Here is a 1,153,433-nt window from a genome sequence, read left to right as displayed (position 1 = left end):
TGTACATGTGTCTTCTTACTTTATTGTTGCCTACAGGACTCTTTTGACTTTAACACAGAACTCCTTTTACTATAATACAACACTCCTTTTACTATAATACAGGACTCCTTTAACTGTAATACAGGACTCCTTTTACTAAAATACAGCACTCCTTTTACTATAATACAGGACTCCTTTTACTATAATACAGGACTCCTTTTACTATAATACAGGACTCCTTTTACTATAATACAGGACTCCTTTTACTATAATACAGGGCTCGTTTTACTATAGTACAGAACTCCTTTTACTATAACACAGAACTCCTTTGACTATAATACAGAACTCCTTTTACTATAATACAGGACTCCTTTAACTGTAATACAGGACTCCTTTTACTATAGTACAGGACTCCTTTTACTATAATACAGGGCTCGTTTTACTATAGTACAGAACGCCTTTTGCTATAACACAGAACTCCTTTGACTATAATACAGAACTCCTTTTACTATAATACAGGACTCCTTTTACTATAGTACAGGACTCCTTTTACTATAATACAGAACTCCTTTGACTATAATACAGCACTCCTTTTGCTTTAATACAGGACTCCTTTTACTATAATAAAGAACTCAGTTGACTATAATACAGAACTCCTTTGACTATAATACAGAACTCCTTTGACTGTAATACAGAACTCCTTTTACTATAAAACAGGACTCCTTTTACTATAATACAGAACTCCTTTGACTATGATATAGAACTCCTTTTGCTATAATACAGAACTCCTTTTACTATAATACAGAACTCCTTTTACTATAACACAGGACTCCTTTTGCTATAATACTGCAGTCCTTTTACAATAATACAGGACTCATTTTACTATAATACAGGGCTCGTTTTACTATAGTACAGGACTCCTTTTACTATAATACAGAACTCCTTTGACTATAATACAGGACTCCTTTTACTATAATACAGGACTCCTTTTACTATAATACAGAACTCCTTTAACTGTAATACAGGACTCCTTTTACTATAATACAGGACTCCTTTTACTATAATACAGAACTCCTTTGACTATAATACAGAACTCCTTTTACTATAATACAGGACTCCTTTTACTATAGTACAGGACTCCTTTTACTATAATACAGAACTCCTTTGACTATAATACAGCACTCCTTTTGCTTTAATACAGGACTCCTTTTACTATAATAAAGAACTCAGTTGACTATAATACAGAACTCCTTTGACTATAATACAGAACTCCTTTGACTGTAATACAGAACTCCTTTTACTATAAAACAGGACTCCTTTTACTATAATACAGAACTCCTTTGACTATGATATAGAACTCCTTTTACTATAATACAGGACTCCTTTTGCTATAATACTGCAGTCCTTTTACAATAATACAGGACTCATTTTACTATAATACAGGGCTCGTTTTACTATAGTACAGGACTCCTTTTACTATAATACAGAACTCCTTTGACTATAATACAGGACTCCTTTTACTATAATACAGGACTCCTTTTACTATAATACAGAACTCCTTTAACTGTAATACAGGACTCCTTTTACTATAATACAGGACTCCTTTTACTATAGTACAGGACTCCTTTTACTATAATACAGAACTCCTTTGACTATAATACAGCACTCCTTTTGCTTTAATACAGGACTCCTTTTACTATAATAAAGAACTCAGTTGACTATAATACAGAACTCCTTTGACTATAATACAGCACTCCTTTTGCTTTAATACAGGACTCCTTTTACTATAATAAAGAACTCCTTTGACTATAATACAGAACTCCTTTGACTATAATACAGGACTCCTTTTGCTATAATACTGCAGTCCTTTTACAATAATACAGGACTCATTTTACTATAATACAGGGCTCGTTTTACTATAGTACAGGACTCCTTTTACTATAATACAGAACTCCTTTGACTATAATACAGGACTCCTTTTACTATAATACAGGACTCCTTTTACTATAATACAGAACTCCTTTAACTGTAATACAGGACTCCTTTTACTATAATACAGGACTCCTTTTACTATAGTACAGGACTCCTTTTACTATAATACAGAACTCCTTTGACTATAATACAGCACTCCTTTTGCTTTAATACAGGACTCCTTTTACTATAATAAAGAACTCCTTTGACTATAATACAGAACTCATTTGACTGTAATACAGGACTCCTTTTACTATAATACAGAACTCCTTTGACTATAATACAGCACTCCTTTTGCTTTAATACAGGACTCCTTTTACTATAATAAAGAACTCCTTTTACTATAATACAGGACTCCTTTTGCTATAATACTGCAGTCCTTTTACAATAATACAGGACTCCTTTTACTATAATACAGGGCTCGTTTTGCTATAATACAGGACTCCTTTGACTATAATACAGGACTCCTTTTACTATAATACTGGTCTTCAGGACTCCAGTACCCAATAGCCATTAACCAGCACAGATATTTTGTCAAGTCCCTGTTTTGTTCCCCCTGAAAACTTTAACAATTTCATCTCTCTACCATCTTGCAGGGGGTACGGCATTTGGATTATTCACTGCATCCCACACAGGGTCACAGCTTGTTAGATCAAGTTTTTTTCCATTTTGTCTTGTACTAAAAAAACCTCCAGTGGTAATTGGTAAATTAATTTACCTCTACATCAAACTATAGAAAGTATAGAAAATGTGGGTGCACCAGGATCTCAGAGATTAGGGCACCCACAATGTGGCTCAAATGAGCAGACTAGTAACAATTTAGGGGTCATTTTTTAAATTTTGGATTGGGGCCCAGAAGCCTCTGCTACCAGGGATCCGATATCATGAATATATTGGACTTAAAGGACCACCAGGATGAAGGATTGTAAACCACGCAAACTAACATACTGGTGTGTGTCCCCTCTGGCAGGATCTGCTCTCTGTTTAGCTTTTTATGTTCTTGTTTTATGTTTCAGGGAAAAAGGCTTTAAAAATTATGCAAATGGAGCTCAGGCTCATTTGCATAATTTGTTACGCCCTTTTTTTTCCCTGAAAAACAAGAACATAAAAAGTTAAACAATGAGCAGATCTTGTCAGAGCGGATGCACACCAGTATGTCAGTGTGCTTGGTTTACACTCCTTCATCCTGGTGGTAGATGCCCTTTAACATTACTTCTGCCTCTGAAATTGATTCTGTGTAAGGAATAAGCAAATACATTTTCAGGGATGGGAAAATGAAATCAATTTTCTTTAGTGTTACCTCTAATAAATCAACTTTGACTCAAGAATTCTGGTGACATTATATGGGATAATCGTAGAATTTCTTGAAAGTCACACAATGATGTATAGAGAGCTGGCTTCTTTAGGCATAGCTTTCCGTTTCTCACCCTTCAAAGCTGATTTGTATATTCCTTACCCAGAATCTCCAGGCATGTATTTTAAAGGGTATCAAAACCCATCCTGATAAACCAGGGCACTTATAGATCCAGGTGGTAATCTTCTTTTATTTGTTATCCATGGCCTCCTTCCTTCTCAAATCAAATTTTATAATTATGCTAAGTCTGAAGAGCTCTGGGGGGATTAAAAGAGACCCTCAATGGTGCATCTTCATAGCCTGTTACACTGTGTAGGAGCACTTCCACACTGCACTGTGTGCTGAAACTTTCTCTGCTGCAGTGAGATTACACCAGACAGAGAGAGGGGAGAAGTGCCTTGGGGGAGGGAGAGACAGTGTAACAGCCTGTGAAGCTGCAGAATGGAGAGATTCCGGTAACACCAATAGGCTTCTTAATTTTCACAGTTGATTTTAAAATGAAGGAGGCCATGGATAATAAATATAAGAAGATTACCACAGTCTCGGTGCCTGGATCTATGAGTAATGTCCCTGGTTTATCAGAATTGATTTGATGTTAGATTTCCGTTAAAATACATACTTGATTTTGATGGAAGACTTTTCTCCTGAACATGTGAACAATCTCCATAAGGAAAATGAATTCCCTTCTTGTCTGTATGTTTGGTTGAGTCATACATAGAAATAGAGAAATGGACAACAAGAGGGGACCCCTCTGCACATGGGGCGTTGTTCCAAGTTTTGCCATGTTGGAAAGATGACAGAAGATCACATGATTGATCGGGATAAGGTTAGAATTAACGTATAGATGTGATATCTGTCGTGCATCTGTGAAGTACGCTGGATTCTCACACATGGGCTGGATGTCAGCCGTCTTGTCACTGCCTTATGTACATTAATTAGATCAAGGGGGACAAAACGCTTCCATCATGTGAGCCGTGAAGCCGGCGGACAGCGCACAGAGAGCGCATTCACAATGACATGGCTTCTGTCTGCTCACGTACTGCAAACACTGGACGGATTCATCCTCACTTATGTCCCCTAATGCATAGCATGCGCCGCCACTTGTCCTGTTTGCAGGGCTTATCACGCTACATCTGCCCATAACCAAACTCACAGGTGCCATAGGCAGAGCACAGGTGCTATCGGTGGTCGTCTCTTCCAGTTACCCAATACAGGCTGTTATGAAGACTGCTCCTTCCCTACGACATAAAAAGGAAGAAACGTAAAAAACCCAAAGTCTAGCAAATAATCTGGGAGAAATAAAGGGACAATTTATTGTAATTTATTGTCCATTCACCATGGCAGTTGATAAAGTTAAAAATAATGTACATTTTCTATAAAATGTCACCAGGAGATAACACAGCTTAAAGGGGTTGGCCACTCTTTAACTTTAAGGGAACTAAACTATTCCCCTCAGAGATAGTGGATGAAAAGTCCTTTCTAGTATTCACTCTTTTTTGGGAAATCTCATCCGTTTACCTATCAAAAAGTCTCCCCTAAAGTCAGGCAAATATGACTCTTCTCATCCCAAATTCACATGAGATGAGTCAAATTTAGTGGTTGCAGGGGTAGTGTCACTTTAGAAGCCCCTATCTTCTGTTCTATAGCACCTAGAAGCACACTGTCATATTAAACATAAGAATTTCATCTTTCAGACCCCACCAGGCTTTCGGTTCTGTGGTCTACAGAACTGGACATACAGGCAGTTAAAAAATAGTCGGGACATTGATCTTTATCTGCAGCTCATGCATTTTAAACTATGTCTTCAGTTGCCTGTATCTCCAGTTCTTTAAAACACAGAATCATATCCCTTTATTATCTTTAATAGAACATAAAAATCATGTCTCCAGGTGTTATAGAACCAAAGCTTCTAAAATGACCCTCCCCTGCAACCACTAAACTTGACTCATCTCAAGTGAAAATGAGCTGAGAAGAGTCATATTTGCCTGAATTATGGGGAGACTTTTTTATCAGTAAACAGGGGAGATTTGACATAAAAAAGGGAGTTCTAGAAATTACATTTCATCCCCTACCTGAGGGGACTAGTAGTTTAGTGGGGTAAAACATTGTGACAGTTTCCCTTTAAGTTGCCCATGTGAATTTACTGCCTTAATAATAATCCCTGAATGTTCATCAAGTGATTCAGGAGTCTTGATACTTTCTTAAGTGCTGTCTGCAAACTCTCAGTGATTCTTCGTCTACATGTCTGAGCTGAGGTGAATAGGAGGAGCTGTAGTAGGAGATTGTGCTTTATCTTACTCACCCTCTTCTTGTGTCTCTTTTTAGGCCTATACATTTTTCTGCTTTGTCCTGAAGCAAATGGTTTGATAATTTGCTGACAATCTGTACAGTTTTAGTTAGGTAATGCCTGGAAGGAGGGGCTTATCTAATGGGCAGGGCTTACCAGTCCTAGGGCAAAGGCTCCTGCTACAGACAGTTGTCTTACAGTCAGACACAGAAGATTAAGGACAGGAACATGTGGGGGCCTTGGCTGATCTCCTGCGATATGAAGATTTCATTAAATATTTTTCAGCTGTAATAGGATTCAAATTATGATCAGGTAGTTCAGGATTGGCTAGGAAAAGAAGCTGGAATATTTTCGATGCCTTTTCCATGTTTAGTGTTCCTTTAAGCCTTGCTCATACATAACCTAGTGACATTTGAAGATAAATGTCATCTGTTAGCTGGAAACTGATTGGACTTCTGCGGTGGGACTGGGCCATAGATCATCCCATCGGGCTGCACATGTATATATTCTATATATTGTATGTGCAACATCCCCCACCGGGGCCTAGCCCTTGAGGTGAGGCCTGGAGACAGCCTGGGCCCGCGGTACCGGAGTGGCTGGCGGTTGCGGCCTAAGCACGCTATTGTCACGGTGCTTGGTACGGGGGAACCGGAGGGCTGTCCTACAGCCTGGCAGGTCTCCAGCAGGGTGGTGTTGGCAAGAAAAGATGAGGGAGAGGCTGCTATAGCGGATCTCCCTGGGGCAACCCCTTAATGTCCCGAGTGTGAGTCTCTGGGTGATGGACAGGGTGCCGGTGATGAAGGCAGCCGTATTAGCAGGGACCAGACGGAGACAGAAGTTGAAGAAAACAACTTACAGTTCTTTATTTGAACCGCAGGAACCGCAGCAAACGTGCCTTTAACAAGTAGATGGAGTGCCGAGATGTGAGTTGGAGGGAGCCTCAGGAGATAGTTCACCAGCCTGGATGTAGAGGGCAGGCTGGGAGGCAGCTGTGTCCTGGTAGGAAGCTTCAGCTTGTCCTGTAGGGCTTCAGGTATCACCTTTAAAGGTAAGATGATACCCCTTTTCCTCACTACACTAACTCTAGTCTGCTTGCTCCACTCTTCAGAGGCAGGGGCTAGGCTCTTCCTGCTCTGGTATGGGCCAGACTGAGATTACTCACTCACTCACTGATTCTCCTAGGATTCCACACTAGAATAATCATCCAGAACATTCCTGGCCAGGGGGTTTTATTACCTCCCTTTGGTCAGGTGGTGGCTGCTCCTCCAATCACATCTCAGCTTACAGAGCACAGGATGTAACACATATCATTGGATAACAGCATCTGGCATTATACAAAATACTTAACTCCTGCCTTGCCAGGCAGGATTCACCACTGCAATACCCCTATGTCCTATCAGGACCCTGTAGTGTAATGGGATTACATGCAGGTGGGACGTATTCGCAAACCCTACCTCGCCATTGCATCGGCGAGGGTGTTGCATACCCCGGGGGCAATTGAAAGAGCCGCCCACGGCTCGACTATAGATGTTTTGGGATACAGAGGGGGCTAAGGGCACTTCTAGGAAGTGCAGGCTATGTGAGGTGTAGGGACAAACCGCCCATGGTCCTGGAGACAGGCACCCGGGTTGGTGTCGGACTGAAGACAAACAAAAAACATGTAGCTGTATGACAGTTGGTCGCTGACGCCATTAAACCGAACTGTACAGTAGGAAAGGTGTGGTGTCATGTCCTGTAATCCACTCCTTGCACCAAGGCCTGTATATTTGTTTTATCAACGCTTCTTCCCTGGCGGCAATTATATAAGGTGTCTATCTGCATTGCGTTAGCATATGCGACACAAGTACCTCCTGACTGACAACCTTACCCATAGTATGGGTGGCATCCAGGTGCTATCTTTGTAACACCCCCGGTCCCCTAAAGACCCGCAGTTTACGGACTACCCCCAGTTTGAGGGATCAGGTAGCGGTCAGTGTTTTACACAAAAAGACGGTCCGACACAGCCACACTACAACCTGAAAAGCCTATGAAAGGGTTAATGCAGACTACTGGCATATATGACAGTGTGCAAACAGGTTAAGATCACATTGGCTTAGAAGCCCAATGGGTACACATCTTATAACATCACAACGTTACAGATAGATAGGCTACTCAGGGTAGCACGATAGCAAATGTCTCTTTTCCTGCAAAGAAAAAGGCATAAAAAGTGCAAGCAGAATGTCCATACCTAGAAAGGAAGGCATTAAGTGCAAAATGATAAGTCAATAGACATAGCAACTTTTCCCTGGTAGTATCTGGCAAAAGTCTCTCAGAAGGTCTCTACTGACAAAGTCCATCTTCTGGGTACAGCCCTTGATGTGGGGGAAAAGTGCAATGAAGAAGCAAAGGGTCTCCTCTATTTTTTTTTTTTGAGAGGGACAGAGTCCTTTGAAGAAATCTCTGCTGTGGCAGAGGAAGGGTGCTATCATAGCACATGACAGTATATAATCTTTTGACTGAGATAAATAGGGATAAGAGTCTCAGGAAGGTCTCTGGCTCTTTGGGGTAAGGACAGAAATATACAATATGTACATAGTACAGTACCTGAAGCGGGCTACAGCCCTTCAGGGGTTACTCTGCATCTTCGCTGGGTTCAGCAGGGACAGGATCCAAAGACAGTAGGGAATCCTGTGCATCCTCAGCGGGAGTAGGTGTCGGCTGGGGACACCCGGTGGCAGTAGCGGGTACTGCAGTTGCAGCAACATCCTCCGGACCTTCAGGGGGAGGAGCGCTGTCGCCCGGGGTGTCGGCTGTTCCAGCTGGGGGCTCAACTGAGCCAGGGACCACAGAGGGGTCCATGAAGAAATAGACAGAGCCCAGCGGCCGCGCCGCGGCTCCTTCCAGCTCCGGTTCTTCCGGGGCCGGGTCATCACCCCATTGGTAACCAGCCAGGGGAGATGTGGGCCTAGATGGAACCTCCGGACAAGGTTCGCTAGCCGGGATGTCTTCTCCCACAGAAGAGCCGCGGGACCTGGCAATGCTCCCGGCAGGGGAGCCGGTGGGGGTGGCGCCCTGGATCATGCCCGGCCCATGGATGGCAATGGGACCCGTACTCACGATTACCGTGGATGGGGCATTCACGTGGGTCACCGCCCGGGGACTTGCAGCCGAGGAAGAAGAGGTGTTCGGAGATTCCGGCCACTCGTCGTCCTCATACCAGTCGTCCTGCGGGAAGTAACGGTCCTCATCGGAGTCGGGGATCCGGATCACACCAGCCGCCCAGGGTCCTCGAGGTCCTTCCTGCAGGGAGAACTCGATACACTCTCCCGGCTTCAGGTTGTGCAGTCTCTCGGGCAGATCAGGCCTCTTGACTGACCGGCGGGGAATAAATACCTCCCGTCCGGTGTAGTCCTGGGTGGCAAAGCCATAGCCCTTCCGCTTGTCGAAGAACCGGACCATGCCGGTGGTGCGGTTCTTCTCGACCCAAGCTCCCGCTGTGGATCTGCCGGCCATATACCGCTGGGCCTCCTTCTCTCGGCGTCGCTGGTCTGAGACAGCGTCTCGGAGTCGCCGGCGGGTGGCCTCACCTCGGCCTTGAGGCTGCGGAGGTTACGGTGCTGGGGCTCGTGGCTCCGGTTCAGGCTCGGATCTCCTTGGGTGACAGGTAGGTGCCGGAACAGGAGCAGGAACCACCGGAGGATCAGGAACCACCACAGCGGGGCTAGCAGGCCGCGCAGCAGGAGTAGTAGGCCTCGGAGCAGGTGGAGCGGCAACACTAGGCCCAGGCGTTGGCTCGACAGGAGTCGGGGCCTCTCCACGTGGCGCCTCGACGTGGGCCCGCGGTACCGGGATGGTAGCCGGGATAGGGACGAGGAACCGCCCGGGTGGGATTTGGTACTGCGTCACCGTTTGGTAACATGTCCTGGTGACGAAGGCCCGAGTCAATCCTCGGTGCAGCCGATGTCCAGCGGAGGGTCTTCGGACGGGCTGCGCAGAGACCACCACCATAGTCTCTAGTACTTAGAACGTAGAATTCAGGACGCTCCACAGGAGGGAAGGGCGGAGGACCCCACATGGCGTTGTCCTCACTGTCCAAAATCCACTCAAGTTCTGGCGTTTCTCTGAGGCGGGGCAGGAAGTCCGCCTCTAGCCAGTAGGAGGAGTCCAAGTCCTTCCCGCCAAGAGCTGTGGCGGGCTCTAATTTTTCCTGCGCCACAGGAGGCGGGGTTCGCGGGTGGAGCTTGTTGCGTCATCTGGGTTTCCCGCCAGTGAAGGTTTTGGCGGGCTGGAATTATTTGCTGCGCCACAGTTTCTGAGGTAAAAATCTTCAGACGCGGCAGCGCCGGATGTAGCAGAGCTGGTACAGTTCTTGCCAGGATTAACCTCTGGAGTGCGGGATCGACGCTCGACAGCACGTGGCAGCAGTATAACACAGTTCATTCCAGAAACACACAAGCACTTGGGCCTAAACCCGGATGGCAGCAGGGTTAGGCAGCACAGTCTTTTTAATGAAGGAAAGTCTTTAATGCCGTAATAAGGCACAGAAGTCTATATCCTGTTCGTGACGCCACTTGCAACATCCCCCACCGGGGCCTAGCCCTTGAGGTGAGGCCTGGAGACAGCCTGGGCCCGCGGTACCGGAGTGGCTGGCGGTTGCGGCCTAAGCACGCTATTGTCACGGTGCTTGGTACGGGGGAACCGGAGGGCTGTCCTACAGCCTGGCAGGTCTCCAGCAGGGTGGTGTTGGCAATAAAAGATGAGGGAGAGGCTGCTATAGCGGATCTCCCTGGGGCAACCCCTTAATGTCCCGAGTGTGAGTCTCTGGGTGATGGACAGGGTGCCGGTGATGAAGGCAGCCGTATTAGCAGGGACCAGACGGAGACAGAAGTTGAAGAAAACAACTTACAGTTCTTTATTTGAACCGCAGGAACCGCAGCAAACGTGCCTTTAACAAGTAGATGGAGTGCCGAGATGTGAGTTGGAGGGAGCCTCAGGAGATAGTTCACCAGCCTGGATGTAGAGGGCAGGCTGGGAGGCAGCTGTGTCCTGGTAGGAAGCTTCAGCTTGTCCTGTAGGGCTTCAGGTATCACCTTTAAAGGTAAGATGATACCCCTTTTCCTCACTACACTAACTCTAGTCTGCTTGCTCCACTCTTCAGAGGCAGGGGCTAGGCTCTTCCTGCTCTGGTATGGGCCAGACTGAGATTACTCACTCACTCACTGATTCTCCTAGGATTCCACACTAGAATAATCATCCAGAACATTCCTGGCCAGGGGGTTTTATTACCTCCCTTTGGTCAGGTGGTGGCTGCTCCTCCAATCACATCTCAGCTTACAGAGCACAGGATGTAACACATATCATTGGATAACAGCATCTGGCATTATACAAAATACTTAACTCCTGCCTTGCCAGGCAGGATTCACCACTGCAATACCCCTATGTCCTATCAGGACCCTGTAGTGTAATGGGATTACATGCAGGTGGGACGTATTCGCAAACCCTACCTCGCCATTGCATCGGCGAGGGTGTTGCATATGACTGTAGGATGGAGATTGTATGACGTGGCATCTGAAGCCTTCGTGGTGCGATGCAGTTTGTCATTGTGTAGAGGGAGGTGTCACCTCGCTGCATTATTCTACGTGTAACTGGCTGTCATTGTGCTCGGTGGAGTGCGGTGCGGATCAGCACATACATTAGCGCCGAGTTGTTATATTTCTGCTCCTGTCATTTTTGCAGAATAATGGATGAATCGGGGTGTTGGCACGTACTGTACAGTGATGGGAATATTGTTGTCAAGCTTTCAGTTGCCAGAGGGGTAAATATTTCGGGAGCCAGATGATCCCTGGGCTAAGAATAGAAACGGCGACATCTCATTTGGATACAACTCGTACGGAGGTGGGGATTTTAGATCCAAATATTAAAAATTTGGGTTTCAATTTAACGGAGGTCATTTATCTTATCTCTGTTTGTTTTGGCTAGTTTTTGCCTGTCTTTTTCCCCATCTACTTCTTCGGTAATTTATCAATCTCACTTTTTCCTTGTGTTAAATGGGGGATTTTTTAAAGATCTTTTTGAGACATTTGCTACAAATGTCGCAAAAATGTCACACAAATGTCGCAAGTAACTTCTTTCCATTTTCTAAGTTTTCCTAAAGTATGGTTTAGTCTGGAGTTTTTTTGCGCCAAAAAAGGTCGCAAATTTTAGACAATTTGAAATGATAGATGTAATTTGCGACATTTAGCACATCGGGAATAGAAGATAAATGTGTCTCATTGACGTAAAATAAATGTCCGACGGAGAATGTCCCGAAAAAGGCGCAAAAATTGCAATGTGCCAAAAAAAAGTCTAAAAAACACCCCAAAACAGGAAGAAAAATAAAGATAAATGACCCGCAATGCGTATGTTTTCCTGTAAAATCTGTGTGTATTAGTCTATATCAGTGATGGTGAGACAAAAACTACATTTGCTACAAACTACAAACAAAATCCACTTACCGTGAAGTGCCAACATGGCATTTTAGCTAGTAACTTATTGCTACTTGTTCTTCCACATCTTTCAATCGTATCGAACCCCCTGAGGCAACCAATACAGTTGAAAGAAGAAGGGAAAGTTCAGACATTGTAGCTTCTCTCCAGGGTCTCTCTGTAGAGGAAGAATGGTGGGTCCAACAGGAGGACCTCCAGAGATAATGCAGTCCTGTCCACACCTTCTTACTTTTCCCACAGTTCCAAACTGCTTTAAAATAGCGCTGAGAGCAGCATCTCTTAAGTTGCATTGGACTGTAGGAAGATTTGGTGGATTTGGTTGTATTAGGTGAACTCTGTTCTGGGGCGATGGTCTGAGTGCCCACAGAAATGGCTCTGAGTGCCACCTCTGGCACCCGTGCCATAGGTTCCCCACCACTGGTCTATATGATCAGTCAAGAGGCACAGGGTTTTGATGTGTAGAACTGGACCCAGAAAACCCTATGATTGTGATGGATTAGAGATCCTACCACCCTGATGAGGTCAGTCATTGGGGAGGTTAATAACGGATGGCTTTGGAGGTTTTTAATTAAAGAGGAACACCTTTCTGACAATAGGGAGGTACTAGAAGATGGAGTTCATCAAAATGGAGGTTAATAGGCCACGTTTGTGTTTTTGCTCCCGACGTGGTGTTTTGGCAATGGTCCTATACTGGCAATGGATGACGCAACGTGCGTTGAGGTAAAATGGACTAAGATTCTTCTTGTCAAGAACGATGAGTCTAGTTCATGTTGTATGTTTCCTTATAGTGTCTGTAGAGAGAATAGGCGATGGTGCGGGAGCCACCATGATCTGGAAGACTGGAGGGTCATAGATGGAAGACTGGAGGTGTCTACTATCAGTTATACGCCATTGACTTCGTCTTGTGTTTCATCTGTGCTAAGATTATTTAATAGCGTCACAAGTTGGAGACCACTAGCTGACCTCTCTTAAAACTATGCAATTAAGGCTTATTCTAGACAGAAACAACAGTGGGTAGGTTGGTGAAGGCCCAATCACTTCTACTTCTACTGATCACTAGGAGACCTCATTTTCCCCAGGTCTGGGAACAAGAAGTCTTCATGAAGCAGCGGTGGTCCATGTACTAATGTGTATTGGTTTGAGAATGGAAAAAAGATTAAGTTTATTGATATTGTGATAATCTGAGAGTTTGATCAATGGAAAAACCTGCACTGCCAAGGTAGAATCAGGGAGGGAGCTTGCTTGACTTCTACAATTTTGTAATTTGCTATAGTATTTCTCTGGATAAGCATACAATGGATGTTATACATATACAAAATTGTCTCCTGTGACTCCCCCACCCCACCCCGTGACTCTACATTTTACTTTTCTTTACATGTTCCATTGATTCCTCTATCCATTGGATTAGAACCCTATTCTTCTAAAAGAGACATAAAAGACACCCCCTTCTAATTGACGCTGACACTGCTAGCCCTGCTGAATAGAATTCCTGAGGGAGGAGTGATGAGGGAGATGAGAGAGATGCAAAAGAGAATTCCTGAGAAAGGAGTGAATGAGGAGGTTGAGAGAGACAGTGGCTTGGTGTGACTTTGCTCAACTACATTTGTGGGACTTGTGAGAAATCAGCTCCTCACTTACCCCTCTCTTAGGAATTCTCTAAAGCAAATCACACAGCAATTGTCTCTCTCAACTCCATCATTCCTGAGGGGGTCCCAGTTAGCAGTGTCAGCCTCAGTTAGGAGGTGGGGTCGCTTGACTGTTTGCTGGAGCTCTCCCACCTCCATGACTGGATCTTTAGTAACAGAGGGTATCTATAAAAGTCTTTTTTAGAAGCACGGTTACTCCAATCTCATGGATAAAGGCATCAGTGAAACATATATAAGGACATATAAAAGAGTTAGAGACTGTCTTATAATACTTTATTGTAATAGGTTTTTAATCACTTACATAACCTCTCAGCCGCATTATCACATGGCATTGACAGGGATCACACCACCTGTTGCTGTTGACATTTGTAAGGCAGAGAACCAGAGACGATCATAAGATGGGTCTTAGGAAACGGTATCACTGCATAATATTAGGATTACTTTCCAAAATCTATGTACATTTTCAGAATTGGACAGTCATGTTAAGTCAATCATACCCTAGGACGGGAATCAAACCCTTATGATGGGATCCATAGATTTTGGATCCAATGGCCCAGTCCACCTAACTAGAGCACGTAATTTATGCAGTTTTATGATTTTAGATTATGTTTTATACCTTGAGTGTTTGAGTGACCGCCCTTTGATTTTAGTGGACACAGTGTAATGCTTTATTTCTCCTGTGGTGGCGCTGCACAGAAATTGAAGACAATTACCATTGACCCAGACGCGCTGATTACCAAAAACGTGACTTCTAATTGTTTAACCACAGCGGACATAGTACGATCTGACATTTTCATCAAAATTTACTTAACATTTTTATTTAAATTCATTATGTAAATTCATAACTCTGTTAAAATATGTTCAGCGATGCAAGAAATAGCCAAATTACAGCGCTCTGTTCTTTCCCGCTTTCTGTTATTTTTAATGGCACTTATTTTATTTGTTCTATAATATTTACCCAGAACAGAAAATTACTGGAATCTTGCACTTTTTTATCACATTTAAAACATTTTGAAAGAATTATTATTACCGCTGCACCATACAAACAATGCACCAGTCTGTGCCTCTGCGCCCCATAGTCATCGACAGAGCGGTATATTACAAGCCTTATTCTGCTTAGTAATCTTTTATAACTGAGTCATAGAGCAAGTCTGAAGCTGTGACTACTGTATTCAGGCTTGTGCCTACACTAGAAAGTTGTACAGTCCCCTACTTAAGAACACCCGACTTACAGACGACCCCTAGTTACAAACGGACCTCTGGATGTTGGTAACTTACTGTATTTTAGTCCTTGGCTACAATAATCAGTTATAACAGTTATCAAAGGCGTCTGTAATGAAGCTTTATTGTAAGAACCTATCCTGTATGTAACCCGGGGACTGCCTGTATATAGGGTTTAGTGCCCACACTTTACTTTTACTGGATTCCTAATAATCTCAATCGATCTCACTCTCGTTATCGCTAATAACCCCAATGATGAATGAGGATTGACTTTCATGGGAAAACCCGTTTAAAGAAGACCTGGCCCTAGAATTTTACCCTTCACACCAGTAATACCTGTTGATAAAGGGTTAAAAGCCCCTCCACATATCACCTAAAATTATCTGTCAATGAGACTCCGTTCCTTAATTACAGTCGTTTATATGCAAATGAGTCAACTTCTGAAGAGAAGAGTCAACTTTTCTCTCAGGCTGCCAGTGAATCCCACCTTTTAACTGACAGCTCTGTGTCTTTTCAAATCTTAACCTGTGCAGACAGGAAGTCCTCTCGCTGTCCATTTCCTGTCCTTACCAGAATACTGTCCCTCTCACTGCATGGTGTATTTAGTAGCAAGCACTGTGTGTGAAACTGCAGACCTTCTCACCATTTCACGCACCCTGTGGTGGGTGAGACCTAGTGTTAGTGGGCGGGGCCAACAGAGACAAAGGGAGAAAAAGTTTAGGGTAAGAGGAAGCAGATTTAAGTTGGGACGTCTGTCCTGCACTGGAATATAGACATAGATAACTATTCAATGTCTACGGCGTCAAACAGTGCTTCCTCTGACCCACCAGAATAGATGATTCAGAAAGTTCATTCTCCATCTCTACAGAACATCCTCCATCTACACACATCCTCTTATAATTGCATTGTAATCTTTGGAGCTATCATCATACACACAGGACATCATGAATAAGGTCTTATAGGTGATTGCTAAATGATTCCATGAGAAATAGTCTCCAGTTATCCATAGAGTCACTTCCGTTTGGATTTGTCTTCTCCAGAACTTTGGGGTCATTACTTTGTGTCAAAGCCTTGGTCACCATGGACAAGTCTCTACATGTAATCCTATAAAGATATATGCTTATACATCTTCTGAAATCTGTCACCCCTGGCTCCTCTGGTAATATGGATGAAATGTGGGAACCAACAATTTTCTGGGGATGGCAACAATTTAATAGGTTCAACATTCAATATGGTCAGTTTCCTCTCTAGAGCTCGGAAGACTTGAGTGGTCTTCTCGGAAAGTGTTGGGGTCCACAAATCTAATTTCTTTTGGCTGTCAACACCTTGTGGACAAGATAATGGGGTACATTTACTAAGGGTCCGTTGGACTAATTGCCGTCAGGTTTCCCGACTATTTCTGATTTGTCCTGAATTGTCCCGGGTTTTCGGCGCACTGGATCGGATTGTGGCGCATCGGCACGGGCTTTCATGCGACACAAATCGGGTGGTGTGGTCGTTAGACAACCCGACTAATTCGGACAAACCGCGGAATTTAGAATTCTAATTTTGTTGCAAGATCAGCACTCACATGCACGGGGAAGAAGATGGTGAACTCCAGCGGACCTCAGCGGGGGAAGCGACACATGCAGGAAATTGGACGCACGATCTGAGTGAATTGCGGCAGCTCCGAATCATCGCCGGGCATTCCAGATCGGGGATCACGTCAGGACAGGTCAGAAAATGTGCCCCACACACAGTAATGGGTTCTGTGTAAATGCAACATTCAGCTTGTAGACAGTTTTTCCACGGAACACTCTCAACCCCTCTTAGTCCTCCTAAAGATTAGATGAGAATGTCATCCAGCAATTCTATGAGAATAGGACTGATAGGTATGTTTTTCATGGAAGGATCGCCAGGAAAAGTCTCCTTCCTTAGAAAAACATATCCACATAGTATAGAGCATGGGTAGAACCAAAGACGTCACAAAGTTATCCTCTGGACAGACAAGAAGAAGCTGTTTCTTTCCATGAGCGGTAGCCAGCAGCTACTTCACCAGGCAGGATAAGGGTCGGTGACCCCTATGCTGGACAAAAGTGCAAGTTCCAGCAGTGGGACCAATATCATGCATACATTTTTAAGATGGTAATACCCCTGTAAGTTGATAAACTTGGGTTGGGTTCCCATTGGAACCTTCTTCTTGGTTGACCACAGCAGTAGGTCTTCTGCTTAGGTCTTCTATAACCACGACAGCACAGATACATACACGTATTCTCCAGCGTGGATTCAGTTTTTAGCAAAATATCACAAAGATTCAAGCTATGTGTTACTCTTATCCTAATTATCCACAGGGTCTCCTCTATCTTGAGCCTTGACAATGCAGAAAAAGATAATTGAGCTCTTCCTTTCTGAAGGAGACACTGAGTGAGTGCAGTGATTTGCAAGGTCAGCCGTCGTTCCCCTGGGATATCATTATTATTAGTGCTCCTGTAGTATTTTAAATGGAGATAATGTGACCTGTGACTAGCTAACCTCCATATTGTTTAGTGCCTAACAGTCCCCATAGACTTACTAACTGGAGCATTGGGGTGATTGAGGTTACACCTAATCTCTTATGAAGACCATACATTTTTTTTATTATATAATGTAATTAAACTAAAAGGATGTTGCACTGAAATTTAGTTTTCATTGTTTTCTTTGGTTCACACAGTACAACTTACAAGTTAGAGAATGCATAAAAAAATGCTTACTCAGCCTGTTTTCTGTGGTCCTTACTGGCTTAGATAAAAGCAAAAAAAAGTTAGAAGATATGCCCGTTCTACTACTTTCTCTGCAGATCCCGAACACAGAAGTGGAACAGTATTGGTGGTAGAGCGTTGATATTGGGAAATAGGACAGTGGAGGGTCCACCATACATCTTCTTCTCTTGTCCATGAAAGGGTGGTGAGACCCAATAATCATCTAGGACGTCTACAAGACGGAATTAATCCTTGAAGTTCTAATTTATACATGGAACAGTGTTATGTCCTAGTTGAGCGTTTTTTATCTGCATCCCAGGCCATGCTAGACAATATTGTAATGACATGTCTCATCTTATGGGTCTCTAAAAAACATGGTACATCACCCTCTATGCGGTACATCCATAGAGCCCCTATCCAGGGCCGGATTAAAGGAGGGGCTCATGGGGCTCGAGCCCCGGGGCCCCCATCACTTTCACTTTATAAGGGGCCCCCACCAGTTTCCGACAGTCAGCGACTCAGCTCAGCTGAGTCACTGACTGTCTCTGTGTGCAATGCGCAGCGGCCCGTGGCCGCCCGCAATGCACATATAGGTCTAGGATGACAGCTGTGTCAGTGAGACTGGGGGAGATCGCCGAGATCGCCATTTTCTACAGGGGACTAGTGGCTAAAGTCTACAGGGGGCTGGTGGCTATTTACTACAGGGGGCTGGTGGCTTTATACTACAGGGGGGCTGGCTGGCTATATACTACAGGGGTCTGGCAGGCTATATACTACAGGGGGCTGGTATGCTACATACTACAGGGGGCTGGGAGGCTATATACCTCCAAAAACCTTGTTGGAAGGGACCCCACCAGTTTGCGCCCAGGGTCCCCCACCACCCTTAATCCGGCCCTGCCCCTATCACTTCCAATCTCTGTCCACCATCTCCATTTGCAATTTTCCAGGATTGAATGAACAATCCTGTCAAACATCCAGTCAACTAACAAGACACCAATGTTCCAGCGTCGCAGCTCCATGGTGCCAGGTTTTTTTTTACATTTCCTGCCTCTGGCTAAATCTTTTTTGTCCCAGAAAACTTCTCATAACTTCATATTAGTAATGAGCTTTGAATGGATTTTGCTCATCTTCCATTATTTGCTGTGATTCTGTTGACAGCTTTGTGTGTCCTTTTAACGACTTTTTCGTGAGGACATCTCGATTTTTCCTCCCGTTTTCAGCAGGCTTCCCACTCTTAAGATTCACAAGCTGATGTTATTATTCCCTGAAACAATATTATCTTCTGTGAAATTCCCAAGTGTGTGGCAATGTTCCTAAAATGTCCAACCCTCTCATCAACCCTCCAAAATACACTCTGTAGGGTCCTCAAGTCTTTCCTGACAGGATATCCTACGCTGGCAGTCGCTGAGATTCGGAATCTTTTAATAATGTTCCTGAGTGAATAATGAATCAGAAACTAAATAACAGAGCCAGAAAACAGAGCAGATGTGTCGTCCCACTGTAGCCTTCTTCCCGACTTCTCTTGCAGTTTCCATTGGTGAGACAAGAGTTAGGCAGGATAGGCAGCTGCCTAGAGCACCATCAGGATGGGAGGGCGGAATATAAAAATGAAAAGAAAGGATTGACATTAGAAATTGAACCAGATACATAGTAGTTGGTGTAGTAGGGGGGGGGGGTTAGAGAAAATGCATTATAAGATAAGAATCATAGGGGCTGCTGGGTAAAAAATGAGACTATAGAAGGATATTAAAGAGTTTTCTGGGAATATGATGTTTTGGCACCGCTCCAGTAGGAGATGTGGGATTTAGACTGAGTTGCAGATTATGATAATTATGGGCCATGGGCTGTATAAAAATTATGGGTCACCCACAAATCTATCTTTTTTTTTGTTTGAACAATACTTCCAACATACAGTACCAGAACCAAGCTTCTTTGGAACGGAGGGGTTGGTGCATTCTATCCGCTTTCAGTTTTGCAGTTTGTAGACATTCAAAAGCTCTAGAAGGGATCTTGTATATTTCTAAAGAGGCTTCATGGATGGAAGTCCCTCTCGTTGTAGGATAGGTGACCATGGGCCAGACCCGGTCAAATTCTTCTCATCATGAAAGTTTGTTTCGGGGAGTGGACTCGCGCTGCCATTTTCCTGAGGATTGTCACACCCCGTGACATCATTGGGGGCCACAATCATAGAGTTACTGTCAGAGATTGTGCCGCCGGCATTTAGATGGCAGTGCACATTTAATGGTCAAGCTGAGTGTTGAACCGGAACGTCTTGCCGGTGGCCCGCTCATCACTACCCAAATTATAATCTGCTACTGGAACCAGGCCCAGCCACTATGAAATATATGGAGCTTTAACTGGTACACAGTGATGGGACTCTACATGCCCATCAATCAGCTGGTTCCAATGACTGTGCTCTGGACCCCCGATGAATGAGCTCTACGCATGGTGAAGCCAAGGACACTACATCTTGCTTCATTGGGCCCCAGCGGGCTCAAGTAACCAAATTCTCCACCTTCTTTACCCTCTGGAATCTCGAAACCATGGCCCCAGACACAAGTAAGGCTTTGGGAACCTAAACCCGAGCTGCATGAAGGTGTAGAGGTCCCCTCCTTTTATCATCAAGGAGTAAAGGGGGCTGATTCGGGAACCTCTGCCTTAGGCACCAGGAGAGCGCTCCCCTCCCTGACTATATCCATATTTCATATCTATTGATCTCTGGAGCTCTCTATACAGTAATTTGTTGGCATTGTTAATCTCATTTCTAGAGCGTCCTCCCACCTGCTAAGTGAACACTTGGAGAGAGGTTACAGAAACACAGAAACATTTCCTGAATTGTACTTCAAAAGATTTGCTCATCTCCCGTAGAATCCCTAATGGCTATTTCCAAGCATTCAGTGGATTATGCTGCCGCACTGCGAGCTGACAAGAGGAATAATCAGATTTTTGGAGACGAGCTTGTTTTGCTGGAGTAATTTGTTACAAAGGTTTTGCCCTTTACATGTTTGACATTTTTGATAATTTCTCACTCTGCCTTTATGGACGACTGAATATCAGATATCGGATTAACTCATTGGAGTATGTTGTATTAGAATAATAGAAATTATTAAAGGGAAATCGACAGAAATATAAATAAGTCATTTTTCTTCCAGAAATAGTGCCGCCGTTAATCATAGGCTGTGTCTGGTATTGCAGCTCACAGTTTCAGCACACAGTGGGAGGGCGAAGTGCTCCTGCACAGTGTAACTGCTTGTGAAGCTGCAGCACAGAGGGACTCCTCTTCTTCCTTAAATTATGCTAATGACCCTTAAGGGTGCTAGTGCCGTTACTAGAACCCCTCAGTGCTCTATCTTCACAGGCTGTTACAATGAGCTGAACATGTATCACCCAAACCCCTCCTGCTCTCTCACTCTGCCTGGGTAATCTAGCAGCAGCAGGAGTTGCAGGGAAGGGTGGAGACCTGTTCTGCTCATTGTAACAGCTTGTGTACCTACAGCACTGAGGGGCTCTGGAAACACCACATAGTGTCTTCATTAGCATAATTATAAAAGTAGATTTTAGAAGGAAGGAGTCCATAGATAACAGATATAAGAAGATTCCCACAGTCACAGTGCCTGGATCTATGAGTAATGTCCCTGGTTTACCAGGATGGATTTTCATGGTAGATTTCCTTTAAGATCATTCAGGTCAGTTGTATTTCTCCTATAGCTGCCTTATATTTCTTTAAGTCAGATTGTAAAATTGAATTTCTTGGAAATGCTTTGTAAGATTCCAGGCACAGCAAGGCTCCAGTAACCAGTGGACCAGGATAATTTGTTTTGCTGGGCCAGCAGGAGTTAAAGAGATTTAGTTCTACATTCTAATGAAGATAATTATAGTCTTATGAACGAGAGGGGGAAAAAAAGAGGAATCTGACAACAAGCTGCGGAAATAAAGCAAACAAGATCGGCTTTATTGCGTTTCAGTGTGTCAGTGAGCGGGGAGCGGCATTAGAAATAGTTCTCATTTCTTGGTTAAGTCCTGTGAAATCAAGTCATGGGGACGTCCAATTACTGTAACTTAATTGACCTACATGCTCCTGATTATAAGACTCAGATGTTACTATCGGTCTACTGCAGGCGCCCCACTGAGATGGTCTTAACTTTGACCTTTATTGAAGAATCTGAACATCAATTAGAAAAGGCCAAAAGATAGAACAGCGGAGAAGTCATAAACATATCCATTCTCTATACTGGGGAATCAGCTATTTGGTGACTATAAATGGGAACTTGTCGAACCTGAACCAATAGTTTTTGATAGATCCCCCCCATCCACGGACTATTAAGCTGATGGAAGGATGGAGACAAAGTTAATAGATCTTTCAAAACATTGTAAGGGTTTTTGTGTTGTGGTTCCATTTGCTGGATCCCTTATTTTTGCAACAATTTAGCAATTTTGCTGTAAACTTAAAGAACCTGTTGAGAGCATGTAGAGTAAATTATATATTTGATCAGGTTTTAATACAGCACATTTTCCATTATGAGCATGTTTTACATAAGGTGTATGCGCATACAATTACACATGTCTAGGATATAATGGTGCTTCGTTAGAGAGTAGCTAAGGCAGAGGGTTGAAAATACAGGTTTTACTCGAAATTTCATGATCACTTCATGTCCACAGCTATCTTTCATCACTGCATGACCACAGCTTATCTTCATTGCTGCACAACTACATCTCTACTTCATTGCTGCATATCCACAACCAGCATCAGTCCATGTCCCTTTAGACTTAAATAGGGTTATCTGCCAACAACTTAGCAGATCCACATGGATGTGAGCATAATATCACTTGGTATGATGTGGTTCCTGTGATTTATAAAATTCATTCATGTAATGACTATCAATATAGATAAATGCTGATTTATTGAGGTAATAAAAACTAAGACGTGGAAAGTACTAACATAAAACAACATGTTGGCTAACAAATTTGACTCTTTCTAAATGCCACTTTTTACCACTCCCTGCTTCATAGAGATAAGTGTTATGCTCTTGTAATTCATTATTTTGGAGTGCACACAATAGATTTACTGAAGTACAAATTGTGAAACAAGGCCATGCATGAATTAAATAAGCTTGGGTTATAGAGCATGATTTGCAGTATTGGAATAGGTTAGGCATAGCAGACATGTTGGCCATATTCAGGGCATCGGGAGCGCCCATCCTTTTGAAGAATATACTGGGGAACTTTTTTTTTTGGCAAGGAGCATTTGGAGTTTATGATATTCAGCCACTTATATTTGGTCTTAGATTCAATTAACTTCCAATTAACCTTATCTGACGACTTGAACTGTCTCGCTTTGGTGAGTTGTGTGGAGTTAGCTTTTTGGTGCTACTCACACAGTCGGCTGAGGAGCTGATACTTACATCAGGTGGTAAGTGAAGTCATGGGGCTCGCCACCAGTGTGTCGCGCTGGCAGGTGGGAGATTGACCAAAATTATTTTGAACAAGACCACATGACAGGGGGTCGATCCAATTATTTTTTACATTTGGAAACAACATTCAAAAGAGTAGATGGTGTGAACTGTGGTATATGCCAGAGTAGAGGAGATCTGATGGTGGCCGATACTTTTTTGAAGTAATTATATGAAATGATACCCACAACATTGTTACCGATCCTGCTGGACATAGTATAATAATATGGGCACTATTCTCTTTGGTTGACTGCCAAGCCAAAGGTAGTCTTCTCCATCACTTCGATCCTGGCCAAGACATGGGGGGACATACAATGTAGAACACACCAGCACCATAAACTGTTTACCTGGATCACAGAATGGATAAAAAAGCAGCACCTGTCCTGTTCCATTTGCCTCAGATATTCCTTTCAATCCGCAGTCACGGTTCCCGTCACTGTGATGGTTCCCTCCCCCAATCTTTTTGTTATTTTTTTTCCTTTGAAGTTGACTCTCACAGTTCCTATTAGTAATTTGGTAAGACTACAGGGACCATAGTCTATCGTGTTCTCTGGATTCCCACAATGGACAATGTGCTTTTCTATGTTGCTCGTGTAAAGGAGAGGTCTATGACCAAAGTGAAGGAATGATGGAGACAAAGGAACAATTTAATTAGAAATTTTGGAACGTTCTGTTTTAGGGAAACAGTATGGTATTATTATATGATGTTCTTTTTAATTGAAGCAGCTGGAGCATCCACAAGTATTTTCTGAGTCACTGTAAAGCTCTGGGGGGCTGAAGTTGTCTAATTCACATATGATGGTAGGTTCCATATCTCAAATTGGTTGTGCCATTAAAAATACTTGTCATGTATAAGTCAGACGCCCACCACCACCTTGATTGTGAGAATGGGAGACTGGAGGTGCCTTGAAGGGCCCCATAACATATGGAGTACAGGTGCCCATGCTCATTCTGTTCTAATTTACTTCTACGGAACCTCAGTGGTGACCTAAAGGACCGTTGTCCCAGAAGTCCCATAGAACATATAGGGGCTTTTTTTTTACTTAGGGTCACAGATCGCACTTTCGTCGAACTGTTCACGGTTTTCGAGATTTGTGCAGCCTTGACAGGTATTTAACAGGGGTTTGTGCTGGGAGTGTGTCGCATGCGATCGGATTGTGGCACAGCTGCGCCGGCTTCCATGCAACAGAAATTGGGGGACGAGCCATCGGACGATCTGACTGATTCGGACAGATCTCGGGATCGCAGGATTTAACTTTCAAATTGTGTCGCAAGACAATGCACTTACATGCGCCAGGAAGAAGAAGGTGAACTGGGGCAGACCTGAGCGGGGAAGCGACACATGCAGGATATCGGGCGCACGATCTTAGTGAATCGCGTTATTGTCGGACATGCATTTTCGTGAACTCCGCAGGACTGGGTAGGTAAATGTGCCCCATAGAGTGCTGGTGGTGTATGTGCATCTTGGTGAATCTAGGTTGAAGTTCTCCCAAACTCCTAGTCATACACTTGATTCATGCACCTGTCAAGTGTCTTTTATAGCACAACCCTTTAATTTATCTTGCATGTACTTTTTTTGACTGCGGAAAACTCCTAAATGACCAAAAATAATTGTGTATTTTAAGCATCTGTTAGTAGCCCTTTATTTCTTTTGGAGCAGCCATATTGTAGATGCATAATTGATAGAGTATGGGCCCAAGTGACCCTGTTCTAAAAGACTGGGTATGGCAGTGGATCTAGCAGACTTTAGCAGTCTGTCATTGTCACTGTCCTCTGCAGACTTGTTTCCAGTCTGCACAGCAAAGCATTTTCTACAGCAGGTGTTTATCCTTATACTACTTTAGCAGAGCAGTAATGTCATTGTCACTAACCTCTGCTGACTTTGTCCCTGTCTACTTTGTAGAGCCTTATCAGGATATGTATAATGTGACTATCCTGATGTATGTTCTCTGAAAACTCTGTCCTAGTCTGCAGAGCACAGCCATAAATGTGTGAGTATAGTGTGAATTTCCTGGTATATTTAGTACTTTAGTACAGGCGGTCCCCTACTTAAGAACACTCGACTTGCATATGAGCCCTAGTTTACCGTACTTTAGTCCTAGGCTACAATAGAAAGCTATAACAGTTATCACAGGTGTCTGTAATGAAGCTTTAGTGTTAATCCTGATTCTTATGACAACCCAACATTTTTAAAATCCAATTATCACAGAGACCTAAAAAAGTTCTGGCTGGGGTTACAATGATAAAATATACAGTTCCGACTTACATACAAATTCAACTTAAGAACAAACCTACAGACCCTATCTTGTATGTAACCCGGGGACCGCCTGTACAGCATTGTCTTTGTCACTTGTCCTCTACTGATGTGTCCCAGTCTACACAGCAAAGTGAACTACAGTAAGTTAGCCTATCAAAAACTTCCTATTGATACATTTTCCCTTTGCCCCAATGATGCCAGGTTTCCTTGTCTATTGTACTTACTCCTTGAGCAGCGACCAGTCTGGGCATATGCTGACAATTTGACTGTAACTCATCTATTTTGGTCGCTGCATTGCAGTGTAACAGATATCTTCCTGAGGATCCCACAGTGAATACTCCATTAATATTAATAATAATAAGACCCCGGCAGCAGGAGATAAATGTAGCGTCCTTGTGAGCGTATGTCACTAATTTAATATCTTCCTTGCATATCTTTATTAATCTGGTAATCTACTGACACCACGAGCCGTGACCTCGCTGTTACTGTTTATTCTGGAGCATTTATCACACTTAGCTGGAAATCCTCAGCCTGTCCTGTTAGGTATTTCAAGAATAAAAATGTGTTAGGGACAATTGAAATTTTAACCATTTGGTGGAAGAATATAACTCAAGGCATTGTATGAGGCAGGGCATAACAAATATTTATAACGACCCATAGCCAACTTGTCTGTGGGTTCCAGATGACAACCACCATCACCAGCACTGGAGTTTAAGAAATGCAAAAGTTGTGACCCCTTTTTTTCTCCTTTTTGTGATGATACAGGACTCTGTGATTTAACAGAAGAATCAAAGAAGTTATTTCTGCCAGGTGTCATGTTTTTTTTTTTTTTTTTTAGTTTCCATAGCCTTAAGGCCTAAATTAGGAGGCATCTTTAAGGGGTTAAAGGGTTGTCAACTATCCTTACAACCATTTAGGGTGCTGTTGTTCATGAGTTCCCCTTTAATTTAGAACAGGAAGTCTTGGAACTAGAACAGGAAATCTTGGAACTAGAACAGGAAGTCACAGAAAGGAAATCACTGAGCAAGAACAGGAAGTCACTGAACAGGAAGTCACTGAACTGGAACAGGAAGTCAGACCAGCAAATCACTGAACTAGAACAGGAAATTACTGAACTAGAACAGGAAGTTTTGGAACTAGAATAGAAAGTCAGAGAAAGGAAATCACTGAACAAAAACAGGAAGTCACAGAACTAAAACAGGAAGTCGGGACAGGATGTTACTGAACTGGAACAGGAAGTCACAGAACTGCAACAGGATGTCACAGAACAGGAACAGGAAGTTGCAGAACTAGAACAGGAAGTCACTAAACTAGAACAGAAAGGCAATTATCAAGTAGATAATTAAGTAATTATCAAGGATAAATTGTGAGTGGGAAAGTTATAAAGTGGGAAGAACTGAAAGAGATGGGGGAGAACTGAAGAAACTATATATGATACTGGGGTATTTTATACTATACAAGCAATAAAGGATAAAAAAAAGTAAAAGTTCTGGAGATGGACTTACCCTCTTTTGGATATGGTAACAAGAAAGTACTCTGAAGGTAAATTGCAATTAAAAACCTAATATTAAACTACGATGGTAATAATCTCAGACACTATGAATTTTAAAAGTGTAAGGAAATTGCGGACTCTGGTGGATGGATTAGATGAACAAAACTGGAGAAGAATATATGAAAAAACAAAAATATGCTCAATGAATTTCAATTATAAAATTATACAGTGCAACATTATTAAAAGAATATATTACTCTCCAGTATTGCTGAGTAAATGGGATAAAGCCAAACACTTGAGTTGTCCAAAATGTGGTATGGAGGGTGCAGATTTAGATCATTTATTGTGGTCTTGTATCATCATTAGAAAATATTGGACAGAAGTATTGGAAAGAATTAATAGGGAATCGGATTAAATATACAATTTTCTATTAAATTATGTATACTGGGAGATGTCCAAGAGGTAAAAGTAACTCACATAGACAAAGAGTTGATAAAAATAAGTTATTTATTGCTAAACTTTTGATAGTAAGGAATTGGATGAATGAGTGTATACCCAATGTCAAAGCCTGGGAAAAACATGTGGAAAAAATTGGAAAGTATGAAAGGATGTTTAACAAAGCATAAAGATGTGTTATTGATTATCGTTTAAATGGCAGTAAGTTAGATTTTGTTCTCACCAGGCAGGAGTGAAGAGGGTGGGGGTAGGAAAATATGTAATTTTTGAAAATGTAGCATCTCTTTTGCTGGTGGACATGCATGCAATACTACATTTCCCCTGGAGAAGTGAGCAGCCAAATAGCAGCTTATCCATATGGGTAATGTTTTCTAAGTCTTCTGTTTAAGGAAGGAAAATCCCTTTCATGTTGTCACTGTGCTTTCTCCTTTGTCTATAGACTGCCTCTGGAGATAGAGCGTCTTATCTGCTGGATCGGTAGCAGGTGCTATGCCTTCTACGCCGGTAGTCAGGCCCATGATCTTTGCACTTTAGAAGAGGCATTTCATTTTCTAGCTCCCCATATTTAGGCGGCATAGTAAACGACTCTCAGATATGTCAGTAAGGATAGGTATTTCCCAAATGTTAGCGTGGGAGTCTTCACACGAGCTGGAAGCCGCTAATTTTAGACGTGAGCGCCGACAACTTGGCTAAGTCTGTCCTTGTGTGTGGGAGATGATGGAGTCAAATAACCATCTGCTGTGAGGCAAGAACCAGCAGCTCAGCCTGTGTCACCTCACTAGTCTCCGAGCAGTGACCTTCCCAGTGACTCATCTAGTGCCCCATAGTACTCACCGGGTGCCGAGCATTGGCAAGTGCACATCCAGCAGCTTGCCAGCACTTACTGGGATTACAAACCCTCTGGGCCTGTCTGATGCCGGAAGATATAGGTACAGTTGTGTCTTCTGCATGCTTGTATGTGTCACATAACACCCATGGCTAGTCACGTGTGCCGTGTCCTGTGTGGGATATATTTACATATGACAGCACAAGTCTAGGCGTCTCTGTACAGCGCCACGGAATATGGCGGTGCTGAGTGAATTATTGGAGAAAATAATAGGGTGAAATAGCACTTTTATGAAAATTAGAACAGTCATACAATTAGGATATGTTCATTAATACCAGGATACTAATTGTTTGGATTGTTATTTTATGAAAGTATCCATGGAAGTCCGTGGAATTCTCATCAATGATATACATGAGGGTTCCATGTCTTCCTGTGATAGTCACCCACATGATTTGTTCAGCCCTTGTCATTCCCATAGACCAAATCAAACAGCAGATAAGAGACCCCTTTACTCCTGATCACCGGTGGTCCTCTCCTAAAAATAGGGGATTAGTGACGCAACACAATTTCAGTGAGATTGCAAAAATGTTAATGTTTTTGACTTGTCCATGTTACGTCCCCCAGTCATGCATGACTTTTTAGAAATGTCTTCCATTTGCCAAACATGTGACCCTACAGCTTAACCCTGTGGTGTCATCAGTTCTGCTCAGCCGACCGTGCATGTCACGTTAATAGCTGAGGATAAGCACCTGTCAGACCTACCTGCCGCCATTTATTGGAGGATAAGTTTATAATTTACGTATCTTCTCCAAATCTGTGCCATGTGGCTCCAGTATTTTGGCCTCTTTATTTTGTTTCTCATGTCTATTTAGTAAACTCTGTATCTTTATGCAGGGAATTTAGCACTTCTGGAATGTATACCCCCTCCTAGTCATTAAACAGTGGTGCTTAGGGCAAAGGTTAAAGGTCAGGTGCTCTTTAAAGCAAGTAAATCTGAATCACATGCAAACTCAGATGCAAATACGCTACGTCTTTTTTGTCTGAAAATTTACAGCTGATTTAATACAACATTGTCAAAATATGTAATGTTCCACTGACCACCCAGCTCCAGCTCCTCAGTATCTCAATAGACCGTAGTTAATAATAATAATAATTCTTTATTTATATAGCGCACACAGATTACGCAGCGCTGCACATCACAGACCCCAGCAGTGATATGTCACGTGTACAGAGGTCACCACTGAGGCTGGTAATACCTCTACAGCTGTGCCCTGACCTTTATATAGCTTGTCACAAGATTACTGCGGCCATTGGAGTGCCACTATAGTGCAGATAGGACACTATGGGGGTCATTTACTAAGGGTCCGATTCCCGTTTTTGCGACGGGTTAACCGAATATTTCCGTTTTGCGCCGATTTTCCCTGTATTGCCCGGGATTTCGGAGCACGCGACCGGATTGTGGCGCATCGGCGCCATGCACGCGACGGAAATCTGGGGGCGTAGCCGTACGAAAATCCAACGGATTCGGAAAACCCGACGCATTTTTTTTTTTAAAAAAGTGTCGCTTGACACGCCCTTACCTGCACTCGGCCCGGCTTGGTGACGATCAGTGCAATCCGATGAACTTCAGCGCAGCAGCGACACCTGATGGACGTCAGAGGAACTGCCTTAGTGGATCGCCGGAAGACCCAAATCCACCGCTGAGAACGTGCCGCTGGATCGCGAATGGACCGGGTAAGTAAATCTGCCCCTTTGTATGATCTGCTCATCTCCCGCTTCTCTATAACTTTCTGCCTGCAGATAGGACACTATCTACAATCCGCTCAGCTCCTCCTGATCTATAACATGCTACCTGCAAATAGGACACCATGTACTATCTGCTCAGCTCCTCCTGCTCTATAACATGCTGCCTACAGATAGGACACTATGTACAATCCGCTCAGCTCCTCCTACTCTATAACATGCTGCCTGCAGATAGGACACTATGTACAATCTGTTAAGCTCCTTCTGCTCTATAACATTCCGTCTGCAGATAAGACACCATGTACAATCTGTTCAGCTCCTCCTGCTCTATTACATGCAGCTGCAGATAGGACACTATGTACAATCTGCGCACCTCCTGCTCTATAACATGCAGCCTGCAGATAGGACACTGGGGCAGATTTACTTACCCAGTCCATTCGCGATCCAGCGGCGTGTTCTCTGCGTGGGATTCGGGTCTGGCCGGGATTTATTAAGGCAGTTACTCCGACGTCCACCAGGTGGCGCTGCTGCGCTGGAATACACCGAGCCGGGCTGAGTGAAGGTAAGTGCAAGCTCCGCGACACATTTTTTTTTAAAATGCAGCGTTTTTTCCGAATCTGTCGGGTTTTCGTTCGGCCACGCCCCCGATTTCTGTCGCGTGCACGCCGGGACCGATGCGCCAAAATCCGATCGCATGCGACAAAATCCCGGGGCAATTCAAGGGAAATCGGCGCAAATCGGAAATATTCGGGTAACCCGTCGGGAAAACGCGAATCGGCCTCTTAGTAAATGACCCCCACTATGTACAATCTGCTTTGCTCCTCCTGCTCTATAACATGCTGCCTGCAGATAGGACACTATGTACAATCTGCTCCTCTCCTCCTGCTCTATAACATGCTGCCTGCAGATAGGACACTATGTACAATCTGCTCCTCTCCTCCTGCTCTATAACATGCTGCCTGCAGATAGGACACTGTACAGAGCCTTAGCCCTTAACAAAGTATTGTATAAAATAAATGATATTCCTTGATTCTACCATTTTCCGAAGGAGAATCTGAAGGTTTCCTTTAGTGATAGATATTGTATAAATCTATCCTGAGGAGCGTAGACAGAGATGAACCTGGTGCAGTTCTGGCTGTATGACATAGCACTGGGAACATCAGTGTCTGTTACCATGGAGGGAGATTCTCCGCTAATGATGAATGTGAATGTTGTATAACTTTGGGAGCTACACAGGAGGAGTGCACAGAGCCGGCGCTGGAGCGTATGCTGAGACCCGAAATAGAACCGGACTACAATAAGCCAAATATTATACCACCGAGTGACTTGCATGTGCTGTGACCTGATCATCCTGTTATTAAGGGATACGTTTTTCATAGGGGTCAAAAAAAGAACAGTGATCTGGATTGAAGTTCTTTACTAAGGACTATGTTCTATTGTTGTATTTAGAGGGGGGTTGTAACCACCTTATTGTTGCTTTTTGTAAGACTTCAGTAACCACTAAGTTTGTTGCCTCTTGTTAAATGTGTGTGACCACCCAATTGTTGCTTCTTGCAAGACTTTGGGAACCACTAAGTTTGTTGCCTCTTGTTAGATGTTCGGTACCACCTACATATTGCTTCTTGTAAGACCCTGGTATCCCCTAAGTTTGTCATCCTCTTGTAAAATGTTTGGAACCACCTTACATACAGATCTAGGTCATGCTGTGTTGCCTTCCCCTTTTGGTGGACAAACCACTGGCAGATATATTTCTGCTTAACAGAATCTATTGAGGGTTTTTTGGGGGGTTGAACAAGGATTCGGATGTTGGTAGGTAGGAGTCATATGAGACTTTCATTGATGTCACTTTCCCAGTTGATGTCACCAGATCTTCGATATGTAACTTACAGGCTTGGTTTATATCCAAGGAATTTCTATGGATAGCTGAATCCGTGGAACATGTTAATTGTAACTGTTCGTTCGTTGTGACTTCCAGCCGGAGAACAGGCTGATGTGCTCCAGATCCAGATGGATCGGCGCCTGTTATTGGTTTATCTCCTTACAGATGACCCATAGTTACAGACGGACCCCTCTGCCCCCTGTGACCTCTGGTGAAGCTCTCTGGATGTTACTATAGTCCCAGACTGCAATGATCAGCTGTAAGGCGTCTGTAATGAAGCTTTATTGATAATCGTTGTACCCATTACAGCAAAAAAATTTAGAAAATCCAATTGTTACTGGGACTAAAAAACTTAGTCTGCGGTGGCAGCCAAGGTGAGGTACAGTGACGTTGAGCAGAATCGTAGTAGGGACAGGCAGGAGGTCAGGACGGGCAGCACGGGATCAGAGTCGGATGTAGCAACAGGTCAAGGCAGGCAGCATAGGAGCGTAGTCAGGAACAACGGGAAATCACAATATCAGCGCAAGGCATGAGACAGCTTTCCCTAAGGCATAAGGCACAAAGAACATGCAGGGTGTGCCGGGAGAGGTTGGTTTGTATAGATTTCTGGGAAATGGCCAGCACCAATTAACGGTGCGCTGGCCCTTTAAAGTTTCTGAAGCCGGCGCTTGCACCCGAGGAGACAGGGATGCGCTTGCACAGCCCAAGGACCGATGTCAGGAGCGGGGACAGATGAGAAGAGCGGGTGCCACGCCAGTGTATAGAGAGGGGCGCGGGTGAGCCCGCAACCCGACAGTCATGATCTGTTTGATCTCTTTAGCATATAGGTCCCTTTGAGACAAGACGTCATAACGCTCCAATGTTTGCTGTGTCTTTAATTGATTTATGAGGTCTACTCTGGGAGGAGAGGGAACTAGCCAAAGTTGTAGAAGACAAATATACCTTTTTTAATATTCTCTATGTGTACTAGCTTTTTTCTTTTGGTATACATATATATTTGGGAGCACTCAAGTTGTCCATATGGATATCTATATGGAATTATTTTATGTCTGTGGCAGCTTTTTTCTTCTTTTGGCTTGGTCAGATTATATTGAGGTTTCTCCTCGGGGGTTTGGCAAGGGGTGGGTCTTGTTATATCTTTGATGTTGGTAGGTAGGACACTTATATCAGACTTTCATGGATAATAATACGTCAGAATATCCCTTTAAATGTTTTTGCTGTTTAGACCTGAATGCACGTTCAGCATTAATGGATGTTTACATGATCCTTCATGTAATCGTACAGTATATATAGCAGCGGTTAAGTGTCCGGTCTATATGTCTCCTCCATGGTGAGGCATTTAGGGGGCCACTTACTGAGTGTACTTCCCTCGTTCTCCACAGATCAGAGGCTTTCCTCTCTTGGTAATGTCAGGATATGCACATACTGCGCTCAGTTACTACTGATCTTTTTCCATGATTAATTTATTCACACTTTCATGGTTTCTTAAGTTTTGCAAGCAAAGCACAAGACATCAATGATGTATCCTGGAAGATGACTTAATAAGCTCATCTGCTGGATTCACCATCTGTAGTCGTATTTGCAAGTCATACTTTTGTAGGGATAGAAAGAAGGGATTTTTTTTCATTTACTTAAAGGAACACTCCAATCACGACTGATTCATCTAATAATACATGGGGAGGGAGGAGCAGGACTCAGTTTCATTGTATTCCTAGACTTCGCTAAAACCTAGAGTCCTGCTTGTCCCTTCAGGCCGTGCACAAGGTATAATTTACTGAATCCGCTGTGACTGGACTATTCCTTTAACCATACCTCCCAACATTTGTGAAAAGGAAAGAGGGACAAAATGGCGGCACCCTAAGCCACACCCCCAATCACTCCCTGGCCACGCCCCAAATTTTAGCCATATTATAATAATAAAAATCATTTCAATAAAAAAAAAAAAAAAATCCTCATTGGGATTTGAACCCAAAACCTGCAGTGTCCACGTACAATAATGTCACAGCGCCTCAACCAACTGAGCTATAATCTCTGTGATTAGCAAGGTATAGAATTTTGGTAACTAAGAACTATGACTACTGTTACACTGTGACACAGATTTAATGCTTTGGTATATAGGGAGGGATCTTCTCAGAGATTTTTGTAATTATTGAGACTATTATTATTATTATGGAGATTATTATTATTATTGAGATGATTATTATTATTTTTACTATTATTAATAATCATCTCCATAATAATAAAAATAATACAATTTATAATAATTAAAAATAATAGTCTCGATAATTACACTAATAATCTCTGAGAAGATCCCTCTCTATGTATCAGTGCATTAGTCTGTGTCACAGTGTAACAGTGGCAGATAACACTTCTTAGTTACCAGAAATCCTATGATAAGTATCACTGGGCTTATAGCTCAGTTGGTTAAGGCTCCTGTCTACAGTGCAGAGGGTCCCAAGTTTGAAACTTTAATTTAATTAAATAAAGAGCTTGTGTCTGGGGAAGCCCTGGAGACCATATATGGACAGATACTGATCTGACCTGATGACGTGGTCCCTGCTCTCTCTGCTAAGCCGACACTTCTCTGAAAAGGATTCCCTGCCCGATGTCTGCTCTGGGGAACCCTAGGAGATGCAGTGACCATATATGGACAGATGCTGATCTGACCTGAAGACGTGGTCCCTGCTCTCTCCGCTAAGCCCGACACTTCTCTGAAAAGGATTCCCTCCCGATGTCTGTAGAAGCCATTCTGTACTGTGAGTTCAGGCTTTCAAAGTATTTACTATGCGGACACAGCGCCGGGACACAGCGGGACCTGGGGGGAAAAACCGTGACAATCTCATAGCTGCCCGTGACACGGGGCAGAGGTAAGAAAAACGGGACTTTCCCGGCAAAATCGGGACGGTTGGGAGCTATGCTTTAACCTGTAAGCCGATGCACAGAGCCCTCTCAATACACGGTAGGAGTTTACCTTAAAGCTGCTGCCATCTTGGCTTTGATTATCTATCCCTGCGATGTCATTGGGGAGCAGCGATCTGTCACCATGACAGCTCCGGGTCTTGCAAAGAGGATTTGTCATTTCACGCTCAGTGGTTAGCACTATAGCCTTGCAGCACTAGGGTCCAGGGTTCAAGTCCCATCCAGGTCAACATGTGCAAAGAGTTTGCATGTTCTCACCGTGTTTGCATTTCCTCCGGGTCCTCCGGTTTCCTCCCTCACTCCAAAACATACAGGTAGATTGATTAGATTGTGAGCCCCATTGGGGACAGGGACTGATATGACAAGCTCTGTGCAGCGCTGCATAATCTGTGTGCACTATATAAATAAAGAATTATTATTATCATAAGAAGATCTGTTATAATGTGCTGGTGGCAACATCACTTTCAATTTGTGAACTCTCACCCAATCGTTGAGTTTGCCAGTCATGTGCCGATCATTGCCAAGGAACCTGGACACAGGAACCTGTTTCTGTAGTCTTGGGGAGCCCTTCAGATGCACAGATTTTTTTTTAAGAAACTTTTTTTAAGTCCTTTTGAGAAAAGCAGAACACCCCTTTAAGTAATCTACACACAGACATGTTATACACTTCTAGCAGTTGCTGCTTTCTGGGATGTAGAGTTTTGGTGTACCGTCCAGATAAATTCTTACATGTTACATACCAGTATCCAGATATATCTATGGTGTGTTAGAAATGGAGATGGAGATAGGAAATGGAGATAGATTTTTGGTAAATTTGAAGTAGATTTGCCTAATTTTCGGTCCTTACCGATGTTGCTTCAGTTGTCATGGACATTGAGATATTACTGCTTTTAGTGTGATAAAACAGATTTTTATCTCATTTCGTAATTTTTGTTTTACAAATTTTTCATTTTTTTCTCCAACCTCCTTAAGCATTGGGATTAACGACAGCAGCATTTTACAGGATGGGTCCGAAGTGAATCTAAAAATATACACATTCAACTGGATGCTTGAAAAATATACTGGAGGTTATTTATCGTTGGTTTTGCTGGGCTTTTTTGGCGTAAAAGTTTAGTTGAGATTTTTTGGCACTTTTCACTGCTAAAAAGTCTCACAGGGCTATATCCGCCACTTCATTGATCTGGAGTTAACATAGAACTATTGCTAGTACAACACGCAGTGCAAAGCCACATTCTTGGGACTTTTGCAAAAAGTCTCAGTTACTCCAGTTCCCTTCTGGTTTATGTGCTGGGACTTTTTATGCATTTTGAGACTTTTTGGGGACATTTTGAAAAAAAAAAATCCCAGACAGAAAGTAGATCATAAGGACATTTATTAAAGGGCCAAAGTCACTTTAATGATTCTGATGGGCAACAGAGCTACAAAAACAGACATAGAACTGTCCCACTGAGCCGCCTAATGATAAATAACCCCCACTTAATATATGAACCTAATGAATGGATTTTCTCATTTCTACCCTTGGGGTTAGGGGTCACACATCTCTAATTGGGTAAATTCTACTCATTTTACTTTTGCAACCATTATTAAAGGACATCTACCACATGTATGCTGTGCTTCTAAACCAACCTTACTTATAAGCTGGCATGTGCCTCTTGAAACCAGATCCATCCTTCTTTTTGCTTCTAATAGCTCAGTTTATGAGAAAACCGTGCTTTAAAATTATGCAAATTAGCCCCAGGGGCTCCTGGCTCCATCACAGAAGCCCCTTCTGGCTAAGCCATCTGCTAATTATTTATGCTCTGTGCCTGCCTCCTCCCTCTCCTCTCCAACCAGAGAGCCAAATGGAGACATGAATAATTTGCAGTAGGCTGAGCCAGAAGCGGCTTCTGAGATAGAACCAGGGGCCCCTGAGGCTCATTTGCATGATTATAAAGGAATATTTTCTCAAAACTAAGCTATTAGAAACAAAAAGAAGAAGGAATCCTTGTTTAGCAGCATTCCATCCATGCAGTAGACAGACCATTTTCAACCTAAGCACACTTACATGTATCCTTGTGTCTGTTGTGCCTGAAAATTATCTTCATTGGACCTGAACTTGGTGGTATTTTATGTAATTTGAGTTTTAAAACATATACTCCACACATACCCCTTCCCCTTCCCCTTCCTGAGAACCAGTGAAAGCCGAATTCCGGCGCATGTGCGTTCTCTACAGGGCCGGCTTAAAACTGCCTTGGGCCCTGGGCTGTATGCATATTATAGTCCCTACAATTCTGTAATTCACCTCCGACATTTGGTACTAGAATCAGTTTCTTGGGAAATTAAGGATGTGTCCCTTCTGTCTGATTTCAATCTGGGGTTCCAGGACCTTTGGAGGACCTTTAAAGATCTGGAAATGGCTCTTGTGTACGTATGTATTGAGAGCAGGAACAGATGTATGAGGATTTCATGAGGAAGGTCCTTCTCAGTATTAAATTTGGTGCATGGTTTCATGGCCATCGACCCCTTAGAAGGTTTGACGCCCAAACCGCTTTTATTATAATCCACTACTGGTTTGCTCTCCATAGAGCCCAAGAGCTCATGAAGCTGTCGTGCAAGTGAAGAGGGAGGAGGAGCCTGCAAGAGACGTGAATAATTAGTGAAACAAAGTGCAAGAAGGGGCTACTGTGACGGAATCAGTAGCCCCTGAACCTAATTAGCATATTAAAAATGACCTCCGATTTCAGGGCTGATGAAGCTCCAGGATGAGCAGGCACACGGCTACATGTAAGTGCGCTTAGCTTGACAATTATTTCTACTGGTGGTAGATTTCCTTTAATTGTTTTTTTTTTTTTTACTAAAAGTTGCAGTAAATTATAAAAAAATAGAGAAGAATTCCGTGCCAGCGAGTAAGAGAAGCAGCGGAACCCCAGGTATCCATGGAAATGGACGATTCCCTTGACTCTGGGTATCCATTCTATGACAAATAACACGTAGAACAATAACATCTACATATGTGAGTCACTGTCTCTGCCAATCCTACTTACCACTGAGGATATTGGGCGAAAATCAACTAAATATATCCAGAGACACAAGATGGGAACACAGTGTATTATGTCTCCACATCACATAGATGCCACGTCTGGGGAAGACATTATCCTATTATAGTGTTTATACTGTAGAAGGGTCTTTTATGTTATTACTTTGCCCTTAAGGCATTGGGAAATAACATGGAACTTACATGAGGCCGGATTTCCTGTTTGTCTCTTCAGTGTAAAGTACAGAACTACATGAACCCTGTGGCCATGTCTGGTACAAGTAGGACCACACACAGCTTCTTGGATCACTAGGACCCCCCAGACCATAATGAAGCCCCTCCATTAAAGCATACCTTTCTGATATTCCAAATAAGACAGTTTCTGGTCATTATGTGACCAGTAATATTTATTACCCAAGACTTTGAAGTCTCTGTCTGAATTTGCAATCCGCCTTGAGATGGAGACCTAGCAGCTGTGACTCATTGCCCCCTCCCCTCTGCATAGACTTCTATGTCACCTGACATCTCAGTGACCTTTTGTTCATCTCTGTTTTGATATATTTTAGGCCCTGCAGATCTGTTTGATTCTTTTCTTTCATGGACTTAGAAACTATTTTGCAATAAGTATTCAATTCTATGTCCTTGTGACAATGATGTTCTGCTTTGGATTCTTTGGATTCCGTTTTTCCCAGGATCCATATAGAACTATTTATCCTTCAGATGCTGCTCTGTTGTGGATACAAAGCCTTATATGTCGGCTAAGTTGAAAAATTGATTTGATGGGGAATTTATGTCCGTCAGTTCTTCCATGGGGTGTCTGTGATGTGTGCGGGGTAGCACGCTAACACTTTTGGACTTTTGATATTTGCTCCAACCATTAATGAGCAGGCTAGCATTTGCTATTTCTGATTATAATTATCATGAAGATGGAAGGTGGGTTACATTATATAGCCATACGCCCCCTAGTGGTGGTTCCTGCATCTCCCGTTTCCTGGTCCGTTGTTGTCAGATGCTGTAGGCGCCGGTCACTACTGGAGCCAATCACTGACCTCAATTCTCTTGTCAAAGACATTACTATTATACGTTATAAAGACATTACCATTAACATTATATACATGTGGGGTGCATGTATTATTTTTGGAACTAGGTGTTGTTTTTTGGCACCCGATTTTAACGGTGTTTTGCACAACGTAAGATGAGCACCAGAAATAACACTCCACATTCATGAAGGAAATTAGAAGGTTGCTTTTCGTTGATCTTTTTATGCGCCAAAAATTGCACCAGAAAAGGTGTCTGGATTATAAAGCGGTGCCCAGATTGAATGAAGAAAAAAAATGTTTTGATGTCGACATGTAACAAATATGGCACACATGGCACAGCAGCAACAAAAAACGTGGATCCCAAAAACAGGCGTGAATGCAATAATAAATGCCCTCCCTTTGCGTCTCCTTTGAAAGAAAATCTATTTAAATTCATTCATTATGAAGCAAACATACCTTGAGACTGCTGTAGCTACAGTGATGCAGAAGCATATCTTGTTTAATGCCTGAACTGAGTGGTTTTGCTGAAAAACAATTATAAAATTATGATAATGAAGCTCTCTCGCTCCTTTGCCTGGATCAGTGCTTCTCCTCTCACATTAGTTATGCACTGCTCGAAAGGATGATGTAATCACTGTGTTATCCCTGAGAAGCAGAAGTAATCAATCGCTAAAGCATCCCCCAGCTGCTGTGTGATCCAGCTCAGGTTGATTAGTTCTGTCTGCACAGTTTAGAAAGCTCAGTGTAATGTGTTTATCTATGGCAGGAGGAAGCAATCCAGCTTTCCCAAGGTCCTGAATGTTATAATTATTCTTTCAGCAAAACCACTCAACTCGGGGATTAAACAAAATATGTTTGTGCATCAGTGTAGCTACAGCATTCTCAAGGTATGTTCGGTTCATAATGCATCAAATCAAATGGTAGTTTTCCTTTAAATGGCGGTCCTCTTGGTGTTCTTGAACAGTGGGAAGAAAATCTCTCCGGCTTGGTAGAATCCGCTAGGTTTTTCAACTTTTTTTTACATGTGATATAAGCATTTTTTAGGCCATGTCACATACCACAAATGTAACATATTTTACAATGTGTCAGAGATGTGTAGCTAAAGGAAAAACAAAGGAAGCAGACCCATCATCTCCGTGACAGGGTCAAAACTCTATTCCACACAGACATCGGTCTTCCACATGGGACGTGGTAGGAGGGGTTTAAGATTTGAGTTACACCTTTGGTTCCAATTTAATATACAGGAGAGATAAGCGAATCTGCACTTTGGCCAGGGATGAACCTAACTCTCTGCTACCTGAGGCAATCTATAGAATGGCACCTGACTCCATCCCATGCAGTAGAAATATATATATATATTTTTGGTAGGTGGGTACTTGATGTATTACACCCCTATTGAAATTTGATGTGAAGAGACACTGGGGCACATTTACTTAGGCTACATTCACACGATGTGTGCCTGCCGTACCGTCGTAAGGGGAGAGGAGGAGCGCTGCTCACCCTCGCCCCTCTCCATAGCGATATATGGCAGATAGTGCCGTATACCAAGGAAAGATAGAACATATCCTATCTTTCTCCCAGCTACGGAACGGTGCAGCACATGTGCGGCGCCGTGCGCCCTTTGCCGTCTATGGGGGACGTATATACAATGTATATATGCGACACTTCTTAAATACCTGTGCAAACAGTTTACACCTGTAAGAACGTGCAAAGTCCGACAGAAAACTGGTGCAAAGCCCTTAGTAAATGTGCCCCACTATTTTTAAGCGCCAGGACCTTCTTTGTACCAGGCGACTGCACCTCTGATGCTGCCCTGTACTTAACTGCAGGTGGAGCTGCCTGAGGGGAGAGGCTCAACTCGCCTCATGGCTGGTGCACCCCTGACTTCAGTTCATAGTTTGGATACAAATTTGGCATTTTTAAGGCACTGAAGTGAGTCTGAATGTTCTCTGCTTCACTTTGAAATAATCTTTCAAAATGACGGCTAATTCGGGAGGAACGAATTGCCGGGGGATAATTTTAAAAAAATTGTTAAAAATTACCAAAACTTTTTGTGAAAAATCTGTTGTTTAGAGCACTAGAAGGTAGAGATGAGCAGACCCAACTTTCAAGTTCGGGTTTGGTCGCCTGACCTGGACACCCCGGGCAATTATAGCCATGGCTAATTGTTGGGGGCATCCATTTGCCGGATTGGCTGTTCTGCCACCAATCCGGCAATTTGTTCAGGTCAGGTGGCCAAACCCGAAATCTGAACATCAGGTCCTCCCATCTCTACTAGGGAGGGTTACATACCAATTTCCAGGACAATTGGAACAACATCTGGTTGGAACAATTCGCTTAGGAACCAAACCAAATCTTTGGAAAAATGTCATGAAGCTTCAGGAAATCTTGGATGATTCGTTCATCTCTAGATACAGGGTTAATATTTTTCACGTCATTGATCATTATTTTTGATTTTTAGTTTTTTACATAGCAGCCTCACTCTCCAGGAGAGGTTTTAGCTGTGAGCAGGAGGCAGTGATAATAAGAGATATCTGTGTGTGGGTGAGTAAGAGTGGATCACTTAACTATCACTGTGGAAAACAACTTCACGCCGAGTGAGTCACGGAGGGAGGAAAAGCTGCAATTGTCACGACACACCTGTGCAGCGCCGCAACCACTCATTTTACTGCCGAGTAAAGTAACGGAGGGAAATCGCTTAAGAAAAGAGTAAAATAGACGATCAGCTGAGATTTGTCACTGACACTGCTAGTTCTGGCACAATAGCTGTCAAAAACTGTGTTCTGCCTGTGATGTGAGGTGTTATACAGTTATTTTAGGATAACGTAATTGCAGGGCTTCTCTGCATTTTGTAAGGAGTGTTTGCTTTTTTTTCCTGAAATGGCGCCCCTTATGTCTGTTTCTGGTATTGCCCCTCATTAAGGGAATGTAGGGTCTTCTCATGTTTCTTATAGTGACAAGTACCATTGGAGGAAATGGAGCTAAGCAGCACTAGCAGACAATGTCCCTCAGTATAATGCCCCACTCATTGCCCCCACACAGCATAATGTCCCACTCAATGCCCCCACACAGCATAATGTCCCACTCAGTTCCCCCACACAGCATAATGTCCCACACGGTGCCCCCACACAGCATAATTTTCCACTCATTGCCCCCACACAGCATAATGTCCCACACGGTGCCCCCACACAGCATAGTGTCCCACTCATTGCCCCCACACAGCATAATGTCCCACACGGTGCCCCCACACAGCATAATTTTCCACTCATTGCCCCCACACAGCATAATGTCCCACTCATTGCCCCCACACAGTATAATCCCCCCTCAGTGCCCCCACACAGCATAATGTCCCACTCATTACCCCCACACAGCCTAATGTCCCTACAGATAGTGATAACACCCCTGATGCCCCCATGTGGCACCCTCATTGTATAAAACTGTTTTGTACCCCTGACACAGTACAATGCTTCTTCGTGGCCTTACCCAGTGTATTATTTCTTTTGTGTCCTCACACTAATGTCCCAAACTCTAACAACCCCATTGAACCCTCATTGGCCTTCACCATGAAATTGTGCCCCATAGCAAAATTTGTCAATATACCCCCCGCCCATTCCTCTACACCCCCCATTGGGATGTGCAAATTATCCTAAATATACCGGCCACCAGGAGGTACAGTAACCCCTTAATTAAAGTATGTAGCCCCCATTTTTTGTTTCCCTTACTGTCCCCCTACACTTTATGCCCCTTTAGGTAGTTCCCCCCACACACATATATTTTTTTTACATGATGTAGCCCCCCAAAACAGCTGTGGGAAAATGAAAGCTGAGCTCTGATTGGTTGCAATGGACTAGAACAGTAGTGCTCTAAGAGACTTATGATAAATCTCCCCCCATGTTACCAGTTTATGATCTCAGGGGTACGACGCCACACCCTGTGTATATTATTCACGCCGCTATTTTACTTCATTTGTATTGGTAAATTACCCCCCTTGATCCTGCCTGGGACTGCACACGCCGCGATTGTACGAGTTATTTTACGTCTAGCGCAATGATTTCTCTGCCCTGACGTGAGGATTAATGAAGTGTTTTTAATCTGCTTCTCTGTCTGCAGTGCACGTCAGGGATGTATTATTCATTATAATTTTCCCAATTATTACTGGAACATTTCTACACTCGAAAACCCATCGCCGACAGCCATATTTCTTTTTGTGAAAACGTCTATTCGATTTGACGACAAGTTGAACGTCCGTAAAATGTTCACTTTATCATCCGTAGTCTCTTCTTCTACCCCTGCCGTGTGCTGTTCCTCTGTTATTCCTCCTGGAACTGTGTGTTTCCTTGATAGGTGGTGTCAGGCTGTGTAGGGGTACATCGTAGTGACAGGGGAGACACTCGGTGTGGCCAGGAATTGCTTTGATGGCCTATTTTCAGGATGAGCCATCAATAGTAAGCAACACCTACTCATTACTAAGGACCTTGCACCAGTTTTCTGTCTGACACTGCACGTCCTTCAGGCGCAAACTGCTTGCACGGGTATTTAAGAAGTGTCCGCAGCACATTTGTGTCGCACGTGACCCTTTTGTGGCGCAGCTGCACTAGTCATCATGCAGCACAAATTTCTGCACTGCAGGGGGCGTTCTGGTGCTCAGTTGGACTATGCACCAGATTTATCATGCAGAGTTGGACAGAAATGTGTCGCTCTGCCTTGGTTAAAAATCTACTTTTAGTAACTTGAAGGGCTCTGGGAGGGAGTTTTTCCATGCTGTAGCTTCACAAGCTGTTATACTGTGCAGGAACACTTCCACCCTCCTACTGTGCGCTGAAACTTCCTGTGCTCTGGTAACACCTCCAGGAGCATTCCAGGTTCATTAGCATAATTTTAAACATTGATTTTAGAAGGAAAGAGGCCATGGATAACTAATATAAGAAGATAACCACAGTCACGGTGCCTGGATCTATGAGTAGGGCCCCTTTCACACTTGCGTTCTTCAAGCGAGTGTTCTGCGCGTGCTTTTCATGTGCAAAACTTGCATTGCACTCTGACCCATTGTAATCAATGGGTTTTTTCAGACTTGCAATTTTTTTTAACGCACACATGGACGTTTTTTTTTAATGTGCGTTTAAATCTCGGCATGCTCTACTTTTGCAAGTCATGAGCTTTAAAAAACGACTATGGAGATGCATCAAAAACACATTGGGGCAGATTTACTTACCCGGTCCTGTCGTGATCCAGCGGCGCGTTCTCCGTCGAGGATTCGGTTCTTCCGGTGATTCACTAAAGTAATGCGCCAGATGTCCACCAGGTGTCGCTGCTGCGCTGAAGTCCGCCAGAGTTCGCCGAAGTTCACACTCCTATCTTGGGTGCAGGTAAGCACCTGTCAAGCGGCACATATAATTTTTTTTTTAATTCTGCGTTTTTTCCGAATCCGTCGATTCCGATGCGCCACAATCTGATCGCGTGTGCCAAAAACCCGGGGCAATTCAAGGAAAAACGGCCCAAATTAGTAATATTCGGGAAACCCGACGAAAAATAGCGATTCGGGCCCTTAGTAAATGACCCCCATTGCACTCTGAGACACATGCAAGTGCAATGCACTTCAATGATCAATTCACTGATCAATTGCCATAGAAAAGATAGAGCTCAGCCCTGAGTCCTTTTCACTTGCGTTATCTGCGCGTGAAAAACACATTGAAATTACTTTGAAAATGCATTGAAAATGGGCGTGAAAATCTGAGACACTGAACAAACTCTGATCGCACCCTGATCAAACTCTGACGTGATCTGCAACGCAAGTGTGGAAGGGGCCTTACTGTCCCTAGTTTATCAGGATGGATTCTGATTGTAAACTTTGCTAACATTGCTCATTTGTATCAATCAATCCTACACCCAATGTACTTGTTATATGTAAAAATGCAAATCCTAAATTTTCCCTGTTTTCCTTTTCTTTTGCCCCAGTTTCCCAGCACCAGGCTCTACAGAGCCACCTAGAGAAACCGGCTGGAAATGCAATTCTCTGCAACAACTGCAGCAGTCCTTGTAAAGGAGAGGTCCTCCGGGTCCAGAATAAATATTTCCACATCAAATGCTTCACATGTAAAGGTAGGAACCTCTACTGCATGTATATAAAGATTTCCATGCCCTGTAGGGCCACACTTGTACTGTTATGGCTGTAAAGATGTAGCAGGCTTCAAGTTGAATCACTTAGAGGTTTATAGAGCAATTCAGTGCTCAAGTCCAGCTACAATCCTGGAATATAAATCTATTTTCACAGCCCTGCTAGTAATAACAACAACATACACAAAGGTATGGCTAAAAAGAACTCCAGGGGCAATACATCACACTGTCTGCAACTATGTATGGTCATAACTGATAATGGTTTCCATTTAATATAGAGGGGAAGATTTATCAATCTATGTATTCCAGAATACTGGAGTATTTTGCACCTGAGATGACCTGCAAAACATTAAGGGGTATTCCAGGAATCAGCATAATTCATATACAAGTGGGTCATTAAAATATAAGCTAATATGTAATTAGTTGTTATTTAAAATGCCACTCCCTCAGCAGTACGTGCACGTGCCTGGGCAGATCATGTGATCACCATTATGTTTGGCTGTAGTGGGTTGGTTGCAGTGCATCCAGTATGACCAGTGTGGTGGTGAGATGTCATCTCAGCGAGGTAATGTGCAGTCATGGTAGATGCACATTATTATTATGGTAACAGAGCAGGACAGTCTGTTACATCATCACTGGGAGCAGAGCATAAGAGGGAGGAGAGGAGGAGTTACTGAGAACTGAGGGACCATGGGAGTTGTAGTCATAGCTGGCGGCCAGTTTGGTGATAACTCTGCATACTGTAGAAAGCTCAAAACATTTTCTGAATCATAAAAGCAAACTATTTAGGCTTTGTTTTGTGATTAATGACATTAAGATTTGTTGCATTGACTTATTTATAGCATTATGGATTTTTGTATTAGTCATATTCCTGAATACCCCATTGAAGATATTGAATATCAACATCTGAAAAAACCCATAATGCTATAAATAAATGAACGTAACTTTAATAGTTTGATTTTATGATTCACAAAATGTTATGGGTTTTCTAAAGTAGGCGGAGTTATCACCAAGATGCCCACCACTGCAAACTACAAGTCCCATGATCCTTTAGGTCTCAGTAACTCCTCCTCCCTCTCATACTTTGCTCCCAGTGATGATCTAACAGACTTTCTTGCTGTTAGTAATGATGTGTGTTACTGTCACCACAACACTGGCCATACTGGATGCACTGCAACCAACCGACTACAGCCTAACAAAGTGATGATCACATGACCCACTCAGGCAGGTGCATGACATGTGATGTGTACATGTGACCAGCGGCCATCTTCTGTCCCATGTCTACTCCACGTATACTGATTAAAGGGCCAGTAGCATTTTAATTCTCCATTACAGGGGAACAACATTTTAAAATAACAACTAATTACATATTAGCTTATATTTTAATGACCAATTTGTATATGAATTATGCATATTACTGGAATACACCTTTAAGGCTTCATTTTTGGCAGTTTTCTGACTTTTCCCAGAAAAGGGGTGTGGCATCTGGAAAAAGGTGGTGACCTATCATGTGTACCAGAATATACAGTCCCTATGTTGGAAATTCACTGGGTGCACCAGAAAATTTTGTCAGAAATTAGACCAACTAGTAGCTGGTATAAAATACAACTCCACAGTCCTAAACTACTCCATATACATCACTCATCATGATTTATCTGGCACAGAACACGGCTGTATAGTCTAGCTCTGCACTGGTCTATTCACAGACTCTATAAGAAATCTCGGCCAATATGTTCCAACATTGTCGATAATGGGTATTAACCTGATATTTTGGGGGTGGCGCATTCCAGATAACTAGTGCAGCTGCAGAGAAGTCTTGGAAAGAGGAGTGGAAGAGGTTTGGATTATAGAGATGGGTAGGGAGATGAGGAAGAAGAGTTATAGAGGTGTCTGCGCCTATTTTATGAGGATATATTTTGTTTTCCTTGATAAGAAACTTGATAAAATGTAAAAATAAAATAAAAAGGTAAAATGGAACTTTCCTATTGAATGGAATTAGTTGTTCCACACTTTGTAAGTCCATTACATGTCACTGCCGGGGCCTGGATGGAGAAAGAGGCAGGTCACTAAATCTCTCCAAAACAGGATCCATCTGTGTAGATCCAGAGCAGACGCCATGACCTTTCAGATGAAGCGAGGAATTGTACAGCGTGTGCAGCCCCGGACTATTATCTGTCCCCTCCTCTCACGGACTGGGTCATGTCATAGAACATTTCCAAGACAACGAGCCAAACGCATCCGAGTGATGACCAGGAATCACATATTGTCTCCCAATGTTACAAAATCTGCGAATGTAGTTGCTATGTGAACGTGTGTAATATTTACCCTGTGGTCAGGCGTAGGGAGGAGGGGCCGTTATCTCCCCTTATCTTCCACATAACTGTCCAACACTCACAAATCCAGAAAAACCTTATATTAGGAGAGAAGAGATTGTTTCCTCCCTTATAAAATTATTATAGCTTCCAGTTCTTTCGCAAACAAAATACGTTTTGGAACTTTGATTGAAGCTGAAACCTGAAAATTCTTTCAGAATCCCACATGCTACAATGTATCCAGTCCATGGAAATATTATGAAACATCAAACCTCCACTGATACATTGTAGCAGACCCTCAGCTAGGCAGACAAATCTGCCCTGGGAGATCCAGTATTTACGGTAATATACATACAGGGTCACATGAGATAGTAAAATCCAGTCCTAGCTCGGGGGACGCAGAGCATAAGGTGATTTAAGGAAAGCAGAAGGTGATAAATGTTCATATTTAGGGAGTGCCCTGGAGCCAGCGATGCAGCCGGGCATGAATATATTCTAGAGCTGTGAAAATACTGAATAGTAAAAGCTGAGACGTAATAAGAATGAAACAGTAATATTTTGGATTAGAATGTGGTTATGGATGATCTGTAGATTATGGTGCAGGATGGTTGTGGATGTAGCTGAAAAATTCTGCTGTGGGGAGTAAAAGGGGTTTTCATCAAATTTCTATTTCCTATCCAACGAATAATGGACACCAGTCTGATCAGAGGAAGTCCTGACGCTCCATTGAAAAGTGTCAGAAATTGCCGAGCACAGCGCCCATGTATCTCCAGCACTCCCATTCACTGTCTGTGAGAGTGTTGTGTGTTGCGATACCAGCACTCCTGTAATATTGAGTGGAGGGACAGCACACATGCCTGACATGCTGCTTTATGCAAAGTGTAAGGCCCCTTTTGGCTGGGTGCAGAAGAGGGGAGCAGTGAGCACCTCTCCCCTCTTCATAGAAATCAGAGCAGCTTCTACTGTAATATGGAAAACTATATAACATGTGACATGTCTTATATGAAACATGGCGGCCGCATGACTCAATCACAGTGTGAGAGACTGTGTGCTCACTGCACTGTGAGCTTTATGGGGGCTCCAAATCTGGCTTCAATTGTGCTGCTGTATCAAGGGGCCCCTATGGGGCCAACAGGAAATCTACAATCAAAATCCATCATGGCTAAACCACTTAATCATAGATCCAGGCACCGTACCCTATATCTTCTTATATTTGTTATCCATGGCCTCCTTCCTTCTAACATCTACTCTTTAAATTATGCTAATGAGCCTGCAGATACACAGTCTGTTACACTGTGCAAGGAGGACTTCCCCTCTCTCACTGTGTTCTCTCTGATGTCAAGATTACAGGAGACAGATGGAGGGGTGAAGTGCTGAGGGAGCAGGGGGGATGTTGGGACAGTGAACCAGCTTCCATTAGACATGTCTCTGCCTCCTTTGAGAGCTTCCTTGTTCTCACCATGCTGCCTTCGGCATATACACACAGCTTCCTTTCTCTTATTGCTCTGGGACGGCTTCATGGCGTCTCCCACTGTCTCTCTCTAACAGTCTGCCCTCACTAACAGAGACAGAAAAAGGGGAGGGGGAGGAAGCAAGATGAGTCATAACACTCCTCCTACAGCTTCTCCTATTCCTTAGTGCTCACACTTGTAAACAAAGAGTCACGGAGAGTCTGCACACTGGACAAATATAAGTAGCAGGACTGCGGAATCACTTGATGAAGATTCAGGGATAATTATAAAGGCAGTAAAGGCACATGGGCAGCTTATGTAAAAGAGTGGCCAACCCCTTCAACATAATGGTAAAACTTTATTTTAGAAGGAAGGAGGCCATTGATAACTAATATAAGAAGATTCCCATGGTGCCTGGGTCTATGAGTAATGTCCCTGGTTTATCTTGATGGACTTTGATGGTATTGCCGTATCCAGCACACGGAACCCCTTTGGTCTGTAATGGGGGCAGGGGGTGCACACATTACACAGGTTGGTAGCCAGGCCTTGAGGCTGAGCAGTGTTCTCCATTTGTAGTAACCACCTTTTCTCCTTCTTCTAGTCTGCAGCTGTGACCTTGCCCAGGGTGGATTTTTTGTACGGCAGGGAGATTACATATGTACTCTGGATTATCAGAAACTTTACGGAACCAGATGCTTCAGTTGTGATGAGTTTATAGAGGGGGAGGTGGTCTCTGCACTCGGAAAAACCTACCACCCCCGCTGCTTCGTGTGCGCTATATGCAAGTAAGTGAGTCTTTATGGTGCACCAGACTATGGGACCATCATTGTGGGGAGCAGGGAAAGGGTCAGCGCCAGGACATACCTCTATCACAGTCCATCACTAATGTATACACGTTCTGTGTTGTAGAAACCCATTCCCTCCTGGTGATCGTGTTACTTCAAACGGCAAGGAGTGCGTGTGCCAAAAATGTACTGTCTCCCCCACTGTTGGCAACAGCAATTTCTCAATCCAGTCTCTGAGAAGTAAGTTTGTTTGGTTCCTTGTCATGTTGTTGTCTTTACCCATAAATTGCTTATTATCTACATATTGTACAGTGCTATATGAAACTCTATATACTACAGAGCTGTATTCACAATTCTGCTGTCCATTTATTGTATGATCGGCTCGATCTGACATGTACTGAAATCAGAAGTGGAGATGGACCAGGCTCCTGCCTAACATCATTATCTGACCTCATACATGCTCTTCTGGATAGAGGGCAAACATTGCCATAACCCCCCCGCCCCCGCCCCCACCTATAATGTTCTAGAAAACCTTCACAAAATTGGAAGGAGGGACCCAAATCTATATGAATAACTTTGTATTCAGACTGGAAAGCCATAAAATCTCCTGTAGGTGTAATGTGTAGGAGTCCCGATACTTGTGTCCATTAGTATTTGTGTGTCCATGGTTACAGGATACAAGTAAGTAACTATGTAGTCATATCCTGCTGTCTTAAAGGGAACCTGTCACCAGGAGTGTCACTTTGAGCTGGTGACAGTTTCCAATAGCCTATGCTATGCTGATTTTAAAAATGCCTTTGCCAGCATTCTGAATCATTGCAGTACTTTATAAAAGTTTTTTTTTTCACATGTGGTGAGTCCCGCGGTAGGGGGGCATCTGCAGCCTAAAATATCACCCAAACAAAAACCACATGATAAGGTAGATCGGATAGTAGGTTACTAATATCTACCTCATTCTTATAGTGTCCCTGCCTATTCTAAAATTTATGCAAATGATCGGCAGAGGCTACTGGAGTGTGGGAGCAAAGACTACCTAACACCCCAGTAGCCTCTGCCGATTCTGCCTACCTGCACATGCTTGGCCTTCCATTCCACTTTCTGGTCCCGAAGCTGGAGATCTGCGCATGCTCTGTACATACATAGTCTCGTTCATAGCAGCGTTCCCTTAGACCCTGAATCCTGAGCTATTGTTCATGCACAGATCTCCGGCTTTTGGGTTAGATAGCAGAACGAAAGGAAGGAACGCTCCGAGCATGCGCTGGTAGGCGGGAATCGGCAGAGGCTACTCGGACGTGAAGGAGCCTCTGTCGATCATTTGCATAAATATGAGATTTTTCTTTGCTTCTGGCAGCTAAAAAGATTAGAGATTTTATAGGAATGAGGTAGATAGTAGCAACCTACCATCGGATCTACCTTATTATGTAGATCCTTCATAGTAGTTTTCCTTTAAGAGTTCCCGTTATTTTTTTGGACAGTGTACATTGGTACATAGCCTACTCCACACTGCTGCATTTGACAAACAAAGCTCTGCTACATCATACTAAAGCCACATGTAGCAGACTCGTTAGCTTGGTGAAGTTTTCAGAGCGTCTGTAAATGGATACAGGACACAAATGCCTGGTGCGTGTGCTGAGAAGCAGATGTGCAGCGAGCTGCGAGCACAGAGGGTGCTTTACAAAGTAAGTCATTAAATCTTCCATGCAGAGGGATGACTGCGAGGAAATATGTAACGTGTACAGGATGATGTGCACTGTACTCAGCGGGACATTGGGGCAGATTTACTTACCCGGTCCATTCGCGATACAGCGGTGCGTTCTCTGCGGTGGATTCGGGTCCGGCCGGGATTCACTAAGGTAGTTCCTCCGACGTCCACCAGGTGGCGCTGCTGTGCTGAAGTCCGCTGAAATGCACTCAAGTACACCGGCCTATTCCTAGTGAAGGTAAGTGCAAGCTCCGCGACACTTTTTGTTTTTTAAATGCAGCGGTTTTTCCGAATCTGTACGCCCCCCGATTTCCGTCGCGTGCATGCCAGCGCCGATGCGCCAAAATCCGATCGCGTGCGCCAAAATCCCGGGGCAATACAGGGAAAATCGGCGCAAATCGGAAATATTCGGGTAACACGTCGGGAAAACGCGAATCGGGCCCTTAGTAAATGACCCCCATTGTCTTCAGCAAGGTTTTTGGTTAAATTGCTAATCAGATGTATCTCAAATATCATTACCAACCTTTACACTGTATTTGAATTGTATTAATTATGGTGCTGATCCTGAGTTACTCCAAAGCTGCACTCACTATTCTGCTGCTGGTGCAGTCACTGTGTACATACATGACATTACTTATCCTGTACTGATCCTGAGTTACATCCTGTATTATACTCCAGAGCTGCACTCACTATTCTGCTGCTGGTGCAGTCACTGTGTACATACATGACATTACTTATCCTGTACTGATCCTGAGTTACATCCTGTATTATACTCCAGAGCTGCAATCACTATTCTGCTGCTGGTGCAGTCACTGTGTACATACATGACATTACTTATCCTGTACTGATCCTGAGTTACATCCTGTATTAAACTCCAGAGCTGCACTCACTATTCTGCTGCTGGTGCAGTCACTGTGTACATACATGACATTACTTATCCTGTACTGATCCTGAGTTACATCCTGTAGATCTTTTATTTTATATAAAAGTAAAAAAACATAACAATACAAACAAAACATAATATACAAAATATATACAATATCTTACCTGCTGGTCCAGCCCCATTCATACCTAGCAAAAACAATAACTTACAATACACCGAAATGATTAAACACCAAATACCACAACCCCCACCCAACCGATTATCACAACCTAAACCAAACCAATAAACAAAGACAAGCCACACCCACAATTAAACATAAATGACTATAAATATACATAAACCCACCCCACACCCTCTAATAACAAACCACCCCACACAGATCACATCCCACACCCATTTTTTTTTTTTTTTTAAATATATAATAACAAATACACACAACACTACACTAAACTAAATCCCTCGCCCACACCCTCCCCTTCCCCCCAGACACTGGTCTAACGTCCAAAGTTTGCGTTAAGTAGTCCAGACCAGTGCCCAGGGTCAGTTCATAAGTCCACCACTATCACCCCCCTCCCAACCTAACACTATGTCCCAAACCCCACTATATACAATATATACAATATATACACTAATTACAACATAACAAAGAAAACAGAATACAAATTAAACCTGAACAACATTAATCAAAACCACATAAAGCCCAGGTTCGGCGCCTGCAAGCCCAACATCACTACATGCTCAGATACAAAACAAAAATCTACAGTGCAGCATCAGCCCAACACCAGGAGAGGAGATGACAGACTAAGGGACACTAAAGGAGAACCCCCTCCAAAGGAGAGAGGCCCTCCCCGTGCCCAGCCTCTCATGCTCCAGAGAGCGCACCTTCACCAGGTCACCCAGAATGTTCCTAACCACCTCATCCACCGGGAGGATTTTACGCTGCGTCGATACTAAGCACCGTGCGTTCCACGTGTGGTACCTGACCACTAGGCTAACTAGGAATAACGTGCAGCGGTCCCGGCCACCCAGGCCTCTGAATGCTCCATAGGCCCACTCCGCATAGGAGAGACCGGCCAACCCGGGCCAATGGATGGAAGCGCCCACCCGGTTGTACACCTCTGTGTTAAAGGGGCACTGAAGCAGGAAGTGGTCCATGCTCTCCAGCAGACCACCGCACTCCTCCCGGGGACAACCCCTTTCCTCAGAGCTCCTACACTTCAGATTGTCCCTCACACACAGCTTTCCATGGAAGCAGCGCCAAGTCACGTCCCAAAACTTCAAGGGGATCCTGATGGAATTCAATAAACTCAAACCCACCCCAAGATCCCGACTTGGGCAATCCCTGAGGGCCAGAGGCTTCTGGAAATGGGTCAACAGAACCCTCTTGTCAAGGACTTTCCTCGACATGGTCCTGATCTCCCACATTCCCAGACCCCACCGGCGAATCACCTTCAGAACCGGGGTAGCGTAAGCCGGAAGATGCCCATGTGGTGTACGGAGATCCTTCACTCTCCCTCCTGTCTCCCATTCCTGGAAGAAAGGCCGAAACCATCCCCTGCAGGAGTATACCCACGGAGGAGCCCTCTCTTTCCAGAGGTTTGCTACATTGATCTTAAGAAAGGTATTCACTAGGAACACCACAGGGTTGACCATACACAACCCTCCTTGTCTCCTCGTGCGGTAAGTAACCTCCCTCTTGATAAGGTTCAGCCTATTCCCCCATAACAGCTGGAAGAACAGACTGTAAACCCGAGTCCAGAGGGGTTCTGGCAACATGCACACACTGCCCAGATATATCAGTAATGGGAGCAGGTAAGTTTTAATCAGGTTAATCCTTTCTCTGAGGGTCAAAGACCAACCCTTCCACTGGTCCACCTTCTGAGCGGCGATCTTAAGCCTGCCATCCCAGTTTTGCATGGGGTAATCCCCCTGGCCAAATTCGATGCCTAGAACTTTGGCAGAGTCCTGGGGCCCTGGAAGAGTGTCCGGGAGATCAAAGCCTGGATCCCCCTCTCCCAGCCAGAGACTCTCACACTTATCCCGGTTGATCTTGGACCCAGAAACCTCTGAGTAGCGGTCAACCTCTGACATCACCCACTGCGCCTCCCCTCCCGAGGACACGAAAACGGTGACATCATCAGCATACGCTACCACCCTTAGAGTGGCTTCCGGTGCTGCCCGATCCATCCCGACTCCCACCAACGGCCCACGATCAACCCTCCTAAGGAATGGGTCAATCGCGAACACGTATAAAAGTGGGCTCAGAGGACAACCCTGGCGAACACCAGACCCGACCTCAAAAGAGCGGCCAATCCAACCGTTCACAAGCGGGAAACTCTCTGCCCCTGCGTACAAAACTTTCAGCCAATTGACAAACCCACCCGGCAGGCCATACCTCAGAAGGACAGACCAGAGGTACTCGTGGTTAACCCGATCAAACGCTTTTGCCTGATCCAAGGACAGCAAGTACCCCTTCCAGTTACCAGCCCTGCCCTGCTCCACTGCCTCCCGGACACAAAGCACAGCACTAAATGTACTGCGGCCTGGAACAGAGCAGTGCTGGGTCCCCGAAAGGAGCCGGGGCGCAAACTGCACCAGCCGATTAAACAGCACCTTTGCCAAAACCTTTCTGTCCGTATTGAGAAGTGCTATGGGACGCCAGTTCTCAATACGAGATCGGTCCTTACCCTTTGACAGGATGATCAGGGCTGACCTCCTCATTGACTTCGGCAGAGCGCCCGAGGAAAGACACTCATTGAATACCTCAGTCAAGAGGGGAACCAAGGCGTCCTTAAAGGTCTTATAAAACTCAGATGTTAAGCCATCCGGGCCTGGCGATTTCTTGAGGGCGAGCCTTTCAATCGCCCGGCTGACTTCCTCTTCCCTGATCATCTCTGTCAAAACATCAAGAGAGGGGTCTACTCCTGGCTCAGGGACAGTTTCAGCCAGGAAAGCCGACATCACATCCCGATCTAGATCCTTCCTGCCCAAGAGGTGCGAGTAGAAGGATCTGACGACCTCCAGAATCCCTGATCTGGACCTTTTCAGGGATCCCGTACTGTCAACCAGTCCTGTGACAACTTTACCATTCACTGACATCTTGCAGTTTCTGTAAGGGTCGGGCGAGCGGTATTTCCCGTAATCCCTCTCAAAAACCAAAGATGCGTGTCTATCGTACTGACACCTCTTCAGCAAGGATTTCACTCTGGAGATGTCCTCACGACTACCCCCAGTCGAGACGAGATGCTCGAGTTTCCTCCTCAGGCCCTGATACAGGCGGTACCTGTCCAGGCTCCTGAGGCTCGAGAGCTGGCGGAAGAATCTCGCCACCCTTTTCTTGAGCATCTCCCACCACTCTGACTTACTGCTACAAAGGCCCAGCAATGGTACCTGGCTCTGAAGAAAGTCCTCAAAGGATTGTCTTATCTCTGCTTCTTCCAGGAGAGACGAATTGAGCTTCCAGTAGCCTCTTCCCATCCGGGGGGTCTCTGTAACATTCAGAGAAAACAAAATTAAACAGTGGTCGGAGAATTCCACCTCAACAACGGACACTGCTGAAGAAATGGCTTCCTCCTTTAAATAAAACCTGTCTATTCTAGACCTACAGCTACCCCTATAATAGGTGAACCCCGCGTGGCCTGGGGTGTGCCGGATGTGGACATCCACCAGGCGAGCCTCACTGGCTATGCTATTAAGAGCGACGCTATCATAAGTCAGCTTGTCTCTGGAACCTCCCCTATCCTGGGACCTCGTGACAGCATTGAAGTCCCCTCCAAAGACCACCTGCCGACTTGTAAAAAGGTAGGGCTTGATCCTCATAAAGAGACACTTCCTGTCCCACTTGGACTGGGGACCATAGATGTTAATTAGGCGAAGTTCTTGTCCCTTCATGAGGACATCCAGGATCAGGCACCTCCCCATTTCTAACTCAATAACTCGTCGGCATTCTACCGGTGCGGTAAAAAGGACCGCCACTCCGCTATACGGCTCGGCCGCAAGAGACCAATAGGAAGGCCCGTGTCTCCATTCCCTCTTAGCTTTAAACACGGCCGCCAAATCTGGCAGCCTGGTCTCCTGCAAAAATAAAATGTCGGCTTCAACGCGGCCGAGAAAATCAAAGGCCGCAAATCTAGCCGCATCAGACTTAATGCTGGCGACATTAATGGACGCCAGCGTCAACGGAGTGGGTGCCGCCATCATGAGTGATTGAGTTGGACGGCTTTCTTTTTACCCATCTTACCACCACCCTCGGGAAATGAACACCCCCTTTTTAGACATATTGTGGTGTCCATCTCCCGCACCTCTGATGCTTCAGGGGCAGATCCAGGACCTGCCCCCTCATCCTCGTCTCCAGACTCTGGGCCAGTCTCCCCTCCTGAGGACCCTGACTCCCCAGGGGGAGACTCGGCACCCCCTGCAGGCTCCGCCACCTCTGGCCCTTCACCCTCAGCCCCTCCATCGGCAGGAGAGGCTCCATCCAGGGCCAGGAATCGATTTGAAAGTTCGACCAGCGGGGGGTCGGTTGCACCTTCCTTGGGTACCTTAGTCAGGGAGGGAGAAGATCTTACACCTCCCTTCTTTTTACCCTTTTTCTTCTTTTTGGCGCCACGCTTACGCTTTTCCTCTAGCCACGCCCTATTATCCTCGTCCATACTCTCATAATGGGAGGAGTCTGAGGACGTGGCACCTTCCTCTCTCTCGATCCTCCTGACCTCCTCATCCAGTACATCATCCCCTGGGGCCTCAGCGACAGGTGAGGTCTCCAGGAGAGCGCCAGAGGTTGTCCCAGCAGCCCGAGACTCCCCCCGCTCTCTCTCCTGTTGACGCTTCTCTAGACGCCTTAGCTGGGCAGGCGTCTTTTTCCTGTCTTTCTTCCCTGGCCCCTCCATTCCTCTGCCTCTGCTAGTCCCCTCCCCAGCAGATTCAGCCTCATGGCTTTCATCCGCTGAGGTTGAGCCCGCATTAGCGAAGGAAAGAGGACAACGACTGTACGGGTGACCGAGATCACCACACAGGTTACACCTAATCTGCCCTGTACAGGATGCAGCGAGATGGCCGACACCCCCACACAACGCACACTTCTGCACGGTGCAGTTTGCGCTGAAATGTGTGGGGTCACCGCACCTGTGACACAGCTTAGGCTGCCCCCGGTAGAAGATCAGGATCCGATCCCTCCCTAGGAAGGCTGATGAAGGGATGTGGGCGACTGAGTTACCTGAACGCCTCAACTTCACCATGAAGGTCCAGGCCCCTGACCAGATACCAAACTCGTCTCGATTTTTCTCTGGTACTCCCAGTACCTCTCCATAACGATTCATCCAGGTCATGATGTCAAAGCAAGATAGTGATTCATTACGGGTAAGAACGGTCACTTTCTTGAGTTCGCTCTGGCGGGACACTGCTTGCACAGCAAAGTCCCGCCACTCGGGCTCGTTGTATCTCAGCTCATAGTTGGACCAGAAGAGCTCAAGCCCCTCCGGCCGAACAAAGCTGACATCAAACTCAGATGTACCATAGGGATGGATCAAGGCAAAGATGTCAGCCGCCTTGAAGTCCATCTTCAGCAGCAGCTCAACTACCCGTGCCCGAGGGGGACACACATCACTGCCACGCCACCGAAGACGGACCACATTCCTACGGTTAGCACCCGGCCCGGTTGTCGGGAGCGACCATGATGTCTCCCTGCCTCTTTGCTCTCGGAAGGCAGACAGGCCGTGCCTCTCTATCCAAAACGACAAATCAACCTCCTGCCCCGCTACATTGATCGTCCTTTCACCCTTCTGTAAGGCCTGCAGGAGGCGCCGTTGCAAAAAGCCGTCCCCAGAGCCCAGAGACGAGGATGATGGAACCCTACGTCCCCCAGCAGCGACACTGGCATAGCTCTTAATAGGGGCCGCCACTGGGGGAGCAACCGGACCAACCCCTGCACCCACCACATTAACACTACCCACCTCAGCCGCGCCACCCACACCACCAGTCACTCCATCACTCACCCCCAAAGCTGGAAAAGATTCAGCACCACTCACACCATTCACATTATCCACCACAACATTACTGACACCATTCACACTGGCTGGACCAGCACCAACATCAGGGGACATGACCACCTCCGCATCTTCAGGCACAAGGGACGGGGGTCCCCCCACAGCGCATCGCCCAGAGGGGACCCCAACTTGTGTCACACTTGTGCCCTCCGCATCATCGGTAGCAGATGTTATTTTACTTTTCTTAGGGGAAGGTAAGAGTCGCCGCTGATCTTTGGCCGGTGTGAGGCGCCGCTGATCCCCACCTTCCTCAGCACTCCTCTGCAGACTGTCTCCAACTCCTACGCAAAACAGGACTTTAGGTTTGGGAGGTTCGGAGCCCTCAGCCTCAGCAACCCCTCCACGCTGCCGCCGCCCCATAACCAAGTGATCAGCGGCAACAGCATGAAGAGGCGCCGAGGCACCGGAAGCTGCCACCAGTGCCGGGCTATCCCCCCCTCCCACTGGGGGACGCACCACAGCACTGGATTTCGATGGTATCGCCACTGCCGAGCCGCCCTTACTGTCCGGCCTTGCGGCCGATGTTTCCCCTGCTCCCCCACTGTTACCACAAACAGAGACGGAGCCCATCGCCACATCAGATGTCACACCTGTAATCTCCCCGCTCCCTGGCACTGAGTCCACTGCAGGACCCGTGCTGGGCTGGGTAACGGGGCTCGCACAGTGAGCTGACCCTGCGGCCGACTCGGGTTTTACGGGGAGGGGGCTGTAAACTAGACTCACCACTTCCACGGATTTGGTCTTCTTCTTTCGTGGTTTGCTGCCCCCCGGTGCATCCTCCGGCAGATCGTCTCCAAAAGTAAAGTCCTGGAGGTGCACAGGGGACTCGAGCCGTCGGATCTCCTCCATCAGCGCCCCTCCCTGGTGGCTGTCACTATCCTCACCCGGGCCGGCAGAACCGCAGCCAGATGACAAGGCCGCTTGTCCTGCAGGGGGCCCACTGTACGGTACCGGACTTTCCTCCTCCGTCTGACTCTCTGGCTGAAGCCCCATCAGCCGCCTCTGCTTCTCCTCCTCCATCTCCCGGAATCTCTCATCATTCAGGATCTTTTCTTTAAATGGTCCACTCCTCTCTAGCAGGTAAGCCTTCCTCTCCTCCAAGGCCTGGATGTTAGTCTGGAGCCTGGAAATCTCTGCCAGAATCTGCTCCTTCTTCCTCTTTGGGGCAGAGCTTGCCCTGGCATGGGCGCACCTGAGCTCCTCCCGCAGTCTCCTCACCGTCTTGCTGGCTTCTTCGTACTCAGAGAGGTGGCCCAGAGCCCGGGAGGCATAGCTGGAAATAGACTCCCGGGTCCTCAGCATTCCCCAGCCCTCTTCACTGAGGTCAGCCTCACCTCCCTGAGCACTCAGCTTTCCCGCAGTATCCAGCTTTTCCTTGGTACCCAGCTTTCCCGAGGTATCCAGCTTTCCTGGGGTTTTGGTGCTTTTTGAAGCCTTAGCTGGCCTGGGGGTACTTGGAGCAGCATTGCTGCTGTTCCTCGCAGATCTTCTTACCCCCAAGGCTTCCGCAGCGCTGGCCGGTTCCTGGCTACCCCTGCCTCCCGCCGGCCTGGACCGGGAAGCAGGAGCCTGGGACTTGCTACCCTGGCTCATGCCTGAAAACCCACTCCCTCCCTGGGAGAGGAGAGAGCAGGCCCCAGGTGGAGGTGGTTTTCCCTGGAGCTCAGGAGCAGCAGCAGCACACAGCCTCTCACAGCAACAGAGAGTTAACGAGCTGACGAGCAACACCAGAGATGCACTCACTATCTGCTGCTGGTGCAGTCACTGTGTACATACATGACATTACTTATCCTGTACTGATTCTGAGTTACATCCTGTATTATACTCCAGAGCTGCAATCACTATTCTGCTGCTGGTGCAGTCACTGTGTACATACATGACATTACTTATCCTGTACTGATCCTGAGTTACATCCTGTATTATACTCCAGAGCTGCACTCACTATTCTGCTGCTGGTGCAGTCACTGTGTACATACATGACATTACTTATCCTGTACTGATCCTGAGTTACATCCTGTATTATACCCCAGAGCTGCACTCACTTTTCTGCTGCTGGTGCAGTCACTGTGTACATACATGACATTACTTATCCTGTACTGATTCTGAGTTACATCCTGTATTATACTCCAGAGCTGCAATCACTATTCTGCTGCTGGTGCAGTCACTGTGTACATACATGACATTACTTATCCTGTACTGATCCTGAGTTACATCCTGTATTATACTCCAGAGCTGCACTCACTATTCTGCTGCTGGTGCAGTCACTGTGTACATACATGACATTACTTATCCTGTACTGATCCTGAGTTACATCCTGTATTATACCCCAGAGCTGCACTCACTATTCTGCTGCTGGTGCAGTCACTGTGTACATACATGACATTACTTATCCTGTACTGATCCTGAGTTACATCCTGTATTATACCCCAGAGCTGCACTCACTTTTCTGCTGCTGGTGCAGTCACTGTGTACATACATGACATTACTTATCCTGTACTGACCCTGAGTTACATCCTGTATTATACCCCAGAGCTGCACTCACTTTTCTGCTGCTGGTGCAGTCACTGTGTACTGTACATACATGACATTAATTATCCTGCACTGACCCTGAGTTACTCCAGAGCTCCACTCACTATTTTGCTGGTGCACTCACTATGTACATACATTACATTGTGTATCCAGCACTTATAATACTGCTATAGGATTAGGCTATAATGTGATATTTCTTTTTTTCTTTATATTTTATTCAAATCTTTATTAATATTTTATGCAATTCAATAAATATTAAGATACAAATATAAAATGCATCTATATAAGCAGAGTTTCATCAGCGCAGTATCCAACATAATGTGATATTTCTAATCGTCCACAGATTGCGGTGGCTGCGGATTGGAAATTAAGAATGGCCAATCATTGGTTGCCCTGGAAAAACACTGGCACTTGGACTGTTTTAAATGTAAGATCTGCGGGGTCCATTTGAAGGCAGAATATATTAGCAAGTAAGTGCCATCTATCCATACAATGGGGTACAATGATATCTGAGTGATATCCGGGTGATATAGACCTGTACGCGGATTGTATTGGCTATCACTACTCAAGGTTAACCCTTGACGTGTCTTGCAGAGATGGGATCCCCTATTGTGAAATGGACTACCACGCAAAGTTTGGCATAAAATGTGACCACTGCGAGAAGTTCATCACAGGTCGAGTGCTGGAGGTAAGTATGAGGTGGATGGGTAACGTCTACCCCTCTCTTTACGTTCTCTCCGTGGTATAACTTGGAATTCCTGACCACCAATGTATGTGATACCACCCATCATGTGTCTGTTATAAGACCACAATCTAGGAGAAGATAACCCATTCTGATGTTGAGTTTTCTGAGAAGGACCAACCAAAATCCAAATTCTGGTGCCATATCAAAGTCCTAGCCACAGCAGGTAACATGGGGACAACACCTTCTGATGCTGAGACCTACAGCAGGTTTCATGGGATACATGGGAAGATTACAAGAGGTTCTCACTAAAACCCCTATTAATGTTTGAATCCAATTAGTAGTGGAATTTACTGGTTCTGGACAAGTAGTGGTTCAGCCCAAAGTTACACAAAAAATAATAATTCTTGTTTATTTTGGAAACTTTGGGTTTAAATTACCATAGTTTTTGGACTATGAGACGCACCCCCCAGATTCAGTCATCCAAAAAAAAGTTCTGCTATTTCCATTTACACACACAGCTCTTCTTCATACACAGTCCTAGCTGCAGCTTCTCCTCTGACCCCCATCCCCTGGTAGTATGAAAAGGTTTTAATGGGTTGTCCACTAGACATTCACCCAAATAATTAATATTGTTTGAATATTGAAAAGTCATAACATTTTCCAATATACTTTCCCTATTAATTCTTTATGGTTTTCTAGATCTTTGCTTATCGGCTTCTTGCTGTCATGCAACAGGAAGCTTTATTGTTTACTTCCTGTAGATAAACAGCAGTCCCTGGTCATGTGATGTCACACAGGTGCACGGCTCATTATATCCCTGGTCATGTGATGTCACACAGGTGCACGGCTCCATATATCCCTGGTCATGTGATGTCACACAGGTGCACGGCTCGTTATATATCCCTGGTCATATGATGTCACACAGGTGCACGGCTCGTTATATATCCCTGGTCATGTGATGTCACACAGGTGCACGGCTTGTTATATCCCTTGTCATGTGATGTCACACAGGTGCACGGCTTGTTATACCCCTGGTCATGTGATGTCACACAGGTGCACAGCTCCTTATATTCCTGTTCATGTAATGTCACACAGATGCACGGCTCGTTATATATCCCTGGTCATGTGATGTCAACCAGGTGCATGGGTAATTATATCGCTGATCACGTGATGTCACAGAGGTGCATGGCTCGTTATAATACACAATGTAATCAAAGCTGTCTGCTATAATGTGCCGTGCGCCTGTGTGACATCACATTACCATGTTTATTTACAGGAAGTAAACAATAAAGCTGCCTATTGCATGACAGCAAAAAGACAGTAAGCAGAGATCTAGAAAACTATGGCGAACTGATAAAGAAAGTATGTTTGAAAATTTTTCGTTACACAAACAATATTAATTATTTACTGTAATGTGATTAAAATGGACAACCCCTTTAAGGACCTTGCAGTGATGCAGGAAGCATGTAATTAGTCAATAATCACTGTAGGTCCTGCAGTAATACTCATGCTGGGACAACAAGGAGAGGGAGAAGGCTGTGCTGAGGCTCTGCTCTCTTGGAGATTGGGTGAAGGGCTTTGTCAGTGCTGCACCCGATCTCTAGGTCAGAGGTCAGGATTCTCCAAGATTTGTAGATGTAAGGGATCCCCCGCTCTGACCATAGGCTGCAGAGCACGCGAAGGAAGAATGATTCACTGATGTCTCTCTAAGATGTGGTTACTGCGGTAAATGACGGGATCCCCTCCCTGAGCAGCTTGTTGCCTAATGAATTGTTTATGGTTGTATTTGGGATTTCGGAAACAGATTTTATTTTTTATTTAGCAAATTTAAAAATAAACAGAAAACAGATTTTTGTGTTAGGATTTGTCCCCACTGCCTTGTACCTCATGTGGAGCCAGGAAGTTTGTGAACCATTTGGAATTGGCAACTTTGGAGCAACTAAAACTTTAATCAAAGATTTATAGTAATTGTCAGTGTATCCCCCTCAGTGATAAATGAGTTTCCTCTATACGGTACAACATTGCTGGTACCTGAACTATGTACGCTGGTGCCTGAACCATGCATGCTGGCGCCTGAACCATGCATGCTGGCGCATGAACCATGTATGCTGGCGCCTGAACCATGTATGCTGGTGCCTGAACCATGTATGCAGGTGCCTGAACCATGTATGCTGGCGCCTGAACCATGTATGCTGGCGCATGAACCATGTATGCTGGTGCCTGATCTATGTATGCTGGCGCCTGAACCATGTATGCTGGCGCCTGAACCATGTATGCTGGCGCCTGAACCATGTATGCTGGCGCCTGAACCATGTATGCTGGCGCATGAACCATGTATGCTGGCGCCTGAACCATGTATGCTGGTGCCTGAACCATGTATGCTGGCGCCTGAACCATGTATGCTGGCGCATGAACCATGTATGCTGGCGCCTGAACCATGTATGCTGGCGCCTGAACCATGTATGCTGGCGCCTGAACCATGTATGCTGGCGCATGAACCATGAAAGCTGGCGCCTGAACCATGTATGCTGGTGCCTGAACCATGTATGCTGGCGCCTGAACCATGTATGCTGGTGCCTGAACCATGTATGCTGGCGCCTGAACCATGTATGCTGGCGCATGAACCATGTATGCTGGCGCCTGAACCATGTATGCTGGCGCCTGAACCATGTATGCTGGCGCCTGAACCATGAAAGCTGGCGCCTGAACCATGTATGCTGGTGCCTGAACCATGTATGCAGGCGCCTGAACCATGTATGCTGGTGCCTGAACCATGTATGCTGGTGCCTGAACCATGTATGCTGGCGCCTGAACCATGTATGCTGGTGCCTGAACCATGTATGCAGGCGCCTGAACCATGTATGCTGGCGCCTGAACCATGTATGCTGGCGCCTGAACCATGTATGCAGGTGCCTGAACCATGTATGCTGGCGCCTGAACCATGTATGCTGGCGCATGAACCATGTATGCTGGCGCCTGAACCATGTATGCTGGTGCCTGAACCATGTATGCAGGTGCCTGAACCATGTATGCTGGCGCCTGAACCATGTATGCTGGTGCCTGAACTATGTATGCTGGTGCCTGAATCATGTATGCTGGCACCTGAACCATGTATGCTGGCGCCTGAACCATGTATGCAGGCGCCTGAACTATGTATGCTGGTGCCTGAACCATGTATGCTGTGCCTGAACCATGTATGCTGGTGCCTGAACCATGTATGCAGGTGCCTGAACCATCCATCTGTTCATTCATTCCACTTGTACAATGCAATTTTCCCATGTGGGATCCATTTATTCTGGTGCCTGAACATAGTATCTGGTGCCGGAAGATTTTATACTTTATACATTGGCCCACATTTATCATAAACAGTGCAGTCTGCACTATGTGCAGTTTGCCTGTGTAGTGTGCAGGGTGCGCCAGATTCATGAATTGCTGTGCCTTCACTGCTCTGACAGAGTGCACCAATTTTTCTGTCAGACACTGCACGGTCCGACTCTGCACAGGAACGCCCCTTTCAGTGCAGAAATATGTTGGGTATAGTGCAACCACTACACATATGTGTCACAGACACTTTATAAATACCTGTGCAAGCAGTTTGCACTAAAAAGAACGTGCAAAGTTTGACAAAAAACTGGCTCTGGGGCTTTAATAAATCTGGGCCAATAAGTGATGGTGCATGAATGCTGTCCTAAATTTCTAAATCCTGGTGAAAAGAGGATTTGTCTGTTATCCATTTTAGTTGACACTTGTATTCTCCATCGAAATATGAATACATTGAAACCTGGGTGTTACCCTTCTCCTCAACAATAGTTGTACACTAGTTGTTCATTTTAGAAGAGATACATGTCATTGACCAGCAATGTTACTCCAATTAGAACCAGTTCTAACAAATCTCGTTTGTTCCATGTAGGCCGGAGAGAAACATTATCACCCAACCTGCGCACGATGTGTCCGCTGTAGCCAGATGTTTGCCGAAGGAGAGGAGATGTACCTGCAAGGTGAGCTTTCTGTATTCCATGTGCTGCTGTATTGTGTACAGTGTTTTTTTTTAGAAATATTTTTGGACAGTTTATATAACACCAGCACCAAGAGAAGATGCATTATCTTGATTTAAAAATAAGAACTTTATGATATGATTAAACTACATTAAAGCTTCTTCTACAGATTGTCCACTTACCTTCTGTAATGCATCGGGTGCATTGATAATCAATAGGTCAGGACCGGAGACATAGGGCAGGTAGCTTAGAGTTAACTATAGTAATACATGCGGATGTCAGGATAGACGTGGCAGGTTAAAAGTTGGTAAAAACACTGGTAAATGGGCAAATTATATATGGATACCCAGATGGCATCCACTGCAGCATGGTAGTGCCACACACATTGGTTAAATGCAGTCTCAACCGGGTGAGTTGTTATAAAAATAGCTTGTTTGTGAAATCTCATGTGCTAGTTATAGGAAACCAGAATATAGATGTGTTGTTGCTACCAAGCCTAGGATACAGGATGTGCATGTGCTGGGCCAGGAAGTCGGAGCACGTCTGCATAGCCAGAGTATGTCTGCGTGGCAAGAGGAAGAAAGGGGTAAGAGGAGCTAAGTGCCACCACCCATAAGCTACTGACAGAGTATGGCTATATAGGAAGCTTGATTCTGCCTATTTTCCCCTTGAGCTGAGTTGTCCAGTCTCTTCAGCTTTCCCCATGATGGTGCAGAGATGGTTCTTGACCATCACTGCATGGATAGCAAAAGAAAACAATAGTTCCTGACTACACAGGAGTCTGCTGCTTGTAGTCAGAGTCCAGTAGATAGCCACAGATACTGTTAGGCAAAGGAAAACTTCTACCAATAGTTCCTGACTACACAGGAGTCTGCTTGTATTCAAAGTCCACTAGATAAACCTCAAAAACTGGAAAGCAAAAGAAAACTTCTGCCATTAGACCCTGACAGGAGTCTGCTACTTGTAGTCAGAGTCCAGAAGATATCCACAATAACTGGAAAGTAAAGGAAAACTTCTACCAATAGTTCCTGACTACACATGAGACTGCTTGTAGTCAGAGTCCAGAAGATATCCACAATAACTGGAAAGTAAAGGAAAACTTCTACCAATAGTTCCTGACTACACATGAGACTGCTTGTAGTCAGAGTCCAGAAGATATCCACAATAACTGGAAAGTAAAGGAAAACTTCTGCAAATAGACCCTGACTACACAAGACACTGCTTGTAGTCAGAGTGCACTAGATAACCACAGAAACTGGAAAGCAAAGGAAAACTACTGCCAATAGACCCTGAGTACACAGGATACTCCTCGTAGTCAGAGTCCTCTAGATAAACCTCAGAAACTGGAAAGCAAAGGAAGACTTCTGCCCTTAGATCCTGACTACACAGGAGTCTGCTGCTTGTAGTCAGAGTCCAGTAGATAAACACAGAAAGTGGAAAGTAAAGGAAGACTTTTGCCAATACACCATGACTACACAGGAAACTGCTTATAGTCCATTCAAAAGTCTATACACTCACAAAAATGAGTGTATAAAGACGCTAAGAATGAATAAAGATACAGTATGAAATGATATATTTTAATACTTTATAGCTACTGACCCCAAAATCTGTGAATCTGGTTATACATTTCGGAGAAGGACAATGCTGGGAGTTGGCTCTGCCACATGCTGCCTATAAATAGTGACAGATCTCTATACAGCAGATGTGATTGTAAAGGACAGATGATATTTATAGACGCAGCCAGACATAACAGTGATGGTCCTGAATTACAAGACCAAGTCTTATTATATCCAAAAGGTCCGGACAGCAAAACCAGTGACGTGAAAGATACAGTAAAGCGTTTTAATAACGCTGCCCGGAAATTGAACTGCGCTGTCATATTCCCCACCACAATCATTTTATATATGACAGGTTGATTACTCGGACATAGAATCACTGGTTAAGGGATAGGGAAGATCATCCCAAGGAAACAACATGTCCAGCCCGGACCTGTTTAATGTGGAAAGTTAGCTTGATGTTATAGGGGAACATGTGGAAAATCAATCACATTGCGGGCAGGTTACATGCTTTTATTTAGTCACTGTATAGCTGATATATTTCAATGTTGCCATTTTGTGCTGTATAGAAAAGTGAATCAATCTGTGCTATTCCAGTAAAAAATAATGTCTAGCACAGAATAGGAAATGTGGGCCAATGGGTAACAGAGGGTGCTAAACTGGTCTCCGAATTAGTTTGACCAAATCCGCAGATATACATTGTATAACACAGTATGACAAGAACCATAGCAAGGAAAGTGCAGGGGGGAGTATCAGACTACACACAAGGTTTGCTTGTAGTCTGTATCCATGGAGACACATGGGCTTGCACAGAAGCCTCGGACACAAAACAGTAGTAGATCTTTATACAAGACAAAATAACTAACTCTGTTAAATTTACTATAATCGTCTGTAAATTATAGCTTAACTCCAGATTTCTTTCTTTCTGGTGCATCTGAAACTGACACAGAGAAAATCAAAACTGTCTTGGCAAATCTCCCTCATTGTCTTTCTGTTTCTACAATTAGGATCTCAGCTTGCTGTCAGTCTACTGACCTCATCCTATATCTTTCCATAGGGAATTCAATATGGCATCCAATTTGCAGACAAGCTGCCAAAACAGAAGAAAGAAACAAGGTAAATTGTTAACTAGCAACACTGATAAAAGGTAACAAAGTCACAAATCAACAGGCCACTTTTAATATAATATCTGTTTTTTCTAACAGAATCTTACTTGTGATGTCACAGCAGCTTTACATAGGCTTAGTTGTGATGTCACAGCAGCTTACCAGACAGAGGCTCAGTTGTGATGTCATAGTGGCTTATCAGACATAGATTCAGTTATGATGTCACAGCACCTTACCAGATAGAGGCTCATTTGTGATGTCACAGCAGCTTACCTGACAGAGGCTCATTTGTGATGTCACAGCAGCTTAACAGACAGAGGCTCAGTTGTGATTTCATAGCGGTTTATCAGACAGAGGCTCAGTTGTGATGTCATAGCGGTTTGTCAGACAGAGGCTCAGTTGTGATGTCACAGCAGCTTACCAGACAGAGGCTCAGTTGTGATGTCACAGCAGCTTACCAGACAGAGGCTCAGTTGTGATGTCACAGCAGCTCATCAGACAGAGGCTCATTTGTGATGTCACAGCAGCTTACCAGACAAAGGCTCAGTTGTGATGTCACAGCAGCTCATCAGACAGAGGCTCATTTGTGATGTCACAGCAGCTTACCAGACAAAGGCTCAGTTGTGATGTCACAGCAGCTCATCAGACAGAGGCTCAGTTGTGATGTCATAGTGGCTTATCAGACAGAGGCTCGGTTGTGATGTCACAGTAAACTTCTTTCTAATAATAATATTTACTTTTTAGGAAACAAGGACGTCTTCGGAAAGTATCATATCAGTTCCAACATCAAACACATCCGGATCTCCAAGCAGAGTCATATATGTGAGTTTATAGTGATGATATTATAAATCATAAATCTGTCTCGTATATATTTGCCTGCCTTGACTAAAGTGTGGAGAGTATTAAACTCTGCATAAGCTCATGTCCTGGAAATCAATATTTTATAGCACACTATATGGGTCTATCTGGTACCATTTTGAAGGATGGACAATTGACAATTTGTTTCTGTTGATTAAACCCTTTGCTTGGTCATTGTAATTTTTTGGTATTAAAGGAAACCTACCACTTCTGATGGTAGGTATTAGCTGTAAACACCGGGCACCAGCTCAGGGTGAGCTGGTGCCAGAGCTTACCTTTGCTAGTGTTTTAAACCGCTATATCGCGGTTTAAACACATTTTGATGAACAGACCCGAAGCAGCTTCGGCGCCTCCATAGGAAGTGCCGGGAGCGTCACGCGTGCATGGTCGCGCGCAGCGCCGAAGCTACCTCGGGTCTGTTCATCAAAATGTGTTTAAACCGCGATATAGCGGTTTAAAACACTAGCAAAGGTAGCTGAGCTGGTGCCCGGTGTTTACAGCTAATACCTACCATTAGCAGTGGTAGGTTTCCTTTAAGTGGAACCTGTCAGTAGGTTGGTAATGTCACCATGCTGCTGGGGTTTCAGGTCCCAAATTTGTTTCACTGATTGGTTGCCAGGACCTATGTGGTTAAGCCATGGTGGGTACACCTTGCTTTACTGTCCATGCACATGCGGGTAGTCTGCAGCGGACTCCAATTTCCGGATTACCTTTGCCTTTCCCCTCCCGTAATTTGGGAAGTGGCAACAGACGGCTGTCAGTTAAACAGGACCTAAACCATATATACATAATGGTATACAGTCTTAGTTGTAGGATGCAGTACCAGGCAGAGCCACAACTTACAATGGCGCCGTATGCATGTAAACAAAGCAAGGGATGCAGCGGTGGCAGAATAGCGGGGCTTTTGATGGGCCTTCTTCTACTTAAAAGATATTATTGGCCTATAGAAAAGGTCATCAGTAAAGCTCCCAAAAAATATTTGAATGTACTATTATTGATCACTTCTTTGGCCGTCTTACACTTAGTTGTGCATATTCTCTTTGCCTGCTCTTTATTTTCTACCAAGTGAATCCGTCAAAATAATTATGTTGCCTTGACTTGGAGCAGAATATGATAGAGAGAGAGAAGCTGAGCTCTATAATACAATGCTGTGTATGATGCAGGATTGGTGCAGGGTTCCTGATTAAATTCTGACTAGATTCACTAGAGGAGAGACTCATGAAAATCCTGATTACCCCACCCACACACAGTGATTGACAGTGAGAGTCCTGATTACCCCTCCCACACACAGTGATTGACAGTGAGAGTCCTGATTACCCCACCCACACACAGTGATTGACAATGAGAGTCCTGATTACCCCGCTCACACACAGTGATTGACAGTGAAAGTACAGATTACCCCGCCCACACACAGTGATTGAGAGGGAGAGTCCTGATTACCCCACCCACACATAATGATTGACAGTGAGAGTCCTGATTACCCCGCCCACACACAGTGATTGACAGTGAGAGTCCTGATAACCCCACCGACAGAGTGATGGACAGTGAGAGGCCTGATTACCCCGCTCACACACAGTGATTGACAGTGAGAGTCCTGATTACTCCGCCCACACACAGTGATTGACAGTGAGAGTCCTGATTACGCCATCCACACACAGTGATGGACAGTGAGAGTCCTGATTACCCCACCCACACACAGTGATTGACAGGGAGAGTCCTGATTACCCCTCCCACACACAGTGATTGACAGTGAGAGTCCTGATTACCCCGCTCACACACAGTGATTGACAGTGAGAGTCCTGATTGCTCCTCCCATACACAGTTATTGACAGTGAGAGTCCTGATTACACCGCCCACACACAGTGATTGACAGTGAGAGTCCTGATTACCCCACCCACACACAGTGATTGACAGTGAGAGTCCTGATTACCCCTCCCACACACAGTGATTGACAGGGAGAGTCCTGATTACCCCTCCCACACACAGTGATTGACAGGGAGAGTCCTGATTACCCCGCCCACACACAGTGATTGACAGTGACAGTCCTGATTACCCCACCCACACACAGTGATGGACAGTGAGAGTCCTGATTGCTCCTCCCACACACAGTGATTGACAGTGATAGTCCTGATTGCTCCTCCCACACACAGTGATTGACAGCGATAGTCCTGATTATACCACCCACACACAGTGATTGACAGTGAGAGTCCTGATTACCCCACCCACACACAGTGATTGACAGTGAGAGTCCTGATTACCCCACCCACACACAGTGATTGACAGTGAAAGTACAGATTACCCCGCCCACACACAGTGATTGAAAGGGAGAGTCCTGATTACCCCACCCACACATAATGATTGACAGTGAGAGTCCTGATTACCCCGCCCACACACAGTGATTGACAGTGAGAGTCCTGATAACCCCACCGACAGAGTGATGGACAGTGAGAGGCCTGATTACCCCGCTCACACACAGTGATTGACAGTGAGAGTCCTGATTACTCCGCCCACACACAGTGATTGACAGTGAGAGTCCTGATTACGCCATCCACACACAGTGATTGACAGTGAGAGTCCTGATTACCCCACCCACACACAGTGATTGACAGGGAGAGTCCTGATTACCCCGCTCACACACAGTGATTGACAGTGAGAGTCCTGATTGCTCCTCCCATACACAGTTATTGACAGTGAGAGTCCTGATTACACCGCCCACACACAGTGATTGACAGGGAGAGTCCTGATTACCCCACCCACACACAGTGATTGACAGTGAGAGTCCTGATTACCCCTCCCACACACAGTGATTGACAGGGAGAGTCCTGATTACCCCTCCCACACACAGTGATTGACAGTGAGAGTCCTGATTACGCCATCCACACACAGTGATTGACAATGAGAGTCCTGATTACCCCACCCACACACAGTGATTGACAGTGAGAGTCCTGATTACCCCGCTCACACACAGTGATTGACAGTGAGAGTCCTGATTGCTCCTCCCATACACAGTTATTGACAGTGAGAGTCCTGATTACACCGCCCACACACAGTGATTGACAGTGAGAGTCCTGATTACCCCACCCACACACAGTGATTGACAGTGAGAGTCCTGATTACCCCTCCCACACACAGTGATTGACAGGGAGAGTCCTGATTACCCCTCCCACACACAGTGATTGACAGGGAGAGTCCTGATTACCCCGCCCACACACAGTGATTGACAGTGACAGTCCTGATTACCCCACCCACACACAGTGATGGACAGTGAGAGTCCTGATTGCTCCTCCCACACACAGTGATTGACAGTGATAGTCCTGATTGCTCCTCCCACACACAGTGATTGACAGCGATAGTCCTGATTATACCACCCACACACAGTGATTGACAGTGAGAGTCCTGATTACCCCTCCCACACACAGTGATTGACAGTGAGAGTCCTGATTACTTCACCCACACACAGTGATTGACAGGGAGAGTCCTGATTACCCCTCCCACACACAGAGGTTGAGAGTGAGAGTCCTGATTACTCCACCCACACACACAGTGATTGATAGTGAGAGTCCTGATTACCCCGCTCACACACAGTGATTGACAGTGAGAGTCCTGATTGCTCCTCCCATACACAGTTATTGACAGTGAGAGTCCTGATTACTCCGCCCACACACAGTGATTGACAGTGAGAGTCCTGATTACCCCGCCCACACACAGTGATTGACAGTGAGAGTCCTGATTACCCCTCCCACACACAGTGATTGACAGGGAGAGTCCTGATTACCCCTGCCACACACAGTGATTGACAGGGAGAGTCCTGATTACCCCTCCCACACACAGTGATTGACAGTGATAGTCCTGATTATACCACCCACACATAGTGATTGACAGTGATAGTCCTGATTGCTCCTCCCACACACAGTGATTGACAGTGATAGTCCTGATTGCTCCTCCCACACACAGTGATTGACAGTGATAGTCCGGATTGCTCCTCCCACACACAGTGATTGACAGGGAGAGTCCTGATTATACCACCCACACATAGTGATTGACAGTCTCCTCCAGTGGATATAGTCCACCATTATTCTCTGAAATTTAGGTCCAAATCACATAAAGCTGTACATCCCAGAGCTCAGTTCCTCTTCCTCTATAATGTCCTGCACTCATATAGAGCAGCAGAAATTACTAGACAAATTCACAGTAAGTCATTCCCTGGCCTCTGTTTCACCGTTTTTTTCCTGCTCTGTTTTCTGCTCTTACCTGTCTTTCGTTTCTTTCTTATCTTTCTTTCTTAGGCAAAACTTGGAGATGAGATCATTGACTACAAGGATTTGGCGGCTCTTCCCAAAAGTAAAGCCATCTATAATATTGACCGTCCTGATATGATCTCCTACTCTCCCTACATCAGTTACTCATCAGACGACAGACATAGTTATGGGGAGGTACTGGAACCGGTTTATTTATATTGTATCATAACCAATGGATGATGGAGTTGGCAAAGTGTAGGTCCGAGATAACATCAGAACTTAAAGGGGCCATCCACTTTCAGCCAATATGTAATATTGTTTGTGTAATGAAAAGTTATACAATTCTCCAATATACTTTCTGTATCAATTCCTCACAGTTGTCTAGATCTCTGCTTGCTGACATTGTATAGGAAGCTTCTATGTGAACTTCCAGTAGATAGAAATCTGTCCTTGGTCATGTGATGTCACACAGGTGCACGGCTCGTTATATCACAAAGAATAATCACAGCTATGTGATATAACGAGCCGTGCACCTGTGTGACATCACATGACCGAGGATCGGTCTTTATCCTCAGGAAGTAGACAATGAAGCTTCCTTTTGAATGACAGCAAGCAGAGATCTAGAAAACCGTGAGTAATTGATACAGAAAGTATATTGGAAAATTCTTGATTACTTTTCACAACTTTTCATTACATAAACAATATCCATTATATGCTGAAAGTGGACAACTCCAGGGAAAGCTGATTCATTGAATACTACATGGTGCAGGGTCTGATGGGAGGAGCAGGACTCATTCTCATTGTATTCCTAGAGTCCTGCTCCTCCCTTCAGGTCCTGCACAAGGTATAATTCAATGAATAAGCTGTGACTGGATTGTTCCTTTAGGGTCTAATGAACATGACCCAATGAACCCCTATAGTCCCTACTACTGCCCCCACATAGCACTGTTTTATTTCCCCAAATAATTCCAGGTGAAAATATCTTTTCTTGGTAATAATTGTTAAATTATTCATTTAGTCAAAATAAAGAACAGCACAATACAGTAACTGTCACATACGTCACATTACAGAATATTCGTCCAATTTTGGAAAACTTTCCCAAATTTAATAAATGCCTACAGCTGATTGATCTTAAAGGGGTTTTCCCACCAAGGCACGTTAGGCCCTATCCACGGGATAGGGCCTAACTTGCTGATCAGTGGGGGTCTTAGTGCTGAGACCCCCGCAGATCGCGAAAAGGAGGGGTCAGACCATCCTCTCGCTGCGCATGACCGTTCTGCTCCATTAATCTCTATGGAGCTGACGGTCTGTGAGCGCTGCGCTCAGCAATTTCCGTCACATCCATAGAGATTAATGGAGCAGAACGCTCATGCGCGGCCGTCTGCTCCATTAGTCTGAGAAGGGGTCTCAGCACTGAGACTGCCACTGATCAGCAAGTTAGGCCCTATCCAGTGGATAGGGCCTAACGTGCCTTCGTGGGAAAAGCCCTTTAAATTATAATGTCCCTTGGTCCCTTAAAAAGATTAGCAGACCTGACGTTTGGGTTCAGTGTCGGCTGCTTGACCCGGACATATTGTCCCACCCAGGTCAACATCTGCAAAGAGTTTGTATGTTCTCTCTGTGTTTCCGTGGGTTTTCTCCTGGTCCTCCGGTTTCCTACCACCTTCCAAAACATACTGGTAGGTTGATTAGATTGTGAATCCCATGGCGATAGGGACTGATTTGGCAAGCTCTGTGCAGCGCTGCGTAATCTGTGTGTGCTATATACATAAAGAATTATTATTAATATTATTATTATTATTAATCTGGCAACGGACGTCCCTAGAAACTAGTCATGGCTACATTTGGCCATGGGTAACACGGGTCTGCTCATCTCTAGTCCCTAAGCATACTCATCTCATGAGCAGTAAAAATTTGAAAGAGTGCAATCTGGTGGGGGTGACTTTTTGTTACCAGCCCACACCCCTTTGTTCCTTGACCACACTAATATATGTAGTCTGACACGCCCACTTATAAATGGGGCCTTTACCATGAACTCCGGACCCTTTTTAGGGATATAAGCAAGAGATAAAGTGCCCTTGTCATCAATAAATTACCTTGATCCCTATTAGTTGCAGGGGATCGGTCTACTCTTCCAGAATCAGGAGAACACCCCTTCTTTTAGGCACCTCTCAGTGGTACTGGATGAGTTGCTCAATATTGTCTATATCAGTGGTGGCGAACCTATGGCACTGGTGCCAGAGATGGCACTCGGAGGCCTCTCTGTGGGCACACGGGCTGTCTCCCAAGCACAGAGTTTTCCAGACATGGCATCTTCTCAGGCAGTCCAAGTAGTGCTACTTTAAAGTGACCCATCCTGTGCTGTTTGGTCCTGTCCGAAGAGTGAAAAGGTGTGGACAGGGTCGGATTGGAGCTCAAAGATTCTGGTAGCAATAAGTTTGTTACTGCCTAAATTGCCATGTTGGCACTTTGGGAAAAGCTAGAGTTTTTTGGGTCTCATTTTGGGCACTCGATCTCTAAAAGGTTCACCATCACTGGTCTATATATATGGACCTTCTTATGTGGACTTGTATGTATTATTCCCACATATTTTGGAGATTGTTTGGCTTTATAAACGGATGTGATAGCCATGATTTATGGGCTTCTCGGTGCGTGGAGCCTGTAAGACCCGCAGTCAGCAACATTTATACAGTCATTTTGTGTTTTATCCCGTATAAATATTTGTTGTGAAAACAAAGAGTCGAACCACATCCTTTGTTGTAATATAAGTGTATAATAAGTAGCCAAATGTAATAATCTAAAAATGAACATTGGAGCTTTTCCAGCAGAAACTTCCCTCCCACCGCAGAAGGCATCAAACATCGCTATTTTCACCGTTTATCTTTCATTCCTTCCAGACCACCATTATTTCACATGCTGGAAACAAAATGCTTCAATAAAATGATGTATTCCCTGACACTGTTTTATAGGTGCAGCATTTTAGTTGTTTTCTAACTTGCGTCTTATTTGGATTAGTAACTAAGACACTATTTCCTTGTATGTAAAATTTAGAGCCCTGGGTGCATAGCCCCACTCCCAATGGCAGGGCAGGGAGTCTATTGCTCCCTGTTCTTCCATTGCATTACAATGTATTGACTTCATAAAGGAAACCTACCATTTGATTTGATGCATTATGAAGCAAACATACCTTGAGACTGCTGTAGCTGCACTGATGCAGGATCATATCTTGGTTAATCCCTGAGCTGAGTGGTTTTGCTGAAAAAAAAGATATAACATTCAGGACCTTGGGAAAGCTGGGTCAAACTGGCTGCCTCGATGAACACTCAGCTTGTAATTACAAATGGTGCTTAGTCAAGCATGACTAATCAACCTGAGCTGGATCACTCATACACAGCAGCTGGGGGATGGTGCAGCAATTGATTATTCTGTCTAGCAGGGAGAACAGTGATTGCATCATTGTCTCCTGCAGAGAAGAACTCTCTTTATCATTAAAACCACTCAGCTCAGGGATTAACCAAGATATGATCCTGCATCAGTGTAGCTACAGCATTCTCAAGGTATGTTTGCTTCATAATGCATCAAATCAAATGGTAGGTTTCGTTTAAGAAGCCCCAAGATCATTGTGACCCCAAGCTACTGCTTTGGTTTCTTAAAGGACATCTACCACCAGTATCCAGGATCCGCTCTTCTTGTAGCTTGTTATGCCCTTATTTTTAAGAAATAAAGGTTTTAAAAATTATGCAAATGAACCTGAGGGGCTCCAGGCTCCATTGACATCTATGGAGCACAGATCCCCTCAGGTTAATTTGCTTAATTTAAAAAAAAAACTTTTTTTTCAATAAAAATAAGGCCCTAAGAGGGTGAAAGAAAAGAAGATCCTACCAGAGGGGGGCACACACCAGTATTTCAGTGTGCTTGGTTTACAATCCTTCATCCTGGTGGTAGATGTCCTTTAAGAGTTAAATCCGCCTCTGTACATATGGGCAGCATGTGACAGCTGCCATATGACTGGCATCACATCTCCCATCACTGGTCAGCTGCAGCTGTCACACGTAGTGTCATTCCTCTGTTATTCCTTATGGAAATGTTTTAATAAATCAGCTGCAGACGTTGTTAGGTATTGTCCCTGGAGATCTGTGTAATCCTATCTTTGTGTATATTGTTATTTGTCACAGGACTGTGAAAGTGAAGTTAAAATCTAGTGCTGCAGCTTTTCCTTGGGCTTTGGGTGGATCTTTCAGCCTGAAGAGCTTTCTGCTCTCTGCCCTGTGCTGCTGCGCAGCCCCTCCCCTCTGCTAGGAGTTGCAACTGTATCTTGATTTTGGTTGGATACCCACAGCAGTCACTCAGAGCAGAGAGGAGGATCTATGGAACAGCTCTTTGCCGAGGAGAAAGCTCTTCGAGATGAAAGACCCGCCCAGAACACTTAATAGAGAGCTTAAAATCTTGATTAAAATTCACTTTTTAAAGCCCTGCTGCTACTTACTACATGCCCAATAGTATGACTACACAGATCTCCAGGGGCTATACCTAGCACTGTCTGCAGTTTATGATGGTGAGTCAATTTTACTTCCTTACATCCTTACATCCTATATTATTGCATCATATTTTACATATTGAATGCCTGTAGATATATGCATGCTAACAGCTCTTATTTCCATTGCATTGAACCCGCTCACTAATTTCCTTACTTTGTGTTGCTGTTTGCAGTCACCTCAGTTGTTCTCCCCTACACCCACAGAGGTAAATGGCCACTTTTTTTTTTAAATAGTATAATTTTTGAAAATATATTTTGTGTTATTTATTTGATGTTTTATTTCCATACATTTCATGACAAAGCTGTCATAAACCTAATTCCATGTAATTTTTTGGTGAAAAATAATAATCCATTGGACCCCAGATGAGAGACATGAAGATTTTAATATAAAGATCTATGTCTGGGGTATCACTTCCTCTTTGATCTGATATATATTACAGCTAATAGAGTAGGCTGTAGTTACTTTGTCCTTAAAGGGGTAGTCCAGAGATTGAAAAACATGGCTGCTTTCTTCCAAAAACAGCTCCCCTCCTGACCATGGGTAGTGTGTGGTATTGCAACTAAGTTCCATTCATTTCTCTAGAGCTGAGCTGCAATACCTGCACACACCATGGTCAGGTGTGGCGCTGTTTTTGGAAGACAAATGTTTTTCAATCTCTGGACAACCCCTTTAACTGGGATGCCCTCTAAATAGTCTAGTCAATGCTAGTTGGATAGCAGGACAACTAGATACGTACCCCTTGTTGGAAATTACAGTGACAGGGATGTTATCTTTGAGGGTCATCAACATACTTGAACTGATTTCATGGAAACTTCTCCTTAAGGCCAGTTTTCTTAAAGACGTTGTCTACCTTTGGACATTAAAGGGGTCTTCTGGTTATGCATTGAGCGTACATCCAGTAAATGGCTGCAGTTTATAGGGAAACCTATGAGTTTTTAGTTTTCCTGAAGTGCCCCCACAGGAGAAATGAGGTATGACACGTTGTCCATTTTAAACAATGGAAAGGGCAGGTCCTCCAGAGCAAAGGGCAGTTGCTCCAGAGCTTTGTTGCTACTCTAAACTTTGGCCAAATCGGGGCCATTAGGGTATATGAATATAATATTAATTATAATGATACTGATATAATATTATTTTATTAATAGTTTTGAATAGCCATATCAGAGAGTACTATATGCAAAATTTCATAAATGAATAGTGCAGATGATTATAGTAAACTTTGTAATATACTTTATTAAAGAAATCTGTTCCTGTGTCCGTCTTTTTCCACTGCCTTTCTTCGTTATTTAAGGAGTTTGTGTAAATAAGCTTTCTGTCCTGTATCCACTGACAGCTGAGAGATAAAGGAACCTGATAAAGTGTCTAATGACTTATCTCCTTACAGACTGTCCCCGAATAGATGAATCATCAAAGGAAATATTCTCTAGGTACAAACTTAGTGAATATTTAGAAATTGTATCTGTCTGAAGTGGATATAGAAGGCTTAGAAGGCTTTCAAATACACTTCTCGCTGCAGGAGAAAGAAGCATAAAAAAGTCAGAAACTTTTTTTTTAATGAAGTCTATTGCAAAGTTTACTATTATAACCACATTATTCATGACTGAAATTAAAAATAAGCTTCAAAGGATTAGTTACACTTTACTATACGAATATACATTGTCATGTAGTTTGTCCTTATGTCTGTCCAATGTACTTTTCTGTATTCTATTATTATATTATTAAACATGTTGCAATGAGGTGTGATGGATGATTTAGTAATAATCAACTCTTTTTTGATTTTAAGGGAGATCTGGATGATCGGTCATTAAAACACTACAGGGCGTCCAGTCCAAGCTCCACCGGGTCCGTTGGCTATGGACGGTACACACCAACATCTCACTCACCGCAGCATTACAGCCGGACAGGTAAATGGAACGACCTTTGACATTCTGTCTCCATCACTGTGCTAATATTTTCATTGTGATCACATTAGCTATTCTAGAACTAGTATCAAAGGATAATACGAAACAGTACATAAGTGTAATAGTCATAAAAACATAGTGGATGAAAGCAGATAGAAAGGGTCAGGTCTCCTCATCATCATCATTTTGTATATCAGGGTCCATTAAGAGGAGTTAAGTGGAGGTTAACCCCGCCCATGAGGATTGGGCTGAACTTGTAAAATCTGAAATTTGAAGACTATTTGTGTACGTAAACTTTTATGAACTAGCTGGATAAAATTTCTAAACTTGGTGCTGCCCATGAGGATGATATATATAGACACTTTCACAGTGTTAGCTTTTGCACTGGTCTTGGTGCACTATTTTATCTAATTCCTATTTTATTATGCATTGCTATATATTTACACTATTTTTTTATCACACCCTCATTTTCCACCATTTCCTGTCAACTTACACCTAAAAATAGAGGTCCCTGGTTTTGGTGATTGTAAGTGGTATTTTTTACTTGCTTTGGATTCTTCTGGTTGGATGACCACCGTTCTGAATTACAATTAAATTATTATTATTTTCTTTTTAGAGTTAGTTGTATATGGATTTTTGTATACAGTACTTGGTGTTCAGTAATAGGATCTTTTGCAGATGTAAACCGCAGGTGAAGGTTTTTATAGATTTTCATAAGAAGTATCATACACATCAACTACAATCAATGGAATGTACAATATGGTTAAGTTTTCTACATTTGCCATGAGTTGACCATGGACCACTTGTTGTTCTGTGGATAATTTGCAGCAGCGCTGTAAGGAAGGTTACCATGAAGAGTGTGGGTTATTATTTGGTGAGCTGAGGCTGGGGTAAGGTATAGGGTAGGAGGTCATCTCCTTGATGTCTTAGTGGAATGTTAGTTCACATTTTAGTTCTTGTGTGATTCATTTGAGAGCCACCAGGGCAAATATGTTGGATAAATAAGACTTGACCTCATAATGCTGAACACCAACTGTGGCTCAGACACTAAACCAGTGGATACCTGCAGGAAACAAAACAATTTATACACTAGATACTTAACATGAAATGCTAATAACCAGGTAATTGTATGTCCTGTTGATAGGACAAGGTCCTTTTTGGACTGAAACATAATAAACAAATAAATCTTCCAAATTGTCGCACCTTTTTTTTTAGATATTTAATATTTTTCCCCTTTGATATTAGCTCATGCCTATTGGAACATCTTGGTTGATTAGATGTTCCAAATTGTTCCACCTTGAGGTCACGTCAGAACTTCTAGAACGTTATGGATGATTAGATTTCCCAAAGTGTTCCACTTCTAATTTAGCTTAGTCCTATTTCAGTATAATAAATGGATAGATATTTCAAATTGTGCCCCTTCCAGAATAGTTCAAAATCATTGAATAATCAAGAGTGATTAGATGTTCAATATTATTCCACCACCATATCAGCTCACGACTAGTGAAACTTTAAGTATGAGTAGAAGTTCCACATTGTTATATCTCCAGAACAGCTCATAACTAGAGGAACATTAATGATGATTAGATATTCCAAACTGTTCCACTTCCAGATTGGCTCGAAACCATTGGATAACCAATGGATGATCAAATGTTCCAAATTTTTTCACCTCCAGATTAGCTCAGTCCTGTTGGAACATCATGGTTAATTAGATGTTCTAAATTGTTCCACATCCAAATCAGCTTCAAATTACTGTAATATCATGGAAGATTAGATGATTAGATTAGATACTAAAACATAATAGACTTTTAGTTGTTCCAAATTGTTCCACCTCCAGATTACCTCAAAACTTTATCATGGATGATTACACACTCCGGATTGATATACATTTCAAGGAAATTTTTTGTAATTTTTTTTAGATGTCCCAAATTGTTTCACATATATTAATGATTAGATGCTCCAGTTTTACAAGAGAATTTTGTGTCATTTTGTAAATTTACAAACAGAGGTCCTAGACACAAGGTAGTTTACTTTATGGTTCGGAACATTATGGACAATTTGACGTTCCAAATTGTTCCATCCCCGGATTATCTTGGATATATAGGATAGCATGTTCTATTTATGTAGGCTATGTGATGAATGTTGTAGGTTCTGTTAACCGATGAGTTTCCGGAGTGGGTAAGGAACCAGTCAATGTGTCCGTGGCCTTTACATCCATTGCTTGGTCTTTGAAGAAACTAAACAACATTCAGTTCCATTGAACGCATTGTATATCGAGCCAAGCAAATACTGGTGCATGAACTCATGCAACGGGAAATCTGCAAAAAAACATTTGCTTCTATTATTTTTGATGCTTAGCAATGTATCTTTGCTGTCGATTCTGCATGAGTTCCACCATGGAACTAAACCATTCTATTAATTTCCTTTTCTGTTGCCTTATCAGCTGGTACTGATCCTTTCGGTACCAGTAGCTGCATCTCCCTCTCCCAACATACAAGCCCCACATCTACATTCAGGCATCATTACATCCCTTTCTTCAAAGGTAAGGACAGGAATGCCTTTGTGATGTGATTCCTGTAGTCTGGGCGGCCATTTTGTTTTGTCTTGTTGGTGATGCATGACAAGGTACTTTAGTTTTCCTGTCTCTATTTGTGTTATTATCATTTTAACCATAAAATATCTTAAGTTCCATCTAAACCCACATCTCACGTGTTCCATCGTCTCTAATGACTAAACCCGGAAAGTCTCCATGTATATGTGACTAGCAAGAACTCACATTGGGTTAGTCATAGGAATTAGTCTTCTAGAACATCAAAGGGGTTTAGCCTCTTTGTTTTTTAGTTATTCCAAGGTTGTCCTACAGTAATGGGGCCATACCCGCTAATCCCTCTTTGCATCCACCTGTCTACCCTCCTTTCTTCTTCTCGCATAGTCACCAGCGCCTTACAAATCTCTTGCGTAAACAGCTGACAAATGTTTCTTTCCACCTCCATATATGTGTATAAAGACACTTTGGGCTCAACTGTTCCGAGTGAATATCCGTAGCCAGGAGGAAGCCTCTGTTATGCACTTAGGCAAGAGGTTTGAAAAGGGCAAGGCGACTACATGAGTTGATGGGAGGAGGGTAAACATTGAGATTCAAGGAGGGAGTCCAAAATTGGATGACTTGGTCAACCGCCCCCTGCATAATTAAGTGTCACTTAAGACATTTTTGATGAAAACATGTTTGCTTTGTGATAAGCTACAGATAAGGCTGGGTTCACTTCGCTTTTGTGTCCCTCCGCTGTAAGGATACATCAGGAGGATTTCCACCATGTTCTTAAAACAGAGGTACAGAAGATACATCCCACTGTATTCTCATACAGTTGGACACATCCTCCTGCTCCTCCACCTCCCCCCAGCCCACTGAAAGGTGATTGGCTGCTGCCGATGATCAGGGTGTTTACCCAGTGATGTCACTGCCCTTATATGGACAGTTTAATCACTGGGGACATCCCTGAGATTAAGAGCATTGGAGGAAAAATACTGCATCTGCCCCTCCCCCCCCCCCCATAGTCTATTATGGGCTATGCTAAGCATATAAATTGCTTAGCAGAAGGGGGCAGGATGGAAAAAGGTAGCCTGCTGTTTCGTTCCTACCACCACGGATCTACCTATTAAGGCAGGTTCTAATCTACTCTGTAGTAGGATAGCCCTAATGCTTTAGTCTCGTGTATCTTTTATAATTTTTAATTGCCCTAATATGCAAATTTACCAAAGAGGCTACCGGGGAGTGGAGTAGTTGGAGCTGAGGCTACACAGTGTGGGTACGCCAAACCCCAGTAGCCCCTTGTGATCCGCCTACAAAGCCATCTTCAGCGCACAGCTCCTCGGAGCTGTGCTCACCGTCAACGAAGTCGGGTTCTGAGCATGCGCAGATCCGCAGCTGCTTGTTCTTGCCTCCTAAGCTGGAGCTACTGCGCATGTGCGGAGCTCGGCTTTGCAGACGAGTGTGCGCAGCTACAAGGAGCTGCATGCTGAAGATGGCTTGGTAGGCGGATCGCAAGAGGCTACTGGGACATGGAGTAGCCTCTTTGGTAATTTAGCATATTAGTGCAATTAAAAATTATAAAAGATACAGGGTACTAAAGGATTAGCCTTAAAAAGGGTCATCCTACTATAGATTAAATGAACCTGCCACCGGATCTACCTTAAAGGAAACCTAACAACATGGGTCTACCTATTAAGTGCAGACAGAGGCAAAAAGGATGCACCCATGTACCAGTATATGGCTATGTATACTTTGGGAGCTTTCCTGAGATATATTTGCTGAATGTACTCACAAAACGAGCTTTGAATGTAGCCTGACCAGTCATTAGGTTACTAGGCTAAAATCTGATGACAGGTTCTCTTTAGTAGTTTTGGTGGGCTTGTGCATAGAGAGAGAAGCCAATCTGAACAAACAGAGTTTCAATGTAAACTGCAAAGTCAGCAAGAACTGGGTAAGGCAGGAGTTAAGACTTTTAGCTAATATTAAGAGATTGTTATTATATGTTGTTTTATAAAGTGTGCAGGATCTTCCCATCCTATATCGTTCTCTTCCATTGTTTCATTCGTCCTCTCTATTATCTTTAATAGGTTATTTTGTCACAATGTAGAGATTATAAATCAGTGTCAGGAGATAATGTATGTCTAGTCCAGGCTACTAGTTTAGTGCTACTGTTTGGGCACATATGTGGATGTCCATCACATTACTTTCATGAAATAGAAATGATGGAACGTCTTGTACCCTGAGACCCCCTGTCACTTTTATCTTGAATATAGAGGAGATTTGAGTATATGTATGTCCTGGGTAAAGGATAACCTAACTACATGTCTGTATAGAGCTCCCGGCCTCTGTCCGTAATATACATAGTATTCTCACAACTTCCACACTTATACATGATTCTTTCCAGTTCTTCCTGCTCAGGATTACCTATGTCTGAGTGGGTGCTGCCTAAGCTCTGCTCGATTGGGGGACAAGTGGAAGGAAATATAACTATAACTACAAGTTCAGACTACACAGGGTAGCTTTGTAGTCTGGTACCATGGAAACATATAAATTCAATCTAGTAAGATATTTATTCTCTGAATTGTCTTATTTTAGAACAATGAAGGTTTGTGTAAGAGGACCTTTCTGCTCATAGGGAATGTTTCCCTTGAATATAATTTAGTTTTTCCTAATTTAAATAATTAATTAATCAGTAATAATTAATTTTATTGTATATCTCCACTGCTGCCAAGGCTTTCTCATTTAGCTCTTCAAATTTACTGGATAGTGAATAAGTAAAAGGGATATTTCAGCAAATAATTGATATTGTTTGTGTTATACAGTTTTCCAATAAATACATCAATTCCTCACAGTTTTCTAGATCTCTGCTTGCTGTCATTTTATAGGAAGCTTCATTCTTTACTTCCTGTGGATAAAAAACAGTCCCTGGTCACACATGGTGCATGGTTCATTATATCCCTAGTCATGTGATGTCACACAGGTGCACTGCTCGTTATGTGCCTGGTCATGTGATGTCACACAGGTGCACAGCTCGTTATGTCCCTGGTCATGTGATGTCACACAGGTGCATGGTTTGATATATCTCTAGTCATGTGATGTCACATAGGTGTACGATTCGTTATATCCCTGATCATGTGATGTCACACGAGTGCATGGCTCGTTATGTCCATGGTCATGAGATGTCACACAGGTGCACAGCTCATTATGTCCCTGGTCATGTGATGTCACACATGGTGCATGGTTCGATATATCCCTAGTCATGTGATGTCACACAGGTGCACAGCTCATTATGTCCCTGGTCATGTGATGTCACAAGAATGCACGGCTCGTTATGTCCCTGGTCATGTGATATCACACAGGTGCACAGCTCATTATGTCCCTGGTCATGTGATGTCACACAGGTGCACAGCTCATTATGTCCCTGGTCATGTGATGTCACACAGGTGCACAGCTCATTATGTCCCTGGTCATGTGATGTCACACAGGTGCACAGCTCATTATGTCCCTGGTCATGTGATGTCACACGAGTGCACGGCTCGTTATGTCCCTGGTCATGTGATATCACACAGATGCAGGGCTCTTTAAAACTTACTTTGACTACATCAACATATATTTATTACTGCCACATGATGTTGTGATCGTTACTTTGAAATTTTTAAAGGAAAAATGGGTAACATTTCCAGATATGGGTCATAGATCTTGGGAATTCATTTAGAGTTTGGACAATAACCTTTAATTTATACACAACGTATTTGGGAGCCTCGTTATTTTGGAACCCCATGGTAGGTTGATGTAGGAGGATTTTTTGAGTGAAGTCTTTCTTTTTACATTTTGGCGGTAAAAATAGAAATCTGATACATAAACAAAAACAGTCTATCTTTTCGTGTTAGTTTGTGTTTGTCCTCAGTTCCCATCCATTCTGTGTCACAAAGAGAAGATCTGATCAATGATTTGACCAATTCTGGAACTTTGGTTTTATTTACTCTCTTTGCTTTTCCCATTGGAGGCAGTGAAAGTGGGCGGAGCACTCCAAGCTTATCCATGTGCTCAGACACCAAATCTACGTCATCTTCTTCTTATCAACAGGCGCCTAGACATTTCCATGTCCCAGGTAGGCACATGCTCAGGTCCACCATGTGACCACTAACAAGAAACTTAGATATGTGCACAGAACGTTCCTAAAACTACTACTGTTTATTCTGACAAGTTTTGATTGGTTGCAGGATGGATATAAAATCCTCAGGACCTCTAAAATGAAGGGGCTAAGGGCCTCAGTTAGGAACCATGTCCCTCAAATTGTGTATTTACTGACAGTGTTGGACTGACTCGACAGAGAAGCAGAGGACCCTACGGAGGGTCCAGGCTCTAAGCAAAGAATGGACATAGATACAGGAGAAGACAACCTGATTTGGAGGCTTGTAGGGTCTATTTATTAGGGGATGATATAAAGGGGGCCCTCAGGATAATTTTATCTAGTGGGTCCTGGCTCTAAGGTAATACTGGCCCCCAGGGGTGTAACTAGGAGAGGAGGGGCCCCATAGCAGACTTCTGAATGGGGCCCCCCTACCCCCTCTATATCATAATTGTATACTCACACATGTATACAGTTATGTACCGATATATACATTTACACACTTACACAGATCTGTCCCCGGGGCCCTCTAACACTGCGGGCCCCATAGCAGCTGCTATGGCTGCTACCGCTGTAGTTATGCCCCTGCTGGCCCCATAGATACAGAAGAAGATAACCAAATTTGGTTGGTGGGGTCTATTTTATAGGGGATGTTGAAGGATGGGCCACCAAAATAATTTTCCCTAGTGGTTCCAAGGAACCCCCCAGTCTGTTACTGTGTACAGCTGATACTAGGAGAGCCATGCAGAATGATATATGAGCTCACAGAAACCATATAAACCTGTGCACAACTAACCTCACCTGTATGACTGGTACCAAGGAAAACTGACCTTAGGGTGAGGTCCTTTGCCCCTCATTCCAGTGAAAGGTCAAGATCTCAGCACTTGAACCCTCAGCAATCAAAACTTCCGCCATATCACTGTGTAACAATAGTGACACTTTAAACTTCCAATTAATAATACTAAGTTAATTATCTGATATTTTTTCTTATTTCTGTTGTTTTTTTTTAAAATTATTTTAGTGATACTATTTTGTTGTTAGTTTTTACTATACATACAAGCAAACCGAGAGAATGTATAATTTGATATTTTCTTTTTTCCTCTATATGACCTTGTCTAACTAAGAAAAGCTATTATCAAAATAAATATATACACGGAATTGAACAATTGTGGTAACATTTCGGGAAAATGCTTTTTTTGTGAGGTCTCCTTCATAAACATAGAATTTTTACTATTATTTTAATATGTGTGTGATTATTGTTGATCCTTTTTGTTGTATTGATGTAAAAGTTAATAAAAATTTGTGACACTTCAGGAAAAAAAATATACATAGAGTTAGAGGGGTTTTCCCATGAAGTAAAGTTAGGCCCTACCCATGTGATAGGGCCTAAATTGCTGTTCAGTGGGGGTCTCAGTGCTGAGACCCCCACAGAACGTGAAAACGAGGGGTCCGTCAGATAATGGAACAGACGGCCGCGCATGTCAGTTTTGCTCCATTAATCTCTATGGAGCAGACGGAGATTGCTGAGTGCGGCGCTCACTGATCCCCGTCAGCTCCATAGAGATTGATGGAGCAGAACAGTCATGCGCGTCCGTCTGACGAGAGCGGTGAGGGATCCGACAGACCCCTCTTCTTCGTGATCTGTGGGGGTCTCAGCACTGAGACCTCCTCTGATCAGCAAGTTAGGCCCTATCCCGTGGATAGAGCCTAACTTTACTTTGTGGGAAAACCCCTTTAAAGCTTATAGGCTTCGTTGGCTGAATTATTTTTAAAGACTTAAAATAATTATAATAATTAAAGAGTCATATTCACCCTCCTAATTCCAAGATCACTGATCCCTAAGAATACATAACAAAATTATGACTGAAAAAGGTCACAATTTTGACCAGGAATTGGGTGGGTGGTCACTTTTTTTGTGTCCAGAGGGATCAGGGGGCTGATCAGTATAACTTTTTCAATTTTTAAGGCATTATTTTTTGAAAGTTACCTCAGGTTTATGAGGTAGAACTTACCACATTTTCTAAACAATCGACCATCGATCTCTGAATTGCAAATCCTTGCCATGTAAACAAGGTCTGAGAGGTCATTTAAACACATATATTGGATGCATTTTGATAATAGCTTTCTATACCGATATCTTTATTCCTGCTGCTCTTTCTTGACTTCTCATGCTTGCTTCATGTACTAACCTATTCCTAGAGCACATCTATCTCTAAAAATCAGCAGGGCGGCCATTTTCTTATGCAGCGGGCAGCATATCAATTCCCAGGAAACCAGTGACATATACATGTCATTGTATTCCTGTGATATTCTCCTATAGACTGTTCAGTCACACATGATGGCTGCTTGTGCTCTGCCTTCTAGACAGGTATACATTAAAGGGGGCTCCGTCTAAATTTAGAGGAGGCTTTCATCAATTTCCCACAAGTAGGCCAAAGCCTTGGTGACTGCTGAAAGGTCTAGTACTTCATTGAGCAATGTCCTCCCCTAGTGTTTGTGGGCCCTGTGGTAAACATAGGCCGTGTTTAGCCATGGACAGTAGACATTGGCTTCTGCCTCTTTATATGGGGAATTTGTGAAAGTTGTGAAAATTCCAAAAAAATTAAGTAAATTTTGGTGGATCGCCCCTTTAATATGAAATGTAGCATATGACTGATGTCATGCTTTCTTTTGTTAAATTAAAGGGGTTGTTCAGGATGAAAACATTAGGTTAAATTTATGAAACTAAGGGGAAAATATCTTTATTGTCCATAGTGACCAATCGGCACGCAGCTTTCATTTCACATTCAACTATTAAGAAATGGAAACTGTTCTGTCATTTTTCTATAGCAAAATTTAAAAATTGGGAATTCCCCCCCCCCCCCAAAAAAAAACAAAACAAAAAAAAACTTTCCTCTTGTACATGGGCTGTGTATTGCCATTCAAGTGAAAGGGGCGGAACTGTAATACCAGATCCATCCACTGGACAAGTGTGGCGCTGTTTTGGGAGAAAAAAAAAGAAGTATATTTTTTATTCTTTCCATCTGGACAATCCCTTTAAGAATTTTGATTTGCAGGCTGTGTCTTCTCATCCCTTTTATTCTTTCCTTTTCTCTTCTGTAGACTCTGGAGCTAAAGATAACATCTATAGGAAACCCCCTATCTACAGACAGCATGGTACAGTCTTGCGTTCAGCTTGCTGTTACTTTATGTATGTCTTTTGCATGATGACTAATCCTAATTATTTTTAGAGGTCATTAGTAATTTGTTATCTTTTCCCTGATTTTTGAATTCTAATGGTGTGTTTTCACCCTTAATAATAGGGTATGTTTAAGTCATTTCACCCATGTTTCTGGGTTAAAAATATTAATGACTTATTCTAAGGATAAGCCCTCAATATCCGATTGATGGGGGTCCAATACCCAGCGCACCCCACGGAACAGTGAACAAACAGAGAATGAAACAGAAAGTGGACAGCGCTGTTCTCAGTTCTGTGGCTGTACTAAGTCACTGCAGATGAGATCCTATTCATGTGAATGGGACATAACCTGCAACAACCTGGTCTGACTACTACACACAGAACAACGATGTTGCCTTCCGGTTCCATGTTCTGTTTATCAGCTGATTAAAGGGGGTGCTAGGTGTCGGACGCCCACCAAATCAATATTTAGAACACATTCTTTGGACGTGTTATCAATATTTGTAACCCTCAACTTTAATGTAAGTTTTTTTTCATTTCTCGGGTAACCCTTATGTTGGCAGCAATGTTTTTTGTTTGTTTGGTTTTTTTTTAACTTTGTAAGCACTTAAAGCCTGCTTTACAGTATTTATTCTATAGATCTGTTATGAGACTAATAGATAGCTAGAAAGACTGATAGATATGAGATAGATACATAGATGATACATTGATGATAGATAGATAGATAGATAGATAGATAGATAGATAGATAGATAGATAAATAGATAGATATGAGATAGATATGAGATAGATAGATAGATAGATATGAGATAGATATGAGATAGATAGATAGATATGAGATAGATAGATATGAGATAGATAGATATGAGATAGATAGATAGATAGATAGATAGATAGATAGATAGATAGATGATAGATAGAGAGAGAGAGAGAGAGATAGGTAGATAGGAGATAGATAGAGAGATAGATAGATAGATAGAGAGATAGATAGATAGGAGATAGATAGATAGGAGATAGATGGATAGATAGATAGATAGATAGATAGATAGGAGATAGATAGAGAGATAGATAGATAGGAGATAGATAGAGAGATAGATAGATAGATAGAGAGATAGATAGATAGGAGATAGATAGAGAGATAGATATGAGATAGAGAGATAGGAGATAGATAGAGAGATAGATAGATATGAGATAGAGAGATAGATAGATAGATAGATAGATAGATAGATGGATAGAAATTAGATAGATACAAATTGGAAGAAGCGAGCAGCACTCCAGAGGTAGAATTCAAAAGTTGGTGATCTTTATTAAAGCAATAAAGTGCTGCTCGCTTCTTCCAATTTGTATCTGCGTAAGGACCAAGCCAAGGACCAAGGAGTATCAAAAGTGGAATGAAAAGTGTTGGCTTTCGTACATGCCCATATAGATAGATATACATGAGATGGATAGATTGTCAGGATTCAGAGGTAGTGGACCCACTGAACCACCGCGGACAATGACGTAAGCTGACACCTGGGACCAGAGTCTAAGTGGCACCCAGTTTTCACCAGAGCCCGCCGCCGAGCAGATTGATCTAGCTGCAGCAGGATACCACCAGGTCGCTCCACAGGCGTGATTTTGCCACAGACTTGTGTCGGGGACAGGCAGCACGGGGTCAAGGTCAATGGCAGAGCAAAAGGTCAGGGCTGGCAGCAGAGTAGCAGAGTCAGGAATGGAACCAAGGTCACAACAGGAAATCAGGATAAATACATAGGGCAAGGAACACAGTTTTTTATGGAGATATTTATTTAGCGACATGCTGGCCCTTTAAATTTCACAAAGCTGGCGCGTGCCGGACTGCAGGCGTTGCCGCTGGATCGTGGAGAGGGGATTTAGCCCACAGGCGTGGAGGGGCACACAGAGCTGCATGGGCACGCCTGTGACCCGAGACATAGGTCTCAGGGGCACCTGTGACGTAGATACATAGATAGAAATAAAATAGATAGACATGAGATAAATAGGTAGATAGTTGCTCCAAAACCATGAAGAGAGAGAACGTAATTTTGCAAACACTTATCACACTGCAAAAATCATAGATGCAGACTAAATCTCATCTAGTACATCGCAAGCGTAGGCATGTCCAAGTGTAGGGTAGTCCAAGAAGTCAGTACAGTGTGAAAAGGTCCTCTAGCAGCGTCCTTTAGGTCCAGGCAAAGTATCCAGGACATACAAGTAGGAAATCTACTTGTAGGAAATCTACTGTAACATTGCCACTAGAGATGAGCGAGCACTAAAATGCTCGGGTGCTCGTTACTCGAGCCGAACATTTCCCGATGCTCGAGTGCTCGTTTCGAGTAACGAGCCCCATTGAAATCAATGGGAGACCCGAGCATTTTTCAGTAAAATTACAAACTGAACGAGCACAGTGAAAGAACACAGTGCAGAACAGATTGCAGATGTTCGGGAACATCTGCGATCTGTTCCGGAGACACGCGTGCAGAACGGTGTTCTCCGCAATAGTATTTGAAGAACAATATGTGTGAAGAACAACTTGCAGATGTTTGGAAACATCTGCAAGTTGTTCTTCACACAAATACTCGTCCCAGCAACAAGCCGGTCCGAGTATGCTAATACTCGACCGAGTATCAAGCTCGGACGAGTATACTCGCTCATCACTAATTGCCACACTTTGAATAAATCTCACCTTTATTTTCAAAGGGGATGTATTTATTTATTTATTTTTTAAATGGGATTTTATTTATTTATTTATTTTCAAATGGGATTTGGAACGGCAGTGCCCCCTGATGTCCTACTTGTAGATAGATAATATATTAGTACTGTACTTACTGCCATCTGCTGGTACCATACATTTTATATTACACCTCTGTGTCCCACATACCTTCCATTCACCACTAACTGTGTGTTGCATTCTTTTATGGAGGTTTTTTAAGCTTTTCTGTGTGGGCTGCTTATCTGCCTCCACTATAAAGATGATACTTATCTGTACTGAGTTTATCTTCTTTACTTGTCTACTACAGGTGAAAACATATTCATCAATAACGTTAAGAATCACTTTATAAGTGTAATTGTTATATATGATTTGTGGAGTTTTTAAAGCATTTTGGCTTTTAGATGCTTACACAGTGTATCCCCCAGAGAGGTGATATTTCTTTTAAATTTATTTGGAATATACATGCAAGTCCCCCTGCAGCATCGATTGTTACATCCCTTGTCATATGAACCATAGAGCCCTGTGTGATTCATGTATAAGGACCCCAAGGTTCATGAAGGGTGACACAAGAGCTTACAGTCTATGAGAATGAGGGGGTGACACAAGAGCTTACAGTGTATGAGGATGAGGGGGTGACACAAGAGCTTACAGTCTATGAGGATGAGGGGGTGACACAAGAGCTTACAGTCTATGAGGATGAGGGGGTGACACAAGAGCTTACAGTCTATGAGGATGAGGGGATGACACAAGAGCTTACAGTCTTTGTGGATGAGGGGATGACACAAGAGCTTACAGTCTATGAGCATGAGGGGGTGACACAAGAGCTTACAGTCTATGAGGATGAGGGGGTGACACAAGAGCTTACAGTCTATGAGGATGAAGGGTGACACAAGAGCTTACAGTCTATGAGGATGAAGGGTGACACAAGAGCTTACAGTCTATGAGGATGAGGGGTGATACAAGAGCTTACAGTCTATGAGGATGAGGGGTGACACAAGAGCTTACAGTCTATGAGCATGAGGGGGTGACACAAGAGCTTACAGTCTATGAGGATGAAGGATGACACAAGAGCTTACAGTCTATGAGGATGAGGGGTGATACAAGAGCTTACAGTCTATGAGGATGAGGGGTGACACAAGAGCTTACAGTCTATGAGGATGAGGGGTGATACAAGAGCTTACAGTCTATGAGGATGAGGGGTGATACAAGAGCTTACAGTCTATGAGGATGAGGGGGTGACAGAAGAGCTTACAGTCTATGAGGATGAGGGGGTGACACAAGAGCTTACAGTCTATGAGGATGAGGGGGTGACACAAGAGGTTACAGTCTATGAGGATGAGGGGGTGACACAAGAGCTTACAGTCTATGAGGATGAGGGGTGATAAAAGAGCTTACAGTCTATGGGGATGAGAGGGTGACATAAGAGCTTACAGTCTATGAGATATATAATTTTGCCTATATCTATGAGATTTCTGATGACAGGACGCGCGGCTCACCAGTGCCCCTACGTTCTGTATATTGATGAAAAGGTGGTGTGGATTCTTACAAACAGCCATATGGTACATTTATGGGCACTTCTCAGTAGTAGAACCTAATTCTTAGACTCCATTCGGGAAACATTCTCATCAGTCAGACACTTATGTCCAATCCTTCGGAAAAGCCTTGGATGTCTATATTACAGGGGATGTGACAGTGTATCAGCCCCTGTATCTCTCATCTGCACATCCATACATTGTACACACCACATATACCACAATGATCTGTACATTGAGTGGGATGTTTATGGAGGAGATGATTTATTCTCCTTTACAGATCACTGGGGGTGTTTGCCAGTAAATGCAGCTTTTTGTTATCCCACATGAAATACAAGGAGATACTTATGAATCACATAAAACAATGTGGGGATTTATCACAGTTTATATACCTGAAAACAGACTTTCAAGCTTTGATTTAGTTGCAATTCCTGACGCAGAGCTGGGAATTGTGACTACTCCGGTCTCTACTCCGGTAAGGAGCCTCTGGTATATAACGGGTTTTAAATTACCAATTGAATACACCTTTACCTTTGCAGCTGAACCTATGGAGACAATGAATTGTTCAATAAAATTAAAAAATAATCAGTCGCCCGGAGTGATGAGACAGTCAGGCGAGAAAAACTCTAATTTATCCGACACCCAGACCCACATTGATTAGACGCACTAATGTTAAACCGGTGGTAGAAGAAGAAGCTCTGTCTTTTGTATAGTGGTGGAGTTGAGGAACTGCAGCTCCTAAAGCCTTAAAAAAATCAAGCTGGTAAGGCCCACAAACAACTTGAAAATGGAAAATCTCTAGGGGGCCTGGGTAAAAAAAAAAGAACATACCCCCTTAAGAATATATTTCCTAAGTTGCTCCACTACTTACAGTTTTGGGTGCTGGGCCCAAACTGAAGTTTCAGAGGACCCGCTTCATACACCCAGAAGCATCTTCAAACCAGGGACCAACTGAGGTCCCCTGGAAAATGAAAGTGATGCCCCCTTGTCAGGATAAAGTGGGTCCCATGATCCCTATGGGGAGCAGGACCTAAAACTAGAAGTATCCTGGAGTGGGGTAAGTTTGTGTTCCTTTTTGTACTAACCCCAACCCCATTTTCATGGAAAATCCCTTTAAGGTAATAAATGGAAGCAGATTATTCAGTAAAAATACAGCAGTGACAGCAGCAGCACATGGTTGCTCTCTCCTGACATCACTTTACAGCCATAAAATATATTTGTTAAGGGAAGATTTATGATAGCTAGGTCACATGGAGTTGTAGAGGAGCCGTCGTCCATTGCAACCAATCATACTGCAGTTCACATTTTTGAAAGGGCTAAAAAGCAATAAGATCTAGAAGCTGATTGAGCGCTTTGGGTGACTGCTCCACATTTTTCTTTTGTGCTGCTTTTCATGAATCTCCCAATATGCTGCTCAGAAACCAAACCATGAAATAAAAATGGTGTCCCCGCAGCTCTCTTTGTGTTTTCTATTTTATATACAAAGCTTATGGCTTTCCATACATCACTGATGTCTCTCCCACATCTCATCTGTTGTAGCTGCTGCTCTACAAAGATACTTATGTAAAACTGCAATCAGGAATGTGATTTTTTTTTAGCTGGTAACAAGTTCTAATAGCCAACGCTATGCTGATTTTAAAAATACTTTTGCCAGCATTCTGAATTATTTCAATAATTTATATAAGTTTATTTCACATTACCTGGCTCCCTGCCAGCAGCGTGTGGTGAGTCCTGGAGGGCAGGGGGCACCTGCAGCCTGTGTGTGCCTGTGTCAGTCTTCTCTCCTCAAAACTGTCATGTGCATTGAACTTGCAGGGGAGGGAGGGGGACGGTGTGGAGTAGAGAAAGAATCCATAAGGAGACACAGGCACACACAGTAGTGATGGGAAGTTCAGTTCTTACTAGTGAACTGAGTCTAATGAGCCAGTTCACTAATAAGAGATGGCTCTTTTGGCTCCTTAACAGCTCCCTAGTAAATGTATAATAGGGAGCCTCAGATCAGTCAGTCACCCCTCTCCACACCACTTTTAATCAAAATTTTATCGGATTAAATGGGGGTGTGGCTCCCCAATTAGGGGCAGGGAGCCAACTCCCGTAATTCACATGAAAGAGGCTGGCTCGTACACAATCGACCCATCACTAACACACAGGCTACAGCTACCCCCTCCCACGGGACTCACCACATGCTGCTGGCAGGGAGCCAGATAATGTGAATTAAACTTATATAAACTACTGAAATGATTCAGAATGCTGATAAAGGCCTATTTAAAATCAACTAAAAAGGACAATCCTGTTGACAGGTTCCCTTTAAATTAAATTTACCATCAAAATTCAGCATTAATAAACCAGAGACACTTACTTATCATAGGTCCAGGTTCTGTGACTGTGGTAATATTCTTATATTTGTTATCCATGGCCTCCTTCCTTCTAAAATCAAGTTTTACAATTATGTTAATGAGCAGAAGGGCTGTGGGTGTGTTCTTGACAGTACAACAGCATCTTGTGAAACCAGAGCACAGAGGGGCTTCAGTAATATGCCTATATGCCTGGCTCATTTGCATAATTGTAACAGTTGATTTTAAAAGGCAGGAGGCCATGAATGACAAGATAGTTTATCATGATGGATTTTGATGAATGGGGTCCCATTCTTCAAATTGTTGGAGTTGACCGGCATGTGTCCAAACAGTGGAACCTTCAGCAACAATCTTGTTATCCCCTTTCCTGTGCATAGAGGAAAACTTGCCCACTTGATACAACTCCTTTAAGGTAGGTGATCTGTGCCTCATACCCTTGGGTTCCACTTTTTTTAAATGGTATGTGGAGCGCCATCTGTGAACATCTTTGGAACTGATGGAACCTACATTCCGACATTTGGGTAATCATTACTTATTCCCATCCCATTGCCTTGTAGAAAAATCCCATTTTAAAAAGCAGTTTTCGCTCTGGAGTCCATATAGTAAAATTTTTGGATTACCTACTGCTTTTAGCAATGGGCAGATCACTATTTTTACTTGAAGGGTTGGCAGACCTCCCTTACAATGATAGACTACTACATAAGGTCCTACCAGAAGAACCCAGTGCAAGATCTCAGAGATCCAAGAAAGTACAATACAAAACTATTAATTGTGATAGATTTACTACAGGTCCCACATGTGTGTCTGGGTCTTACATGGTAACATCCATATTTTTAATGCAAAAGGTTCCCACTGGAGGGATGACCACCATGACCACACGACCATGGCCTCTATCTGACCATGATACAGCACAAGGTTTTACAACAAATTGGTGTTTCCACTACAATTCACTGTCTGGAGCAGTTTGCTGCCTTAGCTGATGATTGGTGGCCTGGCCTATGGTGGCAAACAGCATCTTAAAGGAGTATATAGAGCAGTAATTAACAATGTATTATTATACTACCCTCTGTATAATCCTTTATAAGTAGAATTTTCCTATTGACGATCTCTTTTAGATTTATGGTTTAACTATCACCCTTATCCCTTTGTTTCAGCTTCAAGAAGATCCGTGGGGGAGGAACTGAACTTAGATCCAGACAGCAGGAAGGTAACAGAGGAGGAGACATTTGTATCTTCTAAAGTAAAGAATCGGAATTCCCAGTAATATACAATCAACATAATTGAATCATTTTTATATGCGGCAAGTAAAAGTAAGAATGTTCTTAGTTGCCCATGGAAATCAATTACAGCTCAGGTTTCATTTAACCAGTGCTCATGAATATTTTAAAAAGGGAGCTGTAATTGGTTGCCATTAGTGATAGGAATTCCGGCTCTTCTTAGTGAACTGACTCATTAGGCTCCGCTCATTAAGAAGAGCCGGCTCTTCTGGCTCCTGAAAGGCTCCCTATTAAAAATATAATTGGGAGCTGCAGGCCAGTCAGTTACCCCACTCCCGATTTTATCGGGTTAAAGGGGGCGTGGTGAGCCGTTTAGGGGTGGGGTTTACATCGCAGCTCACACCGTTCACGTGAATGAGCCGTCTCTTTGTGCCGATTCGTTCGCAAATGACCAATAACTAGTTGACATGGGCAATCGAGAACATTTTTAATTTTAGACAGTTTGATAATGGGGGCGTGGCCTGATGCCGGACTGAGAGGACGTGCGCCGCGGAGCTCCCGACACCCGACACCCCATCTCCCTCCTAAGGCAGCCATCCCTCACCTGTCCCCGTTCCCCTCTGCCCAGGGGTGCCCCACACACCTGCCGCTGTCCTCCGGTGCCGTTTTGGAGGCGGCTACGGACTCCGCGCCGCTCCTCCGTGCTTCCCCGCGGCCGGCCACGTGACCCGCGCGGCGGCCCGCTCCTAGCCGCCCGGTGCCGCTGTACCGATTGCCGGGGAGATCCTCCTCTCTCCTGCAGCCTGAGACGCCGCTCCCACCACCGGAGGCACCGTGACAGCGCTCCAGCCAGCCCTTCATCCTGCTGGAGGCGCCATCCTGTGGACTCCCCTGCGCTGCCTGAGGCCTAGGCGCGCAGGGTTAACCCTGACACTGCTGGACTGATCCAGGACCAGGTAGGGAAGTAATTCCCCTGCTGCTGCCCACCTCTGCCCTGGGGACCCCAAGTTATACAGCCCAGCACTGAGTCCCCCGTACTCCCAGTGATCCCCTGCTCCTGGGTTCTGTTTTATATTAACCCTTGCAGTGCCGCTGCAATACTCCACGTGGGTTTGGACTGTATCTCTGCTAACTACTGGGCGCTAGGCTTCCTGATTGTTTATCACTGGCCCCCCCTGCCCAGACGCCATGGGTAACCGGAGGAGAACGGCTAAAATGCTCAAAGCAGCGTCTGCGCCTCCATCGGATGATGAATCCGTCCATGAAGATCCTCCATTCCAGTCCCTGGAACCCCTGGATGCGCAGGAATGCTCCACATCCCAAGCTGTTCTGGAACAGATACAGTCAAACGCTGCCAAAAAGTTGGGGAGATTCTCCCGCACACAGCCCTGCTCTCCTCAGGGGTCCCCAAACTCCTCTCCCTCCCTCTTTGAAGGCTCCCAGAGCCCGCCACAGCTTGTAAGCTATGAAGAGGGTGTTGATCCGTCTGACGCGGCCACGGAGTTGGATCGGAAATTTGCAGAGGTGCTGGCGGCCATTAACGGATGCCAATCCAAACTGGTCACCAAGGTGGATGAGCTGCGACAGGACTTTGTTCTATTACGACATGATGTCCACAAAGCCAAAGAGCGAATTACTGAAACTGAACGCAGAATATCTGATGTGGAGGACGTCCAGAGGCCTATGCCGACACAGATCAGAGAGCTTCAGCGCCAAATGTCTGCATCCATCGACAGAGCTGATGACCTCGAAAACCGCCTGCGACGGAACAACGTCAGAGTGGTCGGCCTCCCCGAAAAAGTGGAAGGGTCTGACCCTGTATCCTTTTTTGAAAATTGGCTCAAAAATATGCTTCCTGCAGATACCTTCTCCCCGTTCTTCACAGTGGAAAGGGCCCATCGTGTGCCATCCCGCCCTGGCCCTCCAGGGGGCAATCCAAGACCCTTCCTGGCCCGGCTGCTGCACTTTAGGGACAGGGACTCTATCCTCAGGGCTGTCCGTACCAAGGGAGAAATTCTCTATGCCAACAGCAGAGTGTCCTTCTACCCTGATTTCTCTGCATCCATCAGGAAACAGCGAGCACAATTCACCGAGGTCCGTGCCCGTCTCCGTGACAAGGGGTATAAATACTCCATGATGTATCCTTCCAAGCTCCGAATTGTGGACGGCCAGAAGACTCGTTTCTTCACCTGCCCAACCGAAGCACTTCACTGGGCTGACGCAGCTCCACGGGCTCCAGCTGGAAGGCCCGCACCTCCTGAGTGACTGGACTCACATATCCTTTTTTCTGATATGCAATGACAGTGCTGGATTTGGTCCTGAATAGTTATCTAGGGGTCCCAAATCACTGTTACAGTTTTCTAACTTTTGTTTACACAATATGTGCCTCACAAATGTACCCTGTGATTGATTTGTGTTCTCTGTTTGGTCATATCGACCAGTGCGCCACTTATGGCACTTCATTCTCTCCCTTTCCCCCCCCCCCCCCCTCTCCCTATTCCCCCCCCCCCCTCTCCCTATTCCCCCCCCCCCTCTCCCTAGTCCCCCCCCCCCTTTCCCTAGTCCCCCCCTCCCTATTCCCCCCCTCCCTATTCCCCCCCCTCCTCTTCCCTCCCCCCTCCTCTCCCCTCCCCCCTCCTCTCCCCTCTCCCCCCTCCCTGTTACCATTACCTCCCTGCGCCTCCCTCCTTCCCCCCCCCATCCCCTATCTCCTCTTTGGTTCTCTCTAAATATGGCTGCCTAATAACCTCCTGATCACATATACATTAAGGGTTGAAGGTCCCGGGACAAATGGCGGAGGTTTGTCTTGAGTTAGGGACCACTGTTCTACTATTTGACTGTTAGTGGGTATAGGTCTACACTACTGCTGTTAGGGTGTTAGACAGGGGGTTTGTATTCTTGGGATTGTTAGTTCAGTTCTGTTATATTTGTTATGCTCACTGTTGTCTGTCTGTCTATGTCTTTGTGGTATGAAAGGATGAATGCTTGGTTGCTCACGTCTCCTTCCCCACACCCCTTTCCCTTCCGCTAATATGTCTTCACTTAAGGTAATGAGTTGGAATGTGAGGGGACTTAATTCTAAATTTAAGAGGGCCCTGATGTTAGATGTTATTAAGCGTCAGGCCCCCCATATTGTATGTATCCAAGAGACACACCTTACGGGTCAGAAGGTCCTCTCCCTGAAGCGGGCATGGGTGGCTAGAGGTTATCATTCCTCCTACTCTGTCTACTCTAGGGGAGTATCCATACTCATATCCAAAGCGCTTCCCATAGAAGTCATACAGGTAGCACCGGATCACTTTGGCCGTTTTGTGATCGTACATTGCGCCTTGTGGGGCTTTACCTTTACTATAGCGTCTATTTATGTCCCACCTCCCTTTGATCCAGCAGTATTGCACCTAATATCCAGTAAACTTGCTGCTATGCCTCCAAGCCCGTTACTCTGCATTGGTGACTTCAATGCAGTCCCTAATCCCTCCTTAGATCGCACAAGCGGCCTAGACACAGGCTCGGTCCGTCTGAACGAGTGGCTCACTTCTTTAGACCTCGCCGATGTTTGGCGTTGTAAGCACCCTCAAGAGAGAGAATATTCATTCTATTCCTCTGTTCATAAGAGCTTCTCTCGGATTGATCTGGCCTTTGTCTCCCCTGATATGTTGCCGCACGTTGATCAGGTATCCTATTGCCCGCGCAGTGCGTCGGACCACTCCGCCTTGCTCATTAGTCTCCTTTTAGGCCCCCCCAGCGACTCCCGCTTATGGCGCCTGCACCCGGCCTGGCTCCTATCCCCAGCGGTCCAGAGTACTGTTAGGGCAGCGCACAGCGAGTTCTGGGAAGTACACTCAAACCATCCTGATCCTCTTCTAGTCTGGGACTCGTACAAGTCCTCGGTGCGGGGAGCGTTCATGTCGGGGGTAGCTGGCCATAGGAAGTCTTTAAATGCGCAGGAGGAGAGGCTGACCGCCGCTCTGGTGACTGCAGAAAAGGAGTATCTAGAGAAACCCAATCCGGGGAATAAAAAGACTTGGGCTCAGGCGCAGAGGAACCATCTAGCTGTAGTGAAGGAGCGCACCAGCAAACGCCTGCTAGCCAGGGAAGCGTCCATCTTTGAATTCGGAGATAAAAATGGGAAGCTGCTGGCGTATTTATCGCGGGCTGAACGCCCCTGTGCTTCCGTTCCCTCTATCCTTAACAGTAGTGGAGCCATGATCACAGAACCCCGGGCCATAAACATGGTATTTCATGAATTCTATTCCTCTCTTTACAGCTCCAGATTGTCCGCCTCTTCCGTTGAGATCTCCGGATTCCTTGACAGTCTTCCACTTTGGAGGCTCACACAGGCACAGTCATCGGAGCTTGATGCCCCGCTCTCGGCGGAGGAGGTGGAACTGGCCATCCAATCGTTGCCCCCCGGTAAGACACCTGGACTTGATGGGCTGGGAGGTGAGTGGTATAGGGATAACTGTGAGACCCTGGTTCCCCATCTACTTAGCCTGTACTCCGATGCGCTCGACAGTGGTTCCCTCCCTGACTCCATGCGAGAGGCCCTTATTGTAGTTCTTCCTAAGCCTGGCAAGGACCCCCTGCTTCCCGACTCGTACCGCCCAATTTCCCTCCTAAACTCAGATGTTAAAATCCTAGCAAAAATTCTGGCAACAAGGCTTAATAAAGTAATATTATCCTGGGTTCACCCGGACCAGACAGGCTTTATGCCTGGGAGGGGAACTGACATAAATATACAAAGATTACACCTGAACATAGCAGAGGCAGAGAAGTCTTCAGACCCTGGGTTTATATTATCCTTAGACAATTGTAAGGCGTTTGACTCTGTGGAATGGACATATCTGTGGACCCTCTTGCCTAGAATGGGTTTTGGCCCTCGATTTACAGCATTAGTTAAACTACTGTATAACGATCCCAAGGCTAAGGTAAGGACCAATCTTAACATCTCACCTACTCTCCCTATGGCTAGGGGCACTAGACAGGGTTGCCCACTATCTCCCCTCCTCTTTGCACTTGCCATTGAGCCCCTTGCTGTGGCGATCCGTCACTCTGATAGCATTAAGGGTATTACTAGAGGTCCTATCATTGAAAAGGTATCTCTCTATGCTGATGATACACTTGTATATCTTGGGGATGTGGGCCCCTCTCTGGAATCCCTCCTGTCCCTGATAGAATGCTATGGGGGGTTCTCAGGTCTCCGGGTTAACTGGGACAAATCGGCCCTTTTTCCCTTATCTGATGTAGGGGTACACTCCCTCCCCGTCCCAGTCCAGGTGGTGTCCACCTTTAAATATCTGGGAGTCCAGGTGTCACGCAGGGTCCAGGCATATACGGAGTTAAACATTACACCCTTGATAGCTGCAACGGAATCGCGCCTAAAAGCCTGGTCCACTCTCCCCCTGTCTTTGTACGGGCGTATTAACATATTTAAAATGATCTTCCTCCCCAAATTTCTATACCTTTTCCATGCTTGTCCTATATTACTCCCTAAGAGCCTGTTTAAACGCATAGACGGCATTCTCAGGTCCTTCTACTGGCAGAGTAGTGCCCCGCGATTCAGCTTAGCGCTGCTTCAAGCTCCCAAGTCTAGGGGTGGACTGGCTGCCCCGGATCTGTATCTTTATTACCTGGCTTCCCAGCTAGTATATGCCCAGTGGTGGATAGATATAGACATGGGTAATGCAGCTACTGCACTGGCTGGTGCCCTGGTAGGTTCCTACGAGGCCCTTACAAACTTGCTGTACAGGTATAAGTCCCCATCTGATACCCCACTTCCCCTACGTACGGTAGCGGTGTGCTGGCGTAGGGCGCAATCCCTAGTAGAAACGAGCAGCTCTCCCCCTCTCTCGCCTAGGACTCCATTGTGGCTCAATCCGTGGCTTTCTCACTTCCTCTCCCTCCCAGGCTGGACAATGTGGGGGGCGGCGGGGGTGAAATTTGTAGGCCAGCTATTATCTCCGGAAGCAGAATTACTCAGCTTTAACGAGATAAGGGAGAGACATACTGTACCCAATATGGCCAGCTTCCATTACACGCAACTGCGACATGCATTCAAAGCCCAATTCGGCTCCTTCAGCCTGGCAGTGAAATTCTCCAAACTAGAGACTCTGATGAGTACCCCGGATCTCCCTAAGCCGCTCACTCAGTGCTATGCTCTCCTGCAAGAGCAAAAGTCCAGACCGTTTGATAGAGCCTGTGAACGCTGGAGACAGGATATCCCTGACCTGTCGGATGATGACTGGAGGGAGGTCGAACTGTCCTACTTCACATCTGTAGTGAGCGCGAGGGACTTCCTGATCCAATCTAAATTCCTCCATCGAGTATACTTCACCCCTGCTAGATTATTCCGCATGGGAGCAATGCCCAATGACCTTTGCTTTCGCTGTCAGGCTGAAGTCGGATCCTTCCTGCATTGTATCTGGTCCTGCCCTAGGGTTCATGTCTTCTGGTCCGAAGTGCTGGAGTTCCTAAATCTACACTTTGATTTCCCACGCTTACTGTCTCCCTCTGTGTGTCTCCTCGGCATCATAAATGAAGTTGTCAATGGCCACTATGACAAAATTTTCTTTAGGTTCGTCCTATACTACGCCCGAAAAGTGGTGGTGATGACCTGGAAGGACCAGGAGCCCCCTCCATTAAAAAGATGGATACTACTTATTAACAGTGTCATTCCCCACTACCGGTCCCTGTATGTCAACAGGAAGTGTCCCCAGAAGTTTGACCCCATCTGGTCCAGATGGTGCGCGACTCCCCATACTGCCTTATAATCCCATGTGATATATACTCCTCTCCATGATGAAGGAGACTGAGCGTGCTGGTGTGTGTGTGTGTGTGACTGATTGTCTATGTGTCAATAGTTATTTGTGTTGTATCAAGATGTCTGGCTGTAGTATCCTGCTGTTATCTACTGTGTAATATCCCTCAGGTAGTTTTGAAACACAGAAGAACCTGACTGTTACCATGGCTGTTGTATAATAATCCTGTAATGGGGGGAAGGAAATATGTGACAGACAATCTTGTTTTCTGGTTTTGTTTATTATAATTGTATAAAATTTCAAAAAATTGCAAAAATAAATACTTTTAAAAAAAAGACAGTTTGATAAATCTGCCCCCATAGGTCCAAAAGTCAGACAAGATTTAAATCATATGGAGGTGTCTTTCAGGCTTTATTCACAAGAACCAGAACCCATACTGGGCCTGGGTCCTCCCTTTTCAGGACAATTGTAAATTTAATGAGCATTTTTATTCTCCTTTGCTAAATTTGTGAGCATACGTATTTATCTATTATTAGGGGAGTCATCTGTCACTTACAGAATGACCCCCAATCACTCTCCATCCATCATCCATAGTCAGCACTAATGCTGCTTGTCAATAAGCGGAGATGAGTTCCCTTGATCACATTGGCCTATAGCAGCTGCTATTCTTTCGGATAGTTACACCGATGCTCCGGATGTTTTGTCAGTTTCTGATATTGAAGCCAAAATTTACATCAATATCTATGAGTGAATTCATCATTAAATCCTCCTTCTCATTGGCTTGTTGTCGTAGATTAAATCCAGCTGGCTGAACCTTAAAGGAGACATGGATGGTCACAGCCATTCACCGGAGACAGACACAAGATCACTTTGCCTAAATTCTGGAACCTACAGAGATTCTACACAGAGGAACACAGGGGAGTCTTACTCTCGTAAGTTGTCTTATGCTCTTCTAACATGACCTTGTATCCTTGACTTAAGATTTTCTTCCCTCCCTGGTTCAATGGGGCTAAGCATCTAATAGCCATGTGCAGACACATACAAGTGTTATAGTGTATTGTACATTTAAGGCTTGATATTTCCATAATGCTAAAGTATCCCATGTTTTTGTAAGGTGGAAACACAGATTTATTAGAGTTACACTCTATTATAATGTTGTTTTTCATGTAAAAAAGATGACTAAGTTTTGGTTGTCATACCACTTCTAGCCACAGGGTGTGGTGTTTATATTAAGAATGCCCACACACATTTAAAGGAAATCTTACTATTGTATCCACTTACTCGTGTATCCAGGCACCGTGACTGTGCTAATCTCATTATATTTCTAATACATGGCCTCCGTTTTAAAGAAATCAACCGCTTGCACCAGGGTCCACTGGTATGCAAATGAGCTCAGCTAAAAACCACTTTGTGCAAGGGGGTGTTTCTTTTAAATTATGCTAATAAGCCTGAAGGGCTCCTTGAGCAAGTGCTCCTCTGTGCTGCAGCTTCACAGGCTATTACACTATCTCCCCCTACCCTCTGTTCTGTACTTCTCCTTTCACTCTGCCTGATGTAATCTCACTGCAGCAGAGGAAGTTTCAGCACCCAGTGGGAGGGGGGGTAGTGCCCCTGGCACCGTAATAGCCTATAAACCCACAGCACAGAGGGGCTATGGTAACACATTAGCATGATTTTAAAAGTTGATGTTAGAAGAAAGGAGGCCACGGTGCCTGGATCTATGAGTAATGTCGCTGGTTTATCAGGATGGATTTTGATAGTAGATTTTTATTATAAATATGCAAATTAACCTAATGGGCTCCTGGGCTTGTTTTCAGAGCCCCTCTGTACTGTAGCTTTACAAGTTGTTACAATGAGCTTCACAGAACTTCCCTCCCCCTGCACTTCCTCCTGATGCTAGATTACACAGGCAGAGGAAGGAGGGAGAGAGCAAGGGGTAGGGTGAGACATGTTCTGCTCATTGTAACAACCTGGGAGGCTCTGGTAACACCCCAAGAGCCCTTCAGACTCTTTAACATGATTTTAAAGGAAGGGGGCCATGGATAATAAATATAACATGATAACCACAGTCACAGTGTAAGTGATTAAGTGTCCTTGGTTTATCATGATGGATTCGAATAGTACATTTCCTTTAGGGGCCCTTTAATTTAATCAATATAGCACAGTACTCTAAACTGCCACCTACTGGTTAGCATTATAATGAACACATGCTGTACAACATGTTCTTATGTATCAGAGAGATAACCTGGTTCCTTGTATCTTGCTGTATAGGGTTACCTTACTCCAAATCTGCATCCCTTCCTGGATATGGTAAAAACGGACTAAACCGAGTAAGTAAAATAGTAGAACACTCCATGTATTGTTCACACAGTAACGCCTGGTTGGCTAGGTTTATGATTCCTGACACGGCTGTCCTTCCTCTTCCGCATAGACCATGACTGTATTGTGACTATGTATCCGTATAAAACGGGTGGAGAATTTCCATAGGGAGTAGTCATCTCTAGGGTGTTATTCTGTAGCTCAGTTAGCAGAACAGAAACAGATGTAGCAGAGTTCAGATTTGCAATGAAACAAAGTAGAATCTGTTGGTTATACACATCTGCTATCTCTGTCTGTCTGTCTCTGTCTGTCTCCTGGGCACCTGTCCCTAGTAGGGAAAATTAGTAACATAGATGGAAAGTTTTATCCTCCATTCACACAAACACTGTTCCTTTTCACACCGGATTGGCGGATTCTCAGTCGCCAAAAATGTATCACTGTTGACAGGACTGTTCCTTTAGTCATTATTAGTGCTGCATTTCTATAGCTTGTTGGATATATAGGGGCACATTTACTAAGAGTGGTGCAAACAGCACTAAATTCGGCTTGCTTGTGTATAGTGCAGCGTGCGCCAGATTCATGAAAAACGTGCGCCAGAAATAATGAATCTGGCGCTCCCTGCACTGCCCCGGTTCACCAACTTTTTTATGGTGCACCTTTAACATAGGGCGTGAGACAGACTTTGCATTATAAATTTGACGCAGGGTCTGACTGAGCACCGGAACGCCCCTTAATTTGTGTTGCATGGTGGCTAGCGCAGCTGTGCCACAAAATGGTCACGTGTGGCACAAATGTGTTGCAGACACTTCTTAAAGGGGTTTTCCCACAAATCAAAGGATAGGGCCTTCCTTTCTGATCGGTGGGGGTCTTAGTGATGAGCCCCCCCCCCCCCCACAGATCATGAAAACTAGGGGTCCGATGGGGTCCCAGGTACATCAGTCGGACCCCTCGTCAGCTGCGCATGACTGTTCTGCTCCATTCATTTCTACGGAGCTGACTAAAAGAACGTGCATAGTCTGCCACAAAACTAACACAAAGCCCTTCGTAGATGTGCCCCATAATCTGACATTGTGTCTAGATAGGAAACGAATAGTAATAAAACAATTTCTTTACTGATGTTGTATCTGTGTTTCCAGGCTGCCAACTTTGGACAGTACCATATGGATGATGATACCAGCTGGGGCATGAAAGGTACAGCCACTTTATGTTATCTCTATGTATCTAAGGCTTGTCCAAGTTTGAATAGGAGGGAACTTACTCACAGGGGCAGATTTACTTACCCATCCAGTCGCAATCCTGCGGTGCGTTGTTCGACGTGGATTCGGGTCCGCCGCGATTCACTAAGTGTTCCCGGTGCATGTGAGTGCTTGATCTTGCGACACAAAACAATTTTTAAATTCCGCAGTTTGTCCGAATCCGTCGGGTTGTCTGGCGGCCACGCCCCACGATTTCTGTCACGTGCAAGCCGGCGCCAAAATCCTGGGGCAATTTGGGGCAAAACAGAAATATTCGGGAAACCCGACGAAAATGCGGCGTTCGGAGCCTTAGTAAATGAGCCCCACAGTGTTGGTATCACCACCGAGAATGAGTTTGTTTTACTCCCAAACGTACATAGCAGGTGGTAGCACATTGGCGCTGCTGCTCTATTCATCTCTATGTCACCGATTTAGTCAAGTCGACTATGTCCATCAGTGTCATAGATAGTACATAGAAGTGCAGCATGCATGACATAACTATCGCTCCTTATATGGTATAATGCACCCTGTTCTTGCAATGCCTGGAGGTCCCATAATTAGAACCCGCACCGATCAGAAAATTATCTGCATTAATATAATTCTGGAGGTGCTGGGTGTACCCCCACCGTTATGTTACTGATGCTCTATTATTTCCTGAAAACCCCTTTAAACACTGTCACTGTCATCCTAGTAGTTATGTCCATTCTTACAAATAAAACAATAGAGCTCCATTATTCTCCATTAATATTCTTGTGTTCTCTCTACAGAATACAAGGTAAGATGTGAAAGTCCGGAGCACATAGAGGTCACCCAGTCTCCTATCCCGCACAAGGTTATACTGTATATGCTTTTCTTATGACCTTACCCATGTTTGTGACATTATGGATTCAAGTATGTAAAGTCCACCTCACTTTACATCTAAAGCCCCCTAGACACACGTCTGAGTCCTCTCCTCTCTCTGTCCTAGATCTATCCCTATGAGATGCTGATTGTAACAAACCAGGTGCGGGTGAAGCTCCCCAAAGACGTAGACCGGACCAGACTGGAGGTAAATCTGTGCCTATATTGTTTCTATATCTGTAGATTTACTGTAAAGGTTTTTTGGTTTCCACAAATCAATAGCTCTTGGGATGTAAAACAACTTTGCTTATTATCTTTATTACCTATAGGGAGTAGTTTCCTCGCTATAGCCCTCAGATTAACTCATTGCTGCAATGGCTGCCTCCTCTCCATGTGCTAATAAACCCTGGAGTCCAACAGAGAAACAAAGTGTAAACAAACTAAGGGCTCTCATACAACCCCTTTAATGTCCCTTTAATTTTGTAATCAGCAATATTTCCAGCAACAGCTCCACTTTCACTCATTGGTGGTGCCTGGTATTGCATCTCATTTATTTTTTCTTATTCTAGAAATACCAAAACATAAGAATAGTGTTTGACATGTTAAGTGAAAATTGACAAACGTTCAAAGGGGTTTAGGGATTTATGTATATAAATATGTTCTAGTTACCCATGGAAACCAATCAAAACTCTACATGGGCTGTCATGGGCAACTAGAACAGTTCTGCTCTCTGACTCTTCTGATAAATCTCCCCCCAAGTCGAATAGAACCACAGCACAATTTAGAGGGTTTGTTCAGTTTGTGAAACCCTTATACTGTATTATCGAGGGGAGCCTTCTGTAAAGGATGCTCACCCCCCCCCCCCCCCCCTTGACTAAAGTGTAGAAAGTTTACAAATACTTTTTTTCCGGTTTGTAGCTCACAGAACGACAAGCCTATTTCAATCTGAAAGTTGGTATTCCTTTTTTTAATATAACAGAAAAGCTTGTTCCTAGGTGGTATAGAACAAACTAGAAGATAGGGGCATCTCAATTCATAACCCCCCCTGCAACCTCTAAACTTGACTCATCTCGGGCAAACTATGACTCTTCTCTGCTCATTTTCACATGACTTTGGAGGAGTTATTTTAAAAGGTTAATGGATGAGATTTTACATAAAAGAGGGAATTCTAGAAAGGAAATTTCATCCCCTCCCTGAGGGAGTAGTAGTTTAATGGAGTTGAATCTGGTGACAGGTTCCCTTTAAAGTACAATCACTCACATAAGACCTTGTTTGTTCAGATTGGTACATTTCCCTTAAACACTTCAATGTGTTCCTGTCCTGATTACTCAGCAAGCGATTTTTGCTTTCGCAGCCTCATTTCTTTTTTTAAGCTGAGATTATATAAAAGAAGACATCTCGCAAGTAAAGGGAATGTGAGAAAATCTTTTACATCTGGAATTCATGAATGGATATGTTTCATTATACGATAACAGGGGGTGAGGGGGCTTGTTGACAGCAGTCGGCCATGAAGGTTAAAAGCGCCCCTTTAATCAGACCTCATGTTTGGGGACATTTGGTTTGTTTTGGACAGATAAGAGACCCCCTTGGCTGGTCTTCTTAATAAGAAGTGCAGCTACTTGAGATCCCTTAGCTCCACTGATGTTTATTCAGTGCGGGTTTTAATCTACTTGTCTTGGAACAGGTGTGGCCTTGGCTTATGCCGTTCAGAAGAGATCAAAGACCCGAGGATGTCCTGGAGTTCAGAGGGATAAACAATACGACAGCCATGTGTGATGGGAGCGTTAATGCGGGGTATTTATGAGAGACACATCATAATGCTGGACACCTGAGTCAATACACAGTCCAAAGTACGACCAAAAATGGATCAAGGGTGACCTTGGAAAGATGGGACCTTCATGCTGAGCTTCTGCTTATCGTATGACCCACCTGGTGTAGAATTATGTCAGCATCTGTGAAATACCCTGCCAAGGGTGAATGGGCCATAGAGGTAGACATTGGATATTGGAGTAATGGTGGGGTCACATGGGGGCAAAGCAGGCAAAGCCAGAGAATTAAAACTCAAGGATCATTGATCCTATCCCCATTTATGGAGATGGCACAATCCCCTCTCCTCTAGGTGTAGAGGATGCCCCGTGTCTATGGTGATGGTAGAACCTCCTCTCCTCTAGGTGTAGAGCAGGGGTAGGGAACCTATGGCTCGGGAGCCAGATATGGCTCTTTTGTTGGCTGCATCTGGCTCTCAGACAGATCTTTAATAAATAGCGATGCTGTGTGTCTCTTAGACCGATCGCTGGACACAGCGATGTTGCCACTGCCTATGTCCTTTGTACGACCCAGGCGCCATTGCCGCCATCGTCTAAGCCTGAGTCAAAGAGAAGAGCGTGGGAGTCATGAGGAGTTGGCTGCAAGTGAATATTCTTTTTATTTTTTGCTGTGGCTACCTATCTACTGGCAGGCGTGTGCTGTGGCTAGCTGTCTAATGGGAGCGTGTGCTGTGGCTAGCTGTCTAATGGGAGCGTGTGCTGTGGCTAGCTGTCTAATGGGAGCGTGTGCTGTGGCTAGCTGTCTAATGGGAGCGTGTGCTGTGGCTAGCTGTCTAATGGGAGCGTGTGCTGTGGCTACCTGTCTACTTGGGGGCGTGTGCTGTGGCTAGCTGTCTACTTGGGGGCGTGTGCTGTGGCTAGCTGTCTACTTGGGGGCGTGTGCTGTGGCTACCTGTCTACTTGGGGGCATGTGCTGTGGCTACCTGTCTACTTGGGGGCGTGTGCTGTGGCTAGCTGTCTACTTGGGGGCGTGTGCTGTGGCTACCTGTCTACTTGGGGGCATGTGCTGTGGCTACCTGTCTACTTGGGGGCATGTGCTGTGGCTACCTGTCTACTTGGGGGCATGTGCTGGAATAATCCTTTCTACTGGGAGGCATGTGCATATGGTACGGCTCTTACAAAATAACATTTTAAAATATGTGGCGTTCATGGCTCTCTCAACCAAAAAGGTTCCTGACCCCTGGTGTAGAGGATGCTCCCTGTCTATGGTGATGGTAGAGCAGCCTCTCCTCTAGGTGTAGAGGATGCTCCCGATCTATGGTGATGGTAGAACCTCCTCTCCTCTAGGTGTAGAGGATGACCCCTGTCTATGGTGATGGTAGAACCTCCTCTCCTCTAGGTGTAGAGGATGGCCCCTGTCTATGGTGATGGTAGAACAGCCTCTCCTCTAGGTGTAGAGGATGCCCCCTGTCTATGGCGATGGTAGAACCTCCTCTCCTCTAGGTGTAGAGGATGTCCCCTGTCTATGGTGATGGTAGAACCTCCTCCCCTCTAGGAGTAGAGGATTCCCCCTGTCTATGGTGATGGTAGGACCCCCTCTCCTCTAGGAGTAGAGGATTCCCCCTGACTATTGTGGTGGTAGAACCTCCTCTCCTCTAGGTGTAGAGGATGCCCCCTGTCTATGACGATGGTAGAACCTCCTCCCCTCTAGGAGTAGAGGATTCCCCCTGTCTATGGTGATGGTAGGACCCCCTCTCCTCTAGGAGTAGAGGATTCCCCCTGACTATTGTGGTGGTAGAACCTCCTCTCCTCTAGGTGTAGAGGATGCCCCCTGTCTATGGTGATGGTAGAACCACCTCTCTTCTAGGTGTAGAGGATGCCACCTGTCTACGGTGATGGTAGAACCGCCTCTCCTCTAGGTGTAGAGGATGCCCCCTGTCTATGGTGATGGTAGAACCGCCTCTCCTCTAGGTGTAGAGGATGCCCCCTGTCTATGGTGATGGTAGAACCACCTCTCCTCTAGGTGTAGAGGATGTCCCCTGTCTATGGTGATGGTAGAACCACCTCTCCTCTAGGTGTAGAGGATGCCCCCTGTCTATGGTGATGGTAGAACCACCTCTCCTCTAGACATAGAGAATGCCCCTGTCTATGGTGATGGTAGAGCTGCCTCTCCTCTAGGTGTAGAGGATGCCCCCTGTCCATGGTGATGGTAGAACCACCTCTCCTCTAAGGTGTAGAGGATGCCCCCTGTCTATGGTGATGGTAGAACCACCTCTCCTCTAGACATAGAGAATGCCCCTGTCTATGGTGATGGTAGAGCTGCCTCTCCTCTAGGTGTAGAGGATGCCCCCTGTCCATGGTGATGGTAGAACCACCTCTCCTCTAAGGTGTAGAGGATGTCCCCTGTCTATGGCGATGGTAGAACCGCCTCTACTCTAGGTGTAGAGGATGCCCGCTGTCTATGGTGATGGTAGAACAACCTCTCCTCTAGGCATAGAGGATGTCCTCTGTCTATGGCGATGGTAGAACCGCCTCTCCTCTAGTTGTAGAGGATGCCCCCTGTCTATGGTGATGGTAGAACCACCTCTCCTCTAGGCATAGAGGATGTCCTCTGTCTATGACGATGGTAGAACCACCTCTCCTATAGGTGTAGAGGATGTCCCCTGTCTCTGGTGATGGTAGAACTGCCTCTCCTCTAGGTGTAGAGGATGCCCCTTGTCTATGGTGGTGGTAGAATCGCCTCTCCTCTAGGTGTAGAGGATGCCCCCTCTTTATGGTGATGGTAGAGCCACTACTCCTCTAAGGTGTAGAGGATGCCTCCTGTCTATGGTGATGGTAGAACCTCGTCTCCTCTAGGTGTAGAGGATGCCCCCTCTTTATTATGATGGTAGAGCCACCTCTCCTCTATGTGTTGAGGATGCCCCCTGTCTATGGTGATGGTAGAACCACCTCTCCTCTAGGTGTAGAGGATGCCCCCTGGCTATGGTGATGGTAGAACCACCTCTCCTCTAGACATAGAGGATGCTCCCTCTCTATGGCGATGGTAAAACTGCCTCTCCTCTAGGTGTAGAGGATGCCCCCTCTCTATTATGATGGTAGAGCCACCTCTCCTCTAGGTGTAGAGGATGCCCCCTGTCTATGGTGATGGTAGAACTGCCTCTTCTCTAGGTGTAGAGGATACCCCCTCTCTATGGTGATGGTAGCACCGCCTCTCCTCTGGGTGTAGAGGATGCCCCTGTCTATGGTGATGGTAGAACTGCCTCTCCTCTAGGTGTGGAGGATGCCCCCTGTCTATGGTGATGGTAGAACCTCCTCTCCTCTAGGTGTAGAGGACCCCCCCTGTCTATGGTGATGGTAGAAGCTCCTCACCTCTAGGTGTAGAGGATGCCCCCTGTTTATGGTGATGGTAGAACCGCCTCTCCTCTGGGTATAGAGGATGCCCCTGTCTATGGTGATGGTAGAACTGCCTCTCCTCTAGGTGTAGAGGATGCCCCCTGTCTATGGTGATGGCAGCACCGCCTCTCCTCTAGGTGTGGAGGATGCCCCCTGTCTATGGTGATGGTAGAACCACCTCTGCTCTAGACATAGAGGATGCCCCCTGTCTATGGTGATGGTAGCACCGCCTCTCCTCTAGGTGTAGAGGATGCCCCCTGTCTATGGCGATGGTAGAACTTCCTCTCGTCTAGGTGTAGAGGATGCCCTCTCTCTATTATGATGGTAGAACAGCCTCTCCTCTAGGTGTAGAGGATGCCCCCTGTCTATGGTGATGGTAGAACTGCCTCTCCTCTTGGTGTAGAGGATTCCCCCTGTCTATGGTGATGGTAGCTCCGCCTCTCCTCTGGGTGTAGAGGATGCCCCTGTCTATGGTGATGGTAGAACTGCCTCTCCTTTAGGTGTAGAGGATGCCCCCTGTCTATGGTGATGGTAGAACCTCCTCTTCTCTAGGTGTAGAGGATGCCCCCTCTCTATGGTGATGGTAGAACTGCCTCTCCTCTAGGTGTGTAGGATGCCCCCTGTCTATGGTGATGGTAGAACCTCCTCTCCTCTAGGTGTAGAGGACCCCCCCCCCCTGTCTATGGTGATGGTAGAACCGCCTCTCCTCTAGGTGTAGAGGATGCCTCCTGTCTATGGTGATGGTAGAACTGCCTCTCCTCTGGGTGAAGAGGATGCCCCCTGTCTATGGTGATGGTAGATTTGCTTCTCCTCTAGGCGTAGAGGATGCCCCCTGTCTATGGTGATGGTAGAACTGCCTCTCCTCTAGGTGTAGAGGATACCCCCTCTCTATGGTGATGGTAGCACCGCCTCTCCTCTGGGTGTAGAGGATGCCCCTGTCTATGGTGATGGTAGAACTGCCTCTCCTCTAGGTGTGGAGGATGCCCCCTGTCTATGGTGATGGTAGAACCTCCTCTCCCCTAGGTGTAGAAGATGCCCCCAGGTCTATGGTAATGGTAGAACTGCTTCTCATCTAGGTGTCGAGAATGTCCCTTGTTTATGCCGATAGTAGAACCGCCTCTCCTCTCGGACCCCCTCGAACTTATGGCTAAAGTGGATTGGACCCTTGGATATAGTACAGTCTAGAACGTGTCCCTTGGACCCAAAAAGTTGTATACCTGCTCTAAGATGTAGATTGGAAAACCAGTGCCTGTAGTAGTAGAAGCAAATTCTGACTATTTTTGTATATATTAGCATGGTCTTTTTTGCTATCCATTGTGGGAAAACTTTACAAGTCTCAGATATTTTATCTCCTGACATTCAGAATATTGGTGCAGTCTACAAGTAACTGTTTAACGAGAAAAGCGGGGAGGTCTCGAAACGCGTGTCTGCTCCCGAGGATGGCCGATTCGCTCCACGGGTTCCTATCACTAATAATGACTACTCTTCATCTAGGGACCAGGATACCCTGGAGAGAGACATCTTACATTTACCACAGTCCTAATTACTTTCCTGATTAAATTCCTTGATTCAGAATTGACCTAAACTCTCTTCATTTCACAGGATACAAGGAAAATTTGCCAAAGTTTTGTTTTAAAGGAAATAAAGACCATACGATGTGGTTACTTTTGCAAGTATGATCTCACCGCAGCAGCATTCCCCACATATTAATAGGTTTTACATGTTGAGTGAGTTTTCCATACAGTACTTGTTCTGGGTTACATTGCCAGTAAGGAGCGTCCAAATCCTCCCACGCGTTTTCAGGACACAATATCCACGAGCAAGTCTCTGGTTATATTATTGTGATGATCGGCCATCTTACATGTTGTATGTTTAGTCTAACAAGATAATGGGGCGGTATGATAAATTCTGACCTGTCCTGTTCCTAGAATTATTCCAGATTCCATAAAATTTGTGGATCCATATTAATGGGTTGGTTTAGATACATTATTAATAGAGATGAGCGAGCACTAAAATGCTCGGGTGCTCGTTATTCGAGACGAACTTTTCCAGATGCTCGAGTGCTCGTCTCGAATAACGAGCCCCATTGAAGTCAATGGGAGACCCGAGCATTTTTTTAATAAAACTGAACAGTAAAAGAACAGTGCAAAAAAAAAAATTCCAGGTGTTTGCAGATGTTTTACTTGTAAGAACACATTGAAATAACACTATTCTTCACTTTCCAGGTGTTCGCGCGTGTCTCCCGCTAAGTTAGGAGATGTGCACGAACATCTGGAATGTGAAGAATATTGTTCTTTCAATGTGTTCTGCACTTAAATGGTCCTGTATTCACAGTTTTTAATGTTTTAATTCTATTCTTCACATTGCAGGTGTGCGCGCGTGTCTCCCGATAGGTTCGGAGATACGCGCGCACAGCTGCAAAGTGAAGAATAGTGTTATATCAATGTGTTCTGCCCTTAAATGTTCGTGTTTTCACTGTTTTTAATGTTTTAATTCTATTCTTCACATTGCAGGTGTGCGCGCGTGTCTCCCGATAGGTTCGGAGATACGCGCGCACAGCTGCAAAGTGAAGAATAGAATTAAAACATTAAAAACAGTGAATACAGGACCATTTAAGTGCAGAACACATTGAAAGAACACTATTCTTCACATTCCAGATGTTCGTGCACATCTCCTAACTTAGCGGGAGACACGCGCGAACACCTGCAAAGTGAAGAATAGTGTTATTTCAATGTGTTCTTACAAGTAAAACATCAGGAAACATGTGTAATATTTTTTTTTTACAATAAAAATACTTTTATTCAATTTAATTGATTAATTTACTGCTCGATCTCGAGCCGGCGAGATACTCGTCCGAGTAACGAGCCGGTCCGAGTATGCTAATACTCGACCGAGCAGTATACTCGGACGAGTATACTCGCTCATCTCTAATTATTAACACCACAGAAACTAATGAGTTCTGCCATAGTGCACCTATTAGTACCAGACTTGTGTACTTTCCACTCAACCAATACCAACTACAGTGTCCATCATATATACCGCTATATTACCCACGTGTGTACTAATTACAGTATGACGATCAATGACCCTCGGATAGCCATGCCACAGTGGGGGTCATTTACTAAGGGCCCGATTCGCGTTTTCCCGACGTGTTACCCGAATATTTCCGATTTGCGCCGATTTCCCCTGTATTGCCCCGGGATTTTGGAGCACGCGATCAAATTGTGGCGCATCGGCGGCGGCATGCACGCGACGGAAATCGGGGGCGTGGCCGAGCGAAAACCCGACGGATTCGGAAAAACCGCTGCATTTAAAAAAAGAAATGTGTCGCTTGGGACGCGCTTACCTTCACTTGGTCCAGCCCGGTGAACTCGAGTGCGTTCAGATGCTTTTCAGCGCAGCAGCGCCACCTGGTGGACGGCGGAGGAACTACCTTGATGAATCCCGGCCGGACCCGAATCCAGCGCAGAGAACGCGCCGCTGGATCGCGAACGGACCGGGTAAGTAAATCTGCCCCAGTATCTTTTCATCTGCTTCCATCTCCAATGATTATCTTGTATTAAATGCAGTCACAAGTGAGGAGCCACTAGAGGGCGCTGTGATGTAGCTAATCACTCTTATACTGATCTCCGTGATCGCTGCACAATAGTGATGGCAATGTTGCCTCTTTTTAGTCAAGCTCGATCAATTTGCTCAACAAACTAAAAAAATAAAACTGGATCGTCTAGCTTTTGAATGCCTCAGTATGAAATTTTAGTATAAGGCGTCACGTTAAAGTAGGTTACGTCTCTCCACGCCACATTTTAATAGGATAAATATGAACCCTGGTCCCTTTATTAGAGGATTACCTGCACAAAATACTCACCAATACTACTGTCTCACCATACTGTTGGTCGAGAATGGGCATGGATCGAAGAGTTCATCTAAGAGCCAACGTGCCGACTCCTAACTGAATGCCAACAGTTACCATCAGGGTTGAATCCTTTTACAACCTTGGAGTTTGTTATCAATTTTCCTGTAGTGCCCCCACAGGAAGAATAAAGTATTACACATTGCTTTTTTTTAACCACTAAGACATTGTTGGTTAGAAGCCGACTCCTATGCTGTCTTCTCTATTAATGGTCGCCTTGATCCCGACAGTTAACGTAAGGTTTAAGTCCTATTACAACGTGGCAGTTTGTGTTCAATTTTCCTGCAGTGCCCCCACAGGAGACATGAAGTATGACACATTTCTGATTTCAACCAGTAGGACATTGTTTGTCCTCCAGAGTGAGATGCACTTTTTGTAGTTGATCATAATAATAATTCTTTATTTATATAGCACCTACAGATTACACAGTGCTGCACAAAGAATGACAAATCAGTCCCTGTCCCCAATGGGGCTGACAATCTAAACAACCTACCAGTATGTTTTGGAGTGTGGGAAGAAACCCCAGGACTCGGAGGAAACCCATGCAAAAACGGAGAGAACATACAAACTCTTTTGCAGATGTTGACCTGGGTGGGACTTGAACCCAGGACCCCAGCGCTGCAAGGCTGTAGTGCTAGCCACCGTGTTGCCGAATCACTTTTAACATTTTTTTTTGGGAATGGGGCTGAATATTGAATCACACTCAATTATGTTCATCCCTAACCAGACTCTTTATTTCTTCTATTTCATGTAACAACGAAGAGACACCTGTCGTTAGAGGAGTTCCAACACGTCTTTGGGATGACCATCGAGGAATTTGATCGCTTGGCGTTATGGAAGAGGAATGACATGAAGAAGAAGGCGCTGCTTTTCTAACCTGAACTGCCATCAGTAGTGTTACCGACTCTTCTCCTTGAAGAGCGAGGCAAGACGGTTCCTTGGGGCCAGAGAGTACTCTCATCATCCTCTAACATGTCAATGTCTGCCAATGTTGCTCTATTTACAATATTTTTAGCTGCCCTGAAACATTGTAACGCCGACTGCTGTATGTCAGAGGTACAACAGTATGTATAGCCCATGTATCTATAACTCTCATCAAAACCAAGTGACGCAGAGGCCAAAGACTGGCATGTAAGCCATGTTTGCATTCATTTCTATGTGGCGTATTAAGGAGATGAGAGCTTGACTAACCTGATAACATATCTTTTCATGTATTCCAAGATAAGCCTGTGCTTGCTACACCCACGTATTCACTAAGACTGGCATATTACGTTATTCTACTACCCAGGTTTCTTATAGAAGCTATCTCAGGCATCTTCACAGCCATAATTATTTATTTTATATGCTACGTGGCTTGGAAATCTGCTCAGTTATATCATTTTGACTGCTTATTTACTGTCAGATGTTTCACACAACCAGGTCTAATGTAAAACCTTCACCATGTATCAGCTCATCCATGGTTCAGTATTAGATCAGATGATGCATCATTCAAAACAGTCATCTGATCCTGGTGGGTGGGGCTTAGTAGGTGCGTGACTTTGCAAGAGACGGAAAAGGGAGGAGCTATGTATTGTCGGGAAAATTAAAAGAAAGAATTTTTTGAGTTTTTTGAGATCTTGGCTTATAGCAATTACATTAACTTTTTTGTACTCACGGCCACACACAATAAATATTGGGTTCAAAATTTATAAAACAAAAACCAGTTGTAAAAAAATTGCCGAACTTTGAAGTTTACAGAGACTTAGATAGTGTAGGGACAATAACCAGCTCTTCTTCCTGGGAAAAGTTTGCAAATTTGCTCTTCTTCAGATCTATTTAGTGCAATCTATTGGCAAGAGAATCAACTTCTGCCAATGAATCGAACTAGAATATTTTTGGATTCGATTAAGACAAAGGGGCAGATTTACTTACCCGGTCCATCCGCGATCTAGCAGTGCGTTCTCTGCGGAGGATTCGGGTTCTGCCAGGATTCAAGGTAGTTCCTCCGACGTCCACCAGGTGTCGCTGCTGCGCTGAAGTCCATTGGGGCTGTGTGCAGGTAAGCACGTGTCAAGCGTCACTTTTTTTTTTTTAAATGCGGCGGTTTTTCCGAATCCGTCGGGTTTTCGTACGGCCACGCCCCCCGATTTCCGTTGCGTGCATGCCGGTGCCGATGTGCCACAATCCGATCGCATGCGCCAAAATCCCGGGGCAATTCAGGGAAAATCTGCGCAAAACTGAAAAATTCGGGTAACCCGCTGTAAAACAGTGATTCAGGCCCTTAGTAAATGACCCCCAAAATGTTATTTCTCCAAATGTCTTAGGATATTGGCCTTTATTCCCCTCATCCTTCCTTTTCAGGCCATGTCAGAGAGCTGGTGACGTTATCTGGCTCTTTGCAATTTCCATGCATGTACGGCCAGCTCTTCATTGTGCAGCTGATTGCTCCACAGCGCAGCGCGGGAATTGCTGCGAGACGGGTAACATCACTGCCTCTGCCGAGTCGGAGGATGTAAGGGAATAAAGGTCACTGGGGGCGTGTATTAGTGTGAGCCGACACTTCCCAGAGGGGCTCTTGTGACACCCCCCCAGAGCCGCTCAGGCTTATTAGTTAAATGTAATTATAATTATTATAGTTAATTTTTACAAAAACAAAGCCATAAAAAGCATAAGTAAAAGCAGATGCTGGCAGAGGGTGCCCACTTGTAAATGACGATGCTTTATATTAGTTAATCCTGCTGGTAGTTTCCCTTTCCATTTTTTCTTTAAAGGACATATACAATTAGATTTACTGATGGAAGACTGCCGAAACTTACATGATCGCTATATCTGCCATAGGATGGCACTGTCTTTGTTATGTCAAGGAATGGCAATATCTAAAGAAGACATTGTAAAATGGAAATGAGCTGGACATAGGCCAAAGCTCCTATTGGCTCCACCATCTGATAATACCTGCACACCCCCACCCACTGTGTTCATTTTAACCTGGTCCTGTCCAGCGATCTTCACATCACTCCTCCAGCACATTTCCATATTTTTAGAATGTCTTGTTTAGAGGAATCCAGCTGTTCCCAGACATAAGAAAAATGGTGCCATCCCCTGGTAAACGATCTTGTAAGTTTGGGCAGTCTACCATCAGTAACTCTGATGGTAGATGTCCATTGAGGTTAGGTTTAATGTAAGAGTTAGGGCCTGGTATAATGTTGAGAAGTCCTGTTCTAGATCTTCTAGTGGTACAGTGGGATGAGAACAGTACAACTGGCTATAGAATTATATAATAAGCTTTCAGGTGAAGATGGAGATGTACTGGAGAGGTCTGCTCCTCCATTCGGATCCTTGGTTGGGCCTGTCTGTAGTAAGCTTTCAGGTGAAGATGGAGATGTACCGGAGAGGTCTGCTCCTCTTCTCAGATCCTTGGTTGTGCCTGTCTGTAGTAAGCTTTCAGGTGAAGATGGAGATGTACCAGAGCGATCTGCTCCTCTTCTTGGATCCTTGGCTGGGCCCATCTGTAGTAAGCTTTCAAGTGAAGATGGAGATGTACTGGAGAGGTCTGCTCCTCTCCTTGGATCCTTGGTTGTGCCGATCTGTAGTAAGCTTTCAGGTGAAGATGGAGATGTACCGGAGAGGTCTGCTCCTCTCCTTGGATCCTTGGTTGTGCCGATCTGTAGTAAGCTTTCAGGTGAAGATGGAGATGTACTGGAGAGGTCTGCTCCTCTCCTTGGATCCTTGGTTGTGCCGATCTGTAGTAAGCTTTCAGGTGAAGATGGAGATGTACCGGAGAGGTCTGCTCCTCTCCTCGGATCCTTGGTTGGGCCCATCAGTAGTAAGCTTTCAGGTGAAGATGGAGATGTACCGGAGTGCTCCTTGTCTCATGTTGCTTATGAATCCTTCTTGGAAGCTTATATAGAGAAATGATGTAAGGCTTAAGGTTTTTGATGAAACAGAGATATTATTTTTACGCAAAGAGTATCGACCACTAAGTTCCAAGGAGGATTCACAAGCAACATGAGACAAGCAGCGCTCTGGTACATCTCCATCTTCACCTTAAATCTTACTACAGACGGGCCCGATCAAGGATCCAAGGAGAGGAGCAGAACTTTAGTTGCAACAACCCTCCATCACACATACTCATTATAGTAGCTATGCCCTCAGGTGAGCAGTATTATTTTTGGACACATAATTGCCTATAGCAACAGTGTTACTCTATGAGCGCCTTTTCCCTGCTTTCCTCCTAGCCATCTAGATTGTGTGAGACACAGTTATGAATGCATTTCTTCAATATATCCTCTAGGGGGAGGTATATTTCTTGTATAAATCGGCTCCATTAAACCTAAGTCAGAGGATCTTCTGTTAGTTGTACAGAAATTGTCTTTAGCTATATGGTTGTCTGGGAAAGTTATTGTGCATCTTTGTGAATCTAGGAGCATATACGTTGCTCATAGGAACGAGAAACTGGCATCTATAAACATTATCTGATGGATGATGGATAATTTATAAATAATTTTAAAGCTGAAGGGAGAGTTTATCATTAAATTCATCTTTAAATTTATCAAATTATAGTATGAAGTTATATTTTATCATAGTGTAAACCTAAAATTCTGTATGCTTTCTACCCGTCCCATAGGCTGTGTCTCATTCACTGCAATAAAGTTGAGATGCAATACCAGACACGACCCATGGACAGGTGTGGCGCTGTTTGTTATGTTTTTCTATGGTATAAGGCCTTCAAGTAAAACTGCTGCTCTACTGCAGCTTCATAGGTAGAAACATGGTGCAACAATTGCCAAATTTATTAAAATGGCCATCATAGAGCTTAATATTAGATTCATAGAAAAACCAATGCCTAAAGCTGAAAGTAGTATAGCACAGTCCCTAATTTTCTCGTATCTCGTATAAAATTATATCATGGTCAGGTTATAACGTGACCATAGTTAAGCAGCCTCGACAATCCAAAATAATGTAAAAGTAACCAGTGCCATAAGACAGTATTATATATTGTTACGAGGAAGCTGCATCACTATTCTATAATATAATATATAATATTTATATCCAACAAATAGTCTAGAAAAATAAGTATATAAATCTTAATATATAAAATAAATGAATATATACGAATATATACATTCTATATATATAGAACTATACATAATAATTACACTTTATTGGTTAATATATATCATGGTTCAAAGTAAACTAATTTTAAAATAAAATATAGGAAAATATGTAAACAATTTATTATTTTATTTGTATTATTATTCTTTTTAATAATCATTCATATAAAGGCATAAAACTGTCCTCCGGTCGTCGCTGAATAAATCTTATAAGCTAACAAAACTCTATGCAGCTGTTTAGAATCGAATGACAGCACAAGATGTAGATAAACTGCATTTATGTGACGTCTATAGGACACACATACAGTACAGTGTGCTCATATGATGTCTATAGGATACACATACAGTACAATGCGTTCATATGACCTCTATAGGACACACATACAGTACAGTGTGCTCATATGATGTCTATAGGATACACATACAGTACAATGCGTTCATATGACCTCTATAGGATACACATACATTATAGTGCGCTCATATGACCTCTATAGGATACACATACAGTACAGTGTGATCATATGATGTCTATAGGATACACATACAGTACAGTGCGCTCATATGACTTCTATAGGTTACACATACATTATAGTGCGTTCATATGACCTCTATAGGATACACATACATTATAGTGCGCTCATATGACCTCTATAGGATACACATACAGTACAGTGTGCTCATATGATGTCTATAGGATACACATATAGTACAGTGTGTTCCTATGACTTCTATAGGTTACACATACATTATAGTGCATTCATATGACCTCTATAGGATACACATACAGTACAATGCGTTCATATGACCTCTATAGGACACACATACAGTACAGTGTGTTCATATGACCTCTATAGGATATACATACAGTACAGGGTGCTCATATGGCTTCTATAGGATATACATACATTACAGTGTATTTATATGACTTCTATAGGTTACACATACAGTACAGTGCGCTCATATGATGTCTATAGGATACACATACAGTACAGTGTGTTCCTATCACTTCTATAGGTTACACATACTGTACAGCACACTCATATGATGTCTATCGGATACACATACAGTACAGAGCATTTATATGAAGTATATAGGATACATATACAGTACAGTGCGTTCATATGGCTTCTATAGGATACACATACAGTACAGTGCTTTCATTTAAAGGTTGGACTTGATGGACTTGCGTCTTTTTCCGGCCTTATATACTATGATACTATGATATGGCTTCTATAGGATACACATACAGTAGAGTGTGTTCCTATGAAGTCTATAGGATACACATACATTACAGTGTGTTCATATGGCTTCTATAGGATACACATACAGTACATTGCATTCAAATGACCTCTATTAGATTAAATCTGACCATCAGCCCCCATTAAGATGCAAGTATGTAATTTGTATAATGCATATAAGCTGTGCAGTTGGGGCGTGGTTTTCCTTGTTCCATCGTAGAAAACTTATTTGCATATAAGGTTTAGTGAAACCTATATGATGTGAAGGTGTGTGCTACACTTTGCACATTTTTGAGTAAAAGGGAGGATCAGCACCTCAACATCATCATCTCTCGGCTCAGTGGGACAGTCTGGAGAACTGTCCTGCAATATATAGATCTGTTGATTAAAACGAAAATGTGCAATACTTTATTTCGCCTGAGGTGGCACTGCAGGAAAAATAAAAACTGTCTCTGTCATCTCCTCATCGCTGGTGGTTCCAGTCACTAGTCCCTTTATGATGTTCTGAACATGTATGATGTTCCTAAGATAAAGGTCCAGAGGCTGGAGCTTACCAAAAGTGTGCTGCCTTCAGTATCTAGGGTTGCAAATCAGGTTATCTGGTGGCAGGTCCAGGGTCATCTCTGGAGACTGGTCTCTGTAGTCTACCAACTATGAAGTTGGGAAGTATGTAAGTGGTAAACAAGGACAACCCCTTTTAAGATTCTTCCTGACTTCACCTAGAGCAAGAGAACATGGTGTGTAAAATGTTAAAGTGTCAGCCTTAAAAGCGATGGCCACTCTTTTACATAAATTGCCTATGTGCTTTTAATGCCATGTGGACAATCCCTGAATGTTCATCAAGTGATTCAGCAGTCCTGCTGCTTACTTTTGTGCTGTCTGAAGATTCTCCATGCTTCTTTGTTTACATGTCTGAGTTTTGATGAATAGGAAGAGCTGCAGCAGGAGATTATGACACATCCTGCTCCCTCCCTCCTCCTCTCTTTCTGTCTCTATTACTAAGGAACAGTGAGAAGAAAGGCACAGTGGGTGAAGCCATGAGTACGACAAAGAGCAGTGATTGAGGAAGCTGTGTATATATGTAGAGGACAGTGTGGTGAGAACAGGGACGGAAGCTTTCAAAGGAGGCAAAGACACAGGTATATATATATACATGCACAGACATGTCTAATGGAAGAGATTTATTGAAAAGTGGCCAACCCCTTTAATTCATATAAAGAAATATAACATAACTCCTTTAAGGATATTAATGAGATGGGCTACGGGATGAATCACATCTGGAGACAGTTAATCTGTTTTCTATGAAAGTGCTGAGAGGAAGTAATAATCATGTTACTGAGTGTTACCCAAAGAGCACAGGACCATCAGATACGGACAGAACTCTCTGAATGGCGTTAATTTGCCAATGGCGTCATGGGTTTTTTTTTAGTTTTTTTTTGCCTGCCTTAGCTAAATCTTTAAGAGGCCATGATACTTAATCACCCTCATAAGGAATCAATTAGGACGAAGATCCTTTACTTGTGATTCCCAGAACTGTCCTAATAAAATAGGGCCCAGTGTGCTCGAAACTTGTAGTAGAAGGACAGAAACTGGAAGGGCGATTAATAACAGATACAAATATGTAAGTAAATGTGTTTTAGAGGAAGGTTATATACCAGGACAGATACTAGAGGGGTCTTGGTGCAACCAACTTGAATTACTTTTGGGGTGATAACCCATTGGAGCTAGGATAGGGCTGATGGACACCAAGAAAACCCCATGTACAGACCTACATCTCAGGAGCCTATAGGTAAAGTTTTTCAGGTACCTTATGGTGGTCCTACACTTAAACCCAACTGTTTTCCATCCAGTATAGGAAAAAGTTTCACGTACACCCGTATCCCAATGATGGTGGAAGTTAGTTGCATGGAGTGCACACGTGGTTCTGGCTTGAAATTGCAGATACTTGCAGCGCGCGTGGGGAGAGGAGGAGGGGGAAAGCGCTGCTGACCCCCACCCCTCTCCATAGGGATACATGGCGCCATATGCCGTGAAAAAATAGGACATGTCCTATTTTTTCACGGGGTACGGAGCAGTATGGTGCCACACGTGTGCTGCACCGTACCACTCCCATAGGGCGCTGTGCGCCCATTGCCGTCAATGGGGGACGTATATCGGCTGTACATACATTGGCCGTATATACGTCCCCCTTGCGGCAGTGTGAATGAGACCTAAGAATGAAGAATAAAGTGTTTTAACTTCGTTGGATGTGCTACGATTTCTTCAATTTTTAAGTATCTGTTTTCCATTCAAGTGATTTCAATGTCCACCCAATTCTACAATGTTGGGAGACCAAGACCTCAGGTGGAAGCCCTAGGAATAAAGAGATTGATCATTCGTTCCCCATATTATGAGTAAGAAGTCCACCCCCAAACAGTAAATGGTTGATTGGTCCAAACAAAAAACAAAACTTATCTGCTAATTATGGCTACCTTCAGGTAAGCCAGACGTACGGACACGGATATTGACCTATAGGTTAATCTTGCAGAAATCATCATGGGAGGTAGGATAGAGCTGAATGACAGCATGTACAGACCTACATCTCAGGAACTTATGTACGAAGATTTTCTGGTGCCTTAAGGTGGTCATATACTTGAACCCAAGTGTTTTTAATGGGGTAACTAGTTCCCCTGAGAATTAAGGGCATTGAATGTCCATCTGATTTTACCCTAACATTTATATTGGGAGACCCAAACCTCAGGGGGAAACCATTGATCCTTTGTTCCATTTTGTTAGGTGTAAGGAGGCCCCCATGGATAGTAGATGGTTGGTTGGTCCCACCAAAATCGATAATTACGGCTATCTTAAGGTAAACAAGACGTATGACTGTGCCTATAGGCTACTCTTACCTAAATAATTGTGTATTATTATAGGTACCCTATAGTTAAGGTCCTCTTCAGGTTAGGTGAGGAGTTGTAGATCGGTGACCACACAAGGCAAAGTTGTCAGGACCGGGGTATGTATTAAGAAATCATGACCCTTAAAGATTTATTTTAGTCTTATGATAAATGTTTAAAATGATTAAGTTGAAATATAATCTTATTATCAGCCTCAAAGGGTCCTGTAAATATGAAAGAGAAGACAAAGCCAAATGAATACAGCGAGTAGATGGTTTCCAAAAAAACCCCCCTGAAATTTATATCATCTCAGCAATGTTTTGGAGGATCTGGAATAAGATCCATGATATTCTATGGAGGATTCCTGCTTGTGTGTCCTGAGTTTACCTTGGCTATAGGACTATCTGAAGAGCATTCCTCGCTCCAGACTTGTTGTTGTGAATTCCACTCATGCATGGAAGTAGCCGCTCTATAGAAGTTGTGAATTAAAGGGGGTTTACACTATTAACCAAACATGGCTGTTTTCTTTCAAAAACAGTGCCGCATCGGTCTATGGCAGTGGTGGCGAACCTATGGCACTGGTGCCAGAGATGGCACTCGGAGACCTCCCTGTGGGCACACGGGTTGTCTACCAGGCACAGAGTTTGCCTGACATGGCACCTTCCTGCAGTCTCAGGCAGTCCAATAATAGTTCCCTGCTATTTTAAAGTGACCCATCCTGTGCTGCTTGGTCCTGTCTGAAGAGTGAGAAGGTGTGGACAGGGTGGAATTGGAGCTCAAACATTCTGGTAGCAATAAGTTTGTTACTGCCTAAATTGCTCTGTTGGCACTTAGGGAAAAGCTAGTGTGTCTTGGGTCTAATTTTGGGTACTCGATCTCTAAAAGGTTCTCCATCACTGGTCTATGGGTTGACCAAAGGAGCAAAAGTAAAGCTGTTTTTGGAAATTGGCAGCCATTTTGTTTTATACAATCCTTTCCTCTTCGCCCATGAGAAACTCGTATTTTAGTTGACCACGCCCTTCCATCCGTCCACTTATGATAAGGCCCGGAAGAGTAGGGGAAATTTTATATTTTGAAATGTTATATCTGAAGCTGTTGTAGATTTTTTAGGGACTTCGACTTAGACTTATCATGACTCATTTGGGATTTGGTCATAGGAAGGGGGGGGGGGTATTGTCTGTTATTGTAGAAATGATCTCAAAGAAATTTTGTATTTAAAGATAAAGGGGAACTTTTTCTTTTTTAGCCTTAAATATTTTGTTATCCTGTCATATAAGGACTGGTAGGCACCAAAATTGGTCAAATCTAAAGTATAGCTGTGAGGTTGGCAAAGGACTCATCCTCCTATGGTTTTCTTTTGCCGCAGATACCTTTGGTAGTGTTATCCAGTTTTTGGTTTTGGAACATAAATGTACGGTTGTTTGAATGGGCCCTTAAGTTAAAGACGACGAGAAATTGAAGGCCCAAATTAGGACTCTTCGTTGTACCTAGAAGGAAATAGACATTGTTGGTTTTGGCAAGGTTTTCCATCGACACCAAAAGGTTCTGTATTTATTTTTAACACCTCTCCCAACTTTCTCAAAAGGAATTAAGGAGTCAGGTGACATTGTGTGCTCCTCAAATTAAGTAAGTACCAGACAGGACAACAGGTTCATACAAGTCATATGCCTAATATGTAGTAGACCCAACAACAACCAAGCAATCTAAATTTTTGTTTAATAAACCATGAAAAGCACAAAAAGGGACAAAACAAGGAATGAAATAAGAGAGAATCAGAAGTAAAGAAAGAAAGGATGAAAAGAGACTGGCAAGAGAGGGCGGAGGGTGAGGAGAAAGGGTGATCGGAAACCTGGATTGTCTTCAGTCAATTTTCTACAGTGTGCCACTCTCTATACAGGCAGTCCCCGGGTTATGTACAAGATCGGTTCTCTAGGTTTGCTTGTCGGAACTGTATACTTTATAATTGTAACCCCATCCAAATTTTTTTTGGTCTCTGTGACAATAGGATTTTAAAAATGTTGGATTCTCATTAGAACCAGGAGTAATAATAAATCTTCATTACAGACACCTGTGACATCTGTTATAGCTGTTTATTGTAGCCTGGGGCTAAAGTACAGTAACTTACCAACATCTAAAGGTCCGTTTGTAACTAAGGGTCGTCTGTAAGTGGGGTGTTCTTAACTAGGGGAACGCCTGCATTCTAATGAGGTTTCTAACTCCATCTTATAGTACCTGATTTTTCTATATCTAATTTCCCACCCAAATTTGCTGACAATGCATTTCCTCCAGAAATTCCAGGGGAATCCTCGACACTATCAACGACAAGGGTACAACCCCTTCTTTCCAATGGCTACTTAGCTGCTGTGTAGTTTACCTACAATGCCCTGTACATCCCAGGTAGCTGGAGAGAGTTGTCAATTTTGGGGGATTTTTGCCCCATACTAAAAAAAGTTGTAGTCAGAAGTATTGTTTCTCTGAACAAAAATACATGTGTAGTAGAAACCAGGCCAGTCAAGTATTTTTAATTGTAATATAATTTTAGTGAGTATCACCCGCTGTTAAATAGCCTTTCTGCATTTGCTAAAACACGACTCGGGGTTTTCCAGATGGAAGAGCAGATTTCCAAATCTTTTCATGTATTAAGCCTAGAAGAGAAATGTTGTGTCATCACCAAACGCCTGTAAAACTATTCATATGGTAATAGAAAAAGATGGCTAATTTCTTCTAAAAACAGCTTGAATCTTCCTTTTATCTTGCAATTGGCCTAAATTGCAATACCCGGAACAGCCTGCAGACAACGGTGGCTCTGTTTCTGATTTAGATATATTCCTTGTATTTTGGGCTATGAGTCTATTCTTGCCTGATTTCCTAGTTGCAGATGCAATCGTTTATGCTGAATGAAATGACTGAATTATGAGTAATATTACTCTGCCCAATATCATTTCTGACTTCACTGTGTTTTGGCTGTGGGTACATTTTGAGTTAATAGTAATTGATACTAATTCATGCTGTGGATGGGCATCGGTATATGAGTCACCTTCAGGATTACCGCTCTTAGAATCATTTCCTTTTGCTCTCTGATCACTTCCGTTAACACATGTAGTACCTCCTGCTTGTTCAGTTTCATTCCCTTCTCCGTAGGGACATGGGTGATTGTAGTAATGATATAAGACAAGGTTAGAAATGATAGCAAGGCCCGGTCATGGTTAGTTGGTAAGGGCATCAATTTGGTGGATTGGCTGTTAGGCCACCAATCCGGCAATGTGTCCAGGTCAGGTGGCCGAACCCACCCATCCGGTCTGCTCATCTCTCGTCTTAATCACATTTCTATGGGTTCTGTGTATACGGGAGGGCAGAGATTATGTTCACAACTACCCTAAATAAGCCTCGGGGGCTCATAAGGTGTCTCTTCCCAATACAAACATCCCAAAGATGGTGTTGCCCATCAGTTGAAAGTTGGCTGAATCCATTTATTATTTTGGCAGGACCCATTGATTATCTAAAGTGTTTGCATTCCTCTTGAAAGTAGTGAGGAACCCAAAAACTTTAGATGATCAATGGGTCATTACTAGAGATGAGCGAGTATACTCGTCCAAGCTTGATGCTCGTTCGAGTATTAGAGTACTCGAAACGGCTTGTTGCTCGGACGAGTATTTCCCCTGCTCGAGATTGAGCATTTACTTAAGAAAACACAGTGAAGAACAGTGAAGAATACAATGAAAAAAGTGAACACAGGATCATTTAAGTGAAGAACACATTGCAGATGTTTCCGTACATCTGCTAACTTATCCAAAGACACGTGTGCTGAACGGTGTTCTTCACAATAGTATGTGAAGAACAATATGTGTGAAGAACACGTGTCTTCGGATTAGTTAGCAGATGTACGGAACATCTGCAATGTGTTCTTCTTTCAATGTGTTCTTTCAGTGAAAAATGCTTGAGTCTTCCATTGCCTTCAATGGGGCTCGTTATTCGAGACGAGCACTCGGGCATCAGGAATAGTTCGACTCCAGTAACGAGCATCTCTAGTCATAATCAGTGGGTGCAACCACCTTACATCTAAAGAGTATCACCAATTTTGGGATAGACGAGCGTAAGGCTCTTGATAGGTGTCACAATCTCCTCCATTGTTTCCACCCATAAGTGGTTCTGCATCCCATCTTCTCCAAACCAACTCCGATGGGGAATGAAGAATTCATAGCTACATTTAGAGATCCCAAAACGTGGATGAATTACACTAAAAACACTGCTACGTTGTGTTTTAAGTCCAAGTTCCTGATTATTTATTGATTGTATTTGAAGATTTAGTTACCTGGTGATTTATGATTTTCATCCGCCTACGAACACCACTAGGGGGAGCCAAAGAGCTCCAAGCTTAACCCAAACCAGAAGTTTACAGAAGGGCAAACAATCCCATATTCCTGTCTTGGTTTAGAACTCCACAACATCCGCGCACATTGGTAACATTATCATTGTGTACAAAGAACATAAGCGACCCCTGGCATGCACAAGATAAAAGACTGAAGCTCCTTCCTTTTGCAATGCGATGCCGCTCGACCAGGTCCTACATACAGATTCCATACGGCACCACTCGGAAGCATGTAAAGAACATCTCACCTGAACTGTTCATTTGGCCTTGTCACGGTCCATTGTGAGATGGTTCCATTGAAATGAAGGAAATGTATATTTCTCGATACATTTTATTTTCTACTTTTCTCATTGAATGTACGCAGTCTGTTCTGTAGTCTCGTTCTGTGAGCATGGGCTCCACGACACAGAGCAGTGTGGCCGATCCACACCCACTATACAGTACATACAGTATAGCACTAATGGAGTCCACATGAGACTGCGGGCACCGTCCTACTATCCATACCACGTACGCAGCTTTGATTCTTTTCACTGTACAGATAAATCAGACAATACGGTTCTGCATTTGATATTTTGTTCTGTGATTTATTATTTTGCAGTGCAGATAATGACCATGTGCTACAAGAATAAAGATCTTTCATTCACTGCAGTGTCTTTGTGTTATTATGGAGCTGTATGCGGCACAGTGGCTTAGTGGTTAGCACTACAGCCTTGCAGCGCTGGGGTCCTGGGTGCGAATCCCATCCAGGTCAACATCTGCAAAGAGTTTGTATGTTCTCTCTGTGTTTGTGTGGGTTTCCTCCGGGTCCTCCGGTTTCCTCCCACACTCCAATACATACCGATAGGTTGATTAGATTGTGAGCCCCATGGGGACAGGGACTGATTTGGAAAGCTCTGTATGTATACAGCTGTATTCTTGCCTTTGTATTTTTAGTAGCAGCAAGAGAACAGCAGTGTGAGGACATGTCCACAATGCATGTGCAGAAGCTATAATCCTTGTACATGAAAAAATTCATAGCTCTGCTGCTACTGACAACACACACACAGGTTGGATTATTACTACCACTGTCAGCCGCTTTGCATGGTTACTTTAACAATACATTTTGGAGCTGTCCACTGCCTTGTTATAAATGAATTGTATTCTGGTCTTCTTTCCATACAGCATTAATCTCTAGGACACCCCACAATTAAGGTTGGCGCAGGGTAGTGCCATACATCATAGGAGGCTGCACGCTGATATATTACTATGACCTGCATGGCTATACTTTGCATTCCAGGCGTCAGTTTGTTAACTAGGTTATTGTGCAGTTTGAAGTGTGATCTCAAGCCAATAAAATTTTGGAAGCTTTCCTCAAGATGACTTGACAGAAAATCTTAGCACAGATCCTAAATCAATAATGGCTGAATGGCTCGGCTTTTAACTAGGGGGTCCTGGCATATACAAGTAATTTTTTGAAATTTAAAAAAGATGTGGTCATAAATGACCCATTTATTAAGGGTATTATATTTTATGTCATTTTTGGAAGGAGACACACCCTGTGTATAAAAATTGGGTGGGTCACCAGGACCTTCTTTCAGGGATGGTTAGGAGCTGGAGGCCAAGCAACCTTATTTTTATGATTGCAATTGCACCTTTATCAACTAAACCACCGCTAGTCATATTCATAGGGTAAGAACATATATAATATGTGTGAAGTCCAAACTAAGGACAGACACTACTTCACCTCTTTTCTGAATAATCTCCTAGGTTTGGATTAAAAAACTACCATACAAAAACCTAATAGACTATGTAACACAGTATATATGTAATAATATTACTGTTTTCATTATTGTAAGCCGCAATTCTTTAATAAAACTTTTAAAACTTAAAAAAAAAAACAAAAAAAAAAACCTTCTGAGTGACCAGTCTACTCACTTACGTAGTTAGACATCTGCAACATCCCCCACCGGGGCCTAGCCCTTGAGGTGAGGCCTGGAGACAGCCGGGGCCCGCGGTACCGGAGTGGCTGGCGGTTGCGGCCTAAGCACGCTATTGTCACGGTGCTTGGTACGGGGGAACCGGAGGGCTGTCCTACAGCCTGGCAGGTCTCCAGCAGGGTGGTGTTGGCAAGAGAAGATGAGGGAGAGGCTGCTATAGCGGATCTCCCTGGGGCAACCCCTTAATGTCCCGAGTGTGAGTCTCTGGGTGATGGACAGGGTGCCGGTGATGAAGGCAGCCGTATTAGCAGGGACCAGACGGAGACAGAAGTTGAAGAAAACAACTTACAGTTCTTTATTTGAACCGGCAGGAACCGCAGCAACGTGCCTTTAACAGGTAGATGGAGTGCTGAGATGTGAGTTGGAGGGAGCCTCAGGAGATAGTTCACCAGCCTGGATGTAGAGGGCAGGCTGGGAGGTAGCTGTGTCCTGGTAGGAAGCTTCAGCTTGTCCTGTAGGGCTTCAGGTATCACCTTTAAAGGTAAGATGATACCCCTTTTCCTCACTACACTAACTCTAATCTAATGCTCCACTCTTCAGAGGCAGGGGCTAGGCTCTTCCTGCTCTGGTATGGGCTAGACTGAGATTACTCACTCACTCACTCACTAGGATTCTCCTACACTGGAATCTCTCTCCACTGGAATCCCACTTAGAATCCTCCAGAACATTCCTGGCCAGAGGTTTTTATTACCTTCCTTTGGTCAGGTGGTGGCTGCTCCTCCAATCACATCTCAGCTTACAGAGCACAGGATGTAACACAGATCATTGGATGACAGAATCTTACATCATACAAAATACTTAACCTCTGCCTTGCCAGGCAGGATTCACCACTGCAATACCCCTATGCCCTATAAGGACCATATTGTGTAGTGTAATTACATGCAGGTGGGACGTATTCGCAAACACTACCTCGCCATTGCATCGGCGAGGGTGTTGCATACCCCGGGGGCAATTGAAAGAGCCGTCCTCGGCTCGACTACAGATGGTTTGGGGCACAGAGGGGGCTAAGGGCACTTCTGAGAAGTGCAGGCTATGTGAGGTGTAGGGACAAACCGCCCATGGTCCTGGAGACAGGCACCTGGGTTGGTGTCGGACTAAGACAAAAAAACATATAGCTGTATGACAGTTGGTCGCTGACGCCATTAAACCGAACTGTACAGTAGGAAAGGTGTGGTGTCATGTCCTGTAATCCACTCCTTGCACCAAGGCCTGTATATTTGTTTTATCAACGCTTCTTCCCTGGCGGCAATTATATAAGGTGTCTATCTGCATTGCGTTAGCATATGCGACACGAGTACCTCCTGACTGGTATCCTTACCCATGTATGGATGGCATCCAGGTGCTATCTTTGTAACACCCCCGGTCCCCTAAAGACCCGCAGTTTACGGACTACCCCCATGTGCAAACCTCGGTTTGAGGGATCAGGTAGCGGTCAGTGTTTTACATAAAAGACCGTCCTACACAGCCACACTACAAACTTAAAAGCCTATAAAAGGGTTAATGCAGACTACTGGCATATCTTCTGACAGTGTGCAAACATTTGACAAAATCACATTGGCTTAGGAGCCCAATGGGTACACATCTTGAACGTTACAAACGTTACATAGGTAGATAGGCTACTCAGGGTAGCACGGTAGCAAATGTCTCTTTTCCTGCAAAGAAAAGGCATGGAAAGTGCAAACAGAATGTCCATACCTGAAAAGGAAGGCATTAAGTGCAATATAAAAATAAATAAAGTAGCAACTTTTCCTTGAGGTTGGCAAAAGTCTCACAGAAGGTCTATAATGACAAAGTCCATCTTCTGGGTACAGCCCTTGATGTGGGGAAAAGTGCACTGAGAAGCAAAGGGTCTCCTCTTTGTGTAGAGGGACAGAGTCCTTTGGTAGGAATCTCTGCTGTGGCAGAGGAAGGGTGCTATCATAGCACATGACAATAATCAGTTCAAGGTATGTCTCTTGACTGAGATAAATAAGGGTAAGAGTCTCAGGAAAGTCTCTGGCTCTTTGGGGTAAGGACAGAAATATACAATATGTACAGTACCTGAAGTGGGCTACAGCCCTTCAGGGGTTACTCAGCATCTTCGCTGGGTTCAGCAGGGACAGGATCCAAAGTCAATGGGGAATCCTGTGCATCCTCAGCGGGAGTAGGTGCCGGCTGGGGACACCCGGTGGCAGTAGTGGGTACTGCAGGTGCAGCAACATCCTCCGGACCTTCAGGGGGAGGAGCGCTGTCGCCCGGGGTGTCGGCTGTTCCAGCCGGGGGCTCAACTGAGCCAGGGACCACGGAGGGGTCCAGGAAGAAATAAACAGGGGCCTGCGGCAGCGCCGCAGCTCCTTCCAGCTCCGGTTCTTCCGGGGCCAGGTCATCACCCCATTGGAAACCGGCAAGGGGAGATGTGGGCCTAGACGGAATCTCCGGACAAGGTTCGCTAGCCGGGATGTCTTCTCCCACAGAAGAGCCGCGGGATCTGGCAATGCTCCCGGCAGGGGAGACGGTGGGGGTGGCGCCCTGGATCATGCCCGGCCCTTGGATGGCAATGGGACCCGTACTCACGATTACCGTGGATGGGGCATTCACGTGGGTCACCGCCCGGGGACTCGCAGCCGAGGAAGAAGAGGTGTTCGGAGATTCCGGCCACTCGTCGTCCTCATACCAGTCGTCGTACGGGAGGTAGCGGTCCTCATCGGAGTCGGGGATCCGGATCACACCAGCCGCCCAGGGTCCTCGGGGCCCCTCTTGCAGGGAGAATTCAATGCACTCGCCTGGTTTCAGGTTGTGCTGGTTCTCCGGCAGATCAGGCCTCTTGACAGACCGGCGGGGTATAAATACTTCCCGTCCGGTGTAGTCCTGGGTGGAGAAGCCATAGCCACGCTGCTTATCGAAGAACCGGACCATGCCGGTGGTGCGGTTCTTTTCCACCCAGGCTCCAGCTGTAGACCGGCCGGCCATGTAGCGTTGGGCCTCCTTCTCGCGGCGTCGCTGCTCCGAGACAGCGTCCCGGAGTCGCTGGCGGGCGGCCTCACCTCGGCCTCGAGGCTGCGGAGGTGCTGGTGCTTGGGCTCGTGGCTCCGGTGCAGGCTCGGATCTCCGTGATGGTCGGGCAGGTGCCGGAACAGGAGCGGGAGCAGCCGGAGGATCAGGAACCGTCACAGCAGGGCTAGCAGGCCGAACAGCAGGGACAGAAGGCCTCGGAGCAGGTGGCACAGCAGCAGTAGGCCCAGGCGCTGGCTCAACAGGAGTCGCGGCCTCCCCACGTGGCGCCTCCACGTGGGCCTGCGGTACCGGAATGGTAACCGGGATAGGTACGAGGAACCGCCCGGGTGGAACTTCATACTCCGTCACCGTCTGGACATACCGCCGGGTGACGAATGCTCGGGTCAGTCCTCGATGCAGCCGGTGCCCAGCAAAGGGCCTCCGGACCGGCTGCGCAGAGACCACCACCATGGTCTCCAGCACTTCAAAGAACTCAGGACGCTCCACAGGAGGGAAGGGCGGAGGACCCCACATGATGCTGTCCTCACTGTCCAAAATCCACTCGAGTTCTGGCGCTTCTCTGAGGCGGGGCAGGAAGTCCGCCTCGAGCCAGTGGGAGGAGTCCAAGTCCTTCCCGCCAAGAGCTGTGGCGGGCTCTAATTTTTCCTGCGCCACAGGAGGCGGGGTTCGCGCCATTCGCGCGTGGGTGGAGCTTGATGCGTCATCTGGGTTTCCCGCCGGTGAAGGTTTTGGCGGGCTTGAATTATTTGCTGCGCCACAGTTTCTGAGGTAAAAATCTTCAGGCGCGGCAGCGCCGGATGTAGCAGAGCTGGTACAGTTCTTGCCAGGATTAACCTCTGGAGTGCTGGAGCGGCGCTCGACAGCACGTGGCAGCAGTATAACACAGTTCAGTCCAGAAACACACAAGCACTTGGGCCTAAACCCGGATGGCAGCAGGGTTAGGCAGCACAGTCTTTTTAATAAAGGAAAGTCTTTAATGCCGTAATAAGGCACAGAAGTATCAATCCTGTTCGTGACGCCACTTGCAACATCCCCCACCGGGGCCTAGCCCTTGAGGTGAGGCCTGGAGACAGCCGGGGCCCGCGGTACCGGAGTGGCTGGCGGTTGCGGCCTAAGCACGCTATTGTCACGGTGCTTGGTACGGGGGAACCGGAGGGCTGTCCTACAGCCTGGCAGGTCTCCAGCAGGGTGGTGTTGGCAAGAAATGATGAGGGAGAGGCTGCTATAGCGGATCTCCCTGGGGCAACCCCTTAATGTCCCGAGTGTGAGTCTCTGGGTGATGGACAGGGTGCCGGTGATGAAGGCAGCCGTATTAGCAGGGACCAGACGGAGACAGAAGTTGAAGAAAACAACTTACAGTTCTTTATTTGAACCGGCAGGAACCGCAGCAACGTGCCTTTAACAGGTAGATGGAGTGCTGAGATGTGAGTTGGAGGGAGCCTCAGGAGAAAGTTCACCAGCCTGGATGTAGAGGGCAGGCTGGGAAGGCAGCTGTATCCTGGTAGGAAGCTTCAGCTCGTCCTGTAGGGCTTCAGGTATCACCTTTAAAGGTAAGATGATACCCCTTTTCCTCACTACACTAACTCTAGTCTAATACTCCACTCTTTAGAGGCAGGGGCTAGGCTCTTCCTGCTCTGGTATGGGCTAGACTGAGATTACTCACTCACTCACTCACTAGGATTCTCCTACACTGGAATCTCTCTCCACTGGAATCCCACTTAGAATCCTCCAGAACATTCCTGGCCAGAGGTTTTTATTACCTTCCTTTGGTCAGGTGGTGGCTGCTCCTCCAATCACATCTCAGCTTACAGAGCACAGGATGTAACACAGATCATTGGATGACAGAATCTTACATCATACAAAATACTTAACCTCTGCCTTGCCAGGCAGGATTCACCACTGCAATACCCCTATGCCCTATAAGGACCATATTGTGTAGTGTAATTACATGCAGGTGGGACGTATTCGCAAACACTACCTCGCCATTGCATCGGCGAGGGTGTTGCACATCTCCTTCTCCGTCTCCTTTGGATTTTCACATAGATGAATATATTTTAAATTCAGGAATCTGGAAGCTCCATAAGACCCTCTGTAGGACCCATAATGGAGGCCATATTGACTTCTACCTGGCTACTCTTGGTAGATTTTAGTGTCATCCTAAATAAATATATTAGGAAGTTGATCAGTGCTCTTTTGCCTCCCTTGACATGGAGCTATCGTCATCTGCATGACGGGATGTACACCTCCATACAGGGTGCATTATTATCAGCAATTCCTGCCCTATTTACATGAACCTATTTGCTGTCGCTGATCAATGACCAAGAAGGATCATTCATACGAACAATTGGCCGTCCCATATTACAAATAATTCCCAATAAGTAAATATTTTCTCAGATTTTTGCCTTTTTTTCTAATCAAACTTGGTAATCCAAACTGACGAAGGCTCGAATCTCGAGCCGAAACGCGTTGCAATATTTGAATAAGGAACCTTTTGGAGAAGTCTGTATGCTTGAGCGCCAACAATTCCTGATACTTCCAAATGTTTGTGGGTCTTCTACTACATAGTCCAATAGTGCAGTTTGGGCGGTAAAATTTGGTGGGTAGTTTAGATGGCCCAAGGCCCCCTAGAAGGCTAAGGCCTAAAACACCCATCAAATTTTACACGCAGAAGGACCTTCACCCATGAAATCCTTGTACATCTGTTCCTGCTCTCAATACACATGTACACAAGAGCCATTTCAGGAACTTTAAAGGTCCTCCAGAGGTCCTGAAACCACAGATTGAACACAGGCAGAAGGGACACATCCTCCATTCCCCAAGAAGCTGATTCTAGTACCATATGTAGGAAGTGATTCCAGATTTGGCGGGGCTATAATATTCATACAGCCCAGGGCCCATGGCAGTCTTAGTTCGGCCCACAAGTTGTCGGCCTTGGACGGGCACCCAAAATGCCAATATTATTGTCTGCTTCTGAGTGTATGACGCCTGAGGTAGACAGGTCTGTACACTACAGTGGCTGTGTTGTGGAATTGCAGTTCATCTCCCCTACATTTGATTGGTGTGGGGCACGGAGGTCGGATTAAAGGGGTTATACAACTAGACAAGTTAAGCCCTAACTTTCTGATTGGTGGGGTCTCAGTGTTGAGACTCCCACAGATAATGAGAACGGGAGATCCGATGCACCCCATCGGACCACTCGTCCCCCCCCCCCCCCCCCCCCCGAGATGGAGCAGGCAGTCTCCATATTCGTCAATGTACGTCTGCTCATTCCGGAGAGTGACGAGGGGTCTGATGGGGTACATCAGACCCCATCAGTTCCCCTGCCATTCTTGTGATCTATGGGGGTCTCATCACTGAGACCTCAACCAATCAACAAGTTAGACCCTATGCCATGGACTTTTTAGTGAAAAACCCCTTTAATGACCCCTTTAAGGGTAGGCACTTGTTTCTGTCTTTGAGAACACTCTTAACGAATTGTTATTTGATGAGTAATAAAAGTATTTACTTACACAGACACATCAGAAGAGAAGAGGGTCCTAACTATGCCCTAAGCCCACCTTCCACATCAAAGCGGCAAGCGAAGGGCTATTCTTATCTTTTATAGGAACACGAACTAGATTTCACGAACTGGGGGTCATTTACTAAGGGCCCGATTCGCGTTTTCCCGACGTGTTACCCGAATATTTCCGATTTGCGCCGATTCTCCCTGTATTGCCCCGGGATTTTGGCGCACGCGATCGGATTGTGGCGCATCGGCGCTGGCATGCACGCGACGGAAATCGGGGGGAGTGGCCGAACTAAAACCCGACGGATTCGGAAAAACCGCCGCATTTCAAAAGCAAAAATGTGTCGCGAAGCTTGCGCTTACCTTCACTCAGCCGGCTTTGGTGTATTCAAGTGCGTTGCGGGGAACTTCAGCGCAGCAGCGCCACCTGGTGGACGTCGGAGGAACTGCCTTAATAAATCCCGGCCGGACCCGAATCCAGTGCAGAGAACGCGCCGCTGGATCGCGAATGGACCGGGTAAGTAAATCTGCCCCATTATCTCCTCTCTGCTCTGCTGGTTTGGAGCACCGAGATTTGCTTGAAGCATGTGATCAGCTAAAGACTACATAAGTAGGAGGGACATGTAGCAGAGCTGAGAGGAGATATTGATGATGACACCAGTGACTCCAAAATATATCAACACCAGTATACCATTCTACACGTATACAGTACCAATGTTGTTAATACATCAAGAGGGAACTGTCACAATCACAGGGAATAGTCCCTTAGGACTAAAGTCTTGTGGACTCCCTGGACCACCGCGGGAGATAAAGATGCCAGACGCAACCCGGGAGCGGAGTCCAAGCGGACTCCGTGTCTTTCGCCAGCGGGAGTACACTACCGCCACAGGATAACAGGACCGCTACAGGATAACAGGGCCGCCACAGGATAACAGAACACGGGAATCACCACAGGAACATGGGAATCACAGAATACACGGGATAGAAATTAACATGGAACTAATTGGGACTTTTGGAGACAAAACCAAAAACTCTAAGATACATCTGCAGCAGAAAAGCCAAGAAAAGTCCGAAAAACAGGCTGACAAAGACGGACTTATGATACATGTGCACCCTTGTATCATGTATCTCTATGTCCCTGTCGAGGCTTCTTATTTGTATATCACTATGAGACGCAGAGTCCTGTCCTGTCTGTTTTTCATGGACTGACCGCAGTTGTGTGCCGCGTATCTAAGATTGTTACTACTCTCTCCCCCCTAGGTGTACACACGACTGTATATGGGACCATGAAATAGCCACATGTGAATACGTCCCATCATGTAGCTTACTGTCTGTGTAGGGTCTAGTCAGCCCCACAGCATGTCACTACATCACACTACATAGTCCTTCCAGGACACAGGGGAACATTGCAGTGGTAGATCCTGCCTGGCAAGGCAGGAGTTAATTCTTTGATGTGATGTAAAATGTGTCATCCAATCACATGTACTATCCTAATGTATTGTAAGCTGAGATGTAATTGGAGGAGTAGCCACCACCTGACCAGTGGGGAGTAACAAAACCCCTGGCCAGGAATGTTCTAGTAGCTCAGTACTAGTCAGACCTAGGAGTCTGCAGAAGCAGACTGGAGTAACTCCAGTCTAAACTCTATACAGCTAACATACCAGACCAGAGCAGGAAGAGCCTAGCCCCTGCCTGAAGAGTGGAACTAATAGCTAGTATAGTGAGGAAAGGGGTATCATCCTACCTTTAAGGGTGATACCTGAAGCAACCCAGGACAAGCTGAAGCATCCTATTAGGACACAGCTACCAACCAGCCTGCCCTCTGCATCCAAGCTGGCGCTCTACATCCTGTGGCTCCCTCCAACTACATCTCAGCACTCCACTACTCTGTTAAAGGCACGTTGCTGCGGTTCCTGTCGGTTCCAATAAAGAACTGTAAGTTGTTTTTGTTCAACGTCTGCCTCCATCTGGTCCCTGCTACTACGGCTGTCACCATCACGGGCACCCTGTCCACCACACATAGACTTATACTCCAGACACCAAAGGGTTGCCCCAGGGAGATCCGCTATAGCAGCCTCTCCCTCATCATTTCTTGCCAACACCACCCTGCTGGAGACCTGCCAGGCTGTAGGACAGCCCTCCGGTTCCCCATACCAAGCACCGTGACACTAGCGTGCCTAGGCCGCAACCGCCAGCCACTCAGGTACTGCGGGCCCCAGCTGACTCCAGGCCCCAAGATAAGGCTAGGCCCCGGTGGGGGATGTTGCACCTGCATAGAAGTCTATAGGTCATGGTGCCATGAGCGCACAATGGGGCACATTTACTTACGCGGCCGCTGGAGTACACCGAAAGTTCATTGTCCAACGGAAAGCGTGATTCAGGTCTGCCTGAGTTCACCTTCTTCTTCCTGGTGCATGTAAGTGCTTTGTCTTGTGACACAATTTGAATGTTAAATCTCAGTCCGAATCATTCGGACCGTCCAATGCCCCCCCCCCCCATTTGTGTTGCATAAAAGCCACCGCACCTGCGCCAAAAACGGATTGCGTGAGTCACAATCCCAGCGCAGGCACTTGTTAAATACCTGTGCAAACCGTGCAATCCCTGAAAAAGGCGCACAGTCCAATGAAAGTAAACAGCTCGACCCTTAGTAAATGAGCCCCCATGTCTCACCGCACCGCGATCGAGCCGCGCAGGACTACTCTTGGAGGAAGGACGATCCCTGTAGAGAACGTGCAGCAGGTAATACTTGTAATTCAAATGTATTAATTGCTCCATGGTCATCTCCATCTGCATCCAGAGCAGCCACCTGGCCTTTCGGGCCCCTCTCTGTGCAGGCCCCATAGCAGACGCTACAATGTTAGTTCTGCCACTGCTGTGTAAGGATTACATTTGAATATCAACAGCAATAAGTTGATATACATGTTAAGTAGGAATCAAATCAAGTATGTTGGCCGCAGTGTGACTTTGCAGAAGACTCATGGTAGTTGTCCACTTTGCTTGTTCGTTGAACCACAAGTACATTTGTGCAGACATAGCGCTTATCATTATATGTTATCTGTAGCAGTGAGCTAAGAGCCAGAGGGCGTTCCACCTTAGCGCTTGGCCATATTCCCAGAATCCCAGCCAGGGCAAACAGCCGGGAGAGGTCATCCTCCCCCTCCACCTCCAGTCCTCAGCTGTTTCTTAATGCCCCCCATGTTGATAGTAGACCTCCTAACCCTGCAGCACAGACCTGACAGCAAGCCCTCTATAAATCAAGAGCCAACACAAAATGCTTAAAACAACTAGATGTTAAAGGGAACACAAATCCTGATACAGATCAATTGATTTGGTGTCATTAGACATCAGTTAACTGAGGATTGGTCATCAATAACAGAACAGGGAGGGGTTAACACTTGGGACCCCCAATGATCAGCCACCGGCCCCCAATTCTGTTCTTCATCCTTTGTTCTCTTTGAAGATTCCATTAAATTAGTGATCTGATGTTGAAGAGTGTGGAGAGGAGATTGACCAAGGGAATGGGTGGATTAAAGTACAAGGCCAGGTTTTGAAACCTTTAAGGGCCACACCATGCTTGTTTTTTTGTGTTTCTAGTTTTCAAATCCATAACTTTTTTACTTTTGCATTTACAGAGCTGTGTGATGGCTTTTTTTTCTGGTTAACAAGTTGTACTTCCTAGTTGCAGCATTTCATATTCCATGCCTCTACACCTAGAGGAGAGGAGGTTCTACCATCACCATAGACAGGGGACATCCTCTACACCTAGAGAATAGGAGGTTCTACCATCACCATATACAGGGGACATCCTCTACACCTAGAGGAGAGGAGGTTCTACCATCACCATATACAGGGGACATCCTCTACACCTAGAGGAGAGGAGGTTCTACCATTACCATAGACAGGGGACATCCTCTACACCTAGAGGAGAGGAGGTTCTACCATCACCATAGACAGGGGACATCCTCTACACCTAGAGAATAGGAGGTTCTACCATCACCATATACAGGGGACATCCTCTACACCTAGAGGAGAGGAGGTTCTACCATCACCATATACAGGGGACATCCTCTACACCTAGAGAATAGGAGGTTCTACCATCACCATATACAGGGGACATCCTCTACACCTAGAGGAGAGGAGGTTCTACCATTACCATAGACAGGGGACATCCTCTACACCTAGAGGAGAGGAGGTTCTACCATCACCATAGACAGGGGACATCCTCTACACCTAGAGGAGAGGAGGTTCTACCATCACCATAGACAGGGGACATCCTCTACACCTAGAGGAGAGGAGGTTCTACCATCACCATAGACAGGGGACATCCTCTACACCTAGAGGAGAGGAGGTTCTACCATCACCATAGACAGGGGACATCCTCTACACCTAGAGGAGAGGAGGTTCTACCATCACCATAGACAGGGGACATCCTCTACACCTAGAGGAGAGGAGGTTCTACCATCACCATAGACAGGGGACATCCTCTACACCTAGAGGAGAGGAGGTTCTACCATCACCATAGACAGGGGACATCTTCTACACCTAGAGGAGAGGAGGTTCTACCATCACCATAGACAGGGGACATCCTCTACACCTAGAGGAGAGGAGGTTCTACCATCACCATATACAGGGGACACCCTCTACACCTAGAGGAGAGGAGGTTCTACCATCACCATAGACAGGGGACATCCTCTACACCTAGAGTAGAGGAGGTTCTACCATCACCATAGACAGGGGACATCCTCAACACCTAGAGGAGAGGAGGTTCTAACCTCACCATAGACAGGGGGCATCCAATACACCTAGAAGAGACGTGGTTCGACCATCACCATAGACAGGAGGCATCCTCTACACCTAGAGGAGAGGAGGATCTACCATCAGTATAGACAGGGGTCATCCTCTACACCTAGAAGAGAGGAGGTTCTACCATCACCATAGACAGGGGGCATCCTCTACACCTAGAGGAGAGGAGGTTCTACCATCACCATAGACAGGGGACATCCTCTACACCTAGAGGAGAGGAGGTTCTACCATCACCATAGACAGGGGGCATCCTCTACACCTAGAGGAGAGGAGGTTCTACCATCACCATAGACAGGGGACATCCTCTACACCTAGAGGAGAGGAGGTTCTACCATCACCATAGATAGGGGGCATCCTCTACACCTAGAGGAGAGGAGGGTCTACCATCACCATATACAGGGGACATCCTCTACACCTAGAGGAGAGGCGGTTCTATCATCACCATAGTCACGGGGCATCCTCTACACCTGGAGGAAAGGCAGTTCTACCATCACCATAGACAGGGGGCATCCTCTACACCTAGAGGAGAGGTGGTTTAACCATCACCATAGACAGGGGGCATCCACTACACCTAGAGGAGATGAGGTTCTACCATCACCATAGACAGGGGACATCCTCTACACCTAGAGAAGAGGAGGGTCTACCATCACCATAGACAGGGCGCATCCTCTACACCTAGAGGAGAGGCAGTTCTACCATCACCATAAACAGGGGGCATCCAATACACCTAAAAGAGAAGTGGTTCGACCATCACCATAGACAGGAGGCATCCTCTACACCTAGAGGAGAGGAGGTTCTACCATCACCATAGACAGGGGGCATCCTCTACACCTAGAGGAGAGGAGGATCTACCATCAGTATAGACAGGGGGCATCCTCTACACCTAGAGGAGAGAAGGATCTACCATCAGTATAGACAGGGGTCATCCTCTACACCAAGAAGAGAGGAGGTTCTACCATCACCATAGACAGGGGGCATCCTCTACACCTAGAGGAGAGGAGGTTCTACCATCACCATAGACAGGGGGCATCCTCTACACCTAGAGGAGAGGAGGTTCTACCATCACCATAGACAGGGGACATCCTCTACACCTAGAGGGGAGGCGGTTCTACCATCACTATAGACAGGGGACATCCTCTACACCTAGAGGAGAGGAGGTTCTACCATCACCATAGACAGGGGGAATCCTCTACACCTAGAGGAGAGGCAGTTCTACCATCACCATAGACAGGGGATATCCTCTACACCTAGAGGAGAGGAGGTTCTACCATCACCATAGACAGGGGGCATCCTCTACACCTAGAGGAGAGGAGGTTCTACCATCACCATAGACAGGGGGCATCCTCTACACCTAGAGGAGAGGAGGTTCTGCCATCACCATAGACAGGGGGCATCCTCTACACCTAGAGGAGAGGCAGTTCTACCATCACCATAGACAGGGGGCATCCTCTACACCTAGAGGAGAGGCGGTTCTACCATCACCATAGACAGGGGGCATCCTCCACACCTAGAGGAAAGGTGGCTCTACCATCACCATAGGCAGGGGGCATCCTCTACACCTAGAGGAGAGGAGGTTCTACCATCACCATAGACAGGGGGCATCCTCTACACCTAGAGGGGAGGAGGTTCTACCATCCCCATAGACAGGGGGTATCCTCTACACCTAGAGGAGAGGCGGTTCTATCATCACCATAGTCACGGGGCATCCTCTACACCTGGAGGAAAGGCAGTTCTACCATCACCATAGACAGGGGGCATCCTCTACACCTAGAGGAGAGGTGGTTTTACCATCACCATAGACAGGGGGCATCCTCTACACCTAGAGGAGAGGAGGTTCTACCATCACCATAGACAGGAGGCATCCTCTACACCTAGAGAAGAGGAGGGTCTACCATCACCATAGACAGGGCGCATCCTCTACACCTAGAGGAGAGGCAGTTCTACCATCACCATAGACAGGAGACATCCTCTACACCTAGAGGAGAGGAGGTTCTCCAATCACCATAGACAGGGGACATCCTCAACACCTAGAGGAGAGGAGGTTCTAACCTCACCATAGACAGGGGGCATCCACTACACCTAGAGGAGATGAGGTTCTACCATCACCATAGACAGGAGGCATCCTCTACACCTAGAGAAGAGGAGGGTCTACCATCACCATAGACAGGGCGCATCCTCTACACCTAGAGGAGAGGCAGTTCTACCATCACCATAGACAGGAGACATCCTCTACACCTAGAGGAGAGGAGGTTCTCCAATCACCATAGACAGGGGGCATCCTCTACACCTAGAGGGGAGGCGGTTCTACCATCACTATAGACAGGGGACATCCTCTACACCTAGAGGAGAGGAGGTTCTACCATCACCATAGACAGGGGGAATCCTCTACACCTAGAGGAGAGGCAGTTCTACCATCACCATAGACAGGGGATATCCTCTACACCTAGAGGAGAGGAGGTTCTACCATCACCATAGACAGGGGGCATCCTCTACACCTAGAGGAGAGGAGGTTCTACCATCACCATAGACAGGGGGCATCCTCTACACCTAGAGGGAAGGAGGTTCTGCCATCACCATAGACAGGGGGCATCCTCTACACCTAGAGGAGAGGCAGTTCTACCATCACCATAGACAGGGGGCATCCTCTACACCTAGAGGAGAGGGGGTTCTACCATCACCATAGACAGGGGACATCCTCCACACCTAGAGGAAAGGTGGCTCTACCATCACCATAGGCAGGGGGCATCCTCTACACCTAGAGGAGAGGAGGTTCTACTATCACCATAGACAGGGGGCATCCTCTACACCTAGAGGGGAGGAGGTTCTACCATCCCCATAGACAGGGGGCATCCTCTACACCTAGAGGAGAGGCGGTTCTATCATCACCATAGTCACGGGGCATCCTCTACACCTGGAGGAAAGGCAGTTCTACCATCACCATAGACAGGGGGCATCCTCTACACCTAGAGGAGAGGTGGTTTTACCATCACCATAGACAGGGGGCATCCTCTACACCTAGAGGAGAGGAGGTTCTACCATCACCATAGACAGGAGGCATCCTCTACACCTAGAGAAGAGGAGGGTCTACCATCACCATAGACAGGGGGAATCCTCTACACCTAGAGGAGAGGCAGTTCTACCATCACCATAGACAGGGGATATCCTCTACACCTAGAGGAGAGGAGGTTCTACCATCACCATAGACAGGGGGCATCCTCTACACCTAGAGGAGAGGAGGTTCTACCATCACCATAGACAGGGGGCATCCTCTACACCTAGAGGGAAGGAGGTTCTGCCATCACCATAGACAGGGGGCATCCTCTACACCTAGAGGAGAGGCAGTTCTACCATCACCATAGACAGGGGGCATCCTCTACACCTAGAGGAGAGGGGGTTCTACCATCACCATAGACAGGGGACATCCTCCACACCTAGAGGAAAGGTGGCTCTACCATCACCATAGGCAGGGGGCATCCTCTACACCTAGAGGAGAGGAGGTTCTACTATCACCATAGACAGGGGGCATCCTCTACACCTAGAGGGGAGGAGGTTCTACCATCCCCATAGACAGGGGGCATCCTCTACACCTAGAGGAGAGGCGGTTCTATCATCACCATAGTCACGGGGCATCCTCTACACCTGGAGGAAAGGCAGTTCTACCATCACCATAGACAGGGGGCATCCTCTACACCTAGAGGAGAGGTGGTTTTACCATCACCATAGACAGGGGGCATCCTCTACACCTAGAGGAGAGGAGGTTCTACCATCACCATAGACAGGAGGCATCCTCTACACCTAGAGAAGAGGAGGGTCTACCATCACCATAGACAGGGCGCATCCTCTACACCTAGAGGGGAGGAGGTTCTACCATCCCCATAGACAGGGGGCATCCTCTACACCTAGAGGAGAGGCGGTTCTATCATCACCATAGTCACGGGGCATCCTCTACACCTGGAGGAAAGGCAGTTCTACCATCACCATAGACAGGGGGCATCCTCTACACCTAGAGGAGAGGTGGTTTTACCATCACCATAGACAGGGGGCATCCTCTACACCTAGAGGAGAGGCAGTTCTACCATCACCATAGACAGGAGACATCCTCTACACCTAGAGGAGAGGAGGTTCTCCAATCACCATAGACAGGGGACATCCTCAACACCTAGAGGAGAGGAGGTTCTAACCTCACCATAGACAGGGGGCATCCAATACACCTAGAAGAGACGTGGTTCGACCATCACCATAGACAGGAGGCATCCTCTACACCTAGAGGAGAGGAGGTTCTACCATCACCATAGACAGGGGGCATCCTCTACACCTAGAAGAGAGGAGGTTCTACCATCACCATAGACAGGGGGCATCCTCTACACCTAGAGGAGAGGAGGTTCTACCATCACCATAGACAGGGGACATCCTCTACACCTAGAGGAGAGGAGGTTCTACCATCACCATAGACAGGGTGCATCCTCTACACCTAGAGGAGAGGAGGTTCTACCATCACCATAGACAGGGGACATCCTCTACACCTAGAGGAGAGGCAGTTCTACCATCACCATAGACAGGAGACATCCTCTACACCTAGAGGAGAGGAGGTTCTACCATCACCATAGACAGGGGGCATCCTCTACACCTAGAGGGGAGGCGGTTCTACCATCACTATAGACAGGGGACATCCTCTACACCTAGAGGAGAGGAGGTTCTACCATCACCATAGACAGGGGGCATCCTCTACACCTAGAGGAGAGGAGGTTCTACCATCACCATAGACAGGGGGCATCCTCTACACCTAGAGGAGAGGAGGTTCTACCATCACCATAGACAGGGGAAATCCACTACACCTAGAGCAGATGAGGTTCTACCATCACCATAGACAGGGGGCATCCTCCATCACCATAGACAGGGGACATCCTCTACACCTAGAGGAGAGGAGGTTCTACCATCACCATAGAAAAGGGGCATCCTCTACACCTAGAGGAGAGGCGGTTCTACCATCACCATAGACAGGGGGCATCCTCTACACCTAGAGGAGAGGAGGTTCTACCATCACTATAGACAGGGGACATCCTCTACACCTAGAGGAGAGGAGGTTCTACCATCACCATAGACAGGGGACATCCTCTACACCTAGAGGAGAGGAGGTTCTACCATCACCATAGACAGGGTGCATCCTCTACACCTAGAGGAGAGGAGGTTCTACCATCACCATAGACAGGGGACATCCTCTACACCTAGAGGAAAGGAGGTTCTGCCATCACCATAGACAGGGGGCATTCTCTACACCTAGAGGAGAGGAGGTTCTACCATCACTATAGACAGGGGACATCCTCTACACCTAGAGGAGAGGAGGTTCTACCATCACCATAGACAGGGGGCATCCTCTACACCTAGAGGAGAGGAGGTTCTACCATCACCATAGACAGGGGGCATCCTCTACACCTAGAGGAGAGGAGGTTCTGCCATCACCATAGACAGGGGGCATCCTCTACACCTAGAGGAGAGGCAGTTCTACCATCACCATAGACAGGGGGCATCCTCTACACCTAGAGGAGAGGCAGTTCTACCATCACCATAGACAGGGGGCATCCTCCACACCTAGAGGAAAGGTGGCTCTACCATCACCATAGGCAGGGGGCATCCTCTACACCTAGAGGAGAGGAGGTTCTACCATCACCATAGACAGGGGGCATCCTCTACACCTAGAGGAGAGGCGGTTCTATCATCACCATAGTCACGGGGCATCCTCTACACCTGGAGGAAAGGCAGTTCTACCATCAACATAGACAGGGGGCATCCTCTACACCTAGAGGAGAGGTGGTTTTACCATCACCATAGACAGGGGGCATCCTCTACACCTAGAGGAGAGGAGGTTCTACCATCACCATAGACAGGAGGCATCCTCTACACCTAGAGAAGAGGAGGGTCTACTATCACCATAGACAGGGCGCATCCTCTACACCTAGAGGAGAGGCAGTTCTACCATCACCATAGACAGGAGACATCCTCTACACCTAGAGGAGAGGAGGTTCTCCAATCACCACAGACAGTGGACATCCTCAACACCTAGAGGAGAGGAGGTTCTAACCTCACCATAGACAGGGGGCATCCAATACACCTAGAAGAGACGTGGTTCGACCATCACCATAGACAGGAGGCATCCTCTACACCTAGAGGAGAGGAGGTTCTACCATCACCATAGACAGGGGGCATCCTCTACACCTAGAGGAGAGGAGGATCTACCATCAGTATAGACAGGAGACATCCTCTACACCTAGAGGAGAGGAGGTTCTACCATCACCATAGACAGGGTGCATCCTCTACACCTAGAGGAGAGGCAGTTCTACCATCACCATAGACAGGAGACATCCTCTACACCTAGAGGAGAGGAGGTTCTACCATCACCATAGACAGGGGGCATCCTCTACACCTAGAGGGGAGGCGGTTCTACCATCACTATAGACTGGGGACATCCTCTACACCTAGAGGAGAGGAGGTTCTACCATCACCATAGACAGGGGGCATCCTCTACACCTAGAGGAGAGGAGGTTCTACCATCACCATAGACAGGGGGCATCCTCTACACCTAGAGGAGAGGAGGTTCTACCATCACCATAGACTGGGGGAATCCACTACACCTAGAGCAGATGAGGTTCTACCATCACCATAGACAGGGGGCATCCTCCATCACCATAGACAGGGGACATCCTCTACACCTAGAGGAGAGGAGGTTCTACCATCACCATAGACAAGGGGCATCCTCTACACCTAGAGGAGAGGAGGTTCTACCATCACTATAGACAGGGGACATCCTCTACACCTAGAGGAGAGGAGGTTCTACCATCACCATAGACAAGGGGCATCCTCTACACCTAGAGGAGAGGCGGTTCTACCATCACCATAGACAGGGGGCATCCTCTACACCTAGAGGAGAGGAGGTTCTACCATCACCATAGACAGGGGGAATCCTCTACACCTAGAGGAGAGGCAGTTCTACCATCACCATAGACAGGGGATATCCTCTACACCTAGAGGAGAGGAGGTTCTACCATCACCATAGACAGGGGGCATCCTCTACACCTAGAGGAGAGGAGGTTCTACCATCACCATAGACAGGGGGCATCCTCTACACCTAGAGGAGAGGAGGTTCTGCCATCACCATAGACAGGGGGCATCATCTACACCTAGAGGAGAGGCAGTTCTACCATCACCATAGACAGGGGGCATCCTCTACACCTAGAGGAGAGGCGGTTCTACCATCACCATAGACAGGGGGCATCCTCCACACCTAGAGGAAAGGTGGCTCTACCATTACCATAGGCAGGGGGCATCCTCTACACCTAGAGGAGAGGAGGTTCTACCATCACCATAGACAGGGGGCATCCTCTACACCTAGAGGGGAGGAGGTTCTACCATCCCCATAGACAAGGGGCATCCTCTACACCTAGAGGAGAGGCGGTTCTATCATCACCATAGTCACAGGGCATCCTCTACACCTGGAGGAAAGGCAGTTCTACCATCACCATAGACAGGGGGCATCCTCTACACCTAGAGGAGAGGTGGTTTTACCATCACTATAGACAGGGGGCATCCACTACTCCTAGAGGAGATGAGGTTCTACCATCACCATAGACAGGAGGCATCCTCTACACCTAGAGAAGAGGAGGGTCTACCATCACCATAGACAGGGCGCATCCTCTACACCTAGAGAAGAGGAGGGTCTACCATCACCATAGACAGGGCGCATCCTCTACACCTAGAGGAGAGGCAGTTCTACCATCACCATAGACAGGAGACATCCTCTACACCTAGAGGAGAGGAGGTTCTCCAATCACCATAGACAGGGGGCATCCTCTACACCTAGAGGGGAGGCGGTTCTACCATCACTATAGACAGGGGACATCCTCTACACCTACAGGAGAGGAGGTTCTACCATCACCATAGACAGGGGGCATCCTCTACACCTAGAGGAGAGGAGGTTCTACCATCACCATAGACAGGGGGAATCCACTACACCTAGAGCAGATAAGGTTCTACCATCACCATAGACAGGGGGCATCCTCCATCAACATAGACAGGGGACATCCTCTACACCTAGAGGAGAGGAGGTTCTACCATCACCATAGACAAGGGGCATCCTCTACACCTAGAGGAGAGGCGGTTCTACCATCACCATAGACAGGGGGCATCCTCTACACCTAGAGGAGAGGAGGTTCTACCATCACTATAGACAGGGGACATCCTCTACACCTAGAGGAGAGGAGGTTCTACCATCACCATAGACAGGGGGCATCCTCTACACCTATAGGAGAGGAGGTTCTACCATCACTATAGACAGGGGACATCCTCTACACCTAGAGGAGAGGAGGTTCTACCATCACCATAGACAGGGGGAATCCTCTACACCTAGAGGAGAGGCAGTTCTACCATCACCATAGACAGGGGATATCCTCTACACCTAGAGGAGAGGAGGTTCTACCATCACCATAGACAGGGGGCATCCTCTACACCTAGAGGAGAGGAGGTTCTACCATCACCATAGACAGGGGGCATCCTCTACACCTAGAGGAGAGGAGGTTCTGCCATCACCATAGACAGGGGGCATCCTCTACACTTAGAGGAGAGGCAGTTCTACCATCACCATAGACAGGGGGCATCCTCTACACCTAGAGGAGAGGCGGTTCTACCATCACCATAGACAGGGGGCATCCTCCACACCTAGAGGAAAGGTGGCTCTACCATCACCATAGGCAGGGGGCATCCTCTACACCTAGAGGAGAGGAGGTTCTACCATCACCATAGACAGGAGGCATCCTCTACACCTAGAGGGGAGGAGGTTCTACCATCCCCATAGACAGGGGGCATCCTCTACACCTAGAGGAGAGGCAGTTCTATCATCACCATAGTCACGGGGCATCCTCTACACCTGGAGGAAAGGCAGTTCTACCATCACCATAGACAGGGGGCATCCTCTACACCTAGAGGAGAGGTGGTTTTACCATCACCATAGACAGGGGGCATCCTCTACACCTAGAGAAGAGGAGGGTCTACCATCACCATAGACAGGGCGCATCCTCTACACCTAGAGGAGAGGCAGTTCTACCATCACCATAGACAGGAGACATCCTCTACACCTAGAGGAGAGGAGGTTCTCCAATCACCATAGACAGGGGACATCCTCAACACCTAGAGGAGAGGAGGTTCTAACCTCACCTTAGACAGGGGGCATCCAATACACCTAGAAGAGACGTGGTTCGACCATCACCATAGACAGGAGGCATCCTCTACACCTAGAGGAGAGGAGGTTCTACCATCACCATAGACAGGGGGCATCCTCTACACCTAGAGGAGAGGAGGATCTACCATCAGTATAGACAGGGGTCATCCTCTACACCTAGAAGAGAGGAGGTTCTACCATCACCATAGACAGGGGGCATCCTCTACACCTAGAGGAGAGGAGGTTCTACCATCACCATAGACAGGGGACATCCTCTACACCTAGAGGAGAGGAGGTTCTACCATCACCATAGACAGGGTGCATCCTCTACACCTAGAGGAGAGGAGGTTCTACCATCACCATAGACAGGGGACATCCTCTACACCTAGAGGAGAGGCAGTTCTACCATCACCATAGACAGGAGACATCCTCTACACCTAGAGGAGAGGAGGTTCTACCATCACCATAGACAGGGGGCATCCTCTACACCTAGAGGGGAGGCGGTTCTACCATCACTATAGACAGGGGACATCCTCTACACCTAGAGGAGAGGAGGTTCTACCATCACCATAGACAGGGGGCATCCTCTACACCTAGAGGAGAGGAGGTTCTACCATCACCATAGACAGGGGGCATCCTCTACACCTAGAGGAGAGGATGTTCTACCATCACCATAGACAGGGGGAATCCACTACACCTAGAGCAGATGAGGTTCTACCATCACCATAGACAGGGGGCATCCTCCATCACCATAGACAGGGGACATCCTCTACACCTAGAGGAGAGGTGGTTTTACCATCACCATAGACAGGGGGCATCCTCTACACCTAGAGGAGAGGAGGTTCTACCATCACCATAGACAGGAGGCATCCTCTACACCTAGAGAAGAGGAGGGTCTACTATCACCATAGACAGGGCGCATCCTCTACACCTAGAGGAGAGGCAGTTCTACCATCACCATAGACAGGAGACATCCTCTACACCTAGAGGAGAGGAGGTTCTCCAATCACCACAGACAGTGGACATCCTCAACACCTAGAGAAGAGGAGGTTCTCCAATCACCATAGACAGGGGACATCCTCAACACCTAGAGGAGAGGAGGTTCTAACCTCACCATAGACAGGGGGCATCCAATACACCTAGAAGAGACGTGGTTCGACCATCACCATAGACAGGAGGCATCCTCTACACCTAGAGGAGAGGAGGTTCTACCATCACCATAGACAGGGGGCATCCTCTACACCTAGAGGAGAGGAGGATCTACCATCAGTATAGACAGGAGTCATCCTCTACACCTAGAAGAGAGGAGGTTCTACCATCACCATAGACAGGGGGCATCCTCTACACCTAGAGGAGAGGAGGTTCTACCATCACCATAGACAGGGGACATCCTCTACACCTAGAGGAGAGGAGGTTCTACCATCACCATAGACAGGGTGCATCCTCTACACCTAGAGGAGAGGAGGTTCTACCATCACCATAGACAGGGGACATCCTCTACACCTAGAGGAGAGGCAGTTCTACCATCACCATAGACAGGAGACATCCTCTACACCTAGAGGAGAGGAGGTTCTACCATCACCATAGACAGGGGGCATCCTCTACACCTAGAGGGGAGGCGGTTCTACCATCACTATAGACTGGGGACATCCTCTACACCTAGAGGAGAGGAGGTTCTACCATCACCATAGACAGGGGGCATCCTCTACACCTAGAGGAGAGGAGGTTCTACCATCACCATAGACAGGGTGCATCCTCTACACCTAGAGGAGAGGAGGTTCTACCATCACCATAGACTGGGGGAATCCACTACACCTAGAGCAGATGAGGTTCTACCATCACCATAGACAGGGGGCATCCTCCATCACCATAGACAGGGGACATCCTCTACACCTAGAGGAGAGGAGGTTCTACCATCACCATAGACAAGGGGCATCCTCTACACCTAGAGGAGAGGAGGTTCTACCATCACTATAGACAGGGGACATCCTCTACACCTAGAGGAGAGGAGGTTCTACCATCACCATAGACAAGGGGCATCCTCTACACCTAGAGGAGAGGCGGTTCTACCATCACCATAGACAGGGGGCATCCTCTACACCTAGAGGAGAGGAGGTTCTACCATCACCATAGACAGGGGGAATCCTCTACACCTAGAGGAGAGGCAGTTCTACCATCACCATAGACAGGGGATATCCTCTACACCTAGAGGAGAGGAGGTTCTACCATCACCATAGACAGGGGGCATCCTCTACACCTAGAGGAGAGGAGGTTCTACCATCACCATAGACAGGGGGCATCCTCTACACCTAGAGGAGAGGAGGTTCTGCCATCACCATAGACAGGGGGCATCATCTACACCTAGAGGAGAGGCAGTTCTACCATCACCATAGACAGGGGGCATCCTCTACACCTAGAGGAGAGGCGGTTCTACCATCACCATAGACAGGGGGCATCCTCCACACCTAGAGGAAAGGTGGCTCTACCATTACCATAGGCAGGGGGCATCCTCTACACCTAGAGGAGAGGAGGTTCTACCATCACCATAGACAGGGGGCATCCTCTACACCTAGAGGGGAGGAGGTTCTACCATCCCCATAGACAAGGGGCATCCTCTACACCTAGAGGAGAGGCGGTTCTATCATCACCATAGTCACAGGGCATCCTCTACACCTGGAGGAAAGGCAGTTCTACCATCACCATAGACAGGGGGCATCCTCTACACCTAGAGGAGAGGTGGTTTTACCATCACTATAGACAGGGGGCATCCACTACTCCTAGAGGAGATGAGGTTCTACCATCACCATAGACAGGAGGCATCCTCTACACCTAGAGAAGAGGAGGGTCTACCATCACCATAGACAGGGCGCATCCTCTACACCTAGAGAAGAGGAGGGTCTACCATCACCATAGACAGGGCGCATCCTCTACACCTAGAGGAGAGGCAGTTCTACCATCACCATAGACAGGAGACATCCTCTACACCTAGAGGAGAGGAGGTTCTCCAATCACCATAGACAGGGGGCATCCTCTACACCTAGAGGGGAGGCGGTTCTACCATCACTATAGACAGGGGACATCCTCTACACCTACAGGAGAGGAGGTTCTACCATCACCATAGACAGGGGGCATCCTCTACACCTAGAGGAGAGGAGGTTCTACCATCACCATAGACAGGGGGAATCCACTACACCTAGAGCAGATAAGGTTCTACCATCACCATAGACAGGGGGCATCCTCCATCAACATAGACAGGGGACATCCTCTACACCTAGAGGAGAGGAGGTTCTACCATCACCATAGACAAGGGGCATCCTCTACACCTAGAGGAGAGGCGGTTCTACCATCACCATAGACAGGGGGCATCCTCTACACCTAGAGGAGAGGAGGTTCTACCATCACTATAGACAGGGGACATCCTCTACACCTAGAGGAGAGGAGGTTCTACCATCACCATAGACAGGGGGCATCCTCTACACCTATAGGAGAGGAGGTTCTACCATCACTATAGACAGGGGACATCCTCTACACCTAGAGGAGAGGAGGTTCTACCATCACCATAGACAGGGGGAATCCTCTACACCTAGAGGAGAGGCAGTTCTACCATCACCATAGACAGGGGATATCCTCTACACCTAGAGGAGAGGAGGTTCTACCATCACCATAGACAGGGGGCATCCTCTACACCTAGAGGAGAGGAGGTTCTACCATCACCATAGACAGGGGGCATCCTCTACACCTAGAGGAGAGGAGGTTCTGCCATCACCATAGACAGGGGGCATCCTCTACACTTAGAGGAGAGGCAGTTCTACCATCACCATAGACAGGAGACATCCTCTACACCTAGAGGAGAGGAGGTTCTCCAATCACCATAGACAGGGGGCATCCTCTACACCTAGAGGGGAGGCGGTTCTACCATCACTATAGACAGGGGACATCCTCTACACCTACAGGAGAGGAGGTTCTACCATCACCATAGACAGGGGGCATCCTCTACACCTAGAGGAGAGGAGGTTCTACCATCACCATAGACAGGGGGAATCCACTACACCTAGAGCAGATAAGGTTCTACCATCACCATAGACAGGGGGCATCCTCCATCAACATAGACAGGGGACATCCTCTACACCTAGAGGAGAGGAGGTTCTACCATCACCATAGACAAGGGGCATCCTCTACACCTAGAGGAGAGGAGGTTCTACCATCACCATAGACAGGGGGCATCCTCTACACCTAGAGGAGAGGAGGTTCTACCATCACCATAGACAGGGGGCATCCTCTACACCTAGAGGAGAGGAGGTTCTGCCATCACCATAGACAGGGGGCATCCTCTACACTTAGAGGAGAGGCAGTTCTACCATCACCATAGACAGGGGGCATCCTCTACACCTAGAGGAGAGGCGGTTCTACCATCACCATAGACAGGGGGCATCCTCCACACCTAGAGGAAAGGTGGCTCTACCATCACCATAGGCAGGGGGCATCCTCTACACCTAGAGGAGAGGAGGTTCTACCATCACCATAGACAGGGGGCATCCTCTACACCTAGAGGGGAGGAGGTTCTACCATCCCCATAGACAGGGGGCATCCTCTACACCTAGAGGAGAGGCAGTTCTATCATCACCATAGTCACGGGGCATCCTCTACACCTGGAGGAAAGGCAGTTCTACCATCACCATAGACAGGGGGCATCCTCTACACCTAGAGGAGAGGTGGTTTTACCATCACCATAGACAGGGGGCATCCTCTACACCTAGAGGAGAGGAGGTTCTACCATCACCATAGACAGGAGGCATCCTCTACACCTAGAGAAGAGGAGGGTCTACCATCACCATAGACAGGGCGCATCCTCTACACCTAGAGGAGAGGCAGTTCTACCATCACCATAGACAGGAGACATCCTCTACACCTAGAGGAGAGGAGGTTCTCCAATCACCATAGACAGGGGACATCCTCAACACCTAGAGGAGAGGAGGTTCTAACCTCACCTTAGACAGGGGGCATCCAATACACCTAGAAGAGACGTGGTTCGACCATCACCATAGACAGGAGGCATCCTCTACACCTAGAGGAGAGGAGGTTCTACCATCACCATAGACAGGGGGCATCCTCTACACCTAGAGGAGAGGAGGATCTACCATCAGTATAGACAGGGGTCATCCTCTACACCTAGAAGAGAGGAGGTTCTACCATCACCATAGACAGGGGGCATCCTCTACACCTAGAGGAGAGGAGGTTCTACCATCACCATAGACAGGGGACATCCTCTACACCTAGAGGAGAGGAGGTTCTACCATCACCATAGACAGGGTGCATCCTCTACACCTAGAGGAGAGGAGGTTCTACCATCACCATAGACAGGGGACATCCTCTACACCTAGAGGAGAGGCAGTTCTACCATCACCATAGACAGGCGACATCCTCTACACCTAGAGGAGAGGAGGTTCTACCATCACCATAGACAGGGGGCATCCTCTACACCTAGAGGGGAGGCGGTTCTACCATCACTATAGACAGGGGACATCCTCTACACCTAGAGGAGAGGAGGTTCTACCATCACCATAGACAGGGGGCATCCTCTACACCTAGAGGAGAGGAGGTTCTACCATCACCATAGACAGGGGGCATCCTCTACACCTAGAGGAGAGGATGTTCTACCATCACCATAGACAGGGGGAATCCACTACACCTAGAGCAGATGAGGTTCTACCATCACCATAGACAGGGGGCATCCTCCATCACCATAGACAGGGGACATCCTCTACACCTAGAGGAGAGGTGGTTTTACCATCACCATAGACAGGGGGCATCCTCTACACCTAGAGGAGAGGAGGTTCTACCATCACCATAGACAGGAGGCATCCTCTACACCTAGAGAAGAGGAGGGTCTACTATCACCATAGACAGGGCGCATCCTCTACACCTAGAGGAGAGGCAGTTCTACCATCACCATAGACAGGAGACATCCTCTACACCTAGAGGAGAGGAGGTTCTCCAATCACCACAGACAGTGGACATCCTCAACACCTAGAGAAGAGGAGGTTCTCCAATCACCATAGACAGGGGACATCCTCAACACCTAGAGGAGAGGAGGTTCTAACCTCACCATAGACAGGGGGCATCCAATACACCTAGAAGAGACGTGGTTCGACCATCACCATAGACAGGAGGCATCCTCTACACCTAGAGGAGAGGAGGTTCTACCATCACCATAGACAGGGGGCATCCTCTACACCTAGAGGAGAGGAGGATCTACCATCAGTATAGACAGGAGTCATCCTCTACACCTAGAAGAGAGGAGGTTCTACCATCACCATAGACAGGGGGCATACTCTACACCTAGAGGAGAGGAGGTTCTACCATCACCATAGACAGGGGACATCCTCTACACCTAGAGGAGAGGAGGTTCTACCATCACCATAGACAGGGTGCATCCTCTACACCTAGAGGAGAGGAGGTTCTACCATCACCATAGACAGGGGACATCCTCTACACCTAGAGGAGAGGCAGTTCTACCATCACCATAGACAGGAGACATCCTCTACACCTAGAGGAGAGGAGGTTCTACCATCACCATAGACAGGGGGCATCCTCTACACCTATAGGGGAGGCGGTTCTACCATCACTATAGACTGGGGACATCCTCTACACCTAGAGGAGAGGAGGTTCTACCATCACCATAGACAGGGGGCATCCTCTACACCTAGAGGAGAGGAGGTTCTACCATCACCATAGACAGGGTGCATCCTCTACACCTAGAGGAGAGGAGGTTCTACCATCACCATAGACTGGGGGAATCCACTACACCTAGAGCAGATGAGGTTCTACCATCACCATAGACAGGGGGCATCCTCCATCACCATAGACAGGGGACATCCTCTACACCTAGAGGAGAGGAGGTTCTACCATCACCATAGACAAGGGGCATCCTCTACACCTAGAGGAGAGGAGGTTCTACCATCACTATAGACAGGGGACATCCTCTACACCTAGAGGAGAGGAGGTTCTACCATCACCATAGACAAGGGGCATCCTCTACACCTAGAGGAGAGGCGGTTCTACCATCACCATAGACAGGGGGCATCCTCTACACCTAGAGGAGAGGAGGTTCTACCATCACCATAGACAGGGGGAATCCTCTACACCTAGAGGAGAGGCAGTTCTACCATCACCATAGACAGGGGATATCCTCTACACCTAGAGGAGAGGAGGTTCTACCATCACCATAGACAGGGGGCATCCTCTACACCTAGAGGAGAGGAGGTTCTACCATCACCATAGACAGGGGGCATCCTCTACACCTAGAGGAGAGGAGGTTCTGCCATCACCATAGACAGGGGGCATCATCTACACCTAGAGGAGAGGCAGTTCTACCATCACCATAGACAGGGGGCATCCTCTACACCTAGAGGAGAGGCGGTTCTACCATCACCATAGACAGGGGGCATCCTCCACACCTAGAGGAAAGGTGGCTCTACCATTACCATAGGCAGGGGGCATCCTCTACACCTAGAGGAGAGGAGGTTCTACCATCACCATAGACAGGGGGCATCCTCTACACCTAGAGGGGAGGAGGTTCTACCATCCCCATAGACAAGGGGCATCCTCTACACCTAGAGGAGAGGCGGTTCTATCATCACCATAGTCACAGGGCATCCTCTACACCTGGAGGAAAGGCAGTTCTACCATCACCATAGACAGGGGGCATCCTCTACACCTAGAGGAGAGGTGGTTTTACCATCACTATAGACAGGGGGCATCCACTACTCCTAGAGGAGATGAGGTTCTACCATCACCATAGACAGGAGGCATCCTCTACACCTAGAGAAGAGGAGGGTCTACCATCACCATAGACAGGGCGCATCCTCTACACCTAGAGAAGAGGAGGGTCTACCATCACCATAGACAGGGCGCATCCTCTACACCTAGAGGAGAGGCAGTTCTACCATCACCATAGACAGGAGACATCCTCTACACCTAGAGGAGAGGAGGTTCTCCAATCACCATAGACAGGGGGCATCCTCTACACCTAGAGGGGAGGCGGTTCTACCATCACTATAGACAGGGGACATCCTCTACACCTACAGGAGAGGAGGTTCTACCATCACCATAGACAGGGGGCATCCTCTACACCTAGAGGAGAGGAGGTTCTACCATCACCATAGACAGGGGGAATCCACTACACCTAGAGCAGATAAGGTTCTACCATCACCATAGACAGGGGGCATCCTCCATCAACATAGACAGGGGACATCCTCTACACCTAGAGGAGAGGAGGTTCTACCATCACCATAGACAAGGGGCATCCTCTACACCTAGAGGAGAGGCGGTTCTACCATCACCATAGACAGGGGGCATCCTCTACACCTAGAGGAGAGGAGGTTCTACCATCACTATAGACAGGGGACATCCTCTACACCTAGAGGAGAGGAGGTTCTACCATCACCATAGACAGGGGGCATCCTCTACACCTATAGGAGAGGAGGTTCTACCATCACTATAGACAGGGGACATCCTCTACACCTAGAGGAGAGGAGGTTCTACCATCACCATAGACAGGGGGAATCCTCTACACCTAGAGGAGAGGCAGTTCTACCATCACCATAGACAGGGGATATCCTCTACACCTAGAGGAGAGGAGGTTCTACCATCACCATAGACAGGGGGCATCCTCTACACCTAGAGGAGAGGAGGTTCTACCATCACCATAGACAGGGGGCATCCTCTACACCTAGAGGAGAGGAGGTTCTGCCATCACCATAGACAGGGGGCATCCTCTACACTTAGAGGAGAGGCAGTTCTACCATCACCATAGACAGGGGGCATCCTCTACACCTAGAGGAGAGGCGGTTCTACCATCACCATAGACAGGGGGCATCCTCCACACCTAGAGGAAAGGTGGCTCTACCATCACCATAGGCAGGGGGCATCCTCTACACCTAGAGGAGAGGAGGTTCTACCATCACCATAGACAGGGGGCATCCTCTACACCTAGAGGGGAGGAGGTTCTACCATCCCCATAGACAGGGGGCATCCTCTACACCTAGAGGAGAGGCAGTTCTATCATCACCATAGTCACGGGGCATCCTCTACACCTGGAGGAAAGGCAGTTCTACCATCACCATAGACAGGGGGCATCCTCTACACCTAGAGGAGAGGTGGTTTTACCATCACCATAGACAGGGGGCATCCTCTACACCTAGAGGAGAGGAGGTTCTACCATCACCATAGACAGGAGGCATCCTCTACACCTAGAGAAGAGGAGGGTCTACCATCACCATAGACAGGGCGCATCCTCTACACCTAGAGGAGAGGCAGTTCTACCATCACCATAGACAGGAGACATCCTCTACACCTAGAGGAGAGGAGGTTCTCCAATCACCATAGACAGGGGACATCCTCAACACCTAGAGGAGAGGAGGTTCTACCATCACCATAGACAGGGGGCATCCAATACACCTAGAAGAGACGTGGTTCGACCATCACCATAGACAGGAGGCATCCTCTACACCTAGAGGAGAGGAGGTTCTACCATCACCATAGACAGGGGGCATCCTCTACACCTAGAGGAGAGGAGGATCTACCATCAGTATAGTCAGGGGTCATCCTCTACACCTAGAAGAGAGGAGGTTCTACCATCACCATAGACAGGGGGCATTCTCTACACCTAGAGGAGAGGAGGTTCTACCATCACCATAGACAGGGGACATCCTCTACACCTAGAGGAGAGGAGGTTCTACCATCACCATAGACAGGGTGCATCCTCTACACCTAGAGGAGAGGAAGTTCTACCATCACCATAGACAGGGGACATCCTCTACACCTAGAGGAGAGGCAGTTCTACCATCACCATAGACAGGAGACATCCTCTACACCTAGAGGAGAGGAGGTTCTACCATCACCATAGACAGGGGGCATCCTCTACACCTAGAGGGGAGGCGGTTCTACCATCACTATAGACAGGGGACATCCTCTACACCTAGAGGAGAGGATGTTCTACCATCACCATAGACAGGGGGAATCCACTACACCTAGAGCAGATGAGGTTCTACCATCACCATAGACAGGGGGCATCCTCCATCACCATAGACAGGGGACATCCTCTACACCTAGAGGAGAGGCAGTTCTACCATCACCATAGACAGGAGACATCCTCTACACCTAGAGGAGAGGAGGTTCTACCATCACCATAGACAGGGGGCATCCTCTACACCTAGAGGAGAGGAGGTTCTACCATCACCATAGACAGGGGGCATCCTCTACACCTAGAGGAGAGGATGTTCTACCATCACCATAGACAGGGGGAATCCACAACACCTAGAGCAGATGAGGTTCTACCATCACCATAGACAGGGGGCATCCTCCATCACCATAGACAGGGGACATCCTCTACACCTAGAGGAGAGGAGGTTCTACCATCACCATAGACAGGGGGCATCCTCTACACCTAGAGAAGAGGAGGGTCTACCATCACCATAGACAGGGCGCATCCTCTACACCTAGAGGAGAGGCAGTTCTACCATCACCATAGACAGGAGACATCCTCTACACCTAGAGGAGAGGAGGTTCTCCAATCACCATAGACAGGGGGCATCCTCTACACCTAGAGGGGAGGCGGTTCTACCATCACTATAGACAGGGGACATCCTCTACACCTACAGGAGAGGAGGTTCTACCATCACCATAGACAGGGGGCATCCTCTACACCTAGAGGAGAGGAGGTTCTACCATCACCATAGACAGGGGGAATCCACTACACCTAGAGCAGATAAGGTTCTACCATCACCATAGACAGGGGGCATCCTCCATCAACATAGACAGGGGACATCCTCTACACCTAGAGGAGAGGAGGTTCTACCATCACCATAGACAAGAGGCATCCTCTACACCTAGAGGAGAGGCGGTTCTACCATCACCATAGACAGGGGGCATCCTCTACACCTAGAGGAGAGGAGGTTCTACCATCACTATAGACAGGGGACATCCTCTACACCTAGAGGAGAGGAGGTTCTACCATCACCATAGACAGGGGGCATCCTCTACACCTATAGGAGAGGAGGTTCTACCATCACTATAGACAGGGGACATCCTCTACACCTAGAGGAGAGGAGGTTCTACCATCACCATAGACAGGGGGAATCCTCTACACCTAGAGGAGAGGCAGTTCTACCATCACCATAGACAGGGGATATCCTCTACACCTAGAGGAGAGGAGGTTCTACCATCACCATAGACAGGGGGCATCCTCTACACCTAGAGGAGAGGAGGTTCTACCATCACCATAGACAGGGGGCATCCTCTACACCTAGAGGAGAGGAGGTTCTGCCATCACCATAGACAGGGGGCATCCTCTACACTTAGAGGAGAGGCAGTTCTACCATCACCATAGACAGGGGGCATCTTCTACACCTAGAGGAGAGGCGGTTCTACCATCACCATAGACAGGGGGCATCCTCCACACCTAGAGGAAAGGTGGCTCTACCATCACCATAGGCAGGGGGCATCCTCTACACCTAGAGGAGAGGAGGTTCTACCATCACCATAGACAGGGGGCATCCTCTACACCTAGAGGGGAGGAGGTTCTACCATCCCCATAGACAGGGGGCATCCTCTACACCTAGAGGAGAGGCAGTTCTATCATCACCATAGTCACTGGGCATCCTCTACACCTGGAGGAAAGGCAGTTCTACCATCACCATAGACAGGGGGCATCCTCTACACCTAGAGGAGAGGTGGTTTTACCATCACCATAGACAGGGGGCATCCTCTACACCTAGAGGAGAGGAGGTTCTCCAATCACCATAGACAGGGGACATCCTCAACACCTAGAGGAGAGGAGGTTCTAACCTCACCTTAGACAGGGGGCATCCAATACACCTAGAAGAGACGTGGTTCGACCATCACCATAGACAGGAGGCATCCTCTACACCTAGAGGAGAGGAGGTTCTACCATCACCATAGACAGGGGGCATCCTCTACACCTAGAGGAGAGGAGGATCTACCATCAGTATAGACAGGGGTCATCCTCTACACCTAGAAGAGAGGAGGTTCTACCATCACCATAGACAGGGGGCATCCTCTACACCTAGAGGAGAGGAGGTTCTACCATCACCATAGACAGGGGACATCCTCTACACCTAGAGGAGAGGAGGTTCTACCATCACCATAGACAGGGTGCATCCTCTACACCTAGAGGAGAGGAGGTTCTACCATCACCATAGACAGGGGCATCCTCTACACCTAGAGGAGAGGTGATTCTACCATCACCATAGACAGGAGCATCCTCTACACCTAGAGGAGAGGCAGTTCTACCATCACCATAGACAGGAGACATCCTCTACACCTAGAGGAGAGGAGGTTCTACCATCACCATAGACAGGGGGCATCCTCTACACCTAGAGGGGAGGCGGTTCTACCATCACTATAGACAGGGGACATCCTCTACACCTAGAGGAGAGGAGGTTCTACCATCACCATGGACAGGGGGCATCCTCCATCACCATAGACAGGGGACATCCTCTACACCTAGAGGAGAGGAGGTTCTACCATCACCATAGACAAGGGGCTTCCTCTACACCTAGAGGAGAGGAGGTTCTACCATCACCATAGACAGGGGGCATCCTCTACACCTAGAGGAGAGGAGGTTCTACCATCACTATAGACAGGGGACATCCTCTACACCTAGAGGAGAGGAGGTTCTACCATCACCATAGACAGGGGGCATCCTCTACACCTAGAGGAGAGGAGGTTCTACCATCACTATAGACAGGGGACATCCTCTACACCTAGAGGAGAGGAGGTTCTACCATCACCATAGACAGGGGGAATCCTTTACACCTAGAGGAGAGGCAGTTCTACCATCACCATAGACAGGGGATATCCTCTACACCTAGAGGAGAGGAGGTTCTACCATCACCATAGACAGGGGGAATCCTCTACACCTGGAGGAGAGGCAGTTCTACCATCACCATAGACAGGGGATATCCTCTACACCTAGAGGAGAGGAGGTTCTACCATCACCATAGACAGTGGGCATCCTCTACACCTAGAGGAGAGGAGGTTCTACCATCACCATAGACAGGGGGCATCCTCTACACCTAGAGGAGAGGAGGTTCTGCCATCACCATAGACAGGGGGCATCCTCTACACCTAGAGGAGAGGCAGTTCTACCATCACCATAGACAGGGGGCATCCTCTACACCTAGAGAAGAGGCGGTTCTACCATCACCATAGACAGGGGGCATCCTCCACACCTAGAGGAAAGGTGGCTCTACCATCACCATAGGCAGGGGGCATCCTCTACACCTAGAGAAGAGGAGGTTCTACCATCTCCATAGAAAGGGGGCATCCTCTACACCTAGAGGGGAGGAGGTTCTACCATCCCCATAGACAAGGGGCATCCTCTACACCTAGAGGAGAGGCGGTTCTATCATCACCATAGTCACGGGGCATCCTCTACACCTGGAGGAAAGGCAGTTCTACCATCAACATAGACAGGGGGCATCCTCTATACCTAGAGGAGAGGTGGTTTTACCATCACCATAGACAGGGGGCATCCTCTACACCTAGAGGAGAGGAGGTTCTACCATCACCATAGACAGGAGGCATCCTCTACACCTAGAGAAGAGGAGGGTCTACCATCACCATAGACAGGGCGCATCCTCTACACCTAGAGGAGAGGCAGTTCTACCATCACCATAGACAGGAGACATCCTCTACACCTAGAGGAGAGGAGGTTCTCCAATCACCATAGACAGGGGACATCCTCAACACCTAGAGGAGAGGAGGTTCTAACCTCACCATAGACAGGGGGCATCCAATACACCTAGAAGAGACGTGGTTCGACCATCACCATAGACAGGGGGTATCCTCTACACCTAGAGGAGAGGAGGATCTACCATCAGTATAGACAGGGGTCATCCTCTACACCTAGAAGAGAGGAGGTTCTACCATCACCATAGACAGGGGGCATCCTCTACACCTAGAGGAGAGGAGGTTCTACCATCACCATAGACAGGGGACATCCTCTACACCTAGAGGAGAGGAGGTTCTACCATCACCATAGACAGGGTGCATCCTCTACACCTAGAGGAGAGGAGGTTCTACCATCACCATAGACAGGGGACATCCTCTACACCTAGAGGAGAGGAGGTTCTACCATCACCATAGATAGGGGGCATCCTCTACACCTAGAGGAGAGGAGGGTCTACCATCACCATATACAGAGGACATCCTCTACACCTAGAGGAGAGGCGGTTCTATCATCACCATAGTCACGGGGCATCCTCTACACCTGGAGGAAAGGCAGTTCTGCCATCACCATAGACAGGGGGCATCCTCTACACCTAGAGGAGAGGAGGTTTTACCATCACCATAGACAGGGGGCATCCACTACACCTAGAGGAGATGAGGTTTTACCATCACCATAGACAGGAGGCATCCTCTACACCTAGAGAAGAGGAGGTTCTACCATCACCATAGACAGGGGGCATCCTCTACACCTAGAGGGGAGGCGGTTCTACCATCACTATAGACAGGGGACATCCTCTACACCTAGAGGAGAGGAGGTTCTACCATCACCATAGACAGGGGGCATCCTCTACACCTAGAGGAGAGGAGGTTCTACCATCACCATAGACAGGGGGCATCCTCTACACCTAGAGGAGAGGAGGTTCTACCATCACCATAGACTGGGGAAATCCACTACACCTAGAGCAGATGAGGTTCTACCATCACCATAGACAGGGTGCATCCTCCATCACCATAGACAGGGGACATCCTCTACACCTAGAGGAGAGGAGGTTCTACCATCACCATAGACAAGGGGCATCCTCTACACCTAGGGGAGAGGCGGTTCTACCATCACCATAGACAGGGGGCATCCTCTACACCTAGAGGAGAGGAGGTTCTACCATCAATATAGACAGGGGACATCCTCTACACCTAGAGGAGAGGAGGTTCTACCATCACCATAGACAAGGGGCATCCTCTACACCTAGAGGAGAGGCGGTTCTACCATCACCATAGACAGGGGGCATCCTCTACACCTAGAGGAGAGGAGGTTCTACCATCACCATAGACAGGGGGAATCCTCTACACCTAGAGGAGAGGCAGTTCTACCATCACCATAGACAGGGGATATCCTCTACACCTAGAGGAGAGGAGGTTCTACCATCACCATAGACAGGGGGCATCCTCTACACCTAGAGGAGAGGAGGTTCTACCATCACCATAGACAGGGGGCATCCTCTACACCTAGAGGAGAGGAGGTTCTGCCATCACCATAGACAGGGGGCATCATCTACACCTAGAGGAGAGGCAGTTCTACCATCACCATAGACAGGGGGCATCCTCTACACCTAGAGGAGAGGCGGTTCTACCATCACCATAGACAGGGGGCATCCTCCATACCTAGAGGAAAGGTGGCTCTACCATTACCATAGGCAGGGGGCATCCTCTACACCTAGAGGAGAGGAGGTTCTACCATCACCATAGACAGGGGGCATCCTCTACACCTAGAGGGGAGGAGGTTCTACCATCCCCATAGACAGGGGGCCTCCTCTACACCTAGAGGAGAGGCGGTTCTATCATCACCATAGTCACGGGGCATCCTCTACACCTGGAGGAAAGGCAGTTCTACCATCACCATAGACAGGGGGCATCCTCTACACCTAGAGGAGAGGTGGTTTTACCATCACTATAGACAGGGGGCATCCACTACTCCTAGAGGAGATGAGGTTCTACCATCACCATAGACAGGAGGCATCCTCTACACCTAGAGAAGAGGAGGGTCTACCATCACCATAGACAGGGCGCATCCTCTACACCTAGAGAAGAGGCAGTTCTACCATCACCATAGACAGGAGACATCCTCTACACCTAGAGGAGAGGAGGTTCTCCAATCACCATAGACAGGGGGCATCCTCTACACCTAGAGGGGAGGCGGTTCTACCATCACTATAGACAGGGGACATCCTCTACACCTAGAGGAGAGGAGGTTCTACCATCACCATAGACAGGGGGCATCCTCTGCACCTAGAGGGGAGGCGGTTCTACCATCACTATAGACAGGGGACATCCTCTACACCTACAGGAGAGGAGGTTCTACCATCACCATAGACAGGGGGCATCCTCTACACCTAGAGGAGAGGAGGTTCTACCATCACCATAGACAGGGGGAATCCACTACACCTAGAGCAGATAAGGTTCTACCATCACCATAGACAGGGGGCATCCTCCATCAACATAGACAGGGGACATCCTCTACACCTAGAGGAGAGGAGGTTCTACCATCACCATAGACAAGGGGCATCCTCTACACCTAGAGGAGAGGCGGTTCTACCATCACCATAGACAGGGGGCATCCTCTACACCTAGAGGAGAGGAGGTTCTACCATCACTATAGACAGGGGACATCCTCTACACCTAGAGGAGAGGAGGTTCTACCATCACCATAGACAGGGGGCATCCTCTACACCTATAGGAGAGGAGGTTCTACCATCACTATAGACAGGGGACATCCTCTACACCTAGAGGAGAGGAGGTTCTACCATCACCATAGACAGGGGGAATCCTCTACACCTAGAGGAGAGGCAGTTCTACCATCACCATAGACAGGGGATATCCTCTACACCTAGAGGAGAGGAGCTTCTACCATCACCATAGACAGGGGGCATCCTCTACACCTAGAGGAGAGGTGGTTCTACCATCACCATAGACAGGGGGCATCCTCTACACTTAGAGGAGAGGCAGTTCTACCATCACCATAGACAGGGGGCATCCTCTACACCTAGAGGAGAGGCGGTTCTACCATCACCATAGACAGGGGGCATCCTCCACACCTAGAGGAAAGGTGGCTCTACCATCACCATAGGCAGGGGGCATCCTCTACACCTAGAGGAGAGGAGGTTCTACCATCACCATAGACAGGGGGCATCCTCTACACCTAGAGGGGAGGAGGTTCTACCATCCCCATAGACAGGGGGCATCCTCTACACCTAGAGGAGAGGCAGTTCTATCATCACCATAGTCACGGGGCATCCTCTACACCTGGAGGAAAGGCAGTTCTACCATCACCATAGACAGGGGGCATCCTCTACACCTAGAGGAGAGGTGGTTTTACCATCACCATAGACAGGGGGCATCCTCTACACCTAGAGGAGAGGAGGTTCTACCATCACCATAGACACGAGGCATCCTCTACACCTAGAGAAGAGGAGGGTCTACCATCACCATAGACAGGGCGCATTCTCTACACCTAGAGGAGAGGCAGTTCTACCATCACCATAGACAGGAGACATCCTCTACACCTAGAGGAGAGGAGGTTCTCCAATCACCATAGACAGGGGACATCCTCAACACCTAGAGGAGAGGAGGTTCTAACCTCACCTTAGACAGGGGGCATCCAATACACCTAGAAGAGACGTGGTTCGACCATCACCATAGACAGGAGGCATCCTCTACACCTAGAGGAGAGGAGGTTCTACCATCACCATAGACAGGGGGCATCCTCTACACCTAGATGAGAGGAGGTTCTACCATCACCATAGACAGGGGACATCCTCTACACCTAGAGGAGAGGAGGTTCTACCATCACCATAGACAGGGTGCATCCTCTACACCTAGAGGAGAGGAGGTTCTACCATCACCATAGACAGGGGACATCCTCTACACCTAGAGGAGAGGCAGTTCTACCATCACCATAGACAGGAGACATCCTCTACACCTAGAGGAGAGGAGGTTCTACCATCACCATAGACAGGGGGCATCCTCTACACCTAGAGGGGAGGCGGTTCTACCATCACTATAGACAGGGGACATCCTCTACACCTAGAGGAGAGGAGGTTCTACCATCACCATAGACAGGGGGCATCCTCTACACCTAGAGGAGAGGAGGTTCTACCATCACCATAGACAGGGGGCATCCTCTACACCTAGAGGAGAGGAGGTTCTACCATCACCATAGACAGGGGGAATCCACTACACCTAGAGCAGATGAGGTTCTACCATCACCATAGACAGGGGGCATCCTCCATCACCATAGACAGGGGACATCCTCTACACCTAGAGGAGAGGAGGTTCTACCATCACCATAGACAAGGGGCATCCTCTACACCTAGAGGAGAGGAGGTTCTACCATCACCATAGACAGGGGGCATCTTCTACACCTAGAGGAGAGGAGGTTCTACCATCACTATAGACAGGGGACATCCTCTACACCTAGAGGAGAGGAGGTTCTACCATCACCATAGACAGGGGGCATCCTCTACACCTAGAGGAGAGGAGGTTCTACCATCACTATAGACAGGGGACATCCTCTACACCTAGAGGAGAGGAGGTTCGACCATCACCATAGACAGGGGATATCCTCTACACCTAGAGGAGAGGAGGTTCTAACCATCACCATAGACAGGGGGCATCCTCTACTCCTAGAGGAGAGGAGGTTCTACCATCACCATAGACAGGGGGCATCCTCTACACCTAGAGGAGAGGAGGTTCTGCCATCACCATAGACAGGGGGCATCCTCTACACCTAGAGTAGAGGCAGTTCTACCATCACCATAGACAGGGGGCATCCTCTACACCTAGAGGAGAGGCGGTTCTACCATCACCATAGACAGGGGGCATCCTCCACACCTAGAGGAAAGGTGGCTCTACCATCACCATAGGCAGAGGGCATCCTCTACACCTAGAGGAGAGGAGGTTCTACCATCACCATAGACAGGGGGCATCCTCTACACCTAGAGGGGAGGAGGTTCTACCATCCCCATAGACAGGGGGCATCCTCTACACCTAGAGGAGAGGCGGTTCTATCATCACCATAGTCACGGGGCATCCTCTACACCTGGAGGAAAGGCAGTTCTACCATCACCATAGACAGGGGGCATCCTCTACACCTAGAGGAGAGGTGGTTTTACCATCACCATAGACAGGTGGCATCCTCTACACCTAGAGGAGAGGAGGTTCTACCATCACCATAGACAGGAGGCATCCTCTACACCTAGAGAAGAGGAGGGTCTACCATCACCATAGACAGGGCGCATCCTCTACACCTAGAGGAGAGGCAGTTCTACCATCACCATAGACAGGAGACATCCTCTACACCTAGAGGAGAGGAGGTTCTCCAATCACCATAGACAGGGGACATCCTCAACACCTAGGGAAGAGGAGGTTCTCCAATCACCATAGACAGGGGACATCCTCAACACCTAAAAGGAGAGGAGGTTCTAACCTCACCATAGACAGGGGGCATCCAATACACCTAGAAGAGACGTGGTTCGACCATCACCATAGACAGGGGGCATCCTCTACACCTAGAGGAGAGGAGGATCTACCATCAGTATAGACAGGGGTCATCCTCTACACCTAGAAGAGAGGAGGTTCTACCATCACCATAGACAGGGGGCATCCTCTACACCTAGAGGAGAGGAGGTTCTACCATCACCATAGACAGGGGACATCCTCTACACCTAGAGGAGAGGAGGTTCTACCATCACCATAGACAGGGTGCATCCTCTACACCTAGAGGAGAGGAGGTTCTACCATCACCATAGACAGGGGACATCGTCTACACCTAGAGGAGAGGAGGTTCTACCATCACCATAGATAGGGGGCATCCTCTACACCTAGAGGAGAGGAGGGTCTACCATCACCATATACAAAGGACATCCTCTACACCTAGAGGAGAGGCGGTTCTATCATCACCATAGTCACGGGGCATCCTCTACACCTGGAGGAAAGGCAGTTCTACCATCACCATAGACAGGGGGCATCCTCTACACCTAGAGGAGAGGAGGTTTTACCATCACCATAGACAGGGGGCATCCACTACACATAGAGGAGATGAGGTTCTACCATCACCATAGACAGGAGGCATCCTCTACACCTAGAGAAGAGGAGGGTCTACCATCACCATAGACAGGGCGCATCCTCTAAACCTAGAGGAGAGGCAGTTCTCACATCACCATAGACAGGAGACATCCTCTACACCTAGAGGAGAGGAGGTTCTCCAATCACCATAGACAGGGAGCATCCTCTACACCTAGAGGGGAGGCGGTTCTACCATCACTATAGACAGGGGACATCCTCTACACCTAGAGGAGAGGAGGTTCTACCATCACCATAGACAGGGGGCATCCTCTACACCTAGAGGAGAGGAGGTTCTACCATCACCATAGACAGGGGGCATCCTCTACACCTAGAGGAGAGGAGGTTCTACCATCACCATAGACAGGGGGAATCCACTACACCTAGAGGAGATGAGGTTCTACCATCACCATAGACAGGGGGCATCCTCTACACCTAGAGAAGAGGAGGTTCTACCATCACCATAGACAGGGGGCATCCTCTACACCTAGAGGAGAGGCATTTGTACCATCACCATAGACAGAGGGCATCCTCTACACCTAGAGGAGAGGCGGTTCTACCATCACCATAGACAGGGAATCCTCTACACCTAGAGGAGAGGCAGTTCTACCATCACCATAGACAGGGAGTATCCTCTACACCTAGAGGGGAGGAGGTTCTACCATCACCATAGACATGGGGCATCCTCTACACCTAGAGAAGAGGAGGTTCTACCATCACCATAGACAGGGGATATCCTCTACACCTAGAGGAGAGGCAGTTCTATCGTCACCATAGACAGGGGGCATCCTCTACACCTAGAGGAGAGGAGGTTCTACCATCACCATAGACAAGGGGCATCCTCTACACCTAGAGGAGAGGTGGTTCTACCATCACCATAGACAGGGGGCATCCTCTACACCTAGAGGAGAGGAGGTTCTACCATCACTATAGACAGGGGACATCCTCTACACCTAGAGGAGAGGAGGTTCTACCATCACCATAGACAGGGGGAATCCTCTACACCTAGAGGAGAGGCAGTTCTACCATCACCATAGACAGGGGATATCCTCTACACCTAGAGGAGAGGAGGTTCTACCATCACCATAGACAGGGGGCATCCTCTACACCTAGAGGAGAGGAGGTTCTACCATCATCATAGACAGGGGGCATCCTCTACACCTAGAGGAGAGGAGGTTCCACCATCACCATAGACAGGGGGCATCCTCTACACCTAGAGGAGAGGCGGTTCTATCATCACCATAGTCACGGGGCATCCTCTACACCTAGAGGAAAGGCAGTTCTACCATCACCATAGACAGGGGGCATCCTCTACACCTAGAGGAGAGGTGGTTTTACCATCACTATAGACAGGGGGCATCCGAGATGAGGAGGAGCATGTGAGCGGACGTGACGTCACGCCGCCCCGCGACTCCCGCCCGCATCCAGAGCACGCCGATGTCGGCGTTCCGGACAAGCTGAGTACTCTCCGCTGATGGTGCTTCTCTGCCGCTCTGCTACTCCTGCCCGCACCTGAGACTTGTTGGTACCGGCGTCTCGACTTGGCTGGGCGCCCTTCTTTTGCGGGAGTCTGCTGTGTTGTGGAGATTCGGAACTGTGGGCGCGTGTGGAGTGGTCTTGGAGCCGCGTGGAGAGAGAAGAGCAGCGGCGGCACCGAGCACGCAGGATGGAGCGGTACCCCGCGGTGGCATAAGCTTTAGGAGCCGGAGGAACCACATGACCTGGATGGTAATCTGCAAGCTGAGCAGAGGGAAGTTTCTTGAGAGGATCGTTCCTTGAGCAACAATGAGACTCCGGGGGATCGGTGGACACCTGACAGGCTAGCCATCATCTTCCTGAAGAGGAGGTTCGAGGGCTTAACCTGGGGGTCGGACTAGATCAGTCGGGGTCACTGAAGTGTACCAGAGCGGTCCTCGCTCCTAAACAGGTCGTATGAACCCTTACTTCTTTGCTTACAAGGCATGTTTTCATCGGAACTATACTAATGGTTACTAACCTTCTCCTGGCTTTGCTAACACAATAACTGCTCCAACTCTAACCTGCTATGTGGCTGCATCTTGATTGAAAGATAAAATTTCACAGCAAATCCATAGCAATCTCTATTCACCTATAGTATTGATTTTTAATCCTCCAATCTATGGGGAGGGTGCATGTTCATCTTTTTTGGCAAGGAGTGCGGAGATAAAATAGAAGATCTTTTCACCTCTGCAGTACATGGCTGATGGGAACTTTGACAGTTTGTTTGCTTAATGTGCTTACTCATACTGCAACACACTAACTAAAAATTGCTTTTGTGGAATACTGTCTTGAATCCGTATTACTACCAAAGAAGAAAATGTTTGCTTATTAACATATTGTAATTTTTCTTGGGCTTATTACTCGTGTCCAAGTCGGATTGCCGGTGGTAGCACCCAATATTCTGCATCTGTTCTTATTAACCTAGTACTGTACTGACTGCCAATGTATTTGTGCTAAGGTTTAGAAAGACAGCTGCAGTAATCCTTTGTCTGTTTATCTACTTTATGCGTTTAAATTGTTTTCTGTGGTTTATTATCAGTTTGCTAGCTCCACGACTGTGTATCAATCGGGTCAACCAGGGGTGTACAACAGCTTTGTTTATTGCTCAATCTAGGGTTGGGATATTCCCTACCCGTTATTTGTGTGGAAATACGCTCTTGTGTAAGACTAGTACATCTGTCTAGCTAAGATGACGCGTCCGAATGTAAAAAAAAAGGGTGCGAGTACTACGCCAGTTCCCTCCCCAATAAAAACTCCTAAAACACAGAATATAGTAGAAAAAGCAAGGGAAAATGCACTAAGGAAATTAGACAAATTTGCGTTATCCCCAAAAAGTGCTGGGAGCACACTATCAGTCTCAAAAAAGAACATTAAGGATGGGGAAGGAAGCGGTGAAGAGAGTTGTGACATAGACAATACTGGTCGAATAGAGCCCTCTTTACAAGAGGAAGCCCTAGGTTTGATGGAGGAAGACATTCCGGGAACGGATACGCACACACAGAAAGCATTAGAGGAGGGAAAAATGGGGCAGCTGCCAGGGGGCCAAGAAAATACGGGGGTTGGTGGGGATCCACCGGCCCCATCGCAGACTGAAATCTATGAGGCAATTATGCAGTGTAACAGAGCAATAAGGGTCCTAACAAAAGATGTGGGCCAGTTCCAAGAAGAGCTGGTCCGAATGGGGTCGGACATACGCAAGCACGAGGCAAGACTTGACCATGCAGAAACTAGAATTTCTGATCTAGAAGATGCGCAAAATATGATGAAAATGGAAATGCAAACATTAAAAACCAGGTGTGGAGAGCAAAAAAAGAAAATTATTGATTTGGAGAACCGCTCTCGTCGAGCAAATCTCAGATGTTTAGGATTCCCGGAAGGGGTAGAAGGGGAAGACCCTATTAAATTTATGCAAAACTGGTTTAATGAGGTATTAGGAGAGGGGTTCGCCACCTTCCCCACTTTTATTGAAAGGGCCCACAGAGTTCCTGGGAGAGTCCCAGTGGTGGGAGGTTTCCCCCGTCCAATACTACTTAAGTTGATAGTCTCAAAAGATAGGGACCTTATTTTGCGCAAACTAAGGAAGATAGAGAAATTAGAATTTAAGAACCATTTGGTAAAAATCTTCCCGGATTATGCCAGTGAGACCCAAAAATTGAGAAAAGGCTTCATGGAGATAAAAAATAAACTAAGACAGAAGAACATAGTGGGGGTCATTTATTAAGGGCCCGATTCGCGTTTTCCCGACGTGTTACCCGAATATTTCCGTTTTGCGCCGCTTGTACTTAAATTGCCCCGGGATTTTGGCGCACGCGATCGGATTGTGGCGCATCGGCGCTGGCATGCGCGCGACGGAAATCGGGGGGCGTGGCCGAACGAAAACCCGACGTATTCGGAAAAACCGCCGCATTTAAAAACCGAAAATGTGTCGCATAAGGACCGCTTACCTTCACCTGGTCCAGCTCGGTGCATTCCGGCGCGATGAGTTTACTTTCAGCGCAGCAGCGCCACCTGGTGGACGGCGGAAGAACTACCTTATTAAATCCCGGCCGGACCCGAATCCAGAGCGGAGAAGCCGCCGCTGGAACGCGAATGGACCGGGTAAGTAAATTTGCCCCAGTATATTCAGTGTTATTTCCAGCTAAACTCCGAATTATATGGAAAGAGAAGACGTTATTTTTTGACACACCAGATGAAGCTATGGACTGGTTTAATCATAACATCAGCTGAATTGTTTTTTTTTTTTTTTTCTTTTTCTTGCTCTGGATGGGGTGGGGAGGGGTTAAGGGATGCTTAGGTTGAGAGTCTCGGCTTTGCCCTGCTCCCTAGGAAGCAGAAGGCAGAGGAGACGGATTGTAGGGTATGGGGGGGTATTTGGGGGATTGTTTTTTTTTTTTTTTTTTTTTTTCTCTTTTCTCCGTCTCCTCCTCCTCCCCCTCGCTGTTGGTCCCCATTTGTTTACCCGGGTGGGATGGCCATACTCTGTTCGGTTTGCCCTACCTCCCCCCCTTAATCTTTCTTATGACGCACGGATTAGCAAATGCATAGGGAGTTGAAAATATTATCCTGGAATGTCAGAGGACTAGGATCCCCACAAAAACGGGTAGCAGTCTGGGATTTAATAAATTGTCATCGCCCCGATATAATAGCCCTCCAAGAAACACATCTTATACAGGATAAAGTCGATATAATAAAAAAAAGCTGTATAGGGAAAGGTTATCACTCGGTTTGTTCCGCCTACTCTAGAGGGGTATCACTGCTATTTCACAGGGATTGTCACTTTATTCATGAAAAGGTCACAATAGACACAGAAGGTAGATATATCTTTATTTATGGGACTTTGGAAGGGAGAAAATGGGCTATAGCAAATATATATATTCCCCCACCATATTCACCAAATATAATAACTAAATTTTATACTTTCTGTTCTGCATGGGAGAACCCATTTATCTTGATGATAGGGGATTTTAACACTGTTTTGGATTATCAATTAGATACACTTCAGCTCACACAAGGATCTAAGTCCTCACACAGGTATTCAACACTATCTGGGATGATGGAAAATTTTAATTGGATTGAGGTTTGGCGGGCACATAATCCTAATAAACGCGCATATTCTTGTTTTTCGGGATCGCACACGGTTTTTTCACGATTGGATATGGCCTTCCTAAATAGTAAGGCTGCACAGTTAGTTAAGAAAGTGGTGTACGGGAAAAGGGGGGTCTCTGACCACTCACCTTTAGTTATTACACTAGAGAAAAATAAATCACGAAGTTTCAGGACTATTAGGATATTACCCTTTTGGTTAAACTTACTAGGGAAACAGGAACAGTTTGGGAATGAAATAAAAAGGTTTTTTAGTTCTAATAAGGGCACAACTACGGAGGAGATGGTATGGGATACGGCTAAAGCCTTTATAAGAGGAGAATATAAATCCCAGGTGTGCTACTATAAATTAAAGGAGAACAAGGGGATGCGGGAGTTGGAAGCACAGGTAGAAAGATTGGAAAATTCATTCATCTCTAACCCCTCTGATGAGACTAGATGGACTTGGGAGGAGGCCCAGATGTGCTATAGGGACCTGATTAAACTACAGGCGGATCGAAGGGTCTCTGCGCAGGCCAGAAGAGGATACCTGGAAGCTAACGTATCGGGTAAGATGCTGGCTAAATTAATCAAAGCAGATAAGGAAAAAGAACTTATCACTATCATTGAAAAACCTGATGGGAGTTTGACGGATGACCCAGTACAGATTTTAGAACACTTCATAAAATATTATGAAGAATTGTACACTTCAAAAAGTAGCAATTCAAGGGCGGAATTGGAGAGTTATTTTGGGGATACGATAATTCCTAAGATCTCAGAGACAGGGAAAAACCTATTGGACCAGGAAATTTCGCGCTCGGAGGTGCTGGAGGTATTATCTCGAGCGGCGGGGGGCAGCGCACCGGGGCTGGATGGGATCCCGTTTGAATTCTATATGCTATACAAGGAGGAACTGCTGGACCACTTGATTGAGATTTGGAATCACTCCCTCCAAAGTGGATCCCTTCCTCCATCCATGAGGGAGGCATTGATAGTTTTAATTAAAAAACCAGATAAAGATAAGCAAAAAATAGACTCATACCGTCCCATTTCGTTAATTAATGTAGATAACAAACTGCTTGCCAAGGTGTTGGCAGAGAGACTCAAAAAAATAATTAGAGAGATTATACATCCGGACCAAAAAGGCTTTATGCCCGGTGGTTCGACTTTTGATAACTTACGGAGGTTATTTATAAATATGCAGATGGAACCATCCGGCCCTGGTCGCAGGTCTCTGTTGCTTTTGGATGCCTCCCGTGCTTTTGACACCCTCGAATGGTCCTTTCTCTGGCATACTTTGGAGAGAATGGGCTGTGGAGGTCAATTTATCTCCTGGGTAAAACTTTTGTATGAGGAGCCACTGGCACGGGTCTTAGTAAATGGAGAAATCTCAAGGCCATTTAGACTGGGAAGAGGTTCCAGACAGGGATGCCCGTTATCCCCCCTCCTATTCGCTATTGCTATGGAACCGTTGGCTTGCAAGATTAGACAGAATCAGAATGTTATAGGCTTTAGGTTGGGGGATACTCAGGAAAAAATTTCCTTATATGCGGACGACGTTCTTTTATATTTGGGAACCCATGGCTCAATTGATAAAGTATTTGAGATATTTGAGGAGTATGGGCGGTACTCTGGTCTGGGCATAAACTGGCATAAATCTGCTTGGCTTCCTATTGATCATCCAGGTTCCTTTGTGCCAAAGAACGTAGTAATCATCAATAAGGGGGAAAGTACCAGGTATCTAGGGATTAATATCTCAGAAAACATTATGGAATTTATAGATAATAATATCATCCCGATTATAGGTGAGATTAGGAAAAAAGTTCATTTGTGGAAAAGGTTACCAATTAATATGTTGGGGAGAATTGCGCTTATTAATATGATATTACTTCCGAAGTTACTTTATGTTTTAACAGCGTCTCCAATAACAGTTCCAGATAAGATCTTTAAAATAATAGAAAGTTTGTTTGCAGAGCTGGTTTGGAGGGGGAAACAGCCACGCTTAAAGATGGAAAGAATGACGATACCCACAGGAAAAGGGGGTTTTGGAGTTCCGGATATACGAGCCCATTATACAATAGCGCAGGTAAAATATCTTTCTACCTGGGATTCCAACCCGCATAGTATAGTGGGTAAAAAAACGAACTCATGCCTTAATTATGATATCTGGGAAATCCTAGAGGCGGAACACTGGGAACTACCTATAAGGGCTCCCCCCAAATACACTTATCAACTAATGCTTCAAGTCTGGAGGGAGCTCCAGAAGATAACAAAAATGAAGGGGTATAACCAGTATACTCCTTTGTGGGATAATAGGAAATGGCAGGTTCCGGTAGTCAACTACACAAAATGGATAGAAAAAGGTATTAAATACATGTATCAGATCTTGGATAGTGGACGGCTAAAAACATTTGGCGAGATACAGGAGCAATATGGGTTAGATGATTCATGCTTTTACACACACCTACAAATTCTCCACTGGTGGCAAACAGTAGAGACGTCCCAGAAAGTTATGCAGCCACTCCCTCCACTTCTAGTAGCGTTGAAGACAATGATGGGGTCTAAGTTTAAAAGTAAAAGCTTGCTTCGGTTCTGGCCAATACCCGAACAAAGAGATAATAAAAAGAGAATTATGTATAAATGGACAGAAGTGGTGGGGGCTCTGAGTGAACCTCAATGGAATGAAATCATAGGGGATGCAAATAAGTTACTCAAGATACCAGCCCAACGGTTATCCCACATATTTATATTGCATAGACTCTATCTTACCCCTAAAATACTATCTAAGTTCGGTTCAAAGGTGTACAGCTGTAATAAGTGTGGCATGCCAGAAACCGATGATACTCACATCCTCTGGTTCTGCACTCGGATATATAAGTACTGGGGCTTTGTTATTGATGAAATTAATAGATATATGGAGGTAGATCTTCCATTTTCCTTCCACAGTTGCATTCTGGGTATTTTGGAAGATGTTCCCATACACAATAAGGGATATGTTATAAAGAAATTGTTATCATTGGCAAGATTCTGTATTATCAAAAAGTGGATGTCAAAAGAACCTCCAAATGTTAGGTTATGGAAAAGAGTAGTTAATAATACGATTTTGGCAGAGGCACAAGTTAAAATGAAGGGAAATAAAAGAGCGTATGAAAAGTTTAAGTCTATATGGCACTCTTGGATTCATGAGAACTTTAGCAGGGAGGAAAAGGCAGTATTGAGATGAGAGGGTGAGAGAGGAGACGGATAAATTTTATTTATTTATTTATTTATTTATTTATTTATTTATTTTTTTTGGGAGGGGGGGGGGTAAGGTACTGCTATGTTATACATGATAAAATATGCTAACATACCAAAGACAGGTCTATAAGGTAATCCCCAAGAAATTGTTTGATTCACGTCTGATTTAATATGTTCTGTTAAACCTGTATATACATTGTCTGATTTTCATACATGGTAAGCCTATGAAATGGCAATTACCAATGAAGGCTATGATATGTAGTACTTTGGGGAAAGAAATGACAGAAAAAAAAAAAAAAAAAAAAAATTTTGTATGGATTATTTCTATGGTTATAATGTGTAAAAATTAATAAAATTCTTTAAAAAAAAAAAAAAAAAAAAAGACAGGGGGCATCCACTACTCCTAGAGGAGATGAGGTTCTACCATCACCATAGACAGGAGGCATCCTCTACACCTAGAGAAGAGGAGGGTCTACCATCACCATAGACAGGGCGCATCCTCTACACCTAGAGGAGAGGCAGTTCTACCATCACCATAGACAGGGGACATCCTCTACACCTAGAGGAGAGGAGGTTCTACCATCACCATAGACAGGGGGCATCCTCTACACCTAGAGGAGAGGCAGTTCTACCATCACCATAGACAGGGGATATCCTCTACACCTAGAGGAGAGGAGGTTCTACCATCACCATAGACAGGGGGCATCCTCTACACCTAGAGGAGAGGAGGTTCTACCATCACCATAGACAGGGGGCATCCTCTACACCTAGAGGAGAGGCGGTTCTACCATCACCATAGACAGGGGGCATCCTCCACACCTAGAGGAAAGGTGGCTCTACCATCACCATAGGCAGGGGGCATCCTCTACACCTAGAGGAGAGGCGGTTCTACCATCACCATAGACAGGGGGCATCCTCTACACCTAGAGGAGAGGAGGTTTTACCATCACCATAGACAGAGGACATCCTCTATGCCTAGAGGAGAGGAGGTTCTACCATCACCATAGACAGAGGACATCCTCTACACCTAGAGGAGAGGCAGTTCTACCATCACCATGGAGAGAGGGCATCCTCTACACCCAGAGGAGAGGCGGATCTACCATCACCATAGACAGGGGGCATCCTCTACACCTAGAGGAGAGGAGGTTCTACCATCACCACAGACAGGGGGCATCCTCTACACCAAGAGGAGAGGTGGTTCTACCATCACCATAGACAGGGGGCATCCTCTACACCTAGAGGAGAGGAGATTCTACCATCACCATAGACAGGGGACATACTCTACACCTAGAGGAGAGGAGGTTCTACCATCACCATAGACAGGGGGCATCCTCTACACCTAGAGGGGAGGAGGTTCTACCATCCCCATAGACAGGGGGCATCCTCTACACCTAGAGGAGAGGCGGTTCTATCATCACCATAGTCACGGGGCATCCTCTACACCTGGAGGAAAGGCAGTTCTACCATCACCATAGACAGGGGGCATCCTCTACACCTAGAGGAGAGGTGGTTTTACCATCACTATAGACAGGGGGCATCCACTACTCCTAGAGGAGATGAGGTTCTACCATCACCATAGACAGGAGGCATCCTCTACACCTAGAGAAGAGGAGGGTCTACCATCACCATAGACAGGGCGCATCCTCTACACCTAGAGGAGAGGCAGTTCTACCATCACCATAGACAGGAGACATCCTCTACACCTAGAGGAGAGGAGGTTCTCCAATCACCATAGACAGGGGGCATCCCCTACACCTAGAGAGGAGGCGGTTCTACCATCACTATAGACAGGGGACATCCTCTACACCTAGAGGAGAGGAGGTTCTACCATCACCATAGACAGGGGGCATCCTCTACACCTAGAGGAGAGGAGGTTCTACCATCACCATAGACAGGGGGCATCCTCTACACCTAGAGGAGAGGAGGTTCTACCATCACCATAGACAGGGGGAATCCACTACATCTAGAGGAGACTAGGTTCTACCATCACCATAGACAGGGGGCATCCTCTACACCTAGAGAAGAGGAGGTTCTACCATCACCATAGACAGGGGGCATCCTCTACACCTAGAGGAGAGGCATTTGTACCATCACCATAGACAGAGGGCATCCTCTACACCTAGAGGAGAGGCGGTTCTACCATCACCATAGACAGGGGGAATCCTCTACACCTAGAGGAGAGGCAGTTCTACCATCACCATAGACAGGGAGCATCCTCTACACCTAGAGGGGAGGAGGTTCTACCATCACCATAGACATGGGGCATCCTCTACACCTAGAGAAGAGGAGGTTCTACCATCACCATTGACAGGGGATATCCTCTACACCTAGAGGAGAGGCAGTTCTATCGTCACCATAGACAGGGGGCATCTTCTTCACCTAGAGGAGAGGAGGTTCTACCATCACCATAGACAAGGGGCATCCTCTACACCTAGAGGAGAGTCGGTTCTACCATCACAATAGACAGGGGGCATCCTCTACACCTAGAGAAGAGGAGGATCTACCATCACCATAGACAGAGGGCATCCTCTACACCTAGAGGAGAGGCGGTTCTATCATCACCATAGTCACGGGGCATCCTCTACACCTGGAGGAAAGGCAGTTCTACCATCACCATAGACAGGGGGCATCCTCTACACCTAGAGGAGAGGTGGTTTTACCATCACTATAGACAGGGGGCATCCACTACTCCTAGAGGAGATGAGGTTCTACCATCACCATAGACAGGAGGCATCCTCTACACCTAGAGAAGAGGAGGGTCTACCATCACCATAGACAGGGCGCATCCTCTACACCTAGAGGAGAGGCAGTTCTACCATCACCATAGACAGGAGACATCCTCTACACCTAGAGGAGAGGAGGTTCTCCAATCACCATAGACAGGGGGCATCCCCTACACCTAGAGAGGAGGCGGTTCTACCATCACTATAGACAGGGGACATCCTCTACACCTAGAGGAGAGGAGGTTCTACCATCACCATAGACAGGGGGCATCCTCTACACCTAGAGGAGAGGAGGTTCTACCATCACCATAGACAGGGGGCATCCTCTACACCTAGAGGAGAGGAGGTTCTACCATCACCATAGACAGGGGGAATCCACTACATCTAGAGGAGACTAGGTTCTACCATCACCATAGACAGGGGGCATCCTCTACACCTAGAGAAGAGGAGGTTCTACCATCACCATAGACAGGGGGCATCCTCTACACCTAGAGGAGAGGCATTTGTACCATCACCATAGACAGAGGGCATCCTCTACACCTAGAGGAGAGGCGGTTCTACCATCACCATAGACAGGGGGAATCCTCTACACCTAGAGGAGAGGCAGTTCTACCATCACCATAGACAGGGAGCATCCTCTACACCTAGAGGGGAGGAGGTTCTACCATCACCATAGACATGGGGCATCCTCTACACCTAGAGAAGAGGAGGTTCTACCATCACCATTGACAGGGGATATCCTCTACACCTAGAGGAGAGGCAGTTCTATCGTCACCATAGACAGGGGGCATCTTCTTCACCTAGAGGAGAGGAGGTTCTACCATCACCATAGACAAGGGGCATCCTCTACACCTAGAGGAGAGTCGGTTCTACCATCACAATAGACAGGGGGCATCCTCTACACCTAGAGAAGAGGAGGATCTACCATCACCATAGACAGAGGGCATCCTCTACACCTAGAGGAGAGGCGGTTCTACCATCACCATAGACAGGGGGAATCCTCTACACCTAGAGGAGAGGCAGTTCTACCATCACCATAGACAGGAGACATCCTCTACACCTAGAGGAGAGGAGGTTCTCCAATCACCATAGACAGGGGGCATCCCCTACACCTAGAGAGGAGGCGGTTCTACCATCACTATAGACAGGGGACATCCTCTACACCTAGAGGAGAGGAGGTTCTACCATCACCATAGACAGGGGGCATCCTCTACACCTAGAGGAGAGGAGGTTCTACCATCACCATAGACAGGGGGCATCCTCTACACCTAGAGGAGAGGAGGTTCTACCATCACCATAGACAGGGGGAATCCACTACATTTAGAGGAGATGAGGTTCTACCATCACCATAGACAGGGGGCATCCTCTACACCTAGAGAAGAGGAGGTTCTACCATCACCATAGACAGGGGGCATCCTCTACACCTAGAGGAGAGGCATTTGTACCAATCACCATAGACAGAGGGCATCCTCTACACCTAGAGGAGAGGCGGTTCTACCATCACCATAGACAGGGGGAATCCTCTACACCTAGAGGAGAGGCAGTTCTACCATCACCATAGACAGGGAGCATCCTCTACACCTAGAGGGGAGGAGGTTCTACCATCACCATAGACATGGGGCATCCTCTACACCTAGAGAAGAGGAGGTTCTACCATCACCATTGACAGGGGATATCCTCTACACCTAGAGGAGAGGCAGTTCTATCGTCACCATAGACAGGGGGCATCTTCTACACCTAGAGGAGAGGAGGTTCTACCATCACCATAGACAAGGGGCATCCTCTACACCTAGAGGAGAGTCGGTTCTACCATCACAATAGACAGGGGGCATCCTCTACACCTAGAGAAGAGGAGGATCTACCATCACCATAGACAGAGGGCATCCTCTACACCTAGAGGAGAGGCGGTTCTACCATCACCATAGACAGGGGGAATCCTCTACACCTAGAGGAGAGGCAGTTCTACCATCACCATAGACAGGGGGAATCCTCTACACCTAGAGGGGAGGAGGTTCTACCATCACCATAGACATGGGGCATCCTCTACACCTAGAGGAGAGGCGGTTCTACCATCACCATAGACAACGGGCATCCTCTACACCTAGAGGAGAGGAGGTTCTACCATCACTATAGACAGGGGACATCCTCTACACCTAGAGGAGAGGAGGTTCTACCATCACCATAGACAGGGGACATCCTCTACACCTAGAGGAGAGGAGGTTCTACCATCACCATAGACAGGGGGAATCCTCTACACCTAGAGGAGAGGCAGTTCTACCATCACCATAGACAGGGGATATCCTCTACACCTAGAGGAGAGGAGGTTCTACCATCACCATAGACAGGGGGCATCCTCTACACCTAGAGGAGAGGAGGTTCTACCATCACCATAGACAGGGGGCATCCTCTACACCTAGAGGAGAGGCGGTTCTACCATCACCATAGACAGGGGGCATCCTCCACACCTAGAGGAAAGGTGGCTCTACCATCACCATAGGCAGGGGGCATCCTCTACACCTAGAGGAGAGGCGGTTCTACCATCACCATAGACAGGGGGCATCCTCTACACCTAGAGGAGAGGAGGTTTTACCATCACCATAGACAGAGGACATCCTCTATGCCTAGAGGAGAGGAGGTTCTACCATCACCATAGACAGAGGACATCCTCTACACCTAGAGGAGAGGCAGTTCTACCATCACCATGGAGAGAGGGCATCCTCTACACCCAGAGGAGAGGCGGATCTACCATCACCATAGACAGGGGGCATCCTCTACACCTAGAGGAGAGGAGGTTCTACCATCACCACAGACAGGGGGCATCCTCTACACCAAGAGGAGAGGTGGTTCTACCATCACCATAGACAGGGGGCATCCTCTACACCTAGAGGAGAGGAGATTCTACCATCACCATAGACAGGGGACATACTCTACACCTAGAGGAGAGGAGGTTCTACCATCACCATAGACAGGGGGCATCCTCTACACCTAGAGGGGAGGAGGTTCTACCATCCCCATAGACAGGGGGCATCCTCTACACCTAGAGGAGAGGCGGTTCTATCATCACCATAGTCACGGGGCATCCTCTACACCTGGAGGAAAGGCAGTTCTACCATCACCATAGACAGGGGGCATCCTCTACACCTAGAGGAGAGGTGGTTTTACCATCACTATAGACAGGGGGCATCCACTACTCCTAGAGGAGATGAGGTTCTACCATCACCATAGACAGGAGGCATCCTCTACACCTAGAGAAGAGGAGGGTCTACCATCACCATAGACAGGGCGCATCCTCTACACCTAGAGGAGAGGCAGTTCTACCATCACCATAGACAGGAGACATCCTCTACACCTAGAGGAGAGGAGGTTCTCCAATCACCATAGACAGGGGGCATCCCCTACACCTAGAGAGGAGGCGGTTCTACCATCACTATAGACAGGGGACATCCTCTACACCTAGAGGAGAGGAGGTTCTACCATCACCATAGACAGGGGGCATCCTCTACACCTAGAGGAGAGGAGGTTCTACCATCACCATAGACAGGGGGCATCCTCTACACCTAGAGGAGAGGAGGTTCTACCATCACCATAGACAGGGGGAATCCACTACATCTAGAGGAGACTAGGTTCTACCATCACCATAGACAGGGGGCATCCTCTACACCTAGAGAAGAGGAGGTTCTACCATCACCATAGACAGGGGGCATCCTCTACACCTAGAGGAGAGGCATTTGTACCATCACCATAGACAGAGGGCATCCTCTACACCTAGAGGAGAGGCGGTTCTACCATCACCATAGACAGGGGGAATCCTCTACACCTAGAGGAGAGGCAGTTCTACCATCACCATAGACAGGGAGCATCCTCTACACCTAGAGGGGAGGAGGTTCTACCATCACCATAGACATGGGGCATCCTCTACACCTAGAGAAGAGGAGGTTCTACCATCACCATTGACAGGGGATATCCTCTACACCTAGAGGAGAGGCAGTTCTATCGTCACCATAGACAGGGGGCATCTTCTTCACCTAGAGGAGAGGAGGTTCTACCATCACCATAGACAAGGGGCATCCTCTACACCTAGAGGAGAGTCGGTTCTACCATCACAATAGACAGGGGGCATCCTCTACACCTAGAGAAGAGGAGGATCTACCATCACCATAGACAGAGGGCATCCTCTACACCTAGAGGAGAGGCGGTTCTACCATCACCATAGACAGGGGGAATCCTCTACACCTAGAGGAGAGGCAGTTCTACCATCACCATAGACAGGGGGAATCCTCTACACCTAGAGGGGAGGAGGTTCTACCATCACCATAGACATGGGGCATCCTCTATACCTAGAGGAGAGGCGGTTCTACCATCACCATAGACAAGGGGCATCCTCTACACCTAGAGGAGAGGAGGTTCTACCATCACTATAGACAGGGGACATCCTCTACACCTAGAGGAGAGGAGGTTCTACCATCACCATAGACAGGGGACATCCTCTACACCTAGAGGAGAGGAGGTTCTACCATCACCATAGACAGGGGGCATCCTCTACACCTAGAGGAGAGGAGGTTCTACCATCACCATAGACAGGGGGCATCCTCTACACCTAGAGGAGAGGAGGTTCTGCCATCACCATAGACAGGGGGCATCTTCTACACCTAGAGGAGAGGCAGTTCTACCATCACCATAGACAGGGGGCATCTTCTACACCTAGAGGAGAGGCAGTTCTACCATCACCATAGACAGGGGGCATCCTCTACACCTAGAGGAGTGGCGGTTCTACCATCACCATAGACAGGGGGCATCCTCCACACCTAGAGGAAAGGTGGCTCTACCATCACCATAGGCAGGGGGCATCCTCTACACCTAGAGGAGAGGCGGTTCTACCATCACCATAGACAGGGGGCATCCTCTACACCTAGAGGAGAGGAGGTTTTACCATCACCATAGACAGAGAACATCCTCTATGCCTAGAGGAGAGGAGGTTCTACCATCACCATAGACAGAGGACATCCTCTACACCTAGAGGAGAGGCAGTTCTACCATCACCATGGAGAGAGGGCATCCTCTACACCCAGAGGAGAGGCGGATCTACCATCACCATAGACAGGGGGCATCCTCTACACCTAGAGGAGAGGAGGTTCTACCATCACCACAGACAGGGGGCATCCTCTACACCAAGAGGAGAGGTGGTTCTACCATCACCATAGACAGGGGGCATCCTCTACACCTAGAGGAGAGGAGATTCTACCATCACCATAGACAGGGGGAATCCACTACACCTAGAGGAGAGGAGGTTCTACCATCACCACAGACAGGGGGCATCCTCTACACCAAGAGGAGAGGTGGTTCTACCATCACCATAGACAGGGGGCATCCTCTACACCTAGAGGAGAGGAGATTCTACCATCACCATAGACAGGGGGCATCCTCTACACCTAGAGGAGAGGAGGTTCTACCATCACCACAGACAGGGGGCAGCCTCTACACCAAGAGGAGAGGTGGTTCTACCATCACCATAGACAGGGGGCATCCTCTACACCTAGAGGAGAGGAGATTCTACCATCACCATAGACAGGGGACATACTCTACACCTAGAGGAGAGGAGGTTCTACCATCACCGTTGACAGGGGGCATCCTCTACATCACTATAGATTCTTTACTGTAAGAGCAGTGACACTATGGGACTCGGGAGGCTTGAGAGTTGGATGGCACTACTCCATGGTTATTGTATTCAGCGTGACCCATGAAAAACTGTAAGGTACAAATCTGACATCAAGGGCATGGTGGTGCTCTGGTTCCCTAAATGTGAATAAGTCCCAATGGTGTATACAGAAAACAGTGGAATCGGCACTCACCGGTATTGCTCCTTTTCAAATGCTGTTTATTGATGCATACTTACAAAAATCTTATAAAAAATGGTTGATCAAGGTGTGGGGGTGAGGGAGGACGTGGGTAGACTCATTAGGCAATCAAACACATGACAGCTGTTTTGCGCTCCCTGCGCTTCATCTGACTTGTTTGCTGAAACACTTGAGACACAATGGCCTTTTAAACTAAACATGATCCTCCCCTTCCTGTCGAGCATAGCTCCTATTGGTATATTAATTCTCAGCAGTAACATAGTAGAAATAACAATACCGACATTCACCATAATATCCTGTGTAAAACAAACCCTTTTATATGGCAGCAAAGCTGGCCTTATGTGTCCAGTGTCGCTTGTCTGGGGACCATCCCTAGTGGCTAGCGTCCCGGGGAGGCGTGTCGGGCCGCGGTGCCATCCCCAAGATGGCGACGGCGCACAGTGTGAGCTGCCGCGTCGCGCCAACCGTGGGACGGGCCGTGCCCGAGGCTCCGCCCCCTGTGGGCTGCTGCCAAGGGAGGTTACTCCCCGACGCTGCGATGTTCTGGACGCTATTCACACTGCATCGGCGTTTGCCGTGCGTGGGTCCTTGGAAACACAAGTGTAGGATTCAGGCGGTGAGTCTTGTTGTAATGTTGCTTGTAAGTAGTCTACATGCTGGTGTGGGAAGAAAGGAGGGGGGGGGGGCATGTCGCGTCTTATTGGCCAAAACATATAAACTGTTAAAATACTAATGCGTATAGTGTAACATTCAAATGGGAGAGGATATACCACATATGAGGTGATGTATACCTCTATGGCTATCCTTCCCATGGAACGCCTCTCAAATACAGTGCAATATAGGGAAAAGAGGATGTACTTGATGTATCATAAATGAAGTACCTAGTCTTGTATATGTCTGGTCCTATTGTCATGCGACTTATAGGAAAACACTCATATCTAGTTTATCATTAAGGCCTGCGGGTCCCAGGGCTCCTGTCTTTAGGATCCATCTACCCTCTTTTTGCAGAAGTGTGCGTTGTCTGTCCCCTCCTTTTTTAAAAACGGGGACACGTTCGATACCCGTGATTTTGAGTACTCGTGGGTCTGAATTATGATGCATCCTGACGTGTTCTATTAACCTCGGAGCACCGTTGCCTGTCTTTATTGACCTGAGGTGTTCACTAAATCGGGTATTCATTCTCCTTATGGTCTTCCCGATATAGAACCTTTCACATGTGCATGAAATCATATAGACCACAAAATCTGTTTTACAGGTGATAAGTTGCCTGACTTTAACCTCTTGTCCACCACACTGGACTTTCTTGGTTTTGACGAATTGAGCGCAATAACTACAATTCCCACAAGGGTAATTGCCTTTTGGGGCATTCTTCTCTAACCAATTATCGGTCTTCGGATCAAGACCGCTGGTGACTAACTCTGACTTGATCGTTCTGCTTCTACGAAAAGTGACAAGGGGGCCTCCCATTGCCATATCATTGAGCTCCCTTTCATTTTCTATAATATGCCAGTTGGATTTTATTGCTTTTTTGATTATTTCCGCTATGGGACTCACTGCCACTTGATTTTGTGCTGATGCATTGTATATGTTGTGCCTAGATGTCTTCCTTAAATGTAAAGAACTAGATTTTGAGAATGTTATATTGATCCAGGGATTTATTCTGACGGGCATATTTGTATATGGAAAGAAAAGTATTTCAGTCAATTAATCTCTGGTTGCTGCTCAGAATTATTAAAATGAGCTGCAATACCAGACACAGCCACTTTACAGTAAACACGCCCTCTCCCCCGATTTCTGTTGCATGAAAGCCAGTGCAGCCGCGCCTAAAATCCGATCGCGTGCAACAAAATCCCCAGTTACATACCTGTCACAGCGGAGCAAATCCCGAAAACGTCGGAAAATCCGACGAAAGTGCGATCCTCGGACCCTTAGTAAATAAGCCCCATTATGAGTAAAATAACTGTTTAAAAGAGGTTCTTCAGCAGCCGCATAATTCTTTACAACTGACGGCAAACATACAATTACACATCTTACAGATACAGGACAACCTGGTACAGAAAACTTGCCACAACCCATAAAAAAATATTCCTTGAAGTGGTAAAATACAACAAAAATGGAAACAAAAATAATAATTCCAGTGTGGGTGTAATTACAAGGATCTGTTGAGTGACTCAGCAGTGTAATCATAAAAATACTCCCGGGCCTCTTCTAATAGTGACTTCATGCTTTATAGACAGAAGAATAAAATTATAAACACATCATTGTATGTAAGAGAACCACAAATAGGGGGAATGATGCCGAAAACAGCAATAATACAAGTACATAATGTGACAGCAGGCGTTGGTCTTTGGTCATAGTTAGGAAATGTAACACTAAGATCTACGCTCCTGGCCACATTTTTATTTAAATACAGGTCTGAATCCCATTAGAACAAAAATTATACCTAATATTATACTGATTCTTGTCCCTGTGTCTACTTTAAATGAACCTGTCTCCAGATTTTACCCAACGAAGCTACAAGCCCCTTCTGAAATGTCCCTCACCCATTTACTGATTTTAAAAAAATGTGAAAATGAGCAGAAAAGAGTCATATTTTACTTGAGGCGAGTCAAGTTTAGAGGATGAAGAGGCAGTGTCACTTCAGACGCCTTTATCTTCAGTTCTATAGAACCTAGAAACATGTTGCTGGTCTCATATTACAGATAGGAATCTCATCTTTCACTAGTTCACTAAACTTCACTAGTTTTGATAAATGTGATTCCATGTTTCTAGGTTCTGTACAATGGAAGGTAGTGGTGTCTGAAGTGACACTCCTTCTGCAGCCTCCCTAAATTTGACTCATCTCAAGCAAAATATGACTCTTCCCTGCTCGTTTTAAAAATGACTTTACATGAGAATTTTTACTTGAAATTGGATGAGATTTAACATAAAAGAGGAAGGGAGTGCCCAATGCTAGGGGTATAACTAAAGACTCACAGGCTTCAGAGTAGAAGCAATCTTTCCTCATGCCTCTCAGTGACTTTCATGTAGCACTAGCAGCCCGGTACATTGCCAGGTTCATCGCCGGGGAAGAGGACCAACGATATTTTCCCCTCTTATCCCAAAGCATCTACAAGTATGACATGTTCATAAGATCTTAGCAATACAAGCTCTCTAACAAGGCAGCTTAGATACAGCAGCTGAGCTCATTTATACTGTTGAAAAAAGACACATGTCCATCAAGTTCAACCAAGACAGTTAAGATATAACATTAAAGCTCTATGTAAGGTAGATACCTGTGTAATGGCAGCTTAGATACAGCAGCTCAACTTTATGCAAGATGGATGCTTATATGATGGCAGCTCAGATACAGCAACTCATCTCCAGGTAAGGTGGAAGCCTATAAAATGGCAGCTTAGATACAACACCGCAGCTCTATGTAAAGTGGACGCCTATAAAATGGGTGCTTAGATACATCTCAGCTCTATGTAAGGTTAATAACTATACAATGACTGCTTAGATACAATGGGGGTCATTTACTAAGGGCCCGATTCACGTTTTCCCGACGTGTTACCCGAATTTTTCCGTTTTGCGCTGATTTTCCCTGAATTGCCCCGGGTTTTTGGCGCACGCGATCAGATTGTGTCACATCGGCGCCGGCATGCACGCGATGGAAATCGGGGGTGTGACTGAACGAAAACCCGACGGATTCAGGAAAACCGCCGCATTTAAAAAAAAAAAGTGTCGCTGAACAAACGCTTACCTTCACTCGGCCTGGCTTGGTGAACTTCAGTGCAATCAGCGCAACATCGACACCTGATGGACGTCGGAGGAACTGCCTTAGTGAATCGCGGGAAGACCCGAATCCACCTCAGAGAACGCGCCGCTGGATCGCGAATGGACTGGGTAAGTAAATCTGCCCCATTATTTCAAATCTCAAATTCTTAAAGTGTAACTCTGTTATAATGATATTTACCAAATTGTCATACATGATTTAAAAACAAACAGAAAAATGACCATATTGTGTTCCTGCCCTTTTCAGACTTATAGCATTTTCTATTCTGAAGCTACTTGTCACAAATGTTCCTCAGCAGCAGTGAATTGGGCAGAGACTAACCTCCTCTTGTATCTGCATTGAAGTTAAATTAAGTTTAGGATTCCCACAGTTCCCATGATGCCATGTGTTTTTTCATGAAGTAATAAAGAAGTAAAACCATAGAGTTTCTGACAAGTAAATCCACTGCATAGTGTACATACAGTAGGCATATAATGACTAGCTGGGCAGCTTTCATCACATGAAGGAGCATGAAGAATGTAATAGGTAGTAGAAACCAGCAGTGAAATAGTAACAAGATTATAGTCTGTACTGTGTGAGTACTAATAGTTAATAGCTTCCAACTAATGTGTCTAGAGAGCAGGAGGTGGGAGAGGAGGCTGCAGAAGTGTGACAGACCTTGAAGTGCAGAGAGAGAGTCAGTAAAAATCCCAGACTGGGATAGAGGGATTGATAGGGAAGAGGAGGAAAAATGTTATGCTATTCTGTGTAGGAGACTTCTGCACTCATACATCAACAAACACAGCTTTCCTACAGGGGCGTAACTAGGAGAGGCAGGGCCCCACAGCAGACTTCTGAATGGGGCCCCCCCTTCCCGCTGAAACATATACATATTACACTCATATATACTCACATTTATATACTTATATACATCACACACATACGCACACATAAAGAGCATATACACACATATACAGTGTCATATACAGACGTACAGCATGTATACACACATATAGTATATACACAGCATACACCATGGACAGTGGGCGGCTGCTGGTCCAAGAACCGGGCCTGTTAGTATCTCATTAGTACCGCAGTGTCTTACACACCCATGTAGTGGTCCCATGTGCGAGCTCTTATATTAATTTTTCATGAAAACTGGCAAAAATTTTGGAGAAATGATGACCTCTAGATCTGGAACGCAGTATAAAATATTTGCTGTAACAGAAATGTTATGGAAGTGCCAAAGAGGGTAGACCCTGCCTAGAAAGAGTTTACTGGTAGTGGTGTAACGCTGACTTTACTCCATTACTCTATTGTCACTAGAGGATACATCGCTGTAAATGAGAAATTGCTATAAAATATTGTGTCGAGATTTGCAGGCAACGGTAAATGGTCCTTTATTACAATAAACTTAGCAGAAACCTTGTGATGGATCTTACAAGAGACATGTCCATTCCTCCACTTATCAGGCTCCTTCACCTCCCCCCTAAACTGCTTACTCACACTGAATCCTCTGCTAAATCTATGTGACTTCCAGTTTGGCATTACATGCCCATAGGCTAATTATGTAAAGCATTCTAAGTATTTCTCAGAATAGTAGGGGCCATTAGTGTAATATACCGAAGGCGGTTTGGACGGTAGCCCAAGGCCCAAGACTTCTAGGGGGCCCAAGCCTTCTAGGGGGCCCATGGCCACCCAAACCACTCACTATTACCCATGAATTCCCTGTAATCTGTTCCTGCTCTCAATACACATGTACATAAGGGCCATTTCAGGGCCTTACAAGGTCTGCCAAAGGTCCTGAACCTACAGACTGAAAGCAGCAGAAGGGACACATCCTCCATTCCCCAAGAAGCACCATATGTAGAAAGTGATTCCAGACTTGTAGGGGCTATAATATTCATACAGCCCATGGCCTATGGCAGGCTTAATCCGCACTGAGCATGACATGTTCACGGGTATTCTAGGATTGTAGCTGCACAGTCCAGTCCAGCTACAATCTGGAAAATAACATATTTCAAGTTCCTGTTTCTACAAAGAACACACACAAAGCTATGGTTACACAGATCTCTACAGCCCACAACTAACATTGTCTGAAACTTTGTATGGTCAAAACTGCTGACAAATTCATTAATGGAAACACCATTCAAGAATGCAGGTATACAAAATGCCTTCTCAGAACATAGGAAGCTAAGAATGCTTCTTGCTCCGACACCATTCTGTGGGAGAAAGTTGCCTTACTAAATCAGGAGCTTGGTTACTCTAAAAAGCACCTTCAACACCTCACACGTCTGGGGATGAACATACCTTAATGTGAGGGATACTTCACAGATTCTGTAGAACTTAGAATTTTCTTTTTAGCCCCCACTCATGCTGAGATATAAGTCCCAGTATCTGACCATTATAATTCTCTCCACTGTCAGAGAGGAGAAGCTGGGCAGAGAAGGGGGCATGTGTTATGATACTCACTTACCCCTGAGGAAGTCACCAACACGGTGACGATACGCGTGGGGCTTGCTCCACTCCCCATCCAACTGACCTGCCTCCCTGGCTTTCATCCCAGTACTAGACACCACATGTCTCTTCTACAATTGGGTATTGTATGAGCAGGTTGAGGGTTTACCAGGTTTTACTCCACACTTTATTGTTTTGCACAGAGCACTTTACTGCATTGCCGCCATCTAGAGGTTTTTCTAGGACCGACTATGGTAATTTACCTATAAATAATTGTTTATCTGTGCGAATTACTGATTGTGGATGGGGAGTGTAAGGGACTACTACCCATGGAAACTTTATACACCCACTGGGTGTATGTTTTAAGTGTTTTTATATTTGTTGTCTTGCTATTATTACTGTTTGTATCAATAAATGGATTTTTTGGTTATGTGATTTCCTGTACGCATCCAACTTTTTTCTTGTACTGATTGTTATGATATTCCTCTCAGTGTCTCGGTGTTTATCATAACATACACCTCTACCTCTGCTCCAGCTCCTCTTCTTTGACAGCAGAGAGAATTACAATGTTCAGATACAGGGACTGATATCTCAGAAACCATGGGGGCTAGAAAATAAATATGAAGTGCATCTGAATCTGTATAGCAGCTGCTACATTATTGTATGTTCATCTACACTTATGTGAGGTGGTGAAGGGTCCTGTTTAAGAACAGCAAAAGCTAGTGTGCACCCTACAGGTAGATTATAGAAGTAAAGTGAGGGGTTGAATAATGTTCAAGTAAGAAAGGCACAAGCTACCAACACTACCACATTCATATATCGCCTTCAAGGACAGAAGCAGGTCCGTGAGCCGGGGTGTTGAACCGGATGACATATATCGTGTCCCAATACCGCGGTGCACGTCCAGTATAGCGATAAGCAGTAAAAGGCAACAAAAAGGAAAAAGACGTGCGGCACTCACCGGTCACAGGGGGAATGTTCACTTTATTGAGGGAAACAGTTCATGGCAGGGAGGATGCACGCCACGCCAAGGTGACGGGCCATTTCGCGCAATGTGCGCTTTCTCAAACCTCTGGCCCGAGGTTTGAGAAAGCGCACATTGCGCGAAACGGCCCGTCACCTTGGCGTGACGTGCATCCTCCCTGCCATGAACTGTTTCCCTCAATAAAGTGAGCATTCCCACTGTGACCGGAAAGTGAGGGGTTGGCATCATGGATCCATGGCTTACATTGTCTTCTTGTCACGGGTACCCCTGCGACCCATGTTCCGGTGCCCTCGGAGCTCGGCAGCATCGCTCACCTTGCCCCACTCCACCGATGATTTCCAAGCTCCAGCGCATGAGTCCCCGTTTCCTAGGGCGTACATGCGCCGGCCGTCTAAGATTTAAAGGGCCAGCACACCAATAATTGGTGTTGGCTGATCGCCTGACGGATCTTTGTGCTTCTATGCCCTTTGCGATTATCCTGATTTCCCATTGTGACCTCGATTCCGTTCCTTACTTCGCTCCTGTGCTGCCTGTCCTGACTTATCGCTATGTCCCCGACTCTGATCCTGTGCTGCCTGTCTCAACCTCCTGCCTGTCCCCGCCCACGCTTATGACTCTGTATCTGCCTTGGCTGCCACCAAGGACAATGTTGCGCCTGTGGAGCCACCTGGTGGTACCACGCTGCAGCAAATCAAACTTGCTTTGCGGATATCCCTGGTGAAAACCGGGTACCACTTAGACTCCGCTCTCAGGTGTCGGCTTCCGCCATTGTCCGCGGTGGTCCAGTGGGTCCACTACCCCTGGTGCCTGACACTTCTTCTTTTCTGTTAGAGAAACCCTAATTCTAAGATTGTAATAATATTGGGGGACATTTATCGGGTGCCAGTTTTCTGGTGTACAAGTCCTGAAATAAATCCAGTGCTTAGTGAACTGCCAGGCCTTGCAATAATTTTGCCCTTTTACACCACCTCCAAGCCAAGTAGGGGAAGGGGGTATGGATGACTGTGGAGAAGGCTTCTGCCAGCGACTGCCACTAATGTACACTCACAACTACCAGTGACCACTCAAGTCTGAACAGTCGCTAGCAATAGGGAATTGTACACCAGCTACCAAATACCTCAGAAAGCCGAAGTAGACACCATAGGGGCGTGGACTACATCGGCACTCGTGCAACAGCGCGTGATAGATATCTTCCTTTGTGTTTTCCTTGTTGAATTCATGGCAAAATCTATCTAAAATTCTTTTTGAACCAAATGGAAATATAAATTGGCCACCAAGATTCATGGGACATTCATTATAACACCAAACTCTTATGAAGTGGTGGGTGGCCTCCTGCTAACTTCTTACAACTGGACCCAATTGCAAATACAACTCAGGGGGGCAACTGCTCAGATATGAGTGATCTCCATTCATTTACATCTCTATGTCAGAAGTCATGTAAGACATGAAGTAATAATTTGCGGGGGGTCTCATTTTTCTTAAAATGTGCTGAATCTGTAACCCATCAGAGAGCGCCCCCTATTACTCTTCCTGCCGTCTCCGTGCTCTTGTGTAACGTTGGGTGAGCACATAGTGTAAGTGCTCCGCTCATCCATAACTGCTATGACTTTACCACCCGAAACATCTGGTCACATCTGCCTGCTCCCTCTTCTCGGGGGGCTCCTGATCACTCCCCACGCAGACAGGAAACTTAATCTGTGTCAGAAGAAAAAGCAGATTAATGAAGAATTATTTACAGTGGAGGGGAGCACTTGGCTCCGTGTTCTCCGCAGGCCGTTCTCCCAGGACACTTGTGTAGGAGGAGCGCAGGGTTATGATTCACAGATGTCATTATGTAAAATGTTCTCCATGTGCAGATACAGAATTCACAGGGGCCATAACTCTTATCTCCCCTAGAAGTGGATCCAGTTCAGGGTGTGGATACAGATTACTGTAATCCAATGTGATTATATTGTCCCAATGTGAAATCTATGGCCTCATACGTCATATGTACAGTAGATGCCATCCTATAGAGACCCAGACCATCCTTAAAGGGAATATGTGACAGTATAGACCATGCAAATCTGCAGACAGCATTAGTTATTGATCTTGGAGATCTGTGTAACCTTACCTTTATGTGTGTTGTTAGCAGCAGCAGCAGGACTGTGATAAAAATACATTTATATTCCAGGATTGTAGCTGTATTTGCGGTACTTAAGATATGCCCTCACACTGCTATACTCTTTCATCTCTACATTGAGCTGTCTCACAGCCCCTTACTTATGGTTGTTGAGCAGAGAGCTAAGAGCACAGCAGTGTGAGGACATGCCCCTTAGTGAATTTGATGAAGCTACAATCCTGGAATCCAGTCCTGCTACTACTAACGACATACACAAATGTATGATTACACAGAGCTCTAGGGCATTGGGGCAGATTTACTTACCCGGCCCATTCGCGATCCAGCGGCGCGTTCTCTGCCCAGGATTCGGGTCCGAACGGGATTTATGAAGGTAGTTCCTCCGCCGTCCACCAGGTGGCGCTGCTGCGCTGAAAAGCATCTGAACGCGCCGGAATACACCAGCTCGGACCAAGTGAAGGTAAGCGCTTCCCAAGCGACACTTTTTCGGTTTTTAAATGCGGCGGTTTTTCCGAATCTGTCGGGTTTTCGTTCGGCCACGCCCCCCGATTTCCGTTGCGCGCATGCCGGCGCCGATGCGCCACAATCCGATCGCCTGCGCCACAATCCCGGGGCAATTCAGGTACAATCGGCGCAAATCGGAAATATTCGGGTTACACGTCGGGAAAACGTGAATCGGGCCCTTAGTAAATGACCCCCATTGACTAGATCTTTGTATGGTCAAAACTACAGACAGATTCCCTTTAGATTCCAGTCTGATTGTTCAAGGTCTGATCGCTAAACCCTCCACAGTGATGATGGCAATGGGGGTCTATGAATCCCCCTAATGAATAGTGCAGCACTTGCCACTGATTGAGACAGTAGAGCAATTCTCTGTTGAATTGGAGGCTATGCTTGTATACTAAGACAAGGAACCCCCCCCTTAATTGTGATCGAACACTTATTCATGAAAAAAACAGGGTTATTCAACTTTACAAAATTAGACTAGAAATAGAAATGAGCACAGATCTCTCAGTTTCCACAGGGGTTCAGTGCTACCTATCTCCCAGTTCTCCCAGTCCCTGTTTATATGGCTATGGTATATTACCACCACTACAGCAGTCATGTAAGTCAATGGGGCAGATTTACTTCCCCGGTCCGTTCGCGATCCAGCGGCGCGTTCTCTGCGGTGGATTCGGGTCCGGCCGGGATTCACTAAGGTAGTTCCTCCGCCGCCCACCATGTGGCGCTGCTGCACTGAAGTTCCCGGAGGCGTGCTGGAATGCCCTGAAATTCACCGGCCTATACCTGGATGAAGGTAAGTGCAATTTTTGCAACACATTTTTTTTTTTAAATTCGGCGGTTTTTCCGAATCCGTCGGGTTTTCGTTCGGCCACGCCCCCCTCGCGTGCGCCAAAAACCCGGGGCAATACAGGCAAAATCGGCGCAAATCGGAAATATTCGGGTAACACGTCGGGAAAATGACCCCCAATGTCTATGGGAGTGCTAGAGACACTTGAGCGCTTTGCTCTGCAATTTCTGACACTACCATAGTATTGTATGGAGCAGTACAGCAGTGCTTGTCCTTCTCATTTAACAATTAATGAAAACCCTCATTCTTGTGATCAGTGGGGGTTCCAGCTGTTATTAAAAAACTTTGTACAACCCCCTTCAAAAAGTTGAAAAAGTGTCACTTTAAAGGAAATCTACCATCAAGTCAAGCATACTCATAGATCCGGGCACCGTGACTGTGGTAACTGTCTTTTATTTGTTATGCATGGCCTCCTCCCTTCTAAAATCAAATTTTAAAGTTATGCTTATGAGCCAGAAGAGCTCTGGGGAGATTTCCGAAGCCCCTCCCTGCTGCAGATACACTGGCTGTTACACTGTGCAATAGAACTCCCGCCTCCCACTGTGTGAGATTACAGCAGGCAGACGTAAGGGGGAATGGAGCGGGTGCAGTATAAAAGCCTATGAAGCTGTAGCACAGAGGGGCTCTGGTACTCCCCTAGGACCCATTCAGACTCATTAGCATCATTTTAAAAGTTGATTTCAGAAGCAAGGAGGCCATGGAGAAGAAATATAAGAGGATTACCGCAGCCACAGTGCCTGGATCTATGAGTAATGTCCCTGGTTTATCAGGATGGATTGTGATGGTAGGTTTCCTATAAGGAGTAGCTCTAACCCTGGTCCATTACTTTTAATGAGGAGACCATAGTGTGATGCTGTTTAACCCTTTTTATGATGTATTTATAGTGCAGGACTCTCTGGGGTTATTAGATGATGTTTATATGTTGTATGTGGATTGGTTTTGATGAACTTGATAAAAAGAATCTAATTTAACAAAATAAATATAGATTTTTTTGGAAGAGTAATGGAGCGGGAAGGGGATATAAAATATCTGTTTGTATTAGATTACATCTGCTACAACAACATTTATTACTGGCCTCAGACTTGTTTCTCCTACGTGTTCACTCGCACCCACGGGACACCGCGTGTAAACAGAGGATTTCATGCTGCAAACGAGTTTTACTTATCGTTATTCCACAGAACTGAATGTTGTGTCACAGAAATTGTCCCACAAACATAGAACGTGTCACAGAAGTGTAACTTGTGTGACGAAATCTGAAGAAGGTCCAGTGGGGGGAAACGTTGCTGTTATGTATTGGCATCTTAGAGGCTGCTTACCAATCACAATCACTCCAGAATTCAGGTATAACCTGCTTCGAAAAACAAACAATGCATTGCTACGCATTCATCAACCCCTTCCTGTTCAGTGCCATGCTAATTAAAGGGGTTGTCCCATGACAGTAACTTACTATATATATCCACTAGATAGAGGAAAAATACAGATCACTGGGGTCCAACCCCTGGGACCTTCTGTGATTCTAAGACCTGGGACTGACTAGCTATAGATTAAAGCAAATCTACCATCAAAACCCATCATGATAAACCAGGGACATTGCTCATAGATCCAGGCACCGTGACTGTAATCTTCTTATATTTGTTATCCATGGTCTCCTTCCTTTTAAAAGCAACTTAAAGTTAGAATTATGCTAATGAGTTAAAAGTGCTCTAGGGGGGTGTTACCAGAGCCCCCATGCTACAGCTTCATAGGCTGTTATACTACTCCCCACTCTGCTCCCTCAGCACTTCCCCCTCCCTCAGTGTGATGTACTCAGCCTGTGAGACTATGGCACGGAGAGGCTCTGGTAATGCCCTCCAGAGCCTTTCTGGCTCATTAACATAATTTAAAAAATTTATTTTAGAAGAAGGGGGCCATGGATAAGAAATATAAGAAGATTACCACAGTAACGGTGCCTGGATCTATGAGTAATGCCCCTGGTTTATCATACCTGATTTTGATGGTAGATTTCCTTTAACTTCTATAGGGTTGTGCAAGATAACCATCTAGAAGTCCCATAGATGACTGGATTGCTAGTCATACATACGCACCAATATTTATTTACTATAAGCCCTCCATTCTCCCAAACAATTGGGCATCTACAGGTTGAACTGGTAAGATGTTTCCCAAAAAGTTTGTATGTGCTTTCCGTTTGCGTGGGTTTCCTCTGGGTCCTCTGGTTTCCTCCCACACTCCAAAACATACTAGTAGGGTGATTAGATTGTGAGCCCCATTGGGGACAGGGACTCCTTTGTGCAGTGCTGTGTAATCTGTGTGCGCTATATAAATGAAGGAATTATTATTATTTATTTAATTGTTGATTAGTTACCTCCATGGGACAACCCCTTTAATTTTCAGTGCCATAATAAAATAGCACAATAAAAACATGAGATCAGGCCTTGTCTGCACCATTGTGTGACCTAGCTATTGTTACCGGAATTGAAGTAGACTCAGATTCTAGCTAAAGTAAAGTACTAAAAACTACTCAAGTTCTGAACATTTTTTGTTGAAAGTGTGTATTTTTTTTTTATGGATCCCATATGCCCTCCAAAAATGGTAGAGTTAAAAAATGCAGCTCTCCCAACTAAAAACAAGCCCCAATATCACTGGAAAAACTAGATGTCCTCAAGCAAATCGCACCAATGCGTAGAGAGTGGTAGAAGGAAGAGCCAATGCACAGTGATGGACTTGGCCTCCTTAGACCCAACAAGATAAAGTTGTTTTGGGGGCCACCCACTACCTACCCCCTAGTTTCTTTTAAATAATGCAGCTTTGTCGGCACCTTATTCCTGTATCCCCTGGATTATAGGATGATAATACCTGAGCAATGATGTAGCAGGAATTATATTTTTTATCCAAAATTGAATTACATTCATCATCTCCCAAACCAACGCCTGACCCTTGTGTAAGTTGACATATTACAGGCATTTGGCTTTGTCTTATGACCCACGTACTGTGCCCGTAGTAATGTCTGTGAGTATCAGACAATCAGACCATCAGAGGCTATAATACTATTAGCATCAGTGAACTTGTGATCAAATGTCTTTATGCCTGACACTTGGGGTCAGCTCTGATAACAGAAGGCTCAGCGCTGTTCCCATAGGCAGGGCCGGTTCTAGACAAAGTGGGGCCCTGGGCAAAACTAAAAGTGGGGCCCCAAAATAAAACTATTTTATGACCAGTCACAGTCAGCAAGAGGCTCCTTTAGTATGGTAAAGCAAACTGTAATATGGGAGAATTTTATAGGAGATAGATGATAGGGAGATTTATGGGCAGCATGGTGGCTCCGTGATTAGCACTACAGCCTTGCAGCGCTGGTCAACATCTGCAAAGATTTTGTATGTTCTCTCTGTGTCTGCGTGGGTTTCCTCCGGGTCCTCCGGTTTCCTCCCACACTCCAAAAAATTACTGGTAGGTTGATTAGACTGTGAGGCCCATTGGGGAGGGGGACCGATATTTTCTGAAAGCAGACACTTGCCCCATTTTCAAAATTGCATCAAAGATTTTATAGACATAGGCGCCTTCATGCAATTTTGATTCAAATTGAAACATTTTATTAAAAATACTTAAAATTTGACTTTGATGGCAAAAAATTTGATCCAGACAGACAATGTTTATCCTTCACATCTCCTAAATGTAATACATGGACATGTGTAGAGTTCACAAATGTGCACTATTGATATGTTCACATGAATAAATCCACATAATATCACTAAAACTGTAATAACTAGATATGTGCTTTTCAGCTAGACATTTTTAGACAGTCACAACCTGCAAAATATATCAATAAAACAGAATAAAAAGTAAAGGCGCCATAAAACCTATAGAATTTTGAAAGCAGACAACCAGGCCATGCATTTGGCAATTAACATTCAAAATTTCCTCTAAAATATGTACAAATCCAGATACTTATACAGGCGGTCCCCTACTTAAGGACACCCGACTTACAGACAACCCATAGTTACAGACGGACCCCTCTGCCCACTGTGACCTCTGGTGAAGCTCTCTGGATGCTTTAAAATAGTCCCAGATTGCAATAATCAGCTTAAAATTGTCTGCAATGAAGCTTTATTGATAATTCTTGGTCCTATTACAGCAAAAAAATTTGAAACTCCAATTGTCACTGGGGCAAAAAAAAAAATTGTCGGGAACTACAATAATAAAATATACAGTTTCGACTTACATACAAATTCAACTTAAGAACAAACCTACAGTCCCTATCTTGTATGTAACCCGGGGACTGCCTGTATACAGAAAATCACTTTCCTAAAAGAGTAAGATGTGAGGAGATCATACAGACCCCACACCAATATACAGTATTCACCGAAATATGCAGCAAATGGAACTGCAGAAAATTCACACAGATGTATCATTGTCTGTTCCTTACACAATGGTAACCCAAATAAATAACTATATATCCATAAACCGAGCTAATGAGATAATAGTCACTTTTAGATGTGCGCCATTGTATTATCACAATAACAGAACCCTCCGCGCTTCATAAGAATGAGAGTGAGAACATCATAACATAGGTGTAAGTAATGGAGGATGATGGGAAATAATAACTTTATACCAGGACATGTGTGTGTTTTTGGTGTTACATATAGCTTTATGGACATGTTCTGGTCGCGGTGTAGTCACATTAGGCGAAGAGGATTGAATGTTCATCGTATCAGTCAATTTTCCCAACAAAAAATAACTATCACAAAATAAAAGGGAATAAGAGAGAAAGGGCCACATTTATCACTTTTGTGCGCCTAGGTGTAGTAGTTGCGCCTAAATTCTGCGTACTGTTTTGCCAGAATTATCACAAGCTACAACCATCTGTGATAAGTATATTTCCTGCCTCTTATTAATCACTTTACTTTAACACAGTTTAGGCGCAATGTTAGATTTGGACATTTACATGTGATCCTGCTACAAGCTCCTCTCTGCTTCTCCCACAGCCCAGCATGAAGATAACCCTCACAGCAGCACCCAGGTGTGTGACACCCTGCACCCAGTGACCTCCTCAGCAGCACCCAGGTGTGTGACACCCAGCACCCAGTCACCTCCTCAGCAGGGGCTTCTCCTGGAGGGGATCCCCCAGTGCTGGTCTCCTGCTGCACCCCTGTAATTCTGCACAGTATCCCCCAGTACTATGTGCAACATTCTGCAAAGTTCTCTCCTCTCTTGCTTTGAGCTCAGGATTCTGCAGAATGTTTTGTAAATAGAAGGTGATGAACTGTAAATAGAGTCTGCAGCTCCTGTCTGCAGAGTATCTCATGTCTGTATTAAATGTTCTAGTGTCTGCAGAGCATCTCATGTCTGTATTATATGTTCTAGTGTCTGCAGAGCATCTCATGTCTGTATTATATGTTCTAGTGTCTGCAGAGTATCTCATGTCTGTATTATATGTACTAGTGTCTGCAGAGTATCTCATGTCTGTATTATATGTTCTAGTGTCTGCAGAGTATCTCATGTCTGTATTATCTGTTCTAGTGTCTGCAGTGTCTGGCTGAGCTTTGCTGCTAGAAATGAGCTGTTCTGCAAAGGGGCTCAGTGCTTTCTTCTCAGATAACGCCACCTTCGGGCTGGAGTGTTTTTGTGCCCGTTTTTGCGCCTAAATGAAAAGTCGCAAGTGATGAATATCATTAGGTGCATCAAAACATCTGGATTGCTAGGATAAATGAGGGAAAGCTGGGTATTTTTGCTGCGCAGCTAGCATTTAGTTGCATTTAGTCGCAAAAATGGCACAAAAAACGGTGCGCCTGAATGAAAAGGCGCAAAAACAACAGAAAAAAACGATTGATACATGTGGCCCAAAGTGTGTTCTTAGATTTGCATAGAGAAGGGTTAAAACCATGAATATTAGTTGACATTATCCCTTCTCAAAATGTAGTAACATATAAAGTGAATATTTCCATTATCTGTGAGGTGCAGCAGCTCCTGTGTGCAGCAAATTCTCCCTGTAGCCTGATGGCTAAGAATCTGGAGGGGGCTACACTACAGGGGGCTGTATCTCTGGCTCTGTGACACATAGAACCTCACTTCTTTTTTCCTATGAAAGAAGAGAATCTCCTATTTTATATGAATCTAAATTTGTGTTTCTAAAATGCAGAAAAACGGAGATATTAACTGTTAAACTGCCGTCGGAAGTGATATTTATATATAAAAATGGCACCTGATATTCTCACTTTAAACCTGAATATCTCTGGATCCCTGGCACCTAGAAACACAATTCAAGATTCATTTGAAAGAAGAGATTCTCCCCTTTCTCCCTGGGGGCCCTGGGTAATTGCCACCTTTGCCTACCCATAGCGCCGGCCCTGCCCATAGGACAGTGATGGCTAACTTATGGCACTGGTGCCAGAGGTGGCACTCAGAGCCCTTTCTGTGGGCACTCAGGCCATCACCAGAGATGACTCCAGGTATCTTCCTGCAGTCACAGACATCCCAGGACTTGCTGTGCACAGAGCTATTTTAAAGTGACAGCTCTAGGAGGGACTATTCTCTGCTTTATTGGTGTCCTCAGGTGCTGGTATCAATGAAAGATGTGACAGAGAAGGGAGCATAAATCACAAATTAAATTTCTGTGTTGGCACTTTGCGATAAATAAGCGGGTCTTTGTTGTAGTTTGGGCACTCAGTCTCTAAAAGGTTCGCCATCGCTGCCATAGGAAATCACTGCTGGAGAAGTCATAGTGATCAGATCTGTGACCTTGTCAGTGGTTGCCATGTGCCCCCTTCTAACCAGAACTCAATCTCATTTTACCTCAATACACACTGCCCCCATATCCACTGCTTCCATGTATACTGCCTCCATATACACTGCCCCCATATCCACTGCTTCCATGTACACTGCCTCCATATACACTGCCTCCTTATACACTGCCCCCATATACACTGCCTCCATATGCACTGCCTCCATATACACTGCCTCCATATACACTGCCTCCTTATACACTGCCTCCTTATACACTGCCTCCTTATACACTGCCCCCATATACACTGCCTCCATATGCACTGCCTCCATATACACTGGGGCACATTTACTAAGGGTCCGCAGCCGCGAATCAGTCGGGTTTTTCCCGAATATTTCCACTTTGCGCTGTATTTCACGGGATTGTGGCGCACGCGATTGATTTTTGGCGCAATCGCGCCGACTTTCGCGCGACAGAAATGGGGGGGCGTGGCATCCGGACAACCCGAAGGATTCGTAAAAACCGCGGAGTTTAAAAAGCCATTTGTGTCGCAAGATCAAGCACTCACATACACCAGAAAAAAGCAGGTGAACTTCGGCGGACCTCGGCGCAGCAGCGAAACATGGTGAATATCGGCGCACGGACCTTAGTGAATCGAGGCAGAACCCGAATCAGCGTCGGAGAACCCGCCGCTGGATCGCGACTGGACCGGGTAAGTAAATGTGCCCCACTGCCTCCTTATTCACTGCCTCCATATACACTGCCCCCTTATTCACTGCCTCCATATACACTGCCCCCACATACACTGCCCCCATATACACTGCCCCCATATACACTGCCCCCATATACACTGCCCCCATATGCACTGCCCCCATATGCACTGCCCCCATATGCACTGCCTCCATATACACTGCCTCCATATACACTGCCCCCACATACAGTGCCTCCATACACACTGGGGCACATTTACTAAGGGTCCGCAGCCGCGAATCAGTCGGGTTTTTCCCGAATATTTCCACTTTGCGCTGTATTTCACGGGATTGTGGCGCACGCGATCGATTTTTGGCGCAATCGCGCCGACTTTCGCGCAACAGAAATCGGGGGGGCGTGGCATCCGGACAACCCGAAGGATTCGGAAAAACCGCGGAGTTTAAAAAGCCATTTGTGTCGCAAGATCAAGCACTCACATACACCAGAAAAAAGCAGGTGAACTTCGGCGGACCTCGGCGCAGCAGCGACACCTGGTGAATATCGACGCACGGACCTTAGTGAATCGAGGCAGAACCCGAATCAGCGTCGGAGAACCCGCCGCTGGATCGCGACTGGACCGGGTAAGTAAATGTGCCCCACTGCCTCCATATACACTGCCCCCATATGCACTGCCTCCATATACACTGCCTCCTTATACACTGCCCCCACATACAGTGCCTCCATATAAACTGCCTCCATATACACTGCCCCCATATACACTGCCTCCATATAAACTGCCTCCATATACACTGCCCCCATATACACTGCCTCCATATACACTGCCTCCTTATACACTGCCCCCACATACAGTGCCTCCATATAAACTGCCTCCATATACACTGCCCCCATATACACTGCCTCCATATAAACTGCCTCCATATACACTGCCCCCATATACAGTGCCCCCATATACACTGCCCCCATATGCACTGCCCCAAAATACACTGCCCCCACATACAGTGCCTCCATATAAACTGCCTCCTTATTCACTGCCTCCATATACACTGGCCACTTTATTAGGTACACCATGCTAGTAACGGGTTGGACCCCCTTTTGCCTTCAGAACTGCCTCAATTCTTCGTGGCATAGATTCAACAAGGTGCTGGAAGCATTCCTCAGAGATTTTGGTCCATATTGACATGATGGCATCACACAGTTGCCGCAGATTTGTCGGCTGCACATCCATGATGCGAATCTCCCGTTCCACCACATCCCAAAGATGCTCTATTGGATTGAGATCTGGTGACTGTGGAGGCCATTTGAGTCCAGTGAACTCATTGTCATGTTCAAGAAACCAGTCTGAGATGATTCCAGCTTTATGACATGGCGCATTATCCTGCTGAAAGTAGCCATCAGATGTTACAGGGTACATTGTGCTCATAAAGGGATGGACATGGTCAGCAACAATACTCAGGTAGGCTGTGGCGTTGTACCAAGGGGCCCAAAGAGTGCCAAGAAAATATTCCCCACACCATGACACCACCACCACCAGCCTGAACCGTTGATACAAGGCAGGATGGATCCATGCTTTCATGTTGTTGATGCCAAATTCTGACCCTACCATCCGAATGTCGCAGCAGAAATCGAGACTCATCAGACCAGGCAACGTTTTTCCAATCTTCTACTGTCCAATTTCGATGAGCTTGTGCAAATTGTAGCCTCAGTTTCCTGTTCTTAGCTGAAAGGAGTGGCACCTGGTGTGGTCTTCTGCTGCTGTAGCCCATCTGCCTCAAAGTTCGACGTACTGTGCGTTCAGAGATGCTCTTCTGCCTACCTTGGTTGTAACGGGTGGCGATTTGAGTCACTGTTGCCTTTCTATCAGCTCGAACCAGTCTGCTCATTCTCCTCTGACCTCTGGCATCAACAAGGCATTTCCGCCCACAGAACTGCTGCTCACTGGATGTTTTTTCTTTTTCGGACCATTCTCTGTAAACCCTAGAGATGGTTGTGCGTGAAAATCCCAGTAGATCAGTTTCTGAAATACTCAGACCAGCCCTTCTGGCACCAACAACCATGCCACGTTCACAGGCCTCAAATCACCTTTCTTCCCCATACTGATGCTCGGTTTGAACTGCAGGAGATTGTCTTGACCATGTCTACATGTCTAAATGCACTGAGTTGCTGCCATGTGATTGGCTGATTAGAAATTAAGTGTTAACGAGCAGTTGGACAGGTGTACCTAATAAAGTGGCCGGTGAGTGTACACTGCCCCCACCTACGCAATAAAGGTCTTTATTTAGATGGGGGGGTCTGCATTTACCTCCCAAATGAGGTAAGGGGATGTGTTAAAAAAATACGCCCATAATGGTTTATCTGCCACTTTTCCTTAATTTTGGGATCTGTAGTTGTGGTGGAAGATGAAGATGCAGATGGTGGAGGATGCATTTCCAAATATTGACCTACATCTGCTATTAGTGTGCGGAGTGCACCTAGGCACGGTCTGCATTAATATGGCGCACCTTGCATGTGCCCGATAGAGTTCGGATTGAGTGCACCGGTCTTTTTCTGGTGCACTCGGTCTAATGGGTGCGTGTCGCAATTATATTGGACTTGCCGACATAAACGTGGTGTGCGATGTTTAGGTGCATCGGAGCGCCCCTTTAGGTGCATGGTATTGTGTTGCGATGTGCATAGTACAGTTTCGGCACAATACTGGAGGAAATACTTCATAGATACATGTGCAAGCAGCTCATACATGTATCTATGTGCAGTCTACGCCAGAATACTGGGGCAAAATGACTAGTAAATGTGCGCCATTGTGTCTGGATTTGTAACTCAGGACTGGCTGGACCAGTATTCCTTGTCACCACCATCAACCTCAGGACTATTACGTCTCCTTACAGTCCAGCACATGTTGGTGGGACCACTGATTGGACCCCAATCTTTCCAGAGAACCTCAGAGACATGTACTCAGTCAGACTAAGCTCAAGTCCCAGCTACAAATTTAAGCTAAAATCTCAACAAATATGTCTTGAGCATTCCAGAAAGTTTGGAAAAGTGGGTTTTTCTTGAGGGCGCCTTCCCAAGTCGCGTTTTCGTTGCGGCTTTTACAGCGAATCCGAAACTAAAGTGTTTCATTACAAACGTATATGTGTTTTGGACAAACCCCCTCCCACTTTCGTTTCGGATGCGTTTAAAAACGCAACGAAAACGCCATGTGGGAAGGCGCCCTAAGGGTGAAGACACACATGGCGTTTTTGGGCCATTTTTACTAAGTGCGTTTTCAGATCGTTAAAAACGCATGCGTTTTTGTCCGTTTTCCGAAATTGCGCAATGAAAAACGGACAAAAACGCACGCGTTTTTAACGATCTGAAAACGCACTTAGTAAAAACGCCCCAAAAACGCCATGTGTGTCTTCACCCTAAGATAGGGGGTTGGAGTTGGTTCTGAGCTGGAGATTTTACCAACCAAAAGTTGGTATTTGTGCAGGATGACAGTGTATAACCACAGTATCAGTAATGGTGATCATCAGTGACCTTTGTTTGTTGTTATGGCGGCGGGTCTTGTGCCCCCCATAGATGAAGACCAGCGAGCTATATAGTCAGCCATGAATGGAAATGGGGGTCTTGGGACCCCCAGCATTGTTGTGATTGGTGCATTTCCCCTTTTCATGAGAATCAACATAAAATGGCTTTTAATTGTTTTCTATTTTTACACACAAAACACATTTTTAGGGTAAAATTGCTCAAAATGGACAATTTTAATAAAAAAAATTGATAGCCAACCCTAGTAAAATGACATGGCACAATTTCTGAGCTCGTATGTAACGTGTATAATATGAGGGGCTGGTGTGTGCCCGGGTGACGGGGCAGCACAGGCTATGCCCCCGGGTGACGGGGCAGCGGGCGGGCTTTGTCCCCTCACACACGGCGCTGCGGCCGCTAGTCGGTGACGGGCTGTCAGGCCGTCTTCTTTGTTCCTGAGGCCCCGCCCCCGGCGCTAGCGCCCTCCCATTGGCTGCAGGACATGCTGGGCCGGCACTGCTAGTCACTGCTGCTCCGGGGCTCCGCCGCTCAGTGTTACCGGGAGCTCCCCCTCACCATGCCCGGGAGAGCCGCCATGTACAAGTCCTGCAGAGGTAAGAGCCCACCATGTGCGGGGGAGATGACCGCTGTATGGATGTACACAGAGGACGTATATAGTACAGTATATGCCTCATATGTTGTATCATACATGAGATACATTATAGACATATGCTGATGTACGGGCTGTATAGATAGAGATTGCAAAAGATGTGCATTGTACAGATGTTATGTACATAAAGGTTACAATATACATCATATATATGTGCATTATATACATAAGGAATATATTACATATTTGTTATTATATATTTATAGACTTAGAGGTGCAGTATATATGTGAAATGTATATACATATGAACATGAATCAGATGGTTCTCTGTCCATTATATACATAGGGAATGTATTATTGTGTGTATACTGTGTGCATTATGTACATAGGGAGTGTATTATTGTGCTTACACTGGGTGCATTATATACATAGGGAGTGTATTATTGTGCTTACACTGGGTGCAGTATATACTTTACATATGAGATGTATAGACATATGGATCAGATTTTGCTCTGCATTATATACATAGTGAATCTATAAGATAGTGGTCTGTTATTGTATAGACAAGGGGTGCATTGTACACGTATAGGATACAGAGACATAGGGAGACGGATTAGATAGTGCTGTGTATATTATATACATATCAGATATATATACATAGTAGTTGGATCAGATAGTGGTATGGTCATTATGTACATAGGGAGTATATTATGCATTATGCATATATATGCATTACATATGAGGTACAGAAATAGGAATATGTATCAGATAGTGGTGTGTGTATTCTATACATAGGGGAGTATAGTATCCTTTATAAGTGGTGGAGTGTATATAGGGGGTGCACCATATACATTATATATGACATGTATCAGCATGTGCTATGTGTGTTGTATACATAAACACTAAATAGACAGGATGATGTAACAGATATTGCTGTCTATACATATGGGGTGTGTATATTTACTGGAATTCATTGTATGTGTAATATGTGGATTTGTCCATATTTACCTTTGTGCTTTGTATGGATGTAGCTTCAATATATGGAGATGATATGTCAATGCATTTTGTAAATATTATAGTAATAGATGCTGTATTGTAGATACATATATTGTTATTATGGTGGATACATTTCTGTTATCATGTATCATTGTATGGGCATGGATGGAGTAGGGCACACACCTCGCCCCTGTGGCAGCTCATTGGGATTCAGAGCAGGTCCTTTCCTGCTTTCATTGTATTCACTGTCTATAGAGCTGCTGCAGAACCCTTGAGACAAAGTATCCCCTGTTATACATATCTCCGTGGATGTGATGTGTTGTATTTCCCATATCCGGTGTGAGCTGCGCCTCTGACGCCCACCCTGCCACCTTGTCCTTGCACACTTGGCACTGGCATGGACTGTGAATGGCATTTCTGGGCTGTGAGTGTATCTCCGTGTCCTGACAGTCCTATTTCCTGCACGGATGTGATTGGTGGACGTTCAGGCTTTGCTCACTAAGACGTATTTCAATTTCTTCCATTGGGAATCTCGTCTTCCTTTTACAGCGGGAGAAAGTAAAGTGAATGACTTCTCCACCCCTCCCCGGCCTGAGCGACATCCTGCAGCTGTGCCTAGCTTGGAAGGGGTTAAATGTAATGTCCCCATTGTAATGACATTAGCAGCCCCCTCATTTCATTACTTCCATCAGATGTGGCCAGTCGATTGCTGAGCGGAGGGGATCTCATTGCACTTTGATGAAGTGCTCCATCCTGTTTTCCTCGTGTTCCTGGAGTGAATTATTCTCCGCCATGATGTTACGTCACTTCTACTTAAAGATAAAGTCCTCTGCTTCGGAAAGCTGGGTGGCACTGACACCCATTGTGACCCTTATTTGTCTTTGGGAGCTGAGTGATGACTTCTAGAGGGGTAATTGGGGGTCCCATGGATGCTTATTCCTTCCTCCATGAATCATGCACCCCACATTTGGCGCCCAAATCTATGGATAGACAACCGGTCTTTAAGCAATGGCAATCCTTTTACGGTATCACTATGTAATTGTATTATATACAGTAATAAGGGGACATGATTAAAAAAGCCAAGTCCAGTCCTGGATACTATATACAACATTATAAGTCATCTAGTTCCCCTAGACAATAGGATATCCATGATAATAAACCATATTCCGTCCATTTCCCATAAACTGTGCCCCTCTTGTCTATAGGCAGAGTCTGGTATTGCACCTCGCTCCATCCAAGTGATCTACAATATCAGAGACGAGAATGATACCATTTTTGGACTAAAACTGTCATGTTGCTCTTGGTGAGGGACTGTCATCCCATAAATCATCTTCAATTTTGCCCTCATTATTAGACAGAATTATTGCTTTTTTGTTATTGCCTCCTTGGCTTAATAATGTTACTGTGATGTGCGGGAAGAGGGAGTAAGTCATTCATGTGCTCAGCATACAGCAATTTAGGAAGGGTCATTATTCACACAGGAACATATGTCATCCCAGGGGCTCAGCCAGAAGCTGTGATTGTTCTGTAGGGTGGGAGGAGAGGGGTGCGGAGTCATGGGGGTTGGGGGGTCTACTTGTCACATTAAATATTTAGTGTTTTTGTCTCATGTAAATTATCCAATTATATGGTGTTTCTTTTAAGAAGTCTATCGGCAGAGCTTTTTGTTGTAGTGGGACTACCAAAATTGGGGGCTGTCACCCAGCTTTGCAAGGCAAATCTTCCTTGATACATTCAGGGTGCGTTCACAGTTGGTGCCTACATTGCGTTTTGAGATGCAATACAACAACTGAGGAGAGGAGACAATGTTAACTGTGTGTTAACATTAGGTTAATATTGTATCAAAAAACACAAACGTTGACACAATGTTAAAGCATGGGTTAAAGGGAACCTGTCACCAGCTGCACAGCTGTTAAACCCCCAAACATACCTTATGGGGTGTAGTAAATTTTATCCAGGCATGTCCTTATAATAATTGTGTGCCGGCCTCACACTGAAATATCAACTTATATTCACAGGCAGCTAGTAGTCATGGGGGTGGGGTTCGGGGTAGAGCAGTCAAACGTTCACCAACCCTCCAGGCAACTTTGCCATGAAAACTCCTCCTGCAGCTCTCCATTGAGACGATTCCTGCTCTGCCTCCTGCGCCTTCCCGTCCTCTGCGCTCTTGTTTGAAATTTCGGACATGCTCAGTGCGTTTATTATCTCCTCTCCGGCCTTGCGCGTATCCGGAGGGAGAAATGCGCACTGTGCATGCGCCGATGATGTGCACAGTCATGATGGACCTGTCTGTAGGTTTAGTTTTCTGAGCAATTAAACCATTAAAGTGTACCTGATTTTACCCCATTAAACTACAACCCCCTCAGGTAGGGTATGAAATGTCCTTTCTAAAATTCCCTCTTTTATGTGACATCTCATCCGTATACCTATCTCTGTTTCTTAAGCTTCAAGTACCACAAGCCTGATGGTAGGTAAACCAAACCTCTGACTGGAGACTGCGGCTTCTGAAGTGACGCTTCCCCTCAGCCTCTAAAAGTGACTAATCTCAGGCACAAGATGACTCTTCTTTGATCATTTTCATGTAACTTTAAGGGGAATTTTTTGCTTCTAGGTAAACATTAATGTAGAAAGCGTAACTGTTTGATCAGAGCGTCTCTGATATCGGTAACATCTGACCAAAGCTGCAGTCATGGCCGATGATGTGTAAACAAATCTGGTGTCCATCTACACCATGTAAGTTAATTTCTTTCATAAGTTGAGTGGAAATGGCTTATATTGGCCCAGGCGCCCTTATATCATTAGATCCTATTGTCTGACCAAAGAATAGAAATCCACATTCATGGAGTAACGCGTCACCCTGAGACCCTCTAATGGCTGTCTGAGGGTATCGGGGATTTGGTTTCTGTAACTTGATGATACAAAGCTAATTTGTGCAGTACAGAAAGCTGAAAAGGATTTAACCTTCCACCCAGAGGAGAAATCACCTGCCCGAAGGCAAAAGTGGCGCCGAGGAACAATGCTGAGTGTTATTACTGCTGTGTGCGAGGCATGATAAACATCTTAATCCAAAAATGTGCCTACCACCGAAACAACCCAGGATCCCGTTATAGAGGAACAATTGATGTTACCACACCACAATCCACCTCCACAGCTTTTGTGGGAAATTATTTTGGGTAGAACCCATTACTGATCACATGCATTTCAGTTGAAATGTATATATGTGTTCAGGCTAAGCTCCTCCCCATTCTGGTTGATTGGCGCAGGTCAACCGGATCTCGTATGTTATATAAATCATACATGGGCGAGGTGAAGAGTAGCAAAAGATTGGATATGTCAGATCACCTACCTCCACATTGGTAGGATGATCTCTATGCCGGTCATCATATCCAACACAAACTGATCCAACATAATCTTGAGGTGACCGTCACCCCTAATGCTATAACCAGACATTCACAAAATGTATAAAATTAGAGGCAATGTCCAAGTACATTTTCCTCAAAAATCTTTTCTATTTGGACGCACAAATATCCAACATTCTGTCAACAGCACTCCTATGTTATAGTGAATAGGGCCCTCATATGCCTATGGTCTGAACTGGTTATTAAAAAAATTTTGGAGCAAAAAAAGCTCACACAGATGACCAAGCCTAGTTTGCATGTATATGAGGAATATTTCTTTAGTGGGTATGAGGGTAGCCCCTCAGGCTTATTAGCGTCATTTTAGAAGGATGGAGGCCATGGATAATAAATATAAGAAGATTACCACAGTCCTGGTGTCTGGGTCTATGAGTAATGTCCCTGGTTTATCAGGATTTTGATGGTAGATTTTTTTTTTAAAGAAAAAGAGCCAAGTCAAAGCTGATTCATGGAATTATACCGTGTGGGGCCTGAAGGCAGCATTGCCCCTCCATTCAGGCCCTGCACCTTGCGTTATTCAATGAATTAGCTTTGACTGGGCTGTTTCATGAAGGGTACGGGCCTCGGCCGGATTACATATGCGTTTCTATGAAAACACAAGTGATCGGTACCCAGAACACAATTTCATGAATTGTTTTAATGTAAGACACAGAGTTCTGGTTACTGATCGCATGCGTCTCTATAGAAACGCATATACTAGGTCGAGGCCTGGCCATGTACGCTACAAACGCAGCTCTAGCGGGACATGTGACCGTAACCCAAGTGTTTGATTGTTCTTACTAAAGGGGTAGTTGCGCAATAGGGGATAATATTCTGCTTGGTGGGACACCGTCTGCACTGACACCCTCTCTTTTAAATCACAAGAAAAGGGGTGCTTGTACCCCTAAATGTATGGAGCGGTTAGTTACATAGGCGTAGATTCTCTCTGAGGATGGTGGCTATATCTTTTTTTATGGTCCCTCAGAGATCACGATTAGCCACACATTCTTGTTCCATTCATTTGGAGGGTACAAAGGACTACTATACTTGTAAATTTATTAAATTACCCCTCTGATATATGATGTGTACATAGCTCTAAATAGCCTCTTCTATGCCAATATTTGCATATACACCTTCATACTCAGAATACGAGTCATTGATCCTGAGGTAAACGTCCTGAGGTAAACGTCTCCTGGCATCTCCTGTCAGTCAGACACAACACTCATCTCTCCATAAGAGACAGAGGATTGACAACAACCACCATTGTCATGGAAGAAGCTGCTCATTAGTTGCTTTTTATTGAACACAAAAGCCAGACAGACCCTAATCTTGTAAGACCCACCATCATTAAAGGAAACTTTCCCTTCTGCTGTCACTCATCCTGACACCCGTGTGACTAAATCCTCTTTGTTTGACATTGCAGCATGTTTTGTATTGCACCCAGTGCCAAAACAAGCCAAGTGCATTGTGTGATGCATGAAGCACTTACAGTAATTACGCTTATTGAGAAAACATCTGCAGAACCTCTTGTGTAAATTTGCACATTTGCAAATAACAGGAGGAGGGAAATTTTGCGATGAGATACATTGAAGATAAGAAGGTGCATTGCTAAGATCAATTAGCAGGGGGGCTCCAATTTTAGCTCTGTGGGTTTTATGACCCAGGATTGTAGAGCATGATGGTTGTATCCCCTACAAGTGCCCTTTAACACCTCCTTCTGACTCGTACAAGCTGACCATATTTGTTCTTAATATAGAGAAACCATTTGGTTACTAGCAGGCAACTTAGGACAGAAGGATTGGGCATGTTCACATCTAGTGTACTGTCCCTATTCCTTGCCATTTACCCTTAGGGTCTTTACATACCTTTACACATTAGAGTATTGCCCGATCCTACTAAATCTGATCAAACTGGCTGACAAATATCAACTGTGAGTGACCGCCTTAAACTAACAGCCCCCTCAGGTAGGGTATGAAATGTCCTCTCGAGAATTCTCTCTTTTATGTAAATGATCTGAGAAGAGTCACTTTTAGGTGGAGGGGAAGTATTACTTCACAAACCGCTGTTTTGAAGCAACCAGAGTTACAATGACACAGGGGTTTTGGTGCTATAGTAAAGACGAGAATCTCATCTTTCAAAATGCAACATGAATTTGATTCTGTGAGCTACAGAGCGGGAGATACTGGAAGTGAAAGACATAAGCAGCAATTTATTTGCAGCTCACATTTCCATCTATGAAACTGCCCATATTGCACAGAACCATAATCACAATGGGTTTTGAACAGATGAGATTGTGATCTTTACAATGACACCACAATCATGGTTCCAGCTGCTATAGAGCCTAACAATGGGTTCACATAAAAAGAGGGAATTCTAGCTAGGACATTCAATACCCTATGAAGGGTCTGGTTACTGGTTAATAGCTGGTGAACCGGGTCTGTTTTTTTTAGCTCCAAATGGACTATGTTTTACCCCACTGGGCAATAACAAACTTGCCAAAAACATCAGAAACAGGTTAGTATAGATAATATTAGTCACTTCATGTGTTGAGGCATATGGAGAATGTATAAGTTATTGTTGCTCACCAGTGATGTCCCAGGGAATGTTGACTTCACATTTTATGGTGAAGTAACTATAAATATATATGACTTGTACAAGGGAGTAATGACCCTTTATGATAACATATGTTTCCTAAAAATGAACACACAGCGTGGAAAATGTAAAAACAAGGATATGTAGCTATAGTCAACCACATACACTCAAAAGTGTTTTGGTCTTTGCATAATATTTTGTTTGTCGTAATAACACGGACATAAGAAGCTAAAAGAAGAGTGGATCCTGACAGCGGATAAGTGTTTACAATTCTTGATCCTGGTGGTAGGTTTCCTTTAAGGGACCAAACAATTGTTTTTCTTTTTTTATTCGGGAAGATGGAGGACCACCCATGGAATTCTTGATGTCCAGTATTTACATTGTTTTCCATGAAAGTGCTTATCTGGCATTCTGAGTAGCAGTTAGTGGTACTCGGGCCACCACGCTGGTCATATGAAGATTCTGCTCGATCTGCATGTCCGATACTAGACACAACAACCAGAGACCAATATGGTTTACCACGCAGTTTAGAAGCACTTCCTCTGGGATTTTTGGGGCCACAACTTCTTGCAGGTTGATTTTTCTTTTTAAAGGATTACCTGTCCACATTAAAGTGAGGCGTAACGCTGAGGGAAGCAGATCTACTTGGGGTAGACACGCTAATGTTCTTCTCCGACCTATGATTTTGGTCTTCCTAATTGAAAGTGCTTGAAAACCACACACAACCTGTCATTACTGGGAAAATAGTGCAATTTTTAGAGATTTATGTTTACTTTTACGTGACTATCCAAATTTGAAATTTGCTTTCATTTTTTAGAATGGTGGTAAAGTTCTTCTTCAAGTTATTGTTGACCCCATGGAGACTGGTCAAATTTTCTGAATGTTTGTTTATGCACGATTAGAGGTGCCTTCTATGTATTTGTTTAGGGTATATGGTCCTCTTAGATGGTGTCCTCTGCCTGGGGCATGTGTATATGAACACAGATGGAAACTCTTTCACTGGTCAACTCAAACCATCTATACATTAAAGGAAACCTACCACTTGAAGTGGCAGGTTTCCGATGGCAATACCGGGCACCAGCTCAGGGTGAGCTGGTGCCGGAGCTTATTTTTGTTAGTGTTTTAAACCGCGGTCTCGCGGTTTAAAACAATTTTTAAACTTTATAGCCGGCGCAGGCAGGTACGCGCTCGGCGCTAACCATGCGCGCGGCTCTCCTTCACTTCCTATGTAGCCGCGTGCACGGTAAGCGCCGAGCGCGTACCTGCCTGCGCCGGCTATAAAGTTTAAAAAGTGTTTTAAACCGCGATACCGCGGTTTAAAACACTAACTAAAATAAGCTCCGGCACCAGCTCACCCTGAGCTGGTGCCCGGTATTGCCTTCGGAAACCTGCCACTACAAGTGATAGGTTTCCTTTAAATGTATGACCCCTTAGAGTCGGCTCTTAACTTCTTGGGAATTGGTTGTCTGTGATGGTACAATACCTGCACAGGTACCCATTCCCTGAGGACATCTCTCCATCTGTTTTGGGAGTCCACTTGGTCTTTGTCATGCAAGGGAACATCAACCCAGATAATTGGTGCCTAAGAACAGCCACTTGTATCAGTCAGTAACTTTTGGAGAATTTTCTCATATCCATACCATTAAGAAAATCTATGATGGTATAAGGTCACTATATGGCTAACTACCACCAACATCATTTTGAGTAGGATGAAAATGACCTTTAAAGCCTCATCCACAGCCTACTCCACGAATATTTTATATTTGAATGTCCAGATATCAGTGACTCCATATTTACTCCTTCTGCCCTTCATGTATTGGATTTTTAGGCTTGTAATTTCCCTTCTGTACCACCTTCTTTCCATACCCCTTACCTCAAAACTTATTTTTTGTTTTACTTGGTTTCCTGAGTATGCAGAAATATAAAAGTAACAGGTATAATTTGGAAAATTCCTACACATTAGGTCCATACAGATGTTACTTGCCATCTTGAAACTCTGTGTAGCAAACCTGTACTCTTATTGGGCACCATATACCAAAAAACAGTTCAGTAATTTGGCACATTACAATATGATATAGGCAACCCTGCTGCAAAACTACAATATGGCTGACAAACCCTTAAACGTTCTTTAGAATTCACATTTGTTCCAAGAATTGCTTTCCGGGATTGAGGTGTGAGGTAGAATATCTCCGCATGGAATAAATGAGGAATATAAACACACTAGCCTCTTGGAACTGTGGAAATTCATGTCCGTGCCTATTCACTGCTGCGGGATCAGATTACAGAAGGAATCGGGGAGAAGAAAGCTTCTTTATTCCGACTTCCAAGATCTATTGGAAACTCGATCAGCAAACTAGCGGGAACAGATTAGTATGGCCCTGCAATGTATCACAAGGCTTTTCAAGGTACTCTGTCTAAGCTGATGTAGGGCAGGATCAGCAGGCATGAAGAAGGTTATCCCACTCTTCTAATGTGTTGGTCCGTGTACACATCTGAGAAACTTAATAAGAAAACAAGAAAAATAAAAAAAAGTTGTAACATCTGTGCCAGTGTCACCCACTGTGTGTGGAGTACGGCTGATTGTGTTACTATACTATGTCCACTTTGTGGGCAGTGTGAACACTAGTTTATACCATTTCGCCACCTTTATTGATTTGCACTACACCTTCCACTCACACTACTCCCTTGCTCCCTGTGACGGGGACTCTGACATCACACGGAGAGCTCTTTGCTTGCTATAGACGTAGTTCTTCGTAAACTTCTGGTATCCTGTTATTTCTGTATTCTGGTATTTTCCCCCTTTGCTTGTATTCCGACTATTCTTTTACCTTGTGATTTTGTACTGTGTTTTCGCTCTGAGTTGCCACCCAGTTCTGGTGATTAATCTTCTTTATTTGTATTGTCTGGTCTTCGTCTCCGTATTTTGCACTCTTTTTTGCTTTTTTTATATATTAGAAGACCATGAGCGATTTTTCTAAGTTGGTGTTTTTATGCGTGGAAGACACATTCCTTATATCCAAGTGACAAAGAGAATTGGAAGAGTTTGTTCAGAAGTAAGCAATTATGCTGAGCCGGGAATTCCACAAGGAGTTAGTTCTGGGTTACATCATTGCACACACATTTAGAGGACGATCATCTTTCATGATGCTCGACAGTTTCTGGATTACACAGTGACACTACAGTCAAAATCATCTTATCCGCCATTTAGTATATTAAGAATCCTGATTTATTACGTGCTATGTATATGCCACACTTTCTGCAATGGAGCTCACGATCAAACAGTCCTATCTCGAGCACAAAAAAACTATTGCCAGATACCATTTTAACAAATTTTGGTAAAATAAATCAGGATCTCCCATGCAAGACTCTCGACTATGAAGCAAATTTGAGTATTGCTCCAAAAAGTGATCATTCCGTTTAATGATCCAGCTCCACTGGTAGGATCTTAATCTGGTTGTAATTGATCACTGAGGGCACCATCATAGGGATCAACTTATCGGCAGGAGACCTTTGTAAAAAAAACAACTATGGTCAAGTTGGGCTGTGGAGTTGGCATGCCCAACGTCCGACTCCTCAATTTCTCTAACTCCACCAAAATGGTCACCGACTCCACAACGCTGGTATCCTGATCACTCTAGCAGTACTAACATGAGTCCAGGGATTGCTTCCCAGTGCCTGATCTGCCACTACTGAGCATGTGCAGCACACGTTCACCTCTACTAAAATCCTCGAAGAGGGATGCACAACAAACGGCTATCGGGACACATGCAGCTTATCAACCTTCGAGTTGCAGCCCACCCCATGCTGACAGTGTACAGTTTATTGAGAGCTTCCATAACTGATGGCCAAGTACAGAAGGCCAAGTGGTAGTGAGTGCAGCTGAGAAGTCCGCACTACTCATGAGTCCTCTCCTGTACTGACTCCTGATGCTGCTGTTGTATGCGGTGGCTTCAGGACCCAGAGCAGAGCAGAAGCAGGAGTGGTAAGTACTTGTCAGCTGTACTGTACCTCTCACCAGTCTCTTGGAGCAGCTCTTTGGGGTGGCATTTTGTGCTGTATTGTGGTTATTTGTGTATCTAGGGTGCTGGTTACTGATAGCCCCTTAAAGTTGAGTAGTACGACAATGTTCAACCCTTAGATCAAGAATAGAACCAGCATCTATAGGAATTTTCATAATTTTTGTTGATCAAATAATTGTGTTGTTCAAACTACCAATTTATTTTATATTTGTGGAGTCAGAGTCGGTCCATTTTATCACAACTCCGACTCCACAGCCCTGGTTGTAAGCGGTCAATAGGAATTCAGTTCATGTAGTCATGCCTTGGCAGTGTGGAATTGGAATTTATAAACCCCATATAGTCAGTGGTAGAAACTGCAAATCCTAAAATGTGAAATGTTGTTGGCTGGTTTCTATAGTTTGCTAAAAACTTACAGACCTCTATCTGTTTTCGGATTTGTTCCCAAGATATAAGCTTAATAAACCAATCATTACATGTATTTGACTAAATTAAAAATGGTTCCCCATTCCTACATCACTTGTCCCTATACCCGTTTATGGCATATGGACAGAATAGATAAGGTCTTCTCATTTGAGGTCAACCCAAGAGAATGTATGGCCAAATGAAGTCCACCTAGATCAGCCTCTCACCAGTCTGACTACTGTTAAAAATGAGTTATAATTTTCTCCTTTAAGGTCAGAAATATATACTCCCAATATGTAATTATAGAACCTCTCGAATTTCTAAGTTCCAGAAAATATCTTAAGCTCATGCTCGGAACGTTGGAAATCGTTGTCCTGTCATTTGATGATCTCCACTCTGTGGAGGGAGGTTTTGTTTCCTTGGCTTGTTATGTCTTCATTATCATATATTTTAGCTTCTCTTATAACTTACAAGGTCCTTTCACTGTGATCTGAAAGAAAAAAGGATTCCGAAGAGAAGAGTAAAGTGACCTGGCAAGAAGACATCTGTCCAAGGTTTAGACGCTCAGGAAGTTCCTTTATCTAAAGAAGATTCTCCCAGAAGGAACCTGTGATTATGATGTGTATATATAGTACGGAGACACTGAGATGTAGTGGTTATGCTGGGTGACAAGAGGACAATTGGACAGAAATAGCTAGTATTGTATTTTGGGACCTGTAGAATATGAAATAAAATCCTGAGTACAGTTTGAATGAGGTTTGATCAGGGGTAGTGGAATATTCCATTGGCAGACTCAAGCGGCAACAAACTTATCTCCCTCAAGAACGGACGATCAGCCTTGTGGAAATTTTATTCACCAAAGCTGAGGATTGTGGTAGGACCAGGAAACATCTTATGTGGGCAGCATTGTCCTCACTTCCTCAACAGCAGATGTCAACTGGAAGATGGAGCAATTGGGGGTCATTTACTAAGGGCCCGATTCGCGTTTTCCCGACGTGTTACCTGAATGTTTCCGATTTGCACCGATTTCCCCTGTATTGCCCCGGGATTTTGGCGCACGCGATCGGATTGTGGCGCATCGGCGCCGGCATGCACGGGACGGAAATCAGGGGGCGTGGCCGAGCGAAAACCCGACGGATTCGGAAAAACCGCCGCATTTAAAAAAAGAAATGTGTCGCTTGGGACGCGCTTACCTTAACTTGGACCGGCCCGGTGAACTCCAGCGCGTTCAGATGCTTTTCAGCGCAGCAGCGCCACCTGGTGGACGGCGGAGGAACTACCTTGATGAATCCCGGCCGGACCCGAATCCACCGCAGAGAACGCGCCGCTGGATTGCGAACGGACCAGGTAAGTAAATCTGCCCCATTATCTTGGATTTCAATATGGTCGGTGTCCATCACAAGATATAACCTTCCATTAAAGTTATGTATTAAGTATCTAACTAACTGAATTTAGGTGTCAACTTCTCGACACAAACACGTCCTACAAGCACTTGGACGGAGAGGGGAATAGTCCTGACACCTCTGACGGGAACTTTGGATAAGGTATTTGGAAAATCAATGGAGAAAGTTGGGTTATTGCTCCCCCATGGCTACTATAAACTAACTTGAGGAGTATAAAAATGATAATAATTCCTTTATTTAGCGCACACAGATTATGCAGCGCTGCATAGAACTTGCCAAATCAGTCCCAGTCCCAATGGGGCTCACAATCTAATCAACCTACCATTATGTTTTTGAATGTGGGGGGGAATCGGAGGACCCAGAGGAAACCCACACAAACATGTGAACCCAGGACCCCAGTGCTGCAAGGCTGTAGTGCTAACCACTGAGCCACCGTGCGGCCCACATGAAAATAGGGCTCAGGGACCAAAAAAGGTTCACCCCTGGCCTACATGTTTATATCAGGAATAGAACATCTAAAGGGAATTTCATAATTTTCCCAACTTCTTATGCAAAAAATATTCAGCCTATATATTATTTATCAATATTATTATATATTTGTGGAATCCAAGTCAGTCTATTTTATCACGACTCCGACTCCACAGAGAAAGTTGGATTACCCATGGCTATTATGGGCTAATTTGAAGATACATTTCTGGTGGCCAGAGCTTTCAAACAAGTGGCCAGATTCATTAAAATGAAGCAGTTGTTCAAAGGGGGCTCAACAAGAATCTGCTGGCTATAATGCAGTATGGTGGCTCAGTGGTTAGCATTACAGCCTTGTAGCGCTGGGGACCTGGGTTCTAGTCCCAGCTCCAGTCCCAGTTTGTATGTTCTCTCTGTGCTTGCATGGGTTTCCCCCGGGTCCTCCGGTTTCCTCCCACACTCCAAAAACAAATTGGTAGGTTGATTCGATTGTGATCCCCATTGGGGACTGGGACTGATTTGGCAAACTCTGTGCAGCGCTGCGTAATCTGTGTGCGCTATGTAATAAAGAAATAATTATTATTTTTAAAATGGAGAACCGAAGATTTAAAGCATTTATTAAAAATAATTGCTGAACAATCCCTTATAGAATCCACATGGTGTGACGCTATAGTTGTAATGTTATTACAGAGAATCCGGCTTGACTTGGTAATTGAAGGATCATGTGAAGACAGAAGTCCTGCATGTGATTGCCGAATCCATGTCAAATCTTTGTGCTGTGTGTATAATATGGGATGACAAAAATGAGCCGAAAAGGGAACAGCTGCCCCCGGGCGGTGTTAGGATGAGAGTCATGGGTTATTCGGGAGGCAGCTGCTAACACAACACGGTGTAGGGGGAGCTGGGGGAAGATTTATCTCGGAATGTGAGCGCTCGCTCTGTGATGTTTTTGTACGGTAGATCTGCCATGTGTACGGGCCAAATCAGATGATCTCATATTCTGGCTATGAAGATTATGCTATCTCACTTCTGCTTGGTTACAGACTTCTAGACTCTCTAGTTGTGGCATGTAGTAGGAGGAACTGAAGTTTTTTTTTCAAATTTTTTAATAACTTTTTGGGTAGTTTTGATTTGTTACCTGATGTATATTTTTCTTACATGGTTTGTCATACTGTTACATATATAACGTGTTATATCGAACCTCTACTTACATAATACAACATAACCCCATGTGAATTTCATGTCTTTGTTTTGTTTCGGGAGAGGGGTGTTCACTATTTTAGGCTCCAGATTTCCTGCATGTTGCAACTGTCTTGACTGTACCGTGCAGACTGTCCACAGGGGGCGCACAGTCCTCTCACAGAGACTGCTAATGATTGGATAGGCTGCCAGGACAGCCTCCATGACTGTAGACTACTAGATTTTTAGGAGAATAAAGATGGAGAATTGTGCTGTCTTCCTAGCTGGCAGAGATGACACTGGCTCTAGCTTCTTATATGATGCTGAGCTGAGGCATCATGGGATGAATAACAGAATAGAGAAAGAGAAATGCAGTGGTCAAGATGGTGTCTGATTAGAGGGAAATGAGTGTCTCTCACACAAAATGTTTAAAGGAATCAAAATCCATCATGATAAAGGGACATGTATTCTATGTCCGAGTTCTGGCCCAGGCAAGCATACATACATGTTAAAGGGGCTTTAAATGAAATCTACCATCAGGATCCATCCTGATAAACCATGGGTGATTGCTCATAGATCCAGGCAATGTGACTGTGGTTCATCTTATATTTGTTATCCATGGCCGTCTTTCTTCTAAAATCAACTTATAAAATTATGCCAATGAACCAGTTAGGCTCTGGGTGGAGTTACCAGAGCCCTTTGCGTGCTATAGCTTCACAGGCTGTTATATTGTTCAGGAGCACTTCTCCCTCCTGCTGCGTAGAGGGAGGGGGGAAGTGCTGAGGGAGAAATGGTGAAACAGTGCAAGAGCCTTTGAATCGGCAGCATGTAGTGGCTCTGATTACACCCCCAGAGCCCTTCTGGATCATGGGAATAATTGTAAAAGTTGATTTTAGAAGGAAGGTGGCCATGGATAATACATATAAGAAGATTCTCACAGTCACGGTGCCTGGATCTATGAGTAATGTCCCTGGTTTATCAGGATGGATTCTGATGGTAGATTTCCTTTGAGTTCTTGTCACTCATCGGAGTCAACCCCTTTCATAGTGCAACACTTCTTGGGATCCTTGGCAATAGGTTGCTTCAGCAGAATAGTTTCCCCTGTATTTGTTGGCTGATGTAATCTCATATGTGGATTTGTCGTAAGTCCTATATTCCTGTGTACAGAAAGCCATGCTGCTGGCAGTAATATAATAATAATAATAATAATTCTTTATTTATATAGCGCACACAGATTACGCAGTGCTGCACAAGGCATGTCAAATTGGTCCCTGTCCCCATGGGGCTCACAATCTAAACAACCTAACAGTATGTTTTGGAATGTGGGAGGAAACCGGAGTACCCGGAGGAAACCCACGCAAACACGGAGAGAACATACAAACTCTTTGCAGATGTTGACCTGGGTGGGATTCGAACCCAGGACCCCAGTGCTGCAAGGCAGAAGTGCTACTCACTCAGCCACCGTGCTGAGTGAGTAGCTAATATACCAGGTATACCAGCTAATATACCAGGTATCTGTGCGTTGCGATCACACGAATGATGGTTGTTTTACTTACTGGGAAGTAAAACGAAACCACTTGAGCATGCATTCCCTTTATAGCGTCATTTGATGCTTATTACCGGCAGAAAATTTGCAATCCATAAATGGTCCTTTTTGGTTAGTGGGGGTCTGAAAATAGGACCCCAGTTGTTGTGATTGATGATGGTCCAAGCAGTTTGATGCCCACTTATCGGATTCTTATAGGGGACAACAATAAAACTTTGGAACATCCCTTTTAAAGGTAAAGCTCTATGGGAGGAGCAGTGTAACAGCTGAATGCAGAGAGCACAGCAGTGTGAGGACATGCCCCCAGTACAATCCCAAAATATAAATCCGTGTTTCACTGTCCTGCTGCTGACAACATACAGAAACGTGTGATAAAACAGGTTTCCTGGGCTCCCGCCAATCAAAATTGCTGACAGATATCCTTTAAGCGTATACATTTTTTATGATTTATATAGTCTCTTAAAGACCATTTCCTTACAGATGGTAATCTTCATCTCTTTATGTGGAGAAATAGTCAAAATGTATTTTATATATCCCTTCTCCCCAATGGGAATCATATGATTAATAGATACGACTTTCATCATTTCTCAGATTTATGTTCCTCTATCCCATAATGCACTTTGAAAATCTGACTTCAATTAGTATTCAACCCACCTCCATAGAACATAGAGGAGATACAATGGAAGCTGTGTTCTTATCTCAGACGCTCACGTTGCATCTGTGTCGGGGGTCCCTGACCGGTTTTAGGTCTAGGCCTTCACCAAGGCAATGACAGCAAAATGAGTTCTCAACAACCCAAAAATCTTCTGGAAAACATTTACGAGGGTGTTGGAAAATTTTCTGTTGTTTGAGGGCCTCAGGGGGACTGAAATTATGTATGTCCATGGCATCCGGCCAAGTTACTGGGATGACTCCGTCACTGCACAGGCGCAAATGTTGTGAAAGTATAGATAAGATCTCTGGAAAACTGTATGATAAATAGACCGATGCGGAGAGATGAAAGATCTCTACGAGGATCCTGTGGAAACAAAGGCAATGGGCAGCTAATCTTCTGTGGTGCCTCGTCTGTGGCCCCTTTAATAGTTGGAATCATTTTATTTTTAGTGGCCAACTACTAAGCGATTGGACACTTTGTGGTTCCCTTTTACTTACCAACATAACCCTCGATAGAAAACTTTGTCCAGGGTAAGCTCCAGGGGTGAGCACCAGGAGTGAGCACGGTCCTTGGTGTGTCCACCTCATGGTGACATGTTCTGATCGAGTACACCTTTTAACTAAGGTGTAGTGGACTGTCAAACAGTGAGGACCCAAATAGGACTTCCACAAGTGGTGAAGCCACCAGAGATATTGCATAGATTATTTCTACAGCTTTGTCTTCTCAGAAATTTTATATGTTGTCAAATTAAAGAAAACTTTACTTCATTTCGATTACCCGTATAGACTCGAGTATAAGCCGAGGCCCCGAATTTTACCACAAAACCTTGGAAAACCTATTGACTCGAGTATAAGCCGAGGGTGGGAAATGCATTGGTCACAGCCTCCCCAGTATATAGCCTGCCAGCCCATATTCTCCAGTATATAGCCAGCCCCCTGCCCCAGTATATAGCCAGCAGCGGGGGGAGCCGGAAAGGTGAGTTATATATATATTTTTTTACTCGAGTATAAGCTGAGTCTGGCTTTTCAGCACATTTTTTTTGTGCTGAAAAACTAGGCTTATACTCGAGTATATATGACTTTTATAATGGTGTAATATAATATTACACAATACAAAAAGGAACATTTTTCACATCAAAACTCTTGATTCTAATTAAGTAACTGTTTCTGCTACCTCTTATTTCTCTGTGTTCCACACTTCTACGTTTCCTCCCTTTCTATGCCTCCATCTGTGTAGTATTTGCCTTCTTTCCCATAACTTTTTCTATTTCTCCCCCGGAAGCAGAGATGACATGGATTTCACGATTCTAGAAAAATTCAACGATTTGCCCCATAACAACATACACAATGGCAATTTCAACTTTCTGTGAAGATAGATAGAGCTTTTACCAGAGGTGGATTGTCCTCCCCTCATGACTTTACTTCACTGATGGTGCATTTCTAGGGGGAAGGGGCTTGGGTGGAATAGTTGTCAGTAGAACAAGTGTTCTGTCAACTGCTTCGGAAGAAATATGGTCCTCCTTGTGCTGAGGAAGTCTACAAGAGTCTACAACAAAAGTTGAGCTCCATGTTCTTTCAAACGTATCGGATCTTCATTATTATGGAAGCTACTTTAAAAGTGTTGTCTCAACCCACTGAACTCAGTGGGAATTGACCAGTTTATGTGTTCGGGGTCCTCTTACCGCTTTCCTAATTTCAGATATTGGGGTAGAAAAGGATTGGGCAGCTGGATTTTCACAAGCTTAACCTGTTGGTCTCAATGGAGATAACATCCTGAGTGGATGTCCTTTGTATATTAAGGGTCAATGGAGGACGCAGTTGTCTGACAGGTTTCTGCAGTGTCTACTAGGGATGAGTGGACCCGTTCGGGTATCCAAAGCGGAGCACTCATTTCCACTGGTAACACCCACATCATCGTTGGGGAGCGGGTGTTACCAGCAGGCTTAGGCCAAACCTGACCTTTAAACTGATGTCCGGGTTCGAATTCTGGGACCAGAACCTGTAATGCTTGGCAAGGACACTGAGGTCTGTTCAACCCTAGCAGCTAGTTTTCTATAAGTCAATGAATGTATAATTGTTGGGTAAGAGCTGCCGGTGGTAAAGTAGAGCAGTCTGTTCTCTTTAATACTGACGCAATTTTCATGACTTGCAGCTTTGTTCTTTTCTAAGGGGTTAATCTGGAATTCGAGACACAAGTGAGCACTCATGGATGTCTCTATTATAGAAATGGGTCCGATTTGACCTTTGCTCTAGACCCCACCGGCCTAACATAGATCAGTTATCAGTGACTAGTCCTAAGGAAAGGCCAGGGGTGCACCAGCAATGTGCCGAGTTGAGCCTATTGCCTCAGGCAGCACCACCTGCAGCAAGGTAGGTTGCAGCATCAGAGGTGCAGTCACCTGCTACAAAGCAGGTCCTGGCACTTAAAAGTAGACGCTATAAGACACTGCGTAGAGAACCCACTCCTAAAACAAAAACATGAAATATTTCAACTGCATGGGGGGAAGTGGGGCACTATCTATAGCTTGCCTCAGGCAACAGAGAGTTTAGGTTCACCCCTGGGTTAGGTATAAAATCCTAAGGTAACCTAATGGCCAGAAATTTGTGGTTCCTGCTCTCCTTTTTTTATAGATGTTTTATGCTAAATAACTTTGATGCCACATAGATGTCATAGAAGGACAGACATTGTTCCATCCAAATCAAGTCTGTGCAGCCTCTAGGCCGCAAGATTCATCTCTTGGTGAGTGTTCAGATTAATTTTTTTTTTTTTTTTTTTAAAGATTCATTGTAGAAAATGCCAGAACATTTTGTCAGAGGACATCTACCACCAGGATGAAGGTTTGTAAACCTAGCACACTGACATACTGGTGTGGGCCCCCTCTGGCAGAATCCGCTCTTCTTTTAGCTTCTTAAGCCCTTGTTAGCAAATTAGCCCGAGGAGCTCCAGGATCAATAGATGTCAATGAACCCTGGAGCCCCTCAGGCTCATTTGCATAATTCTAAAGTTTTTTTTTTTTAAACCAGGGCATAAGAAGCTAAAAATAAGAGCAAATAAGAGTGCCAGAGGGAGCACACACCAGTATGTCAGTGTGCTTGGTTTACAATCCTTCATCCTGGTGGTAGATGTACTTTATGACTGCTTCATATCCATTATGGAACTTTTTAATGGTATAAATATTCGAACTGAGTGTATTAAATATTGAGGAGAACATCGGGCTGTGAAGCTTTTATAGACAGGGAAGGATTGTTATGCGGGTAGAAGAAGTGCTCACTTCTTGTTTGGGTGCAGAGCATCAGGTGTCATGTTATAGCTAAAGCCCCATAGAGCTTGCAGTAGCCCGTGCACTTAGTCTGCAAAATATAATAATTTTTATTATTAAGGAGGACAATACAAGTTCTGGATGAAATCTGCCACTGGATCTACTTTGGTAAATTTAGTTCCTTTAAAGCAGTGGTTCTCAACCTTTCTAATGCTGTGACCCCGCAATACAGTTCCTCATGCTGTGGTGACCCCAAACCATGCAACTCGCAGTAAAAACACAGTAAAATTTCAGCTCCGATGGCTTTAGGCGACCCCCGGTTTTGGTCGTTCGACCCCCGTTGGGGTCCCGACCCACAGGTTGAGAACCACTGCTTTAAAGGGAGTATTCATGAAAACCTTCCTTTTTTATATACCCCTTTGGGTGTGCCCCCTTTTTGGGTTTAGCTTACATGGATTAGGGGCACACTTGGACACCCTTGTGGCCTTATTGTACATCTTAAAGGAAATCTACCATGAAAATCCTTCCTGATAAACCCGGGACACTTACTCATAGATCCAGGCACCGTGACTGTGGTATCTTCTTATATTTGTTATCCATGGCCTCCTTCCTTCTCAAATCAACTTTTAAAACGATGCTAATGTATTAGGGTGTTATCAGAGCCCCTCCAAACTACAGATTCACTGGCTGTTACACTGTTTCCCCTGCCCACTCTGCTACCTCAGCACTTTTTCCCCTCCTGTTGCCCTAATCTCATTGCAGCACAGTGGAAGAATAATGTCTTGGATGTTGGTCTTCGTAGACTCTGAGCTCCCATCAAGCTTATTTACTTCCTTTTCTTCTATAACCCCAGCACATTCTTCTCCGGACCACCTCATAGATGATCTCCTGCCAGGACTTGATTTCCCTTAATCAGCGTTCTCTATGTCTGCGACGTCCTTAATATCGAATCAAAGCGGCACGGCTTGTCTGTCGTCATTGTGCAAGACGAAAACCACAATGTGTGCTTTATTTCAGGGGGTCAGAATGTGGACGTCTCTACAAATCCGGTCTTACTGAAGGTCGTTGAGTTTAGTCAGAGTTTGGTTCTCCAGCGTTCCGGCCATCGGAGGGATTTGAGTCGTAGGTTACATTGTAACGTTCCCATTCATTATCTTCCATGGGTTTTAATTGTGAGCTCTGTGTCACATGATTATACAATGAATGGGCCGGGATGAGACTTTAGCTGTTTATTTCTCATGGGGGTTTTGCGGAGAGACCACCTAGGGTTGTGTCTAGCGTCTTGTTAGAGACATGTCTGATTCCTAGTTTATTTGGATGTATTGTACATTTATTTTATTTGCTGGTCTAGATAAGAGCTGTGTAAGCGTAGTCCTGTTTATGTTACAGTCAAGTTCCTTTAATTTGGCGTCCGCTTATTGGGAGAAGATCTTCTAGGAGGCCGATGTAATCCACATTCCAGCCTCCAATTATTTTTCCCTCCTTCCTGCCATTCAGCTGTCAATACATTAGACTCTTTTCTTGCTTGACACTTAGACTTGAGCCTTATCCTCAAAATCTGTGTGACCATTGTAGGCAGCTGTCTTTATCCACTTCCCCCTTGGTAGACTTAGCTGGACAATTCCTTGGGTGGGTGATGGTGGCGGTCTGTCTTCCTGTTCCAGTGAAGTGGCATCCACTACATCTTTCAGGACACTGCCTGCAGATAGGACACTATGTACAATCTGCTCCGCTCCTCCTGCTCTATTACATGCTGCCTGCAGATAGGACTCTATGTACAATCTGCTCCGCTCATCCTGCTCTATAACATGCTGCCTGCAGATAGGACTCTATGTACAATCTGCTCCGCTCATCCTGCTCTATAATATACTGCCTGCAGATAGGATGCTATGTAAGTTCAATCTGCTCCGCTCATCCTGCTCTATAACATGCTGCCTGCAGATAGGACACTATATACAATCTGCTCCGCTCCTCCTGCTCTATAACATGATCCCTGCAGATAGGACACTATGTACAATCTGCTCAGCTCTCCCTGCTCTATAACATGCTGACTGCAGATAGGATACTATGTACAATCCCCTCTGCTCATCCTGCTCTATAACATGCTGCCTGCAGATAGGACACTATATACAATCTGCTCCGCTCCTCCTGCTCTATAACATGATCCCTGCAGATAGGACACTTTGTACAATCTGCTCAGCTCTCCCTGCTCTATAACATGCTGACTGCAGATAGGATACTATGTACAATCCCCTCTGCTCATCCTGCTCTATAACATGCTGCCTGCAGATAGGACACTTTGTACTCCAGCTCTAAATCATGTTGTACACTTGAGTTGAGTGCTCAAGGAGCCATGTTAAGGTTTGTTAATAAGTAAATCTGTAGCTTGTAGGAGTCGGTTGCTCCCGATTGTTGGTATTACTTCAGGGATGGCACAAGGTGGGTCATTTCCCATGTGCAAAATGTTCTGTATAAAGTTTTTCTTTTCAACTAATTCATAAAATATGTAAAAAGACTAAAATATATAAAAGGAAAAGACAATCTTGGCTACACCTTAATAACATGTTCTACGATTTATACAAACCATTTATACAAACCACATGAAGCCGACATCATAATTGAAGACAAGTGACTACTGTACGTGGGACATGTGTGTCCAATCTGAAGAGATTTGGTCTAGTATTTCAGCAACTGAGGAGCACAGTACAGACTACATAAAAGAATAAAAGGGGCGCTTACATGGGAAATGATTCCGTATCTGAGGGAAAATTGGAATTTTACGGTTTGTTTTAAGCTTTGGACATGAGAAAAACATGAAACTTCCCTTTAACTTAAAGGAGTTCAACATTTTGGAAAATTGTTATGTTTATAATTAACCACAAACAAGTTGTCTAAAATACCCTCGAAATAAACAATTGATGTCCTTTAAGCAGAAGGAGCAGAAACGTAACCTTAAAATCTACCACCAGGATGAAGGATTGTAAACCAAGTACACTTACATGCTGGTGTGCGTCCCCTCTGGCAGGATCCGCTCTTCCTTTAGCTTCTAATGTCCTTGTTTTTTACAAAAAATATGCAAACTAACCTGATTGGCTCTGGACTCCATATGTGTTCATTTAGTCCGGAGCCCCTTAGGTTGATTTGCATAATTTTTGTATATAATAACAAGGGCACAATAAGCTAAAAGAAGAGCGGATCCTGCAGGAGAGGGCACACACCAGCATGAAAGTGTGCTTGGTGTACAATCCTTCATTGTGGTGGTAGATCATCACCCACCAGCATCCCTTTAACCACAATAGGCATTTTCATCCTCCACAGATCTTGCCGCTTTCTGTAGGCAGATCGGGCCTGAGATTTTGTATCCATAGGTTAGACTTTGACAATCTGGTCAGGAGAGGACTGATCACAGAAACCTCCATGATCCAGAAACTGGGGCTTCTGCTGTAAAGTGGTGTGCCGAGTGTTTTGAGGATTGCCAAGCCATGAAAATGAGTGACCGAGATACCCGAGTGCAGTGCCCAGCAATTTCCACCGCTCCTATAGTATTGAATAGATCTGTAGGACACTTGATCGATTTGCCACTCTATCAATGGCAAATCTATAGGAATGGGATTTGTCATTCTCGTGATCGGTAGGGGTTTTCATCGGCGGGAGTTCCCTGATCAAATTCGGTAAATAGAGGGTAACAGTGTAACAAGGTACAACCCCTTTAAATAATTATATAGCAAAAACACCAATATAATTACCATATATACTCTAGTATAAGTCGACTCGAGTATAAACCGGGGTACCTGGGAACGCATTTTCCCATGGATAACTGGGAAAACTTGTTGACTCGAGTATAAGCCTAGGGTGGGAAATGCATTGGTCACAGGCTCCTCCACTAATGGAATATCTCATGCAGCCATCATCCCCCTACTGATGAAACACCTCATGCAGACAGCTCCCCCTACTGATGATGAAATGCCAAACGCAGCCAGCCCCCTTCCCTGTTATGACATGCCCCATGCAGCCAGCCCCCCCCAATGATTAAATGCCCCATACAGTCAGCCACCCCAGTTATCAAATGCCCCATGCAGCAGCCCCCCTCCCCTCTTCTGATGAAATGCCCCCGGTAGCCCTTTGTCCTATAAAAAAAATAAATAAACTTGCATACTCGCCTTGCAGCGCTCCCTTTTCTCGGCTCGGCCTTTCGATGCTCCAGTTCCTGCGGCTCCTCTTCTCTCTGCTGTAACAGCGGGCAGAGGCGCATCCATGGCGCCTCTGCTGGCGCACACTAGGACGTCATTAGCCGCGCTGTTACAGCAGAGAGGAGAAGAGGAGCTGCGGGGACGGGAGCATTGGGGAGCCACGCCAAGCATCGGAAGCGCCGCAAGGTAAGTACAAGTATGTACGTTTATTTTTTTTATAGACTGGTGTATAAGCGGTGCTCGGCTTATACACGAGTATATACTGTATATGTTATCATTTTTAATTTATTATAGCTTAATTTTTCGCTCTTTCGTCTCATTCATGGTGAGTTATTAGTGAGCCTTGAACTTCTGAGCGGAAGATTTGTTGTGGGACTTTTTGGTTAACAGGACAATATTACTCTTATGTTTGTATTGCTGCCATCCTAATTCTACAAGATTATGAGCTTCCAGGCCAACCGTCTACTTTCCAGCCTATAAAAAGCACAGGGATACGATGCCAAATTGCAGCAATGTTTAAGCTAAAATAACAGCACTTGTCTCGGGGGTAGACAGCCCTCTGTTAGGGGCTGGCAAGGGGACCTGTGATCTTCAGACCTTGAAAGACTCATGTCTGTGGGCTGCGAGGAGAAAGCTCGATGGATACGGCTTTGGAACGTCTAATACATAATTAAAGGGGAAATAAAAGTAAAGATTGTTTAGCTACAACGACCTTGTGGCTTATTAAGTTGGCCCCTTTTTCCTGCTTTTTAATTTTTTTTTCTTGTGCCTCATTTCATGCTGACAGAATAGCGAGAGCTTGTTTGAACATTGTGCTGCGATCCCTTCTTACCATGCACAGCGCTGTATGTTATGTAGTGGCTGTTCTTGATATAGCAGCACATCCCCATAGGCTTGGATCAGACGAAGCTGCCAACAGGTAATGTAGTCGATGGATAGTGGAAGTGGATTTTACAGAAGAACTACTGATTCAAACTGGTGGTGGTGGGGAGGATCCGGTCCTCAGGATAAGTCATAAGTACCAGAATCCTGGTAAACCCCTTTTACCTTACCTCTACCCATTTGCCCTACTTTTGGAAGAGATGGGGACAGTAGTAATTTGATTTACCTTCTTTGTATCATTAGGCTCTTACCGAAATACCAAAACCCATATGGAAACCTTTTGGACCCAGTTGTAAGTTCTTGAAAAGATTGGGAGGTGCTAGAAACAGTACCTCGGGTTATAACACTTAGCACAGAACATTTGAGCAAACAGTAATTCTCCCTTTGTTACCCTCTTGGGTATCTGCATACATCAAATACAGCTGCTTGCCCGATAACCCATCTGAACAGTGGGAACATCTAACCAATGGAGAAGCCAAAAGACCAGGACCAATAGCAAATGCAGTCAAAGCCCATAAGAGCCCATAAAAGCCCATAAGAGCGTGGACTCAACTTATTTATTGATAAAAGATACAGTAATAAAAAAAGGATCCTGTCAGCAGAAATTACCCTAGTAAACCAATACCGGTATTATTGTGTATACCAACACCTTCTAGATTGTGTGTCTTTCATGGCCCAGTGTGTCAATCAACTTTGAAGTGAGATGCAAAGACCTGTAGAGCTCAGGTCTGAAGTCAAGCTCTCCAAACCTCAGAATTATTTTAGGAGAGCCTTGTATGGATCTTTCTGGAAGCAGGACTGTTAGTTACTGAGAAAAGGACAGTCCAAAGAAGAGGAGAACTGGACTTTAGTGCGGAGCTCCCGGTCTCCTTGCCTTTTTACAACCAATTTACATCTCCCTTCAAAGTTGAAACAGGATCTGGAAGGTGTAAAGCTGTATGACAACCTCCTGATAGGGGTTTATTAGGTCTATTTTGCTGACAGGTTCCCTTTAAATGCTTGCATGACACATTGCACCTTGTCTGTCTTCTGAAAAGTCTTTTGGCCTTTTGGATTTGCAAGTTTGCTGGATCCATCTAAATCCATTGGATTCCGAGATGAATGTCAGGAATATAGGATTTTCAGATGTCTTAATGCAGTGATGGCTAACCTATGGCACAGGTGCCAGAGGTGGCACTCAGAGCCCTTTCTGTGGGCACTCAGGCCATCACCAGAGATGACTCCAGGTATCTTCCTGCAGTCCCAGACAGCCCAGGACTTGCTGTGCACAGAGCCATTTTAAAGTGACAGCTCTACCTGGGACTATTTTCTGCTTTATTGGTGTCCTCAGGTGCTGGTATCAATGGAAACTGTGACAGAGAAGGGAGTATAAATCACAAATTACATTTCTGTGTTGGCACTTAGCGATAAATAAGCGGGTCTTTGTTGTAGTTTGGGCACTCGGCCTCTAAAAGGTTTGCCATCACTGTCTTAATGTGTTGGTGGTGGGCACAGCTGATCTATTGGAACATGGGTGATGTTCTGCAACTACAAGTTACAGCTATAGTGTCTACAAAGAGTCTGAGGTAGTCTAAGATGGTGTATCTTAGACTACCTCAGACTCTTTGTAGACACTATAGCTGTAACTTGTAGTTGCTGAACATCAACCATGTTCCAATAGATTTTGCCTTAGGCTACCCCCCCCTCCCCTTCCATTGCAGCTTTACCCCATCTGATTGGCTCCTGTATGTGAATTCAATACTTTCTTAGGTTCCACATATTACTAAACTATCAGCAAGGAAAATTAGGAGATAAGGTAATTGCCACTTGTGTTGTGAGGAGCCATAGTAAAGTACGGCCGGGCATGTTGCTTTTAGCAATGGTGTCCTGCCCAGACCTGATTGGTATGTGTGTGTGTATCTTCCACGTTTTCCGGTCACGCTCGGGTTACAACTATGGAATGGTAACTTGTAGTAGAGTACAAGCTGTGCCCCCACCGTCCGCACATCATTCCTCATCCTCTTCTTGCGGCTATGAAAACTCTCTGATTTATGTAGGGGAGGTGAAAACGGTGCACAAAAAGTTCTCCATTTACGGACGAGTCTGTACAAGCCCCAATATTCCATCAAACCTTCCCACATATTTCTACCTCATTGAAGATGTCTTCTAGCCTGAGGTCACAATGATGGACTTCATGCACTTCGTTCACACACAATTTATACTTTGCAATATTTTATTATTAATATTTTTTATTTTACACGTTATAAGACCCCAGTTATAGGGGGAAATAACCTCCTATGGCAGTGATGGCGAACCTTTTACAGACCGAGTGCCCAAGCGACAACTAAAATCCACTTATTTACCGTGAAGTGCCAACAGCAACGGCATTTTATTCAGTAACTTATTGCTACCTGTTTTTACACACCTTTCAATTGTATCGGCCCCCTGAGGCCACCAATACAGTTGAAATTCAGACTGTCATTGCAGCTTCTCTCCATGGTATCTCTGTACAGGAAGAATGGTGGGTCCAGCAGAAGGACCTCCAAATATAATGCAGTTCTGTCCAAACCTTTTCACTTTTCCTGCAGTTCCAAATGGCCAATGAAGTGTCGCTTTAAAATAGCGCTGAGAGCAGCATCTCTTAAGTTGTCTGGGACAGCAGGAAGAATGGGTGGATTTGTTCCTGTCTGGTGAACTCTGTCCTGGGGTGACAACCTGAGTGCCCACATAAATGGCTCTGAGTGCCACCTCTGGCACTGCCACTGCCTGCCAGCCAATGGGGCACTGCCGCTGCCTGCCAGCCAATGGGGCACTGCCGCTGCCTGCCAGCCAATGGGGCACTGCCGCTGCCTGCCAGCCAATGGGGCACTGCCGCTGCCTGCCAGCCAATGGGGCACTGCCGCTGCCTGCCAGCCAATGGGGCACTGCCGCTGCCTGCCAGCCAATGAGGCACTGCCACTACATACCAGCCAATGGGGCACTGCCACTACATACCAGCCAATGGGGCACTGCCACTACATACCAGCCAATAGGGAACTGCCACTACCTAGCACTGCATGGGGGCACTGCCGCTTGGCACCACATAGAGCACCACAGCTGTCTAGCCCCAGCTTGGGGCACTGCCACTACCTACCACGGAATGGGGCATTGCCGCTACCTACCACGGAATGGGGCATTGGCGCTACCTACCACCAATGGGGCCCTAACACTAGCTACCATTGAATGGGGCTACCACTGGATGGGTCCATACCGCTACCTGCCACCGGATGGAGCAATGCCACTATCTACCTCCGAATGGTGGTATTGATGCTACCTACATTCATTATATAGCGCTGATTCACGAACATAAAAACTGTAATAAACCACTTCTGTATGGTCCCCATGATCCCTATGGGCTTCTTATAGAGTGCTGGAGAGAAAGACTTAGTAATTGCACCTGCTGTTGAATGACAGCGGGCAGTCAAAATCCTCAGGAGTTCTAGTCACTCCATGTGCCGCCATATGGTGCATCTCCATGTGCCGCCATATGGTGCACCGCCCTTATTATACATCTTTACATGGAACATGGAATGTTTTTTCTTCCCGGATTCCACGTGAAGTCGGGCGCCTTTTATACTAATGAGTCGTTTTTTTCAGTACATGGGAATATCAGGGTAGATATCCTGTGCAATCTACTTACTGATTGATGTCATGGAAGTAGGAGATGACATTCGCTAAAGTCAATGCCCTTCCTGAATGTACGTGACATGGAAGTCAATTACTTGGAGGCACTTTGAAGAATATATAAAGAAAATACATAAGAAACAACCCTTTAGTGTAATGAATTGAAATGTGTCAGAGATATCTAAGACCTAAAGAAACCAATCACAGCACAGCTTTCATTTTTTTAAGAGCAGTTGACATGAATACAGCTTACGGGGAATCTGTCAGCAGTTTTTTGCATAAAAGCTGCAGACAGTGTTAAGTATTGTCCCTGTTGATTTGAGTAACCTTTGTATGTGGTGTTATTAGCAGCAGGACTGTGAAATATGTATTTATATTCCAGGATTGTAGCTGGACATTGAGCAATCTGGTGCTTTGGCTTAGAAATCATTTACTGAGATTTAGGTGCAATCATTTAACTAAACACCGCACAGTCTCTCCCTTCGGCTTTGAGTCACTGCTGTAGCGCCTTCTGTTTGAATACTACAGCAGATACTCCGGGGTAGAGCTTGTGATGTGCCCAGTAAAGAGATCTCACATACCAGTGCACCAGAGTGCTTCAAGTCCAGCTACAATCCTGGAATATAAATACGTAGCACACAGTTCTGCTGCTACTAACAACACACACAACAGCTTTCCAGGGCCAGTACCTGTCAGCAGCTTTGCACGATCCAAACTAGACAGATTCTCTTTAAGTGCTAAAAGACACACAGATGTGTTTATAGTTCTTGAATAATTTGCTGGAGTTTTTTTTTTATATATGGCTGTACAAAGGGCGGACAAGTCAACAAAATTAAGGGACTTTATGGTCTGAATGGCTGCAAACAATCATCAAGTTTTTGTGTCCTTTTACAAAAGTAGGGGATTGGGGAGATGGTCATTCCCGACAATTGCCCTTCAATGGGGTATCTTGTTTACCCACAACATTCTTGCTTGAGTCGTCCACACAAAAGGTACAAAACAACTTAAAAATGTCTTAAAAACTGGTGGATCACGAGGGTCGTATGTCGGAACTACTCTTATAAGACTTTGGGAGGCCTCGTCTGTTTTCGGGGATATCCTATATGTTCTGGTAGATGCCTACAATATTTTGGTGATTTGCCGAAAACCCCATACTCATCTCTGGTATTTCATACCCCATACTGAGGGTATACTTATCTCTTGAGCACGTCAGGGGTTGTTCTTCAGGGACTTGTCCCAAGGACACCCTGGATATAGCAAGTTGAAAACGTCTGGTCCTAGTAGGCACAGCTTTCACCATCAAGTGGGGGTAGGGGGCAGAATTAAACCTTTGCATCGGATTATACTACATGGATCAACTATATGGCCCTGTGACTGCAGACAAATGGTGTGAGAAGTTCTCTCTTATGTTCCCAATGTCTAGAGGAGATCTGCCCCAGTAATGGTGTAAAGGGTGGCAGGAGTGAGACCACCTCACGCTTGTGCTGTGTAGGGCATAGTATATCCGCTGTGCCAGATGCTGAAGGCTGCAGGATTTTCGGATCAGATCAGCTGCGGGGGGAAATAATGACCTCACCGCCGAACGTGCCGCAGCTGATGTAATGACCTGAAATGCTGAATTCCCACGTGTGCTGTCAGCCGAGCCGAGGAATATGACATCATCCGAGCACCATCCACTTCTTTTTAGAAGGTTTTTTTTAGTAAAAGGACGAGTTTCTTTACCGTTACCTTTAGAAACATCCATGAAAAACCTTGTAATTCTACAGATATTAATGAACCCCGTGCGCCACTTTTGATCAATCTGGAGCACCCTGCACACTGCCTGCACTACTTTTGATAGATGTGGCCCATTGAGTCATCTGTTGTCTCGAATTTATGCCGCAACTTTTGGATGCACCATAAACAATAGAATAATTATGCAAAATAGTATACAGTTTATCAATAGTGTTTTGACAATAATAATGGGGAAATTCTTTTGAAAAAACCAACAAGCACAGTGCCGTACATTGCATAGTGGGTGTGCTAGGTATTGCAGCTCAACTCCATTCACCTGAATTAACCAGAGCTTTGAACTGGCAACGTAACCAAAGGAAGTGACCTCACCGGTCAGTGAATAGGAAGTGCTTGGCGTCGATCTACTCAATTCATCTGACTTTGATCAACAAACTCCTTTAAAGTAGGGTAAAAGGGGTGAGTTGTCATTCTAGACACAACATTTGGACTATTTTTTGGAAGACATCAGCCTTGAATTTCCTTCTAATTCCTTGAAATATTTCTTCCGTGTCACATGTAATAAATGGTATTTAAATAAGAAATGAGGGAGGAAAGCCTGAGAATCTCTGAATGTGGATAATCCAGCAGCTCCCACCACATCTAATGCCTCACTTGTCAGTTTCCAGTACTTATCCTTGAAGATGTCTCCTTTTCTTCCTTTGGTGCAATTAGAAATCTAAAAGCATAAAGCCTCTAAGTAGAGGGTCGGGCTCAGCAGCCGGCTGGTGCCCCTCGTGAAATCAGCCTCCTGCTGACTCCATCATCCCAGATCCAGATTTATATGACACGGGTTAGAAGATATCAATGACCTGGCATAGACACTGCCTCCCCCTCCTCACCATCTGCTCACCCTTTGAGGGTTAGTAGGGTGGCTCTTGGATGTAGAAGCTAATTCAGCATCTGTTTTCTTTAAGTCACAGATAATTGTGATACACAATCTAGTTTGGGGCCAGAGCAGCATTTTTTATTATTTGATGGGAATATTTCATAAAATACTAAGTCAACCAAGTTAACTTTGTCCCATGCACAATATACACTCATTTTTATGTTTTTATATGTCCAGGGTCCAGGGCTACGTTGCTGCTCGAGTACCGGGGTCCAGTAAGACGGTGGCTCCCTAATCACTTATTTCATTGATGCCTCTTACCCTTGACCTTATAATAAGGTGCACAGAACTTGCCAAATCAGTCCCTGTCCCCAATGGGGCTCACAATGTAATCAACCTACCAGTATGTTTTGGAGTGTGGGAGGAAACCGGAGGAAACCCACTCAAACACAGAGAGAACATACAAACTCTTTGCAGATGTTGACCCTGGGAATCCAGGTCCCCAGCGCTGCAAGGCTGTAATGCTCGCCACTTAGCCACCGTGCTGACCTTCCAATAGACACATATGCTTGGTTTTGCTGCGTATGCATGCATAGGACGGACTAAGTGAGGACGGACTGAGACACAACAAGTAGCCACTTATCCACAGTAAAAATGAAGGCATATTGAATCTTAAGATACTTGATACTAACCCTGTACACTCTGGATTTTTGTTTGGACACCCTAAAAAAGGTAGGGTTGGCTAATTTTAACTATGCGTGACACTCAGTTGAAATGCATGGCCAGCTTATAGAGATTGTAGACTTTTGCTGAAAAGTGGAAGCATTTGGTGAGTATTAAAGAAAAACATTACACTTGCCCTTTGGAGGGCACCTCTGCAGTCAACCAAAGCTCAATAGGAATGGGAGAACCAGGAGATGGAGCCAGTGATGTCCTCTGGTGGGATTAGTATAACATTTCCATCTATTTCTTCCCACAAAAGTGAAAACCGCTATAAAAATTAACGGATTGACTCATAAGATGTGTGACTATGACATTTAATAAAGGACGAGGCCTGGATGCCTTTCTGGGGAGCAAAAATAAAAACTTTTTGTAAGTAGTTTTGGTTAATCTGGGGAGTTATTCTGACCACCAGGAAGGAATTTTCCCCTACATTGGGCCAATTCGCATCAGCTTACCTTCCTCTGGATCAACACTGTATAATGTAGAATTAATAGGACCAATGTCTTTTTCTACCCTTAGTTACTATTTACTTTGATCCGAACAAACACTTTTGGTTTTCTGATGGCAGCAAGAATGCCCAAAGCACTTCTGTGGTCCCGATTGTATTTGCTTGAGTTCTATGTGCCATAATTTTTTATAATTTTGCCGGTGGTATAATGTGTGCCACTCCTGGATATTCCTGGTGCTAAAAATATCCTAAACTCTTAGGAACATTCTTGTGGTTGGAAGAATCGTGGTGTCTAATTATACAGGGATGTCATCTGTGCATAGTGTATACGTACATATGGAGCATAGTATATACAGCGTATCGTTAGTTTATATAGAGGAGAGTCCTGACCGATTCTGTCCCGGAGTCAGGTTTACATTAGGACAGACGTTACCCAGCAGCAGATTTCTGTGATTATTTTCAGGTAGATTTATTATATGCTTTATTTACTATGTCTCTATATATGGCATACACTTGGTGGCTGCCCGCCAGAGTCCTGACGTGTTCCATGACGCCAGCTCCGTGCCAAGTTTACTATATGTGTATTCATTATACTATATTTAGCACCTGCAGGTTCCTCAGTGTTGTACAAGTTGTATATATTGAGGCCCTTTCTGCAAAATGATCTTCTACTAAAGTCATCATACTTGTTACTATGGGCCTCATTGAGTTTGAAGACACAAGATGTTGCGTTGCCACCTCTGAAGATCTGCACACCCTCGGGGCTTTGGGTTAGGTCTAGTTTTCTCTCCCTTCCCTTGTATATGCTATTGTAATGAAGCTGTTAATGGGACTTATTCCATATTTTCTTCAAACGTGACCAAAAAGTATTGAGGTGAACGGTTCCATGCCATTGGGAATGAATCAGAAAAGTTCTGCATAGTTACACAACTGTCTCGGTCCCCCATTCAGATCTAATAGAGCGTGACTGTCTTGTGACTGTCTTAAACAAAGTTACACAAGTCACATGTGAAGTGTAACATCATGTTTTTCTAATAGATGTCTCACGAGAAAGATATCTCCTCAATCTTGGCAAAATATTCTCTCTGTTTAGATTGTATCTAAGTATCGAGTACCCAAAGTTTCTTAATGTCTCCATTTTCTTCATGAGTTCAGTTGGAACTTGGAATTGGCCAAGAATTTCCATCGGAAGTATGTCATCAGCCAAATAATTACCATTGGTTGGTGACTGATGACATCACAGCACAAGAAGTACCGGTGATCTTGTGTGCATGACGTCACCATTGACTTTTGTTTGCCATATGATGTGTAGAGTTGTTCTTTATGTGATCATCTTTCCTTGTAGCCATGTGTTATCAGAATCGATTCCGTTAGCCACGGTAACCCAAATGTTGACCTACAGATCCCTCAACGTACACACTCTTCCCACCTGAAGTCCAAAAGTGGTAAATACCATCCATGGTCTATATGTAGTCCACATGACCAGCCTATATACATAAAGATAAAGCCACTGCTCATATCAGTTCACCTTGGGTTGAAGTCACTTACCCTTGTGGGGCGGAACAACCCGTTGTTTGCCCTGGCAAAGTACACTACTATTGTACGACTTTATCTTTTGTTCTATGCTCAGCTTCCAGGAGGTTTCTCATTGCAGTAATTTTAGCTGGAAACGTTCCCAGAATCCAACAGATGTGTCTAGCAGGTCCAGGTTCTCATGGCACAGTGAGAAGCTGAGCCAGCTCCAAGGAATGGTCAGGCTTGGGTTGGCACACATTGCTCTTGACTGAAGATGGAAGCCAAGACAGGAGGCCAAAGTAGGACACAGGGCAGACATCAGTGAATGAAGCAGTGTTTGCCCATGGTCCACAGATTTATGTGTAATCCTCCGCTGTGCATGTTATTGTAAGATAACTGGGCGAAATAGAACATTTCCAGGGCACAGCCCTAATCCAGATGCTGGTCTAGTGACTGCACAGCCACCGAGGTCTGTCTGGTCAAGGAAGTGTTGGCAGTTGATATTTCTTTTGTTGGGACTGAACGACTATATACTCTGTATTCCCCATTGAGTATACAGTGTATGAGCTGGTTGTATGGGCTAGCTATTAGTGCAAGCACTCAATATAAACTGTAACAGGGGGTTGTGAATCCACACTGCTGGTTTGGCTTTGGGCCATCACTATGGGCGTTATCCTTGGACCTCTTTGAGCCCCATATAGTTATCCGGTCCTTGCAAACACATATAAGCCCTTACCTCTTCTGGGGGTCCCAGTGTGTAATATTTGGCACAGTATCGGGCCAACTACACAAGCAAAGAAAATGGACAGTGTCGGGCCTGAATAAGGGCACGTAGCATAGAAACGATGTCGGGCAACACAAGCTGAGACAGCAGGGTAGAAGAGATCAGAGTTTCTCCAGGACCGTGTCGCAGCTGGATCTAACAACACAACCCAACTGAGTTGTGTCCAAGCCCGAAAATCGAAGTGAAGCGCAGTCCAAGTTTCATGCACTGCTCATTCATTAATTAATTAACCCCTCCTTCATTTTAACTGCCATATATATATATATATATATATATACACTGTACATGTGCTCATTAGTAGTAGGCTTGTTTTATTTCAGTCTCTACTTTGGTATACATAGTCCACCCCTCACAACATTTACAACCCCCGTCCACCTATAGCTTTTCATTGTAAAGAGTTTCCGCTAAAGAAAACAGGAAAAGTTACATGTTCTCAGTCGCTAAGAATTTTTCACACCGTATCTCCCATTTCATCCTATTCATTCAGCGGGCATTTCCATGTCTAAACACGCCTAAAATAGCACCTGTCGCCGAACCCTGTTCCTTGTCGTAGACTCTCACAACCGAGGCATTGTGTGCCAGAAAGTCAAACAATTGCACAGTAAAAAGGCCATTTTTTGGAGGAGGGTGTAGACTGCACTGAGGCCCCGTGTGTGTGTCTTAATTGACTGAAATTACCATTGACTACTGGTCCCCCGGGAGCGGCCTATAGCTGGCTGCCATCTGCTACCAGAGATCCCCGGCCTGAGGTCTATTACAGAGGAGGCTCTGTCCAGGAGCTGCACCTCATCCCAACCCCATGTAGTTTCCAAGAGGTAATTGCCGGCTTGTCACAGGACATTTGACTTCAGTCGGTGCGTGCGGCATGATGCCAGGCTCTCCGGAGGACCAAGGCCAAGGCATGAAGAGGAAGCCAATGATAAGGCACCATTGTTAAACCTATGGAGGTTCTGCAAGAGTGGATGTAAATGAAAGTTGGATTCATATCATCCGGAGCTAGGATTCCCTGTTTTTAGGGAAAAGGGACAGGAGATACATTTATCTTGTCTTTCACGGGTAAGTTAAGAGTCAGTATAGAATAACCTTACTACATATTAACTTTCATTACATCTGCATGTTCACAATTCAAGGGGAAGAAAAAAAAATCCTGCTAGCACATTTTCTTGTGTGAGCTTTTTGCACTTCTTTTTGTAGTGGACGTCTGGAAAAAATTATGTTTTTTTATCCCTTTTTGGATTTATTTTAATATCTGTTAAGATAATTCATCCCAGATTATTGCTGCTTGAGGAAATGGAGGGTGAAAAGCAATATCTGTGCTGTGTCAGGGTGTGGGGGGTCATATGAGGAGGTTAAAGGAGAAGATCCTGCAACATCTCTTAAAGGTATATATTTATGATGTAATGAGAAGCCCGGCCATTTTCTAATATACAGTGTGGCTCCGTTACTCTCTGTTATAAAGTGATGTCTATTTTCTGTCATGTCGCATCCATATGGTTGGGATCTAACGTGCCGTGAATGGGCCACATGCAATGTAACTTCAATGTAACGTGGTTCTCTACTTAAGGACACTTGACTTACAGACGACTTAATTGCCAAACTTTTGAGCCTCAGTTGGGGGGGACAGTAGTTACTGTAGGTCACGTCTTGTGGACCATTTCAATTACTCGTAACACATTGCTCGGTCATTTGTTGTCATCTGAACATGCTCCATGGGAGGAGGCCATTCGTTGACATAGGAGATGGTCTCCTAATGTTGTTTTTTTTTCCTTTAGTTTATGAGATTTGGTTGAATCTTGCTGTCCTGGTTCGTTAGTCAAGTGTATCATTACAAACAGCAGCTGTATCTGCAGGGTACAGATAAGAGCTCCATTAGATGGCCAGACGTAGATAAGATTTAAAGGGCTCTGCCACATTGCCGATGAGATGCATTTCGCAACGTCACATCACAGCTGTGATCAATGGCAGACACCATCTGCCTGGAGATTGTTTCTTCTACTATGTCTGATTTGTCACACATCATGAAATTAAAGGGGTTGGCCACTTTACCTCATGTTTTTTGTAATGTATGTGGGGGCAGGATGTTAGGTAATTTACCAATATACATCTAATAATAGTTCTGCTCCGCTTTCTTTATATATGTTTTCATGGGATCAGTGATCCAGTAACTTAGATTTTAGCCTCTTTAAGATTCTTCAGATTTATAGTAGTCATTATAAAAAGACTACTCTTGCAGGGGTGTAACTTGAGGGGGGTGCAGAGGGTGCGATCGCAACCCGGGCCCAGGAGGCTTAGGGGCCCATGAGGTGTCACTTTCCCATATGAGAAGACTATTACTATAAACCATACATTGTAGTCAGGGGCCCGGCACAGACTTTGCATTGGGGCCCTGCAGATTCAAGTTACACCACTGTACTCTTGTATAGGTGGGATGCGAAAGTCCATCTCTATTTGGAATCGGAGGGTGTGGGCTGGGGTTCAATGTTCTGTTTGTTATGGGCAACAAAAATTGTAAAAATTATTCAATAAAACTTTATTGATTTAAAAAAAAAAAGGCCACTCATCTCTAAGTCCTATCAGAGAGGGGGTTCCTCCAAGGACATTTCATACACCACCTGTGGACGCTGGGATCAAATCAGGTGCTGGTGTCACTTTAAAGATAGACCATCAATATTTTTTACCACCATTGACTCTGACTCTTTACATCCTGTCATAGATGGATAATTTGCAAGCCCTTGTTTCGGATTAAGTGGGAGGTATCAGACTGTCTCAGAACTGCCCAGTTGACACTGAAGGACCTATTTACCATTCTGGGTGCAAAATCTAACATCATTGATTGCTTGGGAATCGTTGGGTCTCGAGAAAAAGGCACCCACCTGAATCAGATTCTGAGTTGGTGGAGGTGGTAGTGAGTCCTCTTTAAGTACGGTAATTTAGAATTTGTATGTTCTCTCCGTGTTTGCGTGGGTTTCCTCCGGGTCCTCCGGTTTCCTCCCACACTCAAAAACATACTGTTAGGTTGTTTAGATTGTGAGCCCCATGGGGACAGGGACCAATTTGACATGCTTGTGCAGCGCTGCGTAATCTGTGTGCGCTATATAAATTAAGAATTATTATTATTAGGATAGTTGGGTGATATCTCCATGGATTAGGTAGTCAGTGGTCAAACAACTGAAGAAGTCAGAAGGAAAAAATGTCTACAATTGTAGACCATTTTGTCTTAAATTCTGTAGCCTTCAGTGTTGTGAAGGGTTGAATTTTTCTTAAGGTTTTTTTTTGTGTAATGTGTATCCTATCGGTGGTCAGTCATCCAGTAAAACTAAGAAAACTGCACAAGACTACTTGAGTAATTGTATATACTGGTGGCTATAACAATGTCATATATTGTCTTGATCTGCAGCCAACATGGACCTAGTAACAGCTGGTGCTCCTTGCATTCTCCTCGAGCTGCTGTGCTAACTCCTTGTGACATAAATCTCAGCCTATCTAGAGGAACATGTAAAGCCCCCGCAGTCCTTGTCCGGGTGGGATTTTATCCGAGCTGACTTGCTGCATTACATCTAGCAGGTCAGCTTCAATGATGTGTTACTGTACAGTAAAGGGATTTGGCCGGGGAGGACATGGAGGAAATCGGCCATACCACATAATTAATCTCTACAGAGAAGCAGACAGCGGAGAATGCTCAGATCTTGATGAACATGACATCAAAGCAGTAAAAAGAAATGATTGCAATGATTTATGGCACGCTGCAAAATAGAGAGATCTCTTCCACACTGTGTGGAAATTAGGACTGCCACTGGAAGCATGAGAATTAAGAAGAACCAACCATTCACGAATGTACAACCTAGGGACATGTACTAGACCATGACCTCTAAAGGGTAGTGGCACGGTCTACTCTACAATGTGGTGTTCACTGCCCGCACCTGTCCAATGGTTGCAACCAATTTTGAGCTCCTAGTATGTTTAGGTATGATATAGGAACCGTTTTATTCTCTTGGTTGGCTCATGGCCTCCATCCTAATAGCAGATGTAACACTGAGGATGGTAGTAGGTAGCAGGACTGAAGATCTGGGTTACTACAACTTTTTGTATTTTCTCAGTATTAAGACTATTAAACCTGTCACCAGAGTGGTATTTTTCACAGGTTACTATAGACACTATACAGTAGATAACAATGTGTTTTTAGGAAATCTTACTTTGTTCGTGAACTATGCAATATCAAACTTTAACTGGCTCCCTGCCAGCACCCAGTCAAGTCCCAGGGGTTGTGCATTACAAATTCTAACGTTCGCCTGTTTGTTTGCATAATGGTTCCAATCGGCGTCCCACTCATCTGTACGCAACCAAACCCCCTCCTACACCCTCCCTGTTTTGACCTTCCCCCTAATGAGGTTGGCTCTCTGCACAACCGTACCTTGCGCTTGCGTAGTGAGCCTTGTATCGCCGTCACGGTGTTCATGGCACTCCCAGCGCTTCCCTGCAGTTGCTAAGCAGTGAGGCACCAAAGGTACGAAAACCTTACGCCAAAGGTACGCACACATAGTGGGATGGAAATTAGCTGGGGGATGTTAGAATTTGAAATGTGCAACCCCCAGGACTTGACTGTGGGTGCTGGCAGGGAGCCAGCTAAAGTTTGATATTGCATATTTCACTGGCAAAGTAAGCCAGAAATTTGAAAAGAACAACAATTCTATCTAATGTATAGTGTCTATAGGAACCTGTCACTAGTGGAAAAAAATACCCCTTTAGTGACAGGTTCCCTTTAATAATGGATTTATATTCCAGAATTATAGCTCTTTGAAGTGCTGTAGGGCCGTGTCTTCACAATGCTGTGACCAAAGCTCTGTTTGTTAAGCTGCATCATAGTCCCTTCTCTTCATTGAGTATGAAACGTTAGCAAGCTTCTGGTTGAACACTACAGCAATCACTAGGAACAGAGGGGAAAGGGCTGTGGAGAACTTTACTGCAAAGAGCACAACAGTGTGAGACATGCCCCTTTGCACTTTCAAAAGCCACAACTAGTGATGAATGTGACCGAGTGGAGCCGGCCCAAAATGAACCCCCTATGCCGGTGTTTTAAAAATTTGACTACAGCCAAACACGGATTATGACTGGTTTGCTCATCACTAGACCCAACCATTTCAGATAAATAATTCTTCAATTATCCTACATCTATTAAACACAGAGCTATGGTTCCACTGCTCGCCTGAGCCCATACCTAACAATGTCCTCCAAAAAGTTAACAGATGTTAAATTCTAAAAAGGGACTGAACTTGTTAAATTTCAACATCCATTTACATCCATTTTGGGACAGGTATTCCTTTTGGCACATTCTTGTACCTGGGCTGTAGAAATAAATTATCATTTGATGTGATCAGTTGTAATCTATGTCACAACCCTTTAGAAAGTGTTCCCAGTTTTCTGCAGCACCCCTGCAGGCCAAGAAAAGTATTACACAGATTCCCAATAGCATCAGTAGGCATCTAGGATTTGCCGGGTCCTCCAGGATAAGATCATTTCTGAATCGCCAAACAAAAATGCGTTGGGATGATGATGGTTTCCTTGAACTATGGAGGCCAAATAATAATCTAGTCTTGGTCACCAGCTGATGTTTGCGTATAGACCTCTAACGTTTTGAGGGTTAATCTTGCACAGGGCGCACGTCTCGCCTGACATCATGAAGAGAAATGTTTCTTGTACATGCTGTGTATTTATTTTACCATGTGTAGTTACTAATCCATTAATACTGGTGCTGATCCCCCTTATGTAAAACATATGGACGGTGTAATTTGCATGCAGGATTTTCTGACACCTGGATAACATTATTACATCTGTGCCATATGGAAAATTGGATGCAGTCGTCTAGTGACGAAGGCTACGAGCTCCAATATTTTAGTGCTGTACGTTCAGATCCGGAGATGGTGAAATATGTATTGAAGGGGATGTCGTGTCCTGTTATATTATGCTTCCCTGACAACAAAGGGAGGGGGAGGTTAGGTTGCGGGAACTGGTGGCTTCCATTCATGACCAGCTGCTGGCTGGAGATCCTAAGGTATAAGGCCTCAACCACACGACCGTAAATGAGGGCCATGTAATAGCCACAAAATTGTCAACTAGCTTGTGGCCCCCATTGAGGTCTATTGTGCACGGGCACAGTACGGTAAGCATGGCTCTCTGCACCGTGATCGAGCCCAGCGCTCATTTCCTATGGAGATGGGAAGGGTGAGCTTGGCCACCGGGCCAAAAGTGGGGTAAAAAATGGTGGTGTGTATAAGGCACTGGGATATCTCCATGACCTAACCCAAGAAGAACTATGATGGCTAAGCCAGACTTCTGTGGAGCATTGTTGTGATACATTGTCTAACCTGTCTAGTCACTTAGGTGATTCTCCGAAGCCACTATGGAAGATAACTCATATTTGGTATCAATTTAGGGTTTTTATCCGTTGTTGATCTGCATCCCATTTAATATGGCTTGTTCTCTTACATTTTGCTTGTGGGAGAACAGGCAGTCCCTGACTTAACGGCACCCAACTTACAGACGACCACTAATTATATACAGACCTATCTGGATGTTACTTTAGTCCCAGGCTGTAATGTTCAGCTGTAGGGTCTCTGTAATGAAGTTTTGTTCCCAAAATGATACAAAATTTTGAAAATCCTATTAGCACTGTGACAAAAATCAAGGACTCCCAACTTCTCAGTTTTAGTAATAATTTTTGTAAATTTTCAAAATGCTTATGTTTCGTTCTTTATGATCTCCCACCCTGATGACTTTGTCTGAACTTGCCCTTATTCAGGAAGTAAGAGTTCTCCCTATGGAGTGTTTGCCAACTATGGCTGCCTTATAGGCGTGTGGAGACTTAAAGCCACTGATGCTCCCCCCTACATTGTAGACCATGCCACTGCCCAGTAAAGGTCATGGTCTGGTACGGGTCTCCGGTGCCCCTTGGTTGTACTTTTATGAATGGTTCCTGGGCGAGCGAGCACTCCTCACTTCTTCCCTCTCCATTGAAAGATGCGTAGTTGCTCCACAAATTTGGTCAAATATAGTATATCCTACACTTCACGGCAAGGCTGTCCGGCTTGGTCGTGTTGTGGTGTGTGCTCACCATGCCGCGACCGGGTGACATAGACCTCAATGGAGGCCATGATCTGGCCACATATTGTGCGGCTGTGTGAAAGATGCGGTCCCTGAGGCCTGTCAGCTGTTCGCCTCTCTGACAGAAGAGGTGTGGTAGATAAGATTGATCCTTCTAGGGGGGGGGGGGTTCATTTATTTGTAGACCTTTTCCAGTGGTGGTGTTGCCTACTAACATCTGTCTCTGTACTGAGTACCATGTGCGTTGGTCAATACATTGCCTCGTGGATGGTATTGATCTTTGTGGAGAATTGACTCCATGAACAAACCAGGAAGATGTTTCAGCTATTTTTTTGCTCTTTTATTGTGTTTTTCCTCTGTTTGTACCATCTACACCCCTATAGAAATAAGACCCATTGATAAATTGATTAAAATCGAGACGCGCTCCTCCGTTCTTCTGATCAGTGTTGACAATCACATTTCTTATTTCATCTTGTAGACATGGAGGAGCTGATCGTGGAGCTGCGCCTCTTCCTGCAACTACTGGACCACGAGTATCTTACCACGACGGTGAAAGAGAAAAAGACCGTCATAAGCAACATTTTGCAAAGGATACAGTCATCCAAAGGTCAGTGAGACGACTGCTGTCCAAGTCGAGCTGTCTCTGTGGTTAACCCAGCACGTCTTACTGCCTCGCGCCCCGCAGAGGATGGGAATGTCACAGTGATTCACCCGAGTTATGACATTATGATCCCTTCATTTATTACACAATGTCAAATGTGGGAAAAGAAAATGATTACAAATAATCTGTTTTTGTCTGAAGAAATAATGGAAGAAATACAATCAATGCATTTAACTCTTAATCCTACAATTGACAGATTCTACATTCTTAGACTGAAACATTCTGCGTGGTGGGGGGTTCTTTTGCAAAATATGATGAGAAAAACCTACCGCAGGGTTCCCCAAACTACGGCCCGCGGACCGTTTTGATCCGGCCCCCGACGCTTGCCGCGCCAATCCTGGGCCCCCACGGCGCTCCACAGTCGGGCAGGAGCCTCCGTCCGTCCGGACAGGAAGCTCCTGCCCGTCACTGTATAGTGCTCGGTGCGGCCGGAAACGGCCGCTCGAGCACTATAACTGGAGCGATGTGGCCGGAATACAACCCCGGCGCACATCGCTCCATGAACTAGGCTGCGCGGCCGCGTGATGACGTCATCACGCGACCGCGCACCCCTTCCTGCCCGGACGCGGCAACAAGTTAGGTGAGTGCAGGGTTTTTTATTTTTTTATCAAAAAGGGCAGTAAAAAGATTGTGGTGGCCGGTGCCAAAGGTAAGTTATGAGGGGCAGCTTAGAAAATAATTAATTATGAGGGGCAGCTTAGAAAATAATTAATTATGAGGGGCAGCATAGGAAATAATTAATTATGAGGGGCAGCATAGGAAATAATTAATTATGAGGGGCAGCATAGAAAATAATTAATTATGAGGGGCAGTATAGGGAATAATTAATTATGAGGGGCAGTATAGGAAATAATTAATTATGAGGGGCAGCATAGGAAATAATTAATTATGAGGGGCAGTATAGGGAATAATTAATTATGAGGGGCAGTATAGGAAATAATTAATTATGAGGGGCAGCATAGGAAATAATTAATTATGAGGGGCAGCATAGGAAATAATTAATTATGAGGGGCAGCATAGAAAATAATTAATTATGAGGGGCAGCTTAGAAAATGATTAATTATGAGGGGCAGCTAAGGAAATAATTAATTATGAGGGGCAGCACAGGAAATAATTAATTATGAGGGGCAGCACAGGAAATAATTAATTATGAGGGGGAGTATAGGAAATAATTAATTATGAGGGGGAGTATAGGAAATAATCATCAGGGGCAGCTAAGGAAATAATTAATTATGAGGGGGAGTATAGGAAATAATCATCAGGGGCAGCTAAGGAAATAATTAATTATGAGGGGGAGTATAGGAAATAATCATCAGGGGCAGCTAAGGAAATAATTAATTATGAGGGGGAGTATAGGAAATAATTAATTATGAGGGGCAGCATAGGAAATAATTAATTTTGAGGGGCAGCATAGGAAATAATTAATTATGAGGGGCAGCACAGGAAATAATTAATTATGAGGGGCAGCATAGGAAATAATTAATTTTGAGGGGCAGCATAGGAAATAATTAATTATGAGGGGCAGCACAGGAAATAATTAATTATGAGGGGCAGCATAGGAAATAATTAATTTTGAGGGGCAGCATAGGAAATAATTAATTATGAGGGGCAGCACAGGAAATAATTAATTATGAGAGGCAGTCTAGTAATTAATGGGGGGGGAGGCATATTCAATAATTAATGGAGAGGGATCCCAGTATATTTAATAATTAATTAGCCCAATTAATTAATTAATTGGGCCAATATATAAAATATTTAATATACTGCACCCCCTTGTGAACTAATTAATTGAGGGGGTACCAGTGTATTATGGATGCGGTCACATGTACCGCTATTTATTTTTAAACTTTAGTCCGGCCCTCCAACGGTCTGAGGGGGGAGTGAACGGCCCCCTATGTAAAAAGTTTGGGGACCCCTGACCTACCGTATATAGAAGAACAATAAAAATTTGGCAGTTCTTCCAGCAAACTACTGACTGTAGGAATAAATTAATTTGCCTACTACTTGTCCATTTTTGGGTCCAGACCACAGCCTACCATTTCCTACCATATCTGCTACTGCTTCTGTCTTCACATCTCAATTTATAATAATAATAATCCTTTATTTATATAGTGCACACAGATTACGCAGCGCTGCACAGGTCCCTGTCCCCAATGGGGCTCACAAATTAATCAACCTACCAGTATGTTTTTGGAGTGTGGGAGGAAACTGGAGGACCCTGAGGAAACCCACACAAACACGGAGAGAACATACAAACTCTTTGCAGATGTTGACCTTGGGACTTCAAGCCAGGACCCCAGCGCTGCAAGGCTGTAATGCTAACGGTTAAGCCACTGTGCCGCCCCCTATTTAAAAATTATTGACTATACATACAGTTTAATTATTTGACCTGTCCAGTGTCCTCCGTTTTGGTCTGAAAACCCCCTTGTTCACCTCTCGCATGGAATCTCTCCTAAAATGGATGCCGAGTTCTTCAGGGAAGCTGCATGTAAGTCACATACACCCATCTATACACACAATCTATCATCAAAACCCATCATGATAAACCGGCGACACTTACTCATAGATCCAGGCACTGTGACTGTGGTAACTTCTTATATTTGTTATCCATGACCTCCTTCTTCTGAAAATCAACTTTTAAAATTATGCCAAAGACCTTTTAGGGCTATTGGGTTGGTTCCCAGAGCCCCTCCGTGCTGTAGCTTCACAGGTTGTTCTACTATGCAGGAGCACTTCCTTCTCACATCGTGTGATATTAGATGAGGCAGAGGGGGGAAGTGCTGAGGAAGCAGGGGGGGAAGGCGTGTCAGTGTAAAATCCTTTGAACATACAGCAGTCCTTCAGATTCATTAGCATATTTTTAAAAGTCGATTTTAGAAGGAAGGAGACCATAGATCATAGTTCATGGTGCCTGGATCTATGATTAAGTATCCCTGGTTTCTCATGATGGATTTTGATGGTAGACTTCCTTTTAAGAGGTTTTACCACAAAACAAGTTAGGCGCTATTCTGAGGATAGGGTCTAACTTGCTGATTGGTGGGGGTCTCAGTTATGGAATCTGACAGATCACAAGAACATGGGGTCTGATGTTCTCCAGTCGGATCACCTTGTCGCTCCCCGTCCGCACACGTCCGGGCTGTCTGGTTCATCTCTATGGAGTTGACGGAGATGGCGCTCAACAATCTCTGGCTGCTTTGCTCATCTCTGGGAGCGACAAAGCGTTCGACTAAGGTACAACAGACCCCCTGTCCCCATCACTGAGACACCCCCACCAATCAGAAAGTTAGATAGGGATAGGATAGAGCCTATCTTGTTTAATGGGAAAACCCCTTAGAGGGGGGAAGTGTATATGTACATTTCCTTCAATGTGCCCAGTTCATGAAAGTGGAGGGGGCCATATCTGTGATTTAGCCCTCATGCACACAACAGTTGCCATATCTCATCTGTACCGAGAGTTGGCCCTTGTGTGTTCCCGTATTTTCATAAGATTCATTGGTCGTTCAATGGGTGAAATTGGTCCGGTAGTCTGATGCACAAAATAATATTCTATACTACTATATATACTACAGCCAGAGCTAGGAGAACAGAACTCCGTATGGAATGTATCGCCTATGATACATAGTTACACACAGCTGCCTTATGTCTGCACTCCTGTGTGTTGTAATATTACCAAGACGTTGCGACTGTGGTGTTGGAGGCGGCCGCCGGAGCAGTACTAATCTATATAATAATACAGAGGAGCCGTATTATATAAATATTTCCCCTTTTTATGTATTTCCGCAGCTGTTTTTCAGAGCTACTGGCTTGTGAAAGCTACACACACCCAGGGTTATAATGAGGTCTCTCCAACGCGTTCCCGACAATGAGAATTAGTGGCCAGTAGTAGAGCGGACTTATTAATACCCAGCAGGGGTAGGAGACACAGGAGGCGGTTGTTCTCCCCAAATCTGGCTAATTATTCATAGCACACTACATAAAAGCCACATACACAACTTAGACTTCAGATGACACATATTACCGCCCCTATACTAATAGACTGTAGCAATGCCTTCTGGATAATAGAGATAATATCTGCTGCTGACATAAAGTATTTGGCTTGTCAGCGATTGCCTGGATTGTAAACCATTGTAGCAAATTCTCAGCTGTGAAAAGTATTAGTATTTTTTTCTTTGACAAAGAATAAAGGTTTATTTCACCATCAGCCAAAATGATGAGAAATAAAGACCGAGGACATTACAAAGTTGCATAAGATTTCTTCTAAGTTCCCAGAATTCTCTGCTAATTAAAGGGAAAAGCAAACTAGGATATGGCATCGCTTTGTGATCAGTAGAGGTCCTACCTGTGGGACCCTCCCCCAATCTTTAGAAGAAAGGAGCTACCACATTGCATCCTCTTGACGATTGGGGTATTTCAGTATGTTTTGTGTCCTTACTATTTTTTAACAGACACAGCACTGTCCTTTTTGTGGTGGTGGTGCCTGGTATTGCATCTATGTTCAATGCACTTAAATGGGTCTGGGAAATTTGCAAATAGGTTTACCTAGTTGGGACATGGAAAACAACATCTCTTTTACAAAGCAAGCATGACTACATTATGTGGGATTAGAAGGAACAGATTCCCAGCTGTAGATAGCGCTGTTTCAACGTGGTTGCGTCTCTTCAGTACAGTGTAGGGAACTGGTTTAGCTGAGTGGAGCATCAATGGCTATAAGTCTTCACTAGCCTGCAAGGTGATCTTAATTGGCAAAGTCTCCGTAAGGAGAACTTTTACTCCCTGACCCTAGTCAAAACACTCTAACTCAGCCAAACCAACACTGTACTGAGGAGACCCAACCACGTCAAAACAGCACTGTCTACAGTTGGGAATCTGTTCCTTCTGGAATAGAAATACTGGTTTGAGTTTAATCCCACATCATGTCATTAGGCTTCCTGAAAGTCATGCTTGGTGATAAGGGGGCTGCCTTACAAGGTAGCAAAAGAGGTGTGGTTTTCCTTGTTCCACCTACTTGTATATTTCCCAGAATACCTGGCGGAGCATAAATGGCTATAAGTCTACTTACGCTCGCAAGGCGGGCTTAATTGGCACACTCTCTATAAGGAGAACTTTTACTCCTTAAGATGTAACACCAGGCACAAAATCTGGTTAACAGTCAAAGAGTTGCTGTACTCCCCTGTGCACAATTCCCCCTATCCCCTTCATTAAGCTTCTTGACATGGGTGTCAGGCTCAGACTCCCTTCAATCTGAAATATATGGTCCTTCCTTTGAAATATTTCAGTCTAGTAAAGGAGCATTCTGGGTAAATTGACCCAGATTCTGGTGTAATGCCTTTTGTGTTGTCTAGTGTCGGAGCATGACACATGGGTAAAAAGAGAACCTCCATATACTATTCTCCTCCAGCTCTACAGGCCCAGCACTAGACATACAACCAGCTCTACATCAACTATTTTACCCCTTTGAAAGATAATCCTTTTTTTTTGGATAGGTCTTTTGACTAACTTTTTGGGTAAAATGGTGGCCAAGGATCTGATGAGCATTTCCATTGTTGCTTACTTCCTATACTTCATACTTTCTATGACATGCATTCAATGGCTGACCACCTAAAAATACACCCTTTCTTCAACCTCAATAGGAAATGGTGGTAACAGTGAGTGGCTACCTAATCTTTTTTTCTTCCGCCAAGTCTCATAGTCTTTGTTCATAGTCTGGTGGAGACTATAAGATGTTCTACTGGAGAACCCCTTTACCTATGTATCACAAATCCCCAATGTCCTCATGCCGATATTCATATTGTTCTCCACAGAATTCGAGCTGAAGAATCACGTGCACAAAGCGGAAACATCAAGCAATGTACCTGCCCCTCCTCAAATGCCTCTCCCGGAAATACCCCAACAATGGCTGGTAAGACGTCTGTGTATCTATCGTACTACGTTCATTTAAGAATTTACTAGTGCACCTTATGCAAATAATCCCGGCACATTATAGCGGTAACCCAAGTCATACAATACCCACCGGATATATCAAGTGGAGACTGTAGCCCAGCAGATGTAATCACGTCAGCACTATCTCAATACACATCTCTGTCCTGTTCCTTTTTCTTGGAAAGCAGAAGTAGCCGGAACGCGTTCCAATACTCACTTAGTGCTGAGCCATTCAGAGGTGTCTGATGTTTTCAGAAAGGAGTGAGACAGCACAATGTTTTAGGAGCTGATATAATCTTGGGTAGGCATATAGACTTGGCAGATGGCTGCTTTTGTTTCCAGCTGTTGTTGGAGAGGGTCAGCACATTCATAGTATTTCCTTACCAGCACCCAAATTCTTAAAATGGCCATATCCAACTCAATCTTCAGCTAGTTATTGCAGTCAATGAGAATCTACCACCTCTTCTTCTGACCCCCTGACTAGTCTGTTTTAGTGAAAACTTGTAATCCCTGTTAAGGGTTTTTGTGCAAAATTGGGTGGAGTTTTTTCTTTACACCTTCGGAATCTTTTGTCCAAATGCTCATTAAGTTGACAGCTATTTCTTCTAACCCTCCCGTACACATGAGTGATTGGATTAATCATGTATGCATGCAGAGGTAGCATTAACGCCTGTAGAAGTGTCATGGATGCTTGCACAGACAGTTTAGATCCGTATAAATAGTCCGATGTGTATAATTAAAAATTCCAGGAATTCCAGGATGTGAGATGCAGCTTCTTCATTTGACTGCTACAGCCAGAGCCTTATTGAAGGTCATGTGACCGGAGCTCGGCCACTTCGTTACAGGGTCTAGTCACCTTCTACAACGGTCAGCCATAGTCTGGGGAGGTCGCCAGTGTCTGACATAATCTGGTGTAGGGGGGGTTGGCAGTGTCGGCTATAATGTACATAAAGATGGGGGCACAAGGTACAGAAATGGCCATGTCTCTTGCACAATGTGTACACGGAAACTGTTGTGCAATTGTCATTAATTGGGGATATGGGGTTGTACCTATATACCACCTATAACAGTGTCTATGTGCTCTATTTGCGCCAGAGTTCATCTTTTAAAAGTCCGATTATTGGCATATAGACAATGGGGCAGATTTACTTACCCGGTCCATTCGCGATCCAGCGGCGCGTTCTCTGCAGTGGATTCGGGTCCGGCCGGGATTCACTAAGGCAGTTCCTCCGACGTCCACCAGGTGGCGCTGCTGCGCTGAAGTTCCACGGAATGCACTGATCTTCACCAAGCCGGACCAAGTGAAGGTAAGCCCCCTGATTTCCGTTGTGTGCATGCCAGCGCCAATGCGCCACAATCCGATCGCGTGCGCCAAAATCCCGGGGAAATTCAGGGGAAATTGGCGCAAATCTGAAATATTCGGGTAACACGTCGGAAAAACGCGAATCGGGCCCTTAGTAAATGACCCCCATTGTTTTTTTATTCAGTTACCACATTTTCCACTTTAGACTCATGGTTGGCGAAAAAAAGAAAGTAAACTTATCCTGCTCAGGCTTCTGGTTCCCACATTGCTTTGGTACCTCCAGTCTTCCCAAACCACACCCAGCCAGAAGTCCCAGGGACACCCCACCCACTTCAGCCAATGAGTGGCCTCCTCGGACCACAGGATGTTACGTGTGGGTGGGACGTTTTGTGGTCAAAAAATATCACTCGTTGGTCGAAGCAGGTCTTGTGAACCCAAACAAACTCCAGCTGGGCACCATTTTCAATGATCGGTATTACTAAAGCAACACGGGAACCAGGAGGTGGTGCCGGGTAAGTACACTTTATTTCTTGTTTTGTCCCCTCTTCTCAGTCCCTCATTGGATTTTCTAGAACTTCTGCAAAAACCCTTTGACAAGGAGATATATTCCCACTCCTGACCGATGTCTTTGGTCTCCAGTTCCTTGCTCTGCCCTTTGCCCAAAAACTGTAGCAAGATTTGGCCTTTGTAGCAATAGTCATATCACATGACTTCCGGACAGTCCGACTTTGACGTGTAGGTAGCTCTCTTCCAAAAGATGCTGCTATAGGCAAATTTTTTCCTTACATCCAAAAAAAACTTACTTTTATTTCCTGTAATATTCCACCTCTTCCCTTGTAAAATCTGTTCTTTAATGTTAAGCTTTTATTTCTCCAGATCCACAGAACACTTAGTCATCATCTGGAGAAAATGGGTCCCTTTTCCATCAGTAGTTCTGTGAGGTCTCTGTAGGCCAGTGATGCTGTCTTCATTAAAAATGTAGCCAGAAGGAAAAAGTGTGATCCAGGGTTTCCCACAAGCCTCCTGGCAAGAAGCCTCCACCAGCCAAATGGGCCATAGTGTTGGGATGGAAGGTCAAAAATGTAGGATGTCGGCTGTGGGGAACGTATTCGGGATTTCACCTGACCTTTCAGTTCTTGAAGGGGGGAACCCTGAGGCGAATTATTTTTGGAATAGGCTGGATAGTATGTGGTTCATCTGTTTGTCTGATGCGGAGCCAGTTGGGCCGGTGCATAATTTTTCCCACACTTGCCTGGCTTTTATTTTTATGTATTCCTCCGTCGCGTCCATGGCTAGACTTCAATTGGTGAATAGTTTATTTAGCTATGGGCTCTGAGATAGGGTAATAAGAGGAAATTTATCCTGCCCCGAGGTGCAAGCAACTTGAACTTTCTGGTCGGTCATTATGTAGAAAAAAGTACATTTCATTCATTCCACATGGCTCAGATTCTAGGTATAAGTTAGCAGGATTTAACGATGACATTTCACCTAATATGACTCTTCTCACCTGATTTTCACATAATATGAGTTTGGTTTAGTGGTTGCAGGGATAGTATCAGTTCAAAAGCCCCTATCTCCTGTTCTAGACCTAGGACCTAGAAACAAGTATTATGTGTCATGTCAAAGATAAGCATTTCATCATTGAGATGACATCAGGTTTATGGCTTTGTGACCAACAGAAACAGAAATTCTCTATTTATAACTCTCCTGTATGTCCAGTTCTGTAGCTCACAGAACCTTAAGCTTAATGGGATCTGAAAGTTTGGCTTCTTATCTTTAATATGACACAACAAGCTAATTTCTAGGTGCTGTAGAACTAAAGACAGGGGCTTCTGAAGTGACACGTCACCTGCTTCCACTAAACTTGACTCATCTCGTGTGAAAATGCAGTGAGAGGAGTCATATTTACCTGACTTAAGGATAGATATTTTTTTATGGATAAACATGTGAGGGAATTCTAGAAAGGACATTTCATCCCCTACCTGAGGGGACTAGTAGTTTAGTGGGGTGACCTTTTAAGCTGGAACTTGGCCAATAGATGTAAATTAGTATACAAGATTTTGATTATGTTCATAGAGCTAGTAAATGAACGAGCAGTTTTTGGGTGAAGAACCAGGATTCATGTCTAAGGTATCCTGCATTAGGTACAGTATTCTTGGGTGAATACTTCCATTGTGGATCTGTCATTGACATCCAACCAAAACTCTGTCCATTGACATTGTTAAGGTGAGATCTCATTCTTCCAACCTTCCCACAAGCCCAAAAGCCCCACCGATCTCAAGCATCTCAATACTATAACTCTCTTTATGGTTCTCCGATTTGGACAATCTACATTTCAATGGGTCCCTTGACAATTAGTCGATCAAGAAGTCTCCGTCTCCCGTTGACCTCGAACGATTAGCTACCTTACGTGTGGACACCTAGGGGCACATTTACTTACCCGGTCCGTTCGCGATCCAGCGGCGCGTTCTCTGCGGTGGATTCGGGTCCGGCCGGGATTCATCAAGGTAGTACCTCCGCCGTCCACCAGGTGCCGCTGCTGCGCTGAAAAGCATCTGAACGCACTCAACTTCACCGAGCCGGACCAAGTGAAGGTAAGCGCGTCCCAAGCGACACTTTTGTTTGAAATGCGGCGGTTTTTCCGAATCCGTTGGGTTTTCGCTCGGCCACGCCCCACGATTTCCGTTGCGTGCATGCCAGCGCCGATGCACCAAAATCCGAACGCGTGCGTCCAAAATCCCGGGGCAATACAGGGAAAATCGTCGCAAATCGGAAATATTCGGGTAACACGTCGGGAAAACGCGAATCGGGCCCTTAGTAAATGACCCTCAATGTGTTATGTTCTCAATTTCCCTGCAGTGCCCCCCACAGGGGAAATCAAATATTTCACTGTTCCCTTTCAAATCTATAGGATGTGTAATGGGGTCCTCCAGAACGAGTGATGCTCTTCCATAGTCATGAAAAGCCTTAGTAGGGTATATGGAAATGGGCTCATCAAATCCAGTCTTATCAGTATGGGCTGTTTATCGTAGTCCCCCATCTTTCCTGTAAGGTTCATTATGTTTCAGATATGACACAATCTGGACTTTTCCATGACAGACCTTTCAGCAGAGAAACCTTTCTAGACCCGCTTGAAAGAACAACCAGTACAATCGTAAATTGATTCCATCTGTGTTGACATTGGCGAAAGAGCGCGGCTCGGCCCAGCCCTGTAGTAACCATCGGTGTAAAGGTATCTGACTCAGACATGAACCATTTGTGTTTCATTTCCTTCATTGCTAGAGTTCTCCATGGCTTCCGCATAGAAGAAAACAAGGGGAGATTTACTTAAAATATTGACTTACAAATTCATTATGAAATGGGGTGAGCGCTGTGTCTTAGGTTTTCTATGTAAGTAATCGTGTTATGGAAAGTGAAACCATAAGTCGGGGGTTGTTACCCTAAGAACGCATCTAGGGTCAGGAAACGCCACAATAATGTTAAATTCTGCATACTGGTGCTTTTAAGTAGTCAGTATGTGAACGGATACATTAAACATTAAGGTATGAGACACTGGTAATCTGAAGTATCTCAGAAAATTTTAATAGACTAAGCTGCAATACCAAACATAGCCACCGAACCAGAGTGGCGCTGTCTCAGACTCAGAATTTATTATGGTTTGCATTAGTAATAACAGACAATGAAGTTTTGCATACATTACAGTTTTTGTCTTTTATTCTTTGAGAGCAGGTCAAGGACTTTGGGGAATGGGTCCTTTTTTTGCAGTGAGAGAGTAGGACTGTGACTCCGGTGATACATTTGCTATCTGTTTAGCTATCACCTCTAAGGTTTATAACACAGACCAAACAGTGTGCTGGGGATGCGTCATATGATATGTGATTCAAGGAGTTTTGTTATCCGAACCAAACAGTAATCACATTTTCAGTAAAGCACTGCCTTTTCACAGGGAAGCAGGGACTCCTTGTATCACTATGATGCTCGGAGTCCCCTCCTTGGCACAGTGTTCAGTCTGTGGAATCTGACCACCACACAGTCCGGGATTCATGGACTGACCACAGTCGTTTGTTTTTAGTCTAAGAACGGATCTCTGGATTCTGCAGAGAAACTTAAACAAAAAGTTTCACAGAGTTTATATAGGTGCTTAAAGGGGTATTCCCATCTGGGCATTCACATGTCCTTTAATTCATCTGCCATATACATACATATTTTCAATTTGGATGTTACTAAAAAATATTTACTTGGGTGAAGATCATTCCCCACGTTGCCCCTTAGAAATGAGATAATTGTTCTTGGATACGACCCCCTCCACCCTCTTTCAGCAGTGGCCATACATGCACTATTGAGGCCTGACTGCTCACCTTGTTTCAGCGTTCATTACAACAGGACATATGTGGGACGTGCAGTAACTACCTGACATTTCATATGCAAAAACAATTTGCTTCTTTGTGCAATCACTGCAGCAGAGGTGGTCGTATCCAAAGACAACAATCTTGTTTTTAAAGGAACAACATGTCTACAATTTTTTTGGAAAAAAACATCCTATTGAAGCAATGTATATCTATGGCAGAGGAATTAAATTAAATGTGAATGTCCAGTTGGTAATACCCCTGTAACCACCACTCCGTAAGGGTGGTTTAGTGACCTTTATTGTCCTGACAGGTTCCCTTTTTTGTGTTAACATGAATTTGGGGCTGTGTGCCTAAAGTTCAGTGTTAGTTATTGGCAACAACCACCTCTTGTCTGTGTCTAATAGTCATCACAAGTTGTCCGTCATCCGTCTAAATAATGACTGCAGATTCATCCATTTTTCGGTGCTCCCCCTTGTGTTCCATATAGTCACCTCCTCTGCTTTCTAATACGCTTTCTGCATCAGGGTTCATGTCTATCTCCCAAACACACATGTGATTCATCCGAGATCATGTCAGGTTAAACGCTTCTCACTTTTTACACTTTCACTCGATATGACTTGTTTTATGAGAATATTTATGGTTCCAATAACTCTAAAATAATAAAACAAAGAAACTGGGCCGTACATCCTGATCCCCAAAACATAACTAAATCTTTCTACATTTCTTGATTCCTCCCATGTACCCCCCTTTTTGGTTATATACAGGCAGTCCCCGGGTTACGTACAAAATAGGTTTGTTCTTAAGTTGAGTTTGTATGTAAGTCGGAACTGTATAGTTTGTTTGTTTTTTTTTGCCCCAGTGACAATTGGATTTTCAAAATTTTTTGCTGTAATGGGACCAAGGATTATCAATTAAATGTCATTACAGACACCTTACAGCTGGTCATTGCAGTCTGGGACCATAGTAACATCCAGAGAGCTTCACCGGAGGTCACAGTGGGCAGAGGGGTCCGTCTGTAAGTCGGGTGTCCTGTATATATTAGCTATGAGAAAGGAACAGATGGAAACAAACGTGACCGCACAATATCTGACTACACAGTTTGTATGTTGTCTGTCATTATATAATCTGTGTACAAAGAAGTAAAATACTTTAACAAGATCCTATTGCAGAGTTGCAGATAGGCAATGAGATAATTTAAAGGACATCTACCATCAAAGTCAAGGATGGATGAACCAGGGACAAATCCAGGCACAACCAGGGACATTACTTATAGATCCAGGCACAGTGACTGTGGTAATCTTCTTATATTTGTTATCCATGGCCGCTGTCCTTCTCAAATCGACTTTTACAATTATGCTAATGAGCCAGAAGGGCTCCTGTGGGAGTTCACAGGCTGTTACACTGTGCAGAACCTTTCTCCCTCCCAATGTTTGAAATTACAGCAGACACAGGTGAGGGGTAAGTGCTGTGGGAGCAGAGGGGAGACAGTGTAACAGCCGTTGAAGCTACAGCATGGAGGAGCTCTGGCCTTTTTCTGGCTTATTAGCATAATTTTAAATTATTTTAGACAGAAGGGGCCACCGATAACGAATATAAGATTACCGCAGTCAGAGCCTGGATCTATGATGGATTATGATGGTAGATTTTCTTAGTGACAGGGACATACTGTATAGAATCTGTATTGGAATATTGTATATATTAGGTTAGGTTATTGCGTGTCCTGTGAGCTGTGATGTCACTAGACTCCTTGTGTATCATAGAACAATATTACTGCGATCATTGAGATATTTCTTAACGTCTTACACTTTTTGTCGTAACAGCCTCCGGACAATGGACCCCCGCCGTTGCCAACATCGTCCCTCCCAGAAGGCTACTATGAAGAAGCCGTGCCTCTAAGCCCTGGTAAAGCCCCTGAATACATAACTTCCAGTGAGTTATTAATTTATGTTGGTCCACAGCCATAGGTGTCCATGTACCTCTATTCTTTAACGTAGTGGTGGGCAATCGCGGACCCTAGTGTCCAATATTCACCTTTATGGACTACAGGAAGGCGTCTCATCTATGGAAATATGAAGACGGATGATCCCTCCACACGACTCCCATACCTCTGTTTCTTAAATGGTGGAGCCTAGGACGGAGCCTAGAACTACAACTGAGGGCCCATGATGGAATTCATTGACCACCACTATTTTAAAGCATATTACATGAGATCAGCATTTCATAGTTAAGATCTACAAAAAAAAGTTGAGTAACTTCGCAGGGCCTCTAAAAGTTTAAAGGAAATGGTAATGGCAGTGTGACTGTGGTAATCATCTTATATTTAATATCCATGGCCTACTTCCTTCTAAAATCAACTTTTAAAATTATGCTTATGAGCAAGAAGGGCTTATGTTTCCAGAGCACCTCCGTGCTGTAGCTTCACAGGATGTTACACTGCCACACCCACACCTCTTTTCCCCCTTCCTCTGCTGTAATCTCACACAGCAGGAGGGGAAGTGCTCCTTTACAGTGTATCAAAATCTGAAGTTACAGCACAAAGGGGCTCTAGTAAAAGCCTCCAGAGCCCTTCTTGCTCATTAGAATAATTTTAAAAGTTGATTTTAGAAGGAAGGAGGCCATGGATAACAAATATAAGAAGATTACCACAGTCACAGTGCCTGGATCTATGAGTAAGTGTCCTTGGCTTATGATGATGGATTCTGGTGCTAAATTTCCTTTAATGTGGACCAAATTTACATATATTAAATTACGTCTTTTAACAGTAGCTTTCCCCAACCTATAGAATGCAATATATATATAGATATAAATATTTATTTTATGTAATTTCTTTATTAATAATTTTTCCATAAATCATTACATATAACAAAAAATAATAATACTGTAATATTTGCAATCTTACTCAACTTTTTCTCTAGATTGATGATGAAATGTTTTTGAGAGCAGGGTGATTCTTTAGAGTAGCCAAATTAGTTGTACAATATACTACAATCTGCAACAGGGATTCATTTCTCCTATAAACATAGTTATTAAAGGGAACCTGTCTCTTTTACCCCATTGACCTACTAGCCCCCTCAGGTAGGGTATGAAATGTCCTTTCTAGAACTCCCTTTATGTGAAATCTCACCCGTTGACGTATAAATATTTACCTTCAAAGTCAGGCAATTATTCCTCTTTCCTCTTCGCACCTTATTTTCACATGAGACGAGTCAAATTTAGAGGTTTAAGTGGTAGTGTCACTTCAGTCGTCTCAATCTTCTGTTCTATAGCACTTAGAAACTTGCTTTTTGTGTCATAGTAAAGACAACAATCATATTTCAAATCGCATGAGGCTTGTGGCCTTGTGCGCTACAGAACTGGAGATACGAGCAGCTAAAGACATAGTTGGAAATGCAAACTGTAGACCCAGATAACTGCCTGGATGTTTAGTTATGTAGATTACAGAACAATAAGCCCGCTGCGATCTGAATATGAGATTCTTATCTTTAATATGACACCAGTGACATGTTTCTAGGTGCTATGGAACAGAAGATAGAGACTTTTTTTTAATTGACACTGCCCCTGCAACCACTAAACTTAACTCATCGGACATGACTGACGCGATAAGTTTTTATTTTTATAATCCAGTTATGTCAGATTTCACATATAACAGGAATTCTTAAGAGCACATTTCATCTCCTACCTGAGATGGGGGCTAGTAGATTAATGGGGTAAAACCTAGTGACAGGTTTCCTTAAAGGGAACCTACCACCCCGATTCTACTTATAAAGGTAGATTGGGTGGTAGGTGGATGGATGGGACGTGAGGATAGCCCTTTTTTTGGGCCAATCCTCATGTCCCGGGCGTCTTTTACAAAACTTTATTACATCTATATGCAAATTTTTTTATGAGGCTACTGGGGCTTGGAGTAGCCGGACATTAGGCGTTACTCCGCCTACCAGGAAATCTTCGGCGCGCAGCTACCAGGAGCCCTCGTCCGAGTCCCCCGGCTACTGCGCATGCGCAGTAGTTCCGGAGCCACGGCCGCGCAGCCAAAGGCGCATGCGCAGAACGCATTATCTGGTAGGCGGAGTAACGCGGCTACTGGGGTGTGGAGTAGCCGTGACTAGTAGCCTCATGTCCAGCTACTCCACGCCCCAGTAGCCGCATAAAAAAATTTGCATATAGATGTAATAAAGTTTTGTAAAAGACGCCCGGGACGTGAGGATTTGCCCAAAAAAGGGCTATCCTCACGTCCCATCCATCCACCTACCCACCCCTTCTACCTCTATAGGTAGAATCGGGGTGGTAGGTGCCCTTTAAATAATCAATGATAACGTGTAAGTATGATGAGGGCAACGTAATGCTAGATAGTGCGGTGACTCTGTAGCTCTTCCCACCTAATGTAACAACTGAAGTACATGAGAGACAATGCTTTATTGGTTGTTATTCTGCAGTATTTGTGCAGTATCTGCATGTTTTAATTTGCTACTCTGTTCTGTTATAAGCGGGGGCATGAATGATGGGAAGGGGCTTAGCCAGGGGCAGGGATTGACAGCGATGCCTCTGTGCAGCCAGTTGTCTTGCAGCCAGGAAAGTGAGGAGGAGGGTTACATGCCCGATACACATTGAAAAGATTTCTTTGTGTTCTTTATTTCTCAGTTTTAATTGCAATATAATACAAAATTACGATTAATATGAAGATAAATGGAAGCATTTTTTTTTTTGCCTTTTTATATGGTTAGTATTCTATTAATGGGGAAACATCAGAAATTATTTCAAATTACAGGAAGCAATGGATTGTAGCACAGAGACCAAGGAGTGGCAGAAAGCTGCATACAGGGCCATATCTTTGTATATGATGTCGAATATTGCTATGCTGTCTTATTTTAAACTTTTTACAAAATGTAACCAATATTGCAGATAACAGTAAACTTCATAGTAATTTTTAGCTAAGAGAAATGTACCTTTGTCCTATTTAGTAGCTGGTATGTAACAACCGATATATGAGGAGAAGCTGATAAAGTTTCTATGACTTACCATATAGATACTTGAGTAAAAGTTTTTCAGCACAAGAATTATGTCCATACGAGTCTATGAAAAAGTAAACTCAGTGCTCACATTTGCGACACCTCCTGCACGTCCTCTTCTTGATTTCTGTGCAACGGGTCTGTACGCGCTGGCCGCCTGCTGACATCATTGAGTGTGCACGGCCATCGCGCACAGGAATCTAGAAGAGGACCTGCAGGGGGTGTCGGAAGTGTGAGCACAGAGTATACTTTTTTTTTAATGTACTGGGCATACTGGGGGTAGGAGGCTGACTTTATACTGAGGGGCATGGGCAGGCTACATAATGGGGGCAGGGGCCTGCCAGGCTATATACTGGGGACAGGGGGATGTCTAGCTATATACTGGGGGCAGGGGGATGTTGGGCAGGCTGTGACCAATGCAATTCCCACCATAGGCTTATACTTGAGTCAATACGTTGTCCCAGTTTTTTGTGGTAAAATTAGGTGCCTCGGCTTATATCCGGGTCGGCTTATACTTGAGTATATAGGGTAACTTACAGACCGTCTCCAGTAGTCTAATTACGTTATAAAGCTGAACTATGAAGTGAAATATTCACTAGGTATATAACGAATTCATCTCTATCCTCCTTGACTCTTTTGTATCTGCTTTGTATTTGAGAAGGTTTTCAGAAACACTGCTCACGGCAGGAGAAGAAAGGAGCAAAAATGGGGCAGAGAAGCTGTTGTCATTAATAAAGCATATTAAAGAGTTATCATTCACTTCTGATATCCCCTTCTCTATATTAATAATACTTTTTATGAACAGCACTGTATGTTAGGTATATTTCCCTTGATTTTAGCAAAGAGTGCAGCTACCCCTGTGATCTGTTATTACTGGTGATATACTAGGTTAATCCTGGCAGCCATTGTTGCCCTTTTGACCCCTGTTCTTGACAGCGTTAATGCGCTCCAGGCTTTGGAAAGGCTATTCCCTTCTTGCTGTGATTTTCTTTGGCGACCTTCCTAATATTCCCCCGGGGGCCTAGGAGGAGGAACGTACACCCAGCTTGTTCTGCTGCAGCAGGGACTGACCCCCCCTCCCCCTCCTTCCCTGCCGAAATAAATGGAGGCCGTTCTGTGTTGTTGTTGTTGACGCAGTTACAAAACCACATACCCGCAAATGTAAGCAAAAATGTTTAGGAAAGTGAAATTATTGGGTTTTTGCGGTTTGAGGTTCTGCACGAGCCAAACGATTGGGTCATTCGCTGCAGAACGCAAATCAGGAAATGCGATTGTTTCTTTCTCTGCAGGGATAGAACATTCCTCACAGTTTGGTACCGGAGTGGATTTTATGTTTGATCTCCGGGGGTTAGTTATGGGCTGGAGCTGGAGGATGTCCATATTGTGATATTACTCGTTAGATCAACATGAAAATGATTTATTTACACAAGAAGCCAAGACCATCATCAGCTGAAGCCTTGGCTCGCTGCTTCGCCCTCATTTGACTGTTCTCTAACATGATAAAGAACATGGGAGCGCACATGGGGGTCTGTACGTGATCCAATGTGGGAATATCATTTACAGTTTTTAGACCCCCCAACGTTTTTATACATTGAAATTTAGATCTGGCCTTATAGATGAAGGAACTTCCATTATAAGTCTTTGTAAAATCTGTGGTCTGAATCTGATAATTATATGCCAATGAGCAGGAACACCATGGGTGTGACGACCAGGTACCTTCACTCAACATTGATCGATTGAGTGCCAAGCGTTCCCCGACAAACTTGGAAAGAGGGGGGGTCTCAGGTCTCATTCATACATCCTATAACAGGGGAAGTCTTCGGAACCAAACATGCCCAAACACTTTTAATAGCTGTTGGTTTAGTGCTTCTTTGGCTAAAAGCTTTTTGCGGACTACCCTACATACTTGCATGCTTGCTCAACTTGCATATATCTCTCGAGTCGGGGTAAGATGATTTTGGACACCTTTGTTGGCTGTTTACATCCACAACAAAACAAAAAAGTTGGACAATGCAATTCAAAATGTTATGCACCAGGGGCAGGGCGGTGGAGTTGTGGATGTGTTGTTGTGATTAAATGGACCGACACCAACTACGCATATACCCCCAAATACTCCATTCAGAGCAAACAATAATAGTGGAGAAACACCAGAGTAGAAAATAGTTAATACTGGAGACCACAGAGCGGTGAAATAATACTGAAGACCCCAGAGCAGACCAAAAAAATAATAATTTCCTTTCTCCTTCTATCCTCCCTGCTCCACACTGCAGCTTCTTCTCTCCTCCATGTACCACACTGCAGCTTTGTTTCTCCTCCATGTACCACACTGCAGCTTTGTTTCTCCTACAGGTGCCGCTATGCTGTGTGTCCCAAGCTGGTTGTATGCACCAGTATCGGGACCCAGGGCAAAGCTGTGCGACCGTGCAGGAGAGGACCTGGGAGCAGCACAGTACAATTACTTACCACTCCTGGGTCCTCTCCTGTTCCTATGGTCACTCTTCTATGTGTCCTAACACTGCATTATGCAGTGCATATGACCAACATCAGGACTCAGGACACAGAGCTGAGTAGTGAGGACACCAGAGAGTAGTGAGGACTTCTTAGCTGTACTCACCGCTACCTGACCTACCTGCACCAGTGAACACATCTATCAGTTATGGATGTGCTCTTAATACTTTGACTGTCAGTAGGGTCTGGGTGGCAACTCAAGGCTTGACTGGCCACATGTGGCCCATTGGCTGTAGCTCTTGCACCCTTTTTTTTTAAGGCTTTTATAGGAGATAATTGTGGCACTTTATGTACATGCTCAGTAGTGATGCTTCTCCACTACTGATCAAAGGAACAAGGCACCGAAAAGGAGCATTTATCTCAGCACTGCTCAACACTGGGGTGTGACTGTGGTGTCAGAGTTGGTGACCATTTTGGTGGTGGTGGAGTCAGAGAAAGGAAAATTGAAGAGTCAGAAGTTTGGCTTACCGACTCCACAGCTCTGATCAGGGGAGTGTCCGTTGGGCCCATCAGAGTTGGGGTTTTTGGACAACTGTTCTCTTGTGTATAGGACTTTTGGTCAGGACCATGTAATGCCACATTTTGTTTTTTTTTCATGAAGGCCATGATTGGTTGATTTGTTATTTGTCTGTGTATGTTCACCACACATCTTAGAAAGTTCATGCAGAGAGATTGTGAAGCCAAAGTTTCTTCTTGCGTTTAACTAATTTTCATGTTTTCTTATTAAGATTATGACTCGGATGCGATGAGCAGCTCGTATGAATCTTACGATGAAGAAGAGGAAGACGGAAAAGGACAGAAAAAGAGACTTCAATGGCCGTCGGAGGAAGCCTCTATGGACCTTGTCAAAGATGCCAAGATCTGTGCCTTTCTCCTGCGGAAGAAAAGATTTGGGCAGTGGACTAAACTTTTATGCGTCATTAAAGAAAACAAATTAATGGTAAGAGTTTGGATTATACAAAAATAAAATGTAACTCTTAAGTATATTCCAGAGATGATGAACTTTTTACAGTGTTCTTGAATTTTGGTTTAGCTTTGACTCTATATAGCAATCCTCTCTCCTGTCCTGAATTCCTGTACGGTTAAAGGAGTTCTCCAGTCTCAGTGATGAGACCCCCACAGATCTCGACCATTGAACCCCTATCGTAGCTCAAGATGAATAGAGCAGTTGGGTGCACATGCATCGGCTGCTCTATTCTCTATATGGCGCTGACGAAGATTACTGAGTACAGGTAGCCCCCGGGTTACGTACAAGATAGGTTCTGTAGGTTTGTTCCTAAGTTGAATTCTTATGTAAGTCGGAACTGTATACTTTATAATTGTAACTCCAGCCAAATTCTTTTTGGTCTCTGTGACAATTGGATTTTAAAAATGTTGGATTGTCACAAGAACCAGGAGTAACAATAAAGCTTCATTACAGACACCTGTGATAACTGTTACAGTTGATTATTGTAGCCACGGACTAAAGTACAGTAAATTACCAATATCCAGAGGTCCGTTTGTAACTAGGGGTCGGGTGTTCTTAAGTAGGGGACCACCTATACAATGATTTGCGATCTTTTTCAGGACCATAGAGATCAACTGAGCAGCTGGCGCATGCGTGACTGGTTGCTGCGGTCATCTCCAGTACAACAGGAGTACAGCGAACCTCCGTTCTCGAGATCCGTGGGGGTCCCATTACCGAGACACCCCACCGATCAGCATCCTGTGGATAAGGCCTAACTTGCTATGACTGGAGAACCCCTTTTAGGATTGTCTTCACACTGGCATTTTGCAGTGTTTTTTGTTTTTAAAGGAACCTTGGAAAATCCGATCTCTGTCAAATTAGGAGATTCAAATTTGCATTGTATATTTAAAGGAAATGGCAAAGTGTGATCATAGCTGATTCCATGCATTAAAGGGGTTGTATTATCAGAGACCCCCCCCCCCCTTTCATATAGCCACAACACAGAAGGAGGGGTCTCTAGCATCAGCCATATGACCTACTTGGACAGGGATTGTCTTCTTGTGATTCCAGATTGAGTGATAATTGAATCTTCTCTCTTTATTACCAGTGCTACAAATCCTCCAAGGACCAGCAACCACAGATGGAGTTACTCCTGAACGGCTGCTCCGTCTCCTATGTACCAAAGGATGGTAAAAAGAAAAAGCATGAACTGAAGATTACTCATCAGGGAACAGATGCTCTGGTTCTCGCTGTCCAAAGTGAGGAGCAGGCCGAGCAATGGCTGAAGGTAACCTGATCTGTTCTGTAGTCATCTGAGACTAGAATTCTCTGAGTCAATAATGTAGGATTACAGATGGACTTGTGTTTTTTTTAATATGTCTTATAGTGTAATGAACTTTTGGACATAGCCTGGGATTCTTTACTGTAAGAGCAGTGAGAAGTTGATGTAGTGATAACGTGTCTCATGGGAGAGGGTCTACAGGAGCTCGGGGATGGTGGGGTTAGCCATTGTCTGCACCAACGCTGGAGGATTATAAATTTAAAAAAATACTTGGGAAAATTAAAAAGCAATCCTAAGGCTTTTTGTTTTGAACCTTTTTTTGTCTAGGAGGATGAGGCAGAAGCGGCTTGTGGCTGATGATGTGGCGGAGGTGTTTGACCAGCTATACTGGTTGTGTGGGCAGTGGGACATGTATGAGAGGTCTTATGCCCGGGCACCACCATACCTTCAGTCAGCTCCTGCCCATCCTCTTCTTTGTTATAAATTATCCCTAATCCGGCTTAGAGCCACGACCATTGGTTGGGAAACCTTGTTTTTAACGATATTTTATTTTTCTATTATCTTCTCTCAAAATCTATGAATAATCTCAATTCCTCGGATCTGTACACATCCTACTGGCAATCCAGATGATGAAACTAAATAAGTTCACACTATCCAAGGAGTCAAACTGTGGATCAACGTGATCCGGGCCCCTTTCCTTAATGGGCCCCTTGGCAGCTGTCTAGACTTCTTCTATGACATGTACGCCTTTTAGGATTTTGGTAGACTTCTCCAGGGAATGTTGGAATTTTGGGTTATATACCATCTGCCTCCATACCCCAGTATTGTTCAGCTGTTCCTCTTGACCCTGCTACGTGATGATGGAGATAGCATTGCCGCAGCTGTTCCTGAATTCCAGTTGTCCTCATGTTTCTAGAAAGATTACAATTATCCCTATCACCTTCTCTGTTAGAATTCCTCTTTTACCCTTTTCATATGTTATGGAAAATTCCTCGGCAGCATCTGACTATTTTCTCTGTTCGGAGTCCCGGTTTCTGTTTCATGTAATAATTTCGAGTAACATTTCCAACTACAACACATTAATGTGTGAAATCTCCATCTGGAAGACGCCATACTTGAGATGTGTTACTTCGTAAACTGCAGCAGGTCCTCCAAACACAAAGTATTGCATTTTGTCTTTGGCGTGGGAAGCAGTTGAGCACCGGATTTCTTCTCTGGAGAAGGAGATTTTACTACTGTGATAATTATCGGCATCCTCCATGATGAAGTGTAAAAGCTTAGAGTACTACCTTCTGCTTGCGGAGCTCATCCAGAATGCAAAAAGTCTTTGAATTTTTTTTGCATCTTCACATGGTTTTGCATTATTAGAGCAGCAGTTAATGCTCCAGAGCTGCTCTTTATACTCGTCGAGGTGCAGGGTATGGGAACCACTTTTTAGTTGGCAGAACCAACTACCTTTTTCACCCTTACTTTTACCACAACAAAAACTGGGAAAAAATATTGACTTGGGGTGGGAAATGCAGCCAAGCAGAGCCCCCCTCAGTAATAAAATGTCCTCAGATCCCCCTCAGTAATACATTGTCCAACAGAGTCCCCCTTTAATGGTAAAATGTCCAGCAGAGTCCCCTTTAACCTTGCGATCTCCCGCCGGTGCACACTATGATGCGGCGGTGTCGCCACTCATGACGTCATCAGCGGCTACACTGGCGCATCTTAGTATGTGCCCGCCGGCAAATCGCATGGACGCGACTCTGCGGCTAGAAAAGAAAGAAGACAGGAGACGCCGGGAGCTTCCGTCATGGATAGGTAGCACCGGAGGGTGAGTATTGCATTTTTTTTCCGTGTTTAAGCCGAGGTGAGGTTCTTCAGCACAATTTTTGTGCTGAAAAACTCGGCTTATCCACGAGTATATACGGTACTCTTATAACCACCTTTGATCTGAAGGTGCACTACACCTGCAGCTGTGCCCCCCTTTAATACAAATATACACATAGCATCACTACCACTTGATACTACTTGTTTTTCAAATTATCTCCTCTATGGCTTGTGCTTTTCCTTGTCTGAGAACATGAGGAGCTTCTTCACATTCCTTATAAATAAGAGACATATGAGATATTTTCCTCCCTCGGGATATTTACGGATATAAGGATATTATTATAAATGAAAATGTACACTGCACTACAGGGGACCTGTACATGGGGCACATGGATAATCTCATGTTATGGGGCAATCCCACAATAAAAGAAAGCAAGTGGTAGTAAGGCTTTGAGTTGTTGACTGTTATCTCACAGCTATATCTGTTTTTGGGAAAGCTGGGTGAGGATATGGCTAATGTTACGGTACATTAGAAGGAGGAATTGTAATTGAGTTTTTAGCGGGTTGTTCCTTCTCTTACTGCTTCATATCATCCTGCTGATAGGAATTTACAAGGAAAAGAGCCCCCAATTCTTGTATATCCTGACTTTATGATCAGTGTCGGTCCAGATTTTGGGTCTGGGGTTCTGTGACCCTTTTAATGGGAACTTTGCTATCCGCTGTGCAGATGAAAATATGAAACTCTGCATTCAAGGGAATAAAAAATGATGAATGGGGTGTAGCATTACTCAGGGTTAGCAATCCATCAATGTTTCTTTAGATGAATTTTGAGCAATAATTAAAAATTGCCGAAAAATTATACAGCCACTTCAAAGGGTTTTTCTGCCTGAGATTTGTGGATATGCCATAAATGGGAGTAACCCTTTAAATGGCTGGAATACCCCTTTAATTGGATGTCATAGTATAACATTGAGTGATAGAAACTCAGACTGTAATCCACAGGACATGAAGGAGCTATATTCAGTAACAAATCAAAGGCCACATCTGAGGTAAATGCTTGTCTAGACAGCAAAACCACGCTAATGGCCTGAGGGCTGGGTATAAGGAAACGGCCCCCTTTATATTCCCTGTCATTTAAAGCCCTTCCTTAAGACGCAAGTACAATAACTATTAATTAGAATGAAGCTCTTTGACCAGGGAAAGGGTCATGACTCAGGATGAAAACAGACTGTCTGAGATCTCAGGCAAAATTTATTACATTGACTACTGGGGAGATATATGGAGCTTTCAAGGACACATCCCTGTCTTTGTTGTCTGTGGTAACTAATCACAGAGCAGCTTATATTTTTCAAGAGCAGGACAAGGAATGAAAGATGCTCTCTGATTGGTTGCTGTCAGGATGGGTGCAGGACTAGGGTGCACGACTCAGGACTAGGCCGCAAGTCCTCCAATAATAAATAAAAGAAAGTGAGCAGCACTCCAGTTGTAGTGGTAAACCAAGATGTGGTCTTCTTTATTCCATTCAAGTGACAATAGCGACGTTTTAGCTCAAGAAGAGCCTTTATCAAGAAATATATAATATATATAATTAGCGGGATAAAAAGCAGATTATGGGGCTTATTTACTAAGGTCCCGCGGCCGCATTTCCGTCGGGTTATCCAGCGTTTTTCGAGGTTCACGGCGAGGATTATGTCGCACGCGATCGGATTTTGGCACATCGGCACCGGCTTTCAAGCGACACGGGTGGCGGGCTTGGGGGCGACGGACGATCTGACAAATTTGGATTGAGTGTTGGATTTGACATGTCAAATGTGTCGCAAGACATGCACTCACATACACCGGAAGGAAGAAGGTGAACTCCGGCGGACCTCAGTGGGGAAGCGACACATGCAGGACATTGGGCGCACGATCTTAGTGAATCGCGCCGGACAGTCATCGGACCGGACGGATCGGGGATTGCGACAGGACCAGGTAAGTAAATGCGCGCCCCTATATATTTAGACCCAGGAGCTCCATTTACTCCTCTGTGTAATGGTCTATTCACACAGTGTATGTGTACTGTATGCTAAGGGGGAAATTACTATTATGGTTGTCACCTCGGAGTAACTCACCAGCAACGATTCCAAGTTGTCCAGCCCTGAGGTCAATGTCCATTTCACTAATGTTTGTTTTAGTATCATACAAACACATAGGGGGTCATTTACTAAGGGCCCGATTCGCGTTTTCCCGATGTGTTACCCGAATATTTCCGATTTGCGCCGATTTCCCCTGTATTGCCCCGGGATTTTGGCGCACGCGATCGGATTGTGTCGCATCGGCGCCAGCATGCACGCAACGGAAATCGGGGGGCGTGGCTGAAGGAAAACCCGACGGATTCGGAGAAACCGTCGCATTTAAAAAAAGAAATGTGCCGCTTGGGACGCGCTTACCTTCACTTGGTCCAGCCCGGTGAACTCCAGCGCGTTCAGATGCTTTTCAGCGCAGCAGCGCCACCTGGTGGACGGCGGAGGAACTACCTTGATGAATCCTGGCCGGACCCGAATCCAGCGCAGAGAACGCGCCACTGGATCACGAACGGACCGGGTAAGTAAATCTGCCCCATAGAAATGAATTTATCCTAGTGTTATCCATTGCATCACTGGATACCACATCAATTTTTGTGTGCGTGAGGGCTAAGGCCTAGTTCACACAGCAGATAGTCTGTCTTGATATCCTCGCAAAATCTGCCTTCCAATGAGTAGAAATAAGGTAACATGTGGGATAAGCCACATTGTGGCCTTTTTTGGATCAAGTTCTGAACCGGGAGATCACCTCAAGAATGTGGCTTTTTTCTCATGGGAAATTGACATGACCTGCAGATCTACAGCTTCAATGTAAATTTTCTGTTGCAGATCCAGTAGAATCTGCATATATTATTTGCAGATTCTCTGCAGAATTTTTTTAAATCCACACCCATTTGCAGTTGTCATAAGCAGTTGCCTAAAATTTCTTAATAGGGGTTGTTTTCTATTTTTTAATGTTCCTGAGCCGATATATATAAATGTATGTATGTATGTATATACGGTATATATATATATGTACAATTTTGAATTCTACCTCTGGAGTCCTGCTTGCTTTTTCCAATTTCTATCCAGGACCTTGGCGGGCTTTGCACCCCTCCTCCATAGGGGTTCCACAAAGCTGTGCGGACTTGAACTCATATATATAGTGTCACTCATGTGTTACTGCTGCATTCGGTGTATGCGCTATGCTGGCTAGTCAACTCTAGTGTTGGCTGCAAACAAAATTATTCTTAATTGTATACAGTATTTTTCGGACTATAAGGCGCACAAAAAAATCCTTTGAGTTTCTTAGAAAGGTGCGCCTTATAGTCTTGTGCGCCTTATATATGAACCATACAGCTGCCTTGAGCTGTGCACAGGTCTGCCACCTGCTGGTCATTCATCCTTATAATCAGGTGCGCCTTATAGTCCGGTGCGCCTTATATATGAACCTAGACGTTTTAGCAGACCTTTATTGATGGTGCGCCTTATAATCCGGTGCGCCTTATAGTCCAAAAAATACGGGTACTCATGTATAATAATTGAAGCCCTGTATTAGTCAATTACAAGCAGAGTCCCCCATCAAAGTTGATCAGATCTTTAGTTATTGGTAAGTTTTATTCTTGGGCCGTCTTCTCTTCAGACAGAAGCATGCGGCACAGTGTATCAGCTTACAATCTATAAGAAGCAGTAGTTTCTGGGCTGCACTGTTTGCACGTGTAGGAGTCGTGGGACTGATTTAATCAGACAAAAGCCTTTTAACATGAGTCTTTTCCTGGGGAGACTTCATGTATAGCCGGTCAGGGCAGAATGTGGTGAGCGCAGCAGTTTTTAGCCAGATATCGGATTTAGCATAAACATGTGTTTAATATGAGTCCGCACCTATATGTGCATGAGGTGTGACAGGGGGCCGACTGGATGGAGAGCACGAATTCTTCAATGCTACTTTGTGCACTTGCCAAAGCGCTTCCCAGTGTTTTGTCTGTAGCTTGCATTACACAAGGCGCTTGCCAAAATAACTTAATCAGCGCGAGGAGCCAAAAAAAGTCCACAATGAGTTCAAATGTCAAACAAGAGGTAAAAATAAAGTTCCAGGATGCTGAGTAATTGGATTCTTTTGTGCGAGGGAAGAGTGTGTCCTGTACATGGTTTAGCTGCTTTGTGATTCTTAGAGCTTTGTGTAGTCCGTGGTCATACGGCTTCATAGATTATATTTGTCCTCCTTCTTTTATTAGAAGATTCCTCAACAATAAATTGATAAAACTGTAGGTTGTCTTGGATCAATAACAATCATTTGTAATATTGTCAAGATCTTATCTGCATGTGTTGAGTTTTCCTGTAGCGCCTCAACAGGTCTAATGAGGCATTACACCAATGAAGGGTCTGTGCATGTAATGCATGTACTTATTGGGTCCTCCAAAGAAAGAGGACCCAATACACTTGTGATAGTCCTCTCTAGTGGACCTACTGTCAACACATAAGTCATAATTACATTTTTTAAAGCCAGGCAACTACTTGGGATGAATGTTCTGCAATATAAAACCCATTCAAAAATACTCAGTGAGTGTTTTTTGAGGGGTGTGTCACATATTCATATAGGCAGAGAGGTATATACAACTTCATAGAGAGACTTTGACTATAGAGAGGGCACCGCATGTTCATGCATTACACCAATGGCCTAAATTTATCATGTAATGCTTCATTTTTATCTGTGGGGGCGCTGCAGGCAACCTCAACACTTAAACTCTGATTAATCAAAGAGTCTACTAATTTGGAATTCTCCCAACTAGCCAGTACAGCATTACTGGCTAACAAAAATGACACAGCGCCAAACATGTCTAGAGGTTGTGCATGGTATTGCAGCCATGGCAAGTTCACTTTAATTTAGCCGCAATGCAAGGCGTGACCCGTGGACAGAGGAGGCGCTGTTTTAGGACAAAATCAGCCACATGTCTTTTAGTTTTGGAAGCTAAATCTTCCTGGAATCTGATGCACTTGTTTCAAAAAGTCACATAAAAAACATTAGGGTCCTGATTGATATTCATCGCCAGCCGCCCGGTGATTAGATCACAACCAGACCATTTATTTTTCTTTGCTAACTTGAACTCGAACCTGCATAGGGACTCGGGGGAAACTCGTGTTATTTTTGGGCTGCGGCCATGGAATGGCTTTTGATGTTGGTTCAGGCGATTGGTATAATCCACGACAATTATGTGGACTCCGCACCTGCAGATCTGCAAACCAGAGAGGTGTAGGGCTAACAGCTGCAGAATGACAATGACACGACTATAGGCTATATGACAAGGCTGCATAGGGACACATGTAGGGACAATGACTAGTCTATATAGGGGCACATGTAGGGACAATGACCAGTCTATATAGGGACACATGTAGGGACAATGACCAGTCTATATAGGGACACATGTAGGGACAATGACCAGTCTATATAGGGACACATGTAGGGACAATGACTAGTCTATATAGGGACACATGTAGGGACAATGACTAGTCTATATAGGGGCACATGTAGGGACAATGACCAGTCTATATAGGGACACATGTAGGGACAATGACTAGTCTATATAGGGGCACATGTAGGGACAATGACCAGTCTATATAGGGACACATGTAGGGACAATGACCAGTCTATATAGGGACACATGTAGGGACAATGACTAGTCTATATAGGGGCACATGTAGGGACAATGACCAGTCTATATAGGGACACATGTAGGGACAATGACCAGTCTATATAGGGACACATGTAGGGACAATGACTAGTCTATATAGGGACACATGTAGGGACAATGACTAGTCTATATAGGGACACATGTAGGGACAATGACTAGTCTATATAGGGACACATGTAGGGACAATGACTAGTCTATATAGGGACACATGTAGGGACAATGACCAGTCTATATAGGGACACATGTAGGGACAATGACCAGTCTATATAGGGACACATGTAGGGACAATGACTAGTCTATATAGGGACACATGTAGGGACAATGACTAGTCTATATAGGGACGCATGTAGGGACAATGACTAGTCTATATAGGGACGCATGTAGGGACAATGACTAGTCTATATAGGGACACATGTACAGAAAATGACAAGGTTATATAAGGAGGGACATGTAGAGATACTGACAAGGCTATACAAGGACAAATGTAGGGACAGTGACTAATCTATATAGGAACACATGTAGGGACAATGACGAGGCCACATAGGGATATATGTATCGACCATGATGAGGCTATATAGGGACAAATGTAGGGACTATGACAAGGCCTCTGGCCGTGATCCATTACTGATGTCATCTTCATAGAGAATTTTTCTAGAATTATACTATTGAATAGAAGCAGTATGCATCCAACTGTAATGAGCTCCCCCTACTGGTGGCTCCAGTCTGCCCCTAATTTATTGTTTGACAAAAAGGTGTTCATTTTTGATATCACATGATTTTATCTTTATGTATTTTTCTGGATGATAGGTTTGTAAAACTACATAATAAATAAGGCATCTTTTCTTTCCCTTTGTTGCAGGTGATTAAAGAAGTATGCAGTAGTTTTGGTGGGGCAGTGGACTCCGATGGACCCTCTTCAAGTTCTCCTGTGCCAAAGACTGAAATGGAAAGGGTAAAATTACTTTGTGTTTATTTTAAATGTTACATTTAAACTTTAGGCACAAAATTGCCATAGAATTAAAAAATTATAATATACCTTTTACTGGATGCTTGTAACCACCACTTTTTATTGAGGTTTTATTTTTTTCACACTCCCACCATATGTGAGAGTATGATCAGGTGTCTGACTCACATCTCCAGCAGGTGTGTCTGTAGAGTGCAGGGTGTTTTGTACCATCTCAATGGTGCAGATTTACTTACCCGGTCCATTCGCGTTCCAGCGGCGCGTTCTCTGCGCTCGATTCGGGTCCGGCCGGGATTTATTAAGGTAGTTCCTCCACCGTCCACCAGGTGGCGCTGCTGCGCACTGGAATACACCGAGCCGGGCTGAGTGAAGGTAAGTGCAATTTTCGCGACCCTTTTTTTTTTTTTTTTTTTTTTTTTTTTAAATGCAGCGTTTTTTTTCCGAATACGTCGGGTTTTCGTTCGCCCACGCCCCCGATTTCCGTTGCGTGCATGCCGGCGCCGATGCGCCACAATCCGATCGCGTGCGCCAAAATCCCAGGGCAATTCAGGGGAAATTGGCGCAAATCGGAAATATTTGGCTAACACGTCGGGAAAACGCGAATCGGGCCCTTAGTAAATGACCCCCAATGTGCGTTTAAAGTGTGTTTCTTGCATGGTGATGCATTTTGAGGGGCCACAACTGATTTTAAGAATATGTTCATTTTCTTCTGGTTCGAGATGTATCCGTAGCTCCTTTTCCCATGCCGCAATGTATTGTGGATTAGATGAGCTCTCTAGGTCTGTTAGTTTTTTTTGCAGATAGTGGATGTAAGTTTGGGGATCTGTGATAGTGTTGAGAAGTTCCTCATACCAGGTTAAGTTTCCCTTTTGATGACTTTGTATAAAATTTTTTATGTGTTGCAAAATGGTGAAAAAATAGTGTTTTGGACAATTTTATACTTTTATAGATAGGTTTTCTTATATCCCAAAAGTCCCCCAACATGTTTATGATTTAATTTTTATATCAGTTCTAAGTGAATATTTATATATATTTTTTACTATTTTTTTAGGCACCCTAGGGTACTTTATCCCTAGGGGGGTCTGATCACTCCTACATTATGCTGCAATACTACAGTATTGCAATAGGGTTTTTTTTTTTGCTATCTATAACATTGTGCCACTAGTGTATTTCGCTGGATGACAGGTCATGGAGTGCCCGGAAGGGATCGTCACTCCTCGATGACAACACAGGGTGCAGCGATCACAGCCACAATGGTGCCGCCGATTATGCATGTGGCATTTAACGATCGGTGCCTGCACCGATCGTGGTTGTTACCAGTGGCAAACCTGACAATTGGCTGCTAATACATAATTTGTTTTTTTTTTAAATTTTATTCAGAGAACATCAGAGAGGCTCAATTCAGACGGAGAATGTAACGCGGAGAATGGCACAACAATGGTCAACGGCAAGGAACCCGGTATGTATACATATACATTGGACAGTGCTGTCTGCAAATAAATAAGGGCACAGAGATAATTTAATCTTGTAACTAAATCTACCTGAATATAACCTGGATTGTGCACATTTAGGGTTTGGTCTTGTACCTGTTTCAGCTTACAGCAAATCACATCCTTGTTGGTTTCCAGTTCTTAACTGAAAATATGCAAAGTTGCATGAGGGTAAGATGACAGGAACACAGAAGGCCTCTTGTTGGATTATTGTTCCGATCCTTAAATTATTAAAATCAGATTGGAGGGTTCTGACTCCTGGCACCACTGTCTGTCAGCTGCTGCATTCTCTTCATTGTTTACCAGCCACAGCACCATTGTTTTAGTAGTGGTCGTGCCTGAGATTACAGCTCATTCCCATTGAAGGGAATAGGACTGAGTCATAATACCAAGCAAACCATAAAACTGGTCCCTGTCTCTTTAAGGGACACTTTCGCCATATATTACTTCGCTAAACCCTCAGTTAGAGGATGAACCACAAGTAGGACAGAACCACAAGTCTGATTAGATCTGAAAAATAAACTGCTTATCTTTAATAGTATATTTTTTAGCTATTATAGAACCAAAGCATCTTAAGTCTTTCTCCCCCTTTAGCCTCTGAGCTTGACTCCTCTGAGATAAAATATGACTCTTCTCTGCTTATTTTCACATGACTTTGTAGGAAATTCTTTTCATAGGTAAATGGGTGAGACTTCACATAAAAGAGGGAATTCTAGGAAGGATATTTTATACCTTACCTAAGGGGGGTCTTAGTTTAATGGGGTAAAATGTGGTGGCAGCTTCCCTTTAAACTCAAGCAGGTTATTACTCTGCATCCTCAGTGACTGTACTGTAAGCAGCACATGAAGATATTATATGATCCGCCAGTCACTGATGAGTCTGTGGAGCCAAGTCTTTAATTTGTGGCCCCACATCTTGGTCATAAATATAAATGAAGGCAGCTGGCGGTCGGCCGCCTGCTCCCAAGGTCATACTTCTGCCACTGACAACATATGGCCGTGCATTCGCCAGCCTGACAAGCAGCAGGATAACTTACAGCAGATAATCAATAGCAAGACCCAGCGGGATCTTCCTAATGTAACTGCAAGTGAACGGCTCAAGAGAGATGACACATTCAACGATCAGCTTAACCTCCTGGAAAAGATTGAGCCTTAACTTCTGATTCTTATCTCTGCTCTGTGTCCTGCAATCCAAAAGAGGTCCCAAAAATTTATAATAATTCTTTATTTATATAGCGCACACAGATTACGCAGCGCTGCACAGAGTTTGCCAAATCAGTCGCTGTCCCCAATGGGGCTCACAATCTAATCATCCTACCAGTGTGTTTGGGAGTGTGGGAGGAAACCGGAAGATCCAGAGGAAACCCAAGCAAACACAGAGAGAACATACAAACTCTTTTCAGATGTTGACCCCCGGCCCCCAGCACTTCAAGGCTGTAATGCTAATCATTAAGCCACCATTTATTCATGATTCAACATCATCAGTAATACGGAATAATATCCATCTGATAGACGGAATTTTCTTAAAGAGAACCGTGCTAATGACTTGTTAGAAATTTTTTTTCCAAATTCTAAAGGAATGCACAAGTTCCAAGGTTGATACCAAAGTCCCACTATGTATAACAACATAGCACCTGGACCTTTAGGGATCCTACCAAAAAAATGGGTCCTTTGCACCAGTACATACCGGTATATGGATTGTACTTTTAATTTACCCAGAAAAGTTGCAACTTTCTTTACTTCATTAGTGTGTTTTCTACATTACCCGTGACCTACCAGATAATATCTTACTATCTATGAGCAGTGATGGTGTCAAACCAGTATTTATGTAGTCCTGGGGGCAGAGGTCACACATACAGGAACCAAAGGGTCATACATGAGCTACCGAGAGGAAGTCATCTCTCCATGAAGATTTACACTAGAACAAAGTATACAGCTGTAGGGAAGTCGGGTGGTCTACACAGAGGAGACAAGAGGACGTCATTTTGTCTTAATGACAAAGGAGGTGAAGGAATCACTGCTGCTGGAGGTGGCTTAAAACTGGGGAAGTTTTGGACTATCCTTACATTGGCCATCAATACCAGACACCCAATATTGCACCATTCACATGACTCTCACATTGTTTGATTAGTCACCAGATTTTATCACATGACACTCACCCCCTCCGTTAGGGGATGAAATGCACTTTCTAAAATTCTCACTTTTTATGTGAAATCTCATCCTTGTACAAAAATCTCCTCCAAAGTCAAGTGAAAATGAGCAGAGAAGACTCGTATTTTGCGTTGAATTAGGTTTAGAGAGAGAGCCACTTCAGACGCCCCTTTTGGTGTCATATTAAAGATAAGATTCTCATCTTTCAAATCGCATCCGGCTTGTGATTCGGAGAGCTACAGAAATGGAGATACAGGCAGGTAAAAAAAAAGGCAAAAATTGGATCTTGTAGGGGATTCTTATCTATAATATGACACCAAATGTATCTTTTTGATACAATCTTTTGATATCACTTACAATGGATTTATGAGGAAACAAATATATGGAGACTGGAGGGACTGGATTGTATAAACCAGGACTGGATGGAGCATCTGAAGGCGCCTTTGTTGGGTTACTATAATTGGAGATATATCATTGTAAAAGCTAAAATCTTGGTTCCTAAGGTGCAAAGCGGTTACTTCTATTTTATGGTACAAAATGCATCCAGCCCTCCATTAATCACAATGAAAGTGACTGGTGTTTGGCTCTCCTTATATTCTGCTTTCATGGTAATACAGCGAGAGGCCAAGAAAAGCCGCTCACATGCATTCCTCCTCTCTGTGGCATTGCTGGAAGGGGTCATTGGCACACACTGTTGGCATGCCACCCTATAGGGATATAGGCTTAATCCGATCACCATGGGAAATGTCACCAGCAGTCCTGGCATTGCCTAATTTTATCAGGTTTCTCATCATTTATATGGACCGGGCAGTGACTTTCTTTGGCTCTGGCTTTGTTTGTCATGAGAAACCTTGTGTATGTGCTTATTATATGGATACAGTAACGCTATCAGTATTCCTGGCATCCTCATGTGATGAATACTGGCCCTTGGACATCTCCTCTGTTAGAACTTTCTTTTATCAACTAGGAAGAATGTGACCCCAATTCTTGGGATTAATAGGGGTCCCAGTGGTCTTTCAGTATATATAGAGTATATATTGTCTCTACACATAATTTACAGATTTTTTTGGAGAGAAAGATCAGGACTGCACACACTATACAATGATCTATTCCCGCGAAGAATTTGACCAAATCGCTTAAAGAGAACCTGTCTTCAGGTTATACCCACTAAACTGTCCCTGAGGTAGGGTATGAAATGTCCTTTCTCAATTTTATATGAAATCTCCCCCAAAGTAAGACAAATATGACTCTTCTCACCTCATTTTCACATGAGATGTGTCAAGTTTAGTGGTTGCAGAAACTTCAGAAACCCCTATATTATGTTGTATAGTACCTCGAAGTAAGATTTATGTGTTATATCAAAGATAATGGCTTATGGCTTTGTGATCTACAGAGATACAGGCAGTTAACGACATAGTTGGAAATGCAAGCTGCAGATAAAGATCCAGTTCCCACCTTGTCCATAAGCCTGATGTGATTTGAAAGATAAGATTCTTTTCTTTAATATGACACAAAAACGTTGTTTCTAGGTGCTATAGAACCCGAGATGGAGATTGGGGCTTCTGAAGTGACATTACCCCTTCAGGCACTAAACTTGAGACCCATGAGACCCATCTCATGTGAAAATGGGATGAAAAGAGTCATGTTTGCCTGACTTTGGGGGAGACTTTTTATATGTAAATAGATGAGAATTTACTTAAAAGAGAGACTTCTAAAAAGGACATTTCATCCCCTACCTGGGGGGGCTAGTGGTTTAGAGGGGTAATACCTGGTGACCGGTCTCCTTTAAACTCAATGACCTCTTCACAGTGAGTGGTGTTCACCGTTGCAATATGGCACCAGCAGTGACCAAGACCCAGCAGCCAACCAGAACCAATACTGACAGCCTAACCCCGCCATGGTGATCAGTCTGGGGTCCCCACAAAAACCGCACTACAGAAACAGCAGACTCACTACTACGTACGGGCTTAGACACTAACCAGTAGGCGGCAATCTTCAGATTTATGTTGTTTGCCAAATATATTAAATATGCCAAATATTTCTGAAAACACATTATATATATATATATATATATATATATATATATATATATATATATATATATTTTTTTTTTTTTCTTCCCCTTCTAGTGAAAAGAAAGAAAAGTGGCACAAAAGCCGAGCCGAAAGGAACTGTAACCAAAGTAACGGGGAAGAAAATAACAAAAATCATTGGTCTGGGGAAGAAGAAGCCAAGTACGGATGAGCAAACTTCATCAGCAGAAGAAGATGTCCCAACGTGTGGTAAGAAATCCATTATATATTTTTTATATTTACAAGGCGGTCCCCTACTTAAGGACACCTGACTTACAGACAAGTCCTAGTTACAGAGGGACCTCTCTGACCACTGTGACCTCTGGATGTTACTATAGTCCCAGACTGCAATGATCAGCTGTAAGGTGTCTGTAATGAAGCGTTATTGATAATCCTTGTACCCATGACAGCTCCAAATTTTGAAACTCCGATTCTCACATAAAAATTCAACTTACGAACAAACCTATGGACCCTATCTTGTATGTAACCCGGGGACTGCCTATACTAGGCAGAATATAAATTTGAGGATCTGAGTGACTTTGAGACTGTATGACTCGGTCACAGCATCTCCAGACGGTTAGATCTTGTGGGTGCTGTACGTAATAGCACCCACCAAAAGTGGTCAAAGAAAGGACAACTGGTCAACCAACAACAGGGCCTGGGGCTCTAATTCTCATTGATTGGAACATAAAGCAGAAGCGGCCCGTCTGGTCCGATCCCAGGGTGGTGCCACTGTAACATAGAAGGAGTTACAGGTGACTTTGGGATGGGATGGAGACCAGTCATGGTGCCCATCTGGACCACCGCTAACATGTACATTGGGTTGTGACTAGAGATGAGCGAGCACTAAAATGCTCGAGTGCTCGTTACTCCAGTCAAACTTTTCCCGATGCTCGAGTGCTCGTCTCGAATAATGAACCCCATTGAAGTCAATGGGAGACTCGAGTATTTTTCAAGGGGACCGATAAAATGTGTCATTTTATTGAGAAATAAGGAAGTCAGTCCTGTTTCTTCGTTTTTTTTATTCAATGGAATATTCGTAGAACTTCAAAAAGTGCAGAAAGGTAGTTCCTCCGCCGTCCACCAGGTGGCGCTGCTGCGGTGAAGTTCCCCGGAGGCGCGCTGGAATGCCCTGAAATTCACCGGCCTATACCTGGTGAAGGTAAGTGTAATTTTCGCGACACATTTTTTGTCTTAAATGCAGCGTTTTTTCCGAATCCGTCAGGTTTTCGTTTGTCCACGCCCCCCGATTTCCGTTGCGTGCATGCCAGCGCCGATGCGCCACAATCCGATCGCGTGCGCCAAATTCCCGGGGCAATTCAGGTACAATCGGCGCAAATCGGAAATATTCGGGTAACACGTCGGGAAAACACGAATCGGGCCCTTAGTAAATGACCCCCAATGTGTGTGAAGAACACCTTTCTGCACTCATGTCTTCTGATAAGTTAGCAGATGTATGGAAACATCTGCAATGTGTTCTTCACTGAAGAAAGCTCGTTCTCGAGCAGGCGAAATACTCGGACGAGTATGCTCGCTCATCTCTAGTTGTGACACTCATGTGGACGGTTCCTACAGTAGTTATAGATCCGTAACCATTTTATTGTTTCCTTTATTTAAGGTTACCTTAATGTCCTTAGCAACAAAAGTTGGAGGGAACGATGGTGCCGGGTCAAAGACCATAAACTCATCTTTCATAAAGACCGCACAGATCTTAAGACACACATCGCCTCCATACCTCTAAGAGGATGCGAAGTCATCCCAGGCCTGGACTCCAAGCATCCCCTGACCTTCCGACTACTCCGTAATGGGCAGGAGGTGGCCGTACTAGAGGTATGTCTGCTGTTACACATCCAAATGTCATAGAAATGTATCTATAGCCCGAAATATTAGCTGTGATAAAACAGAAGTCACCCTGAAACAATGTAAGTAGTTAGTAGAAGTTTTAAGAACTTCTAATGGGACTGTCTGTCCGACCATCTCATTTTGACCTTGTATTTCTATTAGGCGTCTTCATCAGAAAACATGGGCCGGTGGATAGGAATCTTACTGGCAGAAAGCGGCTCTTCTACCGATCCCGGAGCGCTGCACTATGACTACATTGATGTGGACACCACGGCCAACGTCATCCAGACCGCTAAGCAATCCTTTTGGTAAGAGGATTGTAAATACTAAAGTGCACAAGTGCACAGTGATGTCACGGTACAGGGATAATGCACACAGTGATGTCACAGTACAGGGGTAATACACACAGTGATGTCACAGTACAGGGATAATATACACAGTGATGTCACAGTACAGGAATAATACACACAGTGATGTCACAGTACAGGGATAATACACAAAGTGATATCACAGTACAGGGATAATACACACAGTGATGTCACAGTACAGGGATAATACACACAGTGATGTCACAGTACAGAGATAATACACACAGTGATGTCACAGTACAGGGATAATACACACAGTGATGTCACAGTACAGAGATAATACACACAGTGATGTCACAGTACAGAGATAATACACACAGTGATGTCACAGTACAGAGATAATACACACAGTGATGTCACAGTACAGGTATAATACACATAGTGATGTCACAGTACAGGGATAATACACAAAGTGATATCACAGTACAGGGATAATACACACAGTGATGTCACAGTACAGGGATAATGCACACAGTGATGTCACAGTACAGGGATAATACACAAAGTGATATCACAGTACAGGGATAATACACACAGTGATGTCACAGTACAGAGATAATACACACAGTGATGTCACAGTACAAGGATAATACACACAGTGATGTCACAGTACAAGGATAATACACACAGTGATGTCACAGTACAGGGATAATACACACAGTGATGTCACAGTACAGGGATAATACACACAGTGATGTCACAGTACAGGGATAATTCACACAGTGATGTCACAGTACAGAGATAATACACACAGTGATGTCACAGTACAGGTATAATATACACAGTGATGTCACAGTACAGGGATAATACACACAGTGATGTCACAGTACATGGATAATATACACAGTGATGTCACAGTACAGAGATAATACACACAGTGATGTCACAGTACAGGGATAATACACACAGTGATGTCACAGTACAGGGATAATACACACAGTGATGTCACAGTACAGGGATAATACACACAGTGATGTCACAGTACAGGGATAATACACACAGTGATGTCACAGTACAGGGATAATACACACAGTGATGTCACAGTACATGGATAATATACACAGTGATGTCACAGTACAGAGATAATACACACAGTGATGTCACAGTACAGAGATAATACACACAGTGATGTCACAGTACAGGGATAATACACACAGTGATGTCACAGTACAGGGATAATACACACAGTGATGTCACAGTACAGGGATAATATACACAGTGATGTCACAGTACAGGGATAATACACACAGTGATGTCACAGTACATGGATAATATACACAGTGATGTCACAGTACAGAGATAATACACACAGTGATGTCACAGTACAGAGATAATACACACAGTGATGTCACAGTACAGGGATAATACACACAGTGATGTCACAGTACAGGGATAATACACACAGTGATGTCACAGTACAGGGATAATATACACAGTGATGTCACAGTACAGGGATAATACACACAGTGATGTCACAGTACATGGATAATATACACAGTGATGTCACAGTACAGAGATAATACACACAGTGATGTCACAGTACAGGGATAATGAAATCAAGTACTTCTGCTGACAGAGTAATGTGATCGGTACTAGATCTTTATTAGTCCATGTATGTAGAATTGTTGTTATTTATGGGCAGGCAGCAGAGATCTTGGCCCCCGTACAGATCACGCTGTGCTTCATGGCTCACATTTTGTGCTGGTATCTCTTCACCTGAGATGCACTTCCATATGTAAAATCTCATAGTCATCGTCTTATGTCTTTATTTTGTGGAACGTTTGCCAAGTAAGAGCTTAATTATTCGTTTAGGAGCTCTTCTTGTCGGCTCCTATTACTTGTCAGGCGATATGTTTATGTGTTCGCCTCTTCAAATTAACTGTACTTCAGTCCATCGGGTCAAAACCACAATTTGGCCCATTTTCCGTGTCCACTCCCTCTGATTTCACTTAGAGAAAATAAAAAGTAAAATAAATGTGCTCGCCCTCTCCGGTTATGTTCATAAAAACCTGGATAGTTTGGTGCGGATCCCTTCTGCACGGCGCCACCTAGTGGTGGTCAGTGGGGCTGCAAACCTGGCAAAAAAAATTCTGGAAATTTTTTTGGTTGATTCAGCATGAAATCTCCACTCTTTTTGGAAAAACCTCTTGCTAATGGTATAAGGTTTAATAGTATTGGCACCAGGCATTACTGATGAGCACAATCCTTGCGGACCTCCCAGATACAATGTATGGGCTGGTTCCAAGGATGTCCTCACTCCCTGATACAGCTATGGAGATGACTAGGATCCTGGTTATCCTCTAGGAACACTGTGCTACAGGATGACCTGTTACACACTGCAGATATACTCCCAATATAACGTCATGTTGGGTCCTCTCCACATGTTCCACCCTCTTTTATAGCCCCAGGGATCCATCACAATCCTAAACTCTGACATTTCTGACCTCATTGTCTTCAGCTCCTCAAGAAACTTATCATCTATGGTTAAGCAATAATACGGATCACCAAGAGGGACAATAAAGTGTATGCTCCGATCCCCAACAGACGGGCGGGTACCCTATTATGGTGGCTATAGGCAGATTCACCAATAACTTCTCCAGGATAGTCATTTAGGCTTTCTTCATATCTGCATTGTGGCTTTCAATTGTTAACCCCTTCCCTCGATAACACTGATTCCCAGCTGCAGTCAAGTGTTGATGGCAGGGATCAGAGAAGCTTTGGATCCTGGCTGTTTTACCCTTCTTGTCCAGCAGGAGGCAGCATCACTGTGTGTCTCAACTAAATACAGAAAATTTTACAGGCAGTCCCCAGGTTACGTACAAGATAGGTTCCATAGGTTTGTTGAATTTGTATGTAAGTCAAAACTGTATATTTTATAATTGTAGATCCAGACAAAAATTTTTTTTTGCCCCAGTGAGAATTGGAGTTTAAACATTTTTTGGTGTAATTGGACCAAGGATTATCAATAAAGCTTCATTACAGACACCTTACAGCCGATCATTGCAGTCTGGGATTATAGTAACATCCAGAGAGCTTCACCAGAGGTCACAGGGGGTGGAGAGGTCCGTCTGTAACTAGGGGTCATCTGTAAGTTGGGTGTCCTTAAGTAGGGGACCGCCTGTACTTTGAAAGTTACTTGTTGAGGCTTTGTAGGATTGGACACCGGGATCCTCTCCATAAGACTGTGTCCTTTTTTTTCTTTCAGTTTCATGAACAGAAGAGTAATATCCACTAACCCGTATCGTGAAGCCCCCACTAATGGCTACTCCTGTCCCAGCGGAGTAGCTCTTCACTACGATGATGTCCCGTGCATCAATGGATTGGTAAGGACATCCATACTGAAACCCACTCGAAATGTGTCATTTTATTGGTGGCTTTTGGAAAATACCGTATATGCCGGCGTATAAGACGACTGGGCGTATAAGACGACCCCCAACTTCTGCCCTAAAAATATAGAATTTGGTATATACTCACTGTATAAGACTACCCCTCTCCCAAATGAAAAAAAGTCTGCTTAAAACTTTGCAAAACAAACAAGAGAGCAAGTGCCTGGTGATCATAACTGTAAGCTGCGATATTAATGAAGATCCGACATGCTTCTGTAAGTGCCGCCTGTGACCCCCAGCTCTGTGACGCCGACCGCTGTGACAGGGCGTCTGCATTAGCATACAGCGCGCCGCCCCGTCAGTCAGTACTAAGCCTCTTCTAATGACTGTGAGAGGCGGACTGGCGCGCATGCGCGGCGGTCCCAGGAAGCGGCTCTCTGCGTGCTGACGGGGGAAAAAAACCACCTCACACAGTGCGGCCCCCGTATATCCGGCGTATAAGACGACCCCCCACTGTAGCCATTATTTTAAGGGGTTAAAAAGTAGTCTTATACGCCAGTATATACAGTACGTTTGAATTTCCCAACACTAGGATTGTAGTTTTATAATTGTATCTATAGTGTATAGGCAAGATTAAAGGGGTTATCCGGTTATAAAAATTTACTTCGGGCCGGGCTGGGGAGGGCTATTTAAAAATAATAAAGGTGTACTTACCTCCTGCGGTGCCGCTGATGTCCAGCGCCTCGGTCCGTCTGATCCGTGCCCCTGTTTGTTTACAGGGGCACAGAAGCCGCACACCGGGAACTTCTGGTCCAGGATGTGTCCGACTCCTCCCATCCGACCCTATCTCTCAGCATTGTAAGCGCTGGGAGCTGGTGTCGGATGGGACATCAGCAGCGCCGGACGAGGTAAGTACACGTTTATTTGTTTTAAATAGCACGTCTCACTCCGGCCGTAAGTAAATTTTTATACCCGGATAACCCCTTTAAAGGAACTCTACCATCAAAATCCATCATGATAAACCAACTTACTCATAGCTCCAGGCACCATGCCTGTGGTATTCGTCTTATATTTGTTATCCATGGCCTCCCACCTTCTAAAATCACCATTTCTGATTATGCTTCTGAGCCTGAAGTACTATGGGGGGAGGGGGGAGGGGGTTGTTACCAGAGCCCCTCTGTGCTGCAGATACACTGGCAGTTATGCGGTGCGGGAGAGCTCCGCCCTCCCAGTTTGTCATATTACAGCAGGTAGAAGGAGGGCAAAGTGTGGAGGGGGGAATTAAAATTTGTTCCAAGCTCAGAACTTGCCCTCTATTTGCTATGACTACATATAGTGAATGTATCAGTGCCTGAGAGTGACCTCCTGGGGTTGTGGCTCTTGGATCTACCCGGCATGGTCACATATTTGGTCACACCAGGCCAGTGTCACCTCTTTTCTATCCTGTATTTCCTTGTGGATGCCATTCTCCTGGCTGTGGTGGGTTCAGGGGTCGGCCTTGGTGCACTGTTTGTCCCCCGTGCTTCCTTCCTTTTCCCCCCTTTGCCTTCTGTTTCTTCCTAATAGTAAAGCTGTGTGTGTATTTACAGTGGAGGCCGGACGAGGATTATAACAGGCGCCCGGGAGAAGAGGTGCTCTATGATGAGGCAGATGTGTACGATAACTTACCTTCTCCAAAAATCTTTGCCCGCAACCTGGCGACTGACAAAAAGCCCAATAGGTTCTCCTGTGAGATCCTTTCTCCTAACCACTACAAATCTCCTGTCTCATCCAGTCTGTCCTCTCAGTCTGTCACTAACATCTCTCCTACTCTGGGGAGGGCGTCTTCCGGCTCTTCTTCTCAGGTACTACCTGCTTCTTGTATCTTCTGCTCACTGCATGCTCAGGCACCACGGGGCTCCAGGGGAAGGGACATGAGCAATAGTGTCCAACTGGTATCTTATCAATCCCAGTATCTGCATAGTTTCTGGGTGTTTATATTATTATATATACATTTATTTAGCCTATTCATGGGGCCTATATATTGCCTAATCAACTGGTAATTGGTTGGCTAACTCTTTCCGTCATTCAGTAGAAATTCTTCCATGGATTCTTGTATAGTTGGCATTTTCAATTATTATTTTCCAGGCCCTTAGTGTCAGATGGGTGGAGCCAGGCTGTCTGCCACCCATCTGACTACAGAGAGCCTAATTTACATAGTTTCAGCTCCTAGTATGGTAATAAGGTTCTCTACTGTCAGATGGGCGGTCCTGGGCTGGGGTAGACAGTCTGGCTCCACCCATATGATGGTAGAAATCTGAAAATAATGAGACTCATTACTAGGGAACAGGTTAGAGAGAATATTCCAACTACACCTGTATTGTAGAAGTGGTACCTGATAAAGGATACAAGGGGTTTGAGTTGATGTACATAGTAAGAGGTCCTCTTGAAAGGAAACCTACCATCAGGGATCTACCTAATAAGGTAGATCCCATGGTAAGCTTCTGCCATAACATCCATCCCCAACGCTCTGCGTATGCGCTCTAACTGACTATGCAGAATGGCACAGCCTTGGCTCTGAAGCCGGAGCTTCTGCACATGCGCAGATCTCCAGCTTCACAGTCGAGTGTATGCAGGGGCCAGGGAAAGTGTTCCAAAGAGGAGCTGGTAGGTAATGTCGAAACTGGCTACTGGGATGCGGAATATCCTGTACTCCGGCTCCGAGGTGCGGCTACTCCTAGCCCTAGTAACCTCCGGCGTAATTTGCATAAAGATAACTAATCTAAGGGGTTACACTTTATTAAATGATTTACTATTATTAGGTTGATCCACGAAGGCAGGTTTCCTTAAAATTCGGTTTATCTCTTGGTATTTGGCCAATGCGGGCTGCAGGTCATACAGTTACCTTTAACGGGCGCTCCTTTTTAAGGTTACCATCCTTTGTTGAGAGTGACCGTCTCTTCAGGACCGGTCATGTCTTGCATTACACAGACAATACATTGATTTTGATAATAAATAAGAATAATTTTTTATTTATATAGCGCGCACAAATAACGCTGCACTGCACTGATTTTGCTAAATCAGTCCCTGTCCCCATGGGGCTCACAATGTAATCAACCTACCAGTATGTTTTTGGAGTGTGGGAGGAAACCGTAGGACCTGGAGGAAACCCCGCAAACACAGAGAGAACATACAAACTCTTTACAGATGTTGACCCTGGGACTTGAACCCAGGTCCCCAGCACTGCAAGGCTGTAGTGCTAACCACTAAGCCACCGTGCCGCCCCATTTTACTTGGCATTGTGTAATGCCTGAATTGACCTGTGGAGGTGCTCTTGGGACATCACAGGGCTATGGGTTCTTTGTGTCCAAGTACGGAAATCAAGTCAAATTAAAGGAAATTGTAATTTCTACCATCAACTTCATAAACATTGTGTTTCGGCAGTGTCTGTGTGTGCACCCACAGGGGTCACTGCTCATTATCCAAAATAATAAGAAAGCCGCACTGCAGCCCCTGATTAAAAATGTCTAATTAGATCCTCAGGAAAGTCATGTAATTTCCTCCATATCCCTTAATAACTTCCAATTCATTACTTGGTACATAAATTCATTAACGTCTTTCTAATTGAATGTCTTTTCTCTTCTGCATCTCTAATCTACCGCAGATTGATATTTCCTGCTTAACTTCATTATCCCCACTGGAGGTTATTAAACCATGTCCTGATATTCTTACTGCTCCGATAATAGAGTCACACCAGGCGGCCGGTCCTAACCCACGGCCTTCATACAACCCAGATCTGTCCTGATAGTAAATTATACATAACTTCTAATTAGACCATTCAGTAAAACAGCGCCACTCCTGACTGTGATTTGTACTGGTATTGCAGCTCAGCTGTGTAGAGATGAATTGAGCTAAGCTTTAACACCACTCTCAACCCATGGTCTGGCGTGCAGCTGTTTTTGGTATTCAGCATTCTGATTAAGTTCAGTACTTTATGAAACTTTATTTCACATTACCTGGCTCCCTGCCAGGAGTGTTTGGTGAGTCCCCGGGGAGGAGGAGCTGCAGCCTGTGTGTGCCTGTGTCAGTCTCCTCTCCTCCACACTCATTCAGCTCCCTCCCCACTTCCTGTCATGTGCACTGAACAGGTAGGAGAGGGAGGGGGATGGTGTGGAGTAGAGGAATAATATATTAGGGGACACAAGCCGCAGCTACCCCTCCCCAAGACTCGCCACACGCTGCTGGCAGAGAGCCAGATAATGGGAATCAAACTTTCATAAATTACTGAAAGGATGCAAAATGCTGACAAAGGTGTTTTTAAGATCAACATAGCATAGGCTATTGGAACCTGTCACCAGCTAGAAGTGACATTCTCGGTGACAAGTTTGCTTTAAGAGGATATACCATTTTTGGCCTTTCTTGCCAAAATTAAAGGATAGGTCATCAATGTGCCATAGATGTTCACCTCATCAGTAGAGCGGTGCATGCGCAGCTTTCCCTATTCACTTTTATTGGTTGTATTAGCTATATTTAAGGATACGTCATACATTTGCCATCGATGTTCAAAGCCCCTGTAGAATCCCCATCAGTAGTGAGGACATTTCTATTGGAGATTCCATTCACAGCGTTCTCCATTCATATCTATCACATATTCCAATTCTATATCTATGATATATATATATATATGTACATGGGATGTCTCTTCACCTCTGTAGGATATTCTATAAATGGGGCACCGATGTTTGTCTTGCCTGTAGACACCCCATCAGTAGAGAAGTGAATGTGCATGCGCAGGTTTCTCCGTTCTATACACATGATATGTAATTGAGGGATATCTCTTTGATTCTGTAGTAAAAGCCACAAACGGGCCATAGACATTGGCCCGGCTTTTGGAACACACATCAGTCATGTGACTATTGTTTTTTTGGGGGGGGAGACATGTCTGCGCATGCACACTTTATTCCATTCACTTCTATAGGACTTCTGAAAATTCTGACAATTATATCCTAGTATATTCGACAACCCTTTAAATCACCCTTAATACTAGGTCTCCATCATCTTAAGCGGACAGCAGACATCTCTGGGAGAGAATGAAATGTGTATTATCAAGTCTTATATGTTAATATTCTCACATGCTCTTGTGCTGAATGTTTGAAAAGTGAAGTTTTATTTAGGATTTTTGAACTATTTTTGTTTATTCTCTGCAGCTGAAGAGCAAGAAGCCACCGGCAGCGTCTAACGGGATTGCCTCGAAATCTAGAATAGCCGCCAACCAGCAACGGAAGCCGAGTCCGAGCGGCACTGTGAAGCGCACCGCCTCCAGTAAGGAATTGGGAATAAGAATTCTATGGAAAAATATCTATGACATATACTGTACATACATGACTTCATTATGCTGTTGCCGTTTCTGAATCATATGGGTCATGGTGGTCGTGGTGGTCATATGACCATATGGTGGTCCCCAGTACTGACACCTCTCTATCTGATGCCCAGATGCTGAGCAGTATAAATACGGGAAGAATCGAGTAGAGGCCGATGCTAAGAAACTACAACAGAAAGAGGAGGAACTACTGAAAAAGAAAGAAGCTCTGAGGAACCGACTGGCCCAGCTCCGAAAAGAGAAGCGGGATACTAAAGCGGCCATTGAAGCTAATGCAGGTACAATAGCTGGAATTAGGAATTTAGGAATTAACATTATAAGAAAGTTTTCTCCGTGGAGAGCAGGATCTATTCTATGATTCTAACATTTCTTTGTAAACTTCCTTTCTGCATTCACCACTAGAGGGAGCTCACTGCATAAGAATGTATACAGATATGATCCATGTACAGAGAGCTCCCCCTGGTGGTGACAGGAAGAGTTTTATTATATATTCTTTATTGCTCTAGGGAGGAAATCTCAGGCCATGCTGGAGGACAAGTTGAAAAAGCTTGAAGAAGAATGTAAGCTGAAGGAGGGCGAGCGGGTCAATCTGGAGCTGGAGCTGTCTGAGGTGAAAGAAAATCTGAAGAAAGCCATGTCTGGTGGAATCACTCTTGGTCTCGCCATAGAACCCAAGAATGGGACATCAAGACCACAGGTAAAAGACAAGTTGGGCCAGATTTGGGCCTGGGGTTTCATTAGGGGTCCCTCTTTTGTAACCTGGGCAAAGACGCAGATAATTCTGTTTTACTTAGTGATACGTGATATACAGGCTCCTCCCTCTGCTCCAGATATCCAATAACCAGGACTCTCTCCCCCCAGTCTCCAGTTCTCCGGCACCGGACGGTGGAGAACTCTCCCATCTCCAGTTGTGACACCAGTGACGCTGAGGGCTCTCTACCCGTGAACAGCGCCGCTGCCTTAAAGAGACAGGCACCTACACAAAACTCCCCAGTACGAGGCCATGTGCTAAGGAAGGCAAAGGTAAGGCTTCAGCTATGCAGTGACAAATGTCATCACCTCCCAAAATGTTCCCTCACATGGGATTGGCTTGCAAAGCCCAATATATAACATTTATATTACAAAATATAATGAAAATAGAGGCATCTGAAGAGACGCTTCTCCTGCAACCTCTAAACTTGACTCATCTTAGGTAAAATATGACTCTTCTCTGCTCATTCTCACTACTTTAGCAGAGATTTCTTTTTATTGTCAAATGGGTGAGATTTCCCATAAAAGAGTAAATTCTCAAAATCACATTTCACCCCCTACCTGGTAGTTTAATGTTGTAAAATCTAGTGACCGAGTCCCTTAAAGCATGCCCCGTCTTTTTTGATCTCATAGAAGATAAGTAGTCACCAAAAGAGCCTCTTTTTATTCCGCTTCACCTATTTATAAGTCATGCACATGGACAAACCTAATGGGATAAGGAGGAAGAGCTGTCCGTGGTGCGTAAAAATAAAACTGCGTTCCGCAATTACGATAGATCCGTGTTCACACCTTATATTAAGGATACTGTGTCACTGAGGTGGCTGCGGATATTCCGAGATAAAAAACACATTTGTTTCTGACCACCTTGAACTAGTTTTCCGTGTAGCGGTTCTTCTATATTTAGTTGCCCACCACGTTCCGGCCTGCGGCTGATGCAACATGGGAGCAATTTCATGTATAATGGGGGAATGATTGGACTGTTCTGTGCATAGAATCTGATAAGACAATTCACTGCTCCCTCTAGTGGTCGTGTCAGGTCATGCAAAAAAATTGTTCAATGGTCCATTTTTAAAAAAAAAATTTTTTTTGTAATTCTAGTAAGTAATAGATCATTTAGATTTCTATATATTTATGAGTATTAACTCTTTCATTTTTTTTTTTTTTTGCAGGAATGGGAACAGAAAAACGGCACATAAGCTGCGACAACTTCCGTGGTTTGTATTTCCGCCTTAAAGAGACAGAACCACACAGTATTTTTCTACAAGGGTCCGCGGCTCATTGTATAGAGGTCTCCCAGTCCAGCAGAGCCGCCACGAGGGGCTTTGTCTCAGAGGTCCAATTACTCTTGTCATGTGATGAGCGATGGACGGCTAGAGGACCACGGACTGAGGCGTCACAGGCCACGTCTCCCATATTTTATATGCACATAATACGCCATCAATCACATTCCAGTGTTCTCATTGCTGTCGCCTGCCCCCTGCTGTCTGACATGATGAATCACATGTCCGGCTCTTAAGTGACGTCCTGACAATTTCATACACGTGATTCTGCTGCACCTTTCACTCTAAATTGCACAAGATGGGTTTTATTGGCACACAATGGGTTACTTTTACTGTATACAGTGTATTTAATCACCTATCAAAATCCTCCACAGTTGAAAGATTTGGAAATGCCTTTTTTTTCTGATCACAGCGCCACTTGTGTCTACTGGTTGTCAGTGGTATTGCAGCTCTTCCCCTTACAGTAATAGAAGGCTGAGCTGCAATACCAGACACATCCAAGGGGCGGGGGAGGCGCTGTTTCTGTAAGGAAGGTGCCATAGTAATTTGTAAGAGGCAATGGAGACATTATAGGGAGAAGATACTAAGCGTGGGGCCGCGCAAAGCAGTAAACTGCTGCAAAATCCATGTGTCAAAGCAGCTTTTCCAATAGCGGAAGAAATCTGTCATCGATTGTCTTGTGGTTTTGCAAAATATCCAGAAATATGAAAAACCAAGATGTTTTGTTGCTTTCTGAGTTATAAATTCCTCCCCAAAACTGGTCATTTATTGATTCTGGCCCAATAATTGTTCACCAAAATTTCAGAAATACATCCACATCCGTATAATTAATGCCTCAACTAATATTAGACCATCAATATCCTGATCCTAAATGGGGGCAGGTCTGAAGGCCGCCCCCTGCATCACTGAGAGCAGCATAGCCTTTCACATGCCTTGATGGACATCTGCAGATTAAACAAAGGCTGTAGAAGAGGGGGATTCCATTAACCATTCTATAGGTGATCACCCTAATTACAATGGTAACACATCTACCTCCATGTACTATATAAACGTCACACCTATCCAAAAGACCACCTACTTTAGTATACCAACCTCCTCATCCAGAGCAGATTTTTACTCCCACCATACATTTTGCATACATCCCGCCATGCCTCTTCTATGAGAAGGCTACTCCCCCTAGAAAACACTAGATGTCACACTGTATAGGAAGATTTGTTCTCCATTCACACACGAAGAGCATAACTAATCCTTTATCAATAATAATAGATCAAGCAATTGATAATTGTAAACTTTGTAGTATACTTGATGAAGTAAAACAGCTTCTCTGTGCCTTTTTCCTGCTTCTTTCTCCTGTAGCGAGCAGTGTATCTTAAAGTTCCATCCACTTCAAATAGACTAGGAGGCTAATGATTAACTCTTACATACCTAGAACATATTTGCCTATATGATTTAGCTCTGTGTGGAGAATCTAGTGGCTGTCTGTAAGGAGATAAGTCATTAGACACTTTATCAGCTTCTCCTTATCTCTCAGCTGTCAGTGGATACATGACAGAAAGATGATTTACACAAAATCAGGATAAGGAAACAGATTTCTAAAATAAAATATGATCCAAAATTTACTATTATTCGCCAAATGTTATGCTTTTTTGCAGATTTTCCTTTACAATGTAATGAGTCGTTATAGGCCAATATCCTATGTTCTAGGAATAGAAGCCTGTGACTTTTATATATCCATCATACACTCATCACTCTCACGGTTACCCTTCAGCCTTACTCTTCTGAACATTTGAAATTCTACCAAAACTGTTAGAATTTTTTTAACAAATCTTTTTCTTACTATAAATGTTATTATTTATTTGTATATTTCAATTTGTATTGTTATTGATTTAATTTATACCTGTAAATAATTGTTTGGGGGGGGGGTTGAGGTAGGGCACTAACAGTGGGGCTTTTGGAAAACTGTATATTCGGAATTTATTTTTCAAAAAACAATGTTGTACATATCATTATTCTCCATCCGAGTCTTCACAAAGATTGTATGTGTTGAGGTCAAGGTTGTAAGCATTGGTCACCTTGTAAGGGAGGGGTGGGGTGGGCTGCAGTTTGGTGTACTTACCTCAGTGTAGGGGTATATGCATCCAAGGAAGCACAGAATCCACAGGAGATAGAACTATATGACTATATAAGATCCGAAGGAATAAGTAGAACCCAGCTCAGACCCCTCCCCTATCTCCTGACTACACTGACTACGTCAGTCTCTTCCAATATGACCGTTTTGTTGGCAACCTCCTAACCCTAGAGAAGTAAGGAATTCAGAAGCACATGTAACTTGTACTATATGTGGGGTATACACCATGGGTCATCATCCTCCATCATTGCTAATATGATATCTACATTGGGTGTACAGGCGGTCCCCTACTTAAGAACACTCGACTTACAGACGACCCCTAGTTACAAACGGACCTCTGGATATTGGTAATTTATTGTGCTTTAGTCCTAGGCTACAATAATCAGCTGTAACAGTTATCACAGGCGTCTGTAATGAAGATTTAGTGTTAATATTGATTCTTATGACAATCCAACATTTTTAAAATCCAATTGTCCCAGAGACCAAAAAAGTTCTGGCTGGGATTACAATGATAAAATATACAGTTTCGACTTACATACAGACTCAACTTAAGAACAAACAGACCCTATCTTGTATGTAACCCGGGGACTGCCTGTATATAGCTTTAATTCCGTTTTTATTTGCAGTTTATTTAGTTCATTGACATTGTGGGGCCGTTTATAATATCCGTTTTTTTTTTTAAAGGACATTTCAAAAAAAATGTATACCTTTTTTTTACCATCACTGATTCACACATGAATTTTGTGATGTTTATCTGTCACTTGTACACTGTAACAGAGACTGGTGCAGTATTGGGGCATAGAACGGCTCTTGTAAGTGCTATGAGTACTGTAGTGGGCTATTCAGAGTCCATCCTGAGCCTACTGTGCTTATGGTGTATGTCGCCCCTTGTGGTGCTGGAGGGTATGTGCAATTTTTTTTACACACCATATTTACATATCTCTAAGGTGCCCATACACATAAAAATAGAGTTAACTGACCCCGTCCCAGGTATATTGGGGTGTACTAATTTTAGGTGGGGAACTAATCCAACAATCAAATTGATCACATTTTCAATTATTATTGTAGGTTTCAGCATTTTTCTACTCAAAAAAAATCAGGAATATGTGGTTTCTAAAAGATCCATTTTTAGTAGGACACTTGGCCATAGACACTTTTTTTTTTACACCAACAGAATTCAAGAGTTTTTATTGTGTTTTTAATATATATTTTATTTTAAAATGAATTTTCTATGAATTTTTTTGTATTAATTTCTATTCAAGGACAGTCACATAAAATACAAAACATTGTAAAGGCCACTTTTAGGGTCGGGCTGAAGCCCAAGGGGGTTTTCCAGCAATTAAAAAAATATATATATATTTAACAAGACACATGATGGGACCTTAAAAACAAAATATTTTTCTCACCCATCCCAGCACTGGACTTCCTGTTGGCCTTAAATACAAAAAGGAAATGACTTCTCAGCCAATCAGTGACTGAGGCGGGCCAATGCTGTGAGTGGACACTGGTGGCACTGGACTTCCTGTTGGCTTCAAATACAAAAAGGAAATGCCTTCTCAACCAAACAGTGACTGAGGCGGGCCAATGCTGTGAGTGGAAACTGGTGGCACTGGACTTCCTGTTGGCTTCAAATACAAACAGGAAATGCCTTTTCAGCCAATCAGTGACTGAGCTAGGCCAATGCTGTGAGTGGAAACTGGTGGCACTGGACTTCCTGTTGGCTTCAAATACAAACAGGAAATGCCCTCTCAGCCAATCAGTGACTGAGGCAGGCCAATGCTGTGAGTGGACACTGATGGTTTCCTTGGTGTCTAGAGACCTCAACATTGGATCTAGTATCCAATCCATTGCGATTGGCGAGATATTGGGACCCCCATCATGAGCCATGTTAAAGATCATTTTGATCAGTATTTTTGGTATTTTACCATTAGTTTCTTCACCCTGTAATGCGATAATTTGAGTTTCCAGGTACAGCAGCACTTTGGAGCAGTTGTTACACATCAGTGTTCCTTTATATAATAATATATCTGGAATATAACCGAACCCCATGTCCTTATACACGGATCCTTCCATGAATGTATTATACTATGTTCATTTTTTATAAGTTGTTTTTAACTGTATTTTCTTATTGTTGCGGGGGAGGGGCAGTTATGTCGGCCTTATTGCAATAGAACAGACGGGTGCTGAGTATCCTGGTCCAACATTTGTGTAGTGTCTGTACATAGATCCATTTTATGGGACATATTTAATTTTAACAAATGCATATTTTATTTAAAGACTACGACGCGTCTACTTGTTACAAAAGTGGATTTCGATGGATTACTGTATTTTAGTCTATTCTAAACATTTCTCTACACTGTATTAATATGGACTTGCACTTGGGTTTCCAGTGCATATACAATTCTGTGCACTATTAATAAAGTTAATTTACAAGTACCTCCTGTTTTGGATGATAATTTATCTTCGATATACAATTTTTTTTTAGTATATTTGCATAAATGTGTTAGAATTCTTGTTACTTTTTTGGAAACCTCCAGTTTCTCACCTTCGCCCAATCACACATTCATTAGATTTCAAGGATCGGCCAAGTTATTGAGGCATATAAGGGTTAAGCGACTGTTTGACGTCTCGTGCTGCACCTGTGCTCTGGAATGCACTTCCCTCACAGAATCAGGGAAACTTCCACCATCACCTGGGAGATTGTGCGGCTTTTGTTTAATTTGTGTTCCTTTTGGTTTTGCACTGACAATGTTATTAGGGAATACTGCAGTCATAAAGGGGTGCACGTGCTTTGTACAGTCTTGTTCTGTCTACGAGGAAGGTACATGACAAAGCAGAGGGCGTCACTAAGAAAGGCTTGGACCTGAAGCTAAATTATGGTTGGGCCCATTCTACGTAGAGTTCACAGGTTGCTATTATCTTTCCAATTACACCACCTCCACACCAAGTGGGTATAAAGGGTGGCACGGAGTGGGCCGGCTTTACCCTACGATTGTTCACGCCTCAACGGTTGGCGGCAATAGCACAATGGCATAGAATTGTACGGCAGCAGAGATGGCAGCCAAATACATCAGGAGCCCGGATCCTCCTGGTGTATTCATTACAGATGGAGGGGCGAGGCATAAAGTGCCGGTGTGTGATAAATGCCCCCTATTGCCTCCTACTTATGGCCTAAGGTTGAACCTACACAGTACATCCTGGCAGTGGTAATTGCATGGAAAATATTACGCATTTCTAATGTTCCCGATTTTCAAGTTTGACCCGTAGTTAACAGACAGAGGGGGTCTACCTACTGCAACTTCCAAAAGTCATTTATTGCTTATCCTCCCTATTGTGGTGAACCCCTTTAAAGGAACCCTTAAGGCCTCTTGGCCACAAACAGTGTTGAAAACCGTATGAGTTTGGTCATAGTTTGACTAAACAATGGGGCACATTTCCTTATCCGGTCCCTCGGAGTTCCTGAAAGTGCATTGTCCGGTGATAATGCACTGTGCCTCTATTCACTAAGATCGTGCGCCCCATATATCCTGCATGTGTCGCTTCTCCGCTCAGGTCCAACAGAGTTCACCTTCTTCTTCCTGGTGCATGTAAGTGCATCGGATGCGAAACAATTTGAATCTTAAATCCCTCAAATAAGTCGGATCGTCAGATGGCCCGCCCTCCCGCCCCGATTTCCGTCGCATGAACGCTACGCCACAATCCCCTGCTAAATCCCTGTCACAGCGGCGTAAATTCCGAAAATGTTAGGAAGTCCGACGGAAATGCGATCCGCGGACCCTTAGTAAATAAGTCCCAATATGTCTGAACTAAACAATATACCAGACATGTGTCAGAGTTCCGTGTGAGTCCAATGTGAAGATGGATCACATTGGACTCACACAAGAAATAGACTCGTAGGTAAGATGCCTAAAGAAAACTTGATACTGTACTGATTTATACATTAGTGAATAAGCTTTTCCTAGAGTGTTCCTTTAACTGGATCCTAGGAATAAACTGGTCAGTATCTATATATCGTCTTAAACAAAGGTCTTACAATCACCCGGCATTGTCGCCCATTTCAGGTCACTCCCATAAATTCTAAGGGGGAGCCACCCTACACACAGCTGTCTCTTCATGGGGCTTCAAACTGGGAGCAGCTCCACAGCGGCTAATGATGTGTGACTGCTATGGGAGCGCTCCTTTCATACGCAATAACCTGTGTCATGGCTGGGGAGACTTCCAGTAATACGTCCAGGAGTCTTCCTCCCCAAGCCAAGAGCCTCTCTCTTATCTATCCTCTGCCAAGCACGTAACTCACATCATCTGTTTCTTATTTCAATAACTAAAGTGGAAACTAAATCTGCACCAATTCTGGCAATGCTGATGGATTATGAGGAATTATATCATGACAGAACAGGAATTACCTCCTCCCAAAAATTAGGTTTGCAATAAAACATATAGTTAGAATGATACTTTGTGTACACAGTAACAGGACCCAGAGCTAGAGCTGGATTCTCCCATAAAAAGTTTCCGGATCATGGGATGACCAGAGGGATTAGGGGAATGGGATAACATGGTGCTCGGCCGGGGTATTAAAGGGATAGATATCACCAGGACTATCCTGTTGTGTTACTGCATAAGGAAAGGGATACATTCCCGAATTAGCACCATTCATTCTTCTGATCATTGGGAACAAAGGACTAATTGGAAGCTACTGGACCCCAATGCAAATTCTGTACTGGGCCCCCAACTATGATACTGTGTATTGTTCAGGCAACTAGCCCTTTTTGTATGGGAGATAAAAATGGCTGCTGGATCCTGTTGTAATTGCACCGTCTGCAAGTCACACCCCTGGATGGACCCCCACCGAACCAATGATTATTATTATAATTATTAAACGAAGGATCATCACAGATGATCACAGAAAGTGCATTATCCGACCATAATGCTCTCTGCAGCAATTCACTAAGATCGTGCGCCCGATATCCTGCATGTGTCGCTTCCCCGCTCAGGTCCACCGGAGTTCACCTTCTTCTTCCCGGTGCATGTAAGTGCTTGATTTTGCGACACAATTTGAACGTTAATTCTGAATCAGTTGGATCGCCCCCCCCCCCCGATTTCTGTCGCATGGAAGCCAGCGCCGCTGTGCCAAAATCCAATCGCGTGTGACACAATCCCAACGCAAACCCCTGTTAAATAGCTGTCACAGCCGTGCAAATCCCGAAAACAGCGCTCACTCCGACTAAAGTGCGATCCACGAACCCTTAGTAAATGAGCCTCATTGTGTAATGGATGAGTGTTAGGGAAGTGAAATAAATTTTTACCCCAGGTGAAGGAAAGTCTGGATTTACCCTTTTATAAAATATGTGTAACAGAACGGCAGCAGGGAAATTGAAGGTGATCCCATAAAGTTCATGATGTACTGAACTGACTGAATATAGTATCAAAAAGCATCGCAAAAAAGAGACACAGAAGAACTCAGCATAATTTTAGAAGGAAGTTGATTTTAGAAGGAAGGAGACCATTGATAAGAAATATAAGAAGATTCCCACAGTCATGGTGCCTGGATCTAGGAGTAATGTCCCTGGTTTATTACTCTAAGTTTTCATTCAACTTTGTTACTCGACTTGAAGGGACATAAAATACTCCTATGCAGCATGGAGAGACTGTCTACAGTAGTGTAAAGCAGGTAGAACTCGTTGTGACAACTGAAAGAGCAGTGTTAGGGGGAACTAGTTGAAGAATCTACACTCACCAGCCACTTTATTAGGTACACCTGTCCAACTGCTCGTTAACACTTAATTTCTAATCAGCCAATCACATGGCGGCAACTCAGTGCATTTAGGCATGTAGACATGGTCAAGACAATCTCCTGCAGTTCAAACCGAGCATCAGTATGGGGAAGAAAGGTGATTTGGTGCCTTTGAACGTGGCATGGTTGTTGGTGCCAGAAGGGTTGGTCTGAGTATTTCAGAAACTGATCTACTGGGATTTTCACGCACAACCATCTCTAGGGTTTACAGAGAATGGTCCGAAAAAGAAAAAACATCCAGTGAGCTGCAGTTCTGTGGGCGGAAATGCCTTGTTGATGCCAGAGGACAGAGGAGAATGGGCAGACTGGTTCGAGCTGATAGAAAGGCAACAGTGACTCAAATCGCCACCCGTTACAACCAAGGTAGGCAGAAGAGCATCTCTGAACGCACAGTACGTCGAACTTTGAGGCAGATGGGCTACAGCAGCAGAAGACCACACCGGGTGCCACTCCTTTCAGCTAAGAACAGGAAACTGAGGCTACAATTTGCACAAGCTCATCGAAATTGGACAGTAGAAGATTGGAAAAACGTTGCCTGGTCTGATGAGTCTCGATTTCTGCTGCGACATTCGGATGGTAGGGTCAGAATTTGGCGTCAACAACATGAAAGCATGGATCCATCCTGCCTTGTATCAACGGTTCAGGCTGGTGGTGGTGGTGTCATGGTGTGGGGAATATTTTCTTGGCACTCTTTGGGCCCCTTGGTACCAATTGAGCATCGTTGCAACGCCACAGCCTACCTGAGTATTGTTGCTGACCATGTCCATCCCTTTATGACCACAATGTACCCAACATCTGATGGCTACTTTCAGCAGGATAATGCACCATGTCATAAAGCTGGAATCATCTCAGACTGGTTTCTTGAACATGACAATGAGGTCACTGGACACAAATGGCCTCCACAGTAACCAGATCTCAATCCAATAGAGCATCTTTGGGATGTGGTGGAACGGGAGATTCGCATCATGGATGTGCAGCCGACAAATCTGCGGCAACTGTGTGATGCCATCATGTCAATATGGACCAAAATCTCTGAGGAGCTTCCAGCACCTTGTTGTATCTATGCCACGAAGAATTGAGGCAGTTCTGAAGGCAAAAGGGGGTCCAACCCGTTACTAGCATGGTGTACCTAATAAAGTGGCCGGTGAGTGTATATTCTATGCTCTGGAGGTCGTCCCTTTCTTCAGTAAAAACTTCTTGGCACTTCTAGTACCAACGGGCCTTTGAATTGTTTACCCTCTTGAACGTGACATCATCAGCAGGGGAACCTTGAACCTGTCGGGACCCAAAATGTGCAAAGTGTAAAATGTGTGCCAGACCCCCAATGTATTGTTTATAGTATTAGTCTTCTCATATAGGAAAGGTACATCGTATGGGCCCCCTAGGCCTCTTAGGCCCGGTTGCAACCTTACACTCTGCACTCCCACAAGTTACGCCCCTGTAGAAGTAGCAGTGCCCCTTTAAGTGTAATATACGCAGAACCAGATCTAGAACAGTTCTGTCTCCTCAGCGATGTAGAAAGCTCCATCATTTCTCCATACACACTCCTCTCCCATCACATTCCAATAATCACCTCTTTTAGATGAATTTCTTTTTTTTAATTTTATTAATATTTTTTTTAAAGATACAAAAAATACCATTGCCCTGTGTTAATTTTGCAACGACTATACCGCAGTCTGGAATGTCTTACCATTTGGTGCAGAATCCCCGTTTTGTTAGGGAGAAGCTCCTCCTACTTTCCGGTTCGGTAGTGAAATAGTGCAGAGACTGATCCTATGTGCGGACATACTACGGACGTATTGTTACAGTATCATTATATAGGTCTTCTTTCCCAGAGCACATTGCCTTTATACAGAAACAAGGGAGGGAGAGGGGAAGAAAAAAATCCAATGGTGGGAATATTTGTTTTCTAAAGTAAACTTGAGTCTTCGAAGAGGGGAGAGAGGGAATAAAATCTAGATGAAAGGTAATAAAGTTTACACTTAATATGAATAGAACACAAAAATATGTTGGGGGGATGGGGGGGGGGGGTTACAAATTTGCTACCAGTTGTATATGAATTGTAACAATTCGTATGAAAACGAGTCCTTAAAACGTACAGGTCGATTGCTCTTCCATAGTAGCAGACGTTTTTTTTTTTTTTTTTCGGAACGGGTTAGAAACAAATTCTCCGGTTGCTCTTACAGTCTCATCATCCAGTCTGATGATTTTACCGGGGAGAAATATTACAAGATAGGGAAGAGTCTGTGACGATTGTCTCCATGGGTAAACATCAGCTAACCAGGTAGTTGTGCATTTCTCTGGAGTTAATACTTAAAACCACTCCTGAGTGATTACCTGCTGAAGAGAGAAGGAAAAAGTCAGAGGTTTCATCGCTCCGTGAATTGCAATTTTTTGGTTAAAAACTTCAAAATAAGGTCATTATACCACAATAATATAAAATAAAAAGGTGCAGTAAGAACAGAAATGAAAAATCACTGTGCTCTTATCCATGGTGGCTCATGGATGTTCTGGTGCGTCGGTGGGGGGGGGGTCACTTATCAGTGGCAAGGGGCATCGATTGTCCATTGGGCTTTAAAGTGTAACTCCACCTCAGAACATTGTTTGACAGATAAAACTGGACACAAATATTCATCTTGTAGAGATCTTGAAATTCCACAAGTCGTCTTCTCGCAATCGAACATTGAATTCTGCTGGTTGGGACTTGGAATCTGTCAACATAGCAATGACGGACACACCTTTCCTGCCCTAAACTGCCTCGAATCTTCCTCAGATGGATACGCAACGCAATGAACCAAAGAACGGCAGATGTACGATGCCCAATGAAGAACCCATTCCAGGTTGTTCCAACAAGTTCCGAAAGAAGAGAGGGAAATGCTCCCATGTGATAAGTCAAAACGATGCATCCAGTGACGTAAATTGAAGCTGATGGGCCCCAGTCTCTGCCAGCCCCCCCAACTATAATTTATGGTTTATAGTACTAGTCTTCTCATATGGGAAAGTGACATCTTATGGGCCCCCTAAGCCTCTTGGGCCCAGGTGCAACCACACCTTCTGCCCTCAAGTTACGCCTCTAGTTGCATCAAATTATCTGATTTATCTTTTTGTACTAGGGTTCCCTAACCTAAAGGTCTGCAGAAGAAAGATGAGGAAAGATGAGGCAAAAGGGGCATCTGACTAATGATGTAATGGTGCTTGGGGAAGCGGGAGGTGTGAGGAGCAAAAGTGCCGCCTCCTGCATCACTTCAGGTATCTCCAACCCCCATTACTCTCCTCCACCACAATTCCTTTTACCAAATTACTAGACCATTAGTAGTCCTTGGGGCAAAAAAATGTTGGGGAATACTGCTTCTTCTTTATTGTGTATGTCCAGAATGGGTCCATTGGAAGGAGCGTACCAGTTGGGAATCAACAGCATGTTGCAGAGTTTAAGGTAGGTTTTCCTTCTAGTGGGGCCAATATATAAGTATCAGGTGATTTTTTGGCACACGGCACCTCGGGGAGTTGTCTCACAAGCTCTAGTACCTCCCTCGAGGAGCGCCTACCAACCAGCAGAATACTCACTAGAGACCTCGAATGTGGTACTCAAGATCAATACAAGATAAAAAAAACATCATTAAATCTTCATGGACTAAAGTAAAACAATGTTATAAGACAGAGTTTCACTTTAAGAGTACAAATAATCTTGTGGGACAAAGGGTTGGGAGTAGACATCCACCTAGCATGCCACTGACCTGCGATTGAACACTGGCAGGCACCGACAATAAAGGGACCTTGTAGCTGCTCAAGAATCCTCCTCTCCCAGAAAGTGTCACTGCAAGGCAATGGTGTGGAGGAATCCCAAGGTTGGGCCGTAAAAAAACAAACAAACAAGCAAAAATAAAGTATATGGGAAAATGAAGCAGAGGATGAGTGAGAGCTTCTTGATGGATGCTCAATGGATGGATGCTCAGTGACATAAAGGGCCACTAAGGCGACTGAGTAGAAGATGTTTTCCTCAAAATAATCTTTAAGCGTACCGATCATTACTAAAAAAAAGTCCTAATTCCTCAGCTGAAGATGTTTTTTAAATTTAATTGGAGCATATTAGTTCCACCATCACACTGAAGAACCCCCACTTGTTGATGTGGTTTTTTATGTCTCGCCGCTTTTAACATTGTGAAAATGTGATGGCATTTTGGGATAATTACAACAAATTTTGGACCCATATATCTGCTATGGGTCCAAAATTTGTTGTAATTGTTGTAATTATCCAGCATCTAGTATCTAGTATCTCCACAGTAAACTGAGCAGCCGCAATGCAAAAATGGGCAGGAATAGGACCTGCTCCACCCCTTGCTGTGCCGGCGCATGGCTCAGTCACCATGTCGTAAAACCCACTGTTCTCACCATGCAACGGGGGGTTAGGAGGGATGCATCACAAGCTAAGGTTTAAGCCTTGATTTAGCCACAGTGCCCGACCTCTTTGCGGTCAGACAGGGAGGGGTCAGTGCCCGGCCATGCAGATTGAGGCTCAGGCTACAGTGCAGTTGTACGACAGGTCTAGATACATCCAGCAATTAATCTCATGCCATCAGATAAATCTGATAGATCCGGTGGGCACCGGGGTGGGTTTGAGTCATATGATAGGGCATCATGCACCAGCACGATAGATCTCTGTAGGGGCCATGAGCTCGCTGCTGTTTTTGAGGCTAGTTTCCAGGCGCCATGCACGGTCGTGAGCTAGCTGCACAAGCTGCGGCTAACTCGTCATACTTTAGCCTTCTATTGGGTATGATCAACGTGCAGTGTGCGGCCAGGAGTGTGCCGACTGCCCCCACCGCAAACGATAGGGTAGGTCCTATTCATTTCCACCTTTGCGGCCCGGGAAGTCACTTCCTACGGACATTCACACCTGCCAATGCCAGCCCGGCCGCAAGCAACGGCACACGACCCACTGCCAGTGGTCTGCAAGCTCCACACATTGGTCGGCCACCGCAAGCTCCTCCCTTCCTTCATCTCGGGCTTCTATTTCCTGTTTCACACTTGATACATTTTTGATAATTGAGGCGGAGGTAATTCTCACCATACGGACGGAGGTGCTTCTGAGTTATGCAAAAGTAAAATGATAGGTACGCTTAAAATATTTTGTGCATAATGGGTAACACAATTACAATTTTTCGCTATGTTATTTTTTATTTTTGTATATTTCTTGATATATAGCATGTTGATTTTTTTTTAAAAAAAACTTTTTTTTAGTGGTCCTTTACAAGCAAATAAAATCAAGCCTTGAACTGATGGTTATGTCAAAGATGTGCAAAGCATAAAAAATATTTCGCTGGAGTCACCGATACATTTTTGTTGGCCTCTTACTATTTGCAATTCGTAACAAGAAGTCTATAAATCTCGAGTGTCACAATAACAATTATAGAAAGAGATTATTAAGAGCGGCCTCCAAGATGACATAACGCGAACAAGCGAACACAAGCACAGTGGGGGTCATCTATCAAGTAATCTGCGCAAAAGCCAAAAATTTTAGTTGTTTGTATGGACTGATTGATCCATGCAATTTTTTGGCAGCAGTTTCTCTGAATTAGTCATTTTTTTGTTTCAGGCTGGAAAATTTTAAGACAATTTTAGACAGATTTAGCAAATTACATAAATTTAAAGGGTGTTCTGAGCAAAATTAGCCAGGGGAAGAGGCTACACCAAAAATAAAAGTGTATTTACCTCATCCAATGCTCCCAATATCCTCCGGGATCTGTTTGTTTATAGGGGCACCTCGGCCCCTTTATTTTTTTTGTGCACCCACGCCTCCCCCATCACCCCCCCCTATTTTTGCTAAATCGGACACCTGCTTTAATCAGATTTGTAACAAAACATTGTGAACAATTATCAATTTCAATACCCTTATCTTATGTTTGCTAAGTAACACATGACAAAAATACCAGAAATAAAAAAAAACAATAAAACTAATAAAGAAAGAAAAAACTGTAAATGATAAATGACCCCCAGTGAGCATAAAACACTCATAGCATCAGATAGGGCAACAGAAGAACCTTGAGGACATTGGGCAATGACTATGTGATCTTATGGCTCACAAGACTTTAAAAATCTCACTATATGATCAACTTGAATATAGCAATGAAGAACAATGATCCTTAGGAAAGCGGCGGTGGGGCGGGGAAAGACGGCTGAATCTGGTTTCAGGTTTGGGGACCTGGAAATTGCGGTTTGGGTACGCACATCCCTATTGTTTAGTTATAAGTAAATCTGTATCTGAGGGCTTACTTTTTGCAGGCTAAGCTGACATTTTTTATTGGTGACATTTTGAGGTGGGGTATATTTGGATTTTTGATTTGGATTCCGTATTTGAAAGCGAGATGCCAAAAATTGTAATTAATAGTTTTTTCTTTCTTTTTTTTTTTAGTGCACTGAATAAAAAATATAACAGTTTTATTGTACGAGTTCGTACAAGCCCTGGTATATGTGCAATTCCCAAAATACGGCCAGGAATTTCCAACGTTTAAGCCTCCTCTGAGCCAAGTGGTCATGGAGTGGTGTGAAAGGGGTGCGGGCGTGCACTGGGGTGGCATGGGATGTTTCTGCCCCGCTGCAATTCTCCACTAGTGGCCACTGTGGGAAATTACAGCCACTCACACCCATTTATCATTTATGAAAATCCTCAGTTACTCTCACTACTCCTACTACAGCATCTCTAGGCATGTGTAAAAGTATAAGTCTGGGTTAAGATCACATTAAACAACTGAGACAATATGGGTTTCTCATGTAGAGCAAAATTCGGCACGGTTCTCTAAGGAAGGAGAACGATGGAGCTCACCCCTGAAAAGATCTTAGATCAAGTCTCACTTAAGTTCAGACCTGTATCTTTAAGGTCACCTTAAGATGGGATGATGCTCCCCGGTACATCTTACTACCAGTTGTCCATTACCTCTGGCATGTCCTAGTGTTTGTGTGTCCATGTCATCATCAATGAACTCTTCTCCCTGGATAATATTTTGTGTGTCCTCGCTGTGATTCACAGGACTGGTCATCTCCTGCTCCTTCTCGTTGTGCATCTGAGCATAGACATTCCTGCCTGGCATTTTCCTGTGTCACACATAGAAACAACATTAAAGAATTGGAATCAAACCGGTGGAGTCCAGTACTGACCCCCTACGGAGTTACGTATGGGCCTACGCTCTCCATAATGTAGAACATTGAAAGAACTTCTAGATCTTCTACTTTCTAAGTAATTGTCACAGACTTGAGTATTCACAGGAAACCATTAATGAGGAAAAGGTAACGAGTTGCTTGGATTAATATCTGCCGCTTCTACGCAGTCCAGGGAGACATATGGCTAATGGTTTCCATTGGATAATATTTTTGTACTTTTTGTACAATTCTGGAGCATCTTTTCTCATCATTCTACGTTGTATCCATCCTCATTTGACAAATAAATGTTACTTGTTGCGGGTGCGTCTGACACTATCCAATCAGAGTTGACAATACGCGGTAAAGAGACACACCCCTTTGACAGTTGAAATGACAACACCTAGTTGCCAATTCATTCATTTATGTCTAAAAGTAATAACAATAAGAAAACATGCTCCAGGATTCTTGGAAATAATTAGCAGGAGACACGCCAGCGCCTGAGCCGGACATCTCCTTTAACATCTCCTTTCCATTTCTAATGGACTCAAGCCGATCCTTCTAAGATTTCCCGATAATTCCGTGATACACAAGATGGATGTAACTTGCCTCTTGAATTTATAGAGGATGAAAGCTCCGACCGCTACGAGACAGATGGCGAAGATAATGACTATAGCCCAATACCCTCCTGCTCCTCCAATGGTCCGCGACTCTGCAGGGAAGAGCACATTGTTAAAGATACTGAGCACCAAGGTATCGCAGTACAATGACACATAATAGGGCGCTGTTAGGAGGCAACCTTGATACTAATGATCAATGCTCAGGATAGTTCATCAGCATCAGCTTGAAAAATTGGAGGGTAATCCTTGAAACTTTCATTGATCACCTACTCTGGCGCCATCCACTGTATTGTGGTGGTCCTGGAGTACTGCAGCTCTGTTTCCAGTCAAGTGTTTAGGAGCAAAGCTGTAGCAGACTGGGAGCCATCATACAGATTACCGGAAACATCGGTCATTAGATGAGGGATGAGATATAATGTAGGCAAGTAATTTGGTAATTTCTACAGATCGCAAGACAAAGGAAATTGGAAGTTCCAATTCCCTGACATCGAATGAGATGTTAAAGGAAATCTACCATCAAAATCCATCATAGATCCAGGCACCGTGACTGTGGAAATATTCCTATATTTGTTATCCATGGCCTCCTGCCTTCTAAAATCAACTTTTAAAATCATGCTATTGAGCTATAAGACCTTTTGGCATGCTGTAGCTTCACAGGCTGTTACACTGTCTCTTCCTACCACACATAGACTTCCCCCACATTCTGTTGTAATCTTACACAGTGCTCCTGCACAGTGTAACGGCCTGTGAAGCTACATCAAGAAGAGGCTCTAGTAACACCCCGCAGAGCCCTTATTGCTCATTGGCATATTTTGATAAGTTCATATTAGAAGGAAGAAGGTCATGGACAACAAATATAATAAGATCACCACAGTCACGGGTCCTGGATCAATTAGTAAGTGTCCCTGGTTTATCAGGATGGATTGTGATTTCCTTTAAATATTGATATTGTAATAGATGGGGACATTGTAGAAGTTCTCAGTGTTGATCCAGAATAAGAGGCCAACATTGTCTCAATCACTGCAATAAAATAGAAAAATGAATAAAGAAAATATAGACGCATAGACTTATGTGTAAGAGTTACCTGATTCAGAATCACTTAACGTTACTAAAACCCAAAATCCGCCTCTGAGGAAGAAGGTGATGTTATGTGCATTCAAGGCCTGTTTTATCACGGATGTCCTCTAAAAGAAAGAAAGATATGGATGTCAAGTCCTGGGATAACATCCATTCATTTCTGTGACCTATAACATGTAAAATTGCTTAAAAGGAAATTAAAATAATAATAATGAAATAATATAGAGACATACATAAAAATCCCCCTCTGCGCAGCTAAGCACCCAAAGTTTGGAAATAAAAACCTGAAAACCAGCATAAAAGCCGTGACTAAGTCGAAAGTCCTGGAGTCAGAAATACGACTAATTCCCCCTCTGCACCACTTGGGGCGGGGAAGGGGGCGGTGCCGGGCTGTACAGTGGACCGCCGCTGGGGGCTTGCGCACTATCTATAGCGTGTACCAGATCTAAGCGTAGGCAACAGAAGACAGAACCTGTCGCCGAAATGTGTCAGGCACCGGAGCTTCTTGATATATCTGGTGCAGCCCAAGGGGCCCGGGGCCAGGGGTGTAACTAGGAGAGGCAAGGACCTATAGAAAGCTTTTGAACATGGCCCCCCTCCCTACTTAAAAAAATATACATATTTGATAATCACACATGCGATTTACATTCACACATTTATACACACATAGAAAGCATATACACACATACAGGCCCGTATACAAACTTAAAGCAGATGTACACACACATTATATATATACACACCATACACCATATACACATCACATTTATGTTATATACATATTATGCTGCATAATGTGCAGAATAATATGTACTGTATATTCCGGCGTATAAGACGACCTGGTGTATAAGACGACCCCCCTACTTTCCTGTTTAAAATACAGAGTTTAAGATATATTCGCCGTATAAGACTACCCCTTTTCCAACGCATACAAAACACCGGTAAAAATTTTAAAAAAACAGATTTGAATTTAACATGGTCCTTTTTTTAATGTAAATTCTTATGACATGCAGGTATATAGCAGGAAAATTGTCGCTCATAAACATAAGGCATACAACAACAACATTAGCATCGTCCATTTTACTGTAAATGTTACCATACTGTACCTTAAATTTTTATTTTATTAAATATTCCATGCCGTGTACTCAGAAGCGGGAAAAAAAATCCAAATGCAGTGAAAATGGTGAAAAAACGCATTTGCGCCATTTTCTTGTGGGCTTAGATATTACGTCTTTCACTGAGCACCCCAAATGACAGGTCTACTTTATTCTTTCGGTCGGTACGATTAAGGGGATACCAAATTTGTATAGGTTTTATAATGTTTTCATACATTTACAAAAATGAAAACCTCCTGTACAAAAATAATTTTTTTGATTATGCCAACTTCTGGCGCTAATAACTTTTTTTATACTTTGGTGTACGGAGCTGTGGGTGGTGTCATTTTTTCCGAAATTTGATAATATTTTCAATGATATCATTGTTAGGACTGTACGACCTTTTGATCACTTTTTATAGATATTCACTTTTTATATTTTTCAAAATGGCAAAAAAGTGCCATTTTCGACTTTGGGCGCTATTTTCCGTTACGGGGTTAAACACATTGAAAAACCGTTATCATATTTTGATAGATCGGGCATTTTCGGACGCGTCGATACCTGATGTGTTTATGATTTTTACTGTTTAATTATATTTATGTCAGTTCTAGGGAAAGGGGGGTGATTTGAAATTTTAGGTTTTTTTATTATAATTTTTTTTTTTTTACTTTTTTTTATTTTTATTTATACTAGTTTTCAGATTCCCTAGGGTACTTTAACCCTAGGTTGTCTGATCGATCCTATCATATACTGCCATACTACAGTATGGCAGTATATGGGGATTTTCCTCCTCATTCATTACTATGTGCTATCAGCACATTGTAATGAAGGGGTTAAAACGAAATAGCCTCGGGTCTTCGGAAGACCCGAGGCTACCATGGAGACGGATCGCCGCCCCCGATGACGCCACTGGGAGCGGCGATCCCAGGTAAGATGGCGGCGCCCATGCGCCGCTATCTTTTTGAGGCTGCCGGCAGCTTTGCCGCCAGCCATTGCTGTGAAAATACCCGCGATCGGTGCTAGAATACACGGCGGGCGGTCGGGATTACCGGCGTATAAGACGACCCCAGAGAAGACAAGATTTTTCTGTCTTCAAAAGTCGTCTTATACGCCGGAATATACGGTATATAATAGTGCACATCCTCCATTCTTTAGTCTCAGGTCAGATGCCAGGCCCCCTGACACTGCGGGCCCCATAGCAGCCGCTATGGCTGCTACCAGTGTAGTTACGCCCCTGGCCTGGGCCAACATCAAGTACTGGCACACACATGGGGGATTTATCATACACTATTTATCACCAATGTATGATATAATCCCTGCACCCCCGGAAGACTGTGGTTGCACCACCAGCATTTCTATGCAAAGATCCGATCCTGCGTAGAAGAGCATCTTAAATTGCACCAGTTTCTTATGGGTAGTGCATGGGCAGGGGACAGGAATCACGTTTCTTGAAAGTTCACAATGAATTTTAATTATTTCAGTCCTTGATAAAAATGTCGCCCTTTGACTCAACCTTTGAGCAAACACGAAACTCAAATTCCTATCATTTGAAACTGAAAAAAAAAAAATCAATTATCCCCCATTTTAATTAATTTATTTCTAGATTTTCTATGTTTACCCTTTCAACTTATACGGCATTGTAAAAAAAAAAAAAAAAATACAAAATTAAAAAAAATAAAACGTTAATAAGAACAGCAAGAAAATTACAAATGTATTTTATTCTTCATTCCGAAGTTGATTGATGATTGTATATAAATATTTATGAAAAAAAATTCCTGCTTAATTATTTAACATCTTTAATTAAATTTACAGTCAGACAATGGAAATAAAGATCAGAGGAATGAGGGGAGGGGGGAAGCGCTAATACATCCATTCATCTCTCTGCAGATAAGGAAATGATTACCTGAAACAATATCGCGGCGGCTCTGAATTATTAATGCTTTTAGCGAAGCAAATTATTTTGGCGGCATAGTTATACAATCAAAATATAATTACACTGGGATCGGAAAAAAAATATATATTCATCCCGCTATCGACAACAAGCCTTCAGCAACAAAAGATTGGAACCGGTACAGTCTACAAATGAGGGGGGCGCCGCGTGCACGGATTAATCGTAGGATAAATGGCTCGTGTCACCATTACATTTATCTGTCCGCTATAGGATACGCCAAGGGATACGTAAAATGTAGATTGGAAGAGTGAAAACAAAATTTGGGTGTCTTCTGAGTCCAGCTCTATCCATAGGGTCAAGTATACCATGTGTCAATGGGGCACATTTACTTACCCGGTCCTGTCGCAATCCCGCGGTGCATTGTCCGACGAGGATTCGAGTCCGGCGCGATTCACAAAGATCGTGCGTCCAATTTCCTGCAGGTGTCACTTCCGCGCTGAGGTCCGCTGGCAATCACCTTCTTCTTCCTGGTGTATGTAAGTGCGTGATCTTGCAACACATTTAGTTTTTTAAATTCCGCAGTTTGTCCGAATCTGTCAGGTTGTCTGTTGGCCACGCCCCCCGATTTCTGTCGCGTGCAAGCCGGCGCAGATGTGCCACAATCCGATCGCGCATGCCAAAAACTTTGGGCAATTCAGCGCAAAGCGGAAATATTCGGGAAAATCCGATGGAATCGTGGTCCGTGGACCCTTAGTAAATGTGCCCCAATGTGTGGCTTCTGGTGGGCCAGTCCAACATAGGATAAGTTGAAATTGTGGGAGGTCTTACTATGAGCTTACATAGTGATGTAAGGAGGAGCTCAGCCACCACACGACTTATGTCCTCCTGCTATGGCCACACTTGGGAGGGATGGAAATTGCTGGTTCCAGGGTCATTTGAATTGAATCCCCACTGCAGTAACTTATAGCTGTTACTATGTGCATACAACAGACCCATGACATGAATAACCCCTTTAATCTGAGGAAAAGTGCTGGATTTCTACAAAAACATGGCGATCCTGGAATGGACTATGTCCTCTGACGCTTCCCAAACAAAATGAAGGAAAATATACAACCAAGCGCCCAAAATACTCCCAAGCAAATATTAACAGTATTTTGAATTTGTATCACAGTATTTGGTTATTAAAGGGAACCTGTCAGGAGGATCTGGGAAACTAAACCGGCCACAGCTTCTTATGGACCATTGCTGTGTTAAAAAAAAATATATACTTGAGCCAAAACAAATCAATCTCTGGTACTCCCAGGACCTGCTTGTGGCATCAATGAAGTCATCGTAGTACATCTTTGCTTCATCTTCCGCACACTGGGCGGCCCATGCACAGTGAAGCCAGGGTGTTAGCCCTGATCAGAGGTGATTCAGGGTGATTTGAGACACTAATCCATAAGGACCTGTCGGTGGTTTAGTGTCTCAAACCCCCCTGATAGATTCCATTTAAGGTTGCCATCATCCATAAGAACCAAACCTTTTAGACTTAATCTTCACCCATACAGCACTCCAGGTTTCAGTAGGCCCCTGGGTGACAGCTCCTCAGTGGGCCCCTTTTCAGTGAACCCGTAGCGGCATTAAAAGTCCAGAAACTAAAACAGCCTTATGTAGGCCCCCCAACAGCCCTGGGCCCCCGGAAACTTGCCCAGGTATACCCAGTGCTAGCGCTGGCCCTGGGCTCATTTAAAGTCACAACGTTTGACGTCCCTTTTACTATCCTAACATAACATTCCCGTACTACATGTCTTGCCTTCTTTATGGCGGACAATTCAATTCCCGTGTCCTATTTACTATCTTTCCCTCCTGTTCGCCTCTTGATACACGAAAAACACGAATATGTAGTAGAACGCTGATTCCTATTTGCTCTCTGGTGATTTTAGGCTTTTGGCAGCATAGAAAGAGACAAAGTTAAATTTACAGCCCAGGAGATTTGTCGTAAAAGTGTTCATATAAGAAATTATGATATTCCCCTAAGGTCTGCTGTTGTAGACAGTAGAAGTCTCCAGGACTGTACCTTGTCAGCGGGAACGCTCCTTTTCCTCTTCGGCTGATTTGCAGGTGGTAGTAGGTATAGGTCAGCGGAGGTCGGTAATCCGGGTTTCACCACCGTCACCAGCGTTTGCTCAGGGATATTTGTTTCCTGCAAATATATAAAACTTATGGGTTATTTTTCCATATTTTGGAGACAAGATATATAGCATAAATCAGTATACTAATGGGTGCACACAATAATACTAATATTTTCCATCAAATTCCATCTCGAATCCTTTGTTTCCTTTGCTCTTGGAAAAAGACTTGGGATGAGCTGAACAGTTCAAGTTGGGGTTCGGAAACGCAAACCTGAAAGTTTGGTTTCGAGTTCAGATCTGGGTGCAGAACCCAAATAAACACCCACACGGGCGTGCCCTGCCATTTTCCTAAGGATCTTTGCTCCCTGTGGCATCATCGACGGCATTTAAAGTGCTAACACCCATGATTGGTGGCAGCACGGAATAGGGTCGGGTTAACCAAGTGCTCCACCAGAACTTCTGGCTGAAGTCCGTAAGTTCACCACTAACTGCCCCTTCCCTCTCCATAAACCTCAGTGTAATCGGCCTGGTCTCTTAGCTCCTACTAAGTAGACAGAATTCAGCAGAGATTTCAGAGTGAAAGTCAGTTTTTCGCGGGGTCGAAGGATAATGAAAGGAGCCAAGTAGCGGAGGAAGAAAGACTTTCCTCTGATAAGTACTGTAAATATGACATCATTTCTGATATTCACTTGTTCTTTTGATTAATGCAAGGATTGTTGAAAGGACAGTCAACTTCTAATCTTTTTGGTGAATTTTCCCCACTTTCAAGTCACGTTCCCTTTGCTCTCAGAAGATCCATCCAAGGCCAAGCTGAGGGCATCTCAGATACCAAAGCAGGTGGGCATTTTACAGAAGGGATCTAAGGGAACTAAGAAGAACTCAAAAATTTGTTGTGGGTCCACCCTTGATTCAGTGTGTACAGAACACATGGCACCCATGTCATGGGTCGGAAATATGATATATTATTATTTAGGTTCAACAGGATTTTTGTAATCGTCTAATAATTATTAGACCCTAATGAAGTGTCTCAAAAAACACCTGCAAATGAGGTTGTCTTCTTCTGGACTTTAAGTATGTCTTGTATATGTCCATGCATACACATTAACAATAACCTTTGCTGTGCATGCACTTGTCCTGAATGAGAAAGCGGCATTAAAGGGGTCGTCCACTTACAGCATATATACTGATATGCCGTATATACTCGAGTTTAAGCCGACCCAAGTATAAGGCGAGTCCCCTAATTTTACCACAAAAACCTGGTAAAACCTATATTTTTTGTACTCGAGTATGAGCCGAGTTTGGGTTTTCAGCACATTTTTTTTGTGCTGAAAAACTAGGCTTATACTTGAGTATATATGGTAATTCATATGGTTTGTGTAATGAAAAGTTCTACAATTTTCCAATATACTTCCTGTATCAATTCCACATAGTTTTCTAGATCTCTGCTTGCTGTCATTCTATAGAAAGCTTCTATGATGACTTCCAGTGGATAGAAATCTGTCCATGGTGATGTGATGTCACACAGGTGCATGAGCCATTAGTATTACATGCCTCTGATTACTCTCTGTGATACTGTTTGGGCATCTATGTGACATCACATGACCATGGACAGACCTCTAATCGACTGGAAGTAAACATAGAAGTTTCTATAGAATGACAGCAAGCAGAGATGTAGAAAACCGCAAAGAATGGATACAGAAAGTATATTGGAAAATTGTATAACTTTTCCTTACACAAAACATATCAATTATTTGCTAAATGTGGACAACCCCTTTAAGCCACTGAAGGACTCCTCTGGCATGTTGAGATCCAATTTTCCGATCCTTCTTTCTCTTAATATCTCCCATTGGGTAAGAGTTGGGAGAACATCACCCACATGAGGTGGTTGGCCGATCTGCCAAAGTATTGTTTCAAAAATAGGATATGATATCTGTGTTATAGCCAGCGCTCACTAGCGGATCATATTGTGGGCCATCCTGGTAGACACCATGCAGAATAACACAGGAGACACTGATCCTCTCTATATGTGGAGCCAACTTCCACTTCTGTGGCCAAAAGCCTTAAATTGTAGAAAAATGAAAAGCAATAAAATCACAATCCAAATATATAAGGACCATAAATTGACTTTTAATCAGACATCTGCCTAAGCGAACCCAAAATCTCAGCAAAGCCAAAATGTGGAGCACAATGATGTACAGTCTCCAGGATCCCTCCTGCGGCGGAGATCAGAGCTCTGGCCTGGATCTCGCTCTGTATATCTTCTGACAATAATAGAACACGACCTGGAACTCACATTTTGGAGAGAAGAATCGCACATTTTTTAATCAAATTTCCAAATAAACATTAGTCCAGCCAGTTTTGTGGCGCGGATCTGCCAAGGCTCCAAAATCTGCATATCAATCGTGTCGCTGTGTTGTTTTTGTAGTCTGGGGCACAAAACCAAATAATAAAGTCTCACATAATGAAACTTCCTCATCATCTGTCAATATGCAATCCAGCCCCCTGGAAAGAATATGAAAGCCAGGAAATCTGAGATCTGAGGATTGGGATGGATATTAGTCCTCTCTATGCTGCCATATGATTAGTTTATATTACTGAAAATTAAAAAAAAAGCTCATTCGGACTAAAGGATTTAATTAATAGCGATGTCTCCACAGCCGAACATTGGGGGTCATTTACTAAGGGGCCGATTCGCGTTTTCCCGACGTGTTACCCGAATATTTCTGATTTGCGCCGATTTTCCCTGAATTGCCCCGGGATTTTGGCACACGCGATCGGATTGTGGTGCACTGGCGCTGGCATGCACGCAACAGAAATCGGGCGGGCGTGGCCGAACGAAAACCCGACGGGTTCGGAAAAACCGCCGAATTTTTTTAAAAAAATGGGTCGCGGAGCTTGCACTTACCTTCACTAGGAATAGGCCGGTGAACTTGAGTGCGTTCCGATGCTCTTCAGCGCCTTAATAAATCCCGTCCGGACCCGAATCCACCGCAGAGAACACGCCGCTGGATCGCGAATGGACCGGGTAAGTAAATCTGCCCCATGGAGTCAATATAAAACTTAAAGGGAATGTTTCAGTGCTTTGAGTTGAAGAAAGTGTTAGGTATTAGCCCTGGAGATCTGTGTATTCATATCTTTATGTGTGCAGTTAGTAGCAGCAGGACTGTGAAATCTGATTTACTCCAAGGCTGCAGCTCTGGAAGTGCTGCATGAAAAGGTTCTTCTGCTTGAGAAAGGCTCAGTGGGTATAGTGCCGAAAACGTTGCTGCATGGGTAAATAAATCAAGAATTTTTCAAGAGCTACCTGTTCTCCACAATTAACTTCTTAGAAGCTCCTCCCCTCCGCTCTGGGTGACAGCTGTAGAATCTATCCAGGGGCCTGCTACAACTGTTATTAAAAACAAAGGGGCTGTGTAGAAGTTCAAGGCCAAGAGCTAAGAGCCTTTGAAGTAATGATTCTATAAATACATTTTTCACAGTCCTGCTGCTACTTACAACCCACAACAACACATTTTTCACAGTCCTGCTGCTACTTAAAACCCACAACAACACATTGGGGGAAGATGTAATATTGTTTCAGTCTCTAGACAAGTGCAGTTCTTTTCTGCGCCAGGATAATCCCTGCATCTGGTGCAGTATAAGACCGGCAACTTGTACTTTACACCTCCTATTACTTTCTCTACTTTGCTGGACCACAATATGGACTGCAATTTCAGCGCACGGGCTATTCCCTGATAAGCCACGCCCCATTTTTTTTTAAATAGATCACATGCCCCTGTTATGGACGAGTTGGAAAACTGCCTTAAATAGTCTAAAACCCTCAATAAATGTGGCGGATGGCATTTCAGGTGCAAATTACTCCAGTTTTCTGAAGTAGACAGATTGATACATCTCCCCCATTGGACTGAATAGTGACATAGTGACGCAGGGCCAGGAATTGGGACTATTCAGTCCTCTGCGCCACTTTGGGAGAGTGTGCCGGAGACATATCAAGGGGCCGGAACCTATAGATATATGTAGAGGCTCCAGGACAAGGGGCAGTGCATGTAGGGTCAGCACTTGATACATCTGCCCCATTGTCAGAGATCAGGCAGGAGATCAGACCTATGGAGCCCCCACTGGTTATAAGCAATGGCGGCCCTCAGTAACACCTCTTTTATGTGATGGCTTATTGCTAGGTTTTTGGTACCTGATATTGGTCCTGAAGTCTAATGAATTTATGATCCTTAGCGTAGGCCATTTATATCAGAGAGATCCAACTTTTACTGTCTGAAGGAGCGGCTCTGACTGTACAGGGAACTGCAGCATTATAACATTCACTGACAGCAAGCAGTGATCTATGAGATGGTAAGAACATACAGCACAATGTATATACGAAAGTTGTGTGTATTGTGTTTTCCTTCTGACCTTATTATCTTGACGGTTTTCCCCGTACGGTTACAGACAACTGAGTGAATTCTGGAAGCTCCTCTATTATAAGAGGCCGAAAATAGATTTATTACAGAAAGACCAGAGCACGGAGCCAAAACCTGGAAATGAGGCCTAGTGGTCTGGACCGGATATAACACCATGTCATTGCCTCGGCCTATCTCCCTGTATACCTTTGCGAGGAGTCGGGTTACTATTTGTCCAATGTCTTCCCTCCACTCCGGGATGTTGGGATTATACGTGTCCAGGTGTTTGCTGAATGTGAGAGGAACGACCTGGAATTCATCTGGAAGATATAACATACAGAGGAGCCATCAGTCACTTCACATAATGAGACAATATTCAGGTCAGAGAGAAGCAAAGGCAACGAAGACCAAAAAAAATCGAGATCTCGAGGTCTGTGATGTATGTCAGTTTCATATAGATGATACCTAATGTAAATTTATCAGCTGGGGGGTTTTACAGGTACTTTTAAAAAGGGTGGAAATAGGCAGATTTGCATTAAAATGGGTGTTTTAGCAGCGTTCCCAGCAGGGCCGGATTAAGGGTGGTGGGGGCCCCTGGGCGCAAACTGGTGGGGGCCCTTCCAACAATGATTTTGGAGGTTAGTAGCCTGCCAGCCCCCCTGTAGTATATAGCCTGCCAGCCCCCCTGTAGTATATAGCTTGACAGCCCCCCTGTACTATATAGCCTGACAGCCCCCTGTAGTATATAGCCTGACAGCCCCCTGTAGATTATAGCTGCCAGTCCCCTGTAGAAAATGGCGATCTCCCCCAGCGAAGGCAGCTGTGTCTCACTGACACAGCTGTCATCCTATACCCCTATGTGCATTGCGGGCGGCCACCGGCCACTGCGCATTGTGCACAGAGACACAGAGCTGAGCTAAGTCGCTGACTGTCCGAAACTGGTGGGGGCCCCTTAAAAAGTGAAAGTGGTGGGGGCCCTGTGGCTCGAGCCCCATGAGCCCCTCCTTTAATCTGGCCCTGGTTCCCAGGTATGGGCTAAAACGTTCTATGATAAGGGCATTAAAAGTTTGATTGTGATCCATTATCCAGGATCGGATTGGTAGGGTGCAACTGCTGGGACCGCTCCAGTTGGATTACGAGATTGGACCCTCTGAGATTAAGAGAATGGGGATCCTGGTCTCACTGATTAATGGAGTCGCAGGGAGAGCATAGAGCAATACTGTGGGAGCAGTGGAAATTGCTGAGCACTGCGCTCTGGCATCTCTAGCACAGTGGATAGGAGTGCTAGAGATATCCAAATGAAATTTCCAATTCTTCTTGTGATCAGTGGTGGTCCCAGCAGATCAGATCGACCCCCCACTGATCAGATTGTTACCCCCCCATACTGTGGATAGTTGTTCACAATCAAACTTCGTACAACCTTTTTACTTGTTTTGCATTTCCTTATTATTACTTATTCCTTATAGTTAGACAAGTGGGTGTTACCAGTTGGGGGGGGGGGGGGATGTGTCTACACAGTAATTCTCCGATCACAGCTGATACAATACCATTTGGCTTCATCGTCATCAATTTTCTAGAAGGGCTACACAACAAAGAATTGTACGATAAGACGCTACACATTTCTTACGAGACCCCAAGAGTAGGAATGAGCGGATCCAGTCAGGTTTGGCGAGTTCAGCCGAACCTTCTACAAGAGTTTGGTTCTGGTACCTGAAGCCGAATGCGAACGCTCTGCTAACACCTGTGATCGTTGTTGATATTGATAACGGTTTTAACACTTTAAATTTGCTGTTAGTATTTATAAGGACAAAACCAGTGATAGGTGGGTGTTTTGGCGATGGGTGTAAAAAGCCGGTTGATTGGCAGCTAAGCAGCCTATCAAACAGCCGGGTGATCCAAAACTTCTAGCTGAAGGTTCAGGGACGCCAGGGGACCAGAACATTGTGGTTCTGTTCTGCTCATCACTAGTACAAAGGTTTATGGCCTGAAATAATAGAAGTCCATTAGATTTTGTAAGATCCAAGTGCTTAATGGACCCACATGACATATTTTCTAGCTAAAGCGGATGGTGAATGGCATCGGATGCACAGGTCTCACTCTTCATTCTCCACGATCGGTAAGTACTGACCTGTTAAAAATGGGACATGACCTCTATATGTTATACATACAATATGAATAATTCTACAATAGGGATCACTGTGATGATATATTATCACACATGGTCAGTCATCACAATGGAGAATATACATAACATCCTGATCCTATACATCATTTTTATATACGTGGCCTCCATCTATGGACACAAAAGCAGTATCCACATAGGAAAACATATTGTGAACACATGACAATACTAGTAACCATGGCTACGTTATATGGATGGCAAAAACGGTTTCCATGGTAATAGAATGTTCATATATGACAGAATGTTTAATATTTCATCACATCAAGAATTAACTTCATATCTCAATGTCCTTGTTCGGAGGACATCGGTAGATTTATCCCCTAATACTAAACCTACTGTAGTCATGTGATGAAAAAATATTGCCACCCCAGGCTTAGAATGGCCCAGCAGAAAATGTCTACGTTTTTTAATCAGATTTTTTGATAATTTTAAAATAGTATTTCCCTGTATACAGTATATTCAAAGGAAATCCATCCTGATAAACCAGGGACATTACTCATAGATCCAGGCACCGTGACTGTGGTAATCCTCTTATATTTGTCATCCATAATTCCTTTATTTATATAGGGCACACAGTTTAGACAGCGCTACACAGAGCTTGCCAAATCAGTATGTACTCCTTTCTTCTAAAATCAACTTTTAAAATTATGCTAAGGCGTCAGAAAGGCTCTGGGGGGCATTAGCAGAGTGCTTCTGTGTTGTAGCTTCACAGGCTGTTACACTGTCTTCCCTCCCCCTTGTTCCCTCAGCACTTTCTCCTCCGTCCTAGTGTAATCTCTCACATTGGGAGGAGTGAAGTGCTCCTTGCACAGTGTAACAGCCTGCAATTCATTAGAATAGCTTCATAAGTTGATTAAAATTATGCTAATCAGTTTCTATGAGAAAGCTCCTCTGCTTTATCATATTTGGTTGATTTCCTTCAATAAAAAGTATAATATCCAGAAAGGTTTAAATTGCAGGTTTATGTCACACAAAGATTACCCCCCCCCCCTCCATTTGACCGTCTAGGATGGAAAATACTTCTATAATTATGATAATAAAGGCTTCTCACTGAACACTCTGACGACTTTGGAGTCTTGTAACATGGAGTTCCAGTATACGACCTGTACCGTCACCCGGAACTCTCCGGCCTCGCCAAACCTGGTCAAGAGGTAACTGTCCAACGTCAGGAACGGCTAAAAATAAAGCATAAAAATCAAAAAAAGACAAATAATTACAAAAATATTAACCCCCCTCACTTTAAAACTGTAACAGAATTTATTTTTACTATTTTATTTTTTCTACATTACAAGACAAAGCCGTCACTGTTCAATGAACATGCAGCACGCGTCTCCCAGCGATGACCTTCAGGATCAATCTGTGTTACAATACTGCGACACAAGTAGAAGCTGGTACCTGCGGGTTATTTCCGATCCACCAGTAGTAGACGGACAGGTTGGCGTTGCTTGGCTGTATAACCGCTGACAAATTCACTTCTTGGTTTCTGCCAACGACTGGCACTACTTCAAGATGTAAAGCCTGGAGAGGAGCTGAGAAGCAAATCACAATTTTTATTACAGCCTAGTAATGGAACATTACAAAATATCTGATAAAGAAGTCAGTGTAGTATCTAATCTGTATCTAATCTGCACTGGAACATTGCAATCATAATCTGCATGTAATCTATAGACATCTGGACAGATAAGAATCTATAGAACAGGTCATCAATATCAGACTGAAGGGAATCCGATGCCCAAAGATTTACTGTTGTCCATTAATAAACAGAGAATGTAGAAGGAAGTGGACAGCGCTGTTCATAGTGTAATGGCCAGACCAGGTTACTGCAGATTAGATTTGCTTAGGACCTAAACTGCAGTGACTCAACCAGTTCAATCCGCTGTAATGGGGACACTGGATTTAAGGACAACAGAATGGACAGCCCCAACAGCCTTGCCTACTTGCCTCTGCGTATCCTATGCGGTTCAGGACAACCACAAAGACAATCCCACCCTGCGCCACAGTGCAGGCACGACACAAGGCAAACAAACAGATAAACACAATAAGCAGTGGTAAACCGTCTGGGTCACAACTGAGATAGAATATATGGTAAAGAGTCAAATACACCAAAGAATAGTCACAGAACAAACCAAGAATCAGGTAACCAGGAATACAGAAGTAGCAAACAATTGCAGTGTGGATAATAGAGCAGGCAAAAATGTCATTTTGTAAAGGCTCATGTGGGCCCCCCTGGTAACTCTGGGCCCCGGCACTTGCCCGGGTATGCCCAGTGCCGGCTCCAGCCCTATTTGTAGCATTTGTTGTTGGGTAGAGGAAATCTTCAGATTTTCCCTTTATTTGAATGCTAACATTTCAATAAACTTTGCATAAATTAAAAAAAACTCAATCTCATCAGTCTCATTGTCTCATTGACTTGTTATCAGGCTCTTCCCCTCCTCCCACCTGCTGATTTTCATTCAGAAATACTTGCAGAACTCACTCATTTTTAAGATTACGCAAAAGTCTATGGAGAGGGGAGAAAGAGAACAAGCTGAGACAAATTCTACAGGAGCTATAGTAAGCTTCTATTTCACCCTAAAGGTTTTACCTCTTTATAATGTCCCATCCTACATGCCGATGTATAAAATAAATCAGTGCAGGGTTTTATAAGTGTTCAGGGTAAATACTACACAATGCTGCATAATATTTGATGGCCACTTTACTACTTGGATAGGCTAATCCAATGTTGGATTGGGGAATATCAGTTTTCTTTCTTCTTATCTCTTGATTTTATTTGACTTCCATTATGAATGAAATATGAAAATCCTCTAATCTCTCCAAGATTTATACAGTGCGTGTCCAGCCTTCCCCAGGTCCAGGCGGGGCTCATTAATGTGGTCTGGGATGATTCTGCATGTTCCAGCATTCAGCTACACTTAACTTAAACATTCCAAGAGCCGCAAGTGATTAAGAGCATCCAGTGATGTCATTGTAAGAGCGAAATCTATTATCATTTATCACAAACTCTTTCCATACGCTTTGTATGACCCTAGGAGACCAAAAAAATGGGTTAAAAGCAGTGATACTTACCTTACTGATCCCCCGATTTTGTATCGTATTAAACAGATTCTCTTCGCCACTACTTCCAGGTCCAACATGGCGCATAAGAAATGGCGGTCATCACTCATCGGCTGAACGGTCATTTTTTTGTATGTCAAGAGGAACCAGATATGGGTTTTTTTTAAACTAAATTGTTTCTAAAAAAAGTTATACTGATGATACAGCTGTGTAAGTGCTCTTTTTAAATACAGCACCCCTACAGGGAAAATAAAGAATTACATGGTCCCCAATTCAATCATTAGGGTTCTTGTATATGAACTGTATTGAATAGACTCCTTGGTCCTCCCAATCTGATTCTTGTAGTTAGGTAATAGATGTGGCCCTTATGATCTGGCGTGGCCTTAGTTTCATTGGATTGTAATGTTGTGATGTGCAGGAATGGCACCACTAGTGCTAACAGACAGTAGTGGATTATAATATAGTTGGTTTGGGGCGGGTATCCAGGGCCCAAGCCTATTAGGGGGCCTATGGACACCCAAACCACCCACCAAATGTTATACTAAGAAGGAACTTTCACCCATGAAATCCTTGTACATCTGTTCCTGCTCAATAAACATGTAAACAAGAACCATTTCAGGACCTTTGAAGGTCCTTCACAGTTTGAAGGCAGGCAGAAGAGACACATCCTTCATTACCCAGAAGCTGATTCTAGTACCAGATGTAGGAGGTGATTCCAGACTTGTAGGGGCTATAATATTCATACAGCCCAGGGCCTATGGCAGTCTTAATCCTCCCCCGCTCACAGAGGCAGGAGTGCTGGAGGTTCATGATGTAGTCTCCAGGGCTGAGGTGGCTCTGGCAGAACTGGTTTCTCACTCAGACCCATTGCAGGGAGGACTGCCGTCACAGTACTGATCCAACTACTACTATCTGTGCTACTAGGCTCCTTGTTGTCAGAATCTAACAGTCTGGCCAAGACTAGCAGAATAGTATGGCCGCCTACTGCTGTCCAGAGGAGTAACTAGACAGGATACAGAAGTTTCACCAAGGCCCTGGAGCCTTGGGGTGAATTAGCAGCAAATTGTCCATCAGAGTTTACATGCAGAAAATTTCTAATACCATACTTGGGAATGGAGAAACGCTTCTCAAAATTTTCATTAGAAGTGGCTTTACCATAGATATACTGCCCGACTGGGTACATATTGTGGGGAGCTAGCCTTAGGGGGTTCTACAAGTTCTCTCCTCCGTACAAAGGACCAGTACTAAAAACAATGCATTATAGATGGGGGCTGATACAGATTTTGTAATGAAGCTCAGAGGTGACAAATTACACTTCTGCGTCTGTACACTAGTTATGAAAATATCACCAGGACATAATCAGACCAGCAGGGATAACATTGCTACAACAATGTTAAAGCTCAGTACGGTAATGGTGATGTCCTGCATAATCTATCCAGGCTTCTAATTTTATATTACTGTATTAGGATAGATTACTCCGAGCCAACAATGAAAGGCCAACAAAAAATATGGAATATTACTGTTAACTAATCCCTAGAGATGTTATGAGACCACCAGGGATAACATCGCTACAACAATGTTAAAGCTCAGTACGGCAATTGTGATGTTCTGTGCAATCTATTCAGGCTTCTAATTTTATATTACTATATATCCCACTGTATCAGGTTAGATTACTCCGAGCCAACAATGAAAGGCCAACAAAAAATATGGAATATTACTGTAAACTAATCTCTAGAGTTGTTATTAGACCACCAGGGATAACATCGCTACAACAATGTTAAGGCTCAGTAGAGTAATGGTGGTGTCCTGTGCAATCTATCCAGAATTCTGTAATAACATAGCACTTTATATTACTGTATATCCCACTGTATTAGGATGGATCACTTCGAGCCTAGCAATGAAAGACAATAATCTCACTATCACGGCATCGCCCCAAAATAAAAAAAATGCAATTAAAATTGGTCACGAGCCGAAATATTTATTGAAGAATGTATTAGCATATGCTTTGATTTAATGTCCTTATGTGAGCCGCCTCGGATTAAATAACGGAGATGTTATTTGCTGGCAAAACTCGGATGCGAAGCAGCCAAAAAAAGATACGCACTCCCAATGATTTGGCCGCTTGCAGAATCTATTCGCCGGATTACTCAGGCGCTGTGAAGATGCTGATGATATTTTACATCCACATTGAGAATCATCTCATTTAAATATCTTCCTGTAACTTTGGGCTCCGGTAGACTCCTTGGGATTAAGCGTTAGCGCCATTTGTAAACACATATTTTGGGGTTGTTAAGCTCTATGGGGATTCATTTCTGCTGCTTTTAATAACCTCTATTAGACTCTGATTTTATAGTAGGGGGGAGGCAGAGATAAGATTTGACGTGGCGGTCTACCGGGGGACATGCAAATAATCTGCAGAAAATATTTTCCTGCTATTGGACTGGATAATTTCCTCGGGGTATCACAAAATATTATGTTTGTCTAGATAAAAAATTGTGATTTTATTTAGATTTTTCCTGCACAGAGGAAGATGAGAGTCAATGCTTTCTGTGTCCCGGTAAAATTGCCGTCATTTTCCATTGCGGGAAGAGTTTGGGCTTATTGTCGAAGAGTTTTACTCCAACTAACAAATGACTGATTCATGTATAAGAATCTTCCTGCGCTTGTCTGGCTCTTTATATCCCCAAATGGGAAGTAATTTATTGTTAGCACATTGCTGTCTAGTAAAAGATTTAAAGGGATTGTCTGCTTGTAGCACCTGAGCAGCAGCTGTAATCTTAAGAAACGTATATTGTTGGGTACAATTTCTCTCACAACACCAGGGAGACAACTACCGTATTTTTCAGACTATAAGGCGCACAAAAAAAATCCTTTGATTTTCTCAGAAATCAAAGGTGCGCCTTATAGTCCAGTGCGCCTTATATATGACCCATACTTACAGACAACAGCTGCCATGAACTGTGCACAGGTCTGCCACCTGCTGGTCATTCTTCCTTATAATCAGGTGCGCCTAATAATCCGGTGCGCCTTATATATGAAACTAGATGTTTTAGCAGGCATTTATTGATGGTGCGCCATATACTCCGGTGCGCCTTATCATCAGAAAAATATTGTATCTTAAAAGGATAAAACCTTTAAAAGGATATTCTGGTTGGATCTAAGTATCCTCTATGCACAGGTTAGGTGAGGATCTGCTCATTAGTGGGTGTCTGACTACTCGGACCCCTATTGATCACCTTGCACCCCTAAATGAATGCTTTGACTTGTTGTGGGTGCACAACAACATCATATCCTTCTATGGGATTGACGGAGACAGTGAAGTAGAGTACAGTACTAGGTTATAGCCAGTGTCGGACTGGCCCACCAGAGCATCAGTGAATCCTCTGGTGAACCGCAGGTTTCTAACACTTTATAATGAGCCTGATAGATCTCTATTTGGAAGTGAGTGGAGTTATCATTTGATATTATAGATCTATTTCATATAGGATGTTTCCAAATATTGTTGTTGATGATACATCACATCCTACATTAAACATTAATTTTTTATGGTATTTTATGGTTGAAGGTTGGATCCTCAAGATTACCACTTCTGCTAGGCCCAACATATGCCACGCAGCATTTCCACAGCTCCACATGTGTGACCAGCTGCTTCATATATTCAGGGGATTCCTGGTAATCTGTAGGGTTACAAGTAGTCAGACCCCAACCAATCAGCAAGTTGTCTCCTTCACATCCGCACCCCACATGAGGTACTTATCCTGCCTCATACTGATAATATTGTAAAGTGTATAAGAAGAGGTTTTTGATATAAGACGATCCTTCAAAGGTTACTTTATGATTTTAACCTTGAACCCCCATAGAATGAATTGACTGGTTGTTAATTATATATGACAATCCTTTTAATCATTAAATTACAATTTCCACTTTGTACCCCCAAAGAGTGGTCTGGCTGTATGCATTCACAGCCAAGTAATTTACTTCTATGTGAATGATGGAAAGAGCATTTCTACAGCTCCGCATTAGCTACAAACTGTTCCATTTATTCTGCTGTGCAGGGGGTCTATGGGTCCCATCACCAATAAGCTAGTTATCCCCTATCTACAGCCTCTATCAGCTGCCCAATCTGCCTTACAGAGAAGGAGGTATATACCAAATGTATGCCATATGCCAAAGTGGGTTGTATGTGTAAGCGGTTAATGCTATAATACAATCCCTTTAATGATTCTTTACTATAAACATATATACATAGAATCACAAGTTCCCCATGGTGCACCCGCTCAGCCTCTGCTCTCTTAGTCTCATATAAGTGAATAACAGGAGCCACCAATTTTCATGATCACTTGGGGCCCCATTGATAAAACCCTGGTGGTCAGATATTTATCCTCAATCATGAAAAGGTGAAAATGGAGACATGGCAATGACACCTAACCCTGTATGCCCTGGTGATGTGCTTCAGAGCTTCCTGCACAATGCAGGGGGTCATTTATTATGGCCATAATAAAAATTCTGCAAGAGTTTTCCCTTTCCCCCATAGGTACATGTGTTTCAAGTCTAACAAATCCAATAATCTGAGCCTTAAAGCCATAAATCCATAAATTACCCTTGGGGATATTTCTATAATTATTCAGAACACTATATATAATTATAATAAATGACCGTACTAATACAGAATATATAGAGTCTAACAATCTACCATATCACAGATCCAATAACCTGCATTTTATCCGCATAATTATATACATTAAGCTTCATTTTCTAGAGGTATTTATATAATTACCTGTGATATTATATATAATTACCATAAACAGTCACATTAAGGTAATGTATTCTGATATATAATAATCTTCACCTTTCACAGTATTTCACAGCTTGCACCTACGTAAAGTGTTAATTAACCTTGCGTCTACCTTTCATTACGTCTATTGTGCTAATTTCCTCCATTCACAGCCAGAGTTGCAGGCAACATCTGGTAACGTGCGCTAATTTGGTGTTATCCAAGCTGATAACTTAGCTCTGACTGTGTCAGTGTTATTTCAGTTGCAGCTTTGGATGTGATTAGAGAATATTTATGTTTAATAATCTGTGGCGTCACTTACTGATGACCTGCACGTAGATGATGGCTTCATCGTGCCCAGCAACGTTCTCAGCCTTGACGGATACCCTGTATATTCCGGGAGTCTCATAGCGGTGGCGGATGGGTTCACCCATCAATGTAAGGTTCACGTAAATGGCCTTGAATCCGTCTCCCAAATCCACTTGGTATTTAGTGTTTAAAATATCTCCCTGTAGAACAAATACAAAATTACATTAAATATGATTTAGGTTACGGCTACATAGAGATGCAGAAAAAAGGGGAAAGAAGTAAAGACATTGCTTTTTAAGTTGAATCACCAAACCATAGGTGCGGGCATGTACAATACTTCAACATCTGACAAGAAAATCATACACGTGACAGGCGGGTCACATTGAAAGCATAACTAAAACTATGGAGCATTTTTTGTTTCTTTCTTCTCCTGCAGTGAGCAGTGCTTCTGAAAGCAGATAGATAAGGAGAGGAGGCTAAAGAAACTACTTACATACCTACAGCAAATTAAAACCTGATCATTCTGCTGTGCAAGGAGATAAGACTATCCAGTGACTGTCCGTAAAGTTTGTTGCCCAAAGCTAGTTTGATCCGACAACCTCACTTTGTGCGCTCGCAGAATTTACGGGATCAAATTTAGAAGCAAGTCAGTAATTCTAGGTTAGTTCCGAAAACTTCTCTTGAGATACTTTAAGTCCCACAACTGCACAATAGTTTAAGTCTATCCTGCAACTCTTTGGGGGTCATTTACGAAGGGCCCGAATCGCGTTTTTATGGCAGGTTACCCGAATGTTTCCGTTTTGCGGTGATTTTCCCTGAATTGCCCCGGATTTTTGTGCGCCGGTGTGCACGCGACGGAAATGGGGGGGTGGTTGAATGAAAACCCGACAGATTCGGAAAAACAGCAGCATTTAAAAAAAAGAAGTGTTGCTGGACACGCGCTTACCTGCACCCAGCAACAGATCATGAACTCCGACGGACCTCGGCGGACTTCAGCGCAGCAGCGACACCTGGTGGACGTCGGAGGAACTACCTTGGTGAATCCCGAATCCACCGAAGAGAACACGGCCGCTGGATTGCGAATGGACCGGGTAAGTAAATCTGCCCCTTTGTCTTGAGAGGTGTGCAGTCTTGGCTTTACCTTGTTAAAGTTGTAAGTGGACCAGAAATCCAGTACTTTTTTGTGTCTGGAGGTCATGTTGTAGCCCCTATAAGTCACAACCCATTGACAACCATCAGGCGCAATGTCACAAGGCGACACATGAAGTCTGCAATGTGATATCTAATGATTGTCAATAATGATGCAATGTAACCTGCGACCTTATGCCCCACTGTCGGATCTTAGGTTGTAGGTATCATGCGGACCACATGTAACATGTCTGCCTTTTGTAGTTTCCTACTCCCAAACCACAGCCCTTTAACAGCAAGTCACACAAATATTTTCCTTCCCGTCTATACTAATTTACTCCGGCCATTTTCAGAAGTGTATAAAACTTTATACATTTACTTTGGCAGGGAAGCAATGTTTTTCCTGGGAAGCGAGTGGTTTGTTGCATAGTTTGCGCTGGATGAGACAACTTCCTACTATAATATTTTAATGACATGGGTTTTCGGAGAACGTGACAGAGTCTGACCTACTCATGTCTTGGTACCAATTCACAAGGTACAACTGTTTCTGTTTTTGTGGCATAACTGGGTATCCAATGCAAAATCTGGACCACAGCCCCATCTATAAAATATTATTTACAGCCCTGGTTCCAGTGTATGGGGACGAGACTCCGTTTTGGCCCAACCAAGGCTCGACCATACTCTTTGTTGGTGACCTCACTACTGATAAGCTGTAACTTAGGTATGGGCTCCATGGAAAGTTTTGACTTCTGAGAAATTATGCATTAATCTGACTGTCCATATATATGTATTATAATTACCAAATGGGCTACTATGGGCCAGAGACTATACTCTACCTCCAAGAAGCTACTTCCACATTTCATGCATTTCAATTTTCTGTTGTCGAAACGTGTGGCATCTAAGTCCTCACCCCCAACCCTTAGTAGGAACCTCATCCAAGTGTCGGAAAGGGGGGACCTGCTCATTCTGGAAACTGAAGAGGTTACCTGGTCCTGCCGTACGATGAACGTGATGTCTTCTCCTGGTTTTACAGCCATAGAGTCTCCTTTAATGGTGATACGTAAACCTTTTGGCGCTATTAAAGGACATTGAAAACGCGCCAGATTTTCTTGAAGATCGATGCCTCCTTCACAAACGTTGGATACAACTTTCCTATACCTGTAACATAACATACAGATGAGGGAGAACATAAATATATGTATATGCACTGACCTACATACAACCTACTGGCCCAGATCTATTATTCTGGTTTCACCAGTTTTCCGGCTGACTTTGTGCTGAAAAGCTTGAACGTGTATTTAAAAAGTGTCTGCGCTAGACAAGACAAAAAAAAAAGCAAAATAGGCATATCAGTGCAGGGGGCGCCAGATAATTGAGGAGCGTGCGCCAGTATTCAATAATCTGCTGCACCCTGCACCCATTTAGTTGAATCTGGGCCATTGTGCATTAATATTTCTTTAGCAACCCATTAAACTTAATGGGAAAAACGTAATACTTCAAGAGGTTCTGCACTTTAGACATTCTGGACATTGGGATGATCACAAATTGTCTCACTGCTTGGAGCCTTAACAATCAGCAGTGATAAAAATCTAGAAGTATTGATACAGTATCACCACAATTTAAGGGATTTTGGGTGGCAATAAAAGAAAGCCTACTTACCTTGCTTCAGGTCCCAATTGCCGCTTTGCTCTGCTACAGGTAGCCCCCAGGTACTTACAAGATAAATTCTTTAGGTTGGTTCTTAAGTTGAATGTGTCAGAACAGGTATATTTTATAATTGTGACTACAGACAATTTTTTTTTTGAGTCCCAGAGGATTTTCTAAATTCGGTTCTGTCATGGGATTCTGTCAAGGATTATCAATACAATTTGATTAAAGACACCTTACAGCCGATCATTGGGACTAAAGTAAAGCATCCATAGAGCTTCACCATAGGTCACTGTGGCCAGAGAGGTCCGTCTGCAACTAGGGGTCATTTGTAATCGTGGGAACCTGTCATCAGAAATTGACCTAATAAACCATTATGTTGTTGTGAAGGAAAACATGATGTTTCGGACCCCTGAAGGGTGCACAAGGTCAATCAATTATCCTTTTATAGACACTCCTAGAACACACCGGTTCTGAGAGGCGCAGGAAGTGATTTAGAGGGGTGTTCTGATAATATTAGCTGCTGACACACCCCTGCACACCCCCAGGAGGGCTCATAGGGCCCTATTAAGTCCAGAACCTTGGAGAAGTCATAGCTTTAGGTGAGAGGGTCAGGCTTCTGGTATCATTGGATCCGGGTGAATCCCTGGATCGCATTGATACCAAACCTGACCCATTTTCTATGGTCCCAATCCCAAGATATTTACTATATATCTTGGTGTCCAAGCATGCTAGAACCTAGGGAGTCAGGGCACAATGTTCCCCTGGCTACCCCTATTCCATAAATGTATTTGCCCTTCGGACCAAAACTCTATAACTGTCCCTAGCCAAAATATTGGTCTTAGATTTTATAATCCTTATGATTTAAAATTAGTCCTACTGCAGCCCTTGTAGTAGGAAGTTTCCAAGGTCTCATTAGCTATACAAGATAAGGCTAGGGGGCAGTAAGGGATATTAATGGGTTGATAAAACCTGGACAAAACCAGGACAAAACCTGGCATGTGAATCTCCCTTGTACAAGTATGTTCATCACAATGGGGGTCATTTACTAAGGGCCCGATTTGCGTTTTCCCGACGTGTTACCCGAATATTTCCGATTTGCACCGATTTTCCCTGTATTGCCCCGGGATTTTGGCGCACGCGATCGGATTGTGGCGCATCGGCGCCATCCTGACGGATTAGGAAAAACCGCCGCATTTAAAACAAAAAAAGGGTCGTTTGGGACGCACTTACCTTCACTTGGTCAGGCTCGGTGAATTCCAGTGCGTTCAGATGCTTTTCAGCGCAGCAGCGGCGGAGGAACTACCTTAGTGAATCCCGGCCGGACCCGAATCCACCGCAGAGAACGCGCCGCTGGATCGCGAACGGACCGGGTAAGTAAATCTGCCCCAATATCTGGCATGTGAATCCCCCTTGTTCATCACAGTTGTCAAGCAGCTGAGCACCTTCCAGATAATTTTTCATTCATGGTCCAGTGTGGTGGCATCATTCAGAAAAACAACTTTGAAGTGAGATATTAATTGGTCGTATCAAGTCAGGGAGGCGGAGAGTTCAGCCCTGAAGTCAAGCTCTCCCTCTTTCTGAACGCCTCCTCCCATGTGATTGACATCATGTGCCGGACTTCAGGAGATCTGGTCAGGATGTCCCAGGACGTAGGACTAGAATTACAGTGAAGGGCACTTTCTAAGGCAGGGAAAGCTTGACTTTAATGTTAAACTCGCCACCTCCATGACTTCATAAATCCAATTTACATCTCACCTTAAAGTTCACCTAAGCTGTTGAGCTTAGGTTTGAGGAGGCCACTCAATTGAGCTTTTTTGCACAGAATTATTTCAATCTGTGTTGATGATCAAATTCTGGTTTTGTGACAACTCTTTAAGGAGCAGTCCACCTTTATTTTACAAATTTTTCTCCTCTCTGCCGTAACCTCTTTAATGCAGTTTCATCTGTTTTTCAGTTCTTTTCCCACAAAGCCCTGCTAACAACTCTCATCAATAATGTAGCACATGTGTTGTGTCACAGAATGGCTTTTACTGTTCTGCATTAAATCCCTGGAAAGGCGAACACTGTAAATGTGACTTCCAAGTCTCTTAATCCTACATAACAACCACAAATGGCCCAGTAGCAGATCGTCTGAAAAGCTCAATGCGGGCAAGAGGCCGTTAAAGGCCGTCGTTGCACACAAGAAATACAAAGTGTCTTTCCAGATGAAGCGGAGATAACCCATCCATGGGCTGCGCTTTACTAAACAGCCTGGTGTTTGCAGTAAACCAAAATCCTTTTTAAATTGGATGGGCCTAAAATGTAAAGCAGGCAATTATTTTTCAAAGGGCCGGGCTGTTTATTCCAATGGAAGATGTGCTTTCCCCTCCGTTGGCTCGTATGCTCTAGGAATTTCATGGACGTCTGCTCGGTTGGAGAACACTAACACTGAATTTAATTAATAGTGCAGTTGATGCCGGGTGAATGAAGATGAGAGAGAAGAGACTGGGGAAGACTTAACGCAACACAACAATCCACCTAAATACAAGGGATTCAAAAGGGAGCCGGGTACTAAAACAATGGAAGACTGGACATAGGAAACATCCAGAACCGTAATGTTCCCGCAATTATCATGGAGCCATTTCCTTTTAATTCCAGGTCAAATTAATTGTCGGTTCGGTAGATTAAAATTTAGCATCATACTCAATTCAGATGACCTGATGTTCCCAATGTCAAGTCAAAAAACTTTTGAGGACTTTTTCTGGCACTGTACTTTAGGTGACCATGTCTGACCCTGCATTTGGGGAACATTGTCCGGCACTGTGTTTTGTGATACTGCGGTTTACACTGTACTCATGGGCATCGAGCATGGCACTGTATTAAGGGGCACTGAGTTTGGCACTGTATTCAGGGGCACTGAGGCTGGCATATTTTGACTGTATTTAGGGGCACTGAGCATGGCACTGTATTCAGGGGCACTGGGGCTGGCATTTTACCCCTGTTAAAAGGTTAAAATTCCTCCCCATATCACCTAATATTAGCGGCCACTGTAATACTGTACCTTGATTAAAGATGTTTTTATAATATGCAAATGAGTAGACATGAGTCAACTTCTGAGCAGAAGAGTCATGTTTTTTTCCAGGCTGCCAGTGAACCCCACCTCTTTTTTTTGATCGACAGCTCCATGTCTCTTCAAATCTTGACTTGAGCAGACAGGAAGTCTTCATCCTGCCCACTTCCTGTCCTTACCAGAATTTTGTTCCTCCCACTAGCACTGTGTGGTAAATTACAGATCTTGTAATCATCTCACACCCCCACAATGAGTGGTGTCACACTCATGTGGGCAGGGCCAGCATATCCAAAGGCAGAAAAAGATTGGGGACGGATTTCCCTGGTGGGGAGAGGCAGATTTAAGCTGGGACGCCTGCAATGCAGTTTTCAACAAAGACACAATGGGGCACATTTACTTATCCGGTCCTGTCGCGATCCCCGCTCACGATAATGCATTCTGCCACGATTTACTAAGATCGTGCGCCCGATATCCTGCATGTGTCGCTTCCCCGCTCAGGTCCGCCGGGGTTCACCTTCTTCTTTCCGGTGCATGTAAGTGCATTGTCTTGCGACACAATTTTAAAGTTAATTCCCACGCTCAGTCTGAATCCGTCAGATTGTCCGACGACTCACCCCCCCCATTTCTGTCGCATGAAAATCCAAGCGCCAAAATCAAATCGCGTGCGGCACAATCCCCTTCTAAATACCTGTCACAGCCGTGCGAAACCCGAAAATTTCTAAAAGCCGACAAAAGTGTGATCCGCGGGACCCTTCGTAAATAAGCCCCAGTGGGTAAGTGAGTAAGGACCACTCTATACTGCAGCAGAATATAATCACACATCTCCTCACTGAATCGTTGTGGGCACGCTGAGTAGACATGGTGTACCTGTGGGCCGCGCCACCGCTCAATACACCTAAGTGGCCATTCTTCATAAGCAGACATCTGATCCGTCCATTTATTACGGAGGCATTAGGGCAGGAGAAAATCAGGACGCGATGACTATTCATCAAGCTGCCCTTCAGGAACTAAGATGTTAGAAGGTACATTCAGCTTCATATGTCTTAGATTTCTTTTCTCCCGCAGGGTTATTTTTCATCGTGCTTCCTTGGGTGCTTGGGTGTTATATAGGTGGACTCTGCGCCTCTGTTTCAAATTTCATGCTTCAAGACCTCCAGTCCTAGAGAACGAAGGTGTAATCCATCCTGTTCTGATGGAGCAGCCATGTACTTCATAAAAGGGATAGAGCTGGGACCATTCTACTCTTTTACTTCCAAAAACAGTCTTATTTAAAGGGGGTTTCCTGTTATTTCAAGATATATCCTCCCCATAGCACATGTAAAAGTGATGCATATTGGGCCATATACCCAATACTATATATTCCATATATTAATAATGACTTTGTGGTAAATACCTTACAGCTTTGTGTATAAATAGCTCCTTCACATAGAGATCTACATGTCTCCATGGTAACAGACTACAAGCAAACCCTTTCGGTAGTCATATCCTGTTACACGCCCACATCTGACTATTCTATAGAGTAAATGAGGAGGCAGAGGAAGAAGAGGACCACACTACTTGTTTATACCCGATTACTATGGATACAAATGACTTTTTTTAGACTCCTTACCCGGTTGTACTGGTATAGGTTTGTCCCACTGTGCAATCGTCCGGTGGAGCTTCTGGGTTAAACCAAAAATCAGCAAAACATCTGCTGGTTTGTTTCTGAGTGACCTCCTGCTCAAATCCATAGTCACTGCAAATAAAGAACAGATAGGAATATTAGCCTTTTCCTCTGGGAGGACTGAAATTAGAGAGGATACAGAATGGATTCATGTCCTCCAATGTATATCTTTGTTATAAGTTTAAATTCTACAATTTTGTATAGAACAGTTCACTTTATTATATAAGCCAATGCTCAATTGTGGTGCTACCTACAGTGAATCCAGACTGTGATATCTCACGATAAAACTTTAGCGTAGAGGTCACCAAGTAACCTCCTGTTCTTTTCCAATCACTGATGGTTCCTCATGGGCGGGGTTTTAGTTTCCGCAGGGGAAGCACATCTGTAATTAAACCTGATGTTCAAGTGATCTTGTACCAACTTCTGATGAGGCTGGAATACTTAAAACACTTTTGATATCGATATATGTTATGTCAGAGGCATCACATGTACCTCCTGGACCCCAAACAGGAGCTTAACTAGGAGAGACTGGGCCCCATGCCAGACTTCTAAATGGGACCCCCTCCCCTTAAAAAAATAATAGGCAGTCTTCTTATCCCAGAGGGGTCTCACAACTCATGTAGCCCAGTAGCTGCAGATCACATTGGGGAAGTAGACCACAGGTAGTAGAGATGAGAGATTGTCCCTGCCAATCTGCTGTCCACTCCCCCAACATTTGTGATATGAACTGCCGGCTCAGCTGTGTAATGTGGATGATGTGCACTGTTATATACATATTATGATGTACAATGTGCAGCATAATATGTATTTAATAGTGCACCTCCTCCATTCTTTAGTGTGTCAGGTCGGGTGGCCGGGCCCCCCTGATACTGCGGGCCCCATAGCAGTTGCTATGTCTGGGGCCATGGCGTAACTACAGGGGTAGCAAACTATGCAACTAGTAGTGAGTACCATTGACAGAGACATTTGATCAGGCATCATGTTGTACCCTTTACATACCTGAATATAATTTATGCACCCACATGCAGCATGTGCTATAATTGGGTCTATTAGTATCACATATTACGTATATAACATACCACACATAGTCCGTGCTTTCACACTGGCATATTCTAGATGTAAGGGCCGAGGTAAAACTCTTGCCCTTAATGCACCATGATGATGTCTTTCTCTTACGGAAGCTCCTCTGCTGCCCCATAATACAGCGCTCGCCCTACAAATAAAGTAGATACAAATATAGTAAATACTTTCCAAACGGTTACAGGACCAGGGCTATGAGTGGATACCCATCAAATTGTTTGCAATTTTTGAATTTTCTTATGACATGATAAATAATGTTTCAAACTTTCTATCTATCTATATCTATCTATATCTATATCTATCTCATATCTATCTATCTATCTATCTATCTCAAATCTATCTATCTATCTCAAATCTATCTATCTATCTCAAATCTATCTATCTATCTCAAATCTATCTATCTATCTCAAATCTATCTATCTATCTCAAATCTATCTATCTATCTCAAATCTATCTATCTATCTCATATATACCTATCTATCTATCTATCTATCTATCTATCTATCTATCTATCTCATATCTATCTATCTATCTATCTATCTATCTCATATCTATCTATCTATCTCATATCTATCTATCTATCTCATATCTATCATCTATCTATCTCATATCTATCTATCTATCTATCTATCTATCTATCTATCTATCTATCTATCTATCTCATATCTATCTATCTCATATCTATCTCATATCTATCTATCTCATATCTATCTCATATCTATCTATCTATCTATCTCATATCTATCTATCTCATATCTATCTATCATCTATCTATCATCTATCTATCATCTATCTATCATCTATCTATCATCTATCCATCATCTATCCATCATCTATCTCTGCCTCTTTTCTGAACCACTTGGGGCTAAAACATGCAATTCTTCTATCAATATCAAAAGTCCTAATAGGAAGAGATTTAAAGGGATCCTGTCAGGCAGTTTTGGAGTCAACATGAGGCTGCGGCAGTTGAATCCAGGGGTAGTACACATCACTTCATTGTGCATGTACTAGACAACTGTTGAGTGAAGTGATGTGTAGCAGCCTCGGTGCACTGTGCATGTGCCAGTGGTTCATGTGGACCCATCTCAGTGGATCCATGGCTCATTTCCTGCACAGTGGCAAGGGGCAGAGGTAAGCTGAATATGTTTGGAACTCTAAACCCTAGCGGTTTACTGGTGCAAAACTGTCTGACGGGTTCCCTTAAAATATACAATGTATTTCATTGAACAAAATTATACTATGGTATGCAAAAAGGCTCTCTAGCTCCCTCTAGTGGTGGCAGCAGTAAATGTGTCCCACTGCACCGTAAATGTGTTGAGCAGCCGAATTCAGAATAGGAACACCGCCACTCATTTTCAACAGACCACATGCAACGGCGCAGGGCCCATTTCTTGCGACCCGGAAATTGCACACGCTCATTTGCGTGTGGCCTAACCTTGTCTGCAGACCCTGTCCATTATCATACAACACCTGTAAGTTGGAGAGATTCCAGGACTCGTAATCCTCCTCAGTGCACTCTCGGAAGAACGAGGGTCTAAAATCAACTTTTACTAGTTCCCATTCTGATCGGTAACTGATATGGCCGAAGACCCTGTAAGTAAAACATTGGTATTTTATGTTCCCACAGTTGATTTGTACTTCAGAACAGTATTCAGTATCTGATGGACACGGTCTACACAGACACGAGACGTGTCCTGCACCGATAAGCTCCAACTACTATTTTTCATCCGCAATATCTTTAACAAACCTAAGCACATTTTGCTGTGGTCAGCCAGGCATGGAAACCGCGCTGCTGGACGTAATAGGGAATTGCCATAAGGGAATATGACTTCTACCAACTGCAGTAAATAAAGCTACACTCTTTCCAATATATAGAGGTGTTATGGTGAGAGATTTCCTGGCTTAAAGGGTTTTAAGACGAGTTATTTAGTTCTTCATATAGAAACCACAATTAATATTATGTCTGTACATTGCGAGTCCCGTCTGTCTGTTTTAGCAGCTGTGGTGTAATACCTCATTTCATCTGTAGGAGTGCTGTAGAGAATTGAAACACTTACTGCAAGGTAGACCATCAAGATTTGTGGAGACCCCCTGTAATCTTCTAATACAATCCCATAAAGGCAAAAAGTCATATATCAAATATCAGATTTTTTGCTGCTGCTTATATAGCACCAACTCTGTAATAGAGACTGTGATCGCTGGAGTGGAGCTTACAATCTAAATTCCCTATCTCAGACACTCACTGGAACAAAATTCGTAGGATTCCAAATATTCTATCGGAACGGGAAGGTAATAGAAATACTTGAATGAAATTCATACAGCAAGGGAGACCATACAAATGGTCCAGGCATCTGGTCCCCCATTGTGTTAGAGGTACCCTGGTTCTGGTTCAGAGATCCAGCAATGCTACCTTGGGAAAATGTATGCAAATGATCTCTCCTTCAAAACTATTATAAAGCCCTGTAATATAACCAGCGATATATATTGATGATTTATCTGCTTTGGTTGAAATAATCAAGTTTCAAGGCTTCATAATGGGTCAGACATTGACTTGTAGGGAAGCTGCCTGTAGGTGACACTGAAAACAGTTTACTGTATGCTTATATCTGAATATATACTATATGTTTTGTAATATAAAAACTTTTCAATAAAAATGCAATTAAAAAAAAACTGTTAACTGGAAGAGAGTCCTTACTGAGTGTTATCTAATCTGTATACTATAGGTAAAATATAATACATTCTTATCAAATAAAGAGATGTTTATTCTAGCCAAACATCAATTATCAAAGTAGCACTTGCCTTCCTCTGGAAATGTCTGCCAGATAATGATAACATTTATGTAAATTTAAAACACTTTTGCAAATTTAATAAGGGTTTTTTTACCCTCTGGAACAGCGCCATTCTTGTCTGAAGGCCGTGTTTGGTAATGCACCTATTTATGATATTCTGAATGTTAAAGAAGACAAACAGAAAGACCCTTGTCCTGAATAAGGAATACACAGGACATTCTGTTGCCAAAATCATATTAATGATTATTATTTTTTTATTATTAATTACTGCATAAAAATAAGCGGTCCCCTACTTAAGGACACCCGACTTACACACGACCCCTAGTTACAGTCTGACCACTGTGACCTCTGGTGAAGCTCTCTGGATGTAACTTTGGGCCCAGACTGCAATGATCAGCTGTAAGGCGTCTGTAATCAAGTTTTATTGATAATCCTTGGTCCCATTACAGCAAAACATTTTGAAAATCAATTTTGATTTACAATGATAAAATGATACAATAATATCCTGTACGTAACCCGCGGACCGTCTGTATATACAATAGCGGCAAATAATAACAAAAGAGATGGAATCGTCCCATATTCCTTGCCCACTAGGTGGCAGTGTGACATCAGCCTTGCCGCTCGGCCTTCCACCCGCTGAGAAATCGCGAAGCTTTGAAGAATATTAAAAACTTGTGGTTACTTTGCAGAAATGCTCCAGATAAAATGCCGCGCTTGAAGCCCATCTGTTAGTCTTACAGGTAAGCACGATACATTTATCATCTAAATAAAAGTTGAGGCTCAGGGAATTGTCAAAGAGAATCCTCAGTGTATTTTCTCACTGCAGATATGAACTGCGCCAGTGAATGGATATCACTTCAAGCTTGTTAGAACGCTTCATTTACCGCGCTCTTCACATCCTTATTCCCAAACACTTCATTTACACCAGATGCAATGTATACACACAAGAATCCTTCGCCATTGGGTGCCATTCTGGGTCTGGGTGTGACCGCTACTTGGGTTACCCTTTATATCTACCACTTTGTATTTGGGGTCGGAAGGGGGTATTTCGATTTTTGGGAAAATCCATAACGAGTTATAAAAATTAAAAAAATACTTCTTTATGGGGCTTCCACCTCTCCAGTTATGGCTCCCTTTCGACAGCTTTTTTTACCCACTGAGCCGGGTCCCTGGTCTCAACAGCTTTTTTTACCCACTGAGCCGGTCCCTGGTCTTAGCGTGTTCTCTAAGACCAGGCATTGGCTTATTGTTCACACACACAAAGAAGCAACATCAGCGCATTCAGTCCAACTGCACCAGAAGCTCCGGAGATATGGAGCCGCCACTAGAGATATGTCCTAAGGCTACATTCACACAAATGTATGGGGGACGTATAAACGGCCGACATCCCCCATACACGGCAATGGGCGCACGGCGCCATACGGGAGCGGTTTGGTCCAGCACACGTGCAGCACCGCAGCGGAGAAAGATAGCACATGTCCTCCATTGATTTGTATGGGACTGTTAAAGCCGATCCCTAATTTTGTCAGGGAGCGAAGACAGGGACATGGGACTAGTGGGGGGTAAAAGCTTTTTGACTCGCACTGATGAATCGGCTGCAGCCTGTGTGTGCCTGTGTCAGTCTCCTCATGCATTCTTCATTTACTTCATTGTAGAAATTAGCATTTCATTAAAATATTAAAAACTAGTGTATCTAGTGTGAACGGCCACATCCAGGGATATGTCATATGTTTCTTATGTACTTAAAAGGGAAACAAATAGTACAATGTCATATGTGTCTCGAGTAGTAGCCATGGCAACCAAAAATAAAAACATCAATTTCCTACAGCGCTGGTTAGATTCGGAAATCTGGAAAATTGTACAATCTCCTTAAATCAAAAACAGTAGTCCAAAGCATCGAGTAACCTACGTCATCACCAAAGTCTCATCCCCGGGTTCACTGAGGAGGCCGTCCACAAACACGGACGTGCTGGTGAAATTATGGACGCTCCACGAGTAACCTTCATCAACGCTGAATCTAGCAAAAAACAATAAAAAAAATGGAGAAAATTTTTTTTTATTTATTTGACACAATATTATTTCTTATTTAAGAGGGGAATACTGAAATGTCTTGGCATAAAACCTTCTTGCATAGTATAAGGATTTAATAAATACAAGACATTTTAATTAATATTAATAATTAATAAGTTAATTATACAGAATATCAGAGTCCTATGGAAATGACCGACTTGGCGTAATTTGAGGTAAATAAAACATTGGAAAATTCATAAGACAAAACGACACTTATATAAGATTTATTACATCCTAAACTATAAAGCCAGGCATCCCTCTGCTGCCTATGAATTACGGATTTTATGTGGGCAGTACAACTGCGGGAGGCGTGGACTCCCAACATCTTAATGGGACACTATCACCCGGTTCCCACTAAACTAACAGCCCCCTCAGACAGAGGATGAAATGTCCTTTCTAGAATTCCTTCTTTTATGTGAAATCTCACTTGTTTATGCATAAAAAACTTCCAAAGTCATATGCAAATGAGCAGAGAAGAGTCATAAATCACTGGAGATGAGTCACTTTTAAAAGCTTCATTTCAGGCTTTGAATTTTTATCTGGAACTCACACCTCTAATTATGTATTTACAAGGGTTGTACTGGTTTAGTCAAAAACATATACCAGGAGGGGTAGATTCAGTGCTTTAGACGGTGACTAAATGTTATCGGGTCAGCGTGATGGGAGATGGCGCAGGACAACGGGACCACCGGCGAAGGTAAGTACTAACTCTTTCTTGTTTTCTTAACATCCACCAGGCCAGTCCCGAAAGTTCCGTGCCTCTGTTTGTTTACAGAGTTAGAGCACGCAGACCCGACAATTTCTGGTCACCTGCTACAGAATTGAATATACCTCTTCCGTCCAGGCCGGTTATATGTTTTTGAATAAACCCGTACAACCTCTTTAAAGGCAGAATTGGAGGTGTCAGTTTTTGATTAAACGTAGAAAACCCCTTCAACTTCCTGCATCTGTAGTTTTTTAGCTCATGTGATACGGAAGATAACATTATTATCTTTAATATGACACCAAAGCCATTTTCGCAGGTACTAAAGAGAACAAAATATAGCCATCTTAGAGGACGTAACCACTTCAGCCCCTAAAAGTAATGCTTTCCTGCTCATTTGCATATGACTTTGGAGGAGATTTTTAATAGGCAACAAGGCGTGGGACTTAGAAAGGATATTTCATAAACTACCTGAAGAGGCTGGTGGGTTGTCATAGTGGGTGCTAAATTTGCAATATAAAAGGTGAAAGCCACCACTTTCTGGGCAGGTTTTTTTTTTTACAATGGAATTCAGTGCCTGCAGCTCTTCAAGTGCTCCTTAGGGAAGGGTCTTACCCTGAAGATCTGCTCTCTACAATGAGATGCTTCACAATCTATCCTCTCCACTCTGTGACAGTTGTAGCAGGCTTCTGGTTGGATACTACAGCTGTATTAAGAGTGGGAGGAGGAATTAAAACACACCCCTCTACCTAAAAGCCACAATCACTAGATTGAATGGTGGAGATTTATCATGACTAGTGATTTCTATGCTTGGATCCATCAACAGCAACTTGTTACCTATACCAACAGGAGAAATAATCTTAAGACAAGGTATGAAGGATAACATAATAATACGTTACTTGAGTATTTTCAGAGGAATAGATGTATCCTTGATAGCCACAATGACCCCACCATGGTCCAGATATAGGATGTGGTGCTCCTCTTCAAACACCTGTAACCAAAATATGGGAGACTGTTAGATCTGTTATAATTCTGCAAATTACTGAAAGGGATTATTGTCTCATTTGTACAGAATGTGGCATATGAGAGAGTGATTGACCCAGATCTATCTATCTATCTTTCGATAAAAAAGTAAAGTCCAAAGTACACCTCACCTGCAAGGGGGGGGGGGGGGGGTGCAGAGGCCTCAGAGACCAGGGTGGGAACCCATGTATACATAAAATCCAAAAATCCAGATCCAAGCAGGTAAAAGCGAAGAAGAGTTTATTCCCAAACTGGCAATGTTTCGGTGTGTTACCACCTTTCTATCTTTCTATTTATCTTTCTATAATTTATCTACTATCACTTATCCATCTCATATGTATTTACACTCACGGCCACTTTATTAGGTACACCATGCTAGTAACGGGTTGGACCCCCTTTTGCCTTCAGAACTGCCTCAATTCTTCGTGGCATAGATTCAACAAGGTGCTGGAAGCTCCTCAGAGATTTTGGTCCATATTGACATGATGGCATCACACAGTTGCCGCAGATTTGTCGGCTGCACATCCATGATGCGAATCTCCCGTTCCACCACATCCCAAAGATGCTCTATTGGATTGAGATCTGGTGACTGTGGAGGCCATTTGAGTCCAGTGACCTCATTGTCATGTTCAAGAAACCAGTCTGAGATAATTCCAGCTTTATGACATGGCGCATTATCCTGCTGAAAGTAGCCATCAGATGTTACAGGGTACATTGTGCTCATAAAGGGATGGACATGGTCAGCAACAATACTCAGGTAGGCTGTGGCGTTGTACCACGGGGCCCAAAGAGTGCCAAGAAAATATTCCCCACACCATGACACCACCACCACCAGCCTGAACCGTTGATACAAGGCAGGATGGATCCATGCTTTCATGTTGTTGACGCCAAATTCTGACCCTACCATCCGAATGTCGCAGCATAAATCGAGACTCATCAGACCAGGCAACATTTTTCCAATCTTCTACTGTCCAATTTCGATGAGCTTGTGCAAATTGTAGCCTCAGTTTTCTGTTCTTAGCTGAAAGGAGTGGCACCCGGTGTGGTCTTCTGCTGCTGTAGCCCATCTGCCTCAAAGTTCGACGTACTGTGCATTCAGAGATGCTCTTCTGCCTACCTTGGTTGTAACGGGTGGCGATTTGAGTCACTGTTGCCTTTCTATCAGCTCGAACCAGTCTGCCCATTCTCCTCTGACCTCTGGCATCAACAAGGCATTTCCGCCCACAGAACTGCCGCTCACTGGATGTTTTTTCTTTTTCGGACCATTCTCTGTAAACCCTAGAGATGGTTGTGCGTGAAAATCCCAGTAGATCAGCAGTTTCTGAAATACTCAGACCAGCCCTTCTGGCACCAACAACCATGCCACGTTCTAAGGCCACAAATCACCTTTCTTCCCCATACTGATGCTCGGTTTGAACTGCAGGAGATTGTCTTGACCATGTCTACATGCCTGAATGCACTGAGTTGCCGCCATGTGATTGGCTGATTAGAAATTAAGTGTTAACGAGCAGTTGGACAGGTGTACCTAATAAAGTGGCCGGTGAGTGTACGTCCCCCATAGACACATGCTGCATCGTACCGTTCCGTAGACGGGAGAAGGATAGGACACGTCCTATCTTTCTCCGGAATGCAGCGCCATATATCACTTTGGAGAGGGGCGGGTGTGAGCAGCGCCCCGGCGCCTACGTACAGCGGGCACACGTTAGTGTGAATGTAGCCTAACTTTAATTCATAAAATACCTAAAACACCTCATCAGTGATTATAAAGTGTAGATCTGCTATAAATACATTATTCATGGATGTTTATTGTGCTGCTTTGGATCTCTTGTGGACTATCTGTCTAGAGCAGTTCTGCTCTCTTCTGATAAATCTCCCCCATGATGTTGATCTTATATAAAAGGGGAGATTTTTCAGACGTGTCTGAGAGCAGAACTGTTCTAGTTGCCCATGACAACAAATCAGAGCTTAGCTTTCATTTCCCCACAACTGTTTATAAAATGAAAGCTGAGCTCTGATTGGTTTCGATGGGCAACTAGAACAGTTTTACCTCTGATAAAACTCCCCCTATATACTGGCAGTCCCTGACTTAAGGACACCCGACTTACAGACAACCCTTAGTTAAAGACGGACCCCTCTGCCCACTGTGACCTCTGGTGAAGCTCTCTGGATGTTACTGTAGTCCCAGACTGCAATGATCAGCTGTAAGGTGTCTGTAATGAAGATTTATTGATAATCCTTGGTCCCATTACAGCAAAAAATTTTGAAACTTCAATTGTCACTGGGGCAAAAAAATTTTTGTCTGGACCTACAATTATAAAATATACAGTTTTGACTTACATACAAATTCAACTTAAGAACAAACCTATGGACCCTATCTTGTACTGCCTGTATATATTCCCTGTGACTGTATGCTCTATTTTATGACATTTTGATCTGTTTCTTAGATGATCTTTGCCCAGTGCTGAGAGTAACTGCTAATCCGTGTAAGGTGATCCTCCAGAGCTGCACTTCTTCTTGTGTGCAGTGTTATTTTATTCACTTGTTTGTTTTGGACGGATACTTAGTATGACAGCGATGTAACAGCTGCCACTATCCGCGGCTGTAAAGAGTGACAGATTAATACTCCGCAAGGTGATGACAATGGGCTCAATCTTCCCCAACTTACTCTACCAGTTCCTAAATCTTTCCTGCGCTCTCTCTCCCCGAGCGTCGGCTGCCAAGATAGAAATTCTTGTGGAAAGGAGGATTTCTTACTGTAATTTTGGATTGGAAGCCGCTATTTGGTGGCTGGCAGCGATTCTGCACTTGTTCATCATCTGCCTGAAATGATCTGTCAACTTTATTTAGCAGGACGAAACATGTCTCACAGCGCCAAAACAAAGCCTCATCTTTATGATTTTCTTAGATGTTTAGTCAATATATTGCTTTTCTGCATTGGTGCAGTAAAACTTATGCTCTTAAAGGGACAGTACAATTACAAAAAAGGAAGTTATCCACAAGATGTAACCACAAGGACAAACCATTACAATTCTGAATTGAACTGTAAATAATCCATCCGCATCATATAGGAAAGATCAAATCATTTATGCAATTTAAAGGGGAGTATACGGTCAGGAAGTCAGCAGAAACACCACTGGTTAGTGGCAGCTCTAGGAATGTGGACTATGATTTCATAATAATTTTAGATTTTTCCTTTCAGAACAAACAGAATGATACCCATATTGTGATTCTCATACATCTTTCCAGAATTATGACATTTTTTTGGTTCTGAAGCTACTTGTCAGAAATCCTCCTCAGCAGCAAGGAAGTGAGTGGAGACTATCCCTTTCTTGTACCTTTCCCTGAGCTAAGTCGATTTCATCCTACCCATATTTCCCATGTTACCTTATGTTCTCTTATGAAGGAGGTTTTTAAGCAAATCTAATTAAATTTCAACAAGTAAATACACTGAGCTCTGCATAGTGTGTTGAATAGAATCTATAGAATCTATAAAGTGACTAACATGAGTGCTTTCATCAGATGGAGAAGCATGGAGCATGAAATAAGTGATAGAAATCAGCAGTGAAATAGTTTCATGAAGCATAGTCTTTGCTGTGTAAGCACCAAGGTTTACAGCTTCCCTGCTGTGAAGTTACTATTCAGGGGCGGCGGGGGGGGGGGGGGGGAAGTGAAGAGTGTATGACACATCTTGAGGTGAATATAATGCACAATCAAAGACTTGGATGAAGGGACAGATAGTGAACAGAGCAACCCTTCTACCTTACTATTCTTTACATGAGAGTTCTGTACTGACAGATCTGCACAGACACAAGGCTCCTTTGCTAGCTACACAGAGCAGCATCACCTGGCCTTCCAGTCCTCCAGAGTGAGAAGACACCCCTTCCTCTAACAGTAAGAATCCATAACATTTCTTGTGTAAACAACCTACAGAGTCATAGAGATAAGCAACACAGGCAGAGGAGACAGCTACTGCAGGGACTGGCAATACTGAGAAGGATAGCAAAAAAAAACTGCTGGACATAACAAATATATATGTATATTTGGGTGCTTTAATACAATGCTACTGTCCCTTTTAATAGGACTGTGCTTTATGCCTTATATATCATCACTTACAGTATAAAAAACATGCATATTGAGGTCATTCTATATGTCGGGGTAACGCCTGACATCTGTGTGTATGTCAGATATAGGACCTGACTGGGGCAAATGACTGCCTCTGATACCAATGCAGTACTGGGATACATAGCAGAGCTCAGGCGTGGACAGCACGCTCATATATATCTGTAATAAGAAGGTCCAGTCATTAAATAACCGAATGACAACGTATGAAAGTGTCTCCGAGCCGAGGTCGCAGCTGTGAATCGTGCACAGATGATAGACTGTGTAGACTAATATTTGCCTTGGACACACACAATCTCTATAATTCTCCACATTAATTATAAAAGCCGAATGCCAGCCTTATACCAGCCTGTGTATGTAACCAGGGCTCTGCCATATACTCCTGATATTAGTGAGGATATCCTATAATAAAATAGGACCCAGTAATAGAATACTGGGGGTACGAGCCATAAGACCTCCAAAATGATCTGGCCGGGAAGAACTGAGAGGAGAGCCATATCTGGGCTAGCGGCCAGCTGTTTGCCCGAAATTCTGTGATACATTTCGAACACCTGGTTCCAAAAGGGCTTAAAGGGGTTATGCCACGAAACAATTGACTACAAAAAGCTGTCAAAGAGGTTAAAATATTTCAAAAATCTATTTGTAAAGGTTACCTGGAAGTAAAGATACCTCTCTATGTGTTATTATGATGCTTGTTCAGCCTCTATTCTGCTCCACACAGAAGCAGATGTGGGAGGGGCCAGGCACATGCACAGCACTGACAGCTGCAGTTATTGCACAACTCAGCGCTACAGAGCGCTCAGCCTTCAGAGTCTCCTTCCACCTGCTGTGCTCAAATAGTCCCTGCATTTACTGATCCAATATAAGTCCAATAGAAATGTGTCATACGCCCCATGTTAAAAGTGCACCAAAAAAGTTGGTGCAGTCTGTCAAAGCAGTGCAGGGGGCAACAGATTCATGAAGAACATGCGCCAGATATCCTGAATCTGGCGCCCCCCGCACACTACACAGGACACTGCACATAGTACACATGTACTATGTATTCTCACAGCATCATGGTGGTCAGGCTGACATGCATGGCGGAAGTCTAGGTGGTTGCAGGGGAGGCAAACCCGACATGTATCGTCACTCCAAAGTGCCACTTACCCCTGAGGAAGTCACTTTGAAGTGAGGATACGCATGGAGTTTGCCGTCCCTGCATTTTTCTAGACCTCCGACATATTTACACTTTACTGTCCGCCTGACCGACCATGATGCTGTGAGAATACATTGTTTTGCTCTACTTGTATGCATTGATTGTACAAAATTAGGTGCAATAGTTGTTTTTATGACTTTTACTAATAAACTTTTGTATTTTTGCATGTTGATTGAATCTCTTTCTGTGTATTTTGTAAGGAATTGCAACCAAATCACTAGATAAATAGATAGAGAGATAGATAGGAGATAGATAGATAGGAGATAGATAGATATGTGATAGATAGATAGATATGTGATAGATATGTGATAGATAGATAGAGAGATAGATAGATAGATGGATATGTGATAGATATGTGATAGATAGATGGATATGTGATAGATATGTGATAGATAGATGGATATGTGATAGATATGTGATAGATAGATGGATATGTGATAGATAGATAGAGAGATAGATAGATAGATAGATATGTGATAGATAGATAGATAGATAGATAGGAGATAGATAGATATGAGATAGATAGATAGATATGAGATAGATAGATGGATATGTGATAGATATGTGATAGATAGATAGATAGATATGTGATAGATAGATGGATATGTGATAGATAGATAGATAGATAGATAGGAGATAGATAGATAGATAGATAGATAGGAGATAGATAGATAGGAGATAGATAGGAGATAGATAGATAGATAGATAGATAGATGACAGCTTCTCACATGTTGCACAGTGCATGGAGGAGAGTACAGGAGGAGGACTGTATCAGGAGATGTCAGAGCTCAGCCTGTTACTTGTGTTATCTCTGCAGCCTCCTGTGTGACCTGACCAATGGTGGAGGGAGGAAAGGGCTGCTACATTGCTATGATCCATGTTAGGGGAGGACTCCTCTGAGCAGACATGTCTGGCTGCAGTTACCTTGTATCTGCTGCTGGAAGCTCCTGTGTAGCTGGTGAGCAGTGGCCATCACAGCACAATCTCTGCCCCTCCTCCTCTCTCACCTCCTATTGGCTGCAGTGTGTCAGGTGATCTCTCAGTGTGCAGAGGAGCTGTGAGCCCGTGGAGTGATCTGTAGTGGAGAACAGCTGACTGACTCCCTGTGCGCAGACTCGGCCAGATCAGCTGTTGCTCAGGACGGGACACAGCTACCACCGGGGGGCGCCAGCAACCAGAACAAAAGGAGTTATCTCAGTAAGCCTGCAGATTTTGTAATAAGTGTAAATGGTGAAAGTACTTTTAACAATGCATTGGACCCAATTACAGCAATGTGCAATGGCGACACAACCCCTTTAAGAGCCTCACAACTCCACCACACGTGCATGTAGTTCTCCACATCCATCCAGCTACGTGTACTGAGACAAAGTGACTAATAAAATGGGCAGGTCATAAATATTACTGTGTGATAACCTACTGAAATCGGAGGTTTCCGTACAAGTTTTAGCTTGATTAATCTAAATTTGCAGTAAATAGCATGATAGGTGCTGTGATAATGGTAGAGAGAGTCATATGGAAATTGCTATATCAGCAGCTTCCATCTGTACTATGCAGTCCTCTCAAGACTGCTGTTCCCCCTCCCCTTACCATAGAATTCTATATAAAGTGGTTCCAATTACAGGAAGTCTCTTGTTCTTAAAGGGGTATTTCGGGAATATGAAAGTCTGATACAAAAAACTCCAATAATGGTATAAATAAGTGAATACAACAAAACTCAGTGTCATTAATCACCAAACAGAGCTTTAATACGGTAGTTTGTTTTTAACAGTCACAAAATGTTATGGGCTTTCTAAAGTAGGCGGAGTTATCTTCCAGATGGCCGCCATCTACAACTACAACTCCCACGATCCCTCAGCTCTTAACTATAGCTCCTCCCTCTCATGCTTGGCTGATGATCTAACAGACTGTCCTGCTCTGTTACCATAGTAAGCTTGTTGTATTCATAGGATTCCATGTAAGACAGAGCAGGGTCTCTTTATGAGATGTATGTTGGGAACCTGGAGCCTCAGAATGGTTCCTCATGGGATTAAGGGCATCTATAAGATACCTGTGAGGTGTTTTGGCAGGAAGAAAGTATTCCCGCCTGATGCTGTTGTCACCCGGGATGAATTCTGCCCATCTGGCAACAGCAGCTGATTTGTCATCCCTGTGGGCCAGTAATTTCCTGTTGCTGGGCAGAGTCTGCTCTTCTCCCTAGGAGACAGGAACTCATTGGCTAGTGAAAGGCTGGTCACATGTCCAGGGTTTTTAAATAGTGGAAAAGTCCTTTGGTCTGGAGCAATTTTGAATCTGAAATCCCGGACGTTAAGGAATGTCAAACCTTCCCACACCCCGCACATTGTTAATCCGGGGAGACGCTCTGAAGACCGCAGCCTCAGCGGCCCAGACTTTAGTATCCAGGACCATTGTATTTGGAATAAAATTCATTAGAGGCCAACGATTAATAGTAACAGCTGGAAGCAAAGCGATGGATAAAAATATTTCTCCTCCTTCCCGGGATCCATCTTTAAGTCTGAAAACTTCATTTCACACAACAGCGGGGTACGGCGCAGAGCTAATTGATTACCTACATTATAGTGAATGAAAGGCAACCTACGCCGCTCCGTGCTGGAGGGAGGGGCACTTCAAGGGGAAAAAATGTAAAAATGTGATCTCCAAAAATGGGCGCCAGTTGCTGGAGTCTTTGGAGATGAGACTGAGCCTTGAGATCTGACATTTGTTATTCCCGTTTAGCCAACACTTAAATACTCTGCAGTGCTGTACACAACTTTTCATCAATCACATCAGACTTTTTTACATCTAGAACAAGACAGGGACCATTTAATGTATCAGTATGTCAACCCAGAATTTTCTCTGAACTTAAAGGACATCTACCACCAGGATGAATGATTGTAAACCCAACACACTGAATCTGTTCTTCTTTTAGCTTCTTATGCCCTGTTTTTTTTTTTAAAGGCTTTTAAAATTATGCAAATTAGCCTGAGGGGCTCCAGGCTCCATAGAAGTTAATGGAGCCTGGAGCTCTCAGGCTCATTTGCATAGTATTTAAAGCCATTTTTTTCTTAAAAACAAGGGCATAAAAAGCTAAAAGAACACCAGTATGTCTGCATCTTTGTTTTACAATCCTTGATCTGGTGATAGATGTCCTTTAATATAACTAAGCACGGAGATCCCTTACTCCTCATCTGCTTAATTACCTTCACTAGCAGTTTTGGCCATACAAAGCTGTAGACAATGTTAAGAATTGACCCTGGAAATCTGGGTTATCATACCTGTGTTTGTGGTGTTAGTAGCAGCAGGACTGTGAAAAATACAGTTGTACTGTATTAGCAGGTTGTAACTTCACTAAGTACAATGGGGGCGTGTCCTCACACTGCTGCGCTTCATGCTCCCTGAAGACACTGTTAGGTATTGTCCCTGGAGATCTGTGTAACCATTCCTTTGTGTATGTTATTAGTAGCAGCAGGATAAACATGATTATAGCTTCACTAAGTGTACTGGGTATGGTTCTCACACTGCTGTGCACTTAGCTCTCTGTAATGAAATCTCTTTATTGTATAGTGAATAATTAACAGGATATATAAGCCCCTTGCAATTATATATACAGGCGTTCCCCTACTTAAGAACACCCGACTTACAGACGAGCCCTAGTTACAAACAGACCTCTGGATATTGGTAATTTATTGTACTTTATCCTTAGGCTATAATAATCAGCTGTAACAGTTATCACAGGTGTCTGTAATGAAGCTTTATTGTTACTCCAGGTTCTTATGACAACCCAACATTTTTAAAATCCAATTGTCACAGAGGCCAAATTACAATGATAAAATATACAGTTCCGACTTACATACAAATTCAACTTAAGAACAAACCTGCAGACCCTATCTTGTATGTAACCCGGGGACTGCCTGTAATACTGAATATTATTGCATATTCTCTGCTGTACTTAGCTTGTTCTGATCTGTGTTATACTCCATTCACAGCCACGGAGCACGCTGCAGGCTGGGTGGAGTGTGGTCATAACAGGAAGGGCTGGGAAGGGTTAAGAAATGGGGCTGGACCTTGGGGAGGGGTTGGATGATGTAGTGGCAGGCTATAGGGGCTTTTGAATGAAGGGGGAGGGGTTTATAGGAGTATATATTAGTCTGCAGGGGAGGAACGCCATCTTTGGTAGAAAATATTGTCTCGCCCACCCTCCCTAGGCTAGTTGTTCTATGTATTAGTTTTTTACGCACATTCATTTTTTTTTAGGGAGGAGGGATACAAGTAGTTTTTCAAGTGTTGTTCAGGATGAGTTAATGTTAAGATTAATCTTGCATGGGGGCGAGTTCTTGGCAACAACAAAAATAGTATCAGATGGAGGAATAATTGGTAAGATGCGCTAATATTAACCCCTTAAAGACCTGGCCCTTTTTCGCTTTTGCGTTTAAATTTTTCACGCCCCACCTTCAAAAATCTATAACTTTTTTTAAATTTTTACACGTAAAGAGCTGTGTGACGGCTTATTTTCTGCGTAACAAATTGCACTTCACAGTGAAGGTATTTAATATTCTATGCTGTGTACTGGGAAGCAGGAAAAAAGTTCTGAATGCAGTGAAATTGGATGAAAAACACGCATTTATGCCATTTTCTTGAAGGATTGGATTTCAGGGCTTTTACTGTGCTCCCCATAAGACATGTCTACTTCATTCTTTTGGTCGGTACGATCACGCCGATAACAAATTTGTATAGGTTTTAGAATGTTTTCATACATTTAACAAAAATTAAAACCTCCTGCACAAAAAAAATGTCATTTTGCCATGTTCTGGCGCTAATAACCTTTTCATACTTCGTTGTACGGAGCTGTGGGTGGTGTCATATTTTTGCAACTTTTGATGACATTTTCATTGCTACCATTTTTAGGACTGCACAACCTTTTGATCACTTTTTATTTAATTTTTTATATTTTTCCAAATGGCATGTATTTTCTGTTACAGGGTTAAACACAGTGAAAAACTGTTATTATATTTTTATATATCGGGCATTTTGGACATGGCGATACCTAATGTGTTTATGATTTTTACTGTTTATTTATGTTTTTATGACTTCTAGAGAAAGGGGTGGGGGTGATTCGAATTTTTATTTTTTTAATACAGTTTTTTAAAACTTTTTTTTATTTTTACTATTTTTCAGACCCCCCCCCCCCATGTGTACTTTAACCCTAGGTTGTCTGACTGATCCTACCAAATACTGTCATACTACAGCATGGCAGTATATGGGGATTTTGCACATCATACGCACATCAAATAGCATGACAGCCTCAAGTCTTTGTGTGACCCAAGGCTGTCATGGCAAAGGATCTCCTCTCCCTGATGACGTCACGGGAAGAGCAACGATCCGAGCCAAGATGGCAGGGCCCAAGCACCGGCTCGTTAATCAAAGGGTCAAGGGATCAAGGGTCACTGGATCAAAGGGTTAACACCTGCTAACGCCGCATGTTTGCTTGATTGTAAAGCAAACACTCGATGAGTATGAATAGGGCTCAGCCCGTGAGCCCGCTTCATACTCCCCCTAACGCCACAAGACGTTCAGGAACATATTTTTGTGTTAAGGGGTTAAATATTGGCTTCCTTAAGGGGCGGACCCTGGGAAGCAAATGGATGATTGGTCACGCCTGGTTTGCGCCACTCAGCTAGGAGGGGTGCAGCGAGTGCTTTAGAGGTGTGGCCTGCAAGTTTTGTAATGTTGAAAATTTATTAAAAGTTATGAGAATTATATAGTTACCTCCCTAGGGATTTGGGTTATTGAGCAGCCAAGATGTTTTGATTGTTATTATTGAGTTGATGCTAATACAATTTCATATTTTTCAGATTGTATTTTGAACATTTTAAATAAAGCTGTGACCATCGCCATTCCAATAAAATATCTTGTGTCATTGTATTATTGTAGTTGGCGGTGGTGAAGCAGATTTTTCTTTCCCTTTCTGGCCCAAAAAAGCCTGACTCAGCCATTGGAGGATCATTTCTACTGTAAGATGAGGGGGTGCAGAAGAAGAGGCTGCACTGGTGCTTGAAGTGTCCCCACTTTCACATAAGTAGAAACTAATATTAGAAATTTCACATAATAGTCAGGCCCACAGATTTTCGAATGGAAATACAACCAATCTCCTCATACACGCACGGATCAGGACCTTCTCACCTGTCTCCATGTCTTCCCACAATCTGACGTAATGTACATTTCTTCCTTATACTCCACCAACTGTGAGCCCAGATTACCTGCAGATTACAAAAGACAGTTATTAGAATAAACAATAACATTACCGGGGGCTGTGTGGGGGCATTACTGGGGGGCTGTGTGGGGGACAATACTGGGGGGGCTGTGTGAGGACATTACTGTGGGGCTGTGTGGGGGACAATACTGGGAGGGCTGTGTGGAGTCATTACTGGGGGGCTGTGTGGAGACATTACTGGGGGCTGTGTGGAGACATTACTGGGGGGCTGTGTGGGGGACAATACTGGGGGGGCTGTGTGAGGACATTACTGTGGGGCTGTGTGGGGGACAATACTGGGGGGGCTGTGTGGAGTCATTACTGGGGGGCTGTGTGGAGACATTACTGGGGGCTGTGTGGAGACATTACTGGGGGGCTGTGTGGGGACATTACAGGGGGCTGTGTGGAGACATTACTGGGGGCTGTGTGGAGACATTACTGGAGGCTGTGTGGAGACATTACTGGGGGGCTGTGTGGGGACATTACTGGGGGCTGTGTGGAGACATTACTGGAGGCTGTGTGGAGACATTACTGGGGGGCTGTGTGGGGACATTACTGGGGGGCTGTGTGGGGACATTACTGGGGGCTGTGTGGGGACATTACAGGGGAGCTGTGTGGGGACATTACAGGGGGCTGTGTGAGGACATTTCTGTGCGGCTGTGTGGGGGACAATACTGGGGGGGCTGTGTGGAGTCATTACTGGGGAGCTGTGTGGAGACATTACTGGAGGCTGTGTGGAGACATTACTGGGGGGCTGTGTGGGGACATTACTGGGGGGCTGTTTGGGGACATTACTGGGGGGCTGTGTGGGGACATTACTGGGGGCTGTGTGAGGACATTTCTGTGGGGCTGTGTGGGGGACAATACTGGGGGGGCTGTGTGGAGTCATTACTGGGGGGCTGTGTGGAGACATTACTGGGGGCTGTGTGGAGACATTACTGGGGGGCTGTGTGGAGACATTACTGTGGGGCTGTGTGGGGACATTACGGGGGGCTGTGTGGGGACATTACTGGTGGGCTGTGTGGGGACATTACTGGGGGCTGTGTGGAGACATTACTGGGGGGCTGTGTGGAGACATTACTGTGGGGCTGTGTGGGGACATTACGGGGGGCTGTGTAGGGACATTACTGGTGGGCTGTGAGGGGACATTACTGGGGGCTGTGTGGAGACATTACTGGGGGGCTGTGTGGGGACATTACTGGGGGCTGTGTGAGGACATTACCGGGGGCTGTGTGGGGACATTACAGGGGGCTGTGTGGGACATTACGTGGGGCTGTGTGGAGACATTACTGTGGGGCTGTGTGGGGACATTACGGGGGGCTGTGTGGGGACATTACTGGGGACTGTGTGGGGACATTACTGGGGGCTGTGTGGGACATTACTGGGGGCTGTGTGGGGACATTACTGGGGGCTGTGTGGGACATTACAGGGGGCTGTGTGGGACATTACGGGGGGCTGTGTGAGAATATTACTAGGGGGCTGTGTGGGACATTACTGGGGGCTGTGTGAGAATATTACTAGGGGGCTGTGTGGGACATTACTGGGGACTGTGTGGAGACATTACTGGGGCTGTGGGGACATTGTTTAGTGTAGGTATTATGTTGGAGGGCAATATATGTCAGGTTCTTTATAAAGTTTGCGGACCATGTGCTGTTTGTGTATATATGGGTTTTATAGATTTTACAACATGTTATTCTAGGAAGCATTATTTTTACTTATTTGTATACACTCTTACGCACATACACTCATTTATATATGCATTTATACATGTACACAGATCTGTACCAGTAGCTGCGGACCACATGGGAGAAGTAATGGCAGGAATTAGAGATGAGAGATCCCTAGTCCTATTTCCCTCATGCACACATTTTTGATCTGAGCTGCTGGTCAGGTGTGTGCTGTGGATGATGTGCACTGTTATATACATTGTACAATGTGCTGCAAATATGTATATAACAGTGAACCTCCCTTCTTTAGTGTGGCAGATTGAATGGCAGGGCCCCCTGATACTGTAGGCCTCATAGCAGCTGCTACGGCTGCTATCCTTGTAGCTATGCACCTGATCGCTCCTCCTATTTGAGATGGTTTTCTTTTTCCACTGAAACTTTCTACAAAAACTTTTGAAGAAGTGTCTATCACTGAGCAAACAAGGCCTGAAACCACCTTCCCAAGAAAGCCTTACACGAAAATTATGCAGATAAACAACCATATAAAATACATAAGCCAAAAGGTTCCAAGATTCCCCAATGTGACCCGCACAATGACAAGGATGGTTTTCATGTGTGTCCCCATAGATAAACCCTACATGAAAAGCTTATTCTTGCAACTACAGTTGTGATAAAATGTAATATAAAAGACTTACCGGCTCCCATAATCAGGCCCGGGGCTGTGTCCTTGGTATGGACGGTTCCTGATACGTAAGGATTATCTGCCCAGCGGAGATGAAGGTGAAGGTGGCATTCAGGCTTTCAGGATAGAAGAGAGATCAAAACACAGATAATTATTCCATTAAACATAGTTCACTGCAGACGCTTGAGTTCTCCAGGAATCTAAAGTAAAACTTGTGTATCCAGAACAGTATCCTGAATGTAAATAGGGACTTATGTTGACCTCTACCAAAGCCTCAAATGCTTATCTATCGGGACGTCCTTCTTGTCCAAACAGGATACAAAACCCCTAAATTACACTGATTGGACCTGGAAATATAGATAGGTTTCTAAATAAAATATATAATTTTTTTTTTAATCGAACTTTAATTCAATCTTAATTAATGTTTAATTGAGTTTTTAAAGTTTTTGGTGGATTTTTTTTTAGATCATCCTGATGTGATCAGAAGAGCTGACTAAAGGCATCATGACAATTTTTGAAGAAAATTGTAAACAAACTAGATATTTTTGAAGAAATCTAAGTCTCTAAATTTTCGGGGGGCCTACAATTCCCACAATAGGAAAATAATGCAAAAATGTGTGGTCTAGAATGAAAAATATATTGTTATATTGGAGCAATGGGGGGAGGGGGTCCAAGAACTGGGAAGTCGCCCAGCCCCCGATATTCTGGTGTCATGTCTTCTGAGTTTTCTACAAATTCCCTCCAAAATCTACAAAAATGTACTGCTACCTCTAGGAACCCCCCAAAAAATAAGCTAAATGTAAATTTTATGAGTCTGGTGTATTCAGGAGCAGTGTAATCCACCTCCATCTGCCTGGCCATTGGGGTATTCAAAAATACATAGCAGCCTGTTATTCTGTATTGTGATTAAAAAGTTACTCAAGAAGTACTTAAAGATGAACTTACCCTACATTCAAGTTCAGGTTTTGCAGCCTGACCTGGGCATATTGCTTATGGTTGAATAGCCAGTCTGGAAAATGGATGCCCCAATCACAGCCATGGATTGTTTTTAGGGAAGTCAATTTGCCCCCCTGGCTGTTCAGCCGCCAATCCGGCAATATTGTGAGGTACCAAGAGGAAAAAAGTGTAGGAAGCTAACGTGGGGCACTAATAAGCCAATTCATATACCTCACGATATATACCGGCCTCACTTTGAGGTTTCCGGTGGTTTTGGAGCTGCTTGACTAAGCCAGCCCTCCACTTTGGTTAGAGAAAACCATTTTCCCGGACGATTGAGAACACATCCCCGGATTGGGCTACAAACCGCATCAGGTGGTCATCAGGTAAGAGGTTTTCTTCTCACTCACCACACCACGGCTCTAACAATATTACGCGCCGTCCTCTCCTGTTGTTTTTTTTTGTGTTCCTTCTACAATCTGGCAATATGTCTGAATAAGACGACTGAACACTGAACCCGAACTTGAATGCTGGGTCTGCTCATCTCTCCTCATAATTGCAAGTACAAGTAATTGAAGTAAAGAAACTGTTGATCTTTGGTCCCTTATGTTCATATCTCTCAAAAATCACAAATCATCCTGTAAAATAAGGTCCACTTTAACACAATCGCATCAGTGCCGACTACAGTCAGTGGACCCCCATTAGTGCCAATTATTCACACTGTTCTAACTGTTCTGATTGTTTTGCTCCCATAACGGTGGATAAAAATGCAGGCCCCAATACTAGTGTGGACATAGCCTTAAAGGAAACCTACCCCTTGAAGTGGCAGGTTTCAGAAGAAAACTCCGAGCACCAGCTCAGGGTGAGCTGGTGCCGGTGCTTATTTTTGTTAGTGTTTTAAACCGCGGTATCGCGGTTTAAAACACTTTTTAAACGTTATAGCCGGCGCAGGCAGGTACACGCTCGGCGCTTACCATGCGCGCGGCTACATAGGAAGTGAAGGAGAGCCGCGCGCATGGTAAGCGCCGAGCGCGTACCTCCCTGCGCCGGCTATACAGTTTAAAAAGTGTTTTAAACTGCGATACAGCGGTTTAAAACACTAACAAAAACAAGCTCCGGCACCAGCTCACCCTGAGCTGGTGCTCGGAGTTTTCTTCTGAAACCTGCCACTTCAAGTGGTAGGTTTCCTTTAATAGTTAATTTCCATCTCAAATCTAAGAACATATTTTGACAATTTTTTTTTACATTTTTAATTGGTGGAACATCAGTTGTTAACATTAAGGCAGCTGTTCTGTCTAGACAGTGTGTAGGTATAGAAACTTCTGCTACAGTAAATCGGCATCTGGAGGTACAGAAGAAAAACCTAAAATTAGCCGAGTGATTTACATCATGTATAGAATAGATATTATTGAAAATTACCGGTTTGCAGTTGGTTTGTTTCCCCGTCATGTCCACACTCGGTGGAGTCAGATAGTCCCAGTCACGGCCTTTGTTATAGGTTATAAGAGTTGTCACTTTACCATCTATTTTTTGATTGGCCAGAAAGACACCTTTGACTCCTCTGACCTAAAAAGGAAAAACACAGAGCCGGGTTATTTAAAAAACAGAAAAAATGGTGAATACTCTGTTTTCTTCCTCTTCTGGTAGTTCCTTGGGGGTTGAACAATCTCAACCTCATTCTTGGCTCTTATTATACTGATATGTCCATATTTTTACTATTGTTTTTTACCCCCCTCCATCATTCCTTCTTTATAAATCTCCTTTATAAATTTAAATTATTTAGTGTTCGATTTTGTCAGATTTATATAAATTTTGGTGCACACCCCCTTTCCTGTGAGCAGAGTCTGCTCCAGGGTTTAGTAGGCCCCTGGGTGACAGAGCCTCAGTGGGCCCCTTGGCAATAAACTCACATGGGGGCATTAAAAATTCAGAAACTAAAACAGTCTCCTGTTCCCTAAAATATTCCCTAGTTTATCATCCCAAACAGCCTCCTCATGGTTATTTTATATAAGCCCCCCTTACACCCTATGGATTCAATAGATACAGTCCCTCGCTCCCTCATGGATTCCTTATGTACAGCCTTATGTGGGCCCCCAGCAGTTCTGGCCCCGGCACTTTCGCAGCTATGCTCAGTGCTGACGCCGGCCTTGCTGTGAGGACATACCCCCTTTCACTATCCTCTCTTTAAGGTATGAGGACCTTTTTTGGGCAAATCCATAAAAATATAATGACAAATTTGCCCCAATGTCCGAGTCAGAAGACATACACAAGTATGCAGATCAGCCCTCAGCATCCCGATTTATTTCTATATGTATAACGGCCATATCATCTATCGTCAAACAATGTAATACAGGCGGTCCCCTACTTAAGGACACCCGATTTACAGACAACCCATAGTTACAGACAGACCCCTCTGACCTCTGGTGAAGCTCTCTGAATGCTTTACTTTAGTCCCAGGCTGTAATAATCAGCTGTAAAGTGTTTGTAATGAAGCTTTATTGATAATCCTTGGTCCCATTACAGCAAAAAATGTTAAAACTCCAATTGTCACTGGGGCCAAAAAATTTTTTGTCTGGATCTACAATTATAAAATATACAGTTTCGACTTACATACAAATTCAACTTAAAAACAAACCTCCGGACCCTATCTTGTATGTAACCTGGGAACTGCCTGTACATAGAAAAGACAGTTCTCTAAATTTAATAAGCCAACATTTTTTCGTATAAACATCCAGGTTTTTCTCGTCAGTCACTGGAAGCGAAATTATAGTTTAGATTTATAAAGATTGTAGGAGCTTAAAGTTCTGGAAGACAAAGATTTAAGACAATATTTCTCCTTCCAAGCAATAAACTATACGTTACAGCATCAGCGTGTGGAAATGGAAAATATGTTCACTTGAGAACCTCATGAAAAGAACATTATACGCGGATATAGGAATTTATGTGCTAGCGTTCATTGCCTTATAAATCTTCCGATGAGCCTGGGGTCATGTGTTTCCTAGAGGTTATACAACATATAATATTACTATAAGGGATGGATTATGGGGAAGTCTCCTGGAACGTGTGCCCCGGGGCCCCCACCACTTTCCTCTTAAAGAGGCCCCTAACCAATTGCGGATTATAATGTGGGCGCTTCAGATGGTCTCATGGCCGCCCAAACGTCCACTATACGTGCATAGATAGAATCCAGTTGGTAGTAAGAGACTGACCTTGATCCCCCCCCACATACTGGTTTATTTGGCAGAGCAGTATGCTCCCTGCTCTGCCATAGACTGAGGCGTGCAAAGGTCGTCGAGGTCCTGACGCAGGTGCCACAGTGACATCAGAAACTGTGAGGTCTAACTTCTGGAAGGAGGAAGGGGTTGTTCCAAGCACCAGGGGCAGTTTCGATGGCAATAATCCAAATGAATGTAGAAACTGTATGCTGGTCTTTCACATCTGTCTTGGTTATAGAATAGCATGCACTAGCAACAGTTGGTAGTAGATGACGGTGGCCCTTTAGGTCACAGTGGCACACTATGATGTCCTGAAACCACTTGGTTACCATAGTGGTCCCGAAGTCCACCAGCCACATACTGGGACAAAAATATTGCCAACTATGCTGGATGTTTTTTTTTTCTTACATGTCTCTCTACTTCAGAACTCTTTTTGGAATAATGTAGTGGGAATAACACAAAATAATTAACTCAAATTCCTGAGTGCTGATAGCTTCACGATAATCAGAGTTGGACTGGGATTCCATGGACTTGCCAGATAAAATTATTCTTCAGGCCCACTATTTGTCATCCATTAATAAATAGAACATTTGAGCCTTCCAATTAGGTTGTCTTCTGCTGTATCTGTTGGGTCCAGTAATAGGCTAGAGCCTGGGCCCACTGGAGGATCCTCTGGTGTTTTTATGGACCAACACTGGTGATAATGATGAAAAAGGGGTAAATTCACAAAGGTCGACTTGTAAAATAAAAAAGAATGACCACACACTTGTCTGTTCTGACAGGGACCCATCACTGCTTTTTGGGCTCTACATGACCACTGAGCCATCAGCAGTCGTCTGATATAATACAGGGGGTCCCCTACTTAAGGACTTACAGACGACCCCTAGTTACAAACGGACCTCTGGATGTTGGTCATTTCCTGTACTTTAGCCTTAGGCTACAATAATCAGCTATAACAGTTATCACAGGTGTCTGTAATGAAGCTTTAGTGTTAATCCTGGTTCTTATGACAACCCAACATTTTTAAAATCCAATTGTCACAGAGACAATGGCTGGGGTTACAATGATAAATTATACAGATCCGACTTACATACAAAATTCAACTTAAGAACAAACCTACAGAACCTATCTTGTACGTAACCTGAGGACTGCCTGTACTGCCATTTTAGCTCAATTATGGAAGTCAAGATGCCAGAAGTGACTACTGTGGCCACTAGATAGATGTAGGCAGAGACTATGAGGATCATCAAAAGCAACAGCAGATCCCCCATAAAGAAGTTATAGGTAAACTTTATTTTTACTATTTTAGGCAGGGATTTTAAAGAAATATAATAACTTGCTATCCAGTGTGTAAGCAGGTCAGCTGAGACTTCACATACATCTAGACAGACATAGTGAGGACCAATGACGGAGCAGTGCTCGACCATAGAGAAATGCACAGCAGAATATTTTTTTTTTTACAAATTCTAAGTTATTTGAAGGAGTTTTAAGAAAAAAAATTATAAATCTGGGCGATGGACAACCCCTTTGTGAGCTATCCAGTATGTAGGTTGATTGAAGCCTGACATTGGACGTCATTTACTAAGGGCCCGATTCGCGTTTTCCCCACGTGTTACCCGAATATTTCCGATTTGCACCGATTTTCCCTGAATTGCTCCGGGATTTTGGCGCACGCGATCGGATTTTGGCGCATCGGCGCCGGCATGCACGCACCGGAAATCGGGGGGGGGGGGGGTGGCCGAACGAAAACCCGACGGATTCGGAAAAACCGCCGCATTTAAAATAAAATGTGTCGCGAAAATTGCACTTACCTTCACTAGGAATAGGCCGGTGAATTTCAGGGCATTCCAGCGGACTTCCGCCACCTGGTGGGCGGCGGAGGAACTGCCTTAATAAATCCCGGCCGGACCCGAATCCACCGCACAGAACACGCCGCTGGATCGCGAATGGACCAGGTAAGTAAATCTGCCCCATTGACTCAAATACCTGAGACATGGAAATAGTTGGAGCCACTGATTTGCCATTTTTTTGGCTGCTTTTGCTAATGTTGGTCATTCTTTTAAGAGGGTTCACCCTAATCTTTAGTTCCAAATTTTTTCTATATAGATTCACATATCTGTTTACTTGCAAGCTCCGGAACATTCCCGGTTCTCAGCAGGATTATTAGGCGTTGTATCTCCTCCACCTGGCAGAAGACAATCATGAAAATAAACAGACCCTCATATCTTTCTATTCTTTCCGCTATTTGGGTACATATGTTCAGAGCAAATTAAAGCTGGAACTCATTAAGTGTCGATGGCCTATGTTGTGCATTGTCTGCTTGTATATCCCCGGCCCTGGGTTCTTCCTCTGCAAGGCATGAGATCACAAGAGGACAGGCCTGGCATCCATCCACATACTAAAACATGTTTTTTTTCAGCAATTTGTGGTTTTGGAATAAAAAAAAAAGAGAAGAGTAGAATTTTGATTATTTCGAAAATTAATGACTGCCTCACATGGAAGTCTGGCAGTGGTGGGGGAACTTCACTACTTACACCAAGGAAAAATAATCAAATATGATTTAGAGCGTCTTACATTGAAATATCCCTGGCTACTCTATTTTTTGAGATGTTCCTCCAAATGGAAAAATGAATTCTTAAAGGAAGACGGAGAGACACATTTATGGGTTTGTTCTCACCAGGCTTTGGAGTAAGTGGAAAAATGGCTTATGGAGGTTTTTTTAAAAAAGTGCCATCAAAGTCGTGGTTTATGGATTATTTTTATGGGATGCAGTAATGTTTATACCATACCTTATGAGCCATCTATGACAGGATGACTGCCTCCCACAAAATCAACACACTCCCCTCTTACTGTTTTGCAACTTTTTGGCAACATCGTTTTACCCTAGTGGTATTTCTAAGACTACATTCACACTGCCGTTGCCCGCCCGTACCGTAGCGGGCAACGGCAGTGTACGGGGAGAGGAGGAGGAGGTGAGCGCAGCTCACCCCCGCCCCTCTCCATAGCAACCTATGGCGCACGTCGCCGTATTACGGGAAAAGATAGGACAGGTCCTATCTTTTTCCCGGGGTACGGAGCGGTACGGTGCCGCACGTGTGCGGCACCGTACCGCTCCCGTAGGGTGCCGTGCGCCCATAGGAGTGTATGGGGGACGTATATCGGCCGTATATACGTCGGCCGTATATACGTCCCCCATACGTTAGTGTGAATGTAGCCTTACTCTATATGATTCTTACTACAGGTGTATGAATGACAAATCAGAAACTTCTTCATGTCTGAATTATGGTCAAGTCTGGTGTCCAAACCAGAGGACACAGTTTGGTGTCATACCCTCCATTTATATACAGGGCCGGAGCCAGCAGCCGCCATACCGGGGCAAGTGCCGGGACCCATAGCTATTTGGAGGGCCCATTTGAAGAAGAGGAGATGTGTCCTAGGGATTCAACTACCGGGTTATATTATTATTAATATATTGATATTGCCACTTTCTCTACGGCAAAATTTGGGAGGTATAGCAAAGAGGCCCACAGAGGCTCCATTACCCTGGGGATAGTTAGACCAAGTTAAACCTGGAGCCGACCCGGTTTATGTACACAAAAATTGGATCAAATAAGTTATCTATGAATCTTTCCATTAGACAAAGGCCTTAGAACAAGTCATTGGGGGAGATTTATCAAAAGAGTCTGAAAGCACAACTGGTCTCATGGCAACCAATCAGAGCTCAGCTTTCATTTTCCTACAGCAGTTTATAAAAGGAAACCTGAGCTGATTGGTTGCCATGAGTAACCAAAACTCTTTTGAGAAATGAGGCCATTGTCTTTCAAGTAATCTCCATATGGCCCATATATGTTTTCTACTGGAACTTTGGGACCAGCAGGCCAATCATAGTGGTTAGAGGCATTAATTGGCTGGATTGGCTGCTTGGCGGGAACGTGTCCGAACACTGAACCTAAACTTCGGGGTCCTCTCATCTCGAATCAAGGATCATCATTCCCCAATGACGTCATGTGGAGTGATTATCCTCAGGAAAATGGCTGTGGGCGCCAGCACCAATCACAGGTGTCACCGATGGTTGAGAATTCAGGTTTGGGAACTCAGCCGAACCCGAAATTGATTGGGTCTGCTCATTCATGGTCACCAATCATGGTATAACAATACTTACTAGAGGCAATAGGCTGGCAGTTACACTGTTCTTAGTTAAGGTAACTAGTGTATGTTCATAGTCTTCCCTCCCTCTAGGTTCCTCGAAATCACCTTGCTGGTTGGACAGTTTCGATGACAACAATCCAAATGAATGTAGACATTGTATCCAGGTCTTTTAACCTGGGTAACCTTATGGCCTCTGTCTGGGTGAACTCTCTCCTGAAGTCTCCAAGCCACATACTGTATGCATGTACACATAAAAATATATTTTTACCCTCATATCCTACAACAAATTGTTTGCTCTACTTTTCTGGATCATTCGGGATTCAAGAACACTCAAGGAACCTGGTTTCCATGCCCCGCCCCCCACAGATACTACACCAGGCGTAACACAATTGTATCAACTTTGTTCCACAGAGTTGGTCCATTGTGGTTGGTTCATTTTTGAAATTTTTCGATATGCTGCTGGTACCTCGATGACCGATCCATCATGTCCTAGGGCTTTCAAGGCTTAAACTTGGAAACCAAGCTATAACATACTTATTATACTTATTATTTCCCACTCCGGTGGTTCACCCTGTCTGTTTACCTTCCTGAGCAGGTAATGGAATTGAGATGGGGAGATGTGGCATATGATGGCAGCAGCCGGCTGCTCTAATATGATATTTATGGTAATCACAATTCTGCAATTCTCTTGACTTTGAAATAATCTACTGCAAATGTAACCTGGATTTTGAGTACTGAATAGCCGGCAGTGTCTACAAGACCTGAGACCCCGTATTACAGCTCAGCTGCCTGCTCATAGTTCACTCAATCGCGGTAACTGCAAAGCTATTACAGTAATTAGTGTAATTAAATGTATTTTTGCAAATGATACTTGACTGCTGTTATATATCCCCTAGTCCATTATGTCCTTTTCCGGTAATTTGCAGAACAAACTAAAAAAACAGATTTTTGCAAAGTGATAACTAATATACAAGAAACATCAATGAAAAATTATTTTTATTATGTTTAGGATTAGAAGAAAACACTATGGGGGTCATTTATCTGAGAATTTTATACTTTTTCCTTTTATTTATGTGACTTCTTGGGGCACATTTGAAATATTTGCACCTAAATTTGCGACTTTTCCACCCGCCTAGCAAACCTAGCCCCGCAAGAATTTGTCAGTGTTGTGTCTGATTTATCTTTATAATACAAAAGCGAATGTATGAAAAATTTTGGCACAAATCGAGGGTTAAAAAGTCACAAATTAACTTCAGTCCTGACCAGACGTAGGAAAAACTTTAGAAGAGTTTGAGACTTTTGTGTGCGATTTTTTAATAATAAAAAGTCACAAAAACATGAACATGGGGAACACTATTAAAGGAGCAAGCTGAGCTATTATTTCACTGGGGGGGGGGGGGGGGGGCATGGAGCCATCATCAAGTTCCCACCCAATTACTAACAAATATACTGTATATACTCGAGTATAAGACGGCCCAAGTATAAGCCAAGGCCCCTAATTTTACCACAAAAACCTGGTAAAACCTATATTTTTTTTTACTTGAGTATAAGCAGAGTTTGGTTTTTCAGCACATTTTGTGCTGAAAGACTAGGCTTATATTCGAGTATATATGGTAAATGAACTATACAATAGGTTCACATTTTAAAGGGAACCTTTCAACTCTACTAAAAGACTAAAGAATTCTTGTGTTTCCCATAAAACAGAAATTCGGGAGAATCGTTACTTGAAACTCCATGATATGTCAACTGAAAACGTCAGTGGGGGGATCCAAGATGGCGGCGCTGTGACTAAAGTTTAATGGTAAAGGGTTAAAACCTGCAAGTGTGATGTGTGGGTGCTGGCTGTATGAAGCAGATCCTGCCAGCCCTCTCCATACATTCTTAAGAGACATGTAAACATACGTCACATGTTGTAAAGGTGTTTAATGGCGCTGGCTTAGCCACTGTGATGTGAACGGGGATCAACGATCCGAGACTATATGGTGTGGAAGTGCAGCATGTAATGTGTTAATAAGAGATGATTACGATTACTTTTCAAGTTTGGTTCCGGGGTTTGGTGTGTCCCGCAAGACCCAGACATAGGGGCTTATTTACTAAGGGTCCACGGCCGCACTTTCGTCAGATTTTACGTCATTTTCGGGGATTGCACGGCTGTGACAGGTATTTAACAGAGGATTGTGTCACACGCAATCAGATTTTGGCGGAACTGCGCCGGCTTTCATGCAGCAGAAATGGGGGGGGGGGCGTGCCCTCAGACGATCCGACTGATTCAGACTGAGCGCGGGAATTAACATTCAAACTGCGTCACAAGCCCAGGCACTTACATGCACCAGGAGGAAGAAGGTGAACTCTGTCGGACCTGAGCGGGGAAGGGACACATGCAGGATATCGGGCGCATGATCTTAGTGAATCGCGGCACAGGGCATTATCGTCGGTAAGTAAATGTGCCCCATAATGTTCAGCTCTGCAGCCAATTGGGCAAATTGATGACCCTAGCATCTAACCGTGCCTTTGATTGGCCCAGGGTTTCCCTCGTTGCCAATCACAGCTATGGGTAGTGTAGTAGGGGCTGCACAGCTGCCAATCCAGAAATATATGCAGGTCGTGGTCGGGACGCACCAGAACCCCAGGTCCACTCATCTCTAGAGTTAACAATCGTGATCGGTGCTGTATTTACAGCATGGAGGGGGGGGGGCATTGAACCTGGATATCTAGCTGATGTCCAGAGACCAGAACTGTCAATGTTGGCGCCAACAGAACCAAACATTGCAGTTCTGGTCTGTTCTGTGTGCCTTCTGACAATATGATACTGGCAGAATTGATCGGATTGATCCGAGTACACATGGAACATGCCCCAAATTGATTATGGCCAATTATTAAAAAAATTCAAAGGGGAAGCAACATAGTAACTGCACAATGATATATAAAACAAGATGATGCATTATGGCCTTAGACAAGCCTAGTCTATCCATCTAACACGTATGCAGGACTCTATGGGTCTGCCCGATACCGAAACCCACGCAGCTGTTCCCGGAGCAGAGGCAGGTGACGCATAAAATCAACATATCATAGCTGTCGTTATTTTACATGTGGATTTCAATTATATTTATGGGCTGAGGTGTGAGCGGAGGGCAGCTGGGTTTTTATAGATGTTCTAGGTGTAATTACTGCGAGCAGCATGGAACGTGATACCTATTATAGGAGGCTGCTTTACACTACGTGCTATAAATCGCTTCCCACTAGGCCGCTCCTTCTTTATTTTGCTGTTTTTGACTAGTTTATTTTACTTTATGGCATATAAGATGGGGTCTGATAAGGATTCATTTTATTGTCATATTATTGGCCTCTCCAGTTTCCGGTTGATGTATCATAATGTCATCTTATTTAAAGGGCTGTTCCCCATCTGGATATTTTTTCTAAACATAAGACTTTCCTTTTTCTACATCCTGTTTTTTTTCTGTAGACTGATTTTTTGTTGGTAACACTCAAAAAGGTCCAACTTAATTTGGACCTATAGGAACAGGTTTTTTTCTAATTCTACATTTTTTTCACCATCGATATCCTAAGCCTATCATTTTTTCATTCCTCTCTAGGTAACGGGTTCTTTTTAGCAGGACCAGTTGCATTTTTGAATGGCACCATATTTGAGTTCCCTACTGAATAACTTGTGTCGGTAGATGGAAAAATGCTGCAGTTCTGGTTTTGCCTTTTTTATGCCGTGCTATTCACTGCATATTTAATGTCCCACAAGATTAACTCATCCCTAATTTAAGCTCCAGTTAGTTTCCTGGTCAGCTGGAGAGGATCTGCAAACTCTCCTATGCCACTATTAGGCCTCTTCCACAAAAGCATGCGCAGAACATGCGCGTGAAAAACGCTAGTGTGTAAGAGGCCTTAAACTTCCTTCACTGTCAAAGTAAATCTACCACCAGGATGAAGGATTGTAAACCAAACATACTTTCGTACTGGTGTGTACCCCCTCTGGCAGGATCTGCTCTTCTTTTAGTTTCTAATCCCGTGGTTTTTTTTTAAAGGCTTTTAAAGTTATGCAAATGAGCCTAAGGGACTCCAAGCTCCATAGGTATTAATGAAACCTGGAGCCCCTCAGGCTCATTTGCATAATTTTTAAACCCTTTTTATCTTAAAAACAATGGCATAAGGAGTTAAAAGAAAAGTGGATCCTGCCAGAGGGGGCACACACACCAGTCAATTTGCTTGGTTTACAATCCTTCATCCTGGTGCTAGATGTCCTTTGAAGTTGTTAAAGTAATAGATGCAATAGCTATCCTTTGCTGCCATCTACTGCTCAAATGTAGTGCCTACTACTGATGGCTTAAAATGTATGTTATGTTGCAACTTTTGTTATCTTACCTGCAGAATCCAAGGCTGTAATTGGTTGGGAGCTCAGCATGCTTTAGAATGAGCTCTGAAAGAATCTATAAATAGGGGATCATTCTAAGGTGCTGGTTCTCAGTATGGTTTGTCAGTGCCCGTAGCAGTTTTTTGTCTATTCCTTCAGAGACTTACGTCTCTGCATATAGATTGCTGCCCAAGCAGCAGAGCCAACATGGCCCTTTACCCCAGCTACTATATCAAGGCTGAGATACTCTTAAATTCCTACTCAAAAATGGGATCATCACCAACAAATCCACCACTTTGTGTTTGTGTCTGCAGGAAGGACCGTCTTCATCTTGTTACCTGTTGCCCTGTGGACTGTCTACCGTTAAATAAATTATTTCAAGATTTCCGTTGTTCAGTGTGATCCCTATCCTGCTGCTAACACCAGGGGCCTCCCTTTCACCATCTGCAAAGGGTTTCGTTACCACACAGCAGGAGTGCCGAAGAGATATCCCTCATCCATGTGGAGGCCTCCACCTCTTCTTGCATCGTCCTGCTGGCCCTTACGGGCATGACATATCTTGGCTCTAGGCTGCATTACAGACATCTACTCCAGTCCCAGGGAATCCAGCTGCCCCCACATGGTGGTCAGGTCCCGGTGGGGTAATGTTGCGCATGGAACAAGTTCATCCAGAACTAAGTCTATTTCCAGGTGCACTAAATCCCTGCTTACTTAGATGTTCAGTGACTGTTTACATGGATGGAAGGTGCTACATGGGCTTACGAAGAGTCATCTGGGGAAAAAAAATATCCTAACCTACAGTTCCAAAATATCAACTTCTTGGTTTAGACATCAGGTCATTGTCCCTGTGACATATTAGCTATTACACTAAGCCAGTTAGCCAACTCCTGACAAGCATGTCACCGACAGCTACAGGGGTGAAGGGGAGGAGGACACATCCAAGTATAAACCCCAGTATCGGAACTAGGCATGGAGCCAAGGTTCCGGAACAGAAGGCCTAATTATGGTAATTTTGTTTTCCCCAGGTGACCCCTTTAAGATTTCTCACATACATTTTTTTTCAAGAACTTGACTGCCTCATCCTGGTAAATCACAGTCTCAGTTGTGAGCGGCCACAATGAGCACTCATATAGGTTCAGCGAGGTTGGAAACAATTCAGCAAAGAAATTACATTCCTGTAACGTGACGCGTCTCGGCACCATAGGTCTCTTTCAGCACTTTTCCTGTGAACATTGTTTGTTATGAGCTGTAATCCACATTTACATTCTGATGCATTACTACGGTCTACCAGGCGTACAATGAACCATGAAATGATTTGGCATTTACGTAAGTCGTATTTATATAACCTACTAGACTAGCTGCTTGCCTGGAAACGTGTGAAGAAATCTTGATAGCTACTTACGGGTGAGAGACAGTGAAGATGGAACCAAAGCAGCTGCTCTGGGTTTTATCCAAACGTATGGCAATCATCAGGGCCCGTGGGCAAGTCTGTGCGTGAGCTCCCTATTTATGCCAAGGATAGGCACTGCCTCCCGTCCTGATGGACCTTCAGAAAAGAAGGCTTAAGGAAAAACTCACAAGATGTCGCAAGATATCTGAAATGGGCAACCACACTCCAAATCCAGATTGGAGAGGTAAGTTGTCCAAAGCCACCAGACTTGCCCCATAAATGCATTCGGTTACTGCCAGTCTAACGTTGTGGCACTGATCCCGGCCATTGTCACAAGGAGAGACCTGGAGCAAAAAGTAGATGCTTTCCATTTTTAATATCTGGATTGGGGTCTGAATTAAAGAATCATTAGCCGTTTCTTACTCTTCAAAGGGGTTTTACCAACTTTTCAAATTATCCCCTAACCATTGGAATATGAGATAACAAGATGGTCAGGAACCAGGCCCCCATCAGGGGTGGGTTTAGCGTGAGGTTGGGCAGGGGGCCCCAAGGATGAGAAGGGGCCCCAAGTCACAAAAAACCCTCCTCTCTTCCAGGGTGCAGGGAATTTACTGTGCACACAGGGCCGGATTATAATTCTGTAAGGAGTGGGGGCCCACAAAATTAGCCATTCAGGGGTGCCAAACTTTCTAGTGCCGATCTGGTGTCCCGTTCTCACTAAAGGGTGGAGCGGTTGGATAAGCGTGCCTACGGCTTCTCCTTTCAATAATACGTTACTGTTGTAAATTGCCGAGCACAATGCTCCGATATCTGCCAACACTCACACTCACACTCAGTGCCGTGCTTGGCATCTCCCAACACTTACATAGTATTGAACGGAGCGGCAGGACAAATAAATATTCTTCCTGTTCTCCGGGTTGCTGGGTTCCTGTTCTTATGATTAGCAGGGGGTCGAGGGGTCGGCTCCTCACCGATAAAAGTAGCAGAACCCATTTTAGCTCTCTTTAGTTGGGTCTGATAGGTGATCTTGTCTATGATCTTTTAGTGACCGTCTGATAATTACATGCATTTCTGTTGTCTCAAGTTCACCAGTTCAGGCGCCAGACTTCCCCTATAATGAAGCCTTGGCTAAACTGTTTCTACTCATGACATGACCAGTTGTACATCATGTATAAGATTATATAGCAGCTTCCCTGACTGTATACTTATGAAAATATAACTGCTTCCTTCCCCATTGACATTTCTCAACCTCTGAAGTTTATGGCTCCTTGACTTTAGTGGGTCTAAGTGCAGTCCAAGGCTAATCATTCAGACGAAGATTGCAAGACATCAGTTAAACTTGACAACACTGGGTCTGAATAAGCCTCAAGTCTGGAAAGCCAAAATTTACACCAGATGATGCCATGTTTCATGCATTTGGAAGAGGAAGCAAACTTAAAGGAAATCTACCATCTATAATCCATCATGACAAACCAGGGACATTACTCATAGATCCAGGCACCGTGATTGTGGTAATCTTCTTATATTTATTATCGATGGCCACACACCGTCCTTCTAAAATCAAGTTGTACAATTACGCTAATGAGTTTGCGGAGCTTTGTGCTGCAACTTCACACACTGTTACATTGTACAGGAGCACTTCCTCTCCCAATGTGAGAGATTACATCAGGTAGAGGGAGGGAAGAAGTGCTGAGGGAGCAGGGGAAGACAGTGTAACAGCCTGTGAAGCTACAGCATGGAGAGGCTCTAGTAACGTCCCCCCCCAGAACCCTTCAGATTCATTAGCATCATTTTACAAGTTGATGTTAGAAGAAAGGAGGCTTCGGATAACAAATATAAGAAGATTACCACAGTCACGGTGCCTGGATCTATGAGTAATGATGGTAGATTTCCTTTAAAGGGAACCTACCACCACGAATCTACCTATAAAGGTAGATCGGGTGGTAGGTGGATGTATGGGACGTGAGGATAGCCCTTTTTAGAGCTAATCCTCACGTCCCCACTAGCCGAGCATAAACTTTATTGGCCTAATATGTTAATTTAATTAAGCGGCTACCGGGGCGTGGAGTAGCCGGACACGAGGCTACACGGCGCGGCTACTCCACGCCCCAGTAGCTGCTTTCCCCCGCCTACCCTGTGATCTTGCGCGCGCATGCGCAGTAACTCCGGCCAAGATGCGCGATCTCGGGAACGAGGCCGGAGTTACTGCGCATGCGCAGAACTCCGGCTTCTCGGACGAGGGCGTGCAGCTGCCAGGAGCTGCGCGCCGAAGATCACAGGGTAGGCGGGGGAAAGCAGCTACTGGGGCGTGGAGTAGCCGCGCCGTGTAGCCTCGTGTCCGGCTACTCCACGCCCCGGTAGCCGCTTAATTAAATTAACATATTAGGCCAATAAAGTTTATGCTCGGCTAGTGGGGACGTGAGGATTAGCTCTAAAAAGGGCTATCCTCACGTCCCATACATCCACCTACCACCCGATCTACCTTTATAGGTAGATTCGTGGTGGTAGGTGCCCTTTAAGCAAAACTCATATAAATACAAGGAGAACTTCTATGTATTTAACAACCAAGTTGTGTTCAAATCCATAATTGATTTGAATCCAAGGCAACAACGCAAACCATAGGGTGACCTTGTCCCTGCAGTCCTTGACATAGTGTAAAGCAGGGGTAGGGAACCTATGGCTTGGGAGCCATATGTGGCTCTTTTGATGGCAGCATCTGGCTCTCAGACAAATCTAAGACACACACAGCGATGATCACTGGATGCAGGGAGGGATGTTACCACTGCCAGCGTCCTTTGTCTGACCAAGGTGCCATCGCCACCCCATTGCTTAGATGACAGCGCTTGTGTCATAGAGTAGAGAATCATCCACTCTTCCCTATGACCGAAGCAATGATGGCAGCGGCGCCTGGGTCAAAGAGAAGAGCGCAGGAGTGATGAGAAGCCACTTGAAGGGAGAGCAGATAGGTGAGTATTCCCTTTTTTTCTCTGACTAACTATCTACTGTGGGCATGTGCTAGAGCTACCTATCTACTGGGGCCTGGGGGCATGTGCTGTGACTACCGATCTAATGGGGGCATGTGCTATGATTACCTATCTACCTTAGGCATGTGCTGTGACTACCTAACTACTGGGGAGCATGTGCTGTGACTACCTATCTAATGGGGGCATGTGGCTACCTATTTACTAGCAGGCATGTGATGATGCTACCTATCTACTGGGGGGCATGTGCTGTGGCTACCTATCTACTGGGGGGCATGTGCTGTGGCTACCTATCTACTAGGGGGCATGTGCCGTGATTACCAATATACTGGGGGACCTGTTCTGTGGCTACCTATCTATTTGGGTGCATGTGCTGTGGCTACCTATTTACTGGGTGTCATGTGATGTGGCTACCTATCTACTGGGGGTGTGTACTGGGGCTACCCATCTACTGGGGGTATGAGCGGTGGCTACCTAGTTACTGGGAGCCATGTGATGTGGCTAGCTATCTACTGGGGCTACCTATTTATTGTCGGGCATGTGCTGTGGCTACATATTTACTGGGTTCCATGGGCTGGGGCTACCTATCTACTGGGGGACATGTGCTGTGGCTACTTATCTACTGGAAGGCATATGCATATGGTACGGCTCTCACAGAATTACATTTTAAAATATGTGGTGTTCATGGCTCTCTCAGCCAAAAAGGTTCCTGACCCCTGGTGTAAAGTGTAATAGCGCCCCCTATGGCATACAGCCTCATTGCTGATCTCTACATATTAGAAGGGCAATTGGTTTTACAGAAGACCCTTGCATAGAGCAGAACGATGATATCACTGGTGTAATATTTGCTTCCCTATATAACGATTGCAGTCATTTATCTTCATATTTCCAGCACCGAGTGCAATATTCCAGCCTCGTATATTATCCATGTTATTCCCTGAGAAGCTCTAGGATCTAGCCCTCCCTCCTGTTACGGCCCGAAATTAGCAGTCAGTTATCATCATCATATTAAGCAATTAGCCTTCATGTATATTATGAACATCTGTGCTCTGCAAAATTACGGGCAATGACAATTTGGCCAAAAATTCTCTACATACACAACATAACGAAATACAGGCCCCGGGATTTACTGCAGAGGAGATATTTACTCAGTGCAAATGTATAATCTCTAAATGGAAGAAATATCATCGGCAAAGAGCAGAAGATTAAAGGCTCCATGGAAACTCCCTGTATACAAGTGGGAATAATTAGTGGTGTATTATAGATGCGACAGGGACAAATAATAGTAAAGAAGTCATCGAAAGTAATAGCATAGAAGTAACTGTGCGAATATTCATGTATTACAGCAATGTGATTGCCCAGACTTGCATCTTACCTAAAACCAGAAGATTTAGGGGAATTTGATTAGGATTTAGAGTGACTATATTTTAGGGTGTAATAGGGCATTAATCTGTGTGGCAGCACCCCTCAAAACTCCCCGTGTCCTCGCGCCTGGTGATGACCCCTTTACGGTTCTACAATGACACAATTGGTACGATCCAAGCATTTTGCTTCTAACTTTGTGATTGTTCGTGTTTGGGGTTACTCTGCACACAGTAATGTCACAGTACAAGGATAATACATAAAGAAATGTCACAGTACAAGGATAATACATACAGTGATGTCACAGCACAGGAATAATACACACAGTGATGTCACAGTACAGGGATAATACACACAGTAATGTCACAGTACAAGGATAATACATACAGTGATATCACAGTACAGGGATAATACATACAGTGATGTCACAGTACAGGGATAATACACACAGTGATGTCACAGTACAGGGATAATACACACAGTAATGTCACAGTACAGGGATAATACACACAGTGATGTCACAGTACAGAGATAATACATACAGTGATGTCACAGTACAGGGATGCTACACAGTGATGTCACAGTACAGAAATAATACACACAGTGATGTCACAGTACAGGGATAATACATACAGTGATGTCACAGTACAGGGATAATACACACAGTGATGTCACAGTACAGGGATAATACACACAGTAATGTCACAGTACAGGGATAATACACACAGTGATGTCACAGTACAGGGATAATACACACAGTAATGTCACAGTACAGGGATAATACACACAGTGATGTCACAGTACAGAGATAATACACACAGTGATGTCAAAGTACAGACATAATACACACAGTGATGTCACAGTACAGACAATACACACAGTGATGTCACAGTACAGGGATAATACATACAGTGATGTCACAGTACAGGGATAATACACACAGTGATGTCACAGTACAGAGATAATACACATAGTGATGTCACAGTACAGGGATTATACACACAGTGATGTCACAGTACAGGGATAATACATACAGTGATGTCACAGTACAGAGATAATACACACAGTGATGTCACAGTACAGAGATAATACATACAGTGATGTCACAGTACAGGGATAATACACACAGTGATGTCACAGTACAGAGATAATATACACAGTGATGTCACAGTACAGGGATACACACAGTGATGTCACAGTACAGGGATACACACAGTGATGTCACAGTACAGGGATAACACACACAGTGATGTCATAGTACAGAGATAATACATACAGTGATGTCACAGTACAGGGATAATACACACAGTAATGTCACAGTACAGGGATAATACACACAGTGATGTCACAGTACAGAGATAATACACACAGTGATGTCACAGTACAGACATAATACACACAGTGATGTCACAGTACAGACATAATACACACAGTGATGTCACAGTACAGGGATAATACACACAGTGATGTCACAGTACAGGGATAATACACACAGTGATGTCACAGTACAGAGATAATACACACATTGATGTCACAGTACAGGGATAATACATACAGTAATGTCACAGTACAGGGATAATACACACAGTGATGTCACAGTACAGAGATAATACACATAGTGATGTCACAGTACAGGGATTATACACACAGTGATGTCACAGTACAGAGATAATACACACAGTGATGTCACAGTACAGGGATACACACAGTGATGTCACAGTACAGGGATACACACAGTGATGTCACAGTACAGGGATAATACACACAGTGATGTCACAGTACAGGGATAATACACACAGTGATGTCACAGTACAGGGATAATACACACAGTGATGTCACAGTACAACTGGCTTATCTGTATCACTACTGAGGCCAATAATTGGTAGCAGTGACATGACCACATGTGGCATCACCTCTGGTCCAGAAACGGGACTTGCTCCCTTAATCACTATTGACCTCTATGGATTCTGTGCTGTCATCGCAGGATGGTTGTTTGCATGAGCTCCAGTGATAAGATGTGATGACATGTTCTTCTTTAGCATCCTGTACACATGGTCAGTGGTGAGCTATAGCTATGATGTATATAGCTATGATGTATATAGTTATGATGTATATAGTTATGATGTATATAGTTATGATGTATATAGTTATGATGTATATAGTTATGATGATGTCTATAGCTATGATGTATATAGCTATGATGTCTATAGTTATGATGTCTATAGTTATGATGTATATAGTTATGATGTATATAGTTATGATGTATATAGCTATGATGTATATAGTTATGATGTATATAGTTATGATGTATATAGTTATGATGTATATAGTTATGATGATGTCTATAGCTATGATGTATATAGTTATGATGTCTATAGTTATGATGTATATAGTTATGATGTATATAGTTATGATGTATATAGCTATGATGTATATAGTTATGATGTCTATAGTTATGATGTATATAGTTATGATGTATATAGCTATGATGTATATAGTTATGATGTATATAGTTATGATGTCTATAGTTATGATGTATATAGTTATGATGTATATAGTTATGATGTATATAGTTATGATGTCTATAGCTATGATGTATATAGCTATGATGTATATAGCTATGATGTCTATAGTTATGATGTCTATAGTTATGATGTATATAGTTATGATGTATATAGTTATGATGTCGTCTTGCGTAGGTTGGGATTTTGCACGTATAAACAAGTCTGGAGTTTATCTCCTTTACTCCGGCTCTTTGCAGCTTTGCTGTTTTTCTTTGCGGGCCGGATCATTAATTTTATGACAAGTACTTCTCATAACTAGGATCACATGCTGCAGGATCAATAGGCGCTGCCATTGTAGGAGGGCTTCCATGCACAGATGCACATTATAATCCTTTTTTTACTGCTGAGTTATTTTATATAGTTGTTTGGCAAAGCAGTAATCCAAAGCTGAGCGAATTTCTACAAATGGCCAAACAGCTGTTTAATCCTTTTCTCTAGACAAAGGCCTATTTACCTTCCATTATTCCACCATGTGAAGCAAAGTTCACAAACACAATAATATTCTAGAATAAATGATATTGCAAGACAATAGCAGAGCAATAACCGGGCAATACAGAGCCTAAAATATCTGTTAATGGGTGGTGGGAGTAAGGAAGGGGGGGTGGACAGGGCTGGGATGAGGGGTAGGGGAGGGTAGGTGATTGCATAGGGTGCCACACTTCCCTCCCACCTTGGGGGGCACCGTCCTTAGCCTCAATAGTAATCAGAGGTATGTGTGTCTTTAAGACGCACATATCGCTGATTGCTGGATGAGGCAGCGCAGTGTTACTGCTGTTTCTGCCCTGTCTGGCGTTGACTCAGCAGCGATATCATTGGGTGAGCCTGGGTCATAGAAAGGACGTCAGCAGCAGTGTCATCACGTCCCATGTTAGAAGAATCACTGGAGTGATCACGATGTCGCAGAGAGCACTGGTAGGTGAGTATATATATTTTTTATTTTCTGCTGTGCTGGGCTACCTATATACTGGGGGCACATGCTGGGATAACTATTTACTGAGGGTATATGCTTGACAACCTATATACTAGGGGGCATGTGCTAGGCTACCTATTTACACAGGAAATGTTCTGGGCTACCTATGTACTGGGGCCATGTGCTAGGCTACCTATACACTGGGGGAACTTGCTGGGCTAGCTACATACTGGGGTCATGTGCTAAGCCCCCTATATACTTTGGGCACGTGCTGAGCTACCTATATACTGTGGGCATGTGCTAAGCTACCAATATAATGTGGGTATGTGCTGGACTACATATACCTTGTGGTCATGTTCTGGGATACCAATATACTGCGAGCATATGCTGAGCTACATTTATACTGGGGGCATGTGCTGAGCTACCAATATACTATGGGCATGTGCTGGACTACATATACACTGTGCCATGTGCTGGGCTGCCTATATACTTGGAAATGTGCTGGGCTACATATATACTGGGGTCATTTGCTAGGCTGTGGGCATGTGCTGAACTACCAATATTCTGTGGCCATGTGCTGGACTACATATACACTGTGGCAATGTTCTAAGCTACCTTTATGCTGTGGGCATGTGCTGGGCTACATATATACTCGGGTCACGTGCAGGGCTACCAATATACTGTGGACATATGCTGAGCTACCTATATGCATACTGTGGACATGTGGCCTGGGCTACCTATATACTGTGGGCATGTTCTGGACTACACATACACTGTGGGCATTATTTTCCCCATACTATTATTTCAATAAATATCAGCAGATTTTTACACCATAGACACCTTAGAATACAGCAATGTAGAAAATTATATTATTTTACTATTATGTTATAACTTTCTGTGATTTTTTTCCTACCTCTAGAATATCTACGAGGACGCTCTCTTCCGGCTGCTTAGTGCTCCTCACATTTTCCAAAACAATGGAGTAGTAAACTCCTTGTAGATCCGACTGGTACAGGTTGTAAGTGTCTGTTTGGTACCATTCCTGAACGGCAATGAAGACTTGGTTTTCATCTGTGCTGATGATTTGTAAATCCTAGTGGGAAAAGAAAACTTTTTTATTTTTACATAATTCATTTATATCAATTATATGTTCATTGTTCTACTCAGTTTTGTTTCCAACTCGTTAAACAATAACTATAATATGAGACAGAAGCAAATTGCTCGAGAATTATAATTATATTTCCCAGTACATATATACCGGTACCGTATATATAATTTTTTATTAAAAGTAGAAGATATCAACTAAAACTTTATATTTATGAAGACCATCAATAATTTTAGTGTAATGTGTGTAAACAATACATAAAGAATGTTTATTTGTGGTGAAGATGAGAGAATTCCCCCGTTTAGGTCTAAATTGTCATGAATGTTGATATATAAAACCCCCTCTTGTCCTCTAAAACACATAGGGGCAGATTTACTTACCTGGTCCATTCGCAATCCAGCGGCGCGTTCTCTGCGGTGGATTCGGGTCCGGCCGGGATTCTCTAAGGTAGTTCCTCCGACGTCCACCAGGTGGCGCTGTGCTGAAGTCCGCTGAAATGCACTCAAGTACACTGGCGTATTCCTGGTGAAGGTAAGTGCAAGCTCCGCAATGCGGCGTTTTTTCCGAATCCGTCGGGTTTTCGTTCGACCACGCCCCCCGATTTCCGTCGCGTGCATGCCAGCGCGGATGCGCCAAAATCCGATCCCGTGCGCCAAAATCCCGGGGCAATACAGGGAAAATCGGCGCAAATCGGAAATATTCGCGTAACGCGTCGGGAATGACCCCCATTCTTATCTTGTTTCATAAATTTTTCACAATTTTTTGAGTTTTACTAAATGATAACGGGACCCTAATGGACATGGCGCAAACGGACACCAACTGAAACCCTAAAAAATTCATTAAAACCAATGGAGATTTTAGAACGGATTTATTAGACTTCTGAGAATATTTTATTTCAAAAATCTGTCCAAAGTAAATCAGAAAATATTTGGATTCAGGTCGGTGAATGAAAATCGACGGATTTGTACTGAATCGATTCATGGATTTTGGCATCTCTAGGTTGTAGCTGACCAAAGAAGAGAAAGAGGTTATTATAGAGGGGGCACACATGGCGTCTAAGTCTACGTCTACATGCCGACATCTGCAAATTCATTAGAGCTGAATAGACTTAACACATCACAGATGCAGATGCCAATTAAGCTGTAAGATAGACATGAGAAAGTCTCACTTCCCTTTGGATTATACACGTGACATACAACAAATATTCCCTCTGGTAATACGAGTAAGTATGACTTCCTCTTCATCGGAGGCTTTACAGAGCCTCATACTGTGATATTAATTCTTCATGTCTGTCACTTGCAACTTTCTCTCTTCTATCCTCCTTTACAGTGATACACATCCCTTATAGACTAGTTGTATCTGAATTCATTGTACATCAAAGAGGTCTTTGGTAGTTAAAGAGGACCTGTCATAAGATTCCGATAAAGCTAACACTGCTAATACTGGGGTAACGCTAGGAGCTGCTTTCTTTAGTAAGCAGCTCCTAGAGTTCCTCTTTAAATAGGTTGTCTGGTTGCACAGATCTTTGTTCTGAACTTGAGTCATACCCCTTTTGCCCTGTGGAAACTGCACAGAAATAACTACTTGGATCAGGTTCTATCACAAAGTCTGACTGATTGTGACAAGTTGTAGGAATTGTCACCACCTATCACCACATTTTCCACAAATTTAGCTAGTTCTCATAGATCCCTATTAAGTAAATGCCACCCTTCTTTTAGTTTAAATTTTTTTCCTCACATCCCCATAAAATCAACTTTGTTATCGTACCAGGGATACAGCCAGATCCTCCCATCCTCACTTATTTATACTCTTCCCCAATTCATGTTATGTGACCAGAGTGATGTAATCGAAGGTCCCTAACATTTGCAAAATCTACCCCATGTATGTATCTGATCACATGAAATCACAGAAGCCTCCATGGACTTCTACTCCTCCCCATGCCTCCATGGAAGCATACTTTGATTTCATGTGATCAGACACATACATGGGGTAGATTTTGCAAATGTTAGTGGGTTAAGGACCTTAGTGTGATACTGTATAGAAATGGTAGGTGGTTATATAAAAAAAAATATGATAGGACTCTCACCTGATGTCAGGTGGATATCAGCCTTGATAAGTATAGTGGCAGCCAGCCCAAAAGAATCCAACTTTGACCGGGACCAGGAACCCAGGAAACGGAGATAAATCATGCAGAAACCCATAGAGGAAAGATGAGGGAGTGGACCGTGCTCAGATGTCCAATGGATCACTGATGACTCGTCTGTATTATGATGCTTTATAAAGGGTAAGTGATGCGTTTCAGCTCCAAACTGGAGCTTTCATCAGGCATCTGCATCTGTCTGATGAAAGCTCCGGTTCGGAGCTGAAACGCGTCACTTTCCGTTAATAAAGCATCATAATACAGATGAGTCTTCAGTGATCTATTGGACATCTGAGCACCGGTCTACTCCCTCATCTGGATTCCTCAGGATCCAAAAAGTTTATTTTTATTGGGAAAAGAAGGGGGGCATTTAGTTTAAAGGGCTCTATGGTAAAATGCCTCTAACTGAATTTGTGAAAAATTTTGTGACAGGTTCTGTTTAATTTACTGGACTTCAGGAAGTTCTCACAATATGGCAACTGATGACAAAGTATCAATCAAAAAAAGGGAATTGAGCATTTCCTATCAAATTAATGAGAAGATATATGGAGGTACTATGTGTAATAATATATGGACTATCCTTCCTAGATTTCTCTTGATTAATCGGACATATATATTCAATTGCTCGGAGCAATATTAAAACTTACCGTGCATGGCGGCTGTGGTTAAAAGGTTTCCTAATTCAGTGTCCTCTAGAAAGCAATTAGGTCAGCTTGCATAGCAATTTTCATGAAATATGAAGACTTAAGCAGCCGATTTTTTACCGTTATTAACTAATAAAATCCTCGGCAGCATTATTACTGAGGCCAATAACCAATCACAACAGATCTATGCAGCTTTATAGATGATTAATGGCTTTCCAGTGAGGAACCCAGACCATTTGGATCAATCTTTGACATATTGCATTCCTGACTTGGCCTCAGTATTCGCATGGTCTTCCAGGACCGCTGTGTGTGTTTTCAGTTTGTGGGGGAGTATTGTGAAGACCAGATGTGGATTAAGCGAATGGAGAGTATGTTATAGGCATGCACGACGTCATAGTTATGGACAGGGAAGTCTGGAGTAAAAATAGAATACTAAAAAAATGAAGGAAATTCTATGGTCTGTTTAACCAAAAATAAATCTTGTGTTAAAAATTTTACTGGAAATTCTGGAAATAAAAATAGGAAAACCCCAGGAATAGGTTAAGGCTGCATCTTTGGGATAGTAATAACCACAGTCCACGCTGGATAGTCAATAACAGGAGAAGGTGGAAGACTTTTCTCAAGGTGCACTGTTTCATTGTCCCATGTCTCGTATGGAGGGTCTCCAGGCCTCGATTCATAGGGTTCAGAGAATTGGTTCTATAATCAGAGTGTTTCTTTATCTTACTGCAATGTTCCTTAGTCTATGATGTCCATTTTGTCAGTGCCATGTATTGAGATGTAATGGGGCTCTTTGTTTCGATCAAACCCTACATAGGAAAAGCATCCGTTGACAATAAAAAGACAACATGTCTCCCTTATGGGCCACCACTGGGCAGATGTAAAAATTTGCTACAGCGCTACCATGGTGAAAATAAAAACTTTCTATGATATAAGTAAGATAGGACTTATTTGATAAATACTTTATTGAGCTGAGGAAACGGGAACTCCCAAATTCCCTAGTTGGGTCCAAGTGGTTTACCGTAGCCTATAATTTAGAAAATTTATTGCCAGTGGCCTGTCACAACTCCATGTTGTGAACAGTTTACCCAAATGTTTGAATCTGGGTTTCTTGTGGATAAGCTTCTGGTATCTAGTCCTGTCACCAGGAGAGCCATTTTTAGCACTCCCCCAGTCCCCACAGAGCATAGTACATACACTGCCAAAGTGTTTTTGTATAAAAAATTGGTTTTACAGAAAAAAATGATCTGTTATATTGTACCTTTCATTAGCATCTGCTGTGTGACTAGGCAGTTGCCAATTGGGAGGGGCTGGAAAGGAGCAGTCCCCCCCCCCCCACCCTTGGAAAACATGTGACCTTTTCAAATATATGAATAACTCCCAACACTCAGGAATGGCTGTAGAGGAGCAGGGGGCGTCGCTAAGCCCAGTGATGGTTGTTTTCATATATTTGAAAAGGTCACATGGAGAAGCTGTTTCCCAAGGGTGGGGGCGAACTGCTCCTTTCCAGCACCTCCCAATAGGCAACTGCCTAGTCACACAGCAGATGCTAATGAAAGGTACAATATAACATGTCTTTTTTTCTGAAAAGCCAATTTTTAATACAAAAACACACTGGCAGTGTATGTAATATGCTCTGTGGGGACTGGGGGAGTGCTAAAAATGGGTCTCCTGGTGACATATATTTTGTATTCTTAGTTTATCAAGTTTTTCGTAGCCCGGTTTCCCATTGCTTAACGTTAAGTAGTTTAGTATCCATGCCCCTAGTAATTTGTGGGTCAGAACCCTTGTCCATAGTTCCCACTTATCTGGTGCAAAAGCTCGGCTGTTCAGTCGTCTAATTCTTAACATTTCTGAGACTGTATGTACCGGTTGCTTTCCCACTGTTCCAGCCCATAGTTCAGAGACTTAGTCCATGATATCCTTTGATCTAACGAAACATCCTTGTAGTTCAATGCTCTTGTTGACCACAGACTTGGTTTCCCAATCCCATATCTACTGATCTTGAGGCTTATTGGCCCAGTGACTGTAGCCCATGGTTCGACACCAGTCAAGTGCTTCAGAGCCCTTGTCCTTCCAGGGCATGATTGCATAATCCTAATTTATGCTATTAACCACCTTGACACACAATCCCTGAGGTCCAGACATCTTTTCTGAGTATCCACAGAATATATAGTTTTATATTGTAACCCCTGAAAGAAACGGGTAACACTGGAACAGCTTGATCCACTCACACTATACTCCAATAGGAACGTTGGACCGTCCATTGAGGTTCCAGAAACACTTATGCAACAATAAGAAGCCGGAGTTGCTCAGCATTTTTCTCTCTAGAGACTAGAGAAAGCCCTTTGCAGCACTACGTCGGCATCCTGTATTACCTCTATGCACCAATAAAGTTTTGAAGCTCCGACGTTGAGTGCCGCATCTTGTTCTACAGCCCTGCATAGTCTTATATTGACCTAAGACTTGATGTACAAATCGCTTGCCCATCTTATTAGTGTCTATAGTCTCGGAGACCATCAGTACCTCATTACATACTGAATATTTAGAACTAAACTTTATATTATTCTTGTGTTTCCAATGATATATTAGTTTATTACGGTAGGTACCCCAACTGTGAATTGCAGCCTACGGCATGTGGGTGGAGGGGTTGTGGTTTTCTGGTATCCTATGTTGATAAATACAATGGGTAGGTAATACATTTGTTCTAGGTATACGTAAATGTATCCAATTATGACTAATTATGCTTAATTATAATCAATGCATTCATTCATGGGTCGTTGCATCCATCCAGCGACGAGGTGAGCGTTAAAAGCATAAAGAAATAAAGGAGCAGGAAACTGGATTCGTCACAGAAGTTTCTTTCAAAGTGACATAAACTTTGGATTAAACGACTTCTTTATTGAAGAAAACATCTTGGCTTCTCTTCTAATTCTGAGCGGTGAAGGCAGAACAAGCACAGTGTAAGCAGCTTTGGAATTTTAATGACGGCTTTAAGATGAACGTCAATGTGTGCGGGTTTTGATAGCAGTAAAATGTACTTAAGTTCTTCAGTCTATGACAATGTAATCTTAAAATTGCTGAATTCGAATAAAACTTCAAATTTTTAAATAAACCACAGTCCGTCCGCCGCCTTCAGCTGTGTCAGCTCTACGGCAACTGTAAACTTATTGATGGCCTACGGCTGAAATAATATTGTTTGCTGGAAGTGATTAAACTTTTGTTTAAGGTGGCAGCTGTTACTGCTTCTTGGGAATTATAACCCATCTTTCCTAGGTTCCTGTATACCCATCGTATTACAGCATGAGTAAAAGCATGTTGCCTATCATGGGAAACTTAGTGAGGACCTATGGCCGCAGGGCCGGCATCAGCACCAGGCATACCGGGCAAATGCCAGGGGCCCAGATCTGCTTTGGGCAAGAGGGGGCCGCATAGCCAAATTTAGCCACACCTGGTAAGGGTTGGGGGGGGTTTGTATATTATGAATCCATGGGGGGCTTCATATAACAGAACCATCATGGGGCTTTATACAGTTAAACTATGAGGAGGCTGTATATAAAATATCCATGACAGGGTTGTTTGGGAATGATAAACTAGGGAATATTTTAGGTAGTTTCTGAATTTTTTATGCCACCACATAAGTTCATTGCAAAGGGGCCCACTAAGGCTCTGTTGCCCAGGGGGGGGGGGCTACTGAAACCTGGAGTCGACCCTGTAAATGCGTGGAATATAATCTCAGTGGCCGATACAATTTATATGGAACAGCTTTGTAAACAACGTCCTAATATATGACGGTAGGTATCTGGTCAGATATTGGGGCTCATTTACTAAGGGTCCGCGGAGCGCATTTTCGTCGGGTTTCCAAATGTTTTCCGTTTTGCGCCAAATTGCCCTGGGTTTTTGGCACACGTGATCGGATTTTGGTGCATCGTTGCCAGCTTGCACACAACAGAAATCAGGGGGGGGGGGGCTGGCCGCCAGACAACCCGACAGATTCGGACAACGCGCAAGATTTAACAGCGACGGATGCAGGAACTCGGGCACACGATCTTCATGAATCGCGCCGGACTTCATCCTCGTCGGACCGTTCGAAACGGGGATCGCAACAGGACCAGGTAAGTAAATTTGCCCCATAAAGCCCATTGAGGCTTTTACCAGACCCTTCTGTGAGGTAGGATGGACTTGGATGAACCTAAATGCTAGGGGACCCAGGTTGTGTCTACATAATAAAGTTATTATAAATCAGGCCACAGGTGTGAACATGTAGGCAGATGACCGAATCAAAGAACCAAAGAAGAATAGTACAAAACTTAGGCCTTATTCACACAACCATAATGGGGGCCGTGATCTGGCTGCACAATTTGTGGTCAGTTCACAGCCTTCACTGAGGTGTATGTTACTCGGTTGACCCGGGCTGCCACACTGCAAAATATAGGGCAAGTCTTTAAATGGAGAAGGGAGGAGTGAGGAGTGCAGCTACCTCTCCCTTCTCCACCCAGACCTGTCCTCACTTGGATTCTGGTCCTGGTAAGCACATGGCCGTGAGAATGTAGTCTTAAGTCAAAACAGGAAATTATAGAATCATAACAAAATTCTAGTGGGAAGAGACAATTGAACCAAATTGCACGGGTACTGGACGGCCTTGAAAGTGGTTTGTGAAGGCGATGTAACAGAAATGTCAAAGAGTATGATTTGTTTTTTGAACTGGAAGATATGAATAAATCAATGCCGGACACCTCTATAACATGAATGATCCTTCTTTTCCCTGGATATCCATTTAATGGAAAAACTGGTGCCCTTTCAAGACCCATAAGATAAGACTGATTTTATACTTATTTGTATGGGCACCTTAAAGGAAACCTACCATGAGGAATCAGAAGTAGATGTGATGGTAGACTCCTCCTTCCTGTCTCCGCCCTAATCTGTGATATAATAATCCTGGAACCTAACTTGTTAAAAACTTTATTTTAGTAATATGTAAATTACCTGCAGAGGCTAATGGGGTGTGTACTAGACTTAGCTACCAGTGCCCGGCCAGGCTAGTACACGCCCCAGTAGCCCCTGCAGCTAATTTACTTATTATTAAAATAAAGTTGTTAACAAGTTAGGTTCCAGGATTATTAAGTTACAGATTAGGGAAGAGGCAGCAGGAGGAATCTACCATCACATCTACTTCTGGTTCCTCATGGTAGGTTTCTTTTAGAAGACATAGGAGATGTAGGAAGGAAGGGAGCACATGTCTCTCTGCTTTATGCTGTGAGAGGGGAGGAGGAGTAGACATCATAAAAACTTAAAGTTATACTAAGCATTTGTAGATTGTCTAGAGTGATCTTTGGGTTCATTGTCTTCTTTTTACTTTATATAGTTACTTTCAGTGGAATCCTACTGATATCTACAGATACAGAGCTATAAATCTTAACAAAACCTGTAACAAATCAAGAACGAAATTAAATCTACCATCAAAATCAATCCTGATAAACCACGGACATTACTCATAGATCAAGGCACCGGGACTGTGGTAATCTTCTTATATTTCTTATCCATGGCCTCCATCTTTCTAAAATCAACTTTTAAAATGATGCTAATGATTGAGGAGGGGCATTACCAGAGCCTCTCCGTGCTGTATCTTCACAGGCTTTTGTACCAGTAGCACTTCCCCCTCCCACTGTGTGCTGAAACTTTCTCTGCTGCACTGAGATTGTATCAGGCAGAAGGAAGGGTAATTTCTGAGATAGCAGAAGGGTAGGGTGAGGCAGTGTAACAGCCTGTGAAACCACAGCACAGAGGGGTACTGGTAGCACCCCCAAAGCCCTATTGGGCATATTAGCATAATTTTTAGGTTGATTTTAGAAGGAAATATAACAAATATAAGCAGATTACCACAGTCACGGTGCCTGGATCTATGAGTAAGTGTCCCTGGGATGTATTTCGATGGTAAATTTCCTTTAAAAAAACACAAATAATTTTTCCACAAACAGCACCCCCTTTTTTCACAGCCTGTTCTTAGTATTGCAAGTGAGACTCATTCAAATACAATACTAGACACAACCAATGGAGCAGACTGATGCCGTTCATTGGGAAAATAGTGAAAAAAATCTTGTTTCAACCAATATAAAAAAAACACTCATGCATAATTCAAACTTATGTAAATGAAAAAGAGATAGTAATCTTCAATTCTTTAGCTTCTATGGTAGGACATAACCCTCCTTGCTAATGGACAATACATCAAGTCTAACTTTTCCAGGGACAACCTATTTCCATTGGCGTTACATTAGTCTTATTCAGTATTTATCACCGGAAATTGGGTAAGACAAAATATGTGGCTCCGAAGGGCAGAAGCAGCGTCCTAGGAGTCGGCGCGGTCATATATTTTGCAAGCTGTTAATACATGTATAGTAAAGAGTCTATTACTATGGATGTATTTTCCCCGTGTCTGGACCGAGTAATTAACATAGCCTAATAAAACAGTGATGCCTATGCAAGCCGTATAACTTCCGCGTGATATATTACAGCGCGCTCCTCGCCGCGGCCTCCCACTTGTTCGGCAGGCGTTTACTTAATCAAAATTCGCACAAGTGAAAAATGGTCATTAGGCGCTGGGCGAGTATTGCATAAATATAAATGATAATTTAAAGGAATGTTCTTCTTCTAATGAAATGCGGAATAATTTACTTCATTTAGCCGTCGAATATACAGCGATATCAACGTCAATTTAGCAAAGTACTTAATTTAGGTAACCTCATGCATACTAACTAGCATCTGTTTTCATGACGCCAGATGCAGCCTGTAAATCCACCTTGCGCATGCTGTGAGAATGTTTACGGAATTAAAAGCGCCCAGTCTTTCCAAAATAAATCAAATATGGAACGTGCATATGTAATGTTGTTTACGATGTCGGCGTAACGGCATGACGTAGCACGTAGCACGTGCACGTCGCGCTGCACCGCCGTCCTCCCTACCCCCGCTCCCCACGCTGACCTGACTCGAGCCGCGGGTCCCGGTCCTGGTCCGAGGAGGAGAACGGAGGATTCGGGCGCAGGTCCGGGCACCCTATCCAGCGGCTGCAGCGGAGCCCCCGCTCACTGTGGAAGGAGGCCGGCCGTTTCAGGCGCATTTGTGGCGCAATTGTGGCGCAAGTGTGGCGCACGGGCGCTCAGGCGCTGAAAATTGTACTGTCCTGAGGTGAGCTGGCAACGTGATGAAGACGATCGGGGGATTAGACGATACGATGATGCCTGGTGCCGGAAACGCGCTGACCTGGAGGTGTGCATTCTGAGATCGCTGCCGAGGCGGCGGGGTTGGAGAGCTTTCCTGGATGACGGCGCGACCGGAGATAAAGGTTGTAAGCAGTTCATCGTGTTTGGTCCCTGGGCTGCAAGTCGGTGACGAATCCGTGTTGATGCAATTGCCGAGGATGGGTGAGATGTGCCTGTCCCTGGCCTGACTCGCCAGCTGCGCGTAGCGGTTCGTCAAGATGGGTGAGATGTACCTGGCCTTAATTTTCCTTACCCATGTACTAATTCATCTGCATATGGCGCTAACTCTGACTTATTGCTAATCGTGCTAACATCGGCTTGACATTTGCTTGCATACGCTACTAACTCTGTTTTGTTGCTAACTATATTAACATCCGCTTGACATCTGCCTGCTACTTGTTTGCGATCTGACCGTTCGACTTCAACTATCTGCTTCTATTACGTAACCGTTTGAACTTTGTTAGGGCAATTCGGATTTTTATAACCCGGTGTCCACGGGGACAACATATCCTCAAGATTATAGGAGAGCTACAACGGAATATTTGTGATATATTATCTCTGGACATAAAACCGTCTTACTTCCCTTAGGGTGATTGGTTCCGGTTCTGTCTATGTCTCTGTTTTAGTATCAGCCCTTTCGGTTTACAGAATAGTTTGCGGTTCTTGTGTCAATCCTCGACCTTTCCTCCTATTGTCTAAGTGATTTGTTTACTGTAATAAGTTAATATTGCTCACTGTCAATTGGGTAGCATATTTGGTCTGATTTATAGGCTCCTCAATTTGGGCACACGAATGTTTTCCTAGTTTTGTAACATTGTGACTTAGGGTATATTCACTGTAGCAGGGATGCCTCCTAAAAATGCTGCAAGGAAATCCTTGGGGACATCCTCCCCCAAGGAGAAAGAGAAAGGAGGGGCTAAAGGAGAGAACTCCGCAAAGTTGGATAAATTATGGAAATCCCCCCCAGTTAAAACACGGACAGGATTATCGATTCAGAAAAACTTGGAAAATGAAACTGTAGATCCCAAACTGCAGGGCTCGAGATCGGGCCCTGTAGAGGGGGAGGATCGGGACGGGGGTGAGGCAAACATGGGAGGTGAAAATGAAATGTTAAAAGAGATCTTAGACTCCATAAAAACCTGTAACTCAGCAATACTGGGGCTGACAGACCAGGTTGGGGCCTTGAGAGGAGATGTCTCCATTATGAGAGAAGAGCTGAACAGGCTAAGAGATAAGCAAAAAACGGCAGAAGATAAAATTACTAATATTGAGAAGGAGGTCTGCACCCTCAAAAAAGTCACCTCACGTTTGGAGGTAGAGAATAAGGCCCTGAAAGGGAAAATTGCGGATATGGAGGACCGCTCTAGAAGAGCGAATCTAAGATTAATAGGGGTCCCAGAAAAAGCTGAGGGGGATAACCCTGTAAGCTACATTAAAGAATGGTTTTTGAAGGAAATAGGGAAGGAGCATCTCTCCCCGTACTTTGATATTGAGCGGGCCCATAGAATTCCGGCAGGCCCCTATATTCCGGGGAATACTCCCCGTACCCTTATATGCAAAACATTACTCTCGAGAGATCGGGATATGATACTGAAACGAGCACGTGATCTAAAGGATCTTACAATACAAGGGGCTAAAGTAGCAATATACCCGGACTTTTCTAAGGACACTCTCCAGAGGAGGAAGAGTTTTCTGGAGGTAAAAAAAAGGTTGAGAGACAAGGGTATTATTTATTCGTTAATGTTTCCGGCCAAACTAAAAATTATCTTTCAAGGCCAGTCCCAGTTTTTCAGCACTCCAGAACAAGTTTCAGACTGGTTGGATCGAAAAGGTCTTTGAATATGAATATCTAGGCCATTATACCTATTTCGGGTCGGCAATGGGGGGTAGGTGGGGAGGGGGGGCGGGAAAGTGGCTGAAGTAGGAAGAGTTGTACTATGGTAGAACAGGTGGTGGGATTGGGGGGGGGTGGGATGAGCCGATGCTGGGGATGTTGTTTGGTTAGAGCATGTCGTTGTGTCTTTTTTCGTGTCTTTTGTCCAGATATAATAGATGGGTACTAGGTTTATAGTATGGAATATAAGAGGGCTTAAAGATCGCCTGAAACGCTGCATTATCTTTGATTACATTGTTAAACAACTTCCTGCGATTGTTATTTTATTGGAGACACATCTTGATAGGGAATCTTTGGCTCTTGTAGAAAGGAGGTGGGCCAGTCAGGTATACAACTCTGTTTTTTCATCATTCTCTAGAGGAGTCTCTATCTTGATTCACAGATCTGTTGCCTTTCAAGCCTTAGATGTAAGTTGTGACCCAGATGGAAGATATGTATTCCTGTCAGGTATACTAGATGGCAATAAATGCGTTCTTGCAGGAGTCTATATACCTCCCCCCTTTAGATACGAGGTCCTGATAAAGCTACTGCGGTTTATTGAAAGGGTGGGTGACTGCCCGGTTTTGATCCTGGGCGATTTTAATGCTGTAATGTCTGATGAGAAAGATCGCACAGGTGGGAAAAAAAACCCGGGAAGTATAGAAAAGGGAGACACCCCCTTTGCTAGGTTTTGCCAGGAAGTGGGCTGGAGAGATGTCTGGAGAAGTTTAAAGGGGGAACATCAGATTTTCTCATGCTACAACCGTTCCCATAACACTTTTTCCCGGATTGACCTAGTGTTGGCTAATGATTTGGCCATCGATTGGGTAGGGAAAATGCGGTATGATAACCGTTCTATCTCCGATCATTCCCCAATGGTTCTCGAGCTGTTCGGATCAAGGAATGCGCCCGTTAAGTTTTGGAAGCTCAATGCGCATTGGTTAGTGTTATTGTCAGATGAGGATAAAATCAAGGAAGAGCTTCATAGATTCATTGTGTCAAACAGAGCCGGGGTTAACCTTGGGCTAATGTGGGATGCCCTGAAATCCTTTCTTAGAGGGATATTAAATTCAGAAATCATTTATATGCGTAAGCAATGGGCTAGTAAGGAGAGGCTCTTAAATAGAGAGCTGAAAGAAAAAGAAAGAGCCTGTTTGGAGAGTGGTTCGAGGGAGCGGCGCAATAGCTTTATTGGGGCACAAGAGGAATATAATAGATTTATGGCAGAGAAGGCGACACAGAAATTATTTTTTTTGGACCAAAGGGCACATTGTGAGAGTGGTGTGCCTTCAAAGGGGCTCTTGCAGAAAGTTAAAAAACAACAAGAGGATAATAGAATAACAGCCATTAAAAACAACTTTGGGGATACAACTACTAATGCCGAGGAGATTAGAGATACCTTTTTAAAATTTTTTCAGGGCATATATACCTCAGATTTGGAGGTATCAATAGACGATATAAGATCCTTTTTAGGTAAGGTTCAAATACCCGCCATTTCGAGGGAAGGGGTAGAGGCGCTATCGCGCCCGATAACGATCGAAGAGCTTGAGGAGGCTCTTGCTTCCTCTAGACGTAAATCCGCTCCGGGTTTGGATGGGCTTCCTTTAGAAATTTATAGTAGATTTGGTGCTATTCTTTTACCCGTTTTGGTGGAGACCTGGGAATATTCGCAAAGGGAGGGCAGGCTGCCTGACTCGTGGTATGAAGCCAGCATAGTCTTGATTCGGAAAAAAAATAAAGACCCCTTGGAGGCGGAATCCTATAGGCCGATTTCGCTTATCAACGCAGATGCCAAGCTGATGGCCAAGTTAATTTCAAATAGACTCAAAGAATGTGCTCCACTACTGATACATGAAGACCAATGTGGTTTTCTGACTGGGCGACAGAGTAAGACTAATATAAGAAGGCTCTTTGCGGGTCTCCAGATGGGCCGGGGGGGGGTCTCGCTCCATCCTGTCTTTGGATGCCTCTAAGGCCTTTGACAGGGTGGAGTGGGACTTCCTCTGGGAGGTACTGTCTAGATTTGGGTTGGGCGACCTGTTTTTGAACTGGGTTAAACTTTTTTATAAATCCCCGAGGGTCTGCATCAGGGTTAATAGTGATTTCTCCCCTTTCTTTACATTGTCTAGAGGGACAAGGCAGGGTTGCCCCCTGTCCCCGCTCCTATTTGCGTTCTTTATAGAGCCCCTGGCAATAAAACTGAGGGCAGACAGTGTAATAGAGGGGGGAGGAATAGCTGGTGTTGAGGATAAGATAATGTTATATGCTGATGATGTCCTTCTCTTCCTCAAAGATTCTGATATATCGGCTCCAAAGGCCCTAAAGGTTATTCAGGAGTACGGTAGGTTTTCGGGTTTTGAGATAAATACCCATAAGTCGATCATGGTGCCTTTGGATGAGGACCCTCATCCTAATTATTCGCTGTTTGGACTTAAGATCTCCTCTTCATGTGAATATCTTGGCCTAAAGATCACGGCCAAGGTTGACGACTACATCACTTTGAATCTAGTGCCCTTATTAATAAAAATTAAAAATAAGGTGAATACTTGGAATACGCTACCATTAAATCGTGCTGAGAGAGTTATACTTATAAAGAGCGTTTTGCTTCCCCAAATTCTATATGTAATATCTAATGCTCCATGTTGGATAGGCAAGAAATGGTTTGGGTTTATTCGTGCTATTATAAACAAGTTACTGTGGGGGAGGAAAAGGGTTCGCATTAAGCAAGAAACTCTAATGCTTAATAAGGAAAGGGGCGGGCTGTCGCTTCCCTCCTTCTATCACTATTTTTTGGCAGCCCAGACCCAGTTTATTTTGGAAAATAGACAGTCTAATATATTTTTTGCGCTCACTTCGCTGGTGGAGCGTAGATTTGATTCAATGCTGGCACTATTAGAGTCAGGCCAACTGAAGCGTTTGAACGCTAAGAGATTCCCTCTGGCTCGGCTATTGCTGTATATCTGGAGAGATCTTAGGAGGTTATTTGGTATTACTGGAGGTTTTAAATTTACTCCGCTGTGGAGTAATCTCAACTTTTCGGAACTAGCTAAGATGGATGATGTTGGGTTCTGGGAAAGAAAGGGAATTACGTCCTTGGAACAGTTGGAAGAAGATGGGACCTTGCCCTCCTTTCAGGATTGGTGTCTGAGGGATACGCTTGAGGAAAGGGATTTTTTTAGGTACCGTCAAATCGAGCACGCTTATAGGAAAGAAGCACAGCACGAGAGGTTTAGGATACACATAGGGGGTAAATTTATGGATCTATTAGATTTAGATGGAACACGAATTAATTTATCAAATATTTATAGGCTTCTTAGGTATACTATAGACCAGAAGTTTAGTCACGTATCTCAATTGAAATGGGCAAACCAGGTCGGTTTTATCACTGGGGCACAGTGGCGTGATATTTATAAGAACGTGGTAAGAGCAACAATTAATTTAAATCACAGATGCACACAATTATACATTTTATATAGAATTTATTTTTCACCAGATCTAATGTTTAAAATTGGTTTAAGGGAAAATGCGAATTGTAGGAGGTGTAATTGTTCACAAGCAGATATTTTACATGTTCTATGGGATTGTCCTAAGATCAACCCTTATTGGGAGGAGATATTTATGAGATTAGAGGCCCAGCTCCAATGCTCTTTCCCGCGAGTTGCCACCTTTGGGCTCCTGGGCTTGATACCGATTTCTTTAGACGACAGATTAAAAAGTGATTTGGCCCTGAAGACCATTTTTCTCGCAAGATTAGTATTAGTTAGACATTGGCTTGATGAGAAGCCTCCAGATGTGAATGAATGGAGCAATTTAGTTAAGCGTATAAAAGCATACGAATGTGCGTTCGAGAAACGATATAGGAAGGGCAACAGACTTAAAGAGATTTGGAATCAGTGGAGGTTATAGAGGGTTCTCTGTAACCCACTGTGTATAGATTGTGTCCATTCAGCGTCTCCAGCATCGGTAGAGGGTGGGGAGGGAGGGGGGTTTGGGGCGGGATTAGCCGTATTAAGATTTGGACATTCTGTGTTTTGCAATAGGATGGTTGCTTCTTGTAGATGGAGTTTATGTATAGGATGTTATTAACAACATGACATGTAATGTTTTGATGTTTTATGGATTCTGTTGCAAACGATGTATTATTATAAAAAAAAAAAAAAAAAAAAAAAAATGTTGTTTACAGGTTGGAAGGCGGAGCCGGGCGGATGTCTATGCTATCATTATACAGTAAGGGATTGGCAATGTGGGAACTATTTTGACTTTGGAAAGACAAGTTCTTAATGCCTTTAGGCTTCCTTAAAGTCATGCTTGATGTTAAAGAGGCTGCCGTACAAAGTAGCTAAAGAGGTATAGTTTTTCTTATACCATCCTGGAAACTCTATTTGCATATGTCCTAGAAATCCCCCAGTGGAGGGGGATTAATGCTGTTAGGCTTCCCGGTAGTCATGCTTGATGGTAAAGGCGCCGCCGTACAAAGTAGCTAAAGAGGCATAGTTTTGCTTATGCCATCCTGGAAACTTTATTTGCATATGTCCTACAAATCCCCCAATGGAGGGGGATTAATGCCGTTAGGCTTCCTGGCAGTCATGCTTGATGTTAAGGGGGCTGCTGCACAAGCGCCCAGTCTTTCCAAAATGAATCGAATATGTAATGTGCATATGTAATGTTGTTTATAGGATGGAGGATGGAGCCGGGAAGATGTCTATGCTATCATTATACAGTAAAGGAACTTTTTGGACTTTGAAAAGACAAGTTCTTAATGCCAATAGGCTTCCTGAAGGTCATGCTTGATGTTAAGGGGGCCGCCGTACAAAGTAGCTAAAGAGGCATAGTTTTTCTTATCCCATCCTGGAAAACTTATTTACACATGTCCCAGAAAACCCCAGTGGAGCATCAACACACACCTGCAGGGCGGCCTTAATTTGCAAAGTCTCCGAAAAGAGACCTCTTACTTCCAGACCCTAATGTTTTCAAATGTAGAATCCTCCTCTTCAGCTACTGTATGTGTGGGAACTTTTTAACAATTAAACAAAGGTTCTTTCCATCTTCAGAAGCAGAACACTGGTTTTCTGCTGTAAATTTGGAAACTTTTTAAAAATTTACCGGACAGGTTATTTCCGCTTCAGAAGCAGCACACTCCTCTTCTGCTGTAATTTGGAAAAATGTTTTAAGATTTAAAGAGGAGGTTTTTCCAGCTTTAGAAGTAGCACTCTACTGCTGTAAATTTGGAAATGTTTTAAGATTTATAGAAGTTAGTTTTTTTTAGTTTTAGAAGTAGTGCACTCCTCTATAGCTGTAAATTTTGAAACCTTTTCAAAATCTATGGGACAGGTTATTTACAGCTTCAGAAGCAGTTACAAACCTCTTCTGCAGTAAATTAGGACATTTTTTAGCATTTAAAGAAGAGTTTTTTCCAGCTTTGAAGGCAGAAAACTTCTCTTTTGCTGTAAGTTTGCAAACTTTCTAAAAGTTTACAAGAAAAGTTCTTTCCAGCTTCAGAAGCAGGACACTCCACATCTGCTGCAAATTTGGAAACTTTTTAAAGATTTTTTAAGATTTGTTTTTTCCAGCTTCAGAGGCAGACTTTTTCTTTACTGTAAGGGCACATTCACATGGCCGTCTGCGGGGACGTACATGCGGCCGCATGTACGTCCCCATAGACGGCAATAGCGGTGCGGCGCAGATGCGGTGCCACACATGTGTGGCACCGATCCGGCCCGCACACCGCAAAAAGATAGAGCATGCTCTATCTTTTGGCGTGTGTGCGGCCGTGCGCCGCTATTCTCTATGGAGGGAGGAGGGGCTGCCTCCTCCTCCTCTCCAGCACACGGCGGTATGCCCGCTGTGCGGGCATACCGCTGTGTGAATGTACCCTAAGTTTGTAAACTTTTAAAAAGTTAACAGGACATGTTCTTTCCCGCTTCAGAAGCAGCACACTCTTCTTCTGCTATAAATTTTGAAAAATGTTTTAAGATTTGTTGTGGAGGTTTTTCCAGCTTTAGTAGTAACACTCTACAGCTGTAATTTTGGAAACTTCTGAAGTTATAGAAGGAGTTAATTTTTTTAGTTTTAGAAGAAGTGCACTCTTCTACGACTATAAATTTGGAAACTTTTTAAAGATTTATAGCACAAGTACTTTGTAGCTTCAGACAAAACTTTGAATTATAATAAATGCCTGCTAAAACGTGTAGGTTCATATATAAGACACACTGAATTATAAGGCGCACCTGATTATAAGGATGAATGACCAGCAGGTGGCAGACCTGTGCACAATTCAAGGCAGCTGTTGTCTGTAAGTACGGTTCATATATAAGGCGCACCAGATTATAAGGCGCACCTTTAATTTCTGAAAAAATCAAAGGATTTTTTTGTGCGCCTTATAGTCCGAAAAACACTGAAATTGTTTCTGTAGTGTAAGACAGGGCAGGTCCTCTATAGCAATAAGTCAAACAATGAGGGTCCTGAACAAAGGACCCCCCATTAATGTACATGACTATAAGTTTTTATAACTGCACAACCCTTTAAGTGACCCTGTACAGTATAAGTATGGGGTGTTTTGAGTACAGTAGAGGCAAAATGTTTCATTGCAGTCTTTCGGTATTGAAGTTTTCCATAAAAGCTGACTTCACTACGAAATTGCTGCTTCAATACAACACGGAACAATTGATGCCACTGTGAGAGCTAGATAAGTCTTTCCAAAATGAATGACCTGCTATTTCTATGTACTGCAAGGAATTGTATAGAACATCTCAGTGTAATGCTAAGAGTATCTTAATAATACATACAGCATGCAGAAAACATCAGAGAACATCATCTATTGTCAGTAGTGATGTAATGATGGGTCAGTGTTATCTATATAGAGGTCATTGTACAGGGAGGGGGAGGGGGATAAGCTGTGACATCATCTTTTGTCAGTAGTGATGTAATGATGGGTCAGTGTTATCTATATAGAGGACATTGTACAGGAAGGGGGAGGAGATAAGCTGTGACATCATCTATTGTCAGTAGTGATGTAATGATGGGTCAGTGTTATCTATATAGAGGTCATTGTACAGGGAGGAGGAGGAGATAAGCTGTGACATCATCTATTGTCAGTAGTGATGTAATGATGGGCCAGTGTTATCTATATAGAGGACATTGTACAGGGAGGGGGAGGAGATAAGCTGTGACATCATCTATTGTCAGTAGTGATGTAATGATGGGTCAGTATTATCTATATAGAGGACATTGTACAGGGAGGGGGAGGAGATAAGCTGTGACATCATCTATTGTCAGTAGTGATGTAATGATGGGTCAGTGATATCTATATAGAGGTCATTGTACAGGGAGGGGGAGGAGATAAGCTGTGACATCATCTATTGTCAGTAGTGATGTAATGATGGGTCAGTATTATCTATATAGAGGACATTGTACAGGGAGGGGGAGGAGATAAGCTGTGACATCATCTATTGTCAGTAGTGATGTAATGATGGGTCAGTGATATCTATATAGAGGTCATTGTACAGGGAGGGGGAGGAGATAAGCTGTGACATCATCTATTGTCAGTAGTGATGTAATGATGGGTCAGTGTTATCTATATAGAGGTCATTGTACAGGGAGGGGGAGGAGATAAGCTGTGACATCATCTATTGTCAGTAGTGATGTAATGATGGGTCAGTGTTATCTATATAGAGGACATTGTACAGGGAGGGGGAGGGGGATAAGCTGTGACATCATCTATTGTCAGTAGTGATGTAATGATGGGTCAGTGATATCTATATAGAGGTCATTGTACAAGGAGGGGGAGGGGATAAGCTGTGACATCATCTATTGTCAGTAGTGATGTAATGATGGGTCAGTGTTATCTATATAGAGGTCATTGTACAGGGAGGGGGAGGAGATAAGCTGTGACATCATCTATTGTCAGTAGTGATGTAATGATGGGTCAGTGTTATCTATACAGAGGTCATTGTACAAGGAGGGGGAGGAGATAAGCTGTGACATCATCTATTGATAGTAGTGATGTAATGATGGGTCAGTGTTATCTATATAGAGGTCATTGTACAGGGAGGGGGAGAGGGATAAGCTGTGACATCATCTATTGTCAGTAGTGATGTAATGATGGGTCAGTGATATCTATATAGAGGTCATTGTACAGGGAGGGGGAGGAGATAAGCTGTGACATCATCTATTGTCAGTAGTGATGTAATGATGGGTCAGTGTTATCTAAATAGAGGTCATTGTACAGGGAGGGGGAGGGGATAAGCTGTGACATCATCTATTGTCAGTAGTGATGTAATGATGGGTCAGTGTTATCTATACAGAGGTCATTGTACAAGGAGGGGGAGGAGATAAGCTGTGACATCATCTATTGATAGTAGTGATGTAATGATGGGTCAGTGTTATCTATATAGAGGTCATTGTACAGGGAGGGGGAGGGGGATAAGCTGTGACATCATCTATTGTCAGTAGTGATGTAATGATGGGTCAGTGTTATCTATATAGAGGTCATTGTACAGGGAGGAGGAGGAGATAAGCTGTGACATCACCTATTGTCAGTAGTGATGTAATGATGGGTCAGTGATATCTATATAGAGGTCATTGTACAGGGAGGGGGAGGAGATAAGCTGTGACATCATCTATTGTCAGTAGTGATGAAATGATGGGTCAGTGTTATCTATACAGAGGTCATTGTACAGGGAGGGGGAGGAGAAAAGCTGTGACATCATTTATTGATAGTAGTGATGTAATGATGGGTCAGTGTTATCTATACAGAGGTCATTGTACAGGGAGGGGGAGGAGATAAGCTGTGACATCATCTATTGTCAGTAGAGATGTAATGATGGGTCAGTGTTATCTATACAGAGGTCATTGTACAGGGAGGGGGAGGAGATAAGCTTTGACATCATTTATTGATAGTAGTGATGTAATGATGGGTCAGTGTTATCTATACAGAGGTCATTGTAAAGGGAGGGGGAGGAGATAAGCTGTGACATCATCTATTGTCGGTAATGATGTAATGATGGGTCAGTGTTATCTATACAGAGGTCATTGTACAGGGAGGGGGAGGAGATAAGCTGTGACATCATCTATTGTCAGTAATGATGTAATGATGGGTCAGTGTTATCTATATAGAGGTCATTGTACAGGGAGGGGGAGGAGATAAGCTGTGACATCATCTATTGTCAGTAATGATGTAATGATGGGTCAGTGTCATCTATATAGAGGTCATTGTACAGGGAGGAGGAGATAAGCTGTGCTATCATCTATTGTCAGTAGTGATGTAATGATGGGTCAGTGTTATCTATATAGAGGTCATTGTACAGGGAGGAGGAGGGATAAGCTGTGACATCATCTATTGTCAGTAGTGATGTAATGATGGGTCAGTGTTATCTATATAGAGGTCATTGTACAGGGAGGGGGAGGAGATAAGCTGTGACATCATCTATTGTCAGTAGTGATGTAATGATGGGTCAGTGTTATCTATATAGAGGTCATTGTACAGGGAGGAGGAGGGGTAAGCTGTGACATCATCTAATGTCAGTAGTGATGTAATGATGGGTCAGTGATATCTATATAGAGGTCATTGTACAGGGAGGGGGAGGAGATAAGCTGTGACATCATCTATTGTCAGTAGTGATGTAATGATGGGTCAGTGTTATCTATAGAGAGGCCATTGTATAGGAAGGGGGAGGAGATAAGCTTTGACATCATCTATTGTCAGTAATGATGTAATGATGGGTCAGTGTTATCTATACAGAGGTCATTGTAAAGGGAGGGGGAGGAGATAAGCTGTGACATCATCTATTGATAGTAGTGATGTAATGATGGGTCAGTGTTATCTATATAGAGGTCATTGTACAGGGAGGGGGAGGGGGATAAGCTGTGACATCATCTATTGTCAGTAGTGATGTAATGATGGGTCAGTGTTATCTATATAGAGGTCATTGTACAGGGAGGAGGAGGAGATAAGCTGTGACATCACCTATTGTCAGTAGTGATGTAATGATGGGTCAGTGATATCTATATAGAGGTCATTGTACAGGGAGGGGGAGGAGATAAGCTGTGACATCATCTATTGTCAGTAGTGATGAAATGATGGGTCAGTGTTATCTATACAGAGGTCATTGTACAGGGAGGGGGAGGAGAAAAGCTGTGACATCATTTATTGATAGTAGTGATGTAATGATGGGTCAGTGTTATCTATACAGAGGTCATTGTACAGGGAGGGGGAGGAGATAAGCTGTGACATCATCTATTGTCAGTAGAGATGTAATGATGGGTCAGTGTTATCTATACAGAGGTCATTGTACAGGGAGGGGGAGGAGATAAGCTTTGACATCATTTATTGATAGTAGTGATGTAATGATGGGTCAGTGTTATCTATACAGAGGTCATTGTAAAGGGAGGGGGAGGAGATAAGCTGTGACATCATCTATTGTCGGTAATGATGTAATGATGGGTCAGTGTTATCTATACAGAGGTCATTGTACAGGGAGGGGGAGGAGATAAGCTGTGACATCATCTATTGTCAGTAATGATGTAATGATGGGTCAGTGTTATCTATATAGAGGTCATTGTACAGGGAGGGGGAGGAGATAAGCTGTGACATCATCTATTGTCAGTAATGATGTAATGATGGGTCAGTGTCATCTATATAGAGGTCATTGTACAGGGAGGAGGAGATAAGCTGTGCTGTCATCTATTGTCAGTAGTGATGTAATGATGGGTCAGTGTTATCTATATAGAGGTCATTGTACAGGGAGGAGGAGGGATAAGCTGTGACATCATCTATTGTCAGTAGTGATGTAATGATGGGTCAGTGTTATCTATATAGAGGTCATTGTACAGGGAGGGGGAGGAGATAAGCTGTGACATCATCTATTGTCAGTAGTGATGTAATGATGGGTCAGTGTTATCTATATAGAGGTCATTGTACAGGGAGGAGGAGGGGTAAGCTGTGACATCATCTATTGTCAGTAGTGATGTAATGATGGGTCAGTGATATCTATATAGAGGTCATTGTACAGGGAGGGGGAGGAGATAAGCTGTGACATCATCTATTATCAGTAGTGATGTAATGATTGGTCAGTGTTATCTATATAGAGGTCAGTGTACAGGGAGGGGGAGGAGATAAGCTGTGACATCATCTATTGTCAGTAGTGATGTAATGATGGGTCAGTGTTATCTATAGAGAGGCCATTGTATAGGAAGGGGGAGGAGATAAGCTGTGACATCATCTATTGTCAGTAATGATGTAATGATGGGTCAGTGTTATCTATACAGAGGTCATTGTAAAGGGAGGGGGAGGAGATAAGCTGTGACATCATCTATTGATAGTAGTGATGTAATGATGGGTCAGTGTTATCTGTATAGAGGACATTGTACAGGAAGAAGGAGATAAGCTGTGACATCATCTTTTGTCACTAGTGATGTAATGATGGGTCAGTGTTATCTATAGAGAGGCCATTGTATAGGAAGGGGGAGGAGATAAGCTGTGACATCATCTTTTGTCAGTAATGATGTAATGATGGGTCAGTGTTATCTATATAGAGGTCATTGTACAGGGAGGGGTAGGAGATAAGCTGTGACATCATCTATTGATAGTAGTGATGTAATGATGGGTCAGTGTTATCTATATAGAGGTCATTGTACAGGGAGATGGGGTAAGCTGTGACATCATCTATTGTCAGTAGTGATGTAATGATGGGTCAGTGTTATCTATATAGAGGTCATTGTACAGGGAGGAGGAGGGGTAAGCTGTGACATCATCTATTGTCAGTAGTGATGTAATGATGGGTCAGTGTTATCTATATAGAGGTCATTGTACAGGGAGGGGGAGGAGATAAGCTGTGACATCATCTATTGTCAGTAGTGATGTAATGATGGGCCAGTGTTATCTATATAGAGGTCATTGTACAGGGAGGGGGAGGAGATAAGCTGTGACATCATCTATTGTCAGTAATGATGTAATGATGGGTCAGTGTTATCTATACAGAGGTCATTGTACAGGGAGGAGGAGGAGATAAGCTGTGACATCATCTATTGTCAGTAGTGATGTAATGATGGGTCAGTGTTATCTATATAGAGGTGATTGTACAGGGAGGGGGAGGGGGAGATAAGCTGTGACATCATCTATTGTCACTAGTGATGTAATGATGGGTCAGTGTTATCTATATAGAGGTCATTGTACAGGGAGGAGGAGGGGTAAGCTGTGACATCATCTATTGTCAGTAGTGATGTAATGATGGGTCAGTGTTATCTATATAGAGGTCACAGTACAGGGAGGGGGAGGAGATAATCTGTGACATCATCTATTGTCAGTAGTGATGTAATGATGGGTCAGTGTTATCTATATACAGGTCATTGTACAGGGTGGGGGAGGAGATAATCTGTGACATCATCTATTGTCAGTAGTGATGTAGTGATGGGTCAGTGTTATCTATATAGAGGTCATTGTACAGAGAGGAGGAGGAGATGAGCTGTGACATCATCTATTGTCAGTAGTGATGTAAGGATGGGTCAGTGTTATCTATATAGAGGTCACAGTACAGGGAGGGGGAGGAGATAATCTGTGACATCATCTATTGTCAGTAGTGATATAATGATGGGTCAGTGTTATGTATATAGAGGTCATTGTACAGGGAGGACGAGGAGATAAGCTGTGGGTGGCATCATCTATTGTCAGTAGTGATGTAATGATGGGTTAGTGTTATCTATTTAGAGGTCATTGTACAGGGAGGGGAGGAGATAAGCTGTGACATCATCTATTGTCAGTAGTGATGTAATGATGGGTCAGTGTTATCTATATAGAGGTCATTGTACAGGGAGGGGGAGGAGATAAGCTGTGACATCATCTATTGTCAGTAGTGATGTAATGATGGGTCAGTGTTATCTATATAGAGGTCATTGTACAGGGAGGGGGAGGGGGATATGCTGTGACATCATCTTTTGTCAGTAGTGATGTAATGATGGGTCAGTGTTATCTATATAGAGGACATTGTACAGGAAGGGGGAGGAGATAAGCTGTGACATCATCTATTGTCAGTAGTGATGTAATGATGGGTCAGTGTTATCTATATAGAGGTCATTGTACAGGGAGGAGGAGGAGATAAGCTGTGACATCATCTATTGTCAGTAGTGATGTAATGATGGGCCAGTGTTATCTATATAGAGGACATTGTACAGGGAGGGGGAGGAGATAAGCTGTGACATCATCTATTGTCAGTAGTGATGTAATGATGGGTCAGTATTATCTATATAGAGGACATTGTACAGGGAGGGGGAGGAGATAAGCTGTGACATCATCTATTGTCAGTAGTGATGTAATGATGGGTCAGTGATATCTATATAGAGGTCATTGTACAGGGAGGGGGAGGAGATAAGCTGTGACATCATCTATTGTCAGTAGTGATGTAATGATGGGTCAGTATTATCTATATAGAGGACATTGTACAGGGAGGGGGAGGAGATAAGCTGTGACATCATCTATTGTCAGTAGTGATGTAATGATGGGTCAGTGATATCTATATAGAGGTCATTGTACAGGGAGGGGGAGGAGATAAGCTGTGACATCATCTATTGTCAGTAGTGATGTAATGATGGGTCAGTGTTATCTATATAGAGGTCATTGTACAGGGAGGGGGAGGAGATAAGCTGTGACATCATCTATTGTCAGTAGTGATGTAATGATGGGTCAGTGTTATCTATATAGAGGACATTGTACAGGGAGGGGGAGGGGGATAAGCTGTGACATCATCTATTGTCAGTAGTGATGTAATGATGGGTCAGTGATATCTATATAGAGGTCATTGTACAAGGAGGGGGAGGGGATAAGCTGTGACATCATCTATTGTCAGTAGTGATGTAATGATGGGTCAGTGTTATCTATATAGAGGTCATTGTACAGGGAGGGGGAGGAGATAAGCTGTGACATCATCTATTGTCAGTAGTGATGTAATGATGGGTCAGTGTTATCTATACAGAGGTCATTGTACAAGGAGGGGGAGGAGATAAGCTGTGACATCATCTATTGATAGTAGTGATGTAATGATGGGTCAGTGTTATCTATATAGAGGTCATTGTACAGGGAGGGGGAGAGGGATAAGCTGTGACATCATCTATTGTCAGTAGTGATGTAATGATGGGTCAGTGATATCTATATAGAGGTCATTGTACAGGGAGGGGGAGGAGATAAGCTGTGACATCATCTATTGTCAGTAGTGATGTAATGATGGGTCAGTGTTATCTAAATAGAGGTCATTGTACAGGGAGGGGGAGGGGATAAGCTGTGACATCATCTATTGTCAGTAGTGATGTAATGATGGGTCAGTGTTATCTATACAGAGGTCATTGTACAAGGAGGGGGAGGAGATAAGCTGTGACATCATCTATTGATAGTAGTGATGTAATGATGGGTCAGTGTTATCTATATAGAGGTCATTGTACAGGGAGGGGGAGGGGGATAAGCTGTGACATCATCTATTGTCAGTAGTGATGTAATGATGGGTCAGTGTTATCTATATAGAGGTCATTGTACAGGGAGGAGGAGGAGATAAGCTGTGACATCACCTATTGTCAGTAGTGATGTAATGATGGGTCAGTGATATCTATATAGAGGTCATTGTACAGGGAGGGGGAGGAGATAAGCTGTGACATCATCTATTGTCAGTAGTGATGAAATGATGGGTCAGTGTTATCTATACAGAGGTCATTGTACAGGGAGGGGGAGGAGAAAAGCTGTGACATCATTTATTGATAGTAGTGATGTAATGATGGGTCAGTGTTATCTATACAGAGGTCATTGTACAGGGAGGGGGAGGAGATAAGCTGTGACATCATCTATTGTCAGTAGAGATGTAATGATGGGTCAGTGTTATCTATACAGAGGTCATTGTACAGGGAGGGGGAGGAGATAAGCTTTGACATCATTTATTGATAGTAGTGATGTAATGATGGGTCAGTGTTATCTATACAGAGGTCATTGTAAAGGGAGGGGGAGGAGATAAGCTGTGACATCATCTATTGTCGGTAATGATGTAATGATGGGTCAGTGTTATCTATACAGAGGTCATTGTACAGGGAGGGGGAGGAGATAAGCTGTGACATCATCTATTGTCAGTACTGATGTAATGATGGGTCAGTGTTATCTATATAGAGGTCATTGTACAGGGAGGGGGAGGAGATAAGCTGTGACATCATCTATTGTCAGTAATGATGTAATGATGGGTCAGTGTCATCTATATAGAGGTCATTGTACAGGGAGGAGGAGATAAGCTGTGCTATCATCTATTGTCAGTAGTGATGTAATGATGGGTCAGTGTTATCTATATAGAGGTCATTGTACAGGGAGGAGGAGGGATAAGCTGTGACATCATCTATTGTCAGTAGTGATGTAATGATGGGTCAGTGTTATCTATATAGAGGTCATTGTACAGGGAGGGGGAGGAGATAAGCTGTGACATCATCTATTGTCAGTAGTGATGTAATGATGGGTCAGTGTTATCTATATAGAGGTCATTGTACAGGGAGGAGGAGGGGTAAGCTGTGACATCATCTATTGTCAGTAGTGATGTAATGATGGGTCAGTGATATCTATATAGAGGTCATTGTACAGGGAGGGGGAGGAGATAAGCTGTGACATCATCTATTGTCAGTAGTGATGTAATGATGGGTCAGTGTTATCTATAGAGAGGCCATTGTATAGGAAGGGGGAGGAGATAAGCTTTGACATCATCTATTGTCAGTAATGATGTAATGATGGGTCAGTGTTATCTATACAGAGGTCATTGTAAAGGGAGGGGGAGGAGATAAGCTGTGACATCATCTATTGATAGTAGTGATGTAATGATGGGTCAGTGTTATCTATATAGAGGTCATTGTACAGGGAGGGGGAGGGGGATAAGCTGTGACATCATCTATTGTCAGTAGTGATGTAATGATGGGTCAGTGTTATCTATATAGAGGTCATTGTACAGGGAGGAGGAGGAGATAAGCTGTGACATCACCTATTGTCAGTAGTGATGTAATGATGGGTCAGTGATATCTATATAGAGGTCATTGTACAGGGAGGGGGAGGAGATAAGCTGTGACATCATCTATTGTCAGTAGTGATGAAATGATGGGTCAGTGTTATCTATACAGAGGTCATTGTACAGGGAGGGGGAGGAGAAAAGCTGTGACATCATTTATTGATAGTAGTGATGTAATGATGGGTCAGTGTTATCTATACAGAGGTCATTGTACAGGGAGGGGGAGGAGATAAGCTGTGACATCATCTATTGTCAGTAGAGATGTAATGATGGGTCAGTGTTATCTATACAGAGGTCATTGTACAGGGAGGGGGAGGAGATAAGCTTTGACATCATTTATTGATAGTAGTGATGTAATGATGGGTCAGTGTTATCTATACAGAGGTCATTGTAAAGGGAGGGGGAGGAGATAAGCTGTGACATCATCTATTGTCGGTAATGATGTAATGATGGGTCAGTGTTATCTATACAGAGGTCATTGTACAGGGAGGGGGAGGAGATAAGCTGTGACATCATCTATTGTCAGTAATGATGTAATGATGGGTCAGTGTTATCTATATAGAGGTCATTGTACAGGGAGGGGGAGGAGATAAGCTGTGACATCATCTATTGTCAGTAATGATGTAATGATGGGTCAGTGTCATCTATATAGAGGTCATTGTACAGGGAGGAGGAGATAAGCTGTGCTGTCATCTATTGTCAGTAGTGATGTAATGATGGGTCAGTGTTATCTATATAGAGGTCATTGTACAGGGAGGAGGAGGGATAAGCTGTGACATCATCTATTGTCAGTAGTGATGTAATGATGGGTCAGTGTTATCTATATAGAGGTCATTGTACAGGGAGGGGGAGGAGATAAGCTGTGACATCATCTATTGTCAGTAGTGATGTAATGATGGGTCAGTGTTATCTATATAGAGGTCATTGTACAGGGAGGAGGAGGGGTAAGCTGTGACATCATCTATTGTCAGTAGTGATGTAATGATGGGTCAGTGATATCTATATAGAGGTCATTGTACAGGGAGGGGGAGGAGATAAGCTGTGACATCATCTATTATCAGTAGTGATGTAATGATTGGTCAGTGTTATCTATATAGAGGTCAGTGTACAGGGAGGGGGAGGAGATAAGCTGTGACATCATCTATTGTCAGTAGTGATGTAATGATGGGTCAGTGTTATCTATAGAGAGGCCATTGTATAGGAAGGGGGAGGAGATAAGCTGTGACATCATCTATTGTCAGTAATGATGTAATGATGGGTCAGTGTTATCTATACAGAGGTCATTGTAAAGGGAGGGGGAGGAGATAAGCTGTGACATCATCTATTGATAGTAGTGATGTAATGATGGGTCAGTGTTATCTGTATAGAGGACATTGTACAGGAAGAAGGAGATAAGCTGTGACATCATCTTTTGTCACTAGTGATGTAATGATGGGTCAGTGTTATCTATAGAGAGGCCATTGTATAGGAAGGGGGAGGAGATAAGCTGTGACATCATCTTTTGTCAGTAATGATGTAATGATGGGTCAGTGTTATCTATATAGAGGTCATTGTACAGGGAGGGGTAGGAGATAAGCTGTGACATCATCTATTGATAGTAGTGATGTAATGATGGGTCAGTGTTATCTATATAGAGGTCATTGTACAGGGAGATGGGGTAAGCTGTGACATCATCTATTGTCAGTAGTGATGTAATGATGGGTCAGTGTTATCTATATAGAGGTCATTGTACAGGGAGGAGGAGGGGTAAGCTGTGACATCATCTATTGTCAGTAGTGATGTAATGATGGGTCAGTGTTATCTATATAGAGGTCATTGTACAGGGAGGGGGAGGAGATAAGCTGTGACATCATCTATTGTCAGTAGTGATGTAATGATGGGCCAGTGTTATCTATATAGAGGTCATTGTACAGGGAGGGGGAGGAGATAAGCTGTGACATCATCTATTGTCAGTAATGATGTAATGATGGGTCAGTGTTATCTATACAGAGGTCATTGTACAGGGAGGAGGAGGAGATAAGCTGTGACATCATCTATTGTCAGTAGTGATGTAATGATGGGTCAGTGTTATCTATATAGAGGTGATTGTACAGGGAGGGGGAGGGGGAGATAAGCTGTGACATCATCTATTGTCACTAGTGATGTAATGATGGGTCAGTGTTATCTATATAGAGGTCATTGTACAGGGAGGAGGAGGGGTAAGCTGTGACATCATCTATTGTCAGTAGTGATGTAATGATGGGTCAGTGTTATCTATATAGAGGTCACAGTACAGGGAGGGGGAGGAGATAATCTGTGACATCATCTATTGTCAGTAGTGATGTAATGATGGGTCAGTGTTATCTATATACAGGTCATTGTACAGGGTGGGGGAGGAGATAATCTGTGACATCATCTATTGTCAGTAGTGATGTAGTGATGGGTCAGTGTTATCTATATAGAGGTCATTGTACAGAGAGGAGGAGGAGATGAGCTGTGACATCATCTATTGTCAGTAGTGATGTAAGGATGGGTCAGTGTTATCTATATAGAGGTCACAGTACAGGGAGGGGGAGGAGATAATCTGTGACATCATCTATTGTCAGTAGTGATATAATGATGGGTCAGTGTTATGTATATAGAGGTCATTGTACAGGGAGGACGAGGAGATAAGCTGTGGGTGGCATCATCTATTGTCAGTAGTGATGTAATGATGGGTTAGTGTTATCTATATAGAGGTCATTGTACAGGGAGGGGAGGAGATAAGCTGTGACATCATCTATTGTCAGTAGTGATGTAATGATGGGTCAGTGTTATCTATATAGAGGTCATTGTACAGGGAGGGGGAGGAGATAAGCTGTGACATCATCTATTGTCAGTAGTGATGTAATGATGGGTCAGTGTTATCTATATAGAGGTCATTGTACAGGGAGGGGAGGAGATAAGCTGTGACATCATCTATTGTCAGTAGTAATGTAATGATGGGTCAGTGTTATCTATATAGAGGTCATTGTACAGGGAGGAGGAGGAGATAAGCTGTGACATCATCTATTGTCAGTAGTGATGTAATGATGGGTCAGTGTTATCTATACAGAGGTCATTGTACAGAGAGGAGGAGGAGATGAGCTGTGACATCATCTATTGTCAGTAGTGATGTAATAATGGGTCAGTGTTCTCTATATAGAGGTCATTGTACAGGGAGGAGGAGATAAACTGTGACATCATTTATGTGACATCATCCTTTATGACTAGTATTTGACTAATGCAAATTCAAAAAAGAGGGGATCTGGACTTTCAGAAAGGTGTAAGAATCTGCACACCCAAAATGCACATTACTCAAAGGAGTGTGCACACAGGTCCAAAAGTTCCAACTATACACATCTTTATTTCATATTCAAACCGTAGAAGAAAGACAATACATGTGGTAGCTAAAAACATTTAAAAGTACCATAGTACAAATATTCAAGCAAAAGTGTTGGGTGCAGTAATTGCCCCCCAATGAACATCCTCAGCCTACACAAATGAAGTGGGTCAGATTATGCCACAAAAACTACAAATCCTGCAGACGAGGAATCCCCAGAAAACATGGCAAAATGTAATCCGATGACAACAGTCCAAATAATCTAAGTAGACAGACAGGTGTTATAATGCAATCCCAGATAAGATCAGTATCAAAACAGGGTAAACGTATATAAAAGTGGATAAATCTGTAAAATCCCTTCATACCAAACATAATCCCTATTGTATATGACCAGGTACTGGCAAAACAAACAATTGCAAGTACTGAACGGCACAGCGGTGGAGGTGTGGTAAGACCCAGGACTGTGGTGGGAAGGCTTCCCGCACTTATCGTCACCTAAAGTGACTTCCTTAAGGTTATGTGGTTAATATAGGACTCCGAAATGACTGTAACATGTATGGTACATGACTCGTATATATGACTTGTGAAGCAATTACCCAAATTATATAATAGCGGAGAGAGGTCAGAGCAACTTTATTTCCAAAAGAGAGACCGAGAACATAGTGTGCCCAAGAGCAGTGATGGCTACCCAAACTACAGCCTAAACCCAATTATTTATAGTCAAGTGGCAAGATGGAAGTTTAAGGAGTAACTTACTGCTCCATGTTCTTCCACAACTTTCAATCATATCAGTGTCCTGAGGCCTCCTATGCAGTTGAACAAAGGAGGGCAAATTCGGACTATAATTGTAGCTTCTCTCCAGGGTCTCTCTGTCCATGAAGAACCATGAGACCAGCAGCAGGACCTCCAAAGATAATCTGGCCCTGTCCACACCTTCTCAATCTTCCTGTAGTCCTAAGCAGCCAAGGATGTGTTATTTTAAACCATCTCTTAAGTTACCTGGGACTGCAGGCCTGTGTGGTGAACTCTGTGCTTGGGTGATGGCCTGGGTGCCCCATGCCATTGGTTCTCCACCACTGCCCTAGAGAGACTATAAGAAATCTTGCCTTCAAGACCTTCAATAAACAAATGGAGCCTTTAAAAAGTGAGTACCAGAGAGACCGAGTGATATGGAGAGACCAAGAGAGATTATTTATTGCTTTACTGTATATACAGAGGATTTAAAGATTTATTTATTCTGGAAAAGAGATGACTATGAGGGGACATATTCATTTATATAAATATATGAATGGTCCATACAAAAAATATGGTGTTAAGTTGTTTTTAGATTAAATCAAATCAAAAGACAAGGGGGCACTGTCTCCGTCTGGAGAAAACAAGGTTCAATCACCAGAGGCGACAGGGCTTTTTACGATTTTTACAGTAAAAAATGAACTATTGCCGCTGTTGGTCCTGGTGGCTATTTGTATAAACATTTGAAAATACCATTGGAACTGGACCTTGCACCACAGCAGTAACAGACCTAAACATAAAACCGAAACCCATGAGAAAATTGTGTCAATGAAAAAACTAATCATGTAAAAAACAAGCCCCATGTATCTATGCTAATTGAAAAACATAAATTTTGGAAATTAAAAGAATATTTATTGTGTCAATCCCACGTAACAGGCATCAATTCAACAATGTACCCCGACATAACTTACTCACCTTAGGAAGTGCATATTTTGGAAGCTTCATCTGCACAAAGTCGTTCCGCCGGTACGATACGTAGTATTTACTTTGGTTTCCTGCCGTTGTCTGCAAAAATCAATAGCAGATTGTAAAATATTGGATCTATAGCAGATATCATTGTGATTTATAATAGTAGAGTAACCATGAAAGATACACAGCAAAAAATATTTCAGAATCTACATGATACCAACATCACAATGTACATACCACATAGAGAAAAAAGGTATTCTACATTGTTTAATTGTTGCAGAGGGGTCCTTGGACAGCAGGGCCCTGATCAATTTAGGGAATCCCAATAATTAGCAAAGTATCTCCTATCCTATAGATGGAGGATTATATTAAATCTTGGTAAAATCTCTTCTGGGGGCCAGGGCAATAGTAGCTTAAGTGTAGTTACCCTGCTCTGGCTCCTGTGTGACCACAGAATTTATGGTGTTGGTCTCTTGTGTCAGAAGGTCACAGGATCCATGACCTCCTCGGACCAAGAGACTTCACTTGCTTACATCAGAGGAAGTGACCCCCTATGATCGAGACGACCACAGATTGGCTGCAGTGGGTGCAAAGACCACCCAGTACTTTTGGTCAGACTCAGGTGCTGGAGACCAGAAGTTTGGGAACTAGGACCTGGAACAGGGCAACTACACCTTATTTTTTGGAATTCCTCAAAGAGAATTGACTGTTATTGATTACAACTAGCAGAATTTTAAATGCAGCTCTGGATTATAATGCAGAATTTTTATCTATCAAAAGAGAGTGTCATTTTTGAAAATGTTTTAATAGTAAATCATCACATTCTTCAGCACAGAGATGCATCTTAAAGTCTACCACCTCCCCAAGCATTATAATCTGCGGGCAACACGTATTAGAGAAAAGCAATGGAATTTCCAACGACAACCATGTGATTTCTGTCCAATATTCAATTATGGAGAACTTCCAGATTTATTCTGTATGCTAATGAGGCAGTTGGTGCACACAGATTGTGTCCTCAACACTTGGAGCAGTGCTGTACCTTGACCGCTACCCACTATACCAGAGGAGCATGGGACAACACTGGAAGAAGAGGGAAATGATTTAGTTGGGAATAACAGTGCTCTGGTTACTGGGGACACAGTAAATCATGGACACATGTTCTCCAACTGTCCTATTAGCATATGGATTAAAATAGGAATATATTGGAAATCTCAGTGCATTTCTCTAGAACATGCTGCCAGAAGATAGTAATGCTTAGAGGAAGTGGTAGACTCTCTTCGAAACATCCAAAATCGGTACCATGACCAATGTGATATACTGGTCTTTTCATTTTGGGAACCAACTGCCTATAGAAACCCTTTTAAATTGTTCCACCTATAAAGTTTATACTGATTGCACCAATATTTTCACTTTAGACCTTAAAGGGTTTCCCAGTATGAGATGTTCCTCGAAGTAGCAGTGATTGTAAATTCTCATGTTTCAGCAGAACCTATGTTTATCTTCCATTTTCATAAATCACTCGGCCTCACATCATATCTCGACAATGTGAGCTTCATAAAGGGAGAAGCCATTCATACCATCAATCACTGTCCCTCCTCATCACTGCTGCATGGCCATCAGACAAAATGAATTACCCCTATCTGCTGCCAGGAGCACTTCTCATGTAAATTCTTTATTTTGACACAAGCAAAAGATTCAGGAGGTAACAGTGAAGTGGCCGGACACCACGGAGAATTTAATTATATTACATAGATTTATGGATCAGAGAGGTTTTAGAAGACATCCTGCCATGTCAAGCGTCCTGATAATATATTGCAACGTAAACTGAAACGGTCCGCTCTCAGAGTAAGTTACATCAAGAATGTTTGATGGTCATTTTATTTGGGGAGAGGGCACAGCATTGAGGATTCTGGGAAGCTGGGGGTATTCCTCTGAGCTTTCTTGTAAGTAATACCCTCCCCTGTGGCTTCTAGTCCAGCAAGGGCACATCTGTACAGTAACTTCTTCTAGACAGGAGGTGTTCCTCAGAGGTTTCTCGTAAATTGGGAGAATACCCTTGAGACTTCTAGGCAGCAAAAATGCCTAGGTGACACGATCATGTAAACTTCTGTGACTCTCAAGGCTGATAAGGTTTCTTGTAACATGTTGTAAGCGTTGAAGAATAAGAATTCTTTCCAGGACTCCAATTATATTATAAAAAGTGGAAAAAATTTATTTAAACATGCAGATAGAATTGGTGCACATCCCAGAACATTAAGTAGGTAGACCTACGCGTTTCGAGCATTCACATTTTGCTCTTAGTCATGGCTAACCACCTATCATTTGGTTTAGAAATTTAAACACATATTACACCTGAATCTAATCAATGACATCACAGACATAATACTGAGGAGTATATTTATCATATGAGCGCCAGCGTATGATAGCCCTGCTGCTGCATCTTCACAGTGAGATACATCAAGAGGCTTCCATTATACAGGGTGTGCCGCAGAAAAAACACAACCGTCGATTTTTCGCATATGAAAAGTCACCGGCGGACAGAAACGCCCTGTGCTGGCTAATGGTCGGCCGTGACCCCCTCACATGGCAGAAAGGGCACAATAATTGCAAGTGCTAGCAATAAGCTGATATTTGCGAATATTTCAAGGCCTCTGCGCCACCGGCGCCCCTGAATATGCCCCTGAATGTTTATATATATATATATATATAACACGCCTCCTATCCGAACCAAAACACATCAGTACAAGACATCATATAAAACAAAACACATCAGTCAAAATCACATATATATGTACAAAAACTATAAATCAATATATAAACATTCAATCCGTTCAATAATTAAGACCCCCTTGGATGTTTCGTATCGAGGCTGAGAATCCAAAATCCCTCCCGATTTCATTTACAGTATTTTTCGCACAATAAGGCGCACCGGATTATAAGGCGCACCATCAATAAATGCCTGCTAAAACGTCTAGGTTCATATATAAAGCGCACTGGACTATAAGGCGCACCTGATTTTAAGGATGAATGACCAGCAGGTGGCAGACCTGTGCACAGTTCAAGGCAGCTGTTGTATGTAAGTACGGTTCATATATAAGGCGCACTGGACTATAAGGCGCACCTGATTTTAAGGATGAATGACCAGCAGGTGGCAGACCTGTGCACAGTTCAAGGCAGCTGTTGTTTGTAAGTATGGTTTATATATAAAGCGCACTGGACTATAAGGATTTTTTGTGGCCTTATAGTCCGAAAAATACGTTAATTTATATTTTTATCTCCAATTACAGGGGTATCCAATGCGTCCATGTTTCTCCCCCTTGCTAGCTCACCTTTACGTGGTGTGATGAACATGTCCTGTATGATTGTAAATATCTACGGCTAGTCTAGGTATATACAGTACATGTATACATATAAATACACATATTAGTACATTGTATTATCATTTCCCCAGAGCGCTGGTATCACAATAGAAGCCCCATGAATGGTCTATTTTACCAGCGACTCCATCTAAACCCTTTTAACCAATTATAGTCCCCGCTAGGATCTTAGTTTTGTAATAATGGAGATGGCGCTCTGATAGCTGAACCGCGAAACATGATTAACATAAGTGCGATGCCTATGGATTTCGGGAGGCGAGGATCTTCATTTTCTAACAGAAGCCATTTCTGATTAAAACTGGCAAGGTAGAAGTGAGAGTCTATGTAACCCTGCAGGAATCCATTAGGTTCTCCAGTCCTGCAGAAGACATTCTTATTGATTTTCTAGCACGGTCTATAGCTGTTAAATCGCTATTTGAATGAACCTTAACTCTATAGATGCCAGAACCAATAATCAATAAATTCATCAAAATATTTCTTATGTAGTTTGAATTTGAATTTATGTTTCTGCACTGATACAATGTTACAAAACTCTTTAGTTGGTTCTTTCGACAATTAGTAATGGTTGATTTCTTCCAGGAACAGTCCCAATTCTGACCATGGTATAAAAGAACTGCTTTATTAAAGTTAATAGGGATGGGCTGCAATACCACAAACAGCCTGTGGACAGGTGTGGTGCTGATTATGGAGGAAAGAAGAAATAATTTTTAAACCTAGACAAGTTCTCTTAAATACATGGTACAATGGTGACCCGCTCCACCAATGATGTGGCAAAGAAACAGGGGATCTGTCACCACCATGAGACTGATGAGACCAGAGAATTGCTACAACTGGCCCTGGGAAGTCGTGTAATCACTGTGTTTGGGGTTAGCAGTAGGAATATTAGAGTGGGTTAATCCTCACCCTGCTGTGCTCTAAGTCCACTGCACTGAATTGCTCCACAGTCCTCCTCATGTAATCAGCTTCTGGTTGAATACTACAGCAGTAACTCAGAGGGGAGGGGCTATGAAGCGGCTAAGGTCCACATTTATCGGGGCTTGTACACCTGAAATCTGGAATACAAGCCTGTGTGCCAGGAATTGTGCCTACGTTCCCTTTATGACACCACCATGGCAAGTGGGCATGGCGCGATGTGAAGGAGGGGCATATCAAGCAGAAAAGTGGGCCTGTAGCATGCACCTGAATGGGTGCAATTCAATGCCAGGTCAGAACGGAGACTCTTGATGGATACAGCGCATGCCGTGGCCACCATCACACACTGGCGCACTTAGCACTACTGTATGACAAATGTGCCCTTTCACATACTTTTTACAATTTTACAAAATATTATTTATAAAAACGATGTCATTTTAAAAATATTATAATTTAATTTAGAATTTATAAATTATAACATATTAACGGCTGTAATTCGCAAAACAACCACTAGTTGGCTGCATATAGACAGATAAAGAAATTGGGGGTCATTTACTAAGGGCCCGATTCGCGTTTTCCCGACGTGTTACCAGAATATTTCCGATTTGCTCCGAATGTACCTGAATTGCCCCGGGGGGCGTGGTCGAACGAAAACCCCACGGATTCGGAAAAACCGCTGCATTTAAAAACGGAAAATGTGTGGCTTGGGACGCGCTTACCTTCACTCAGCCGGCCTCGGTGAATTCCGGCGCGTTCAGATGCTTTTCAGCGCAGCAGCGCCACCTGGTGGACATCGGAGGAACTACCTTATTAAATCCCGCCCGGACCCGAATCCAGCACAGAGAACGCGCCGCTGGATCGCGAACGGACCGGGTAAGTAAATCTGCACCATTGTATTTGATTGAAAAGCTGCTCATCACTTGACACAGGTATGAGCCATGAGAAGAAGTAGGCAAGGACACATCTGTATGTTAAAATATAAGCATCCATGACTCCTCCGTGCATTGATCTGCTATCTACATCAGGCAGCTGGTATTCCCTTTGTGCTGCACTGACATCATTTAATAAGACATAATTCACACACTCACAGCTGTAAGCCAAAGCACGTACCTTAAGAAAGATGTAATCATCCTGTACGGTTAAAGAACCGCGATCGATGTCCCCATTGAAGTGAAATGCTAGCGTTTTGTCGGAGCAGTTTTGGATCTGGCAAGTCACATATCGATAACCTGCGGAGCGGAATCAATAGTGGAAACATTAAGTATCTGCGCGAGGCCGACCACGTGAAGAACGGCCATTTCCACAGGATAAATATTGACCACTTGTATTTGCAGCTCAGAGGAGATGAGGTGTAGAGAAGCCGGCAGCCGACCACTGTGAGACAAATGTATTATGATATGAACGCGGTTTATCTCCCAAAATCTCAGGAGGCAACTTCTACCGGAGAAGTGATTAGACACAGCCGGGACCATAAATCCCTAAATATGTGGAGGAGAGTAAATGGGTCTCACAGAAAAAAAGAAATACAAGCTAATATATCTGCTTCATTCAGGTGGCAAAATATTAGCTTCTTTATTCCAGACACATCAAAATTTTGACAAAATTTTTAGTATTTTTTTGTATCAGTATGGCTACATACATACCAACGTATGGAGGACGTATATACGGCTGGTATACGTCCCCGAAACATCGCTATGGCCTCACGGCGCCCAACGGGAGTGGTAGGCTGTCGCACATGTGTGGCACCGTACCGCTCCGTACCCCGTAGAAAGATGGGACATGTCCTACCTTTCTACGGAATACGGCGTCGTGTGCCATATATTCCTATGGAGAGGGGCGGGGGTGAGCGGCGCTCTCCCCCTCCTCCTCTCCCCCGGCACTGCCAAGTGCCTGCCGTGCTATGGTACAGCTGGCAACGGCATTGTGAATGTAGCCTTAATGTGAGCTATAGCACAAAGAACAGGTCCAAGAAAAGAGCAGTTTTCTGGGTTAAGAATATTGATAGTATATTAATATATCAATAAAATAGGTAATAAATAAAGGTCTGACCCAGTATCCACACTGATCATCTGTTCTTGGCAGAAGCAGAGGCAGTCAGCTCTATTCTCTGTGTAGTTTACTCTGCATTATATTATACACTGAAATCATAACCCGTATACAATAAGCTCCCTCTTGTGGTGACTACTGTTAACCGGAAACTGTTATAATAATTTATCCCTAAACATCTTGTGAAAGGTTCCTCCATCTACTTCTCACAGGTTCCCTATTTAATCTTTATCTATGCTTCCAAATTGTTTTAAAGGGGTTAGGGAATTAATTTCAGGCAGAAGGGGGTGATACAAAATAACAAACAAGCCTAAATGTAATTTTCCTATCTCTTTCACTCCAGCAATGCACCTCCAGTGACCATAGGTTTCAGAGACCTAAGTGCCGCTACGGTGGTCACTTGCCATTGATGCCATTGTTAAAGGGAGACCCTTAATCCCAGACAACCCCTTTAAGCTTATTTTAGGTGGAAGTTTTCCAGGCTTTCATATAACTCCTACAAACTATGGGGCAGATGTATCTTAGTCTTGTAATTTGCTAATTTTTTTTAGCAGTTTTGCTCTTTGATTTAGCTTTGGGCTCATTTCTTTTAGGTAAATTGTTCTCTTTTTTTGCAAATTCTTTGTACAATTTCTAAAAATTTGTGCAATTTTTGGGCAAACTGTTTCCTAAACCTGGTAGGGATTAAAATGTTTGTGCGCCAGTAAAATGTCATGCGCCAACATCTTCCACCAGGGCTAAGTTCAAAGATAAATTTGGCACAAAGAAGGAAAACCAATGCGCCATGAACTTCAGAGAATTCATGAAAAAAGTGTAAAAAAATTGTGCAAAAAAATGTGTAAATAAAAAGAAAACAAAAAAAAAGATACATCTGTCCCAATATTATATGCAAATGGCTATTTTTTTTTTAATAAACAAGCAATATTCCAGAGTATTTCATAAGCTAAAAGTGATCAGATCCCAGAGAAGTTAAGCCCCTTCCACACTGGCGTTTTTCACGCGCGAGTTCTGCGCGTGCATTTGACGCGCAGAACTTGCATTGCACTCTGTCCCATTGTATTCAATGGGTCTTTCTTCATTAGCGTTGTTTTTGACGCGCGTGCTTGCGTTCGTTTTCACGCGCGTCAAAATCGCAGCATGCTCTACTTTTACGTGTTACGCGCGTTTTTCACGCCCCATTCAAGTCTATGGAGATGCATCAAGAACGCATTGCACTCGCAATCATTGCAAGTGCAATGCGAGTGCAATGCGTTTTAAATGTAAGGGTTGCTAGGTGACCAGAATAACAGTATTTCCCCTGCTCGAGAACGATCATTTAATTAAAAAAACACAATGAAGAACAGTGAAGAATAGAATAAAAACAGTGAACACAGTGAACACAGGATCATTTAAGAGAAAAACACAGTGCAGAATACAGTGCAGAATAGATTACAGATGTTCGGCACATCTGCTTACTTGTCGGGAGATACGCGCGGAACGGTGCGCCCAAAATAGCATGTGAAGAACAATATATATGTGTGAAGAACACATTGCAGATGTCTTTAAACATCTGCAATTTGTTCTTCACACACATATATATTGTTCTTCACATGCTATTTTGTTCGCACCGTTCCGCGCGTATCTCCCGACAAGTAAGCAGATGTGCCGAACATCTGTAATCTATTCTGCACTGTGTTCTGCACTGTGTTTTTCTCTTAAATGATCCTGTGTTCACTGTGTTCACTGGTTTTATTCTATTCTTCACTGTTCTTCACATCTGCTAACTTGTCGGGAGATAATATACACGGGGAACAGTGAAGAATAGATCGCAGATGTTTGCAACTTATCAGAAGACATTATTTTTCAATTAAATAACACATTTTAATCCCAAACCATGGTCCCTTTGAAAAATGCTCGATTCTCCCATTGACTCGCGCGTGAAAAATGCGCCGAAAACGCAAAAAAAACGCTAACAAAGTGCGCGTGAAAAACGCAAAAACGCTAATTACTCCAAGGAAAAATGGAACAAAAACGCAGCCAAAAACGTCAGTTTTTCACGCATTGCACCCTGACGTGAAACGCAACGCTAGTGTGGAAGGGGCCTAAGACTTTCCCAGAACCCGGAGCCGTCAACCTAACTATGGCCTCATTGCTGGAGAATCCTTACCCTGTGCTTCCCCAGACCCCTAGGGGGCATCACAATGGAAAGTTAGTGCAAACGTCTTACATGATGTGTTGAATTTTACAGTAGATTTCCTTACCTCCATCTAAATCTTGTATTTCCATGTGGACCAGATCCGGATCTGTATCCACTCCGGCAACAGACCTGTAGACATAGAGAAAAGAGACAGGTAAGTCCTCACTAACCATATACATGATACAGGAAATACATATACGATAGATAGATAGATAGATATGAGATAGATAGATAGATAGATAGATAGATAGATATGAGATAGATATATAGATAGATAGATAGATATGAGATAGATAGATAGATAGATAGATAGATAGATAGATAGATAGATAGATATGAGATAGATAGATAGATAGATAGATGGATAGATAGATAGATAGGAGATAGATATGAGATAGATAGATAGATAGATAGATAGATAGATAGATATGAGATAGATATGAGATAGATAGATAGATAGATAGATAGATATGAGATAGATATGAGATAGATAGATAGATAGATAGATAGATAGATAGATAGATAGATATGAGATAGATAGATAGATAGATATGAGATAGATAGATAGGAGATAGATAGATAGATAGATAGATAGATAGATAGATAGATAGATAGATAGATAGATGGTAGTGCAGAGCCAGAGGGACCGTGGCATAGGATCCCAATAAATAAATCCAAAAATAGGCAGCGCTCCAGTTTTAAATAAAAAAAAAATCAAGGGTAATGGAATAAACTTCACCCTTGATTTTTTTTTACTTTAAAACTGGAGTGCTGCCTATTTTTGGATTTAGATAATAGATAGATAGATAGATAGGTAATATATAAGAGAGCAGCAGATTATAATAATAATTTTGATAATAATAATAGTCCGGATGGTTTCTCTCCCCAGTGTCCTGTATAATCCTCACACTGCCTGGCACTCTCTGCCCTCTTAGCTTTCAATTAAAACCCTCTTTATTAGTATTATTGCTGTATTTACATAATAACAGTAATAATGACATAATAAGCCTTCCCTACACCGAGACCCAATTTGTCCCGTGTTCATTTCATAGGGAAATACTCCAGTCCTGGAGATTACACATCCACTTAGAGCGGCGGAGCTGACGCTCATCCATAAGCGAGTGTTGTTTCCAGACTTCAAAGCTAGAAAAACACCAAACGCTCTTTCTTCAGAGGGAACAATCGCTGGTAAAGTCTCAGTAATAAGGCACAGCAGAAAGTAATTATTTTAATACCCGGCCTAGTGAAATGTATTCCACAATCTTCAGTTTCCTGTATTTTAAGCCAATTTATCAAGTCAAGAATACAAACCCATAGTGAGCCTAGAAGAAAGCCCAGCAATGTGTAATTAATGGCGCATAATGAATACGAGATTAGATCAGCAGCGCTACAAGAGACAGTCTCTCCCTCACAAAATGAAATAGGGGGGAAAAAAAACGCATTTATCTTCTGTATAAACATCGCCTGTACTAGTGATGAAAGAGACACAACTTAGAGGGGAATTGGAACCCTAACTAAAAAAGTTGGACTTAGGAGGAAACTACTACTAGACCCTATGGTCCTGTCACATGATGATCATAGTTATGGAACCATCTCATGTAGCCATAGTGCTCCTCCCATCATGATCGGAGTTGTAGTTCTAGAGATCTAGAGAAGTTCGAGATGAGACCCTAAGTCACCACAGACTCCCCCCTGGACTTTCTAACATAAAATGCTTCCATTTTCCCGATTAGTTTAATTAAAATTTCCAGGTAAAGGAGAAGTGACAGCCGGGAATCTGCTAACAATCAGCGCAAGACTTCAAGGGGCTCCTCACATCCAGCTGCATTGTTAAATATTTCATGCGCCTTCTCTTTGATGGCATCTCATTTTTTGTAGAGACTGTCACATTTTCTGCACCTTAAAAGACCCGGGTGCATATGTCTCCCATCAAAGGATTCATGAATTCTAGCGGCTCTATCCCCTGTGGATGATTCATGCCGCCATATGCAGCGCGGCCGTCTCCTGCAATCATACTGTACTCTGATAGTTCTAGATAAAGTACTGCGCCATGGAATAGGGCAGCCCCATAAGTAGAAGGCAAAGAGAACTGAAGGACATTTACTATAAATTCTTAACATATCAGATTTCCTACTATGACTTCAGCTCCTTAAAGAAAATCTACCATCAAAATCCATCCTGATAAACCAGGGACACATAGGCTATATTCACACTGCCGCATGGGGGATGTATATACGGCTGATATACACTCACCGGCCACTTTATTAGGTACACCATGCTAGTAACGGGTTGGACCCCCTTTTGCCTTCAGAACTGCCTCAATTCTTCGTGGCATAGATTCAACAAGGTGCTGGAAGCTCCTCAGAGATTTTGGTCCATATTGACATGATGGCATCACACAGTTGCCGCAGATTTGTCGGCTGCACATCCATGATGCGAATCTCCCGTTCCACCACATCCCAAAGATGCTCTATTGGATTGAGATCTGGTGACTGTGGAGGTCATTTGAGTCCAGTGACCTCATTGTCATGTTCAAGAAACCAGTCTGAGATGATTCCAGCTTTATGACATGGCGCATTATCCTGCTGAAAGTAGCCATCAGATGTTACAGGGTACATTGTGCTCATAAAGGGATGGACATGGTCAGCAACAATACTCAGGTAGGCTGTGGCATTGCAACGATGCTCAATTGGTACCAAGAGGCCCAAAGAGTGCCAAGAAAATATTCCCCACACCATGACACCACCACCACCAGCCTGAACCGTTGATACAAGGCAGGATGGATCCATGCTATCATGTTGTTGACGGCAAATTCTGACCCTACCATCCGAATGTCGCAGCAGAAATCGAGACTCATCAGACCAGGCAACGTTTTTCCAATCTTCTACTGTCCAATTTCGATGAGCTTGTGCAAATTGTAGCCTCAGTTTCCTGTTCTTAGCTGAAAGGAGTGGCACCCGGTGTGGTCTTCTGCTGCTGTAGCCCATCTGCCTCAAAGTTCGATGTACTGTATGTTCAGAGATGCTCTTCTGCCTACCTTGGTTGTAACGGGTGGCGATTTGAGTCACTGTTGCCTTTCTATCAGCTCGAACCAGTCTGCCCATTCTCCTGTGACCTCTGGCATCAACAAGGCATTTCCGCCCACAGAACTGCCGCTCACTGGATGTTTTTTCTTTTTCGGACCATTCTCTGTAAACCCTAGAGATGGTTGTGCATGAAAATCCCAGTAGATCAGCAGTTTCTGAAATACTCAGACCAGCCCTTCTGGCACCAACAACCATGCCACGTTCAAAGGCCTCAAATCACCTTTCTTCCCCATACTGATGCTCGGGAGAACTGCAGGAGATTGTCTTGACCATGTCTACATGTCTAAATGCACTGAGTTGCCGCCATGTGATTGGCTGATTAGAAATTAAGTGTTAACGAGCAATTGGACAGGTGTACCTAATAAAGTGGCCGGTGAGTGTACGTCCCCCATAGATGCCAATGGGCGCACGTCGCCCTATGGGAGCGGTGCATAGCAGCACGCGTGCGGCACCATACTGCTCCATGCCCCGTGAAAAGATAGGACATGTCTTATCTTTTCTCGGCATACGGCGCCTCCGTGTGCCTGCTGTGCTATGGTACGGCAGGCAACAGCAGTGTGAAAGCGCCCTTACTCATAGATCCAGGCACTGTGACTGTAGTAATCTTCTTGTTTGTTTCGATTTGTTATCCATGGCCTTCTTCCTTCTAAAATCAAGGTTTAAATTATGCTAATGAGTCAGAAGGGCGTTACTAGAGCACCATCCATGCTGTAGCTTCATAGGCTGTTACATTGTCTCCCTCTCCCCCTGCTCCCTCAGTACTTACCGCCACCTACTGAGATTACATCAGACAGAGGGAGGGGAAATGCTAAAGGAGTAGGAGATAAAGGGAGACCGTGTAACACCCTATGAAGCTACAGCACTGAGGGGCTCTGGCAATGCCGTCCAGAGCCCTTCTGTCTCACAACTCTAAACCCTGATTTTAGAAGGAAGGAGGCCATGGATAACAAATATAAGAAGATTACCACAGTCACAGTGCCTGGATCTATGAGTAATGTCCCTGGTTTATTTTTCTTTCCTTTCTTTTCTTTAATAAACAGTATTTTTCCATTTGTAAGAGCTCAGATTGCTGTCATTGATTGCAAAATATAAACTCAGAGACAGCACTGAAAGTTTGCCTCACTTGTATCTGGTGTGGGGAATTGCTCAGGTAGATGCCTGGTAGTAGTGCAGGAAGCAGGGACACATGCAGAGTTAAAGTCCAAATACAATGTTTTATTAACAATTCAGAAAACAACATAAATTCAGCCTTGGTTTTGGCACATATAAAGCAAAACAAAAATAAACCCTGCCCGGCTGGGCGCTGCCTAATACAATATCAGATCCTAGCTATACGGGTAGCAGGCTGCCTGGCACACGCTCTTGGCCAGCAGTAGTACAGGAGGCACTCAGTTACCTTTGCTGTGTAAACTCAGTCTTAGGGTGAAGACACACCGTTTTTGGGCCGTTTTTAGTTAGTGCGTTTTCAGATCGTTTTTTTTGAAAACGCATGCGTTATTGTCCTGTTTTCCGAATTTGCGCAATTAAAAAGTTTTTTTTTAACGCATGCGTTTTTAACGATCTGAAAACGCACTAACTAAAAATGGCCCAAAAACGGCCTAAAAATGCCACGTGTGTCTTCACCCTTAGGCCGGTGCCACACGCACCGCTTTGTCTGCGTTTGAAAACACAAACGCAGACAAAGCCGCGCCCGCCGGGGCGGGCCGCGGCCTGATTGCATCGGCGTTTCTATGGAAATGCCTGCGATCGGGAACGAGCCGCCGGTGTTTTGCGTTAATTTAATCCAAACCACCGGCGGCCCGTTCCCGATCGCAGGCGTTTCCATAGAAACGTAGATGTGATCGGGTAGGTGAAGACACACATAGGGGCAGATTTATCAAGCAGTCTGAAAGTCAGAATATTTCCAGTTGCCCATGGCAACCAATCACAGCTCAGCTTTCATTTCACCAGTGCTCCTGAATATTTCAAAGGGGAGCTGTGATTGGTTGCCATGGGCAATTGGAAATATTCTGACTTTCAGACTGCTTGATAAATCTGCCCCATAGCGTTTTTAGGCCGTTTTTGGTGCGTTTTCAGATCGTTAAAAAACACATGCATTTTTGACCAGTTTGAATTAAGATAATTGGTCAAACCTGTCAAAAACGCATGCGTTTTCAAAAAACGCATGCGTTTTTTACGATCTGAAAACACACTAAAAACGGTCCAAAAACGCCATGTGTGTCTTCACCCTTAGCCTTCAGCTCTCCAGGTAGGGCCTCTCCTACTGCTTCTGGCCTGCAGTCTAAATCAGGCTCTAACGAGGCCTGTGACCCGCACCTGTGGACTATACAAAAGCCCAGGACCGAAGCCCGGGTGGAGTAGGAGTCCCACTACCAGCCTACCCCTACTCCATAATAAGCAGGCCCAGTACGGACATTACCAATGTGTCTGTGCTAGCTAGGCCAACACAGACAAAACAGACTACTCCTGCTTATCATGTCTGCATTAACCCTTGGATTACTGCAGACAAATCCAGGGCTTTTATTACCTGAATTTTATCTGCCTGTAAGACACATAGCGGTTTTCCCACACAACACCTCTCACTTTCTCACACTAGTCTATGACATTTTTCTCCTATCCTGATTGGAATTTGCTACAATGTACCAGTGCATTTAAAATGTATCCGTTTACAGTGCAGGCTGTTAACTCTTCATTGCCAGGGTCATCCTTGGCTTTTATAAGATTGCTGAATAGAGACTTGTTTTTTGTTGGATAAGTGACATCTTTGATACCATATATTATGGCACCAATTTTAAATACATATAACTTATTTGTTCACCCCTTATTGCCAGGATCAGCTTCAACCATTACCGCACCTCGTCATTACTACCCAACAGCCATAACTTTTGTATGATTGTTTTACAGAGCCTTGTTTTTTGTGGGATGAGTTGTATTTTTATTGACACTGTTATGAGATACATATAACTTATTTGTTAGCCTTTATTAAAGGGTTTTTTTCTATCCTCGTGGCTGTTTTTTTAAATGTGGTGACTATCCTCAGGATAGCTCATCAGATTGGTGGTGCCATCAGTAGCTCCATCCTGTGTCTATTAGTGATATTAGAGAACTACTGTTCCTGATCACTTGAGGATAGGTTATAATTATCCGACATAGCCATGAGAACCAGAAAACCCCTTTAACTCTTTAATAAAATGAAAATGGAAAATTCCTTTAAGGGCTTAGTCATATCCAACTATGCACAGAGTATTTTTTATGTTTGGAGTAGCACAATGCAGACAGCACAGCAGTGTGAGGACGCGTCCCAAGTTTGTTTGGAGAAGCTACAATCCTGGAATATAAATAGATTTTTCACAGTCCTGCTGCTCCTTACACAAATATATGACTTCACAGATCTCCAGGGACAATATTTACCACTGTCTTCAGCTTTGTATGGTCAGAACTGCTAACATATTCCCTTTACTAGATCTGAGTTAAGGAGAAACACATCTGCATCTCTCTTCTTTTATGTATAATAATACAGAATTCAGAATTCTCCCAGTGACCTGAAACCTCCACATTCTAGAACCATCTAACATCAAGGGTTAAACTCCGCTGATAATCTAATATAATCCACTTGCTCTCCATGAATTGCAGTTTCCACCGGCCCATTACCTTGTTACGTTTGTTGTGGCCTATGGCAATTTCAATGTAAAGTGTGTAACCTAATATCATAATAAAGTCCCCATTGATGTCCTGCCCTGGCGCGATGGTCTGCGTTTGTATGTCGTTTGCTGTGCTCCAGGTGGAATAATCGTTCCCAGATGTATCCGATCCAAGACGGCTTTCTTTTCGTATGTGATTGAGTTCAAGGGTCTCCTGGTGTCTTTATTGGGTCCTGGAGCTAAGACGATTCATTATAGGTTGTTATATAGGGTTTCATACAGTCTGTGCTCCGGGTATGGACATGTGTGTCTACTGTAGGGTAAGGCAGACGTCGTGTTCCCAGACCGTGGAGGGATTAGAGGTGCAGAGGGGCCTTGTACCACGGATGGGTGCGTGGAAGTATTTATAGCCAAAGACTTCAAAGAAGCAATGGAGGAACGTAGAAAGATCTATGGGGAGAAGTATTAGAGGAAGAAAGAGCTGTAGGGTCGCCATAGATCACTGCTAAAGCCTCACCAGGAGCAATGGATTTGTATCTGAAGCCTAAGGCTCCCCGGAGAGGCTCCTCCACTAAATCTGTAACATGAAAAGGTTTGCGCCATCTCAGGTTATACAAGAGCGGAGAACAAAGAGTTTATGTAATCTGAATATTGTTAATGCCGAAAACTAGATGGAGATACGTAAATTCTGACCTCCTATCTGCTCCTGGGAAAGATGGATCAAAGCCAGGGGCTCCTTCCTTTATTTATATAGCGCACACAGATTACGCAGCGCTGCACAGAGCTTACCAAATCAGTGCCTGTCCCCAATGGGGCTCACAATCTAATCAACCTACCAGTATGTTTTCGAGTGTGGGAGGAAACCGGAGGACCTGGAGGTAAACCACGCAAACACGGAGAGAACATACAAACTCTTTGCAGATGTTGACTTGAACCCAGGACCCCAGTGCTGCAAGACTGTAGTGCTACCCACTGAGCCACCGTGCTGCCCCCTGTGGGCCATTAAAAGTCTATTTGTTTAATGGCATTTGCTTCCTTCATATGGTACTAGAATAAAGATACTTGGGAAAAGAGGGTGGCCCCTTCTGTTTACTTTTAGTTTTGCAGTTTGAGGACCTTCAAGGGTCCTGGAAGGACGCCTATATACATTGTGTTAAGAGCTTCATGGCTGGAGGCCCCTCTCTTTATTATCTCTAATGGGTAGATGAGGTCAGGCAGTCATGGACCCTCTAGAAGTCTTGGGCCCTGGACGGCCACCCAAACCGCCTATATTATAATCCACTCCCGATCACAGCTTATATGATGACCACTTATCGGGAGACCAGAGCTGCTTCTTGAGTGGATGTGAACCTGTGAAAGATATGGATAAGGGGCTGGATCCATTGCTTATGAACCCGCCTGAGAATCTACAAAGAATTCTCACTTCTGATCCACTAGTGATATTACAATTCTGATTGCGGCAATCAATTTATGAGACAATTCTAGTCTTTGATGCTACATGACCACCATTACATTGGAAAATCTTGCCCTTGATCCAATATGATCCATACGATGGCGGCCATGCTCCTGACATAGCCTAAAAGATAAGCCCCTCCACCATTACTTTCTGGAGTATCAGACAGGTCATTCCCCCTTTAATTTCTGAAATATGTCCTCTGACTTTATGCATTAACCTTTATTTTGCTTTGCAAGTTTTATTCATAGGATTTTAGTGAGATTTTTCTTAAAAAACTTACTATTCTGGTAATATGCAATGCAGCATCTACATACACAGTGGATGGGGCCCAGGGGCTCGTGCTCATGTGTGTGTGTAAATTCTTAATTTATCACTAAGGATATGGGTACTAAAGCATTTGCACCTTTTTTGCACCTTTTTTGCTCTCTGCACTTAACATTTAAAAAAAGAGGGTTGGGCATATGGAGAGGGGTGTGGCCTGCTGTAGTTGGTAGATTTACTTATTTTATGCAAAAACTTTGGAAAAAATAAACTAGCCTTAGGTTTGCTGTTCCTGAACGTGCCTAAAGATGTGAAAAATGTAATAAATAGATTTGTTTGACTTCAATCTATTATATGTGTAATATATCTTATTAGATTAAAATTCTTCTTTCTCCACTTACTTGCCCTTTTTCCTTCTTAATCTGCTTTTACCATTGACATCTCAGCCAGATGGACGGCTCAATGGACGGAAACTCACTGAAGCGTTCGCATTACACATAAGCTACGGAGAGGAGATATAGCTGCTGTGAGTCACAGCAGCATTATCTCCTCTCATTAGCACAGGGAGGACTGCAGAGATGAGTGAAACAATGTTACACTGGGGCGCTGAATCTGCCAAGTTGATTGAAAGCCTAGGCATGATGTAGGAATGGCATTTAAGGCGCCAATCTTAATAAACATCCCTATTTGCACACATCCTTATCTAAACCAACGACAGGACTAACAGCTTTAGGTGACGCGCCATCTCAGCAGACATTAGAAATGACATATTTTATTGTATAAAGGTTTTTATTGCCCTGTCACAGAGCAAAAAAAAAAAATCAATATATTTTACACCCGTCAGGCATAGTTTACACCGGGTAATAAAATAAGGTTCATAGAGCCATTTATTCAGTAATAAACTTAGGAGCTGGAGCAGGATAAACAGGTGAATGCAGCAAATACCCTGCAATAAAGATGACATGACAGATCATTTCATCCAGGGAGCTCAGTGCACACCTACAAATATAGCAGGAGACAAATCCATATTATATTCAGAGCACTTATTCCTTCATAAAAGGTAAAGAAAACTAATTCCAAAAAGCAATTTAAAGGGAACCTGCCATTCAAATTAACCGACCCAATATCAATACTTCATAGTATGATTAAAAAGCATTGCCCTTATCCCTAAATAGTGTGTAAACTTATATGCAACTCACCAGAGGTGAGTCCAATGATAATCATGCCCTGCCTCCCTAGTCCTGATTGACAGGTCACACTACTACAGTACTACCAGGGACCATCAGCCAATATTTAACTACAGACATATACAGCTTTGTAGGAAAAGTCCTATGTTACACAGTGCCTTGCTGTTACATCAATCAGCATGTCATGTGACCTGGGTGATGTCATCTAAGGTTTTTTTTTACACCCAAACATTTGCAAAATCTTCCCCATGAATGTATCTGATCACATGAAATCACAGTATGCCTCCGAATGCCTCCATAGCGGCATGGGGGAGAGTAGAAGTCCATCCAGGAATGTTGTGATTTCATGTGATCAGATACACACACGGGCCAGATTTTGTAAATGGGGAAAGTACCTTAGATGACATCACACTGGTCACATGACACGAGGTGCTAAATGGTAAGAAGGAGGCACAGTGCATGGGGAGGAGCCACTGGACTAGACCGAGGAAGGCAACTCCCCTCTGACTTTTTTTTTAGTTTTAGGCTAGATAAGAAACAAAGGGGTGAAAGTATAACATGTTTTAAGTCATTTAGTCATTGTAGACAAGGGGATCTGCCACCAGACTTTACCCCAATAAATAACCAACTCTCCTAGGCAGTGTATGAAATGTCTTTTTTTTTTCTTGAATTTCCTCTTTTATGTAAAATCTCTCTTGTATATGTCATGTGAAAATGAGCGGGGGTGGGGGGTGGGGGATCTGGGTGAAGGGATATGTACATATGCTTGTATGTATTTTATTTCTTGTGCTGTTCCAAAAAAACAAAAGTTTGAAAGTAGTTAATTTAAAAAAAGAATATGAACAGAGGGGAGTCACTTTTTGCCTGAGATGAGTCACTTTTAGAGGCTGAAGCTGGTGTTTTATAAGGGGTACAATGCTGATTATTGGGAGTCCATGTGCTGGGACCTTCAATAGGACAGCTGACTGAGCATGTGCAGCCTCTATGATGTTTGACAATAGAAAGTACATTGAGCTGCAAGGAAAATTCTGGACCTTTCAGTTGGGGGGAACAAAACCCATCTTCTCATGATCAAGTGTATAAAGGATAACATTTTGACTTCAGACAACTCTTTTGAAGGGGGTCTCTGAGACTAAAATGACCCATCATTAAGATATAAACTTCGCTGGGGTTGCTTGAAGCTGATGAAGCTAATGTCACATTCATCGGTCACATGTCCTCCATGCAGCTCTCACTCATGTGGATTGAGCTAAGCTGCAATACCAAGAACAGCCACTATATGCTGTACAGTGCTCTGCTTAATAAGCAGGGATATCAGCCACAAATAAATATGCGGCCAATCAAGCACCATGTCCAGGTTAGGTCCCCAGAACTGGCGAATGGAGGACACTGAACCTTAAATTCAGGTCTGCTCATCTCTAGCAAGCAATAAAAAATTAAATTGGACAAAACCTTTAAGTGGGTCAATTTGCAATACCAAGTCCATCCACCACTCAATGCATGGCGCTGTGCTCTATAAATCTGCTACAAATAAATAAACAGTAATGTAAATTTCTACCTATATATTGCATTACTGTTTTTCTCTACTTTGGAGTGCTCCTCCTTTTCTTGATAAATAGTTGCCCCCCCCTTTAGTTGCACCAAAATAGCGCCCCCTTTATACACAGGTCATGTCTGGTATTATGACTCAGTCCTATACAAGTAGATACCATATACAACCTGTATTGGGGAAAATTTGGATTTTATTTTTAAAGGGGGGCTGAGTCATAATACCAGACATGACATGTGTATAAAGGGGGCGCTATTTTGGTGCAAAGATTCTATACATGTATTATGTAATTCTACTTTTTCATCTTATAAAAGGTCCTTCCCATTTCAAGTGTTTATTACATCCTTTATGCACTGGGGCCTATGACTACTGATGTAACAAAACCTGGATAATATTCCGATAAGATCCTTGTAAATCTATTATGCCATTTATTCATTTCCATTTCATTTAAGTTCGAGAACAAAGAAGAAAAGTGCTATTGTTACCGAAATTTCCATTATTCGGAGGAGCTGGGGCCGCGTAATACTAGGGTCACTTTCTCTGGGTTAATTAAAGTCTCCCACTGGCTATTGTGTGCGGCGCTCCGAGAAGCTTCTCCGCAGAATAAAGCACAAATCACTACGGTGAAGCCGTTATAGTCCATCCACAGAAGTGCTGCGAACTGATACATTCTCAATTAGCTCCCTGCCAGACTCTGATCACAATGATGTTTTTTAGCAAAGGGATAAAAACAAAGGACCGGAGTGATCTGAAATGTTCTGCCAAATATTTGTCCTCTCAAACGCACAGCATTGACTCGAGAAACCAAGCCCGGCTTCAAAGAACTGCTGAAATGTGCTTTATACCGAGAGAAAACATAGACACTGCGGCGGGAAGGCGTCCAGCTTCACGAAGGGGACAAACTCTCTGGATACTTTTCACTAAATAGATAAAATGTATCAAGAAGAAGAATTGTGGAGATTGTATAATGAAGAGCACGAACCGGGATAGGCCTGATTTACCGATCCATGCAAGATACTTATGGCGGGGAACAGAGACCAATGACACAGAGACCATAAATGGTATGTGCCATTATAAATTGGGGTCCAGGAACTTACACCTTGGTCTAAGGGTATTGTGATGGTTAAAGGCCCTTTCCACAGGATAGGACCTGACTTGCTGATAGGTGGGGGTCTTCTTCAGCTCTAAAGAGATGAATGGGGCAGCACGGACATTAGCGGCCGACTGATCCGCTCAGCTCAAGGTAGGGAAGAGAGGTCTGACGGAGGTACCTCAGACCCCCCGTCCTTGTGGTCTGTTGTGGTCTCATCACTGAGACCCTCACACATCAGCAAGTTAGGCCTATCCTGTGGATTGGGACTAACTTGTTCCGTGGGAAAACCCATTTAAGGGTCAAATATTACCCCTGAACCGATGCTAAAACCAAACTCAAACATCCACCTCATAAGCATAATTTGGGGGGCCCCTAGCAACCTTATGACCTATTGGTGTGACACGGCACAACCCAATCACACTCTCTAATTCTAGACCGAATGTTAGTCCTAATGCTAGACTCCACCCAACTCTTTCTCTGCTCTCGATCTGCCCCATCGTGCTAGTACTAACTAGAGGGGATAGAAGTAGGAACACAATTGGGAGGGGCGTGTGGCCAGACTGGACTTCGTTGTATAAGGGGGTGGACAAGGAGGTTGTGGGTTCCCCTTAGCAGATACTATTTTTAGTAAACCTGTATCTCAATGATTTGTGAGCATGAGGCCCACTGGTCTACAAGGCAGTTGTGTGGGATGTGCGATGGGCAAGTCCTGCCCTACGAATGACATAGGATCAAGGATGTAGGGTTAGAGAATAATCTTTCACAATTTTATTTTTAGAATTGAAAAGTAAAAATTATTTTAGACAATTAGATGTACTTGTGGTGGTGGAAGTTAGAGTCATCTCCTAAGGGGCCTTAATCTTTGGCCAGAGTTAAAAAAAAAAAAAAGCTACTATGTCGTACTATACTCAATGTTTCCCTTCTCACTGTGCATTGTGAGCAGATAATTCCTTTAAGCTAAACCCTTTAAAAATAAAATTAGACATAAATGAGGCCAGTAAAATGATAAATAGTTACATACAGATACCTTCTCCCCCAAGGCTCCCAGTTTCTATGGCACTCAACTTCCAGGGAAACTCTCGACATCACAAGAAGCAATAGGTGAGGGCTAGTGATCTGTTGGGGTCCGTTCATTGACCGGTGAGATTCCCAGTAGTTGGACCCTTAGCTATCAGATGGACCCCCAGCTATCCCTATCCCCTGGATAGGGAATAACAACCATACCTGGTATAACCCCTTTAAGTTCAGTAGGGATTGAGAGCATTGGTAATGGAGCAGCAAGGGATTGGGAGGTGGAATGTATTATTTTAGTGGTCCATTGTTTAGTGTCCATGAGCTTCTTTACATATAGTTTTCATTTTTTAAATAACCCCTTTAATTCATTATATATCATCCCAAGATTGATGCATGATCGTTAGCACAATTTTTTTTAATCACATTTTTCACAAAACTCAAGTCAATGGGGCACATTTACTTACCCGGTTCCGTCGCGACCCAGCGGCGCGTTCCCCATTGTGGATGATGTCCACTAGGTGTCGCTGCTGCGCTGAAGTCCGCCGGAGTTCGCCAGAGTTCACTATCCTATCGTGGGTGCAGGTAAGCGCATATCAAGCGACAATTTTTTTTTTTTTTAAATTCCGCTGTTTTTCCGAATCAGTCGGGTTTTCCAATGGCCACACCCCCCGATTTCCGTCACATGCATGCCGGCACCAATGCGCCACAATCAGATCGCGTGCGCCAAAAACCCGGGGCAATTCAGGGAAAAATGGCGCAAATCGGTAATATTCGGGAAACCCAACGAAAAATAGCGATTCAGGCCCTTAGTAAATGACCCCCAATGGGTTAACAAATGTAAATTAGCTAAAACCAACCCAAAAAGGAATCTTCAAAAGCAGAAGGACATCTCTAGTGCGGGGTTGTGCGCCCTGTATTTAGCATTCTTGTGCCATCAGTTGAGCTATATCCTGTATAATGAGAGAATAATGAAGCATCTGAAAGTTCCAGGGAAGAAGACTTATGGCCCACGTGAGCGAGACCATCCATAATCTCTCAGTATGTGTCAGCCTTCCCCAAGTTCTCCAGTCCTAAATCAATGTTCAAAGTAAACTGCAGGGAAGTCAGTCACAGGGGAATGTTTGAAAAATGGGATGTTTGATCATGGTCATTTACAAAGCTGACAAAAGAAAAAGTTTTACAAAGTGTTTAAAAACATAAAGAGAGTAAAAACTCTAGTGAAAAGTCCTACAATGAAGATTCTAGAATCGATACTTGGGACTGGTATGACAGTTGGGAACAATTACGATTTACTAAGATAAATGTATCTGAATTCTGGCATAAAGGTTTTTTTTGGGGGGGGGGAGGGGGGTTAGCGGTTACCCTTCCATATTCAAGTCTCCTCTCACTGTCTTCTCTTGGCCAGTGGGGACCCTAAGACCACTGCAGCCTCAGGAGGAGCAACAATGGTGACATCACTGCTGAACGTCACTATTCTAGTAACTGCTGAGACCAGCGATTAGCCACAGTGATCGTGATCTCAACAATTCTGGGTCCCCCCCGCTGGAACAGTGATACAGAGAAGGGGGGCTATATCTTATTCCTTTCCCCCTGCCCCACCCTTCTTGGGGTTACTATTCTGGTAACCTTAGTAAAGCTTTTAATCTGTGCTAAGTGACACCCAGTAGCTGTGCACTGCATTAACTATGTATTTTAGCCACTTATTTCAACTGTATTTGACAAGGGGATGTGGCTTAATGGGAAAAGGGCGTAGCTTAAGTCGTGACAAAGTGCATCAGAATTGCACCAAAATTCTGGTGCAAAGTAAAGCAACTAATAAGTGGTGAGAACATAAGTCTAGGTGATCTAAACATGTATCATATTCAGGGGTGCATCATCCATGTGATGCGTTGAGCCTCTTGCCTCAGGCGGCACCAGCTACAGGAAGATGTGGGGCAACATCAGGAGTGCAGTCACATGCAATAAAGCAAGACCTCACACCTATAAATAGTGTCTCGTAACACCCGACGTCAGCATGAATGTGAGACACTGCATGAGGAACCCACTAATAACCTGATATATTACTTCCTGGGTGGGCACAGTTCTATAGCATATATATGGTATAATCTAGCATCAGACACTTTGTATGACCCAGTCTTGACACCGTCTAAATTTTAGGATAAGTAAAGCCTGTTTTCTTTTTTCCACACCCTTTATCCATTGGGGATTTCAATCATTTTGTAGTTGGGTGATACTGGGCTGGGTAGAAAGAAAAAATGGGTGCAGCAATAGTCTTGGCACCACCCCTGGTGCACTGACAAGCTCATTTGCATTAAGCTAAACATGTTTCCATAAAATGACAGATCATTAGGAATCTGGAAAACTTATCAAGTATCCTGCACAATGAGGTATTGAAAGAACACTTCCATACATCATATTAGGGTAGTAAATAGATGTTTAAGAATCCTCTGTTAAAGAGTCTTCCCTTGTGGCTACAGAGGAGAACAGATGGAAACAAGTTCCTTGTCCTGAAGGATCTGTGTCATCCTACAAACAGATAATGGTTTGATTTGATTTACATTCTGTAATACTAAATTTCCCCTGTGGTGGCGCTGCAGTTAAACCGAACACTTCCAGTTTTTTTCCATAGAGCATAACAGATCGCAGTGATCGGCTGCTCTGATGATCACCATAACGTCCAGAAGCCAGTAACAGCAATTCAGTCAGTGAAAATAAGATGGGAGAATGTGGTGCAAAAATTAATTTTTGGTTAATTAAAAAACAAAATTAAATAAAATCCTATTTAAAACCGAAATGAAATTCCAAGCAACGCATTCATCTGGACTGTATATTTGCATGAAATCTATAGAAGACGATTAAAAATAAACTATGCCTATGTGGTTTTCCCACAACATATGTTTAGAGCAGGCTGTAAAAGGACCGGATTGTTGTTTAAGCTTTTAAAAGGGTAAAATATTCTGCAGCGCCATAAAAATAGATGAGTTTTTTTTTTAATATGTATATTTATAAATATGATTTTGCAAACACAATGAATCAATTTAATGGCTGCAAATAACACCTGTAATTGGACAGATTGTAAAAACGCTAAAAATAGATTTTTAATTTTATCAGACTTGGATGCTAAAAATGAGACGGCTGCACGAAATAGCTTCATAACGCTCCAGAAAGAAAGGCTAAGTGATAGCAGATTGCCGGCAGATATTGTATATTATAACCGCATAGCTTGTGAGTAAATAGAAGGCTTTATGTATGTGGCAGGGTTACAATAGTTGTATGTGTGTGGCCCTGAGCCTAAAAGTGAAACACATAGGGGCTCATTTACTAAGGTTCCGAACGCCGCACTTTTGTCGGGTTTCCTGATTATTTCCGATTGTGCGCCAAATTGCTCCGGGATTTTGGTGCACCTGATCAGATTGTGTCGCATCGGCGCCGGCTTTCACGCGACAGAAGTTGGGGGGCATAGCTGTAGGATAACCCGACGGAATCGGAAAAACCCCGAAATTTAAAAAAGAATTTGTGTCGCAAGATCAGCACTTACAGGCACCGGGATGAAGAAGGTGAACTCCGGCGGACCTCAGCGCAGCAGCGACAACTGCTGGATATCGGGCGCACGGACCTTAGTGAATCCCGACAGACCCGAATCAGCGTTGAACAACGTCCCGCGGGATTGCGACTGGACCGGGTAAGTAAATGTGCCCCAGGGGTGGGGCTTGGAAGGGAGACGCCCATCAATAATACTGGGTGCAGACCTATTCAGGTGTGGGTTAAACCATCTTTGGCCGAACCTAAATGCTCAACCCACCTTCCGGTAATAAACCACATTCGGTACTGGCACCGATTGCTGGTGTTACCCTTTAAATGCCACATCACCATTTACCCAAGGATCACTGCTCAACGTGAAGTCATCAGAAAGCGACAATCCCAAATTGTGGTGCGCACACGCCACCGGCGTTTAAGTGGTGGCGCATGTTGAGAGCATTGTGGGTGTTACCGACCAGAAGTTAGCTGGAAAGCTGAACCCACACTCGGTTTGGGGACCCGTACAGTATATTGAAGGTTGTGTCTTCTCATAACTACAGCTTTGCCACTGACACCAACATCCACTGTATCCATAACTTACCAGAAAATTTATAGTATTCTAAGGATGTTTAAATGGGTTTTCCACATTACTAGAGAAAGAGGGTCAGGATGGGTAAAAAGAAAGCATACTTTGCTTCAGCTCCTAGTTCTTGTGCTACTCGGTACTTCCAGTTTTCAGGCCTGTGCTCAGTCTTATGTTTTGGGGGGTCAGGGGACCGGTTTCACACAATGAGTGACCATCTCGGACCAGGGGACAACAAAGGAAGTAAAAATAGAAGTGGTCCAAGGATATACTAGAACAACCCAAGAACCAGGAGCTGGAGCAGAGTAAATATTTTTTCGCTGGACATTATGTCCTACCCACTGAAACCTGTGCCGTGGTCTGAGGTTGGCTGAAGCTTGTCCCTCGTCCCCCAAGAATCTCTGGCTGGGGCTCATAAGCTTCTTCACATAAGAAGACATCAGTACTAAGGAAGGCCCAAGGAAAAACACAACCTAAGGCCTCCCGTACACGATTGTATGCTGTGTGTGGAACAGGCCGATATGTTGACCCAATCCTAAGGACAGCAAACCTTGTACAGAAGAAGAGTCATTGCATTATACCTAAATATGATGCAAGTGAGATCGGGCCAACATGCAGGTACATTTTCATGGGCAGCAAACGATATATGATACAAGGAGCCCCTGCTTCTCTGTGGAACAGGAGTAGTCATCTACAACACAGTGACCTAAGCTACAATAGAAACCGTATAGGAAGAAGAAGGCATGAAGACAAGCGCCAAATGCACACTCAAGATTCCCAAAAAGTGAGATGACAGACAGGACAGAGCTCACAATATATTCTCATTTGGAATTCAGATATGTAAATTTAGGATGAAGATGGGTGGGATGAAACAACTGTAGGTATGCCACAGGATGGGGGTAGGAGATCGGCATTCTTGGCAACCATCTAAGTGGAGACAGGCTTTAAATAGAGTCTCCTATTGTAATTATACATTAAGACTCTTTCAGACTCCCTAATGAATATACTTTTGGCAGCGTTTTATGTAAAGCCGCAGGCTGAATGTGTTTGGGTTGTTGTGTTCCATCAAAGGATGTGACCCATGGGGGACAACAAAGCATCTCAGTGCTCTGGCGGGGAGCCAGCCTTGTCACTCACATGGAAATGAACTGCTGCTAAGTGCATATTCCTCCCCCCCCCCCCCCCACTAGCATTTCCGATGGTGGCCAAGACCAGGCAGTGGGTCATGAATTTTTTGGGTGAGGGTACTTTTGTTTTTCTTCCAGAATTTCTCTCCAAGGAACAGATGGCAATAAAAAGAATCAATGAAAGATACCTTGATGGCTTCTTATGACTGCACAGTAACGAGGCAATGCTTCCTTTCGGTAATAACTTTTCTCATCGATTTTATTATTCACTAACATCCATACCTACGGTAATTATTCTATAATCTATGGTTAGTACCTCTCGGGCAAAGAAAAAATATGTCTTTCTTTGCCTCCTTTAGGTATCTACTCGATAGGACAATGTCCAACCCATCCACATGACATGAAACATGAGGTGGCATTACAACATCCATTTCTGGAGAAAATCTAATTTGCATACCCAGGAAAATCTAATTTGCATACCCAGGTAACATTGCCTATGGGAATCTCTGGTCCAAATGCATATCCACAAGGATAACCTCTTTCCCCTACCTAAAGAACTTATTAGGAATAATTAATCCCTGCTGGTTTGGGTTACAGAAGAAGAAAGGTTACAGAGATGTCCACCATCCACCATCCATGTGTGCTTTTAATTTCTTGTGATCTCTGTTTTCCTTGTATGCCCAGAAAATATCATCAGTGTGATCGAAGATGTAGATTAAAGTAGTAAGTGATTGCTCCAGATGCGGTATAGGGCCCACTATTGGCTTCACAAAGCTACGTATTGTCGAGCTGTAGGCCCTTCTTCTTCATATCGTTCCTCCAAAAGTAGTCTCCTCCTCCTTAATTTATAAAGGTAATTGTTACATACAATTGAAAATGGTGCAATACCAGGATCCCTAAGAAACCCCTAAGAAACAAAAATCCCTTTCTTATGCCGAGCTACAATATAGACATTGAAGGACTCAACAGTGATCCCAAGATATTTTTGTTATGATTCTATGATTCTGAATGGAGACTAAAATTATTATTATTATTATTATTATTATTATTATAACTAAAGATATTACAGGCAGTCCCCGGGTTACGTACAAGATAGGTTCTGTAGGTTTGTTCTTAAGTTGAATTTGTATGTAAGTCGGAATTGTATATTTTATCATTGTAGCTCCAGACAAATTTTTTTTTTTGCCCAAGTGACAATTGGAGTTAAAATTTTTTTGATGTAATTGGACCAAGGATTATCAATAAAGCTTCATTACAGACACCTTACAGCTGGACATTGCAGTCTGGGACTATAGTAAAGCCTCCAGAGAGCTTCACCAGAGGCCACAGTGGGCAGAGGGGTCCGTCTGTAACTATGAGTCGTCTGTAAGTCGGGTGTCCTTAAGTAGGGGACCGCCTGTACAAGTTTTTCCTACTATTGAAATGAATCCTCTTATTGTTTGACAGGGGTGCAAATACTAAAGATGAGATCTTGACGATGTGAATGGATCATTTATGTTCATACTGGACCACAGATCTGTTCACTTTTTTGAGACATCTGAAGGTAGGCTTTTTTTCATATCTTTTCTTAAGGTCAGTAGGGCGCCAGACATGTCATGAGGTTGGGGTTCAGCAGTGGATTATAATATAGGTGGTTTGGGCCTAAGCCTTCTATGGGGTCCATGGCCACCCAAACTGCCCAACAAATGTTGTACTCAGAAGGACCTTCACCCATGAAATACTCACACATCTGTTCCTTCTCTCAATACACATGTACACAAAAGCCATTTCAGGAACTCCAAAGGTCCTAAAACCACTGACTGAAACCAGGGAGAAGGGTCACATCATCCCTTCCCCAAGAACCTGATTCTAGTCCCATATGTAGGAAGTGATTCCAGACTTGTCGGAGCTATAATATTCATACAGCCCAGGGCCCATGGCAGTCTTAATCTGCCCCTGTTGGGGGTTCAATAGTGATGGTGGGATGACCCCTTTAAATCTCAAAAAATATATCAAAAATGCAATTATCCGTAAGGGAAAATTGAAACAATCATAACACTGTCAATGAAATGGTCCACCGTTCTCCCTATTTCCTTGCATCACTTCTATTCCTGACTCAATCTAGATATAACTTGGAACACAATGTGAAATTCTCCAGGGTGCCGTGCACAATATAACGCTATAATATAGCGAGTTTTCTGGCTAGTAAATAAGAAATCCTGAAAGAGCTGTCTATCGTCACGTAATTGATTGTATGGCGGCTCGTGGCAGAATAGCTGCTTTCTCCTCTTTATTCTGCGCCATCTGTTGACTATTAATTGAGAGGAGAACTCATCGATCACCATCCGGCAATGAAGACGACTCGATTCCCGCCGAAGCATTATGAGGTTATTTACAGCGCTATACATTAAGGGAACGGAGCGGATATTAAACGCCATACACAGAATTTGTCATACTAGACTCAACTTTTCCAAAAATTCTAAATGTATTTTTATATTTAAAAAAAACATGGTTTGGGTTTTGGCATCATAAAAAAAAAAATCACGACTTCTACGGATCGTAACATGAATTATCGTACAATACATGACCTTCCATAATATAGAGAGATGAATAGGAGGCCGTTCTTTGTATTGTTAATGCAACCGTGTTATTGTTAAAGTTGCAGGATGGTTCATAACTGGATGCAACAAAAAGGTCAGGACGGTAAAATATTTATTGAAATTCACTTCGGATTAAAAAACTAAAAATATATGTGTCAAATATTTTTCAAAAATCTATTCAATGATTACAAACTTGGCCTCCTACCCCCCTCTTCCTATTTTGCTTTCAGATACTTCTGATAAATCTCCCCCATGATGTTTGTAATTAAATGAAAACTTTGCTTTAGGTGCAATTAAGAAATGGAAATACCTAATTCTATGTTCCATGGGAATCTTTTTTGGGGCATATTCTCATTATTTTGTGAAAAGATAGAGAATTGCCATCTAATATTCCATTTTTATTGCTGCTGTATTCTGTTACGCTGTGAATTCTTGTTCTTTGAAGTTTCACCATCAGATAGGAGTGTTTAAGTGTTATTATGTATAAAGCCGCCGCTAACTGGTTAATTGTAGTCTGGGTTTTAGAAAAACTGAATTTTTACATATTTTATGAGGCTTAAGCTCATAAACACACGTGTAGCAGAGTGAGGTTTTTTTTTTTGCCTGGAAGGTCCCATTGTTATATTGGGACTTCCCATGAGCAGTATCTAGTGGTGAGGGGATTCATCAGTATTCGGGTCCAGCAAGTTTGCCAAACCCAAATCCGAAAGCGGATTTAAATTTTTCTGCTCACCGAGACAGGTAACACCCGGAATAGCTGGTGCCGATCAGGGGTCTTATCCTTTATATGTCAAGAGTATAGAGGCCTAGGACATGTAATTCCCACCATTTTGGTAGCCACCCCGATCCTCTTAAAAATAGTGGCAATTACATGCTACATGCGGCATATAAAGGATAACCAGCACAGATTGCAGGTGTTACCAGTGGAAAAGGGGGATGAACCAAACCCAGACTTCTGACTGAAGTCCTGTTCTGCAGTCCCCAACCCCCAATTTTGATACGAAGCCGCTCATTGTGGTTTGGGGAACCTGACAGACTGATTTTGGACACTAAACCACCCACAGGTCCTTATGGACGAGTAGATTGGTGTCTGAAATCACCCTGTATAATTTTTAATTAATAATTATAATTTTTAAAATTTAAAAGTGTATACTCATCTTGGTCCCTCGATCCCACGAATACTGTCCCAGCTTCACTTCCCTCATCGTCTGATGTGCCTCATTGGACTCACATCTAGGTATGTATTTACGGTAAGCCTCTTTTTTTTCATGTAAAATTTTTGATAAGATTAATATGGTACCCTAACCCCCAGGTCCATAAGTTAGTTGAAGGTCCAAAATTGACCCGACTTTTAAGAATTTTGTGAAAATGTTATAACTTTGGGCAATGTTTTGGATCAACTATAGTCCTTCTTCAGGCTTTATGGGGAATTGTGATATCTAATAGGAATTTAGAAATGCTCCTTACTAGAAGGAAGTCGACAATTCTAGCCTGAAGAAGGACCTAATTTAGTCCACAATGTTGTTATAAGTCATGATTGTTTTTTGCATTCCTGCATTTTTTTACCCATATTTTGTCTTGTACACTGTTTATGATTCCATTAGGACACATGGACATCATGTAGGGGGGTCCGTAAGAAGAATAGAGCAATTACAAAGTGTTGTATGGACCCAAAAAGATAACAAAGTAGAAAATTATCACATTTGTGATGGCTCAGAGCTCAGCTGACATGATCTGCCCCTTCAATTCAGCAATGGGTCAGGGTCTCAGCACCCAGACCTCCCCCAATCAATACTTCTGATATGTCATCATGTAACAATAGGTACACAGCACGGGCAGACATTAGTCACAAGGCAAATGAAGTAAAATGCAACATGGGTCGTGCTGTTTGCAACTTTTTAATGCCAAATTACTGCTGCAGAAGACTTTGTCATCCTATATCATCTACCCATGCCCTCCCAACTTCCTGGAAATGGAAAGAGTGAAAAAAGTTGGTGTTCCCATTTCCCAGCCCCTAACACCTTCCCTTAGGCTACACTCACAGGTAGCACGGTGGGCACAGAAGGAGGGGCTGTGTGCCCATTGCTGTCTATGGGGGGGGGGGGGCGTATATATGGTGTATATACGTTGCCCGTATATACGTCCCCCATACGGCCGTGTGACTATAGCCTTAGACAGTACAATACCCCTCTCCTTTAGTGGCCCCATAACATATAGCCCCTTCTGGTTGGCCAACACAGTATGATGGCCTTCTTAGTGGAATCCTTGGTATAATGGCTCAGTTCTTATGTTATAATATCCCACTTCCTGCACCCGCCCATTTGGTCATCCCAAGACCAAGACAAGCGTTGGCCACTGTGCTCTTAGGAACCTTGAGTGCTGCAGAAATTCTTTTGTAACCTTGGTCAGATCTGTGCCACAATTCTGTCTCTAAGCTCCTTGGGCAGTTCCTTAGACTTCATGATTCTCATGGGCTCTGACATGCACTGTGAGCTGTCAGATCTTATATAGACAGGTGTGTGCCTTTCCTAATCAAGTTCAAATATGAGTGTCTCAGTATTCAACAAAAGGTCTGAATACTTACGACCATGTGATATTTCAGCATTTCTTGTTTAATTAATTGGCAAAGATGTCTACATTTCTGTTTTTTTCCTGCCAAGATGAGGTGCAGAGTGTATACTAATGAGCTAAAAAAAGAACTTTTTTGATGTTACCAATTGGCTCCAATGAAAAAGTGAAAAATTGAAAGGGTTCTGAAGACTTTCCGTACCCACTTTACACGACATATATCAGAGGATAACAATCAGTTACATTGTTTCTGTGAGATGGGAATGTGAGGACTCACCAGAATATATGTTCTTTGGTGACTTGTTCTTGCAGTAGATCCCATTGTTTCCCAAGATTTACTGAGACATAAAGCTGTGGAAGGAAAATATAAAGACGATTATGCAGATGGAAGGGGGATGTGATAGACGGGAGAGTGAGAGCGGCGCAGCATTAGGTGGCAGCACGTGTAACCGGGACGAGATTCACAGTAAATCAGGTTGATGCTCCTGGCGATTTGTGGATTTTGTCAAGAAGGAGGGAAGTTATTTGTGTTATGTCTTACATGGCCTCCCATTACTATTGTACAAGTTATAGTGTGTTCAATAGGGAGGAGGCAACCTATGTGCAGAAATACTGCAAAATATTCATAAAAGACATAACCCGATATACCATCCTAAAAGTTGTATGATCCCATAAATGGAGTATTCATAATAGGGAAAACTTAGATAGGGATCTAAGTAATACTCAACTACTTCTTCTTGCTGCACAGACAATAGAGATTACCTGCACCACCACTAGGGGGAGATAACTGCAAACAAATGCATTTCACTCTGAATGAAGGGGGTTCCTCTGACTTTGTTAAGTGTAGGTCATATAAATCAGGTCCGATGGGGTCTAACATAGGGCAGCTTAAATGTCTTTTGGTGCTCTCAAAACTCTGACATTGGGGCAGATTTACTTACCCGGTCCATTCGCGATCCAGTGGCGCGTTCTCTGCGGTGGATTCGGGTCCGGCCGTGATTTATTAAGGTAGTTCCTCCGCCGTCCACCAGGTGGCGCAGCTGCGCTGAAAAGCATCGGAACGCACTGGAGTGCACCGAGCCGGGCTGAGTGAAGGTAAGTGCAAGCTCCACAACAGATTTTTTGTTTTAAATGCGGCGGTTTTTCCGAATCCGTCGGGTTTTCGTTTGGCCACGCCCCCCGATTTCCGTCGTGTGCATGCCAGCGCCGATGCGCCACAATCCGATCGCGTGCGGCAAAATCTCGGGGCAATTCAGGGGAAATCGGCGCAAATCGGAAATATTCGGGTAACACGTCGGGAAAACGCGAATCGGGCCCTTAGTAAATGGCCCCCATTGTATGGAGTCAGAAGCAGCAGACACCGTTGAAGGTGTAGTGGCCAAAGTGTGGTACAACATCCCAGCTCCTTTCAAGTGAACAAACCGTCTTCCATAACAACGTCCCAAAAAACCCTTTTGTGTTAATTAGCTGTATAAATCTATATACAGTTATCTCCTGAGGGACATCAAAGCCGCATCATTTAGCAAGTCAAAAATGTACTATTTTCAATTTTCTTTACAAATCTATGGGGCACATTCCATATTTTCATATGAGCAGTGTACAGTACTCCTTCTTTTATCATGCAGACATGGGCACAGCACAGTACTACTACTCCTATCCTGTATATATGGGCACAGCACAGTACTACTACTCCTATCCTGTATATATGATCACAGCACAGTATTACTACTCCTATCCTGAATATATGGGCACAACACAGTACTACTACTCCTATCCTGTATATATGGGCACAGCACAGTACTACTACTCCTATCCTGTATATATGGGCACAGCACAGTACTACTACTCCTATCCTGTATATATGATCACAGCACAGTACTACTACTCCTATCCTGAATATATGGGCACAACACAGTACTACTACTCCTATCCTGTATATATGGGCACAGCACAGTACTACTACTCCTATCCTGTATATATGGGCACAGCACAGTACTACTACTATCCTGTATATATGGGCACAGCACAGTACTACTACTATCCTGTACATATATGCACAGTGCAGTACTACTATTCCTGTCCTGTATATATGGGTACAGCACAGTACTACTGCTCCTATTCTGCATATATAGGCACATCACAGTACTACTACTCCTATCCTGTATGTATGGCCACAGCACAGTACTATTACTCTTATCCTCTATATATGGGCACAGAACAGTACTACTACTCTTATCCTGTATATATGGGCACAGTACTACTACTTCTACCCTGTATATATGGCCACAGCACAGTACTACTACTCCTATCCTGTATATATGGCCACAGCACAGTACTACTACTCCTATCCTGTATATATGGGCACAGCACAGTACTACTACTCCTATCCTGTATATATGGGCACAGCACAGTACTACTACTCCTATCCTGTATATATGGACACAGCACAGTACTACTACTCCTATCCTGTATATATGGGCACAGCACAGTACTATTACTCTTATCCTGTATATATGGGCACAGCACAGTACTATTACTCTTATCCTGTATATATGGGCACAGCACAGTACTACTACTCCTATCCTGTATATATGGGCACAGCACAGTACTATTACTCTTATCCTGTATATATGGGCACAGCACAGTACTACTACTATTATCCTGTATATATGGCCACAGCACAGTTCTACAACTCCTATCCTCTATATATGGGCACAGTTGAGTACTACTACTCCTATCCTGAATAGCTACTTCTATTCTGCATATAAGGGTACAGCACAGCACTACTACTCTCATCCTGTATATTTGGGCACCACACCCATGCTACTTCTCCTATCCTGTACATATGGACACACCAAAGTACTACCACTACTCTTATCCTGTATATGGGCACAGAACAGTAATACTCAAATCCTGTATATATGGGCCCAGCATAGTACTACTACTCCTCTTCTGTATATATGGCAAGGCACAGCAATACTTGCATTCTTTATAAATGGGCATAGCACAGTACTACTACCCCTATCCTGTATGTTTAGTAAGGCACAGTAATACTCGTATTCTGTATACACGGGTACATCACAGTAAAACTACTTTTACCATGTGTAAATGAGAACTGTACAGTATTACTGTAACCTGCAGCCCACTGTGTATGTACTTTTACATACCTGAGTATTTTACCATTCCTGAGTCCTCCCTGCAGAGGTTTCAATAGAAAGTTTTAAAAACTACTTTTTCTATCGAGTCGCACTTTTCGGATAACGACATCATTTCAATTTGATCACACGGCTGAAGATAGAAACAATACCTTGGCATCTCTGCTGTAAGCAAGTAACTTGTCCTCCTCTTTCGGATGAAAAATGAGGGTCTCCACCGAGAAGGTAATCACATATTTCTGAAAGGTCGCCCCTTCATCGCTGCTGGTGAAGAGGCATTGTTCAGAGACGGAGGAGCTGACAAGAATAATCTGTGAAGAGGAGAAGAAGGGAAGTAATTAATAGACCTGTGTATGGGAAAGAAATCTCAGCTTCTCACTGTTTTACAAGGAACAGACATTAGAATACTGTCAGGAATCTCGCTGTGTAGGTAAAATAGGGAAATAGTGGATATATAGAAATACTGTGTATATTACAATCCCGGCAGTACTAAGTACTGTCCACATGTGTCATTTCTAAAATTTTCCCCATGTCACACCCATTTAATAACATACATTGCCCTTCCTAGGAGTCGAGGCTGCATTGAAGATAAGGAGGTATTCTCAAAAACTTTAAAACCTTTTTGGTGTTGTGTTGGAGAAGCGAGCAGATATAAAGGTAACGAGGGAAGCAAAATAATGTTTACCTGCAGCCACCACTAGGGGGAGATCCATAAACTGCGTTTGTACAACGAATAAGAGCTGTATACATTTTTGGACACTGAGCTCCCTCTAGTGGCGGTTGCAGGTAGACAGTAAGAGTGATTTGCATCTGAGATCTAGCACAATACCGTATTTATTCTTAATGCTGATTTTGGGCTTGTGTAGATGAAATATCAGTATATTCCACTCATATGTGTCCTGTGGGTCATGCCATTAGCCTTGAGATCACCGATGACTCAAGCTTTAGGCTGAGTTCTCACTTTCTGCTTGGATTGCATTTCAAAACGCAATCCACCCAGAACTGGGAAGGGCTTCGCCCGGACGCTTATGTGTTTCAACTGGTAAAGAGCACCACCAGTTTTTCATCGTTTACATGCAAAACATGTGGTGCTTGCCACCAATCACATGGATTTTAGTGGAAACCTTGTAATCGGGCTATTGCAGGTAACAGGAAAGGCCCTACCCCTGGGCACTTGTGATCAAACCATTATAATGTAGCATTACAACCTTGCAGCGGGGATCTGGGTTCAAGTCCCAGGGTCAACATCTGCAAAGAGTTTGTATGTTCTCTCCGTGTTTGCGTGGGTTTCCTCTGGGTCCTCCTGTTTCCTCCCACACTCCAAAACATACTGGTAGGTGATTAGATTGTGAGTCCCATTGGGGACAGGGACTGATTTGGCAAACTCTGTGCTGTGCAGCGTAATCTGTGTGCACTATGTAAAAAATTATTATTATTATTATAGACTTGCACTGCTCTTTCTGCCCTCAGCATTTTAAAGGGGTCACCTGCTGACCGAACACCTTTAATAACATAACATATACAAGTCTACAGTATAGACGCCTCCTGAGAGACATCACAAAGCATCCGATTAATCAAGCTGATTACACGGCCGTCTACAAGGCCCTAATTGTAAAGTGGTCTCTAATTGAATGCTCCATCCCACTATCGGAGACCATTACGATGCAGTGCAGCCGCAGAGACGTAACGTGACAATCTATGTATTTGTGCCATGAAGCGGGGCTTTTTATTAGTAATAGTATGGATGGAGGCACACCTCTGATTTTAGTCACAGTTGGAGAAAAGCGTTGGAACATGATTACTTACTTCCCATAAAAATGAAGAATTACTACGTGACTGGAAGCCGAATGAAAAAACGCCTCGTTTTTTTGGAAAGCAGAAAATGTGAAGGTTTGCACATAGCTCGGCATCGAGAGCGATCGCTGGCTGCAGAAATATATACAACCTACTTGAAATTGTCCAGCAGACACTCCCAAATTGTCAAATAAATCCCATTTACAGTGAGACTACAAAGGCTTTTCCCCGAGAAGATTCATTATTCCGCTGATTGCGTCAGGCAGTGGTTAGATGAGACCCGGCCAACAGTAACAAACCCCGAAATAAAGTGGCCGTAATGTCGATTTAGCATCGGCCGCCGCGGCACAGATATGTGGAGACAAATGGAGAACCGTTCCACATAATTAAAAGAAAATTAAAAGCTCCCGACATATCTCCACCACAAAAATGCTCTCTTTGTCTTACTTTGAGGAAATTACGTGGAGAAAATGTGCGAATGAAGCAACGGGCAATTACCGAGACAAATGTGCGCTCCCAGGCGGCTGTGTGCTGGACTGATCTCTAATGCTACAGGAGAAGAGGAGACACAACATCTATCTATCATCTAGAAAATCTATCTATCTCATATCTATCTATCTATCTATCTATCTCATATCTATCTATCTATCTATCTAATATCTATCTATCTATCTATCTCATATCTATCTATCTATCTACAAAAAGAAAGTCCAAGCAGCACAAACCTTCAGAGAAAAAGAAAAAGAAAATTGGGTGCAGGCAACCTAGGACCGGGCCTCAGGTCCTCCAGTAATAGTATAAAGAAAGCGGGCAGCACTCCGTTGTAGATAAAAGTAAAAAAGTGTCTTTATTCCATAGTGAGCAACTGTGACAGCGACGTTTCGGCTCTGCAAGAGCCTTTCTCAAGCCATTCAAACAGTGAAATGGTGGCCATATTTAAATACAACAGGTGATCACATGACAAATTGGGATACTCCCACCATTTTTGTATAACTGTGATATAATGCATATTACATAGTCAAATTACATATCGTGAACATTAAACATAGTGCACAATGTAAAATACATGTATATGTATGTGATAGACATTAAAATTGTGTTATATATAACAAACAGCTTTATTAGTGACACAGATTAGTCCAGCCATTGGTCTTGTCTGTGTAAAGGTGCTCAAGTGCTTCTGTGTTGACAGCAATGCTTCCCAGTTGTTTCCACGTGTCGACCTTCCCTGATCAGCAACAATGTACTCCGATACATGTAAAAAAATTTCTTTGAAAAAATTTTTTTGAAAAAAGGAAAAAAGGAAGAAAAATGCTACATGGAACGCAAGCTGAGCGCCAAAATGTGCGCATAAAAAATATGTCGCACGGTGGGACACACACTATGCGCCTGGTTCTGCGCATGTGTATTATGCCCCAGCAAGAGCGTCTGGTGCTATGGAAACCAAAAATGAAAATTTATCAGATAAAACATAGATGATTCTGGAATGCAATATTCATGCAATTTACATAAAGGAAAAGTCCACGATGTGTCAGCCATAAATCAGGACCAATTGGCTGTGATAACAACCATGTTGGATGCACGTTGATATTGATTCACCAACGATTGTATAACTCGCAAATATAAGGGACGACCTTGCTGAATATACCCCTAATAATAAACGGGGCAGACGGCATCATCAATCCCCTAAGTTTTTGACTGTACTTGTATAAAAGACAGTATGGTCCCTGGCTAGACACACCAACCGTAACCTATGAAAGAACAACAATATACAAAATATAAGGGAATGGATGGAAATACGTTTACCATAGCACTTGACAATTTCATGAACGGCGCATCAATTTGCGCTCTTGAAGCACCAAATGACAAAAGAATATTTTGGGAGTTGTGTAGGGAGGCTTCCACGAGGAGACATCTGGGATAGGCTCATATTCTAAAAGAAAAAAAAGACATATAATGTCAAAATTATTATATCACAGAAAGTTACTCATTGCTACTCTGATGATGGACTATACAAAAGGAACTACAGCTGGATCAACAGGATCATAGGGACCAAAGTTTAAAATCCACATTGAGACCCTGTGGTCTCAGTGTGTCAAGGGTATAGATCCAATGTAACTCACGCTTTTTTAGAATAGCTACTCTATCACCACCACGTATAGGAGGTGGCACGTGATCAATGAGACGGAAACTGAGATGTTTCTCTAGATGTCCAGCTTCTGAAAAGTGTTTCGATATCGGGAGATCTTTGCGGTTGGATCGTATCGTATATCTGTGTTGGTTGAGGCGCGTCTTAAATTCAAGTGTCGTTTCTCCCACATATAATAGCCCACATCCATTTATTACGCTTGGTAAGTTCTTGTTCAGATTTGCCAGTTTTCACATGCGTCTGAACCGTAGCAAAAAAACGTTATATTCATCTGTGGTCAAAATCGACTTCAATTGTGTGTCCATCTCAGGAAGATTAGTTTCCAATGCAGTGATCTCCTTAATGTGATGAGATGCAACTGTAAGCTGGTGAGTCTTTTGGATTCATTTTCAAATTTACGTATGAGTTCAGCCGTTCCAGGCGTAGTGAGGAAAGTGGAATCACCTGTTAGGCCATGTAGAATCCTTTCGCCGTCCGCATCAGTGTAAGCAAAACTCTGGAATCCATAGCTGTGGGTAGACTGTTCCATTGTGATGAAACCGAAGAAAACAAAGAAAAAAGTTCTAGGGTGCACGCTTTTAGCAGCCAAAAAATACAAAAAGAAAGTCCAAGCAGCACAAACCTTCAGAGAAAAAGAAAAAGAAAATTGGGTGCAGGCAACCTAGGACCGGGCCTCAGGTCCTCCAGTAATAGTATAAAGAAAGCGGGCAGCACTCCGTTGTAGATAAAAGTAAAAAAGTGTCTTTATTCCATAGTGAGCAACTGTGACAGCGACGTTTCGGCTCTGCAAGAGCCTTTCTCAAGCCATTCAAACAGTGAAATGGTGGCCATATTTAAATACAACAGGTGATCACATGACAAATTGGGATACTCCCACCATTTTTGTATAACTGTGATATAATGCATATTACATAGTCAAATTACATATCGTGAACATTAAACATAGTGCACAATGTAAAATACATGTATATGTATGTGATAGACATTAAAATTGTGTTATATATAACAAACAGCTTTATTAGTGACACAGATTAGTCCAGCCATTGGTCTTGTCTGTGTAAAGGTGCTCAAGTGCTTCTGTGTTGACAGCAATGCTTCCCAGTTGTTTCCACGTGTCGACCTTCCCTGATCAGCAACAATGTACTCCGATACATGTAAAAAAATTTCTTTGAAAAAATTTTTTTGAAAAAAAATTTTTTTTGAAAAAAGGAAAAAAGGAAGAAAAATGCTACATGGAACGCAAGCTGAGCGCCAAAATGTGCGCATAAAAAATATGTCGCACGGTGGGACACACACTATGCGCCTGGTTCTGCGCATGTGTATTATGCCCCAGCAAGAGCGTCTGGTGCTATGGAAACCAAAAATGAAAATTTATCAGATAAAACATAGATGATTCTGGAATGCAATATTCATGCAATTTACATAAAGGAAAAGTCCACGATGTGTCAGCCATAAATCAGGACCAATTGGCTGTGATAACAACCATGTTGGATGCACGTTGATATTGATTCACCAACGATTGTATAACTCGCAAATATAAGGGACGACCTTGCTGAATATACCCCTAATAATAAACGGGGCAGACGGCATCATCAATCCCCTAAGTATTTGACTGTACTTGTATAAAAGACAGTGTGGTCCCTGGCTAGACACACCAACCGTAACCTATGAAAGAACAACAATATACAAAATATAAGGGAATGGATGGAAATACGTTTACCATAGCACTTGACAATTTCATGAACGGCGCATCAATTTGCGCTCTTGAAGCACCAAATGACAAAAGAATATTTTGGGAGTTGTGTAGGGAGGCTTCCACGAGGAGACATCTGGGATAGGCTCATATTCTAAAAGAAAAGTACAGTACAGTTTTTTACAAGTACAGTCAAAAACTTAGGGGATTGATGATGCCGTCTGCCCCGTTTATTATTAGGGGTATATTCAGCAAGGTCGTCCCTTATATTTGCGAGTTATACAATCGTTGGTGAATCAATATCAACGTGCATCCAACATGGTTGTTATCACAGCCAATTGGTCCTGATTTATGGCTGACACATCGTGGACTTTTCCTTTATGTAAATTGCATGAATATTGCATTCCAGAATCATCTATGTTTTATCTGATAAATTTTCATTTTTGGTTTCCATAGCACCAGACGCTCTTGCTGGGGCATAATACACATGCGCAGAACCAGGCGCATAGTGTGTGTCCCACCGTGCGACATATTTTTTATGCGCACATTTTGGCGCTCAGCTTGCGTTCCATGTAGCATTTTTCTTCCTTTTTTCCTTTTTTCAAAAAAATTTTTTCAAAGAAATTTTTTTACATGTATCGGAGTACATTGTTGCTGATCAGGGAAGGTCGACACGTGGAAACAACTGGGAAGCATTGCTGTCAACACAGAAGCACTTGAGCACCTTTACACAGACAAGACCAATGGCTGGACTAATCTGTGTCACTAATAAAGCTGTTTGTTATATATAACACAATTTTAATGTCTATCACATACATATACATGTATTTTACATTGTGCACTATGTTTAATGTTCACGATATGTAATTTGACTATGTAATATGCATTATATCACAGTTATACAAAAATGGTGGGAGTATCCCAATTTGTCATGTGATCACCTGTTGTATTTAAATATGGCCACCATTTCACTGTTTGAATGGCTTGAGAAAGGCTCTTGCAGAGCCGAAACGTCGCTGTCACAGTTGCTCACTATGGAATAAAGACACTTTTTTACTTTTATCTACAACGGAGTGCTGCCCGCTTTCTTTATACTATCTATCTATCTATCTATCTATCTATCATCTATCTCTCCATCTAACTATCTCATATCTATCTCTCCATCTAACTATCTCATATCTATCTATCTATCTATCCATCTGCAACACCCTCGCCGATGCAATGGCGAGGGAGGGTTTGCGAATACGTCCCACCTGCATGTATCCACATCACACTACATGGTCCTTATAGGACATAGGGGATATTGCAGTGGTGAATCCTGCCTGGCAAGGCAGAGGTTAAGTATTTTGTATGATGCAAGATGCTATTGTCCAATGATTTGTGTTACATCCTGTGCTCTGTAAGCTGAGATGTGATTGGAGGAGCAGCCACCACCTGACCAAAGGAAGGTAATAAAACCCCCTGGCCAGGAATGTTCTGGAGTTGGTCTTTCCAGAGATCTTTTCAGAGAGATTCAAGTGTAGGAGAATCCTAGAGTGAGTGAGTAATCTCTGTCTAGCCCATACCAGAGCAGGAAGAGCCTAGCCCCTGCCTCTGAAGAGTGGAGCATTAGACGAGAGTTAGTGTAGTGAGGAAAAGGGGTATCATCTTACCTTTAAAGGTGATACCTGAAGCCCTACAGGACAAGCTGAAGCTTCCTACCAGGACACAGCTGCCTCCCAGCCTGCCCTCTACATCCAGGCTGGTGAGGCTCCCTCCAACTCACATCTCAGCACCCTACCTACCTGTTAAAGGCACGTTTGCTGCGGTTCCTGCGGTTCAAATAAAGAACTGTAAGTTGTTTTCTTCAACTTCTGTCTCCGTCTGGTCCCTGCTAATACGGCTGCCTTCATCACCGGCACCCTGTCCATCACCCAGAGACTCACACTCGGGACATTAAGGGGTTGCCCCAGGGAGTTCCGTTATAGCAGCCGCTCCCTCATCATTTCTTGCCAACACCACCCTGCTGGAGACCTGCCAGGCTGTAGGACAGCCCCCCGGTTCCCCCGTACCAAGCACCGTGACAATAGCGTGCTTAGGCCGCAACCGCCAGCCACTCCGGTACCGCGGGCCCCGGCTGTCTCCAGGCCTCACCTCAAAGGCTAGGCCCCGGTGGGGGATGTTGCAAGTGGCGTCACGAACAGGATTGATACTTCTGTGCCTTATCACGGCATTAAAGACTTTCCTTTATTAAAGACTGTGCTGCCTAACCCTGCTGCCATCCGGGTTAGGCCCAAGTGATTGTGTGTTTCTGGATTGAACTGTGTTATACTGCTGCCACGTGCTGTCGAGCGCCGCTCCAGCACTCAAGAGGTTAATCCCTGCAAGAACTGTACCAGCTCTGCTACATCCGGCGCTGCCGCGCCTGAAGATTTTTACCTCACGAAACTGTGGCGCAGCAAGTAATTCCAGCCCAGAGACATCGCTAAGCTCCGCCCCCTGCGCGTATGGCGCGAATCCTGCCTCACCGCGCTGTGGCGCAGCAGAAAATTCAGCCCGCCACTGCTCCTGGCGGGAAAGACTCAAGCTCCGCCCTCTGGTGCGAAACTCTCCCGCGCTGCAACGCCAGTGAGAGCCCACGAGGTACCTCAGAGTCAGCGCAGCCGCCATCCAGCATCAAAGAGGTTAATCGGCCATCTTGGATTTCTCCACGTGCTGTCTCCTGTCCTGCAGACATGCCGCACAGCCCCTGAGATGAAGAACCAAGTGTCGCATGGCCTGCCCACGAGCCTCGGGCACCTTCATCTGCTGCACCGCTTACTGCTGTCTCCCGTACGCAGTCTCCAATGGCGGATTCTCCACAGCGGCTGCCTCCTCCGATTCCGGACCTCCTTAGGACCACCGTGGATGTGAGTACCGTGGCCCCCAGGGCCTATATCACAGTGACTGTTACTATATCTCCCTTAGCCCCGGCTACAAAAGGGACTCTCTTAAAGGGGCCTGACCCCTTATCTAATGCTGCTGATCGTCCTGCGGAGTATCCAGGACCACCTGCTAAGAGGCCCAGGCTGTCCGGTGAGAATGCCCTGCCAGCTACAGAGGTTACCACCGCCAGCGCAACAGCGCCCCCAAGAGCCGCAGGTCAGTCCAGGAACAACAATCCTTCAGCTGTCAGCAGTGAAGAAGTTACAGCTCCTGCGATCATCATCATGCGCTCCACAGCGCCCCCAGCTACAGAAGGTCAGTCAGAGAAGTGCCTGTCTCCTTCCTTTGCTGAGATGCCTGCCGTCGCAGATGACCTTCCTACTGTTCCAGCTCCAGCTTCTGGGTGTTCCATGTCAGCAGTTCCAGTGTCTACCACCAGATGTCTTCAGGTGACGGATTTCAACACTGCTTTCTTCACCCAGGCTGATGATGTCCCTGCTGCAGTTCCTGCTCCCATGCCTGCAGCCATTACTCTTGAGCAGCAAGATTAACCCCTGAAGGGCTGTAACCCACTTCAGGTACTGTACAATCTGTACATATTGTATATTTCTGTCCTTACCCCAAAGAGCCAGAGACTTTCCTGAGACTCTTACCCTTATTTATCTCAGTCAAGAGATTATACACTGTCATGTGCTATGATAGCACCCCTTCCTCTGCCACAGCAGAGATTTCTTCAAAGGACTCTGTCCCTCTACACATAGAGGAGACCCTTTGCTTCTCAGTGCACTTTTCCCCACATCAAGGGCTGTACCCAGAAGATGGACTTTGTCATTAGAGACCTTCTGTGAGACTTTTGCCAGATACTACCAGGAAAAGTTGCCACTTTATTTATTAGTATTTTGCACTTAATGCCTTCCTTTTTAGGTATGGACATTATGTTTGCACTTCCATGCCTTTTCTTTGCAGGAAAAGAGACATTTGCTACCGTGCTACCCTGAGTAGCCTATCTACCTCTGTAACTTGGTAACGTTCAAGATGTGTACCCATTGGGCTCCTAAGCCAATGTGAATTCATCACCTGTTTGCACACTGTCATATTTGCCAGTAGTCTGCATTAACCCTTTCATAGGCTTTTCAGGTTGTAGTGTGGCTGTGTCGGACCGTCTTTCTATGTAAAACACTGACCGCTACCTGATCCCTCAAACTGAGGTTTGCACGTGGGGGTAGTCCGTAAACTGCGGGTCTTTAGGGGACCGGGGGTGTTACAAAGATAGCACCTGGATGCCACCCATACATGGGTAAGGATGCCAGTCAGGAGGTACTTGTGTCGCATATGCTAACGCAATGCAGATAGACACACTATATAATTGCCGCCAGGGAAGAAGTGTTGACACAACAAATATACAGGCCTTGGTGCAAGGAGTGGATTACAGGACATGACACCACACCTTTCCTACTGTACAGTTCGGTTAATGGCGTCAGCGACCAACTGTCATACAGCTATATGTTTTTGTCTTAGTCCGACACCAACCCAGGTGCCTGTCTCCAGGACCATGGGCGGTTTGTCCTTACACCTCACATAGCCTGCACTTCCCAGAAGTGCCCTTAGCCCCCTCTGTGCCCCAAAACATCTATAGTCGAGCCGAGGGCGGCTCTTTCAATTGCCCCCGGGGTATGCAACACCCTCGCCGATGCAATGGCGAGGGAGGGTTTGCGAATATGTCCCACCTGCATGTATCCACATCACACTACATGGTCCTTATAGGACAGTGGTGGCGAACCTATGGCACGGGTGCCAGAGACGGCACTCTGAGCCCTTTCTGTGGGCACCCGGGCCATCGCCCCAGCATGAAGTTCACCAGACAGGACTCAAAGAGTCTTCCTACAGAACCTTCCTACAATGACAGGGGAATTTGCCCTCCTCCTTTCAACTGCGTTGGTGTCTTTAGGAGGCTGAACGATTGAAAGTTGTCAAAGAAAAATGAGAAATAAATTACTGCTTACATTGCTGTGCTGGCACTTTGCAATAAATAGGTGGCTTTTAGTTGAAGTTTGGGCACTCAGGCTCTAAAAGGTTCGCCATCACTGTTATAGGACATAGGGGATATTGCAGTGGTGAATCCTGCCTGGCAAGGCAGAGGTTAAGTATTTTGTATGATGCAAGATGCTATTGTCCAATGATTTGTGTTACATCCTGTGCTCTGTAAGCTGAGATGTGATTGGAGGAGCAGCCACCACCTGACCAAAGGAAGGTAATAAAACCCCCTGGCCAGGAATGTTCTGGAGTTGGTCTTTCCAGAGATCTTTTCAGAGAGATTCAAGTGTAGGAGAATCCTAGAGTGAGTGAGTAATCTCTGTCTAGCCCATACCAGAGCAGGAAGAGCCTAGCCCCTGCCTCTGAAGAGTGGAGCATTAGACGAGAGTTAGTGTAGTGAGGAAAAGGGGTATCATCTTACCTTTAAAGGTGATACCTGAAGCCCTACAGGACAAGCTGAAGCTTCCTACCAGGACACAGCTGCCTCCCAGCCTGCCCTCTACATCCAGGCTGGTGAGGCTCCCTCCAACTCACATCTCAGCACCCTACCTACCTGTTAAAGGCACGTTTGCTGCGGTTCCTGCGGTTCAAATAAAGAACTGTAAGTTGTTTTCTTCAACTTCTGTCTCCGTCTGGTCCCTGCTAATACGGCTGCCTTCATCACCGGCACCCTGTCCATCACCCAGAGACTCACACTCGGGACATTAAGGGGTTGCCCCAGGGAGTTCCACTATAGCAGCCGCTCCCTCATCATTTCTTGCCAACACCACCCTGCTGGAGACCTGCCAGGCTGTAGGACAGCCCCCCGGTTCCCCCGTACCAAGCACCGTGACAATAGGCCGCAACCGCCAGCCACTCCGGTACCGCGGGCCCCGGCTGTCTCCAGGCCTCACCTCAAAGGCTAGGCCCCGGTGGGGGATGTTGCACATCTCATATCTATCTATCTATCCATCTCATATCCATCTATCTATCTATCTATCTCATATCTATCTATCTATCTATCTCATATCTATCTATCTATTCATCTCATATCTATCTATCTCATATCCATCTATCTATTCATCTCATATCCATCTATCTATCTATCTATCTATCATATATCTATCTCATATCTATCTATCTATCTATCTATCATATATCTATCTCATATCTATCTATCTATCTATCTATCTATCTCATATCTATCTATCTATCTATCTCATATCTATCTATCTATTCATCTCATATCTATCTATCTCATATCCATCTATCTATTCATCTCATATCCATCTATCTATCTATCTATCTATCATATATCTATCTCATATCTATCTATCTATCATATATCTATCTCATATCTATCTATCTATCTATCTTCTATCTCATATCTATCTATCTTCTATCTATCTATCTCCTATATATCTCCTATCTATCTATCTCCTATCTATCTATCTATCTAATATCTATCTATCTATCTATCTATCTATCTATCTATCTATCTCATATCTATCTATCTTTCTATCCATCCATTATCTGTCTATTTTTCCATGTATCTCATATCTATCTGTCCATGTCATGCATATCTTATCGTTCTCTCCCATCTCTTTCTTTAAGACTGAGCTCCCAGTAGTAGATTTAAATAAAGCCACTCTTCGGGCACTCTTTCTTTAACCCGAAACTCTTTAGTAGCCCCCAAAAACAAAGCTGACATAAAGGACACCCCAATTCCTTTCCGAATCTTGGTACCCTATATATACAGTAATTGTCAAACCATAATAAACTAGACTAGAGGAGGCCCTCAAATTTTTACATCTGATGGTCCATGGTCCTCTTAATCCACCCCTGTCAGCACCCCCAGTCTGGCCATTGAATCTGGAAGCCTTCATACCCAGAGAGGGCAGGAGACCACTGAGGAACACTTACACATGGAGATTCTCTGACCTCTCCCCGAAATTATTCGAAATCTATCTACCATCAGTCATGTAGGGGTAAACCACCATTTACATGCTATTTACAAGGCTGCAAACAAACCCAATCCACCAATCATATTTCATCTTGTATCCATGTATGTATAGATATAGCTACTTATAGGGGCTCTGTTATAGATAGATCACATGTGGACTACTGGGGAATCCTTAGCCCCCACATTTTAGGACGCCTCGTGTAAAGCACAGGTATAATTGACAGCCGTCTCCGGAGAAGCTTATTACTTAGTGCCCGGCATACACCACACGCTCCACATCTCACCGATGACCTTTCATGTGTTCCGTGTTTCCTTGGGAGAACCTGGAGAATTATTAATGTGATTCACTTGGCTTATTTTAGGTTTGCCACCAATTTCTGTGACAACTGTTACTATGTGAAGACCTAGGTAACCGCATCACCATGTAAATATATATCCAAGTATTAGCTTCAGATGGCAAATGTAATAAAATCATAGCTGGGGCCAAGAACGTAAACGACTTTAGCCTCCGGAGAACTTCCCCTCCAAGGAGAAGAGCATGAAATTATTCACATTTACTGGAACTACAGCTTCAGGATTCGCCACTTTGCCGCAGAGATCAGAGGCCGGGAGAAGCGTCTCTATGGGCTTCACGTAAGATCCTCTCATATATAATGAGGCCGCGCTTTTACTAAGCTCTAGTTTAGAATGTAAAATGTAACTTCACAGTCAAATCATCAGTCTTATCAGTTGGAGACCTGATATACATTTAAAGGGGTCAGTCAATTATTACTAAATCTCCTCCACTAGACATGTCTCTGCGTCTTCCCTTTCCCTGTTCTCACCATGCTGACCTCTCTTTATATACACATCTGCCATTTCTGTCTCTACTCCAGGCCATCCCTGTGTCATTCTCCTCACAGTCTGACAGAGACAGGGAGGGAGAGTTTTGCTATGCAGCTACAGCTCCTCCTATTCAGCAGAGCTCAGAGTTGTAAAGAAAGAAGCATAGAGCATCTGCACACAGTACAAAAATAAATAGCAGGCACACCAAATCACTTGATGAACATTCAGGGTTCATCTACAAGGCATTAAAGGCACAACGCCATCTTAATGGAAGGAGTGGCCAACCTACTTAATCTGTCAATACGGGGTTCTCCACTTAGGACAATAGCTAATTGTCAGAAGAGTCTCTAGACTATACTATGGTCACATGATATTCCAATACTCAGATCTCCAGTGATCATCTGATCATACCCATTTTGTATGCCTACAGCACCACCACAGGTGAAATTGAGAATTACACATTCAAATCAACGGGTTGGTTATGTAATACATAACAGGATGCGTCCCCAAGAGTGAGAGATGTTCTTTGTAGCCATTCTTCCCACTCTGGCCAAGAGATAAAGATCCGATATACAGATCCCCTTCCTTTATTAAATGATAATTCGGTTAGGGTTCATTAAAATGGGTTTTATAACCTGGATAAGGCATTAAAAGGAGACAAAATGCTTAATGACTTCCCTCCTTTAATGCGTTTTTCAATTTGGTATTTGTATGTTTAAAAGGGTTTTCCTGGAATACCCTCCAGTTAGCCAGGTCATTGGTGGGAATCACCAGGAATCACCTGCTCCGGCTCCCGATTCCTCGTCCCACCATCACTCCAGACACTGCATCCAGCCAGAAGTTCTTGGGGTTCACCGACTTTCGAAAAACAACATGAAGTGACCTCCCATGGTCAACAGAGATGACACCCCACGATCCTATATGGCAACTTATTGGCCAAGGCAGGTCCAATAGCAGAGGAACAGCACAACACAGAGTTTTAATGGGCATCTACCACCAGAATGAAGGACTGTATGCAAATGAGCCTGAGGGGCTCCAGATTGCATAGTTGTTAATAGAGCCTGGAGCCCCTCGGGCTCATTTGCATACAGTCTATCATCCTGGTGGTGGATGTTCAAGTCCCAGGGTCAACAACTCCAAAGAGTTTGTATGTTTTCTCCATGTTTTCCTCCTGGTCCTCCGGTTTCCTCCCACATGCTAAAACATTCTGGTAGGTTGATTAGATTGTGAGCCCCATTGGGGACAGAGAGTGATGTGACAAGCTCTGTGCAGCGCTGCATAATCTGTGTGCGCTATGAAAATACAGGAATTAATTATTTATTATTATGTACATTTTATTATCATCCATTTATTATTGACTGCATTTTAAAACTTCAAACTCAATTTTTACCTTACTGACACTATTGTCCATCCTCTGATGGCAAAATAAAAGCATTGAATAAAAAAAATCACATGATTTCCCATTGCCAACAATCAGCCATGACCTATAATTGAATTGTTCAATTTCACTGTAGCGCCCCCCAGAGGGAAAGTGTTGTATTACATGGCACTAAGTGGAAATAATAAAATTAAAGAGATAGACACTCATTAGGGCAGATTTACTTACCCGGTCCAATCGCGATCCAGCGGCGCGTTCTCTGCGGTGGATTCGGGTCCGGCCGGGATTAACCAAGGTAGTTCCTTCGACGTCCACCAGGTGGCGCTGCTGCGCTGAAGTTCCCCGAGGCCCACCAGAATGTACTGAAGTTCACCGGCCTATACCTGGTGAAGGTAAGCGCGAGTCCCGCAACACTTTTTTTTTTTTTTAAATGCGGCGGTTTCTCCGAATCCGTTGGGTTTTCATTCGGCCACGCCCCCTGATTTCCGTCACGTGCATGCCAGCGCCAATGCGCCACAATCTGATCATGTGCGCCAAAATCCCGGGGCAATACAGGGAAAATCGGCGCAAATCGGAAATATTCGGGCAACACGTTGGGAAAACACGAATCGGGCCCTTAGTAAATGACCCCCATTGTATACATTGTATACAAGGGTAATAGGTTATTTTATGAATAGTTTTATGCACCAGACACCCCCACACCCTTTATCCATATCTAATTATATTCTACTTGACTGTGAACCAGGCAGAAAATGTCATCGGTGTCTCTCCTGACCTCCCCTTCAGAGGTGGTGAATTAGAATATTACAATGCATGTCATTGAACTATGTAAATGTCTTATCTCTCCGCTGGTCTCTGGTTACATTTTATTAATATTTATATCTATTCCTCCTTCTTTGTCCTCATGCATTTGGCATTTCTAATGTCACATAATATCTGAATTCCATTGTTGTGCCCGGACTCTGTTTTCTCGCCTATAAAACGTGTAGTAAAAATCGGATCAGCTGAATGGTCGCCAATTAACCGCAGAGCCCTGTAGGCGCTGGAACAATACACTTCAAGGCTTCTACAAACAATGGATAAAAGTAGCTTTTTTTTTTAGTCTTGTAAAAACTTTTTTTTTGTCTTTTTCTTATCTCTGCGGAAAGAATGCGGCCGATGATATTACTTTCTCTCCGCCTGAGTAATAGAGAAGCAATCTCAATCCTGACAATACTCGGACACAGTAAATCCCTTGTACGTGTGGTGACAAAACCCCATTTTATTTATATGAACTAAAATCGCGCTCCGACTTACAATAGAAATTCCAGTCCCGACCTCAATCTAAATAAAAATTTCTGCTGAGCAGATCCGGGTTTTTTTTTTTTATAATCTTCTATTAAAGGAACATTCTAGGCAATGGCATACAGTACCTAATATACAGTCCTAGGGGGCAGTGCACGATTCTAAGCTTATACCCATTGCCTAATGCAAGATTTGCTACATCGCAATCAATGGGGACCCACCCTGCGCATTTTTTACCGTATAAGGGGCCACATTTATCACTTTTGTGCGCCTAAGTGTAGTAGTTGCGCCTAAATTCGGGCGCACTGTTTTGCCAGAATTATCACAAGCTACAACCATCTGTGATAAGGTAATTTTCTGCCTCTCATTAATCACTTTACTTTAACACAGTTTAGGCGCAATTTAGGCGCAATGTTAGATTCCGGCACTTACATGTGATCCTGCTACAAGCTCCTCTCTGCTTCTCCCACAGCCCAGAATGAAGATAACACTCACAGCAGCACCCAGGTGTGTGACACCCTGCACCCAGTGACCTCCTCAGCAGGGGCTTCTCCTGGAGGGGATCCCCCAGTGCTGGTCTCCTGCTGCACCCCTGTAATTCTGCCCAGTATCCCCCTCAGACACTGTGCAGAATTACATGGGGGACACTTGTATGTAGTATCTGCAACATTCTGCAAACTTGTGCAAACTTCTCTCCTGTCTTGCTGTGAGCTCAGGATTCTGCAGAATGTTTTGTAAATAGAAGGTGATGAACTGTAAATAGAGTCTGCAGCTCCTGTCTGTAATGTATCTAATGTATCTATTATGTGTTCTAGTGTCTGGCTAAGCTTTGCTGCTAGAAATGAGCTCTTCTGCAAAGGGGCTCAGTGCTTTCTTCTCAGATAACGCCACCTTCGGGCTGGAGTGTTTTTGCGCCCGTTTTTGCGCCTAATTGCAAAAGTCGCACGTGATGAATATCATTAGGCGCAGCAAAACATCTGGAAATGAATGATAGATAAGGGAAAGGTGGTTATTTTAGCTGCGCGGCTAATTTGACGTTTAATCGCAAACAGGGCGCAAAAACGGTGCGCCTAAACGAAAAGTCGCAAAAACACAAGAAAATACAAGTGATAAATGTGGCCCATGGATTTTTTTTCTAAAGGGCAGGAAATATATTCGGGAGCGTAGTCTATTAGCCAAAGAGCAGTATAGCTTTGACTTTCTATATTTGTAAAATAATAATTTAATCTTCATGGTGTAATACTTTGGTTGCCAGCATAAGCGCTGCAGAGCACCTGGAAAGTGCATTAGTGATGGAAAAAAGACATCAAAATCCATCCTGATAAACCAGGGACATTAGTCATAGATCCAGGCACTGTGGCTGTGGGAATCTTCTTATATTCGTAATCAATGGCCTCCTTCCTTCTAAATTCTACTTTTAAAATTACGCCTATGGGGCTATGGGGGCTTTTACCAACGTCCCCCTTATTGTAGCTTCACAAACTGTCACACTGTTTCCCCACTGTTCCCCCTCTTCCTCTGCTCCCTTGGCACTTTACCCTCCCTCTACTTTTTATCTTACAGAGTGGTAGGAGGGAAGTGATGTGAAGCTACAAAGGCCCTTATAAATCCCACCATAGAGCCCATTCTATCCAGGGTTCTACTTGGACCAATTCTATGTATCTCATATCTATCTATCTATCTATCTCATATCTATCTATCTATCTTATATCTATCTATTATTGATCTATCCATCTATCTATCTATCCATCTATCTATCGATCTATCCATCTATCTATCTATCTATCTATCTATCCATCTATCTATCTATCTATCTCATATCTATCTATCTCATATCTATCTCATATCTATCTATTTATCTATCTATCTATCTATCTCATATCTATCTATCTATCTATCTCATATCTATCTATCTATCTATCTATCTATCTATCTCATAACTATCTATCCATCTATCTCATATCTATCTCATATCTATCTATTTATCTATCTATCTATCTCATAACTATCTATCTATCTATCTATCTATCTCATATCTATCTATCTTCTATCTATCTCACATCTATCTATCTATCTATCTATCTCATATCTATCTATCTTCTATCTATCTCATATCTATCTATCACATCTATCTATCTCATATCTATCTATCTCATATCTATCTATCTATCTATCTATCTTCTATCTATCTATCTATCTATCTATCTATCTATCTATCTATCTATCTATCTATCTATCTATCTATCTTCTATCTATCTCCTATCTATCTATCTATCTATCTATCTATCTATCTATCTATCTATCTATCTATCTCATATCTATCTATCTCATATCTATCTATCTCATATCTATCTATCTCATATCTATCTATCTATCTATCTATCTTCTATCTATCTATCTATCTCATATCTATCTATCTATCCATCCATCTATCTATCTATCCATCTATCTATCATCTATCTTTCTATCACTTTTTAACACAGTGATGTATGAATATCCATAGTCAGTATATGGTTAGTGTATCCATTCCTGTACCCCCCACTATTGTCAGGGTCCTTGATAATTAGCTCCTATATGTCGCTGTTGTAGGAGGGTTGGGGTCTTCTATCAATCCTAATCTCTCGCTGTGTCCTCCTATGGCCTTAATGATGAAGGATGAGTATTCTCTGCCCTCATTCACTTCAGAACTTTTCTCGATATTATAATTGATGGCCCTGAAATGCAACGTCTTAAAATGAACGATCCTTTCGTGTAATTCCAAATGTTCTTTGCGCGCTTCAATATCTAAATGAGCCTTTTATCTAATAGCTATCGATTAAGCAGTAGAGGCCGATCACTAATGCTGATATCGTCACCATCTGTCCTTGTTGATGGATGGGGGATCTATGGGGAGGTATTAGGTGCTGCACCCTCTATGCGTCCGCGCACAACTGCAGGACGCCACTTGTCCTTTAATAAAGGCGTCTCTGCTGACATGAATTATATTGGATTTTCTCTGCCAGGAAAAGAGGTTAAGAGTCTGTCTGCAAGTATTACTTCTATTACAGGGAAAGTTGAAATCTGAAGTCTGCTCGAGCAGCGATGCCTCCAGGGGCCGCCAAATAGATTTAAGGGTAAATTAAATTATTTAATCGACTAAGGACTCTGTATTGTAATGAGTAAACACCTCCTGGAGATAAATATTATACCGCAATCACCATGTCATATTAGAGGGCTGACGGGCCGGCGGCCAGACATTACAATGAGGCTTTACTGACTGCTGTCCTGGTCTGACCCAAAGTATGGAGGTATCCAGTAAAAAAATACTTATGAATGTTACATTTATCCCATAACATGGGGGAAATGGCTGGAAAAAAACAGTGCCCCACAGATCCAAAGGGTGTAGGTGGTATTGCCACTCAGCACCCAGTGGCCATGTGTGGGGCTGTCTCATTAAAAGTACATCTGTGTCCAAGAGTTGGGCCATTACAAATCCACACCTGGTGTTCCAAGCTTAAAGGAACCTAGTGAAACTCGTTGAACCTACAAAACATGTTGTAACATTCTTGTGGTATCTCAGGTTGTCATTGGCTGGTGCCTCTGAGATGTATGTATAAGCCAAGATAATATAAAAGCCTGGTCTGCAGCTCTGAGCCAGTCTAGTTAAGAGTTTTGAGTAAGTCATGAGTTTGTGGAGATGATATAGACACCATCCAGACATTGCTTTGCTGTTAATGCAGCAGAGCCAAACAGGCTCTCCAGCCTAATTGACTCATAGGTCCAAGGCTGTGGTATTAAAACATTCTTATAAATAAGGATTATTGCCTACACAGAAGCCAACTAACAGACAGGCATTCTAGCCACAGGAGAAACCAGCCTGCTGTTCCAACTGTTTCCCGGCATCAGAACTGTACGTTTTTAACACATTAGTGTCTGCAGTGGTGTATCCTTGGCCTGCTTTTAAAACCAAGGGCCTCCATAGTTCCAAACGCTCAGAATAAAACCTTTTTGTTATATTAAGGTTTCTTTATTGGTTTGGGTAAGACGCGTTTCAAGCCCGAACTGGGCTCTTCATCAGTTATATACAACATGTCTATCTATCTATCAATCTATCTACCTAATCTATCCATCTGTCTATTGTCTCATACAAATCTATTATCTATCTTTGTATATTTTACTAGATTACCTGGACATCTCTATCTCTACAGGTAGAAGTATTCCTTCCTGGAAAGCCAGCTTGTCGACTAACCCCAAAGTGTCAGAACAGTTGTCAGAAGATATGTGCTTCCTACATATGACAATTACTGTCACTCACTTGTAGGAGACATGACTTCTACAGAACTATAAATACAACATCTGAGAATGAGGAACCAAACACCTTCCAGATCAAGAGAGAAAGAGAAAAATAGCAAAAAGCTATAGAACAAAAAACCTAGAAACATAAAAAAACGATATCATTGTTTTGTTCTATGTATTGTGATGGGTTATGGGAGTGTGATTCTCTAATACAGATACCAGATACAGAGGTGGATATCCTCTGTATAGACATATTAATGGGCTGAGATAGTAGCACACAGCTGGTTTCTGTAAAGTCCATTAACTCCTTCAGGACTTATGAGAAGGTGTCCCCAACCTGCCCAGGGGTGCTCATATAATGAATGGGAAGAGTTTCAGAAAAAACTATTATTACTACTGCTCTCAGTAGTAGCACATGAAATACCTAGTGAAATTAGAAATATCTTCTAAGAAAGGATTTTTACTGTACGAGCAGTAAAGTTACCGGATTTTTCGGACTATAAGGCGCACAAAAAAATCCTTTGATTTTCTCAGAAATCAAAGGTGCGCCTTATAGTCCAGTGCGCCTTATATATGAACCGTGCTGACAGACAACAGCTGCCTTGAACTGTTCACAGGTCTGCTCCCTGCTGGTCATTCATCCTTATAATCTGGTGTGCCTTTTAATACGGTGCAACTTATATATGAACCTAGACGTTTTAGCAGGCATTTATTGATGCTGCGCCTTAGAATCCGGTGCGCCTTATAGTCCGAAAAATACTACCATAATCAAAGGATTCTTTAAGCGAAACATCCGTAACAGCTCTAGTAACACCCCCTGGAGCTCTTCGTGCTCATTAACATAATTTTAACAGTTGATTTAGAAGGAAGGAGGCCATGGATAACAAATATAAGAATATTACCACAGTCACGGTGCCTGGATCTATGAGTAATGTCCCTGGTTTATCAGGATGGATTTTGATGATAGGGGGTTGTCCCACGAAGCAAGATAGGACCTAACTTGCTGATTGGTGTGGGGGGGTCTCAATAATGGTACCCCCATGTCGGATGAACCCCCGTCAGACCCCTTTTCACACCCAGAGATGACCGGAGCAACCAGTCACGCATGCGTGGGCTGCCCCAGTACGGCACTCGGCAATCTATGTCAGTTCCATAGAGATGAACGGGACAGCCCACTCATGCTCAATCGGCTGCCCCGTTCATCTCGGAGTGCTTTGAGTTCTCCTATCCAGTTCTCTATCCATCTTTATCCAGTTCATATCCAGTTCTCCGGATATGTTGGGGGTCCCATCACTGAGACTCCTACCGATCAGTAAGTTAGGCCCTATCCTATAGATAAGGCCTAACATGCTTTTTTGAGACAACCCCTTTAAGTATACATAGTTTTCTTTTGTTTTACCCCTTTTATATGTTACAAAATATTGACATTTTTGAATAGGCTAAAGGTCGGTGCCCCTACATTGTGGGAAACGTCCATTCAGATTTCTCGGCATTGCCAGGGGATTAATTATTTTGCCGAGGATCTTGGTATGTACAGTGTGTAATTGGGAATGTAGGTCTTGCAGGGATCGTTATGTTTTTAGCGCTTGTCTGAAGACGATTCTTACAGACGACGGGATGCTTTAAATTCTTGGAATAAAATCTCTGCTAGACCATTAGGAATGCACTCAATCTCCCACCTTTCTGACTCCTTCATATTTTTAGAATTCCGGAACGTTTGATTATTTTCTGCAGTTTATAGTCACACTGAGAACCTCTCTGATCCTATGGCGAGAAGAAAGGCTTTGTATTATTTAAGACGTGTTATAAAAAGATCCTGTGATGGCCTTTGAAATGGGGAACGGATACAGTAACTTGTGATATCCGAGAGAATTTTTATAATGGGCTCCCCTGGAGTAATGTTTATTGTGAGGGGGAAAAAGTCAAAGCGTCCTATAGATTTTGAACATTTATCTATTGGCTGCTATCGAAGGAGATGTTCTAGTTCAACATGGAAAGCAAATATTACAAAAAATCTCCAGTTTTTGGGAAAGTTACGGATTTGTAGATTCAGAACAGATCATTTCACTTTTTATTATGGGAATTTACTGTAGTTTTTGCCGATAGGGTTTTACACAAACACAGGTTATAAGATCGCAGATGATTTTGGCCTTGCCTGATCTTAAGTTGGCTGGGGAAATAATCTAAAATAGTCTAAGAATCCAAACACAAACAACCATTTTCTTGTCTAGAGTTTCTTTTGAAACAGTTATCCAGGGAAATAAAAAGTTTCGGAATAAAAAAAAAAAATCGGATAACTTTTTAATACTGTATATTTTTGTTCCCAATTCAGGAACCTCCACTTTTTAGTCCATTTTGATACATCAAAAACATTCCTTCTCCCCCCATAGACAAGTATGAAGCCTAACTGACTTGCTTTTGATCAAATCCTATGCAGCCCCCTATTCTATAATACCCCCATACTGAAGTAAGATAAATAGGGAGGAGGGTGGATAAGACTGCCATGGGTCCTGGGCTGTATGAATATTATAGCCCCTACAAGTCTGGAATCACTTCCTACATATGTTACTAGAATCAGTTTCTTGGAGAATAAAGGATGTGTCCCTTCTGCTGCTTTCAATCCCTGGTTGTAGGACCTTCGGAGGACCTTCAAAGGTCCTCAAATGGCTCTTGTGTACATGTGTATTGAGAGGGGGAAAAGATGTACTAGGATTTGATGGGTGAAGGTCCTTCTCAGTATAAAATTTTATGGGTGGTTTGGGTGGCCACGGGCTATCAGCCCCAACTACCTATATTATAATGCATTACTGAAGGTAGAGCCAAAACTCCCCTGAACTTCAAACTTGATTGAGGTGCCAAGATCAAGACATCATTGGGGTAATATTCAGAATGAAAGTATAATAATAAGATTTATCAGTTGATTTATTTTAATTTTTGGCAAAAAACGAATTAATTCCCCAGACAAACTCTTCAATCATTGGTGGAAAAATGAAGTTAGGCGGAGTTTCATTTAAAGTTTAACAGTTGAGCAAGAAGAAGATATTAACATTTTTAACAGATCCCAACTCACTAACCAGGTAAGATTTGTATTTATATTAACCCCTTAACGACCTGGCCCTTTTTTGTTTTTTCATTTCCATTTTTTACTCCCCACCTTAAAAAAGCCATAACTGTTTTATTTTTACACATAAAGAGCTCTGGGTTTTCCGACAAAAGAAAATTCTCACATCTCAATCCCCTAGTGATGGTAACACAATAAAGATCATTTTAACCCGTTACTTTACAATTTACTCAGTTTTATTGCTGTTTTAGCTCCTATCACTCCCTAGGCTGCTCAGTGTAATATTCCAGAGTGTGGGCGGGGCCTCTCTAAGCAGACACATTACTGTATAATCCATCTTGTTCTGTGGGGTGACAATGTGGTTACATTATCAGGGTACAGGGTTTATATGCACTTTCCTCTGGCTTTTGTTCTAACACACTGACACATAGGGGCTCATTTACTAAGGGTCCGTCGGGTTTCCCAACTATTTCCGATTTGCTCCGCATTAAACACGCATTAAACTCCGCATTAGACATGCGACTGTCGGACAACCCGACTGATTTGGACTAAGCGCGGGATTTAAAATTCAAATTGTGTCACAAGACATGCCCTTACATACACCAGGAAGAAGAAGGTGAACTCCGGCGGACCTCAGCGGGAAGCGACACATGCAGGATATCAGGCGCACGATCTTAGTGAATCGTGCCGGACTTCATCCTCGTCAGGGAACGCACAGCATGGATTGCGACAGGACTGGGTAAGTAAATGTGTCCCATAAAGATGAGACAGAGCAGAGATGATGAGATGCCTATTGCACACACAGCTCTTCTACATCTCATAGATCATGAGATCCATTAAATGCCTATTACACACACAAGTCTGTTACATCTCACTGACATGTGCCTGCCTCTCCTTTCCCCTGGATCACTTATCTCCTCGTAGCTTGTGGTTTGCAGCCTCTCTCTCTGCTCACCTTCTGATCTAATCAGCGGGTGTCTCTGAGCTCCGGGCAGGGGGCGGGGCTACAGCCACACAGCAGAGAGACACAGAAATTCAGCTCCACGATCTCACACAGAAATCCAAGATGGCCGCCACCCAACCCTAAGTCAGAAGTTACAGGGTTGTGTCTAGGGAAAACTGAAATTGTGTACAGCAGGACTGATAGAGACAGGTTGGACTTATATCTGTGAAATGTTGTATTTTTGTTAATAACAGTGAATTAGAGAATGTGTTATTTTGTTGTCCTGAGTACATATAAGAAACGCGTCTTTGTGGGAATACCACTTTAAGGCTGGAAGTAATGTGGAAGCATCAGGTATGGCTGATCTTTAGCATAGACCATTAATATCTTTTTGGGAGTGGTTCATCTCCTGGCACCACCAACGACCAACTGTTTTATGGAACAAAGCTCCCAGGCCGCCACGTTCCAACTCGAAGGAACACTCCATTAGGTGGGGAATCTGTGAGCCAGATCTGATATTCCATTGATGATCTACCCTAAGAAAAGGTCATCAATATTAAAGCCCCGTTAAGGAAGCGCACCCCTTCCTTATAAGATCTGTTGAACAAATACTAGATTTGAAGTTCCTAAATGATATGGCCGATGAAAAAAATTTACCTTCACAATTTTCACAGCGGCGGATTTTGTTTTTCTTACAAGTGGTTTCATATTTGTTATATTTGTGTAAGTGCCTTTCAGATTAATTATAGATGGAAGTATAAAGGAAGAATCAGCAGAAGAATCTTTATTAGAGAAGACCCATAACAAATATCAGCCGGCGCCGTGTTGATACAATGTCCCCTGGCATTCACCGTGATCCAGAATGCTTCTTCTTTGGTTAAAAACTATGTATTTTTAATTTGTAGGTTCTGTAGTTACCATGGTAACCTCCGATACAGCGCAGTCGAAAGGGAGACATCCTCTTTCTACCCTCGGGCACATAATAATTCAATTTCTTAATGAATAAAGCATCAGATGTTACAAAATATAGAAAAGATCGCAGAGGCTGAAATGAGCTACTTTGCATGAAATGCTACAAAAACCTGATCCGACTCCCAGAAAGTCCCTCACTAATAAGACAGGGATCAAAAAAAAGAAAAACTAATAGCAAAACTACATAATTAAAAGTATGTTGTTGGTAACGGAGATAGAATAGGCACCAATTATAGTGGACACTTTTATAGTAAAGCAAATCTACCATCAAAATCCATCCTGATAAACCAAGGACATTACTCATAGATCCAGGCACCGGGACTGTGGTATCTTCTTATATTTCTTATCCATGGTCTCCTTCCTTCTGCAATCAACTTTTAAAATTATGCTAATGAGTTGTAGCTTAACAGGCTGTTACACAGTCTCTCCCTCCCCTGCTGCTCACTCAGCACTTCCCCATCCCTTTGTCTTCTCTAATTTCACACATTGCAGGGGGAAGTACTCCTTACAAAGTGTAACAGCCTATGAAGCTACAGCACTGAGTGGCTCTGGTAACGCTCCCAGAATCCTGGATCACAAATATAAGAAGATTACCACCGATTTTGGTTATTTGATTCGTTTTTTTTTATGGCAAACCTATTTTGAAAAGTGACCGAGGTGTCATAATACAGATCAATCGTTATAGTAAAAGTGTTCTTTACAGTAAGAGCAGCTATGCCCAGTTAATAAAGGTAATGGGGCTTATTTACTAAGTGTCGCACGTACGCTTTCGTTGGACTTTCCAAAAGTTTGGGGGATTGCATAGATGTGACAGGTATATAACAGGGGTCTGCGCTGCGATTGTGTCGCACCTGATCAGATTGTGGCGCAGGCTGCCCTGCTTCCATGCGGCAGAAATCGGGGGGCGGGCTGTCGGACGATCTGACTGATTCGGACTGAGCGCGGGATTTCAAACTTTCAAATTGTGTCGCAAGCCCAAGCACTTACATGCACCAGGAAGTAGAAGGTGAACTCCGGCGGACCTGAGCGGGGAAGCGACACATGAAGGATATTGGGCGCACGATCTTAGTGAATCGCGGCACAGTGCATTATCATCGGACAATGTACTTTCGGGAAACTCCGTCGGACATGTATGTAAATGTGCCCCAATGTTTCATTGGGACAAAAATAAAAAAGAAGACCCCGGTGCTACATTGCCCTGGACCAGAAGTGATAAGGCCCCTATGGCTATAATAGCCATCCGCTGGCCTCAGCAATCAAATCAAAATCACAGCAGAAGCACCCAGTGGGAGGGGGGAAGTTCTCAAGCACCTTTAAAGCTACAGCATGGAGGAGCTCTGGTAATGCCCCCACCCCCAAAGCCCTACAGTGTCATTAGCATCATTTTAAAGTAAATTTTATGCATGGAACTTATGAAATGCACAATATATGTCATATATTATCACTGGTTATATAGTCATAGTAAAATATCCATATACATTTTTTTCACCTTTTATCATGAAATGTCAGCTGAAGATATTATTGCAAGGCAAGGTGTGTTAGAAAGCAAGGGTTAATAGTCTTCAAGACGTATTTAGCATTTCTAAATCCTAAAACACGAATTTTCTTTTTTAGTATCTTTTATATTTTTAACTTGTTATCTCCTTATAGACCGGCAGCGTAAAACCTGAACCGGGAGCGTCAGGAAGGAATTTCTGAACAATGTGAAAATGATGTGTCAGGTTCTCTCTCCTTCACAGAGTGAAAGACAAAGCTTCCAGACAAAGTGGTGTTAATTGCTTCCAGTATTCCGAGTATGATTTATTCCCTGCCTACGGAAAGATATAGAATTGTACATTTCAGAGGAAATGTCTCCTAACCCCACCAAAAAAATGTATTTTTTTTTACCCCAAAACAGGGAAAGATTGAAGCTTTTAAAGTGTAATCAGTCATAAAAAAAAAGAATGGTGAGAAGTTTTTATGGATTCCCGGAATCTCATCCAATTGTAGAAAATATGGCTGCGCCTTTCATGTCTTGAGAAAAGCTTTCCATCCAAATCAAAGCAGTTTCTCCGTAAACATGAAGAAAATGAGCAATCAGCGCCGCCAAAATGTGGGATTCTCGAGTCGTTCTATTAAAATCAGCTTAAAGATGAATAGCAATGGATTCCTACAGGCAGCAAATGGTATTTATAACTCATCTCAGCTACAATGGATTCTCTGAACATCTCACAATTCTCACAATGTATTCATCTGTTATTTTATCATCTCCTTACAATTGCTTAGGGTGTTTGGGATTTTGCATTAAAGACAGTGGACAACTGAATGTTTTACTGTTCATTTTCTTCCTAAAAGTAACAGTTTGGAACTTTTAAAAAGTTCTCCCATGTTTCTGCTGTAGACTCTGTATAACTGCTTTACCTAGGTGGCTGTCCTGCTGAAATCAGACAATATACTGCTTCTGTGTGGTATCCCTCTACACTTCCCCTTGTATTTGGTGTTTGAGATATGGGTAGAGGAGTTACAGTATTTTTTGGACTATAAGGCGCACCGGAGTATAAGGCGCACCATCAATAAATGCCTGCTAAAATCTCTAGGTTCATATATAAGGCGCACTGGACTATAAGGCGCACCTGATTATAAGGATGAATGACCAGCAGGTGGCAGACCTGTGCACAGTTCAAGGCAGCTGTTGTCTGTAAGAACTGTTCATATGTAAGGCGCACTGGACTATAAGGCGCACCTTTGATTTCTGAGAAAATCAAAGGATTTTTTGTGCGCCTTATAGTCAGAAAAATACGGTATACGTGAAAACACAATGGGGTACATTATCATAGGCTTGCGCTAGTGTAGCGGCGTATGATTGTGCCCCTGACACGTGGTGGATCTATAGAGGGCTTTGACCTGGTGTAAATTTGCTCATGCTATAGGCCAGGACAGAAACTGTACCCTCCCCGCCCAACTAGCATAGAAGGCAGAATCATCAAATTTGACCCAAAAAGTGGGCAGAGAGGAGTTCATCCAGATTTTTACTTTTAAAATCTTTTTATTGGATTTGTTTGACTTTTTTTTATTGCACAAAAAAACACATTATACGTTTGTATACATTACAGTATGAAAAGTATTACATTCTCAATAGTTTAGATTAAAACATAGGTCCAATGCCTGAAGGTACAAAGCATTGGCATTAACAATCATCCAGATTTTTAAAAAGTATGGCGCGCATTCTTTATTCTGTCGTGTGTCAGTTTAGATGCCAGGGCCCCCTGACACTGCGGGCCCCACTGTAGCTACGCCCCAAAGATAAACCTTACATGGACACAAAGCTGGTGAATTACCTATTATGGATTCTGTACTAAGGACCAGCCTTACAACAAAATGTGCTATCTGATGTTCAGTGCATTTATTGCCCTTTATTTAGTTATGTATGATATATTCACTGCTGGTATATATTTAGGTGTATTGTATTTAGTGCTGACATATTTGCAGTATTTTTCAGGTATATGGCTATCATATAAAATGAATATATATGATTATGTGACTTTGTGTGATTTCAGTGGTGTATTTGTATAAATTTGTGTGCAGCATATTTATGGGTTTGGTTGGACATGGCGAAGGACCTTCACCCATGAAATCCTCATATATCTTTTCCTTCTCTCAATCCGCATGTACATAAGAGCCATTTCAGATTTTAATAGAATTTTTATAGAGGAAAGAGAGGGAGGAGAGCACCCATGGTTGGCATTGGAAGGAAGTGGAGAGGGAATAATGCATTGGAGTTTGAAAATGGGATAGAAATCCATCATGGGCTGTAAAATAGGTAATAAATAATAAAGCTGAACTTGTACATATAAACATATAAAAATATAGTGAAGGCAGTAGCACCCTATGGAGCATGTACATATCCTACATGTACTGAATAACTTTAGAACAGTAAAAAGTAGACCAGTTACAACTCGACCAAGCTCGGACTGGCCTACAGGTGAACAAGTAGATCCACCGGTGGGCCCTTGAGTTAGGTGGGCCCCCAGGCCCTGCATTGGTAGTGCTGGACATGGTACCCTCTCTCGTTTACACAAATATTTACCATAGAGCATCTCAGCTATCCTATGTATTTATCTGATTATATTAATAGATTATGTAACAAATTTGTTATATTGGGTCCCAGATCAGATTATACTTGTGCGCCCGGGATATCCCAATCCGACACTGACCTCGGCTGAGTAGGAATTTTAAAATACCTGTTTGCAAGGTTCTCAAGTAGTGTTGAGCGTTTCCAAACTGAACCGATTGAGGTTGTTAACATCGAAGAGGTGGGTTTTGGTTGAGCCAAACCCAAACCTGCAAAGTTCGGTTCAAGCCTAAACGTTTCAGGTGTTTCGGGTCCGCTCAACACTACTTGAGAACCATGTGAACGGAGCAACAACCGACGGAAACTGCAAGATTTTAACTCCAACTTTTAACTCTTTAACATCATGTCTACGGTTAAATTCAATCCAAAAGCCTCGGCCTGCACTCCTCTAAAAATATTTATGGTTATATTTACGTTCTGATCGAAGGAAGTTTTTAAATCCATTTAGTAAGAAAAGTAATAAAAAATGAAGCAGCCTAAGCAGTATATATCCGCCTTGTTTTTCCTTAGGCTATCTGGATGCAGGCCAACAGTGCAGACTGTGGTTATCTCAATACTTTGTTTTTTATGACGCTACCTGCTGTTTTTGTGTGGAGAGAAAAATACAGTACATTTTTTATAGTCAGGAATTGCTCAATGGAGGGATGTGGTGTGCAACATGTTTATTTTAACTGTATTGAAAAAAAGGTACTTTCAAGAAGAGTTGTCCCCCGACGCGTCTGGATCAGTAAATAATTGCATTGCCAATATAATAACGAGCATGAAAGGTCTTTTATTAGAAATATTAGCGCTCCTTGTCTTCCTCTAAATCTATTAGAGACTGAGTGACCAAACTGCAACCAAAACCCACTCATTTATCGGAAAGAGCAAACATGACAAGGGCTGGGGAGGGCTTTTAACAACGAAACTAAAAACTAAGGGGGACATTAATCATAGTCTGTTAGACTGTTTTGAGCATTTTTTTTGCGCAAAAATCTGGCGCACGGCAAAGTGGTTTTGAGTCCCTGCGCCTTATCTGACATAGTGAGAGCCTCCTATACAGATGTTTGCACGGCATCTATCACCTAAAAAGGCGCATAAAAAGGTGCAAAAATGCACCTACTCTGAGCAGGGGCACTTCCTTTTCTCAGTCTCCTTTTTGGTCACAAATGAGATCTATAATTTGAGCGCAAATTTAGGCGCAAATGAATCGGACATGCGACAATTCCAAAACGCATTTACTAAGGCAGAACTAGATCCATCATAGATCACAAGCCAAAAAAACCCCAAACCAGGCGCAAAAATAGGCGAACCTGAGACCCACTATGATTAATGTCCCCCTAAATGTGTACTTACCTCCTCCGTCGCTGCTGATGTTCCGCGCCAGGGTCCGTCTGATCCTTTTCCGGCTGGCCCGGCCACTCCTGTCCCTATCTCTCAGCACTGTAGGTGCTGGGATATGCACAGCAAACAAACAGGGGCATGGATCAGACAGATCGTTGCGGGGGACATCAGCAGCCACGGAGGAGGTAAGTACACATTTATTATTTTTTTTAAAAAAACCCTCCCCAGCCATCCCTAATTTATTGATACTCTCGGATAACCCCTTTAAGTAGAAACTTATTGTTCCCTTATCTGTCACAGTTTTCAATTGTATCAGCATCCTGAGGACACCAATACAGTTGGAAGAAGGAGGGTTTTATTAAGATTATCATTGCAGCTTCCCTCCAGGGCCCTCTGAAAAGGAAGAAGCAAGGAACCTGGAGCATGGGGGTCCAATGATGATTCAACCCTGTTCACCCCTGCTAACTCCTCCTACAGTCCCAGGAAGCCTATGATGTGTCGCTTTAAAATGGCGCTGAGCATGGCAAGTCCTGGGTTGCCAGGGACGTTGGACAGATGCTGTGAGTCCGTTCTGGTGACCTCTGTGCTTGGGTGAAGCCTGGGTGCCCACAGAATGGGCTCTGCATGCCCCCCGTGACGTAGGGTAACCACCTAAGACATTTATTAATTAACAGACAAATGGGCCTCAGCTTGACCCTTGTCATATTGGTGCCCCTGTAAAATCTTCCAGCACAATTATATAGAGGAGTAAGAATTATAGTAACCTGTGAGACTGTAATCAGATCCTGCTTATAGATTAACTAAAAGAAGCATAATTTACCAAGTTTATGCCCAGCAAAGAAGTCATGTCTTCAAAATTTAACCTATAATTACAGTTGTTTTTTGCATTTTACACACATATCTACTGCTATCCCTATATAATGGGGCCAATCTGACAATCATCTCTCCATTTTTACTGTACCGTATGGATAACGGAGCACTTAGAACCAGGCCGAAACAAATTAAAAAAAATCAGATGTTATCCTCTACACTCTGACTACATCAATTCCTGTTGAGTGCCAGACACCTCCAATGATCTATTCAAGGGTTTTCCCATTCAATTTGTCATTCAGCATTGATTGGGCAGTGTCAGTGTGATAGGACACACCCCCAACTGGCACCACCCAGGAGGAACAAGGGAGGAATTGTAGAGCGTAGTGTTATTAAAAACCTTTCCACAAAATTGTAATATTACAGGGAGTAAAATTCTAAAAACTAAAATATGGAGGGTCAGTAAAGGGGTTGCTCCTCTTTAAAAGGTTGAATCAGTAACATTTTAGGCTATAAACAGATTATACAGTGTTTTTTAATTTTCTATATCACAGGAGGTGAATCTATGCCTTAAGTATTTATTTGAGCTTTTTTAGATTGGATTTACAGGCAGTCCCCGGGTTACGTACAAGAAAGGGTCTGTAGGTTTGTTCTTAAGTTGAATTTGTATCTAAGTCGGAACTGTATATTTTATCATTGTAACCCCAGACAGAATTTTTGGATTGGGATTTTAGAAATGTTGGATTGTCATTAATTTCTTGTAATCTAGGGCTAAAGTACAGTAAATTACCAATTACAAGAGTTCCGTTTGTAACTAGGGGTTGTCTGTAAGTCGGGTGCTCTTAAAGGGAACCTACCACCCCAATTCTACCTATAAAGGTAGAAGGGGTGGTAGGTGGATGAATGGGACGTGAGGATAGCCCTTTTTGGGCTAATCCTCACGTCCCGGCTATCTTTTAGAAAAGTTTATTGCAGGCATATGCAAATTTATTTATGTGGCTACTGGGGCGTGGAGTAGCCGGACATGAGGCTACTAGTGGCGGCTACTCCACGCCACAGTAGCCACGTTGCTCCGCCTAGGACTGCCGGAGGACTAGGACGAGGCCGCGCAGCTAAAAGGAGCTGCGCGCCGAAGATTAAATGGTAGGCGGAATAATGTGGCTACTGGGGCGTGGAGTAGCCGCGACTAGTAGCCTCAAGTCTGGCTACTCCAAGCCCCAGTAGCCGCATAAATAAATTTGCATATGCCTGCAATAAACTTTTCTAAAAGACACCCGGGACGTGAGGATTAGCCCAAAAAGGGCTATCCTCACGTCCCATTCATCCACCTACCACCCGTTCTACCTTTATAGGTAGAATCGGGGTGGTAGGTGCCATTTAAGTATATATATTATATACTGTAAAATTTTACTTTACTATATGTCAAAAGCTTTTAAAGGTTCGCACTTTCCATCTGTCTAGAAAGATTACGATACATGAAATGATTGTGGCTTTGACTCGTGGACAGTTTACGGTGATCTACACGACTAGACACTGCCGTAACCTTTCCAAAGCCACAATCTTTGGGACAAACACAATAATAAGTAAAGTCGTCTCTATGGCACAGATGTGAGCGGCTGAGAACTCGTCCTGACCACAGCGCAACAATATAACTGCACTAAATACATTTATACAGCAATTTCCTTGAAGGACAGACTCCAGCCGCCGGCACCGCAAGGAACAGATTTATGAATTCAGAGCAAATTTCTGTAAATTATCTGAAAATGGAATAGACATTGTTTTCTGAGAACTAGTGTCTTCTCCAATAAGGTAATTATGAGTAAATATAATGTCCCTAACTGAACCTACCACTATAACACTGAAATTGGGTTATTTAGAAGTGTTCCTGTAGGAAAAGCCCCAAAGGCTCCGTGGTTATATCCTATTTACCTATCAATCATCTACTGTACCGAGGTTTATGGTGCCTCTTACGTTGCCGGTTATTAATATAGTAATGGCAGGATCATTGGCTTATTATGACATCGACCAGACACTGGGATTCACGCATATGGTTCAAATTACCCTTCTGTCCTATAATGTTTGTGTAATAAGTTGCTGTAAGGTAAATTATAAGAGTTCCTAGACAACAAGCAAATCCTAAAGTGCCCCCCTGTTTAGACCCTAAAGTTTAGCATTAATCTGTAGAAAACACAGCAGTAAGTATTTAGTTGCGCTGCCCCCGCAGGACAAATGAAGCATTACCATGCATGAATTATCATCTGTACTACATGGTACTGCATACTGTAGCACAGGCAGTGCAGGCTATGCTATATATCTGTCTGTCTGTCTGTCTGTCTGTCTATCTATCTATCTCTCCTATCTATCTATCTTATATCTATCTAGCTATCTATCTTATATCTATCTATCTCTTGCCTTACAAGAATATTTTTTCAGTCTAATGGGCCTACTTAACTGCAAATATCACATGGTTAATTTGCGCAGAGACCACAGTGTGATCCCAGCTGTCTAAAGGCAGCACCATTGCTCTGCAGTTCAGCTTGAGGCCAGTACACTGGTCTGAATAAACCACTGATAATATACTGACCGTCACAGTTCACTGAAACCTTCCCTAAAATATGAATTGAAAAAAAAATGGTATGGTCCATGCATAAAAAGTTGGTAAATGTCTTGATTCTTTCTGAATTGTTAGAAGTAAGTACTTGGAACTGTAAGAAGCGTGGAATTGTGTGACCCTCTTAAATGACATACAGGTCATTGATTGAGGATTGTTATTGGTCCAATGAAAAGCCAACAGAAAAAAATTTATGGTGCTATGGGATAACCTGTGAGACCTTATGATCTTAAGAATTGTCGCTACCAATAGTGTCATCAGAGAGTGACAATCCTCCTCAAAATGGCAGTGCCTTGTAGACCATGGCCACTGTGATTTAAATGCATTTAAAAAGTCAACAACTGTGACCAATGGCAGACACAATGGTTCATGAGGGGGAAACCTAGCCCCAAGCTTCTCATGGAGTTTTTGGTTGGGTTTGGAGGAGCCGAACCCACAAAGTTTGCCACAAACTCAAACTACCCAGTACCTCTCAGAGTCTCCAGAAGAAGTGAGCATGTCAGAAATATAAGCTCATGTTCTGGTTTCAAAAATTTCTCACATGGACCTGGTCTAAGATGTTACCAAATATGATGTGACCCCTTCAAGTTTTATATAAGTGGGGATCCCAAAATTTGGTTCTCTGTAGTCTGCTCACCCTCGCCACTCTCCACAGAAATTTATGGCGCACAGCGCCGTATACCGGGGAAAGAAAGGACAGTACGATGCCGCACGTGTGCTGCACCCTACCGCTCCCGTATGGCATTGTGCGTCCGTTGCCATCTATGGGGTCATTACCATCAATATACGTCCCCCATAAGGTCGTCTGAATGTAGCCTAACATTGACCTCTGCTGAAGTGTTAGTAGACGTTAAACTTTGTATCCGTGACTTGTAACGCAGATAGTTTAATATTGGTCCTTTGATAGACACAACTGTTTGGTTGCCATGGACCCTATTTAACGACTTATTCTGATGGTACCACGGCCGTGTCCTTGATGGGTCACCATGGTAACCGCAATGAGTGTGCGCTACAGTTAATTACAGTCATGATGGTAAATGAAGTGCTGGGGAATTCTGAGCCTGGCGGTGACTAATCAAATCTACGACGAGCCGGGATGATGTGTTTATGCGACGCACTTAATTGAGTGGCTCAGTTAATCGCTTCACTTTTATAGTCAGAAGGTGTGTATGGGCCTTGAAGGGTTAAGATCGTTATACCGCCTGATCAATAATACATCTATACCCAAGCATTTGTATATTGTGTGTGTTTGTCCAAGTCATATAATTTAATATATCTAAATGGATATTATATTATTTACATTTTTGCCATATATATTACCGTGATTTACGGAATTGTTTATGGAGCCGTATAATCTTTCCAGACATATCTTTCCTGTATTTTGTCTAACTGTAATTTTTTCGGACTATTCCATATTTATCTTTATGGGCATAAGTTTGTTGGTGCACAGGGGGCGGAGCAGTGCATTCTGGTTCACCTAATTTTAGATGTTAATAATTATAAAAATGTCAAACCCTTCCAATTTTTTTTTTAAATACACTTCTGGGGATTACTTCCCAGTGATCATAAAAATAATTTCCTAAAGCTCCCTAAAATTCTGGAGCAAAGGTGCACATGCTGTAATAAATACAATAGGACTCACAGTCCTGCCTTTATGTCCTTCAGGTCCAAGGTTCATGAAGTGTGTAGGTCCAGTATGCAATTCTGTACACTATTCACATTCTAATTTCCCCCCTTGTCCAGATTGATGGGGATCCAAACAGTCAGACCCCCCCCCAATATGCAGGACAAACAAATTCTAGCTGCTTGTGGCAACCACTAGGGGGTGCTGATGTCCACAGTTCATATAGTAATGGTGAATACATTACTTGAAGGTAACCTGTCAACAGGTTTTTAGAATTAACCCTAGTGACAGGTCACCACAGAAATCTTCTCCTTGTTCCCCAATCAGTTTTTTAATACAAAATCCAAATCTCAGAAATTTATTAAATCAATTTAAAAAAAAGTAGCTGCCACATTTCCAGGAGACTCGACAAGTTACAAGGGGTGTGTTTCCTCCTTTTTAATGTCCCCAGCAGCTCCCTTATTCCCCCCTACCTATGGGATGCGGGATGGGGAAATGAGGGAGTTGAGGGAGACGTTGACCGAGTCTCGAAAGAAATTCTTGAGGGACTGAGCGAACTGAGGGAGACATTTGAGAAGAGAAATTGAGTCCCCTGGCATTGTTTTAATAAAATTAATAATAAGCTGTGGATCTTTATGATAAAAACTGAATGGGAAACGGTAAAAAGACTTCTGTGGGAACGTGTCATTAGTTTTGGTGGTGAAAACCTGATGACGGATCCCCTTTAAGGTCAAGTACAATCCTCTAATACTGTCACCATAGTGTACCTACCCTGTTACACTTCTATTTGTACAGTCACGTTAACAGCCAGTAGCCACTTTCAGGACATCGAGTGACGTCCCATGTCCTGCGGCACTTCTGGGAAGTCAGAAGGCCAAGCTGTGACCTGCGCTGAACCTGAAAGGTTCCTGTGGATATCACTATCCCTCCATGGTGCAGATTCACAGGCTGTTACACTGTCTCACCCCCTTCTCCCTTCCCTATGTCTAATAGTATCACTGCAGCACAGAAAGTTTCATCACAAAGTGAGAGATGCTCAATGTATCCGCTTGTGAATCTGCAGCACAGAGGAGCTCTGGTAGTCCTTATCATCCCCTTGAAGTGTTAATCTCAGCTTGATGACGATGTTGCGGGAATGTGCCAAATAAAACCTAGCACGGGCGCTGGCACCAGTATATCACGGCTCAGTTATTACGCCGCTGAATAGAAATAACTCTAATTAACGTGATTTTTTTTTTAGCCTCACGAAGATGCTGAATCCATTTAGGACTTCACTTCCAGATTGCTAAAAAAGAAAGCGGATTTGTTCGTTGGACGCGTACACAAGTCTTTCAATTAGAGCAATTGCTTATAGCAATATCATCTCGGGTACGACTGGAGGTGGCTGTTGTGTGCGCTTTATGGCTTAATGGATTTGCATTTCTGATGTGTAACCTTGGAGCCATCATTCGCAGAAATTTCATTATGATTGTAAAGTGGTTTATGAAGAGAGAGTTTAAAAGTACTCAGTGCCTCTCAAGACCTGGTAGAGTACAATAGGGGGGAGAAGGAAGGGGATGTATTCATCTCCAGGCCTAGATATAACAGTGTTACATTATGTTATACAGAATACGCCCCAATATTTGGTTTGCGTTTTTCAATGTGTCACAGCCGAACTCATCTGACTGTAAGACAACTGGTAGCAGCAGGAGGTCTCCCCCACTAAAAATACTAAGCGCCACCCCAAGTACTAAGCTCTGTCCATAGGAATCAGAAGGAAATTCTAGATTTGAATAAATTCTGGGAATTTCGTGATCAGGGCCACCATCAGGGGGGGCTTTATGTGACTGTGTTCATGGGCCCTGAGGAGGAAAAGGGGCCCAAAGTCACAGAAATCTCTCCTTCCGTCCCAGGTGCAGGGAACTCACTGTGCACACAGGAACGGATTATAATTCTGTCTGAGTGGGGGGGGGGCATAAAATTTGTGTAAGAAGGAGCACCAGTTGGGGGCCCCTAATTTCCTAGTGGGGGCACCGTTTGTGTAAGAAGGAGCAGTATAGGTCTTTCCCGCATATTCACCATTCCTTCTTAACCCACTCCAGGTTATGGGCTCCAAATTTGTGCCAGAAAAAGCAACAAAAACTCTTCGGGGCACATGTATCATAGGTCCATCTTTTTCTGTCTGTTTTTTGGGACTATTCTTGGATTTCCTGCTGGTCAGATGCATCTTTGACATCTTTCCTTATTGATACATGTGGTGTTTGGTCTTTAGTGAATTTGGGACTTTTTAAAACAAAAGTATCCAAAAGTGGCAAGCAGCTTCAAGCTAATTTGTATGTCTGGTCAGGGGCAGCCGTAGATTAGCGCAAAAATTTTAAAAGTTTGAAAACTTTCACATCCTGTTTCAGGTGATAACTCAGGAACACTGCAGAAGACCAGAAAATGGCGAACTTTGAAGGGAGAAGGGGCAAAAAAGTTGATGAGCAAATGAGCATGAAGGAAAGTCTCAAAAATGCCCTTAGTCATTTACTAAGGGCCCGATTCGCGTTTTCCCGACGTGTTACCCGAATATTTCCGATTTGCGCCGATTGTACCTGAATTGCCCCGGGATTTTGGCGCACGCAATCGGATTGTGGCGCATCGGCGCTGGCATGCACACAACGGAAATCGGGGGGCGTGGCCGAACGAAAACCCGACGGATTCGGAAAAACCGCCGCATTTAAGAAAAAAAATGTGTTGCGAAAATTACACTTACCTTCACCAGGTATAGGCCCGTGAATTTCAGGGCATTCCAGCGCGCCTCCGGGGAACTTCAGCGCAGCAGCACCACCGGACCCGAATCCAGCGCAGAGAACGCGCCGCTGGATCGCGAACGGACCGGGTAAGTAAATCTGCCCCAATGTGTCTTCAGCCCAAAAGGGTTTCCTGGGTTCATGGCATCTCTACGGGGCACATTTTATTTATTTATTTATTTTAATGCACGCTGCCGCAATTCACTAATAGACCATTATTAAATACTAAAGCATGCCGTGCAATCCCCGAAAAAAAGCGAAGTCAGACGAAAGTGCGATACGCGTCCCTTAATAAATGAGCCCCTATCATTATTCTCCACAGATCAGCTGCTAAAGGAAATCTACCATCAAAATCCATCCTGATAAACCAGGGGCATTACTCATAGATCCAGGCACCGGGACTGTGGTAATCTTCTTATATTTGTAATCCATGGCCTCTTTCGTTCTAAAATCACATTTTAAAATATGCTAATGAAACAGAAGGGCTCTGGAGGGTGTTACCGGATTCCCTCCATGCTGTAACTTCACAGGCTGTTACACTGTGCAGGGGCACTTCCTTTCTCTCACTGTGTGCTGAAACTTCCTCTCTGCTGCAGTGAGATTACAACAAGCAGAGGGAGAGGGAACGTGCTGAGGGATCTCTGGTGACTCCCCTCCCAGGAGCCCCTCAGACTCAGCAGAATTTAAAAGTTGATTTTAGAAGGAAGGAGTGCTGAGAAGTGCTGAGGGAGAAGGAAGAGGGTAAGGAAAGTGTAACAGCTTGTGAAGCTTTAGAATGGAGGTGACATCCACAGGACCCTTTCACACTCATTAGTATAATTTTAAAACTTGATTTTAGAAGGAAGGGGGCTGTAGATAACAAATATAAGACGATTACCATAGTCCCAGTGCCTGGATCTATGAGTAATGTCCCTGGTTTATCAGGATGGATTTTGATGGTAGGTTTCCTTTAAGTGCTTTCTCTGACACCAGAAGCTGCATCCCAACTTTCTGTCCCCCTTACACCATTCCTCCTCCTCCACAGGTATGTGTGAGGCCAGCAGGCACCATGACGTTATGACATCACACTTGCCGAACTCTGCCACATAATTCCATGGCAGGGGCCGAATGTTGGGGCGGGGAGCAGACAGCTCCATGCATCACCATTACATTCAATTCTATGCCCCCCTCCACCCAGGTAAGTTGGTCATTCTCCAAAGTCTGGGACTATCCCAGCGGATCCAGGACAGTTGGAAAGAATGTTCATATCGACTTAATGTTGCAGCCATTTAAACCCCAGGCCTATTATTCATTCTTTCCCTCCCTATAATAGTCATGATTATGCACAATTCCCTTTTCCACAATGGAATCATCTTTCCAAGGTCTCCATAACAAGGTCAGGGTCTGCCTCTGTGGCCTGTATATCCTAGGCAGGGCCGGCACCAGCATTGGGCATACCTGGGCAAGTGCCAGGGCCCAGAGCTGTTGGGGGGCCCACATAATTCTGTACATAAGGAATCCATGGGGGTGAGGGGGGCTGTATCTAATGAATCCATAGGAGGTGAAGGGGGGCTTATATAAAATAACCATGAGCTGTTTGGTATTATAAACTAGGGAATATTTTAGGGAACAGGAGACTGTTTTAGTTTCTGAATTTTCAATGCCGTCACGTGAGTTCACTGCAAAGGGGCCTATTGAGGCTCTGTCGTCCAGGGGCCTACTGAAGCCCTGATCCTAGGTTTAACATGAACGTAGATAATGAACATGTACTGAGTTGCTGTCCACTTATGTAAATAAACACCATGTAATGCAACATTTGCCCTGTAGTGGCCACTGTAGGGAAACTGTGCAGCTGGTTTTGATATCAACTTGTTGGCAGTACTTTCAGAAACCGGATCGAGGCGATCAGATGATCAGTGGGGATGATTTTTAGAAGAAAGATGTTATTTATTTTGAGACAACCTCCTTTAAATGTTTGCAGCATAGAGGAAAATATTATCTTAAAAACATCTTTTATTTGAGCTCTCAAAGCATTTCATCTCCCACCACCACCACGTGTTCCTAAGCAGACAGATCTGTATGTGCTCGCTCCGGGTTTTGGAGGTCTTATATTCCCAGGAGGACAGGCAAAGTGCTGGCATTTCACAGCAAATTGGATTATGGATCCGGAGAGACACAGCGATCTGATTGACATTTTCTAAACTCATATCTCTCTCCTGGGTAATGAATTTGGCAAACAAGACACTTTTCTCTCTTTAACCTAACCAACTATTTCATCTAAATTGCTGATCTTATAGCGAGAGGGTAATTTACTATCAAAAAAGAAATTGACAAGTTAAGCAGCGCTGTTATTACATATTCATTCTCTAGTAAATCATACATGAAATCACATCCAGCTATTTCAGTATAACAGGATTATTTTACTAGAAATATTCCCCTTGAATTCTAAATATTTTGTGATTTGACTGATACGGGACCATAATTCTCCACTACAGCCATGAAACACTTGGTTTGGGTAAAAAAAATGCACTTTAGATCGATGGGCTGAGACGTCACTGAATATATGTTGGACTTCCAATGACCCTGTCACAGTGTTCCCCTGTCTATAACTATCTTCACGGAAGTAAAACATAATTACTAAAATTATGAAATCCCCAAGTAATTCCTGACATTTGCTTTGCTTTACCTGGTCTTGACACAGGTCCATCAAGTCCAACCTATAATTCTACAGTGGTGATCCAGGGGAAGGCAAAAAACCCCATAAGCCTGATGCCTTCCTGACTCCAAATATGGCAGCCAGAATAAATGCATTGATCAATGTCTCACAAATTTTAGCAACAGATTTGGTGAATATTTAATACTAGTGGAGTTGTTCCAAATTTGATAGCAAGAATACTAGGATCTTTAAAGTAGAGTATTAACGGGAGAAGTGGTCTACAGTAGGGTAAAGAGTTGGGTAAAGAAAGAGATAGGATCATTTGGGGGGGGGGGGGAGCGTAGTATCTCAATCCATGGAGACCAAGTGTCACGTCTGTGTCAGTGTCTTCCTCAAGTAGGTTGATTTTTTCTGTTCTTCACTCGTCCGCAGTCTGAACTGGGCTCTAGTTGGTGACTGATCTGATTTATGCCATAATCTCTCTCTGTACTCTGTCTTTCCCTAGTAAGTGTTATTGAAATTGCCTGTTCTGTTCATCTGGGGCAGGGACTATCCTCTCCATAAGTATCCACTCCACTCACTCCTTAGGCTGTTGGTAAAATTTCTGTCTGGCTTTATTCACACTTGCTCTGTTTGTTTATGCCGATTCTCCTCCGGTACCTGACCTTTGGCTTGAACTTCTTACGACCCTTTGGATTTCGATTTGTCATTTTTTGTTGCTGATCTGGTTTGTAATCTCCACCATATTGCGTTTTTTGTTTACTTGTCTTGTTCCTTGTGCACACGGAAGGGATAGGGAGGGATCATCTTCTATTTATCTACCCCATACTTAGGGGGCAGTGGGCAATAGAAAGGGGCAGCTGGAAAGCATGTTTAGCATCAGGACCCACTCTCTGTGTCATCAGTCTGTTCCCAGGACTTGACGTACACCAAGTGTTATGAAATTCGGAGTAATTGTGGTTGCAGAAGCACAGATCTCCTCAAGGTAACATAGTCGGGAGACTTTTTTGACCCAATGGACCAATGGGGGGGGGGGGGCAATTGAAGAATGTCAATTAAGTGGAACCATAGTTTTTGCTGCTAGGATCAGCTTATTGAGGGGATAACAATCCAATCTGTGGGCGGTCGCCTTCTGGGACGACCACTAATCATAGGAATGGGCACCCACTGACCATGAGAATGGGGGTCCTATTCTCATTAATTGATGGATTGGAGAGTAAAGAATGCGTCCTGCTGCTCCATTTACTGTCCAAGAGATTGTTAGAAATTACAGGGTGTTTGGCTTTCCCAAACACCCTCATAGACAGTGAATGAGAGCACGTCTCTGCAATTTCTGACACTCCCATAGTATTGAATGGAGTGGCAGGCCACATGCTTGACCTCCTGCTTCATCAATTAGGGAGAACGGGACCCCTGGTCCCCTGACTGGTTGGGGTGTCTTCCCGTGATCAGCAGTCAAACCCCCATGGATCACATATGTATCCACAATGCTAAGTATATGGAATGATTAAGTTGGTACAACACCTTAACTATTTTAAGGAACGTCTGGAAAACATACAGTGCCCTACGCAATGGTGGTAGTCTCTGTAGTCAAAGGCGGACATGACCCCATGGCTTCAATTCTGCCCAGTAAACTCTTAACCCCTCACCAATACTGATGACACGTCCCCATGTTGTACTGGAAGATAGATTCCTGATCACAGGCAGTAAGTGCACAGTCACTCAGTGGAAGCAATACAGACTCTTCTGTAGCTGTCAGTTCAAGCGTGAGTTATTTTCAGAAGAAAATCATGTCTGCAATGCCCAATTATTGTGAGCAGCGTCTCGGATAGCCTACACTGTTTGGCGTAATTAGTTTGACTCATAAATGCAAAAATAATTTTTATTTCCACAAAGCATCTGTTCATTTCCTGCTTTAGGCTCCATGGGGTGAATTTCCCTCGCTCTATGCTATATCTCATTAAGGTGCATTGCAGATTATATGATGATTTATGTTATTATGTCTGGGTTTTTATGGTGAGATAATGGATTAGTGGCTCCGGGAATGTTGACATTAGTTTGTTTAATAACTTTGACCACAGAGATGCTGACTTGACTCCTTATATACTGTAGAAAACAAAATGGTTTACACTAACCATTTTCATACTCTAAGCAACCAGTGATGTTGGCATTGACCACATTCAAGTCATAGAAATTCAGGTGTGTTTGCATTGACCCATTTAATTCCTAGACCAGGAGTGTTGCTATTGACCTCCATCATGCCCTAGACAACTAGAGGTGTTGCCATGGACTTCTATCATGCCCTAGACAACCAGGCGTGTTGCCATTGACCTCCAGCATGCTCTAGACAACCAGGAATTTACTGTTGACCTCTATCATGCCCTCGACAACATGAGGTGTTGTCATTGACCTCTATCATGCCCTAGACAGCCAGGAGTGTTGCCGTAGACCTCTATCATGCCATAGACAACAAGGAATGTTAAGATTGATCTCCATCATACCCTAGACAACCATGAGTGTTGCCATTGACCTCTATCATGTCCTATACAACCAGGATTGTTGCCATTGACCTCTAATCATGCCCTAGAGAACCAGTAGTGTTGCTGTAGACCTCTATTATGCCCTAGACAACAAAAAATGTTGCCATTGACCACTCTGATGCCCTAGAGAACCAGGAGTGTTGCCATAGACCTCTATCATACCCTAGACAACCAAGAGTGTTGCCATTAACCTCTATCATGCCCTTGACAACCAGCAGTGTAACCATTGACCTCTATCATGCCCTAGACAACCAGCTGTGTAACCATTGACCTCTATCATGCCCTGGACAACTAGTGGTGTTGCCATTAACCTCTATCATGCCCCAAACAACCAGGAGTGTTGCCATTAACCTGGATTATGCCCTAGACAACCAGGAATGTGAGCATTGACCTCTATCATGCCCCAGATAACCAGGGGCGTTGTCATTGGTCTATTTAATACTTTAGGCAATCAGAGAGGTAAACTGGCATTGACCTGTTTAATAAATGTGATCCTGTATTTACGTCACTCCCATAGAATGGCACAGAATAGAAGTCAGTGGACCCCCTTATTCTCTACATGGGATCCGCAGCAGTCAGCTAATTTTTGACATATTATGTGGATGTCATAAATATTAACCATGAAAAAGTAGTGTTGGGTACTGCAGCGTAAGTCTGTAGTAGTAACCAGACTATGTAATTTTCCCAAGTGCAATGAGGGCGTGTCCTTACACTGCTGTTCTCTTAGATCTCTGCATTCAGCAGCTCCACATTCCCTCTTTCCATCTTTGAAATAGAGCTCAGCAGTGTAGGTATATATGCCTATGAAGCAAGAGTCTGAAATAAGAAGATGTATGTTGGTAATAACATTCACAAAAATAGGATTAAACAAGACCCCCTATAGTTTTCCATAGACATCAGCTTTGACATATGTGACCGGCAATGCGGAGACACTTGTAAAGTTATAGATAATAATGTTCCACATCAGTAGTTTTACTCTTATTAATTTCCCATAGGTCAAAAAAAGGCTAAAGTCGCATGAAGGTGGAGACGTTCCTTTTAATTAAACCCGATTTTATACCTGTGCGGAGAAGAAGAGAAGACGACTGCTGCGGATAATGACAAGCAGAGGCTGTTGATGGACTGATGGAGCTGGGGTGTGCTTTCATAGCTGCATCTGATTGATATTGATCATGTGCCATCAGACATGGCAGGGCAAGGGAATTGAAGATTTAAATTAATTGGAATTCTTCTTTGAAGGCAAGTACAAGTCAAATACTCTGCTGCTTGAGATCCTGTCAAAAGTACTGAATCATCAATGCTCACTGGGAGAATCATTGCAGCCACACTCATCCGCGGCTCCTCCAAGCTCCCCTGTGCTGGAACGGTACGCAACGCTGGGACCTGTGCACCTGGCTGCACATCAAAGAAGGAACCGTGCGACCTTCACCATTTCATAGACAAGGCATTAGAATAAAATGCAAATGTTCATCACAGGTGTAGGAAAAATTGTGTCTTGATCTGTAGAGTGAAATGTTCCAAATATTATCCCATATGTTTCTAAATCTTAATCATAAATACGTCTTTTCCACGAATCGTTATAGTATGTAAATGTATAAAATATTTATATACAGAGTTATAGCATTAAATAGTAAATTCTAGATAAGGAAGAGCAGGATGATATGAGAGAAGGAGGAACGACATGGTAACAAGCTAAAATCTCACCCCAATTGCATGTTCGGGATTGTCATTGGATTTGTCATGGATTTCACTGTGAAATTTATGCCAAAGTCCTTGTCAAATCCAACGTGGATAAATGTGATTTTAAAGGAATAGGATTGGCATGGATCGCACAATGGATCTCTGAAATACAGATAGATTTGCTCATCTCTAGCTGGAATATGTATTTGTTGATTCGTCCAAATTTGCTAAGTTACTTCCACCGAACATAATCTGAACACGTCTTCAAATTATGTCCTCTAAAACACAGATTATAAAAAATGGTCATATCTCGTTTTGTTTATTTTCTATTAATCTTTTCATTAGGGTTAGGCCTCATGTGAATGGTCGTTTATGTTTTATGGTTTTGTGGCCGAAAGACACCTCAAAAACGGTGTGTGTGTCACCTGTACTTAACCCATATGCCACCGTAAACGAGCATAATAAAATAGGGTGGGCTGGCACCCATGTGACCTTGTCTAGTGAGCAACCCACTGCAAAAAACTGTGCCATATGCGGTGGACAACACCTCATGCAGGTGTTTTTTTTTTGCACTCTTATAGACTTCTAAGATCGTACCTTAAAACTCAAAAAATAGGACATGTTCTATTTGTTACATAACGGGCTGATGGCCAGTGCATGGTCAGAGAGAAATGGAGATAAAATGTAAACGCAACGGACATGCAACACACATGCCAGTGTGAATCCACCCTAAGGCTGACCCCAATGAAAAAAAATGGTAGAAATAGGACCTTTTTTCTTATTAAAAAAATCTGTATGTTATGGGACTGGAGGGGGCTAGATATCAATTTCCAGAAAAATTGGAGCAACATTGGTTCAGACTTGAAACTAAACTTTTGAAAAATTTGGCAAAATTTCAGCAAATCAAATCGGGAATGATTCACTCTTCTTTAATTCCAGTCAGTGACTGAAAAATACATGTAGAAATGATACCACCATATCAGGCCTTCCTAAATGACCTGGTCAGTAAAGACACTTATCCCCTACTATCTACAGGATAAGTGTCAGATTCTACAAAATATGTCATAAATACTCGAGAGATGCCGGTCCCACCATCTCGAGAATGGGTGTAAGATAACTCCTGTTCAACGGCTGAGCCAAATTGAGTAGGTCTATGAGGTTAGCAAAAATATTTTCAGCTGTTTTTGGTGCTCCCATAGACTAGATAGTAGCCGCACATTCCTAGACTTCTCTAGACAATGGACCCCCTGTACTTGAGATGAGTTTGGGCCACAGAGATGTGACCTGCACCTATAATGTATTTATGACATGACTACAGATATTGACAATACCCCTTTATGGATCCAACAAGTTGTAGTTGGCAGGAGTGGTGAAATATGACTTTTAAAAGGGTTGTACCAAGTTTCCACAGGATAGGGGATAAACAGTTGGTCAGTGAGGTTCTGAATTTTGGGACCCCTACTAATCACAAGAATGGGACCCCTAAAAAACCTGGAGAGAGGGAGTCCTGTTCTCACTAATGGTTGGAGGTTGAAGTTGAAGTGTCGTATGCATGGTATGAGAGTGTCTGGTGGAGTAAATATCAACACATTCCACTCCTTAGTGGACCAGGATAGGGGATAACATTATGATTGCTAGGGAGCCTAACCACTGGGATATCTACCAATCACAAGAACTGGGGTCTCATCCTTTATAATTGAACAAAGCGGCAGGTCAAGTAAATGCCTTACTACTCACTTTAACACTATGGGAGTGTCGGAAATTTCCTAGCAGGGACGGTGCCAGCAAAGGGAATAACTGGGCAAGTGCTGGGGCCCAGAGCTGCTGGGGGGGAGGGGGGCACATAAGGCTGTACATAAGGAATCCAGGCTTTAAATAAAATAACCATAAAGCAGGTGTATATAAAAAAACCATGAGGGTGCTGTTTTGATGCCTTTATTGCCTTTTAATGCCGTCACGTTAGTTCTATTCCAAGGGGCCCACTGAGGCTCTGCCGCCCAGGGGCCTACTGGAACCTGGAGCCGATCCCATTTCCTAGAACTACTCTTATAATAATAATAATAATAATCTTTATTTATATAGCGCCATCAAATTCCGTAGCGCTTTACAAATCAACTCTTCACTATCTCCGGTACTCCCATTCACTGCCCACGAGAGTGCAAATTCCTATTACAGTGTAGGTAGAAGCTCTGGCCAATCCATAAGGGTCATGACTGCAGGACTCCTCTATATGTTGCCTCCTTATACGATGTCTGAAAAGTCATTTTCTAAACCAGTCAATCGCTTTCATTCCTTTATGAAATTTCTCATTAATTCAAGACGCAGAGGGATCAGGTTACATACAGAGGAGCTGCCACCCATTACAGAATTACAGACTGCACATTGCTGACATGTGGATGTAGATCTGCTCCATGTTCTCAGTTTCTCTCTTCTGATATGAAAGGGTGAGCTCAGAGGAGGAAGATGTTGAACCAACTGAGGATTTGGCAGCTGTAGGACGTGAAGATGGCAACTAGTAAACTTCTGCCAAGCTTCAGGACAGTGACGGCGCATCCTCATCCTGACAACTTGTCACATCACACTCCATCCTTATTAACCTGAAATGGACGTGCAGGGTCAGCTAATAGGAGAATCTGCCGGCCAGGAAAATGCAGGGGATAAAAAACCTCATAAATAAGAGACAAGAACAATGCGGTAATGTGCGCCCTACCATAAAGCATTGTTTCCACAAGGATTATAGGCTTAGTGCAGCTACTGCTCGCAGTTATCTGAACACGGAGCAAGGATGAGGCTGATGAGACTTCTGTGCTGTGTGTATCATTCCCTACATGAGACGTAATAATTAAAGGGGTTGGTCAGGAATAAAAAACAGTTGCTTTTTTTAAAAAAACAGCACCACACCAGTCTTCAGGTTGTATGTGGTATTGCAGTAGATCTCACATAATGGAGAAGATTTTTCAATTTGTTTTTAACAGTAAGTTACAGCAAAAAAACTGCCTATCAAAGTTCTTGTCAATTTATAGAGACTTTTACAACTTGTACGATGTAAGGGGAAATGGATGTGCACCTAAAATTAAGTGTACAGGGTGTTGTACTATTTTTGAACAAAAACAGCCATGCTTTTTAAATTTTGGACAACCCATTTAAAAGAATTATCCAGTGCAAGCTCCACAGCGCCTTCTAGTGGTGGCTTTTAGCCGCTAGAATTTTTTTATTGAGCTTTATGGCTTTATAGATCTCTGATCAAATGTATTAGAATATTTATAAACCTGGAAATTCGGGCCATGTAATGATAAACAATGGATACTTCTATTCTAATTATGAATGTAATTCACGTAAAGAACTGTGCCCAAAATGATAACTAAATCCACAGCTACAGAATAGATTGTAAGTGTCTCACTGGTGGTATATTGACAACTTGTACCCCTATTAAAATTAAAAGAGTTCATTCACAAGTTATCCCCTATCCAGAGAGGACAACTTGCTCATGGGTGTGGATCCCAGCTGTGCTCTTTTCATCTAAGTGACATTGATGGAGGTAGCCGAGGGCAGAGCCATCAATGCCATGTCAATGTGCATACTTGGCCGATCTTCATTTGGTACAATGGACCTTTGCTGACATTTCTGACTTGTTTTGAGTGGATATCTCTATAGGACTTTAGTAGATGGTGGAACAAAGAAGACAGTCCGGATGGAGTGACAGATGGCATGTGCAATCATTGCTATACATAAGTTACCGTTTTCAAGATCAGTGAGGGTCCCAATGGTTAGACCTCTAACAATCTACAACTTATTATCTTTAAAGATAACCAACCATCTCTAAATAGGTAGATCCGGTGGTAGGTTCAGCTAATAAATGCCATCGTAGCCCTTTTTAGAGCTAATCTTTGCGTGGCCGCTTTTAAAACTTAAATTGCCCTAATATGCACGTTTGTGAAAGAGGCTACTGAGGCGTGGAGTAGCCGAAGCTGAAGCTATATATATGGTGTGGCTACTCCACGCCCCAGTAGCCTCAGCTCCTGGTGGACTCATCCGTGCTCTGCATAGACTATCTATGCAGAGCTGGCGGCTGTGCGTACTCGGCTCCTAAGCCAGAGCTACTGCGCATCCTCCTGAGGAGGATTGAAGGCTACTGGGGCGTGGAGTAGACGCTCCATGTAGCTTCAGCTCTGGGTACTCCACACCATAGTAGTCTCTTTCACAAATTTGCATATTGGGGCAATAAAAGTTTTCCAAACTCAGCGGCCAATAAAGGATTAGCCCTAAAAAGGGCTACGATGGCATTTATTAGCTGAACCTACCACCGGATCTAGCTTAATAGGTAGATACAAGATCGTAGGTTTCCTTTAAAGTGTGTATTTCATTTTAGGAACCACTCTTCCTGTAACAGAGGGTTTGTGATACAACATTATATGGGGACCTAAATCCTCTTATGTAGTACCCCTAGAGATGAAGGAAAAGATGTGTCACTCACCAACTGAAGTCCAAAATCTTTATTTCAAGCTGACGCACAACATGAGGACACTTGACACAGCACTGATACGACAGACCGTTTTGCACAACCACACCTTCTCAAGCCTGTGACCTATTAAAACACTAGTAGGTGGATGGGGCATTGGGTTTCTGTTCCCTGAATAGTGTTCCTGGTTGCTCATATAAAAGGTCCATCCTTCAGATGATCTCCCACTCTTATAAAATGGTAGTCTTTGTGAGACTACCCCTTTAAATGGAATATATACATCTGATTATTATCCAAGCTTCCTATAACCTTGTCAGTCTTTACCGCAATCCTGAGATTCCATTCATGAACCAGGAAGAATTATACAAAGTTGATGATCAGAATTCTTATATAAATCTTCTAAAAACTCAATGAAAACTGACCTGCGCTTTCAGGACGTGTACATGATGGACAGTATCCGGAATAGTTTCCTTCTTCATGGGATCTTAATCTGCTCTCCCTCAATAATGATAAAATGATTTCTATAAAGCCAAAATAGAACGACTCCTGGACGGTGGCGGCAGACGCCTATAATTCACCGGAGGACAGGAATTGCCAGTTTAAAATGTGAATAAGAAGCTTTAACACATGATTTAATACAATGGATTTTTTTCCCGAATGGACAATTTGTCATCCGCGGCGTAAACACCGGAATTATACCGAACAATTAAAATAACAATGTATCTGAATCACAGCAATCACAATTCATGTCGGAGCTGACACTGTAAATCAATGGCGCTGTACTGTAGCGGATTATGATATTTTCGGAATCGATGGTGTTACATATTATTCCATTTATCCTCGCTCTCTCCCCAACATGCAAAACACGGGATGCGAGATAACATTTATCAAGCTCTGGCACAAATCCCTTGCAGTTTGATTTCCGTTTTGGACGAGACGTTTCAGATCTTCCAGCGCCGGTATTGTAGCCCGTAGAGTCGAGGGAGCAGCTCTGTTCCTGTGTGTCAGATAAGGACGCACATAGTTTGGAAGGGATTTCACAGACCACTGCAAGTAAATGACTTTTTTGTAAAGCAGAGAAAGTCGAGCAGACAAGTTGTTGTGCACATCATTAGAGGCTCTTCTGGGATCTGACGTCTTCCGGACTGCTAGTTCTAGATATGGACTTCAGGGCCACCACCGGAGAGTTTGCCAGTGTCTGGCAAGGCTTGAAAACTTTATTTGCTCAGTCTTAAAGGAAATCTACCATTTGTTTTAATGTATCGTGAGCCAAACATACCTTGAGAATGCTGTAGCTACACTGATGCAGAAACATATCTTGTTTAATCCCTGAACTGAGCGGTTTTGCTTAAAAAACTATTATAAAATTCAGGACCTTGGGAAAGCTGGGTGCATCCTGGCTGCCATATATAAACACATACACAGGGACTACCAGAACTGTCCAGACAGGACTAATAAACCTGAGCTGGATGACTCATACACAGATGATGCAGCTATTGATTACTTCTGCCTGTCCGGGTCAACACAGTGATTACCTATTTTCGGCTTATGCTGGGCAGGACAAGGCTGGAGCAGTATATAATTAGGGTAAGAGGAGAGCCCTGGAGCAGCCACAGGAGTGATAGAGCCTCATTATCATAATTTTATCTTTTTTTTTTTAGCAAAACCACTCAACTCAGGTATTAAACAACGTGGGGGTCATTTACTAAGGGCCCGATTCGCGTTTTCCCGACGTGTTACCCGAATATTTCCGATTTGCTCCGATTGTACCTGAATTGCCCCGGGTTTTTGGCGCACGCGATCGGATTGTGGCGCATCGGCGCTGGCATGCGCGCGACGGAAATCGGGGGCGTGGCCGAACGAAAACCCGACGTATTCGGAAAAACCGCCGCATTTAAAAACCGAAAAAGTGTCGCTCGGGAAGCGCTTACCTTCACCTGGTCCGAGGTGGTGCATTCCGGCGCGTTGAGATGATTTTCAGCGCAGCAGCGCCACCTGATGGACGGCGGAGGAACTACCTTCACAAATCCCGGCCGGACCCGAATCCTGTGCAGAGAATGCGCCGCTGGATCGCGAACGGACCGGGTAAGTAAATGTGCCCCCATATGTTTCTGCATCACTGTAGCTACATCATTCTCAATGTATGTTTGGCATCTGTGTCTCTCTTTTCACTGTCCATACTTACTAATAGAAACTGGGAGGGGAGAGGGAGAAGCTCATCAGAGCTCAGACATGTAAATAAAGAAACACAGCAAGTCTGCACAAACCACAAGTAAGTAGCACGAATGCTGAATCACTTGATGACAATTAAGGGATTATTGTTGAGGCAGTAAAGACACATAGGGGGATATTTACTTACCCTGTGTTGCGATTCACTACTGCATGTGTCGCTTCCTTGCTCAGGTCCTCTGGAGTTCACCTTCTTCTTCCTGGTGCATGTAAGTGCATTGGATTGTGACACAATTTGAATGTTAAATCCCGCGCTCAGTCCGAATCAGTCTGATTGTCCAAAGGCACGCCCCCCTCCCGATTTCGGTCGAATGGAAGCCAGCACAGCTGCGCCACAATCCGATCGCGCGCAACACAATCCCCTGCTAAATGCCGGTCACTGCCGTGCAATCCCCGAAGATGTCAGAAAATCCGACTAAAGTGCGGCCGCGGACCGTTAGTAAATAAGCCCCATAATGTGGCTCATTGGACCACAAGCAGAATGTTGGAACGGGATTTAGGTAGAAGCGTAAGGTAATATCAGACTTTACAATAAACACCTTAATGTAAGGTTAATGTGGCATCCTGCTCCCTATATAGATTACGGTCTATCAATTTACACATGATAATGGATTCGTGTTCATACAGCTTTTCATGTTCTGTTTACCTAAAGTGATCGGAATAAAAATTGACCGCATCAGCACCATACGGCAGCTGGCAGCAGGCTGTGCCGTAGTCTCAGTATCACGATGTGTCACTGTCACTGACAGCTAATTAAACTCCACTTATCAATATCAGCATGTGTGACAGGAGGGGAAGGAGAGGGACGGGTGCCAGGGGATGTAGGTGCCAACAAAATATTGGAGAAGTTGCCTACAGCAGGAGACAGTAGACTGGATGCAGAATACCTTATACAAGAGAACATACAGGCTGTATAAAAAGTAGTGATCATCCAAAAGATCATCAATTGTATCAACCAAATGCAATGAGAACATGAAGATGGGTCGTACGTGATTTCCAAATCTGAAGAAGATTCGGAGATTCACCACTCAAAGGTCTGCAGAACTGTGCAGCGGGGCAAAATTGTGTAGCACCTGATTAGCATGACCTCGCTATGTCTGTGCTAAATGGAAGTTAAAGGAAACCTACCATGAGGAATCTATCATCAGAAGTTGATCTGATGGTAGATTAATCCTGTTTCTGTCCTAATCTGTAATATAATAATCCTGGAACCTAACTTGTTAAAAACTTTATTTTAGTAATATGTAAATTAACTGCAGAGGCTACAGGGGCTTGTACTAGCCTTAGATCCCAGTGCCCGGCCCAGTAGTACTCGCCCCAGTAGCCTCTGCAGTTAATTTTCATATTACTTAATTAAAGTTTTTAAAAAGTTAGGTTCCAGGATTATTAAATGACAGATTAGGGAAGAGGCAGCAGGAGGAATCCACCATCACATCTACTTCTGATTCCTCATGGTAGGTTTCCTTTAAGAGGACCAGTGTGAGATAGTGACTGTGTCCAGTATGATTGGTGGGACATAGCTGTGTCCTGTCTAGAGATACTAGATACCAGCCAATATCTTATAACTTGTAAATATTTGGAATTATTGCTTGCCTTATATACATGGTATTAATAACTTCATGGGGAGCCGAGCTGTCGTGGCAATGACAGGGCACCTTCTTCTTTTCTAACATTTTTCCACATATCAGCCGCACCTCCGGATAGCATCGGGCGCATAGTGACAATTCCATCAAAACAGAAAAAGCTGCCTTGACACGACGTTGACACAAAACACCGGGGTGTTAAAGTGGTTTCAACTTTATCTCTCCAAAGATACCGGCTGTCAGTCACAAGATGTGCTAAGCAGAGGGGAAGAGGCGCAGAGAATGTGGGAAATACTTTCCCATTTCGGAAAATGTATTTTATTTCAGTATTTATGACACAGGCAAAACAAAGTCATCGGTCATCAAAACTATCACCAACAATCACTACCGATCACCTGCTTGGCTGTTACACTTCTTTACAGAGGTACACTGCTTGGCTGTAACACTTCTCTACAGAGGTACACTGCTTGGCTGTAACACTTCTCTACAGAGGTACACTGCTTGGCTGTAACACTTCTCTACAGAGGTACACTGCTTGGCTGTAACACTTCTCTACAGAGGTACACTGCTTGGCTGTAACACTTCTCTACAGAGGTACACTGCTTGGCTGTAACACTTCTCTGCAGAGGTACACTGCTTGGCTGTAACACTTCTCTACAGAGGTACACTGCTTGGCTGTTACACTTCTCTACAGAGGTACACTGCTTGGGTGTAACACTTCTCTACAGAGGTACACTGCTTGGCTGTAACACTTCTCTACAGAGGTACACTGCTTGGCTGTAACACTTCTCTACAGAGGTACACTGCTTGGCTGTAACACTTCTCTACAGAGGTACACTGCTTGGCTGTAACACTTCTCTACAGAGGTATACTGCTTGGCTGTTACACTTCTCTACAGAGGTACACTGCTTGGCTGTAACACTTCTCTACAGAGGTACACTGCTTGGCTGTAACACTTCTCTACAGAGGTACACTGCTTGGCTGTAACACTTCTCTACAGAGGTACACTGCTTGGCTGTAACACTTCTCTACAGAGGTACACTGCTTGGCTGTAACACTTCTCTACAGAGGTACACTGCTTGGCTGTAACACTTCTCTACAGAGGTACACTGCTTGGCTGTAACACTTCTCTACAGCGGTACACTGCTTGGCTGTAACACTTCTCTACAGCGGTACACTGCTTGGCTGTAACACTTCTCTACAGCGGTACACTGCTTGGCTGTTACACTTCTCCACAGAGGTACACTGCTTGGCTGTAACACTTCTCCACAGAGGTACACTGCTTGGCTGTAACACTTCTCTACAGCGGTACACTGCTTGGCTGTTACACTTCTCCACAGAGGTACACTGCTTGGCTGTAACACTTCTCCACAGAGGTACACTGCTTGGCTGTAACACTTCTCCACAGAGGTACACTGCTTGGTTGTAACACTTCTCTACAGAGGTACACTGCTTGGCTGTAACTCTCCTCTACAGAGGTACACTGCTTGGGTGTTACACTTCTCTACAGAGGTACACTGCTTGGCTGTAACACTTCTCTACAGAGGTACACTGCTTGGCTGTAACACTTCTCTACAGAGGTACACTGCTTGGCTGTAACACTTCTTTACAGAGGTACACTGCTTGGCTGTAACACTTCTTTACAGAGGTAAACTGCTTGGCTGTAACGCTTCTCTACAGAGGTACACTGCTTGGCTGTAACTATTATTTACAAAGGTACACACCTTAGCTATAACACTTATTTTCGTAGGGCCATGGGGGAGATTTATCATACGTTGGTGCTTTGTGTTTGCCAGATACATTTCTTGTAAGAGTCATGATCAATGGATTGTGAGGGTCAGTCCTTATTTTGTTCCTCTTACCAATAGAAGATGGATCTACAAAGTATGCCACCATTCTTTGCACTACTACTTGACCCCCATCCATCCACCATTGGTTGAGGGGCACCATACCAAATTTGCAGTTGGTGAAGCAATATATAAGGGAGTGTGAAGGGTGGGCGTGGACGACTGGAAGTGGCCCAACGTGGGGAGTTATTTCTACACCAGGCAGAAATGGGCACTGCCCAGGCCCCTACCGGGTACAGCAAGGGGCTGGAGCCTTATGATATATCTGGCTGCACCGGACAAGCAGTAGAGATATCACATCCCGGCGCACAAGCCCACGTCTGGATAATCCTGCAGGAATAAACATAATACAGAGGACATATTCTTTAAGAGCAAGTTTTTTTGTTAATAAGGTTTATACACTGAACCTGCAGGAAATGTATGACGGATATGCTCATCCTCATTACCTCAGATGACCCTAACAGAGACAACAACTTCAGCCTTAAGTAAACAAGTAGATTAATCAGCTTTATAATCAGGCGCCACATTTCAGCGGAACAGAAACCATACTTCCATTAAAAACAGGATCACGAAATCCTAAATGCATAGAGAAAACAATTATACCTAACAAAGAAAATAGGTGGGAGATATTCTAAGACACAGGTATCAACAGGCGTGCACCATAACAGGTGGAAGAACCTGCAACAAAAAGAGGCGTCTAAATAAGAAAACCACCAGCGCAACGTTTAAAATAGTGACCGACCCAACTTATGGAGCTTGTAGAGTTTTCTTACTAGAATGGGTCCCTTAATTTTACCATGATAACTTATCATAAGTCTATAAAAAAGTCTATCCATCACTGAGGTCCTCGATGACCCTCTGAAGCTCTGTCAGGTCCATTACAAATCCCCTTGAGAACTAGACCAATATCTAGTTGGTCTTGCATTTCTTCCCAGTATTGACATTTTAACCCACAACCAATACATCAAATTTTTCTCTTAGTGGAACAGCCCTCAATGTTACACAGAGTAATAATAGGTACCTTAGGCAAAGCTGGAAGACCACTCAAACTTTTTTTTTTCCAATTGGTACCAAGCCTGTTTGGAACATCAAACATCGATCACACTTCGCATTGGCAACACTGTGTACATCTTCCTATCTGGACCAGGAATTTAAATGGAGCAAGGAGACACCTGGAGACAGGGAACACACCGGGGATTTTTCTTTCTGCTTATTTACTGAATGTTCATATTTTTAAAAATAAGACTTCTACATAGAAAATTTTTTGGAATAGAGAAGGTACTACAGATCAAAAAAAATTCAGGACGTTTTGGTCTTCTCAACCTTTATCAAGTATGATCTATGCCTGTGTGATTCAGTATGAGGAAGGCGTGGGTGAGGCAACTCGCAAACTAGTTATGTATGTTGTTTCGGGAGGACGGAAATGCTAGCTACCATGGATCTTCTTGTCTCTCAGATAACTTGTCTGCCTAATTAAAGAACCAGGCAACTTTCTGCTGTCCTGCTGTCTAAGTAGGTAAGAGTATAAGCGTGGATTTAAATGTAAAGCAACTTAAGCAATTGCTTGGGGCAGAAGATTCTGTGGATCCTCACATGGTGGTGTTATTCAGTAAACAGTTACTAAAATAAGTGGGGTGCTTACAGATATTCACCATTTACATTCACACTGGCCTCCACAGGACCCCAATACATCTTATAGCTATATGAAACACAATTTGCTGCCATTCAGGGCAGAACATTCCAAGTTTCGCCTCCTCCCAGTCATAACTTTTGTTTTAAGCTTCGGCACTGGTGGAACTAGTCCTGTGGCATCGATGGTGGTTACTACGGGTCTAAGTAAGGCCACTCCATGGCTGCCTATTCTGTCTGCGTCAGGAGAGATGACTGCAATGGTGGAGCAGGGAGTTACGTGCTTCCCACACAACCTTTGCGCCTCTGCTGTTGCTGGACGCCACGAGTTAAGTGATGGCTGCTTTTTTTTACACAAAGGGAAGGGGGTGCAGAAAAGAGGGATACGTTTGAGGAGCTACCAAAATACGGGCATGAGATGGTGGGGAGGGAGGTAAAGAAAGTACCGTATATACTCGAGTATAAGCCGACCCAAGTATAAGCCGAGGCCCCTAATTTTACCACAAAACCCGGTAAGACCTATATTTTTTTACTCGAGTATAAGCAGAGTTTGGGTTTTCAGCACATTTTTTGTGCTGAAAAACTAGGCTTATACTCGAGTATATATGGCCTGAGGTGGTGAACTCTGGGCTACGCCACTTTAGAGGGTATAATGAAAGTGGGGGGTATTATAAGTGGCAACTTAAGTAAGGGAATTACCATATATTATGTGCAGGCCACTAATTATACTTTTAGTGGAGTAAATTCATTTTAATGGAGGTGTAACCATAAGTTGTGATGACCGCCATATTTCCAGGTTGGGGAAGGGATAGGGTTTTAGTCAAAACTTTGCTATCAGGTACAATTATTTCTTTTTATGCCACAAAGCCCAAGTGTGGCAAACATGACTCTGGGATTACCCACTGTTTTTTTGGTTCCTGTATGTTTGTATTTGTTAACACTACATGGTGCCATTACTACTGCCCATGATAGTTTTGCTATATATGGTGATGGCATCATTGTACTAGATTCCCATTCAGGGAACACTATGTAAGTGTTATAAAGGCATTAATAGGCACCACTATATGGACACAATACTGAATAAGTAATGTACAGGCATCAGTATCATCTAACATTATACTGGACGATTTACAGTACAGGCAGTCTCCGGGTTCAACATAAGTTGAATTTGTATGCAAGTCAAAACTGCTATATTTTACAATTGTAGCTGAAGCCAAAAAATTTTTTTCCTTGTGAAAGTTGGATTTTCAAAATTTTGTGCTGTAGTTGGACCAAGGATTATCAATAAAGCTTCATTACAGACACCTTACAGCTGATCATTGCAGTCTGGGACTATAGTAACATCCAGAGAGCTTCACCAGAGGTCACAGTGGGAGAGAAGTCCTTCGGTATATAAGGGTTGTCTTTAAATCGGGTGTCCTTAAATAGGAGACCGCCTGTACTGGGGTACTAAAAGGTAACCAGATCAAGACCAATCAGGGACATAATAGATAATGCTAGATACCCTCTAAAGACATTTGTGTTCCTACTTCATAGAGCTTCACCAGAGGTCACAGGGGGCAGAGAGGTCCGTCTGTAACTAACGGTCATCTGTAAGATGAGTGTCCTTAAGTCGGGATCCGTCTGTATATAGCATGGAATCCAATACCTCTATAAGATAATGTACATTTAGCCTTGGAATTATCTAGTCACATCTATCCGGATGCACATTTAAAAATGCCAGCAGCGCTCTATCTCCGATCTACGAGACTGATGGCGACTGTTTATGGCGCCCTTTATTAGGCTGAAGAGCCCCAGACTATAGACTATTATATCATCACGATCGCTGGCTGCAGGCAGGGTTTGCATATCTCGCACTGATGAGGTTACTAAGCCTGAAAACAAGGTGATAAATGACTGTGGGATTTCTCCAGGAACTGATTAAATGCAAATGGACGATATCCTGTACTGTGCTCATTAATATACTGGGACAAATCCACAGCAAAGAGGATGAGGGACTGCCTACTGCTTATTATAATTCATGGGTCGGGTCATATATGATGATTTTACATAATAAAGTGAAACAATGAAGTCCACGTTTGTAACTTCTCCTTTTTGGTTCTTAAGTCTACAGAGAATCAACACAGAGATTCTTCACAGATTCTCTTGCAGGTTCATAATAAATTGATCTCTCAGCTCTGGGGCAGATTAACTTACCTGGTCCTGTCATGAAGATCGTGGGCCCAAGTTCCTGCATCCGTCGCTTCCCCGCCGACATTCGCCAGAGTTCACCTGCTTCTTCCCGGTGAATGTGAGTGCTTTACAATTGCGGTTTTAAATTCTGTGGTTTGTCCGAATTTGTCGGGTTGTTCGACGGCCACGCCCCCCCCCTCCCCATTTCTGTCACGTGCAAGCCAGCGTCGATGCGCCAAAATCTGATCCTGTGAGCCAAAATCCAGGGCAATTCGGCACAAAACGGAAATCGTCGGGAAACCCGATGAAAGTGCAGCTGACGGACCCTTAGTAAATGATCCCCTCTGTGTTCAGCACCTGGGACAACACATGTTATAGCCGTGCATCACAGGGCACATTCCTGGTTGTTGTTGCAACATTCTGGCCCACATTTACTAGGTGCAGTTTGCCTTACTATTGTGCAGTGGGTGACACATTCATTGGATGCCTTGATTCATGAAAACTTGCCAACATAACGCCCCTTTCTGTGTACAGGATTGTGTCACGATGTACATAGCGCAACCGCGACACAATAATAGGGCAGACACTTCATAAATACACGTGCAACTAGAATTGTGGAGTAGACTGCATAATAAATGTGGCCCCTCTGTGTTAACTTTTGAATCCCAAAGGATATTGAAAATCTGATGGTGGTAATTTGTTTCTGAGACATTTCTGGTCTTTAGTGATATGGTACATGACTGTCTTCCCATTGGAAAAATTTACCCTTGATCCAATATGGCGGCTTTTAAGATGGTTCCAGAAATGGTTTGAAAGACAAAGCCCCTCACCCATTACTTGTTGGGGCATCAGATATGTAATTTTCCCTTTTGTGTCTGAAATAAAATTTGTCTTGGACATTTTGACTCTTTGGATGCTCGGCCTGGTTGGGCACATTTGAGTGGAGTAAACTTCATGAGAAAACAATTCTAGCACTGATGTATTTTCTCTAGAAAATAAAGTCCCTCCTTTCCCCTACATCTTCTAACGATGGACATCCAGGTGTAACAGGCCAGACTATACCCCCAGACCAGACTATACCCAGGGTTATAGTGGCCTAGCCCAAAGTACAGCACCCCAGGCCAAAGTATACCCCCAGCCCAGACTATACCCGAGGCTATAGTGGCCTAGCCCAGAGTACACCACCTCAGGCCAAAGTATACCCCCAGCCCAGACTATACCCGAGGCTATAGTGGCCTAGCCCAGAGTACACCACCTCAGGCAAGAGTATACCCCCAGCCCAAACTATACCCGAGGCTATAGTGGCCTAGCCCAGAGTACACCACCTCAGGCCAGAGTATACCCCCAGCCTAAACTATAACCGAGGCTATAGTGGCCTAGCCCAGAGTACACCACCTCAGGCCAGAGTATACCCCCTTTAGGATAATTACTTATTTCTTCTACATTCTATCAGGGTTTCAGCTCTGGTAAGTTAAGTGAGAAACCTAAGTTTTTTCAAACACATAACTTTACTGTAAGGTTTCATTCCCACATTGAGGTTTTCTGATGCAGTTTTGTAGCAGGTGTGGATACGGGGGTATAATCTGGGTTAAAAGCAGATTTGAATCCAGCACTCTATGCCAAACACGGAGACGGTCCGATGTAGAAAAAATGTTCCTTTATTGAAGATAAAATCATGCGGACACACATAGCTGATTGTAAAGGATCAACGCGTTTCGGCAGAAGCTGCCTTAGTCATGATCTGATATACACAGTAGAACATGATGCTTTTAAAATACCCGCTTCATGACCTCACGAGTCAGGTGACCAATGTGGGAGGGGTTACACACGTCACAGAATCATGTGATGCGGTGTCAGACCTCATAAACCTGAAATCGAGAGGTAGAAGAAATCCGGTAATAAAAACACAATGTAAACATTGCAAGATGACAGAAGGGACTCAAATCATGGCATGACAAATAACATATTGGAAAGATACACAAATAGCATCTAAGGAGAAATATATGGACCTCTATAACAATCGCTCGGGGAGAAAAACGCACAGGTAAGTAAAAACAGGTCATTATTCACATTGTTAAATCATAGGTGTGCAAACAAGCGTAATGGTATAAAGTGCATCAAATAGCAACCACAAGTAAGTCTCTGTGATAATCCCTAAATAAGGTACATGTGAAATGTTGTGATGATATATCATGTACAAAGAGACTGCATAAACATAACACTTATAAAGTGCCAGGATGTAAACATACGGTAAGTTTCCGTGGAAATCAAAGAATGGATACACGTATCAAGACATCTATGCAGACATATAAACATTCGCTCGAGAAGAAAAACGCACAGGTAAGTAAAAACAGGTCATTATTCACATTGTTAAATCGTAGATGTGCAAACAAGCATAATAGTATAAAGTGCAATAAATAGCAACCACAGGTAAGTCTCTGTGATAATCCCTAAATAAGGTACATGTGAAATGTTGTGATGATATATCATGTACAAAGAGACTGCATAAACATAACACTTATAAAGTGCCAGGATGTAAACATACGGTAAGTTTCCGTGGAAATCAAAGAATGGATACACGTATCAAGACATCTATGCAGACATATAAACATTCGCTCGAGAAGAAAAACGCACAGGTAAGTAAAAACAGGTCATTATTCACATTGTTAAATCGTAGATGTGCAAACAAGCATAATAGTATAAAGTGCAATAAATAGCAACCACAGGTAAGTCTCTGTGATAATCCCTAAATGAGGTACATGTGAAATGTTTTGATAATATATCATGTACAAAGAGACTGCATAAACATAACACTTATAAAGTGCCAGGATGTAAACATACGGTAAGTTTCCGTGGAAATCAAAGAATGGATACACGTATCAAGACAACATTTCAGAGATTGCCATAATAAACGTACTGATGGCTTCTCTTGGACTGGTATAGAGAGAGTATACCAACCTATTAGAGGGGGAGATATTAAACGTAAGCTTCTCAATCGAGAGACTTTTTGGATGTTCACCCTAGCCAGTCGCCAACCAGAGGGCTTAAACAAAAGATCTGATATTATATTAACATATTAGTAATATCCTCTATCCCTCTAGGGGTACGTTTTTTACTCTGTTATCGGTTCATAAACATTCCCCTTTCTTCATTTGGTTCATGCTAGCACATCGTTCACGTATTATGCGTTACCCGTAAACAACTTATATCACTCTAACATTGTTTATATGTCTACATAGAGGTCTTGATACGTGTATTCATTCTTTGATCACCACGGAAACTTACCGTATGTTTACATTCCGGCACTTTATAAGTGTTACGTTTATGTAGTCTCTTTGTACATGATATATTATCAAAACATTTCACATGTACCTCATTTAGGGATTATCACAGAGACTTACCTGTGGTTGCTATTTATTGTACTTTTTACTATTATGCTTGTTTGCACATCTACGATTTAACAATGTGAATAATGACCTGTTTTTACTTACCTGTGCGTTTTTCTTCTCGAGCGAATGTTTATATGTCTGCATAGATGTCTTGATACGTGTATCCATTCTTTGATTTCCACGGAAACTTACCGTATGTTTACATCCTGGCACTTTATAAGTGTTATGTTTATGCAGTCTCTTTGTACATGATATATCATCACAACATTTCACATGTACCTTATTTAGGGATTATCACAGAGACTTACTTGTGGTTGCTATTTGATGCACTTTATACCATTACGCTTGTTTGCACACCTATGATTTAACAATGTGAATAATGACCTGTTTTTACTTACCTGTGCGTTTTTCTCCCCGAGCGATTGTTATAGAGGTCCATATATTTCTCCTTAGATGCTATTTGTGTATCTTTCCAATATGTTATTTGTCATGCCATGACTTGAGTCCCTTCTGTCATCTTGCAATGTTTACATTGTGTTTTTATTACCGGATTTCTTCTACCTCTCGATTTCAGGTTTATGAGGTCTGACACCGCATCACATGATTCTGTGACGTGTGTAACCCCTCCCACATTGGTCACCTGACTCGTGAGGTCATGAAGCGGGTATTTTAAAAGCATCATGTTCTACTGTGTATATCAGATCATGACTAAGGCAGCTTCTGCCGAAACGCGTTGATCCTTTACAATCAGCTATGTGTGTCCGCATGATTTTATCTTCAATAAAGGAACATTTTTTCTACATCGGACCGTCTCCGTGTTTGGCATAGAGTGCTGGATTCAAATCTGCTTTTTTCTCCACGTTTGTTGAGCCTGTGGACGGAGGCCAGTTTCCGAAGCACCTGCCGTGAATTGGAGTACGGATAAGTCATCTACACCGTTGGAACGGGTGAGCCGGCGTCTCTTCTTTTCTGTTTTATGCTATAATCTGGGTTAGCCCAGATTATACCTCAGGGCATAATCTGGGACGGGGTTATTCTGGTCAGTTACACTGGTATAACCTTAGGCTCTCAAGGCTTTGTTGAGAGTTGCCGTTTTGCTGTAGGTTGGAAATCACAGTTGTATCCCAGATCACAGCGCGAATACTAATAGACTATTCTTGATGGACTCTTCACCAATTTTGGAAGTGTCCCCAGTTACCTGCAACATTGATAAACTGTCTACATAGAGGTTGGTTTGGGCTCCTTTAAGTAAAATCTAAAGATGCCGCATCAGCAGGAACTTCTTGACTTAATTAAGGCCTATAAGGCATATATGATAAGTTCAATTTCACACTTGAAGAAGAGAATTTGTCTGGCTGAGTGGTTATGGGACATGGTTTCCTCCAGAAGCCCTCTGATAATATTCATGTAGAGCACCACGCAGCTGTTTACTGGTAATTAAAACCATGTTTACTCACTGAAATGTGACTATCCTAGGGAAACTCCATGCCTCTCGCCCCGCCGCCTCTACAGCCAAGACAGCTTTGCAGAAAATAATCTCTTAATTACGAAATTAGGTCATCCACTTTGGTAAATTACTTCACAGTAAAGACAATCAGTCAACTTTTCAACCAGGCGGAGGCTACAAGCTGTAGATAATGCTTAGAATTGTATACCCCGGGCATACAGCAAACAGGGGAAAAATTGGAAATTTGAATGCAAAAATCTTAATGGTGCACATTTTAACGACCCCTTCATTGGATTGATAATAGTTGGTCATTAGGGGTGGAACATCGAGGAGCTATGGGAACCCTTGGGAAACTGCTCCTCCATGCGTCCTTTTCAAATATATGAATAACTCCCCTCACTCAGGATTGGCTGTAGAGCAGCAGGGGGCGTCGCGAAGCCAAGTGATGGGTGTTTTCATATATTTGAAAAGGACACATGGAGGAGCTGTTTCCCAAGGGTGGGGGGGACTGCTCCTTTCCAGCCACTCCCAGTGGACAAGTGCATTGTCACACAGCAGATGCTAATGAAAGGCACAATATAACATATCTTTTTTTCTGTAAAACCAATTTTTAATACAAAAACACTTTGGCAGTGTATGTACTATGCTCTGTGGGGACTGGGGGAGTGCTAAAAATGGGTCTCCTGGTGACAGGTTCCCTTTAAGGCTGTTCATACACAGTAGACCAAAGTTGGTAGAGCACATGTTTGGCTGGCAGCTACCTCTCCTGACCCCTTCCCCTTTATTCTTAAAGGGTTCAGGGGAGTAAAAATTGGCCAAACTTGAAAATTTTTGATACATGCTGCTTTTGTACCAAAAATTGTGTTTTTTAAGTTTTGAAGCTAAAACCCTTTGTATTACAGATTAAATACTTTCCTCCATCCTTACCTCGCTCCTGCTGGTGCCCAATACTGGCCTCATCTGAACACTGATGAGACCAGTGATGAGCTGCAGCGTCTGTATACAAACAGAAACCAGCAGTAAATCATATTAAAGTCTATTAGTTAGGAAAATAAATCATACACAAAAATTGGAATAAATAATGCAGCACAACATGTGTTTTTTTATCTCTCCGATCTTTTGCTTTGTGGATTTGGAAAGTTTCCTGTCGGATCAGACGCTCTCTTTGATGTTCTGTAGCGGCAGATGGCAATGCTAGTTTTTGTTTGGATAGTTAATGCCTTAGAGGTGGTGGGATATCACTTTCTGTATAATAGGACCGGATTCCTTCAATACATAATGGATATAGGTAAGTAAGAGAGGTTGGGCCCCTTAGCACACATCTGCATGGGGCCCCCTTTTCCTTTAAAAAACAAATATATCTGTATATGCACACATGTTCATACAATTAAATACATTTATATACTCTTGTATACACAGATTAGTACACACCTAAACACTTCAGCACACTTATACACTCATATACATGTATATACTTATACATACAGTATATACACATCTTCGCAGTCTTCTCATCCCAAGTGGGTCAGAGGCCACCGATCTGACTTCACGCTGCACAGTTCTTGCTAATCACATAGGGCAGTGGTGGCGAACCTATGGCACGGGTGCCAGAGGTGGCACTCAGAGCCCTCTCTATGGGCACCCGCACTTGCAATCACAGGCAGCCCAGGACCCTAGAAGGAAGCTACAATGATAATACAAACTTCTTCTCCTTCTTTCTACTGTATTGGTGTCCTCAGGTGCCTATACAATTTAAACCTGTGAAAGACCAGGGAGTAATAAGTTTCTGCTTAAATTGTCGTATCGGCACTTTGCAAAAAATATGCAGGTTTTGGTTGTAGTTTGGGCACTCGGTCTCTAAAAGGTTTGCCATCACTGACATAGGGGAAGTAGATGGTAGGAAGTAGAGATGAAAGATTCCTGGTGCTACTGTCCTGTTATCCCCTACTGGACATTTCTGATCTGAGCTGCCGATTCAGGTGTATTGCGGAACATGTGCACTGTTCTATATATAATGGGGCTCATTTACTAAGGGTCTGCGGACCGCGCTTTTCCAACGTTTTCCAATTTGCAGGGGATTGTGCTGCACGCAATCGTATTTTGGCGCAGCGTATTTTGAACTCCGACAGACCTGAGCGGGAAGCGGTGCATGCAGGAAATCAGGCGCACGATCTACGTGAATTGTCGGACATTCCGGATCAGGGATCGCGACATGGACAGGTAAGTAAATGTGCCCCATTATGGTGTACAATGTGGTGATAATGGGGCTTATTTATTAAGGGTCCGCAAACCGCACTTTCACTCTCACGCTTTCAGGTTTCGCATGGCTGGGACAGGTATTTACAATTGGATTAAGTCGCACGTGATTGGATTTTGGCGCAATCGCGCCGGCAACAGAAATTGGTGGGCGGGCTGTTGGACGATCTGACGGATTCGGACTGAGCGCGGGATTTAACTTTAAAATTGTTAAATTGTTAAATCCTCCATTCTTTAGTGCGCCTGGTCTGATGCCAGGCCCCCTGTCACTGTGGGCCCAATAGCAGCTGCGTTGGCTGCTACCGCTGTATAGGCACCTATATCAGTGTATTAAAGTATATGCACATATATGCACCAAGTGTATATGAGTGTTTTGTTTGCACAGGGTTTAGTGTAATGTCATCATATTTCTCCATAACATAGAGTGTTTGCGTGGGTTTCCTCCGGTTTCCTCCCACACTCCCATTGGGGGCAGGGAGTGATTTGGCAAGTTCTGTTTAGCGCTGCGTAATCTGTGTTCGCTATATAAATAAAGGAATTATTATTATTATTATTATTATAGTATATCATTAGTGTATTTTAGTTTACCTTAGTTTAACTTGTGTTCATCTATACTGATCAAATCAGACATGGAACCGCATTGCTGGATATATGGTCTCTCATGTCCAATATTTATGCACAGAGCAATGAGTAATTTCTGTAAAACATTGTAGTCTAATCTAAGCTATGACATCAGATATGGCTATATCACCCCCAGCTTTCGTTCCATATACCCAAGGCAGCCTGGCTTGTTGGTACCTGATACCCAGCTGTCACCCAGCTTTAAGGACCTCCAGTATAAAGGTAGTAGCCTACAAACCTACCCTGATACCCTGTTTTAAGGACCTCCAGTATAGAGATAGTAGCCTATCAACCTACCCTGACACCCACCTTTAAAGACCTCCAGTATATAGGTAGTAGCCTACAAACCTACCCTGACACCCTGCTTTAAGTACCTCCAGTATATAGGTAGTAGCTTACAAACCTACCCTGACTTCCAGCTTTAAGGACCATCCCAATCTACTCTCCATGGCTAATCCATGGCACTAGTTGCTCCATTTCTTTGCTGTAAGCTCTTATATGATGGTTCCTGCTGCTCCTGACTCTCATATTGAATTTTGCTGAAGTATAATGTGTTTTCTTCTAGTTATCACAGCATGTTTTTCCTCAAATTATCCAAGACTAGATAAGACATTAGGGGGAATGCTATGCGTGAGGCGTATATACAGGCAATCACAAAGGCTTTACTATGGAAGGACCATCTGTACATTACACACAATATGAATTCTAAAACACAAACCCAAGAGAGGAACCACTGTTGCTTAGGATCTATAAAAAGTAAAACAAGATAATCCCAGCAAAACAAGGACGGGATCCATTCCCTGGAGAAGAGGCGCTGGTGAATAATAGATAGAACATCTGCTGGAGAACATTATCCATTTCCATGATTCATAAGTCAGCAGAACAAACAAGGACTTACCTGATGTAGCCACGCATAATAACACTCACCTCCCCATCCCGTATTCTGCCACTAAGGCGTAATCTCAGAAAATTACGGAGATTGGCTCTTATTGCATTTACAGTTTACATATATTTATTTCCATCCTTGACTATAGCCTATAAACAAGCGTGAAATTAACAAGCAATCTATAAATATGTATAAAGTATATACTGAATTATAAGCCAAATTGACTATAACCTAAGGCACCTAATTTTACCCCCCCAAAAAATGATTGACTCGAGTATAAGCCTATGGTGGGAAATGCATTTGTCACAGCCTCCCCTCACTGATAGGTTGCCTACCCCACTCATTAGATACCCTGCAGCCTACCCCCAGTGTAAAGGTTAGCCCGCCACACTGTTCCCAGTATATAGATAGCCCAGTATATAGCTCCAGTATATAGGTAGTACAGGGCACTGTCCCCAGTATATAGGTAGCTCAGCATACTGTCCCCAGTATATAGGTAGTACAGCACACTGTCCCCAGTATATAGGTGGCCTAGCACACTGTCCCCAGTATATAGGTAGCCCAGCACACGGTCCCCAGTACATAGGTAGCCCAGCACTCTGTGCTTAGTATATACTATAGGTAGTCCAGCATATACCTCCAGTACATAGGTAGTACAGCTCACTGTTCCAAGTGTATAGGTAGCCCAGCACACTGTCCCTAGTATAAATGTAGGCTAGCATATACCTCCAGTATATAGGTAGCTCAGCACACTGTCCCCAATATATAGGTAGCCCAGCACACTGTCCCCAGTATATAGGTATCCCAGCACACTCTCTCATGTAGGTAGTCCAGCACATGACTCCAGTATATAGGTAGCCCATTACATGCCTGCAGCATGTAGGTAGCCTAACCCATGCCCACAGTATATAGGTAGCCCAGCACACTGTTCCTAGTATATAGGTAGGGCAGCACCCTGTCCCCAATATATATGTAGCCCAGAACACTATTCCTAGTATATAGGAAGCCCAGCACATGCCTCGAGTATATATGTAAGCCCAGCACAGTTCATACAATGTACAAAATAGCTCTTTAACTGAAATGAAAGGTTTCTCTGTCTTTTTATACCTTGGTTGACCTCCATCAGGGTTCTGATCAGTCGGGGGTTAAGTATCAGCTCCATTATTTTGTGCTAATAGTGTGACATCATACACTATATTATGATTTATAACTAAGTAATACATCTGGTTGTGATGTAGGAGGTATGTTGTATGCTCTGAATCAGAGTTCTCCTCCCAGCACCCTCCAGATTCACTGAGAAAGAGTTTCTGCAGCTGCATAGCCCTCCTCCATGTCCTCGTTGATATTACTGTCTGTATATTTACAGAAAAAAATAACTGTACGATCAGAAGAGAAGATATTTAAGTTTTACTTATTCACATTTATTCACCTGACTTAGGCAAAAAGTTCTCACATTATGCAAATGTTAATAAATCAGTAAAGCAAAGAATAGTAAAAAAGTTCCCAACACATTCATCTTGTAGGGTAATACATGAGGCAGATCACCATTGTGTAAGTAGATGCTGTAAATAGTCATTTAAATGTAAATTATTTACTTGTTTTAGGTGTTGGATGTTTGTCGTAGATTGCTTACGGCTCCGGCTAGATACTCCGGCTAGATAGTGTACAAGGCGTGGAGGTGACATCGGTGCCATCCATACGTCGTTCTCGCCTTCGTTATGAAGTAAAGAGAAGACCCGACTTGTTTCTTTGCAAATTAGTATGTGTTTATACAAAATGTAGCCGACAAAGAGGAGATATTTCACATTGATGGGGGTAATAAAAAAGGCAAAATACAGCCGGTGCACTCCCAGGAAGTACCGGTTCTGTGCGGAGGACAAATTACCATTAAATTGTTCCATAATTGTACAATAAATTTGGTTAACGCTGTAGACTCATTACAATATTATGCATGGCTGGCTGAAAAGCAGATTACAGCTGAACTTGTACTTGCGGATGCTGAGCAGGGATATCGAGCTATTTCCTACACTACATTAGCATTTACCAAAAAAAAAAAAAAATTCTTAACGGGAAACACAGATTTATACAGGACTTGGAACCAGTAGCGATATCCATGCATAATGAGGAGGAATAATATTAAACGAGTGAGGAGTCTTATGAAGTTAACTTTGTGTTAACCTCTGAAAAGCTTTGCAATGAACTAAAATTTGGAGGGAGAAATTCATCAGAAAACCGTGGCCATAGTCATGGCACTGGGGAAAAAGATGGTAATGCTTAAAGGGAATCTGTCAGGGGTAGTAAAGATACTAAACCACCCACACAGGTCCTCATAGGATAATATCAGGATGGGTCATGTGTAGAGATGAGCGAACACTAAAATGCTCGGGTACTCGTTATTCGAGACAAACTTTTCCCGATGCTCGAGTGCTCGTCTCGAATAACGAGCCCCATTGAAGTCAATGGGAGACTCGAGCATTTTTCAAGGGGACCAAGGCTCTGCACAGGGAAGCTTGGCCAAACACCTGGGAACCTCAGAAAAGGATGGAAACACCACGGAAATGGACAGGAAACAGCAGGGGCAGCATGCATGGATGCCTCTGAGGCTGCTTAATCGCACCATTATGCCAAAATTATGGGCAACAGCATGGCCATGACAGAGTGACAGAATGAAGCTAGATAGCATGTAAAACATCCAATAATTGACCCTGACACTATAGGGGACGGCATGCAGAGGCAGAGGCAGCGGCAGCAGGCTAGAGAGTGGCATGGCGACATACCCTAATTGGACTCAGGCTTCAAACCAATGGGTGTCAGAGAGGAACCAAAGGAGGTGAGCAAGAAGCGCTCAAATAATATCGGTACATGATAAAAGTTTGCCAGTATATTTTGTGGATTACACAGCAGGGTGGCGACAAAGTTAACATGGAAGCCATGAAAACAACCCAAAATTCTGCCTGACACAGCTCGTTTGATAAGGGGACCATGTATGCTTACAGTTCATGCCAGTCGCTGCACTGGCTGCCAGTCTCCTTTCGAATACAGTTTAAAATAATAATAACCCTCATCCATAAAGCTCTGTATAATGCTGCACCCCCCTACCTCTCCTCTCTTATCTCAGTCTATCGCCCAACCCGTGCTCTTAGATCCGCCAGTGATCTTAGATTAACCTCTACCCTAGTGCGGACCTCCCACTCGCGTCTCCAAGACTTCTCTAGAGCTGCACCAATTCTATGGAATGCTCTGCCCCGGACTATCAGACTAATACCTAACCTCCAAAGTTTCAAACGTGCTCTTAAAACCCATTTCTTTAGGCAAGCCTATAACACTCATTAACTGCATGAAGTTTTAACTCTTCTACTAACCCGTCCTGTGTCGTCCTCCCATCTGTTATCCAGCAACCAACAGGCACCAGACTTCTCTGCAGTCCCATTCACCCTGGACCTGGTATATAAGATGACGGCTGAGTGGTTCAAGCGACAGCAATTTCATTTATTATATTTTTTTCTATTCCCTAAGAAGAATGGCTTGACCATTAAATATTCTTTTACCTCGTGTTACCCCATCATCTTCATAAACCGTAAGCTCTGGCGAGCAGGGACCTCACTCCTGTTGTTCCATACAAATGTTGTGCTCTGTTACATTACATTTGTATTTGTTTCCTATGATTTGTAAAGCGCTACAGAATATGATGACGCTATATAAATAAAGATTATTATTATTATTATTATGGAGGCAGTGAACTAGTAGTAGATTAAAGGTGCTGCAACTATGTTAGTTGGATCTTGGGATGGAGCTGGCGCTCTGCAGCCAGGCGAGCTTTTGCCAATCCAAGCCCCTGTCTCTAGGCTACTCCCCAAACAGCACTTCTAAGAACCTTTTGTATAAGATCAAGTGTAGTAGCGTTCTTATAAGTTTAGGATATGGCGGGTGAGGGGAATGTAAACAGATGCGCAAGAAGCGCTGAAATAATATCCCTAAATGGTAAAAGTTTGCAAGTATATTTTGTGGATTACACAGCAGGGTGGCGACAAAGTTAACAACTTTGATGTGGAATGTCCTGTAATAGCTCTTGGGCGGTGTGCCTTTTATCGCCTAGGCTCAGCAGTTTCAGCACCGCCTGCTGTCGCTTAGCGACGGCACTGCTGCTGTGCCTAGAGCTACCGACTGATGGCGCCATGCCCACGGATGGTAATTCGGAGGAGGAGGAGGTGGAGGAGGGGTGGGAGGAGGTATAGTAGGCCTTTGAGACCTGGACCGAGGTAGGCCCCGCAATTCTCTGCGTCGGCAGTATATGACCAGCCCCAGGGTCAGACTCGGTCCCAGCCTGCACCAAGTTAAGTGTAGTAGCGTTCTTATAAGTTTGGGATATGGCGGGTGAGGGGAATGTAAACAGATGCGCAAGAAGCGCATGATGCGCATGGAGCTGGCGCTCCGCTGCCAGGCGAGCTTTCGCCAATTCAAGCCCCTGTCTCTAGGCTACTCCCCAAACAGCACTTCTAAGAACCTTTTGTATAAGATCAAGTGTAGTAGCGTTCTTATAAGTTTAGGATATGCCGGGTGAGGGGAATGTAAACAGATGCGCAAGAAGCGCTGAAATAATATCCCTAAATGGTAAAAGTTTGCCAGTATATTTTGTGGATAACACAGCAGGGTGGCGACAAAGTTAACAACTTTGATGTGGAATCCATGAAAACAACCCAAATTTCTGCCTGACACACCTCGTTTGATAAAGGGACGATGTATGGAGGCAGCTATATGGACGACTTTTGGAGGTAGCAATGGAGACAACGTGTGGAGGCTGCTATGGAGACAATTTAATTTGGATAGTGCCTGTATGTGGCAGTCCCAAACATTTTTCAAACCAGAGGAGCAGGTAGGTGGCCCTGCAGTAAAATGGAATAGATTGAGTGCCTGTATGTGGCAGTCCCAAAAATGTTTCAAACCAGAGGAGCAGGTAGGTGGCCCTGCAGTAAAATGGAATAGATTGAGTGCCTGTATGTGGCAGTCCCAAAAATTTTTCAAACCAGAGGAGCAGGTAGGTGGCCCTCCAGTAAAATGGAATAGATTGAGTGCGTGTATGTGGCAGTCCCAAAAATGTTTCAAACCAGAGGAGCAGGTAGGTGGCCCTGCAGTAAAATGGAATAGATTGAGTGCCTGTATGTGGCAGTCCCAAAAATTTTTCAAACCAGAGGAGCAGGTAGGTGGCCCTCCAGTAAAATGGAATAGATTGAGTGCCTGTATGTGGCAGTCCCAAAAATGTTTCAAACCAGAGGAGCAGGTAGGTGGCCCTGCAGTAAAATGGAATAGATTGAGTGCCTGTATGTGGCAGTCCCAAAAATTTTTCAAACCAGAGGAGCAGGTAGGTGGCCCTCCAGTAAAATGGAATAGATTGAGTGCCTGTATGTGGCAGTCCCAAAAATGTTTCAAACCAGAGGAGCAGGTAGGTGGCCCTGCAGTAAAATGGAATAGATTGAGTGCCTGTATGTGGCAGTCCCAAAAATTTTTCAAACCAGAGGAGCAGGTAGGTGGCCCTCCAGTAAAATGGAATAGATTGAGTGCCTGTATGTGGCAGTCCCAAAAATGTTTCAAACCAGAGGAGCAGGTAGGTGGCCCTGCAGTAAAATGGAATAGATTGAGTGCCTGTATGTGGCACTCACAAAAATTGTTTCAAACAGAGGACCGGGTAGGTGGCCCTCCAGAAAAATTAAATGCATGAAGTACTATAGCAAGAGCCAGTGGGCCCTGTCAAAAAATAGCCATTTTCCTCTGCTTTACTGTACAAAGAGGAGGAGAAGGAGGAAAATGAGGAGGAGGAGGAGTGGATCAATTATTCAGGTTGAGCTTCCTTCACCTGGTGGAGATTGGAAATTCTGAGAAATCCAGCCTTTATTCATTTTAATAAGCGTCAGCCTGTCAGCGCTGTCAGTCGACAGGCGTGTACGCTTATCGGTGATGATGCCACCAGCTGCACTGAAAACCCGCTCGGACAAGACGCTAGCGGCAGGGCAGGCAAGAACCTCCAAGGCGTACAGCGCCAGTTCGTGCCACATGTCCAGCTTTGAAACCCAGTAGTTGTAGGGAGCTGTGTGATCATTTAGGACGATGGTATGGTCAGCTACGTACTCCCTCATCATCTTTCTGTAAAGATCAGCCCTACTCTGCCGAGACTGGGGACAGGTGACAGTGTCTTGCTGGGGTGACATAAAGCTGGCAAAAGCCTTGTAAAGCGTACCCTTGCCAGTGCTGGACAAGCTGCCTGCTCGCCTACTCTCCCTCGCTACTTGTCCCGCAGAACTACGCACTCTGCCGCTAGCGCTGTCAGAAGGGAAATACTGTTTCAGCTTGTGCACCAGGGCCTGCTGGTATTCATGCATTCTCACACTCCTTTCCTCTGCAGGGATGAGAGTGGAAAGATTTTGCTTGTACCGTGGGTCCAGGAGAGTGAACACCCAGTAATCGGTGCTGGAATAAATTCTTTGAACGCGAGGGTCACGGGATAGGCAGCCTAGCATGAAATCTGCCATATGCGCCAGAATACCAACGCGTAAGAATTCACTCCCCTCACTGGCCTGACTGTCCATTTCCTCCTCCTCCAACTCCTCCAACTCCTCTTCTTCTGCCCATACACGCTGAACAGTAAAGGACTCAACAATGGTCCCCTCTTGTGTCTCGCCAACATTCTCCTCCTCTTCCTCCTCATCCTCCTCCACCTCCACCTCCTCCGATATGCGCTGAGAAACAGACCTGAGGGTGCTTTGGCTATCAACAAGGGAATATTCTTCCCCTGTCTCTTGTGACGAGCGCAAAGCTTCCGACTTCATGCTGACCAGAGAGTTTTTCAACAGGCCAAGCAGCGGGATGGTGAGGCTGATGATGGCGGCATCGCCACTGACCATCTGTGTTGACTCCTCAAAGTTACTCAGCACCTGACAGATATCAGACATCCACGTCCACTCCTCATTGTAGACTTGAGGAAGCTGACTGACCTGACTACCAGTTCTGGTGGAAGTTGACATCTGGCAGTCTACAATCGCTCTGCGCTGCTGGTAAACTCTGGATAACATGGTCAGTGTTGAATTCCACCTCGTGGGCACGTCGCACAACAGTCGGTGAGCGGGCAGTTGGAGGCGGCGCTGCGCTGCCCTGAGAGTGGCAGCATCTGGGCTGGACTTCCTGAAATGCGCACAGATGCGGCGCACCTTCGTGAGCAAATCAGACAGATTGGGGTATGTCTTGAGGAAACGCTGAACTATCAGATTTAACACATGGGCCAGGCATGGCACATGTGTCAGTCTGCCGAGTTGCAGAGCCGCCACCAGGTTACGGCCGTTGTCACACACAACCATTCCCGGCTTGAGGTTCAGCGGTGCCAGCCACAGATCAGTCTGCGCCGTGATGCCCTGTAATAGCTCTTGGGCGGTGTGCCTTTTGTCGCCTAGGCTCAGCAGTTTGAGCACCGCCTGCTGTCGCTTAGCGACGGCACTGCTGCTGTGCCTAGAGCTACCGACTGATGGCGCCGTGCCCACGGATGGTAGTTCGGAGGAGGTGGTGGAGGAGGGGTGGGAGGAGGAGGAGGCATAGTAGGCCTGAAACACCTGGACCGAGGTAGGCCCCGCAATCCTCGGCGTCGGCAGTATATGAGCAGCCCCAGGGTCAGACTCGGTCCCAGCCTCCACCAAGTTAACCCAATGTGCCGTCAGCGATATATAGTGGCCCTGCCCGGCAGCACTCGTCCACGTGTCCGTGGTCAGGTGGACCTTGTCAGAAACGGCGTTGGTCAGGGCACGGATGATGTTGTCTGACACGTGCTGGTGCAGGGCTGGGACGGCACATCGGGAAAAGTAGTGGCGGCTGGGGACCGAATACCGAGGGGCGGCCGCCGCCATGAGGTTGCGAAAGGCCTCGGTCTCTACTAGCCTATAGGGCAGCATCTCCAGGCTAAGCAATCTGGAGATGTGCACATTAAGGGCTTGGGCGTGCGGGTGGGTTGCACTATATTTGCGTTTCCGCTCCAGCGTCTGGGGTATGGAGAGCTGAACGCTGGTGGATGCTGTGGAGGATCGTGGAGGCGACGATGGGGTTTTTGTGGCAGGGTCCTGGGCAGGGGACTGACTAGCAGCTGACACAGGGGAAGGAGCAGTGGTGTGCACGGCCGGAGGTGAACGGGCTTGTTGCCACTGAGTGGGGTGTTTAGCATTCATATGCCTGCGCATACTGGTGGTAGTTAAGCTAGTAGTGGTGGAACCCCTGCTGAGCCTGGTTTGGCAAATGTTGCACACCACAGTCCGTCGGTCATCCGGTGTTTCCTTAAAGAACCTCCAGACTTCTGAAGATCTAGCCCTCGCCGCAAGAGCCCTCGCCACGGGAGCTTCACTAGTTGACACATTTGGCGCTGATGCACCAGCTCTGGCCCTGCCTCTCCGTCTGGCCCCACCACTGCCTCTTCCAACCTGTTCTGGTCGAGGACTCTCCTCCGTCTCAGAAGCACTGTGTTCACCCGGCCTCTCAACCCAGCTTGGGTCTGTCACCTCATCATCCTCCGATCCCTCAGTCTGCTCCCCCCTCGGACTTCCTGCCCTGACAACAACTTCCCCACTGTCTGACAACCGTGTCTCCTCATCGTCGGACACCTCTTTACACACTTCCACTACGTCAAGAAGGTCATCATCACCCACAGACTGTGACTGGTGGAAAACCTGGGCATCGGAAAATTGCTCAGCAGCAACCGGACAAGTGGTTTGTGACTGTGGGAAGGGTCCAGAAAACAGTTCCTCAGAGTATGCCGGTTCAAATGCCAAATTTTCCTGGGAGGGGGCAGACTGGGGGGGAGGAGGCTGAGGTGCAGGAGCTGGAGGAGTGCCGATTTCGGTGACATGGGTGGACTGCGTGGAAGACTGACTGGTGGTGGACAAATTGCTCGAAGCATTGTCAGCAATCCACGACATCACCTGTTCGCACTGTTCTGGCCTCAACAGTGCTCTACCACGATTCCCAGTAACTTCAGACATGAACCTAGGGAGTGTAGCTCTGCGGCGTTCCCCTGCTCCCTCATCAGCAGGTGGTGTCTCACCCCGCCCAGGACCACGGCCTCTGACCCCTGCAGTAGTTGGACGCCCACGTCCCCGCCCTCGTCCTCTACCCCTAGCCCTCGGGTTAAACATTTTTAAAATGAGAGTTATAACTTTATTTTTTTTTTTACTTTTTTTTGTTTTTTTTTGTGTTTTTTGTTTTTTTTTGTGTTTTTTGTTTTTTTTTGAGTTTTTAAAACCAAACAATGCTATCCTATTGCTATGGCTATTTTCTAGCCAAGTATCAAAGCACACTACTATGCCAGATGAGATGACACTGAGTTAGTGCCTAATTGAAATCCAACCCCTACTAAATTTTCCCACTTCGGTCTTTGCTATGGATATGTGCGTCACTAAGCGCAGAACACAGCGGTCGCAAGTCTCACTACAAATTGCTCAGAATTGGCTAGTACATGCACTGCAGAAAGTACAGCCACCAGCAGATCAACCAGAAATCAAATATATAGAACGCTACTGTATGCGTAAGTAAGCTCTTTGTATTCTCCTATGGCTATTTTCTAGCCAAGTATCAAAGCACACTACTATGCCAGATGAGATGACACTGAGTTAGTGCCTAATTGAAATCCAACCCCTACTAAATTTTCCCACTTCGGTCTTTGCTATGGATATGTGCGTCACTAAGCGCAGAACACAGCGGTCGAAAGTCTCACTACAAATTGCTCAGAATTGGCTAGTACATGCACTGCAGAAAGTACAGCCACCAGCAGATCAACCAGAAATCAAATATATAGAACGCTACTGTATGCGTAAGTAAGCTCTTTGTATTCTCCTATGGCTATTTTCTAGCCAAGTATCAAAGCACAGTACTATGCCAGATGAGATGACACTGAGTTAGTGCCTAATTGAAATCCAACCCCTACTAAATTTTCCCACTTCGGTCTTTGCTATGGATATGTGTGCCACTAAGAGCTAAACACAACGGTAGCAAGTCCCCCTGCTAATTCCTCACAAAATGGTACTAGATGCAAATTAAAATAAAAAAAGTAGAACGTTATTGTAGCCCTAAGAAGGGCTGTTGGGTTCTTTGAGAATCACTCCTGCCTAACAGTAAGCTAATAGAACACCCTAACGCTTTCCCTGAGCAGCAGCAGCTCTCTCCCTAGCGGCATCCAGACACAGAATGATCCGAGCAGCGCGGCCAGCGGCTAGTCTATCCCAGGGTCACCTGATCTGGCCAGCCAACCACTGCTATCGACGTGTAAGGGTACCACGTCATGCTGGGTGGAGTGCAGAGTCTCCTGGCTTGTGATTGGCTCTGTTTCTGGCCGCCAAAAAGCAAAACGGCGGGAGCTGCCATTTTCTCGAGCGGGCGAAGTATTCGTCCGAGCAACGAGCAGTTTCGAGTACCCTAATGCTCGACCGAGCATCAAGCTCGGACGAGCATGTTCGCTCATCTCTAGTCATGTGACAACTACATGTTTAAAGGGGAGGTATCAGGGGTAGTAAAGATACTAAACCACTCACGCAGGTCCTCGTAGGATAATATCAGGATGGGTCATGTGACAACTACATGTTTAAAGGGGAGGTATCAGGGGTAGTAAAGATACTAAACCACTCACGCAGGTCCTCGTAGGATAATATCAGGATGGGTCATGTGACAACTACATGTTTAAAGGGAACCTGTCAGGGGTAGTAAAGATACTAAACCACCCACAGAGGCTTATTGTGCCAAATAGACTAATTCTGTCCCACATTTTTATACTTACCTAGAGATCTATCAATGGACTCATCTATGGTGCTCTCAGTACCTGCATGGGCAATGAAGTCTTGGTATGTAATCCCAACTTATGTGAAGATCTCTTCAGGTGCCAGGAGACCGCTCTATTTTAAAGTTTACAGAAGTTTCAAGTTATATATTACAAGTTGATTGATGAGGGTCCACAATGATCATAAGAACAAGACCTCAAGCAATCTGGAAATTGGGGATCCTGTTCTTACCAATGGGTGGAGTGGCAGGTAAGGCATGCATCCGGCCACTCTATTCAATGCATGTTGTAGATAGCCAATCGCTATGACCCGGTTGACCTGCTTTAAACAAAGATGTACCTAATTTTTTAAGAAATCTTTAATTGACCTTTAATTGACAGTATGTATACATGATAAACACCCCTATTTAACACTACTAGATTATAAAGTGTTTCCTCCACAAGCTCTATCTCTAACTCTCCCTGAGCTTATGGTAGCAGCATGCACTCAGCTCCTACTAAATCCTCCCCCTCTCCCCTCTCCTCCCCTTGCTAGAGACTTTGCACTAACTCCTCCCTTTTTGCTCTTGATAGACTTTTTACTCAGCACTAACTAAATCCTTCCCACCACCCTATATAGACATAACACTCAGCTCCTACAAACTCCTCCTCTCTATAGACATTGCACTCAGCTCTTACTAACTCCTCCTTCTCTATAGACATTGCACTCAGCTCCTACTAACTCCTCCCCTCCCTATAGACTTTTCACTCAGTTCCAACTAACTTCTCCCCCTTCTCTCTCTAAAGACTTCACACTCATCTCCAACGAAATCCTCCCCTTTATAGACTTCACATCTAGCTCCTCCTAAATCCTCCCACTCCCTCCCCTATAGACTTCACACTCAGCCCCTACTAACTCTGCCCACTCCCCTTTCTATAGACTTTACACTCAGTTCCAACTATCTCCTTCTCTCTCTATATACTTTGCACTCAGCTCCTATGAACTCCTCCCCCTCCTCTCTCTATATACTTTGCACTCAGCTCCTATGAACTCCTCCCCCTCCTCTCTCTATACCAGGGGTCAGGAACCTTTTTGGCTGAGAGAGCCATAAGCGCCACATATTTTAAAATATAATTCTGCGAGAGCCGTACAATGGGGCTTATTTACTGAGGGTCTCGCGGCCGCATTTTTGTCGGGGATCACGCCACCCGCCGCAGAACATTATTATACACCCGCCACCCGCCGCAGAACATTATAATACACACGCCACCCCCCGCAGAACATTATTATACACACGCCACCCCCCGCAGAACATTATTATACACACGCCACCCCCCGCAGAACATTATTATACACACGCCACCCCCCGCAGAACATTATTATACACACGCCACCCCCCGCAGAACATTATTATACACACGCCACCCCCCGCAGAACATTATAATACACACGCCACCCCCGCAGAACATTATTATACACACGCCACCCGCCGCAGAACATTATTATACACACGCCACCCGCCGCAGAACATTATTATACACCCGCCGCAGAACATTATTATATACCTGCCGCAGAACATTATTATACACCCGCCGCAGAACATTATTATACACACGCCACCCCCCGCAGAACATTATTATACACACGCCACCCGCCGCAGAACATTATTATACACACGCCACCCCCCACAGAACATTATTATACACACGCCACCCCCCACAGAACATTATTATACACACGCCACCCCCCGCAGAACATTATTATACACACGCCACCCCCCCGCAGAACATCCCAATACACACGCCACCCCCCGCAGAACGTTATAATACACACGCCACCCCCCGCAGAACATTATTATACACACGCCACCCCCCGCAGAACATTATTATACACCCGCCGCAGAACATTATTATACACCCGCCGCAGAACATTATTATACACCCGCCGCAGAACATTATTATACACCCCCCGCAGAACATTATAATACACACGCCACCCGCCGCAGAACATTATTATACACACGCCACCCCCCGCAGAACATTATTATACACACGCCACCCCCCGCAGAACATTATTATACACACGCCACCCCCCACAGAACATTATTATACACACGCCACCCCCCGCAGAACATTATTATACACACGCCACCCCCCCGCAGAACATCCCAATACACACGCCACCCCCCGCAGAACGTTATAATACACACGCCACCCCCCGCAGAACATTATTATACACACGCCACCCCCCGCAGAACATTATTATACACCCGCCGCAGAACATTATTATACACCCGCCGCAGAACATTATTATACACCCGCCGCAGAACATTATTATACACCCCCCGCAGAACATTATAATACACACGCCACCCGCCGCAGAACATTATTATACACACGCCACCCCCCGCAGAACATTATTATACACACGCCACCCCCCGCAGAACATTATTATACACACGCCACCCGCCGCAGAACATTATTATACACCCGCCGCAGAACATTATTATACACCCGCTGCAGAACATTATTATACACCCCCCGCAGAACATTATTATACACCCCCCGCAGAACATTATTATACACACGCCACCCACCGCAGAACATTATTATACACACGCCACCCCCCGCAGAACATTATTATACACACACCACCTCCCGCAGAACATTATTATACACACGCCACCCCCCGCAGAACATTATTATACACACACCACCTCCCGCAGAACATTATTATACACACGCCACCCCCCGCAGAACATTATTATACACACACCACCTCCCGCAGAACATTATTATACACACGCCACCCGCCGCAGAACATTATTATACACACGCCACCCCCCGCAGAACATTATAATACACACGCCACCCCCCGCAGAACATTATAATACACACGCCACCCCCCGCAGAACATCCCAATACACATTTGTTAAAGTGTTTACGCCAGTTTTATGTGGCGGCTGCTCTGTGTCCCACAAGACTGCTAGACTGCTGTTACTGCTAAGCCGGACCATGCGCCACATTTATTACTGACGTGCACCACAATTTTGTCTTAGGTCCTAGCTATTTTGTATCTCAGCTGCTGCAGAACCTCACATTAATGTAGAAATGCAGTGGTGGGGGAAGATATGAGGGGATGATGCAGAGGGGTCTGTAAGGGACACTTAGGAGCTTCACACACAGGACACTAAGGGGTTAGTGCAGAGTGTGAGGAGACACTGGGGGGAGGGAGCACTTATCTGTGGCTGATCCCCGGCTGCTGACTCCTTCTCCTCAGGTGCTGCATGTCTCCCGAGTATATGCAGTTCTCTCCTCTGTCTGAATCTCCCGCGCTGCTACATCCAGCGCTGGGATTGGCTGCAGGCAGACAGTCTCCTCCCCTCACTCTCTCACACATGGAGGAGACTGCTGCAGGAAGGAGACGTAGGTGCCGCCCCAGAATTAACCCCGCGGACCCTGCGCTGCTCTGCTGAATACATCCAGGGGCATTACTACAGCCAGGGGCACAACAGGAGCCAGGTAAGTGCCCCTGGTCTTGACAGGCAGCGCAGCAGATGCCACGGCTGTAGTAATGCCCCTGGATAGGAACCCTGGCTGCGAGCCAGATGCGGCCATCAAAAGAGCCATATCTGGCTCGCGAGCCATAGGTTCCCGACCCCTGCTCTATACACTTTGCACTCAGCTCCTATGAACTTCTCCCCCTCTTCTCTCTATAGACTTTGCACTGAGCTCCTATGAACTCCTCCCCCTCCTCTCTCTATAGACCTTGCACTCAGCTCCTATGAACTCCTCCCCCACGCTCTCTCTCTAAAGACTTTGAACTCAGCTTCTATGAACTCCTGTCCCTCTACTCTCTATAGACTTAGCACTCAGACCTAACTAAATCCTCGCCTCCCCTTTCTTTAGACTTCACACTCATCTCCTACTAACTCTCCACTCTCTATAGACTTTGCATTCAGCTCTTCCCCCTTCCCTCTTTAGAGACTTCTATGTAATTTGACACTTATGTGAGCTTCTTCTAAAATAATATTGATTTTGTTGAGATTTCTGGGATAAAACAACTTTAGGAGGGGAGAAAAAAAATACTTATTGGGGCTCATTTACTAAGGGTCCGCAGACCGCAATTCCGTCGGGTTTCCCGAATATTTCCATTTTGCGCCGAATTGCCACAGGTTTTTGGCGCATGCAATTGGATTGTTGCGCATCGGCGCCGGCTTGCATGCGACAGAAATCAGGGAGCGTGTTCTCAGACAACCCGACGGATTCGGACAAACTGTGGAATTTTAAAACGGAATTGTGTTGCAAGATCAAGCACTCACATGCACCAGGAATAAGAAGGTGAACTCCGGCGGACCTCAGCGCGGAAGCGACACATGCAGGAAATTGGATGCACGACCCTAGTGAATCGCGGAAGACTCGAATCCTCGTCGGACAACGCACCGCGGGATTGCGACAGGACCGGGTAAGTAAATCTGCCCCATTGTATAGTACAAAATGTGCTGTATTTTGTACTATTGACTTATACAACCTTTGATGCAAAGACCCTAATATAGTGTGATAGGGATGACAATACATGGTTGATTACTGGGTTGGTGAATGGAAAGGGGTTGATTTTTTGTGCTTTTTTTTTTTTTTAATCATTCCATTATAATGACCTTCCCATTATCCAGAATACGTCATAATTCCGCAGCGACCAAGATTTAGTATATTAATTAAAATTCTCATGCCAGATGATTTTCTTTTGAAACCATAAGAGACTCTGCGCTATATATGACATTGCAACCGAATGTTTTAATGGGAGAATCTGGCGCGGTGGTCCTCCTCCTCTACGCCTCTAATGATAGTTTATGCAGTTTAGCGGAATAAATGTAGGACAGCATATGCTTGATGGAGCCTATCTCATTGATGAGCCAGATTTTTAGCTATGTGCAAATTGGCAGCAACACATAAACTTGTCAACAATTTCAGGAAAGAAATTCAACAAAAAAATAACAAAAAGACAAAAAAAATCTCCAGCGTTCTCCTCTGTTGTCATATAATACATCAAACAGATGTCTGAGAAATGCACAAATGATCTGTTCCCTGCCAATGTATCTACCAATCTTACTAAAATAGCTTCTGTTACTAATGTTTCTGCGCAATGAATGACAATCATAGAAGAGTTTCTATCTTTTGGAAAAACACCAAAGCTCTTACGCAGGACCACTCAATGGCTACAGCTTCCTAATTTACTTTGATGCGTGAGAAGGACAACAAGTGTCAAAAAGTTGCATGAATACAAAGTTGTCACAGTCTTAAGAATGAATTGCCCTCAATCACTGTGCACTGACAATGGAAGGAAAACTGGTATGAAGGGCCGGCGTTACCCCATGGCAAGGTGGGCAAATGTCCAGGGGCCCCTACCCCACAAGGACTACCTGGCCATCTGAGGTATACACGGCTCTATGGTAGGGGCTTTCTATCCACCCAGAGGCTGTAATAGTACAGCCACTCTAGTAATATTACACTACAGCTAACACTCAGTGCGTGAGACACGGCCGGAAGCTTTCTCAGCACCCGCCGCACAATGACCTTGGATGTGCGACCACGCAAATCCTTCCCATCCGGTGGCACAAGGGGCAGAAGAAAGAAGAAAGGATGAGGCAGGTAGGTATAAGATTTATTTTTTTGCTTCTGCAACAAAATCTAGTTAAATTTAGTGGCACTTTTGAACATACTATTAGTCCTAAATAGTGGAACAAGTGTGTACATACATGACATTACTTATCCTCTAATGACCCTGAGTTTCCTGTATTATACTCCAGAACTGCACTCACTATTCTGCTGCTGGTGCAGTCACTGTGTACATACATGACATTACTTATCCTTTACTGATTTGGAGTTACATCCTGTATTATACCCCAGAGCTGCACTCACTATTCTACTGGTGGTGCAGTCACTGTGTACATACATGACATTACTTACCCTGTACTGATCCTGAGTTACATCCTGTATTATACCCCAGAGCTGCACTCACTATTCTGCTGTTGGTGCAGTCACTGTGTACATACATGACATTACTTATCCTGTACTGACCCCGAATTACATCCTGTATTATACCCCAGAGCTGCACTCACTATTCTGCTGCTGGTGCAGTCACTGTGTACATACATGATATTACTTATCCTGTACTGATCCTGAGTTACATCCTGTATTATACCCCAGAGCTGCACTCACTATTCACTATTCTGCTGCTGGTGCAGTCACTGTGTACATACATGACATTACTTATCCTGGACTGATCCTGAGTTACATCCTGTATTATACCCCAGAGCTGCACTCACTATTCTGCTGCTGGTGCAGTCACTGTGTACATACATGATATTACTTATCCTGTACTGATCCTGAGTTACATCCTGTATTATACCCCAGAGCTGCACTCACTATTCACTATTCTGCTGCTGGTGCAGTCACTGTGTACATACATGACATTACTTATCCTGGACTGATCCTGAGTTACATCCTGTATTATACTCCAGAGCTGCACTCACTATTCTGCTGGTGCAGTCACTGTGTACATACATGACATTACTTATCCTGGACTGATCCTGAGTTACATCCTGTATTATACTCCAGAGCTGCACTCACTATTCTGCTGGTGCAGTCACTGTGTACATACATGACATTACTTATCCTGTACTGATCCTGAGTTACATCCTGTATTATACTCCAGAGCTGCGCTCTCTATTCTGCTGGTGCAGTCACTGTGTACATACATGACATTACTTATCCTGTACTGATCCTGAGTTACATCCTGTATTATACTCCAGAGCTGCGCTCTCTATTCTGCTGGTGCAGTCACTGTGTACATACATGACATTACTTATCCTGTACTGATCCTGAGTTACATCCTGTATTATACTCCAGAGCTGCGCTCTCTATTCTGCTGGTGCAGTCACTGTGTACATACATGACATTACTTACCCTGTACTGATCCTGAGTTACATCCTGTATTATACTCCAGAGCTGCACTCACTATTCTGCTGGTGCAGTCACTGTGTACATACATGACATTACTTACCCTGTACTGATACAAAGTTACATCCTGTATTATTATTCAGAGCTCCACACACTGGTAACAACACTGTGAATATAAATTTCTTTACTTGTCCTGTTCTTATCCTGAATTCTTGGACTACATTGCATATTATACTTCAAAAGTCTACTCATTAATCTGATCCTGGAGCCAAATGTTATACATTATAAGTCAGAGCTGCATTCAGATTTCTCCAGGTTATCATTGGAACAACGTTGTTAGTTTTCCCTGTAAAACATTTTGTTATTGAGTCCCAAAGTGCAAATCGGGTGACAGGAGGTATTTAGGCATTGATCCAGTAATTAATGCTGAGAGAATGTATCTGCAGAATTGTGAATTCAGCTCTGGGGTATAATATGGACTGTAAATCAGGTTTACTTCAACATCAGAAAATCAATGTACTTACAAAGTTACTTAATCTGTCAAGATAAATATAATCATGGCCATTTGTTTTGGGAATATTCTAAAAGGAGATTTAGGTTTACATATCCAAAAATCAGGGAAATTAGTGTGACTTACATTACATAAAGGGGATATGTTGGCTCTTAGGTCACATATAAACTAAACACAGTGTAGAAACTGGGGTTCCTTGGGTCCACCAGATAAATTATGCTGGAGGCCCACCTTCTAGAAAAGAGACTCTAGAATCCTCCAAATTGGGTTGTCTTCTGCTGTATCTCTGGGGTCCAGTACTGGGTAAGAGCATGGGCCCACTGGAGGATCCTCTGGTACTCTGGTGGGCCAGTCCAACACTGACTAAACATATGACCTTGTAGGGGACAAATCCTTCATCAGGCTCATTGTTCTATAGAAAATGTATATTTTAAAAAAAAAATCTAAAAGTAAAAATTTTATTTGACTAAAAATGTAATTAAAAAATTTGCATCGCCAAACGACTAAAAGATGAAACCAAAGAAAAGAAAGTAATGTTTTAATTTCATTTGGCTCTTCTTGTAGGGGATAACTTGTCAACTCATAGATAAACTAAGCATAGGGTGGGCTGTCAATATTCCAGATATTTCAAGATGGTAATTTTTTTTTTTTTAATTTTTTTTTTATTATTATTTTATGCTGTCTCTTTAAACTCTCATTCTCTTGTATCCATCTCAATATCCGTGATTGTCAACATTTGTATGTCAGGTAGCAGCACTCCATCTATCAGATCACGCCTGTTACTCTTCCACTCGGCAAGAGCAGTAAAGCGAATTATTTCAAGAGGGGAAGCATGAATTCTAAAGGAGATTTATTACGCATTCACTTCAGAGACATTTACTTTCTGTGCAATTAAAGTTCCCTCACAGGTCACTGAATGCCTGAAGAGCTGAGAAGGACGGAGCTCTCAATTTCCTACTCTAAGTACTTAACCAAAAATTATTCCATGTACAGTTCATATATAACAGCCACGTGAAATTAAGCTCCAGCCAAATTCACTGGACAAATGAGTTTTCAAAATGTTAGGGCAGCTGAACCCTATGGAGTTTTTAGACTGATTAAAGACGGTGCCGAAAGCTAAAGACGGTCTTCTTCTCTGTCGATGTCATGAGCAAGTCGGGACATTGGCCACCGGGGAGAGTTTCTGCTCCAAAAGAGGAAGAACGAATTGAAACGAGATCAAGAACAGTGGGGAAGATTTTAATTGATGCACATCTGCATTGGCGAGCGACAGTACTGGCACTCGTAATATGGTAACATGAATGCTACCCGGTGGTCAGGAAATCCTGCTGTCTGGCAACGAAAGCAAAAATGATTCCAAAGTCTACAGTAATATGTATTTACAGCCATGTAGATCTCACTCTGACAAATACCACCTACCAAAACACTGTACAGAATACACACCATGAGTTCGAGAAGGTCATGATTGAGGCATGATTGGTCAATGAGTCTCCTTGGGCCACAGGACAACAAAAAAAAAATAACCTCCCATAGTGAAGACCTGTGGTTTCCGAGATCATTTATTTGTCAAAGCAGGTCCTGTGACCCCCTGAAACTTCTGGCCGGGCCCTGTGCCAAAAACTGGAAAAAAAGTCAACAGTAATATGGTATCTACGGTCAGGTGGGTCTTACTTAGACACATACCACCTACCTAAACACTGCAAAGGATACAGATAGAGATGAGCGAGCACTAAAATGCTCGGGTACTCGTTATTCGAGACGAACTTTTCCCGATGCTCGAGTGCTCGTTTCGAGTAACGAGCCCCATTGAAGTCAATGGGAGACTCGAGCATTTTTCAAGGGGACCAAGGCTCTGCACAGGGAAGCTTGGCCAAACACCTGGGAACCTCAGAAAAGGATGGAAACACCACGGAAATGGACAGGAAACAGCAGGGGCAGCATGCATGGATGCCTCTGAGGCTGCTTAATCGCACCATTATGCCAAAATTATGGGCAACAGCATGGCCATGACAGAGTGACAGAATGAAGCTAGATAGCATCTAAAACATCCAATAATTGACCCTGACACTATAGGGGACGGCATGCAGAGGCAGCGGCAGCAGCGGAAGGCTAGAGAGTGGCATGGCGACATACCCTAAATGGACTCAGGCTTCAAACCAATGGGTAGCAGAGAGGAACCAAAGAAGGTGAGCAAGAAGCGCTCAAATAATATTGGTACATGATAAAAGTTTGCCAGTATATTTTGTGGATTACACAGCAGGGTGGCGACAAAGTTAACATGGAAGCCATGAAAACAATCCAAAATTCTGCCTGACACAGCTCGTTTGATAAGGCGGCCATGTATGGAGGCAGTGAACTAGTAGTAGATTAAAGGTACTGCAGTTAAAACTATGTTAGTTGGTTCTTGGCATGGAGCTGGCGCTCCGCTGCCAGGCGAGCTTTCGCCAATCCAAGCCCCTGTCTCTAGGCTACTCCCCAAACAGCACTTCTAAGAACCTTTCGGATAAGATCAAGTGTAGTAGCGTTCTTATAAGTTTGGGATATGGCAGGTGAGGGGAATGTAAACATCTGCGCAAGAAGCGCTGAAATAATATCCGTAAATGAAAAAAGTTTTCCAGTATATTTTGTGGATTACACAGCAGGGTGGCGACAAAGTTAACAAGTTTGATGTGGAATGCCCTGCAATAGCTCTTGGGCGGTGTGCCTTTTATCACCTAGGCTCAGCAGTTTGAGCACCGCCTGCTGTCGCTTAGCAACGGCACTGCTGCTGTGCCTAGAGCTACCGACTGATGGCGCCATGCCCACGGATGGTAATTAGGGGAAGGAGGAGGAGGTGGAGGAGGGGTGGGAGGATTTGGAGGTATAGTAGGCCTTTGAGACCTGGACCGAGGTAGGCCCCACAATCCTCTGCGTCGGCAGTATATGACCAGCCCCAGGGTCAGACTCGGTCCCAGCCTGCACCAAGTTAAGTGTAGTAGCGTTCTTATAAGTTTGGGATATGGCGGGTGAGGGGAATGTAAACAGATGCGCAAGAAGCGCATGATGCGCATGGAGCTGGCGCTCCGCTGCTAGGCGAGCTTTCGCCAATCCAAGCCCCTGTCTCTAGGCTACTCCCCAAACAGCACTTCTAAGAACCTTTTGTATAAGATCAAGTGTAGTAGCGTTCTTATAAGTTTAGGATATGGCGGGTGAGGGGAATGTAAACAGATGCGCAAGAAGCGCATGATGCGCATGGAGCTGGCGCTCCGCTGCTAGGCGAGCTTTCGCCAATCCAAGCCCCTGTCTCTAGGCTACTCCCCAAACAGCACTTCTAAGAACCTTTTGTATAAGATCAAGTGTAGTAGCGTTCTTATAAGTTTAGGATATGGCGGGTGAGGGGAATGTAAACAGATGCGCAAGAAGCGCATGATGCGCATGGAGCTGGCGCTCCGCTGCTAGGCGAGCTTTCGCCAATCCAAGCCCCTGTCTCTAGGCTACTCCCCAAACAGCACTTCTAAGAACCTTTTGTATAAGATCAAGTGTAGTAGCGTTCTTATAAGTTTAGGATATGGCGGGTGAGGGGAATGTAAACAGATGCGCAAGAAGCGCTGAAATAATATCCGTAAATGGTAAAAGTTTGCCAGTGTATTTTGTGGATAACACAGCAGGGTGGCGACAAAGTTAACAACTTTGATGTGGAATCCATGAAAACAACCCAAATTTCGGCCTGACAAACCTCGTTTGATAAAGGGACGATGTATGGAGGCAGCTATATGGACGACTTTTGGAGGTAGCAATGGAGACAACGTGTGGAGGCTGCTATGGAGACAATTCAATTTGGATAGTGCCTGTATGTGGCAGTCCAAAAAATTTTTCAAACCAGAGGAGCAGGTAGGTGGCCCTCCAGAAAAATGGAATAGATTGAGTGCCTGTATGTGGCAGTCCAAAAAATTTTTCAAACCAGAGGAGCAGGTAGGTGGCCCTCCAGAAAAATGGAATAGATTGAGTGCCTGTATGTGGCACTCCCAAAAATTGTTTAAAACAGAGGACCGTGTCGGTGGCCCTCCAGAAAAATTAAATGCATAAAGTACTATACCTAGAGCCAGTGGGCCCTGTCAAAAAACAGCCAGTTTCCTCTGCTTTACTGTAGAAAGAGGAGGAGAAGGAGGAAAATGAGGAGGAGGAGGAGTGGATAAATTATTCAGGTTGAGCTTCCTTCACCTGCTGGAGATTTGAAATTAGGAGAAATCCATGCTTTATTCATCTTGATAAGCGTCAGCCTGTCAGCGCTGTCAGTCGACAGGCGTGTACGCTTATCGGTGATGATGCCACCAGCTGCACTGAAAACCCGCTCTGACAAGACGCTAGCGGCAGGGCAGGCAAGAACCTCCAAGGCGTAGAGCGCCAGTTCGTGCCACATGTCCAGCTTTGAAACCCAGTAGTTGTAGGGAGCTGTGTGATCATTTAGGACGATGGTATGGTCAGCTACGTACTCCCTCACCATCTTTCTGTAAAGATCAGCCCTACTCTGCCGAGACTGGGGACAGGTGACAGTGTCTTGCTGGGGTGACATAAAGCTGGCAAAAGCCTTGTAAAGCGTACCCTTGCCAGTGCTGGACAAGCTGCCTGCTCGCCTACTCTCCCTCGCTACTTGTCCCGCAGAACTACGCACTCTGCCGCTAGCGCTGTCAGAAGGGAAATACTGTTTCAGCTTGTGCACCAGGGCCTGCTGGTATTCATGCATTCTCACACTCCTTTCCTCTCCAGGGATGAGAGTGGAAAGATTTTGCTTGTACCGTGGGTCCAGGAGAGTGAACACCCAGTAATCGGTGCTGGAATAAATTCTTTGAACGCGAGGGTCACGGGATAGGCAGCCTAGCATGAAATCTGCCATATGCGCCAGAGTACCAACGCGTAAGAATTCACTCCCCTCACTGGCCTGACTGTCCATTTCCTCCTCCTCCAACTCCTCCAACTCCTCTTCTTCTGCCCATACACGCTCAACAGTGTAGGACTCAACAATGGTCCCCTCTTGTGTCTCGCCAACATTCTCCTCCTCTTCCTCCTCATCCTCCTCCACCTCCACCTCCTCCGATATGCGCTGAGAAACAGACCTAAGGGTGCTTTGGCTATCAACAAGGGAATCTTCTTCCCCTGTCTCTTGTGAGGAGCGCAAAGCTTCCGACTTCATGCTGACCAGAGAGTTTTTCAACAGGCCAAGCAGCGGGATGGTGAGGCTGATGATGGCGGCATCGCCACTGACCATCTGTGTTGACTCCTCAAAGTTACTCAGCACCTGACAGATATCAGACATCCATGTCCACTCCTCATTGTAGACTTGAGGAAGCTGACTGACCTGACTACCAGTTCTGGTGGAAGTTGACATCTGGCAGTCTACAATCGCTCGGCGCTGCTGGTAAACTCTGGATAACATGGTCAGTGTTGAATTCCACCTCGTGGGCACGTCGCACAACAGTCGGTGAGCGGGCAGTTGGAGGCGGCGCTGCGCTGCCCTGAGAGTGGCAGCATCTGTGCTGGACTTCCTGAAATGCGCACAGATGCGGCGCACCTTCGTGAGCAAATCAGACAGATTGGGGTATGTCTTGAGGAAACGCTGAACTATCAGATTTAACACATGGGCCAGGCATGGCACATGTGTCAGTCTGCCGAGTTGCAGAGCCGCCACCAGGTTACGGCCGTTGTCACACACAACCATGCCTGGCTTCAGGTTCAGCGGTGCCAGCCACAGATCAGTCTGCGCCGTGATGCCCTGTAATAGTTCTTGGGCGGTGTGCCTTTTATCGCCTAGGCTCAGCAGTTTGAGCACCGCCTGCTGTCGCTTAGCGACGGCACTGCTGCTGTGCCTAGAGCTACCGACTGATGGCGCCATGCCCACGGATGGCCGTTCGGAGGAGGAGGTGGAGGAGGGGTGGGAGGAGGAGGAGGCATAGTAGGCCTCAAACACCTGGACCGAGGTAGGCCCCGCAATCCTCGGCGTCGGCAGTATATGACCAGCCGCAGGGTCACACTCGGTCCCAGCCTCCACCAAGTTAACCCAATGTGCCGTCAGAGATATATAGTGGCCCTGCCCGGCAGCACTCGTCCACGTGTCCGTGGTCAGGTGGACCTTGTCAGAAACGGCGTTGGTCAGGGCACGGATTATGTTGTCTGACACGTGCTGGTGCAGGGCTGGGACGGCACATCGGGAAAAGTAGTGGCGGCTGGGGACCGAATACCGAGGGGCGGCCGCCGCCATGAGGCTGCGAAAGGCCTCGGTCTCTACTAGCCTATAGGGCAGCATCTCCAGGCTTAGCAATCTGGAAATGTGCACATTAAGGGCTTGGGCGTGCGGGTGGGTTGCACTATATTTGCGTTTCCGCTCCAGCGTCTGGGGTATGGAGAGCTGAACGCTGGTGGATGCTGTGGAGGATCGTGGAGGTGACGATGGGGTTTTTGTGGCAGGGTCCTGGGCAGGGGGCTGACTAGCAGCTGACACAGGGGAAGGAGCAGTGGTGTGCACGGCCGGAGGTGAACGCGCTTGTTGCCACTGAGTGGGGTGTTTAGCATTCATATGCCTGCGCATACTGGTGGTAGTTAAGCTAGTAGTGGTGGAACCCCTGCTGATCCTGGTTTGGCAAATGTGGCACACCACAGTCCGTCGGTCATCCGGTGTTTCCTTAAAGAACCTCCAGACTTCTGAAAATCTAGCCCTCGCCGCAGGAGCCCTCGCCACGGGAGCTTCACTAGTTGACACATTTGGCGCTGATGCACCAGCTCTGGCCCTGCCTCTCCGTCTGGCCCCACCACTGCCTCTTCCAACCTGTTCTGGTCGAGGACTCTCCTCCGTCTCAGAAGCACTGTGTTCACCCGGCCTCTCAACCCAGCTTGGGTCTGTCACCTCATCATCCTCCGATCCCTCAGTCTGCTCCCCCCTCGGACTTCCTGCCCTGACAACAACTTCCCCACTGTCTGACAACCGTGTCTCCTCATCGTCGGACACCTCTTTACACACTTCTTCCACTACGTCAACAAGGTCATCATCACCCACAGACTGCGACTGGTGGAAAACCTGGGCATCAGAAAATTGCTCATCAGCAACCGGACAAGTGGTTTGTGACTGTGGGAAGGGTCCAGAAAACAGTTCCTCAGAGTATGCCGGTTCAAATGGCAAATTTTGCTGGGAGGGGGCAGACTGGGGGGGAGGAGGCTGAGGTGCAGGAGCTGGAGGAGTGCCGATTTCGGTGACATGGGTGGACTGCGTGGAAGACTGACTGGTGGACAAATTGCTCGAAGCATTGTCGGCAATCCACGACATCACCTGTTCGCACTGTTCTGGCCTCAACAGTGCTCTACCACGAGTCCCAGTAACTTCAGACATGAACCTAGGGAGTGTAGCTCTGCGGCGTTCCCCTGCTCCCTCATAAGCAGGTGGTGTCTCACCCCGCCCAGGACCACGGCCTCTGACCCCTGCAGTAGTTGGACGCCCACGTCCCCGCCCTCGTCCTCTACCCCTAGCCCTCGGGTTAAACATTTTGAAAATGAGAGTTATAACTTGTATTTTTTTTTTAACTTTTTTTTTTTTTTTTTTTTTGTGTTTTTTAGTTTTTAAAACCAAACGATGCTATCCTATTGCTATGGCTATTTTCTAGCCAAGTATTACAGCACACTACTATGCCAGATGAGATGACGCTGAGTTATGAAAAAAATAAACGTAAAATAAAAAAGGAAATGGCAGACTGTGCCTAGTTGAAATACAACCCCGGGCCCTAATAAATTTTCCCACTTCGGTCTTTGCGATGGATATGTGCGTCACTAAAACACAGTGGTCGCAAGTCTGACTCCAAATTGCTCCCAATTTGATAGTAGATGCACTGCAGCAAGTACAGCCACCAGCAGATCAACCAGAAATCAAATATATATAACGCTACTGTAGGCGTAATTAAGACGTTTGTATTCTCCTATGGCTATTTTCTAGCCAAGTATTACAGCACACTACTATGCCAGATGAGATGACGCTGAGTTATGAAAAAAATAAACGTAAAATAAAAAAGGAAATGGCAGACTGTGCCTAGTTGAAATACAACCCCGGGCCCTAATAAATTTTCCCACTTCGGTCTTTGCGATGGATATGTGCGTCACTAAAACACAGTGGTCGCAAGTCTGACTCCAAATTGCTCCCAATTTGATAGTAGATGCACTGCAGCAAGTACAGCCACCAGCAGATCAACCAGAAATCAAATATATATAACGCTACTGTAGGCGTAATTAAGACGTTTGTATTCTCCTATGGCTATTTTCTAGCCAAGTATTACAGCACACTACTATGCCAGATGAGATGACGCTGAGTTATGAAAAAAATAAACGTAAAATAAAAAAGGAAATGGCAGACTGTGCCTAGTTGAAATACAACCCCGGGCCCTAATAAATTTTCCCACTTCGGTCTTTGCGATGGATATGTGCGTCACTAAAACACAGTGGTCGCAAGTCTGACTCCAAATTGCTCCTAATTTGATAGTAGATGCACTGCAGCAAGTACAGCCACCAGCAGATCAACCAGAAATCAAATATATATAACGCTACTGTAGGCGTAATTAAGACGTTTGTATTCTCCTATGGCTATTTTCTAGCCAAGTATTACAGCACACTACTATGCCAGATGAGATGACGCTGAGTTATGAAAAAAATAAACGTAAAATAAAAAAGGAAATGGCAGACTGTGCCTAGTTGAAATACAACCCCGGGCCCTAATAAATTTTCCCACTTCGGTCTTTGCGATGGATATGTGCGTCACTAAAACACAGTGGTCGCAAGTCTGACTCCAAATTGCTCCCAATTTGATAGTAGATGCACTGCAGCAAGTACAGCCACCAGCAGATCAACCAGAAATCAAATATATATAACGCTACTGTAGGCGTAATTAAGACGTTTGTATTCTCCTATGGCTATTTTCTAGCCAAGTATTACAGCACACTACTATGCCAGATGAGATGACGCTGAGTTATGAAAAAAATAAACGTAAAATAAAAAGAAACTGGCAGACTGTGCCTAATTGAAATACAACCCCGGGCCCTAATAAATTTTCCCACTTCGGTCTTTGCGATGGATATGTGCGTCACTAAAACACAGTGGTCGCAAGTCTGACTCCAAATTGCTCCCAATTTGATAGTAGATGCACTGCAGCAAGTACAGCCACCAGCAGATCAACCAGAAATCAAATATATATAACGCTACTGCAGGCGTAATTAAGACGTTTGTATTCTCCTATGGCTATTTTCTAGCCAAGTATTACAGCACACTACTATGCCAGATGAGATGACGCTGAGTTATGAAAAAAATAAACGTAAAATAAAAAGAAACTGGCAGACTGTGCCTAATTCTACTCAAACCCCTAATAAATTTTCCCACTTTGGTGTTTGAGGTGGATATGTGTGTCACTAAGAGCTAAACACAACGGTAGCAAGTCCCCCTGCTAATTCCTCACAATATGGTACTAGCTGCAAATAAAAAAAAAAAAAAATTATAACGTTATTGTAGCCCTAAGAAGGGCTGTTGGGTTCTTTAAGAATCACTCCTGCCTAACAGTAAGCTAATAGAACACCCTAACGCTTTCCCTGAGCAGCAGCAGCTCTCTCCCTAGCGGCATCCAGACAGAGAATGATCCGAGCAGCGCGGGCAGCGGCTAGTCTATCCCAGGGTCACCTGATCTGGCCAGCCAACCACTGCTATCTACGTGTAAGGGTACCACGTCATGCTGGGTGGAGTGCAGAGTCTCCTGGCTTGTGATTGGCTCTGTTTCTGGCCGCCAAAAAGCAAAACGGCGGGAGCTGCCATTTTCTCGAGCGGGCGAAATACTCGTCCGAGCAACGAGCAGTTACGAGTACGCTAATGCTCGATCGAGCATCAAGCTCGGACGAGTATGTTCGCTCATCTCTAGATACAGACCATTCATTGCTGTGTATTTACCTAAGGTTTAGGGAACATGGTAAAAAAAAGTTACCATGTATACTCGAGTATAAGCCGACCAGAGTACAAGCTGAGCTACCTAATTTTACCACAAAAAACTGAGAAAAGTATAAGCCTATGGTGGAAAACGCTCCAATTCAATTATTACATGTCCAACAGCAGAGACCCCTTAATAATTAAATGTCCAGCAGCCTAGCCCACCTTAATTATTAAATGTCCAGAAGCAGAGCCCCGCTTAATTGTCCAGTGTCCAGCAGCAGAGCCCCCTTAAGTATTAATTGTCCAGCAGCAGAACCTCTGGATTCCTGCTCATCTTCTCATCATGCAACTTCTCCCCACCACTTTGGCCTCGCGGCTGTGTGGACGAAGGAAGGTCCATGCACTCTACCCCCGCTCACACACTATGATGTAAACAGGTGGTGACACGCCGCGTCAAAGTGTGTGTGCGTGGACAAGTATAGACGCACCTCTACCAGCGCTGCCGGGAAGCCGGAGCTGCAGGGAGAAGACGAGTCGTGAGGAGAAGGGGTTGCCACTCCACTAGTTTTCTAGTGGAGGAAGCACATGAATCTCTGACCAGCATGCCACTTTCGGTGTGTAGGGGAAAGGAGCGGGCAGGGAGTTGGGTGGGCCGAGGTCGGGCTGGGAGTTGGGTGGGCCCGAGGTCAGGCAAGGACTTGAACACCCAGCCCACCACATTTTTTGTAGCCTTTGCCAGTAAATCGGAGGAGACTATTGCAAAGCACTGTGTCATTACCAATCTGGTCTACAGGTGGAACTGGCGGAGTTGGTGCCTGGAGCACCTTAGTGAATATGGGTGGAGGACCACCAGCGGGGGAATTTTAGGACTGGTATTCTAAAAGGCAAATTTAATGAATTCTCCCCATTGATTTGTTTATCTGTTCCAATTGTGTCTCAATCAACTCAATAGCTCTGGACATCAATACTAGACGTCATCCATGTAAAAGCATGGTGCAGTTTAAAACAAAAACAAAAAAAAAATACAATCCAAGACGACCCTTTAAGGAGAATGGACTATATCGATGTAAAATTAAAACCATGAGCCATTTTTCCTTTTCATAGGTCGATCTGTAAAAATGCTACAAAGAAAACCATTCCTTTTCCGGAGTTTCCAGAGCAGCAGCTCTCAGAGCGTGAATCCAGGTCAGTCATTAAGTAGCAATGGCTGAACATCATCGGAGGTGACACGGATACAATCTACATGCTGGGTTTATGTATGGATGCGGCCCGGCACTAATTCCTCCCTTGTACTGCTACACAAGCCTGGCTGCCCTGTGCCACGGAGGCTGTGGATACTGAGCACTAGAAGCCGCGGGGCATGACACTTCCTATAATACTACACAGAAGTGTACATCTCATTAGTTGTGCTCCTCTCAGTATAATGCTCTGGACAGATATTTCCCAGCATACATACCGTATATTTTCTCTATCTTGCTGTATACTACTCTTAATAAGTGTGTAACAGGGGGGTCTTCTTGTATATCTGATTCAGATATAATGTAAATGTGCTCAGCTGTATGTAATCAATTTACCTGCAGCGCCCCCGCAGGAGAAATTAAGTATTACAAGCTTTCTAAATAAATAGTGTTTGCTATCGGTGTAAGGCACATTCACGGCAGATTCAAAGCACATTCACAGCGAGACATGGCAGCCTGACCATGATTATTAAAAGTGAATGGAAGTCATCAGCTACCACCGATGCATCACAGCCCACAAAAAGTCCTGCACTCTCCCTACTATAGGGGACCTCATTTATTTATCAACATTTACAAATAATATTATTATTATTATTATTATTATTATTTGTTACAAAAAGTCTAAGACAATTTTTGTTCACAGACCCTAAGCTTAAATGTTAATGTATTAGACCCATAGACTATAGGACACTTATGGCCATGGGCCCTCGGGTAATGATCTAGAGGCGGCACCAAATGTGTCTTTTTTTTCTCTTAAACAAAAAATACCCATTTATTTTTGAACATGAAATCTATATTTTTTCAAATATAATCATGTCATCATCTTTTGGATCATTAGAACTCTCCAAACGCTGAATTCCATTGTGAATTTCTTGTGACTCTATTGCTGGTAGAAACATTGGACTCAATGGGGGTCATTTACTAAGGGCCCGTTTCGCGTTTTCCCGATGTGTTACCCGAATATTTCCGATTTGCGCCGATTTCCCCTGAATTGCCCCGGGATTTTGGCGCACGCGATCGGATTGTGGCGCATCGGCGCTGGCATGCACGCGACGGAAATCGGGGGGCGTGGCCGAAGGAAAACCCGACGGATTCGGAAAAACCACCGCATTTTAAAAAAAAATCTGTCGCGGAGCTTGCACTTACCTTCGCTCAGCCCGGCTCGGTGAACTCCAGCGCGTTCTGATGCTTTTCAACGCAGCAGCGCCACCTGGCGCACGGCGCACGGCGCCGTATTACGGGAAAAGATAGGCCATGTTCTATCTTTTTCCCGGGTATGGAGCGGTACGGTGCCGCACGTGTGCTGCACCGTACCGCTCCCGTAGGGCGCCGTGCGCCCATTGCCGTCTATGGAGGACGTATATCGGCCATATATACATCGGCCGTATATATACGTCCTCCATACAGTAGTCTGAATGTAGCCTTAGATGTACAGTTTTATTATTTTAAAGAAGATAATCTCTGTGCCACAGAAATAGCTAAACAGTTAAAGTTGCAGCCAGGTGGGAACTGTATGGGCAAAGATATTTCTGGTAATTAAAAGGACACCAAAACTTTGTTTCTAGGTGCCACAATTTAACTTTACCCCTTGCAACTGGGGTTTATTTTCAGAGTAAGGTTGAAATCTTAACCCTCCATCCATACATTTTTTAAGCTTTTATATTCTTTAGATTGCAGCTACACACAGAGCAGTACAATAAAAATAACATACAATACTTATAACCACGGGATATTAAACCCAGGATTTTAATATGTAGTCTGTATGGGGATATTTATTCTCATTTCCGAATTTTTTCTCGTCACAATCATATAAAGGTATAAAAACAAAAGTTAAATTGTGAGTTTGATGCATTATTTGCTCTCAGGGGTCGCTCTGGTCCCTGGATGTCGGCCAATGTAGGATATTATCAACCATCATGCGGGGTGAATTGCTAAAATATAGCCATAACAACCAGTGTAATGTCTCAATATGTTTACTACAGTTCTGTAAAATGAGGCATTGTGTAATAGTATTCAAATACAGATGTGTCCATTTTTACATTTGTTTTTGGGTTAATAGATTCTGAGATTTGGGAGAATGACCTTAAAGGGAACCTGTCACCGGTCACCTCATTTTCACCAAAGACAGGTTACACAAGCCCATTACACCTGCATTGTACATCTGCCTTTCTGCTTTCTCCAAGCATTTGCATTACAATATAATTGTGTGTTATAACTTACCTTGCACCTTGACAGAATCCTCTGTATAGTCCCAGGGGTTGGGCTTTTGTTTGGAAGCATTTCATAAAACGACGTGTGACTTATCTGTGCTGCAGACTGTTCAGCTCTCACAACCTGGTGAAATGACATCATTGGGAGAGGGAGGAGCTATACAAGGGCACAAAGGTGGGGGCCGAGAGCTGAGGAGTGAGCAGCACAGACAAGGCATGTGTTGTTTTTTAAATGCATCCGAACCAAAACCCAACCCTAGGGACTACACAGAGGGTTATGTCAAGGTGCACGGTACATTATAACACAAAATTATATTGTACAGCAAATGCTTAGAGAAAGCAGAAAAGAATTTGCAATACAGGTGTAATGGGCTTCTTTAGTTAAAATGAGGTCCCTGGTGACAGGTTCCCTTTAATAATACTAACAACGCAGTTAGCATGCGCAGTAAGTGCATGGGATGTAACCAAACTGATAGAAACAGACCAAACTAGCAGATAATAGAAATTACTGCAGCAGGACAAGAGAATATTGACACTGTTGGAGGCTGTGACCAATTTATTCTTATCCTTATTGTAAATACAGACAGAACTGAATAGGACAAGCCCCATCCCATAAAGTTTAACCAAATCTCCCACAGTAATTAGTAAATGATGGCAATGACCACAGCAGCAGCACAGTAGTGTGTTGATCTTGAGGAAGACAGTGACCTGCTAAGTAGATTGAAGATGACACATAGGAAAAAAAATGGACCTAACTTAAAACAGACCAAAAAACAAAACAAAACCTGGAGCTCCATGTTAGATTAAAGGATTCCTGTCATATACTTATGGTGTCTCCCTCTTCATCAGTAGGGATAAAGGATGAGTTTGGCCGAACCTGATCCTGAAAGTTACGTTTGGGTGCAATTTCGGAAACCCGAATGCTGCCCCCCACTGGTAACTCCTGTGATTGCTGCTGACACGAATCGCTGGAGTTAACCTGTACAAGGCGCCAGCATTTTCTTTAGGATCCTCTCACCTATGATGTCATCGGCAAACCTCCATCCTAGGAAATATGGTGGTGGCACAGCTGCTATGTACACACCACTGGCAGCTTTGCTGACATCTTTTAAACACCCAAGAACGTTGTTACTGGCAGACAGGGGCAGATTAACCCTGCCATGGGCGCTGGGCTGTATGAATATTATAGCCCCTAATAGTCACTTCCTACATATGGGACTAGAATCAGCTTCTTGGAGAAGCAACAGATGTACAATGATTTCATGGGTAAAGGCCCTTCTCAGTATAAAATTTGGTGGCCATGGGCCTGGGCTGCTGCCCAAACTGGCTATATTATAGTCCACTACTGCCAGCAGATGGTTGAGCCATAACACCAAACACGCAATATTCGGCACAGACCTGAACACTGCGGGTTCGGTCCGCTCATCCCTTGTAATCAATATCAGTTTGATGTGTGTATGACACCCAGCTCTCTACAGATCAGTTGTTCCCAGCACACAGAGGACAGAGATCTTCTCTGTGTCGAGTGGCCAGACCAGGAAACTGCAGCTGAGCTTGCTTCCAAGGCTCCCATGCCTCCTTCAACTGTAAAGAAGATGGGACCATATTAGAAAGTTTGCGCAACCCGCGGGCTGTTTAAGCCAGGGGGTTGCAGGACTGGCCGTGCTCTATAGCTTTAAGTGGAGCACGGCACGCCCCGCACACCTCCCACCCGGCACTACTTTGCCAGTGACTTCCGCTGGCCACACGGGGGGGGGGGGGGCGACGATGACAGTGTGTCCGTGGATATTTATTTCCGGGCGTGGAGCTTCCCGTCCTCTTTCAGGACTCCACGTCCTGCCCGCCCTCCCAATTTTTATGTTTTTTGTTAATTATGTTTTTGTTAATTTATTGTTAGCTACGGTTTTTGATTGTTATAATATTAATAATGTTGTTGGTTTTTGTTGGTAGTCACAGCTTTGGCCTATGGCGGAATCCTTGACCCTCTCTGGAGTTAGCACAAGATCACCGGAGGGATCAACTAGGACATGCCTTCGTGGAGGTGGGGCCTGGCATGCTAGGAGAAAGTAGGTAGGGTCTAAGGTTCCCCATTGGACCACCTAGTTTTTACTTTGTTAAAGATTAAAGATGTGGCCAACCCCCCACTTTTTCTCCCAACATACCGTATATTCCGGCGTATAAGACGACCTGGTGTATAAGACGACCCCCCTACTTTCCTGTTTAAAATATAGAGTTTAAGATATATTCGCGTATAAGACTACCCCTTTTCCAACGCATACAAAACACCGGTAAAAATTAAAATTATGCCCCCCTCCCAGAAGCCATAATTAATGTCCTGCCCCACCTCAGTAGCTATAATTAATGTCCTGCCCCCCCAGTAGCCATAATTAATGTCCTGCCCCCCCCTCCAGTAGCCATAATTAATGTCCTGCCCCCCCCAGTAGCTATAATTAATGTCCTGCCCCCCTGTAGCTACAATTAATGTCCTGCCCCCCAGTAGCTATAATTACTGTCCTGCACCCCCAGTAGCCATAAATAATGTCCCCCACCACCAAACAGGGCCCTATATATTTAAGCTAAATAAAAAACATAATTCTTACCTTATCCCGCTGCCTCTCATCAGGGGATCCGGCGCAGGCGACGGCTGATGACGCGTCTGCAGGTCAGGTGCCGGGTCATAGACCTCAGCAGACCCGGCGCAGGCAGCCTGCGTCAGCGATGGGGTCGATGGCGGGTAAGTAGTGTGAGGTGGGTGGGACGGGGGCGGATCGGGGGCCCGTTCTAATTTTGAATTATGACAGCTCCGGGCCCTCCTGATCCAGCGCACGGACCAGATGCACTTTCGAGATCTCCCGTCATGTACGGCGTCTTGTGATCTTCTGGCGGGTCAGGAGGCCTTGTGGCAGAAGGGAAAAGTTTACCAGTGCAAGTACAATATAGGTGACACTGTGAAGGTACTGTACTTACCTTGTTAAAATTTCTGTTATGTGGCCTACCCCTTTAAGGATATGAAAGTATAATCTTTCATGTGTTATATAGAAATTTTTTGCGGTGTGTGTTTCTGTACTTCTACTGTGATTTATGTAAAATCAAATATCTGCTACTGAGGACTGGATTTTGTACAATACAAAGAATAACCTAATGATAAGAGGAGAGATCAGACAAGGAAATACATTTTAAAGAGCCTGTAAAACTTTGGAGTGTTCTCTCCTTTTATACACAGCTGATCCCTACAGTTTTTTTCCCGTCAATTAACCCCTCAAAATGGGTAAAATCTAATTCAGATCTTGCAATCAAGGATGAGAGTGATATCATCTCCGCTGCCAAGAAGAAAGTGGCATAACCGAGGCAGAATGTGTTATTAATAATTGGAAGTGACACTGTGGCAAAGCAAATGAAAGATTCTATTTTGGAAAACAAGCAGTGTTCCAGCACAGGGACTATCAATCCCATGATACCTCGGTATTGTCAGTGTAAATACTTGTTCTCCTCGCTATAGCTTCATCTTTAGTGCCATGTTTGCTGTTATATGCCATGTATAGCGCTGAATACAAAACACAGCCTTTCAGATCTCTAAGTTTCTTATGATAATGGATCTTGACTACATTCAGATTTCATATTTCATTTGTCAACTGCAACTCTGCTGTAGATAAAATTGACTTATTGCCAGTGGAGTAGCTAAATGGGAACGGGGCGTAAGTTATTACATGGGCACTATTGTGTGGAAGTGGCCAAAGGTCTCTGTCTTATAAAAAGACATTAGTATTATATATTGTACATGATAATTGGGAGCTCTAATAGACCGAATATGACCTGTGATGATAAGAGGCAGAATTCCTTTTATCTTGTCAGGAAGATAAGAGGTTTATGACACTCACTTACTTCCCCATGGAGAGAACATGCACGCTCAGGTGAGCTGGACATGCCTTGTGTTTTAGTATAGATCCACATAGAATGAATGAACATTGAACCAACAGCAGGGACATAACTACAGTGGTAGCAGCCATAGCAGCTTCTATGGGGCCCGCAGTGTCAGGGGGCCCCGGAATCTGATCTGCACCACTAAAGAATAGAGGATGTGCACCTATATATAATTTTATACTGCACAATATCAAGCTCAGATAAAACATATCGGGGGAGAGGGAGTGAACAGCAGAACAGCAGGACTAGGGATCTCTCATCTCTAATTCCTGCCATGTACTTCCTTTCTGTGGTCAGCAGCTACTGGCACAGTAAATTTATATATCAGTGCATAAATGTGTTTGAATATGTATGTCTGTGTAAGTGTGTATAAATGAGTGTGTACAAATATATACATTTTTTTTGAGGGGGAAGGGGGCCCCATTCAGAAGTCTGGTATGGGGCCCTGCATATTCTAGTTACGCCCCTGACCAATATCTATGATACAACATCTAATTTTTCTCCTCTGTTGCAAGGATACGATTGGTGGACGCACTTACAGGGGAGTACGTCATCTTGCTCCTCCCCTTGTAAACGGGGGGAGGAGTGAACAGATAGAGGAGGAGGTCCACAGTGATGTCACTGTCCTTACGTGTACTGTGACATCACTGAACATCGGTAGTAACCAACCACTGCATGCTGCCGATATTCAGGGAGTTTCCCCCATTGTTGTCACTATCCTTATCACTAGGGACATAACTGAGTGCATGCTCAGCAGAGGCCAGGGGTGGATGCAACATTTCACATCCGTCCCCCACTTGGCATGGTCTCCACTAAGCCGATACCTCACTCAGGAGAAGGAATCAGGATGGAAAGATGTAGCTTTCGGCATCTTCCCAGACTGTGTTTCCAATAGTATGTGTCATATACTTTGCAGACAAAGGCAAAAAGAAGGTCTATGTCTATGGGTACACTGAGCTGATACAGCAGGAGCTTTCCTGGCATAAGCGCTGAACATATATATAGAATGAGAAGTGAATGTAGCCTTAGTCTACATGGTTAAACAATAGTAGATATATGGCAGTGCCTCCCAAAACATAAAATATTACATTTTTATGGTTTACAGTAAGGACTGGTCTGTTCCATCATCAACTTTTTCCTGGGAGCTGCCAGCACTGCGTATATCCAACCATTACAAGGTAGAACTAGGTTGAATTTATCAGCTTTGAGCTCGGGGGAAATGTGTTTTGACAGAGTTTACTTGCAGATGCATTAAATATTGAAAGACAGTTAAATGGAATTATTTAGAGTTTTCCATCCCACTGCAGATGGGCTTTATATATATTTAACGTTCTAGGTTTAACCATTGGAATGTTTGTTGGCATCAGAGAGCTGTCACTTAATTGCCATTTGAAACATATTGTAATATTTAAAGGACATCTACTACCAGGATGAAGGATTGTAAACCAAGCACACTGACATGCAGGTGTGAGTCCCCTCTGGCAGGATCTGCCCTTCTTTTAGCTTCTTATGCCCTCGTTTTCACAAAAAAAGCTTTAAAAAGTATGCAAATGAGCCTCAGGGGCTCTGGCCTCCATAGCTGGAAATCAAGCCTGGAGCCCCTCAGGCTCATTTCACGAAAAAAATGTTGAACTGGATTTGTTGTTTTCTATATTTTATAAAGTTAGTGTAATATTTAGTTTTAAGATATATGGAATTTTGAAGGGGTAAACAAATTTTTATAACATTTCTGTGAAATAGGTCTTCGTGGAGGTCCAAAATACTGCACCATCATAAATCTGATGTTCATAGCAGTGGATAGACTGAGAACTAGACTAGAGAATGGATAAGGAATTGGGCAGCGCCATTCTCTGTGTAGTGGTCAGACCATGTTACTGCAGATCGGGTCCCATTCATTTATATGGGAGCTGAGCAGCAGAGTCTCAGATCAGCCGCTCTACTTAGTCCTGACATCATCGTTCCTCTGGCAGTACGGATTGATGTCTTGCTGAAGTCTACAAGCCGGGTATGCATGTGAGATGCATCAGGGTCACTTCAATGGGAGGGTTCCATAGGATGAAGGATGGGATATAGATGGAGATGGAAGGAGTGGGGTGATACAGAGCAGCGCCCTGGCAGGGCGATGGTGATCAGCTATTTAATTTACATGGAAGTAATTTTTCCGGAAAACAAGCTTTAAATTCCTACCAATTAAAATTTGCTATTTTTCAGCTCGAGGGAGGTTCCATAATTAGTTACAGAGTGGCGAGAGGGAGTGGGGGTCAACTCCCTTTACATAGAAACAGAGGATCCCCCTAAACAGAGTACAGGCGGTCCCCTACTTAAGAACACTCCACTTACATACGACCCCTAGTTACAAACGCACCTCTGGATATTGGTAATTTATTAAACTTTAGTCCTAGGCTACAATCATCAGCTGTAACAGTTATCACAGGTGTCTGTAATGAAGCTTTATTGTTAGTCCTGATTCTTATGACAACCCAACATTTTTAAAATCCAATTGTCACAGAGACCAAAAAAGTTCTGGCTGGGATTACAATGATAAAATATACAGTTCCGACTTACATACAAATTCAACTTAAGAACAAACCTACAGACCCTATCTTGTATATAACCCGGGGACTGCCTGTACATTAAAATGTATCTTCTTCTGACCCAGGCAACCCTTAAGAAAAGTCAGTATCTATAATTAATTTGGGTAATAATATCATAATTTATTCGCCAACACACAGATCTTTTTTTAAAAAAAAAAATTGGCTAATTTGTATTTTACGCTGATTTTCTTCCGTTCTTAGAATTAGATGCGGCTATTATTATTGGATACATTCACACTATCTATCTGGCACCAGAATTCTTCCTCCGTTGCATTTTCGACTATTAATTCATCTTTAAAATCCATATTAAATGAGTAGATTTCACCCGTCGCGCAGAAGGATGGGGGATGACGCCTGAATGGTGGCCAGCTTTTAATTGCTATTAATAATGTATTCATAATCCTGTACGCTCATAAATTAACAACTCGAATAATGACTTAATCAAGCGAAAAGGTTATTTAAACTTTCCAAAATGTTAGCGGTAATTATTACGGAACATCTGAGCCATACACTATAGGTGTTATTATATGCCGAGTGCCACTGGTCCATGCAACTTCCTAATAATTACTGATCAAAAGGCAATTCCATTAATGAACCCACAACCTGAGGTTGTAGGCTCATCATTACCAGTAACCCCTGGTGTGTAGTGTATATCATTATGTTACTTGATTTTTCACACAGATACTCTCACATAGCTTGGAGCTTAAATTTATTGTTGGACTGGGCCACTGCAATTCAATATAATTTACATAGTTGAGTATGGACTGTGTACTCTAGTCCTATGTGTCCTACTCCTACGGTAAGTGTCGTTATAGTTGGTACAACAGGTAGAATCCACCCCTGGATCGCACCAGACTAGGCTACATTTCCCACTTTGGAAAGTGCCCATCAAGCAGAGGGAGGGCTTAGTGCTGAGAATGCAGGGGGAGTGGGAGACAGTGTAACAGCCTGTGAAGCTACAGCAAATAAGGGCTCTGTTAAATGTCCCCCAGAGCCCTTGAGGCTCATTAGTATAACTTTAATAGTTGATTTTAGAAGGAAGGGGGCCATGGATAACACGCGATCGGATTGTGGCACATCGGTGCTGGCATGCAGGCGACGGAAATCGGGGGCGTGGCCGAACGAAAACCCGACGGATTCGGAAAAACCGCCGCATTTAAAATAAAAAATCTGTCACGGAGCTTGCACTTACCTTCACACAGCCCGGCTCGGTGAACTCCAGTGCGTTCCGATGCTCTGAAGTGCAGCTGCGCCACCTGGTGGACGGCGGAGGAACTACCTTAATCCAGCGCAGAGAACGCACCACTGGATCGCGAATAGACCAGGTAAGTAAATCTGCCCCAGTGTTGGAAAGTGTATATGGAGGGGGCTTACAGTCACAGCTCTCTTCATTCAGGGTGGGTGGTCAGCAACCACTGTTAACGCTGGCAAAGCTGGGTGCTGCCATCTTGGATTGAATCTTCATCCCCCCCATGAGGTCATCCGGGAAGGAGGGGGGGGGGGTGGATCGGTTATGCTAGACTCCCAGACCCGTCATTCAGGCTGATCTCTAAGCAACTGCCTGCAGCAGACACTAAGAGATGACTAGCAAAACTGTCATATGGTAGAAGTAATCAGACCCCTATGGGTTAAAGTACCCTTGGGGGTCTAAAAAAAAATAGTAAAAAAAATGAAAAAGTTCAAAAAAAGTGGATAGAACATGTACTATGTCTTCCCAGTGTACGGTGCGTTAAGGTGTCACATGTGCTAAAAAACTACGGTCTGTGGGTTACTCTACCTTCTCCTCCCTCTCCCCTCTCAATAGACTGGAAAATTTTCTGTATGTTATGAGAAATAATAATAGCCTATTTTCTTTTTACAAATTCAGTATCTAGAAGTGAAATAATACATAATAAAATAATAAATACTAAAATGTGTAAGGGAAAAATATAAAATCCCAAAAATTACCAAACAGATAAATACCAAACAAATACAATGGGAATACAAAATACACATATATAAATGCTGTCATGTAGAAAAAAAAAATCACGGTTTTGACTAAAAATAAAATCCCCCTGCAGGAATTTTTGATGTCCCGCTGGACATTTGAGAGAGATGTTGTTTGGCCTTGTATACTACTTAAAATGCTGGAAGCATCTCATATGTGGCCTTCATATCTCAAATCGTTCTCAGCAGACAGCAGTATACAATATGTCAAACATCCCCGTGTTTGCAAGCACTTAACGATGAACTTTTCTCAAGAAAACCCAAGTCAGAATTTTTAAATAAGGTGAAAGATTTTCCTCTTTCCATAAATCACTGAGAAGTGAATGACAGAGAGCACATCCGACAGGGTGACTCAAATCTACTCAAACACATTTGGAGTGTTAGGTCTCCCCAGCATCTGCCAAAAATATATCCCAGGCTTTATGACGATGGAGAATGTGTCAGGCATATTTCATGGTAACATTGTGAGAAGTTGCAGCTAATGACCGCTCTGACATTTCAATCAGAAGAGGGTTTTTTTGGCTCGGAATCAAAAATAAATGTTTTTTTTTTCTCGATAGGAATTCTATTTACAGCAATGGCGTCTCCGCTGGTTCATGGAATGATGATGTATGACGTAAGCAATAAGAATATTTCCAAAGAGCTGGCAGTCAATGACAAATTGAATACTGCGTCAGGATATCTCATTGAAGTAGAACTTCACAGACCTCAAATTTAGTAACCTGACGTAGGTAGTAGACAAGGTTGGCATTTTCTAAGAAGGCGGGAGGTATGAAGCAAAGTCACCCAGATGTTTGTGTAGTTGTTCGAGAGAAGGTTGGAGGCATAAAGCAAAGTCACCTAGATGACCATGTAGTTGCTTGAGAGAAGGATGGAGGTATGAAGCAAAGTCACCTAGATGTTCGTGTAGTTTCTTGAGAGAAGGTTGGAGGTATGAAGCAAAGTCACCTAAATGTTAGTGTAGTTGCTCAAGAGAAGGTTGGAGGCATGAAGCATAGTCATCTAGATATTCGTGTAGTTTCTCGAGAGAAGGTTGGAAGTATGAAGCAAAGCCACCTAGATGTTCGTGTAGTTGTTCGAGAGAAGGTTGGAGGTATGAAGCAAAGTCACCTATATGTTTGTGTAGTAGCTCAAGAGAAGGTTGGAGGTATGAAGCAAAGCCGCCTAGATGTTCGCGTAGATGCTCGAGAGAAGGTTGGCGGTATGAAGCAAAGCCACCTAGATGTTCGTGTAGTTGCTCGAGAGAAGGTTGGAGGTATGAAGCAAAGTCACCTAGATGTTCGTGTAGTAGCTCGAGAGAAGGTTGGCGGTATGAAGCAAAGCCACCTAGATGTTCGTGTAGTTGCTCGAGAGAAGGTTGGAGGTATGAAGCAAAGTCACCTAGATGTTCGTGTAGTAGCTCGAGAGAAGGTTGGAGGTATGAAGCAAAGTCACCTAGATGTTCGTGTAGTTGCTCGAGAGAAGGCTGGAGGTATTAAGTGAAGTTACCTAGATGGTCGTGTGGTTACTTGAGAAACAGGAAGGCAGGAGGAAAGAGGCAAGCGCAGGTTGAAGTGGAGGTTCCGACATTAGAATACTTTATTTATCTCGGCAGGGAAATTATTTTGCACTATACAGCTGCTTTCATATTACTATTAATTTCAGATACAATAAACATCGAATATATATTTACAAAAATTTGGGAACAGGGAAGGGGGACTGTGGGTGGGGGACTAGGTCAGTGCGTTTTACAGGCCACAAGCTGGTTGTAAAGTTCAATAGTTTTTGGTATGAACAACTCATAAAATGTTAGTATCTTGCTGATTGTGGTTGCTTATTGGGCTTAGTCAAGTTTGTGTCACATAGAAATATGTCACATTTGGTCAGACATTTGTCCTGAAAAAAATTGTACAAAATTGAAGAACAGGTTTTTGCCAAACTTTGTCGGTTCAGGCCTCGATATCCCGACCCCAAACATCATTACAAGTTCAGGCCGGTGTTTGACACCCATTCCAGGTGTTTAGAATGCAGTATTTAGAACCCTGCGGCTACTAGTATGCCATTTTGGGGAGGACGTTGCCAGTGGTATTTTAACAGTCAACATCAGCAATCAGTGATAGCAGTTGCAGGTGGGGGTTCAGGTATGGTACACAGGCAGAGTTTGGGTCGAACCGATATTTAAGTGTGTCCACCAATCACTATTAATGCCCTATGCTAAGAATAGGTCATTAATGTCACTAAGCTGTAAAAAACCTATGTAGCTAAAAGACGGAAACAAAACAATCTGTTTTTGTTTTATTTTTAAATGGATACCTCTGTGTGAATAAGCCCTAAAGTGAAGGGTCACCAACTTTTCCCTTGGAGGAACAAATGTTGCAAAATCTTGCTTTTAAAGGGCATGAATTTTGGCTGCAATTTGAATCCTTTTCGACATCTATACACTCTGTGAATCTATTGACTGTAATGAGAAAATAAATAACTAATATTTTTACCCCTTTCTGCCTGAATCCAAGCAAATCTGAAATTACTTTTACCCCTTTAAAAATAAAATGTATGTATTGACAGAGTGTTTTTGGTCTGTCCCCAATTAGTAGATAATAGCTCGGCCGTATCTGGCGGCTGGAAATCTCACCGCCGGACCTTGTTAACATTCACTTCTCTTGACACTGAACAGGGCTTCCCACATCCTTCTCTTCACCTCCGCGCCGAGGGCCTTCAACAGGATTATCTAACGTGTTTGCAAATTAACGCTCTGACATGAAAAGAGGAAAATGGTTAATTGACAAGGCAGCCATGTGACACGTCTATAAATACACGGGCGCTTCAATGGCTGCCATCTTTGGTCATCTTGTTTACAACAGGCAGGACCATTGACGACTTCTCCTCATAGATTCTTGCTGCTCTTTCTAGAACAAGTCTCGGATTCTTGCCGGTCTTACAGCAGCGGGAGGCGGGCCAGCAGGCAGCCAGGATGTATTCTTCATCTGTCACTGCAAACACTGGGCAATTAGGAGCTTCCGCTAATAAAGAAAAGAACTTCCAAAGAAAAGGTCCTTCACAAGCTCAAGGCTGTGGGACCTGACTGTCTTGTCAACTTGAGAATTACTGTCTTTCTAATTTTTTTTTTTTCTCTTTTCAGTTTGATCATAAGAACTTCAACATTGGTTAATATCGAGCGGATGAAAGAAAGTCCACTGTTTTATTGAGGAGAAGAGAGAGCGGGACGAGCGCTGAAGTCATTAGCTGCCGGCGGTGGGCCTGATGGAACAGGGGCATGTGTGACAATGGAAAGAATAGGAGGTTAAAGGGAAGGCTTCTCGAAAGTGAAATCTTGTGTCTATTTAAACATCACATAAAATAATAATAGTAGGGGTTAAGGGCGGTAGAAAAAATAATTCCACACAACTCCTTTGGGGAGTGCGAGAGGACTACCCAACTTATCCCTTATCCACAGAATATGGGAAGAAGTATAGACAATTGATAGGAAATCTGTATGAGGCATGCTGCAGCTCTCTTCAACTCTATGGGTTGGCCAGAGGAGTTATATCTGTTGTAATGATGATAATGTTTAAAGGTAACATGTCACCACACTTTTCACAAATACAGCTAGTGACAGGTTCCCATAAAGCCCTATTAACTAGCTGACACCCATCTTTTAGCTAACTGTTGTATCCCTTACATCCCCATAAAATCAACTTTGTTATCTTAACTGGCATACAGCCAGATCTAGCAAGAGTCAGAGGGGGTGTGTCCTGCTTGGCAAAGTCCAGTGGCTCCTCCCTATACCTCTTCAGCATTTAGGACCGCATGTTATGTGACCAGGGTGATGTTATGTAATGTGGAGGTGTAGAAGTCCATGGAGACATGCTGTGAATTCATGTGATCAGATACATACATTGGGTAGATTTTGCAAATGTTAGTGGGTAAAGGACCTTAGGATGACATCACCCTGGTCACAAGATATGATGTGCTGAATGGTAAGATTGGGAATGGAGAGGAGCATGGGAGCTGAAGCAGGACACACCCCCTCTGACTCCTGTATGCCAGGTAAGATAACGAACTTTATTTTATGGGGATCTGAGGGAAACAAGTTTCAACTAAAAGAAAGTTGGAATTTAGTTAATAGGGCTCTATGGGAACTTGTCGCTAGCTGTTTTTGTGAAAAATGGGATAGGTTCCCTTTAAGAGGGGAGTGCTTCAGATAGGACATGAAATATCCTTTTAAATTTTCCCTTTTTCCTTTATATCCCCCTCAAAGTCATATGCAAATGATTTGAGAATAAGTACTTTTTGACTCAAATGACTTACTTTGAGAGACTGGAGGGGGAGTGTTAATTCAGACATCGCTATCTTGGGATTTATAGCATCCAGAACCATGATTCAGGTGTCATTGTAAAGGTGAGAATCTTATCTTTCAAATCACAACAGGATTGTGTTTCTGTGAGCTACTTTACAGTAGTCTGTGAGTTAAACACATGAAGGTGAGCTGTGGATAAAAAAAAAGCTAATTTCTGACTAATGTCTTTAAAAGATTGGGCTACTTTAAATAAACTTTACCAGGGTAAGTCCAATAGCCTAATAGGGTCACCCATATAATACTTATCCTGGTAAAGTTTGTATAAAGATGACTGGACTTTAATATTTTCATGCCCCCTTCGACCAGCTGGAATATAGCTAGGCACGCGATGTAACAGGAAGTTCTAAATAATGCTGCAAGTCCCATGGCTTATAGCAGCTTTACATAAACTTTTCCAGTACTCTACGGGTCCCTATTAGGGTCAACGTTTAGTGAAACTGTCCAACCCCTTTAACTGCCTTTATTTCTGGATCTATAGTTCAAAGGCTTACAATCTGATTAGATTTCCATCTTTAGAATGACTCCAGAACAATGGCTCTGGCTGCTATAAAGCCCAAAATAAGAGTGCCTAAACTATGTGATGACTGCACTCTAAAATTTACTCTTTTCACCTTTTTCTTATAATTTTGGAGGTGACTTTTAGAATAAAAATGAGTAAGATTTACAATAAAGGAAGGAATTCTAGAACTGATATTTAATACTCTACCTGAGGGGGCAATAAGTTTAGTGGGGTAAAATGTGGTGACAATTCCCCTTTAAATCTTAAAGTAATTGGGCCAGAAGAAGCCAGAATAGAAATAATTCCTAACTTGGACATCCTATGGCTAAATTGGCTCCACCCACAAGCCTTTTGTCATCCACATTCAGATTGCTATTGGACACAGACTCTAAAAAATTCATCACTTTCCCCCTCACACAAATAAGATGATAATGGCGTCTGTACCCCAATACAAGACATGGTCATTCTCTACATAGGAGCCAGTCAATGGTGTCAGGGGTGTAACTAGGAGAGGCAGGGCCCCATAGCAGACATCTGAATGGGGCCCCCTACCACCTCAGAAAATATACATATTTGTATACTCACACATTTATAAACTGTTAAATTCATATTCTGCTTTATAATGTGCAGTATAAAATGTATATAAGGGTGCTCATCCTCCATTCTTTATTGTGTCAGGTCAGAAGCCAGGGCCCCCTTATACTGTGGGCCCCATAGCAGCTGCTATGGCTGCTACCACTGTAATTACACCCCTGTTCGGTGTAATTTATACAATTATCGCAAAGTATCTCCGGACCTTTCCTTTCTAGAGTTATTGAAGAAGATTACAAGAGAAAGTAAATGTCTTTACCGATGAATGTCACCACCTCACAGGATTACTTAATCTACGACGAAGGTCAGGATATGGAGGCAGCGAGGCTATAAAATGTCGGGAGATGTTACCTTGGCAGACATTACATATTATATATCATCTCAGTGTCACGGCCAATCAGGCTCAAACTGGTGCCCAAAAACTTTAGATAAAGGGCATGAATTTTGGCTGCAATTTGAAGCTTTTTCGTCATCTATAGACTCTAAGAGTCTGTGAATAGAAATGAAAAAACATAAAACCAATAGATTACTTTCAGGCTCACATCAACACAACAATCAATAAGACATAAAGATTATGTCCAAGCTCATATTTTATTGATCTGCTCCGTGAAGCATTGTCGTGGACCCTGGGCACAGATGACCTTGGCTAGGATATGGGTGGCAATAAACAATAGCATTACCATGCAAGTTTTTTGTGTAAGACCTAATACGCATTTTTGTATCACCGGCCTAAATAATTAGCATATTGGGGCAGATTTACTTACCCGGTCCTGTCGCGATCCCCGAGGTGCGTTCTCTGATGAGGATAAAGTCCGGTGCGATTCACCAAGATCGTACATCCATTTTCCTGCATGTGTCGCTTCCCCGCTCAGGTCCGCCGGAGTTCACCTTCTTCTTCCTGGTGTATGTGAGTGCATTGTCTTGTGACACAATTTGAATTGTAAATCCCGCGCGTTGTACGAATTTGTCAGGTTGTCCGCCGGCCACGCCCTCCGATTTGTGTTGCACGCTAGTCAGCGCAATTGTGCCAAAATCCGAACAAGTGCGGCAAAAACCCCACTTAAATGCGGCGCAAATCGGAAATAGTCGGGAAACCCAACGAAAATGCGCCGTACGGACCCTTAGTAAATGTGCCCCATTGTATGGACTGTGGGTGAAATGGAGAGGTAAATAAATGTTAAAACTTTAATCCATATTAACATTAAAAATCATGAAAAACACATACAAATACAGGCGAATTTTGGATAGTACGCTGTCATGATGCATGAGGATGTGTTTTGGCCTTGCTTTACTTCTATATGTTTTCTGATCCCATATGTAGACACACTCAACGTAGACAGATTATTATTATATTATTTAGATTAGATTATTACTATTATTATTATTATTATTATTATTATTGCTATTATTATTTGATGGTGTCTAAGGCTCCACACTACAAAATAACTCAATGGGGGATTTATCAGAGGTGTCTGAGAGCCTAACCGTTCTAGTTACCCATGACAACCAATCAGAGCTCAGCTTTGTTTTTCCCACAGTTGTGTCCGGGATCTCATGGTGGTGGTTGTGGAAAAGTTTCTGTTCATCAGCTCTACCACAAGGTCCTACTGCACTGAAATTGGAATATAACAGTACACAATGTAGGGAGGGGTTAGTCCGCTCACATTTTTCATATATGTTACAGGGAAATGTCAGAATCCAACCTTTTACATCTCCTTAGTGGCATTGCTTGCCCCCGACCCCATGTATCTTCCTTTGGTAATGACCACCTTAACTTGTATCTACGTCCTACTCCTTCACCGGTGGCCTACCAACCAACACCATCTTTCCTGATATATCTGTAAATCCCATCGGGAGATGACAACTAATTCTCAGGGATACGTAACACATGATAAAAATTAGAATTGATTTGCTTCTGTATAAAAACATTCTTCGTTGTATTGGGAAGAAATTTACATGAAAGATCTGGGAGTGGTAAAGCCCTTTATGTGAAGACAGAGAAGAATTTCCACTCCATAGCTTTCCTGCCAGCGGCCTTGACTTCTGAAGAATAAAAAGAGTCTTCTGAGTTCTCGTATTCTGCAAATCATTCATCTTTCACTTCAATTTGCAAGCAAATACCAGCACGGAGAGCAGTAACACAAAGATGACTCTCTGGATGTTGAAAATCAATGGACGAAAATTAAAAATCAACAAAGCTCTTACATTCGTCAAAATGAAATGGCCCATGATCCAGTCAATCCTTGTTACAAGCAAAATACACTGTTCGTCGGCAATAAACTGCGTCTACGTGTTCCCACATCATCACTGTAAATAGCCATATAATGGGCCATGATGGGCAAAGCTTAATTAGAAATGACCTCATGGTCCAAGTTGGATGAGTAAACTTGGCTTGGGGAAAAAAAAAAGTTTGTATTAATGAGCGGGCCCTAAAGGATGCTAGCCTATTGACCCTTCTGGGGGCAAATCCTACCTTTCTGTATAAGAACTCCAAAAGTCTTCAGGTTGTATCAATACAACGTCCAATAAATACTACCTCTGCAGACAATAAACATTTCTTCTCAGCAGTACAAAAAGTTTCCAGACTTAGTTATAATGATGTAAAACATATACAGGCAGTCCCCGGGTTACATACAAGATAGGGTCTGCAGGTTTGTTCTTAAGTTGAATTTGTATGTAAGTCAGAACTGTATATTTTATTATTGTAACCCCAACCAAATTTTTATTTGGTCTCTGTGACAATTGGATTTTAAAAATGTTGGATTGTCATAAGAATCAGGATTAACAATAAATCTTAATTACAGACACATTTAATAAGGTTATAGCTGTTTATTGTAGCCTGGGACTAAAGTACAGTAAATTACCAATTACCAGAGGTCCGTTTGTAACTAGGGGTCGTCTGTAAGTCGGGTGTTCTTAAGTAGGGGACCGCCTGTACATCACTAATTTTTTGTTTGTGAAATAATGGCCACAATATCTAGTCGAAGTGTCTTAGTAGAGGGTATTAACCCTGCTCCGGTTAAGTTAATGACTGTCTCTAATGTGTAGCAAGTAGACAGTCGTTAGCAACAGTTGGTATATACAGTATCAGTATATGCCTTTCCCTTGTAGACTACATGACCATTATTAGTACCCCCACAATTCCGAGTCCTCAACGCGTCATATAATACAAAGTCTAGCCCTAGTAACTGAATGCCGTATAGATACCAGGCTACAAAAACTAGTTTGTACATGTTGTGCCAAGTCATTATACACAAACAAATTTGCCAATAGTCCCAGAAATTTTTTAGAATTCTGTAGACCATGTCCCAAAAAGAGGATCTTCTTCAAACTCATCCTTGAAGTGGGGCTTAAAGAGAACCCGTCATGCAAAATAACCCCCCTAAACTAAATATATTTTCATAAACTGCCATTAGAGCGCATTGCCTCTATCCCTTCATTGTCTCTCTACATGCCTGTAAACCTAAGCAATAAGGTCCTAAAGCTGTATGCAAATCACCTGTGAAATGTCCAATGAAGCATTAGCATATTCAAGCTGTCCAATCTATTCATGAGTGGGAGGTACAGCCACACCCCCAGTGCATGACTGACAGCCTGTATAATGGTGTGAGGCTGTATAATGATGCGCTTCCTGGTGCTGGTGGCCACGCCCCCTGCAGCCTGTGTGTGTGTATAGGAGAGATACAGCAGCTCCAGGCAGCCATGTTACAGCAGAACATGTCAGATTCATGTGTAGCTGATGTCTGTGTCTCTCACATGTGTATTAGGAGGATGCAGCATGTCAGCAGATGCAGCACACACACTAGCCATGCTTTACTATACATCACACACAGACATGAGCAGGGGGAGGAGAGGGGAGGGGTAACAGGGGGTGACATCACTGCCTCTGACCATGTGACCAGCCTCATTTACATGATAAAGAATAGATGATATTACAATGATTAATGTATGAAATAACTAGATAAAGGCTGGGATGGGATCCTTGTGAGCTGCTCCAACAGGTAGTAGTGACAGGAGAAGTGACACAGACCTGATGACAGGTGTCCTTTAATGAGTAGACTGGGAAAGGGCAGTACTGTTATAGTCCAATTTTACCAATAAAGCCCCTTCTTTGGCACAGTGCCGATCCCTCTTGCTCTTCGAGTTACATACGCTAGGTCATGGCTGTGTTAAATACCAATAATACTAAAAAAAAATTTATGAAATTTTTGAAAGTTGAAGAATCTTTATAGCCCATAGCATCTAAGCATCGCACAGCTTTTATTTTTAAGTACAAAATCCAAAACGAAAACTTAGTTATGATTGGTCACTACCTGCAACAAGGACATTTTTGTTCTTGAATCTTTTCACTTTTCACTCAAATGGCCCCTAAATCCAGAGTTGTAATTTAGCTTTTGAAAGAATTTTAGCAGGTGTAAAAAGTATTTGAAGAGCCATTCAAATTGGATTGGCGTAACATTCCCAAAAAAACATAACTTCAGCTGCTAATCTGCATATTACCCAAACCAAATATTGAGACAAAATCTCCCACTGGTGTAAGTAGTGTTATAATAATATAGTAGATGGTGATTTTAGATGTCTACATCCACCAGCTTAGTTTTCAGTCTCCATGGAATATGTTACTTAGCAACAACCAAGAAACAAAAGAATGATACATGAAGAAAAATCAAGGTGAACCGATAGAATGATATTTCAGAAGTCAGGTGAATTTTTCTTTGTCAAACACTGAGAGGAGGACAGACAGGAACACCGACAAGACAGTAAGTCCTAAATCTACACCCACCTATCTCACTCATCTTACTTCTTCAAAACCAGCCAACAATCCCTCCCTACACCAAAGTGCAAAATACATAGACAAGGACAAAACAATACGAACAGATAAGAATGGTCAACAACCCAGGTCACAACAGAGAGAGCAGACGAAGTAGAAAATTTCCAAATATGATAGAGAAGTCTGAAAACGAACCAAGGCTATGATAACAGGACCTTTGGATAACCAACACATTAGGAAGATTGAGTAGGACTCTTATGTGATCTCAAAAGTGATTGAGCCAGAGCTCGGAGATCCAAACAACACAGGGGGCACATGATTAGTGTGAGAACCTGTCATTCACAAGAGTTAACTAACGAAGAACCAAAGCTAATTCTGCACGAATCAGTCCAAACAAAATAGTCAACTAAACCCATGTTCACGGTGCAGTAGTTCAGAAAGACACAAAGATACAATCAGTGCTGCCACATATACATATACAAAAAAAACCCATAAAAAAACACTTGCGTGAACATACTCATAATGAGGTCAAATTTTTATTCCATCCACTAATTGACTTTGGTAAATAAGCACATAAGTGTGAACAGCAAAGGTTAACCTTGTGACATCACTGTATTTTATGATGTCACCAAACATCAAACATTGTTGACCATGGTATGAATTAGCACAGACAGCCCCCCTCAACTCAAAACACAGCCGCACACCTAATGACTCACGTGAAATCAGACTGTTTAATAGCTTTTTTTTGTTTAGTTTAGGCTTTTAACAAAAGTTTTATGTTTTGCTCCGAGCCTGGGTCCCTGTGGACTCATAAGCACCTGATTCTGAATACTTTGTGACACACAACTTCAAAGACTGCTGACAGGTCTCTTAGCCACCGCTGTCAAGTGCCATTGTGCATACAAAGAGGGAGAAGAAAATCAAAGTCAGGAAAGGCGTTACTAGTGCAGGTTTCATAGTGGCATTTTTATTTTGCGAGATTTTCACTTTCATGGGACTGCGTTTACAGTCTTTCTAGTCTTACAGTTCGGCGTAATTTAAGCTGTGTCTTTGCCAGAGTTTATTTGCAGTGTCACATTAAAAGGCAATTACCTTAAAAAAAAAACTGAATACGAGTCCTTGAGTTGTCCTCTTCTTAAAGGGGTCTCTAAGGGGGGAGGACAGGGGTGTTTAAAAAGAAAATAACTCTTATTCTGCCCCAGCATTGCTCCAAAATGCAGTTTTTTTTTGTCACCATATCCAGCTGGAAGATCCTTCCGAAAATGAGGGGCCTCCTTGAACCATGAGACGTCACTTCCATTGACCATGGAAGATCACTTTCTTTGTTGTCCTAGGTCAAAGAAGTCCATTCATTGGGTAAAGAAGGTCCCTGAAGTATCTAAGTCATGCGGGAATCGGGTACAGGTAAGTATGTGTTCTTTTTTCCCCAGCCCCTGTCATCCATAAGGTTTTTACTAGATTCCAAGAAATCCAAAATGTAGGAGGGTATCTGTCACTTACTCGCCGCTAGGCTCCTTGCACATGAACGTGGGGTTACAGCACGTGACCGAGTGCAGGAGCGAGAATGGGGGAATGCTCCTCACCCCTCTCCATAGGAAACCAAGTGCCCATTACTGTCAAACGGCAAAATATATACGACATGTCCCATATTTCACTTGGCAACCACCCAGATTGATCACGGTGTACTGAGACACATTGGAGCACATTAATTTATCCGGTCCTGCGCAGTTCACGAAAGTGCACTGTCCGACGATCATGCCCTGTGCTGCGATTCACTAAGATCGTGCACCTGATATCCTGCATGTGTCGCTTCCCCGCTCAGGTCCAGCAGAGTTCACCTTCTTCCCCCTGGTGCATGTAAGTGCTTGATCTTGCAACACAAATTGAGTCTTAAATCCTGCGCTCCGTCCGAATCAGTTGGATCATCCGACGGCACACCCCCCCATTTCTGTCACATGAAAGTCATGCCACAATCAGATCGAGTGCAACACAATCCCCAGTTAAATACCTGTCCCAGCGGCGCAAATTCCGGAAACGACGGAAAAAACGAAAAAAGTGCGGCCGTGGACCCTTAGTAAATAAGCCCCAGTCGCTGAACTGTGACTGGGTGTCATAGACCTCTATAGGGGCCGTGATCTGGCCACAAATTTTGCAGCCAGATCACAGCCCCCATAACAGTCATGTGCATGAATTTCAGAATTTCAAAAACCTTTTCTCCCACTTTGTGGAATCGTTACTTCTTTTTGTAACCATTACATCATGTGACTACATTGAAGCTTCTGTACTGAAGAGATCCAGCCCCTGAGTCACACTGAACTGCCCATGTAAATCTCTGTATGCCTACTAACTGCATGCAAAGTGTTAGAGAAGATGGAAGTGGCCTCATTTAATACAACAAAGATGAAAATCTGACAAGCAATCAACCAAAAAAAATAAGCTATATACTGACGGATACAAAAATAAGACAAAATGGATTGTGGTTCTATTACAATCCATAACCATCTAGTTACTAAAGTGACTGCTTTATCCATATACGTAGCATCTTTTTACTGAAATTATAAGTTACGTAAACAGGTCTAGGTCACATAAGTGATGGGAAAAAAAAAATTTCCTGTATTATTCAAAAACATATAATTATCCTAAAATATACATTATGCCTTTCAATAAAAGAGAGCCATGTCCAGTGAGTGATGGCTGCACAGACCCTGAATCATGTCTCTTAGTAAGGGGGAAGGAATGCCAGACTCATTTCAATACTCGGGATGCAATATACCACAGCAAATTAATCTTTCACCTTTGAGCTTCGCAGTGAAAACAAACCATAAATAAGACGAGTTATCCAGCGCTCACACTCCAGCAACTGAAGGGCATTGCAAGATCACGCCGCTTAAAGGGACAGCAGCCCCAGTTTTACATGTCACCACCATTGGAACATTGCACCAGTATATGAGGAGGGGAAGTGGGAATTGTTACTGGACTATGAAGAGGACAAAAAGCTAAACAATAGTCACCATAGAAGATATGAGTATTACAATTGGCACAGGATGCATTACATATTCATAGTATCATAGTAGATAAAGTTGCAAAAAGACGCAAATCTATCAAGTCCCTTAGTCCAACCCATAGGATATTATAAACAGACAGCCCCCGGGTTACAGACAAGACAGGTTTATTAGGTTTGTTCTTAAAGGAAATCTACCATTTGATTTGATGCATTATGAAGCAAACATAACTAGAGAATGCTGTAGCCACACTGATGCAGGATCATATCTTGTTTAATCCCTGAGCTGAGTGGTTTTGCTGGAAAAAACTATTATAAAATTATGATTATGAAGCGCTTTTGCTTCTGTGCTGGGGTTTGGCGCTTCTCTTCTCACATTATTTATGTGTTGTGCCTGACAGGCAGAGGTAATCAATTGCTGCACAATCCGCCAGCTGCTGTGTATGAGTCCTCCAGCTCAGGTTGATTAGTCTTATCTGGACAGTTCAGGAAGCTCTGTGTAACGTCCAGGCTGAAGGCAATCCAGCGTTTCCAAGATCCTGAATGTTATAATTGTGTTTTTCAGCAAAACCACTCAGCTCAGCGATTAAACAAGATATGTGTCAGCATTTAAAATGGTAGATTTCCTTTAAGTTGAATTTGTATGTAAGTCAGAACAGGTATATTTTATAATTGTGACTCCAGACAAATTTTTTTTGTCCCTGTGTCAATTGTTTTTTTTTTTTTTTTGGATGCCTTCATTAAAGGGTAGGTTTCTGCAATATGGCAATCCACCAAACTGTGGTGGTAATAGGCAAATTAATTTGCAGGTAAGACAAGGGTCCTGACAGTCCCAACTTTACCCGGCAACTTGTAACGATGAGGTCAATGGAGGTCTGCAGATAATGAACACTGAAATTATTCAGATGTACTAATGCCCAATTTTCCTAAATGAAGTCCCTCCAGGTCCCACGTGAAAAGACTTTGTTCTAATAATCAGTGAATAATGACATATATATATATATATATATATATATTTCTAATGAAGGAATAAGACGTATAATTCATCCCAAACATCAGTGTGGGGCCACTAGAGACTGGGGGCACACAATGGTGAGGGGTAAGTTTACTGGATCGCTTGCCCCAATAACAACCGATCAATGAAGACCTACACCCTCCATGTCCATCCCAGCTCAATGCCACTTTCCTCCTCCAAAACTAGTTTCAAGGGTAAGAAACTAGACTTAGAGGGTGAGAAGAGCATAGCTGGTGATGTGCCACATCACTCCAAGGGGGAGAGCTTGACCTTAGGGTGGGCCGCAAGGACATATACTTACTTGGGGCCCCCAAAATCCTGAATCCACCAGTAATGATCATCTGCAAACAACAGTGGCCACTACAGGGGAACTGCATCCAGTCACATGATAAGCTGCCCTTGTAATATACAGATGGACCAGACTGTTTATTGGATGCTCTCTGCTAGATTCATAATCAGACATAAAATACCCCTTTTCTTTCTGGGGAACATTGGAAGGAGTCAGGGGTGTAACTACAGCGGTAGCAGCCATAGCAGCCGCTATGGGGCCCGCAGTGTCAGGGGGCCCAGTCATCCGACCTGACACAATAAAGAATGGAGGATGTGCACCATTATATCTATATTGTACTAATGTACCTAATGTATATTGTATAACATATACTGTGATGTATATATGCAGTATCTGGGATGTGTATATGGTGTCTGTATACACTGTATGTGAGTATGGTGCATATGGCACTGTATGTATGTTCATATGCACATGAGTGTATTTTTAGGTGTGTAACTTGCATGTGTGAGTATACTAATATGTATATTTTTTAAGTGGGAAGGGGGGCCCCATGCAGTAGCCTGCTAGGGGGCCCTGTCTCTCCTAGTTACGCAACTGGAAGGAGTAGTTTATGTGAGAGAGATGTGTCATGTGATCTAATACAAATGTAATCAATGTCTGTTTCCTAATGAAGTTAATGTCGATGTGTCGGCCTCGATTATACCAAATGTAGACTAAGAATCTGTTAACGAGCGACACATTGGGAGAAACATTGACCTTTATCGTAAGGCGCAGATGTAACTTCCTCAACTTCTCTTCCCAGGCATGGAAATAGACAGATCAGCCGAGAGCCGGCAACACAACGACAATATTCTCGCAGCTGTTCTCCCGGCAGACTGACATTCCTGTGGTCTGTGTCCCCAGGCATTGCCCAGCTGCAGGCTACGTACCACCTACCTCCACCTACCACAATGGAGAAGTCATGAATATTCAGGAAATTGATTTTTAATATCGCTGACCACCAGTCGAGAACATCTGCACATCTGTCCCATCATCCCCCCTGGGAAAAATTTACATAAAATAACAGACTCTTTGTTCCTATGGCTGAGAATATGGAGTATCTTACACTATACATCCAGCCATAGGGGGACGTCTAGATCTTTTTTTTTTAGACTAATTTTAAGATTTCGAATGAGCCCGATAATAGGTCTGAGCCGCAGTGGACGGATTAATTGAATCGCAATGTTCATACTACTTTGCCGGAGCATAAAAAGATGAAGAGGTGATTAATTAAATTAGCATTCCTGCATTTACTCTCAAGTACAGCAACTGACCTACATATTCGGGATAAAGACAGATTTACATCACCAGCTCCCTGTGCCTGGTGCCAGGGCGCCATATACAGGTGTTTACATGAAACTTAAAGGATCACTAGATCTCCAGATTTTACCCCATTAAACTACTAGCCCCCTCAGGTATAGTATGAAATGTCCTTTCTAGAATTCCCTTCTTTATATGACATCACAGCTTATCACAAGTCATATGCAAATGATCAGAGAAGAGTCATTTTTTGACTGAGATGAGTCACTTTTGGAGGTGGCAGTCACCTATAATTATTTATTTATATAGCACCTACAGATTACACAGCGCTGCACAAAGCATGGCAAATCAGTCCCTGCCCCCATGGGGTTCACAATCTAAACAACCTACTAGTATGTTTTTGGAGTGTGGAAGGAAACCGGAGTACCCAGAGGAAACCCCTGCAAACACAAAGAGAACATACAAACTCTTTGCAGATGTTCACCTGAATGGGACTTGAACCCAGGACTCTAGCGCTGCAAGGCAGAAGTGCTACCCACTCAGCCACCGTGCTGCCCACTAAAACTAGACCCAATCTTTGTGTCATTTTAAAGATAAAAATCTCCTCTTTCAGACCACATAAGGATTGTAGTTCTTGTTACTATATATTCAGAGATACAGGCAGTCTGTAGCCCTTTCCCGCCAATGCCATTTTTTCATTTTTAGATTTCCCTTTTTTGCTTCCTATCTTCAAAAATCCATACCTTTTTTAAATTTTTCCATGTATGGAGATTTATAAGGGATCGTTTTCTGTGTTCCAAATTGTACTTCCTTTTGGCGGTATTTCATTTTCCATGCCGTGTACTAGGAAGTGGGGGAAAAAAAATTCCAAAGGAGTGAACTAGAAAAAAAACCTCCTTTGCGCCATTTTCTTGTGGACTCCCCCTTTATTCTTTCTACTCTTCTCAGTCAAATATGACTCATCTCTGCTCATTTGCATATGAATTTATAGGAGATTTTTTTTTTTTTATAGGTAAATGGGTGAGAATTCACATAAAAGAGGTCAGGATGGGCCACTAAATGTTTGATTTGTTGGGCTTAATAAAACAATATTAGTCCTATTTAAAGAGAATCATCCCTCACCCAACTATTTATACAGTTATGTAGGGCTTTTTTCACACTTTTCCACCAAAATGGAGGCATCTTATAGATCCCAAGTTCAATGGGAAAACAACCTACTATGGGGGCAGGTGTTATAGACAATCCCTAGTAGACCTATTGATCATATCATCATCTGGTCAACCCAAATTCAGCGGCAACCATTGCCTCCAATCACTGCCTTTAGAGTGGTTGATCAATGAGGAATATTTACCCCCTATACTGTTCGGCAGTCACACTTGTATTCAATGCCATTAGGTGTATTCTGCTCCAGGCACCTCTGCTTTAAGCCTGTAGGCAGTGAATGGAGCTGTAATGTGTGACTGCTGCTCCATTCAAATGTGAAATATAGGAGAATCCAGCCCACTCATCTGACTCCCAGTGATCATACATTTATCGGCTATATCGCCCCCTATGATGCGAGAGGGGACGGTGCAAGGCCGTGCAGTGGGCCCGCCAACAGTCTGCGCTGGTTCAGACGCAGGCTAGGGGGCAATTCTGCAGCAGGTCAGTCCTGGGGTAACCCCCGTAGATGCCCACAGGGATTTAGCACTTAGCACCAGCATAGGATAAATGCGTCCCATAGATTATTAATTTTGAGTAAATCATCACAGAATGGGCTGTTTTCCCCAAAACCATTTCTCTATTAAATCCTATTTTAGTGTATTGGGCCTAAGCTGTGATACTGGACACAGTCCTATATATATAACAATGACCTTTCTGTAGAAGGCAAATTGTTGGATGCTACTTATCCCAGAGGTTCCTCTTATATCAAGATCTGCTTTGTATAATAATTATAGCCCAGGAAGCATCGTAAAAGAACGCTGTCATTTTTGACACTTTCCCCAGGAATTGAACACCAAATGGATTACACGTAACATGTGATTTTCTTCTACTAATTGTCTCCTCACAGTTAGTATGCACACAAGGCGTCCCTACTAAACATATAACATACACAATGTATCATTTCCATTATGTTCTAGGCCGTCTATGAAGAGGCAATTCTCTTCCATACAGATGCTACTCTACCATCCCAATCCTAGCAAACGTATTTTTCATTTTTTAAAAACCCATGTAGTGACAGAGAGTGGGGTTCCTACTAAATCATTCTGGGTAATCCCTGTGGTGTTGGGGGAGAGGGCCTGATCTACCCATTTCTGCCTTGTCTGAGTCCATTAGTGATGGGTCGTTCGCAAACGAACCAACACAAAAAGCCGGCTCATTTGCGTGAACCACATAAGCCGGCTCACCTCAGTGAGCTGATAGCTCACTAAACCCTGCATCTAAATGGCTCACCACGCCCCATTTGACCCGATAATATCGGGTTAAAAGTGGAGTGGTGAGGGGCGCCTGACTGGCCTGTGGCTCCCTATTATATATTTAATAGGGAGCCGTTCAGGAGCCAGAAGAGCCGTCTATTCTTAGTGAGCAGAGCCTAATTAGCCAGCTCACTAAGAAGAGCCGGAATTCCCATCACTATGAGTAAGGTGGAGTCACTATCGCCACCTATTATAACCTATTACAACATTTTCTTATTCATTTTCACTGCTATTTATGTTATTCTGTCGCATGGTGGGCAGCCTGATATGCTGTCCATCCAGAACCTTCTAGAAGGGGGAACTTACCATTAATAAAAGGGGTGTGGGAAGTCAGAAGTGGTGTAAGGTAGAGTTGCAGAGTGTTAGTGCAGACTGTCATGAATTAAAATTTTTCTAAAAAAGTTCCTTAAGCTCCCTCTAACATTTTAACCATACACTTCTACTCAACTTCATTAACAAGAGGTCCTCAACAACATTTGCAATCAGACCCTACAGAATTGTCCAAAGTAGGAAAGTCCCTTTAAGAAATTATTCATTTGTACACAACATAAGCCAATAAGAACAACAGCTACTGTATATTGTTGCTTGAGGGAGGGGGGTGATCAGGAAATTCTCACCATATCATAGATTGCATAGAATATTAATGAGAATGACTGCTCTCAATGCTGGCATCTTGTAGTACTATCTGAAAATGTATCATCAATTCATCAGAATATTAGCATAAAATAATAGCATAATAATAGCGTAAAATAAACAGCAACACTTGTTGGGAATGTCAATCCTTGAACACAAATTTTACAAATATATTTTTAAAGAATTGTCATATAGTGATTGGTCATCAGTTTGTCTGACACATAGCTCTGAATTTCCTAAACTCAGATGATAAAATTCGGACTATCTACAGCCACCACTGGAGGGCACTCAAGAGCATATTCTATATCTCTATACAATGAATGAATTCCCACTAATGCCAACTTCTAGTTTCCAATTATACATTAAATATATATTGTATTATTCATACACAGGATTTTTACCCTGACCCATATATATATTATAGAAAAACACTTCCCAAATATCACCCACTTTTCAGAAAAGAGTCAAGGATGCTGAACAATGGAAGAAGGTAGGGTCTCTAGTAACTCCCCCCACAGCATAATGTTAAAAGTTGATTGTAGATGGAAGGAGGCCATTGATATCAAACACAAGAAGGCATGGCGCCAGGTAAGTGATGGTACATTTCCTTTAAATCGAATACTTGGTAGCTGTCCTCTGTCTAGTGACGCCCAGACCCATTATAAGTTCCTTTTCTTTGTTTGCTCAACATCTGGATACGGGTCTGTGTCTCGTCTGATAATACCAGACCGACAACTGACGCCTGTCTACCTCCCATCGCTTTCCCTCGCTTGCTCCTTATCTTTGCACAGTCATATCTATTGTCTTAAAGGGTTTCCTATCACTTTGTGCCTATATGTGAGACGGAGAAGAGGAAAGGTTCCCTCATTCCCATCCTAATGGACAGGTAGGGTGTCAGCTTCCTATCACGCGCTTATCTATCCATACAGCCCGGCGATCGTCAGAGGTGACTTCTATCTGACAGCCCGGCGCTCGCTGCAAGATAATGGCTTTTCAATGTGCATTTCTCTGCCTTCCTGAAAAATACAGCCTGTCAGCAGTTCAGACAGCAGCAGGTTACAAGGAAGAAAAAAAAAACATGTTAATGGTCTGAGCAAAAATACCCTACACATCTCATGGGAAAGGGATGAAGAAGCCGCGTGAATAATTCACTAAGGGGACGAGAGTTTTTTTGAATTGTGCCAGACCTGAGATCCATTATCACATCTGCCGGTTCTGTGACCGGGGAAATGAAAGTTGTGCTAAACCGGGGTCAAACCAAGTGCCAATTAACCTGCCGTACTCAACATACATAATAGATGATGTGTATTATAAAATACGGAACTTTACTCATAATGGGGTTCAGAAGAAGTTTTTATCTTTGGTTTGACTAACTTGGAAGAGTAACTAGATGAACTAGAAAGTCCCTACTGTTTCTTATCCCCGAATAGAATTAATCTGTTGGTTTTCCTAAATAACTGTATTCTCTCAAGTATACACTCAAGTATAAGCTGAGGTACCTAATTTTATCACAAAAAACTGGGAAAACTTATTGACTTGAGTATAAGTTTAGGGTGGGAAATGCAACAACTACACTTAAATGAAATGTCAAGCAGCAGAGCCCCCTAAATGCCCAGCAGCAGAGCCCCCTTTGTCCAGCAGCAGAACCCTCCTTAATGTCCAGCAGAGCCCCCCTGTCTTGTAGCAGAGCCCCCCTGTATAGCAGCAGAGCCCCCCTTAAAAATAATAAACTTAGTACTTTCCTGCAGTGCTCATCCCCTGCATCTTCTGCTCCCGGCTCGTCTCCCTCCAAGTCCGGCAGTGTGGGCCGAAACTTGGCTATGTTCTCTGCCCACTATGACGTAAACACACTATGACGTAAACAGGCGGCGACATGCTGCATCATAGTGTGTGCATGGGACAAGGGTATAGACATGCCTATGCCTGCACTGCTGGGAAGATGCAGGAAGAAGACGAGCCACAAGGAGAACAGAACGCCAAAGGGTAAGTATATACTTTTATTTTTTTATACACTATTCCTATAATAATACATCCATCATTATTTGACGGAAAACACATTGGAGAGATTTATTATGCATTCTCTGCAAGTTCTCACTTTTGGATCTTCGTGTCAGGGAGCAGGACAACAGGTGGACTTCCAGGGGCATGGACGCCCAGGCCCACTGCATTCACTAAACCAGTGGAGACTATAGCAGAAATCTTTGCTAGGTCAGACTTGGTCTAAACAGGTCTGATTTGGTGAAGATTTTGCCCTCATTACAAGGCTCTGGGTCTCCTCTGATAATTCCACTTTCTCCTTTTTGCCCAGGAAGCAAAACCAATCTGGGCTCCTACTAGCCAGCCCCTAACCATTGGACCAGGGGTGAGCTACACTCTACATTCTGGATCCACAGCCAACCAATTCCACCACCTTGTGTGTTTCTGCAGAGATTAATGTTCACGGCCTGTTTCCTGCTGCTTTGTTGGAGTCTGAGATTTCTGTCTCCATATATGATCCCTGGCTACTGCCGTCTAACACAACGGGCCCCCCTTTCACCATCTACCCAGGGATCTAACACTACACATAAATCTGGGGGATCCCTTCACTATACTACGAGCTCTTCCTCTTCTTGCATCTCCCCGTTGGCCCTGATGGGTATTGAAAATGCCTGTTCTTCTGGAAAAAGTCACCCATGATATAAGTTTGGCACTAGACCGCACTACGAGCCAGCCACTCAGGTCCCTGGGAATCCAGCTGCCCCAACACTGTGGTCTGGCATGGCAGGTGGGTAAATCTGCCCCTGATAAATGCTCTTCACCTGTATGGGAAACTTAGAACAACAATCCATCTTTAATCTGATCTCAAAGATGAAAATCTAAAAATACTACATCCAGCAGATATCCCACCTGACACCTTAGAGATCCTTCTGCTAAAAGCGTCTATAAACATTTTAATTATGAGATCAATAACTTTAGCGCAGTTCAGACCTTCTCGGCCTCATCTTGTTTGGCTCAATACGCACAGAGCATTAGCGGAGCACTTGACTTTTGCAGGATGAATATTACAGCTTTCCTATGACCTCACGTTCACCCTTAACATTGTGCCATGGATGTGGTTGTTGTGCCCTGTATATGGGACATCTGCATGCTGCAGGCTAGGATATTCTGCTGGTGCATGGTACTATAACATCACTTGTATGGAAAGTATTCAGACCTCTTACATTTTCCATTCTTTGTTTCATTGCATCCAATTAGTAAGATCAATAATGTTCTATTTTGCTCAATAATGTGAACTCTGCTCCTATCTCACCAGTGCCCCATAGTGGATATTCTTCTAGCCCTACTGGTGGTCCTGCACCTCAATTGTTCCTACCCAACCGGATAATTTACAAGGTTGTCCACTAGCAGCTCCCGGAGGAATACTATGCTCTACTCCTGCCCTGAGTGTAGTGGTGACTAAGGCACGGCCTAAATTAGGTGAGCAAGCACCTGAATGACCTATTACTACAAGGTTAAGGATCAAGCTAAGTGATGTCATCATTTCATAGAAGGTATAATGTACATAACAGCAAGATAAGTAGTGTCACAATTTCAGAAAAGCCATAGAGTATGTTACAGAAAGGTAAGTAAAATTCCAATTTCATAAAAGGTATAAAGTATATAGCAGTAAGGTAAGTAATATCCCACTTTCATAGAAGGCATACTGAATACAACAGCAAGGTAAGTAATATCCCACTTCCATGGAAGGTATACAGTATATAACAGCAGGGTAAATAATATCCCACTTCTATAGAAGGTATACAGTATATAACAGGAAGGTAAGTAATATCCCACTTCTATGGAAGGTATACAGTATATAACAGGAAGGTAAGTAATATCCCACTTCTATGGAAGGTATACAGTATATAACAGGAAGGTAAGTAATATCCCACTTCCATGGAAGGTATACAGTATATAACAGCAGGGTAAATAATATCCCACTTCTATAGAAGGTATACAGTATATAACAGGAAGGTAAGTAATATCCCACTTCTATGGAAGGTATACAGTATATAACAGGAAGGTAAGTAATATCCCACTTCCAAGGAAGGTATACTGTACATACCAGCAAGGTAAGTAATATCGCACTTCCATGGAAGGTATACAGTATATAACAGCAAAGTAAGTAATATTCCACTTCCATAAAAGGTATACAGTATATAACAGCAAGGTAAGTAATATCCCATATACTGTATACCACAGCAGGTCACATAATGTCACAACATTGTTCAATTACACAGTATACAAAGAGTCAACATGTATACTCAAGCACTGGGATAGAAATAATAATACCACATTGTATGCAAGGTTGCTTCATGTTGCGGCAACAATACATTATTATCAGAGGGTCGTAATCCACTTCAGTGCAGATAGCTCAGAGCACAGCAGTGTGAGGAGACACCTCCAGTGCACTTAAGGCAGTTACAAAGATCAATACTTTTTGTATCTTTAAGCTACTACTAACACAATAAAACTAAATACTAGTGATGGGCCTGACGAGTTCAAGTTTGGGTTTGTTTTGCCAAACCGCAAATATTTGTACCAACACCAATCGCGGGTGAGCCCAAACACGAACCCAAACTTCTGGCTGAAGTCTTGAACCTACAATGTTCTTAATGGACCTTGACATTGCAGTTTGGGTCCACTCATCCCTACTAAATACCTCCCCATGATTACTATCTAACAATAGCTTCCATTTCACAAGGTCCAACCTGTTCTCAAATACTCTTTAATTTTATTTCAATAGCTCTTTGTAGTATTCAAAGTGTCAATTTAAAGTTTGCCAAATCTTTTTTTATGTCACAAAAAGGAGTGCAAAAGCCATGAGGCGAGTTGAGTTTTTTGCCTCAGGCAGCACCACCTGCAGAAAGATGGGGGGCAACATCAGAAGGTGGGAGTGAGACACCACAACTAATTTACTAAAAAAAATAAACTTATATATTACTACTGGATGAGGAAGAGAAGGCACCAAACTATAGCTCTCCCCAGGCAGCAGAGAGGTTAGGTCTACCCCTGGTCACAACCTCCTACAATACCCACATGCTGTACTTATTATGCTCCACCCAAGGGAATAACACAACGTAAGGTAAGAGGGAGCAACACTACATCCCAACAATGAAGATGATGGAAGTTCTTACCTTCTTCTTGTTGGTGGGGCAGATGTAGAACTTGTCGATCACGGTGGTGACTCCCGGCTGCAGGTTTAGCTTTGTGTATGTAGTTCCATAATCCGAAGACCTGGTTACATCAAGTAATGAGATGTTGTCAGTTATTAAGATCTTATAATCAGTGAAAGACTTACAGATACAAAGTCATATACATATAACTACTAAGTGTAATAACAAGGAATATTATGGAGTTATAATATAAGACGCCTTGCACTACCGGGGGTCATTCTCTACCTCCTCATATCTATGATATGGCGACATTTCTTCAAGGATTTAATGCGTCTATAATACCTGTATAATAGTGTAATATAATGTAGGTGGCTTTAATAGGAACATAAACATAACCTTGTGACCACAAACTGATGAAGCAACTCAGAAATGTGTTCATCTTTTCTATGTAATCAGTGGACAATGCTGTCTTTTTAAGGGGGACAAACATTTTTGACCTTGACTTGCACCATCTGTAGGCAAACAAGGCAAATCGGGTCTGTGTACTTTTAATGGAGTATGTCTAGTATTTCTGACATAACCATAAGATGTATCAAAAATACACAATAGATGCAGGTCCCATCTCTAGTCCCGTCTATCTCATGCCAAATGGAAATTTGTCTACACAAGCAAAGGCACCCAAAAGTCAGGTCTATGTGGCCACCAAAAAACAGCTCTTTACTTTGCTAGATTATTTTTTAATAGAGAGTGGCTGCGCATACGTGGACAGCTTTCCATTAAGCCTGGCCACGGATGGGGGTGCTCAGACTCTCCTTTTTCGAGATATGTGCAACTCCCAAAGGGGATTTACATCTATCCATCTATACACAGAATAGGTCATAAATACGATACATGAGAAAGCCGCTTTAACGGAGTGGGTGACTACAACTATTGATTAAGAAAATACAACATTAAAAGTAATTCTACCATCAACATCAAATATGATAAAACGTTGGCACCAACTCATAGATCCAGGCACCGTGACTATGGTAATCTTCTTATATTTGTTATTCATGGCCTCCCTCCATCTAACATCAACTTTAAAAATGATGCTAATGAGCCCGAGGGGCTAACCTAGCTTTAAAGACTGATACACTGTCCCACCCTCCCCCTGACTCCCTCAGCACTTGTGCAGCCTGCTGTAATTTCAGTCCTGAGGGAGCAGGGTGGAGGGTAGGACAGTGTATCAGTCTGTAAAGCCAGATCAGAGCGGGCTAGGAGAGCCCCTCAGACTAATTAGCAACATTTTAAAAGTTGATTTTAGAAGGAAGGTGTCCCAGGATTCTTGATTCTGATGGTAGAATTCCTTTAAGTAAGGGAACAATCCAAATTTTTTTTTCCATCTGCAAAACAGAACTACCGATGTCCTTAAGCTTTATCTTGTATTATAGCTCATTCAATTAAATGATCCACAATCCCAGATTCAACCTATAGACAAAAGTGGTTCTGGAATAGAAATTAGAATTTATATACAAAGAGAGTGTGTATAGGCAATTATGTACAAAACTTTATTTCATCAAAAAATTCACCACACAATAGATTCCCAACATTAAAAACACCTAAAATGTGCCAACGTGTAGAGTTAGAAATAAGATTTTAGTCCTATCAGAGAATAGCCATTAACCTCTTAGGTGCCTTAAAGAGGTTTTGCCCACGGAACAAGTTAGGCCATATCCACAGGGTAAGGCCTAACTTGTTGATCGTTGGGGGTCTCAGTAATGAGACCCCCCCCCATATCACGAGAACGAGGGGGCTGATGGGGTCCCAGATACCTCAGTCGAACCCCTCGTCGCTCCTGGAAATTAATGGAGCAGACGGCCGCGCATGACCACTCGGCTTCATCACTGAGCCCCCCACTGATCAGCAAGGATAGGGCCTAACTTGTTTCGTTGGAAAACCCCTTTAATAATGAATTCCTCCAACTATACACAATCAGCTTAAGATGGACCATCCAAGCCCTGATATTTTATATCCCAACTATTATCCGGGGTGATATCTACAGTAACTTTATGCATAATTTACCGGCCCAGAGAGTTCACTCTAGCTCTAACTTTAATATTTGCGATATTGTTTTACATCTCCTCATGTTATTTTATATATGTGATATTATGTCTATGCTACATTGGCTTCCTCTCCTGCCCAAACCGCATGAAATTGTGGTGGCTTCGTAAACCGCCACCCATCATAGAGTAATTAGCGGTGCAGACAAGATGAAAAAAAACGCGATGTATGAGAAAACGGGGAAAATGTTATCCTATAGCGCAAAAAAACCTCCTACAAAAACAATATCGTGCCATGTGCTGAACCAAAAGAAAACATTATTTTTTAATATTCATACTTCCCAGAAAACATATTTTATCGGCACCGAAACCTGAGTCCCCTTGTTCACTCGGAGGCTTAGTTTTCCCACCGCTTGTATAATACTATATTTATTACTATGGCCTTCGCTCTCTTCGGTACAGTAGGTCACATTTCTTATATTAAATATTGATCCGTAAGAAAATGGGAAACACCGGCTGTAAAAATCTGATATGTTAGACGATTTTAACAATTCTCCGCTGGAAAAATGGTTCGAGGAATTTAACAATTCTCTGTTGGAAAAATAACATTAGTTTTATGAAAATGTAAAAAAAACTGCACCGTAACACAAGATCTTAGTTACCATGGAGGCCGAAAAAAGTCGTCGACACAAAGACTGTAGAATAAGTTGTATCTGAACTAAAGCAATGTATAGATATAGAAATAGTGTGGTCTAGCAGGAGTTATAAATTATTAAGTGTTGTAACTCTATGCTGTAAGAGTGTCAGGTGGCTTTAGTGCTGAAGATCACCATCACTCGTGGTGTTCAACATTTGGCAGGATTGCAGACCCAACTTCTCCGATCTCGGGATGAAGTCCTGGTTGCTCCTTCCTTCATCCCCAGAGTTTTCTGGGATTGCAGTGGGTTCCACCTGAGACCAGAGGTTGGCCACTCTTTTACATAAATTGACAATGTGCCTTTACTGCCTTAATAATAATTCCTGAATGGTCATCAAGTGATTCAGCAGTCCAGCTACTTACTTTAGTGCTGTCTGCAAACTCTATGTGGATATTTGATTATATATCTGAATACTGTTGAATAAGAGGAGCTGAAACAAGGGAGTTATGACTCCTCCTGCTCCCTCCCATCTCCCTGTGCCTGTCAATAAGATGGACTGTGAGAGAGGGAGACACAGTGGGTGATGCCATGGTGAGAACAGTGAAAGGCTGAAGTTCTCAAAGGAGGCAAAAGACACAGACACATGTACATTTCCACTCCATCACTTTTAGACCTCATGCACACAATTGATTTGTGCTCTCTGATTGCAAAGAACAGGACTGGAGAAAGGGGCGATAAGTGAGAAGGAGAGAAAGCTTGGAGAAGAGGTTTATGAGAGACTACAGGGTGGAGGAGACAGAGACTGAAGAATGATGTGGAGGTGAAACATACTAGAACAGTAAGCAATGGAGCGATTGTAGTATCGGGGGCAGATTAAGCCATAACCCATCCTACAAAACTGGGTATGGCCCAGTCCACTTGGACTGTTTGAGGAAGCACGGAAAAGTGCTTTGTTTCCTGCCTGAAGCCCCTTCTCTTCTTGAGACTTTGTTGAGTCTTGTTTCTCCCAAATCCAGATAGCTATGAAATCTTGACTGCTAGCCAGAGGGGAGGAAACTAGACTGAAGGGAGGAGAACAATAACTGGGCACCACAGCCCACCATGGATTTCGAATTAGTGGCCCCCAAGACAATAAGGATAAACATCTGTTGAAATCAAATGTGTGCAGAGAAATTTGGCTGGATTGTACCCCATATTCTATGGTTAAATCCCACATCAAAAAACATCAACATCTAACCATGGCAGGAAAATGAGGCTCAAAAATCTACAAGCTGTAATGTATTTTGCCCATGTGAACATATCCTTCTGAAGACAGTAGGGGAGATTTACTTACCCATCCGTGGAGTTCACCAAAAGTGCAATGTCCGTCTATAATGCACTGTGCCGTGACTCACTAAGATCGGGCGCCCGATCGAGAGTTCACCTTCTTCTTCCTGGTGCATGTAAGTGCTTGGGCTTGCAACACAATTTGAAAGTTAAATCCCGCGCTCTGTCCGAATCAGTCAGATCGTCCGATGGCCCACCCCCCGATTTCTGTTGCATGGAAGCAGCGCAGCTGCAACACAATCCCAGCGCAGACACGTGTTAAATACCTGTCCAAGCCAAGCAATCCCCGAAAATGGCAAATAGTCTGACGAAAATGTGTGATCCGAAACCATTAGTAAATAGGCCCCATTGTTCGTATTGTTCTTCTCCTCTTGGGTCCCATCTGTGGAGTCATGTGACGGCCCATAAAGTGGCTCTTTTCAATACCACTGCTATATGAAATACATTACATTTAGGGGCCCAGTACTGATTTGTAATTGGGGCCCAAATTACAACTCTGGATCTGATATTAAAAACTAAATTCAGTTTTAATTTACTTAGAACAGACTTTCCCATAAATCCAATTCATAAAATATCTACTAAAACAAAAAAGACCATAAAAAAAAGAAGAATGACAAATCCACAATCTTTTATAATAATTATCCTGTATATGAAGCAGAAAACCCAACAGATTTTTTCCTCCATTTTTAACCTAAAACATATCCCCCTCTATGTGATCAGAGGGACATTGCTATAGTCTGATGAAACTTAGATTTTTATCATCATTCCTTTCTCATGTAGACGAAGAACAGCGGGCGCTAATCCAGGATGACTGTTCTGTTGTTTTCCAGGGCTTTGAACTGTTCACATGCCATCTGGAGTTCCCAGACACTGATACTGGGACCAGAGTGGCCAAATCTTTGCTTAAAAGGGGCATTCTTTTGAGGGATGGCAAATTGCTAGGCTATGGTGTGACCTGTATATGGGCACAGCACAGTACTACTACTCCTATCCTGTATATATGGACACAGTGAAGTACTACTACTCCTATCCTGTATATATGGACACAGTGAAGTACTACTACTCCTATCCTGTATATATGGGCACAGTACGACTACTCATACCCTGTATATATGGGCACAGCACAGTACTACTACTCCTATCCTGTATATATGGGCACAGCACAGTACTACTACTCCTATCCTATATATACAGACCAAGCACAGTAGTACTACTCCTGTTCTGCATATATGGACACAGCACAGTACTACTACTCTTATTCTGTATATATAGACCCAGCAAAGTAGTACTACTCCTATCCTGTATATATGTGCAGAGCACAGCTCTACTTTTCTCATCCTGTATATATGGGCACAGCACAGCACTACGACTCCTATTCTGTATATATAGACACAGCACAGTACTACTACTCCTATCCTGTATATGTGGGCACAGCACAGTACTACTACTCCTATCCTGTATATATGGGCACAGCACAGTACTACTCCTCCTATCCTGTGTATATTGGCACAGCACAGTACTACTACTCCTATCCTGTATATATGGGAACAGCACAGTACTACTCCTCCTATCCTGTATATATAGGCACAGCACAGTACTACTACTCCTATCCTGTATATATGGGTGCTGTACAGTACTACTACTCCTATCCTGTATATATGGGTGCTGTACAGTACTACTACTCCTATCCTGTATATATGGTGCTGTACAGTACTATTACTCCTATCCTATATATATGGGCACAGCACAGTACTACTACTCCTATCCTGTATATATGGGCACAGCACAGTACTACTACTCCTATCCTGTATATATGGGTGCTGTACAGTACTACTACTCCTATCCTGTATATATGGGTGCTGTACAGTACTACTCCTCCTATCCTGTATATATAGGCACAGCACAGTACTACTACTCCTATCCTGTATATATGGGTGCTGTACAGTACTACTACTCCTATCCTGTATATATGGGTGCTGTACAGTACTACTACTCCTATCCTGTATATATGGGTGCTGTACAGTACTACTACTCCTATCCTATATATATGGGCACAGCACAGTACTACTACTCCTATCCTGTATATATGGGCACAGCACAGTACTACTACTCCTATCCTGTATATATGGGTGCTGTACAGTACTACTACTCCTATCCTGTATATATGGGTGCTATACAGTATTACTCCTCCTATCCTTCACATTCCATGAGAGGAGTAATGTTCAAAATAGTACAAGGGCACCACATACCTTCCACCAAACTAAGAGACATGAAAAAGACCCTGTGACCGTTCTTCATATTATCCAAAATTACAGACCTGTGTCACGCCGGCAGCAGGTTTTAGTACAGGAAGCTCTATGGGAATTAGTATATAGTGAGCATATAGCTGTCTTGTTATGGGGTTAGGAATTCAGTCGGTGGTCGTGGCCAGTATACAAGTACATATTTCATATACCTTATATACTCGAGTATAAGCCTAGCTTTTCAGCACAAAATTTGTGCTCAAAAACCCTAACTCGGCTTATACTCGAGTCAACTAAAACAAAAAGACAAAACTCACCTTTCAGACGTCACCCGTAGGTCTTCTTCTGTCTGAGACAGTCGAGGACCTACAGGGGACATTGGAAAGATGAGTACAGTGTTATTTTTTTTCCTACTACAGGGGCTGGGCAGGCTGTATGCTACAGGGGCTGGGCAGGCTGTATGCTACAGGGGCTGGGCAGGCTGTATGCTACAGGGGCAGGGCAGGCTGTATGCTACAGGGGCTGGGCAGGCTGTATGCTACAGGGGCTGGGCAGGCTGTATGCTACAGGGGCTGGGCAGGCTGTATGCTACAGGGGCAGGGCAGGCTGTATGCTACAGGGGCTGGGCAGGCTGTATGCTACAGGGGCTGGGCAGGCTGTATGCTACAGGGGCTGGGCAGGCTGTATGCTACAGGGGCTTGCAGACTATATACTGGGAGGCTGTAACCAATGCATTTCCCACCCACGGCTTATACTCGAGTCAATAGGTTTTCCCAGTTTTTTGTGTTGAAATAAGGGATCTCGGCTTATACTCGGGTCGGCTTATACTCGAGTATATACGGTATATATATGTACGTACATGTGTATGTGTGTGTGTTATAGAATTTCTCTTAAAGTTAATTTACGGTATAAAAAAAAAATAATTTTCTGCAAAATCGATAACCTGGTAAATCTCAGTCAAATTTCCTCATAGCAGTCCATATCATTATGTTACTCACGGCGCACCATTTGTATTATATTGGAGCCATATGTATTTCAGCTATGTAGTAGTTGGCAGTAAGTTGGAAATTTTCTGCTGTTGTGCGATACTATATAATTTTACAGGCAATAAAATGTCACTTAACCCCCTGACTTGTACTCGTGTTCATGCTCTCATTTCCCAGTCTGCTCCCTGCTCCTGCTACTGGCAACAAATAGCGATCACCCCTCTAAATGAGGTCAAACTGGAGGCGAAATTCTCTAATATCAGATAATAACAACTGCTAACCAGACACGAAGCTGTTCTATATATCGGCGGTAATTGTGCCTTCACCTCTAGGCTGGATTTAGCGTCATAATTCTTCTTATAAAATTACTAAACTTTCTGTGTATTGTCGCCGTACTGCTCGAAGTAAAAATCCTTGGAATAACTTGGATATGTTATCGCCATTTTAAAATATTCTTTTGCGGATCCAACTACAGGCGGTCCCCTACTTACAGACGACCCCTAGTTACAAACTGTTGATAACTTACTGTACTTTAGCCTTTGGCTACAATAAACAGCTATAACAGTTATCACAGGTGTCTGTAATGAAGCTTTAGTGTTAATCCTGGTTCTTATGAGAATCCAACATTTTAAAATTCCGATTGTCGCAAAAACCAAAAAATATTTGGCTGGGGTTACAATGATAAAATATACAGTTCTGACTTACAAATTCAACTTAAGAACAAACCTACAGAACCTATCCTGTACATAACCCGGGGACTGCCTGTATAGTTGCTATCAGATGAGAATGAGATGTGAGTGTGTGCATCCCATGAAGGTCAAGGGGTCAAAGTCATTAGAGCGATTGGCTTCCATTTCATTATGTGGGAGTGGGGTGCACACAATCCTAAAGTAAAAATATTACTCGTGTTGTTCTCACAGTTTCCTTAAAGGGAGACTGTCAGCAGAAATTATACTTATAAAACACCTTATAAAAAGGCATTAATTCCTTGAGGACCTGGCCCTTTTTTGTTTTTTCATTTCCATTTTTCACTCCCCACCTTTAAAAATCTATAACTTTTTTATTTTTACACGTAAAGAGCTTGTTTTCTGTGTAACAAATTGCACTTCATAGTAATGGTATTGAATATTCCATGCCGTGTACTGGGAAGCTGGAAAAACATTCTAAATGCAGTGAAAATGGTGAAAGAACGCATTTCGCCGTTTTCTTGTGGGCTTGGATTTTACGGTCCCCTAGGGTAATTTAACCCTAGGTTGTCTGATTGATCTTACCATATACGGCCATATTACAGTATGGCAGTATTTGGGGGATTTTCCTCCTCATTCATTACAATGTGCAATTAGCATATTGTAATGAATTGGTTAAACCAAAACAGCCTCAGGTCTTTGGAAGACCCGAGGCTGTCATGGCGACCAATTGCCGCTCCCCGATGACATCACGGGGAGCGACGATCGTCATAAAGATGGCGGCCCATGCACCTCCATCATTTTGCAGCTGCCGGTGGTGATCGACGGGATAACATCCGCGATCGGTGCTAAAACCTGCGACCGGTGTTACTGGTAAGTCTTTGCTGCAATGTGCAGCGAAGACTTACCGGCTATAGAGAGGGCTCAGCTGGAGCTGAGGCTACACGACACAAATACTCCAATCCCCAGTAGCCTCTTCGATCCTCCTACCCAGACATCTTCAGCATGCAGCTACAAGGAGCTACGCTCACTCGCCCACAAAGCTGCAGTTTTGCACATGCTCAAAATGCTGGTCAACAGCTCCGCGATCTCGGCTCCAAAGCCGGAGCTATTGCACATGTGCAGAACTGCGGCTTCGTGTATGAGTGTGCGCAACTCCTTGTAGCTGCGCGCTGATGATGTCTGGGTAAGAGGATCAAAGAGTCTACTGGGGTGTGGAGTAGCCGCGCGGCATAGCCTCAGCTCTGGCTACTCCACGCCCCAGTAGCCTTTTTAGAAAATTTGCATATTACCCTGATTAAAGATTAGCAAAGATAGATGGGAGTAAAGGGCGCTTCTTACATACGTTAGATGCACCTACCACCAGATCTACCTTAATAGGTGGATCTGTGGTGGTAGTTTTCCTTTAAAGGAGATCAGATATTTGTCCCCGCAGCCAGTGGAGGTGACATGTACTCTTCATAGAGACTGGAACGAGTCTTAATAATCCCTTTAAGGTAACCTGTACTGGGTATTAAAGGAAATCTACCACCAGGATGAAGGACTGTAAACCAAGCACACCTACATGCGGGTGTGTGCCCCCTCACTTTTTGCTTCTTAGGATGAAAAAAGGGTTTTACAAATCATGCAAATTAACCTGAGGGGTTCCGGCTCCATAGATTTCAATGGAGCCTGGAGCCCCCCAGGCTAATTTGCATAATTTTTAAAAACAAGGGTATAAGAATCTACAAGAAAATTGTTCCTGCCAGAAGGTGGACACACCAGTATGTCAGTGTGCTTGGTTTACAATCCTTCATCCTGGTGGTAGATTTCCTTTAAAAGAAAATATGTTGTTAGTAACTTTTTGAAACATAGAACCTTTCATTAAATTCTCAAAATATCATAGTCATGGTTCATTATCATGCCCAATCCCCTCCCCTACTTGCTTTAGCAATGTAATGCATTTGCTGTATCGGTAAGGTGAGAACATGGTGTCATACAGTCCATCCCAGTAACATTATCATTATTTCTAGAGATGCTTTTTGTAGCGGCTAAATATAATTTCATTTGTGCGGCCCCTGTCCATTTCCTCCACCATTACTGTACATTCAGCGCTATGTCTTTGTTGAGCGAAGTATAATTATATTGTAATTGGCTGTTCTTATACTTTCCGCTTTGTTCTGGATTTACTTTCAAGCTCTACCCTCATATGGCATCTCCTTTATTCTAAACTTTAAATCACAAAGATATTTTCAAGGATTCATTTGACGTCTTTTGGGCAAGACATGGAGTCAATTTACAAAACCAATGCCGAAAGTTTAGTCCTAGTTTACACAATTTTATTAGAAAGTTTACCCAGTTCTATAAACTTTTTCTAGAGCCAACATTTTTATTATATGGTCATTAAAGGGAATGTTTAAGAAAACCTCATTCAAAATTCCCTTTAAAGGATTTTTTGTAAACAAAGGTAGTCCCTAACCTAGGATTATCAGCTACTCATCAACTGCTACAAAAAGTTAAAACCTGGAGGCTTTCAATGGAGCATCATGTAGTGCTCTATTTGTCCTGCGGGGGCACTGTAGGGGTTTGGAATACTTTTTGCAAGGTTTCTTCATGATTTGCAGATTTTTCATGGATTTTTCATGGATATCTTGTAGACCACTTAGTACTAATTAACAAATTGCCATAGGTGCCAATTAATTATATTCTGATAGGTCATCAATATCAATGGTGGTTCCTAGTTCAGAAGCCCTTTTTATCTTACATTGACTTTAGTTAAAGGAGGTTGAAAAACATGGCCACTTTCTCCCAAAAAACAGCGTCAAACTTGACGCAACTCTGTGAAGAGATGAATGAAGCTTAGTTGCAATAAAATGCACAACCCAAGGACAGAAGAGGAGCTGTTTTGAAAGAAAGCAGCCATGTTTTTCAACCTTTGGACAACCCCTTGAAGAATTAAAGGAGTTTTCCATCCCAAAATAATGACTGACTTAACCATTGGAAAGCTCATTAATAGAGATGACTGAACCTTAATTATTGTAAGGCTGCGGTCACATGTTTGCCTTGCATTTAAACAATACAAGACATCACTGCTCGTTACCGATCGCATGCGTTTCACTGGAAACTCATATGCGATCAAACTGAGGCCCGTCCTAGTACCACACCCCAAGAAATTTCCTCACAAAGCCCCCCCCAGTAATGTCCCGCACACAGCTCCCAGAAATGTCCTCCACACTGCCCCCCAATAATGTCCCCCACACAGCCCCCCAGTAATGTGCCCACACAGCCCCCCAGTAATGTGCCCACACAGACCCCAGTAATGTCTTCATTCAGCCCCCTGACTTAACCATTGGAAAGCTCATTAATAGAGATCACTGAACCAATTAAAGTTATGGCTAGTAGCTATAGGCGTCGATTGTCTGCAGGACCACAAATCCAGCAATATGTCTGGGTCATGCGTGACACACCCGAACCCCGGACATGAACTTAATTACTTATTAATCCATTGGAAAGGTCACAAATAGAGCTGAGCAGACTTATCCATTGGAAAGGTCTTTAATAGACATAAGCTGACACAAAATTTAGATTTGGGTCCAGGTTTTGGGTGCGTCCCACACAATCCGAACATATTACTTGATTGCTGGCCATGCAGCCATACTAGACATACCCGTGATTGTTTAGGGGGACACCACTGGGCTATCACAGCTCTGATTAGTAGCTTGGGGCATTAATTTACCGGATTAGGTGCACAGCCCCCAATCCAGCAATATGTCCGAGTCGTTCAAGACGCACCCAAACCCCTCATCTCTAGTCATTAGTAGTTTATGTGTGGTGATGTGACACTGAGCACTCCCTCAATCCTACACATATCTTGATATCATAGGACAACATTGACTTGACAAACGGCTCATTTCACGACGCGCAGCCAAGAAGAAAGGTAAGGAGGAACACATTTGTAACTCTTGTTTATTGAACATTGACGGAAATTTTATCTGATGTCTACTTTTATCAATGAGTTATAGGGTTAGTTCTCCCCTAAGCCACCCGTTCCCATAGAATGAAGTTCTCCGAGTCTCATTTACAAATATTCCGAAGTGTCAATGTGACACTGACGCACTTGTGTAGAAATATACTAACTCCATAGACTCATGGATTCATAGTACAAAGTGGATGTGATTGTTATGCTGCAGAGCGTGTCTGTCAGATGGGACCAGATGACATTGGCAGGCTTAATCTGGAAAGTGCAGATTAAGCACACGAGAGCGGCCGGCTTTACAGCATCATTCCGACTGGCAGCGTGCAATTATTTATCTCAGATAAAGCGCTGGAGAGAGAGGGTGTCGCTCCGGCTTCTCACAAGACTTGGTGACTGACCGAATCAAAAATAAAATCAAAGTAATCAAAAATAATTTTTTGGGTCTATTTATGGAACTTTTGAGCATATTTAGTAAAAGTGATGGTCTGGTGTCTGTCGGTCACCATTGACAATTCTCAAAAAACTACAAACAAAAAAACAACAACATCAAAGGAATGAATACAGTGTCAGATCATAGTGAGGAAGGTGACTTGGGGCTACCATTACTAAGTGCCTCCAAGCTTTTCTAGACTCTATTACCGGATTTGGTTGACACTGCTATGATAACTAGACAAAATATGGGACGTATATTTAGATTTTGATTGAATAAAGATTCAACATAAATATCTTAATAAATATATATGTATACATTTTTTTTAAGACTTAAAGTTGACTTATTGATTGGGGTTGGGGCTGGGAGTTGGAATGAACCAGGAATGCTGGAACAGAAAAATAGGGGTTAGTGCTTCTTTATCAAACGAATTTTTTTAATTATTTTGCCTGTTTTGTTAAAAACTCCAGAACCCCAGCTACTGCAGCAGAGAGTACAGTGAGAGGTCCACCTTAAAAGTATTGACCACTCTTTTGCATAAATTTTCAATGTCCTTTAACACCTTAAAAATGTTACCTGAATGTTCATCAAGTGTTTCAGCAGTCCTGCTACTTAATATACTACCCAGAGGCTACAGGACCTGTGATGATGTTATGATCACATAACCTGCAAGGGAAAGCAGTGCACCACTGAGGTGAGGGGATAGGAGTGAATGGGAAGCGGGAGAACATAGGGGGCAACTGTGTGATGACAATACTAGGGGGCTGTGTGAGGACATCACTGGGGGATGTGTGGGGGATGCATGAAGACATTACTGGCGCCTGTGTGGGCACATTACTAGGGGGATGTGTGAGGCACATTACTGGGGGGCTGTGGGGAGAACATTACTGGGGGGATGTGTGGGAACATTACTGGGGGGCTGTGTTGGGCACATTACTGGGGGGTTATGTGGGGCACATTACAGGGGGGCTGCATGAAGACATTACTGGGGTCTGTGTGGGCACATTATTGGGGGGTTGTGTGGGGGACATTATTGGGGGGCTGTGTGGAGGACATTACTGGGAGCTGTGTGGGGGACACTACTGGGGGGCTGTGAGAACATTTCTTGGGGTGTGTTCACACGTAGCATTCGGATGGGCCGTGATTTGATCGCATGTGAGTTTCCATTGAAACTTATGTGATCGGTAACCAACACTGGTGTCTTGTATTGTTTTATTGTGACTGCAGCCTTACAATAATTGGGGAGGGTGCTAGGGGCAGCAGGATAGCACTGTCAGAGAACCAAGATGTCGGGACAATGAAGAACATAAGATGTCTGTGTGGTAAACTCCACATGGAGGACACGTGGCTGAAGAGGAAACGAGGTGATGCTGGGCCTAGTAGAGAAGATGGAGGACACGTCACCTGCAGTCACTGGATGTAAAACGTAGGGATTTCTCTGGTGTTTCTGTAGCTGTATATACCCTTTGTAAAGCTGTTATTGGCACAACCACATGTGAGGGGGTAATGTACAGGAGGGGGCGTTACTGTAAGCGTGATACACATGCATTGGGGCCCGTGCCGTGGATCTTTGGATCTTTTACCACCCTAGCAACTCCCCTGCAGTGGGAGATGCCATTAGGACGAACTGGAGGAGAGAGAAACAGGAAGTTGTGTATATATGCTGATGGCAGCATGGGGAGAACAGGGAAAACCCTTTAATGTCACAGCGTTCTTGATAAGGTTCTCACTTCCGGAGTCGTCATAACTTATACAGTGATGACTAGGATATCTTTATGATCCATGAAACTTCTCACTTATTATACAATGTTACGTATATGTAAGACCGAAATGGAAATGTTTTAATAAAATCGGATTTGGGTTGGCTCAGATGGGCTTATTTGGACTTTTTGTTGAATTGAAAGAGCAATTAGTTACTATAGTGATATCCGTATGTCGGGGATTTTTTAATAAGAACTGATTTAATGAAATTATAAATCTCTAACCATTTCTAAGCGTTGACCGGCTGCACGGAATTGGTATGAAGGGCGCAGGTTATCACCGCTTTGTGTCACAGGAATAAAACTCATATGACTCATTTTTATCAACACAAGTGATAAAATGTCAAATGAATTATGGATGTGTCATCTCTTATGTTACTGGACTCAATCCGTTGTGTACTGCAATGTCTATCCAAAACATCATTTCTATCCTATATGTGTCTATGTGTGGTCACCCAGTGGCTGTGATATGAATTGCAGGCTTGTTACTAACATGTTATTAAAGGAAATCTACCATCAAAATCCATCCTGATAAACCAGGGACATTACTCATAGATCCAGGCACCGCGACTGTGGTAATCTTCTTATAATTGTTATCCATGGCCTCCATCCTTCTAAAATAAACTTTAAAAACTATGCTAATGATTCAGAAACTATGCCAAAGAGCCAGAAGCCCCTTTGTACTGAAGCTTCATAGGCTGTTACCCTGTGCACTGTGCACTTCCCACTCTTAGTGTGTGAGATTACAGCAGCCAGCGGGATGGGGGAGGTACAGAGGTATCAGGGGGAGGGGGAGACAGTGTTACAGCCTGTGAAGCTAAAGGATGAGAGGGGGCTCTAGTAACATGTCCTATCTTTTCCCGGGCTACGAAGCGGTACGGTGCCGCACATGTACGATGCCGTCATCCCATAGAAGTGTATGGGAGACGTATATCGGCCGTATATACGTCGGCAGTATATACTTCCCCCATACATGTGTGTGAATGCAGCCAAAGGGTGAGATTTCACATAATAAATGTAAGGTTTGGAAGGACATTTCATGTCCTACCTGAGGCTGGTAGTTAGGCTACTTGCCCACTATCGTGTGCTCGCTGTGTGCCCACTATCTTTTCCCCTTGCATGGTACGATGCTACGCGTATATGGTCACCGTACTGGCGCCTATATGGGAATGTATATCCAGACGCAAACTTGTTGCCAGATATACGTCCCCAAACTGCAAGTGTAAAAAGGGCCTTAAAGGGAACCTGTCACCAAGGACCTCATTTTTACAAAAGACAGAAGCCCATCTTACTTGCATTGCAAATCTGCCTTTCTGTAAGCATTTGCATAACAATATAATTGTGTGTTATAACTCACTTTGCACCCTGACAGAATCCTCTGTGGAGATCCAGGGGTTGGGCTTTGGTTTGGATGCATTTCATCCCCCACTGATGTCAGCTCACCAGGCTGTGATCTCTATAGAAGCAAGAGGGAGGAGCTGTACAGGAGCACAAAGGTTGGGGCTGAAAGCTGAGCAGTCTGCAGCACAGACAAGCCACATGTTGTAATTTGAAATGCATCCAAACCAAAGCCCAACCCCTGGGACTACACAGAGGATTCTGTCAGGGTGCAAGATAAGTTATAACACACAATTATAATGTAATGCAAATGCTTAGAGAAAGCAGGAAGACATATTGGCACTGCAGGTGTAATAGGCTTCTGCAACCTGTCTTTAGTGAAAATTAGGTCCCTGGTGACAGATTCCCTTTAAGTCATGTAAAAGCTGGTAATAGTGTTCTTTTAATGACTGGGTGATATAATGTTTTATTGTTATGTCTAACCCCCATTATTTAATTTAGTTATTTCCAATCCATTCTGGTCACCTGCTTGATAGGAATTGGAGACTACTGTGAGATTTGTCAGAAATAACCCCCATAGTTTATGAATAAACAAGGAAAAGGAGACGAAATGGGTAAGAATAATGCTGATATCATAGCAGGTAAGTCCTCCTTTAGAAGTGGGTGCAGTTTCAGGTGTTGATATAGAGAAGGGTCAGAATGATAACAGAATCCTCAGTGGGGGCGATGGGTTCCTCCTTTGTTCTCACTAAGTTCCTCGGACGCCTTCTAGTATAATTTTTTAAAAAATGAAATGAAACGACAGGGAAATGCCTGAGGTAGGAAAGTCATTTCCACGGCTCCTCTGCCTGAATTGTCTAACAGTCCGATAGTGATTGCCTTATTTTCGCCGCCTTTCTGTGACTTGCCTGGAATATGTAATTAACTCAGTGCTACCTCTTATCCAGAGCCGCTGCCGTAACACCCGAGAAATCGCCCTCGCATGACTGGAATGTAAAGAGGAAGCAATTTGTGGGGAAAAAAAACATGACAGCACAGGCTCCACTAGTGTCTCGCATGAAATTATGGTGTGTAGCTTTTTAATATTTATTAAATTTAAGACATTGGGGGAGATCTATCAGAAGTGCCTGAGGTAAAACTGTTCTAGTTGCCCATGGAAACCAATCAGAGATCAGCTTTCATATTGTAAACAGCTGTGGGAAAGTGAAAGCTGAGCGCTGATTGGTTGCCATGGGAAACTGAAACAGTTCAGCACTCAGACACTTTTGATAAGTCTTCCCCATTGAGCCGAGGAAGCTAGTAGTCCCTACTTCAAATAAACTTATCCAAAATCCTATAATAATCGTGGATGGTCTATTCTTAGCTGAACTCGGCATTGTGTTTTTTACATCTTCTGTTGAGAGAGGCATTTTGCGCTAACAAAAAACCTGTAATCTCACTTTCTTCAAAAATACCCAAATACTGGGCTTTACCAGAACTAATGGCTAGTTTCACTAGAAGAAAAACCTGTCAGTGAAACCTCTGTTTTTTTGGGACAATGTGCAATGGTCTATTATTTCTTGATGCTACTATTTTTATCTTTTAAAAAAAAAAAAAAAGTCTGGGTACTACTGTGGAACAGTCACAATACACTCTTTTTCAGAGGTGTAACTACAGTGGTAGCAGCCATAGCAGCTGCTTTCGGGACCATATTGTCAGGGGGCCCCGGCATCCGTCCTGACACTCTATAGAGAGGACGATGTGCACCATTATATACATATTGGGGCTCATTTACTAAGGGTCCACGGACCACACTATTGTCGGATATTCCGCCGAGTTCTGATTTGCTCCGCATTTAGCAGGGGTTTTTGGCGCAAGCGATCAGATTTTGGCGTATCGGCGCCGGCTTTCATGCGACACCAATCAGGGAGGAGGGGGGGAGCGTGCCGTTGAGCGATCCTACTGATTCGGACTTAGCATGAGATTTAACATTTAAATTGTATTGCAAGCCAAGCACTCACATGCACCGGGAAGAAGATGGAAAACTCCGGCGGACCTGAGCGGGGAGCAACACATGCAGGATATCGGGCGTGCTATAGTAGTATAGTAGTATACATATATGAATTAATCCTGCCGGGTTACGGGGGCCCCATTCAGAAGTCTGCGACGGGTCCTAACTCTCCTAGCCACTCCCCTGCTCTTTTTGATCTCATTCTTCAGCTTTACTGTATAGACTGGAACAGTGGTGGTGAACCTTTTAGAGACCGAGTGCCCAAAATTAGACCCAAAACACACTAGCTTTTCCCAAAGTGCCAACACGGCAATTTCGGCAGTAACAAACTTATTGCTACCAGAAACTTTGAGCTCCAATCCGACCCTGTCCACACCTTCTCACTCTTCAGACAGGACCAAGCAGCACAGGATGGGTCACTTTAAAATAGCAGGTGACTACTTGGACTGCCTGAGACTGCAGGAAGATGCCATGTCTGGCAAACTCTGTGTAGGTTGCATCGTCCATAGAAAACCTGTATAGTGTCAAGGCCCCTTTAAAACAAAAAAAAAGCCTTCAACTAAGATGTTTATGTAATAAAATTGTTATCTTGATGTGTTCGGTCAACTGAGATTGACTGATATGTGAAAATGCAGATTGCTGCCGGTTCCCTTGTAAAACTTGGAAGGCAATGAATACTTAAACCAGGTGTCTTTTCGCTATTGATTGTTTCCTAGGATCCCGTCCAAAATGTTCAAGGGCAGATGAGTTTTACAACTTGCACAACAGCTATTAAAAGTAAAATGATACTACACGCATTTCCATCCATTTACACAGACGTGTCATTGCTGTGACTCACAAACACCAAAGAACATCAGTGTTTTGGCCAAAACATCGATGTGAGAAGAATAAACGTTCTCAAGTTATAATTCCAGTCATTAGATAGACTTGTAACACTTCCAACAAAAAGCCATTGACGAGTTTAAGGTTTTCTCTTCATCCGTTTAACTGTTTGATTATAGCGTAAAAGTATATGCACCCGCTGCCAATATTGTTACAGTAATCATAACTACAGATGGTTGGGGCTACCCAGTGAAAGCCGATGTACAACAGCTATTGGATGAAGAAGTGTTATAGGGGATTATGATGTCACTTTTGTTATTTATAATGTTTTTTGTATACTGCTCACCCCCGCCCCTCGCATTGTGATACATAGCGCACAGCACCATATTCCTGGGAAAGATAGGACATGTCCAATCTTTCTCCCAGCTATGGAACGGTATGGTGCCGCACGTGTTCTGGACCGTACCGCTCCCGTACGGCGCAGTGCGCCATTGCTGTCTATGGGGGACGTATATACGGCGTATACATGTTGGCCATATATACGTCTCCCATATGGCCGTGTGAATGTAGCCTAAGGCTGCTTTCACACATGCTCGGCTGGAGAGGTGGAGGGATGTATCTCCTCTCCATATACACATGTGTGCTCTCCATATTTTGCCATGTACCATGCATTTCTATGGCATCCGTATGCTAGCCGTCGTACGTATGGCTAGAATATAGCTGCCATATATAGTCGTTTAAAACCAGCCTAAGACTGCAATAGCCCTTGGGGTGAATGAAAATTGTGAGTCCCCAATAAGTCTATTTTATTAAGGGTTTCACATTTACTGCCTACACATGGTACAAGAACCAAGCATTTGGTGAAAGAATGATGGTGGTTCCTTCTATCCATACTCAGTTCTCTGGTTGAATGACCTTAAGAACCCTCAAATGCCCTAGAAGGCTTCTTACATACATGTGTGTGCGGGGTCAGACTAGAACATCATAATTCCAGAACATCCGCCAGTAGGCCCAGCAAGAGTCCTTATAGGCAATAGGTAACCTACTTTGATTTCTACAAGGGTGGGATGGGATGTGGAGGGTGGGCCTTAACAACAACCGCCTGACACCATGGGGGTTGAGATGTGTTACATATGAATGAGGATTACAAGGCTGGTGGTTCCTTTCTTTATCATCTCTACAGGGCAATATAAACTTGGTGAATACTTTGGTTGGCTATGGGCCCCCTTGGAGCTTTGGGTCCTGGGCAACCGGTGACACTTCCCTTCAACAAGGGACTTAAGAGCCAGGAACAAAAGTAAACACCTTTTTATCCCTCCATTTCAGGCATTCTTCAGGTAGCCATAGATGTCTTGTGACAGAGTATCCCAAAGTTGTGTCTTACGGGATCCATGTCAGGATATTTTGAGTCACAGCCATAACGTTTAAGTATCTGTTTGCAAATATTACAGGAGCACAATAATATCTGAAGCCATCTTTACCTAAGACTTCATGTGATGTGATTGCCACCTTGTTGCCGTAACTTAACGAAAATGGCTACTTTCATTTAAAGAGTTCCACCCACCCATAGAAGAAGACCTTAGTGTCAGTTCTGACTGTTGAGTAAAAGTCACAAATAGTCACAAAATGCCTTCTGGTAGCTACCGTTTACTGTGGCCTCATCTATTCTGATCTCAGCGAGTTGGCCCTCAGGCAGAGGGTAAGGACCCCATGTTGGCCTCTCTGCCTTCTCAGTGATATCGTGCTAGGAGACCACATCATTATTCCAGCTTTCTCCCAGAGATCAATCATGCTTTAGAAAGAAATAATCGCAACTTTGGCTTTTCAGTATTTGGGGCCTAAGGCACATGGGGAAGAAGTCGCTTGCCTATGATCCCTAGGAGCTGACACAAAGTCTCAAACCAGATTTTCCTCTGGAGCGGGAGCTTAAAAATGAATTAGCAATGAGGAATTGGATAACTTGCTTTAAGTGCATCGAAACCTCTCGAGGACTTGGAAGAACGGAGATGCAGAAATTCATGTTGGAAAATAAATTTGCAATGTAAATGAAGTTGGAGCTTGACATTAGAATATCTGAGCCTGCTGTATGTAAATGCCTGAGACGTTGGGAGTTTCAGGTTTCCGATTCAAGGAGGACACTCAAAAAACAAACTAGTACTAAAATGTTTATATAGATACTTATATAAATATGGACATGAAGGGAGATTAAACTCTGAGAACCACAAATGGCAGGACCAGAATTTATGGGGCATTAAAAAATGATAGTCCCCCCTCATAAATACTTCCCTTTACTGCACAATTATTACCATAATCGGATTCTGTTCTGTAAGTGTGAATATGAGAAAAAACAAGTAGTAAATTTTGCATTTTTAGTCAAATGTTATTCATTCTCATCTAAAGAGAAAACCAGAAAAGCTAATTTTACCCACCTGGGTCTCATGCAGTGCGTGGAGTGGCCCAACTGAGAACCAGGTGGCACAGTGATTCATACTATAGCCTTGCAGCGCTGGGGACCTGGGTTCAAGTCCTAGGGTCAACATCTGCAAAGAGTTTGCATGTTTTTTCCCTGTTTGAGTGGGTTTCCTCTGGGTCCTCCGGTTTCCTCCGACACACCAAAACATGTGAGTTCTATTGGGGACAGGGACCGATTTGGCAAGCTCTGTGCAGCGCGGTGTAATCTGTGTGCACTACATAACTAAACGAATTATAATTATTTACCAACCACTTGACCCCAGAAGTACATAAGAAGATGTATATCTAAAAAGTCGGCAATTATTCTCAAGTAATGCAAATTCAGAGGTTTTTATTAATATTGGTACAGCAATGGAAGAATATGCAACGTTTTGGGCCCTTCATCAGGCACGGATTGCCAGGGAGTAGAGTGGTAAAGTGTGCCACTAAGTAAGACGGCGAAAGGAAATGTGGCTTATCGCCGTGTAAGTGGAGGGTGCCCTCCACTTACATGGCAATCTGTACCTGATGAAGGACCCTTGGAGCCCGAAACATTGCATAATCTTGGCTTGCTGTACCATTATTATTAGAAACCTATGAATTTGCATAACTTCAGAATGAGTGCTGACGTTTTGGATATACATTAATGAGGGATGGTACCCTAGCCATGTACCATATCTACTCTAAGGAGTGATGCGTATTACTATACAATGAGTAAATAAGAAGACAACCCAATTCGGATGCTACTAGGGTCTATTTCCTAGGTGTTGGTGAAGTTTGGGCCCGCAGGATAATTTTAATCTGATAAAGCCGAGCAGAGTCCGACACTGTTCTCATGTAGATTTCAATAGTTGTAATACATGTAATTTTACATTGTGGGACTTAGAGGTTCACTTTATAAAAGGTGTCCACGTTTAGTGGAGGCTTACCGATTTTGGGATCAGGCCTGCTGATTTTTTTTTTAATTAGGTCCTCCGTTTCCTTAACAGACAATGGGGTCAATGGGGCTTATTTACTAAGGGTCCTGCGGCTGCATTTTCGTCAGATTTCCCGACTTTTTGGGGATCGCACTGGGGATTGTGTCGCACGCGATCGTATTGTGTCACAATCAGCAAAAATCGGGGACGGTGCCATCGGACGATCCGATGGATTCGGACTAAGCGCGGGATTCATCATTTAAATTTGTATCGCAAGACAATGCACTTACAAGCACTGGGAAGAAGCAGGTGAACTCTGGCGGACCTCAGGGCAGAAGTGACGAATGCAGGAAATTGGGCGCACAAGCTTAGTGAATTGCAAATCCTCGTCGGACAACACACTGCAGGATCACAACAGGACCAGGTAAGTAAATCTACCCCTATCTGTGTGACAGTCACATGGTCCCTAATTGTTTCGATCATTTGTGAACTCTGTCGGACCTGAGCGGGGAAGCCACACATGCAGGATATCTGGCGCACGATCTACGTGGATCGCGGCACAGTGCATCATCGTCGGAGAGTCCGGATCGGGGATCGCGACTCGAGCGGGTAAGTAAATGTGCCCCAATGTGTCAATGACTGCTCTTTGCAGTCAGATGGGTGATACCAGAAAAGGACCACTTACCTGTGCTGGGGTATGACAAAGGCTAGAAAAATATTTAATTGTGTCAGAATAATTTAAAAAAACCTGTAAAGCAGGCAAAAAGCTGGAGGAAGTGGAAGCGATGAAGTGAAATTTTCTTTTCAGAAAAGATAAATAGGTCATTTGGATGGGTGATCTAGGAGGATTCTGTTACATTGGTTTATTGGTTCGTTTTCTATATCAAATTAACTTTTTTGACTTTTTTGAATAGAAGATTAGTAGAGAATCCAAATAAAACTTTCATTCATCTGCTTGTCTGAAAGGCAGAGGAAATTTTATCCTCATGGGGTAATTCAAAAGGCAAAATAAAAACAATGGGGAAATCTATTAGAAGTGTCAGAGGTAAAACTGTTCTAGTTGCCTTTGGAAACCAATCAGAGCTCAGCTTTAATTTTATAAACAGATGTGGGAAAATGAAAGCTGAGCTCTGATTGGTTACCATGGGTAACTAGAACATAGAACAATAAATCTCCCCCGAATAAGTGGTGTTCTGCCTAAACTTATTTGGGAACAGCCCCCGCTCCCATGTGAACCAAATTCGAAATATATTCTTAAATGGCTTCTATTTTGTTCGCACTTCAGTCAATTTTCAATCTTCATAATTGACTTGGTTTGAGTCGCGACTCATTCCTCCGGGTGGTAATTACGGTACAACATACGGCCTTAACGGTAAAGTTTGTGGAAATAAAAATGATTTGTCAGAATATTACTTGAATCTGACATTTCTGTACTAATGTTTAGAAGAGATTTGCATAACAGTGACTTTACATCAGAAAGCCATAATCACAGCTGACAGAGCAGTATAACCTTGGTGTCGGAGCCATAGAACAATGACATGAAATAAACTGCGGAAAGCACATGAAGAGAACGGAACAAAAGCTGCCGTAGCTATAGGTAATAATGTAATTGTGACGTTCTATAAATAGTCATTATTGCCCATTTTACAGGATGAAAAACAAGAAAATACGTGGAACAAGAACACCGGGAGACATACTGGTAAAAGGTCACTACGTGGTAAAACGCTTCCATTGACCACCAGAATTGTGCATTTCATAAAATCTGTAATAATGAAAAGTTATCAAAATAATTAGGGACCATGTGACTGAAACATTTTGTCTGGGCCCCTTAGTAATCACTAAGGATGCTATGGCGGCAGCTCCACCAGTGAAGTCCCAGAAATCCTTTAATTTTCTATCGCCGGGTGATAATTTTCTCCGTCCTTTGAAACTTTACTCTACCTACTTTGGGTGGAAAGTTGGTACCTCTTTTGGAAAACGGCAGCTTATACAATGCCCTTTCAAGCTAAGATTCTACCTTGTCATGTAACTTATCCAAAACACAAAGGGGCTCATTTACTAAGGGTCCACGGTCCGCACTTTGTTGGAATACCCGACGATTTCCGATGTGCGCCGCATTTAGAAAGGGTTTATGGCGCACGTGATCGGATTTTGGTGCATCAGTGCCAGCTTTCACGCGACACAAATCGGGGGTGGGCCGTCGGACGGTCCGACAGATTCGGACAATGCGCAGGATTTAACAAAGCAATTTGTGTCGCAAGCCATGCACTTACATGCACCGGTAGGAAGATGGTGATCTCCGGCGGACCTGAGCGGGGAAGCGACACATGCAGGAAATAGGCCGTACAATCTTCATGAATCGCGGAAGATGTGGATTCCGGCGGACAACGCACCCCGGGGATCGCGCAGGGGCCAGGTAAGTAAATGTGCCCCATAGAGATCTGGAATTCTGTCACATTTAGCTTAGTAACTCTCCTCCCTAATTATTCAGGGGTTTACATGACTCTGAGTCACTATGGTCCAGTGAGGGGCTGTTGATTTTGTTGCCCAAACATCCTGGTGTCCAGTGCTTTATTGTCCATGGTAAGTGACCTAATTGCTGAATTCAGTAACACCTAGCACCTACCCATGGCTTCTAGTGGTTAAATGCCCTTATTTTCCCTATGATAGTCCCTATAATTTCCTTCTTATTACCTAATAGTTTTGATATTTTCAGAATCCATGGGTTTAACGACCATATCTGGTTCATAAAGCTTTAATGTCACTGTTGTCTTGTGATCAAGTAATGGCAGATGCTTGGTTTTTTAAGGCTTAAAGGGAACCTGTCATCAGGGACCTCATTTTCACTAAAGACAGGATGTAGAAGCTGCATTCTAAATATGTCTTTATGCCTTTTCTAAGCATTTTCACTACAATATAATTGTGTGTTATAACTTACCTTGCACACTGAAAGAATCCTCTGTGTAGTCCCAGGGGTTGGGCTTTGGTTTGGATGCATTACAAAAAACATGTGACTTGTCTGTTCTGAAGACTGCTCAGCTCTCAGTCCCTACCTTTGTGCCCCTGTGCAGCTCCTCCCTCTCCCACTGATGTCAGATCACTAGTTTGTGACCTCTGTGAAATAGCAGGAGTGAGGATCTGTACAGGAGAACAACGGTGGGGGCTGAGAGCAGAGGAGTCTGCAGCACAGACAAGTCACATGTTATTTTTTTGCAATGCATCCAAACCAAAGCCAACCCCTGGGACTACACAAAGGATTCTGTCAGGGTGCAAGGTAAGTTGTAACACAATTATATTGTAATGCAAATGCTTAGAAAAGGCAGAAAGGCATCTGTGCATTGCAAGTGTGATGGGCTTCTACAACCTGTCTTTAGTGAAAATGAGGTCCCTGGTGACAGGTTCCCTTTAAACTCAAAGTCACTGTTATCTACTGGTTGAATGATCCATTAATTGAATCTATTGATGTAATGCCCATTTTCTTGAGCCCATTACCTTTGGGTCCAGTGGTTTGATACCCACATCTCTGTTGTTTAGTCGTTGTGTAATTTGATCCATTTGTTTGGTGCCCCTATCTCAGGTCTCTAGTGTTTAGCTCTTCCATTCCTTGATGTGAAGCGCGTTGCTCCGATTACTATTGTCTACTGGTTTATCATCCCTATAAAAGTTTCCCACGGTCTCTTATTTACTAAGTTACTAAAAGTTGATAGGTACTTATATTGATTAGTGAAGGAAATAAAATCAAGAATATATAACATACTATAAAAATGTAGATAGCTATTGTTTGCTAGTCTTCATCAAATAAGGAAATGATTGTGTTGTGAAGAAGTGAACCTTTTCTTTCTGCGGAGGAAAATATGTCTTGAGGACCAGAGTAGGACACTGTTTTAGTAATGTTTCCATAACTCACATACGATGAATTTATCTATAACATTTAACCTTAAAGAGAACCTGTCACCAGGGACCTAATTTTCACTAAAGGCAGATTGTAAAAGCCCATGACACCTGCAGTGCAAATCTGCCTTTCTGCCTTTTCTAAGCATTTGCATTACAATATAATTGTGTGTTATAACTTACTCTTGCATCCTGACAAAATCCTGGGGTAGTCACATGGGTGGGACTTTGGTTTTCATGCATTTTAAAAAACAACATGTGACCTGTTTGAGCTGCAAGCTGTCTCCATGTTTGTGCTCCTGTACAGCTTGTTCCTCCCCCACTGATGTCAGGCTGACCAGGCTGTGACCTCTGAGAAGGAGCAGGAGGTGGAGCTGTACAGGAGCACAAAGGTGGGGCCAAGCTCTGAGGAGTGAGTAACACAGACAAGGCACATGTTGTTTTTTGAAATGCATCCAAACCAAAGTCCAGCCCCTGTGACTACCCCAGGATTTTGTCAGGGAGCAAGGTAAGTTATAACACACAATTATATTGTAATGCAAATGCTTAGAAAAGGAAGAAAGGCAGATTTACACTGCAGGTGTGAAGGGCTTCTGCAAGCTGGCTTTAGTGAAAATGAGGTCCCTGGTGACAGGTTCCCTTTAAGCTATTTTCTTGATCCCTTCATTGATTACATGCACATGCATGAGGGACCTCTACGGAAGTCGAAGGACGTTCCACCACCAGCACAGCTCGGAGCGATGGGACCTCAAAGTCAGAGTAAAGTAGGTACAATACATGGCAACCCATGAATCCCTCCAATACTAGAGCATATAAGTAGTTATTCCTATGCATTAACTATTCAGAACATCTTCCAGTATAGAAAGCCAACCATGTCATCCATGCAGAAGACCTCATTATTATTTCATAGATTGTCACAATTGTCACCAGGTCATTGCACTCTTCAGGAATCTGAATGCCGCATTCTACTACATTGTTACATTCCTACAATTAGCAGGGTGACATCATTTTAATTTATGCAAATGAGACAACTCCTACAGGTTGATTATTGTCACGGCGTCCCAGATGAACGCTCAGTGTTTACAATCAGCGGCTATTTATGTACTTGTTTGTTTCCAAGCTCCTTTAAGCCTTTGCTCCTCACATTTCATTAAGTAAAACCGTGTCGTAATTAAATGTCTAATAAGTGATTATTAGATTGTGCTAATATAGAAGGAAAAGAAAAGCACAATTATGCAAAGTAAAAAATTAGACACAGATTTATTTTCTTTCGATTTTTAGCAGAAACATAGAAACATATATCCGGAACACTAAAGACAGTGTGATGTATTGTGCAGGACCTCAGGGGTGGGGCATAATGCAAGGCTCAAAGGGGTTTTCTCATGTAGATGATTTATGACCATTTGGGCTCCATACCTATAACTGGAAAGGAGGTCCACGTACTCCCCTCCTACAGCCGCAAGTGCAACCACTCTCAGTTCAGATGTATCGGTGCAACAACAATAAGACTTGGTGTTCCCATAGAGTTTAATGCAAAGTGGCAAGGAAAAACCCTTTAAAGGCAGGTTGTTAGTTTGGGGCCATGAAACTTTTACACAACTGAGATCAAGGATCCGAAACATTTTTAGTTGACGCATGCTAACTTTGAACCATGAAGCTTAGGTCAGTGCACAAAGCTTCACTTCACATGTGCCCAAAATCCATGCACATTCCCAATGCATGTGCTGAGTAGTCCTTAGGCGGCGTACCACCAGGGGACCCCCATTGGTTCCTATATTTAATCCATATTGTAAAAGACAAGCAATCCAAAAATGATAGGTGGAAATCTGATATAGCCTTCGCTTAGACCTACCTTAGGTTATAGGTAATGTACATGGACTCTCCGCCTCACACCGATCCAGAAGGCGTAGAGGAGGAATTTGTCACAATTCCCAGCTCTGCGCCATGGCTAAATCACGCCGGTTTACTAACCCTCCTCCCTGCGTTTCCAATATACACAAAATTTTACTATGAGTCTGGGACCTCTAAACCACTAGCATCGCTTACACAACTGGGGATAAGGGGCTGAAAATATTTATCTCAACTCTGCCCTTTACCGTTTCGGAGCAAACATCAGGACAACAGTTGGAGTTGGTTCAGCAGGATGGCATGTTGTTCTTGAGGAAGCTGGGGGCAGTACACCTCCGTTCAATGTGCATGCTCAGCATCCTGGGTAACTGCACAGTCAGGTGTACGGTCCTTCGCTTCATCAGATGCTCTGCGCGTGCGCTTACAGAATTTTGGACACTGAATATAATCAGGGTTGGCTCCAGGTTTTAGTAGGCCCCTTTGCAGTGAACTCATGTGGCGGCAATAAAAATTCTAAAACTAAAACAGTCTCCTGTTTCCTAAAATATTCCCTAGTTTATAATCCCAAACATCTCCCCTCATGGTTATTTTACATAAAACCCCCCTCACCTCCATTAATTCCTTATGTAAAGCCTTATGTGGGCCCCCTCCAGCAGCCCTGGGCCCCCGACACGTGCTCGGGCATGCCTAGTGCTGGCGCCGGCCCTGAATATAAATATATTTATCTTGTGTCACACATGTTCACTTACATCCAGAGCCGAGACAAAAGGTAAGCAAGGACTTACCTGTTAGAAGTGATGGTGTACATTTTGCAATATTTGTGTTATAAAATAAAGATGTTATTTAGAGAATTCTGGTCAATCAATTTGGACTAATTCACTTATCTGCAGCCACTGATACCTCGTCTACATTACGGCTCATGACTTTACATTCGCCATTGTTTCGGAATAATTCTGCCCTATTGCTGTATATACGATATCCACCTCATTACTGACAGGAGACACGACACAATTAATACGGCTATCCCCACACATTTACATCTCAGACAGATAATGAGGGAGGTGTTCAGAAAGGGAACTGGGCTGTAAAATGTAATTTATAGGGATTCACAGCGATGCACAGCAGATGCTCAGAAAGGAATGATAAAAGATGAGGGGCTACGGAAAAATGAAGCAAAAGAAAATAAAAAACAGCTCATGCTGAATGAAGTGTCTGACAACAACGTCTCATCCCACGAGGACCGTAATGTAATCAATATGGGCTATACCTCCACTGTATTGTCACACCAGGGCACGGCAGGGAAACACAGCTATGGAAAGTTGGAATTATTAATAAAAAAAAACTCATTCAAAGCATTAAAAGGGAAACTGTAGTCAGGAGGGTCATTTTTACTTGAAGACTGAATCCAAAATGTCCTCTCCTCCGTCCCTTCAAAGTTCTGACTAAGACTGAAACCTGGTCACAGATGTGGGTTTGTTACAATGTTTTAGTCTAGGGAATGTTTAGTAAAGTAAACGCAAAGGGGCAGATTAATCATAGGCTGACGCTTAGTGCCCCCCCGGGCCGGGAATTGCAACTAAATCACAGCTTGAATAAGTCGTTATAGATAGATGATAGATAGATATAAGATAGATGACAGATAGATACCATATATACTCGAGTATAAGCCTAGTTTTTCAGCACAAAAAAATGTGCTGAAAACCCAAACTCAGCTTATACTTGAGTAAAAAAAAATATATCAAAACTCACCTTTCCGGCTTCCGCTGCTGCTGGCTATATACTGGGGCAGGGAGCTGGCTATATACTGGGGCAGGGAGCTGGCTATATACTGGGGCAGGGGGCTGGCTATATACTGGGGCAGGTGGGGCTGGCTATATGCTGTGGGATATGGGCTTGCAGGCTATATACTGGGGGGCAGGTGCTGGCTATATACTATGGGGCAGGGTCCGGCAGGCTATATAATGGGGAGGATGTGACCGATGTATTTCCCACCCTCGGCTTATACTCGAGTCAATTTGTGTTTTCCCAGGTTTTTGTGGTAAAATTAGGGTCCTCGGCTTATACTTGGGTCAGCTTATACTCGAGTATATAGGGGTAGATGGATAGATAGATATGAGATAGATAGATAGATAGATAGATAGATAGATATGAGATAGATAGATAGATAGATAGATAGATAGATAGATAGATAGATAGATAGATAGATAGGAGATAGATGGATAGATATGAGATAGATAGATATGAGATAGATAGATAGAGAGATAGATAGACAGATAGATATGAGATAGATAGATAGATAGATAGATAGAGAGATAGATAGACAGATAGATATGAGATAGATAGATGGATGGATATGAGATAGATAGATATGAGATAGATAGATATTAGATAGATAGATAGATAGATAGATATGAGATAGATAGATAGATAGATAGGAGACAGATAGATAGATGATAAATAATAGTTAGATACATAATAGATAGATAGATAGAAACGAGACAGATTCATGGATAGAAGTGAGACATTTCTACATGAAATAGTCAAAATTACAAAAAAAGAGACATTTGCACTTATTCCAGTTTTACATTTCAGAAGTCATCCATTATGCTGAATGTATGTACTCATCTATTATACTGATATATTTATTCTACCGCATGAAACACTTACATTTTATGAGAGCGCTGGAGAAAAATCCAAGAAAAATAAAGCACTGGGATTGAGAAAGATCCACAGCACTTTCTTATTTTGTGTTCTTTGGTTCCCGGCCCGCCATGATAAATGACTCAATATGAGAATTCGGACTAAGTGCTAAAGTAGCCTCCCATTACAATCCCATAAAGCAATTTTCCTGACGGGCTATTAGGGGGGCACTCTGCGCTGTGAGAGGGAGGGGGGAAGCGCTGAGATCCTCTCTATTTTCTGGAGTTAGTAGTGAGATGGTGACATAAACACTCTGCTCTATAGATGGATCACAGAGTGTAATTCATAGGGGGCTGCATGTAATATCTCCCATCTATAGCAGGTATTTGCTGTAATGTGCCTCCCCATTATTCACATTTATAGTGGGATACATCCTATAAAGTGGTTGTCAGACGCAATCCTGCTTCCACTATTATAGGGCAGGACATCACCGTGACCGTAGACCTTTCTAATGTCATCTTTATTACCTGGCCTCCGACAGTAAATGTCCTGTGTGCTATGATATGCGGCTACTCAATGCTTTCAGGAAAATATAAAACAACAGATATTAGCAAAGACACCACTAGGGTTCCCCTGCATGGAGGATTTCTCTAAAATGGGGTCACACTCACCTCTCTGTTCTGGTACATAGTACATGTCAGCCGGTGTCGGACTGGGGTTCCTCACACCACTAGACCACCGTTGATCATTCCCCAGGATAAAGACCCTACTAGGCTCCAAATAAAGAAATCTTATGTTGTACTTCTGAAGTCCAATACTATATTAGCGTCTGGACCCACCGGAGGATCCTCTGGTTATCCGGTGGGCCAGTCCGACACTGTTGCCACCGGTGACCCATCATTCAAGTGAGGATACTAGAGAAAAGGTGGATTGGTGGGTTGACTTTTTCAACTTTGTGAGGATTTACAGTCATATTTATCGATGTTCTATGCTCAGGATTAGTAAGAGGCTTGACAGACGCCTGATTTGTGCATATTCATCAGTTTTCCACAAAGAGTCAGAAGGAGTTGTCTCCATCTTCTTTCATGCAGTTACAGAGTAAGTGTGTCCATGATAACTCCTTGAAAACCCCTTTAAGTGCAAGCCAAAGGTTGTTCCCTTTAGTGACAGCTATGACTCTAGAGTTCACCAAGGCAAAGGGGCATTTATGTGTAATGGGAACGTGGACATCAACGTGTCAGGTAGTTTATTCTACCAATATTTTAGACACCGTAAACTTAATCGATGTAAGAAAATGTTACTTCCTTGCATTGCATTATAGGAGCTCAGCTGAGCAGAATTATGAATGCAGCTCTGGATCGTGATACAGGAAACAATTGGGGTCATTTCGGGAAAATGTATATATGAGGTTTTATGTAGATTAAATCTGTAGATATTGGGGCAGATTTACTTACCCGGTCCATTCGCGATCCAGTGGCGCGTTCTCTGTGGAGGATTCGGGTCTTCCGGCGATTCACTAAGGTAGTTCCCGACGTCCACCAGGTGTTGCTGCTGCGCTGAATTTCGTCGGAGTGCACTTAAGTTCACCAAGCCGGGCCGGGTGCAGGTAAGCGTGTGTCCAGCGACACACTTTTTTTTTTTAAATACGTTGGTTTCTCTGAATCCAACAGGTTTTCTTACAGCCACGCCCCCCCGATTTCCATTGCATGCATGCCGGCGCCAATGCGCCACAATCCGATCGCGTGCGCCAAAATCCCGGGGAAATTCAGGGAAAATCGGCACAAAACGGTAAAATTCGTGTAACCGGGCGTAAAAACTCGTTTCGGGCCCCCAATATGTCAAAATGGCTAAATTCTTTAAATTCCCTCTTTTCTGTGTCAGTTTCCACATTTTCCTTACATTTTTGAGACTATCATTTGGTAAAAACAACGTCTGCGGAGAAGATTTTAAAAATTCAGATGATTACAGAAAATGAATAATTTAATCTAATTGCTTGGACTGAGCTCCAGCGAGAACTCTTGAGGTGTTAACACTCCTAGTGCAATTTTAATTAATCTTATTTAATGCTCCTGTAATAAAATGATATTTATACCGGAATAATCATGGAGCTGGCACAGCGACTCCTACATATGTATGGGAAGCAGAGGTCTGCATGAAAAAATTCTAAGATACTATAATATGAACTTTTGTATCTCTAAATGCAGTGACGTAACTAGAAGCTGATGGGCCCCAGTGCAAAGTCTGTGCCAGGCCCCCGACTATAATGTATGGTTTATAGTAATAGTCTTCTCATATGGGAAAGTGACACCATAAGGGCCCCCTAAACCTCTTGGGCCCAGGTGCGATCACAACCTCTGCTCCCCCTAAAGTTACGCCGCTGTCTGAATGCAAAAGTTTTACAGCATCTTATATTTTGTTTATATAATTATATGAGTGTAGACCTACTGTAACACCAAAACAGGACTACAGGCTATTTCTGAAGTGGCTACTTGGTTTTCATTGGGTGGTGGACACTGTTACAGAGAAACCACCAGGTTGCTACCTCCTTGAGTAGTCCTGGTTTTATGGCCGAGCAGACAAAGAGAATACAACAAAACAAAATGCATAACTGGTACAGCCAATTCATGGAGTATTTTCCATGTAAATGTTGAGTGCTCCGAAAAATGCTGGACAAGTATGTGCATCACGGTAAAGGAATTAACGAAGATTCCAGCACATCGCTACATCCGATAAAATATTCTTCTATTATAGTGAATGCAGGATAAAATACATTGGGGGACATTGATCATAGTTTTGTACACTGTTTTTTTGCACAATAATCTGGCACAGTTCGTTAATTTGGCGCATTTCTGCAACATTTTCTGGCGCCGCGGCAAAGTCCGGCACTTAGTGGTTCTGAGTCCCTGCGCCTTATCTGACATAGTGAGAGGCTGCTATACAGATGTTTGCACGGGATGTATCACAAATTTGCGCCTAAAAAGTTGCAAAAAAGGTGCAAAAATGCACCTACTGTGAGCAAAAAAAAAAAATTGTGATGCAAATGCAGGGACTAAAAGTTACAGATATGTCGAAAAAAAAAAATCTTTTTTATTATAATGAACATGAAATGGAGTCTGATTATATTCTCAGATCTGTACAATAAGACAATAATCACTCCCAGAGATGATCCCATAGACCAGCGATGGCGAACCTTTTAGAGAACGAGTGCCCAAACTACAACCAAGACCCACTTATTTATCGCAAAGTGCCAACACCGAAATTTACTTAGCGATTTATACTCCGTGCTCTGTCACAGATTTCATTCATATCAGCACCTGAGGACACTAATAAAGCAGAAAATAGGAGAAATTTGGATAATCATTGTAGCTTCCCTCCAGGGTCCCGGAGCAGGAGCTGATAATACCGATCTGTCCACACCTTCCCACTCCTCCTGTAGTCACTTTAAAACAGCTCTGTGCAAAGCAAGAGTTGGGCTGCCTGGGACTGCAGGAAGATACCCGGAGTCCTGCCTGGTCATGGCCTGGGTGCCCACAGAAAGGGCTCCGAGTGCCACCTCTGGCACCAGTGCCATAGGTTCGCCATCACTGCCATAGACAATGATGAACTCGTTACTGGAGAAATTTTACATTTTAGAACTGCTACAAAGTATTTTCCATGTTGCATAGAGGGAATTTGTCATTTGGGAACCTAAAATGTATGTTTTTAATAATGAAAAGTGAAGTTATTTTGAAGTGCTTAAAAGTCTTACAGGACTATATACACCTCTTCATTATTCTGGCCTAAACATAGAACTACAGGCGGTCCCCTACTTAAGAACACTCGACTTACATACGACCCCTAGTTACAAACGGACCTCTGGATGTTGGTAATTTCCTGTACTTTAGTCCCAGGCTACAATAATCAGCTGTAACAGATATCACAGGCGTCTGTAATGAAGCTTTACTGTTAATATTAATTCTTATGACGATCCTATATTTTTAAAATCCAATTGTCACAGAGACCAAAAAAGTTCTGGCTGTGATTACAATGATAAAATATACAGTTCCGACTTACATACAAATTAAACTTAAGAACAAACCTACAGACCCTATCTTGTACATAACCCGGGGACTGCCTGTACTGCTAGTGCAACATCGTGCAAAGCCAGATTCATGACTTGAGACTTTTGAAAAAAGTCTCATAAAAAGTCTCAAACTTACTCCAGTCCCTGCTGCTCTATGTGCTGAGACTTTTTATGCATTTTGAGACTTTTTTGGGGCTTTTTGAAAAAAAAAAAAATAGACCGTAAGAACATTTATTAAAGGGCCAAAGACACTTTAATGAATCTGATGGGCAGCAGAGCTCCTACAATAGACATAGAACTGTCTCAAGGAGCTAAAGATAAATAACCCCCATAGACACTAGTATTGGTCAGGGCAGGTTGTATTTGTGACCAATTGAAAATCTAGACAGCTGGTTCAGACAACTTCTACAAATATGAGACATTGGTCAATCACTGGAAGTCTAGTGGACAGGAATATCTTACCAAAACTATGCCAATATGACTAAAACCCCAAATTGCTTAGAAACCTACAAGTGGATATGGTACCGTATACAGTATCAGAGACACATAACCTTGTGATGTACAGTAAGTGCTGAGCTGTGCCATGAGGCATCCTTTGGTAGAGTACAGCAGAAGAAGGAGGACAAAAAGGGCCAAAAACGAAATAAAACAGCAGCGCAAAGAGGACCAAGAGTAACCTGATTAACGTGACTTCCTAAAGAAGTGAGATATCAGTGTTCGGAGACCTCAAGTGTTATACAGTAGAAGTCTTGTCCTGTGGCCACCATTAGGGGGAGCTCATGAGCTTATCGCATACAAGCTAAGCATTTGATTCTTTAATAAAGCGGGATATCCATATATATTATGACTGTGCAGAATAACTATGGATAAGCAAACTAATAGTTTTTGAGAGCTAGATTTTCCAAAGCAGAAAATAACTAGGGGTAGGGAGAGCGTTATTTTAAGAGGGGGGTGATTACCAAGTACGACAAGTAAGATACTCATAGGACTTTAGGTGTATCCAAAGGTGTATAGCACTGGTGTCTTCATATGGACACAGGACACCTAACAGAACAGCTATGGCTCTTGGGTCTTGGTGTGATGCTCTGCGCCCCCGAAGTTGTGCCCCCTTGATGACACATTGGGGGTCATTTACTAAGGGCCCGATTCGCATTTTCCCGACATGTTACCCGAATATTTCCGACTTGCGCCGATTTTCCCTGTATTGCCCCGTGATTTTGGCGCACGCGAACGGATTGTGGCGCATCGGCGCTGGCATGCACGCAACAGAAATCGGGGGGCGTGGCCGAACGAAAACCCGACGGATTTGGAAAAACCGCCGCATTTAAAAAAAAAAGTGTTGCGGGACTCGCGCTTACCTTCACCAGGAATAGGCCGGTGAACTTCAGTGCATTCCAGGGAACTTCAGCGCAGCAGCGCCACCTGGTGGACGTCGGAGGAACTGCCTTAGTGAATTGCCCGGAAGACCCGAATCCACCGCAGAGAACGCGCCGCTGGATCGCGAATGGACCGGGTAAGTAAATCTCCCCCTGTGAGGCACTTGTTATGGACCAAGGGGACACAAAGAGACATCCCTTAGCAGAGGGATAAAGGACTGTAGTCCCCAATCTTTAATGAATCTAGAACTCCCAGTAGAGACCACTAATACGGGCCATGAACTGCACCCCCCTTTGCAAAGTAGTAAAGAACGGCCCCATAAATCAGCGTAATCTTCATTCTAATGTCTGAATTGTTCCCACAAATATGTTGCCGTTTGCAGCCTGATTGTTCTTCTTATGTCATAAAAGTCTGAGAATTACCATGAAAAATAAGAATATTTGTCTGGTGGAAGCAAATGACCCAAATGCACGGAGCGTTCCCCGCAGGATGTGATAAAATAATTAGAATATGAAGTCATGGAGGGAATTCATCTGCATGATAAATAGATGGAGACAGATCATTACATTCTGTACATTGCTGCAGTAATAGCTCCGCATGTCTGTATTAGTATCTCCACAATGGAGGGAAAGAATCAATTATTATTATTACCGGCTGAACGGGACTGCTTAATAATGTAGGATTGGATGTACCCAAAGTGAAGAACCTTATAGAAATTTGTGGATGGATTGAGTCTCTCACCTCGTACCTCAAATCTCCATTCAGTAGAGGTTTGGTACAACACATAGGTAATACACATAGTAATGTCACAGTACAGGGGTAATACACACAGTGATGTCACAGTACAGGGGTAATACACACAGTGATGTCACAGTACAGAGAAAATACACACAGTGATGTCACAGTACAGAGATAATACACACAGTGATGTCACAGTACAGGGATAATACACACAGTGATGTCACAGTACAGGGATAATACACACAAAGATGTCACAGTACAGGGATAATACACACAGTGAAGTCACAGTACAGAGATAATACACACAGTGATGTCACAGTACAGAGATAATACACACAGTGATGTCACAGTACAGGGATAATACACACAGTGATGTCACAGTACAGGGATAATACACACAGTGATGTCACAGTACAGGGATAATACACACAGTGATGTCACAGTACAGAGATAATACACACAGTGATGTCACAGTACAGGGATAATACACACAGTGATGTCACAGTACAGGCGTAATACACACAAAGATGTCACAGTACAGGGATAATACACACAGTGATGTCACAGTACAGGGATAATACACACAGTGATGTCACAGTACAGGGATAATACACACAGTGATGTCACAATACAGAGATAATACACACAGTGATGTCACAGTACAAAGATAATACACACAGTGAAGTCACAGTACAGGATAATACACACAGTGATGTCACAGTACAGGGATAATACACACAGTGATGTCACAGTACAGGGATAATACACACAGTGATGTCACAGTGCAGGGATAATACACACAGTGATGTCACAGTGCAGGGATAATACACACAGTGATGTCACAGTGCAGGGATAATACACACAGTGATGTCACAGTACAGGGAATAATACACACAGTGATGCCACAGTACAGAAATAATACACACAGTGATGCCACAGTACAGGAATAATACACACAGTGATGTCACAGTACAGGAATAATACACACAGTGATGTCACAGTACAGGGATAATATACACAGTGATGTCACAGTACAGGGATAATATACACAGTGATCTCACAGTACAGGGATAATACACACAGTGATGTCACAGTACAGGGATAATACACACAGTGATGTCACAGTACAGGGATAATACACACAGTGATGTCACAGTACAGGGATAATACAGTGATGTCACAGTACAGGGATAATACACACAGTGATGTCACAGTACAGAGATAATGCACACAGTGATGTCACAGTACAGGGATAATACACATAGTGATGTCACAGTATAAGGATAATACACACAGTGATGTCACAGTACAGGGATAATACAGTGATGTCACAGTACAGGGATAATACAATGATGTCACAGTACAGGGATAATACACACAGTGATGTCACAGTACAGGGATAATACACATAGTGATGTCACAGTATAAGGATAATACACACAATGATGTCACAGTACAGAGATAATACACACAGTGATGTCACAGTACAGGGATAATACACACAGTGATGTCACAGTATAAGGATAATACACACAGTGATGCCACAGCAAAGGGATAATACACACAGTGATGTCACAGTACAGGGATAATACACACAGTGATGTCACAGTGCAGGGGATAATACACACAGTGATGCCACAGCAAAGGGATAATACACACAGTGATGCCACAGTGTAAGGATAATACACACAGTGATGTCACAGTACAGGAATAATACACACAGTGATGTCAAAGTACAGAGATAATACACACAGTGAAGTCACAGTACAGGATAATACACACAGTGATGTCACAGTACAGGATAATACACACAGTGATGTCACAGTACAGGGATAATACAAACATTAATGTCACAGTACAGGGATAATACACACAGTGATGTCACAGTGCAGGGATAATACACACAGTGATGTCACAGTACAGGGGATAATACACACAGTGATGCCACAGCACAGGGATAATACACACAGTGATGCCACAGTGTAAGGATAATACACACAGTGATGTCACAGTGCAGAGATAATACACACAGTGATGTCACAGTACAGGAATAATACACACAGTGATGTCAAAGTACAGAGATAATACACACAGTGATGTCAAAGTACAGGGATAATACACACAGTGATGTCACAGTGCAGGGATAATACACACAGTGATGTCACAGTACAGGGGATAATACACACAGTGATGCCACAGTACAGAAATAATACACACAGTGATGTCACAGTACAGGAATAATACACACAGTGATGTCACAGTACAGAGATAATACACACAGTGATGTCACAGTACAGGGATAATACACACAGAGATGCCACAGGACAGGGATAATACACATAGTCATGTCACAGTATAAGGATAATACACACAGTGATTTCACAGTACAGAAATAATACACACAGTGATGTCACAGTACAGGGATAATACACACAGTGATGTCACAGTACAGGGGATAATACACACAGTGATGCCACAGCACAGGGAAAATACACACAGTGATGCCACAGTGTAAGGATAATACACACAGTGATGTCACAGTACAGAGATAATACACACAGTGATGTCACAGTACAGGAATAATACACACAGTGATGTCACAGTACAGAGATAATACACACAGTGAAGTCACAGTACAGGATAATACACACAGTGATGTCACAGTACAGGGATAATACACACAGTGATGTCACAGTACAGGGATAATACACACAGTGATGTCACAGTGCAGGGATAATACACACAGTGATGTCACAGTACAGGGATAATACACACAGTGATGTCACAGTACAGAGATAATACACACAGTGAAGTCACAGTACAGGATAATACACACAGTGATGTCACAGTACAGGGATAATACACACAGTGATGCCACAGTGTAAGGATAATACACACAGTGATGTCACAGTACAGGAATAATACACACAGTGATGTCACAGTACAGAGATAATACACATAGTGAAGTCACAGTACAGGATAATACACACAGTGATGTCACAGTACAGGGATAATACACACAGTGATGTCACAGTACAGGGGATAATACACACAGTGATGCCACAGCACAGGGAAAATACACACAGTGATGCTACAGTGTAAGGATAATACACACAGTGATGTCACAGTACAGAGATAATACACACAGTGATGTCACAGTACAGAGATAATACACACAGTGATGTCACAGTACAGGGGATAATACACACAGTGATGCCACAGCACAGGGATAATACACATAGTGATGTCACAGTACAGAGATAATACACACAGTGATGTCACAGTACAGGAATAATACACACAGTGATGTCACAGTACAGGGATAATACACACAGTGATGTCACAGTACAGGGATAATACACACAGTGATGTCACAGTACAGAAATAATACACACAGTGATGTCACAGTACAGGAATAATACACACAGTGATGTCACAGTACAGAGATAATACACAAAGTGATGTCGCAGTACAGGGGATAATACACACAGAGATGCCACAGGACAGGGATAATACACATAGTCATGTCACAGTATAAGGATAATACACACAGTGATTTCACAGTACAGAAATAATACACACAGTGATGTCACAGTACAGGGATAATACACACAGTGATGTCACAGTACAGGGGATAATACACACAGTGATGCCACAGCACAGGGAAAATACACACAGTGATGCCACAGTGTAAGGATAATACACACAGTGATGTCACAGTACAGAGATAATACACACAGTGATGTCACAGTACAGGAATAATACACACAGTGATGTCACAGTACAGAGATAATACACACAGTGAAGTCACAGTACAGGATAATACACAGAGTGATGTCACAGTACAGAGATAATACACACAGTGAAGTCACAGTACAGGATAATACACACAGTGATGTCACAGTACAGGGATAATACACACAGTGATGTCACAGTACAGGGATAATACACACAGTGATGTCACAGTGCAGGGATAATACACATAGTGATGTCACAGTACAGAGATAATACACACAGTGATGTCACAGTACAGGAATAATACACACAGTGATGTCAGAGTACAGGGATAATACACACAGTGATGTCACAGTACAGGGATAATACACACAGTGATGTCACAGTACAGAAATAATACACACAGTGATGTCACAGTACAGGAATAATACACACAGTGATGTCACAGTACAGAGATAATACACAAAGTGATGTCACAGTACAGGGGATAATACACACAGAGATGCCACAGGACAGGGATAATACACATAGTCATGTCACAGTATAAGGATAATACACACACAGTGATTTCACAGTACAGAAATAATACACACAGTGATGTCACAGTACAGGGATAATACACACAGTGATGTCACAGTACAGGGGATAATACACACAGTGATGCCACAGCACAGGGAAAATACACACAGTGATGCCACAGTGTAAGGATAATACACACAGTGATGTCACAGTACAGAGATAATACACACAGTGATGTCACAGTACAGGAATAATACACACAGTGATGTCACAGTACAGAGATAATACACACAGTGAAGTCACAGTACAGGATAATACACACAGTGATGTCACAGTACAGAGATAATACACACAGTGAAGTCACAGTACAGGATAATACACACAGTGATGTCACAGTACAGGGATAATACACACAGTGATGTCACAGTACAGGGATAATACACAAAGTGATGTCACAGTGCAGGGATAATACACACAGTGATGTCACAGTACAGGGATAATACACACAGTGATGTCACAGTACAGAGATAATACACAAAGTGATGTCACAGTACAGGGGATAATACACACAGAGATGCCACAGGACAGGGATAATACACATAGTCATGTCACAGTATAAGGATAATACACACAGTGATTTCACAGTACAGAAATAATACACACAGTGATGTCACAGTACAGGGATAATACACACAGTGATGTCACAGTACAGGGGATAATACACACAGTGATGCCACAGCACAGGGAAAATACACACAGTGATGCCACAGTGTAAGGATAATACACACAGTGATGTCACAGTACAGAGATAATACACACAGTGATGTCACAGTACAGGAATAATACACACAGTGATGTCACAGTACAGAGATAATACACACAGTGAAGTCACAGTACAGGATAATACACACAGTGATGTCACAGTACAGAGATAATACACACAGTGAAGTCACAGTACAGGATAATACACACAGTGATGTCACAGTACAGGGATAATACACACAGTGATGTCACAGTACAGGGATAATACACACAGTGATGTCACAGTGCAGGGATAATACACACAGTGATGTCACAGTACAGGGATAATACACACAGTGATGTCACAGTACAGAGATAATACACACAGTGAAGTCACAGTACAGGATAATACACACAGTGATGTCACAGTACAGGGATAATACACACAGTGATGCCACAGTGTAAGGATAATACACACAGTGATGTCACAGTACAGGAATAATACACACAGTGATGTCACAGTACAGAGATAATACACATAGTGAAGTCACAGTACAGGATAATACACACAGTGATGTCACAGTACAGGGATAATACACACAGTGATGTCACCGTACAGGGGATAATACACACAGTGATGCCACAGCACAGGGAAAATACACACAGTGATGCTACAGTGTAAGGATAATACACACAGTGATGTCACAGTACAGAGATAATACACAGTGATGTCACAGTACAGAGATAATACACACAGTGATGTCACAGTACAGGGGATAATACACACAGTGATGCCACAGCACAGGGATAATACACATAGTGATGTCACAGTACAGAGATAATACACACAGTGATGTCACAGTACAGGAATAATACACACAGTGATGTCACAGTACAGAGATAATACACACAGTGAAGTCACAGTACAGGATAATACACACAGTGATGTCACAGTACAGGGATAATACACACAGTGATGTCACAGTACAGGGATAATACACACAGTGATGTCACAGTGCAGGGATAATACACACAGTGATGTCACAGTACAGAAATAATACACACAGTGATGTCACAGTACAGGAATAATACACACAGTGATGCCACAGGACAGGGATAATACACATAGTCATGTCACAGTATAAGGATAATACACACAGTGATTTCACAGTACAGAAATAATACACACAGTGATGTCACAGTACAGGGATAATACACACAGTGATGTCACAGTACAGGGGATAATACACACAGTGATGCCACAGCACAGGGAAAATACACACAGTGATGCCACAGTGTAAGGATAATACACACAGTGATGTCACAGTACAGAGATAATACACACAGTGATGTCACAGTACAGGAATAATACACACAGTGATGTCACAGTACAGAGATAATACACACAGTGAAGTCACAGTACAGGATAATACACACAGTGATGTCACAGTACAGAGATAATACACACAGTGAAGTCACAGTACAGGATAATACACACAGTGATGTCACAGTACAGGGATAATACACACAGTGATGTCACAGTACAGGGATAATACACACAGTGATGTCACAGTGCAGGGATAATACACATAGTGATGTCACAGTACAGAGATAATACACACAGTGATGTCACAGTACAGGAATAATACACACAGTGATGTCAGAGTACAGGGATAATACACACAGTGATGTCACAGTACAGGGATAATACACACAGTGATGTCACAGTACAGAAATAATACACACAGTGATGTCACAGTACAGGAATAATACACACAGTGATGTCACAGTACAGAGATAATACACAAAGTGATGTCACAGTACAGGGGATAATACACACAGAGATGCCACAGGACAGGGATAATACACATAGTCATGTCACAGTATAAGGATAATACACACAGTGATTTCACAGTACAGAAATAATACACACAGTGATGTCACAGTACATGGATAATACACACAGTGATGTCACAGTACAGGGGATAATACACACAGTGATGCCACAGCACAGGGAAAATACACACAGTGATGCCACAGTGTAAGGATAATACACACAGTGATGTCACAGTACAGAGATAATACACACAGTGATGTCACAGTACAGGAATAATACACACAGTGATGTCACAGTACAGAGATAATACACACAGTGAAGTCACAGTACAGGATAATACACACAGTGATGTCACAGTACAGAGATAATACACACAGTGAAGTCACAGTACAGGATAATACACACAGTGATGTCACAGTACAGGGATAATACACACAGTGATGTCACAGTACAGGGATAATACACAAAGTGATGTCACAGTGCAGGGATAATACACACAGTGATGTCACAGTACAGGGATAATACACACAGTGATGTCACAGTACAGAGATAATACACAAAGTGATGTCACAGTACAGGGGATAATACACACAGAGATGCCACAGGACAGGGATAATACACATAGTCATGTCACAGTATAAGGATAATACACACAGTGATTTCACAGTACAGAAATAATACACACAGTGATGTCACAGTACAGGGATAATACACACAGTGATGTCACAGTACAGGGGATAATACACACAGTGATGCCACAGCACAGGGAAAATACACACAGTGATGCCACAGTGTAAGGATAATACACACAGTGATGTCACAGTACAGAGATAATACACACAGTGATGTCACAGTACAGGAATAATACACACAGTGATGTCACAGTACAGAGATAATACACACAGTGAAGTCACAGTACAGGATAATACACACAGTGATGTCACAGTACAGAGATAATACACACAGTGAAGTCACAGTACAGGATAATACACACAGTGATGTCACAGTACAGGGATAATACACACAGTGATGTCACAGTACAGGGATAATACACACAGTGATGTCACAGTGCAGGGATAATACACACAGTGATGTCACAGTACAGGGATAATACACACAGTGATGTCACAGTACAGAGATAATACACACAGTGAAGTCACAGTACAGGATAATACACACAGTGATGTCACAGTACAGGGATAATACACACAGTGATGCCACAGTGTAAGGATAATACACACAGTGATGTCACAGTACAGGAATAATACACACAGTGATGTCACAGTACAGAGATAATACACATAGTGAAGTCACAGTACAGGATAATACACACAGTGATGTCACAGTACAGGGATAATACACACAGTGATGTCACCGTACAGGGGATAATACACACAGTGATGCCACAGCACAGGGAAAATACACACAGTGATGCTACAGTGTAAGGATAATACACACAGTGATGTCACAGTACAGAGATAATACACAGTGATGTCACAGTACAGAGATAATACACACAGTGATGTCACAGTACAGGGGATAATACACACAGTGATGCCACAGCACAGGGATAATACACATAGTGATGTCACAGTACAGAGATAATACACACAGTGATGTCACAGTACAGGAATAATACACACAGTGATGTCACAGTACAGAGATAATACACACAGTGAAGTCACAGTACAGGATAATACACACAGTGATGTCACAGTACAGGGATAATACACACAGTGATGTCACAGTACAGGGATAATACACACAGTGATGTCACAGTGCAGGGATAATACACACAGTGATGTCACAGTACAGAAATAATACACACAGTGATGTCACAGTACAGGAATAATACACACAGTGATGTCACAGTACAGAGATAATACACACAGTGATGTCACAGTACATGGATAATACACACAGTGATGTCACAGTACAGGGATAATATACACAGTGATCTCACAGTACAGAGATAATACACATAGTGAAGTCACAGTACAGGATAATACACACAGTGATGTCACAGTACAGGGATAATACACACAGTGATGTCACAGTACAGGGGATAATACACACAGTGATGCCACAGCACAGGGAAAATACACACAGTGATGCTACAGTGTAAGGATAATACACACAGTGATGTCACAGTACAGAGATAATACACAGTGATGTCACAGTACAGAGATAATACACACAGTGATGTCACAGTACAGGGGATAATACACACAGTGATGCCACAGCACAGGGATAATACACATAGTGATGTCACAGTACAGAGATAATACACACAGTGATGTCACAGTGCAGGGATAATACACACAGTGATGTCACAGTACAGGGGATAATACACACAGTGATGCCACAGTACAGAAATAATACACACAGTGATGTCACAGTACAGGAATAATACACACAGTGATGTCACAGTACAGAGATAATACACACAGTGATGTCACAGTACAGGGATAATACACACAGTGATGTCACAGTACAGGGGTAATATACACAGTGATCTCACAGTACAGGGATAATACACACAGTGATGTCACAGTACATGGATAATACACACAGTGATGTCACAGTACAGGGATAATACAGTGATGTCACAGTACAGGGATAATACACACAGTGATGTCACAGTACAGAGATAATACACACAGTGATGTCACAGTACAGGGATAATACACACAGTGATGTCACAGTACAGGGGATAATACACACAGTGATGCCACAGCACAGGGATAATACACATAGTGATGTCACAGTATAAGGATAATACACACAGTTATGTCACAGTACAGAGATAATACACACAGTGATGTCACAGTACAGGGATAATACACACAGTGATGTCACAGTACAGGGGATAATACACACAGTGATGCCACAGCACAGGGATAATACACACAGTGATGCCACAGTGTAAGGATAATACACACAGTGATGTCACAGTACAGAGATAATACACACAGTGATGTCACAGTACAGGGATAATACACACAGTGATGTCACAGTACAGGGATAATACACACAGTGATGTCACAGTACAGAAATAATACACACAGTGATGTCACAGTACAGGAATAATACACACAGTGATGTCACAGTACAGAGATAATACACACAGTGATGTCACAGTACAGGGGATAATACACACAGTGATGCCACAGCACAGGGATAATACACATAGTGATGTCACAGTATAAGGATAATACACACAGTGATGTCACAGTACAGAGATAATACACACAGTGATGTCACAGTACAGGGATAATACACACAGTGATGTCACAGTACAGGGGATAATACACACAGTGATGCCACAGCACAGGGAAAATACACACAGTGATGTCACAGTGTAAGGATAATACACACAGTGATGTCACAGTACAGAGATAATACACACAGTGATGTCACAGTACATGGATAATACACACAGTGATGTCACAGTACAGGGATAATACACACAGTGATGTCACAGTACAGGGATAATACAGTGATGTCACAGTACAGGGAAAATACACACAGTGATATGACAGTACAGAGATAATACACACAGTGATGTTACAGTACAGGGATAATACACACAGTGATGTCACAGTACAGGGGATAACACACACAGTAATGTCACAGTGCAGGGATAATACACACAGTGATGTCACAGCACAGGGATAATATACACAGTGATCTCACAGTACAGGGATAATACACACAGTGATGTCACAGTACAGGGATAATACACACAGTGATGTCACAGTACAGGGGTAATATACACAGTGATCTCACAGTACAGGGATAATACACACAGTGATGTCACAGTACATGGATAATACACACAGTGATGTCACAGTACAGGGATAATACAGTGATGTCAGAGTACAGGGATAATACACACAGTGATGTCACAGTACAGAGATAATACACACAGTGATGTTACAGTACAGGGATAATACACACAGTGATGTCACAGTACAGGGGATAATACACACAGTGATGCCACAGCACAGGGATAATACACATAGTGATGTCACAGTATAAGGATAATACACACAGTGATGTCACAGTACAGAGATAATACACACAGTGATGTCACAGTACAGGGATAATACACACAGTGATGTCACAGTACAGGGGATAATACACACAGTGATGCCACAGCACAGGGATAATACACACAGTGATGCCACAGTGTAAGGATAATACACACAGTGATGTCACAGTACAGAGATAATACACACAGTGATGTCACAGTACAGGAATAATACACACAGTGATGTCACAGTACAGAGATAATACACACAGTGAAGTCACAGTACAGGGTAATACACACAGTGATGTCACAGTACAGGGATAATACACACAGTGATGTCACAGTACAGGGATAATACACACAGTGATGTCACAGTACAGAAATAATACACACAGTGATGTCACAGTACAGGAATAATACACACAGTGATGTCACAGTACAGAGATAATACACACAGTGATGTCACAGTACAGGGGATAATACACACAGTGATGCCACAGCACAGGGATAATACACATAGTGATGTCACAGTATAAGAATAATACACACAGTGATGTCACGGTACAGAGATAATACACACAGTGATGTCACAGTACAGGGATAATACACACAGTGATGTCACAGTACAGGGGATAATACACACAGTGATGCCACAGCACAGGGAAAATACACACAGTGATGCCACAATGTAAGGATAATACACACAGTGATGTCACAGTACAGAGATAATACACACAGTGATGTCACAGTACATGGATAATACACACAGTGATGTCACAGTACAGGGATAATACAGTGATGTCACAGTACAGGGATAATACACACAGTGATGTGACAGTACAGAGATAATACACACAGTGATGTCACAGTACAGGGATAACACACACAGTAATGTCACAGTGCAGGGATAATACACACAGTGATGTCACAGCACAGGGATAATATACACAGTGATCTCACAGTACAGGGATAATACACACAGTGATGTCACAGTACAGGGATAATACAGTGATGTCACAGTACAGAGATAATACACACAGTGATGTCACAGTACAGGGATAATACACACAGTGATGTCACAGTACAGGGGATAACACACACAGTGATGTCACAGTACAGGGATAATACACACAGTGATGTCACAGCACAGGGATAATACACACAGTGATCTCACAGTACAGGTATAATACACACAGTGATGTCACAGTACATGGATAATACACACAGTGATGTCACAGTACAGGGATAATACACACAGTGATGTCACAGTACAGGGATAATACAGTGATGTCACAGTACAGGGATAATACACACAGTGATGTCACAGTACAGAGATAATACACACAGTGATGTCACAGTACAGGGATAATACACACAGTGATGTCACAGCACAGGGATAGAACACACAGTGATGTCACAGTACAGCGGATAATACACACAGTGATGCCACAGCACAGGGATAGTACACACAGTGATGTCACAGTATAAGGATAATACACACAGTGATGTCACAGTACAGAGATAATACACACAGTGATGTCACAGTACAGGGATAATACACACAGTGATGTCACAGTACATGGGGTAATACACACAGTGATGCCACAGCACAGGGATAATACACACAGTGATGTCACAGTACAGAGATAATACACACAGTGATGTCACAGTACAGGGATAATACACACAGTGATGTCAAAGTACAGGGGATAATACACACAGTGATGCCACAGCACAGGGATAATACACACAGTGATGCCACAGTGTAAGGATAATACACACAGTGATGTCACAGTACAGAGATAATACACACAGTGATGTCACAGTACAAAGATAATACACACAGTGAAGTCACAGTACAGGATAATACACACAGTGATGTCACAGTACAGGATAATACACACAGTGATGTCACAGTACAGGGATAATACACACAGTGATGTCACAGTACAGGGATAATACACACAGTGATGTCACAGTGCAGGGATAATACACACAGTGATGTCACAGTACAGAGATAATACACACAGTGATGTCACAGTACAGGAATAATACACACAGTGATGTCACGGTACAGGGATAATACACACAGTGATGTCACAGTACAGGAATAATACACACAGTGATATCACAGTACAGAGATAATACACACAGTGATGTTACAGTACAGGGATAATACACACAGTGATGTCACAGTGCAGGGATAATACACACAGTGATGTCACAGTACAGGGATAATACACACAGTGATGTCACAGTACAGAGATAATACACACAGTAATTTCACAGTACAGGCATAATACGCACAGCGATGTCACAGTACAAGGATAATACACACAGTGATGTCACAGTACAGGGATAATACACACAGTGATGTCACAGTACAGGGATTATACACACAGTAATGTCACAGTACAGGGATTATACACACAGTGATGTCACAGTACGAGGATAATACACACAGTGATGTCACAGTACAGGCATAATACACACAGTGATGTCACAGTACAGGGATAATACACACAGTGATGTTACAGTACAGGGATAATACACACAGTTATGTCACAGTACAGGCATAATACACACAGTGATGTCACAGTACAGGGATAATACACACAGTGATGTCACAGTACAGGGATTATACACACAGTGATGTCACAGTACAGGGATTATACACACAGTAATGTCACAGTACAGGGATAATACACACAGTGATGTCACAGTACAGGGATTATACACACAGTGATGTCACAGTACAGGGATTATACACACAGTAATGTCACAGTACAGGGATTATACACACAGTGATGTCACAGTACAGGGATTATACACACAGTGATGTCACAACACATAGGTAATACACACAGTGATGTCATAATACATTTATCGGTACAATAATGTATTCTGACTTGCCTTGGTTTCTATGGTAGGTGTTAGTTTTAATATGGCCAATTAGATGTATGAAATAGATCAGACTAAGATGAGAGGACTATTTATGTAACATGATAAATATACAAAACATACAATTTGTTTTGTTCCTCGTTATATTTGTGGCCTCAAATTTGATGTTACATATATTTTACTATACATTATTTTGGGAATTTTTACGTGGATATTTTGGAATCATACCTAAATGGTAACTTCTGTTTTGGGCTGGACAATGTCTTTAAGTTCAGACAAGTCTGATTTCCCTTCTCCATTGAAGTCCTTCTTTTCTCCATAATAACTTTGAATTGAAGTAAAATCATAAGAATCTCACCCTAGGTTTGGCCAATTTCCATCTACAACCACAATTTTTGTTGCCGCTGGCTCAGATTCCTGTGTTGTAGGTTGAAGAACCTCGAGCCTAAGACTTATAAGCCTTATAATAAGGATTCCTGGATTGTGTAGGTCTAGTTTTTCTACCCATGGAGGTCACAGACTGGGAGGTTTTTTTTTTTTTTGAACATTTGTGGTTATAATGTGAATACAAATAGATATTTCTGGACATCAAACAATTTCCCTTAAATTAAACATTGTGTCAAGCAAATCAAGTAAATGCAAAGGTCTGATGGTATCAGCCACCACATCACGACGGGCTCGCCAGTATTGTCATAGCCAAACCTTATCCCCCAGAGGAACCTCTCTGTGAAAATAAACACTGGGTAGAAAGTACGATCCTGCTTATTACTTGAAGGAAACATGTTTTTGAGAAGAAAATGTAGTCATTGAGGTCCATGCCCCGGAGAAGGAACTTCTTAAAGTTTATGTATGTTGCTAAATTGATGGTTATCTGATGGTTTCCGATGATATCTGATGGTTTCATGGTCAGGATACGTGGACATTGGCTCGCTGACATGTCCTTGTTACTACGATATAAAATTATGTTGATGGTTCAAACTCCTGATACTCTTTCATTTATAACCATAAGGGCTTCACAAAGGTCCAAGGTCAACGACTAGACCTATGGACACGTCAGCTATACATTCAGCTGTGTGATGTTACGATGACTGTCCTAGTATTTTTAGTGGTTGATGAAGGAAAAAAAGAATTAGCTATTGGAATTCAATGGGGCTCATTTACTTACCCGGTCCAGTCGCGATCCCGTTGCGCGTTCTCCGACGAGGATTCGGGTTCTGCCGGGGTTCACTAACGGCCGTGCGCCCGATATCCAGCAGGTGTTGCTGCTGTGCCGAGGTCCGCCGGAGGTCACCTTCTTCTTCCTGGTGCATGTAAGTGCGCGATCTTGCGACACAAATCGTTTTTTAAAATCTGCGTTTTTCCCGAATCCGTCGGGTTGTCCGATGGCCACGCCCTCGATTTCTGTCGCGTGAAAAACGTCTAAAACGTTCACCCTCAATGCCCTAGTCCATTGGGTCTCATGGCTGGGTCAGAGCATTGGTATAGCCTTAGTTAGAATCTTTAGAAAATCCTATAGCATTACTGACCTGTGAAACATAACATGTCACAGATATTGCTCGTTGACTCTCAGAGTATAGCATTGCGTGGCTATTTTCTGGAAAACAACAGTAAGTACATAATGAGTTTTCGCTGTATTCACTTACTTATTTTTCGATGGACTTTGAAAGGATTTCAGCTGAAATGTCAAAGGAAAATAATTCAGGCAAATGGCTCGGTAAAGCAAAGTGAATAGACGAGGCTTCCTGATAAATCAGATTTTATTGCATGAACTCTGAAGATATGCAATTAGTTACACAGCTGGTAATATTAGAGGCCTGGAGACAACTCACACACTGACAGGCGGAACCCCGACCGAACCAAGCCAAATTACTGCAAAGAAAAACCATGAAATGCCGGATTCTGTTTTCTGTTTTGAAGCATGCAACAAGGTCTGAGAGGTTTCTTTTAAGTCCAAGATCAAGTAAGAAAAGGCAAAAGTGAAATGAAGGTGACACAGAAAGGAGAGAGATAGACATAGTCACTCAGCTATAGCAAAAGCCACCGAAAACGGATAGATTAGATTTGTATCATCAACGCAAAGATGAAGAGTTGGAAAAAATGCTGCAGCGTAAAACACGAATTCAGCAACACAAAGTAAAATACAAAAAAATAAACCGAATACACAAAAGCAAATGAAAAAAAAGAATTAAAAATGATACACTGTATATATGTACACATATACTGTAGTATATTAGACTACATACTAGTTATAGAAAATCAACTGAGCACAATTAACACTCACTATCGCCAAATAAGCGGTCATGACTCCTTTGTCCCAAAACCGACCAAAATGTTCAACTAATCAATCAGCACTCACAGAACAAAGACCGATACCCATCGCCAGGACCCACCCACTTGCTCCCCCCAATATCCACAAATGTTGACAGAATGGGGCTTATTTACTAAGGGTCCCGCGGATCGCACATTCGTCGGCTTTTAGAAATTTTCAGGATTTGCGCCACTGGGACAGGTATTTAGAAGGGGATTGTGTTGCACGCGATCGGATTTTAGCACAATCGCGCAGACTTTCATGCGACAGAAATCGGGGAAGCGGGCAGACGATCCCACGGATTCGGAGTGCGGGATTTAACTTTAAAATTGTGTCGCAAGACAATGCACTTACATGAACTCCGGCGGACCTGAGCGGAGAAGGGACACATGCAGGATATCGGGCGCACGATCGATGTGAATCGCGGCACAGTGCATGATCGTTGGACAACGCACAGCGGGGATCACGACAGGACCGGGTAAGTAAATGCTTACCCGTCCGAATGAGATCACAGAAAGTGCATTGTCCAACGATCATGCCCGGTGCCAGGATTCACTAAGATCGTGCGCCCGATATCCTGCATGTGTCGCTTCCCCGCTCAGCTCTGCCGGAGTTCACCTTCTTCTTCCTAGTGTATGTAAGTGCATGTCCTGCGACACAATTTGAGAGTTAAATCCCGCGCTCAGTCCGAAACCCCCGGATCGCCCGACGGTGCACCCCCGATTGCTGTCTCATGAAAGCAGCGCAGGTGCGCCACAATCTGATCGCGTGAGACACAATCCCTTATTACAGCCACAAAACCTGAAAACATCGGAAAGTCCGACGAAAGTGCATCCGCGGACCCTTAGTAAATAAGCCCCAATAGCTTATAGCTGAAAAGAATGAGTGAACTGCTTGCAGGGTGCAGGATGCACCAAATAATTGACGATAATTCAATAATCTGCTGCACCTTGCACATTAGCCAATGGGGGAGATTTATCAGCACTTCTATGCCAGTTTCTGGAGTAGAAATTGCGGTTATGATTGTGACTACGCCACCTACTAGCCATGTGGGTGAGGAGGGGTGCTGCCACTGGCGGTGTGGATGGGCACAAGGCGTTCCTGCCCTATGCCTACGTACTTTCTGAAAACCTGCAAACATTCCGATCACAGTTTTCCCTCAAACCTATACCAGGCCAGACCTGTCCTAGTTTTGCCGGGCAGTGTGGCCACCGGACAGGGGTGGGCGTGACCTCTATCATATTCGCTTGCGCACCGGCATATGATAAATCTTTCCTAATGTTCGCCTTTATGAAAAAATCAAAGCGACCTGAAAAGATAACATGTGGTCAGTGCTAAGAAATATCCCCAGAGACAAATAACTAGATAACTGACTGTAGAAGAGATAAAATCTGCCAATTCCACTATGACGATTGCTGAACAGATAAAAAGACAAAAATCTATGGGAACTTGTGTTGTGTTCATTGATTTTCCATAGAGGTGTCAGTTAAGTTGCCTTTAAATAAAAAAAATTACAAAAAATTACAAAAATAGTTAAAAAAAATGCATGGAAGCCAATCTGTCCGTCAGTATTTAGTCCCCACCTACTGACATGGTTATTTTTGTAGAAAACTTCTAATTTCCTCGGAAAAAAACCTCTAAAGTAAGTTATACCACATTCGCATATAATCAAATTTTTTTTTCCGTGATAGAAAAAGAAACATCCATTTGCCTGGAAAGCCACATTTAATCAATAGACACAGCTGCTCCATAGCCTGGAAAATAAGTGACCCAAAGGTGTCATCCGGAATAAAGCGAAGGGCGGTCAATATGCAATTGTGTTTGGCTGACATGTTTATAACACCCGGCACGCGCACAAGTTTCATTGCGCCCCATAAATATATCTGCATGGGACGATGCGCATTGTTTTACATGCGGCCGGGCATTAGGGTCACCCATATCACAAGTTGTATGTTCTACTACGTCCATTGTACTTAATCAAGACTCAAGGAAATCAATATCCACGTCCACGGGTAACAATTCCCTTGGTTCTTTAGCAGAAGATTCTTGTCTTGTGGATTCATCCTGAATTCAGAGCGAACATATTTTTTTTTTGTCTTTCCGCTGTAAGCCGGAATATAAATGAAGGGATCTGACCTTTATTTCTTCTCTGGTGTCTTGTGGGAGCGAAGTGAAATCTTCCGTCTTGCTTTATATTTCGCACAATGTTTTGACTATAGAACAATTGAACAATTAACTTATAGCTTCTCCTCGATTCTTATTTTTTAAGCTCTATCTAAAGTCGATCTATGATTTGAGTGCTTACAATCCTCCTTCTGCTAATATCTCATGCATAAATATTGTCTTATCTGCAGGCAGCATGTTATAGAGCAGGAAGAGCTGACAAGATTGTACATAGTGTCCTATCTGCAGGCAGCATGTTATAGAGCAGGATGAGCTAAGTAGTTTGTACATAGTGTCCTATCTGCAGGCAGGATGTTATAGAGCAGGATGAGCTAAGTAGTTTGTACATAGTGTCCTATCTGCAGGCAGCATGTTATAGAGCAGGATGAGCTAAGTAGTTTGTACATAGTGTCCTATCTGCAGGCAGCATGTTATAGAGCAGGATGAGCTAAGTAGTTTGTACATAGTGTCCTATCTGCAGGCAGCATGTTATGGAGCGGGAGAAGTTCAGTAGATTTTAAATAATGTCCTATCTGCAGGCAGCATGGTATAGAGCAGGAGGAGATGAGTAGATTGTACATAGTGTCCTATCTGCAGGCAGTAAATTATTGAGCACGAGGAGCTGAGAAGATTGTACATAGTGTCCTATATGCAGGCAGCATTTTATAGAGCAGGAGAGCTGAGCAGATTGTACATATTGTCCTATCTGCCGGCAGCATGTTATGGAGCAGGAGGAGCTGAGCAGATTGTACATAGTGTCCTATCTGCAGGCAGCATGTTATGGAGCAGGTGGAGCTGAGCAAATTGTACATAGTGTCCTATCTGCAGGCAGCATGTTATAGAGTAGGATGAGCTGAGCAGTTTGTATATAGTGTCTTATCTGCAGGCAGCCTGTTATAGAGCAGGAGGAAATGAGCAGATTGTACATACATTGTACAAGTCCTATCCCGGTCAACATCTGCAAAAAATTTGTATATTCTCTCCATTTTTGCGTGGATTTCCTCCGGGTCCTCCAATTTCCTCCCACACTCCATAACACACTGGTAGGTGATTAGATTGTGAGCCCTTTTGGGGACAGGGACTGATTTGGCATTTTCTGTGCAGCGCTGCGTAATCTATGTGTGCTCTGTATAAATAAAGAATTATTATTAGTTCAATTTTCACAGTTCAGCTGCTACTAACTACACAAAAGTATGGATACACCGCATTCTATGGGCTCTATATAATGTAGCACTGTGTGAATTTTTTTATCTTCAAAACTGATGATGGATTCCCTGTAACATTTTGGTGAAATGACTGAACTTCCTGTAGCGTTAAATAATAACATTTGTCAGAAAACTTTTGACTATGTTCTCATTATTTCACTGATTACAGAGGTAAAAGGCAAAAACTGCCTCATCACGGAGATGATTGGAAGGTTTTTGAGCATTTTTTGTTAGGGGCTTTGCAGCTCTCACGCCATTACGACACCTGATGGCAATTTATCTAACAGGTGCTTTTGTCATCAGCCATTAGACAAAGTGGTTATTGTTATAAATTAGCGCGGCCGCGGTTATTAGACAACATTTTTTGCAGCGTTCCTCCCGTCAGCTCAGCGTTACACAACATCATTAGTCTCATCCAACACCAGGAACATCTTGAAATACAATTTTCTAACTGGACCATATAAAATAATGATGATTTTTTTATTTCACTGCTCGTTTGTTCATCCTCCCAGGGAGCACGGACTCTCATTAATCCTGTGTACAGTCAGGAAATCCAACAATCGTCTCTTCAGTATAACAGGGGGATTAGATACATGTCAGCGAGTCTACGCCCCTGAATCTTAAGCAGTGACAAAGGTCAATTTCTTCCCTACAGACTAAATTCCTTAAAGGAAATCTACCACCAGGATAAAGGATTGTAAACCAAGCACCCTGACATACTAGTGTGCACCCCCTTCTGGCAGGATCCGCTCTTCTTTCAGCTTCTTATGCTCTGGTATTTACAAAAAATGGCTTTAAAAATTATGCAAATGAACTCGAGGGGCTCCGGGCTACGTAGGTATTAATGAAGCCTAGAGCCCCACCGGCTGATTTGTATAATTTTATAACCTTCTTCTTAAAAACAAAGGCATAGGATGCTTAAAGAAGAGCAGATCCTGTCAGAGGGGGCACACACCAGTATATCAGTGTGCTTGGTTTACAGTCCTCCATCCTGGTGGTAGATGTGCTTTAAAGGAAATCTTCCATCAGAATCAAGCTTCTGTTTGAATCGTTACTCAGGGGGGAGGGGCTATGTACGCACACCAGTGTACCACAGTGCCCGAAGTAAAGATACAATCCTGGAATATAAATGCAGTTTTTCACAACCATGCAACTATTAACAACACACAAAATTGTATGATTACAAAAATCTCCAGGGGGCAATACCTAACACTGCCTGTAGCTTTGTACGATCAAAACTGCTGATAGGTTCCCTTTAAATACCCGATAAAAAGTTGGCAACTTTGCTGATTAATATATTGCCTTAATATATGATACTAATGGTGCAGTGAGAGTGATTTAGTCCCCAGAGAATATGGCTTGTTTACTCTGGAAACAGTGCCACTCCTAGGCATGGACGTGTCTGGTATTGCAGCACAGAACTAAAGTAAATTGAAGTAAATGTTGCCTATCTTGTTTTTTAGCTGATGACAGGTTACAATAGCCTATGCTATGCTGATTTGAAAAATGCCTTTGAACCATTTTAGTAGTTTATAATAGTTTAAATGTATATTCATATTACCTGGCTCCCTGCCAGCAGCATGTGCTGAGTCCCGGGAAGGGGCAGCTGCAGCCTGTGTCTCCTAATGCCTTCTTCCTCTCCTCCTCACCATCCTTGAGTGTGGAGGAGAGGAGACAGGCACACACACACAGGCTGCAGCTTCCTCTTCCCGGGGACTCACCACGCACTGCTGGAAGGGAGCAGGTAATGTGAATTAAACTTATAGAAAGTACTGAAATGATTCAGAATGCCTACATTTTTAAAATAAGTAAAGCATGGGAAATTGGAACCTGTCACCAGCCACAAATTACATTACTGATGACAGGTTCCCTTCAAGTTACAAACTAATGTTTTTAGTACAGTGTAAAACGGGTTGGTTCTCTTTCTCCCCTATGGGCAATACCCTTTGCCCCACCACCCCTAGGGAATGCAGCAGTATAACCAATCTGTAGCTTATTATTCAGTTTTTTTTTTTGCTGCTCTTATAAATTATTCTATGTTGAGTCTTAAAATCTTTGCTGACACTTCCCATTAGAAAGAAGATGTTTTTGCTTTTACATTCATTAGTCTTGGTAATCCGAGGAACATATGTTTGATTATTTATACCGTCTTCTTATGACAGGTGTATGGGAGGAAAGTAACGTTGTACTGATGAGGAGTAAGTGCTGGGAAATTGCTGTTCCATATATATTCTGTTATGGGGGGAGATGTACACTGCAGGTGCACTCAGATGAGGAAAGATGGAAGTAGGAGGAATCTTATAAAAGTTTAATGCAATTTTCAGGTATTTGATAAAACTGTAAAAAGCATCAGCTGCAGACCCTTCATCTACATTGTAGAGATACTATACAAAACTGGATTGCATTGTGCAGCTCACTCTCAATCAATACCAAGTCCCGAATTTTTGCAATAACAGTAACCAATAAAATTGCTCCCCATTTTAGCCCCAAAATTCACATGAGAGTCAAAAGGAGGTGCTCAGCTAGGAAGACACCCCTAGGCACCAAGTTAGGTGTCCAATTTTCCTGTATCTTTGCTGCAAATTGTGCAAAAAATGCAAAGAAACCTGTGTGCAGAAAGCACATTGAATTATCCCTTAGGACCTGTGATGACATCATAACAGGTCCTACTCTCCTTTGGGATATATGTAATTTGTAATGTAACATCTGCAATTTCCATCCATGCAGAAAGACCTTCAATGATGCCATAACAAGTCATGGAGGATAAGTCAGGGTGCAGGCTCAAGCTGCCTGTGTAAGAGAAGGAAGACATCATGGAGCTGGCTGTGTAAGAGAAGGAAGACATCATGGAGCTGGCTGTGTAAGAGAAGGAAGACATCATGGAGCTGGCTGTGTAAGAGAAGGAAGACATCATGGAGCTGGCTGTGTAACAAAAAAAGGTGTGTTGAATGTACAAGTGGGGGTGTTGAATGTAGAAGGAAGAGTAAAATCTGAGGGCACTGGTTGTATGAGGAGGAGGGGGACAAAGGGTGCTGGGTGTGTACGGAGAAGGAGGACATTTTGGGGTTGGTTGTGTGAGTAGGAAGGGAACATGTTGGGGCTCATTTACTAAGGGTCCTGCGGCCGCACTTTGGTCGGATATTCCAACAATTTCTGATCCGCACTGCATTGCACCGGGGATTGTTGCACATGCGATCGGATTTTGGCGTATCGGCGTCGGCTTGCACGCAACACAAATCGGGGGGCGGGCCGTCCGACGGATTCGGACTACGCGCAGGATTTAACATTTCAAATTGTGTCGCTAGACAAGCACTTACAAGCACTGGGAAGAAGAAGGTGAACTCCGGTGGACCTCGGCAGGGAAGTGACAGATGCAGGAGCTACGTGAATCGCACTGATGAGAAGAAATCGGAGTTGCAAGGGGGAGGACCTGGGGATGCTGACTATGTGAGAAGAGGTAGGTGCTTACTACTGTGTGATCCTGTGTCAACGTGGGGAGGACATGGGGCTCCTAGGCATGTGAGGTGAGGGCTTGGTGAGTGAATAGGACAATGGGGAATTAGAAGTGCTGGCTGTGTGATAAGGAGGACGTGGTAGGACCAGCTCTTGTAGTTGACCTAGGTGTGTTGGCTATATAAGGAGAAGAATATGGGGGTTCCCTGTATTTATAGGGTGCAAAGTGATGAGGAAGAGTGGGACATGATGGTGTTGGCTGTGTGGGGATGAGGAGGACCTGGGGTTGTGGCTGTGAGAAGAAGAAGGCCATTGAGTTGCCGGCTGTGTGATAGCACAGGGAAATAGAGATGCTGGCTGTGTGATAGCACAGGGAAATAGAGATGCTGGCTGTGTGATAGCACAGGGAAATAGAGATGCTGGCTGTGTGAAGAGGAGGTGTTGACTTTGGGGTGGTAGCTTTGTAAGGAGGAGGGAAACATGTGGGTGCAGGCTGTGGTATAGAGGTAAGTTTAAATTGATGTACAGGTTGTACTTGTGTGGTCGGGAGCTCGTGATTAACAAGAATTCTGGTGGTAGAGGTGGAAACATTGGACACATGGGTTGGATGTAAAATAAAAAGTCCCATATTGACATACTCTTTTAAGAGATATACCCAGACTCGCCCCGGGGCCTACTGAAACCTGGAGGCGGCCCTGGGTGCAAGAACAACACGCGTAGATATCACAATGGAAACATTTTCTCCCTAAGCTTTTCCAACAACAAAATCAATTGTTTTCAGGCAGAGCGCCAGAGATATCAGCCAAGCTCCGACAGCTACATTGACTATCAGTCAGACGGCAAATTGAGATCAAAGTTCTGTACACAAAATAGAAGCCCACACATGCCCCAGCTCTCCAATACATTATGGAGTAGATTACAAGGGGTTACAGCCCTGGACCACACTCTTCTGGGCACAAGTGATTGGTCTATTCTCCACTTCCTAAATTATAGGGTTTTATCTCAACCCTTTCCTTACTGTTGAATACTTTTAGAAGTTGAATTCCTTCAAAAAATTCATACTTTTGTATTTTAGATAAACCCAAAGATAAATCATAGAGCAAAACTACTTAACAGAAAAAAAAACAGGAGCAAATTGCAAGACTAAAGATCTACATCTACATTAGATACATCTATTTAATTATGTTAAATTTTATAAGAAATATCATTACATAAAAAATATTAATATACTATAGCAACCTCCTATGTGCATTGAACTTTTTTAATCCACAAAAAAATATACAACCCATAGAGAGAAAAGGACATGGGGGCAGGAAAGGACTAGCATGAAAAACACATAAAAAATAAAATCTGTGTGTAATTACTTATAATCCTTCCCTACATTATAGACTTCAATCAAATTTGTATCAAAGCCGAATTTTTACATGTGATGAATAAAAAACATAGTTTTGAATAATAGTTGGACTGTATGTACTTTCAATCAATCATTTAAAGGGGTATTCCCATGAAGACAAAATTTTGAAATATACTCACGATGGCAAAAATAACACATTTAATGTTATAAACAAAAATACTGTAATTCACAAACTTTCTCTATCAGACGTGATGTTGTATATTTCGGTTGTTCTTGGATGCGACCATAAAGTCGGTAAGGGAGGTAAGGGAGGTCTTGTCAGGTCAGATTCTACTCACACAAACATGCGTCTCCTGTATTGCAGGAGGGGGAAGAGAGGCAGAGACTACTGGAGTCAGAGATACTTCTTGTCCAGTCGTGTGCAGAGCAGACCTGGCAGGATAAGCTCTTGTTTAAAAAGTAGGGGGTATTGCAGTGCTGAGTATGTGTTTTATTGTTTATGTGATATATCAGGTCTGAGTGTGTCATTGTCTTACATCCATCTCAGAACTCTGATCTGTCTTATCTTTCTTTTTCTATGTGTCAGTTATTGCTAAAATCTTCAGAAGCTAAATGAATGTGTAGATAAACCCTGTACCCTAATACTCTAAGCACACTGTCAGCACACAGCATAGCATAGCACAGAGGGATCATGAAATGTCAGCCCATCCAGAAAACTGCATCTTACACTGAGGAGCTAATGTATTGATAGAAAACAAAAGCAGCAATAAAACTGAGTAAAACTGCAAAGTGAGGGGCATAAAGAGCATCTACCACCAGGATGATGAACTGTATGCAAATGATCCGGAGGAGATCCAGGCTCCATAGGTTTTAATGGAGCCTGGAGCCCCTCAAGCTCATTTGCATACAGTCTTTCATCCTGGTGGTAGATGCCCTTTAAAGTTATCAAGTTAAAATCACTTTTGTTCATGGGAAAAAACACTTCAAGCTACGTGTAGTTTGAAGGGATCCCTTCGACAGTGGGTCATTCAGGTTCCTGAATTTTTTCAAAAACTACTTTTATTCCCACAGTAGTATTTAGGGTTTATTGCGTAGGTTACTGGTAACAGGTTCCCTTTAATAATGCCACATATGACATTCATCAAAACCCAGGGGGAGGGGCAAAGTTCTTTACTATCCAGATGCTATAATTTTGTAGCAAGGAAAGTATTGACATTAGAGATGAGCGAACATACTCGTCTGAGCTTGATGCTCGTTCGAGCATTAGCGTACTCGAAACTGCTCGTTGCTCAGACGAATACTTCGCCCGCTCGAGAAAATGGCAGCTCCCGCCGTTTTGCTTTTTGGCGGCCAGAAACAGAGCCAATCACAAGCCAGGAGACTCTGCACTCCACCCAGCATGACGTGGTACCCTTACACGTCGATAGCAGTGGTTGGCTGGCCAGATCAGGTGACCCTGGGATAGACTAGCCGCTGCCCGCGCTGCTCGGATCATTCTGTGTCTGGATGCCGCTAGGGAGAGAGCTGCTGCTGGTCAGGGAAAGCGTTAGGGTGTTCTATTAGAATAGTGTTAGGCAGGAGTGATTCTACAAGAACCCAACAGCCCTTCTTAGGGCTACAATAACGTTATACTTTTTTTTTTTTTGTTTGCTTGTGGCTGGGCTTGCTGGCACTAGTAGTGCAGCTAGTACCATATTGTGAGGAATTTGCAGGGGGACTTGCAACCGTTGTGTTTAGCTCTTAGTGACACACATATCCACCTCAAACACCAAAGTGGGAAAATTTATTAGGGGTTTGATTTCAATTAGGCACAGTCTGGCAGTTTCTTTTTATTTTACGTTTATTTTTTCATAACTCAGCGTCATCTCATCAGTGTGCTTTCATACTTGGCTAGAAAATAGCCAAAGGAGAATCCAAACGGCTTACTTACGCCTACAATAGCGTTATATATATTTTATTTCTGGTTGATCTGCTGGTGGCTGTCCTTGCTGCAGTGCATATACTAGCCAATTGTCAGGAATTTGGAGTGAGACTTGCGACCGCTGTGTTTAGCGCTTAGTGACGCACATATCCATCGCAAAGACCGAAGTGGGAAAATTTATTAGGGGTTTGATTTCAATTAGGCACAGTCTGCCATTTCCTTTTTATTTTACATTTTTTTTTTCATAACTCAGCATCATCTCATCTGGCATAGCAGTGTGCTTTCATACTTGGCTAGAAAATAGCCATAGCAATAGGATAGCATTGTTTGGCTTTAAAAACTAAAAAACACAAAAAAAACTAAAAAACACAAAAAAACACAAAAAAAAGTTAAAAAAAAATTAAAGTTATAACTTTCATTTTCAAAATGTTTAACCCGAGGGCTAGGGGTAGAGGACGAGGGCGGGGACGTGGGCGTCCAACTACTGCAGGGGTCAGAGGCCGTGGTCCTGGGCGGGGTGAGACACCACCTGCTGATGACGGAGCAGGGGAACGCCGCAGAGCTACACTCCCTAGGTTCATGTCTGAAGTTACTGGGACTCGTGGTAGAGCACTGTTGAGGCCAGAACAGTGCGAACAGGTGATGTCGTGGATTGCCGACAATGCTTCGAGCAATTTGTCCACCAGTCAGTCTTCCACGCAGTCCACCCATGTCACCGAAATCGGCACTCCTCCAGCTCCTGCACCTCAGCCTCCTCCCCCCCAGTCTGCCCCCTCCCAGGAAAATTTGGCATTTGAACTGGCATACTCTGAGGAACTGTTTTCTGGACCCTTCCCACAGTCACAAACCACTTGTCCGGTTGCTGCTGAGCAATTTTCCGATGCCCAGGTTTTCCACCAGTCGCAGTCTGTGGGTGATGATGACCTTCTTGACGTAGTGGAAGAAGTGTGTAAAGAGGTGTCCGACGATGAGGAGACACGGTTGTCAGACAGTGGTGAAGTTGTTGTCAGGGCAGGAAGTCCGAGGGGGGAGCAGACTGAGGGATCGGAGGATGATGAGGTGACAGACCCAAGCTGGGTTGAGAGGCCGGGTGAACACAGTGCTTCTGAGACGGAGGAGAGTCCTCGACCAGAACAGGTTGGAAGAGGCAGAGGTGGGGCCAGACGGAGAGGCAGGGCCAGAGCAGGTGCATCAGCGCCAAATGTGTCACGTAGTGAAGCTCCCGTGGCGAGGGCTCCCGCGGCGAGGGCTAGATTTTCAGAAGTCTGGAGGTTCTTTAAGGAAACACCGGATGACCGACGGACTGTGGTGTGCAACCTTTGCCAAACCAGGATCAGCAGGGGTTCCACCACTACTAGCTTAACTACCACCAGTATGCGCAGGCATATGAATGCTAAACACACCACTCAGTGGCACCAAGCCCGTTCACCTCCGGCCGTGCACACCACTGCTCCTTCCCCTGTTTCAGCTGATAGTCAGCCCCCTGCCCAGGACCCTGGCACAAAAACCCCATCGTCGCCTCCACGATCCTCCACAGCATCCACCAGCGTTCAGCTCTCCATACCCCAGACGCTGGAGCGGAAACGGAAATATAGTGCAACCCACCCGCACGCCCAAGCCCTTAATGTCCACATCTCCAGATTGCTTAGCCTGGAGATGCTGCCCTATAGGCTAGTAGAGACCGAGGCCTTTCGCAACCTCATGGCGGCGGCCGCCCCTCGGTATTCGGTCCCCAGCCGCCACTACTTTTCCCGATGTGCCGTCCCAGCCCTGCACCAGCACGTGTCAGACAACATCATCCGTGCCCTGACCAACGCCGTTTCTGACAAGGTCCACCTGACCACAGACACGTGGACGAGTGCTGCCGGGCAGGGCCACTATATATCGCTGACGGCACATTGGGTTAACTTGGTGGAGGCTGGGACCGAGTCTGACCCTGCGGCTGGTCATATACTGCCGACGCCGAGGATTGCGGGGCCTACCTCGGTCCAGGTCTTTCAGGCCTACTATGCCTCCTCCTCCTCCCACCCCTCCTCCACCTCCTCCTCCGAACTACCATCCGTGGGCATGCCGCCATCAGTCGGTAGCTCTAGGCACAGCAGCAGTGCCGTCGCTAAGCGACAGCAGGCGGTGCTCAAACTGCTGAGCCTAGGCGATAAAAGGCACACCGCCCAAGAGCTATTACAGGGCATTACGGCGCAGACTGATCTGTGGTTGGCACCGCTGAACCTGAAGCCAGGCATGGTTGTGTGTGACAACGGCCGTAACCTGGTGGCGGCTCTGCAACTCGGCAGACTGACACATGTGCCATGCCTGGCCCATGTGTTAAATCTCATAGTTCAGCGTTTCCTCAAGACATACCCCAATCTGTCTGATTTGCTCACGAAGGTGCGCCGCATCTGTGCGCATTTCAGGAAGTCCAGCACAGATGCTGCCACTCTCAGGGCAGCGCAGCGCCGCCTCCAACTGCCCGCTCACCGACTGTTGTGCGACGTGCCCACGAGGTGGAATTCAACATTAACCATGTTATCCAGAGTTTACCAGCAGCGCAGAGCGATTGTAGACTGCCAGATGTCAACTTCCACCAGAACTGGTAGTCAGGTCAGTCAGCTTCCTCAAGTCTACAATGAGGAGTGGACGTGGATGTCTGATATCTGTCAGGTGCTGAGTAACTTCGAGGAGTCAACACAGATGGTCAGTGGCGATGCCGCCATCATCAGCCTCACCATCCCGCTGCTTGGCCTGTTGAAAAACTCTCTGATCAGCATGAAGTCGGAAGCTTTGCGCTCGTCACAAGAGACAGGGGAAGAAGATTCCCTTGTTGATAGCCAAAGCACCCTTAGGTCTGTTTCTCAGCGCATATCGGAGGAGGTGGAGGTGGAGGAGGATGAGGAGGAAGAGGAGGAGAATGTTGGCGAGACACAAGAGGGGACCATTGTTGAGTCCTTCACTGTTCAGCGTGTATGGGCAGAAGAAGAGGAGTTGGAGGAGTTGGAGGAGGAGGAAATGGACAGTCAGGCCAGTGAGGTGAGTGAATTCTTACGCATTGGTACTCTGGCGCATATGGCAGATTTCATGCTAGGCTGCCTATCCCGTGACCCTCGCGTTCAAAGAATTTATTCCAGCACCGATTACTGGGTATTCACTCTCCTGGACCCACGGTACAAGCAAAATCTTTCCACTCTCATCCCTGGAGAGGAAAGGAGTGTGAGAATGCATGAATACCAGCAGGCCCTGGTGCACAAGCTGAAACAGTATTTCCCTTCTGACAGCGCTAGCGGCAGAGTGCGTAGTTCTGCGGGACAAGTAGCGAGGGAGAGTAGGCGAGCAGGCAGCTTGTCCAGCACTGGCAAGGGTACGCTTTACAAGGCTTTTGCCAGCTTTATGTCACCCCAGCAAGACACTGTCACCTGTCCCCAGTCTCGGCAGAGTAGGGCTGATCTTTACAGAAAGATGGTGAGGGAGTACGTAGCTGACCATACCATCGTCCTAAATGATCACACAGCTCCCTACAACTACTGGGTTTCAAAGCTGGACATGTGTCACGAACTGGCGCTGTACGCCTTGGAGGTTCTTGCCTGCCCTGCCGCTAGCGTGTTGTCCGAGCGGGTTTTCAGTGCAGCTGGTGGCATCATCACCGATAAGCGTACACGCCTGTCGACTGACAGCGCTGACAGGCTGACGCTTATTAAGATGAATAAAGCCTGGATTTCTCATAATTTCCAATCTCCACCAGGTGAAGGAAGCTCAACCTGAATAATTTATCCACTCCTCCTCCTCCTCATTTTCCTCCTTCTCCTCCTCTTTGTACACTAAAGCAGAGGAAACTGGCTATTTTTTGACAGGGCCCACTGGCTCTAGCTATAGTACTTTATGCATTTAATTTTTCTGGAGGGCCACCGACCCGGTCCTCTGTTTTAAACAATTTTTGGGAGTGCCACATACAGGCACTCAATCTATTTCATTTTTCTGGAGGGCCACCTACCTGCTCCTCTGGTTTGAAAACTTTTTTGGACTGCCACATACAGGCACTCAATCTATTTCATTTTTCTGGAGGGCCACCTACCTGCTCCTCTGGTTTGAAAACTTTTTTGGACTGCCACATACAGGCACTCAATCTATTTCATTTTTCTGGAGGGCCACCTACCTGCTCCTCTGGTTTGAAAACTTTTTTGGACTGCCACATACAGGCACTCAATCTATTTCATTTTTCTGGAGGGCCACCTACCTGCTCCTCTGGTTTGAAAACTTTTTTGGACTGCCACATACAGGCACTATCCAAATTAAATTGTCTCCATAGCAGCCTCCACACGTTGTCTCCATTGCTACCTCCAAAAGTCGTCCATATAGCTGCCTCCATACATCGTCCCCTTATCAAACGAGGTGTGTCAGGCAGAAATTTGGGTTGTTTTAATGGATTCCACATCAAAGTTGTTAACTTTGTCGCCACCCTACTGTGTTATCCACAAAATATACTGGCAAACTTTTATCATTTACCAATATTATTTCAGCGCTTCTTGCGCATCTGTTTACATTCCCCTCACCCGCCATATCCTAAACTTATAAGAACGCTACTACACTTGATCTTATACAAAAGGTTCTCTTAGAAGTGCTGTTTGGGGAGTAGCCTAGAGACAGGGGCTTGGATTGGCGAAAGCTCGCCTGGCAGCGGAGCGCCAGCTCCATGCGCATCATGCGCTTCTTGCGCATCTGTTTACATTCCCCTCACCCGCCATATCCCAAACTTATAAGAACGCTACTACACTTAACTTGGTGCAGGCTGGGACCGAGTCTGACCCTGGGGCTGGTCATATACTGCCGACGCAGAGGATTGCGGGGCCTACCTCGGTCCAGGTCTCAAAGGCCTAGTATACCTCCTCCTCCTCCCACCCCTCCTCCACCTCCTCCTCCTCCGAATTACCATCCGTGGGCATGGCGCCATCAGTCGGTAGCTCTAGGCACAGCAGCAGTGCCGTCGCTAAGCGACAGCAGGCGGTGCTCAAACTGCTGAGCCTAGGCGATAAAAGGCACACCGCCCAAGAGCTATTACAGGGCATTCCACATCAAACTTGTTAACTTTGTCGCCACCCAGCTGTGTAATCCACAAAATATACTGGCAAACTTTTATCATTTACCGATATTATTTCAGCGCTTCTTGCGCATCTGTTTACATTCCCCTCACCCGCCATATCCCAAACTTATAAGAACGCTACTACACTTGATCTTATACAAAAGGTTCTTAGAAGTGCTGTTTGGGGAGTAGCCTAGAGACAGGGGCTTGGATTGGCGAAAGCTCGCCTGGCAGCGGAGCGCCAGCTCCATGCCAAGATCCAACTAACATAGTTTTAACTGCAGCACCTTTAATCTACTACTAGTTCACTGCCTCCATACATGCCTCCATCAAACGAGCTGGGTCAGGCAGAATTTTGGGTTGTTTTCATGGCTTCCATGTTAACCTTGTCGCCACCCTGCTGTGTAATCCACAAAATTACCGATGTACCGATATTATTTGAGCGCTTCTTGCTCACCTCCTTTGGTTCCTCTCTGCCACCCATTGGTTTGAAGCCTGAGTCCATTTAGGGTATGTCGCCATGCCACTCTCTAGCCTGCTGCCGCTGCCTCTGCATGCCGTCCCCTATAGTGTCAGGGTCAATTATTGGATGTGTTAGATGCTATCTTGCTTCATTCTGTCACTCTGTCATGGCCATGCTGTTGCCCATAATTTTGGCATAATGGTGCGATTAAGCAGCCTCAGAGGCATCCATGCATGCTGCCCCTGCTGTTTCCTGTCCATTTCCGTGGTGTTTCCATCCTTTTCTGAGGTTCCCAGGTGTTTGGCCAAGCTTCCCTGTGCAGAGCCTTGGTCCCCTTGAAAAATGCTCGAGTCTCCCATTGACTTCAATGGGGCTCGTTATTCGAGACGAGCACTCGAGCATCGGGAAAAGTTCGTCTCGAATAACGAGTACCCGAGCATTTTAGTGCTCGCTCATCTCTAATTGACATCCGTCTTAGCCATGTGAGGTGCTTCACTTGTAGCAGAGTATCCATCTAGGTAATTCTACAGACTGTATCCGTCACATGACCAAAAACTCGAGCATTGTTCTAAATTTCTCGAAAATGAAACCTCAGAAGGATATGGAGTACAGAACCAATAAGCCAGACCAGAAGCACTTAATGCGCCCGGTGCTCCTGGTCTGAAGACAGAAAACTATTGTAAAAAATACCCTCAATACAGACAATAGATCCGAAGGCTCCTGCTTTGAATCAGCATGTGAGTAATATGTGGCCGCAATAAATGTAAAAGTTGGAATGGAATTACACTTTACTATCAAAATATAGAGTCTGCAGAATTTATCAAGTCCACAGTACAAGGAGAGAACATTACGTAACAGCACAGAAGGCATTTTATGGGTCTTTATCCTCAAAAACTGGATCTACAAAAAAAAAAAGATATAAAAGAAAACCTGCTAATTCCATTTTTGGCCAAGTAAATGACTTACTTCACTTACTAAAAACCTCGGCCAAATCATGTGCTGCAGCCTTGGCTTCCAGCACTCCGGACACAGGCTCCGCAAGTTTCTATTTTTTATTGAATGTTTCTATTAAAGGGGTTATCTGGGATTAGCCCTTATTTTACAGACCCCAGTTGGTGTAAAAATAACTAACATATAAAACTTACCTTGGCCCTTACCTCCAGGGCCGGATTAAGACTGGTGGAGGTCTCTAAAGGTGGCTGTCGGACATTACAGGTGGGGCCCCTCTGAAGAGTAAAGTGGTGGGGGCTCTATGACAGAGTACTCCCGCTGCACCCTGTGGATGTGACCTGTATGAGGCTGTAGTGGGTGCGCCCAGCCAACACAATGGGGCACATTTACTTACCTGGTCCTGTCGCGATAGAGGATTCGGGTCCGTTGCTTCTGCACCTGAGATCCGCCGGAGTTCAGCTGCTTCTTCCTGATGCATGTGAGTGCTTGATCTTGCGACACAAATCCTTTTCTAAATTCTGCGGTTTGTCCGAATCCGTCGGGTTGTCCGACAGCACGGCCCCCGATTTGTGTCGCATGCAAGCCGGCGCCAATGCGCCAAAATCTGTTTGTGTGCGCAAAAAAATCCCAGGGCAATTCGCCGCAAAACGGAAATCGCCGGGAAACCCGACGAAAATGCGCCCGACGGAGCCCCAATGTCACCACAGAGTCTCTGCGGCCAATGGTGACAGAAGGCATCACAGTGGACCGGAAATAATTACCAAGGTAAGTAGAATTTCTTTATTATTTTTGCCAAACTGGTGAAATTACCTATGGTATTTAAATTGATTATGCACATCCTGTGCCACCATTTTTTGGAGGATCGACGCTCCCATTGATATCATTTTGGCAAGGATCAGTGCTCCCCATGTTGCCGGTTAAACAGTTTACGCCCGAGATCTGTGCCAGCACCGATCTTGGCCGTTACTGGCAAATGGTTTGAGCTGGACCCGAACTGACAAATTTTTGCTCATCCCTAGTGGTCCCATTGTGGTCCTATTTTTGTCTTGAGGTGATCCCCTATAAAAATTGTAATCTGTTGCCGGTTAATCTGCAAAATGTTCAAATATCTATAGTGCCTCCAGAGGGAATATGAAGCATTACACTGTATTTATGGAGATCAACATACTAGGTCCTCCACAGACAATTTGCCTAATATATGATATCTGCAAACAGGAATCCCTCTCATATTAACTCATTATTAAATATTGGGGCACATTTACTTACCCGGTCCAGTCGCGATCCAGCGGCGGGTTCTCTGATGTTGATTCGGGTCGGGATTCACTAAGGTAGTGCGCCCGATGTCCACCAGGTGTCGCTGCTGCGCTGAAGTCCGCTGGAGTTCACCGGAGTTCACTATCCTATCCTGGGTGCAGGTAAGCGCGTGTCAAGCGACACATTTTTTTTTCCAAATCTGTAGGGTTTTCCGATGGCCACGCCCCCCCATTTCCGCCGCATGCATGCTGGCGCCGATGTGCCACAATCCGATCGCGTGCTCCAAAAACCCGGGGCAATTCTGGGAAAAATAGCGCAAATCAGTAATATTCGGGAAACCCGACGAAAAATAGCTATTCGGGCCCTTAGTAAATAACCCCCATTGTGTTTTCTGTTGCAAATAATCTCCTTAATGGGAAAACAGAAACTGAAAATTTTGGGCAGAACCATAAAAGTAGGTGAATGTGAAAAGTAAAAATAAACCATCCTCTTACAGACAGTTTATGTCAGGGCAGACTATTTCCGCCAGATTTGGGGATAGAGAGTAAATAATTACATTCTACCTTCTTCTTATGGCGCGGACTAAGACCCTGACAAGGAGGTGAGGCCCTTCCTTAGGACAATAAATATCTCACAGTGTAGGTGCGGTGCCACTGACACATTACAAGACTCCAAGGCTCCACATCTGCTTTCAATACCAGACACAGAACACGGTCGGATTGAAGTAAAATATGCATATTTCTACTTGCTTCTATTTATTTAGGGAAGCGATGGGCCAAGTCTTAAAAACCTGATAAAATACTATGTTTAATTGGCTCTACAGACTTTTCTTTCAGCCGATTTACTTACTGACCCAAATAATAGATCCGCTGAGCCAAACTAGAAGAGGTCATGATGGAAAGAAGAAAGAACGGCAGAATTACCGTTTACATTGTGTATTTTCTCTGGCCTTTCCCATCGCTATGTGCTTCCATGTTCTCTTAACTGGGGGGAAAAAAACTTTAAGATTTTAAGTGGTTTTATACACTCAGGAATAGAATGACAGAAATGCAGTGAGGACTGACACAGAAAGATAATAATGAACTATCACTGGTTCATAGAAGGGCGAAGTATCATGTTCCAGTGTATGATGGAGCCCCTAGATAGATAGATAGATAGATAGATAGATAGATAGATAGATAGATAGATAGATAGATAGATATGAGATAGATAGATATGAGATAGATAGATATGAGATAGATAGATAGATAGCTAGATAGATAGGAGATAGATATGAGATAGATAGATATATAGATATGAGATAGATAGATAGATAGATAGATACAGTGGCGTAACTACCGCCGTAGCAGCCGTAGCAGCTGCTACGGGGCCCTTGAGGTTCAGGGGCCCGGGGATGCACGGACCCTGTGTGCAGTGCTTTGCCAAGTGGTCCGTGAATACACTGCTGGGTGCCTGGCAGATGTGTCCCCGGGCCCCTCCTCTCGGTCCCGGCTTCCGCCCACCTGTCTCCTGGCCCACCCACCTCTCATGGATCACTGACCTGAAACTCCCATTTGCCACCTCCCTGACCCGCCCGCCTGCGTCCCACCAGCCGCCTCCCACCTCCCTTACCTGTCCGCCGGCACACGTGACCGCGGCCCGCCTACCCCCTGCATAGCGGCACAGCTGGCCGATTACACACGGCACAGTTGACAACCACCTGACCACGCCCCCCATCCTCCCGCCCGGTGAACAGCCCCTCTTCCCCTCCCGCCCGGGAAACGAACCCCCCCCCGGCCCGAGCGCCCCCCCCGCTCCCGCCCCCCCCCCCCCGGCCCGAGCGCCCCCCCCGCTCCCGTCGACCCCCCGGCCCGAGCGCACCCCCCCCCCTCCTGCCCGAACACCCGCCCGCACAACCAACGGAACACCCACCTGAAGACACAGCCGGGTGATCACCCAAACATCCTAAAAGGTAAGTATACACTTATGTATTTATCTGTGTATATGTATATACTGTATATATTGTGTATATATGTATATATTGTGTATATATGTATATACTGTGTATATTGTGTATATATGTATATACTGTGTATATATGTATATACTGTGTATATTGTGTATATATGTATATACTGTGTATATATGTATATACTGTGTATATATGTATATATGTATATGCTGTGTATATTGTGTATATATGTATATATTGTGTATATATGTATATACTGTGTATATTGTGTATATATGTATATACTGTGTATATATGTATATACTGTGTATATTGTGTATATATGTATATACTGTGTATATATGTATATACTGTGTATATATGTATATATGTATATACTGTGTATATTGTGTGTATATATGTGTATACTGTGTATATACTGTGTATATATGTGTATACTGTGTATATACTGTGTATATATGTATATACTGTGTATATTGTGTATATGTGTATATACTGTGTATATATGTATATACTATGTATATACTATGTATATTGTGTGTATATATGTGTATACTGTGTATATTGTGTGTATATATGTGTATACTGTGTATATTGTGTATATATGTATATACTGTGTATATTGTGTGTATATATGTATATACTGTGTATATTGTGTGTATATATGTATATACTGTGTATATTGTGTGTATATGTGTGTATATATGTATATACAGTGTATATATGTATATACAGTGTATATATGTATATACTGTGTATATTGTGTATATATGTATATGCTGTGTATATTGTGTATATATGTATATACTGTGTATATATGTATATACTGTGTATATTGTGTATATATGTATATACTGTGTATATATGTATATACTGTGTATATTGTGTATATATGTATATGCTGTGTATATTGTGTATATACTGTGTATATTGTGTATATATGTATATACTGTGTATATTGTGTGAATATGTAAATACTGTGTATATACTGTGTATATTGTGTATATATGTATATACTATGTATATATGTATATACTGTGTATATTGTGTATATATGTATATACTATGTATATTGTGTATATATGTATATACTGTGTATATATGTATATACTGTGTATATTGTGTATATATGTATATACTGTGTATATATGTATATACTGTGTATATTGTGTATATATGTATATACTGTGTATATTGTGTGAATATGTAAATACTGTGTATATATGTATATACTGTGTATATTGTGTATATATGTATATACTATGTATATATGTATATACTGTGTATATTGTGTATATATGTATATACTATGTATATTGTGTATATATGTGTTTACTGTGTATATATGTATATGCTGTGTATATTGTGTATATATGTATATTGTGTATACTGTGTATATATGTATATATATGTATATTGTGTATATATGTATATACTGTGTATATATGTATATATGTATATACTGTGTATACTGTGTATATATGTATATACTGTGTATATACTGTGTATATTGTGTGTATATATGTGTATACTGTGTATATATGTATATACTGTGTTTTTGTATACACTGTGCTTATAGTATGTATGTATATGCTCTATATACTGAATATAGTATACGAGTGTAGAACTTTATGTGTATATAAGTATATTAAGGTGTATATGTATCAGTATATAAATTTGTGTAATTGTATAAACATGTCTGTATAGGGGTACATTCACAAGAACATATGAGGGTCGTATATCTGACTGCAAATTTGCTGCCGGATATACTTCCACCATAGGCTTCTATACGCCTGGGCTCGGTACGGTGAGCACAACGAGTACTCACTGTTTCGAGCTGTGGCCGCAACAGAGAGAGTGCGTGCTCTATCTATGGCCATAAGAACGACCATGTGGCTCAATTCTCTATGGAGAGGGGAGGGGTGAGCCGCTATCGCCTCTCCTCCTCTCCAGCGTGCCAGACTTGTGCCTGCCAGGCTATAGCCGGGCGGGCACACGTTTATGTGAATGCAGCCTACATATGTATATTTTTTTAAGGGGAAGGGGGGCCCCATGCAGAAATCTGCTATGGGGCCCAGCCTCTCCTAGTTACGCCACTGGATAGATAGATAGATATGAGATAGATAGATAGATAGATAGATAGATAGATAGATAGATAGATAGATAGATAGATAGATAGATAGATATTAGATAGATGCTGAGCTATATAGAATAGATGAGTAGAGATATATAATAATCAGAACATGGCGGCTCTCCAAAAAATGTTTCAGTGAAGCAAGAACCACAACGGAGTGTTTTTTGCACACATATGGCAAAAAGAAGCAGCTTTTGCATCAATAAAATTATTTTGGAGTGCTGCCATCTTCTGCTTTCTGTGGTTTAATAGGGAAGCGGAGTTGGGGGTAGGTTTGTAGATAAATAGATAGATAGTAGTAAAGTCCAAGTCAGCACAGTTATAGCAAAAAAACTCCTCAAAAGGAGGGGTGCAGCACCCCCAGAGGTTCTTGCTTGTTCCTCTATAGATAATACTCCAGTTATACAATATCGAAAAATTTTATAACTTTTCATTACACAAAGAATATCAATGATTTGCTGAAGGTAGACAACCCCTTTAAGAGGTACACAAGAAATGAAGAAGCGGAGTGGCACTCACCAATAGTGAAAACAGTTTTCTTTATTCATGTGTTCATACAGTAAGTACACAGAGGGGCATGCAGTGCCTTTAAGAGGTAGTAGCGGGGTGATATTTCTATACGGAAATAGGGTGAAAACTAGGGAGGTTATTGACAAAATCAAACTAAAAAGTGGCTTAAAGGAGTATTCTCGTCTGGGCACTCACATTCTGTTTCATTAATCTGCCATATATAAACATTTCTTCAATTGGATGTTATAAAAAAAAATGTTCCTGTGTGAAGATAATTTCTCATAAATGTAGCCATATGGTCCAATAGAAACAAGTTCTTGGATACGACCACCTCTGCTGGAGGGATTGCACAAAGAAACAAAAGGTTTTTTGTATATGAAATGTCTGCAGGTCCCACAGACATCCTGTGGTAATGATCGCTGAATCCAGGAGGTCAGGCAGGACACAATAGTGCATGTCCGCTGCCAAAATGTGAGGTGGTCGTATCCGAGGAAGCCATCTCGTTTCTTAGGGACAACATAGCTACATTTATGAGATGGCTACATTTATTGAAGAAATGTTTACATGTGGCAAATGAATTAAATGTAAATGTCCAGATGGGAAAACCCCTTTAAGACAAGATTGGTTAAAAATCTGTTCTGAGAGGGAGACACAAGACACAAGCATAGAGCTGTAAACGATGGCTGATGTGTTATCGAGGATATGTTTCGCTGCACTGGAATGCTTTACTATGATGACTACATCATTGGGGATAGCACCGTTTTCTGTAGACTATATAATATAAATTTGTGAGTATGTGAACTGTGCCAAATGACACACACAACTCTGCTACATTCACCACCCTCAGCACTGCTACATCTTTCTATCTCATTAGCAGGAATTCTCATACATTAGCATTCAAGTAGAAATAAACAAACAAGACGAGACCTTAGTAACCACTAAGGCATTTGCTTCCATTCTCGGGAACCTTAAGAAAAGTTATCAAAGCTGGCATCTGATTGGTTGCCAGGGTCACCCCGCCTTTGTACCGTTTCCTTGTGTTATTAAACAAGTCTCAATGTGTCTTCAAGTAGGTCAGGCTTTGTATTATTTAGGAAGAAGGTGAACGTTTTCCCATTCATGCAGACACAAAGGGGTCTTAATTCAAACTTTACTTAAACTCCTTATACTCCCATTCTAGTCCGATTATAATTCATGGTGCGGGGGGACATCCCCGGAATAACAATTATCACGGCAGTGTTGTGCGACTCAGTATGCGCGGCGCATTGGCATCCTACTAAAAAATTAATTAGTGCCATTTGTATGCATCACTCAGCTTTTTGTAGCGAAGAACAAGACCCGTGGAGATACTTCTCGAATTCGGGCTCAACTTTTCTAAATTCAATCAGCGCAAATCACGGCTGATTTCTGCGGTTAATCAGATATGCGGCGTGCTCAGCCGTCTGTGTACACTTTCCCTGTTAACACAGATATCTGCTAATCAGGAATTGGACAACTATGGACACTGGAAGAATATTACAGAATGATAATGTACAAAAATGCATCATTTAGGGCTATGAAAACTATTACAAATTCGGATTCATTTGAGACTAAAACTTTGGTCAAGGATCAGGTGTCTGGGTACCGAACCTAAACACTGGACCCCACAAGTACCACTCACGATCAGTGTTGGCATCGATCGCGCCTTTAAATGGCACTCCAAAGTTAGTGCAGTGCATGTACCCAGCAGTGATCATGGATATTGACCTTTCAGTTCGGGTCCACTCAACACTACATTTTATCTATTCACACCAGTATTAAAACATACTGCAATTCAAAATATAATAATAATAATAATATTCTGTGGGAGATTTGGCCCAGTAGAGACCGTGGTAGCGGGGTGCTGTGATGCAGTTCAAGACAGTGACACCAAGGTTTAGTCCAAAACAGGTCTCGCCTGCGTTTATTGTAGCAGCAAAATAAAACAGCCTTTACATTCAGGCATTAAACAAACAAAAATCCTACCCGTCAGGGTGCTAACTAAACAGGTATTCCACTAACTCACTACTATACAAAATCACTTGGCTGCTCCAGGCACAGAGGTCAGGGCTGTGTGCTCTCCAGCCTCCTTCCAGAGAGAGACAACACTTCCAGCTCTGCTGAGCGGTTTAAAAAAAGAGACTGATTGGGCTGCTCCCATCACCTGTGTCCAAGGTGCTGGACACCCAACCGCAGCACTAAGGCCTTGCATAATAGGAAAACCTAGGGGAAACATACCGCCCATCCACAGTTAACCCCTTCAGTGTCTCACAATTCATAATGTTTATTTATATGGCGCCATCATATTCAGTAAAGCTTTACAAATCAATGCAGGTGGCCACACAAGGACACATACAGCAGATCACTTTATGGCAATATCACAAAACATTGTTGTCTTGAAAAGCTGCTCATCTCATGACATCTCCAGCCAAGCGGAGAGGTATCTGAATATCAGTGTTCCTCAGGTGATCTCTGACTACGTGTTCTAGACTACAGATAGGAGAAACAGACGGACCTTTCAGAGTTAGGCTACATTCACACTGCCGTAGCTCAGCGGGCACACCGCAGTGCCGGGGAGAGAAGGAGGGGGAGAGGGCCGCCATACTCCATCGAAAGATAGGACATGTCTGTGTGTGGCACCTATACGTCTCTCATACGTTCGTCTGAATGTAGACTAAAGGGAATAACGTGAGCTCTACGGCCTAAGCCTAGGGGAATCCATCCAGGCCAGGTCATAACTGACTTCATGCCAGGTCTACCTCAGCCTAGCTGACCACCAGATATGGAACCTGCTCTACCATTATAATGCAGTTTGTCCAGTCTTGAGAATAAAAGAACTGTAGGTTGCATCCAACTGTCTACTTGCTTGCCACTTCAGCATCATCAACCCAGGACCGTTGCCATCCGGGTCTCTACCAGCCTTGACTGGTAAGGGAAGTGAGTCATCTACCACGACTACGCAGATAGGCCTTCTCATTAATACCACTCGCTCCGTTCCATGTATTAATTATTAAAGGAAGTCCAGTTGCCCCGGCCATTTGTCTCCATATCAGAATTCCTTCTATTAAGTGTCTATAATAAAAAGTGCTTTTATGGTTTTTAGTTTCCAGAGTGTCCAAGTGTTCTGTATAAACAACTCTTCGGAATCTCATAAAGTGGAGGAGATTTATGTATTTTCTGGGTGACGCTGGAGTATTTATTGTGCACTGACTGGGAGCTGACGCTGCTCGGGGAAGGTTATTTCTGGTGCTTTAAGTTATTTATAGCAGAGAAGAAATATGAGGCTTTAAATAGAGGATCTGCTGACTAATGCTGTCATACAGGAGAACGTGTGGCTCTGGGTATGATATGAATACTCTATCCATTCATGTGCTGACCTCAGAACACCAGCGCTGCCTCGTCTTCTCCATCTGCTGTGAATGGAACAAAAAGTTTGCTAAAAAGTTGAAGTGAGGGAGTTGAAGGTCTGCAACATTAGTCTCGGAATTAATTTCCAGCATGGAGTGGGTGGGGAAGCAGGACTCACAGGCTTTCTCTATGAGTGGGTGGGGAAGAAGGACTCACAGGCTTTCTCTATGGGTTGTTGGGGGAAGCAGGAATCACAGGCTTTCTCTATGAGTGGGTGGCGAAGCAGGACTCACAGGCTTTTCTATGAGTGGGTGGGGAAGCAGGACTCACAGGCTTTCTCTATGAGTGGCTGGGGAAGCAGGACTCACAGGCTTTCTCTATGAGTGGGTGGCAAAACAGGACTCACAGGCTTTCTATATGAGTGGGTGGGGAAGCAGGACTCACAGGCTTTTTCTATGAGTGGGTGGTGAAGCAGGACTCAGGCTTTCTCTATGAGTGGTTGGGGAAGCAGGACTCACAGGCTTTCTCTATGAGTGAGTGGTGAAGCAGGACTCACAGGCTTTCTCTATGAGTGGGTGGGGAAGCAGGACTCACAGGCTTTCTGTATGAGTGGTCGGGGAAGCAGGATTCACAGGCTTTGTATATGAGTGGGTGGCGAAGCAGGACTCACAGGCTTTCTCTTTGATTGGATGGTGTAGAAGGACTCACAGACTAATAAGCTTCCTCTATGAGTGGGCAGGAAAGCATGATAAATTTAATAAAGCATGTCCCCCTGCCCAGCATCTTCCCCCACTCCTACACTCAGGCGGCATCATTACAGACTTGGAGCAGCAGCAGGACCCCCATGTGCAGCTATTCCGTGTATATGCGGTCTCATATGCCGCTAGCTTTCCCCATGTATCTTGTGGATTAATGAAAAGAGACACTTGCCGCACCTTCCTTATATTTAGTTTTATGATGACTGGTAATGAGCGTTAACAATGGAAGAAAACTCAGAAGGAAAGGTCATAGGTTTCTGCTTATTTCCCAAAATGGAGCCTTTCATGGATGAGCAGTTTAGACTCTGAATCAAAGTGTTGTCTCAACATTCCCGTTAATTTGTTTCCTGCGCGGTTTCCTGACTATCCGGATAGTTTCCGATGCAATTAGCAATTTTGTGTTGGTGTTTGAAGATCCTTGGGCACTTAGCACTAAGCGTTGGTGGGCGCCAGCTGGCAGGTGCCGAGGAGATACAGGAGATTGTTTCTTCATCTAGTGAAATTAGTAACTAAAGACATATGAGTGGTATGGATCCTGGATCATGGTGTAGCCGAGAGAGATGATGATCTGTGAAGTGTGATTGGTAGATATTCATGTATCTGGGGTATTGTCCGAGGTTGGATCTGCAAATTCATAGATTGATATAGATATTCCATTTAGTACTCTTTGCTGTTGACCTGGAGATTATAAAAGGTATGCTGCTATATGGAAACCATCAGCAAGTAGGTTATCTCTATTTATAGGTATACATGAAGATCACATGACTATCTAATACATGCAAAATTCAGCAAATATTTTATATTGTTTGCAAAGTTGTACAATTTTCCAATATACTTTCAGTATCAATTTCTCACAGTTTTCTAAATTACTGCTTATAGGAAGCTTCATTGTTTACTTCCTGTGGACAAAAAGCGACCTCTGGTTAAGTCATGTCACACAGGTGCACGGTTCGTTATATCACTGGTCATGTGATGTCACACAGGTGCATGGCTCATTATAGCCCTGGTCATGTGATGTCACATAGGTGCACGGCTCGTTATATCCCTAGTCATATGATGTATGATGTCAAACAGCTGCATGGCTGGTTATATCCCTGATCATGTCATGTCACACAGGTGCACGGCAGTTATGTCCCTGGTCATGTGATGTCACACAGGTGAATGGCTTGTTATATCCCTAGTCATGTGATGTTAAAAAGCTGCATGACTCATTATATCCCTGGTCATGTGACCTCAAACTGATGCACAGCTTGTTATATCCCTGGTCATGTGATGTCACACAGGTGCATGTCTCGTTATATATCCCTGGCCATGTGATATCACACAGCTGCACAGCAGCTATATCCCTGGTCATGTGATGTCACACAGGTACACGGCTCATTATATCCCTTGTCAGGTGATGTCAAACAGGCGCACGGCTCCTTATATATCTGGTCATGTGATGTCACACAGGTACATGGCTCATTATAACATACACAGCTCTAATCACTCTCTGTGATATAACAAACCAGGCACCTGTGTGATATCACATGACCAGGAATATAATGAGCCGTGCACCTGTGTGATATCACATGACCAGGAATATAACGAGCCGTGCACCTGTGTGATATCACATGACCAGGAATATAATGAGCCGTGCACCTGTGTGATATCACATGACCAGGAATATAATGAGCCGTGCACCTGTGTGACATCACACGACCAGGAGTATAACAAGCCGTGCACCCGTGTGACATCACATGATTAGGGATTGGTGTTTATCCACAGGAAGTAAACAATGAAGCTTCCTTTAGAATGACAGAAAGCGGAGATCTAGAAAACCAGAAGGAAACAATACATAAAGTATAAAACTTTTCATTACACAAAAATATCAATAATTTGCACAAAAAACCTTTTTGGTACACTGGATGCAAGCACCTAGGCTGAGTATATCCACATCAACTGTTACATAGAGACGATTTTCTAGAGGTAAATTACTCGGAGCCCATCTATGTGTCACTATTTGCAATGATAATCCAGCACATGTCTCCTGATTAAAGGACAGCAGGGTAATCTCCTGTGGCGAGTTATACAGAAAACATCCCGGGCCGCGTGTTCTTCCACCATAATACCCGTATACGGACTCGTAGCTTTGATCTGATTTCAGAATTGCTCGACTGTCATCTAAACACCACGGGAGCTGACTTCTTCATAATATAATCACATCCACAATGGATGAATGAACTTGGGATAAAAAGCCTCGGTGACAAATTGAGATGGACGGGCGCTTCTTTATCGTGGTAGGCTGCGAGAAGTTCTTTATCTAAATGTATTTTATCAATTTGAAGGATTGTAATGTAAGAAAACTACATACACGAGCCGTAAGATTGAGAACTGAATACAACAGAGGTTCCTTATCCAAAATGTAATAGTTTTTTTTACTGTGGTCATTGGGGTGCCACTATAATAGCATTGGAGCAGGATGGCATAGGCTCACATGAATACCAGTGCTCTAAGGAATATGCTGCTCTTCTATTACAGTGTGCCTCAGGCAGGCTGTATTAGTAATGCCATTTAAAAACCATAGCCCCTCGAGGCTCCTGGCTGTGACCCCTGTTAATGTGACTGACAGTAAGCCCTGACTACCGCTCCCACACAGTGATTGATATTGAGAGTCTGGTGGGCATGCAACATAATATCTTATGTAAAACACCCATTAGGGCACTTTAATAATTACAATAATAACACAAATGTCAGTAAACTCAAACATTTGGGATAGAATAACCCAATTTTCAGCTATGGAAGCTGTATACACAGCTGCACTCCTAGCTGGCAAGTCGGTCAACCGAGCAACCACCATCTCAAATAGTCAGTCATTTCTCCAGCTGTAACTTGAAATTAAATGCAAAAATATAATTCAACAAATATATAAAACATTACTAAAACATAACAACTCAATAACATAGGGAGGGAGGGATAGCTTGAGAGTTGCTTCAAAGCAGAAGAAGGGAAGAAAGAGCAACCATATTAAATCCCCACGTTCTGTGGGAGGGGAGGACGTTATGAGGTAAACAACAGAGGAGGGGTGAGAGCCCATCTTAAAGGCACAGCTCACCAACCCTATTAAAGTGCAATAGTGCCCACATTTTTAACCCCTTCATACCTAATAACATCAGCCCCCACACGAGGAGTTTTGATTACTTCACTCACACACAGTGATTGAGAATAAGAGTCCTGATTACCCCACCCATACATAGCAATTGACAGTGAGAATGTCTTAATTACTCCTCTCATATACAATGATTGACAGTGAGAGACCTGTTTACCCCGCCCAAACACTGTGATTGACAGTGAGAGTCCTAATTACTCCACCCACACACAATGATTGACAGTGAGAGTCATGATTACCCCGCCCACACACAGTAATAGAAAGTGAGAGTCCTGATTACCCCGCCCACACACAGTGGTTGAGAGTGAGAGTCCTGATTACTCTGCCCACACACAGTGGTTGAGAGTGAGAGTCCTGATTACTCTGCCCACACACAGTGATTGATAGTAAGAGTCCTGATTAGCCCACCCACACAAAGTGATTGACAGGGAGGGTCCTGATTACTCCACCCACACACAGAGATTGACAGGGAGGGTCCTGATTACCCCCCCCCCCACACACACACACACACACAGTGACTGGCAGTGAGAGTCCTGATTACTCCGCCCTCACAGTAATTGACAGTAAGAGTCCTGATTACCCAGCCCTCACACAGTGATTGACAGTGAGAGTCCTGATTAACCCGCCCACACACAGTGATTGACAGTAAGACACCTCATTACCACGCCCACACACAGTGATTGATGTGAAGGCTATTTGATGCTGTATACAGCTTGTGAATGACCCTAATGATTACAAAAAGTCAATGAAGAGTCTTGAACTGCAAACCAAAAATCTTGCATTGCTCATCTCATTCCTTGTCGCCTCTAAGTCTAATTTGTTGTGATCGTTAGTCATCCTCATTGTGATTATTCAAAGAATCAGCCCCAGCTAAGAAGCCTGTGCAGTACATCAGACCGAAAATAAGGTACACACAAATCAGCTTATGTAATGGGATGTTTGAAGACATTAACAGCGCACAAACAAACATGATTAAATAACAGCCCCGTTCCGTCTAGCGATCCCTTTATAGGAAGAAGCTGAGACGTCAATTTAGAGCAAACATCTCAATACACTCACGTCTTCGGTGAAAAGATCTTTTATGTTTCATAAATGCTGGTTAGAAATGATTATATAACAGGTTTGGCATAGAGAGTGACACACTTGTCTGCATATTGCCAGCTGTGAGCAATTAAAGGGATTTTCTGGGCTGGGGACAATTTTATATAAAAATGACCTATTCTCAGGAAAATTCATCAATAATGGATGAATTGTAGTGCTTCTGAAGTGATTTGAAGTTTACTGAAACTTCTACTCCTGGTTCCAATTCCCTATAGTGTAACTATAGGGGCGAGGGTTGCTGTACAACACTTTGACCTCTTTTAACAATATACAATTTAAGTATGGTAATATTATTTCAACCTTATTCTTTAGTTTATGACACAAGCTGCCGGTTGTATGCCCTTATTAACCATTTATTGTCAGAAGAAGAAGTAGGAAAACATATAGGAAGCTGTAGAGAAATATGCAGCTGCAAGGGTTACAGTGTTCTCTTTTTACTCACTAGATGCAGAGAAGAATGCATTATGATTCCATTGTACAGCTGCCATCTAAGCTTTATTATGGAGGTATCTAAAAACCAAAGAGTGGAGCTTATGTATCTAAGGGGCCTTGTTTGTATAGATGTAATAATGGTATTCTGTTTCCAGGAAGAAAAACATCTTTGGGCCTGTCCACCTAATTTTTAAGACTACTGTAAGGTACTGAGGCATGAGGAAAAGTTGCAAGGGAAGCTAAACTTTTGCATTTGTGGTGGGTTGTGCTCAGTCATTCGGATGTGAAAAGATATTAGGGGTCATTTACTAAGGACCCGATTTGCGTTTTCCCGACGTGTTACCCGAATATTTCCGATTTGCGCCGATTTTCCCTGAATTGCCCCGGGATTTTGGCGCACGGGATCGGATTCTGGCGCATTGGTGCTGGCATGCACGCGACGGAAATCGGGGGCGTGGCCGAGCGAAAACCCGACTGATTCGGAAAAACCGCCGCATTTAAAAAAAGAAATGTGTCGCTTGGGACGCGCTTTCCTTCACTTGGTCCGGCCCGGTGAACTCCAGCGCGTTCAGATGCTTTTCAGCGCAGCAGCGCCACCTGGTAGACGGCGGAGGAACTACCTAGATGAATCCCGGTCGGACCCGAATCCAGCGCAGAGAACGCGCCGCTGGATCGCGAACGGACCGGGTAAGTAAATCTGCCCCATTAAGTGGAGGCAAGAGGTTAATGCAGATCTATTGGTGTTGGTGCTATATGAACAGAAGACAGGAGGCTTTATGACCAGCATTGTAAATGATTACTCATGCCAACCTGTGATCAAGCAGTATTGTCCTGGGGTTTTAGGGGTCAACTGGTGACTGCACTGAGAACCTCATCATTTTAACCTTATATAAAAACATCCCACTTTCATTTCTCGAATAAAAAAAGAGAACAACAGGTTTGTTTTAATTCCTCAAATCTCCCCATCTAAAAGTTTCTAGTGCCGAGCCCCTGCCGTTTATCACCGGGACATGAAGGAGTTTGTGTTCACCTATAGTTGTGCTTGAAAAGCGGCAGCATGTGACAAACTACAGACTGTGGCACTTCAGCCCATCTGATAAAATCTACAAAGCTCTGAGAGGACTTCAAAGCGCCGTGGTTCCCGTTTTTTATGGCGTCCTGGTAGCGTGGCGGAGAAAGGATCTCAGTAGGTAGATGTATTTCCAGATGAATAGTTAATCTCTTTCGTTGTCATGATACTTTAGAAAGAGCTCATTGATGCGTCTGATGAAACAATGGTCTGTAGGACGTCATGATTTGATCGCCATCATTATGCTTTTGAAGGGCCATGAGCCCATTTAACCCAGAAACCCCCAAACTACACAGATAGAGGGGAAAACTGAAACGTGTGAATCTGTACCAGACCCCCAGCTATAATGTATTGTGCTGAGCTCCTTATATAGGACACATTTACCTTTTGGAACGATTGAGGTTCCTGTATCTGGATGTGGCTCCTGAACCCCCTCAAGTTCTGCCCCATAGACGGGACCCAACCCATGCCCCACAACATTGTGACCCCTACCTACAGTCGGGAGTTTTTTACGTTGGGACTTGATCGATTTGGTTTCTTCCATATTTCCCACATTTACTAGTGTAGATCATATGGCAAGGGCTCAGTCTCATGGTCCATGGTGGTCTTCCTTAAATAATGTTGGAAGAAAGCAGCATGGAATATTTGTTTTCATTTGGTACTTGTAGTAACATACAGATACCATAGGTCTCTACCTACCTTTTCTTGGCTAAAAAATATCTAGAGACGTGTGTTTTTTTGACAAACTTATAAAGGCAACGTGATTGAGTGATCTTCATTCAGAAGAAGTGACGGCTCTTCTACAAATTGACCTCTGTCTATTGCATCTATGGCAATTTGGACCCTTTTCCAGGCTTGCTTAGCGGATGGACATTAGGAGGCTTCGTTGTGATATCTCTGTGGATTTGATGGACATGATTTCTACATTTTCTCGAAGAAAATAACTACATTATGACAAAAAACACAACTATGAGAAAGTTACTGAGGCCACAAGATGCACCTGGCAAGGTTAATTCCTCAGGGTCCCCAGGCTGGTAATGTACGTAGACAGCAGGCAGGACCCAATGAGCTGGCAATGATTGGGTACAACATTCCCAGGAGCGACGTTCTTGATGATTGCATGCTCCGTCGACCATAGAAAAGACTCTTACTCCTACTCTTGTGGAAGTAGGATTTCTTCTTCTCCCACTTGCAAGTACCCTTTTTTCAAGTTACTGGAAGGTAGCAACTTATCTAAGACGTCCATGCACTCCCACATTTACTTACCCGTCCACTGCAATCCCCGAGGTGTGTTGTCCGGCGAGGATTTGGGTCTGTCGCGATTCACTAAGATTGTGCGTCCAATTTCCTGCATGTGTCGCTTCCCTGCTCAGGTCCTCCAGAGTTCACCTTCTTCTTCCTGGTGCATGTAAGTGCATGGCATGTGACACAATTTTGAATGATAAATTCTGTGCTTAGTCCGAATCAGTCGGGTTGTCCGAAGAACACGCTCCCCGATTTGTGTTGCATGAAAGTCGGCACGATTATGCCAAAATCCAATCGCGTGCACCAAAAACCCCAGTTAAATGCGGTGCAAAATGGAAAAAGTCAGGAAACCTGACGAAAATGCGTCCGACGGACCCTTAGTAAATGAGCCCCCATGTTTCTAATGAATTTAAACACCCAAGCCACTACCTATGACAGGGGGACATCTACACCTAGAGTAAAGTTGTTACAACATCATCATAGACTGGGATCACTGCAACACAGTGGAACTCACTGCCATATTGTATAAGAAGGAAAGGGAAGATATGACGTTAGGGGAATTAGATTTTTGTCCAGGGACGACTGAAGTCAGGAAGGAATTTTTTGCTTCTTTTTTGGGGATCCAAAATGTGGGATTATAAATTGAACTTTATAGATCTGTGTCAAAAGCCCGTTAAAGGATCTAGTTTGGGCTTGATTGACCTACTATGACACTATGGTGTAGATTCATTATGCCTTCTCTACCAGTTTTATGGTGGATAAAGCACATGAATCTCCCTCTCCCTGCCTTTTTTTTACTTTCTCCGACCTCAACGCCACTATGGGTGTGTAGGGGTGGAGAGCGGTTGGGAAGCAGGGGGCAAACAGAGAGGGGGCCGGGCATTCACACCTCCGCCTGTTCACATTTACGAGTCTATTCCGGCAGAGCCTATAGCAAAAAACTCCACAACTCCACATTTACTTAGAGTCCATCCATTCTTAGTGAAAATGGGTGCTGGACTGCCAGCAGGGTGAATTTTAAGTCTTATGGAATCCCCCCCTACATCTAAACGATATCATAGTAGGTCCATGAAGTGGTAATAGGTCCTTTAAAGGAAATCTAACATCGGGATCATGGATTATAAACCAAATACACTAACATGATGGTATGTGTTCCCTTTATCAGGATTTGCTCTTCTTTTCACTTCTTACACTCTAGATTTTTAAGTAAATATGCTTTAAAAGCTATGCAAATGAGCCTGAGGGGCTCCAGGCTCCATTAACTTCTATAACTTAACTTCTTAACTCCCACAGGCTCATTTTGAAGCCTTTTTTTCATAAAAAGAAAGGCATAAAAAGCTAAAAGAAGAGCGGATCCTGACAAAGGGGGCACACACAAGCATATCAGTATACTTGGTTTATAATCAATAATCCTGGTGGTAGATTTCCTTTAAGTGACACAAACACAAGCCTATGTTATGGCAGTACAAAAAGTTATGTTATAAGGGGAGGACACTATAGACAGTCTTATATTTTTTTACATCAAATCTTTTACATTTTTTTGTATCAAATTTTCTGCACCAATTTTGGCAAACTCAACTTGAATTGGCCCAAAAAGTGGTGGGATATGTAAAAACCCAGCGCTTCCACATCACTATACTTGAATCATCACATCATTGCAGCTAATCATGATCATGAATCATGGTCCTAGGAAGTAGTGACTTTACCAGCACTTGATAGCTGTGTGTCACATAAAATATGAATAAGGTTTATGGCTGTGATAATTTAAAGTTATGAAAAGTTTAAGGAGTGTGAATAATTCTGCAACCTCCTGTAGGTCAGATCAGTGTCAGATTGTGCCCCCCTAGTACGATAGGGATGGGTGTGTATAATACTCTACCAGGAGGAGGGAAGGGGGGGGGGGTATGAGTAATACTATATTTTAGAATAACACGTCAGAATAATCCCTCTATTTACTCTTGCAATTGATTGTTAATCCTGCAGTAAGATATCACATGTCATATACAAAGCACAGATTTGACTTTTAAGGCTTCTTTCAAGGCAGATGGAAGTCGTCTATGGGAGATTGTGTTACAGAAGTTTTGTCTTGCCGTCACTAAGAAATAAATGGGATGAAGATCTGTGCACCTCTAATGACCCTGCCCCAACTCCTCTGGGTCTGGCCATAGTCTCATGTGGTGTGCAAGTCACTTATGTATCTATACAACGACTTGTAGTATTATCACACCACAAGGGATAAAACCTATCCCAAAGGGAAAAAAATGGGTAAGCATAAGGGTTGTGGGGCAGGGGTGTAATTAGGAGAAGCTGGGCCCCATAGCAGACTGCTGAATGGGGCCTCCCTTCCCCTTAAAACATATACATATTTGAACACATGTGAGTTACAATCAGACACAGTATATACACAACATATATACATACATACAGTACCGACATATAGCATATACATATCACATATGCACACATACAGCAAACACACAGCTTCATACAATACCATATAGACATACAGCATATACATACAGTACCATATGGATTCATGCATTATATACACAGACATACAGCATATACACATCACACGTACACACGCATATAGAGCATATACACATCACATATACACACGCATATAGAGCATATACACATCACATATGCACACATACAGCAAACAAACAGCTTCATACAATACCATATAGACATACAGCATATACATACAGTACCATATGGATTCATGCATTGTATACACAGACATACAGCATATACACATCACATATACACACGCATAAAGCTAATATACAGAACATTCAATATTATACAGACATACAGCATATACACACATTTACTTACCCATCCGGAGGAGTTCACCGAAAGTGAATTGTCTGACGATAATGCACTGTGCCGCGATTCATTAAGATCGTCCACTCAGGTCCGACAGAGTTCACCTTCTTCTTCCCGGTGCATGTAAGTGCTTGGGCTTCCGACACAATTTAAAAGTTAAATCCGATGTCAACCCCCCTCCCCCCATTTCTGTCACATGAAAGCCGGCGCAGCTGCGCCACAATCCGATAGCTTGCAACACAATCCCCATTTAAATACCTGTCATAGCGACGCAAATCCTGAAAACGCCAGAAAGTTCAACAGAAGTGCAGTCACGGACCATTAGTAAAAAAAACCATTGTATATACACAGCACACACATACAGAAAATACATGAATACACACCATACAGACATACAGTATATACACAGCACACACATACAGAAAATACATGAATACACACCATACAGACTTACAGTATATACACAGCACACACATACAGAAAATACATGAATACACACCATACAGACATACAGTATATACACAGCACACACATACAGGAAATACATGAATACACACCATACAGACATACAGTATATACACAGCACACACATACAGAAAATACATGAATACACACCATACAGACATACAGTATATACACAGCACACACTTATATATACATATACACACCCATTACCACAGATACCGGGCCCCCTGCCACTCCGGGCCCAAAAGTAGGTGCTATGGTCCAATGCTGCTGAACTTGATTAAGTCAATGGGAAGACTGGTCCACTTTCTCTGTTTTACAGGTGTAATGTGACCTGCGGGACCGTACAAGGTGGGACAGGGAGCAACTCTATAGGCTCCTACATTGAACAGGGATCTGGGTTGGCCTCCTCTTTCTCAGGTCAGGAACAGGTTGAAATCTGACATTTTTATTTACTTGGATAACCCATTTAAAGGACATTTACCACCAGGATGAAGGATAGTAAATCAAGCACACTGACATACTGGCGTGCTGGACAGGATCCGCTCTTCTCTTAGCTTCTTATATCCTTGTTTTTACAGAAAAAAAAATACTTTACAAAATATTCCAAAAAAAAAGGGGTTGTCTGGAATTTGAAAAACAACATTCTTCCAAATAAAAAAGCGCCACACCTGACCATGGGCATTGCGTACAACTAAGGGCTTATTCACACGGCCGTCTGCGATAGCAATAGAGGCACGGCGCAGATCCGGGCCGAACATCCGGGCATACCGCGTGTGAATGTACCCTAAGCCCCATTCATTTCTATAGTTGAGCTGCAATACCGTCACAACCATGATCAGTTGAGTCTTCCAACCTGTGGACAACCCCTTTAATTTTTCACTATTTTAGTATGATTAACTTCTCAAAAATGTCTCTAAATTCTTTGAAAAAAATTAAAAAATGACCTAATGACGCGAATATTTTTCTGTTTCATCCCGTCCTCTGCCGCGTTCTGTAGTAAGTGGTCATCCAATTTATCTCTGGGAGAGCCCCGCCACCAACTCAATCATGTCATCTTCTTCACCCGATGTGTAGAGAGGCAGCGACTTGCTCAAGGTCACGAGCAAAAAAAGGTGAGAGCCGAATGAATGTAATTTAGATTTAACCCTCGAGCTCCAGGTTAATAGTCAACCTAATGGTCCTGGTGGGAGACGCATCCAAGTCTGGCTTTAAGAATGGCGCTCCTCTCCAGGCTTATTAGGAGCTGACAATACACGGGAGAAGACTCCGCGCCTCTGGAAGGAACGCCGGCAGCCGTTTAAAAAAAAAAATAAATACAATTATGTCTTATATCTATTGTTTACCTTCCTATTATGTTCATTTTTTGCTGCAATCACTTGCAAATAATAGCGCCATATATTCTGTGTCGCTCATAAAAACCGCCGTCACTGCCTCCGCCGCCGGTGAAAGGTTCATTGTTGTGAAATAACAGGAAACAGGGATTCGTTCGACTGCGAAGACTGGGTCGTCGCATATGATGGATTTTTCCCCATTGATTGACCATTTTGCAGAGTTTAGGTGAATTGATTTTCCTCTGAATAGATCTCCATGGCTCTATCCAATAAATGCTTCTCCCATAACATCAGGAAGTTCATGTTATTAAATGATTAACTCTTCCTGTACCTGAGCCATGTGCCCCCTTCCCCCGACAACTATTTTAAATGTAACTGTATATATGTATTTATAAGTATCATCAGGGGTTAAATTACCGTAATGAATATAATTATTTTTGTTATAATTATAATGTATTATTATTATTATATATTTTTTTTTTATTCATAATTTTGATTGGTATTTTATTTTTATTATTATATCATTATTTAATATTAGATTTTTTAATATCGTTATATTATTATTTATTTTTTTTTACTTTAATATTATTATTAATATTTTATACATTCTTTAAAATGTATTATCATTTTTATTTTATTTTCATTATTATTTTCAGGACTCTACTTTTTGAATCGGAATATTTACTACTACGCTTACAGTTTTTTTGTATATACCAAAAAAACAGAAGTCTAACAGATCCCTTAAAATGTCCCTGGTTTCTGTCATTGTTTGTTATTATCTTTTTATTTTTGAAAAAGCCCGCAAAAATTTACAAAACTATATCGGAATTTTTTTTTTTTTTAAAGTGTTTTAAGAGTGTGCTAATGAGCCAGAAGATCTCTGGGGGGTGTTACCAGAGCCCCTGCTTGACATAGCTTCAGGAGCTGTTACACTGTCTCCACCTGTTCTCTGAGCACCTCCCCCTCCCTCGGCCTGATGTCCAACATCCCTGCAAATACATAGGCAGGCTGGTAGTTGCGAATAGCGCCCTCTCCAGGTTAGGAGCTGACGGAGGGAGTGATGAACCCTCTATGAAGGTTCTAGAACCTGGTTATTATGTAATAGCAGCTGGAGATTCTGACTGAACAGGCAATAATTAAGTGGGTGTAAGTTTTTGACCAATGAGTTGGCTGTATTGTAAACTGTAGTGTGATTGGAGAGGTGATACCACCTGACCAGGAGAATAAAACCCCTGGGCAGGGAAAAGCAGAGGTCTTGTCTTGGAGCACCTGCTCTTTACAACAAAGTCCAGACCGCATGGTGTGTCTGCAGAGACAGAGTGACGAGAGAGACAGTGTCAGTACACCTTCAGTGCTGACACTTAACCTAATCGCAGGACCAGAGTCAGGACACTCAGATTCAGAGCTGCAGATTCCAGAATTTGGACACAGCTCCATCCCAGCCTGCCTCTACTACCAGGCTGGTGAGCTATTCCTGAGGACCACTCTCCATGACCACTCCAGTAATCCGGAATCTGCTGTTAACCGTTTAGGCCCGTTGCCTGCTACCTCTTCAATAAAGAACCATAAGTTAATTGGCACAACGTTGCCTCCGTCTGATCCCTGCTCACAAGATTCCACTGCCTATAATAGGATCCACGTGGCCTCTCATCAATTTGCACAGTAATTTTTTTGTCCTTGATTTTTTTTTTCAAGGAAAACTCCGAATCTGGAAATTCCTAACAAAACTTTTCAAATGTGAAATGTAAAAATGAGGCTATTGCCCGCCCCCATTGCACAGAGAAGCATAAATAAAACCACTGCTTTCTGAAAAAAACAGGTAAGATGTCTGCACAAGTTATCTCACTTGTGGAGATATTTGGGAGCTGGTGCACTCCCTTTAAGATGTAATGACAGCAGCATTAGCAGAAAGAATTCAGCTACATGACTACTACAAATGTATCCCAGCTACATCTGAAATCCGGCTCTGCTATATATTTATAGTCCAGTACTGTATAACACAATAGGCTGCCCCAGATTTACCACTAATCCAGACGTCTCAGCACTGCTACATCTGCACTACAACACCTCTGCGCCATGTGTCGCACCTCGATATATTACAACTGTTCTCTCTCTGCTACATCTGTACTGCATAACACATGGTGTGAGCATAAATGGTGCAGCTCTGCTACATATGTGCACCATGTGACGTCGCAGTTAATTGAGGTCGATTTTGTACATCTAAGAACTCAGCTCTGCTACATCTATAATGTAGAGCAGATTGAAATATCATAATAAGTAGAGACAAATATCCTTATATTAATTTGATAACTCAGCTCTGCTACATCTGTACTTTATAACACAATGTGACGTTGGGATGATTTAGAGCAGATATAGGAGATCTTATATCACAACCCCACCACATGTGTACTATAGCATAGTGTGATAACATATAGTGGTCCTGTAGATGCCTTGTTTCATCTAACTACTCAGCTCTGCTACATTTATAATGTATAACATACTGTAATATCACCATGAAACCAACATGGTTCTATACAATGGATAACTCGACTCTGCTACATGTGCGCTCTACAACAATATGATATTATGGATGGAGCCAAATATAACCCTGCATGAATTTACAACTCCGCACTACTACATCTGTGCTGTGTCATATGTTGTGAAGTCACAGTGATCTGAGCCAAAGGAAGCGTCATACATCTGACAACTCTGCTGGTCTCCATCTGTCTGGTATAAGATGCTGGGAAATTATAATGTTCTATCAGATGGGGTCAATCCATCACATGAGAATTCAGCTCTGCTACATCTGTATAACATGATATGATGTCACATTGAGGTAGATATCTCACGACTTAGCTCTGCAACATCTTTACCATGTAGCATACTGTAATGTCACAATGCGGTGTGATGAAGAAAGCTAAAGTATATATATATATATATATATATATATATGACTATTCAGATCTGCTACATACTTATAACACAATATGATGTCACAATGATACAAGGTTGATATGGTGCATCGGACAACTCAGCTCAGCTACATCTATACTCATTGAGGAAGATATAGGACCAGTGAAAACTCAACACTGCTACATCTGTATCATGTAGCATGCTGTAATGTCACAATGAACTAAGACAAGAAAGCTACACTACACATCTGACAACTCAGCTCTGATACAAAAAGGAGCATTACATACACTCACTGGCCACTTTATTAGGTACACCATGCTAGTAACGGGTTGGACCCCCTTTTGCCTACAGAACTGCCTCAATTCTTCGTGGCATAGATTCAACAAGGTGCTGGAAGCTCCTCAGAGATTTTGGTCCATATTGACATGATGGCATCACACAGTTGCCGCAGATTTGTCGGCTGCACATCCATGATGCGAATCTCCCGTTCCACCACATCCCAAAGATGCTCTATTGGGTTGAGATCTGGTGACTGTGGAGGCCATTTGTGTCCAGTGACCTCATTGTCATGTTCAAGAAACCAGTCTGAGATGATTCCAGCTTTATGACATGGCGCATTATCCTGCTGAAAGTAGCCATCAGATGTTACAGTGTACATTGTGCTCATAAAGGGATGGACATGGTCAGCAACAATACTCAGGTAGGCTGTGGCGTTGCAACGATGCTCAATTGGTACCAAGGGGCCCAAAGAGTGCCAAGAAAATATTCCCCACACCATGACACCACCACCACCAGCCTGAACCATTGATACAAGGCAGGATGGATCCATGCTTTCATGTTGTTGACGCCAAATTCTGACCCTACCATCCGAATGTCGCAGCAGAAATCGAGACTCATCAGACCAGGCAACGTTTTTCCAATCTTCTACTGTCCAATTTCGATGAGCTTGTGCAAATTGTAGCCTCAGTTTCCTGTTCTTAGCTGAAAGGAGTGGCACCCGGTGTGGTCTTCTGCTGCTGTAGCCCATCTGCCTCAAAGTTCGACGTACTGTGCGTTCAGAGATGCTCTTCTGCCTACCTTGGTTGTAACGGGTGGCGATTTGAGTCACTGTTGCCTTTCTATCAGCTCGAACCAGTCTGCCCATTCTCCTCTGACCTCTGGCATCAACAAGGCATTTCCGCCCACAGCACTGCCGCTTACTGGATGTTTTTTCTTTTTCGGACCATTCTCTGTAAACCCTAGAGATGGTTGTGCGTGAAAATCCCAGTAGATCAGCAGTTTCTGAAATACTCAGACCAGCCCTTCTGGCACCAACAACCATGCCACGTTCAAAGACATTCAAATCACCTTTCTTCCCCATACTGATGCTCGGTTTGAACTGCAGGAGATTGTCTTGACCATGTCTACATACCTAAATGCACTGAGTTGCCGCCATGTGATTGGCTGATTAGAAATTAAGTGTTAACGAGCAGTTGGACAGGTGTACCTAATAAAGTGGCCAGTGAGTGTATGTGATAAGAGGCACCATTGAGTTGCTACAATTGTATTATGTAAGATATTGTGATGTTATATGTAACAAATGGAGATGACAATTCAGAGTTCTGTATAACGCAGTGTGATATCACAACGAACCGAGCTAAAACTACCTTTCTAATTCAGCTCTGCTACACCTGTACTGCATAGCACATTGTAATTCTAGTTACAACATATACATCTGCCAACTCAGCTCTGCTACATTTTTTCTGTATAACATATTCACTCTTCTACACCTGTACTGTATAGCACATTGGAATTTTAGAGACAACTATATACATCTTACAACTCAGCACTACTACATCTGCATTGTATAATATAATCTAATGCCACCTTGGATTGAACCAGATAAAGCTACACCAGTACTGTATAACATTATGTAAGATCACTTTTATTTAACCCACTTTTATTTAACTATATTAAGTACATCTGTCAACTCAGCTCTGCTACACCGCTGTTGTATATTATATTTAAATAATAACAAAGTCAGCTCTGCTACATCTATACTATAATAAATATAATAATAGAATAAATGCTACCCTGAATTGAACCAGAGAGAAGACCTGATGGCCCTGATCTATGTACATCTGACAGCTCAGCTCTGCTACATCGGTACTGTGCGATGTTGCCACACGATGAGCCAGACACAGCTCTGTACATGACAACTTCTTGTTCTGTATAACCTATTAGCCGGCTCTACATGCCTGACAGCTCAGCTCTGCTACATCTATACTATAAGACTGTACATCACCCTCCAGCTCTGTAAGTGACTTGGAAATGAATCAGATTTTCCTGTATCTAGAATCTGGGCGATAAGGAGTTCACAGGAAGGTCAGAGGCGCAGATGTCAATGGCGAGCGGCAGACACATGTGGGTAAGAGGCCGCCGCACCAGCCGCCTCGCTCCCCACGGACCACAAATGGATTTGTTTAAGCTTCAGGTTACCAGCGAGGAACGGCAAGGAAAACATAAAGCAAAAAGAAAATGTATCAGCCAAAACTTATTAGATTTCACGTATGTTACACGTCCGGCACGTCTACGGGGAACGTTCTCCCACTACGACCTCCCTGCTGCACTCACAATCTGGATTCCTCTCCCGGGTGAACGGGCCGCAGACATTCCGAATATTTCGTTGAACGTTTTAATTGAAACATTATCGAGTGTCGTGTAATGAAAGCAACAAGTCGTGGCCCGCCGGGAACAGGGCTCCTAACCTCGGGCACAGCACCTGCCACATGTGCCAGCAATTCTCCCTAGGATTGTAGGGTTAATTAATTAGGAAAAAGACGCTCATGACTGTGAGGCCGCCATCACATGGACGTGGATGGACATTGTCTACTTGTATCCACTGACATATATAATGTTACAGTTTGGTGCTGCTTTTCTCTGGGGAATCTGGGACTCCTTACATCATACATCACTATGATACATGGAATCCCATCCCTTGCACTGTCATTGGTTCCTAATATCCAGTCAGTGCAGAGCCATATGCCTCCTCCATACTGTGATTGTTTGTGAAATTGGGGTGCACTGGCCTAGGTCCCCTTTAATGACTGGATTAAGACTTCCATCAACACTTATGAATTGTATCTCGCCTTAAAGGGAACCTGTCACCCCAAACATTGACACTAAGGGGGAGATTTATCATAACTTTTTAGAGCAGAACTGTTGTAGTTGCCCATGGCAGCCAATCAGAGCTCAGCTTTCATTTCCCCACAGCTGTTTATAAAATGAAAGCTGAGCTCTGATTGGTTTCCATGGGAAACTAGAACAGTTTTACCTCAGAAACTTGATGATAAATCTCACTCTAAGGCTACATTCACACGATGTATGCCTCCCGTACCATAGTAGAGCGGGCATACACAGTAACATATTCCGGCGAAAGATAGGACATGCTCCAGTAGGGCGCTGTGCGCCCATTGCAGTGTATACGTTGTATATACGTCCCCCATATGTTCGTGTGAATGTAGCCTAAGCCTCACAGACTGGTGTAGAGGCATTCCAATGTTTCTTAACCATTTTTTGTATGTTTCCGATGTTCTCTAACAATGGCTTTTATTCATCTTGCTTTCATTACTGTATGCAGTCAAGGAGGCGGGAGAGCTCCCAGCTCTAGTCAATCTGCTCCTCCTCTCTGACATCTTGCTAAAACCGTCACACAACGATCCTAAGAAAATTCCATTTAGGAAGGATGGCGGTGGCCCTAGAAGATGTGCCTCTGATTTACCCAAATGCAGGTGATCCCCTACTTAAGGACAACCGACTTACAGACAACCCCTAGTTACAGACGGACCCCTCTGCCCCCTGTGATCTCTGGTGAAGCTCTCTGGATGTTACTATAGTCCCAGACTGTAATGATCAGCTGTAAGGTGTCATGAAGCTTTATTGATAATCCTTGGTCCCATTACAGCAAAAAATTTTGAAACTCCGAGGCAAATAAAATTTTTGTCTGGATCTACAATTATAAAATATACAGTTTCGACTACAAATTCAATACAAATTCAACTTAAGAACAAACCTATGAACCCTATCTTGTATGTAACCCGGGGGCTGCCTGTAGTCTCCTGTAATATGTTTCATTTTATTTTACAAAATCCCTGCGCTGCTTTTCTCCTCCAGAAACACTGCACATTAGGCCGACTGAAAACAAAATCACAGCTTGTCCCGCGCTCCTGAGGAGTCCCAGAAATAGAACAGGAGCTTGTCTGAATCCAGGAGCTGGCGAGGTCTCTATTATACTAGTGGTGACATCCAGACATGGCCGCCCTCTAATAGCGGGCGTCACCTCCACCTCAGTCATCATTATAGGAAAATACCTACTTATTATATCAGCAGAAAACAGAGTGAGAAGTGAGGAGACAATCACAAAAGTTACCGCTGACTTTACTTTATGAACGTTTTTAATAATCACGAGAACAAGAGCTGATGTATCAGAGGGGAATATGTTATGTAGCAGAATTTAAAGGGATTGTCCTAATTGATGTGGACAAGGGATAACATTGTGATCAGTATGGGTCTGACCGCTGGGACCTGCACCGATCACAACCCCACTCTCCAAATTGCAGATGGTCCCATTGTTGTGACCAGTAGAGGTCTTAGAAGTCGGACCCTCACTGATCACCTTGTTGTCCCCTATCCACAGAATAAGGGATAACTTCCCACAATGGGATAACCGCTTCCACATTTTACTATTACACAGGACTTTAGGTATAACCTAAGGACAGAACTGGAATTATTCCTAAGGTAGCAACCTGGTGGTTTCCATATCCCACTACAGGGGTTAAAGGGGGGAAATAGGAGGATAACATGGACAATGCACTTAGTGACAGCAACAAATCAACTCAGTTTTATTCGATGACAGGACCACGTACACTATGTTACACTATGTCAGTTTTGATTTCTCTTCCTAAAATCAAAAAGTGTTTTCCAAGGATGCTAAGGATCATGATAACCTATCTTTAGGACAGTAAATAATATTAAAGGACATCTACCACCAGGATGAAGGATTGTAAACCAAGCACACTGACATACTGGTGTGCACCCCCTCTGGCAGGACCTGCTCTTATTTCAGCTTCTTATGCCATTGTTTTTAAGAAAAAAAAAGATGTAAAAAATTATTTAAATGAACCTGAGGAGCTCATTTGCATAATTTTAAAAGCTTTAAAAAAAAAAAAAAAAAAAACAGGGCATAAGAAGCGTGAAGAAGAGAAGAAACTACAAGAAGGGGCACACATTAGTATGTCAGTTTGCTTGGTCTACAATCCTGATCCTGGTGGTAGATAAGTTAGAGGGATCCAACACACAGAACCGTCACTGACAGCTCTGTTCTCAAGTAAATAGCAGCTGCTCTGCAGTAACCTAGCCTCACCACTACACAGTACATGGAGCTGTCTGCTTCCTGTTCCATTTGCAAAGTGCTAAGAGTAGTCAAATGTGGGGGTGCCAGGTGTAAGACACTGACCAATTTGATATTGATGACTATTGTAAAGATCAATATTTTCAGCACAGGATAAACCCTGTACTCCATTGCCATTACAGGCTGAGGTCTTTGTAAGACTTTATAAGGCTTGTCATTTCTGCAGATCTGTTACAGTGTGCCAGTGGCACATTATAACAAATTGTGCAAAAACACCATATTCTGCTATACAGTAGTATGGCCATATATGGTAGGATCTATCTGACCACCTAGGGTTAAAGTACCGTAGGTGGTATAAAAAAAATAGTAAAACATTTTTTTTTTAAATTTGAAAAAATTAAAAAAAAAAAAAAAAACCCTAAAAGTTCAAATCCCCTCCTTTCCCTAGAACTGATATAAACAAAAATTCTAACATGTTAGATATCACAATCCCAATCTTTAAATATTTCAAAATGGTTATTGTTGAACCATTTGAAATAGCGCCCAAATGTCCGAAACACCACTTTTTTGTCTTTTTGTAACACATAAAAAGGTCGTACAGTCCTAAAAATAGTAGCAATGAAAACATCAGTGCATGTCACAAAAATGACAACTTACACAGCTCCGTACACTGAAGTATTAAAAAGTTATTAGTGTCAGTAGATGGCGAAACGGAGAAATGAAAAAAAGGTAACACAAAATTAAAATAGAGCCAAGTCATTAAGAGGTTAAAAGCAACAGATCTTCTAAATCTGAAGAATTCTGAATAGTCATAACATCTATATAGGGGTCTATGACCACCCAGGTCAACATCTGCAAAGAGTTTGTATGTTCTCTCCGTGTTTGCGTGGGTTTCCTCCGGGTCCTCTGGTTTCCTCCCACACTCCAAAACATACTGGTTGGCTGATTAGATTGTGAGCGCCATTAGGGACAGGGACCGATTTGGCAAGCTCTGTGCAGCACTGCGGAATCTGTGTGCGCTATATAAATAAAGGAATTATTATTGTTATTATGACAACCTGGGAATAAATAAAGCAGTTCCACTATAGAAATGAGGAGGAAATTATTACAAGTTCATTTATTGTTCTGTTAACTGGTGAAGGTGGGTAGCACCAAGATTACAATATTCCCAGGGAACAAGAAGAGAGAATTTCACAGTGTGAACTGTCACAACTCATCTCATGTGATAGACAAGGATGGGTGGATATTTCCAGTCTCTGTACAGGCAGTCCCCGGGTTACATACAAGATAGGGTCTGGAGGTTTGTTCTTAAGTTGAATTTGTATGTAAGTCGAAACTGTATATTTTATAATGGAAGTTCTAGACAATTTTTTTTCTTTTGCCCCAGTGACAATTGGAGTTTCAAAATTTTTGGTGTAATTGGACCAAGAATTATCAATAAAGCTTCATTACAGACACCTTACAGCTGATCATTGCAGTCTGGGACTATAGTAAAGCATCCAGAGAGCTTCACCAGAGGTTACAGTGGGCAGAGGGGTCTGTCTGTAACTATGGGTTGTCTGTAAGTCGGGTGTCCTTAAGTAGGGGACCGCCTGTATTGTGATGCGCTGTAATTAGCACATGTATCTGTCATACAACCAGAGGGACGGGGGAACAAAAAGATGAATAATAATTAGAGATGAGCGAACATGCTCGTCCGAGCTTGATGCTCGGTCGAGCATTAGGGTACTCGAAACTGCTCGTTGCTCGGACGAATACTTCGCCCGCTCGAGAAAATGGCAGCTCCCGCCGTTTTGCTTTTTGGCGGCCAGAAACAGAGCCAATCACAAGCCAGGAGACTCTGCACTCCACCCAGCATGACGTGGTACCCTTACACGTCGATAGCAGTGGTTGGCTGGCCAGATCAGGTGACCCTGGGATAGACTAGCCGCTGGCCGCGCTGCTCGGATCATTCTGTGTCTGGATGCCGCTAGGGAGAGAGCTGCTGCTGGTCAGGGAAAGCGTTAGGGTGTTCTATTAGCTTACTGTTAGGCAGGAGTGATTCTCAAAGAACCCAACAGCCCTTCTTAGGGCTACAATAACGTTCTACTTTTTTTATTTTAATTTGCATCTAGTACCATTTTGTGAGGAATTAGCAGGGGGACTTGCTACCGTTGTGTTTAGCTCTTAGTGGCACACATATCCATAGCAAAGACCGAAGTGGGAAAATTTAGTAGGGGTTGGATTTCAATTAGGCACTAACTCAGTGTCATCTCATCTGGCATAGTAGTGTGCTTTGATACTTGGCTAGAAAATAGCCATAGGAGAATACAAAGAGCTTACTTACGCATACAGTAGCGTTCTATATATTTGATTTCTGGTTGATCTGCTGGTGGCTGTACTTTCTGCAGTGCATGTACTAGCCAATTCTGAGCAATTTGTAGTGAGACTGGCGACCGCTGTGTTCTGCGCTTAGTGACGCACATATCCATAGCAAAGACCGAAGTGGGAAAATTTAGTAGGGGTTGGATTTCAATTAGGCACTAACTCAGTGTCATCTCATCTGGCATAGTAGTGTGCTTTGATACTTGGCTAGAAAATAGCCATAGGAGAATACAAAGAGCTTACTTACGCATACAGTAGCGTTCTATATATTTGATTTCTGGTTGATCTGCTGGTGGCTGTAGTTTCTGCAGTGCATGTACTAGCCAATTCTGAGCAATTTGTAGTGAGACTTGCGACCGCTGTGTTCTGCGCTTAGTGACGCACATATCCATAGCAAAGACCGAAGTGGGAAAATTTAGTAGGGGTTGGATTTCAATTAGGCACTAACTCAGTGTCATCTCATCTGGCATAGTAGTGTGCTTTGATACTTGGCTAGAAAATAGCCATAGGAGAATACAAAGAGCTTACTTACGCATACAGTAGCGTTCTATATATTTGATTTCTGGTTGATCTGCTGGTGGCTGTACTTTCTGCAGTGCATGTACTAGCCAATTCTGAGCAATTTGTAGTGAGACTTGCGACCGCTGTGTTCTGCGCTTAGTGACGCACATATCCATAGCAAAGACCGAAGTGGGAAAATTTAGTAGGGGTTGGATTTCAATTAGGCACTAACTCAGTGTCATCTCATCTGGCATAGTAGTGTGCTTTGATACTTGGCTAGAAAATAGCCATAGGAGAATACAAAGAGCTTACTTACGCATACAGTAGCGTTCTATATATTTGATTTCTGGTTGATCTGCTGGTGGCTGTACTTTCTGCAGTGCATGTACTAGCCAATTCTGAGCAATTTGTAGTGAGACTTGCGACCGCTGTGTTCTGCGCTTAGTGACGCACATATCCATAGCAAAGACCGAAGTGGGAAAATTTAGTAGGGGTTGGATTTCAATTAGGCACTAACTCAGTGTCATCTCATCTGGCATAGTAGTGTGCTTTGATACTTGGCTAGAAAATAGCCATAGCAATAGGATAGCATTGTTTGGTTTTAAAAACTCAAAAAAAAACAAAAAACACAAAAAAAAAAAAAAAACACAAAAAAAAACAAAAAAAAGTAAAAAAAAAAATAAAGTTATAACTCTCATTTTAAAAATGTTTAACCCGAGGGCTAGGGGTAGAGGACGAGGGCGGGGACGTGGGCGTCCAACTACTGCAGGGGTCAGAGGCCGTGGTCCTGGGCGGGGTGAGACACCACCTGCTGATGAGGGAGCAGGGGAACGCCGCAGAGCTACACTCCCTAGGTTCATGTCTGAAGTTACTGGGACTCGTGGTAGAGCACTGTTGAGGCCAGAACAGTGCGAACAGGTGATGTCGTGGATTGCTGACAATGCTTCGAGCAATTTGTCCACCACCAGTCAGTCTTCCACGCAGTCCACCCATGTCACCGAAATCGCCACTCCTCCAGCTCCTGCACCTCAGCCTCCTCCCCCCCAGTCTGCCCCCTCCCAGGAAAATTTGGCATTTGAACCGGCATACTCTGAGGAACTGTTTTCTGGACCCTTCCCACAGTCACAAACCACTTGTCCGGTTGCTGCTGAGCAATTTTCCGATGCCCAGGTTTTCCAACAGTCACAGTCTGTGGGTGATGATGACCTTCTTGACGTAGTGGAAGTGTGTAAAGAGGTGTTCGACGATGAGGAGACACGGTTGTCAGACAGTGGGGAAGTTGTTGTCAGGGCAGGAAGTCCGAGGGGGGAGCAGACTGAGGGATCGGAGGATGATGAGGTGACAGACCCAAGCTGGGTTGAGAGGCCGGGTGAACACAGTGCTTCTGAGACGGAGGAGAGTCCTCGACCAGAACAGGTTGGAAGAGGCAGTGGTGGGGCCAGACGGAGAGGCAGGGCCAGAGCTGGTGCATCAGCGCCAAATGTGTCAACTAGTGAAGCTCCCGTGGCGAGGGCTCCTGCGGCGAGGGCTAGATCTTCAGAAGTCTGGAGGTTCTTTAAGGAAACACCGGATGACCGACGGACTGTGGTGTGCAACATTTGCCAAACCAGGCTCAGCAGGGGTTCCACCACTACTAGCTTAACTACCACCAGTATGCGCAGGCATATGAATGCTAAACACCCCACTCAGTGGCAACAAGCCCGTTCACCTCCGGCCGTGCACACCACTGCTCCTTCCCCTGTGTCAGCTGCTAGTCAGCCCCCTGCCCAGGACCCTGCCACAAAAACCCCATCGTCGCCTCCACGATCCTCCACAGCATCCACCAGCGTTCAGCTCTCCATACCCCAGACGCTGGAGCGGAAACGCAAATATAGTGCAACCCACCCGCACGCCCAAGCCCTTAATGTGCACATCTCCAGATTGCTTAGCCTGGAGATGCTGCCCTATAGGCTAGTAGAGACCGAGGCCTTTCGCAACCTCATGGCGGCGGCCGCCCCTCGGTATTCGGTCCCCAGCCGCCACTACTTTTCCCGATGTGCCGTCCCAGCCCTGCACCAGCACGTGTCAGACAACATCATCCGTGCCCTGACCAACGCCGTTTCTGACAAGGTCCACCTGACCACGGACACGTGGACGAGTGCTGCCGGGCAGGGCCACTATATATCGCTGACGGCACATTGGGTTAACTTGGTGGAGGCTGGGACCGAGTCTGACACTGGGGCTGCTCATATACTGCCGACGCCGAGGATTGCGGGGCCTACCTCGGTCCAGGTGTTTCAGGCCTACTATGCCTCCTCCTCCTCCCACCCCTCCTCCACCTCCTCCTCCGAACTACCATCCGTGGGCACGGCGCCATCAGTCGGTAGCTCTAGGCACAGCAGCAGTGCCGTCGCTAAGCGACAGCAGGCGGTGCTCAAACTGCTGAGCCTAGGCGACAAAAGGCACACCGCCCAAGAGCTATTACAGGGCATCACGGCGCAGACTGATCTGTGGCTGGCACCGCTGAACCTCAAGCCGGGAATGGTTGTGTGTGACAACGGCCGTAACCTGGTGGCGGCTCTGCAACTCGGCAGACTGACACATGTGCCATGCCTGGCCCATGTGTTAAATCTGATAGTTCAGCGTTTCCTCAAGACATACCCCAATCTGTCTGATTTGCTCACGAAGGTGCGCCGCATCTGTGCGCATTTCAGGAAGTCCAGCCCAGATGCTGCCACTCTCAGGGCAGCGCAGCGCCGCCTCCAACTGCCCGCTCACCGACTGTTGTGCGACGTGCCCACGAGGTGGAATTCAACACTGACCATGTTATCCAGAGTTTACCAGCAGCGCAGAGCGATTGTAGACTGCCAGATGTCAACTTCCACCAGAACTGGTAGTCAGGTCAGTCAGCTTCCTCAAGTCTACAATGAGGAGTGGACGTGGATGTCTGATATCTGTCAGGTGCTGAGTAACTTTGAGGAGTCAACACAGATGGTCAGTGGCGATGCCGCCATCATCAGCCTCACCATCCCGCTGCTTGGCCTGTTGAAAAACTCTCTGGTCAGCATGAAGTCGGAAGCTTTGCGCTCGTCACAAGAGACAGGGGAAGAATATTCCCTTGTTGATAGCCAAAGCACCCTCAGGTCTGTTTCTCAGCGCATATCGGAGGAGGTGGAGGTGGAGGAGGATGAGGAGGAAGAGGAGGAGAATGTTGGTGAGACACAAGAGGGGACCATTGTTGAGTCCTTTACTGTTCAGCGTGTATGGGCAGAAGAAGAGGAGTTGGAGGAGTTGGAGGAGGAGGAAATGGACAGTCAGGCCAGTGAGGGGAGTGAATTCTTACGCGTTGGTACTCTGGCGCATATGGCAGATTTCATGCTAGGCTGCCTATCCCGTGACCCTCGCGTTCAAAGAATTTATTCCAGCACCGATTACTGGGTATTCACTCTCCTGGACCCACGGTACAAGCAAAATCTTTCCACTCTCATCCCTGGAGAGGAAAGGAGTGTGAGAATGCATGAATACCAGCAGGCCCTGGTGCACAAGCTGAAACAGTATTTCCCTTCTGACAGCGCTAGCGGCAGAGTGCGTAGTTCTGCGGGACAAGTAGCGAGGGAGAGTAGGCGAGCAGGCAGCTTGTCCAGCACTGGCAAGGGTACGCTTTACAAGGCTTTTGCCAGCTTTATGTCACCCCAGCAAGACACTGTCACCTGTCCCCAGTCTCGGCAGAGTAGGGCTGATCTTTACAGAAAGATGGTGAGGGAGTACGTAGCTGACCATACCATCGTCCTAAATGATCACACAGCTCCCTACAACTACTGGGTTTCAAAGCTGGACATGTGGCACGAACTGGCGCTGTACGCCTTGGAGGTTCTTGCCTGCCCTGCCGCTAGCGTCTTGTCCGAGCGGGTTTTCAGTGCAGCTGGTGGCATCATCACCGATAAGCGTACACGCCTGTCGACTGACAGCGCTGACAGGCTGACGCTTATTAAAATGAATAAAGGCTGGATTTCTCAGAATTTCCAATCTCCACCAGGTGAAGGAAGCTCAACCTGAATAATTGATCCACTCCTCCTCCTCCTCATTTTCCTCCTTCTCCTCCTCTTTGTACAGTAAAGCAGAGGAAAATGGCTATTTTTTGACAGGGCCCACTGGCTCTTGCTATAGTACTTCATGCATTTAATTTTTCTGGAGGGCCACCTACCCGGTCCTCTGTTTGAAACAATTTTTGTGAGTGCCACATACAGGCACTCAATCTATTCCATTTTACTGCAGGGCCACCTACCTGCTCCTCTGGTTTGAAACATTTTTGGGACTGCCACATACAGGCACTCAATCTATTCCATTTTACTGGAGGGCCACCTACCTGCTCCTCTGGTTTGAAAAATTTTTGGGACTGCCACATACAGGCACTCAATCTATTCCATTTTACTGGAGGGCCACCTACCTGCTCCTCTGGTTTGAAAAATGTTTGGGACTGCCACATACAGGCACTATCCAAATTAAATTGTCTCCATAGCAGCCTCCACACGTTGTCTCCATTGCTACCTCCAAAAGTCGTCCATATAGCTGCCTCCATACATCGTCCCTTTATCAAACGAGGTGTGTCAGGCAGAAATTTGGGTTGTTTTCATGGATTCCACATCAAAGTTGTTAACTTTGTCGCCACCCTGCTGTGTTATCCACAAAATATACTGGCAAACTTTTACCATTTAGGGATATTATTTCAGCGCTTCTTGCGCATCTGTTTACATTCCCCTCACCCGGCATATCCTAAACTTATAAGAACGCTACTACACTTGATCTTATACAAAAGGTTCTTTGAAGTGCTGTTTGGGGAGTAGCCTAGAGACAGGGGCTTGAATTGGCGAAAGCTCGCCTGGCAGCGGAGCGCCAGCTCCATGCGCATCATGCGCTTCTTGCGCATCTGTTTACATTCCCCTCACCCGGCATATCCTAAACTTATAAGAACGCTACTACACTTGATCTTATACAAAAGGTTCTTAGAAGTGCTGTTTGGGGAGTAGCCTAGAGACAGGGGCTTGCATTGGCGAAAGCTCGCCTGGCAGCGGAGCGCCAGCTCCATGCGCATCATGCGCTTCTTGCGCATCTGTTTACATTCCCCTCACCCGGCATATCCTAAACTTATAAGAACGCTACTACACTTGATCTTATACAAAAGGTTCTTAGAAGTGCTGTTTGGGGAGTAGCCTAGAGACAGGGGCTTGAATTGGCGAAAGCTCGCCTGGCAGCGGAGCGCCAGCTCCATGCGCATCATGCGCTTCTTGCGCATCTGTTTACATTCCCCTCACCCGCCATATCCCAAACTTATAAGAACGCTACTACACTTAACTTGGTGCAGGCTGGGACCGAGTCTGACCCTGGGGCTGGTCATATACTGCCGACGCAGAGAATTGCGGGGCCTACCTCGGTCCAGGTCTCAAAGGCCTACTATACCTCCTCCCACCCCTCCTCCACCTCCTCCTCCTCCGAATTACCATCCGTGGGCATGGCGCCATCAGTCGGTAGCTCTAGGCACAGCAGCAGTGCCGTCGCTAAGCAAACCACTTGTCCGGTTGCTGCTGAGCAATTTTCCGATGCCCAGGTTTTCCAACAGTCACAGTCTGTGGGTGATGATGACCTTCTTGACGTAGTGGAAGTGTGTAAAGAGGTGTTCGACGATGAGGAGACACGGTTGTCAGACAGTGGGGAAGTTGTTGTCAGGGCAGGAAGTCCGAGGGGGGAGCAGACTGAGGGATCGGAGGATGATGAGGTGACAGACCCAAGCTGGGTTGAGAGGCCGGGTGAACACAGTGCTTCTGAGACGGAGGAGAGTCCTCGACCAGAACAGGTTGGAAGAGGCAGTGGTGGGGCCAGACGGAGAGGCAGGGCCAGAGCTGGTGCATCAGCGCCAAATGTGTCAACTAGTGAAGCTCCCGTGGCGAGGGCTCCTGCGGCGAGGGCTAGATCTTCAGAAGTCTGGAGGTTCTTTAAGGAAACACCGGATGACCGACGGACTGTGGTGTGCAACATTTGCCAAACCAGGCTCAGCAGGGGTTCCACCACTACTAGCTTAACTACCACCAGTATGCGCAGGCATATGAATGCTAAACACCCCACTCAGTGGCAACAAGCCCGTTCACCTCCGGCCGTGCACACCACTGCTCCTTCCCCTGTGTCAGCTGCTAGTCAGCCCCCTGCCCAGGACCCTGCCACAAAAACCCCATCGTCGCCTCCACGATCCTCCACAGCATCCACCAGCGTTCAGCTCTCCATACCCCAGACGCTGGAGCGGAAACGCAAATATAGTGCAACCCACCCGCACGCCCAAGCCCTTAATGTGCACATCTCCAGATTGCTTAGCCTGGAGATGCTGCCCTATAGGCTAGTAGAGACCGAGGCCTTTCGCAACCTCATGGCGGCGGCCGCCCCTCGGTATTCGGTCCCCAGCCGCCACTACTTTTCCCGATGTGCCGTCCCAGCCCTGCACCAGCACGTGTCAGACAACATCATCCGTGCCCTGACCAACGCCGTTTCTGACAAGGTCCACCTGACCACGGACACGTGGACGAGTGCTGCCGGGCAGGGCCACTATATATCGCTGACGGCACATTGGGTTAACTTGGTGGAGGCTGGGACCGAGTCTGACACTGGGGCTGCTCATATACTGCCGACGCCGAGGATTGCGGGGCCTACCTCGGTCCAGGTGTTTCAGGCCTACTATGCCTCCTCCTCCTCCCACCCCTCCTCCACCTCCTCCTCCGAACTACCATCCGTGGGCACGGCGCCATCAGTCGGTAGCTCTAGGCACAGCAGCAGTGCCGTCGCTAAGCGACAGCAGGCGGTGCTCAAACTGCTGAGCCTAGGCGACAAAAGGCACACCGCCCAAGAGCTATTACAGGGCATCACGGCGCAGACTGATCTGTGGCTGGCACCGCTGAACCTCAAGCCGGGAATGGTTGTGTGTGACAACGGCCGTAACCTGGTGGCGGCTCTGCAACTCGGCAGACTGACACATGTGCCATGCCTGGCCCATGTGTTAAATCTGATAGTTCAGCGTTTCCTCAAGACATACCCCAATCTGTCTGATTTGCTCACGAAGGTGCGCCGCATCTGTGCGCATTTCAGGAAGTCCAGCCCAGATGCTGCCACTCTCAGGGCAGCGCAGCGCCGCCTCCAACTGCCCGCTCACCGACTGTTGTGCGACGTGCCCACGAGGTGGAATTCAACACTGACCATGTTATCCAGAGTTTACCAGCAGCGCAGAGCGATTGTAGACTGCCAGATGTCAACTTCCACCAGAACTGGTAGTCAGGTCAGTCAGCTTCCTCAAGTCTACAATGAGGAGTGGACGTGGATGTCTGATATCTGTCAGGTGCTGAGTAACTTTGAGGAGTCAACACAGATGGTCAGTGGCGATGCCGCCATCATCAGCCTCACCATCCCGCTGCTTGGCCTGTTGAAAAACTCTCTGGTCAGCATGAAGTCGGAAGCTTTGCGCTCGTCACAAGAGACAGGGGAAGAATATTCCCTTGTTGATAGCCAAAGCACCCTCAGGTCTGTTTCTCAGCGCATATCGGAGGAGGTGGAGGTGGAGGAGGATGAGGAGGAAGAGGAGGAGAATGTTGGTGAGACACAAGAGGGGACCATTGTTGAGTCCTTTACTGTTCAGCGTGTATGGGCAGAAGAAGAGGAGTTGGAGGAGTTGGAGGAGGAGGAAATGGACAGTCAGGCCAGTGAGGGGAGTGAATTCTTACGCGTTGGTACTCTGGCGCATATGGCAGATTTCATGCTAGGCTGCCTATCCCGTGACCCTCGCGTTCAAAGAATTTATTCCAGCACCGATTACTGGGTATTCACTCTCCTGGACCCACGGTACAAGCAAAATCTTTCCACTCTCATCCCTGGAGAGGAAAGGAGTGTGAGAATGCATGAATACCAGCAGGCCCTGGTGCACAAGCTGAAACAGTATTTCCCTTCTGACAGCGCTAGCGGCAGAGTGCGTAGTTCTGCGGGACAAGTAGCGAGGGAGAGTAGGCGAGCAGGCAGCTTGTCCAGCACTGGCAAGGGTACGCTTTACAAGGCTTTTGCCAGCTTTATGTCACCCCAGCAAGACACTGTCACCTGTCCCCAGTCTCGGCAGAGTAGGGCTGATCTTTACAGAAAGATGGTGAGGGAGTACGTAGCTGACCATACCATCGTCCTAAATGATCACACAGCTCCCTACAACTACTGGGTTTCAAAGCTGGACATGTGGCACGAACTGGCGCTGTACGCCTTGGAGGTTCTTGCCTGCCCTGCCGCTAGCGTCTTGTCCGAGCGGGTTTTCAGTGCAGCTGGTGGCATCATCACCGATAAGCGTACACGCCTGTCGACTGACAGCGCTGACAGGCTGACGCTTATTAAAATGAATAAAGGCTGGATTTCTCAGAATTTCCAATCTCCACCAGGTGAAGGAAGCTCAACCTGAATAATTGATCCACTCCTCCTCCTCCTCATTTTCCTCCTTCTCCTCCTCTTTGTACAGTAAAGCAGAGGAAAATGGCTATTTTTTGACAGGGCCCACTGGCTCTTGCTATAGTACTTCATGCATTTAATTTTTCTGGAGGGCCACCTACCCGGTCCTCTGTTTGAAACAATTTTTGTGAGTGCCACATACAGGCACTCAATCTATTCCATTTTACTGCAGGGCCACCTACCTGCTCCTCTGGTTTGAAACATTTTTGGGACTGCCACATACAGGCACTCAATCTATTCCATTTTACTGGAGGGCCACCTACCTGCTCCTCTGGTTTGAAAAATTTTTGGGACTGCCACATACAGGCACTCAATCTATTCCATTTTACTGGAGGGCCACCTACCTGCTCCTCTGGTTTGAAAAATGTTTGGGACTGCCACATACAGGCACTATCCAAATTAAATTGTCTCCATAGCAGCCTCCACACGTTGTCTCCATTGCTACCTCCAAAAGTCGTCCATATAGCTGCCTCCATACATCGTCCCTTTATCAAACGAGGTGTGTCAGGCAGAAATTTGGGTTGTTTTCATGGATTCCACATCAAAGTTGTTAACTTTGTCGCCACCCTGCTGTGTTATCCACAAAATATACTGGCAAACTTTTACCATTTAGGGATATTATTTCAGCGCTTCTTGCGCATCTGTTTACATTCCCCTCACCCGGCATATCCTAAACTTATAAGAACGCTACTACACTTGATCTTATACAAAAGGTTCTTTGAAGTGCTGTTTGGGGAGTAGCCTAGAGACAGGGGCTTGAATTGGCGAAAGCTCGCCTGGCAGCGGAGCGCCAGCTCCATGCGCATCATGCGCTTCTTGCGCATCTGTTTACATTCCCCTCACCCGGCATATCCTAAACTTATAAGAACGCTACTACACTTGATCTTATACAAAAGGTTCTTAGAAGTGCTGTTTGGGGAGTAGCCTAGAGACAGGGGCTTGCATTGGCGAAAGCTCGCCTGGCAGCGGAGCGCCAGCTCCATGCGCATCATGCGCTTCTTGCGCATCTGTTTACATTCCCCTCACCCGGCATATCCTAAACTTATAAGAACGCTACTACACTTGATCTTATACAAAAGGTTCTTAGAAGTGCTGTTTGGGGAGTAGCCTAGAGACAGGGGCTTGAATTGGCGAAAGCTCGCCTGGCAGCGGAGCGCCAGCTCCATGCGCATCATGCGCTTCTTGCGCATCTGTTTACATTCCCCTCACCCGCCATATCCCAAACTTATAAGAACGCTACTACACTTAACTTGGTGCAGGCTGGGACCGAGTCTGACCCTGGGGCTGGTCATATACTGCCGACGCAGAGAATTGCGGGGCCTACCTCGGTCCAGGTCTCAAAGGCCTACTATACCTCCTCCCACCCCTCCTCCACCTCCTCCTCCTCCGAATTACCATCCGTGGGCATGGCGCCATCAGTCGGTAGCTCTAGGCACAGCAGCAGTGCCGTCGCTAAGCGACAGCAGGCGGTGCTGAAACTGCTGAGCCTAGGCGATAAAAGGCACACCGCCCAAGAGCTATTACAGGGCATTCCACATCAAAGTTGTTAACTTTGTCGCCACCCTGCTGTGTAATCCACAAAATATACTTGCAAACTTTTACCATTTAGGGATATTATTTCAGCGCTTCTTGCGCATCTGTTTACATTCCCCTCACCCGCCATATCCTAAACTTATAAGAACGCTACTACACTTGATCTTATACAAAAGGTTCTTAGAAGTGCTGTTTGGGGAGTAGCCTAGAGACAGGGGCTTGGATTGGCGAAAGCTCGCCTGGCTGCAGAGCGCCAGCTCCATCCCAAGATCCAACTAACATAGTTGCAGCACCTTTAATCTACTACTAGTTCACTGCCTCCATAATAATAATAATAATAATCTTTATTTATATAGCGTCATCATATTCTGTAGCGCTTTACAAATCATAGGAAACAAATACAAATGTAATGTAACAGAGCACAACATTTGTATGGAACAACAGGAGTGAGGTCCCTGCTCGCCAGAGCTTACGGTTTATGAAGATGATGGGGTAACACGAGGTAAAAGAATATTTAATGGTCAAGCCATTCTTCTTAGGGAATAGAAAAAAATATAATAAATGGAATTGCTGTCGCTTGAACCACTCAGCCGTCATCTTATATACCAGGTCCAGGGTGAATGGGACTGCAGAGAAGTCTGGTGCCTGTTGGTTGCTGGATAACAGATGGGAGGACGACACAGGACGGGTTAGTAGAAGAGTTAAAACTTCATGCAGTTAATGAGTGTTATAGGCTTGCCTAAAGAAATGGGTTTTAAGAGCACGTTTGAAACTTTGGAGGTTAGGTATTAGTCTGATAGTCCAGGGCAGAGCATTCCATAGAATTGGTGCAGCTCTAGAGAAGTCTTGGAGACGCGAGTGGGAGGTCCGCACTAGGGTAGAGGTTAATCTAAGATCACTGGCGGATCTAAGAGCACGGGTTGGGCGATAGACTGAGATAAGAGAGGAGAGGTAGGGGGGTGCAGCATTATACAGAGCTTTATGGATGAGGGTTATTATTATTTTAAACTGTATTCGAAAGGAGACTGGCAGCCAGTGCAGCGACTGGCATGAACTGTAAGCATACATGGTCCCCTTATCAAACGAGCTGTGTCAGGCAGAATTTTGGGTTGTTTTCATGGCTTCCATGTTAACTTTGTCGCCACCCTGCTGTGTAATCCACAAAATATACTGGCAAACTTTTATCATGTACCGATATTATTTGAGCGCTTCTTGCTCACCTCCTTTGGTTCCTCTCTGACACCCATTGGTTTGAAGCCTGAGTCCAATTAGGGTATGTCGCCATGCCACTCTCTAGCCTGCTGCCGCTGCCTCTGCCTCTGCATGCCGTCCCCTATAGTGTCAGGGTCAATTATTGGATGTTTTACATGCTATCTAGCTTCATTCTGTCACTCTGTCATGGCCATGCTGTTGCCCATAATTTTGGCATAATGGTGCGATTAAGCAGCCTCAGAGGCATCCATGCATGCTGCCCCTGCTGTTTCCTGTCCATTTCCGTGGTGTTTCCATCCTTTTCTGAGGTTCCCAGGTGTTTGGCCAAGCTTCCCTGTGCAGAGCCTTGGTCCCCTTGAAAAATGCTCGAGTCTCCCATTGACTTCAATGGGGTTCGTTATTCGAGACGAGCACTCGAGCATCGGGAAAAGTTCGTCTCGAATAACGAGTACCCGAGCATTTTAGTGTTCGCTCATCTCTAATAATAATGTAAAATTCACAACAGGCAATAAAACACATTTAGTTTGTTTAAATAGTGTAATTCAGTCTCAGTATTTTACTCCAGAGCTGCATTTATAATTCTGCTGGTTGTCAATAAGTCATATACAGACATGACTTTAGCTTTGTAGCTGATCTCCTATCATGTGCTGTGGTCTGTAGTAATATAATACTATGTACTGCCTGACCTACAGACTTCTATACCCAGAATGCACATCTCCATAATAAATTCTAGCAGAATTTTGTCTCAGCAGTATTTTTTTCAGTAGACACCTGTAATAAAGGTTATATAAAACTATGCAAACATTTTGTAAATTTCACTTACTTCACTTACTGCACTTATTGCCTGAGCAGGGCCCATGCTGCTATAATCACAGGACTTTTTAGCCTGAAATTTCTCTCTACAGACACCCATGCAGCTCTCAATTCCTCAATTCCTTAGTTGGGTATAGTCCGCTAGCCATTTCAGCTCTATTTCTTATTCTCTATCATTTTCAAAATTTCTCTCATACAGACAGATGACATCAGCAGGGAGGAAGTAAAGGACTGAAATATTTCAAGGTTCAATGAATCATTCTGAAGTAAAAAGAGTATACCAGAAAGCTAATGAACAGAACACAACATTGATCTAGTGTTATTAAGGGTCAAGGAATGGACTGGAGACACAGACCTGAAACTAAACCCTCTACCCATTGGTCTCTGCCTATTTGCCGGGCCTGTGCTAGGCAGTAGGTAGACAACTATCGGATGTTCCCTACCTGCAAACACGGAGACAAATACAAGACAATACAGAGAGGGATAATATCTAAATACTGGTCAAAACCAAGAGGACAATGCAGTACAAAATCACTAGGCAAACGGATAGTCAAGAATACAGGCAAATGGTCAAAGACAACCAGTACACAGAATGACAGAATTTCATAGCTTGCTTACTAGGTACAAGACTATAGCAGGCAAATGTTACTGCTCCACAAGCCCTTGTATGAGAATCCATATCCCCTGTCCAGAAGATTGGATCAGACAGGATGGCAATGGGAGTGGAGAGAACTTCTGTCAACCACGGCAGGCTAACTGCTAGTGAACCAGAGCAGAGTCTGCAGGAGACAGTCAGGTGGGATTCATGTCAATCAAGGCTGCACGGAAAGGAGTACACCAGTGTACGACACATCCTCATCCATAATCTACGGACAGAGGGGTGACGCAGGCACATATGTAATATTTAGTAACAAACTCTAAAGTGGAAATTGGAATTTTTACAAAAAAAACCCCTATAATTGGATGGAAAATTTCCTTTGGAATCTCTATCTTTGACTTTGTTTCCTTGTGTCCTGCTTTATATGTCATGACCTGCGCATTCAACAACAACGACCCGGGTCAGTAACACAACATGTCCTACTTTTCTCTCAGCGAGAGGCGACCTCTTTGTCAGAGCATTCAGTTACTTCAGAACCAAGCGCTTCCAATCTGCCCACAGGTAGAACCAATTAAGAGTAACGTATGTCTGAAAATGTTCCAGAATACTTCTCTGCCTCAATTTTACAGCTTTTTCTACAACCTCCAGGAAATCAGCTCTGGATGCCAGTTGCCTAAGAGGGCTCAACGTTTCATGTGTTCCATGGCCAAGTCTCCAGCAGAACAGAGCTATGAAAAATAGAAGCAGAATCGCTGAAACCTGCCAGAACCCAGCAAGGACGAGGCAGCAGAGCCGGCTGTCAAGGCATGAAGATGTATTGAACTGGAGTGAGGCTGACAGAAAGGAGCGCAGAGCAGGCTGTCATGGTATGGAGATGCCTAGGACTAGAACTGAAGATGCCAGATAATTTGGCTCAAAGTAGTGATGGGCTGGTGGGGTGGCATTACCTGATTCATAGCCTTAACCAATGGACAATCTATAGCACTGACAGCTCCAGGCAGAGGGGTCCAATGGTTCCCCTTTACTCCCAACACTTCAAGTGATACTTATAACCAGGGCTGTAATAAGGGTGGTGGTGGCCCCTTGGCGCAAACTGTATTTGTAATTAAAAAATAAAAAAGCAACCATGTTTCTCTAACTTGTGAGAGCCCTAAATGGTTTGGATTGCCTTACTGTGACTGGAAGTTCAGACTATGATTTTGTGTTCTGTTATCATGGAGATACATTGGTCTCACAGGAGCTATGAACTAAAATTTCACACATTTATCGGCTGTTTTGGTGGTCTCCCTTTTGGAGACCGATAAGAATAAGTTTAAGTGGCCAGACCCCTTGGCTATCAGATGATTTGTAGTCTGGTTTGACGAAATTGAAGTCATACAGTTTGTACATATGTTTTTTCAAGACCGCTACTTGTAGTCACTAAAGGGGTTGTCCCAAGTTTTTTTGTCATCCCCTATACAACTATCTGATTGGTGGTGTTCTGCCTGCTGGGACTCCTTTGATAAGCACAACTGGGGTCTTATGTTCACTAATTGAATACAGTGGCAAGTAGAGAATGCGCTCTTCTATTCCAATATTATGGGAGTGTCGAAAATTGCAGAGCACAGCATTTGGCTATATTTGGAATTCCCATTCATAGCCAAGTGCTGTTTTTGGCAATTTCCAACGTCACATAGTATGAATTCGAGGGGCAGGATGTATGCGCAACCTACCGCTTCATTCAATTAGCCAGAACTAGACACCTGTTCTAGTAATCAGCGGTGGTCCATTCTCGCACTCATTGGGTCTCGGCAGTCAGTGTTAGACAGGGGTTCCTTGGGCCCACTGGACAAATTGTTCTTGGGCCCAGCCTTCATCATCCCCTAGTTAAAAGACCCTACTAGCCTCCAAATTAGGGTTATTTTCTCCTTTATCTCTGGGCAACAGTATAAGGTAAGAACATTGGTCACATGAGGATCTATGAGGAGCAATGTAGAAGGAAACAAGACATGCAAAAAATCTATGCAGACCACATAACTACCAATGAATGAACAGTACCCCCATGCACACAACCGTTTATGGCAGTCGTAAGCTAGCCATACGAGGGGGAGCTAGCACATGACCCCCCATAGAAGTACATTGCACAAGGCAAGTTATGGAATATACTCTATCTTCTGCCATACATATGGCCCAACTACATGGCCCCCTATGGAGAAGGGAGAGGTGAGGAGTGCTCACCCCTCCCCTTCTCCAGCTTGACGGAGAATAGCATATGTTCCTGTGTAAGGGTCCTTAGATTAACATTACATGTGCCTTAGGTTGTACGCCCATTATGACACTCAACAAATATGGTGGAGCAGATATATATGATGGTGCCATTTCCACATTCTAAGCAGATACTCCATTGAAATCAACTTGCGAGGAGATTGGTTGTGTTTTACATCTCATTTACACACAGCCTTTCTACAGCCAATTAATTTGCTGGAATGAGGCCACTTTCAGGGCAAAGGTCAATCTTCCAGTCTTCTAGTCTCCAATTTGCATGCGCCTGTTACCTGCTTCCCGGTGGTTACTAGAGATGAGCGAGCACTAAAATGCTCGGGTACTCGTTATTCGAGACGAACTTTTCCCGATGCTCGAGTGCTCGTCTCGAATAACGAGCCCCATTGAAGTCAATGGGAGACTCGAGCATTTTTCAAGGGGACTAAGGCTCTGCACAGGGAAGCTTGGCCAAACACCTGGGAACCTCAGAAAAGGATGGAAACACCACGGAAATGGACAGGAAACAGCAGGGGCAGCATGCATGGATGCCTCTGAGGCTGCTTAATCGCACCATTATGCCAAAATTATGGGCAACAGCATGGCCATGACAGAGTGACAGAATGAAGCTAGATAGCATCTAAAACATCCAATAATTGACCCTGACACTATAGGGGACGGCATGCAGAGGCAGCGGCAGCAGCGGCACGCTAGAGAGTGGCATGGCGACATACCCTAAATGGACTCAGGCTTCAAACCAATGGGTGGCAGAGAGGAACCAAAGGAGGTGAGCAAGAAGCGCTCAAATAATATCGGTACATGATAAAAGTTTGCCAGTATATTTTGTGGATTACACAGCAGGGTGGCGACAAAGTTAACATGGAAGCCATGAAAACAACCCAAAATTCTGCCTGACACAGCTCGTTTGATAAGGGGACCATGTATGGAGGCAGTGAACTAGTAGTAGATTAAAGGTGCTGCAGTTAAAACTATGCTAGTTGGATCTTGGCATGGAGCTGGCGCTCCGCTGCCAGGCGAGCTTTCGCCAATCCAAGCCCCTGTCTCTAGGCTACTCCCCAAACAGCACTTCTAAGAACCTTTTGTATAAGATCAAGTGTAGTAGCGTTCTTATAAGTTTGGGATATGGCGGGTGAGGGGAATGTAAACAGATGCCTGTATGTGGCAGTCCAAAAAAGTTTTCAAATCAGAGGAGCAGGTAGGTGGCCCTCCAGAAAAATGAAATAGATTGAGTGCCTGTATGTGGCAGTCCAAAAAAGTTTTCAAACCAGAGGAGCAGGTAGGTGGCCCTCCAGAAAAATGAAATAGATTGAGTGCCTGTATGTGCCACCAGCTGCACTGAAAACCCGCTCGGACAACACGCTAGCGGCAGGGCAGGCAAGAACCTCCAAGGCGTACAGCGCCAGTTCGTGCCACATGTCCAGCTTTGAAACCCAGTAGTTGTAGGGAGCTGTGTGATCATTTAGGACGATGGTATGGTCAGCTACGTACTCCCTCACCATCTTTCTGTAAAGATCAGCCCTACTCTGCCGAGACTGGGGACAGGTGACAGTGTCTTGCTGGGGTGACATAAAGCTGGCAAAAGCCTTGTAAAGCGTACCCTTGCCAGTGCTGGACAAGCTGCCTGCTCGCCTACTCTCCCTCGCTACTTGTCCCGCAGAACTACGCACTCTGCCGCTGGCGCTGTCAGAAGGGAAATAGTGTTTCAGCTTGTGCACCAGGGCCTGCTGGTATTCATGCATTCTCACACTCCTTTCCTCTCCAGGGATGAGAGTGGAAAGATTTTGCTTGTACCGTGGGTCCAGGAGAGTGAATACCCAGTAATCGGTGCTGGAATAAATTCTTTGAACGCGAGGGTCACGGGATAGGCAGCCTAGCATGAAATCTGCCATATGCACCAGAGTACCAACGCGTAAGAATTCACTCCCCTCACTGGCCTGACTGTCCATTTCCTCCTCCTCCAACTCCTCCAACTCCTCTTCTTCTGCCCATACACGCTGAACAGTAAAGGACTCAACAATGGTCCCCTCTTGTGTCTCGCCAACATTCTCCTCCTCTTCCTCCTCATCCTCCTCCACCTCCACCTCCTCCGATATGCGCTGAGAAACAGACCTAAGGGTGCTTTGGCTATCAACAAGGGAATCTTCTTCCCCCGTCTCTTGTGACGAGCACAAAGCTTCCGACTTCATGCTGATCAGAGAGTTTTTCAACAGGCCAAGCAGCGGGATGGTGAGGCTGATGATGGCGGCATCGCCACTGACCATCTGTGTTGACTTCTCAAAGTTACTCAGCACCTGACAGATATCAGACATCCACGTCCACTCCTCATTGTAGACTTGAGGAAGCTGACTGACCTGACTACCAGTTCTGGTGGAAGTTGACATCTGGCAGTCTACAATCGCTCTGCGCTGCTGGTAAACTCTGGATAACATGGTTAATGTTGAATTCCACCTCGTGGGCATGTCGCACAACAGTCGGTGAGCGGGCAGTTGGAGGCGGCGCTGCGCTGCTCTAAGAGTGGCAGCATCTGTGCTGGACTTCCTGAAATGCGCACAGATGCGGCGCACCTTCGTGAGCAAATCAGACAGATTGGGGTATGTTTTGAGGAAACGCTGAACTATCAGATTTAACACATGGGCCAGGCATGGCACATGTGTCAGTCTGCCGAGTTGCAGAGCCGCCACCAGGTTACGGCCGTTGTCACACACAACCATGCCTGGCTTCAGGTTCAGCGGTGCCAGCCACAGATCAGTCTGCGCCGTGATGCCCTGTAATAGCTCTTGGGCGGTGTGCCTTTTATCGCCTAGGCTCAGCAGTTTGAGCACCGCCTGCTGTCGCTAGAGCTAGCGACTGATGGCGCCATGCCCACGGATGGTAGTTCGGAGGAGGGGTGGGAGGAGGAGGAGGCATAGTAGGCCTGAAAGACCTGGACCGAGGTAGGCCCCGCAATCCTCGGCGTCGGCAGTATATGACTAGCCGCAGGGTCAGACTCGGTCCCAGCCTCCACCAAGTTAACCCAATGTGCCGTCAGCGATATATAGTGGCCCTGCCCGGCAGCACTCGTCCACGTGTCCGTGGTCAGGTGGACCTTGTCAGAAACGGCGTTGGTCAGGGCACGGATGATGTTGTCTGACACGTGCTGGTGCAGGGCTGGGACGGCACATCGGGAAAAGTAGTGGCGGCTGGGGACCGAATACCGAGGGGCGGCCGCCGCCATGAGGTTGCGAAAGGCCTCGGTCTCTACTAGCCTATAGGGCAGCATCTCCAGGCTAAGCAATCTGGAGATGTGGACATTAAGGGCTTGGGCGTGCGGGTGGGTTGCACTATATTTCCGTTTCCGCTCCAGCGTCTGGGGTATGGAGAGCTGAACGCTGGTGGATGCTGTGGAGGATCATGGAGGCGACGATGGGGTTTTTGTGCCAGGGTCCTGGGCAGGGGGCTGACTATCAGCTGAAACAGGGGAAGGAGCAGTGGTGTGCACGGCCGGAGGTGAACGGGCTTGGTGCCACTGAGTGGGGTGTTTAGCATTCATATGCCTGCGCATACTGGTGGTAGTTAAGCTAGTAGTGGTGGAACCCCTGCTGATCCTGGTTTGGCAAAGGTTGCACACCACAGTCCGTCGGTCATCCGGTGTTTCCTTAAAGAACCTCCAGACTTCTGAAAATCTAGCCCTCGCCGCGGGAGCCCTCGCCACGGGAGCTTCACTACGTGACACATTTGGCGCTGATGCACCTGCTCTGGCCCTGCCTCTCCGTCTGGCCCCACCACTGCCTCTTCCAACCTGTTCTGGTCGAGGACTCTCCTCCGTCTCAGAAGCACTGTGTTCACCCGGCCTCTCAACCCAGCTTGGGTCTGTCACCTCATCATCCTCCGATCCCTCAGTCTGCTCTCCCCTCGGACTTCCTGCCCTGACAACAACTTCACCACTGTCTGACAACCGTGTCTCCTCATCGTCGGACACCTCTTTACACACTTCTTCCACTACGTCAAGAAGGTCATTATCACCCACAGACTGCGACTGGTGGAAAACCTGGGCATCGGAAAATTGCTCAGCAGCAACCGGACAAGTGGTTTGTGACTGTGGGAAGGGTCCAGAAAACAGTTCCTCAGAGTATGCCGGTTCAAATGCCAAATTTTCCTGGGAGGGGGCAGACTGGGGGGGAGGAGGCTGAGGTGCAGGAGCTGGAGGAGTGCCGATTTCGGTGACATGGGTGGACTGCGTGGAAGACTGACTGGTGGACAAATTGCTCGAAGCATTGTCGGCAATCCACGACATCACCTGTTCGCACTGTTCTGGCCTCAACAGTGCTCTACCACGAGTCCCAGTAACTTCAGACATGAACCTAGGGAGTGTAGCTCTGCGGCGTTCCCCTGCTCCCTCATCAGCAGGTGGTGTCTCACCCCGCCCAGGACCACGGCCTCTGACCCCTGCAGTAGTTGGACGCCCACGTCCCCGCCCTCGTCCTCTACCCCTAGCCCTCGGGTTAAACATTTTGAAAATGAAAGTTATAACTTTAATTTTTTTTTACGTTTTTTTTGTGGTTTTTTGTGTTTTTTTTTTTTTTTGCGTTTTTTCGTTTTTAAAACCAAACGATGCTATCCTATTGCTATGGCTATTTTCTAGCCAAGTATGAAAGCACACTGCTATGCCAGATGAGATGACGCTGAGTTATGAAAAAATAAACGTAAAATAAAAAGGAAATGGCAGACTGTGCCTAATTGAAATCAAACCCCTAATAAATTTTCCCACTTTGGTGTTTGAGGTGGATATGCGTGTCACTAAGAGCTAAACACAACGGTAGCAAGTCCCCCTGCTAATTCCTCACAATATGGTACTAGCTGCACTACTAGTGCCAGCAAGCCCAGCCACAAGCAAACAAAAAAAAAAAAGTATAACGTTATTGTAGCCCTAAGAAGGGCTGTTGGGTTGTTGTTGAATCACTCCTGCCTAACACTATTCTAATAGAACACCCTAACGCTTTCCCTGACCAGCAGCAGCTCTCTCCCTAGCGGCATCCAGACAGAGAATGACGCGAGCAGCGCGGGCAGGGGCTAGTCTATCCCAGGGTCACCTGATCTGGCCAGCCAACCACTGCTATCGACGTGTAAGGGTACCACGTCATGCTGGGTGGAGTGCAGAGTCTCCTGGCTTGTGATTGGCTCTGTTTCTGGCCGCCAAAAAGCAAAACGGCGGGAGATGCCATTTTCTCTAGCGGGCGAAGTATTCGTCCGAGCAACGAGCAGTTTCGAGTACTCTAATGCTCGAACGAGCATCAAGCTCGGACGAGTACGTTCGCTCATCTCTAGTTATTACCCATTTATATAGTAAGTCGTTCAATAACTTTAAAAATCATGACTTGTCTAACAATTACAGCTCTGCAGTCCGAGTCGTCCATTCTGGAGTTTTATACTAAAAGTTAGAACAGTAAATAACAAAGTTGCCAGAAGGCTCGTAAAAATAATATGGCTGGATGGTGCTAAAAAATGAATGCATGTGATATTTTTGAGCCTCTCTCACTTGTATGTTCAATCTGTTCCTCATTTGATTTCAACCAATAAAAAAAAACAATGTTGAATGAATTATTGGATGAATTATTTTTCCCATTAAATATTGAGATAGTAGGAAATAATTCATGGTCGTTTTTCACAATTAGTATTCCATGGTCACGAAATTGTGTGCTATCAAGCACATGGTGCAGATATACTTAAAGGAAATCTACCATTTGATTTGTAATGTGCTGATCGAGGCAGCCATGCTGACCCAGCTTTCCCAATGTCCTGAATGTTATAATAGTTTTTTTCAGCAAAAGCACTCAGCTCAGAGACTAACCAAGATATGATCCTGCATCAGTGTAGCTACAGCATTCTCAAGGTATGTTTGCTTCATAATGCATCAAATCAAATGGTAGGTTTTCTTTAAGGTTTCATATTTACAATTTATTTTTTAATTCTGCGTTGTCTAGAATGAAAAATGTTGCATACAGTCTTGTGTGTGTCCACATCTTCTATGTAGAACTAAGTGGTTCCATGGTAACAGACTACTAATAAAATTGATCCTACAGTCACATCCATCTGTTCCCTACGTGTTTCTAGCTCACCAAATGAATCTAAGACATAAGAAAATGTGACCGTGAGTTCGGACTACATTGGGTTTGTTTGTAGTCTGTTACCATAGAGATAGAACTGTAGATAACAATGGAGCTGTAGACTCACATTTCCAAAATGCAGCTTTAGTCTGAAGCTTTGGGGGAAAAAAAAACAAAACTCAAAAGACTGGGTCATGGGTCATCAATTTTTTTGAGAGTGCACTATGCAATTTTATACTACAACAATGGGGTGCAATATCTCTTTTCTGTTGACAGGGTTGTCTCTGAGCTTGGCGTGAACATCTAGTAACTTTTGACTCATACCCCCCTCCCTCTCAATAGACTAATATGTAATCTGACACCTCCGTGAGAACCTGTCTTGTTGGTAGCAAGACGGAATGTAGCAGAAATAACAGAGTGAAAAACTCAGGGGGGGGGGTAAAAAGCCAAAGTAAGTGGGGAAGGAAGAATTTTACTGTAATACTATATATTACAAGGTTTCTTCTATTTAGTGTGAGCAGCGTATTTGAAGCTCAGCATCTGAGACTCTACATCTCCAACCCCGAACCAGCAATAAATTTTGAACTTTCTCTTCTTACTCGATTATCAAGATTTCATCATGTTGACGTTCTTCAAGAGGGGATTCTAAGGAAGTGATCCTGGTTCTAGCAGATTTCCGGCTTCTGCAGTTCCTCTCTCTCTGCTTCACTTTCTGCCTCCAACCACTTGCGCAGAATTAGGGGACCATATGGTATTTTGACATTTACAGATTAATTAGCAAATGCTTACAAGGAGCCCACTTGCATATTTCTAGCATCAAGCTGAGTCGATGGAAATATTCAATGAGTGAATTAGAAGGGAGAAATAGAATGTTTTTGTAATTGTTAATGTAGACAGTTTGTGATAGAGACACAATGGGGCACATTTACTTACCCGGTCCATTCGCGTTCCAGCGGGGGCTTCTCCGCTCTGGATTCGGGTCCGGCCGGGATTTAATAAGGTAGTTCTTCCGCCGTCCACCAGGTGGCGCTGCTGCGCTGAAAGTAAACTCATCGCGCCGGAATGCACCGAGCTGGACCAGGTGAAGGTAAGCGGTCCTTATGCGACACAATTCGGTTTTTAAATTCAGGGGCTTGTCCGAATAATTCGGGTTGCTCGAAAACCACGCCCCCTATTTGTGGCGCACGGAAGCTGGTGCGCGCGCGACACAATCCAAACCCGTGCGCCACAATCCCGGGGCAATTCAAGGAAACTCGGCGCAAATCGGAAATATTCGGGTAACACATCGGGAAAACGCGATTCGGGCCCTTAGTAAATGACCCCCAATGGCGGCATTAAAGTAAGAAGATATTCATCATTATTTATTCAGATTTTGTGTCCAGATGGTGATAGGGCTACGCCAGTATGTCCACATTGGGTAACTGTTTTCACACAGTCTGTGACCTCTCATCCCAATAATCGGGACAACAGTAGAAAAAGATAAATTCTAGCTCCCAGGGTAAATCTGGGCCGTTATGTGAGCGTTTCTGATTTCAATTGTACTAATCATATTTGGAGGGTGAAAAGGTGAGCAGATTACATATCCGATTTAAGAAAAATCGCTCAGAGGTACTGACCATGTAAAACTGCAAAGTGAGGTATTGGCCCTGGAGATCTGTGTAATTATACCTTTGTGTATATTGTTAGTAGTGACAGGTCTATAAAAAGTGAAGTTCTAATCCATCTCTGCACCCCTTGTAAAGGGCTCTGGATCATTCAGCCTGAAGAGCTTTCTACTATGTTGTTAGTAGCAGCAGGACTGTGAAAAATACATTTATATTCCTGGTTTGTAGTTTCTGTTAATGGAGCTTAGGTTTTAATGGAACCTGGAGCCCCTCAGGCTCATTTGCATATTTTTTAAAGCCTTTTTTCTTTAAAACAAGGGCATAAGAAGCTAAATGAAGAGAGGATCCTGCCAGAGCGGGCAAACACAATGTCAGTGTGCTAGGTTTACAATCCTTCATTCTGGGGGTAGATGCCATTTAATGCAAAGACCGAAATCCATAGCAGTGAGAGGACATATCCCCCAATACACTGGGAGAAGCTATACGTCTGTAGATCTGGTCGGTTTTGACAGATACAGAACTATACAAAATCACTGTGGACACAGAAGTATCTAGTATTCAGCTGTCTTACTCGTATATGCAGCCTCATTATGATGACTGGATGATCATATTGATTGGGTCACCTTTATTATATTTACAGTCTGTGAAGTATTTCGGTGAGCTGACAGTCACGTGACCCCTGGACAGCAGGATTCAGGACTTCCTGTGTCCTGCTGTCTTCTGGTGGATGGAGGTTGCCAAGCACTTTTTAATGTTTGAACACCTCCTCTACCATAACTACTTCCACATCAGTGGTGGGAGAGGAGTGCGGAGGTCCTGCTACTGACATGGTGGAAGGTAATTAAAGAGAGGGCGTATATACAGTAATGACTTTACCGTCCCCTCCGTCTGATAGGACGTTACACAAAGCCTCTTGCCCTGCTGCCGATGGCTCATAAGACCTGCGGCTCCTGGTGGTTACCAACAAACCTGCCTAGTGTAAGTATAATATAAGAGACCCTATTAGCATCTCATACTTCCCTGAATAAGTGGTCAACCCCTTTAAGCACTAGCCAGGAAAATCATTTTTGTGTGAATTAGATGATATTTAGGTCTATATTAATTTTGTACCTTTCTCCAGCTCGGCATCTTTCCCCGTTGTACAAGGAATACAGAACGAGCCAGGAAGGCGGCCTTCGTCTTTAACAACAGAAAACAATGAAAGTTGACCGTTCTCCGCTAAATCTCTTCATTATAAAGGATTATAGCTCGCAGCGTATGAGTGCGTATCATTCATTTTAAGTTAATAGCTTGCATCGGTAATGGGGGAGAGGGCTTCTTATCTGTGTGTACGAAAGCCATACTTATATAAATTGCATTATGCATGACGGCGGCTCCTTACTGCTAAATATTCCACTACTATGTGCCTGGCATACAGACAGCATGGTGACTGCTGACTAATTCCCATCATCCTATTATAGTATGAAATCTGCAGGGGCATCGTGCTTCCTATACATGCAGTGAGGGGTGGGTATTAATTAAAGCAAATAAAGAAGTTTTCAGGGACCATAACCTGCATTGCCTGATATAGATATCAGATTGGTAGAGTTGAAAATCTTTGTGTTCCCTTCTGCTTTTACCTCATACCTTATGTAGTTGTTTTGCAGAGAGAAGAAAAGGGGACAAAGCTGTAATACCATGTATGACCACTATCAGACGTATGGCACTGTGCCTGGTAGTTAAAGAAAGGGAAGCATTGCTAAGAGCATCACTGCCCCAATAGTCAACTGGATTATGGGATTGACATAAAACAGATCTTTGAGCACTTTTGACCAGAATTAACTAAAAGAAGACCACAGAAGGGAGCAAAACCGGCCCCACACAAGTCCCAGTACAGTATATATATCATAACACGTAGGGGACATGGGTACACATGGCAGACACTATATCATACTTGGTAATTCATAGTCCACCCAAGCTACAGCCACTCTTTATATTCACCCATCAGCTTATGATATGGTAACCCTGCCCAGTTATATTGGTGCTTCCTGGTGCCATTGTGCCAATGTAGGTTCAGCTTTACAATTCCAAGGCCGGTCCTGGTAGAAATAGTTAAAAATCCTTATTCTTGCTTTAACCTAACTCTACTCAATGTATATATATACGTCATGGAGTGTTAAAAAATATGAAGAGGGGTCACGGAGTGACATGGGGTTTGCTGCATATTGCTAGCACCGATTGTGGGTTTTAACCCCATGATTGCATCTGGCAGCAGACAAAAGGCGGTGGCATATGGGAGGCGCCATCTTTATTTTGATCGTCACTCCCTGTGATATCATTGGGGAGCGAAGTTTCGTCATGACAGCCTGAGGTTTTTATAAAGCCTGAACCTGTCTCATTTCTTCAGATCTGTTACAAGGTGCAATTTGTAATAGAGCAAATCTACATATACTGCCATATTGTAGTATGGGTACCATAAAAAGTGATGTTGGCTGATATGATGGTTTTATACTAGGTTTTAATTTGGGAACATGTGGATACACTCCTGGGAAAAGCTAGGATGGTACTGGTTCAGTAGGTAAGTAGTGTTGGCTGATATGAAGGTTGTATCCTAGGTCTTATTTCATGGGGAGTGGGTTCTAGACCATAATATGGGGTACATTGACTATATAGATATATTCTTGGGAAAAAACGGGATGCCTGTGGTACCTTCTCTCATGCTGCTGGGTCAGTAGGTAAGTGGTGTTGGCTGATATGATGGTTGTATACTAGGTCTTAATTTAAAGGGAGAGGGATCTAGACCATAATATGAGGTACATTTACTATATAGATATATTCTTGGAAAAACCAGGATGCCTGTGGTACCTTCTCTCATGGTACTGGGTCAGTATGTAAGTGGTGTTAGCTGATATGATAGTTGTATACAAGGTTTTCAACCATAAAACCCTAATCTAAAAGCCCCAGTGAAATAAGACCAAACTAGAGAAATCAGAAAACACGTATGATGACATTTTCCAACCAGACAATGGTGTGTGTGTCTTGGATGACAATGGCGGTGGTCGAATACAGAAGATGTCTGTTGTCAACGACAAATAGATTAAAATCCAATCCATTCCTGTTCATCATATGTCTGTCCTGGCTGTAAACATATGTTGTAGTGTAGGAGGAAGAAGCGGTAGAGACAAGTTGTGACTCTTCTGTCGAGAAGTTGTGAACATTAAGGTTAAGAGCTGCGTGTACCGGCAAATATTGACATCTCCAGACCCCTAGTAGAGAACAAATCTCAGCAAAAGCACAAATCTCCCCCGAGAATCTTTAAAACAAATGGATTTTTAATCAATCTACAATTGCTTTAGTTTCGCCGGACGCCTGTTGACTAAACATTACAAGCTTAGAACGTGCGCCTCCGGTCCCGACCACATCTTCTTCCCAGCATGGACAGTTCTATCTTCCATTTTCTTCAGCTGCATGTTGGCCTGTGTGACCCCACAAGCCGGCTCCTTCCTTACAGCACTTTCCACGCTGTCGGAGTTGGACTTCATTCAAAGACGCTCTGGCCGGCAGCAAGAGGGACATTTTCCACTCAGCATGAATTATGTATATTTCTATCCTTTCTTCTCTCTACCAGGGCACAGGCCAGGATTATTTCTTGCCTCATCTCAAGGTTCGCCCCATTATCTCTGTAACCCCGATCCTTACACGGGGCTTTCTTTGTGTAAGTCTTTCCAGCAGCAGTCACTGAAGTGATAATCATACTCTCAGGATTTTACATTACCGAGGTCAAATTCTCAGGGTCATTCAGCTCTGAGCTGTCGTAGCCAGGTCCTTCACTGAATCTATACTGTATGTAGAACGCAAATGACAGTACAATACAATAAGCCTTGTTCACTCATTAGCAGTTTATTTACATTTGTCTGTGAGAATGGAGCAGGACCCTAATAAACCTCCCTCCACTGTATCATATCTCTCGTACCCTCCACTATATGTTGGAATCAGTACAATGTACTATCTTCAATGGAGGCTGACCATGAGATAAATAGCTATCATCCACAAACAGTAGGAACCTGATGAAAACTATTGACAGGTCCATACTTACAAAAATGGTATCTGCGTCTTAAAGACATGCATGCTATTGATTAGGAGAACGGCGCAGGTGGGAAAGCTCTCCATGGGCCTTTTGCATGGCAGAGGTGGCGCGATGATATCATTCCACAGTTTTTTTTAAATATTACTAAAATAAAGTTTTTAACAAGTTAGGTTCCAGGATTATTAAACTACAGATTAGGGCAGAGGCAGGAGGAATCTATCATCACATCTACTTCTGATGGTAGATTCCACATGGTAGGTTTCCTTTAATGGGGCACTGTATCTAAATTCATTAAAAGTAACACTATTTAAATGCAACAAGGGGACAATGTATCTGAATTTATTAAATGGGTTACTGTATCAAAATTTATTAGAGGGGGTACTGTATCTCAGTTCATTAAGGGGGCACTGTATCTAAATTCATTAAGGGGCACTTTATCTAAATTAATTACAAGGGGCACTGTAGATAAATTCATTAAGGGGCACTGTATGCAAATTCAATAAGAGAGGACTATATTGTTTAAGGTAGTGGGACCTGATTTGCCCCTGGGTAGTTTTTTGTCTGTCTACTAAAGTTGTCACTCTATTGTCTATTATTATCACTAAATTCAATAAGGGGGCACAGCTATTAAATTATAAATATCATCATAAGACGATACAGTACATATTGATCATTTGGAGCACACACCCCTGTAGGCAGGGTTCTATCCCAGTGCCCTCTCCCCTGATACCACCGTATTAGCAATGATGACATTAATGTTGAGCTATGAGGCCACACTGAATGACATTGATGCAGAGGTTCAGGACCACGGAGAGCAGCTAAAGTAATTGAGCCTGTGTTGAATGAATGTCATTCTATCTGTCACAGACAGTTTTTTAAAAAAACAGCACTAAAAATATTTTTGGGATTTGATTGATTGATTTTAGTTATTACAAATGTGATTTCTGTACTGTACTTTCCCCTTTTAGTGAACTTTTTAGGAGCATTTAGGTGCTTGTTGAACGGTGTTCACACATTCCAAATATCCCTATACTAACTATTTCTAGGACTACACTAAAAAGCCTTTATACCATATACACTTATCTCCTACTACCCCCGTCCCCCGTGCATATACTGATACCAGGACAGTACACCCTAGATTCACTGTGCATGCACTCGACCTCTGCCGCATGTGCCATGTACAGTACATCCCGATTTCAGTGAAACTTTCCATAAGTTCTGAGAGCAACAAAACTATATCTTATAAGCATCATGCTTGTACTTTCTATAGGATTTCTGACAGTCCTATATGATGTAATAACTTGTGAGATCATAAAGACTTGGACAAACTCAACTACTGGTTTCTAATCTATTATGACAAATTTGCTAAAGGTCAACCACATCTTAGTCTGCTTTACTTCAAAAGGATATGATAGTGGTGACTTCACTCCTGCATTACATCATATCAACTATAGACCATTGAGTGGTACATAATCATCTCAATGTGGCATCTTACCCAATTACCTCTTTGTATATGGATGTAGAGAGCTTAGTACCCCCCGAGGCCGGGGTGGCTCCACCTACTGATTCCACTTATCCACTACATCGGATTTGAGACAACTATGGGGCCGGATGAATAAATATGATACAGGAGTTGCAGATATATTACAGCACAGCAATCAAGTGTTTAATGACATTTTAGATGGAGAATCATTGTTTGTTTAATTTCATTTGATATCTTTGATAAATATTAATTTATTGCATTTAATTTACTGCTAATGACTCTAATCTTGCCAAACGAGACGCCATCCAAATGCGTCACCTATTCCAATACAGGGGGGGATTAGGATTCCACGGAGATGGTGGAGGTAACCATTTCGGCTCTCAAGCATCACGTCCCTTTGCGTAGCGATTGGTTAATTTTCTCGGGAATATGTATCGTCTTTTTATCATTTGGTTTTACGATGGTTTTATAGACTGAAAGCAGAAGATAAATAGGAAGCCGTGCTAATCATGCATACAGATTAGGCGTGCAATTAAAAAAAAATGGATCTGGATATAGAATGTGGAACAATAATTAGTGGCGATAAACTAAAACTGAAAGATGGAGAAAACTTTCCGCATAGAGATACTGGACCTATTAACTAATGTATTATTGCTCCCTATGTGGCATAAAAGGAAGTTTCATTTTAAGGCCAATTTTTTAGAAAAAACAAGTGGGTGTGGCTTAAATTAAAGGGTATCACTGTGTCACAGGGAAAATTCTGGTGCAGATTAGAGACCAGATTACACTATTCATTGGTTTGCAGAATCTGCCTTTTTGCTTTGGACAAATCTTGTAAAATACTGAATTAAGGTTATCCTGCATGTGCACCAACCCTACACTTGGGTAGGATCTCAGATACATCATTGATACCAATTATGGGCAAAGGGGTCGATGTTGTACAAGAAAACGTCTGGCGAAACCCAACCACTTATACTCTACAAAACTAACATAGGTATGAATGTAAAGATATAAATGTGCTTGTGTATTAATAATCTACACATCTAAAATAGAAGACTAAAGACGCTGGTCCATCAATCCAACCTACAATCCTACAGTACTGATCCAGAGGAAGGAAAAGAACCCTATAAGGCTGGTACCAGTTGGCCCTTAGGGGGATACATTTCCTTCCTAAACCCAAAAAGGGGCAACATATAAACTCCCTAGAGTAACGTCCCATCACAAAAATGTATTCAAAGCTAAATGCTCTCTTATGAGCGGATAAACATTGCACTAAGAAATAGATAACCCATTAACAAAGAGAATTATGGGTAATTTGCAATTCCTGGCTCTGAGGGCAGAGTGATGTCACCATTGTATGGAGTAATTTTATGTAAATTAGAAAAAGTTCAAAGTATGACATCTTTTCCGTCCTATCCTAAAGGAAATGATTATCTAATGGTCCATACAGAGATAGTAAGCCATGCACGGCCAATAGACCACCCTGTCATTAGCCTATGGGTTCACATATATTATACTGCTTTATTAAAGGCCGGGGATGGAGCGGGTTATACTCTTGTTCTTTGTCGTAGGCTACAAGGTAGCATGATCTTCCACTGTGTCGAAGTGAGGAGGCAGGGGCATGGTTTTATAGCCTGGAGGCTCCATCTCTGACTTATGAAGTGGGAAATGTTATTCCATTAGACATGGGAAGTTAAATATAAAAGCTAGATAGGAAGTCATCAGAGCAGAAGATAAAATGAGAGCATAATATAATAGAAGCTTTAAAGGGCATCTACCACCAGGATGAAGAATTGTATGCAAATGAGCCTGAGGGGCTACAGGCTCCATAGGTGTTAATGGAGTCTGGAGCCTCTCAGGCTCATTTGGATACAGTCTATCAGCCTGGTGGTGAATGCCCTTTAAAGTGAACTTGTCAACATACAAATGAAGAAAATGTAATCGATTCTGACTCCACAACTCTACATCCCTGATGTGAAAAGGGACTATATTTGGAAGGATGACATACTAGCGCAGTACACTGGGAAGGACAGTACTAGTCAGCTTGTTTTTGGTGGTGAGGATTGGCTGGTATTGGAAGAACAGGTGGTTATCGATACAATTTACTACACGGGAGTACATGGGGGACCCAAAAAAAGGAAGGGGGTTTTACTAGAAGGTCCACAATCATTTAGCTAATTTTTCCAACTTTGATCTGCATGCTGGAAAACCACATTTGGGAAAAAAGTTTACTGTCTCTCTAGTCGTGTTTTCATATTTTGATTCATACGCAGTTTTTTTGGACAGGAGAGGGGACATAAAGGGAAGCTATTATATAGAATCTACTTCTAACTTTTACCCCACCCCATTTTCCTAAAGTATATTATTTAAGTACCATAGTGAACAAAGGTTAAATAAAAATACAGGTCCTTACAGTCCAATTACAATCCTACAGTGTTGCCCCATGTGAAGGCCAAAACCATTGGGCAATGTCAAATGACAAACAACAGGAAAAGCAGGAAAAATAATTTCCCAACTGTGGCAGCCAGAAAAAAATCCAGAATCAAAATCCCATAAAATTATATTTTTGAATTCTAGTACGGCATCCAGGCACAACTTAAATGTGACTTAAAAGTGACTTAGCCATCACCCCCTCCATTGTCTAATTACCCTTAAAGTTAAAGGAAAGATACCATGAGGAATCTAGCATCAGAAGTAGATCTGATGGTAGATTCCTGCTGCTGCCTCTGCCCTAATCTGTAATTTAATAATCCAGAAACATAACCCAACTTTTTAAAAATTTTATTTTAGTAATATGTAAATTAACTGCAGAGGCTCCTGGGGCGGGGAGTAGCCTTAGCTCCCAGTGCCCGGCCAAGATAGTACACGCCCCAGTAGCCTTTACAGTTTATTTACATTTTACTAAAATACATTTCTAAGTTAGGTTCCAGGATTATTAAATTACAGATTAGAGCAGAGGCAGACAGGAGGAATCTACCATCACATCTACATCTGATAATACATTCCTCATGGTAGGTTTCCTTTACAGTAATTCCCGTCTCTTACCAAGGTGAAGTTATCTTTTCACCAATGCCAGATAAATGGAGAGAAACCACAATTGGCCCATTACAAATATTAGAAAATGTACAAAAAAATTTGCTTTATTTCTGTATTTATTCCCAAATAAGAATTTTTTACATTCCTGTAAAACCCTTTAAATTGGACATCAGTTATATATGACTGTTACAAGGACGATATCCCCCAAAATTAGCTCAGTAGATTATTCCGTCACTTTTGATTGCACTAAAACAATTTCTCAACTTTTTGCAATGAAACTTTTTTTTACAGAAAAGAAAACAATTTGCAATAAATCTTTGCTGCTTATATAAATGATTATTTCCCACGACGCGTCTTCTGTAATCTACAGGGAGAGCTTGTCTTTCCCACTTATAATTTATTTGATCTCGTTTACAGTTTCCGTGAGACGACTAAATTATTATAACTCCGAGGTTGAAGGGTCCGAGGCTAAATTATGTTATTGCTGGAAATCACACAATTCTCTCTGTCAGACGGAGTTAACATGAGCCGTATGTTGTATGTTCTCTGCTGACATGCCTTGTGCTGCTAATGTTCAGGGCTCATCAGGCCTCCTACCAGGGATGTCTCTACCGAAAGCTATTTTTATTCCATCACAAGTCTCACTTTAAGGCTCATCAGGCCATTCACTAATAAAAGTCATTGTGAAATACTTGTTGCCTAAGAAACAAAAAGATTTTAAAAAAAGGGCAGAAAAGAAAGCAGAAGCAGACAAAGAAAAGGTGAGATCTCCTAATACTAGAACATGATGTTCCATACTTTAGAAATAAAATCTAAAAGAAAATAAGGGATAGTCTTGATTTCGCTGTAGGATTTTCTGCAGTTTCCTGGAATATAAGTCTTTAAAAAATTCAGTATAAAGCAGAATACAACCTTGGAGACTCCTCGGGGGTGGAGCTTAGCAATGGGGCAGAGCTTAGGACTACTGATCTTATATTGCAGGTTAAGTCTCCTCCTACAAGGAAACAAGAAAAACCTTCAAACACTTAGAAAACATTAAAGGGATTTTCCAAGCTAAAAATATTAATAGGAATAGGACAACGATTAACTCGGAAACTCAAACCAGAGACCCTCTTTAATTATTGTGCACTGCTTGTTGTCAGTGAACGTTTTGCCTCTTCAGGTTTTTGAATGATTTTAAGGCATCTTTAATGTTGGATGGTGAAATCTTGCCATTTTCACTTTAACTGGCCACTCGCTGACATGTAGGTAACAAATGGTGGTAATATCCTCGGAGACTGTCTCTCAATATCAGAGAGAGTAGATATTATTCTATCACATTACAGTTATTGCACAAATCTGGAAATGTCACTTACTCTCAACTGCACCAGAATTAAAAGCATTCATCTGAGAACAGGTTTGGTTTCTTGATCTACAGAATCTGTCATATTGTGCGTTCACTGCTTTACCTGATTGTAAATCGCAGTGGAATATGTTGGTGAAACTGGACATTGTTTGGGCATCTCACTGCCAGATGCATTTTCAGTACTAAAAGCCTAAGAACCTTAATAGAGATCCCCCTTAATTATCACTATACAAGTGTTTTGGTTGTGTACAGGACAGGGAGGAAGTCATAACCACCTTGAAACACATTGTGTAGAATAAGATAAGAAAATAAAGATATTGATGCCCCATCTGTTGACATTATGGGGCACATTTACTTATCTGTCTGAGTCTCCATCCCCGAGGTGCGTTCCCCGACGATGATGAACTGTGCCGCGTTCCACGTAGATCCTGCGCCCGATATCCTGCATGTGTCGTTCCCCCCTCAATTCCACTGGAGTTCACCTTCTTCTTCCCGGTGCATGGTAGTTGCTTGGCTTGCGACACAAATTTGAATGTTAAATCCTGTGCTTAGTCCGAATCCGAAGGATCGTCCAATGGCCCTCCCCCCGATTTGTGTCGCGTAAAAACCGGTGCGATTGCGTCACAATACGAATGCATGCAACACAATCCCCGGCGCGATCCCTGAAAATGACGAAAATGCGGCCGCGGGACCCTTAGTAACTAAGGCCCTATGTGATGTGTACCCGACCCCATCTCTACTATACAGGTAAAACTAACTAAATTAGTCCCTTGTTTTATTATTCCAGCTCTCCATAGATGTCTATAAAAAGGGAAGGGGCGAGAAAGCAGGAAAGTGAGAGAATTAGAGCTACTAGTAAGTTTTATATCTGATCCCCAAGAAATTTATCCATACCAGCACTATCTAGTGGTCTAACTAATTTCATCCATAATATTTTTCACCGAATCCCACCAAATTTTCAGAAATCGGTAGCACATTGTGTGTACATGAGTAACAGTGATCTCTTGCAAATTTACATTCTGAGCTGGCGGGTGAGGACCTAGCTGCTGTGATTCACTCCTCTACACAGAGAGGTTCTATGTAATCTGACATACTGCAGCTCTTAGTAATAAGTTGGATCGTTTGGCTTTGTTCCCTAAAAAGAGCCAACTCTTCCAGCTCCCAAACAGCTGAAAATATTATTGATATATGTCCTCTGTAAACAGCTGTCCCCTCCAATAATCCACTATTTAACCTGATGGTGTTACCCAAGGCTGCTCTTACATCTCATAGAGCCACTTTGTTTGTGAACGACATCCTGCTAGAAAGATGGAATTCAGCAGAAAGCCAAATAGCTGAATAGCCAAAGTAAGTGGTGAAAAAAGTACTTACTTTTGATATTTATCTGGACTAAGGTAAATTATCTTAAATAGTTACAATTTAAAGAGCAGAATGTCTTGTTTTGTGCCTGTGCTGTACAATCACCATAGAAGCTTCTCTCCACCCACCAGCATCGAGGCATCTGGGAATCAGTGATGGAGCCTGCAGAGGGGAAAACTGCTAAAAACAAGTCATACAACAATCAGTCATGGAAAGCAATATGGTCTTACCCGGAATAAACTTTCTGATCAGTGGGACTCTCTTTGATGAGAGAAGGGGGGGTCTGATGGGGTCCGATGTACCCCTGGGCTGCCCCGGTATCGCTCTATGGAATTGACGGAGATTGCAGAGCGCCATACTCCAATCTCCATCACATCTATAGAGCTGAACAGGGCATCTATTGTGTGACCGGCAGCTCCGCTCATCTCGGGAACGACAAGGGGTCCGATGGCTTCGTTTCATCACTGTGGATAAGGCCTAACTTTGTTGTGGGAAAACCCCTTTAAGAAGTTTATTACTGCAGGAAGACGTCTGTCTGGTTCTAAGAGTCCTATAGAAGATACAGTTACAGGCTCCCATTCCAGCTCTTCCCCCACTGTAAGAAGCCAGAACTGTCCAAAGTCCCCTCTTCCGTGCCAAGTAAAATATACTTAGAGTAAGTGCTCACACAGAACAGTCGCCAAGATCAAGACATTTCATAAACATGTGAGTCCCAGTCCAGCGCCCCCTTTAGTAACCTCAATAAGACAGATAAAATAATTGGCAGAGGATGGGATCTGTTTCACTTACAGGATGCAGTAAATTACCGTATAATATATATCTGCCTGGTGACTTATTACAGTTATAGTTGTATACGTGTTTCTGTACTAGATCACAGACACAGCTGTATCTATGCTATTACATTCTTGCAGTTACTTTATCATAGACAATGCTATTTTACAGCATGCCACAAAGTGCTATCCTATATGTGTCTATGTGCGGCCACCCAGTGGTTGTGCTGTGGGGCGCAGCCTGGATTACATGAGAAACTAGAGACCATACCAATATGTGTGGAAAGTTAAAGATGGACACAACTGCAAGGCTGATGAGATATTGGGGGAAATGATGATATTAATAAATCTCTGTGTCATACAGATAAATTATATAGTCAAATCAGCAACTTTTTTGTGTGTGTACATTATACATCAAAGAAATAGGTCTTTTTCTTACAATGTATATATTTTGTACAGACTTCATCTAGATTCAAAGGTGCCCAATTTTTTAAACAAAGTTTGCCAAAATGTTCAAGCCTTGTGAGGCTGTGTTTACATGTGGCATTTACCGTATATTCTTAAAAAATATACACAAAAAACTGGGAAAACCTATTGACTTGAGTATAAGCCTATAAGCCTAAATGCATTGGTCACAGCCTCCAGCCAGTATATAGCCAGCCAGCCCCCTGTCCCCCAGTATACAGCCAGGCCCTGCCCCACAGTATATAGCCAGCCTCCTGCCCCACAGTATATGACCTGCTGTCCCATATCCCCCAGTATACAGCCTGCCAGCCCCTGCACCCCCCAGTATACAGCTAGCCCCAAATATACAGCTAGCCCCTGAGTATATAACCTGCCAGCCCCTGCCCCCAGTGTATAGCCAGCCAGCTCCTGCCCTCAGTAGATCACCAGCCCATCCCCCGCCCTCAGTATATAGCCAGCAGCCCCTGCCCCCCCAATATTTAGCCAGCCAGCTCCTGCCCTCAGTAGATCACCAGCCCATCCCCCGAGTATATAGCGGGGTCTTCTTCTATCTTTGGGTGCTCCAGCTCCATCTTCAGATTCCTCCGCCTCCTCTTCGGGTCGCAGCCGGCACACACAATGACATCAGCCGCTTGCCGACGTCATTGTGTGCGCCACCAGCATCGCATAGGGACCCAAAGAGGAGCCAGAGGAATTGGAAGAGGAGCCAGAGGACCCCAATCAAGAAGAGGACCTGAGCAGGGCGTCAGAAAAGTACAGAGTTTTTTTTATAGACTTGAGCATAAGCTGAGTTAGGGTTTTTTCGTGACCGAAAAGCTCGGCTTATACTTGAGTATATACGGTACATTGCATTTTTAAACGCAAAGCAGCACTACTTTATCTTTATATAGCGCCATCAAATTCTTTTGCTTTACAGATTCTGAGGAACATATACAAATAAAATAAGACATTACAGAGTAACAACAGTCATATGGAATGGGGGGCCAGCGAGGGCCCTTCTCGCAAGACCTTATAGTCCATGAGCATATGAAACGGGCAAAACACCAGGATAACCCAAAACCATCCACTTTTTGGTTGTTTTGACATAACCCACTCTTTTTTGTGGTTATTACAGCCTAAATGTGGGTGCCTGCCAGGACTTTGGTAAGGTGGTGCTAACCATGACTATGTATCAGTGTATTGGCGTGTATCCATGTGTACTCTCCCGAAATCACTGCCCATGTTACTAGATTTGCATTGTAATAAGATTGATTAGGTGGCAACAAGTATATATCTAGTACCTAGTAAACATCATTATCTCTTAATTGCATGCGTCAGGTAAGTGCACCTTCCGAGATGCCGGGTCACCCTTGGCGCTGTGGCCTCTCAGCTATATTTGCTTCCTCAGCTCTTGCAGTCGTGCACCTCTGTTACCTCTATACCACAAATTAAATTAGACTTCCATAAATGATTTATAGCCGCTGCTAATCACATCTAATGTTCAGACTCTAAGAGCTGAGAGAGTAAGCAGGATAATTGTTAGCAAAATAGAATTTTGCTCAAAGTACTTTTTGGGTGAAATTAAAGTAAATGTGAGTGTCGGGCCATAGCATTAAAGGAGGGCTTATTCTCTTTACAAAGGAAACATGGATATTGAAACGTTTTACCAAATTAATATGGGGGGGAGGAGCAGTCTTATTAGAAAATGTAAACTGAAATCTCTCTGACCTTCACAGATATATATTTATATATACACTCACTAGCTGTAGCTCTCGGCGTTACCCAAGATAGTAAATAACTGCTCTTAGCTATAACCAAATAGAATGGGTTAACAAAAATATTTTATATGTATCTATCTCTCTCTCTGACAGTCTGTGTGTCTCTCTGTCTTTGACTGTCTCTGACTATCTCCCACTGTCTCTGGGAACCCTTCTGTCTCTTACTGTCTCTGTCTCCAACAGTCTCTGTTACTGACAATCTCTGTCTTTGACTGTCTCTGGCGGTCACCGTCTTTAACTGTCTCTGCTGTCTCTGACTGTCTCTATCTCTGACTGTCTCTGTCTGTCACTGACTGACTCTGTCTGTCTCTGTCTGTCTCTGTCTGTCTCTGTCTGTCTCTGTCTGTCTCTGACTCCAGTTTTCATCCGTCTGTCTCTGACTCCGACTGTCTGTCTCTGACTAAGACAGTCTCTGACTGCTTCTATATTTCAATTCTTTGATTGTGACTCTGAGTCTCTGACTCGGCTTATAACAGAGTCTATGAGCGATTTCAGCTTCTGAAGTAACTCAGCATCAGTACAAGATGTTCAAGTTTTCATAAAGACTTGAGACTTAAACAATTTAATCTATAAGAACCAAAGTTTAAAAAAAAAAAAAAAAAAGACTCATAGTCAGGTGATTGGTGTCGGATCCCCACCGATCTGATCACCAAAATCACAAACCTGGATAATATATCCTCTACTGTATGAAGATAGATGTCATGGAAATTGCTAATTATTTTCAGATGTCTCTGACTTTTCATCTATCCCTTAAACTTATGCATAAGAAATGACTCTCCCCTGTTCCAGCCAAGACGGTAACATTCTATAGAAATCTATAATAACAATGGCGATTTATTAGCTAGGACAGGATCTGGGCATTTTGCTAAAAGCAGGAGAACTTGTAATAGAAGAATAATGGCTGTGTAGTCTCCTGCCATGGAGATAGACTACTACTGCCTTACTAATGGTCTGTCCGGGGGTAGATACCATCAGAGCTCCTGGCCAAAAAGATGGATGACCTCAGACTTAGCTATGTCCTCAGCCAGAAGAGTTATTAGGCTCTGTTCACATAACGTTACAGCCCTGGTGTATACTTCATACAAGTGCATGGGATGTTATACATCCATTTTTTATCCGTGGAAAATAAACACCAATTTTCTAGATCCAGTAAAAAAGTTGTGTGATATATGTATTTTTCTTTAGTTCAGCCTATGGGTAACATATGCTAAGGTCTGCTAAGGAGGCAAACTGAGCTTCTTGCCCCAGACAGCACCACATGCAAGAAAGGGCATAGTCCAGGCTACAGATTCTGGAGTATCTGCTCTGTTTATTATGTATACAATCTATAGTAGCAATGAATGCATTATGCATGTATTATATATATATAATTTAAGGTGACAGTAAGCAAATTATACATCTCCAGTATCTGCTCCTACCATGTACAATCTATGGTAGCAGTGAGTACATTATACATTACCATTATCTGCTACCTCTATCAGTGGATTTCTAGAATTAAGTGCAGAAAACAAATATGGGAAATGTCAGGTATATAGGCTACTAATATCATTTTTTGTCCCTTCCTATGGGCCCTACCTACCTTAAGAAGCAGGAGACAACTGGGTGACATTATTTTCCGTTATCAAAGTTCAAACACAGAGACAAAGACAGAAGCAATACAAACAGAGGCCTACAGTCACCAAATACTAGTCAGAACAAAGGCAAATGGATAATCAAAGATACATGAAGAAGGGTCAAAGATACCAGAAAGCAGATGACAGAGAAACCACAGCTAGCCACGCACAAGACTATAGCAGGCAAAGATCACTATTCCACAAAACCTATAGAAGACTCCAGAGTCTCGGTCCAGAAAATGATTGGATCAGTTCTCTGACATAGACAGGACAGAATTGAGAGATGGGAGAGATTGTGGTAATCACAGCAGATTAACTGTTAGTGAACCAGAGCAGAGTTCGCAGGAGACATATGGGTGTGGTAGAAATCAATCAATGCTGCTAGGAAAAGGAACATTGGTGTTCAGACTAGAGAATGACATGAAACATGAAACTGACCCTTATCAGTGCATCCTCCGTCATACCTTTTGGACACAAAATGCAAAGATAGAAGTAACAATGATATATCCTATGGGATAAAGCTTTTGAGTACACATCCATGCACACTGTTAAACAGTAGCAGTCATCTCTCCAGGTTTGCAGCTGTTTTAGCAAATATTTGTATTTTCCAAGAAATAACAATTGTGGCTGATATTTTCTTTGAACAAGGAACCACTGAGGCCAATGATTGGTTAAACCGTCCTGGCTGCCACTGGAACCTAAAGGGGGTTCTCTGGAGAGGTATGTTTTTTTAAATTTTTTGTGTACAAAAGCTAACTGGTGCACTGGAAAACCCCTTTATTAGTAAACCTGTCTACAGTATGCTACTTAGCTCCCCCTAGTGTCTGCAGTCACTCAAAGTTTTATCATGTGGCTTTTTGCAAGGTACTGGGAGTCTTACCTCCCAAATAATGTGCATTTTTTTTTACAAAATGAATTCTTCTTTCAAAGAAAAACCAAATAATGACCTATAAGTTGGCAGGACTTTATCACAATCAGCCACTCCTCCAAAAGTTGTGATGGAATTTTCATCTGGTTCATTCCCAGTGAGTTCTGCAGTTTGTTAACTTGCTGTAGAAATGATTGAACATGGATTAAATGCAGGAATCAGCTTGTAGAAATGAGGATAAATTACCTCTGTCTGGTCTAAGAGTTCAATGTTCTGCTCCGACACAAGAGTCTTTGTGCAAATTCAGCAAAATTTCTCTCTAATAAAATTCTTATTGTAGGTTTTCATGTATTGATTAATTCCTGGTTACACTCTTGGAAAACCTTTCATCAAAATTATATTAGCTTTGATCACAGTGAAGACTTCCAATTAATCAAGTTCTGGGGTTCCGGCACGAGACGCTGGACCTGGATATATTGGCGGATTGGCGGCCTTGTAGACAATCCTGCAAATTGATGGCCTTAGCTCTTAGCCATAGCTATGATTGATCAGGGGGATGACCGGCAAATTTGTTTGGCGCACCAAAACCCGGTTCGGTCCTCTCTACTTTTAGTTTGATGCGGAGTAAACATAGGTTAACATAGTGTAAACACAACTGTATTGCGTTTACAATGCATTACCAAATGTAATGTATGAAAGGACCCTTAATGTTCCCCCGTTTCTACTGAATGTTACATTGCTTTGGGCCTGACACCTGGCACTCCCACTGATAAAAGAGAAGTGATGTAGTCTCTTCACCACTTATCACAGTGCCATAAGTTATATAGTGTCTGGTATTGCAACGTAAATGTAACTTTAGGATTGAGTTGTAACAAAACCATCAAAATAATAATAAGAGTAGTTTATAAAGAGGATGCCATATACCAACCCTAATAGCTCATCAATATCTGAATACAGGTAAACCAATTAAATCTGCAATAAATACTTAAATGTTTTGGCAATAAACAATTTGGGGATTATTTATCATTGTTTTCCTGGGTTTTTTAGGCATAAAAAAGTCTTTAAAAAGGCGAATTGAGTTTTTTTGGGACATTTCACTGCTAAAAAGTCTTACAGAGGACTTTCACAACTTCATTAATCTGCTGTAAACATAGAAAAACTGATAGTACAACACAGATTCATAACTGGCTTCTGCAAAAAGTTCCATAAAAAGTCTAATGGTTACTCCAGTTCCCTGCCAATGTATGTACTTTTTATGCATTTTGAGACTTTTTTGGGACTTTAAAAAATCCATACAGAAAGTAGACCATAAGAACTTATATTAAAGGCCACTTCTTATGGGCAGCGGAGCACCAAAACTAGGCATAGTACTGTCCTGAGAAGCTGCCTAATAATAAATAACCCCCACAGGCTTGGTCCTTACCTTTGGTCCATCATATTGACTCCCATCACCACCGGCTTCTGTTGGTGTACAGAGGCTCAGTGGTAACATCACATCAGCAGCAATAGTGCTGCAGTAGCCCTATATAAGCTGTGGCCACTGGCTATAGCGCGTGCGCACTGTCGAATAGACATCGCCATTGATTGTCCAAGTACAAACCAAGGCTGGCGGTGATGGGAGATACCATGATGGAGCAGAGTTAAGGACCAGGGTTAGTATAGATTGTATCCTACTAAATCTAAACTATCCTAAATTCTGAACTAAGTGGTGAGGCTCCTGCGATTGCCGTGCCACTTTCTTGCCTCAGTGGTCACAGGACAAAGAATGGTGATGTTCTGGATTAATGTTGCCACTGTTGCTCCTCCCTGGCCTCATCGGTCTAAGGATCCTCAGTCTTAACAGACAGAAAAGGGACTCGATAACTCTTTTATTGCCCCAATATGCAAATATCTGAAAGAGGCTACTGGGGCATGGAGTAGCCGGAGCTGAAGCTACACGGTGTGGCTACTTACCCAAAAAACCTCTTTGGATCCTCCTACGAGATCTTCAGCACGCAGCTTCTGGCAGCTGCGCACCCTCATCTGCGATCGGCATAGACTATCTATGCAGAGCCTCGGCTGTGAAGCCAGAGTTATTAAGCATGCGCAGTAGCTCCGGCTTCTAAGCCGAGTACGCGCATCCGCCAGCTCTACATAGATAGTCTATGCAGAGGGCAGACAAGTGTGCGCAGCTGCCAGAAGCTGCACTCTGAAGATCTCGTAGTAGGAGGATCCAAAGAGGCTACTGGGTCGTGGAGTAGCCTTGTCGTGTAGCTTCATCTCCGACTACTCCACGCCCCAGTAGACTCTTTCAGATATTTGCATATTAGTGCAATAAAAGATTTATAAAGTTACAGGCCACTCAAGGATTAGCCCTATAAAGGGCTCCCATGTCATTCATTAGTTGAACCTGCCATTAGTTGATGGTAGGTTCCCTTTAAGACCCAGCCTTAAAGTAGCACAATTCCTTATACATGTAGATAGGCCCAGCATGTCTCCGTGTGTATCAATAAGGCTCTGCCTCACTTTTGAGCCTATTATGTAGTGACAGCCAGCTACAATAACACTACATTAGCTATCGATGCTCCGCCATAGCAATACAAAGGAAGCTCTTAATTTCTGATGCCGAGAGGAGATTCTTTTGATGTGATAAATCTTGCAATATTTTTATTTTATATTTTTTTCCCCAGAGAATGACCCCAGGGCTGCCAGAAATATCACAAAACACACGCCGCTTTTATCAGCTGCAATAGCGCACCACGCAGGACGTTCTCCTGGGGGTCACTGAGCTCGGCAAAGCCTCCCGCTTCCACCGCCATCAGCCAATTATATAAAAAAATAACCCCCCCCCAACTCCTCAAATCCCTTCTGCAATGTCCATGTTCCTTATCCTTTCCCTCAGATATTCTATGACTGTTCCTGACATATCAGATTCCGAGTTTTGATCCCGTCCAGACTGTGTAAGATTCCGTATAGAACTTTACATAAAAGACGTTCAGAGTTCGATGTTCAGGTTTGGACGCCTAACCTGTAAACCACTAGCCATGGCGATGATTAGCCAGGGGTGTCCGCCAGTCCAGCAATATTTCCGCACAAGCAGCCAAACCCAAACACCAAAGCCACCAAAATGACAGAATAGACTAATGTAAGAAAAACCCAGCATTTTCAGCGTGTACAGGAGAAAGCCTAGATTCTCGAAAACAAGATATTGGTTATTACAAATATCGGGCATGTTGAATTTTAGCAACCCTTTTGTTCTAAGGGGGTTCACTATAAGGGAAAGAGGACACGTTGAGGTTTTTGGATGAAGCTTTTGGATGAACCATTTTTTCTTAAAAGGTTTTAACTTCTAAAATTGCATCACAAAACTTAAACTTGTGTCTGTCCCATTATATGTCATTAGACAGTGGCTCAGTTCTTCTCTTTTTTTGTCCAGTTCACAGATTGTTTTATTGATACCGATACCAAATTGGTCACCTGTATTTGGATGGAGCCATTAGGTTCTGACAATAGTGGCAGTCCATTAAAACTTATCGGGATGGTGACCATGATGGTAATGAACATCTCCAATCTGATACTGATAACCTAATCACTAATGTAGAAAATAATCCCTTTAAGATTAGTAGTTCCGCCAACGATTTTGATAGATATTTGGGAGAGAAAATTTAAAAAAAAAAGAAAATTTCTAAATAAATCTACCCTCAATTACAAAAATAAATTATATCCCTTAAATTTCTGTACATTTTTGTAAATTACAATACAACTTTTTTTGTTTCCAGGGCCTCATCCTTTGGTACAATACAGTAAATTGAGTGAAGATGATCTGAGAAATACTTGAAAAACAGAAGAGTGTTACCATCTCTAAAGTTTTTAAGTGATATTTCGTGTTTGTTCAATTTAAAATTGCAGAGTACACGCTACCAAATTGGAAAAGCTATAATCTGTCCAAGCACCAACACGAGGTAAAATTATAGTATGTACCAAACTCTACTTCAGTCCTGACTCTACAGAGACGCGTCGTGATAAGAGGCTGCGCCGGGCTGATCGCTCTCCGCCATGTAATTTTGACAATCAGCTCCTGTGTTGATTCATTAAGTGCAGGATTTTATCATCTCCAGCTCTTCTCTTCTTCTTCTTCTCTCACAGCAGCTGTTACTGAAACATGTCCCCGTGTTATCTAAATGATCAGCCATAGAAACAATGTAACGCGAGGTCAGAAGGGGGGTCCCGGCATCACACAGATTGTATTGTGTTATGGAGTATTTTACTCCATTAGATCAGAGTTTTACATTCATCTCAATAGATAGTAAATAATTGGACAGATCTTACATATTTCTTTAGACAGATTTATCAAAAGGGTCTGACTGCTTAGTTTGCACCTTCTGCACATTATGTGACTTAGTTTATGCCAAAGAAATGCAGAAAAATTATGAATTTGCATTTTTCGTTAGATGCCATTTCCAATTAAGCCAATCTTTAATATATATTTCTGTCCCATATGATGTATAGAATGAAAGAGGGATGGATGGATGGATAGATAGATAGATAGATAGATAGATAGATATTTACTATCTATTTATCTCCTATGTATCTCCTATCTATTTATCTCCTATGTATCTCCTATCTATCTATCTATCTATCTATCTATCTCCTATCTATCTCCTATCTATCTATCCATCATCTATTCATCATCTATCTATATCATATCTATCTATCTATCTATCTATCTATCTATCTATCTATCTCCTATCTATCTATCTATCTATCTATCTATCTATATATCTATCGTCTATCAGTCTTATCTATCTATCTATGACATATATATTATCTATCTACCAATCTATCTCATATCTATCTATCTATCTATCTATCTATCCATCTATTGTCTATCTGTCTTATTTATCTATCTATTTATCTATCTATCTCCTATCTATCTATCTATCTATCTCCTATCTATCTCATATCTATCTATCTCCTATCTATCTATCTATCTATCATCTATCTATTTATCTATCCATCTATTGTCTATCTGTCTTATCTATCTTCCTCTCTGTATCATTCCTCTTCTATGTGGATGTTTCTCTGTATCTATGGTAAATACCAGACACTAATAAGTTGATGCTTCTCTCATGCAGAACCAGAACATGTTCTGCACCCTGTCCCATTACGCCTGTGATGTATCGCTGCTTCTGCGCTGTGGTTGTGTCTCTTTGTCACTGACACAAGCAAAAGGTCAACTTTAAGTGAAAAAAATAAATTGCAAGAGAAAGTCACAGAGCGGAGACATATTTATGTACAAAACTTGTCACCAGTAAAAGGCAAAATGGATTAAGAGTTAGGTCTGTGAAACCACAACTCATTAAAAAATGTCATATCCCGAGCTGCGAAAACCATTAGCAAGATCAAAAATCACCCACATGATAAAGTTCTGGAGCTGAGATGTTATGTCTTGTATCTGGATTATTTCCTAAGCCCACACAAATGTCTAATTTACAGGGGACATGGCACATCCTAAACAATCCAATATGCAGAAGTAACGGAATGGATTGTACATAATCAGCAGGCAGCATGTTATAGAGCAGGAAGAGCTGTACACATTGTACATAGTGTCCTATCTGCAGGCAGCATGTTATAGAACAGGAGGAGCTGAGCAGATTGAACATAGTGCCTGTCTGAAGGCAGCATGTTATAGAACAGGAGGAGCTGAGCAGATTGTACATAGTGTCCTATCTGCAGGCAGCATGTTAAAGAGCAGGAAGAGCTGTACACATTGTACATAGTGTCCTATCTTCAGGCAGCATGTTATAGAGCAGGAGGAGCTGAGCAGATTGTACATAGTGTCCTATCTGCAGGCAGCATGTTATAGAGCAGGAGGAGCTGAGCAGATTGTACATAGTGTCCTATCTGCAGGCAGCATGTTATAGAGCAGGAGGAGCTGAGCAGATTGTACATAGTGTCCTATCTGCACACAGCATGTTATAGAGCAGGAGGAGCTGAGCAGATTGTACATAGTGTCCTATCTGCACACAGCATGTTATAGAGCAGGAGGAGCTGAGCAGATTGTACATAGTGTCCTATCTGCAGGCAGTATGTTATAGAGCAGGAAGAGCTGTACACAAAATTTGGTGATTGTAAACACAATAGTGCAGATTTTTTTTTTTTGCGGACATACATACACTCAGCTTTATATATATTAGATTGTAATGCAGGTGTATAACACCCCTCCCAACGCAGTGTGTTACAGAATTATGCTCCCAATAGATATACAGTATGTATGCCACAAAGACTGATCATCTTTGTGAGCCCTTGGGTGTCTATAATCGGCAAATGCAATGTCTACAGTAGGCAGTGGGCATCAAAAATTTCATTTTTGGGTCCAGGATTTTAAAATATCTCCTCTGCCACCAGTCACATAGAGTAGAACCCACTGTTCATACAGACCATGCAGGATACGGCTGCCTTACACCATGGTGATGTACAGATGTAAAGTGTGGACTGGCTGAGAGGTTTCGTCCACTGACATTAGACTCTGTGTCATGCATTGGTGAGTTCTCATTATCTATTTCCACCTCTGCAGCGGTGAGAGGACTGACCTCAGGTCACATGGGGAAATTGACTCCAAAATAATCATTTGTGATGCAGACATGGGTCAGGTGTTGGTTTGTGCTACTATGGCTTTGTACATTATGCATAGATACATATGAGAAATATAAATGGATGGATACAGACACAATGTTAGATTCGGCACTTACATGTGATCCTCCTACAAAAACTCCTCTCTGCTTATTTCCCGCACCCCAGGATGAGAATGACCCCCACAGCAGAGCCCAGGTGTGTGACACCCTGCACCCAGTGATCTCCTCAGCAGGGGCTTCTCCTGGAGGGGATCCCCCAGTGCTGATCTTCTGCTGCCCCCCTGTAATTCTGGCCAGTATCCTCCTCAGACACCAGTGTAGTCTTCCTGCAACATGGGGACACTTCTCTGTAGTATCTGCAAAATCCTACAAACTTCTCTTCTATTCTGCTACATGGGTACACTTATCTGTACTGTCTGCAGCTCCTACTCACTATTCTTCTATCCTGCTACACGGAGACACTTCTCTGTCCTAACTGCAGCTCCTACTCACTTCTTTTCTCTCCGGCTTTGAGCTGAGGCTTTTGCAGATTGTTTGCAAATAAAAGATCATGAACTGTAAACAGAGGCTGCATGTAGTGTCTGCAGTGTTTGGCTGCTGGGGATAAGCTGCTCTGCATAAGAGCTCAGCACTTGCTTTTCAGTTTACGTCACTTTCAGGCTGGAGTCTTAAATGTGTCTTACTGTCGTAAAAAGAAAAAAGTCACATGTTCCATAAAACGGGCAAACAATGTCCCCGCAAAACTGTTCTACTTGCTCATGGCAACCAATCAGCGCTCAGCTTTGATTTTAAGAAACATCCCTGTAAAAATGAAAGCTGAGCTGTGATTGGTTGCCATGAACGGTTTTGTGACATGTGATAAATTTTCCTGAATTGATATTGTTAAATATTTAGATTTTTCTTTGTGGTCTCAGTTCTTCGTCAAATGCAAGGTTTTTTTGAGACTTTTTAGTCTTATACCATTTCTTTTCCTAGGCATGGGCAGGACTGGAGTGTTTTTGCTCAATTATTTGCACCATTTGAGGCACAAATCAATGTTAAATCAGGCACAAACATCTGGAAGCAGGAGAAATACAAAGACAAATTAGGCGCAAACCAGGAAACTGCTACACACACTGCTGGAAAAATCACACAAAATTGGGCAAACACCCCAATGTGCCCCAAAAGTCACAAAAATACAACCAAAAAGCAACCACAACAGACTAAGATACATCTGCCCTTACTTATCTTTAATCTCTTTATATGTTGTTATATTATGAGGGCTTAGACAACATTTTGGGTCACGAGAAGTGGATTTCACAACATTTCGACTGAAGCAGAAATAAGTAGCAAATTAAACTCCAATCGGCAGATGCAGCAATTTTGAGACACTTGAAAGACAGGAAAAAGTTATAGGCAGACACAATGGGGGTCATTTACTAAGGGCCCGTTTTCCCATTTCCGATTGTACCTGAATTGCCCCGGGATTTTGGCGCACGGATCGGATTGTGGCGCATCGGCGCCGGCATGCGCGCGACGGAAATGGGGGGGGGGTGGGGCGCGGGCGAACGAAAACCCGACGTATTCGGAAAAACCGCCGCATTTAAGAACGGAAAATGTGTCGCTCGGGACACGCTTACCTTCACTCAGCCCGAGCCGGTGAACTCCAGCGTGTTCAGATGCTTTTCAGTGCAGCAGCGCCACCTGGTGGACGGCGGAGGAACTACCTTATTAAATCCCGGCCGGACCCGAATCCAGCGCAGAGAATCCGCTGGATCGCGAATGGACCGGGTAAGTAAATCTGCCCCAATGTTTCAGTTCCGGTGAAACCCAGACATATTGTCAGATTGAGCAGCATGACGCACCCGGGCCATGTACCCAAACGCAATTTCGGGTCTACTCAACGGGAATCTGTAATCATTCACCGAATTCTACGAAAACCCTATTCTCCTCACAATATCCTTCCTGTTCCTTACATAATCCATATTGGGGCGCCGTGTAATTAGAGTCCTATAACCTCCTGGCTCTGCTCTGTGTATAGGGATCCTGGATCGGCAGGAGGTCATATACATAAGAAGAACTTGTTTCATTAACATTGAACCTGAAGAACTGGCTGTGGCTTCTCATTCAAGGCAGCTGCAAGATAAATAGCGCCATTTATTAATACGGGAGGTTTGGGAATGAATGATTTCGCCATCAGATAAGCTGAGATGAAGTAAAATAATCTTGCGGGCCCCTCTGTGGTCTCCGCTCTATGATTCCTCACTTAAGACAAGTATGTTTATTTAGAAGTGTTCTCCGGAGGGATGGCGGCGCGGCGTAATACTTCACTTTGAAGTGATTGTTCTGGTTTTCAGCAGTCCACAGTTGTCCCCTCAGTTTATATTAAGTGGATTCGTTTCAAAGAAGAAATTACTCCATTACTGAAAATCCCACTCCTGGAATTTGTTGCAAACACTTCTATGAATTATATTAAAGGGTTATATTATCCCTGAGTGGAGTGAGAACGAATCCTAGATGGAATTCCTATAGAATATCGGCTACTGGCATCTACCAGGCGTCCCTGGTAGATGCCAGTACCCGAGCAGTACATCCGGGCTCTTGGTAGATTCATTTTTTTTTTAAATAGATTTTTCTGTAAGTCTTGAAAAATTCTTGACATTTATATAGTTTCTCCTGCTCCCTCGATCAGCGGGTCAGATACAGCCAGAGAACCTAGGGATAAGGCAGAAGATACAGCAGGGAGACCCTAGGGAGAAGGCAGAAGATACAGCCAGAGACCCTAGGGAGAAGGCAGAAGATACAGCCAGAGACCTAGGGAGAAGTCAGAAGATACAGCCAGAGACCCGGGGGAGAAGACAGAAGATACAGCCAGAGACCCTAGAGAGAAGGCAGAAGATACAGCCAGAGAGCCTAAGGAGAAGGCAGAAGATACAGCCGGAGACCCTAGGGAGAAGGCAGAAGATGCAGCCAGAGACCTAGGGAGAAGTCAGAAGATACAGCTAGAGACCCGAGGGAGAAGGCAGAAGATACAGCCAGAGACCCTAGGGAGAAGGCAGAAGATGCAGCCAGAGACCCTAGGGAGAAGGCAGAAGATGCAGCCAGAGACCCTAGGGAGAAGGCAGAAGATGCAGCCAGAGACCCTAGGGAGAAGGCAAAAGATGCAGCCAGAGACCCTAGGGAGAAGGCAGAAGATGCAGCCAGAGACCCGAGGGAGAAAGCAGAAGATGCAGCCAGAGACCCTAGGGAGAAGGTAGAAGATACAGCCAGAGACCCTAGGAAGAAGGCAGAAGATAAAGCCAGATACCCTAGGGAGAAGGCAGGAGATGCAGCCAGAGAATCTAGGGATAAGGCAGAAGATACAGCCAGAGACCCGAGGGAGAAGGCAGAAGATACAGCCAGAGACCCTAGGGAGAAGGCAGGAGATGCAGCCAGAGACCCTAGGGAGAAGGCAGAAGATGCAGCCAGAGACCCTAGGGAGAAGGCAGAAGATGCAGCCAGAGACCCTAGGGAGAAGGCAGAAGATACAGCCAGAGACCCTAGGAAGAAGGCAGAAGATGCAGCCAGAGAACCTAGGGATAAGGCAGAAGATACAGCCAGAGACCCTAGGGAGAAGGCAGAAGATGCAGCCAGAGACCCTAGGGAGAAGGCAGAAGATGCAGCCAGAGACCCTAGGGAGAAGGCAAAAGATGCAGCCAGAGACCCTAGGGAGAAGGCAGAAGATGCAGCCAGAGACCCGAGGGAGAAGGCAGAAGATGCAGCCAGAGACCCTAGGGCAGTGATGGCGAACCTTTTAGCGGCCGAGTGCCCAAACTGAACCCCAAACCCCCCTTATTTATAGCGAGGTGCCAACTAAAAATTAAAGCAGTAACTTATTGCTCCCTGTTCAACAACTTTCAATCATATTGGCCTCCTGAGGACAGCAACACATTAGAAAGATGGAAAATTTACATCACTTCTTTCCAGTGTCCCTCTGTACACAGAGAATCATGGGGCCAGCAGGAGGTCCTCCAAAGATATGTCAGCCCTGTCTATTCATTCTCCCTCTTCCTGCTGTCCCAAGTAGCGAAGGAAGTATCAAAATATGAATGAAAGCAGCATCTTTTAGGTTGCTTGGAACTGCAGGAAGATTCTTTGAGTCCTGTCTGGTGTGCTGGGGCGATGGACCGGGTGCCCACAAAAAGGGCTCTGAATGCCGCCTCTGGCACCCGTGCCATAGGTTCGCCATCACTGCCCTAGGGAGAAGGCAGAAGATACAGCCAGAGACCCTAGGAAGAAGGCAGAAGATGCAGCCAGAGAACCTAGGGATAAGGCAGAAGATACAGCCAGAGACCCTCGGGAGAAGGCAGAAGATGCAGCCAGAGACCCTAGGGAGAAGGCAGAAGATGCAGCCAGAGACCCTAGGGAGAAGGCAAAAGATGCAGCCAGAGACCCTAGGGAGAAGGCAGAAGATGCAGCCAGAGACCCGAGGGAGAAGGCAGAAGATGCAGCCAGAGACCCTAGGGAGAAGGCAGAAGATACAGCCAGAGACCCTAGGAAGAAGGCAGAAGATAAAGCCAGAGACCCTAGGGAGAAGGCAGGAGATGCAGCCAGAGAACCTAGGGAGAAGGCAGGAGATGCAGCCAGAGACCCTAGGGAGAAGGCAGAAGATGCAGCCAGAGACCCTAGGGAGAAGGCAGAAGATACAGCCAGAGACCTAGGGAGAAGTCAGAAGATACAGCCAGAGACACTAGGGGGAAGGCAGAAGATACAGCCAGAGACCCTAGGGAGAAGGCAGAAGATACAGCCAGAGACCCTAGGATAAAGCCAGAGACCCTAGGGAGAAGGCAGAAGATACAGCCAGAGACCCTAGGGAGAAGGCAGAAGATACAGCCAGAGACCCTAGGGAGAAGGCAGAAGATACAGCCAGAGACCCTAGGGATAAGGCAGAAGATACAGCCAGAGATGCAGCCAGAGAAGATAAAGGCAGAAGATAAAGCCAGAGAACCTAGAAAGGAGGCAGAAGCGGTTTATTTCCACTTCTGCCTTCTCCTTCCTTCACTGCATAGAGCTCGAGTAGCGCTATGCAGTGAATAGCACTGCTGCAATCTCTATAGACCCAGAGGTCACATGATTGCTGGGTCTGCAGGGGTTAATAGGAGCTGCTCTCATCAGACATCTGCCCCCACAGGGGGTCGTTTCCCCCTGTAACTGGGGCTCTTATAGATGACACAGTTACAGGAGAAAACTTGAAAGAAATAAAAATGTCCCCCAGGGGTCTTTTATGACCTCATTGGGGAAATACAAAGTAAAAAATAAAACACAAACATCACATATGTCCAAATAAATATATGTAAATACACATAAAATATTTCCCAATAAAAAAAATCCCCCGCTACAATATAAAAACATGAAAAAAATACTATACATCACTAAAAAAGGCCTTTTGTTCCACTTTTTGTAACTTTAACCACCCTACAAACTACAAAAAAAAAAGCTTTAACATTTTTTAGCTTTTGACTAGCCCTTTGTGTCACAAAAAAACAGCTTAATTTTTAATGCTAACACACAAAAGAAAGAAGCTATGGCCCTTAGAACACTACATGCAAAAATTTGCCAAAAATGCACGGTCATTAAACCTTTTAAAGGCCTCATCATTAAGGGGTTAATGTGGAGTCTTCACCTCTGATAAAATCTTTATTTTAGCAAATCCCTGTTACAACCATGAAATTACAATACTTTTATCTTACAGGGATCTCTACAGTTGTTAATCACATTGATAAATTGATCTGAACATTCTAGGACACCTAGTGATCCGCTGTACCAACAGGAAGTGATCGTATTCCCTGCACTGCCTCCACAGGGGAAAGGGGGTATTACACTTTAACTATTATTATTAAAACTATTATATAATTTTATTTCGTCATATGGTTTCCAATCAATTGTAAATTCAAACAATATAATTACAGGCAGCCCCGGGGTTACGTACAAAATATTTTCCAAAGGTTTGTTCTTAAGTTGAATGTGTATGTAAGTCGAAACTGTATATATTATAATTGTAGGTCCAGACAAATTTATTTTTTTTTGCTCCAATGACAATTAAAGTTTCAACATTTTTGGCTGTAATTGGACCAAGGATTATCAATAAAGCTTCATTACAGACACCTTACAGCTGATCATTGCAGTCTGGGACTAAAGTAACATCCAGAGAGCTTCACCAGAGGTCACAGGGGGCAGAGAGGTCCATCTTTAACTAGGGGTTGTCTGTAAGTCAAGTGTCCTTAAGTAGGGGACTGCCTGTGTATGTATAACCCTAATAATAATGAATAATAATAATTCTTTATTATTACACAGCGCTGCGCAGAGTTTGCCAGATCAGTCCCTGTCCTCAATGGGACTCACAATCTAAACAACCTACCAGTATGTTTTGGAGTGTGGGAGGAAACCGGAGGACCCGGAGGAAACCCACGCAAACACGGAGAGAATATGGAGGACATTAATCATAGTGGGTCTCAGGTTCGCCTGTTTTTGCGCCTGGTTTGCTCTTCTTTTTGGCTCCTGATCTATGATGGATCTAGTTCTGCCTTAGTAAATGCACTTTGGAATTGTCTCAGGTCTGATTTATTTGCGCCCAAATTAGAGGCAAATTTGTCTCAAATTGTTAGATCTCATTTGTGAGCAATAATGAAAGGAGACTGAGAGAATGTGACAGAACGTTCAGGGCTTCATCTCTGCACATAAAGTATCATTGTGATGTAACTGCAGGGACTAAATGTTACAGAGATGTAAAAAATAAAAAAAAAATTCTTGCTGAAATGAATCTTTTCCTTTTTATTATAATGTACAGTAAATGGAGACTGATAATATTCTCAGATCTGTACAATAAGACAATAATCACTCCCAGAGATGATCCCATAGACAATGATGAAGTCGTCACTGGGGAAATTTTACATTTTAAAACTGCTCCGAAGTATTTTCCATGTTGCATAGAGGTGATTCTTCATTTGGGAAACTAAAATGTATGTTTTTAGTAATGAAAAGGGAAGTTTTTTGGAAGTGCACTTGCTCAGAGGAGGTGCATTTTCTGCGCCTATTTTGTGCCTTTTTAGGCACAAAATAGTGATAGATCCCGTGCAAACATCTGTATAGGACGCACTCACTATGTCAGATAAGGAGCAGGGACACAGAACCACTAACTTTGCCGTGCGCCAGAAAATGGCGCATAAATGCGCCTAATTAGCGAGATGCGCCAGATTTTTGCGCTAAAAGACGCTCAAAACAGTCTAACAGACTATGATTAATGTCCCCCTATGTATATGAATATGTATATGTATAAACTTAATAATAATAATTAATAATAATAATAACATTTATTTATATAGCGCACACAGATTACGCGGGGCTGCACAGAGTTTGCCAAATCGGTCTCTGTCCCCAATGGGGCTCACAATCTAATCACCTACCAGTATGTTTTGTAGTGTGGGAGGAAACTGGAGGTCTTGGAGGAAACCCACCCAAACACGGAGAAAACATACAAATAACCCAAAAACAAATGAAGTTGTCAAAATGTGGAATCCTCTCCCTATGTGAACTAATTCTTAAGCTGTTTTTCCATGGGTAATGTGTCACTGGTCCATTAGATAACAGCAGGATGTCCCCCATACATCCTAGCGCCGGCAGCCATGTTGTTCTGAGGCCATCGGAGCAGTGGTGCTGCACATGAGCGGCTGCGGCGCTCAGAACTCGGTGTGACTCTTCATTCCTTGCAGCTGTTCCTTTTGTGCCACTTCCAAGTTATGTCAAGATTCTAATCGGAGCGTTGCTTCGCCAGATGAAATTGTGTCATAGAAATTGATTTGGGAAGAAATTTAACAAAACAGGCATTACAGCATGTGGTACCGTGAGCGGATGAGGAGAAGAAAAAAATCCTAAATCACCCGTCCATGACAGTTCAGTCCGGATATCCACAAATAACTGAATATACTGAACCTCGGAAATATTAGTTTAAGGAGAAAGCGACTGAGAATCAATCACTGGTCTCTAACTTCTACATGTTTAATCATATTTTTTTGGTTATTTAAGGTTGACCTTATATTGACCTTTTCAACACCTGAGCTTCACCACAAAAATATATTATATCATCCTGCACAAAAGTGTCCTATTATTTCTCATTTCAAATGTTTTTATAGCGGAACAGTTACCATACACCGGCCCTGATAAATGTGCCCTATAGTTATTTTCACCATGTTTACTGGACTAGTAACGACTTCATATTTCTGAGTGGGATAATAATAATTCCTTTATTTATATAGCGCACACAGAACTTCCCAAACCACTCCCTGTCCCCAATAGGGCTCACAATCTAATCACCTACCAGTATGTTTTGGAGTGTGGGAGGAAACCGGAGGACCCAGAGGAAACCCACGCAAACAGAGAGAACAGACAAACTCTTTGCAGATGTTGACCCTGGGACTTAAACCCAAGACCCCAGCGCTGCAGGACTGTAATTCTAACCACTGAGTCACCGTGGTCGGTTATTGTCAATCTTAATGTGCAGATCTAAAAAAATCTCCTATCTATCTATCTATCTATCTCATCTCTATCTATCTATCTATCTATCTACCTATCTATCTATCTATCTATCTATCTATCTATCTATCTCATCTCATATCTATCTATCTATCTCATCTCATATCTATCTCCTATCTATCTATCTCCTATCTATCTATCTATCTCATCTATCTATCTATCTCATATCTATCTATCTATCTATCTATCTATCTATCTATCTCATCTCTATCTATCTATCTATCTATCTATCTATCTACCTATCTATCTATCTATCTATCTATCTATCTATCTATCTATCTATCTATCTATCTCATCTCATATCTATCTATCTATCTATCTATCTCCTATCTATCTCATCTATCTATCTCATCTATCTATCTATCTCATATCTATCTATCTCATATCTATCTATCTATCTATCTCATCTCTATCTATCTATCTATCTACCTATCTATCTATCTATCTATCTCATCTCATATCTATCTATCTCATCTCATATCTATCTCCTATCTATCTATCTCCTATCTATCTCATCTATCTATCTATCTATCTATCTATCTATCTATCTATCTATCTCATATCTATCTATCTATCTCATATCTATCTATCTATCTATCTATCTATCTATCTATCTATCTATCTCCTATCTATCTATCTATCTATCTATCTATCTATCTCCTATCTATCTATCTCCTATCTATCTCATCTATCTATCTATCTATCTATCTATCTCCTATCTATCTATCTCCTATCTATCTCATATCTATCTATCTCCTATCTATCTATCTATCTATCTAGAAGAATATGCCACTCCCCTGGTCGTTTCAGCCTTTCTATGCCTGCACATACTGTATAGTCACACTTGTGGCTCCTGTGCATTATGGATGAGTTGTATTTCCATGGCTTCAATGATTCACTGCACAGGCAATACAGGTACCAGAAATGAGACAAATGAGATGGTAAATGCAAAGGGTTTTCTATCCTACAATAGTGGTCCCGGATATAGTTTGCTCAGTGGTTAGCACTACAGCCTTGCAGCATTGTGGTCCTGGTTTCAGGTTCCATCCAGGTCAACACCTGCAAAGAGTTTGTATGCAGGTTTCCTCCGGGTCCTCCGGTTTCCTCCCACACTCCAAAACATACAGGTAGGTTGATTAGATTGTGTGCCCCATGGGGACAGGGACTGATTTGGCAAACTCTGTGCACTGCTGCGGAATCTGTGTGCGCTATATACATAAAGAATTATTATTATTATTGGTTGAGGGTCTCAAACAAAGTCTATTTTAGATGTTCTGGAAATAAAAAAAACAATAAAACATGGATGTGAAAGTCTTCATTCCCCGTAACGTCCAGACACCATTACTACTAATGTCTATATGTAAATACCGAGCTACAAGAATCTCCCAGATTGGGTGGATAGATGGGCTTGTTCTGCTGCATTGGCTCTGGGGCGATGATGTGGGCAGAGAAGAACCATCTGTAGTCACTTTATCTTGTGGTGCGCGCGGTATCGCAGCTAATTACCGCCACTTTGACTTGAAATCATTGAACTGTACGGCGGCAGTGAGCGGCTGCCATCTTGCAGGATAATTCCACACCGAGATTGATTTATTGCCGCGCTGCATATGTAGCAGGTCAACGGAAGAAACGCTGAAGGCCTAAAACACCAAGATCTTCCTCAATGTATCCGGCGGTGCGGAAAAGGAGACCACAAGCGGGAGATGTCATATGACAAACCCGGGCGTCTGCTCCTAAACAAATGTTTATCTCCATGGAAAATAATGACGGCAATTTATACGGAGGAAGGGGAGGGGCTGTTTACATCGGCTAAATGAAGCGGACGTTGCCAATGTTGACGGTAGCCAGGTGGCTAATGGCTTCTGTGATGACTATAGAGTGTAATGTGCAGATATCCATGATGTGCAGGCTCAGCATAAGAAATATCGGGCATATTATGAAGTTATTCTCACCAACGATACAATTTTTGGAGGTTATAGTTAGGAGACTTATAAATTTAAGGGGTGGTAATGCAATGTAAAGGTAAACTATAATGCATGCCCTATAGCAGTGATGGTGAACCTTTTAGAGGCCGAGTGCCCAAACTACAACCAAGACCCGCTTATTTATCGCAAAGTGCCAACACAGAAATGTAATTTGTGATTTATACTCCCTTCTCTATCACAGTTTTCATTGATACCAGCACCTGAGGACACCAATACAGCAGAAAATAGTCCCAGGTAGAGCTGTCACTATAAAATAGCTCTGTGCACAGCAAGTCCTGGGCTGTCTGGGACTGCAGGAAGATACCTGGAGTCATCTCTGGTGATGGCCTGAGTGCCCACAGAAAGGGCTCAGAGTGCCACCTCTGGCACCAGTGCCATAGGTTAGCCATCACTGCCCTATAGTTATAACCATATAGAGGAACTATACTATACAATGTAATTAAATATATTTAGATGGAACCCTTAACGACAAATATATTTGAAAAAACTTAAATTTGGAACCAATAAAATGCATCATTGACAAGCTGCAATTTACACTATTTCCACTAGTCGGCAGCACGTAGACATATTTAGGATATCACTTTGTGACACTGTTGCACAACTATCATGTCTTGAAAATGTACAGGTAAGGGTGAACCTAAACTTTCTGAGTTATGCTATAGAATGGCACCCAACTCCACCCCATGTAGTAGTGTGGGGCGCACACTTCCAGAGCAGTGCAGGGCGCACCAAATTAATGAAGACTGTGTGCCCGTTTTGATGAATCTGGCGCCCCCTGCACACTCCACAGACAACTGCACCCCTGATGCTGCCCCCTACTTTGCTGAAGGGGGTGCTCCCTGAGGCGAGAGGCTCAACTTGCCTCATGCCTTGTGGACCCCTGGACATAGGTATACAGAGATGTCCAAGAAAAAGTAAGGGGGCAACTTCTATATGTTGATATTTGATATTAAAGTCACATGTCCTTAACCTAAGATTTTTCAACGAATTAAAAAGAATATTTTCTGATATTTTTCTACTGTTTTAAAAATAAAATATCTCTGTTTTTATTATCTATTTTTTATCTTATCACCTAAGATTTTTCTACATATATAAAAGAATATTTTCTGATGCTTTTTTTTTTTACTCTTACTCTCTTTTAAAACCAAATATTTATGTTTTTATAACATAAATTTATCCTCAATTTTTAGTTTACATTTTTTCTATTCTATTTTTTACACTGTAGCTATGGGGGCAAATATCTTGTCGAGAGTTTTGCATCACACCGGTAACATGGTAAAGGAAGCTGCAGACTTCAATTCCTTTCTATGTCAGGTGTGTCAAAGTGCAAATCAAAAAGAAAAATAGAAAAAATCTAAATAATAAAATATTCACTTACAAAATCTTAAAATTTTATGTTCAACATTAAAGCTTGATTTAAACAAAGGTCATACGCTCCACCTCACCCTCTGTATCCATCCTTTCCACCACATTATTTTGCCTTCCACTATAAGTACAGACTCACTAATGTAAAACTTGGGAGATTATAATTGTTTTTGTAAACTGATTACATAAAATATTAACAAGCCTCATAGAAATTCCGAAAATTAACTTCGCTTATGTAAATGAGACAATCAGCCTGAAATAGTGAATAATGACTACAGCTCAGTATCAATAAGCGGCAGGAATCTGTAATACATATCCCGTAATAAGGTTCAGTGGAAGCCGGATGTGATCATGTGGAAGACTATATGACAATTTCAAGTTTGCAGGTAAATTTGCAGCTTTTACATCACTGTGTGTATTATCCCTGTACTGTGACATCGCTGTGTGTATTATCCCTGTACTGTGACATCACTGTGTGTATTATCCCTGTACTGTGACATCACTGTGTGTACTATCCCTGTACTGTGACATCACTGTGTGTATTATCTCTGTACTGTGACATCACTGTGTGTACTATCCCTGTACTGTGACATCGCTGTGTGTATTATCCCTGTACTGTGACATCACTGTGTGTATTATCCCTGTACTGTGACATCACTGTGTGTACTATCCCTGTACTGTGACATCACTGTGTGTATTATCCCTGTAATGTGACATCACTGTGAGTATTATCCCTGTACTGTGACATCACTGTGTGTATTATCCCTGTACTGTGACATCACTGTGTGTATTATCATGTACTGTGACATCACTGTGTGTATTATCCCTGTACTGTGACATCACTGTGTGTATTATCATGTACTGTGACATCACTGTGTGCACTATCCCTGTACTGTGACATCACTGTGTGTACTATCCCTGTACTGTGACATCACTGTGTGTATAATCCCTGTACTGTGACATCACTGTGTGTATTATCCCCTGTACTGTGACATCACTGTGTGTATTACCCCTGTACTGTGACATCACTGTGTGTATTATCCCTGTACTGTGACATCGCTGTGTGTATTATCCCTGTACTGTGACATCACTGTGTGTATTATCCCTGTACTGTGACATCACTGTGTGTATTATCCCTGTACTGTGACATCACTGTGTGTATTATCCCTGTACTGTGACATCACTGTGAGTATTATCCCTGTACTGTGACATCACTGTGTATATTATCTCTGTACTGTGACATCACTGTGTGTATTATCCCTGTACTGTGACATCACTGTGTGTATTATCCCTGTACTGTGACATCACTGTGTGTATTATCCCTGTACTGTGACATCACTGTGTGTATTATCCCTGTACTGTGACATCACTGTGTGTATTATCCCCTGTACTGTGACATCACTGTGTGTATTACCCCTGTACTGTGACATCACTGTGTGTATTATCCCTGTACTGTGACATCGCTGTGTGTATTATCCCTGTACTGTGACATCACTGTGTGTATTATCCCTGTACTGTGACACCACTGTGTGTATTATCCCTGTACTGTGACATCACTGTGTGTATTATCCCTGTACTGTGACATCACTGTGAGTATTATCCCTGTACTGTGACATCACTGTGTGTATTATCATGTACTGGTACTGTGACATCACTGTGTGTATTATCATGTACTGTGACATCACTGTGTGTATTATCTCGGTACTGTGACATCACTGTGTGTATTATCCCTGTACTGTGACATCACTATGTGTATTATCCCTGTACTGTGACATCACTGTGTGTACTATCCCTGTACTGTGACATCACTGTGTGTATTATCTCTGTACTGTGACATCACTGTGTGTATTATCTCTGTACTGTGACATCACTGTGTGTACTATCCCTGTACTGTGACATCACTGTGTGTATTATACCTGTACTGTGACATCACTGTGTGTATTATCTCTGTACTGTGACATCACTGTGTGTATTATACCTGTACTGTGACATCACTGTGTGTATTATCTCTGTACTGTGACATCACTGTGATGGAATATTCTCTTTGCAGGTAAATTTGCAGCTTTTACATCACTGTGTGTATTATCCCTGTACTGTGACATCACTGTGTGTATTATCTCTGTACTGTGACATCACTGTGTGTATTATCTCTGTACTGTGACATCACTGTGTGTACTATCCCTGTACTGTGACATCACTGTGTGTATTATCTCTGTACTGTGACATCACTGTGTGTATTATCTCTGTACTGTGACATCACTGTGTGTACTATCCCTGTACTGTGACATCACTGTGTGTATTATCCCTGTACTGTGACATCACTGTGTGTATTATCCCTGTACTGTGACATCACTGTGTGTATTTTCCCTGTATTGTGACATCACTGTGTGTATTATCCCTGTACTGTGACATCACTGTGTGTATTATCCTTGTACTGTGACATCACTGTGTGTATTATCCCTGTACTGTGACATCACTGTGTGTATTTTCCCTGTATTGTGACATCACTGTGTGTATTATCCCTGTACTGTGACATCACTGTGTGTATTATCCTTGTACTGTGACATCACTGTGTGTATTTTCCCTGTATTGTGACATCACTGTGTGTATTATCCCTGTACTGTGACATCACTGTGTGTATTATCCTTGTACTGTGACATCACTGTGTGTATTATCCCTGTACTGTGACATCACTGTGTGTATTATCCCTGTACTGTGGCATCACTGTATGTATTATCCCTGTACTGTGACATCACTGTGTGTATTATCTCTGTACTGTGACATCACTGTGTGTATTATACCTGTACTGTGACATCACTGTGTGTATTATCTCTGTACTGTGACTTCACTGTGATGGAATATTCTCTTTGCAGGTAAATTTGCAGCTTTTACATCACTGTGTGTATTATCTCTGTACTGTGACATCACTGTGTGTACTATCCCTGTACTGTGACATCACTGTGTGTATTATCTCTGTACTGTGACATCACTGTGTGTATTATCCCTGTACTGTGACATCACTGTGTGCATTATGTCTATACTGTGACATCACTGTGTGTATTATCGCTGTACTGTGACATTATTGTGTGTATTATCCCTGTACTGTGACATCACTGTGTGTATTATCTCTGTACTGTGACATCACTGTGTGTATTATCCTGTACTGTGACATCACTGTGTGTATTATCTCTGTACTGTGACATGACTGTGTGTATTATCCCTGTACTGGGACATCACTGTGTGTAGTATCCCTGTACTGTGACATCACTGTGTGTATTATCCCTGTACTGTGACATCACTGTGTGTATTATCTCTGTACTGTGACATCACTGTGTGTATTATCTCTGTACTGTGACATCACTGTGTGTATTATCCCTGTACTGTGACATCACTGTGTGTATTATCTCTGTACTGTGACATCACTGTGTGTATTATCCTGTACTGTGACATCACTGTGTGTATTATCCCTGTACTGTGACATCACTGTATGTATTATCCCTGTACTGTGACATGACTGTGTGTATTATCCCTGTACTGGGACATCACTGTGTGTAGTATCCCTGTACTGTGACATCACTGTATGTATTATCCCTGTACTGTGACATCACTGTGTGTATTATCTCTGTACTGTGACATCACTGTGTGTATTATCTCTGTACTGTGACATCACTGTGTGTATTATCTCTGTACTGTGACATCACTGTGTGTATTATCCCTGTATTGTGACATCACTGTGTGTATTATCCCTGTACTGTGACATCACTGTGTGTATTATCCTTGTACTGTGACATCACTGTGTGTATTATCCCTGTACTGTGACATCACTGTGTGTATTTTCCCTGTATTGTGACATCACTGTGTGTATTATCCCTGTACTGTGACATCACTGTGTGTATTATCCTTGTACTGTGACATCACTGTGTGTATTTTCCCTGTATTGTGACATCACTGTGTGTATTATCCCTGTACTGTGACATCACTGTGTGTATTATCCTTGTACTGTGACATCACTGTGTGTATTATCCCTGTACTGTGACATCACTGTGTGTATTATCCCTGTACTGTGGCATCACTGTATGTATTATCCCTGTACTGTGACATCACTGTGTGTATTATCTCTGTACTGTGACATCACTGTGTGTATTATACCTGTACTGTGACATCACTGTGTGTATTATCTCTGTACTGTGACTTCACTGTGATGGAATATTCTCTTTGCAGGTAAATTTGCAGCTTTTACATCACTGTGTGTATTATCTCTGTACTGTGACATCACTGTGTGTACTATCCCTGTACTGTGACATCACTGTGTGTATTATCCCTGTACTGTGACATCACTGTGTGTATTATCTCTGTACTGTGACATCACTGTGTGTATTATCCCTGTACTGTGACATCACTGTGTGCATTATGTCTATACTGTGACATCACTGTGTGTATTATCGCTGTACTGTGACATTATTGTGTGTATTATCCCTGTACTGTGACATCACTGTGTGTATTATCTCTGTACTGTGACATCACTGTGTGTATTATCCTGTACTGTGACATCACTGTGTGTATTATCTCTGTACTGTGACATGACTGTGTGTATTATCCCTGTACTGGGACATCACTGTGTGTAGTATCCCTGTACTGTGACATCACTGTGTGTATTATCCCTGTACTGTGACATCACTGTGTGTATTATCTCTGTACTGTGACATCACTGTGTGTATTATCTCTGTACTGTGACATCACTGTGTGTATTATCCCTGTACTGTGACATCACTGTGTGTATTATCTCTGTACTGTGACATCACTGTGTGTATTATCCTGTACTGTGACATCACTGTGTGTATTATCCCTGTACTGTGACATCACTGTATGTATTATCCCTGTACTGTGACATGACTGTGTGTATTATCCCTGTACTGGGACATCACTGTGTGTAGTATCCCTGTACTGTGACATCACTGTATGTATTATCCCTGTACTGTGACATCACTGTGTGTATTATCTCTGTACTGTGACATCACTGTGTGTATTATCTCTGTACTGTGACATCACTGTGTGTATTATCCCTGTATTGTGACATCACTGTGTGTATTATCCTGTACTGTGACATCACTGTGTGTATTATCCCTGTACTGTGACATCACTGTGTGTATTATCCCTGTATTGTGACATCACTGTGTGTATTATCCTGTACTGTGACATCACTGTGTGTATTATCTCTGTACTGTGACATCACTGTGATGGAATATTCTCTTTTAGGCGAAATAATACTTTAATTTTTTTTTCTCTATGCCAAAAACAATTGATGACTGTTCTAATCTTATGTAACCACAGAGCAGGAAGCAGAATTCTCTTCTCATTACATTATTTTTTCCTTAAAAGTGTAAGAAAACAAGTCTTCTGCAGAATATTTTTGTTGGCTTATATCCTAAATGTATTTCATTTTTCATCGTTCCCTATAATTGTACGAGGACGTCTCTTCCCTCTCACCCGCAGATACATCTGACTGCACACATTACATACACTCCAGTTTAGCAGAAGCTTTTAGCCCGTCGCCTGAAACCCCCGCACCGGCACTACATCACCAAGACACATCACAAGGAGCAATTAAACATTTAACTTCTGGTAAACTGAGCTCCAGATTGTCTGAGAACTCCTAGAAATGTGTGACGCCGGGGCCACCGGGTGCCTTCTCTCATCCAATGTGACTTACAAATACAATGTAACAGGAGGGTAAAAATGAGAAGGTCTGGATGAAAGCTTATGGGACATTAACAGTCAGGCTGTAATTAGACATGGAAGCAGACAGAAGCCTTAATTAAAGGGAAAGTCTCGCTTCAGAAAATTCTTTCCATATCCCTTTGTGTGGTGGAAGCCCCAAAGTCAAGGCGTAGGACCACTAATAACTGAGCCTGGAGGACCCAACTGAATGACCACATGCAATACCTCATTATTCCTGTAGTGGCCACTCTGGGAAAGTCATAGTAGTTAATGGCATCTCCTGCTGACAAAGTGAGACATTTTTCTCAGCCGCTTTCTATTGCAGGTCTATTTCTTATTCTTATGAGGCTGGTTAGGCCATTTTTTTCAATCAGATTTTGAGACATTTATCCGTCCCAGTGTCTGATCTAAAAATTCCCCCTTGTGTAAAATCCTTATAAAGTGGAAAATCCAACATAAAAAATGCTGTGTGAACATATCCTTACTCAAACAAATGTCATTTTTCCAAAAAGCAGCTAGTAAGGGGAGGGAAGGTTAATCAATGATTAATGGCAGATCTGTTCCCGTTTTCTAAAACTTAACAAAACACAACTCATAGGGGCTCATTTACTAGGGGCTCCATGGCCGCACTTTTGTCGGGTTTCCCAAATTTTTCCGTTCTGCACCAAATTCCGCCTGATTTTGGCACATGCGATTGGATTTTGGTGCAATCGGACCGGATTTCACACAGCAGAAATCGGGGGGCGTGGCAATCGGACAATCCGACATATTCGGAAAAATCATGGAATTTAAAAAACGAAAAGTCTCGCAAGATCAAGCACTTACATGCACCGGGAAGAAGCAGGTGAACTCCGGCGGACTTCGGCGCAGCAGCGACATCTACTGGAAGTTGAATCCCGGAAGAACCCGAATCCATGTAGGACAACACGTCGCGGGATCGCGTCAGGACCGGGTAAGTAAATAAGCCCCATAGTCTTTCCACCAACTTACACATTCCTCCCACCAGACCTAAGAAGCATAATTCATGGCTCCACACTCTCCCCGGTCCCTAAAGTCCTCTGCCTTGGAGTCATCTTTGACTCTGTGTTATCCTTTAAGCCTCACATCCTGACCCTTAGTACAACCTTCCATCTCCATCTCAAGAAAATCTATTGCATCCGAACCTTCCTCACCCCAGAGTCTATTCATCATCTTCCACTTTGACTGTAGCAATATTCTTCTCTGTGGTCTCCCAGCTAACTCTCTAACACCCCTCCAATCTATCCTAAATTCTGCTGCCCGGCTATTCCATCTGCCCCTCGCTTCTCCTCTGCCTCTCCACTCTCCTCCAGTCTCTCCAGTGGTTACACATTACATGGCAAAGTCAGTTCAAAATATTAACCAGACCACACCCTGTCCCCTCCATATATCTCTGGACTCATCCATCAACACCGCCCCACACGTAATCTCCGTCCCTCACAGGACCTTCAGATTTACTCTATTATAATCTGCCCTTCTCCTAACCGACTTATCCCGTGCATCCCCCGTTTTCGGAAAGTCTCCACCGAAATGTGTCAGACAGTCCACCAACTTCCAATCCTTCTCATGTAACTTACAAACTTCAGCTCTGTTTCTCCGTGTAGGCTTTTGCTATTGTTTCTCTATTGTTTATTCTGGTTTTGATCTTTGCTATTGATACCCTTGACTGTCCCTATTGACTCTGATTCTGTACTCTACCATCAGTGGTGTAACTAGAAGCTGATGGGCCCCAGTGCAAAGTCTGTGCCAGGCCCCGGACTATAATGTATGGTTTATAGTAATAGTCTTCTTATATGGGAAAGTGACACCATAAGGGCCCCCTAAACCTCTTGGTCCCAGGTGCCATCACAACCTCTGCTCCCCCTAAAGTTACGCCCCTGTCTACCAGCTATCTTGTTGTGACCCGGACCTCTTGTGATTCTTCTTTGTTATTTGTTCGTTTTGTCTTGTTCTGTGTTTGCACAGTGGCTTATGAAGGGACCGTTCTCGTGGTTGTCCAGTGCCACCTTTTAGGTCACGTGAGGCAAGTAGGTAGGTGACAGCTTTGGGGGGCTCAGCTTAGAGTCAAAGTCCTGTCTGTCCTCCCTTTGCCCCTTGCCACCCTCCCTTACACCCTTGTTCTTGTAATCCATTGGGACCCATCACTGAGACCCCCACCGATCAGCAATTTTTTTTACTATCACTGGTAAAACCCTTAGTGGGTCTGATCACTCATACTTTTGTAATACAATATATAGTATAACTACTCATCCCCGACCCGTGCTAAGATGATGGAGCAACATTTGCGGGTGTCAACTGCGCGTGTCTGCTCTATAATACAGCAGTCTCCCACCAGTGCATGTTAAAGGTAACCTACCACTATGGATCTACCTATTAAAGTAGATCTGGTGGTAGGTGTATCTAACGAATGTAAGAATACCCCTTTTTAGGGCTAATCCTTTACTTTTCTCTATCTTTTCTAATCAGGGTAATATTCTAAGAAGCTACTGGGGCGTGGAGTAGCTGGAGCTGAGGCTTCACGGTGCGGCTACTCCACGCCCCAGTAACCTCTTTAGAAAATGTGCATATTACCCTGATTAAAGATTAGAAAAGATAGAGGGGAGTAAAGGATTAGCCCTAAAAAGGTCTATCATACGTTAGATGCACTTAATAGGTAGATCCGTAGTGGTAGGTTTCCTTTAAAAACCTTGCACCCTTTGTGTGCTCCTCACATTGTTAAAAGGTAAAATCAACAACATGTAATTCAATGCATGTTCCAAAAATGCACAAAGGAGCAGCGGAAAAAAAAAACCCCTAACAGGCCGATTTACGTTCCGAAAATTACATGTCGCCTAATTGGTTTGGATTGCAATTAGACTTTCTGCAGGTTGGATATCTGTGACTTTCCGGCACAGTTTGTCAGACACACTGTAACATCCTTAAATTAACCAGCTCTTAGGAGAAATTCAATTAAAACTGTGATTTTTTTTTGCATTTTTCAGCGAGCGCCTTCATGCAATATTTTAATTTTAGAAAGTGTCTGGTGTCAGATTTAATAGCGAAGCCCACAATGTAACTTTAAGTACTTTTTATTATGAGACTCAAGTAATTAAATGCGTTAAAACACCTCCGTGCCATAGTCCCCTTGCCAAACGTAATCCGATATTGACTGGCCATTGTACCTCCGCATAATGAGAATTCTTTCAGCCCGTGGCCGCGCTCCAGGAGCACAAGGCGACGGCGAATATGGCGTTTTATCTTTTATTTATCTAATAATAGAAGTTAATTACATTCCCAGAAGAAGGGATGGACGCTGCCAACACAATGATGAGATGTGGAAACTTTTATTAGATATGTCTTGTATCGAAAATATATACATTTCTCCTCTCGTAAAACAAACATCTCAGTCATTACGGAGGGAATATTTATTATTGCGTCGTTTTATATACGCCGCCTCCCTGAGTTTAAAGCAGGAGTGCACTTAAGGGCTCAGAACTAAAAGGGGAGTTTTGACCTTGAAAAACTGAAGACTGAGTTATGTATCATCCCTGGAGATCTGTGTAACTATACCTGAGTGTGTGTGTCTTTCCTGCAGTATGAGCTTGGGTTCATTGGTGATTGACAGCTTCTCACACTACTTACCTCTCTGTGTTGTCTGGATCTCTAAGTTCTGGTCCAATCAGGCTAGAGTCCTGCTCATCCTTCCTAAGCTGCTGACTGTAGAGTTCTTCTTAGTTTGTTTTATCCTTTATGACTCTGATCATTACTTTCCTGGTAGCCTGACCTTTGTCTCTTGTTCAGACCACACTACTTTCTTGTGATTTTGTACTACTTTGACCTTTTTGTTGTGACTTGGCTCCAGCGACTACTCTTATCTGTTTGTACTGTTTTGTCATTGTCTCTGTGTTTTGTACTTTGGTACTGGACTGGTCTGTTTCTCCATGTAGGTATTTGCTACCGTTGACCATCCCTATTGAATCTGTACTCTACCAGATATCTTGTTGTGGCCCGGACCTCTCGTGTTATTTGTTAGTTTTGTCTTGTTCTGTGTTTGCACAGCGGCTTATGAAGGGACCGTCCTCTTGGTTGTCCAGTGCCACCTTTTAGGTCACGTGAGGCAAGTAGGTAGGTGACAGCTTTGGGGGGCTCAGCTTAGAGTCAAAGTCCTGTCTGTCCTCCCTTCGCCCCTTGCCACCCTCCCTTACACCATCGTTCTTGTGATGCGTTGGGACCCATCACTGAGACCCCCACCGATCAGCAATTTTCTTACTATCACTGGTAAAACCCTTAGTGGGTCTGATCGCTCATACTTTTGTATTACAATATATAGTATAACTGCTCATACCCAACCCGCGCTAAGATGACAGTGCAACATTTGCGGGTGACCTTGAAAAACTGAAGACTGAGTTCCTAGGGTGCTGACTGTAGAGCTCTTCTTAGTTAGTTTCATATTTTGTGACTCTGATCATTACTTTCCTGGTAGCCTGACCTTTGTCTCTTGTTTAGACTAAGCTACTTTCTTGTGATTTTGTACTACTTTGAGCTTTTTGTTGTGACTTGGCTCTGGCGACTAGTCTTTCTGTTTGTACTGTCTTGTCTTTGTCTCTGTGTTTTGTACTTTGGTGCAGGGAGGTATTGGCAACCAGTTAATAGCCACTAGAGTGGATCAAGTAGTTTGGTAGGTCAAGATTGATGGCTTCAGAATTAGGGTTCACCATTAGGGTTTTATCTCTTGAAAGTTAATTTGGTGTTTAGTGCCACCTCGCAGGTCCATACAAGAAACAAATTAATTTATTAGAGGAATTACTGCTGACAGGTTTCACATTTATGGATCTGGTTTGTCATTGGATTACACAGACCCTTCAATTTGAAGTGGCGTAGTACCTTATTTCACCTGTGGTGGTGCTGCAGGGAATTTATACACTTACTCCCAAGTGCACTTACAGATTGCCAAGGAGTCACAGAATCGGGAAACCCTATAATCAGATTGAAATATGGATATTGGAATGAGTGGCCTTCTCTAAAAGGTGAGACAATATTCATAGATTAGAAAAGAATTAAAAATCCATCAGCGTAGCTATGGGATAATCTTGTCAAATATATGTTTTTGGAGAATGCTTCCTGTATTTATGATGGGGTTCGGGTTAATGAGAAAAACTATGCAAATGATCCCTCTTCTAGATCTGCACATTAATATAATCGTCACAGCATTTGCATTGGTGCCCGGGGTCCAGAGATCTAACCTTCTAGATAACAATTGTATAAAGCCCACCCTAAACTATCTGACCCCCTTTTAAAGTGAATTGTAAAATATTTTTGATAGGTATCCATCCCCTTTAAGAGCTACAGCAACAAACAGGAAAATGGCCACTATATCTACATAGATTAATAATTAGCAGGAGTCAATGAAGAACAATTAAGGATGTTGGAAACAACCTCCTGGAAATGACTTAGAAATTCAATGATGGTGTTAAATGATCTGTTTTTCCGGATCTTCTCATGGAAGTTTGAGAGACCACAGAAAGGTCAATATTAATGGCAATATTAAATTAAATATTAATTAAGTAGAGAACTCAAGAGACTCCAACTGCACAGATCATTACATAATCATAAATCAGAGATGCAAAGAAGATCAGCTTCATATAAAATATATATAATGGGGGTCATTTATCTTATTTCCCCCTTCTCTGAGCTCTTATTGTGCCTTTTGTGAGTCTATTTTTTGCACCTGATTTGTCTTTGTGTTTTTGGGGGGCTTATCGCAAATTATTTTTTTTTTAATCCCACCATTCATTGCCTTTCCTAAGCATGGTCAGGACTGGCGTGTCATTGGGCAATTATTTGTCAATCAATCAATCAATGTTAAATAAGGCACAAACATCTGGAAGCAGGAGAAATACAAAGACAAATTAGGCACAAACCAGGAAACTGCTACACGACGAACTCCAAGGAACTGCTCAAAAATGGCGCAAAAATTTGTGCAAATGCCCAAATGAGCTCAAAATGTCACTAAAAAGGAGCATTAGACCACCCAATACCTACCTCATTCCAATCTATTTACATCTCTCAATCTCAATCAATCTTTCTTTCAATCTAACTCATAGCCAACTATCTACATCATATCTAACTTCTATGTATCCATCTATGTATCTATCATATTTCTACATCTATCTACCTCTTTCTGTAAATCCTGGGCTGATTTATCACACATGTGTGCCAGCAATTGCACCTATTTCCCCTTACACATGTCCAGCACAATTCTACAGCATGTCCGACCTGGATTAGAACTATTTAGCGGCGAAACCCCCACCGGGTAAACCAGGAGGCCATGCACCGTCACATGATAGATCCCCCCCCCCCCTCACAATATGTACTTGTTCTGTCTATCTCCCATTTCTGTTGGAGATTTATCAGAAGTGTCTGTAAGTAGAACTATTCTAGTTCCCATGGCAACCAATCAGACCTCAGCTTTGATTTTATAAACATGTGTGGGAAAATCAAAGCTGAGCTCTGATTGGTTGCTCTGGTTCTGCTCTCAGACACTACTGATGAATCTCCATTATATGTATATATGTCTATCAATCCTCTATCTGCCCATCCATCCATGGTGTACATTGTTGTGTTATTGAGGCAATGTATAACAGAATAGCAACATGGTTCATAAATAGTTGTGCAGAATTTAGTAAAGCAGCCATAGGAAATGTATGCTCAAACAATTTCAACACAATTTGGCATTTTTTAATATCCTATCTTTCTACTGACTATGGAACGGTACAGTGCCGCACCGTACCGCTCCAGCACCGCGCCGCAAGGCCATTGAAGTGTATGGGGGGCGTATATACTCAGTATATACATCTGCCATATATATGCCCCCCCATACGTTCGTGTGAATGTAGCCTTAGGCTACTTTCATAATGACGTATGTTCAGCCACCGGTAGCCCTGGTGAGCATACAGCTGTGCGCTGGAGAAAGGAGCAGAAGTGCTGCTCACCCCTCCCCTCTATATAGGGCGAAGTTCGGCAAAGCCATACTGTACGTACGGGGAAAAATAGAGCAAGCTGCATCCTATTCCCTGGTACCGTACAGTACGAGTAGCATACAACTGAAAAAAAGCCTCCATGTGAAAGTAACCTTAGATAAATTCTGCATGAAAATTCTGCATGAAAACCACACGTAGATGCAGATTTTCACTCTCCCATAGACTACATTGTAGAAAAGGGCATACAAAAATCCAGGAGGACGCACAAGAAAAGTAACGGGATCATTATTTCATTTTCCGCACTGAGTAACAATCACCGCACAGAAAAAAAACGTATCATTCATGTTACTTTTTCCAAATCACATCCATTTGAATTCTACTGTATTACCCAAAATCCACAACATGAATCCGCACGCAATCCGCAACATGTGCAGATAGCTTTCTTCTGAGCAGGATGAGTATAGATCATGTCGGTCTAAATCCACATCTTAAAGATGAGCTGTTTATATTTTTCTCTGAAAATCACAAAGATTATCTAATTAAAAATTGGCGATGGATAACAGTGAGCGAATATACAGGCAGTCACCGGGTTACATATAAGATAGGTTCCATAGGTTTGTTCTAAAGTTGAATTTGTATGTAAGTCGAAACTGTATATTTTATCATTGTAGTTCAGGACAATTTTTTTTTTTTTTGCCCCAGTGACAACTGGAGTTTCAAAATTTTTTGCTGTAATGGGACCAAGGATTATTAATAAAGCTTCGTTACAGACACCTTACAGCTCATCATTGCAGTCTAGGACTATAGTAAAGCATCAAGAGAGCCAGACTTCACAGTGGGCAGAGGGGTCCATCTGTAACTAGGGGTCGCCTGATATCGGGTATCCTTAAGTAAGGGACTGCCTGTACATCTATTTACTGTCCATCGTGGATTCCATGTTCTATAGACTTTCCTAGTTCTATAGATATGTGCATTTCCATTATTTTACATAGAATGCGCTACAAATAACCAATGTTACCTTCAATGTCATAACAAAGGTCACAATGCGGTCACCTATCAGCATTTCTAATATATTATCATGTGCAAAACAGATGGAAAATGTAGAACAGTCTCCATTAAGGTCTTTATGCGCATCATCTAAGATCAGAGCACTCAGTGCGGCTTTCCCATGTACAATTCTATGTACGAAGTCACGCATTCATCACATAGCAAGGATTTCCAGTTGTGTCGGACATGTGTTTGCCGTTGTCGTAATTTTCCGCACATATGAAAAGAATTGCTGCTATGAGTCAGTGGAGCAGCAGGATCACAAAGAGATGACTAGGTTATCAAGATCCGAAAATCTCAGCTCCTCGCATGCCAGCGTATACTCCCTATACATCTGCTTCTCCGAGCCGAACCCTTTGCCGGATTCCACAGCACGTGTATAGGTCAATGCATCTGCTGCTAATATTCTGCATGAAAGGCTGGAAAATACTCATGTCATGGAATAATGGGCAGCGCTAGAGGCAAAGGACCCAAAAATGTTCAGATATAAATCATAGCTTTCTTATGTTACGTCGAAAAATTTTACCGTGTGGAGTAAGAAGGTTGGAGGAACCTCTCAAAGAAATGTCTTGCATTATTTTGTTGACTTTATGACCATTTTACCTTTAGGCTCCGCACACACAGTGGCGATGTACCAGTCCATGTTCTGGTATCTGTTATCGGTTAAAGATGAGGGAATCTGTTGGTTTACAGATTCGGCATGAACCTGCCATTTTTTGGGGCACCGAATCAAATCTCAATATTTTTTTACTTCATTCATTCTAATGGTGGGAATGGGCGAATTTAAAAATTAATAAAAATGTACTGTACATAAAATGAAAAATCTGTGTTTTACAGGACTAGAGGGGGCTATATAGCAATCTCCAAGACTACTGGATTAACATCGTTTCACAGTGAATCTATTCGGACCCTAACCAAATTTTTTTTAAAAACTTGACAAAACTTCTACGAAATGTGCTGCCATATTTCATCAGTGTGCCATAGAGGTTAATACCTATCCTAATCTCTTCCAAAAACGCAGAAGTTATATGCGCCGTATTACAGGGTATAGTACAATCTTATATAAAAAGTCCAAATCTGGAACATTTGTCTAAGATATAAAAAAAAAACACACACACACATATATACATATATATATCCTTTTATAGATTCTGATAAGTGTTTACATCCACATGACCCCAAATACCAATCATTGATATATTGACCAAAGTAGATATTGCTGGTAAAACACCAAATCCAAATTCTAATATCCAATACCAACAATCAGATCTTATGCCAACAACTAGAATAGAGTAAACCCAAAGTTTAGGTCCAGCAGGAGTGACCACCAGTTGTCCATCTGGGGAATCGTATTCCATGCCTAGTTGCCTGGGATGTAAAGCTGCCTGGTTGGCTGCCCAACAAGCAACATGTCCAGGTTAGGCGGGGCTGGCTAAACCTAAAGTTCAAGTCTGCTCAACTTTACCAATAGCCATAAATATCCAGGTCACATTTCTATACATATCTTCCTTTTCACATAATCTGTTAACTTGTTTTTTTTTTTTTAAATCCATTCTTTCCATCCATTGCCTCAATGTCACATAGCATGAGCTAACATGAAAGTGCCTTAAAAATGACATTTCAACAAGATTAAAATGACGCATGACCGTCATGTGATTAGTGCTGAAATCCATCCATTCGTTCAAAAGATATGGCCACTAGATGTTTTTTAGTGAAATAGCCAAGGGGGCAGTTCAATTTTTAAATTTCTCTGGGGGTGTGTCTCTTTTTTATACTCCCCCTTTGGCTAGTAGAAGATAATTCACATATAAACATCTATGTGGGTGGACAGATTTAAAAAAAATTTAAAAAAAACACCAAATGATCAGGGTTACAGAGGCAATCTTATTACTCAGTATTTTGTACATGGCGACAGATCTTCTTCAGGAAACTGGGAAAAAAATGAAGTAATATGTCCTACCTCCATAGAGAGCTCTCAAGGACTTTTCCCATGTCCGCGTGGTAGTACTTAGTCAAAATGAGGATGACCTGTGGAAGAGATGGAGATATTGCATGGTCAGATTATGGAGAGCAACCAAAATGGACTACTTTATTAATGATTTGTATCTTATATACATAAAATAAATTAAAGGACTTAAAAGCATAGAAGGTTGACCCACTAAAGAACATTTTTAGGCCCAAATTTCAAAACTGTCATAAGCCTTGAAGGTCTAGCAGAAGACGACCAAATCTGCAAGATACTCTAGAGAGAACTACTAGACATTAAGGTAAATTTTACAAGTACACAATGTAATCATAAAGGAGGTGCAAATGATCTGTATCGAAAATTAGAATCTTTTCTTTTGGCAAGCCAGAAGTTAACTTTAGCATTAAAATTGCTTAAGTGGCCATGATATTGTGCTGACGTAAACACCACTTCAGTGTGACTAAGTGCCTGATATATAATCCTGACTCCATGAGTAATTAGCAGTGAGAAAGTTTTTCGTCTGGAGTCAACATATTTTCATTTGGTTCTGATCCAAGTGCAAAAATGTTCCGCAATCCTACAATAGTATCTGGAGCTGCCAGTAGCTATGGAGCTATATGTGGGCAAAGGGGCATGTCTGATCAGCAGGGGACTAACTTTTCGGGCCACGAATACAGTACTAGAACCTAGAAAAAATGCTACTAGAAACAATGCTTCAAAAATTGTCAAAATCTACCCATTTTACTGTATATGTAACAGTCATAGACAATGGACATCAATACATAAGTAATCAATCCAAGACATAGTAAGATACATGACCTCATGTCCCGATTTGTCATCCCGCTGAGAGGAACAAACTATTAATAAAAGTTTTTTTTTTTTATTGTGTTGGGGTTTTCAGCTTCTGTTTTGTTATATTCTTAACATAACTCAAGGATTAAAGATTCCCAAGTATTCTCATTGTTTGGCTTTTCAGAAATGGGGCATATGTCTTCTGATATAGACTCTACATGACAACGGAAATTTTTGAAAAAGTCAGGAAATATGGAAATGTGTGCCCTGCATTTGGGGCCTTAGTGGTATTAGTGGTTGGCGTTATTGGTGTGATGTCATCGATTTCTGTGCGTTTTTTAAAATAATACCTTCAAGATTTTTGTAATCGTTTTCTGAGGAACGCTGCAAAAACTTCCCAAAATGGAGTGTTTTAATGGCGGCATTTATACATCAAACATCATATTAAGACAAATTTACCCAAAGTTTTTAACTCTTACTCCTGAGTATAGTCCCTGACTCAGACTTTTGACTCTGATCCTTCATTTTGACATTTAACTTCTGTCTCTGACACCTGTAGAGTCAGGATTTAGAGACAAGAGTCAAAAGTCAGGTTAGGTTAGGTGTCTAAGTCAGGATCAGATGTCAGAGATAGAAAATTGGCTGAAATTTACATTAATAAGATGTTCAACTCTGATGATACTTTACTGCAGAAATTGCTGATGTCCTTCTAAATCTCTACAACCCCTTTAACCTCCTGGTCTGAAAAAAATGTTCAATTAGGTTGGTGCAGTTTATTGGAGTAGCAGTGTGAAGAAGAACCTGCTTTGTCTTCCAGAGACATCCAACATAAGACTAGAGACGAATGTAAAGTAACAAAGTCTCTCCAGGTTGTATTTCAAAGTCAAACTCAGGACCGTCTAGACGGAAAAGTTCCCAGTATTTGCTATTATGATTAGGCAAATTACACTGCTGAGCACAAAAAGGATAAAACTATTGAAAATGAAGTCGCATCATCTCAACTCAATCAATGAGCACAAGTCCATCAATGGTAGTGCAGTAGCTCAACCACAACTCTGCATAATTTATTTAGAAGGTAGAGAAGCCGAGAGAAGAGTAAGTTCAGGAGCAATCAGAAGGCTTCGAAGTTCTTGTCCCAAAATGAGGAAACTGGTTCTATAACAAAACATTATAATTGGGTATCCAGTACAGATGTTGCAACCAAGACTTAAAGTTCTGGTTATTGTTTGCATGGCCTTATAGACTGGATGATGTAGAAGACAGTGCTCTAAAGGTTCAAAATACTCATTGGGAAAGAAGATGGGACTACCCAATTTTGCCCCCCCCCTCTTTTCAAAGGTCATACTGCAGAGTGGTCTCTATGTTGCATATACCTTTGAACTTGTCACTGAATTCACAATAATAAATCAGAAAATGGAGTCAGTAAAATTAGATGCATTGGCCGTTGCTGCCTAATCCACGTATGCGATTAAATTGTCTATTTGTGGCCGGGAACACTGAGACATTAGCATATAAATAGATTTACAATTTAAAATGATGTGCTCCATTCTTCTTGTCTTTTAAGAAATAGAGATAACCATTCCCCGATTCTGCAAACGAGAGCATTCGGATAAATATACAGCCACTAATCAAAGGGAACTTTATTATCCTACCCGATGTGTTTGCATGCATTGAAATATGAAATTAGCTCTTGTTTGCCCTGGTAGACTGCGGAGAGGCTCGAATGACTTGGTCGAATTTCTTTGTTAACAAAAGTTGCAATGGTTTACTAAGCAGATGTCACAACATTTGGAGAGTTCAGAATGAGACAGATATGGTGGAAAAGGCCGAGAAACGGCACATGGAGGACACCTTATGAGTAATAATGCTAAATCCATATCTTGAGGTTTTTAGAGATATCAATAAAGAAGAAACTCAAAGAGGTCTACCCAAGACTGCAGGGTCTTCTAAATTTGTTTCTCAAAAAGCAGGTTATTACGTAAGGGGTTGTTATTGTATGTGGGCACCAATGTATAAATTAATTCGGACAATTTGTAAATCTTAGTCTCATTTACACATAGCAATCATTGTACTTATTTATAAATGTTGGGTTAAGGACCCAGACCAATTTGGCTTTTAGTTAATCACAAAGATGTAACCAAAAATTTTTTTGCAGTTTTGACCCTTTAAGGAATGTGGTCCTCACTACAACAGAAAAATAAGCCTTCTACTTCTCAAAGAAGTCCTGGTTCTAGTGGCTGCTAACCCAGACGGGGCAAAGGATGCTGGTACAAGGCACCAGTCATCAGGAAATAGTCATGGACAGACCAAGGTCATGGGGAAAAGATATGGTGGGGGGCTGTCTCTAGGAATTGGAATGCAGTACAGAGTCTACAACAAAGTCTAGATAAAGAATACACAGGTCAGAGCATAAATCAGCCAACTTCACAAGAAGCTAGTAACCTGTTCCTACAATGCGCTGGAGCCTTTATGTTGACGAGTATGTTTTTTTTATCATTAATTAGCATGAGGAATAGATGGGGAAACTTAAAGGGGATGTCAGGGATTTAAAATTTTTTATATATGGCTGAGGATGGGGGTTAAAACTAACGCTAAGTCATTGTTCTTGGGTTCCAAGGTTTACATCCAACTAAGGATAACATCAATATCGAATTTTTATGTTCTCACTGTGTAGATTTCCACAGTAGGAAGGCAGCGCGCCGAAAACGCACGTCGGGGTGTCAGTCATCAAGGTGGACGCCAGCGATCCTACTGACCGGTAAAAAATCACCAGTGTTTTGTTTCCCACCATGGTAACCCACTTCTTGATTGAATATGCTGAATTTGTGTTGGTGAGATAACTTTGTTCATACTCTGGACCACTGATGGCAAACCTTTTAGACGCTGAGTGCCCAAAAGTGCCAATGTGACAATTTAAGCAGTAACTTATTACCCCTGCTCTTTCACATGCTTAAATTGTATAGGCACCTGAGGACACCAATACAGTAGAAAGAAGGAGAAGAAGTTTGGGTTATCATTGTAGCTTCCTTCTAGGGTCCTGGGCTGGGAGTCCTGTCTAGCGAACTCTGCGGTGGGGTGATGGTGCGGGTGCCCATAGAGAGGGTTCTGAGTGCCACCTCTGGCACCCTCGTCATAGGTTCGCCACCACTGCCCTAGACTACTTATATGTTAAGCAGTTCCGTATATCTTTTTAAGAGATCTGAATAAAATTTATGTATTTTTGGATAAATTGAAGTTTGGCATATTTCTTTGTTTTGTAGGTTGTTTTTTGTGTCGATTTCCATTAGGGTTTTTTCCAAAAACAAATATACTGATCTCTTTCTCAGATTCTTGTAAAAGAGTATTCGATTAGATTGTTAGCCCCACTAAGTAAAGAATGGGTAATGTATGGCCAGAATTTCAGACCAGGAGTTTTTACATACTAGAGTCGATTGGATCAAAAGGTCCAACCGATAATCCTATATAGAGGAAGGCTAAACACCATCATAAGTTTGATGACAAAAAATTTAGTGGCTAAATAAATTAATTCCAAACTCCAAAAAGGGAAGTCAGAATAAATCTTTGAATGGATGTCCCATCCCAAGAATTCTTTGCCAATGAAATGTAAAGGAAATGTACAAAAACAATAGAAAAATGAACAACATGAAATAAAATAAAAAGTAACACTACATAAAAATTAAAAAATATGTGTAAAATAAAACAATAGAAACAGAAAAATTATGAATTACTCTCTGATCATGTGTTTTTGTCATTGAACTTTTGCCTTGTGCGTCTTGCTCCCCCTGGAATACAGCATAGAGCTGGAAGGGTCTCATGTGTTTTCCACATTACGGCTCATCTATGGAGTACAGATGCTCGTTTGCCGCATGTTTTGTGGTTGACTCGGAGGTTAGAGAAGAGCCGGTAGCAGACAGGAAGAGTCACTTGTTCTACAGATGGTTATGCTCCTACATAATCATAGGATTACATCTTGTGGCCATTTATTTATATGACGTGCACCAGAGATTATTTTCTTAACTTTATGAGGGTCATTTATCTTTTTTTTTCTTGCCGTTGGTGTTTTTGCGCCTTTTTGCTGCGTAATGGCTGTTTTGCACCTATTTTGTGCTTTTTTGGAATGTTTCGCCTTCTTTGTCATTACATTGCACCTCTTTACAGATGTTTGTGTCCGATTTATTATACTATTGCGTCTATATGGGCACAAAAATTGTGCAATAACACGGCAGTCCTGACCATGCTTAGGAAAGGCAATGGTATGATTTGCGCAACACATGGGGGGTCATTTACTAAGGGCCCGATTCGCGTTTTCCTGACGTGTTACCCGAATATTTCCGATTTGCGCCGATTCTCCCTGAATTGCCCCTGGATTTTGGCGCACGCGATCGGATCGTGGCGCATCGGCGCTGGCATGCACGCAACGGAAATCGGGGGGCGTGGCCGAACTAAAACGCCGCATTTAATACAAAAAATCTGTCGCGGAGCTTGCACTTACCTTCACTCAGCCCGAGCCGGTGAACTCCAGCACGTTCCGATGCTTTTCAGCGCAGCAGCGCCACCTGGTGGACGGCGGAGGAACTGCTTTAATAAATCCCGGCCCGAATCCAGCGCAGAAAACGCGCCGCTGGATCGCAAATGGACCGGGTAAGTAAATCTGCCCCATTGTGCCTAATAAGGCACAAAAAAACCTGCATAAGAGCAAAAACGACAAAAACAAATGAGGTGCAAAAAATAGACTCACAACAGGCGCAAAAAGAGTGTAGAGAAGGGGGAAATAAGATAAATGACCTCCTATGTGTCATTACTGGCAAAGAAAGTGACTTGGACTCAATTCAAGTTGGTGGCTTTCAAGATGGTAAAGGGGTAGAGTCATGGTGCACCCCTAGCATACCCAAATCCTAGGTTCCCAGCATTTCATGAATATTGATTTTTATCCATTGTCACGGATGTCATATTATCACATTGGGGTATGTATTTTAAAAAAGAAACATAGAGAGTAGGCAGAGGCACCACATGTAACCGTATAACAAGGGACAATCAGAGAATGGGTCCAAGTTATGTTCACCGTCTTGGGTTGTACAATCGGTACATGCATAGTAATTGTCTACGGTGCTTTAGGCCCTTTGGAGAGATACACAGAACACAACTCTGTCATACAAATGCTGAAATAACTGCAGTTGCCAGTGTATGGCCAGGAATTGCTCCTATTTTCCCCTTTATGGCACCTCCATGACATGTGGACGCTCCTGACCACTGTAGAACTGGCATAGAACCACCTGCAGTGCAAACCTTGCCGGATTTATCACAAGGCCGGAGCCTTCTGATAGATCCAGCGAGTGCCAGGGGGTGGATACTGCATCAAATGCTGGCGCACCATGTGGCAGTGTGTGATAAATCCCCCCTAATACGATAATGAGAGAGATACACAAGGAGATTTTTCTGGTCAACACTGGCGCCAATCATGCAATGTTCTACTAAAAGAACTTCACTTCTTTATTGATTATAATAAAATGCTTGTAAGACGCGTTTCAAGCCCGAAATAGGCTTAAAGGAAACCTACCACTCGAAGTGGTAGGTGTAAGATGGAAATACCGAGCACCAGCTCAGGGTGAGCTGGTGCCGGAGCTTATTTTTGTTAGTGTCATAAACCACTGTATCGCGGTTTAAAACACTTTTTAAACTTTATAGCCGAAGCTGCTTCGGCGTGCGGCTCTCCTTCACTTCCAATGTAGGCGCGCGCACGGTCGCGAGCATGGTGCGCCAAGCGCGTACCACCGTGCGCCGAAGCAGCTTTGGCTATAAAGTTTAAAAAGTGTCTTAAACCGCGATACAGCGGTTTATGACACTAACAAAAATAAGCTCCGGCACCAGCTCACCCTGAACTGGTGCTCGGTATTTCCATCTTACACCACTTCATGTGGTAGGTTTCCTTTAATATGTAACTGCCAAAAAGCCCAGTTTGGACTACAAATGCGTCTCACAAGATTTTATTCATAACCAATAAAGAAGTGAAGTTGTTTGAATACGACGATGTGTGATTGGCACTAGTGTCGAACAGAGGAATCTTCTTGTGCATCTCTCTCATTATCTCAATGGGGGGGATTAATCACACACTGCCGAGTAGTATACCCACGTTTGATGCATTTCCCAACCCCTGGCAGTTGACAGATCTATCAGAAGGCTCCAGCCTACTAATAAATCTGGCAAGGCTTGTGCCGTGGGTTGGTCTATGCCAGTTCTACACAGGGCAGGAGCGTTCACATGCCATGGACGTGCCATGAAGGGGGAAATAGGAGCAATTCCTGGCCATACACTGGGAACTGCGCCTATTTCATTCAGCATTTGTATACTAGAATTGTATTCCGTTTATCTCTCCAAATGGGTTCATCTCAACGGCAACACGTAGCACCTCCAGATGGGAATACCCACTGGGCATGGAGGTGGGGTAAACAGGGAAATACACCAGGAACTGCACCTATTTCTGGGGTTGCATTCACATGTATGGTTGGACGTATTGTCCATTGAAATGAATGTGGCTGTATGTAACCCCTAAAAAAATTGGTACAGTGCAGATAGCATACGGCCATTTTCATACAGTTGTGTGAATGCAGCCTAATTCTAATTCGGATTTTATGGTTGCATTTTAGTGACTTCTCAGGCATATTGTGGTTTTTGTCTATCTATCTGCCTATCCCTCCATCCACATACTCATCTGCTTGTTCTGCGGATCACGGTCCACTTGTTTTGTGTGCATTACATTCAGTGCTGAATTACAGCTCATGACAAATGACAATAATCAGATATGTTGCAGAACGGGGTCACAACGTTACAAGAAATTTCTTATCTTTTAAACCATAGTGGTCATTATTTTGGATAATATTTAGAGGAGATCATTAAAAATGTGAAGTCTCTCTGTCGCGCCTTGCGGATGAGCAATGTGCCAGTCACTGACTGCGGGGAAAACTTTCCACATTACAGAGAAAGTTCTCTAACTTTGTGAGGAGCCTGCAGGTGAGGTAATTGGATGTGGGAGACAATTGATGGAACGTATTGTTACTAGACCAAATGTCAAATCTGCGCAAAATGATGTCCTGCCAGAAACACTGTGTATTATATTATATATGTACAAGTGAGTGGCGGTAACTTCCACAGGATCTATAGAAGAATAGACTATACCCTGAGCATTGTGTAATGTAGAACATCTATAATACATCTCTGACAGGAAATTTCTGACAGGTCTATGATGGACCCTTACCAGATGGATCAAAGTGGAAGTCTCGCTTACCTAAATCGGAACCGTCAAGATTCCATTTTTTACTAGGTAGAATATGTTATGCGGCTTGTTAGAGGCAATGGAAAGCTGACAGAAAGCTGACAGATAAGAAGAGAAAACACGTCAACAGAGACTAACAGAACGGCCAAGAATTGACTGGATACGAAGCTATAATGTAGATGCTTGTATAGTGTAATGTACACAGTCTTATGAGGATTATATCTCCTGCATTGTGTAATGTATACGATCATATGAGGATGATATCTCCTGCATATGATAGAAGTGCCCCATATATGGATAGATAGGTTAAACAAATAAATAGATATAGATATCAGAGGAATGGAGAGCCATATAAGATGACGTAGATGCAAGACCCAGAACTTTGACTCAATCCATCCAACAATATTGCATATATCCACTGTAGGAGCTAAAATATTTTTATTAAATCTTTGTAATTGCAATTAGCCCCAGATTATAAGCAATATAAAAGCAATACAAATTAGAGAAAGTTAGAAAGAATACAGTATATTGATATGACATAGATGGAAAAATAGATATGAAATTGATGGATAAATGGTTAAATAGATAGATAAATATTAGACATTGAAAGAGATATAAAGAAAGATAGATAATTGGTAGATAGAAAGTAGATAGATATGTGATAGATGGATAGATAGATGTGTAAGGCTCCATGAGTAGTGGACCCACTGGACCACTGCGGATAATGACGTAAGCCGATACCGGGGACAGGAATCTAAGTGGCACCCGATTTTCACCAGAGCCCGCCGCAAAGCGGGTTGGACTTGCTGCGGCGTGGTGCCACCAGGTCTTTCCACGGGTGCGAATTAGTCCGTGGTGGGGGCCAAGGCGAGGTGCAGAAACAGAAGGCAGGTTCATGCTTAGGGACAGGCAGGAGGTCAGGACAGGCGGCACAGGATCAACATCAGAGGCAAAGCAGAAGGTCAGGGCTTGCAGCGGAGGAGGGTTAACACGAAACAGGTACAGGGCCACAACGGAAAATCAATACACGAGCGCAGGGCAACAATACCAGCTTTCTCAGAGGCATATAGCACAAATATCCGGCAGGGTGTGCAGGGAGAGGCCGGAATATAAGGGATTCTGGGAAGTGACCAGCGCCAATTAATGGCGCGCTGGCCCTTTAAATCTTCTGAAGCTGTCGCATTCGCACCCTAGGAGCCTGGGATGCGCACATGACCAGAAGCAGGAACGAGGATGGGTGAGTAGCGCAGGCACGATATAGGTCAAGGGAGCACCGGTGAAAGATGATAGATAGATAGATAGATATGAGATAGATAGATAGATAGATAGATATGAGATAGATAGATAGATAGATAGATAGATAGAAGATAGATAGATAGATATGAGATAGATAGATAGATAGATAGATATGAGATAGATAGATAGATATGAGATAGATAGATAGATAGATAGATAGATAGGGAGATAGATAGGGAGATATGTATAAGATAGATAGATGATAGATAGATAGATAGATAGATAGATAGATATGAGATAGATAGATGATAGATAGATAGATAGATAGATAGATAGATAGATAGATAGATAGATAGATATGAGATAGATAGATAGATATATATGAGATAGATAGATAGATAGATAGATAGATAGATAGATAGATAGATATGAGATAGATAGATAGATAGATAGATAGATAGATAGATAGATATGCAGAAAATAGATTATCTGAAGTTTTCTTGTATATGTTAGTTTATATTCGGTTTTGCTTTAGTTATTTTTCTGTGTATTTTTGTGTCTTTATTTTTCCCTGCCAAAGTTTGCATTGTCAACCTGTCGGTGGGAATAATAGGACTAAAATAAATTAGCGAAACTTTTAGAAGTGGTTGTCATTGTAACCATGAGTGTTATTTCGGGAACACAGCGTCCTGTCACGTCAGTTCGTGCCTTTGCTTTGTGCGCCATATGGACTATTTTGCGTAAACACAGAAAACAGAATCTAAAGATGAGAAAACGTTTTTTCTATTTTTTTGTTGTTATTATCTATACCACTTACAGTACAACAAATCTTCTGCCCAAGGAGGGAACGTCAAAGAAATGCCCATCCCTGTGAGCTCACCCCAAAAACCCCAAGGGGAACTTTTTTTTTTTTAGTAATACTTCACCTAACCTCACAAGTGTCTATGTATACATTACTAGCTAGCGCAGCAGTGTTGGGGGGTCTGTGACTTCTGCGTCCAGTCAGTTGCCTTTGTGGCCACAGGTGCAGGGACCATAACGTAGGGGTTAGGATAAGTATAATTTATTATGTTATATTCTCCCTGTTATATTCTCCCTATCCTGCCTCTGCTCTTTAGTCCATCCCACAAAATTTGATGGGAACTGCCCACTATGCTTTCTGATGAGTATGTTATCCCAATAAGGCACCCATATATGATATAGGGGGACAAAAATTGTTGGCCATATTGCATTTTACATAACTTTCCATTCTTACAAACTCTGGTTGCAGCTTCTGCTCCTTGTACATTAAAGGAAATGTACCATTTGTTTTTATGCATTATGAACCAAACATACCTTGAGAATGCTGTAGCTACACTGATGCAGAAACATATCTTGCTTAATCCGTGAACTGAGTGGTTTTGCTGAACAAATAATTATAAATTTATGATAATGAGGCTCTGTCGCTCCTGTGGCAGCCCCGGCGCTCTCCTCTTACCATAATTATGCACTGCTCCAACCTTGTCCTGTCAAGAAAAAGCCCAGAATACACTGTGTTGTCCCTGACAGGCAGAAGTAATCAATTGCTGCACCATCCCCCAGCTGCTGTGTATGAGTGATCCAGCTCAGGTTGATTAGTCCTGTCTGGACAGTTTAGGCAGCTCCTGTGTATGGGGAAGTAATGTGTTTATGTACAGCAGCCAGGGCACCCAGCTTTCCCAAGGTCCTGAATTTTATGATTGTTTTTTTGAGCAAAAACCACTGGGTTCAGGGATTAAACAAGATATGTTTCTGAATCAGTGTGGCTACAGCAGTTTCAAGGTATGTTTGGTTCACAATGCATAAAAACAAATGGTAGATTTCCTTTAAGGACACATGCACACTCAAGCTGAGCATGTGCGTGTATGGAGGAATCCAAAGGAATAGCCAATGAAGGATATGAGCACAAACTTAATAAAATCTAGGCTGTTTTTGCAGCCAGATATTTTCCCCTGTACAGGACCTGAACCCCTTGAACTCTAGACCCGCAATGCGACAAATATTCAAAGCCACATAATAAAAGTCTAATAACACACAACAAAAAGTCCTGTTAGACATAATAAATCGCTGCCTGTTGTTTCCCAGACACGTTTCTGCCTCCAGCTGCATGCTGAGACTTCTAGTTCCATAATTTATGGCGAGCCCCGTGAGACACACAACCCTCTCATGTACCAGCCCTCTAGTCCTACACGTCCTACTCCTGAATATCAAGTTAGACAAAACTCTCTTTTAACCCGCATTGTGAATAATGCATCATGTTGTGGAGCCCGAGAAGATAAAAACAACAAAAACATTGTAGATTCTATTTGATAATATGATAAATGCATCTGACGGTACAAGACCTGTCCGTATTCAGCAAATATCACATGGTCACATATCACAACGCTGCCAAATAATGACTCGCGGACAAGTTCTCGCGCTTGTACTGAGCGGACCTGATCGCTGTGTTGTCTCCCGATGCTCTATATGATAAATCTATCACTGAGATGACATAAGGCACCAGGATTACCCATAACATTGTGTTGTAAACCTAACATTGAGCGGCGTATATGACAAACCCAACTCTGCTGCATCAGCTACACATCACTACTGCTACATCTGTATGAGAATGGGGTTAACTTCTGCTAGATACAGATAGAAGAGATAACTTGTGAGTGGAAGCAATAGTCTTTGGGTCAGGAAATGATGAGCTGGGCTTGGCCCTTCTTTTCTCTTTGATGATTTATCGAAATGTTCTCCTTGGTTTCTATAACAACTGGACTTTCAGGGCAGAGTGTCTATTCTTCAGACTTCAGGCTGAACACATAAATGATCATGCTACGATAGCAAATTATACTGGTAACAATTGTGAAGGTAATAGTACTACCCTACTGGGGGGTACCCATATGTTTCATGGTGGTCAGTGGGGATTACCAGTTGTGTACAATGTAGGATTCTCTATGGTAAATGGATCAAAATATAAATAATAATATTCTGTAGCTTTTTCAATGCATTGGGGAAGTGTCCTCGCACTGCTGTGCTTTTAGCTCTCTGCATTGATCAGCCCCAGAAGTCCCTCCCTTGTGCTCTGATTGAAAGCTGTAGAAGGCTTCTGGTTAAATACAACAGCAATATATTGGAATAGAGGGGAGGAGCTATAGAACAGCGCACAGCAGTGTAAGGGGACTAAGCTACAGTAACTCGGCTCGCCACTACTCCGAGATTGGAGATGTTTTATGTTTCTGTTCTCTGTGTTGCATCTGTTGCTGACAGTCGATTGCGTGAATCCCAAATGTGACAACCCTCACAATATGATATTGTTAAGCTATGCATTATATAGGTCATCAATATACATAAGCTTGATAACTCCTGCATTGGGGAAGTGTCCTCGCACTGCTGTACCCTTAGCTCTCTGCATTGAACAGCCCCAGAAACCCCTCCCTTCTCCTCTGATTAAAAGCTGTAGAAGGCTTCTGGTTAAATACAACAGCAATCAATTATAGCAGAGGGGAGGAGCTATAGAACAGAGCGCAGCAGTGTATGGGGACTAAGCTACAGCAACCCGGCCTCGCCACTACTCCGAGATTGGGGCTGTTTTATGTTTCTGTTCTCTGTGTTGCATCTGTTGCTGACGGTTGATTGTGTGGATTGTGTGATACCCCTCACAATACAATATTGTTAACCTATGTATTAGATAGGTCATCAATATACATAACCTATAAAGGGAACCTGTCATCAGAAATTGGCCTTATAAACCACTACCAGTATGTTGTCAAGTAGCTTAGCAGTTTCCAGATCATGTTTCTTTCATGGTGTAGTGTGGTGACGTCATCCAGAAAATCAACTTTGAAGTGAGATTTTACTTGGTTTTATGAAGTCAAAGAGGTGGAGAGTTTAACACTGAAGTAAAGCTCTCCCTGTCTTAGAACACTCTCTTCACTGTAATTGTTGGTCCTGCATCCAGGGACATCATTGACCAGATCTCCTGGAGTCTGGCGCATGATGTCAATCACATAGGTGGAGATGTTCAGAGGCAGAGAAAGCTTGACTTCAGTGTTAAATTCTCCGCCTCCCTGACCTTATTCAACCAATTAACATCTCACTTCAAACTTGGATTTTCTGGATGATGCCACCACACTGGGCCATGAAACAAACATGATCTAGAAGCTGTTCAGCTGCTTGACAACATGATGGCAGTGGTTATTATGCCTATTTCCGATTACAGGTTTCCTGTAAGACTTTATATATTGTCCATGTCTCTTTAAATACTGCGATACAAGTAGTCGAGTCAAGATTGGTCATGTGATCCATGCGCTGTTGCCTAAATCCAAGGTGGATTAAGATGAACCGTATTGGTTTAAAGCTCCAGGGCTCTTGTCAATTATCTATAGTAGATATCCCAACCATCATTTGCCATTCATTAGTGAATTATAATATAGGTGGTTTGGGCGGTAGCCTGGTGCCAAAGCCTTCTAGGGGGCCCATGGCAGTCTTCTTCGACCCCTGATGCCATTTATAAAACTGCATCCAGTAAGACTATGGATCAGTCCATTATGGTACCTAAACCCTAGCATGAGGAGAACTTCTGCACCCCCTTTAGTGCTGCTGCTGCTGACTGACATTGAGCTTACAACAGAGTGCACAGTTTATAGAGGTTTTTCTTATATCTTTTATTCATTGGGCTGGGTTTCCAGGAAATCCACATTCCTCAGGGATGTTCCTCCCATTCTTCAGACAAGTGACCAAAAGTTGTAATGTTTTGCAAAATCATATTTGTTCTGTTTTTATACCAATTTCTCAAAACTCCACGTGCAGTAGGTAGTAATAAACCCGTATCCATACATTTTCCTCGTGATTGTTAGGACATGGTATTTTCCATTGGATTTTTCCCCCAATGCTTTTCTCTCTTTTTTTCTTACAGCTGATGTTAAAAATACAAATGTTTTTGAAGTGTGAAATTGTCCATTGTTTAGATTCGGTCTTCACATTATCTGAATAGTACTGCTCCCTCCAACTACTTAGATAATTATCCCATCAGGTAACATTTTATTTAATCTAGGACACCTAATGGAACAAGGCAATTATAGACTCGAGGCTGGAAATTTCCACAAGAGCAATAAATGTTCTTGTAGGAGTCAGTGGCGTTAAGTCACTTGCGATGTGTTCTTATACAACGTGTTCTGTGTATCAAGGAGGAATATATTTGGGTAATGGAAGACTTGTCCATCGCCTGTAATGTACATTACCCTAAATTTCAATAGAAGTTAACAAAATGTTCTTTGTTAAATGAGAATGCCCTTCATTATTCTCTAGGTAGGCATTCAGACTCCTGGACAGGGGTGCAGCTAAAGGGACACCTAGGTATCCAGGTTCTGCCTCTATTTTTAAATGAAATCCATTATGATAAACCAGGGACAATTACTCATAGATCCAGGCAACGTGACTGTGGTAATCTTCTTATATTTGTTATCCATGGCCTCCTTCCTTCTAAAATCAATTTTTAAAATTATGGTGTTGAGCCACAAGGGTTCTGGAGGGGGTGGTACCTGAGTTCCGGCTTCACAGGCTGTTACACTCTTCAGGAGCACTTCCCCCTCCCACTGTGTGCTGAAACTGCAACCTTTTTCGGTGGCTGGAGGAAGCCAGGGTCCTGATTATCGGAGTGGCCGGATAGTGCGGCCTTGTGCATGGTGATGATCAAGGGGATTGGTATCAGGAGCAGAGGCCTCGTCCACAGCCTGGCAGGTCTCCAGCAGGTGGTGTGTGCAAGAAAATGGAGGGAGAGGCTGAAGTACTTGTTTCTCCCTGGGGCAATCCTGGTGTGTAGTTAGGGATCCCAGGGGATGAAGGATTGGGCACCCATGATGGTGTATGGCCATGTCCAGGGATCATTCCATGGAGGCACGTTGGTGAAGTATAACTTACAGTTTTTTATTGGAACAGGCAACGGCCTAAACAGCAGCAAAACTTCAGTTGCCGCAAGGTAGCTGGTTGGAGTTCTGGTCCTCGGGAAGGTATGCTCTCAGCCTGGTAAATAGCTTCAGGCTGGGCTGGTAGGAACAGAACAGAGTCCTGATGTGGAGCTCTGCTCTGGGCCTAGTCCCCTCTGACTGGCCAAGGTGTCAGGCAGCTTGCCTGAGACACCTCTGCTTCCTGGACTTACTTCTCTCTCCTCTCACTACTAACTTACTTTATCTCTCGCTTCCCCTGGGCCCCCACCCACAAGGGGTTTTATGACCTCCCCATGTGAAGTAGCAAGCACTTGTCCAACCAGCTTACACCTTCCTTACAGCAAGTACAAAGCATTTAATTGGATTATGCATTTAACTCATGATCTCGCAGGCAGAATCTTACTGCTGCAATTACCAAGTTTCTCATGCTATAAACCTCCTAGTGAGCTGCTGCACGGGCTCACCAGAAAGCTCCTGACACTTTCCCAACACTCACCTACCCTATGCATTGGCTGGGGTGTTGCAAAACATGCAAAACGTGAGGGGGAAGTGCTGAGCTAGCAAAGGCGGGGGGGGGGGGTGACAAATGAACAACCTTTGAAGCCATAGCATCAGTGGGCTTTAGTAAAGCCCCCCAGAGCCATGGAAAGAGGCCATGGATTACAAATATAAGAAGATTACCACAGTCACGGTGCCTGGATCTATGAGTAATGTCCCTGGTTTATCATGATGGGTTTGGATGGCAGATTTCCTTTAAATTATATGGATTGAGATACTACTGCATTCCTATCTCTATAGTATTTTGAGAAAAGTGTAGAAATACCATAGAAGATTTTTTATTTTAGATTTCCTATCTCTATGAAAGAAATGCAAGCGCATCTAATATGATTTCTCTTCCTTTCCCTTTAGGCACAGGTAGGGAAAGAGACTAGAGATGAGCGAACATACTCGTCCGAGCTTGATGCTCGATCGAGCATTAGCGTACTCGTAACTGCTCGTTGCTCGGACGAGTATTTCGCCCGCTCGAGAAAATGGCAGCTCCCGCCGTTTTGCTTTTTGGCGGCCAGAAACAGAGCCAATCACAAGCCAGGAGACTCTGCACTCCACCCAGCATGACGTGGTACCCTTACGATAGCAGTGGTCGATAGCAGTGGTTGGCTGGCCAGATCAGGTGACCCTGGGATAGACTAGCCGCTGCCCGCGCTGCTCGGATCATTCTCTGTCTGGATGCCGCTAGGGAGAGAGCTGCTGCTGCTCAGGGAAAGCGTTAGGGTGTTCTATTAGCTTACTGTTAGGCAGGAGTGATTCTAAAAGAACCCAACAGCCCTTCTTAGGGCTACAATAACGTTATAATTTTTTTTTTTTTTTATTTGCAGCTAGTACCATATTGTGAGGAATTAGCAGGGGGACTTGCTACCGTTGTGTTTAGCTCTTAGTGACACACATATCCACCTCAAACACCAAAGTGGGAAAATTTATTAGGGGTTTGAGTAGAATTAGGCACAGTCTGCCAGTTTCTTTTTATTTTACGTTTATTTTTTTCATAACTCAGCGTCATCTCATCTGGCATAGTAGTGTGCTGTAATACTTGGCTAGAAAATAGCCATAGGAGAATACAAACGTCTTAATTACGCCTACAGTAGCGTTATATATATTTGATTTCTGGTTGATCTGCTGGTGGCTGTACTTGCTGCAGTGCATCTACTATCAAATTGGGAGCAATTTGGAGTCAGACTTGCGACCACTGTGTTTTAGTGACGCACATATCCATCGCAAAGACCGAAGTGGGAAAATTTATTAGGGCCCGGGGTTGTATTTCAATTAGGCACAGTCTGCCAGTTTCTTTTTATTTTACGTTTATTTTTTTCATAACTCAGCGTCATCTCATCTGGCATAGTAGTGTGCTGTAATACTTGGCTAGAAAATAGCCATAGCAATAGGATAGCATCGTTTGGTTTTAAAAACTAAAAAACACAAAAAAAAAACAAAAAAAAAAAAAAAGTTAAAAAAAAAATACAAGTTATAACTCTCATTTTCAAAATGTTTAACCCGAGGGCTAGGGGTAGAGGACGAGGGCGGGGACGTGGGCGTCCAACTACTGCAGGGGTCAGAGGCCGTGGTCCTGGGCGGGGTGAGACACCACCTGCTTATGAGGGAGCAGGGGAACGCCGCAGAGCTACACTCCCTAGGTTCATGTCTGAAGTTACTGGGAATCGTGGTAGAGCACTGTTGAGGCCAGAACAGTGCGAACAGGTGATGTCGTGGATTGCCGACAATGCTTCGAGCAATTTGTCCACCAGTCAGTCTTCCACGCAGTCCACCCATGTCACCGAAATCGGCACTCCTCCAGCTCTTGCACCTCAGCCTCCTCCCCCCCAGTCTACCCCCTCCCAGCAAAATTTGCCATTTGAACCGGCATACTCTGAGGAACTGTTTTCTGGACCCTTCCCACAGTCACAAACCACTTGTCCGGTTGCTGATGAGCAATTTTCCGATGCCCAGGTTTTCCACCAGTCGCAGTCTGTGGGTGATGATGACCTTGTTGACGTAGTGGAAGAAGTGTGTAAAGAGGTGTCCGACGATGAGGAGACACGGTTGTCAGACAGTGGGGAAGTTGTTGTCAGGGCAGGAAGTCCGAGGGGGGAGCAGACTGAGGGATCGGAGGATGATGAGGTGACAGACCCAAGCTGGGTTGAGAGGCCGGGTGAACACAGTGCTTCTGAGACGGAGGAGAGTCCTCGACCAGAACAGGTTGGAAGAGGCAGTGGTGGGGCCAGACGGAGAGGCAGGGCCAGAGCTGGTGCATCAGCGCCAAATGTGTCAACTAGTGAAGCTCCCGTGGCGAGGGCTCCTGCGGCGAGGGCTAGATTTTCAGAAGTCTGGAGGTTCTTTAAGGAAACACCGGATGACCGACGGACTGTGGTGTGCCACATTTGCCAAACCAGGATCAGCAGGGGTTCCACCACTACTAGCTTAACTACCACCAGTATGCGCAGGCATATGAATGCTAAACACCCCACTCAGTGGCAACAAGCGCGTTCACCTCCGGCCGTGCACACCACTGCTCCTTCCCCTGTGTCAGCTGATAGTCAGCCCCCTGCCCAGGACCCTGCCACAAAAACCCCATCGTCACCTCCACGATCCTCCACAGCATCCACCAGCGTTCAGCTCTCCATACCCCAGACGCTGGAGCGGAAACGCAAATATAGTGCAACCCACCCGCACGCCCAAGCCCTTAATGTGCACATCTCCAGATTGCTAAGCCTGGAGATGCTGCCCTATAGGCTAGTAGAGACCGAGGCCTTTCGCAGCCTCATGGCGGCGGCCGCCCCTCGGTATTCGGTCCCCAGCCGCCACTACTTTTCCCGATGTGCCGTCCCAGCCCTGCACCAGCACGTGTCAGACAACATAATCCGTGCCCTGACCAACGCCGTTTCTGACAAGGTCCACCTGACCACGGACACGTGGACGAGTGCTGCCGGGCAGGGCCACTATATATCTCTGACGGCACATTGGGTTAACTTGGTGGAGGCTGGGACCGAGTGTGACCCTGCGGCTGGTCATATACTGCCGACGCCGAGGATTGCGGGGCCTACCTCGGTCCAGGTGTTTGAGGCCTACTATGCCTCCTCCTCCTCCCACCCCTCCTCCACCTCCTCCTCCGAACGACCATCCGTGGGCATGGCGCCATCAGTCGGTAGCTCTAGGCACAGCAGCAGTGCCGTCGCTAAGCGACAGCAGGCGGTGCTCAAACTGCTGAGCCTAGGCGATAAAAGGCACACCGCCCAAGAACTATTACAGGGCATCACGGCGCAGACTGATCTGTGGCTGGCACCGCTGAACCTGAAGCCAGGCATGGTTGTGTGTGACAACGGCCGTAACCTGGTGGCGGCTCTGCAACTCGGCAGACTGACACATGTGCCATGCCTGGCCCATGTGTTAAATCTGATAGTTCAGCGTTTCCTCAAGACATACCCCAATCTGTCTGATTTGCTCACGAAGGTGCGCCGCATCTGTGCGCATTTCAGGAAGTCCAGCACAGATGCTGCCACTCTCAGGGCAGCGCAGCGCCGCCTCCAACTGCCCGCTCACCGACTGTTGTGCGACGTGCCCACGAGGTGGAATTCAACACTGACCATGTTATCCAGAGTTTACCAGCAGCGCCGAGCGATTGTAGACTGCCAGATGTCAACTTCCACCAGAACTGGTAGTCAGGTCAGTCAGCTTCCTCAAGTCTACAATGAGGAGTGGACGTGGATGTCTGATATCTGTCAGGTGCTGAGTAACTTTGAGGAGTCAACACAGATGGTCAGTGGCGATGCCGCCATCATCAGCCTCACCATCCCGCTGCTTGGCCTGTTGAAAAACTCTCTGGTCAGCATGAAGTCGGAAGCTTTGCGCTCCTCACAAGAGACAGGGGAAGAAGATTCCCTTGTTGATAGCCAAAGCACCCTTAGGTCTGTTTCTCAGCGCATATCGGAGGAGGTGGAGGTGGAGGAGGATGAGGAGGAAGAGGAGGAGAATGTTGGCGAGACACAAGAGGGGACCATTGTTGAGTCCTACACTGTTGAGCGTGTATGGGCAGAAGAAGAGGAGTTGGAGGAGTTGGAGGAGGAGGAAATGGACAGTCAGGCCAGTGAGGGGAGTGAATTCTTACGCGTTGGTACTCTGGCGCATATGGCAGATTTCATGCTAGGCTGCCTATCCCGTGACCCTCGCGTTCAAAGAATTTATTCCAGCACCGATTACTGGGTGTTCACTCTCCTGGACCCACGGTACAAGCAAAATCTTTCCACTCTCATCCCTGGAGAGGAAAGGAGTGTGAGAATGCATGAATACCAGCAGGCCCTGGTGCACAAGCTGAAACAGTATTTCCCTTCTGACAGCGCTAGCGGCAGAGTGCGTAGTTCTGCGGGACAAGTAGCGAGGGAGAGTAGGCGAGCAGGCAGCTTGTCCAGCACTGGCAAGGGTACGCTTTACAAGGCTTTTGCCAGCTTTATGTCACCCCAGCAAGACACTGTCACCTGTCCCCAGTCTCGGCAGAGTAGGGCTGATCTTTACAGAAAGATGGTGAGGGAGTACGTAGCTGACCATACCATCGTCCTAAATGATCACACAGCTCCCTACAACTACTGGGTTTCAAAGCTGGACATGTGGCACGAACTGGCGCTCTACGCCTTGGAGGTTCTTGCCTGCCCTGCCGCTAGCGTCTTGTCAGAGCGGGTTTTCAGTGCAGCTGGTGGCATCATCACCGATAAGCGTACACGCCTGTCGACTGACAGCGCTGACAGGCTGACGCTTATCAAGATGAATAAAGCATGGATTTCTCCTAATTTCAAATCTCCAGCAGGTGAAGGAAGCTCAACCTGAATAATTTATCCACTCCTCCTCCTCCTCATTTTCCTCCTTCTCCTCCTCTTTCTACAGTAAAGCAGAGGAAACTGGCTGTTTTTTGACAGGGCCCACTGGCTCTAGGTATAGTACTTTATGCATTTAATTTTTCTGGAGGGCCACCGACACGGTCCTCTGTTTTAAACAATTTTTGGGAGTGCCACATACAGGCACTCAATCTATTCAATTTTTCTGGAGGGCCACCTTTCCAGTCCTCTGTTTTAAACAATTTTTTGGGACTGCCACATACAGGCACTCAATCTATTCCATTTTTCTGGAGGGCCACCTACCTGCTCCTCTGGTTTGAAAAATTTTTTGGACTGCCACATACAGGCACTCAATCTATTCCATTTTTCTGGAGGGCCACCTACCTGCTCCTCTGGTTTAAAAACTTTTTTGGACTGCCACATACAGGCACTCAATCTATTCCATTTTTCTGGAGGGCCACCTACCTGCTCCTCTGGTTTGAAAAATTTTTTGGACTGCCACATACAGGCACTCAATCTATTCCATTTTTCTGGAGGGCCACCTACCTGCTCCTCTGGTTTGAAAAATTTTTTGGACTGCCACATACAGGCACTATCCAAATTGAATTGTCTCCATAGCAGCCTCCACACGTTGTCTCCATTGCTACCTCCAAAAGTCGTCCATATAGCTGCCTCCATACATCGTCCCTTTATCAAACGAGGTTTGTCAGGCCGAAATTTGGGTTGTTTTCATGGATTCCACATCAAAGTTGTTAACTTTGTCGCCACCCTGCTGTGTTATCCACAAAATACACTGGCAAACTTTTACCATTTACGGATATTATTTCAGCGCTTCTTGCGCATCTGTTTACATTCCCCTCACCCGCCATATCCTAAACTTATAAGAACGCTACTACACTTGATCTTATACAAAAGGTTCTTAGAAGTGCTGTTTGGGGAGTAGCCTAGAGACAGGGGCTTGGATTGGCGAAAGCTCGTCTAGCAGCGGAGCGCCAGCTCCATGCGCATCATGCGCTTCTTGCGCATCTGTTTACATTCCCCTCACCCGCCATATCCCAAACTTATAAGAACGCTACTACACTTAACTTGGTGCAGGCTGGGACCGAGTCTGACCCTGGGGCTGGTCATATACTGCCGACGCAGAGGATTGCGGGGCCTACCTCGGTCCAGGTCTCAAAGGCCTACTATACCTCCAAATCCTCCCACCCCTCCTCCACCTCCTCCTCCTCCGAATTACCATCCGTGGGCATGGCGCCATCAGTCGGTAGCTCTAGGCACAGCAGCAGTGCCGTTGCTAAGCGACAGCAGGCGGTGCTCAAACTGCTGAGCCTAGGTGATAAAAGGCACACCGCCCAAGAGCTATTGCAGGGCATTCCACATCAAACTTGTTAACTTTGTCGCCACCCTGCTGTGTAAGCCACAAAATATACTGGAAAACTTTTTTCATTTACGGATATTATTTCAGCGCTTCTTGCGCAGATGTTTACATTCCCCTCACCCGCCATATCCCAAACTTATAAGAACGCTACTACACTTGATCTTATCCGAAAGGTTCTTAGAAGTGCTGTTTGGGGAGTAGCCTAGAGACAGGGGCTTGGATTGGCGAAAGCTCGCCTGGCAGCGGAGCGCCAGCTCCATGCCAAGAACCAACTAACATAGTTTTAACTGCAGTACCTTTAATCTACTACTAGTTCACTGCCTCCATACATGGTCCCCTTATCAAACGAGCTGTGTCAGGCAGAATTTTGGATTGTTTTCATGGCTTCCATGTTAACTTTGTCGCCACCCTGCTGTGTAATCCACAAAATATACTGGCAAACTTTTATCATGTACCAATATTATTTGAGCGCTTCTTGCTCACCTTCTTTGGTTCCTCTCTGCTACCCATTGGTTTGAAGCCTGAGTCCATTTAGGGTATGTCGCCATGCCACTCTCTAGCCTGCCGCTGCTGCCGCTGCCTCTGCATGCCGTCCCCTATAGTGTCAGGGTCAATTATTGGATGTTTTACATGCTATCTAGCTTCATTCTGTCACTCTGTCATGGCCATGCTGTTGCCCATAATTTTGGCATAATGGTGCGATTAAGCAGCCTCAGAGGCATCCATGCATGCTGCCCCTGCTGTTTCCTGTCCATTTCCGTGGTGTTTCCATCCTTTTCTGAGGTTCCCAGGTGTTTGGCCAAGCTTCCCTGTGCAAAGCCTTGGTCCCCTTGAAAAATGCTCGAGTCTCCCATTGACTTCAATGGGGCTCGTTACTCGAAACGAGCACTCGAGCATCGGGAAAAGTTCGTCACGAATAACGAGTACCCGAGCATTTTAGTGCTCGCTCATCTCTAAAAGAGACGTATTACTATCTGAAAGTGATATAGAGACAGATTGTATTATCCCCCTGTTTTTTCCTGAGGAATCTTGTAACGTTAACAAACATTTTAAAAATATAAAGTATAGACCCAAATGTGTATAACACTGAATATTATTAGTCAGATCTATTTTATAGAACAATATGGTAACAAGCCCTTTGCCACTTATCTCTTATTAGTAGAGTCATCAAACGGCAGAGCAGAGAAGAATCTGGGGTCTGTTTTCTGCCTTCTCAGATGTTGTACATTATGTTCATAATGGAGTATATAATATGTATTAGCTCTAACTCATATGTATCCTGCAGCTATAGCTGTAAGTTGTCAGCCGGCCGTAGTATATAATGTACAGTGTAGTGTAATAAATTATCTCCTAAAGGGAGATTCTACAGAATGGAAACCAATGTCACCTCAATTGTATATGCAGTATATAGCTGTCTCCATGATCAATTACATTGAAAATGACCTTTAAAAAAAATAAAGACCGAAACTTAAATCTTTCTGTTGTTTGCTAAGAGAATTAATGATGAAAATTTGAAGAAAATTATAAAGGGGAAAGGTCAAAAGCAAAGAAGAAGATACAAAACACAGTAGAAGTGGTGGAAGAGAAGGAGAGAAGAAGGCAGGATAGAGGAGGAAGATAAGTAAGGGGGTGGGGAGAAGGAGAGGACCAAGAAGAGGAACAAAAGAAACACATCAATAGAGAAAGATGCAAAGAGAAGGAGGAAGATGGAAAATGTATTAAAAAAGAAGATAGAAAAGAAGAAAGGGGAGAAAAGAAAGCTATATAAACAGGAAGAAGAGAAAGAAGAAGGTGGGAAGGATAAAGAGATGGGGGGAAAGGAGGATGACAAACAATAAGAAGTACAGTAAATGGAACAAGAGGAGAAAGAGAAAGACAGGCAAATGGAAAGATTGTTATAAAGAAGTGGAACTAGAAGAAGAAAGGACAAAGCGCGAGGGAAAGAGAGAAAAACTGAAAAAAGAAGAGTAACTAAGGAAAGAGGAGGAAGGGCTGTAAGAAAGGGGAAAGAAAGCAGAAGGGGAGAATGTATTGAGGATGAAGAAGAGTGAAAGGAGGAGGAAGAGGATAAAGAAAGGTAATCGGAAGAATAAGAAAGGGAAGAGGAGGAAGAGGGAGAGGAAAAAGATAGCGGTGCATAAGAAGGACAAGAAGAGAGACAAATCAGACATGTAAGTAGATAGAGACATAGAATCAGAGGAAGACAAACAAATAAAAATAACTCATGAAGAGGTTATGAAAAAAAAGAGTGATAGGAGGATGGAGATGGAAGGCAGTAGAAGGAGGAAGAAGAGAGAAAGGTGGAAGACTAGAAAGACAGAGGAGTAGAAATATAAAGATGGAAAGGAAAACAATAAAGAAGGGGAACAAGAAGAAACTTTATTTTATAAATCCGATACATTATACACTGAAAAATGTATTGAAACTCCATGTCCTCGGTAACTCGGGACTCCATGTCCTCAGTAAGACTCTCCAGAGTTGGTGAGGCCATACATGGAGAACCTCTATGAATGGAGCCACCGCTATAATGAGTCCTGCTCTTTGTATATGGTTTATGCAGTAAAGTCAATGCAGCCCTAATAACAGCACTTGAAGGCAGAATCCCAGTGAAAGCCTCTTTATTTTTACACCATCTCTGCATGCTGTTTCCCCTCAATGACAATACAGCCGCATGCGGCCTGAGTGGAAATGATTCACGTTATCACATGGATAAATCGCTTCCATTTGGAGTGGAGAGGCAATTTTCTCCTCATAAACATGATTGCAGTTGTATAGGAGATTATATGCAGTTAACATCATTAATGAGAGTGTTCCCAGCTTTTAATAATAGGTATTTTCTTGCTGTCTTTTATAAGCAAATGTGAATGAAGAAAGCAGCCGGAGGAGCCGATTCATGTGGCCTCGGCTGTGCGCTCTGTGCGCTCTCCATGCTATAGCAGGGTCACTATACACTTCATATCATTCCAGAAGCAGGAAAAATAATTATAGTTCAAATAACTATTCCTCGTAGACAATACAATATGCCTTGACGACCTTGAAGATTACTCCATCCAAAACCTAAGACATTCACTTTGTATAGAGAGACATTTTCCAAAGCACGGACGGAGGATATTATCATCTTTCTCCTTGGCAGCCATATTGGCCAACTGGAGGCAACAGAGACTTGTTGTCTGTGTCTAATGTTCCTCTTCAAGGTCTTCCAGAGAAACGAGAAATGGGAAATTACGAAAACCTCCATTCTAATGAGTGTAAGATAGCTCTAATAGAGGATGTCCAACTGATCAACTCTACATCTAAGTCTACTTTAAATCTCACAAGATTCGTAGATACGTGCTATACAATAACACAAATGTTTGGACTCTACTTTATACAATAAGACCACCATTTATTGTTACTTGATGACTATGGATGCAGGATATATCATGACAGTTCTGTCTTGATCATGTGCTTGGTACATGTGTTCTCAAAGCATTGGAGGACCAGTGATATTCAACGCACGGCCAAAGCATTACGTAGGATATCAATTAATAGAGTCCTTATGAGTCTGACCAGGGTTGTACTGAACCCAATCCAGTCCAGCTAGCTAAACAGAGCTCAATGTGGTCCCATTCAGATAATAATAACAGCCTGGATATCAAAGAAAAGGCCACGGTCCACAACCAAATTAATCGGTTGCATTCTTCTGCCAATTTAATTGGTCCCTGTGAGCCGGACCCCATCAATCATACATTGATAATCAATCATAAGCATAGCCCATAAACTTAAAATCCCAGAAACCCCTTAGCTGAGCTGAATGATAACCCCAGGTCTTGTGTGTAGTAGTTGGGTGGTCCCAAAATATATAATGAACCCAATGCAATAGTGATCAGTGTCCCACAATGTGGATTTCATAGCTCATTCAGTAGAGTTTACACTTTTATATACATTTTGTTCAAACAGATTAAAAGATAATGAGATGTCCAAGAATTGTACTTGTATGGCCGTGATGAGCAGACCCAAACTGCAAAACACAGACATGGCTCATGCGTTCAACTATTTTCCAAATGACCATTGCTTCACTTCACTGCCAAAAAGGCATTGCACATGTCAGCACCATTCAATGGTTTTACCAGTGGGTGATTAGACCCATTTAAAGAGTTAACACTGGAAATTGGTGCAAGCAACGATCGTGGGTGTTCGTATTCGGGTCCGGGTCCTCGAAAACCTGTGGACCTGAATACTCATGGGTCCACTCATAACGCATCAACACAATGTATTATATTTAGATATCCATGTATTGTTAAAGGGTTCCATCTTCTTCCTGTTACTCCACTACAAAAATGCCATCAACTAGAGATGAACGGACCCAATAGTCGGGTTCAGTGTTCAGGTTTGGTCACCTGACCTGGTCATATTGCCAGATTGGCGGTTGAACAGCCAATCTTTGGAAACTGATGACCCTAGTAACTAGCCATGGCTTTGGTTGTCCAGAGGGACACCAAACGCTGAACCTGACCATTAGGTCTACTCACCTCTACCCTCAACCCTGTGGGCTCAAAGACAATCTATCGATGTTCATCCACTTTGACTTCTAATTTATAGTATTGGTTTCTCCTACTGTAGTATAAGGGACATAGATCTCCCTTTGGCCTCATACCTCACTCTGCTGTACCCTCTATTTTGGTCTTCTAGCCAAAATAGCTGATCACCAGTTGGAATGTTAAATTCCATTAACTCCCCGTAGCTCATATATTCTTGTTGGTATCAGACCAAAGTATCTTTAAACTTGTTTGTAGTTATTTTTAGTGGGTACAAATTAGCTGTTTTTGACATAATGCGGCCAAGATAAGTGATCATTATACTTATTGCTATCTAAACACAAGTAATTATTTCTGAGACAGGGAATCTTGGAGAACTGCCTTCTATAGATCCGCTGCTGAAAATGATATAGGGTGTTGTCATGTATTTCTTGCTCTACATGAAAGGATAGTATGTTTAATTCTGAGAGAAACTATAAGGAATTCACACTCATTATCTACCTAATGCTACAACCGGGAACAGTGTTCCGACCAGGGAGGCAACCTTCTACACCCATGGCCTCATTACCTTACGTGTACTTCAGTGTTTAGTATATTTACTGATTGCAGCACGTGTGTTAACGAATCTAACTAGTAAGTTACAGAGAGGAAGGACCTCAAACAACAGAACGGTGGAAGAATATAGTAATGGTAGCTCCCTAGACCTTATCTATGTATGGAAGGATTAAACTGGCCACCCAACCTTTTACACTGCTTTTCTTCCTAAAAGGTTGGGCACCAGTCCTCTTTATTTTAAGATCTAAGACTAAAAAGCATGTTTATCGTTTACTATGTGAGCTAGCGTATGATGGTGCCCCCGCCTTCTGCCACTTGCTGGATCTATCAGGAGGCTCCGGGCAACTGATAAATCAGCCAAACGGCAGCAGTGTTGACTACGGGTCTGACCTGGTGTACAATTAATTCATAACCCACGCCTGAACAAGTGCAGGCTATAGACACTGGGGCTCATTTACTTAGCCGGTGCTGTCGCGATCCAGCGGCGCATTCTCCGACGAGGATTTGGGTCTTCCGGCGATTCACCGAGGTCCGCCGAGGTCCGCCGGAGTTCACCTGCTTCTCCCCGGTGCATGTAAGTGCTTCATTTTATGACACATTTCGTTTTTTACATTTTGCGGGTTTTCCGAATCCGTCGGGTTTTCTGACCGTCACGCCCCCCGATTTCTGTCACATGAAAGCCGGCGTGATTGCACCGAAATCCGATAGCGCACGTCAAAATCCCGGTGGAATTCGGCACAAAACGGAAAAAGTCGGGAAACCTGACGAAAGTGCGGCCGCGGAGCCCTTAGTAAATGAGTCCCACTATGCCCTGCGATGCCCCACTCAACCCCAGCCACGCTTCCCATCACAACCCTCTATGCCCACTTGGCTTGGAGGTGGCGTAGTAGGGAAATAGCCACAATTCCTGGCCATACAGCAGGAATTACTCCTATTTCAGGGCCTGTACGCCAGATTATAGACCCTAATAATTCTAGCCCTAGTATCCTTTGCGAACATATAAAGCTGACCATTCAGTAAATACATTATTGCAGGAGTTACGATCCATCTTATCCAGTAATATCCGGAAGAAGCACTAAAGGAAATCTACCATATAAATTAAGCGTGATAAACCAGAGACACTAACTCATAGATCCAGGTACTGTAACTGTGGTAATCTTCTTATATTTGTTATACATGGACTTCTTCCTCATAAAATCATGTTTTATAATTATGGTAATGAGCCAGGATGTTACCAGAGGCCCTGGGCAGTGTAGCTTTGCCAACTGTTACACTGCGCAGGAGCACTTCCTCCTCCCACTGTGTGCCGAAACTTTCTCTGCTGCAGAGCCAGATTACATCAGGCAGAGAGAGGGCGGAAAGTACTGAATGCGCAGTGGGAGGATGAGACCTTGTAACAGCCTGTGAATCTGTAGTATGCAGCGGCTCACTAGATACGTATAAGCAAATCAGATATAGAATGTACTTTTTTCCATATTTATATATATAAATACACAAAATTTATATACAAACACAGAAGAGTTTTCCAATATTTGCCATTACTGTAATTGTACCAAGGTAACTGTTATTCCTCTGTAACAATATAAGCTCTTATACCAGGCGAATGCAGTAATGTAGAAAGCTCATTAGCGACGCTTAGTCAGTGACTTTGCATTTCTCAGCAATTAGATCACAGCCGCGCATGTAACGTTGCATTTCACTGACTTGCAAAATAAATACAGGAGTTGCTGAAAACTGCCTTGGATTGTGAGTACAATTAATAGATGTGTTCAGCAGAGCAGATCACTCGCCGAGGTCCAAAGTTATTGTGGTCAGAGATAATGAGATAAGTCTAGAGTCGCAACGAAAATTACTAGCGAAAACTACTCTGAGAAACGTAGCAGCGCTGCCCTATGTCCACAGACAGCTTGTGTTTAAAGATCTGTCCTCTATGTCTTGGAATAAACATTAAGAAACATTGCTGTGTAATACGGAGAGGCAGTCTCTTGTTTTGCACATAGAGAGAAACAATGCTATGTAATGCAGAGAAGCAGTCTCTTATACTGTAAATAGAGAGAACAGTGCTGTGTTACACAGAGGCAGTCTCTTATACTGTAAATAGAGAGAAACATTGCTGTGTTATACAGAGGCAGTTTCTTGTACTGCAAATAGACAGAAACATTGCTGTGTCATACAGAGAGGCAGTCTCCTGTATTGCAAATAGACAGAGAAACATTGCTGTGTAATATAGGGAGGCAGTCTCTTGTACTGCAAATAGACAGAGAAACATTGCTGTGTAATATAGGGAGGCAGTCTCTTGTACTGCAAATAGACAGAGAAACATTGCTGTGTAATATAGGGAGGCAGTCTCTTGTACTGCAAATAGACAGAAACATTGCTGTGTAATATAGGGAGGCAGTCTCTTGTACTGAAAATAGACAGAGAAACATTGCTGTGTAAAATAGGGAGGCAGTCTCTTGCACTGCAAATAGACAGACACATTGCTGTGTAATATAGGGAGGCAGTCTCTTGTACTGCAAATAGACAGAAACATAGCTGTGTAATATAGGGAGGCCGTCTCTTGCACTGCAAATAGACAGACACATTGCTGTGTAATATAGGGAGGCAGTCTCTTGTACTGCAAATAGACAGAAACATTGCTGTGTAATATAGGGAGGCAGTCTCTTGTACTGCAAATAGAAAGAGAAACATTGCTGTGTAATATAGGGAGGCAGTCTCTTGTACTGCAAATAGACAGAAACATTGCTGTGTAATATAGGGAGGCAGTCTCTTGTACTGCAAATAGACAGAAACATTGCTGTGTAATACAGAGAAGCATTGTCTTGTATTGCAAACAAAAATAAGCAATACTCTGCAATATAGGGAAGCAGTGTCTTGTACTGCAAATAGACTGAAATGTTGTGTAATATAAAGAAGCAGTCTCTTGCATTGCAAAAATAAAAAAAAAACATTGTGATATCAGTCTCTTTTAATGCAAATATAGAGAAATGAAGCTGTGCAATAAAAGGAAGCAGTCTCTTGTACTGCTAATATAAAGAAGCAAGGCTGTGCAATATAGTATCATAGTATATAAGGCTGGAAGGAGACTCAAGTCCATCAAGTCCAACCTTCAATATAGAGAAGCAGTGGGGCTTATTCACTAAGGGTCCGCGAGCGCACTTTCGTCTGACTTTCTGACGTTTACGGGTTTTGCGCGGCTGTGCCAGGGAATTGTGTCACACGCGATCGGATTCCATGCGACAGAAATCGGGGGATGTGCTGTCGGACAATCCAACTGATTCGGACTGAGCGCGGGATTTAACTTTCAAATTGTGTCGCAAGACAATGCACTTACATGCACCAGGAAGAAGAAGGTGAACTCCATGGGACCTGAGCAGCGAAGCGACACATGCAGGATATCGGGCGCACGATCTTAGGGAATCGCGGCAGAGTGCATGATCGTCGGAAGGGTAAGTAAATGTGCCCCAGTGTCTTGTATTGCAAATATAGAGAAATAAAGCTGTGCAATATAAGGAAGCAGTGTCTTGTATTGCAAATATAGAGAAATAAAGCTGTGCAATATAGAGAAGCAGTCCCTTGTATTGCAAATATAGAGATATAAAGTTGTGTAATGTAGGGAAGCAATATCTTGTATCGCAAATAGAGCTCCCTGTAACATTGTCAGTACATATGGTTCTCCGGTACTCCCAGATGGGTCAGAAGCTTTCCGGGACAGCCAATTGGCAGGCCCCTTTCATACTAACGCAGGCAACACCTTGGTTAATCATTTTTTCTCAGACTGTCAGGCCAACCATTCCTTATGATTTCCTCTAGTAAGTAATGGCCAATATAAACTTCTCCCTTTTCCATCTCAAATACTACTCCTTAACTCCAGGCATTGCTACACACAACAGGCAAAGAGACCTAAAGAGTAGGAACAAGCGAATGGAGAAATTTAATATGGGGTTTGAATTTTTGGATCTGGGGTCTTAATTAAAGGAACTTGTTCAAGTTTCAATCACATGGTCTGGTATGGAGTTTGCATTGAGGTCAACTCTGGGTTGGGAATATTAGGGTCTAGCATGGGGTCTGTATTATGAGTTCCAATATTAGAGTCTGATATGGGGTCTGTTTTGTAGGGGGTTGGGGGGACGGGCGAACTGAATGACATTGTTTGAAAATTGGGGGCTTGAAGGAAAAAGAAGGGAAAAGTCAATTCTGTAACTGCTCATGAGAACTTCTTGTTGGCCAGAATCGTCTCGACCAGTCGTAGAACAAGCTGTATTTCAGCTTTATTGCATCTCCCAAGGTTCCATAGAAATCGCACAATTCACAACCTAACAGGGTGGAAACCTGAATCCTTAGGCACAGGGCAGCACCTGAAACCCATAGATTCTATGATGCTATGTTATTTTTATGGAAAATTGGAATATGAAATAAAATTTACCGTATTTAAAGATTGGTCTATAACTGGTGCGGGATCCTTTCTTATGATTTGGTCTATAGTATTATCTGATCTATTCTGTCTATTCAAATCAAAATGATAGGGTCTGAATTAAGAGGGTTAGTAAGGGTTAACAGAAAGTGTAGTAGAAAATGAGATGACAAAAATTTAAAGACTTAAGATTCAAGCACCTGACTCGAAACAAGCCCCACCTTGAACAACCAATAAGAAGCCATCCCCAATACATCCTACATCTTGTCAAACTCAAATTGTTTAGCAATCTGACGTTGCCAACTGCGACTGAAATTCTGGACATCTAGATTGGAAGAGTAGTAGTTGCTAGGCAACCTACCGAAATGAAGCGGGACCTGCAGAAAAGAAAGGAACATGGATCCCTCAATCTTTTATATGTGAGCAAGGATAAAAGAAATCTTTACCCATCCTATAACTCATCTAACTCTAGGGCAGTGATGGCTAACCTATGGCACTGGTGCCAGAGGTGGCACTCAGAGCCCTGTCTGTGGGCACTCAGGCCATCACCAGAGATGACTCTAGGTATATACCTGCAGTCCCAGACAGCCCAGGACTTGCTGTGCACAGAGCTATTTTAAAGTGACAGCTGTACCTGGGACTATTTTCTGCTTTATTGGTGTCCTCAGGTGCTGGTAACAATGAAAACTGTGACACAGAAGGGAGTATAAATCACAAATTACATTTCTGTGCTGGCACTTTGTGATAAATAAGCGGGTCTTTGTTGTAGTTTGGGCACTCGGTCTCTAAAAGGTTCGCCATCACTGCTCTAGGATATTCGGAAACATTGGAGGGGCCTACAATAAGCCTTTAATTGCCGTAGCCCTTTATAGGTTTCCTTTTTATACTCCCCATTAGTGATGAGTGGATCCGAACCTCAATGTTTTGGTCCGTGCCGAACATTGCAAGTTTAGGTCCCCGAACCAGGACTTCTGCCACAAGTTCAGGGAGCGCTGATCTTAGGTGAAATGATGGGGCACATGGCAGCTGGCTGGCTTTTAAAAAAATAACACCCACGATCTGTACCAACACCCATAAATTAGTGTTAACAATGGGTGTTTGGGTACTTAAATCAAACTTTTCTCCAAAATTGGCAAACCCGGACCTGAACAGTTCCACTCATCATTACCTTTCAAAACTCCTCCTTTGTTCTATTTATGGAGCTTTATGAGTGCTTGTTTTTTGCGTGACATATTGGGGTAAATTTACTTACCTGGTCCTGTCGCGATCCCCGATCGGGATGGTTCGACGAAGATCAAGTCCGACGCGATTCACGTAGCTCATGTGCCCGAGTTTCTGCATCCGCCGCTTCCCCGCTTATGTGCACCGGAGTTCATCTTCTTCATCCTGGTGCTTGTAAGTGCGTGTCTTGCGACACAATTTGAAGTGTTAAATCCCACGCGTAGTCCGAATCCGTCGGGTTGTCCAACGGTCCATCCCCTGGGAAAATGCGCTCCGTGGACCGATAGTAAATGAACCCCATTGTATTTCAAAGGGGGATTATTAATATTCCATGCAATGTACTGGGAAGCAGGGGAGAAAAAATTCAAAAATAAGAAAAATTTAGTTGCTCAGTTTTATTATGGTTTTTGTTATTACAGCTTTTACTTTGGAATCCAAATGAACCATCCCCTTTATCTTTAATAATATTAAATAATAATAAATAATAATAATTATTATTTCTTTATTTATATAACACACACAGATTGCACTGCATAGAGTTTGCCAAATCTTTCCCTGTCCCCAGTGTGACTCACAATCTAATCAACCTACCAGTATGTTTTGGAGTGTGGAAGGAAACCGGAGGACCCGAAGGAAACCCACGCAAAAACGGAGAGAACATACAAACTCTTTTGACTGTATGACCCCAGTTGATCAGTGAGGGTCCAACGGCTGAGACTCACAGTAATGGCGAAGGGACACCGATTCTCTTTCTCACTAATGGGTTGAATGGCAGGTTGAGCATGTGTCCTGCTGCTCCACTGTCTGGAAGTTTTGGAAATCACAAAGCATCTTCAGCGCCCATTCTTTGTCCATGTATGTTCCGGAGATAGCCCATAAGTGAGAATAGGACCCCATCACTCTGGATTTCTGGGGTTCTCTTACTTGTGATTGGTCGTACCCTCACCAATCTTCTCGAAAACTTGGGACAACCCCTTTAAAGGCATTAGGATACTAGTCTGCTTTGGCCAAAGTATTTACATACAGGGTTAGTTCCAAAACAAATTTGCCCCAGAATAAGGACAGCCGGGGGTGTGATTATGGTCAAGGGAAAGTAAGTTTTTCCCCTTTGATTGACTTTATAAGGAGTAACACTGATGGTAAAAAACGACTTATGAAAGATTTGGATTAAACCCGACTCTGCACAAAGTGTCATTGTTCTTACGTTTCTTGACATTCAATGTCCAGAAACTATTTGGTAATGACGGCAAATGAAAATTCAATTTATAGCAGAGATTTCGACTTATGACAAATAATGAAAGCGGAGAGAGAACTGTCAGGACGCTGATGGGAAGCGGAATGTCTGGAGATGACACTTAGAGAAAGTTAAATTGTATTTGCTATAAATGTGACTGAAGCCGAACATTGCAGTGTAATAAGACAGATTATCTAATGTCCGTCTGACAGCAGTTACAGATAGTTTTATGAGCCTCGCTCCTTATTGAAGGACAGGTATAGATATTTGGGATATTTGACCACATAGGTGGCACTTTATTTATGGGGCTCACTTATATTACTCGAAAAGTAAAAGATGTGATTGAAGTTATGGTTAGGCTATACCTTCCCCAGAACAAAAGGGGACTAACGTTAATTTGTTCCCGGCTTTAGGTCACTAAGGATGCTCACCTTAAAGGGGTTGTCTACTTTCAGAAAATAATAGAAATGTTTTGTGTTATGCAAATTTTCAATACACTTACTGTATCTATTCGTCATGATTTTCTAGATCTCTGCTTGCTGTCATTCTATAGAAAGCATCTATGTTTACTTCCAGTGGATAGAAACCTGTTCTTGGTAACGTGATGTCACACAGGTGCACGGCTTGTTATATCCCCAGTCATGTGATGTCACACAGGTGCACGACTCATTATATCCCAGGTCATCTGATGTCACACAGGTGCACAGCTTGTTATATCCCTGGTCATGTGATGTCACAAGGGTGCACGGCTTGTTATATCCCTAGTCATGTGATGTCACACAGGTTCACAGCTCGTTATATTACTGGTCATGTGATGTCACAGAGGTGCACGGCTTGTTATATCCCCAGTCATGTGATGTCACACAGGTGCACGATTCATTATATCCCAGGTCATGTGATGTCACACAGATGCACAGCTCGTTATATCCCAGGTCATGGGATGTCAAACAGGTGCAAGGCTCTTTATATCCTTGGTGATGTGATGTAACACAGGTGCACGGCTCATTATATCCCTGGTCATGTGATGACACACAGGTGCACGGCTCTTTTTATCCCCAGTCATGTAATGTTACACAGGTGCAGGGCTCGTTATATCCCTGGTCATATGATGTCACACAGGTGCACAGCTTGTTATATCCCCAGTCATGTGATGTCACACAGGTGCACGGCTTGTTATATCCCCGGTCATGTGATGTTATGCAGGTGCATGGCTTGTTATATCCCCAGTCATGTGATGTTACGCAGGTGTACGGCTTGTTATATCCCCAGTCATGTGATGCCACACAGGTGCACGGCTTGTTACATCCCAGGTCATGTGTTGTCACTCAGGTGCACGGCTCGTTATATCCCCGGTCATGTGATGTCAAACCGGTGCATGGCTCTTTATATCCTTGGTGATATGATGTCACACAGGTGCACGGCTAGTTATAATGCAAGCTCTGATTACTCTCTGTGATATAACGATCTGTACACCTGTGGGACATCACATGACCAGGGATATAACAAGCCGTGCACCTGTTTGACATCACATGACCAGGGATATAACGAGCGGTGCACATGTTTGAGATCACATGACCAGGGATATAATGAGCCGTGCACCTGTGGGATATAATGAACCATGCACCTGTATGACATCACATGACCATAAAGAAGATAAAAACAAGGAGGCCACAGGTGGTATCGTCAGGAAAAATATGTCTGACCGATTCCGGATGTGTCCTTACAATGGAGGACTAAAACATATATACTCTGTGCTCATACAAGTTGTCCAGTTCCATCCCCTAAAAGAGGGAAGAGGGAACATAGACAGAAGCGAGTGATTGGTTACTGCCAATTTTTATGATGTCTGTGGACAGTGACATCACTAGGGACCCTCCTGAGTGTACGCTCAGTGGAGGCTGAGGGAGAGATGCAATATTTTGCATCCGCACCCCATAAACTCCAATGGCCTCTAGCAGGATAGAAGGAGGTTACAGGGCGATAAAGAGTTTTTGGGGAAAAATTACAATAGAAATGCTGTAAACAGATCATGGCCATGGCCAGTAGCAAGCAGCGCCAATTTGCCGGATTGGCCAGAAATACGTATGGGTTGCGTGGCCAAAACCCAAGCTGAAACTACTGCTCATCTCTTTCCAAAAAAGTATCTCCACCTAAATTCATCATATGATGATAGTTGCCTTACTATCTCAATTAAGAGCATTTTTCATAAACCGGTCCCCACATTTATATTTTCTACAACTGGGATTTCACTTTTCCTAAAATTGGAGCAAAAATGGTGCAAACGTAATTTAAAATGTTGGTTGTAAAAGAAAAGAATAAAAGGCGGAGAAGATATTTTTGGTGTCATCATAAAAAAAGCGCCTGTCAAAGGCTTCTATAATGTGAGAGATCGGAGAGCGGTTATAAAGCATCTACTGCTGAGACGCGCGTTCTTCCCTGTCATCTCTTATGATAGGCAATTTAAGTGAGAGTCAACAGCCATTAGGAAGGCAGTGGTTCTCAGTCATAGTTTATTTAATGTGCCATGACTATACCAGTCCTTCCGAGCGAATGCCCAGGGAATTAATGTCCTGCGCTGCGAGCCATGGAGCAGTCCACTATTAACAACATTAAAGTCAGGAGACTGGCAGGGCCGTTTTATTGGCACCCGAATAAGCAATTCTGATTTGGCAACTTCAGATACCAAATACTTTATAGGAGTTTTGAAAGATATAACAAAAATAAACTATGAGTACATGAAGATTCAATAGGTTTATCTAAGGTTCAATATAAGTCCAAATATATTTAGTCCGAACTGAAATTGCTTCACTATCACATTACATCATGATAAACCAGGGGCATTACTCATAGATCCAGGCTCCAAGAATGTGATAATTCTCTTATTTTTGTTATCTGTGGCCTCCTTCCTTCTAAATGAAAATTTGTAATTATGCTGGGGGTGTTACCAGAGCCCCTCCGTGCTGCAGCTTACACTGTGCACGGGTACTTACCCACTTCCCACTGTGTTGTGAAACTTTCTCTGCTGCTGTGAAATGACATCAGGCAGAGGGAGGGGGGAAGTGCTGAGGGAGCAGGTAGGAGACAATAGATGGTACAATATATGGTTAGATTGAGTAGATAGATATGAGATCAATAGATAATAGGTAGATAGATAAATAGATATGAGATATGGAGAGATAGATATAGTAGAGAGATAAATGGACCACATTGGGGGACATTTATCTTACTGTGTCCCAGGGTGCGGTCACACGTGCCGCTAGCCCTGCATTTACAAACGCAACACTAACATACGGGGGAAGGCCTGAGCCCGGTCACCTATGTGTTTCTATGGTAACACATGCAATGGGTTCCAGTGTCTTGCATTAAAACAATGGTGGGATTGATCAGGGCTTGTGCCTGGATGGATGGATAGATAGATAGATAGATAGATAGATAGATAGATAGATAGATAGATAGATATTAGATGGATAGATAGATAGATATGAGATAGATATGATAGATAGATAGATAGATATGAGATAGATATGATAGATAGATAGATATGAGATAGATATGATAGATATGAGATAGATAAGATAGATATGAGATAGATAGATATGAGATAGATAGATATGAGATACATAGATAGATAGATAGATAGATAGATAGATAGATAGATAGATAGATAGATAGATAGATATGAGATAGATATGATAGATAGATAGATATGAGATAGATATGATAGATAGATAGATATGAGATAGATATGATAGATATGAGATAGATAAGATAGATATGAGATAGATAGATATGAGATAGATAGATATGAGATACATAGATAGATAGATAGATAGACAGACAGACAGATAGATAGATAGATAGATAGATAGATAGATAGATAGATATGTGATAGATAGATAGATAGATAGATGGATATGAGATAGATAGATAGATAGATAGATAGATAGATGGATATGAGATAGATAGATAGATAGATAGATAGATAGATAGATATGAGATAGATAGATAGATAGATATGAGATAGATAGATAGATAGATAGATAGACAGACAGACAGATAGATAGATAGATATGTGATAGATAGATAGATAGATAGATAGATAGATAGATATGTGATAGATATGTGATAGATAGATAGATAGATAGATAAATAGATAGATAACATTTCAAAAAGACTGGAGATATTTCTCCGCTAGTGAGCTATAGACACAGCATTGGCGCTGTATACACAGCTTTATTAATATATTCATTTTCTTCTCTATTTACAGATTGAATTTGAACCACCGACCCCCATCGGCTGGATCAAATCCCCCCACAAGTCTCGAGCACATAGTGAACACAACTGTGTATTTTTACTCAATGGTGTGTATAGGTTTACGTTTTCCCAATCAATCTATCAGTCTATAGTGGCGACCCCCACTGGGAACCCTAGTTTTAGATACTATGAGGTTTTCTCCTCTGTGACTAGATCTCCGTTAGATCCGGGCAGGATAAGGGGAAAGTGGAACAGTTACCTGTGACACAACACCCTATTCCGGGCGTAGTGAAACCAACGGTGTTTCAACTGTTGGGATCACATACACGCACCCAGGACCTGGAGTCAAGAGTGGTCACGTTATATGGCCTTACCGGCCAACCAGTAGATACAGAACACATTAGGGGTTCCAAATATGATTTAGTGTGAGGTCTGCCCAAATTCAAGATGGCCGCCGGCACTTCGTACTTGAGTGCGCATGCGCCAACTCTCTGCACAGCCGGGTCGTCATGGCAACATGTCACTTCCGGTTTTACACGGAGCGGAACCATCACACACAGCTGACTTCCTCTACAAACAGTCGGAGGTTGGCGCCAGAACACAGCTGATCATACATCACATCAGGAACTTATGAATGGAGAGCCGAGACTGGGGGCGGTCCGAACGCCGATGGGGGGGGTACTTGTTTCTATTTACACATGTACACTTATATTTTATGCACGATCTGCTATAAATTTTCATTGTACTAGGATCTGATTGGGTCCTTCTTACCACTTATTCACATATACATTCTGTATACTTATGGAATGACTATTATATGTACAGACGGTCCCCTACTTAAGAACACTCGACTTACATACGACGCGTAGTTACAAACGGACCTCTGGATATTGGTAATTTATTGTACTTTATCCCTGGGCTACAATAATCAGCTATAACAGTTATCACAGGTGTCTGTAATGAAGCTTTAGTGTTAATCCTGATTCTTATGGCAACCCAACATTTTTAGAATCCAATTGTCACAGAGACAAAAAAGTTCTGACTGGGATTACAATGATAAAATTGTAAGTTCTGACTTACACACAAATTCAACTTAAGAACAAACCTAAAGACCCTATCTTGTATGTAACCCGGGGACTGCCTGTACTGTTTTTCACGGCCCTTGTATGGACCAATGAGATGTATCACTGGCCTTTATATGTTTGCATACCGATCTATGTATCATGCTTGACAAAGGCTCCCTGTGAGCTGAGACGTTGCACATGGAATAAAAGACACCCCGTCACTTTTTGATATCAACTTGGAGTGCTGCCAGTCTTTTTGAAATTTTACTACCGAGGCTCTCGTGGCAGAGAGAATCTGGACTTTGCACCCACTAGAATTGCGGTGCTGCTCCGAACTTTCATTTTTTGTTTTCATTTTTAGATAGATAGATAGGTTTGGGTTTTAGGAAGAAAGTAGTCTAGACATCCCCACTATAACCCAAATTATAATACATACAGCTTAGAAGGAAAGTCTAAGCTCCATCTCGGAGTACATTATAATTATGGCTGGAAGGCCTTAGGCTGACTCCTGTTCCTGCTCCACATGTCTAATGTCTACTCCTGGCAAAACACAGGGAAATCTCCGTGTCAGCTAAGAGAAGTACAACAAATGGTGTTTTCTGCCCGGAGCGGATGTGTGCATATTTAATTATGATACAAAAAGAAGGTCAGTGGGAAAAAAAAATAAATTACTTTGACACATTTCATCAAATAAGTAGAAAATAAGCAGCACGTAAATCCCCCTTTGTTCTCTGAGCTGCCAACATCCCAGCTCCATGGACAACCCTATCTAGATCAAAATATGTGAATCCTTAAAAAGGTCGTCCACTTTCAGCAAATAATTGATATTCATTGTGTAAAGAAAAGTTATACAATTTTCAAATGTACTTCCTGTATCAATTCCTCACGGTTTTCTAGATCTCTGCTTGCTGTCATTCTATAGGAAGCTTCTATGTTTCCTTTCAGTGGATAGAAATCTGTCCCTGGTCATGTGATGTCACACAGGTGCATGGCTCGTTATTTCTCTGGTCATGTGATGTCACACAAGTGCACGGCTCATTATATCCCTGGTCATGTGATGTCACACAGGTGCCCGGCTCATTATATCCCTGGTCATGTGATGCCACATAGGTGTATGGCTCATTATTTCCCTGGTCATGTGATGTCACACAGGTGCATGGCTCGTTATATCCCTGGTCGTGTGATGTCACACAGGTGCCCGGCTCATTATATCCCTGGTCATGTGATGTCCCACAGGTGCCCGGCTCATTATATCCCTGGTCATGTGATACCACACAGGTGCCCGGCTCATTATATCCCTGGTCATGTGATGTCACACAGGAGCCCGGCTCATTATATCCCTGGTCATGTGATGTCACACAGGTGCACAGCTCGTTATATCCCTGGTCATGTGATGTCACACAGGTGCACAGCTCATTATATCCCTGGTCATGTGATGTCACACAGGTGCCCGGCTCATTATATCCCTGGTCATGTGATGTCACACAGGTGCACTGGTGCACAAAACCAGAGGTGAATTCAAGAAAACTTAATGTATAAATGCATCAAGTGAGAATCTATTTCTGAACTCCTCTAACATTTACATATAGAATTGTCATCTAGTAGGAGATGAGCAGATGTTGGAGGCGGCTTGGTAGACACGACTTGTCATATGAGATCATTTGTTAAGCGAAGGCGGGTGAATCCCGGTTATATCGCTTCATATCTATAATACTCCCAATGGCTTAGAATTGGATTGTCAAAGCTAATAGGTGACAATGGGCGGATATACAACAATGTATAGATATATATTGTGTGACATGTATGTCTGACATTGATGAAGACCATAGGGGTCATTTATCTTATTATCTTATTTTTTTGTGCCTTTTGTGAGTCTATTTTTTGCAACTCATTTGTGTTTGTAGTTTTGGCTCTTTGTCAATTGAAGATTTTTTTTCAGGCGCAAATTTTTGCGAGGCTCATACCATTGCTTTTCCTATGCATGGTCGGGACTTTTAGGCCCAAATCAATGTTAAATACGGCTCAAACATCTGGAAGCAGGAGAAAGACAAAGACAATTTAGGGGCAAACCAGGATTTCTGCTACGTGGCGAACTGCGGCAACTTCCCAAATGCGCTCAAAAAGTCACTAAAACATGCATCAGACTGAGATACATCTGCCCCCATATGTTGTGATGGTCACTAATAGATCAGTAAACCAGCAATTTGAGTTGTTAAAGGTGTATTCCCATCTGTACATTTACATTTAATTTAATTAATTTGCCATATGTAAACATTTCTTCAATTGGATGTTATTAAAAAAAAATGTTCCTGTGTGAAGATAATTTCTCATAATTGTTGCCATGTTGTCCCTTGGAAACGAGATGGCTTCCTTGGATACGACCACCTCACATTTCGCCGGCGGCCAGACATGCGCTATTGAGTCCTGCCTGACCACATGGATTCAGCGATCATTACCACAGGACGGCAGTGCGACATGTAGTAACTCCCGAGACATTTCATATACAAAAACCTTTTATTTCTTTGTGCAATCCCTTCAGCAGAGGTGGTCGTATCCAAAGACACAGTCTTGTTTCTAAGCGACCATGTGACTACATTTATAAGAAAATTATCTTCACACGGGAACATTTTTTTAAATAACATCTAATCGAAGAATTGTTTATATATGGCAGATTAATGAAAAAATAAATGTGAATGCCCAGATGAGGACACCCCTTTAATAAACCAAATTAATTGCATGGTTGGGAAAATGTGTTGCATCTTTTATTTTGTAGGTCCACACTCAAGATAGTGGGGGTCAGGACACCTTCATGTGGCATTTGGGCTAAAACAATTTAAAAAAAAAGATTTTGTTAAAAAAAAATCAGAAACTCTTATTTTTTTTAAATACAAATGCCATTGAATTTGAAAAAGAGACTTCCATAGACGTGCCCTTTCGCCTCGGTGTTGCCATGTGCTGAGCAGATCGACATAAACCTCTATTTATTCTTCTAAATTTCTCTACAGCAGTTTCCTAAAACTACCAAAAGTATCGATCTCAAGATGAATGACTCCGCTAATATTTCTCTTGGGATTCTTCACGGAATTTGCCCTGGATGAAAGTTTTACGGATTAATAAATCCACTCAGTTATGTATTCAGGACGACAGTGGTTATAGATTTTATCAGAGGTGTTTTATACAACTGACCTTCTTCTACTCCGGACGACAAGTACCGCTCCCATCCTGACACCTCGTTCTTCTTGGGTCCAGACAAATTTATACTGGCCGCAGAGTCAAGTGTCGTCTGCACAGAGAGGGCGGCCATTGTACGGGGTAAAACAGGGTAAAGGCCTGATTTAATAACCACGCGAACTGTGATGGCCTCCTATAGTAGGTGCCCTAATTGAAGGCAGTTTCTAGATATTTGTGGTCAATCATGGAAAGATTGTGCCACCCAAGATTGTGCCATCATCCCCTTGCCATGACCATTATATGGTTGGCACTTTTGCCAATCAACTAAATCGATTTTCTGCCATATATGTAGAAGAAATGTACATTCTGCTCCTGAAATCTTTGTAGCTCTTTTCAGGTACCCTGAAGGATCCATCTGTAAATCGGGTAAATTGAGGAGAATAACTGTAGGACAAGGACATGCCCCTAGACTGTCCCGGAACAAGCAACTGTAGGGGCGTGGTGTGTCTGACACTTACAGAAAGCTTCCCTATAAAGAAGTCAGCTGCCATTTTGAGACGGATCAGACAAGCAATGAAGGATTCTAGATAGTTTGACTATAGATGCTTAATGTTTAGTCAACGTTTTCTTGGTCACTTGTGTAAGGAAATAGACCAGCACCCAAGTAGTGAAAAGGAATGTTCTTGTGCATGTTCTGGTTCTATGGTGTGAATGTTCTTGTGAATGTTCTGGTTCTATGGTGTGAATGTTCTTTTGAATGTTCTGGTTCTATGGTATGAATGTTCTTGTGGATGTTCTTGTATGGTGTGAATGTTCTGGTTCTATGGTGTGAATGTTCTGGTTCTATGGTGTGAATGTTTTTGTGAATGTTCGGGTTCTATGGTGTGAATGTTCTTTTGATTGTTCTGGTTCTATGGTGTGAATGTTCTTGTGGATGTTCTTGTATGGTGTGAATGTTCTTGTGGATGATCATGTTCTATGTTGTGAATGTTCTTGTGGATGATCATGTTCTATGCTGTGAATGTTCTTGTGAATGTTCTGGTTCTATGGTGTGAATGTTCTTGTGGATGTTCTGGTTCTATGGTGTGAATGTTCTTTTGAATGTTCTGGTTCTATGGTGTGAATGTTCTTGTGGATGTTCTGGTTCTATGGTATGAATGTTCTTGTGGATGTTCTTGTATGGTGTGAATGTTCTGGTTCTATGGTGTGAATGTTCTTGTGGATGATCAAGTTCTATGGTGTGAATGTTCTTGTGGATGTTCTGGTTCTATGGTGTAAATGTTCTTGAAATGAACCCGACTAATATCAGATTTTTTATATTATTTCTTACTCACAGGAAAATCCATAAAATGTGACCCTAAGATAAAAGGGATTTTGTACTCTTTAAACCTCATGGCCTAGAAAATATTTGATGTGTCACACATTCGGGAGCTTCATCAATATCTAGCCCATAGCTGCAATACCAAGTACAACCACTGGTATATATAAGGCGCTGTGCAATACAAAACAGACTAAAGAAATAATCAAGCAGCTGATGGACTAAAAGCTGGACCACCACATTGATATCAATTTTAATGAGTTGGATAATCCCTTTACAAAAAAAATTATGCTAATAATACTTATAATTGAGTCCCCTGCTTAGTATTCCTTTTACTGAAAATTTTCAATATTTTGCCACATTATTAAAAAATTTGGCTTTATTGGATGATTATTAAAATGTCAGTGTTATATACAAACATCTTCTTATACTACTGCTTCAAATAAGCCAAGAACCAGCTAATGAATTCATATTCTGGGAACCACATTGGCGCAGGATGAAGAGATGCTCTCAAGAATTACAATGCCACAGCACATCGTAGCCAGGGCTTGGCACAGAGTAATAAGTGTGAACAGACTGTAAGTGCTGCACAACCTGTCCATCGTACTAAACAATGGCGGCCATTCAGAGGTCATCTGAGGTTGTCGCTTGTGCCTTCTGCCAATATTGTGTGTATTTTTGAATTTCTTTTGCACCTGAACTTCTGATATCGTATTATTCTCCCGTTATGCCAAGATGACGGCGATGTTGGCAGTGCTGCAAGCGATTATTCAAATGAGGAAAAATGAGCTAATAATATATTCAGTGGGGGGGGATACGGTTTGGTGAGTTATTTTCATTCATCTGTAAATGAGCGTGGCTGAGATTGCTGTACAATATGGTTTGCTTTAATTAGGAAAATATTACTAAAAATTTAACTTTAGTTTACAGATACTGTACTTTGCTTATTAGTGTACGTTGAGTCATTAGAAGGCAAACCTTTAAATACATGGAGACACTCCAGGAATGAGGCTGAGGTTCCTTTAAGGGTACATTCACACGGCCATCTGGAGGGATGTATATGTGGCCACAAATGTGGGTCGCATATATGTCCCCATAGACGGCAATGTTGGTCCTGTAGCGGTATGGTGACACGCATGCGTGGCACTGTTCCGCGCCGTACACGGGGAAAAGGTAGAGCCGAGCGGCTCTGTTCTCTACGGAGGAGAGGTCACCCTTCCTCCTCTCCAGTGCACAGCGGTATGCGGCATACGGCTGTGTGAATGTACCCTAAGATTATACTGCCCAAACTACTTGATGCTCCAAGAGTGTAAGCTAAAGATACCCTGTAAACAGGGCTGGTGCCAGCACTGGGCACAACTGGGAAAGTGCAGGGACCCAGGACTGCCAGGGGGGGCCCACATATTTTTTATGATGCCACGTGAGCTCCCTGCAAAGGGGCTGACACCCAGGGGCCTACTGAAGCCTGGAGCCGACCCTGTCTGGTACTAAATAATGACCTAAAACCAGCTGGAGTACCCTCCGATCCCCAGGTTCCTTTAATGTTTTGTTCCCAGGTTCCGGTCACAAATGTCTCAAATGTCTCCATTTCAGTCTCATCTCCAAATACCAAAAGTTTTGTACTGTGTTATCCAGTTGAAGAAATTCCTGTTGCTTTTGATGGGTCAAGAAGGTTAATTTATTTGACCTATCAAAAGGAACAGATATATCCAAATATTTAAAGGGAACATACCACCACAAATCTACCTATAAAGGTAGATCGGGTGGTAGGTGGATCAATATGACGTGAGGATAGCCCTTTTAAGGACTAATCCTCACGTCCTCGCACTTTTTTGGAAACTTTTATTCTGCACATAAATTTGTAAATTTGTAAATTTTTTTTATGCGGCTACTGGGGCGTGGAGTAGCCGCATTTGAGGTTACACGAGGCGGCTACTCCACGCCCCGGTAGCCTCTTTTCTCCTCCTACTTACAATCTTCGGCGCGCAGCTGCCCGTAGCTGCGCGCCCTCGTCTGACGATCCTGCCGTCTGCGCATGCGCAGAACAGCAGGCCCGCGCCTGTGCAGCTCCGGCTTCGGAGCAGTGACCGCGCAGGCGCGGGCCTGCTGTTCTGCCAGAGGGCGCGCAGCTACGGGCAGCTGCGCGCCGAAGATTGTAAGTAGGAGGAGAAAAGAGGCTACCGGGGCGTGGAGTAGCCGCCTCGTGTAACCTTAGATGCGGCTACTCCACGCCCCAGTAGCCGCATAAAAAAATTTACATATGTGCAGAATAAAAGTTTCCAAAAAAGTGCGAGGACGTGAGGATTAGTCCATAAAAGGGCTATCCTCACGTCCCATTGATCCACCTACCACCCGATCTACCTTTATAGGTAGATTTGTGGTGGTAGGTTCCCTTTAACCCCAAAATATACTACTGAGGTTTGTTTTACAAGTGCATGTAATCCAAATCATGGATGCCCCCTGACACATTGTTCTAGAAGACTCCTTAAAAACTTGATACAAATGTCGATGCTTTTCACTACTCTCTTTACATATATGCATGTATGCAAGCAAACAGTAGAGGACTGAAAATTAGGGAGTGTTACTGCAGCATCAGACTACAGAAGATTTATTTGTAGTCTGTTACTATGGAGATCCATAGAACTATATCAGAGATATAGATAGAAGTAGATGAAGAATAAGCTATTATTTGTTTGGTCGGTGTCTGACCTGCGGCCCACCATTTTCAATTAGTACAATGAAGGTCTTCTTCACGCATACAGTGAATCGTTTGGAATCGTTTGGATGGATGCTGATACCTGTTCGCTGCTAATGTAGGATAGGAGACTGTTCCTGTGTAAGGAGTGAAGGCACAGCAGATTTCTTTCATAGTACAGATCACTAGAGGTCCCTGGGGTCTGCTACTGAATCCAACCATCAGTGGTGGAGAATGCTTTAAAAGTAGGAATAATCCCTAGTAGATACAATAAAATAAAAACTTCAGTCTGACTGTATTTCACTTTGATATAATTTTACAGATCTAAGTATAAAATCTGTGTAGGCCTTGTGGAAAGCCTTATGTACAGTAAAATGTACAGAGGCCACACAGGTCTATATTGTTCACCTATGCACCAATCCTATAACGATGGCTCTAACTCATTGATATCACCAGCCTCCGGAGAGCTCCGCTCACGTATTTATTGTATAATTCACTTTTTATGGCCAAACCAATTACATTTAAGAAGCCCATTATCTAGGATCATATATGAAGCCATTTCACCTAACGGCAGACGCGAAGCGGCGGTGAAAAATCTCATTGATGGTCCCGAGGCAAGGTATATAGCACAGAGAGCTGAGACTGATGATGTCATTCATATCAAATTGTAAAAAATAATTATAAAAAAACAAAACACTGTTCGGAAGATTTATTAAAAATAAGGCAAAGGATGAGTGGAGGAATTTCTGTGATTTCCTGTGATGAGGACATGTTCTTGGACATTCCCAATGGATGATCCAACAGTGATCAGCCATGAGAATCATAAGAGCAGTTATCCATAAGTACAAAAACATTAACATCTCATAAACTAGAGCTGCTAAATAAAAAATGGAAGGTATTTTCGGAATCAGCAGCAAAAAATTATCCTGGGGAGATAAGTTTTAAAACTAGAAAGCTGCACTCACCTCCTCCGTCACTCCTGGTGTCCGAGCCACCATCACGCTGGTCCGTCCCCTTCTTTGTTCACAGGGGCACGGAAATCCTCTGATTTCGGTTTCCAGCCCGCCGAGGTGGTCGGACACATCCCACCCATCCCCATAGCTCAGCGCTGGGAATAGGGACAGGTGGGCATGGCCGGAAGCCAATCTCAATGGGGCTTCCATGCCCCTGTGAACAAAGCTTTCTTTTTTTTTAAATTTACCTCCCCAGCACGCCATGATTTTCAAAAGAGTCGGACAACCCCTTTAATACAGTTGTCACACTAAGGCTTCCTGCACATCAATATTGCAACTCTGGAGCCATAGGGAAAGGGGGAACATGACAGTGGTAAGGGGGGGACCTATAACGCCTGAATTTTATGTGATAGAATTGATGTAATATTCAGGCAAGTTATTGGTGGACTAATTTAACTTATAGAGCATTAAAACCTCATGGTGGTGAACAGGCTGAGCTTTGGAAGTGGACAGCCTTAAGGGTCTGTAGATGGCCCAGGAACTTAAGACCAAGGGAGCCCACACCCCTGCCCTTACAGAAAGCACTAGTATTATTAGTAGCATATAGTATGGTGGGGCCCTGCTGTCTAGTGTCAAGAGACCTTTGATTTATTCATTTGGTTCCCGATGCTTTCCCCGTACCATTGCCTCTGTCACAGAGGATGGCATGGAGGGGGAGTGAGATGGACAGGGCCACCTACCTCTACCTAAAAACAACTTTTCAGGCACTTTTTTTATGCATAAATTCATGACAAGCCATGCACCTCATGGTAAATCATGAACATCCTCCGCCGGCACAGTTGTTGAGAATCAACGTTTTTCCCCATCATATAACATATAATTATACAACGTGCTTCATCTTCTTAAGAAGATCCAATGATTTGTGTTCATAACACTTTTACGCATTGAACCTAAACATAACTTTCTGTGCCCAGATTCTCCATTGTCTACACCTAGAACAATGCCGTCTTTGAAAGGGAACCATTGTATGTGTGATGCATTAGAAATATGTTTCTACCTGTCTAATACCTAAAACATATTTGAACTCGGCTTCCAAGAGAGAAACCATTTATTCCCCAAATCTTTTGAATTATGAAACAATAATTCGTGCACCGAGTATCTGCTGTGATAATTCAATTCAATTACTCAAAGCCAAAAACACAGACATTACACTCACATTTCATAATCCTCTCAATGCAGCGAAAAAACCATCCTTACTGTACAAAAGCCTTACCTCCTGATAAGTCCCACAATCCTAAGTCGGGTGTTCTTAAGTAGGGGACCGTATACCGGACTGTATATAGCAATATTACTGGTGATCTCTTATAGCGTGCCATCTGCTGGCAATTAGAGGTCATTACACCTGGCAAGCCTAGAAGTTTCATTGAGACTGTAGGCTGCCATTTCAACCAATCGCTTATGATGTCACAGGGAGGATGGGGGGGGCGGTAATAGGCCATCCAAGATGGCTGCGCCCATGAAGTGGTACCCGACCACGGCACCTAACTTACGACTTCATGGGCACGACATCTTGGATGGCCGATCACCGCCCCCTAGACGTCGGTAATCGGTTGCCAGCACTGACCGTGACAGTAAAAGGTGGGTGTCAGCTGTATTATACAGCCGTCACCCAATGTGTATGGAGAGAGCTCAGCCCGTGAGCTCCATACACCCCCGCAGCACCAGGACGTTATAGGAACATCATAATTGTATTCTTCTCATGATATCATTTTCTATGAGGTTCACATTATCACTACAGAAAATAATTAGACAATTAGCAGGAAAGTAGAGAGGATACGGCCAGATAAGGTCATAAAAATCCATTTAATAATTCTGTGGTCACAATTAAACATTTTTAATTATAAGTAAAGTTCCCCTAAGGACCAAGCTTCTTATTAAAAAGACCATACAATAGACCCTAAAATGTAATCTTCTTGGTTATTATTACCCGTGAGCCCTCCGCAGCCCAATCATGAGGTATCAAGTGATCATGAGGTTCACGTTCTCCTAATCTCGGCTAATGTCTTACAGCCCTAAGGCTTCTCTCCAGGGTGGACCTTGCAGGGGTCACAGGCTCTGTCAGCCATATTGGAGGCTATGAAGAGGTGCTTTAGACCGGTTCCTATAACATACTTAAACATTTTTTAAAAGTAGGCTAGAGGTACAAAAAACATCTGTTCAACCATTATTGTAATGGATTTCCTAAGCAGAACCATTTTCCACGGGTCACTTGGCCCAAGGTCTTTGAGCATCTGTGATAAACGGTTTCCTGATGCAAATCAAGTGTGAAAAACTTAGGAAAACACCTGTTTTTTCACAACAAAGAATTGTCACGTTAATTATCCAGTGTAGCCAAAAGTGACCCCTTACCTTCATGTCATTGGAAGACTACAGGACCTCTTATGTCATCAGAAACACAATGGGGCACATCTACAAAGGGTCTGCGGACCGCAAATATTTCCTTTTTGCGCGGAATTGCCCTGGGTTTTTGGTGCACGCAATCGGATTGTGGCGCATCGGCCCCGGCTTGCATGCAACACAAATGGGGGGCGTGCCGTCAGACAACCCGACTGATTCGGACAAACCAAGGAATTTAAAAATGAAATTGTGTCACAAGATCAGCACTCACATGCACCAGGAAGAAGAGGGTGAACTCTGGAGGACCTGAGCGGGGGAAGCGACACATGCAGGATATCGGACGCACAACCCTAGTGAATCGCAGCAGACCCGAATCCTCATCGGACAACGCACAGCGGGGATCGCGACAGGACCGAGTAAGTAAATGTGCCCCAATATGTGCCATTAGGATCAGCTCCTTTTGTCTATGACCTCCCACACACTTTTTTATTGTGACTGCCCCATTTTGTCTTTGTAACCACTCCTTTTTAGATTGGGACTGCCCCCTTGCCACAGTAGATTTACCAATTCTTTAAGTAGTCCGATAGGCCTCCTGGAACCCTTCTGTACTGGGTGGCAAAGCCTGGCACCATAATCATCTATGCTTTGAATTGCCCACATTTCCATCAACTCGCTTGCATGTCTACATGAGATTTTTATTTAAAAGGGATTGTCTATGATTAGGAAAGCTTGTTTTTATCACCAGCTTTTACACCACTAAACTACCAGCCCCATCAGGTCGGGTATGAAAATCCCCTATAGAATTCTCTCTTTTGTGTGAAATCTAATCTGTTCGCTTATAAGAAATTTCCTCCAAAGTCATGTGAAAATGAGCAGACTGAAGACGCCCATATCTTATAATAATAATTCTATTTTTATATAGCGCCTACAAATTACGCAGCGCTGCACAGAGCATGTCAAATCTTCCTTTTCTATAGTACCTACAACCAGCTTTTGGTATCATATTAAAGATAATCACATCCGATTTGTGGTTCTGTGGGCTTCGGAACTGGAGACAAGGGCGGTTAAAGAGAAACATAGAAAATGTATCTTTATATAAACAGATGAGATTTCACATAAAAGAGGGATTTCGAAAAAATGACATTTCAACCCCTACCTGAGGGAAAAAGTACCGTATATACTCGAGAATAAGCCGACCCGAGTATAAGCCGAGGCCCCTAATTTTACCACAAAATACTGTGTAAACCTATTAACCCCTATAAGCCGAGGGAAATGCATTGGTCACAGCCTCCCCAGTATATAGCCAGCCAGGCTCTGCCCCAGTGTATATAGCCAGCCAGGCTCTGCCCCAGTGTATATAGCCAGCCAGGCTCTGCCCCAGTGTATATAGCCAGCCAGACCCTGCCTCAGTGTATATAGCCTGCCAGACCCTGCCCCAGTGTATATAGCCTGCCAGACCCTGCCCCACTGTATATAGCCTGCCGCCGCTGCCGGACAGATCGCACAGAAGATATACAGGGGTCACTGGAAAGGTAAGTTTAGATATATTTATTTTTTGACTCGAGTATAAGCCGAGTTTGGGTTTTTCAGCACATTTTTTGTGCTGAAAATCTAGGCTTATACTCGAGTATATAAGGTAGTTAAATTTGTTAAAATCTGATGATAGTGTTCCTTTAAATGCCAGGGGTGAATTGCCAAGGGGGTGTTTTGGTTTGTCACTCCATAGTCTGACTCTGATTGGTCATTGTTATAATGTGCTGGGACACACCCACAACTGTTAAAACTATATTACCAATTTACTCTTAGAAGGAGAACAGAGTAACATCACAACACATAGTACTAAAACAATAATTCACATCCCAGGTCTTCTTTAAAGGAAATCTACCATCAAAATCCATCATGATAAACCAGGGACATTACTCAAAGATCCAGGCACCATGAGTGTGGTATCTTCTTATAATTGTTATCCATGGCCTCCTTCCTTCTAAAATCAACTTTGAAAACTATGCTAATGAGCCAGGAGGGCTCTGGGGGAGTGTTACCAGAACTCCTTTGTGCTGTAGCTTCTCAGGCTCTTACACTGTATATTAATTTCAATGACCTATCCTTGGCATAGGTGATCAGTATCGGATCTTTGGGGTCCACCACTAGGTCCCTCCAATGATACAGTTCTCTACAGGGGAATAAGCTGGTAGTTAATGATCTTTCTCTGGGACATTCTTGACTTGAGTGAGAGACAAACTCAGCTCTACCTTGTTACGAAAATCTCAGCTATATCAGTCTACTAAGAAATGAAATCTGAATTGAGCGGAACGAGAGACCGGCTCCAGATGTTGTTGCGAAGAATTTTTTTCTATCTATTTTCAGCTGCTGGTAGAGAATATAGAAAGTTTTATGACCTTATTAAAAGTAACTTTTGGAATACTGTATTCATAAATTGTATCGTACGTGTGATTATAATAACAGTGTGTGGATCTTATGCTGTTATTATGGCCGACCCATCTGCCAGGCATCTACACCGAGACACGATAACTTATATTATTATCTGTCTCCCGTCCCTTCGTAGATAGGAAGAGAAGAGCTGCAGACGAGCTATTCCGGGGGTAGACAACTGCTTGCGCTGGGCATATGTGGGCGTAGGGTGGAGATTCTGCGCTTCTTAACTTTTGCTGCTGCGCTACACAATCTGAGACAAGCAGAAGTGAAAGATCCAATAGACACTTCCCAAATTATTTGGTATACAGGCAGTCCCGGGGTTACGCACAGGATAGGTTCTGTACGTTTGTTCTTAAGTTGAATTTGTATGTAAGTCGGAACTGTATATTTTATAATTGTAACCCCAGACAAATTTTTTTGGTCTCTGTGACAATTCGATTTTAAGAATGTTGGGTTGTCATCAGAACCAGGATCAACAATAAAGCTTCATTACAGACACCTTTAGTAACTATTATAGATGATTATTGTAGCCTTGGGCTAAAGTTTAGTAAATTGCCAACATCCAGAGGTCTGTTTGTAACTAGGGGTCATCTGTAAGTCAAGTGTTCTTAAGTAGGGGACCGTCTGTATATACAAAATGTTGTGGGTTTTGATGCATAAGTTTCTGATCCTTGATCCTTCTTCAGTTACATTGATAAACATCACATTAGATAGAGACCTTTGAAGTACAACAAAATCGTAGGACCCCCACCAGTAGAACTTAACCAGGCATAGCACCACTAATTTCAATGTGGTTATTCATGATATTACACTTTAGCCATTCAAATGAATGAGAATCTTCGAATTTGCCAATGGGGAATCTGTGCAAGACGATTAGGGAATATTCACATTTATTGAGCAATCTTAATTTTATCGAGGATAATTTTTCTAGAATGCCAAAGCTTTCTGACTACACCACAAACACTCCACCTGAAAATATAATAATATAATGAGATAATCTGCCTTCCTGAAATCGTGGTACATACACTCTCATTCTCAAGGACAGTGAAGGTCAGACAAATACAGTATTTTGAATCATATAATAAATAAATCTATCCGTCGATTTGGAGGCTTTACGGCACCAAATCAAATCCAATTTTTTTCTGATTCTCTTCAGATAAACTGGGAATTGGTATATGACCCCTCTCATCCGCTAAAACACATTTTTTTTAATTAAAAAAAGGTTGTTTCAATAATTTTATCCACATTTTTACTATAGGGTTAGCATTACATTTAAAGTTAAAGTTAGCATTAAGGTTAATGTTAATGTAAGAGTTAGGGTTTAAGTTAGGGATAGCATTAGAGTTAGGGTTATCATTAAGGAAAGTGTTAATGTTAGGGTTAGTATTAGAGTTAGTCTTCATAAACAGACTGCCGGCGGGCATACATCAGCACCGTGGAGAGGAGGAGCGCTGCTCACCCCCGCCTCTCTCCATAGCTTAACATAGAGCCCGTTCCTGTATTCCATCGTAAGATAGGACATGTCCTATCTTTCTACGGGCTACGGAACGGTACAGTGCCGCACGCATGCCGTACCGCTGCCGTACGGCGCCATGAGGCCATTGTTGTGTATGGGGGATGTATATAAGCCGTATATACGTCCCCCATACGTTCGTGTAAATGTAGCCTTAGGGTTAGCATTATGGTTAGTATTAAGGTTACACTTAGTGAAAGTGTTGATATTAGGATTAGCATTGGAGTTAGGGTTAGTTTTATGGTTAAAATTAAAGTTAGAGTTAGGGGAAGTGGTAATATTAGGGTTAACATTAAAGTTAGGGTTAGAATTGGGGAAAGTGTTAATGTTAGGGTTAGCGTTATGGTTCGTATTAGGGGTACAGTTAGGGAAAGTGTTAATATTAGAATTAGGGAAAGTGTTAATGTTAGGGTTAGCGTTATGGTTCGTATTAGGGTTACAGTTAGGGAAAGTGTTAATATTAGGGTTAGGGAACGTGTTAATGTTAGGGTTAACGTTAGAGTTAGCATTTGATCCCAATTCTTACACTAACCTTAGCACTTAACCTAAAGAACCTAATGTTTACTATGAAGCTAACACTAACCCTAGTGCTAACAGAACCCTGATGGAAAAAGTTGTACAAATTGAATGAATTACGAATTCCAAAAAAAAAAAGTTATTTAATAAACCAGAGGTATTTATATACAAATTTCCATAACAATAAAAGAAATACTGTTTCGAATGATTCGATTCAGTCTCGTAAATCGAAAAGTTGCTTCACACACAAGTTATGCCCCTATATGATAAGTACAATGTGAACCTATAGGACTCATTAAGCACCATATAGTGGTATTGTGATCAAGATTACAAATTAATAAGATGATTCTTTCTAACTTTTCCAATTTTTGGGTTTCCTTTTATAAAATAAACTCAAAAAGCAAAGAATTGCTATAATGCACCATCAATGATCTGAACTAAAGGAAACAATAGAACCAAAGGACATAAACATTAGAGAAGATTCACGTTTTATCGCCTTTCCACAATATTCCCAAAGGTGAAGCGGCCAATTAAATTATAAATTGGATTATGCAAATGTTTGGACATAAAAAATATATTAAATGTATTATTAAAATTAATAGGATGTTGTATATACGCTCTATACATGTCTCTATGTCTTATTATTAATGATGGCACATTACTATTGTAGCAAATTTAATGAAACTTAGGGGAAAAGAAATCGTTAGACAAAACTTCTAAAATTTAATTAAAGTCTAATAACATAAAAGGTAAAAATCGTCAATTATATTTCACCTTTATATGTATATCAATGGGAATACTGTCAGCACTATGAAGATTTGTTCCTATGACATGGCAGACCCTGGGTTACATACAAGATAGGTTCCTTGGGTTTGTACTTAAGTTGAATTTGTATGTAAGTCGGAACTGTATATTTTATAATTGTAGCTCCAGACAAAATTTCTTTTTGTCCTAGTAACAATTGGATTTTCACATTTTTTTGCTTTAATGGGACCAAGGATTATGATTATAAATTTAATTACAGACACCTTACAGCTGATCAGTGCAGCCTGGGACTTTAGTAACATCCAGAGAGCTTCACCAGAGGTCACAGGGGGCAGAGGGGTCCGTCTGTAACTAGGGGTTGTCTGTAAGTCGGGTGTCCTTAAGTAGGGGACCACCTGTATATGATCTCATGTAATAGTAGTTTAGTTGAGAGAGCTGAAGTTTGTGCTTCAGAGCTGTTCTTCACTGTTTAGCGACTGGAAGACACCACCCATGTATTCATACAGGGGATGTCAAAAGTCACTTTTATTTCAGAAACAAAACGGAAAATGACAAGTAACGGGGAGGGGCCTATCTTTTAAGCTATGAACAGAACATGACCGCCATCTTGAAAGCCACCACATTGGATCCAGGGCACATTTTTCCAGTTAAAAAAAGTAGTCATCAGATTGTTATTAGATTTACTTTTCAAAAGTTATCAACATAGAGATTCTCTTTGGAGTCTCATGTGGGTTTAAAAGGATTTGCTGCAGCACCTTCAGCTCTGTGTTTAGCACTATGGACAACACAATGTCACATAGCTGTGCATCACAGGAAACGTTTCCAGTCATTGTTGCAACTTCCTGTCTTGATGAGTTTTGAACCAAAAAAGATATTACAAATCTTATTGTGGCAATCAATTTCTGAGTCACTTCTGATCGTCTATGATTTTCACCATGACCACCTTGCCATTTAAAAAACTTGCCCTTAATCCAATATGATGGCTTTCAATGTAGCGGCCATGTTACGAACATAGCTTTAAATAATTTAAGCACGTCCTAGGACTTTTGACTCACCATAGTGGAATGACATTCTGATCAGGAGGGGTCTGACAGCCGATAACTCCTCGGTTTACAACAATGGAGGTCCCTTTTTTTTCTAATGAGTAGAGTCATAGTCACTTATCAACTGGTGAGCATGAGCCCTCCTGTTTTCTTAATTAAGGAGAATGGACCCATATTCTGGTAAGTGTCCAGGGGAAGCCCCACCAATGAATAAGTTCATTCCTTTCAGATGGGATAAACCATAGTCAGCCATTTTGAAGACTATTGAAAACTTTTACCCGTATCTGCTAGGCATGTGAATCAGGAAGGCTTCCTGGGTATAATTCACATGGCCTATACTAAAAATACTACTCAGACCAACACTAGTTGATCAATGTCACTTTATAAAAAATGTATACATTAGAGGCATCCATTGGGTACATGAAACCTCACAGACTGAAATACATCTCAGCCAACCTGGGGATAACTTGAGTTGCAACCGGCCAAGGTGCATTAGTTGGCCAATATGGTGTCTCTTCCCATCGTGAGGAAACCTGTACTATAAACACTACATTATAGTTTGGAAAAACCACGAAGGTGACCTTCAGTCTTGCCCACCAGAAGGAGGAGGACAATAACTCCAAGCTATTCTTCTCTGCAGCCACCACTCGTGAGACCTCAGGACAACACAGGAGAATAACTCATGTAAGGACATGTATTTTCCATGTTTTGTTCTCACAAACAACATCGTATCCAAGGACTCATCTCTACAAGGAGCAAATAACTTAAAAGATGTGATTTTATAGCTTCCTAAATGTGTCGGCTACTCCTGGTGATGTTTCATACAAGAATAACATCAGTCATTACTTCCAGGACAAGTGTCACAATCAGACTGAATCTCTCAGGTGATTCAGGACGAGACTTCCTGCCGAATAATGTGGTGCTCAATCAAACCGTTTTCACGTTTTCCGAACATCACATTTTTGTTTAGACGTTTAATGCCAGAAGCTACAAAGTAATGGTCTAAGATAATATATGATCAAAGTAAACAAAATAAGTAGAAAAAAACTTATCATTAAATGCCCAGGAGGTGAAAAATCATAAAACACAAAAGCAAAGAAAATAATATTTTTTTCCTCAGTTGTTTTTTTTGGCCTTACGGGAGACATCTGCATTGAGATAGAGCCATCGTGTGCAATTTATATCTTTTATTAACATGTAAAAAATACAATTATTGGAGACGGAATCGTTCCAGTTTTCAGGCAATCTCTAAATAAAATGGATTTTTCGTGTTGCTGAAGCTTCCAGTGACAAGAGTAATAGATTTTAGCTGAGGATGAATGCCTACGCTTGGCACACATAGGCAAGATGGCTCTTTGTATTAATATTTGATACAATATAAGCCACTTGTCTGTAAACCTTTATAGGGTTTGGACAATTTGACAGTAATATAATACCATATGGTTATTCTAGGTAGAAAAAAAATCTGTAGGTTTTAGTTAAAACAAGCTATTGCAGTAAAACCAAAGTTTTTTGATTACCACAATCCATTTTATCTGTATCCTTCCAATATGACAGTGTCCCATAGCATCCCATGTGTCTCAGAGTTTACACTAATGCAAAAATCGGCAAAAAGTTTTACCTATTCATAGCCATATTATGCCCAATTGTAAACCGCCAAAAATTTGGGTCATGTTCCATCACATGCCGTTTTCCAGGCGGTATTTTTATAGGAAAATGGAGGTAGTGTGAATAGTTATCAACATTTAAGTTTGTAAAATGGGGGTCATCCCTTGGACTATTCCAAATTCATTAAGGACACCCTAGGGACAGGGTTTGTTGAAGAGAATTTAGGTCATCGGAATTGAGTGAAGACTGCTCCTTCAAGCTCAACCTATAATTTTAAGTATCCATCCAAAGAAACATAAGGTTGAAGTCAACTGGTCCACAAAAGGCAAAAATGGAAGAAAAAAATTGTAGATGAACCCTGTATCAAAAAATCTTAGTGCCCATAACATGTGATTCAGTTACATTACATTCAAGAAAAAGTTCCAAACTCTATAGTCTCATTCTCTCACTTCCAAGACTACGGTGACATCGTCTTTCCTCTAGGCTATACTCAAGGTGCTATGATTCCCAATGGCTTTTGAACTACTATTATTTGCAAATTTGGTACATATCTACCTATTTTCCGACACAAAGGAAATGTTTTCTTATGAGTTTCAGAGGGATTGATGCATTAGGGTTAGATTTAGGGTCAACCCTAATGCTAAGTCTAAGGGCTCTCTTACATTGGTGTTGGTTCATCCATGGCTCAGTGATTTCCATGGATGCCTCAAAAATCCATTGATTTCTATGGGCGTTTTCACATTGGCTTTTATTTTCACCGATCCATTGGAAAAATATGAAACCTGTCCTATATTGTCACGGAAGTGGATCACATAAGCCCATAGCAGTCTATTGGTCCACAAAAAACAAAACTGATGAGGCTGAAAAACCTTCAGGTTTTTTGGGTGGACACGGAGACAAAACAGATGAAAAACGGAGACATGACGGAGAAAAAATGCAAGACATGTGAAACTGAAGCTCAGCACCAACGGCCAATGTGAGAGAACATCTGTTTGGACCAATTATATTCAGATCAAAACTGAATCTTTTGAAAATTTCAGTGAATCGAATATCTTCTAGAGAACTGAGGTGGCCATAAACTTTTTAATACAATATACATTAACACAAGATAATCTACACCACACCATAATACCCCAATACTGGTGAGTGCCACAGATGATACCTGAGTTTCATGGAAGTTTTTGGTTTCATGGTGTTTCACCTGTACAAATAGAATCTAGAAATATACATTTCGACAAAACTGCCAAGCATTCACTACCTGCCCAGACCTCTGTGTATAGACCTCTGTAGTATAGAAAGCGAAAAGGCTAAATCCTCCAGCAGAAAACTGGAAAGTAATTAAGACAAATGTAATACACATGTGCGGCTTAAATATCCCGGAGGGAAATGTTGTTAATATGTGAAAGCTGTAAAACGTAAAATGGTGAAAATATTTTACTGATGAAATCCTCATGTCCCGCTCCTCTGTGTACAGAAGATGGATGACTTCTTAGCTCGAGGAGAATCACCATGTGATTGAATACTACCGATCTGCTCACAAGTGGTCATGGTACAATGTCATAATATGACCTAGCAGATATTGGCGATAATTCTCATGTGGCGTTCCGTCCGTAATTCTTTTTTGAGTAAAACATACACAGATATTAACAGGATACGGACACTAGAGAATGACAATATGGCACCACTGAAACCAGGAGCAAAGCCTATTCTTCATTATCTACTGAAACAGTGTACCACACAATGAGGGGCAGGTCTGAACACCGTTTTGGCTTAGAAACTTTTACGCAAGTCAAAGTTTTTTGCCACCTTTGCCACTTTCCAAAATGGGGGTGTGACAAAGCCCATCGTCCAAACTTTCGTGCTGGAAACCGTTGTAAAAACTTACTATGAGTGACTCCAGCCCCCGGAAAAGGAGTCCACTGCAGCAAGGCCATGAAGAGGTGCAGGATTTGACTTTTGGATTTGAAAGATTAGGCACATGATGTGCTAGGATAGTGATGACAAATTTTTTTAGAGACCTGGTGCCCAAGTAACAACCAAAACCTAATAATTTACCATCAAGTGCCAATATGACAATTTAAACAGTAAATTATTGCTCCCTGCAACATTCAATCGTATCGACCTCCTGAGTACACCAATACAGTTGAAAGCAGGAGAGCAAATTCAGACATCATTCAAGATTCAAGTACTGTCTGATGAACTTTGTCTTGGGGTGACAGCCTGGGTGCCCAAAGAAAGGTCTCCGAGTGCCACCTTTGGCACTCGTGCCATGGTTTCGCCATCACTGTGCTAGGACAAACAGGGATATAGGATGCTGTAAAAATGCAGGATTTGATCTACGCCCCTATGTATTTAAACTGGAAAATCAAAATAAAGGTGAATAAGGGGGATACAGGGAATTGATCAAGATGACTCAAGTCTTGGCATGTATTTTAAACATGACTTGCTACATGACTCCAGTAAGGGACTGCAGGTATTTGTAGTGAATTGTCATACCAGACCCCTAACTTGAAAGTTGGTAAATCCAGTGGAGTTTCGTGGCCCAGACTTTTCCCTGCCTCAGCACAAAACGTTATCGAGAATTGAAGGGGACGGGATAAAAATTCCATTTGTACGGCAGAGTATCTTCCGTACTCTTTGCTGTGTGCATTGTACCTGAATAAGGTGAATGCAGCCACGTTCCAATAACAAATTGTTACAATGTAATTTCTAAGATTCTATCCATGATGGAATTTAGCCTGTTTGTTGCAAATTTTGTGTATTGCAGAGTGAAATTCTAAATTAAATGTACTACGTATGGCAATCCTGCACATTAAAATCCATACTGTGGGTCAATTCATTTACAAGGGTAAACTGCCCCTTTAATAACTAACCCTCTATACCCACTAATAGTCCTGTCCCATCACGCCCCTGGTACATTGGCGGCCATTCCCTGCATCCTCTGTGCTGATTTACATAACACGTACTTGCTGGCCTCATTTCTTCTGGTTAGCTAACCAAAAATATTACAATTTGTGAAACAGAAAGTCAAAGATGCAGGTGCAAAAAAGAGGAGTTATTTTTATACTGGGGGATAATTAGTGTAATTACGTCGCGGCTATTAAACTGCCAGAATAAGAGCGCCAAGCCGTGTTTTCAAAGACTCTGCAATGTACAATATAATATAGAGCAATTAGCTTAATTTCTTATTGTGCGCTATATTTTCCTCAAGTTTTTTCGCTGTCTTATTAATTCATCTTAAAAAGAAAGTAAAATGTATGTTAAATATCTCTATTCATAGAGTCGGGATTAAGTAACGGGGCTTTTATTGCTTTCCTTTCCATAATAGAGAATTACATAATCTCCTCTTTGCAGAAGTCCAGCAATGTTTTACTATGCAAATTTTAATTTAATATTTTGCAAGTCCTAATAATATTCCAGATTTCAGTTCATTACAGTCACTTACGGCGGAGGTGCAAAGCATGCTGGGAATTTCTCTTCAAGTCTCCTTAATTGAAACCATTCTGAAACGTTTAATGAGTGTCTGCGCTGTCCAGCAGCAGGAGGGCCAGTGATTGGTCCAGAACGGTTAATTAACACTTAATTACTAGTTTTTGATATAGAGCAGGTGCAATGGAAACATTCCCACTAATGATGATGTGACCAGTGACCGTATATATTTACGATGTATGTCTGATCAGAAAATGTTTTACCCCTAAGATCAATATTTATTAATATGTAAATGAGATACCAAGTGCTTTGGGGGTTGTCTCCAGAGGACCACAAGGATGTACCCTCCCAATAGTAATCCTGCCCAAAGACACACCAGCCATATAGGTCGTGGCCAACCATTGACCATCTAAAATCTTGTACAAGTGCAATACCGATCAACCAGTCTCTCTATTATCTACTCTACTTTGCATTTAACAGCAAAGGTGGGGATGGGTAACGGTGCACACCAAACTCCAAACGACAGAAGGATCTGGTTGAAACCTTTATTTGGAAAGTTTCAGGATCACAACATGTTTAGGAACACGGGAGTCCCTTTTTCAAGTGTATATGAGCCTTAAAGCCTGTGACATGCCACAAGGGGTCATCTCCAGCAATGATGGTGAACCTTTTAGAGATGAGGGGGGCCCAAATAACAAAGAAAACCCACCCAGTGCCAATACAGTAATTTCAGCAGTAATTTATTTCTAACTGATCTGCCACGCCTTTCAACTGTTTCAGTGCCTCGAGGCTACCAACATTGTTGAAAATCAAATGGGGAAATGTGGACCTACTACCTACTGTAGTCCTAGGTAGCAAAGGATGTTTTTTCGCTTTAAAATAGCTCTGTTCAGCGTTTCCTGGCTTTCCTTGGACTTCATCATGATGCACTAAGTCTTATCAGGCTGGGGCAACAGCCTGAGTGCCAACAAAAAGGACTTTGAGTGCCACCCCTGGCACCTTTGCCATAGATTCTCTCCACTGCCCCATGGTTTGTCAGACTTAGGCTGCATTCACGCTGCCACAAGGGGGACGTATATACAGCAGATATACGTCCCCCATAGACGCCAACGGACGCACGGCGCCCTACGGAGCAGTACGGTGCAGCACACGTGCGGCACCGTACTGCTCCGTACCCGGGAAAAAGATGACATGTCCTATCTTTTCCCGTATTACGGTCGCCGTGAGCCATACATCCCTATGGAGAGGGGCGGGGGTGAGCAGCGCTCCCTCCTCCTCTCCCCGCACGCTGCCGTTGCCCGCCGTGCTATGGTACGGTGGACAACGGCAGTGTGAATGTAGCCTTACATGTGATTGAGATAGATTTCTTATTTTGAGCCTTTAATAGATTCAATGCAATAAAAATGAAAAAAAATTGCAATGTGTGTTGAGGTGTACATAGCCTTAAAACCGGACAACTATACACATTCATGTTGTCTCAAAGTTAAGGAGCAAATTACAGAGAAGATAGAACCATCCACAATGGCCAAGTCTTCTTTCTCCCTTGTTGGGGTACAGTCATGGTTGGCCTAATAAAGTTCATCAAATGTGCATGGTCACTAATACAGATTGTCCACAATACATAGTACTGGGTATACATTGAAGATTGTGCAGGTGCTACTACTGGGATCCCAACCGAAATGAGACTGCCAAAAAAAGGCAAGTATACTGCTCAGCTATCTTTGGTAGTCCCAGACAGGTGACCGCAAGGTAGTTTGCCTGCATGAGCGACTCTTCTTTCAGATTGATCCCATTATTGATTTGGGTCCCACTGATTCACATCTTTGCCTTATATTTTTCATAGGAAATACACTAAATTGGTAGGAAATCCCTTGAAGGTCCTTTAAAGGAAATCTACCATCAAATCCACCATGATAAACCAGGGACACATATTCATAGATACAGGCACCATGACTGTGGTATCTTCTTATATTTGTTATCCATGGTCTCCTTCCTTCTATACACAACTCAATGCTATCTCACATGCTTTGTAAGTACTAAGAGGAGGCATTGTTATGTAGGGGACCAAGCCTGCTTCATTATTCTAAACCAGTGGTGAGAGCGTTGATGGTCTCTACTGCGCAACTCACCTACCTGGCAGGGATCTATAAGACAATGAAGAGAATCCAAATCTACAGTAAAGCCGTAGGAGATAGGAGGTACAAAGTACACGTCCATAACTGGCTATGGCTATGGGTATTGTAACACCTGCTGTTAGTGGACATAACATGGCTATTATTTATGTTGGAGATTAAGATAGCAAGAAATGACTGAATACAGTATTACGGCCGTCGTATAACGTTGTGAAATAATCTATTTTCCTTCAAAAAATACATCAGTGCATTATGAAAACTCACATCTTGAGTTTTTTTAAGTATGTACTGGAGCTATGCTTTACATGCTTCCGACAATGCGCCTCGTGCCCGATTACTCTGCTTTTAGTATTCCTTAATGGCAAATGCATTCAGCACGAATGTGCCGGTAGAAGCCGCCTGCCTCCATTCAAGCCTTTCCGCCATTGTCGAAGGGAGAAGGGAGGAGGTGATTAAAGTACAAGAGGCCCCTTCAGCTATGACATACTCAAAGCCAGTTTTCCTTACGATATGATGGCAATTGAACAGTTCTCAACAATAATCTTAGCCTATGCCGTGTGTGACGAATGATTAGGGGCAACGGCAAGGAAATCTTGTGCAAAATTGTAAATGTAAAATGTTATTTCATTGAAGAGCCTGTAGCGAGTGAAATTGTGCATTTAATGGGCGATTGGTCAAGTTGCGGAAATGATTCTTTCTTGCATATGGATTCAGTAATAAGCTACCGACGAAGAGTTACCTAAGATTCGGTATCTGCCCCTTAGTCGTAAAGATCAATTCTCTGAGGCATTTAGAAAATGTGGGCGTTTTTACAATTATCTGTTAAACCCTTATAGGAAACCTCTCGTAAAGATAATCTCTTTGAGAAGAGACCAGATAATGCACATTATACCACTGATGTTATTGGTCAAAATCTACCGTAGGCTGAATGGCTGCCATTATTGCACGGTCACTGTGCCTGCTTTCAATCTGTGATTTTAGGACCTTTGTAGGACCTTCACAGTTCCTGAAATGGCTCTTGTGTACATGTGTATTGAAAGCAGGAACAGATGTATGAAGATTTTATGGGTGACGGCCCTTTTACAGTATGAAATTTGGTGGTGGTTTGGGTGGCCATGGATCCCCTAGAAGTCTTGGACCCCGGGATATCGCCAATTCCGCCACTATTATAATTCACTACTGCTAGTGATAATAAGTTCATCCTACCGTTATATTGTAATCATTGAGTGAATCTATCACTATACACACTTTTTTATACAGTATACATTGATGGAGATATTGGGGCAAATTTACTTACCCGGTCCCGTCGCGATCCCGCAGCGTTCGGACCCTTAATAAATAATCCCACTTGTCTGACAATAATTGCTCAAATAAACCCAGTTTGTGATGCCTGCCCTGACCTCAGCCTGTATTACTGTTAGAGATAAACTCTATCTGCCCTGACTTTGACCATAACCGCCTACAGTGCACCTACCAGTACCTTTGGTGCTGTTTCCCAAACAGTCAGCATTATTTATGATGAAACAGAGATTGCTAGGTAGTGACCTGGATGTTTCCCTAATGTGAAATCTAGATCCCAATATGAGAGGATCATCTTATTTACCATTAATAGTAGAACTAAATCGACTCCAATAAAACTTACCAAAGAAAGAATGGCATGTAGATTTTTACCACCTTTTTAAATATTAGGGAAGTGTATTATATTTGCCGTGGGTGGCCCCAACTCTATGCGGGGTCCACCAGGCACAGTTGAGGTGTTACAATGTGTTTCTACTCTCCGGAAGGGATGGTAAGGTGTGGTGCCCCCAAAATCCAGAGCGTGAGGGTCTGCACTGTCCTTCTTTACTGTAGAAAGGTACAAAGAAATACAAGAAAATCAAAGGGCTGACTGCTACAATCTCCTTCCAATCAGAAGAAGGGTTAATGCTGAGGAAAGGCCCCGGCTAACTGTCCCTCTCTTTCTCAGAAGACTGGTACCCTGGTCACAGGCTAGGAGCCCATGGTCTATGGCAGAGTATACACATATCAGCTTCTTCTTCTGGTTGCTCAGTCTTCTTCTTCAAGCTCTGTTCCCCAACTTCCAACCTGTTCCCTAGCTGCAGACACTAAAGACTGGAACTCTTCTCCTTGAATACTTTCTACCAGGGGAGGAGTGGTTACATTTTTGACAAAGACAATGCATTTTCCAATAAACTCACATTGAGTCACTATAATATTCTCAGGTTCTAAAGTGTAAACAACTTCCAGACATCACCTGTCATTCTAACAAAACACTATAGATTAATGTAAGTTAACCCTTGATGTAAAATAAAGTAAGAAGTGCTAAGTTCCATTACTTCTCTGATCCAGGATACTGCATGTTCAAATGTATTGTAATATAGATTAGTGATGCCCTGGGTGTATAGGTGGTGCTGGTGACATCACAACACAGACTGTATGACATCACACTAGGTCAGCAAGTCTTCTTCTACTCAAGCTCATATTTTCTACACTTTTCCCTTAATACTAAGTTTTGTTCTCGAGGTCTTCTGGGATCATAATAATATTCCATAAACCCCAGGCTAGTTAATCTCAGTGCTATGTAGTGTTGGGGGCTTTTGAGCATGTCCCTTAGCGGGTTATTCTCGCTTTTCTTTAACTACTCCTCTTAAGCAGTTTTTATTCTCTTTTAGCTATATATTAGTACTTGCTCTCCATCCATCAGTTCCCTGATCAAACACTTTCCCAGCATCCTCTGCCGCGGTTGCGTCGCCTTCTTCTTTATTGATACGGCAATGCGGTAATGGTAGAGATTCATCATATTCCGTTTGAACTTCAGACCAAGGAGTTTCATTATTATGGATCACAGCCAGCGAAATGGGCGCAACAAAATATATTCACTGATCATTACAAGAAAATTGTGTTTGAAGTTGGAAAAAAGGAAAACCTTAAAGCAGTTAACACCAATCATTCTCCTGTTGGACCATTCGACCTTCCTTATCCATAAAAGCCATAATCATCATCCAGTGGCTGGAGGAGGCTTCTTAACTTCCAGAATGAAAGATGCATTTCGCCTATGAAGCACGGAGGTGCGGTTGTGGGGAGATGAGGCTCATGAAAGAAGGTATATTTCAAGACGACAAGATCTGAGCAGCACGTCTCATGAATTGTGTTTTTAATGAAAAAGTGAAATGTGATGTAAAAGATAAAGAAAAAGAAACGCTAGGATGTGTTTGAGTCTATACTAAATGGCAGACGTCTTGATGTTCTCTTTCTTATCTTAATTCATTTAGATATAGTCCAGCAAAATAGAGTGGCACAACCTTAGACAGAGACAGACTACCCCACACCATTGGGCAAGAACCACAGAACACCCTAAACCAATGATGGCGAACCTTTTAGAGACCGAGTGCCCAGACTACAACCAAAACCCAGTCATTTATCATAGAGTGCCAATAAAAGTAGTAATTTATTTATTTCTTAAACTGTTCTCCCACAACTTTCAATCATACCTGCCTCCCGAGGAAACCGATACAATTGAAAGCAGGAGAGCAAATCCAGATTATTACTGTAGCTTCTCTCCAGGGTCCCACAGTGCAGGAAGACTCGTGCGGCCTGCAGGAGGACCTTCAAAGATAATCCAGTCTTCTCCAAACCTTCTTGCTTTTCCTTCAGTCCCAAGCTGCCAAGAGATTATAGGTGCCAGGGATCCAAAGTTACGGATCCTATAATCCAGGATCAATTTCATACATGCTTGGCTGCTGAGGTGCCAACCTCTGTGGACATATGAGATACTTCCTTGGAGATTAAAGGGTTAAAATAGCACGGAGATTAGTAAATCTTGTCTTTGTGCTGAGCTTGAGTGCCCACAGAGAGCACCCGTGCCATAGGTTCGCCACCACTGCCCTAAACTTATCCACATTTGAAATGAATACCAGTCAGGGACCTTCTCCAAAGAGGCCACTATGCTTAGCAAGATGAAAAGATATAAAGGATTTCCTGAGGTCTTCAGAAGATCTGAGAACATTGGGGTGGTAATAGGTGAGAGTGTACAGCACTCCACCAGACAAGAAAGTGCACAGGGACTTGTATTAAACACACAGGCCCAGATTATTGAATACTCCTGCACTGTTGGGGAATGGCTACCACCTTTTTTTTGGTGCACCGTAAACATACTGGGGCAGATTTATCAAGCTACCTAAGAGTAATAATGTGCTTAGCTACAACCAATTACAGCTCAGCTTTCATTTTACCAGTGCTCATGAATATTTTAAGGGGGATCTGTAATTGGTTGCCATGGTGCTGCCTGAGGCAAGAGGCTCAACTCATCTCATGGATGGTGCACCCCTGGCACCACCAGGCCTCTTGACTAGAGATGAGCGAACATACTCGTCCGAGCTTGATGCTCGATCGAGCATTAGTGTACTCGTAACTACTCGTTGCTCGGACGAGTATTTCGCCCGCTCGAGAAAATGGCAGCTCCCGCCGTTTTGCTTTTTGGCGGCCAGAAACAGAGCCAATCACAAGCCAGGAGACTCTGCACTCCACCCAGCATGACGTGGTACCCTTACACGTAGATAGCAGTGGTTGGCTGGCCAGATCAGGTGACCCTGGGATAGACTAGCCGCTGCCCGCGCTGCTCGGATCATTCTCTGTCTGGATGCCGCTAGGGAGAGAGCTGCTGCTGGTCAGGGAAAGCGTTAGGGTGTTCTATTAGCTTACTGTTAGGCAGGAGTGATTCTAAAAGAACCCAACAGCCCTTCTTAGGGCTACAATAACGTTATAATTTTTTTTTTTTTTTATTTGCAGCTAGTACCATATTGTGAGGAATTAGCAGGGGGACTTGCTACCGTTGTGTTTAGCTCTTAGTGACACACATATCCACCTCAAACACCAAAGTGGGAAAATTTATTAGGGGTTTGAGTAGAATTAGGCACAGTCTGCCAGTTTCTTTTTATTTTACGTTTATTGTTTTAATAACTCAGTGTCATCTCATCTGGCATAGTAGTGTGCTGTAATACTTGGCTAGAAAATAGCCATAGGAGAATACAAACGGCTTACTTACGCCTACAGTAGCGTTATATATATTTGATTTCTGGTTGATCTGCTGGTGGCTGTAGTTGTTGCAGTGCATCTACTAGTAAATTGTGAGCAATTTGGAGTCAGACTTGCGACCACTGTGTTTTAGTGACGCACATATCCATCGCAAAGACCGAAGTGGGAAAATTTATTAGGGCCCGGGGTTGTATTTCAATTAGGCACAGTCTGCCATTTCCTTTTTTATTTTACGTTTATTTTTTTCATAACTCAGCGTCATCTCATCTGGCATAGCAGTGTGCTTTCATACTTGGCTATAAAATAGCCATAGCAATAGGATAGCATCGTTTGGTTTTAAAAACTAAAAAACACAAAAAAAAACAAAAAAAAACAAAAAATTAAAAAAAAAATTCAAGTTATAACTCTCATTTTCAAAATGTTTAACCCGAGGGCTAGGGGTAGAGGACGAGGGCGGGGACGTGGGCGTCCAACTACTGCAGGGGTCAGAGGCCGTGGTCCTGGGCGGGGTGAGACACCACCTGCTTATGAGGGAGCAGGGGAACGCCGCAGAGCTACACTCCCTAGGTTCATGTCTGAAGTTACTGGGACTCGTGGTAGAGCACTGTTGAGGCCAGAACAGTGCGAACAGGTGATGTCGTGGATTGCCGACAATGCTTCGAGCAATTTGTCCACCAGTCAGTCTTCCACGCAGTCCACCCATGTCACCGAAATCGGCACTCCTCCAGCTCCTGCACCTCAGCCTCCTCCCCCCCAGTCTGCCCCCTCCCAGCAAAATTTGCCATTTGAACCGGCATACTCTGAGGAACTGTTTTCTGGACCATTCCCACAGTCACAAACCACTTGTCCGGTTGCTGATGAGCAATTTTCCGATGCCCAGGTTTTCCACCAGTCGCAGTCTGTGGGTGATGATGACCTTGTTGACGTACTGGAAGAAGTGTGTAAAGAGGTGTCCGACGATGAGGAGACACGGTTGTCAGACAGTGGGGAAGTTGTTGTCAGGGCAGGAAGTCCGAGGGGGGAGCAGACTGAGGGATCGGAGGATGATGAGGTGACAGACCCAAGCTGGGTTGAGAGGCCGGGTAAACACAGTGCTTCTGAGACGGAGGAGAGTCCTCGACCAGAACAGGTTGGAAGAGGCAGTGGTGGGGCTAGACGGAGAGGCAGGGCCAGAGCTGGTGCATCAGCGCCAAATGTGTCAACTAGTGAAGCTCCCGTGGCGAGGGCTCCTGCGGCGAGGGCTAGATTTTCAGAAGTCTGGAGGTTCTTTAAGGAAACACCGGATGACCGACGGACTGTGGTGTGCCACATTTGCCAAACCAGGATCAGCAGGGGTTCCACCACTACTAGCTTAACTACCACCAGTATGCGCAGGCATATGAATGCTAAACACCCCACTCAGTGGCAACAAGCGCGTTCACCTCCGGCCGTGCACACCACTGCTCCTTCCCCTGTGTCAGCTGATAGTCAGCCCCCTGCCCAGGACCCTGCCACAAAAACCCCATCGTCGCCTCCACGATCCTCCACAGCATCCACCAGCGTTCAGCTCTCCATACCCCAGACGCTGGAGCGGAAACGCAAATATAGTGCAACCCACCCGCACGCCCAAGCCCTTAATGTGCACATCTCCAGATTGCTAAGCCTGGAGATGCTGCCCTATAGGCTAGTAGAGACCGAGGCCTTTCGCAGCCTCATGGCGGCGGCCGCCCCTCGGTATTCGGTCCCCAGCCGCCACTACTTTTCCCGATGTGCCGTCCCAGCCCTGCACCAGCACGTGTCAGACAACATAATCCGTGCCCTGACCAACGCCGTTTCTGACAAGGTCCACCTGACCACGGACACGTGGACGAGTGCTGCCGGGCAGGGCCACTATATATCGCTGACGGCACATTGGGTTAACTTGGTGGAGGCTGGGACCGAGTCTGACCCTGCGGCTGGTCATATACTGCCGACGCCGAGGATTGCGGGGCCTACCTCGGTCCAGGTGTTTCAGGCCTACTATGCCTCCTCCTCCTCCCACCCCTCCTCCACCTCCTCCTCCGAATTACCATCCGTGGGCATGTCGCCATCAGTCGGTAGCTCTAGGCACAGCAGCAGTGCCGTCGCTAAGCGACAGCAGGCGGTGCTCAAACTGCTGAGCCTAGGTGATAAAAGGCACACCGCCCAAGAGCTATTGCAGGGCATTCCACATCAAACTTGTTAACTTTGTCGCCACCCTGCTGTGTAAGCCACAAAATATACTGGAAAACTTTTTTCATTTACGGATATTATTTCAGCGCTTCTTGCGCAGATGTTTACATTCCCCTCACCCGCCATATCCCAAACTTATAAGAACGCTACTACACTTGATCTTATCCGAAAGGTTCTTAGAAGTGCTGTTTGGGGAGTAGCCTAGAGACAGGGGCTTGGATTGGCGAAAGCTCGCCTGGCAGCGGAGCGCCAGCTCCATGCCAAGAAACAACTAACATAGTTTTAACTGCAGCACCTTTAATCTACTACTAGTTCACTGCCTCCATACATGCCCGCCTTATCAAACGAGCTGTGTCAGGCAGAATTTTGGATTGTTTTCATGGCTTCCATGTTAACTTTGTCGCCACCCTGCTGTGTAATCCACAAAATATACTGGCAAACTTTTATCATGTACCGATATTATTTGAGCGCTTCTTGCTCACCTCCTTTGGTTCCTCTCTGCTACCCATTGGTTTGAAGCCTGAGTCCATTTAGGGTATGTCGCCATGCCACTCTCTAGCCTGCCGCTGCTGCCGCTGCCTCTGCATGCCGTCCCCTATAGTGTCTGGGTCAATTATTGGATGTTTTAGATGCTATCTAGCTTCATTCGGTCACTCTGTCATGGCCATGCTGTTGCCCATAATTTTGGCATAATGGTGCGATTAAGCAGCCTCAGAGGCATCCATGCATGCTGCCCCTGCTGTTTCCTGTCCATTTCCGTGGTGTTTCCATCCTTTTCTGAGGTTCCCAGGTGTTTGGCCAAGCTTCCATGTGCAGAGCCTTGGTCCCCTTGAAAAATGCTCGAGTCTCCCATTGACTTCAATGGGGCTCGTTACTCGAAACGAGCACTCGAGCATTGGGAAAAGTTCGTCTCGAATAACGAGTACCCGAGCATTTTAGTGCTCGCTCATCTCTACTCTTGACTTGTTTCCACTAACTGGTTAATTCTTAAGGAATATGGGAAAGACAAGAGTAAGGACCGTGATGGACATCATACTTCCCGACCCTATCAGAAGTTTCATCTGAATGCTCCCGATTCAACGAGCTACATAAATTGGAAAGTTTATATGTGGAACATGTCCAAAAAAGAGACAAATCTGGCTAACATCCTGCTGCCTTGCCCTAAAGCTCCACATATGCAAAGTAATTTCCAAGTTTTGGGAAGTGTGACAAACATAACCAAGATTTCTCATGGTGGTAATAAAGTTGGGGGCCATGGATGTTCTTCACAACCCTATATGATGTTCGGGAGTATACATGGCTGCTCTTTAGAGATAATAGGATCTTGTTGAACAAAGAATTTTGAACATTCGATGGTCACTTGGTGCCACTGACAAAAGTTTCCCAAGAAATTCCACCACGTGGCTTTAATACGAGATGTCAGAAGGCCTTGGTGCTGTGTATCCCTGCTACTGAATGGTAGACGCTCCGTGTACGTGTGATAGAAAGGATAGAGGGCACCTTAAATGAACACCTAAAATGGGATTATAGACACCTCTGTGGTGGCTTAACTCCGATGAGAAGACAAGTCAAGCTAAGATTAGTTGAAGACCACATTAGATGGATGGCTGATGGCGGAACGGTGGATTATAACATGTCAACACTTTCTAGGAGCCTTCTGTACCATCCATTTGGACTTTGGTTTGTGCTTGACCGTTCCCAACCCACATTACTGCATTCAGCCGACAGGATCACAGGTTGACCAGGAAACCTTGACATCTTCTCTCCAGTAACCTCTACATAATAAGGACACGCTCCTTATCTCCTGCATTGTACTGTGATATTACTGCTAAACGCATTCATGGATAGTAACTCAGCGCTGTCAAGAGGATACAAGAAGCCTATTAGCGGGACGCGTCTGATAATGAATAGTAATTCACATATATTGTACTGTAGTGTCATTAATTGTGCGATTGTATGCGGCCACACAACTTCAGTGCCTTGTTAAGAAAAATGCTACTACATGATGGTAAAAATGATGTTGGGGCTAATTGGAGATATAGCGATGGTTTTCAGGCAGATCTATCATGTTTCAAACAGGAATATCACTATGTGCATTATCTATCTACTGTGACATCACTGTGTGCATTATCTATCTACTGTGACATCACTGTGTGCAGTATCTATCTACTGTGACATCACTGTGTATTATCCCTGTACTGTGACATCACTGTGTGTATTATCTATGTACTGTGACATCACTGTGTGTATTATCCCTGTACTGTGACATCACTGTGTGTATTATCCCTGTACTGTGACATCACTGTGTGTATTATCCCTGTACTGTGACATCAGTGGGTGTATTATCTCTGTACTGTGACATCAGTGGGTGTATTATCTCTGTACTGTGACATCACTGTGTGTATTATCCCTGTTCTGTGACATAATTGTGTGTATTATCCCTGTACTATGAGATCACTGTGTGTATTATCCCTGTACTGTGACATCACTGTGTGTATTATCTCTGTACTGTGACATCACTGTGTGTATTATCTCTGTACTGTGACATCACTGTGTGCAATATCTCTGTACTGTGACATCACTGTGTGTATTATCCCTGTACTGTGACATCCCTGTGTGTACTATCTCTGTACTGTGACATCACTGTGTGTATTATCCCTGTACTGTGACATAACTGTGTGCAATATCTCTGTACTGTGACATCACTGTGTGTATTATCCCTGTACTGTGACATCACTGTGTGTATTATCCTTGTACTGTGATATCACTGTGTGTATTATCCCTGTACTGTGACATCACTGTGTGTATTATCCCTGTACTGTGACATCACTGTGTGTATTATCCCTGTACTGTGACATCACTGTGTTATACCTGTACTGTGACATCACTGTGTATATTATCCCTGTACTGTGACATCACTGTGTGTATTATCCCTGTACTGTGACATCACTGTGTTATACCTGTACTGTGACATCACTGTGTATATTATCCCTGTACTGTGACATCACTGTGTGTGTTATCCCTGTACTGTGACATCACTGTGTGTATTATCCCTGTACTGTGACATCACTGTGTATATTATCCCTGTACTGTGACATCACTGTGTATATTATCCCTGTACTGTGACATCACTGTGTTATACCTGTACTGTGACATCACTGTGTATATTATCCCTGTACTGTGACATCACTGTGTGTATTTTCCTTGTACTGTGACATGACTGTGTGTATTTTCCCTGTGCTGCTTTTACCTTATACTTTGGTCGTATGTTAGTCATTTGGCAAGTCATCTGATAAAGTCATATTTATTGTAGCTGAGAAATTCCTAATCTGCTGTAAACACAATCAGGACACTTGGCCATGAAGAGCTGTGATATTCAGCAGATGTATCTGAGCATTGGCTGCGCTTATTCTCCCAATCCTCTCCCACCGCTACCTGGGAGGTCTTCTCTCCTGCCCCAGGACGTCACTCAATGGAAATAAAACACAAGGGGAAACGCTATAAGTGAGGGGCGTCCTGGATGCTGAGAATATCGGATGTCAGATCAGCGTGAGCTGGAACTGAAGGAAAACGTCAATGATTCAACACCGCTGCGGCCATAGGGCGGATTATATTCCTCATTTCCACTTCTGAAGTGAATAATTTAGGATATAATGTATCAGATATCAATGATATATGACATAATGGACCCAAAACACAAACTTCATCTAATATTAAGCGTGAAACCATGTGAGGGTTCATCACTGACACAACGTTACTGCACAATACGGTTTTCTTAAAGGCACAGTACCAGGGTCCTATGGATTCAGAAATTTTGTTTGGATAAGGGATTGGAGAGGTCACCAGCTGGTCGCATGCAATTCTGGAATAATCCCTTTATCTCTTCGGAAAGCGCTGATGTTTTTTGCATCAATGAATAAACAATGGAAAAAATTGGACAAAGCAAAATTGGCAGGGGGTGAGGATAAGGATACGGCTGCAGATGAGGATGCTAGATCGTCGGGGTTAAATGGATTCTCTGGGGGCAAACACCAAGCTCGATTTCATTCAATGGAATTGATGGGAACATTTCCATAAGAGCAGTCACTTCCAAAGATTCCACTGAAATTTGGGTAATTTTTGTTGCAGTGACCTGCTTGAAACACTGATCCACCGTTCTTGTGCAGCTCCAACTGAATATGCCCGAATCCGAACACCTTCACTCCGACAGCTCAGAGGAAAAATTCAGAGATCCTTCTACAGCAAATTTTTGGCAAAAAATGTTTGGCACTGTGGCACAAAGGGTTAATGAATTGGGCACAACCGAAAAGGTTTCGAAATCTCTCAACATTCATGAAGGTGAAAAGCTTCAAATTCCCAAGCAGCTCCCAAATTGTGCGGCCCCAAAAAAAAAAGATTCCTTGAGTGTCCAAAAAGCACCAATATTGTGGTGCTGACATTTTATAAAGAAGGCACAACAGGCGCAGAAAGGGAATTAAAAAAAAACAGTTTCCTGTTAAGAAGCCAATAATGAATGCCCCCCCCCCCCCCCTTGTGTCCATAACCTAGTGTCAAATGAAGGCTTCATGCACATGGCCGTTATGGGGAGCCACACAATTTGGGGCCATATCAAGGCCCCCATAGAGATCTATGGCATGCGGTCGTGGCGTGGTAGGCGCAGAGTGTCTTGCCGCACCGTGACCAAGACAGTTGGCCACCTGGCTTTCTATGGTGAGGGGTGAGGAGTGCTCACTTCTCCTCCATCCAGTCGTGTGGTCTCAGGGTCCGTTTTCATAAAGCTTAAATTGAGAATAACATTTTGATAGGCCCCATGCACATCACTGCACAATTTCCTGCCATATCAAGGTCCCCATAGAGGTCTATGACACCAGGTCATCTCACCACACCGTGACAGTAGGTCCTATTTATCGATCCAAATGGGGGGCAGCTGCTCTGGTTTCTATACAGAGGGGAAATGTGAGGTTTGCTCACTCCCTCTACCTTCTCCAATGGGTTCCAGTGAGCAAAAGGCCATCTGATGACGCCTTAAAGGAACATTCCAGTCATAGTATCACAGTATCATAGTTTTTACGGTTGAAAAAAGACACATGTCCATTAACTTAACCAAGGAAGGAAAGGGATTGGATGAGGAAGAGATTTATGGGTAACAATTCTATATAACATAACCATCAATGTTATTTAGGTGTAAAAAGGCATCTAGACCCTTCTTGAAGCTCTCTGCTGTCCCTGCTGTGACCAGCGCCTGAGGTAGGCTATTCCACAGATTGACAGTTCTCATAGTAAAAAAGCCCTGTCACCTCTGATGATTAAACCTTGTTTTCTCCAGACGGAGACAGTGCCCCCTCGTCTTTTGATTTGATTTAATCTGAAACAACTTACCACCATATTTTTTTGTATGGACCATTCATATATTTATATAAATTAATCATGTCCCCTCGTAGTTGTCTCTTTTCCAAACCAAATAAATCTAGTTGTTTTAATCTTTTCTCATACCTGAGACATCCATACCCCTTATCATTTTTGTGACTCTTCGGTGAACCCTCTACCTCTTTTTATGGACCGGAGCTGAATCACAGCTGATTCAGTGAATTATACCTTCTGCAGGACCTGAAGGGAGCAGCAGGACTCCAGTTCCTGCGACATATGAATTTTCATTGACCGGAGTGTTCCTTTAATCTAAGTATCATGTTAGAACTCAACAATAAGTGTTCTATTTATCCACAGCACCTCCACAGGGGAAAGTAGGTACTGCATGATTCCATCCTAAATTTACAGACTGGCTGTGCAATGCCTGGATGTGCCAGGTTCTCATTTTACATTTTTAAAAGGATTTTAATTTGGGCTCATTTGTTCCACGACGTGGCCGTGTGCACACACACGTATTCACACACTCGCAGATAATAGATTATATCTTAATAGAATCGTATAACTCAACAATTGTCAGGGAAGCAAATAGACAGACAGGACTTAAGCCAAGCAGATGGCGGAGCAGAAATGTGTGTGTTTTGTATTTATATGCTAAATTCACAGCCAGTGGATTAAAAGGTCAGGCTTACACAATCCGGCTGTTGATTTTCCTATTTTATGTATGGCTGGCTATGTGTGCGTTAGATTTTTTTTTTAGACGGAAAAATCTGTGTAAGATTGTAAAAAAAATAGTCCATTCCTGCCAAACACTATTAATTGAGGGCAACTGGTCAACATCTATATAATAGAACTGTCTTCCCTGATATAGAGCCCGGCATATGAATTGTTTTGGAGCAGAGGAAAAGCAGACACGCTCTATAAAAATGCGACTCCTGGATAGAGCTGCGGCATATAAGGAGACGCATTCACATGTGAAGGTAAGAAATATCTGTTGGTGGTGTCAATAAAGAAGGGCGTAGAGGTAATACATTCACCGCTGCCGGGAATTTATTTCAATATAAAACAAACCCTGACACATAGATAAAAGCGGAGCCTGGATTTGTGGAAGGACTGAAGAAAACCGAGCCTAAGGCGGAAACGCAAGTGTCGAGTTAGCGAGCTAAACCTTGTTCCTTTACTGTATGGAAAGTCAATTTCTAGTTCCCTAGGATTCTTTGGAAGTAAAACATAGTCCAGTTTTTACCCCTACTTTCTAAGCCTTTGGGAACATAGATGAGGGGGCTGTTGCATTGGTGCATTGTTAGTGGTAAAACAGTAGTACTGCAAGTAGAGGCGTGACTTAAGGGGTAGTAGCCATAGCAGATGCGTCAGGGCCCGCAGTGCCAGGGGGGCCTGGACACCCAATCTTATACACTAAAAAATGGAGGATATTAAGCTGCACATTGTACAAAATTATTGTATACAGGCAGTCCCCTACTTAAGAACACCCGACTTACTGTAATTTACTGTACTTAAACCCTAGGCTTCAATAAACAGTTATCAAAGGTGTCTGTAGTGAAGCTTTATTGTTAATCCTGATTCTTAAAACAACCCAAAATTATTAAAATCCAATAGTCACAGAGAGCAAAAAAATTTTGTCTCGGGTTACAATTATAAAGTATACAGTTCCGACTTACACACAAATTCAACTTAAGAACAAACCTATAGAACCTATCTTGTACGTAACCCTGGGACTGCCTGTATAGCAGTACACACCATCCACAGTAAACGGCTGACATGAGAATGGGGAGAAGATGGGCGGACTTACTGCCGTATATGCTGTGTGTGTATACCGTATATGTGTTGATATGGTATATGTGTGTGCAAGTATATACATTTCATATATGCTGTATATCTATGTATATGCTGTTTGTGTGTTTTTATGTGTGTTTATGCTGTATGTATGTACAAGTTGTGTGTGTATTTTCTATGTGTGTATATACTGTATGTCTAAGTATATGATGTGTATACACTGTATGTGTGTATATGAAGTGTATATAATGTATGTGTGTATATAATGTATACGTGTGTGTATGCTGTATGTATGCATAAGTGTCTGCACACAGTATGAATGTATACATGTATGTGTGTATATGAATTGTATATACTGTATGTGTGTATATAATGTATATGTGTGTATGCTGTATGTAAGAGTGCATAAATGTCTGCATACAGTATGAATGCATACATGTATGTGTGTAAAAGTGTATAAAGGTGTGTATGAGTTTAGAATTCTAATTGTGTGTATATAAATGTGTGTATATATTTTTTTAAGGAAAGTGGGTCCCCATGCGGAGATTTGCCTCTTCTAGTAACACCTCTGCTGCAGGTACTGTAGAAGTAGTAACAGTAATATCAGTATGAATGGTAAAAACGGAAAACATTAATTTATTTAATTTCATTTATTTTACAGAATTTTTGTATTTTGAAGGTTTTCCATGATGATTATGCAATGGGAAACATTAAATATGTCTGTAGTTTTTTTTTCTTTTTTCAATGGAAGGCAGATATTTTGTTTTTTTTTCCAGTACAACCCACTTTACCATAGTTTCAGCAATGGAAGTTGTAGTGAATGGTTGTCCGCTGTCTAAGGCACATGATAAATGTGGGGTATTTACTGACACAATAAAGAATACGTTTTGGGTCGATGGGGGGTCTCCAGTGATCTGGAGAAAGGGGAACCATTATTTGAGCATGTGTCCTGCTGCTCTATTCTATACAATGGGAGTACTAGAAATTGCAGAGCACAGCCCTCGGTTATCTCCGACTCTCATAGACACTGCATGGGATGTATAACAATTTCCAACACTCCTAATGTATTTAATGGACAAATCTCCACCTTCCGCTCCATCAATTAGTGAGAAGAGAACCACCATTCCCGTGATCGACGGTGGATGGTGGTCCCAGTAGTCACCAATCCGATTGTTATCCCCTATCCTGTGGATAAAGGATAAGAATAGTTATACTTCCTTAATGGGATACTGATCATAAACTTTCACTGCAGTTTTATTCACAGGGTGACTTCTAGTTAGTTCCTCAACATCATAATCGAGTTGAGCCTCCTGCCTCAGGCAGCAAAATGGGGGGGGGGTGCAGAATCAGCGACACAGTCAGGTGCTATAAAGTAGGACCTAACACCTAAAAATAGTGTCTGTCCCTGGAGAACCCACTTACTAAAAAAATAACCTTACATGTAACTTCTGGATAGCGTTGTTCTATAGCTCGCCTCAGGCAGCAGAGAACTTAGATTCATCTGTGGTTGAAGGTCCCACCAGCTTAACCTAAAGTCATCTGTGCAAAGGAGGACCATGAAAGCAGCTGAACTTTGCATGGGCCCCCCAAAATCTAATAAAATACCCACTTGCACTTACAACAGGAACGTTACACATTTCAGATGCTCCTCCATATAATTCATACATACAGCAAGATATACTGGACAGATACATAGATACACACTGTAGATATAAGTATCATCCGTTAGGATGGGCCCCTCTAGAGGCGCACTGTAACTTTACTCCATGTAGTTATTACGTAGAACATGTGATCCGCGTTATGGGACCGATGACTGAATACCGGAGCCAATCTCAATGCAAAAAACAACAAAGACACAAGTAACAAATAAATGAAAACATCATTTACTGGGGGCCGCCTTTTGTTAACTATGACACCGTCCTGGCAATAGTCGCGCAGCCCATTCATTGCTGGAAGTGAAGCGTTAAAACTTTTTCCCACCAAGGAAGAAGCAAGTCGAGCATGTGGGAAAGGGACTGTTCAGCTGCAAGTTGCCTTTCCAAGTGGAAGCTCGAAAGATTTGCTCAGTGACTTTAAATATCCCGTAATATAAACACAAGTCCAGGCCTCCGCTGGTGCGTCCACCCCGCGGGCGACTAGTCGCAGTTACTGTGCCGCCAGGTTATGTGTAGGGCTACAGCCAAGAATGTGCAGCCATATCTGCGGGATAGAGCCGTCCATGAACCTCACCTCATTAAATGTGCAAGCCAACTTATCACTCGCCACAGCTGCAAAATACACAACGCAATGAACCGTGAAATCTAGGTGCTTAACCACTTCCCTGCCAAGCTGCCAAACAATTCCCCATTATAATATGAGTGCTAGTAAAAAGAAATCCATATTCTTCCAGCCCTGAATGAACCTACATTGACAGTAACAATGCCGAGGCTATGCTGGTTTCATGGTGACTGCCTCTCTTTGTATGGAAGGTGGTCAGGCTTCTCTAATCCCGACAGTAGGTGGCTAGACATACTAAGGGAGATTTATGATGCCTTCTCCGCCACAAAGCACATGAATCTCCCACCCTCTGCCAGTTTTCAGCTTCTCTGACCCGCATGACACTTTCGATGTGTTGGGTCTGAGAGCGGAGCAGCGGACGGTGGGCAGGGGCGTGAATGCCCGGCCAGTCTCTACAGGAAAACCGGCGGAAACTATAGTTTGTGCCCATATCCACTAAGCAGGGCCGGTTCCATGTTTCAGTAGGCCCCTGGGTGACAGAGCCTCAGTGGGCCCCTTTGCAGTGAACACGCGTGGCAAAATAAAAAAGTCAGAAACTAAAACAGTCTCATGTTCCCTAAAATATTCCCTAGTTTATCATCCCAAAAATCCTCCTCATGGTTACTTTATATAAAGCCCCTTCAGCCCCTATAGATTCATTAGATACAGACCCTCACCCCTATGGATTCCTTATGTACAGCCTATGTGGGACCCCCCAGCAACTCTGGGTCCCGGCGCTTGCCCAGGTGCGCCGAGTGCTGATGCCGGCCCTGCACTAGGAGGTCAGTGGGGAAATTTTAAGACTGCTGTTGAAATGCTCTTAATGATTCGCCCCACTGTATATTGGTTGTGTAACCTGACGATTGTATGGATACATTGGGGCACATTTACTTACCCGTCCCGTAGACGCCACCGATCCAGAATGTCTGCTGAGGATTTAGAGCTGCCGCGATTGACTAAGATTGTGCGTCCAATTTCCTGCATGTGTCGCTTCCCCCGCTGAGGTCCGCCGGAGTTCACCTTCTTCTTCTTGGTGCATGTGAGTGCTGATCTTGCAACACAATTTGCTTTTTAAATTCCGAATCAGTCGGGTTGTCCGACGACCACACCCCACGATCTGTGTCGCATGCAAGCCGCCGCCAATCCGATCGCGTAGGGCAAAAACTCGGGGCAATTCAGGGCAAATCTGAAAAAAGAAGCGAAACCCGACGAAAATGCGTCCGATGGACCCTTAGTAAATGTGCCCCATTGTGTCATTGCATTGAATATTTGTAAGTGAGGTGATGCAACTATGTGCATTTCAGTCTGTGATGTTCATACTTAGGGTGTGGTCACACGTTGTGTTTTGGTTGCATTTTCATTGCGTTTTGAAATGCATTACGACAGCTGAGGAGAAGTAATTTGCCTAATGATATTACTGTTAACATTTGCGCTAACAAAACGCATTGGTGGTGGATTCTTCCTGCTGCCTCTGTCCTAATCTGTAATCTAATAATCCTGGAACCTAAACTTATTTGTTAAAACCATTATTTTAGTATATGTAAATTAGCTGCAGAGGCTACTGGGGTGGGGCGTAGCCTTAGCTCCCAGTGCCCGGCCAGGCTAGTACATGCCCCATAGCATCTGCAGTTAATTTACATATTACTAAAATAAAGTTTTTAACAAGTTAGGTTCCAGGATTTTTAAATTACAGATTAGGGCAGAGATAGCAGGAAGAATCTACCATCACATCTATTTTTGCTAGTAGATTCCTTATGATAGGTTCCTTTAAAAATGGATAATGATAGCCACATGATAATACAACTCCAGATTGCCAAGGTTAAATCCATTTCATGACTAAATGAAAGGACAACATGTGAATGGAAAGGTTAAGTGAGTCCAAAAGAGGCATCAATACAGTCATGGCTGGCATCACTGGGTGCTATGGCCATGCACTGGGTTATATTGTATGTAGGGTTTTCTAAGGTTCTGCTGCGAGATCTTCAATAGAAATCATAAACCGTCAGCTTCTCCCTGTAAAGATTTTTTCCGCTGCATTAAACAACATAACACTCCGCGATCATTCAGTCACTTGTGTGTTGTTTTCAATATATGATCATTTAAAAGGTAAAATATCGCATGTGCTGGCTTAAAGGAGTCTATCACCAGATTTTACCAAATTAAACTACTAGCTCCCTCAGGTAGGGTATGAAAAGTCATTTCTAGAATTCCCTCCTCTATGTGAAAATCCACCCTTTTCCCTCTTAAATATCTCCGTAAAAATAAGCACAGATAAGTCATTTTTTCCAGAGATGAGACAAGTTTAGAGGCTGCAAGAGGAGAGTCGATACAGTTCTATAGTACCTAGAGATACAGGCAGTTCTGTTTATAACTGCCTCTCTCTACCATTCTTTAGATCACACAACCATGAACATAATGTGATCTAAAACATGAGATTCTGGTCTTTAACATGACACCAAAATCATATTTCTAGGTTCTATACAACCAAATATAGGGTTTCTAAAGTGACACCACCCCTTCAGCTTCTTAATTAGACTCATCACTGGCAAAATATGACTCTTCTCATTTTTACTCATATGGTGAGATTTCACATAAAAGAGGGAATTCTAGAAAGGTCATTTCATCCCCTACCTGATAGGACTGGGAGATTAATCTGGTGAAATCTGGTGACAGGTTCCCTTTAAAGGGGTTCTCCAAGACCAGAGATGAGCAAGTCATCTGGGATTTACACATCTCTATCCAAAACTGCAATGGATACAGGGCTCTAGTCTTAACCACTGGTGCACCCAGCATACGACATGCTGAAAATACTCAGAGGTTCCTTCCCTGCCGTGATGCACCCATTTCTAAAAAAGAGGCATGGGTGCTACAAAAGGGCCATAAAGTTGAATATCCAGTGGCGTGCACAAAGAATTGAGACTTTTTCATGACACAAGGCACTATACATCTGCCTCATTTTATATTCCTTGTTCCTCTGGGGAGTACGGGAAGCTCAGTGAAAGAAGTGTAACATTAGCCATATTGTTGGGAATTTTGTCAATTTTGAAAAAAAAAAATTAAGAAACGTGACGAATCTAAGAAGCATATGGCCCTATCCATTACCTGTGTGACAGAGGAGACCGCAGGTCCTACAGTAATATACGAGGTGGTACTTATGATGATATTATATGAGATGCTCCATAAACATCAGCTGTTCCAGGAGAAGCTTTTCTGACAATTAAACCAGATCTCCAAAAATTGACACTGATGGCATTTTCCGGGCTGTGCTCCGTGCAGGTGTTTAATGTGCGGACAACGAGATTTTACACAGTTTGAGGATAATTGAAGATAATGATTAAGGTGATTTAAGGATAGATTTAGGAGGAAGGAGGGGACAGCATCAACCAATTGTCCCACACAACCCTACAGAGAAGAACCAGTATGGGAGGTGGGATCCTACATGAAGCATGCAAACCCTGGGGTGATAAGACGGAAAATACCCCCATAGGACTCGTAATAATGAAACCATGACCTATTCTACACCACACTCAAGCCAGTTATCCTCATTTTACAATAGGCATCTTATTAAGCATTGCTTTAAAGCATATATCAATGGGAACAAAAATAATTTTAGAATGGCTTCAAAACAAGATCCCAAATATGGCAAAGCACTTCTCAACTATTCCTGATCCCAAGATTCCGTCTAGGTCCTCACTACACTTCACTATTGGCAGTGTTGGACTGGCCCACCGGAGTACCACAGGATCCTCCAGTGGGCCAAAGCTCTAAACTAATACTGAAGCTGAGTGATAAAAGGTGAAGCCCCAAACAATTTTATCTGGTGGGCCCAAGGAACCCCATTTCGACAATGCCTACTAGTGTCCTCATACCAACAGGAAATAGCCGCAAATAGCATTTTTCCAATTATGAACTCAGGTGGTTCACTCTGATCAGTGATTGGCTGAGGATGTATATTTAAAGGACATCTACCACCAAGATCAAGCACACTGACACACCGGTGTGTGCTTCCTCTGGCAAGATGTGCTCTTCTTTAAGCTTCCTCTGCCCTTTTTTTTTTAAAGAAAAAGAGGCTTTACAAACTATGCAAATGAACCTGAGGGGCTCCAGTCTCCAATAACACATTTGTAACACAGAGCCCCTCAGGCTGTATAGTGGTCCTATGTTCACTTATTTAAAGAGGTCACCCATAAATTTGTGCTTAAACAAACGCCACAGTGTTAGAATGAGAGCTCTATCGGAAACCTCCGGTAACGCTATCTAACACTGCGGCAAAGTACAATGTAAACGCCGGACTGCTCGCAAAGCGGTCCGACATATTCATGAGGGGGCGGGGTTGGGGTGGGATTAGGGGGCGGTGACTGCCGCATGACAAGCAGCAGTCTCCGCCGGCCTATGGAGCGAATGGGGAAGAGGCAGCGCCTCGGACAACCCCCTCATGAATACATCGGACCGCTTGCTGAGCGGTCCGGCGTTTACATTGTACTCCGCCGCTGTGTTAGATAGCGTTACCAGAGGTTTGCGATAACGCTCTCATTCTAACACTGCGGCGTTTTGTTTAAGCACTAGGAGCTGCTTATTCTAGTAAGCCGCTCCTAGTGCCTAATTTATGGGTGACAGGTCCTCTTTAAGGAATATAAGCCTCCATTCCCTCTTGTCCTCCAACCATAATGCTAATTAACTTACCTGATGATACCATCTAGCCTAATTCCTCTCCGTGTGTAAAAGTCTACAGTCGTATCAGTATTGCTAAGTTTGATTTTTAAAAAACCTCCAACATTAGAGGCCAAAATATCCTACATTTCATTGGAGCCCAACCCAATCTCATTTATCAGTGTTATCCGGTCAGATTTAGAAGGTATTCAAGGTATGTAACATAAATGCTTCTACATAAGGCGCCATGTTGCAGCTCCTTACAGCTTGGAGAGTTATAATACGCATGTGTACATGGCCGTGCCTCATCCCTAAAGTTGCCTCAGTTCGGTAAGCTCGCCTTGACACACAAGAGAGGATTTAACAAACAGGAGATGTAATAACAAGGGCATTTGCCGCCACTTTTGGTGAGTTCAGGGTTTTATACCTCGCAGGCCTGATTTATCTCACAGTTCAAAGGAAAGTCAAAACAGCGATCATTTCTCCACCTAAGTGAATGGCTGAACATGAAAGTCTCCTGTTCCCCACTGATAGAGGCTGTACTCGCTGGCAGCACTCCGGGTAAGAGCTTCATAAAACTCTACAGACAGCTGTCAGCCCCTAACAAATCTAAGCAAGAGTCCTTCATTTACTGCAAACTTCACATTTACTATGTCTGAAACAATAGAGAGATGTATACCTCAAAGTCTACACCTAGCAAAGATGTAGTGCCGGCTGGACGGTAAAATCCCTTTAAGATGAGGGTTAAAATCATTGGACAACCCCTTTTTATGAGTAGGAAATCGAGGATATAATATAGAGGATTCAACACTTGAGAGATCTAGAGATCACTCTAGATTTGCTGGGACGTGTTCATTTTACGACTACAATGGGCACTATTCAATCGCTAAAACATAGAGAGTAACATAGAGAGTAACATAGAGAGTAACATAGAGAGTAACATAGAGAGTAACGTAGAGAGTAATGTAGAGAGTAACATAGAGAGTAACGTAGAGAGTAACAGAGAATAATGTAGAGAGTTATGTAGAGAGTAACATAGAGAGTAACGTAAAGAGTAATGTAGAGAGTAACATAGAGAGTAATGTAGAGAGTAACATAGAGAGTAACAGAGAATAATGTAGAGAGTTATGTAGAGAGTAACATAGAGAGTAATGTAGAGAGTAATGTAGAGAGTAACATAGAGAGTAATGTAGAGTGTAACAGAGAATAATGTAGAGAGTTATGTAGAGAGTAACATAGAGAGTAACGTAGAGAGTAACGTAGAGAGTAATGTAGAGAGTAACATGAAGAGTAATGTAGAGAGTAACGTAGAGAGTAACAGAGAATAATCTAGAGAGTAATGTAGAGAGTAACATAGAGAGTAACGTAGAGAGTAATGTAGAGAGTAACATAGAGAGTAACGTAGAGAGTAATGTAGAGAGTAACGTAGACAGTACTCATACTGAACTCCATGGACCCCTATAAGTGTTTGCTCTACTTACAGCTCACCATTGAACAAAGGAACTACTAGGAAATCTTTGAGGTCCCTAATTGGTCACAACTATGTTGGGCTGTCTTCTGCTCGTGATTGAAGATCTATCTATTTCTATAAAATTATATACAAAGGGACTTTTGCCTGTTTTAAAACCAAATAACCCACCATTAACCACATCATTAGGCAATACCAAGGCCTACAGCCAACAAAACTGTACAACATAAACACCCATCTCTGCTATCTGCATCGGTAATCCGTCAGGTTTTCGTTCGCCCCCCAACCCCCCAATTTCCGTTGCGTGCATCCCATGCGCTACAATGCAATCGCGTGCGCCAAAACCCCGGGGCAATACAGGGAAAATCAGCGCAAATCGGAAATATTCGGGTAACACGTTGGGAAACCGCAAATTGGGCCCTTAGTAAATGACCCCCACTGTGTTGTCCCTGACAGGCAGCAGTAATCAATTGTTGAATCATACCCGCGGCTGCTGTGTATGAGTCATCCAGATCAAGTTGTTTAGTTATGTCTGGACAGTTCAAGAAGCTCTATGTAATGTGTTAGTCAGTATGCACCCAGATTCCCCAAGGTCCTGAATTTTATAATAGTTTTTTAAGCAAAACCACTTGAACCAGTGATTAAACAAGGTAAGTTTCTGCATCAGTGTAGCTACAGCATTCTCAAGGTATGTTTGGTTTATAATGCATGGAAGCAAATGGTAGATTTCCTTTAAGCACTACACTTAATAAAGCCCTTACCACTTTGTCGGACATGTCTTCCATCCAAGGTAGAAGGTCTACTTTTTGCCGTGTGGTGGAAGGGAAACATCCTACAAAACCCAATCCTAAAATCCATAATGAAGCAAACTTGCAACAGATCTTATAATCTTCCTAGTCTTATATTCTCTATAGGGTTAGCCCTATAGTCCATAACAGAACATTCAGTCTACGTGTGTCCTGTGTTTCATATTGTAATATTGTGTGACATCACAGGTTCCACTAACATAGAACATTCCATTATATATACAACCTTTAGTGGGTTCCAAAGTAAATATTTGACCCTGAATCCTATATAAAAATGTCACCCCAATTATACGCCTGTCCCTCCCCCAGCCAGATGTAATACAGGGAGTGAGAACATTCATTTACCTAACACCTTGTCCACACTTATTACGTTTCTTTAAGATGTTAATTTTGAGCTTAACACACGTTTTCAAAGAATCACTCAATAAGCAAAACGAAATATCACACAATATGGAAGGTTTTTTTTTTTTTTTCCCCCAATTCGTAGGTTTTGATCAGGAAAGTGCTTGCTCATACATTAACCAGATGCCGACGTCGTGAAGTATGAAGGATCGCATCGGAGGTAGCGAATCAGCTCTTCAAATATTCATGCAAAGAATAGGTTTTGTGCAGCGATTTCTGGGTTGAACAAAATCAGATGACACTTTAAAAGAAGAAAAGCTAAAAGCCGGGCTTTGTGAGGAAGGAGGATAATGTACAAGCAGTAAGTTCTGTGCTCCGCTTTGTCGTAACAACCTCATCCTCCTGTCATCACATTCATCAGAAAATGAAATGGCTGTTATCCCTGAGCGTTGCTATAGTCAAACCCCCAACATCCTGTGTCAAGTACAGGCTGGTCCCCAGATTACCAGCACCATCATAGAAACACTATATACCACATGAAAGAGGCCGTATATATAGTCCCAGCATAGTGCCCTCTATAGACAGTGCCAGAAAGGTGCCCCATTAAATTACTGTTATCCTTGAGCGTTGCTTTAGTGAACCCCCGAAATCCTATTTCATGTACAGGTCCTCACATCACAGTAACACTATATACGGCATACAAGTGTCCCCATATATAGTCCTAGTGGGGTGTCCTCTATAAACAACACCAGAAAGGTGCCCCATAATAAGGGATACATCAACTTTTATTTTTGAGCGTTGCTTTAGTGAACCCCCGAAATCCTATTTCATGTACAGGTCCTCACATCACAGTAACACTATATACGGCATACAAGTGTCCCCATATATAGTCCTAGTGGGGTGTCCTCTATAAACAACACCAGAAAGGTGCCCCATAATAAGGGATACATCAACTTTTATTTTTGAGCGTTGCTATAGTGAAACCGCACAAATCCTATTTCATGTACAGGTCCTTACATCACAGTAACACTATATACAGCATACAAGTGTCCCCATATATAGTCCTAGTGGGATGTCCTCTATATACAGTGCCATAAAGGTGCCCCATAATAAGAGATACATTACTGTTATCCTAGAGTGTTGCTATAGTGAAACCCCCAAATCCTATTTCATGAACAGGTCCTCACATCACAGTAACACTATATACAGCATACAAGTCTCCTCATATATAGTCCTAGTGGGATGTCCTCTATAGACAGTGCCATAAAGATGCCCCATAATAAGAGATACATTACTGTTATCCTAGAGTGTTGCTATAGTGAAACCCCCAAATCCTATTTCATGTACAGACTTTCCTCACATCACAATAGCACTATATACAGCAAACAAGTCTCCTCATATATAGTCCTAGTAGGGTGTCCTCTATAAACAATGCCATAGAGGTGGCCCATAATAAGGGATATATCAACTCTTATCTTTGAGCGTTGCTATAGTGAAGCCCCCTAAATCCTGTTTCATATACAGGTCCTCACATCACAGTAGCACTATATACAGCATACAAGTCTCCTCATATATAGTCCTAGTGGGGTGTCCTCTATAAACAATGCCATAAAGGTGCCCCATAATAAGGGACACATCAACTCTTATCCTTGAGCGTTGCTAAAGTCAAACCAACATCCTATTTCATGTACAGGTCCTTACATCACAGTAACACTATATACAGCATATGTCCTCATATATAGTCCCAGCAGAGTTCCCTCTATAGAAAGTGCCAGAAAAGGACGAGCAAAACTAATCACTAATCTCTAGTGACAGGTTGAAGTCTCCAATGGAAGACACATCCCACTGGAAAACGAGCAGAAATTTGAGTAGAAAACAAAACGTATAGTTTGGACACAGAATAGGTGGGCACTATCGAGTTTAAATAATAGTAAATCTAAAAAATAAAAAAATAAATCAATGTAAACATTTTAACAGCGCCCCCCTAAGGGTATTTTTCTATAAAGTGACAGTCCATATACTTGTAAAGTTTACTTCAGACCACATTAGCGTCTCTCCATTAGTCTGAGCGAACGCTCCTGGTCGCCTGTCACTATAAATATACTCTTCTTCCATCCGGCACGTTATATCCCAGGTCTATTATAAGGATCTATTAAAGGCGCTTATTCCTCTCCATGCATTGTGTTAGACAGGGGCCACTATAAGAGAATTATGTTCCCAGCAGTCACATCCCATAACTATGAATGGATTGCCATCGCCTTATATTATAAGCCTGCTGAGTCCTCCACATAAAGACGCCTTTGATCCTGGATCCCCAGCAGTACATGGAGTAGATGAACAGCCATAAAATGTTACTACAAGAGGAAAGGGTCAGGTCAAGGCTCTTGACATATGTCAAAATATGAGATCGCAGCCACCAGCGGCCCAGGTATTGATGAATGACCACGGGGGCAGCTGCGATCTGTAACAGGGGAGATTATAATAAGCTTATCTTCCAACACTGATGATATGTCACCATTACTTACAGCCAGAGATTTCTTATGGGAAGGGTCACTGAGACTTAATTGGCCGTTTCCCTACATATAAAGTATTAATTACACGGAGAGACGTTTTAATTGAGCAGATATTTCACATTGTATAAAGAGCGCCTGTCACACAACTTGGCATTTTGAGCCACAAGATGCCCGGAAAAATAAACTTTCTTCAATAATGCGTGTGCTACAGAACCAACAGGTTAAATAAGATAGATATTTTAAAAATATTATTAAATATTCACTCTTAAAGGGAACCTTTCATCAGCCTTTACACCAGTAAACTACTAGCCCCCTCAGGAAGGGTATGAAATGTCCTTTCTTAAAAAAACAATGTCATGTAAAAATGAGCTGAGAAAAGTCAGATTTTGCCTAGGATGTTTAGAGACTTCCGCCACCCCATCTTCAGCTAGAAACATGGTGTCATATTAAAGATAAGCATCTCATCTTTTAGACTGCATCAGGCTTGTGGTTCTGTAAGCTACAGAACCAGAGATACAGGCATTTACTACTATGTCTTTAACTGCCTGTATCTCTCACAGAAAGATGAGACTCTTATATTTAGTATGACAAAAACAGCATGCTTTTAGGTATTATAGGCATCAGAAGTGACAATACCTCTGCAAGTTCGAACTTGACCGTAAACTTGACCCTGCTCGTTTTCATATGACTTTGGAGGAGAATTTTTATAGGTAAATGGGTGAGATTTCACATAAAAGAGGAATTTTAGAAAGGGCATTTCATAGGCTTCTTGAGGGGAACTAGTAGTTTAATCTAGTGAAAGCCTCCCTTTAAAAAGATACTCTAAGACAAGAGATAAGCAAGTGAAATTGCACATCTCTACTAAATTGCACATCTCTTGGCACATGTGACAAACATCCCTATCCACAGATAGGTTGTAGATTTTTGAGGGCCTTATGTTACTGTTTATTTTTCTGATCCGACTTTATCCTTTTTTTCCGGATCGAGATTAATGCTCCTCTTTAGTTTGTTTATCTACCAGTAAGTTTATACCTGTTCTCTGAGAACTGTAGGAGTCCAGGAGCCCTAGCAGCCATGTCTCTCCTACCTCTGGTGATAATCTTGCTTAGATTCCTAACCAAGAGCGGTGTCTGTTTATAGGTAGAAACTTTGATCTTTCGGAAATTTGTTCCAATCAGAAATCTGCTTAGATACATAGATTTGGGAATCAGTAAAATAGCAATTTGTCAACAGGGGGAACAGGAGGTGACGTAATTACTATTAGAGATGAGTAGAGATAAGCGGTGGTCGGTTCAGCGTTCGGTTTTGGTCACCTGACCCCGACAAATTGTCAGCCGACAGCTAATCTGGCATATGGATGCCACTAGCAACTAGCCATGGCTATGATGTCCCCCTGACCAATCTTAGCCATGGCTAGTTGCTAGATTGCTCAGTCGCCAATCCTGCAATATGTCCGGGACAGACGGCCAAACCCAGGACAATTGGAGCAACATTGGTTAGGACCGATTCAATTCAGACCAAAACCAAATCTTTTGAGATATTCAAGCAAAGTAATCTTGGATGATTCACTCATCTCTAATTGCTAATGATTACAAATCTATTATTGGACTATACAGAGATTTTGTCGGGTATGTATGACTAAGGTTTCCACCATCAATAGAAGAGGATACTTTACAGTAACAGCAGCGAAGATACAGAATTCTCTGTCAGGAAAATAATTGGCCAACTGGAACTACTTGGAGATCCGTTCCAACTATCTGGGCTATTAGGTTTTTTGATAGCTCTTAAACATGGACAAGTAGCTAGGGATAGGAGCTGTGTACAGAAAACTGAACTTTTTTTTTCAATAAAAAATTGGACAAAATTTTCCATCAAATGCATTCAAATCCAGTGAAGGAGGACATTATGTGACAAATTATTGCCCTGCAAACATAGTCCTACAAACATGAATCACTGGTCAGGAATCTCCTGTGGATTCGGAAGTGGTTACAGACAACGGGATACATCTTATATTGCTCACAAGACAACTTCTTAAGAATTAAATAAACTTCAGCAAAGCTCCCCACTGAGATGGTCGCAGGAGACCACTGAGGTTCATCCGTGGTCTAAGACAAGGAGAAGTTACTGAGATGTTCACAAAGACATGAACGGAAAAAAAACCTGATTATATAATTGTAGATTTTGAAGACATAAGACAAAGTGAAGACCCAATTCCTTCTCCTTATAAACCTGCATCTCACGAGATGACTGATGGTTACACTTTTGGACGTGTCAGAGGGAAGATAATATTTTTCAGGAGACAAGTTTACCACTTGAATTCATTTTTCTTGACATTTGCCTCTGAGTGTCTTTAAGAAATAATCGCGTGATTACTCTGGTGACAGCAAAGGACGAGCTGGAATTATTTACTACTGTGTACTCTGGTCAGAATGGAGAGGTAGCCGACAATTGCTAAAGTTAAGTCTTAATATTAGAGTAAACTACAAGGTTTAAATTATTGTTTGAAATAATTTGAAAAATGCTTTAACGTCATGCAAAAGAATTCATAATCTTTTGTCTCAACAGCTACATTTATTTCCATGGTGACAGACTACAAACAAACCTTGCGTAGTCTGAAGTTGAGGTTACACTCTATTTCACCTGTCACTCTGCCATAGTATGAAGGATGTAGGACAGCACAGTGGTTTCATAATTATTATTTCTGCCTTTTAGCCCTGGGATCTTGGGTTTGAATCTGACCGTGGACAGATCCTAAACTCCAAAAATATAATGATAAGTTAAGGGGATTTTGCTGGATTGGCATCAGTCACTTGTGGTTTACATGTAAATGCTGTCCCATGGTCCAAGGGGGCAGCCAAGCACTAGAAGCTTGATGGAGGTGCAGAAGACCGCTAGTATGATGTGGAAGCTGGAAAGTACAGTTTCTTTTCTTGGAACCCCTGGCCAGAGAAAGTGGAAAGACTCCTTAATTAATGGAGGACAATATGACTGAAAGTCAAACTAAACAGGGGTAAGTTCCCCTGTGTGAAAACTTATTTGCATTCTTCCCAGAATTCCCTAGTGGAGCATCTATGGCTTTAAGTCTCCACATGCCTTTAAGGTGGCCTTAATTGGCATTGTCTCCTTAAGGAGAACACCTACTGTCTGATCCTAGTCAAGAGCCTCTCACATAGCCAAAGCAGTTCCCTACGCTGTACTGAGGAGACCCAACCAGGTCGAAACAGTGCTGTCTACAGTTGGGAGTCTGTTCCTTATGGACTAGATATACTGGTTTGGCTTAATCCCACATCATGTTTTTAGACTTCTTGTAGGTCATACTTGATGTTAAGGGGGCTGCCTTTCAAGGTAGCAAAAGGAGGTATTGTTTTCCATTTAACACCTTGGAAAACTTATTAGCATTCTTGTCCACTTCTCCATGAGGTTGGATAACTTATTTTGTACCTATAGTAGGATCTGCTATATCACTTAAGCATGCTATCAAAACCCCTCTTTTTAGGCAGCCTATCACATTCCCTAACTGCATGAAACCCCGATTTCTGTCACATGAAACCCAGCACATCTGCGCCACAATCCGATCACGTGCGACACAATCCCCGGTTAAATACCTCTCACGGCCGTGCAAATCCTGAAAAAGTTGGAAAATCCGACAAAAGTGCGACCGCGGACCCATAGTAAATAAGCCCCAGACTGTGTTTCTTATTTGTATAGAATCAGTATTGTCAGCAAATTTTTTGAGGAATAAAATAAACCCGTAAACCGAGCTGCTTTTCTCACAATGATGCCATGACAGTAACAATTTAGTGGATTTCTTTATCCTACATGAAAGTCATAGCAAATTCCAGGTGGTTATGTTACAGTCGTAGTTGTTGATCTTGTAAACTTTTTCTTTTGTTATATATAAATGTATTAGGTTATGTTTCGTGTCCATTCTGCAGGTAGAAAACTGTCCGGAATGTCATTGCTTATAAGTTCTCCTTTAAGTGGTCCGCTAATGTTCTGTCTCGAAAATCTCAAAGAAGTCAAAAGTTTACATAAAACAGCAGCTTGACAAGATGGTGAGTGCACCTTTCATTCATGTGTATTTTACGGATCGGTGCACATGGGCAGCGCTGAAGCCGTTGTCTGAAATCCTATCCTTTGGGGGTTTGTGGTGCACCTTCTAGAGGAGCCGGAGCACGCGAAGAACAAAAGGTCCATAGGGCAGATAGTTAAAAACAACATAAAAAGCTGCAAAAACTATCATTCCGTTGTGTGTAGCTGATAATTCCCTGCCTGATTCGTACACTGCCTTCCTCTTATTTCATATCTGCTCATTTATTGAGTGGTTTCTTCCTGGTAGGAAACAACACCTGCTCGTGTTTGTAGCAACTGTCAAGGCGGTTTGCACAACACATGCAGCGGGAGATGGAGCCATTGAAACCATAAAAAACCTTGATATGCAAGAGGGAGATTAGATGCTGACATGATGCGACTAGTGTTTTAAGCCCACTTCTTTCATCCTTACCGACAGACAATTCTCAGAAGGCAGCAAATTCCCATTATCACCCCGTTTCTGAATATTTTGCATACAGCTGTAGTTACTATTTCATGAAGCCAGAGCCGGCTCTTTTTTTTGGATTACTTTTGGTTAATTAGACTTGGTTCTCTTGAACCTACGCCACGAGTCATGAGTGAGGGAAGTTTTAGCCTGAAATTTGTGGGCTTAAGTGCTTTGTAATCTCTGGATGTTTCTCTTGATATTTCAATAAAGTTCAAATATACCTGATAGCTCCTTGGTTGGTAACTACATTTTGGGACTTTTTTTTGGCCCTAGCAGAGGGGCTCTCCGTGCTACCAGGAGATCTCGGAGAAAGAGCATGGGTGAGCTGTTTTTTCAAGTTGAAGGCATCAGATGGGGGATGGGTTACCAACAGCACCCCGGAGATGATGATGATACATAGAGTGCTCACCCTCCGTCCACATTGGGACTGTGCGTCTTCATGTAGGATGTATTATTAATAAGACCTAATTAACTTGGTTAATTACATGATACTCCTTGATGTAGAGTTGATTATGACTTCCAGCTATGGCTTGTACCCCTGCATTGGGCATCAGTTAAGATTAGTGTTGTGTTTGGTATCATTGGCACTCCAGAGAGGATGATGCTACATATATTGTACTCACATTGGGTTTGTGCTTCTCCATGTAAAATGTAATAAGACCTAATTAACTTGGTTAATTACCTGATGTTCAGTTGGTTATGACTCCTATCCATGGCTGGCCATAGTTCTGTTGGACCTGTGGAACCCCCTGCTAGGGCATCAGCCAGGGGAATTGTTGGGCTTTGATACCAATGGCACACCAAAGACAATGATGCTTAGAACCCGCCCTCGATCTACAATGGGCCTGAGCTTCTCTATCTAGGATGTTTCATTAATACCTTTTAATAACTTGCTTATTTATGTGATACCCGGTGATATAAAGCTGTTTATAATTTCCAGGGATTTACCTCTGATGGACCTGTGTGACCCCTGCATCAGGGTATCAGCCAGTGGTAATTTTCGGGTACAAAAAGCACAACAGAGATGTTGCTTCCATATTGGGCCTGTGCTTCTCCATGTAGGATGTTGCATTAATAAGATCGAAAAATGTGACTAATTATATATTACCTGGTTATGTAGAGTTGTTTCTAACTTCTGGACATGGCTTGACTAAACTCTGATGGACCTGTGTAGGGGTAATGTTAAGCTGAGGTCAAGCACACCAAAAATAACAATGGAGGGCATCCACCCCCCATCCTCGGTAGACCTGTGCTTCTCCATGTACCATTAATAATTTTTAATCATTCAAAATATTGATGACATTTTTAATATTTTGAATAGCCCTGAATCGAGGTCCATTATTGGCCAAGCCTGGGCCCAGTGGAGGATCCTCGGGTACTGTGATAGGCTTGTCCATGCCTGGCCCAGGGATGCACTTAGAGTCCATTGTGCTTCCTACAATTTCCTCTCGTGGGCATAAGGAGCCCCAATTTAATGCTTATTACATTATGTTTTGGTGAGTATTTATCATCCCGTATATTACTAGATTCTCTGCTGGATTTCTAGACTGTGTAACCAGTTTATAGACCCAGATCCCAATTGGTTAATTGAAGTAATGGGTGCTGTCTCAGTCATAAGGGGAAAATATCCCTGATTACAGCATCTTCCTTCGTCTCTACGCGAAGGAGAAATTCATTCCAGATGGCTGGAACCTTTAATCTTCAGAAACAACTGTGCAGATTTAAGTTACATTAAAGACCAGTGAAGATTAAACAAGACTTCTATAAATATCTGGTTTAGTTCTTGTCCAGGCGAGAACAATAGCCGCAAAACCCACTGGTACCTGATTGTAAATACTGGGAATGGTGACCCCATAAGATTCACCCCACACTATTCATTTTTTGGGGGAATTGCACGACTTGGACAGGTATTTAACAGGGGTTTGTGCTGGGATTGTGTTGCACACAATCAGTTTCTGTCGCAGCAGCGCCGGCTTCCATGCGACGCAAATCAGGGGGCAGGCCGTCGGATGATCCGACTAATTCAGACTGAGCGTGAGATTTAACTTTCAAATTGTGTCGCAAGACAATGCACTTACATGCACCAGGAAGAAGAAGGTGAACTCCAGTGGACCTGAGCGGGGAAGCGACACATGCAGGATATCGGGCGCATGATCTTAGTGAATCACAGCATGGTGTGATATTGTCGGACAATGCACTTTCGTTGAACTACAGGGGGAATGTAAATGTGCCCCATTATGTGAATGCAGCCTAAGATCATGTGCGCAAGATGCAATTGAATTGTGTTTTAGAATGCATTTCAGGGACATCTGAGGAATCTCCTCTTGGAACGCAGATGTGTTTAGACCTAAAAGCCCACTCTATTGTTGCATTTTGTGGACCCCTCTCATACCACCCATAATGTGCGTACTCTTTCATACCCCCCCCCCCTGTATAATGAGCCCCCTCTCATATTCCCCATATTGTGGGCCTCCTTGTCACATTGCCCCATATTGTGGGCCCCCTCTCATATCCTCCCATATTGTGAGCCCCTCTTGTACCCCCATATTATGGCTGCCGACGCATCCTCTTTTCCTTGTTACAAATGAATTAAAAAAAAGGAACATCACATACTCACCTTTCCCCATCCCCCAGCAGCTCTCCTCCTCTCATCTTCTTCTGTACTTCATCACAGCTACAGCAGGAAAACAATGATGATGCAGAGAGCTAATATCTGTCTGCACTATCCTGTTATTCAACTCTATGTGTGTCCTCCCTGGACACAGGTACAATTGATTTTCTGACACTGGGGCAGTGCCAAGTAGGGGGGGAGCTAAAATGCATCGGGTCCCACCGGTGCTTTCACCGGTAGGCCAGTCCACAGTATATAGGTATAGGTAGAACTGAGAAAACTGATATTAGTCTGGCCCTCTAAACCATTTCAATTTCTCATGTGGCCCCATTGGAACATTAAATGCTCTTCATGCTTGTTGTGGATGTACTGGTACATTTTAAGATGATGAGCTGAACTTTTACAAATAACTAAGCATTATGAGGGCTAAGTTTTACAGCATGAGCTTTAATTTGAGGATACGTAGAACTGACCACCAGCAGAGATTTTGTAAACTAAGGAAAATAGTGACAATAAGGGGTTACACCATTCTATATACTGTATCAACACTAATAGTCTGATGTGATGATTTATTCATATCACAGGTAATGGCACAGGAACGGAGCAGATGGTTTTGTTGTCTTCTCCATTAAGTGAAGCGTGTAATGATTTACAGACAAATCAGCAAAAAATGGGGAAAAGCCTTACAGGCAGGTGTGCGGCGATTTGGAATAATACCTTGGAGCACAATAAAATTATGACTGAGCCGTCTGTAAAGAAAGCAAAAATTAATATGTAGACGGTTGTGTTTCACCAGACAATGGAGACATATCGGGGAGCTTTCCATGACACATTCACACCCAGCTTTTCCTTCTGCAGAGGGCTGTGTGTTTTTCAGATGTTGTTTATATGATGAACGGCCAAAGCTATCAGTGGTCAGGAACAAAGTTCCTCTGTTTGTTTGTCATCTGTCCTGTGCGCATACCCAAAGTAGCGACTGTTGTCAAGTTGGCGAATGTGGTTTAGCATAGGGCCTGGCAAGTAGGCAGGCTCAGATTTTGTTGGTAGCTTAAAGCTCTCATCTTTTCACCCCTGACTTGACACCCTGGTCCATATATCCTAACATGAAAAAGGAAGCGCAAAAAATGTTGAAAAATATATTCGCAACAATTTCATCATTAATAAAAATACAGCATACAGAGTATACAGCAGTGAAACAGTCCACATCCTGAAGCGACTATATCTGCCTATATTTAAGTACCACAACATACTAAACATAACATGTTGTCAACAGTCTACAATTAGACATGATTACTGTAAATTTTTATTAACCATCCTGGAAAATTCAATGTATTCTGACCCAAGAATTGGGGTTAGAGCAAACACTACTGTATGGTTGGGTGTCCAAGTGAGTTAGTGGCAGTTGCAAGTAGAACTTAAGGGTCTTGATTTTTCTCAAAGTTGATTGACCTAGAGACTTGTGTTCCACTGCTTCTCACAGACTAACTAGTGCCCAATGTGCCTAGGGGGTCTAAGACAGTAGCACCCAACCGTCAAGGCTCGTCCCAAAGCTGGGTTGTGGTGCAACTGGGCCATGATAGCAGAACATTTTGGAAAAAATAAATAAATAAAGAGATACACACCTCTCTCCCACCGCAGCAAACCACTTCCATTTACTGCCTTGGGTGTGCATAGCTCTGAAGCTAGCAGGAGCGATGATGTCATCAGATGGTGCCATCCGGCTTCAGTGCTCCACACACCCAAGGCAGAGAAGAGGATTATTACAGGGGATAGGTGAGTTGTGGTTTTAAGATTTTTTTACATCAGAAAGGTTAGAAGGAGGTAGAGTGTAACAGAAAAGTGGGCATTATAAGCAAGAGGTTGCATAAAAATGTGATTGCTATTGGTGGGGCGCTGTATCGCGTGGTTACAGTAATACGGTATTATAAATCAAGGGGTTGAGATAAGGGGACTACATAGGGTGGCATCTAGAGAAATGGGGTCATGATAGGGAGGAAACTACAGAAAAGGGGGCATTATAACTTCTGTATGACTGAGAAACTATGTGGGAGCTACTAAGGGGGCATTATATATTATAGGGCAGTGATGGCTAACCTATGGCACTGGTGCCAGAGGTGGCACTCAGAGCCCTTTCCGTGGGCACTCAGGCCATCACCAGAGATGACTCCAGGTATCTTCCTGCAGTCTCAGACAGGCCAGGACTTGCTGTGCACAGAGCCATTTTAAAGTGACAGGACTACCTGGGACTATTTTCTGCTTTATTGGTGCCTCAGGTGCTGGTATCAATTAAAACTGTGACAGAGAAGGGAGTATAAAATTAAATTTCTATGTTGGCACTTTGCGATAAATAAGCGGGTCTTTGTCGTAGTTTGGGCACTCGGTCTCTAAAAGGTTTGACATCACTGCCCTAGAGGCTGGTAAAAGGGGGGTGGGCTTATCATACTATGTAAGGGGAGGGGATTTAAAAACTTCAGCAGCCCCATCCCAATAAATAAATTAAAAGTTTAGAAACCACTTGTCTAAAACGTTATTTTTAGTACAAACTGCTTGCACAGGTAGAAGTTTTTGAGACACAAATGCGTTGCAAGCCACACATGCGGCTGCACTATACCCAACGCAACACAAAATTCTGCACATAAAGGGGTGTCCGGTGCACAGTCGGACCGTGCACCAAATTTGTCATGTACTGTATGACAGAAGTGTGTTGCTCAATCTATTTTAAGGGTGCACCAAAAAAAGTTGGGGCAGTGCAGGGGGGAGGGGGGTAGATTCATGAAGAACATGAGCCACAATTCATGAATCTGGCATCCCCTGCACACTACACAGGCAACTGCACATAGTACAGACTGCACTGTTTTTGATAAATGTGGACCAGTGTCTTATATTTTCGGCAGCTACAGAAATAGTAATTGTAAACCCGCAGCGCTCACATACTTCTTCCAAACTTGTAGATCGATGCGATACTGAATCCGCATTTCATTTTGGGCTAATATGGACAAATCTTCATTAAAATTCTCAACTGTAGCAAGAAGTTAAGTTAAAGCATATGATTTACCAAAATGTCATTTATTTCCATGTCTGCTGGAGCTTTATAGCTTGTAAGTGATACTTCTGTGACACATGTAGAGAATTCCATGTGAATTATATTCGGCCTGAATATGTGCCAAAATAAGTGTAAGCCAACCCTGTAGTTATCAGAGTCCATGAACGGAAAGCCGTTTCCCAATCTGAATAATGTGAACTGAACGTCCTCCAGGACACATAGATTTTGATTAAACTTTTTATGATGTCCCGTTTCATCATCCTGTCAGAAACAATGTATTTCTACCGTCAAAGAGATTTGATTTTTATCAATAATTTTCTTCGTTTCACATACGACTTGTCTCCGAAAAAGAGGAATTTTGGAGTGGCAGCTTTATGTAAATGACTCTGGTAAAAGATCCATTGTAAAAATAGAAAATTGCTTCCAATTTTCCATATTAATGCTACCCAATGGCTACAGCCAGGGTTTGACATCCTACAAAAGCACCAGAGGAACCTTTGTTGGGCAAGACTCTCATTCAGTTATGAGTCCCAGATGTCTGGCAGAAGGAAGCTCAATTTGGAGGCTACAAGGGTCTTATTATGTTAAGTGTTAGACTGGGCTTCCTTGGGCCCATTGGATAGCTGTATTTCTGGAGCTCAACCTCTATCAATCCCCAGGACAGTGGTGGAGAACCCATGGCACGGGTGCCAGAGGTGGCAATTCAGATCCTTCTGTGTAGGCACCTAGTTTGTCTCCACAGCAGAGACCGCACTCGAGGCACCCAGGAAATGCCATGTTCAGTGCTACTTTAAAGCTACCATCCTTGGCTTCCTGGGACTGCAGAAGGAGTAGGGGGATGTGGGCAGGGCTGTTTTATCATTGGAGCTCCTTCTTCATATTTCTTCTTGTTCAGGGGACCCTGGGGGGAAGCTACAGTAATAACCCAAATTTCTGCTCCTTTTTTCAACTGTATTGGTGTCCTAAGGATGCCAATACGATTGAAAGCTGTGAGAAAGCAGGGAGAAATAAGTTCCTGCTTTAATTGCCATGTTGGCACTTTATGTGATAAATAAGTTGATTTTTTTTTGTGGTTTGGGCAATTGGTCTCTAGAAGGTTCGCCATCGCTGCCCTAGGACATAGAGCCTAGTAGCCTCCAAATCAGGTTTGTCTTCTGCTGAAGTCCAGTATTATATTTGAGCAGGGGCTCACCAGGGGATCCTTTGGTATTCTATTGGGTCAGTCTGACAATAATTATGCATGAGGGCTCATGAATTGTTAACCCAGATCCACATAAATGGATTGGTCTATGGTGCCCCGGTGCATAATTGGCTGAGACCACTCAACTTCATCTGTGGTGGGACGTTATGGTGTTTCTAAACAATCTTACATACCTTGACACAACCTTTTTTGGGGTCTCTTTCCTAAGACAAATTCAATATCTTTGGAACTTAAAGGAGAAGTCCACAAATAATGAACAATACATTATTCCCTAAGCACAGATAACAGGGGTTTGTTTTACTCCACATGGATAGAGTAGCCGCTGTTCTATTCATCTATATGAAACTGACTGAGATAGAGGAGCGGAGGAGATTAGTACTCGGCTGCTGCCACTAGCACCATAGACAGTGAATGGAGCAGCCAAACCATAGACTACTTTTTCACATTAACTTTCACATAAAACATAGAAATTATGTTTATGGACAGTCCCCAGTAGGGGGAGCTCCCAATACATTTAGCTCCAAATTGACCCAATAACAAAGCCGTATACAGTGAACTCCCCCTAGTGATTGCTGAACAAATTTTATAATTTAAAGTGCATTCCTAGCGACCTTTATGCTCTGTAATGGCTCAACCTTTCGTACTCTCCCTGTTCATGGAAAAAAAGGGACACAGTACTGTCTCCAGAGTGGACAATCAGGGTTATTGTCTAAAAATCTAAAAATTGATGGTTACTCTTTGGACTATATCTGAACTATTATTTGCATTAGGTATTAAGAATCATATGGTAAATACTCATTAATCACTCCCGGAGTTCCTGTACCAACGCCCTTATCTTTCACATGGAGGATCTTGTAATCGCTTGTCAGATTTATCTGGTGAACTATGGATTATACATGACAGACAATAAGCGCAGACAGCAGCCATAGCTGACATTCACATCGCTTCCTCCTCGCGGCTTATGATCCATGCGTAATTAAACTTTCCATTACAAATATTATTTACCTTTTCCAACCTGTTAACCACATTGACATCGCTCCCCTGCCCTTTACAGGAAGTGATGGGGTTCATTTATTCGGAACAAAGACTGTCTGCCATGACAGCTGAGAACAACGCGCAGGTCCTGCTTGACTTGACATTAATTTACACCCAACATTACATTATTTTATATGTTATGTAGGCCTAGACTTCCAGACTCATAGAAGGAACATTTTCTTATCATATTGATTGCCTTACGCACTTGACTTTTAGACATTGGATGGAAGTCATCAATTAATTAAATTAATTATTTTTTACTTATCTCCTGTCAATTTTTTTCCAACATGGTAATAATAATCAATAACCTAAAAAAATATTTCTATAAATCACCTCTATCTTTCTCTTTTAGGCCAAAGGCTAAACCCATCTCCAACCAAATACTGTAAAAACAAGGATGCACATAAAATAAGGGTTTCTTAAAAGTTTCTGGATGCAGTCTCCTTTTGGGTAGTAAAAACCAAAACAGTGTCCAACTGGGGATCAACCCTTATAACATAGAGTTTAGTAGCCTCCATGCTGAGATGTCTTCTGCTGGTCATCCGGGATACCTAAGAATGGCGGAACCTTATATAGGCGGTATGGGCAGGTGCCTGGGGTCTTTGGCTTCCCAGGGGCCCTATATGAAGATCCGCCATATGTCTTAACAAAAGAAAAACCCTCTATACTCACCATGGGCTTCTTCTCCCCACAGCTCCGTCTTCTCCTGTATGCGCTGTGCGGGCAGGAATAGGAGATGGCTGAGCCGCAGGTAGAAGAAGTCGAAGGTGAGTATAAAGGTTTTTTTCAAGAGGGCCCTGCTGTCGACATTTCATTAATAGGGGGGAGAGGAATCTCTGCTGTGGACAATTCTGTAAAGGGGACTCCGCTGTGGACCTTTCTGTATAGGGGGCTCTGCTGTGAAAATTTCTGTAAAGGGGCATCTGCTGTCGACATTTCTATTAAAGGTGAGCTCTGTGGTTGGCAATTCTTTAAGGGAGGCTCTGCTGAGGTCATAACATTAAAGGGAGGCTCTGCTGAGGTCATAACATTAAAGGGGGGCTCTGCTGTGAACATTTTATGAAAGGGAAGCTCTGCTGTGGAAATTTTATTAAAGAGGAGCTCTGCTGTGGACATTTCTGTAAAGAAGGCATCTGCTGTAGACATTTTATTAAAAGGGGCCTCTGCTGTGGACATTTATGCAAAGGGGGGGGTCTCCTTTGTAAATTACATTAAAGTGGGACTCTGCTGTGGATATTTCAGTAATGAGTTGCGGCTGCTGCACATTTTATTAGACTAGTGGCTGCATTTCCCCCTTTAGGGCTTATACTCGAGTCAATTACAATTCCCCATAAGAGCCTCAGCTTATACGTGAGTATTTACAGTATGAGGGGGAGTTCAGTTGCAGAGCAGAGAGGCCGGACCAGGGGCAGCGTCCACATCTCATTACATTACTTTTATAAACAGTACAAGATTAAGGATATAGAGAAGTACTTAAGTCCTAACAGCCAGGCACATGTTGGTTTGGACGCTGGGGGGCCCTAGTCGTGTAAACAGCCCAGGGCCCATGGGACACTTGCTATGCCACTGATACCTAACTGTGTTGTAGTCTGGTCCCAGGTGGACAGGGAGCGGGTGGGGACATTTTCTTGCTATAGCATTTTCTATGGCACATGATATACCAGAATTCTACCTGGCATAGAATTCACCTGGGCCAGATCCGCTTAGGATATCAGTCACATTTGCTCTGTGTTGGCAGGGGGAGTATTACCACCAGCGCCCATTCGTGATAATTACCCCCTGTGCCTTATTTGGTAGTTAATCCATTTGATATGGGACCCCCTCATCTCTGTACCAACAAAAAATACAATGCACCCATCTATATCTAGGGAACTAACTACATTTCCATAAATTATACAATTACTTTTGGATACTTGTCTCTTCCCCTGTTAGTACTCCCCCCACCCCCCATACTTTTCCAGTGCCTATACTGTAGTCATCTGGGGCTATGCTATCCTACCAAACCCCTGCTCTGCATATTACATTACAGAATTACGTATCTCCTCTCCCCATACTGTTTACATCTTTGTATTTTCTCCCTTGTCTGTTGTCTCCCTTCTTTATATTGTTTTCCATAATTTCTTTTCCAGTTTACATCATCTGCAGATCTGCTGCCCTGATTTATTTCCTTGGGGGCCTAAAATCAACAATCTATCCATTTCGTATTCAAGTGTAAATGTATAACTTTCATAAAGGAAAGCAGCGACTCAGAACTGGGTCATTCTTAACATGAGCGCAGACGCCACCAGCGCAAAATCAAGGCTGTTTACTCAGACAGACGACTTAAGTTTGATTAATGTTCTTTTTTTAAGTTTTAGGTTTGATATTCAAAGTTAGAAAATATTCTGTAAACCAAAATTTATGTGAAGACCTGGTTTCGATTACCTTATGAATCCCTGATTATACTTAAAGGGCATTTCCAAGCTAAAAAATATTGAATATCCAAACAATAGGTCATCAATACAAGATTGGTGGGGTCCAGCACCCCCATAGATCAGCTGTTCTTAGAGAAGGGAACCGGAAGTATAAAGCTCCATTCTCTGTATAGTGGTCAGTCCAGGTTACTGCAGATAAGCTACCATTCAAATGAAAGTTGCAATGACTCCGTTTGACCACTATAGAGAGAAAGGAGTTGTCTAAAAAAATGGCGTCTAAGTTTTGTGTCCAACTCACCGGAATAAGGATGTGCGGAACAAGAAAAGCCAGCGCCGACTTCGCCAGTCGAATTTATTATGACATGAATTTGAACCTATAATATTTCCGGCATATCTGGGGCTGGTTATTAATACCAGGTCTAAGACATCAGCTTTCCTTGCCCTAGCACAACCATTCTTGCACCATTACTTGTATCAGGGGTGTTAGTAATCCAATAAAGCAAGATTGGTGTCATCCCTACTTTGTTGTTGTAGGGGGAGTTGATTTGAGGAACAGGGAGACACATAAGTACATTTTAATTTTTTTAACTACCTACCCCAAAAATGGAAAACCCCTTTGAGTTAGGATTCCGTATCCTGTTCATGCATTGAACTAAAAAAACACCTGTATACAATTTGCTTATTAGCTCCCTCTAGTGGCGACTGCTGGTAGTGAGAATAATTATTAGTTTACATTTGAATATTACACAAAAAATATAATCTCTCCTTAAAAGCTCTCCCCCAAACTATATTTTCCCATGATGTACCTGCTGCCTTAGATTTCCTGATAAATAATGTATTACAGAGCTTTATTTCTGTACAACATTCTTGTATTAGAGCCGGCTGATGTATTCCCCTTGAAATATTTTACAGGCAGCATGCTATCATTTCACCTGCTCCTCGCACTATTCCCCACTATCTGTGAAGATACCTGAAAAGGCTATTAAACGCTCACGAAGGAATATAAACCAAATTGAATCTAAATGGTCTGTGCCCCGGCCGAGGCAGAAGCGGCAGATGGCAAAATTCAGTGTTCTACTTAACGCTTTGTAAAGACTCTCCATAATCTCCTCGGTGGCAGAATTTAGATGTTTACCAAGTATCTGCACAGCCTAAGGGAGGAAGAAAGGGGAATGGATTCCTAATGGTGCTCAGTGATATACAACATTACAGTAAAGACGATAAAATCTGCGGGATGTCATAGACGCCTCTTACATGGAAATAATGTGGTCAGGGCCCGCAGGAATAAGTGACATTGAACTGCTACGTCCATGTCTTCATAACTTTATTGCTTACACTTTATTCTATGTATGTCGTAGAGCTTTTCCAGAATTCTAGGTTTTCGAATATATATATTCGAAAACCTTACTTAACATTTTTAAGAACAAGCCATGCTGCACCGTGAGTCTTTTGCTCGATGATCCATTGTCCTCATCATACATGCACCACTTTGTATTGCACCTGTTTTTTTGTACAGTGCTCTGCGGGGGTGTACATTATGGGGGAGGGAAGAAGTAGAAGTCCATCCAGACCAGAGTATCTGCCAGGAACCAAAGACCTCCATGAAACATAAAAAACCAAGATGCAAAAGGGGTATTCTAGTAGTTACAATAAAGAGTGGAAATTAATAATAATAATAATAATAATAATAATATGTATTTATTTATAAATTATAACCTGATCAGTGGTGGTCTTACTTCTATAACCTGTACCATGATTGATTGGCACTCTATACCAACGAAGCACATGGGACCTCCATGCTCATTGCCACATCCAGCAGGTAGCCCACCACCAACCTTATAGTTATCCTCTATCAATCTTGTATTTACTGGAACACCCCTTTAAAGTTAAACCTCTGTTTTGGCAGGCTCAGCCCCTGCTTAAAAACTAGAGACCCAGTATAGGGCTCGAATTTAAACCCCACCCCAGATCTCCACTGGATCCACCTCCAGGTTGCCAACCATACTTAGTTGCATCGTAGACACGACCTTCAGACAGGGTTCACCTGGCTCCCCTATACTGACACGTTTCTGAATATTAAGGAATGTCCCCTCAAATTCAGTTGGTAAATATGAGCTTGGATATTACTGTAATTTTACCAACCCCTTTAAAGAGGAGCTGTCACCCAAAATTTCGGCACTAGGAGCTGCTTACTAAAGTAAGCTTGAACAAACGCCGCAGTGTTAGAAGGATAGCGTTACCGGTGTAATCATCGGACCACTCGCAAAGCTGTCCGATGTATTTATGAGGGGGTGGTCTGAGGTGCTGCCTCTTCTCCGGATCGCCCCGCTCGCTCCATAGGCCGATGGTAACTGCCACGCGTCATGCGGCAGTCACCGCCCCTAACCACACCCCAACCCCGCCCCCTCATGGGTATGTCGGACAGCACTGAGAGCGGTCCAACAATTACACTGTACCCCGCCGCTGTGTTAGATAGCGTTATCGGAGGTTTCCGGTAACATTATCCTTCTAACACTGCGGCGTTTGTTCAAGCACTAGGAGCTGCTTACTTTAGTAAGCAGCTCCTACTACCAAAATTTTGGGTGACAGGTCCTCTTTAATTATGCCCCTGCATTTTTACCCATGTTCCATTTTTGTGTAGTTTTAATACCATGCATAGACTACATCCCCCCCCCCTACTAATTAGCAGTGATTAGCAGACACTGAACCAGCAGGAGATGTCCAGGTTATGTGTGAATAACTCATGATCAAAACAAGATAAAAACATTTCCATGTGAAAGTGAATCTACTCCATAGTATGATCTCACCATCAGCCCACCAGCGACATTGAATGACAGGAAACAAACATTGCCCTCAAAGAACCTTCCATATGCTCAGAGCAAAATGCCTTTTTTTTCCCCGACCAAGTATCAAATGAAAAATCAATAAAAATTCCTTCTTTCTCCAGTTATTCAGCTGCTGGTTTTCAGCCACGTACAAAAAAGCACACAAACATCTGCATTTGTTTTCCATCAGACGTTAAGTAACTGCTATGTTATACACCTGGATAAGAGCCGGGGAGATGCTGAGCACTCATCGCAATGACTAATGTTTGCAGACTGCCCGTCCTTTCAGCATCTTCTGTGCAATCTCGCTAAGATGCTGACACATTTTAAATCCTAAGAAGACGCGGCAGACGGAAGAAGAAAGCTTTTAGGGCCCGCAGCTAGCAATGTGACCACTAGCCTGTGCACTTAAATGCCTACGTAGGCACCAAGTGCCGTGCCATCCCGGAGCAATTTTGCAGAAACAACAGTAATTGGAGAAACAGCCTTGGCAATGAGGCGTGCATTGGCAGCCTGCAACTCATTTGTACGTTTTTTTTTCTCTTTCAAGGCGAACGTTAATGTCTACAAACAATGTTCCGAAACCGCCATTAATTACAAGATTAAAAATAGACGCATTGGGGAGAAGACGACGTCAAGAGTCAAATCATTTGGATGCAAAAAATGGAAATGTGACATTATCCTGAAATGGAGAATTCGTCTTTGTAACGTGCGCACCAAGGATGAGAATGGCTGCTCCCAAAACGCAATCGGGGCAATTAAGATAATATTTCCATTTGTAGAGTGTCACATTTTCTGAGGTCTATCAGAGAACAGCAGAAAGGGTTTACAATGACTAAGGGGGCAAATAAGGGACACATGTTCCCAGATTACCACCACCTGGGGTACCAGTGGCCTCCCTACCAATGCTCCCTGCCCTGGTAGGCCAATCTTTCTCTTCACCGTATATCTTTTTATGTTAACCCTAAATAAGTGATGGTGTGATGAGACACAGACAAGAAAGTGAGTCCTAATTCTGAAACCACCAATCACTTTCTGTTTACTAAAAACCAGCCTAATCGCTGGCCAGTAACAGGTCGACAATCCTTTCCTGCGCCAAAGGGCAAAACAAAGAAACAAAGACAAAGCAGTACAAACAAGAATAGCCGCCATGGCCATATCACAACAAAGAGAGCAAACTAGGTACAAAATTACAAAAAGGAGTAGTCTGAACACGAGCCAAAGGTCAGGATACCATGAAAACATGATCGTAGTCACAAAAAAGGTATGGACAGGGCCAGCGGCAGCACCAAGGCCTCTGCAACAGTGCTGAGGCCAAGAGTGGCTGGGGGGGCCCACATAAGACTGCACATAAGGATTCCATGGAGGTGAGGGGGGCCGTATCTAATGAATCAATAGGGTGTGAGGGGGGCTGATAAAAATAACTATGAGGGGGCTGTTTGGTGTGATAAACTGGGGAACAGGAGACTGTTTTAGTTTCTGAATTTTTTATGCCATCACGTGAGTTCACTGCAAAGGGTCTTACTGAGGCTCTGTCACCCAGGGGCCTACTGAAACCTGAAGCCAACCCTGGGTATGGAGCTAGCAACGAAACTTCTAAAACCAGCACCCTAGGAAGAGTGGGCAGGACTGTTATGTGATCGGGCTTTAGAGACCCAAACAACACAGGGAGCAGATGACTACTGTGAGAAGCTGCCAATCACAATGGGTTAACCAATTAAGAACCAGAGCTACAAGAAAGAGACAGATGTGGTCTTAATCAATCAAAACAACATAGCCAGCTAAAACCGTGTTTAGGCTTCAGTGGTTCAGAAAGGCACAAAGGGACAATCAGCGTCTTCTCAGTCACATCCCACAGAGGATGACACCAACACAGACGTTACACAAGGTCTCACCAAGGAATCCTCCAACAATCATCCAATGGGGATGATCCCCTTCTACATGAACACAGCTAGGTGGTATAGCGATGTACAGGACAGTAGAATCTCCAAAATAGAAATATTCAATTAGAGTAAGCAAAACTTAAATGCCCTTGTTGGGTCAAGAGCAAACCATAAATGGTGGAGGCAAACCAAAATATAAGACTTCATAAAGTTGTCCTTGAAACTTCAGTAGTTGGAGGGAGGTAAGTGTCTCGGGTGTGACTTATTTTGACTGATATTTGGATCAGACATTCTATTTCCAGGAACAAGATATTTGTAAGCTGTACATATAGACATTTCAGGTGGAAAGTAGAGGCTCTTTAGGTGCCACCATGTCTCCTACATGTATAACCCGATATAAACTGCAGTCCCATAAGTATTTGGAGACCAAATCAAGACCATATCTATTGTCCATAAGTGGGGAAGGGGTGGACGAATGAGCATTTACCATCTCCTAGTATTGTCCTAAACAAGCAGCAGAATAATCAGCTCATCTGTAAGGAACTTGGATTCAGTCTGACCTAGTCCTAGTCTAATCCTGGTCAACAACCCAATAAACAACCCAATATGAGCAGAAAAGATAGATACCATCGTCATGAAACGCTATCATTGTCATATTTTTTTTTAACAATTAAGACCGTTTTCACCAGATTTAAGACATTTATGTGGGTGAAATGCATTTTCAGGAGATGTAAAAATATCCCACAAAGACAGTAACAGCTGTGTTACTACAATGTGCAGAACGGAGATTAAAAATAAACAAAAACAGGTGAGCACTTCACAGAAAGACAAAAATACACCAGTAAAAATGGAAAAATTAAAATTCAATGGCGGTGAAAGCTGCGTCATTAAAATCTCCCTATGTTGAGAGGCAATCCCACATAAAGTGGATAGGATCATGGTCGGCGAACATCCAGCCCCACACAGGGAAAAAGATGAGTGAGCGATGCTCTAACCTCCCCTCCCCATCATATGATAAAAACTTATGATAAATGTGTCCTTATATCTATCTGTATGTCTCCACTCGATGGGGGTTACTTATTATATGCCGATGCCCGTGCCTTTTGATGTACCCGGGCCCACGCAGCAGGCCCTGGCGTAGAAATAAACGCAGCTGGCGAATTTTCACATGTGAAAATTCTCAATCTATCTATCTTTCTATCTACCTATCATCTGTCTATCTCATACTTCTCCCTATTGACTCAAGTATAAGCCTAGGGTGGGAAAAGCAGTGGTCCACCCATTATATAGCCAGCCAGCTCATGCCCAATATATAGCTTGCCAGCCCCCTGCCCTCCAATATAGCCAGCCAGTGGCAGTATTTTCCCTGCCATCTGCCCTAGTATATAGCCTGCCTCCTGCCCCCAGTATATAGCCAGCCATCCCACAGTATTTAACCTGCCTCCTGCCCCCAGTATTTAGCCTGCCTCCTGCACCCCAGTATATAGCCCACTTCCTGCCCCCCAGTATATAGCCTGCCTCCTGGCCCCCAGTTTAAAACCTCCCTTCTTCCCTCCAGTATATAGCCTCCTCTTGTCCCCCAGTACATAGCCAGCAGTCCCCTAGTATATAGCCTTCCTTCTGCCCCCCCATATATAGCCTCCTCTTGCCCCCCCAGTATATAGCCAGTAGCCCCCTAGTATATAGCCTTCCTTCTGCCCCCAGTATATAGCCTTCTCTTGTCCCCCAGTGTATAGCCAGCCAGCCCTCTGCCCAGTATATTAAAAAAATGAACTCTGTACTCAACTTTCCGACACCCCCAACAGGTCCTCTTCCTGCTTCCTGTCAGAGGCCAGCGTCAGGTCAGCGGCGCACACATTGACATCAGCTGCTTGCTGACATAATAGTGTGTGGGTCGCCATCATGCTGGGCATGTCGCTCCCGTTCCTGTGCAAGGACCTGGTACTGGCCACCGACAGGAAGCAAGAAGAGAACCTGTGGGGGCATCGGTAAGCTGAATATTGATTTTATTTTTTTTAGACTCGACTATAAGCCAAGATTGGTTTTCCTGCTCATTTTTTGTGCTGAAAAACTAGGCTTATACTCGAGTATATTCGGTAAAATTTCAGTATAAAGACTTTCACAGAATTTCATACATAATTCATGTGTTGTTTACCTTAGATTTTACTACTGTTACTGTGTGATAGTGATATCTATTTGTTTTAAAGAGGTTTTATATTAGTTTTGATACTCCCATACGAGAAATGTTGGCGACCAGTGGTAAAAAAGCTGCCATGCTTTGCCAATGTGCCAGTTTGCTTCAGGGAAATTCATATTTACGGTATTATCATTTTACAAGTCATGACTTTTCATTACTGAACACGTCTTAGTCTATTTCTTTGTAATTCTTCTTTTCCTCCTTTGTGGGAAGTGTTTTTGATCCAAATACTTCTGTGATAAAACATATTTTGGCACTAGGGTTACTGGCAGGTCTATAAATAATGGGAATTTGCGCTCTTAAAGCCGATACAGAGGGAGGGAGAAGTTTCCATCTCTGGGGGACTACCGGCTGGGCAGCCATTCCTGGAAAATCCTAATACAGCTATACGTGTTGTGAACACCCTTTATTCATAGTTTTAAAAAAAAAGCAGCGAAGCAAATAAAAATCACTTAACCGCGTCCGTAATGTTTAGCTTCTAAATCTTTTAAGTCAGAAATTGACCCTCTAAAGTTTTACGGCCTGCGGTATTATTTTTTACTACATATTTTACTATAGGAATGCTGATAAAAATTGAAAGGGTCTTTTTAGGATTAATGGAGTTTTCTGAGATTTCAATTTGGCACAGGTAGCTCCCGAAATTGATTTGCGGAATTACATAGGTTCACATGGACGGAGTGTTACAGCTATTGACGAACGTATATAACATTTTCTAGAGAGTTTTATAGGAGATTGAGACTGCAGCTTAGGGTTTATGTTAGGAATGAGAGGTTTAATGTGGATGAAATTAAGTTTAATAGAAGATGACGGCAAATATTACATGTACCTCCCCCATTTTACATTTTTAGGTCCAGGTAGGTCCTGCTGGTCCCATGCTGAATTCTGTAAACATATTCCTAAAACATCTGCCCTCTCTCTTTGTCCTAATGTGTTTCCCAAGTGTTGATAATCCATTTGTCTACTTTCCTCGAAAAATTAGGGTTGACCCACCACCTCTTCTCACTCTTGTGCTAATTACCAAAATTTTGGGTTACTAAGCAATCTGGTTCCCTTCCTAATTTTTTCTTCTTCTCTGGCAACCCGTATTTAAAATAGGTGCATGCGCATTTATCTATTGACTTGTGCTTGTACAGTTAGCTTTCCCAGCCCCGACTACCATATGCACACGCATCGCCACCTGCAACTCATTCCACAAGCCAGTGCACCCAATGTCCATATAAACGCATGCGCAGAAGCTGCTTGCATCCGTCCGGGCCAGAAAAGGGCTTCTGGCGCATGCATGGTGAGTGCTCAGGGGCATGATTTCACATTGATTCACGTCCATACGAAAGACGTACCTAGCGCATGCACATTAGCTGTAGAAGCTTTTCGCGCAGGCGCAGATCAATGCAGGGTTTTTTTTTGTGTGTGATTAGAATTAGAAAGCGGTAAAAGATGTTAAGAGGAAAAAGGCCAAGGCTAAACCTGTAGGGGATGAAAGAGGCTGGGCAAAGGTGTCCACGCCCCCCGTGAAAGTCATTAGCATACTAAGTAAAAGGGCTTTTTCTACAAATAAAAATTAATGTTATGACTATAAAAAAATAATTATGAATTAAAGATCCTGTGGTCTGCGGGTTGGTGTAAGTAGTGGAAAATAGACTATGGTGATAATAGACTCGCTTTAAAAGCCTTTGGCTTGGCTAATAACAGGTGCAGCAGCGGTCATGGTCCCGTTCCTGCGCAGTACGATATTTGATAGTGATCTGGTAGCCTGCTGCTGTTTTATCAAGCTGCTTCCAGCTGTATGTATGAGATCATGCTGCTCCTCCAGTTTCTTAGACTTTAGTCTGGTTGAGAAAATAGTGATCAGCAGATGACAGGCTGTATAGCGATCCCATCTCTCTTGTCAGGTTGGCCGTCGGGGGACAACAGGAATAGATTAGTGTGCGGAGCTGTTGTCTGATGATACCACTGCGATCAATGGATTAGACTTCTATATATAACGCACAGCAGCGAGGTGTTAACCAATGTTCTGAAGTTGGTAACAATAGACTAGCTGTAAGCAATGTCTTCTGGGTGATTTAAAGAATAATAGTGTATACTAGTGGACCGTCAAAATTCAGTCGAACCCGAATTTTAAAACCTTCTACTTATCTGGATATCGAATCCAGAAACCCAACTAGTTAAACCCCCGATCAGTGTTTGACAATTTGATTGCAGATGTTAACTGTTGAAATGCCGCAGTCAAAGCAGCCAGAAGAATTTAAATTACTCAGGGCACATGCGCACGGGGACTGACGTTCCATCCTTAACTGTGTGCCAGCATTTTGGGGAGAAACATCGCCAACATGGGGGGACCCTGCGTAGTTCGGATCTGTTAATCACTACTCTTAACAAGATTTTTAATGACATTTTATTATCTACTTCATTCATTACATTTTGCAGTTTTTAAACTGGCCACTAGAGCAGAGACAATAAGTTGACACTATGGGACTCATTTACTAAGGGCTCCGCGGCCGCACTTTCGTCGGGTTTCCAGAATTTTTCCGTTTTGCAGATTCGGAAAAACAGCAGAATTTAAAAAACTAAATGTATCGCAAGATCAAGCACTTACATGCACCGAGAAGAAGCAGGTGAACTCCGGCGGACCTCGCCGCAGCAGTGACACCTACTGGATATCGGGCGCACGACCTTAGTGAATCCCAGCAGAACCCGAATCCACGTCGGACAATGCACCGCGGGATCGCGACATGACCAGGTAAGTAAATGAGCCCCAATATTCTGCAGCCTACTTAACAGCTTTGCTGTATAGACTGAGACAGAAGCAGCAGGGGTCAACTCACTAATGGAAATTACAGAACATAATCGCTCTGCTAAGGCAGTTCATTAGCAAGGATAGCATTACAGTATTTTTTGGGGGGAAACATATGCATTTTTTTTATTTACCCCCTTATAATAAGATATGCAGTGGTGGAAATTGAAACTGCAGGGTCGCTATGCAAAATTTATAAGAGAGTCCGCACCTACCATTTGCCATGAGTGGTGTCTGAAGGGCAAATAGGCCTTTTTACAACCTTTAATAATAATAATTCTTTATTTTATATAGTGCACACAGATTACCGTACGCAGTGCTGTACAGAACTTGCCAAACCAGTCCCTGTCCCCAATGGGACTCTCAATCTAATTAACCTACCAGAATGTTTTGGAGTGTGGGAGGAAACTGGATAAACCTGGATGAAACCAATGGCAAACACACAGAGAACATACAAACTCTTTGCAGATGTTGACCAAGGTGGGACTTGAACCCAGGACCCAAGTGCTGCAAGGTTGTAGTGCTAACCGGTGAGCCACTGTGGATCCTATCACTTATTGTTATTTTTCCATGGTGCATTCCAAAAAGGGTTCACATACATTACAAGACCCTAGAGAAATGTCTTTCTTTTTACATTCATCCACGGTGTTCACTTTCTCCACCTAAAAGGGGGCACTCACATGCCTCTATGTCATCACATTCCTGAGACTGGGGCCACAAGTTGGACAATTTGTGAAAATTTCATTATACCACTATTTCATATAGTTTTATATTTGGTGGAACAGTAAAGAAAACATTTTATGGTTTTTGGATTTTGTTATATCCCAATAGACAATAAAAGCATAAAAGTAAAACTCAAGCCGTCTTGTGGGCCTTCTGAACATGGTCAGAACATGGTGTTATTAAATTCCTTCTTAACCGAGAGAGCTTTCTATTATAATCTGGACTATTACGAGATGCTGACAGAAGACGCCTTTTTGTTAGCTTTAGAATGAAATGTCTATTTCATTGTGGAATTGGAGTTGTGCGGGTCACAGCGGCTGCTGAAATAAATCTTCTGAACATATATTTTCTTAATAAAAGAAGACACAAGAATCACCCGGTCCCTTCACTTAGAAATGCCATTTACTTGAATCAGACAGATATGAATTGTCTGGTGTGCGGCCTCTACTTTCTGGAGGTGGAGAGTGTATCCTTAAAGGGCAAGTTCACCAGAAGGTGTAGAAGACATTCCAGATTTTATACAAATATAACTAAACAGTTTTTTAAAGGACTAAGAATTCTTGCCGTTGCTTAGAGATTTATTTCCTTATTTTGTCCCTTCCCCATAGCCCCATTTTTGACCCAATGCAGGGACCAGGAAGCAGTATGTTTACACTTTGCAATGAGACCCCTCTGTGGTTTACTTGATCTCTCACTCCTAGGAGTCAGAGTGTCATTACATGTGTCTAGGAAGTTTGATTCACCCTACATTACTGAAAAGATCTAGCCCCCTCAGTTAGAGGATGGTTTTCATTATAAGCGGTCTCCTACTTAAGGACACCCGACTTAGAGACAACCCCTAGTTAAAGACGGACCTCTCTGCCCACTGTGACCTCTGGTGAAGCTCTCTGGATGCTTTACTATAGTCCCAGGCTGCAATAATCAGCTGTAAGGTGTCTGTAATGAAGTTATTGATATTCCTTGGTCCCATTGCAACTAAAATTTTGAAAAGCCAATTGTCACTGGGGCAAAAAAAAATTTAGTCTGGGGCTACAATTATAAAATATACAGTTTTGACTTACATACAAATTCAACTTAAGAACAAACAGATGGACCTTTTCTTGTACATAACCCGGCTATCGCCTGTATTGCCAAATTGTGCGTGTCTGAGGGTGCCGGATCTCTTCAGTACACAAGCATGAATCAAGCTTCCAGGCACATGATTTGGGATATATTCATGTCCCCTATAAGATGCATAAAGGTAAATGAACACAATCAGAAGCTTTGGCTGTGATTCCAAAGTTACGTGTTAAAGGGAACTTATCATCAGACATTGGCCTAATAATACACTACCAGGATGTTGCCAAGTAGCTGATGACTTACAAGATCTGGTTTCTTAAAAGTTGATTTTCTGTAAGGTGCATGTGTTGGTATCTTCAAGAAAATCAACTTTGAAGTGAGATATAAAATGGTTGTATAAAGTTGAGGAGGTAGAGGGTTTAACACTGGAGTTAAAGGGGTCGTCCACTTTCAGAAAATATTTGATATTGTTTGTGTAAAGAAAATTTCTACTAATTTTCCAATATACTTTCTGTATCAATTCCTCGCAGTTTTCTAGATCTCTGCTTGCTGTCCTGCTATAGAAAGCTTCTGCGTTTACTTCCAGCGGATAGAAATCTGTCCATAGTCATGTGATGTCACACAGGTGCACGGCTCATTATATCACACGGCTCTAATTACTCGCTGTGATAATTACCGCTCATGCACCTGTGTGACATCACATGACCATGGACAGTTTTCTATCCACTGGAATAAACATAGAAACTTCCTGTTGAATGACAGCAAGCAGAGATCTAAAAAAACTATGAGGATTTTTTACAGAAAGTATATTGGAAAATTGTATTACTTTTCCTTACACAAACCATATTAATTATTTGCTTAAAGTGGACAACCCCTTTAACTCCAGTGTTAAACTCTCTACCTCCTCAACTTTGTACATACATATTGGGGCAGATTTACTTACCCGGTCCAGTCGTGATCCAGCGGCGCGTTCTCAGTGGAGGATTCGGGTCTTCTGGCGATTCACTAAGGTAGTGCGCCCGATGTCCACTAGGTGTCGCTGCTGCGCTGAAGTCCGTCGGAGTTCACTGTAGTTCACCAACCCACCCTGGGTGCAGGTAAGCGCGTGCCAAACAACACTTTTTTTGTTTTTTTTTAAATACGGCGGTTTTACTGAATCCGTCGGGTTTTCTTATGGCCACGCCCCCGATTTCCGCCGCGTGCATGCCGGCGCCGATGCGCCACAATCCGATCGCGTGCGCCAAAAAACAGGGGCAATTCAGGGGAAATCAGCCGATAAAAACGCAGTTCAGGCCCTTAGTTAATGACCCCCATTATATCTCACTTCAAAGTTGATTTCTTTAATATGCCAGCAGCAGCAATTTCTAGATACTATAAAACCAAAGATAGGGGCATCTGAATTGATACTCCACCTGCAGCCCCTAAACTTGACTCATGTCCCGGACAATGTGACTCTTCTCTGCTCATTTTCACTTAACTTTAGAAGACATTTTTAAGTAAACACATGAGATTTCACATAATACAGTGAATTTAATTTCATGCCCTTTCCGGAAAGGACATTTCATGCCCTTTCTGAGGGGCCTGGTAGTTTATTGGGATAAATCTGGTGACTGGTCCCCTTTAAGAAATTTCTCTCTTTTGATTTCTGCTCATTTTCAGACAGTTCCATAAATCTCCCCGTCAATAGTGTTTTTTTTTTTTGCTTTTATGCCTCTTTTTTCGCTTTCTCAAAACACCAATATCCAAGTAGAGCGAGAGTGCACCAAGCATTTCCATATTCGGTGAGAAAATCCTTTTTGTTTGTAAGTGAATGATTTTCCTTCAGACCTTCAAAGCAAGGCTGAGTGATTCATAAGTGAAAACACTGAGATCGGACACTAAGCAGAACGCAAACCGCTCGCTAGTTAATGATAAAACATCAGATCCAAACCAGATCCAAGTCTACAGGAAAATACGAGTCAGGTTTCTCAAATTTGGAGAGGAATGTTCATGATCTGCAGGCCCTTCATGACATCATATGAAAGGGAAAGGGAATTTTGTGTCATAACTGGTTTCGGTCTGGTTCCATGCCCTCTTTTTGGTCAATTATTACCAATTTTCGATATGGGTGGTCAACCTCGTATCTCTCACCTCTTCAAAACACAATAGTTCTGATCCCACTGGCTTTAAAAAACATCTGATTTAGCAAGAGGTATCAGAACCACAGGGCACTTTTTGTAACATGTGCCCTACTTGCCATCAGAACCTACCATGTAGATAGACCATGAAGAAGCTATTAGTTTCATGAGGAAAGGGACCTTTCCCTGATCTTCTTATGCTGCTTCACAACCTAATCCACCACTAGGAGGCACTCAATGCAAAGAGATTTAGAGCTTAGTAGGAGCTGTATTCATTTCTATAAATTGAGCTCCCCCTAGTGGTGGTTGCAGACAGTCACTTTTATCACTGCTTTATCAGAGATTTACCAATGTGTTTATCCAAGTTTTCTGGTATAAATACAATGAAAATTATGACATTCAGAATGAGCTACAGGTAATAAGGCATCTAGATAAAGGGGGATTTCCTTCATGTCTTACAGAACTGTTTTACCGCATATAACAATTGCTGTAGCCAAAAAATGCATACTTCCTATCCCCAGAAAATCATCTTTGTAAGCAGTGAATCAGAAGGGGCGTAACTTACTATGTGATTCAGCCCACGTTTCCAACATTTCCCTTATCCCCGCCTCCCTTGGAGAAGCATGTGCAGTGAGCTGGAAGAGGATGCAAACCCACTCTGCCGCTCACTGGGCTCTGAGTGTGCAAGAAGGCAATGGTAGCAGAGGATGATGAAGGTAGAGTGACCAAATAAGCTACACCCCTTGTGACTAGCTGCTCCTTCAGGCACGCTAGGCAGGCTTACAGAGATGATTTTATGGGGATAGGAAGTATGCATTTTTTAGCTAAAAACAGTACAAGCAATAGTTAGAATAGTGCTATGGGAACCTGTCATGAGCTTTATTAGGGAAAATATGGTGACAGGTTCCTTTTCATTGTAATAATACTGAGCTGTCTTACTACCCCAAAAATATGGCCAAGTGGGCCACTGATTTTGAAAGAAAGGAGCCTTGTTTTTCTTACCCTGAACATGGGAAACCTGTATTCAGGTCTGGTTTCCCTTTACCACTCACATGTTCCTATGGGACTGGCATTTAGGGAACCCAAACCTGGTCACACCAGTTCTTTCCATGACCATGTTCAACCAAAAGTGAACATTTTATTCTGCCAGTTTTGATGCTAATAGTTTGCCAGGGAATGTATAATACCCATAAGCCAATAGTAAGTACAACTTTCTTCATTGCACTTGCACAGTTGAGCAAGTACGCTGCACCGCTGCAGTTTCACCCTACATGAATCTTCTCCAGGAGAACAATATTGCTAAAAAATAATCACAGAACTGTAGTCATCAAATTTGGGGCTCTGAAAACCTGCTTCTGGTTTGGAGGCCCCTATCCGTTCCCTTTAAATAAAAGTGCTCTTAAAATGGGAATTTTAGATGCTATATTATTACGGCTTCTGGAATGTTGTTACACCAAGGGTTAATCTTAACACCCATACCCAGCCTAAGAGCAGAGCTACAATATACAGAGACCTTCCTATCAATGTTTTCTCTCTGCCGATTCCATTCCCATTCATGTAGCTGAGATTAGGGAGACCAGGGATCATGGCTTTTGCCACTACAGCAAGTAATCCCTGAAAAGAACGCTGGCTTTAGAGAAACCCATATTCTTCTCCTTTCCTGTATAATCTGAAATGTCAGAGGCGGGCAGACATTGTCCTCTATAAAGCATACTGTAGCCGAGGCGCTATGGACCATACAGGAAGCATTGTCCGCAGAACACAGAACAACTATTGTGGTCCAGATTAACGTGATTATGTTTTATTACTGGGGATTACGGCCACTTCCAAGTTCTATCTACATCCAGAATGTAAAATATTATCAGAATCAGAATGTCGCTACATGTCCATAACTATTGCTATATTGTTATACGTATAATTTTTTTAAAAAAAATTATAAAAAATTTTTTTTCTACATTTGCAAATGATTTCTAAGTGTCAGAATATGTGAGTGATAGGTAAGTGATATTCAGTGATGTGATGAGCCGTTCTTTCCATGACACACAGATAATTGTGGTGGACAGGCAGCGCTCCTCCTCACCATAGATTAATATACTCCGACACCCGGGCAGTGACTGACAACTATGAACAATGCTGGAACAAAAGAAAATGGTAGTTTATGTAATAGAAGGAGAGGCCAAGCAGTACAATAGACAGTGGTGTATCCACATACAGAGCAGGAGGATAGATGTGATGGGGGAGATTTATCAGAAGTATCTGTCAGAAAAACTGTTCAACCAATCAGAGCTCAGCTTTAATATTATAAACAGCTGTGGAAAAATGAGAGCTGAGCTCTGATTGGTTGCCATGGGGAACTAGTACAGTTCTACTCTCAGATATTTTTGATAAATCTCCCCAATGAGTGTAAGGACTGAAATCTCATATGTAGAAATCTACCTATTTTTTTTTTTAAGAAATATTTTATTGGAAATAAAAAAAAAAGAAGTATACAGGCGGTCCCCTACTTAAGAACACCTGACTTACATACGACCCCTAGTTACAAACGGACCTCTGGATATTGGTAATTTACTGTACTTTAGTCCAAGGCTACAATGATCAGCTATAACATTTATCACTGGTGTCTGTAATGCTTTAGTGTTAATATTGATTCTTATGACAATCCAACATTTTTAAAATCCAATTGTCACAGAGACCAAAAAAGTTCTGGCTGGGATTACAATGATAAAATAAACAGTTCCGACTTACATACAAACTCAACTTAAGAACAAACCTACAGACCCTATCTTGTATGTAACCCGGGGACCGCCTGTACATGCAATTGTATATAATGTTGGGTTGTCATAAGAACCAGGATTATCCATAAAGCTTCATTACAGACACCTGTGATAACTGTTATAGCTGATTATTGTAGCCTTGGACTAAAGTACAGTAATTACCAATATCCAGAGGTCCGTTTGTAACTAGGGGTCGTATGTAAGTCGGGTGTCCTTAAGTAGGGGACCGTCTGTATCTATCTATCTATCGATCTATCCCATATCTATCTATCTATCTATCTATCTATCTATCTATCTATCTATCTATTTGTCTAACTGTCTATCTATCTATTATCTATCTATCTATCTATCTCATATCTATCTCCTATCTATCTATCTATCTATCTAACTCCTATCTATCTATCTATCTATCTATCTATTTGTCTAACTGTCTATCTATCTATCTATCTATCTATCTATCTATCTATCTATCTATCTCATATTGATCTATCTATGAAAAAGAAAAGAAGTCCAATGCAGCACTGCTATATGAAAATTATTTTATAGAAGTTGGGTGCAAGCCAAAAGAGTGAGGCATTACTCTATGTTATACATACTTCCAAAAAACTGGCAGCCCTCCCGAAGCCTGTGAGGATCAAGTGGATTTATTCAAACAGCGACATTTCAGCGTCCGTTACTGAAGCCTTTCCCATTCTATAACTGGTCCTCACAAGCTCAGGGAGTGTTGCCAGTTTTTCAGAAGGATCTATCTATCTATCTATCTATCTATCTCATATCTATCTATCTCATATCTATCTATCTATCTCATATCTATCTATCTATCTATCTATCTATCTATCTATCTATCTCCTATCTATCTATCTATCTATCTATCTATCTATCTCCTATCTATCTATCTCCTATCTATCTATCTATATATCTATCTATCTATCCCATATCTATCTATCTCCTATCTATCTATGTCCTATCTATCTATCTATCTATCTATCTATCTATCTATCTATCTCCTATCTATCTATCTATCTATCTATCTATCTATGTCCTATCTATCTATCTATCTATCTATCTATCTATCTATCTATCTATCTATCTATCTATCTATCTCATATCTATCTATCTATCTCATATCTATCTATCTATCTCATATCTATCTATCTATCTCATATCTATCTATCTCATATCTATCTATCTATCTATCTATCTATCTTCTATCTATCTCATATCTATCTATCTTCTATCTATCTCATATCTATCTATCTATCTCATATCTATCTCCTATCTATCTATCTATCTATCTATCTATCTATCCATCTATCTCCTATCTATCTATCTATCTATCTATCTATCTATCTCATATCTATCTCATATCTATCTATCACATATCTATCTTTCTATCATCTGTCTACAACATACCCATTTCATTTATCTATCTAAGCTGCAAACCAGAAAGATTTCTTAGTTCGGTAAATCTTCACAACAAAATATCTACATCACTGGAGAGATTTAAAAAAGACATAAAACTTCTCCAAACTTCTCTAGAAGTAGAGTCCGGGTGACATGCTCAGGGTGTAAGCATGGGGTAGGTAATCCGGAGCAGCGCCTCTTGTGATGAATGATGTATGTAATTATAATAAGCGGCTCCCCATAGGACACAGTATAATCACCTTATCTGCCCCTCTCCAACATCAAGCCTCATGTCTGCAATTACTTCAGCATTTAAGAGCAAAGTGTTACCAGTGTCAGCGCAAATGGCTGTCACCTTGAAGCAACTACAAAATCTTTCACATACTTATCTCCCCTGGTGATTTCCCAGCAAGGGGCGCTGCAGCTTCTGCCGCTAAAGTAAAGTATTATCTGCAAATCCCACTCTTCTGTCAAGTAGTTCAGAATTTATTCAGTCTATTTCTGTCATATATATACATGGAGCTTCCTTCAGGTTGTCACCAAGATTATATATTCCCCAAATGTATCAACCAATCTGTCCCATATCTATCTTTCTATCTATTTTCTATCCATTTATCATCTCTCTATCTCTCTAGAGGGGGTGCAGAGCCTCCATGGATCCTGGCAAGATCCTTCAGTAGTAAAGTTGAAAAAACTGTAGGCAGCACTCCAAAAATCCAAAATTCCAAAGGGTGAAGTTTAATGAAACAGTGGCAACGTTTCGGTGTGAACCACTTTCATCAAGGCTCTTGAATCCTGCGTTGCTCCGAAACTCTGAGACTCTGCTCCAGTTTTCAGCATTGCACCTAACTAGAAGTTCCTGGGGGTAAAATGAACCTACTTTGGCCAATAAGTGGCCTCCTCTGACCATAAAACATCACTTCCTTTGTTGTAAACTGGTCCGGGGAGGGGGGGGGGGCAATCATTGACTGAATTGGGTCAGGTGGGTACAGGACAAATACAGGAGGTATCAAAGCATCACAGGAACCGGGATCCAGAGAAGTAGTATTTTTTTCACTCTTTAGAGAGGGGATGGGTTTACATTAATGGAAAATCACTTTTAACTAATTTGAAGGACATCTCCCACATGGTTAAAGTATTTAGAACCAAGCACACTTACATGCTGGTATGTGTCCCCTGAAACAGGATCCGTTCTTTCATTATCTTCAAATGGTCTTGTTTTGAAGTATTTTAAAATAACGCAAATGAGCCTCAGGGGCTCCCATGTATGTTACAGAAGCCTATTCTGGTTTTGCTAGCCTCCTCTCTCCCCTCCCCAGCCAGAGAGTCAGCGAGGTCAGAATTAGCAGACAACGTAGCCAGAAGCGGCTTCTGTGATTTAGACAGGAGCCCCTGAGACTCATTTGCATACTTTTTAAATGCAATTTTCTCCAAAACAAGGCCATTTGACGATAAAGGGACACGCACCAGTGTGTAAGTGTGCTTGGTGTACAAAACTGCATCCATATGGTAGATTACCTTTATTTAAGCAAATAACTGATATGGTTTGTGTAGTGAAAAGTTATACAATTTTCAAATATAGTTTCTGTATCAAATCCTCACAGTTTTCCCGATTTCCGCTTTCTGTCCTGCTATAGAAAGCTTCTGTGTTTACTTCCAGTGGATAGAAATCTGTCCATGATCATGTGATGTCACACAGGTGCCCGGCTCATTATATCCCTGGTCATGTGATGTCACACAGGTGCCCGGCTCATTATACCACACGGCTCTGATTACTCTCTGTGATACTAATCTGCATCTGTGTGACATCACATGACCAGGGATATAATGAGCCGTGCACCTGTGTGACATCACATGACCAGGGATATAATGAGCCGTGCACCTGTGTGACATCACATGACCAGGGATATAATGAGCCGGGCACCTGTGTGACATCACATGACCAGGGATATAATGAGCCGTGCACCTGTGTGACATCACATGACCAGGGATATAATGAGCCGTGCACCTGTGTGACATCACATGACCAGGGATATAATGAGCCGGGCACCTGTGTGACATCACATGACCAGGGATATAATGAGCCGTGCACCTGTGTGACATCACATGACCAGGGATATAATGAGCCGTGCACCTGTGTGACATCACATGACCAGGGATATAATGAGCCGTGCACCTGTGTGACATCACATGACCAGGGATATAATGAGCCGTGCACCTGTATGACATCACATGACAAGGGACAAGTTTCTATCTACTAGAAGTAAACATAGAAGCATCCTAGAAATCTAGAACACTGTGAGGAATTGATGCAGAAAGTATATTGGAAAATTGTAGAACTTTTCCTTACGCAAACCATATCAATTAATTGCTGAAAGTGGGCGACCCCTTTAAGCAAGGTCAATTGTGTACACATCTGTAGATAAAACAGTCCACACACAAGTCCAAAATTTTTCAAAACTAAAAAAGTTTTAAAAATCTAGAGTATAGAACAGATTGGATTTCCTAGATTAAATATACTTGTAGCAATATTACCCTGAATATAAAGAAATACAAAAAAATTAATCAGATCTTAAAAATGGGAAACCCCTTTAAATAACAATGGAGTGTTTCCAAGGGATTAAACAGGATTAGAAAAACGCAGCTGCTTGGGTTTTTGTCTTGTATTGCAATTTAGTTCCATTGAGGAAAACTAAACCGCAATACCACCGCAGTGCCAGATGTGGCGCTGTATATGGTAGAACTCAGCCTCATGCTTCCACTTCGTGGACATCCCCTTTAATTCCACTTCCTTATTGCGCTTTTTCATAAAACAATGATTTCAGTAAAACTTTTTACGATGAGGCGCCAGACAGTATAAGACAATACAAGCTCATTCAAGGCTTATAAAAACCTGAGTCCTGGAGAAGGAAACATTTTTCATCACCGCGGGGCAAACTCCAGGACTTCTATATGAAGTGGTAGGGATGTAAGATGAAATAACATGCATTATATATACATAGTAGCATGTCACTGCCGCGGCTGGCGCTCCATGCATAACACGGATGTGTCGCCAGCTACTGCACACACATCATCGGCCTAGTTATGAATGGCTATAAAATTAAAAGGACCCGGGCATGACCACAGATCACATCAGGATACTGGAGATTAACCCGGTGTCACATTCCCCAAATTCTCCAGCCCCATGCTGTTCTGTCAGAGGCCTGCTAACTTCCAGCACCTGCTTTACAGCTGTGCTGCGCTTGTGTTGTCACACATCAATCTCTCATTCATCAGAAGAGTCATTTATGTGCAACAGGTAAAGCCGTCTCTGGTGGAAAGTAATTATTTTCATCCGTTTATAAGGTTATAATCTCATTATACTTAAAGGGGTTGTCCCAAGTTTTCAAGTTATTTCCTATCTGCACAAAGTGATCAGTTAGGATCCATCTACTGGAACCAGGGGCGGATTAAGCCTGCCATGGGCCCTGGGCTGTATGAATATTATAGTCCCTACAAGTCTGGGATCACTTCTTACATATGGTACTAGAATCAAGCTTCATGGAGTTTTTGCCTGCGTTCAATCTGCTGTTTCAGGACCTTTGGAGGACCTTCAATTTCCTGAAATGACTCTTGTGTACATGTGTATTGAGAGAATGAAAAGATGTACTAGGATTTCATGGGTGAAGGTCCTTCTCAGTATAAAATTTGGTGGGTGGTTTGGGTGGCCATGGGCATCCTTGAAGGTTTGGGCCCTGGGCTACCGCTTTAACTGGGCGGCACGGTGGCTGAGTGAGTATCGCTTCTGCCTTGCAGCGCTGGGGTCCTGGGTTCGAATCCCACCCAGGTCAACATCTGCAAAGAGTTTGTATGTTCTCTTCGTGTTTGCGTGGGTTTCCTCCGGGTACTCCGTTTTCCTCCCACACTCCAAAACATACTGGTAGGCTGATTAGATTGTGAGCCCCATGGGGACAGGGACCAATTAGTCATGCTTTGTGCAGCGCTGCGTAATCTGTGTGTGCTATATAAATAAAGAATTATTGTTATTTAACTGCCCATATTATACTACTGACTGGGACCCACACTGATCACGAGAATGGGAAATCCAGCAATCCAGAGAACAGGGGCCTCCTTCTCACAGTTGGATCAATGCTATTGAATGTAACAGCAGGACACATGAACGACCTGCTGCTCCACCCATTGGTGAGAACGCAACTGTTCTGGACCAGAACAGAGCAGAATATTAAGAATTATGATATATTGTACTGTTGAAGACCTAGATACTGATACAAAGTAACACGATATACTATACATCTGCATATGTAGCTCCCTGTCGTTTTCTTGGTCACTTGGGGAAAGGGCTTTTCTCTATTTCCTGGAGACTGTTATAATACATATTATATTACTCTATTAATTGAATACCCTTCCTTGCATCATAAAGGGAAAAACACTGTATCATAAAATATATCATTATTTCTCTTCCACGGCCTCATATTTAATGAATGAAACTAAACCTGAAATTCATAAAACATTCCCTTTAATTTCAGCCATAGCTGATGAGATGATATAAGACAGAGATCTGCTGGACGTGTAACACGACCTCAGTTATTACTATTTTTTTTTATAATGTGTTAGTAAAACTGTGAACTACACACAAACCCAATAGACACAACCCATCGCCACCCCATAAACAGTTTCCTCCGCTTACTTTCTGCAGACGCCTTATTTCCCAGCAGAATTAATACGGAATATCACTTATAATGCAGCGCCCCCGGTATTATAGGCCGCCATCCCGCTATAATACAAGCCTGGTATCCTCTGACGGGAAGGAGATAGTTTTGCAGTTATACAAAGTAGATTGATATAATCCCCTCGCATGCCAGGATATTGCCTCTGGATGTCTACGAAGACAAGTTCATATTAGAAAGGATTACCAAGGATTTTAACACGAAAAATCTACAATTTAGGCAAAAATAATAAATATCTGTATATCTTATAGGTGAATTGTAGTGTATTGGACCCCCACTGTTCTGATTATTTAGAAATTTTGCATAAAGCAATAGTCATTTAAGGAACGGAACTGCATTATGTAACGCCTTGTACTTAAAGGGAAACTGTCACCAGGAATGTCATTTTTAGCTGGTGACAGGTTCCATAAGCAAGTGCTATGCAGATTTTTTTTTTTTTTAAAAAACCCTTTGTGGGCATTCTGAATAATTTATGTACTTTCTAAAACTTTTTTTCACATTATCTGGCTCCTTGCCAGAAGCGTGTGGTAAGTCCTGTGGTGGGGAGGAGGGATTGGGGAAGCTGCAGCCTGTGTGTGTCTGTGTCTCAGTCTCCTCATGCAATTTTCCTCTACTCCACACCGTCCCTCTCCCTCCCCTGCCTGATCAATGCACACGACAGGAAGTAGTGAGGGGGATGGAGATGGATGATTGTGGAGGAGACTGAGACACAGGCAGAAACACAGGCCAACTGTCCAAGCTGTCCAACCTGCTGGGACTCACCGCACTCTGCTGGCAGGGAGGCAAGTAATATGAAATAGTTTTATAAAGTACTGAAATGATTCAGAATGCTGACTAAGGCATTTTTTAAAATCAGCACAACATATTGGAACCTGTCACCAGCTAAAAATGACATTCCTGGTGATAGGTTTGCTTTGACATGTAGTGCAGCTTAATTGAAATTCCCAAAACAGAGCCACCCTTATCCACATGTGGCTTCAGCTATTGTGGTTGACAACTTGGTAGAGTTGGTAGAGTGTGGTAGACAACTTTCTGGACATCACTTGAGCTCTAAAAATTCCTTTAATGTTATTGTCTTGTAAGTGGGGAGTCACTTTGGTGTCATTACATACAGTACAATGTTGTTTGCAGAGATAAAACTGCACTAAACATAATAGACCCTGATTTCCTCATACACATGCATGATCGGGTCAACAGAGCATGCATGTGCCTTAAATATGGAGAAAACAACAACATCTTTATCTGGAGGAAAGTTGGAAGCCCCCCCATATGCACATTAGATGTTGGGTTTTGCAACAAGAAAAAAAACGAATGCACCTGTTTTTCTTCATAGTGTTACAATATCATTAATTGGTGATACAATTGCTTTTTGAGCAGTAAATAAAATATCTGCAAGCACCATCTCTGTACACTGTCTGCAATCTGCTTATATGTGGTGACAATGACCGTCATTGAGCGGAGCCCAGTCACTTCCAGCTCCTCTCCAGCCCTGATCCCCGTCCCATCCAAGTCTCTGTCCCCCCATGGAAAACAGCTGGAACTAAGACTGCACAGACTCCGATCTGCTTCAAAGTGGTCAATTCATGCTGTGTCTTATTCCTGGCTTCCATACAGAGCTTAACTATCAAGCAGGAAAAGCGCCGGAGAAGAACAAAGGTTCAGTCTTAAGGGGTCAGGCTGCAGTGCAGAATGCTGACCCTTCTTTACTAAGCATGGCTATCCAGTAACTCAGGAGCCTGGGAAAGCTTCGACGGCCACTCATGGCTTTACAATGCATCAGACTGTTCTTGTTAGTACTTGTACTTAAGAGTGCATGGTGTAGTGGAGTCCCTTGTAAATCTATTAAAAAAAAAGGAGCACCGGGGCACATCGAAGAATACTGTCAATGGTAGCTGTGCCTGTCCTTTGATGCCCCGGTATATTTGGGTAGTTGCTTAGAAACCTATGCTGGTGAGACTGTTGGATTTGTCTGTGTCAACCATTGGAATGATACAATCCATATGGCGATGTGTCACTCAACGGGATTATACAACCAATAAGCACCCTCCTAAATATATATCACTACAAATAATGAGTAAAATGAAATATGTATGATGGAAGCGTAAGAAGATGGGCTCTTAATAACAATTATGAGACAATTGGTAAAGAGGGAAATGGGGCCCATTATGGCACATGGTTTTGTACTCTTAGGCCTCATGCACACAACCGTATGGGGACCGTTGATACGGCTACTCAATTTGTGTCCATATCACAGCTCCCATAGAGATCTATATGGCTCATGGTCACGGTGCAGTGAGCACACAACGTCTCGCTGCACTGTGACCGAGCCTCGCAACCGGCGTGCTTAATGTTGGATATGTCCTATATTTTGCCGAAATATATCTACTCAGCTTTCTCCCTTCTCGTCCACTCGGCCATGTGCTAACCCTGCTTACCGCCCAGACATACACACGTTTGTGCGCATAAGACCTTAGAATAAAGTAGCTCTCGTCCTTAGGAGTAGCCTTATAATCTTACACTGTAGGATAGTTAGGAGTTCCCATAAAGATTAGATGGTTGGCTGATATCAGTTTATTCCATCAATTGTTTTCTACTTTGTATGAAAGTTCAAGGGATTTCCAGGAATTCCAGAAAACACCGTGGGAGAAAAAGAAAACATAGGTAACCGTGTAGCTCCAGTACTTTCAGGTTCGGGCCATGTGGCTGGCAGGAGATTTCCTGGAGTCATAGCAAATGATTGGCCTCCTTGGTACGTCATCTCCTGTTTTGTTTCCAGGTCCGAAGAGGTCATTCATTGATCAAAGTGGGTCACGTGAACCCCATGGAAATACCCGCCGGACACAAGATTGATGATTGGAAGGGCAACACTCTCTTCTGTATTACTTTTTTTTTGTCCCAGTCTTTTCCTGAATTCCTGGAAAACCACTTGAAGGACCCCATAAGCATCTTTTATGGAGGTCAAACCCGTCCGGTGCTCTGCTTAACATTTCTGCAAAATTTTGTATTTGTTTCTAACCCCAAGAGATCTGCTCTCCGTACACAGACAGTCATATAAATTAGAATAAATCCGTCCTCCTGAATGCACTTGTCTTCTCATATTTAATATTATATCCACGGCCGACCACCCCACACAGGTGCGGGAGATTTCCCGGAGCACAGAAGAGGACAGAACAGCTGTTTCCCCTCAGTTCACGTTGTGGAGAGAACAGAGACAGATGACACACAGCAGATCCTTGTCCTGTCTGCTCCATGAAAGGGATAGTCATGTCAGATAATGACCTGTGCTGGGCTGACATAACTCCATGGCCTGGCTCTCCACAGGAACTTCTCAAGAATCTCAACATCTGTTTTCTGATTCAGAGGAGGAAGCTCCATATGAGCAGATTACACAAACAGACATCCACTACATCCTAGAGCAAGATGTGCGGTGTGTGCCCGAGCGCCCGGGGGGACATACAGGTATCATGGGGAGCAGATGACCAGATGTTCAATGCATCACATCTATCTAAATAGTATGATGAAAGATTTATAGGTGGCCTCTGACTGCTCCAAGTGACCACCTAGGTCCTGCCAGATGAGAACCTTTTTACTTTTTGAGGATTCTCAATAGTAATAGTAAGTAATAATAGGTCCATTTGGCAGCTCACCTAACCCAGACATGTTGCTTGATGGGTTGCAGAGCCCCTAGGAGCTAGGCATGGCTGTGATTGACCTGGCAGACACCTGGCGGACACACCTGGCCAATCAAAGCCATGGGGGAGCTGCCAAACAGAGGATGCTGAACCTAAAGCCCAGGTCCACTCATCTCTAATTACTCAATAACCAAGTAACTGAACACCAAAAGAGATAAAGGGCTGAATATGTTTAGACACTCAACTTACTTATTATTGAAACATTGGGGGAAAAGTATTATTCTAGTTTATCCAGAATTCTGGCATAATTTCCACCAAAAAAAGTCTAAAATGCCTTATGCTACTTTTCTCAAAGCTTTTAGACCTGTTTTTGACACTTTCCGACTCCTCCGACTAAAGGCGTGACCTTTGTAAAAGGGCTCTAGAAAAGTGGGCATGGCCGAGTTGGAAATAGTCCAGGCACCAAAAAAAGGAAAGTTGTGTGCCAGATTGCGGCACACAGTTAAGACCAACTAAAAGAAGGTGTAAAGTAGACGTATATTCTCTAATATATGCGCTAAAATTTATAATCACAGTGATAAATCTGGTGCAGCAAAAAATAGTGCTGATTAGCTGTACACTGGCATAACCTGCAACTCATTGATACACTCCCCCCATTGTGTACTGAAGCAGCAACAGCAAAAACTACACTGCACACAATCAGTGGTGGATTTGGCATTTTGAGGGTCCTAAGAAAATGTATGATATCGTGCTCCCCTAGTGCGAAACTCCTTCCCTTATTGTAATGGAACGATTCCTGGCTCCACTCTCCTCCTCTCCATCTAGATTGTTTCCATGTGGAAGAAATTACACCAAGTGGAGGAGGAAGAGGATAGCAGCACCAGGCAGTACCCCATAACCAGGGGCAGTGTAAGACTACCATGAGCCCTGGACTTTATAAATAGTATAGCGCCTACAAGCCTGGAATCACTTCCTACATCTGGTACTAGAATCAGCTTCTTGGGAATGGAGGATGTCTCCCTTCTGCTTTCAATCTGCCGTTTCAGGACCTTAGGGGACCTTCATGTGTATTGAGAGAAGGAACAGATGTACAAGGATTTCATGGGTGAAGACCCTTTAGAGTGTAAAATTTGGTGGTTAGTTTGGGTGGCCATGGGCCCACTAGAAAGCTTGGCCCAGGGCTACCACCCAAACCGCGTATATTATATTCCACTACTGCGCAAGACACAAATGGGTGAACAGGTTGGGTGCAGGTCCACATATCACTCCTACCTGGTTTACAGTATAGGGGTATTGCTAAGTCAGGTATTTATGACATATCTAAAGGATATGTGATAAATACATGATATGTGCAGGTCCCATTACCTGTGGCTTGGCAGAATGGAGAGCTTGCATGTTCAGATATACCCCATTTGAGTGTATAAGAGTGCTGAATGAGTGGGAGGCCACATGCTTGGCTATTTTTGGCACTTCCATAGACTTGAAGGGATGGGGGCACTAATGTCCAACAGCAACCCCTCTGATCCCCTGTTGGCTGAGATGTGATACAAGGAATCTGCTCCTGTACACAATAGTACCTCTATACTGTGTATGAACACTACCGCCACAAAATACCCAAAGGTTTATTCTACTACAGGTGACAAGGTCCCTGACACTGGAGAGCACCGGGATGGTGGTATTTTTGGGTTTGTTGCACAGTTCATCATTTCTACAATCTTAGTACACACTACTTATAGTTGTGGAACCAAGAAAGCGATGGACAAATCCGCTAACACTGTGGGGTCTTTAGAACATTGTGAGGCTTCACCAAACTTTTTTTCAACAAACTTTTTTTTTAGAACAAAAAATTCACAAAATTTCTGCTCCTGAAATAAAGCGAAACTTTTCCGACTTCCAAACATTATCTCCTCCTAATAAACGCAGGCAATAAGCCGGAGCATTTTATTTCTGATTTGTGCAGACATTTTATTTGTGTCTGGAAATAAATAAATCATGTCTCTTCTGCTTAGGTTTTCTCGGCGGTCACTAGGTGATGTTCTTACATCTCTTGATTAAACTCATAAAAATGCAAATTGTCAGTAGAGGCAATTAGCCTGCCAGTGCCGAGCGAGGACGACTCTCTTACTGGGTCATTTGTTCTCATTATTTTCTATGTGTGATATTACCTTTTGTCTTGACTTTCATGAGGATTTTACTCAAAAAAGTCATAAATAAAAAAAGAACTTTTTTGGAATTTTCGTGCAAAGAGATAAAGAAAAAAAGAGCTTATTATCTATCACTGACAAATAAGTCAAGTTAATATCTCCAGGAGTTTATTACAGCAAAACTGTTTCATATAGAAAGTTTCTCTACATAAATGCTGTAGATGGGGGATATTTCACTAGATGCATAATTTAGCATAGATTTTTCAGAAAATATACAGACTATTAGATAGATTATTATTTGTGAAACATATTAGATAGATAGATAGATAATATATGGATTTGAGATAGATAATATACAACATAGGTATGAGATAGATGGGAAACATGTAGATAAGAGATAGATAGATAATAGATAAATATGAGATAGATAATTGATAAATTTGAGATAGATGATTGATTGATTGATAGATAATATACATATAAGATATATAGATAATTGATAGATTATAGATAGATAATGTATGGGAAAATCCAGAGCAGCACAGCAAAATGAGCCGTAGGATCCGTAGCTACAGATCTCAGCGAATAAGTCCAAAAATAGGCAGCACTCCGAAATGAAGTAAAAAATCAAGGGTGAAGTTGTATTCCATTGTGAAGTCTCGATGTGGCACGCTTGAAAAAGGTGGGTGCCATCCCCGAAACGTCACAATGGAATAAAACTTCACCCTTGATTTTTTTACTTAATTCTGGAGTCCTGCCTATTTTTGGACTTACTTACTGACTTACTTAGGTAGATAGGTAGAAATACACATCAGCACACAAACTTTTACTAAAGGTTAAAAAAAAGATAAGGGGAAGCTTGTAAGAAATGTTTCTGGCGTACATGGCAAGGAATTTCCACTATTTTTCCACTGATGCCAACTCCTGTGGGAATGGAGAGACGTAAAGGGGGTTGTGTCTGCCGGTGCAGTTGGTTGATGCAGGGAGTGGCATAGAACTGACCCACCGCATGCCACCCATCAGATATATCAGGAAGCTGGAGCCTCTGGATATATCCGGTGACACAGGGAGGTGGGGATTACATCACGTGCTGGTACACCGCAAGCCACACGTGATAAATACCCCCAAGGTACTATATACACTCAGAGTGGGCATTTGTCACCATCTTTTCGGCATAGAAAAAGCCATCCATTTACAAAAAAAAGTTTTCCAAGAGGAGTTTTTCGCTGTCACTGTTTTGTTGCATGGTCCACTCGGGCCATTGAGTATCAAGACCAGCTTGTTGTAGTAGTTGGCAAGTGGGGATCAGGAACACATTGCCTATAGCCTGCAACCGGTCAATCAAATCTGGTATAGAAGTGCCCCACAATGTATCACTGCCACTCACCTTAATTTATTAGGAGGTTGAAGGGGGCGCACTAAGCGCCAGAATACGATAAATGTCCCCCAAGATTTCCACATATTTAAAGTAAAGAAGTTTTATCCTCTAAATTTATGATTTTTGACAATTTTCCTCCGTTGTCTCTAATTTTGACTCTTCTATCACTTCTTCTTGATATCCATGAATGCTTATTGCTAATTACAGACACGTTCCAGTCCTACATGGTAACATGATGGGGATGTAGTAGCACGCTGGGAGTACTGCTCGGCAGCTAATTGCTCCTCGGATTGTCTGGCATTCGCGCTATGTTCTTGGGCGTCAGCCAACGACTTCATAATTTGTCAATACCCAGCTCCATGTGAGGGGAGACCTCCGAGAGCTCCCAGCTGCATGTACTACTAGAGGGGGAGATGGAAATGGCTTGTATCACTAAGCACTGCTCATTTCTAATGAGAAGGCAAATTCTAACCTGTCCCTCTATTTTCAGGATAAATGGAGTCCCAAATGATGTACATATGGCATATCTTATTGCTGTGATCCTATTATCAGCAAAGAACAGGGACATAGAGTACTAGTATCTATATGTTCTCCATTAAGACTATGCAGAGCATTTCCTCACCCATAATTGTTTTAATAGGAAACCGTAAATTCTTTCTCACAACGAAGCTGTCACGTTTGTACTACACGCATGACTGTCAGTCTGTGTGATTACGTGTCAGTGTGAGTTTCCTTCTAAGCATGAACATGTCAGTCTACGAAGAACACAGCGACTGTCTGTGCAGGTCTATAAACACCATTACCTTTTATTACCATAGTATATCCCACATCTGTCCACTAGGGGCAGTATTTCTGGAGTATTTGTAAATGGGTCACCGTGTCAGTGGTGGGATGGGCCTGAGAGCTAACAATCAGAAATGTGCACCTGTCACTTCTGACATTTACATGGACTCATGAAATGAAGATATTAATATTAACAATTCTGGCAGCAGTAATGCCTCCACCTCATTTCCCTATCAAGTGATCTGTTTCATTATAGACTTAGCATTGATCTGTATGCATCAATCATTGCTCCACAAAATGGAATAAAGCAGAGGTCCCCAACCTTTTTTGCACCAGGGACCGGCTTTAAGCTAGACCAGTTTTCCATGGCCCGGTGGGGGCGGGGCTTTGGTCATATGGGGTGGGGTTATGGAGGGGTGGAGCTTAGTGCATACTTATCATATAATTATGACATTTATAATGAGAATGTGATTCAACTTACCATAGGTTCAGAATGAGTGGGAGCACCAGGCTTGTTTCCCTGAATCAGTGGGAGCACTGGGCTTGTTTTCCTGCAGCCACCCGCCCCACCCCGTCCTGCATAATGTTCTCTGCCGGGAGCTGCGAGCTGTCAAGGCTATGGCAGAAAACATTATAAATCCACACAGAGCGAGCTCTGACCAGGTGCAGGGCCGCGGAGCTAGCTGTCAGTGGCTACGCGGACCGGCTGATTAACTCCAACGGCCCGGTCCGCGGACCGGTGGTTGGGGACCTCTGGAATAAAGAGCCCTAGTAACTATCTGACACCCTTCTTTTAGCTGAATTGTTTCCCTCATATCCCCATCAGAGTTATAAACGTGTCTGGTATCTAGAGATATATGGAGCGAGTCTGGGGAATTGCCTAATATCATGTGATCCAGGTGACATCATCACAGGTTCTTTAGCCTCTTAACATTAGCAAACTGTACCCCATGCACATATCTGACCACATAAAAAAATCACAGCTTGCCAGGATGGGCTTCTATTCCTATCCATGCAGGCTGCTGTGATCTCATGTTATATAATATGCTGTGATTTCATGAGATATATGCTTGGTGTACAGTTTGCTAATGTTAGAAGGCTAAAGGACCTGCAATGATGTCACCCTGGTCACATGACATTACTGCTGCATGCAGAGAAAGCATGGTAAGGAGCTGCTGGATTCAGCCTGAGGAGGCCACGCCCATCTTGACTCTCTATAGACATCCCTGGATACCAGGTAAAATTATGAAGTTGAAGATATGTGAATCGGAGAGGAACAATTTTTAGCTAAAAGAAGGGTGTCAGTTAGTTACTAGGACTTTAGGGTTACTTTGGAAACCAGCACTATATTTGTGATAAATGTGGTTACAGGTTCCCTTTACGACTCATGGATACGACCTAATCACATAAAAAGGCCAATTATACCAGGAAATTAAAAACAATATGGGTCAGTGAGCTTCATGGCTCAATCCCAGAGGTAAAAATATCTTATTATTCATATTATCTAAAGAAGAATTTTAATCATTAGAATTTAGAGAAAGCTGAAACTTTCTCTGGAGTCTCCTTCCTCCTACCAGTATACATTTCAATTTATCTCCATCATTTCATTTACCATCCATCTAATGTGAAATAAATAGGTCACTGCCTCTCACAAAATCAACACACTCCTCCCAACCCGTTGTGGGAATCCAATGATTTGATTGGCTAAGAGATGTCCTGCCCCTGTCAATCTCATGCCATTGCCACCGTTACTAAAAGTTCTCTCCTCAATAACAATCACATGATCAGACAGGTCACTGCTTCCTTCAAAAGCAACCCATTCCCCATCTGTTGCTGTGTTAAATCTGGTTATCTAATTGACTCCTAGGAAATCTATCTATAACCATTTTATGAGAATGCCCTTGTGATTTGCAATTCAGATATCAAAAACATTACTGGATGTACAGTAGTAGGTAACTGCTGCTGCCAAGGTCATAACTCTCCTCTCCTGCTGCTTTTATTATTCCAGTGATCTGATTTCCTAATGGATGCTCAATCCCCACCTGGTTCAATTACTTACACTTCGCCAACTTTCTAACTTGTGAATGAGTCAAAGAGAGGTAAGGAGCTAAAAAATGCGACACTCACCAAAAACCGCTCCATAGCGGGAAACGGCACGGACTGTGGCTGGCCTCCTGAACTTCCACACTAATTAAGCTTACTACAAGTCACTGGTGAGTGTTGCTCTACTTACCTCCTGGATGATTATCTACTCTGGCAGAGCCCCACCCTAAGTCTCCATTGGTCCAGTACCACCATGTCTGCCACCGCCTATGGCTTGATGTCTATGTGTACACCCATTGAGCCGGTAGTGCCCATACTATTTTCTTCATTACAAAACCTCCATCGTGAGGACTGCACCCTCCAGGAACTGCCAAGTAGAGATATGGGTGAATAATTTAAGATTCTCTTTGCTGAAGCTTTCCCAAATGGTTTTAAAGATTGGATTCAGGTCCAAATCTATTCCATCCAAACCAATGTCTTAATTTCATAGATAACCCACTCTAGTCCTCTAAAAAACAGGGATTTTAGAAAAAAAAAAACCTCCTTGTGTGAATTTACAAATTTTTTGGTTTTCCGTTTTCACTAACATTAATGTGGTGCACATAGACAGTAATGGACACCATCAATAGAAATGAGTGATCTTGAAGTGTAGGTTCGGTGTGTTCCGGAGATATTGACGGATTGGCTGCTATGGCCAATCACAGCCATCTCTAGTTGTTAGGGGAGTTAATTTTCTGCATTGCCAAAGCGGTAATATTTCCAGGTCCTGAGGAACACACCCAAACCCAAACTTACAATTCGGGTCTATTGATCTCTAACCATCAAAAGTCCATTGAAATCAATGGACATTTTCATACATCCATTAGATAGTTATTATCGTATACACTAGATTAGCCCGTCGCTAATCAGAAGATATTCAAATTCAGCTTTGTTGCCTGAAAAACACCAGATTTATACTCAATCGACAAATTGACAAATAGATTCAACTTCCAAAATAATCTAATATGTGATGATCAAGTGTTCAGAAGATTGGACTGGTCACTGCATAACTCAACAGCAACCTACTGACCTTCTGCTGTGGTACATTTCCGTGTCATTTATAACTCTATTCAACTATGATATGGGCAAAAAGACATCTGCCTTTAACAAGAAAGGCTTGAATTAAAGGGGTGTTTTACCTTAATAGCCCCTCTCTATATGCTCAGTAAAGTAGGGAAAAGTTTTGGCTTTCTACAGGTGGTGACTGCTAAGACTTGATAGGCCAACTTCTGATTCAATAGTACCGTATCTGTCGCTTTAAGAAAAAAAATTCAAGTAAATGTACACAAAAACAAATGATTTATTATTAAGTCTTTCTGAAGCCCTTCTTGTGACAGTATGTTTGGCATTGCTTAGTAACAGACACGACAGGGAGCCGGTAACACTGCTGGATCTTCACGCTTCTATGGAGATCCAGCTGCGTCATCCACATTATTAGCAAACAGCTGGTGGTGACGTGTTGATACCAACCAACAGCCCTTTAGCACTCGAAGACAGTGGAACATGGCCCACTTTAGATGCTGGGATGTATATATTCTGTGTGTGTTCATTTTTAAGACCATCTGCTATGATAGCGTCTAGTTGTGATATTGTCTTTATTTTTATACCAAACAGAAGAGGAACTACGTGGAACAAGCTGGGAAGACTACACCGGCCTCCAACAACCCAACATTGTCACCTGTCATACACTCAATAGTATATTTATCATAATATATTTAGACTTGACACCTATCGAACAACATGGCTAGTGGAACGTCCTCAACTCTTAGTCTTTGGTTACCCCTCTCTGGCAGGTGCCGTTTTAGGGGTATCCCTGGTATTTCATCAATTGATCTTTCAACAATTCCACCTTTCTTCAAAGGAGACAAGTTTATACACAACAGTATAAATTATCATGATGCGCCAGCATACGATTTAGACCCTGCCCCTCCGCTGCGTCTGATATACCAGAAGTCTCCGGCTATTCTTCTCAACAATTCTACAGCAGGTCATTTGCTGGTTATTGGCGATGGCTAATTCTAGTGTGCAGGCGGGGGCAGGAATGCCCCACGTTGAGTCACTGTGCCACCGGGCATGGCTGACTTTGCATGTCTTCACACCCACTTGGCATGGAGATGGTGTAAGGGGGCAAACAGCATCAATTCCTGGCCATTAATAGCTGCTATTTCAGAGTTTGTCCTTCCAATTTCCTTTTGCAGGGCATGGCATAATAATGGGTTTCAAATATTTTAAAGAATGTTGATCTTATCATAAGTGCTACAGACTTGGCCAATGGGTAGAAGGAACTTGAAAACTAAAACTGAGAAACATTGATCTACAACACGTTTGGGATTGGACCACCAGAAAACCAGAAGACCCTCCTATGAACCCAGGTTGGGACATATCAAAAAAGAGTCCCAAAGGTCCAGCAGAAGAAAACTCAATGTAACCCCTTCCCGACGTATGATGTACTATTACAGCACAGTATTGGGAAGCAGGTATGGGGAAGGTGCCAGGGGCAGCACCCTGTCCATACAGAGCTGGTTGTTTGGAGCAAATCCCCACTGGTAACATGTGTGGTCGGTGCTGATGTGTACGCAGGTGCGCCGCCATCTTGGATTGGATCCTCTGTCACCGAGGGGAATTGATTGGATGCTATAAGAGCTGAGAATCTATGCTAGAGCTGTCCATTGAAAATACTTCCCAAGTTACTTTATGTCTGCCATACACCACACATAGTTATTGGCTGAAGAAGATATTTTTAAGTCTGCATGTGTGGAATAAGTTGCAGTTAGACGTTTCTAACACTTGTAGCAAACAAAGGAATGAACCTGTTGGGATGCACAATCCACAACATCTGCTTTTGGTAGAGTCAGGAACTTGCCAATACACATTAGACAGTGAGCTCAGGCAAAATCAGCATTGTCAGCCATCATTTCTATAATATTTATGAGACCTTTAGGCTCCCTGGATAATCCCCACTATACAACTAATACCATATTTCAGGAAAAAGCCAAAACCCAGGCCAATTATTTCTGTGCTTCCCATCAAATTCAGGCATTAAGTTTTATCTGTACAAATGACTATTTAGATGACGCTGCTGTTAGTCTATAAAATCTGCCTTTCCCCGCATCTTATTTAAATGGTAAATTTTATGAATAAAGTAATCAAGTCGAGGTGGAGGGTGATTAGATTTGCATATAAATCAAGCTAAACACATTATAGCACACAATTCCTGCCTGCAGCAAAACTTTGTGATGTATATGTGTAGATCTGCTTTCTCTTTAAAGCCAAGTCCACCATTGATGGTATTTATGGAATAGAAATATATTACTTCTGTATAATTCAGTAGTGCAAACATATATAACCAAGGTCTATCCACTTTGGAAGTCGTTTCAATTTGACAAACTCGATGTGGATGGATATCACCAACCATGCTGGTCAATCTGGTTTGACACCAGACCAGATCTGGTCAGTTGTTGGGTATCATCCCGTTGGACAATTTGGAGTAATAGGAGACAGTTGCCTTTTATGGTTGGAGTATAGTGAATTGTTATAAAGCATCAGCGTTGGATAGGTCCACCAAGGAATCAAAGGATCTTCCGATGGGCCCAACACAATAGACCACAGAGGTCCAGGAGAAGACAGCTAACTTAGGCAACTATAAAGGTAAGGGCAGGAGTTGACCAGCCATAAAGCAAGTTGAGCCACTTGCCTGAGGCAGCACCACCTGTCGCAAATAGGGGGAAGCATCAGGAATCTGCCACTTAAAATTCATGACTCTTCACACTTGATCATGTCTCTTCAGCACGTATGTGAGACACTGCAAGAAGTACAGGCAGTCCCCAGGTTACATACAAGATAGGGTCTGTAGGTTTGTTCTTAAGTTGAATTTGTATGTAAGTCGGATCTGTATATTTTATCATTGTAAGCCCAGCCAGAACTTTTTTGGTCTCGGTGACAATTGGATTTTAAAAATGTTGAGTTGAGAATGTTGAGTCATAAGAATCAATATTAACAATAAATCTTCATTACAGACACCTCTGATAACTGTTATAGCTGATTATTGTAGCCTAGGACTAAAGTACAATAAATTACCAATATCCAGAAGTCCGTTTGTAACTAGGGGTCGTATGTAAGTTGAGTGTTCTTAAGTAGGGGACCGCCTGTATCTGCACTTACTAAAAAAATAACCTGATATATAACTATTGGATGGATCTGAAAGGGCACCATTCAAGAGTTTACCTCAGGCAGCAGAGAGTTTAGGTTCACCCATGTTTAAGGGGTCGATGTAGGATGCATCACCAATATTATTTTATCTAGTGGGCCTAAGAAACCTTATTTTGGCATGTTATGGTGCTAATGAACCATGCGATTTACATCAGAGAAATTTAGGAAGTTTTTTCCACTTTGAATGGATTTTTCTTGGCTACTTAGCTATCAAACCTACAAAATTGGTCTGACGACCTATCCTTAGGTCAACTCATCAATAGCAGATTGTTAGGGGGCATATATCTATCCCAGCTGTTTGAGGCTTGAATGGAAGCTGAGATAAAGTTACCCCCTTATATCCTTCACAACAACAATGGTCCAGTGTCCCCCATTTAAATGGGGCAGTGGTCATTCATGCACTTTGCTCCATGGGTCAGACCCACAGACAGTATGTGGAACGGTAGGTCTCTTGCACGGCCATTGCGGTGACCTAGGATCTCGAAATTGCTCCTGATTCCAGCATTTACCCCCACACACAGTATATATTTTCAACTTTCCTTACAGAAAAAAAGAAAAATAAGTCAGTCTTGATGACAAGACCTGAAAGATGTAAACAATATTGGTTGCTAGGAACTCATTGCTGACATTGTCATGGACATCCATAGCAACCAGACATTACTGATGATCTCAGATCTGGAACAACAATGAAAAGACTTCAGAAAAGGTGTAGAGCAGCTTGTCGGCCATCTTACTTATGTCACAATTTATACAGAGAACCACTTAACTTTCCACAGTTCTCACTATACAACCCATTAGACATATACTGTAGGTTTTTATGAGCACCAGCTGCAGATATAAAGAATATTCCCCTAAAAGTCAAAGCTAATTTTTACGCTAAACTGCCCATGAGTTTCTGTCCTTGTCAATCCTGAATCACATTTTTAATTTCCCTTCTGAAAACAAAAGGACCCAAAAAATAATCCAGATGTGTCTGGCTCTGGGCCAAGCGGCTGATATCACCGGGTTTCTGGGTAAAATGCCACTGAAATGTCAGATGCCAGACTGGGCGTGAGCGGATCATGGAGGATTAATATGTTTCACAATATACAAACATATGTGCTGAGCAGCCAGCGATGTGCCATCAGTATATCATCCTTACACATCCATCAGACCACGTCTCTATATATAATTCACTTTTATATTGTATATATGGGAATCCAGATGTAGCAGGGCTGAACCTCTCCCGCATAGTGATCTGGTTTATACAGGTAGCTTTCTATAGTACAACAATTTGAAAGAAGGATGAGATGGATAAAAAAGTATATATAGATAGATAATAGATATGAGAAAGATAGACAGATAGATGATTGATAGATAGATGATATATAGATAGATAGATAGATAGGTAGGTAGATAGATATGAGATAGATAGATAGGTAGGTAAATAAAGTAAAAAAAGTAAAAAGCGGGCAGCACTCCATGGTTCAAAATTTCAAAATAAAAGGTGAACTTTATTGAACAAGTGGCGACGTTTCGGTGTGTAACACCTTCATCAAGCAACAAACAAGTGACCCACATGGGATATATATAGCAAAACATGGTAAGTGATTGGCATAAAGAGGCGTGTCTTAAAGTGCCTGTGCAATATTGCGTTATTCATCATTGTACAAATATATATAAAAAATACATTCAAAGATAAAGTGCATCAGTTTCAAGTACATGTATATAACAATGTCGTTCTCTGTACAATTATACAGTACAAAGTGTAATCATAAAGTGTGCAAGTGCAAAGACTGGCGTGTAAAGTAGGGGTTAAAATTACCCAAAAGGCTCTGGAGAGAACTATCTTGGTGGAAGCTTCTGGTCCACAGCTGATACAATCTTAGCGTCTGTGGATCCAACCTGCACATGTGCAGTGGAGCCCTGAGGCTGCTGAGAAGACATCTTGGAAAAGGGCAACCAAGCCCTCAATGCAGTGTGCACTGAGGCCAAGAAAATGAACAACAAATGACCTGTGACAGCAACTTAAAATGAAAAAATGAGCACATACACATTAACCTAAGTATTGGGGATAAGAGGATGGCTCTCATTACCATGGCGGCAGGATAGTAATATACACCTCTACGTAGTATATATAGATTCAAGGTGATTTGCGCCTGGTGCCCACTATGGTGATGCATCACCTAATGAGAGATCGGTAAAGCACATAAGAATGCGCGCCAGTGGGATATTAAGTGAGTATAATCACATCCCAAGGAGGTGGTAAGATCCCACAGGGGAGATGGAGCATATATCACGCTCACACCCTCCAGCGTGGGCATCCAAAAACCACTACAGCTGGCAACCTACTCAGTCCCACAAATATGTGGGTATTTTGTGGCACAATTTGGCGCTTAATCCCTACACAGCCATGGATATATTGTATAGATATATGTTATAGTTATCAACCAGCCGGCACAGGGCACAAGATGTAAAGGAGAAACCAACAAAAGAAAACATCATAATGGTTCATATAAACAATTTGAAGTAACATCCACCAAGAGATGTCATCCATCCGATTGGGCAAAGGAATTTTTTCAATATCATCTGGACATATATAGATGGTAAACAGATTAATCTGAAGAAGTAGAGATCAATATTCATGTTGTATCTCAGTCACTCGTTACATGGATATAGCATCAATCACAAATGGGTTATATACATTCCTTATAGAACATTATCCAGGTTAAACTAATGCAGCTTGAAGGGGTTTAGTCTAAGAGTCCAGTTTAGTGTCATTAATGGTCTATGAGTCCAGTTCAGTTCAACTTTCATCAATATGGAGTCTACTCCAGGTGACTTTTTGAAAGTGTTCACTTACACGGATGAAGATCAGGAAATGATCATACAGAGATCACAAGGGGATGCGACTTTCCTGAACAAACCAGGTGATATTGACCTCAAACGAAGATTTGAAACCTTGTCCAAAAGATTAGTGACTTTTATAACTGCACATGGTTACATTGGGGTAATACTATAAAGCCCCCTCAGATGAGGTGGTAACTGTGAAAAAATGAACTGAACTGGACTCATAGACCATATATGACACTAAACTGGACTCTTAGACTAAACCCCTTCAAGCTGCATTAGTTTAACCTGGATAATGTTTTATAAGGAATGTATATAACCCATTTGTGATTGATGCTATATCCATGTAACGAGTGACTGAGATACAACATGAATATTGATCTTTACTTCTCAGATTAATCTGTTTACCATCTATATATGTCCAGATGATATTGAAAAAATTCCTTTGCCCAATCGGATGGATGACATCTCTTGGTGGATGTTACTTCAAATTGTTTATATGAACCATTATGATGTTTTCTTTTGTTGGTTTCTCCTTTACATCTTGTGCCCTGTGCCGGCTGGTTGATAACTATAACATATATCTATACAATATATCCATGGCTGTGTAGGGATTAAGCGCCAAATTGTGCCACAAAATACCCACATATTTGTGGGACTGAGTAGGTTGCCAGCTGTAGTGGTTTTTGGATGCCCACGCTGGAGGGTGTGAGCGTGATATATGCTCCATCTCCCCTGTGGGATCTTACCACCTCCTTGGGATGTGATTATACTCACTTAATATCCCACTGGCGCGCATTCTTATGTGCTTTACCGATCTCTCATTAGGTGATGCATCACCATAGTGGGCACCAGGCGCAAATCACCTTGAATCTATATATACTACGTAGAGGTGTATATTACTATCCTGCCGCCATGGTAATGAGAGCCATCCTTTTATCCCCAATACTTAGGTTAATGTGTATGTGCTCATTTTTTCATTTTAAGTTGCTGTCACAGGTCATTTGTTGTTCATTTTCTTGGCCTCAGTGCACACTGCATTGAGGGCTTGGTTGCCCTTTTCCAAGATGTCTTCTCAGCAGCCTCAGGGCTCCACTGCACATGTGCAGGTTGGATCCACAGACGCTAAGATTGTATCAGCTGTGGACCAGAAGCTTCCACCAAGATAGTTCTCTCCAGAGCCTTTTGGGTAATTTTAACCCCTACTTTACACGCCAGTCTTTGCACTTGCACACTTTATGATTACACTTTGTACTGTATAATTGTACAGAGAACGACATTGTTATATACATGTACTTGAAACTGATGCACTTTATCTTTGAATGTATTTTTTATATATATTTGTACAATGATGAATAACGCAATATTGCACAGGCACTTTAAGACACGCCTCTTTATGCCAATCACTTACCATGTTTTGCTATATATATCCCATGTGGGTCACTTGTTTGTTGCTTGATGAAGGTGTTACACACCGAAACGTCGCCACTTGTTCAATAAAGTTCACCTTTTATTTTGAAATTTTGAACCATGGAGTGCTGCCCGCTTTTTACTTTATTTATCTACAAGAGGATCAAGCCAGAACCTTTGTGGGCGCTGCACCCCTCCTTATTAGGAGTCCATAAGATTGTGCTGACTTGGATTTTACTTCTTCTAGATAGGTAGGTAGATAGATATGAGATAGATAGATAGATAGATATGAGATAGATAGATAGATAGATAGATAGATAGATAGATATGAGATAGATAGATAGATAGATATGAGATAGATATGAGATAGATAGATATGAGATAGATATGAGATAGATAGATAGATAGATATGAGATAGATAGATAGATAGATAGATAGATAGATAAGTATGGGAAAGTCCAGAGCAGCACAGCAACTATGTTGGGTGCAAAGTCCTTGACACTCTGGCAGAAGCGTCTTCAATGTATAGTTCAAAAAACAGGCAGCACTCCAGAGTAGTGATCAAAAACGGTGGGGTATCTTTATTCCATGTGCGACGTTTCAGCTCATGCAGAGCCTTTATCAAGCATAGTGAGTATGGCCAGTAAACAAACATATAAGGGCCAACCTTACATTTCATTGGTCTACCAACAGACCGTGGTAATTACATTAAAAAGTTAACAAAATATACAACATTCCATTTTACAGGTGAAAAAGTGTTATGCTAAACTCAATCAATAGTTTAGTACAGCAACAACATTTCACTGACAACATTAAATCAGTGAAAAATGCATGTGTAGACATAAGTAAATAAATAAATACCCTCCCAACTGCAATCGGACCGCCCCCTGTCTCGGCCTTCCATTCATAAACATCAGTGGCAGAACGTGAACAGCTGGTTTTGAGCGCCAGGCGTGTAGTATCTCTGTCGCGTCACCGGAAGTTATAGTAGTCACATGATCGGATCTCAATCATATGATATTGGCGCATGCGCACTCGTGAAGTGTGCGGCGGCCGCCATGTTTTTTGAGGGAAGAACCACACATGCTCGGTTAGGACCCCAATCAGGATTAAGCTGAAATAGGGACACTCCAAAACCAGGTACTAATAGGTGAAGACAAGCAGTATAAACACTACCGTCATCCCTCAGTGCGGAGTAATGGGATTTCATACAGTATCCAGAAACTGGACTACCGTTATTCTATCCCTTCGTCCTGCCCGGTGTTAGCTGTAGCAAAGGTCACAAAGTGAGGTGAAAACCTCCAACACTTTCCTTTGGGGTCCCACCAGTAGTTAGCTGTGTGGAACACCTTACAGAAATAAACAATTATGGTGACACACGACATATACATTATAGATGTGTAATACTTCACACCAAATAATCAAACAGAGGCATGAAGCAGGATTTGTATTGTTGAAAGACACGAGACTTTGTGGGGGTTTAAGATCCGTGCGGTGAGGGTCAGAAGATCCCAATAGATCTGGAAAAAATAAAATATACTTTTACTTATAGTGTACAACTATATACAGTGGCATTATAGTATGTTTAGATTGTCAGAATCCAATTCATATATTTACTGGTGGAGAGTTCTTCTCCCAATTATACTTGACCTACAAAAGACTTAGAAGGAGGGCTATGTCATGTGTCACAAGGCGGCACTTCCCGCATGCGTACTATCTCACTGCCAGAACTCCACAAAACATGTCATAATCGTACTTAAATGAGTCCACTTAAATTGTATTCTATATTAAGACCCTGGGGCTGTAAAGTCCCTAATCGTTTTATCCATCTCAATTCGCATTTCCTAAGCAAAGCTTCCCTGTTACCTCCTCTTTTGAGTACAGGGATATGGTCTATTACCATGCATTTTAGTTCACTTTCTTTATGTCCTATTTCGGAAAAGTGTCTACTGACGGGTAAATCTTTTTTCTTTTTCCGGATGGTATATCTGTGTTGCGTAAATCTTGTCTTGAAGTCGAGTGTAGTTTCGCCTACGTATTTGAAATCACATGGGCAAGTCAGTAAATACACCACATAGGTACTGTTACAGTCGAGGTAGTGTTGTATTTTGTATTGTGTCCCGTTGTGTGTAAATGTATCACCTTTGCTGATGTATGAACAATTGATACATGTCCGACATGGATAACATCCTTTACGTGTGAGTCCAGAGATACCCCTTTGTACTAGTGTCCTAGCTGGACCTGTATCTGTTTTTACTACCCGATCTCTAATGTTTCGAGCTCTTCTATATGAGAGTATCGGGGGGTTGTGAAGTGCCGGAACTCCTGTAGGGTCACTCAATAAAATCTTCCAATGTTTTTTCACAATGGACGCAACACTTGTACTAGTGTCACAAAAAGTGGAAATAAAAGGGATCCTGTCCTCTTTGTTTTTTGGTTGCGCGGGCAGTAATAGTTCTTCCCTACTTTTACTCTCGACCCTGTGTTTGTTGTCAATGAGTACTCTGTTAGGGTAACCTCTCTGTTTGAATCTGGACAGCATCGCGGTGGTGTTTCTCTGTAACTTGTCATTGTTGCTAGCTATCCGTTTAACTCGATAGAGCTGACTGAGGGGAAGAGAGTTAACCATGGGGCGCGGGTGGCTGCTCTCAAACCGTAGAATCGTGTTCCTGTCTGTTGGTTTATAAAACACATCGGTTGTCAAGCCCTGTTGTGTGTTCTCAACGAGCACATCTAAAAATTGTAGATGTTGTTGGGATTGGACCATAGTGAATTTAATATCACTGTCAATCATGTTGAGGTATTCATAGAAGTCTGTGAGTTGTTGTAGATCACCAGTCCACAAGAGGAAGACATCGTCTATGTATCGCCACCACCCCATAACATGTTGGAAGTGGTGGGACACATAGACGAAGTCTTCCTCAAGTGTAGTCATGACTATATTCGCGTAAAAATTGAATGTCCTCACCACTGAATTATCACAAAAGCTTAAGGAAGCATACTCTACTACCGAATATGAAGAGTGTATAAAAGAAGTCGACAAAAGAATCACAACATTAAGGAATGAGCAAGAACATACGAAAAGGTCCAAGTGGGCCAGAGACAATGAAGATTACCGTATCGGGAAGATCTATAGCTGGCAAGGCACCCACTCAGTAACGGCGGGGAACACACAGAAAGAAGCACCCATAAGAAAGAAAAAACGAAGTCCGATTAGGAGAATACAGCGTGATGACCCGAATTCCACCCCCAACCCATCGTTGTCATCTGAATCTTTTTTAGGGGACAATATGGACAGAGACGAACCACCAGGAGGGGTGGCCGACGCCACTACCGGTGGAGAAAAAAACAGAGCCGCGAAAAACAGGACTCTACCATTGAGAGCGGTGAACAACAGAAAGAAATGAAACCAGTGGTGGTAAATATATCATCTAAACAGTTATCTGTGAATGAAATGTCTGTATTAGAGAAAGGTTTATCTTTTTGCCCTTGTAGCAATACTGATTGGTTCCAACTAGATATTGATATACATAGGCTGTATCGCAGTATATGTTTAAAACATTGGTTTCATAATAATCCAACCGCTCCCAAGATTTACAATAACCTTGATCCGAAACAATTTGGTTTATCCAACAAAAGCAATTTTTTTCCGAACACAGAGGTCCCAGCTATTATAGCGTTTAAAGACGCAGTACAACAAGACATCACACAATTACAACGAACTAGAGGCAATATGCTATCACATGCTAACCTCAGTTCTGAGGAGATCTCCGCGTTGGGACGCCTTGCCCGTGACGATGAGATCACGATCCGCCCCGCTGACAAAGGTGGGGCGGTCGTTGTCATGGACACATCGTCCTACAATGCGGAGATCCGACGTCAATTGGACGACAGTACAGTTTACAAATGTGTCTCTACAGACCCTAAGTTTGAATTAGGAAGACGCATTACACATATACTGGATACGGCTGTAACGGCGGGAACGATTAGTGAGAATATGCAGAAATACCTGACTGTCACACACCCACGTACCCCCATCATATACACCCTCCCCAAGATACATAAGAGTTTGGAGCAACCCCCAGGGAGGCCGATTGTGTCCGGCCGGGGTTCCATCACATCTAACATTGCTATCTTTCTCGATCAGGCTTTAAGGGAATTATCAACTAGGGGGCAATCATATATAAGAGACACTACTGATTTCCTATGTAAACTAAAACAGATACAATCCATTGACTCGACACAACTGACCCTGGTGTCATTCGATGTGGTATCATTGTATACCTCGATTAATCACGAAATGGGACTTAAATGTGTAGAGAAACAGCTCCAGAGGTCTAATTTTAAACACTCGGAGATATTGTTTATTTTGGATTTACTAAGATTAATACTATTCAACAATTACTTTGCCTTTGGCAACGACTTTTATGTGCAACTTAAGGGAGTTGCGATGGGGGCCAACATGGCCCCCACATACGCGAATATAGTCATGACTACACTTGAGGAAGACTTCGTCTATGTGTCCCACCACTTCCAACATGTTATGGGGTGGTGGCGATACATAGACGATGTCTTCCTCTTGTGGACTGGTGATCTACAACAACTCACAGACTTCTATGAATACCTCAACATGATTGACAGTGATATTAAATTCACTATGGTCCAATCCCAACAACATCTACAATTTTTAGATGTGCTCGTTGAGAACACACAACAGGGCTGGACAACCGATGTGTTTTATAAACCAACAGACAGGAACACGATTCTACGGTTTGAGAGCAGCCACCCGCGCCCCATGGTTAACTCTCTTCCCCTCAGTCAGCTCTATCGAGTTAAACGGATAGCTAGCAACAATGACAAGTTACAGAGAAACACCACTGCGATGCTGTCCAGATTCAAACAGAGAGGTTACCCTAACAGAGTACTCATTGACAACAAACACAGGGTCGAGAGTAAAAGTAGGGAAGAACTATTACTGCCCGCGCAACCAAAAAACAAAGAGGACAGGATCCCTTTTATTTCCACTTTTTGTGACACTAGTACAAGTGTTGCGTCCATTGTGAAAAAACATTGGAAAATTTTATTGAGTGACCCTACAGGAGTTCCGGCACTTCACAACCCCCCGATACTCTCATATAGAAGAGCTCGAAACATTAGAGATCGGGTAGTAAAAACAGATACAGGTCCAGCTAGGACACTAGTACAAAGGGGTATCTCTGGACTCACACGTAAAGGATGTTATCCATGTCGGACATGTATCAATTGTTCATACATCAGCAAAGGTGATACATTTACACACAACGGGACACAATACAAAATACAACACTACCTCGACTGTAACAGTACCTATGTGGTGTATTTACTGACTTGCCCATGTGATTTCAAATACGTAGGCGAAACTACACTCGACTTCAAGACAAGATTTACGCAACACAGATATACCATCCGGAAAAAGAAAAAAGATTTACCCGTCAGTAGACACTTTTCCGAAATAGGACATAAAGAAAGTGAACTAAAATGCATGGTAATAGACCATATCCCTGTACTCAAAAGAGGAGGTAACAGGGAAGCTTTGCTTAGGAAATGCGAATTGAGATGGATAAAACGATTAGGGACTTTACAGCCCCAGGGTCTTAATATAGAATACAATTTAAGTGGACTCATTTAAGTACGATTATGACATGTTTTGTGGAGTTCTGGCAGTGAGATAGTACGCATGCGGGAAGTGCCGCCTTGTGACACATGACATAGCCCTCCTTCTAAGTCTTTTGTAGGTCAAGTATAATTGGGAGAAGAACTCTCCACCAGTAAATATATGAATTGGATTCTGACAATCTAAACATACTATAATGCCACTGTATATAGTTGTACACTATAAGTAAAAGTATATTTTATTTTTTCCAGATCTATTGGGATCTTCTGACCCTCACCGCACGGATCTTAAACCCCCACAAAGTCTCGTGTCTTTCAACAATACAAATCCTGCTTCATGCCTCTGTTTGATTATTTGGTGTGAAGTATTACACATCTATAATGTATATGTCGTGTGTCACCATAATTGTTTATTTCTGTAAGGTGTTCCACACAGCTAACTACTGGTGGGACCCCAAAGGAAAGTGTTGGAGGTTTTCACCTCACTTTGTGACCTTTGCTCCAGCTAACACCGGGCAGGACGAAGGGATAGAATAACGGTAGTCCAGTTTCTGGATACTGTATGAAATCCCATTACTCCGCACTGAGGGATGACGGTAGTGTTTATACTGCTTGTCTTCACCTATTAGTACCTGGTTTTGGAGTGTCCCTATTTCAGCTTAATCCTGATTGGGGTCCTAACCGAGCATGTGTGGTTCTTCCCTCAAAAAACATGGCGGCCGCCGCACACTTCACGAGTGCGCATGCGCCAATATCATATGATTGAGATCCGATCATGTGACTACTACAACTTCCGGTGACGCGACAGAGATACTACACGCCTGGCGCTCAAAACCAGCTGTTCACGTTCTGCCACTGATGTTTATGAATGGAAGGCCGAGACAGGGGGCGGTCCGATTGCAGTTGGGAGGGTATTTATTTATTTACTTATGTCTACACATGCATTTTTCACTGATTTAATGTTGTCAGTGAAATGTTGTTGCTGTACTAAACTATTGATTGAGTTTAGCATAACACTTTTTCACCTGTAAAATGGAATGTTGTATATTTTGTTAACTTTTTAATGTAATTACCACGGTCTGTTGGTAGACCAATGAAATGTAAGGTTGGCCCTTATATGTTTGTTTACTGGCCATACTCACTATGCTTGATAAAGGCTCTGCATGAGCTGAAACGTCGCACATGGAATAAAGATACCCCACCGTTTTTGATCACTACTCTGGAGTGCTGCCTGTTTTTTGAACTATAGATAGATAGATAGATATGAGATAGATGGATAGATAGATTATAGACATATAGATATAAGATATGAAAGATAGACAAATGATAAACAGATAGGGAAACATATATGAGGGCTTGTGCAACAGTTTACTGAAACAGGCACAATTCCCAGCATATGCCCAGGAATTTCACCTAATTCCCCTCTTAAAGGGGTTGGCCACTTGTCAATAAATCTCTCCCTTTAGACAGGTCTCTAGATGTAAATGTACCTATGTCTTTGCCTCCTGTGAGAGCTTCAGCCTTTCCCTGTTCTCCCCATTTTCTGTTTCTCACTCCTTCAGCCCGTCCTAATGGCAGCCTCCAGTATGTTTTTTTCCTTCTCAGTCCGTCTCACTGACATACACAGGGAGCGTGGAGGGGGAGCAGGGTGAGTTATAATCTCCTGTTACAGGTCCCTCCTATTTATCAGTGCAGAAAAATATAAACAAAGATCCTACAGCGTGCACAGAGAGTCTGCACACAGCACTAAAGGAAGCATCAGGGATCATGAATCAATTGGTGAGCATTCAGGCATTATTAAGGCAGTAAAGGCACATAGGCAATTTATGTTAAAGAAAACCCCTTTAGGTTTGAAGGGAGTGTGCCCTGCAAATCAGTTCACATCCATGGTGCAATACTACTCCAGTGCAGACTTGGCATAGAAGTGCTCAACGGACACAGCGCTGCCTCCCAACGGATTTATCAGGAAGTCAGAGCCTCTTAATAAAATTCTTTCGGTGTCGGGGAACGGAGGCTTCATTATACATCTATGTGTATATATCTATGTGCCCTATATACTTTCTATCTCTTCCAGTAAAATCCTGACCTATATAATGATGTCTTACAGTAATATAATATTGGAGAATAGCCTGTAGTATTATCCATCAGACAGGGTTAATGTATTTTCATGGAAGACTTGTAAATGCAGAAAATCCTTTTACAGCTACAGCCACTTTATATGGTATTATAATACTGGATGTAGGTTAAGACGGTTCAGCAGTAACAGCCATAATATGGAATATCACTTTACTGTATGAGGGGGGTAACAATTCATCCTAAGTGACTAGTAATGTGATTCTAGGCCTCCATTATTTGCGGTAGGAAGCTCTGTCAAATCGGTACTAAGCCTGTGGATAATGCGATCGTTAACCAAAGGGGGTTCAAACATCCTAATGTTAAGCCCAATGCACTACACTGTGTGCTCACCTGGACCAGAACCTGGGCATAGCACGCAGCCCGGTGGAGAAGGAAGGGGGAGTGAGCACTCCTCTCCCATCCCTTCGGTCCAAATATAGAACTTGCTATATGGGGGATGTGTATGGGGCCCAGTATGTGGGGGCCCAGATCAGCATAAACTGATCTATGCCAGTCTGCATTCCTAAATCATGGTGTACATTGTGCTGATGGTCCTGCAAGCCATTACACCTCATGTGTAGATGTCTCCTAATTATAAAGCTGGACATTCATCTAACTCAAGCCAAGGGGGAAATTGAAAGTCTAACTAAACTTTCGACAAAATTACATAAATGAATAGTATACATGATGATAGTAAACTTTGGAATATACTTTATTAAAGAAATCTGTTCCTGTGTCCTTCCCTCTCTGCCTTTCCTCCTTATTTAGTCAGTTTGTGTAAATCAGATTTGTGTCCTGTATCCACTGACAGCTGAGACATAAAGGAGTCTGATAAAGTGTCTAATGACTTATCTCCTTACAGAGTGTCCCTGAATAGTATAATCTCCTCAGAGAGATTAATCATTCAAGGGAGATATTCTCTAGGCACGGAAAGAGTCCATCTTTAGCCTCCTTATCTGTCTAAATTGGACAGAGCTCATAAGGCTTTTAGATACACTGCTCACTGCAGGAGAAAGAAGCAAAAAAAGCCAGTACGTAAGAAGCAGATCTGATGATAAATTCCTCCTTCCTTCCTCTGCCTGAAACTGTAATTTAATAATCATGAAACCTAACCAAATTTGTTAAAAACTTTATTTTAGTAAAGTGACCACTTTAGTAATAATATTCCCTCATCGTTCTGAGTTTTGGGCAGGTCTGGCATATACGTTCCCCATGCAAAAAAATGGGGTGTGTCAAAGGCTCTATATAGTGAAAATGCCTTTAGATTATAATAGGGGCAATTGCTTTTTTCCATTGGACTCTCCTTCAGGTGAGTTGCCCTCATTATACCGCCAAGAGGGAGGGAGTTGCTACATATGCAATTGTCTGGTTAGCAGGACACGCACAGTACAATATGATAGTAACCTTTCTACAGATACAATCCTATAACATTATATGTCTGGCTTGGACTGAACCTAATATAAATCCACCATGTCTCGTCTTAATCACTTAATTTACTGTTTCCATTAATGAGTCCTCCCTTCTGCTTTCACATAGGTGAATAAACAAGTCTCCAGGACCGGTCATTACTTGAGCGTCAATGTTACTGTCTGATACCATTAGATCATCAGCCAATTTCAGGGCAGAGTTGCGATGTCTTGATAGTTTCATGTGTTACAGACGCCCCAGTCAGTGAATCGCACACATGCGGCCTACGCACCCGCCGAAGCCTAGTCAGGGAAAGCATCGACCTGACAGAGCCCAGGGCAAGCTTCCTTCTCTAGAAGAGGTTGGCACGCGCTCAAGTACTGGAATTACTTGTACATCCAGACTAAAAATGAGTATTTACTAGGAGCAGAACAGACATTTAAGCTTCGCTATATCTTAGCTAGAGGTTACTTCATACAAAACGTCTTGGGTCCTTTATAATGTGGAGGAGAATTGGGAATTTTTGAAAGCTCCAACAAAAATGTATAATAACTTCTGACATAATCCATCCCAGTGTCCCCAAAATCATTAATAAAAAATTATTAATTTCAATCAATACATTTTGTATATCCTGTAAATAAAAACCGGCCCCCCCCCCATTCACAGATGATGATGGTCATAGTTCCTTTCCTCCTCCCTGCATAGTGACCTCTGCAAGGTCATAGAGCATGTTCATATGTGGCTAAAGAGGACACAGTGGTCACCTCTACCACTGGACCCATAAGCAGGGGGCTTTATGGAGCCTATGCTCCAGGAAGTGAAGTCCCCAGGAGAACTGAATAAGGGTGTGGAGGCCACTCTGTGGGTTGATTCGGTGACCCCAAGGGACTTCAGGTTGTGCAAAGGCCTGAAACATGAAATATGGAAGCAACCAGGGAACAAGGGCACTTTTTACCTCAAATTCCTGAGGGGTTTTCCCATAAATTTGAGCATTGCAAATCCTTCAACCTTACCCTGTGCACTGCGATTTTTGATGATAAACTGCCAGATCCCCCCTACTTTGGCAGATTATTAACTTTTTAATGTAATAGTAGGTCAGTATATCAGGAAAGAAAACACAATCAAAAGTAGCATCTTACTCCATTCTTCCATTCATAACACATGCCCACCTACCAAGCCGAGTGTTCACATGTATAGGTGGGCCTCTCAGGAGGAATAGGCATTCAGTCAAGATACATTTATGATGTTTCAGCACCTTAAAGAGGTTGTGTCCAATATAAAAGGAAAAAACTGGAAATAAAATAGATCAATTGCTGATTGTCGCACCTTTACCGATCCTGGTGGAGTTGCCCCTACATTGCTGCCGGTCAGAGATAGCAGAGTTAAACTTTCTACTTTTTCAGTGGTTGAATACCCATTGATGTATACTTCATCCTGTGGATAGGGGATAAGGTTTTTACTCAATAAATCCCCATTAAAGGGAACCTGTCACCAGATTTGACCCCACTAAACTACCGTCCTAATCTGGTAGGGTATGAAATGCCCTTTCTAGAACTCCCTTTTTTGTGAAATCTCATCTGTTTACCTATAAAAATTATTCCCAAAAGTCAGAAAAATCTGACTCTTCTCATCCCATTCTCACATGAGATGAGTCAAGTTTAGTGGTCATATTAAAGAAAACAATCTCATCTTTCAGATCCCGTCAAGTTTATGGTTCTGTAAGATACAGAATTGGACATACAGGCAGTTAAAAAAATAGGTGGGAACTGGATCTTTAGCTGCAGCTTGAATTTCCAATGTCTCTAGCTGCCTTTTTCTGTAGCTCACACGCCCATAAGCCTGTTGTAATTTGAAAGTTGAGTTCCTTATCTTTTATAGGACATATAAAGTATGTTTCTAGGTACTACAAAAGAGAAGATAAGAGCTGGTGATAATATAAACTATACTATATACTATCTCTGCAACCACTAAACTTGACTCATCTCATGTAAAAATGGGATGAGAAGAGTCATATTTACCTGACTTTTGAAGTGATATTTTTTAGGTAAACAGGAGAGATTTCACATAAGAGAAGAAATTCTATAAAGGACATTACATCTCCTAACTGTGGGGGCAGATAGTTTAGTGGGGTAAAACCTGATGACAGGTTCCCTTTAAGTCTACTCTGCCTAAGAATAAAAGTTCATGTAACTAATACGAATTTGGTTTATATGCGCTCCCGAATTAGGTAGAACCGATCCTGCATTTTCCATTTTCTCCCCAGCCAACGCACATTTTTATGCTCCCACGAAATTGAGCGTGTAGATTCCGTAAAAATGAATTTTACCTAAATTAAAACCTTGAAAGTTTTTTTTTTCCTGTCTAGAAGCTTTTCTTCCAATTTCAGGAAAAAATCTAAAATGAAAATCTGAGTCAAGCTTCCTTACCTAGCTAATGACTTTGAGCCGTGGATCACAATCAACGCCTCTCCATCCTAAAGAAGCCGCATACGGATTATTAACCTTCTGTAGCACAGGGGGAGGGGATTTATCAAGCACTATAGACTGTTATCAACTGTAGACAGCTTTACTGCGCCGAACAAATATATTTGATAAAATACAAACACTGAGCAATTCTTAAATCCCCCGCGTGTCATAACTTCTCGCTGACTTTAGAAAGACAGGACTTTTATCTATTACTTCCTTGCTGGGGAGAAAGTCAAGAATAAAGACATCAGAACTTGGAAATGAAGTAAGGAAACATATAAAAAAACACGTAAAAACATAGACAAGGAAATGGAACCAGGAGTAGAAGAAAATATCCCAGTTGGCTAGTGTTGTTATAGCAATGGAGGATGGAAAAATTGGTGACTGGTGGCCATGAAATTTGTGTATCAGATGTCTTTTTTTTAATAAGTCCACTTAATCAATCCACTAACTACCAATAAATCTCCCCCTGGCCACCAGGGATGTTACCAGCAGAGGCTTGGCACACAAGCAATATTACTATAAATTATCCACTATACACCAGGCATCCGTTCTTATTACTATCCCAATTAATACTTAGAATATCAGTTATCCACTAGACACCAGGGATATTACTGATTAGTAAGTATATTATGTATACATATAAATAAGTATAAATATTGTTATAACCATTTATAAATAAGTACAAATATTGTTATAACCACTGGCCCACCAGGGTAGTTATCTATAGTTTACCAATAATATTATTATCACATTTCAAGGCCTGTACAATTGTAATTATTAAACCTCTGGGCCACCAGGATATTCTTTTCCATCTCTGGACCACCAAACATGTAATTAATAAATCATTGGACCACCAGGAATATTATTCAATTACTGGGTGACCATTATTATTCAATCAATGGACCTCCAGGGATGATATTATTGAATCACTCAGGCACCAGGGAAGTTATCTTTACATCATTTGGTCACCAGGAATATCATTATGAAATCATTAGGCTACTAGGGATGTTTCTATTGAGCCCCCCCCCCCCATGCACTACACTTAGTTTTGATTGGCTTATCGTAATTTAGTCATTTCTTTGCAGTAGCAGGATAGCATATACACTAAATAGCATGTCACATGAGATATATATGTATCTATTTTCCTTCTGGTCATGGAAAATGTCTCTCCAAGTTCATCCAAAGTTAACTCCTTCTTGAATAACTTAACTAGAAAATAAAGTCAAACAACAGGACCACCAGGAATATTATTATTTAATCACTGGGCCACCAGGGATGTCATAATTCAATTTGTAGAGTGTTATTACTGGGCTACTTAAACGACAGAAGAGCGGCCTGACAAATGCCAGTACCATTATGAATAGATTCTGGTCACCAATCAATATGGATGTTAAACCATTTAATAATGAGGTTAACCTGTGGGGCATTATCTATAGACATGTGTATGAGAATGTACCACCACCACCATCATCCTTTGTCCATTGAAATCCATCCCATATAGTTCTCAATGCAGGGCCCACAGGTCTCCTAACCAGGGTCAGTGCCTGCACTGGGCATACCCGGGTAAGTGCCAGGGCCCAGGGCTGCTGGAGGGGCCCACATAAGACTGTACATAAAGAATCCATGGTGGTGAGGGTGGCTGTATATAAAATAACCATGAGGGGGCTGAATACAAAATAACCATGAGGGGGCTGTATATAAAATAACCATGCGTGGGTGTTTGGGATGATAAACTAGGGAATATTTTAGGGAACAGGAGACTGTTTTAGTTTCTGAATTTTAATGCCACCATGTGAGTTCACTGCAAAGGGGCCTACTGAGACTCTGTCGCCCAGGGGCCTACTGAAACCTGGAGCCGACCCTGCTCCTAACCATGCTGTACACTGCAGCACAACTCTATATTAAATGAGCGGATATTGTTTTTCCCTAACATAGCCTGCAGCCCCCCTATTAATGGCGCCCTAGACAGCTGCCTATTCTGCAAATCCCACGTTGGAGTATAAATGTATTTTTGTCGGACGGTCCATATGGTTCACATTTGACTATAACCGATTCATATTTTTTTAAAATACATCTATAATTTTAATTTAAGGAAAAACAATGACTTCTTCTTGTCCACACTATAAACGTTACCTCTTCCGTGGATGTTTACAGAGCGGAGCGATCTTTGATGAAGTATACTCTTTATGATAAACTGTTACCCTTATCCCGGATCCATTACAATTCTCCGATGATGCAGAAATGGAAAAAGGAATATTTATCCAGAAAGTCAAGAAGAAAAACAAAACACTTAGCTGTGCACTTTGCATATATTTTCTGGCTGCGGCACACCGGTGACATCCTGATGGCTGTAAAGCGTAAAATAAAGGTGGTGTACGGGGAAGATAATCCGACCCCCGCTGTGCCGCCAACATTCCTATCCATTTCCTGAATTCATTAGATTCTCCCCATTAATGTCATTTACTTTTATTTTTCCTATGGATATTCACACCATTTGTAGTTTAGGTGTTTTTGTACTTTTACAGATTGATCTCCAAATCCCGGACTTTATAGAAATAAGCATTGTGGAAAACGCAGTATGGAACATTGACACAGCATGAACTACATTGTATTGTGTTTGTGTTTGTGATGTGATCAGAATTGAAAGATGGATTTTATTTTATTTTTTTCTGGGAGTGAACTGTAAATAACACATGGAAAAAAAATCATTGTATATTTCATGTATACAAAAAGAGGGACATAAGATCGTTATGATGTGGATAGGATGAATCCCTGAGATCTTCTTGGCTTAAAGGGGTCGTCCACTTTCAGCAAATAATTGATATTGTTTGTAAGAAAAAGTTATACAAATTTCCAATATACTTTGTGTATTAATTCGTCACAGTTTTCTAGATTTCTGCTTCCTGTCCTTCAATAGAAGCGTGTACGCTTACTTCATGTCATAAAATTATGATAATGAGGCTCTGTCGCCCCTGTGGCAGCCCCAGCGCTTCCCCTCTTACCCAAATTATGCACTGTGCCAAAGAATTATGTATTCACTGTGTTGTGCCTGACAGGCAGAAGTAATCAATTGCTGCACCATCCCCCAGCTGCTATGTATGAGTGATCCAGCTCAGGTGGATTAATCCTTTCTGGATAGTTCAGGAAGCTATGTGTAATCTGTTTATGTATGGCAGCCAGGGAACCCAGCTTTCCCAAGGTCCTGAATTTTATAATTGTTTTTTGAGCAAAACGACTCTGATCAGGGAAATAAACAAAATATGTTTCTGCATCAGTGTAGTTACAGCATTCTCATATGTTTGGTTCACAATGCATAAAAGCAAATGGTAGATTTCTTTAAAACAGATGTAATTTTGAAGTGCCATTTTAAAGTGTAATTTTAAACAACTGCACTACAAACTACATTTAAAAACTATTTTTGAAGACCCGATAAAGTTCAAGGAAATCTAACATTAAAATGACTAAGTAAAAGATCCAGGCACAGTGACTGTGCTAATGTTCTTATATTTGTCATCCATGGCTTCCTTCCTTCTAAAACCAACTTTTATAATTGTGCTTATGAGCCTCAAATGCTATCTGGAGGGTGGTATTACCAGAATCCCTCCATGCTGTAGCCTCACATGCCATCTCCCTCTCCCTGCTGCCATAAGATTACAACTGGTAGTGGTGAGAAAGCAGAGTTTCAGTACACAGTGGGAGGGGGAAGTGTTTATGTACAGTGTAACAGCTTGTGAATCTACAGCAAGTAAGGGCCCTGCTGCATTCATGCTCGCCGCGCCGTAGATGGGTAGGCATACGTTTGCCACCATGGAGAGGATGCCTCTCCATAGCGATGCATGGAACATGGCACTGTAACACGGGGAAATATAGGACATGCCGTCTATGGGGGACGTATGTAAGGCCGCAAGCTTGTGGCTATGTATACGCCCCCCCCCCCCCCCAACAGTGAATACGGCCTTACTCAGTAGCCAGATGTCCCCATAGAGCAAGGAGGCATCATGTCAGAGAGTCCATGATATCTGAGCTGAGAAGGTTTCATAAACCTCAAGACAGAATCTTGAATAATATAAAATGGAAACAATATCGGTCTGAAACGGAGGAAAAAATTGTTGCCAACTAAATAAAGGATCCTCGCTACAGAGTCATTAGGAGCGGCGCGTATCCGTAACGCATCCATCTGACAGCGCCATCAGTTTCCCTGCTATTTATATACTAGACACACCGCTTAGAGATGGAAGAGTCTTTTTCTATTGAGGTAAAACAGTTTAACACCCGCATCGGCTCCACTTTTTCTTTTACCACAGTCATATTAAAGGCAATTAAGCAATTTGCCGCGTTCAAAGCGAAAGCCTCTGTTTTCTTTCAACATTCCGAGGAAGACGTCTACGGCTGTCATTTATGGAAGTGTTGAATCTGCCTTCTTGCCGAGTGTTGTGAAGATGAATAGATGACTTTCCTTGGCACGGCCGAGGATGACTAATCACCCCTAATTACCTCTCGTTCACACCCAACATATTGAAACAAGGAAATTGAAGATTATCACTTCACGCTGGCACCTGGGAAGACAATTTCTTTAGCGTGGAAATTAAACACTGCGTGAACATTGTCTTGCTTTTACTATGATTAGTTATATCTTATGTGTGCTACAATGGCTTCCGTCGTTCTATCAGATCGTAGGTTATGTCTGTGTTAAGCACGCAGTTTGGCTTATCCAAACCTGCTTACATCCAGGTGTATAACTACCAGGATAACAACCATAGCTGCTATGGGGCCCGGACCTGGGATAGATTTGCATAAAAACCAGCGAACGGCGGCTATATGTATAAGTGTAGGAACTGTACAAACATATATTATATATATATATTATTTTTTTTAAAGGGGGAGGGGGGGGGGATCCCATGCAAAAGTCAGCTATGGGGCCCAGCCTCTCCTAGTTACACCCCTGGTTGCATCCCACCATGGTGTGGGGACCTCCTGATTTTCAGGCCGTTGCAGGGTTGCATGATAGGTAAATCCTTCTATAGATTTCTACAGATACTGCTGAATTTCCATGGAAGATATTTTTGAGGAAGCCACCAAACATGTTTTTCAGAGAAGCATTCCCAATAGCTTTTTTTTTACTATTTTAAAAGGCACAGTAAAAAACTCAGAACAGAATAAGTTTATGATTGAGGGGGCTTCCATGAATATGGCCAAGGATGCAATGAAAAAAAAACACATAGGGGGTCATTTACTAAGGGCCCGATTCACGGTTTCCCTAAGTGTTACCCGAATATTTCCGATTTGCGCCGATTTTCCCTGTATTGCCCCGGGTTTTTGGTGCACGCGATCGGATTGTGGCGCATTGGCGCCGGCATGCACGTGACGGAAATTGGGGCGTGTGGCCGAATGAAAAACCCGACTGATTCGGAAAAACCGCTTACCTGCACCCAGCCCGGCTTGGTGTACTCCAGTGCGTTCCGATGCTCTTCAGCGCAGCAGCGACATCTGGTGGACGGCGGAGGAACTACCTTAGTGAATCGCCGGAAGACCCGAATCCACCGCAGAGAACGCGTCGCTGGATCGAATGGTAAGTAAATCTGCCCCATAGACTTCCCCTGTTCCCCCACCTGGAAGTTGTAGGAGGTTGGGGGGGGGGCACTGGATCCACTTCATCCAATGAGAGCCGCCTACTCGGGCTAGGGAAAAACACTAGGAAATTAAGTCTCCAGGAGAACAGAAGTGACATCCCATGTCTGAGGTGGCCACTAGATGACTACCTGGAACTGCTCGGATAAGCCTCTTTTTCTTATATGTCCCTCTTTAAAGATTACAAGTGACACACTACTCAAAGAGGTAGTCATGCATTGATCGCCCATTGTCTTCTCCTTATACACCCATCCTAATTTAGCAGAGTCATCATATTTGTGACCATGGCACAAACAGCATGTCACCAATATACCCAGGGACATGAGCGACATTGAGGCCTGTTATTAACTGCACTGGTCACCTGACGCAAGTAGGTCACTGCTGATGTCAGAGCCCCTAGATGAAATTGGGAGACAGCAGGCATTTGCTATTGGATAACTACACTTTTTTTATTCACCTGGCTGGAACCCTTTGAAAAACTCTTGGACAACCCCTTTAATTTATCGCCCAAAGAGTGATACAATTTCTCTTATAATTTCTACCATAAATGCAGGAAATATTAATATAAGTGTAATTGTTGTACACAGTTCAGCTACACAGCAATTATTACAGAACCAAGGGATAAGAATAACTATAAATGATTGACACTTTTAACCCAGATTCTCCTTCAATAACTGTAGTACGATGCCGCCGGTGGCATCTCTGACCCGTTAGTATCTATATGCTGCATATGAAGCATACAGCAATCGATATGTTCCTGCATTTTGTAATGTAATGTGACCCTCCCCCGCTCCCGGGGATCAGCGCCGATCAATAGCGGATTAGTCAGACACTTCGCAGACTATAGACTATTTACCGCACAATACCAGCTCAGCCTTGACAAAGATTTATGGAGGTGAACGGAGATGCTGAACATAAACCGCTGCTTCACAATGAATTTCTATAGGAAACGTGATTCTACTGACGGTGGATCAGTCATCTTCTGTAGGAGGAGCGATTGGTGACAAGATCTCATTATAGAAATGTAGCCTGGATTACGTCAACACAGAAACCTACATCCAACTAGTGGATTATAATATGGGAGATTGGGGAAGCAGCCCAAGGCCCAAGCCGTCTAGGGGGCCATGGTCACCCAAACCATCCACCATCTGTGCTCTTAACTGATGTTTTATTTAAAATTTTATTTAAAATTCTTTTTCTACGGGCCAACCTTCTAAAAGAAGATAAGGGTAAGATGTTTGGCTTCTCAAATTGGTGTTCTTTTAGTGTTTTTTACGCCATTACGCCTTAGTTTTTTGACTGCCTTTCAATTTAAAACATATCCGGCTGGGTTTTTCTTTTAATTCGTCTGTTTCCGTGATGCCCAAGTTGCAAACTCCATGGACCTACTGTATGACACGACTACAATGGGGCAGATTTACTTACCCAGTCCTGTCGCGATCCCGCGGTGCGTTGTCCGACGGGGATTTGGGTGTGCCGCAATTCACTAAGGTCGTGCGTCCAATTTCCTGCATGTGTCGCTTCCGCACTAGATGTGCCAGAGTTCACCTTCTTCTTCCAGGTGCATGTGAATGCTTGATCTTGCGACACAATTTGCTTTTTAAATTCCACGGTTTGTCCCAATCCGTCGGGTTGTCCGCCCCCGATTTCTGTCGTATGCAAGCCGGTGCCGATGCACCACAATCCGAACGCGTGCGCCAAAAACCCGGGGCAATTCAGCGCAAAATGGAAATATTCGGGAAACCCGACGGAATCGCGGTCCGCAGACCCTTAGTAAATGAGCCCCAATATGTTTAACTTCCCCAATATTGTTTATTTCCTCTATCCTCGCACTTCAGGAAATAAATCGATCAATCTGGCCCAACTTTAGGATTTATAATAGTGTAATATATAAAAGTAGGTTTAGAAAGAAAAATAATACAAAATGCTAAGACAATAGGAAACATCAAGAAACATAGGATGGACTCCCTTCACAATGGGGGGGCATTTATAATTAGACGGCTCCTTGGGACAGTTCTATGTCTACTTTGGAGATCCATTTAATCTCTTTAATAAATGTTCTTATGCTCTTATTTGCTGTCTGGGTTTTTTTTTTTCAAAAGGTCTCGAAATGCATAAAAAGTCCCAGCACATAAACCAGCAGGGGACTGGAGTAACCATGAGACTTTTTAAAGGACTTTTTGCATAAGTCCCAACTCCCAATCATAAATCTGGCTCTGCACGATGTTGTACTAGCAGTAGTTCTATGTTTTGATTGATGAAGTGGCGGAAATAGCCCTGTGAGACTTTTTAGCAGTGAAAAGTCCCAAAAAATCTCAAAGCAACTTTTTTGAGACGTTTTTTCACAAAAAAAACCCTGTAAAACCGATGGGGAATAACCCTCAATGGTTGTAAAACATACATTATGCTTGAATAGAAGCAGATACTCTTCCTGATGTGTAGAGGCTCAGTCTTTAGGGCCGATCTCAGGGACAATTATATGACGGGAGCCTTTGTTTCTTTATACAGGCTCCATGCAGTCCATCAGTAGCTGCTCAGTAGGAAACGTATAACTATATAAACTACAATCTATAGAAATCTATCATCCTTACATGGAAGCTGAATGGACACCTATATATGAGAGGCTACCTCTCTGATACTGTATCTACCTCTCTGATACTATATCTACCTCTCTGATTCTATATCATTGGATATTGTACATCCAAATACACTGGGTAATCGGAGTATGCAAGGTTATAAAGGATTTCCATATTGATGGGTCAGAACTAGAAATGACTGGACCTGAACTTCCGATCCTTCGATCGGCAGCTCCACCTAATCAGGCAGCTTTAAACCCTTAGCAACTAGGCATGGCTGTGATTGGCCAGTTGTGTCCACTTGTCACAATCACAGCCATGCCTAATTGCTAGGGGCATAAAGTTGTCTGATTGGCTGCTGTGTAGCCTTTCAAGCATTGTGTCCGGGTTCAGCAGACAGCTGAACCTAAATTTCATGTCCACTCATCTCTAATGAGAACTAACCTGAATTCATTATTTGATCCTTTACCCTCAAGACAGCGCAGACTACACTGGTTACATTTCTAAGACATAATCACCAGGGCATGGTCCAGATAGTAAGGCTGGGGCCAAAAACATAATCGAGAAAGACCTGGTTGGTAACATATAGGTAAAGGTCAAAGTCAAGAAGAGAAAACGAATATTAATTGGAAAGTAGCTGGTGCCTTTACACAGGTCTGATACCGAAGGGGGTCATTCTTTACAGGTACAGAGATGCCTAAACTATATTTGTCGAAGGAGTTGGGCTTTGAAAGTAAGAGTGCTATGGCATGAAGGGGGATCTGGCTCCAGATGGGTGGCTTGTGTTCCCCATGACCGATACAGTGTCGAAGGTTTAATCATATCCCTGCTACACCGATAGTTTTAATAAAGGGGCTCTCTGGTCATAGCAAGCCAGGCCCTATCCACATCAGTGATGGGACCCCCATGGATCACGAGAACAGGGGTCAGTTGTTTCCACTTGCACCTGAGATGAACAGAGCAGCCCGCGCGCATGCGCTGATTGCTTCGTTCATCTCCATCACTATGCGGAAATAGCTGAGCTTCCTAGAACGTTCATCTCGGGCACAACAGAGGTACAATAGACCCCTGTACTCATGATCGGTGGGGGTCCCATCACTGAGATATGGCCTGTGGATAGGGCCTAACTTGCTATGACTGTGGAACCCCCTGGTACTGCAACTCTCTATTTAGCCATGAAATCCACTACATAAAGGGCCATTGTAGTACTATCCCAATCTTGTCTGCAACTTTTTAAAAGTTTCTACAGCTCAGCAGTCAAATGCAGAATATAAATCTGGAAAATGAAATTTTGATGTCACTGTCACAATCTCCGGGTTATTTTGTTGGATCAGCATGTATCATCCAGCACAAACAGTGAAAACAAAGATCAATCAATAACCACTTATTGCAGGAACCAATATCTTTTATCTTTGTGTAGATCGATAGTGTTGCGGAGTATAAACAAAGACTGACATTCCCTTCATAATTATTTTGGTACAGTCTCCTCATCCTGACTTCCGTCATGCGAAATGACTTTATAATGTGCTGCTGCTGCCAATACGAGAGCAGCAAGTTCTGAGTCTGATTGTCCAGGAAGGTCATCGGACCATAAATTACACAAAGCTGATAGAATCCTGATTACATTATCACTCTGTTAGTTGTAGGTTTGGGGAATGAACAGACGTAGTAGAACTAAAGTTATAATTTGGGGCAATATGCATAATTATTAAATTATGAATGACTTAACGATTCATTGAACTTCTATACGTAGAAGAGTAGGTAGTAGTATTGGCCAGTAAATCTATAGAAATCCGGTGGGCCACTCAGTCATGAGGCTTGGAAGTTCAGGGGGGGTGAATTAGTTGGCCACTGGTGACTTTTAGGGTTGCACCAAGTTTTCAAGTTAAACCTGATTGGTGAGAGTCTAATTTCTGCCACCCTTATTAATCCGGGGAAGAAAGAGGCAGAAAGAGCACATGAAGTGTCAGAAATAACCAGGTACAGCACTATCATAGACAGTGAATGGAAGTATTGGAGAAACTTGTGCACTGTACTCAGCAATTTCCAACCCTCCCATAGGGTAATGCTCGCTCTGCAGTAAGATCGGGAATCCCATTCATCAAATTGTTGGGAATTCCATTCCTTTGATCGTCCTAGCAGTTGGACCTCACTGAAAAGCTTGTAATGTATTATCCTATGGATAGGGGTTACCAAAACAACTTAGAACAACTTAAATATAATTGCCCCCTCCCCCCCCCCAGTGTACTGTACTGATTCCCAAGCAGAAGTAACAGCAGAAGAGGTCGGAACCGGGTAGCATCACTGGCCGCTGCGCACAATGATCTCGAGAGACATGGTTATACTACAACATATAATACTTTTCCAATATATTCTTGGGCCACTCAACATTTCCAACAGCTGCAGTCAAATGTAAAAAATCATCAGCTCCTCCTGCACAAATGTATACATTTTAACTTTTTTAATTCATCTGTATTTCATAACTTGACATCTATTTACTATCCAAAACAGCTATCATACATTTCACTAATTATAGAGCAGCTCTTTCCCTCTAGCAGAGCAGGAAATCACAGCATAATTCAAACATTTCTCAAACTTTAGCTTTATAAAACTTTGTGAGCAAAATAGCTCCTCTTATTACAAAGGTGGACAAAGAAAGCAAGAAAACAATTTTGATTGATGGATTTCCTGCCCTTGAATGAGTGCGTACAATATAGTTAGTCAACCCTGATAAAGTAAGCAAGAAACGACACAGGTTCTGGCTATATACAGTGTAGGAGCTTTCTTATAACAACATGTTCTGCCCATATTACAGCATATGTGTATCATAAAGGAGGATACCCGCTATGGATGCTGAAAGAAGGAAGACAAAGTTGTGGACTCGGCGTGTCCATGGATAAATATTCAAGGCGACAAAACTTTTTTAGGGATAACAAACTATTTAGGATTAGAAAAGACATATCTATGTTGTCTTCATGAGAATACTCCTTCTAAAAATGTGTGTTCAGTTTATATCACTTACATTCCTACATCATAAGAGTAAATGACCAACTATAGGGCACGGACACCCCAAGCCCCACCTAGTCACTCCTTATATCTGAACAGTAGTTAAATATCTTAGAAATGTTGTAGGACCGTAAGAAAGGCCAACTGCTGGGGTACAGGCTGAGAATTTATGTAGGAATTGTTTAAACTTGGTAGATGTAAGGCACGGGTCAATGTGAAGTCTATGGGCCTCCACTGATTGATAAGCCATCTACCGGTGTCTCCTGGCTCACAGCGGGCCATGATGAAGGTGTGATGACACAGTAGTGGAAACAAATTCCCGCTGTCACAATGACTCTCCCTCCCACCTCCTTCCCCACAAAAGCAGCAGGTAGCTGAATACATATCTGGACATCTTCACCTGTTCCTGTATTGTTATAGATATTACTACAGTCATGCTTGGAGTGCACAGACTGTTTTTTCTGCAATCAAGGGTAACACAATTTCCAGTTTTCCACCTATGGGCACCATTAGCAAAATAACAATTCAAAGGAAATCAACCACTGAAAAAAAAACCTAGAAATATTCACCTCTGCTCCTCTTCACCTTGATCCCTGCACTTTCCGTCGCTAGTCTTGACCCGCTAGGATCACGTAAAAAAGAAACATATAAATAGCAGCACGGAGCGCGGTTACAAGATGTCTGGTGTTTTGGGTTGCTAATTATGTACGCCCGCAATTGTTGGGAGCATGGGAGAGGGGTGTAACGTCACGTAAGAGGCATGAATTCACGCATTTTGCTTGATGTCACCTCCTTCTCCCAGTATTGGGGAGGAAGATGTGTAGATTGCATAATTAGCAGCCCGGAGAGCTGGACATCTTGTCCCTGTGCTCCGGGCTGCTAATTATTTGTTTCTTTTCTAGGTGACAGCAGTAGAGGGATATCCAAGTGGAGGGCTAAATGGCTAAAATATAACTTTTAATATTACATCACTCTAAAAATCACACTAAGTGCGGGTAAAGGATCGGGTATTAGAACAATAGTGTGAACTGAATACCTAGGCGGAAAAATACAACTGTAATCACAAAAAAAGAGCAGTAAACACCACCAGTATGCAATAGGTTACCAGATATACTGGTCATCTCCTACCATGATTCAGGTGTCTCCAAGCTCAACGGGTAGGAGGTGGGGGCGCCACGGAACTGTCCTGTCCCTAAGATCACCCCCTTAACTCCCGCCCTAACAAGGGCAGTCCACATCTGTCCTTGTAACTAAAGGTGTATGCCCCCTGTCAGCGTCAATTTCCCTGACGCGTTTCGTCACTTGACTCCTCAGAGGGATAGATACTGGTGTCGCCGTCCAATAGATTCGGTTAGGCGTACATGGAGCATATCAAATTAAAGAGGTTGGGTGAAGCACGTTATCCAACATTACTTCAAGAAGATTCTGCACATCTCTTGTCCTAGTGGTGGACTCTGAGATTATCAGTGCAGGCTGGCGGTGGTGCCGCACTGATAATCTCAGAGTCCACCACTAGGACAAGAGATGTGCAGAATCTTCTTGAAGTAATGTTGGATAACGTGCTTCACCCAACCTCTTTAATTTGATATGCTCCATGTACGCCTAACCGAATCTATTGGACGGCGACACCAGTATCTATCCCTCTGAGGAGTCAAGTGACGAAACGCGTCAGGGAAATTGACGCTGACAGGGGGCATACACCTTTAGTTACAAGGACAGATGTGGACTGCCCTTGTTAGGGCGGGAGTTAAGGGGGTGATCTTAGGGACAGGACAGTTCCGTGGCGCCCCCACCTCCTACCCGTTGAGCTTGGAGACACCTGAATCATGGTAGGAGATGACCAGTATATCTGGTAACCTATTGCATACTGGTGGTGTTTACTGCTCTTTTTTTGTGATTACAGTTGTATTTTTCCGCCTAGGTATTCAGTTCACACTATTGTTCTAATACCCGATCCTTTACCCGCACTTAGTGTGATTTTTAGAGTGATGTAATATTAAAAGTTATATTTTAGCCATTTAGCCCTCCACTTGGATATCCCTCTACTGCTGATTTGTATATAGTCGTTGGAGGTTTTTTCATTAACATTTATTACAGTTTATTTGCTGTTTCTCTTTTCTAGGTGATCCCAGAGTGTCAAGACTAGTGATGGACAGCACCGGGATCAAGATAAAGAGGAGCAGGGGTGAGTTTTTCTAGGTTTTCTTTTAGCTTTTTTCAGTGGTTAATTTTCTTTATAGCATTTACATATGTTGAGTATATTACTATCACTAATCTAGACATATACATGATTATATTTGGTTGAGTAGTTACTTGCATAATTCAGTATATTAAACAGTCACTAACTTATCACCAAACTTCTTATACATCAATATTACACGTCACTACAAGAAACTTTGTAATATATCTTATTAGTGTTTCTTCCTCCACTTACTTTGGTTCTAATCATCCTTCCCTTCGAAACTGCTTTTCACTCTATAATCTCTACAGAATTCCATCTTGCTAGCAAGACAGAAGCTCACAGAAGTGTCAGATGACATAGAAGTCTATGGAGAGGGAAGTAGGAAGTAGTGACTCACAGCAGCTATGTCTCCACCCACCAGCACCAGAGAGGACTGCAAATTACAGATATAGACTGGAGAGAAAATGAATATTACAGAACACATAATATCAGTGTAACCCTTCATGGACAACTGCTTCCTGCAAAGTTTGCTGAAAGGAAGGGTTTACTGCCTTATCATATAGAAATGTATAGATGATGTTGGGGATGAATGTAAAAAAAATAGCTTAAAGCCATCTACAATATCTATACTTACTAATAATAACAAATGATCGGCAATCTAGTCATCTACTTATACAGGCAGCTGATGATGTGAGTTATTTGTGGTTAAGTCAGAGCCCTGCAGAAGGAATTAATAGCTTCAAATGAATATTAAAGTGTAAAAACCACAAGAGACCATGGGAAAATATCACTGAGGGAAACGCGGGCCCTTAGGATAAGTAAAAGCAGCATTTAGAAGTCCGCCATTCATACAGCGGCTAAGTAGATGATGTTTCCAATGGCCTCGGAGTGATTGAAGAACATGTGCAGAGCTAATAGTTTCATGGAGGCTTGTGAAGAGAAGGATGCTGGGATTAGCCGATAGTAGACACAGCATTACTGCACAGCATGTGGAGGCCATTGATGGGAGAAGATCTGATCATAGGTTTACCTGATCATTTAGCAGTTGCCTAGATTATAACTCACTGTAAATGCTTGGAGAACAGCCTAGGCAAATGCTAGGATAGACCAGGCCAACCTTCGGCAAGGGGGTGGTGGTTATGGTCTTTGACTTAATGGACTTAGACATATCCAAGACCACATTTCCTTCAGGCTGGACTTGGATTAAGGTAAAAGTAAACACAATCTTGGGCTTTCTAATTATTTGCCAAAATTAACTTTGAGAGAGATTTTGGATGTGTGTGACTTGCTGAAGAGAAATCAGCTCCCTTGTTCCCCCTTCCCTCAGGAATGAATGAGATGTTGGCTGTGTGTGACTCTCTGAAGAGAAAGTGGCTCCCTCTTTCCCACCTCCATCAGGAATGAGAGAGATTTTGGCTGTGTCTGACTCGCTGAAGAGAAATCAGCTTCCTCTTTCCCACCTCCATCAGGAATGAAAGAGATGTTGGCTGTGTGTGACTCGCTGAAGAGAAATCAGCTTCCTCTTTCCCACCTCCCTTGGAAATGAAACGTTGGCTGTGTATGACTTGCTGAAGAGAGATCAGCTTCCCCATACCCTTATGATTATGCCAGATTTAGCACTAGGGAAGACACAGATGGGACTCACATAGAGTAATTTGCTGCATACATGATGAGATAACTTTGGTAACAGAATGTGAAAGTTAATAGGCATAATTTAGGGACGGTTGCACTGCTGATCCTTTGGATAGATCCTAACTTGTTTTGTTTTGTTAATATGTCTGCAGGCAGAAGGGAAACCAGCAAAACAGCAAGGGGCATTTTACAAAGTAGATTGCTAGTTTCCATTGACAAGGGCAGGGGATAATACAAACAAGGATACTGTGTGGTGGGCGCTCTGTTTAGTGTCTAGGGGCACTGTAGCGGCTGGTTACTGTGTGGGGGCACTCTAGCTGCTGGCTACTGTGTGGGGGCACTCTAGCTGCTGGCTACTGTGTGGGGGCACTCTAGCTGCTGGCTACTGTGTGGGGGCACTCTAGCTGCTGGCTACTGTGTGGGGGCACTCTAGCTGCTGGCTACTGTGTGGGGGCACTCTAGCTGCTGGCTACTGTGTGGGGGCACTCTAGCTGCTGGCTACTGTGTGGGGGCACTCTAGCTGCTGGCTACTGTGTGGGGGCACTCTAGCTGCTGGCTACTGTGTGGGGGCACTCTGTTGGTGACTGTAGGGGCATATATTTGCCATGGTGGCGTTTCAGGTTATGTTCATCTTTGTGGTTGCCCTCATAGGGTTGATTGTAAAGTTAATGCTGCCTAAATGTAAAACACCTGGAGACTCGCAACTACAAGGCTGATGTGAAAATTATTTTGACCCCTGGTCTCCAGTATCTGTTCATGTGGACCCCCTTATATATACATATGATAGATCTGGGGTTACCACCTGGCTAGTATTTTCCTGGTCTAGCGAAAAAATTTTTGTTTGGGCGTTTTTTTAAACCTCCGAATGAAGACTGGCGTTAGGGGGTACAGTAAGCCATTCCCAATCATGACCAGATTTTTTTTCAGATAGGAACCTGGATAGCTTTTCGTACCCACTTCCGCACTTACAGTACCTTCTTAGCATTAAGGTCTAATATATAAAAAAAAAGTTGTAAAATTTCCAAAAATATTTGTCCAAATACACACAAAAAGTCACAAAACCCAATTACGGGATTTTCCATTGTCGGAAATCTTGCATGCAGCGTTGGATTAAATCTCCTCCAAATTTCTGTATTCAGAGTTGACAGCAGCAGAGATATTAAGCTGAAAAAGAAGAGAATTTTCCTGCGTTTTACCCACTTTTCATCTCTTATGCCGCATAGAAATTGGTGAGTCAGTGGTCCCCAGGAGGTCATTCTGTTACAGAATGTCTGTACTATCTCCAACAAGGCGACTGTCTATTCAGGCCTAACAATTTCTTATCGCCCGTCATGCCTGTTTCCTCTGAACCAAATGTGTGATTTAGCTGTTTCTACAATTTGAAACGGCTTCGCTTTATTTCAGTCTCTGAAGTCCCATAAAATATTGCCCTGACTGCTGGACCTGCCATAAATACTCTTTATACACAGCACATCCTAAGCCATACAGTGGTATTTCTAATCTCCGAGTAATGATTGGCGCAGTCGGGAAAACAGAACAAGTCTAGTGGTCAGATAAAGAGTTGGATAAGGATCCTAATTTTCAACAAAATCTTAATACAGTGCTAGTCCATTTGTTTATCAAAGTTTGTTGAAATGGATATTCCTATTGTATTATTTACTACGTGCACAGATATGGTCACTGACAGGAGATTCGAGGCTTGAGGATGCAAGGACCATGTTGTTCACTTAAATATTTTGGCTTTTAGAGTTCAGTGACAACAATGCAGAGTAGGAGAACGTGCAGCACTCGGTTATTGAAGTGGACAACCCCTTGAAGAACATAGACAAGGCATAAGGGTGGAAGGGCAAGAGCATTTCTTAAAAAATACACTTGCTATCTATAACTCAACATAGAAAATATTGAAGTGAAGGGTTGAGTATGTTGGAGTTGGCAGTTTTGGTATTTGCCAGATGGGGATGTGGCAATATTGGAGAAAAAGTGCATGTGTATGGGTGACAGCAAAAGGAGCAAGTGTTTAGCAGGCCCCGTCAACTCATATCTTACCGAAACTCCTACTTTAAATACAGATGAGACCTCATATATACAGATGAGTTTACGAAGCACGCATCTCTTTAGAGAATATAAAAACTCTGCCTCCAGTACCTTAAAAGGAACCCGTCAGGTCAATTTGGGAAACAAAACTGCCCACAGGTCCTCATGGACCTCATGTGTATGAGCTCTATCTGAGAGCACATTAAAAAAACCCATAGTTATATACTCACTTTGGTCCGGAGCTTCACTGCGCAAGCGGCCTGGATATGGCACATGTACAATGAAGCTGGAGTGTTCATCACAAGAGAAGGTGCCAGCACTGAGAACTCCAGATGTGAGCCCAAGCGAACCCCGTGGTACTCAAATCTCGTTGAGTATAAACGTGTTTTGTTTTTTTAATTGCACCCACCAACAGAGCTCATATATGCCAATTTGGGACCCTAAACAGGTCCTCTTCAAGGGCAGCTCCCAATACATTAATGCTTAACTTTCAAGATTAGTGACAAAAGAGAAAGCCACTGTCCGATACCTCTTGCTTTGGTTTATCTCCAAGGGGAACCAAAATCCAACAAGTCTGATACTTTCTACAGCAAGAGTCTAGGGGACCTCATACACATTAACTAGTCACACTTGACAAAATTGTTAATTTTGGCCAAATTTTCTTTTTACGCATATGGCTGCCTATCGATTTCTGTAGAGACCTTGGTTGACCTAGTTTGACTCTATTTAATGATACAAATGCTGAAACTATTTGCGAGATTTTCAATTGTTTTGCATATTCCATTGTCAAATTCGGCAGACCAGACAGGACCTGGTAAGTAAATCTGCCCCTATATGTTTTACGATCCCGCAGTGCATTGTCCGACGTGGATTCGGGTCTGCCTCGATTCACTAAGCTAGTGCGCCCGAGTTCCTGCATCCGTCGTTTCTGAGCCAAGGTCCGCCGGAGTTCACCTGCTTCTTCCCGGTGCTTGTAAGTGCGTGTCTGTTGCGTGCAAGCAAAATCCGATCGCTGGTGCCAAAATCCCGGGCCAATTCAGCGCAAAACAGAAATCGACGGGAAACCCGACGAAAATGCGGCCGACGGACCCTTAGTAAATGAGCCCCATTATGTGAGTACCTAACATGCAAAACTCATATAAAATTGCCTTTTTGGTAATTTGGTGTTAACTGTTTTACAAAGATTATCGGTCACTCTGGAGGACCTTATGAATCCTATGCCTTACCTCCGTCAGCCCATATATTTTTTGGGTAGCATGTAATTCATTTTGTGTCCTGCGGTGGTGCTGCAGGTAAATTGAACATCTGCTCTGGAGAGTTTCTCAAAATATGAAAATGGAACCCTTTAATCCCAAACAATGGACCCCATCATCTTGACATCATTATGACATTATATTTAATAAACCCGTAAAAATAATTGGGTACCTTGTTACTAAAAGCAAATATCATTCTCTGCACACTCTCCGCAGCTCAGGGAGGAAATATTAAACAGTATCGATCGACTGAGTGGCCGCTGGCATTGCGCCCAATCACACTGTGCGTAGATTTTATGTTACCATTGTGTGATTGGCCTTATACCCGTCTTGGCAGCGTTAGCCATGTTAAAAATCAAATCCGAAATCATTTTTATAGTTAATGAAAGGAGATAAGGGTGTTACGGAGATGTCACAGATGCCATTAATGAAACCTTATCCTAAAAAGTTCTAGAACAAATTTGTCTTTCTCCAACATTCCGCCAGATCTCTTCTGTGCCGTCTCGGCCTCCATGTTGTGATGACAGTTTTGTGGTGTGTTTTACGGGCTGTTTTTTGTACCTCCTGCCTCTGCTGGAGTGACCCCTTTCTGCAGCTGCACGTCGACCTGACCGTCCCGTGTGGCTTATAATAGAGGAGCCCTGTCTGTTTTTAATATAGATATTTTTTTCGGATCGTTCTGACTGGATTAAAGCAAACGGATACAATCTTTCCAATGAAAGACGGAATCATCTGACTCTTCCATACAATATAATGGTCCGGGATAGCAGCACTAAGAGAACGGCTCTTACGGTTTCCTCCTTCCGAGTAGTGTGCAACAGATGGCGGCATATTTATTAGCATGTCGTAAACTCCGAGAAGACACCGTCGCCCTTTCCGCAGGAATATATCACGCCCGCTTATAATGCTAACAGTCAGAACACTCACAAAACCATTTCCTAAAGATGTTTCACTCCAATTCTGTTTAAACAAACGCCAACAATTAAGTAGGAAAGTGGGAATGTGGTTAACTACTTCCTGCCTGAAGTCATATTCCCCCACAGATATAACAATAGTAGAATTAGAAAACTTTCCCTTAAATTGTGACTGTAAACACACACAAAACATGTTTATTACCCGCACTCAATGCATTATCACTTATACACAATTGATTTATTTTCTTTGTGTAAAGCATACCTCCCCTTTAAGAAACTTTGCAGAAAGCAGTTGTCTGTAAACAACTTCTAGTTTCTGTTTCTGGTGGTTATGGATCTTGAAATCTTCATTTTTTAGCAGCTTTCCTTTCTGCAGTCTCTGTCTGTAAAGTTGCAGTAAGGTTAAAGTTGGTGGCTGGAAACCTAGCTGCTGTGACCCACTGCTCCCCCTCCCCTCTCCATAGAGTTTCTATGTAATCTAGCACCTCACTGACCTTCTGTTCATTTCACTAGCAAGACAAAATTCAGCATAGATTTCATATTGAAAAAGTTGATTAGTATGGAAGAAGGGAGGATAAAAAAAGGTAAAGTAAGTGGTGAATGAAGCATTTTCCTCTTATAAGATATATAACGAAGTTTCTTACATTCAGTTTTGCGTGTTAAAACGTTAGTGACCATTTAAAGGAAAGCTACCATTTGATATGATGCATTATGAAGCAGACATACCTTGAGAATGCTGTAGCTACACTGATGCAGGATCATATTTTGGTTAATCCCTGAGCTGAGTGCTTTTGCTGAAAAGACAATTATAACATTCAGGACCTTGGGAAAGCTGGATCAGGCTGACTGCCTAGATCGACAAATTAGACCAGAGATTGTAATTACAAATGGAGGTTAGTCAAGCATGACTAATCAACCTGAGCTCGATGACTTATACACAGTAGCTGCGGGATGGTGCAGCAATTGATTACCTCTGCCTGTCAGGCACAACCCAGGGATTAAATCATCCTCTACTGCAGACAAAAACTCATGTGCTAGGAGAAGTGCTTGGACCAAGTACTGAAGCAGTCATAGAAGCGACATCATTATCATAATGTTATATAGGTTTTATCAGCAAAACCACTCAGCACAGGGATTAACCAAGATATGATCCTGCATCAGTGTAGCTACAGCAGTCTCAAGGTATGTTTGCTTCATAATGCATGAAATCAAATGGTAGATTTCCTTTAAGTAACGCCAACATATTCTCAAGCATTTTACTGACACCATCACTCACTGTTCCTAGTAGGACTTTATAAATTCCAAGTATAGTGGTATAAGAGAAAACTGGAGTATAAAGAGTAAACCTATGCAAACACAGAAAGTACATGGAAACTCTATGCAGATGTTAACCCTGGTTGTGTATCAGGGGCTTAACTAGTAGAGGCAATGCCCCAGAGCAGCCTTTTGAATGGGGCCCCCACACCCGCTCAGAAAATATGCACATCATCCATTCTTTATTGTATCAAGTGGGATACCGGGGCCCCCTGACACTACAGGCCCTATAGCAGCTGCTATGGCTGCTACCATTGTAGTTACCTCCCTGTTGTATATGAATCCAGGCCCCCAGTGCTGCTTACCACCAAGCCACTTTGCTTCCCCCTTGGTTTTTTTTATCCATCTCTACAAACCATGTGCAAGATTTCTAAATTGTATAATTTTTAGGGTAACTAGTAATACTGCATACAGTGTACACAATGAAGGCTGGTTAACCAGTCAGCATGGTGGTCAAGTGCTTCGCCCTGGTGACTTGTACTGCTGGTTTGAGTCTATATGGCCTGTCATGTACAGCTGAAATATTCTTATATAGAGGAAGTACTATCTGTGACGATATGCTGTATCTACATGGAGAAACAAGGAGACAGTACTGACTGAGAATATAAGGATGGGCAAGCGTGGAATACTGTCAATGCCTATATAATTTACAGTTGTATGTATCTACCCTTGCGTAAACCAATTAAGGTATCCGGCGCTCAATGAGAATGGATACAGTAAGGACGTGGTAGATAACATCTAGCTTTAAGGACGCAATGCATTTCGGCCATCATCAGGTATGACATCAATAAAGCATGATAAGCACAAGTTATCCTTCACGTCTTGACTGTATCCAACTTAATTGATATCTCCATAGGTTCACCCAAGGGTACATCCATACAAATGAACATCTCCACTTGCATCCTGGTAACAAATGGTGGACAGTTTCTGTATGGACACCGGCTGCCAAGGTCAGGGTGGAACCACACATATTTCATTTTAAGCTTGGGTTATCTTAAAGGTTTCATACTAAGGCTACATTCACACTACCGTATGGGGGACATATTTATGGGCAACGTATATAAGGTGTATATACGTTCCCCATATGGCAATGGGCGCACGGCGCCATATGGGAGCGGTACAGTGCCACACACGTGCGGCACCGCTCTGTTCTGTAACCGGGAGAAAGATAGGACATGTCCTATCTTTATCCGTAGTCCGGCGCCGTGCCCCTTGTTTCTCTATGGAGAGTGGCGAGGGTGACCCCTATTTCTCTCCCCGGCGCCACGAGTACCCATCATGCCATGGTACAGCGGCACACGTTAGTGTGAATGTTGCCTAAAAGTGGTGATTTTCTGGATATTTTTTTAGATCCTTTCTCGTACAGTTGCAGTGACCAACAATAAAAATTACAAACCTCTCCATTCTTTGTAGTTGGGAAACCTTGCTAAATCAGCAGTGGTTTGTATACTTATTTTGCCTACTGTATCAGTAGAGAATTTTTTTCCTTAGTTTTTATGCAGCTTGTTTATTGATCTGTCATTTTCAATGAAGCTCATCCAGAATTCCCATCCATCACCCCTCTCCCCTCTCTCCTTTCCTTATCTCCAGCCTTCCCTGGCAGGGTTTTTGTGCAGACTCCTCTAATGCACGCCTGAATGAGACCTTCTTTTCTTGGAGGGGACAGAGCAGAGCACTCCCAGCACTTTCCTTGTGTAATGAAGGTATTACTTGCTACTACTGTTCTGCCTTTTGGGGATGTGTAATCAAAGAACAAATGTTCTACTGCAGTGTGCCAATGGATATCATGTATCAGCGCAGACATTAGAGAGCTGTGTCTACTTACTGTAGTGGAAACATTAGGGAGACTCATTGGAAATCTGAGCAACGACATAACGAGAGTTTGTATCGTTTAAAAAAAAAAAAGAACAAGAATAGAACCGAATGCTCCTGGCGGCCCTAGTGCTCTTCTTTATAGTAAGCTGGTTAAAGGGGTTTGTAAGGAATTTATATAGATGGCCTATCCTAAATCTTCCGGTCCTGCACCAGTTCAGTAACACATTGGGGGTCATTTACTGGTCCGATTCGCATTTTCCCGACGTGTTACCCGAATATTTCCGATTTGCGGCGATTTCCCCTGAATTGCCCCGGGATTTTGCCGCACGCGGAGCTTGCACTTACCTTCACTCAGCCCGAGCCGGTAAACTCCAGCACGTTCCGATGCTCTTCAGCACAGCAGTGCCACCTGGTGAACGGCGGAGGAACTGCCTTAATAAATCCCGGCCGGACCCGAATCCAGCGCAGAGAACGCGCCGCTGGATCGCGAATGGGCCGGGTAAGTAAATCTGCCCCATAGAGAGAAAATTCAGCCAGAAGGAGCTCCATGTCCGATAGGGACTAGAAGGCGTAATTAAAGACCCAACACCCAATCATGTAGATGACTTCAACCAGTTTATTGTCTTTAATGTTTACCACAGGAAACCCAGCTGATAAATGCAGGGGTCGGGTTATGAAGTATTGATTCCTATCCTATAGCTGACCTATCAATATAAAATCCTGGCCATCCTGGATCAAGAAAAAGAATGACAACCTTCTAACTTAAGGGACCACACTCCCTTTCCGGTGATGAAAAGATGAGGTCTGACATTGGCCATACACATTAGATGTGTATCCCCGAAAACCACCAATTTCAACCTAAAGGTGTTGTCCACTTTTCAATAAATCTCATCCATTAGACATGTCTCTGCATGTAATGTACCTGTGTCTTTGCCTCCTTTGAGAGCTTAAAGGGGTTGTCTACTTTCAACACATTATACAACACATTATACAATTATCCAATATACTTTCTGTATCAATTCCTCACTGTTTTCTAGATCTCTGCTTGCTGTCCTGCTATAGGAAGCTTTCATGTTTACTTCCAGTCGATAGAAATCTGTCCATGGTCACACAGGTGCACCGCTTTTTAGTACAGCAGAGATCATGAAAACAGCGAGAAATTGATACAGAAAGTATATTAGAAAACTGTATAACTTTTCCTTACACAAACCATATCAATTATTTGCTGAAAGCGGACAACCCCTTTAAGCCTTTCCCTGTTCTCACCATGCTGCCCTCTGCATATACACAACTTCCTTTTATGACTCCTTTAGTCCGTCCTAATGGTGCCACCCACTGGAACTCCTTCTCTCACAGTCCTTCTCACTGACAGACACAGGGATGGGGGAGAGATCAGGACAAGGAATAACCTCCTGCTTCAGCTCCTCCTATTCATCAGAGCTGAGATATGAAGAAGAAGAATCACTGAGAGTTTGCAGACAGCACTAAAGTAAGTACCAGGAATGCTGAATCACTTGATGAACATTCAAGGATTTTTATTAAGGCAGTAAAGACACCAGGGCAACTTATGTAAAAGAATACCCACCTCCTTTAACCAGTGTAACACCAAATACCTTTGCGGGCCTACAGATCCAATCTCATTTAGGAAACATCCACCACTCACACACACATCGGACATGTCAGTGTATCGGGAAGTCATCTAAGAGGATTGACAGCCAAATGAGTCAAAGTATATGGCTAGGTTTAGGTTGTCAATTGCTTAACACCCATAGTCTGGACCTGCATGCCATTGCAAAAGTGGGCCAGGCTTCCAGAAGTAGGTTCCCTACTATCTTAACAAAAAAGATACTCAAAGACATTTATATATTTAAATTAGCTCAATGTATTACACTTCTAATAGCCCCCCCCCCCCCCAACAACCATGGATACAGACATTGGAAGGGAGGCCGCTGCCATACTGGGGCACATGGGATGTCAGCCCCCACCCAATAACTTAAGAAGGGAGTTAGAGTTTTGGTCCTTTTTGACAAACGTTCTCTTGCTATTTTTTTTATTATAAATCGGCCTAACTCCTAATTTATTTTTTGTAATAAGTTGCTTTGCTATTCTGTATTTCTCTTCATCTATTTTATGAGAATCCAATGAAAGGATAATTTTTAATTTTGCTAAATCCTGCTTAAAAATGTATCACAAATTTAAAATGTTGTTTGCAATTTGATGTGTATGTGGGTAAGTATTCCATATTTTTTGTCATTTATTTGCTTTTTTTGCTTTTTAATTCTTGTACAGTGTTCTTTTTTCTATATAATTTCTCCCTAAAAAAAATCATAAAAAAGCTCTAGGGACGTTCAGACTTACTAGTTATTTCTGTCAGCGCATTTTCCCGCTGCAACCGGAATATGGTAGGAGAAAACAGTCCCCTGTAGTGACATTTGTCACAAGCACAACTGATCTGTGGGTCTGCTAATACCCAGGAGCTCTGTCATACAGAGGGCACTCATGGATCACTAAATTGCTAGTTCTAAAAGAGGCAGCAGTGTTTTCCCAGAGCATCCAACCAAATGCTATTCAATTGCAAGAGCAGAAGTTTAAAGGAGTCACTCTTTCTTTGTTTGAGTCTATGGAGAACTATGTGTCAACTATCCAAGGTGTCAGAACTTCCTCTATGATGGACTGTACCACACAGGCTTTCCATCGGGGGGGGCATAAAAATTCCTGTTACAATGACTACTCATACTTACACAGTGTGACTTCCTATCACATAGTTATAAATAAGAAGCTGATAACTCAGCCTCCCTGACTCTATACTTATGGTATGGAGAATATAAATGAATATAAGAATAATTACAATTCTCTCCCATCAATAGGGATGAGTGGACCCGTTCGTGTTCGGCAGGCTTAGCTGAAACCCGAAAAATGGTTTGGTTGGGTACCTGAACTGACCTCTAACACACAAGTTTTTGTAATTACATACATCTGAATGCTGGTATCTGAATACCGAGGCACCAATGCTATGACATCTGATTGCCAGTTTTGCTAGGTTGGTAGGTGCAGTGCTACCCATCTCTTCCCACTTAGTATAAATGGTTCTGTCTTTAAATAGTCAATTTATATAGTTCTGTGGGCATCATGGGATTGATAGCATAGCCAGAAAGAAGAGAAATCAGCAAAAAGAAAGTGCATTATATGAAAGATGCTAGAATAGAAATTTGTATTTCCCCTGTAGATCTTCATTAAAGGAAACCTACAACTGAGCACACCACCCTGTAGGCTACTTAATGCTGATGCCGGCACATAGTTTAGTTAGGCTCAGCGAACTTTAGTTTAGCTAAAAAAAGGGTTTTCTAACATATGTAAATGAGCCCTCCGCTGTTACCCCTACGTCATCTTTGGGCTGGCGATGGCTTCCGATGTTTAATTATTCCCGCCTACTTCATATTACCCGTCCTCCTTCTGGTGCTGAGAGCTGTGACATCACCAAGCTCTCGGCACTTATCGCGCATGCGCAAACATTAAGTCTTGCACAGGCACCTGAAGGAGGACGGGTAATATGAAGGAAGCAGGAATAATTAAACATCGGAAGCCATCGCCAGCCCGAAGATGACGTAGGGCAGCACCGGAGGGCTCATTTACATGAGTAAGATAACCCTTTTTTTAGCTAAACTAAAGTTCGCCGAGCCTAAATAAACTATGTGCCGGCATCAGCATTAAGTAGCCTACAGGGTGGTCTGCTCGCATGAGTGGTAGGTTTCCTTTAAAGTGTTCTCTAGGACCACCCTTAACCCAGCCAAGAAGACTGAATTTTTTGTGGGGTTTGCAGAAACCCCAAAACCTTTGGGGTTAGAACAAGCCAAATTTGCAACAATTTGAAAAACTGCCATATAAGCCCTGAAATAATGGCAATCACGTGCACAATGCCAGCATTACTATCATAATACCCTTTTGGCCAGCTCCATTCCAGGTGGGAGAGGGCACTGCTGGTGGTAGAGTGGGCCAGGTGGGGAGTTTCTGCCCCTCAACTGCGCACTATCTAGACCATGTGAGCGTTCAACCTTGGTTTTTGGCTACTGGTGCAAAACCCCACCATATACATCAAAAGGCTTTAGCCTCTTGATGTATCTGGTAGCGTCAGAGCGGGTGGGCTTCGATAATACATTGACGCCAGTGTATGATAAATCTCGCCCAGTATGTGTATGCGGGAACAAAACATATGGGCCATACTAATGTAATAGACAAAGAGGCCAAGTTGGTTGTCACCCAATTCCCCCCCCCCCCCCCAAAGAGTACTTAATAGAATATGACCCAGAAGCCATATTATATGGAGAGTGTAATAGCAGTACAGAAGCCCAACACCTGGTTCCCATAATCTTAACAAAACGCCAAAAATAAAACTATACAAGTCAGAGGGGATCGGTGCATTGGCAAGTTGTCTACACAGCTTTCCTTAAAGGCATAACACGAGGGATTCATCAGACCGGGGTTATAGGTATATTGGGAGTGACTGCAGCCGGTTGAGCTCGGAGCAGCCGGCGGATGGACAAATATTTGGTTTCCTCTATTTTGGATAAATTGTGTGTAATCTGAAGCTGCACAAACTCTTTAAATAAAATATGTGCAGATTTCGCCATGTGAAGTACGTGAGTTACTCTAAGACACACGCTGCAAACTGTTTATCCGTCCTATATAAACCTGTACGTTACACCGCGAGGCCCCCCCCCCGCCCCCCCGTCCAACATCACAGGGAGCTCCACAGATGTCCCATCCCATAAAAACCTGTAGGGCCGACATCTGTCAAATTATATAACATTACTTCACTACAGATTATATACAATGCTGGGACAAGTAGACTCGGCACGCAGGGCAAATCTACGGTAATATAAGCATCCCCCCCAGGATACAATCACCCAGTCATTGTACAGCAGATTATATTTTAAGTGTTTGTTTAGTTATTCTGTCCTTAAAGAGCATTCACTCTAGAAGAGGTTAAACAGGAATAGAAGAAGTAGTCTTATTCTTTCCAGAGGCAACACTACTATGACCTATGGGATACATCAGTTCGACGCCATGAACTTAAAGCTGATCTGCAATACCAGGCACAGCCAGTGCATGAGAGTGGTGCTGTATCTGGAGCACACTATTTTCATCACTCATGTACAAGCCATTTAAAGAATTTAATATTTAATTTATGAATAATGCAACTTTGTTTGAAAATTCCTCAAGATTTTTGTGATTGAAAATGTTTCCTGCTTGGGGTTTAGAATGATGTAATTTGTATTATTATAGGGAATCTGCCATGCAGAACTGAAGTATTAGTCCTGGTGATTTGCGTAATCATACCATTGTGTTTTTAATAGTAGCAGGACTTTGAAAAATAATGTATATTAAAGTGCACTGGAGGGGAGTCCTCACACTGCTGTGCTCTGTGCTCCCTGCAGACAGTTTTAAGTACTGTCCCTTGCACCCAATCCTTGGATTATGAACCTTTTTTACACTGTGCTCCTCCACTCATTGCTTTCTTTGTCCCTGGAGAGAGTTGTAATCTTATATTTGTATGTGTTCTTAGTAGCAGCATGACTGTGAAAAATAATGTATATTCAAGAGAACTCTGAGCTCTCCCTATAGCTTTTTTTTCATCGGCTCTGTAGCAGACTTCTGGTTGGATACTACAGCACTCTCTCTGAGTGGAGGAGCAAGGCTGCATAAAAGTTTAATACTAAGAACTAAGAACACAGCAGTGTGAAGACATGCTTTCAATGCACTCTAAAAAGCTATAATCCTGGAATATAAATACATCAGGTTTATCCTAAACCTTGAGTAGATCCTATAAACACTATGAATAATCTTGGGAGCTGTGAGAACATATGATATTTCTGCATGGTTGTCTCAGTCAGGAGTTATATTTTCACAGCATACACGGATAACTCAATAGACCCTTTATAAGACTCAATGGGGTCCATGGGATTTCTCTGAACACTGTGGGCAGATTTACTGACTCGGTCCATTCGCGATCCAGCGGCGCGTTCTCTGTGGTGAATTCGGGTCCGGACGGGATTTATTAAGGTAGTTCCTCCGCCATCCACCAGATGGCGCCGCTGCGCTGAAAAGCATCGGAACGCGCTGGAGTTCACCGGGCCAGGCTGAGTGAAGGTAAGTGCAAGCTCCGCGACAGATTTTTTTTTTTTAAATGCGGCGGATTTTCCGAATCCGTCGGGTTTTCATTCGGCCACGCCCCCTGATTTCCGTCGTGTGCATGTTGGCGCTGATGCGCCATAATCCGATCGCGTGCGCCAAAATCCCGGGGCAATTCAGGAGAAATCAGCGCAAATCGGAAATATTCGGGTAACACGTCGGGAAACGCGAATCGGGCCCTTAGTAAATGACCCCCTGTGTTTCCAATGGTCGGCATGATGTCCTACCCAAAATATTGGCACTTCTGTGAAGGCTTGTCCATACATAAACCAAGACAAGAAGAACTTTTTCCTATTAGACATCTCAGTAAGAAAACCTCCTAACAGCTAAGGAAATCTTCTTATCCATCATTCTGGTCAGCGTCTTAGAATGTATAAAACTTGTTCATTCAATAATAACTTGCTGCGAGAAGAGTATCATTTGCTTGACCACAATCAGAAGAGTGCGGCTCGTCATGCCAGGCTATAATTACCGTGTCATGATACAATGGGATGTTCTCAGACGGCATCTTTGTCTTATACCAGACATTGCAATTTACTGAAAACCTTTTGAACTTCAGAATCCCAAGTAGTTACATCAGTATGATATATGATCAGACAGCTGAAATCTGCTCGCGGTTCTGGTCTGATCCGCCAAGGCTGCAATCTAAGTTTTATGACTTGTATAAGTTATTTTATACATCCCCCAAGAGATTCCTATCTCCGGACTGATGCGGAAACTTTACACCGAATGAGGAACGTTTTTTTTCTTTCCGGTTGGGGCTCTGCCAATCCACGACTGGACTGCACTTATCATATATGTTAGATGAAGAGTTACTTATCTAGGTTCTGTAGAACTAAGAGTGAGAAGTTGGCGAGAAGATGATAATAAAGAAACCTACCAACACTTGTGGCTGACATGTAGAAGGTAGGTGGTAGGTTTTTAATAAAATTAACTGGGTCAATGAGGGTCACTTATATTATTTTCGTTCCCTAAAATACTAGTATGCAAAGGGGACTGGACTTACCCAATGATCACCCAACAATAGTTGATGGGAAATTAGATTATGTCAACCAGACACTTTCTAGAATAACCATCGGGGGCTGGACTTGGGGTGGCCAAGAAAAAAAAACCTCACTCCAGTAGGTCTGTCCATAAGTGCAGGAAAGGTCACGAAACTGGCTTCGGCCAATCTGTGGTCTCCTGATCTGTGATCTGTGTCACTTCTAATCACTTCCTTTGAGGTGTTATTCTGTGGTCCAAAGAGGCCACAGATTTACTGGGACAGGGCTGGTGCCGTAGCCAAAAATTGCAATTACTGGAACTGTCAGTCAAGGTAGGTTTTTGCCTCCCTAGCCAACAAGGGTTTTTCTGGGAAACCCCTTTCAGTCTATTAGGCAAGTCTGACCAAGGGACCCCTGTATCTTTTATAGATAGGTGGGATCTTCTTGATATGCCCTAAAAAACATGATGTCAATATAGTTGGTGTCACTAGAAAGTAGGTACAGATACCAGACACGCCTCTGTATCTATTGGCATAAACCTGCTTTGGGCATGAAGTAGATTTTACTGCATTTCTCCCCCCCAAAAAAGTTGACTTCATTCCAAAAGTAGATGGAAAGAAGCAGGCTAGGAATTTCAGAAGTGCCCAAACGGGTGGGCCTAACTTTCCTAGGATTTTGCTAGCAACTAATCATAAGACATGGCCATTCTTATCTTCAGGGTGAAAAAAGTAACACACTTGACCATACAAGTCTGAGGGCTCTTGCCTGATTTTTTATGAAATATGTGTCCATCCCAATAAAGTTGGAGAATGTCCACTTCCTGTCCATTTTTATGGAACAAATTAGACTATATAAAATCTGTGAAAAAAATGGAACACCCAGAAAACAATTGTCTTGGAAGGTGCAGAAAAGAAGGAAACAGGAAGTTGGACAGTTGAAGAATGTCCACTTCCTGTCCATTTTTATGGAACAAATTAGACCATATAAAATCTGTGAAAAAAATGGAACACCCAGAAAACAATTGTCTTGGAAGGTGCAGAAAAGAAGGAAACAGGAAGTTGGACAGTTGAAGAATGTCCACTTCCTGCTCATTTTTATGGAACAAATTAGACCAGATAAAATCTGTGAACACCCGGGAAAAAATTGTCTTGGAAGGTGCAGAAAAGAAGGAAACAGAAATCTGCTTGATATTATATGTTGTAATTATTTGTAGGGATAGCAAAAGAATAGCTACATGTCTTGAAAAACTGATAGACCATGTTATACCCAGTACAGGGCCTACGGTCTCATGATATGAGGAAGAGAATCCCATATCACTGTATAATGCCCCGCCCCTGCAGATTACAATTGTCATGTCGTTTCCATTTTCCACAGAAAAGAAGAAAATAGTGAAGTGCTTCATATGTTATGATGTAATAATTTGTGGGGATAGCAAAAGCAAAGCCATGTTATACCCAGTGCTAGGCCAAAGGGAGTATGAGATACAGGAAGAGAATCGCTAATCCCTGTATTATGCCCCGCCCCTGCAGAGCCTGCACTCAGTCATACCTTGGGTTTTTCTTTAAAATTCCCAATTAGTTAAAGGATTTTTCTCTATTACTAGATATATTCCACATTTAGATACTTACAGAGGGTTTTGCACACCCAGATAATAATTTAATCTGAGTTTGTCAAGATAATTAATCCCCAGTGTATGTGGAGATACATATTATCATATCCTCCAGCCCCGGCTCCAGCGCGCTGTTATCTTGCCAGTGAAGAGTTTTTTTCTTCTATTAGACCTATACTCCATTAATGTAATGTAAATTTGAACATATGTTTGAATTAATATCTCATATCTTTGCCAATCCACTAAATCCTTGCGTTATTTCGAGGAATTAGGAGCGCTCTTAGTTAAACATTTTAATTACAGATTATGTAGGTCAGTGGATGGTGGTGTATATTATTTTCAATTGTCATTATGGAAATAGGGAGCAAGAAGGGGCATTATCTACAAGAGCCCTTGAAAATGAAGCTCCACTTAACAAAACTGGAGATTAGCTCTTTTCCAATACAAATGTCCTTCACTTTGCTGTTTTCGATCCACTTAAATACATCTGCACAAATTCTTCTATACATCCGGGTTTCAATTTTGACAATTACTTTTGATTATTTCAACCGCGAGTAAAAAAAAAAATCTAAAAAGAAAAGAGTCTACTTATAAGGATAACCTGTCACATAGTGCAAAAGATCAGATTTACTTGTCCATCGTCGTACATCTGTTCCCTACTCTCAATATACATGTACACTAGAGCCATTACAGGACCTTTGAAGGTCCTCCAAAGGTCCTGTAACCACCGACTGAAAGCAGGCAGAAGTTACACGTCCTCCATTCCCCAAGAAGCTGATTCTAGTACTATATGTAGGAAGTGATTCCAGACTTTTGCCCCTGAGGACAAGGGGAGTGGTTTATTAGGAAATGGGTGTGGTTTAGAGGACAGAGAATTCTGCATAGAGGGCAAGGGGAGGAGCAGCGTAGACAAAAGTGTAATAACTATCAAAACATAAACCAGATTTAACATCCAGCACCTGCTGTATGCCGTCATCTTTGAGATTGCGTTGTCCAACTATTAGAAAGTATTGATAAAACTGCTCCACGATCCTTGCTTAACCCTTTCACAACCAGTCAACGTCGATGTATGTGGATGTACGACAATTAGTTAAAATATATGTAAATTAGTGACAACAGGAAAACAAGATTGTTAAAGTCCAACCTGTGTCCAGTCATTTTCCGATTGTCACTATTTTACATACATACCGTATTTTTCGGACAATAAGGCGCACCGGATTATAAACCGCGCCATCAACAAATGCCTGCTAAAATGTCTAAATTCATATATGATGCACCGGATTATAAGGCGCACCTGATTATAAGGATGAATGACCAGCAGGTGTCAGACCTGTGCACAGTTCAAGGCAGCTATTGTCTGTAAGTACGGTTCGTATATAAGGCGCACTGGACTATAAGGCGCACCTTTGATTTCTGAGAAAATCAAAGAATTTTTTGTGTGCCTTATAGTCCAAAAGATACGGTATGTATATTTTAACTAATTGAAGTAAAAGTTAAATTTTATTCACCGTTTATCCTATGCTGATACACGGAAGCTGAATTCCCCATTTATCATCTGACAATATTTATACTGAGTCCTGTCCATACAGAGAAAGTGTTCGCTGTGAACCAACCAAGTTTGACTGCAGGACCTAACAGCACCCAACACACGGGGCCACCATATTGGTCATGATCAGCCATTCTTATCAGCTCAAAAACAAGAGAGTTCAACAGCGCCATTCTATGTGTAGTGGTCAAACCAGGTCACTGCAGATTAACTCGTTTATTTTAATGAAAACTGAGTTGTAATGGCTCTGTTCTGCCACTACACAGAGAATGGAGCTGTCTGTTTTTTATTCATTTTTCAACAGTTAAGTAGCTCAAAACATAAGTAGAATAAATACATCTTACCCCATACGGATACTGGCTGTCCGACCCCCCTCCCCACACACCATCACCTCCAATCTGGTATTTAGGACCAATACTTTGGATAGGTAAGTACCATTCTTATTCCTGAAAACCCCTTTAAGAAACCCACAAGTTAAATCTTTAATTCTTCTAGACACTGTACTACATGGAAAGCGATTTCAGGTAAAAATGTTCATAAATAATATCCGAAAAAATTCTCAGATTCTACCATCAATAAAATAATTGTGGTGTTTGGATGAAATCAATGATAGGACTGAGACTAATGGTATAATAAGAGTTTTCCGCCAATGTCTTAGAAGGGAAGACTCGGAAAGATTTAACCGCGCAGGAAAAGTATAAATATTTAATTCTCCAGATCACAAAACAAAGTAATGAGGACAGAGAACAGGAGACGGATTACACGGCTCCGTGCTCGGCTCGGTAATGACAGGATGTGGAATTGTCTAGTGATCGCCATGCTTATACAGCCTCGCTGGGCACATCTACCCAGAAATCCTCTGACAAGTCATCAAACAAAGACGAGATTGAATCCAGACAACACGTTCTACCTAAAAATGTGCAATAGCCCTCAAATTAACCCCTTCAGTCCAGCCCAGAGACCCACAAACCAGCAGGAACGGGCTCGGATACGGCATTTTTCAGATATTTTTCGAGTAAGCACCGTACTCCTTGCTGGGATACATTCGCATTCCGAGATTAAATACCATATGGTTTCGCAAACCTTCGGCTTATGAAAGTTATGAATGTATTGATAGCTGTAATCAGAGAGTCTGGCGCGTAATCTAGGCATGGGAAATGAATATTGTGGAAAATTACACAGGTGAACAAGAGACCCCTGCGGCTATAGAAAGCAGAGTTGGCTCGGGTGTTCAGTAATCTATAATGTATATTTAGAATACACCTGTACATAGAAGCTAGAATTCTGCTCTAAATGCAAGTTTTAAGTCATGTTAAGTTTTTAAAATTCTATTTTTCTATTACTTAGTTATTTTGTTTTTGTCTTAAAGGACATCTACCACCAGGATGAAGGATTGTAAACCAAGCTCACTTAGATTCTGGTGTGTGCCCCCACTGGCAGGATCTGCTATTCTTTTAGCTTCCATTTATAAATAAATGTTTTTCAAAATTATGCAAATGGAACTCAGAGGCTCCGGGCTCCATAGATGTCAGTGGAGCCTGGAGCCCCTCGGACTCATTTGCATGTCTATAACATGCTGCCTGCAGATATGACACTATGTTCAACCTGCTCAGCTCCTCCTGGTGTATAACATGCTGCCTGCAGATAGGACACTATATACAATCTGCTCAGCTCCTCCTGCTCTATAACATGCTGCCTGCAGATAGAACACTATATACAATCTGCTCAGCTCCTCCTGCTCTACAACATGCTGCCTGCAGATAGGACACTATGTACAATCTGCTCAGCTCCTGCTGCTCTATAACATGCTGCCTGCAGATAGGACACTATCTTCAAGCTGCTCAGCTCCTCCTGGTCTATAACATGCTGCCTGCAGATAGTACACCATATACAAGCTATTTGGCTCCTACTGGTCTATAACATGCTACCTGCAGATAGGACACTATGTACAACATTCTCAGCTCCTCCTGCTCTATAGCATCCTGCCTGCAGATAGGACACTGTGTACAATCTGTTCAGTTCCTCCTGCTCTATAACATGCTGCCTGCAGATAGGACTCTATATACAAGCTGTTTGGATCCTCCTGGTCTATAACATGCTGCATGCAGATAGAACACTCTGTACAACATTATCAGCTCCGCCTGTTCTATAACATGCTGCCTGCAGATAGGAAACTGTGTACAATCTGCACAGCTCATCCTGCTCTATAACATGCTGCCTGCAGATAGGACACTATGTACAATCTGCACAGCTCATCCTGCTCTATAACATGCTGCCTGCAGATAGGACACTATGTACAATCTGCTCAGCTCCTCCTGCTCTATAACATGCTGCCTGCAGATAGGTTACTATTTATTATCTGCTTGATTCCTCCTGCTCTATAACATGCTGCCTGCAGATAGGACACTATATACAATCTGCTCAGCTCCTCCTGCTCTATAACATGCTGCCTGCAGATAGGTTACTATTTATTATCTGCTTGGTTCCTCCTGCTCTATAACATGCTGCCTACAGATCAGACAACATGTTCAAGTTGACAGGTCCCTTCAGCCGAGGATATGCCCTTTTGTTCCACTTATTTTCCCAGGAAACATCTATGGATATTCTGGAGATGCTGATGACCTCAGAGACCATAACAAAGTAAATACATAAAAGAATAGGTGTTTTCAGAGCTTTTTCCTTTATAATGTCCTCTAAGGGTTAATGTATAGAATTTCTGCCCCGGCCTTTATAAGCCTCGGAGGATGTATTTCACAGTCATAAATTTACAAATGCCCTTTATTGAAGCACAAGAGAATTTACAAGAAGTGCAACGTGAGTTTTTTTCGTCTGTCTTTATTTGCATTCAAGCTGTCAGGTCGATTTCCCCCGTGTGTTCAGCCCTGATGTCAGCATTCTGCATACACGTAACAACTATTATAGACTGACGCTATTATACCGGGAATGCGATTATATTCTCAGAAACAATCTCCTGGAAGACAGTACTGCTACACACCTGTCAGTATGAGGACTATAGTGTATCGATATACTGCTCAATACGCCCTATTCAATATTATTTAGGTTTCTGGTTATGGTCTCTGCAGTTAAATGCACTGCTCTAGGTCGTCCTCGATAGAATTTCATTGTGTGGGTACAATAGGGACCACGTATATGGTCATATATGGGACTTTTTGGTTGACTATCCTTTTAATAGTCATAGATCCAGGCACCGTGACTGTAATAATATGCTCATATTTTATATCCATGGCCTCCTTTCTAAAATCAACTTGTAAAAATATGCTAATGAGCCAGGAGGGCTACTGCGGGTGTCACCAGAGCCCCTCCGTGCTGCAGATTCACAGGCTGTTACATTGAGCAGTACTTGTCTCCCCAACCCCCTGCTCTCTCCCTCTGCCGGTGTAATTCAGCAACTGCAAAAGGTACAGGGAGAGGGGAGACCTGCTCTTAAAATGTGGAGGAGCACTTCCCCCCTACCTCTGTATTCTGAAACTTCCAGTTCTGGAGTGAGATTACATTAGACAGAGACGTGCCAAGCACAAGATGAAGTGGGAGCCTGTGACAATCTAACAGCCTGTGAATCTGCAGCATGGAGGGGCTCTGGTAACACTTAAATAAAGCTTTTTGGATTCAAAGCTTTAACTGCAGATATGATTTATTGATATGTATATTATAATGTTTTCTTTTGTTTTTCGATCCCTTGAAAATTTCGGAAGTATATACAATATTTCACTTGTATTATTGTGATGATGTCGTATATTTGCTCTGATTGGTTAGGTGTGGGTTTTAATGTCCACATGCGCTGATATTGCTTATACTATGAGTAAGGCTCTGCTGAGCTGAAACGCGTAGGTTATTTTGTCCTCACCTTTCTTGCTAAGATGTATATGAAGTTTTTAATGGATTTATAAATGAAGGAATTATTGGATTTTACAACCGATGTGCAACAGCATTTTTTCCTTTTTTTGTGGACCATCTAACAGCCTGTGAATCTGCAGCATGGAGAGGTTCCGGTAAGCCCTTCATTATCATAAATTAAAAAGTTTTTTTTTTAAAGGAAGGAGGTCATGGATATGAAATAGAAGTAGATTACCACCGTCACGGTGGCTGGATCTATGAGTAAGTAGTAGATTGCCTTTAAAGGTACATACATACAGGACAAGTCTGTGTCTGATATTCCATTACAGGCAGTCCCCAACTTACGTACTAGATAGGTTCCATGGGTTTGTACTTAAGTTGAATTTGTATGTAAGTCGGAACTGTCTATTTTTTAATTGTAGTTCCAGACAAAAAATTTTTTGTCCTAGTGACCATTGGATTTTACTTTTTTTTTTTTGCTGTAATGGGACCAAGGATTATCAATAAAGCTTCATTACAGACACCTTACAGCTGATCATTGCAGTCTGGGACTATAGTAACATCCAGAGAGTTCACCAAAGGTCACAGGGGGCAGAGGGGTCCGTCTGTAACTAGGGGTTGTCTGTAAGTCGGGTGTCCTTAAGTAGGGGACCGCCTGTATTTTGAACCTACTCTACATTCGTACATCTGAAGATAAGAGACAAAACATGGTACTAGCACAATACCCATAGAGATCTTCATTCCTTAAGCCTATGTTTCAAGGCTGCACTGATGTCTATGGGGGAAAATTGATGTTCAGTAAAGGATAGTACGATTTTTGTGCTTTAATTGGGAAGTACAGCTTTTATCTCATCCTGGGATAAGTCAAGCCAAGACGAGAGTTAATGAAGGACACATTTGTAATATATAGAGGGTATAGATATATCTATATGTATGAATATAAGCACCTTTACCTATTCCCAGCCCTCAGTATAAATAAATAGTATAATAAGTCATTGGCACATGATAATAGCGGCGGCAGCAGCTTCATTCAGCCTCACGTAATTTCCTGACGGCAGCTGCCAGCAATGCCTCATAATTACCTGCATCCAGAAATAGAAAGCTACTGAATCAAGGCAGAAAAAAGATCATTGCATCTATTATTAGTGGAGCGCCACAAATAGACACCGCTCCGATTTTCCATGTAGATTTAGTTGAATCCATCAGTGGTCGCAGTCGCATGATGTAATAGTGTGCGAGCAGAGACTGCAGGCAATGGAAGGGAGATTTCCAAGCATATGGCTTTACAGTGGGGAGGTCCTATGACTTGTAAGCATTTGCAGATTGCGGTTCTATAGTGAAATAATATTGTTTCTGGTCTTTATGTGACTTGTAATCTTCCAGTAGCTTTCTTCGCTACAGTCTCCGTAAATTTTGCCCTCTATGTTCTTTTCAATAGAGACCTAGCTGCTGTAACTCACTGCACCCCCTCTGCATAGATCATGTTTGCTTTTGCCAATCGTGCTAGTAAGATTCAGCAGAAATTTCAGAGAAAGTCAACCTATTAAAGGGGTTGTCCGAGACTACTGTTTGTTTACAGGGGTCCGGAAGCCCCTGCTCTTGCAGCTTCACGCCGGCTAACCCACCAGCTGATACAGCACTGGGACAATCGTTGGGTGGGCGTGCTCAGCCATCCGGGAGCTGCAAGAGCGGAGACATGGACAAAGCATGGCCCCAGCACTGGACGAGGTAAGTACATTTTTTTATGTAGGCCACCTCACTATATTTAGGTAGTCTTGGAAAAACCCTTTAAGAATGGAAGGAAAATGATAATGTGATGAACCAAGATTCAGACAATGATTCCTAAACTCCAGCCCACAACAACCCTGGCTGCTTGCCTCTGCGTATCCAACTGATACGGGACAACCATGAAGACAATCTCACCCTAGGCTATTGTGCAGATACGTAACAAGACAAACAAATGGAAAAAAACAATAAGGGGGTCGTAAACAGTCCGGTCAAAACACACAAGAAACTCAATTGCGAAAACTGAAGAATAGTCACAAAACAAAGCCAAGAATCAAAAACTAAGAGATCAGAAAATCAAATACAACAGAACAGAAAATAAGTTAGCACAGAATTTGACCAGCAGGGAAAGAGCTGAGCGCAGGATATTTATAATGAGGGGTAACTCTGCTCCAGGTGGTGGGAGCAAGCACTCACTGTCACATGGTGTGAGCTCTTGCTGGTCCAGAACCTAGTAGCAGAGCGAGGAGTGTGGTGAACAAAACTCGCAACCAGTCACTATACCATAGTTCACACTGCTGGATGGGAGGGAACCAAAGGATAAGTCAGAGTTTCCTCAACCTATTAGTGTGAATTGAGGAAGACGCAGACACAGATGTAGACTAGTTAGAGAGGCACTTTTTTGGGGATAAAATATATTATAGTCTTTTTAAGAAAAAAAATTATTTTTGATATTTGAAATATTTTGGTAAAATATTGTGCACAATGAATTTTACTAATTAGGTGCCTACTCTGCACATAGCACCATCACATGCCAAGAGTGAGTGCTAAGTGAATTCACCCCAAGTCGTAAGAAAATTCTGGGTCTCTGCACCCAGCTTGATGGATCTTTAAAACAATTCATTGAGTACATACATTAAGGGTGCGTTCACACAATGTTTTAAGGCTAGCCGATTGACGTCACCCAGCTTTCCCATGCCACTAGTAAAATGTACAAACAAACCATGGGACTCTTCAGTGGAAGACTCTGTTGTGGGAATTCGGAACACATGTAGGCAATTAACCTTCTCAGGACCCGGAAGATCTTACTAAGGGAGAGAAGGGATTTACTACTTAACCACCGCCAGAAACCATTATATTCCTATAATTACATCACCGGCAGAGGGGATATGTTACATTATGGAGCTTCCCAAGTTTCCACATTTTTCCCAGGACCCTCTGTATTTTTAGTGCTTTAGACCTTTAACCCTGAATGTTTATTTTCCTAAGCTCTGGAATTAACATGGGGAGAAGACACCTGCTCCACCGCAAACTACACTTAAGTGTCTTTAAGGGTATATTCATACATTGAGAAAATTCCTGCAAGTCAAAATCCATCCTTTATGTATCATATTTATACATCGGTGTCCATTTTTGGTCCAAAACCATGTGCCTTTTGGGATGTGTTTCAAAAAGTTTTTATGGGGTCCTGGTATCAGATCTGGGAACAGGTCATCAGTATCAAAAATTGTCCCTGGCCCATAAACTACTTTGAAGGGTCTTTTCATCTATAACATTTATCTCTTATCCAAAGGGTGATCATTTGATCGCTGGGACGCACAATGATTGCAAAACATGACTTGAAAGTGAATGGTTCAGTTAAGTAGATGCTTTAATTCCTAACCATTGGCTTCTTCTCCTCTCAGAAATCATCTTTTCATCCCCATCGAAGGGGATGGATTGGAGTAAATCCAAAAGTGCTCCATTCCCCTACTGAACCTAAAAGCAAATACAAGTCACTGGGGGTCGTAATACTCTGACCCACAGTTATCTTACACTTCTGTCGATATGGGGATAAGAGTACATTGTGGGAAAAATCCCTTTAACTAAGTGTTGTATAGCAGTAAAGTATTTGTATCTGCATTTTACAGCACCCAGCGCCTGGAGCCGGCACATAAAATATGGTAATAAATATTTAGACGGCTGTTAATAAGCGCATAAAGGAAGTGATCCGAGCGAGGCTAAGAAAACAAGGTTACACTCATAATGTAGTCCTCGAGCAAAGTCGTAGCAACAGCAACAGGTCATTGACTACTGACAAAAGACATACGAGATGGCATGAGCAACACCACGAAAAATTCTAACCATGATGGCACCGAACAAAGGGGCTACATGCTAAACAAGCAGGACCGTCGTCCTTCATTCATCACGTCAACCCAAGATCAGAAACCACCAAGGACTGGACTCCGATACATACAATGAGACAAGCCCGAGAGGTGAAACGGCAACGCTGGGGATTGAAAATAATGTTATTCATATGCTCAGGCAAAGATTTTTAAAAGCAATATAATGATTGATAGCAGGTGATATTTGCTGTTGCTGAGGAACCTTTGATGATGTAAACTTTGAGGTCCCACTAGGAAGTAGCATCAATTTCTACATGTTATTTCCTCCTGGGCCAAAAAGATCTTTGATGATGCCATCATAGGTCCTTCAACAACAGAATTGCTTAGCCTCACCTACCCCTTACCCTGCTCTGATCATCTACAGTCTCCTATGCTGATGTATCGGAAACTAGATTCCAGTAAAGAACATTAGTGTCATGGAGACGAAGGAACTCGGAGTATCGGAGATGACTGTAGATGACTATGAAACTTCAAGTCTTTCGAGTGCACAGTTTTCTGTCTACTTCAAAAGCGTGGCCTTGAAGAACCAATCTAAGGTCGCCGTATTTCTTAACCATCCCACACTGAGCAGGACAGTCCTGGATTATCAGGTCTGTACCACTCTTCTGACTGGCAGCTGGTATGACCCTGGCTTAATGGTGAAACAGGGAGCCGTGGCCGCACTTGTCAGTAGGGTGAAGAGTTAGGTGTGGATAAAGGGCAGGGTTTGTTGTGGTGCCCTGTGTGTGATGAACTTTGTCTCCCTCTTGTAGGGTCCCATTTGGGTGCCATTACACTTGCTGCGGGTAATGTATACATTTTGCATCTTGGTTTAGTCCCTCCTCCAGTCAAGCACCCTGGCACCCTAACAAAACACAAATGAGCAACACTGAGATCAGCTTTAATATTAAAACTACTGGGGCGGCGATGTACCGGGCGATTTATTCCAGACATAATAAAGGTGCAGGTAATTCATGATGAAGCCTTTGGCTACATTCACAAGCTGAGATTTATGTACGGCTCTGGAGATATAAAGCCGTCTCCTGTGTACAGTTATGACTGCACCGTAACCAGAGTCAGCATGAAGCCAACACCGGCCGCCACTCAGTTATTGACTTTTACTAATAAAATATTAAGTTCTTTCTGTTCAGGCATATATTTTTCACTACACAGCAGCATATTACTTGCAGTTGTTCATGTTTTTTGCATGTCTTATGTGTCATATATACCAGAGCTGTAGGTTTTTCTTCCACAGGGATTCATTTTCTCTGAGAAGGCGGGACTTAAACAAGTCTGTGTAGCATAAAGAAGCAGTACACTGTATAGTAGGTAGATCCAGGGATGCATCAGCTATGATGCAAGTTGAGCATCTTGCCTCAGGCAAGCAAGATGGGGGGGCAGCGTCAGGGGAACTTTCACCTGCTACAGAGCGGGAGCTGCCCCTTAAAAAATAGTGTCTTTTCACACATGTTGCCAGTATGGATGTGAGACACTGGGGCAAATTTACTTACCTGGTCCAGTTGCAAACCCCAATTCGGACGGTCCGACGAAGATGAAGTCCGGCGTGATTCACGTAGCTCATGCGCCTGAGTTCCTGCATCCGTCGCTTCCCCGCCGAGGTCCACCAGAGTTCACCTTCTTCTTCCCGGTGCATGTAAGTGCGCGTCTTGCGACACAATTCGAAATGTTAAAACCTGCATGTTGTCTGAATCCGTCGGGTTGTCTGGCGGCCCGCAGCGCCCCCCCCCCCCCCCCCCCCCGATTTGTGTCGTGTGCAAGCCGGCGTCGATGCGCCAAAATCCTATCGCCTGCACCAAAATCCCCTGTTAAATGCGGCGTAAAACAGAAATCAGCAGGAAACCCGATGCGCTCCGCAGACCCTTAGTAAATGAGCCCCACTGTCTGGAGAATCCAATTACTGAAGAAAAAAAAAGATTTATTGCTACCGGATGGGGCAGAGAAGGCGCCGTTCTATAGTTTGCCTCAGGCAGCAGAGTTTTTGCGTTCACCCCTGGATAGATACTACCTATAGGTACAGTATGTAGCTACATATACTAATACTACAAAACATATGTACAGCTGAATAGGGGTCTGATTGGCAGAAGGGTTTCATCAAGTTCATCATATATTCCCTCTCCACAGAGAATACATTTATGTTCTTCAGGGCATTGAGGGCCTAAGACTGCAAACCACCCCAACCCACAACATACCAGTGAGACGTCCAGGTTTCGGCCTACCTGGAAGTCGTTGGAGTACAGGATGGTACTTCTTCCTGCGCACCTTACCATTGACTTTTATGAGACTTCCGAAACTTGGAAGTCCCCCTGGTATGAAGCAGGTCATGAAAATTTGTGTTACCCTATTCTTCAGGTCATCACACCATACTCTTGAAACTGAGCTCGGCTGAGGGTGCATGTGTTCGGAATGAAGAAAAGCTAATGGTTGTGAGACAACAGGAATTATAATCATCTAAAATTTGGGACTATTTGCACCTCTATTCCTTCTTCATATCCTTCTTCAATAGCCATTAAAATACACAAGTCCATTGTGAAAAAGTTGGAGAGAAGTTTTTGGCTACTAATTAGCCAACCACAGTAAAGCTTTCATTTCTAATAGTGTTGTTGGACAATGAGAGCTGCACTGTGATTGGTTGATGTGCGAAACAATGACAATCGTCTCATTCTGATGATGTTATAGGCAGATTGTGATTATGGTGTACATCTCCACATGTAATACAGGCAGAGAGAGGTCCATTTGATAATGTAGAAATAATTACTTGATACATTTTCACAGAGAGACATAATAGAGCCAGGGGCTGTCATGGGGTCGTAGAGCTGTGCCCTCGGCTGACACCAGTCCTTTATCTTAGTTATTGTTCCTCCTGCCTCACGTGCGCTCAATAGTAGCAATGTAGAGAGTTCCCTTCTCCAGATATACTCAATACTACACATAACTAGTCACTGCCATACATAGGGGTCCGAGGGGCACACCATTCTCATGTAAACCTGTTGCCTCATGAAATAATATTAGGTAAAATCAGATTAAGCAAGACGTTACATTTCTTTCAAAAATGTTTTAAAATTATTTCTAGATATGGTTATTATATACTTGTTATGGCGCCCCCTGGAGTACTATGGATTCTTTTCAGAAAGTCCACCGATTGTAATGTATATTGTAATGTATCAAAAGTATCTGGTCACACATGCTCCGGTTTCATTGTGCATGTTACCTAGCTTGATCATGAGTATTTTTATCATTGGCACAATTCACCACAGCTGCTGCAGAACATAACAATACACTTCAGCTGCTACAGAACCTTATATTATATACCTCTGTTGCTGAAGAACCCCATAATACTCAGATCAGCTTTCGCAGAACTTCATAATACGATGTTCTGTAGCAGCTGGGGTGTATATTATGATGTTCTGCAGCAGCTGAGGTGTGTAGTGTGATGTTCTGCAGTAGCTGAGGTGTGTAGTGTGATGTTCTGCAGTAGCTGAGGTGTGTATTGTGATGTTCTGCAGCAGCTGAGGTGTGTATTGTGATTTTCTGCAGTAGCTGAGGTGTGTATTGTAATGTTTGTCAGTTGCTGAGGTGTGTATTGTGATGTTTGTCAGTTGCTGAGGTGTGTATTGTGATGTTCTGCAGTAGCTGAGGTGTGTATTGTGATGTTCTGCAGTAACTGAGGTGTGTATTGTAATGTTTGTCAGTTGCTGAGGTGTGTATTGTAATGTTTGTCAGTTGCTGAGGTGTGTATTGTGATGTTCTGCAGTAGCTGAGGTGTGTATTGTGATGTTCTGCAGCAGCTGGGGTGTATATTATGATGTTCTGCAGCAGCTGAGGTGTGTAGTGTGATGTTCTGCAGTAGCTGAGGTGTGTAGTGTGATGTTCTGCAGTAGCTGAGGTGTGTAGTGTGATGTTCTGCAGCAGCTGATGTGTGTATTGTGATGTTCTGCAGTAGCTGAGGTGTGTATTGTGATGTTCTGCAGTAGCTGAGGTGTGTATTGTGATGTTTGGCAGTAGCTGAGGTGTGTATTGTAATGTTCTGCAGTAGCTGAGGTGTGTATTGTAATGTTTGGCAGTAGCTGAGGTGTGCATTGTAATGTTTGGCAGTAGCTGAGGTGTGTAGTGTGATGTTCTGCAGTAGCTGAGGTGTGTATATTACAATAGGCAATTTGGTAGTAGCTGAGGTGTGTAGTGTGATGTTCTGCAGCAGCTGAGGTGTGTATTGTGATGCTCTGCAGTAGCTGAGGTGTGTATTGTGATGTTCTGCAGTAGCTGAGGTGTGTATTATGAGGCTCTGCAGCAGCTGAGGTGTGTATTGTGATGTTCTGCAGCAGAAGAACACAATACTTACATCAGCTACTGACGAACACACCTTAGCTACTACAGAACGTCATATTAGACACCTAAGATGCTGCAAAATATCATAATACACACCTCAGTTGCTGCAAGAACCTCATAATACACACCTCAGCTGCTGCAAGAACCTCATAATACACACCTCAGCTGCTGTAAAACATCATAATACACACCTCAGCTGCTGCAGAACTTACACACCATTGTTGTGTTTATCCATGTAGCAGTATTGTGCTTGTTTGTCGTTTGGCACAGAACTAATACAACACATGACATTATACATTATAAGAGACATGTACATCTTGGTATAATGCATTACTCATACGTAAGGGATTCCATTTTGAAAAACATATGCAGGGGTGGATTGACCCATAATGCAACTCACGCATCCGCATGGGATGATATTTATGGTGGGTTTGCTCACATAAGATACATTTAACATATAGGGACTGGTAAGTTGTACCAAATCATTGGATACCTGGAACATGTATTGTATCCATAGCCTACGCAGGGTTAAATTTGCTAATATCCCCTCCCCCCATTAGGACTGATGAAGACGCAGCAGTCAGGCCGTGTTATGCAGATAGAAGCACTTTGGCTAAATCAACGTTTCAGCCCATTTGACATAGTGCACTGGTCACGCTTTTGTTGGCGTACAGAGCCCCATGCAGAATAAAGTGGCCATTAATTAAGTTGACCCAAAGCTAATGATTGATCACATGACCAATTCTTTCAGGACCAAGATTACGGCTAATTTTAGAAAATTGATTTTTTTTTTTTCACTTCTAAACTGTGATCTCACCGACACCGAGAGCGAGCGCGTCTGATGAACTCCTAGCACAAGCTGCATCCTATTAGCCCGGCCCCGATGTATCAGACATGTTACCACTAGATGTATCCAAGCCCCACTGACTTACCACATCATAATTAGTGACGGAGAAAGTCCCCCTCTAATTGCCCTATTAATGAGGATAATGAGAGTCGTACTACACACAGGACCTGATTCCTACAGACTGTCCTGAACTTACACACAGGCCTCCGGATATTGTCCATTATAGCATAAATTATATATAAGTAAATATATAGTACATTATAGCATAGAGAACGTATTGTAAGTAAATCTGGAAAATCCCAAAAATACCACATATTTACTCATATACATAACAATAATTACTGTGCATTGAGTGGACATGACCAATATTACTGATTTACTGGAGAAACTTTGATAATGTCTTTGATAATAAATGTATTATTATTAACAACAATAATAAAAAATTTTATTATTATTATTATCATTATTATTAATGCCTGATCTGGCTTAAGGGACAAGGGCCTTTCTGTAGGGGCTCTTTCACATTGGCGTTGAAATTTACCTTCAGTTGCTCATCCGCCTAGTTTTGTCTCCGTTTTTTTTTCCATTTGTCTCTGTGTCCGCAAAAATAACCCTGAAGGTGTAACGTTGCTTGGAAAACATCACACCTGGTTTTCAGCCTCATCAGTGAAAAAAAAAACGGATCCGTTTTTTTTTGCGGACCCATAGAGTTCTATTGCCTTCCTTGATTCGCATTAGTGAAAAAAATAGGACATGTTTTATAAATGTTTCCATGGATAACGGATCAGTGAAAATACAAGCCAATGTGAATACACTCTTATACCAGCTACCAGTGTGAATACACCCATAGAAATCAATAGCTTTGTGAGGCATCCATGGAAATCACTGTACCACAGACATGAAAAACAACGGCAGTGTGAAAGAGCCTTACCTCTCAGTCATTGGGAAGGCCTGGAAGTTTTTTTAAAAACAAAAAAAAACAATTTACTGAGAGCTCGGCCTCTGACCACCATAAGGCCCGTTCTACACTTGCGAGTGTGATGTGATGAACCCTCCCTATATTAATATATATTAATTATATTTGTATATGATTTGTACAGAGCTACAGAATATGATGGCGCTATAGAAATAAAGATTATTATTGTTATTAAAGTAAGAGTATAGAAAGAAAGAAACACATAATGTAAAATGTAAGCACAAAAATGACTTCTTCTGCCGTCTTCTTCCTCTAGAGATAGAAATAGATACTGGAGTATCAAACGCCAAATTCTAGGAATTTTACAGTACAATTACATATCATTATTATTTTTGGAATTATTGTTTAATATTATTATTGATTAATGGTTCCATATTTTAAATGTTTTTATTATGTGATTGAATTCATAATAATTAATAAATAATAATACTAATGATAATAATGAATGATTCTATTAATATTTTATTATGTTTCTTTAAATATTGTTATAATTGTTTTATTTTGTTCTCTCCATGCTCCCAGTAGTCATCTAAGGGTTAGATGACTGACCGAGGGCCCCACACTTGATCCCACCCCTGCAGCATAGTAACCCCCCCTAGTGGTGGAAGCTGTCACTACGTAGAGAAAAGTTTCCTGGGAAGTTTCAAAACTTTCCTATGACATCAACAGTTCTGGGTCATAATTTTTTCTTTCAATGTAGAAACATTTCCATGCAAAGAAGTCACACAGATACTTCCAAACAGCCATCAAGGATTTCTGTTACTTGTAGTCCTCCTGCTTCTGATAAATAAACAGCCTGGATGAATGAATAGGGAGTGAGTGGATATGTATTGAGCCTCATGTATATCGCCTGGTTAAGAGGGAGGTGGAAGTTAAATTGAGACCAAAACCCCCTCCAATGCTTGACAGGAGATGAGTGGATACAAGAGAGCAGGACCAGACAAGATGAATCCTTCCCATTGACATATTGATGGTCATCCATCACCTAATGAATAGACCCCTGATGACCTGCATACACTGATGACAGACAATGCAACAATAACAACACTGAGTGCAACAATAACATAAATAACACCAGATAACTTGTATCTACAATAAGTAATTGTGTATAACAGACATTATAACAAATCATAGAAACAATGTTGCAGCAGCTCCCCCTGGTAACTGGGAGGACATACATCAGCTCTGACAAGTGTCACCAGAGATTGATGGGCAGATAGAGAAGGAGGACATAGTAGTAGTAGCCACCAGATACAACACTGATACAAGCTCCGGGTAGTAAGTACACACATGCTACCATAGAGGGCATATCACACTGCTCAGATATAGAGGGCATATCACACTGGCTCCTGCATGGAAATAGGCAACTATTGCATAGACCTGAAAGTGGGCATATACCCTGTAATAGACTCTAAAGTGGGTATATAAGCAGGGGATTGGTATTCAAAACAGGAATATAGGGGCATATAACACAGACAGCACATAAGTGGGTTTTGGGGATTTATTTCTAGCATATAGGTGGGAAATTATCTCCAAGGCAAATAACACTCACAGAGCATTATATACATATAGTGTATACCAGGTTATATAACACTGGCATTATATACATATACTGTATACCAGGGCATATAAAACTGGTAGTATATACATATACTGTATGCCAAGGTATATAACACTGGCAGTATATACATATTCTGTATACCAGGGTATATAACACTGGCAGTATATACATAAACTGTATACCAGGGTATATAACACTGGCAGTATATACATAAACTGTATACCAGGGTATATAACACTGGCAGTATATACATGTACTGTATACCAGGTTATATAACACTGGCATTATATACATATACTGTATACCAGGGCATATAACACTGGCAGTATATACATAAACTGTACACCAGGGCATATAACACTGGCAGTATATACATATTCTGTATACCAGGGCATATAACACTGGCAGTATAAACATATACTGTATACCAGGGTATATAACACTGGCAGTATATACATGTACCGTATACCAGGGTATATAACACTGGCAGTATATACATGTACTGTATACCAGGGCATATAACACTGGCATTATATACATATACTGTATACCAGGGCTTATAACACTAGCATTATATACATATACTAGGATATATAACACTGGCATATATACATATACTGTATACCAGGACATATAACACTAGCAGTATATACATATACTGTATACTAGGATATATAACAATGGCATTATATACATATACTGTATACCAGGGCATATAACACTGGCAGTATATACATATTCTGTATACTAGGATATATAACACTGGCATATATACATATACTGTATACCAGGACATATAACACTAGCAGTATATACATATACTGTATACTAGGATATATAACAATGGCATTCTAAACATATACTGTATACCAAGGTATATAACACTGGCAGTATAAACACTTGGACCGGAACATATAGCACTAGCAGTGTATACATATATACCAGGGAATATAACACTCGTAGTATTTACACATATACCAATGCATATAATACTGGCGTAACATACACAGGTACCAGGGCATAGATTACTTGCATTACAGTACCAGGGCAATGAGGGCATATAACACTGGCATAACATACACTGGTACCAGGGGATATAGTACTACCATTACAGTACCAGGGCACATAATACTGGCATTACACACATATACCAGTGCACATATTTATTACTAAAGTTCATGAATATTTACCCGGGCATTTAACCCCAATAGTGCAAGGACATGTACCAGGGCACATAACAGTGGCATACCTGGGCATATAACCCTGGCAGAGCATAGGCATGTAACACAGGTATATAACTCTAGCAGTGCACAGATCAATACCAAGACATAACATTGGAAGTGCATAGATATTTACCCGGGCATTAATCCTGCTCCGGAGCATAGACATGTAGCAGGGGATGTAACTTCAACAATGCAAAGACATGTACCCGGGCATATAACTCTGGCATGTGGCATGGCATACAACTCTGGCAGTGCACAGATCTATTACAATGCAGTTAACTCTTTCAGTACACAATTCTTTCCCCCAGGTAGTGCATAGACATGTACCAGGGCATTTAACCCCTGCATGTACCAGGGCATATAACTCAGCTTGCCCTGGCACATCCAGTGTGCATGCCCTGGAGCTACTCAGGGTTAAAGGGAATGTAAGCATCTGTCAAGTGTTAGTTGAGGGCTCACTCACACTGCTGTTCTCCCCGGTCCAGTGCACCATGGCTTGGTTGTGTGAAGCATCCCCCTTGAGCACAAATGAGGTGCTGAGCAGTGAGATGTGGTCATTGCTTGTAGCCCTCCCAAAACGAGCAGCAGCATCCTCAGTAACCCCATTTCCATCAACTCTGCTCCCAGCCTTGAGTAGATCCCGAGTAGTCCTCCTGTGCACCCAGCCTGTGCCCTGCACCAGCTGCACCAGCAGGGAGAGACTGGCAAAGCACAGGATGCCCATAGGGGGTGGAAGAAGTGGCCCCCTCAGTGCCATGCTCCTCTTCTGCTGACAGGCTGGGGATGTGTATGCCAGATAGATAGATACTGAGGGAGAAGCAGGGAGAGGGTGGGATTGCAAACAAAGCAAGGTTTTTCCTCCTTACATTGGAGAACACTGAGCTCTCCCAAGTCCAGCTGTCACTGGAGGAGGAGCGCGGCGCCATCTGCTGGTGAGAGTGCGCACTGCAGCTATACATCACTTCCATGACTTTATAGCTCATCCCAGGGATCTAAAGCCTTTACCTACATCGCAGAGACACCTGATATCACATCTCCATAGGCACAAAGATTATCTCTGATGCCCAGAGCAAAAATGTCCACCTTGCCAAAGATTCATTCTTACCATACACTTTGGTCATGCACAATATCAATCGATTTTGAGATAAAAAGATGGGACATAAATGGGATAAAATAAAATTTTCTCACTATTTATTTTTTAGATTAGGATTTGGAGTAGAAAGATATTTACCCCAAAGTTAACTCCTTTATTCACCTGGGTATAGTGATGCCCAATATATGGACATTGTGCACCATATGGCGCCACTATAGCTTCAAAACCTCGGTTTAGTTGTACTTTTTTCGCTTTTTTACTCAGAAGTGCAGGCGGTCCCTGACTTACGAACACCTGAGTTACAGACGACCCCTAGTTACAAACGGACCTCTGGATTTTGGTAATTTCCTGTACTTTAGTCCTAGGTTACAATAATCAGCTATAACAGTTATCACAGGCGTCTGTAATGAAGATTTAGTGTTACTCCTGGTTCTTAGGACAACTCAATATTTTTTAAATGCAATTGTCACAGAGACCACAAAAATGTTTGGCTGGAGTTACAATTATAAAATATACAGTTCCGACTTACATACAAATTCAACTTAAGAACAAACCAACAGAAACGATCTTGTACGTAACTCGTAACTCATAAATAAGATAGGGGGCCGAGCAGAAGTGATTGTATGTTTGCAGGGCTGAACATTCAGTAGGTTGTGAATACATTAATATTATTATATGCTGTATTATATATATTGCAAATATATTATAGCATGACATTTATTCTACAGTATCTATGGGACTGTTGAGATAATGATCTCTGTACTTTTAATGCCTATGTACAGACACATGTATGCAGGGGTGCAGCAGCCATGAGGCGAGTTGAAGCCATTGCCTCAGGCAGCACCACCTGCAGACGCATCAGGGGTGCAGTCACCCGCTACAGCAGGCTTAAAGCTTGCCTCAGGCAGCAGAGAGTGTACCTTCACCTTCATGTATGTGAAGTTTTTTCTTTACTTTACCCTCAGTTTTATTTATTTTATATTATAATTTGTATATATTATTTTTACTTATTAATCCTTTATTCATTTGTGCATTTGTTTTATTTTATGCTGGAGGCTTGCACCCCACTAGGCTAAGTTCGCTGCTGTCCCCCATATTAGGACCGCTAGTAGCAGATCTTTTTAATGACTGTAATGTAATCTCTGGGTTTGGGTCATTCTCTGTTTTTCCTGCCAGCAGGATGCAAGGGATTGGCTCAGAACTTATACAGGCAGTCCCCGGGTTACATACAAGATAGGTTCTGTAGGTTTGTTCTCAAGTTGAGTTTGTATGTAAGTCGGAACCGTATACTTTGTTATTGTAACCCGAGTCAAAAAATTTTTTATTCTCTGTGACAATTGTATTTTAAAAATGGTTTGTTTGTCATAAGAACCAGGAGTAACAATAAATTTTAATTACAGACACCATTGATAACTGTTAAAGCTGTTTATTGTAGCCTAGGACTAAAGTACAGTAAATTGCCAACATCCAGAGGTCCGTTTGTAACTAGGGGTCGTATGTAAGTCAGGTGTTCTTAAGTAGGGGACCGCCTGTATAGACAAAATTAGTAAAAATTAGTTTTCTGGCTTCTACAATACGCACGCCACTTTGGGGGCCAATCAGGGCAGGCCATGGGAGGGAAGGGGTGTGAATGCCGGTCTGTCGGATTTACTATAGTCTCCACAAGAAAACCATTGGAGACTATAGCAGAAATTTTCAGGATCAGCCCTGGTCTCAGGTCCGGCCTGGTGGAGACTTCACCCGTATTTACTGAGAGGCAAAAGTTTATCTTATACTCCGACAGATTTATCAGTGTCTGCTGCTGGATGATAAATCGGTTGTAGAATAAAACTGTCTGGTTGTACTTTGCGTCTCATACGATTTGGCTTAGTTTACGTCATAAAATGTGTTGAAATCCTGGAGCATTTGCATAATTGCCTCTTGTGTGCCACTGTTTTTGAGCAAAACCGCACCCCTTTATGAAACCCCACCCCTCTATGAAACCACACCCCTCTATGAAACCACACCCCTTCCGTGCATATATCAAGATAAGAAACAGACACCATAGTGTACAACTGGACAAGTTTTGAAATAAAAAGCTTTCAATTTACCAATTTTAGTTTATGGAACTAATATGGAATTAATAGAATTCATTACAGTTTATACAGTTACTGTAATTATCTGAATACATAATACAGTATGCATTCGTTATTCAGCCTGTATTATACTGCAGAGCTGCAGGAAATCTGACATCAGAATCCTACATGATAAACCAGGGACACTTACTCATAGATCCAGGCGTGTAGTCATCTTATTATATTGTGCATTGCCCCGGTTGGGGTGGCCCCAATGCTATGCTGGGTCTGCCAGGCACCATCATGGTGTCACCACGTGTTGCTGCTATCAAGAAGGGAGGGTAAGACCTGGTGCACCCCAATGGGAAATAAGTCCAGGGAGGTCGGGTCTGCAGTTTCCTTCTTTACTGAATAAATGCAGGTAGAAAGGAATACAAGCAAATCACAGGGCTGACTACTCCGATCCCCTCCCTGAAGGGTTAATGTTGAGAAAAGGCCTGGGCTAGCTGTCCCTCTCTTTCTAGGAAGGCTGGTTCCCTGGTCACAGGCTACGAGCCCAGGGTCTATGGGAGAGTTTCCCCATCTCAGCTTCTTCTTTTGGTTGCTCAGGTAGACTGACAGTCGTCTCCTCCAATCGGTGTGGAGGACTGTTCTCCTTATATACTTTCTACCGGGTGAGGAGTGGTTATATTTTAGCACAATAACAATGACAAAGCATTCTCCCCTAGATTAACATAGATTTAATATTCTATGACAGCAAGATTCTAAAATGGTAAACAACTTCCAGACAGGACCTGTCATTCTAAAGGTCTGCTTGTCTAGTAAACTTACATTGAGTCTGAGGAAGGAGTTCCTCCGAAACGTAACACAGTCTGGGCGTTCTCGGTGAAGCCATGGAGACTCGGCATGGATGCTATTAGTATTAATGGATTATTACCTAAGTTTAGTCAAAGAATTCTGATGTACAAACATACTTATATAATATATGTATTTGCAATATATTTGTAAAATGAAGACATGAATTATTTGTCCTAATGATCTACATGAATTTGATTGTTGCTTGAAGATGGAGGATCTTCATTTTTTTTTACCACTATCCACAGTGAGCAATATATGGAGCATGGTTATATTGTTGATTTACGTGCATTGAGTCCCCATAATATTCTATGGCAACAAGATTCTAAAATAGTAAACAACTTTCCAGACATCACCTGTCATTCTAAAGGTCATACTGTCTGCTTGTCTGGTGAGCAAGTCTGTTTTTCTTCTGCAAAACAATCTGTGGAAAATTACTGACTTCTCTAAGAGATAGAAATACACAGAAATGTCTCTCGGTGTTTATTAACCCTTTCTACTAGTCTATAGAGACACAGTAATAATAAACAGAATGTACGTATGTAACAAAACACCATAGATTGATGCAAGTTAACCCTTGATGTAATAGAAAGTAAAAAGTGCTGAATTCGCTTAGGGGAAATATTCAAATGTTCACGAATGTCCAAAGTTCATTGCTCCTCTGTTACAAGGCACTACAACATCACATGGCCAGGGGTGGGTTTTTTTCACAGAAGGTAAACAATGGAGCTTCCAACAGAATGAAAGGAAGCAGTGATCTTAAAAACTGTGAGGAACTGATATAGGAAAGACTTTTCATCACACAAACAATAGCAATTATTTGCTGAAAGTGGACAACCCCTTTAAAATATGTGATGGCTATTACATATGGCTATTATTAATGACTGGTTACCGTATATACTCGTGTATAAGCCGAGTTTATCAGCACAAAAAATGTGCTGAAAAACGTCCCCTCGGCTTATACACGAGTCTATTAAAAAAAAATTACCCAGTTAAAAAAAATAAACTTAAATACTCACCCTCCGATGTCGGCGCGACTTACCGATGTCCCGGATGTCAGCGCGTCCCGTATTCTTTCTTCTCCGCGGCTCTTCTTCTCTCTTCCGGCATGGGCGCGCCCATGTTTTCTTCATGGCCGCGCATACTATGACGTAAGCAGCGGTCGCGTCATAGTATGCTCCTGCTAGAAGAAAACATGGCCGCGTCCATGCCGGAAGAGAGAAGAAAGAAGAGGAGCCGCGGAGAAGAAAGAAGACCAGACACGCTGACATCGGGGACATCGGTTAGACACGCCGACATCGGAGGGTGAGTATTTAAGTTTATTTTTTTAAGGTCCGTGGGGGCAGGCTGTATACTACTAGGGGCTGCTGTATACTACCAGGGCTGCTGTATACTGCTAAGGGCTTGCTGTATACTACTAGGGGCTTGCTGTATACTACTAGGGCTTGCTGTATACTACTAGGGGCTGCTGTATACTACTAGGGGCTGCTGTATACTACTGGGGGCAAGCTGTATACTACTGGGGGCTGCTGTATACTACTGGGGGCAGGCTGTATACTACTAGGGGCTGCTGTATACTACTATGGGCTTTCTGTATACTACTAGGGGCTTTCTGTATACTACTAGGGGCTGCTGTATAGTACTAGGGGCTGCTGTATAGTACTAGGGGCTTTCTGTATACTACTAGGGGCTGCTGTATGCTACTAGGGGCTGCTAAATACTACATGGGGCTGGCAGGCTGTATACTACTGGGGGCTGACAGGCTGTATACTACAGGGGATGCTGCATACTACATGGGGGCTGGCAGGCTGTATACTACTGGGGGCTGACAGGCTGTATACTACAGGGGCTGCTGTATACTACATGGGGGCTGGCAGGCTGTATACTACTGGGGGCTGGCAGGCTGTATACTACATGGGGGCTGGCAGGCTGTATACTACTGGGGGCTGGCAGGCTGTATACTACATGGGGGCTGGCAGGCTGTATACTTCAGGGGGCTGGCAGGCTGTATACTACAGGGGCTGCTGTATACTACATGGGGGCTGGCAGGCTGTATACTACTGGGGGCTGGCTGGCTGTATACTACATGGGGGCTGGCAGGCTGTATACTACTGGGGGCTGACAGGCTGTATACTACTGGGGGCTGGCAGGCTGTATACTACTGGGGGCTGGCAGGCTGTATACTACTGGGGGCTGGCAGGCTGTATACTACTGGGGGCTGACAGGCTGTATACTACTGGGGGCTGGCAGGCTGTATACTACTGGGGGCTGGCAGGCTGCATACTACTGGGGGCTGGCAGGCTGTATACTACTGGGGGCTGGCAGGCTGTATACTACTGGGGGCTGACAGGCTGTATACTACTGGGGGCTGACAGGCTGTATACTACTGGGGGCTGGCAGGCTGTATACTACTGGGGGCTGACAGGCTGTATACTACTGGGGGCTGACAGGCTGTATACTACATGGGGGCGGGCAGGCTGTATACTACATGGGGGCTGGCAGGCTGTATACTACTGGGGGCTGGCAGGCTGTATACTACTGGGGGCTGGCAGGCTGTATACTACTGGGGGCTGACAGGCTGTATACTACTATGGGCTTTCTGTATACTACTATGGGCTTTCTGTATACTACTAGGGGCTGCTGTATAGTACTAGGGGCTGCTGTATAGTACTAGGGGCTTTCTGTATACTACTAGGGGCTGCTGTATAGTACTAGGGGCTGCTGTATAGTACTAGGGGCTTTCTGTATACTACTAGGGGCTGCTGTATGCCACTAGGGGCTGCTAAATACTACATGGGGCTGGCAGGCTGTATACTACTGGGGGCTGACAGGCTGTATACTACAGGGGCTGCTGTATACTACATAGGGGCTGGCAGGCTGTATACTACTGGGGCTGGCTGGCTGTATACTACATGGGGGCTGGCAGGCTGTATACTACTGGGGGCTGGCAGGCTGTATACTACTGGGGGCACGGCTGTGCTGTATACTACTGGGGGCTGGCTGGGCTGTATACTACTGGGGGCAGGCTGGGCTGTATACTACTGGGGGCTGACAGGCTGTATACTACTGGGGGCTGGCAGGCTGTATACTACTGGGGGCTGGCAGGCTGCATACTACTGGGGGCTGGCAGGCTGTATACTACTGGGGGCTGGCAGGCTGTATACTACTGGGGGCTGGCAGGCTGTATACTACTGGGGGCTGACAGGCTGTATACTACTGGGGGCTGACAGGCTGTATACTACTGGGGGCTGGCAGGCTGTAAACTACTAGGGGCTGGCAGGCTGTATACTACTGGGGGCTGGCAGGCTGTACACTACTGGGGGCTGGCAGGCTGTATACTACTGGGGGCTGACAGGCTGTATACTACATGGGGGCGGGCAGGCTGTAAACTACTAGGGGCTGGCAGGCTGTATACTACTGGGGGCTGGCAGGCTGTACACTACTGGGGGCTGGCAGGCTGTATACTATTGGGGGGGGTTTGACCAATGCATTTCCCACCCTCGGCTTATACTCGAGTCAGTAGTTTTTCCCAGTTTTTGTTGGTAAAATTAGGGTCTCGGCTTATACTCGTGTCGGCTTATACTCGAGTATATACGGTAGTTCATACTTTTTGTGCGTAGCAATAATTTTATTCTCACCCCCAACTTGCCTGGAAGCTGTCACTTTGCAGTTGGCTTGCACATAACACGTTTGTCAAGATGGTGCAAAAGTTCGTATTCACTTATCTAATCTGGGAAAGCTGGGTGACAACCATTGTGAGAGAAGTCATTGCTACTATATTGCGCGTAAAACAGACAAAATTTATACAGACATAAATATATTATTTAAAAAAGTACTTTTTTCTCTATGTAATACAAGCAGTACCCATTAATCACCTCTAGGTGTCAGTGTTGCAGCACCTTTCATATCATATGAGATGAGTATTTAGAATCTATATTTGCTCTTATTTCTATTGCGCCAACATATTCCACGGCATTGTACAGATTCACATTTCATTAATTACCGTACAAAACTTTCAAAGTTACATAACTATCAACTTATATTTTTCCATTTTTTTCCCTTTATTATCCAAAATTCAGTGCTCATTCATTTTACAGTGTTATCTTTATTTTTATATGTGACTTCATCTCCAGACTTCCTTTTCAGCCAGAAAATGGCAAAATTAAGAATATTTTTTTGTACAGGAGGTCTTCATTTTTGTAAATGTATGAAAACATGATAAAACCTATATAAATTTGGTATCCCTGTGATCGCACGGACCCAAAGAAAAGAAGTAGACCTGTCAATTGGGGCGCTCAGTGAAAGCTGTAAAATCCAAGCCCACAAGAAAATGGCGCAAATGCATCTTTTCACCATTTTCACTGTATTTGGATTTTTTTCCTGCTTCCCAGTACATGGCATGGAATATTCAATACCATCACCATGAAGTGCAATTTGTTATGCAGAACACAAGTCCTCACACAGCTCTCTGTACATGGAAAAATAAAACAGTATTGGATTTTTGAAGATGGGGAGTAAAAACCAGAAACGCAAAAATGAAAAGGGCCTCGGCATTAAGGGGTTAAAGATGAATATCGCTTCTCAAAACTTTTCAATTATGTCCAGAAATGGAGAAACACTTTAAGATCGCAGACATAGGGGCACATTTACTTACCCGTTCTGTCACGATCCGCGAGGTGCATTGTCTGACGTCCACGCCCCCCGATCTGTGTCGCATCCAAGCCAGCGCCGATGCGCCACAATCCGATCGCATGCGCCAAAAACCCCGGGGTAATTCAGGGCAAAACTGTAAACCTGACGATAATGCGTGCGACGAACCCTTAGTAAATGTGCCCCATAATGTAATATTAATAAATGGAATTTTGAGAATTTATTTTCCATCTATGTTTTTTAATTAAAATCATGATTAATTCCTGATTAGGATACAGGTATAATACATGAAATATGGGGAGATATTACACATATTTATCTTATTTGGAGGCCTCTGGATCAAAGCCTCAGCTCCGTTACAATTAGTGGGATCTATCCGCCATGTGACCACAGAGGGAGCGCAGCTGCTTCCCGAAATACCACAGGCAATTTGTGCCTGTAATGCTGGCCGGGCCGCCGTCATTTCTGACCCTTGTGCTGGCAACTCAGATGATTAATTTTTATTCATGAAATTCCCAGCATGGCGGGTGCAAGATAAACAGAACACGGCGCTGAATATATTAAGGGTAACCCGCTATCATAATGGAGTCCTTATCTGAGCAGCTACAATGGAAGTTCCTAAAATAAATGTGTCCCAGCCTGAGCTCCCTGTGATCATTTATTAGGGATCCTCCGTGTCAGTTCATACGGCAGAGTCTGATCTGTGACGTGACCCTCGCTGTGTGGAATAAAGGGGACATTTTACATGAACTTATTTGATAACTAATAAGTGCATTAATTAGGGTTGTGTAATAATATATATATATATAATGTTTCCCTTATGCTTAGGGTGTAGGAATTAATATATGATCACTACAGGTGGATTAGGACTGCTATTTACCCAGCCAGAACTGAGCTTCTTGGGAAAGGCCGTTTTTCTGGCCTTTAATGCTGCAGTTTAATGACCTGTGAAGGTCCTGGAAAGGGCTCTTGAATACATATGTGTTAAGAGCTGGCACACATGTATGTGGATTTTATGACTTTTTATTATCCCTACAAGACAGAATCAAACTTGGTAAGTGGTTTAGGTGGCCATGGGCCCCTTAGACACCTTGGGCCCCGTAGATGTCCTTGGCCCACACCGGCCATATTGTAATCTGCTACTGACTGGTTAAGGGATATCCAACAGCAGAGTCCACAGATCTAATCCGCAGAAAACTGCAACCCTCCTGATCCACTCTATACAAGCAGCACGTCAAAGTTTTGGCAGTTCTGTAAGTCCTAAATTTCCATAGAAGTCAATTCTATGGGATTTACTGTTATTTTGTATATGTTATTTTTATAGAGCAGCATTGATTCCATGGCGCTGTACAGTCAGTAAGGGGTTCACATACATTACATTAAGACAAGATCTCACTACAGAGATCAGAACCAAGCGGGAGGAGGACCCTGGTCTTCAGAGCTCACAATCTATATGGGAGGGAAGATGGAGACACAAGGTGATCCTAGGGTCGGGAAGTAAGAGCTCTCCTTACGCAGACTTTGCCTATTAAGGCCGCCCTGCAGCAGACAGCCCTAAACAGATGACTTTTTAGGTTACCTTTGAAGGATTTTGAAGGTGAGGACACATTTGGTTGATAGCGAATTGTTAGATTTCAAAAGATTTCAATTGTCAGACTCCCGAGAGCAAAAAAATTTCAATACAATTGATTATTTTTGCTAATGCAGTAGAGTCAGTCCCGGCGCCAAGGAAAGGGGTCTTAACTCTAGACCCTTCTTCCTTACCACTAGGCTCATGACTGTGTAGTCCCAGTACAGCCCTGGAGGAAGCTATTGATGCCTATGGCTATGAGACTGCAGTAAAGCGCATCGCTAAATGCCGTTACCGGAACTCATGCAACATGGCCGCCCCCATAATCATGGACTAAAACAAAAATCTACAATCATAAAATGAAAACACAGCAGAAAATAAGTTAGATTTTAGTCTTTCCAGTTCTAATCAGTATAAAACTGACAATACATTACCTCTACTATTATTCCACTTGAAGAAATGTGATGTTTCCGTGCAGCATATTTCTCCCCCGAGGCCGGAGTCTCACCAGGAATAAATCTAATTTCCTTTTTTCCTGGAAGTTATTTGTCACTTCTATTGATTTCTTATATCCCAGTAATTGTTCACATATTGAACTCATTCATTTTACATGTAGATGATGTATAACATTACAATCTACTGCATTGCTTGTGTCACAGTGTATATTCACTATCTGGATGTAGCACTGGGTGTTTTTACAGTATAAACTAAGGGATAGAAAGTGAAAAGTGAACTATTCCCCCTCTTCTCCACATTAGATATGGCCAGGCAATACAAAAACAGAGGTTTTAAAAGGTTTTTTCAGAGTTATTTCTGTCCAGTTGCCTGCGGCACAGTGCATCATATTAGTATCTGGGACATTGGGGGGAATTCATTAAAGGGCTTATTCCACAGGATATGTCCTAACTTGCTTATCGATGGGGGTCTCAGTGATGGGACCTCCACAGATCACTAAAACAAGGGGTCCAATGTATCACAATTGGACTCCTCATCACTCCCGGCTGCTCCCCTCATCCTAGGGGTCCGACCTGGGTACATCGGCCCCCTGTTCTTGTGATCGTGTAGGGTCCCATCAATGAGACCCCCATCGATCAGCAAGTCCACAGGATAGGGCCCAACTTGTTTAGTGGGAAAACTATTTTAAGACCCTCCAGCCTCTTACTAAATATGGTAGCCAACTCAGCCAGTTTGGACCTGTAGACCAGGTGGGTACTAAGGTAAATCTGGCAGGTGTCCTGCCCAGTGTCCTGCCCACCCCGCCAGCTCTCCATCTACCCTGCCAGCTCCCCACACACCATGCCAGCTCTCTATCTACCCTGCCAGCGCCCCGAGCCCACCCCACCAGCCCTCAATCTACCCTGCCAGCTCCCCACCCAACCTCCACCTTTCCACCTACCTGCCAACTCTCTGCCCACACCACCAGCTCCCCGCCCACCCAGCCACCTCTCCACCTACCCGCCAGCTCTACACCCACCATTCCAGCTCTCTATCTACCCTGCCAGCTCCCCACTCACCTTGCCAGCTCCGCCCACCCCCCCAAACCTCTCCACCTACCCGCCAGCTCTCTGCCCACCCTGCCAGCTCCACGCCCACCACGCTACCTCTCCACCTACCCACTACCTCCACGCCCACCCTTCCATCTCTCCACCTACCCACCAGCTCTCCACCCACCCTTCCATCTCTCCACCTACCCACCAGCTCCCAGCCCACCCCGCAAGCTCTACACCCAAAAGTGGTGTGCAGGTCAGAAAAGCCAGACAACTGGAAGGGAAGGGGAGATTCATGTGCCTTCTCCACCAGAAAACCGGGGAAAAATGCATAATTAATCTTGAATCTACTCATTGGAGTTCATTTCAGATACCAATAGGTCCTGCCCCTTTAAAAAAAAATCACCATTTATTGGCCTTTGGTGTTTGAAGAGTTTACCACTCAGAGATTGTAGAAGGACACAGGTGGAGACAGAAAACTAAAGAACTGCACTCACTAGGAGTCATTGAGCGTGGTGGTTATAGTGTCCTCAATCAGATAAGGCAACTAGGATGATGGTTACAGCAGTATTACATGACACTTGGTTTGATATAATCTCTTTTTTTAGCTTTTCATACCTTTGTTTCTAGAAAAAGAAGAATTTAAAAGTTATGCAAATGAGCTTTAGGGACTCAAGCTCATTTGCATAATGAAAAAAAATTCACAAAAAGGGTATAAGAAGCTAAAAGAAGAGCAGATCTTGCCAAAGGGGGCACGAAAAGTTTCGGCTCATTTGCAGATGACGTTGGAGGGGATTTTATTTTATTGGTAAACATAAGAGGGAATTCTAGAAAGGACATTTCATCCCCTACCCTGCTAATGGGGTAAAATCTGGTGACAGGTTCCCTTTAACGTTTAATGTGTTTTGTACATGTGAGTGACTAGTAATATGTGTTATGACTTTGTTTCGGATGAGGTAATGCTCAGGACTATGCCGCTAGTTTCTATATGCTACATAGACTTATTACTCGTGACAAAGATGAAACGTGGAAAGAGGGGAACAAATCTGCTGTGACATAGATACTGTGAAGGGTACGGGATAAAACGCGTCTGGTAAAACAAGCCCCCCCATTATCACCAGTGAAACGCTATGGGGATTAATGTGCGTCCTCCATTCACATTAGGATTTTGTTTGAAGAAATAATCATCCAGAATGGATTAGACGTATAAGAGGAGATGGAAGCGTTGTGTTAAGTATAGAGGAAATAATCGGAGCCGCAGTTTAGCATTTCAATCATCCTCAGCCGTCCCGGCAAACGCACAAGAAAGACTCGGGAGCGGTGTAATAACTCGGCTCAGCGCGCTTTGATCGCGGTACAGGACGCTTTTGATCAGTGTTTTCTGTCGTACATGATAAGGGTAAAACATGCATAATATTAGCAGTTTGTAACTTTATGTATCTCTCTTTACTCAAAACTCTAGATGGGGCGCAGGGTGATGCTTCATCCCAATATAAGACAGAATATCCATTTAGCGCCCAAGCACCCCTCAAAGTGTCTGAAAACTTTAAAGGGTACCTGTCACCAGATATTACCCCATTAAACTACAAGACCCCTCAGGTTGGGGATGAAATGTCTGCAACACCCCTGCCAATGCATAGGCAGGATGGAAGTTGTGAATACCGCCCTCTCCAGGTCAGGAGCTGTTAGGGAGATTCATCTCTAGGAAGGTTCTAGAATCTGAGTATTGTGTAAGTGCAGCTGTAGAACAGTTAACTGGGGTATGTAATTATCCAATGATGTGTCTGTAGTGAAAGCTGGAAGGTGATTGGAGGGGTGCTACCACTTGATCAGGGGGAGTATAAAAACCCCTGCTGGGTGAGAGCACATGGTCTTATCCCAAGGAGACAGAGGAGCATATCTTCAGAGCTGCCTCAGCCATCAATCCCAGCAACTTCTAGTGCCTCAGGCCAACTGCCTGACACACAGGGCAAGTCCGGAGACTTGAGCCCAGAACTGCAGCCTCCACTACTGGGCCTCAGTCCCATCTGAACCAGCCCAGCCTGCATCTACTATCAGGCTACATGCACCTTTCCTGTGGACCGGCTCTCCAGAACCTTTTCAGCATAAAGAATCTACTGTTACCAGTTTCTGGCCATTGCCTGCTGTTCAATAAAGAACTGTAAGTTGATTTGCACAATGTTGCCTACGTCTGATCCCTGTATACGGCTTCTTACCACCACGGGCTTCCCATCCATGACCCAGGGGTTCATCTTACAGACACCTCAGGGGTTGCCCCATGGAGAAACCAGTACATCAGCCTTATTTCTTGCACACACCACCTGCTGGAGACCTGCCAGGCTGTAGGACAGCCCTCCGGTCCCTATATCAAGCACCGTGACATCAGCTTGCCTAGGCCGCAACCGCCAGCCACTCCAGTATTCCAGGCACCAGCTGTCTCCAGGCCCCAAGAAAAGGCTAGGTCCCAGGTGGGGGATGTTGCAAGTGGCGTCAAGAACAGGATATTTACCAGTATATGTACCTTATACAGTCGTTTCAAAAAAAGACTGTGCTGCCTAACCCTGCTGCAATCTGGGTTAAGACCCAAGTGTGATTGCACTTTACAAAAAAAGACTGTGTTTTATTGCTTCCATGTGCTGTAGAGCGCTGCTCCAGCGCCTGTAAGGTCAATTCCTGAAAAGAACTGTTTCAGCTCTACTACATCTGCAGAATGAGCATGGTTGCAGCAGTGAAGAGGTTAATCGCTTCAAAGCACCTTGCGTCTGCTGCAACGCTTGCTTCTGTCTTCCACACTCAGGCTACAATGGCGGATTCTCCACAGCGACTGCCTCCTCTGATTCCGGACCTCCAGAGGACCCCCTCTGATATGATTACCATGGCCCCCAGGGCTTATACCACTGACTGTTACTATATCTCCCTTAACCCCGGCTGGGGTACAGTCCGGCCTTTCTGCAGAGGGCCAACATCTCCCTCCAGAAGGCTCGACTTTAAGGGGCATGACCCCTTAGTTAAAGATGCTGACCAGCCTGCTGAGTAAATAGGACCACCTGCCAAGGGGCCTATGCTGTCCAGTGAGAACTCCCTGCCAGCTACAGAGGTTGCCACTACCAGCTCAGCAGCGCCCCCAACAGCTGCAGATCAGTCCAGGAATAACACTCCTCCAACTATCAGCAGTGAAGAGTAATCTAAAGCTCCTGCGGTCATTATCATGTGCTACTGAAGGTCGGTCAGAGAAGTGCCCACCTCCTTTCTCTGCTGAGATGCCTAGTACCGCAGGTGATCTTCCCACTGCTGATTTCACCCAGGCTGATGTTCTTCCTGCTCCAGCCCCAGCTAATACAACAGATGTCCCAACTTTGCCTGCAGTTCCTGCTTCTGTCACCGAGTGTCTCCAGCTGCCTGCTGCTACCAACGCACCCCTGTCTATGGGAACCGCTCTTCAGCTTTCTGCCGATGACAACATCCAGGCTGCTGTTGTTCCTGACGATGACTCTACGCTTGTTCCAGACAAGGAATAATTCCCTGATGGGCTGTAGCCCATAACAGGTACTTTGTGTAAATATGACTTTTTGATTTTTCTTCCCGTTGGGCTGAGCCCCCATTACCCTTATTGAGCCAGAGACTCTCCTGGACTCTCCTCTGTTTGTCCATAAGCCAGAGACATTGCCGGACTTCTCCCCAGGTGCGGTATGAAAGCACCCCTCTCTGCTGACAGCAGAGTTAAAAATTGCTGCTTCAAAGGACTGTGTCCCTCACATCCAGAAGAGATACTTTGCATTATTGTTGCTGCTTTTTCCTTCACCAATCACTGTGCCCAGAGGATGGACTCTCTGTAATGTGAGCTCTCTGAGAGACTGTGGAAAAGCCTATATATTTATTAGCACTTTGTGCCTTCCCTTGCAGTAAAGAGACATTTTGATGTGCCTTTTGTTTGCCTTCTCTTTCAGGTCAAAAGAACTCCACATATCTATTGATATACCGGCCTATTAGGCACACCAAAAATCCTTTAATTTTCTCAGAAATCAAAGGTGCGCCTTATAGGCCAGTGCGCCTTATATATGAACTTATACAGAAATGTACTACACACAAGATGTACTGTACATTTACCAGTGTTTAATAGCTCCATCCCCAGAAATGTCCTGCACCTTCCCACACAGTATACAGGGTCCCGGGCTCCTGATGTGCCCTGGCACCACAACTAACATTGTGCCCATCCTGCCCTCCCCTAGCACGGAGAGACCGGCGCTGCCATAGTGCCGACCACGAGGCAATCATCATCATCATCAGTAACCTATCCCCCATACCTGACAGCCCTGTAATAGGGGAAAGAGAGGGAGCCACAGGGAACCGCACAGGAATAACACCCTGGCTGAGGGGGGAAGGAGAAGGGGCAGAGGGAGACCGCTTAACCCCTGCTGCATCACCCTGCATTAACCCCCAGCAGCCCATACCTCTGAGATCGGAGCTCTCTGACACGCTGAAGACAAGTTTCCCGGGAAGTGTAGCTGGCTTGAACTGTGCACAGGTCTGCCACCTGCTGGTCATTTTTAGGTACTGCATTTGATCCTGCGCCTTATACTCCAGTGCGCCTTATATATGAACCTAGATGTCTTAGCAGGCATTTATTAGAGGTGCGCCTTATACTCCAGTGCGCCTTATAGGCCGAAAAATACGGTAATGCTACTATGCGTATCATGCCTTTCTTTCAGGAAATGGGCTTTGTTATCTTTTGCTACTAGAAGTAGCCAATATGTTTATATAACGTTATGTGACGTTCCAAGCTGTGTACCCATTGGGCTGATAAAGCCAATGTGAATTTTTGCACAACTATAGTAACAATACTATAAGTTAGTTTGCATTTAACCCTTTTAAAGGCTTTGCAGCCAGGAGGATAGGACTGTGTCGGAGCCGTTTTTTTCTTTATGTCAAATCCTGCCTGCAGGCTTACACCTAAAATCAGAGCTCTGTACTTGGGGGGCCTCTGTAAACCGCAGGTCTTTAAGGGAACGGGGTGTCTAAGCAGTGACACCTAGATGTCGCACACTACGGTAAGACCGTCAGATGGCAGGTATACCATGTGTACTACATACACTATACATGTTTATGATTATGCGACCTAGGTGGCGTGTCTTCAGACAAATTTCAGGCCTTGGTGCAAGGAGTGGATTACAGGACATGACGCCAAGTCTTTCCTAAGAAAACAGTTGGTTTAAGGGCGTTAGCTACCAACCGTATAGTCCTGTAGCCAGGACTGTGGGCAGTTTTATCCCGCCTACACTCCACATAGCCCAGCACTTATCCTAAAGTACACTTTATTACTTGCACCCCTACATGCTGTAGTGTGTATGGATCATCTGGAAGCTATATGCTACTGGCCATCTTTAGCCTACCTTCCCATCTGGTCCATAGCCGAGCCGTGGGCGGCTCTTTCAATTACCAAGGGGGTATGCAACACCCCTGCCAATGCATAAGCAGGCTGGTACTTGCGAATAGCACTCTCCTCAGTTCAGGAGCTGCTGGGAGATTGATCACCTCTCTTGGAAGGTTCTAGAATCTGCATATTGTGTAATTGCAGCTTTAGATACTGCCTGGCAAGGCAACAGTTATCTGGTGTGTGTAACTATCCAATGATGTGTAAGAGCACATGGTCTGTTCTTCAGTGAGTGCTGCCACAGCCATCAATCCCAGGAACTTCTAGTGCATCAGGCCTAGTGCCTGACACACAGGGCAAGTCCGGACACTTAATCCCAGAACTGCAGCTCCATCACCCGGACTCAGTTCCATCTGAACCAGCCCAGCCTGAACTTGCTATCAGGCTGTGTGCACCTTTCTTACAGACCAACTCTGCATTACCATTCCAGCGTAATGAATCTACTGTTACCCGTTTCTGGCCGTTGCCTGATGTTCAATAAAGAACTGTAAGTTATTTTGCACCACGTTGCCTCTGTCTGATCCCTGGATTCGGCTGTCTACCACCACGGGCTTCCCCATCCATTGCCCAGGGACTCATCCTACAGACAGTCAAAATCTTGGGTGTGTGTGAATGTGTACTTATATGAGCATTGCATGGTTTTGGAGTTCCCCATCTCCGCTTACAACCAAAAAACAAAACACCATGCAAGCAGATCGATTTCTTATATCTTTTAAGTGAAAATTGTCATAAAATACTAATATTTCCTTTCAATTTTTTACAAAATAATCCACAATCCTTTTGAGTCATACATCCAAGGAAGCATATTATACTGCATTCAGTCGGTGAATTACCTTCTTAGTCCTCTCTCTTTGAAGGATGTCGCAGTCTTCCTATAGTTATTTATGTCGACCCAGAGAGGGTACCGGGCAGAGACATTACACGAGACCAGACGTGATCCATAGCTAAAAACGCATCCGTTTAACATGTGTTTGGCTGCTTTGAACCTGTTTATCTATTATAAATAGGTTCAAAGCAGCCAATCGCATGGTAAACGGTAAAAAACAGATGCAGTTTTTAAAAAAATGGATGCTTTAAAATGGTCCAAAAATGCCATCACCCACTGTACACACACCCTGAGGCCGTTTGTGTTTTGGATGCGCTTTCATGGCGTTTTAAAATGCATTACAACAGCTGAGGAGAGGGGATTTGTCTAATGACATTACTGTTATCATTAGTGTTTTAAAAAAGCATTGTAAATGTGATGTTAACGCAGGTGTGTTAATATATACATTTTGTTAACACACGCATTAACATTGTGTTAACAAATGTAAACAGTAATGTAAGTAGGCAAATCAGCTTTTGTAATGCGTTTCAAATGCAATTAAAACGCAACCAAAATCCAACGTGTGAATGCGGTTACGATGCATTTGTAAATTAGGTAAATCACCTCTCCTGAAAACGCAACCAAAACGCCACGTGTGTAACCGGCCTCCGGGGCATCAAAAGAAATCCTCATCTTCAGTAACAATGGTAATATTAACCTACAACACATAGAAAAAACAAAGAACTTTTCCCAAAATAAAGTACTTTACACCTATCAAAATCAGATGCTAGTACTGTATGAACTCTACAACTTATTATTATTACACTTAAAAAAAAAATATTAACTCAGTTTTACTCAAATAAAGAGATGTTTATATTAATCCGCCCCGGATTATCAAAACATAAACCACTATTAAAAACATATACAGATTGGACATAATAAAAAAAAACCTCCAACAATGGTAGTATTAGTGTTTATCCACCAGGTGGCGCCATGGCGCAGAATTTAGAGGACACAGTCAATGGCAGCTATAGGCTAGGCTTTAACCCTTCAGTGACTACCAATACCATACTAATTTTAGAAATGAATGGATTTTAAGGGGGCGCTATGGTACTAATTGTCCTTTTGCAGGATGACTCGTTAATCGTGAGGTCGTAAGATTGTGACAAAGCCTAATCCGTACACGTTATTTCATATCTCTGGATTCGCCTAAACATGTCCTTCCTTTATATTCGACTTCACTTTGGAGAACAATCCAGACTTGAGCTCATGGATAGAGGGAGGAGGGAGCTCCACCATTGTAGGCCTTGTTGTCTGTGTCCACCCCCCTGTGGGTACAGCTGCACTGATAGCAGTCAGACCCATTCCAGTGTCTCTAATCTCATGGAAATGAGGTGTCGGCTTACAGGGTATACACAGGCGGATCTGCTCTCTGACATAAACAAAAGAAACTGAAAGGAGATTCCCAGGAAGGAAAACCTGAGACTGATTCCGGAGGTCACGGAGCTGCATCTACTTCCTCCTTCAGACACGACACCTCTGGATCTGTAAGAAGTAAGTACAAGCTGTATACACGGCGGTGCTATGGCTGTATACACCGTGCGGCGTTATAAGAGCTGTCATCGTACGATTTGTAGGACTCGCTATGTACAGGATTACTGCCTCTGAATAGAAACTAGAGTGTTCCCATTCACTGACAGCAAACGCACAGCTGCGGAATGGTAAAGAGATAGACATAAAGTATAGTCGGAAGTTATAGAACCTCTAATGTCTCCTCCGCAGGGCGCTGATACTGTATCCAGCTATAGCGCAATCCTTATCGGAGCACAACTGGGAATTGGACTTCATTTAACTTGGGATCACAGAGATGGAAAATCCAGCTCCGGATGCTCTACACATTCAATCGGTAGGAGCGTCCACTACTGTCCTAAGCGAAAAATAATGTAATGAAATACAAGATATTAATTTAAAGGGAACCCGTCACCACTATTTTCACAAATACAGGTAGTGGCAGGTTCCCATAGAGCTCTAGTAACTATCTGACACCCTGCTTTTAGCTAAAAATTGTTCCCCTCAGATCCCCATAAAATCAGAGTTATAATCTTGCCTGGTATCTATGCAGCTTTGGAGCTAGTCCACGGGGGCGTGGCCTAATGTCATGTGACCAGGGTGACATCATCAAAGGTCCTTGAGCTACTTAATATGAAAACTATACCCCATGTACATATCTGACCACATAAAACCATCACAGCAGCCTCCATGGACTTCTACTCCTCTCCATGCAGGCTGCTGTGATTTCATGTGATAAAATATGCTGTGATTTCATGACATATATGCTTAGTGTACAGCTCCTAATGCTACAAAAGCTATAGGACCTGCGATGATGTCACCCTGGTCACATGACATTATAGCAGCATACAGAGATAGGGATGGGGAGGAGCTGCTGGATTCAGCCCGAGGAGGCCACGCCCACCTGGACTCGCTGTAGACATGCTTAGTTACCAGATAAAACTATAAAGTTGAATATATGGGAATCTCAGGGGCATAATTTTTAGCTACAAGCAGGATGTCAGATAGTTATTAGAGCTCTATAGGAACCTGTCACTACCTGTATTTGTGAAAATAGTGGTGACGGGTTCCCTTTAAGCTGAATATTTTATTTAATTTGTTACATTGTTTCAGCTACAGCCCTGAGGTCCAAATAAATTATGAGCACGTTCGGCTTCCTGCATGGGAGGATAAAGTTTATGGTAAGTGTTTATTTGTCACTGCTTTTCCAGCAGTTTTGTGTCATAGAAACAGTGGAATAATCGCAAATTTTTGTGCAGTGCAAGAATTTGCAATCACAATAGCGACTAAGCCACCTTCACGCCATGTTCGCGTAGAGGGGTGCAGCAGCCGGGGAGGTGGTGGGCACAGGGTTAGTGCCTGCGTTCTTTTTCAGAACCGGCAAACTTTTGTTCACTGGTTTTTAAGCTATGCCAGGCCCGACCTGCTGTAGTTTTGCTCACCAGCCACGCTGCCGCCTGAGCCTCTTGATGTATCTGGCATGACGAGGGGGACGTGGCAGTGCCCCGCAGCCACAGGTGTGCTGGTGTATGATAAATCTCCCCCTATGGGGCAGATTTACTTACCTGGTCCTGTCGCGATCCAGCGGCGCGTTCTCTGTCCAGGATTCGGTTCTTCCGGTGATTCACTAAGGTAGTCCGCCCGATGTCCACCAGGTGTCGCTGCTGCGCTGAAGTTCGACAGAGTTCGCTGGAGTTCAAGTGACTCCGGCGACACATTTTTTTTTTTTTTTAAATACTGCGGTTTTTCCGAATCAGTCAGGTTTTCCAATGGCCACGCCCCCCAATTTCCGTCACGTGCATGCCGGCGCCGATGCGCCACAATCCGATCGATAAAGAGCGATTTGGGCCCTTAGTAAATGGCCCCCTAAAGGGAACGTGTCACCAGATTTGACCCCAACCAACTAGTACAGTATGAAATGTCCTTTCTAGAATTCCCTCTTTCATGTCAAATCTTTCCCATTCTTTATAAAGAGAAAAAATGTCATTTGACAATGATCAGAGAAGAGACGTGTCATTCTCAGAGGCTGCAGGAAGAGGGTCACTTTTGCCACCTATATCTTGGGTACTATAGCAGATTAATGCTACGCCACGCTCAGCAATCTCCGTCACCTCCATAGAGATTAACGGAGCAGAACTCTCCATAGGGCCTAACTTGAATTTTGGGAAAAACCCTTTAAAGAAGAGAACTTTATCTTTCAAACCACATCAGGCTTGCAGTTCTGTGATCTAACAGAAGAAGAGATAAAGCTGCAGATAAAGATCCAATGTTTGCCCTTTCCTATAACCGCCTGTATCTACGGTTCTAGTAGCTCAAAGGATCCCAGGCCTGATGTCATCTGAAAGATGAGATTATTATCTCCAATCTGGTACCAGAACTATGTTTCTAGGAAATGTAGAACCAAATAAAGGGGTGTCAAAAATGACCCTCCCCCTGCAGCCACAGCCCCGATAACAAATTTGTTATTGCTCCGATGAATCTAAAACCTAAATATTTTAATTTAGTTTTAATATGAAAATAAATATAAAACTGGTTGTGTGTCTATAATTCCCCAAACTATCACTATTCTCTTTTACAGACGGCCCCAAGGATCGGGACAGTGTAACCACCATGGCGGACATCCAGTGGTTTTATGCAAAGTCCAAGGTGCCAATCTGTCTGGCGATAACTGATAGCTATCACTTCCTGGAGAAACTGAAGGAAACTGATTTCTTATCAGAGGAGGAGGCACTGGTGAGGATGATATATACAGGCGGTCCCCCACTTAAGGACACCTGACTTACAGACGACCCCTAGTTACAGACAGACCTCTCTGCCCACTGTGATCTCTGGTGAAGCTCTGTGGATGTTACTATAGTCCCTGACTGCAATGATCAGCTGTAAGGTCTCTTTAATGAAGCTTTATTGATGATCCTTTTAAAAATATGCAAATGAGTCTGAGGTGCTCCGGGGGTGTAACCAGAGCCCCTCTGTGCTATAAATTCACAGGCTGGTGTGAGGTGCAGCAGCACTTCCTCTTCCCACTATGCTTAAATCTTCTTCTGCTGCAGTGAGATTACATCACACAGAGGGAGAGAGACGTGCTGAGGAAGCAGAGGGAAGGGGGGGACAGTGTAACAGCCTGTGAAGCTGCAACACAGAGGGGCTCTGTTTTTACATCAAAAAATGTTGAAACTCCAATTGTCACTGGGGCAAAAAAAAATTTTTGTCTGGATCTACCATTATAAAATATACGGTTTCGACATACATACAAATTCAACTTGCGTAACCCAGGGACTGCCTGTTATGAACATTACCTATAACGGGTTTAAACCTTCCACTAAACCACATATAGGGATATTGTGATCAGTTATTTAACAACTAACCCCCACCCCCCTCCTCCTGGCACAATGACCTCTGTACAGGTCGCAGAGCATGCCCACAACACTATACTGTGACAGTAAAGCAAATCCTTGAATGCTGTGACTGTAAAGCAAATCCCTAAATGCTGTAAACATCAACTCCGGCAAGATGGCCGACCCACACAAGAAAAAACATACCATAAGAAGGCTGAATATGTATCTGTATCTGATTTTATATACAAATAAAATACTATACATTTTTGTCTTTATCCACAGGAGCTGCAAGGAGATACCAGGACGGTCCCTCGTGTGGTGTACGAGTGTCTCTGCTGTATAGAGGAGAAGGAAATCGGTGCACAAGATTTCTTCACCTTCTTATTCCAAAAATCCTTCTTGAAAAGGTATCCGGATCTGAATCCTATATATGCAGGTAGGTGACGTAACCTCGGTATCCACTATATTTAGGTGGGTTGATATGTCATGGGCCTGTATATCACTGCTTCTCATCACAAACTATGGAAGGTCTCATCTATCCAACATTTTTGGCATAACCCCAGAAATACAAGGGCTCAATCATAAACACACACACAACCCCCTATTCACAAAATGAATGTAAAATTGTGGGGACTCCAGTAATCTTCTGTATGGGGGACCACAAGTCCCACTGACCGTCTCCAGACCAGTGTCCAATCACTTCTATGTAACTGTAACGACTGAATCCAAAAAGTGCTGAAGGGGCTTGTTGTGCCCCATTCTGCTGATTGTGGCTTGTACTAAGAATCTACCGTAACCCTATTCACTAATCTGAGGCAACCTACCTCTACATTGTGCTGCTCCAGTCACCCTGGGAAAGTCTTCATAGGGGCACCAGTCTACATGCGCAACTTATTTACATGAACATGTTCCTTGTGGAGACTGTAGAAAACTCAGAGCATGTCCTATACCTGCTTGCGTTACCAGCTCTGCCCTCCCGATGAAATTTGTGGAAATGTTGAAGGAAATCTACCATCAAAATCCATCATGATAAACCAGGGACACTTACTCATAGATCCAGGCACCGTGACTGTGGTATCTTCTTATATTTGTTATCCATGGTCTCTTTCCTTTTACTATCAACTTTTGAAATTTGGGGTTGTTACCAGAGTCCCTCTGTGTTGCAGCTTCACAGGCTGTTGCACTGTCTCCCCCCTTCCCTCTGCTTCCTTAGCCCTTCTCCCTCCCTCTGTGTGATGTAATCTCACTGCAGCAGAGGACGTTTAATCACATAGTCTGAGGAGGAAGCCTGCTCACAACAGCTTGTGAATTTGTAGTGCAGAGGGGCTCTGGTTACACTCCCAGAGCCCCTCAGACTCATTTGCATATTTTTTAAAAGTTTTTCAGAAGGAAGGAGGCCATGGAAAACAAATATAAGATGATTACCACAGACAGGGTTTAGAAGTGCCCCTGGTTTATCCTGATGGATTTTGATGGTAAAAAATGTTACCCGGGTGTTATCTGTTACCCAGGTGTTATCATATTTGTGGATCTGTTGCTAGGGAACACAATCATGTGACCCTTAAAAAGGTTGGGACAAGCTAGTGAAATCATTTGTCAGCCTTCATTTTCGTGATAATACTAGAGGTTTTATCACTATTTTACTTTTTGGGTTCCCTGTACAGAATACCAGGAGGGAAAGTACCGCTATGGTATACACAGTACGGCTGATATGGACAAGGACCCGCTGATTTTCGCACAAGAAAAAGTCCGGATCTGTTTAACAATCACAGATCGATTTCCATTTCTGCACGGATTGCAAGATCTTACAATTCTCTCAGAATCTGAGGCACTGGTAGGACTTCATATTTTTTTAATTAATTTTGGGAGTGTTTTTGTACTTTTTTTTTTTTAAGTTGCTATTTACAAGGATTACTCATCTGTAATTAAAATATTGTTGAGACTAAAAACTTGTCCAGAAACACTATAGTTGGACTGTAAGTGCGGAGTCCAGGCCCCTGTTACTAGACATTCCATAATTTTGGTAGTGGCTGTACCTGGTATTATAGATTAATTGTATTCACTTGGGGGCTGAGTCGGGAAAATGAAGAATTCCTGCTGTCACTCCAGTACTTCCGGTTTTATGGCCTCTACCTGGCTGGCGGATATTGAGGTAACAGGACCCAATTAAGTCAATGATTGGCCTCCCCAGACAACTAGACCTCAATTCTGTATTCCCGGGAACTTTACTTCCTTTGTTGCCCACTGCTCCAAGGAGGCCACTCATTGGCTGAAGTGGGTCCTAGGACCTGATTAGGCTACTGGGACCCCGAGAAACTATTGGCCAGGTAAAAACCCGAAAAAGAACTGAAGAGGTGTAGGTACAAGGAGTCGGAGCAACTATGCATTATTTCGTGCCTGGCCGCCCTAGTCGTTTTCCATATTCCTCAAAAACCATTAAAAACATAAATAACACAGAAAAGGGCCTCTAAAATAAAAATAAATTGTTACTTTCTGGTCCCCCACTTCTCAGATTTCAACATTCCTGGTCCCCACTCCACTTGATTTCCTGGATGTATAAGACTACTCGGCCTGTCACTGCTTGTAGCAAGAGACCTACCTCATTTAAAGAGGACATTTCACCACCTCACACATGTGGAGATGAACTTACCACGCTGTAAAAGCTGCTATACAGATTCAGGTGCACTTTGAACTTCCTTTCTAGCCCCCACGGGTGCTGAGATATCAGTCCTGGTATCTGAGCAGTATAATCCTCTCCACTGTCGGGGAGAGGAGGAGCTTGAAAAGGGGGGTTGGCTTGTTATAATCATCTACTTGTCAGAGAAGATTAGCATAACACATGCCCCCTCCCAGCACCTCCTCTCTAGAGGATTATAAGGGTCAGATACTGGGACTGATATCTAGAAAGGAAATATAAATTACCTCTCTCCTGAATCTGTGAAGCAGATGTGAGATGGTGATTCCTCTTTGATGATTGGTTTAGCTGAAACTCCCGTGGTATCAAATGAAATCCTATAAAATCCAATCTAGTGGGTAACAGGAATATTGGATCAGCAAGAGAGTAGTATGAACTTTGCCACCACTACAAATTATCTTACTGGTGTACACCTGGTAATAAGATTACAATTTCCGATGAATTTTGGTACAGACCACCCCCGCTAATCTGATGACCAACCATACAGGTACTTCATGTTCAATGTTGTATTATGGGGCGGGTGGGAGAAGAATGGAGCAGTAGTTTTTTATTATTATTCTTGTATTTTTACAGAAACTACACGCGGATGAGCGTCCGGTCTCCCGTGTCATATATGAGTCTTTGTCATTGATTGAGAAGAAGGACTTGAAATTGAATATAGTGTTTGAGTATATATTCCAGCAGTGTTACCTGAAGCTGTATCCTGGCCTGCAGGACATACTACAAGGTACTATTCCTTCCATGTACTACATACCGTGGCGAAAAAATGTATTTAGTCCGCCATCAATTGTACAAGTTCTCACACTTAAAAAGATGAGAGGCCTGTAACTACATCATAAGTAGAACCTCAACTATGACCGACAAAATGTGAAAACAAATCCAGAAAGTCACATTGCATTCATTTGTCTCATTACCTGTAGTAATGGCTCCTGTGTCCTCCTCTCATTACCTGTAGTAATGGTTCCTGTGTCCTCCTCTCATTACCTGTAGTAATGGCTCCTGTGTCCTCCCCTCATTACCTGTAGTAATGGCTCCTCTGTCCTCCTCTCATTACCTGTAGTAATGGCTCCTGTGTCCTCCTCTCATTACCTGTAGTAATGGCTCCTGTGTCCTCCTCTCATTACCTGTAGTAATGGCTCCTGTGTCCTCCTCTCATTACCTGTAGTAATGGCTCCTCTGTCCTCCTCTCATTACCTGTAGTAATGGCTCATCTGTCCTCCTCTCATTACCTGTAGTAATGGCTCCTCTGTCCTCCTCGCATTACCTGTAGTAATGGCTCCTCTGTCCTCCACTCATTACCTGTAGTAATGGCTCCTGTGTCCTCCTCTCATTAACTGTAGTAATGGCTCCTCTGTCCTCCTCTCATTACCTGTAGTAATGGCTCCTCTGTCCTCCCCTCATTACCTGTAGTAATGGCTCCTGTGTCCTCCTCTCATTACCTGTAGTAATGGCTCCTCTGTCCTCCTCTCATTACCTGTAGTAATGGCTCCTCTGTCCTCCCCTCATTACCTGTAGTAATGGCTCCTGTGTCCTCCTCTCATTACCTGTAGTAATGGCTCCTGTGTCCTCCCCTCATTACCTGTAGTAATGGCTCCTCTGTCCTCCTCTCATTACCTGTAGTAATGGCTCCTCTGTCCTCCTCTCATTCCTGTAGTAATGGCTCCTCTGTCCTCCCCTCATTACCTGTAGTAATGGCTCCTCTGTCCTCCTCTCATTCCTGTAGTAATGGCTCCTCTGTCCTCCCCTCATTACCTGTAGTAATGGCTCCTCTGTCCTCCTCTCATTCCTGTAGTAATGGCTCCTCTGTCCTCCCCTCATTACCTGTAGTAATGGCTCCTCTGTCATCCCCTCATTACCTGTAGTAATGGCTCCTGTGTCCTCCCCTCATTACCTGTAGTAATGGCTCCTGTGTCCTCCTCTCATTACCTGTAGTAATGGCTCCTGTGTCCTCCTCTCATTACCTGTAGTAATGGCGCTTCTGTCCTCCTCTCATTACCTGTAGTAATGGCTCCTGTGTCCTCCCCTCATTACCTGTAGTAATGGCTCCTCTGTCCTCCTCTCATTACCTGTAGTAATGGCTCCTGTATCCTCCTCTCATTACCTGTAGTAATGGCTCCTCTGTCCTCCTCTCATTACCTGTAGTAATGGCTCCTGTGTCCTCCTCTCATTACCTGTAGTAAAGGCTCCTCTGTCCTCTTCTCATTACCTGTAGTAATGGCTCCTCTGTCCTCCTCTCATTACCTGTAGTAATGGCTCCTCTGTCCTCCTCTCATTACCTGTAGTAATGGCTCCTGTGTCCTCCTCTCATTACCTGTAGTAATGGCTCCTCTGTCCTCCCCTCATTACTTGTAGTAATGGCTCCTGTGTCCTCCTCTCATTACCTGTAGTAATGGCTCCTCTGTCCTCCCCTCATTACCTGTAGTAATGGCTCCTCTGTCCTCCTCTCATTACCTGTAGTAATGGCTCCTGTGTCCTCCTCTCATTACCTGTAGTAATGGCTCCTCTGTCCTCCCCTCATTACCTGTAGTAATGGCTCCTCTGTCCTCCCCTCATTACCTGTAGTAATGGCTCCTGTGTCCTCCTCTCATTACCTGTAGTAATGGCTCCTGTGTCCTCCCCTCATTACCTGTAGTAATGGCTCCTGTGTCCTCCTCTCATTACCTGTAGTAATGGCTCCTCTGTCCTCCTCTCATTACCTGTAGTAATGGCTCCTCTGTCCTCCTCTCATTACCTGTAGTAATGGCTCCTCTGTCCTCCTTTCATTACCTGTAGTAATGGCTCCTCTGTCCTCCCCTCATTACCTGTAGTAATGGCTCCTCTGTCCTCCTCTCATTACCTGTAGTAATGGCTCCTCTGTCCTCCTCTCATTACCTGTAGTAATGGCTCCTGTGTCCTCCTCTCATTACCTGTAGTAATGGCTCCTGTGTCCTCCTCTCATTACCTGTAGTAATGGCTCCTGTGTCCTCCCCTCATTACCTGTAGTAATGGCTCCTCTGTCCTCCTCTCATTACCTGTAGTAATGGCTCCTCTGTCCTCCCCTTATTACCTGTAGTAATGGCTCCTCTGTCCTCCTCTCATTACCTGTAGTAATGGCTCCTCTGTCCTCCTCTCATTACCTGTAGTAATGGCTCCTCTGTCCTCCTCTCATTACCTGTAGTAATGGCTCCTCTGTCCTCCTCTCATTACCTGTAGTAATGGCTCCTCTGTCCTCCCCTCATTACCTGTAGTAATGGCTCCTGTGTCCTCCTCTCATTACCTGTAGTAATGGCTCCTGTGTCCTCCCCTCATTACCTGTAGTAATGGCTCCTCTGTCCTCCTCTCATTACCTGTAGTAATGGCTCCTCTGTCCTCCTCTCATTACCTGTAGTAATGGCTCCTCTGTCCTCCTCTCATTACCTGTAGTAATGGCTCGTGTGTCCTCCTCTCATTACCTGTAGTAATGGCTCCTGTGTCCTCTCATTACCTGTAGTAATGGCTCCTGTGTCCTCCCCTCATTACCTGTAGTAATGGCGCTTCTGTCCTCCTCTCATTACCTGTAGTAATGGCTCCTGTGTCCTCCTCTCAGTACCTGTAGTAATGGCTCCTCTGTCCTCCCCTCATTACCTGTAGTAATGGCTCCTGTGTCCTCCTCTCATTACCTGTAGTAATGGCTCCTGTGTCCTCCTCTCATCACCTGTAGTAATGGCTCCTGTGTCCTCCTCTCATCACCTGTAGTAATGGCTCCTGTGTCCTCCTCTCATCACCTGTAGTAATGTCTCCTCTGTCCTCCTCTCATTACCTGTAGTAATGGCTCCTGTGTCCTCCTCTCATTACCTGTAGTAATGGCGCTTCTGTCCTCCTCTCATTACCTGTAGTAATGGCTCCTCTGTCCTCCTCTCATTACCTGTAGTAATGGCTCCTCTGTCCTCCCCTCATTACCTGTAGTAATGGCTCCTGTGTCCTCCTCTCATTACCTGTAGTAATGGCTCCTGTGTCCTCCTCTCATCACCTGTAGTAATGTCTCCTCTGTCCTCCTCTCATTACCTGTAGTAATGGCTCCTCTGTCCTCCCCTCATTACCTGTAGTAATGGCTCCTCTGTCCTCCTCTCATTACCTGTAGTAATGGCTCCTCTGTCCTCCCCTTATTACCTGTAGTAATGGCTCCTGTGTCCTCCTCTCATTACCTGTAGTAATGGCTCTTCTGTCCTCCTCTCATTACCTGTAGTAATGGCTCCTGTGTCCTCCCCTCATTACCTGTAGTAATGGCGCTTCTGTCCTCCTCTCATTACCTGTAGTAATGGCGCTTCTGTCCTCCTCTCATTACCTGTAGTAATGGCTCCTCTGTCCTCCTCTCATTACCTGTAGTAATGGCTCCTCTGTCCTCCCCTCATTACCTGTAGTAATGGCTCCTGTGTCCTCCTCTCATTACCTGTAGTAATGGCTCCTGTGTCCTCCTCTCATTACCTGTAGTAATGGCTCCTGTGTCCTCCTCTCATTACCTGTAGTAATGGCTCCTCTGTCCTCCTCTCATTACCTGTAGTAATGGCTCCTCTGTCCTCCTCTCATTACCTGTAGTAATGGCTCCTCTGTCCTCCTCTCATTACCTGTAGTAATGGCTCCTCTGTCCTCCTCTCATTACCTGTAGTAATGGCTCCTCTGTCCTCCTCTCATTACCTGTAGTAATGGCTCCTCTGTCCTCCCCTCATTACCTGTAGTAATGGCTCCTCTGTCCTCCTCTCATTACCTGTAGTAATGGCTCCTCTGTCCTCCCCTTATTACCTGTAGTAATGGCTCCTGTGTCCTCCTCTCATTACCTGTAGTAATGGCTCTTCTGTCCTCCTCTCATTACCTGTAGTAATGGCTCCTCTGTCCTCCCCTCATTACCTGTAGTAATGGCTCCTCTGTCCTCCTCTCATAGCCTGTAGTAATGGCTCCTCTGTCCTCCTCTCATTACCTGTAGTAATGGCTCCTGTGTCCTCCCCTCATTACCTGTAGTAATGGCTCCTCTGTCCTCCTCTCATTACCTGTAGTAATGGCTCCTCTGTCCTCCTCTCATAGCCTGTAGTAATGGCTCCTCTGTCCTCCTCTCATTACCTGTAGTAATGGCTCCTGTGTCCTCCTCTCATTACCTGTAGTAATGGCTCCTCTGTCCTCCTCTCATTACCTGTAGTAATGGCTCCTCTGTCCTCCTCTCATTCCCTGTAGTAATGGCTCCCGTGTCCTCCTCTCATTACCTGTAGTAATGGCTCCTCTGTCCTCCTCTCATTACCTGTAGTAATGGCTCCTCTGTCCTCCTCTCATTACCTGTAGTAATGGCTCCTCTGTCCTCCTCTCATTACCTGTAGTAATGGCGCTTCTGTCCTCCTCTCATTACCTGTAGTAATGGCGCTTCTGTCCTCCTCTCATTACCTGTAGTAATGGCTCCTGTGTCCTCCTCTCATTACCTGTAGTAATGGCTCCTGTGTCCTCCCCTCATTACCTGTAGTAATGGCTCCTGTGTCCTCCACTCATTACCTGTAGTAATGGCTCCTGTGTCCTCCACTCATTACCTGTAGTAATGGCTCCTCTGTCCTCCTCTCATTACCTGTAGTAATGGCTCTTCTGTCCTCCTCTCATTACCTGTAGTAATGGCTCCTGTGTCCTCCTCTCATTACCTGTAGTAATGGCTCCTCTGTCCTCCTCTCATTACCTGTAGTAATGGCTCCTGTGTCCTCCTCTCATTACCTGTAGTAATGGCTCTTCTGTCCTCCTCTCATTACCTGTAGTAATGGCTCCTGTGTCCTCCTCTCATTACCTGTAGTAATGTCTGTTTGAACTTGTTTTCAATATAAGATACCTGTCCACAGTCCTCAGTCACACTCCAATCTCCACTATACTGTCGCAGGACACCAGAAACAAAATTGTAGAGGTGCACCAGGCTGGGAAGACTGAACCTGTAATAGGACGCAGCTTAGTGTGAAGAAATCAACTGTGGGAGCATTTATTAGTAAATGGACAGACATCATGACGAGGGGCTGTTTCTCTGTAAAGGTGCCAGGATGACTGATCCGTGAACATGAAGCAATGAATGGGGCCATGTATCGTGAGATTTTGATTGCAAACCTCCTTCCATCAGAAAGTGCATTGGAGAGGAAATGTGGCAGCATGACAATGATCTCAAGCGCACCACCAGGGGGATGAAGGAGAGACTTCGTAAGAAGCATTTCAAGGTCCTGGAGTGGCCAGTCTCCAGAGCTCGTCCTCATAGAAAACCTTTGGAGGGCGTTGAAAGTCTGTGTTGCCCAGTGACAGCCCCAAAACATCCCTGCTCTAGAGGAGATCGTTATGGAGGAATGGGACAACATACCAGCAAGCAAAGTATAGAGATAAACTTTTTTTATGGATCAAATACTCATTTTCCACCATAATTTGCAAACAAATTCTCTAAAACTCAGACCATGTGATTTTCTGGATTTGTTTTCTCATTTCGAGGTTCTACCTATGATGTCAATTACAAGCTTCTCTCATCTTTTTATGTGGAACGACAAGCACAATTGGTGGCCGACTAAATACTTTTTCCCGCCACTGTATACCTTACTTCAGTGTGGGGTATGGGAGGTGTAGAATGAAGGCACCTAAAATCTAGAGCTTCTATGTATTCATAGGCTGCCAGCCCTTGATGACACTAATAAATAACCGGAATATATCTTTTTTTCCTACAGAACCAAGTGGGGATTTTGCACCATTTAATGGCGGACAATGCCCAAAGTTCAACATCGCCACTGATGTACTTGAATTTTTTGAGCACAATAAAACGTATATAAGTGAAGCCGTGAATGAGCGGTTTCCATTCTTGAATGGGTTACAAGATCTCGGACTGCTGTCTCACATACACATGCTGGTAAGTAAAGTCTGTATCACATACAAAATGCAGCCCCTGGATCACCGATGAAATTATTTTAACAAAATAACTAAATATCAATAAACCCTCTTAGGACTCGCATTAGAGAACGGTACTAATTACGGTTGAATCATTTTTAAAATGTTTCTTAAAGCTACCATTTAATTAAAATTGCATAGAGGTGTCCATTAATTTATCATTCTGATATAGCCATGGCCAAAATTGGCAGTTTTTGTCAGAAAAAAATAAAATGTGTCCATGTTGTTGTTTTTTTTGGTTTTTTTTTACATGAAAATACATGTTTGTTTTATTTTTTTTTTTTATTTTTTTTTTTTTCTTTCTTACAGAAGCTGCAGGCAGACAGGAGGTCCACCAAGGAGGTGCTATACGAAGCTCTAAGTCACATCCAGACTATAAGTGACATTGAAACTTTTTTTGCCTACGTTTTTCAAGAATTCTACCTCAAACTTTACCCCGGTCTTCAAATATGTTTACAATGTAAGTGATGTGATGCATACGACTACATTGTAACTACTGCTCCAATGCATCCAACATAAAAACAAGATATGGGATAAATTATGTATTAGGCTTCATTCACACTGCCGCAAAGCAATGGGCGCCCGGGCCCTGTATGGGAGCGGTACGGTGCGGCAAACGTGCGGCACCGTACCGCTCCGCACCAGGAAAATGATAGGACATGTCCTATCTTTCTCCATAGTACGGCACCGTGCGCTGTATACTCCTACGGAGAGGGGCGGGGGTGAGCCGCGCTCACCCTTCCTCCTCTCCCTGTGCGCTGCCATTGCCCGCCGCGCTACAGTACGGCAGGCAACGGCAGTGTGAATGTAGCCTAAGCAGCAGTTTTCATTCATAACCTGCTTCGGGTCGGTCACGCAGTGAATCGAAAGCAGATTTTCCAAAGTCAAATCACATCTCAGTATAATGTCCTTAAGCAGAATTCACATAGAACATAGGGAGAGAGAACTTCTGACTTGGGTGGTGCTAGTGCGGGTCATGCCTTGTAATATAGTAGACTGGCTGAATGTAGGCATTGTCCAATCTAAGCTCAATAAAATCAATGTGTACAAAGCTCCTGGACCAGATGGGTTACACCCCAGAGTTCTTAAAGAACTCAGTTCTGTTATTGCTGTACCACTGTCTAAAATCTTCAGGGATTCCGTAATGTCTGGTGTGGTGCCAAGTGACTGGCGCAAGGCAAATGTGGTGCCAATATATAAAAAGGGCTCTAGAACTTCGCCAGGCAATTATAGGCCTGTAAGCTTAACTTCCATTGTGGGGAAAGTATTGGAAGGGTTAGTAAAAGACTATATACTGGAGTATGTGACATCAAATAGTATAATAAGTGACAGCCAGCATGGGTTTACTAAGAATAGAAGTTGTCAAACTAACCTGATCTGCTTCTATGAAGAGGTGAGCAGGTGCCTGGATGGAGGAGCAGCTGTGGATATTGTGTTCTTGGACTTTGCAAAGGCATTTGACACTGTCCCTCATAGACGCCTGATGGGTAAAATTAGGGCTATTGGTTTGGCAGAAATCATTTGCAATTGGATTGCAAACTGGCTAAAGGATCGTATCCAGAGAGTTGTGGTCAATGATTCCTACTCGGAATGGTCACCAGTTATGAGTGGTGTACCCCAGGGTTCTGTGCTTGGCCCACTACTATTTAATATATTTATTAATGATATAGAGGTAGGAATTAATAGCACTGTGTCTATTTTTGCAGATGACACCAAACTGTGTAGTGTAATACAGTCTATGGAGGATGTTCATAGGCTGCAGGGTGACTTGGACAAACTGAATGTTTGGTCATCCACTTGGCAAATGAGGTTTAATGTGGATAAATGTAAGGTTATGCACCTGGGGGCTAATAATCCAAAGGCAAAATATGTCCTTGGGGGAGTAAATCTGGGAGAGTCCCTTGTTGAGAAGGACCTGGGGGTACTAGTAGATCATAAATTGAATAACAGCATGCAATGTCAATCAGCTGCCTCTAAAGCTATTAGGATCTTGTCATGTATCAAAAGTGGTATGGACTCTCGTGATAGGGATGTAATATTACCACTATACACGGCACTGGTTCGGCCACACCTGGAATATGCTGTCCAGTTCTGGGCACCAGTCCATAAAAAGGATGCCCTGGAGCTGGAGAGGGTTCAACGTAGAGCCACAAAACTGATAAGGAGGAAGATGAGTCCCGAGGGATGTAGGAGAGTTGAGCCGGCGCTTCCTATGTCTTGATTCACACAACGTGATGTGTTGATCAATAGGTTGCTTTATTGTTAACAATAAAGCAACCTATTGATCAACACATCACGTTGTGTGAATCAAGACATAGGAAGCGCCGGCTCAACTCTCCTACATCCCTCGGGACTCATCTTCCTTCTTGGTCTACACGCATCCGGGATCCTGGTCCTGCACATCGAAGCGTGGTTCATCGAGGCCGGCTGCTCCGCTCCACTTCTATGACATGCCCTGTTAAGCTAACCACCAGGTGAGAGTCCACTCACAACCTGACACATATTTTCTAGTGGTTAACGATATCACACGAGGTTGCGCTCCCGTTTGTGTCTCCCCTCCACACGGGGTATCTCGAGATCCCTCGAGTCCCCCCCTCTCCAGGTATCCTCCAACAAAACTGATAAGGGGTATGGAGGGTCTTAGTTATGAGGAAAGATTAAAACAGCTAGATTTATTTAGTCTGGAAAAGAGACGACTACGAGGGACATGATTAATTTATACAAATATATGAATGGTCCATACAAAAAATATGGTGGTAAGTTGTTCCAGATTAAATCAAATCAAAAGACGAGGGGGCACTGTCTCCGTCTGGAGAAATCAAGGTTTAATCACCGGGGACGACAGGGATTTTTTACTATGAGAACGGTCAATCTGTGGAATAGCCTGCCTCAGGCGCTGGTCACAGCAGGGACAGCGGATAGCTTCAAGAAGGGTCTAGATGCCTTTTTACACCTAACATACATTGATGGCTATGTTATATAGAATTGTTTCCCCTAAATCCCTTCCTCATCCAATCCCTTCCCTTCCTCGGTTGAACTTGATGGACAAGTGTCTTTTTTCAACCGTATAAACTATGAAATAGGGGTGTTTTTTCTGGATTAGTTATATTTTTTTATTACTGTCGGTTTCTTTTTCCAAAAGGATTTGAAGTGTCCATGTGAAGTCTATGAAAAGTAGAATTTGCACAAATTTTTCCAACAGAAAATCTATGACAAAATTGGCCCTTAAAGGAAATCCACCAGACATGAGGGACACCGACTCATAGATCCAGGCACCGTGACTGTGGTAATCTTCTTATATTTGTTATCCATGGTCTCCTTCCTTCTAAAATATACTTGTATAACTATGCTAATGAGCCTAAAGGGCTCCTAGAGGGGCACCCTATTCCCCCATGCTGCAGATTCACAGCTCTAGTAACGCCCATCAGAACCCTTAAATCTCATTAACATAATTATAAAAGTTAATTTTAGAAGAAAAGAGGATATGAATAAGATTACCACAGTCACGGTGCCTGGATCTATGAGTAATGTCTCTGGTTTATCAGAATGGATTTTGATGGTAGATTTTCTTTAAATAAAGTCACATGAATGTTCTAATACAATGACTTATGGCATCTTGTAGGTCTCAATGCAGCGTTGACTTTGGACATCTGTCCACCTCCAGGTATTTACTCCGTAAAAAATTCTCAGACTGGTCCACTAATCTTCTGATTCATCTCTGAAAAACACCTCTATCTATATACAATCTATATAACATCTATATATAATCTACTAAAAGTTGCATATTGTATTACTAACCTTTTATCTCTTGGCAACCTCTTGCCCATGCATCAGTGTTCCCCTATGGTTCTTGAATGACAGGGTTTTTTGTTTGTTTTTTTACTTTTTGTCGCTGAGAGTCTATTACTGTATTGCAACCATTACCTTTAGCCCACCCACACACAATGATTGGCAGTGAGAGTCCTAATTATTCTGCCTCCACAGAGTGATTGACAGTGAGAGCCCTGATTACCCTTCCCACACACAGTGATTTACAGTGAGAGCCCTGATTACCCCGCCCACACACAGTGATTGACAGTAGGAGTCCTGATTACCCCTCCCACACACAGTGATTTACAGTGAGAGCCCTGATTACCCCGCCCACACACAGTGATTGACAGTGAGAGCCCTGATTACCCTGCCCACACACAGTGATTGACAGTGAGAGCCCTGATTACCCTGCCCACACACAGTGATTGACAGTGAGAGTCCTGATTACCCCTCCCACACACAGTGATTGACAGTGAGAGTCCTGATTACCCCTCCCACACACAGTGATTGACAGTGAGAGTCCTGATTACCCCTCCCACACACAGTGATTGACAGTGAGAGCCCTGATTACCCCACCCACACACAGTGATTGACAGTGAGAGCCCTGATTACCCCACCCACACACAGTGATTGACAGTGAGAGTCCTGATTACCCCTCCCACACACAGTGATTGACAGTGAGAGTCCTGATTACCCCTCCCACACACAGTGATTGACAGTGAGAGTCCTGATTACCCCTCCCACACACAGTGATTGACAGTGAGAGCCCTGATTACCCCACCCACACACAGTGATTGACAGTGAGAGTCCTGATTACCCCACCCACACACAGTGATTGACAGTGAGAGCCCTGATTACCCCACCCACACACAGTGATTGACAGTGAGAGCCCTGATTACCCCTCCCACACACAGTAGGAATCCTGTCGCGCACACACACAGTGACGATAACACCACTCAAGACTAAATAACTGAATGTTTAACCTCCTATTTATCTTTCAATATATCCTATACAGGGAAAATCGCAGAAGCACAGGGCTCCAGCACACCTATTGCAGGTATTCATGTAACCATATTTATTTCTCCATCACCTTTTCTGTTCCTGCAGTGGCATGCATATATACTGTATATATTACAAGCAGAAATTAATTAGCCTTAAAGGGGTTGTCAGACTTTGAGAAAAATTCTAGATGTTGGCTGTAGTTACCTCCCCCCACCCCCACCACCACACTTTGTCCAACTTTGATAAAAATTCTTCAAAACTTACATACACATATTATTGCCCCTTTACGACTTGCATATAAGTATTATTGATATCTGCGTATATAATGGGGGATAATATGCCAATCAATAGAGGTCCATCTGTTGGGTCCTGTTCCCACTAATAAATTGAGTGAGGGGCCCCTGTCCCTTCATTCACTCTTTATGGCACCAATATGGAGCTCTGTCCTTGGTTATTTCCATAAGTCCCATTGATGGTGAATGTATTGTCAGGACACATGCTCAGTCTTGTGGATAGTGGGGGTCCCAGCAGTCGAAACCCCCATAACCAATGGACCTGTGGATAGGAGATAACATGCAAACCTAGAAAAAAAATATCCCCTTTTTAGGGGTATCTGGAAGGGTTATATTATGTTGTACTGGACAGACAATAGACAATAACAATGGATTATGAACGATATTGCTTCAAACCTTTCAGACATAAAGGTCTTATCTATTAAACTAAATCTTACTGGATCTTAATTTGTGAATTATTTTTGATTCTCTGTTCACAGTGATAGTGAAAGATGAGATGGAAACCCCTCAAAACTCCGGAACTCCTTCCACAGGTTATAATCACCCTCATATCAGTCAATGGTTCTTCACAGTCCTCAGTTATGTCATTTCTCCTCTGCCCCCAGTACACCGGTTTTTGGGGTCACCATCTACAAGAAATTTTAGGTTCTGGTTCTTGGTGACCATATGATTGGTGTTCCCTCGTGATGTCTCATCTTCTGTTGGGTCTTCAGACTTCTCATAGTCGTGGTTTCTGTCATTATTGTCTTCTCCTTCTATTCCCATTAGATCTTCCAAGCATAACTATTTTCCATCACGTTGGATGTTCTCATGATGAACATTTAGTTGTTGACTCAATGAACGTTGAACATTGAACGCCCGGACAGGATCTACTTTTGGTGTTTGCTCAGTGTTTAAAGATTTTAGTATCAATTTTTGCTACTCTGGTTCAGCCATTAAAAGGCTTTTTTTGGCATAAATCTTTCCAGACATCTTCTATATTTGGCCCATTATGTCTTCTTCATTAACGCTGAATTTGCAATATCATCACATATTTCTATATTTAACCGGAGATCCAATCTGTTTACAATCATGAAAAACCTGTCTTTTGAGAGGCAGTTTGTTCTTTACTTTGCCCACATTTTTGTATTGTTCTTGTAGTATTATACGAAGAAGAAACAAGAGACATCTTGGATGAGGATTCCAGTGAACCTTCCACAGGTAAGACATTATCCTTTCATGTGACCAGTGGGGGATAAGAATATGTGACCCCGTTATTTCAGCATTTAGGAATATATAACAGATATTGGTCAAAGATTAAGCAGGATTGGCCAAATATCTTATGCTTGTTGTGTTGTCCGAATTTCCTGACAACAATCGCACACCTTACGTAGCCTGCATGTGCAACATCCCCCACCGGGGCCTAGCCCTTGAGGTGCGGCCTGGAGACAGCCGGGGCCCGCGGTACCGGAGTGGCTGGCGGTTGCGGCCTAAGCACGCTATTGTCACGGTGCTTGGTACGGGGGAACCGGAGGGCTGTCCTACAGCCTGGCAGGTCTCCAGCAGGGTGGTGTTGGCAAGAAAAGATGAGGGAGCGGCTGCTATAGCGGATCTCCCTGGGGCAACCCCTTAATGTCCCGAGTGTGAGTCTCTGGGTGATGGACAGGGTGCCCGGTGATGAAGGCAGCCGTATTAGCAGGGACCAGACGGAGACAGAAGTTGAAGAAAACAACTTACAGTTCTTTATTTGAACCGGCAGGAACCGCAGCAAACGTGCCTTTAACAGGTAGATGGAGTGCTGAGATGTGAGTTGGAGGGAGCCTCAGGAGATAGTTCACCAGCCTGGATGTAGAGGGCAGGCTGGGAGGCAGCTGTGTCCTTGTAGGAAGCTTCAGCTTGTCCTGTAGGGCTTCAGGTATCACCTTTAAAGGTAAGATGATACCCCTTTTCCTCACTACACTAACTCTAGTCTAATGCTCCACTCTTCAGAGGCAGGGGCTAGGCTCTTCCTGCTCTGGTATGGGCTAGACAGAGATTACTCACTCACTCACTGATTCTCCTAGGATTCCACACTAGAATAATCATCTAATGTTCTGATCTGAGCTGAGCTCAGACTAAACTGTTCTCTCTGAAAAGATCTCTGGAAAGAGAGCCTCAGAATTCTCCAGAACATTCCCGACCAGAGGTTTTATTACCTCCCTTTGGTCAGGTGGTGGCTGCTCCTCCAATCACATCTCAGCTTACAGAGCACAGGATGTAACACATACGATTGGACAATAGCATCTTGCATTATACAAAATACTTAACCTCTGCCTTGCCAGGCAGGATTCACCACTGCAATATCCCTATGTCCTATCAGAACCATGTTGTGTAATGGGATTACATGCAGGTGGGACGTATTCGCAAACCCTCCCTCGCCATTGCATCGGCGAGGGTGTTGCACATGTTTATAGGGAGTCGGAGGATTGAAGGATTAGCTGTAACTAGAGATGAGCGGACCCCATTTTTGCCTTGGTGTTCAGCCGGGTGACTCTGATATATTGACAGCCAATCCGGTAACTAGCCTTGGATATGATTGGAATAGGAAACGTCAGGTCTGTTCATCTCTAGCTACAACCCACGGGGCCGGCCCCAGCACTGGGCATAAACGGGCAAGTGCCCGGGCCCAGAGCTGCTAGGAAGGCCCACATAAAGTGAGGGGAGGAGGTTGTATTTAATGAATCCATAGTGGGTACGGTACGGGAGCTCTATATAAAATAACTGAGGGGCTGTTTGGGGTGATAAACCAGGGAATATCTTAGGGAACAGGAGACTGTTTTAGTTTCAGAATTTTTAATGCCACCATGTGAGCTCACTGCAAAGGGGCCCACTGAGGCTCTGTCGCCCAGGGGCTTAGTGAAACCTGGAGCCGACCCTGGTAACCCATCAATACATATCTGCAAACGTTTCAAATCGTATTTAATTTTTTTAATATCTGTTTTATTATAATTCGCCCTAACGTTTTACATACTTTTTGGATTACAGTGACTGTAAAAGATGAAATTATAGAAATCTCTGAGCAGGACTCTAGCGACTCTTCCCCAGGTATTTATATTTGCATCAATATTGATTTAATTTTTCTACAAATCAGTACGGTATCTCTTGAGAAGTCATAAAGACAGGCACCCAATCAATGGCGGACAAACAGCCGAAGTCCCCTGTGCATGAACAGTAAGGGAACCCCCTTGTTGCCCCATATTTTTTTTTAAAACTCCATGTGATATATCCATGTGATATAACGTGTTAGTACTTGTAGACATGACATTCGTTGGCTCAGGGTTTTAAATCAAATACAACAGCCAATAGAAAGCAGCTTTTTTTTATACTCCAGTGTATAGAGCTGTGTACGGTGTCATTTTTTTGCGGGCTGTGATGTTTTTTAATTTCAAAAATGTTTTGGACTGTACAACCTTTTTATGAATTATATTAAAAAAAAGTGATGACTGGAACTTTCGGGTGCTATTTACTTTTAAAGGAAACCTACCAGTTAGAATGGCAGGGGTAAGCTGTAAGTACCGAGCACCAGCTCAGGGTGAGCTGATGCCGGTACTTACTTTCGTTAGTGTTATAAACCGCGGTATCGCGGTTTTAACACTTCTTAAACTTTAGAGCAGAAGAGGCTTCGGCGCTGCGCGCGACCGTGCGCGCGCAACATCTCCGCTATTTCCTATGTAAGCGCGCGTATGATCGTGCGCACGCAGCGCCGAAGCCCCTTCTGCTCTAAAGTTTAAAAAGTGTTAAAACCGCGATACCGCGGTTTATAATACTAACAAAAGTAAGTACCGGCACCAGCTCACCCTGAGCTGGTGCTCGGTGTTTACAGCTTACCCCACCATTCTAAATGGTAGGTTTCCTTTAATATTTTTGATTGTTTGAGACTTATGGGAAGTGTTTTTTTAGATTAGTACTAGGGAAAGGGGGATGATTTATACATTTTTTTTCTGTATTGTATTTGTAGACCCTAAGGGATCTGATCGCTCTTACTATATATTGCAATACAGCTGTATTGCACTACATGGTGGATTTGCTGAAGATCTGTTACAATGTGCCACCAGGAGCCTCTTACAGACCACGGGCTGTCGTGGCGATGGATTGTCGCTCACCCTTGACGTTGGGGGAAGCGATAATCTTGCCAAGACGGCGGCATCCCTAGGGATTTACATTTTAACAGGTTAACACCGCGTTTCCAGTGGGTGTTTGTTGCATAATGCAGCAGACACCCAGTATGTTAGAAAAGGGTTTAACCAGGAAGACCTCCTCAAATATCCTTAACAGCACTGTGATATACTGTTACTTTACATGTCGTCAATTATTTTTCCTGGACACATGTCAGCATATGATCTGAGGAAACAAAAAAACTCCCATTATATCTTCACCATTGACTCTAAAGTTATCATAGCAATATATTTTTATTCTGTTTTCCCTAATTTTACAATATTTTTCTTGCAGTGTCATACGAAGACGAGACCAAATATGATCCGGAACAAAATTCCGATGGACCTTTTTCAGGTTGTTATCTTTTCTATCAAATTGGTAAAATCCAGTAGAAAGGGGAAGCGTGAGAGAAGTCTAGTATGAGAAGATCACTAAGGTGGTAGAGAGTTTGTCTTGGGTTAGCAGAGGTTGTGATATTGAGATAGATTGGAGAATTGTTAGTACGCTAAGAGGAGATGTATAAGTACTACAGCTAGTAATACCAATAGGCAGCATCGGTTCACTGAGTTGGGGGTATTGGGTTAGGGATGGCAGATGATTATATTAGACATAAAGCAGATAACGATGGGAGCAAAAAAACTGTTCTGACACTGTAATGATGCTCTGTTCACAGTGATGCCAAAAGATGAAAATTTAGAAACACCCGACCAGGACTACAGTGAACCTTCCCCAGGTATTTTTTTATCCCTTTTTATCACATCTGTACATTTAATAAAGCTTAAATGTGCCTTCCACCCTTCCACTGTGTCTAAGATTCCTCCTTAGAGAAATAAATGTTTTCTCTAGCTTAACACAAAACCAGACTCCTGTGGGGTTTTCATATTTTTTGGAATTCCCTTTAAAGGAAAATCTACCATCCAAAATACTCATAGATCCAGGCTGTGGTAATCTTCTTGTATTTGATATCCGTGGCCTCCTTCCTTCTAAAATCAACTATTAATATTACGCTAATGAGCCAGAAGGGCTCTGGGTGCTGCAGCATCACAGGCTGTTACACTGTGGAGCAGCACTCCCCCCCCCCCCACCTTCCTTTCACTGTGTGCTAAAACTCCCTGATGCCATAAAATTCTATCATGGGGAAAGTGCTAAGGGATCAGAGAGACAGTGTAACAGCCTTGCTACAGCAAGTAGGGGCACTGGTAAAAACCCCCATAGCATTTTTGGCTCTTTAGTATCATTTTAAAAGCAGCACTTCCCCCTTTAGACTTTGTGCTGGCTCCTGGCTGCAGTGAGATTCCATAAGGCAGAGGGAGGGGAAACTGCTGCAGAAGCAGAGGGGGAGACAGTGTAACAGCCTGTGAATCTGCAGTAAACCGTCGGCCAAACACTATATTGTCTGGCTTTAGGTTAGACCATCTATGTTTGACTAGTGGAGGTCCCCCCCTACCAGCAATGATGGGGTCCTCTTATCACTGAAAGATAATTAGTTTTTTACCCTCAAATATGAGCTTGATAGAAAATATTTCTTCCATCCGCTTTGAGCAAGTTTTTCCTTTTTGCAGTATTATATGAAGATGAAAACAATGAATTAATGGACTCAAGAATTTGGGATTCGTCAGGTAGTTACATCGTCAATGTATTTACATCCTGTGACAACAAAACTTACTACAGGCAGTCCCCGGGTTACGTACAGGATCGGTTCTGTAGGTTTGTTCTTAAGTTGAATTTGTATGTAAGTCGGAACTGTATATTTTATAATTGTAACCCCAGCCAAATTATTTTTGGTCTCTGTGACAATTGGATTTTAAAAATGTTGGGTTGTCATAAGAATCAGGAGTAACACTAAAGCTTTATTACAGACACCTGTGATAACTGTTATAGCTGATTATTGTAGCCTAGGACTAAAGTACAGTAAGTTACCAACATCCAGAGGTCCGTCTGTAACTAGGGGTCGTCTGTAAGTCATAGTCTGCCCTTGTAAAATGGAATTTTTATATCTAATTTTGCTATTTTTTTTTTATTAACCTGCACTATGGTATTTCACAGATGTTACTTTTCCACATCCAGTCAGAAAATGTAGAATGCATCCTATTAATTATTCTGAGCCGCCAGATCTGGATGTGGAAGCTAATAATGGAGAAAAGATAAAGAAAGGTTTGTATTCCATAACTTGTAAATATATGTTTTTTTTCATCACAAACTGCATAATACAGTCTACATATAGTAAATCCTCTGTTACAGCTCATATTCCTTTTAGAACACACAGTTGCTTTGTTCCCCTTGTTACACTGATCACTACAGATACGTTGGTAGGAACATAAAAGTAATTTTACTCCATTAAACTAGCAGCCCCCTTCTGTTGGTGAATGAAATTCCCTTTCCAGAATTCCCTTTTGTATGTGAAATCTCATACAATTAGCTATAAAAAGTCTCCTTCAAAGTCATGTGAAAATGAGCAGAGAAGAGTCATATTTTGCTCAGATGAGTCAAGTTTAAAGACTGCAAGGGGAGTGTCACCCATCTTCTGTTCCATACTATGTAGAAACATGGCATACAGGTAGTTAAAGACATAGTTGTGAATGTGAGCTGAAGATATAGATTTCTTCCTTTATCTTTATCTGCCTGTCTCTAAAATCTTGTAGATCACAAAAGTGATCTGAAAGAAAAGATTCTTACAATGCTGGAAACGGGACGCAGCTGATAGGGCAGGTCTGTAGTGGGTACTGGGGCATGGAGTAGTCTTTGTCCCCGGAGCTGTCTCGAGCTACACCACGCCTGTCCCCCAACCACACACACACATAGCCTTAGAAATTAATTTGCATATTCCAGTCTGAAGCGGCTGCACCCCTGATTTAGTAAATTTGGGAATCCCTCAGAAAGTAGATTCCCCATGGTAGATTTCCTTTTAAAGGGGCGTAATGCTTATTCAAACAATCCACGGGATGTGTGCTAATGGTGGTCAGGGTGGAGTGAGGCCTCATCTGCTATGGAACCCTATGGTTATTGTTTCCATTTAGCTGAGCCAATTTAAAATATTTTAACTTTTCAACCTCTGGTCTATTCTCTGTTTTATTATATTATAATAACATATCTCCTTTTGTCCTAATTTGAAAGAACCAGAAAACCCAAAGCGGCACAAAACTGGAACAAGGAAATTGCATGAAATTAGCATGAAAAGAATGAAAAAAATGAAACTTTCAAGGAAGAACTGGGAATCTGTACAAGGTTTGTGTTTGATCTGTGTGTGGCACTTACCCCGGGACACTTTATTTTGGGCTTCAGGAGGAGTGAAGGGTAACATAGAGGGAGGAGGGGTTGTCTAGAATCTTTGTATTAAAGCTTAATCAATTATTCAATTGATTGGGGAGGAGGGGGGGAGGGTCTTACATGTGTCACACAAGCCATTCAGCTAAATAAAAGCCATGCCATGCTTGGGACTGGATTGCAATTTTGGACACGACCACAATTGTACGTATAGCGATGTTTCTGGGAAAACCATAAACCCATTCTTTGATGGCCTCATAACTTCTTGTTGTCCAGGGATACAACCTATGACTGTTAAGGTGGAGTTTCCTAAACAAGTTTTCGATGATAAATTTAAAGTGCGTTGTGGTGACAAGACTGGAATCTTCAAGAAGGAACTCTGGACCGGAAGTAAGTGTTATTACTTAGCAATTACTATTGTATTATTGGTGTATACACTGAACTATATAGCATTAAAGAGATTGTCCCGAGGTGGAAAAACATGGCTGCTGTCTTCTAAAAGCTCCACACCAGATGGTTTGTGCCAGTATTGCTGCTCCGCTGTATAGAGATGAATGGAGAGTTGCTATACCACGCACAAGCGATGGTCTGGAGAGGAAAGCAGACATGTTCTTCAATCTCCGAACAACCCAAACCAGTAGATGAGGATTATGACTCCTATGGAAATCTGTACATACAGTTGGGAAAAAAGTATTCAGCCACCAATTGTGCTTGTTCTCTTACTTAAAAAGATGAGAGGCCTGGAGGTGACATCATAGGTAGAACCGCAACTATGCAAGACAAAAATAAATCCATAAAATCACATCAATTTTTAATGTTTTTTTTTTTTTTGCAAATTATGGTGGAAAATAAGTATTTGGTCAATAACAACAGTTCCTCTCAATACTTTATTATATCCTTTGTTGGCAATGATAGTGGTCATGCATTTTCTGTAAGTCTTCACAAGGTTGCTGGTATGTTGGATTATTCCTCCATGCAGTTCTCCTCTAGAGCAGGGATGTTTTTGAGCTGTCGCTGGACAACATGGACTTTCAACTCCCTCCAAAGGTTTTCTATGGGGTTGAGATTTGGAGACCAGCGAGGCTACTCCAGGACCTTGAAATGCTTTGTACGAAGCCGCTCTTTTGCTGCCCTGCCGGTGTTCTTAGGATCATTGTCATGCTGAAAGACCCAGCCACGTTCAATCTTTAATGCACTTGCTGATGGAAAGAGGTCTGCACTCAAAATCTGACAATACACGGCCCCATTCATTCTTTCTTGTACATGGTCGTCCTGGTCCCTTTTGCAGAGAAACAGCCCCTTGTCATGATGTTGCCCTCACCCCCCCCCCCCCCCATGCTGAACAGTAAGTCTGGTGATCTGTGGACGCAACTCGACATTTACTCTCCTCCAAACACGACAAGTTTTGTTTCTATTAAACACTTATGACCATATGAGATACTCCCAATACTCTTCTGGAACATGGATATGCTCTCTAGCAAACTTCAGACGGGCCGGATATGTTCTGGCTTAAGCAGGGGGACACGTCTGGCACTGCAGGATCTGAGTCCTTGGTGGTGTTACTGGTGGGAGCCTTTGTTACGTTGGTCCCAGCATTCTGCAGGTCATTTACTCGGTCACCCTGTGTGGTTCTGGGATTTCTGCTTCCTGTTCTTGTGATCATTTTGACCCCACGGGATGAGATCTTGCATGAACTCCCTGATCAAAGGAGACTATCGGTGTCTTTTACGTTTTCCATTTTCTATTATTGCCCCCATAGTTGATTTCCTCACACTAAGCTGCTGCCTATTACAGGTTCAGTCTTCCCAACCTGGTGCACGTCTACAATTTTTTGTTTCTGGTGTCCTTACACAGCTCACCGGGTCTTCACCATAGTGGAGGCTGGAGTGTGACTGTTTGAGGTTGTGGACAGGTGTATTTTATACTGATAGCAAATTCAGACAGGAGCCATTACTACAGGTAATGAGAGGAGGACAGAGGAGCCATTACTACAGGTAATGAGAGGACAGAGGAGCCATTACTACAGGTAATGAGTGAAGGACAGAGGAGCCATTACTACAGGTAATGAGAGGAGGAGACAGGAGCCATTACTACAGGTAATGAGAGGAGGACACAGGAGCCATTACTACAGGTAATGAGAGGAGGACACAGGAGCCATTACTACAGGTAATAAGAGGAGGACACAGGAGCCATTACTACAGGTAATGAGAGGAGGACAGAGGAGCCATTACTACAGGTAATGAGAGGAGGACAGAGGAGCCATTACTACAGGTAATAAGAGGAGGACACAGGAGCCATTACTACAGGTAATGAGAGGAGGATAGAGGAGCCATTACTACAGGTAATGAGAGGAGGACAGAGGAGCCATTACTACAGGTAATGAGAGGAGGACAGAGGAGCCATTACTACAGGTAATGAGAGGAGGACACAGGAGCCATTACTACAGGTAATGAGAGGAGGACAGAGGAGCCATTACTACAGGTAATGAGAGGAGGACACAGGAGCCATTACTACAGGTAATGAGAGGAGGACAGAGGAGCCATTACTACAGGTAATGAGAGGAGGACAGAGGAGCCATTACTACAGGTAATGAGAGGAGGACAGAGGAGCCATTACTACAGGTAATGAGAGGAGGACAGAGGAGCCATTACTACAGGTAATGAGAGGAGGACAGAGAAGCCATTACTACAGGTAATGAGGGGAGGACACAGGAGCCATTACTACAGGTAATGAGGGGAGGACAGAGGAGCCATTACTACAGGTAATGAGAAGAGGACAGAGGAGCCATTACTACAGGTAATGAGAGGAGGACACAGGAGCCATTACTACAGGTAATGAGAGGAGGACACAGGAGCCATTACTACAGGTAATAAGAGGAGGACACAGGAGCCATTACTACAGGTAATGAGAGGAGGACAGAGGAGCCATTACTACAGGTAATGAGAGGAGGACAGAGGAGCCATTACTACAGGTACTGAGAGGAGGACAGAAGAGCCATTACTACAGGTAATGAGGGGAGGACACAGGAGCCATTACTACAGGTAATGAGAGGAGGACACAGGAGCCATTACTACAGGTAGTGAGAGGAGGACAGAGGAGCCATTACTACAGGTAATGAGGGGAGGACACAGGAGCCATTACTACAGGTAATGAGGGGAGGACACAGGAGCCATTACTACAGGTAGTGAGAGGAGGACAGAGGAGCCATTACTACAGGTAATGAGAGGAGGACACAGGAGCCATTACTACAGGTAATGAGAGGAGGACAGAGGAGCCATTACTACAGGTAATGAGGGGAGGACAGAGGAGCCATTACTACAGGTAATGAGAGGAGGACAGAGAAGCCATTACTACAGGTAATGAGAGGAGGACAGAGAAGCCATTACTACAGGTAATGAGAGGAGGACAGAGGAGCCATCACTACAGGTAATGAGAGGAGGACAGAGGAGCCATTACTACAGGTAATGAGAGGAGGACAGAGGAGCCATTACTACAGGTAATGAGAGGAGGACACAGGAGCCATTACTACAGGTAATGAGAGGAGGACAGAGGAGCCATTACTACAGGTAATGAGTGGAGGAAAGAGGAGCCATTACTACAGGTAATGAGTGGAGGACAGATGAGCCATTACTACAGGTAATGAGGGGAGGACACAGGAGCCATTACTACAGGCAATGAGAGGAGGACAGAGGAGCCATTACTACAGGCAATGAGAGGAGGACAGAGGAGCCATTACTACAGGTAATGAGAGGAGGACAGAGGAGCCATTACTACAGGTAATGAGCGGAGGACAGAGGAGCCATTACTACAGGTAATGAGAGGAGGACAGAGGAGCCATTACTACAGGTAATGAGAGGAGGACAGAGGAGCCATTACTACAGGTAATGAGTGGAGGACAGAGGAGCCATTACTACAGGTAATGAGTGGAGGACAGAGGAGCCATTACTACAGGTAATGAGAGGAGGACAGAGGAGCCATTACTACAGGTAATGAGAGGAGGACAGAGGAGCCATCACTACAGGTAATGAGAGGAGGACAGAGGAGCCATCACTACAGGTAATGATAAGAGGACAGAGGGGCCATTACTACAGGTAATGAGGGGAGGACAGAGGAGCCATTACTACAGGTAATGAGGGGAGGACACAGGAGCCATTACTACAGGTAATGAGGGGAGGACAGAGGAGCCATTACTACAGGTAATGAGAGGAGGACAGAGGAGCCATTACTACAGGTAATGAGAGGAGGACAGAGGAGCCATTACTACAGGTAATGAGAGGAGGACACAGGAGCCATTACTACGGGTAATGAGAGGAGGACAGAGGAGCCATTACTACAGGTAATGAGAGGAGGACAGAGGAGCCATTACTACAGGTAATGAGAGGAGGACAGAGGAGCCATTACTACAGGTAATGAGAGGAGGACAGAGGAGCCATTACTACAGGTAATGAGAGGAGGACAGAGGAGCCATTACTACAGGTAATGAGAGGAGGACAGAGGAGCCATCACTACAGGTAATTAGAGGAGGACAGAGGAGCCATCACTACAGGTAATGATAGGAGGACAGAGGGGCCATCACTACAGGTAATGAGGGGAGGACAGAGGAGCCATTACTACAGGTAATGAGGGGAGGACACAGGAGCCATTACTACAGGTAATGAGGGGAGGACACAGGAGCCATTACTACAGGTAATGAGAGGAGGACAGAGGAGCCATTACTACAGGTAATGAGAGGAGGACAGAGGAGCCATTACTACAGGTAATGAGAGGAGGACAGAGGAGCCATTACTACAGGTAATGAGAGGAGGACAGAGGAGCCATTACTACAGGTAATGAGGGGAGGACAGAGGAGCCATTACTACAGGTAATGAGAGGAGGACACAGGAGCCATTACTACAGGTAATGAGAGGAGGACACAGGAGCCATTACTACGGGTAATGAGAGGAGGACACAGGAGCCATTACTACGGGTAATGAGAGGAGGACACAGGAGCCATTACTACAGGTAATGAGAGGAGGACACAGGAGCCATTACTACAGGTAATGAGAGGAGGACAGAGGAGCCATTACTACAGGTAATGAGGGGAGGACACAGGAGCCATTACTACAGGTAATGTGAGGAGGACAGAGGAGCCATTACTACAGGTAATGAGAGGAGGACAGAGGAGCCATTACTACAGGTAATGAGAGGAGGACACAGGAGCCATTACCATAGCTCCCAACCGTCCCGATTTTGACGGGACTTTCCCGTTTTTCGTACCTCTGCCCCGCGTCACGGGCAGCTATGATATTGTCACGGATTCTCCCCCCAGGTCCCGCTGTGTCCCGACGCTGTGTCCGCATAGTAAGTACTTTGAAAGCCTGAACTCACAGTACAGAATGGCTTCTACAGACATCGGGAGGGAATCCTTTTCAGAGAAGTGTCGGCTTAGCGGAGAGCAGGGACCACGTCATCAGCTTCAGATCAGTATCTGTCCATATATGGTCACTGCATCTCCTAGGGTTCCCCAGAGCAGACATCGGGCAGGGAATCCTTTTCAGAGAAGTGTCGGCTCAGCAGAGAGAGCAGGGACTACGTCATCAGGTCAGATCAGCATCTGTCCATATATGGTCACTGCATCTCCTAGGGTTCCCCAGAGCAGACATCGGGCAGGGAATCCTTTTCAGAGAAGTGTCGGCTCAGCAGAGAGAGCAGGGACTACGTCATCAGGTCTGATCAGCATCTGTCCATATATGGTCTCCAGGGCTTCCCCAGACACAAGCTCTTTATATAATTAAATTAAATAAAGTTTTGGCCAGGCTGAGATTCGAACCTGGGACCCTCTGCACTGCAGACAGGAGCTTAACTAACTGAGCTATAAGCCCAGTGATACAAGTCTGAGGATTTCTGGTAACTAAGAAGTGTTATCTGCCAGTGTTACACTATGACACAGACTAATGCACTGATATATAGAGAGGGATCTTCTCAGAGATTATTATTGTAATTATTGAGACTATTATTACTATTATTATTATAAATTTTATTATTTTTATTATTATGGAGATGATTATTAATAATGGTAAAAATAATAATAATCATCTCAATAATAATAATAATAATAATAATAATAGTCTCAATAATTACAATAATCTGAGAAGATCCCTCCCTATATACCAAGGCAGTATATAGTCATAGTTCTTAGTTACCAAAATTCTCCACATTGTTAATCACTGAGATTATAGCTCAGTTGGTTGAGGCGCTATGTTATTATTGTACGTGGACACTGCAGGTTCTGGGTTCAAGTCCCAATGAGGATAATTTTTTTTTTTTTTATTGAGATGATTTTTATTATTTTAATATGGCTAAAATTTGGGGCGTGGCCAGGGAGTGATTGGGGGTGTGGCTTAGGGGGATCGCCACGGCACGCTACGCGTAACGCCATTTTGTCCCTCTTTCCTTTTCACAAATGTTGGGAGGTATGCATTACTACAGGTAATGAGAGGAGGACACAGGAGCCATTACTACAGGTAATGAGAGGAGGACACAGGAGCCATTACTACAGGTAATGAGAGGAGGACAGAGGAGCCATTACTACAGGTAATGAGAGGAGGACACAGGAGCCATTACTACAGGTAATGAGAGGAGGACACAGGAGCCATTACTACAGGTAATGAGAGGAGGACACAGGAGCCATTACTACAGGTAATGAGGGGAGGACAGAGGAGCCATTACTACAGGTAATGAGGGGAGGACAGAGGAGCCATTACTACAGGTAATGAGAGGAGGACACAGGAGCCATTACTACAGGTAATGAGAGGAGGACACAGGAGCCATTACTACAGGTAATGAGAGGAGGACAGAGGAGCCATTACTACAGGTAATGAGGGGAGGACAGAGGAGCCATTACTACAGGTAATGAGAGGAGGACACAGGAGCCATTACTACAGGTAATGAGGGGAGGACAGAGGAGCCATTACTACAGGTAATGAGGAGAGGACACAGGAGCCATTACTACAGGTAATGAGGGGAGGACACAGGAGCCATTACTACAGGTAATGAGAGGAGGACAGAGGAGCCATTACTACAGGTAATGAGGGGAGGACACAGGAGCCATTACTACAGGTAATGAGAGGAGGACACGGGAGCCATTACTACAGGTAATGAGAGGAGGACACAGGAGCCATTACTACAGGTAATGAGAGGAGGACAGAGGAGCCATTACTACAGGTAATGAGGGGAGGACAGAGGAGCCATTACTACAGGTAATGAGAGGAGGACACAGGAGCCATTACTACAGGTAATGAGAGGAGGACACAGGAGCCATTACTACAGGTAATGAGAGGAGGACACAGGAGCCATTACTACAGGTAATGAGAGGAGGACACAGGAGCCATTACTACAGGTAATGAGAGGAGGACAGAGGAGCCATTACTACAGGTAATGAGAGGAGGACAGAGGAGCCATTACTACAGGTAATGAGAGGAGGACACAGGAGCCATTACTACAGGTAATGAGAGGAGGACACAGGAGCCATTACTACAGGTAATGAGAGGAGGACACGGGAGCCATTACTACAGGTAATGAGAGGAGGACACAGGAGCCATTACTACAGGTAATGAGGGGAGGACAGAGGAGCCATTACTACAGGTAATGAGGGGAGGACAGAGGAGCCATTACTACAGGTAATGAGGGGAGGACACAGGAGCCATTACTACAGGTAATGAGGGGAGGACACAGGAGCCATTACTACAGGTAATGAGAGGAGGACACGGGAGCCATTACTACAGGTAATGAGGGGAGGACAGAGGAGCCATTACTACAGGTAATGAGAGGAGGACACAGGAGCCATTACTACAGGTAATGAGAGGAGGACACGGGAGCCTATTAAAGAAGTTACAGGTCTGTGAGAGACAGAAATCTTGCTTGTTTGTAGGTGACCAAATACTTATTTTCCACCATAATCTGCAAATAAATTCAATGTGATTTTCTGGATTAGCTTTCTCATTTTGTCTCTCATAGTTGAGGTTCTACCTATGATGACGATTACAGGGAGAACTTGCACAATTGACTAAATACTTTGTTTCCCCACTGTACATGTATATCCAGTGCCCGGATTGGATTCCTGCAACGTTTTATTTTTGCAGACTCGAGTAAAGACCTTTGCATCGCTTCTGGACACAAGGCATTTTCAGTGACCAAATTTGAGAAATATGGTGGAAGAGGAGCCAGTAAAAACTGGAAGAAAACAATTCAATGTGAGGAAATCAAATTGGAATGTTTAATTAAGGTATAAGATTTTTTTAGAAAAATCTCTTGTAAGTATTACCATTGCTCTATAGGGGTGTTTTCATCTCAGACATGTATGGTATATCCACATCCTATACCATTCAGTGTATGTGCAATAGATGAGGATCCCACCTTTGGGACCTGCACTTATTTTGAAAATGGGTGTCCCCCAACTCTTGACACAAAGCCAGAGAACTAAAGAAGGGATGGAAAACCCCTAAGTACAATTCACGTCAATCTGTACCGCTATTTCATCTCATCTCAAAATAAGCAATGCCTCTTTATAAATGGGTCGATAATTTTCAGGAGAAAAAAAATTGGCACAGGCTCACAAGGGGTTAAAAGAAACAGAATAGTACTTACCTGTTGAATCCATCACTGTGAGTCTCCGTTGCTCTGTCTGGTGTTTGTTGACTTTGCTGCAGCAGTTACAGTCTGTGTACATGCACAATCACTAGCCTCATCAGTGAAGCCAAAGCATTTGGTGACATCACTTCCATAGCATGTGACTGCTCAGCCAATCAGAAGCATTGATGTGACCTGATCATTGAGGCCAGTGATTTTGACCTGCCATGGACACAATGGGGGGAATTTGTCAAAACTTCTACGGCACAAAAAAGAGACATAAAAGCCCTGAAATAATCACAAATGATATCTTACCGCTAGCACTTTGTATTATTCCCGCCACCTCCATTCCAGGGGGGGGATAAAGGGGAGATGGTGACTTTTCATATGCAAAAAGTCGCTGACTGCACTTATTTCTACGCCAGGTGCTTTGTGGACGAGAAATAAATTCTGTGCAGTAACACAATGGACACATAAAGAGGCCGGAGCCTTTTGATGTATCCGGCTGTGCCATCATAATGCGGCACACAAGCTCCGGAGTATGATAAGTAATCCCCAATGTCTGTGATGTTACCACTATAGGGATCATGGAAGATTAAAGTAACGCATGGGATTTAGAAGATCCATTGCCCTTTCTCTGAAATGAACAACCCCTTTAAAGTAGAGAGGTCCCCAGCCAGAGAAATCCCTAACCCTAAAGTCCATTCATTACATCTCGTTACATGTCGCCTCAAAGCAGTATATAGAAAAATGTCTAAAAATGTTTGGGTAACCATTGCCTTCCACTTTTATTCACCAGGCTGGAATCCTGAAACGTCCCGTTTGGTACAAAAGAAAGAACAAATGTAAGTGAATTGTATTATTCACACTATTATAATATGGAATGTTGGTAAAAAAAATTCAAGTGTAGGTCTAAAAGGGGTTGTATCAAGTTTGACTGCTATTCCCTAGGATAGAGGAACAATATGATCAAGGACCCGACTAATGAAACCCTCCCCACCTCCCCCCATTGATCACGAGAATGGGGTCCCACTCTTATTGATGAAGTAGGAGGTGTAGCATGTGTCCTGCCGCTCAATTCAATACTATGGGAGTGTTGGAAATTCCAAAGGAGATGGCTCCAGTATCTCCAGCAGTCCCATTCCCAGTGTATGATAGCGCCTGAGATAATTGAGCTCTGTGTTTTGCAATTTTCACCACTACCATAGTATTGAATCTTACACCAGGATGCATTCTTTGACCTGTCACTTCATCTGTTAGGGAGAATGAGATCCCTGTTCTCATTATTGTTGGGGCTCCGTTCACATGATCGGTGGGGGTCGTAGCTGTCGGACAACCAACAATTAGATTGTTCGCCCTCCCAATCCTGTGAATAAAGAAACTTGGTACAACCCCCTTTAAGATCGCCAAACACTATTTTGACCTTTTATGTCTTAGTATCAAGCACTGACCTTTCATAGGGTTTATGAATTTTATTTCTATTATTTATCTAGAAATGACCCAGAAGGTACAGTGAAAAGATGATGGGTGCTCACACTCTATCCACCAGCGACTCAGGAAGATGATGGCTGTAAATAGAGAAAAATGTAACTGGATGGTCACCAGATATCTCCATGTACTGCTCGTATCCAGAGAGGATAAGGGATGTAATATGTGACTACTGTTATACAGCAGCACTGAAATAATAGAGAGCATTTTGCTAATATATCGCACATGGCTCCATTGCTCCATTGAGAGCACTGTTTTATGTTGTAGAAATGTTACCTTACTTCGTCCACCACTAGGAGGAGATCTTTGTCCGGCTCTTTTTTTTTTTTAAATCTACAGATCGCCCTCTAGTGGTTGCAAAAGGAAGCTAAGAATGAATTGTATATAAACTATAAATGCACTAATGAGGTTTTGTACAAATTATTGTTAGGAAGAAAACATTTTCTTTTAAATTTGATATTAACCAGAGTAAAATATTTCATGTCTATTATGTTAGTGATATATGTTATAGTGATATATGACTACAGATGCCACTAACTTGCTGAGCTGTGTAGTTGGGGGTTGTATTGTTGTGTAAGGCAGGTTGTGGTAGATCAGAGTATTACAATTTTACCTTTTTTTTAGCATTGCAATTTTGTAAAATTGTATAAGTCTTCATTGTACATTTTATTAATTTCTTATTTGGAGACCTTGTAAATATTAAATATTTCTGGGTATCATGTGTCCTGTCCCTGTGTAAACGTTGCAGGTCACCACGTTGTGGTTAAACCTAGTGGAGATGTGACTTATAGGACATGTTACTCGCAATTGTTATGGGACAATGCAGCTGGAAAATGTAGTCAAGGCCACCCCACTATTATAGGGTGACTGCCTACCCCTATGGAGATCAGGTAGTTCACTGAGACATCTGTGTAGCTGTTATCTTCTGCCCTAAAGGCCAAACATGCTTTTGGACTGCGATTGCTGGTATTAAAAAAAAAATAATAATAATAATAATTGTAAGCCTTCCCACAAGGCCCTTCTGCTGGACTTCAGTGATGCTGTTTGAGGACCTTCAAAGGTCCTGGAAGGGCTCATGTATATATGAATGCTAAGAGCTGGCAAACATGTATGAGGATTTCATGGCTGGAAGTCCCTCTCTTTATTATCTCTGCAATCAGAATCAGTCAGAATCAAACTTTTGAGTCGTTTGGGCCCCAAGAAGCCTTAGAAGCCAAGAACTCCAATCTGCTACAGCCTACAGTCGACATCTAGAAACACATTGGGGCTCATTTACTAAGGGTCCTGAATATTTCCGATTTGCCCTGAATTGCCCCAGGTTTTTGGCACACGCGATCGGATTGTGGCGCATCAGCATGGCCGTCGGACAGGGGGCGTGGCCGTCGGACAAGCTGACGGATTCGGAAAAACCGCGGAGTTTAAAAAACAAATTGCTGAGTTGCCATTTCCTGACCGTATGGTAATGGACAGAACTTTCTGGTTCTGGCTTCCAGAGGCTAATGGGTTCTAGGTGTTTGGTCCACACTGAACACATTGATGTCTCAGGGATATCAGTATGAGAAACCCAGATAATCCCATCTGGACAGACACCCCCCTCTAAGAATAGCTGAAATATAAGCAACTGTTCCATATCTGAGAGAAACACCTCTAATAGAGGAAGACTTAAAGGGCCAACCTGCTTCTCTCAAAAAAAAAAAAAAAAATTAAAATTAAATGTAAAAATTTAAATTAACATAAAAAATGAATTAAGGTGTGTTACCGCTATTTTGATTTGCCTTTTAAAATAAAGAGACATGTGCAATGTCCACCCCACAAAAGGGAAGAATTGTATAACGCTCCAGGGGTAGGGGACCAACAGGACCACCAAAGACGATGACATAAGCCGACACCTGGGATCGGAGTCTATGTGGCACCCGGTTTTCACTAGAGCCCGCCACAAAGCAGGTTGGACTTGCAGCGGCGTGGTACCACCAGGTCGTTCCACAAGTGAAACTTTATCTTTGGTGGCAGCCAAGACGAGGTGCACAGACATTGAGACGAAACGTTGTCGGGGACATATCAACAGGTCAATAAGGGCAGCACAGGATCAGAGTCGGGGACAGAACCGGGGTCACAATAGGAAAACACTCTAACAGAAAAGGGCATGGGAACAAAGCTTTTTCTACGGCACTAGGCACAAAGATCCGGCAGGGAGTGCAAGGAGAGGCTGGTTTATATGGAATTCTGGGAAATGGCCAGCACCAATTAACAATCCACTGGGCCTTTTAATCTTTTGTAAGCCGGCGCGTGTGCCGTAGGAGATGGGGACGCGCGGGCAAGGCCGGATGACTGGGGACAGGTAAGATGACCGGGGACAGGTAACCCCGCGACCTGCGATCTGGGTTGCGGGAGCACCTGTGACAGATTGTCTATAACAACATTTGGAATTTTTTCATTGTCCACTATTGGGCTTCTTACTGTAGCCCTAATTCATCTTTATAAAGGGAAATTCTTTCCACCTTAGGAGAGGGCCATGATGTGTGTACAAGGTCTTCCAGGACCTGCTCATGTGTCCATTGCAGCTGAATCATCTAAGGCCACTTTGGAAACAAAAAGAACAGGGGAGAAAAGCAGATAGGCCGTACAAACCAAAACCCCCACAAAGAGTCAAAAGACCCCAAGCTCATTGCTCAGAGGGACCCCTAATGTTAGTCTTCATTAAAAGGGGTCGACAGCTTCCTAACGAAAAGTGCTTCATTGGCCTTGTGTAACAATACAACATAGTGTCTATTGCTCTGATAGTCTTCATGTTCCAGTAGGTTAAAGGTCCCAGCAGCCACCGTCATGGCCTTAGACAGATCCTCTTAATGTTTATTGCAAGTTGTATTGTTTTTGGCAATGGTGTTGATTGTTATCCCTGCTAAAATAAATTCCACAATGGAAGGTGAGGTTGTCCAGAGTGTTTTCTGCTGATGCCACAAATCCCGGACCAATTAACCTCTTTTTATAGTTTGTAGTAAGGTCCAAAGGTCTTCTTTTTACAAAATATTCTTACCTAGATTTGATGAAACTCACTGATATCACTGCTGTTCTCTGTAAATAGACAGACAGAACATTTGGGTGAGCAATGATCTCATAGAATATTCCCACAATATCTTGTCTATGACATCAGCACCACATCTAGAACCCTTAACTTAAAGGGCCACTAACTTAAAAATAAGAGGAATATGATTATTATTATTATTAATAAAAAATACAGGTAGGTTCAGGGGCCCCACGTAACCTCTGTCTTCAGCTGGGACAGTTTCTCTTAATGTTTTTTGTGGGTCGATTTCTGGTGTTGACTTGATGAATTATGGGATGCTGACTCAAGGTCATTCCTACAGGTGGTCATACTGAAGTCTTCTGGTAATTTTTATACTGCACCATACTCACTGAAATTATTTTTGGCAATGGTTTTCATGGATATCCCTGAAAAAAGGGTATTTTTCCTGATATAGTCCAAAATGCTTGATATTACATATCTATCTTCATGGCCAATGACTTAGGTAACATATTTCCTTAACCATCTTTAGGGGTTCAGGAATGACAGGAATTTTCCAGACCTGGTTTCTTCTGTTTTCACCAGATGCTGAATATCTATTAGGGTTCCTCTGTTGAGGATTGCTTGTCTCTTGGATGTGCCTGTGGTCGGTAAAGTTGTTACCTTGGTAGTAATGATCAGATGGTAATGTTGGTCAGAAGGTTGTGTTACCAGAGCCCCTCTGTACTGTAGCTTCACAGGCTTTTACACTGTCTCTCCCGGTCTGTTAATTCCCATAATCGCACAGAGCGAGTTTTTTGTACCAAACCTGCCCATGTGTAACCAACAGGGTTCAAATAGAGAAACACCTAAATGGTCATAAATTCTACCTGATTCTGTCGCTTAAATAACTTTTCCCTAACAATTCTACCAGATTCTATCTCTGTAAATAAAATGTCCCTAACTATATGTTTATGTTATAATACAGAATTACGATCATCTTCCCAGTTATTCAAGAACTCTGGAGTAATGCAATTTTTTTGCCTCAATGATTTTATTGAGGCAAAATTGAGGCAAAATTTTGCTCCAAAATTTTCCTATACCTCAAGAGCCACAAGGACCAATAATGTTGAACCATCTGTGACCACTTTGGAAACAGTAAGAATAGGGGGGGGGGCAGATAGAACAATAGCCTGTGATTGTGCTGCCATGTGTCTGTCCCTCAAGTTAATTGCTCAGAGTGGCCCCTAATAATATCCTCCTGAGAGCTGTCCACTGCTTCACAAATAAAAGTGTTGGCTCTCCAGCCTCGTTCCTTTATTCTTTGTTTTCTAGTCTTTGCTGAAGCCCTGAACCTACTGGAAGACAATCTCCATCTTCAGCTGGGACATTTCTTCTTAATGTTTATTGAAGGTTGGCCTTCTGGTTTTGCTTGCATGATGACTTAAGGTCAGTCCTACAGTTGGTAATACTGAAGGCTCCTGAACCTCAGGTGCTGGAGGCTCATCCTGCTGGTCCTATGGATGTAAGTGGTCATTATTATACTGCACCATACTCATTGGCATTGATTTTGTCACTGCTTTTGATGGATATACCAGAAAATAATCCTTCCAAAAGTCTTTTTCCTGAGGTTGTTAAAAGTGTTTGCTGCTGATGCTACATCTATCTCTATGGCCATATGGTTATTTTGTGAATTATCTTCATGGTTCAATGTTCCAGGCCTGGTTTGTTCTGTGGTCACCAGATTCTGGATGTCTTTCCGGGTTGCTTGGTTGAGAATTGCTGCTCTCTTTGTGCCGCCATGTTCCTGAGTTCAGTAAACTTGTTACCTAGGCAGTACTTACAGATGGTAATACTGTGATACTGTCAAAAAAGTCTTCTTTTTACAAAATATTCTTACATAGACTTGAAGCACTCACTGCTGCTCTCTGACACGAAAGTCAAGCAAATAGACAGAACACCGAGTGAGCAATAATCTAATAGAATATTCTCATAATACGTCATCTGTGACATCAGCAACACATCTAGAACCTTCCACTTAATGGGCCACTAACTTAACAATAGAGGAATAACTTTAAAGGAAATCTACCACTAGCTGGTAGACATATTAAACTACAAATACTCACCCTGCTCCTCTTGATGTTGATCCCAGCGGTCTCCTTCTCTAAACTTGACACGCCGGGATCAAGAAAAGAAATTTACCAGCCCAAAGCTCGGGGACGAGATGTCCAGGGCGCCGTGCCTCTAATTATGCACACCCCTTATGAGACGTCACCTCCCTCTCCAACATGGGAGAGGGAGGCATCTGTCATGCAGGAGGCATAAATTCACGCCTCTTCATGAGGGGGCGGGTTTAGGGGTTGGTGACTGCCGCGTGACACGCGGCAGTCACTGCTGGCCTATGGGGTGAGCGGGGCGGCCCGGGGAAGAGGAAGCTCCCCCTCATGAATACTCCAACCACTTCCAGCGTGATCCGCTGCTTGTAGTGTACAGTGCAGTAGTGTTTGTTAGCATTATCAGAGGCTTCTGATAACACTAGCAGTGTAACACAGCTGCGTCTTTTGCATTACTAGGAACTGATTACTTTAGTAAACAGCTCCTAGTGCCGTTTTTGAGGGTGACAGGTCTTCTTTAAGATATACCCCTTTCTCCATTTTGATTAATAGTCCCATAAGCTCCCTGAATTGCCGCAGTGACTGGGTCTGGACTAAGCCACCTTTGGGTTATCAACTTCCTTGGCTGATATAAGGATCTCTGCAGAGCTGTTCTGACCCAGTCAGTCACCGGCATCTCCTCCAGACACCCCAGAAGACAATGCAGCGGGTTAGATGGTTATCATAAGTTTCCTTTCTAGGTGAAACATGTCAAGCTTAGAGCCAAGATCAACATGAAGAGGAGTGGGGGTCAGTATTTGTAGTTTAATATGTCTACCAGCTAATGGTAAATTTCCTAGATTGTTAGAAACTTCTTTTCATTAGACATTTTTACTATTCAGGACTTTATTTATGGTTAAGTTATAATATTACCTCCAGAGAGAATGAAATGTGGTGATGAAAGGAGGTTTCTCTATTCATATTCCTATGTCCCACACTACACACAGAGAGAAGATATCACTGGATGAATTTTGATCACTTCTCTCCCGCAGGAGCCCATCCGCATTTATGTCCTAGTCTGGGGGAACATGCTGAACGCTGAAGCTACACTTTGGGTCTGCTCGTCTCTAATAAAAAGGCATGAATTCATTATCACCCCATCCTTTCTAAGCAGATTGTCAGAAAAAAAATTAAATAAATTCAAGGCAATGTTCCTATGATTCTCAGAAGTTTTTTTCTTTATAAAGGACATCTACCGTCAGTTTTACTATGGGTAGACATATCCTAATAAGACATTGGGGCAGATTTATCAAGCTGTCTAAAAGTAATGCCCATGGCAACCAATCACAGCTCTCCTTTAAAATATTCATGAGCACTGGTAAAATGCTGAGCTGTAATTGGTTGCCGCTCATTCTTAGGGCTCATTCACATGGCCGTCTGCCGGGACGTATTTGCGGCCGCATGTACGTCCCCATAGACGGCAATAGCGGCACGGCGCAGATACGGTGCCACACATGTGTGGCTCCGGGCCGCACACCGCAAAAAGATAGAGCATGCTCTATCTTTCGGCGTGTGTGCGGCCGAGCGCCGCTATTCTCTATGGATGGAGGAGGGGCTGCCTCCTCCTCCTCTCCAGCACGCGGCGGTATGCCTGCACGTGAATGTACCCTTAAACTTAGCTTGAGAAATCTGTCCCATTGTTCCTCAAGACTTCTTTTATTATAGCTCTATATGCCGCAGTTATTAAAATGATGCTGGTCAGGGGTGCTCTGGCTGTGGAGGGGCAGGACCAGGCGGGATGCTAGCAGGACAGGGGATAAGATAATCCTTTATTAGTCCCACAGTGGGGAAAATATATTAAAATATGAGGTGCTCTGGTGACGTAGCTGGAGCGGCCCAGACTAATGAGCATCATTAGTTAGAAGAGTTATGCAACATCCCCCACCGGGGCCTAGCCTTTTCTTGGGGCCTGGAGACAGACGGGGCCCGCAGTACCTGAGTGGCTGGCGGTTGCGGCCTAGGCACGCTAGTGTCACGGTGCTTGGAATGGGGAACCGGAGGGCTGTCCTACAGCCTGGCAGGTCTCCAGCAGGGTGGTGTTGGTAAGAATTGATGAGTGAGAGGCTGCTAGAGTAGTTCTCCCTGGGGCAACCCTTTGGTGTCTAGAGTATGGGTCTCTGTGTGGTGGACAGGGTGCCCGTGATGGTGACAGCCGTAGTAGCAGGGACAAGATGGAGGCAGACGTTGAACAAAAATAACTTACAGTTCTTTATTGGAACTGACAGGAACAGTAGCAACGTGCCTTAACAGAATGGTAGATTGCTGAGATGCAGTTGGAGGGAGCCACAGGATGGAGATCTCCAGCCTGGATGCAATGGCCGGCTGGGATGTAGCTGTGTCCTAGCAGGATGCTTCCGCTTGTCCTGGGTTGCTTCAGATATCACCCTTGAAGGTAGGATGATACCCCTTTCCTCTCACTACTAATTCACTCCACTCAGGCAGGAAGCTGAGCTCTCCTGCTCTGGTCTGATGTGCTGGCTGCACTGACTCCTCTGAGTCTGACTGACTTGACTGGATTAACTCCAGTCTCCTTCTGAGCTACTACTCTCTAGAAGTTTCCTGACCAGGGGTTTTGTTACTCCCACTGGTCAGGTGGTGGCTACTCCTCCAATTACATCTCAGCTTACAGATTCATTAGGATAACACATGGGATTGGTTAACACATATTACATCACATCAAGCATTAACTCCTGCCTTACCAGGCAGACTCTACCGCTGCAGGGTCCATCTGTGTTATGTAGTGACATGCTGTGGGGCTGATCAGACCATACACAGGCTGCAAGCTACATGGTGGGACGTATTCGCAACAACCCCTCTGCCTTGCATCGGCGAGGGTGTTGCAGTTATAATAATGAAATCCTTTTCTTATTAGGACACATCGACCATTAGTAAAACTGCGGCAGATGTCCTCTAACATGCGGCAAAGATTTTTTTTCACTACAATTCTCTTATCATTTGTCCTGTGTCAAACCTGTGAAAAAGTAGCGCTACTTCTTTACAGAACAATAACTCAAATATACGGCCATGATAAGTAAATACATTCCAAAATGTGGGTCACACTTGGCAGGGGCGTAACTTTAGGGGGAGCGGAGGTTGCGGTCACACCTGGGCCCAGGAGGCTTAGGGGGCCCTTATGGTGTCACTTTCCCATATGAGAAGACTATTACTATAAACCATACATTATAGTCGGGGGCCTGGCACAGACTTTGCACTGAGGCCCACCAGCTTCTAGTTACCCCACTGACACTAGGTGTCTTTCCTTTGGTTGTTGTACACACATAAAAATACTGGGATGCCAGATTGGGATAGTATGGTCTGGTTTAACCCCACGGACATTTACATGACTATAAAAAAAACAGTGCAACATCCCCCACCGGGGCCTAGCCTTTGAGGTGAGGCCTAAAGACAGTCGGGGCCCGCGGTACCGGAGTGACTGGCAGTTGCGGCCTAAGCACGCTATTGTCACGGTGCTTGGTACGGGGGAACCGGAGGGCTGTCCTACAGCCTGGCAGGTCTCCAGCAGGGTGGTGTTGGCAAGAAATGATGAGGGAGAGGCTGCTATAGCGGATCTCCCTGGGGCAACCCCTTAATGTCCCGAGTGTGAGTCTCTGGGTGATGGACAGGGTGCCGGTGATGAAGGCAGCCGTATTAGCAGGGACCAGACGGAGACAGAAGTTGAAGAAAACAACTTACAGTTCTTTATTTGAACCGGCAGGAACCGCAGCAACGTGCCTTTAACAGGTAGATGGAGTGCTGAGATGCGAGTTGGAGGGAGCCTCAGGAGATAGTTCACCAGCCTGGATGTAGAGGGCAGGCTGGGAGGCAGCTGTGTCCTGGTAGGAAGCTTCAGCTTGTCCTGTAGGGCTTCAGGTATCACCTTTAAAGGTAAGATGATACCCCTTTTCCTCACTACACTAACTCTAGTCTTCTTGCTCCACTCTTCAGAGGCAGGGGCTAGGCTCTTCCTGCTCTGGTATGGGCTAGACAGAGATTGCTCACTCACTCACTGATCTCTAGGATTCTCCTACACTGGAATCTCTCTGAGTGTTCTGAGACCCAGAACATTCCTGGCCAGGGGGTTTTATTACCTTCCTTTGGTCAGGTGGTGGCTGCTCCTCCAATCACATCTCAGCTTACAGAGCACAGGATGTAACACATATCATTGGACAACAGCATCTTGCATCATACAAAATACTTAACCTCTGCCTTGCCAGGCAGGATTAACCACTGCAATACCCCTATGTCCTATCAGGACCATGTAGTTTAATGTGGATACATGCAGGTGGGACGTATTCGCAAACACTCCCTCGCCATTGCATCGGCGAGGGTGTTGCATACCCCGGGGGCAATTGAAAGAGCCGCCCTCGGCTCGACTATAGATGTTTTGGGGCACAGAGGGGGCTAAGGGCACTTCTAGGAAGTGCAGGCTATGTGAGGTGCAGGGACAAACCGCCCATGGTCCTGGAGACAGGCACCTGGGTTGGTGTCGGACTAAGACAAAAACATGTAGCTGTATGACAGTTGGTCGCTGACGCCATTAAACCGAACTGTACAGTAGGAAAGGTGTGGTGTCATGTCCTGTAATCCACTCCTTGCACCAAGGCCTGTATATTTGTTGTATCAACGCTTCTTCCCTGGCGGCAATTATATAGTGTGTATATCTGCATTGCGTTAGCATATGCGACACGAGTACCTCCTGACTGGCATCCTTACCCATGTATGGATGGCATCCAGGTGCTATCTCTGTAACACCCCCGGTCCCCGTAGGACCCGCAGTTTACGGACTACCCCCATGTGCAAACCTCAGTTTGAGGGATCAGGTAGCGGTCAGTGTTTTACACAAAAAGACGGTCCGACACAGCCACACTACAACCTGTAAAGCCTATGAAAGGGTTAATGCAGACTACTGGCATATCTTCTGACAGTGTGCAAACAGGTTAAGATCACATTGGCTTAGGAGCCCAATGGGTACACATCTTGAACGTTACCAACGTTACAGAGGTGGATAGGCTACTCAGGGTAGCGCGGTAGCAAATGTCTCTTTTCCTGCAAAGAAAAGGCATGGGAGTGCAAACATAATGTCCGTACCTAAAAAGGAAGGCATTAAGTGCAAAATACTAATAAATAAAGTGGCAACTTTTCCTGGTAGTATCTGGCAAAAGTCTCACAGAAGGTCTCTAATGACAAAGTCCATCTTCTGGGTACAGCCCTTGATGTGGGGAAAAGTGCACTGAGAAACAAAGGGTCTCCTCTTTGTGTAGAGGGACAGAGTCCTTTGAAGAAATTCTCTGCTGTGGCAGAGGAAGGGGTGCTATCATAGCACAGGACAATAATCAGTTCAAGGTATGTCTCTTGACTGAGATAAATAAGGGTAAGAGTCTCAGGAAAGTCTCTGGCTCTTTGGGGTAAGGACAGAAATATACAATATGTACAGTACCTGAAGTGGGCTACAGCCCTTCAGGGGTTACTCTGCATCTTCTTCGGTGGTAAGTACTTCGGTGTCAGAAAAACGTACCTGCCTCCTCCTTCTGTGTGACACCAGTTGGTACTCCTGGAGGTACGCAGGAGCTTTACCTTTTGTCTCCCTTTGAGACCTCCGAAGTTCCGGCCTGGAGAAGATAACAACCTCCTCATCATCCTCCTCTGAGTCAGGCGCTGGAGTCGGAGTCTCAGCTGCCTCTGATGCTTCAGGGGTTGTAGACAGTGGAGCCGGATCATCCTCCACAGGCAGCAGTATTGGAGACTGCGGTGGGGATGATGGTCTCTGTGAGGTACCTCTTACTGGAGTGGAAACAAAACAGAATTGAGGCACAGTCACAAGTTCCAAGAAACTGGTGGTAGGCGAACACAGGGAGGTCTGTAAGTTGGGGGTTGAGGTGAGAGGTGTGGACATAGGGGCAAAAGGACGAAGACATCTCTTCAGCCGGTTCCTATGTACCCGGAGTGGTGGACGGTCTCCTCTTGAAATCTCGTAGACTTCAGGGGAGAGACTGTCCCTAACTAGGTATGGCTCACGCTCCCAACGCCCATCTAGCTTACTGGTGGGATGGTTGTTGCGCAGCCACACTCGATCTCCTGGGGAAAAAGGCTCAGCACAGGCATTACGATCAAAGTCTCGTTTTTGTTTCTCTCGGGCCTCTTCCAACCGCAGATCCACAACTTCTCTGGCATCCGCCAGGCGCCTCTGGTGTTCGTGAACCCAGTCAGTCTGGGGGAGTAAAGACTGGGAATCAGGGGACTCCATGTCCCAGGTCATATCAGCAGGGAGATGGCCGTGTCTCCCGAACATCAGATAATACGGGGTGTATCCTGTGGAGCAATGAGTGGTATTGTTGTACAGGTACACTAATTCGGGCAACAGTTTTGGCCAGTCAGCCCTTTTTGCAGGGGTCAGAGTCCTCAGCATATTGATTAGAGTCTGGTTCATCTTTTCACAAAGCCCGTTGCCTTGGGGATGATAAGCTGTGGTCCTCAGCTTCTTGCAGCCATATAGAGTGCACAGCTCCTGGAAGACTTGGGACTCAAATGCTGTTCCTTGGTCTGTAAGGATCTGGTCCGGACAGCCATAGGGGAGGATGAAGCTCTTCCACAGGGCCGCTGCGGTGGTCCTTGCAGACAGGTCTCTGACAGGTACTGCAACCACAAATTTGGTATAGTGGTCGATGATAGTAAGAGCATAACTGTGACCGGATCTGCTGGGCTCCAACTTCACGTGGTCCAATGCCAGGATCTCCAAGGGCCGTTGGCTCACAATGGGACGTAGAGGGGCCCTTTGATTGTGTCGCTCTCCTCGAGCGATGGCGCAGGCTGGGCATTCTCGACACCAGGCTTCAATGTCGGACTTCATGTTGACCCAGAAGAATCGCCTTCGGAGGGTGGCTTCAGTCTTCTGAGCGCCAAAGTGTCCGGACTGGTCATGGTACATTTCCAGTACTATCTTGGCGTCCCTCCTGGGAATCACAATCTGGTATAGCCGGTCATAAGTGATAGGGTCCAGAGTTCTTCTCTTTAGCAGACCCTGGTGCATGCTCAGAGTCTTTCTCTGGCGCCACAATTGAGACAGTTCTCCATCAGCTCTTCTGCGCCGGATTCTTTCAGGCACTCGCCCACTAGAGAGATAGTCCATTACTTCTCCTATGGCGCGGCTATCAGCCTGAAGACTCATCCAGAGGTCCTTTTTTTGAGGAGTAGCTGGCGCTGCCTCTGTCGGTAGGGAGTAAACTGTCTGGGCATCTTGACGCACAAACCGGGCATAGAATCCTGGCATCTCGACATCTTCCCACTGAACATCCGTGGAGGGTCCCTCCCACTGGTCAGGGAGACGGGACAGAGCGTCGGTGTTGTCATTGGTCTTACCAGCCCGGTACTTGATGGTAAAGTTGAAATTGGCAAGTCTGGAGGCCCATCGTTGTTCCAGTGCTCCAAGACGAGCGGTGTTCAGATGCGCCAAAGGATTATTGTCGGTGAAGACAGTGAAAGATGATGCAGCTAGGTAGTCCTTGAACTTTTCGGTCACAGCCCAGACTAACGCCAGAAACTCCAACTTGAAGGAACTGTAGTTCTGGTCATTTTGCTCCGGTTCTCGGAGGGAACGGCTGGCGTAGGCTATGACCCTTTCAGTTCCGTTTTGGAGCTGGGATAATACCGCCCCTAGACCTTGCTTGCTGGCATCAGTGTATAGGGTGAAAGGCAGACTATAGTCTGGATATCCCAACACCGGGGGCTCAGTCAACCGTTGCTTGAGCATCTGGAAGGCAGCTTCTCGTTCGGCCGTCCACTCAATGGCTACTCGGGAACGTTGGCTCTCTTTTGGCAGGCTCCTTAGGAGCTCTTGCAGGGGAGCCGCCAGCTGGGCAAACTTCGGGATGAAACGCCTGTAATAACTGGCAAATCCCAGAAAGCTTTTGATGTCCCGTACGGTGGATGGGGTAGGCCAGTCGTAGACAGCTGCAATCTTCTCTGGATCTGGCTCAATTCCATGAGCGCTCACCACATGTCCCAGGTACTTGACGCTAGGTTGTAGCAGGTGGCACTTGGATGGCTTGACCTTCAACCCATGTTGGGTCAGGATTTGGAAGACTTCAGCCAGATGGTGGAGGTGGTCTTCATAAGTCTTGGAGTAGATGATAATGTCGTCCAAATAAAGCAGGACGGTCTCGAAGTTGCGATGACCCAAACATCTCTCCATCAGCCGTTGAAATGTGCCTGGGGCGTTGCATAGCCCGAACGGCATGTTGTTGAACTCAAACAAGCCCATTGGGGTGGTGAAAGCCGTCTTCTCTCTGTCTTCCGGCGCCATGGCCACTTGCCAGTAGCCACTGGTCAGGTCCAGGGTAGAGAAGTAGGCAGCTGACCCTAGGGCTGCGAGGGATTCCTCGATTCGAGGCAGAGGGTAGGCGTCCTTGTGGGTGATATTGTTGATCTTCCTATAGTCAACACAGAATCGAAGGGTTCCATCCTTCTTCTTCACAAGGACCAGCGGGGCAGCCCACGGGCTGTGACTCTCCCGGATAACGTTGGCTGTCTTCATCTCTTGTACCAGCTTTTTCACCTCTTGGTAACGGGCTGGAGGTATGGGCCGGTATCGTTCCTTGACAGGAGGATGAGAGCCAGTAGGGATGGTGTGTTGGATCAGAGTAGTCTGCCCAAAATCCAGTGGGTGCTTGCTGAAGGCCCGGTGGTGCTTCATAACGACATCCAGGACACCTTGTACTTGGTCTGCAGGAGTAAAATCATCATCTCCAATATTGAGCTCAAGCCACCAGGATTGCTCGGCAGGCTCATCTTCAGCACCTTGCTTCACTTCCAACTGTTCGGAGGCAGACAGAGAGGTTTCCACCAAGTCTTCAGGATGAACACTGAAGAGAGTGGCTACGGCTTGGTACTTTCTCAGATCCACTGGGGAGTCTCCCACATTTAGTAATCGAATGGGTACTTGTCCTCGGGATACAGTGACTAGGCTCCTGGCGGCTAGAATGGGCAGGTCTTCATCAGCTGGTAGAGGTTCTACTATCGCCTGGTAGTCTTGACCTTGGACGCCCATGCAGGCTCGACACCATACTAACGTCTCAGTCCCAGGTTGAAGGCGGACAGGTTGTGGATCCTTGATCCGGGCTCTGCAGATTTCTCCATTAGGGCCAGAAAACTTCTGTTGCGCCGCTAGAACCTGCATAGTCTCCTGAATTACCTTCCGGGAACCGTTGGGCACTGTTGGCAGGGAGTCGTGGAGAGCCTTCAGCACTTCAGGGTAGCAGTTGCGGAGGACATTGGTACCCAGTACCAGGGAGAAGTTACCGTTTTCGGGCACACGTGTCACCACTACGCCCTGTCTGGTTAACTCCGTGTCTCCAATGGTTAGTGTGGGCTCCCAGTAGCCGCGGATGGGAACGGGTTTTCCGTTCGTAGCAATGATGTTCAAGTAAGCCTTTGGAGGCTGGACTAAGGATGCTCTTCCTCGGCATTTCTCGAAGGCAGCACTCCGGAGGGTGGTCACTTGAGAGCCGGTATCAATTAAGGCCGGTAGGGTAACTCCATTGATGGTTACATGAACCATGGGGCGAGTCCCCACGAACCTGGGCATCCAGTTAGCATCTCGGGGACTTACAAGTTCTTCCCTTGGAGGTCGTCCCTTAGCTCCAAGGGTTTGTCGTTTAACTGACGACAATCATTCTCTTCATGCCCATATTTATGGCAGTAGCTGCACCGCTGGCGGGGTTTCTTCTGACTCCAGGTGCTTAACGACTTCGCTTCTTTTGGGCGCTGTTTAGTCGGAGATTCACGAGGAGTAGCTGACCGTACCGGGTTCTCTGGAGGTTTCCTCCTCATAGCAGAGACAGTTACTTCCAACTGGGTCAACCGATCAAGGATTTGATGCAGGGTGTCCGCCAGATTAGGGACCGGTCCTGTTATGCCAGTAACTTCCATAGTCGCAGGAGTAGGTGATGCTGACTGCGTGGGATGGCAAGCGAGAGCAGATTCTTCCATTTCTATGGATTCAGGCTCTTTCTGCGGTCCAGTAGGTGATCGGTCTCCTAATATGTCAATGGCAATTTCCTTAAACTCAAGGAAAGAGGCCTGGGCATGTTGAGAAGAGATGATCTTTAGTTGACACCTTTGATTTCTATCAACAAGTCCATTGATAAATTGTTCCCTTAAGGTTTGGTCAGAGGTTTCAGCGTCTTTGGGTTCAAGGCAGGTGATGGCCTTCCATGTCTCCTGTAGGGAGAGGGCAAAGTCTCGGAGGGACTCTTGGGGCTTCTGTCTTTTCCCGAAGAATTTCTGCTTCAACTCGGAGACAGTACACTTGTCAAAGGTGTTACGCAGCCTATCAAGAATCTGGACCACATTCTGACACTGTTCTCGGGGCCAGGACTTGACTTCCCGGAGAGCGGGTCCTTTCAACTACCCGATGAGGATGCCCACTTTCTGTTCCTCTGTGAACGGGAGCAAGGCGAAGGTGGCTAACAACTTGTCCCTGAATTCAGGGAGAGTATGTGATTCTCCCTCGTAGTAGGGTAACCAGGGAGCCCCCAGATAGTAGGGCATAGTCAGAGGCATCATGGTGGGAGTCCCAGGGACACTAGCTGTAGCAGGGCTGAAGGGACTCTCTGGAGGGCTTAACATGCTCCGGTACCCTGAGGAGGGACCAGGGGACGGGACTGGCTCCAGTCCCGTATCTTCGTCCTGGTTGGACATGACTGGCCTAGCTAAGGGAAGCCTGTAGGGTTACACAAAGTCCGTTGCTATGGGCGATGGCTAGAATGGGACGTGGGCACTTTAAGACACAGTTACTATTCCCTGGGAGGTGAGCCAATAACCTAGCGTCGGAAACAATCTCTACCCCCCTTTAACTTCCCCAGCGGTACTCACTCAGGATCAGCCGCGGTGACAGGACAGCTCCGGTACACGAAGGTCTCCGTTCCCGATGTCCGGCAGGCAGCAGGGCTCAGTGATGCTCCGCGGTGTTCTCCAGTCGCAGGACACGTGCGCCGGAACTCCGGATGAGGCGCACACTGCTGGCAGGCTTCAGGCGCGGCCTGCGCCGAAATCCAAGATGGCCGATTAACCCTCTTCGTTGCCGGCCGCACACGCTCCAGCTCCTCCTCCACGGGGCTTCGCGCCACTCGCGCAGGGGGCGGAGCCTAATGACGCCTCTGGAGTTCCCGCCAGTGAAGATTTGGCGGGCTTGAAATACTTGCTGCGCCACACGCCTCTGAGGTAAATGCTTCAGGCGCAGCAGCGCCGGATGTGGCAGAGCTGACACAGTTCTTGCAGGAATTAACCTCTTGAGTGCTAGAGCGGCGCTCGACAGCACGTGGCAGCAGTATAACAGTTCAATGTGAAACACACAATTACTTGGGCCTAAACCCGGATGGCAGCAGGGTTAGGCAGCACAGTCTTTTCAATAAAGGAAAGTCTTTAATGCCGGAATAAGGCACAGAAGTATCAATCCTGTTCGTGACGCCACTTGCAACTTGCCCCACCGGGGCCTAGCCTTTGAGGTGAGGCCTAAAGACAGTCGGGGCCCGCGGTACCGGAGTGGATGGCGGTGCTTGGTACGGGGGAACCGGAGGGCTGTCCTACAGCCTGGCAGGTCTCCAGCAGGGTGGTGTTGGCAAGAAATGATGAGGGAGAGGCTGCTATAGCGGATCTCCCTGGGGCAACCCCTTAATGTCCCGAGTGTGAGTCTCTGGGTGATGGACAGGGTGCCGGTGATGAAGGCAGCCGTATTAGCAGGGACCAGACGGAGACAGAAGTTGAAGAAAACAACTTACAGTTCTTTATTTGAACCGGCAGGAACCGCAGCAACGTGCCTTTAACAGGTAGATGGAGTGCTGAGATGCGAGTTGGAGGGAGCCTCAGGAGATAGTTCACCAGCCTGGATGTAGAGGGCAGGCTGGGAGGCAGCTGTGTCCTGGTAGGAAGCTTCAGCTTGTCCTGTAGGGCTTCAGGTATCACCTTTAAAGGTAAGATGATACCCCTTTTCCTCACTACACTAACTCTAATCTATTACTCCACTCTTCAGAGGCAGGGGATAGGCTCTTCCTGCTCTGGTATGGGCTAGACAGAGATTACTCACTCACTCACTGATCTCTAGGATTCTCCTACACTGGAATCTCTCTGAGTGTTCTGAGACCCAGAACATTCCTGGCCAGGGGGTTTTATTACCTTCCTTTGGTCAGGTGGTGGCTGCTCCTCCAATCACATCTCAGCTTACAGAGCACAGGATGTAACACATATCATTGGACAACAGCATCTTGCATCATACAAAATACTTAACCTCTGCCTTGCCAGGCAGGATTAACCACTGCAATACCCCTATGTCCTATCAGGACCATGTAGTTTAATGTGGATACATGCAGGTGGGACGTATTCGCAAACACTCCCTCGCCATTGCATCGGCGAGGGTGTTGCAACAGTATGGTGTGGAAAACTCTCCTTCATTGCTGAAACTGGAGAACTATAAGCTCTTCCATCTTTTTAGACACTTTAAAGGCGTTATTAAAGGAATTGTCCATGACTGGAAAAAGCATGGCTGCTTTCTTCATAAAAAGCGAGACATCTGGAGTCTGATATTACAGGTAATGTCCAGAGAAGAACAGCAGAGTTTTTCCTTACGTTGCATCACTCCAGGACCAGTTCTATTGCCTTACATTACATTACAAGGCATTGCACGAGTTGTTACCAGTAGCCCCGCCCACCGGCTGGCCCTATCCAATCCCCGCGCGCTCTGACTCTCAACTTGATAGTTGACATTTCAACTCCCCTACAACCTCTCTTGACTAGACTGGCAGCGGCACGCCGTGACCTTGCCCCGCGCTGCGCCTGCGCCCCGCTACCTTTGACGGGTCTGATTGGCTGGAGCGCGGCTGTAGCGGGTTAGGTTGAGACGCGGCTTGTCCTCTGCGTGCAGTGCGCGTGAGTGCTGAGAAGGGGCAGACATGGCGTCCAGGGGCCTGCGGATACTGGGGCATAACCTGAGCACAATGCTGCGGACACACCGGGCGCCGCTCCGGTAAGTCATACAGAAAGTGAGGGCCTATGGGAATTAGCGTAGTCATGGTTTGGGCGCAAGGCATGCTGGGACCTGTAGTTCTCCTGGAGCAAGAGACCTGTGAGCCCCATGGAGATGTAACAGAGCTGAGTATGTCTGTCTTCAGTTCATGACTCCATTACAGTCTGTTTTTTCCTTACATCAGGTCCCCCCTACATCATCAGTAACCTATAGCTGTGTAGTGCAGTAAAGGTCAATGACAAAGTCAGCACTGCTACATCAGTATTACTCCAGGAGCTGTACTGGATAGAACTTGGCTCTTATATTAATATGAGGTGTTTGCTGACCCCTTATAGAGGCAGCGATGATGAGAAATTCACCTTTGTAGTGAAAATGTATTAAAACATGCACATCTTAATACAAATTTTATTCATAGCTAAGTATATACCATGTAATGTTATGTCACTGTTCATATTATGGTCTGAGGTTGGGTGTCGGTTCCGTCAGTAACCTGTGATGTATAATATGAGCCCATTCTCAGCACTTGGCGGATCACATGACCTTGTGTCCTTGGACATTGCTGGGGGCAGCGGTTGCATAACCCCCCAGTGTTGGCCGCTGCAGAGAGATACAAACAATTGTGTAATATCCCAGTTACTAATCTCTCATGTTTTCAGCAGTGCGTGCTTTATGGCTGGAGCCTCATGGCCTTATAGTCCTATTTTCTAGTTGGCAGTACACCTGCTCCCAAAAGTATCAATTAAGCCAGTAGGGTTTAGTCAGCATCAATAGCCTTACACTTACTCATTGATCCAGGCACTGTGACTGGTAATCTTATATTTGTCATCCATTGCTCCCGTCCTTCTAAAATCATGTTTTTAATTATGCTAATGAGCCTGAGGGCTATGGGGGTGTTACCAGTGCTCCTCTGTGCTGCAGATTTACAGGCTAGAACACTGTCTCCCCCTCGGTTCCCTGTCAATATGCAGCAGGGAACGGGTGATACCCCTTTGGGCTCATTAGAATAATCTTTTTAAAATCAAACAACACTTTATTGATGCATTTACCACAAGAGAAGGTACAGTTTCATATCATGTAGGTATCATAATCAAATATTTCACCAGAAACAAATAAGGCAACATGTTATGGCGGTGACTGTAAAACCGCCATAACACTATCAGGATTGGACACTGCTCTATAAGGCTTGTACGGTTTACCTTATGGGGCCCTAAGCCTCTAGATGCTTGTATGGTGCCTACTTGGAGCTGCTCTGTTGTACGTATAGTGGTCAGACCAAGCTACTGCAGGTTTTCATTTGAATGGGAGCTAAGTGGCATTGAACAGGTGCTATCTAATTCCCAGAGACCCTTGTGTTAAAGGAGATTTACAGGATGTGAGTGCTGATGGCTATGCACTTTTCACACAGCAGAGCGCTGTATATAGTGCAGTGGTTGTGCTTGGTAATGCAGCTCATCTCCATTTACTTCAATAGTTCAGAGTGTTCTAGGCTTTGTAACGGTGGTGAAAGGTGACCTGGTTGATCTGCGATCTGTATGCTGAATGGCACAGGTAGTGATCAGTTTTATCTTTTGTCTCCATCAGGACGTGTCCACAGCTGATGTGCACCGCAGCCCAGCAGCCGAATAACCCTGCACAGGAAAGAGAGGAGGAGAAGAGTAAGAAGCCAGCAGAGGAGAGCACGGAACAGTGGGCTGCAGAGAAGACAAAGCTAGAAGAACAGGTGAAAGAGTATACGGTGAGTGAGAAGAGAGGGGTCATCAATCTCAGGACAGTCTCACTGCACGCTGCTGCGGTTTGTATGTCTGGGACTGACCGTGCGGTATCCTATTTCCCTGTACGCTGTGCATTACAGTCCTATATGATGTAAGGAAATAGGCAGCGCCGCAGTGTTTCTATGATAACAGTTCAGGGACAACTTACATCCTATTTCACTTGGAGATGATGAAACTGTGGTCAGTCCATGAAGCAGGGCTCTGCACTGTCCATAGCAGTGGGAAACTGCCCTTAGGTTGTTTAGAATCTACAGAGGACAAGGATGCTTCTTTGAAGCCAGCGATGATACATTTTCTATCTGCCAGTGTGATGCTATGCTGGGGCATCATGAGATTAATCGCAAAAACCTAAAGAAAAACAAAGCATGGTGTCTGAACTTAAGTAAATGAAGTATACAGTTTATAGTGGGGATGCCGGGATTGGATGATTATTCGAATCACAGTTGGTATGAAAGTCTATAGACTTGCAGCTGGCGGTGTGGAATCGGGTACTAATCTAATCTGGTTGTATCTCTCTCTCTCTAGGATAAGTACAAGCGTGCCTTAGCGGATACAGAGAACCTGAGGCAGAGGAGCCAGAAGATGGTGGAAGATGCAAAGCTGTATGGTGAGTCGCTGGCACTGTCCGGACATTACCTTTATAGATGTGCGGTGAACGATACAAATCGTGTACTGACTGGTAATAAAGGATTGAGTGATCAGGATGCCGGGTTTTATATTCATGGTGGGTTTTTGTACACTTTGTTATAAAGACCCTGTTTGGATGTACAGAGATATATCGTTCACCTCCGTATCAGGCACAGGGCAGTGCCATGTGTTGTGTAAATGAGGGATTAGCACATAATTGGGTGGGGGCTAATCTCTCATAAAAATATTCCCCCTTCGCTTCCAATATAAAGTTTAGGGGACTGTTTCATAAAAGGTTTGCCAGTCGCAGACAGTTGGATATACGTCCCCCATAGACGGCAATGGGCGCACGGTGCCCTACGGTGCTGCACAAGTTCGGCTCGGCGCCGCTCCGTACCCCGTGAAAAGATGGGACATGTCCTATCTTTTCCCGAATACGGCGCCATGCACCATTCTCTATGGAGAGGGGCGGTTGTGAGCAGCCACCTTCTCCTCTCCCCGTCCGACGTGTGCCCACCATGCTACAGTACGCCGGGCACACGTCAATGTGAATGTAGCCTAAGTCAGAAAAATCTTGTATTTAGGATCCCATCAGAATAAGTGGCCATATTGTTTATATTTAAAGGAATCCAAGGATTCTGCAAGGACCTGCTGGAAGTGGCAGACATCTTGGAAAAAGCAACTCAGAGCGTCCCTAAAGAGGAAATCAAGGCTGAAAACCCTCATCTGAAGAACCTCTACGAGGGGCTGGTGATGACTGAAGGGCAAATGCAAAAAGTTTTCAAGAAGCACGGAATAGTCAAGCTTAATCCAGTGGGGGCAAAGTTTGATCCGTATGAGCACGAAGCCTTATTCCACGCCCCGGCCGAGGGCAAGGAGCCTGGCACGGTAGCCTTAGTCACTAAAGTAGGGTACAAGCTGCATGAACGTACGCTGAGGCCGGCTCTGGTAGGAGTTGTTAAAGGAGCATAAGTCCGTTTTACTCTCTATGTTGTACAGTCACTAAGCGGATGAATATTTTATTATTATTCTGCCATTCCAGAAATCTCTGCGTTTATTGGAATTCTACCGCCCCTTTAAATTAAGCAGTAAGTGGTTATTGTCCCGGGAGGAAAGTGGAAGATTATTGTATTCAATGCCCCATCAAATGATAGAACTGGACTCCTTTTACTAAGACTTTTTTCATTCCAATATTGTGCTCATAGTGGACGATGTAACTGGACTACAGAGGTGATTATATCATCATTAGGTTGTAGCCCGGTCTGTACGGTCTCTGACCACGTCTGTCTCTGGGATATATTACCGTGAATAAATATTTTTCAGTATTCTGACTATTTTCAGTTTGATGCACTGTATACATAATCTGTCGTTTCCTTATCTTAAAGGGGTTGTGTGTGGGGTTTTTTTTTTGACTGGTGTCAGCCATTTATAGAACAAAACTTACCTGTCTCATTGCCCCTCAGCTGATCCAGCGCTGGATCTTGGGCACACGGCCACCACAGCCATTGAGTGGACAAGCAGTTACGTTCTGTAGACGCTGGTCCAGTGGGTGTTCAGAAAGTCACAGCTCAATAGCTGAAGTGGTCATGTGCCTCTTGATGTGTCCTTTAATGAAGATCTGGAGCACTGCTGGAGGTCCAGGGCTGGCAGGAAAGTTTTTGAACCGTATTTTTCAGGCTATAAGACGCACCACAAATAAATGCCTGCTAAAACGTCCAGGTTCATATATAAGGCGCACCTGATTATAAGGATGAATGACCAGCAGGTGGCAGACCTGTGCACAGTTCATATATAAGGCGCACCTTTTGATTTTTGAAAATAATCAAAGGATTTTTTTTTTTTTGTGCGCCTCGGTCCAAAAAATAATGTGTGGTCCATAAAATGTAAACCACACAGTCCAACCTGAACGTGTTTGTGTAAAATATAACATATACGTCACATCAAGCTATAGGCTGATAAGTAACTGCATGTAGTTTTAACAATAAACTCTATTTTCAACTCCTAATGAATCCAGTGCCCCCTAATGGCAGCTGTAGGACGTTTTAAGCATCTATCCACACAGTTCTGTATTGGATTAGTTGCAGCCATTACGCACAAGGGATCCAAGAGTTTTGGTTACTTCCCAGGATCAGTAGTAGAAATGTTTTTGCAAAATGCAGTTTTATAGCCAGAACTAGGTGTATGCATAGTTGCTATATGTTCCTTGCCTTTAAATCCTGCATCATTGCCCCTCAGGTGATCCTGGTCTCTAGTATGAGTCCAGAGGTGCATGACCACCAGAGCCAATGAGTGGATAAGCAGTGACGTTATGTATGATGATATATGTGAAAGTCACTTTATAGATGTAGTGCAGACAAGAGCAGTTGGCTGATAATTATGTTTGTGTTCAGCTTATATTTGGGTTCACTTCTGTTTCCCTTGACAATAGGTTGACCACAATGATTTATAACGATCGTTTTGAGTCTTGGTAATAAGTGTTCTATTTCCCAGCAGTGCTACCGCTGGAGAAGGGAAGCATTACACAGTACTTACTCAAAGCAACAGGTTGTCATGACCTCTAAAGTGATCCCGCTCTTTGTAGCTGCACTTCACTGCAGCCAAGAGATGAGGACTGGTCAATCCCTTAGATGTTGCATTAAAGGAACACTCCAGTCACATCTAATTTATTGCACATGGCGCAGGGCCTGAAGGGAGGAGCAGGACTCATTTTTATTGTATTCCTGCTCCTCTGCACAAGGTATACCCCCATAAATCTGCTGTGGTTGAAGTGTTCCTTTTAAAATAAATCTTCGGGGTCCTTATTTTTATATTACGAGGACGCAAAACAGAGGCACACAAAGTAGTTTCAGTTTCACAGAAACATTTAATGCATCATACAAAATGGAGATAATGTACTGTGTATAGAGACTGGACTCGGAGCAATAAATAAGGACCGGGTGGAAGAGGCCGATACGAGCTAGGACCAGCGAGTGGAAAGTCTCATCATCCTTTATAGAAAACTTGTCCAAAAAACAGCTTAGAAATGATTGTGCAAACATCAGTGTGCAAAGTGATAACAAAAAAAACGCACAAAGATGAAACATGTGCTACATACGCTACAGCCTGCACGTCGTCAGGTCACCTACACGAGGGAGGGGGGACTCTACAGCAAGGAACAATTTAGAGAATGGTCAAGTTAGAAGTTGCTAATACTGTAGCCAGGAGAACCACGATGGGATTGCATATCCTAAACATGGTGGCCCACAGTAGTTATGGTTAACAGTCAAGGTTAGACCACCTACAGATCTCATGAGTAGTTATAGGGATTGGCTATTAATCCCAAGCCCCTTATAGATGCATGTATGGTAAAATCCTACACGCCCAGACCTGCATCTTCCTACATGGTCTATTTTCCATTCACAGAGCTCTTCTATAATTCTTCTGGTTTCCCCTGGAAACAGACAACAGTTTAGCTCCACCTTGTAGTCAGACATGTGACCCAACAGCTGATCTTCAACTAAGTAGCGTTCATCGGAACTTTACAACATAAGACTCTATGGAGAGGTGATCACCCCGGGCAATGGCTATACTGAAGTATTGCCTCCTTCCTACTCTGGGGATGATATCTGTATTATACTAGTGCAAACAGAGTGCTGCAACCACTCGTGTCTTCTTCCTATTCCAAAAAATTGTGCTGAATTCAAGGCAAATGCTTCCTATCTATGTAGAGGACCACGTTTTCTGGGTTGTGCCCCATCATGGTTCTCAAGGCACAGCTTTACGCAGTGGATCGGCTTAGACAGTGGACCCTACATTCATCTGATCCACCACCATTGTAGTCCCCAAACACAACATACATTATAACAATGGCTTACAATCCAACATACACAAAAACCTAGACATGCTACAATGACAAAAACTAAACCGTAGCCTCCAGTACAAGAACATCTACCCAACTAAGGTGGAAGGGGGTGGACGTGAAGGGCGACTGAAACTGAAATGTTGTGTACACGGCTATGGAAGAATCTACAATGGTCCCTAAATTCAACATTAAAAAATGGAGTCTTCCCTTCCTCCTACCCAGGTAAACAAGATGAAATCTTATCCTCATCCATGAGCTCCCTAGTGGTGGAACACGGCCATGACATATAGAAATGACACAACAATGTACAGCGCCTTGTATTGGTAGATTTCTCTAGCTGCTCCATGAACTCTGGTATAAAAAATACTAAAAAGCAGCTCTTGTCTTATAAAAAACAACAAACTATGTACAGCATTAAGTAATCCACACTACATCGAGAGGAGAAGACAACCTGGACCATCTAAGACACTGGAAAGGACCTTCACATCACCATCCAATGGTAGAGATCCCAAATATTCCATTATTGCATCTTTGTGTCCCTTATAGGAGGATGGACACAGAAATCAACCAAATTGACCCAAAACGGAACGGGGATCTGCTGAACCCCTTGTGCTTTGGTGGTGTTCATCAGTCTGGTAGGTGATAATGTGCCCTACAATTACTGGACCTATACAACCAATTGCCGATTACATAAAGTACAAAGTACATGTGACTCATACAGCTAATACCCAATTGTATGCAACATTATCACGTTATACCATCCTGTGGCTCACACAGCCAATCCTTCCTGGCATGTAGTGATGATGTCATATGATTGCATGTGACATCATTGCTGCACGAGTCACACAGCCAATTGCGTCATCAGCAATTGGCTATACTAGTCACATGATTGTATGTGACATCACTCCATACCATCAAGGATTGGCTGCATGAATTACACTAATATATGTGACATCCTCACTACGTGTCATCAGGGATTGGCTGTATGGGTCACATGATTGTACATGACATCACTACATAGCATCAGGGATTGGCTGTATGGGTCATATGACTGTACATTACATCACTACATAGCATCAGGGATTGGCTGCATGAGTCACACTATTATATGTGACATCCTCACTACGTGTCATCAGGGATTGGCTGTATGGGTCACATGATTGTACTGCATGCAATCATGTGACTTACACAGCCAATCCCTGATGCTATGTAGTGATGTCATATACAGTCATATGAGCCATACAGCCAATCCCTTATGGCATTTAGTGATGTCTTGTACAATCATGTGACCCATAGAGCCAATCCCTGATTCTATGTAGGGATTTAAGTTACATACATGCAAATTACTGCTGCAGACTGATGAAGACTTCTAAAGAGTTAAGACCCAACCCCTGGCCGGACAAACATGCTTCGCTTCATTCACTTTTTTTTTTTTTTTTTAAACAATAATTTTGAATATTTATTATTAATTCCCACATCTCTATTTTGAGAAAAGGACTTCCAAAAAGATTCCAATACAAAGGAGAATTGCATAGGAGAAGATTATTTCTCCCCTACTACCTCCCCCCCCCCCCCCCCCCCCCAGGCATTTCGGTGTTGTATTTGACATTGATACACTCCTAAATACTAAACATAATTAAAAAAAAAAAAAGATTCTGTACATATATTTACAAAATAACAAAAATAAATATGATATGCACACTGTATACATAGACGTTATATATGGATCCATTGTGTAAAATATAATGAAGTGATACATAATCTGCACACGGGGGAAACCTCCAGGACACGTCCATCAGTTATCAGAGGAGAGGACATCACAGATTAGGCACCACCCATAGGCACATTCTAAGGCTTCTCATAGGGTCACAATGAACTAGGAGGACATCCCCCACCCTTAGACAATCTCCCCAGGGCAATATTGAGGATTTTTATTTCAGTATAAAGGCTTCTCCTTTTCCCCAGAGAAAGATTTGCTCTCCCTATGGCACAATGAACTCCAATTATATAGACTCCTTCTCTCCCCATCACAGTTTGAGCTCACAACACATGGAGCTATAACATGGGGTACACGTGGCACCCAGTCACTCAACTGATTTTACTGACCATCCAGGTCAGTAATGTTATAGGGATTTCTTATATATAAAAAAAAATACTATTTACATTTAAGGTTTCGTTGGTCTACAACAGTCACAGTGTATATTGTGGGAGGAGGAATCCATTACTACATATGGAAAGGAAACTTCTGCCAAATTTGTTTGGTGACAGAACACAGAACGACTGAACTGAAGGGACCGGCTGAGTTCAGGACAGGGTACGGTTAGGGTACGGAGTGCGTTTATGCCAGTCATGGGCAACGGGCCTTAAAGGGGTTCCCCAAGTTTAGAAGTTATACCATATCCACAAGACGAGGTAACAAGGTGATTGGTGAGGGTCTGTCTGCTGGGACAGGAGCACGGGTGTCCCATAGAATAGAATGGAGAGGCAGGGTGCATGCTCGTCCTGCCGCTGCACCCATTAGCACGGATGGGATCAACGTCCTCCTGATCTCTGGTGATACTTTACTCATGATCGGTAGGGGTCTGAGCAGTCAGTCCCTCACCTGCTTCACGCACGGATAAACCCCTTGAAGGTGGTTAGACTGGCACCAGCCAGCATGAATATCTGTCAGACTGGCATCCCCTCTTAGGCTAGTCTTGTATATCCCATTTATTTTTGGGAGAATGCAGGGACAATAAAAATGGGTGGACCTGACATAACGATGACAAACGAGCCACAAGCAAACAGCAGGACTAGTGTTTGCAGCCCATGATATACGCACATTCATGTGCATGAGGCCGTACAGTCACGTATTCATTAGACACCCCATAAACGAGTCATCCCCCCCGTGTGATCTACCTGACCATGTGTAACAGGGTCTCACAGGGCTGTACCACACACAAACCAAAGGTCACTACAAACAAAACCTAACCCCCTACTACAAAACCGGTTCTTGGCATGTGGATCTTTACATTTAGATTCAGTAAAAAGTCCTATTATAGGTCGATTTGGCAGTTTCACACGTTAGGCAGCACCTCTCTAGTAACGGGAAGAAAACGGCGGCTTCTCCATGCGAGAAATAAGTCGTACAAATAAAAAAAAAAAGTATTTAAAAAAAAGATATATTTACAGGTATAGTAAAGCTTCAGTCTCCGTTCTGTACAAGTTCTTTTATATATTATAGATTATTTTATTTTTAAAAAAAAAATTGGGGGAATAAAAAAAAAAGAAAAACCCCTCCTTCATGAGGCGTCCCGCGATATCCAGCCGCTCTCCGTCAAGAAATTTAGGATCCTTTTCTTGAGGACTTTATCTAGGTAGCTGGGGAGCCGGCTCTTGGATGGGATACCTTGTCTTTTCTGGATGTGGTCCTTGATGATTATGGTTTTTACAGTCAGGTATCGGGTTGGGCTCAAGTTCAGGGAACTGCACAGAACCTTCTCCCTGTCCGATAACATCTCGAAACCTTGTAGGTTCTCGATGGCAGAGAATTCTCCTTCTTTACCGTCTTCCCTTCCCCTTTTGGAGCCGGCAGTGTTTTTATTCTCCTTCCGCTTTTCCCGCTTGTGGCGGGCGGCTTCGTATTCAGCGGACTCCTCCATCTTGGTGATGCCGTTTCGTCGGTACCGCTGTAGTTCCCGAAGCTTCGTCCTCAGCATTCGCTCCTTGTGCATGTTCTCGAAGAAGTCCTCGATCTCCTTACTGGACATGAACTGGTAGAGCGGCCTGAGCTTTAACCGCAGCTCCTTCTCCTCTTTTGAGATTTTCCTTTTGGCAGGTTTTTCTTTGTCTTTTTTATCTTTTCCTAAAAACGCAGGTACCAGGTTATAGTCCCGGGTTATGTTCTTCCTCCTCTGCCGCTCTTTTAGTTTCCGGACGTACATGTCCACGCAAGATTCTTTTAGTTCTACTTCAACGTCGTCATCGTCGTAATTGACAGAAAGTCCGCTGATCAGGGTTTCGGCATCCTGATCGTATTCGATTTCGTAGTCGTCGCGGAGGGGCATGTACCCCAGCTGCTGCTGCTCCTGCACGGTGATGTCTAGTGGAGGTAATGGAGTGGTCAGGCTGGGAGACAGGGGACCACCAGTAGGACAGGTGTGGTCAGTTACTCTATTGGGAATATTGTCCGGGATGCACGCCTTGCCAAGGTTTCCATGGATATACATGCTGACGTAGTGTTCCATCACCTCCTGTGGAGTCCGGGACGCTCCTACGTGGGCAGCCATGTCCTCCTGAGCAAAAACGTAGAAGGAAAGGTGTATTAGTAAAGTCGTAACATACATACACACAATACAAAGCTTATAGCAAGGCCAAAGCCCAAGCACATTAAAAACAACATGGAACATAGTCAGGAGGTGCATGACACTTAAGGAGATAAACGGGACATGTTGGATGAGACTAGTCACAAAGATATCACCCGCTGCTTGACTTGCCCCAACACAAAACCCTCGAATCCCAAGGTTGTGGGGCCAGGAGTTACCTTAATGGTACATCAACGTGCAATGGAATTACTGCCATTTATCACATTTTACAAGCCTCGTCCGCGCACTGCAGCCTTTTTTTCTATATGTAACAGAGTTAGGATTTCCAATGCCACAACAAAGTTCTGGTCTAGATTTTCGCTGTAGATTTAATGTACAGTTTGGGCCATGTATCTGGATACACCTAAATAAAAGGATATGGGAGGGGGAAAACTTTTCAAGATGGGCATTAACCACGGCGGCCATTTTGGATTCCCCCCCCCATCCCCCCCAATGGCAAGAGGGCACTTATAAAATTTGTTCAAAGTGCTGCCCATTATGTTGGGTCGTCAATGCAGCCCTCTTCTCCCGCACGCACTGATAGCAACAACGCAGAAGAAATTCTAGCACCGGCTTCCTGTATCCGTAGTTTCTGATGCTGCACATCTCGCATCTTCACAGCACAGACAATTGCCTTCAGATGACCCTCAAAGTCTAATGGGGTCCGAATGAGACGCCTTGGTGACCATTCAACTGGCCCACGATGACCAATCCACTTTCCAGGGATCTGTTCATGTAGGAATGCTTGGACCTTTGGGCAGCACGTTGAACACATTTTAGAAGTGGTCATAGACTTGTAAGTCATGAAAGAATTAAAAGAAAGAAAACACACCTTTGTTTTTCTTTAGAATATCTCAATAAGTTTGATGTGTTACATGACCCTCTTCCCATTGGGAAAAAAAAAGTTGGATACAAAAATGTCCAACTTCAAAATGGCCGCCATGGTCAACACAGATTTTGAAAAGTTCCCCCTCTCCCATATAATAAATGTGCCACAAACAGGAAGTTGACATCACCAACCATTCCCATTCGTTTTAGGTGCATCCATATAAATGGCCCACCCTATAGAGGAGGGAAATCTATTCTAAATCCACAGGGATGATTTACCTTAAAGTTAGTTCACACTTGGTGGAACAAATCTGCTGCAGATTTGGCCAACCACTACAGATGAGCAGACAACTAGCTGAACACAGGAGGACATCATCTCCTGCAGTCAAGTGAAAGTAGAGAAAGACGCTGGTTCACATCAGCGCCCCCCAATCACCCGGTGACCTATTATTAGTGTCTAGCCCTTACCTGCTCAACAGAGAAAAAAAAGTGATGGCAAAATCCAAGTGTCTAATGTGTGACAGTCACCGTCCTTGGTGCAGGCGGCTCTACACAAGAAACCAAAGATAATGGAGCCATTGCGCTATAATGGATGTGTTGTGTTCGGACCAATAGGATTCTGTCTATCCAGCGGCAGTTGGGACCTACATGACCTGTTCTATAGGCCAATACCTGGCACCTTATAATTCTCTGTGTGGTTTGTGCCTGATAAACCCCACGCAGTCATTCATTTTCTCTTAATTCCTTTATTTATATAGCGCACACAGATCACGCAGCTCTGTACAGAACTTGCCAAATCTTTCCTCAATGGGACTCACAATCTAAATCATCCTACCAGTACGTTTTGGATTGTTGGAAGGAAACCGGAGGACCCGGAGGAAACCCACCCAAACATTGAAAGAACATACAAACCACTCTGCAGATGTTGACAGTGGCATAACTTCAATAGAAAAAGACAAACAACAGGACCACCAGGAATATTATTATTTAATCACTGGGCCACCAGGGATGTCATAATTCAATTTCTAGTGTGTTATTACTGGGCTACTAAAATGACAGAAGAGCTGCCTGACAAATGTACCATTATGTATAGATTCTGGTCACCAATCAATATGGATTTTAAAGGAGTTTTCCCACAAAGACAAGCCAGGCCCCATCCACAGGACAGGGACCAAATTGCTGAACAGAGTACGTGGCTTATGGAAAAACCTCTGTGGCTCTGATCACACATTCAGGATATGGCTGCAGTTTTTGATGTCAAAACCAGATAAAGGAAAAAAAATAAAAATAAAGTGGAGGAATCTCTCTCATTTCTATGTTCTCATACATTATGATCAACATCAGCTTTTGGCTTCCCAAACTGCACCAAAAAAACCTCAATGTAAGAACACAGCCTAAAGAGGTTATATCTTCTGGATAGAGTGATTTGTGGGGCTGAGACGCAGATCAATCATAAGGATAGGGGTCCCTCGTATTCACAAATGAACGTACTAGGCGGTCCAATAGAAGTGAATGGAGCGTGCACACACGTGGGGGTGTAGAGGAACCACTTTCTCATCATCAGTCCCTATCGGTCAGCCAGTTATGTGGATGAATGCAGAGAACTGAAATATCCTAATAAGTTTACAAGCATCAGCCTTACATTTATGGAGGATTCATATAATGAGCCTTCCAAAAATCATGAGCCATCATCATGTGTACACCTCAATGTTTCCCCATCTGCTTTATAAGATGATATAATATAGGAGTTTTATCAACTTCCTCCCCAAATGTTGTCCACAACCAACATCAGGCTGGAAAGTAGAACAGGGTCTCCTCTATTCAGAGCAGCAGCTGTCGTGACAATGACATCCTTCTGCTGGCAATGTCCCCATATATGTTCTCCTGAGTATACAATGAGTGAGCCAAAGCCTAAAGGAACCCTACAAAGGACCAACCCCGCTCAACATCAGGTGCCCGACAGCAGCAGTCCATCACAACGCTCTATTAGATAAGTCCTAAACACATCAGGGATCAGACCATCTACTGAAGGTGTCATTTATCTACCTGCTCAACATTAATGTTTTATCCCAAACCAGATGAGACACTTCCAGACGTATCATAGCAGCTTAAAGGAAAACTATCACAAGTATCAATCCTGATAAACCAGGGACATTTACTCATAGATCCAGGCACCGTGACTGTGGTAATAGTCTTCTATTTATAATCCTCGGTCCTACTTCCTTCTAAAAGCAACTTTTACAATTATACTAAGGAGGTAGGAGCGCTCCTGGAGGTTGATACCAAAGCCCCTTCATTCCGTAGCTTCACAGACTAAAACTCCCCCTTCCTCTGTCTATTGTAATCTCAAGCAGTGGGGTTGGGAGGGGCGTTGCTCTTGCACAGTGTAAAAACCTGTGAAGCTACAGCCCGGGGAGCTCCAGTGATGCCCCCTTCTGCATAATTATAAAAGTTGATTTTAGAAGGAAGGAGGCCATCGATAATATATTAGAAGATTATCACAGTCACGGTGCCCGGATCTATGAGTAATGTCCCTGGTTTATCAGGATGGATTTTGATTTCATTTAAATCAATGCGATTAAAGCCAAATTGTTCTTGGGGTACAGGCAGGCACACACTGGGGCAACCACAAAATCTGGAGATCCACCAGCGTGCAGGGGATGAATGGCTGCATGATACTGAGGAATTACCCTAAATGTACTGCATTCATTAACTTATGTGGGTTGGCTGGGTTTATCTATTGTTACAATGTGTGTCCATACCCTTACAGCTTAATGGGGTTGTCTTGCCATATAAAGTTATAACTTGCAGATTGGTGGGGGACTCTATGGATCATAAAATCAGGGGTCTGTTGTATGGGCATAGAGTGTAGGACTCCTCTACTGCGAGCCACAGACAGTCTCCAACCGGCCGCGTTCCATGCATTTAGGTAGATCAGATTCCATGTTGTGTGGACAACCCCTTTAACTATCCTTTTGATACCGTTTTTTTTGGGCACCCACATGGGACAACTGTCCAACCTGAGACATACAGGACTATGTTCTATAGGAGGCCACTGCTCACCCATTGATCCCAATCCCTACTGCTTTCCCCCATATAACAGGAAACATTAGCAGAGGCGACTCCACCAATCACTGACCCCAAGGAACGGGGGAAGCGGTAAGTAACTATATCAGATCTTATTACCTATCCCATGTACATCCCCTACACATAGAGATCAATATTTTCTTGCTGAACAAACCCCTTTAACGTTCACATAGCACACAAAAAAATAAATAAATAATGTCTTACACAAAATAAATTACATGTCAGAGCCATTTCTGGTAGAATTCATTGCAAGTTGTTTATTAAATTTTGCAAAAAAAAAAAAAAATAATAATAATAATAATCTACTCAATTGATTTAAGTTTCCGATTTAAAATATAAAATACAAAAAAAAAATATTTTTTTTAAAAAAAGTAAAAACAAAAGTTAAAATGTAAAAATAAAAAAAAATATTTTAGTAAAAATTTAAAAACCAAAAATATATATTAAAAAAAAAAAAAAAAAAAAGTTTAAAGCCCCCGCCCTCCTGCCCCCTGGTCTGACTAGTGACCAGTGCGCGCCCTGGTGGTGACTGCAGGGGATGCTGGGGATGAGCAGTATCTGCTGCCCTCTACAGGCCGCAATGCGCATAGCACTTACCCAGTTCCCGAAGCCGAACTGTTCGATGGCATCCAGCAGCAGCTGCTCTTCCCTGCTCGTCCAGCCTCCCTCCGCCTCGGGCCCCCATAGAGTGAAGCGGCCGCCGTCCACCAGCTGGTATCCATGCCACCGCCGGTGATTGCCGATCTCGGCCCCCGCAGAGAAGCACTCGGTGCACAGCTCGATGTCCTGGCACTCGGTGCAGCGGATGCGCAGGCTCGTCACATCGGCCAGGCAGTAGACGCAGTATTTCTTGCCCAGGTCCGCCATGTTGGCCGCCGGAGCTGTTGTTGGGATCAACCGCTGAGGTACAACCCACCACCGCACTGCGCAGCCGCCGCGAAACTTCCAGTCTCTAATAGGCCGCGGCCTCGCTGCGCTCTGCGAGCGCGAGCGTGTGACGTCACCGAGACGGAGCCAATGAACGTGGAGTAGCTAAAAGAGAGCGCAGCGCTGTGGCTCCGCCCACCGTAACGCGTCTCCATGGTGAGGTAAATACACAAGAGCCGCTCGTACCCCGTGTGTGTGACCGGAGCGATGGGAGACGTGACCGAGAGCGGAGAGAGGCGGCCTGGTACCGCTCAGGAACCGGAACCGAGCACAGAGCTTGGTACTGATCTGGAGAGAGAGGAAGCGACCAGACTGGGCAATGCCAGTGTGAGAGCTTCCAGCCAGGAGGATGGCGAAAGACCTGGCACCAGCCAGGAGGGCAGCAGAGAGCCAGGTACGAGCCAGGAGGGTGCCCAAAGTCCAAATGCCAGTCAGAAGGATGCCAGAGAGCTCAATACCATCCAGGAGGGTGCCAGGAGTCCAAATGCCAGCAAGGAGGGCACCAGCCAGGAGGGCAGCAGAGAGCCAGGTACCAGCCAGGAGGGTGCCCAAAGTCCAAATGCCAGGCAGGGGGATGGCAGAGACCTCAATACCAGCCAGGAGGGCATCACAGAGCCGGGTACCAGCCAGGAGGGCACCAGAGAGCCGGGTACCAGCCAGGAGGGCACCAGAGAGCCGGGTACCAGCCAGGAGGGCACCAGAGAGCCAGGTACCAGCGAGGAAGGTGCCCAAGATCAGAATGTCAGCACAGAAGACACTAGAGAGCCCGGTACCATCGATGAGGACACCAGAGACCTCACCACTTTCATTGTTCAGGAGAGTTCCGGGCACATAGAGGGCACCAAGCCAGGCAGTGCCATAGTAGGAGATGACATGGTTGCCTTAACGGAAAACAGCTCATCTTGGCATCAAGAGGAAGAACCAGAGGGCCCAGGTGATGATTCATCAGAACCCCATCACATAACTGAAGAATACTCCGAGATCTCAAAAGATGATGAGGACCAAGAGCCTCCCCTGGAAGAACAGGGAGAAAGTGAAGAGGAGACGGTGGAGAACCAAGACCCTGAACTTCAGGAGGAGGTAGAAGATGAAGAGATCCGAGAACAACTTATCCTGCAGTATCATTCCCTGGTCCAGGAAAGAGATAAAATCCATCAGCAAAACTCCCAGCTCCAGCACAAGCTCTACGAATACTTCCGCAAGAAGAAAGGAGAGGAGACCCGTACCGAGACGTCCACGCACGCAACCGATCAAGAGCAACGCTACCTCAAGTACCTGAACAGCCTGGAGGAGATGAGAAGGACGTACAAAGAGGAAGCAGCTATGCACCAGCAGCACATCGAGGAGCTCAGGGCTCAGTGTCAGGACATTGTAAGTAAGGTGAACAAGGAATGGGCCGATTTCCAAGAACAGAAGAAGAAGATTGCCTTATGTGGCCTCAGCAAGCGAGGAGGTGGGAAACACGCGGCCTCCTCGCTCATCCAAGAGACAGACTTATTACTATCCAGGGAGGACCGCAAGGAAAAGGAAGTCATCCAAGTGCGCCTAGAGAACATCAAGCTGAAGAATCAGATCAGCCGCTATGAATCCACCCTCCGCTCTAAGGAGGAGTTGGCCGAAGGTTTGCACCTCATCGACTTCGAGCAACTGAAAATCGAGAACCAGACCTACAACGAGAAGATTGAAGAAAGAAACGAGGAGCTGCTGAAGCTCAGGAAGAAAATCACCAACACGGTGCAGGTGCTCACCCACGTGAAGGAGAAGCTCCAATACGTCCAAGCTGAGAATCAAGAACAAAAAGAGAAACTCATGGAGGTCGAGGCCTTGGTGGGCAACAAGAGAGACATCTTGACCAAGACCAAACAGGCCAGAGATAGTCTCAGGATGGAAAACCTGAAACTCAAGCAGAAATGTGGCCTCCTGGGCAACAAGGTTCTTCTCAGAGACTTTGAGGACAAGGTGGACACCACAGAAGAACTTAAACAGACCCTTGAGAACCTGAAGCGCCGCCATGCAGAGCTGACTCTGTCTAGTAAAGGGTTAACAAAGAAAATAAACGAGGCGCAGACGGTTATGGAGGGTTATGATCTCACTCGTAGGAAGTGACCGCAATGTGAGAAATAAGAAAGTAAATAAATCTGCAAATCATCTGGTCATGTGGTGATGTATTAGGTGGTGGAGACAGATCTTTAAAGGGGTTGTCCAGTGCAGGGTAGGAGTCCCCGCACAACTCTTTTCCATGTACATTGTGCCCGAGAGCTGAGCCAATCCCTGGCCTGGTCACATATCATTCATTGGGACGGGACCACTGAGGCCAAGGATTCACATGTGCAATGAATGTGACATAAGCAGCGGAGACTGAGAGTTGTCACCAGAGCAGACAAAACCAGCCCCATTCTGGGATTTCCAAAAACCTGTAAATACCCTTTGTATGTTAATGGTAGAAGCAGCACTGGGTTTGTAGGTTTTTTTCAAGTGCACTAGAGTTATGTCCTTACACTGCTGTTCTCTGAGCTGCTCCACAGCCCCTCTGTATTGCTCCCTGTAGAAACTAGCAGACGCCCTGGAGAATACAGCAGAACGTAAAGTCACGTTTCACATTTTACTCCTATGCACTTGGAGAAGTTACAATCCTGTAATGTAAATGTATGCAGATATGAACACCACACAAAAGTTAAAGGGGTATAACGTAGGAATACGCATAATTCATATATAAATGGGTTATTAAAATATAAGCTGATATGTAATTAGTTCTTATTTAAAATTTTGCTTCCCTTAGCAGAAAAATGCTGTTGACATGCACTGTAATGAAGAATTAACCTCTTAATGGATATATTAACGATATATAGGACACAGAGCGGATGCCGGGTCAGCTCAGGATCGGAGCTGAGCCGGCATGGGAATACACTGGGTGTTAGCTGTAACTAATAGCTGACACCCCAGTGTAGCACCCACGGCCGGAGTGGGTGCCGATCGATGTCATGGCAGCCTTGAGGTCCGATCAGGACCCCAGGGCTGTCCTCAGGCAGTGTCTGTACGATCCCATCTATGATGGGATCTTAAAGGCACAGTGTCAGTCTATGTGCATAGGCTGACAGAGCTTGTACCCTGTAATCAGTATTGCAGGGTATTATCATATACAAGCAATCAGATGATTGCTTGTTCATGTCCCATGGTGGAACTGATAAAAAAAAAGGGAAAAAAATGTAAAAGTTAAAAATGCCCATAAGCCTCATAAACATACAAAAAATACTTATAACACAAAAAAAGTCTTAAATCATAACATAAACCCCATATATGTAGCATCACGTGCCCATAACAACCTGTTAAAAAGTTGAGAATTGATGCTTTTCTACTCCTGCCCAAAAAGAAAAAAGTCACTTGGCCACAATAACAAAAAATTTTATAGCCTACAAAAGGGGCCAAAGATGAAACTAAAATCCTGGCAGCTACAGGTCCCTCCTTCCCTTCTGTGTCTCTGTCGCCCATGAAACAAGTAACGTCCACATGTGGGGGGGGGGGGTCTCTGTACTCAGGAGAAATTGCAGAACAAATTGTAAGATGGGTTTTCTCTTTTTATATTTTTGGAAATGTGTAAATTTTAGGGCTAAATGAACGTATAATCGGCACAATTTGACCATCCTAAATTTCACCTCCATTTTGATTCAATTACTAAATTACTATGAAGATCTCGAGGGGTTAACAATCTTCATAAATGCGGTTTCTGATAGCTTGAGGGGTGCAGATTTGAAAATGGGTTGGTTAGGGGGGTTTTGATGCTAAATATGTAAAATTTCATTCAAAACTGTATTTATCCCCAAAAGAGTAAATTCTGAAAATCCGGAAAAGTGATTATCTATTTTGCCTTCATGTGGCAGTCACCGCCTCCTCGGACCGCCCCTCTCATGAATACGCCAGATCGCTGTGAGCTCAGTCCGGCGTTCTGAGGGCTATGGTGCAGCAGTGTCTGCTAGCTTTATAGGAGGGTTGTGATAACGCTAGCAATTTAACACTGCTAAAAAGGGGCTAGTGCATTTTTTTTAGGGTGACATCCTCTTTAAGCTACAAAATGGCTGCGTTGTGAAGGGGTTAAAATGCTACTGGGCCTTTAACCAGTCCGTTGATTTTTTTCCACACGGAGCAGATACAGTATAGAAGATGGCCGCTGGTCACATGTCCACATCACATGTCCTGCACGTGCCTGGGCAGGTCATGTGATCATCACTATGTTTGGCTGTAATGGGTTGGTTGCAGTGCATCCAGTATGGCCGGTGTGGTGGTGAGAAGTCATCTCAGCGTGGTAATGTGCAGTGATGGCAGTTACACATCATTACTATGGTAACAGAGCAGGACAGTCTGTGACATCATCACTGGGAGCAGAATAGAAGAGGGAGAAGGAGTTACTGAGAACTAAAGGATCATGGGAGTCTCCAGTGGCGGCCATCTTGGCGATGACCCCACCTATTTTAGAAAGCCCATAACATTTTGTGAATCATAAACTATTTATTGTGAATCCAACTATTTAAGCTCCATTTTGTGACTAATGTCATTGAGTTTTGTTACATTCATTTATTTATAGCTTTATGGGTTTTTGTATCAGACGTTCATATTCCCGGAATGACCCTTTAAGGTTATACAGATCTCCAGTCTCCAGGTGTGGCCTGCTGGTAGATTACATGTAAGTCTCTGTTCTCTCCATTTCCTGTATCCGGCTTAAACCGCAGAGAAAGTTCTCAAAATTAGGGCTCCATTTACTTGACTGGAGCCAAAAGAGGGTCGGGCCTGGTGCTGTTTGGACTTGTACATTGTTATACCTTTTATTCATCCTTATAGAGAAACACAGTAGACGGCAGTCTCCTACACAACTGAGCGTATTCTGCTCCATCTCAGGGCTTATTCACACCTCAGTACGGTAGCCATGATTTCCATGGACGGTATACTGACTGTTATTGGTCTACGGGTCATGTCCAAGACCTGAAATAGGCACAACGGGGGAGATTTATCAGAAGTGCCTGAGGTAAAACTGTCCTAGTTGCCCATGGAAACCAATCAGAGCTTTCCCACATTGCGCGACCTCTATGGCAAATGGGAGCGAAAGGGGGTGCACCCATTTAGACTCCAGGTCAGCCCGGAGCCTCCTAATAAATCTGGCGGGGGACAGGGGCACCATCATACACTGGAGCACTTACCCCCAGCCCCTATTTATTATTTTGAGATGTGAATGTGCAGTTGTGAATTAACCCAATCATGTGACCCTACAAGAGGTTGGGACAAGCTGGTGACATCATTTGCCTTCCACATTTTTGCAGATACACAATAACGGAGACACACTGAGCGCTTTTGGAACAATAGAGCACGGGTTGTCTCCGGGTGCAGACCAGAACGGGGAGGGTCTTGTGCCGATAGCGTCAACATTTCAGAGGAAATACATGCAATGGGTATCAAGCATCCCGTGTTTTACATTGTTTACATACCAAACGGGTGGTGCTAGTTACCAATCACATGCGTTTCCTTTGAAATGTTGATGCGATCGGGCACAAGCCCCTCCCCATTCCGGTTGCAATAAATTTTAAAAAGCTTTGCAAACTGAACGTGAATCCGCACCCTCAGTCTATACAGAACCTAATCCATGGACTCATTCCTTTGTGCAGTCCTTGGCAGATGATCCTGTATCCTGATCCTAGAATCTAGAAGCAAACGGTGACCGTGTAGAAGGAAGAAAATTTATGCCAATTTTAAATTACCGTATTTTTCGGACTATAAGGTGCTCAAAAAATCCTTTGAATTTCTCAGAAATCAAAGGTGCGCCTTATAGTCCAGTGCACCTTATATATGAACCGTACTTACAGACAACAGCTGCCTTGAACCGTGCACAGGTCTGCCCCCTGCTGGTCATTCATCCTTATAATCCGGTGCGCCTTATATATGAACCTAGACATTTTAGCAGGCATTTATCGATGGTGTGCCTTATACTCCGGTGCACCTTATAGTTCGAAAAATACCGTACATTTAAACCAACTTTATGTTATTCTTTCTATAAGGGAAACAAATGCAATTTTTTTCCAAAAATACTTATCAATTCCTTGACAGCTAATAGGGACCGTTATTGTTAACTCGTACAAGATCAGCGATGGACTCTATGGGTACGTTTACACGTGGTGTTAACGCATGCATTTTAAAACGCATCACAGCAGCTGAGAAGAGATTTGCCTAACTACATTGGTGTCAACATTGCGTTTACAAAAAAAATGTGTTAATGAAATGTTAACGTGTGTTAACACATGCATTTACCACTGCTATCTAGCAGCCCAGGAGAGAAGGTATTAATACAGGAGGTCACACAAACACATTGGGGCACATTTACTAAGGTCCTTGCGCCAGTTCTGTGGGACTTTCCACGTTCTTTCTAGTGCACACTGCTTGCACAGGTATGTAAGAAGTGTCCGAGACGTGTGTTGCACGTGACCGTTCTGTGTCGCGGCTGTACTATTCTTTATGCGACACAAATTTCGTCACTGAAATGGGAGTTCCAGTGCTCAGTCGGACAGTGGACCACATTTATCAGAAGTTTGTCACATGCTCTATGTTAAAGCCGCATCCAAAAAAAAAAAAGGTTGGTGCACTCTGTCGCGTCTGCGCAGGAGGTGCCAGATCCATGAAGAACGTGAATCAGAAATGATGAATCTGGCGCCCCCTGCATTATACACAGACTGCACTGTTCTTAGTAACGTACCCCAACATTACTGTGCTGCTGCAGAACCTCTTTTTTAGAGAGAATAGGGATTCTGATGTTCTGCAGCTGCCCATTCAGGCTGCCGCTGCTCAGTAACCTTATTTGGGAGGATTAACTTGGCAAAAGAAATAAGATGTAAGTGGGGCAGTAGGTACACAACCACCATGTTTCTCTGAAAATAAAACAGGGTCTTCTAAGTTTTGCTCTGAAAATTGGGTCAGGACTTTTTTTCAGGGGATCTCTTAATTTTCTATGAATAAAAATCTATATTTATTCTTGAACCAAAAAAATGAACATTGATGCTCACATATCGTCATGTCATCATCTTTTGGAACTCTCCAAACCTTGCATTCCATTGTGAATGTATTGTGATTCTATTGCCTCATGATGTCTAGTGATGGCACTTTCCTTAGCTGAGCTGTCAGCTCCTTCCTCCTCCATGCTGCCTTAAAGAGTAAATGCGGCATTTCAGATGATTTTTTATATTTGGGGGGGGGTAACATTTTCTGATCTACTGCATTAAGAAATTCTTAATGTAAAAGTTTGTAACAAAAAAAAAAATAAAATAAAATAATAGACTAAAATATCCCTTAGTTACAACGTTCCTTTTTGTTACACAGCTGCGAGTGTTAACCCTTTCTGCTCTCTCCCTGGCTGTAGTATGCTATGAGCAGTATTTTCAAAGATGAAGCTGAAAGTGAAGGGGTTGATCCTCCCTTCTCAGAGCTGTTCAACCAAACGTAGGGGGATTAGATGTGAGCTCATGCAGCCTCCATGTTAATGAAGTAGATTACAAAAATGGACCCCACCACACACACACACTCAATATTAAAATTCTCTCAAATGATGGTCACCAGATTTCAGACACGTACAACTTTTAAATGCGTCATCTAGAAACAGTGTTCTGGTGTAATTTCAAAGTAGGTAATCTCCCCTTTAATATGTTGCATAATGCTTTTTGTTCCTAGTGACACAGGGATATCCACAGTTAACACCTTTAGGAAAGAGACCTGTTTTACGCTTTTTTTCTGCTTAAATTACAAAAAAACGTTAATTTTTTTTTATCTGCCATGGGCAAATGAGTGTTTTTTTGCGGTAAGATTTGTATTTTTCATAGGTTAATTTTTATGGTAAGAATAGCATGACGATTCAAATTTATTAACCCTTTCTTGCAACCCTACAGAATAAAACAGCTGTTTTGGCACTAATTTCTTAATTAAAACATGTAAGCAGTTCAATGCACCGTATAATAAACCTGATACAATTATTCTTTTGGTTAGGCTACATTCACACTGCCGTTGCACACTCATACCGTACCGGGCAACAGCAGTGCATGGGGAGAGGAGGAGGTGAGCGCAGCTCACCCCCGCCCCTCTCCATAGGGATACATGGCGCATGGCGGCGTATTACGGGTAAAGATAGGACAGGTCATATCTTTTTCCCGGGTACGGAGCGGTACAGTGCCGCACGTGTGCCCATTGCCATCTATGGGGGACGTATATCGGCCGTATATACGTACCCCATACGGTAGTGTGAATGTAGCCTTGGTACGATTGAGGAGATACCAAACATGTACAGGTTTTCTTATGTTTTACTACTTTGGCAAATAAAAACTCATTTTTAAGGAAACCGCATTTGCCTAAGTGTCGCCATATTCTGAGAGCTTTTACATGATTGTGGCAGTTGAGGGGTTAAACTGCCTGGAAAGGAGCGGTCTCCCTGCCAGGCAGACTCAGCAGGGACCAGTTTGTATAGAACAGTCTCCTGCTGCATCAGAGGGGGCAGTCCTACTCGACCGGCCCTTCTCATCTACTTCTCCCAAGTCCCATGCATCTTCTCAGGATATCATGTGACCAGGGTGAAATTATCACCGCTCCTTTAGCCTCCTAACATTAGCGAACTGTACACCATGCATATATCTGATCACATCAAGAGTGGGAACTGTATGTTAAAGTTACACTCCTGGCTCATTTTGTGTAATATTAGAAAGAAGATTCTCCTTTTTAAAGGAAATCAACCATTTTGAAAATAGTTAAACAAGCACACCACTGTGTAGCTGCCTGCACGCTGATGCAGGATATTATTTTGATAATCTATCACACTTGGCGTGCACGTCACCTGGGTCTCTGGAAAAATCTTGCGCTTGTCCGATCAGCACCTTTATCACCTTGCCTGCTCTGTTTTTCTACGCAGCTGGCTATTTCCAGAGCACAGTTAGTCTCACTGAGGAATTGGAGGGTGTGGGTGTAATATACAGCACAAAGGAGGCGTGAATAATATCCAGAGCGTCCTGTAGTATATACATAATTTAAAAAGCTATTTTTTTAAGGATTTATTGATAATCAACATAAGATCATGCATCAGCCTGCGAACAGCTACACAGAGGTATGCTTGGTTTAACCATTTTCCAAATGGTAGATCTCCTTTAAGATGACACCAGCACTGGGTTTCCAGGTGCCACGGTTCAGAACATATAGCCGCTTGTAACCAGAGCTTATTTTCCAAGAAACATTGGAGGAGTGACCTTTTAGTCATTAGACTGCACTCTAATTCCATGAAAAAAAAAAAAAGTTTTGTTTTTGAGAGGTTAGGAAACGGCAAGTCACATATCATCCATTCATTCATTGCTGCTGGAGTTCTCCAGGAGGCCAGTTACAGAACATCAATGTGACAAAATGTTACTTTTAGTCCATTCTTATGAAGTTGAAAGAAATGAAACAAAGTCCGATTCATTTTACATAAATTTATTTACTAAAACTGTATTTACACTTCAAAAAAAGTCTTATTCTTACACCCGCGCCCCTCAAGTGACCGATTCTACGCGGCGGATCTGTACATATTACACACACAGCATGGGGTTATCACTTTCATACAAAGTAGGAAAGGCCCTGCCCCTTTGACGCTTTGCCATGGATCATTTCTTGCACTGGTTACATATTCTGGGTCTTGTTTAGATAAATAGAACATTTACAATATTGTAGCAATACTTCCCAGAATTCCGGAACGTCTTTCTGTATTCTGAAAGTGGTATCCAGGGATTTTTTTAAATTTTTTTTATATTAATCAACTATTTTGGTTTCTGTTGGATGCATAGGGGCAGTAGTCCTGTTTTCATATATATTATAGGGTTGATAATACCCAGTAATGTACTTTGGTTGACCGTCTGCCTATGGGTTCCCTACTCCCAGTGATGTGACGTCTCTTATTATGGCGAGAAGCCCTTTTAATAGAGAAGAGGGTTCTCTCAGTGTTCAAAGTGGACAAACCCTTCAAGTGGTCTATAAGTAAAATATAACTAATATGTACAAATGTACAATGTGAGCGCGAGCTGCCGGATACGCTCTCGCCTTTCCCCGATACCGTTTCAGTACCTCCAATGTTACCATTTATATACAGATGGTGTGTTTATGGTCCCTGAATTGGTGAGGACACCCACCTTCCTTATACATTATCAAACAATTTGGTATAATACTAACCAGAGAAGGGCTGATAAACTATACACCAGGCTTCACAGATGAAGCAGCCAATCAGACGTCCACTTTCATTTACAAAGTGCACTGAAAAAGTTATTAGGCTCATTTTTTTTCTTTGGGTTTTCATCCATGAGACCCTCTAACAACCCCCTCCCCACCCCTTAACATTGTGCAAAATGGAATATTGCAATGCTAAAATAAATTCATACACACAGAGAAAAACAATATATACACATACATACACACAAAAAAACAAAACTACTACAAAAAAAAATACTAAAAACAGCAAAAAGTGAAGGCAGACCAGCCCATGTGGGGTTAATTAAAAGGGAGGGTATGAGGATTCCAGAACATTCTAGAATCTACGGTAACTTATTGATAGACATTAAGGAAGCGTCATCTCTTGTGTTACAGATAAGAACACGGGAGAAACATTTCTTTAAAAATATTGATGGATGATCGGCGAGGGCCATGAGCCCAAGTATACAGCCTCCAGGATTTTACCTGCCCCTCCCAGACACCCAGCGGGAGTTACTGTTCCCAGTCAATACAGCAGATCCTTCATAGTCCGTTCTATCTCTAAGGCGCCGTTCACACATTGTGTTTACATTGCATTTTGAAACACAACACACACAGCTGAGACGAGATTTTCCTAATTACATTGCAGTTAACATTTACATTTGCAAAACGTGACGCCGACGCGTGTGTTAGCAACGCATTAACGTTTTAGTTTTGCTAGCACAATGTTAACACTTTACTCATTGTGTTAACATTGCGTTTTGGAAACTCAAAGGTTTACAACAATTTAATTTGGCAAATCTCCTCTCCTCAGCTGCTCTATTGCGTTTCAAAATGCAATGTAAACTCCAAGTGTGAACACAGCCCAAGACCAGAGTAGTGACCAGGGGGCTCGAACACGGCAGAATGTAAGTGAACCCACCAGAACTTACAGGGGTAGCACAAAAACAACAACTTATAACCCATCCAAAGGACAGGCGAGAATGATCTCGACTCATGGGGGTCTGACCACTGGGACTTCAAATAATATCATAACTTCCCCATCCCCCGTCTCTTCATGCAGTCTATTTCTCTCTATGGGGCTGGAGATGGATGAGTGTTGGGTTCTCTTTGCAGTTCCATTTAGACAACAGGAGTGGAAAGTACAGATGGAGGGACCCCCATTTCCATAATAAGGTTGGTTTTCCAGCTGTCGCACCCCTATGAACTAGATACGGATCAGTAGTAAGTTGTAGTAATCACACAATCCTTTTAAGATTACATCCAACCTGAGCGAAGGCAAATGGATTTTTTTATGTAAAAAAATGTATACAATGTGTATACGCCTTTCATTCTCTAATTCCAGCAAAGTATGTAGAATACACAATGTACTGTGAACTTTAGTGATATCTGGACTGTGTCATGTTCATTATAGTTAAAGTGCTTCTATCTCATACATATTCGTCATCTATAGACCCCCTTCTCATGGTTGGGGGTGCACCAATGCATATAATCTGGGAGTCCTCTCTATATATATAAAATCCGAGAACATTGGTGCCAAGGCCTGCTCACTTTGCCATATTTTCGATTCTCATATCATAAAAATATTATCTTATGACAATCTTTTTACCTTACACCAAAATCCATCATGATAAAACAGAGGCACAGAGGTACTACTCAGAAATCCAGGCACCGTGACTGTGGGAATCTTCTTATATTTGTTATCTATGGCCTCCTTTCTTCTAAAAGCAACTTTTACAATTTTACAACACGGAGAGCCTCCGTGGTTGTAGCTTCACAGGCTGTTACACTGTGCAGGAGCACTTCCCCCTATGTGGGATTTCATCAGGCAGGGGCAGTGGGAAATGCTGAGGGATCAGGTTGAGTAAGGCAGTGTAACAGCCTGTGAAGCCAGAGCATGGAGGGGCTTTGGTCACACCCCCCAGAGCCCTTTGCGGCTCATTGGCATGTCCCTGGTTTATCCATGCTCGATTTTGGTGGTAGATTCCCTTTAAGGTGCAGATGTGGTAATGCCCATCATAAATTCCAGTGTAACCATAGACTGTCCCAGTGTCAAGACAAATGCATTAATGGTGTGTACAGAGGCCTTGTGCACACACACAGCTCTGCTACGCCAATGTTCTTTCACCATACCCACCAGTGCCAGTTTTCTGCCACCCAAGCCCGATTATCCACAGCAGAAACAGTTGGGAAACATCACTCCATATCAGACCAACAGCAAAATCAAAAATATACAATAACACAAACACAAAAAAAAAACATGGCTAGAAAAAAACCAAAAAACATATTGCAGCCATACCAGTGCCAGTGACTTTTACCTGTGTGTACATCTTTGGTAAGTGCCCAGAAAACCGTACCATGTCATAAATAATTCACGCCTATACACAGTCTGATCAGCAGATCTACAGTAATACAACCTGTCCCAACCATCAGAAGAGCCACCATGGATTCTGTACCAGTCACACACTTTACGCGACGTGGCTCCGTTATCTGAAAATTTTTTGGATACATTCTTATAAGGGTTATGGTATAAATAGATAATTTATACCTGTAGGAACAAGTCATGTCATAGGGATCTAAAACAAAGCCACAAAGTGAACCTGTCACCAGGAATTTAGTTTTTAGCCGGTAACCGGTTCCAAAGGCCTATGGCTATGCAGATTTTAAAAATGTCTTTGTCCGCATTCTGAAAGATTTCAGTACTTTATACAAGTTTATTTTACATTACCTGGCTCCCTGCCAGTAACGTGTGGCGAGTCTTTCAGTCTCCTCATGCATTCTTCCTTTCCCCCTCCCCCCCCTGCTCGCTCATTGCACATGACATGGAGAGGGGAGGAAGCTGCACAAGTGTGGAGGAGAGGGGACTGACACAAGCTGCAGCTGCTCCCTCCACCCGGAACTCACCACACGCTGCTGGCAGGGAGCCAGGTAATGTGAATGAAACTTAAATAAAGTACTGAAATAAATTAGAATGCTGACAAAGGCATTTTTAAAATCAGTAAAGCATAGATTATTTCACCAGCTAAAAATAACATTTCCTGGTGACAGGTTCACTGTAAATAGTCCAATATGACTGAGTATTATATATACAGTATTTAAAGAGGATTTCCACATAAAATACTTGGTGTTCACCATTTTGATCACACATAAGATACTCTCTCCATTCACATTAACTTGTAGAAAAATCTAATTACTATAGCTGTAAAAGGCAACACATGGACAGTCACATCACACAACTCCCCATCTCTGCATTAGTAATCAGATTTTTTACTTAAGTACCTTAAAAGTGGAGTCATGAAAGCCCTGCCGAAGTAATTGGCAAGACACACATCTCCAAAAATTAAAGCCAGATTTGTCAGCCCAATACACCTCTATCCAAATATAACAAACCAGGGCACACTGGAAGTTGTAGTACTACCTTTTCCTGTGAATGTCAAATATTCCCAAACCATCTTCAGTCTGGACATCTCCAATAATGATTTTTCTTTCACCATTTTTATGCCATAAGCAATACCAGCTTTCTGTAGTAGAATTGATCAGCTGCCGTTCTGACTATAGAAAACTATGTTGAGACTAGAAAAAAATTCCTTAAAACTGAATGCCCTCCCAATACGTCATCTATGTTGGAGCTTCATTTGTCTATAAAACAGAACTCCAATTCACCTGCATAGACTATTATAACATTTGGGTTACCTGCAGTCACCACTAGGAGGAGCTTTTGAGCTTAATGCATACAGTTTGAGAGTTCAATGCATAAAGTAATGCAGTAAGCCCCTCAGCGCCCTCTAGTGGTGTATACAGAAAGCCAGTTTTGTAGTTACAATTGGACTTTCAGTGTTTTTTTGCAATGGAAGCATTAGAAAAATAACACTAAAGCACAGGCTGTGGCCTGGACAGATTCCTGACTATTTTTGCCTGGTCCCATTGATCAGTCTTAAGGCCAATTCCAGTGTTGCACAGTAGTCCTGATGTAGAATTATGTTCTCCCTCTTGGTCGAAAACAAAATCCTTTATGTTCCATCCTGAGTAAATCTTCAGCGTTTCAGGGCGGGGCTCCTATTCTCCGTGTCACGGGTATCTTTCTGTAACGCCGACAGGATCTGGAATACAACATAACAACTGCGGTCAGACCCTAGGTAGTGTTTGATACAGATTATCTATACTCTATAGACTTATTCTGTATCAGATCCGTGGCGGTCCAACAACCCCTTGCCCTGCAAAGGTTCTCCAGACTGGCTCCGGGACGGATATGGAATGGATCCATAAGATAAAGGTTCCCTTCCCTATCCAGTCCTGAAGCTCCTTCATCACTTACACCAACCCCAATTCTCTGCATCATTCAATAGTTGTTACTCTACTGATACCAACACAATTCAGGACCATTAGATATGACACCCAATATGCTAATAAGGACTCTATTGTCTGGTGGGCGGTCCTGGGGCGACATCCAGGCACCTCCCACCTGACTCTAGAGAAAAAATTGCAATTAAATCAGTAGATTGACATGTGTTAGATTTGTTAAATCAAAATTAGAAGTAAAAAGGGTATTTTGTATTATCCGGAAGGAGTCGGTGCTGTACCTGGGCCCACTTCTTGTTCCGGCTCTGCATCTGAATTGCAGCGATGGACACAAATAAGTCGTCAGCTGTTAGGTCCTCCGGGAGTTTGGTCAGAAACTGAGCGATGTGAATGAAGTCCATTCTAGTCAAAATGTCTTCAAATAGTCGAAGAATTCCCAAAGCAGTTCTGAACAAAAACTCCTCTCCGTCACGGCAGAACACGTCCCACACCCGGCACGCCAAATCCAGTGGTAGAGACTTACTGTATAGAGTGAAAATCCTAGGGGGAAGGGGGACAAAGAAATTTTATTGATCAGCACGCAGATCTCTGAGCCCTAAGGAAAATCAAATGCATCTGCTAAAGGGGTCGTCCACTTTCGGCAAATAATTGATATGGTTTGTGTAAGGAAAAGTTCTCCAACTTACCAATATACTTTCTGTATCAATTCTAGATCTCTGCTTGCCTTCCCGCTATATAAAGCCTCTACGTTTACTTCCTATGGATCGATATCTGTCCATGGTTTCGTGATTTGCACAGCTTGTTATACTGGTCATGTGATGTCACACAGGTGCACGGCTTGTTATATTGGTCATGGGATGTCACACAGGTGCACAGCTCATTATATCCCTGGCCATGTGATATCACACAGATGCATGGCTCGTCGTATCCCTGGTCATGCGATGTTACACAGATGCACAGCAAATTATATCCCTGGTCATGTGATGTCACTCAGGTGCACGGCTTGTTATATCCCTGGTCACATGTCACACAGGTTCACGGCTTGTTATATCCCTGGTCATATTATGTCACACAGGTGCACGGCTCGTTATATTCCTGGAAATGTGATGTCACACAAGTGCACGGCTCATTATATATCTGGTCAGGGGATGTCACACAGGTGTATGGCTCGTTATATCCCTGGTCATGTGATGTCACACAGGTGCACGGCTCGTTATATCCCTGGTCTTGTGATGTCACATAAGTGCACGGCTCGTTATATTCCTGGACATGTGATGTCACACAAGTGCACGGCTCATTATATATCTGGTCAGGGGATGTCACACAGGTGTATGGCTCGTTATATCCCTGGTCATGTGATGTCACACGGGTGCACGGCTTGTTATATCTCTGGTCAGGTGATGTCACACAGGTGCACAGCTCATTATAACACAAAGCTCTGATTACTCTCTGTGGTATAACGAGTCACGCTCCTGTGTGACATCACATGGCCATGGACAGATTTCTCTCCCTTATAAGTAAACATAATAGCTTTCTATAGTAGAACAGCAAACAGGGATGTAGAAAACTGTGGAATTGATACAGAAAGTATATAGGAAGATTGTAACTTTTCCATACACAAACCATATCAATTATTTACGTAAAGTGGACAACCCCTTTAAGTCAAATCCTATGGTCTGAACATAGACTGCATCATAGACTTTAATGCATATAGTCATACAGCATGGGGGAGTATTGTGCAGTACTCACTCTGACCAGTAGATGGCAAAAGGGTTTAACTAAATAATAACAATTAAAAAAAAATAAAAAATACCACAACAAGCATCTGACCCCCTTGCTGCCTCCATATAGGAGACTATGAGGGTATGAGACAACCCCTTTAACGCCTCTACACCGGGGTACTGTATCACTCTTACCAGTCTATTAGGTAGATATCTGGAGTCAAATTATTTTTCTTGAAATGGGCAAATAATCTTGGAAGATTTTCTTCAAAAAATACTTCAAATGCTGCAAAGTAAGTTAACATCTGCAAAGGACACGCAAAGAATTAATTAAAAACACAACAACAATTTAGGATATATTAATTTATAGCAAGTCCCAATGAGAAAAACCAAGGGTAACATAACAAAATTCACTAGTTTTTTGGGTAATATTGAAAGAGAATCTGTCTGCCAGTTTGACGATGTCAAACTGCAGACATTGTTATGTTCTGTCCCTGGAGATCTGTGTAATCATAGCTTGTATGTGTGGTTTTAGTAGCAGCAGAACTGTGAACATATAGTTATATTCCACAATAGGGGTAAGGGAGTGTCTCCTCACACTGCTTTGCTCTCTGCATTATATTACTCCACAGCTCTTCCCATCTGAGTAACTGCTGCAGTATCCAACTACAGCTCTGCTGCTACTAACAATACACACAAAGGTATGATTAAACAATATCCCAGTATGCATAGATTCCTGTCAAAATCGATTGCTGTTCCTGCGTGGTAGCTTTTATCTGGAGGGGTTGTCCTACTCATATCTACACCATTTTTTGGCAATAATCCCAATAAAGGGAGTAGTCTACCAGCAGTTTTGATCATACAAAGCTGCTGGTTGGATATTACAGCAGAGGGGAGGGGCTTGTGAAGCAGTTTGAATGCAAAGAAACAAAAAAAAAAAAAAAAACAGCAGTGTGAGGACATACCCCCCCCCCCCCCATGCACTTGAAGAAACTTCAGTCCTAGAATATAAATCCATTTTTCACAGTCCTGCTGCTACTAAAAACATACACAAAAAGGTACAACTACACAGATCTCCAGGCCAAGGCAAGAATAGTAAAACAAATGAAGATTTCTCAATGGAGAAAAATCAAAAAGTCATTGATTTCCAGAACTTACAAGGCCATGGTCTACTCTGAAGAACGCCATCTGACACGGTTTATTCAAGAGGTTGGAGAAAGCAATGAAGGCATCAGCAGTATCTAGGTTCAGGATCAGCACAGCAGCGATAAACGACATGCCCTGTACCTAATAAACCAAGGAATAAGAGATTTTTATCATCAGGGAACAGCCAGTACCATGACCACACATGACACAGGATATTACATCCGATACCATGTAAGGACAAGCAATACATGACTGTTATATGGAGAGAGAGATACTTACATAACCAACATCAGGTCTGTAGCAGGTGTAGGCCCCTAGAATACTATGCAGCATATCATGATAGGGGCCGCCCTGAAAAAGAATCAATGATACATCATGATACCTATACCAATATACCCCAAAATAATACAAAATATTCCAAAAATGTGCAGAACTACAGCAAATGTTCAAGACAATGCTGCCTCTTAATGAATTAATGTCCCAGAGTTGGGTCATTACTAAATTAAAGTCTTGTTTTCCTGCTAGAGTAGACCCAGTAGGACTGATCACTCTATTGGGCTCTGTAACTCACTACTTAGTGACAGGAATGGGTATAATTGGGTGCACTATCTTTCTAAGCATGCTGGTTTACTACCAAAGTGTTAAAGTCTTTTGTTATGTTAATGTAACTCTGGTTTCTTCTTATGAGGCAATGCAGGCTTTTTATTGGCTAGCTTCCATGAAACTTCCAGTGACTGAGATTAAAGTCTATAACTATAGTTTCAGCTCAGAGGTTCTGAGCACTGGGGTTTCTGCAACTACAGATTCCTGACAGAACTATGCATTGCCAGTGTGGGACTGGAGTTCCTTAGGTCCACCAGTGAAAATTTGTCTGGTGGCCTACTCTTCGTTACGCCCAGGAAATAGACTGACAGTCTATGGGTTGTTTTCCACTAGACCTCTGGGATTCAGTATTTAGATGAACCAGAGCCCACCATAAGAATCCACTTGTTCTCTGATGGCCCAGTCCTACACTGCACATTGCTGATCTGCTGATACAGCAGAGCCAATCTGGTTCTCTTGAGATTGATCCCACCTAGCTGAACACTGGTCCAGGGCCGAGGTAGTTACTACTGGTTCCTACCACCAAAAGACTACTTATTACACTTCAGCTTGGCAAGTGGAACAGCTCTGCTTGCCATCAAAGAGGAATATTGCATAGCCTTTTTTTTTTTTTTTGCTGCAGATTTGTCTGCCGACCTTGTTTTTGCACCATCTCCGTTTCCAGTGTGTGTCCCCCTGGCTAAGCTGCCAACATGACGGGCCTCCCCCTTACTATCTGCCAGGGCCTGTCACCTACACCAGGAGTGCCCCAGAGGGGGCCTTATTGTCACACAACCTTCCCCTCCTTCTTGCTTCTCCCTGCTGGGCCTGACAGGTTTGGATGAGGCCTACGCCAGGATTGTGCTACTGTGACATCCATGACTAGGCCGCAATCAAGCCAGCTGCCCCCATACTGGGGATGCCTCCTGTGTCAGGTCGTACCTTCTGGAATATACACAGATTTGGAAATGTCCGGGAGATGTCCAACTTTATTAGCTCCAGGCTCGCTTCTCTGTCAGATGCCGACAAACCGGAGTCTATCGAAAAAATGAACATAAAATAAAGATATGACACATTACATTTTATCTACGTCTTTTTCACAAAATATAAGCATAGATATACTGTAGCATTGGGGCATTGTCCAGGAACAATCCCATCTATAAGATCTCACCTTCATTATCCACGTCGGACCCTCCCATACTCATGGATTTCCATCGGTCTTTGGCCCGAGATAAACAGATATCGTAAAGCTCTAGAAAACAAAGAGGCTGAATGAGTTTTGGGGATTACCTAAAACTTGGGAAGGGTCCATCAGTTTGTTCTTCAGTTGAATTTGTATGCAAGTCAAAAATGTATAATGAAAATTTGTAATTGTAGCTCCAGACAAATATTTTTTTTATGCCTCAGTGACAATTGGCTTTTCAAAATTTTAGCTGCAATGGGACCAAGGATTATCAATAAAGCTTCATTACAGACACCTTACAGCTGATCATTGCAGCCTGAGACTATAGTAACATCCAGAGAGCTTCACCAGAGGTCACAGTGGGCAGAGGGGTCCGTCTTTAACTAGGGGTCGTCTCCAAGTCGGGTGTCCATAAGTAGGGGACGGCCTGTACTGACGTTGAGCCTCCGTTCTTACCGTGAGTGATATTTAACTCATTGCCAATCGCCAAACTCCAGACTTTCCCTCTCACGCTGGGTGGGATCCCCTGCCACCACATCTCCCGAACTTTCCGAGAACAGCACCTGAGGGTAACATACATGGAAGAATAAATAAAAGTATAAATTGCACACACAACACATTTTTAATATACGACTAAAGATCTCACTTTACAGCAGTGCTGCAATGTCATCAGTCATCCAGGGTCGGTTATTATGACTAAATTATAGTATTTACATTTAAAAAAAAAAAAACCTTTAAAACTTTACAATTATTCCATGAGTTTGCCCCATCTTACATGGATTCCCAGTTGGGTAGGACCTCATTGTTCCACATCATGGCGGCATTCCCGATACTTTCCTCCAGTTTACACCTCTCCTCCAGTTGTTTTTTCTTCCGCTGGGCCTCCTTAAATTCTGCAAAAAATAAAAACATGTCAAATTTATATTCTATGTAAAGATGAAGGTAGGAGCTATCGCAATGGGGAAGGCAGAATTCCTTGGAAAACTGCTGATCTGATATTAGGGCTCTACATCCATGGTTATAGGCTATGGGATGTTTCTTAAAAGGACCTGGTCATCAGATTTACCTCATTGTACTAGCTGCCCCTCATGTAGGGAATGAAGTGCCCGTTCTAGAATTTTTGTATGTGAAATCTTACCAGTTTGCCTAGTAAAAAAAAAACAAAAAAAACTACAAAGTTGTATGAATATGAGCAGAAGAGTCATATTTTGCCTGAGATGAGTCAAGTTTGCTGAAATGCTGCCCATATCTATAGTTCCATAGTACCTAGAAACAAGCTTGTATTCAAGAAAAGAATCTCATAATCCAGCCACATACTTTTTGGTACTGTGATTTATAGAACCAGATATTCTGACAATTAAAGAGATTCTGAAAATGTGGGCTGCAGATAAAGTTCCTGTCTTTGATCTACAGAACCAGTGATACAGAACCCCAATCCTGATCCAATCTGTAAGATAAAATTCATATCTTAACATGTTTCTAGTTACTAAGGAACCAAAACATCTGACATCTGAAGTGACTCTCACCATGCAACCTCTAAACTTGACTTCTCTCAGGCGAATATGACTCTTCTCTGCAAATTTCCATATGATGTCATTAGCTACAGAACCAGAAATCTAGCCAATTTAAAAAAAAAAAAAAAAAAAAGCTGGAATTAGATCTTTATCTGCAGCTCACATTTGCTTTAACTGGGTCTTTAGCTGATGGAGTGTGAAAGATGAGATTCTTATCTTTAAAGTGACACCGCAGCATGTTTCTAGATACTAAAGTGACTCTCCCCCTGCAACCTCTAAACTTGACTCATCTCAGGTAAAATATGACTCTTCTCTGCTCATTTTGACATGATTTTGGATGAGTTTTTTTTATTATAGGTAAACGGGTGAGATTTCACATAAAAGGATGTATTCCAGAAAGAACATTTAAACACCCTACCTGAGGGGACTGGTAGTTTAATGGAGTAAAATTGGTGACAGTGATCGATTAAAAGACAATTTTTAAAAGGTCAGTGGGACCCCATCAGGCGACTATATCTGGCCATGGAATGGCTCCATTCTCTGTATTGTGGCCAAGCTGTGGTACTGCAGCTTAGTGATCATTCAAATACTAATAATTAAAAGGATACTATCCTATGATTCAACTATCAATATGAGAAATGGTAAAAACCCCTTTAAGGGGCCAATACAGAATGAAACACTCCTGTTGAGAGTTGTTGTGCATCAGTGAGGAAAGACTGGATCTCATCAATCTGTCATGTCCATAGATAAAGCAATGAATTAGAGGCAGCGCAGGTTTTATACCACAACTTATCATGCAGGAAATGTACACGGATAACCTACTTCTCCCGCGCATGAATAAAACATGTACATTGACACCAGTGTCTACAGAGCCTCGTATTGATCGCAGGCTTCGGGTGAGTCACTATCTGCCGGAACGTGATCCTCGTCTATTGTCACTTACGTGTTTGCAGACAGAAAGTTAATAAAAAGACCCTGGTGACTATGATTCATTAACCACCGATTAGCCAGATCTCTTCTCACCTTAGTTAAAGCGAGATTTATACGTATTTTATTGACACATTATTGATATGTTGCAAACATGTATCATCATATTATCCAAAAGGGATTTCTTCCAAGTTCCTACCAAGACTGTTACAACTAGTGGAAGTGTCTGAAATCAAGGGCAAGTAGAGAAAACCAAAAATGTGTCTTTAGTAGGGGAGGATTGTGGCATTAAAACACAAATACAATACAACCCTGTGCATGAGCCCTTAAAGGGTTTGTCCACTTTCAGACAATAATTGATATTGTTTGTGTAATACTAAATTATACAATTTTCCAATGTACTTGCAGTTTCAATTCCTAGATCTCTGCTTGCTGTCATTCAACAGGAAGCGTCATTGTTTACTTTCAGTAGTTAGAAACTGGTACCTGGTCATGTGATGTCACACAGGTACACGGCTCATTAGATCCCAGGTTATGTGATGTCACACAGGTGCACCGCTTGTTGTATATCCATGGTCATGTGATGTTACACAGGTGCAAAGCTCATTATATTCCTGGGCATGTGACATCGCACAGGTGCATGGCTCGTTCTATCCCTGGTCATGGGATGTCACACAGGTGCATAGCTTGCTGTATCTCTGGTCATGTGATGTCACAAAAGGTGCACTGCTTGTCATATCCCTGGGCATATGACGTCACACAGGTGCACGGCTGGTTATATCCCTTGTCATGCGATATAACAAGCTATGCACCTGTGTGACCTCTCTGGTCATGTGGTGTCACACAAGTGCATAGCTTGTTATATCTCTGGTCATGTGATGAAACATAGGTGCATGGTTCGTTATATCCCAGGTTATGTGATGTCACACAGGTGCATGGCTCCTTATAACCCTGGTCATGTGATGTCACTCAGGTGCACGGCTCGTTATATCCCACAGCTCTGACTATTCTATGTGATATAACGATCCATGCACCTGTGTGACATCACATGACCAGGGATAGTTTTGTATCCACAGGAAGAAAACAATGAAGCTTCCTGATCTTCAGCAAGCAGAGATATATAAAACCATGAGGAATTGATACACAAAGTACATTGGAAAATTGTATAACTTTTCATTACACGAACAATCAATTCTTTGCTGAAAGTGGACAACCCCTTTAAATATAACCTCCTTAAAGATGGTAAAGATATTGCTTTCACGAGAACTTGGACTTTTCTTGGAAAAAACTACTTGGAGGATCAGTGTTTCAACACTATATGCAGCTTTACAACCCTCTGCTATATGATTTGTATGGAGGCCCCATAGGGGGCAGTGTTGGGGTCTTCACAGTAACATGTGATACATATGGCCTGCAGAATAAGGACCATGGATGGTCTTCACTTGTCCAGTACCTCTCCTTTTCGCTTGGGCCACCATTTCTTCATATTCTTGTCGGTGTTTCTGGGCTTCCTCCGCTGGTTTGGCTGGAAGGTTTCTGTGGATAGTAAATATACAGCGAGGTCAGTGCAAACCTATAAGCAAAACTGAAATGTAATTATATGAAGGAACATCATTATATAATAGGATTATAGGAAAATAGGTAATAGGATTATACCTATTTAGCTCCCCTAAAAACAAACTTGCAAGCGATTGGCTGCAGTATATGGTTACAGAAGAGTTCTGTTCCCCTGCAGCGCCTCCGCAGGAGACAATAATATTACATTACATTTCCAGAATCAAAATACTGTATAATAAGTTTAATGCAAGTTCGCCATGGCTTATCCTGAGAGAAACACAATTTCTGTGACTAATTGATGAAGAAATTTCCCGTCTAGATAGAATTATACGGTTAATATGTTAATATTTATTGGACGACCTCTGTGTGATGGAATGAATAAAACATGACGTTCCTATAAAATCACCGCGCTGCAATGTGACACCTGTCCAGAGATGGCAAACAGAGTATACAGCCACGGAAAATTACAGTGCAGCTTCAAATAGGAAAAACAAATGCAATCTCATCACACAGTCCAGTCACATCCACAGTAATACATATCAGACAGCAATCTAGGCTCCGTGTATAAATCAATCATAGATTTACAGGGCCATAGCCAAACCCATTAATGTTACTCTCAGTCTGCACAAAATAACACGGTGGCCCGATGCCATAAATCCCCCTCCTATAAAACCAATTATAAAATAAGAACAGATCTCCGGCAGCTAAACAGAAACTTTAAAAAGAGTAAAAGTCCCCAGACAGAACCTTTAAATGTCACGTACTTCTTTGTAATCTAAGCTAGTTTTTATTTTTTTTTATTTTCCAAAAAAATCTGTAAACTTTCTCAAAATGTTGTCCACAGTTTCTACACCAACTAATAAGTCTCCGTGGTAACAGGCTACAAACAAAACCTGTGTAGTCAGATTCTACGGTCATATTCCCATCCAGTTTTTCGGATTTCTTTACAACTAAAGAGACTTGTATAGCAATGTATTAGGGTTAAAAAGCAACCTCCTTCTTAGGCTACATTCACACTACCCTATGGGGGACGTATATATGGCCGACGTATATACGGACGATATACATCCCCCATAGACGGCAATGGGCGCTATACCGGAGCAGTACGGTGCAGCACCGTACCCAGGAAAAAGATAGGACCTGTCCTATCTTTTCCCGTAATACGGCGCCGTGCGCCATGTATCTCTATGGAGAGGGGCGGGGGTTGAGCTGCGCTCACCTCCTCCTCCTCCTCTCCCCGTGCACTCCCGTTGCCCGCTACGGTACGGGTGGGCAACGGCAGTGTGAATGTAGCCTTAGAAAACTCATACTACAAGTAGGAAGAATATACAGGCAGTCCCCGGGTTACGTACAAGATGGGTCCATAGGTTTGTTCTTAAGTTGAATTTGTATGTAACTGTATATTTTAGAATTGTAGATCTACACAAATTTTTTTTTTTTTGTCCCAGTGACAATTGGAGTTTCAAAATTTTTTGCTGTAACTGGACCAAGGATCATCAATAAAGCTTCATTACAGACACCTTACAGCCGATCATTGCAATCTGGGACTATAGTAACGCATTCAGAAAGCTTCACCAGAGGTCACAGTGGGCAGAGGGGTCCATCTTTAACTAAGGGGTCATCTGTAAGTCGGGTGTCCTTAAGTAGGGGACTGCCTGTAGTATTATTTTTTTCAGTGAAAACTAAATTTATGTTTTAATTTTCCATATTGGTGGAGCTTGCTTTGAGGCAGATTATCTGGTTCTCTGTAATCTTCCAATTCTAATAGGGAAAGAAAGTTCTGTACAACGATATATATAGATATGGGGGGAGATTTATCAGACATTTTGGTTCTAGTTGATCATGGCAACCAATCAGAGCTCAGCTTTCATTTTATAAACAGCTGTTGGATATTGGATGTCATGTGTAACTAGAAAAGCTTTGTTCTTTGACACTTCTGATAAATTTACCTCATGATAAATCTGCAGTGAAAAACCCCAGTGAGTTTATAATATGAGGTAAATTTATCAGAAGTGTCAAAGAACAAAGCTTTTCTAGTTACACATGACATCCAATATCCAACAGCGGTTTATAAAATGAAAGCTGAGCTCCGATTGGTTTTCATGGGCAACTAGAACAGTTTTACCTCAGACTCTTATGATAAATCTGCAGTGAAAAACCCCAGTGAGTTTATAATATAAGAGTCTGAGGTAAAACTGTTCTAGTTGCCCATGAAAACCAATCAGAGCCCAGCTTTCATTTTATAAACAGCTGCGGGAAAATGAAAGCTGAGCTCTGATTGGTAAACCATGGGCAATTAGAACAGTTCTGCCCTAAGAGACTCCCCCAGAGACTGTGCAATTCGGAACATTTTGTATGGGTCAAAGCTATAAGGGGAGATTTATCAGAAGTCTCTTTGCACAGAACTGTTCTACTTGGCCGTGGCAACCAATCAGAGCACAGCTTTCATTTTCCTACAGCTGTTTATAAAATGTAAGCTGAGCTCTGATTGGTTTCCATATGCAACTAGAACAGTTTTACCTCAGAAACTTCTGATAAATCTCCCCCTATTAGAATATTTGTATAAAAAGGTCAATTAAATGTATTGTAAGGGGAAGGCAGACGACAGTAGGGTGACTGCTGTATGTAGTCCGTTGCCGTTGAAACGCACAGGTCTCTATAATATATCACTAAAAAGTTGATTTATCAGTAAGAATTTCAGTAAAAATGTGGGGGATAAGGCACTGAAACATGTGACCGTCCCCACTTAAAAATTACTCTCTGGACACCAGAGAAACCACAACATAAAGAAAAGCAAGTGAGTGGTTTATTGCGGAAATGGAAACCATAGAAGTCATTACACCGTTCCAATCCATAAAGGGTCTCTAGGGTTCTTGGAAAACATAGCGGAAAGGGGCCAGCACGCCAAGATGTAACTGTGAGCAGCACCTCATCCCATATCTACAACTGTATAATATCCGCGGCCTGGTTAGGATCTCACAATTCACATATTTATGAATAAAATTGACTACAGGGTGTCACCAGTCTGGAAAGTATCCCTGCATGATTCAGATTACATTGTCTCAGTGATCGAAAATCGATAATTACACCCAACCTCATGAAAATATTTCACACATAGGTCATAAGATTTAGAACATCCACCTAACTTATAACTAGAGTGGAGTATAGAGTATAGTATAACTATAGGTATAAAGGGTTATTTCTCTGTATGGAGGCAGCTTTGACCGTGAAGAACAACTACGGTGATCCCCATCAACTCTAATAAACCAGTTATACAAGTACAAGTAGAACTGAAGACAAAACACAGGTCTGGCGTCCACCCAGTGGCGTAACTACCGCCGTAGCAGCCGTAGCGGTTGCTACGGGGCCCATGAGCCTCAGGGGCCCGCAGCGGCTCAATCACAATGGCTGCACTGCAATTCCCAACCCAGTCCGGCCTCCGCCCGTGCCCTGCTATTCGGCGCAACGCTGTTTAAATCTTCCCGACTCCCTCTCTGTTCCTGCCCCCTCCTGCCCCTCTGTTCCTGCCCCCTTTAATCTTCTTACCCTGCGCCGCGTCGGCTGTCCGGTCCGCCCACTGTCCGTAGCTCCTCCAGGCAAAATGGCAGCTCGGCTCTTCCAGCTCCTCCAGAATGCACTGCGCGCCCCTTGTCATGTGATTGAAGCGACCAGACGTCACTCACGTGACCAGAGGCGCGCGGTTTAGCATGGAGGAGCTTGAGGAGCCGAGTCGCCATTTTGGTCGTGAAGACACAGGTAAGAAGGACTCGATCACCGGAGGCCACTCCAGTCTGTATACTACTGGGGGCAGGCTGGCTGTATACTACTGGGGGCAGGCTGGGCAGGGCCCAGGCAAAAGTTTGCTATGGGGCCCACTCATTCCTAGTTACGCCACTGCGTCCACCTAGATGTGTAGAACAATACATCGAAAAGGCACAGACAACCCAACGTAAAGGCACAGACAACACCTGCATCTGCATACCTGTACAACCACCCTGTACAATAAAAACAAGCTCCCACAGTTGTACAATAATTATTATTATTTACTTATTTATATAGCACCTACAGATTACGCAGCGCTGCACAGAGCTTGCCAAATTGGTCCCTGTCCCCAAGGAGCTCACAATCTAAACAACCTAACAGTATGTTTTATGAGTGTGGGAGGAAACCAGAGGACCTGGAGGAAACCCACGCAAACACGGAGAGAACATACAAACTCTTTGCAGATGTTGTGCTGGGTGGGACTTGAACCCAGGACCCCAGTGCTGCAAGGCAGTGATAACCACTGAGCCACCGTGCTGCCCCTAGTAATGTTGCAGAGAGGTGTTAAGGTCTGACAACCCCTGCAAGGAGATACAGAAATGCGAACACCTTGTGGAAAACAGCAAGGTGTCAGAGCCTGTGTCATGTTGTTGCAAATTTTGGGTTAAGACTACTCCTTGAAAAAGGATGTCACTCCAATCAGGTTGGATTAGAATAAATCTCCCACATACACAAGATTGGTGGGATGCTTCCAGGCTCAATAAGTACAGGTAAAGTATGAAATGCTCTATCTAGAATTTCTCCTTTTATGGGAAATTTTACCTTTACACCTTTTATTTATATAAAAAATGTGAAACAAATGAACAGAAAGAGAGTCATATTTTGCATGAGAGGAGTCACTTTTGAAGGAGAAAGCTTCAGTTGTTCCCCGTGACCTAGATCCAAGTTTTTGGTGTCATATTAAAGGCATTTCAAATCAAATATTGTGGTTCTGGGAGCTACAGAACTGAGATTGTGATTCGCAGCTCAAATTCCAAACTACATTTATGGATCGCAGATTCAGTAGCTCACAAAACCCAAAGCAATTGGGAGATTTTGAGAGGAGATGCTTATCTTTAATATGATACCAAACGCCTAGTTCTAGGTTTTATAGAGCTGAAAAGCATATGAAGTGACTCTTCCCCTGCAGCCTCTAAAAGTGACTCATTTTTTTAGGTAAACTGGTGAGAGGGAATTCTAGAAAGTACATTTCATACCCTAACTGAGACAAGAAAGTCAAGACATGTATGAATGTTTTGTATGGGATATGATGGCAATATTTATATGACTTTATGGAGGAAAAAAAAGTTGATGCAAAAATCAATTAAATTATTAAATATGTGATGCAAGTCATTTAAGTACCAAATTTTTTTACATGGTTTCTAGCAATTTGATGCTATGGAAAGCAAATTTTGAGTGATCTGCTTCTGTAAATCAATTTGCGTTTATTTCACACGCCTTTCTTATGAATCTTCTGTTACTCCTCCTGGAAATGTATGGATAAGCTGGGTACAATCATTACACTCATCTATTTACTAGTCACCAATAATAGTAAGGTGGGTGAGAAACACCCAGATGACATAAGGGATGGTAACTTATTTCCAGGGAGAATAACAGAGGGACATCACAACACAAAGGATGCTCCAGAATGTTTGGGATAAACCTCAATACATAATGTACTCACGCTGGCCGGTCTTCCAATATAAGGGCTGTAGTGGACAGAGGCTCGAACACCAGACTCTTCCTTACATTCTGCTTTGGGGATGGAGACTTTGAAGTTCGCCCAATTCTGTCTTCATATTCCTATGTGAAAACAAAAATAAAATGTCAACTTCACTAGACGTGTACACATCTACGTCCAAAGACGATGCCAAAAAAGTCCCAATGTGATAAACCCATTGCTGTTACCCTCCTACCTCCGTACAAGCGTGATACATAGGGAGCAGCTCACAGGGAACTGATGCAAGGGAACGCATAGCTCATCCTGCAGATGTAGCAGAGCTGAACGTGCGATTTTACTGCTAACAAATACATTATAAATCTGGAAATGGAACGCCCTATGCTTCTAATCTAGCAGGCGCCAGATGTTACATTTCACTACAAGGGATGACATAAAGGCTGTAGTCAATAGAAGGAGCAGCGGTGTCTCATAATGGATCAATATATTACAGCAACGGAGACGGATGATAAATTGCTGATGTCACTCGAGTAATAAGTAAGCAAGGACAAGGGAATAGGCTCAGATTCCCCTACACAAAAAAAAAAGATTTAATTTTTTCAGACTCGTCAAGGAGAGATGCAAATATAGGTTAGATTATCGTGATGTTGTAAAGAATGGTCAACATCTACCATTAAAATGAAGAATAATAACCAGGGACATTACTCATAGATCCAGGCACCGTGACTTTGGTAATCTTTTTATATTTGTTATCCATGGCCTCTTTCTTCTAAAATCAACTTTTGTAATTATGCTAATGAGGGGTGTTACTAGAGTCCTTGCATACTAGGTGTTACTAGAGCTCCTCCGTAAATTCACAGGCTGTTACACTGGAATCGATACATTATGCCATCTCTCTGACCTAAGCGCCACTTTGGGTGTGTTGGGGCAAAGAGCAATGCAGGAGGCGGGCTGGCAGGAAAAACAGCAAAAAAATTTTGCTAGTTCAGACTAGATCTACAGGCCTAAACCGGCGGAGTCTGCCCCCACAATTACCAAGAAGCCTTTTCGTAGATATGGACACTGGATCGGCAGCAGAGAGAATTTTTAAGACTGGAATACAAAACATCAGTCTTAAAGAATCCCACTGTTTCCCCTCTCTCCGACTGATGTAATATCACACAGTGGGAGGAAGAAGTCCTCCTGCACGGTATGTGCCATTCAGGTTCATTAGCATAATTTTGACAGTTGATTTTTACTAATATATGTGTATATATATTTAAATCAACTGTCAAAATTATGCTATAAATCTTTAGCATAGCAGGGAGCAATATAATGCTCTCTCTGCCATTTTGAGCTGAGCAATGCATTCGGTTTGGACCATTTTACTTACCTTTTAGGATACTACATATTATTTTTTAAAAACCTCCTAGGGATATTTTGGATTTACCACTATACCACGTCATGATAGAACATGATGTGTATAGATGGATAACAAATCAGCAATGAAAGGCATTGATGACCATAACTAAATCATAATCTCCTAGCCATGAACATCCAAGTATCAAATGTAACAAAGTCACAGAAACTGTATAGTCCACAAAGGAACAGAACACCAGCAACATCCTTCCGCTTTCACAGATCCATAAATTATACAGGAGGTCGGCCATACGTAATGCACATGTTACAAAGCAAAACGCCTAAACCTCTAATGGGTCTTAAAAGTGCAAAAACCACTATATACCGAAACACATATGTAATATGTGACATTGCTAGCCAAATGAAAGATAAGAAATCTAATAGAATAATATTCAGGGTAAAATTCCAAGATCTTGTCTGTAAATAAATACAGAAGGAATAAAAGTGTGGTAATGTAACAGATGTAACAAAATGTAACAATATAACAAGTGAACATGTAACAATGTAACAGCCTTAAATGTAACAAATCATTTCGGAGAAGCTAGAATGTAGCACAGAGAGGAGGCTACTCTTCCATATCCATACCCTACAAGGTCACCCGGCGTAGCAGGCGACGCTCCGCTGACAGGGAAGCATCCATAGTGTCCCACTGGAAATGTTGCAGCTCGGAAGAGAGAGCTGGAGACATAGTGATACTGCACATTCACTCACCATGAAAGCTGTAGTCACTCAGAGACCCAGAACCTGCTGCCCCATCCCGACCAGCGTCACAAGAAGCCCCCAGCATCTAAGAGAGCAGCTGCACCAGTAGCATCCCAATAATCCCATTTCCGCATGCCAGGCTGCCCTCAGAGGCCCATCACGTGCATCCCCGCTGTCAGCTGCTTTCTTCCAGGGAGCTCACACAGGGCTGGGAGATGGGCGAGCAGCCTGCAACAGCCATTGTAATCATCTGCAGATACAACGCATCCAATCAACTCACTCCAGGCTCTCCTCACATGCCTAACCTACACGCAGTTCTGTCTCTGGAGACCTCATGATACCTGACACATGGGAATCCCTTCTCCGGCTGACATGCATACTGATTAGACTACACATTGTAAAAAAAAAAAAAAAATGCTACGTCCATATACCCATTTCAAGTGTTGTAAAACTACAAAATGTCCTAGAATGCAAAAATAACTAAAAAATAATATAAAAAAAAAATATTATAATAATCCAAGAATACACTTAAATCTTATACACATAAATCTTTAAAGGGACACGGTCACGAGATTGTACCCCCCTCAGGTAGGGCATATGATATTCTCTCTGGAATTCCCTTTTCCTATGTATCAATAAAAATCCTCTCCAAGTGCAAATGAGCAGAGAAGAGTCTTATTTTACCTGAGATGAGTCAAATTTAGTGGCTGCAAAGGGGGGGGGGGCTTCATTTAAGACACCTCCATCTTCTGTTCTGTTTCTAGTAACTAGAAACTCGCTGCTGGTGTCATGTTATAGATGGTGTCATGTTATAAGAATCTCACATTTTAAGTCACAAGCCTCATCCGTTTTGAAACCAGATTTTTTTTTATAGTTGAAGGGAGATTTTACATAAAAGTGGGAATTCTAGAAATATAATTTCATACCCTTCCTGCGAGGGCTAGTAGTTTAGTGGAGAGACAAATCTTCTGATAGGTTCCCTTTAAGACAGAACATAATAGATACAACTTTAATAAAATAAAAATATGTACTATTGTGATTGAAGTTTAAAAAAAATAAATAAATAATAATAATAACAAAACTAAAGAGGGCAAATCAATTTAATAATACATTATTAACCTCTTATAGAATGGGCCTCAGAGAATAAAGATGGCACCTCACTTAAGATTACTAAATGTCAATGGAGCTTATACTCAGAGAATTACAACATAAACCTTATTTCTTTGCCTGTAAAGAATCTAGTCCATCTACAATGGGGCACATTTACTAAGAGTCCGAATCGCGTTTTCCCGCTGGGTTTTCCGAATTTTACCGTTTTGCGACGAATTGCAATCTGGCGCACGACCTTAGTGAATCGCCGGAAGGCCCGAAACCTTGTCGGAGAACGCGCTGCTGGACCGGGTAAGTAAATGTGCCCCAATGTGTTACATTCACCAACAGACACAGGAACAGGCAGGGAAAGTTTTTGGCCCGTAGTACATCCCTATAGGCTTTAAAGGGGTTTGCAGTGGTAAGATCATAAGAATAAGGGTCTGCTGTACCCCAAATAAATGGAAGGTTGAATGTGCGCTGCTGCTCTATTGAATGTCTATGGCACCGACAGAAGTAGCCAGGAATAGCGCCCCACTACATCTGTAAGCTCCACTGAGATGGAGAGGAAGAGGATGGGGCATGGGTGACCAGCTTATCTTTTCATTTGGGGGTATGAAAGTAAGTTATCCCCTATCCTTTGGGCAACCTCTTTGATTCACATCTCACTCTCTACACAGGCTGTAAAGATGGCTCCTCAGGGGTGTCAGGGGTTAAATATCGATTATGTAATTTTTAGAGCGCCTGCATGGCAAGTGTTACTTTCTGTGACGTCAAGTCCAATGGACATAGCGGCTTGATGTAGCTCAGTCCCATTCAAGTGAATGAGGACTGAGCTGCAATGCCAAGCACAACCACTATACATTGTATGGTGCTGTGCTCCGAATTACTACAGACACTTGATTGGTAAAAGGTGAAAACATTTTTTTCACAGACAATGGATTAGTTGAAAACAAGTGAAATGTGAAAACACCCAAAGAGCCCTAAGGCGAGGTCATCACTATCCATTTTCATGGAAACCCCCTTTAAAAATAGATCTGGGCGTAATAAGTTACACCTCATGAAAATATATTTGTCATCCCACTGACAATTACCATCCTGGTATGTATCCTGCCGAGGAGTTTTTTTTTTCACATCCCTATACTCAGTAATGGACTTTTTATCTGGACTTTCCAGGAATTCCGAGTATAAAGACTTCTGGGAAACCTGGCTCATTAAAAAGAATATGAGAAGGAAGGAGGACGAGCACTACCCACAAGAGGCTCGGCAAGTGTCCGTGTACCGGCTCTAATGAAATAGCTCAGTCACTCCCGTTTCTTCATCTCTCGCTTAACCAGGTCTGCAACTTCTCTGGAGCTATTTATATGTCTCTCGTCTAAGTCTCTTTGGGTTTATTCCTGCTGATGCGTTTGCTGACTCCAATACAGCCTGTGCATTAAATTATTAACATACTGTAAGAAGCAATGTGCCATACAGAGGAACAGCACAGACCTAACCAAAGACTTAAAGGGGTTGGACAGTTTACCTTATGTTTATTGTAATGTGTGTAATGTGTGGGGGGCAGATTATTAGGTAATTTACCAATATACATCTATTAATAGTTCTTGATATGTAAAGGGAAGTCTTCGGTCTTTTACCTCAGCCGCCAGTTAAAATGGGCAACCCCTTAAAAGGGTTTTTACTTGATTAGGAAAACAAGTATATAGGACATCTACTACCAGGATGATGAACTGTATGCAAATAAGCCTGAGAAGCTTCAGGCTCCATAGGTGTTAATGGAGCCTGGAGCCCCTCAGGCTCATTTGCATACAATCCTTCATCCTGGTGGTAGATCTCCTTTTAAGCCGTTCTATACCTGTCCGCAGGTTGTGTGTTGTATTGCACATAAAACATTAACAATAAATGGGGACACTGTTGCTCTTTTTGTGCTTGTAATACTAGAGGGCAATTCTTTGAGAGATACAGACTTCTCTCTATCGAAGGTGACACAGACATAGCTGTCAATCATGGGTCGGACCACCCACTGGACTGGAAGCAAAGAACAAGCAAAAGTTCTACCGACTTTGACAACTTCATTCATGTGGAAGTCAAACACTGCATACGGTATAAGCAAACATTTGTGTATGTAACATATTAGAAGTGCAAACACTTGAGCGAGGCGGAGTGACACCGGTAACCTTTAGGATATATGTATATATGTAATTGTCTCCTTTAGGGCAGCTGTGTTAGGCGCACCAACCTTTCATGTAACAAAAGATCCTCAGGTAATGACGTATGCAAAACGCTAAAAAAGAATGTGAAATCCTGGAACAGCTACACGCAGATAAGATGATGTGGCGTCTGTACAGCCGAATGTAAAGCTTTAGCTCCAGGCAAACACCATCAATGTCATAGGATTATATCAGAAACCCAAAAGGAATTCAGCACCCTCATCTCTTTACTGAAGAGGAAAATAATAATATTTATTTGTATAGCGCACACAGAACTCAGTCCCTGTCCCCAATGGGCTCACAATCTAATCAGCCTACCAGTATGTTTTGGAGTGTGGGAGGAAACCAGAGGACCCGGAGGAAACCCATGCAAACACGGAGAGAACATACAATCTCTTTGCAGATGTTGACCCTGGGACTTGCAAGGCTGTAATGCTAACCACTAAGCCACCATGTAACTTTGGAGGACCAACATTTAGGTCCATAACATGATGAGCCTATTATGACTATGTAATGATTTCTTTGTCCTGTGGGGGCAGTGCAGGATATTACACACTTCCTGTCCGGTTGCCTCTTGATTACAGCTGATCACTAAAAGTCCTACTAAAAAAACAATATAGATTGAAAGGAAATCTACACCCAAGATCAAGGATGGAAAACTAAGCGCTGACAGGATCCTCTGTTCTTTTAGCTTCTTATGCCGTAGTTTTAAAAAATAAAGGCTTTAGAAATTATGCAAATTAACCTGAGGGGCTCTGGGCTCAATTAACAGCTATGAAGCTGTCATTTGTATAATTTTGAAAGCTATTTTTTGTAAAAACAGGGGCATATGAAGCAAAAAAAAAAAAAAGGAGCAGGTCCTGCCAGATGGGGCACGCACCAGTATGTCATGTGCTTGGCTTACAATCCCTGATCCTGGTGGTAGAAGTCCTTTAAGGTCCCATTATTCTAAAAGAGCCATTGCTTCCCCCCCCTTATGAACCCTTGTGGCTACTCCACTTCCTCTATACACCTCTAAGCTCTACAGATTTTAATGGAGCCAAGCTGCAATACCAGACACAGCCCGTGGAGAAAAGTGGCACCATTTTTATGGAAGAAATCAGATTTTTTTTTTCTAATCCTTTACAACCTCAAAATATTCTTCCAGTTCAGCTCAGATACACGGACTAGATATCATCAGTAATGCTAGATGAAATCTGGATGAAAGTGATCATTAGTGTTTGCCCGATCTAGATACTGAGATTATCTTTCCAGGTCATCAGATGTGAAATATTTCCCATGTATGGTGGAGAATTGTGCCAACCCTTTCCCTGGGTAGGTATTGTTCCAGTAATAACAATAAACAAGGGTGAATTTCTATTTCCTCCAAGGCGTAGATTCCACGGCACATAAAGGATGGAGGAGTGCCGCCGTCATGTCCAGTCTCAGTAGTCAAATCTGTTCATAGTCATGGAAAGATTCATTACATTCCTAATTAGTGTAATCACCCGGCTCTTCTAAGCAATGGGCAACGCCTGCTGACAAGAGATTTAGCTGTACAATCATCAGTTACAGAGCGCTAGAGTCAACATTACACACGCCATCTGACGACTTAAAGGAGACCCGTCACCTCGTCAGTTTTGGTAAATACTTGAATTCTACACAATATAACATGAATATAACATGCAATTATAATGCATTTTGTTGTTCATCCTACAAATTTTGCGGGATGTTTTGCGCAACCTTTTCATCTGTACCATTTTGGGGACTGTATGACCTTTTGATCAGTTTTTCAAAATTTGAAATTTCAGGCCCCCCAGGGTACTTCAACCCTAGGGGGTCTGATCACTTGTAGCATATACTGCAACACAACTCTACATGGTGAATTTGCTGGTGATTAGACCCTGCCTCCAGGAGGGTCTACTTCAGATCATTCACCATCAGACATGGGAGACACGGTCATAGAAATAAATTGGCTGACACATGGGAAAACTATCCCTGCCAATATGGTGATGCACATTTTTCCCCACTTTAGTGTTTTACACCAAGGATCGGTGCCAGCGAAGGGTCTCTGCTGGGTAATGGAGAAGGTCACAATGATGTCCTACTATATTCTAGATGACTGAAAGTTACAAAAAAAAAAATAAACTTAGTATTGAAATGTCCTATCATGGGTCAGATGGGTGGAAGAGTCACAATAAACTACTTGTATTAGAAATTGAACATTTGTCCTCCGCCCTTAGGCACAGACATCTCAGCAGTATCCTACCAGCAGCAGGGTGTACCGGGAATAGACATATTAATAATAGAGGCAGTACAGGCGACGTATAGTTTATAATACTTTATTCATGAAGTGTTCTTTAAATGTTATCCCTTGGTGTTTGAGCAACCTGAAGAAAATCTAAGCAATGAACATGCTGCATACACAATACTACAAGACTTATAGGAAAGCCACCACTAAATTGGTGGTGCTGGTGCTTTGTAGAAGTTAAAATGCCTCCTGCCCCATCAATGCTATATAACTCTGGTCAGATTGTTTCGTATGCAGAGATTGTCTGTAGATCACAGATGCCGGGCGGGCCGAGACTATTTCATCCACCTAATATGGGCTTGCGATTACTTAGCCAGATTCTGGAGAGTAGTAGTTTCTCTACTGTCTGACATCATGAATAAACCGGTTCCTGTCTTGCCGGTGCTATGCCTATTGGGAATTACCCGGGAGGATGACTGGCCCCATTATCAAACTATTTCTGAAGGAAGCTCTGTTTGAGGCCCATAAGGCCATTGCTATACACTGGATGGCTGATCGCTCTCCTATTGTCTTTCAGTGGAAGAAACTGGTTAACTTGACTTTACCATATAAGAATATAGTCTACAAACACCGCGGATCAGTTCCAGAGACTGTGGGGCCCCTGGTGCTCTCCCCAAGATACCCTTCTTAATGTCCGCAGTCTCAGAGAGTTTCTCACCCCTTTTCAATTAGTTTTATACTTACTGTAACACGATTATTATATTTTGATACAATATAACAATGTAACTGAATGACGAACGCCCTTCCTGTACTCCTCTGCACATTGATGGCAGAGGGGATTTCTCAATCCGCAGGTGTAAGATGGCACCGTGCCGCGTAGCCTGGCCCTAGTTACTACTTTTTCTTCAACGATATTGCTCTCCTGACTCCCCTCGACCAGAATGGTTATTGTTATATGTAAAAGTTGGGATGTGTGTTTAAAGGTCTTCGCTTTCATGCAGAATTCTTCATGAATGGTGAATATTTACATAAGGATGTACGTTGTTATCTCTAATGTACCTCAACTAATGCTCCTTTATTTGTAATGTTATTCTGTTTTATGCACATGTCAATAAAGCAATTCTAAAAAAAAATGGCTTTATTAGTTATATTAGCTAGGATTGTCTGCTATAAACAGTAGTGAATTATAATACAGGCGGTTTGGGCAGTAGCCTGCGGCCCAAGCCTCCTAGGACAGTGATGGCTAACCTATGGCACTGGTGCCAGAGGTGGCACTCTGAGCCCTTTCTGTGGGCACCCAGGCCATCACCAGAGATGACTCCAGGTATCTTCCTGCAGTCCCAGACAGCCCAGGACTTGCTGTGCACAGAGGTGTATTAAAGTGACAGCTGTACCTGGGACTATTTTCTGCTATATTGGTGCCTCAGGTGCTGGTATCAATGAAAACTGTGACAGAGAAGGGAGTATAAATCTCAAATTACATTTCTGTGTTGGCACTTTGCGATAAATAAGCGGGTCTTTGTTGTAGTTTGGGCACTCAGTCTCTAAAAGGTTCACCATCACTGTCCTAGGGGGTCTATGACCACCCAAACCACACTCCAAATTTTATACCAAGAAGGACCTCCACCCATGAAATCCTCCTACATCTGTTCATGCTTGCAAATCACATGTACACAAGAGCCATTTCTGAACCATTGAAGGTGCTGAAAACAGACAGAAAGTAGGCAGAAGGGACATATCCTCCATTCCCCATGAAGCGGATTCTAGTACCATATGTAGGAAGTGATTCCAAGACTTATGGAGGCTATAATATTCATACAGCCCAGGGCCCATGGCAGTCTTAATCAGCCCCTGGTTATAAACATTACTATTATCTTTTTGTTAATGTCCCTGAAGTGCTTTGGGGGTAATGCCGGAGCCCCTCTGAGCTCCGGCAACACGCCCCCCACAGCATTTCTAACGCAAGCACTGTCCCTCAGTAGCAGTCGGCAGGGAATTGAGCAGATAAACATAATAAGAAAATTTCAGGTCTGAGCAAGACGCAGGTAGTGTGACTCCAGATCAGACTACATATGGTTTCTTTGTAGTCTGTAACCATGGGGACATAGAAACTGGCTCAAGACCTATTTACATGATAAAAAACGGCATTGTAATAGCTATATACTTGCAAGTATGTGTCCTGAGCTTGGAGGTATACCGAGACGTTCAGGTTTTGTTGCCTTCCTTGAGTTTCAAAGGACCAGAGGTCACTGGGAGAAGGAAATGCAATAACAAATAACAGAACCCTAGACAAATACCTTTTGTGCTTTGTGGGGATTGTTCTGCTGAGTTTCACGAGGAGGGATTTTTCCAAATAATTTCCATCCAAATTCATTCTGTTTTTCTACTTGGACGCTCTTTTTCCGTGCAAAAATGTTCCTATAAGACAAGGATAAAGTCAAAAGGGAAGTGATGGACCATTAGTTATCAAACTTAGGATAGTTCCTCCTCTGTAACTGTATCAGCCACCACTTTACATATAAAGAAAGCAGAGCAGGACTATTAATAGATTTATGGTAAAATTACCGAATATCCTGCCCCCCACACATTACAAAAACCAAGAGGTTAAGTGGCCAACCCCTTTAAATAACAGGTACATAGCAGATAGGGCATAAAAGGAAATCATTGGTGGGGTTGCAGCTCATAAATATTTTACTTAAGGCTAGTTGAATTTAACTAAATCCTAATTACCATATATACTTGAGTATAAGCCGAGTTTTTCAGCACAATTTTTGTAAAGTCAAGTCCAACTTTCAAGGGAATTTTCTGCTTTGTAATCTCCCTATACAATAAGCTGACCACAAAATGTGACCCCCCCACCCCCACCCCCCTCAGTGATAAGTTATCTTTTGGCAAACCTGTAGATATGTGGCAAGTTTCCCTGCAGCACCCCCACAGGAGAGATGAAGAATGGATTCTCCATAGCAAGAGAAACTTATTATTAAAGTAAGAGATGAGGAGCCTGTTTAGAAGACTTAACAATTAACATACATACATACAAGAATGGGTTTCCTTAAAGGGGTTGTACAGAGGATGAAAAACATGGTTGCCTTCTTACAAAAACAGTGCCATATCGGACCGTGGATAGTGCGGAGTATTGCAACTCAGCTCTATTCATCTCTATACAGCTGAGTCACAATACTGCCACACACCATGGTCTGGTGTGGTGCCATTTTTGGAAGAAAGCAGCCATGTTTTTCCAACCTATGGGTCAACTCCAATAATAATAATAATAATTCCTTTATTTATATAGCGCACACAGATTACGCAGCGCTGCACAGAGCTTGTACCATCACCTGTCCCCAATGGGGCTCACAATCTAAGCAACCTACCAGTATGTTTTGGAGTTTAGGAGGAAACCGGAGTACCCAGAGGAAACCCACGCAATGGACCCTGGGACCATTAACTAGCAATCCCTCTCTATGACACAGAAAAGTATGGATTCCCTTGAACACATGGTCCTTGTAATATAGGAAGGCGGGTGTCCAAATTCCCAAACTGAACCATGAGACTAGATACAATTAAGATGAACATGAACAGAACTTTAGTGTTGCTAGCATAACTATCCATGTCATTGTATACAGCCATCTGTATCTACAAACCCTTGGGGGAATATCCAATATGTCAGATTATTTGTATCATACTTTATGCACATGCGGCTAAAATTTCCAATTCTGACAGGAAACTGGTATTTCGAGAAGAGCGAACAGCTGATGGACACAACAACAGCCGCTACCAGGACATAACTATGCAGTGGAAAATTACCAATAAAATGTCATTGTTCTCATAGAATACATACTGCGTTCCATCTCCGTATAGTTTTACATAAATCTACGTATACAAGCCTAAAAAGATTCCTGGATTACATCACAGAAGAGCATAAAATCCTGAATACTCAATACGGAGACGCGTGAGATTTTTTATTCATGGGAAAAGACAAGTGCTTAAAGGGGTTGTCCCACTAGAGGAAACCACTGTCCACATCCTCCATAAGCATACAAGGATATTATTGGAGAAGACGTCCTCCAATTTATATCCTCCTTATAATTTAACCCCAAGAAGAACATGCACACACGGGGTTAACCCTAGACATTGTCTGAAATTATAGGGATGGTCCAAAGTAGATCACTACCTTTAAGAATGGACAAGGTAACAGAAATCAATAAGAAATGGGCTATAGGTTGTACAGGCGGTCCCCTACTTAAGGACACCTGACTTACAGATGACCCCTAGTTACAGACGGACCCCTCTGCCCAAGCTCTCTGGATGTTACTCTAGTCCCAGACTGCAATAATCAGCTGTAAGGTGTCTGTAATGAAGCTTTATTGATAATCCTTGGTCCCATTACAGCAAAAAAATTGTGAAACTCCAATTGTCACTCGGTTAAAAAAAAAAAAAAAAAAAAAAATTGTCTGGATCTACAATGATAAAATATACAGTTTCGACTTACATACAAATTCAAAGGACAAAATCTATGGAACCTATCTTGCATGGAAGCCGGGGACTGCCTGTATTTCTGAGCAAAACAAAAGAAATTCAGCATACCGTATTTTTCGGCCTATAAGGCGCACCGGACTAGAAGGCGCATTAGTCCGATGCGCCTTATATATGTAATAATTCCATATATAAGGCGCATCGGACTATAAGGCGCAGGGTCGGGGGCGTGGCGGAGGTCCGGGGGCGGAGCGGAGACGCGACGCCGAGACGCGACGCGGAACGCGGGGAAGGTGAGCGGGGTAGGTGAGGGGGAGGTGGAGGATGGCAGCGGACCACACTTACATAGGTCCCCGCTACCGGAGACAGCAGATCTCCAGCGGGAACTGCAGACCACGCGGCAGAAGTTGTTCGTGCAGCGTGGTCTGTAGTTCCCGCTGGAGATCTGCTGTCTCCGGTAGCGGGGACCTATGTAAGTATGGTCCGCTGCCCTGCGCCATACATAGGGCGCACCGGACTATAAGGCGCACTTTGGATTTCTAAGGAAATCCAAGGCTTTTATGTGCGCCTTATAGTCCGGAAAATACGGTAAGCCTTTGCATTGTTAGTCACGTGCTGAATGCAGTTCACTACAATAACTACACCAAACATTCCCAGGATTTAAGTTCCAAAAGAAAACAAAAAAAAAGTGTGATTCTACAAGTCATTTGTTATCCATAATAGCAATTCATAGAGCATAGAGCACCACAGATGACCCAAATTTGTCATTACGGGCGTGACCCTCCATTGCCGACAATTCGCTTTAGACTTTAAAGTTTTCCAAAAATCTCCAAACTAACTTAACTTTAAAAAAAAAATGGCATTAAAATAAATTGGGCAGATGTTAATAGTAAATATGTAATATAATGTGTCCTTCTTTTCCCCCTGCCTTCCTTCCTTTTTTTAAGCAGTTTGTATAAATCAGCTTTCGGTCCTGTATCCACTGACAGCTGAGAAATAAAGGAACCGTACAAACTCCTCACAGACAGTCCCTAGACACTCTAATTTTCTCAAATGGCTGAATCATCAATGAATGAAGAGTTAAACATAAGCCTCCTTTCATTATTTCTGTGCTGTGTACTGGACTTCAGATATATTGCTCACTACAAGAGAAAGAAGGAGCAGAAAATGGCACTTTCCTTAAAAAGGACATCTACTACCAGGATCATGGATTGTAAACCACTCAGACTCATTTGCATAATTTTTAAAGGCTTTTTTTTGGGGGGGTAAAAACAAGTTCAAAAGAAGTTAAAACAAAGATTGGATCATCTCAGAGGGAGCACACACCAGCATGTCAGAGCACTTGGTTTAAATTCCAATGATCCTAGTGATAGATTTCCATTAATGGATTACACAGTCTGCAATTATATAAAAAAAATAAAATTAATGTTTTAAAAAGTTTCAGTTACGCTTTAAGAATAATGGAACACAGGTAACTTTTTGGCACAATTTTTTGATTCCAAAATAAGACAAGTACCAGTTGTTCTTTATATGTTCTCCTTTTTACGATCCACGCCCAATTTTGGCAATAAAAACCTGTATAGGTGACAGCACCCTAAGGGCAGATCCTAGTCACACCGGGTTATCCCGTGTAATATACAGTACCAGCAGAGAGGATGAGGAGAAACATCACAGAAACCACCCGATTCAGGCCGAATTTAGATGACCCCACTAATGCCATTTTCACAACACAATGGGACAGATTTATCAAGATGTCTGAAAGTCATAATATTTCTAGTTCTCCATGGCAACCAATTACAGCTCAGCTTTCATTTTACCAGTGCTCATGAATATTTTAAAGGGGAGCTGTGATTGGTTGCCATGGGCAACTAGAAATATTCGGACTTTCAGACAGCTTGATAAATCTGCCCCAATGAGTGCAGCAGTGTCTTGTATCCCAATTCTATGAGGGGACCAATGGAACAATAAAATGGGCACTGCACTATCCCTACAAGGAGCACCAGGGGAAGCTGTGCAGCCAATCACTGGATGAGGTAGGTCCTTGCTCCAATCAGTGGCCTCTTCTAGCGCAACAGGAATCGGGAGCAACGCTACCAGATTGGTGAGGGAGAGCCAACTCTTTGCATCCTCTAACAGCCATTGATCCACCGATTCTGGCGCAGATATGATTTTTTTTTCTACAGTCTTCACAATTCCCAAGTGATCAATGACATTAGGGTTTGTCTATCTATGTTGGATGGGTGGAGTGCAGCGGTCTACTACAGTCCAGAACCACCCATATAATTTTAGTTTAGGGCGTTTCAACACTCTCTATGCAAAATCGGCTCTCAGTCACATGGGTGGTCCCAGGCTTGGCTCCGCCCATCTTACTGCAGAAAGCCGGGAACAATGACACTTATTGCTTGGGAACGGTGGGGGCTAAAAAGAGAACGTTCCATCTGCGGAATCAATGGAGCAGCTGCTATCAAAGCATGCAAAGAGTTGGGAGTTAATGGAGGTAGTAAAAGGGCCCCTTTAAAAGACAGTAAACCAAGCACACTGACATACTGGTGTGCATCCTCTCTGGCAGGATCTGCTCTTCTTTTAGCTTCTTATGCCCTCGTTTTTAAGAAAAAAAAGGTTTTTAACATTATGCAAACGAGCCTGAGGGGCTCCAGGCTCCATTAAGCTCTTTTGCATTACTTTTAAAACCCTTTTTCTTAAAAAAAAGGGCATATAAGCTAAAAGAACAGCAGATCCTGCCAGAGGGGGCGCACACCAGTATGTGAGAGTGTTTGGTGTACAATCCGTGATCTGGTGATAGATGTCCTTTAAGTCCCACTTTATGACGTTACCCCCTGATTTTTGTTGTGAGATTTGCATGCATAAAAATCCTCACCACCATAAGTCTTCTTACACTGTCGGTCTGACCATAAAAGTAACACCAGGATCTTTCCACCCATCTCCGTATTATAGCATTGTCACAATAAAAGGGGAAGGGTGTAACCCCTGCAGGATCATAAACATATTGCTATGTATACGTTATTGCTGTAAGATCAGTACGGCTGTATGTACACTCAGATTCCTGCAGCCTTGGTCATGGCTATGAGGAAGTGAAGGCATCTTGGTTCTACATTTTTTTGGATAAATTGCAGCGTAGCGGTCATTACTTGGTTAAACCGTGACAACTATAACGCAACCTTTATAACGAAAGAGTCATGGGAACCGGAGTCATCACTTGTATAATCTAGAGTATAAGTCAGGAAATAAAGAACACACCTAAGAGAATTATAGAAAAGGAGAAACCCGTCATAAATCACCTTCATGATGGCTTACGCTGCAGCTGCCTGACACACACATAATAGCTTATTATTAGAGGATGGGGACCGGCCGCCGCCATTTACGTATAGGTTTTTCTCACATTTCATAAGACAATGATCCCACACCTACGAACTGGGTAGGTTACACAGCCACATACTCTTATAACAAAAGGTTATGCCATAAATAAGGGAAGGTTAACAACTGGTAGAAGTTTTACAGACTTAAAAAGGAACTTGTCACCAGATTTTACCCCATTAAACTACCAGTTCCCTAAGATAGGAGAAGAATTTTCTTTTCTAGAATTCCCTTATATATAAAATCTCACCCATTTCTCTATAAAAAGCTACTCCAAAGCCATGTGAATATGAGCAAAAAGTCATATTTTTCCAGAGAGGAGTCAAGTTTACAGGCTGCAGGAGAAGAGTCTCTTCAAATGCTCTTATATTCAGTTCTATAGTAACTAGAAATATGGGCGTATATGTATCTTGAGTCTGGCTTTGTGATCTTGCTTTTTTTTTTATTTTGCTGCTGATGAGAGGTTTTTTAGGAGTCTTTCCTTTCTAATACATCGGTGTAGCATAATTGTGACAAATTTGAACAAAAGTCAGAAAAAAGCCCGCAAGAGCGCCAAACTATTTCCTAAGCCTGGCTTAGATTAGCACAAAAAGTCACAACTTCCACATCTGCAATTAGGTGATAAATTCAACAACACTGCAAAAAAAAAAAAAGTTGCTAATAAAAAAAAAAAAAAAAATTCCAAACCAAAAATAAGTTACATGAGACCCATGGTGTCACGTTATTAAAGGATCTACAGATCCAATTCCTGACTTTTTTAACGGTCCTTGTCTCCGGTTCCGTATGCTACCAAACCACAAGCCTGGTATGATCTAAAAGAGGTCATTCCTATGTTTAATATGGCACCAGAACTATGCCATAGAACAGAAGATAGAGGCGTCTGAAGTGACTTTCTACCTGCAGCCTCTAAACTTGACTCATCTCTGGTTAATCAGACTCTTCTCAGCTCATTTTCACAGTTAGGGGGGGGGTATAATATTATTGTTATTAATATTTATAATAATTTATTATTACTAGTAAACGGGCAACACTTCACATAAAAGAGGATATTCTAGAAAGTACATTTCATACCCTACCTTAGGGAGATGGTAGTTTAATGGGGAAGAATCAAAACTGGATCATTTTATCAAAGGTGTATGATGCGGGATGAAACATTTGGAGAATGTAAGGCTTTCTCTACCTCCTACTTATAGACTTACAGAGACGAAGTTCTGCTCCCTGAACCTGCATCACTATGTAACACTGTGGATTCTCAATCTGAAGTTGAACTACAATTTTGCTGTGGGTTTTTATTGCAGTATGTGGTTGTGGCCTGTAAAAAAAAATACACTTGACTCTACTGCTGCTAAAGTAAATCACTGCGGGTTAGCTGCAGAAAATGCACTGTGGTTTACCTAAAGGGTATCTGGACGTCTGTTCCCTGCCTCACGCGAAATGGAAATAAAATTTTTTAAAACCGCTTGGTCCAGGACACATGTACCATATAATGTCTGCGTGTCACAGACCAAATATTGCTCCCGGGATGGGGGTTCCAAGCATCATACAGTTGATATGATGCAAGGAGTCTCTGCACCGAACTGTAACCATTTTTTCAGTATGGTACCGTTGTTCCACAAAGATGCAGGGACTCATTGAACCATATATAACAAGGACATTTCTCAGACCCGGGACCCAATACACCTGACCTGCTACATGTGGACCATTACACATTTATACCAGGGCCAGGATGTGTTTTTCATCAAGTATTTCCAGACGTGGAGGCACGCTCTATAGAAATGGATAGGAATGTAAACACCAGAAACCAGTCCAGCAAAGATAAATCTCCCAAGCGGAGCGCTCAAACAAGCCGTGTGTATGGAAACCGTAAGCAGGCTGGTCCTGTTATTACCCACAAGCTGGACTTGTATACATCACCTTTATTTTTTACAAACATAACATGGTCTGAGATAGAAGATAAAAAATTGCTGTCTGGTTTGGACCCCAGCTCAAATTATTTATCCAGGTCTCCAATGATCTGAAAGGGAGGGTCCTCTGTACCCCATTACAAGCAAGTGGAGTCACCTTGACACAACGGCCCCATGTTTTCCCACACACCGTAACGGAGCATAGATTCGCAGTTTGCGGCCCTTGAATGCACACATTCGTGTACAGGTAGACTTACGGTGATGCTCAGAGAGATATTAATAGAACTAGAGGCTTCAGGCCTACAGTGTGATGTCTACTCTCCTAGATACTCCACCACATTATTAGTCAAAAATATGGTCGCACTGGTGGTTATGTGGTGGCCTTGGTGAGGTATGAAGAGGGTCTAGGAGAGTAGACATCACACTGTAGGCCTGAAGCCTCTAGTTCTATTTATATCTCTCTGAGCATCGTGAGGCCATTTTGAGGCTCTTACTAGTCAACCACTGCCAAGTCCCTTCTCTACGCGCACCAGGAACCATTGCAGGTCTCCTCTATGGGGGGTAAGGAACTGGCAAAATGTTGTGTCCTCTGTGTCCTCCCATCATGGATGACAAAACAGCAACAAAAAGTTGAGCCCATTACAGTCTTTGCTACAAGAATCGTCACTTTTTCCTTTTAAGCCTCTGTATATGTATTGTGCACAAATTCATATCGTGCAACCCGGTCTATGTACGGGGTAAAAGTCTAACAGGTCAGCGTTCTACAACAGAGATGAAGTTTGTCCCTTGAATCTTGTAGAAGTTTATGCAACTCTGCCGATTAATGATTCATCACCGGGGCCAGTAGACCGTAGTCGGGAGTGTACTGAAAACACTGAGGGTCCTGGACCAACCATTGGGCTGCAAGAAAGATGTGGCGCACTCGCCAATAGTTACCAATCAGGTCAGCAATGAAAGAGTTGAGAATTGATATGACTGACTGGTTCTCCATTGACTGGTTTCCACCCCAAAACGGGTGGAAAATCTGCAAGAACAGATGGGAAGTAAGGGACACTAGAAATGACTGGTGGGTTTTCAACTTGTTGAAACCAATTACTGGAACGCAACACAGGTTAACACTTTTGTGCTGCACCTTTTCCCAATGGCTGTCAAACTTTGCAAGGCAAAAAGTTGTCTATGTGGACAGTGAAGCCTTCCAAAAATGACCACCAAGAATATCATTAAATGGTCTTCTCATAGCGGACTTCTCACAGAGGATGTCAAGCAGAGTCTAACGAATCAGACAGAACTCCCGCTCCCTGACTTCCAGGTAGGGCGCTGCCTAATGGACGCCCTGGGAACTCTAGCTCTGGTTTATAACTGGGAGGACCAACTCCCCTAGGCCCCGAGTCAAGGCTCCTGGTGGGTGGCTATTTGTGCGAGAGACTCTCAGGTCTTGGCAGAAATTTATTTCTTACAAAGACAAAACGCAAAGCCATGCCAGAAAGGGCTCCAGTAGGTCGGTCACCACTTCCACAACCTCCCGCTTTTGATTTAATATTAATAGTTTTTTTTTTAATTCTGCAAAATTGGTGGATAAAAAAAAAAAAAAATGTGAGAAAATAACTGAGCTTGAATGTTGAGCAAACTGAAAAAAAAAAAATCTAATCTGCATTAAATTCAAAAAGTTTTTTGTGTGTGTGGAAAGGATTACAAAACGGTTCAATTTTTTTAAATTTTTCCCTACATGCAACAAATTTTTTTTTAATTTTCTACTTGCACTTTTTAAGAAGTATTTGTACGGAATTCTTAAGATTTTTTTTATATTTGTGGAGAGGGAGCTTGACTTATTTGGAGTTCAATAGTCCTTTACAAAAACTTTTACGCCAAGCCAACCCTCTCGGAGGACCACTTAAAACAGCAACAAAAAAAATTATGGAAAGAGTTTTTGTCTCGTCAAAAAATCTGCACAAATTTATATTTAAAATATAATCTATAGCCTTTACATTTACATGCAAACTATATAAAGCAATGCCCTTTATAGCAGCAACCTGAACTGCAATACCCTTCCCCACCAAAACAGAAGGACCTCAAACTACTCTGACCGAAAGTAAACCTTGACTGTGATTATTGCTGACAGGATTAACCTTCTGTAACAGAAGTGAACTTCCCCACATAGGATTATGCAAACACAAGCAAAATTATTGTGTCCAAGTTTCACATGAAAGATTGAGAAGAAAAAAAAAAAAACTTAAAAACAAGAATGAAATAGTATAACATTATAGATAATAAATTAATTCAATAAAAAAAATTATTATATTGATAGATATGACATCAGTCACATAACACATCAAAAAAAAAAAAAAAAAAAAAAAAAAAAAAAAAAAAAATCAGTGGTCACGACAAATGCGTCCGCTTTTGTTTTTACTTGCATTGACAACCGAGACAAAAACTGAAGCCAAATTTTTTAATTTATATATTAAAAGATCCGCAAAGGTTTCAGTCCTGTGAGTAACCAAGTTGTAGAACTTTCCCAATTTAGAAATTTTTAAACAAAAAGTCTAAGCGGTTAATTTTTTTTTTACTCACCTGTCAACTAAGAGGAGTAAAGGAGGTGCAGCCATGATCGGGAAAAAAAAAAAATTCCCAGGAGTTGTTAAGTTCTTGTGAGAGAGTGGAGTCTACTTTTCGTGGGTCAACATATCCAAAGTTTTTAGCAAAATAATAATCCACTCGGTGGTAACATTTTAAGTCCAGTCTGATCTGCTGCCAGGAGGCTCCAGCAGGGGAAAGGGCGAGAGAGAAAAGGAAGGGAGAGAGAGAGCTTTGCTTTGCTTCAGTCCTAGTTGCTGTGTCAACAGGGAAGGGCACATAGCTGACTATTGTACCGAGAGGACGGCGAGCACGGCCACTTTACATACACACCCACACCTACCTGGTTCTGCAACTGCTCAGGTTACACTCACATCAGCTCAAACGCAGTATTTATAGACAGAGGAGGTAAAGAGGTAACTACTCGTGTTATGCCGCTCCGATCTAAGTGATGGGACAAGCTTGGCAGGTGCCTAAGGTCGCTCAGTGACAACTATATTATTCACTAGAATCTCATGAAAAATACAGAATCATCCTCGTAGAGCTGATAAAAATATATAAAAATTACCATAAAACATTTATAGTAGAATGAGACTAATAAAAATTTAAACTCAAAGTAGTCCGCTGTCCCGTACCGACAGTCATGGGAAACATTCTCTGCGGAAGAGTGGGATAAGGCCATTTTAACCCATCAGTTCTCTGTCTCAACACAAATCTTGACAAAGACACAAATTTTAAAATACTGTCTCAATCGTACCGAACCCCCGCAAAGTTACATAGGATGTTCCCATCGGTAGCGGATATCTGCTGGAGATGCAATCAGGAACAGGTTACACATCTGGTGGTCTGACCCTAGGGTTGGAGACCTTCTTTACGCTTTATAATGGCTTATGGTCAGACAGGGTCGCACCAACTTCAGAGATGGGGCTGCTGTCTATGCTCCCCGGCTCGATCTCAGCAATAAAAGGGGCTTTCTGAGGCACAGCCTCTTTGCTATCCGACAGGTCATCCCCAGACTCTGGAAATCGATTGTAAGTCACACTAGAAGCTGTGTACCATATAATGAGAATGGAAGAGATGAGAGCTACGGAGGGTTTGGCAGACTCTCAGATTTCCAGATTCACCAAGATTTGGCCCCCCCTGGAATTGACTTCCGCAGCTCTACGGAGTGTGCCTCTTGGGTGATGTATTGATGACCCTTCCTTTATCCCTGCCTACCAGGGCAGGACTTAGGCGGTAGACAAATTTATTCTCGTTCCTCTCCCACCTTCCTCTACAGGTTCTACCCTGTGTCCCCCCCCCCCCCCCTTCCTTCAGCTCCGGCCTTCCAAATTTGTGTTACTCCTCTCTCTAAGGCTACATTCACACGGACGTATGATTTCTCCAGTTCCGTATTTACGGGCTGTATATACGTGCCGTTTTTCATCCGTATGTAGCACGTATGTAACCCGTATTTTATACGTCCCCAAAGACTTCTAGGGCATACGGAACTGAAATACGGGAGAAAATAGGACATGCTCTATATTTTTATATGGCCAGTATACGGTACGGTACGGAACGGAGTTAACAACGGCAATATAAATGGTCAGATGTATTGTCCATTGAAATGAATGTGGCCGTATGTAATCCGTAAAAAAACGGTACGGTACGGATACGGCCGTTTTCATACGTCCGTGTGAATGTAGCCTAACTGTCTAGCATGGTAAGTGGGGTTTACTGTAGGTTATTCAATTGGCATAGACTCTAATAACTCTGTTTTAGTTACTTATAGTGGGAAATGGCCCCATATCTCTGTTCAATCCTTTGACTTGCACAATGCAGAGCCCCCCCATATACGTTTTGCTTTTACTGTGATATATTTCTACTTACTACACGTGATACATGTTTAATTGGATTCACCTTTACAATTGTCATAATTACTCACACTTATGTCAAGGCCAAAACTTCAATAAAGTTTATTGAACAGAAAAATTACAACTCACCCAACAAATAATAACATGGTGGCATCAAGCGACAAAAAATTTTTTTTATTATTATTATTATTTTATTTTTTTTTTTTAAGGATGCCCGTTTCCTCCAGTTAGCGGTTAGTGACATTGATGGTCTCCCTCCTGCAACTGCCATGTCTGCTAAGTCTATCAATTGGTTACATTGGTCACCTGACTACCAACACTGAAGACCGGGGAAAGAGGGGTGGGGGGAGTTTTTAGTTGTTTTTTTTTTTTACTTGACCTGATGACTGAACTGTAGATCACATACACTTCTTTTATATGTGCAGGCGGTCCACAACTTAAAGGAAACCTACTACTTCCAATCGTGCTTCTAAGCTGCAAATGCCGTGCACCAGCTCAGGGGGAGCTGGTGCCGGCGCTTATTTTCGTTATGTTTTTAAACAGATGTAAAGTGTTTAAACACTTTAGTAATCTTTATATACCAAGTAGATTCACCGCACCGCACCATTTGCAGCTTAGAAGCACCATCGGAAGTGGTAGGTTTCCTTTAAGGATACCTGACTTACAGACGGACCCCCCTGTGACCTCTGGTGAAGCTCTCTGAATGCTTAACTATAGTCCCAGGCTGCAATGATCAGCTGTAAGGTGTCTGTGATCAGAGGTCGCACTAACATTTTTCCAGAAGGGTAAAGATACTCCTCTAATCATTTTTGAGGAGTATTTTTACCCAAGGAGGAGTATGTAATACACCGCACACATAGCACACTCACACAGAACACAGCACAGGACACACTCGCCTCTCACAGCACAGGACACACAGCACACGCTACACAGCACACGCTACACAGCACACACTCACCCGGTCCCGTCGATCACATAAACGGAGGCAGCTGCGGGCAGGGAGAGTTGGAGCAGGGCGGTGAGCAGCAGCTTCACGGCCCACATGTCTCCCCCGTGGCCGGTGCTCTCACTCCGGGTCTCTCCGGCGCGCCCCTGACACTGATCACTGTGTCACGTGTCCTGCTGTGCGGCCCAGCGCTCAGCCCGCGCGCTACAGGGAATAATTGCCAAGCGTAACTTTACGCATGGCAATTATTTTGGGGGGTAATGGCTTGACGCGTGGTGAGGCGTGAGGCGTGGTGAGGCGTTAATGCGACCTCTGTCTGTGATGAAGCTTAATTGATAATGCTTGCTCCCACGACAGAAAAAAATTTTTTTTTTAGAAAATCAAAAATTGTCAAAATAGTCCCAGACAAAATTGTAAAAAAAATTTGTCTGGGGCTACAACTATAAAACATACAACTTAAGCTTACATACAAATTCAACTTTAGAACCTATCTTGTACGTACCCTGGGGACTGCCTGTACTAGATTTATCTTTTGTAAGGCAGCTTCTACTGCGCTTGACAATCACAACTTTTTTTTAATGCTTAGATAACTTTTTTCCTCCCCACCATCAATCCCATGATGCCTCATCAAATCATCATATTAACAGACAAAACTAGACGTCGTAATAACCCCTGCACGAGTTCAAAGCGAAAGGCTGTCAGTTTTCTATGTGTATGAGATTGTAAAGATTTTACATGGATTTTGGTGCAGAATAGTAAACCAGTTCTCAGTTTCAGGAGGGGCACCCAAGTCCTTCTGCCCCTAGTAGTATAGAACTGCATATATTTGCAAGGTGACATGTGTAAACCCTGTCGGGATCAGATAGAAAGTCTAGTCCAAGTTGCACACGTTCATCTTCCTCTCCATCGGAAGAGATTATTACAGATTATACAATGTACCAGCAGGCAGCACTATGTCTATATATAACTTGTCACCTTCCTAAGGTTATGTACAGGTGATGTTTGCCATTACAAATCAAAAGAAATTAGGAATGTTTGCAAACACTCCCAGGGCCGGGACAGGCTACAGTCACATTACCATACTGTGCTTAAAGGGACAAGAGGCCAATTACATCAACTTATGGCAGAACCTAATACACACTGACACAATGTATCAATCTTCCAACTAACTGGAAAAAAGAAAGTTAATCCATTTATCATGTAAGTAACAATGCAGCAGATTGTCTCCATTGTTATAGACATCTCATATCATTACCTCCTGAACAAGATACTCAATGAAACAACTTAAAAACAATACAGAAAACTTTCATGTGTACTACAGAATGTTGCAATATGGATTACTGCTTTGGGTAGCCATACTGTGCTTAAAGGGGTCGTCCACTAATCAGCAAATAATTGTGTAAGGAAAAGTTTAAACAATTTTCCAATATACTTTGTGTATCAATTCCTTGCATTTTTCTAGATCTCTGCTTGCTGTCCTGCTCTAGAAAGCTTCTAGGTTTACTTCCAGTGGATAGAAATCTGCCCATGGTCATGTGATGTCACACAGGTGCAGGAGCTGTTATATCACATAACTCTTATTACTCTCTGTGATAATAATGAGCCGTGCACCTGTGTGACATCACATGACCATAGGCAGATTTTTATCTACTGGAAGTAAACATAGAAGCTTTCTATAGCTGGACAGCAAGCAGAGATATAGAAAAATTGAGATAGAAAGTATATTGGAAAATTGCTTAAAAACTTTGTTTAAACATTTCCTTACACAAAAATATCAATTAGGTGCATGTTCAGGTCTCATGGTGAAAGTAATAAAAAGTTTAAAAAAAAAATATTACTTAATAAAAGAAAGAAAAATTATTATTGAACCTGTACAAAAAAAACCTGAAAAAAATAAAATATATATATATACACACATACACATACACGATTTTTACCCATTTCATTCCACAAAAAATGCTATCAAAAGTGATCACAAAAAGATATTTACGCTAGGATGATAATGGTGCAAAGTACTACATGTCCCACAAAAAACAAGCCATCAATCAGCTCTGTAGAAAGAAAAATAGAAGTGTTATGCCACTTGGAAGACAACGATGCAAAAATGGTTGATTTTTGCCCATATTAGGTTTTAAATGTGGGAGATTTTGTAAAACATAAGAAAAATATCGAAGTATTATATCCCCAAAATTGGATTGGCCCAAAGAATAAAAATATATTTATTAGACTATACGGTTAACATAAAAAAAAAAAAAAAAAAAAAAAAAAGAGAGTCAAAAATCAATTACACAAATTGGGGTTAACCATATTAAGAGACACATGCCGGATTAGAAAAAAAAAAAAAAGGCTGATCCTTAACATACAACGTGCATCTTGAAGGGGTTAATGAGAAGCCTCATCTCCTGACACTGCTGCCAGCTATGAAGTTATCAGCTGCACCAGCGCGCTCTAGTGGACAGCCAAGGGCATGACTTTATTAGCTTACTATGGAAAACTACTAAAAAGAACCTGTAGTATTAAAGGGGTTTTCCAGGAATCATGTGTTCCAAGTCATGGGGTTTTCCAGAATTCCTTAAAAATTCCTTTAACGTGGCTTTTTTTTTTTTGTCAGGCACTAAAATTAGTAATGCCAACACAGCAAAAAGTAGTAGCTACACCTATAAATCTGTAGTTCACATATAGTTCAAATGGAAAACTGATACAAATATATCGCCATCATATTCCGTAGCGCTTTAAGTATTACGCCCCGTCCCATCTTAGAGCTACTATATAAACTATTACAATTTCCTATACAGGCAGTCCCCGGGTTACGTACAAGATAGGGTCCGGAGGTTTGATAGATAGATATATAGATATATATATATTTTCAAAATCGTGTCCGTTTTTTACCGTTTTTGTCCGTTTTTCCCCAATTATCAATTAAGATAATTGGGAAAAACTGTCAAAAACAGATGTGTTTTTGAAGCGCATGCGTTTTTAAAAGGACTGCTAAAAACGGACTGCCATCACCCTAATCCTGACACCTGGTGTTTAAAATATATAATAACATGTGTGTCCACTTACTGAGCACTGGTGGACACACACGCCCAGTCATATTTTCCAATCTCAGATTATCATAGTCCTCCATTTACTTAATGACAACCAATAGAAATAGCTCTCTGCCCTGCTTGTCGGGGAAGGAGCAGAGTATTAGAGAGGGTTTAGAAGGGACCAAATTATCAGCTGCCAGGAGGAGAAGGACACCAATTCTACCCAGGACCCACCGCCTTCAATGGGCATTAGCAGCAGCTGCACAAAGAGGGACATGAAAAATAAAGAAAATGTTGTCAGTCACACTATTATGCATTGCGCACATAGAATATAATTAAAGGGGTGGTTCAGCTATTGCCCATGGGAGGAAGCAGCATGTGCTGCTCACTAAATTGGAAAAGCCATCTACATACGCTCCCCCCTTGTTTCTTGGTGCTATAGAACAGAAGATATGGACATCTTCTGCGACCCTCCCCCTGCTACCACTAAACCTGACTCATCTCATGTGAAAATGAGGTGAGAAGAGTCACATTTGCTCGACTATGAGATTTCACATAAAGAGGGAATTCTAGTACAGACATTTCCTCTCATACCTGAGGGGACTAGTAGTTTAATGGGGCAAAACCTGGGAACAGTAATGCAATGCAAATGCAAAACTGTGCCCCCCGCTGCAGGACGTAGAGTAACCCCTGCAGGATGTCTGCTGCAGATATTTTGCAGCTTTTCCATCAAGCGTGAAAGTTTCTTCAGATTGTTTGGCGAATACATGTAATGTGGCAGACAAGTCAGACAGCAGACTACTAAAGATAATCACCTGCCTTACAGGCGCTGCCCTTCTATTACACAATGTGATGTTTTATCAAAGGAGGGCACCGGCTAGACATAAATTAGGGAGATTTTGGAAGCATTGACGTAACCTAGATACAGATGGTAGCGAGATCAGGCAGAACAGAGCGGTAATTATTTGCAGAACACGTTGTACAATGCAATAAGCATTCCCTTATCTAGATACAGAGAGAACAGGGCCAGCACTGTAATACACAGATCATTATAAAGCCTCAGCGCAAATAGAGAGTGAACTAAAGGGATTACTCCAGAGTGTAAATCACTGTGTACACACAGATTTAGCATTTACATTCATTATATCTGCAGGAAATCTACCATAAATATCCATCATGATAAACCAGGGACATTACTCATAGATCCAGGCACCGTGATCTTCTGATATGTGCTATCCATGGCCACCGTCCTTCCAAAAATCAACTTTTTAAGTTATGCTAAAGAGCCTGATGGGCTACCGTAGCCCCTCTGTGATCTGCCTTTACAGACTGTCTCACCCTTCCCCCTGCTCCCTCAGAACTTGCGCAGTGAACTTCTTGCTGTATTTTAAGTACTGAGGGAGCAGGGGGAAGGGTGACAGTTTGTCAAGGCAGATCACAAAGGGGCAAGAGTAAACCCTCATGCTCATTAGCAGAATTTTAAAAGTTGACTTTAGAAGGAAGGAGGCTGTGCATAACAAATATAAGAAGGTACCACAGTCACGGTGCCTGGATCTATGAGTAATGCCCAGTGGTGTAACTAGAAGCTGATGGGCCCCAGTGCAAAGTCTGTGCCAGGCCCCCGACTATAATGTATGGTTTATAGTAATAGTCTTCTCATATGGGAAAGTGACACCATAAGGGACCCCTAAACTATTTGGGCCGGGAGCGATCACAACCTCTGCACCCCCTCAAGTTACGTCCCTGGTAATGTCCCTGGTTAATCATGATGGTAAATTTCCTTTAAGCAAACGAGAACTTGGTGACAATACCCTACCCTGGACTAAGAAGTTGACACAATTGTATCTTGTCCAAGCAAAATTCTGGGATCCTGAACTCGTAAAGATACATTCTAACAATAAAGCAGTGAGCTTTGTGCTGCTCATGTATTCAGCTTTGGCTATATTCACACCTCTTTCATAACTTTGACCATAGACTGCACAACAAAATCCTACTGCCTGCTGGAAAGAGCAGTATACAGCACTCAGCGGAGGCCATTAGATGCCTCAGCCAAGACTACGCTTTATCCCTCAGGAGACACCCGGAATATCATGTTTATTACTCCTCCCGTTTACAGGAGAAGGGATTAAACCAAAGAATGTATTCCACTGTATGATCATTGCATGGGAAACCCTGCTGCCTTCCATTGTAGAGATAAGTCTAGGAACCTTTTAATGTATGCTACTAACAGATAAGGAGAGGAGGATAAAGATTAACTCCTTACATATCTAGAGTATAATTCCCTTCATTATTCAGCTCTGTATGAAAATAAGTCTATCCAGTGCTATCCACTGATTATCGGGAGGGGGAAGGGGCAAGTCTATCCAGTGACCGTCTGGAATAAGTTAAGTCATTAGAAATTTTATCTGCTTCCCCTTATCCATCAGCCATCAGTGAGAGTACAGGAGGAAGAGATGATAAATCCATATTTCACAGCAGAAACCATGCCCAGTGGTTTGACTCCAAAGTTCTTCAAGGTCAATGTTTAAAGGGAACCTGTCATCAGAAATTGGCTTAATAATCCTCTACTAGTCTGTTGTCAAGCAGCTGACCCGCTTCTAGGTGATGTTTCTTTCAAGGACCTGCTCGGAAACATCATCCAGAAAAATCAACTTTGAAGTGACATGCAAATTGGTTTTATGAAGTCAAGGAGGCGGAGAGTTTAACACTGAAGTCAAGCTCTCCCTGCCTTAGAAAGCCCCTTCACCGCAATTATGGTCCTGCATCCAGGGACATCCTTAACCAGATCTCCTGAAGTCGGGCGCACAATGTCAAATCACATGGGAGGAGGCGTTCAGAGGCAGGGAAAGCTTGACTTCAGCGTTTAACTTGCTGCCTACGACTTCCAATGTACATCTCACTTTAAAGTTGATTTTGTGGATGATGCCACCAGACCATTAAAGAAACATCTAGACGCTAGACGGGTTCCCTTTAAATCCGTCTATAGTTTTAAATGGTGAAAACACATCCCCTTTAAGAAGGTAATAGAGGAAAAGTCCAGTAAGAAGATAACAGCCCATGTAATGAATAGTTTATGCTCTTTACCATCGCACTACAATGCCCGCCACCAGGAAACCAAGATTAATGTGACAGATCAGGTTTTAAGTTATTTATAATTTATAGGTCTGTTCAGAGGAAAGAGAACCAGGTGCCAGACAACGGGAGCAGAGGCACGAGGGGAACGATGAGGGGTCTCCGATGCCAAAGTGCATCCGTCTGCAGCACAAGAGACAGTAATGGGTGACGTGGTGGGGTCTGGAGGTACGGCCACCACAATAGTTTATTGCCTTGTAATCATTAACAGTACTACAAATTGTACTGTTTAACCCCTTAACCCTTTAGATACTGCAGCATTCCCTCACTCTTATTTTCCCTAGTGACAAGGTCACGTACTGCAGGATCCTAATGCAATTACACCCTGGAGTACAGGCGGTCCCTTACTTAAGGACACCCGACTTACAGATGACCCCTAGTTACAGACAGACCCCTCTGTCCACTGTGACCTCTCTGGATGTTACTATAGTCCCAGGCTGTAATGATCAGCTGTCAGGTGTCTGATAATCCTTAGTCCCATTGTAGCAAAAAATGTTGTCACTGGGACAAAAACAATTTTTTGTCTGGAACTACAATTCTAAAATATACAGTTTCGACTTACATACAAATTCAACCCATTTTGTACGTAACCTGGGGACTGCCTGTAAAAGAAAGGGTTATCTGTAAACAAAAGCCTGCAGGATAGACACCATAACAGTCGCCATTCTAGAATGTGACCTACATCATATACACCAAGAGCCAAAAATACAGATTTGCCTCAGTTTCCAGAAGTTCGAGAATAATAAATGGTGAATAATGAGTTAATCCTTTAAATGGAGAGGCTTAAAAAGAGCCATAAGCAAAATAGTCATTTTCTCTAATCTGGTGTAAAAGCCGCACTATGGGGACGGCTGAGAGCGAGGGCAACAAGTAGGATAAGTATCATATTGCATTCCAGAAGATAGAATAGTTATATATAATAATAATTTATAATATTAAAATAAAACATAAAAAAAAGCATCATTAAAAAGGGAGTCTACCAGCACCAAACCAGCACCTGCAGATTAGTGCAATTATACCTTTGCGTTTATTGTTTGTAGCAGCAGGACTGTCTATATTCTAGGATTGTAGCTGGACATAAAGCATTCCCCACACTGCGGTGCTCTTTGATCTCTATATTACACTTACAGCAGATGGCGGTGTTCAATGAAGAGATTTTACACAGTAGTATATCCCAGTACTTCAAGTCCAGCTACAATACTGAAATATAAAATACATTTTTTCCCACAACCAACACATCCAAAGGCATGGTTTCCTATATCTCCCCCAGGGCAACTACTGAACAATGTATAATCCCTGATCAGGTGTCTCTATTTGATGTTGGATGTGGATAGGGTATCACTCTATGAACAGCTACTCCATTTGCATCATATCTATGGATCAGCAAGTGGATTCTTCTATAGGACGAACGTTTGGGGAAGGCAAACTCCAGTTGCAATCAACTCTACACCATGCACATACCATACAGCTATCAGTATTGTAACATTAAGTAAATATTGGGGGGGGAGTTTTGGGCTCTGCCGACTACCTGGCAGCAAAAATGCAACAATTACGCACAAACTTTCCCAACCCATAGTTTTACTTTATGGGTTTACTTTACCAAATTTTACTTAAGGCAGAGGTTTGCACAAACTCCGGCTATATTTGGGACTGGCACATTCAAAATTTGATGGGATTCCCAGAACTTTGGGCAACCGTGACAAATTCTATACTGCTGGCAACTTTCTAAACTTAAAAAGACAATTAAAATCTAATATTAACCATAGTATCAATGCCCTAATGTAGTCGCCAGGCTCCTCTTCTACCGGTCTAAGTATGGGTACATTTTGGGTAAACGTTTCTGTAACCCTTTCATTATGGTTGTGCGGGGATAGTTTATATAGGAAGGATTTCGGATGACGAATATAAGGTGCAGGGATTATACATGAGTGTTGACCGCGTTCCAGTTACTGTGTATGGTAATGGAGAGTAAATATAGACAGGGACAGTAACAATTATTTTGGTTTCCAAATTTAACAGCGGATGTAACTAACTAAAACAAACAGAGTTTAGAGACCTCAGTATTAGATAGCCTCCAATGCCTCCTTGTAAGGTCATATACTACTCAGCTATCGCTGGTCACAGGGAATCCAACCTACCAGTAGGTGTTGGACACACCAACAACAGACTAAAAATACAAGAAATTCCGTAGAACCTTGATAGATGTTCCGAGTTCTGATCATAATCAGGATAAAATTACAGTACTTGAAAAGCGCAAAGCACTACATGAACCGTAATATTGGATTGTAGATTATATGAGTAGACAGAATATAATCATCCCCTTTAAGCCAATCACATCCCACTTCTATGATGATCAAGGGTTACATGTCGTAGGATAACCATTTTCCTTATGCAGATCTAGTAGTTGTAGGGAGTATTACAGGCAATGTTTTTTTTTTTTGGGGGGGGGGGTGGAGTATGTAAATCAGCTCTCCTCTATAGGGCTCTACTGCACCCTATGGAGAGCTACCTTGTAAGTCAATGTTCGACTGTCTTCAGTTTTGACCATGTATATTGCTAGAATCCTCAGAAGTGCGAAAACGCATTTATACACCGTGATTGAAGTTATCACACTGCTGTGCTCTGCACTCTCTGCATAAAGCTACTTCACAGATCCTTCCCTGTGCTCTGAGTAAAAGCTGTAGTAGGCTTCCAGTTCTGTACTATAGTAGTTACTAAGAGCAGAAGGGTGGTTCTGTGTAGCAGTTTGCTGTAGAGAGCCAAGAACGCAGTAGTGTGAGGAGACCAGCCTTAATCCTGAACTCTAAATGTATTTTTCACAGTCCTGCTGCTACTAAACGCCACTGAAAAAGGTATAAAAAAAAACAGGAAAAATTCCTAAGACTGTGTGAGATTATGTATAGTCAAAACTGCTAACAGAGCCTTAAAACATGACACAAAATATCACCCAAACCAAATTATGTGTCAAGGCTCTTTATTGGGTCCCACATTGATTTGGAATTTTGCTTCCTAAAGGAATGATATAAAAGTTTCTAAAGAAGACAACCATTTCCATTGTTCAATGACAAATAAAGTTATATCTAGGACACCAACATAAATCTTACCTGTTAAAGAAGTTACTGATTGGTCCCAATATTTTAATTTTACCCTCGACATCCCCTTCCTGTGCAAGAGCTGCATCCGAATTGTCCTTCGCAGAGTTCAACGTCACATCGGAAAAATGCGTTTCGTCATTTTCCAAGTTGACAATTGCACTTGAGTTGCTGGTCACCAAGAAGTCCACAATGTCCTCATTACTCACCGACAAGGTGGTGGAGAAGTCCGTGCTGAGGCTGGAGACGCTGCAGTCAGAGATATCATCGCTTCTGTTCAGAGACGTCGGGCTGTAGAGCTTAGCGGTGTCATAGCCAGATCTAGGGAAGGTGGACGACTTCCAGATGATGTGATCGCTCTCAGAGTTCCTCAGAGATGGCGTATCCCCACCACCACCGGGTATACTTTTGGAGCTTTGAAAGACTCTTTCATCCCCAACTGCTCCATTCAAACAGTTTGACCTAACGTTGCAATGGACGGGCTCCGGGTTAGCGATCTCGAGGGTTGGGATGCCAGAGTCCACTGAAGTGACGCTGTTGCTTTCACCGATGGAAACAAAATGCCCATGGTTGTATTCCGGAAGAGTATGAGACTGAGAACTCTTTCGACTCCAATTTCCAAGATGGGGAATCTCACCGTCGACAGTAATGTCATGGACCTCGATAAACCCAAGTTGCTTGATGTTAGACGGTGAATCTGTATTCATATTCGACCAAGAGGAAACTAAAATAGAAGAAAAAATAATTATGGTCTCTGTGTATATTGATTGTAATTATCCCATATCCTATGGAATTATTCCTGACAGTCCTTGGGTTATGTACAGGAAAGGTTCTCTGTTCTTATTATCAACAGGGACTAGTCTCATGATTTGTGAATCCCCAGGGATTTTTGAACCCCTACCAATCAGATTGTCCTCCCCTATCCTTTGGGCAGAAGATTAAAAATCCAACTTGATACCACCCCTTTAAGTAAATTTTGGCATTCCAATTCAATGACTATTTAACCGGTTAGGTCATCTACTTAAAGGAAATCTACCATCCATATCAAGCATGAAAAAGCCAGGGACTCTTACTTATAGATCCAGACACACCAACTGTGGTAATCTTCTTATTTTTGTCATCCATGGCCTCCTTATTTCTAAAAAGAGAGAAGAGCTCCTGGGGGCGTTACCAGAGCCCCTCCATGCAGTAGCTTTACAGGCTGTTACACTGTGCATGAGCACTCACCCCGCCCCTCACACTGTGTGAGATTACAGCAGAAAGAGGGAGGAGACAGTGTAACTGCCTGTGAAGATACAACATGGAGGGGCTGTGATAACATCCCCAGGAGCCCTTCAGCTTCATTAGTATAATTTTAAAAGTTGATTTTAGAAAGAAGGAGGCCATGGATAACAAACATAAAAACGATGAAGTCAAGATTACCATAGTCACAGTGGGATCATTGAGTTTTGGATTCTCAATGATCTTAAAGGAAATCTACCATCAAAATCAAGCATGATAAACCAGGGGCACGGCTGATGGCAGCAGCCTATGTGAACAGGACCTGAGCTGCAATTCCTGGGGTGGCCAAAAAGCAGTAAATGGAGCTTTACTCTCAACCCCATGGTCTGTGTTGCATACAGCACCGAGGGCTGAATATTATTAGGCTTGACATGTTGCTGTTTTTGAACACTCAGTTACAAAACTACATGGTAATATGTAGGCCACAGTATTGTATCTAAGTATTAATGTGACTATACATATATGTGTAACTCATATTCCCATGCAGCACCATATACAGACACAGTTGTTAAAATAATGGGCAGTGGTCCGCACTTTCTATCTTTATTACATCAGTCCAGCTGTAAGTGAACTATACAGTACAATTCAGCTTTGGGAAGCCTCATACCACATACAGCTCATGGGAGATAACGCCAAGTACAGCGCTAATGCACTAAAAATAGCCGGGTGTCACTTTGAAGACTGTGATTGCCCCCGGAGATCAGGTCCACATAACAATGACATATATAACCTTATTATATAGTGACAAGACCCGCACCACATGAATACAGCAATACCAGGGATGGATATACAGCCACACGTCAGTGATCACATTACTTCTCACAGATGCAATCACCTCTGTATTAAAAATGTAATTAAATTACTTAATGTCTACAAATAAAATTGCCATGGTAATAATCTGTCCTCTGTAAACTACAGAAGGGAGCATTGCCAACAGCAAAGAAACCCTCGGGGTTAACGATTAACCGTATGCACGGATACATTGTATCAAACCAGAGTATCAAGGGCAAAACTAAAGCCAATGTCGCTACCTGTGGGTAACACATTGTGGTACAGCTATGATCAGCGACTTACAGGGTGTCCCTAAAGACAACTGGGATGGAGAGTAGAGTTATATTAAAATAAGGTATAAAATAAAAAGATTTAAAAAATCTACATTATGGATACTGCAGTGTCTGAAATGACAAAAACTATACAGGATTAACATTTAAACAGTAAACAACGTCAATAGAAGAAGTTGTCCTGCAAAACACAAACCCTCACATAGTTACATCGACAAAAAAATAAATCAGGAATCTGTGCAATATTGGGAAAAAAGTCAACAGAATGGTTTAAACATGTCACTCATGAAATATCCATGGCCTCCTTCCTTATGTGATCAACTCTAAAAATTATGCTAATGGCAGGCGTTACCAGAGCTCCTCCGAGCTGCAGCTTCACAGACTGTTACATTGTGTAGTAGCACTACACAAGTGGAACATTCTTTGAAATTGCCGCAAGGAGGAGCTCTAGTAACGTCCCCCGAAACCTTCTGGCTCATTAGCATAGTTATAAAAGTTGATGTTAGAAGGAAGTAGGCCATGGATAACAGGATATAAGAAGTTACCACAGTCACGGTGCCTGGATCTATGAGTAAGTGTCCGTGGTTTATCATGGTGGGTTTGAATGGTAGATTTCCTACAGTCTAATTTAACTTTTTGACAGTACAGGTCGGTCCCCTACTTAAGAACACCCAACTTACAGACGACCCCTAGCTACAAACTGGATGTTGGTAATTTACTGTACTTTATCCCTGGGCTATAATAATCAGCTATAACAGTTATCACAGGCGTCTGTAATGAAGCTTTATTGTTACTCCTGGTTCTTATGACAACCCAACATTTTTGAAATCCAATTGTCACAGAGACCAAAAAAAAATTTCTAGCTGGGGTTACAATTATAAACTATAAAGTTCCGACTTACATACAAATTCAACTTAAGAACAAACCTACAGAACCTGTCTTGTACATAACCCGGAGACTGCCTGTATATCCGTCCAAATCTATGGAGCTGGAAACACACCGCACAATACACAATACACCTCTGGAACACAGTGATTATCCTTTATTTATATACAACCGGAAGTTTTCCTTTTAATTCTTAGTATTAAAGAAATTGCAGCGATAAAATTGTACGGGACCTCCCAGCAACGTGTGACATTACATTATACAGAGGATTACATTCATCTTTCCAGGCATAGAGCAAATAAACACGACTAGAGAGGCCAAGCTGCACAAATCCAAAGTAAACGCCTGGAAGGGACCGGAACCTCCGATGTCAAAGCCAAAAGGCTTTAAGAAAACCCTCAGATCTCTCCAGCAATAGCGCTCCGACATGTTCACGCGTGTAAATCACTGCAGGTGTTGTACTACGCAGACACAGGAGGCAGCTGCTGCGCACACAAGCGTCCGCAGTGATATGAACAATACAAGGATACAAGGATAGGAGGTTATGAATATGAGCAATAGAAAAAAAATACTAAAAATATCCATTGATGGGAAAATTGTACAGATAGATTCCCCAAACACTCCCTACCAATGGGGGCTCAAGCTCTCAGAACCACGGGGTGTTACATTGTATTGGCCGGATTTAACAACAATTCAGAAATACATTTGCTTGCGGCTATTGATCATTTTTGGATTGTGAATCACTTTATCACTCCCGGACCACACCCATTACGCAATAAATAAAAAATTTCCATCTAAATCGTACACAAAATGTGCAAATGACACACAGTATAACAGAAATCCCAACATCCACAGCTTTATAGAGGATTCCTGGACAATTCCTTTTCTTGAGCCTCATATAGAGGAGTCACCTTTGCTTAGGACTCAATGTTTTAAATTTAAAAGGAGTTGTCTAATAATAAAGTAATACATTTTTAAAAAGTGTCCCAAGTGTGACAAAAAGCACTAGTCTTAGTTTTACCTAAAATGTCTGTGTTAGGGTAACTTCCTATGTTGCGTATTACACACAGGTTTTGTTGCAGAACAACTGCAGTGTAACATTATAGAAAATGTAGCAGAAGGAATGAAGTTTTTTTTCCCTGTGCAGAGAGAATGAATGGGTGGTGTTGAGGATATATAGATGGATGGATGAATGGATGGATGAGGTTGAGGATGGATCTTATTTATTCTTAACAATAAAGTCCATGGGCATGTGAAAAATCAGCATGAAATCGAACAGATTTGATGCATAATTTTCCTGAAAATGAAATCAGATCACAGATTAAAAAAAAAAAAAAAACCCATCTAAATCTGCTTTAGAAAAGCACTAAAAACCCTGTGGATATATGGTAGAGTACATTGTATTATCCTTGTCAAGACAACTAGTGGCTGGGGGAAACAAGTGTATATGTATTTTTACAAAATTCTATGAAAATCCCCTTTAAAGGTAATCTACATTGAAAATCCATGAATCCTACTTTGTGGTGAAACTTCCCTGCTGCAGTGACATTACATCAGGCAGAGGGAGGGGGAACCGCCGTGGGAGTGTGGTGTGGGGTAGACAGTGTAACAGCTTGTGAAGCTGCAGCACAGAGAGGTTCTAATAGCACAGAGAGGTTCTAATGCTGATGAGTCGAAAGTTAACAAGTTGATTTAAGAAGAAAGCAGGCCATGGATAACACGTGTACGAAGATTACCACAGTTATGGGGCCTATAAGTAAGTGTCCCTGGGTTATCATGATGGATATTATGCTTACAAAAAAAAACTACAACATAGTTCCCCTCTGTCACTGCCTTTGCATCAAACATAGCATCAAAGAACGTAGAAAAATAAGTTCATCAAGTATAAAACAAAGCAAGTACAAACTACTGAACTGTAAAACACAAAAAAAGACAAAACAAGGAAGCAAAAACAAACTAAAGCCATGAGCGGCGATGGCTGGCATGTAACTTTATCTTGGCAGCGGCAGGAATTAGTCTTCAGTGTGATGAAGGATGAAAACAAAGGCGTCTTATAAAAGGGGAAGACCATGACCTTGCAAAAACAACACAGGATGCGGCTCCCAGCGGCTGGAGGAGCAGATCAGCCCGGAGAGTCGGCAAGTGCGGCAAAGTTTACCTTTACCCGAGGAGTTTATTTTCACTTGATACAAAAACACATTTTGGAAGAGCGGGCGCGATGGTTCCTGTTGTGCCCGGCAGGTGAAGTGTAATGCAGTAAGCTGGATTTACCTTGGTAATTGTGACCTCCATTCCTCTGTAACTCATGCTGTGACATTGCCAGCAACCAAGTTTATAAGAAGCTCGGCACAGAGACTCCAGGATCCGGGCACGGCATTATACACCTGGAAAAAAAAAAACTGTACAAAAAAAAAAATAACACTCATTACTAAGGACTGATCCATAGCTACACAATGTATCGATACATCGGTCAACTTTGCACAAATGTTTCAAGTTTAGGCACCAACTTCCTGCACTTCCAATCACTTTTAAAGCTACAATACAGATAATACACTAATAAAAAACAAAGATATGAGTTTATATACAGCAGTTAGGCAGATCACTGGGTCTCCATGGTTACAGACTACAAACAAACCCTGTGTAGTCTGATCCTGCAACGTGCATTACACTCCACTCCATCCGCCATTTCTTTTTGCCAAAGAACGGATTGCCTAAATATCAGTCCCAAAAAAAGTCCCTACAGAGGTTGTCAACATCTACCACCGGGATGAAAGACTGTATCCAAATGAGCCTCAGGGGCTGCAGGCTCCATTAACACCTATGGAGCCTGGAGCCCATCAGGCTCATTTGCATAAAGTCCTTCATCCTGGTAGTAGATGCCCTTTAAGCCTTGAGACTGACCTATCTTAAAGGAATTGTCCAGGATTACAAAACTTTTTTATATATATATGTGGCTCTGGGGGGTATAAAAATTCAAGTGGGAATACTAACCCTCTATGGTGCTCCTGATCTGACGCTGAGCCAAATATCAAAAGTTACGTTGTTCCAGACAAACCCTTTAAGTGTAAGCAATCAAAATAGTAATCTGGGAAAATACTTAAAAAAATCCGCAAAACATAACAGCGTTATGTGTTACTGACAGATGTAAGGTCAAAATTGTCAGTCTTTTCAAAACGGATTTTGACAAAAAGTTTTTAAAGGGGTTGTCTTTGATTACTAGTACTCACCTTTCCTCTGCTAGGATCCAGTGCAGCACCTCCTCCTCTGTTGATATAACAAGGCTCAACGAGTGCTCACTGCACCGTGACCAGGCACCTTAGGGGTCAATGGGGACTGGCCACACCATCGCTCTCCATTCCTGTGTATGGAGCCTAACTCATAGATCCCGTCACAGTGACTGTGGTAATCGTCTTATATTTGTTATCCGTGACCTCCTACCCTCTGCCTGATGTAATCTCATACATGGCGAAGGGCCCGTGTAACAGCATGTGATGCTAGAGCATAGAGGGACTCTGGTAACCCCCACCAGAGCACTTCTGTCTCATTAGCATAATTATAACAGTTGATTGTAGAAGGAAGGAGGCCATGCATAACAAATATAAGAAGATTACCACAGATCTATGAGTACGTTTATCATGCTTGTTTTTTTACAATAGATTAACTTCAATATACCACGTGGATTAGATTTGGGTTGTGGCAATAATCCAAGTCACAATATGTTCCCCTTCACTTTCGTTACAATGCGCAAAAGTGAAAGTAGTCTCTCTGGTGACCCTCAATTCCTGAAAAATGAGACTTTAATAAGTGAAAAGCAATATGGCGGCACTTCCTGTTGACACTTCTGTAAAGTGGAAGTTAAAAACCAAACCCCAGTGGTTACTTGTCTGCTATACTTATGTCCACCATCAGCTTTTTTTTGGGGAGTGTCATTGTCAATTTTTTGGGCAGGAATTTAAAATGAGACCTTACAATGATCTATACTTTTGTATTTTGTATTTTTGGTTCAATAAAACTCTACAAAGGCGACTAATCTGACAGACCCATCACCCCTTGCAAGACTATGAAGTCCTTCCTTGCAAGACTGAAGTCCCTCCAGTCCTACAGGTTATATCTGGCTGTATACCATTTCCAGGGGCTGGATGTAGCCCACAATGCATAGCACCTGTGCTTGCCCCATTCACCTCAGGTACCCAAATACTTTAGTGCCTTTTATGGGAGCCAAACATTATTCAACTGTTTCCATAAGTCCCATAACTACAATACAGATAGTCATGATGATGCCTGTCCACCACAATTTCTTCTTAAAGGGGAGTTTTTATGTTTTTCTTTTTAATCAGAAACTTGACCTATTAGCTATTTATGGCCAATACAGCTTTATCATCCTGAATAATTATATGTGGGGGGCTTCTAGGAGACGACAAGATGTTAAGATACATAAAGATATAATATACCAAATAGAGACAATAGAGACATCGAACATGCTTGTAGATTGTAAGCTCTTGTGATCAGGGCCCTGACTCTGTAATGTCTTATTTTTATATGAACCCCCTGGTTTGTAAAACCCTGCCTGCAGATTATGAAATAAAGATTTATTATTATCTGAAATTATTATTTTTCTTTTCTTGGCCAAATACTAAATCCCTCGCACAGACATGACTTCCTAGGTGGTCCCAAGTTGTATGTAGTCACATGTGACAAATATGAACTGCCTGTAGGTGGCCACAGTGTAAGGGGAAAAGTTGTCCACAGGCCCCAACTTGTGAAATGTGAGCACCTTGCAGCCCCCTGTGCACAGTCTATCCCCCCCTGGTACACACTCACATCACCCTCATACTGGACCCAGGTGTCACCCCCCGCACACGGAATGCAGTAGCCCATCTCCCAGGTTAGAGACCCCGAGTAGAAGACACCACACTGACCTGGTAGGGGGGTCTGAGTGCCGCGTCCCCCTCCGGAGCCTGTGAGCCCGGCGCTGCAGGTGCTGCTCTTGTTCCTGTAAAGGAGGCGCTTCCTCAGTGTGTGTCCTCCTCCTCCTCCTCCTCTGTGCCTTCATCTACCTCCTCCTCTGCTTCATAATAATAGCCGTGAATTCCATTCACATACAGGCAGCATGGAGGGAGGGGGTCCCACCTTGTATCATATGACATAACCACAGGCCTAGCAGCTGACTAGTCTGACTGAGAAAAATGCAAAAATAGCAATTCCATAATGTGTTATTACAGGTGCCAGGAGAGGCTATGACCCTCCTAGTGCTAGTAAGAACCTTTTACTTCATCTGTAAACTAAACACAGCACAAGCAGGGCATTCATTATTGCACAAATAGCAATTCCCTAATATCATTTTATTACCAGGTAGATATGGAAGGATTAGGGTCCCTTGGACTGTAAAAGAGGCTCCTGACTAAATTTGCAATATCATATATAATGAGGCATGAAGAGCAATTCATCCAGTAGTAAAAAAAAAAAAAATATTGGAGAAACAAAAAAAGCGCAGATATAGTGCAGTATTTTTTGGGTGTTTTAAAAAATTCTGAATAACTATACGTGGGTGCTCACCCCGAAGGGTTGTGTCATAGCCACAGCCAGCTGATTTCACTTTGTTATCCACAGGGCAACATCTGGTGGTGACCCTTTCGCAGGGATCTGGTGGGCATCTTCAAATGTGTAATCAAATGTAGATTCACTCTCAAAACACAATTTTTGGGATAAAACTTTCCAACATTTTATTTATGCATAAAATTAATAAAACTATATGTATAGAACTGTATGTGATTGCAATGGGGACTTGAAACGCGTTTCAAGACCTGGACCGGGCTTGTCATCAGTCCAAAGGCATTAATTCTTCCAAAAATAGCAATTCCCTAATATAATTTTATTACCAGGTAGATATGGAAGAATTAGGGTCCCTTAGATTGTAAAGGGGGGTTCCTTACCAAATTTGCAATATCATTTAGTATTCGATTAAATCAAATAGAGTTTTTAATGGGGTTGAATGAAAAGCAATTCCATAAAATAAAATCACCAAGTAGATATATAATGTAGCATGAATGGCAATTCCATAAGATAATATCATCTCCACTTAGATATATAATGTGGCATGAACAGCAATTCCTTAATATTATATTATTACAATGTAGATATATAATGTAGCATGAATAGAAAGTCCTTAATTTTCTTTTATTGCAAGGTAGATAAGGAAGGATTAGGGCTCCATGGACTGTAAAGAGGGCTCCTGACTAAATTCGCAATGTTATTTAGTATAGTGCAAAATCAAACAGGGTTTGTGAAGAATGTAATATGTTGCATGAATAGCAATTCCATAATATATTATTATTACAAGGTAGACATATAATGTAGCATGAATAGCAATTCCATAATATATTATTATTACAATGTAGACATATAATGTAGCATGAATAGCAATTCCATACTATATTATTGCTGGAGAATGCAGTTTGCCTCCCTAGGCCAGTAACATATTTATTGTCCATACAAGAATAATAATAATAATTCCTTTATTTATATAGCGCACAACGATTCCACAGCACTGCACAAATCAGTCCCTTTGCCCATGGGGCTCACAATCTAATCAACCTACCAGTATGTTTTGGAATGTGGGAGGAAATTGGAAGACCCGGAAGAAACCCATGCAAACATGGAGACCTGGGTGGGACCAATCACAGGACTCCAGCACTGCAAGGCTGTAGTGCTAACCACTGGGCCACCATGCCGTCCTACTATGTCACCGTGCCGCCCTACAATGCATTGTTTTCCGTCCTGTAAAATGTATTTGCATATTTAGAGGAATCTCCTAGTAGAGCATCAATGGCTATAAGTCTCCACATGCCTTCAAGGAGGCCTTCATTGGAAAAGTCTCCATAAGGAGAACTCTTAATTCCTGACCCTAATACCAACAAAGTGAGACTACTTATAAATCTGGTGCAAAATTAAAGGGATTGTCAAGAGAGTGAAAAACTTGGCTGCTTTCTGCCAAAAACCATGGGTAGTGTGTGGTATTACAACTAAGCTCCATTCATCTCTATAGCTGAGCTGCAATACTGGCACACACTATGGAGCCGCTTTTGAAAGAAAAAGGACATCTTTTTCAACCCCCTTAAGTGATACCTCATGTCATTTCCCTTTACCATTGTATCGCATTTATAGCAATTCCCTCATGTAGAGTTACTGGTGAGGCACATTTGGCCCCTTAAACTCGGGGTCCTTTATCTTACAGACAATGGTATTTATCTTTCAGTAAAACACAACTTCAGCAAAAGGTGAAGAGATGGCACAGCCTGTAATGCACCTCCTGGGGTAGTCAGAGGCCATTACCTTACTGAAGCACTGACGACGTGGAGGAAATAAACACTTTGGGAGCGCTGGAGATTCTATATATTTTGGATAATTAGGTATTCCTGAATGTAATGAAAAATCGCCCACATGATAAAGTTCTGGAGCTGAGATGTTATGTCTTGTATCTGGATTATTTCCTAAGCCCCCACAAATGCCTAATTTACAGGAGACATGGCACATCCTAAACAATCCAATATGCAGAAGTAACGGAATGGATTGTACATAATCAGCAGGCAGCATGTTATAGAGCAGGAGGAGCAGAGCATATTGTACATAGTGTCCTATATGCAGGCAGCATGTTATAGAGCAGGAGGAGCAGAGCATATTGTACATAGTGTCCTATATGCAGGCAGCATGTTATATTTGCCCCTATGTAGCAGATTCTACATAGGGGCACATTTACTTACCCGGCCGACGGAGTTCACCCAAAGTACATTGTCAGATGATAATGCACTGTACCCGATATCCTGCATGTGTCGCTTCCCCGCTCAGGTCCGACAGAGTTCCCCATCTTCTTCCTGGTGCATGTAAGTGCATTGGTTGCGACACAATTTTAATCTTAAATCTCAGTCGGAATCAGTCGGATCGTCCGACCCCCGATTTCTGTCGCATGAAAGCCGGCGGCGCTGCGCCAAAATCCAATCGCGTGTGACACAATCCCCTTCTAAATCTCGAAAACCATGAACAGTCCAACGGAAATGCGATCCGCAGACCCTTTGTAAATAAGCCCCATAGTGTCTTATCTGCAGGCAGAATGTTATAGAGCAGGAAGAGCTGAGCAGATTGTACATAGTGTCCTATCTGCAGGCAGCATGTTATAGAGCAGGAGGTGCTGAGCAGATTGTACATAGTGTCTTATCTGCAGGCAGAATGTTATAGAGCAGGAAGAGCTGAGCAGATTGTACATAGTGTCCTATCTGCAGGCAGCATGTTATAGAGCAGGAGGAGCTGAGCAAATTTTACATAGTGTCTTATCTGCAGGCAGCATGTTATAGAGGAGGAGGAGCTGTACAGATTGTACATAGTGTCCTATCTACAGTCAGCATGTAAAAGAGCAGGAGTAGCTGAACAGGTCATACCAGTGTCCTATCTACAGGAAACATGTTATAGAGCAGGAGGAGCTGAGCAGGTTATACAGGTGTCCTATCTGCAGGCAGCATTTTGTAGAGCAGGAGTAGCTGGGCAGGTTATACAAGTGTCCTATTTGCAGGCAGCATGTTATAGAGCAGGAGGAGCTGATCAGGTTATACAAGTGTCCTATCTACAGGCAGCATGTTATAGAGCAGGAGGAGCTGAGCAGGTTATACCATTGTCCTATCTATAGGCAACATGTTGTAGAGCAGGAGGAGCTGAGCAGGCTATACAAGTGTCCTATTAGAAGGCAGCATGCTATAGAACGGGAGGAACTGAGCAGGTTATACAAGTGTCTTATCTGCAGGCAACATGTTATAGAGCAGGAGGAGCTGAGCAGGTTATACAAGTTTCCTGTTTGCAGGCAGCATGTTATAGAGCAGGAGGAGCTGAGCTGATTATAGATAGTGTCCTATCTGCAGGCAGCATGGTTGTGGCAGATCCATTTTCAGCTATTTCATCCTTTCAAATTCAACCTTTTGTCATATGAAAAGTTGGAAAGATCATTATTCTGCATATGAAGCTTTGAAGAGACCTTATTAAGAGACATATAAAGTAGACAGTGGTAATTGGGAGTTGGCAATAGTTATCCTCTCCTAATTGTGAAAGGCTCAGGATATAGGTCAGGGCCTTTTAAAGGAATCATCAATATACCTCTGACAACACTTCCTGTCATCTCTTCATGGCATGTTATGGTAATTAGAATGTAGCTTATAATAGTGATGCTTCTCTATACTGGTGGAAGGAAAGGAACTGAATTTGTGTTTTAGTCTTCCTTGTAGATGAAGCAATGATGATGGTTTATGTTTTTTTATCCTCACAGGAAGTTGCAACTCTTGGATTTCACAGCTGTCACAGTTATTTGGTATGTTTCACTCAACTGGTATTGCCAGGAGCTGTACTGTGCTGTGGCCATATATACAGGGTAGGAGTAGTAGTACTGTGCTGTGGCCATATATACAGGATAGGAGTAGTAGTACTGTGCCCATGTATACAGGGTAGGAGTAGCAGTACTGTGCTGTGGCCATATATACAGGGTAGGAGTAGTAGTACTGTGCTGTGGCCATATATACAGGGTAGGAGTAGTAGTACTGTGCTGTGGCCATATATACAGGGTAGGAGTAGTAGTACTGTGCTGTGGCCATATATACAGGGTAGGAGTAGTAGTACTGTGCTGTGCCCATATATACAGGGTAGGAGTAGTAGTACTGTGCTGTGGCCATATATACAGGGTAGGAGTAGTAGTACTGTGCTGTGCCCATATATACAGGATAGGAGTAGTAGTACTGTGCTGTGGCCATATATACAGGATAGGAGTAGTAGTAGTACTGTGCTGTGGCCATATATACAGGGTAGGAGTAGTAGTACTGTGCTGTGGCCATATATACAGGGTAGGTGTAGTAGTACTGTGCTGTGGCCATATATACAGGGTAGGAGTAGTAGTACTGTGCCCATGTATACAGGGTAGGAGTAGTAGTACTGTGCTGTGGCCATATATACAGGGTAGGAGTAGTAGTACTGTGCTGTGCCCATATATACAGGATAGGAGTAGTAGTACTGTGCTGTGGCCATATATACAGGATAGGAGTAGTAGTACTGTGCTGTGGCCATATATACAGGGTAGGAGTAGTAGTACTGTGCTGTGGCCATATATACAGGGTAGGTGTAGTAGTACTGTGCTGTGGCCATATATACAGGGTAGGAGTAGTAGTGCTGTGCTGTGCCCATATATACAGGGTAGGAGTAGTAGTACTGTGCTGTAGCCATATATACAGGGTAGGAGTAGTAGTACTGGGCTGTGCCCATGTATACAGGGTAGGAGTAGTAGTACTGGGCTGTGCCCATGTATACAGGGTAGGAGTAGTAGTACTGTGCTGTGGCCATATATACAGGGTAGGAGTAGTAGTACTGTGCTGTGGCCATATATACAGGGTAGGAGTAGTAGTACTGTGCTGTACCCATGTATACAGGGTAGGAGTAGTAGTACTGTGCTGTACCCATGTATACAGGGTAGGAGTAGTAGTACTGTGCTGTGCCCATGTATACAGGGTAGGAGTAGTAGTACTGTGCTGTGCCCATGTATACAGGGTAGGAGTAGTAGTACTGTGCTGTGCCCATGTATACAGGATAGGAGCAGTAGTACTGTGCTGTGCCCATGTATACAGGATAGGAGTAGTAGAACTGTGCTGTGCCCATATATACAGAATAGGAGTAGTAGTACTGTGCTGTGCCCATGTATACAGGATACGAGTAGTAGAACTGTGCTGTGCCCATATATACAGGATAGGAGTAGTAGTACTGTGTTGTTCCCATATATACAGGATAGGAGTAGTAGTACTGTGCTGTGCCCATATATACAGGGTAGGAGTAGTAGTACTGTGTTGTGCCCATATATACAGGATAGGAGTAGTAGTACTGTGCTGTGCCCATGTATAAAGGATTGGAATAGTAGTACTGTGCTGTGCCCATATATACAGAATAGGAGTAGTAGTACTGTGCTGTGCCCATGTATACAGGATACGAGTAGTAGAACTGTGCTGTGCCCATATATACAGGGTAGGAGTAGTAGTACTGTGTTGTTCCCATATATACAGGATAGGAGTAGTAGTACTGTGCTGTGCCCATATATACAGGGTAGGAGTAGTAGTACTGTGTTGTGCCCATATATACAGGATAGGAGTAGTAGTACTGTGCTGTGCCCATGTATAAAGGATTGGAATAGTAGTACTGTGCTGTGCCCATATATACAGGATAGGAGTACTAGTACTGTGCTGTGCCCATATATACAGGATAGGAGTAGTAGTACTGTGCTGTGGCCATATATACAGGGTAGGAGTAGTAGTACTGTGCTGTGGCCATATATACAGGGTAGGAGTAGTAGTACTGTGCTGTGGCCATATATACAGGGTAGGAGTAGTAGTACTGTGCTGTGGCCATATATACAGGGTAGGAGTAGTAGTACTGTGCTGTGGCCATATATACATGGTAGGAGTAGTAGTACTGTGCTGTGCCCATGTATACAGGGTAGGAGTAGTAGTACTGTGCTGTGGCCAAATATACAGGGTAGGAGTAGTAGTACTGTGCTGTGCCCATGTATACAGGGTAGGAGTAGTAGTACTGTGCTGTGCCCATATATACAGGGTAGGAGTAGTAGTACTGTGCTGTGCCCATGTATACAGGGTAGGAGTAGCAGTACTGTGTTGTGCCCATATATACAGGGTAGGAGTAGTAGTACTGTGCTGTGCCCATGTATACAGGGTAGGAGTAGTAGTACTGTGCTGTGCCCATATATACAGGGTAGGAGTAGTAGTACTGTGCTGTGCCCATGTATACAGGATAGGAGTAGTAGTACTGTGCTGTGGCCATGTATACAGGATACGAGTAGTAGAACTGTGCTGTGCCCATATATACAGGATAGGAGGAGTAGTACTGTGCTGTGCCCATGTATACAGGATACGAGTAGTAGAACTGTGCTGTGCCCATATATACCGGATAGGAGTAGTAGTACTGTGCTGTGCCCATATATACAGGGTAGGAGTAGTAGTACTGTGTTGTGCCCATATATACAGGATAGGAGTAGTAGTACTGTGCTGTGCCCATATATACAGGGTAGGAGTAGTAGTGCTGTGCTGTGCCCATAGATACAGGATGAGTAGTAGTACTGTACTGTGCCCATATATACAGGAAAGGAGTAGTAGTACTGTGCTTTGCCCATATATACAGGGAAGGAGTAGTAGTACTGTGCTGTGCCCATATATACAGGATAGGAGTAGTAGTACTGTGCTGTGCCCATATATACAGGATAGGAGTAGTAGTATTGTGCTGTGCCCATATATACAGGGTAGGAGTAGTAGTACTGTGCTGTGCCCATATATACAGGATAGGAGTAGTAGTACTGTGTTGTGCCCATATACACAGGGTAGGAGTAGTAGTACTGTGCTGTGCCCATGTATACAGGATACGGGTAGTAGAACTGTGCTGTGCCCATATATACAGGATAGGAGTAGTAGTACTGTGCTGTGCCCATATAAACAGGATAGGAGTAGTAGTACTGTGCTGTACCCCTATATACAGGGTAGGAGTAGTAGTACTGTGTTGTGCCCATATATACAGGATAGGAGTAGTAGTACTGTGCTGTGCCCATATATACAGGGTAGGAGTAGTAGTACTGTGTTGTGTCGATATATACAGGGTAGGAGTTGTAGTACTGTGCTGTGTCTATATATATAAAGGATTGGAATAGTAGTACTGTGCTGTGCCCATATACACAGGATAGGAGTAGTAGTACTGTGCTGTGCCCATGTATACAAGATAGGAGTAGTAGTACTGTGCTGTGCCCATATATACAGGATAGGTGTATTAGTACTGTGCTGTGCCCATATATACAGGATAGGAGTAGTAGTACTGTGCTGTGCCCATGTATACAGGATAGGAGTAGTAGTACTGTGCTGTGCCCATATATACAGGATAGGTGTAATAGTACTGTGCTGTGCCCATATATACAGGATAGGAGTAGTAGTACTGTGCTGTGCCCATGTATACAGGATAGGAGTAGTAGTACTGTGCTGTGCCCATATATACAGGATAGGTGTAATAGTACTGTGCTGTGCTGTGCCCATATATACAGGATAGGAGTAGTAGTACTGTGCTGTGCCCATGTATACAGGATAGGAGTAGTAGTACTGTGCTGTGCCCTACATACAGGGTAGGAGAAGTACTTTACCCATATATACAGGGTAGGAGTCGTTGTAGTGTTGTGCCCATGTATAAAGGATAGGATTAGTAGTACTGTGGTGTGCCAATGTATACAGAATAGGAGTAGTAGTACTGTGATGTACAATAACTGATGTATATATTTATTACCGGGGGTTGTTGTCTGTATATATGTGGTGGGGGCTTTATATTTATGTGGGGCTGGCTGGCTGTATAAATATGTATTACTGGGGGGCAATATTTATATATATGTATGTATTGCTGGCAACAGTAATGCGCCCAGGGGCCTTCGCCACTCTTGATCCGGCCCTGACTGTATATACATACTGTACACTCAGGCACAGACTATCATTGCAGTCCTCTATCTGGCCACTCAGTATCTTGAGACCTGAGACTTCCAAGATCTAGAAATTCTGATGTAAAGATAATGCTATCGTAGTGCGGTGAAAGAGAAAGGACTCCAGCACTTCCATGGAAGATCAAATAAAATTCAGTTCTTTATTTCTTTTGTTTAAAATCCATTACAGAGCAGTATAGTATAGTGTACATGCACCCGGTTATAATGGTAAAAACCATTGATTAACCAAAAATGATTAAGTCCTAATTGGATGTAACGCGTTGGTTTTTACCATTATAACCGGGTGCATGTACACTATACTATACTGCTCTGTAATAAATTTTAAACAAAAGAAATAAAGTACAGAATTTTATTTTATCTTCCATGGAAGTGCTGGAGTTCTTTCTCTTTGACTGATACAGGATACCGGCTCCCCATGTGTTCTCCGAGCACCGAGGGAGTTTTTGCTCATGGAGTGGTGAGCTGATATCCATATTCTTTAGACTCTATTGTAGTATGGTTGGTATTTTTGCAAACCAGGGGTAGTGTTTATTTGCTGCTATGATGGTGCCATACCAATAGGCGAATATCACTCACCCCCAACTACCACGCAGGTAATATCACTCTCATCAGTTCTGAAATGTTCTGCTCATGGCCCATTACTTCCCCACCACCACGTGATATCATAACGTCACAAATAAAAGTATCACAGAATTATTTGGATTGCCCAGAAAATGGCTTTGCTTCCTCAAGGGGTTAACTTCTATAGAATTACACTAGAATGTTTCTGAGTAGTTACAATGTTGCAGTGTTTTGCTCTCAGCATTGTTAATCTTGGATTCTCTATTGGAGGGTAAGGAGTTCTCTTAATGGATGTTTGTGAGGACTCTCTTTAGAGCATGCACCAGGTCAGCGAACATCTCCAGGTCACTTATTATGTTGGCAAAAACTCGAATAGCTGCAGAGGCTGGAGGTTAATGGTTTTTGAGGGTAACATTTGTAATAAGTATTTTTTCATTCTGATTTTGTATTGCTCTTATAATAATAATCTTTATTTCTATAGCGCCATCATATTCCACCACTAATCATAGGGGACATATACAGATATAATATTACATTACAGAGTACAAACAGTCATATGGAACAATAGGGGAGAGGGCCCTGATCACAGGAGCTTACAGTCTATGAGGATGAGGGGCTGACACAAGAGCTTACAGTCTATGAGGATGAGGGGTGATACAAGAGCTTACAGTCTATGAGGATGAGGGCCCTGATCACAAGAGCTTACAGTCTATGAGGATGAGGGGGTGACACAAGAGCTTACAGTCTATGAGGATGAGGGGGGACACAAGAGCTTAGAGTCTATGAGGATGTGGGGGTGACACAAGAGCTTACAGTCTATAAGGATGAGGGGATGACACAAGAGCTTACAGTCTATGAGGATGAGGGGGGGGGACACAAGAGTTTATAGTCTATGAGGATGAGGGGTGACAAAAAAGCTTACAGTCTATGAGGATGAGGGGGTGCCACAAGAGCTTACAGTCTATGAGGATGAGGGGGTGAGACAAGAGCTTACAGTCTATGACGCTGAGGGGGTGACACAAGAACTTACAGTCTATGAGGACAAGGGGCTGACACAAGAGCTTACAGTCTATGAGGATGAGGGGGTGACACAAGAGCTTACAGTCTATAAGGACAAGGAGCTGACACAAGAGCTTACAGTCTATGAGAATGAGGGGGTGACACAAGAGCTTACAGACTATGAGTATGAGGGGGGACACAAGAGCTTAGAGTCTATGAGGATGTGGGGGTGATACAAGAACTCACAGTCTATGAGGATGAGGGGGGACACAAGAGCTTGCAGTCTATGAGGATGAGGGGGTGACACAAGAACTTACAGTCTATGAGGATGAGGGGGTGGCACAAGAGCTTGCAGTCTATGAGGATGAGGGGGTGACACAAGAGCTTACAGTCTATGAGGATGTGGGGGTGACACAAGAGCTTAAAGTCTATGAGGATGAGGGGGTGACACAAGAGGAATAAGAGCTTGTATAATGATCCAGACATTCTTTATAAGGGAACAGAATAAAATAAACTACTGAAATAATACTGCTGCATGAACCAGTCATCAGCTGACATCTTATATACTGAAGCTCGAAGCTTGGTATTTGGTGTTTGCTGCATGACAGATGGAAGAAGGACACGGTATGGGTTAGTAAAGAGAGTTGAAGTTTCATGCAGTTAGCTAGTGTGATAGGCTGCCTAAAAAGAGGGGTTTTAAGAGCATGTTCGAAACTTTGGAGGGAGGGTATGAGTCTGATAGTCTGGGGAAGGACATTCCAGAGAATCAGTGCAGCTCAAGAGAAGTCCACCATCCAAATGCATCATGATAAACCAGGGACATTACTCATAGATCCAGGCACCGCGACTGTGGTAATCTTCTTATATTTGTTATCTATGGCCTCCTTCCTTCTAAAATCAACTTTTATAATAATGCTTATGGGCCTGAATGACTACGGTGGTCCATGCCCCTCCGTGCTGTAGCTTCCCTCCCCCTGCTCCCTCAGCACTTCCCCCCTACCTCTGCCGGCTGTAATCTTACACAGAATGAAGGGGGAAAGTGCTCCTGCATAGTGTAACAGCCTGTGTGACTGCCGCATGGAGGGGCTCTGGTAACACCCCCAAACCCCCTCTGGTAAACGTTGATTTTACAAATGTTTGCATTTTTTTGACTAGTATGACAGAAGGGGGCTATGAAAAGGGGGCCAAAATTCCAGTGCGCCAAAAATTATGCTATTGCGCCAGAATTTTGTACCAGTTTTCAAGCGTAAATTAAGCCAACTAATAGGAGGTGCAGAGTACAACTATACATTCTTATATTACACCAGATTTTAGCATCAGACTCTTATATGAATCTCGGACTGCATTAGACTGGTCATTAGACTTAGTCTGGTCTAACTCTGCACTGTCTTACACATTGGGGCAGATTTACTTACCCGGCCCATTCGCGATCCAGCGGCGCGTTCTCTGCGGTGGATTCGGGTCTTCCGGCGATTCACTAAGGTAGTTCATCCGACGTCCACCAGGTGGCGCTGCTGCGCTGAAGTTCCCTGAGGCCCGCCGGAATGCCCTGAAATTCACCTGCATATTCCTGGTGAAGGTAAGCGCGAGTCCCGCGACACTTTTTTTTAAAAATGCGGCGGTTTTTCCGAATCCGTTGGGTTTTCGCTTGGCCACGCCCCCCCCATTTCTGTCGGGTGCATGCCGGCGCCGATGCGCCAAAATCTGATCGCGTGCGCAAAAATCCCGGGGCAATACAGGGAAATTCGGCGCAAATCAGAAATATTCGGGTAACACGTCGGGAAAACGCGAATCGGGCACTTAGTAAATGACCCCATTGTGTATCTCTGGTTCTGTGCATCTCAGAACCACAAACAATGATAAAATGAAAAGTGTGATTCATATCTTCAATATGACATGTGTCTAGGTGACTCTCCCTCTTCAACCTCGAAACTTGACTCATCTCAGGTAAACTATGACTCTTTTTTTCTCATTTGCATATGACTTTGAAAGATATATATATTTTTTAGGTAAATGGGTGAGATTTCCCATATAAAAGGGAATTTTAAAAAGATAATTTCATACTCTATCTGAGGGGGCTGGAAGTGAAATATGGGTTTAGTTTCCCTTTAACTGTGGATGATATACACAGCATTCGGCAGAGCTCCCATAGATATGAATGGAGATAGTCAGCAGCTATGACATTGGGCTTGTAGGATGTAGCCTATTCTGGAGATTTAGTCCAGTGCAGTATAATGGTTTGTGTAACGTGTGTGGCAGGAGCTTTCCCAGAACATGTGATAAATGTACACATCAGACGTGGTGTGAAAAGACACTATGGTGCCAAATACCTACCGCTAAGAAGATGGGCTGTAGCAACTGATGTGTGGACGCTGCATATGCAAAGTATAAAAGACCGAAATACATTTTCTGTCCTGCAATGTAAAATCACCTACTCATTTCAAGGGGTTTTCCAGTTTCATCAATTAATACTTAGTAATGAGTCAGCTTGTAGTCATATATGCTCTGCATATATCTAATGGGTGGCACAGTATACAATAGAGACGGCACAGTATATATCTAATAGAGGGGGCACATTGTATAATAGAGATGGCATAGTACAGTGGTGGCGAACCTATGGCACGCGTGCCAGAGGTGGCACTCGGAGCAATCTCTTTGGGCACCCAGGCCATCACCTCTGCACAGAGTTTCCAGACATGACTCAAAGCTTCCTCCTGCAGTCCCTGGTCACACAGGATGTGCTGTGATCGTTGCTATTTTAAAGCTACACATAGTTAGCTGCCCAGGACTACAGGAGGAGCAAGGAGGTGCAGACAAGGCTGCGCAGCAGCGACACCTGCTGGATATCGGTCGCATGGACCTTAGTGAATCCTGGCAGAACCTGAATCCACGTCGGAGAACGCGCCGCTGGATCGCGACTGGACCGGGTAAGTAAATGTGCCCCTATATATCTAATAGGGTGCGCTATATAAATTATAGGGTAATGTATGTATTACCGTAATTGATTTTTTGGGGGTTCTATATACAGGCGGTCCCCTACTTAAGAACACCCGACTTACAGACAACCCCTAGTTACAAACAGACCTCTGGATGTTAGCTATTTACTGTAAATTAGCCCTAGGATATAATGATCAGCTATAACAGTTATCACAGGTGTCTGTAATGAAGCTTTAGTGTTACTCCTGGTTCTTATGACAATCCAACATTTTTAAAATCCAATTGTCACAGAGACCAAAAAAGTTCTGGCTGGGGGTTACAATTATAAAATATACAGTTCTGACTTACATACAAATTCAGCTAAAGAACAAACCTGCAGAATATATCTTGTATGTAACCCGGGGACTGCCTGTACATGTAAATTGGGGGCTCTGTACATACATAAAATCATTTTGGATACTGTATATATGTGTATTTGGACCCTGGTGCTGTGTTTCGGTTCTAATACTGCATGTATACATTGAGCTCCATGCTTTTGCTGTATTTATGTATTCTGCTAGTATAATAATTATTATAATTTAAAAGACACTGTACATATTTCAATTAAAGTGGGAACACTGCATATGTTACAATTAATTTTAATTTGGGGGGGGGCAATAGTGGGATAGAGTGCTGCATACACTATAAGTGATACAGAAATGCATGTCTCTAATATTTTTAGGTTGGTGTTGAGCTGATTATATTTCAATGAGCTCTGGAAAAGGAAGTGGGGGGGGGGCTTTTTTTTTGAGAAAATCTCTTTTGGTTCAAAAGATATTTTCACAGAAATTCTCCATATCACACGGGTTCTTAAGCATTGGGTCCAGCGCCTTCACCTCCCCGTGTTCAGCACAAGAGACAACACGTCACATAGCTTTCTGTGAACAAATATTGTATCTCTGAGATGATTGTGGTCTTCTCTGATAAGTTACATGACTAGCTTTCTATTGGAAAAACTTGCTCTTGATCCAATATGGCGGCTTTCAAGATGGCGGTCAATTTCCGGAGATATTCTCAAACATAGAACCTCTCACCCATTATTGGCTTGGGTTTCAGATATGCCATGTTTCTAAAATTTTTGGGAACTTTTGACTCCCTCCTGTACTCTGTGACTAAGGATTAGTGGTGCAAATTGAAGCTGCATGACTTCAGATCAATGGGGCTCATTTACTTACCCGGTCCATTCGCGATTCCGCAGCACGTTGTCCGACATTGATACGGAGCTTGCTGGGATTCACTGAGGTCGTGTACCCAATATCCACTAGGTGTCGCTGCTGCACTGAAGTCCGCCGGATTTCACCTTCTTCGTCTTGGTGTATGTGAGTGCTATTCTAGCGACACCAATTTTTTAAAAAATTCTGCGGTTTTTCTGATTTTGTCGGGTTTTCAGAAGGCCACGCCCCCGATTTCTGTCGCATGAAAGCCGGCGCAGATGCGCCACAATCCGATCGCGTGCGCTAAACTCCCGGGGTAATTCGGGGCAAATTAGAAATATCCGGGAAACCCAACGAAAATGCGCGATTCGGGACCTTATTAAATGAGCCCCAATATCTGTACCGCTAATTGATGTATGAGTTGTTACATTTCATAGCATTCTGTTACATTTTTCATGTACCGGCTCGTATTTATCTATCATTTCCTAGAAAACAGGGCGACCTTATTCTAACAGCGTCTGTTGTGCTTTTCTCACTCTGAATGACAAGTTTTTAGGTGATTAATAATAATGGATGTGTGTAGGGTTCATCGTGTGACATCATCACTGTCCATCTCCACCGCGGTCTCTAATGTCATTCAGCAGATTCGCTCGTTTCGCTGCCAGGTCATGACTTCCAGCTTCATCCCTAATGAGTCATGAAAGTCGGATAAAGAATAAAATGAGATTAGGTCATCATCAAAGGTAGTCATGGTAATTTATCCATAATTACTACCCCCTAGCTCCACTTTTTCATGATTATAGAAAACAGAAGGAGGGGGAGAAGACAGCTCCGGCTAATCAGTAATGATACTTGTATCGCACAGCGCTCCCAGGGAGAGGTTACTCAATGGCTCAGTCACACAGTTCAATGTTCTTGTAGCAAATAAACAACAAGAGTGGAACTTACTTAGTTTAGGACGGAAATTTTGTCTACTTGTAGGAAGGGTAGAGGGGTGCAGGTTGTCCTACTATGAATACATCTCCCTAAGGCTACATTCAGATGATATATGCCCGCCGTACCGTAGTACGGCGGGCATATATCGGCGCAGGGGATGAGCGCAGCTCACGTAGAAGGATAGGGCATGTCCTATCTTTCTACGGGCTACAGAACGGTACAGTGCCGCACGTGTGCTGCAGCATACCGCTCCCGTACGGTGCCGTGAGCTCATAGAAGTGTATGGGGGACGTATATCGGCCGTACATACGTCGGCCATATATACACTCACCGGCCACTTTATTAGGTACACCATGCTAGTAACGGGTTGGACCCCCTTTTGCCTTCAGAACTGCCTCAATTCTTCGTGGCATAGATTCAACAAGGTGCTGGAAGCTCCTCAGAGATTTTGGTCCATATTGACATGATGGCATCACACAGTTGCCGCAGATTTGTCGGCTGCACATCCATGATGCGAATCTCCCGTTCCACCACATCCCAAAGATGCTCTATTGGATTGAGATCTGGTGACTGTGGAGGCCATTTGAGTCCAGTGACCTCATTGTCATGTTCAAGAAACCAGTCTGAGATGATTCCAGCTTTATGACATGGTGCATTATCCTGCTGAAAGTAGCCATCAGATGTTACAGGGTACATTGTGCTCATAAAGGGATGGACCTGGTCAGCAACAATACTCAGGTAGGCTGTGGCATTGCAACGATGCTCAATTGGTACCAAGGGGCCTAAAGAGTGCCAAGATAATATTCCCCACACCATGACACCACCACCACCAGCCTGAACCGTTGATACAAGGCAGGATGGATCCGGGCTTTCATGTTGTTGACACCAAATTCTGACCCTACCATCCGAATGTCGCAGCAGAAATCGAGACTCATCAGACCAGGCAACGTTTTTCCAATCTTCTACTGTCCAATTTCGATGAGCTTGTGCAAATTGTAGCCTCAGTTTCCTGTTCTTAGCTGAAAGGAGTGGCACCCGGTGTGGTCTTCTGCTGCTGTAGCCCATCTGCCTCAAAGTTCGACATACTGAGCGTTCAGAGATGCTCTTCTGCCTACCTTGGTTGTAACGGGTGGCGATTTGAGTCACTGTTGCCTTTCTATCAGCTCGAACCAGTCTGCCCATTCTCCTCTGACCTCTGGCATCAACAAGGCATTTCCGCCCACAGAACTGCCGCTTTTCTTTTTCGGACCATTCTCTGTAAACCCTAGAGATGGTTGTGCGTGAAAATCCCAGTAGATCAGCAGTTTCTGAAATACTCAGACCAGCCCTTCGGGCACCAACAACCATGCCACGTTCAAAGGCCACAAATCACCTTTCTTCCCCATACTGATGCTCGGTTTGAACTGCAGGAGATTGTCTTGACCATGTCTACATGCCTAAATGTAGTTGCCGCCATGTGATTGGCTGATTAGAAATTAAGTGTTAACGAACAGTTAGACAGGTGTACCTAATAAAGTGGCCGGTGAGTGTACGTCCCCCATACATGTGTGTGAATGTAGCCTTAGGAAAATATCATATTCTTCCCCCTACTAATGGTTTCATACCGTGTCCTACTACTCACAGTACAGGGGGCGCCAGTTTTGATGAATCTGGCGCCCCCTGCAGACTCCACAAGCAAACTGAACACAGAGCAGTTTCCACTACTTTTGATAAATGTGGCCCATTGACTTTCTTCCCTGAGCCTCTCTTTTCTCCATACTAAAGATATTTTATCCCCTTTTTAGCTTTTAGGCTCTAAGATCAGGAGTGCACAACCACTAGTAACCAGCACACTACAAGCACCCAGAGTCGGCTCCAAGTTTCACTAGGCCCCTGGGTGACAGAGCCTCAATGGGCCCCTTTGCAATTAACTCATATGGCATGTTCCCTAAAATATTCCCTAGTTTATCATCCCGACCAGCCTCCTCATGGTTATTTTATATAAGGCCCCCCTACCCCCATGGATTCCTTATGTACAGCCTTATCCCCCCCCTTCCCCACAGCAGATCTGGGCCCTGGCCCTTGCCCAGGTATGCCCAGTGCTGGCGCCGGCCCAGCAAGCACCTATAACAACAGTATAGCACAAAATGCCACCCACAGTGTAGCATTAAATATAACCCCTGGAAACAGACAAATATTGCATTCAAACAATAAAAAATACAGACCCCCAGAGTAAACAATAAATAATAATAGAATCCCCACACCAGATAATTAATAATAATGCAAGTCTCAAAACAGAAAATAATATTGGAGGCAATAGAGCAAAGAATTGAAGGGGTTGGCCACTTTACCTCAGGTTTTTTGCAATGTGTGTGTAAGTGTGTGGGGGGCAGGATATTAGGTAATTTACCAATATACATCTATGAATAGTTCTGCTCCGCTTTCTTCTTATGTAAAGTGAGGCCTCTTGTGTTTTACCTCATCAGCCAGAGATTCCTGACCATAAAATGGCCGCAGATGGAGGGGCATGTGATCTAATCACTAAACTATAAATAAAAGCTAATTTCATTAGTCTGAAAGCTGGATCGTAACAAAATTTTCATTGCACTGCACCTTACAGCAAGGGGATCCGTGCTAGACGATTGCAGACTAGGAGCACAGGGGGCAAGCTGGAATTTCTTTTGGACTTTGTCATGTAATCTTATGTGTCCATGACTAATCGCCCTGCCAGGACCTTATTGTCAGGATCAGTGCTAGTGGATCCTCTGTAGCACCGCAGAAGATGACATAAGCCGACACCTGGGACTGGAGTCTAAATGGTACCCGGTTTTCACCAGAGCCCGGTGCAAAGCGGGTTGGACTTGCAGCGGCGTGGTACTACCAGGTCGTTCCACAGGAGTTCGAGAGAGGCGGGACGCAATCAGAGTCAGGGATGTAGCGGAAGGTCAGGACAGGCAGCACGGAATTGGAACGGAATCAGGGTCACATCGAGAAATCACTATAAACACAGAGAACATAGGAAAAAGCTTTCTCAATGGCAACAAGGCACAAAGATCTGGCAGGGAAGACAGGAGGGGGCTGAGAATTTATCCGAATTGGCAGCCGGCCAGCGCTAATTATCAGCGCGCTGGCCCTTTAAATATCTGGAAGCCGGCGCCCCTGCACTGCTAAGTAAAGACATGGACAGTACAACGCCTGAATGTGTTAGCTTAATTATTTAGACTGTATTTATAGCAAATTGTGAATAGATCACATTTTATTAGTAATTGTTGTAGAAATTCCTGATAATCCCAGAGGGTTCACTTACTTTTCCTGCGTCAGTAGAGAATGTGTGTGCAACATTCAGGGTGTAAGGAATACAATGTCCCTGGGGAATCCGTAGCGGCTATATCTATCACATGTGCACCTGCTGCTTCCCCCTTCCAGCACCTGACACCACTGGCAACCAATTTCCCAGTAATCCCGCTGGCAGCCCCTAATGAATAGTGCTGGAGGTAACAGTATGGAGGAAGAGCTTCATCTTATACATCACCGGGCAAGATCAGACATGTGCAGAGAGTGTGTATGGCTGAACAAGGTGTCCCTAAATTATGCAGATCATTGCTGAAAAATAATCAAAATCTAGCTTAACTTCTGTGTATATATATATACACAGGCGGTCCCCTACTTAAGGACAACCGACTTACAGACAACCCATAGTTACAGACAGACCCCTCTGACCTCTGGAGAAGCTCTCTGGATGTTACTATAGTCCCAGACTGCAATGATCAGCTGTAAGGCGTCTGTAATGAAGCTTTATTGATAATCCTTGGTCCCCTTACAGCAAAAAATGTTTTCATTCTAATTGTCACTGGGCCAAATTTTTTTTTGTCTGGATCTACAATTATAAAATATACAATTTCGACCTACATACAAATTCAACTTAAGAACAAACCTCCAGACCCTACCTTGTACGTAACCCGGGGACTGCCTATATATCCCTATGTCCAAAATTCATATGAAATTCTAAAACCCTCTAACTTGTGTCATATTACATGTTGAACACTAGTGGGCGCTCTAGTCCTGTCTATGTACTAATATACATTATACAAATTTGTTTTAGTCATGTGACCCCAATAAAAGAATAATAAACCTCTATAATAAGCTAACTTATTATTATTAAGATGCTATCCTGTCACACATACCTATATGGCTAAATATATGACTCCTAACGAATTATGCTAGAAACCCCTGGATCTTTTCCAGGACTACAAAAATACTCAAAAAAATCCCCCTTCAAATGGCTCGTCACTACTGCAGACAATTATTTTGCACCATAGCTCAGATCTTTGGATGCAGTCACTCGTTCTGCAACGCTAGTACATGGGGGCCTACCGATCACATATACGTTTCCAGGGACAGGCATGCGATCGGTATCCAGACTGCAGTGTCTTGTATTATTTTCCTCCTTAACGACCCTGGACGGAAATGTCCGTCCGGGTTGGCGTCTAGTTTGTGCACCATAAATAGTTAAATCTTAAATTTTTTCGAAAATCTGGAAAAATTCGGATTTGTAAACCTCCAAACATCCTAATAAAATAACATTAAAAATGACATCCACAAAAGCAGACATAGGGTTAATGTCAGTTAGTGACCTATTTAGCAGATTAGACTAATTCTGTGATGGGAATGACCTTTACAAATCAGGAAATCGTGAATTTTCACCAAATTTTAGTTTTTTTTTTTAATGAATAAATGCAAAACATTTCTACCAAAATATACCACTAAGGCCGGCGGCACACGTGGCATTTTGAACCCGTTTTAGGGTTGTTTTTAAGCAGTCCGTGAAAAAACGCATGCGGTTTTTGACATGTTTTAATTAAGATAATCGGTAAAACCTGTCAGAAATGGATGCGTTTTCAAAAAAACACATGCGTTTTTTAACGGGCTGCTTAAAAACGGCCGAAAAACGGGCTCAAAACGCCACGTGTGCCGCCGGCCTTAGGTGACGTACAACATGTCATGAAAAAAACAATCAGAAAATCACCCTGGCAAGAAGCAGCTTCTGCACAGCGCAGCTAGAGTGGAGACGGCCAGAACAACTTCACTGCTATCTGCGCATGCGCCGTAGTGAGATGCTAACCCGGCTCAATGCCTTGCAACCAGGTGATGTGGCGCAAGCGTAGATAGCAGTGAATTTGTTCCAGAAAGCTCCACTTTATCTGTGCTGTGCAGAAGCTGCTGACATTCAGCGGTCAGCAAGAACAGAAAGAGGCGGAAGGAGGAGGGAGGGGGCAGGAGTTAAAGGAAAGGGAACCTACTACTTGCTGAAACCATGACCAGGGGACAAGATGTCAGGGAGCCAGGTAAAACTTTGATCTAATTTATATTTTTCACAATAAATGGCAGAAATGTTATAGAAACTGTTGGGGGATATGATGGTTAATGTCTGTGGGGACATGGGCAATTTGAAAAAAGGGTCTCTGATGACAGGTTTCCTGTCCTTTAAGTAAAAAGGGAGCTGGGTCCTTAAAGGGTTAAATGGGCCTGGTTAACAATTGTATATGTTTCTATGGAAACGCATATGCGAATGGGTCAAGGCCCGCCCTTCATGCACAAAATAAGTGCAATTTTTTCGCCTATGGGCGCCATTTTCCGTTACGGGGTTAAACGCAGTCAAAAACAGTTATTATATTTTGATAGATCGGGCATTTTCGGACGCTTCGATACCTAATGTGTTTATGATTTCTACTGTTTATTTATATCAGTTCTAGGGAAAGTTTTTATGGGTTTTTTTATAATATTTTTTTTTTTAACTTTTTTTTCAGACTTCCTAGGGTTCTTTAACCCTAGGTTGTCTGTACGATCCTATCATATACTGCCATACTACAGTATGGCAGTATAGGGGAATTTTCCTTCTCATTCATTACTATGTGCTGATAGCACATTGTAATGCATGGGTTAACATGAAGTAGCCTCGGGTCTTCGGAAGACCCAAGGCTGTCATGGCGATGGATCGCCGCTCCCCGATGACGATCCCCGGTGGCGATCAGTGGGATCAGCTTGGTGAGCCCTCTCCATGCACCTGCACCCGGCATGTGACTTAGGCTTTGTTCACATATTCCAATTGAATATTTTGAAACGCAATTCAATCAGAACGCTCTTTTTCAACTTAACCCCTTAAGGACGGAGGGTTTTTCGGCTAATTTCTCGCTCTCCGACTTCAAAAATCCATAACTTTTTCATTTTTACGTGTACAGACCTGCGTGAGGGCTTATTTTGTGCGTAACAAATTTTACTTTCCCGTAATGTTATTTACTTTAACATGCCGTGTACTGCGAAGCTGAAAAAAAATTCCAAATGTGGAAAAATTGAAAAAAAACCGCACGTGCGTCACGTTCTTGTGGGCTCAGTTTTTTCGACTTTCACTCTTCGCTCCAAATAACACCTCTACTTTATTCTTTGGTTCGGTGCGATCGCGGTGATACCAAATTTATATAGGTTTTATTGTGTTTTAATACATTTTCAAAAATTAAACGAATGTGTACAAAAAAGAAAAAAAATTTTTTGCCATCTTCTGACGCTAATAACTTTTTCATACTTTGGCGCACGGAAATGTGTGAGGGGTCATTTTTTGCGAAATGAGGCGACGTTTTCATTGCTACCATTTTGAGGTCTGTGCGACATTTTGATCATTTTTTATTTCATTTTTTATGTTATGTAAAAAGGTGTAAAAGTCACATTTCGTACATTTGGGCGCCATTTCCCGCCTCGGAGGTCACCGCCGGCCGTAACCGTTTTTATATTTTGATAGATCGGGCATTTTGGGACGCGGCGATACCTAATATGTCTGTGATTTTTACTGTTTGTTATGTTTTATATCCGTTCTAGGGAAAGGGGGGTGATTTGAACTTTTAATATTTTATTAATTTTTTTTATTTTTTAAACTTTTTTTTTTCTTTTTTTTTTTCACTATTTTTTAGACCATCTAGGGTACATTAACCCTAGGT

The 1,153,433-nt window shown here is 43.5% G+C and overlaps 8 protein-coding genes and 1 long non-coding RNA gene across 18 annotated transcripts; 6 read left to right on the top strand and 3 right to left on the bottom strand.

Annotated features, from left to right (window-relative positions):
• The first annotated feature begins 28,069 nt into the window (after positions 1-28,069).
• Positions 28,070-122,325, top strand: ABLIM2 (actin binding LIM protein family member 2). The gene is made up of 21 exons (XM_072126138.1): positions 28,070-28,223; positions 44,670-44,813; positions 49,193-49,376; positions 49,501-49,616; positions 60,878-61,004; positions 61,129-61,222; positions 65,130-65,217; positions 67,828-67,886; positions 68,621-68,698; positions 73,021-73,167; positions 79,291-79,411; positions 81,852-81,950; positions 85,945-86,049; positions 89,173-89,226; positions 96,999-97,051; positions 104,613-104,751; positions 106,091-106,149; positions 107,275-107,329; positions 108,141-108,148; positions 108,341-108,421; positions 118,045-122,325. The coding sequence occupies exons 1-21, from the start codon at positions 28,208-28,210 to the stop codon at positions 118,156-118,158; spliced, it is 1,941 nt and encodes a 646-aa protein (XP_071982239.1). The 5' UTR covers positions 28,070-28,207; the 3' UTR covers positions 118,159-122,325.
• An 89,868-nt stretch (positions 122,326-212,193) lies between these two features.
• AFAP1 (actin filament associated protein 1) lies at positions 212,194-307,802 on the top strand. Of its 3 annotated transcripts, none has more exons than XM_072126136.1 (18): positions 212,194-212,329; positions 254,596-254,724; positions 260,580-260,677; positions 268,170-268,251; positions 274,592-274,803; positions 275,918-276,097; positions 284,497-284,589; positions 285,982-286,060; positions 290,371-290,523; positions 291,932-292,143; positions 292,318-292,463; positions 295,729-295,846; positions 297,439-297,693; positions 301,036-301,150; positions 301,322-301,486; positions 301,715-301,905; positions 302,070-302,231; positions 303,128-307,802. In XM_072126136.1, exons 1-18 carry the CDS (start codon positions 212,293-212,295, stop codon positions 303,152-303,154), a joined length of 2,454 nt encoding a protein of 817 aa, XP_071982237.1. In that variant the 5' UTR covers positions 212,194-212,292; the 3' UTR covers positions 303,155-307,802. The 3 variants fall into 3 exon arrangements, with proteins under 3 accessions (XP_071982237.1, XP_071982236.1, XP_071982238.1); XM_072126135.1 differs by having other exon boundaries at positions 268,170-268,278; XM_072126137.1 differs by lacking the exon at positions 297,439-297,693 and having other exon boundaries at positions 268,170-268,278.
• Positions 307,803-312,775: 4,973 nt separating this feature from the next.
• SORCS2 (sortilin related VPS10 domain containing receptor 2) lies at positions 312,776-974,602 on the bottom strand. 4 transcript variants are annotated; one of them, XM_072126131.1, is made up of 28 exons: positions 974,213-974,602; positions 767,280-767,347; positions 592,166-592,265; positions 460,280-460,438; positions 457,250-457,323; positions 433,374-433,438; positions 430,198-430,316; positions 424,805-424,894; positions 391,643-391,822; positions 371,218-371,364; positions 368,876-368,978; positions 366,444-366,520; positions 354,829-354,920; positions 353,066-353,173; positions 349,838-349,958; positions 348,367-348,500; positions 347,234-347,359; positions 341,912-342,083; positions 339,811-339,997; positions 333,056-333,189; positions 332,712-332,835; positions 329,686-329,798; positions 325,030-325,155; positions 319,993-320,092; positions 318,898-319,000; positions 318,089-318,246; positions 314,892-314,971; positions 312,776-313,497 (listed from the first exon to the last, which is right to left on the bottom strand). In XM_072126131.1, exons 1-28 carry the CDS (start codon positions 974,504-974,506, stop codon positions 313,471-313,473), a joined length of 3,381 nt encoding a protein of 1,126 aa, XP_071982232.1. In that variant the 5' UTR covers positions 974,507-974,602; the 3' UTR covers positions 312,776-313,470. The 4 variants fall into 4 exon arrangements, with proteins under 4 accessions (XP_071982232.1, XP_071982233.1, XP_071982234.1 ...); XM_072126132.1 differs by having other exon boundaries at positions 312,776-313,494; XM_072126133.1 differs by lacking the exon at positions 314,892-314,971 and having other exon boundaries at positions 974,213-974,601.
• Positions 503,662-505,281, top strand: LOC140113057 (uncharacterized). The gene is made up of 2 exons (XR_011852708.1): positions 503,662-503,704; positions 504,802-505,281. It is a non-coding gene; the product is annotated as an uncharacterized lncRNA (long non-coding RNA).
• Positions 974,603-992,945: 18,343 nt separating the features above from the next.
• On the top strand, positions 992,946-1,029,537 carry LOC140079981 (uncharacterized). 3 transcript variants are annotated; one of them, XM_072126129.1, is made up of 23 exons: positions 992,946-993,248; positions 993,477-993,600; positions 994,377-994,444; positions 995,842-995,996; positions 996,881-997,034; positions 998,263-998,432; positions 999,867-1,000,020; positions 1,005,974-1,006,152; positions 1,006,500-1,006,650; positions 1,009,813-1,009,854; positions 1,011,016-1,011,057; positions 1,011,775-1,011,828; positions 1,012,436-1,012,495; positions 1,014,299-1,014,358; positions 1,015,763-1,015,822; positions 1,016,142-1,016,201; positions 1,017,031-1,017,087; positions 1,017,515-1,017,622; positions 1,018,583-1,018,693; positions 1,019,009-1,019,122; positions 1,026,853-1,026,963; positions 1,028,139-1,028,184; positions 1,028,833-1,029,537. In XM_072126129.1, the coding sequence occupies exons 2-23, from the start codon at positions 993,581-993,583 to the stop codon at positions 1,028,861-1,028,863; spliced, it is 2,007 nt and encodes a 668-aa protein (XP_071982230.1). In that variant the 5' UTR covers positions 992,946-993,248; positions 993,477-993,580; the 3' UTR covers positions 1,028,864-1,029,537. The 3 variants fall into 3 exon arrangements, with proteins under 3 accessions (XP_071982230.1, XP_071982229.1, XP_071982231.1); XM_072126128.1 differs by having other exon boundaries at positions 1,026,853-1,026,995; XM_072126130.1 differs by lacking the exon at positions 1,009,813-1,009,854 and having other exon boundaries at positions 1,026,853-1,026,995.
• Positions 1,029,538-1,046,794: 17,257 nt separating this feature from the next.
• Positions 1,046,795-1,050,729, top strand: GRPEL1 (GrpE like 1, mitochondrial). The gene is made up of 4 exons (XM_072126127.1): positions 1,046,795-1,046,996; positions 1,048,578-1,048,731; positions 1,049,294-1,049,375; positions 1,050,021-1,050,729. Exons 1-4 carry the CDS (start codon positions 1,046,923-1,046,925, stop codon positions 1,050,365-1,050,367), a joined length of 657 nt encoding a protein of 218 aa, XP_071982228.1. The 5' UTR covers positions 1,046,795-1,046,922; the 3' UTR covers positions 1,050,368-1,050,729.
• A 5,750-nt stretch (positions 1,050,730-1,056,479) lies between these two features.
• On the bottom strand, positions 1,056,480-1,062,395 carry TADA2B (transcriptional adaptor 2B). Its single transcript, XM_072126126.1, has 2 exons — positions 1,062,092-1,062,395; positions 1,056,480-1,057,510 (listed from the first exon to the last, which is right to left on the bottom strand). The coding sequence occupies exons 1-2, from the start codon at positions 1,062,359-1,062,361 to the stop codon at positions 1,056,518-1,056,520; spliced, it is 1,263 nt and encodes a 420-aa protein (XP_071982227.1). The 5' UTR covers positions 1,062,362-1,062,395; the 3' UTR covers positions 1,056,480-1,056,517.
• CFAP184 (cilia and flagella associated protein 184) lies at positions 1,062,315-1,064,571 on the top strand. Its single transcript, XM_072126125.1, has one exon. It carries the CDS (start codon positions 1,062,629-1,062,631, stop codon positions 1,064,525-1,064,527), a length of 1,899 nt encoding a protein of 632 aa, XP_071982226.1. The 5' UTR covers positions 1,062,315-1,062,628; the 3' UTR covers positions 1,064,528-1,064,571.
• A 10,854-nt stretch (positions 1,064,572-1,075,425) lies between these two features.
• TBC1D14 (TBC1 domain family member 14) lies at positions 1,075,426-1,131,320 on the bottom strand. 3 transcript variants are annotated; one of them, XM_072126122.1, is made up of 15 exons: positions 1,131,204-1,131,320; positions 1,128,556-1,128,683; positions 1,123,070-1,123,781; positions 1,100,980-1,101,100; positions 1,091,060-1,091,178; positions 1,085,471-1,085,553; positions 1,082,352-1,082,469; positions 1,082,033-1,082,139; positions 1,081,565-1,081,645; positions 1,081,336-1,081,430; positions 1,080,091-1,080,162; positions 1,079,824-1,079,952; positions 1,078,861-1,078,970; positions 1,077,226-1,077,484; positions 1,075,426-1,076,745 (listed from the first exon to the last, which is right to left on the bottom strand). In XM_072126122.1, exons 2-15 carry the CDS (start codon positions 1,128,599-1,128,601, stop codon positions 1,076,680-1,076,682), a joined length of 2,118 nt encoding a protein of 705 aa, XP_071982223.1. In that variant the 5' UTR covers positions 1,128,602-1,128,683; positions 1,131,204-1,131,320; the 3' UTR covers positions 1,075,426-1,076,679. The 3 variants fall into 3 exon arrangements, with proteins under 3 accessions (XP_071982223.1, XP_071982224.1, XP_071982225.1); XM_072126123.1 differs by lacking the exons at positions 1,123,070-1,123,781; positions 1,128,556-1,128,683; positions 1,131,204-1,131,320 and adding an exon at positions 1,111,003-1,111,276 and having other exon boundaries at positions 1,075,427-1,076,745; XM_072126124.1 differs by lacking the exons at positions 1,100,980-1,101,100; positions 1,123,070-1,123,781; positions 1,128,556-1,128,683; positions 1,131,204-1,131,320 and adding an exon at positions 1,093,163-1,093,377 and having other exon boundaries at positions 1,075,427-1,076,745.
• Positions 1,131,321-1,153,433: the final 22,113 nt, after the last annotated feature.

The sequence above is a fragment of the Engystomops pustulosus genome, chromosome 1, assembly GCF_040894005.1.
Source record: "Engystomops pustulosus chromosome 1, aEngPut4.maternal, whole genome shotgun sequence".
NCBI lineage: Eukaryota > Metazoa > Chordata > Amphibia > Anura > Leptodactylidae > Engystomops > Engystomops pustulosus.
This window is presented reverse-complemented; position numbering and strand designations above follow the sequence as displayed.

Coding starts and splice junctions, on each gene's coding strand:
- SORCS2 (XM_072126131.1), bottom strand. CDS start 974,506: ATGGCACTGAGGGGGCCACTTCTTCCACCCCCTATGGGCATCCTGTGC. Junction 342,084..347,233: donor ACCTATACCAGTACAACCGG/GTAAGGAGTCTA, acceptor GTTATGTTACAG/GTATAGGAAAGTTGTATCCA. Junction 325,156..329,685: donor TAACCCGACTCCTCGCAAAG/GTATACAGGGAG, acceptor ATATATTTGCAG/GAAACAAATATCCCTGAGCA.
- LOC140079981 (XM_072126128.1), top strand. CDS start 993,581: ATGCTCTACACATTCAATCG. Junction 1,015,823..1,016,141: donor TTCCGATGGACCTTTTTCAG/GTTGTTATCTTT, acceptor CTCTGTTCACAG/TGATGCCAAAAGATGAAAAT. Junction 1,017,623..1,018,582: donor TGGAGAAAAGATAAAGAAAG/GTTTGTATTCCA, acceptor CTAATTTGAAAG/AACCAGAAAACCCAAAGCGG.
- TADA2B (XM_072126126.1), bottom strand. CDS start 1,062,361: ATGGCGGACCTGGGCAAGAAATACTGCGTCTACTGCCTGGCCGATGTG. Junction 1,057,511..1,062,091: donor AGTTCGGCTTCGGGAACTGG/GTAAGTGCTATG, acceptor GTTTTTGCTCAG/GAGGACATGGCTGCCCACGT.
- TBC1D14 (XM_072126122.1), bottom strand. CDS start 1,128,601: ATGTCACAGCATGAGTTACAGAGGAATGGAGGTCACAATTACCAAG. Junction 1,123,782..1,128,555: donor TGGAGGTCACAATTACCAAG/GTAAATCCAGCT, acceptor CTTCTATTTTAG/TTTCCTCTTGGTCGAATATG. Junction 1,077,485..1,078,860: donor GATATCTACCTAATAGACTG/GTAAGAGTGATA, acceptor CCTTCCCCCTAG/GATTTTCACTCTATACAGTA.
- CFAP184 (XM_072126125.1), top strand. CDS start 1,062,629: ATGGGAGACGTGACCGAGAGCGGAGAGAGGCGGCCTGGTACCGCTCAG.
- ABLIM2 (XM_072126138.1), top strand. Junction 65,218..67,827: donor AGAGGAGATGTACCTGCAAG/GTGAGCTTTCTG, acceptor ATCTTTCCATAG/GGAATTCAATATGGCATCCA. Junction 97,052..104,612: donor TAGATCCAGACAGCAGGAAG/GTAACAGAGGAG, acceptor TTGTTGTCGTAG/ATTAAATCCAGCTGGCTGAA.
- AFAP1 (XM_072126135.1), top strand. CDS start 212,293: ATGCCCGGGAGAGCCGCCATGTACAAGTCCTGCAGAG. Junction 284,590..285,981: donor CAAAGACTGAAATGGAAAGG/GTAAAATTACTT, acceptor AATTTTATTCAG/AGAACATCAGAGAGGCTCAA. Junction 292,464..295,728: donor ACCGCTAAGCAATCCTTTTG/GTAAGAGGATTG, acceptor TTTTTCTTTCAG/TTTCATGAACAGAAGAGTAA.
- GRPEL1 (XM_072126127.1), top strand. CDS start 1,046,923: ATGGCGTCCAGGGGCCTGCGGATACTGGGGCATAACCTGAGCACAATG. Junction 1,048,732..1,049,293: donor AACAGGTGAAAGAGTATACG/GTGAGTGAGAAG, acceptor CTCTCTCTCTAG/GATAAGTACAAGCGTGCCTT. Junction 1,049,376..1,050,020: donor GGAAGATGCAAAGCTGTATG/GTGAGTCGCTGG, acceptor TTATATTTAAAG/GAATCCAAGGATTCTGCAAG.